This window comes from Thermobia domestica, chromosome 11 (assembly GCF_964235325.1).
Source record: "Thermobia domestica chromosome 11, izTheDome1.hap1.1, whole genome shotgun sequence".
NCBI lineage: Eukaryota > Metazoa > Arthropoda > Insecta > Zygentoma > Lepismatidae > Thermobia > Thermobia domestica.
The window spans coordinates 17,917,371-19,070,803 of NC_137464.1; the positions used below are offsets into that span (position 1 = coordinate 17,917,371).

The 1,153,433-nt window shown below is 36.2% G+C and overlaps 13 protein-coding genes and 1 long non-coding RNA gene across 30 annotated transcripts in view; 8 read left to right on the forward strand and 6 right to left on the reverse strand.

Annotated features, from left to right (window-relative positions):
- Positions 1 to 97,339: 97,339 nt before the first annotated feature.
- Positions 97,340 to 155,787, reverse strand: LOC145663932 (uncharacterized). Of its 2 annotated transcripts, none has more exons than XM_081730140.1 (9): positions 155,600 to 155,787; positions 152,346 to 152,473; positions 141,810 to 141,984; positions 138,630 to 139,356; positions 124,639 to 124,824; positions 114,492 to 114,612; positions 113,285 to 113,512; positions 108,319 to 108,427; positions 97,340 to 97,649 (listed from the first exon to the last, which is right to left on the reverse strand). In XM_081730140.1, coding segments are annotated over exons 1-9 (1,902 nt in total). In that variant the 5' UTR covers positions 155,602 to 155,787; the 3' UTR covers positions 97,340 to 97,423. The 2 variants fall into 2 exon arrangements, with proteins under 2 accessions (XP_081586266.1, XP_081586267.1); XM_081730141.1 differs by lacking the exon at positions 155,600 to 155,787 and adding an exon at positions 155,212 to 155,548.
- Positions 155,788 to 158,083: 2,296 nt separating this feature from the next.
- LOC145663933 (cell growth regulator with RING finger domain protein 1-like) lies at positions 158,084 to 255,123 on the forward strand. The gene is made up of 6 exons (XM_081730143.1): positions 158,084 to 158,461; positions 168,429 to 168,580; positions 235,708 to 235,879; positions 246,791 to 246,935; positions 247,194 to 247,301; positions 254,287 to 255,123. Exons 1-6 carry the CDS (start codon positions 158,355 to 158,357, stop codon positions 254,704 to 254,706), a joined length of 1,104 nt encoding a protein of 367 aa, XP_081586269.1. The 5' UTR covers positions 158,084 to 158,354; the 3' UTR covers positions 254,707 to 255,123.
- Positions 255,124 to 258,806: 3,683 nt separating this feature from the next.
- LOC145665081 (uncharacterized) lies at positions 258,807 to 259,292 on the forward strand. The gene has a single exon (XM_081732351.1). It carries the CDS (start codon positions 258,807 to 258,809, stop codon positions 259,290 to 259,292), a length of 486 nt encoding a protein of 161 aa, XP_081588477.1.
- A 3,961-nt stretch (positions 259,293 to 263,253) lies between these two features.
- On the reverse strand, positions 263,254 to 294,300 carry LOC145663934 (tubulin epsilon and delta complex protein 1-like). 2 transcript variants are annotated; one of them, XM_081730144.1, is made up of 6 exons: positions 294,117 to 294,300; positions 290,854 to 290,944; positions 290,013 to 290,221; positions 283,728 to 283,868; positions 276,074 to 276,250; positions 263,254 to 264,053 (listed from the first exon to the last, which is right to left on the reverse strand). In XM_081730144.1, exons 1-6 carry the CDS (start codon positions 294,234 to 294,236, stop codon positions 263,625 to 263,627), a joined length of 1,167 nt encoding a protein of 388 aa, XP_081586270.1. In that variant the 5' UTR covers positions 294,237 to 294,300; the 3' UTR covers positions 263,254 to 263,624. The 2 variants fall into 2 exon arrangements, with proteins under 2 accessions (XP_081586270.1, XP_081586271.1); XM_081730145.1 differs by having other exon boundaries at positions 290,013 to 290,325; positions 294,117 to 294,166.
- A 3,139-nt stretch (positions 294,301 to 297,439) lies between these two features.
- Cog2 (conserved oligomeric Golgi complex subunit 2) lies at positions 297,440 to 303,613 on the forward strand. The gene has a single exon (XM_081730146.1). The coding sequence runs from the start codon at positions 297,473 to 297,475 to the stop codon at positions 299,627 to 299,629; it is 2,157 nt and encodes a 718-aa protein (XP_081586272.1). The 5' UTR covers positions 297,440 to 297,472; the 3' UTR covers positions 299,630 to 303,613.
- A 14,501-nt stretch (positions 303,614 to 318,114) lies between these two features.
- On the reverse strand, positions 318,115 to 343,307 carry LOC145663936 (transmembrane protein 179). The gene is made up of 5 exons (XM_081730147.1): positions 342,934 to 343,307; positions 338,671 to 338,847; positions 335,733 to 335,861; positions 331,048 to 331,132; positions 318,115 to 321,370 (listed from the first exon to the last, which is right to left on the reverse strand). Exons 1-5 carry the CDS (start codon positions 343,041 to 343,043, stop codon positions 321,131 to 321,133), a joined length of 741 nt encoding a protein of 246 aa, XP_081586273.1. The 5' UTR covers positions 343,044 to 343,307; the 3' UTR covers positions 318,115 to 321,130.
- Positions 343,308 to 380,995: 37,688 nt separating this feature from the next.
- On the forward strand, positions 380,996 to 468,256 carry LOC145663939 (pre-mRNA-processing factor 39-like). Of its 5 annotated transcripts, none has more exons than XM_081730155.1 (16): positions 380,996 to 381,157; positions 395,986 to 396,038; positions 401,364 to 402,152; positions 415,592 to 416,748; positions 421,157 to 421,282; positions 424,406 to 424,554; positions 427,518 to 427,643; positions 437,916 to 438,093; positions 440,303 to 440,413; positions 443,525 to 443,689; positions 445,619 to 445,754; positions 452,317 to 452,525; positions 452,974 to 453,033; positions 459,411 to 459,592; positions 460,906 to 460,992; positions 467,399 to 468,256. In XM_081730155.1, exons 3-16 carry the CDS (start codon positions 401,504 to 401,506, stop codon positions 467,787 to 467,789), a joined length of 3,726 nt encoding a protein of 1,241 aa, XP_081586281.1. In that variant the 5' UTR covers positions 380,996 to 381,157; positions 395,986 to 396,038; positions 401,364 to 401,503; the 3' UTR covers positions 467,790 to 468,256. The 5 variants fall into 5 exon arrangements, with proteins under 5 accessions (XP_081586281.1, XP_081586283.1, XP_081586279.1 ...); XM_081730154.1 differs by lacking the exon at positions 380,996 to 381,157 and adding an exon at positions 381,353 to 381,442; XM_081730157.1 differs by lacking the exon at positions 395,986 to 396,038.
- Positions 467,990 to 573,680, reverse strand: LOC145663940 (dynein regulatory complex subunit 7-like). Of its 3 annotated transcripts, none has more exons than XM_081730161.1 (13): positions 573,325 to 573,680; positions 549,922 to 550,071; positions 545,137 to 545,262; positions 531,392 to 531,586; positions 529,428 to 529,586; positions 523,303 to 523,521; positions 521,638 to 521,785; positions 520,874 to 521,131; positions 519,654 to 519,859; positions 515,622 to 515,831; positions 495,470 to 495,580; positions 491,088 to 491,198; positions 467,990 to 474,487 (listed from the first exon to the last, which is right to left on the reverse strand). In XM_081730161.1, the coding sequence occupies exons 3-13, from the start codon at positions 545,257 to 545,259 to the stop codon at positions 474,416 to 474,418; spliced, it is 1,812 nt and encodes a 603-aa protein (XP_081586287.1). In that variant the 5' UTR covers positions 545,260 to 545,262; positions 549,922 to 550,071; positions 573,325 to 573,680; the 3' UTR covers positions 467,990 to 474,415. The 3 variants fall into 3 exon arrangements, with proteins under 3 accessions (XP_081586287.1, XP_081586285.1, XP_081586286.1); XM_081730159.1 differs by lacking the exon at positions 573,325 to 573,680 and adding an exon at positions 562,781 to 563,122; XM_081730160.1 differs by lacking the exons at positions 467,990 to 474,487; positions 491,088 to 491,198; positions 573,325 to 573,680 and adding exons at positions 493,761 to 494,278; positions 562,781 to 563,124.
- On the forward strand, positions 565,462 to 760,732 carry Bruce (BIR repeat containing ubiquitin-conjugating enzyme). 5 transcript variants are annotated; one of them, XM_081730148.1, is made up of 63 exons: positions 565,462 to 565,690; positions 581,789 to 581,970; positions 584,943 to 585,077; positions 589,930 to 590,174; positions 592,212 to 592,340; positions 592,803 to 593,022; positions 596,889 to 597,090; positions 599,913 to 601,469; positions 605,274 to 605,667; positions 607,454 to 607,692; positions 610,218 to 610,429; positions 612,578 to 612,819; positions 614,152 to 614,451; positions 616,201 to 616,452; positions 618,628 to 618,947; positions 619,726 to 619,826; positions 621,253 to 621,579; positions 624,620 to 624,925; positions 627,065 to 627,208; positions 640,332 to 640,541; positions 642,331 to 642,540; positions 645,210 to 645,421; positions 649,236 to 649,498; positions 650,847 to 651,139; positions 653,196 to 653,426; positions 654,818 to 654,995; positions 655,501 to 655,674; positions 656,811 to 656,967; positions 659,182 to 659,305; positions 660,849 to 661,004; positions 677,103 to 677,254; positions 678,962 to 679,217; positions 680,230 to 680,494; positions 681,731 to 681,951; positions 683,993 to 684,245; positions 686,995 to 687,231; positions 688,645 to 688,763; positions 689,160 to 689,331; positions 691,877 to 692,077; positions 692,616 to 692,901; positions 695,200 to 695,465; positions 696,517 to 696,677; positions 698,920 to 699,071; positions 700,873 to 701,052; positions 707,498 to 707,733; positions 711,614 to 711,796; positions 712,485 to 712,677; positions 713,023 to 713,171; positions 718,174 to 718,404; positions 719,485 to 719,898; positions 723,544 to 723,761; positions 724,929 to 725,139; positions 727,526 to 727,740; positions 729,492 to 729,680; positions 734,068 to 734,257; positions 737,419 to 737,608; positions 742,578 to 742,701; positions 743,675 to 743,816; positions 744,188 to 744,405; positions 748,338 to 748,577; positions 752,017 to 752,205; positions 753,128 to 753,262; positions 759,052 to 760,732. In XM_081730148.1, exons 1-63 carry the CDS (start codon positions 565,477 to 565,479, stop codon positions 759,307 to 759,309), a joined length of 14,775 nt encoding a protein of 4,924 aa, XP_081586274.1. In that variant the 5' UTR covers positions 565,462 to 565,476; the 3' UTR covers positions 759,310 to 760,732. The 5 variants fall into 5 exon arrangements, with proteins under 5 accessions (XP_081586274.1, XP_081586275.1, XP_081586276.1 ...); XM_081730149.1 differs by having other exon boundaries at positions 719,488 to 719,898; XM_081730150.1 differs by having other exon boundaries at positions 660,849 to 660,995.
- Positions 760,733 to 778,537: 17,805 nt separating this feature from the next.
- On the forward strand, positions 778,538 to 883,800 carry Atg2 (Autophagy-related 2). 2 transcript variants are annotated; one of them, XM_081730162.1, is made up of 37 exons: positions 778,538 to 778,830; positions 785,882 to 786,050; positions 787,053 to 787,205; positions 789,114 to 789,216; positions 791,321 to 791,528; positions 795,438 to 795,641; positions 799,240 to 799,352; positions 802,521 to 802,675; positions 803,051 to 803,201; positions 806,165 to 806,253; positions 806,944 to 807,220; positions 809,717 to 809,873; positions 812,651 to 812,808; positions 814,586 to 814,709; positions 821,185 to 821,285; positions 822,828 to 823,011; positions 826,132 to 826,232; positions 826,500 to 826,702; positions 829,776 to 829,932; positions 831,363 to 831,532; positions 836,405 to 836,580; positions 838,700 to 838,850; positions 844,932 to 845,128; positions 847,765 to 847,952; positions 848,875 to 849,407; positions 850,444 to 850,664; positions 852,500 to 852,756; positions 852,875 to 852,980; positions 854,608 to 854,736; positions 855,021 to 855,188; positions 857,501 to 857,663; positions 858,547 to 858,757; positions 860,310 to 860,462; positions 863,061 to 863,182; positions 868,875 to 869,029; positions 869,587 to 869,733; positions 882,415 to 883,800. In XM_081730162.1, exons 1-37 carry the CDS (start codon positions 778,663 to 778,665, stop codon positions 882,643 to 882,645), a joined length of 6,453 nt encoding a protein of 2,150 aa, XP_081586288.1. In that variant the 5' UTR covers positions 778,538 to 778,662; the 3' UTR covers positions 882,646 to 883,800. The 2 variants fall into 2 exon arrangements, with proteins under 2 accessions (XP_081586288.1, XP_081586289.1); XM_081730163.1 differs by having other exon boundaries at positions 826,500 to 826,693.
- Positions 883,801 to 895,393: 11,593 nt separating this feature from the next.
- On the reverse strand, positions 895,394 to 942,349 carry LOC145663942 (uncharacterized). Of its 2 annotated transcripts, none has more exons than XM_081730164.1 (4): positions 942,137 to 942,349; positions 925,918 to 927,527; positions 917,034 to 917,162; positions 895,394 to 896,414 (listed from the first exon to the last, which is right to left on the reverse strand). In XM_081730164.1, exons 2-4 carry the CDS (start codon positions 927,466 to 927,468, stop codon positions 896,325 to 896,327), a joined length of 1,770 nt encoding a protein of 589 aa, XP_081586290.1. In that variant the 5' UTR covers positions 927,469 to 927,527; positions 942,137 to 942,349; the 3' UTR covers positions 895,394 to 896,324. The 2 variants fall into 2 exon arrangements, with proteins under 2 accessions (XP_081586290.1, XP_081586291.1); XM_081730165.1 differs by lacking the exon at positions 942,137 to 942,349 and adding an exon at positions 930,639 to 930,727.
- A 17,409-nt stretch (positions 942,350 to 959,758) lies between these two features.
- pic (DNA damage-binding protein pic) lies at positions 959,759 to 1,019,899 on the forward strand. Its single transcript, XM_081730166.1, has 21 exons — positions 959,759 to 959,994; positions 965,724 to 965,872; positions 968,470 to 968,732; positions 970,353 to 970,491; positions 971,450 to 971,599; positions 972,108 to 972,261; positions 979,480 to 979,701; positions 981,815 to 981,977; positions 982,751 to 982,912; positions 984,796 to 984,921; positions 986,850 to 987,013; positions 987,876 to 988,006; positions 992,951 to 993,135; positions 999,600 to 999,723; positions 1,000,264 to 1,000,483; positions 1,007,931 to 1,008,190; positions 1,010,010 to 1,010,180; positions 1,010,952 to 1,011,061; positions 1,015,644 to 1,015,813; positions 1,016,312 to 1,016,538; positions 1,019,182 to 1,019,899. Exons 1-21 carry the CDS (start codon positions 959,934 to 959,936, stop codon positions 1,019,263 to 1,019,265), a joined length of 3,435 nt encoding a protein of 1,144 aa, XP_081586292.1. The 5' UTR covers positions 959,759 to 959,933; the 3' UTR covers positions 1,019,266 to 1,019,899.
- Positions 1,019,900 to 1,049,037: 29,138 nt separating this feature from the next.
- Positions 1,049,038 to 1,052,328, reverse strand: LOC145663945 (uncharacterized). Of its 2 annotated transcripts, none has more exons than XR_014127298.1 (2): positions 1,052,203 to 1,052,328; positions 1,049,038 to 1,049,622 (listed from the first exon to the last, which is right to left on the reverse strand). It is a non-coding gene; the product is annotated as an uncharacterized LOC145663945 (long non-coding RNA). The 2 variants fall into 2 exon arrangements; XR_014127297.1 differs by lacking the exon at positions 1,052,203 to 1,052,328 and adding an exon at positions 1,050,900 to 1,052,161.
- A 61,432-nt stretch (positions 1,052,329 to 1,113,760) lies between these two features.
- Positions 1,113,761 to 1,153,433, forward strand: part of kay (transcription factor kayak) — a 55,940-nt gene continuing 16,267 nt past the window's right edge. The window contains exon 1 of one of the 2 annotated variants that reach the window (XM_081730167.1): positions 1,113,761 to 1,114,086. In XM_081730167.1, coding sequence (XP_081586293.1) covers positions 1,113,967 to 1,114,086 — 120 coding nt within the window. In that variant the 5' untranslated portion in view covers positions 1,113,761 to 1,113,966. Of the gene's footprint in view, positions 1,114,087 to 1,150,557; positions 1,150,989 to 1,153,433 lie in introns of those variants that run through there. The other variant, XM_081730169.1, reaches the window with a different exon arrangement.

Below are 1,153,433 nucleotides of genomic sequence, written 5' to 3' on the forward strand. Positions count from 1 at the left end.
CAATCCACTACATTACTTACTCATAAACAGTGGCGGCTTTAGTGGTTTGGCCGGGTAGATTATCTACCTACCCAAAAATTTTGATAAATATATAAATGCTAAAAGATAGAATAAAAAGTAAATATATTTTCCACTATTTATATTAATGGTAGATAATTATTTGACAAATAGCATTAATCACTATCCATAAGCAAGGGAGCGGACCTACCCAAAATTAAAATCCTAAAGTGGCCCCTGTTCATAATGTTCTCGCTCAGTGGTGGATCAAGAAGATCCTCAGATGAAATAATTCTCTTGGTGTTATTTCAACGAGACGATACCTATCTTTCTAGCAATCAGAACAATACTTTATTGTCAGTCTATTGAACTACAAACTAGGTAATTTCATTTCCAAGTGTTATAGTGAGCAATATTTTCCATCCTTTCCGATTCTTTCATCATTTTGCCCAAGAATGAAGAGTAAGGATATAAAGCAGGGATACAAATAAGAAAAAAAAATACTATCCCAAGAAAAAGCTAATAGCCCAGATCCTACAATAGAAATCATTTACTTACTTTTGAAATAAATAATACTGATATTAGAAGCTCGCCCGCACCGAGGAACCACTCGCCAAACCTTCCCAGGCCGAAAATCTAATTGTTTGAGACATTTTTCTGCGATCATGAGTACTGTCATCCACTGCATAAAAGTGAACGAATGTAAACTTTTTTTATACTGGCCACACACATACGTATACACAAGGAACAGACTTCAAATCAGATTATACAGAGGTTTTTATAAGAACAGATATTATAATAAAGTCGTTCAATGGCGTACGCAGAAGTTCGTCAAGGGAGAGGGATTCAAGCGCCCAAATTCATATAATTTCAAGTATTCGATTACTGGTAGGTCTTCATGTCTTAACAGAGCCGTAGCTAGAGATTTCTGCGCCCGGGGCGAAGTAGAATTCAGCGCCCCTACACTCACTTTAGCAATCATTATATATATACAGGGGCGGATCCAGGATATGATCAAGGGAGGGGCTAAACCCTGTTTTGCCGTTTTATCCAGTGTAAAGCAGGAGTGAAACTCATTTTATCCAGTGTATACCTCGGCGTCAAGGGGGGGGGCTATAGCCCCTATAGCCCTCCCCTTAGATCCGCCACTGTATATATATATATATATATATATATATATATATATATATATATATATATATATATATATATATATAAGAAATACAGCTTTTGTTGTTACGCTGAATTTTTATTAATCTTCTTGGAAAGACCATTACAACAACCAAAAACGATCATTATGTATCCTTTTCCAAATAAGAGCTGTTTTCCAGAGTCTTATTTTGGACTTTTTGTTAAACTTGACAAAACTACCTTTGGTTGTATACAAATTCGCTAGGAGAACAGTTATGGAAAGTTACTACTATTTACAACATTTCATACTATTGATAAGAAATTAAATTTTAATACATTAAAAACTATGTGCTTTTAAATTGTTCCAAATGGGTGACAGTATTAATTTCCAGTAATAATTGTAAACTTTTTAATTTTATTCTGTATGTGACCACATCAATAGTATGTTAATTTCGATCTCTTAACGGTAAAAAATATTTTGTGAAATGTAATGGAAATTCAGAAGGATCCTTCTTTGTGAATTTCTAAATATTGATCGATGGAGGTGAAGAATATGTTCAATATTTGTACTTAAAATCCAAAATATACTTTGGCTACTACATACAGGTGTATGTCTGAAATTATAGTAATTACTTAATTTCTTAATGAATGAAAGTTCCGAATTTAAGGTACTTATTATTAATTAACATATTAAAATACACTAACACGTACATATATGAAGAATGTGTGTACTTATGTTTTGTAAGTATGTAGATAGATAAAAACATCACACAACTAGACACGCATATACAAAATAATATGGTGCCGATATAAAAAGTTGATGAAAAATGACCTCAATAAATTCCTCCAAATTGGAAGCATTTGATATGTCAATGGAATTTTAAAATAAATCATTGGTAGTGATTAGTGTGTGTAAAAAAGTCGAACTTCGTCGGGCTAAGTTCTGATCCCTTAAGCCCTTATTCTTCAACTGCTTGAAGTTCGAAAATGTTATTGTTTCCCTCGTTTACTTTTATTTTTAATATTCCCGCGCAAACAGCAGCTTGAATGTGTCTGTTCACTCTTCTCACTTTCCTACCTTCATTCTCAAATCAGGCAATTCTTAGCAAAAACTCGAAGAATGAAGTAAAAGATTGACTTGATATAATTTGCTATAATGAAACCTTAATCGTGTTCACATAAGATAGTGTGCAGGAAAAGAAGTGATAACTATTTACAATGAATTCATGGGACGTGTAAATTTGGTTATCCACCGAAGCAGGAAAGGTGCTGCTTAGTGACAGAAGATAGGAAATTGACTTTGAATGTGACTATTCCTACATTGCGTGTAGATATTCCGTGACTGGTAAACATGGTGACACGACCGACATGTATGTATCGTTTTGTATATTTAGAATGTTGAGGTAATGTGTAATCAATAATCATATTTGGATGATGTTAATATCAGTATCATATCCCTATGGTAATCCCTATGCTAGTCCACCACAAAGTTCACTTGGCGGGGCTGGGATCGAATCCGGGACCCCAAGTACCAGAGGTGAACGCTCTACTACTGAGCCCCCAGGGGTAGAAAAACGTTTTGAACTAAGCAAACTCATCACTGTCAAAACGCCGAACACGACTTTGCTCGTTTCTGAGTTTGAAAATGCTCCTGCGTACACTATAAGTCATTACTCGGCACCTTGTACACCACATGTCATTAAGAAATCATCTATAACTCTTTAAGTAATGAGTAAAAACTTGTTGTGACTTATTTAAACTTTTGGATTGAGAGCGAAGCGAGCAAGAAAATTTTTAAGAAATCTACGTATTTCATTGATAACCGACAGCAATATTGATCTAATAGGGCCCAATACTTTCTGGGGGCGACTCGTCTTTTATTCATGTCCAACACAACTTTTTCTTTCTCCTTGCTCGTTCGGCGCCCCCTTGTTGTCAGCGCCCGGGGCGGGCGCCCCGCTGGCCCCCCCTTAGCTACGGCTCTGTGTCTTAATATGGTAAATGTTATTTTTGCATATCTTACTCAAGGGTATTAAAACAGAAACCCCCCTTTTATATACCAGTCCAACAACTTATGACAAAAAGGAAATTTTCCTGCAGTTAGTTCCTTCCAAAATTTCAGTTGCGACACGCAGCTACATTCCGTGCATACCCTAAATTATTATTATTATTATTATTATTATTATTATTATTATTATTATTATTATTATTAGTAGTAGTAGTAGTAGTAGTAGTAGTAGTAGTAGTAGTAGTAGTAGTATTTATAGAGAAGAAGTTATGAGCGAATAAGAAACAAAATTCATGTGAAATTCACGTACTCCCTTTTATTTAGAGCTCCTTCGTGGTCAAGCGGTTAACGTACCCACCTTTGGCGTAGGAGACCCAGATTCGATTCCCTGCGGGAGCTCATGTGGTTCGAAATCCATGTTAATAAGTAGCCCACGTCTCATATAGCCTCGCTGCTAAACGGAACGTTAAACTCAAAATCAGCTCAATTCTTTTGTTCCTTGAAGTCATGTAAAAATACATCTTTTCATTCTATTTCTTAATTTTAATTTTTGAACGTTGAAAAGCTACACATGTAATGCACGTGTTGCATCTACCACCCGAAATACTGTAAAAACAAGGAACGCTAGTGATATACGAGTTACAGTAAACAGCAATATCAAACAGGGCTTGTCAAACGAAAGTATGATGTGGTAGAAAAACAAATAGAACATCAGGAACGAAGCGAATTTTTACAATGAATCTATAAACAAAAACATGAGTTACATAAAAGTTTACATGTGGAGAAACACAACGACGTTTGTATCATGCTTCAACTGTACATAGTAACATAGATTGAAATAGTGTAAACAAATAGACTAGTGACCCACTTGATTGCCAGTACCTCGGTACGTATGCCATCTGAGGTATCTGACACAGCTATGGTTGCCCTATATATATATATATATATATATATATATATATATATATATATATATATATATATATATAATATCCATAATACGGACAAGCCTTAAAATGACAATCAATCAGATACGGTGCCCAAACATAGAATAAATATTTTGAAGTTTCTTACTTAAAAATCACTTTTTTAGGTTATCACAATTGTTTACTGTAATACTTAAAACACTATTGGAAACTAACATTTCATATTTTTTTTGTAACAGAAATATATTAGATCATATCATTAGGTTACGTATATTAAATCTAACCAAAGTAACCCTGAAATAGAAAAATGAAAACTTTTTAAAAACACAACCTACTTTATTAATAATAACTAAAGTATAAAATATAACATATTTTTATAAAATATAAGTTATATTATGAAAACACTCTTCTTCTCGCCCGATATTTTTAGCGATTCCTGACTCGGAAATTTTCTGGCAGTTTCGAAAACTGTCAGTTACGGACATTTTCTTATGTCATGCTTTGTACGATACGGACACGGACCCAAAAGTACAAACTGTCCCTACAAAGTACGGACATATGCGAACCCTAATAAGAGCAGTCCTTGACGCGGAGCAAGTAGCGATTGCCGAACCACGATCTCGTGCTAGTTCATAGCAGGTAGTCGTAGAGGTAACAGTGAAGATGGTAGTGTTTACAAATGCAAAAGGAGCCGACATGACTCTGATCTAGGGAGAATTGAGGAAAAATGCCTCAGAAGCCTGCCGTGGGTACGCAGAGAGATATCCGGCCAGACAGCAGCCATCATCTTTTTGGTAAGCTCTTTGTGAAATTAAGGGACACTGGAAGTGTAACACCCGACAACGTGTGCGTAACAAGGTGAAGTGGGTGCAACCCACCCAACCAGGTACATTCTAGGAACGTGCCATTTAAGTTCCATATGTACCGTTTACGTACCTGGTACTTGAAAAATGTACATTTCATATGCATAGCACGTGTCGCTAGGTACGTGCCTTTCGAGGAATTTCTGACACTTGAAAGGTACTTTTACATGCTTCACTGGAATGTGAGGAATGTGAATGGCACATACCCCATGTACCACGGCATGGTTGTGCGTAAGTTTCGTATTGCGACTAGGGTTGCCAATTTAGCCACTTTGTGACGAGATCTGGCCATTTTGAGAACGTCGTTAGTCACATAATTTCCAAAGAGCCAATAGTGGCTTTTTAGCCATATGCTTTTCACTTCTATAGCCACTTTCTGAGTTTAGCCACATTGTAATATATTGTGTGTGTCATTTTGCAATTTTCTGACGTTTGATGCGTTCTCTAGGTTGTAACATTCTAAACCCCACTGGCAGAATTGTCCTCATAAAATTAGCATTGATGGTTATATTGTGACGTTACACAGCAGAGAATTAGTTCAAAACCTGTACGTTAAAACTAGACGTTAAATAAAATTTTCGGGAAGACGTAAGTGTAAGTATAAACTAACTCCTTAAAGAAATTCAGCCTGATAATATAGACATCCTTCAGGAAATGGTTATCCTTCCTTTTCCATTATTATTTGGCTATGAAACAAATGCCGGAGACATATACAACCGCTATATACAACAGTGTGGTGTTGGAATGTGTAATGATTAGGATGTGATGTTTTATTTTATTTTTTTGAAAGTTCAACACTTCCAATGTACCCGTAACAATGTACTAAAGAAATAGTGCCCATGTTTTTTAAATATTCAATTAGAACTGGACAATCTACATGAAATTTGCAATCGATCAGTGAAAACGTCATCTTTCTAGAGCCTGTAGTTTCTGAGATCTCATTGTCGAGAAACATATATGTGTATTTTAAAAGAGCTCCAAAGATGGCAGCGCAATTCATTTGCATGTATTTCGGAGAAGGCTTACTAAAGACAAAGGCCTTTGAACAATAATTTAAAAGGATAAACTTTGTGACAAATATTTATTTCAGTAATTTATTTAAACTACACTCTTTTAAAAATATTTGTCTTTGTTATAAACGTGAAATCACAAATAACCGTAAATCAAAGGTTTGAATGCTAAGATTATAGGTTAGAGCTCGGTCGCTCATAAATGTTACTGTAGTATGTTACTAGATAGTTAAATTGCCACACAGATGCCGGAGGAGGGCATATATTTTCAGAGTTAGTTGCTTGGCTTTTCTTAAAAGTACAAGCTTCTAAATTCGAACGTAAAAATGAAGCGTTAAGGTTTTAGTATTTAAGTACTCGCACCCTCAGTTGCATAGCACTGCCCTAAGGAACATTACTGACATGCCTAGTACATTCCTGGCACATGCCAATGCCAAGTAAATGTGTCAAGTACATACACGGTACGTGATATACACATAATAGATACATTCCTCGGTATGTGTCATGCACGTACTTTTGGGCGGAAGTAACCTTATTCCTTACATGTGTATTTCACATGATTGCTCTATTCACGTACCTATAATGTACATTCCAATGTACCTTGAGGAACATTCTTTACACATGATCAGTATGTACTTGTGTTGGGTGGGAATTACAGGTGAGGTGGGTGCAACTACAGCGGCGTGACTCATATCAACGCCGCTGTTGCTCTGAATCCACACATTAGCTTCCATGATATTGGCAGGAACGTTGATATGAGTCAATGAAGTGTATTATGCACTCTGTTATATATTATTTATTTATTTATTTATTCAATGTCCACCCATATCATAACTCCATTAATCAGGAACTACATGGAAAGATTTTGTTAACCAAGTTCGATTTTCCACATGGGTGTTACGACACGACACTCCAGATTTGTCGCGTATCTTATTCACCGAAGAGGCAATCTTTACCAATCATGGAAACGTTAATCTAAGGAACAAGCTGTACTGGTCTGTAACACATCTACATTGGCTTCGCCAAGTGGAACGTCAGCATCCATGGAGTGTTCATGTTGGATATGGGATAGTGGATGAACATCTCCTTGACCCTTTGTATATATATACAAGGGCGGATCCAAGGGGGGCCATAGGAGCTATAGCCCCCTTTGACCCTCAAGTGTACACTGGATAAAACGGATTTCAATCCTGTTTTACACTGGATAAAGCGGTAAACTATGTTTTAGCCTCTCCCTTGATCATATCCTGGATCCGCCACTGTATATATATATCATGGCCGCCCGAAGGGGAGGGCAGGGTGGGGCCTGGGCCCCCCTCTAGAAAATTTTTATATATGAGATACTCAATGCTGACTGATACATAGACTTCCTAGAAAAAAAACTGCCAACATTATTAGAAGACATACCGCTTCAAACAAGGACTGAAATGTGGTATCAACATGACGGGCGCTCAGCTCTCAGTGCACGACGCACTACAGCATATTTGAATAGTATGTTTCCTAATCGGTGGATAAGACGGGAACGATCTTGTACGACAGAGGTAAGGTTAGGGAGTCTCTCCTACCCAGAGCAGCGAAAAAAAAAAGTAGGTATAATCATCTGGAACTGCTGTCTTCTTGGTCTTGACCAGCGTTGCCAGACTCACAGCTCGGGATTATTCCAAAACCTGATCGAAATTATGCTAGATTTGGTCAAATTATGTTAGATCCTCATAACTACTAATTCAGGAGTTTTAAAAGGAAAAAAAAACGAAGTTGAGATACGATAACGTAAGTTAAAATACGAACAGCGCAAGAATGCGGGGATAGAACTCAATACTTCACGCACCAAAGCTTTAACTCAACTAAACTAGTGCAGTCGTTGCCAGACTCAATGGCGTATATATCGCATAAATGAATGCAAAGTGTTTGTTTACATATTTTGAAAGAAAATTATCTCGCAGCATAAGCGGAGTTGGGAAGTGTCTGCTGGGGGGAAGATTTTTAGTCGGTCTCGGACCTTTCATTTCAGGAATAAAGATGGTCATGAAGTCAGAAATAAAGATGGTTAAGTTGTCAAAAAGTTGGGGGAGAGAATGGCCCTCATAGCTCCGCCCATGCCTCGCAGTTAGAGAATTAGAAAACCCTGGGTGGAGCCAAAAAAAAAAAAAAATAAATAAATAAAAGCCCAAAGCCGTTTCTAACTTACTTGTGAAAATGAGACTGCCTGTATGATTTACCGACTGTATGAATCAATGGGAGAGGATACATTTCTGCCGTTCTTTTTCTTCCCACGACCAGCTTCTTTCTCCTCTCCAGGTTTTGCGACTTTTTGGCTGAAATTATGCTACATTTGGGCAGGATGCTAAAAGCAAGATGCTAGATGCTAAAGACATGCAAATTATGCTAGATCTAGCATCATTATGCTAGATCTGGCAACGCTGGTCTTGACGTGCTCTTTTATAGCCGTCCTTTGAAGGGAGAGTCTGTGGAGGGGTTGTCGGAGTCCTTCGTGGTTCTCCGTATCCTTCTTCGTAGGTGGTTTCTGTCGGCTGCTTGATCATCCTCGTGGAGAAGCACGCATGCTGTTGTTTACAAATATGAGGGAATATTGCAATATATAGAAACAGCATGCAGGTATGGTAGTCGATACAATGTGGTAATATACACAGGAGTGTACCCAAGGGGAAGGGGTAATTGGGGGCCCAGCCTCCCGAACATCTTCCTGATCCCCCAAATGAAGTTCGACTGTTAGGTGTTTATTTAAACATATTTATCAAAGCAAACGATGAATGCTTAGAACAGAAAAAAAAATGGAAGTGTCCATTCTTTACACGAAAAGAATAAGACTTAATGAATATACTGAACAACCGGAAATTTGAATATTGTAAAAATTGTCCTCTTTTCTGTTTAAAAGCAGAATTGTCGAAAACACTGCAACAGATGTTTACTCATTTTTATATTTGTTTATATATCGAATGTCACGCCCCTAACTTCAGCGAATACTCACCTTAACCATTTTCTGAATGAAGAATCGAAACTTTTAATACGGACAATTGTTTGCTTTAGGATCCGAAGTTTTGAAATGACTGAAACATTTTCTCGATCAATTTCAATTAGGATTTTTTGTAGCTAACATCTTACCTCTAACTTACGTGAATACTCACATGTTTTAACTTATAAAGAATCGGACATTTGAATTGTTCCCTTAAGCTGAATTGTCGACACATGTATCCTCTTATTTCTAATTAAAAATTTAAACACTGAATTCCACTCTGTAACACACATTAAATATCGCGGTGCCAGTTCGATTAAAATTACTTTAATAATCATCAAAACTTATCACATAGTTACTTCAATAAATTAAACTATTTTTGTTACTTTTAAATTTTGTATTTCCTTAATACTTATCATTCATTTTGCAGAAATTAAAAGTACACTTCAATCACTTATGACTTCCTCACTTATTTATCTTTAACAGCAAAATAAAGCAAGTTTAAACAAGTCTGGCCACAAGATTTATGATAAGATACCGACTAATGTCCTAGTTGCCCCAAAACTAAATATACATAAACGTTATCGTTGTAACTCATTTATCTTCACATTTTGAGTGAATCTTCACATTTGGCAGTTTCACAATAGAGTGTCGAAATTAGTGAGATAGAAATTGCCCTCTTTTTCCTACTGATTTTTTAAAGAACGATGAAACACAAATTCAGTTATTCTTTAATGGAAAGATCATATGTCAAGGTTTATCTTCCTTTGAAAAAAAAAAGATTTGATCCTCTTTAACTTTTCTTATAATATGTGCTTAAACAAATTCTTTCTTGTCACTTTTTTAATGGCAAGGGAGTTTGCTGTCCAAATTTTGTTTCTAACTGTAATATGGCTTTTATGTTGATGAGTCAGTCACTTTTATATAATAGGATACATATGAAAGAAACAATCTAAACCGCATCAACACATTATAATAATTACAAACTTCCCAAATGCACTAATTAGCAGGGCTTGCTAACTTAACATAACTATAACATAACGAAATAGACGGAAGTAACGTAATATATTTGTTAACACAATGCGTTATGTACCAATTGTAACTTCATATATTTGTTACGAAACACTAATGTTACTATACTTATCAGGTAACTATAATGGTAACGTCTTAAAGGAGCACACTACTTTCTGTTTATCACTAAATAACCTTATGAAGAGATTGATAGGTATATAGTATATTGTAATAACGTTATTACTTTATACGTTATTCCCAAGGCTTACTAATTTAACTTAACACTAAAATAACGAAAAAGATGGAAGTACAACCAAGTATAGCAATATATTTGTTAATTGTTTTGTTATGTACCGATTGTAACTTTATATTTTTGCTACGAAACAATTATGTTCTATACTTATCAGATAACCATAGAGTAACGAATTGCAGGATCAATCTACTTTCTGTTATCAATAAATAACCTGATGAAAAGATTGATAGGTATATCGTATATTGTAATAACGTTATTATTTTATAGATTATTCCCAAGGCTTACTAATTTAACTTAACGCTAAAATAACGAAAAATATGGAAATTCAGCCAAGTATAGCAATATATTTGTTATTTTTTTCGTTATGTGCCATTCATAACTTTTACATTTGTTATGAAATAATAATGTTACTATACTTTTCGGATAGCTATACAGTGACGAATTAGAAGAACGAAATACTTTCTGTTACCACTAAATAACGTTAAGAAAAGATTGACTGAAATATAGTATGTATCAATAACGTTAACGTATTAATTAATTACCGTAACAAAATGGTTTTTGTTACTACTGAAAGCGGAAATATTTCACGTTCGCATGAAGTTTGGAGCAAAAACACTTAAAAGTCCCTTCATTAAGGAGAAACTATGTTATGCGGACAACGGAAAGCAATACAAACGTTTAACGGAAAATTCTGACTTCCGGACTACAGCGTTTAAAAAAAAATTAGGCATCCTGTGAGAGGGCAAACATATACATTACAATGTCTGCGAGAAATTCGTTCTTCTGTTAAATCTTTCTGGACAGTGTTGACCTTCCACAGACACTATTCATATTCACTCCCACAATTTTCGGCTAGACGTACGAAGCATGTCAGCTGTCCGTCTTCTTTGTAGGTATATTTCTGTTCCGATTGTATAGCGACTACCGACAGCCGGCAAATATGAGGATAAAACTGACAAAACAAGGTTCTGGCGAAAAGGAATTGAAGCAACAAAGTAAGAGTTATAATCTCTATCACGTGTCGTGAAGATAAGCAGTGAAGGATTCAAAGGACTTTCGGAATTCCAAAGAAAACTCTTCTGTCCTAAAGTATACCGTGCAAGGTTTAGACGAAATGCATCACGGTCTGAAGCAAAAATTAATGTGCAGAACATTTGAGAGAATTATGTCATTGTTTCTCATTTGCGTTTTCTGATACCCTTTCTGCCTTGCTCTCAGCAGGTATGGTTCTGGAATCTCATAAACATGGACATACCAGATTTAAGGAAACAAAATGTTCCTTCACCCATCAATACTCAGAAATATACATTAATTTCCTGTTTATTGTTGTCCTTGACCTTCTCAGCTCTCAACGCCTGATCAATCACCTTGCAATAAAACTTTTACCAATGCAGCTCTAAACTTATATTTTTACATTGGTTCGGCAGCAGTCATTATAGCTTGTAAAACAAGGGTTGTGTTTCATCTTAATACCAAGATAAAAGTATTCATGCTAGAGAACGAGATAATTGAATGTAAAGTAAATTAGAAGTTGTTCGACATCGGTAAAACTGTGGTGTACGAGATTCTAAAGAAAAAAATGGAAATTTTGAAGGGGTGAGAAAACTGCAGTAATGGAAAAATAATACTGCAGTAATGGTAAAATAAAAATAGAAGTTAACGAAACTGAAAAATAAGACATTAATGGAGTAGTATGGGAGTGGTTTGTTAGTGCCAAACCGTAAAATCACCGCATATCGGGTCCTATATTACAGGAATACGCTAAAACGGGAGCTGAAAACCTGGGTAAAACTGAACTCAAAGCATACAATGTATAGTTAGAAAGTTTATGCTTCTGGTGCTTGGGGTCCCGGGTTCGATCCCAGCCCCCGCCAAGTGAACTTTGTGGTGGACAAACACCGTGTGCGTGGGTTTTCTCGGGGTTCTCCCGTTTCCTCCCACTTTCTTCATTCCACCCTTTCACTCATTTCTCCTTTAGCCGTCTCCTTTAGCCTAACCGGCATAACCGTGGGACGTAAAACTCAAAGATTTTTAGAAAGTTTATGCAAAAGATATGAGGTAGCGTTTCTTACGAATTTTGTGGTGATCATATGATGTAAATGGTGAAATATTTAATGAATGGGTTGCTAAACTACCTTCCATAATCGAAGGACATGAAATTGAATTGTATTTTTGTAAAGTAGAAATCTATCTCTGTTAAGCGGAAATCTGCTTTAACGGAAATTTTTGCGAATCCCGCTCGATTCTGCTAAAGACAGGTTTCACTGTACTTTGTAATATCGTTATTATTGCACATGATAAAATATAGTGAAAAGTAGCTTTTCATGCATATACAACGGCATAAAAATGAATACAATAATGATTGCATTTATGTGTATTATTAGATGCCAGTATAGTGTACGTATACGGGGGCTTATAGGTTCCTACCAGGTGTTTGTGTGTCTGTATGTGATGTTTTATTTCTCGGTAACTACTGGTCGGATCTCAACTAAATTTGGTGAGAAAGTAGCTCATCGTCCATCAAATAAAAAAGTATACAGTAGGTCGTTCACTTATATCCGATCATATTCTATTTGATGCTGCACTATCGTATCATACTGGGACTATGGGGCTGCTGGCGGGAGTGGTGTTGTGTGTGACCTTGTAGGTGCGTGAGTGTTATCAAATGGCGCCGAAAATAAACGAGTATGGGGAGGTTACATAATGGCCTTTTCCATGCTAAGTTTTCGTACGTATTCAGGTTTCAAGTTTCTGGCGGATTCCTAATGGAAGAAAGTTGTCACTATAACCATAAGTCTATCTCACTGCTGATGGTCACATTCCGGCGGTCACATACCGTGATGTTGACGGTAAGAGGCACAGCAACTTTATTCGTCAGCGCAGGTAAAGTTTTTCTCTTGGCATTATGGTTGTTACGGAATTCAGATATGAGGGTAAGTTGATGATACGCAAGGTGAACAAAGACATGAAGGTGCATGCTAGACACCTATCTATCTGCGATAGCCTACATTCCACAATTGAATGGAATGGACGCGAACGAGGTGATGGTCCATATTTACAAGACTTCGAGTAATATCGCCAGAACATCACTACAGTTTTATTAGGACGTGGCAGAAGAACTGAGAATTCATGCTATTCTTTTCTAAGGCATTCTTGTGAAAAGCCCAGATGCCAGTCCAATAGATTTTTGAGCATTTCGACTGTTGAAACATCTTCAGCGTCGCTGGCCACACACCCTGCAAGAGGGCCATTTCAGCTTGACTTTTTGGAAGCTGAGAAGGAAAAGATGTAGCTGTATATATATTCTCCAAAGTAATACTATAGAATTATTATTATTATTATTATTATTATTATTATTATTATTATTATTATTATTATTATTAATAATAATAATAATAATAATAATAATAATAATAATAATAATAATAATAATAATAATAATATTTTTATTATTATTATTATTAGGATCACGAAGTGGACTTATAATAGAGCAAGTTCGGGATATTATGGAATACCATTTTTTTTTTTTGCGTGTAACTCAGTTAAGAATTGCATATTGAAACAAAATGCAAAACAAATATACGCCTTCCATATTTGGCTTTATTTATGCGTATCTCGATAAAAATAGTTTCGGTACAGGGGTGGGCAAAACTTATAATTTGTAAAGAAACCACTAACTAACTAACTAACTAACTCTATGGCGTATGGACCCGGAGGTTCAATGCCGCGTTCACAAAAGCTCTCCACTGACTTCTATCCTTAGCCAACTGTACCCAATTTTTAATTTGTATTTCTATCTCTGCGAGATCCATCCTAACATTGTCCTCTCATCTGCGCCTAGGTCTTCCTAATGGTCGTTTAACGAGTGGTTTTCCAGTCAAGACTTTGAAAGCGTTTCTATTTTCTTCCATCCTAGTAGCTACATCACTTGCCCACCTAAGCCTCCTAGACTTGATGACCCTAACAATGTTTGGTAAACCACATAAATTATGTAGTTCCTCGTTATGAAGTTTCCGCCGTTCCCCATTTCCGTTCCCCTTGGGTCCGAATATTCGTCTTAGGATCTTGTTCTCAAATACTTTCAGTTTATGTTCTTCTTTCAGAGTAAGCGATCATGTTACGCAACCATATAGAACAACACAGAATTCGCGACGACAAGAGATTTTGAACTGAATAATAACATGAATTCCCTGCTTTTTGTCGACATTTAATTTCTTCGTGAGTATAATTTTCGTCTGTTAATATTGATCCTAGATATTTGAAAATATCCACTTTATCAAAAGAATTATTTAATATTTTAACACATCTATAATTTGCTGTATTACGGTCCCGACACATTTCCATATATTTAGTTTCCTCTGCATTCACTTCCAAACCCATGTCCCTGCAAGCGTTTAATAAGATCTCTGCATTTCTTTCTATTGTTCTCCTGTCATCCCCTATTAAATTTACATCATCAGCATATGCCATAACCTGGTGAATACCGTTTAACTCTAGGCCCTGCTTGATTTTCCTTATAGCGTATTCCAGGACAAAGTTGAATAATAATGATGACAACGTATCTCCTTGTTTCAGGCCATTTTCCGGGGTATTGTATTCCCACTTCTTTGCGAGTATTTGGCGAATGGTAAATATTTGGTCGATAGTTGATCGATTTCGTCTAAATCCGCACTGATAATTTCCAATGATTTCATCTGCGTATGGGGTCAATCTTGCTAATACAATATTTGAAAGGATTTTATAGGATGTTGACAGAAGAGAAATGCCTCGATAATTATTAGTCATTTTTGTCGCCTTGCTTGTGAATTGAAACAATGTTTGATTCTTTCCACTATTGTGGTAATTCTTCTTTGTTCCAGATAAGGAGAATGAGTTTCTGTATCTTGTTCCACAATTTTTTGGCTCCAGCTAGAATTAACTCTACCGGAATTTCGTTTACACCCGGAGATTTATGTTTCTTTAATTTCTTTATAGCGGTTTCTATTTCTATTCCTTCTCTCCACACACATTAGTTTTTGGCTGTGTGTGCAGCAAATCGTCAAAGAAATCTTTCCATCTATTTAAGATGCTATCCGCATCAGTGAGAACTGTACTGTCAGCTTTCTTTAATATATAAACACAAGGTTGATAGCCTTTCTTAAATTCGTTGATCCCTTATACATGTCCCGAATGTTTTTATTTTTACTATCATCTTCAAGTTCCTTAATTTTAGCTTTAAAAAAATCGCGTTTCTTAGTTCTGAAAGTTTTGAAGTTTCCCGCCTGATATCTACGAAATTTTCTGTAGTTATTTCATTCGGATTTTGTAGCTAACGTAATTTTGCTTGTTTTCTTTTCTCTGCTAGTTTAATACATTCCTAGTCGAACCATGGTTTGTTCCTATGTATTTCCGCGTGTCCCAGTTTTTCTTTTGCTGAAATTTTGTAGAAGGCCGAAGTCCTTCTCCTTCATCTGCATATCAAAATGCAGATGAGGGGCACATTTACATATTATTATGTAAATATATTAATTTGTGATAAAATTAATTGCTTGGAAATTATTATGCATATTGAATATTATCTAGTTATTATGAATAAAAATATTTAAACACCGAGCGTAGTACGGAAATGTTAATACAATATTGTATTATATTGTATTTATTCATGAATGTAATTTCCTTTATAGGCTAATGATATTTGATTTTATTGCGTGCATCTCATTACTGGGACATTGTATTGTATATATTATACATGGGGATGAAGGAAGATAGTTATTATAATATGCTGCATTGGATTAAATTAAAGAAGAAATAAAGGCATATTCAAAGGAATCATGCATTGAAGTTGGAACTTTGGAAGACGGAGCTACGCTGACAGAGATTTTTTTTCTCGCGACTCTTCGTCGCCTGGAAAACTGTATGTGAGGTCCTCAACAACTCACAGTTGCAGGAAATCACTAAATGAGCGAGAGAATACGACTCATTAAATACAGGAAGGATCCTACTCATTTCCTCTAGTAAAGCAAAGCTGAATTGGAAACATTGCTGACTGACGCTCAGCATCTTTTGTTGAAAATGTTGTAAAAATTTTAGCGTCAACATGCTAGTTTTTGAATTTGTATAGGTGTGATTTCTTGAGTAGCAAGCTCGTAGCGTCCCTTCCGCCCCCCTTCACCCATGTCCAGTACTCCGTCAGCGAACGGGCCTAGAGTTTTACCCAGGATGCACAGCAGTTTTGAAAATTTGTACTTTATTTTGATTCATTTTCTATGTAAAATATTAATATTAACGTATTACGCTCACTCGTTCTTGGAAATACCGTTCAAAATTCATGACTACTTTTGTCAACGTGTTTCCCTTTCGTACAAGACATTTGGCTCTTGTATTTTTCAAAATTAATAATAATCAAAGATGTTTTCTTCTCTCTCTATCCTACAACATGGCGGCGGATTGTGTAGCAGACAGTTTGAAAGGAAGCCGCAGGAATATAGACTTCCTTCAAGTACTACGAGAGATGACAGTTTATTACAATAATATAATTGTATTCTATGTATATTTTTCTTTTATTCTGTATATAATATCATGTATTTCTATTATTCTAAGTGTTAGTTCCAAGTGAAAATAGTTATGTGGTTGTGAAAATTCCATGGACTTCTGTTTTGATCAGAAGCTTCAAATGTTGCCGCCATTCCAACATGATGGCAGCACCTACCAAAGGATTGCTGGGAGTTCCATGCAGCTAGAAGCAAGCTTCCGTGGTTGTTTGCGGAAGACCTCCCAGTAGATATACCCGGAGGCATGAAAACCTTTGTTGGAAGACTCAAAGAAGAGCGAGTCCTTCCTTTCTTAGTTTTGGGCATAGTTAATATACTTGTTCAGTGGCTGAACAAGGGAGGTTGATTCATAGCTCGAGGAGAGTAAACGTCGTACAATTGCGGTAGGAAGTCTCCTATACTTCCTAAGTACCGGGCAGTTTGACCCAGGAAAAGTGTGAGAATCGTTCTCCCGTGGAATTCCTGTGAACATACATGTAACGACATGTATCGGGAAACATTGTGTGTGGTGAATAGTGCTTCGACTCTTCGCATTTATTTGTGACATATATCAAGGTTTTGAACAGTGCTAACCTGTAAAATTTGTGAAAACTGAGTCATACCTATCTACGACGTTCGATCATGAAGAGTTACTTTAAAAAATTTTTTTTTCTTTCATGGCTCAGTGCTATCTGTAACTTTTAGGCAGCAGAACTAAGTAGACAGTTTTGTCTAGAAACTTTCCTCTTAGCACAGTGGTGCAGTTAGCAACTTCCAGTATGGAAGTAGAAGTATAAATATATAATATCTCTATTTGAGAGTTTTCAGGCCTGTCAAGCTAACAGGGCAGGGCCTCCTTGGACTTTCGTACAAGGACCCAAGCAGTAGTTAAATTGCTTGTTTCACTGACATTTCATATGTCAACTTCATTATAGTTTGTCGTCCCGCTGATCAAATCAACAAGAACGTTGCTGTTCTTCAGTGGAATGAAAATGTGGAACACTATGTGGTGATTTCAAGCAGGAACTGTGTGTGTGTCACATCTGCTACAGGAACAGTGCGCCGAATATATAAAATATTTGACCAATTTATTTTCTTTTGATTTTATTTTCATAAAAGTGTGTATTACTATTATGTTTGTGTTATTACGATCCTCCTCTCTGAGACAGTCAGAGACTTTGAACACAAAATAATGAGGAGCTCTAATTTATATTGAAAATCTAATCTTTTCTGAGATCAAACAGATCTCTGTGAATTAGGCTCAACAAACCCTCTTTTATATATTTTTTTTGCTAATAGTGGCAAATGTGGTGTAAAATATTAAATTTCATAGTGTGTGTGAGTGGTGCACTACCAAAGGAAAAGTTCATTATTGGTGTATCAATGGAGTGTTAACGTGTATCAATATTCATCATATGGTCTACCAAGACGGAAATAAACCGCCATCTTTACCAGTATTTCTAGTGGTCTGTTTATCCTGCAGGGTGAGTACCTGACACTAATTCCATTGTTTTTGTTTCAGGAGTGTGAGACAAGGAAACATTTCTCCTTGTCATTGTACATCTGACCAGCTCCCTGAATGGGGCCCAGGGAGAATTACGCCCATAGAACCATAAGAATACAGTCATGAGTATAGTGAGTTGTAACAGGCTGCTACCTGTTTTGTTTAAAGTAGTTTTTTTTTACCTTTTGTTATTGCAGAAACTCACTATAGTAGCTTCCAGGCCATGACTGTAGTACAGAGTACCCTGAGATCTGTTGTTCTATTTTATTAATTTTATATGCTCTACCGAATTTACATGTGGCAGTGGCGGCTTCTACAGGAGATCAACTTCATCTCCAAGCAGGGAATTAAGTATGCAGATGCCTGTAATTTGCATTTTATGTAAATTTTGACCTTAGTTTGAATATTCCCAGCCACTCCACCTTTTTTATTAATTTTAATTGTGGTGGTGTTTCCCTGGTATCCTTAGTTTCGGCTCTGGCTACCTGCACCTCACAATATTGTGGCGCCCAGCGTGGGGCGATAGAGTATTCTTTATATACTCATTGGTCAGTGTACGTTTCGAAGTAAAATTTTTCGGTTTATGTTTTGTCAATCCCTCTGAAAATTTCCAAGAACTGCGGTGTCTTGTATGTTGAATTTTTATGTTTGTGCGTTTGACTTGTGTGCGTTTGTAACAGTGTATTAGAGAATTCAGGCGTATTGAAGTTTAGGGGGAGATAAACCTTTGTAAATTTTGTCTTAATGGTAGTAACGAGAGCACAGGCTCGTCAATTGGAAAACATGGATAAACAGTTTATTAACGAAGATTTCGCTCAGAGAGCAGATGAGCTCTCAGAGGAGAGTATAGTTGAAGCGCAGGGCGCTAACGAGCGCACTGATAGCGTAGTGGGAAACGCTGATGTGGTGGAAACGGTTCCGCCAGCCACCGGTAGGGAACCGGAAGTGCCTTTGCGGGAGGAAAGCACCGAAACGACTGTCAATCCGGGAAATGTTGTTAGCCCAGCTATGAACGAAAGTAGTACTCTGGGAAATATTAGTAGCTTAAATCTAGCGGCCATTTTAGGCGAAATATTGCAGAGCCAAAGGAAACTCGAGGAGAGTGCGAAGAACCTAGAGTCAAAATTAGAATTAAAGCTTGTTGAAAATGCGACAAATTTAGAAAGTAAAATGGAAGAAAGTACCAAGAGTTTAGAGGCTAAATTAGAATGAAAATTAGAAGAAAGTTCAAAAGGTTTGGAGAAATTAGAGAGAAAGATAGAAGAGAGTAACAGTAATCTAGGGAACAGCTGTCAGAGACTTGAGCAAAGAATAGAGACCGGCCTGGAGCAAGTGCATAGAGAGACTAAAGATATGTATAAAGGTCTCGAACAGGCAATCGAGTCTAGTAATGCTCGTCTTGAACTCCACTTGGAGACTGTGAGTTCGAGACTCGAGCACAGTGAACGTGAGTTGACTGAGCGTTTAGAGGTCACCACAGTAGAATTAAGGGGGGAAATTGAAGGCGCTCGTGAAGACCTGAACTCACGCGTAACGGAAACGGCAAGTAAACTTGAAGAAAATTATAACAATCTCAGTGAAAACATACAGCGTGTCTCGTCTCGTGTAGAACAGACCACTCAAAATCTAAATAACCAGGTCAGGAGAGTGGAAGTGAGCTTCGCATCCCAACTAGCCAGACTCAGGGGGGAAATAGAACAGGAAACGCAACTCGAGGAAATTCGATCCGAGTGCAACGGTAGCATCCGCCAGATGCACGATACTGTTCAAGACGTATGCACTCAGTTGGAGAAGAAAATGGAGGAATGGAAAAACTCCATGCAGAAAGAGACGAGCGAGGTGATCGAGGGACGTCTCGCCAACATCACCGTCTCCGCCACGCAAGAAAGACCTCCATCGCCAAACAACACCTCGAGTCGCGACTTGCACGGTTCTCAACCTGGGAACCTGGCTAAAGCCCACGAGACAGACCCTGTACCGTCAACGTCTCGCTCATGTAATCATGAGACGAGACAAAATCTCGCCACAGCATTAGGTCTCATTCACAGAGACGTCACTTTGCCGGTTTATATGGGGACCGAGACCGAAACAGAGACCTATAATTTTCTCCAAGACCTGGACCGTTACTTCGAGGTCACAGGGGTACCAGATGAAATGAAACTAAGCTTCATCCCTAGAGCAGTCAGGAACACCTCGTATCAATGGTTCCAAGTGAACCGGAGTAAAATCCGAACTTATGAGGACTTCGTTCAGGAATTTAGGCAGTGCTATTTGAGTGAGGAACGTTTGGCGAACTTGAGGGCTAATATACTCACGTCACATTTTGATAGTCGTGTGCACAAATCCCCAGCAGAATATCTGTTGGATTTGCTGCACAAAAATAGCATCTTGGAGCCTCGTATGACAGATGCCACCTTATTGAAAGTACTCCCGAGGCACTTTCCTAACTGGCTATTTCGGGCTATTGTCTCGTCTCGCCCGAAAACCATAGCAGAGTTGCTCAATTTAGTTCAGGAACTGCAGTCCTCGATGACGAATCGAGACCAGTTCTATCAGCAGAACCCAAGGAAGGGGGTCAACATGCTCCAGGTGAGCATTGACAGCGAAGAAAATAGCCCCCCCAGTAAGCAGCTAGCTCGTAAACAAATAAATAGAACACGAGATAACCAGCGTCCTTACCAGAGACGAAGACAACAAACAAACCAAAACAACCAGCGCTCACCACCCCGTAATCAGAGCAACGGAAGTGGGTCATCTGGTTGGTCACGTGGTGGGAACTCCCACACCCACCACAACAACAATAGTCGTGTAGCCCGCGGTAGGAGGGGAGGAACGCGCAACACGGATAGCCAGCGAGGGAATTCCTTTAGAAGGGAAGAGGAAGAAATCCAGTTGCTCGAACACTATGACCGTGCGCCCCCTCCACCGAACCAACATACCAATGTTACTAGGAGTAACCAATCCTCATCTCCTTCTTCAAGGGAATGAGGATTGTCCGCATATACTTGCGGCGACGGTAGGATGGACACGGAGAGAACTTGTTCACCCGAGTTGACAAAATTACAACCCAAGTATGTGCGTAATTCAGAAACTAGTTTAGAGAATGAAAACATAGATAATTCTTGCGAAACTGAAGTGAAAGAAATTTATACATCAGTAGAAGAAAAAGAAGAAGAAAATTGCAATGTTTGTTTACAAATAAAGAATAAGAAGCATTTTGATGAAGGCATGTTAGAAAAGAAATTAGTATTATTAAGTAGGAACGGAGAACATATAGACATAGACAGGGAAATTTATGAGGAAGCTAATTGCATTTTTAAGAACCTTTTTGACTCTTGTAATGAACCGTTACCAGCAAATAACGTCATTTCACTACCAGAGATAAATGTTTGTTTATTTGGAAAGGAAGTTGTAACGCACTAAATTTGCACAGTTACTTAAACTTAATGTTTATTCTCATTTCTAATGGATCCTGGCTTAGAGGAGCCAATTTTGTAACGGTCAGTTCTCTCATTACAGAAAGAAGAAAGCCCGGAATGAGTAAAATCTCAAAACGAATCGAAATCCCGAGTGATATAGACTATTTTGTAAAATTTACTTTCATATCATAAAAATAAAATTACCGGTTATAAAACTATTTTTATGGTTTATATTCAACGCATTCTGACTCGTCTTCAAGAGTCCTTTCTAAGATAGCAACCGCTCGCAAGAACTTATAAAGCATTACTTGCTTACTTATGCTCAACTGCCATGATTTTGATTTAATTCGTTTATAAGGCTAAATTAGATAATTCCACTTTATATCAGCGATCTCGTTTATTATTTTCAGGTAACAGCATACAAGAGGAAAAGAAATTTTGACATTATTAGCAAAATAGTTTACATAAAATGTCATCTGATTGAAAAAAAAAATGTATATATATTCAACAACATATTTATACGATTTCAAAAAAAAATCTGTATTCTTTTGACAGTAAAATAAAATTATACAGTTCACGTTGTTTGTTTCCATAAGTACCTCATTGTAGTATCACATGAAACGAACTTTGATGCTATTCTAGACTGATCTACAATCATCTAAACGTAAGCTAAATATGGCATATTGCACTGTAAAAATAAAAGTATGGTACATTGTAATTCTCCTTCTTCAACAAAATCCTTATTCCATGACTCCTCATGAACATACTATTAACATTTAAGCTGTCTTTATCAAAATATGGGTTTATATGAGCAATTATTTATCCTCTATTGTGTCCCACAATTTATATTCTTTCTCAAACTCATTATAGAAGAAAGTAGTGGCAGAAATGAGGCATCACTCTATATATATATATGGCCATAACGTTGAATTTCTCAACTCAGCCTCAAAACCCAAAATGATGAAATAATGGAAACATGAACTATATACAAATGAACATGCATGCACTACAAAAAAAATCTACCAGACAGCACCTTAAAGTTAATTAGTGACACATATCTTTTGTTGGGAGAATTACAAAACAAAGTTTCAACCTAAATGCAGTGCCAAGAAGAAAGAAAAAAAATCAATTCAACATAACAGATCAGTCTATCATAAATAAATAAGTAAGTGCAACAAGCTGATGCTGTAAGTACATCTACAAGTGAGGTAATTATTTCGTCATTAGATGTCATCAACCTGATCTTAATAGAATACAAAACAAAAATTATGATTAAGTTCCGTACTTGGATTTTCTTTCTGTATTTCATTTGCTTATCTTTACGATTCAGATTATTTAAATAGTAAGAAATCTAACATTTGACGTTACGCATCGTTACCATGACAACAGAAATTATTTATGATCACTATCATGGTTCTCGAGAATTCTGAGAGACTACATTAGTGGAGAGACAATTGCGGAATGTTTAAGATGTGTGAAGCCGCACACAGATTAACTTGACATTGTCATATTCGCCATTATTAACACACACAAATATTAGAACACTGTTATTCAAAAGTTACTTTGATAGGAAATTATTGTTATGATGGTAGCGTGAAAGTCGCCATCTTGGTTTTTGAAGAATTTTGAAAATTTACGTGTCTAAAAGTTAAAGATATTTGGGTTTACCTGAAGCACAGAAGTTGAAATGGGTGTTCCAGATTACACTCTGTTGATCAGCTCCGAGACGAAACCCAAATTCAATTCCGTTTGGCGTTGATCTTCGGTCCCATCACGAATCTGGCCACAGCTTCATTGTCCCTGTTGCCATTTTCCCTAGGCCGGAACAAATATCCTACCGTGACAATATTCCGAAAAACAGGTTACTTAAATTTAGAGCAGAGGATTTATTTTCACTAAATGTAGCTTGAGGTTATTTCAAATTAAAGAATTTCTATAGGTTGGTCAAGTCGATGAATTTAATGTTACAATTTCTAATCTAAATTCACTCTGCTTTGTCACGGTTCTCAGGTAGACATGTCACATTTTTTTTTCTTCTACGCTTTGCAAACAAAAACGCAGCGTAATACTTGTAGTAATGTAAACAATTGAGAATCAAGGAAAAGAAGTGACTTATTTAATGTATAATGTAACGAATAACTTCGTTTTCATAGCAGAACTTTATTCGCGAATCTGCAGTTATTATTATAAGTTATATTTGAGTGTAAAAAGGGTCATACACCATATATTTTTACAGCAATGAGTAGCGATGTTAAATTTGCAACTTCAATGTAATAATTACTTAATAAAGTTTCTCTCCACTAACGAAGTCCTGCAGATGTAGTATATACGGGTCAATAATATGTACCAAGCATTTTTTTGAAACGTGTGTTACTGTATAAATACTGAATTTAATTTAGATCGATGCCTAACCAGTTTATGGATATAATCACATAGCCTACCGTGCAGGTAGAGAATACACACACCCAGGCTATGGTGCAGGTCAACATTACGTAGGCCAGGTCAACATTACGTAGGCCACGTATGGTATCAATATAAAATAATAACTATAACGAACGAATCATGGATAACAACAGACTAAACACAACTTAGTGCTTTTAGGAATAAAGTACAACCTAACACAACCTGAAATAAAGAAAATTCAAACACTCTACAACAAGAAAATAGAATGTGACGTTATCCGTGTACGTTACATTTTTCCCAGAGCCTTCAAAAAAATTTTTTTTTAAATTTTATTCGAACTCTTTGAGTAATTCATTCCGTTTCTCGCTAGAACAATCAAATAGTTTTATATTTGATAAATTTAGTTTCGATATCTCTCTCCCCTTGAGATCCTTCAAATAAACCATATTATTAACCACTTTAGTCACGATGTAAGGCCCTGTATAGGTAGGCATATACTTGTGTGTAATTTTTTTGAATGCATCCGATAGAAAGTGCGTTCGGACCATCACAAGATTGCCTTCTTTGATTTCTACAGAACGATTCGATCTATTATCTTGTTTTCTTTTTCTTTTTGTTGACCATCGAGGTTCTACTTGTATGTGTCGCCTCGAGTCCTCCATATCCTGCAACTCTAAAGGCCATGGGAATTGTTCCCTGAATCTATCCGCTGCCGAAAAAGATATAAAAAGTTCTGCAGGTGTACAGCCAATGGTACTGTTATATGAATAATTTAACAAATCCTGCGCGAACTTCACTACGTTTTTCCACTTTGTATGATTTTTACTACACATCAATCGAATAATACGGTTCAATTCTCGATGGGAACGCTCCACTATCCTATTTCCTTTTGGGTTGTAGGGAGTGACAAGGATATGATGGATCCGATGCTCCATACAAAACTTTTTCCAGCTCTGAAATAAGAACTGTGGGCCTTGATCCGACACTATATAATTTGGATAAGGACATATGGAAAAATATTCTTTTTCTAGAATTCGGATAATTTCCGCAACAGTCGAGGTTTTTAAAGGCAAGTAGCAGACAAATCGAGTATAAACATCTACTATAGATAGTATGTAATAATAACCATAACTGCAAGGAAGTTTCCCAACCAAATCCACACATATCTTGCGATGGGGTTTATCAGCCCGGATGTGGAGGTCTTCCCGTGCAATAACTCGGTTTGAAAATTTTGTCTGAGCACAGAGCTCACAGTTCCTTATATAATTCTTAAAGGTTTGTTTTTGATTCCTCCAAAAAAATAGTTCTTGAGCTAATTTTACACACTTTGTTACTCCGAAATGTCCTGTTTCATGAATTTGTTTCACTATGTTCTGAACTAAAGCTGTAGGAATTACTAAAAGCCAATTATTTAATTTTTGATTTCGAACATATAATAGGTTATCATTAACTTTAACTCGATCAGGTACTGTTGCAGTATTTAACTTATTTCTCAACTCGCAGCAATACTTATCTGACGATTGTAAGTTTGCCAATTCATTCATCTCAAACCAGGTATCAGAATTAAAATTTACAAAATTTATTTGGTAGTTACTAGGTTCAGCATTACATTCAGGAGTATTACGACTTAATATGTCTGCTATTTTATTGTCGGTTCCTTTAATGTGTTCGAACCGGAGGTCGAACCGCTGTAACTTCAATAAAATTTTTGTTGTTCTCGTATCCAAATTTTGTAATGTGAACGCATAGGTCACAGCATTATTATCACAATGAACTGTGACTTGCCTGCCCAGGATATAATAGGAGAAGCGTTCACACAAGAACAGGACCGCTAAAAGTTCCAACTGGAAAATAGAATAGGAGATTTCAGATAATTTTAACTTATGGCTTGCGTACTCGATAACTAACAGTTCTCCGGTTTCGTCATACTGTCCAAGATAACCGGCTAAATTTTCCAATGACGCATCCGAGAACAAGTGGAAAGGTTTTGAGAAATCGGGTTGACTGAGTGCAGGAGGCTCACTCAGTAACGTCCTCAACTGGTAGAACCGTTCTAATAATTCAGGAGTAAGTTGGTACTTTTTATCTTTCTTTAATAGGTCGAATAAAGGCGCAGTTAATGCAGCAAATTGGGGAATAAATTTTCTTCTCCATGAAAGGATTCCCAGGAAAGATCTTAACTTTTTCTTAGTTTTAGGAATCGGGAAATACTTAATTGCTTCATTGTGCTTCGGATTCGATTTCACTTTAGATCCATTAACTACATGTCCTAAAAACAAAATTTCTGTTTGCACGAATTGACATTTTTTGAAATTTAAGGCAAAGTTTCCAAATTCGAGAATTTTGAATAGTTTTTCCAAATGGTTAAAATGTTCCAGTACGTTTGAGCTATAACAAAGTAAATCATCCAGGTATACAACTACAAAATGCCGAGTATCTAATCCGAAATAAGAATTCATAATGTTTTGAAATATACTAGGGCTAGACTTGAGTCCCATAGGCAAGACACAGAGTACGTATTGCCGCCCTAAGTAGATAAAACTAGTACACTGAAATGAGTCAGGATGCAGTCTGACGCCATAGTAACCCATGGTCGCATCCATTGAACTAAAGACTTTTGCTCCCGAAATTCGCGAGAGGATTTCGTTTATGGGTTCGACTTGAATTTTCGGACTTATGACTTTATTGTTCAACAAGCGAAGATCAATCACTGGTCTCACACCCCCCGAAGCTTTTCTTACACAATGTATCGGGTTCCTATAGCTACTAGGATGTTCTTTGGCAATCCCCAGTCTAACCCATTTATTTAGCTCTTCTTCAAATTCTTTTTGCATGGCCTGAGGAATAGGATAAATTTTTCCGACGACAGGATCCTGATCACTTAATTCAATTTTATAGGGTTCACATTTTATTGGTTTTGGATATTCACAAAATAGATGTTTATACTTAATTAACAATGTCTGCAGTTTAACTTTAACATCTGCATCTAAATCTTCACGCTTGTTAATGTATTCATTGATTTCAGTTTCGGAAATTTCTCCGAAATCCGTATCACATTTACTCGGAGAAGAGGGTACATTACACTCATCAGACACTTTATTATCAAGATGTACTAATAAGATTTTTGGATAAGATAGATCTAAAATTACCTTTTCGGAATTATTATTGTTCAAAATAAGTTTACGGTTTTCACTATCCAAAACTACTTGAAATTTTGCAAAGGTGATCCCAGTAACAGTCCAGCTTTCATATCTTTAACGATAAAGAACGGGACATCAAATAAATTTCCTTGAATATTAAGGGTTAACTCTAATAAGCCCTTAACTGAAAAGTCATCTTTCCCAGCAAAAGCATTTAAATGGATTCTGGGCGTAGGTTTTAACTTCGCCGACCGAAAAGAATTTTGTAGTCTCGTCCAAATATTATAATTTAACAAATTTAACTCAGCTCCCGTATCCAATATACATTTTATTTGCATCCCCCCCAACTTCACAGTTCACCGAAGGGGAAGGAAAAATCTCATAGTCATAGTGAGTAGTATCCTCTTCTTCTTCCTTTAAAACAAAATAAGTTACTAACTTAAAAGGAGTTATTTCTAAATTTTCTCGAAAACCGGTAAGCGAATAATCTGTATCGCAAGTTTTATCGAAATTTTCATGTGGGGAGAGAAGTTTCGTTGAGCAGTCATCGTCTCCCCTTAAAGGTGACTGCTCAACCTGTTTTCCGAGGCCTGACAATTGTTAGTCGAAACGGAAAGATTACTAGTGTTCATCGCTCCAACAGTCACAGAGGGATAAGGCGGATGTAAAGAAGAAGTGACTGACGTCATCACTGGAATATGAGAAGGGAAAGGAGAACTCAGAACAGGTACAGAAGGACCTTGTACAAACGGTGGTTTTATATTATACATCCCTGGTATGATGTACGGCAGCGGTATATTTCCATACATCATAGGTGAGGTTTGAATTTCCGAAACAGGTTGATTTTTCTTAATTTCGTTTCCTCCCCAACTTCTCTTAAATTTTCGATTACTCTTCCAGTTCCGCCGTTGTACAATTCCAGCTCCCTTTCTAAATTGTTGATTATTTAAAAGAGTTTCTTTTACAGAACTTTCAACATTCATCGGATCTGTTTGCACCGCATTATCTATAATAGCTCTTTTTCTTTGATTAACAAAGGTTTGTCTCACATTCGGTTGTTTCTTGATTTGGAATTTTGGACCACTGTGACTATCAAGCTGGCTGTTAGGACTACATTCTAGTTCGGCTATTCTAAGAACCAAATCTTGCACATTACTAACAGACCCTAACTTCAAAATTTTGGATTCCTCCATAGGTAAACATTCTAAGATCAGATCTTTTAGTTCTTGATCCGACGGTACCGTCACAGTCGAATTATATGTTTCTACAATATAACGGACAAAATCCAGCAGTGAAGAATATTTTGTGCGATCATATCTCAACGAATAGAGACGACGCTTCTGTGCCCTCTCCATCCGTTCAGATATATATTGCAGCTTGAAGAACCTAACAAAATCTTGAAAGGTTTTTATTTGGTTCGCGACACTTCGATACCAAATCTTTGCAGATTTTTCCAAACACCTCCCTATTATATATATTCGGTCTTGCTCGGTAAGAACATACATGTTCATCGTTTGGATTAGGTCATCCAAGAAAATTTGCGCAGTTCCTTGTGTCATTGTCCCATCAAATTTTGGAAAATGATGTAATTCTTTTAAGTAAGAACCAGCACATCGCTTTTGTGACGGGCTATTTCCCCAATGCACGTTTTCTGCCGGTAACTCCGAAAGGGGTTCGCAATTTACAGTACTGCAATTCAAAACAGGAGGTTCACTTCGGTAATTTCTATTTCTATGACGTTTTCGCTTATCATTCCGATGACAATTTCCTTCTTCCTCCGAATCGGTTGAAGAAAATCTACGCGAAGATGTACCATCGATCCGCACTCCATCTAAATTGTATATCTTAGTTTCGTTATTGTCGCCCTCTGAAACATCAACTTCGAATCTACTTCTCTGAAATATTTTATCCCGACTACTATCATTATTAGCGGAAGATTCTTCTTGTCTATCTAACTTCTCGCGGAGAAGAGCTTCGCATTTATCTTGGGCTTCGGAAATTTGGTTTTGTACAGATTCCTTCAACTTTTCCATATTCTGCCTACACTGGTCCCGGTTATGTCTATAAGCCTCAATTACATCTCTTTCGAGTACCTTTACCATGTTAACGGTGGCCTCGTTAAGTTCGCGCATTTTTCGGCTATCGTCAGCTTGTTGCTCTTTTACAATTTTAACTTCTTTTTGACAATCAATATTAACTTTACTTATTTCTACCCTTAAATCAGACATTTCTTTCACTACAGATTCAATTTTTACATCTAGGTTTTCGTTAGTCTCCGTTAATCCTAATTTTATATTGTCTACATCTGTTTTAACAGTATTAACATCGGTTACAATATCACTCAATTCTTTGGAAAAATTAGTTTGAAGCTCACTTATACTTTCCATGCATTGAGTCTTTGTATCGCTAATTTCTAATCTAACCTGTCCTAAATCATGAGTTAATTCTGTTTTCATATTACTCAAAGATTCCTTAAGTGAAGACATATCTTTAGACATTTTTAGCATTTCTGATTTTAACTCACACATATGCGCGGATAATTTAGTGTCAATTTTTGTCTCTAATCCGGTGATCACTGCCATTTTGGTGTCAATTCTAGTTTCCAATCCGGTAATCAGGGTTTTTAGAGTTTCCAGAAGTGGACCCCCACTAATTTCGATTGTCGGTACACTTTTTACTCCTCTATCCTCCTTATTAGCAACGCTTGCACCTTCACTAACTTCATCATTTAAACTTATTTCTCTTTGTGCCTGACAGTTTAAACAATACCAGCTACCATCATTTTCTTTTAATATTTTAAGTTCTTCTGACGATAGTTGCACACAATTTGTATGGAACCAATTCCCACAACTTTCACAGTTTATTGATATATTATTATTAGAATCACCTGTGCTTTCACAACAACTATGTTTCTCAGGTGCATGTCGATCTACACTCGACTTACTAAGACTCATATTTTTTTCATCATATCGGCTACACATCTCAAACACTCCCCAACAAAATCTCCACCAATGAGTAATTAACAATACCTCATTTGAGAAAGCAACAACCTTATAAATTCTAAGAACGGTAGTACATATCTTAGTTATAACTATAAATATTATACAAATCCTAAAGCTGAAGGTCGCCAATTTTGTAACGCACTAAATTTGCACAGTTACTTAAACTTAATGTTTATTCTCATTTCCAATGGATCCTGGCTTAGAGGAGCCAATTTTGTAACGGTCAGTTCTCTCATTACAGAAAGAAGAAAGCCCGGAATGAGTAAAATCTCAAAACGAATCGAAATCCCGAGTGATATAGACTATTTTGTAAAATTTACTTTCATATCATAAAAATAAAATTACCGGTTATAAAACTATTTTTATGGTTTATATTCAACGCATTCTGACTCGTCTTCAAGAGTCCTTTCTAAGATAGCAACCGCTCGCAAGAACTTACAAAGCATTACTTGCTTACTTATGCTCAACTGCCATGATTTTGATTTAATTCGTTTATAAGGCTAAATTAGATAATTCCACTTTATATCAGCGATCTCGTTTATTATTTTCAGGTAACAGCATACAAGAGGAAAAGAAATTTTGACATTATTAGCAATATAGTTTACATAAAATGTCATCTAATTGGAAAAAAAATGTATATATATTCAACAACATATTTATACGATTTCAAAAAAAATCTGTATTCTTTTGACAGTAAAATAAAATTATACAGTTCACGTTGTTTGTTTCCATAAGTACCTCATTGTAGTATCACATGAAACGAACTTTGATGCTATTCTAGACTGATCTACAATCATCTAAACGTAAGCTAAATATGGCACATTGCACTGTAAAAATAAAAGTATGGTACATTGTAATTCTCCTTCTTCAACAAGATCCTTATTCCATGACTCCTCATGAACATACTATTAACATTTAAGCTGTCTTTATCAAAATATGGGTTTATATGAGCAATTATTTATCCTCTATTGTGTCCCACAATTTATATTCTTTCTCAAACTCATTATAGAAGAAAGTAGTGGCAGAAATGAGGCATCACTCTATATATATATATGGCCATAACGTTGAATTTCTCAACTCAGCCTCAAAACCCAAAATGATGAAATAATGGAAACATGAACTATATACAAATGAACATGCATGCACTACAAAAAAAAATCTACCAGACAGCACCTTAAAGTTAATTAGTGACACATATCTTTTGTTGGGAGAATTACAAAACAAAGTTTCAACCTAAATGCAGTGCCAAGAAGAAAGAAAAAAAATCAATTCAACATAACAGATCAGTCTATCATAAATAAATAAGTAAGTGCAACAAGCTGATGCTGTAAGTACATCTACAAGTGAGGTAATTATTTCGTCATTAGATGTCATCAACCTGATCTTAATAGAATACAAAACAAAAATTATGATTAAGTTCCGTACTTGGATTTTCTTTCTGTATTTCATTTGCTTATCTTTACGATTCAGATTATTTAAATAGTAAGAAATCTAACATTTGACGTTACGCATCGTTACCATGACAACAGAAATTATTTATGATCACTATCATGGTTCTCGAGAATTCTGAGAGACTACATTAGTGGAGAGACAATTGCGGAATGTTTAAGATGTGTGAAGCCGCACACAGATTAACTTGACATTGTCATATTCGCCATTATTAACACACACAAATATTAGAACACTGTTATTCAAAAGTTACTTTGATAGGAAATTATTGTTATGATGGTAGCGTGAAAGTCGCCATCTTGGTTTTTGAAGAATTTTGAAAATTTACGTGTCTAAAAGTTAAAGATATTTGGGTTTACCTGAAGCACAGAAGTTGAAATGGGTGTTCCAGATTACACTCTGTTGATCAGCTCCGAGACGAAACCCAAATTCAATTCCGTTTGGCGTTGATCTTCGGTCCCATCACGAATCTGGCCACAGCTTCATTGTCCCTGTTGCCATTTTCCCTAGGCCGGAACAAATATCCTACCGTGACAATATTCCGAAAAACAGGTTACTTAAATTTAGAGCAGAGGATTTATTTTCACTAAATGTAGCTTGAGGTTATTTCAAATTAAAGAATTTCTATAGGTTGGTCAAGTCGATGAATTTAATGTTACAATTTCTAATCTAAATTCACTCTGCTTTGTCACGGTTCTCAGGTAGACATGTCACATTTTTTTTCTTCTTCTACGCTTTGCAAACAAAAACGCAGCGTAATACTTGTAGTAATGTAAACAATTGAGAATCAAGGAAAAGAAGTGACTTATTTAATGTATAATGTAACGAATAACTTCGTTTTCATAGCAGAACTTTATTCGCGAATCTGCAGTTATTATTATAAGTTATATTTGAGTGTAAAAAGGGTCATACACCATATATTTTTACAGCAATGAGTAGCGATGTTAAATTTGCAACTTCAATGTAATAATTACTTAATAAAGTTTCTCTCCACTAACGAAGTCCTGCAGATGTAGTATATACGGGTCAATAATATGTACCAAGCATTTTTTTGAAACGTGTGTTACTGTATAAATACTGAATTTAATTTAGATCGATGCCTAACCAGTTTATGGATATAATCACATAGCCTACCGTGCAGGTAGAGAATACACACACCCAGGCTATGGTGCAGGTCAACATTACGTAGGCCAGGTCAACATTACGTAGGCCACGTATGGTATCAATATAAAATAATAACTATAACGAACGAATCATGGATAACAACAGACTAAACACAACTTAGTGCTTTTAGGAATAAAGTACAACCTAACACAACCTGAAATAAAGAAAATTCAAACACTCTACAACAACAAGAAAATAGAATGTGACGTTATCCGTGTACGTTACAAAGTAAATTGTTATTGGATACCGGGGCAACCTGCTCCGCAATTTCAAAAGAATTTTGGGACTCCGTCTCAAATAGTCAACCCCCACCCGCATTTTTGAGTGCAAAGAATATACGGGTAACGTCAGCTTTTGGTAGTAAAGCAGCGACACTAATTGGCCAAACTCTGTTAGTCATTGTGATACAAGGGAAGGAATATCATACTTTAGGTATTATTATTTCAGGCTTAAATAGGTCTTTGATACTAGGATCCAACTTTTTCACAGAATCTCGTGCCGTGTTAGACTATGACACCGGCCTTCTACATCTCAAACATCCTCATGATGTAGAAGTAGCGTTTAGATCTGTAGATTGCGAGTCTGAAGATCTAGTAGTTCGATGTTTGGAGTGGAATGGAGAGTGCATAAAACCATTTAGTTTAATGGATGAAATAGATAATGTTAATTGTATTTTTTCCCCGTCAGACGAAAGACGGAAGGCCATACGGGTTATTGCACAAAATGAGTCTAAGACCTCCAGAGAGCAGGCAACTCATGCACTAAACTTGGACGATGGGCGATTCCCAAGTGCCCAAGAAATGGCAGTTCACGTATTCCCACCAGAAGAGTGGATGAAAGTGAAGACTTGCGCCTCCCATTCAGAGATAGAAGAGTTTGTATCGAACTACTCAGATCTCTCAGCCTCCCAAAGAGATAGTTTGAAAGCTGTGCTGCTCAAGCATCAAGCCCTTTTTGATGTCAAGCCAGGTTGCATAGCTAACTACGTGCATGAGATTGGAGTAACGGACGAACGTCCAATCAAGACCAAACTCTATCCTTACCCTAAACGATACAGGAATTTAGTATCCAATGAAATTTCGAGATGGCTAGCGTGGGGGGTGATCAAGAAACAGCCTACGGCGTATATCAACACACTGGTAGTGACACCTAAGAGTGATGGACGTATACGAGTCTGTATTGACGACCGAGCTCTGGCCAAAATATCTGGTGATTTATCTGACAAACCAATGCCTCCCTTGTCTGTTCTCCAAGACATATGCGATAATTCTTGGTTCAGCTGCGTGGATACAACTGAAATGTTCCTCCAGATAAAGGTTAAAGAAAGCGACCAAAAATATTTAGGATTTTTACATGAAGGTATATCCTATGTTTTTCAGAAATTACCTTTCGGTACTAAACAGAGCCTTGCTTCTTGTGTTAGAGCTTTAGATATGCTTATAGGAACTGAAGCGCGAGAGTACTGCGGCGGGTATGACCTGATTTTAGCCGACAGGAGCTTCAGTGATCATCTTGTACACCTCGACAGTGTTGGGTTTACTCACTGCAGGTGGCCTAACTCTCAGGCTGAAAAAGTGTAACTTCGCAAGAAAAAGTTTAAACATACTTGGTTTCCAACTTTCTCAATCCGGTATCGGTAAAGATCCGGAGAAACTGAAGTCGGTGTTAGATTTCAGAACACCCCGGAACGTGAGGGAACTGCGTTCCTTCATTAGCTACTGTCAATATTACAGATGTTTCAGCAGGAAATACTCGGAAGTTCTCTATCCGTTGTGATCATCTTGTACACCTCGACAGAGTGTTGGGTTTACTCACTGCAGGTGGCCTAACTCTCAGGCTGAAAAAGTGTAACTTCGCAAGAAAAAGTTTAAACATACTTGGTTTCCAACTTTCTCAATCCGGTATCGGTAAAGATCCGGAGAAAGTGAAGTCGGTGTTAGATTTCAGAACACCCCGGAACGTGAAGGAACTGCGTTCCTTCATTGGCTACTGTCAATATTACAGATGTTTCAGCAGGAAATACTCGGAAGTTCTCTATCCGTTGTGATCATCTTGTACACCTCGACAGAGTGTTGGGTTTACTCACTGCAGGTGGCCTAACTCTCAGGCTGAAAAAGTGTAACTTCGCAAGAAAAAGTTTAAACATACTTGGTTTCCAACTTTCTCAATCCGGTATCGGTAAAGATCCGGAGAAAGTGAAGTCGGTGTTAGATTTCAGAACACCCCGGAACGTGAAGGAACTGCGTTCCTTCATTGGCTACTGTCAATATTACAGATGTTTCAGCAGGAAATACTCGGAAGTTCTCTATCCGTTGTTCAACCTGCTGAAGAAGAATGTGAGGTTCAAGTGGGAACCCGGACATCAGGCAGCGATGGAGAAGATCAAACAGATCTTCCAAGAAGAAGTTGTGTTGAAGACCGTCCTGCCTGATAAACAACTCAAATTTGGAATCGGATGCGTGTGATATTGCGTGTTCATCTCTATTGTACCAGCGTGATGATAATGATGACATTAGGGTCATCGCGTTCACATCACGCGTGTTCAACGCTGCGCAGAAGAATTACTCCGTAACGGAGAAGGAGTTCTTTGGACTGATAGATGGGGTTGTTAAATTTAAGCAATATTTAGTAGAAACTAAATTCATAATTCGCAGCGACCACCTTGCTCTTAAATTTATTCTGTACTGTAGACTTACAAAACCAGCGCATCACCCGGTGGGCGATGTTGCTCTCCAATTTTAACTTTGAGTTTCAGTTTGTCCAATGAAAATTTGAGTGATTATCACTCAAGGTATCCTCCTCACACAGAAGAAGACCTCAGTGTTGCACGGAAGCCTATCCTCCAGGAGTCGCTGATGACCATACTGACGGAAATTCCTTGTGAGTTAAGGAAGATGATAGCCATACTACCGGAGATGCAGTCTTCAGATCCTGTCTACGGCAAGATCAAGAGAGAAGTAGAAGAGAAGACGGACTCACCAAGAGTGAATGGTGCTTGTCACCGTTTCGAAGTTTTGAACGGACACTTATGCAAGCGTGACCGGGAAGGAGTCCGAATATGCATCCCAGAAGTGCTAGTAATTCCACTGCTTGATTATTACCATACAGATCGGGGGCACATGTCGGCCAGCAAATTACTACCACTTCTAACTGAATTTTTCGTATGGCCAAAGATGCGAGCAAGCGTGAGGAGATTTTGTGCTTCCTGCGAATTATGTCAGAAAAGCCACCCTCCCCACTGTTATCGGCCGGGACCACTGAATCCCGTCGTCGTGGAAAAGCAGGGCTACCTGGTCTGTGCCGATTGGTTAGGACCCATAACTAAAGGAATTGGGGGAGTCCACTACATTCTAGTGTTCTACGATGCATTTTCTAAACTTATTGGTTTATACGCTTGTAGAAAAGCAAACACTGCCACTGCAATAAGGAAGCTTAAGGACTACTTAAAAGTAAACCCTAGTGTGGAACTCGTCTTGACAGACAGAGGGTCACCTTTCCAGTCTGACCGCTGGAAAAATGAGTTAGCAGACCTTGGTATCAGGCACATTACTTCTACTCCATATTATCCCCAGAGAGAGATGGCAGAAGTAGCAGTGAAAGCGACTGTACGTTTACTGCGTAAATTGTGTCATGATAACCAAAGATTGTGGCCCAAACACTTAGAGAAAATAGAGAAGTGTTTGAATTCTGCGAAACACTTGACCACTGGCGTGTCAGCCTATGAGTGTCATTTTGGACAGTCTATGTCTAGAGACATAGCCAGGCTCTTCGAAATCCCAGAAGTGGATCAGCGCCATGACGTGCAGTACTACATTGAGATTGCTAGGAAAAATCACAAAAAGAATGCTGCTGCACGAAAGAGAAATTTCGACAAATCACACGATACAGAAGAGTACAATGTGGGTGACCTTGTTTTATCTAGAGTTTTCCCGAAGTCGGATGCTCTAGCAGGTGTTTCGAAGAAGTTCTTACTCTTATTCTCAGGCCCGTGGAAAATTGTCGCTACCACAGGCAAAAACATGTACACGCTAGCGGATCCTGCGACAGATGAGGTCAAAGTGACCAGAAACAACAGTGGTACTGGTGCAATAGAGACGCAATAGTAATCACACATGACGCATCGAACCCCGGACTGGACAACTAGTGTACATAGTGTAGTGCTATAGTGTTTATGTTAGTGTAATAGTGTATTAGTGTATTGTGTATTTATGGGAACTTATGTAATTCAGGTTAAGTAAGTTTAGGGCTTCCTGAATTCTCTGAATTTAGCTTTTGCTTATTTTATTGTAATTCTGTTTATTGTGTTTATCTTGTGATTTACTTTGTATGTTTGTTTTTTTAAACTTTTGTAATATTGTGATTATGTTTCAGGAATAAAAATGTGCCCTCTTTATGATCTACGTCCTGTATTAGCAAATACAGCACCTAGAATCATAGGGGGAAAACTATAGAAGGCCGAAGTCCTTCTCCTTCATCTGCATATCAAAATGCAGATGAGGGGCACATTTACATATTATTATGTAAATATATTAATTTGTGATAAAATTAATTGCTTGGAAATTATTATGCATATTGAATATTATCTAGTTATTATGAATAAAAATATTTAAACACCGAGCGTAGTACGGAAATGTTAATACAATATTGTATTATATTGTATTTATTCATGAATGTAATTTCCTTTATAGGCTAATGATATTTGATTTTATTGCGTGCATCTCATTACTGGGACATTGTATTGTATATATTATACATGGGGATGAAGGAAGATAGTTATTATAATATGCTACATTGGATTAAATTAAAGAAGAAATAAAGGCATATTCAAAGGAATCATGCATTGAAGTTGGAACTTTGGAAGACGGAGCTACGCTGACAGAGATTTTTTTCTCGCGACTCTTCGTCGCCTGGAAAACTGTATGTGAGGTCCTCAACAACTCACAGTTGCAGGAAATCACTAAATGAGCGAGAGAATACGACTCATTAAATACAGGAAGGATCCTACTCATTTCCTCTAGTAAAGCAAAGCTGAATTGGAAACATTGCTGACTGACGCTCAGCATCTTTTGTTGAAAATGTTGTAAAAATTTTAGCGTCAACATGCTAGTTTTTGAATTTGTATAGGTGTGATTTCTTGAGTAGCAAGCTCGTAGCGTCCCTTCCGCCCCCTTCACCCATGTCCAGTACTCCGTCAGCGAACGGGCCTAGAGTTTTACCCAGGATGCACAGCAGTTTTGAAAATTTGTACTTTATTTTGATTCATTTTCTATGTAAAATATTAATATTAACGTATTACGCTCACTCGTTCTTGGAAATACCGTTCAAAATTCATGACTACTTTTGTCAACGTGTTTCCCTTTCGTACAAGACATTTGGCTCTTGTATTTTTCAAAATTAATAATAATCAAAGATGTTTTCTTCTCTCTCTATCCTACAACATGGCGGCGGATTGTGTAGCAGACAGTTTGAAAGGAAGCCGCAGGAATATAGACTTCCTTCAAGTACTACGAGAGATGACAGTTTATTACAATAATATAATTGTATTCTATGTATATTTTTCTTTTATTCTGTATATAATATCATGTATTTCTATTATTCTAAGTGTTAGTTCCAAGTGAAAATAGTTATGTGGTTGTGAAAATTCCATGGACTTCTGTTTTGATCAGAAGCTTCAAATGTTGCCGCCATTCCAACATGATGGCAGCACCTACCAAAGGATTGCTGGGAGTTCCATGCAGCTAGAAGCAAGCTTCCGTGGTTGTTTGCGGAAGACCTCCCAGTAGATATAGCCGGAGGCATGAAAACCTTTGTTGGGAGACTCAAAGAAGAGCGAGTCCTTCCTTTCTTAGTTTTGCGCATAGTTAATATACTTGTTCAGTGGCTGAACAAGGGAGGTTGATTCATAGCTCGAGGAGAGTAAACGTCGTACAATTGCGGTAGGAAGTCTCCTATACTTCCTAAGTACCGGGCAGTTTGACCCAGGAAAAGTGTGAGAATCGTTCTCCCGTGGAATTCCTGTGAACATACATGTAACGACATGTATCGGGAAACATTGTGTGTGGTGAATAGTGCTTCGACTCTTCGCATTTATTTGTGACATATACCAAGGTTTTGAACAGTGCTAACCTGTAAAATTTGTGAAAACTGAGTCATACCTATCTACGACGTTCGATCATGAAGAGTTACTTTAAAAAAAAAATTTTTTCTTTCATGGCTCAGTGCTATCTGTAACTTTTAGGCAGCAGAACTAAGTAGACAGTTTTGTCTAGAAACTTTCCTCTTAGCACAGTGGTGCAGTTAGCAACTTCCAGTATGGAAGTAGAAGTATAAATATATAATATCTCTATTTGAGAGTTTTCAGGCCTGTCAAGCTAACAGGGCAGGGCCTCCTTGGACTTTCGTACAAGGACCCAAGCAGTAGTTAAATTGCTTGTTTCACTGACATTTCATATGTCAACTTCATTATAGTTTGTCGTCCCGCTGATCAAATCAACAAGAACGTTGCTGTTCTTCAGTGGAATGAAAATGTGGAACACTATGTGGTGATTTCAAGCAGGAACTGTGTGTGTGTCACATCTGCTACAGGAACAGTGCGCCGAATATATAAAATATTTGACCAATTTATTTTCTTTTGATTTTATTTTCATAAAAGTGTGTATTACTATTATGTTTGTGTTATTACGATCCTCCTCTCTGAGACAGTCAGACTTTGAACACAAAATAATGAGGAGCTCTAATTTATATTGAAAATCTAATCTTTTCTGAGATCAAACAGATCTCTGTGAATTAGGCTCAACAAACCCTCTTTTATATATTTTTTTTTTTGCTAATAGTGGCAAATGTGGTGTAAAATATTAAATTTCATAGTGTGTGTGAGTGGTGCACTACCAAAGGAAAAGTTCATTATTGGTGTATCAATGGAGTGTTAACGTGTATCAATATTCATCATATGGTCTACCAAGACGGAAATAAACCGCCATCTTTACCAGTATTTCTAGTGGTCTGTTTATCCTGCAGGGTGAGTACCTGACACTAATTCCATTGTTTTTGTTTCAGGAGTGTGAGACAAGGAAACATTTCTCCTTGTCATTGTACATCTGACCAGCTCCCTGAATGGGGCCCAGGGAGAATTACGCCCATAGAACCATAAGAATACAGTCATGAGTATAGTGAGTTGTAACAGGCTGCTACCTGTTTTGTTTAAAGTAGTTTTTTTTTTACCTTTTGTTATTGCAGAAACTCACTATAGTAGCTTCCAGGCCATGACTGTAGTACAGAGTACCCTGAGATCTGTTGTTCTATTTTATTAATTTTATATGCTCTACCAAATTTACATGTGGCAGTGGCGGCTTCTACAGGAGATCAACTTTATCTCCAAGCAGGGAATTAAGTATGCAGATGCCTGTAATTTGCATTTTATGTAAATTTTGACCTTAGTTTGAATATTCCCAGCCACTCCACCTTTTTTATTAATTTTAATTGTGGTGGTGTTTCCCTGGTATCCTTAGTTTCGGCTCTGGCTACCTGCACCTCACAATTTTAATACTATATATAATTTCAATCCAAGTGTCCTCAACACTAATGCACTCCGAATCTTGTAAAACCGAGAACCTATTCGAAACTTCAATCTTGCATTCGTCTCTTATTGGCTCTCATCTAATTTCTTTAAATTAAATCTCTCAGTTTTCGGACATTGAATATTTTTTTATTCAACGATAGTCTCTCTCTTATTATCGCTGCTACCAGGTAGTGATCAGTGTCACAATCAGCCCCTCTAAACGACCGGACATCAATTATACTAGATTGCCTTCTTCTATCTACTAAAACGTAATCAATTTGATTATGTGTTTTCCCGTCTGGTGAGGTCCATTTATGAAAGTTGCGATGTGGGAATTTTGTACTCTTCACGATTAGGTTTTTGGATGTTGCAAAGTTCACCAGTCTAACATCGTTATCATTACTTTTTTCATGCAGACTTTCGTTTCTTATAATCGATTTGAAAATATCCTTTCGTCCTACCTTCGCATTGAAATCCCCTAATAGAATTTTCATATGGTATCGCAAGAGTTGGTCAAAGATCCGTTCCACTTCGTAAAAACTGTCTTTTATATCGTCATCCTTATATTCTGTTGGGGCATGTAAATTTAAAACAATAATATCACACCACCGTCTCTTAAGAGTAATAAAAGAAAGTCTGTCAGTAACAAATTCAATCCATTTAATTGCTGGTAATATTCGTTTGTGAACGAAAAACCCTGTTCCTAATTGGTGGTTTTTATTTCCTTCCCTGTAAAAGAACGTAGAATTTTCGGAATTAACAGATCCATTTCCTTCCCACCTAACTGCCTGAACTACAAGATCCATCCTGTATTTCTCCAACTCACTCGTTACGGATTTTAACGCGCCTGCCCTATAAAGACTTCTAATATTCGATGTTCCAAATCTCATGTCCATTTTCTTTTTCTGAGGTCGTGCCAAGTTAAAGAAACCACTGTGGAGGATAATTTGAAATAGCCAGGTAATATGGAATACAAATGCTATATAGAAAAGAAATGAGTTTTCTGTTGAAGATACAATGAATACAGTTACAATATATGAACATTCTTAATACCAAGCCATAACTGAATGTGATTACTTGCAGAAGTCACAAATATAATACTCTGCTTCCGGATCGGCACAGTCATTGTGTGCTCACATTAAACATGATGAACAATGGACCCAAGCTCACCCTTTGTATCATCAGAAAATTTGCTGTAATATAATATACGCTTAGCATTGTTGTCATCATAAATGAGTGTTTAATTGCCCAATACCGATAGATATTTTTGTAATCGAAATACCATACGGAATATGGAATACCATGCTTTTCTTGTGGGTATTCCATATTTCACTCCACGCCAACTTGGAAACGAAAGAGCTGTTAAACGCATTCAAAGGCGTATAGGATAATGGCGCTTATAAAACTACCACTCTGTATATCCAACGTCGTAGTAAACAAAGAATTGTTGTTCTATTACATTTGAATAGGAAAATACAGGTTTAAAAAACTTGCCTGTAAAAGTTTTCAGGAATAAGAAATCAGATTTTCACGTCTACCAACACATCGACCCTAACAGCACAGGATGTGCTAGGCATGTGCCATTTAGGTGTCCCAGCTACTTTTTCGGTTCCCGACACTTCGTACATGTGATATTCAGGTGCTAAGTATGTACTTCAGCTACCTATAGTCTTAGGTATTTGTTACATCTAATTGATATTTGCAACTATGTACAGCTGGCAGCAAAAAACTACAACATGAGCATGTAAGTTTATTGTGAAACGACGAAGTCTTTTGTTCCAAAATAAATGTGCAGGGGAGGACGCCTAGGTTTCTCCTGGCATGATTCGTGCCACTTAGACGTTATGTTGATTCCCTGCGCTGTTAGGCGTAGTTTCACTATAAACTTACATGCTCATGTTGCACATTTTTTTTTTTTTTTTTTTGCTGCGAACTGTACCACAAATATAGCATTTATATACCTGGCTCAGTTTCGCACTCTTAACAGTCATTTGTTTTTATGTCGTCATTGGGATATATATCTATCATGTTCTAGGTGCGTTCTTTAGGTACATACTGTTTTAGATACTCTAACAGCATTTGTTGCTTCTTTTTCTAAGCGGTTGTGTACTAGAAGCAAACAAACGCATCAACTTTATTGGATGGCAACTGTTGCCGATCATTTGAAAGTGAATATGGAAGAATCATGAAATAAAGTAAATATACCCCCGTTATTTTGTTATAAAATTACATGGCGAGTAGATTTTATCTGATCCCAAACGGTTATCGTCGAATATACACGGTTAAAGGAGCACTCTGATTAGCAAAATTCAAAAGACGTCAATAATTTATTCCTCTACAAGCGACATTGTCTCCATCGACTCCGTGGCCAAGTCGGTAGAGCACGTGGCTAGTAATTCAAAGGTTGGCGATTTGCGCCCACCCTGGAGTACATTTCTTTTACTTGTTTAAAGTGTTTTTTTAGACTCACCTTAATGTAAACGCATTACGCATATAGGCGATTTAACATATTTTGTGGGAGTAATTTTGTGGTTCATTGACGCTTACGGCATGAGAAACATAACTAGAACATACTAGGCACGTTCCCTAGGTACATGTCAGACATGTGCCTAGGGACGGCATAGACTGTGGCTATCACTTGCCATCCATGTGATTTCTCTCTCAAAGGTACATAAGGCACATACTGGATACATTCCTATGAACCTGAGGGAACATGATAGGCATATGCCTGCTATGCGATTGTGCTGTTAGGGGAATGTCACTATCACAAGGAGACTGACTGTAGAGTATCATGGGAACTGTTAACAATACGTATACACGAAACATGCAATGTATCGAATTATTATGATAGTTGCAGAGGCAACTTTAATTACGAACGTTTTTTCCAAGCACCTTTGCATTGTTGTCTCCAGACACTTCATGACTGTTTATTTTGTATTTAAGTTCTCTGTTCGAGGGGTTAGGCTACATAAGACGAGATGTACAGTTTAAAAAGATTACTGTAATGTATTTTATGCTCTCTCACCTGGAACTGACCCCAGGGCCTGTCCACCAGAGATGCACTGCTCCACAAAACTTAAGCAACCAGAGTGAACTTGGGATAAGCAACGAGTGGAGCCCATTGAAAACTGGTAGAGGGTATGCACCTACAAAGAGACGCACAGGTAATGCGAGAGCTCGGTATAGAGCGTACGTAGCACCTTCGTAACCGCGATGAACAGATTTCTGCCACGAAGCGTACACAACAGCCTAGATGTTTGTCCAAGGCTGCAAGCAATGAGTTGGTGGTTCCTGTGTGGGATATCAAGCATAAGCACTTTGCAGGGGGATTCGAATCCTGTAGATTCTCGGTGTGGGTGCGCCCCTGGTGCTCACACTAGTTAAATTCAGCATAATTATAATGTTTTTATTAGTTCTCATACTTCTTCACTTTTTGCATTGAGTTGAGTTGATTTTGAATTTAATGTTCCTTTCAGCAGTTAGGTTAAATGAGACGGGATCTACTGATTAACGTGGAATCTGAACCACCTGAGCTCCCGCCGGGAATCAAACCCGGGTCTCCCACGGCAAAGGCGCTTACGTTAATCGCTTAGCCACGATGGAGCTCTCTTCACTTTTTCAATGGGATGTCGCCAATATATTATACAATTCAGGTCCTGCTAATTCCTTTCATATAAGACGCGAGAAAAGCAAAACAATCATATTTTCATTCCATAATCTATCAGCCATTTATTAATTTAAATTCACTTTGAAATTTCGACACAGTATAGTTTAAACATCTAGATGATAGTTAACTTTGTTCGATTATGTTCTAACTTCTTTCTAAACTTTCACAATTCGTCAGTGCACTAAAAGGTATACAGTAGTTTGCAATCACTCAACAGAATCCTCTACAAAACAGGGTAATGATAAGATTTTTCTTACAAGAAATCTTCCGAAAAATGCTGCCGTATCGAACAGGCCTTAGATTCACTAGTATTGGGAAAGTATTTTAGGAAAACCTAACACTACAAACCTATCGAGAAGGCTATACGAGAGGACACGGAATATATCCACTTATATATATATATATATATATATATATATATATATATATATATATATATATATATATATATATATATATATATATATATATATATATATATATATATATAGTTCAGCATATATATTTACTTTAATTGAGAGATGTAATGGAGATATAAAAATAGCTATAAGCTATAGTTTTGAAAACAGTCGAGTGTATACCTACCAACAATTCTAGCAGAACATAGCTGATGAAAATTATGGAAAAGAAATAATAAATGCTAGCAAATATACATAAATCAATCAGTATATCACCACACAACATGTTTTCACATTTGCTACTTTGAAAGACACTGAGAGAATAATGTTTTTGCGCATAAAGTACAATCTCCGAAGTCCCGCCCCTCCCCCAAAGAAAAAACTTTCCGCGTTTTTTACAGCGTAGTGTTCCAGCTGAACGTACACTCATGTCCAAAATTATCGGTGCATGTCTATAAATATGTTGTTGTAGGAATATAATTTGATAACGAGTTCTCCCAGTATTTCTTACAATGTTAGTATGTGTATAATCGGCAAAGACATATAAATGGGAAATTTCATGTCAAAAGAGCAGTAAATAAGAACAATAAAACTTTCTTGTCCATTTAGCAACATTTTGTTTCACTCATTCTAATTTTTGTATTTATAATTCTTTTCCTACGAAATTTACCACAAATATACATTTCCCGATTATACACATAGTATCAGTATTAAAAGTACCCTGCAAAATCATTATCAAATTATATTCTTACAAGAAGACAGTTATAGGTATGCGACAATAATTTTGGACATGAATGTACATTACTGCAAATAACAGTACTCGTCTTTTTTTATTTTACATGTATTTAAGATGGAAATTAAAATAGAAAAATCAGTTTAAAAATTTCCTTCGAATTCTTACAATACAGAAGGTAGGATTGTACCATTGTAACAATGTTACTAAGTACAGTATGTTTTGATAAGCTATTTACTTTTCTTACAAACATTTAGTTTATGTAGGTAGGAAAACCGTAGCCTAAAAAATCAGATTATACGTATTTAAAAAATAAGTCTTGAAAATAAATTAAAATTTTATTTTGTTCTGCGTTAACTTAAGAATCTCTGGGGAAGGATTCTAAGCCTCCCATTTCCCTCGGTACGACCCCGGAAAGATGTGATTTTGTTTGTTCTATTAGTTTATTTTCATTACAAGTAATTGAAATAAAAAGAAATGTAGATAACTGATTGAAAGATTGAGCTATTACTATATTCTTATATTTTAAATAGCAGTTTATTCTTTGATTCTGTTTAAAGTGCCACATTACTGGAAATTAGTCAACAACAGCTGTCAACGCTGCTCATTCAAATCTTGATTTGAACGTCCGGAGACCGCAGTTCCTCCCCCAGCTGCCCGCGCTTCCTTTCTGTACTACACACAGAAGCAGTGTATCATGCTCGCTGCTGCTGCGAATATGGTGTAATTATGGAATGCATATACGCAAGGAGTAAATCAAGCTGAGACTTGAAACGAAACGATAAAATAATAATATTCTAAATATTATTAAATATCTTAATGAGCAACAACGTGTACGATATTTGATGGTTCACGTGCTCTTGAGAACTGCACAAGGCGACGCCACCGCTTCCCCCCAACTTCCTGAACCCCCACTAGATCCATGCTGTATTTCTCGAGTTCACTCGTTACGGATTTTAACGCGCCTGCCCTGTAAAGACTTCTAATAATATACGATGTTTCAAATCGAATGTTTTGTTTTTCCTTCTTGTTTTGTTGAGATCGTGTCAAGTTATCAGCCCTGGTCCGAGGCTTCTGTGAGTGTTTCTGAACAAGTACCTTTTCTACATGTAATATTTTTAAGTAGTCATATCATTTTTAGGTATCCTCGTCGCCAAAAGTGCCTTTACATCGCCGTGACGGGTATGTGACGGCGCAGTACACCAAGGAAGGGATGGTTGCATAAGAAATTGTGATTAATTTTGAAGAGTTTTTATTTTGACTAGGGAAATAACGTAGGTATAGGGATTAAAGGCATAGATTTGAACCGTCAGTACACTGCCATCTCTGAAAAGATTCGTATTCTCAGTTTTTCAATTTATTGTCTTATATGTTAAATTAATAACTGCTAACAATTGCTACTAGCGCTTTTTACTCTTCAGAAATTTCCTACGACATGTTCACAGGACACTTTTCTAAGTCCTAAATTTGTGCGTGAATTATTTCATTCGCTTCACTGGCCTTATTTGAGAATGGAATCTAATTACACTGAGCATGAATATGTTTTGCTGTTGTCAAGCAAGGGCCGTAATAAACATAAATAAGGTTCTTATTATTAAATCAAACACAGAAGTATTTATTGTGTGTATAGCACAATATAATACAGTAACTAAGCAACATGATAATCACTAACACCAGCAGAATTTTTACCAACGGGAGGGGGAGCAAAAGGCCCACAAAGAGTTTTTCGATTTATTGCCCTATATATATTGTTTAAATTCATAACATTTATAATTGGTAGCATATATCTTCTTACTTTTTAAAATCGCCGCTGTAGCCTATTAGTCAGAACATTCATCTCCAGACACGATGTAGAGAGAAGAGAAAGAAAGAGATATGACCAGCAGCGTAACTAATTTTACTGCGCCAGGGATCGATTAATAATCAATTCACTCATACCCGCCTCCTGCCCCAGGAATTTCAGATGCTGCGTTATATATATGGTTCTATGTCAAAAGGGCCAGACAAAAGGGCGAGGAAAGGGCTCAAGGCAAAACGGGCCCACGTCAAAAGAGCCCTGCGTCAAATGGACCCGTGTCAAAACGAGACCCGCTACAAAAGAGCCCGAGTCAAAAGGGACCTGGTCGAAAGATCTCCGCAACAAAAGTGAACGAGTCAAAACGGCCCCACGTCAAATGGATCCGGCTCAAAAGGCTCCTGCGACAAAAAAGACCCGAGTCAAAAGGGACCTGGTCGAAAGATCTCCGCAACAAAAGTGAACGAGTCAAAACGGCCCCGCGTCAAATGGATCCGGCTCAAAAGCGTCCTGCGACAAAAAAGACCCGACTCAAAAGGGTCCTGCGTCAAACTTTCCCGAGTAAAAACGGTCCCGCGTGAAAAAAGCCCAGGTCAAAAGGTATCCGGTCAAAAGAACCCGGGTAAATGTCAACCCGCGACAAAAGTCCCCGACTAAAAACGGCCCCGGGTCATGAGATCTTCAAGACAAAAGGCCCTGTGCCAAAAGGGCCCAAGTCCAAACTGCCAAGCGTCAATAGGAGCCGGGTCAAAAGGGCCCGCGACAAAGTGGCCCTGGGTCAAAAGAGGCCCATTCAAGAAGCCCCGCTCAAAAGGGCCCGAGTGAGAACGGTTCTGCGTCAAAAAGGCCTGGGATCAAAATGTCTCCGCGACAAAAGGCACGTGTCAAAACAACCCCTGGTCAAAATGATCCGGCTCAAAAGGTCTCGAGTTTAAAGGGCACTGCGTCAAAAGAGCCCGGGTCAAATGGACCCCCGCCTCAAAATGTCCCGTTTCAAAACAGCCCAGCGTGAAAAAGGCCTTGGTCCAATGTTCTCCGCGACAAAATGACCAGATTCAAAAGGGCCCCGTGTTAAGAGGGGTAGAGTCAAATAGGGCCCTACGTCAAATGGACCGTACCAAAAGGGGTACGCTACAAAAAGGCCCGAGTCAAAAAGGCTCGTGTCAGAAGGTCCCTCCTAATTCCTTTCATATAAGACGCGAGAAAAGCAAAACAATCATATTTTCATTCCATAATCTATCAGCCATTTATTAATTTAAATTCACTTTGAAATTTCGACACAGTATAGTTTAAACATCTAGATGATAGTTAACTTTGTTCGATTATGTTCTAACTTCTTTCTAAACTTTCACAATTCGTCAGTGCACTAAAAGGTATACAGTAGTTTGCAATCACTCAACAGAATCCTCTACAAAACAGGGTAATGATAAGATTTTTCTTACAAGAAATCTTCCGAAAAATGCTGCCGTATCGAACAGGCCTTAGATTCACTAGTATTGGGAAAGTATTTTAGGAAAACCTAACACTACAAACCTATCGAGAAGGCTATACGAGAGGACACGGAATATATCCACTTATATATATATATATATATATATATATATATATATATATATATATATATATATATATATATATATATATATAGTTCAGCATATATATTTACTTTAATTGAGAGATGTAATGGAGATATAAAAATAGCTATAAGCTATAGTTTTGAAAACAGTCGAGTGTATACCTACCAACAATTCTAGCAGAACATAGCTGATGAAAATTATGGAAAAGAAATAATAAATGCTAGCAAATATACATAAATCAATCAGTATATCACCACACAACATGTTTTCACATTTGCTACTTTGAAAGACACTGAGAGAATAATGTTTTTGCGCATAAAGTACAATCTCCGAAGTCCCGCCCCTCCCCCAAAGAAAAAACTTTCCGCGTTTTTTACAGCGTAGTGTTCCAGCTGAACGTACACTCATGTCCAAAATTATCGGTGCATGTCTATAAATATGTTGTTGTAGGAATATAATTTGATAACGAGTTCTCCCAGTATTTCTTACAATGTTAGTATGTGTATAATCGGCAAAGACATATAAATGGGAAATTTCATGTCAAAAGAGCAGTAAATAAGAACAATAAAACTTTCTTGTCCATTTAGCAACATTTTGTTTCACTCATTCTAATTTTTGTATTTATAATTCTTTTCCTACGAAATTTACCACAAATATACATTTCCCGATTATACACATAGTATCAGTATTAAAAGTACCCTGCAAAATCATTATCAAATTATATTCTTACAAGAAGACAGTTATAGGTATGCGACAATAATTTTGGACATGAATGTACATTACTGCAAATAACAGTACTCGTCTTTTTTTATTTTACATGTATTTAAGATGGAAATTAAAATAGAAAAATCAGTTTAAAAATTTCCTTCGAATTCTTACAATACAGAAGGTAGGATTGTACCATTGTAACAATGTTACTAAGTACAGTATGTTTTGATAAGCTATTTACTTTTCTTACAAACATTTAGTTTATGTAGGTAGGAAAACCGTAGCCTAAAAAATCAGATTATACGTATTTAAAAAATAAGTCTTGAAAATAAATTAAAATTTTATTTTGTTCTGCGTTAACTTAAGAATCTCTGGGGAAGGATTCTAAGCCTCCCATTTCCCTCGGTACGACCCCGGAAAGATGTGATTTTGTTTGTTCTATTAGTTTATTTTCATTACAAGTAATTGAAATAAAAAGAAATGTAGATAACTGATTGAAAGATTGAGCTATTACTATATTCTTATATTTTAAATAGCAGTTTATTCTTTGATTCTGTTTAAAGTGCCACATTACTGGAAATTAGTCAACAACAGCTGTCAACGCTGCTCATTCAAATCTTGATTTGAACGTCCGGAGACCGCAGTTCCTCCCCCAGCTGCCCGCGCTTCCTTTCTGTACTACACACAGAAGCAGTGTATCATGCTCGCTGCTGCTGCGAATATGGTGTAATTATGGAATGCATATACGCAAGGAGTAAATCAAGCTGAGACTTGAAACGAAACGATAAAATAATAATATTCTAAATATTATTAAATATCTTAATGAGCAACAACGTGTACGATATTTGATGGTTCACGTGCTCTTGCGAACTGCACAAGGCGACGCCACCGCTTCCCCCCAACTTCCTGAACCCCCACTAGATCCATGCTGTATTTCTCGAGTTCACTCGTTACGGATTTTAACGCGCCTGCCCTGTAAAGACTTCTAATAATATACGATGTTTCAAATCGAATGTTTTGTTTTTCCTTCTTGTTTTGTTGAGATCGTGTCAAGTTATCAGCCCTGGTCCGAGGCTTCTGTGAGTGTTTCTGAACAAGTACCTTTTCTACATGTAATATTTTTAAGTAGTCATATCATTTTTAGGTATCCTCGTCGCCAAAAGTGCCTTTACATCGCCGTGACGGGTATGTGACGGCGCAGTACACCAAGGAAGGGATGGTTGCATAAGAAATTGTGATTAATTTTGAAGAGTTTTTATTTTGACTAGGGAAATAACGTAGGTATAGGGATTAAAGGCATAGATTTGAACCGTCAGTACACTGCCATCTCTGAAAAGATTCGTATTCTCAGTTTTTCAATTTATTGTCTTATATGTTAAATTAATAACTGCTAACAATTGCTACTAGCGCTTTTTACTCTTCAGAAATTTCCTACGACATGTTCACAGGACACTTTTCTAAGTCCTAAATTTGTGCGTGAATTATTTCATTCGCTTCACTGGCCTTATTTGAGAATGGAATCTAATTACACTGAGCATGAATATGTTTTGCTGTTGTCAAGCAAGGGCCGTAATAAACATAAATAAGGTTCTTATTATTAAATCAAACACAGAAGTATTTATTGTGTGTATAGCACAATATAATACAGTAACTAAGCAACATGATAATCACTAACACCAGCAGAATTTTTACCAACGGGAGGGGGAGCAAAAGGCCCACAAAGAGTTTTTCGATTTATTGCCCTATATATATTGTTTAAATTCATAACATTTATAATTGGTAGCATATATCTTCTTACTTTTTAAAATCGCCGCTGTAGCCTATTAGTCAGAACATTCATCTCCAGACACGATGTAGAGAGAAGAGAAAGAAAGAGATATGACCAGCAGCGTAACTAATTTTACTGCGCCAGGGATCGATTAATAATCAATTCACTCATACCCGCCTCCTGCCCCAGGAATTTCAGATGCTGCGTTATATATATGGTTCTATGTCAAAAGGGCCAGACAAAAGGGCGAGGAAAGGGCTCAAGGCAAAACGGGCCCACGTCAAAAGAGCCCTGCGTCAAATGGACCCGTGTCAAAACGAGACCCGCTACAAAAGAGCCCGAGTCAAAAGGGACCTGGTCGAAAGATCTCCGCAACAAAAGTGAACGAGTCAAAACGGCCCCACGTCAAATGGATCCGGCTCAAAAGGCTCCTGCGACAAAAAAGACCCGAGTCAAAAGGGACCTGGTCGAAAGATCTCCGCAACAAAAGTGAACGAGTCAAAACGGCCCCGCGTCAAATGGATCCGGCTCAAAAGCGTCCTGCGACAAAAAAGACCCGACTCAAAAGGGTCCTGCGTCAAACTTTCCCGAGTAAAAACGGTCCCGCGTGAAAAAAGCCCAGGTCAAAAGGTATCCGGTCAAAAGAACCCGGGTAAATGTCAACCCGCGACAAAAGTCCCCGACTAAAAACGGCCCCGGGTCATGAGATCTTCAAGACAAAAGGCCCTGTGCCAAAAGGGCCCAAGTCCAAACTGCCAAGCGTCAATAGGAGCCGGGTCAAAAGGGCCCGCGACAAAGTGGCCCTGGGTCAAAAGAGGCCCATTCAAGAAGCCCCGCTCAAAAGGGCCCGAGTGAGAACGGTTCTGCGTCAAAAAGGCCTGGGATCAAAATGTCTCCGCGACAAAAGGCACGTGTCAAAACAACCCCTGGTCAAAATGATCCGGCTCAAAAGGTCTCGAGTTTAAAGGGCACTGCGTCAAAAGAGCCCGGGTCAAATGGACCCCCGCCTCAAAATGTCCCGTTTCAAAACAGCCCAGCGTGAAAAAGGCCTTGGTCCAATGTTCTCCGCGACAAAATGACCAGATTCAAAAGGGCCCCGTGTTAAGAGGGGTAGAGTCAAATAGGGCCCTACGTCAAATGGACCGTACCAAAAGGGGTACGCTACAAAAAGGCCCGAGTCAAAAAGGCTCGTGTCAGAAGGTCCCGCGACAAAAAGACCCGAGTCAAAACGGCCCTGCATCAAACGGACCCGAGTAAAAACGGCTCTGCGTGAAAAGAGCCCTGGTCAAAAGGGCCCGGATAAAAGGACTCCACGACAAAAGTGCCTGAGTCTAAACGGCCCGGGGTCAAAAGATCTCGACGACCAAAGGGCTCGGATCTAAAGGGCCCGGGTGAAAGGATCTCCGCGAAAAAAGGGCCCCCGTTCAAACGACCTTCATGAAAAGGGCCCGGGTCAAAAGGACTCTAGTTAAAAGGGCCCTGCGTCGAAAGATCCCGAGTCAAAAGGACCCAGACTCAAAAGGGCTTTATGTCAAATGGACCCATGTCAAAACGGGCCCCGCTACAAGAAGGCCTTAGCCAAAAGGTCCGGGTCAAAAGTCTCCGCAACAAAAGTGTCCGAGTCAAACCGGCCCTGCGTCAAAGGGTCCCGGGTGAAAAGGGTCCTGCGAGAAAAAAAAACAAGAGTCAAAAAAGCCCTGCGTCCAACGGGCCCGGGTAGAAACGGCCCCGAGTTACAAGAGCGCAGGTCAAAAGGGCTTGGGTAAAAGGGCCTCTTGACAAAAAGACACGAGTCAAAAGGGCCCAGCGTCAAAATTGCCCGGTAAATACGGTCAACGTGTAAAAAGACTGAGATGAAAGCAACAGTGGAAATCAGGCATGCACAAGGGGAAAGTATCCCCTTAGTAAGTTGAAGTGTTTGTGCAAAAGAAGGAAAAATATCTGTAGCTATTAGTAACAAATAGGAAATTTGAATGGTGAAATTAGTTTTGTTTGGCTGTTGAATGTTCTGCAACAATCGCTATTCCTTAAGTCGTTCTCCATTAAAGTTTGTTTGCACTTCCGACTGTCTGAGTTTGTATTCTTGATACATAGCCTAATCAAACTCTATCTATTATTGACTTTCCCCTTAGTTCTAAAATTTCATTTCTACCCCTGGATCAAAGTATAGAATGAAAAATATTCTGTGGAAAAGATTAGTATAATGTTGCTATGAGAAGACATATGTGGATCTGTATACAGGTCATTGGGACAGAACAATAATAACGACATGCGTAGACGCACTGATTTGGAGTGGATGTTTCCTTCTGAGTACTCATATCTTTATAGGGAATATATACTTGACACAGCGTACCATTTAAATCTGCGCAGTACGTGAATTCCGCCATATTGCATATCACACAATATTGTTTTAACTGTAAAAGGTTATGATTTTACACTTCAACCTAGGCTTGAATATTCTCCCAAATGAGAATGTGAACTCATTTTTTACACATCATCTATTTGGGACAGGGAATGCTATGTTTGACATATGTATCTAATAGAAAAAATGTGTTGTGACAGGGCAGTAACAAAGAGACGCATGAACGGAGTAAACGAAAATGTTACAATTTGGCATTGGGGTAGAAACAGCGTTAAATGATTTAGTGTACATCATGGCAGCCATCTTAAATTCCGTATATTGTATACCACACAGTGGGTGATATCAATAAAACGGAGAAGTTACTCATTATTCCCTAATTTGTAGTAGTTAGGCATTGGTATCAATAAAAAGAGAACTGAGCACTACTCGTCTCGGCTGACCTCGGAGATGCCCCGCCCTTCTGGAGAAACCACACCTCTATTCTCGAGCCGAGTAACTATTTCGCGTTTGATATCAATAAAAATCAAAGACTCCTCTGTGATGCTAGTAACTTCTCCAAATTTGTGGAGCAAGCTAAATAGGTGACTCCGTGCGAAATACGGCAGAGAATATGATTGTTTTACTACGTAGAAAAACTTATAAACTGCATAGAAATGTTAGAAATGCAGATTACAAAAAGCATTATAAGTTTATGAAAGAAAATGTAGAGTGGTTAGCACATTTTTTAAGGAGAATCAACCGAAATTCGGGGTGGTGCACTACGTAATGATAAAAAGATGCGGGTTTTCTTCAAGGGCGCCGATTCTGTGGGGGCCCGGGCCGCCCAAAGCTCATGTGGGCCCCCTGATTGTATTTATGAATATACAATATTTGGCATAATTAGAGTGCAATTTGTCTTAAAATCCTGATATATATACCTTCTACATCTGAATGACCCCCCCTCCAAATTTACAGAGAATATACACAAGTGGCATTAAAGAAACCTAGTATTTTGGAGAGTAATACGTTAATAGGAAGAGCTATTTCGTGGCTAAGCGGTTAGCGTACATGCCTTTGGCATAGGAGACCCGCGTTCTATTCCCGGCAGGAGCTCATGTGGTTCGGATTTCACGTTAATCAGTGGGTTCCGCCTCATATAGGCACGCTACTGAAAAGGACGTTAAGCTAATAATCAACTCAACTCAACGTTGATAGAAAGGGTGTATACATGAGAATGTATTTGTTTATGTCAAGGCGAAAGGGGACAGGTATGGTGTGGAAAACGCAATCAGATGGACGTGATTTATGACGTGAGTGGCTGGACTTTTTTAAAAAGAAAACAAAGGAGTCAAGTGTCTGATTTCGTTCTTAAAGCCAAACAATCTACAAAGACCTTGGACAACACGTGATATGCGCTTGTCGTGTCTCGCTCGAATATTAAAGATTCTCTTTTGAATTTGTATCTCAGTCATAGATGTATTTGGTATTTCGTTGCATTTCACTGTAATTACCTTCAAAGTTTCGGCTTTTCTTCGTTTACTTTCTGGTAGCTGTGACTTTGAAAGTACCATTGGAAACTCTTTTATAATACAAATGCACTTTGACTGAAACTGTTGTTGCTACCTGCCCGTTCCATGGCGTTTAGGATACCACGCCATAGGTTAAAAACAACGAAATTACCGCGCGACGGATGGAAGAAATGAGTAATCACTTCTTTTATTGATACGACTCACTGCTACGCGCAGAAGAAACGCAAGTGAACGTTTATAAATCTGGAGCAGTCTAGACCTGAGTAGTGGATGGTTTTATTGATACGAAATTGGGTGATATCAATAAAAATAAGTAACTACTCCTGAGAAGTTCTGCTCGAGAATCGGAGTAACTACACCCGGAGTAATCTCCTCCTTCAATTTCGTATCAATAAAACAAGCCACTACTCAGGTCTAGTCTGCTCCAGATTTATGAACGTTTACTCGCGCTTCCTCTGCACGTAGCACTGAATCGTATCAATAAAAGAAGTGATTACTCATTTCTCCCATTCATCGCGCAGTCATTTCGTTATTTTTAACCGATGGCATAGTATCTTAAAAGCCATGAAACGGGCAAGTAGCAACAATAGCTTCAATCAAAGTGCATTTGTGGATATTGTAAAAGAGTTTCCAGTGGTACTTTCAATGTCACGGCTACCAGAAAGTAAACGAAGGAAAGCCGAAACTTTGCAGGTAATTACAGTGAAATGCAACGAAATATCAAACACATCTACGACTGAGACACAAATGGAAAAGAGAATCTTTAATATTCGAGCGAGAATAAAACAAAAATAAAAAAGAAGAAAAAAACGGGAAAGAAGAAAGTAATACTGAAACCATGGGAATGAACCTATTTGAGGTGATGGATACTGATTCGAATCCAGCAATATCAAGATTAACCCGACAAGCGCATATCACGTGTTGTCCAAGGTCTTTGTAGATTGTTTGGCTTTAAAAACGAAATCAGACACTGGGCTCCTTTGTTTTCTTTTTAAAAAAAGTATTTAAAAAAGTATTAGTTTAACGTCCTTTTCAGTTGCGTGCCTATATGAGACAGAACCCACTGATTAACGTGGAGTCCGAACCATATTCGAGCGCGGGTCTCCTATGCCAAAGGCATGTACGCTAACCGCTTAGCCACGAAATAGCTCTTCCTATTAACGTATTACTCTCCAAAATACTAGGGTTCTTTAAATGCCACTTGTGTATAGTCAAGTGCTCCGATAGCACCCGGAAATGTATATTGTTCTTGCCACTTTGCCTTTGCTGTTTGCATATTACGCACACTTCCGGAAACAATCCATTTTCAGGTAGTCATAGACAGTACTGTGAGCCACAACAGAATCCCCTAACATTCCGACCTGGAATCCCGGATCACTCACGTAACGCAAGAAAACAAAGGGCACCGATTTCTCTGTAAATTTGAAGGGGGGGCATTCAGATGCAGAAGGTATATATATATCAGGATTTTAAGACAAATTGCACTCTAATTATGCCAAATATTGTATATTCATAAATACAATACGGGGCCCACATGACCTTAGGGGGGCCCGACCCCCTGGCCCCCATAGGATCGGCGCCCTTGAAGAAAACCCGCATCTTTTCATCATTACGTAGTCCACCACCCCGAATTTCGGTTGATTCTCCTTAAAAAATGTTGTGCTAACCACTCTACATTGGGTGATATCAATAAAAATAAGTAACTACTCCTGAGAAGTCCTGCTCGAGAATCGGAGTAACTACACCTGGAGTAATCTCCTCCCTCAATTTCATATCAATAAAACAAGCCACTACTCAGGTCTAGTCTACTCCAGATTTATGAACGTTTACTCTCGCTTCCTCTGCACGTAGCACTGAGTATCATCAATAAAAGAAGTGGTTACTCATTTCTCCCATCTGTTGGGCGGTCATTTCGTTGTGGGTAACTTATGGCGCAGTATCCTAAACGCCATGGAAGGGACAAGTAGTAACGACAGCTTTAATCAAAGTGCATTTGTGCAGTGGTACTTTCAAAGTCACAGTTACCAGAAAGTAAACGAAGGAAAGCCGAAGCTTTGAAGGCAAGTACAGTGAAATGCAACGAAATATGAAATACATCTACAAATGAGACACAAATCCAAAAGAGAATCTTTAATATCTGAGCGAGCATTAAAAAAAAAATACTGAAACCACGAACTTCTTGGAACTGATGGATGTTGATTGGAATCCAGCAATATCAATATTAGCACGATAAGTGCATATCACGTGTTGTCCAAGATTGTTTGGCTTTAAGAACGAAATCAGACACTTGGTCCCTTTGTTTCCTTTTTTAAATAGTCCAGTCAGTCATGTCATAAAGCACGTCCATCTGATTGCGTTTTCCACACCATACGTGTCCCCTTTCACCTTGGCATAAAAAATATACATTCTCATGTATACATCCTTCCTATCAGCGTTGAGTTGAGTTGATTTTGAGTTTAATGTCCTTTTCAGTAGCGAAGCTATATGAGACGGGACTCACTGATCAACTTGGAATCCGAACCATATGAGCTCCCGCCGGGAATCGAACGCGGGTCTCTCATGTCAAGGGCATGTACGCTATGCGCTTAGCCACGAAGGAGCTCTTCCTGTTAGCGTATTCGTCTTCAAAATACTAGGTTTCTTTATTGCCACGTGTGTATAGTCAAGTGCTTCGACAGCACCGGAAATGTATATTGTTCTTGCCACTCTGTCTTTGCTGTTTGAATATTACACACACCTCCGGAAACAATCAATTTTCATATTTCGCAATAATCGCATCCATTACACTTGAAGTAGTCAAAGACACAGTACTTTGAGCCACAACAGAATCCCCTAACATTCAGACCTGGAATCCCGGATCACTCACGTAAAGCAAGAAAACCCGCATCTTTTCGTCATTACGTAGTGCACCATCTCAAATTTCCGTTGATTCTCCTAAAAAATGTTGTGCTAACTACTCTACATTTTCTTCCATGAATCTGTTTTTTGTAATCTCCATTTGCAACATTTCTATGCAATTTATAAGTTTTGCTACATAGCAAAACAATCATATACTCTGCTATATTTCGCACGGAGTCACCTATTTAGCTTGCTCCACAAATTTGGAGAAGTTACTAGCATCACAGAAGAGTCTTTGATTTTTGTTGATATCAAACGCGGAGTAGTTACCCGGCTCGAGAATAGAGGTGTGGTTACTTCAAAAGGGCAGGGCTTCTCCGAGGTCAGCCGAGACGACTAGTGCTCAGTTCTCTTTTTATTGATACCAATGCGAGTAACTACTTCAAAATTGGGCGTAATGAGTAACTTCTCCGTTTTATTGATATCACCCATTTTCTTTCATAAACTTATAATGCTTTTTGTAATCTCCATTTTCAACCTTTCTATGCAGTTTATAAGTCTTTCTACGTAGTAAAACAATCATATACTCTGCCATATTTCGCACGGAGTCACCTATTTAGCTTGCTCAACAAATTTGGAGAAGTTACTAGGATCACAGAGGAGTCTTTGATTTTTATTGATAACAAACGCGGAGTAGTTACTCGGCTTGGGAATAGAGGTGTGGTTACTTCAAAAGGGCGGGGCTTCTCCGAGGTCAGCCGAGACGACTAGTGCTCAGTTCTCTTTTTATTGATACCTATGCGAGTAACTACTTCAAAATTGGGCGTAATGAGTAACTGCTCCGTTTTATTGATATCACCCATTGAGAGAGGAGATTACTCCAGCTGTAGTTACTCCGATTCACGAGCAGGACTTCTCAGGAGTAGTTACTTATTTTTATTGATATCACTCAGTATTTCGAAATAGATAGAGGTAGATGCGTGTCACATAAATTGATGCTAGAATCTTCCTACAAATTACCTTCATTGTCCGCTTCAAAAGCATCGGAGTCTACATTACTTATTATTTCCGTAATCCTTCAGGCGCGAAAATACGCCACTATCATAACCACGAGTTGTCTCGGTGTTATTCATACCCAAAGGTTAACTAAAAAGACGAAGTGAATCCTAACTAATTACAAGAAGGGTGTTCAAACAGCCATACACACTTCCACTGGCTAATAGAAAAAGGAGAACAAAAATAGCTACATGTTTTTTTTCCCTTCTCAGTACTCATATCTTTATAGGGAATATATTCCTGACAAACATATAATTTAAATCTACGCAGTACGTGACCCGTACCCACGAAGGTGACAAATATTCGTGAAAAGTAAACAGAAGGGAGTAGTTTTATGTTGCTGTTGTTTCCTTCCGTCGCAGGAGCTGACCTTGGTAGGCGTGAGGCAACCAAGACCAAAGTTGTCACCCTGACTGAACGCCTTGTAACAAGAGAGCAACTATAGTTGTCCATGGGTCTCGCGTCTCATAGTTCTAAGTATTTGCAGCTATACAGCGAGCTCTGTGCGTTCTGTGCCACTCTATGTCCCCCAGCTGTGGCTGTTTGCGAAAATATTGTTTGATTTTCATTGGGGTAAGGCAAGATAATCTCAAGAGAAGCCCTTCACCGTAGCGAGTGACGTCACACAAAGTAGTGATAGGCAGGCGCACAATGTACTGGGTGGAGACACCTAGCTCAACACGAGAGTTTTTTTAAAGAAACAAGCCGTTTTACAGACATTTTTGTAAATCATGATATATATACAGGATGTTTCAAAACAACACCGACAACGTTTGGAAGGTGATTCCTGACACCAAGATAAGACAAAAAGTATAGACCAACCTAGGAGCACAAATGCTTCCTTTCGGAGTTATAGGCTGTCGAAAACATGAAAAAATGAACTTCAATGGTCCATAGCCCCAAACCTATGGGACCTACTCGGGTCAAGACTTCACTTAGGAACTAGCGTGTACTCTATCCAAAAATACATGTTTCAGAATCGTGCGGTACTTCCGCAACAAATTTTATAGAAGGAATTTGGCTACGGGCATATAATTTGAAACACTCACCAACAACCTCTATAAAAAATGTCTCGGAAGTACCGCAGGATTCTGAAACATGGATATTTGGATAGTGCACATATTAGATCCTAAGTTAAGTCTTGACCCGACTACGGTAGGTCAGATAGTTTTGGACCTTTAAATTTCATTTTTTCGCGTTTTCGGCAGTCTATAACTCAAAGGAAGCATTTGTGCACACAGGTTGGTTTATACTTTTTGTCTTATCTTAGTGTCAGAAATCCGCTCCCGAACGCTCTCGGTGTTGTTTTGAAACACCATGTATATAGTAATTTTGAATGATACGCACTAAGTGCTAAGAAGATAGAATATATATATATATATATATATATATATATATATATATAGAGAGAGAGAGAGAGAGAGAGAGAGAGAACTTAAATCCTATCACATTAAAATTGTTATGTCCGCAGAATAATGGTAATAGAAAACATATGTATTATATATATAAAAAAAAATCTTAGAAATTATATTTCTGACAAAAATTTCAAGAGGATAATAGGTTAGTAGGATTTATAACTACGGGTTCTTCTAAAATCTTTGCATCATGCTAGATCGCATAGAGAATTTTTCGTTTAAATAAAACATATATAATTAGAAAGAGATTATACTTCAAAGAGAAATATTTAAATTCAGTTTAACTTTTATACATGATGAATCAAGCAAATGGAAACAAGTGGCATGAAAGGTAACTGAGAAATTTAGTATTTGGAGAAGCAAAAAGGTAATGTGCAGGATACAGAAATTTCTCGTGTCGTCTCGGAAACGAGACGAGAAGTGTATGTTCTAATAAGAGTTCAGACAAGAGGTGTATGTCCAAGTTAGAGACGAGACGAGAAACAATAATTCTTGTCTCATTTTCGAGACAAGATATTTATCAAGTCTCATGGGCAACAATTCACTGAAGTCTTAGATACCAGTGTTTTAGTATTACATCATTCATAGTAAAAGTTCATAATTTATAACAGTGGTTGTACGAACACAATGAAGAGTAAAATGAAATCTTTCAGTTTTACGTCCCACGCTTATGCCGGTTAGGCTAGAGGTGACGGTGATGATGAGAAATGAATGAAATGCTGGAATGAAGAAAGGGAGGAAACGGGAGAACCCCGAGAAAACCCAAGAGCACAGACAATGAAGAGTATTTATCAACATTTTAAGATACGTAAGTTATTACATAACATACTTCAATAGTAAATATGATTTAAATATTGATATATTACACTCTTAGTGGAACTCTCGTAACTCGGAAGCATTCTCATAATTTCTAGATAAAATTAAGAAGAAAGCCAAGGCATAAATTTATAAAACGAGAAGAGAAATAATTCTTCGAGAATCAAAACGAGACGAGAATCCAACACTTAATTTAAGAGACGACAGGAGAAAACTTTATTTCTCGTCTCGTCTCGTGCGGAACAGTACACAAACGTTCAAATCAAGTCTTCCGTGTCACTAAGGAGGAAGAAGATTGATGGCTCAGTAGTACAGCCTTTAAATTTGATGTGAGGACCATAATTCAATCCCAAATATAGTATGTTCCTCACGAGAAGGACGAGAAATAAGATTTTCTCGTCTCGTCAATTTTTATAGAATTCTCGTCTCGTCTCGATTTTCGAAGACGATTATTTCTCTTTCGTCTCGATAATCTAAAAAGTTTTTCCCGTCTCCTCTTGTCTCGTAAAGTAGTTTCTGATCTCGATTCAGAAGAAATACTCTGCTAATTTTTATGTCAGAGATGGCAATTGAAGAGAGTACTACAAATCTGTTTTGAGATCAGCCCTATGTAATTGGGAGAGAGACGAAACCAAATCAAACAAAACATGAATTTTAGCTTTCTTCTTGAGAACCGAGATTATATGAGACGTAGATGGTAGATCTACAGTTTAAAGTGGAACTCGAACTCGAGCTCTCATACAGAAAAGGCTCATGCACTAGTCGTTAGAGCAACAGTTACGGCTACGATAATAACATATATATATATATATATATATATATATATATATATATATATATATATATATATATATATATATATATATATATATATATATATATATCAGTGATTAACGCGGACTTTAGTAAGATTGTGGCTTAAGTCAATAAAAATTACATGATGTAACAAACACTTTTAACAATTAGCGCGAACAGCGCCAAATCATCATAATGGATTTGAGTGTAAAACTGAAAAGAAAGAAAAAAAAACATTCTCATTGCAATACTTTGAGAGAATCCACATATTTGGATGTTCGTAATTATTACATAATGTGGAATTATATATACAAAGTTGTCACATTATAATCACACTTTTTTGTCTTTACACTGTGGAGTATGCAACGGAAGTTTTGGGATTTAACTTCTCGTAAGATATTATGTAAAAATAAATATGTATTATGTTAGGATATATATTCAAAACTCACACTTTGTATTTCATTATTGAACTTACTGTAATATGAACTTCTAACTTTATTATATACAGTATGTTACCTGTCTTTCTTTTCCGTCTTACTCTTACAAGTTCTCCTAGTAGAAGTTGCATACATAAGATTCGTTCGCGATGCCCTTCCACTTTTCATACCCTAACACGTTTGTGATAACCCCAATGAAATGAAATGAAATCTTTGAGTTTTACGTCCCACGGTTATGCCGGTTAGGCTAAAGGAGACTGTGGTGATGAATAATGAATGAAATTGTGGAATGAAGAAAGTGGGAGGAAACGGGAGAACCCCCAGAAAACCCACGCACACGGTGTTTGTCCACCACAAAGTTCACTTGGCGGGGTCTGGGATCGAACCCGAGACCCCAAGCACCAGAGGTGAACGCTCTACCACTGAGCCACCGCGGCCCCCTCGTGATATACATACTACTGCGTTTCAGCTGCTACGTTATATATATATATATATATATATATATATATATATATATATATATATATATATACAAACAGTATACAAAGTTATTTTTATTAAGAAATCTAAGTTTTTACTTATCTTTTTCCTAAGTTATCACTACATACTTAACTCGTAACTACTATCGTGGGGTCAAATTTGACCTAGCACATTTCTAGCTGTGGACAAAATATATATTTTGTTTCACTGAGGTTTCAGTCGTCTATTCTCAGTTGACCTTGCTAGGAGGCCGCAGTGGCTCAGTCGTAGAGCGTTCACCTCTGGTGCATGGGGTCCTGGGTTCGATCCGAGCCCACGCAAAGTGAACCTTGTGCTGGATAAGCACTGTGTGCGTGGGTTTTCTCGGTGTCCTCCCATTTCTTTCCACTTTCTTCATTCCACCATTTCATTTATTTCTCATAATCACTGTCTCCTTTATCCTAGCCGGCATAATCGTGGGACGTAAAACTTAATGGAGGCAATTTTCAGTTAATCTTGAGATATCGTAGCGAGTAGGTGTTCGTGTCCATGCGCTTTGTTGTTTCGATGTTTTCGGACCTCTGGGGTCAAAATTTCCTCCAGGATAGTACTTGCGCTATCTGTTTTCTGCATTACATTTTTTCTGTGGTTTTCTTGGGGAGTGTTACGGAGGTGTGTGCAGAACTCCGAACTAGCAGATCGTGCTGAAGGTGGTTTCTTGCAATTTTCTACAGAATATTGGACGTTGCATGCTTAAATATTCTTGTTTCTTACCATCTTTCCAAAGAACCAAGAAGGCTTCAGAGGCGAGACTTCATGAGGAGTATTCGGATGACTCTCATTCAAGATCACCTAAAATTAAGGGGCGAATGCGAGACACTTTCTCGTAGGCTTCGGCAGTCATTGTTACGACTAACTGGTGGGAACATCAATGAAGACCGTCCGCAGACAGATTCTCCAGCTAAAAGGAGGAGATGTGCTATTTGTCCTCGAATTGATGACAAAAAAAAAAGTCCTTGGATTTGTTCTGCGTGCAAGCGAAATGTGCACAAGGGTCATTCAAGAAAAAACACTATATGTACTGACTGTCAGTAGAACAACTAAAATGTCTTTATTTGTTCTGTATCTAACGGATATGTGATTAAGACACATTTAGGGGTCGTCCACATATTACGTAACGCGGCAAAGGGGGAGAGGGTTCGGCCTTGCGTTACGAAGCCTGACAAGGGGGGAGGAGGGGATTTAGGTCTTTGTTACGTTACACTTTTTTCTGCTGTAATTTTTATTTTTATTCTCAGATTTATATGTAATCTTTTAAACAAATAATTTTATTCAGAAAACCCACGAACACGGTGTTTGTCCACCACAAAGTCCACACGGCGCGAGCTGGGATCGAACCAGGGATCCCAAGCACCGGAGGTGAATGCTCTACCACTGAGCCATCGCGCCCCCAATCAGGAAAAGGAGTCACAGACCAGTGTTGGGCAAAATCAATTGAAATCAATTGCAATTGATCAATCAATTTAAAGTAATTGCTCTGAAAATTAATTGCAATTGATTTCAATTGCTAATGATTTCAATTTGTAATTGACAATTAATTTCAATTGCAATTGAATTCAATCATAAAATTTGCAATTAAATTTTCGTCAATTGTTAATTGTTAATTGGTCACCAGGCAATTGAAACTTTTTAATTGTTAATTGTCAATTGCAAAGGGTGCAATTGAAACATTTAATTGTTAATTGCAATTGACAATTGAAACTTGTTTTGTTAATTGTAATTGTTAATTGCAATTGAACTCAGCAATTAAAACTGAAGATAAGAAGATGTGTGTATATTGTGTTGTCCACTTGTTCCTGTTTTACATATTTCAAATAAGGTACTTATAAGAAATGCTGGATAACTACCATCCCTTCGCCCCCCTGGGAACAAAGCCGTGAAACTAAGAATCTTTTAAAATATGTTTATGGTTCTATCCCCCCTCGAAAGAACTCTATATGCCCGTCATGCATACAATAGGAATGGGCACGAGCGAGCTCGAGCGAGTTTTCTTTGAAACTCGACTTGACTCGAAGCAGACATCTTTGAGCTCGACTCGAAACATTTCCCCCAACTCGACTCGAATTCGGATCGAGTTTCCAGTCGAGTCGAGCCAATTCGAGCTAAATCCTTTGTGTAGTTCAAGTACTACTATCTTCAAGTATCCTACATAGACAATATAACTATCAATGATACTACTAGTACTACTAAAACTCATTATTATTATAACACCGTGTACCTGTATAAACATGGAATATAGGCGGCTTTTATCTCAATACTAAAAATTAGTTGACTGTCGATCTCGGTCGTCAAGAAATCTTCAGGAGGCAAGGACATCGGTCACGAGGTTCTAGGTTTGAGTTCAGGATGAGCAAGTATTCGGACTCGAGCCGAAAATTGTTAAAAGTTATAGGACTCCAGTCAAAAATGTTCAAAATTGCTCGACCCAGGTTTAGAGTTGTCAACGACTCAAGCGGCTCGCTCACAGCTCATTCACTTATCGAGCCGAACCGAGAAGTGAGCCGAGCCAACAGATCATCCAACCGAGCCAGCTTGAGCCGATGGCTCACACAAGCCGAACCGAACCGAGCTGATTGCTTACCCCAACCGAGCCGGTTCGAACCATCAGCTCATTTAAGCTGACTCGAACCCAGCCTATGGACTCGTTTCAACCGAGCCGAGTCGATGACTCGTTTCTACCGAGCCGGTTCAAGCCATTGGCTCAATTGAGCCCAGTCGATGGGTCATCCCAACCAAGCCAGCTCAAGCTGTACGCTCAGTTGAACCGAGCCGAGCCGGTTGACATCACTATCCCGGTTGGTCTTCTACTTTGGCTAAAAAATTGGACCGTGCAGTTCACAGCCTTGATGGTAAGAACTACAAAAAAATTAAATGAAATCTTTAGTTTTACGTCCCACGGTTATGCCGGTTAGGCTAAAGGAGACGGTGATGATGGGAAATGAATGAAATAATGTAATGAAGAAAGTGGTAGGAAAGGGGAGAACCCCGAGAAAACCCGCGAGCACGGTGTTTGTCCACCACAAAGTCGACACGGCGCGAGCTGGGATCGAACCAGGGACCTCAAGCACCGGAGGTGAACGCTGAGCCACCGCGTCCCCTGGTAAGAACTACAGTATATACTTAGGTCTATATTGGTGCTCACCGCGTCATTAACTTGTTCCGCGACCAACGAATTTCGAGGTACTTTGTTTTGCATCTTTTGTGCGAGTTTTGTGTCGCTTTATGCGCTTATTCCCACATTTTGTGTATCACCGGAAGTGGATCAAAATGGGCCTACAAATATGGCGGAAGAAGTTATTGCTGTTCTGCCACCAATGAATTTCGAGTTTGTTTCCTTCACATCGCTTTGTGCCGTTTTGTGCGTCTACTTCCACGTTTTGTGCGTCATAGGAAGTGGGTTAAAATGAGTCCCCGTATTTTCACGTTTTGTGCGTCACCGGAAGTGGGTCAAAATGGGCTTCCAAGATGGGACGAAAATGATCAAGAGTTCCGCCACTATCGAAATTCGAGGTCGTTAATTTCACATCGCGTACCCTTTTGTGCGCCTATTTCGACGTTTTGTGCGTCACTGGAAGACGGTCAAAATGGGCCTCGAAGGTGGGATAAAAATGACCCACTGCTCCGCCACTACCGAATTTCGAGGTCCTAACTTTTGCATCGATTAGTGAATTTCGTGCCGTTTCGTGTCCTTATTTCCACGTTTTGTGCGTCACCGGAAGTGGGTCAAAATCGGCTTCCAAGATGGGACGAAAATGACCGAGAGTTCCACCATTGTCGAATTTCGAGGTCGTTAATTTCACATTGCGTACCCTTTTGTGCGCCTATTTCGACGTTTTGTGCGTCACTGGAAGACGGTCAAAATGGGCCTCGAAGGTGGGATAAAAATGACCCACTGCTCCGCCACTACCGAATTTCGTGGTCCTTCCTTTCACATCGACTAGTGAATGTTTCGTGCCGTTTTGTGCCCTTATTTCCACGTTTTGCGCGTCACCAATAGTGTGTCAAAATGGGCCTCCAAAGTGTGACAAAAATGACCCACTGTTCCGACACTATCGAATTTCTAGATCGTTACATTCGCATCGTTTAGTGCCTTTTTTGAAAGCTTTCTGCGCCTATTTCTCGTCCTGTGCATCACCCGAGATGAGTTAAACGGGCCTTTAAATTGGGAGTTAAATGGCTCATTGTTCCGCCACTATCGAATTTCGGGGTTGGTTCTTTCGCATCGTTTAGTGCCTGTTTTTTACGTTTTGTGCGTCGCCGGAAGTAGGTCAAAATGGACCTACGAATATAATGAAATAAGTTAATGTTGTTCCGCTACAAACCAATTTGGAGAACGTTTCCTTCACATCGTTTAATGTGTATTTTATACCGTTCTGTTCGCCTACTTCCACGTTTTGAGCATCACCAGAAATGCGTCAAAATGGTCCATCAAGGTGTGAGGAAGTAGAGCCATTGTTCCGCCACTATCGAGTTTGGAGGTCGTTTCTTTCGCATTGTATAGTGCCTGCTTTGTACCGTTTTGTGCTCCTATTTCCACTTTAGTGCGACAACGAAAATGGGTCAAAATGGTCTACAAGTATAGCGGAATAACTTAATGCTGTTCCGTCACCATCGAATGTCGAGGTCGTTTCCTTCACATTTTTATGCATGATTTGTGTCGCTTTGTGCATCAGTGCAAGTGGGTCAAAATGGACCTTGAAAGTGGAATGAATATGTCTTTTTCTGCCTTATTTGTAGGTCGTCTTTGACCCACTTTCGTTGGCGCACAAAACGTGAAAATATACGCAGAAACGGTAAATACATGCACTAAACAATGCGAAAACAGCGACCTCGAAATTCGATCTTGGTGGGAGAGTGGGTCATTTTTCTTCCCACATTGAATGTCCACTTTGACACACTACCATTGATTTACAAAACGTGGACAAAACGGTAGAAAACACGCACAAGACGATGTGACGGAAATAACCTCGAAATCGTTCCTGACGGAACAGCATTAACTTGTTTCGCCATATTTGTAGGATAACATTGAGTCATTTCCGGCGACGCAGAAAACGAGGAAATAGGCGCACAAAGCGACACGAAAATGGAAATTTAGCTTAATTACATGGAAATTTTAAGTTTGTAAGCTGAATTATATGGAAAATGTAATACATTTTTCCTTTACGTTGATTTGGGACTTCCAGATTTTATTCTTTTTTCCACTGAAAAGTATCTATAATTCAACAAGGAAATAATTATGTATTATAATTATAATAATTATCTATATAATTGAATTCATTGTAATTTGGTTCATAAAAAACACTTTACCATTTCGTGCTAGCTGTTATGCCCGTTCTTCGCACGGATCAGATAAAATATCAATGTAAACAAACTGAACAACGGGAGAATAATTAAGAAACATTTCTAAAATTGGACGTATTTTGTGTATCCAACAACGTACATGTGTTTTCATTGGGAAGACCGATGGGGGCTGAATTGGAACGTAAACACTATCGGCGGTGTCACTATACATCTGAGCAACCCCGATAAATATGGATTCGACACAAATATTGGTCATTTACTGCTACATTTACATGTCCCGGTGAACTCCCCTCAGACCCCCTTGGTTCGAGTTTTAAAAAAAACCTCTGGCCCCAAGCAATACCGCGAAAACTATGAATGTGACACTAACATCTGCCATTTTCTACTACCTTTTACATATCCCGGTAATAGCCCCTATGATCATCTGGTTCCAATTTTGAAAAATCAACGCCTCTGGTCCGCAGCCGATGGGGGCTGTATTTGGAAGTCAACGCCTGTGGAAGTATCACCATTCATCTCAGCGACAGCGAAAACTATGGATTTGACACTAATATCGGTAATTTTCCATTATTTTTACATGTCTCGCAATCCCCACCCCCGGTGACTCCCGGCCCGCATACAATGGTGGCTAAATTTAAAAAAAAAATCGCTAATGAAAGTATCACCATTGATCTCAGCGACCGCGAAAACTACGGATTTGACATCGGTCATTGTGGATTATTTTTACTTGTTTCGTGATCCCCTTTATAATGCCCCCGTTCCTTAGCTGATGGGGGCTAAATGTAAAAGTAAACGCGGTTTTAAGTTTCACCATTGAGCCCAGCGACCCCGAAAACTATGGATTTGACATTAATATCGGTCATTTTCGATTATTTTTACATGTCTCAGAATTCCCCCCGATGGTGACCCAAGGCCCGCATACAACGGTGGATGAATTTGACTCATCGTAGTGGTAGTGGTGTCACCATTGATATCAGAAAAAGCGAAAACTATGAATTTGACACTAACATCGGTCATTTAGGATTACTTTTACGTTTCGGTATCCCCCCCCTGTATACTCACGGCCCGCAGCTGAATAGGGAGAATTTTTGAAGTTAATGCGATCGGAGTTTCACCATTGATCTCAGCGACCGCGAAAACTATGAAATCGACACTGATATCGGTCATTTTCTAGTACTTTTACATGTCCCGGTAGACGCCCCCCTGAGACCCTCTGGTTCGAATTTTGTCAAAAACGCTTTGCCTTTGTGTGGGACCTGGACCAAGGTATCTTTGATCAAAATTTGGTAACTCTCGGCCGTCAACCTGTCTGGTCCCCAGGCCGGTCCCGGTAAACGTCCCCCTGAGATCCCCTAGTTCGAAATTAGAATAAAAGCTCTTCGTCTTGATCTGGGGCCCTAGACCAAGCTACCCGTGACCAAATTTTGAAAAGTTTCGGTCCACTCGTCTGGTCCCTTTTGGCGCGGATACTTTATCACTCGGACCTATTTTACGTGGGGCACTTTCGACTCGAACCCTATTGACGCGGGGCCATTTTGACTCCGGCCCTTTTGACCAGGGCTTTTTTGACGTGGGCTTTCTTGTCACCGAGTACGGGTTCTTTTGACCAGGAACCATTTTAATTTGGACCCTTTTGACTCAGGTCCTTTGGTCGCCGAGCCCTTTAGAAGCGGGGCCGTTTTTGACTCGGGCAGTTTTGTCGTGGGGCACTTTTGACTCGAGCATTTCGGTCCTCGCCCGTTTGTCCGTGCTCTTCTGACATAGAATATTCAGCAGCTGAAATGCGTGGGGGCATGGGGAAGGTATGAGTAAATAGATGATCAACGATACAGAGCGCAGTAAAATTTGTTACGCAACTGGTCATTTCTCTCTCCTTCTTGTGATTTGCACTCCTGATCTCAGGCTTTTGAGCCATGGAATTGTATTTACCGGGCCTTTTGTCGCTGGGCCTTTTTGACAGGGACCTTTTTAACGCAGGGCTTCTTTGATTCGGCCTCTTTTAACGCGGGGCCTTTTTGACTCGGGGCTTTTTGTCGCGGGGTCCTTTGACTAGGGCCATTTTGACACAGAACCGTCTTAAGCCGTGCCCTTTTGAGGTGTCATTTTTTACCCGGACATTTTTGTCGCATCGAACTTTTGATTCGGGCACTTTGGACATTGGGTCTCTTTTGACTCGAACCCTTTTGTCGCCGGTCCCTTTTTACTCAGGCATTTCTGTCTTCGCCCTTTTGTCCCATGCCCTTCAGACAGAGCTATATATACAGTATATATATATATATATATATATATATATATATATATATATATATATATATATATATATATATATTCACCATCTAAAATGTGGGGGGCAGGAATGAGTAAATAGATGATGAACGATCAGGCGCGGAATTGTATTTGCCGGACCCTTTTGACGCGGGGCTCTTTTGACTCGGCTCCTCTTAACGATGCGCCTTTTAACTTGGGTCTTTTTTACGCAGGGCCGTTTTGACCCGGGCCGTTTTGGTGCGGTTTTCTTTGACCTGGGCTTTTTTTGACATAGGACCCTTTCGACTCGAGCACTTTTGTCGTGGGGCCTTTTTGACCGGGTCCGTCTTGACTCGGGCCTTTCCATTCTATCCCTTTTGTCGGGCCATTCTGATATTTAACCACATAACACAGAAGCTGAAATGTGTGGGACAGGTGGCGTGTATGAGTAAATCGATTATTCAGGGCGCAGCAAAATTAGTTACGCCACTGGTGATATCTCTTTCTTTCTCCTGATTTCCACTCTTGATTTCAGGATTTTTAGCCGTGGAATTGTATTTACCTGGCCCTTTTGACGCGGGACCGTTTCGACCAGTGCCCTTTCAGGGCGGGGTCCTTTTTGACCTAGGCTTTTTGACATAGGGCCCTTTTGACTCGTCCTCTTTACTGGTGAGGACCATTTGACCTGTGCTTTTTTGAGGCGGGGTCCTCTTTGACTCGGCCTCTCTTCCCGCGACCATCTTTTGACCCGGTCCCTTTTGACAAGTTTCGACTCGGCACTTTTGTTGCGGGCCACTTTTGAACTTGCTCTTTTGACGCGGGGTCTTTCTGACGGGCCATTTTGACTTCGGCCTTTCTATTCTCGCCCTTTTGTCGGGCCCTTTTGACATAGAATCATATATATATATATATATATATATATATATATATATATATATATATATATATATATATATATACAGGGTTTTCATAAAGTCTGGACGGATTTTATTTGCTTATAATTTTCATAAGAATGCTCATAATGAAATCAGATAAAGTGCAAACGGTAGCGGAAGGATTAAATTTTTAGTTGGCAACACTGTTAGATAAGCGGCAACTCTGAACACGTTGAGAAAGGGAGAGGGAGGGCAAGGGTCAGTTTCTTATGTTTTGTGGTACGCAATGTGTTCTGTGGTACGCAGAGCTAAAATCGCCAATTCTGGTGTGTCGAAAGTTCACCAAAGAGTTCAAAAAGCCGGCACCGACTGAAAGTGCAATCCGAAAGCGGCATGCTAAGTTCTTGGAGACAGGAAGCGTCCTGGACCGTCCTCGAAGTGGGAGGCCGCCAACATTCCAGCGCCGCCTACGCGAATGTGTGGACGTAAATGGCGCCCAGTTGGAGGTGTGGCGGTGAATGAACTGAGCTGGTGCAGATTACAGGTAAAAATTTAATCCTTCCGCTACCGTTTGCACTTTATTTGATTTCAATATGAGCATTTTTATGTAAATTATAAGCGAATTAAATCCGTACATACTTTATGACAACCCTGTATATATATATGATATTATATCATTATTATATACATTATATATAAATATAACGCAGCAGCTGAAATGCGTGGGGCAGGGGTGGGTATGAGTAAATCGATGATCCAGGGCGCAGTAAAATTACTTACGCCACTTTTCATATCTCCTTCCTTCTCTCTACATTATATCTGGAGATGAATGTTCTGACTAATAGGCTACAGTGGCGATTTTAAAAGGTAAGAGGATATACGCTATCAATGATAAATCTTATGACTTTTAATATATATAGGGCAATAAATCGAAAAACTCTATATCGGTCTTTTACCTCCCCCCTTCCCGTTGGAAAAAATCCTGCAGGCGTTAGTGATTATCATGTTGCTTAATTACTTTATTATGTTGTGCTATACACACAATAAATACTGTTGTGTTTTATTTAATGATAAGAATATTATTTACATTTATTGCGGCCCTTGCTTGACGACAGCGAAACATATTCACGTTCAACTTAATCAGTTTCCATTCTCAAATGAGAACAGTGAGGCGAATCAAGTAATTCACTAACTCATTTAGAACTTAGAAAAGTGTCCTGGGAAAATGTCACAGTAAATTCCTGAAGAGTGAAAAGTGCTAGTAGCAGTTGTTAGCAGTTGTTAACTTCACATATAGGACAATAAATTGAAAAACTGAAAATACGAATCTTTTCAGAGATGACAGTTCGCTGATGCTTCAAATCTATGCCTTTACTCCCTATACTACGTTATTTCCCTAGTCAAAATAAAAACTCTTCAAAATTAATCACAATTTCTTATGCAACCATCCCTTCCTCGGAGTACTGCGCTGTCACATACCCGTCACGGCGATGTAAAGGCACTTTTGGCGACGAGGATACATAGTACCTAAACACCTAAGAGGTAAGCAGTTCCGTATTGCTAGGACGAGGCTATCAGGAGATAAAACTACATTGGACTCCCAAATGGCAATGTCTGTGCGTGGATGGTCTACATCAGTCATTGGCTTTGGTAATGTACGGCGTACCTCTACCGTAATTAGAGGAAGTCTCGTATTACTTAGATGATCCTACAGTCGAGGAGGAGAATATCAGTCTATTGCCTGGAAGGAGAGTGAACGGCGACTGAGGAAAGGTGCAGATTCTATGCATCTGGGTGAAGGTTTCTGATTCCAATGAGAGGGAGGAATGTCTTTAGGATAACGGACTTGCATCAAACCCAAATGGTGATTTGACACGTACCATTGGACCCAGGATCAGATACGGGAAGTATCTCAATTTGTTTGCTGTACCTCTATACTAAAAGCGGTTACTATAGAACAATAGAGGTAGGCAGGACAGGGAGTCAAGCTCCCTCGTTCTTACCTGAGGTTCCCGCAGTGAGTTAAACTCTGCCGCATTCTGGACAAATTTTGGGACTATGTAGCTGTTTCTTGTTCTGGCTAAAGGTGAACTTTTCTTATAACACTCTGGCACCAAGTCTACAGAGCTTGGTAGCCTTGGCTTGCTAGCAAATTTAATGTTTTTAACTTTAGCGTCTGTTTACTATTACCGCAATTGGTTTCACTCATGTATAATTTTCGTTTAGTTTATCTCCTGTGCCTGGTTTCTCACCTGAATTACATTTTATAGATTTCTTTCCTGCATTGATCATCTCCTTTGATCCTATATCTGTTAGTTTACTATTTTGGTGTAAGGTTCCTGAGTGAGGATAATGTCAATCTCTTTTTTTTTCCTGCTAAATATTGAATCTCGTTCATGAGCGTCATTAACAAGGGAAGTTCGGGAAAAAGCATTTGCCTCTAGAGAAACTAAGTATGCCATTTGAAATACTAATTCATGCTGATTACAACAAGCTAACAAAATTCCTGTAGGATTGAAAACTTTTCGAGAGATTCAACGTTAAATGCACGTTGGCGCCTCCTAGCGACCTACCATTATTATGCAGCCTGATGATTTGAACTTACTGTTGCTTGCTCACTGGGGTCCATTCGCAGACAAATTATTGATTGCAAGGTGTATGACGGATGGCAAAGACGTAATGGTTGAGAATGTGCCAAAAAAAAAAAAACTGCACACGATTTGTATCCTCGTCGCCATAAGTGCCTTTACATCGCAGTGACGGGTATGTGACCGCGCAGTACTCCAAGGAAGGGATGGTTGTATAAGAATTTGTGATTAATTTTGAAGAGTTTTTATTTTGACTAGGGAATTAACATAGGTGAAGGGAGTAAAGACACAGATTTGAAGCATCAGTTCACTGTTATTGAAGCATCAGTGCACGAAAAGATTCGTATTCTCAGTTTTTCTATTTATTGTTTTATATGTTAAGTTAAACACCACAATATGTATCACTGATATCGCAGATCGTATTATTTTTTAAAATCGTGTTTGTAACCTATTGTCAAAACATTCATCTCCAGACATGATGTAGAGAGAAGAGAAAGAGATACGACATCTGTAATATATGTATATGTGATTCACTAAGTAACTGTAGAAATTAGTTAAAGGACAGATAAGAGAGCGAAAAGGAGCTCTAGAAGTCTGAACTTTTTAGAAGCGTCCTAGATAGGTGAAAATATAGTTAAAAATTGCAAAAGGTATCATGTAAATTACCTCTCTTTTCTTATATTCTAGTATACTTTTTCTTTCACATCCAAACATCTCTATTCAGAATTACGAGATAAAGGCGAAGAGAGAAACATTTCCATTTCAAGAATTATATCAGGAAAAAAATCTTTTGACTTAGACTAGATTCGAACTCGCAACCCTTGAATCCATGGCTCAGCGCTCTACCGATTGAGCTAACAACTACTGTTGGAAAACCCAGATTTCTACAACTACCGGTTGCTGAATGGTGTTTATTAACCAACTTTGCCGAGATAATTGCTTCATATAGCTATAATAATAATAATAATAATAATAATAATAATAATAATAATAATAATAATAATAATAATAATAATAATAATAATAATAAAGCAGAAGAAGAACAGAATCTAAAAGTCACATATGGTAAAAGTTTGACGTGCAGAGTAAGTCCTAATATGATATTTTATTAATTATATATAATAAATGTAAGCGTGGTTTATTCGTGTGTGCTACTCAAACTGCGCAACTCACTACCTAGTCCCATAAGGATTGTACGCTTATGGTACAGTAGCCTTGCGTCCTCCAACCGTGAAGAATGTTTCTGTTTGAACCTATGCGTGTCCTAAGAGGAAGGAGGAGATTGAAAGAAAGAAAAGTGGTTTAGAAATTATGCAAACGTAGAATATGTCACGAGGTGAGGTGATATAGAATTCAGCGTGTCTTTCAGCTACTACTCTATACAAGACGTGTAGGGGCGTCATTTCAGACTTCGCTTGAGGGGGGCAAGAGCACCACTGACGTAAGACTTTCACATTTTGTACTAATACATTAGTAGGCAATCGATTAAAGTACATGTAAACCTCAAACTCTTGGGGGGGCAATTGCCCCCTCCTGCCCTTCCTAAATGACGCCCTTGAAGACGTGCATCTACGACTTAACGTGGAACCCGAACCACACGACTCCTGACGGGAATCGAAACCCGTATCACATCTAGTTCTATCGTGGGAGACACAGGATCGTGTAAAAATAATCGAAAATTTCTTCTATCTTTCTGATAAAGAAAACAAAGTTGATACCAGATATAAGTAACGAAAAATCATATGAATTTAAATGTAAAATTTGAGTCCAAAATACCCACTTATAAACAACTGCTGAATTTTAGAAAATAAAGACATGTAAATTGAAGTTATGTGATTAACTTGGAGCTTCAAAAACCAACACCCAGAAACCGCAGTGTAAAGTCTAACTGATGCAAATTTTTTTTATTGCATAACTTGCTTTCGGGGAGTCCGCCCCCAGACGCTTGCATTTGCTCTTTCTCCGACCTCTCACTTCTCATATCCCTAAGACCTCTGATCTTAAGTGGTTTCGAGATATGGCTATCTTATTGTAACAATTTCAACTCCCAACTTTGACTTCCTGCTGTTTTTCTTCTAACCGTAATATATATATATATATATATATATATATATATATATATATATATATATATATATATATATATATATATATATATAAAACGCTGAAATACATCTTTAATCAAGATGTTTCTACTCTTAAGGGATTTTGGAATATGGCCATTCTATTTTGCCAATTACAATTTAAACCTTTTTTTTTTCTAAGGAAAAATGAAAAAACGCGGAAACATGTCTTTAATTGTTTTACTTGCAAAACCTAAACACCAATTTTCATTCCCGGCGGGAGCTCATGTATTTCGAATTCCACGTTAATCAGTAGGTTAACGTTTCATATAGCTTCGCTACTGAATGGGACGTTAAACTCAAAATCAACTCAACCAATTTTCATGTCAATAACCTTAACGATTTTCGAGTTATGACCATCCAATTATAACAATTGTAACTTTACCCTATTTTCTTCCTTTCTAGGGCAAATATCATGAAAACGCTTACATACATATCTAATTATTTTAAATGAGAAGTCCATATACCAAATTTCATGTCGTTAACACTCAAAGATTCCAAGGTATGGGCATTTTAAGATAATTGCCACTCCTCTTTCTCCCTTTTCCCTCCAAATTTCCAAATATTCTTCTTTTAGTGGAACCTTACATTACAAATCATATGCCCTTTCTAAACTTAAAGTTTCTAGCTTAAGCGGTTTGGCCTAGCGTTGATCAATCAGCCAGCCAGAACTTGTTATTTTATATAGAAAGATACATAATAAGCAAATTAGTGACAAAAATATTACTACAAAAGCAATATAGCAAAGAACTCATATACTGTGTTAAAATATGTAGATATTCATTCATTTGGTAAAATTCATAAAACTAAGGGCACAAGCTTAGCGTACGCGCGTTTGGCGTGGGAGACCCAGGTTCGATTCCCGGTGGAAGCTCATGTGATTCGAATTCCACGTTAACCAGTAGGTCTACATATCATATAGCCTCGCTGCTGAACGGAATGTTAAACTCAAAATCAGCTCAGCTCTGCTAAGAGCATAAGCAGCGTGGACCTACGGCTTTTTGGGTCCAACCACAGATGACAAAATTACACCCCTATTGCTTTACAATTGCTGTAAATCTTCCTGCTTTGGAAATGAACGGAACTTGACATTCGCTTCACCAATTTTTCTATTTCGTGTGTTCATTTTAAAGCCGTACACAGCGCATGAGGGCATTGCTAAAGTTTTCAAAGTCAATGTAAGAAATACAGATGAGTTCTATTTACACAATGTGTACAGTAGAAAATATTCAATAATATTCCACATAGAAAATATCATACACAACAGTGTGTAAGAAATTCATCAAATGTTTAAAAATCAAAGTAAACGTACTTCAACACAAATGCATTTAAAACCTGACTCTGAGAGCGCAATAATGTTATCTTGTTCGAAGGGTCAGTGATTTTGTGTCGAACAGGCTGAGCGTGGGCTTACCCTGCCTTATGTTTCGCAACATTGCTCTTGGTCAAGTGGTTTATTGCTTGTGCCTTAGGTATTTGCCCTAAAGCTATACAGCGAGTTGTGTGCTTTCTTCCTTCCCTGCCCCTGGCTGGCGAAAATATTATTTGCTTTTCATGCATTAGGATAAAGGGCAAGACACCTTGCGACCTTGGAATGGAGTAACATATAAAATGATCGAAAACGACAACCGAATAAACCACGACGACCAGGCGAGGCAACGGAACAAGTAGATGAATTGCATGACAAAAAAAAACAAAAACAAAACAAAACAAAATCCCCACTAACAAAACACTTCCATACTACAGACAACACAGACATGACAACAGATTTAATATTAGTCAACTGCAGAAGTAGTATTATAAAAACACAACTACAGACTTATTTACATGGATTTTCACCACCCCTTCAAGTGTGGTTTTGCCATGTAAATTGCCTATGCATGCAGCACGACCGACAAGGGGGGTTTTTTCCTGGCTTCCAGGTTTTTTGTCCCTCTATCAAAACAAAATAACTTCTCTCGCGCTTTCCTATCTTCTTGTTTACCCTTCTTTCCTTCTATCTACACATAATACCAGATTCGCGTGTAAATGTCTTCCGTTAAGATAGAGGCCGCGGTACACACGCTCCCCACCGACCGATACTATAGGTTACTAATAGCATGGAGGAGAGGCATGTAGAATGTTGGTTGATGCCTTACTCACTATCCAGGACGCGGGCTTTCCTGAGGGGCGTCCTTACTTATAAATTTTCTGTTTCTGTGTTACCGATGTTCATGTAGAGTTCATAGTTTCGAGGTCGCTGAGATGGTTAGGCGTAAAGCTATCAGCTATCTTCTGTTAGTGATTTCTTCATATAACCAAGTTAACGAATCAGTGATAGAACGTTCACCTCTGGTGCTTGGGGTCACGGGTTCGATCCCAGTCCCCGCCAAGTGAACTTTGTGGTGGATAAACACCGTGTGCATGGGTTTTCTCGGAGTTCTCCCGTTTCCTCCCACTTTCTTCATTCCACCATTTCATTCATTATTCATCATCACCGTCTCCTTTAGCCTAACCGGCATAACCGCGGGACGTAAAACTCAAAGATTTCATTTCATTTCATTTTCAAGTTAACGAACCTTGACTTACCTGCGTACAGTGGTTGGTTAGTGTGTCCTCGATGGCTATTTTTACTTTTTCGATGATCATCCCATACCATACAGTATTTTTTATGTTTTGAAAAAGCTTGATTCCATCAATTCGATAAACAACAATGTTTCTTTTTTTCTAATCATGTTTCTTAGGATTATCCTCTTCATTCTAACTAATTTAAATATTTTCAATAATTCAGAATTTAGACTAAAAAATGTTACAATGATCAAGAATTGTATAAGAAGAGGACTCTTCATTTCTAATCATTGTCATAACCGGAAGGGAAAACTTAAAAAAAAAATTGAAATATCTTAGCAGACGTAGAAAATCGACGGAAATAATAAACATCAACTATTAGTTGACTCTTAGAAGTATAGTATATAGTTCTCAACCCAAGTAGAAGATGCACTCTTTGCTTCATGAAAATAATAAACATTTTCCAAAAATAATTACAGAAAAGTAATTTCATGACATTTACTGAGCGAACATAGGTTACTGGTTAGCGTTGACCTTTGTAATTGGAAGTCTCCAGGTTCAAATTTCGATACGAGGCATCCTGACTAGTGATTTTGCAGTACCACTGGGCGAATACCGGGATACTTTTAATACATACGCTTTGGCAAATTTTCTTGAAAACTTTGTTATGTTGTTAATGTTTCAGTGTGAAATGGCATTTTGCTGCATGGAAAATATTTTTAGTAAACAAAATATAGTAGATGAATGGTTAGTACAAGGGACTCCTGCTTGTTTTCTTTAGGTTCAAATCCCGACTGTTCTTATTGATTTTTTCTTTTAGTTACGCTCATATGTTGCGCTCCAGAAGTTCAATTTTGAATTAAATGTAGTCGCAGCTAGTTTAAACTGAAATTATTTTCAAAACTTTTTGCTATTATATGTTTTTGCTTTACTTGCGATGTTTCAACTTTGATATTTGATCTTAGACATTAATGTAACTCATTTTCCTACGTCATATTATGATGAATGTTTTCACAACAACGATAGTCGGGCGGTAATACAGAATTCCATTGTTACTGCAGGGCCGGATCTTGAATCCTGCGAACTACGCGTTCGCAGGCGGCGCCAGGTGAACAGGGCACCAAATTAGAAAAATGAATTTTGTTTTAAATGTAAATATTCATTTTAAAAATGTTATGATGAAAAATTTTCCTCATATAGCTTCGAATAAATATTGTACAGACTGAGATACAGATAAAATACATCAAAAGGACTATAAAGTCGAATCTTCGCTTGGTTGGCTGTAAAACACCCCTTTACAAATGAAATGGACTCGCACATCAATTTCTTGCTGTACTGTACTGTGGAGTTACAACCACAGTTATTTGCTCAATTATCAGTTCTTTACTGAAAGAATGTGGGGATAGTACTTTGCATGGCAAGAGAGAAAGTACGTGGAGATCTGAGCAGTACAGCGCTGAAGTAACTAATTGGGGATGAATGAAATGAAATGCATGTTTTCTAATAGAAGAAATCACAGAGACACAAAGGTTAGGAAAGGAAAGGGTTTTACTGTACCTCAGCCATTTCGATATGATGATCCTCTTCAAATATCGAGTGAAGCCTTATCCTCCAATTCGTTGAGTGTTTCCGTCTGGAATCGATCCCGGACCTCACGTTCGAGAGTGAAGAACCTCTCGACCTCAGGGCAACAGCTCCCAGATGTCCTGGCCTCTTCAGAATGACACCTCTGTCATGCAATGGTTGGTGAGGGCCCAGGCGTACCGACCGTCTTTCAATTGCTGCTACGACGACTCTTCTGAATAGGGGTCCAAAGTGTGTTTCTGGCGGCTTCTGTCACACTTCTCACCTCGAGGGTCCCGTGTCCCCTGGTTTTGTTCTACTTCTTTGCTTTCGCTTCTTCCTGGTGCTCCGCACGTGGATGACTAGCTCATCACAATTATATTGGTCAATAGGGAAGTTTGTTAATTGCTGAAACGGCGTGGCTGAGCTTGTTTTGATGAAGTTACGGAAACTAGGAAGAGAATGGTAAGCATGAATTTGTATTGGGATGAGGTGACAACATAGGGAAGTATCTTCTTTATTATTTAATAATTACAATTTTTTGTTTGAAGAACAATAACAACATACGGGGAGAATTCAAAATAGGCGCTAAGCCTGATATCCTCTAGAAATTGATGCCAATGCCACACTCACAAGAGATGCTAGTTTGAGGAAAATTTCCATGGCACAGGATAGACCTTTTAAAGAGGGAAAAGGGATATTTTACGAATATGAGATAAAATCAATGTAAATTTAGCTTTCCAATAGATGTTGTATTAAGTACTATGACCGTAGAGCTAAAGACTGGTATTCTTTCCACAATCCCACCATATGCACAAAATACAAATATAACAGACTCTTCATTCCTTTCTCAACAGTTAAGGGTTGAGAAAGATCACCGTAAATGAAATGCACATTATCAAAGTTGAAGCAAGCATGGGCACCCAAAAGGGGACAAAAGGGCCAGGCCCCACCTGGCTTACGACAAGTATAATGTATATGTATAATTTCTTAAGGTTTTCTTAATACAAATAAAAATACCAAACGTAATATAGTAACTAGGGAGATGACCACCCTAAAAACATTCTTCGGGCCCCCATGCAAGCAAGTAGGCTTTCTTGTCCATTCGTCCAGGGAGTGGAGCGAATACTAAGAAAAGACGGGCGGTACAAATGGGTTCTTTAAAAATCATTTCTGAGGGAAATTTTAACTTAAGTTCCTAATGACTCACAATCGCTGTCCAGTGCTTAATGCTCACTTTGTTAATATCTATTAGTCATTTGTCATTCGTCAACATTTTCATTTCTATCCTAAGTCATTTCGTTTTTGTTTATATTTTTAATTTATAATGATGTGTGCTTTCACTTTTTAATAGTACTTTGTTTTTCATGTAATAATAATGACCAACGATATAAAACCAAGTGAGCATTTTATCGGAAAAGAAAGCTACAAAACGTGAAAGAAGATAAGAGGCAACCGAAGGCTCTAAAAAAGTTTCTTTCGAGTGCTGGACAAAATTAGACAAATATTGAGGTGGGGAGTTGTCAATATCAGTCACTGTTAACGAAGCATTTGCAGGTCGACATTCTTTTGAAGCTGACAAATTTATTTCAACCTGATTGCAGTAATTTAATTGTTGAATTAAAATGGAACGATACGGTCATTTCGGTTACGGGTCTGAATTAAATTTCATGTATTTCAAAATTTGTTTGAATACAATTAGTTTTCACGTGGCATATAAGTATAGAACTTGAAAGGATATAATCGAAAGCGACGAAAGGTCATTTGGATGACAAGTATTTTTTTCAGTACTCTCACTTTCAATCACAGCAGCGTATACAGATGCTCGTTTTATTATGACAGATAACAATAATTATTAATCCATTCTCTGCTAATAAATTTAGATGGAGCGATATTTTAAATTAGTAATAATTCTAATGCAAAGTAGAATTTTGATTATTAGTTACTTGTGTTCAGGGATGTAACGACATAGGTGCTACGGATGCGCAAGGGGCCAGGTCGAGACAGAATTTTCCAGACAAAATTCGAGTCGAGACACGGCTCTTCCAATAGAGAAATATACATTTTTCGAGTCGAGCCATCACTTTTACAGCACATTTTCGAGACGAGACAGCCACAAATCTTGTATCGTGCGCATCCCTAATAGGTGCAGTTTTCTATTCAGAAAACATCTTCCGGGGGGCACACTTAGTAGGGCCACTGCTGGTACTCTTTTATTTATTATTATATTATAGACGTATTATTTTGAACTTCTCCCGGGGGGAGTGGCCCCCTAAAATATGTGTGGACGAAACACTGAACAGGCAGTCTGAGAGTCTGGATCCCCCAATTAGCATAATTTCAGGGGGCAAATACACAAAATTATTTGCATTTTGTAGGCTCTTCCGAAAAAATCTTCGGACCTCAATGGGTGCATCATTACTTGTGTTTACATTGTGTTACTGCCTGATTTCGAACGTCTATGTTGGAAAGAAACATGAAAGAATTGAAATGAAATCTTTAAGTTTTACGTCCCACGGTTATGCCGGTTAGGCTAAAGGAGACGGTGATGATGAGTAATGAATGAAATGGTGGAATGAAGAAAGGGGGAGGAAACGGGAGAACCCCGAGAAAACCCACGCACACGGTGTTTGTCCACCACAAAGTTCACTTAGCAGGGGCTGGGATCGAACCCGGGACCCCAAGCACCAGAGGTGAACGCTCTGCCACTGAGCCACCGCGGCCCCATGAAAGAATTGAATTGTTCTATAGGCATAAGGGGCCCTGAAAAGAATTTTTGCGGAGAAACATGATTTTAAAGTTCTGCCACTGATCGGGGACAAATTACATATAAATTAAGACACACTTTTGTCATTTGTTGTGTATTGAACTAGTTTAACTAAAATTAATAAAGAATTATTTGAAATCAAGTATATCTCAAGAACGATTAAATGGACTAGCTTTGATGGCCATTGAAGATGACACTCTGAATGAAATTGATATGGATGCAATAATAAGAGATTCTGCCAAATTGAAAGCCAGAAAAGTGTCTTTATAACTTGAACTTTACAGTAACAAAGAAAACAAGAAATTAAGGTAATTACCATATTTGTATCACTAGAAAACACTATTTAAATATGCTTTTAATGAAGTGTAAGAGCATATCTCTTTGTCAAAATCAAACCTGTGATAATGTTAGACTTGAAGCTCATTAGTTTTATTCTATTTCGACTTTTATGTTTCAACTGTATTTGTCAAAATACATCTTAGGTATACATTTTAGTTGTTTCCTGTGCTTATTTAATAATAATAATAATAATAATAATAATAATAATAATAAAAAGATATAAATTATTAAAACTGGAACTTTGGTCATGATTCATCCACAGTTAATTAGGTTTAATTTTGCCATTTTCCTTTAATACTCACTGGAAGACTGAATTATTATATATTGAAGAAATTTGTAATTGTGACAATTATCTGAAGAATTTTTGTCCATTACAGCATTCAATTCTTTTATTATCATATAGGCGGGGCGCCTAAATATTATTTGCTTACAGTTACGAAATGTCTACAACCGCCCCTGTTACTGTTATCTATCTATCTATATATATATACATATACATATATATATATATATATATATATATATATATATATATATATATATATAGAGAGAGAGAGAGAGAGAGAGAGAGAGAGAGAGAGAGAGAAAGTTTTGACTCAGAAAAAGTACTGTTGAACGTACGATGCTACATGGCTCCTGGAGGGTGCACAATTTACCCCTAAAAATGCTTTCGATCACTGAAATAAATTCCTGCCTACGCCCCTGTAAAGCAGTAAGAATGTTAGGGACTGATCAGGGGGTAATGCCTCCCTGGAGCAACGACAGTTCCCCAGAAATCATACCTCTGATAGGTCCGGATGTGACACCAGTATTTGTGTGTTACCACTCTTCCCTCTCAGTGTACTGAAACTTAAGTCAAAGGAACTGTTCTGAAATCTTCACCGATTCTCTCCTCTGAAACCACATGCGAATGGGGCCGACCTTGGTCATATACCACATCTGGAATATTACTATTTATGTCAGACATACCGAAAAATATATATTCGACACAAATATGGGATGTTTCAATTTTATTTTATTTATTTTTTGCCTGTCACCCTCCCACTCTGACCTCCATGCCAACCAAGGCTTAACGTCTACCTAAGCAACATCAACAGCGTCACTATTCATCTTCGACCACGAAAACTATGATTTCGATACTAATATTGTTCATATTTGACTACTTTTACATGTCCCTTTCCCCTTATTACGAATGACTTCAGTGTCTCGCCTCACTGGAGCAATTGCAACAAACTTAAGTATAACTATAAAACACCACCTGTAAAATAAATGTGCGGGTGATCTTTTTCGGAAAGGAATTCATTAGCTGCTTTTCCAATGTGATGGCTTTATTCGCTTCCCATGCTAAAGATTGCCAAAGAGCTCAACTTTATTTCACCACTGTGCTATGAATATAGATTTTAATGGCATTTACTTTACTGAATGCTCGCTTAGGTGTTGCTCCCGTCACAGGAAAAGTGAGATACTGTTATAAATGAGTAGGGATATAAACAAATACGGAAAACTATTAGCAATGACACCACTCGAAATGAGTTTTTGCAATATAATGAGGCAGTATTTTATTCGAATGTGAAGGAAATCATTGCGTAAATTGTCCCTTCCCCTCCTTAGAAGTCTAAGCTACAATACGTATCTAATAATTTTGAATTAGAAATATATGCATCGAGTTTCATATCCTTAACTTTAAGGTGTCCTGAGTTAAGTAAATGAATAAACTTCCTGTTAACGAAAGAGTAAAGCTTTGGGCTTTAATAGTATCGGGAGTGTAATTATGCATTTCAGTGACCCCGAAAGCTATTGAATAGACACTCATATATTTCAATTAGGAATTTTTAATTATCACCCCTCCTATTAAACCTCCATGCAGATAATGCTAAAATTTGATGTGAACGATATAGAGGGTATCATACATAATTCATGCACTCAAAAGCTATGGATTTAACATTAATATCGTTCATTTTCGATTATTTTTACATGTTCCTGTGTCTCCCATGATAGAACTAGAGGTGATACGGGTTTCGATTCCCGTCAGGAGTCGTGTGGTTCGGGTTCCACGTTAAGTCGTAGATGCACGTCTTGTATAGAGTAGTAGCTGAAAGACACGCTGAACTCGATATCACCTCGCCTCGTGAGATATTCTACGTTTGCATAATTTCTAAACCACTTTTCTTTCTTTCAATCTCCTCCTTCCTCTTAGGACACGCATAGGTTCAAACAGAAACATTCTTCACGGTTAGAGGACGCAAGGCTACTGTACCATATGCGTACAACCCTTATGGGACTAGGTAGTGAGTTGTGCAGTTTGAGTAGCACGCACGAATAAACCACGCTTACATTTATTATATATAATTAATAAAATCTCATATTAGGACTTACTCTGCACGTCAAACTTTTAACATATGTGACTTTTTAGATTCTGTTCTTCTTCTACTTTATTATTATTATTATTATTATTATTATTATTATTATTATTATTATTATTATAGCTATATGAAGCAATTGTCTCGGCAAAGTTGGTTAATACACACCATTCAGCAACCGGTAGTTGTAGAAATCTGGGTTTTCCAACAGTAGTTGTTAGCTCAAGCGGTAGAGCGCTGAGCCATGGATTCAAGGGTTGCGAGTTCGAATCTAGTCTAAGTCAAAAGATTTTTTTCCTGATATAATTCTTGAAATGGGAATGTTTCTCTCTCCACCTTTATCTCGTAATTCTGAATAGAGATGTTTGGATGTGAAAGAAAAAGTATACTAGAATATAAGAAAAGAGAGGTAATTTACATGATACCTTTTGCAATTTTTAACTATATTTTCACCTATCTAGGACGTTTCTAAAAAGTTCAGACTTCTAGAGCTCCTTTTCGCTCTCTTATCTGTCCTTTAACTAATTTCTACAGTTACTTAGTGAATCACATATACATATATTACAGATGTCGTATCTCTTTCTCTTCTCTCTACATCATGTCTGGAGATGAATGTTTTGACAATAGGTTACAAACACGATTTTAAAAAATAATACGATCTGCGATATCAGTGATACATACTGTGGTGTTTAACTTAACATATAAAACAATAAATAGAAAAACTGAGAATACGAATCTTTTCGTGCTCTGATGCTTCAATAACAGTGAACTGATGCTTCAAATCTGTGTCTTTACTCCCTTCACCTATGTTAATTCCCTAGTCAAAATAAAAACTCTTCAAAATTAATCACAAATTTATATACAACCATCCCTTCCTTGGAGTACTGCGCGGTCACATACCCGTCACTGCGATGTAAAGGCACTTATGGCGACGAGGATACAATATGTTTTGTCTTTCCAATCATAGTCTACAGCAAATACAGTCAAACCATCGCAAACTTCTCTCTACACACTCTCTTTATAAGATATCAAGGGAGACTTACTAATAAAGTGGCAGTATTATTGGAGAGAGCAACAGTAAACTGAAATTTTAAACATAGGGCCAAAGTATACGTGCCCGTGAGATCATGCGAAATATGGAAGACACGATTAGAAATGATAAATATGACTTCGCAACTTGTCATCAGTTTTTATTTAAATTACGATATCCTTCCACACTAAACCCTTAAGTTTTTTCTTGTACCGTATGACGTAATTTTTATCTTTTTTTTCAAACAATCTTGTCTTAAGGGGAATTGACCCATAATTTTTTCGTCTTACGAAGTTTTTTGTTGATTGGCACATGGAAAGGAAGAAGACGGCGAAAGAAATTTTCTTGGAACTTTTGAAATAAATTTTGGTCCTTTTTCGAATGTTGAATCTTGTCTTATGGGACTAAAGCGCCCGAAAATCTTGTCTTATGGATCGGTTTTTAGTTTTGTGCATCCTTCCACACCAAAACCCGTTAGTTTTTTCTTGTACCTTATGACGTAAATTTTCGTAATTTTTCAAAAATTCAGGAGCTCACTGTAGCCAAAAGCCCCGGTTTGACGTGGAAGACTTAAGTTTTTCTTACATTCCCGGCCGACCCGCACCAGATGTAGGGGTGAAACAATTTGTGCCTCCTGGCGTGATTTAGCTCTCTGTACAATACTATCTCTAAAGTATATATATATTTTTTTTATTTTGTTCCCTTCGTGTAACTGATATCTATTTCTTTTTTCTCGGTAGTGATAAACACAACATTCGAAATATTCTGCTCGATCGCCTGAGGGCAAGACAACACACAGCAGCAAGCAAGGCAAAATACCACGAGACAGGCCCGGTGAACTACAGAACGATTCGATTGAGCGCTCCCAACTTCCTAGCTACGTCTTATCAACAACAGGCAAAGTTGAGTAACAGTAGCGAGACAGGTGCAATTACTTCCGTGTTACAAGGATATAAAATCATATGATAGCACAATAACATTTTACATTTTAGTTCTAGATATTACTTTCTGTGAATCGAAGCAAAAGTTGAAAAATCGATTATTAACAATAATGAAAGAATGGCGTAATAAAAGTACTCATGCCCAATGGAAGGCATAACTCAAATCTTTGGGCAACAGCTTAACTAACGTGAAACTTAACGCATAAATTGTCGGAGGGGCCGTGAAAATTAGAAACGCAATTTTAGGCTTTATTGTGATGACTCTTAAAAGTTTCGAGGGTATGGGTATTCTCCCCTAGAAAGTTTTTAGCCATATTTAAACTTGAAACGCAATTTAAGGCTTTATTTTAACAGACTTTATTTTATATATATATAACGCAGCAGCTGAAATGCGTGGAGCAGGGGCGGGCATGAATAAATCGATGATCGATGGATCCAGGGCGCAGTAAAGCTAGTTACGCCACTGATAAGGAGCACGTATGTAGCATGGAGTTGGCGATCCCCCTTGAGCCGCGGACTAAATCCGGGGCTTAGTCAGTATATTGCTAAATCCGCCACTGACTACATGAGGTGTTAACTTCATGCCTCGCGGCCTCTCCTTGTAAATTTTATTATGGAGTGCCGCGAGGCATGAATAAGTGCTTATTAAACATTATTTTTCATATTTTCGTACAGTATACATATTAAATACACAGAACGTATAAAAGTAACGAAATGTTATAAAATTCTTTATTGATCTGGAGCAGGATTTCTCAACCTGGGGGTCGCGAAGATAAGCGGAAGAGATAAATATAATTAGAATCTAATACCAGAAATTATTTTTTTTCTGATAGGTATCTTTTTAGTTTTACACATACTGTTAAGAACAACAAAAACAGGTCTATTAAACATTTTCAATAGATGCAGAGTTATTTAAAAATCAATTTAAATGAAGGAGGTACGATATGAAACTAATAAAAACTGCATATTGAAATACCAGAAGAATACAAATGCAACAAAACCTGCATATTGATATACAATTAAAATTGAAAGCTAATGAGATGACTGAGCATGGTGTGATTTCACTAGTGCTGCAATATCTGGTTCAGTCTTTGTGACGCACATTATCAAGTCATCAACTAATAAGCGATTTCGTATCTTTGTTTTAATGCTTACCATGGAAGAAAAATCACTTTCGCACAGGTACGGTGTACGGAATTATTACATTTAAAGCAGCAGATACCAGACCAGGATATTCTTCTCTCCTCTTTAGACAGAACTTGTCCAAGTCTTCGTACAGAAACCCAGTTGCAAGGACTTGTCGCACGATAATTCTATTAGTTGGTCAAGAAGTTGTGGCTTAGATCAGCTACTTTGAAGAGGTTTAACCCTTTTAAATTATGATGGCTCAACACCTTTGCCATGTCGTCGACCTTTGGAATTTGCTTTATAAGTCTCTAGTAAAGCTTTTCAGATCGGGTTTTTTGCATTCATTCAAATATGGAAGCATCATAGAACATATTTTATGGGCATTTTGCAGCCTTGCGTGCTTTGTCTGGGGGCTGTGACGTCACAAACATGGACGATGGGTTTAAAAAAGGGTATATTTGAGAAGTTTTTCAAAAAAATCCCTGACACATTACTATTTAACCTAGATTCATGGTTTGTACCTCGGTGGTTTCGTCATGAGACAGGCTTTCGAAATGTACCATTTAAATTTCCCTATCGTGTATCAGAAGCGGGAAAATCTCGTCCAAAATAGAGAAAAGGGGATTTTTTAAAGAAAAAATTCCCTTTTCCCCATTTTTATCTTCACAGGTACACGATAGCGAACTTGAGTGGTACCATTTGAAAGGTTGCCTTCACTGAAGAAAATGAGGTATGACTCATGTTGCTAGAGTCAACAGACGTGTGTAAAAAAAAATCTTGATTTCTTTATTTTTTTCATTTTTTACACATTTTAGTCAATTACTTTAGTAAAGTATCTACAGTATTATCACTATTTATTCTAAAGTCATTATACGTACCTCGTTTTCTTTGCCATGAACCAGTCTTTCAAACGGAACCACTCGTATGTCTCTAGCATGTACCATAGTGGAGAAAATTCGCAAAAAAGAGAAATTTTTGTAGAATGCAGAGAGGAAAAAATATTGCCCCATCTGCAAACAGTACCAGCTATCCCCTATGTGAGCAATAGATAACCCATTTTGCACATGGGGCAATATTTTTTCCTCTCTTATTTTTCAAGATATAACATTGAAATTTCGTACAGTTATTACACATAGTATGTAGTATGTTTGAGATTTTTTTGGGTTGACACAGGGGCCGGTCAGAGGGGCCCAAAATCGGGGAAAGGGGATTTTTGACAAAAATTTCCCTTTTTCGCGAATTTTCTCCACTATGGTACATACTAGAGACATGCGAGTGGTACCGTTTGAAAGACTGGTTTTGGCCAAACAAAACGGTGTATCAACCATGTCTCTACGATAATTAGGGATGAGTCAGAAAATGTTTTTATAAAAATGGGTTATCCATTGTTCACATCGGGTGCCAAAATTTGTTTTATTTGGGGGCGAGGGGGCGAGCTTCTAAATGCTGCACTGATCATATACCTGCAACTCCGATGCACACAGGCAATATTTGTCGCGTGGTCAATCCACGACTATTTCCCTCGTTGTTGATGCGAGGTCGTGTTGTGAAGGCCTGGAAATGTTGGGTTAAAAAACAGTTTTTTACTGTTTTTTCCCGAGCCTGGAAAAAACGGAAAATTTGGGAAAAATTGAAATTTTCGAACATTTTACTACATTATGCTTTTAAAATGGAAACTATTCTATAGTTACTAGTTTAGATTTAAGATAACTGAATAGTTATGTTTCTTGTATTCGAATAGGAAAAATTTGTGGCAACAAATATACGTGAAGCACTCCTTTAAAGTTAGCACCGTGATAGAATGGAATTATGGCCAAAAGAAACTAAAATATAATCCTAGTTGGATTAATTAATATAACGTATTTAAATTATATTAAGCAATCTTATGAAGTTCCCGCTTTATGGCAGGAATGCTTTAAAATAACGGGCCCAGAATCATTTTAGGTAATATGTTAAAATCAAATATATATTTTATGGAGATACATATCTTCCTTGTGCTGTGTAAAATTTCCGGAAATTTTGAACCCTATAGAAAAAAATCTTTTGTTCAGAAATATTGGCAAAAGCTGAAAAATATAATTTAAAAACTATTTCTTCGCCTGATGGTAAACATATTGGCTGTATCGTGTGTGCAGCATATATACAATGTATTTTGCTAGCAGAAAAAATACTTAAAACAGGTTTTAATTATATATTTTAATTTTCTGATATCTGGTTTAAAAAATCCATGTTTATTACTTGCAAATTTTTCTAACAACTCAAGAAGAGAGATGATCTAATTTACAGATACACACATACTCTGCACAAGTGCCTACCAATACCCGTTCTTGGCACGGGGAGAATACGTCTCATTTTGGACATAAAGGCTACCAAAACTGTCACCAATGAACTACGGACCCCAAAAACTATGAATTCGACACTAATATCGGCCATTTTCCATAATTATATATATCCCTTCCCCCAAGTTGGAGTGCTGAATTTGGATTTAAGCGGCATCGAAAGTGTCACTATTCATCTCAGCAACCCTGAAAACTATGGATTTGACACTAACATCGGTCATTTTCAAAATATATCCCACTTTCTTCCTCCAAGTACATCTACAAAGTGAAATGATAGGAACCATCCCAGGCCCGAACCTCATCTATGTTGAAAATTTTATCGAGATTGGTCTGATGGTTCGAGTTGTTAAGTTACGAAAATATTCACTTTCATTTTATATATATAGATACTTTTTCGCGATAGAAAAGGAAGTATTTGTTTACATACAAAATTTTGCATATAAAGTTTATACAAAAGTCAATATTAAAATATTAATAGCAATTAAATGTTTTAGTGCATGAATATCAGTGAAATTTGCCTACTGCTCCCTTTTTTTAAGAAGTAATTTGGTTAAAGTGAACAAGATTCCACGAGATCAAGGAGCACATTAAAAACTCAGCTTCATTCAAGAGCCCTATTTGTTGCGACAGAAACGCTTCATGATGGTAGATGTGTATGCAATTCTAAAAGTTCTGTAATTAATGCGCAACCAGGAGTAAACGAATAAAAGGCACATAAAGGAAATGAGTGCAGACTATTAAATTTCAAGAATAATTAGAACAGTTTTATTTTCTAATGCTTCTTATTTAAATATTCGCAATATTGAAACTTCTCAACTTAAATTTTTCAAGCGTCCAAAAAAAAAAAAAAAAAAAAAAAAAGTTTCATTACTAGTAAAATTAAATACAAAGATTTTTGTTATTTTCTCATTTTTTTCAATTTTCCGGAAAAAACGGCTTTTTGCCAACAGGTTCAAAACTTCCCTAAATTTTACAATAGTCGTGCGCAGCACTGTTGACATGATTGACAGCAGAAACAAATCTATGAATATGCATTCAAAATGGAATTTGACAAGAAACGAGTTGCTTTCGTTCAGTTAGTTTATAATATTATAAAGAAGAAAAGGAATGAATTCCCATTTCATTATGCTCGAAAAGCTTTGTTTCTTGATTTCAGAATGGCCTACGACTCAGTCAGGAGGGAAATATTGTACAATATTCTTACCAACTCGGCATACCAAAATACTGTAGCTAATTAGATTAGTAAAGATGTGTTTAAATAAAACTCAAATTTGATGAAATGTTACAAGAATGTAATAAAATTATATCATGAAATTGCTGAGATTCTGAGCTAATTTTAAGATTAAACCATTTTCTAAATCATGTACAATAGTTTTTCTTTTCTTGTCACATGGACGAAAGACCTGATTCGATTTCCAGTCGAAGCTCAAGTGGTTCGGGTCCAACGTTAAGCTATAGGTCAGGGGCGGATCCAGGACGGACTTCTGGGGGCGGGGGCAGCGGGTTGTAATACTGCTACTTAGATCTAGTTTTAAGAGCTCCAAACTCTGCGATGTGTTTTATTTAGCTATATGTAAAATAAGAAAGTTTCCTCTTCTAGGAAGGGGGGGCGATAGCTGGATCCACCCCTGCTATAAGTCTACGTCTGATATAGCTTCTGTTATGAAAGGGACACAAGACTCAAATCCAACCAACCAATCTCAACGTAAAATCTGGGTAGGAAAATACTTGTCCACGAGCTTTCACATACAGAATGGACTAAAACAAGGAAATGCGCTGTCGCCATTACTATTAAATTTTGTTCTGGAATATGCTATAAGGAAAATTAAAGATAGCAACCAGGTAGTGTTGCCATGAGACGAGACAGAATCCTTTGGAATGAGACAGTTTATTTGTCCCGTCTCGTGTCTCGCAAATACAAACACAGTTCTTGAATTTAGAAAACAATCACACAGCAAACGTAACCGTTTCGATGTTCTAAGATTATCTTCCTCGGACGACACATTAAGATGTTAGAACATTGAAACCGTTACGGTTGCTGTGTGTGTTTTTTTTTTTTTTTTTTTTTAAATAAAATTAAGTTTGATAGCTTTGTCAGCTTGTTTTTATTAAATTATTTCCTTATGTTTAATTTTTCAGCTGTTTCTACAGGGTGCGGCACGTAAAACCGGCCCGTAAAATGAACACATAAAATGAAATGTAATGTATTGAATATGATTAACTACAACACATAAATGAAATGTAATGTATTGAATATGACTACTCACCTTCGCAGCAGCCTTCACAGCAGGTGCTGAAAGTGTCCTCCGCCCACTTCAACACACATGTGAGCACGATTGAGGAGATTCATATATACCCTTGTCAGTTCTTGTGTTGTAATGCTATTGGTGACATCCTGGATCCTGGTCTTGAGTTCTTCAATTGTGTGTGGATTTGTTTCGTATACTCTTCCCTTTAACAGTCCCCATAAGTAAAAGTCACACGTGGACAAGTCTGGTGACCGAGGAGGCCACTAGCCTTTGCTGATTGTCCTCTGCTCCTTCAGTTCTTGCACAACACTTATCCGGTACGGTTTTAACTTCAGTCCCCTTAAAACACGTCTGCAACTTCTCTCACTCGCATGAACCTGTTGACTCAATCTCCTGGTTGACTTTCGAGGACTTCTTGTCATTATCTCCTCCACCTGCATCTTTAATTCAGGTGTGCAGACAGATGGTCGTCTGTTCCTGGGAGCATTTTGAACCGATCCTGTACGCCGCCATTTTCAAATCAATTCCTGAATGGTGCTTTTTGTTGGCGCAGAACGTCCTGGAAATTTCTCCCGAAACAAATTCTTTGTTTTCACAAAAGATCCAGTGAGAATGAACCCTTCAACAATGGCAACACGCTCGGGTGTCGAATACGGCATTATCACACACTGACACTCACCCGGCTTAACACAACGAGGCCTTTTTCTCAACTGGTTTCGATAAGTTTCACTGGCTGCGGCTGCACGTGACTGCTGCAGGTCACGTAAGTCGACCCGACCTCGACACGCCATCTCTTGGTAGGAAGGTAGATTATTTAAGTGTTGCCAAAAACACAATATACCAGAATATTACGACGGGCCGGTTTTACGTGCCGCACCCTGTAGTACACACTACATGATTTTCTACGATAAATTAAGTGGGATATTTATATAACTTTGGTTGAAATATAACTTTTGGTTCCATTGCATTTCATTGTCAATAGACCAGATGTCTTAAACCTCATTTAATTGGGAGTGAGGAAATAAAATTTCTTCACATATTTTTGAACTCGAACCTCTGCCCTGGATGGCTTTTGTATGTGTCCCTAATCTTAGTTTTTAAAAACGCATGTCCTGAAAAATAGCAATAGAAATAAATAAAAGAACAGTAAAAGAAATAGTGATCCAACACAATGCGGTGACCCAACGTGATACCATCTTTTCAGTTAAATCAACAGAACGGATGGTGGTGATTTCGGTAGTGGGAGAAAAACAGTTAGCTGCAGTAAGATTTGAATATGGATTACTCAGTTAGAAGTCGAGCGTCTTACCTACTTGGTTAATTCGTCAGACGGAAAGAACACTTGATTCAAACAATATAGATATAAAAGAAAAAGAAAAAAAATGTTGCTGAATAATAAACACAATGTTACTCTCACGACTTATACCATGATTTAATTCCTTTTTCATTGATCAACTAAGAAGCACAATTTTCCCTACCTTTTATCACACTTTTCTTTTTTTTTCTTTCTTTTCTTTCCTTTTTTTTTCTTTTTTTTTTTTAAGTCAAACTACATGACCCACCGACGCGACGGCCTAAACATTGTCTTCCATCACGCTTTTGTTATTGTCTTTGGAGCTTGTTAAGGCATCGCTCTAGCGTCGAATCTACGGAATCAATTTTCTTTTCTAGCGACCTTTTCCCCCGATGTATGGCTGAAGGTAGGCGAAGGAGATAGATTTGTTGTTGGCCATCTAATAGATTCCATGCCCAGAAGAATGTAACGTGTAATAAATTCAGAGGGATCTTGGACACAATATTAATGTCCCCACACTAACTCCCAAAACAACCCTTTTCAGGGCTACCTAGCTTTTCTGAAAATGTTTCTCTGGTAACTACTCTTTGTATCATATTTTGTGCAATTCTACTAATAAAGAAAAGGGTCTGTTCAATTTGAACTCAAGACCTGTCGATTGGGAATCCCGCGCTCTACTAAATGAGCTAACTTACAAACCCATTCTGAAGAAACACGACTTCGAATTTCCGGGGATATTCCGAAACCCCGAAGTTTCGATGTAGCAAATGTTTGAACATACTTAAACAGAAAACAGCAATGAAAATATTCGAATTTACTTACATTACCCTATTAGTGAAAATGTGGATTTATACTGTTTCTTTCCTACAACCATGTCAAGTTTTTGTCATGTTTCACATTTTTGATTATGGGATTTTTACTTTCTATAATTGTAAATTCCCAAATTCCGAAGGTTCGACATTCTGGAATACGGAAATTGAATTAATGACTTCCTAATGCTACCTATTCGACCACCGCTGGTTCTTATTATAAGTCATAAAATCCAGATTAGAAGTGTTTAACAAAATATAATTACGCATGTTTCGGTCTGTCGCGTAAAGTGTGAGAAGAAATGCTAATAATTTCAAAAGAGTATAATAAGCCACTTTATTCACGTTGTACACTAAATAGTGCATTTTACTCTATATAACTGTGATCAAGCATTAGACGAATAAAGTGCATATATAATAATACAGAACTTTAGCAGTGAATTAGATAAATGCATATTCATATGCCATATGCAAATGTTTCATATTTACCTATTATATTATTATCTTTATGAACGCAAATCCCATGTTGTAATACGAATATTGAGGAGTAATTTCTGTATAACAAATAGCTATACACAAATCCACAACACACACTTTTGCCATTACACGTTTTACTTAATTTGTATTTAACATTCACATATAATATACCGACGTTCTGTCAATACCCACCATAAGTCACATGTTATATTTTAAATATATATATATATATATATATATATATATATATATATATATATATATATATATATATATATACAACTTATTTATTTTAATGTAACTGTTTTATATAATTATTCATGCTTTGAAGAATATATCATTACAAACCAAAAAGGGAACCGGATTTGAACCCATGGTCTTATGATCAGGAGTCCCGTGTTCTATCACTGAGCTAAAATGAACACCCCTGTTGAACTCTTTCTGAAGAAACACCCCTGTCGATCTGAAAACATGACAATGTCCTAGACTATGACATTCACATCTGTTGCAAATGCTGTATTTTTTTCTATTGTCTTTTTCATTCTACCTAGTACTATGGATGCGAGAACTGTGTTTATTGTCTTTGCTTTCATTGGGAATGTTCTTTTATGTATGGAAACGTAGGTGACAAAACAATCATGTGCTCACATGTATATTTAGTTTCGAAATACTGTATCATTACTATTTCAATGACTGTTATTTATTGCTACATTTCAACATGTCTTATTACAATTAAAAGGAGAAAACACTAGACAATTTTCTCCTAATTGTGAAAGTTCATCCCTACCCTTGGGGGTTCGAATTTGGCATCTTCAGTTTACTGTTTCCGAAGAAAATCGAAGTTGGACTTTGAGAATTTTCAGTTTAAAACAGCCATAATCAATGTGATCATCCTTTTTGGAATAAGATATAAATTCTTTTTTCAAACTTCTTTCCACTTTTGCTTTATCTTATTTTACTTTCTCAGTAACTGCTCTTTCAATCCTGTAATATTCATATACCACACTTCTGTGTCTGTGGCTAAATCCTTGAAGTTTATCAGTATCGTAACATATGAGGGTATTTTAGTAAGTCTTCTCGGGCTATCAGCCAGGTGAAGGTATTGACATCCGACGTTTCGAATGCAGACATCGCATTCATCTTCAGTGATTGTAATGAAGAAACTGGAGAAGTGAACATGTAGTGACTATTTAGTGGCAGAGCTATGAATGAGGGCTTGTGAATGGCTAAGGGAAATGCTGGTTTCTAATTCGCTGAAGATATGCTGGCTTCTAATTGGCCGAGGGATATGCTGGCTTCTAATTGGCTGAGGGATGCTGGCTCCTGATTAGCTGTTGTTGTAGCTACGAGAAATGGGTATTTCCAAAAGCTTTCGACACAACATTGAAATATCACGCCACCAGTAAGCTGTTCAGGGCATATCTAAAAGAAGCAATGAATCAATTTCAATTGTCTAGCTGCCTCAGTTCGTTAGATGCAGTCATTTGAATCAGTCACTGTGCGTTAGTATCAGATCGGAAACTTTGGGAAATGTCCTTGTAATATTCCAATTCACATTGTCGAACGCTTTCTCAACATCCAAACAAGCTTATTAGCACACAACTGTTAAACTATACATAGGAGAGGGGTCAAAAATTAAACATGAGGTTTGTAGAACGTATTTTATTTAACTCTACAGTTATTTCTATTGCATCTATTTACATTACAATTTCATCAATAAACTATTACAGTTGTTAGATGTATTCTGATTGTATCTTATGATTTTCGCTCTTCAGTTTTATGTTTTGCATAATATATGGTATTTTTTCGCCGTCAGGCATGCCACACCATACAGACTCACAGACTGGGAGAACACAATATCCAAGTGCTTCTATACTCTTCTGCTGCAGAGAAAAGGGTCCTCGAAGTCTCTGGCAATTTAGAGCATAGAATTGTGAAGGATAAACCATAATTAGGATACTGAAAACATAAAAGACTATGAATTACTACAATTTTTCTAGAAAATTATAACGATCTTCAATGGTTAGAATACTAATATAGTCAAATTGTGGTTAAGAGAATTTCTCTTTTCACTCGTTTTTACAATTACTTGTACGATTATAAACGGCCAAGATCAAAATTTTACCTTGCTCACGCTCTAGTGCTATGAAAATTTTATCACGTCGTACTATGAAGACATAATTGGCAAATGGTCAACTTACGTGAAAATAAGCTATAGCTATATTTCAATAACATTGATCACTTTAGTCGATTTATGAGACTTAAATGTCCTTCTTCAGCACCAAGACTACACGAGACTGAACTTAGTGCTTGAAAAACAATCTGAAACGTTAATTGTAGTTTTATCCGAACTCGGACATGTTTATTACTTAACTAGACATGTTTATTAGTTAATTAAGTAAGAGATTAACAATGGTTCTTTATATATATATATATATATATAACTTTGAAATCACACAACAGTTATGAAGACCAAATTTCCATATGCTCTATTGCTTTCGATAATTTTAAAAATTATATACGGGTCAATTAAATCAACTCGTGTAAACTGGTGAAAGGAAAGTATTGTTATCACATATCAATACTCTCCATCATTTACAAACACAATTTTCCAACTTATGATAGCAGGCGACAGATGTTGAACCCCTCTTTCGAAGGCGTCGAATTCGTCCTCCAGTCTTCATATAGATTCCAGATGTGATGGATGACGTAGCTTTCTTGCATGAGGTGACATTTAAGTTTTGCGTAAGGATGGAATATTTAATACGGATGTCCACCGATGAAATGCTTGATGACAACTGCGACGATTACCCTCTCTAGGCCCATCGGAATCGCCACTGTGGTTTGACCCCAGACAAAGTTTAAATATTATAAGTTCGTGCTATGAAGGGCCTACTCCAGAAGAATGACGAAGGGAGAGCGATGAAAATACTCTCACCGAACGATTCGTGTATTTAAAATTGACACATATGCCAAATAAACTAATACTCATTGATCAAACCGTACATATGCAATTTCATGAAATAATATATAGCATTAAGGGATACAGTAACAAAGCGCAGTAATTCAAATCGACAAGTAAGTAACTGCAATAATTTATGAGAAAATAGTACAAAACTGCACAGTAAGTGTCATCTGCATCGTGTGTTACAGTTATTCATGACAAAGAGATACTTGTAGTAATAAATACAGAATTATAAATTGTGTCTGAAATTATTTCAGTTAAATGGGTTAGATTTATTACATGTTAGATAAGTTATTTTACCTAATAACTTGTTACTATTCCGTATGCTAGTTCGTATCATACTATGCTTGTTACGTTAGAAAAAATATATGATTATCACTTAAATATTGTAGCTAATGTTAAGGTTGCCTGTTGTGTCAGAATTCTTAAGGTGAGTATTATAACTGTATATTCAATTCGTTGTATGGATCGCTGGTCATAAGATAGTATGTAACATTATATATGCTTGAGTAGACATGACGGTGAGAACGTATTCTTTCGTTATAATTCATTGTAGAATACCTTCAAAATTCAATATCTACTTATTTCTATATACCTACAATATCTATATATCTACTATTCAATATCTAAATTATTCCATTTATTATGTATTTTAATTATGTATATGTTAACTAGAAAAGTTTATGTTTGTGGCTAATCCTTTCGGCAATGAGTTCTCGGGAACCATAGACTCTAGAAAGATGCCGTTTTCACCGATCGATTGCAACTTTGGCGTAGACTGTTCAGTTCTAATTGAATATTTTTAAAAAAAATTGCCGTTATTTCTTTATTACATATTTTAGGGGTACACTGGCAGTTTTCAAGTTTTAAAAAAGTAAAGCATCGCATCCTACGAGTTATATATTCCAACACCACATATTTATATATGAGAGTAATATATCTCTCAGGCGTTTGTTTCATGGTCAAACGATAATGAAAAACGAAGGATCACCATTTCTTCAGTCTAAGATGAATTTTTATTGTTTGAAGTGTTTTGCCCAATGAACACCATATATAATTAACATTATAATTAGCTGTGTGTGTAATGTATTTGCTTATTACATGCTGTATTCAAGAAGAAATAAAATACTTATAATACATGAATTAGAAACTCCAGTCGGAAGTTGGCTCAAATTTTGCAAACGGTGCGAGATATTGAAAAAATAATTGAAAAAATTCTCCCCTTTATGGTACCCCTTGCATTTTTATCAAGGCGTCTTTCATTTCTGTTTGTAAAGGGACATGTACAGATGTTGTGAGGAATGACAAGGAGATTCACGTTCATATGTGAATGATGTGCTGTGTAGAGAGCGCAGGTTCAGCTAGTTATGCTTAATTGTTTATTCTCATTCCATAATTCTTTTATTCATAAACATACCATTTTATTATCTTTCCTTTTTTTAATTATATTTTACATAATCATATCAATGAATATTACCTATATCATTCTATAGTCATAGAAATAAGTTTTGACGTTGTAGCAATATCAACAACTGATATGAATACAGTATTCGTTTTACTTCCCAACCACACTAGTCTGGCTGAATCCTATATACAGAAATTTGGAATAGGCCTAATAGCTAAACCTAGTGGAATATTACACTACATTATTAATATGGCCATTTATTTTGTCACTGAGAAGTGTTTATTCCATGGGTCATTTCTATTAATAAAATAAAATTTTCCTTAAGCATAAATTTACTTGGATATCAATACTAAGTCTACGTTATTCTTTTCCTTCGATTTTCCCAGCTCACAAAGAATATATCCGAGTTTTGTTCAAATACTGTAAATTTTTTCTTGATATGGCTAATTCTAGTAATAAATATCAAGAATGTTTAATATTATTCCACATTATTATTTAGTTTATCTGAAATCGTAAGTTCTTCCAACGTTACGAAAAATTAAAGTCTTTCTTTCTTTCTTCATCACTATTATCATTGTTTTTTTCTCGACTCCGACTTAAATGCAGTCTTAGTAGGCTCCAAATGCTAAATTCGTTAGATGATCTCTATTGGACATTTCGACTTAAGTTACTATCTTCTTCAATGGAAGGAATATTTCAAGCAATTTATTTGTATTCATTTTCAAAAATGTTCTATACCTTTTTTTGTGTTTATATATATTTATTTATTTTGACATTTTTTTTGAGCAAGATTTTTTTTTAATATTCCTTCTTATATTTAACTAATTTATTGTTTTCCTTTACTTTTTCTTTATATATATATATATATATATACCATTAAGAAGATTAAATTGTATCATGCTTCGAATTGCTTTCCAATTATATGTAGCTATAATATATTTGTAATTACATGGTCCCATTCCGATATAATAATTTAATTTTTGAAGAAAGTTAGATCTTTGGGTTTGTAAGTAAGTACATTCGAATAATAAATGATCTAGAGTGCCTATACCCTTATCACACCAACAGTGATAAGTCTTCTATTTTCTGGTTTGGAATAATTTAACTGGGGTAAATGCTGTACCTAAAAGTATTCTATAATATGCAATGATTTCTTTTCTTGCCCAATGTTTTATAAATTCCCTGGGTTTATGGGAATGATGTTCGATGGTTTCCCAATAAGTATTTCCAGGTAATGATTTATTATTTTGCTGCTATTGATATACTATTGTTGAAAAATGTGTATCTATAATATAATGGTAAGTTCTTCCAACGTTACGAAAAATTAAAGTCGTAAAGTAAATAATTTTGTTTGATTTCTCTCTTTATAAAGCATAATTTGGTGCAGAACTGCGACCTATTCGCCTACACGAACATAGTTAAATTAATGTAGTTAAGAATATATAACAAAGGACTATAAATAAACAAACGAATACATGAACACAGTAACTCAAATAAATAGACGATCCATTTCTTAAAGAAAGTCTGTCATCCACTGATAACAGTGGGTCATTACATGGATGCTGATGTTTAATTCTTATACACAGGCTGTCCCATAATTATGTGTACGATGTTACAAAGACCACAGTAAGGGAACTAGCAACACAACTTGAACATAAAATTGAATATAAACACATTACTCTCATACCTTTCCTTACAAGAATTTTAATCTCTGTTCTCCATGACACGGTTAAACAATGCACCATCCACATCGATAAATGCCTGGAGACGAAGAGCAACGTTGTCCTAAGCAGTTTGACAAACCCGTAATGGTATCCAGTGGAACTCTTCTGTGATAGCTTTACATAGTTCGGCCAAATTGCGTATGAGATGTTAATACATTTTGTCCTTTAAAACACCCCAAAAGAAAAAGTCAGGTGGTGGTTTCAAATCGGGAGATCGAGCTGGCCAATCCATAGACCCACGTCAACCGATCCAGCGGTTCAGGAATGTTTCATTTTGCTACTCTCGTACTGGTATGGTATAGTTTGGCGGTGCTCCATTTTATCATCCTCACTCCCAGGCTACACAGTGTTGTCACCTCGAAACTGTTTGTTCAGAATTACAAATACTACAGTCAGTCAAACATCACACATAATTATGGGCCACCCTGTAGGCTATGTGATCGTTGACAATGCTCTTGCGCTTCTTGAGTCTCTACAGTCAGTCAAACATCACATACATAATTATGGGCCACCCTGTAGGCTATGTGATCGTTGACAATGCTCTTGCGCTTCTTGAGTCTCTACAGTCAGTAGAGATGCAAAAAAAGCCGGCTTTTTTGAATCGATGGTTTTTTTCACATAAAAAGCCGGCTTTTTTGGGAAAAAAACGAGAATTTTGGAAATTTTGGCTTTTTTCAACTTCATGATTTTTCTATCTAAATAGCTTTCTTATAGTATATTCTATAGTTAGATAAGAATTCCATGACCTGAATGTGATATTTCGCTCTGAAATTCACCATCAAGATGGATGGAGCACATGTTTTACGAATTAAAGCTAACATAAAGAATGTAGTATTTGAGGGTAATTTTAGAGGCTATTTAACCTTATTTTAACTTTTGAGTTATCGACATCTTTTTTCTTCTCTAGTTTGTCATCCGTGTTTCATTTCTAAGAGCTTTTAGTACTCTAGCTTCTAGCGCAAAAGTTAAACTTGCCCGTTTTTCTATTTATCCGTCAAAGCGTACGTTCTTCAATATATCCGTCAAACCGTACTTCCACATTTCTGTTATACTGTAGCTGTGAAGTGATTTAGCAATAATTTTCCGGGCACAACCTTGAATACCAATTTATACAAATAATCAGTAGCGGATTTAGAAAAGTACTTTAGGATGGGTTTTTCTGATTGTGTCGTTTCCTAAAAAGTCCTAATTTTATTTGGGAAGTGCTTGAAGTTTATGAGTAGAGGCATAACTAATATTTCGTTTGATTTATATGTTTAGCAATAATCTTCCGGTTACAACTTTAAAATCATTTTATACTGAGAATCAGTGGCGGATTTAGAAAAGTATTTTGGGAAGGGTTTCTTACTAATGTTTAGTTTTTTTAAACATTCGTAATTTTTATTTGACGGGAGCTTAAAGTTTATGAGTAAAGGCATAAATAATAGATATTTCGTTTGTTGCAGACATTTCGTAACTTTGGGGAACGGGCTTCAGTCCGAAAGACCGCCCCCCTAACCTTCGCAAAACCGTCACTGCTGGTAATTAGTAATAATAACGATTTAAAAACAATAAAAAAGGAAGTCGCCCAACTCACAGTACACGCACTATTTCTACATTCACAGATGGAATGAAGAAAAGCTTTGTCAGAATGGTCGAATGCTGGTTGAATTCCGGACTTCCCGATAGAAGCGCAAAAGCTAATCACTCAGTCATGTTTGTTGTGCAGTTGTATTTAGCTTAAATATATTCCGTTATCCTTTCTTTTTTTTGGGAGGGGGGAGGGGGAGTTCCGTAATGATATGTTGAATCCCTCTTGTTAAAAATTCAGAAAACTTGAGGATTGGGTAAACTGTGATGGTGGTTCTATAAAACTTAACTGTAGAATTTCAAGAATATACAGAACCAAAAGCTCTAGATGTGCAGCCTTTAAGTGTATCATATAAATCTAAGTATTTCTCTTATGTTTTATTTTAATTTTATTTTGTTTCAAAAAGAGGGTATGGAATATTTTGAAGTAAAAATACTACATACTATTTTGCTAGTTATTTGTGTATTCTTTAAAAAGAAGTGTTTACTTTTAGGGTTGGCTGGTTTACACCAACTTTTTTTTTAATAACTGGTTTAAACCACAAAAATAAAAAGAATGAAAAATGCGAATCGTGTGAACTTCATGTTGACGTTTCCAGATATCAAACCACTGCAATAGTTTTATTTCCCTTTCACCTTTTAATCAAGGTGTCCCATGTTCAATTCTCCGTCGAACCACAAACCTTCTTTCATGCGTAACCCAAGTAGCGGTTCGGATGTCAGTTTAAGCGAAAGTCTTCTTCTTGATAACCTCGGTATTTCGTAAGGATGTTAAGTCTAAATATACGAAACAAACCAAATTGTATATTTCTGCATGCCTAAATGCGTGTTGTTTTATAAAGAAGCCAAGATTGCTTAAATATATTGATAGAAATTGGCAAAATTTATCGATTGCCTACGTAGCTTCCAACATTAGCTTGGATTGGACTTTCAATGATATCTACGTACTAAATTTGTAATTTAATACCTCAGTTTTAGCGTACTGATTATGGTACGTTGACCTTTAAATTTTACACGCAAAGCAATAACAGGATTTTCCCGTTATTGTCTTACATTTCAAGTAATGACGGGATTTTCCCAATGGCTAGGGCGGGAGATTCTCAACTTAAGAAATTTATTGACCGCAGTTCTTTAAGCTTATGGGAGTTCTTCCGGCATAACCCCGCTGTTGCATAATAACATCAAGGCGAAACAAACTTATTTCTGTGAATATGTAATATAAATACATAAAGCAAAAAATCTAAATCAAAAAAGCCTGGTTTAAACCAAAAAAGCCTGGTTTAAACATCCCACAAAAAACGGGTTTTTGGCATTTTCAAAAACAACCACGGTTCTTGCCAACTCTGCTTACTTTTGTATATAGGAGGTTAAAAAATTCTTATTATATACATTGGTTAATCCTGTGGAATTTATAATGTAAATATGTTGAAGAAAAATTGTTTGAAATATTTTTTCGAAATTCATAGTTTATTTTCGATGTTTTATATTATTATCAGCATCAACCACTAATTAAATGATTTTTTGTGTTATAGAAAAGCGATACAAAGTCTGTTTTATCAATTTAAAGCAGTATTTTGAAAAAAGCCCAAAATTTCCCAAGCAAAAAAGCAAAGCAGAAAAAACCGAGTTTTTTTCCAAAAAAGCCGGTTTTTTTCCGAGCCCTTGCATCTCTAACAGTCAGTCAAACATCACATACATAATTATGGGCCACCCTGTAGGCTATGTGATCGTTGACAATGCTCTTGCGCTTCTTGAGTCTCTACAGTCAGTCAAACATCACACATAATTATGGGCCACCCTGTAGGCTGTGTGATCGCTGACAATGCTCTTGCGCTTCTTGAGTCTCTCTAAACACAAGATCACTGATCACTGCACAGGGACAGAACAATGGCAAGGATTTCCAAATGGAATTTTCGTTGTTCAAGGTGCACACTTTTGCCTGCGGACGAGGATAACATACCCCCTTGATAGGAAACCAACCTTACCGTAATTGCGAGCTACTTGGACCCTTAAGGGGCTACTTGAACCCACATCAAAAAAATGTTTGCGTCGTTTTAACTCCGATATGGAATGCAATGTTGAGTGAGTTCACTGTTAGATCCGTTAGATGGCGTCATAATTAAGGTATAGACATGTTGAAACTAGTTCTGTGGTAAGCTACGAAATAGCAGCATTGGTGAGAATAATCGTTGACAAAAAGGGTGTGTTTATTGCGCACCAAACTTCTATGTGTGGAAGTTATTTGTAAAGAAGTGGATCGAAGGGCAAGTAAGCACATACGTAATTACATATAGGTTAATGAAACTGACAGGTAAACTTTCTCATATACACTAAGGTGTGTGCGTAATTTTGTTATTTATGAGGTGTGTACCCATGACCTAGAAAACAGGGCTACCCACCCCATCGTTTGTTATTGTTATCAATGTAGCATAGAGGTTTGTTTTTACATGTCACATAAGTAAGGATATTTCATTGTTTCCTTATAGATACTGGTACATTATGGTACAACAATATAAACGATTGCCTGAAGTCGAAAATATGCTGATTTTACAGAACAACAACTTGAAGAATGTTTGGCAGCAATTCGGTCGGGGAAAATGTCGCAAAGAGAAGCTGAAGCTCACTTTAAGATAAGTCGTTCCACCATAAAGAGAAGATTGAAGAACAGATCAAGTCAGAATCCAGGCCATCCGAAAGCGTTCACTGAAGAAGAAGAATTAGCCTTCGCTAGCCATCTTGAGAAAGTCTGTGATTTCGGATTTCCCGTTGATGAACTTGATTTCAGATTTATTGTGAAGTCTTATTTAGCTATGCATGGCAGAACTGTCGTTACTTTCAAAGACAATCTTCCCGGTCGAGATTGGTTGAAGTTATTTTTGAAACGACACCCCCAGTTAACAACTAGATTCGCTGCTAACATAAAGAGGGCTCGTGCAGTTGTAGATGAAAAAGTAATCAGCGATTATATGGACAATTTAAGTGAGTTGCTTAAGGAAGTCCCCCCCAGAAAATATTTATAATTATGATGAGACCAACATGAGTGACGACCCTGAAAGAAAAAAGATCATTTGCCGTCGAGGATGTAAATATCCAGAACGAATAATGAACTCTACAAAGTCAAGTACCAGCGTCATGTTCTGCGGTAATGCCTTATGTAATTTACAAGGCTGACAATCTTTGGACAACATGAACAGAAAATGGACCCACTGGAACGCGTTACAATAGGAGTAAACACGGTTGGATAGATTCGGCAATTTTTGAAGACTGGTTTATATCTCATGTCCTGCCAACACTTAGGAAACAAGAAGGGAAAAAGATCCTCATTGGAGATAATCTGTCCTCCCATTTCAGCGTAAATGTCATCAAACTGTGTGCGGAAAATGATATTCACTTTGTGTGTTTGCCACCGAATTCCTCCCACTTGACTTAGCCCCTAGATGTTGCCTACTTTAGGCCTCTTAAAATGAAATGGAGAGATATTCTCACAAAATGGAAACAATCAGATGCTGGGAAAAGACTGTCAACTCTGCCGAAAGATCAGTTCCCAATGTTACTCAAAAGAGTGCTACTGGATTTGCGACCAAATTCATCTGACAATTTAAAGGCCGGGTTCAAGAAGTGTGGGATATTCCCACTAAATAAAGAGGAAATCATGAGGGGATTACCTAATCAAGATAGAACCACAAATTTGGATTTAATTGGAGAAGCATACCTGGCACAGCATGAGGAGAAAAGGAATGAATTTGTCACTCCTCGCGTCAACAGGAGAAAATTGCAAGTGCCTCCCGGGAAAAGTATTTCTGAAAGTGACCTTCAGTCACAAGAATTGTTTACTGGCACACCTAAACAAGATCGTCCACCAAAAAGAGGGAAACGACAAAAGAAGGAAAAAATGGAAGATTAAGACTGTTTTAGCCTTCAGTCATCGGGAGGTAGTGATCTATGTGCTTCTAGTAGGTTTGTTTTTACTACACTTTTGAGACTTGCAACCTAACTACAATTTCTGAAGATGACCCACGACAAATATGCCTCATTTTATTTTATGTTCGTAACTGTGTATTATTCAATTTCAAATAATTCTCTTGGGCTAAATGGGAGAGTTTGTGCTATTAGAGAACTCAATTTAAGTTTTTAGTAGCAACATGTTCTTGTGCCTAAAATATGTCACATAGCTTATTTGATAATACCTCTTAACATATTCTATTTCTGTTTTGCAATAAATAAAAAGTGTTATTCTTTGAACACCTGCGTCCTACTTAGTTCCAGAGCAGATTTCAATGGTATTTTGTTAGAAAATATTGGGGTGGGTTCAAGTAGCCCGAACGCGAGTCTTACTTGGACCCATGCTTTCACAGCAATCGCCTGTGCTTTGTTTTCAATATATGTAACTAAAAAAGCCCTCGATATGTACAATAATGCCTGTAGTTCTATTAATTATGAGTTACGACAATAACTTTCGAGTTTTCGTGGATGAATACAGGACAAAAGCACGAATTTATTGCAAAATTGGGTCCAAGTAGCCGGCATCTACGGCACTAGTCTTGTTCCCTACCGCAGAGACGCAAGGGTGTTGATCTATCAATTGCCATTGGTGGATTTAATTAACTCCAAAAATAAGCACTGATCCATGATTTCAAGTCATTTTCACCGGTTTCTGCAGAGTTTCGTAAGATTGTCCCCAATTATTGAGATAATGATAATAATCATCATCATCTACGGATACGTTTTCTTCAAAGAATGGAGTTATATTAAATTTGTAACACTAATATCTTATGAAATAAATATTGCAAATATACTTATGTATATACAAGAGCTATAGACTGCAATTACTATCCCCTTTAATATCGACAAAATAAGAGGTAACGATTTGAAAATTCAATTTCGATCAATACGAATCTATCATAAACAGACGACTCAATTTACTCTTGTTAATTACAATTAATAATTAAAATCATTGTTCTTTACCTCTGGCCATCCACAGGAACATTGAAGTCTTCGACAAATGTGCGTTCAGATTCAGATTTACGTTGCAATGCAACAGGATATCCTCCTTTTCTCATGATTACCATATGATCTAAGAAAATCAAGATAGTAATTTTAATATTCCAATTATTATTATGGATTTGAGAACAATATAATCAATTAAACAGAACTTTTTACCTTCGTTCTTCAAGATTAATAATAATGAAAAATAAATAAAATGGTAATAATAATAATAATAATATGGTTAAGTTTTCCTATTGTAACAAAAGAAATGCGGACCAAGGCTTCAATACATACTGTATTTTAAACTATAATGTGTTACTATTTCGGATATCTCACATATGCTTCATCAGGCACTATATACACACTATAGAACATAAATGAAGATACAGACATATATATATATATATATATAGTCAGTCTATGAAAAAGTCTAAATTCTATTGGGTGAAGCTTTCAGCCAATCCCGTAGGTCCCCGTGTCATTTTCTAACAAATCACGTGCGTAGACAAGTTGAAAAGGGTCTTATAAAGCAGGGTCTCAAAAATAGCGGCATGTGATTGGTTGGAAAATGGACACGGGGACCTACGGGATTGGCTGAAGGCTTCAGCCAATAGAATTTAGACTTTTTCATAGGATGGCTATGTATATGTCTGTATCTTCATTTATGTTCTATAGTGTCTGATGAAGGATATGGTAGATATTCGAAACTGTACCTCATTATAGTTTAAAATACAATGTGTGTTTAAGCTTTGGTCCGTATTTCTTTTGTTACAATATCCAATCCAAAGCCATGGATAGTTATTATATAAATCTTGCTATATCCAGAAAATGATATAAAAACATATTTAAGATTAAATTAACCATTAGATTAAGATATAAACAAAATAAATGTAAAAAGAGGGATGAAGTGATAAGAATTCCCATATTAAAATGTTAAAAGTTTCATCTTTGGATTGCTATTTGGAGCACCCACACATATTTATAAGAATAAATTAATGAAAAAAAATAAACGACAATTGCAGTGCCCATTCTTCGCACGGGAAGAATAATTTCGTGGGAAATATTTGAACCCTCTTCTCTTCTCCCTCCCCCCCCGAAGGATATGTATTTTAATGAAAGTGCATTGATAGTGATCCAGTTGGTCTCTTGTTCAGTGTCAGTTTGAGACACACAAATTGATTTTTACATCTAACCGTTGCGTGCGTTTTATCGGGGTTCTCCCGTTTCCTACCACTTTCTTCATTTTACCACTTCATTCCTCATCACCACCGTATGTTTTAGCCTAGCCGACAAAACCCTGGGACGTAACACTCAAAGATTTCATTTTTTTTAAATTTCTATACTTACTTACGAAGTATGAAGTATATACTATCTGATAACTCGATATACTGTATTCTTTATACAATAATCTTATTGAAGTTTATCTTCTTTTGCTAACCAATAAATAATTTTTAAATTACATATCATCTAGTATTTAGACCTAATCAATATTGCTGAAGCTATCTTCATAGCAACAAAGGCATTTGTCGTTTCTTGCAACACCTTCCGCTTAAATTTCCTTGCAAAACTCTCAACCATTTTCACTTTCTTAGTTAATAACAGTGTAGTTGCATATTTAAAGGAGAATCGTAACTGCAATCGATTATAATATAACCAATAGCATTAACATTCCAGAAATAAAATTTAGATGTGTTTAAAAAGAAAGAGAAAACCGGTTGCCACGCAATTCAGATAAACAAAATAAACCCATAGTTGTTATTTTTTTTATTATATTAGCACTGGAATATCGTTGTTAGGAGCGTTCTCTCCTTCTATGGAACCCTCAAGGGAAAATTAATCAGGTCAAAATGTAAGTAATGGTCTACTCAGGTACTAAAAATCATCGAAATCGGAGCAGAAGTTGGCCGCCAAACATCCTTACATTCATTTTTATGTATATAAATACATAAACGTAAGTCTGGAATGGAAATCTAAAATGGAAAATGGAATTAACATAAATTAAAATATTCTGACTTTTAAAAAGTTTTCTACACTGTTAAATGTGTCTGTTTTTGCACTAAGTTATTCGGCCATCGTTATTATTATTATTATTATTATTATTATTATTATTATTATTATTATTGTTTGGAGTTTAACATCCCATGATTATGTACGAAGGCTAAGGGAGACAATATGATGAGATAGATAATAATGGTGGAATGACGTAATGGGAGGAGACGGAGAACCTCTAGAAAACTCACGCACACTGTTTGTCCACAACAAATCCCACATAATGGGACCTGGGATCGACCCAGGGACCTCACTCGCCAGAGATAAGTGCTCTACAACTGAGCTAACGAGGCTCTATAAAAAAAAAGTATAGAATGACGCGGAAATACTAGCACAACAATAATAATCAACGAGAGTAGAGGAAATTAGAACTTCAAAAACTGCACTTTTTCTGATGTAGGAGCAAGAAAGAAAGAACAGATTTTCCCTTACATCATATACTCCATAGGTCTAAGTTGAATGAAATAACAAGAATTATATTATAGACCTCCAATGACAAAATATTTCTAATTAAACCTATAAACATTACCAGACGCCAAATAAATCGTAACTAAAGTGAAAAAAAAAAAAAATCATCTGTCAATCAAACACTTGGTATACACAGAAGTATCTTCAATGAGTTATGGCGTCTAACAAAACTTTGACACTTTGACTAGCAATATTCTGTTACTGATTGTTTATACTAGGGTTGTACATCTGTGTATAATTTGTTACCCGAATATCTTGTTTGCATGAATGGTTGCATCTGATGGAGATACTGCTCTGGTATCAAAACTGTCACACTTCAAAATTATGTCGTCTTTTAAGCTAAGTGTATGTACTTTATCACAACCAGCAATTGGTGCATAACTATCTAAATGTCAATTTTCGAAATAAATATCTTGACTTATAGGAATACAGAGGTCGATTCATTTATATTGAGCCGAATTTGAATGTGCCACTTACCTAGGAAATGCCGTGTTTCTATCACCAGTTGTGTTCCGTCTTCAGGTCACCTCTACTATTATCTGGTATCGAAGTTTCCATTGCAGGAGACTGCGTTGCAACTACAGCACTGGTATTATACCCCACCCCTCTTTACAAGCTTTCCACAGGCCAGAGACGGTGTGGATTCGACGATGGGACAGACACCGCTTAAGGAGTCCGAAAGCACAATACTTCATTGAGCTGACATCTGAATTCTTGACAGGAATGTCAGAAAAAGAAACTGCCGAAATTCCAGTTTCGTGTTTAATACGGCGATAGAATTCCAGTGATGTTTTCGTGGTGTGGCTGGATGCCTTGTCCTGCTGCAGTTCGACCTGTTCACGTCTTGTCCGTACAATGTTGGGATTTTCTGCTGGAACATTTCACTCAAGACATAAGTCTGGTAGTATGCAGCATTGATTTTCACATTGCGCTCCATCTTTCGGAGACGCAATCTGCTCCTGTATGAGAAGCCAGCCACAATTGTGAACCCTTTCACGAAACCATCTGCGAACTGGCGGAAGAACGTGTTTCGGACCTTGGCATCAACAGCTCTGTATGTAATGCATAAACTTTACCACAGTCTTTGAGGTAAATCCATGCTTCATCACGGGTAACAACAAATTTCCACAGATCGCCCGCGAGACGATATTCATGCAATCTCCTGTGTTTTTTTTTTTTTTTTCGCTCAGCAACATGGCACGGTTTCAGGGTGTGCACACTGCTCTTGCAAACGACCGTGATGTGTAAATTCCTCTGAATGGCGCGGTTGATTGTCCACGCTTTGTGGGAAAGTTTTCAGAGATTGCCATACGCCGTACCACGCGCAATAACGGCGGGGCCCTCTTTGAGGAAGGCCAGTTTTTAGCTGTTCGCGTCGGTGTGATGGGCTCAGGACTCTCTACCGAATAATTTCGTATAATACGCTTCACAGTAGCACGATCTACACGAAAATTACGCACATGACACATTTCTACGATGCGCGACGCCATGAAATTAGCGTGTGGAAGGGTCACAATGATCCGCTTCCAGAATCTGTTCACTTTCGGTGGCATCAGACTACGCTCGATCAAACTGCTAAACGAGATACTATTGCTTGGATCGTGGTAATCTCACGGCAATGGGTTGCGCATATGCAGTACAGTTGTACGCTGAGTTCGCCTCAATATAATTGAATCAATCTCTGTAAAAGAAAAATATTAAATGAACGTTTTCTGGATACAACGTTTTAGATACTCTAGGACTGCAGCGATCCACTTATTCATCATATGATCCCTAAAGAGCGTTTTCCGTGACTGTAAATAAATATCACAAAGGTAACTACATCGAAAAGTGTGGTACAAGAGTCACTGTACCAAGATCTCAGGAAATGCTTATTTAGCAAAAATTTCAAGCACGATGTCATAACTACGCAACTCTTCCTTTCCCTTTCTCTTTTCTCAGCAAAAATTAAAATTTATAATATACAGCACATTTTATCACCTATTACACAAACAACATACATTTGCCCATTCTTTACCCTGAAACATGTACATCACTACAAATAAACTTGAAAGATCTCAATCATAATGTTTCATACAGAAAAACAGACTTTAAGCCAGCATAGTTACCAGTGAATTCAGTGGCCAATCAGTGAATATATTCTCAATATTGTTTTCACTTTCAACTTATATTCGAACAGAAGTAAATATACGCCTGTACTCTATAATTAAAGGATCTTGAAATGCACGGCGTTTTAGTTGGGAAGGTTTTGGGAAATACTTTTGAGGTAGGTCAACAAGGTATGTAAGAAAAACACAAGCTATGCTAAGATAGGTATTGCAGTTTTTAAATTGAATGGGTTTTGCACAGGACAAGATCACCGGTGGGTGGAGTTTGTTTTCTGAGGTGATAAATTGTTGAACTTCTTAAGCCAAGCATTTGAAATTACCTATACAATGACCCAATTTGGTAAAGACGTTCGTCTGAACATAAGACGGGCCACCAAGCGCACTCTTCAAGGCTCCTTCCAAGATGTATTCTTTCTTCATCTCTGCCTGCATGTCAATAGCAGCGTTGATTATATCATTAGACGGAAAAGGTCCAGTGTATTCTGGACAAAGGGTTTTCACTGCTTGATAGAGAAGTAAAAGTTGGAGATGATCCAGAAAATTGTTTCCTGAAAAAAGAAATCTTAAGATAAATACAAAATATGCATTGCCCATGTCAAATTCAATTTGAGATTATGCAAATTTCATTAAAAAAAAAAAGAAAAAGAAAAAAATACGTTTACCATAATGAAGTTTTCCTACAAGATCGCTTCAAGAAAGCACAAACAAATTCCTGGGACACAAGTTTCACGCGTTCATTCCTGCAACTTCAGATACTCCTGAACTTTTCGTCAAGATATTTTCGTATTGTCAGAGTTCAATACAAAACGTTCTTTATTCTACTGTCTATAAAGAAATGATCAGTATAATGAACTTGTTTCTGAATTCGATACGATGTAATACTTTTACAAATGTATACAGAAACTTACATAATCGATATTATAAGGGATATGGCTGATTATTATTTGTGCTTTTTATTCTTCGATTCAGTCTTGGTATATATATTTATTTTTATGTATATATATATTTTTATGTACAGTCCGCGCCGGCTCATCTCAGTTCGTGCCAATTGGGCTTTGTGGTGGACAAAAATTGTGCGGATTTTCTTTTCTTTTCTTTTTCTCTTACTTCACTTCATATTTACAATCATCACCGTCTCCCTTAGCCTTGGAGCGTAATCGTAGGACGTTAAAAAAATAGGAAAATAAAAAAAGAAACCAGTCTCACCTCTTTTTAGAAAGCCTTGTTTCTTTATTCAAAAATGAATTAAATTAAACAAAAGTGAATCTCTTTGGTCAACTGAGATATTTTTCCTTGTTAAAGTATTACTCTTTCTTACCTACAGTTACGAGCATATGATTTTATTATTATTATCTTTCAAAAGACAAAGGTAGGTGGTCAGTTTTCTTCTTTAACAAGACTCTACATTATGTTATTCAGTTTAAGGTAAAAATATCCCAACTATATTTGGACCAATTAAATATATCTACTATTGTACTATATAGCAAACATCTCGATAAATCCAACGGAAAAATGAAAGCAACTCACTTCTGGCCAAGAAATCTTCCAAAAATTTGTCCGAGAATACTCGCTGAAGAAGGATTTCTGGGAAATTCCCCTGCACAGCCAAATCGATTGCCAACCTTATCCAGGGAAGCTCCATCTTCTCCTAAAATTTACAAAAACAAAAGTTGATTATAATCCTAACATTATGCGACAATTTTTTAAGTAGGCAATAGTCTATTTACATTTGAATTTACCGTACAACGATATGAATGTATCAATGTTACTTTTCAGACAAGTGAAACTAACTTACAGCTTAATTTTTTACTGTATACACACAACATTAAACTCAATCCACATACGGATGAAACAATACACTCTAATCTAGTCATAAAAAAATTAATAAAACTCCACACAACTTTATGCGTTTACAAAGATTCAAAAGGACTTTGTACGTAAATATCTATAAACATACAATGATATATATATATATATATATATATATATATATACGTAAATTTAAAGGAAATTTCATACAGAATGCAAACCAATTTACATCTGCAACAATGGAAGATGCTGAATAAAATGTAACGTATATTGTCAACTGAAATGAAATTTACGTACGTACAAAAATGATTTTGCAATAGGTTAATGCTTAAATTAATTTATAATACAGTTTATCGATTGGTTTGTGTACAGTATGGTTAACTTCATTAAACCGTTTTGAATGAAGTTTTGCAGTGTCTCTAATGAGATACAGTATTGCTATACGCCGTTTATTACTTTAATTAATTCAATTCCCGTTAGTGGTTTTCTTGCACGCAACCAATCTTCAAATTTTCGATTGGATCTATGTGACGCACTATAACATGTAAATTATTTCCATAATTGTACATTTTCATCTCGTCATTAAACACTACCACTGTTCATTAGCCCAACCTTCATGAGCTTTGGCGCACTCCGCATGCTTTAGCATAGTTCTTGTGTAAGTTATGGTTTCTTGACAGCTTTGTATAAAGTCGAATCCATGTATTTCAATCCAAACGAGGAAATGAACAATTGGTTGTTGGATTATACAATGTTTGATTTATATTTAATTTGAACTGTGTATTCTACTTAATATGGCTTTTGAAAAAAATACACCTATACATTATTGGACTTGAAAGAGTGTGGACGTGGGTTTTTCGCTCCATCGTATGCCATCGGTAGTGCGGGAGAAACGTGTCATAGAACACTCCTATTTGACGTGCGGGACGTTAAAAGTGTCAAGGTGAAGTGTGTGAAGTGTGTAGGTGGTACCCCTCCCCAAAAGGTGGGTTATCACAACTTTGTAACCATTCATGATAGAGGTTTGGCGACTGCACCGAATGAAAGAGCGGGTCCTAGAACATAAGGTATGTGAATTTTATTTAATTTTACCGGGACATAAAGACGCTATAAATTTTTAAACTTTTAACGTTATATTTTATTCCTTGAGTGAATGTTTTAAAGTCGCGTCTTTCAGTGACAAGAATTGAACATTTTAACGATTAACAGGAAGCGAGTGCGTTTATTGACTCTTAAGAATGCTGAACAATGATTTTATGTTACGATTGACTGCTTAATAGTGTATTTATTCAGTTTCGACTTTGACTCATAACTAGGCAACCCCTTGATCGTTGTGCAAGGGTGGCTGCATAACATTTGAGGCGTAATTGCTTCATATTTCATACATATTTCATATTACGTGTTTGTGTTTTACAAAGATATAGTTCTTATGGTAGAACTGACTTGTTGTTGGGCAATCCGCATGGCTTAGGGGTAAGGTGGGTTGCATAGTATTTGAGGCGTTTAATGAGAAATTGTATAAACTGTATATTATAATATTGTTACTTCGCGTTGTGTAAGCAGCCTATAGACAACCCGCATTCCACTTGAGTGGAGAGGGTTATCCGTAAAATTAAGGCGCTGAGTTCTTCCGAAGATGGTCAAGGACAGAGATAAATCGCGTCTCAGGGATGAAAGAACAGCTAGGGGAAGTTTCGGGAGTTATGAAGAGATGTTGGATGCCCAACTCTCTCAGTCAGGGACTAAATCACCAAGGAGGCAAAATGATTTAGCACCACCCACTTTAAGTACGAGAGACACAGACACAGATGAAGAAGAGGAAGAAAATTGGAAAATATACGAACAATCACTAAAGTTCATAGACAATATGCTCGAATCAGGGTTGGCAAAAACCATGGTTTTTATTAAAAAAACCAAAAAACCCGATTTTTTTGGTTTAAACCAGGTTTTTTTGGTTTAAACCAGGTTTTTATGGTTTAAATGATTTGCTCTATATATTCATATCATATATGGACAGAAATAAGTTTGTTTCGCTTTGATGTTATTATGCAACAACCGGGTTATGCTGGAAGGGGTCACATAAGTTTAAAGCGGAATAAAAAACGCTTCTCGAGTTATATCCGAGAGAAACTGTCCTTCATTTGAACTCGGAACCAGGACTAATTGGCCACAAATGCGATACGTCTGCCGACTCACTCACGAAGGAATCCTGATTAAAAAAAAAAAAAAAACGTTGTACTGATCTTTACATGCTTCTTAATATAACTGTCAAGAGTCATTTCAGAAGGACAAAAAGATAAACAGTTGCACAAGTGAAACCATTACACAGAATTCCATATGAACAATTTCAAAGTACGACAGACTACAGAAGAACTAATTTAGTTCAAGTTAGTTAACAACGACTTTTATTGGTCCAAATAAAAGAAATACACCGACTTAATCTGCATATCAATAAGAAAAGTGAATAAAGATACGAATTATGAGAGTCCACTTTGGCTCAGACTCATTTATACATAAATAGATATCAAAGATACTTATTTCACTAAATGCCTCTCGTAGGGTCTGTATGACCCCCCCCCCCACACACACACACACAAAAGTACGGCATTTTCGATGTATTTTATCGATAGTAAACATTGAAACGAAACAATATTTAGAATTTTTCTTCGATTGCAATTACACAACAATAATAACTACAAAAAAATCACAAAATAAACATTTATCAACTTGTAAAAAAAAAAAAAAAAAAAAGGTTGCTTTTGTAGTATAATCTTTTTGAGTAATGAATGGGGAATTTAGGTCTGAATATAATACGAATAATATACGGGAGTGAAACGTGATAACCCACAAATGTGTGTTCGTCAAGATTTTACAAACACTTACACTTTTCCGAACATTTTTTTTGTTTTTTGGTTTAAACCATGGTTTAAACCACCTTGGTTTAAACCAGCCAACCCTGGCTCGAATCAAGTAAAGTAGGCAGGTATAAAATAGAAACGTTAAAGAAGAAATATGCGGAATGGCTAGCATACCAATCAAAACTGGAGGGTATCATTACATGTTTAAAGGAACAGGTAAAGGAATTAAAAGAGGAAAACGACAAACTCAAAAAAGAAAATCATGAACTGAAGAATAAGCAGAATTTTATACAATCAAACCATGACCAATTTCCAGCTTTGACATATGCCGAAGCTACCAAAAATGAAGATACATTACGAACAAAGACAATAAAAGAAGCCGTTAAGAAACAACACCCGGCAATCTTTCTTAAAGGAGCCAAAAAAGAGATGGATGCTAAGGAAATTCAGAAGAAGCTGGCTACAACATTCAATCCTGCAAAAGAGAAAGTTAAAATAATGGCAACTAGAGCAGCAGGAAACACACTTATTATCGAGACCGCCACAAAGGAAGACTTAGAAAAGCTACAGAAAAACAAAGAACTACTGGAAGAGTTCAAAATGGAACAAAGAAAGAAAAGAAATCCTCAGTTTATAGTATATAATATACCATCAACGTATTCCGATGACTTCCTAATTGAGACGCTCATTGAACAAAACCTGGAAGAGAATGAGAAAGAGCAAGCAGGGAAAGAGATGAAGGCTAAGTTTCGAACTGGCCCAAAAAATGCAGCTAGATGCCACCTAGTTCTCGAGGCCCCGTTTAACATTTACAGGAAGTTAGTACACAACAAGCGAATTTTCATTATGTATGAGTCGCTTTCGGTAAAGGAATTCTTAAGCGTAGCAAAATGCAGCAAGTGTAAGGATTATGGACACATAGCACGATATTGTCGTGCACAGGAAGTCAGATGTGCCCATTGTGGAGAAGAAAAACATGAGAAAAACGCCTGCAAGAACCTGGAAAAAACAAAAGTATGTGTCCCCTGTCAAATCAGGAAGAAGAAATGCAACGCAAAGGTTGAAAAAGACTCCTTGACGTATAAGTATTTCTACAAAAGGGAGGTAGCCAAGTATGATTATGGCGGCGGAAACTGAGAATAATATGACAGAACAGCATACAAAACAAGCGGAGATAAGCGACAATATCAACATGTCAAGTAGGAGAAACAAATTAGAAGAAGGAAACAATATTTCAAAAATGCAAAGAGACTCATTAAGAATGAGAGATTACAATGTAAAGAAAAGTGAAGAAAAGTTTCTGAATTGGGCTATGAACAATATACCTGACGTAACGGTGGGAAAAAATATTCCAAAACCCCTGATTGTGGAACCAGGAACTATCGATGTACAAATTGAAGGAATATGCATCTTACACTTTATAAATCCAAATTTCAAGACTTTCCCGGCAGGTTTTGCAAGAATTGTAGCCAATTCTCACGAAAAATTTGACATTACAAAATTCAAAGATCTCGAAATACTTGATGGAAAGGGAAAAATAATAAAGGCGTTATATAGCACAAACATATATGGATGTAGTTTCATACACGTTGTTTCATGTAAAGAAACATTTTTAGAGGATCTAGCAACAATTTTGAATTTCTTCGAGAAAAACAACGGGTGCTTAACATATAAGCAAATAATAATTCCGGCAATAGGCATGGGTCTATGGAGAAAACAGCCTAGGGAGGTGCTGTCTGTTTTTCAAGATTATTATTGTTTTGAGAGTCAAAAGTTCGTTTTTAAAATGATAACAGATAATACTCATATATATGTTGAAGTGGATTGGCAGCTGAGAAAGTTTGATTATAAACTAAGAAAACCAGATACTACATTACGAGAAGAGACCAGTGAATTGTTGGAGAATCATACTTCTAAGATAACAATGAAGAAGAGTAAAGATGTCGCCACACAAATAACTAGTATAGAAGATCTCAAAGAGGGTACATATGAGAACAAGGAACAACAAATAAACAAGGTAAGAATCGTGGAAAGTGAGAATAATAAATCACTAGAAGCTGCTGAAGCGGAAGGCACAAACCAGGATAAGAATAAAAATCTTAGCGATCTTCAGGGAGGTGAAAGGAAGGAACTCTCTGACATCACAGAAAATAAATATCCCGGAATTTTGGGAATTTTTAAGAGAAATTGGAAGAAAAAGAACACGAATAAAGTCAGTCGTAATACTACGTTGGATTCTGGAAACTCTAAACACGAAGAACGAGAAGCCCAGAAAACAATCATGAAGATGGGAGAAGCTCAAAACAGCAGCAGCTGTAGACAGTCTTCAAATCAAGATGGACAAGAGAGGATTAACGGAACAAATAACACTGATCCTGCAAATATATATGATAACTTTGAGTTAACATTAAAACTCTCCAGATTAGAGCAGTCTGCAATTTTAAGATTAGCCTTGAGACATATAATTCGCAATCTGAAGGAAAATGGAAATCAGATAGTCTTTCCTTTCTCACAAGACGAGGATGAAATGGAATTAAGTCTGAATAACTTGCCTACAAATCCAAGACAACTTCTAGAGCTTGTAGACATGGCTTATGCAAGAAGGAATTTAAATTTAGACTTGAATAGAGTTTATATACATTTTGTACGACTCTACGGCCGCATTATATACAATCACAAAAATGATTGGCCCAATTGCTGGGTTAAAACCTACCATACTTAAGTTTTATGGATAATAACCTGAGAATTTTACAACTAAACACGATGCGGTCTGAGGTCGTTATGGAAGAAATTATTCAAACAAGTATAGAGTGGAAGATTGATATCTTATGTCTACAGGAACCCTATTTTAAAAATGACGAGTTTGAAACTCCAAATTTTAATTATAGAATAATAAGAGAAGATAGACAAGCACTTGCTTCAATAATAGTTTTAAACAATGAACTACAGATTTTAAATATTGTACATTTTTCAAATAAATGGACAAATTGTATACAAATAAAATATGGTTTAATAGATTTTTTATTGATAAATTCTTACTTTCAGTATTCACATCCCATAGAACCATATATAGAAAACATAATGTCAATTTGTAATACATACTCAGAAAAAAGACTGTTAATATGTGCAGATGCAAACGCTAAATCAACTTCTTGGAATTCCAACGTGTTGGATGAAAGAGGAGAAAAGTTGGAAAACATGATAAACGACCTAAATTTAATTATAATAAATCAGCCTAATAATCCACCGACATACAGAAACAGGAATGGAAACGAAACGAACATTGATGTAACACTTGCGTCTACAAACTTTATAGAGGTCATCGTTAACTGGAAGGTATTAGACAGTGAAACAACGAGTGACCACCAAATAATAAGATTTGATATAATTAAACCGGACAACAGCATGAGAAGACTTGATGGGCATGGTATATCTTATAAGATAAAATGGATCGATTGGGAAAAGTTAAATAAAGAAATTCGTTTGCCAGACTTAAACTGTGTTAATGAAAATGAACTAAATGACAAAATAAAAGAAATAGGTAATTCAACGTTGGAAGCAGTTAAAAAATCAATAAAGAAAAGGAGTAAAAACAGGTCAAATGGTACAACCTATTTTTGGAATTTAGGTCTACAAGTGTTAAAAAGGAAATTAAGAGCGAAGAGACGACAGTACCAAAGGACACAAGATCCATATTTAAAGGATATAAGATTAAATCAGTATCTTGAAATTAAAAATGAATATAAAGAAAAACTTAAAATAGACAAAAATAAGGCATGGTCAAATTTTGCCAGGGAAAAACTAAGCATGGACCCATGGGGCATGCCTTATAAAATAATAACAGATAAAGTACAACCGTCCTTGGTGCTGTCTACTATGAAAAAACACGACGAAACATACACAAATGATATGAAAGAAACAATGGAATACATAATAGATACGTTACTCCCCAATGACGACACATCAACAGACAATGACGAAAACAAGAAGGACAGGGAAAACTATATCAACTATAATCCAGGTGAACTCTCAAATCTAGAAGAAATAAAAACTAATAATGAGGAGATAGAGGAAATTATAAAGGATTTAAAAAGTAACAAAGCGCCAGGACCAGATGGCTTGAAATCCGAAATTGATAAAAATTGCAGACAAAGTTGGGTACCATACTTGGTCAGGTTATATAACAAATGTATTGAATTAGGTTCATTCCCAAGAAACTGGAAGAAAGCCAAATTAATCATGTTGCAGAAACAAAAAGCTGGTACGATTACCTCTCCCAAGTCATATAGACCAATATGCCTCTTGGACATTTTAGGCAAAATACTAGAAAAAATAATAGCTAAACGAATAAATGCTAAGCGAGGAGACTTAAGCAAGTGTAAACTACAGTTCGGTTTTAGAAAAAATAAGGGAACGACAGACGCAATAAATAGACTTTTGGATCTAATAGAAAGAGCTAAAGGTATAGGAGGAAAGTACACTCTCGTAATTTTTGTCGATATTGCTGGCGCTTTTGATAACTTATGGTGGCCGGCCATGTTTAAAGAATTGCAGAACCTACAGATTGACGCAGGTATTCTACGGTTAGTCAAAAGTTACTGCACAGACAGAGAAGTAACTTATTCAGCTTCTAATATGGAAGTAAGAAAAAACATAACAAAGGGATGTCCACAAGGATCTATATTGGGACCTCTGCTCTGGGACATCATGTTGCAACCAGGATTAAAAAGCATAAATAACTTAGAAGAAATAACTGGCTTAATGGCTTACGCAGACGACATAGCGTTAATCATAAATGGAAAAAGCCGAACCGAAAGGAACTGGAAGCAAGGTCAAACCTAGTTATGGAAAAATTATTGAATTGGTGTAAACTTACAAAATTAAATATATCTCCTGACAAAACAAAATACATGTTAGTTAATGGGAAATTGGAAAGAAATCCTATTATAAAAATTGGTATTAAGTCCATTTCCAGAGTAGAAATTTTTAAATATCTTGGCATATGGTTGGACCAGTTGCTGAACTTTGCAGTCCATATAAATAAACAAAAAGAGAAGATAATCGGAATTGCAAATAAAATTTTTTATATAATGGCAAGAGACTTTAGACTGTCGGCAAGGCATTGTCTAACATATTACAAGGCAATATTTGTAACAATCGCTGCTTATGGCTCAAGTTCTTGGAGCCACAGACTACTAGAAAATGTTCAAATAAGAACAAAGGTAGATATAGTATTCAAAGAAGTATTTTAATAAGAATGACCGGGGCAATGGGTACTACACCTGTGGAAGCCCTACAAGTTCTTTTAGGCATAGAACCCTTATATCTATCAATACTGAGACAAGCAGGTCGATATTGGCTGCAAAAGGGCAACCTAGTAAAAGTGGAAAGAATATTTAAACACAGAATTCTCACGAGGGAGGAAATGGACAATTATATAAGGAGGAAATGGCAGGAAACTTGGACAAATAGCATCAAAGCCCGAAGATTATTTAATATTTTTCCTAACATTGACCAAAGACTAGAAATGGGAGATCTTCATTTTAATAAACACATGACACAATTTTTAACCGGACATGGACTATTCAAAACTACATTTTATAAATTAGGACTTTTAGATAATGACGTATGTGATTGTGGAAATATCCAAACACCCGATCACATAACCTTTTACTGTGAGAACATTACTCTGTTCGAAGATGACCACAATATAAGAGCACATCTAAGAAATGATTTTGAACTAAATGGAATACAGGAAATAATAAGAGACAAAGAAAAAAGACTAAAGCTTAGCAGTCTGTGTAGCAAAATATTAGAAATAAACAGAGTGCAAATAAGCCTTGACTTGGCAAGAAGAAGAAGAAGATAAAATTTCTGCATGTCTAGGGAAGATCATAAATATAGCCAAAACAATCTTAGTCTAATAACCAAGTCCTTGGTGTTTTGTGTGTGTATGTGTGTGTTTATCAGTGTAGTGTAGTAAGGGAAATGTAATGGTGTAGTTGTAGTATTTCAGTGTTTTATGGTGATCTAAAGTGGAAATATGAAGTGCGGAGGACCGTGTAAAAAAGTAGATAAAAACTGAAATGCGGAGGACCGCCAAAATTAGGAAGTCTATAGGTACAGTAATACAGGTGAAAACCAAGTGTTATTAATAACTATAATAGAATAAGGTTTAAGGTGAAAAACCTAATAGTCATACAGGTAATGAACTATAAAATAAAAAAAAAAAAAAAAAAGAAATGAAATGAAAATAGAAAAGTTGAATTCAATTCATAGATAATTCATACAGGTGAGATCACCTATGTTAGTCATGTTGTAATTGTAGTGTTATGAGTACTGTGTGTTTGTAAATTGTGTTGTATCTATGTTATCATGTATGTATTAAAAATGTTTCTCTTTTATTTCCAGAATAAAGGATACGTATATAAGAAGAAGAAAACTAAGACCTGAGATAAGCATTTTAGGACTCAGGTCATAAAAGCCCCACCCCCTAGCACTTGGGTATACAAAACGAAAAGAGAGATGAGATAAAAAAAAAAAAAAAAGGAGAGAGATTATCACAGAGTTAGGGGCAGATGCGTCTGCTGGTAAGTCCGTAAGAAAACGGCAAGAGCAGGGGTAGTGGAGGAATTAAAAAATAAAAAAAATACATTATCACAAATTAGTACTATAATCTAAGGTACTCATTGACTACATAGGAGCTCCCTTGTGGCTTTAAGGTTAGTGCGCTCTTCTTCGACGCAGAAGATCCGGGTTTGATTCCTGGTGGGAGTTTATGTGGTTCGGATCCCACGTTAAGCTGTACGTCCACGTTTCATATAGCCTCGGTGCGCAAAGGGACGCTGAACTACAAATCAACCAAGCAAACAATGAGCATGTAGTACCTACATTAATACAGACCTATCTGTTACTTTTCTGTGAACTATTTTAACACTAATAAACTTCATATCCTCGTCAGTAACCTTGTGTCCAACTGTTTACTAAGCTAAAACAGAACTACTGACCTCTAGAAATATTTTGTTCTTCATTAGAGCAGCGAAAATAGCGTCCCAATACACTGGGTGGTAGTTGGCGTTGGCGAAGGCTCCCACAAATGAGAGCAATCGAGCTGCAGAGGCTTCTTCCAGAACACGGGGATCGTTGCATACTAAGTTTCCTATATAATCCAACAGACTAATATTTACATGTCCCTGAAAAATGTATTTACAAATAAATCAGAGAATTCTTTTAAATAATTACAAAGATAAAAAAAATCTAGCCATGGGAAATATTCAATAGTACCTGACTAAGTTAGAAAAACCTTTTTTTCATTTTTTTGCTACAGATGCAAGAAACATATGAAACTAATAAAAAAAAGTGAAATGAAATTTTAGAGTTTTACGTCCCACGATTATGCCGGTTAGGCTAAAGGAGACGATGATAATGAGTAACGAGTGAAATGGTGGAATGAAGAAAGTGGGAGGAAACGGGAGAACCCCGAGAAAACCCACGCACACGGTGTTTGTCCACCACAAAGTTCACTTGGCGGGGTCTGGGATCGAACCCGGGACCCCTAGCACCAGAGGTGAACGCTCTACCACTGAGCCACCGCGGCCCATGAAACTAATAAAGTAATGCCTGATGCAGGGAATCAACACAAACTGTAAATAATGACCCAAACAATCCTTAAAGAAGACGATTTATAACAAATCTTCACAGGCTATGTATTTTCGCCAACGACGCTGCTGAATCTTTTGGAAACAAAGAAACAAAACTAAATAACGTCACTCCGCTGTATGTAAAATTTATATTTTTTTAGTCAGAGAGAAAAACAAAACGAATGCATGGTACGTTTGTTAGATGGAATAAACATATATATATATATATATATATATATATATATATATATATATATATATATATATATACTAGCAGAATACCCGGAAGAAGAACACATTTCGTTTCGGGCGTAAAGGGGTGGATTTGGATTTAAACGGCATCGAAAGTAATACTGTTCGTCTCAGCGACCCCAAAACTAGGGATTCGATACTAATATCGGTCATTTTCGATCATTTTTAAATATCTTCCCTCTCCCCTAAGCTGCACTGTCCAAATGAAATGATAAAAAGCATCCCAGACCCAAACCTCATTTATGTTGAAAATTTGATCGAGATCGGTAGGTGGTTCAAGCGGTGCGAAGTCTCAAACATAGTGACTTTCATTTTTATATATACAACTGCTCAGCGCGCATTATTGTTACCATTTTAACACAAAACTAGCTATGCGTATGAGTCTTTTAATACACTCAGCGGAAAATGATACGAACAATTTGGCTTGAACATCACTTGGCGGGTTGTGTTTTATGACATAACTGCCCCCTTAAATGAAAGATATCACATAAGAGTCTTTATAAGTAAATACTCTACAACAAACTGCTTCTGTATCTGTAAAAACAGCATTTTGAGCAAAAACTGCACAGTTTTCGGAGGCACAGGGACGATGAGTAAAGGTGAATAGAAACATAAATAAGGAACTAAAGTAAGCAAGGGAAAAACACAAATTACATATTTGTAGTGTGATTGTGTATACAGGGTGTTTCAAAACAACACCGACAACGTTTGGGAGATGATTCCTGACACCAAGATAACAACCTGGGTGCACAAGTGCTTCCTTTCGGAGTTATAGGCTGCCGAAAATATGAAAAAAAAAAAGAACTTTAAATGTCCATAAGCTCCAAATCTATGGGACCTACTGCAGTCGCGACAAGACTTCAATTAGGAACTAGTATGTGCCCTATCAAAATATCCAAGTTTCAAAATCCTGTGGTACTTTCGCAACAATTTTTACAGTTAGTTGGTGAGTACTTCACGTTATATGCCCGTAGCCAAACTCCCTGTATAAAAATTGTTGTGGGAGTATCTCAGGATTCTGAAACATGGATTTTTGGATAGCGAAGTCTTGACCCGACTACGGTAGGTTCCATAGTATTGGAGCTATGGACCTTTAAAGTTTATTTTTTTCATGTTTTCGGTAGCCTATAACTCCGAAAGGAAGCATTTATGCATCCATGTTGGTCTATACTTTTTGTCTTATCTTAGTGTCAGAAATCTCCTCCTAAACGTTGTCGGTGTTGTTTTGAAACACCCTGTACAATTGTATAGAAACGTACATCACTTGTAAACATGTATTTCCTGTTTAGCTTTTTATACGTTAGTGCATTTCCATTCAAATTCACTTGAATTATATCTTTCTCACCTTGAGATTCCAACAAAGATGGACTAAGACAGCACTTTTTCTTGTTTGAGGGTCGTTCAAGTTACTATCGTTTATAATGATATCCTCTGATTTGACTTCACGGATTTAATTATAATTCTGAAACATGAATCTATAACCACATAATAAAAGTCTGAAGTATGCAAATTTGACTATAAAAGACTACTGGAACGATTTCAATGGATCTTAAATTACGTCTTCATTGAAATTACAGAAACGTTGTAGGTTGCCTTTGACACCGTGCAATTGAGTAATATCATAAAGGGTTAAACAAAATGTACAAAAATCACGTGGCATTTTATTATGATTACAAGTAACTTATAAGGAGATGGAATTTGGCATATGAGGTTTTTAGAGTATATATATATATATATACAGATGGTGATCAGAAAAATGGAAACACCTGAACGAAATTGCAACTTACCAGATTAATATGGTGTGGGGCCACCTTTCGCCTTCAGAACAGCCTTGATGCGACATGGGATGGAGGCATAGAGGTCGTGAATGGTAGCAAGTGGAATTTTACACCATTCCTCGTGCAGGGCATCGGCCAGTTCTGTGAGAGAGGTTGGGGGTGGAAATCGTCGCCGGAGTCGTGTTTCCAAGACGGACCACAGATGTTCAATTATGTTGAGATTTGGGGATTGGGCGGGCCAGGGGAAGTGTTGAACTTCATCCCGATGTTCCTCAAACCACGCTGCAACAACGCCAGCTGTGTGAATGGGTGCATTACCATCCTGGAAGATGGCGTCATTGTCCGGGAACAACATCTGGACCATAGGATGCAAGTGGTCTCCTAAAATTGCGACATATTCGTTGGCAGTGATTCGTCCGCTAAGTGTGACCACAGGGCCCAATGAAAACCATGATATGGCGGCCCACAGCATCACCGAGCCGCCGCCATGTTTCATAGTTGGACGGAGACACTGCAGATCATAAGCTTCTTTGGGCGTTCTCCACACATAAACACGGCCCGTGGTTGGGAATAGGGTGAAGGATGACTCATTCGATTATATCACACGTTTCCAGTCCTCAACGATCCAAGTTGCATGGTCGCGGCACCATTTGCGGCGTGCGAAAGCGTTATGGTCCCTGATGAGCGGTTTGGCCCGTGCAACACGACCCCGTAAGTTCGTCATGTAATTCGCGGCGGACTGTGACTGTCGAAACAGGGTGGGGGAGGTGCTGATTGAGTTCCTCCGTCACTTGCTCCGCAGTGGCACGACGGTTCTGTGTGACAATGCGCTTTAATACCCGGCGTGACCTATCACTCATGATTTTCTTCCGCCCACTGTTCCACTTCCCCGATGTGATTTTCCCGTGTGTTGTGTAGGCCGTCATCACCTTTGACACTGTCCCATGCGACACACCTAACACAGTAGCCACTGCCGTCACTCTCACTCCACATAACCGCGCACCATCAATTTGTCCTCTTTGAAAATCTGAGAGGTCTCCCATTTTACCCTACCTCCGTCTGCTGCAGCCACTGGACACTGCTGTTCCACTGCGCCTGACGTAGTATGGATACCGACCTAACACACCACCACCAGCGGTCCGGCGCTGCGGGCGCCACGACACCACTGCCAACCCATACATCTGACGTGTTGCCAACTACAGGTGTTTCCATTTTTCTGATCACCATCTGTATATATATATATACCACTTACTTGCACGAATGCAATTTTATACGAATCTAAAAGTTGTAATATTAAAAAACTGTTACAGACATGTTTCAAGGGCAGCTTTAAGAGCATAATGTATTTTAATATTACTCAGAGAATAAAGCTTGGGCGATAGAAAAACAAACGGGCAAACGCATACACAGGAAAATACGCAGTATTTTACCAATAACAAATCTCTCCCATGCGTAATAGACAGATTTCTCCGATGGCGTGATTTCCAAAGAAGCTGCAAACTAGCATGAAAGAAAACCAATACATATAAAAACCAGTGAGCACAGAAAGAGGAGTGTCGGTTTCAACACTCAATGAGACAAATCACAACCAAATGGACTCATTTTTTCCCCATGGAAGTCCCTTTTATGAAGGAATTCAGATTATTTACCAGATCGGCTTTGAGACTTCATTAATGCCAGTTAGTTGTCGGTTAAAGGACAAAATTGCTTGAAGAGAGGACCTGCCGTCAAGAGGAGATTAGCCACCAGTCTGAAGATCAACGTGAGTACCAATTTTAATATGGAATTCTGCCAAAAACTGTTGCCATGAGGGAATGGTTTATTGAGCTTATTAACTTATGATTCTTATAACAACAGCAACTAGTTTAACACTTCACACTTAGCTCATGTAGCCAAGATTGAATGAATACAACCATCCCATGAACTGTTACTTTTTATCCTCAAATTCTAATATCTTTCTCTTTAAAATAATTTGCTTTAATCCTAATCTTCGGGACAATTAACGATATCCAGAATCTGTAATTATGGATAGTATAAATAGATAGTCAATAGGCGCCAACCATTGTGCCACTTTATATGGTGGAGATGGATGCTGAGTTTTTTCGCGACTGCGATCTCAGGCACCTCACCTAGGTTGACCTTAAGCTTCACTACAGTGGCTACTTTACAGTTTATGACCTCACAGCCACCCATCGGAAGACTGGGAGGATAATTATGATACACCTAAAAATAAATGTCCACCAAATTACTGCTTGGAGGAGGGGGTCAGAGCAGTATACTCTTTTACTAAGTCAACTAACTGCAGTCAACAAAAATACTTCGCGATAAATGCAGCAAAACTAAAATGACTTTATTGTACAGTAAAGTTGTGTACTGAATGATCGACTGTGCTGCCATCCATCTTTAAATATAATTAGAAAGAAAACAGTTGAATGTCAATTTCCAGCCATAGTTGCTACATGCATGCTGTGATTTTGTTAATTGTAGGTTGTGTTATACAGAATCACAATGTTTCAGCGTCTACACCTGTTTCCTCAGCAACTGCATATAAAGTAAGAGGTTGTCAAAGAATAGTTAGAAAAGTAGTTTTCATCATCTTGTAATGAGTGGGTGCCAGAGATTGACAGAAGCCAATAAACAATTACATTTCTGCCAATTCGTCAATACAAAGAAAAATTGAATTCGATTCACAGAAAAGCAATCGCAAGAAAAAAGAAAAAAAATGTAGTAATGAACAAAAACCCATACTTTACTGTCGCTGCAAATGTGCCACTTACGCTGCCTAACTAACAGAAAGAGACATTTCAAGAACTCATTGAAGTGTCATCGTATAGGAAACAAAACGTGTATATATGCAAGGGCTTATCACAGATCACGAAACAAAGATGGTTACAAAAACTGGACTGTATAACTTAAGAATAGACGTCTTTTCGTGTACATGGCTAAATTTACATACACCTATAGCATGAAGCGAGACAAGTTTGTTCTTAAGCTCTAACAGCCACGAAAGGAAATTAGTATATTTAAGGGAAACCCGATATTGTCCACTAATAACATCCAAAGGTCCTGTTGAATGTTTCTATCACTTTATCGTAATCTGTCTATTTAAGAATCACACCACTCTACAAGTAACTTCCTGTACAGGAAATACTTGACATCTGAACTGTCCATTGCAAAACTCGATAGGCTATAAAGGGTGAAATATTCTGAAAATAACATTTCAAAGGAATGTTAAGAAAAATTTTCAATGTAGATTTTAACCTATCTTTCGGCATGTCACGAACACATCTTTGTAATGTGTGTAAGGAAGCAGCTGTTGATACAACAGTTGAATCTTACCCGAAGGATACACAGAAGCTGCATCATAAAAGGCTGTGTTGAAGAATTAAATGCAGCAAAATCTTTCAAAGAATATGAAATGGTCCTTGGGTTTGATTTCAGTATTTATTACACCTTGCGACAAACAAAACAAGTACTAACGACCACAGTTGTCTTTGCAGCTTTGATATCCGTAACACAGCTACAAATAAAGCAACACGCATATGACTGCGGAAAATTTTTGCTACCAAAGGTTCGAATGAGTTTATCAGCTAAGGGTAATAAAGTGACATCAGTAATGCTCTGCGATAACTGTTTTGGTTAAAAGAGAAACAAATCTATATTCACATCTGGACCAGCTTTGTGCAAAAGATGTATTCTAAAATATTTTGGTTCTGCATCACATTCCTGGACATTCCATGACGCCAATAGAGAGAACTTTTATGGGCATTGAGAAACAAACGCTTTAAAAAGAAATTTTTTATAAAAAGTGTAGAAACCTATGTATACGTGGATGTTGTGAAAAAGTAACATTATTCAAGTGATATTTATGGAATATACTTCTTGGAAAATAACCCATTTTCATGATTTTGATGAAATAATAAGCATAGCTGATGGTGATCATGTGCTGGAGAATTCCATTGTGCAGAGTATTCCAATTTATAAAATGTAACTGACCACAGTGAGAAACATATTGACAAGCCCGTTCACATACCTCTCACTGCACTGAAGAAACTGTTAAGTCAAAGTCGTGTTATGAAGAAAACGAGGCAGTTTTATAGTGTAAGAAACAGCTGCTGGGACAGCAGATTCAGACAGAGTGCAGTCTGAATAATGACATTGTGTATTCTAGTTACCTTATATAAGACTTCATGTACACTCATGTCCAAAATTATTGTCGCATGTCTATAAATGTGTTGTTATAGGAATATAATTTGATAACGAATTTGCCCGGTATTTCTTATAATGTTAGTATGTATATAGTCAGTAAAGACATGTATGTGGCAAATTTCATGTCAATAAAAGTCGTAAATAAGAACAATAAAACGAAAACAAAACTTTCTTCTCCATTTAGCAACATTTTGTTTTACTCATTCTAATTTTCGTATTTATAATTTTTTTTCCTATGAAATTTATCACAAATATACATTTCCCGATTATACACATAGTATTAAAAGTGCCCTGCAACATCATTATCAAATTATATTCTTACAAGAAGACAGTTATACATATGCGACAATCATTTTGGACATGAATGTACATTATACAGTTAATTACCATTTCTACAAGGTGTAATAAACATTGATTAAACGATTTTTTCTTTGTCTCATACATAACATGATCTTACATTACATACACAAACACCTTGCAATGCATAATCGGAGTTTCAACCACCCGGATTTTGCTCTAACGTGCTTTTTATTATTTCATATATTTATGTAATAGTGATAGCTTTGACCACTCATATATATATATATATATATATATATATATATATATATATATATAGGGGAGACCGGAGTAATAAGTAACAAAAAAAATTTTCTAGCACTTGTATTGATTTCTTGAGGAACTAGAAATAAAAATGTGATTGTACTAAAAAATTAAACCTGCTGAAGTATTAACACATTTTTTCAGTTGATTTTTCATCAAAAAAAAAAAAAAAAAAAAGTTAAAGTCAGTCTTTCTTATTACCCCTAAGGGGTAATAAGAGACAGGGCTCTCACTGCTCACGCAAATAGAATAGAAAATGAGTAAGAGTTTTAAGAAACATCTTCAGACAATTCTGAACAATTTACTTTTTTCAGATCTCAAATATGTACATGTTTCCGAAATATCAAGATTTAAAAAATGAAATTCAACAGTTCGTTCGGAAAATTTAGTTGCCTGAGTATTAAATATCAATAACCATTAAAACAAAGTATAGTTGAGTTTTACGTAATCTAGATACATCATGGACAAAACTCATACTACCAAATAAAAAAGAGTGCTGACAAGAAATTTTCTGAGAATGTCGAAAATGAACTAAAAAAGTGCCTGAATTCTGAATGAAGAAAAAGCATCACATTAAAAAAATAGTTTTAGCTAAATTAAGTGGATTGAAAAAGCTATTAAATTGTAATCATACAAGAAGAGAACATTGAAAAATGTTGTAAACCTATTGTTTACCAAATTTTATGTAAAATGTAGCCTATGTAAAAAGCTACATTTTCCAAAAATATGTAAGATGAATATTAAACGTTTTAGGGTGTACAGCAGAGTTTGCCCAAGTGGGCCCAGCCCGAAAAAACCCACCGGTTTTTTTCGGGTTGGACCCACCTGAAAAAACCCATCTTAAAACCCACCTGGGTTTTTTACTTTTTTGTTAGTGTATTATTGGTACAACTAAGGTGATCACATTGAAAGTTATTTTTATCAGATTTTTAACTTTCTTTGGGCGAATTATATGCTTTCATGTTAAGATAGACAACAATATTCAACATACGACCTTTATAAAGCTCTAAATGCACTGAATAAATAAATAAAACCCTCACCTTAGCTTAGATAATTGTAGAACAGATTAATGTGTGGATTATGCTTATAGCCTATTTGAAGTAAAGCAAGCGATTGTATATTTTAGAAAATACTTTCCATGAATAGTGTGTTTCCTGACTCGGCACCGCTGAGGGACGTTATCCCTCATACGTTGACGGGTTTAATGTCATAGGTGCCTGTACTAACAGTAAATATGTAAATACATTAGTAAAACTATTAATATTATTTCTTACCTTTGATGGTAACAAAAGTATTCAGTAAAATTTGGTTTTCCAACAACAACAGTTAAGTTCAGTCATTTGTTGCTAGCCTTCAAATAAGCATTCTGTAGAATCAACACTAGCAATAACGTAAAAATTCTTGTCAAAATTAAGAAGCTTAATGCTCGGAGCTCCGAAGACTACGTAACGCTTACTATTTCAAGTGCTGCATTCAAACTTCAGTATTAATGGAAGTTTCGATGTATAGTAAAGCAAGCTGCATTTTCAGGGAAAACCCATCGTGAAAGAAGTGTTCGGGAAATTCCCGCAATTGAACCCACAAAGCATCGAAAGTGAATACTTCAACAATAAAACTATTTATTTTACGCTGGAGGATATTTCATTTCATTTTAGAAATTTTGAAACATTTACTTTATAAAATATGAATTATAGGCTTATCTTTGTTAATTGTTTTAAATTAATTTTCGGAAAAGAACGGTCTTGCAACAAGTGCTCGGGTAATTCCCGTAATTGAATGCACAAAGCATCGAAAGTGAACTTCAACAATAAGACCATTTATTTTACGTTGAAAAATATTTAAGATATTTTGATGAATTATGTCTTCGTTTTACATTAATATAGCTATTTGGTATTCATATTTGGCGAACGTCACTGAGGCTCCTAGGATGATTCGATCTACATTTGTTCGTTAGTCTGCCTTTACCACACAGTGTTCAACTTTCGGTCTTTTAAATTTTCAGGATACAAACCAGAGACACTCTAAATTTTCTGTTTAGATTCTGGCAGCATACCAACGTAAAATTACAAAATGGCGCGCTTTTTTTTTTTAAAAAAAAAAAAAAAAAGCTTATATCCACTGGCGAAAATCCCGGAGGGATGATGGGGACATATCCCTTACAATCTTGGAACTGCCCCCCTCAATAATACGATTGGAAATGTGTCTTTTAGGAAGAAATGTGATGATTTGTGTCCAACTGTCACAAAGGAAAGTGAGATGAAATTGATACCTCCCAGAATAAGCCTCAAATCTGACCGCCTCCCAATGTTGAAGACAACTCTGCTCCCCTGCCCATGTTGTCCCGGAGTCCCACACAGGGGACATAAAATATGACGATATTATTATTACTTTACAACTTTAAAATCAGACTGGCAACATTGAAAACTGTTAACAGTTAATTATCATATTCGGATCATCCCTTGTAAACAGTTTTCAATGTTGCCAGTCGGATTTAAAAGTTATAAAGCAATAATAATATATTTTATGTCCCCTGGGGCGGACGCCGAGTCTGACATGGGCAATCCTCCCCAGCATTGTTTTTCGCCTTCATAAATATTTTGCACATCGCATATTATATATATAATATACCGTCTTACCATCTCCCCAATGTTGAAGACATTTGCGCCGCTGCTGATATCACGCTACAAAGCGCAATTTTAGGTCTTTCAAGCTGAAATTTTCAAAGTAGAAGCACAAGGGACTAAATTAACTGTATATATTTTGGCGGCATAAAATTTCAAAATGGCGGCCATTTTTCAAAATAGCGGGCATCCATGCTACAAGGTGCAATTTTCGGACTTTTTAAGTTGATATTTTGAGGGTAGAAGCACAAGACCTTCTAAATTTGCTGTATAGATATTTTCGGTGATCCAATATAAAATTTCAAAATGGCGGCAATTTTTTCAAAACAGCAGTGAATAGAAAGTTGTTGCAAGTTGCGACAATGACACTCATAAAATGTAAATCATATTTTAACATTTTTACCCCAAAGAGATTCAAATATTTCGAAAAAACCCAATTAAACCCGAAAAAACCCAATAAAACCCGAAAATACCCGAAAAAACCCACATGGGCCCAGGTGGGTTGGGTTTTTTCAAAAATACCCGGGTTTTTTCAAACCCTGGTGTACAGTCGAACGAACATATGAAAAATGTGCAAATGAGTTTGGAAATGTTATGCTAGCCTATGTAAACTTCAAGTTAACATTTAAAAACCACATAAATGTAATTTAAACTTCAGTGTAACATAATTATAGCAGGTAGGCCCTATTAATTATCTTACGCTGGACCACTTTAATAAACATAGGAAAAATGTATAGGCCAAAAAGAACTGTTGGCATATAGGCATGAGTTTAACAAATGTTAATAGTCCTACAAACATCTAGACCTACCAAAAGAAGATGAGTCATACGTAATCTTTCTGTTTTGGTTTCAAAAGTCCTTTTTCACTTTGTTATAAACACAATGAATTTTTTGGAGCTATCCTCTGGAAATCTGGAATGGCCTATTTCCATGTCCATCCAGTTTGATAGGTCCATAAAACACAAATTTGGATGTCACTGTTTGAATGTCATCAAGGCAGGCCAATTAAAACCATTTAGTCCTTTTTTCAAAAATTTAACCTTACACGGTCCTTCATCTGGGAAAACAATAACCCTCCCAATATACTAGTCAAGACCATAGTACACGGCGTAATACATTTGATTCTGCTCTGGTTGGATCAATTTCTCCTTGCAAACTTTCACCAGTTGATGATTAAATTAGTTGATCCAAAGCATATTCTCCACTGTCACTACCTATGTACAGACTCTTGACTGGATTACCAGAGTAGGAATTTTCCTATTTACTTTCTATATACAACAAAAACTAGCAGGTTATACTCGTCACATGCGCTAAATAAACATAAAGTTGAACTGGGGTAATTAGAGACAGCTGTCTCTTATTACCCCTTCAAAATTTCTAAAAGGGGTAATACGAGACATACCCTCAATTGACCTGAAATGCAATATTTTAGCATTTTTCAAAACTTCACATCAATTTTCAAAATCTTAGTTACAAAGTTACATAGCAGTCATTTCCACGTTTGTAACTCACTTTTCGCAATAAAATTTTATTTTAAAACAGTCACGGACTTTCGTGATAAGTTCAAAGTGAAGGTATTTTTGCACAGCGTGACAACAATATAAAAACACATATTATTTCATAAGTACAAGTGGGGGTAAGAAAGTAAAGGTATTGATGATTTCATTACTTTTTTTTTTTTTATATATATAATTTTGATTTGATATTTAGGGTATTTTTTGGCCGTGTCTCTTATAGCCCCTGTCTTATTACCCCGGTCTCCCCTATATAAAAATTATTTCTATTTATTATCTTACAGCAGGTGGGTAAAGATCGGTCTTTTTTCGCCTACGATGGTCATCAAAAGTATTATACTTCTTATTTTCGTGAAGTTAAACTTATTAACAAGCATTAGTGTAGTGCGGTTCATGAAGCCTCATACTAAAATTATTGTTACGAGTTAACAAAAAATAAATAAATAAATAAATAAAAATAAAATAAAATAAAAAAATGCCAAATAATCAATAACCATGCTTTGTTTGCGGGGTTCCTTATGTGATATGCTACAATATTTTTCATATTGTAAGGTTCCGTACTCTCACGTGTAAGCACCTACTATAAACACATGCTTCAATCGCGAACACGTGTTAATGTGTTCAGAACATATACACCAGCAGACGATGGAAGACGGAAAGCAAGAAAACCGAAGATAGCCGACCTCCCCTGCAAGAGGACCTAAAAAAGAAGACTGCAAGAGGACGGAGGCATCAGTTAAAAGCTGATCAATAACCTATCAACACCTTTCTCCTGGGGCCGCAATGGGCTATGGAGAAATCCTATAATAGTCTCCCAAGGCTGCAATGAGCGAAGGAGTTCCCATCATAACTAAAGTCATATTGAACCTTTATTTCCGAAGCCACTGTTGTGTGTGCTAAGAACTTGCTAAAATATGAAAATATTTAGTTATTTATAAAGAAACTTAGAACTGTTACAGAGATTTATTTTGTAAATGAAATAGGTGAGGGGTTTTATATCCCGGACTTTCATTAGACTCTACTGAATAAAACATTGCAATATGCACCTTACATAAATGTAACGTTTTGGCTTATTATGACTATAGGCATGAAGAAGCCCATCTTTACCTACCTCCATTATATGATGATCAAATTCAACTTAAACTTATTGTAAACAAACCTCAAATAAGACGGTTTTGCATGAAGTAGAACCAATTTAATGCATTATTATTGTATTTCAGCGTCCACTATAATTGGTACAATCTGAACTCTATATTTTCTTTTCTTTTATAAATATATAAACACAGGAGTGACCACAGATGGGTTTTAGAAAGCAGGTTGCATCCATAAAATATTTGGGGGGAGGGGGAGAATTTTCACGGAAAATGATACTATCATACTTAAAAATGGTAAATTTGGAGGGGGAAATCCTGTATCTGTATTATAAAAATGAAAGTGACTACGTTTACGACTTGATGATTCTTGAACCACCCGACCGATCTCGATCAAATTTTAAACATGGATGAGGTTCGGGTATCGGGTGGTTTTTATCATTTCAGTTTGACGGTGCAACTTAGGGAAGGGAGATATTTAAAAATGATCGAAAATGACCGATATTAGTGTCGAATCCATAGTTTTAAGGGTCACTGAGATGAACAGAGACACTTCCGATGCCGTTTAAATCCAAATTCAGCCCCGCAACTTTGGGGAGGGAGTGATATGTATAAAAATGATCGAAAATGACCGATATTAGTGTCGAATCCATATTTCTGGGGTCGCTGAGACGAACAGTGATACCTCCGATGGCGTTTAAGTCCCAATTCAACCCTTTATATCCAAAATGAAACGTGTTCTCTCAGTGCGAAGAACGGAAATGAAATGAAATCTTTAATGAAATCGTTCCATGTTTATGCCGGTTAGACTAAAGGAGACGGTGATGATGAGAGATTAGTGAAATGGTTGAATGAAGAAAGTGGGAAGAAACGAGAGAACCCCGAGCACGGTGTTTGTCCACCACAAACTCCACACGGCGCGAGCTGGGATTGAACCAGGGATCCCAAGCACCGGAGGTGAACGCTCTACCACTGAGCCACCGCGCCCCCCCCCACTCCCCGTGCGAAGAACGGATATTCTGCCAGTAAATAATATATTAACAAATAACACGTAATACTAAAATAAGAAGCAAAACAAAGGCACTTGTGCTTTATATAACTGATATTACTACAGATGTGGAATAATAATTACAACAAATTCAGGAACCACCAAATCTTGTTAATAAAAAAACCTCAGAAACGTCAAACTATAACTTGATTTTTCAAACTGGACCCATGAAATGTCAAGGACATGATTTGGAACGAATGAACAAAATTACACTTCACAAAAATGTGCGAGGAAATACTCACTACATTTACAAGTTTTTTAAGGATCCAAACTCCGTCAAAGAAACCACAATCCCGCTGTATAACATAATTTGCAGCTGCGTCCATCAGTTCCTCGTTGTAGAAACATTCCTCTTTTGTTGCACTGTATCTTCGCACTAATTTAGTTACCAGAAACTCTAGTTCTTTAAATGTACACTCCTTTATGGAAAGCACTATTCTCCTGAGAGCAGCATCTAATACTTCTTCAAAGTCACGAGGTCGATGACGAAGCGTACACAAGCTGATGGCTACTAATTTGGCAGTTGATAAATCGAAACTGTTCATGTGCAACTTCAAAGCACTAACAATTATTTCAGAACACGACTCTGGTAACTTCTTTTCTGCTACATATTGGAGTGCATTTGCCAAATGCTGTTCACGATCTCTATCTAGTTTCAAGTTTAAATTAGATTCAAAGACGAGAGGTAAAGCTATCGTAAGGGCTTCGGATAAAGCGTTACTTTTGAGTTTATGGAGTAAGAAATCCAAGAACATTATATTGTCTAAAGACAAATCATTCACGTTATGCCTAATATACTGTAACAACACCTGCACTAATTTACTTGAAGTTGGAACACCTAAATAGGTAGTTATTTTCAGAGCTTCTATAATGTTATTAATATCCATGTATCTTGCTCTATTCTTCAGGCTTTGGCTCAATTCGAAAAATTCAGTCATTTGAATAAGGTCCTTTGCATTTACATCGGACCTATAAAACACAATTAAAAAAAGCAAATTAGTGAGAATTTTGTGTAAGATAAGGACATCAATTTAAAGGTATAAAAGAACACCAAAATACGAGCAGTTGCTCAAAAGTAACACATGTAAGAAACAATAATCACTGTTGCAGGCTTTCCAATGCTAATGAAAAAAAACAACGAAAAAATATAGGAAGTTTCGTGAAGCTGTGAAAAAGGAACATTTAAATTATTTGCTGGACCATTTTGAAAGAACCTTTGTTCATTTGGAACAACATTTTGAAAGAATAAGGAACAAAGAAACACATATAATAATATTTTTACCTATTGGAAGGAACATTTCAATTATCCAATAGATAGAAATAAAATAAAATTAAATTAAATTAAAAAAAAAAAAAAACTAAAAACACATGGAAATTACACCAATTGTTATAAATTGTAATATACACCAATTCTACTCTAAATATAACTAAATGGGTAATTACCTCGTTACAAAAGTTTACACGAGTTTCTTAGTGTTTTCGTAAGTAAAATGTAAACATTCTGCAGCTGGCGCTTTTAAGGTAAGGTTTAAGGTAAGATGTGTAACATATTCTAAAATTATTTGCCTACAGTTAGTGCAAAAAGTATTAATATACCTAAATAAATTATTTGTAAGTCTTTAAAATCACTACTCTTTAGAACTTCTTAATGAATATGATGAATCTAGTTTAATTTTTGTTCCATTTTATGGGTGATATGAATACTTTTTGTACTAACTGGATATTGTTTGATGTAATTACTGTAGACAATAAACAGGAAAGGGCGAAACACAGGAGAGTATCCATTCAACCACCCCACTGTGGAGACAAAAAGGCCATCCAACCACCCACACCTTATGTTTTTTGCACAAGTGGAAGTAGCAATGCCACACAAATATAGGAGATTTTGTAAAAATGTAGGAAATATAGGAGCATTGGAAAGCTTGCTGTTGTCAGCACCATAATCATGAATTCACACGAGGTTTTTCCATACTTTCTATTTATTTTACGAATGCTGTTACTTTTCAATTATATGTATCATTCATTCCTTAAGTTTACACTGAGGTGTCATATTAAAGATTAAGTTAGACGCATTAGCTGTATAACTAAATTTTAGGATTAAAAAAAAAAAAGAGAGAGAAAAAAAAGAAGAAGAAAACTCCTTCGAGATTTATGTTAACTTAAATTCAAACTCGTCATTTGTTATTTTCCTTTTTACCTGGTATTTCGAGCAGACACTTTATGTGGTTGTTGGTGTGTTCTTTGAGTGCTATTTTACAAGACAAAAGGAAACAAAAGACAAATATCCGGTAAAAACGAAAACAAATCAAGCACGTATGGTTAATCTTTATTTATTTAATCAAATAATACTAAATTACACACAGGAGTCACACATGTAAATCACAAATGTAACACCAAGTATTAACAGTACAGATATACATACCCAGAATTTGTTATGAATTTTTTCTTCTGGCATTCACTAGAAGATTTCTTCCAAAACCGAATGACTCTTTTATTAACTTCAAATCTTAGAATTTGATATGTGAAGAAATCAAGATTAAACTTCGTCACCTGCGTCAATTTATCTACTGTCATAATTAATAAATATTTAGAACAGAAAATAATTCAATTCTACGCACAAGTGACAGAACTCAATTTTTGAACTGAAGGTGTTACTCCAAAACTATACAATATACCTTACTTGATTGGCAACATTTGCTTATAATTTATGTATATAAAAGATAGTGTGAAAAACATATCTAAAGATGAGGTGTATAAGAATCATTAGACCTTATTTACCTGAGCAAAATGATATGGATGAAAGTAAGAACTGGGTCGTCAAATTTGACACAGCATTTTGGCACTAAAGATGAACTCCGCTCTGAGAAACTCTCCATAGTAATTGTGCCCGAAACAATTGAAAAGGTGTATGAAATGGCTCTCTCAGACCGACACTTCTGCTAAAAAAGACAGCAGCGGATCTAGGCATCTTCCATAAACCCGCTGGCTTCATTATTCGTAACATTTTGACATGAGGTAACTTTCCGCCAACTGGATGCCCAAATGTTTGTTGCAGGTGAGATGTGCAGACGCGAAGCATGGAAGAGTGCTTGCTTCCAGAGAAGTTTGAGCCGTTTTGAGCAGGATGTAACTAATTTTGTAGCACATTCGGTCACGGAGGAAGAAACATGGATCTGTATGATCCAGAAACAAAATAACACATTTAAATATATTTAGAGAAGATATAAGTGAATATCTAACCACTAAAATTCTAGTTCATCTAAATAATAATACCGTACTGTAATTTCTTCATACAAACCAAAGTGCTAAAAGAACCAAGATAGCACAGGTATTCTACACAGTTAATGCTATTCTATTGCTTTCAAAGAAATAGAGATTTAGCTAAAGATTACAAAATTAGTGGTAAGATTATTTATACTTACATGTCCGTCTTTTGTAGCGCAAACAGAACTCGCAATGCATGCATCAGATGTTTTTCATTCATAACAGAGTGATGTTCATGCACCACAGTAAGCACATCACTAACGCTCCCTGAAGAATTGATCTTCTGCAGCAGGAGATCTCGAGACTCTTTGCGGGCAGAACCATCTGTTAGAGCTAAAAATACAAGATATATATATAAAACAATAAGTTTCTTATCTAAGCATAATTTTAATATATTAATGGAATAACAGAAAATTTTGACTAGTTTAAATGGAGAGACTCGAAACCTATCTCGGATTATAGCGTTCACAATTTTAAGTTACTGCCGATTAACAAAAGTTTTTTCTTCTTCTTTACTTTATTTCTCAAGCACCTACTGATCGGCCAATCGGTCAAACTGTCTCCAGCATCGGAATTGATATTCCCATGTCAGTCTACCATTGTTCTGTTTCTATCTACTGATACTTAAAAAAAATCGTAATCAGGGCCGTAGAGGGGGCAGAAATTAATACTAAAGCAAGGAAAGACTTCAAGGAACACCATAAAACTGTTTGGTTATCTATTTATTACTTATGAAATCTATAACAGAGCTGAATCTCTTTTTCACCCTACATTCTTGACTACTTATTTAAGATCATGCTAATGGACCTTTTAAGATTGTAATGTTTGTATGTACACTCATGTCCAAAATGATTGTAGCATATCTATAACTGTCTCCTTGTAAGAATATAATTCGATAATGATTTTGCAGGGTACTTTTACTACTGATAGTATGTGTATCATCGGGAAATGTATGTTTGTGGTAAATTTCATAGGAAAAATTATGAATACGAAAATTAGAAGTTGCTACATGGATATGAAAGCTTTATTTTCATTTTATTGTTCTTATTTACTGCTCTTTTGACATGAAATTTATCACATACATCTCTTTGCCGATTATACACATACTAATATTATAAGAAAAACCGGGCGAATTCGTTATCAATTTATATTCCTACAACAAAATATTTATTAAATGCGACAATAATTTTGGACATGATGTACGTATGTCCGGACTCCACACGGTAACTCTTGAATGGAGCCAAACTTTTGAATTCAGATTTAAAAAAAAAAAAAAATAAAATAAAATAAATAGCTAGAATAATTATCTCGACTGAGTACGTTAATGGATTCAATCCCGTAACATCTACACGGGTAACGTGACTATCCATATCCCATCCATTTATAAAAGTACGTTACATATAATGCTAATATACAATCTTGAAAACATTGAAAAGTTACGAGTTGCATAAACATCTGGACAAAACTATTTACATATTCTCAATGCTCATTAAAAACTTAAGCACACTATCTTTCGTGTGATCCTTTTTACTGTCCTTAGCAAAGTTTATTTTGAACATATATTTATCTACACTTAACAACTGAAAAGTCTTAGGGGATGGCTGAAGGTCACCCCAGGGGTTGCTACGGTCCCCTAGGCACTCTCTAGCTACGGGTCTGCTCCACAGTTAATTTATGTTCCCAGTTAACATTGTGCATTACCTCGAGGCAACTTATTCTTTGAAAGTGCATCTGATCCTGTTATGGTCGAATAATAGGGTATTTGAGTCTGAAGTTTTTAGATTGAGAAAATGCCAATGGGAGATGTTTCAAGCACCGAGCAAAAAGCATATCATTTTACGCAGAAATGAGTAAAATGCGCTGAGCTGGAGTAGCAGGTTTCGTAGAAATTAAGAACTCTTTGAAAACTTTCTTCGAGCTATTGAGTATTTCTACCCTCATTAATTAGACTGTACCCATAGCAAGATTGTCTGAATTATGACAATGGAAACTATCAGCTATTTTACATATTTCTGAAAAAGACTAACAAGGAGATTCGACTGATCCGCAACTTTCGTATATACTGTACATACGTATAAAATCATGACAAGAAGACTCAAAAGTGCTCCACAGCTTTCAAACACGCCAATGTAGAAAAAATTACTACATTGTCAGTCCTCTAGCCTGAATAAAATGTGAAGGAAAGCTGCGAAAAGTTTTTTTCTTTTTAATGCATTTACTTTCTCTATATATTGTTTAAAAGTTTCTTATTACGATCTTACTGAATTTTATGTTGATTACGATGTCCCCCTGAGATCATATTTTACCAAAATTTCAAAAAGTATATATATGTATGTATGTATATATGTGTGTGTGTGTGTGTGTGTATAAGTAACCCTTATTTTTTTTGACTTCCGCGTCTTTTTGAGTCTCACCTCAAATGGTTAAATATCAGATCAGAGAGTAACCCATGAGAAAAATTAGCTCAATTGTATAACATTAAACATTGCTCGAAACGACCTCATGTCTTGAAAGCATTTACAATATATGATATGAAACAAAGATACCTGGTACAGTTTAGACCAGCTAGAGGAAGTGACAACATATACTGAATAGGTAATGGATATAGACCGCATTAATTACTGTATAATACCTTAATAACGGCCATATTGAATACCACTATCTTGGATTCAGGTCCAAGATTTTAATGGGAAGGGGGCATGTGACAATTTTGGGGTAAGTTTTAACCACAAACACACATTTGACATTATTTCCACTCATTTAACAGCTATTACCTACATAATGTATGTTTATTAATTTGCAATTTTCTTTCCAAACTTTCAAAATACAGACATATTTTTGAAATATGCCTCATATGACAGAACAATGCTTAAAGTCAGATCCAAACTACTACTTACTCTGTAACACGTTTCATGCGCGTTAAAAACTTGGGTTTGAAGAAACATGGTTTTGTTTCAAACATACTGACGGGAAACATTTTCTAGCTCATAAAAGCAGTAAGTTGATAATAGCAGTGACTATTTGTGCTGTATTTACAACATTCTCAAAAAATTAGTTTTGAATGCATTTCTTTAATTTTGGAAAAAACTAATCACGGTATCGTGAGTAGTTTTTCCAAAATTAAGCCTACCTAGGCTCTTCAAATAACTGAGCTCTCACAGAAAAGGGTAACTGAACTGAGAGTGATTTAAGCGTACTTTTCAATACCAAACGACAGAAAAATCTAACTTTTGTACTTTTATTTCGATTTCATCGTTCCAAGTATAGTTTTTTCTTGTTATCTGCAAATGTGAAATTATACAGCTCAAGAAATGTAAATGAGGAGGCAAATGAGTTTCGGTCGTTAATACAGTCGAAGTTAGGCAACCCGAAAAATTAGGTGTTTAGGTTGCATAAATCAGTTTTGTATGTGAATAACATAACGCCATTTCAAAAGTCAATCAAGCCAAAAAAAAATTCTAGGTCTAACCTAGATCTCACATGTACTGTATTCTACAGGGTATTACAAAAATGTCACAATATTTTGGGAACAGATTTCTCACATCAAAATAAGAAAAAAAGTTAATATGGACCTGTGCTCAAAAGTGGAAAGTTTCGGAGTTATAGGGTGACCGAAAACTAGAAACAAGTAAACTTTAAATGTTCATAGCTCCACTGCTATGGGACCTATCGTACTCGGGTCAAGACATCACTGAGGAACTGGTATGTGAACTATCCAAATATATATGTTTAAGAATGCTCCAGTACTTGCACACCAATTTTTAGAGAGGTAGGTGGCGAGTGATCAAGTACTCCTGAACAGCTTTTCTAAAAATGATTGTGGAAGTACCGATGGTTCTCAAAGATGGATATTTGGTTAGTTCACGCACCAGTTCCTCAGTGATGTCTTCACCCGACTACGATCGGCTCTATAGTAATGAAACTATGGACCTTTAAGAGTCACTTTTCCACGTTTTTAGCACTCAATAACTACGAAAATATGCACTTCTGACCACAGGTCCATATGAACTTTATTTCTTACTTTGATGTGAGGAATCTATTCCCAAAATATTGTGACAAATTTTTGTAACACCCAGTATAAAGTCTTTATTAAATCTAGAAACACTAAGATATTTTTGGATTACATGGAACACCAACGGGAGGGGAGGGGGGCTCTGAAGCCCACAGCATAAAAGTCATTATTTCTCACGGAAAATATTTTATCTTGTCTGATATAAACTTGGGATGTCTAAGACATCATATATTTTTACTTTCTATTATTAGTATGTTTCTATGTACAGTGTTGCCAACTATATATGTGTAATTGCTTAAGTTACCATTTTTTATTTATGACAGTAACTATGACCTATTTATTTTATTTGTTTGTGTAGAAAAACTATCAAACAGATCAATAGCAGCAGTGTAGTATGTGTACAAATTCGGCTTCTAAAAGAATTTTGGCGGTGGTGCAGTAAAGTAGGGTAGAATGGGGAAGAGTAGGGTATACTTCAGTATTCCAATGAATTCAGGATTAATCTTTTATAATTCCATACCGGTTATCCTTGGAATGGCGAAATTCTTTCAAATTTTGTTTCCGAGAAAAGATAGACAGTGTGAGGGACGTTCATTGGACACTATAGGGGTTGTCACCAAAGAAACAGTGTTGCCAACACAAGTTACATTTTTTCTAGTAGCACAACGTCAGGTTTTTGCACCTATGGAATGAACATGTAAAACATAAGCAAACAAGCTACGACTTATCTGTCAGTTTTGTAAACTAACACCACTACATCATAAATATTACAAGGGATTCATTGCAATAAACGTACCACTGCTTCCATTTGTTCCATTTGCATTATCAAATAAAGTGTTCAAATCACTGCCCTTTGCATCAAAATCTGACACGTTATTTCCACCTTGCTATATTGAACTTTGGCGAAGAGCACGATTTGCAATTGTTCCAATGTAGCTGCAGATTGCTACGTACAGTCACAGAATAACGAACTGACAATTTCCTATGAAATATGCGTCTTCAGTCAGTGTTACAGGTGCTGCCTCTAGATTCTATGATTAAAAATATTTGATAACATAGGTGCAGCAGCATAGTTCTTTCCCATCACTATTGAAACTTGATTCTCTCTCTCTCTCTCTTTCTTTCTTATATATATATATATATATATATATATATATATATATATATATATATGGTTATAATATAAAGTGACATATTTATGTGTCAGCAAGTTTTTTAAGAAATAAACTAATAGAAAATAAAATTTTTAGGTGAAAAAAATCAGAAAAATGTATATACTAATTTTTTATAACGTGCAGTTGGCAACACTGCACCAGAATAATAGCTCGAGCGCTCCTGCATGTTGTAATACCAAAATTGTTTCAAGGAAAAATAATAATAATAAAAAAAAATAGTCAAAACATTGGAATATAACAGTTAGCGTATGCGATAAATAGCCCCTTAGAAATCATGACCAGGGGGGGTGCTCTGAGGCTCACAGCATTATATTTATAAATAGAAAAAATAAAACACTAAAAACTAAGCAAGTACGTTTTATGATGAATGGGGTCAAGCTTGACAATATCAATTCTTTTCAGATATTTTATGCAGTTAAAAATGTTACAAAAATAATTTGTGGGCCTCCGAGCCCCCCTCTGCCCCTGTTGTTTCTAGGGTTAATTATACAATCTACTGCAGGAACGATATGCTGGTAATTCACAAAGTTAGGGTTTTATATTTTTCTTTTTAACCTCATTCCTAAAAATGGAGCTTTGTTCCATCTGTAATCAACAGATTAATTGGTCAACTGGATTGGAGTTTATCGTGTCTTGGCACTAACGTTATACGAGACATGAATTTACAAAGGTGGGATCGAAACCACTATAATGCGTTCAAATTCCAAGACACTCCCACCGGGAAAAGAAATCAGAATTCCGTGCACCAGGGACGCGAGCGCTAGCTACTAGCAGGAACGACATCAACAAGTTGATGAATTCATCATCTAATAGATATGTTGAAGAAGTATGTAGCTATTGTGACATTTTGCAGAAAATCTGTTGTTATGGATGTAAAACAGTTGAACCCTGAGTTAAAAACTGTGGCTTTTCTGTTGCAATTCTATTCAAAAGATTCACCATCAAATGTATTCTGCCATTATTGGCAGGTCACTTCCATGATCCATGGTCTTCCGCTAACCTCTTTGTCTTTACGTACGATTTCTCTGTTCTTATATCGTTCATTAATTGAAAAGCCCTCTGCAATAACACGGTAAGTGAAAAATGGAGGTTTAGAGTTACAAACCTTATAAACTTAAATGCAACGTGCTAAACAGGAGTAAATCTGTGTATATACGTCTATGGAGAAAAGAGGTGTAGCACCTGGTCTATGTTTTGGATCATAAAATGGTGAATACCTAAAATACGGAATAATAAAAAATGAAGAGGAAAAAGTGAGCATTCATCTTGTTATTGCGTAACCTAAAATAATGGTGAAAAGACGAAGATGTATCGCAACACAAGGAAATACAAAATATAAATAATCTGAGCGTTGTACGCAACAAAATTTGGAAACTGCAAGGTCCTGAGTCCAGTTTACATTCAGAATCCGGGAGCACAGATACAAAAGCAGCTGTGTTCCGCACGTTCTTGTAAAACTATTGCTTGGGAAGAGTAACAAATCATAGCAGAGCTTCCACGTCCTTCTTTGGATTCTTGATTCCCGGTTTGGCTGGTTTCTTGAGGAAGAACAGAATGGTGTCCAGTGGTGGTGCCTGCACTGAATAAGCTTTTTCCCCTACACCATTATACGTTTACGAAACGGACAGATCTATGACCCTCCCATTGCCCGATTTACTAGTAACTCCGAAAACCGGATTTGGATTAGATATCCGAATTAGAAATCATGACTTTTAATGTTCAAACCCGAAATCTGAAATCCAGCTTTAAATCTGAATCCGGATATCCGGAAATCGATTTTTTTCAAAACCCGAATATTCCAATATCCGGATTTTTTGACAGCGCTGTTTGAATTTCCATATTAACATCAAAGAAAGAAGAAAAAAATAAAAAAAAGCACTGCATTTCGCCCTGATTTTTCTATATTTCTTTCCAGAGTTCACGAGCTTTCTTTGTCTTTCATCCCTTCCGCTTCTGTCATTCTGATTCGACTGCTTCGATTTTGTCCATTTCGAAATAAAATGGTCAAGTATGCCTCCGTACCAGTCCTTTCACTTGAACGACCCTTGAAAACAAAGTTACAGGCACGTCGCGTCGCCTCCTCGCACCTACCAGTGCTTGCTTTCACTATCCGCACACTGCGGCGCTCTCGGGAAACGGCGACTCGGTGGAGATGAACAGTGTTTTTCTCACAACAGAGACTTCGAATATGTACTAGAGGTGACAGAAAAGGAAAGTCAGTTCACACGTTTTCGTTATCTATGTTTTACCAGGAATCGAGGTAACTCGACTTACCGTCTTTCGCCCCCTCCCTCTTGTTCGTACCACCATACCCTCTAAAACATCCCACACGATACAGTTTCTTCTTAGCCAATATTCCAACCAGTTTCTCTTCCTCTTCTTAATAATATGGATTAGTGGCCCTTAAATAATTCTAGATGTAGTTGCACGAGAACAAGGATTACCAAGGAGAAGAAATGTTTTTAACTATGTATTTTACCGAGTAGCAAGTTAAAAAAAATCAAACCCCATATCACTAGATCTGGTTAAAGAAGACAGGCAAACCTATAGAAAGCACACACACAGCAGTGGGAAGTACCCTTCAAACTTCGCGAAACTGACAACAGAACACCGGGGTCACTGTCATTCGTAGCTACTCTGTCTGCAGCTGTTGAAGGTAAAGGTATACAATCCTGTTCCCGGAAAAAAACGCAAATGTGAAACTCCAGCAAAGCATTAAGCCCAAATTACTAACATTAAACACAGCACTGGATGTGTGTGTGAGAATGTTGCATGAGGTGTGACACCCCATTAAATCTTACTCATTCATTGTTTTCATATATTTTGCGGCGCTGACGACTCACTTTGGGAAACGAAGACGCAAAGACGAAGAAAGATCTGGTCGTCCTGTTACAGTGATATCAGAAAATGTTAGGGAGAATGCAAGGTTAGCATTCGAATGATATTAGACACAACAGACATTGAAAAATAGTTAGTCCAGCAATTTTTCCATAACTGAACATGCACAAAAATAGTACGAGAAAAAAATTCCCTCAGGAGCATGTGTATAGTGATGCAGTGAAATGAAGTGCGGGAAACTGGACTTGCTAGACAGAACAGTCACTGATTGGGAGGCGGGAGGCGTGGATTTTTCAGACGAGAAACAAAATGGCAAAATTTCATCACCGCGAATGAAAAAGAATTTTAAAAATCTTTATATATATATATATATATATATATATATATATATATATATATATATATATATATATATATAAAAGTATCAAAACATTGCGATCTTGGTCAGATTAGTTTTTGAATCAGGAGCTACAAAATTTTTGAACGACCCCTAAATCGAGTTTTCATACTTTTTTAAGGAATAAGCACATCATACTGAGTTAATTGATAGTTTGGGTTTGGCTACACTATTTGTAGTTCTCAATACATAAGACCTATAAATTTTTTTTTTAATTGAAATATATTGGATATTTTGATCCACAAAGAAAATCGAAAATTAAGGTCGTACCCATCTTGTGCTATGATATCAATCGCGTACTTCTGATTGAATGGATGCTACCGTAAGTTCTAGCTACTGAGAGAGAAGTCTGTCAGAAGTTTAAAGACATAAATATATAAACACACAAACATATTTTTTTTTTAGGGCTTCCCATTATCTTATGGATTTAACTGTAACAAAATTCCAACAAACAAACCTTCTGAGATCAATTTCAAATACTGTAATTAATTAAAGACTTTATTGACAATAGAAGTTCGGGTTCAGCAAAATACTGTTTATTATTATTATTATTATTATTATTATTAAAAATAGTTTTTAAGTACGATACTTTTCAAATACCTCGGTCGAACTGGTCTACTTTTGGCGCACCACTAAAAAGAATTGTTGAAAAATTATTATTCTTTCACAAATCTCCCTAAATGATTTCCGCTGGGCGACATGAAAATATCTCAATTGGCATAGATAATATTAAAGGGAGCCACCAGAGGCACATGTTGAAAATTTAGAATTCTTTGACGATTTGCGTATAAATACGGCTCCCGGATGTGAGGCATAAAAACTATAGTGCAAGAAACACAAACCAACCTGTACTAGATGGTAATTAAAATCACGAATGCTACCTAATCAAGTCAGGGCAGGGCAAAGCTAGTGACTCCGCCCGGTAGCACGTCCGAAGGGAGAATACAGAAATATACCATTAGGGATGGTGGTATGCGCGTAAGCGAAGGTAGTGAAAAGAAGTGGGTTTCTGCAATGATATGAGTGTCAATACAGGGTGTCCGAGAAGTCCTTCCCTGATTACAGAAATTGATAACTCAGGCTAGAAATAAGATAGAAATATGAAACTGGTGTTGAATTGTTTACAAATTATATAAGTTTTTGTCTGTGTTAGGTTTTTCTGTTTTACCAAGTGCACCACCTCATTGGGGTTTGAACGTCCGTGTCTATCTCGAAAGGACATTTCCTGGGCGATGGATTGGTCGTGATGGACCAACAGCTTGGCCTCCACGCTCTCTTGACATAACCGCATTAGACTTCTTTTTATGGGGTTATGTCAAGGATGAGGTCTACCGAACACGTGTACCAGATCTTGAAACCCTGCAGCAACGAATAACCACAGTCGTTGCATCGATCCCAACAGTGATGTTGGCTAATGTGTGGATGGAAATTTAATATCGCCTAGATGTGCTACGTGCTACCAAGGGTGCTCATGTGGAAGTGTACTGATGTGACCAAAACTTTTATAGTTTGTAAACAATTCAACACCAGTTTCATATTTCTATCTTATTTCTAGCCTGAGTTATCAATTTCTGTAATCAGGGAAGGACTTCTCGGACACCCTGTAATACTTGTCATGGTTTCATACTAGTGAGGCTCCACTTGTAAACATAATGTACAGGTTCTGTACACTGTTAAGAAATATACCGCCGGTGGAAAATAGCATCTAATAGAGACATCTTTCATATGCATTTCTATTATTTTAACCGTCGTAAAGCACTTTCAATGATTTTACATTAGTAACCCTACATTTGTAAATCTAAAATACAGCCGTATTACCCTGTATATAATTCTTTCGCCCGCAGAAATTTGTTCCTTATAAACACGTCTTTTCATGCAAAGTATTGAATTTTACCTGTAAATCTTTCAAAATGTGGTGCACCAAAACTACACCTGCACCCCTTCTTTCTTATTACTAATATTTATAAGTAACTACATAAAACAATACTACATATTGATAGGAGTGCTCAAATATTAGTCTGACACAATGTTAATCTAAACATCAAACTATTTCTTAAATTTAATAAACTAAAAGCAATTTATTTCTTCCTCTTTCTAAATAGTTTTAAATGAGTTGCAGCGCCCGATCTAGTAGTTACCAAGTATTGTTTTATCGGCATGAAGTACATATTCTAAACATAACTGTTTCACTTATGTAGTTACCTTGAAATAACAATGGCATCTAAATTAAATATTTTCTCAATGAGATAAATGAAGGGAAAAAATTACGTACCTTTAGCGCTCAAAGGTCTGGACAGAACATTAAGATGACAGGGAAATCTCATACACACATGTACTCTTGAACTACATCTCCACGTACTACAGACATATTTTGTTAAGCTTCGAACCACGGGAGAAATCCTGTAAGAATATAAGACACACATTATTAATCGACTGTACATACAACAACACATTAAACCCACAGATATAATGAACGAACGCCAAGCTAATTTCTCAATTTCAGAGAGTTTAATTTCAAAGTCTTCATCCTGCATGACTGTTTTAATCTGTGGACCAACAAATACTCCTTCTTTGATTTTTGCCTCATTTAAGTTTGGGAATGTCTCCTTAAGCTGCGTGAAAGCAATACCTTCTCTATCTAGTGCTTTAACAAAAATCGTCATCATCCCAAGTTTGATACGTAATGGTGGCAAAAATACATCTTAAGGGTTCACAATTGGTTTGCGAGATATGTTCCTGGTGAAAGGAATAAAATCTTGTCTTTGAGGGCAGTATTTAAGGACGTAGGGTTTACTTTGTCACCGATGTCCCACTCACATAAAAAAACAACAATACTTGGGTATCCTTGTTGCATTCCTATGAGAATACTAATAACTTTCAAGTCCCCCCACACATGGCATTTGAATTTTTTATATTCAATGAAGTTCAATATTGCACTCATAACTTCGTTATGTCCTTTTTATGAGCCGCATATGCTACAGAAAGAGATGGATTACATTTCCAATGTGGGGAAGCACTGCCTTCAGACTTAGTTTCGAGCTCTCAATAAGTGCTACTCAGTAGGATTATGTTCATGTCCCAAAGACTGAAATAAGCCATCTACATCTTTGCAATAAACAATGCCTCAGTTTTCAACAAACTAGTCCTCAAAATGACTTTGTTGTTTTATAAACAAACTGATTTTAATATCTTTAGCTAAGAGATTCCAGCCTTGAAGCCTGGAGCCCACCTCTTCCGCTTTGCTTTTAGAAGATTTAAGTCTTGTATAAGATGGTTCAAGCTCTTCTTGTGTGATCAAGTAAGGTGACGTTGACTGGGATGCAGATAGGTGAAAGTCTACACTTTCCCCGTTGCTTGGAACGTCTGATAATCATCTTCTGAATCAATAATGTAATATTCTGGAGCTTTAGGTACTGGAAGATTTTCACTCTGGGGAACCGGCCGAATAGCTACCTTTAAATTAGAGTACTTGTGCGGGGCCCAAGACTTACTCTAGTCTCCAACCCTACAGCTAAAGTACAGTTCATAAGCCTTTTTAACTAAAGATGTACATTTATTCAAAATTTTCTTGAAACCCAATGCTTAACACACACTACCACAAAAATATACAACGCGGCAAATCCGACCACTCCTAACGAAACACCACTCAACAAATAATAATACAATCGAACCAAAAATTACTCAAATGCTAGAACATATCGTAGTAGATTTAGGCGACACAAATCTGAACTCGTTTATTATTAATGGGCTACTACCTGAAATAAAGATAAAGAGTGAGGAGAAATATGAGAAACTAGTGCTTCCTATTATAACACAGAAAAAGACTCGTATGCGGTAGGAGAAAATTGGGGGATGAGGAGAACCCTTCTTTAAACAGCGTATTCCTTCTGTAAAGAAGAAAAATTGTCGTTTGGATGATTTTTCAATGAGAGTATATTTTAAGGTATACTACATGTGCAACAATTTTTATCTTAAGCACATTTTTGCTCTCCCAGCTGGTCTAGTAGGTAGCACGCGAGCATTCGGTGCATGAGATCTCGGATTCGATTCCGAGAGAACATTGAACGACACGATTGCTCGGATTCCACCATAAAATGTAGAACCACGTCTCATATAGCCTCGCTGCTGAAAAAGTACGCTAAATTTCAATCACCAACCGTAAAAATACTCTATTTCACAGTACTAAATCTCAAATTTTTCAAAAAATCGGTATGTGATACACAAAAAATAATTAGAGATTCGATATTTTCGTGCAAAATTACATAAGAAAAACATATTTTCATGTAAAGGACAGATTTCGTGTTGCACAGTGTAATAATACCAAGGTAAAACAAACTTATTTCTGTCCATATGTGAAGTAAATACGTAGAGCAAATTAGGCAAGGTTCTAGATTACTGGTCCCCCTTCACATTCAGCAGTACTAAAGACAGAAAAGAACGTGCCCTGCGGGGCTCTAACCCGCCTTCACTCGCTAACGCTCGCTCGGCAATACTGTATAAGTTAAATGTATAAACTTTACTACAACAAGAAACCTACGCAGCTACTAATCTACATGGGGGACCAGCAATCTAGAACCTTCCCAGCAAATTATTTAAACAAAAAAGAAGCTTAAACCCCAAAAAACTTTTTTAGGCCTATGTTTAGCAGAAGGGGTCCAGCTCTTTTCTCTAAAAAAGGTTACAATTTTGGTAATTTCTGTTCACATTCGGTTAGTGTAGGGTAGGGTTGGTTAGTTTAAGTTAGGTTAGGCTAGTTTAGGTTACGTTAAGTTAGGTTAGTTTATGTTATATTAGTGTAGGAATCCCGCATAATTTTCTAAAAAAAAAAAATGATAGAATTTCGCTTATTTCTACTAATATTACGTTAGTTTAGGTTACTTCAGGTTAGCTTACGTTAATTTGTTAGGTTAGGTTAGATTTGGTTACGTTATGATAAGTCTAAGTACTTGCATCACTCATTTCTCCTGTAAATTTTGTGTTTTTTACGTGCTTCTGGACCCCTTGTACTAAACATACCCCCTTTTTTAAAATAAAAAAAACATGGTTTTTGCCAAACCTGATTTTATGACATAAAGTGTTTTAAACTATCCTTCGTTTACCCACTTTATGATATATAAAGTGTTTATGCCTATACCCACCACCGCCGAGGCGCTTGCTCCCTACAGACGCACCTTCCCGGTTCCTCTCTGGACCCCTGCTGCGCTCTGCGCTAATTCGGTTAGATAGCAATGCTTTTTAGTTGCCACCTAGCACAAGTTGTTTCGTGTTTTAGGAGCTAGTTTTTATGCTATATGTCTACACTGTATTTCGCACAATAATCACTACCAAATGTCCCAGAGTCACAACCTAGTATTTTGAGGGAAACACTAAATGTCCCATTTTATTCGATATTCATGTGGACAGATGATGCAGCCGTAATGCCTTCTTTTTTTTAAACACATTATGAAAAACAGAAAATTCAGCATTTACCTTGTACTAAATTTCTACACACACATGTTTTGCTGGCAAATCAATGATACGACTTACATTTCAAACAGTTAAGAACATTTCACGAACTATTCTAGATGGTACGAATAGGCATCTGTCAATTCTATTTAATCCTGGATTCCGTATGACACCCTAAAATATCCATATAAATATTTCATTTCATTTTTTTGGCCTGTAACCATTACCACAGATCACACAGACCATTACCATATGAGGTTCTTCTTCTTCTTCTTCTTCATATACATATTCCAATCCTCATAAACCACAAACGATTAGAATTCCCTCCAACAATTAGAATTCATGTAGGCTAAAATTATAAATATTCTCTTTAGTGTCTCTCAACGAGGATTTTTGATATGAAAACTTGCCCAAATTGTTCAAAAGTAAACGTTACAATCAGGAAAAATATATGTAACGATCAGCAAAATGTATAATCAAATCAAAAGTAAAATCAGAAGAGAGGTTCATACAGAGAAAGAGGGCTAATAAACAGATGGTTTGAAAAAGTATTGAAATATAAGAAAAGTATAAACAAAAATAAAAAAGAGTAAAGAAATAAGTAGATATATGAACCAATACTTGTACAAAAATGAGAAATGAAAGTTTAGTATATAAGTGTAGTACAAGACCCAATTGAATTCCATCGTCTAAACAACATCACGGGATCATGAGCACTTCGGGTAGATCAGTAGCGAGCATATGAGAAGGACACAGACAAAGTAGTATCACAACAAAGGGAGTAAGCACTGTGCGGCCTATCATTTCGTGTTATTATTCTTGATAACTGGTGTGGTTCCGAAGTGTCGCTTTAAATTGGCACTTTTAACATCAGCGACAGTTTTGTTACATATGAGACAAACTGTGAAGTCTCCAGGCCTATAAGGCAGCGTAAAACAATATTGTTCAGTCAACTCAATCAGGAACTTTCTATTTTCACTATGAACTTTAGGCTTTTTAGAAACCCTGATGCAAGAAAAACGTTATAAACCTCGACAATAATAAAATAAATTGATAACAGTTCCGTATGAAATCGCAATAACTACTGACGAAGTGACGATGAAATTTGTTTATTTTATTTAGAACTGTTGTTTATAAAAATAATACCGCCCGGTACAAAGCACGTTCCGACGCACCGCAAAGGAGTTGTTTCTGTATCAAAGTTCATGCCGACGCATCATAAAGAACTACATCCGTGTCAAAGGTTGCTGCCGCTGAGTACACCCGCCCGAAAGATAAAATTGCCGTTTTGCATCAAACTTTCTTAAAGCTTTCGTTCGAGTTATGAGTACAATAATTGTATTAAATGAAAGAGTCTGCTCCGATTGAAAGAAGCTTCAGAGGTTGCCAGAGATCGATTTATAAAATTTCCAGTTTCATCAAATAAAATTCTTAAGTGGCCTTTGGGTGTACTCAGATTCTAAGTGGATCGAGATAACGTGCTACGCCAGCCAGTGAACTTACTACAAATCCGCCCCGCCCCTGTTTTCTGGCGCAGTCTGCTGCGCTACACAGCATAGCAACTAAATTTACGTACTTAATCTACCTATTTATCATTAATACCTCAAATCTGTCACGCAATTAATTTGCAAAATATTAAAAAGAATGATATTGTGGGGACCAAACGTATTATTATCTACAGAAAAAACATCTTTTAAATAATTTACTTGAGTAATTTATACTTTTTTTTTTTTTTTTAATGGTGGCTCAGTATTTGATCTTCTGCGATCCGGACTTGTACCTCGGCCCACCATTTGCCGGCTGTTGGCCTTGTGTATAACGACTGCGAACACTGAAAGCGAAAGTGATTTATTTAATTCTTCTAATGCGCAATGTTCTTTAAATAAATATATTAGTGCAAATTGTCAAACTCTGTATCTTTTCTCACTGTTGAATCATTTTGTAGTTATTATAATATTTATTATCACTTATAAGTACCATTTTGCGCAATAATATTACCAACTTAACTTCCCTTACTTCAGAAAGCCGTAATAATTGCTATATCGATTAGCGCAAATTAAGTTGTAACGTCTACGATGCGATGACGTTAACCTTTACGGATAATGCCGCATTTCTTGTTGAAAAGGAATATTTTTAACGTATTCGGTTCCACATTTCTTGGGCATTTTTTTTTTTTCACAGCGGAGTGTAAACGCAACGCACAATATGCTGTTTTGTTTGCAATTGATCGTTATAGTACTTTGTATAGCCTCTACTTTTTGTTGCTTGGCGTATAATGTGCTGAATCTGATGTGGATGGGCCCTGAAGCCTCTTCTTGAAAGGTATATTTTAGAGAGTATATTTTATATTACCAACGTTCAACGTTACATGTAATTAATGTCTTCACATTTTACTATTAGCATTGTTCTTCATATATTTCTGTTAAAATTGTGTATTCTTTGAAATGTTTTATTATTTGGAAATTTTGTCAGATTTCAGACAATTCGAAAAATCGACTAAAGGAATCGATATATTTGCTCTTTCGATTAATTCGATTGCTGCGATATTTTCGTGTCTTCACGACTTGTGATAAAATTGCTTCAAGCTGTAAGCACTTGTTATGTTTTCACTGTTATAGCAGAAGCAAAGAAGAAGCAATTTTTTGCGGGTGTAGTTTTTATTGTTGATATGTCGGACCGCGCTCTTCATGTGGTGTTTGTAAATAAGAGAAAAACATTTATTGTCAATGGTTATGTTATGGTTTCTTGAGTGTAATATAATGTAGTGAATCGAGCTGCTTTGCACCAGACATTGTAACTTACCAATGCATAAGCTAATGTGTGTTATGAATGTATCATGATTACAGTGACAGCAATGCTTGTGTCAGTGGCGGAATACTCAAACATATTTTCTGTTTTGGCTGTGTTGGTGTGTTTTTGCGGAATGGTATTATTTATTTTAAGGTAAATGACAATTACTTCATAAACCTTAAAATACGTTCTATGTTTATGATTATACGTAACATGCATTGTAATATATATATGTTCTTAAATCTTGTTCCCAGTATAGTTTTTTCTTAGAGAAACGCTTAAAGAAAAAAAAAAAAATAAGTACCGATGTTGCTTACTATGAGCTGAAACATTTATACAAAATGTATTCCCATTTTCGTTAAGAATGTGCATGTCACAACTTCATGCCTGTCATGTCACATAATGACTTAGAATTTTCTGTTTCTTTTTTCTTTTTTTCAAGAAAAGATACTAATCCATTTTTAGATGTTGTATTCTGTTAATGTATATAACGTCCCTTCCATGTGCAGATGAACAATAACGGCGCATAAATGTAATACATATACAAATACTGCCGTTCGTAGAAAATCGACTGTAAAGCCTAAAATGTACTGTTTTTGTGCCGTTTTATAGATTTCACTTCACCAAAGTCACACAGTGTTAGGTATGACCTTTTAGGTAAATATGCAGTTGGTGTTAGCAGTGCGGCACTCACTCATTGTCGTGAGGACAATTGAGGTTTTCCCTGGGGGAAAAAGGAAGTGAATTCCGGTCAAGAAAACCATCAGTAATGGCGTTCAAATCGGGTATGTTGATCTAGTATCTCTCAATTTTAAGTCACCAGCTGATGGGATTTAGTCTTGGAGTCTAAGCAAAATGAAAATAAAATTTTCAGTTGTACGGTTTTGTCCTATAGGCTGAAAAGGACGAATGATTAATGACAGTGAACTATTAAGAAATGAGTTAATTAAATAAGAGTGTGAGTGGAAACGAATCCTGAGAGAACAGACGCACATGATGTTGTCCACTACTATCTTGCATGACCTGGGATCGAACCAGGGATCCCGTACATCAAAGGTGAGCGCTGTGCCATTGAGCCACCGTGCAGTCTAATTCAGTTTGCAGGAGAGGGTTGCTTTAGAGCCCACTGAAAGCGCGAAGAAAGTCGAGTAGCACAAGTTACTAGAACCGCCGAAGGGCTAGGTATTTGCTATTAAGTGTCCGTGTAATTCAAAATATTTTGGTTGCTATACTTAAAATAGTAGGGAATGTATGTTGTGTACGTGCATTTTTTTTAAAAATATAAACCCTTAAATTGTAATGTCGTGTATGCCATTTTGTTCATCACTTTACTTAGGACATCTGAATAGGTAAATTCACTAGGTATTACTCTTTCGTTGATTTCACCACGAGTTTTCCAAATCTAGGCATTCAAAGCAGTAATTTGCGTTCCATTCTGTCAGAGGATTAAGTTTTCACTCCTAGTTCACTCACTGAATGTATTGATTTGGAGCTGTCAAAATCTACGACAAAATCTTCCAGGTGCTTGCATTCAGTACACGTGATTTCCCTAAGGCTGTCCTCATCTTCAAAAAACAGCAAGTGGCACTACGAACTTATCTGTTTCTCTGTAACTGTCGGTCACTGACATACGTAGTTCATGCTCGATTATTTCATTATGAGAAATTCACTTACAGGAAAGAAACATTTGTTTCCGAAAAAGATATACACATATTGTAGTTATTCATTCGAAATGTAACGCGAAAAAAGTAACGCAAACTAGGAACGTTACTTAAAAATTTGTAACGCGTTACCGTTACAGTTACTTTGGAAAAAATGTAACGCGTTACTAGGAAACGTTACTTAAAAAGTAACGCGTTACTTGCGTTACGTTACTTCCCAACACTGGATTTTAGTCATATATGAACGATGGCAGAAGGCTGTGACTACAGCCGGAGACAGCTTTTATTGACCAAGCATTATCACTATGTATTTTTTTTAAGTGACTCACAATAGTGAGTCAGGCATTCAATCGGACCAACCCAATAGTATTGCGGATTTCCTATATATATATTTCCTACATGATGTATGAGACGTGAATCTGTAGCTTAACGTGGGACGTGAAAAACATGTTCTGTTGGAGTGGAAACCAGGGTGCAATAGATCAACACGACATTGTGAATTCTAAGAATTGAAATTTTGAGTTCTGAGTGTATAATTTCTAACTGTAAATAAACTGAAAGCAAATTTTGGAAACTCCTAACGAAGTATGAGGTAAGTGAGAGTTGGAGGGGAGTAAAAATCTAGTTGTACACTTTTGTTTTGAAATTATTATTTGTTTAACGTCCAACAGATATGCCTTTAGACTAAAGGAACGGAGGGTCAATGAAGGTGAATGATTGTAAATTTGATTTTTTGTGTTTTCGCTCCGGGAATCGAATCCGGAACCACGTATACCAAAGGCATACGCGTTAGCCACTAGACCAACAGTGGAGCGACCTCTGGTCTTGTTGAGGTTTATTTGTCAAATTGGTTTTGTGTTAAATTTTATTCTATTAAATTGTGCTATATGAAATTAAGGTACAGAGTTTTCTTCTTGTATAATTAGGTGGTTTACGTAATGCGCCTCAAATTTACCAATTGCAGTGAGCATTACTAGGTCCTGGGATTTGATGGAGATGTTACATTTCCACTTCTCTGTATAGGAACGTATTTCTTGACATCATTTCTTATAGGGGAGACCGGGGTAATGAGACAAACGGGGTAATAAGATACAAAAAAAAAAAAAAAAAAATTCTAGCACTTGCATTGAGTTCTTGAGGAACTAGAAAAAATATGTGATTGTACTAAAAAAATAATGAAACCTGCTGATGTGTTACCACATTTTTCCAGTTGTTTTTTTCACACCAAAAAAATTCACGAAAAGTTTTGTTAAAGTCAGTGTCTCTTATTACCCCTAAGTGGTATAAGAGACAGGGCTCTCAGTACTCATACACATAAAACAGAAAATAAGTAGTGGTTTAAGAAAAAAAAATCAGACAAATTCTGAACAATTTATTATTTTCAGGTCTGAAATATGTACATATGTTTCCGAAATATCAAGATTTGAAAAATGAAATTCAATAGTTCGTTCGGAAAATTTAGTTACCTGAGTATTAAATATTAAAACAAAGTATAGTTGCGTTTTACGGAATCTAGATACATCATGGACAAAACTCATATTGCCAAATAAAATACAATGCTCACAAGAAATTTTCTGGAGAATGTCGAAAATGAACTAAAAAAGTGCCTGAATTCTGAATGAAGAAAAAGCATCACATTAAAAAAATAGTTTTAGCTAAATTAAGTGGATTGAAAAAGCTATTAAATTGTAATCATAGAAGAAGAGAACATTGAAAAATGTTGTAAACCTATTGTTTACCAAATTTTATGTAAAATGTAGCCTATGTAAAAAGCTACATTTTCCAAAAATATGTAAGATGAATTGTACAGTCGAACGAACGTATGAAAAATTTGCAAAAGAGTTTGGAAATGTCATACTAGCCTATGTAAAATCCAAATTAACATTTAAAAACCTCATAAATGTAATTTAAACTTTAGTGTAACATAATTATAGCAGGTAGGCCTTATTAATTATCTTAGACTGGACCACTTAAACAAACATAGGGAAAATGTATAGGCCAAAAAGAACTGTTGGTATATAAGCATGAGCTAAACAAATATTAAGAATAGTCCTAAAAACACCTAGGCCTACCAAAAGAAGAGGAGTCATATTTAATTTTTCTGTTTTGGTTTCAAAAGCCGTTTTTCACTTTGCTATAAACACAACGAATTTTTTGAAGCTATCCTCTGGAAATCTGGAATGGCCTATTTCCATTTCCATCCAGTTTGATAGGTCCATAAAACACAAATTTGGATGTCACTGTTTGCATGTCATCATAGGCAGGCCAATTGAAACCATTTAGTTTTTTCAAAAATTTAACCTTGCACGGTCCTTCATCTGGGAAAGCAATAACCCTCCCAATATGCCAATCAAGATCATAGTACACGGCGTAATACATTTCTAAGCAAGATTCTGCTCTGGTTAGATCAATTTCTCCTGACTAACTTTCACCAGTTGATGATGAAATTAGTTGATCCAAAGCATATTCTCCACTGTCACTACCTATGTACAGACTCTTGACTGGATTATCAGAGTAGGAATTTTCCTATTTACTTTCTATATACAACAAAAACTAGCAGGTTATACTCGTCACATGCGCTAAGTAAACATAAAGTTGAACTGCGGTAATAAGAGACAGCTGTCTCTTATTACCCCTTCAAAATTTCTAAAAGGGGTAATGAGAGACATGCCCTCAATTGACCTGAAATGCAATGTTTCAGCATTTTTCAAAACTTGACATCAATCTTCAAAATCTTAGTCCCAAAGTTACAAAGCAATCATTTCCACATTTGTAACTCACTTTTCACAATAAAATTTTATTTTAAAACAGTCACGAACTTTCGTGGTAAGTTCAAAGTGAAGGTATTTTTTCATAGCGTGACAACAATATAAAACCTCATATTAGTTCATAAGTGCAAGTGGGCTAGGAAAGTAAAGGTATTGACGTTGCCAATACTTATTTTTTTAATAATTTTGATTTGATATTTAGGGTACTTTTTGGCCGTGTCTCTTATTACCCGAGTCTCCCCTATCGAAGTTTTACTCTTAGAGTATTTAACTTCTTTTCGAGATACTTGCTTATGACGATATAGAATCTCCTATAGTCCATTTTAAAGAATGTACGATTACAGAAAGCACAAGAGACGGTCTAAAAAGAAGCAATTTGTAAGTGAGTTTGGTTTACCAAAACTCCTTTGTATACTTGCTCTGTGTGTCCGTCTGGGAGACATAATCTCAGGAACTACGTGATGGTTCATCATCAGTTTTATTCAGGACGTAGAGAATCACAGTTTAAAAATCGAATTAGTAGTTGGTGTTACCATGTCGTGTTTCGAAGTGAAACAAATCGACTATTTTCGTGTTTTAACATTGATCACTACAGAACAGAAACGGTAATAGATAGCGAGAAGCGGTTTCCTCCAGTCGATGAAGCGTTTAAGAATACGTTTCAGCTTCATGCATAACCATCTACCAAAAGTGGAAGTGATATAGATCCACTGCAATTTCCGGTTTCAATATCGATCTACATAAAAGATACACGATAAAGAGATAGCAGAAAGCTGCTTTCTATAATCGATTTAGTGTTCCAAGGGTAGATTTCACCTTCTCTCTTAACCAAGGGCGCCGATCCTGGGGAGGCGGGGGGAGCCCGGGCCCTCCCAAAGCTCATGTGGGCTCCCTATTGTATTTATGAATATACAATATTTGGCATAATTTGAATGCAATTTGTCTTAAAATTCTCATATATGTACCTTCTGCATCTGAATGTCCCCCTTCCCAATTTACAGAGAAATCGGCGCCCTTGCTCTTAACTCTATTCAAACCGGAAATGGCAGGAATCAACCACTTCCGGTTTTAACGTTGAGCCTTATATAGTAAAATCGATAATAAACAGCGAGAGGTGGCTTTAGCGTAAAAGAATACAATTCCATCTCCAACGAAAGTGGTAGGAGTTTATTGCCACTTTCAATTTCAATATTTAGAAAATATCGCACTATTAGTGAATCTTAAATATAATAAATCAAACTAAATTCTTTGGTACGTTTGGACAATGTTAGTTAATAGTCAGAAATAATGGACCCTACAGTTCTAAAGAAGTATGGCGTATCAGTCAGATATTGATGAAATGGAGCCTTTGCTCGCTGTTGCGGCCAATGCGGAAGTTAAATAAAGTAGAATGAAAACATAAAAGATGAGCTAAACAGAAAATGCGCCAATGTCGGCTCTCTGTCCCACCAGGCGAATGCCGAGATACTAAATCTATCAACTGCTCTGCCCTTGCCGTTACTAATTTTGTATGCATCACTAGTTAGCTTAGTGAAATTATATTTTAAAAAAATAATTAAAGTTAATCATGGGCGTCGCCAGAAGTTTTCCAGCATCACTAGTTAGCTTAGTGAAATTGTATTTTTAAAAAATAATTAAAGTTAATCATGGGCGTCGCCAGAAGTTTTCCAGGGAAGAAGTCGAAATGAAGTTGTTGTATTTCTTCACACTATAAGGTGCTGTCAGTACGCAAATATTAAACCTGTGAACCCACCAATATTAACTTATTCCATTCGTACGGGTGTTTGATATCTACGACGTGGCGCCCACCAAAATTAAAGTATTTTATGATTGTGAGGCGAAATTTAAAGATAAAATTCGGGATTAATGATGTTTAAAATGGGAACGACTGTCGATGGCCATAACAAAAATAACCGTTTGAATTCATACAAGACTGTTCATTAATACAACTATGTTAACGTGAAGGATAAAGGAAATATTTGAATTTGGTTTACGCACCACTAGAAAGTTCATTGGACAGGAAACAGCCTCGTAACAACTTCGTTCAAGAGTAAACGTAGCTCACGCGTGTTTTACAAACACTGCACTTTAATAGCGTGAACACAAAATGAACACGAACGTTTTACTTCTGTTACCTATCACATATGAGACACAGCGTCTTCACTGTATACACACATGCCATGTTTGTAAAGTTAGCTTCCAAATTGGTCTCAACAAGATTAGAAAATACCATAGTTAACAACCTTAATATACCGTACAGAGAGTTATATACTTTTTTTTTTTTTTTTTTTTTTTTTGTGGACATAATGAAACAGTTGTTAACAGAAGCATTAAAAAATATAACAGGCACACATTTTACCAGGAATTGTATTCAAAAAATAAAAATGCTAAAAAAGAAAAGCACGTTCAGTCTGAAACAGGTGAGGCTGTTTTTTTTTTTTTTTTTTTTTTTTTCCAAAATTATTTCAATTCCTCTTTATAGAGATAAGGTAGGTAATGGCAAGAACAGTTGATCATTTGGTATCCCGGCATTCGCCTGGTGGGACTGAGATCGGACATTGGCACATTTTCTGTTCAGCTCATCTTTTGTGTTTTTATTCTACTTTATTTAACTTCTGCATTGGCCACAACAGCGAGCAAAGGCTACGTCCCATCAGTATCGGATTGACAGGCCATACTTCTCCAGAACTGTAGGGCCCATTATTTCTAATTCCGAATGCCTGCGAAACGAATGCTTCCACACCTTTTTTTCTATTCCCATTACCTATTCCTACACCAAATTTGGTGCAATTATCTCCGAGTGACATCACGCCCTTCCCTCGTCAGTGATATAATCAATTTAATTACTAAGGATAATCCCCTGGAATTGTCACATAAATCGATTCCCTAATATTAGCTTTCTTTCTCTCTAAAACAGCGATGACCAGTATAATATTTGCCTGAGATGTAAACCCAAATAATGGTTGGGTTCCATTTTAAACACTGTATGTCTCATGTAGTCTCGGTCCTTAGAAGGGACGTAAATACATACGTATCATAATGTATCCAATTGAATCCACTTATGAATTCAGTAGGATACATTAATTGCACAATATGCACTCACCCGCGTCATTAGATATACACTGTTTTGTTAATTTCGGAACTAATCGATTCGTGGAAATATAGTTCTTATTGCTGTAGGGAAAGTTAATTCTCCATATGAGCTGCAGGGCACGGTGCCATCATAATTCTTTAGTCATCATTTACTTGCCATAATCATTCGTCTTCCTTAGCATGAAAAGTATATTGTGGAACGTTAGACTGAAAGATTTCTATACCAGCGGTTCCCAACCTGTGTCACTCAATTCTATAAAATGTATCGCGGTATTTTATAATTGAAAAATCATGAAGAATTTAATAAGTATACGTTGTTCATCGTAAGCTCTAAACTCCGATAAACAAAATATTTGTATCCTTCCTCTTGTCACAATTACGATTGGCTAGTAATGTATCACTCCCACTCCCCACGGGGAGGAGCAAACTATACACGTGCATTTTGACAATACTGTCTCGTGTTGTCCAGATACTTACAGCAGCAGCAGAAAAGAAAGAAAAGAAACACGAAAGATTAAGAAAAAAAAGTATTTGAATTTCGCTCGTAAACAAATGTTGCTTTGTGAGTAAAGTTTTGCCTTGTTGGTGTTTCACCACAACACTCGCGGAACCGGGATTCATGTCAGTCATCTTTCAGACTTTAAAAGCAGAACACGCCTCGACAGTTGAATTGGCGCTATAATTACTGCACATGCTTAGTGTTTATTTATTTCTATTGTTTCATTAACCACACTCGATTGCAGTATTATTAGATAACCCGTATTATATTTTTGTCATTTATAATAATATAGCAGTTTTATATGAAGCTTCATAGTAAAAGTAATAATGCAATCACATGAACTATTTTGCGGAGAAGTACAAGCGTCGGTAGGACAACAGTAAATCAGCGATATTTAGTTTCACGTGGCTTTGTTTATCGCAGTTTAGAGCTTACGATGAACAATGTATAGTTAAAATTAATTTTCAGACAAACTTTACTAGTTAACGGCCCCAAGTGACAATGCTCAGTACTATAATATATAAAATTAGTACTTCGTAGAAACCTATGGACATACATATCTTCAATTATAATTAATAAAAAAAAAAAAAAAAAAAAAAAAACAAGTGTGTGATGTGTGGGCATTCAGAAAAGTGTGTTGTCAATCAAAATATTTAAGAACCACTGCTGTATATGTCACCGAACAGAACAACGGATTAAAGTTGGACCAGTTGTTTCGAGACTGGTGTGTATACCCATTTTTCCTGATTATGCATTCGCCTGTAAAATTGAAATCTATTATACTGACGATACGTTAACTTCTTAGTGGGTAGAACAAATTGAGAACACCATAATTGAGTGTTTCTCAAAATGTGGGTCGGGACCCATTGGTGGGTCGCAAGAAGTTTAATGATCTACGAAATTTAATTGCTTTGAAATACACCACCATTACGAAGAATGTCAATGTGTATTTGAACTAAAGTAAATGGACCACAAAATACATTTTATTATTTAATATGGGTCTCAGTAACAACAAGTTTGAGAACCACTGCCATAATGTATAGAGGCTATTATTTTGTTGCTCCCTCCTCTGGTCTGGTAGCCCCCATAGCAGAACATGCCGCGATCTGCGATGTGATCGCAGAAAATTCCCGCGCCTGTGCAGAAAAATTGCCAGAGGAGAAAAGAATAGCCAACAGAAAAGTTTGAAAACATGCCTGCTATGTGTAGATGTCTTAAATGCACGGACGACTCGCATAGATATAGTTTGAAGTGCTTTTTACGTCGCATAAAGTGTAATTTTAAGAATCACAAGTGTTTCATCTGCAGAAAATTTTTGCAGAATTCCTGCAGAAAACTGTTGACTTCAGAAAGTTCATCGCAGAAAGACAAAGAAAGTTGTGCCATCGGGCTGGTAGCTAGCGCGCTCGCATTTCGGTGGTAAGGATTCCACCTGAAGCTAATGGTCCATTTCTCGTATAACTTCGTTGCTTAAAAAGGTCACTAAACTCTAACTAACAGGAAAATGCTTTTGTATAAACTAGTGGTATTGTTCATACTACAAGTGAGTGAGTTTTTAATAATAATAATAATAATAATAATAATAGAGATAATTACAAGTTAATAGCAATGAGGCTTGTGGTGGCTCAGTATTAGAGCGTTTGCGTCTGATTCGAGGTGGTCCTAGCTCGGTTCCAGCTCGTGTAAAGTCTATTTTGAGGTGGTCAAACTTTCAAACTTTGTGTGCAGTTTTTTTTTTTTTTGTTTTGTTTTACGGTACTTCCGTTTCCTCGTACTTTCTTCATTTGACATTTCTTTCGTTATCATACATTTCTTTAATTCATCACCGACTCAGCTTTGGGGCACCATCGTGGAATGTTAAACTTTAAAATTTCATCTTTATACTAGGCATGATTTAAACCTTAAAGAAAATAAACCATTTTTCATAGGAATCTTTTTTCTTTCTAAAGGAAGATTTAATGGAATATATAAATCTTCTAAATTATACATTCCATTACCTGCTGAATTAATTATATATAAATCAATAATTCAACAGGCGACTGTCTTAGATGGTGTTATATGATGGAATAAGAATGTTGACTATGAATTTCTCGTTCCAGGAATATGCTAGTATTTCGACTCAATGGAGACGATGTGGTGTTCGGCGGAGGACTACACTCGGTGCAACCTCAGATTCCTCAGATGAAGATGATGAAGGTTCACATTCCCTTTACCTTCAAGTTGAGGGAGGGTATCGTTCCAGCTGATAACTGTAAGTTTATATTTTTTTAAATATGTTTACTAGAAATTCAAGTCTTTTAGGTAGGGCAAGAACAATAAAAATACCAAACAAGAATTCACTGACCTAACCCGAAGTAGGTACACAAGAAGATAACGATACTAGATTGTAGTGATCCCAACATAGAACCCATGGGATATCCTGAATGTGCTATACAGGGTGTTCAAATAGATTAAGTAATCAACACCACATGCAATCATCATAATAAGCCACATAAATAGCTCCTCAGGCATGTAGCTATCCGTACAAATTTTGAGTATATAGTGAATGGTATCTGATGCTCGCTATAGGTCTGGACGTAGTTGGGTGATTATCGTTGCCGGAACCCGGATGACAGTCAGGTTCAGTTGCATTCTCTTCCACATGAGCTCGATATTGCTTAAGTTGGGAGATCCAGCAGACAAGGATAAAAGGCGCATACCTAATAGAGCACGCTCTGTGTCTCAGACAGCATGAGACGGGCGTAATTCCGCTAGAAGATGGGTCCTGTCGATATAAGATTGGTTCACAGAATTGATGGCGTCATGAATGTATGCACATTAGTCATGCTCCATTGAGTGAAAATTAGAGGCAAGCGCGATATGTAGCTTACAGCTCCCATACCACAATAACTCTTTTAGATTCTTTATGGTAGATGCGAACAGAATCATCTCACTTACGTGTATGTCTACGGGCATGCACTAAGCTGTCATTCTGTCTATGACGAAAAATATCATTCGTAGCCACTGCGATCTTTGCGGCGAAGAAGGCAATAGTTGAAGACTATGGTGCATGAAAGCTTGTGAGTTGTGGCAAGTGACGTGCTAGTAATGGCAGAATACCTATGAATTGTGTTCAAGGGGGCTGCAACACCAGAACTCCTCCTTGAGTACGCGACTGCACTAATTAAGCTTTTCATTATGACATTAGTAAAATGACAATACACACTATGGCTAGTGACATACCATCATCATCATCATAGGTATTCTGCCATTATTGGGAGATCACTTGCTGCAACTGAGAAGCTTTCATGCTCCACAGTCTTTCGCTAACCTCTTCGTCTTCGCGAACAATTTTCTGTTTTGATATCGTCCATTAATTGTAGTCACCCTCGCCCCCTCCCTCTCTTTCCTGCCACCATACTCTCTAGCACGCTCCACATGATTTAGTTCCTTAGCCAATGACCCAACCATTTTCTCTTCCTCTTGTTAATTATATTTAAAATTATCAATTGAAAGTAAATTCTCATCGGTAGTCTTTGATAAAAATTTGGAAAAAAGCAAGAAAGACTAATTTATATGGCATTTGAAAGCATGTCGTGCGTTGTCAGTCTGATGCAGTTTTTTATTTTATTCTACTGTAATAATTATTTATTTATTTACTTTGTGTGGAAAGTGCATACTACTAAATAGCGTATTGCATATATTCTCTTAAACAGGGACATAATTAGTCCTAACAATGATGCACAGATTGCTTGGAAGATTTTCTGCTGGAGAATAGTATTGAAGTCGAGCGGACAAATGGGAACGGTTAACCCTTTCGTAACTGGAGATGACAGTTTAGAATCTTGTACCCAGTCATGTTTCCTTTAAGCTCACCTCTGAATGCCAGGGTGACACAGTTAAAGTGCAGATTCTGGTCTTTTTTTTTTTTCATGCCCATTAAAAAAAAGTTCTCATATGATCTGTATCGGGAGCTCCATTAACTTACAACAATAGTTACCAACATAATTTCCGTAAGAATTTTACCCTACAGAGACGAAGGTGATAGAGAGTTAGAGTCTGGAAAAACAGAAAGTGTGCCAGATTCATAGTGTCCCCTGGAGTCCCCACGTAGCGTAGTCGCTAACCCTCTCATCTTTCGTGCGAAGTTTCCCGGTTTCGATTACTGGTGGGGACACTCGCTCGAAAAAGTGTAAAAGCTTTTCCAGGTCGGCCGTCTTGAATAAGATTTTCCTGGGTTTTTCCTCAGTCACACCAAGCAAATGTCGAGATGGTGCCTAACATACAGGTAGCAGGCTGCTTCCTTCCCCTTCATCGGATAGTGTGCTCCACGAGGAACGTCATCCCTCATAAGTGACAGGCTAACATAGCTATAGATGCCAAAAGCCCAAAAGTCTAATTCCTAATCGTAATCACAGTGTTCCTTATTCGCTGTGTCTTCGTTTATAATATTCTGCAAAAGGGGGAATAGTGAACAGTATATAATTCTTCCTGTAGAGGAAGTGGCAGCTGTAGCGTTTCCGCATTTATGCTTACAATTGTTGAGGAATGTGGCTGAATGGTTCACGGTACAGAGAGAAATGTAGAAGTTTGTTGCAAATAAAATTTATTTTGCGTTGGACTTCATTCCGTTTTTTTAGAGAGCCACAATGAATGTGCATCTAACTGTGAAGCGAAAGCGAAAGCAATTTGCTTGAGAGTTGTAAATATGAATTTTTGAAATGTGATGTAAGAGACGAAACGTTACTCTGGTAGTTTACGGGAAAATTAACGTTTTCCTCGTGAAGGAAGTACTTCATTTTACCTCATGTGTAGAAAGTGTTTCTTGAATTCAGTTATATATATATATATATATATATATATATATATATATATATATATATATATATATATATATATATATATATATATATATATATATACACATCTGGCTTATGTGGGATCCATTAAATTATTTCTTTGTTTTAAGTTTGGCGTGTATATATACGAGGGTCATTGCAAAAGTCTTGGCAACTATTTTTTTTTCGAAAATGGCAATGAATAAAAAAAATTCCGAAATTGTAAATGGAAGGTTAGGTTAATTCATATGTAAACAGTACATGGAGGGAGATGGATGAACACACAGATCATCATAAATATATATAGCACGACAAAAAAAAAAAAAAAAAAAAACGAACAAAATGTTGCCGTTATAAACGTGTTTTATTGTCAGTTGCAACGGTGCACAATAGCACGGGGAAGAAACACGTACCTGTGACACCCTCGAAGTACTACTATCCCAAAGAATCCATCACAAACTGCCAACGCTATGGAAGACGCCGAACAGGCCTACCCATGGCCTCACCGTGAGCAAATCTTTGGATCTCTCGCGTGACTGCTCTGGCAGTCTTCGCGTTTTCGGAAGCCTGTCCCACGCAATGGCTCTTTCAGCTTTGGTATGAGATGAGATCGCAAGTCTGGCAAATATGGTGGATTCTCGTGTTCCTGTCCTATACTGTTGTGTACTGTTGCAATTACCAGTAAAATACGTTTGAAACGACGTATTTTTCGTTTCTTTTCTCGTGTTGTATCTTTATTGTGGTGTGTGTGTTCATCCATTTCTCTATATGTGATGTTTACATATGAACTAACCTTCCATTTCCATATTTCAGAATTTTTTTTATTCGGTACCATTTTTGAGGAAAAAATAGTTGCCATGACTTTTGCAACGACCCTCGTGTATATATATATATATATATATATATATATATATATATATATATATATATATATATATATATATATATATATATATAGTGGCGGATCCAGAATATGATCAAGGGAGGGGCTAAACCATAGATTGCGACTTTATCCAGTGTAAAGCAGGATTGAATCCGATTTTATCCAGGATATACCTGAGCGTCAAGGGGGGGCTATAGCCCTTCTGGATCCGCGCCTCTCTCTCTCCCCCTCCCTATCTCTATCTATCTATCTATCTATCTATCTGTCTATCTATCTATCTATCTATCTATCTATCTATCTATATATATATATATATATATATATATATATATATATATATATATATATATATATATATATATATATATATATATATATAATCAGTACTACAAAGTTTACCCCAGCCTAGAGTTTGTTTCTCCTACTCTTCACTCGTTAATTTACTTCTCTTCAAAAGTCTGTCACTGAATTTTTAATTAAGTATTTTTTTTACATGACTAATTGTAAGAGAAGTTGATTTAGGAATCTGTTACGTAATGGGGTAGGAACTGAGAATGTCGTCATTGACTCCGGTGGAAGGAAAAGCTTTACAGCTGTGCTGCATTCTCACTTCTCCGAGTAGTGTGATCGCCGAAAGACGTCATCCTTCATAGTTGACGGCCTTAAATGGCCTAGATATCGAATGCTGTAGAAATGTAATTCCTGATTCCCTGCTGAATTTTGAGATTATCGATCAAAACTTGACAATCAGCAAAGTGTATTAATATTAGCAAATTTGATCGATTTTAAAGCCATCATGATGAGGGAGGGGGTTCAGTCTTACGAGGTAAATGCTGGTATGGTACGTTTAGAAATGGTCTCTTGAGGATGATCTTCCAAACTATGTTTCTGGGGATGCGCACGAGGCTTGTGAAAGTGTAGTCTCGTCTCGAAGAATGTATCGGTTTCTATTAAAAGAGTTCTGTCTCGTTCCATAGTTGTACTTGTCTTCTGTTGTTACGGTTCTTTACTATTGTCTCCAGCCCTGCCACTTTTTTAAAATCTGTGAATTAATTAAAGACAACAAAGAATATATATATATATATATATATATACAGGGTTTTCATAAAGTCTGGACGGATATAATTTGCTTATAATTTTCATAAAAATGCTCATAATGAAATCAAATAAAGTGCAAACGGTAGCGGAAGGATTAAATTTTTAGTTGGCAACACTGTTAGATAAGCGGCAACTCTGAACACGTTGAGAGAGGGAGAGGGAGGGCAAGGGTCAGTTTGGTGCGCTGTGTCCTATGATCATCTGATTGGACCGTTCTTTTTTGAAGAGGAGACCGTGAATGGAGATTCGTACCTGGATATGTTGCAGAAATACCTCATTCCGGAACTGGAGGCACGTGGAATCCAGAACAACATCGTGTTCCAACAGGACGGGGCACCCCCTCACTATGCAATCAAGGTGAGACAGTTCCTTGACGAGAAATTCCCTAACCGTAAATGGCGCCCAGTTGGAGGTGTGGCGGTGAATGAACTGAGCTGTTGCAGATTACAGGTAAAAATTTAATCCTTCCGCTACCGTTTGCACTTTATTTGATTTCAACATGAGCATTTTTATGTAAATTATAAGCAAATCAAATCCGTCCAGACTTTATGAAAAACTGTTCTATGTTCGTTTAATATTATATTGTAGATGTTGGATGGCCTACTTTCCAAAATTGCAGATCGTTTGTTGCTTTTGAGATGTTTGTTACAAAAATCAAAAACAAGTGATAAAGGGTTTAATCTTTTAGTATAAGACTAGCTGAACCAGCGTTATTTACGCAGCGCACAGTTCTAATATGAGCGTGAATCTCCTTTCCACGTCACTATTTCTGTGCAAGTCCGTTTGCGGATACAAGTATAGGGCAGAAAGACTCTCAAAGGTAGCGAATATCTATAGAAAAAACATATAAATGTAGTATTTTAATATTAGAATGTTTGGGGGATTTTATGGCAAATTTGGATAAATGATAGATGATAACAATTGCAAATATTTTTTCTTATAATTCCATGTCCGAGTACGCCTCATTGTGGGTCCACAAGCCTTCGGGAAGTTGCCAGCTTGCAATAGGTTTTGTCTTTCAGATTAAAGCAAAGTGCCTGAAATGGCCATCAACCCGCTATACGTAGCTCGTGTGCTGGTTGCCTTTCACAAGGGTACCAACCTTAACGTCCTAGTGGCAATAATAAACTAATAGGATCAAAACGACACCGAAAATGTGGAATAGAAAAATTAAAAAGTTAAAAATTAAAAATTAAAGAATTTTTTTTTTTCTTTTTTGAAACTTTGAATGAGAACTGGCAAATCTACACAAAATTTGGAATCGACCAGCGAAAATGGCACGTTTTTAGCACTTGTGATTTTCTAGATCTCATTGTCTTAAGGATTGGCCATAAACATAAATTTTCTTGACTAGCATTTTAATATATAGATGATTCTGGGGGTGTAGTCTGTGTGGAACTTTATTTCTAATTAATCGGATTTACTCTACTTTCTGAGGACAACCATTTAAGTATTCTTTTGTTTACTTTTTAAGAAGGTTTGGGGTCCCGACGGCTTAGGATAGTGGTAGAGCGCTCGCAAGCCTCTGTGCGAAGGGTCTGAGGTTCGATACAATTCCATATGAGTTCGTGGTTCACATTATGACCGTCAGTTTTCGTGAAGTTGTGTTTCCTCCCACATTTTCATTCCACTTGTAGCTTCATGATCAATATTTTCGTTAATCACCCGTATCCTTTAGCTTAAAGGGCGCAGTTGGACGTAAATAACTTTATTTCATCTTTAAGAAAGTTTGTTGAAATTAAAAAATAGTATTATATACATATTGTTATAGTTTGCATATTCAAAGTCGTTAATCTTTCCATTCCTTCGTGCGTGAGCAAATTCATAACTTGTTTCAGGCGATATTACGGAGAGAAAGAGAAAGAAAGATGTCTTCGATTACTAAAAACGAGTTTCGTCTATCAAGAACTTTCTTCTGCTTTCTTTGCCTTTTGGAACACAGTGGTCAGGTCACTTTTCCTGTGGAAACCAATCTCTAATGTGCTTAATAAATACACATTATATATACAGGAATAGCTTAGACCATTGGTTCTCAACCGATGTGTCGCGACACACTGTTGTGTCACGCAGTCCCCTAAGGTGTGTTGCGAAATTTTAGAATTTAAAAATCATGAAGAATTTAATAATAAATAGTTAAAATCGAGACAGACTGTACCAATCAATACCTCCAGCAGTAGCAGTAATGCTCAGTGCTATATAATGACATTATAAATATAAATAGGTTTCACTATTATAATAGATATTGTTACTATTATTATTATTATTATTGTTGTTATTATTTATAACGTCATGATGTCCAGGGTGTTCAATAAAGTGTGCCGTCAGTCATAAAAGGTTGAGAACAAGTAGCTTAGACGCACATTAAGCAAAATACTTTTTTTTTTTTTTCAAATGCGTAAGATGTTTGCATGTCTCTACAAAGAGGCCTACTACATAAAAAGCTTAAGACATTTAGTAGTAGTGACTGACTTTTTGTCAAAGCAAAAATGGCATTTGCAATGTTAACCGGGTTCAGGTATTGTCTGAGTAAAAAGAAAGAAAAAATGGACGTGCTCCTATATTTAGAAGTATCTATCACATCTCTAAAGTGTTATAATACTGCATTGTATTTTTAACCAAGTCACTGTTGAAGCAGCTTGCATAAAGCATGGGAGGCGATTGAGTTGTCCTGAAAATTCCAAGACCCACTTTCACTTTCAACTTCAGTTGCTCTGCTGTTGCGTAGCTGGGAAAGTAAAGCTTATAGGGGAAAAAAGAGAAAGAAAAAAACTAGGTTATGAAACGAACCGAGTGCATCGCTTACTTTGTGTTTGAAGAGTCTGCAGAAAAAGAGCGAAACGTCTCCGAGACAAATCGAAGGTCGTAGAAATATGGTCGACTGTTGCACGTACCGGCACGTACTGTACGTATACCAATCTGTAATTGCCTCCCTGCGGTGAATGTACTATAACTAATATGCCACAAACGAGTAACAAAATAATGAAACAGCGGATTTTTCTTTAGACTGTGGTACTTACTTCTCTACTGACTTGCCCCTAATTGTATTCATGAACTATGATGTAATTGAAACTTCATTTTTTTAACGATAGAAGAAAAGAAATCGATCCTTTCTCAGGATGCCAATTCGAATGGACGTTTTCTGTGACGATATCGTAATTTTAAATCACAGCGTGAGAAAAAAAATCACGAATACTGAGGCGACAGTGTGTTCGTTTTGTGCGAACCATTATTTAATTTTTTTTATCAGATTTGGTTAAGTTGGGCATTGTCAAAGATTCGTTAGTGATTAATTGCAATTGTTCTTTGGTTAGTAGTAATTAGCAGAATGCCCATTCTTCGCATGGGGAGAATACCTTTCATTTTGGATATAAAGGGTACCAAAACTATCACCTATCAACCTAGGGCAGCGTTTCCCAACCGGTGTGCCGCGAATGGGCCGCTGGTGTGCCGCGAGGAAATCGAAACAAAATTATTAATTCTATAGAACCAAATTGCAAGACATAGGAAAAAAATATATTTTTGTGTTTCACATTACTATGAATTTCTACCATGGAAAAAATTACTGTAATTGTAATATATTATTCTACATCTATTACTGTGTAGCAGACAGTATTTCGGCTCGTACACATTTCCACGGTTGCTGCTATGTTACGCTTCAATTGAGAGTCATACTAACACCGAGAAATGGAAGCACTTGTACGGTACGCGTCAAATAAACGTTCCTAGATCACTCATTCGCACGTGAATGACAGAACAACACTTTGTTCAATAGCTGTGTTTTGACTTCCACGCATCGCAAGCTGTGTGATTGCAATAATATGCACCGGTTTTGGTTAAAACAGCAAAGTTAAAAGTACAAGACATTTATTTGTTCGTTCGTTATTTAGTGATCTTCGTTCTTAGTGAAAGGTTGGATACAGTTTTCGAAAAAGAAAGTGTATTTTTAAAAATCTGAGTCCTTTATTTCGTCGCAATTGTTTTCTATTTTAAAATTAGTATAAAAAATAAGCATAATGAATTAGCATGGGGGAAAACCAGTGATCGAGCTTTCATCTCTGTGAGAAGGAGATCAGTAATCACAGAAAAAAATACCATGGTATTTTATATTTGCAAATAATAATAATAATAATAATAATAATAATAATAATAATAATAATAATAATAATAATAATAATAATAATAATATCTATAAGTGTGCCGCGAGAATTCAAGTTACACCCGTAGTGTGCCGCAGGTTGAAAAAGGTTGGGAAACGCTGACCTAGGGATTCAAAAGCTATGAATTCGACACTAATATCGATCATTTTCAATTATTTTTACATGTCACTATTCCCTTAGAAGTACTAATGAGGGCTGACTTTGGATTTAAATGGCATCGGAAGTGTAACTGTTCGTTTCAGCGTTCCCAAAAAAACTATGGATTCAACACTCAACGATTATTTTTAGATATTTCCCCCTTCTCTAAGTTGCACCGGCAAAATGAAATGATAAAAGTCATCCTAGGCTCGAACTTCATCTATGTTGAAAATTTGATCGAGATCAGTCAGGTGGTTTAAGAGTTATTAAGTTACAAACATATTCACTTTCATTTTTATTTCTATAGATAGGTAGATAGAAGATACTTTTATAATAATTTATTAATAATATAAAATAATAGTATAAGTAATACAGTGAAACCTCTGAATAACGGACACCAATGGGACATGAATTTTTGTCCGTTACTGAGAGGTGTCCGTTACAGAGAGGTTACAGAAATTTAATTTCTCACAACAGTAATTGTATGCAGTAAATGCATTATGTATGAGCTTATATACTTAAAATTTAATATGAAAATACTCTATTTAGTATGTAGACCCTAGTTGAATTACTGAGAGAGATGAAGGAGAAATTTATTTCTGTTAAATATTATTATTGATGGGGAATGTGTTACTATATTCGTATACTGCAGAAGATAATGCGTGTATGGTAATTTTCTTAAGTACATGTCATCACCATGTAAGCGTTTTTCATTTACAGTATTTCGGTTGCGGAAGAAACGTGTGTGAGTGTGCTTGTGTACTGGCGTAGTATCTTCGTTGACGGAATGGATGAAAAGGAAGTTATTGATAGTGCATATGTTTATTGACTCAGACTTGTTCCAGTATCATAAGTAAAGGAAAAATGTTGTTTTTCCAAAAGAGTAAGAGAAGAAACATTGTTCCTTGAAAATGTTATTGTAAAACAAACTATGTTTGTTTTGTTATTTCTGAAATTGTCGGGAAAGATGCAAGTCCCAGAGGAAAAGGGACTAAATTTGTTAGGGAAAGAAAGATCTTTCGCGTAGAATTCTTGGCCATACGACTGACCCTGCATGAGTGTTATTGCATATGGAAGGTTTTCTAGGATTTCCACCAGAAAGCAGCTAATCGCAGGCAAAAGAAAGAAGAATTTCAAGTTCAGCTTGAAGCTGTTCTGTTTGATAGTTAATCAGGTCTAAACTCATGATATGTTTACTTGTGGGCAAAATACTTTTCTGGCTACTGTAATATGCCGCAGAACCGAGAATAATTCCTGTCCGTTATGAAGAGGTTATTGAAAGTTTGGGGAATAAAAAGACTCTCCGCGTCCGTATCTGAGAGTGTCCGTAAAAGGGAGGGTTTTGTTCCATAAGAGAACATATATTTTGGCCGGGACAAAAAAATCTGTCCGTATTATAGAGGTGTCCGTTATTGAGAGGTGTCCGTTAAAGGAGGTTTCACTGTAGTATGTATGAAGTCAGTAGATCTTGAAGCGCATGCTCTTTTACCACGAACTTTGGGTTCACCAGTCTTCCAGCTGGAATCAAATAGTTTTTGGCCTTGTGTGCGCTTTCTTCCTACAAGTTCATCTGAGAACTAGAAGTGCTTTTTATTTTCTTTCTTTTTTAAATACATTTTCCTAATGTGTAATCCCACCAGAAGATGGACTAATAATTCTTCCCCCCCCCCCTCACTTCCGTTTTCATTAACAGTGGATGCTTTCCAACCATTACAAAATAAATAAGACATAAAGAGAGGAGAATTCAGATTTCACACTAGACGATAACAAAATAATTCTACTACTACAGTCGAAGGACAGCAAATCCATTGTGATTGCTCCGAGAAGCATTGGGTCCAACGCCACTGAAAATGTCCGAAGATGGGCCAAGAAGAATAAGAAATATGTTAGTGTTCGTTGTCCTACATTTAAGAAATACATTATAATCAATATATGCGAGGAATAGACTTAAATGATCAAATGCTAGAGTATTTTGGGATATGGATTAGAACCAGGAAGTGGGCTCTCAAGTGATTTTTCATTTTTTTGACTTGACCACAAGCGTATCTTGCGGGGAGGGACGGGGGGACGTGTCTCCCCCAATCTTTTATTGAAGAGACCAAATTGACCAATGCTGATCTATATGAAAGAAGTACTACCATGAGCAAAATAAATGACGCGTCTCTTTATTTTGAAGTTTTTTTTTGAAAATATCTCCGTTTTCTTTATATGTTCGAAATTTCGGAAGGTTTCCCCAGCAGGACAGGTTAATAACACCCGTTTTTAATATTTGTGTTACATATTAGCTTAAAATAAATAAATTAGAAGCAAAAAACATTAAATCGACCGAAATCTCGAGAATTACCAACTCTGCTAAAGTGGGAAATTTTCAAGAACACGAGGGAATTCTGCATTTCAACACGAAGCAGCGACATCTATGTCATTGAGAGAAATGTGGATTAAATCTACAAACTAAACTTTTAACGAATATTTCTAGTATGTCTTATTATATGCATTATCTGCAAACTCCAAATATATGAATATATGCTAAGTATTAACATAATGATAGAGCAAATAGTGGAAATTATCTATGGAAAAGGACGAATTGGTAGCACGATCGTAATGAAATATCGTCTTTACCGGAACAGGCGCAGTTCACGTAAAAAAAACAAATAGCTCAGTTAGTTAAAGCAACGAGTCTGTATGCTGAAGGTAGCGGGTTCGATCCCATGGAAGTGCCGTTGTCATTTTTATCACTACACTACAGTTATTTTATTTATTTTTTTATGTGGGAAAGAATCAAATTGTAAATCAATTTGAATCAATTTGTGGGAAAGAATCAAATTCATGACGATACCAAAAAAAAAAAAAAAAAAAAGAAAGAAAGAAAAAATGCCGTTGTCGCACTTGCATTAGCGTCCCTAATTTTGTTTGCAAACAGTTTCGTAATTATTTCCCCTGTGCTCACTGCTCACCATATGCTCGCTGGCGCATAACGAATGTTTCCCAGTAAATGTTAATTCTAATTTGGAGAATTTTATAAAGTTTCACAATATTTCTCACTAGATAGTCTTCTATCTACGTGTTTGGATATTTTGATAACAGATGTCCCTATTAAATGTTTAATTTTCCCTAGATGTTTAATTACGGAAAAGTTTTACAATGTATTTGTATTGAATTGAAATTGTTTTGAATTTACTACATAAGGTAAGTAGACCGAAGGAGGAGAACTCAAGTAATTGATATTCTACGTAAAAGCAACCTATTGTAGAATGATGATGCTTCTTACCTTCAGCACATAATCTTTACGTTAGAGAGTCAGACAGAGAAAAATCCTGGTTTTTCCTCCCCTATGACCACCCATCTTAAACCTCTACATATCATTGTTCGTCTCACAAAATTTCGGTGCTCCAAAAACATTCAAATAATAATAATAATAATAATAATAATAATAATAATAATAATAATAATCCTGAATATGCCATCCTTACATAATGTAAGGATATATTAGTTTCCTAGTTTAAATCTTAAATATCTTAGTTTAAAATGCTTTCTTTAGTACTTATTTGAGCAACCATGTAGGAGGGGGTACGACTTTTTATTTTGCCCCTCTCATTTCAGTACCCTTCCAACAGAAAGTAATTTTTGATAAGCAGGACAGACAAAATGAATAAGAAATATATTTACAGCATCCTCTCCCCTTTCATGATTGGAATATCACGTAATATTTTTTATTCTACGAAAGATGGCCCTGTGCGGTTAGGGGTAGGTAACTAAAAAAATACCAAATATATAGCGCCCCTTGATTGTAATATTACCGCTTCTTTATTTGTACGAGGGAGCCCCTACACAATTAAGGGTGACAAAAAGAATAGGAAGAGTGTCTATTGATTCCAGTGGTGGATCCAGCACGAACTCCTGGGGGAGGGGAGGGGAAGTGAAACATTCTTTTGATGATGTGAAGCTGTCACAAATTACCACTTAACTAAACTAAACAATAGTGGGGTGAACCGGAACCCAGTCAGTTTAAATTGATGTAAAAGTTTAATTTTTGGCTTCATATTAAAGTTTTGGTTTCAAATGAGAATTTCAGTCCAAGTGGTCAATGATCAAATCTCGTGGGGCTCTTCAGTGTAGGCTAATACGGCCCCCTTATGAGAAAAGGCAAAAATATTTACATGTTTATAACTTTCGAATTTTTCGACTATTTTAAAGAAATATTTTGCTTCGTATTAAAGTGTTGGTTCCAAATGACAATTTCAGTCCGAGTGGACAATGATCAAATCTCCGGGGGGGGGGGCTTCAGTATAGGGGGCTACGGCTCCCTTATGGGAAAAGGCAAAAATATGAAAATGCTTATAACTTCCGAATTTTCCGTCTATTTTAAAGAAATTATTGGCTTCATATTAAAGTCTTGGCTTCAAATGACAATTTCAGTCCGTGTGGACAATGATCAAATCTCGGAGGGCTCTTCGGTGTAGGGGTTTCGGCTTCTTTATGGGACAAGATTCACGTAGTTGACATTGCAAAATTGTTTTGGATATATGAGTGGAAACTTGCACCATTTGGTTAATTTTACCTCTTATGTTTTGCAGATTCATATTCCAAGCAATAGTTATTTCGCAGAGCTAAAAGAAGGCACTTACTAGTTTCATTAAAATGAAATGTCTTTTATGAGAGGAGCAGACGAACGAACAGGCACCCAAACGTTGGTTGAGTCGTACGGTTGAAACTCGTTAAGTTCGCTTCAATTATTATTATTATTATTATTATTATTATTATTATTATTATTATTATTATTAATAATAATAATAATAATAATAATAATAATAAAGCATTGCAGGGACCTTTGGTACAGGGGTCCGTGGCTCGATTCCACTTCGTGCCAAGTGAAATTTGAGGTGGACAAATACCGTGTGCATGGGTATGTGTTTTCTTGAGATTTTCCATTTTCCTCCCACTTTCTTCATTTCACCATTTCATTCATCATCATTCTCACTTAGCGTAGGTGCATAATCGTCCAACGTTAAACTAGATATTGCAATTTTCAATAATAATAATAATAATAATAATAATAATAAAAATTAATTCAACTGAAAGGACTGTAATTTATGTGGACAGCAATTATCATAAATATGCAACCATTATAACAATGCTTTGAGTAGAAAGATAATCCTTTTCAAGTGTTAACGAATGCGCACGAGATAAGACATGTCTCGAGAAAGAGACGAGACGCGCTTTGTGACATCCAAGATAATACGAGGCAAATGTTTTGGACACGAGATAGCTTGTAAAATGTCTCGTCTTGTCTGGAATGTCTCGAAAAGAAAAGTCTAAGTTTTAAAATTATTTTTCAAGATCTATTCTCTCAGAAGTAGTTCTCTGCCTTAAAATTAATAACGGCATTTGTGATTTAAAAAAAGATAAACAATGCCTAAAGTTAATAGTTAACTTTTCGAAAAGAAGCTTCATTAAGGGTGAACCTGAAAGATGTCCACAAACTTCGGGAGGTGATTCGTGACATCAAAAGGAGACAAATGGTCCTCTTGCAGTTTTCGAATTCAGCTTCGTTGTCGAGATACAGGGTTGCCAACTGGTCGTGTTTGAGAAACTCACTGGGAATAAATTCAAGTCCAAGAATAAACTACTACTCATATATTTTTCAGGTCAATTGACTTATACCATGTTGTAAGGTCAAATATTTATTTATGAAGTGTGTACAAAATACGCCAGTATCTTTTCTGAGAAAATCGTCGAGAAAAAGTCACCTCCAAGAATAAACTACCCCTCGTAAATTTTTCTAAGAGAAATATCTGATACTGCAATATAGGGTTGTTAATTAAATATTGATTAATGAAAAATAAACAAAATTGTTAAAACCATTTTTGAGAAAATAGCGTTTTTCGATTTTCGGCTGTTGGTAAACCACACTTATTTTAGGTGGTAGGAAAAAAATGGAAAAGCTCCTGTAAGAATACTAAGTAAATCCTAAGTTTAAAATTTGGTGTAGATAAGTTGAACGGTATGGCCTCTAGGCGAGTGCATATAAAAGTGTGCCGAACGGACGGACCGGAAGGACGGGTGTCGGAAACTCACATTTTCGGTATGTAGACGCCATGAAACATGTAAATCCGTTGAAATCTGAATTTGATATTATTTTCACAATCACTATATTTTCTTCTCTCTTTTGTCGCTCGAAAAAAAAAAGCCTGAGTTTACCACAAAAAGCTAGGGAGTTTCTCAAAAAATATTCAATTACAGGGCCACCGCACTTAACTTTTTCAATTCAATTTCTTAACTGTGTTAGGCCGCAGTTGTTACTGAAGTGTGTATTTGGATAATACGAATAAAATTACCGTACTATTCAAATACATCGAATGTCAGATTATCGAATAAAAAAACTTCGATTGAAGAAAATCCACACTACAAAACTAACTCACACTTTGAGCACATTTTCATTAGACATATAATAGACCAATTAATGCAATCATTGTTTATGAAATATGAAAAAAAATCAAATGAGTCACTTTGGGAAAGTCGTTCAAAAAAAACACGTCAGGAGTAACCTACCTCTTGTGAATTGTTTCGAACAATGAGTTAAGATATACTTTTGGTTATTAATGAAATATTTATTTGCGAAATTTGAACAAAATCGCCTGTCGTTCGAGAAAATTGTCGGGGAAATAACCTTGACCCCAAAAATAAACTATCCGTTGTAATTGTTTTTCATAGAAATGACTTATACTAAAATATAGGGTTATTAATGAAATACTTATTTATGAATTATCAATAAAATTATCCGAGTAATTTTTGAGAAAATCGTGAGGGAAAAATAACTCCCCGAATAAACTATCTCTTGAGGATTCTTTCAGGGTAAGCGAGTTATTCCATATTACTAGGTTTTTAATGAAATATTTATTTCTGAGTACGAACAAAATTGCTTGACTCATTTTTGAGAAAACCGTGGAGGAAAAACACCCCCAAGAGTAAACTACCCCTCGCATATTTTTTCAGGACAAACGAGTTTTGCCATATTGTTCGGTTATTAACGAAATATTTATTTTTGAAATATGAATAAACTCTTTTGAGTCGTTTTTGAGAAAATCGCCCAGACAACACTCCACCAAGAATAAACTACCCCTCGCATTTTTTTAGGACAAACGAGTTATGCCATATTGATAAGTTATTAATGAAATCTTTATTTATGAAATATGAACGAAAACACTTGAGTCCATTTTGAGAAAATCACTGAAAAAAACTCACCCCCTTAGTATAAACTACCCCTTGTAGATTTTTCTCAGATAAATGCCTTATACCACAAAATAGGGTTGCTAATTAAATATTGATTTATAAAAAAAGAAAAAAAACAAGATCGTTAGAGTCAGTTATGAGAAAATATCTTTTTTCTATTTTCATCGTACAGGAAACTACCCTTGTTTTGGGAGTAGGAGGGAAATAAAAGAAAAAATAGGAAATACTATGAAAATCTTAAACTAAAATTTGGTGCAGATAAGTTGAACGGTATGGCCTCTAGGTGAGTGCACAGAAAAGTGTAGCGAACAGACGGACGAACAGATAGACATGTATCGAAAAATAACTTTTTCGGTGTTAGGGGCTATAATACGTGTAAATTCGTTGAAATCTCAAATTTGATTTTTTTTTTTCGAATACCATACTTTCTTCTCTCATTTGTCACTTCAAAGTAAAAGGAACTCAGAACTACAGATAAGAGACACCTACTTTTACACATAGACATTTATTGATTTAAAACTGTTTTAGTTTGTATCATTTCACTTCCAATTGAAAGGTTTTACAATGATTAACGGCATACCAATGACGAGACGGAAGTTTTCGGGAAGTAAATGCATTCAGAAGTCTAGACTACATTACAGCTATCAGCCTGTTTTTACTTTTGCAATTGTTAACAGCTGTAATTTCGTCCAAACGCTACATGAAATAATTTTTGGTTGACGTCATTGTGTTACTATTTTAGTATTGTTCTCTTCAGACTTGGTTGAAGTTTTGTCTTAACGGTTATACATTTTTTTCTCATTTCATCGTTACAGATAAGAATAAAATGTTGTGGTGACTGGATAGATTCGAACCTACGAACATTGAGTTTTTATTCTTCAAACACTTTACCAATGGACCAAACTTTGTCCTCGCGTTAACGTACGGTTACAGGGTTTATTACGATTTAAATAAAATGGCTGGCTGTTAGAGTTTCCTGCTCACATATTTCGATAAAAAATTTTCATTGCTTCGTAGATACGTAGAGCAATGTTTAGATACACATTTTAGGAGAGTGCATTTTAATTTCATGCCAGAAAAAAGCTGGATAAGTTTTAGTAACATGTTTCATATGTAGTTCTCAATAATAGACTTGTTGTTCGGGATGACGTTCCAAGGTTTAGCATTGACTAGCAGTTTTTGCTATTAATATCCCTTCTAGCAATATTGGCAGTGGACAAAAGTTAGCCCGTGTTGAAGATTTTTGCTCCTAATTTAGTTATTTTACTTTATTATTTAACGAATATATTGAAAATTGTCAGAGACACGTATGCAGTAATTTATTTCGGGAGGGGTCTGACTTCAATATTAGGATAAATTATAATAAAATTTTAAAAGATAATCCCCAAAATTAGGCTAAATTTACAAAAAAGTTGGGGTTTCAGAGGGGGTCCGGACCCCTTGGACCCACCCCTAAATGCGTCCTTGTTTGTCAGTAACGTTTCCTCATTTTGAAACCCTCAAAAACTTCGGATATACTATATAAAGGAAAACGAGTTATTTTCGATGAAATATCACTTCAAGGAGACGCGTCAGTTTTATTGCACATGGTGGTATCCCACGTTCACAATGGCAAGAATTCCTTTCCTCTGATTCTCTGTCATTGTGCTCTATCGAAAGGTTAGGTTTGTAACATATTACTCCTACGAACAAGCATGTCTGGCAGATAGGAATACTGAACACAACTCCAGAGAAATGCATGCTGAACTTACGTTTATAGCTACGCTTTGGTGATTTGCCCTCAAGGTCAATCGAGTGGTAATTCAGTTCCGTCTCTGTTCTTAAGCCATGTTCGTATTACTTCGAACAGTTTTGATAATGAAAAGCATGCCTCTTAATATAACAGACTTCTTTCGCGTAAGAAATCGAAACTCAGTTGGTCAGAGCAACTAGTCTCTACGAATTAGGTTGTTAGTTAGTTAGGAGCCCAGTACGAGTAAGGGTTTTTATTACTATTGTTTTTATCTTTTTTATGTGAGGAAAAATCAAATTGTGACATCGCGATATCAAATGTATTTGATTAGGTAGCTTTGTCTTAGCTAAACTTTAAACATCAGTAACCGTCGACATTATTTCACTAACCGATCACTTACTGAACATTTCAAACACGTCAAACCAGTGGCATAACATGAAGGTTAACCTCTCCTCCGCAGTCCTTAGTTATGCGTCCATACTTTCAAGGGCGGACTAAGGGCCGGGCGACTGCCCGGGGCGCCAGAGAAAGAGGGGCACCAAAACGAGCCTCAAAAAGTAAATTTTATAATGTGCTTTCTACTGACGTTTTTGGTTTATATTCTTGTAAAGTAGTGGCAATTATATGATCTTTCTCCATTTCACTATGGAAGAAAAGAGTTTCATAGTACTAAGGGGGCTGTATCGAAAAATGGAGAGATGGCATGTAGAATAAAGAGTGCCGGGAATTAAGTATTGTTTGTTTGTTTGCTTGAGTTTAGCATTCCACGGTTATGCCTTAATGGGCAAGGGAGATGTGGATACTAATTATAGTGGAATTCGAACCACTTTTATCGTTCAACAGTAATCCACCGGGAATTGGACCCGGTACCACAGAAGGCAGGCGTGCTAGCCACAAGACCAGGGGGGTAGAGTTGGTATTGTATATAGCGGGCCATATTCTTTGTGAAGATTTCCTAGGTAATGGATTTCTTTTTGAAAATGGGTTTAAAACAGGGGCGTCATTTAGGGAGGGCAGGGAGGGGCATTTGCCCCCCCTGAGTTTGAGATGTTTATAGATTTTATCATTAGAATAGTAGTAAATCAGTGAAAAACGCGAAATTTTACTTATATCAAGAGGTCTTGCCCCTCCTCCCCCCAAAGCAAAATCTGAAATGACGCTCCTGGTTTAAACTATTAAAAACACTATGATAAAATGTAAAATATAGGCTACTACTAGGGGAAGGGCACCAAAAAGTCACTTTGCCCGTGTGAATATTTGGCCTGCTCTGCCCCTGCGTACTTTCTGTATATTTTTTGGCCTTGCAGCTTGTGCGGTCCCCACGCCGCATTGTTGCGGGGGCGCCATTTACGCCTACCCTTCGAACGTAATTCAATAACTGTTTAAGAAATTCTACCATCAGCGTGGAAACGGGAATATATTTTTCTAATAGTCCCATAGAACTTTCACTCAGAACGCCAGATGCAATTTTTCAGAGTGGGCTCTGGCTAAGTAGAAGGAAGATCTGTTTACTAAGTAAGTTCCTTTCAGAAAGTTTGCTATTTCTTTAACAGTGATGTAAATAAACATACTCATCGTTATTTGCTCGACACCAAACCATCCTGGACAAATCCCTCTAGAACAATGATCGGCAAAAGTTATTCTGCCTAATTTTATAAGCGACTCAAGGGTGAAACACTTGTTAACGAAAGCAATGTTGTGTATATACTGCCTTGTTTCTGACAAAATATAAAATCTTTTGTAATCTTTAGACACTTTTCCTATTCTTTTTGTCACCCTTGGTTGTGTAGGGAAGCCTCGAACAAATAAAGAAGAGGTAATATTACAGTTAAGGGGCGCTATAAATATATTAGGTATTTCTTTTGTTACCTAACCATAACGGCCTAGGGTCGTCTTCAGTAGAATAAAAAATGCTACGTGATATTCCATTCACGAAGGAGGAAAGGATGCTCTAAATATATTTCTTATTCATTTTGTCTGCCCTGCTTCTCAGAAATTATATACCTTCTGTTGAAGGGTGCTGAAAAGAGAGGAGGGGAAATAAAACGTCATGCCCCCTCATACATTTTAAATTTTGTGACGTGGCTGCTCAAATTATTACTAAAGAAAGTACTTTGTCTAAAGTTACTACATTATGTAAGGGTGGCATATTCAGGAATAATAATAATAATAATAATAATAATAATAATAATAATAATAATAATAAATATGAATGTCTTTGGAGAGCCAAAATTATGTGACACGAATCATTATAGGTAGAGCTTTAAGATGAGTGGTCATAGGGGAGGAAAAACAGGATTTTTCTCTCTCTGACTCTCTAACGTTAAGATTATGTGCTGAAGGTAAGAAGCATCATCATTCTACAATAGGTTGCTTTTACGTAGAATATCTATTACTTGAGCTCTCCTCCTTCCGGCAACTTTGCTTATGTAGTAAATTCAAAACTATTTCAATTTAAGACAAATATTTATAGAGAAAATTAAACATTTAATAGGGAAATCTGTTATCAAAATATCCAAACACGTAGATAGAAGACTATGTAGTGAGAAACATTGTGAAACTATAAAATTCTCCAAATTAGAATTAACATTTACTGGAAAACATTCGTTATGCATCAGTGAGCACAGGGGAAATAATTACGAATCTTTTTGCAAACAAAAATTAGAGACACTAATGCAAATGCGACGATATTTTCTCTCTCTCTCTTTTTTTTTTTTTTTTTTTTTTGTATCGTCATGAGTTTTACACATATGTTACAATTTGATTCTTTCCCAAATAAAAAATAAATAAAATAACCTTAGTGATAAAAATGACAACAGTACTTCCACGGGATTCGAACCGTCTACCTTCGGTATACAGACTCGTTGCTTTATCTAACTGAGCTATTTGCTTTCTTATGTAAACTGAACCTATTCTACAGTAAAGACTGTTTTTCATTACGATTGGGCTAACAATTCGTCTGTTTCCATAGGTAATTTCCACTATTTGCACTATCTATACGTTAATACTTAGCATAGATTAATATATTTGGAGTTCGCTGATAATGCATATAATAAGACATACTAGAAATATTTCGTTAAAATTTTCGTTTGTAGATCTAATCCACGCTTCTCTCAATGACATAGATGTCGCTGCTTCGTGTTGAACTGCAGAATTTCCTCGCGTTCTTGAAAATTTCCCACTTTAGCAGAGTTGGTAATTCTCGAGATTTCGGTCGATTTAATGTTTTTTGCTTCTAATTTATTTATTTTAAGCTAATATCTAACACAAATATTAAAAACGGGTTTGTTATTAACCTGTCCTGCTGGGGAAACCTTCCGAAATTTCGAACATATAAAGAAAAAGGAGATATTTTCAAAAAACTTCAAAATAAAGAGACGCGTCATTTATTTTGCTCATAGTAGTACAGAGAGGCAGAACAAATGAATGTATGTCTTTTGTTAAATATTAAGTTGGTGTCATTGAAATGTGCATTTGCCGTGTGCAAATTTCAAGGAAACATATACAGCTACATTTCTTGGTTAGTCAAAATAGTCTCAGCTTCGGTCATACACTTTCGTCATTGCTTAAGCAGCAGCGATTGGATTTCATGACGCACGAAGAGCAGAAAAGGGGGGGGGGGATGTATAGAAAGTTGATCTGCAAATTTAAAAAAGAAATCTACAAAGACAAAGGAATATACAATACTAGCATCAATTACCCGCTTCGCTGGGTTAAGTTAAGAAAAAGTAGTAGTATGTTCCGATAGGCAGTCATTTTTTACTATAACTAAAGCGCTCTCTGACATTGGCCATTTTCTATTATTTTTATATTCCTCTCCTCTCCTATCTCCCACGTGGCGTGGCTGAATTTAGGTTTAAGCGGGTCGAAAATGTCACTGTACTTCACAGCGATCCCAAAAGCTATGGATTCGACCCTGATAGTGGTCATTTCGATCATTTTTATATATCTGCCCCTTCCCCAAGTTGCAGGCCTGAATTTGGATTTAAACAGCATCAGAAGTGTCACTGTTCATCTCACGACCCCGAAAATTACGGATTTGACACTAATATAAGTCATTTTCGATGATTATATATATATACGCGCATGTGTGTGTGTTTCTCCTTACCCCTATCCCATATTGCAAGGCACAGCATCGGAAGTGGCACTCTTTATCTCAGCGACCCCGAAAACCATGGATTCGACACTGATATCGGCCATTTTCTGCCATTTATAAATGTTCCTCGCCGTCCCTCTCCCCTAAGTTGCACCGTCAAAGTGATATGACAAAACCGTCTCAGGTCTGAACCTGAGCTGAAGAGAGATCAAGTCAGAAAGACAGTTAGTTTCATTTTTATTATATCAGCCCCTAATCTAAGTTGACCATCAAAGTAAAATAATAAAAATCATCACAGGTCCAAACCTTATCTATGCTGAAAATTTGATCGAGATCGGTCGGGTGGTTCAAGAGTTAAGTTTTATTTATTTTTATATATCTCCCCTCCCCTCCCCTAAGGGCTACCGTCAAAGTGATATGATGAAAACCATCCCAGGACCAAATCTTATCTATGTTGAAAATTTTGATTGAGATCGGTCAGGTTACACACACAAGATAAACAACATACACCACTTCATTAAGAATTCAGGAGAAGGAAAAAGAAATATTCAAAATGTGTAATCAAATCAAGTATCATCATAAGACTTCTTTTAGAGAGTCAAATTTTGGCATGAGGACTATTGAATTATATTGCTGCAAATGCGCTTAGAATACTGACTTAAAGTTGTACAAAAGAAGAAAGTGATCGTAGATTATACTGTTCCCAACATGGCATCGATGAGACATCCTGAATATGTTATTCGTAGACTGTCCGAAAACGTATAACACTCGCCTTAATATCACATATAACTACTCCGAGCAGCCACGCGAGGAACAGCTCAGGTGCGTAGCTGCTCGTGCAGGTACTGTATGTCTGTCTAGGAAATGGTCATTGTGAGCACGACTGGCGGTCAGGTGCCATCCCATAATGTCTCACAGTGTTCAATAAGGCTTAGATCCGGATATCTAGCACGACAGGGAAGGAGTATTCCGGGTAGAGGGTAAAGAGTTCACTTGCCGGTATGGAAACGCGCCTTGTGCTAATGAAGACATGTCCAGATAACCTTTGAGGATAGCATTGGTACGAAGGTACAACATACTAGTGATATTTCCCTTAACCCTTCAGCACTCGCGCACAGACCGTCACGCGAGAACTCGCACGCGGTCGAAACGACCGCGCTGTAAAATTTGACGTTAAGGAATGAATTACATAATTTTAAATGAATTGTATACTTTTTAATAGTTAAATAACACATTTTTCTCACAAAATGTGTTACAGTACATAGTATCATGTACGTCCATGTTCACGGCGTAGTACCTGATTGGCAGGTTCCTCTTTTTCTACACTCAGAAGCAATTTTTCAATCCTTTCTTGTTCTTTCGAATCCATATTTCATTCAAATCATAACTAGAACACTCACTAAAATACTAAGTTAATCGTATGTGTTATATTTACAGTATATCTCCAAAAAATATGAATAAACAAATTTGAAAGAAAAATATTAAGATAAAAAAAAATCAAATACGTTAGCACTCGCGCGCGGAAGAAATGACCGCAATAAGCCTAAAGGTCCAGTTGACAGAGCACACAAAGCACACTAACGCCAAAAGCGGTGGTGTGTTGCAACAATACAGTCTGGGGAAGGATTAGAGGGGGATGAGGGGAAGTTTGCTCAAAGTCACTAAACAATATCAAAGAATATTTATAGGTGCGGTCGAAAAGACCGCGCTGCGAGTTATCGAGGGTTAAGAAAAGCCGATATACAGGGTGTTTCAAAACAACACTGACAACGTTTGGGAGGTGATTCCTGACACCAAGATAAGGTAAAAAGTATAGACCAACCTGGGTGCATAGATGCTTCCTTTCGGAGTTATAGGCTGCCAAAAACATGAAAATATGAATTTCAAAGATCCATGGCTCCAAAACTATGGGACCTACTGTAGTCGGGTCAAGCCTTCACTTAGGAACTAGTATGTGCCTTATCCAAGTTTCAGAATCCTGCCGTACTTCCGCAACAATTTTTATAGAGGTAGTTGTTGAGTACTTCAAATTATATGCCCGTAGTCAAACTCCCTCTATAAAAATTGTTGCGTGAGTATCACAGGATTCTGAAACATGTATTGTTGGATGGAGCACATACTAGTTCCTAAGTGAAATCTTGACCCGATTACGTCAGGTCCCATAGTCCTGGAGCTATGGACCTTTCCATTCATTTTTTCATGTATTCGGCAGCCTATAACTCCGAAAGAAGCACTTGTGTACCAAGGTTGGTCTATACTTTTTGTCTTATCTTGGTGTCAGCAAACACCTCCCAGACGTTGTCGGTGTTGTTTTGAAACACCCTGTATGGCTCTCTTACTAATTACCAGAAAGTCTAGTGTGGGTCCTATATAACAGATGGATACACGCTGGACTATTTTGTTCACCTACAAGTTTACGTACAATCACAGATCCATCACTGTGTTTGAAACAAGAACTACTCTCATCACTGAATGTACTAATATTTCATTTGACTTACCACTGCGGTCTCCCCCGATATATATCATAATACATATAATTCCAGCAAGTGACTCGAATATCTAAAGAAGCTTAAGATAAACGATCAAAGATTCGAAATAAAAACTTACATATGAACCAAGTACATAAAGTTGAGTATACTGCAAATGATATAGGATGTCAAAATGGGGAGAAGTATTTGATAAAAATTTCATCTCCCAGTAACATCATTTACTAGTATTATCTAGAAGAGTGTCGGATAAGATTTTGATTGGGAAACATTGATTATAGGAGGTAGAAGGACTAGTGACGAAATGGTCGTTACCGTAGAATCTGAATCGAAAATTAACGTGATGCCAAAGAACATAAGGAAAGGCTCTGAAAATAATATGAGATAGAAATGAATACGAAAAGAATTAAAAGTAGTAATGGGAGATAATTGGGCTGTGATAAACGTCTGAGCAAGGCAGTAGATTAGGTGCCTATTATAATACCTACGTAGTATTATTAACGTAGTTATAACATGTAAATTTTAAATAGAAATGGGGATGGGTGAGTTCATCCTATTGCACTAAACCTAAGTGCAGGGATCTAAAACTCGCATTTTCGGTTTAAAACAATACATCTGGTACGTACAGAAAGCATAGGCTGGTGGATGTTCTGTTTTATTTTCACGCAAATGGGTTTCCCTCCGCCACTTATCTTTGATCTATTTGGACTTGAAAGTTCCCTCTATCTGAAACTTCTTTTTAAAATGTAATTTTCTCTTTCATTATAATGTTTATAAGTGAATGTAAAATATAATCATTGTAAGTTCCATATGCAGCTCACGACTTCGGAACCCATCGGAAACAAATGAATAACAAATACTGGCGGAAATGTTCATGTTTAACCTATCGATTGTATTGGTAAAGGCAGTATGAGGATGCAGTTAGCTTATAATTCAAGTAAATTACCATTTACTCATAATTTTGACGTAAATTCAGTTGGCGTCTAGTAGCATTTTAATCGTCCCCGTCCCCCAATTTTAACTTGCCAGAGACATCCATGAACTTGACAATAGTTGACTCTTGGTTCGAGTACCGTCAAGACTGGGAGCTACTTAATGACAAGAAAAAAGATCGGCTTGATCTCCTGGAATTTCGTCTTTCTATTTCAGAGTTCTTCCTCGATGGACCAACTCGAAAGCGCTCATCTAATCACTGAAAATAATTAAGATTAGCAAACCTAAAGTACTACCACGGACTAGTCTGGAATGGTTCTATCAGGGAAAGCTGGTGTAGGGCGACCATACGTCCCGTTTTGACCGGGACAGTTCCGTTTTAGGGGCGTGCCCCGGCCATTCCGTCAATAGATGAAAAAATGTAGTATTTGTCCCGTTTTATGCAAGTGAAAGAAGTAAATAACAAACTCATTACCTTTACTCCTTGTGAAGGTATTAGTAATAATAACAAAGAGGCAAGAATTGAACTGAAATTCCCGACATTAAACTTGATCTAGACTTTGCAGTACAGCTAAGCCTGCCGTATTTTTTTCATGAGAATATGGGACACCTTCGATGCCCCCCCCCCTCAACTTTCTAATACAATCCAATGAACTGTAGCTATGGTTATGAACAACAGTATGATAACTAGAAAAGAATCGCCTTAAAAACTCAAGATAACGTCTTAAAAAAATGTTTTACGGGAAAACGATATGCAAATATTCTCGTTTTATTTAAATCACTAATACAATTTACTTTCAATATTCTTCACGCGTTTATTAATATTTATTTACGTGGCTGTATGAGCCAAAATTACGGTGAATTACGGTACGTGCATTTCGGTTTAGAGATTCTCGTTGATACAAAATTGGAAAACTTCACTTGTGATATAGGCTATTATCAATAATAGCTCAGCTGGTGCACGTTCTCAAATATTCCAGATCCCCTTGACTGCCGACGGACAACTGCAACTCTGCGCTGCGAGTCTATTGGTTTGCTCGCTATGAAATCAGAGAGGGTGGTATGATAACTTGCTCCAAGCTGTTAATTGTCACAGCTTATTGTTCATTCACTACTAACAGGATTCCCAGCCAATGTCAACATTGTTGATTTTTCATTTTTCGATAAGCTAATATTGAGAGCAGAAATGGGGCGAGATTAAAATACGGGACATTCGCCTGTCCCGACTAAATTTACGGGGTCGCGGAACATTCTAGTCCAAGATCGGGACTGTCCCGTTTTTTACGGGACGTATGGCAGGCTTAAGTACTGCTCGAAATAAAGTTCGATATTCTATTGAAAGCGGTGGTAATTACGTGCCTGCTTGGTTTATCTACTCCTGTCGAGCGTGTTTTTTCGATCCTGAATAACATATGGCCAAGTGAAAAATCTTCCTTACATGATGTAACAATGAAATCTATGTTACTGGTACGGGTAAACTTAAAGAGAGAACTGCAGTGAATTTTATGAAAGACTATTGAAGAATAAAGTTATTCTCAAGAAAATAGATTCTTCTGAGACATACTTCTGGTGTTCAACTTCTCACCCAGTGCAATATCAAGGATTCGAGCAAGGGCAAAAGAGCAAACGCAGGCGGCATCATGCCCTACTATATTGTGTTAAATACTGTTTTTATATTTTATAGCTTATATATATTATATTACAGTATAAATGTATTATGCAGGAACTAGTTTACGCATTTACCTGTTTGTCATTTCTTTTGATTTTTAAAAAACCGAGACCTGCCCCGTTTTCAGCTGAAAATTTTATAGTTACTCTACCCTGGTGTTGTTTGACACTCGCACGGGTGAAGTATAAAGCATGTCTCTGCATTTCCATTCTAACGTTGGTTATGCAGGATACCAAATAGATGACCTTCTATATAGAATGTAATGCAAGTATATATTTCATGTCCTTCATCTAGCTAAGTGATATAACGCTCACTTTTGGTATGAGTTGTCCCTGGTTCGATCCCAGAATAAATGCGTTTATGGTGGACATCGTCTTGTCATTTGTTTTTCATCCGTTTCCTTCTAAATTCACATTCCACCAGTTCTTCCATAAACATTAGCCTAAAGGGATTAAGAGTCGATAGTAAATAAACTTTCGTTGTCGCATTGTTTAGATTCCACGTGGTAATAAGATCACGTGCAGTAAATTAGTAAGGCAAATTGTAGAGCGACAGTAGATGCTGCTAATTGTAGTGATAGCTAATATTATACATGACCAATAAAACCACGTGATGCAAACACGTGTTTCGAAGGGGCGTGGTGGATGACCTAGTAAGCGAAGGCAAAAAGTAATATGCTTAAGATCCTTTGTTTACATAAGATGGATATTCAACTTACATAAGGGATATTTATTTCTGTTCGGAGTATTTACCTCAAGGCCGCCAGCCTTTATTATTAAATGTCTTCCTACAATTTCAAGCTGCAAAAATGTAGGTCCTATTAAATTGCATAGTGTATAATATTAGAAGCAAATAATTTTAATTACTTCTTGCTGAGAGCCATTCAAGAGCTAAATAGCTTTTTAAATATTACTGATGCCATTCTTTTAAACATGACCAGAAGTTAATATTCTTTAGCAGTATGCATAAAACGAAGGTAAACACAAGTCTCTCCACCAGAAACGCCCGCAGGATTTTTTCAAGTGGAAGGGTTGGGGCAAAAGGCACATCGAAGTCGCGAATATGCACACCATGATGCTTATAATTCTTTATGTAAAACAGTTATTTTATTGACGAAAATTGGATAAATTTATGAACTACAGTAAATACTCTCGAGTGGAAATAACAATAAGCGGGGTCACGGTAGCTTAATGGTAGAGCGTTCACCTTTCGTGCGTGGCGTCTCTGGTTCGATCCCAGTTCACGCCAAGTAAACCTTGTGGTGAACAAGCACCATGTGGGTGGGTTTTCTCGGGTTCTCCCACTTTCTCCATTTCACCATTTCATTAATTTCTCATTATCACCGTCTCCTTTAGTCATTGTTTGTCACTGGATAAGGTACGGCGTACTTTTCAGACCAAGAGACCGTAGCTGCAAGGCAAGGCCATCGAACTTCATCATGACAATACGAAGTATCACATAGCCATGATGACAGAGCAGAAAATCATGAAAATGGGATGGTAAGTTGTCCGTCATCCTCCCTATAGTCCTGACTTGGTGGTTCCTTCGAATTTCTCGTTGTTTTGGTCGTCTGAAGGCCCATGTGCGGGGAAAAACATTCGACAGTGACAAGGCTCTCATTTCTTGTGTGAAACAATGAAGTAAAAATCACCTACCTGAATTTTACCAAAGTGGGTTCAAGACATGGAAAGAACGTTGGACGAGTTGCGACTCAGCGGATGAAGGCTACATTGAGTGACATGGTCTTCTAGCCAGAGAGTCGAAGTATGCTCAATTAAAACGTCATCATCATATTGGAACTCACGGGCGTCTCTGGCGGGGGAAGGGGGACGCGTCCCCTTCAATATTTTGAACTACAAAATATTCAATATTTTATTCTAATTTAGTTTATTTACTAACGACAGAATAACATTATATTTATTTGTGATATTCTATTCAGGCTGTGAAACGATTATAACAGAGCTCTTTATGCACCTCAGGGGTCCGTGAAGGTAAGCAGAAAGGTAACAAAGGGAATCGAAGATAATAAGCACGTTGGGCTAGGTGGTACCATTTAAATAACTTTCTTTGATGTCCCCCCCCCCCATTTTATATGCCAGAGACGCTAGTGTTGGAACTAGTAACAATATTATAACCATCTGTGCAAAATTGATTGGAATGCTCATGCTAACAATATATATATAAAAAACGAATAAATGCAATTATAGGTATATAACAACCAAATTAAGTAGACTACGAGGTAATACTTTTCTCATGAACGGACTCCTTAGAAACAATGGAATGTTCACTTTTTGAACAATACAGGAAATGTTTTTCGTCGCTGCGTTACATAATGTTGTTCTTATCTATCATTGAAATGCACTTTTATATTGTTTATGGATGTATATTTATATAAGAAAAGAAGGAGTTGTAACAATAAGTAATGGTTCATACATTCTGATGAAAGCATGTATTTTTACATATTAATGTCAGTGCGATGCTGTTTTGCTATGTTTTAATAATCCTTAATTATTATTTTTGTTCGTTTGTGATGTGGCACACCATTAACACTTTTCCTCACGATCAACACAAAATGTCAGTGGTGCATGTGAAAAAAGAGCGAGTGATATATATATATACGAGGGCTATCCAGAAAGTAGATTACGTTTTGGAATAAAAAATCAACAAAGTATAGGAAACAAATTTTATTATATACAGATGAAAGCCACACACAAATGCTACTTTTCGACATAGTCACCATTCAAATTAAGGCATTTATCGTAGCGATGTACGAGCTTGGAAATTCCTTCGTCGAAAAATTCGGCCGCCTGCGACTTCAACCACTTCGTTACCTCTTCTTGCAGCTGTTCGTCGTCATCAAAACGCTGCATAGCCAGCCACTTCTTCATTGCTGGGAATAGGTGGAAGTCGCTCGGTGCCAGGTCGGGACTGTACGGCGGATGAGGAAACAACTCCCACTGAAAAGATTCAAGAACTTCACGCGTGACATTTGCCGTGTGGGGCCGGGCGTTGTCGTGAATCAACAAGATCTTAGAGCTCAACATTCCTCTGCGCTTGTTTTGAATTGCTCTTCTGAGGTTTTGCAGAGTTTGGCAATACCTTTGAGCGTTTATTGTAGTGCCTCTTTCCAGGAAGTCCACCAAAATCACACCTTTTCTGTCCCAAAAAACAGTCGCCATCATCTTCCTTGCCGACATTGTTTGCATGCATTTCTTGGGTTTTTGGGGAGAACCTGTGTGCCCCCACTGCATTGATTGCAATTTCGTTTCACAGTTCACGTGTTTCACCCATGTTTCGTCACCAGTAACGATGCGATCGAGTAAAGAGTCACCATCCTTATTGTAGGCGTCCAAAAAGTGCAACGCTGCAGCCATTCGCTGATTTTTGTGGTCCTCTGTCAAGATTTTTGGAATCCATCTTGCACAAAACTTGTGGTAACCAAGCTTTTCGCTGATGATTTCGTGCAACAAACTTCGCGAAATTTGTGGAAAACTCAAAGAAAGTTCCGTTATTGTGAACTTTCGATTTTCACGGACTTTAACATCGACTTTTTCGACAAGTTCGGCAGTCACTTTGCTGGGTCTCCCACTTCGATCTTCGTCGTGAACATTGGTTCGGCCATTTTTAAATCTTATGACCCACTGTCGCACTCCACCTTCAGTGATAATGTTGTCCCCATACACTTCACACAGCTGCCGATAGATTTCTATCGGTTTACAGTTTTTTGCTGTCAGAAACCTTATTACTGCACGCACCTCGCAGCTCGCGGGATTTTCAATTAACGCAGACATTTCAAACCGTCACAGTATCTTAACGGAGCACAGCACGAACCTCTCACTAGCACGGCTAGATGCCGACTGAGCTGCGCAACGCTCTGACCCCAAGATGGCCGCGCTAGCCCCGCCCCTAGCGGACACAGACGAAAACGTAATCTACTTTCTGGATAGCCCTCGTATATATATATATATATATATTGGTTAAAATTACTGTTAAGATAATAAGACCTTCAACTGAGTTCTTACATAATGTCTTTTCCAACGAGAAATTTATGTCTGCATTCCTCATCGTGTTTTTCAATACATTCAATACACAATATCGTACGTTTGTAAACTAGCAGATTTTGGATTTTATTAATCTAAAAATTACCAATTGATCCCTTTATGGATTGAGAAAAAATGAAGTGCTTGCGCAGTTTTTTGTATATATTATTTTTAAAAAAATAATGTAACATTTACGTTATTTTCTTGGATTTAATCTATCATAAAGGTTATATAGGAGAATATACGACGTGTATCAAGAAAGTAAGTTCCGAAACTGCCTCAAGATTGCACGAGTGATCGGAACGAGATGCGCTTGCACATAACCTGGCGCAACGGAATTTCCTTTTTGACCAAAGGTTGTAATTTGAAAGACATCATCATGTAGAACTAGTCTTCAATATACTACAATACCAAAAATCTCAGAAAAAATATTTCTTCGTTACGGAGATACAACGCTTCAAACAATGTAAAAATCAGCTGCTTACGTCACGGCAACGAAGACGGGTTTTGGTGTGACAACAACAAAATGTAAGAGGGGAAACCGTTTCCAAATATGGTGTTTTCAATCTAAAGGATATATATATATATATATATATATATATATATATATATATATATATATATATATAATATATTATTCGGACGAGCCGTTCGGGCTGTAAACTCTTTATGGGTCCAATGTTCAATGAAAATGCAACGTTATCATTTACCTGAACCCACAAAATAAGTAAATGAAGTTACTCTCTTTTACGCTAACATGCCAATGGCCAGCCCCCATTTCAAACAGTAACTTCATTCACTTATGTTATGGTCCCAGGTAAATGGCGACATTGCATTTTCATATAACATTGTGTGCATAGGCAATGTAAAGCCCAAACGGCTCATCCGATTAAAATAATAATAATAATAATAATAATAATAATAATAATAATAATAATAATAATAAAACCCTTCACTTTAGATTGGAAACATATTTGGAGACGGTTCCCCTTGTTACATTTTGTTGTAAATTTGATAGTAACAGAGTTATCCTATGTCAAGGGAGTTTTAAAACACTCTGTATAATACGATGAAGTAAGCGTCGATTCTGGTATTTTGCAGAAACTTCTTTCCTTTTCTCTCCTCTTTTCAATACTACTATGTTTTTGTTAGACTATTTTTCTGCTTCTTTATTTGTTAGTGTCAAATCTTGCAACGTAATTTTTTCGTTCACTTTTCTACTAACTGGAGTTCTGAAACTTTGCACAGATACGTAAACCTGATAACAATACGTTATTTTATGATGTCTTGTCGTTGATTGCTACCGGTTTTACGTCTTTAATAGCCTCATTCGTAAATACTGTATTCAAGTTGGACATGAATTGTTCAAACCGTGATAAAAGAAGCGAGTAGCAGGAAGCAGAATAATTTCTATCCAACTTAACCGTTTACCTGCCGAATTAGGAAGGATTTTTTTTCTCCAAAAGTCTTTAAATTGTTTCAACAACAAAATATTTCGGCTAAAATGAATGATTCAACCTTCTTCCATCACAAAAGGCCAACTCTCGTCCATATCGTTAGTTTACAACCTCTCAACAGGATTTCTAAAAGCATGTTTCCAGTTGGGAACATTGGCAGGTAAACGGTGAAATGTACATACACATTCCGATCAATATGAACATCGATGGAAAATGTCGAGGGAGAGCGTTATATTATTCTGAGCATAGTTTTAGACATTTCAAAATGCGTATATTGAAGAAGAATGTAAGCAGGTAAGATAAAATATTTTGCCACAGTTAGTTACAGAAAATACTTAAAATGAAAGTGCTTGAAGTTACAAATATTTTGTGTATACTATGTATATATGAATTTTTCCTCCTGTGCTTTTGTGCCTAGATGACAAAAAGAGTGTATAAGGAAACACAAAAAATAATTAGTCTGTGTGTCCCCATTCCTGTACACATTTTAAAAAGGAAAATTAGTTAAAATGATATGTTAATAGTCCAGGACCATTCAATCCCCTGATAAATGAACATACAACTTTAAAGAGATAGGAGGCGTTCAGGGTAATAAGGGCAAAGTCTGTTTGTTTTGGAAACAATACATTTTAAACTTTGTTCATTAGGGCGAACTCAGCAAAACGTTCCTCTATCAATTAGTTAGTTGTTGACATTTATTATTATTATTACTTTAGGTAAATAAGAAACTGATCTGATATTGGGTTCGTCCTTACCCTCCTAGAACGTCCCAGTATACACTTTTCGTCTTTTAAACACCGACGCTATTTGAGACGTGGATCACCGGTTGAACACGGGATAGGAACCACAAGAGCTCCCACTGGAAAACGAAGTAGTTTATCTTCAAACTTACTGTCTTACAACTTTCTCTTTTTATTTATCAGGGTTGTAATAGGGTGTATGCGAGTGTATAAGGTGTATGCTCATGTAATACTTTTGTAGTCCAGCGTATACTCACTTTAAATGTACGAAAGAAAGTATGTACACGGAGATGGTTGTACGCTATATTTTTTAAAACGGTCCAGGTCACTTTCCAAAAGCTCTGACATGATATCACTGCTTTTTGTATATAAACACACACAAATGTTTACCAATTTGATGAAAACATGTCAGATGTCTTGGTTGGCAACGATCAGGTGGCGACCGCAGCGCGAGGCTGTTGGTGGTGGTGTGTTAGAGCAAACTCCGTACTACTAATAGTGTAAAATGGGTGACCTCTCTGATTTCCGGAGCGCTCTAGTAGTGTGTGGTGCGAGCGTAATCAAAGTGACAAGAGTGTTGGGTGTGTCGCAAAGGATAGTGTCCGAGGAAATGACACATACAACTCATGGAAAACGAAATCGAAGAAGAAGAACAGTGGTCAGAAGAAAATAGTCAGTGGCAGGTCCTGCCGAGCGGATTGTCACTTAGAAGCACCGTATAACTCAAGGACATCCTTAGTATAACTGCGGTGTAAGTGACAGGAATTCAAGCAGCACCTCACACCACCTGTGCTGACAATTACAATTGCCGCGAGTTACATGACATGGGCATACGGGATCAGGTTACGCAAGCGAAGCCGATTATGAGGGACCATAACGTTTTAGCACGACATCAATAGTGTTGTGAACATACAACATTGACCGTTGATATCTGAAAACGCGTGAGATGGTAGGATGTCATCGTTCATCTTATTTGAAACCACGGGCATGTTTATGTGTGGCAGACGCTCAAAGACGCATATTTTTCCCAGTGTCTTCGCCCAAACGTGAAATAGGGTGGGCCTCAAAATCCTGGTTTTATGTGGATCCTGTGCTGACGCTTACCGGTCGCGTCATTGCTCATGATTATGTCGCCATTTTATGGAAGAGTGAGTATCCTATAGTCCATATGTTTCCGGGCATTGACGCCTTATTCCAGGATGATAACGCGCCCATTCACACAACTGGAACTGTTGTGACGTGGTTTGAGGAGCATCGGGATGAAATTGAACACCACCTCTGGCTCCCCACTCTCCGGACCTGAACATAGTTAAACATCTCTGGTCTGTGACTCAGAATTTTTTCTTCCATTCTCTTTCACTGAACTGAGTGATACACTGCACATGAAATGGTGTAATATTCCATTTACTATCATTCACGACGTCTATGACTCCATTCTACATTACATCAGAGCTATTCTAAAGACGAGAAATTGCTCCAGTATCATATCAGGACCTTTGGAAGAGAAAGGACGAACCTGAAAAATCGATTTTTTCCCCCTCGCAGCGTACAGGTCTGGAGAACACATATATACCGCGTTTTGCCCTGGTTCGCCCTTAGTTTTCTCAGTTTCAAGATAAACAAAAATTCGCCCTATCTATCTTAATGCACTTGCAAAACTTCTAATTGATTTCTCAACACCCCGATTTCAGGATTCTCCTTCCCCTCCAAGGTCCTGATATTAGTCTGGTAAGTTGCATTTTTAAAAGAAGTTTCCATTAAATTGATAGTAAACCTCTGCATATATGTAAATCAGAAACCCATGGTGTTAGAACATAATAAAATACGCATTGAACTTTTTCTTCTAATAATTTGTCACAGATGATTGCTGGTTCAAATATTCCCTGTCTCCCCTGTTTATTTGTCAGGTCAGTAAGAAACTTTTGATCTTTAAACCCTGATTTTAGTTCAGAATTTCACGTAGCCTTTAGCATTATGTGAGCCGTTTTCGGTCACAGACACGTGGCAGAGGAAGATTTAAGAGTCGTGGTACTTCAGCCTTCTTTCTAATTCTGGCTTTACTTGTTGTGATCCCCGTTCAAAAGAAATAAATATGTATAGAGGTGTGCTTTACATTTTGTGAAGGTTAAAGGTCGTAATATAGATCGATGAACAGTGAAAGTGACAAAAGAGAGAAATTCTGTTACGTTTTTTGTAACCTTGTTTTATTAGAAAGTAACTTTTCATAAGGTCAAAAACTATGGACAAAACAAAAATTAAACAGAGCAATATTTCACTTTGTGTGATAAATAGACGCGCTTTTCATTCAAATACCAAAAGTAATATTTAAACTCAAAAGAACCAATTACTTTGTGTACTTACATGTATGTGGAAACCGTGATATAGAATGCAATAGTTAAGCTAAAGTCTTTATTTATTTATTTATTTATTTATTTATTTATTTATTTATTTTACCAGGACACATCATATAAACACCTTTAAAATAAGCAGCTTCCAAGCTTTTAAATTCTTTTGTATTCTGAAGTTATGTGCCCAAGTTCTTAGTTCGCGTTCCCATTAATTGTCTTCTTAAGGATTGATACAGTGGTTCTTGAAGTTGTCTTTATGAAGGTTCCTAAGGTACAATCTTCTGTACATTGTAATTACCTCTAGTTTTCAACGTATTGATAATTAAGAAACGACAATAGGTTAAGGGAAAAATAAACTTTGCTGTGTGTGAACCCAGAAAAAGTGTGTATGTTCTTGAATCTTTTATACTATACCCTATTTATTCAAATTATCTTATACAGGGTGACACAAAAAAGCGGGATTTATTTAACAGTCCAGTAAAACCAACAGTGATGGAAGAAAAACATTTTATTCGTAGTAGTAGAAACCTTAAAATTTTCCATTTAAGAAACATTCATAGAATTCATAATTTCTTAAAAATAACGACCTTTGGATGCCGTCTTTTGAACGCCGTGGGCTCCGTAAGATAGACTCGCGTACAACATTAATGTTCTATGGAATACGAGCACTTACTGGTTGTCCTGTTGGTTTCTTTTTAGGGCAGATCCAGTCTCTTCAAAGTTATTAATCCAAATGTTTATCGCGTGTTTTGATAGAACAACCAGCACCCATGATAAGTTGTAAAAACGTCGGAACTCCCTCTGCGGAGCTTCCAAACTATTATTCTTTTTATAAAATATTTTTATGGGTAACGCGCATTGTTGCCTGTTCCACTGAGCCATTGTTACTATTAATGGCAAAGTGTTTACTTGCAAAGTGCAAAGTATTTAAACTCAAAAGAACCAATTGCTTTGTGTACGTACATGTGTGTGGAAACCGTAATATAGAATGAATAGTTAAGCTAAAGTCTTCAAGACAATTTTACACCGGGACACATCATATAAATACCTTTAAAGTAAGAAGCTTGCAAGCTTGTAAATTCTTGTATATTCTGAAATCATGTGCCAAAGTTCTTAGTTCGCGTTTCCATTAATTTATTCTTAAGGATTTATGCATGGTCCTGGGCTCTTTATGAAGATTCGTAAAGTACGGTCTTCTGTACTTTGTAATTGATTTTCAACCTTTTAATAATTGCGGAACGACAATAGGTTAAGAAAAGAAAAAACTTTGCTGTGTGTGAACCCAGAAGAAATATGTATGTTTTGAGTATTTTATAATATATCCTATTTATTTAAATTTCCTTATATGTAAAAATATATTCAGAATAGGTGCTAGTTGAAGGTAATCAGATTTAATAAGTAGGTCGGTAAAATAACTTCGCGGACACAGTTGTCTGGGTTATTATTATTATTATTATTAATGTAAGCTATACTCACTCAAAAAATCGATGCACAAAAAAAGGAATGGCCCACTTCAACTGCAATTCAGCAGAGGAGGGTGTATAGACGGTTACAATTTCAAAGCTCAATTACAATTTATAAGATACATTGCGAATGGGCACCAAAGGGCAGTAATGTCAGTAGTAAGGAATTCATCCCTTGTTGTTTCAGTCAGTAGTGAAGAGTAAGAGAGTTAGAGTATAGTACTGGAAAGTCAAGAAACACTATACTTTATCGCTGCATTAGACACCATTACCAGCATTTGGCGGCGTTCGAAAGGGACCACATCGTGGGGTTGCACGACGCCAGCTGGGCGTTTCATGCGATTGTATTACATGTGGGCCATTCCGATGTCACTGTGGCCCGACGTTGAGGCCACTGGATACGCAAAGGCACAAATGCACGACGTGAAAGTTCCGGTCGATACATGAGCATTGTCATGTTGTGCGAGAAGCACTATGTAACCGTGTGACGTCTGCATCTCCCATCTAGGCACAAGTAGTGGTCTCTGCAACACCCTGTGTCATCCCGCACCGTTTCTCGACGATGTTGTCAGCTAGATTGTGGGTACACCGTCCCCTGCATAGATTGCCATTACCACCAGTGGATAAACGACAGCTTGTGAAGTGTTGTCGCACACAACCTGCATGGAATTCTCGTAATGGCAACGGATCATGTTCAATGAGTCTTGATTCTCCATTACGACAGGTGATCATCTGTATGTATGTGTGTGGCAGCGTCAGGGGAGAGATCACATGTAGCCAATATTATGGAACGGCAAAAGCGTTACTCCTGGCATCATGGTATGGGGAGCTTTTGACTTTGTCACCTCTCGTAGTAATTCGCGGAATCTTGATGGCACATCGTACATGGGTGAGACTATGCGTCCGCATATATTACCGCTCCTGCGAGACCACGCTGGTAGTCTTTGAACAAGACAACGCTTCACTACACACGACACTTGTGCCTATGAATTGTCTGTTGAAATTCTTCCCTGACTAGCAAGGTCACCTGATCTCACTCCGATGGAATATGTTTGGAACAAGCTCGGACGCCAATTTCGCTCCAGTGTCGACCTACAAGATTTTGTGGCGCAGTTCCAGCAGCTGTGGACTGGCTTGCTTCAGGCAACTACACAACGACCTTGCGGTTCACTTCTAGCCGCGTCAATTCATATATCTGTGCCTGAGGGGGTACTACAACTTACTAATGTGCAACAGCTCGTACAACCAAATCCAGTGTTGGATTTATGTGATATTATAATCATTACAATAAAGTTGTATGGCCTTGTAACCATCAATTCCTTTTAGTTGCTTTATTTTGGGGTAGTGTTAGTGAATGTAACTCGTATTATAGTGTGAGCCTATACATTTTTAAAGTAGTGACTTTGACTTTATATAGAACTGAGCATTGTTGCTGCCACTGGAGGAGATAAGTCCTAGTTTGTTTCAAGATTGATTTTAACAAATTATTAAATAAATCATAATTTTTAAATTTTTAAATTTCGCGACACACCCCATGGGACCACACGACACACCGGTTGAGAACATTGCTGTGTATAATTTCTGGTCTTCGATAAATCTCTATATGTAAAGGAAGTACTGGTATATATAGCTAAGAAGTTTTCTTATTCTTGGAATAATACAACAATTTTCCCTTTACCTAGTTTCACACACACGCATATATATATATATATATATATATATATATATATATATATATATATATATATATACGTTGATTTTTAGTTTTTCGTTTTTGTTGTTACTGTTTTATCTTTGTAACGGTAATGCACATGTGCATCTTTTGTAATTGCATATGTGTATTACTCCTTAAGATAAAGAAGAACTGTAAAATAAATAATACTAAAGCTTATGTCCAAAGATGTTTCATCAGGTCGAGAAAATAGGAAGATAATATAAAGTTGAATCTTAGTGTAGTGGGTAAATTCTGATTGAATTGGATTTAGTTATTATTAGAACCTGTGACAGGTTTTTATGTATTTCTGTTGCAATGAAATGCAGTAACTTAGCATATGAAATATTTTAGTACAGTCCGTAGCAAAAAACCTGCAACATGAGCATGTAAGTTTATTGTGAAACGACGAAGTCTTTTGTTCCAAAATAAATGTGAAGGGGAGGACGCCGAGATTTCTCCTGCCGTGATTTGTGCCACTTATGCGTTATGCTGATTCCCTGCGCTGTTAGGCGTAGTTTCAGAATAAATTTACATACTCATGTTGCAGGTTTTTTTGCTTTTTACCATTTTGATAGCCATTTTGATAACCATTTTGATAGCCAGATTACATCATTTGCTTACACAAATTTTCTGTGCAAATTTCCCCAATTGGTATTGGGAGAGTGTGAGAAATCGTGATAAATAAAGGTTTTTTCATAGACAGAAGACCTTCGTCTCCGCGTGTCAATATATTTCTCCTTCCTGTATGGGCGATCTTGGGTTTGATCCCAAGGGATTATTTGCTAACGATAAAAAGACGAGTTACTGATTCGAACCCCACTTTAAAGGTTAAATCCTGTCTCATACGGCCGTAGTGCTGAAAAAGAAGTTAAAAATCGGTGATAGAAAAGAATACGAATATTCCGCGTGGAAATTATCCCGAAAGATGGGTGGGGCTTCCATATTTCTGTGATAAAAACTGGGACACACTTTGAAAATTTACGGTACATTCATAGATACGGATGAAAATAAATGTTAGAAAGACAAAAGCCATGGTGATTGGAACGAAGGGGTCTGTGTCAAATATAAAAGTAGGAGGGGAGAAAATAGAACAAGTGAATAGTTTTCGATACCTGGGTAGTATTCTTAGTAATGACATGAAATGCGAAGGTGAAATAAAAGCAAGGATAGGAATGGCGAAAGAAGCCTTTAAAAGAAAGAAAAGTCTGTTTTGTGGGACCTTGAACAAAGAGTTGAGAAAAAGACTCATAAAATGCTTCGTGTGGAGTGTTGTACTGTATGGGGCGGAAACGTGGACATTACGTAAAGGTGAAGAAAATCGACTTAAAGCCTTCGAAATGTGGGTGTGGAGAAGAATGGAAAGAATTAGTTGGGTCGAGCGGAAAACGAATGAGAGAGTGTTAGAAATGGTGGGTGAGAAAAGAACACTTTTAGATATTATTAGGAAGAGGAAGAGAAGCTGGTTGGGACATTGCCTAAGAAGAGATTGTATCATGAGGGACGTCCTAGAGGGTATGGTGGCGGGAAAGAGAGGGAGGGGGCGAGGGAGACTACAATTAATGGATTATATAGAAACAGAAGGATCATACGCGAAGACGAAGAGGTTAGCGGAGGACCGTGGAGCATGGAAGCTTCTCAGCTGCGGCAAGTGACCTGCCAATAAGGGCAGAATACCTATGATGATGATGCATAGATACGGATTTGCCCCTTGCTGAATGATCAGAGTTAAATGATAGTTACACTAAGACGGGTAAGAGTGTAAGAGACAATGAATTATTTCTATCAATTGAGTGTCGATGACTAATAAAAGCGTTTTTTTTTTTTTTTTTTTTTAAGTAAGTAAGTATCGCACGAATGGTGGTGTTATATGGAAATCGCACACATGAAATCCCTAATAATTTTCTTCGGAATGCGGAGGGGGAAGACAAGGTAAATTCGGGACTGTCACGGCTAAACCGGGACGATTGGAAACCCTAGGTATGGAAGGAGGAGGAATACACATTTATTGTAAACCTCTAGACATAAAGATTAAAGACATGGAACTTCGGTATATGTGGCGTTTATTTGACATTCGTCCAGATAGCTTTCCTATCCTCTCTCTCTCTCTCCTTTTTTTTTTATCGTTGATGTGTTTATTCTTTGAACTTTTGTTCTGAAATATCAAAAAATATATGTATTAGAAATCTCACTTTCAATATAATGTTAATAGATCAGTTGAAGATATTATTATTACAGGTTGCGTACGTAGCATATTTAAAAACGTTCAGGAACAGACATTACAAGAAGTAATGGCGGAGGTGTTATGTTTGACTCATATACTGCATGTAGGCGAAGGTGAAGTTTAAAAAAAAAAAGTAAAGAAAGAAGAAAACGCTGGACAGAGAGAGCGACTTTGGAAATGGGGAATTCCAAAAATACAATGAATTCGAAGAGGGGCACGGTGGCTTAGTGGTAGAGCGCGTACTTCTAGTTCGTGGGGTTCCTGGTTCGATTTCAGGCCATGTGAGTTGTGATGGACAATATCGTGTCCGAGGGCTTTCTCCCTTACTGTCCTTCAGGCAATTAATTGCTTCATAATAGTTATCGATCTCCTGGAGCCTACAGGACATCATCGTGGAACTAAAACTAAGAATCTTTTCATTTTCATTGGAGCGAGCGGACTTGGGTTCGATTCTTGGTGGGAGCTCCCTCGTGGCTAAGCATTTAGCGTACGCGCCTTTGGCGTGGGAGACCCGGGTTCGGATTCCACGTTAATCAGTAGGTCCACGTCTCATATAGCCTCGCTGCTGAACGGGACGTTAAACTCAACTCAACTCAACTCGATTCTCGGTGGGGACGCTCGGTTGAAAAAGTGTAAAAGGCTTTTAGGCCAGCCATCCCGAGTGAGGTTTCATTCATACCAGGCAAGTACCAGGATGATACCTAACATAGAATTCCCAGGCCGTTTTCTTCCTTCCTTTTCCTTGGATAGTGTAATTGCCGAGGGACGTCATACCTCATACGTGACGGGTTAACATGGCCATAGATGCTGAAAGCCCACAAATCTAATTCGTAGTCCTAATCTTTCATTTTTAAATGAATGCAAAATACATTCATCAGTTACTCTCAGCCAGAAAACAGAGTTTTGTATATGTTTCATCATACCTATTGAACTGACGATATACAGGCATTTCAACTATTAAATAGATAAACAAGGGAATAACCAATTTAACAAAATCCTCTTACAGTAAACAGAGGTTGCAGTTAAGCAGCGACAATAATTTTCGAATAAGAAACAATTGTTTGTCGGGAGAATATTGTGTATAAACAGTTTTTATTTCAAGGTTGGATGTTTATCAGAAATACAAAGCAGTTGACACAAAACAATCCTGTTTACTTGGTTGTGCCAAGTTAAATTATACACACGTGCAGCTGCTTATCTACTGTACGTAGAATGCATGGCTAACCGAAGGATCAAGCCAATATCACAAATGAGTGAAACTGTATTGTAATCTTTTAATTGTAAATGAGGAAAATTGTTGACAATGATAAGGTGCTGAATAACAATGTCAATAAAACGTAGAATTCTGGTGATCTAAAGTCAGGTGGCGTATGAGTTCAAGTCAGTATTTCTTAAACTGGAGAGCATATCTTCCAAGGAAAGCATGAAAGTCCTCGGGATAACGAAATATTGTGCCGTATAAACTGAAGAAGTGTTAAACGTATCTCATCTTAAATCCCATGAACCAAAGTGATGAATAAACATCGAATTTTTTATGCAAATGCATGTTTTGTTTGGTTATATCCCTATGCATCTCTGTTGAACTTGGTGGGGTTTCTAACAACAATAATACAGCGCGAAAGCTTTATTGTGCATATAAATGCATATTTTGAAGGTGGCTCAGTGGTAGAGCGTTCACCTCTGGTGCTTGGGGTCTCAGGTTCGATCCCAGCCCCCGCCAAGTGAACTTTGTGGTGAACAAACACCGTGTGCGTGGGTTTTCTCGGGGTTCTCCCTTTTCCTCCCACTTTCTTCATTCCACCATTTCATACATTACTCATCATCACCGTCTCCTTTAGCCTAATCGTCATAATCGTGGGACGTAAAACTCAAAGATTTCATTTCATTTTTTTCTATATGTTTTTATTTCTGATGTATGCTTATAGCATGGAATAAATCCAGTTTTAGTTTGTATTTTCAATGTATTTACATGTCTATGCAACAAAATGGCTTTTTACATGGGAGGATGGAACAATGCCTTACTTTACGGAGGACTAATGATGTCAACAACCGATCGGCAGAGCAAAGACGCTTATAATTGCAGAGATGTTAAGAGAAATATGGTAATGATAAACTTGGTAATATAGTGACTACATCAATTAAGAAACAAGAGACGTGGGGAATGCTGCTCAGTGGATGTTAAAGCTCTAGTTGATGAAGTTCTGCACGAGCATCAGTCAGTTCCTGGTATATTCGGGCGCTCTGTGGAAAAGAAATTGACGGATTTTATTGTCAGAAAATTCCGAGTACAAAACAACTGAAGCCATGGGAAACTACCTTCAAAGGATAAATTTTAAATTGTCAGAAAATATAGACACTAAACTTGCTCCTCTATGGAAATATTGTCCAGTAACATATATTGATGCTAAGATATCATTTTCAGCGTATAAATGTCACAAACTGACACCAAAAAACAGAGAAGCATTTTTCGATACACTGTAAGGTTAATTACGGAAAGGAATAAGTCCTGGAAAACTTTTTTTTTTTTTTTTTTTTTTTTTTTTGTACAGTGGAAACATGTAGAAGAGTGAGACTCGTATTATTTTGTGTAAAGTAAATGCACTCAAATGTAAAGAAGAATGTAGAGATCGTGTTCTCATATCCAATGGGTAGTGTTTATTTTAATCTCATAATTTGCAGTGTATAAACTGTAACTGTCATAAAAATGAATTCTGAAGAGAAGTTTTTAAAAGGCAAAGTACACTTCCGAAGTTATACATTTCACCTACAAAACTTTGTCATACCTTTGTTACATGTTTGAAAATGTCCTATTTTATTGCATTGTTAGTGCATATTTTAACACATTTAACAGCATACTTGCATATTTAAAGAATTTTAAGTACATAAAAATCCGATGTCTAGTCACGAATAATATACCAACAAGGAGACAAAATTACGAACTGGCACAAAGTTTTAATAAAATGAGAACATGTGGTTTAAATCATTATTGTTCTGTTGTTGAAATTTAAAGTCAAAGAATACCATTCATGAAAGTAATATGATTACATTTGGCCACTCTTGGACAACTGAATAACATTGTAAAAATAAATTATCAGTTGATATATTCGTACAGAAACGGAACTACAGGGGCGGTTTAATATTGAAGAAAACAGTTTATTTTTAACGTGTTTTATTTTTCAACATAGTCCCCTTGAATTTCAACGCTTACACCAACGTTTTCCCAACTTCGCGATTGCGGGAAGAAGTTTTTTCTTTCTCTCTCTCTCTCTGTTTTCAAAATACTCGTTCATTTCCTGTATGACCTTTTTATTTGTCTCAAATTTTCATTCTGCCAGAAAAGTTTTCATTTCCTGGAATAGATGGTAGTCCGAGGAGCTAGATATGATGAATGGGTAGGATCAGAGGCAGTTCAAATCGCAGCTCTGCCAATTTTTGCTCTGTGATATAATTTTTTCTCAACTTCGGAACTAGTAAACATGGCTCCCATCTTCGCGAACCTTTTTCAAGTGCAATTCATTATGCAAAATGAAGTAAACCCGTTTAATTGAGATGCTTGTGGCTCCTAACTCGCACACTTTCACTCATCTGTAGGTTAAAATCAAATCATAGACTTCATTGATGATTTTACTTGTTACATATGATTTCGGGGCTCCAGGACGTGGTATACCTTCAGTGTTTTTTCTGCGACACATGAATTGATTTATCTAAAGGCGAACAGTTTCATAAGGATATGAGTCAGCCTATGTAGGTAATATGCTCTCATGAATTTTCTTCGCCGTATTCCCTAACAGAAGAAAGAAGTGAATCATACCACGTAGTCCAGCTTTATTCATTTTTACAAAAACCAGCGGCGAAAATCTGTCTTCAATGGGGGACGGGTAAGTCCGTTCCCATTTTTTTTTTTTTTTAAAGCGATGTTCATGATATTTATGAAGTTGAAAAACAATGCTGTAGAGGATCAGGGGAGCAAAGTTGTCTTTAACATTGGGAGGCGGGCAGAATTGAGACTTATTCTTGGGGGGGGGGGATCAATTTTATCTCACTTTCCTATGTGGCAATTGGACACAAATCATCACATTTCTTCCTAGAAAACACATTTCAAGTCAGATTATTGGGGGGAGGGGCAGTCTCCCCAGTTCCAAGATTGGAGGGGACATTCCCCCACATCCCTCGCGGGATTTGCGCCAGTGCTCGAAACACTTCTCTTTAAACAACTGTCAAACAACGAATTATGTCTGAATGACGAGACCACAGATTATTTATTCATTGAAAGGAAACTATGACCACGTACTGTATATAGAGTGTTAGCGCCATCTATTAGTATTCGAACTAAGTTACTTGTCAACCGCCGTAGTACAGAGAGCTAGATTAGAGTGAGTTCCCTGGTATTTTTTTTTTTTTTAGACTTCCTGTTTTGTAGCTTGTACACAGATCATGCGATGTATTGTTATTCATTAATTAGTTTTTCACTAGAATAAAAGCTGTAAAATAAAATTTTCACGCATGACCACATTCATACAAAAATTTTCCTTTACATCCATAATCATTACTAGAGCGTTGTAAACAAACTTCTGTAGCATCTTGTATATGGTATGGTCATCAGCTTCGCTTGGAGATACTGGCGTTCGATTTATGGTGGAAACAGGTCTATATGTTATTTGAATCCCACGTTAAATTGTAGATTCACATGTTATAAGAATTGCTGTTTTAATGAATTGTTATTAAATTCAGTAAAGAAATTACAGCAAATAACGTAAGTAGTAATATCGTAGTGTAAGTACAGCAGTTTTATTATCGGAAATTCTTTCTGCACTTACGTATCTGCATTAGTACTAAGATAACTTCCCATACTAGAATTAATTCAACCACCATGACGATCCCAGCCCCCGCCAAGTGGACTTTGTGGCGGACAAACACCATGTGCGTGGACTTTTTCGGGGTTCTCCTGTGTCCTCCCACTTTCTTCATTCCACCATATCATTCATCATCACCGTCTCCTTTAGCCTAACCGGCATAACCGTGGGACGTAAAACTCAAAGATTTCAACCACCACGACTATATTATTATTATTATTATTATTATTATTATTATTATTATTATTATTATTATTATTATTACTGTATCTCGGTTTAAACCGGTTTAAGCTTACTAATGGGACGGCCGTCTCTGGTATGTGCAGATTATTTGAAGAGTTCTTCTCTATAGAACTTTGTGACCGTACGACAGATGGCGTAGTCCCTCATTGACAACTGGTATAAATGTCATGACATTTGGATGCACGGCAACAAAGTTATTGCGTTTCAACTGTCAGCGTGTTGTGTACATCGGTCGGAAAATGAGTTTCAAACAACGAGCTGCAATTAAGTTTTGTGTTAAACTGGGTAAAACTTTTAGTGAAACGCACCAAATGCTACAAAATGCATATGGTGATGAGTGTCTATCCCGTACGCAAGTTTACGAGTGGTTCAGGCGATTCAAATCGGGTAGAGAGACGCTGGATGATGACGAAAGATCAGGCCGTCCCAGAACCGGATTATCGGAAGAAAACATCGAAAAAGTGCGTGAATTCATCAAACATAACAAAAAATCGTCGGTGAAAGTTATTGAAATAGAATTAGGCATTCCTCAAACAACCGCATACCGCATTTTGACCGAAGTTTTGGGCCTTAAGAAGGTTAATTCGCGGTTTGTACCACACAAACTCACCGAAGACCAAAATGTTGATCGAATTGCTCATTGCAAAGACATCGTTAAAAGTGCTCGGCAGGATCGAAACTTCTTGAAATAGATTGTAACTGGTGACGAGACGTAGTGTTTTGAATATGAGCCCGAAACAAAGCGGCAAAGTGCTGAATGGAGAGCGCCGGGTGAAGGAACACCCAAAAAAGTCGCTTGCTGAAGTCAAAAGTTAAGGTGATGCTGATTTGTTTTTACGATTCAAAAGGAATTATCCACAAAGAATTTGTTCAGCCCCGCCAGACAGTCACTGGAGAGTTTTACTTGGGCGTCATGAAGCGTTTGCTGGCAAGAATTCGTCATATTCGGCCCGAATATCGCAAAATCGGCAGTTGGACTCTTTTGGACGATAATGCACCATCACATCGTTCGCGACTTGTAACTGAATTTTTGGTCAAAAATCACATTATTCGGTTGCATCATCCGCCCTATTCACCAGATCTCGCTCCGTGCGATTTCTATCTGTTCCCGAAACTGCATTTGGCGATGAAAGGAAAGTGGCACGCATCGATTGATGCCATTGAGAAGGCGACGACCGCCGTCCTAAAGACCATTCCAATAAAGGACATGGAGAAATCGTTTGACAACTTGTTGGAGCGTGCAAATATGTGTATCGATGCAGAAGGGGAATACATTGATTAATAAAAATGATTTGTTCCAAAATGTACATTGCTTTTTTGTTTTTTAAAAACGTTCGGTTTCTTTTGGAATGGAGGGTGTAATATTACTGATTTTTGTACATTTTTTAGATGTTTTGTATTTATCTACTCAAGTTGTGACAAAGTACATTTAGGTACAATTGCTGTAGTTGAGATAATGATTGGTCTTATTGTAACTTTCTGACATTCCCATACTTTTTGATTTCGCCAGCCAGGTCTTTATATATGCTGCTGCTGCTGCTGATTATTATTATTATTATTATTATTATTATTATTATTATTATTATTATTATTATTATTATTATTATTATTATTATCTACATTTTAATGTGCCTGAGAAATAAAATGAATCTTGTAGTTTTACATCCCATGATGAAATGAGGGAATGAAGAAAGTAGGAGGAAACGGGAAAACCCACGCACACACCGTGTTTCTTCATCACAAATGCCACTTGGCGGGAGTGGGATAAAACAAAGGACCTCACGCACCGGAGGTGCACGCTCGACCACTGAGGCGCCACGGCCCCAGGAGATCTGATGATGTCGGTAAATATTCTCGAAACTGTAACACGAATTACTAGTAAGTGTTTGTTTTGGTCAGTCCATCAGCGAGGATGGAGGAAGAGCGGGGTAGAGACCTGCACGGGTCGGACTCGGCCCGAAGGCCGGCCCGGCCCGCGGACCTTGCTTGGGCGGCCCGACTCTTATTTCTTTGAGCCGGGCCGGGCTGGGGCAAATTAATTGCAATTCTTTAATAATCATTGACTTTCCTTAAACGATAATTGGAATAAAGCCAAACGTTGAAGAAGTGTGCCCGTGAAAAATGTTACAAAGAATGCAATTGCTATTTACAGTTTGTGTTGCTTAGCGGCTCCACTTTCACTATAGAGGATTGCAGGCATTGCGCGGTAAATTGAGCTCTGACCTTGACCTTCACTGAACCCAAAATATGACAAGAAGGGGTGGGAAAGTTTTGCCTGTCGCTAAACAATATTGCCATCTTTACTTTATGCTAAAGATCAATTTGATTTTTGTTATAGGAAATGGAGTTTTTGTTCTCTTGATGACAGGCAAAGTTCTAGGAGGCAATGGTACCATTTGGGAGGCAAGCGTCAGGTTGTGAACCAGAGTTTAGAAAATGTTTCTAGAGGGTTAGGTCAAGTTTAATACTAAATTTTGAGAAAGATTAATACTAGATTTTAAAACTTTATCGGGCCGGAATCGGGCCAAAAACTTTTAAAATTTATCGGGTCCGGGCCGGGCTTGGCCCAAGAATTAAAAAAAAACTATCGGGCCGGTCCGGGTTCGGGCCGAAAAATTCGGCCCGTGCAGGTCTCTAGAACAGGGCCGGCTCTACCATATGTGCAACACTTTCATTTGCACGGGGCGGCAAAATTTGTCATAACTATATTATTTAAAATAAATATTTGTTACAAACAGATTTCATGACGATGGTAGTTAAACTTACTAGGTTGACCTATTTGAATACTACGTTCATAAATCGTGTATAGGTCGCATTAGTTTTAAGGTCACACGGACAGTGCTAAAGCAAATGGTCAAACAAATCCTAGCATGGACTGCTTGATTGTTGTCAAATACAAGAATTAAGTCCTTGAACGCTAGTGGACATCTGTTACATTTAGTTAGTTATCACAGTTTCGATATGAAAACTAGTGTTGTGTTTGTCACAAAGAAATTCCTTGTTATTAAAACTCGAAACAAGTTTAAGGAAAATCAAAAAATAAAAGTTGCAGTGCAATTGCAAATTGATATGTTGAGATTGAAGCTCGATATTAAATTCTATTAAAAGGATTACCATCTTTCGTCTCCGGGTGTGTTTGCTTTATCTTCACTAACATAATATATTATTATTTAAAGAAAAAAAAACAGATTCAACGAGATTGTATTTGTAGTGTTTAGGCCTTGCTGAGTGCGGGCGTGGTCTAGAGCAGTGCTATTCAACCTTTTTTCTTGTGTACCCCTAGACACAGTTCGCCATTCAATTGTGTACCCCTGAAGCTGTTTAAAAGAAATTAAATCGAAATTAACTTTTGTCTTAAACTTAATACACACGTTCTGTTGATTAGAAAGAGGAACAAATAGAGACCCTATAAAAGGGCAACCAGACTTTCAAAAGACTATTTATAGGAGAATAATCTGCACATCCGAAAATAATAATAATAATAATAATAATAATAATAATAAGATTGGAAATTTTAAAATTTTCTTCAACTATGATCATTCAATAAATATTGGAAATGTGTTTATTTTAGGATTACGTATCCCCAGAATCATCTTCGCGTACCCTGGGTTGAATAGCACTGGTCTAGAGTCTGCACCAAATGCACGTAGTTGCTTAAAATGTCTACGTAATCACTTGCAATGGTGCGTTTTGTAAGAGTAGGCACAGGACACACGGAATACCAGAAATTGCAGCTCACAGCATCACGGAGTCGCCACTAAACCAATTGTTACATATGTTTGTACCGAAAATGTATTCCATCATAAAACCGATTTTCAGGAAGAGAAAATTCAGAATAAAATGCATGTTATTTTGTAACACATGGTAGAAAGCGAAATAAATAAATAAAATACTGTTGTTGATCGGGAAGATATTAGTGAATATCAGTATTAAGAGATTAAAGCCATTATTTCGTTGAATGCTAGAAAATATTCACAAATTGTAACTTTAGAAAAAATCAGGGGTGAGAATGACCTTCATATAATATCTTCCGTCATAAGAGGAGGAGGACACTTCAACTGTTATTATCGCAGGTCCTCATTTTTTTTTCTTTCTTCGAAATTCACACGTTGTAGCGAGTTTATGTAAGAGCTTATCGAATAATGGAAAAAGTAGGAAGTTCTTACGCAAAGATGGAGAAAGTTTCTCTGCACCCATGTTCAGTCTGCTTGTAAGGAAGTTGTTCCCTCGATCACATTGCTTGAACTCAAGGACTCTTGTCTCCCTCGTCCCTATGGGAGTTCAACAGAAATATAGATACTAATAACTACGTGATCTGAACGCACTGAAAATGTTTAACAGTTTCTTTGGTTATAATATGTGTAATATACAGTGAAGGTATGAATTCTTTTTTCTCTAATACAGCAAATTGCAAGATTTGAATTATATAACACCAACAGTTTACCTGATCTCCTTTCAAGTAATGTTTGCAAATTTATTTCCTAAGCCTACGGTAAAATATTTTCCGTACTTTGCATGCCAACGAATAAATTAATTGACATCTACATATTTCATATTCTCCTTAGCGAAACTATAGCTACCGATGTACTAGTATTCTCAAATGTGGTTGCATACTAGACTAAAGATGCGGTTACTTATAAGCAATGCCAATTATGGAAAAGACGCCAATCTTACTAGGAAAGATCGCGGGATGTTACTCTGACTTCATATCGATACTATGCTCAATCGACTCGATTTTACATATTAAATAATTACTCAAACAGAGAAATCCTCGATCTCAAGCATGTTTGAATTACTAGCGTTTAAAGTTCAAAATTGAACAGATTTTGCAAGAAGTTTTAAGTAACTTTTATATATCTATATCTATCTATCTATCTATCTATCTATCTATCTATCTATCTATCTATCTATCTATCTATATATATATATATATATATATATATATATATATATATATATACGCTTCATCTTTGGTAGTGGGGGTTTACTTGAGCGCCCAGCATAGTGGTGAGATCAAAACTTACGCATTCTGCAAGATAAGGGCACTTATTAGGGAGGAGGTGAAGGGTAGTAGCGTCTTACAAATTACAAATTGCCTTCTGTTTGGCACACCGGGTCAATAGCCTGATAAAATGTACCGGTATTTGCCAACTCTATTCGACTATATTGTCATTCAAATATCATTTTCCTGTGTGACTACCTTCAAATTGAACAATGGCATTTGTCCCCGAAACGCTTAACTGCTGAACTAACTTGAACAGGACTCCGAACCCAGTCGGCTTCTGCTTATGAATTGTGGAAGACGGTGTTTCAATATCTGATCGCTACTTAAAAAAAAAAAAAAAAAAAAAAAAAAAAAAAAAAAAAAAAAAAAAAAACTTGTTCAATTTTGAAATTTAACGCTCGTAATTCAAACATGCTTGAGATCGAGGATTTCTCCGTTTGCGTAGTAAAAACAAGTCGATTGAGCATAATATCAATATGAAGTCACAGTAGCACCTCGTGACTTTCCCTAGTTAGTCACATTTTTACTTGTATTTTCATTTACAATGAGACCAGCCAAGTGGAATCTTAAGTATTTTAATTATTGTTCCTGAGTTGAAAATATGGAGAAAAATCAAGTTTTAAATGTTGTTGGTCTATATATTTAAAATTAGAATGCAATGAGTGTTAAATTCTGATAATTGTTCGTTGTTTTTATTTATTTGAAATTCAATCTATTTTTAACGTGTCATGGTTATGTCCTTTAGTCTAAAGGAGACGGTTGATTGGCGAGAGCGAATGATTGTTGGATGATTGATGGAAGGAAACGAAAAAATCCCGAGTAAAATTCATGGGCACGATGTTATCCAATGCAAACTCATATGGCATAGAATGGAAGTACGACTCCTCGCAGCACACACTGCTGCAACCTCCGCTAAGTATCTCTGTTAAGGGAGCTCCTCCGTGGCTAAGCGGTTAGCGTACGCGCCTTTGGCGTGGGAGGCCCGGGTTCGATTCCCGGCAGGAGCTCATGTGGTTCGGATTCCACGTTAATCAGTAGGTTCACATATCATATGGCCTCGTTGCTGAACGGGACGTTAAACTCAAAATCAACTCAACTATCTCTGTTAAGTTTCAGATTTAGAGCTATACCTAAGGTTGTCCTCAGGCTGTGGTATCTTTTTATCACCATTACCGCTATTTGAAGTTCAAATGTGATTAGGCATGTAAAGCAAACTGCATACTGTTTATTTACATAATTCTTGTAAAGCGTGTAAATCTGTATCATTTCGTAAAACATGCAGGATTTACAGATTTTATTTGCAGAATAATATTTATTTATGAAATATTATAGTCGGAATTATGGTGCGTCATGCAGCATGCCAAAATTTTGAAGTTTACTGCAAAATTAGAAGGGAAAATGTAAAGAATTGTTGGAGTTGTAAAACTTATTTTTCCGAAGTCGTTGTAGAAGCTGGTTAACTACAGTATTGCGGAGTTCAGAAGACTGTTTGTTCATGAGTACAATTGAAACATAGAACAAAATAAACAAACAAAGCAATTTCGTATGGTAAGCTATGTGTTAGACTAGCGATTTCGAATAAGAAGTACAGGGGAAAATTTAACAGTGGTGAAAGACATCTTCAGCTCTACAGTGTAAACAATTTATAAATTCTCTCCAAAATTACATGAAAATTTAACTTCAAGTTAGTAACGTAATTTTAAACCGATTTAGTTTCACGCTTATTTCTGTATTAGTATAATAGTATAAATTGATTAAAAACCATGTGTTTCTTAAACTCAGGGGAAGTACTTGCCCACTGCCCTCCCCAAATGACGCCTCTGCCCTAAGTGTGTAATTGTGTTTAGTTTCGTATGATCTACCGTTTATTATACGCTTCGTCTTTAGACAATATTAAACACATATTAAAGTGTCAGGGTTAACCGTAATTTTGGGCTTATTTTATTAGCCATACTGTGCACTGTCCAGTGATGGTACGGGTCACAGGCTACCCTAAACTCCGTTGATTTTGCGATAAATAGATCCGCGTATATGCTCATGCTTGGAAGATTCCTGGTCGCCGTGACAACTAAAAATACGAGACAGTGCACTTGCCTAAGGCAGATCACACAAGTACATTCTTTCGCTGACTTAAAAGTGATATTACTGACACAGAAAGAAACAAAAATAATAATTATAGAAACATGTAGCTAATAACAGAACATGATAGGTGCACTAGTTGTAAATTATTCTTTTTATTTTTTTATTTTTATTTCCTTTTAAATTTGTACGAAAAATTAGCTTACAATTGGCGCCTAGACAATATAAGGGAAAACATATTTGGATTATGTAACAAATTGGATTTATGTTATTGTGTTACCTAGTTTTCGGAACTGGCGCCTAACTCAGAAGAAAATATTTCGAGCACTTTCGATATATACGGGAGAGTTAAAAGTCAAGCTTTGGCACTTGACTAGATGTATTATCTCCAAAACATTGCTATTCAGTTTTTCATTGATAAGAAATCCAATACCACCAGTCTTTCACAATCTGATTCTCTGTAATAGGATAGGTGAACATACTTCTTTTCTTCTGAACATACTCCTTGATCAGTTCATCTTCTTTTCTTCCTGTTTCGCTTATTTCGTGATGTTCCAGTTGATCTTCCATAATCCTCTTGCTTCTAATAACAGTAATTTCGCATTATACGTAATAATGGTTAGTGGTTAGTTTTAAATTGCAACGTAGTCTGTAACACTTAAGTATTCTTAGCACCTTCTGCCTGCGTGTGATTTGGAAGCCTATATATTCGAGAAATTCCTTAGATAAATACCTCTCCAATTGCATTAATGATTGTCAAAATATACAAAAATTAAAATGCTGTTTACAGCAGCTTCATACTTCAAACCGTTCTCTAGATATAGTAAATAATGATGAAGTTTGTAACACTGCTTAAATAAATGTAGTTGCCAAAAACTTGTAATTACACATACCTAAAAGGGTTGTTGTAATGTTCTAAAAGCAAAGTAAGTCAAAATTGTTCTAAGAAGTTCCCGCTAATATACCATTTTAAACAATTTAGCAAATGATTTTAACCATTTTTATATCTCCGGAATGGTGTGGGATATCAAATTGCTGTACACGGCATTATAGTCTTTGTCTGTTGAAAACCATCTACAGAATTGGGTGTGATAATTATCTAAACACTTGTTTGAAATAAAGTCATCTAAAAAACGTCAACTTTTCAGTTCCTCGTAACTTTTTCCAGCTTGTTCGAAATACGTCATATAATAGCGGTGGTAGACCTATTCGGTACTAAAGTACTTTGGATATGCATTAACGTCCGTGTCACTTGCGCTATTACTGTTATACAGCCCTCCAAAATTTGGATGTTTTTCTATGTTTGTGATACTTTAACGCCCTTAGTTTAAAAACTTTCTTATTTTAGTCCTTAGGACCACTTGAAAAAAAATCTTTTTATTGAGTTGGTAACACTATTGTTCTGGTTATATTGCAGACTATGTAAAACAATATTCCCCTCTAGGTGTTCGTGCATGACACAAAATTTCAGGAAAGTGTAATTTTAATAGCTTTCTGTTTATTACAAGATAAATACAAATATTATTTAAAAAGTAATTAACAAGAAGCCAAGACATGATAAGTCATCAATTACTGTTCAGTTCATTTTTCTAGTCGCTGTCTTAACCTAGATTTTGGGGTAATTCATATTCTGGCTGCACTGTAATTTCTACGAATGACAACACTGAAAATTCTTCCGATACTTGTTTTCGAGTGTAGAATAACATGATCTATCATTCTGGTAAGTTACATTTCATTATCTCTTATCTACGCGGTGGCTCAGTGGTAGAGCGCTCACCTCCGGTGCTTGGGGTCCCTGGTTCGATCCCAGCTTGCGCCGTGTTGACTTTGTGGTGGACAAACACCGTGCTCATGTGTTTTCTCGGGGTTCTCCCGTTTCCTCCCACTTTCTTCATTCCACCATTCCATTCATTTCTCATAATCACCGTCTTCTTTAGCCTAACCGGCATAATCGTGGGACGTAAAACTGAAATATTTCATTTCATTTCATTTTTCGTTTTTTAATATGTTGTATCACGTTGCTGAGTATGAATTTGTCAGTGACAAAACAATTGTAAACAGCTAGAACTGCGTAGAAAAGCCAAGCAGCGTATTTACAAATACCTGAAAACAAACTTTAGTAAATAATTGTTCGTACGAGCAGTTTCAGAGGGAAAACAAAACAAAAGGATTACAAATATAATGCTGGGAAAACGTGTTTATTGTTCTAAGATACCTGCCCCCGCTATCCTTGATTAAAAACTCGTTTTTTCGGTTTCTTGTGAATGCAAAATAATAAGGCAATGAACTTCAAAATAGTTTCCAGAAATAAATATTTATCGCAGACATTATTATTACATTGGTCAAATTGTAATAAAAACTCCCTCGTCTGTAAATAGAAAGCTGACGGTAGACTGTTAATAGAATTTAAGAAAGTGTATTATTCAGTTAAAATAGATAGGTAATAGAATTGTCTTGGAGAAATCGGAACGTTATATAAGATTGTAAAGTTGAAGATATATCTTAATGGACGAAAAGTATAAGACATGAATGGAAAGAAATCTGCCTGATCTTCTGAATTTTGTGGTGATCATGCATTTTTTCAGAAAATTTTATCCGTAGGGGCAAAGTCACAATGTAAGGAAGCATAAGTATAAATGTGGCTGCTAGTCTCTATAAGCGTGAAAGTTGGGTTGATGTTCTCCGAAGAGATTTTTTTTTGGGGGGGGGGATATGTAGTGAGGTGACAGACAAACGAACAATCAAATTTAGAGAAAATTAAATAGACCTAACGCATAACTCTCCAAACCCGGAATATAGTGCGGATAACAACATTGGATTAAATTAGTGAGACAGAAAAATGTGCAGAGTGAAAATACAGATGAAGTTCATAGTTTTAATCGATAAGTCTATTTGGGGAAAATGTGGGCACGCCAAAAAAAAAAAAAAATAATAATAATAATAATAATAATAATAATAATAATAATAATAATAATAATAATAATAATAATAAGAAGAAGAAGAAGAAGAAGAATAGAAATATAAAATTGAGATTGTGGTAATAATTTTCATTAGATTGTTTTGAAACATTAATACCACTTTGGATGAATGTAATGGTTCTTATGTAATAGGGGAAATGAGTTCTAAATAACAAATGAGCTGTTGTGCGAAAAAAATTTCTATCTTCTGACGAACATGAAGAAATTACGTAAGGGAATTATAGTATAGCTGGGCTGAGATAAAACCAGAACCTATTTGGTGTAATCGCGACAATCGCAATAACTTTTGTATATGTTATTATACTGTTGTTAAGATGTTTCACGAAGTTTATTTTTCCATAATCGTGCCCGTGCGTTTTCTCGGGGTACTCCCGTTTCTCCTACATTATCATTCCACTAATTCTTCCATGATTATTCACTTGCCTTAATCACCCTTCTCCTCTAGCTAAAGGACATAATCGTGAGACGTTAAACTGAAATACTTACTCTTTCCATAAATTTGTTTGTATTTCCCATTTTCTCGTTTATTTAGATAGCGCTTAACAAACAAGCGAAAAACGTGTAAAGCAAGGTAAGATTATAACTAGAAATAAACGCAAATTTGGCCAAACGTATCTAGAGGATCGAGGAGGAGTTTCCAACAACGTGATGCATCCGAATGTTGGACAGAAACTTCATTTACCGTCAATTTAATTAATACAGTTTGTTGTTATTCTTGTACTTTTAGATAAATTAGTAATGCATATACGTTATTGTAACAACAAGTCAGGATTATATGCGATACTTCGAAAATATTCCAGTTTTGTCAGAACAACCCAACAGAATCTGAAGCTTCGTCAGTTATATAATACGTGTGATCATTTCAAGAGCAACCAGATCTCGCTTTAAGCATAGAGTAGGATTATGAGGCACTGGCTCCTAATCATAGATCTTAATGTGAAATTGGATATTCGGAACTAAAATATTTGTCTATACTGGGTGGCTCAAAAGTAGGTATACAGTACCGGTACTGTACTGATCAGCTCAATGTATTTTACATGATTTCTTATTGTTATCAAACAGGTTGACCTATTTTCTTTATTATTTGTTCTTAATGTCTTTTTACTACTTATACCTTAAGCCTGGAACAGCCCAAGCAAATAAACCCATAAGCTAGAATGTTATACTTGATCAATGGTCAATGCAGGAGTGTATACCTACTTTTAGGACACCTTGTATATTGAAGTAAAACACAAATATTTTTGTATTATTATATTCAGAATTATAGCGCAGAAATTCGTAAGTTGTCGAAAATCTTCGAAGTATAAATTCAAATTAGTAGTAAAAAAAAATTAATACCGTAAAAAGTCATTTTAATCCTCAGTAGTAATTAACAATATTGTTTAAAGAAATGTGTCTTTAATATTTGATAGTACTGGAAAAATCCCTAAAATGTTTGAATGTAATACGAAACCTCTAAGTATAATAGGGCCTTGTGCAGAGTCCTTCTGACGCGTGATTAGTGTCATACTAAAGAGTTTGACTGACATATGTTTCCTGCAGTAGTCAGACCTTTAGTACGACGCTAATCATACGTCAAAACGACTCTACATAAGGGGGATAATGTTATAAAAGTGGTAAGTTTACATGTGTGTGATAATGCATATCACTCGTGGAGGAAAACGAACAAATAATAGATACAGTCTCCTAGTCTACAGTTTATTTTATGTTTACATACATACAGTACGTAAATAAATAAACATTTGTACTAGCAACATAAAAATTGTCAGTTACTGGCAAAGAATGACTTTTTTTTTAGCTCCATAAAATTCGTTTTTATCGAAAAGTACGCATAAGAATGTATCCCTCCCGCTTGATATCATCTATCGAGCGGTGCGTGTTTCATCTCTGGACAATATTAGAGTTCTACAAACGTAAAACTGTTAATCATAAGTAAGGGCTATATCTTCTTAACCATACTGTGTACTGTCGCCTTGCTAGTATCAGAGCCAAAATTTTGAAGAGGATAGTGGTTAATTATACATGTTTTATGATTATAAAAAAAGTCGTTTTATTAATTATCTAGGCAACTACGCATGAGGATTCAAACTTCCCGTATCATTTTATTCAGCTCAACGAGATTTATCAATTTGTATTTCTGGGCAGTTTTTTCGTTAAACGCTAATATAATAATAATAATAATAATAATAATAATAATAATAATAATAATAATAATAATAATAATAATAATAATAATAATAATGTCGATTTTTATCACATTGTTAGAAAACAGATGTTCACTGAACTATCAAAAATAGTTCTTTTCTCACATGTGTTGGTATCCGACCAATTCGTAGATCAAAAAGCGGGAAGTGTGTTCAGTGTTGGTATCTACCAAATCTCGTGATCTTAACTGGAAGTCTTTATGCTATATTTCTGTTATGCGATTATTACGTATATTATGTCAACCGTCATAAGTTGTTTGAAGTGTACACTTGCGAATACAGTTAACTTTCCCTGTGGGTGGTGTTACATAACGTTTACTGTGAGCGTCTTCACCGGAGCACAAGAGCGTTGCTTTGGATGGAAAGTTCTCGATAACCGCACGCCCCGAACGTCAACATTTAAGTGAATGGAATGGAGCTTTTTTTCTTCTTTTTTTTCCCTTCCATGCGCTCTTCAACCGACATAAGCAGCAGACAATAAAAACGTGTTATGTAATTTATTTCAGCTGTAGCTATGACTCACAAGTCAGAGTCAAGACGAACAAACTTGTTAATGCTGAAAATTGAATTGTTTTTGTGATATGATCTTCCTGCTCACGGACTGGATGTTTAACAATCTTGCAGCTTGGTTATGACAAAGAAAGCTTTTAGATTGGATCAGCGGCGAATTTCATTGGTGAAATACTCGGATTAAGAATTAAAATGTTATTTTGTAATACACGGAAGGTCAAAACAACGTGACCACCGGTAGTACTTTCGTACTAGATCTAACGTTCACCAACATATCTAGTACTTTTCTCCTCCTCTTCTTTTCTTATAATTACATTTGGGAGAGAAAAAGGTGAAAATTTGGCAATGTACGAAACTTGGTAATTATTTTCTGGCCCCCCCTTCCTGTAGAGTAGTATTTATAAGAGCGGACTTAAAACTTGATTTCTCAATAAGCCCATTTTATGGTATTTTTTTGTTTTCTCCCGACGTCCTCAATATTTGTTACACTTGTGTTACTTCAGTGGTTTTACAGTGAGTTCTAATACGACAATTAAGTAGGGATTCCGCCAGAATTTTTAGTTTGGGGGTGTAAAGTCAAAATTGGGAGGGTGTAAGTGGTTTGCACGGTTTGCAACGAATTTTGACTGTAAAAAATTTCAAGTTTGGGTTCTTTCAAGAATTTAGGGGTCACTCCCCCACTCACAGGTCAGGGGGATGCTAGAAACCTTCTTAGTATTATATTAATATCGTAAAATATCATAAATATGATGAAAAGGGAGCAGATAAAATTTTAGTACTTTTTTCTGCATAGGTTAGTACGAAATATTTTTGCTGGGTGGCCGCACTGCAGTGTGGGGAGCTTCTCGCTTTGATCACGATCATTCTTGCGTATTGTTGTCGTAGAATATCCATTTTTATCATTCGTGATCAACTGGTTCAGAAATGGCTCGAGTTCATTACGTTTCGGTAGAGATGCACAGGTAGAAATTCGATTGAGCAAAGTTTCTCGGATCAGATCATGTGGCACCCAAACGTCAAGCTTCTATTTCTTTTTCTAGCTAGCTTCCAATTGTTCGGTGATGGACGGTGTTCGAAGTGGGAAGAAAACAGAGGCGGTATGTTTTATTAAGATTTTGACTTCACATACCAGCTATCTACATTTTGAAGTACAGTGATTGCATTTCTATTTACATAATGACTGAAAACCATTGGAGAGCTTTTCTGTAGTTACAGGGAAGGGGCATGGAGAGACTTCAATCCCCCGCCAAAAACTTTCAGAAAAAAAAAGTATCCACTTACGTTGCATTATAGAAAATGCTAAAACCCTAGTTTTATATTAACAATTTCTTGCGGAAAACTTCGGACTCCCCGAAAGATCCGTCCCCTCAACAGATAAACCCTGAATCCGCCCATGCTCAAAACACAACATTTATTTGAATTAAGACAAGAAGACACACATACATACGAAAGAAACAATTCAACATGGTATATCAAAATATAAACTAGATGAGCTTCTTTGAAGACACCTCATTTTAAAAACAAAATGTAGGAAAAAGATAACACAAATGTCGGTGTTGTCAACTTAGAAATTATTTCAACATACCTGCAAATCTATTCGTCAATTATTGTGTATAAAAATAGATTTACTAAAAGTATTTAGCATCTACTCTCCAGTGACGGTATGTCTTGATCAGTGAAAAACCAGAGGTGGTATGCTTTCATCACTGAAAAAACAGAGGCAGTATGGCATACCACCGCATACCGTCTCACTTCGACCACTGGTGATGGATGTTTAGATCATTGGCGATGTTATGACTGCTTACATGCCATTCATGCTCCACTTTTGCTGTGATTGGTTTCCAACTGCGAGAAGCAACTCTGACTTCAAAATTCTGAGAACGAGAGCGACTGAATTATATTTCGGTTGTTTTTTATAACATATCTTGCCCATAAACAGTATAAATTTCTTCGTAGGTCTTCGGAGGATTTGCACTTTATCCACATAAAATTGTAAAGTGTAGAGCAGTTTTGTGGAAATTCCACTCATCTTCACAGTCCAGTACCTGACATCTGATGATAAGAATTCCACCACTTTTTGTTCATCTACTAGCTTCAGCTATCAGCTTCAAAATGACGTTATGCTTGACCCGCTGCAACTTATATACCCTGCTAATTGGCACACTAACGGCATCTCTTGCGCAAAAGTTTTTCAACAGTTTTTGAGAAAATGAAATGAAATCTTTAGTTTTACGTCCCACGATTATGCCGGTTAGGCTAAAGGAGACGGTGATGAGGAGAGATGAGTGAAATGGTGGAATGAAGAAAGTGGGAGAACCCCGAGAAAACCCACGAGCACGGTGTTTGTCCACCACAAAGTCCACACGGCGCGAGCTGGGATCGAACCAGGGACCCCAAGCACCGGACAGTTTTTGAGAGTACTTGATATACCATTCTAAAGGAATATAAATTAAACATTCATTTAATTTTGATTTAAGAGAATGAATCGTTACGTACCCAGTAGGCAAAAGTTCGAGATCACTTTGTTGCCATATTTGTAATATACAGGGTGAGTTTTTAACTTCACATTGCAAAATATCAAGAAATGAGCATCGAACGAAAAAAAAAACTTCGAAATAAAAAGTTACTACTGTGAAAGGGGAAATTTACTTACTTAAAAAAATAAGCCTCCTCTCCCCATGGGATGGGGCAACTTTTGAAAGATTAAATGGGCCCTCCGTTTCTTATTGCAGATTCGAATTCTACTGTAAACAATAATTAAATTTTATTCGATTTTTTGATTCGTGATAGATGGCGTTGTAATCCGTGGATACTAGCTTCACTAAGGGTTTTTTTTTTTTTTTTAACTGGGGCTCCCATATTTCATTCCGGAATAAATCTGCGATGGACAGTGTCAATCTTTTTTTGTCTTAACACATGGGCTGAAAAGTCCCGGGCCTAACACATAGATGGCGCTAGTTGTATTGCATTCACCTTGTTTTCAGTGAATACTAACCTTCACAAGACAGCTGTGAGAATTTCATGATATTCTATTCATTCGTCTGTGAGTTATTGTGCTAAGAGTGACCCTACTTGTGTTAGTTTCAAAACAATGGATCAAAAACAATTTCGTGTTTTAATTTTACACTGCTTCTTGATGGGAAAAAATACCGTTTAAGCGAAGCAATGGCTTGAAAAGTGTTCTGGGGACTCCGCTCCATCAGAAACAACAATAAAACGTTGGTTTGCTGACTTCAAACGTGGTCGTAGAGACACCGATGATGCAGAACGCAGTGGACGTCCAAATGAGGCAGTAACATCAGAAAACATAAAAAAAAAAAAAATCCACAAACCTGTTTTGAATGATCGAAAAGTGAAGGTGCGTGAGTTAGCTGACATCGTAAAGATATCAAAAGAACGTGTTGGCTTTATATTGCATGAGCATTTGACTATGAGAAAGCTCTGTTCAAAGTGGGTGCCGCGTTTGCTCACTGTTGACCAAAAACAAGAACGTGTTGATGCTTCTGAGCAGTGTTTGGCCATGTTTAAACGTAACAAACCGGAATTTTTGCGTCGATATGTGACAATCGATGAAACATGGATCCATCACTTCACTCCGGAATCAAAACGATCGGCATCTGAGTGGACAGCAACTGGTGAACCGCGTCCAAAGCGCCCGAAAGCACAACAATCGGCTGGCAAGGTTATGGCCTCGGTATTTTGGGATGTGCGTGGTGTAATCTTCATCGACTATCTTGAGAAAGGACATACCATTAACAGTGACTATTATATAGCGTTATTGGAGCGTTTGAAGGCCGAAATTGCAAAGAAACGACCGCATATGGCAAAGAAAAAACTTTTGTATCATCAAGACAACGCACCGTGTCACAAGTCAATCAAAACAATGGCAAAACTACATGAATTGAACTTCGAATTGCTCCCACATCCACCGTATTCGCCAGATTTGGCTCCCAGCGACTACTGGCTGTTCGCAGACCTGAAAAAAATGCTCGCCGGTAAGAAATTTCGCACGAATGAAGAGGTTATCGCTGCAACTGAGGCCTATTTTGAGGCAAAAGATAAATCGTTCTACAAAAGTGGTATTGAAATGTTAGAGCGGCGCTGGACTGATTGCGTTGCTCTTCATGGAGATTACGTTGATGAATAAAGCTAATTTTGAACTAAAAAAACGGTGTTTTCTTTGTTAGGCCCGGGACTTTTCAGCCCATGTGTTAAACGTTATCTCGATTCGTAGAAAGTGACGTGAAAGATGGCTATGCATTTAACGCGCATTTAGATAATTCAAATGCGGCAGTGTAATTAGGATTGTATTTCTGGGAGACCCAAAACTTTAACCTAAATATTTCCGTCAAATCAGATGTAACTTTTGTTTTTGAGTGCTAGAAAATTATTCAAATAGAGGAAATCCACTCCATTGTAGGGTTACCACACGTTAGCATTTATGCGGACATGTCCACATATTATGAATAGAAATTTCCGTCCGCATATACAGGTATTTTCCGAAATTCGTGATTTGTCCGCATATTGTAAGCTCAAGTTTAGTGTATCGTATTGGTGCCAGTGCTCAATGATTAATGTAGGGGTTGGCTATCTTGGCATACAATCGCTCTCGAAGTGTGTTGCATCGGATTCTTTTTCCGTTCCTTTTGTATTATGTTTTTGTTTCTGCTGAGTTTTGCTGTGCTAGTGTTTTATGAACGTGTTGTTATATTTATATATTTAAATGATTAAATCTAGGGACTCGTGATGTTGTTTCTTGCTATTTTGCTTATTGTATGCCTTCAACATATCAGACAGGTAAGAAGGACAGTATGTCTCAGATAGTTAATACAGTGAAACCTCTCTAAAGCGGACAGCCGTGGGGAATCAAAAATTGTTCGCTATAGGGAGGTGTCCGCCTAAGAGAGGTTTCAATACTTTCTTACGTAAAGTAATAAACAAGGTAATATGCAATTAGAAAAAAAATATTTTTGCATGAATCACGTGCTTATGAATATTACCAAAATGTTACTGTACCTGCATTAGCTTGCGCCATCCATTTCGAGGCACAACATGGGGATAAGATGTTATAGTTTTCTGCACTTTACACTTATCGCTACTTACTACGTTTTTTGTGTGTTGCTTTAATTTATGAGTTAATTGCAGTCCAGCAATGACTTTTTTTTTTTTAAGACAATATGCGTACCCGTGGTCAAAAATACCAAACTTGTCTTCTGTTTGGTTAGAGATTCGTGCGGAACAATAGAATGATGTGTCATTCCAAACAGTGGGCAACTGGTCAATCACTTTTGTTTCTGAAGCAGGTTGGGTAGGAGTGGAATGCAAGCAAAGGATATGAGGGTGTTGTGAAACAGAGACCCTTCCTCTGGGTTGCTGAACAGACAGTTGACGAGGCAAAATGTTGTCACACCTACATGTTCTTCCTTGATGACATACGTATGAATTACTAAAAGTGTATTTTTAGTGCACTTTCCAACTTGTTTCTAGAGAAAGTGTCCGTAATACGGAGGTAAATAATACCTATAAAAGACAAGAAAGACTGTCCGTGTCCGTACTAGAGAGTGTCCGCTTTAGAGAGGTTTGCTAATATGTTTTTTCCTATTACAGTGTTTGGGGATTACAAAATATGTCCGTTATGGGAGGTGTCCGCTTTATAGAGGTGTCCGTTAGTAGAGGCTTCACTGTATATCTATCTATATCTATCTATCTATATAGATAGATAGATATAGATATATAAATGAAAGTGACGTAAGTTTGTGACTTTATAACTCTTGAACCACTCGACCGAGTTCCTACTTGCACCAACGAGTATCCAGAAACCAGAATTTTTTTTAAAAAAAAAATAATCGTTCAAATATAAACAGATTTCTGTAGAGATTAACAGAAATACGGAACATCTCCTGCTTAGCAACTTTCTACAAGACAATAATTTCTCCTAAATTGGAATATTGTTCACCTATCTGGGCAATCACAGCTCCTACAAACCAATCCCGACTAAACTCAGTTCTACTGTAAACTTCCTTGCAGTAGTACACCTTAAAAACACGAACTGTTACAAGCACTAAATATTCAACTACCTGACACTCGTCATAAAATCAGTGACCTCAAATATCTGTACAAAACTCACACATGGGCAACTCGGGTCCGAAACACTTTCAATATTGTATTTCCAAACTCCCTTCAAACAAACACATACATCTTTTTCATTTTCACCTAGACTTTCAATAGTTCAACGTTCTGTTCTACAGGCTTCGTAAAGTAAACTATACAATGAAATGTCACATACACCCATAGATTTATTTAATTCTGAAGCTGCATATAACCCTGCACTACGTCATTTTAGTGGATAAACTTTAGTTAGCTGTTGTCAACCTTTCTTGCATATTATTATTATTATTATTATTATTGCATTGTGTATCATCTCTTAGATTTGTTAGATATTCCACTGTAAGCTGTATCTGGAAATATGTTTGTAAATAAATAAATGTTCTCCAGTAGCCTTCTTTTTTTTTTTCGTGCGAAGAACGGACTATTTCCTAGTTTCCGTTATGATTGAATTGAAGTTTAACCCTCCTTTCAGGAACGAGGCTATATGAGACTCGAGTTTACAGCTTAACAGGAGATCCGAATCATACTCCCAGCGAGAATCGAACACGGGCCTTCCGCATCGAAGCCATGTACAGTAAGCATATAGCCACGCGGTAGCTCACTTAGTATCTGTTACATTTCTTGTCACTGGCATCTTGGTGGTAATAAAGAAAAACAGCTCTTACAAGTAAACTAAAGTTTCCACTATTTTATATTAATCGTGTGGCAAAACTGTGTTTTGGTTATAATAATCTAGTGAATAATAATAATTTGGTGCATTGTCTAGATATTCGAGGAGTGATCAGAATGTAAGATTACAAAGCCTGCAGTGAAACATGAATATATTATTTTATACAATCAATACAACCAACGGATAATATATACATTAGGTTATTTTTCGACATAGTCTCGCATCGTGGGACACTTATCGCATCGTGGGATGAGTTTGAAGATTCTCTCCTGGTAAAAATCCTGTCGTTTTGTGTTCAGTCACGTTGTCACGAAATGTTTCACCTCCTCGTCGAGAAAGTGAAGCGACTGCCTCCGAGGTGCGGGAACAGGTGAAAGTTGCTTGGAGCGAGGTCCGGGCTGTAGGGAGGACCTCAATCAACTCCTCCACGCGACCTGTGTTTAAATCTGTTGATGCCGTGGTGGCTCGGCCACTGCGCTCCTCATCGGTAACGTTTTCTCTACCAGACGCAAACTTTCAACACCATTCTGCGACATGCTGACGCAACATTACAGTCTCTCCGTATACCTCTACCAGATGCCGGTGAATTTCAGCCGCGGTTCCATGTTTCGCCCACAGAAATTAAACAACTGAGCGGACTTCTTCGCGAGATCAGTTTTCCAAACGAGTCGCCATTTGTGTTTACCTACAACTAGCGCGATAGGTGGCGGGTGGTTGAAACTCGGCACAGTTGCGAACTCCTTATATTAAAACTACCGTACACTCTTCCTCTATAACAGACGAAACTCCAAAAGTATCGGACTTGTAAACTTAGTTTCTGATCCTCTCTCGTAATTAATGGTGAAATAACGCTTAGGTATGAGAATAATTCAGGTATGTATGCACATGCAACTAAATGAAAATAAAAATGGCAAGATGACATTTCTGTATCCGAAGCTTCTTATACACTATTAGTTTAATTACTATGTGATAAAAAGTTAAGAATATTTCACGACTTTGATTTAACATGTAAAATTTACTCCTTTAATGCAGAATATTCATTCGAGAGATTTGACTTTGGATAGTTATATCTTATTTAAGTATTCTGCTCAGTTTCATTGATTGTGTAAATTGTCATTCTTAGTGAGTATGTTCACAAACAACATCGCACCTTCTCGAGAAAAGTGACACAAGTCAAAAAACCTTAAGGTCCAAGTTCGTATCCCTCGCGAGAAAAGTGACATAACACGAAATTTGTCATTTTTGTTCTAATACACTCTGATTTCGGGATAATTTTAAAGCTATATTTACAACACTTTTACACATAAAAAAAAAATGTGATTATAAAATAACTTTAAAACAAGTTACGAGTTATGCCATTTTTCTTGCGAGGGATACGAGTTTGGACCTTTAGGTTTTTTGCCTTGTGTCACTTTTCTCGAGAAGGTGCGACATATAAAAAAGTTTACTTAACAGTGTACTAAACCAGCTATATATTTACATTGTGATTTTTCTTTTTTCTTACAGGTCTTTATTGTACTGTTTCAAGTCAAGTTCCATACACACTACAGGCATACTGGGGAGTTTCCATACGCGAGCTGCATCTGTTCTTATGGCGTTCTTGGCATTCCTTGCAAGGCAGCATAGAAAATGGCATAATGATGAAGGAATATTATCAAGTTAAAGGACAATGTTACCAGTATCCTTTTTATAGTGTGCTTGATCTATATTAGACAACGTTTACATTATTTTCAATTATGGCAATTGCAGTTATACCTTATATTACACGTATACCTTTCCAAGTCACCTTTACACAACATAACAACAATGTGGAGTGCAGGGGCGGATCCAGGGGGGGCGATCGCCCCCCCCCCAGAAGAGGAAGCTTTCTTATTTTATATATGTAAATAAAACCCATCCCCAAGTTTGAAGCCCTTAAAAGTAGCAGTATGACAACCCCCCCCCCGAAGTCGGTCCTGGATCCGCCCCTGGTGGAGTGGCATGATTCGTACAGGCTTATATTGTATTAATTCGAGTAGAAGGCTCGTTAAAAAGCATCTTTAAGGATGGACTTTCCATATAAGGAAAAATTGACCCAATGTGAAAATGAGAACTAAAACCTGTAAGTTTTTGGAATTCTGCTTCATTTGTATATTTAATGGTTCCGAACAGAACCGTTAACAGAAGCATATTTCAGACTCGGCCTCAGATTTTGCATATTATTAGGTAAACGGTATAATTTTGGCAGTACCTTGTTTTCCATTCCCGTTCCTTGTGGGTCCGAATATTCTCAGGAAATACTTCCAGTCTGCGTTCTTTCCTCACAGTAAGCGACTATATTTTGCAACCATACATCACAACATGCATTATTATCATTATATATATATATATAAATGATATTTCATATTTCCTATTACAGCGCTTGGGGGTTGAAAGTAGACACGAAAACAAGCAAAACAAGCCTTGAACTTCCAGCATTAATAGCAGAAAGACTAATAGTGTTAGAAGAAGTGATAAGGTGAATTTCAGAGGAAACCATACTTGTATTTTCGAAAAAAGCCACATTCCAAATGTTTCGAGGCTTAGGTTTCTCATCAGGAGCTATTCAAAAAGAGAAATCTCAAACGATAATCTTACCGAGCGAAGTAGCTCAAATGGTAGACCATTGGCTTCACATTTGGGAGGTCGTGGGTTCGATTCCCGCCGCCGACCATCTTGACATTTTTTCAGGGATTTTCTGTCCTACCAGGAAATACCCGAGATAATACCTACTAGACAGGCCCTGGCCAATACCTTCCGAAATCCTTTCCATTGTTATTGTTATATATTCAATATAAAATGGCCTCTGAGCTGTACCTGGTGATTGTTAAATAAATAAAATAAAATAAAAATGCACGCTGGAGAAAAGGAAAATAGTCAAAGATGAAGCCAAAAAGAACTACCATTGTTCTTCTTAAAGTCATTCCTAAAAGAACTAAAAGAGTGGAAACTTTTCCATTTTTTAAATTCAAATTTGCATTTTTAAGTTTTTTTTTTTTTTTTCTTAAAAGCAAGGAGGCAAGTAAGAATACCCGCAAATCTAGCTCTTCTAGGTATATTATAATTTCCGTGATCAGACATCTCAGATATTGAAAGGTGTTTCGTCACCAAGGTCGTGCCGTGTGGGGGGCGAGCGGGGCGACGGCCCCGGGCGCCGAAGTAAGGGGGCGAAAAATTCGGGAGAGAAAGGAAAAAAAGACAGGAAAAATTGCTTGGAATATATGTATGGGGGTGCCGCCGTATACTCTCGCCCCGGGCGCTGATTTTCCACGACACGACCCTGTTCGTCACTACTTAATACATTATTAAGTCTTGAGCACACTGTCAGACAAAACACCCACAAGAGGGAGGGGAAGAAGTGTTTCATAAGTAATATTGTAAACTTTAGCCATTTTTTAAATTATTTATTTATTTCAGTTGTTGAAATGTCGTCAGCTCAAGTCAACAAAAAATGGGTTATTGTTCCGTTTCCCTTTACTCTTCAAATGTTTAAGTATTGATTGTTTTAATTAGCAGCAAGAGTGGGTATCGAATTAACCCTTTAACAGTCATGGTACAATCCAAGAGGTATAGCATAAGCTATGACCTTGGAAGGGTAGGAAGAACGTTAGTGGTTAGGAAGATGGCGGCGGAGAGAGAGGGGGGGGGGTCTTTTGGTAGGGTTTCTAACCCACGTGGATCCTAACGTTCAAGATAAATACAATTTAACAATGATTGATAAACACTCAACGTAATTGATACATGCAGATTGAAATATTTATGAAGGCTCAATGCCGTTCATATCTTCTGTTTCATCATTTCCACCTTCTGTTCTTCTTTGCTTTATTCTCGAAATTCTAAGAACCGGATCAAGTACTTCTAATAAAATTAATCTTTTCTCGAAGTACTTGCAACAATACTTTTACAGAAGGTCACTGATTGTGAACAAGTTCGACGAGCAACACACTTGTCAAAATAGTCCAGTACGATTTTTGTTTTCCTTTGTACTCGCTTCTTATTCTCGTTCTTATTAATTTGACCTTTTCCCACTCATTCAAAACACGTTTTAATGTACTTAGTGAAACATCAGTAACGTTAGCAGCTTGTGTACCGGTACCTATTTTACATTGTTTGGTTTCTAACTATCAATCTCTTTCTTCATAAAATCATTTTTAAAATCCCAGTTTTTGCTGTGATTCTTCTTACCTTTTATGTGATAAAAAGGAAGCAAATCACACAACACAAATTAAAACAGCATAGAATTATACACCACAAAACGCTACCACACTCCACGGAACAAACGCTGTTTAGTTCGGCCACTATTGAGACCTTGAAGACCCCCACCCTAACTGAGTTTCATAAATAAGCATCCTTGGAGGGAGGATACAAAAGGGCCATTTTGTTTTACCAGAGAAAATGACAAACTTTACTGGATGAGGAGAAAAGAAGTTGTTAGGTCTGCAGTATACAGGGATTAAATATTTTCTGCATCGTCCCAGGATTATGCACTGAGGCTAAGGAAGACGATATGATGATAATAAATGAAATAATTGAATGAAGAAAATTGGACGAAACGTGAGAACCTGAAGAACAAGAACATGCATGCACACAGTGTTTCTCCATCACCACTTGGCACGACCTAGGAGTGAAGCACAGACCTCACGCACCAGCGGTGAGCTCTCTACCACTGAGCCACTGCAGCTCAAAATATAGATCGTGTCATGTTATGGGATTTTTACTTAATTTAAATTAATACATGCTCATCATGCACTAAAGAAATAAAAGGTAACCATAAATCTATCTAGTACATTTGAACATTTAGGCAAAGCAAACAAATGTTAATTATTATGACAGATGAATATAAGTGGAGGGAGGAAAGTGATATTTCTCTGTGAATTCAAACTTGAACATTTGAAACGACTAGTTCATTAAGGAATATAGCTTTTGAACAAAAAGTGACTAACAAACATAGATGATTTTCCAAATATAACTGGAGGTGTTGCAGAAAGTGAACCTGTGGTCACCGACATAAGTTGTGGAGACAGTAAAGTTGCCATACAAAAATTGTGTGATTATTTATTTTTAACATTTTTGTCAGCACTGAGGCGGTACTAGAGGTCTGCATGGATATAAAATATCTCATCCTCAGATAAGGAGAGAACAGATATATACAACGTAATTGTTTTATAGCAATTAGGGTTTTAAAACTAGCTTCTAACATAATAATTCAAGTCTTCCGGACAAGCCCCAAACTGAACAAAGCTGGGAGAGCTACCTCATGGCTGAGCGGTTAGCGTACGCGCCTTTGGCGTGGGAAACCCGGGTTCGACTCCCGGCTGGAGCTTATGTGGTTCGGATTCCACGTTAATCAGTAGGTCCGCGTCTCATATAGCCTCGCTTCTGAACGGGACGTTAAACTCAAAAAATCAAATCAATCAAATGAACAAAGCTGGGATTGTCAGTGGAACGTCTACATATCCAATATATAAAAATGAATTGATCTCGTGTGGGATCGAACCACAGGGAAACCACTGAACCGCTTGAAATATTTTTTGAATATAGTTAGCACCTACTTAGAAATGGGTTTTCATCATGTCACTCTGAGAGAGAGGGGGTCAAAATGTATGCCAAAAATATATTTCACAAATCCCTCAAGTTAGTAAGGTGAAACTCAGTAATAAACTCTTCACTACAATAATCGAACAGTGTCATAGTATCTCTTAAATTTCCCGTTTTAATGGAAACATTGTGTCTCAAAACAACACCGACAGCGTTTGGGAGGTGATTCTTAGTGACTCTTGACACCAAAATAAGACAAAAAGTATAGACCAACCTAGGTGCACTTCCGGAGTTATAGGCTACCGAAAACATGAAAAAATGAACTTTAATGGTCCATAGCTCCAAAATGATGAGACCTACCCGGGTCGGGTTCACTTTGGAACTAATATGTGCACTGTCCAAAATACAAGTTTCAGAATCATAAGGTACTCACGCAACAATTTTTATGGAGGGAGTTTGGCTACGGGCATATAATTTGAAGTACTTACCAACTACCTCTATAAAAATTATTGCGGAAGTACCGCAGGATTCTGATACTTGGATATTTGGATAGGGCATATATTAGTTTCTAAATGAAGTCTTGATTCTACTATGGTAGGTCCCATAGTTTTGGAGCCATGGACCTTTGAAGTTCATTTTTGTTTTCTGCAGCTTATAACTCCGAAAGGAAACATTTGTACACCCAGGTTGGTCTATACTTTTTGTCTTATCTTGGTGTCGGGAATCACGTCGCAAACGTTGTCGGTGTTGTTTTGAAACATTTTGTATATATTTTCACTGCATTAAAGTGACGTTGTCTGTTGTTGGTGATCGCATCACGGGAAAACGGCTGACCCGTTTGAAATGAATTTTGAAACATAGTACGTACCTCAAGCTCGGTTTTTATCATGTTACTTTGATTAAAGGGTGAGTTTTAAGAGGGTTCAAAATTTATACAAAAAAAGAAGAAGAAGAATATCTCATAGGTTTTAATCATTACATTTTCATTGACTTATGTATCCTAAGGGAGTAGAGTTCAAAATTTAACCCTAAGTAGAGTATTTTATGGGTTTTACCACTACACTTTCATTGAATTGCTTTTTATGAAAAAATAGATTCTTGCTATTTACGATAATTTTTTTGTCTGTGAAGTTAAGTGAACATTTGGGTGCATACACTGACCAAGGTAGATGCAAGTGAGCTGAAGCCTTTTATATTGGACAATATATGTAGTTGGGATCGTTAGTGTCATTGTTCATCCGAAGGTCTCAATTGTAGTTTAGTTAATTGTATGATAAGATATCAATCCGTTTCAAGCTGAACATGAAATACAATCCGTTCCGATTGTACAGTGTTGGGAAGTAACGTAACCCAAGTAACGCGTTACTTTTTAAGTAACGTTTCCTAGTAACGTTACATTTTTTCCAAAGTAACTGTAACGGTAACGCGTTACAAATTTTTAAGTAACGTCCTAGTTTGCGTTACTTTTTTCGCGTTACATTTCGGTTGAGTATATATATTTTTTTCGGAAACAAATGTTTCTTTCCTGTAAATGAATTTCTCTGAATGAAACAATCGAGCATGAACTATATATGTCAGTGACCGACAGTCACAGACACAGAGAAACAGATAAGTTCGTAGTGCCACTTGCTGTTTTTGGAAGATGAGGACAGCCCCAGGGAAATCACGTGTACTGACTGCAAGCACCTGGAAGATTTTGTCATAGATTTTGACAGCTTCAAATCAATACATTCAGTAAGTGAATTAGGAGTGCAATGATACCGGTAGTCTATTTTACTTTGATTGGTGTTGTTTTTATAAAGATGGAGAACGAAAATATTTTACCGTTCGAACATTTGGAAGAATACTTTTTTCTTAAGAGCTGAGGATGTTAGTGGACAGAATTTAAAAGTAAAGTGTCTTAAGTGCCCCGGCGGAAAATATTTATCAACAAATAGGGTGCCATAATTAGCGATGTACAGTAAGGGATTAATATGAATAAACTGTGTTCTGATGAGCAGGCCTACTTTATTACCAGAAAATAGTTTGCTGATGGTATGTAATATTGGAGTTCTTTCAGATCAGTTTGCTTATCCTAGAGTCCCGTTGATTATAGAGTAGTGTAATGTTTCTCTATATTCTTTATTTTTAATTTTACATAACAACATTGTTATTATTATATAATTAGTTTAGCAGAATAATAATAAGAAACCATTTTTTCTAACGCATAGGAATGAATACGAGTCAAGCTAAAACTCGACTCGACTCGAATTCAAGTCGAGTTTCGAGTCAAGTCAAGGGTAATATCCTCGAGTCGAGTTTGATAAATGGCTCGTTCGTTTTAAGTCGTCTTGAAATCATGGCCTGATTACACTGGAAAACGAAAGCCATGGAATACTTTTAGTGTTGCCCACGAGAGGGGACACAGCTCGCATCTCGTCTCGTCTCGATAACGAGACCACAAGAGATTTTTTATAACAAGCTCAGCTCGGCTCGGCTCAACTGAGAAGATGGCTCGAGCCGGCTCACTTGGGGTGAACCATCGGCTCGAGCTGGCTTGGTAGGGATGAGCCATTTGCTCGGTTCGGCTCAACTGAGCCGAGGGCTCTAGCCGAGTCGGTTGGCTGAGCTGTTGGCTCGGCTCACTTCTCGGTTCGGGTCGATAGTGAATGAGCTGTGAGCCGAGCTGCTCGAGTCGTTGACAATTCTAAACCCGGACCGAGCAGTTTTAAAGATATTTGGCCAGTGCCCTATAACTTTTAACAGTGTTTGGCTCGAGCCCGAATACTCAACCTAGACCCTCAATCCAAATTCAGAAGCTCGTGAATAATGTCCTTGACTCCTAGACTTCACGACTACCGAGATTGGCAATCAACTAGTTTTTAGTATTCTAATACAAACCGCCTATCTTTCTTTTTATATACAGTGTTGTTATAATAATAATAATAATAATAATAATAATAATATAAGTTGTAGTAGTAGTAGTGTCATTGATAATAATTATACTGTCTTTGTAATATACTTGAAGAATGTACTCGAAACTACACACCAGATTTGGCTCGAATCGACTCAAAACTCGACCCCAATTTGAGTAGAGTTGGAGGAAATTTTTCGAGTCAAGTTCTCGGGTCGAGCTCAAGGATGTCAGTTTCTAGTCGAATCGAGTGTCAAAGAAAACTCGCTCGAACTCGCTCGTGTCCATCCCTACAAGTAACGCAGTATGGCATTTTATCAATGTTACATTATATGAAAATGTTCATATATAAAGTAAAAATTTGTCTGGATTTACATAAAGCGATTCAGAACGTATAATAATAATAATAATAATAATAATAATAATAATAATAATAATAATAATAATAATAATAATAATAATAATAGCGGTAGTAATAGTAATACTGACAATTGAAGTCATAATTTTTTCACATTTTTAAAGTTTCGGATCTAAAAGTAACGCGTTACTTTCGAAGTAAAATAGCAGTTACTTTTTGGGGGCAAGTAACGCGTTACTAACGCGTTACATTTTAAGAGAAAGTAAAGTAACTTGTAACGCGTTATATTTTTACAAGTAACTTACCCAACACTGCGATTGTAAGGCACTGCGCTAAATAAAGTGCAATAAAATAAATGCTTAAGACATAACGCAAAAGTCTTCAGAGAGAAGAAACGCCACTTTAAACAAACGAGCATAAAATCATATTAGTACTTCATATTTATTGTAAGATTTTAAAAGCAAAGAAATATCCTGCGAACAATGTTCGGTTATTTGTTCCAAAAGGGTAATTACACTTTCATTTATCATTATCATAAGTATTCTGCTATTATTAGCAGGTCACTTACCGCAAATGAGAATGTTAAGAAACTTGGGGAAGGGCTGTGCAGAATATAGGAAGAAAATAAATGTTAGAAAGACAAAAGCCATGGTGACTGGAACGAGGGAGTCGGTGTCAAATACAGAAGTAGGAAGTGAGACCATAGAACAGGCAACTAGTTTTCGATACCTGAGTGGTATTATTAGTGCTGATGTGAAGTGTAAACGTGGAATAAAAGCAAGGACATAACTTGTATGCAAGAAGTCAATAATTAATATGCTTCGAAGACTAATTACGATAAGTCTTCTATTTTCACGAATATCCGGAAAGAAAATTAAAAGTATTTTTCTCAAAAAGATACAGTATATTGAAGCGGATATACGCCTTACCTCTAGACAGAATTTAATGCACAACAAAATGAAAAATTGTACCTCGAAATCCTTGGTATCTTGTGACTGACAAATTTTAAATCTATGCCCTTAGAATCTTAGGCCTCGCCATTCCGGTCCTAGAATACCATTGCTTGAATTCTATTCCTTAATTAAATAAAGAAAAGCCATGAACTGTAAGAGCATTTAAATAACATCACTATTTACAACTTCACAGTAAATTTTCTTAAGATTTCTCTGTTGCGAAGCTGTTCTTCTTGAATATTATAAACATAATGTAACGTATGAAAAATCACTTTTAGCTTAAAATAAATTAATTTGAACCTAGACTTTTCCGATTTCTTCTTTTAAGGATTGTGTTGACGAGCGAATGAAATTTCAAAATGGGCACTTTAAAATCCAAAGAAATTTAAAATGTATTGGTCAGAAGATATCAAGGATATCGGTCAAATGATACAAGGCACAGTTTTAAATTGTGTCATTTTTCGTAGCCCAAGTGTTTACCAGTGCAGTGAGAAACAAAACACATGTGTAAAATGTAAGACATTAAATAAATGTTTCATTACTTTCATGTTTTCTAAAGTTGCTTCCTAGATGGGATTTTTGGTCTGAGGAATGGTACAGCCATGCCGAGAATAGATTCAAAATATTGCTTCTTTAGATGCACTTTCTAAGGACGAAGAAGTCTTTTTCTTAAGCACGTCTGTAGACGCTTTCACCGATTTAACATTGTCTTTGGAGCGTGTCTAAAGACACGTTCTCCAATAAAGAGGTTAATTATTAATTGCCAGTCTTACATGATATAGGTTCGTTCACATGATATAGCACCTACAGAGGTACAAGGAGAATTTCGTTAAAACATTACTACTGGAAGTGTCAGTAAAGGTTAATCAACACTGATATACAGGGTGATCCACAATTATATCGCTATTTTCATTTCACTATTATTCTGTCATTAACAATGTTACATGGTTGCTGTCAAATCTGTTATGTACTATGGTCCTTGCCATGTCAAGGTAGACACCAACATTAGTAGCACACCGTTGCAGTCGGGGCCCCCAACGTTCCTCACAGACGGTTGCAACATGTCGTTTGGTACCAGCGCACACTGTTCCTTAATGACTGCTTCCAAAATGTCTAAGTCACGCGGTTTTTTGGCATACATTTTCTCTTTCAAATATTCTCAGAGGAAAAAATCCAATGGAGTCAAGTCTTGACTTCTCGGTGGCCACTCATTTCCGCGACGTCCAATAACGCGGCCTGGAAAAAGCATTGTCAGGTCATTCTCGCGAAATCAGCCAAAATAGGGAGGTGCCCCATCATGCATGAAGTACAAGTTGTCCATTCCGTTTGTAGCATGTGCACATACCGTTCCGCATTCACTGTTTCACGAAGAATGTAAGGACCGATAAGAGTGTTATCACGAATACCACACCACATAGTCAGCGAAAAACGTGACTGCAATTTTTCAATTGTAGCTCCAGAACTGTTGTTACTAGAGGCCCAGTTCGCAGTTATGGCGAATTATGAACCCACCCACATGGGACACTGCTTCGTATAACCACAGAATATTACTCAGGCTATCTGGTTCTTCTTCCATCCATTGTAATGTGGATTCAGCAAACTCCATCCTAACATCACAGTCTTCCGGTGACAACGCCTGGATAAAATGTGATTTCCATGGTCTCCAGTAGATCTCCTTCATTAGCCGTTGGACCGAACATACGACAAACCAGATTCCCTATTATATTGTCTCAGAGACTTCGTGAGACTTTGCACAAACGCCACAGCAGCATTGGCTTTAGCCTCTTCAGTGACAACTCTCTTTGGGGCTCCAGCACCCTTTTAGTGAGTAACCGAACTCGTACGCAACAAATTCGCATGCAGTCTCTTCATTGTTTTCAAGTCCAGAGTCGCGTGTCTCCCCTCCTCCCGTCTCCACCATCTTTGCACCATTACAGGCGACTGTCATACTTCCATCTTCGCTGCAATCCGAGCACGGTCAGCAATGTTCAATCACTGCGCCATCTTCACTTAATTACTGGTTATACCTGCAACAAACAACAATAGTGTAACAATTACATAATGGCATGTAATAGCATTGAATAGAGCATAATATAACGGTAGAGTTATTTATATTATAACGTTTGTGATAAAATAGCAGTAAAATAAAAATAGGAACATAATAATGGATCACCCGGTAGTTCACATACTAACGTTAGTTGCTGAGGAAGGTAATAACTCTCTGCTGAAACGTTCACGATGAGTTGGGTAATTTAGATGTTTTTGGTAAGTTGAGCTTTACATCCTATCAAATCATTAAGCAGTTTCATTATTCATGTCTTCTTTCACCATGTCAGACCATTTATAGCCTGTATCTAACTAACTGATTGTTTCCAAACATCCCACAGATTAAGAGAAAGGAATAGAGTAGTTTCTGTTATTTACGTACAGTATCTTTCCTACGCATTCCATCTAAAATACTTTTACATAGACAAGACATGAATGGTATACATCTATCTGCCACACATTTTTTGTTTCTTCTACAGTCCTGAATTCACACGTACTTATTTCATGATAGCTTACATGTTTCATGAAACGTTGATAGAAGTAAGTGCATACAGAAGGAAACTAATATGACCATAAAGGAATTGGTATTTTCAATACTTTTAAAAGCTAATTGTCATATATGTTGTAGATTATTTGTCATTATGATTTGTAGAGTGTAATAGTATAATTTGCTATTTTGAGTAAATTGTTATTAATTTAATAAAATGGAAGGAACACATTTTTACAAATCATAGAAATAATTTTCCCCACATATATGGTTATAAGCCTTAACTGTATGATCAGAAAAATACCTCACGCCGAAGAGGAATGCAAGTTGTGCTTGCCTAGTCCATCGTCTATAGATTTAGGAATGCCTCCAAGGCTCTATTATCCACTTGTGATATTCCTAGTACGAAATGATCCATCAAATTGCCACCCTGCTGAAACAGTAAGTTGTCTTTTGCGACCGAAATTTTAATGTATTAAAAAGTATGTGTGTAAGTTATGGTCTCCTATATGTATCCCTTAATGTTTTTCGTCTTTCAAGATCTAAAGTTTATAAATAGATATATATATATATATATTCAAATTTGTTTTATTGATGCAAGGGAATCAGTAATTATCTTTTTTTTTTATTTAATGCAAATTTCTTACATTAAACTATGGACTTTTCATTTTAAAAAATGTATTCAATTTATCATTTTAGGTTGCCCTAATCAATGTCATTCATATTAAAGATAACGTATGCACACTTCCAACAAGCATATTGGCTCAGTACTTGAAGCAGGCAAATGGACAACTTTCATGTTTGAAGGTAATTTTATTGAATTTTTCTTTTTTTGAATGGATAATTACAAAAATAAATTACAAGGCAATTATTTCATGTTTCACGAATAAAGTCCGATTGCTCTTGCTGCGCAGTAACAAAAAGTATGATACAGCAGCGCTAAACAACATGAGTTGCAAGATAAACATGAAGAGGAACAATTTTCTTTACTCATTGATATTACAAGGATGTTAAAATGTATTTATGTTGTTAAGAAACATTCTACAAGAGCATAGATGGAACGACAAAGATGTCTTGTTAAAAAGAAAGTAGACGACCGTTGACGTTGCTAAATGTAACTGATATATTATTAAATAGAGATACTTTCAATTGGTATCAAAATACTGGTGTTAACTGAGATTCAATCATGAAACTCAAACAACTATTTTTCATTGTAAGATAAACACCTGTAATCGGATAATTTCATAGTTGAAGTACCGTATTTACGTGATTCTAAGACGCACCTTTTTGTTTATTTTTTTCCTCCAAAATCACGGTGCGTCTTAGATTTGAGTTATGCAAATTTAGGCCAGATTAGATGGAGTTTTGCCAAAGATTGCTAATGCCGTTAGTCACGATTCTGTAAAGATTGTGAATTTTGTGTATTTGGCCATCAAAAGTGGAAAATTTGGACAAGATAGTGATGCCGATGAGGAAACAGATGGTGAGCAGTAATGTGTCAGTGTTGTTTTTGCGAGTGCGTGCAAACCAGAAGAAAATAAAAGTTCTAATAATTGCTGAATAATTAATTTGTTTGTGTGTGTGTGTAGATACTGGTATAATATACCGATAATGGGTTGCTATAAAGCTGACGCAAGTGTTGTACCGTAATTACACTGGGAAAAAAATGTACCAGCAGATTCACATGAATATACCGTAAATTCCAGCAGTAAGTTCAATGTTTCTTTATTTTCCCATAACATTATTTGTTTTCCCATGTTTATTAATCTTTATATATCATCATCATAGGTATTCTGCCTTTATTGGCAGGTCACTTGCCGCAGCTGAGAAGCTTCCATGGTCCACGGTCCTCCGCTAACCTTTTCGTCTTCGCGTATGATCTTTCTGTTTTAATATCATCCATTAATTGTAGTCTTCTTCGCCCCCTCCCTCTCTTTCCCGCCACCATACCCTCTAGGACATCCCTCATGATACAATCTCTTCTTAGGCAATGTCCCAACCAGTTTCTCTTCCTCTTCCTAATAATATCTAAAAGTGTTCTTTTCTCACCCATCATTTCTAACACTCTCTCATTCGTTTTCCGCTCGACCCAACTAATTCTTTCCATTCTTCTCCACACCCACATTTCGAAGGCTTCCAGTCGATTTTCGTCACCTTTACGTAATGTCCACGTTTCCGCCCCATACAGTACAACACTCCACACGAAGCATTTTATGAGTCCTTTTCTTTCTTTTAAAGGCTTCTTTCGCTATTCCTATCCTTGCTTTTATTTCACGTTCGCATTTCATGTCATTACTAAGAATACTACCCAGATCAATACTAAGAATACTACCCGAAGGGGTCTGTTCACTTGTTCTATTTCCTCCCCTCCTACTTTTATATTTGACACAGACCCCTTCGTTCCAATCACCATGGCTTTTGTGTTTCTAACATTTATTTTCATCCCATATTCTTCAAAGCCCTTTCTCATTTTTTCTAACATTTTATTGATTTTCTTTTCAGATTCTGCAACAAGCGCCATATCGTCTGTAAATCTTATGCATCTAATCATTCTACCTCCTACCGAAATGCCATCATCATCATGTAGGCTCTTTTTCACTATCTCTTCTAGATAGACATTAAATAGTGTTGGCGAGAGACAGCATCCTTGTCGAACTCCCCTTCCAATTGCACTCTCTTCTGTCAGTTCTTCCCCTATCCTAACACTTACTTGTTGGTTCATGTATAAGTTTCTTATGAGTCTTCTATCTTTCCATTCCAACCCTATCTTTGTTAGAACTCCCAACAACAATTCCCAATTCACGCGGTCAAAAGCCTTTTCTAGATCAATAAATACAACATACATCTCTTTCCCTTTTTCTATAAATCTTTCACCGATCACCCTTAATAATCCAATAGCATCTCTTGTGCTCTTGCCTCTTCTGAACCCGAACTGCTCTTCCTCAACATCTTTATTTGTTCTTCCATATAACCTTCTGTTCAGTATTCGGAGCAGAATTTTAGCTGCATGAGATATGAGACTAATAGTTCTATAATCCTCACATCTCTTTGGGTTCGATTTCTTAGCCATCGGTATCATGGTCGTTTTCAGAAAGTCTCTTGGCCATTCTCCTGTTTCATATATTTCATTGCATAGTCGCCACAATTCTTTCTTTCCCTTGTCTCCTACATTTTTGATGAATTCGATTGGTATGTTATCTATTCCTGTTGCCTTTCCATTGCTAATCTCGGATATAGCCTTTTCAAACTCATCCCGAAGAATACTAAATCCTTTATCATCCTCGCCTACTTCATTTTCCACTTCAACATTTAGGCTACACGGTCTATCCCTACTCTCATATAAGTCTTCAACGTATTCTTTCCACCTTCCTATGACCTCATTTCTCTCGCTGACTACCTTCCCATTCTTATTTTCTACTGCCATCATAATACTCCCTTGTTTCCTCCGAAATTCCATAGATTTCACCTCCTTGTACATTTCCTCATATTTCCCAACTCTTTCTAATTCTTCTATGGCCTCGCATTTTCTTTTCTAAAACTCTTCCCTCGCTTTGTCTGTTTCTCTTCGTAATTCATTATTTAACTTTCTGTACATCTTTCTGCCCTCTTCTGTATCAACCTGTTTCCACATCTTCCTCTCCCTCATTTTCTACAACATCTGCTCTGTAACTCATGGTTTCTTAGTAGTTTTGTGTTCGCGGTAACCTACTGTTTCTTCTGCAGCCTGCTTTAAGCAACGTTTAATATGTTTCCACCGTGCGTTACTACCTGCGCCTATCCTTTCCTCGATTGAACATTTTTCTTCGAATTTTTCAGCGAAAAGATTTCTTATTTCCTCGTTTTTCAACTTTTTAGTATTCAACACTTTGTTACCTACTTTTCTTCTGTCTACATTTTTCAGTTGAATATCTACTTCGGCCAGCACAAGATTATGATCTGAGAAAATATCAGCCCCGGGAAGGGTCTTCGCGTTCTTTAAGCTATTCCGATACCTGTCCTGAATCATAACATAGTCTATCTGATATCTTCCGCCGTCTATTGGTGATTTCCATGTATATCTTCTTCCATGTATATATATATCCCTTACGTTCGAAGTTTGTTTCCCAATTTTTCCTTCAAAGAGGCGCGTCTTACATTTGAGGGCGTCTTAGATTCGCATAAATACGGTATATTGTTTTCACTGAATCGATTATTCGTAATGCATAACAATGCAATATTCTTTACACAAAAATGTATAGAAAATATACTAATGTCGTAGAAATGTTCGTCAATGCAAAAATGAACCAATCACGAATTTAAAATACCTTTAATTAATTTGTCAGTCTAAATAATGTATAGCAATGAAAGAGACAACAAAATATAACTTCTACTTATAATATTCCAAAAATATAATCATGCAATTGAATAATCTGGGGACCACCCCATGGTGAATATAAATGTAGTGTGTATATACACAAAATCGACTCCTGACGCCTTAAAAATTCTATTTTATTAACAGTTTTTTCTGCCGTAACGCGTGACAAGATTTGTGTCGTAATCCACTGAGAATATTCAAACTGAGGGAGCGAAGGCGACGGGTACTACAGAAAATAGGACACCGAAGCTGATGCTTCAAGTCACTTTAGCTTAAAATATCTTGCAGAGCATTAATGTGTGCATCTTTACACACTAGATTATATTCAGGATCAAACCATTTTAGGTGTGTACTGTGTCGTATAGTTTGATATAACTGTTTTACTGTTTACATTGACAAGCAGTAAATCAACTAAACTTTCGCTGTAAATGTTGAGATCATTTTTCCCTCGTACAAGATGAAAAACCATAGAAAATTGTCAATTTCAAGTTCAAAGAAAAAATTGTTGTTCAGTATAAACACTAAAGTTTACGAAATATTGCAATTTCAAACTCCACGATACACACTACATAGGTAACATTTTTTTATTTTTAATATTTTGTAGGTTTTTTTTTTTTTTACTACCTGTCTTCCGAGCCAAAGTTGAACATACCAAATATTAGGCAGGTGGTCATAATGTTCTGGCTAGTCACTGTATTTAAGATTAGTTGCTTAACGAAGACTTAGTCAATCAAGTCGACGTATGATTCATAATATTAGCTGATGTATGCTTTCTGCTATCAGTATTATGGGATCACATAATTATATTAATTATCTACTAATGTGAATAATGTTTTCCAATTGTATTGTTTTTTTTCTGATATTTCGAATCCCCTCCAATGTCGGTATATTTTTTCTCAAGGCTACAAGGCTTTAGTCGCTGTTTGTGTAGTCTTTACATTGTTTTTGTATCTCAACAGTGGAATAACAAAAAATATATTACACAGTATATTTACCTATACATGTAGTTTTTTCCCAGTAGATATGATAACTTACAAAAAAATTATATTTTATGTTAGCAAATTTTTAAAAACTAATGCACTAGCTATTGATAAAACTTGTAATTTTGTTCTAGGAATCGTTTGAGTGGATGGCTGTTGTCACCTTTAAGAAACAAGGATTCCTAAAGCAATAATACAGGATTTAGCAATAGTTTTTAAAAATTGCAAAATGAAATCTACTTAAGTTAACATACCTACTGGGACAGGTAGACAAAACAACAATTATAGATAAATACACAGTGTAATATATTTTTTGTTATGCCACTGTTGAGATACAAACTTCCGGGAATTCCATTCTTCTGGAATACATCCCTGTCACACTCGAAAGTCATTCTGTGTAGTCGTCGCACAGTGGCAACCGCCAAGATATCAGATCTCTTTAATTGCGTTCATGTATTCTGATTTATGCCGTTTTAGAAAGAGTGTCGTATCACAACTGTGTGTAACCATTGTTATTCATATATACACACGTGTTTAGTCGGCTGCGTGCATCCTACATGAATAGTACGTAATTCATGGGTTAGGAGTTCCAGATATTTAATCCTTGATACACTGTCTCCTCCTTAATAATATCTCCACCTTGTCGTGGTAGGGAGGCTTGCGTGCTCCAATGATCTCAAGAGATATCAGAGGGCTTCTGTGCCGGACAGATGTTTAGGGATAGGAGCCAGACGAAGAGAGATATTATGGCATTGGGTAGCAGCTCAACATTACCGCACTGAGGCTGAAGATGATTGACATCGGCAAGGCCCAGATGTCTTCTATAGCTATTTCACTGCGAGGTGGAAGGACTTGGAACACGATCACCTTCTCCAGTCCCTAGAAAACAACATGGGAAGAAAAATAAGAAAATGAAACAATAGGGAATACGACACTACTGTTTCACGGAGGGTCGTCCCCGGCAGTGGGGAAAACATCAAAGTATAAAACAGCTCTCCCAAGGGAGAGAAAAGTTTTAAAATTTCCATGTTGCCCACCAACCTATGATTGAGGAAAGAAAGATGGTGATGCACTGTGTAAGGTATATATTTAGATTTGTTTAATTCGCAACTAATTCTAGAAGTTAGCATTATATGCGTCACTCACACGGATTTCAAAGCCTTATATCGGCAGATCCCTCAATCTCCCTGAATGATTTACTTGACAATATTACTACGTTATAGCACGGCCAACAAGAGATGGTCTCTGACGTTTCTTACCACATGCGGTGGGACATTGCAGCCAATACTTTGATACCAGTGTTACCAACCACGATCACTCTGTCTTATACCATTAATTAAATTGCCACTACAGTTGCACCGAAAAAAAACTTGACACGCGAGTAGTGGCAATGTCACTGCGAGCTGTCAGAGACGTTCTCTTACTGGACGCACTATAACAATAGAGGACCTTAGGCAATTGTCACGCCACCCAAGAGCAGTCAGAGCTGTTTTTGCAGTTCGCGTGAGAAATAGACAAATCTCCTCTTCAACTGGTGTGGCAGAAGCAGGAACCCCTCCCGTTAACAATCAAGGTAGTCAGGTTAATGGTGGCCAAGTTCCTCCAGTGGTAGAAACGCCTGAGAGAGCCCCGAAACCAACCATTCTCAGTGGCCAGTGTACAATACAACGTATCGCTGTCCTTTTGACGTAACCTCAGTCGATATCAGAGAGTTCAAAGAATTCAATGAAGTCAAATTACTAAACACTTTATCTAACATGGACGCAAAACGAATGGTTCTCTCATGTTTCAATAGGAAAACTTATGCTCAATTACGCATGCTCAACTCGCGTAATAATTTTAACAACGCACAGGTGAACAGGAAATTGCAGATGTTCACTTCCCACTGCTCGAGTGAGTGATATGGAGCTCGCTGGCCAGTTCTTGAACAATTTCTCTTCGATTCGCGTCGACTGCTGCTCGCAGGGCATCGTTGTCAGCTGCATAGGTCTCCACTCTCGTTGCTTATCGGTGAGGCTGGTGTCCTAGATCGAAACCTCTGAAACCACTTGTGCACATCCACAACACCCTGGTCATAAACGGCAGTGATGTTTCATGTCGCTGCGCTGACTGGTCCCTGGTGCTTCTGCAATAAAACTCTGCACAATATTCTGTAAAATACAATAAAATTCAACATTCTTTAACTTGCTGCGAACAGCGGAAAAATCAGCTCGAATTGAAAATACTGTTTTCTTAAGTACCTAGTACATGTATCTGGCGTATGAGAATAATAATCATATATATATATATATATATATATATATATATATATATATATATATATATATTCAGATACTGGATTTAAATTCATCCGGTTATTTTGGCCATACATTCAATTAACTTAGATAATTCTTATTTTGTGAGTATTGTTATGCTATAGTACAGATTTATAAATTAATACAATTCTTTTCTTTTGTAGCAACTATACTTAGCAACCGGAAACCCTCTAACTTACGACGATGACCCCCAGCTATGTGAGACAGAGGATAAGGAAGACAGTGATAAAGCATCAGTCAACAAGACATTGTCTTCCGGAGAATTCGAAGAAAGTGAGCGGCCTTTATGGAGCAGTGTAGGGGAACAGTTGTGTGTTGTGTGTCAATACTTCCCTCTTTCGCGCGCGCTTTTGCCCTGTCGACACACGTGTATTTGTGCGAGCTGTTTCAACAAATTGGACCGTTGTCCTATGTGTCGAAGTCCTATTAGGAGCTACTTCTGTATTCGGAGTGAGGATTACTTACCACCTGATGTGAGAACGTCCACCACCAAGACCTATCCTATCTATCGGTGGCTGTTAAATTGGAACGACCGGCTGATTGACTTTTTAGGCTTCCACTGACGCTAGTCTAGTGCTTTCTTAATACACAATAAACTCTATGTTCACTGGGATTTATGTAACTGGAAACTAGCATGAGCAAACAAAACTTAAAACTATTGAAGTATTTTTTCTATTGTGAAGTTTGTTATTTTAGAAAGTAACGGAAATTTAAAATCAATTTAGAAGCCAACAAAGTCGATAGTTTTGTGTGTAAGTTATTTGGTGCTTTTAGATTTTAATGCTGGATTATAAAGTTACTTGTGTAGGAAACAATGTTGAGTGATTTTTATGAAACATACTAGTGATCATAATGTAAATTAACCTGTTGATACAAAAATGTAAAACACTTGTAAATACCTTACCATGCGTTGCAATAGCAATGGTATAATTTCAAACGTTTGTAAATATCTTAAGAGCTAATATAATTTATGTTGAAAATCGATTTGTTTTACCAATATTAACCCTTGTACGTCCCTCGATTTTTGCATACGCATAAGTTCCTCTGGGTCAAAATGGACCCATTCATTTTTTTATGTTTCAATTTGTAGTTTACACTACATTTGTACATGCAATAGTGTTGTGACTGGTTTGTGTCAAATATAACAAAAGATGGGTCAAATCTACTCTAGACAAGCGCCACTGGTGAGGGTGATGTCCTCGGCTCCCTATATTTTTTAAATGCATGATATATGTTCCTGTCGTCCTCAAATATTTAGAAATAATTGTACAATTATTTTATTATTCACCGAAATTTAACATGCCAGAGATGCCCTTGCACCTAGAACACTAAAACATCACACAGACACACACACACACACACATATATATATATATATATATATATATATATATATATATATATATATATATATATATATACAGACTGTCCCATAATTCGTGTGTAAACTTTAATTTCATAGTACTCAGAACTGGTAAAAGCTAGAACTGTGAAATTTGCAGGCAATTTAGAGGAAGGTCAGAAGATTTGACTGATAGCAAAATGAGATCGCGGGTGTTATTGTTTGCGGAGTTACAGGGTCAAAGGTCAAAATGCGATTTTTTCCTTATGGGATTTCAATGTTAAATAGTAGTCTCACATGTCATTTTTTTTTTTAATATAGATCTCCGGTAACAAAAATTGGTATATCGACATAACTTCTGATCCGAAACAATGTGATAACGAGAAATGTGGGCAATCGTGACCCGGTGACCTCTAACAGGTCATCTGTGACCCTTGAGGAAAAAGCTCCCTTTTCAACAGCTTATTGTACACAACTAATTCAGTTGAAGATAATGTTAAAAAAAAACATATGCACAAAGGATCTACCGAACATCCTTTTTAGCAAAACGAAGAGGTCAGTAATATCATCAGAGGTCAAAGGTCACGTAGTTAAAATGTCATATTTGATTTGTTAACAAATAAGAAACTGTAACATTGGAAATAATGCTTTGAAGTGCATAGAATACATGCATAAATATCCTTCCAACGAGTGTGTATGAGCATAGGGAAAAGGTCATCATAAGAGGTCATAGGTCACGCAGTTAAAATTTTATGTTTGATGTATTAGCAACTATGAAACTGTGACGTTTGAAAAATGATTTGAGCTAGCATAGAACACATGCTTAAAGGTGCTTCGAATTGGTGTGTATGGGCATAGCAAAAAGGTCAACAATTTCATAAAAGGTCAAAGGTCACGCAGTTGAAATGTCATGTTTGGAGTGTTAACAAGTATAAAACTGTGACGTTAGAAAGAATGATTTGAGCTGCCACAGGACACATGGATGCTGCACAGGACACTGGTCCTTCCAATTAGTGTTCATGGGGATAGAAGAAAGGTCAACAATATCATAAGAGTTCAAAGGTCACGTAGTTAAAATTTCACGTTTGATGTGTTAGAAAATATGGAACGGCGACGTTTGAAAAATGATTTGCCATAGAATACATACAGAAAGGTCCTTCTAACGGATGTGTATGGTCACAGGAAAAATATCAAGAATGTCCTTAAAGGTCACAGGTCACGCAGTTAAAATTTCATGTTTGATGTATTAGCAAGTATGAAACTGTGATGTTGGAAATAAGGATTTGAGCTGCCATGGAACACATGCATAAAAGTCTTTCCAATTGGTGTGTATGGGCATAGCAAAAAAGTCAACAATGTCATAAAAGGTCAAAGGTAACGCAGTTAAAACATCATAGTTTACGTGTTAGCAAATATGAAAGTGACGTTTGAAAAGTGATTTGACCTGCTATAGAATACATGCAAAAAAGTGGCCATGGAATACATGCATAATTAATGGTCGACAATGTCATAAAAGGTCAAAGGTCACGAAATAAGAAGTTTATAGTTCGTATATTGGCAAGTATGAGACAGCAATGTTTGAGAACTAATTTAATTGGTATGGTATATAAAATTAAGAATGTGTATTTGGGCTCTCGGAAATCTTTTCTTTTAAATAACAAGAATACTTAATTTTAGGAAGTCATTATAGAATGCGCACTATTGTGTGCAGGACATTCTAGGGCATAGTGGGTGCACGATTTTCTTTCGTCTAGTAGATCCTTAAAAGAACATATTATTTGGGTATTATTTTCCAATGAAAATATCACATGTAAATGCAAATTACTCCAAAAAAATCGTTAGAACAAACTATACTACAGATTGTTCGTTATTTCCTTGTATAAATATCAAATAGGATTATGCATTAAAAATAAACTATTTCGAAGCAATGCATTGTGTTGTGAAGTTTGAGAGGAGAACAAATATGTCCCGTATTCTCATGAAAAATAAATATGGCAGCTTTAATATTGCCTTGATGCTTACCTAGGAAATTGAGAAGAAAATAAAAATAATTCCACAGGAAATAAATTGCTTCCCCATACGTAGGAAGATACGCACTCTTATCGTTTATTTTACACCGTGTGCGTGGGTTTTCTCGGGGTTCTCCCGTTTCCTCCCACTTTCTCCATTCCACCATTTCATTCATTTCTCATAATCACCGTCTCCTTTAGCCTCACCGGCATAACCGTGGGACGTAAAACTCAAAGATTTCATTTCATTTTTTCTTATCGTTTATTTATACTCTTTCGTGACTGAAGCACAAACACGATCTGTTTATGTTTTGGACTCATGTCAAATAATCAGTCTGTTTTGTTCACAAGTGTGGTTTGGTGTTACTCGAATGATAATCTGGTTGGACAGAGACAGTGGAATATGGAGTTGATCTTAAAATTAAATGAGTTTGTGAATCTTGTATGTCTTGTGAGTGTGTTGTGAATCTTGTGTCTTGTGAGTGTGCAAGGAAATAAAAACTGTTGTATTTCTTATTTTCCCTATACTCATAGGCTTACGTGTTTGGAAGTAAGAGAGAGAGAGAGAGAGAGAGAGAGAGAGAGAGAGAGAGAGAGAGAGAGAGAGAGAGAGAGAGAGTGAGTGTGTGTGTGTGTGTGTGTGTGTGTGTGTGTGTGTGTGTGTGTGTGTGTGTGTGTGTGTGTGTGTGTGTGTGTGTGTGTGTGTGTGTGTGTGTGTGTGTGTGTGTAATTGTGTAAGTCACAATGGATACTCTAACAAAGGAACAACGTGCTGATTTGCCTACAGTTCTTAGTAGGAAGTAGGTTACAAAAACGCGGAAAGAGGCGTTTGCACGGTGGGGTGTGAAAATAAGCAATACCGAAATTCTTCATTTTTACAAACAGTTTCGGAGTAACTGTTTTAGCAAGGAACATCTTTCTAAGCGACAACGAAAGGCAGGACCACCCGTAAGGATTTCTACCGAGGATACTAAACGCAAAGTGGTTCGTTCTGTGCTTAGTTCACCAAGAAAATCAATCCATCGCCGGAGTGTTGCACCCAACGTTAAAAGAAGTTCGCCGAGTAGGATGTTGCGTGTGCTTGAGGTTAAGGCGTACCTTATGAAAATTGTACATAAATTACATGGTGATTTCGGCGCCAGAATTTTATTTTGTAACTGGTTGATAGACAAATTAAATGAAAATCCCTTGTTCTTATTTCAACTTATGTTAGATAAAGCTGTTCTTCTTTAATGGAACGGTGTCTTTGTCACGTGAACGGTTCTTGGAACCCAATCAACCGGCGGCAAGAATTGAACGCTGTGCAGATCAAATGGGTATTATGGTGTGGACCGGACTAACAGCAACTGGTGTAATAGGACCGTTTTTCTTCGAAGAAAACGTTAATCAACTTACATACCAAAATATGTTGCGAGAATTTATTTTCCCTGAACTTGATCGCTTAAATCTTGATCCACACAATGATATGAGGTTTGAACAGGATGGTGCTCCAGCTCATCGTACTAGGGCAACAATACGAATTCTAAGAGGAAGGTTTGGAAACCGTTTAATAAGTATAGTTTCTGATGTTGAGTGGTCAACTAGAAGTCCTGATCTAACCCCATGCGACTTCTTTCTATGGAGCTTTCTTAAGCAACAAGTTTATAAAACTCCTTCAATAACACTTGAAGAACTTCGACGATCGATACAGCGTGCCTGTGAACAGATAACTCCAGACACTCTTGAAAAAATCTTTACAAAGATTCTTATACACGGAATGAACTTAAGTTTAGCACATCATGGAGATCACGTGGAATAAATTGCAAAGTACTAAAAAGATTTACAGTCTACAAGGACGTCAGTGTTTCTTGTACAGGTAAGACAATATTTCAAATATTTCTGTGCAGTAAATAGCTACTAATATGTTTCAATAAGAAAAAAAAATTTTTGAATGCAGTTTTGCAAATCTAAGTAATTAACAAAAGGTGGGACTCATACTATGTTAAATTCATTGTTTTAAATATCACAGAAACATACCACCATTGCCTGCAGCCTCTGAATTACAAAATTAGGCTTCTTCACCTTATGGCAATATTGACCTTTTCATTACGGTCATGTGCACCCCTTGGAAGGACCTTTCTGCATGTGTACTATGGAAGCTCAAATCCGTATTTAAAACGTCACAGTTTTATGCTTGCTGACATATCAAACATGAAATTTTAACTTCGTGACCTTTGACCTTTTATGGCCTTGTTGACCTTTTTCCTATTCCCATACACACCAATTCGAAGGGCCTTTATGCATGTGTTCTGTAGTAGCTCAAATCATTTTTCAAACGTCTCAGTTTTATACTTATTAACACATCAAACGTGAAATTTTACCCGCGTGACCTCTGACCTTTCACGATATTGTTGACCTAACACACACCAATTGGAAGATCCATTCTGCATGTGTCCAGTGGCAGCTCAAATCCTTATTTCCAACATCGCAGTTTCACACTTGTTAACACTTCAAACATGACGTTTTAACTGCTTGACCTTTGACCTTTTATGAAATTGTTGACCTTTCTGCTATGCCCATACACACCAATTCGAAGCACCTTTAAGCATGTGTTCCATGCTAGCTCAAATCATTTTTCAAACGTCACAGTTTCATAGTTGCTAATACATCAAACATAAAATTTTAACTGCGTGACCTATGACCTCTTATGATGACCTTTTCCCTATGCCCATACACACTCGTTGGAAGGATATTTATGCATGTATTCTATGCACTTCAAAGCATTATTTCCAATGTTACAGTTTCTTATTTGTTAACAAATCAAATATGACATTTTAACTACGTGACCTTTGACCTCTGATGATATTACTGACCTCTTCGTTTTGCTAAAAAAGGATGTTCGGTAGATCCTTTGTGCATATGTTTTTTTAACATTATCTTCAACTGAATTAGTTGTGTACAATAAGCTGTTGAAAAGGGAGCTTTTTCCTCAAGGGTCACAGATGACCTGTTAGAGGTCACCGGGTCACGATTGCCCACATTTCTCGTTATCACATTGTTTCGGATCAGAAGTTATGTCGATATACCAATTTTTGCTACCGGAGATCTATATTCAAAAAAAATGACATGTGAGACTACTATTTAACATTGAAATCCCATAAGGAAAAAATCGCATTTTGACCTTTGACCCTGTAACTCCGCAAACAATAACACCCGCGATCTCATTTTGCTATCAGTCAAATCTTCTGACCTTCCTCTAAATTGCCTGCAAATTTCACAGTTCTAGCTTTTACCAGTTCTGAGTACTATGAAATTAAAGTTTACACACGAATTATGGGACAGTCTGTATATATGTTTTGACTTACAATGTGCTGCTACAAGCAGGTTTTATTTAGGTTACTTTTGGTTAGGTTAGGTCATGCATTCCTGTTAACTTTTATCGAAAACCCCTGAGAACAAAATCCACGTAAGTGTTTGTTTTCTTTTATGCTACTTGAAACATGTGAACACCCATTTTACTGCTTTTGACATTGCTCACAAATCTGATTGAAATGTCTCTTACAGATAAATTTGTTTCACAAACTGTATTTGATCGTACTTTTGTTGTCTGTTCCCTTTCACATGTGGCATATACCTCTTTTCCTCGGAACATCAGAGCTACTCGTCGTTTGATGAACACATTCCCCCTGTGTCTCTACGGAGCGATCGTACGATTTCTTGGGCTGCATTTGTTCTTAGTACATTTTTGTTTGTTTGATGTAGTTTTCAGTTGAGTTGATTTTAGTTTAGCGTCCCTTTCAACAGCGAGGCTATATGCGACGTGGACCTACTGATTAGCGTGGAATCCGAACCACATGAGCTCCCGCCAGGAAACAAACCCGTGTGTCCCACGCCAAAGGCACGTACACTAACCGCTTAGCCACGAGGGAGATCTTGATGCAGTTTTCAATCAGAGCTTTCCGAAGAATTTTCATCAGACAGGGAAGACGAAGACAAAGAATCCTGCACTGATAATTGATCCTCCGTTTCATATGTCACTTCATCGTCAGAAAAAGTAAGAAAGTTTTGAATTCTTCTAGTGTCAAAGCAGTCATTTTGGATACCAAAATGGACTGTAATTACTCCACAACGAGGAAACAAGCAATACTACGAATAAAAATTTATCCAAAATGAACCTAAACAATATTGCCAATACAAGGTATCTAAAAAAAAACTAAACAATTTTGCCAGTACAGTATACTGGAAGAAACTAAATTATTTTCGGACGGTGCAATAACTAGTAATAATAATAATAATATAATAATAATAATAATAATAATTTTGCATTGTTTTGTGGAGGCATTATCATCAGAAATCCATTCAATAATGATTTTTCAGTCACTTAAATGTTCATTGAACTAATGGGTCTAAATGGACCCGAGGAACTTATGTGTTAGCTTTTCTACTGTGACGTAACAGGATGGAGATTTGAATCGAAATTTTTACAAAACACATATTTGGTAAAATAACTAAAAGTCACGAAGCATGATGATCACAGCTCACATAGGGTCCGAGATAATCAAGTTGAAAAATCGCTTTGGGTCAAAATGGATCCGAGGGACGTAAGACGTGTTAAAAACCTGATAAATTTGCAGCTAGTGAAACCTCTGATATTCAAGGGAAAATGCTGTTAGTTCTAATTATAGGCGGAGGTACAGAGAAAATTGGCTTCTATTTTTTTTTTTTTTTCACTTTATATGGATACATAAATTAGATGATTTTCAACCTCCTCCTCTTCCTTAAAACTGTTTAGTTAACGCCATCTATTGTACCGATTCATACAAACGGTGCGATTTCCTCAAATCTAAGCCTTTTTTTTTTTTTTTTTTTTTTTCCTAATTGGCTCTTCTTCAGAAGCTCTATATTATCAATTCTTTGTAGGATTCCAATGTGGTATTCAAAGGGATCTGTCAGATTTGCTTTTCTTTTCTCCCTACATCTTCGCGAGTGATGAAACAGTTAGAAAAAGCCTTATAATGGAATTTCCGTAGTGCTGTGTGGTTTTAACACTTTCTGGTAAGTAACCGGTTTTATACATTCGCTAAGTTCTGGGAGTAGTTGACCCTACAATGATTGGAAAAGTGTTTGGCGAGTATAGAGAGTTCAAATGTACGTTTTATCATTGGGTGGATAGACTAATGCTGGTAAAACATTCCTAGAAGACGATCCCCGTTGTCACGCTCAAAATTAGCCATAAATGACGTTAATATCACTGATGAATGGAACTACTACTGCGAATACAAAGGAGGACATGAATGTCCATGAGAATGTTTGTTAATATCACTTAAATACAGCACTTGAACGTTTTACTATATCGAAGAACTGTTGACCTATTTTCTTTACTATTGATGCTTAGATATTGTAATGATATCCGGTGTATTTCTCGGTACGTGAACAGGGTCTAATGAATGGGACACATGCATTTCAATATTCGTTTCAAATATTTTTATGGTATTCAAAGAAACAGTCCTTAGGAGTCGTATAAATGTAATCCACAAATTTGCGTGTGTGGGGGGCAGGATATCTAGAAAAGGTTCGCCCGTATAACGATGCAATAGAAATATTAAGTCACCCTGTTTATGTCAAAAGACGCCACTTATTGAAAAACTTGCAAAGGTGTGTATTAACTCTTGTTTAGGATAACTGATCCTGGAAGTGATAAATCGGTATCAGGAATTTATCTGAAAGTGTATTATAAATAGGGTGCAATACTTATAAAGAAACAAATGAACATTTTTTTCTTTTTTTGAAAAAATATATGTAATAGTACTACCGATAACAATACATAGCAATATCAGATAAGAATACAGTCTTCTGTTACATTGTTCTTTTCCTGGGAAATGCTCGTCCCCCTGTAATCAATTTATAATCTTATTTCGCAATGTATAATTCTTTTAAATCGCCTTATATGTAATTGAGGTGTTTTAATTACAACGCACTTGAAGACACTTGTTCTATAAAAGAGTTGGAACTTTTTTTGTTTGTTTTTCAATCGTACATGAGGTATTGTAACACATCTGCATCCAGGCTTCATTAAATATTTCTAAGCCAGAGCAAATACAATTGCTATTAAATGAACTAATTTAACATGACCGTTTAAACTTGTAAAAATTTAATTTTCTTCGTCCATAAAAGCGGACTTAGAAAATAGGACCAACATGTCTTTTGCTTCCTCATAAACTTTACACAACGAATTACTCACATAAGTCTCACCAATTTCACAATAGTCGTTAGTGGCTTTAAGCTTAGCATGTAGGTCCATTAGCCATTTCTCTAGATTTCGACTCTCCACTTTTGTATCGTGTTGAAACTTGGGAATATGAATGACTATGTTTTTACGTTCGTCCAGTGGTGCCAATGTTAAATCACATGTATTTCTAACTTTATCTTTTTCATATTCAGCAACGCACTTGTCATTGCAATGCAAATGAATTCCAAGTTCACTTCTAATTGTTGTCAATATTAAGAGTAAGTCACTTTTTTCACTGTCAATTAACGTATGAAGAGATTGTTTGTTCATCTTTTCTTCAAGAACAGTTTCCTGAGAGAGAGAGAGAAAGAGACAAAACAGTGAGTTTACTATGAAACTATTTCTTACAACAAATTCTTATATGCAAAGATTGCAGTGAATACGTAATCTTTTTTTTTTCTGATAATTTTAACAATTTATATCGTTATCAGCAAAAAATACTCAAACGTAAAAGAATAGTATTATGACTATAAATCTGCTTATGCACTACAATCAACCACGTCGTAAAAGTGGGATTCGGGTTGTTTTCTACACTATTTTTTTAATAATAACACATAACATTATTAAAACTATTTTCATACAAACTAAAGACACACATTGTTATACAAATAATGTTAAATCTGAAAACTATGTTTGAACACTTGGAAAGCAAGGATTGTACGAGAAATAAGGCGCGCTTTACAAAAACACAAAAATATTTACATCAAAAACCATACAGATTCGAGGGAATAGATTAAAGTACTTTACACATGTCACTATTGTTTCCTTGCACACAAAGCCTGTTGAACGTCCTGGTTGCCAGTAGTACGAAGTATCTTCCAGACGTGACACATGATGGTTTTACCATTCTCGACAGCAATATGTTTGCTGATGTTGAACCACATGCGTTTGAAGCCACGAACAGTTTTTTTGGAGCTTGGGTCCTTTAGCATACTCTTGGTTGTATAGAACCCAAAACTTCTCATCCCGTCTGCACATTTGGGGCATTGTCCTGTTTCTCCACGAAATTAATGCGGAGACTGCGGAGATAATCCATAACATCAGCAGCATAATGTGGCGTTACCGTAACTGGCCAGAATAAAACATATCACTTGGATCATGGTGCTACGTAATAAAGGGAATCAGGTGACCCATCACATATTCCTGTAACTAGGTTTGAGCATTGATGGTACCGTTCGAAATGAAGGGTTCGGAGAGATTCTCATCTACATCCATGGCTTTCACACGAGATATCACTTTGGAAACTATTTTTCTTGAATTTGTGGTCAAATGACACAAGGGTAGGATCTGCGAAGTGATAAAATGTATTTTCTGGGATATCTAAAGGGTTCATTGGAATGTAGTCTATCATCAATGACAAGCACTTTCCAGAGACACTTTCTATAAATTGCAGGGCACGCTCTTTTTACATGTTCTTGATCTGCTGTTTGCTTTGTCATCATAGACGTTGTTTCAATGCAGTCTTTATTTCTCGGACATTATTTCTATAGGCGAAATGGACTGAAGATTTCGAAAATATAAACCTCGTAATGAGATATAAGACAAAACATAATTAACAAATGTAGATTAATTGCCAATCAAAAATTAGCGCAATTCAAATATTTACAGTATGTATGGAAAAATAACATCAAATTTCTGGAGGTAATTTTTCATACCAAATGAAAGTAAACCAATAAAACAGTTCGAATACTGTTCTTTTAAAGCAATAAGCTGTCGTAGATGCACAAAAATTGTTTCTTAAGGGCCCTGGCTCGAAAAACTGTAAGACTTTGTTAAATCACTTCCTGAAATTACAAGCGATATATGTGTCACTGTTGAGGTGTATGTGTGTCATCACAAGAAGACGACAAACAATATCACAACAGCAAATAAAAGATGATGCTTCATAGTGACCGCTATAAATCGTACAACAATAGCACTTTCGAGGGACATGGCCCATGTCCTCAGCTGAATTTAAGTTTGAAAAAGGTTCAAAAAGTGAAAATATTTTGGGAAGGTGAAACTCTAAAAACAGTTATTCGAAGTAAACAAACTACTTCAAGTCCACGAACAGTATGGCGAATACATAGGAAAAGGAAGAAATAGAGAGAAAAGAAAAGAAACTTCTAGGATGTCTGCTTTCCATCTCTATTTGATGAAGTGTTAGCGAAAGGGCAAGTAATAACAATAATGAAATGAAATTTATAATTTAATGTACTATGGATATGCTCGTGATGCTGACGAAGATGAAAGACCAATGAAAGAGAATCAGTGCGAAACAATTAATACAACGAAAATGTTGGAGAACCACGAGAAAAAACACGGACAGAAGCCCATCGCAAACTCTGGGATCGAACCAGAGGCCCCTCGCACCAGAGGTAAGTGCTTCCCTTATTTATACAGAAAAAGAATTTTCAGCAGCTAATACTACCTACATCTATCATTTCTTTCCTCACAAAAGAAAAAAGTCTCTACCACAGAGCTTATTTAGGACGCATTTTGACATCATGTGTTTATACACGTGAGACTTGATTCGCAGCATTTAGTATGCTCATAGCGATATTTGGCATCTAAGCGTCATTAGTACATTAACTTACTTTAAAGTTATAACTTAAAATTAAAAAAAGTCACTAACATATTTTGAACGATTTCTCGACGTTTCGTTATGAAAAAGTAAAAGATTCTATTTAAAGGTTTCTGTAATTCCTGAATCTAGGATTCCAAGCTTTCGACTCTCTCCTGGAGTCTTGGTCACGGAGGTTAAAAACAAGAAGAAAAAGAACAAACATCAAGGAATAAAAAGGACGGACTTACCAAGGGAAAAGCTGTGTTGAATCTTATCCCCTGTGTTGGGTTTCTTTTAAATGTTTCGAGTACCCTGACACCGGTGTCATGTTTATCGAAACAATTAAGAGAAATGCAACACAGGGTAGAAGATTCAAAAATTTTATTTGGAACTAGAAATGAAGCAGAGAGGCTGGTTTTTGAAAATTTATTTATTCATTAAAAAAATAAACCTAAACAAGGGATGGCTGATTGACGAATGGGAGGCGGTTGTTACAAATTATTTTACAGCACTGGCATGACAATAAAAATAACATAACATGAGTTCGCAACCTTCCAACAAAAAACAGGAAACCGACTCCGCCATATTTTAGTTCGCTTCACCTCATTTGGAGTTCGCTGACACTGGACAACGTATCTTTTGTGCAACAGCTTTTCCCTTAGTAAGTCCGTTTCTTTTTTTATTCCTTGATATTTCTATTCTTTTTCTTCCTGTTTTTAACCTCCGTGAGCAAGACTCCAAGGGAGAGTCGAAAGCTTAGAATCCTAAAGATTCAGGAATTACAGAAACCTTTAAATAGAATGATAACTTACAATTCCTGAGCGTGGTTTTGCAATGTCTAAAAGATGATGGTTATGAACAACATACTGAAGAATCTATATAGACATATTTGAAACTTGCAACTCAGTTGTCTTGTCTTCTGAGCACAAAACAAAGGAAGAAAAAAAGTAACATGACCGTCTGTTACTTAAGGTCGCATATTTTTTTACACGTTCCGTCTTGAAAGTTTTGAAAGTATCTACACTCATGCCGTCGTTTTAACAGAGTGAATGGGGAGCATAGTGGTGTAATGCTGCTCTTTGTCCGTCATTTCCGATATTAAGTTTTCAGTGACCAATATCCACTATTACGTTATGAAAGAAAGAGGGAAAATAGAGTATTTTTAATCAAGCACACTATTCAGACTAATGTAAAATACTCGTACACTGTAAATATAGTCAGTAACACTAAATTCAGCATTTTTAGTTTAAAACTAAAATTTTTAGACTGAATCGGCTTCTCCAGATTTTATTCATTGTTTCCGATATCCTTATAAATGGAGGGTCGTAAAAGTGAGAGATAAGTATGTTTTTGTTCATAACCGTCATGTGCATACCTCTTTAATTCAATTTACAACCCTAATTAATAAGTATTCGAGCTTTGCCTGTCAAAAATGAAATACCACATTTGTGTGCTTCATCTTCTGACTGTATACATTTATCAAAAGGTCTTTCCATTGTTGTTAGCAGTTTTGGAATTCATCATGTAGTTTCGCTAAGAGATGGCTATTATTGTATTTCCTATTACCTTTCCTCTACTTTTGAAGAAAGTACTTTTGAGTGACAACTTTGACTTGGAGAAATACCACAAGTCACACGAAGCTATACAGGGTTCTACTGATCTGGAGAAATCTATTTCCCTGACTTCTCCCTAACCTTTGGCAGGAAATTCCCTGAATTTCATGGCAGGTGTCGGATGACGTTGACATAAATAAGGAATAAATGACGGTGAATATTTATGTATGAGAACATTTATTCTATAGCGACAAATAATAATCAATTGATCATAAGTACATTCCACTTACTACTTATAAAAATCTGAGCAACGTTCCATACTGTGATCGTTAATGGTTGGCTAAGCTGAAAATGGTGTACAATTAATGTTACAAAAAATATATTTTATAAAATTTTCCTGACTTTCCCTGATTTCTCTGACAGTAGGAACCCTGCTATATCTGGTCAGTAGACCAATTGACGAATGTGGTAAATGAAATCTTTAAGTTTTACGTCCCAGGGTTATGCCGGCTAGGTTAAAGGAGACGGCGATAATAAGAAATGAATGAAATGGTGGAATGAAGAAAGTGGGAGGAAACGGGAGAAAACTCCGAGGAAACCCACGCACACAGTGTTTGTCCACCACAAAGTTCACTTGGCGCGAGCTGGGATCGAACCAAGGACCCCATGCACCAGAGGTGAACGCTCTACCACTGAGCCATCACAGCCCCGGATCTGTAGTAGTTGATGCTTCACTAACAATTGTTGGGTGGAAGTGACTTGTAAATCTTCCAGGACCCTAGTATCCACTTTTCCGGTTGCGACGAATTGAGCCACAAAAATATGAAGAATATAAAAGTAGTACTGTTCCGTGATCGTTTAAACGTACTCGAGATGGACCACACCACGATGGCCAAAGGTTAACATTACTTTCACTTTGCTCTTTGCGTCTCATACATTTTTTTTCGGGGTTGTGGGGAGGGAACTGTAAGATTTTTACTTTAATGATTGTGTTGAGTTGATTTTGAGTTTAATATTCTGTTCAGCAGCGAGGCCATATGAGACATGGACCTACTGATTAACGTGGAGTCTAAACCACATGAGCTCCCGCCGGGAATCGAATCCGGGTCACCCACGCCACAGTCGCGTACGCTAACCGCTTCAGTATTCAGATCATATCCGTACATCTACGTCTCGTCACTGGCAATAACATTTGGATTAAAATTGGACTACTACAGCAAATCTGTGGCATTGTTGTTTCTTTTAACATCGAAAAGTCGAAAGTCATAAGAATATCCCGAGGAAACGCGCAGAATTGCCATAGCAAAACAAGTATTCAACAAGAAAAGATCACTCTTAACTAGCAAGATCAATATTGGACGTAGGAAGAAGTTGGTCAAATGCTAAATCTTGAGACTTGGGTATTACGAAAGTTAGAGAAGAAATATGTAGAGAGCTTCGAAATGTGGTTGGAGGAAAATGGAAAAGATAAAATGGACAGAGAGAGCAACAAACGAAGATGTTATAAAACGGATAGAAGAGAAGAGGACACTTCTAGCCAGCATGCTTTGTAGGAAGGCCAGTTGGATTGGAGACATCTTGCGAAGAAATTGTCTTTTTCATACCGCCATAGAAGAAAAGATGGAAGGAAAGCGAGGAATAGGAAGAAGAAGAACACAACTGATCGATGATTTGAGAAACAGTAGAAAATATTGGGAGTTAAAAGAGGAAGCTGAGGATCGAAAAACGTGGAAGAAACATTTCCAGGCCTAAATAAATAAATAAAAAACTCTTTAGGCCCAGGACCTGTCGAAAGGCAGAGTACTTAATAATAATAAAAGCCATTCTACAAACGAAAACAAAAATACTCTCTTAGTTATTCATCTGCACTTATACTTCCTACAACATGAGCAGAGAAGGGTCTCGTAATATTCTCAGAACTGGTACCAGTATGCCTGACCTTGCAATATAGATCAGAAAAAAAGAATATATATATTTTTAAATCATCAGGATATATATTGTAAGGTTCCGCATGTCCCCATAACATGCGATAACCTGTGTACTAACACGTGTTAATAGTAAACAAAAACATCGCAGACGACGAACCCGAAGAGGAGTCGCCCAGCAGTCAGCAAGACGGAGATCACCGATGGTAGCCGACACTCCAGGATGAAAGAGAGCAGCACACATCTTCGAGCATCAATCTGCCCAGGTTGATCGAACCACCTAAAATCCCTGTCACGACGCTTGGTCACCGAGAGGTACCTATCCTTAAGCCCACGACGCTGGGGCACTGGGTTTCTACCCTCTCTCACGACGCCTGGTCACCGAGAAAGAAACCTCATCTTAACCCCTCTCACGACGCCTGGTCACCGAGAGGAACCTCAGCTGCAAAAGTTTGGTCACCGGGTTCCTTTCTTTATCCTACCCAAATTATTAGTGGAACTGCTTATTGTATAGCTTTTGTATTTAAGAAGACAATTTTATAATAAAAGGTGATGGGAAAGTCCAAATTCCCGTATGCAGTAATTGCTCTACCTTTATAGACTGAAAGAATTTTACAATATATATAAAATAGTGTTTCGAAACAACACCGACAACGTTTGGGAGATGATTCCTGACACCAAGATAAGATAAAAAGTATAGACCAACCTGGGTGCACAAATGCTTCTTTTTGGAGTTATAGGCTGCCGAAAACATGAAAAAAAAAAAAAAATGAAGTTTAAAGGTTCATAGCTCCAAAACTATGGGACCTATCATAGTCGGGTCAAGACCACTGAGGAACTAGTATGTGTACTATCCAAATATCCAAGTTTCAGAATCCTGTGGTACTTCCGCGACAATTTTTATGGAGGCAGTTGGAGAGTACTTCAAATTATATGCCCGTAGCCAAAGTCCCTCTATAAAAATTGCTTCGTGAGTACCTTAGGATTCTGAAACATTTATATTTGGACAGCGTACGTATTAGTTCCTAAGTGAAATCTTGACTGACTACGGTAGGTCAAATCGTTTTGGAGTTACTAACCTTTAATGTTCATTTTTCATGTTTTCGGCAGCCTATAACTCCAAAAGGAAGCATTTGTGCACCCAGGTTGGTATATAGTTTTTGTCTTATCTAGGTGTCAGAAATCACCTCCCAGACATTGTCGGTGTTGTTTTGAAACACCCTGTATAGGTCAAAATCTGAATTGGGGATAATTTTGTATCCTCTGTAGAATTTCGTGTATTTTAAAGTGCATCCTCCGTACCAATTTTACATATTGTAGTCCATAATGCTACATGGTTATAAAACAGATATATCCAGGTTGAAGTCAAAATAGCTACCGTTTATTTTGAATGAAACAATAAAAATTTTCATGATTTCGTCACGCTCTCCCTGTCCCACCCATACTTTAATGTTGAAACAACCATTGATCAATTTTCTTAAAGTTACCGAACCGGTGCAATTTTTATTTCTGTGAATAACTGTGACACTGCACATAGATATGACTGCTGCATATTCGAAATTTATGACGATAAATATTAAATGCATATGTATAAGGTTCAGTCAAATGAAAAGGTCCAATTACAAATATCCGGACAACATGTTGAGGGAGATGTTAGTCTGTTTGCTGCTTATATCCACATATATGTAGGCCATAATAAATGTTACATTTGTTGCGCATGGGCGTAGTGTGGCATGTTAGCGGAAGTTAGTTACTTATTAATGTTCCTTTCTCTCCCCCGGGTAAGACGTGGCGTCGTGTTACACACCAAGGGAGATGCCAGTGACCAACGTTACTAAGGAAGAACAGCGGGGTGTGATATGCTTTCTTTGTGCGGAAAGTGTCCATCCAACTGACATACACAGGAGAATGCAGTTTGTGTATGGTGCGAAGTGTGTTTCACGCAAAGCAATGCGAAAGGGTGTCGGTGTTTTCGTGGTGGCAGGGAGACACTGACTGATGATGCGCAACCCGAGCAGGTGACGAATCGTATTCCTGATTAGACAGTTGCTACTATTGACAATTGTATTCAAACTGGTAGACGAATCTCCTTGGATGTCATTACTGCTCAAGTACACGTGTCCCGTGGCGTGTGCATGACATTGTGCGCAATCGACTTGGTTACCAGAAGTTTTGTGTTCAATGAGTCCCCAGGTGTTTGTCTGAGGAACAGCGACACAACAGAATGGGAATATCACTGAACCATTTGACGCGATATCAGAACGAGGGTGACGAAGGAAAGATCATTGCCGCAGGTGAATCCATATGTTCATTTTTTCAACCGGAATCCAAACCTGAGAGTATGCAGTGCAAGCATGCAGAGTCGCCTAAACCAACGAAAATTCATTCCTTATCAGCTGCTAAGGTCATGGTGACTGTGTTCTTCGACGAGCAGCGGCATCTGTTAGTGGAGTTCCTCCCCAAAAGAGAAACAATAAACGCCAACAAATACTGCGACATTCTCCGTTGGCTGCGGAATCAAGAATAAACGCCAGGGTAACCTCACAAAGGGCATCATTTTATTGCACGACAATGCCCGGCCTCAGGTCGCCAAACAAACATAGGATCTTTTGGCGTCGTGGAAGTGGGAAATGCTATACCACCTCGCGTATAATCCTGACTTTAAGTCCCTGTGATTTGCACGTTTTTGGGCCACACACGAATCACCTCCGGAGACACCACTATGGATCGGATGAAGAAGTGTAGCAAGCAGTGACAGGGTGGATCCATACTCAATCCAAGGAGTTCTTCTTGCAGAGCATTCATAATCTCGTGTCAAGGTGGGATAAATGCCTCAACAGCAATGGTCATTATATATATAGCTCTAACCAGTAAAAAAGTCTGTACATGGAAATGGACCATTTTCATTTAACTGCACTTATATATTTCGTAATGTTGAAATAACGACAGGTCCCGTATGTCTTTGTGCATGTGATTTAGATATAAGCGCTTCAACCGGCAACTGACAGTACTACTGTAGTTGTGTAAGAGGCAGGGAAGAGTAACATTAGTTAAGCTCATTTTATATACTTATTTTTATAAACTGCAATATATATTAATCAATAAGTAGTACAATTATGAAAATTAATGCTAACAGCAGTCTCTGTGATATATATTTTACATGCAATCATAGCATAAATTACCTGCTTAAAGCACATTGGATTAATTTCGTAGAAACAATATGTTGTAGTCGTAGTGTCTTTCAAATTGTCGTTAACTTGTTGAGTAGCCCGTCATGGTGGTCCTCCACGATCATTGATTGAGAGAAGAATGAGCAAGATCAGAAAATACAAAAAGCGTTTGTTGAGATTGAAGCAAAAATATTTAACTCCAAGTTCCAAAATTCTGTAGAGTTGATTGAAAACGCCCAGATACGTGAAAAAGAGACTAGTATTTGGTGAGGAATTTACTAATAATTTAATTAATAGTAATAATAATAAATCGAAAGTTGAACAGCAAACTGACAATATAGTATTTTCAAAGACATTTACACTTAAAATGGATGAAGGATGCTTGAGTCAAATTAGGACTCTTATAAAAGCTACCTACCGGAACAAAATAATGAAATAAATAAATAAGAGATCAATAAGTGAGGAAACGAAGGAAAAGTATTATTGAATTTCTGAAAGAGAACGTTAACTCGAAACTGTGCTCAAAAAACTAAGTTTCAAGAGAGGTTTCTTAATCATACTTAAGGTTGCCATTCGTCCCGGATTCGAGATCTGCGTCCCGGCATCCAGAAAATATTTCTCGGGATGCTTAAATATCCCGGATTTCAGCGAAGAAGAAGATTTCAGGGAATATTATAGTTTGCTTTTTTTTTTTTACAGGATTAGGTATGTAATTATTCTCTTAACAGAAATAAAATAAAAATTCAACGAAAGAAGTTTTCTGAAGATAACAAAAACGCCACCAGAACATATTCCCAATGAATTAACTGTTCTTAAAAAACACGAAAAGACAAATCGTGTGAAAGGACACATCATACCTTAAGTGAGCTCACAAAATGTAACAGATCCTGAGAAATTGAAAAAAAAAAAAAAGAAAGAAAAAGAAGAAAAAGAAGCTTACCAGGGAGAGTGGGTAAATCATCTGCTTACATTTACTTAACTAAGGCGGAAAAGGTCTATTAAAATAACTAAAAATGTTATTACGTAATAATTGAACAACTCTATCTAATGAAACAAAGTAAATAAGTATATAACACTTCTTTTTATTTTAAGTATTTCAAAGATTCTCGCAATTTAGTAGCGCCCTGGATTTTCATTTTTGAAATGTGGCAACCCTAATCATACTACGAAACTCCTTTGTGTTCACTGTTTGTATTTTATATTTGTAGTGGGTGGGCCAGGCGCAATTAGACAGTTTTTGATCATTAATAGCCAATCAATTCAACAACACACGGAAAACGAAGGAAGTACGTTTTGCAGTCGATACTAACTACTTATCATAAGTCACTGTATGCTGTTGGAAGAGTTTGGATCGCCAGTAATCCACAGAAAATAAATGAAAAAAAAAATGAAATGAAATCTTTAAGTTTTACGTCCCACGGTTATGCCGGTTAGGCTAAAGGAGACGGTGATGATGAGAGATGAATGAAATTGTGGAATGAAGAAGGTGGGAGGAAACAGGAGAACCCCGAGAAAACCCACGAGCACAGTGTTTGTCCACCACAAAGTCCACACGGTGCGAGCTGGGGTCGAACCAGGGACCCCAAGCACCGGAGGTAAACGCTCTACCACTGAGCCACCGCGCCCCCTACAGAGAATAAATATGCAGTTCGATGAAACTGGCAGTGCTTAAGTTGGTTAATAATTTCCAATCTCCGGGAGTGATGGTGTGGAGCGGCGTGACGTACGAGGACTGATTGGCCCGTTTTTCCTGGAGAATATGGCACACAGGGGAAAGCTAGCTACAGTTACCGAGGAAAACTGTCATCCTAGAACTTCATAGGTGACAGAACTTTCAAGAACTGTGGTAACAGCAAGATGGAGCCCCACCACACTACGCCAAAATTATTGGGGCGTTTAAGTTTTTCCTCAACGCTGAACCGGCAGGAGAGCCTTTAGAATGCCCAGCGAGACCACCTAACATTCTCACTGACTTTTTGTTTTAGGGTCACCTCAGAAACAGTGTACACTAATCCTATTGACAGTGAGCAACATCTGCGTGAAGTAACTGTTCAGGAGTTCAACAATTTTCAGTTGAGTATGTGTAGGAAGACATGTGAAAAAGTCCCTGTGTGTCTGTAAGCCTGTATTGACTTAAGTGGTGCCCAGGACGACCACTATACTGAAAATTGGTGACTTTCAATATATGAAAATCGGTGTGTGATTCCATTTTTGTAACGTAACATATAACCATTTCAACATGCTATATATTTCTCAATAAAAATAAAATCCATTCAAAACGGAGTTATTGAATCTGGCCCAACCTGCAGTCTATGTTCAGTATTTCAATACAGTATTTGTTTATTATATCAATGTTTCGTATTTTAATACATTCAGTATTTGTAATACTTGCATATATTTAAGGAAATATACATTTTAAAAATACTTTATAATTGTTTTTTTTCATCAGATCTTCAAATAAGTTTCTTTGTAATCTTAATACAAATTACGTATGTTATAGTTCAGAGTAGCGACGGTCCCTTGAGGTAAATCTTGTCTGTTTTATTAATAATATTTTTATTATTCTATTTTACCGAGTTCCTGGGAGTTACTCTTTCACTATTACTCTTTGGTACCTATACAAGGAAAAACCCTTGCGAAGGAAACATAATTCGGCAAAAATACATACAATTACATTATGTATGAAGTATGATATTTTGTAATTCCTGCTCTTTTTTCTTGAAGAAGTTAATTTGGAATTCAATTCAATTCATTTCATTTCATTTCTAAGAAGATGCGCCCAAATATTTATCTAAAGTAACAACTGCCAATGAATTCAATGTATAGTTAGTTAAGCACCGCCGTAATGGGATGCCATGTTTCTACTACGTTAATATATTTTTTAAAAAAAGTTTAACAAAACTGTTTTGTGTGGGTAATATTAAAAATCAGACACACAAAGCTATAATAAGAATATTTGATAAATCTTTCACTCTTTTGCCACTAAGTGCTTGCAAATTGTCCCCAATTAAGATTTTCACCCATATATGTATTACTCGAACTCTGTACTTTACTTTTGTAATTGAGTGTGCTATTCACTTAAGGATTATAAATAATTAAGAAGTCATATTGTTCTTACCATCCATTGCCAAAATACAGAACACTTCTTTCTCCATTTCAAATACAACTCTAGAAGTAGAACATCCTCTTTGCTACTTTGAAGGTACTCAGCTAGCTGTTCACTATCTTTAATCAGTTTTGTTTGTCTCGAGGAAAGATGCTTCAAACCACCAGCACCAACCGTAGCTTCATGAATCTTGAAATAACAATCAACGTCTATGACATAAATCTTGAAATAAAACATTGTATGAAATATATATACTGAATAAAATTAATCATTAGCGGAAAAGCTTTAAAATTGACTGAATAATTTGAAAATAAAACTGAGTAAAGCTATATAAAGAATTTAACGCGACAACGTTTTCTCCCTGCTGTGGTAAGGTTGCTTCAGTTTTTCTCCCTTAAATTCTATTACAATCCCGAGTTCAAATTTGATGACAGACCATCCCGACTTTCTTCCAAGGTTTTTGTTTTCAAGTTCTACCAAGCGAATGCCACAATAGTACCATGAAATATAGGCCTGGCCAGTCTATATTGACCTCTCATTCTGTATTTGGGAGTATTAAGTAAATATGATTCCATACATGTATTATGTGAAAAGCAATTAATTCTAAGTACGTACTGTTAGTTTAAAGTAGATAAATTTTCAATCAAAATGGTCACACATTAGAAGATATACAGAAAGATGTTTGCTGTATATCCGACCATTTTCGATTCGATCCTGCCATCTGGCATATCATGCTGGAACTATGAGTTTGCTAGCGGGAGCAGTGTTGTGTCTGAGTTTGTAGGCGCATGAGCGTTATAAAATGGTTCCGAAAATCAACTGGTATGGGAGGTATGGGCTCTTTCCTGTGCTAGGTTTTTGTACGTACGCATTGTGAAAAACTGCCGGGAGAATCGACTAACACTCGAGGTGACTACTGCGAAAACTACTGTGGTCCGCTGTTGCGAAACATTCACCCACGAAAACCACCAGGAGAAGTGCTGCAAGCAAAGTGACACAGGTAGTGCTAACGGGGATCCGTCGATTGACGTGCCAAAAAAATACCCGACGCAACGTGATATGGGCCACAGAGTCCACCCTGCACCATCAACTATGAACAAAACAAGTCGCATGCCTCAAGTTGAAGTATGTGCGGAAGGCCCGAGTACACCATCTGCTACCACGTCACATTACCGAATGTAAGACGAACTGCAGGAAACCGTATGTCAAGTACTTCGCGGGTTTCAAATGGAAGAAAGTTGTCACAATGGATGGATCATAGTCCATCTCACTGTTGGTGGTCACATTCAAGCGATCACATACCGTGACGTAGACGGCAAATGCCGCAGCAACTTTGTTCGTCAGTGCAGAGAAAGTTTCCCTCGTGGCTTTATGGTTGTTCCGGGATTCGGATATGCGGGTAAGTTGATGGTGGAAACGTGAAGGTGAATGCAAGATACTTTCAAGAATCCATTCTGGCACCTATCTATCGGAGAGACATCCCACAATTATATGGAATGGACGCGAACCACGTGATGATCCATATGGACAAGACTTTGAGTCAAGCAGACAGAACATCACTAAGTTTTTATCAGGAAATGACAGAGGAATTAGGAATTCGTGTCATTCCGTTTGAAGACATTCCTGTGAAAATCCCAGATACCAATCCAATGGAATTTTGCGCATTTGGACTGTTGGAACGACGTCTTCAACATCGCCCGCGCACCTTGAATGGTATCTGGAAAGCTTGCAGGAAGGAGTGGGACACAATTCCCATGCCTGTCCCGCGCCGGAGCTTGCTGCAATGGAAACTGCGATGCCGTGTGATAGGTCCAATGCTAAGGGTCCAATAGAGTATGATCGATGGTGGTGGTGCGGTATCTCTTATGGTGAGTTGAGTACCCCTCAAAAATGGTCGGATATAAAGCGAACAATCTTCTGTATATTCCCATGTGGCCAAGTCACTGACAAGGATACTCTCATTGAGCGTTATCGTGGTCCCTGCCTCGCTGGGTATAATAATAATAATAATAATAATAATAATAATAATAATAATAATAATAATAATAATAATAATAATAACCGAGTAGTGGATGCGAAGGTCCCGTCCACAAACCTTGGTACAAAAAAGGGACGTTAGCGACTAAAAGTTTAATCAATTCAAATCAAAAAATGAAATGAAATCTTTAAGTTTTACGTTCCACGGTTATGCCAGTTAGGCTAAAGGAGACGGTGATGATGAGAAATGAGTGAAATGGTGGAAGGAAAGAAGTGGGAGGAAACGGGAGAACCCCGAGAAAATCACGAGCACGATGTTTGTCCACCACAAAGTTCACACGGCGCGAGTTGGGATCGAACCAGTGTGACCCCAAGTACCGGAGGTGAACGCTCTACCACTGAGTCACCGCGCTCCCCAAATCAAGTATTGAATTATATATATATATATATATATATATAGATGGTGATCAGAAAAATGGAAACACCTGTAGTTGGCAACACGTCAGATGTATGGGTTGGCAGTGGTGTCGTGGCGCCCGCAGCGCCGGACCGCTGGTAGTGGAGTGTTAGGTCGGTCTTCATACTACGTCAGGCGCAGTGGAACAGCAGTGTCCAGTAGCTGCAGCATACGGAGGTGGTGTAAAATGGGAGACCTCTCAGATTTTCAAAGAGGGCAAATTGTTGGTGCGCGGTTATGTGGAGTGAGTGTGACGGCAGTGGCCACTGTGTTAGGTGTGTCGCGTGGGACAGTGTCGAAGGTGATGACGGCCTAAAGAACACACGGGAAAACCACATCGGGGAAGCGGAAGAAAATCATGAGTGATAGGTCACGCCAGGTATTAAAGCGCAATGTCACGCGGAACCGTCGTGCCACTGCGGAGCAAGTGACAGAGGAACTCAATCAGCACCTCCCCCACCCTGTTTCGACAATCACAGTCCGCCGCGAATTACATGACAGGAACTTAAGGGGTCGTGTTGCACGGGCCAAACCGCTCATCAGGGACCATAACGCTTTCGCACGCCGCAAATGGTGCCGCGACCATACAACTTGGACCGTTGAGGACTGGAAACGTGTGATATGGTCAGATGAGTCATCCTTCACCCTATTCCCAACCGCGGGCAGTGTTTATGTGTGGAGAACGCCCAAAGAAGCTTATGATCTGCAGTGTCTCCATCCAACTGTGAAGCATGGCGGCGGCTCGGTGATGCTGTGGGCCGCAATATCCGGGACAGGACGTTTGGGCGCCACCATTTGGGCGCGGACGTTTCGGCGCTGCCGTTTGGGCCCCGGACGTTTGGGCGCAAAGCCGTTTAGGCGCCAGACGTTTGGGCGCGAGGTACATAGTAAAACTCACAATTTACGACATATAGAGTAAGCTAGGCACTGAAAACTAAGCGCGAATCAAGATATATATACCGGTACATTTCCTACACTTCTATCTTTATCTCACCTCATTTATCTTTATATTTTCTCTCTATCTTATTTATTCATCTAAATTAAATAGTTTAATGAGTTTGTGGCCTTTTTTTGCCTAACCTTGTCATGGATTGAGTTTTCGCTTGTTCACGATTCTTGCACTTCTGATCTAATGTTGATTTAATTTTTGTATTATATAGGAAAGCTAGGAAATGAAGCAATCAGACGAACTGTTAATAATTTTCTTAATGTTAATTAAAACATATTTATTTAATTTTTGTATGTTTTTAAAAAGTTAATAATTACATATTTATGAATATTAAAATTTGTTTTCTTTCGTATTACGTTTGCCAAACTCTTCTCTTCCTCAAGTCCAATAAAGAACTACCAGTAAAAGATTTCCGCGCACTCGAGTTGAGGGAAGTGGCCCCGCGTAGCGTAGTCGCTAACACATTCGCCTTCGGTGCGAGCGGTCCCGCGTTCGATTCCCGGTGGGGGCACTCGGTCGAAAAAGTGTAACACGCTCTTTCAGGCCAGCCACCCTGAATGAGGTTTTTCTGGGTTTTCCTCATTCACACCAGGCAAATGCCGGGGTGGTACCTAATTTATAGGTCCAGGCCGCTTCCTTCCTTCCCTTTCCCTGGATAGTGTGCTCCCTCAAACGCGACGGGCTAAATAGCCTTAGATGCCGAGACCCCAGAAATCTAAAAATCCTAAATCCTAATCGAGTTGAGGGACAGATATTTCGCATACAGGGTGTCTAAGATATTGAGTTTAGGAACTGCAGTATGCCGTATTTCTGGTATCACTTTTTTTTTATTAACATTCCAATATAAAAATCAAAACTTAATACACTTTTTTTTCGTCCCATTGTAAGCATTTAATCTGCATTAAAGAAAGTGGCGAAAGGAAAAAAAGAACGATTTCAAAGTGAAAAATAATAGTTAAGTGTACATATATTGGTCATTTAGCCACTAGAAATGTGTTTGACATTCACACTTATTGCATAACTACAGTAGAAGGCCTGCTTTAAGTTTTTTAATGGTATAGGCTCTCACTATGTATGTAATGCAATCAATCATATCTAGTCTGATCTACTTACCTTTGGCTTCAAAAGTTATCAAATAAAAAGCACACTTAACTTTGGTTGAAACTTAAATTTACAAAATTTAATTGTTAATTCAGTTTTTAGAATTTTGAAATTCCAGTATTTCTAGTATGTAAAACAAAATCCAGTATAATTCAAGGACTTCCACTACAATAGACACCTTGTGATATCTTGATTCGAACTTAGTACTCAGCGCCTAACATAATAACTTTTTAATTTAACTCGCGCCCAAATGGCTTCGCGCCCAAACGTCCAGTGCCCAAACGGCGGGGCCCAAACGTCACGTACCGGCAATATCATGGTTTTCATTGGGTCTTGTGGTCACACTTAGCGGACGAATCACTGCCAACGATTATGTCGCAATTTTAGGAGACCACTTGCATCATATGGTCCGGATGTTGTTCCCGGACAATGACGCCATCTTCCAGGATGATAATGCACCCATTCACACAGCTGGCGTTTTTGCAGCGTGGTTTGAGGAACATCGGGATGAAGTTCAACACCTCCCCTGGCCCGCCCAATCCCCAGATCTCAACATAATTGAACATCTGTGGTCCGTCTTGGAAACACGACTCCGGCGACGATTTCCACCTCCATCCTCTCTCACAGAACTGGCCAATGCCCTGCACGAGGAATGGTATGAAATTCTACTTGCTACCATTCACGACCTCTACGCCTTCATTCCACGTCGCATCAAGGCTGTTCTGAAGGCGAAAGGTGGCCCGACACCATATTAATCTGGTAAGTTGCAATTTCGTTCAGGTGTTTCCATTTTTCTGATCACCATCTATATATATATATATATATATATATATATATATATATATATATATATATATATATATATATATATAACATTTGCCTGATTATGTTAGATGAAGAGTAAGTAACACAGATTAATTGATTGATTACTAAGAGTTTAATAGGAACGTCAGTGTCAGGACTTACGGATCGAAGTTAAACATACAATTTTTACGCCACGTCGTGCTGGATCATCGCGTAAGCGTCTGCGAAACGGCGTGGTAGTACAACAGTGGCTTTACTGAGACAGAGCTTCTGTATTCAACATGGTGATCAACGAAGAAGAGGAAAACCTCGATAAGCCGTAGATAATTCGAAGGTCAGTCTATATAGAAGACAGAAGAGAAATTAATCAAGAATGATACTGCAGAAGACGGGGTAGTACACGGTGTTTGTCAATCGCTCAAAATAGGTTTTACTTTACTACAGATTATTTTTGTTGGCCTGACTCCAATCCGTTTGCCAGTGCGAGGACATCCGTTGAAGGAATTCAGAGAGTGCGACTAACATCAAAGCGAGAAGGAGTGCTCCAGTGGAACTCCTTCCAATGTGACGTTTTTGGCTGCTGTGACGGCACTCTCTTTTCCCCGGGTGCCGACATGTCGACTCAGACATATTGTTATAGTTGACGACATCTCATAAGAATGTCTTACACTATCAGAGATCGGAGGTTGTGTCCAGTGATTGGTTTTTGTTGTCGCAATACTATTTTGTACACATTAGTATAGTTTGAAAGAAATATAATTTAAAATGAGTTTTGTCACTACAAGTTAATAAATTCAAATGAAGACGAAGTAAGCGCATTGAATGGAAGTTATGCATTATAATGGATACACTTCAACGAAGAAACAGATTTTACATATTATATTATATATTAAAGTACGGGACAAGAATAAAGGACCCCAAATGCCATTAAAACTAATGGCGTTTTTGGTCATTTATTCTTGTCCCGTACTTTATATACATTACTGCTCAAGGGTTTTCGAAATCCCGGGTTTTTTGTAAACATTTACTGTGATCCTATTATTTTGGCACGAGAACTTTACCGCCGTGCATCAGATGTGCTTTTGCCTAAAACACAAAATTTGACGACAGTTGAATTGAGGTCTGACAGGTACTGTAGATGATACGTCAATTTATAATTCGTAAAACTGAAACAAAAAATGATGATTTGGTATATATCTTTTAAGTTTTACGTCCCACGGTTATGCCGGTTAGGCTAAAGAAGACGGTGATGATGAGTGATGAATGAAATGGTGGAATGAAGAACGTGGGAGGAAACGGGAGAACCCCGAGAAAACCTACGCACACGGTGTTTGTCCACCACAAAATTCAGTTGGCGGGAGCTGGGATCGAACGATTTGGTATATATATTGCACAGTATAAACACGTGTGGAAGGTGAGGCAAGACAATTTTGTATAGAAAGTGTAGACATGGAGGGTCAATGCAGTAACAAAAATTTGAAAGACAAAGTAATTTTCCAAATCTTGTAGTTATCTATACTTTATCGATATGCTGGCTTTAAAAAAGCTCAAAACGCCATTCTTTGAAAAATGTTCACGACTGTCAATATACATCCTTCTCTGCTCAATGGAAGCGTATATGTAATGCTGGTCGTTACTTATTTCAACGAGCAACAATGAAGCATACGATATCATCGTATGCACTTTTCAAAGTATGGTATTTTTGGCGTTTTAAATGTTAGCATATCAACAAGTTATAAAGAACTGCAAAATTTGGAAAGTTACTTTCTCTTTCAAATCTTTATTACTACGTTGACCCTCTATGTCTACAGTTTCCAAACAAAACTAATATCTTGCCTCACCTTCCACACTTTTGCTTATACTATATAATATCTATATCAAATTGTCTTTTTCTTTTCTGTTTCAATTTTAATAATTATAATTTGACATATCATCTGCAATACCTCTCAGACCTTGATTTAACTGTCGTCAAATTTTATGCTATAGCAGAAGTACCTCTCATGCAGGGCGGTAAAGTTCTCGTGGCAAAATAATAGGATCACAGTAGATGTTTACAAACATCCGATGTTCGAAAACCTTTGAGCAGCACTATATATATATACAAAAATAATAGATAAGCATATTGCCAAAAACAAGATTTCGATGGAACTCTTGTCAAAATTTCGCAACTATAGTTCACATTAACAGAAATCTATGATAGAACATCAGAAAATTGCATCAATGTTTCACAAATAAAGATTATTCATGTATCAGTTTGACAGTAAGTTGAAAAATATGTAAAATAAATAAAAAAAGGTATATTGTTTACTACATTCTGACATTTGAAGTAATGTTTTCACAAGGCAAATATAATAGGATTTTTTATTATTATTTAGTACCTTGGCATTAAGTTGTATTCTTTCACGATCAGCTCCTTTAATGAACTTGATATTTTGTTTAATTTTCCCAGTTAGCCAAAGAGCACGTCTCAATTCTTCCTCTGCATTATTCAATTGTGGTTGATTTTCATGTGTTAAAGTCTGCAAAGGAAGGAAAAATAAATGATTTATGAGAAAATAAATACATAAATAAATTATAACAATATCATGTAACGTAGAATTATTTAACCTTATAAGTAATATGCGTGTCGTTGTTGGGAAAAGAAAGAAAGAACCTGCCATTGACAGTACATTTTGCTACTTATAGAGTACATAAATAAATAACAATTTCTTATACAGATTCCTACTGATCTAGAGAAATCTATTTCCCTGACCTTTGGGAAGGAATTCCCCGACTTTCATGACAGGTATCGGATGATATTGACATATAAATAAGGAATAAATAACTGTGAATATTTATATATGAGAACATTTATTCTGTAGAGACAAATAGTAATCAATTGCTCATACGTACACTCATGTCCGCATATCTATAACTGTCTTCTTGTAAGAGTATAATTTGATATTGATTGTGCGGGGTACTTTTAATACCGATACTATGTGTATAATCGATAAATGTATATTTGTTGTGAATTTCATAGGAAAAGAATTATAAATACGAAAATTAGAATGAGTAAAACAAAATGTTGCTAAATGGACAAGAAAGTTTTATTTTCGTTTTATTGTTTTTAATTACCGCTCTTTGGCATGAAATTTGCCACACTCATGTCTTTGTCGATTATACACATACTAACATTATAAGAAATACCGAGCGAATTCGTTACCAAATTATATTCCTACAACAACATATTTATAGACATGCGACAATAATTTTGGACATGAGTGTACACTACACTTACCTCTCATAAAAATCTGAACTACGTCCAAGCTGAAATTGATGTAAATTAATGTTAGAAAAAATATGTTTTATAAAATTTCCCTGAATTTTCTCTGATTTCCCTGAACAGTAGGAACTCTGTTCTAGTAAAATAAAAACTGAGTTATTATTCGCAACATACTTTTTACTGCCACAAAAGTTAGTTTTTTCGACTTTATCGAAAACTACGCATGAGGATATGTTATTTTGTTTATCTTGATGTGACCTATCGATTGATATATATCTCATGGATATATGTGAACAATATTTTAGTTAAACAGAAATTAAAATTTAAAGTGTTAATATTTCGTTAACCATAATATACTGTTGTATTACGCGTGTCATAAAAAATAAAGGCTTAATAAAGGTATATTTCTGTATGAGTCTTACCTTAATAAATAACATTGTTCTCGTACAGGGTCAAGTTATTTATTTATTTATTTTTTGGCAAAACTACGCATGACTCTTTACACTTATACATATTTTGATCAGCACAATAAGATTTAGCGATTGGTACATCTCATCTTTGGACATTTTTTTTTTTTCGTTTGTAGAATTTTTGAAGAAAATCTAGTGCATGACGTTCTCATATCTTACTCCCCAATCATACTTCAACACATTCGAAGTGTCTGTGGCTAGCTTTCAGCTCTTCCACAGTTTTGAAACAATAATTTGAAATTACCGTTTCAAACGTATTTCAGTGAAGCGCTTATTCTACACTTGTACCAGCCACTGTTTAAGTGGTACGTTCCAACAATAGATTATGCCATTCACGTAACCATGGCAACTAGTATTTTCAGTTACGGGTATGAGTTGAGTTGAGTTGATTTTGAGTTTAACGTCCTTTCAGCAGCGAGGCTATATGGGACGTGGACCTACTGATTAACGTGGAATCCGAACCACAGGAACTCCCACCGGGAATCAAACCCGGGTCTCCCACGCCAAAGGCGCGTACTCTAACCGCTTAGCCACGAATGAGCTCATAGTTACGGGTAAGAAATTATATAATACGTTTCATATATATTTAGGCCAATAATAACCAAATTACCATATTCTACATGATACTGCACATTTGTAATATTATGAAGGAGTATATTTCGAATCTGAAAGGGACAGGAGGCATATAATAATAGTAATTCAAAATGAACTCATAGATAAGCACAGAATGAATAATATTCACGGGACTGAAGACAAACGCATTTGTATTTTGTTAAATTTTAGAGAAATTAAACAACATTAAGTGCTTTTGTTGTGAGATGATAACAGGAACAGAACGAAGTGTAGATTAAATATCATTTTCGGGACAATAGCGGGTCAGTTGTTATAAAATGTTTATTAAATTTAGTGTAATCATTTATTGATATTCAAATATTTGCAAGAAATATTTATAGAAATATCGTATGTATGTGTCGACGTCTGTTGGTAGTTCTCAAATGTAATGCAAAGGTTGAAGCGCCATCAAGTTGATACGACGTAAGTAGAAATTTGTTTGCATGCCCATGAAACAGAATGAAATTATTTTAGCTAATACCTACAAAAATTGTCTAAATAGTCTAAATTAACCATTACGTAATTCAATTCCTTCTTGTAAATTGAAAACATTGAAAACTCGTGAGTGGATCATGGGACTATTTTCATATGAAAATAATAATCATCAACGCAAACGCGCATGAATTCGATATGCTTTGATGTGGTTCAATGGACGGAGGCTCAAAATCCAATTAGGAATTTGCGGAAAATCCAAGCTTTCCTTGCATTTACAGCAAATAGAAGGTAATAACTAGAATAATAAGTGTAACTAAACCGTGATACGTACTGACTGATTCCAGTGTTCGTATAATTTTGATAGTGAAATCAAGAACAAAGTATGGCTCGTAGCTAAACTTTGATTACATTGCTATGGGCAGCTTAGCCATTGATTGGTTCGGGTATTACGTAGATTTTCTCCCTAATATCATGTGCAATTAAGTTCTGCGTTATTAAGAATGCTGTAGCCTCTAAACTGTAGTAATTTAGAATTTTATGTCCCCCTGGCTCCCTTCACAAGTTCGGCTGCTAATTCAAAATTACAGTATGAAGATTTCAAGCAAGCATTGAGCAAATAACTAAATATTAAATATTATGGTGCAGATGGATTTAGTTCCAGCACAGTTCTCTTTTAGCACGTTGACATGCCAACATTTAGCAGGTTAGTTTAAATTTCTGCAAACGATTGTGCATGTCTATCTATATAGCTGAGTGAGTGAATGGATGCATGTTTGTGATTGGTACATATAGGGAGTTTCTTGTTTTATTAGTAATTTCGTATGTTCGCATGTCCCTAAATGTATTTAATCGTCATGTACATCATCATAATGCTTGCTCAATTTGAATGTACCTGTGACCTGATATGTGTTTCCTTCAGGAACTAGCGCGAGCTGGCTAAACTGGGAATTAAGGCACCTATCATAAATTAAATAATATACTAGATTGTTGAGACATGAAAGTTTACAAGAGTAGGGATATTGGAAAGAGTATTCCAGTGTATATGCATAGCTCTCGGAGGGACCCTACGGAGTCCATGAACTAGATATAATAAAAAAGTGAAAAGTATTTAGCTATTTTTGCTCATATGTAGTTGTAGATAAAATTCCTCCTAGGCACCAATTACTATTTGTCTTAAGTTAAATATTTATAATTTGCATGGATATGTATTAGTTGCATGTATATGTAATCTTGTAATTTGAATATGGATCATATAATTTCAAAGTGACAATGAATTAACTACTATTGTGAAACTGTACTTAATATTTAATCTAAACGTTACTGAAAATGTATATACAAAAGCTATACCAAATAAAAAAAATGCAAGGAAGTTTTGAGAAAACATTGAAAGACTATGTCAAGAATTTTTTCGTGGACATATGACGTTCTATGTAAACATACGTTAAATGATGTCACGACAATCTACGATCATTAAAATAATCCTACTTCGAACCTAGTGTTATTATTGTTGTTTACTATATGCTATACGAATTTAGATCGTGATATTCAAATACAGTAAACTTTACACTTAAGCCTTGCGGTGCTACAATGAATATAAATTGAATTAGTATAAATAGAATCAGCATAAATGGATTGAAGTCTCCATGAGATGAGAAAATGCTGCCCTTGGCAAGAACACGGAAGCACTTATTTCTATATTTTGTTCCTATAATATATCAAATGAGAATTCCGTTGCGTGACATTTTCTTTACAGTTGATCATGTTGAGTTGTTGAATGATTCAGTGTTGTTACCGTGTTCGTTAGTTATTTATTTCTGTCATCCCCAGTCTTATGAACTACTACGCTTCTTCATTGTGTGACAAATATGCGTATATGACTAACACGTAGAGAGTCAGCATAAACGGAAAGCTGACACATGGTTGGCGCTCATGCGTATTTTTCTCAGCCATGAGTAGAGTTCAGCTATATGTCTATTTATTCAAAATTCTAAATTATTCCAAATTTTAATTATTTCGGTATAACCATTTTTTTTCAATAATCAATTAACTTGATAATTATTAAATAAATCTTGAGCCCATATTGGAAAAGGGTAGTGGCCCAGGGAAGAATATCCATTCATACCAATGGTTATTCCTTCGACCCTCGTCGAGGGAACTTTTACTTATATTTGCGAGCCACAGCAACAACCGTCGATAATGAAACGTAAAAACATAGGATAGATCCCAAATCATAATTCGTTTCCATAGTGGTATAAAATGTAGTCTGTCATTCGGGAAACATATTCTTCCTATTCTTTATTTATATTTTTTTATTTCTTTTCTTTTCCCTCTTTATTTATATTATTATTATTAAATAGCCGAAGTTATTGCTTCAGTTTCTTGCCTCTTCAACATTAGATTAAAGGTTAAGTTTCATAATTGTGTTATTTTTAACGTCGGAAATTAATCAGATAAGGACTTTAATATGATTTTCTGTCAATCATCAGTTGTTTAACTGTGAAGGACGAACTACTTTTATTTATTTTTAGCTCTTTATTTTATAATGATGCAGACATTAGAGTATGAGACATTTTTCCATGAAGATGAAAAACGTTTTTGTAGGAAATGAAACTAGAATGATATTAGGTGAAGAATTTTGGAATTAAGGATTCTATTTACATATGCCAATCTGTTATGAGATTAACTGAAACCACAAGTTTAGTTGAATAAATTTAGAAGACCTCTGATTCATCACAAAGTAGTAACATGTTCCTTGTACAGTGAAGAAATGGGTAATGGTGAAATCTGCAGATGCTACTCCAGGATGAAGAACTCTAGGAGTTATGATTAATGATAAACTCCACTGTCAGTTATTATTTTAATTATTCGCTGAACCATTGCACATTCTTATCCCAGTTCCATAGCCAAGAGTGAACGATAAGGCTCACTCTCCCACATCTTTTTTAAGGCTCCTCTCTTTGTAAGGCTAATGCGAAAGCCATATACTAAAATATTAGCTCCTCTTCACTCATTTTTCAGAGGATCCTTAACTATTTTGAAACTGGAAGCAAGCTTTATCTATATGGATGTTCTTTATAACAAATTTTATCCCATTGATCTTAAAACCCGCATATTTAATCAAATGATATAAATAACTTCATTGCGACTATGAATTTATCCAAGCAAACTCCTGCTCTCTTAGTAAGTTACTCGATGTACGAAGAGCACTGAAGTACAAGAATTCACATGCTTCGTTGTTCATATCGAACACTACACGTTATTATATGAAATAAGTTGGCTAACTAAAAGTAAAGTCCTAACATCAGAGATATATATCTGATATATACACATATACACACATAAACACACACACACAAAGAAGTACATCAACTGTCAAGAAAGCACTTCACCGTTATATTCTTACAGTTGACATTTAGTTGGTCACTATGTTTCACACTATTACCTAAGTTATAATGTAGTGTGAGATATGGACGATAAGACAATGAGTACTTGGACTTTGTTGTTTATCATAAATGGAGAAACTGACGAAGAAAACAAGAGCGGCGATTTTTGGCCCATAATTTGAACTAAATGATATAAGGGTAGTTATATCATTTAGTTCAAATTATGTGCCACACATTTTTGATAATACGCGCCTGCCTATCTATATATATATATACAAAGAGAGAGGGCGATGGAGGGGATTCAATTCAATTCTCACTGTGCTGCTGCTTCTGCATTACTGATTAGTGATCAATATATGCAAGTTTTATCTTTCCTCGAAAATAACATACCACTGTATTATTGACCTGAAATCCGAATAAGGGAGGTAATAAATAAACTCTCAACATTTTCTTTCTTTTTATAATTAAGCTTCTATGTGATAACTTAAAGAACAAACTTACCAATTGGGAAGGAGCATCATCCCATTCGCTGTTAAGCACAGAATGAATTATTCGGTGTGTCACCAACTTGTCTAGAATATTAGTTTTTGCTAGCAACCATGCAAGGGCAATCAGAAGATCTCGACTTCCATGCTTCATGTCAGAGGGTAAACAGAAGAAGAAGATGTCCTTGTAGCCCAAGTGGAACAGAGACAGCTTCACTGCAGCCACTTGGTTTCCCCAGAAGAAAAGGAAAGAATAATTGAGTAATAATATTAGACATTCCTGCTCCATCTGATTTTAGTTGAAATTTCTATATTTTTGTCTCTCCGAGCTAAAAGAAATGATAAAACCAGGGATTCAACAAACATCGGGATAAAACAAATACATTTGATTATATATGATAAATGGAGGATATATTACACAATTCTTCTACAGGTGGTAATTCAGTAAATATATACCGGTATGTTTGATATTAATTAACACTTATCTATTATGCGTTCTGGAAATCTTACAAGGACTGTCATATTCGCAGTATGACTTCAGCAACTAATCCTGTTGTTTTTAATTGCTAGGCAGTAATGAAGAATGTCGGCTTCCCCCCCCCCCCCACACACACACACATAAACGATATTACTCTTTACACATGCTTTGATCAACTTGAAAACGTTTTACTTCACTTGAGGTACTTTCATCATTCTTAACCCACAGAAAAATTACATCAACTAACAATATGAAATTTATTGAAAGAAGGAAGCAATATTACAATATAGGCTTACATACGTGGTACTGAGGATTCGATAGATGAGTGGTTTTAATAACAGTCATACCATTTATGTAAGTTATACGAATAACCACTTACCATTATTCTTCTCGTGATGAATTCCTTCACGACCAAGGAAACTCTTCAACTGGAACAATAGCTTATACAACAGAGTCCAGAGCACTGACACCTGCACGAAATATAAATAGTTGTTTACACAATTAGTTCTAAAACAAACAACTAAATAATTAGATTCATATTTTAAGCATAGTAGTTTTATAAAATAATTATCACTGAAAATACAACTAAAAGCACCAAGATAGAAATGGTGAAGTTAACGTAAGTACATTTTAAAAGCAAGACAAGTCTCGTTAAATCGAATTAATGCTCATATGTTGTATCTTTAATGTCGAACACCGTATAAGTTTCTTGAAATCGATTAAAGGGAATACACTATAAATTAAACTAGTACTCACGTAGAATGATTCCAGGAGTACGAGAAGAAGGCAGAAGTTTCTCACCCTCATCACGACAGAGACGTGCTAGTGAGGTAAAAATTTGCACAATGATAAGTTGGTATCTCACGAATGTGTAAGCTGATTTGTATTTTTACAGGCCTTGTTGAATTGATGCTACAGCCAGAAAACTAGGTGTTGGAAGCATGTTGAAAAAAATCAAATGTTGAGCAATGACTAGGTTCCTTCATCATCAAAACAGATCAGCAGAAACGATAAATGAAGAAATAGCAGCTACGTATGTCGAGGAATGACATAGTAAAACGCTATAAAAGAACATTATAAATAAATGTGGTCGCACATGTCTACGGAACGACCCAAGACAAGGTCCTTTTTCAACGGCTGCAGATTTCCAAGTGTGATGGCGGAACTTCAGCAACAACCAACAAGTGCTTGAAGATAGATATGTGACTATTAATTGTTTAGCTAGGGAAGTCCGTTTACAGCCTGTTGGATGATATTCTACATATGAGCCAAGTGGCAGCAAATGGGTTCCCAATTCCTAACACCTTTTCAAGAACAAGAACATGTATAATGTTTACAAAGCATTTTGGACCTACCGTATACCACAGAAAAAAATGATTTTGTAAACAGATTAGTGACCATGGATAAATAGTGCGCAGGATTGGCAAACACCATTTTTTTATTGAAAAAAAAAAACTTTTTTGGTTTAAATCTTTTTTTTTTTTTTTTTTTTGTTTAAACCAGGGTTTTTTAGTTTAAATAATTTGCTCTATGTATTTATATTACATATGGACAGAAATGGTTTTGTTTCGCCTTGATGATGTTGTTATGCAACTACAGGATTATGCTGGAAGGGATCACATTAGCTTAAAGTGGAATCCAAACGCTTCTCGGCTCACATCCGAGAGAAATTGTTCTCCATTTGGACTCGAAACCGGGACTAATTGGCCACAAATTCGATGAGTCTGCCGACTCACTCACGAAGGACTCCTGATAAAAATACGTTGCACTGATCTTTACATACTTGTTAATATAACTGTGAAGAGTCATTTCAGAAGGACAAAAAGATAAACAGTTACACAAGTGAAACTATTATACAGAATTGCATATAAATCGGGAAACTCACGCCTTAGCCATTGGAAAAATCCTGTTATTAATTTAAATGTATTTATATCTAAAATTTTAAGGTCAACGTATCATAATCACTACGCTGAAACGCTCCATCGCTAACGTGCCCGCTCTCTTCAAACGCAACAACCCATGGACCCACCAGCCTCACTCTGCCGTGACTATGATATATTGCATTTGTGCTTTTTAGTGGCCACTTAACATGGGTTGGTTTGTTCTATGCACTGTAGTTTTTATGCTACACAACCGGAAGCCATCTTGATACCAAATTCTGAAATAATTGTAATTTTTCAACAATTACTTCTGATAGCCACCTTAAATTTACCTATGTAGAGTGAGATATTTTCATCGTCTCCCAGCAAAAATCTTTTAGAGGATAATAGAAAAGAAGTTGGTGAAAGAATATATTTCTTCAACAATTATCTCAAGGGTTTGTGCGAAAAGTAAACCTGCACGGTATTTAGCCCTGCTGCCTGCAGAAGTTTATTTTTTACAAGCATGTCTTTCTATGCAAAGTATTGAATTTTATCTCTAAATTTCTCAAAATGTGGTGTGCCTAAACGTGACGAGCACCTGGAAAACTCCAAGAAATGATATATTTGCCACTAGAAATATATATAGCTTGTGATCTAATCACGGACCTCCTCTCGACTAAGAGATGCACACTCTACCACTAAGCTATCTCTTAATAAGTTTTACAGTAGTATTTTAGGTGCAGGTTTACTTTTGGCGCACCACATTTTGGAAGATTTACAGGTAAAATTGAATACTTTGTATGAAAAAATATATTTATAAGGAATAAATTTCTGCAGGCGACAGAATTTTATACAAAGTAATGTAAAATCATTACAAGTGTTTTACGATGGATAAAATAATTGAGTGCATATGAAAGATGACTCTATTAGATATTATTCTCCACCAGTGGTGAATTTCTGCAGTGTACAGAAGCTGTATTTTATATTTACAATTGGAGCGTTACTAGTATGATACCATGACAAGTGCTATTGAAACTAGTTTTTGCCAAAACCCACTTCTTTTCACTATCCTGGCTTACGCGTTTTCCCACCATCGCTGATGCGCCTGCTCCATTTGGTCGCACCTCCGCGCGGGTCCACTAGCTTCGCCCTGCACTGACTCGGTTAGGTAGCATTCGTGCTTTTTAGTGCCAACCTAGCATAGGTTTGTTTGTTTTTACACTCCTTTTTATGCCATACATACGGAAGCCGTATTTCCAGGTAAATCGAAAAATAATTGTATTTTTTTAACAATTATTTCTGGTGGCTCTCTTGATTTTTATATATGCCAGTGATTTTCATATCGCAAAGCGCAAATCTAGGAGACAATGAAAAGGAAATTATTGACAGAATTATAATTTTCCAACGATTATTTCGAGTGGTGCGCCAAAAGTAAAACTGTACGTTACTGTTGCCATAACAATTTCCTTAAGTGTATGTCGGGAGTTCCACACTACTCATTGTCGTTTAATAATTTCATTTGCAGACTAATTTTACAGTTTAAATAATGAATGTGCAGCAGGAAACCTGCGTTTCTATAAAAGTGGTATCACTTCTGTAAAAGAAGCATTCCCTACGAAACTAATCTCTATGGCATTAATATCCTACACTAGTAAAACTCAGTTACATATTCTCATATGATAATCACTAGTTGCAAAATTTCCAGCATCTCCTACTACCGAGAAAAGCAGTAAAAGTAATCAGAAATAATCATAAATTTCATAACATATTAAAGACTTACACTATCTTCCTCATTTTTGTTAAACTTAGCAAGTCTTAATTGCTCTGGTCTAATATTAACGTTCACCAGTAATTTTAACTGTTTACATAATAATGATATTACATTTTTAATATCAGACATTATATCAACATTTAAATTTGCCACACCTCTTATCCTCCTCCCAGTACACCAAATACAGTGCTGCCAACACAACAAGAAAAAGTATCTAAATAATGGTCAGAAATGGCTAGGAAAAAAAGCAACTTCCGCGCTGAAACAAAGATAAATAAATCCGAAACCTATAACAATACAAAATTAAAGCAATCCCCCCCCCCCCCCAAGGAGATAAATATCATTATCTTCTTCAAGTTGAGGTGAAGATTCTTTAGTCTCGGATGTTTTTACTGGTCTTCTGTTGTTTCAACTAGTTGCAAAACTGTGGATGAAATTTCGTATGGAGAATAATACTTTTAAGCATGGTGCAACCCAAATCTCGCCATTAAAATTAAAGAAAGTGTTTCGTTTCTAACCTGTTCCTGAGTCTGTTTATGTCTTTATTCACCTGATTGAACACATGCTTCATTTCTGCGTTCGAATGTAGAAGCATTAGCAGGCCCGTATCCATGGGGAGCTAGAGTGAAGGCCCCCCCTAAACTTTGGCCTAACCCCCATAAAAGTTTCACGGTAGGCTTGCAAATGAACTATAGTATGGTGATGAAGTATAATATGATTGTGTCGCCTCTCTAAAATCTAACGCTCCCCTAAATTTTTGGGCTGGCTACGGGCCTGAGCATTAATATTATAAAAAATGAAAATACTTTTAAAAGTAGATTCTCTCTAGTATCTGTGTAGCGATTTACTTCTTGCAAAAATTATTCAATCGAAGACTTATTTTTACTCGTTCCATGAAATTTATGTTCACAAATGCCACTGATTTTCAATTTTTGTCGATGTCATCTTCAAACATCAGAGTGAAAGCTGAAGCTAAATCAGTAAAAGACTGTTTTGCCGATTTCAAGTTCTTATTGACACTGAAATGCGATATTTTCTGAAGGATATCTATTATCAGGAAGCCTATTTTGAATTTGAAAAGAGCTTTTCACTAAAACTTACACGTCTTCCCCGAAAATTTTACTCAACATCTACTGGTAACTTACAGGTTTTTAGCTCATTCTCTGTTGTGTAACCAAGATATTAGGAGGGATCAATATAACCACCAATGCTATATTTTATAGGGACAATTCTAGAAGTAAGGTTTAGATTGTTACCACTTAGAGAATGCATCAAAGTTCAGAAAATAGTAAATTACATATATAAAAATGTGGCCTAACTCGGAAAATGGCTAGAAATGGCTAAAAGCGAAAATCATATGGCTAAGAAAACAACTAGTGGCGTTTTGGAAATTTTGTGGCTTGCCGGGTTCTCAAAGTGGCCAGAACTAGATACAAAGTGGCTAAATTGGCAACTCTAACCCCCGAGATTTCATATTCAGCCAGTGCAGTGGCGCAACTACTTGTGAAGCATTGCAATGTTACTATATTCCCCTAAACGATGAGCAATCAACTCCCAAAACGTTCCTCATAAAATGAATGAAGAACGGAGTTAGTATTATGAGGTGATCGCACTAAGGCGTGATGAAGTCACTAAACTTCTAATAAAGAATAAATTTTCGGTTAAAGAAATACCTATTTACAAAATATCTTGTATACATGGAAAATTGAATAGTTTTATGTTCATATTTTGTTACTTTATTATTATTATTATTATTATTATTATTATTATTATTATTATTATTATTATTATATAATAAATAATAAATAAATTATTATTAAATCATTAAGGAAAGAAGTAAAGGACGGAAATATGTTGTTGACAAAACCAAATATATATATTGATGGGATTCTTTGTGGCTAAGTGCTTAGAACTTTGCTGCCCTTGCAGGAGTCGGGTTCGATTTCCGGTGGCAGGTACTGTGGTTTGTAGATCTACGTCCCATGTAGCCTAGTAGTGTAGTTGTTGAAATGAAGTCGAACTCTAAGTAATAAAAATGAAAAATGAAGTGAAATCTTTAAGTTTTACGTCCCACGCTTATGCCGGTTAGGCTAAAGGAGACGGTGATGATGATAAATGAATGAAATGGTGAAATGAAGAAAGTGGGAGGAAACGGGAGAACCCCAAGAAGACCCACGAGCACGGTGTTCGTCCACTACAATGTCCAAACGGTGCGAGCTGGGGTCGAACTAGGGACCACAAGCACCGGAGTAAGTAATAAAAATATATAAACAAAAATATTGGTACGTGGAAGAGTATTACCTGCGTCTAACAAAAGAATATAAATTGAGAAATTAATGATACAGGCCAATTTGTAATCTCGCTGATAGCATAGGATGTACAAACATTCTTTTTTCCCTTACGTTTCTTCTTTTTGAGCAGCAAAATAAGAAGAAATGCTTGCTTACTATTAACTGCCATTTCTCAAAGTGGAATAACTTGAGACGGTGGAAATGCTTCTACGAACTATATGAACCGGATAATCGCCGAATGGACACTGAAATCTCGAACCATGAACGGCTGTATGTGTGTTTCTGCGTGTTCCATGTATTTCTGTGTGTCCTGGCAACACCACTCATAACTTGGGTAATAAAACGGGGGAGGGGGAACAGAAAATAACAAGAAGCCTCGGAACCTGCTGTTGGTTGCTTGTCTTTTCACCAGCAGTGGCACAATTCAGTGACGCCACTCAGTGACCGCGAACGAAGGGAACCTAACCCCATAAAACAAGCAATGAGGAACAGTGTTGTAAACACTCAACGAGAAAGGTGGCTAAAATCAATAACTAAAAATGTCTATAAAGGACTAGAAAAAAAAAAAAACAAGCTTTCGTTCTGAGACAATAATAAATAAATCCGAATCCTGTAATAACGTAAAATTAAAGCAAACCTCCCCTCACAGAAATAAATATCATCTTCTTCGGGTTGTGGCGAAAGTTATTTTGTCTCGGTTGTTTTTACTACGTAGTTTTTGTTTCAACTTGTTGCAAACGTGTGAATGAAATTTCATTATGGATCTCGTTAAATAACGGGTTGGGTTAACACTTCGCAAAAGCTGCGGGAATAATTAAAATGGTAGTTGAAATTGATTTTCGCATAGTAAATTGAGGTAGGTTACACACCACAATTTTGTGAAATCTGGTTAATCCGCACATGTCATCTTAAAAATTTTCATACAGCAACACGTTGCAAAAAGTCATTATAATTTATATCTGAGTATTAAACTAGTTCGCAAATTTCGCGTTGCGTTAACCCAAGCTTTTCTGAATTGCCAGGGATGAGTTGTCTTTTCATTGTTCTTTTGTTTCTACCGTGAGTGATGTAAACATGTCTGTTGATGGTGGAGATTATTCATTACCGACTGGGCCAAGTGATTTGTGTTTTGATAAGAATGAGTTCATTAAGAAAGATTTTTCAGTGGACCAATTTCTTCAAGAGCACAAGAAAAAAGCCGACCTTGAAATTATGAGAAATGACTTAGGTGTGTATTTGAAGGTACTTCGTTCAGCAATGATAGAACTTATTAACAGAGATTACGCTGATTTTGTAAATCTAGCAAGTAATTTAATTGGTTTAGATAAAGCAATCAGCAGAATTCAGGTGCCATTAGGACAACTTAAAGAGGAAGTATTGCAAGTAAAAGTAAATTTAGATGAAGCAATTTCTGAACTTTCATGTTGTTTGAATGAACGAAATGAGCTACGTGTCAAGAAAACAAGCTTGCAAAATTTGGTACGAGTTTTATGTTTCGTGCAGAAGTTGGAAGTTTTGCTGGGGGTAAAGTCAGATAATAAGGTTGATGATCCCGATCCCGATCTTGTCGAACGAGCAGCTTCCGAATTCAACCAGCTGCGTTTTTGTGTTACCAAATGCGAAATGGAATTGACTGAAAATTTAAATAGGCGTGTGATGTTAATAAATGAACTTTTGACTACAAGTTTAGATAAAATGTTCGTGAAAAGTTTACAGGAGCGTAATAGTGAGGATATAGTGCGTTGTCTAAGAATCTACGTACTATTAGACAAAATATCCGATGCAGAACAGTTATTTAGAAAACAAATTGTAGCTCCCTATATGCATGATGTTATCACTGAAATGACACTTCAATCAGACCCACGTAATTTGAAGGGAGTGTATTATCAAATTATTTCGTTTCTTGATAGCCATATGAAAGAACTGCTACAGCTTACAACTAGAGATGTTAAGCTTCCAACTGTAAAAGGTTTTAACTTCCTGATAAACAGTTTTTGGCCAGAGGTAGAACAGAGGTTGGAAGTATATCTGCCATCCATTTATGCTCCAGGAAATCCGGAAATTTTCTATCAAAGGTATACTGAAACTCTGGAATTTCTTACTGAATTGGAGAAACGTTGCGGTACTAAAGTAGGTGTAAAGTTATTTCGCAAACATCCACAATACGAAGCCTTTCTTCAGAGATGGAACTTGCCCGTGTATTTTCAAATTAGATTTCAAGAGATAGCAGGAACTTTGGAAGGAATTCTTTCTATTAGCCCAACAGCGATAATTTCATTAACAAGGGACGCTGAATCAGGGTTTTACTCTATCGCTACCAAGACTGCATGGGAATGTCTGTTAAAATGTTGGTCGTCCGGAGTGTTTTTGGAACAGCTTTTGCATAGGTTTTGGAAGTTAAGTTTACAAATAATTTCTAGGTACCAAACTTGGACATACGAAGTAATGAATGAAGACTGGTCTACAGAAGCAAATTCTGAATCTGCAGTGACCACGTCGGCATCTAAGGATATTGGGGATGGAAATGGTGCATATTCAATGTCAAAGCTAGCTTGTTTCGTCCGCCTGTACATGGATGTAGATAGTCTAATTGCAAAGTTGCCGCAGTTTCTAGAGCTTGTTTTATCCAAGTTGGGCACCACCAACACAGATCAAGTTAAAGAGTTGATGCAAAATAGCTTAAAAGAGTCTGAAGGAAGTTTGTCAGCGCAACTTCCGACTATAACTGATGCTATAGTAAAAGAAGTGTGTGCGGAGAGTATAACAAATCTTCGTCAAGTAAGTGACATTCCGCGACTTTTTCGGCGCACTAATCGTGAGATGCCCACAAAACCTTGTTCATACGTGAAATCTGTTACAGGCCCTCCTGAAAGATTTTTTGAAACTAACCGAGAAATAGTGAAAAGTGACCTTCTGCTGCAGTGGATGATTAAAATATTTTCAGTTATCACAGTGCAGTATCTGAATAGTGTCAATGATGTTCTGACGTCAGTTCAAAAGACAGAGGAGAGCCTGAGAAGATTGAAGAAGATTCGGGACAAATCAGTTGGCAGTGGGAGTGAGACCAAAGGCATTGGAGATGATGATAAAATTCGACAGCAATTGGTGTTGGATGTACAGAGCTATTGTTCAGGTGTAGAAAGAATAGGAGTTGAGAGAGATCGTGTTAAAGGGCTGGGGGAACTTCTGCATCTTGCTGAGAGTGCTTATAGTAAAGAAGGTGGTAAATAAATTTTGTTAATTAACAGTATAATACAGGTATATGTATGACTATCTATCATATTGTTAATAATTGTTAATTGTTATATAAAAATGTGTAGCTGTTATATATATTATAGTAAATTATAATAATTATACGCATATATAATTATTACAGTTTAAGGTGCGTTATACTATCAAGTATAGTCATTTTCAGCAGAGGTATAAAAAAAAAAAAAGAAAGGAAGGGAAAGATATCATACGCAAATGTATCAGTCATAATAATATGGGTTACGAAGGATCCAATTTTCGGTTCCGGTACTATGCTTCAAAGAACGAAGCCATCGGGTTAGTTTTATTATCGTCGCGGCTAACTGCACTTCCCTTAATTGGAACAGCTGTGTAAGTATCGGAAAATAATCTAAAGAAAATTGGAAGCAGACTCTGATTTTGTTCTACACTGTTATGTAACAAGTTGGGGTTGAGAAAAACGAGCCTGAGCCAATGCTCGGCGTTGTATCTGGCTTCGTTCTGTTAGTATGGTTTGGACCAAGTTTTGAGACAGAACTTCTTTTTAAGAATATATAAAAAGCCAGCCAATGCATGATATATATATATATAAGCCCTGGGTATACAAAATTATTGTAGCAATGTAAAATTCACAGAACTTCCGGGGCACTTTTTATGGAATATTTTCCATTGTACGAGTTTTCCTTTTAACAAACTAAAATCTGATTTAAACTACTCGTTGATCAAAACGATACGTTTATTGTTAGAAAAAAAAAAAAAAAAGTGTTGGTTGAATCATATTCACTGTCTCTTAAATTAAATGTGTCATTACCTGTGAATTCATAGTGTCTAATGAAGCTTTTTCTTTCAATAAACGTATTGTCTTGCTCAGCGAGTAGTTTCAGTTAATAGGGTGTCTAGGCGAACTTGTGCATTTTGTTTTGAATCTTTATAATGTAAAAAGCCGTTTCGGGATTTTTTTTATTTGCATTTGCAATAAAAAATAGTTATCACAAAGAAGGTAATATCTGCTTTTCTTCTCCGAAGATATTCGTTTGTAGTAGGCCTAATCCAAAATTTCGAATATCCAACAGGATAAGAATGGGAGTCGGGAAGTCCATGCACGGTTTCTAAAAATTATGACTACTTTTAAATTTCATACTGTATTAAAAGAATCCATATCACGTATTTTACGCTCCAAGGTAAAACCGATTTCCGATCGTATTCGATGAGTTGTGTTATTTCCTTGATCTCTCGAACAACTAGACTCAGCTTTTAAAATTGCCGATTGAGAAGGACGAAAGAACTCATTGAATGTAATCTCTAATTGATTTTCCTTTCGAGCGGAGAGGTGAGTGTGACAGATCCTTTTAACTCTCAATGTACGCTGCGCACCAAATACGATATAGTTTAATATGCATTGTCTAGCGTTAACAGTATTGGAGTTGATGGTCTTTCCTTATTTGACAATACTTCTAAAAGCAGGAAATTCTAGAAATGTTTATATTTTGTGTGTATGTGTGAATTTCATGTATCAGTTTCTCGATTTTGTTTTATTATCTTTTACCCTGTATATTTTTCTGAATAGTAGTAGTGCGTATTGGTGGGATTCATATCGCGGAAAAGATGTTTTGTGTCTCGTACACCGAAAGACAAACTGCTAACCGTGACTGAGTTACCTGGATGATTCGTAAATGTATTATAAATCTGAAAGTCAAATATTTCTTATTTTAACATTATTGTGTTCATTTTAACACAGAGCGTTCACCTCTGTTGCGTGGATTCGCGCCAAATGGGATTTGTGGTGGACAAACACCATGTTCGTGAGTTTTCTCGGTATTCTCTTGTTTCTTGCCACTTATTCATCACAGTCTCCTTTAGCCTAGTCGGCATGACGTGGGACATAAAACTGACAGGTTTTATTTCGTCTTAACAAACAGTTTCAAGCCTTCGCTGCCACTTCTTCGGTGAATAATATTTTGCTACTAAACATTGCGATGAGATAAAAGGTTCTTTCCACTTTGTAAAAGTAAACTTAAAATAAAACCAAAACCTTCAAGAAAGTTATTCCACTCTTCCACTTAATGCAGAACGTAAGCATTCAAATGCTCCTCTTGAAAATCCGTTAATAGGTAGAATAGTGTTTAATTGCTGTGTGGTATTTTTAAGGTACTGTGTGTTCCAGGTTTTTTTTTTATTATTATTATTTATTATTTGTGATTATTAAAATGCATAAATTGTTGACAGTCCTGTCTGTCATACTGATAAATCTGTGGCAAATGTAAGATGTAAATGTGAAGACTTCGTACTTTTACTTATGTTTTTCTAGAAACTAAGTTATTTCTGTACTTTAGCACATGTACCATTTGGCACATTTTTTTAAGATTAAATAACACTCACTAATAATAGAATTGGTTGCCGAAATCATACTAGGAATACAACAATCCTTTTAGGATTCTCAAAGCACATTATAAGTGAATGTTATTCAATTATTCGTAGTTTTCTACGTTATTTGGAAATATGAAATAAAATTATATATATATATATATATATAGGCTTTCTTGTTATTCGAGATGACTTTTACAAAATGAAATATCTCAACATGAGCTGAGGAGCGTAGCAGACACCCTGAACAAGGGACCAGCGAAGCCTATAACTGTACGACCCCATCATTCATGTGACTGTTTAGTCAGTGCTTCGATTCTTGTCTTTTGGTATCTCAAGAATCGAGACCTGATATCTCACAACAGGTAAGTGTCATTTTTAACTTAGTGGCTTGTGCCCCAAAATAGCTAAAGCCATTCATATTACTGTATGAGTTCTTCAAGATGGATAAATACTCTCTTTGTAGTTGTGAGACTACTACTTACGATAGAAGGTTTTTGGATCGAACATTTTCAAGAACGTGTGAGCTTCATAGTCTGTAAAGAATCGTGGTTCGGTACCTTTATCTCATAATATCCTATTTCACCAATAAATGTACTTCTCTGTTGTTTTATGAATTAAAAGCACCCATTCATAACGTCTATGGAACTGTAAGTCCTCACTTATACAATACATATGTACGTAACAGTTTTTTGTTGTTATGTGCTGTTTTATTTTCCAACAATTTTTATGCCTATTTAATCTTCATGCAATTACCATGCAGTACAATATACACTCATATCATTTAAGTAACTTTTTTTTTTTAACTTGTGAAGATTTTTATGCTTTTTAAACTAGCGTAATTTAATTTATACATAGTGTTGGGTAAGTTACTTGTAAAAATGTAACGCGTTACAAGTTACTTTACTTTCTCTTAAAATGTAACGTGTTACTTGCCCCAAAAAAGTACCGTCAAATGGGGTGAATAGAAACATGGGGGTGAATAGAAACAAAACTCCCAGATTAGTTTTGGATTTATCTGGACGATAAATTAATCAAGAAAACTGAAATTTCTTAACATAGTCTTATACGGCTAAAGTGTCCAGGGCAGAGACAAAATGTTTTACTGAGTTGGGAACACTGAGGTAGACGGCAGTAGCATTAATGTGTTACTGAAATCTTACACGGTATTTTAGCGCTCCTTAAACTTTCTTGGTAAGTATGACATTTTCATATTTGTTGCATTTGAACATATGCCTATTTTGTAGTTTGTTGTTTCATTTACTGACGTTCATAGTAAAAGTTTTCCTTTTGTAAATTATTTTTAATCAAAATTTAACTTTACTGGGTTATTGTTATGATTTTTAATTAGTGGGGTGAATAGAAACACTTCTTGGGAAATTCTTGAAATTCCTCAAGGAGTGGAAAATTCTTGAGGAGCAGAAAAAAGAACCTGATAGGAATGTATCAACCATCTCTAAGAACAAATTTCCAAGTCTTCTGGAAAAAAAAAAAAAAAAGTGTGAAACTGAAGGAGGAAAATATCAGGGCTGGATTTGAAAAGTGTGGAATTTTTCCCCTTTGTCGAGGCCAAATACTGAGGATGTTGCCAAAAAAAAAAAAAAAAAAAAAAAAAAAAGACAATGAACGAGAAGAAACAGAACAGCAAAAGTCATCTCAGACTGTAAACCGTTCCCTTATGGATCTTCTCAGGAGCATGAGAGAAGATTAAAAAATTAAATAAGGGAAGAAGAGAGTACGAATAGATGTTTCTGGTAAGAGTTTTGGTTTGTTTTCTGAAAATGATACATTTTCATCAAATCACAACGAAACTCAACCTACCTTTGTATTGTCGGAAGAGGAGAAAGACAACACTCCAGAAGACAACATTCCAGACGATCACGAACTAGATGATGGTTTTCTAAAGCTGGTGATTTTGCTGTGGTAAAATGAGAAGCTAAAACTCGATGAGACTATTCAGCACCCAAGTGCAAAAATGGGAACATGATGCATATGTGGGAGTGAGAGCACATAAACAATGAAATTTTCAGAACGAAACTGTTGGGTTTTATTAGGAGTTCGTCAGCACGCTTTAAGTATATGATAACTTTCGGGCCCCTTCGTGGCTAAGCGGTTAGCGTACGCGCCTTTGGCGTTGGAGACCCGGGTTCGATTCCCGGCGGGAGCTCATGTAGTTCTGATTCTACGTTAATCAGTAGGTCCACGTCTCATATAGCCTCGCTGCTGAACGGGACGTAAACCTCAAAATCAACTCAACTCATGATAAGTTTCCCTGATGATTTCAGTGGTTTAAATCTTATTCAAATATCATCAAAACTATATGGTCGTTTATTGTATTGTTTATTGTATTGTGCATTGTATTGTTTTATAAGTTTGTAACTTATGTAATACTGGTCGTATTGAACTAGTATCTTGCAGGTATCAAATAAATCGTTCGTTTCAACAAATACGCTGTTTCTTTTTTACCTTTCCAATAGTATAAAAGAAACAACAATGAAAATAAAGTAATTGTTTCTATTCACCCCATGGGTAGGGGTGAATAGAAACATTAAGAAAAATCAAGGTGAAGAAAAGTGGAGTTGATAAATTAATATGACGTTTACTGAAATTCATTAGCATATTAAGACCTTTCTTTTGGAATAATCTGATACGCGAAATCTTTAACATTACCAGACTTATATTCTCATATAGCCAAAAATGTGTTTCTATTCACCCCATTTGACGGTAACAGTTACTTTTACGTCCGAAACTGAATATGTGAAAAAAAGTTATTACTTAAAGTTTCCGCACTATTATTATTATTATTATTATTATTATTATTATTATTATTATTATTATTATTATTATTATTATTATTATTATTATTATATTAATTATAAGAACACTGTATACACATGAAAGTTAGGTTGTTTGTATTTGAGTATTGACAAACTAGTTGATTGTCAACCTTGGTAGTCGTGAAGTCTAGGAGTCAAGGACATTGTTCTCGAGCTTCTGAATTTAGGTTGAGTATTCGGGCTCGAGCCAAACATTGTTCAAAGTTACAGCGCACTGGCCAAATATCATTAAAACTGCTCGGCTCGGGTTAAGAATTGTCAGCGACTCGAGCAGCTCGGCTCACAGCTCATTCACTATCGACCCGAACCGAGAAGTGAGCCGAGCCAACAGCTCACCCAACCGACTCGGCTCAGTTGAACCGAACCGAGCAGATGGCTCATCCCAACCAAGCCAGCGCGAGCCGGCTCGAGCCATCGGCTCAGTTGTCCTGAGCCGAGCTGAGTTTGTTATGAAACGGTGAAACGATGAGTTTGTTATGATATCTTGTGGTCTCGCTATCGAGACGAGACGAGATGCGAGCAGTGTCCCCTCTCGCAAGCAACACTAAAAGTATCCCATATTACTGCTTAGCTTACATTTCTCATGGTTTTCGCTTTCCATGTGATCAGGCCATGGTTTCAAAACGAGTTAAAACGAACGAGCCATTTATCAAACTCGACTCGACGCCAAAAACAGTGAATCGGCCCGGAACTCGATTCGAGAATATTACCTTTGACTCGACTCGAAACTCGACTTGAATTCAAGTCGACTTTTAGCTTGACTCGTGTCCATCCCTATGCGTTAGAAAAAATGGTTGCTTATTATTATTCTGTTAAACTAATTATATAATAATAACAATGTTGTTATGTAAAATTAAAAATACAGAATATAGAGAAGCATTACACTATAACTAATTAAATTAGAACACATGAACTGATGGTGAATCAAAACTTGCCAGTAACTCTAAAATCGATACATGCTTTTTAAAGCTAGTTGTACTAAACTCTATAATCAACGGGACTTTAGGATACGCAAACTGATATCTAAAAGAACTTTAAACACAGACCATCAACATTACATCAATAAAGTAGGCCTGCTTATCAGAACGCAGTTTATTCATATTAACCCATTACTGTATATCGTTAATTACGGGACCCTAGTTGTTAATAAATATTTCCCACCGGGGCACCACTTTCCTTTTAAATTCTGTCCACCACCATCGTCAGCTTCTAAGAAAAAGTATTCTTTCAAATGTTCGAACGATAAAATATTTTCGTTCTCCATCTTTGTAAAAACAACACCAATCAAAGTAAAATAGACTACCGGTACCATTGCACTCGTAGTTCATTCACTGAATGTATTGATTCGGAGCTGTCAAAATTTACGACAAAATCTTCTAGGTGCTTGCAATCAGTACACGTGATTTCCCTGAGGCTGTCCTCATCTTGCAAAAACAGCAAGTGGCACTATGATTTTATCTGTTTCTGTGTGTTGGTGACTGACTGTTGGTCACGGACATACGTAGTTCATGTTCCATTCTGAGAAATTCACTTACAGGGAAGAAACATTTGTTTCCGAAAAAAATATACATATATTGTAGTTACTCATCCGAAAAGTAACGTAAACTGGGTTCGTTACTTAAAAATTTGTAACGCGTTACCGTTAGTTACTTTGGAAAATATGTAACGTGTTACTAGGAAACGTTACTTAAAAAGTAACGCGTTACTTGCGTTACGTTACTTCCCAAGACTGTTTATACATCGAGTGTGGGAAGCAGACAAATACAGGGAAAATATTTTTTTTTTTTCTTTCTTCATTTTCCAGTCTTTTTCAATTAGATAAAAATGGATATTGTAAGATGGAAATTTCACAGTTTAGTAAAAAGATTGTCATTCACTTTTATATAGCATAGACTCGTTAAAATTGATACTACAATAATTTTTACTATATCGATTTTTCACTTGTGAGTGTTTTTGAAAGAGTTCATTTTCGATTATTCATTTTTTTTTTTTTTTAAATCTATGAACAAGTTACTGAAACATCAGCCAATACTGTTCACTGTTCCGCCACCAAAAAGGAGATATCAGCACCATCAAACAAAAAAGAGTGGGCTGTTCTCTTTATTTACTAAAAAATTCAGCGTCAAAGTTAATTCTTAGTATTGCATTAAATATGTGAATTTATTAAAATGTGATTTGCCTATGTCCTATCAAATTTTGGGTGATAGGACAAAACAGTCACTAGCATTGAAACCGTTTGTGTTAAAATAAAAACAAGAATGTTAAGGTAAGGTATTTTTGTCGTACAAATATTGAAAATGCATTCTATATTATCGTCAGTAAATATCGTAAATTATTATGAGTTGTATTTAATATCTAAACATACATACAATCATGTCTTAATGTTAAGTACGGAAAAGTTTTCAAAGTGGAAGGAAATGATCATGGTGTCTAACGCATGACCACAGTTATGAATTGTAATACAAGTTACTCTAATCCATTGACTACTGTTCGTGCGTGAAAATAAATTGTAGACTGAATATACAATCTGTGCTAAGTATTAAAAATGGAAAAGTTCGGTTTAATGTGAAAATGTTACCTATGTGCCTACCACTACTTAATTAAAAACCTGCTATCTAGTGTTCACTGTGGAAGTAGTCCAAATAATCCCCAGAAGAATGCGCGTGCCTATATGTTCCATCAGTTGTGAAGTAACATCTGGGCTGTTTACTCAATATTTTCGTTTTGACACTTAGCACGCATTTTATATTTAGTCTACAATTTATATGAGACAGGAGCATATGGTCGCTGGACTAGCGGAGACACACACAACGATCTTCCAGTTACATCAATTGTGATATATGTATACGACATGACCAACTTTGTATTTCTTGCGCATTTAACTAATCACCCATTCCCATAAAATATCCAGCAATCACGATTTTTCTTCGTTATTCCATCACAATTACATCGTTAACTGGAAAACTTCATATCTATAAACATAAATTTGTTATTTTGACGTTGCCGTGGTTTTGTTTGTTTGTTAATCAGTAATGTCGTGTAAAATAACTATGTACACTGCTTAACCCTTATCCGGGCAAGACATTTTTGAAACGTAAACGGGCAACCGGGGCCTGTGAGGCCCAGTATATATTTTAAGTGCAGAATACACAAAATCAATGCCTATTGTCACTTACTGTTCAGACTAGTCTAGAATGTACCGGTATATATTTTTGTCAAGTAGCGAAACTTCGTGTCACGCTTTTGTAAGCCGACCAAGCAGAATAGCAAATCCGGTCCAGGCATTTTTGTAACGTAAACGGGCAACCGGGGCCTGTCAGGCCCAGTATATATTTTAAGTGCAGAACACTCAAAATTCAATGTCTGTTGCCGCATACTGTTCCGACTAAAGGTTACAATAGTCACGTGTTCAATATATAATTATGTGACAATTTGATCTAATATTTGACAGGAATTTCACTAAAGTTATACGGGGCCTCCTAGGCCCCGGTTGCCCGGTTACGTCAGGAAAAGATTTTCAAATTAAAAAAAAAAAAAAAGAAAAAGAAAAAAAAAGCTTTACCAACTCGATATGTTCATGATTTTAACTTCGACGAAAGATAGAAGAATTCAGTATTTTATGTCTTCGAAATATGTATGGTTATTGAGAAATTTTAGAAAAATGAAGCTACTGGGCCTGGGAGGCCCCGGTTGCCCGGATAAGGGTTAAGTACTTGTTAACAAGTGAAACAGAAATGCATTTTCACTTTATGGAAAAGAATACCAGGACAGTCAAAAAGTTCCCTGAATGTTATTGTAGTTTTGACATTTATGAAGTAATCACAATGAATCTTGTTCAGTAGGCTACTCTCCTTAGTTTTTTTAACCTAACTAATTATGAATTTGGCAAGTGAAAACAGATCATAACAGAGAGAGTGTACGAGAAGTGAAGTTGGACAGAGGAGTGTTTGGTGATTAGTTGGCGCAATGTTGCAATTCGAGCAAAACTTACACATCAAGTACATGTATTAATTGGAGAAATTGCTTCAGAGACCTTGATAACCTTAAAACAGTTTAACGTAACAATGTTGTAAGGAAAAATTGGCCTCAAAGGTGCCTATTTTGCCACCGTACAAGACATCAAAACCAAACGTGACGACTGAACTTCGGAAGATACCAAAAAAGGACGTTCGCCGATATTTCCAGCGATGGCAGGAGCAGTGGAGCTAGTGTATGAGTTCCGAAGATGCCTATTTTGAAGGCGATTACGTAAATATGTACTTACATTATGACAATAAAGCCCTGCAACAGCATTCCGGGAACCTTTTGACTGCCCTAATATATGTAGGTTCGAAAGAAAGGTTCTGTTTTGTATCGCAATCCTTATGAGGGAAGAGATGATTCGTGCTTTAAGATTTTAGCACGTAGAATTGTTTATTTTCTGTACACTGCATCACAAAATATTAAAGATGTGTGATTATGTATACAAAAAAAAAAAAAAGTTATTCGTGTTACGTTGTAAATAAATGTTCACCTGAGTTACGGAAAATTACCTGATAATGTTGTACCGTTAAAACTGAACTGAATTTTATGTTTTTTCACACTATTGCAAATGGTGTAAATTAAATTTGTGTTTACGAAACATTGCTCTGAAGAAGCTTCTTGTTGAGCAATATGTCACCCAAACGAATGATATCTGAGTCGTGTTTTCTCTCAGTGCTTTGCTTGGAAACTCGTTGATAGCTTTCAACAATGGAACTGTTTCTTCTGTCGGAGATGAGGGTGAGGAATTATGTTTCTTATTAAGAGGCTGGGAAAGTAAGAATAAAAAGATGCAAGAGGACTGCTTCTCCAAAAAGTTTCCGTTTAGCCTATTTAATTGTAGTTCGTTAGTTATCCTGTAAAAAAATAAAATAACAATAAAAAATCTCTTTAAGGTTAGTGTAAAGGGACAAGTTTTGCCGATAGATGTCACTACAGTCTTCGTATCTCTCCCATGTATTTTTTTACGCTTCACGAAAATTTACAATTTCTCTTTCAAATTTCACCCTAGAGACTTCAAAATTTTAGAGAAGGAACTTCATAATCTATCGAAGGCAATTATCCGTGCCGATATTTTATTTAGAATTTTCTTCGTTGTTGAAACAGTTCCATTGTTAAAGGTTTGGATATTCATTTCAACATTGAAGAAAACTCCAAATAAAAAATCGGCACGGATTATTGCCTTCGATAGATTATGAAGTTCCTTTTCTAAAAATTTGAAGTCTCTAGGTTGAAATTTGCAAGAGAAATCATGAATTTTCGTGAAGGGTAAAAATTATATGGGAGAGATACGAGAACTGTAGTGCCATCTATCGACAGAACTTATCCCTTTAAACTAATCTTAATAATAATAAAATAATAATAATAAAAAAAAAAACAATTCTCCCTCACCTTTGAGTATTAAAAATATTTGCCGCGTTGTAACAAGTATCAGAAACATACTCTCTGCATGCCAATTACACTGGCACGCTGAGAATCAAAAAAGGGGGTGGCCTGGAATCCGAACCCGGATCCTTGGCTTACCTGTCGATGCGTTAACCATTACGCCAGTACTCCTCCATATAAAGCATAAAACATACTTGAGTTTTTGCATTGCAGTATTACTACACAGTACTCTCTTTGTGTGTGTTTGCGACAAATCTTATATAAAAGAAATAAATGTGCGTAAGACTAGAACATTAAACATGTGACTCTATGGAAGTCAGTTGTGTGAGGCAAAATTCATGTCTCACAATATCGTGTATATAGAATGATGTAAAGAAACAAATGTCTGGTCGCTAGACTATTGGAAAACGGACCTCATTTTTTCTCTCTCGCCAGGTGGGTGCTCCAACTTAGAATATCAACTATCAGACAAAATCTTCGCTTAAGTATTTTTCACATGGAACAATTCTTTGGGCTACACATCCATCATACGTTGTAACACGAGTCTCATTACAGACAAAGTTGTGCAGCCTTCTCTTTGCTACATATGTTTGTGCTCTTCCACCATGGCTAGTGTGTCAGCCTTCAATTTTCGATATACGCCAAACAGCATGCAAGTAGCCTGAAATACCAACACGGGTTCGGAGTGTTAGAACAGTATCCAATTTTAATATTGTACATATAGGCGTTTTCAAAGGTGAGGGTTCTGTTGGGCTTGCTTTCGTCACAGACGAAGGCAGCTCGGGTTTTAGTCCGCATCGCCTGAGTACAATATTTACTGCAGAACTAACAGCAGTTGCACTAGCCATCCACCTTCCACTGTGTCGTGTGCGTATCTGCATTGGTTCTCAAAGTGTCTTTAGTAGTTTAAGACATTCTCGTGAGATGCCATCAGTTCCAACATAAGACATATCGTCGTTGTTTGCTGTAAGATGTCGGTATTCGTGGAATTGGATGTTCTGATCTCTAACTATTGTGCCCATGCTCTGATCTGTATAACAATTCTGCCCAATGCATCTGCTCTCGCTGACAAGTGGGTTAAAACCAAGCCAAAGAAAATAAACTCCACTCTGTAATACTACGAGGGTTGGAACTTAAATAGTGGCAGCACTGCTGTGTAGACACTATGCAATGAAATGTACTAGTGGCGCTGATAGCGCACGTTGTTGACATACCTAGCTAACCGCCGAGCAAATAGACTCGCACGTCACTGGCAGGCGCACAAGCGAGGGAAGCACAGTCACTTGTGAACGAGCGGTCTAACGTAAAGGAACACATCGTGATGCAATTTTGCGCATGCCCAGGTGTTCCTTCAGGATGCGAAGCCCAGTCGTATGCGCTAATCCGGTTTCGTGGGCGAGCTTACGAATCGTCAGGCATCGATCACTGTCCACTAACGCGGCAACAGCTTGCACTTCTTCTTCACAGACGCTAGGACGACCTGCCCGATCATGTCTGCCACAGTTCTGTACGGCAATGCCCATTCTCCACAAGCCTCTTGACGCCCTTGATGACATTGTTGTGCTGTACGACCTCTGGCACATTCAATCTTAATCCAACTCCGTTGTTCCTGTTTCGAAAACAGTGACACCTTTACGTTAGACCGCTCGCTGACAAGTGACTGTGCTTCCCTCGCTTGTGCGCCTGCCGGTGACGTGGGACAGGCGAGTCTATTTGCTCGGAGGTTAGGTAGGTATGTCAACAACGTGCGCTATCAGCGCCACTAGTACATTTCATTGCATAGTGTCTCCACAGCAGTGTTGCCACTATTTAAGTTCAACCCTCGTATTTTGGGCTATTGACAGATATCCGTCTCGTACTACTATTCGGAGATATGAAGTGATCCTGGTGTGCCTGCGTATTGAACATACACATGTCATAACTTCTATCTAGAGCGTGGCGGTAACCATTTGTTTTGAAGAATGCATAAACTCGATGAGTTTTCGGTACATTCTTGTATGATATCCAGAATAATACTCAGAGAATAATAATAACAACACCCCCTAATAATATTAGCTGAAATTTGGAGGGTAATATTGTTCCTTACTTCTATATATGCGATTGCAATAACTAACAGTGCCTCAGGTTTCCGTTCTAAACCTAAATTCTGTACTGGTATTGTTTTAGGCGTCTTTTTTTCCCCCTTTTTTAAAATTTAGCTTTAATTGGTCCGGGCTTAGCTTAATTTTTATTTTGGAATTTGATTCCCCCCCCCCTTCCATATTTTATTGAACATTTATTTATGCCCTCGCATGTGACACTCTTACTAAGCACTATTTCTTCAGTCAATAACTGGTCTCAGTTGATAATCTGTGGGTGTATTTTGCAAACCATGGGTGTTTCTTCTCCCGCCTCCTTGTCGTAATCTTTTGTTTTTAGATAAAACAGATTGTCCTGTGATTTAATTTATAGCGAGAAAATTATTTATACCTGAAACAGTTTTTGCTTTTCAGGTGAATGAAATTACAATCTTTTGATAATGGTTATAAAAATGTCCTTTGTTAATCTTGTTATAGAAAAGTCCTTTATTACTTGGGTTGTCCTAGATACATTATCACCGAAACACTTTTTTTATCCTTAGGAGAAGCCTGCATATATCATCCGTGCTAAATTTTGACTTTGTACTCGAATCAAGTAGTTACGTGCTTCATATAATAAGTATATATATGGTATCGAAAACATTCGATTGAGTCGGTTTGGTATATGCATAGTTCTGAGTTTGTATGGCTGTTTGTAGAGAAATCTGGCAGCAGGTGCTAGTTGTGAGATATCGTATATTAGAAGGGAAAAGTTCTGTGCTTATCTTCCGATTTGCAAACACAAAAGAAAATCAGGATTATTCTTGACGGCTTTGAGATTAATGTCGAGGAGTTATCAGGTGACTGTAATCAGTATGGAACTGGATATTCCCCAGAAAAAAAAAGTGAGTTTGAGGATTAGGTTCAAGAGGAAAAATGAAATCTTTAAGTTTCACGTCCCGCGGTTATGCCGGCTAGACTAAAGGAGACTGTGATGATGAGAAATGAATGAAATGGTGGAATGAAGAAAGTGGTAGGAAACTCACGCACATGATGTTTGTCCACCACAAAGTTCACTTGGCGCGAGCTGGGATCAAACCAGGACCCCATGCACTAGAGGTCAAAACTCTACCACTGAGCCACCGCGGCCCGTAGGTTAAAGAGGAATAGCAGAATTCTTCGCGAGATTCGGCGAGCGAAACTTCGATCCTTAGCACTCTACCAGACTGCCCACGGTGGGTCGGTACCAAAATCATACGAAAATATGTTCAATTACAAATACTATACAATGAACACGTATCCTCGCATACGTTGTATAGGATATCCTCCTCTATACACACACAAAAGAAGTAAACGTAAAAATAGAAGGAAAATGCATTATTCTGTTTACTATACAATGAACGCGTATCCTCGCATACGTTGTATAGGATACCCTCCTCTATACACACACAAAAGAAGTAAACGTAAAAATAGAAGGAAAATTCATTATTTTGTTTGTCTTTAATTTCTTTCGTGGCCTGTAATTACGCGCTCTTAATGATACTCCTAGACTTTATTCAATACATCCTAATACATCATAAAAGATTACTTACGAGTGACTTGGATAATTTAAAGGAGCGTAACTGATGTCTTTGATGAAAAAACAATTTTTAGGATAAGTTTTCCTACAATGTTCCTTACTTACAAACACAGGTCGGTTTGATGACAAAATATGATATAACGTATGTACCCTACAACTACAAAACTAAAGCATTATATACGCTCACAATAAACTGGGAAAATAACGGTTTCCTTCAAGACAGATATCCCCGAAACAAAAGCAAATTTTGTCACGAAATTTGAAGATATTACAAATATATCAAGTTATTTTTTATTTTATTTTATTTTTATTTATTTATTTATTTATTTTAAGTTTTGGTGATTTTTTGTGCGATATGTGAAGACTGTAAAGCTTTGAGAATTTGTACAGGAAAATTGTGCTCAAAGTCCTCTGTAATTCCTGACATGAAGGTCTTACCGGCATTTAAAAACATGTTTCATTATAAGAGACAAAATATGAACTACGAGTATTGTATTATTCTAGGTTAATTGCAAAGGGATTTATAGAGACCCTTAAATATAAAAACTAAGAAAAAATTAAGGATATAAAAAGATTAATTTTCGGGTGAACAGGATCAACTCATGGTGGAAAGACTACAAGGTGGATGCAATGCAGTGCTACATTCTTGTCGCTCTGGCGCATGACGTCATCTCGGTCGCAGACGTGGCCAGCGAGAGTCAGATGAACTTTTAACAAGCGCTTGCTCGCTGGTATCTTACACGCAAACTTCTCTTCTATTTATAGTGATCTTAAACAAAGTAAATATTTTAGTAGAAAGAATAATTATATAAACGTAATGTAATCAATGCTTAAGCTAAGTGAATTCAAAGGAAGATATTTACAATAGCAAAAGAAACAGCAATATCAGTTCATATTAAACAACTTTGAAGCTTGAACAAGCCAATATTACTCACTACATTTTCTGCTTTTTCTTTCTTTTCTTTCTTTCTTTCTTTTCTTTTTTAAATATCTGAAGTAATACACTCGAGTACAAGGATCTTATAAAATAGAGGATCTATCCTTACAACAAAATCTTGAAGCCATACCTCACAGTTTCGCCACCCCTACTCTGCCCACTTCGTCCAATAGGATCGCAATGTTTTGAGCCAACAATCATGGCGGAAACGAAAGTAGCTAATCAGACGATGGTAGAAACGAGAGTAGCCAATCAGACGTGCCGATGCTCGGTTGCTTTCTGTCTTCACCGATTTAATAGGATGAAGATACATATGGGCAGATCCTCTATTTATAACATCCTTGCTCGAGTATGTATAGGCCTGAATAATCTATAATACAGTGTGTCGTTAATGCATTTTATTATTATATATTTATGTATGTTCAAGTATATTTTCGTAACACATTGATCGGTTTTGATTTACTATTATTATTATTTTGCTTGAAAGAGAATTCTTTACTGATGACCCCATATAAATTTTGAGAATATCTCAAGGGAGAATTCATGGTTTTCATAAACAGAAATAAATGCACGTACGTATATTTTCGTTATGCTTGGACAGTTTTTTTTTTTTTTTTCTAAGACGTTGCTCCCACGTAAGTTTCGTCGGAATCTCAGGGGAGGTTAAAAACTTTATTGAGCAGGGACGCACATATTTAATATTTTAAACATCGTTTTTATTTTTGATTTATAAAAAAATCATCTTATTTGAAACCACTGATCGCTTATTTATAGAATTTGTATTTGAACAAAAGGTTTGATGAAACTGACAGTTCTCTGAATATTAGTGTCAAAATTTACGCCATAACAAACTGTATTATTAAACATTTGTACGAAATAAAACGTTACATATACTATTGTGTTCTAAAAATATATAGAAATAAATATGTATATACAAAGCACCTCAAACAAAGAAATTGCAACTTGACTATTTCAAGCAAGAAACAAAGTACTAGGCGTAAGTGAAGACGATGTAGGGGTGTTACAGCTAGACTAGAAAACACATAAACCATAAAATTACACAATTTTCTTAATTTCCTTGATAAGTTTTCTCTTTTCTATCCCGTGGACTAAAGAAGACAAAAAATAAATGCAAGTGAATGATTATGTAGAATTTGGTGGAATGAGAATGCGGGAGTACCCCGAGAAACTCACGATGTTGTCCACCAGAAACTCACTTGACCGAGAAGCGGGCAGTATCCCTTGCACCAGAGGTGAGCCTTCTGGCACTGAGCCACCGTGCTACCTTGATTGGTTGAGAATCTACCATATTTTTAAATTTACTGTAGTCATTCTTAATTTTATAATTCTGGAGGGGGGCCCTAAATATGTATATGTAATTATTCAAAGTTATGATTAAAATGAACAAAAATTTCAAAATTTGAGTGTAAAAATGTCCCGACAGTGTCGCCCTGACATGGTAGGTGGATACTTTATTCTCTTGATCAAATATATTGTTATATATCTTTGTAACCGGTAATCGTTATTACGAACCTTCCATTCGTTAGTTAATTTGAAGTCCAATGTCCCGTTTTAGCATCGAGGCTACAGGGAATGCAGACCTCCAGAATGAAATGGGACCTAAACTACTGTAACGCGTTCAATGCTCTCCATATGCGTAACTCGAAGGAGGTAAGCCTTCTAGATCATCGTGCCTCCCTTCTCGAGTTACATGCCTGTCTCTGTGGGGAAAATTTTGTCTCAATAACTTATGTATAAGGAAATGATGATAGAAATGATCACCTCTGTCGGTTCCCCTCCCTCATGATTTCAAATCTGGGTCTTACCTCAAAGTTTGTCTTTTTAAATCATACTGTTGGATTTTTGTATGCAGAATCAACACAAACTACTGTAGCCCTATATACTATTATTACATACTATTAACACTAAAAAGAAAGTACGTAAATAAATCGCTTTTTTATAATTTCATTTGCCATTGCATTTATTTATTACTTTTATGTAAAACTTAACATATTTTAGGTTTATTTTGTCCTGTCGCCTGCAAGATAAAATCCATTTCTGGAGACATTTCCCCTCTTTTTGAGGAAATCTAAAGTATTTTATATTAGTTCCCTTAGTTTTTCTGTAATAATTACTACAGCCGTACATTGCACAATTAGGCATTCTCGATATCATTTAAAAGAACAAAGTAACAAAGAATTTCCACTTGTCACTTAAAGCCGCACCGTTTCCCGTCGTCTCTTGCAAACTAGATGACGTCACAGCCACGACAGCGCTCTAGGCGACATGCGCATGCAACCACCTTGTAGTCTTTCCACCATGGATCAACTGTAATATTTTCCATAAACACAAGCTTTGCTTTGTATATAATTAAATACAAAGATATTAATTGCTGAGGAAAACAGTATATATTTACATCAAAAACTAAATACTTGTGACAGTTTCGCCAACTAACTCTGGTTTCATCAGACACTATGAGATATAGGAGTAATGTACAATCTCATATATATACAACCGCTGAGACATCTTGCTTCTGAGACAGAGGTTTGTTGGTGAAGTTTGAAGGAACCCAATAACCATGCGTCTTGAGGCATGTTGGATAGGTGCCTCTCAGCGACCGGCGATCGTAGAGAGGGGAGTTGGAATTTTCAGTGACTGTGCGTCTTAGAAAATTTGTTGATTAAGTGCTTCTTAATGACCAAGCGTTTTAGAGAGGTAAAAATTAGCTCAATGATTATGAATCTTAGAGCGTATAAGAAAAGTAGTTCTGTGACCAGGCATCTTACAGAATTGGTGCTTTGATTAACGGCAAGATTAATGTCTTTTATGGTGTGCTTTTTTTTTTTTTTTATGTTGGCTACCTTTGTTGATTTTTGCTGTTTACCGACTATTGGCAATGGTAGATAACGTTCTCTTTGTGGGTGTCGTCGAATGTTTATTTTAAGCACGTAGTGTAGAAACACACGGTCGCATTTAGTATGATGTAAGAATACGTAAAATCTTGCAATATTTTTACTTGGCCGCATATCAGATTCCCGTACGTACGTGGGAAGCTCACTTATTGGTGCTAGCAATTTAAGATCGCACTACGGAACATATATCCATCCATTTCGAGGGGAAATGGATGCTTATTAAGAAATGAATGCTTAAAGATCATTATACTCAACATAATAAAATGCTATACACATTAGCAGGCAGAGATAACATCCATTAAACATCAACTGAATATTGGTTTAGAAGACAATACATGATTAATCTTGGGATTTCAGTAATGATTAGTATGGTTAACAGAAAAAAAGAAACTGTAATTATGTAAAATTCATTTATTCAGGGCCACTTTTATAGACTAAGATAATACCAAATTAAAAAAAAAATGACAAAATCATTTTCACGTACATTTAGAGAGAATTTTATTGTGCGCATGACTAATAAATGATTCGCTAATTGATTTTTCATTCGTATATCCTTATATTCAAACACAATTAAAATTGTGATTGCATTCTGAGCTGAATACATTCCGATTGCTTTTAAATAATATACAGAAACATCTACAGCAAAAGGACTCCAAAAATGAACACACAAAAGTGACATATACAAACACATAATGAAATAACAAATGAGAAACCCATAAATTTGAAAAATTCGTAATTAGCAAGTGGTGTACTAATTTAAAATTCTTTTTAAAATACAAGAGGCAATACATTCGTTAGATGATATATCATATATCGAAAAAAAATTCTATGTAGTCAAAACACATTTTAATGTAATTGCAACATTGCAATTATTAAATATACCACACTGTTGTGCTGTGTGCATACAACAATTAACACCTTTGAGATTACTTTTTAAAAGTCCTTGAAAAGTAGAAATAACATTCATTTACTTCAATAATACAAAGCAAAAACAATTCTATGAAAATATTACAAATTAAGATCAAATACAGGAGAGAGAAGAATATTATGCAATGTGTTTTTTGACATATCTGACCTGTCTTCTCGTCGGTAGGTGCGAGAAATTATTTCATATGTATTTTTTTTTTTTTTTTTAATTATTCAGGAACTTATTTATGCAAATGCCTTTGTAACACGGCGAATCAATGCTAAATCCAATTGATTGTTTTATTTGGCACAATCCTGTTTAGTATTTTGAAAAGTGTGTATTATGTTTACCTAATGTTCTTATACGACATGCATTATCATATGTATTATCTAACTCTACCGCTGGTCTAGCAGTTGGAGCGAACGCTGTTGGTGCACGTCCTCCCGAATCCGATTCCTTGTGAGAGAGCATCAGACGTATTACGGTGTTTCGGATTCCCCGTAAACTGTAGGTCCACGTTTCATATAGCTCGGTGCTGAAATAGGACACTAAACTTCCATAACAACATCATATATCGTTGGCGTTCAGGCAGAAGTCACTAACTCCAATAGTTAGTACTTCCAGTATGACGATACACAATGTGAAACACACGACGTTCTAACATTGTCAGGCTAGATGTAGCAGGTGAAACTGCGATGCTAACCGTGATTATCCTTAGCATAACAATGCCATCTGCTACATCTAGCCTCATAATACGTATCAGAACATCGTATATTCTGCCTGAACGCCGATGATATATTCCCTAATAAGGATTGAATTTTGTTGTTAATTCTCAAAGTAATTACGTATATTTTTCATGCAGTGTTAATAAGTTGACTGCACTGTTTAAAAAGAAAGAATTTAGGAGTATAGGTTTTTCCTTTTCTTATAAAATAAATAAATAAATGTTTACTTAACGAACTGAAAATTTTGATACGTTGTCAGTCCGAGGCAGACTCGATTAGAAATGTATTTGTTACTTATGAAACCATTATTATGATCTATTATTAAAAGTGAAGTTGTGAAAAACTGTCAGGATGACCGGCCACGTTACTCGAACTCACGATCCAATAATTTTGAAAGAAAACCATTACATTTTCTAATATAACATATTCATTACAAGCTGATAAAAATTTCAAACGCCTGTCCAAGGATCAGAGTGTGACAATGAATGGAAATTATCTACGAGCACCAGTAGCATTAACTGATTTTTCACATATGACATGACGTGTATATTAAAGACTTAACGACACTTTCGTAAGTACATCCGTCGACGTTATCGTAACCGATAAAAACTAGCATTACTTTTTGAACTAATTTAAATACGATTATACCTGAAAAACTATTAAGACTTCTTGATTATTTTAGAGGACAGATTATTTTATTGTCTTTACGAAGGGTATTTTATAATATTCGATTATCCACCTATTCAACATTAACTCCCTCATTTATACATATATGAGTAATATTGATTCTAAAATGACAATTATTATATTTTGTTGAAGGCGAGCTGAAGAATAACGAACAGCTATAGCAAAAGCAATGCAAAATAAATATATTTGACATAAATATATTTAGTGTGTACATAATTAAAAAAGAATTTTATACGATATTAATACATGTTTATCCTTTCCTGTTTTCACTGCATAATACCAATACATAGAAGTCATGCTTATTCTTTGCTCGCCTATTGAAATAATATTACTATTGTATGCCATTACTGAAATATTGGTCCACTGCAAGTTCTAGGAATATATAACAAAAAAAAAAAAAAAAAAAAGGAAAGAAGATATTGGCATAGTCTTTACAAAAATACATTAAATTCATCGTGTACTTTTCTCTCTGTACTACTTACTTCACTTCATATCCCAACTCTTTCATACAAGGCAATTCTTAACGAGTTTATTTTAACATTTCGTAGAACAAATACTACAGACCATTCTGAAAGACAATCATACACATGATCAAACGATTTCCTCTCTTTCCTTCACATACATATACATGAACCATTCTTCGCATTGCTTAAACCTATAAAATAATTTGGTTTCTGTACAGCACAAAATACGTGTATATGATAAAACTAAATTATGAAACTAGTATCTGATAATAATACCTAACAAAGAGATCTGTTTACCTAACAGGACGTATAAGAACGTAACTTACTCTCTAATAGTAACTAAATGTATTCTCTGCAGCTCTCCTCGTGTGAAACATTGTTGACAGTAATCACGCACCATACTTTAAAGTTGTCCTACACTTCCCCATATGTATATACACAAATATCACCATGGTAAACAGGCTCATAAATTAAATATATATATATATATCTTATACAAAATGTAAAAGTACATCACAGTTGTTTTCTTTGTATTCTAAGAAGAAAAAATTTAGTAGATTAATGGAGCAAGCTCCACAAAATATCGATTTCCATATTATGTCTCACAATTCATTCACATGACAGGATCCTCACACCGAATGAGGTGCTATGTACTCCTCATGGCTAGCCTCTGCCTGTGTACTATGCGATGTCTGAGGGTCTTTGGGTTCACCTTCATTGGTCTTATCTGCTCCTCCTCCATTTAACAGTCTTTGTCTTTCTCGATACATGCTCACGCGAATGTTTTCCAATTGATGGTATCGACACAGCTTCAAAATCGCGAATACAGATAGGCCAACCCAACAGGCCCATGATGACCACGCTCCAAACTGTAAGATAACATAATCAAAGTGAGTGATATTGACACGCTAACACTGAAGCACACACTTTGAAATTTAAACAATGTTACAGTTTACAGATTTAACTCTCTTTTCGGTGTCAGGGCTACATTAAACAGGACCTTTTAAAGTAGGATTTGAGCAACTACTTCGAGTCCGTTTTAGACAAGCACGCCCAAAGGAACTGAACCCAGGACCAGGCCATACTCTTGGCCACGATGAATATGAAAAAAACTATGATCTTATAAAAACATTACACGTGAAAATTAATAACAGACACAAAATTATAATCCTGTGAGACATGACTTTATTCTTAAGAGGAAAGGTTTCGTGAAGTTTAAAGATTACCTAGTGTAATATCCTTATTCCCCTTTTAGCTGATTAGTCGCTATAAATTTACAGCTCCGATGGCCTAGGGTCAGTGTATCCTTACACCCCACAGGGAACTTAATTTTGGCGTTTGGGGGGGCGGTCAAATGTTCACGGTCAAATTTTGGCGGGTGGCTCTTCCCTCAGGAGTTTATTGGATCTAGATCAGGGTGCCTAAATACCAAATTAAATATAATATGGTAGTATAGGACCAGGGTATGTACTCCTGTACTCGTAGTTTGAGTGATCTATCTTGTTTCCTTCCATAGTTTTTTTCTTTCTTTTCACCAATTTTATCAGGAGGCACAGTGGCAGAGCACTTAACTCTGGTGCATGGGGTCCCTGGTTTGATTCCCAGCCCAGTAATCTTGTGGTGGACAACATCCTGTCCGTGGGTTTTCTCGGGGTGCTCCCGTTTCCTTCCACATTCTCTCCATTCTCATTCACTTGCCTCAATCACAGTCTCCCTTAACTTAACGGGCATAACCGTGGAACGTTAAACTGAAAGATTTCATTTAATTTGTTTAAGCGATTTTATCTTCTTTGATGAGGATTTATTACGTTATATGGTTATCTATGATGAGGCTTTATTACAACATATAGTCTTCTTAATGAATAGGTACATGGGTTCATTTTCCTCCCCAGGATATAGGTCTCTTGAAACTTAAATTTCGGTATATATGGCCTAGCGTTAAATTTGGGAATTTATTTATTTATTGCCGATCAGTGTAACTGCAAATAAATGTATTCTCATTGAGAAAGAATAAAACAAAATAATAAAGATTAACCTTTTCAATCAATGAAGATAATTTGATTATATGTCCAAAATGTTTCTTGGTTTTTTAAAAAGCTGGCCACTCACATCTCTTTACAAAAAAATTAAAAATAAAAGAAGTCTTACCTACAGTTTGAATCAAATCAAATAAATATGAATTTTCCTTAACGACTGAAATCTTTATTTAGACCCAGTGTATTAGAATTTTTCCCCTCGTAGGGTTGCGGGAATATTATCTTCAAAGGAAGGTGGATTTATATATATATATATATATCAAGGTTGCCAGGGATTTTTTAAATCAATTTTCCCTGACAATTCCAGATTTACCTGGCAAGATCTATTATTTTCCCGACATAATTCCTTTCTCCAAAGAATGAACGGAAAGCTCTCCACATCCACCCACTGCCTTCCATTCACTTTTTTTTTTTCAATTTACATAATTAACAAGATTTAAATCTTTGCTATATCTCTTTCATTACAATAAAATTACAGTAGTGTACTTATGATTGCAGTCTACATAAATAATTTCTGTTATTGAACTTCACACTAAACAAATTACTACTGCATATTTACTTTGTTTCCACAGTTCTCTACCTTAGAGATGCTTTCAAAGTCTCAATTTCATGTTCCAAATTTTGCATTCCATGGAAGTCTCTAATAAAAGTTTTGCTTCCTTTTCATCTAAAATGGTAATCTGATCAGCTATGTGCTTATTTTCCTTTTTCTTTTATTCGTTTGCACTGGTTTTCGTCCTTCTCCTTTGCATGGCTCCTTCATAACGTGCATATGATCCATGTACGTACTGAAGCATTTTTGTCTATATAAATACCAAAGGACCCTCCAGCACACTGTATAGTATTATGAACAACTCGTAAACTCACCAAAGATTTTTCATACATATTTTCTACCAGCATGTCATTGTTAACTGAGAAATCCTTCTGAACGGAAGTATTTCCATGGGAAAGGACAAGTAACATTGTAATTATGTTCTACAAATCAACGAATTCACAATTATCAAGTAGATTGCAATAAAAGACATTTAAGCTATCTGTGTATACATTAAATGTTTAGAATTCCTTCTTCTCTTTTCAGCTTGGGAAGCTACAACTATATTCTTGTTATGGAGTTACTCAAGAACATTATACACGGTCCTTTCGCTTACACTTTGGTTAGTACAAATTTTATTTAGAATAAGACATGACAGATTCCGCACTATTTTGTGTTTTAATGGACATTTTTCAATCATTTTTGAAGTTCTTTAAAAAAAATTAATGTCATCAGTATACAAAACTCCCTGACATTTCCAGATTTTCCAGGTCGCTGGCAAGCCTATATATATATATATATATATATAGCAAGACTGTACAAATCTCCCTTACGTAAATTTTAAGCATTTTTTTCTCCTGGAAAGGTGTAAACTAGACCACCCAAACTTACAGATATATATAATCGAGTGCTAGAGAACATTGACCAGTTTTTATTTTTCTGACTATTTCCAAATTTAAGAGTGGACCCCATCTCGAGGAGAGTTTCAAGGTACTTACGTCCTATGAAAGAAAATTAACACAGGTCCCCATTCATAAGACCACATGTCGTAATCAAACCTCATCATAGAAGATAAATGAGGTTTAAAAAAATCCTAAATTTGATTTTTTGGCAATTTTAGGGAACAGAAAATTAGGTACCACTTGTCCAGCTCCAATATACTCCTGGGCCAAGGCACATCTGCCAAAATTTGACCTTAACTTTTGATCCCCCTCCCAAAAAAAAATGCCAAAAGTAGATACCCTGCCCAAATTTATCCGGGCAAGGAAGTACATTGGTCCTGGACCAAGGTACCTCTAAACTTTTGCTGACTATTTAGCCGAAATGGGAAAGGGAAGGAATACTACTACTACTACCTTTCATCTTATATCCTATTGGTGAATTAAATTGGCGATTTTCGATTACTATGAAGATGATAACATAACGTCATCGAAAATTCAGGACATTGGAGCTACAAATAGGACACAAGTTAAGATAATTAATAACAAAGTTAAAGGTAATTATCCTTTGGTCAATCTTTGGATTATTTTACTTACTACACACCCAAAAACGAATACTGTCTTTCTTACCAGATTAAATTGTTAATCTGTTATTTGGATGAGACTTTTACAGAAAAACAAATTCATTTGAACAACAGAAAACTGTTTTTTACAGAAAACTTTTATCGGTTTTTATATGCATAAAGATATGCTCACTGCAATCTAATCAAACTGATGGTTTGTATCAACTATTTGTGGTCTTTAGATGAGAACTTAGAATAAGGTAATAATCAAGTTTTAAACTCGACCAGATAAATGTTTATGATTTATATACGTTGACTAAATGACATTTATTGGCTCAAGAGGAATAATCTTACTTTTAAGAAAAGACAAGCTAAAAATGCTCAAAAATTCTTTCTTTCTTTCTTTCTTTTTTTTTTAATCTCATTCCGGAATCTATGAGATTGAATGTGGATGCAATAGCGGCAATATATATATATATATATATATATATATATATATATATATATATATATATATATATATATATATATATATATATATAGAGAGAGAGAGAGAGAGAGAGAGAGAGAGAGAGAGAGAGAGAGGGATAGAAAGAGGAGAGAAAGTTAAACAATGTAAGAACACACTGGAGACCATGGATGTTATAAAATAGAGGATCTGCCTTTACAACAAATCGTGAAGCCATACGTCACAGTTTCGCCACTTCCACTCTGCCCACTACGATCGCAATGTTTTGAGCCAACATTCATGGCGGAAAAAAGAGTAGCCAATCAAACATGCCGATGCTAGGTTGTTTTTTGGCTTCATTGAGTTAATATGATGAAGGTACATATGGACAGATTCTCTATTTTATAACATCCTTACTCGAGAATGAAAACAGGTAAACACGGTCACATCGGAATTGTGAAAATATTTGTCTATCAGTAGCCCACAACATATACAAATATTATTGAGCTCTTTTGTGTTTATATGGTTCACGTATGGAAGATCTTGGTTCGGCTCCCGATGGAAGCTCATGTGGTTCGGATCCTACGTTAAAGTGTAAGTCCAGATCTCAACCGCTGTGCAGGACTCTATGTTCCATATCAACAACAATATACAAGTATTACATAAATCATCATCAAAAATTAAACACTACACAATATTAAAATAAATTAAGAATTCATTATTTAATATTGTTTTCAATTACTTTCTACAGCCTTCTCATTATCTTCCGCCACTGAATTCTTTCTACAATCAGCACATTATATATATATATATAGGGAGAGAGCAGGGGAACTGGATAAATGTAGTAAGATGGGGGTTGCTAAAGACCAGGGGTTCTTCGCGGATATGATGTCCTTTAATTTCTTTCTGAGAGATGTGGAAAAGGCTGGGAAAAGATTCTGACAATATTTACGTCTAATTTAATTTGAGTTTAATGTCGCTCTTCAGCTATGAGGCTATAGAGACATGACTCTTGAACTTAACGTGGAATTCCCACGGGGAATCGAACCCGCGTCTACCAGAATGGTGGAATGTTATTTTTTGGTAGAATGTTGGAAAGTCATACTGGTGTAGGAACATAGGGTAAGTTTTACACCCGGTTTTCTGTCATTTCTTCGGTGGAGGTGCGGGGTGCTTCAAGTGATGTAAAGACTGAGGGAACGGAATGCTTTTGCTGTGAGCCGAGAAAATCTTTTCGGTTTTTAAGGTGAGGTGGTGACTAATAGATAAGCAAGATTGGTGAGTTTCTGTTGAGAATGGAAGCTATAATGGTTGTAGTAAGGAATTCAATATATATATATATTATTGAATTCAATATAACATATATATTAAGCGGGACGGAACTGTTTCCGTGTAAGATTGAACGAAGAATACTAAGACCTTACGATAGTTGTAGTGGGGTGAGCCTTTGGAGTAGAAGTTTCATATATTGTTGATAGTTTGATGTGTGCGTCGGTCTTAAGATATCCGTTCCAAAGTCTGAAGAACATATCAAGGAGGAAGATGGTTGGAGAAAATCAGACGAATTTGACTGAATGCATATTCTAAAACTGTATTAATAAGTTTCTAGACTGATGAGCCTTGGATCCGTATATTCGACCGTCAAGGTATTCACCAAAAGAGCTGCGGTGGCTCAGTGGTAGAGCGCTGATCTTTGGTGCATTAGGTCCCTGGTTCGATCCTAACCAGTGCCAAATGTACTTTGTGGTGCAAAAACTGTGTGTGGGGGCTTTCAGTCTTCTCCCACTCTTCATTCCACCATTGACATCCATCCCATCATCACCGTGTCTCTTAGCTTCGGTTCATAATCGTGTAACGTTAAACTAAACTAAACTTTAATAATAATAATAATAATAATAATAATAATAATAATAATAATAATAATACACACACACACACACACACACACACACACACATATATATATATATATATATATATATATATATATAGATGTCGAGATAAATCCGGAATATGTTTCAAGGCCTCCCTCTAACGACATGAGCCGGGAGCAGGACAGAAGAGCTGCGACACTTGAGTCACTTCGCCCCGGAAAATCACCCAAGGAGATAATCGAGTGGTTCGGATACAAGAAAACGCATGTGTATGCAATTGCCAACACAAAAAATTCCGAGAAGCCGACGTCCCGGATGAGGTTTCCTCAGACCGTGCAAGCCACAGCAAGCGCTCGGACCGAAAAAGAACAGCAGACTTTGTTGACACGTTGAAAGATAAGATCGTTGACACGTTGAAAGGCCTCAAAATCAACACCGACGTTTACATTGACGTTCTGACGACTGTTGTGAAGCCGTGAATGGATAAAGTGGCTGCTGGAAAGGATTACGTATTTCAGCAGGACTCAGCACCCGCGCACACACCAAGGAAAACTCAGGCGTGGCTCCACACCAATGTGCCCTATCACTGTTCACCCGATCTTTGGCCACCGTCTAGACCAGACTGCAACCCCCTTGATTACTACTTTTGGGGCGACGTCGAAGAAAATGTCAACGCAAAGTCCCACACCACGAAGGACGCACTGCGAGGCCGTATCATGGAGGTGATGACCAATATGGACGAGGAGGAGGTAAAACGTGCGTGTAGCCGGTTCCGAGGCAGACTTGAGCGAGTTGTACAAGCTGACGGCGGTTACATCGGTTCTTTCTGAACAAGTGCCTTACAGTTTTGTGCCACGTTGTGCAGAAAATAATCATTATTTTCTCAGTTATAAGGGTTTTCGTACTTGCGTTTCGTTTTCCGGATTTACCTCGACAGCCCTATATATATATATATATATATATATATATATATATATATATATATATATATATATATATATATATATATATATATATATATATAGATTATTAACTAACTAACTAAAGCCTGTGACAAACATCTTGGCATTTCAGCTAAACGAATAAAACGCAAGCTCTGACACGATGTTGCCGAGTGCTAAGGGGTGTGGCTATGGCTCAGCAGACATACTATAGCGCGATCAGGTGATAGGGGATAGACATGGATGTGTACAAAATAAACGTGGCAATACCGCTGGCCTCTCATTTGCTAGCAGCATTTAAAGGGAACTTGGAGCGCCGCCTGCAAATGCCAAGATGTTTGTCACACCGTTTAACTCTATGGCCTATGGAACCCGGAGGTTCAATACCGCGTTCAGAAAAGCTCTCCACTGACTTCTATCCTTAGCCAATTGGATCCCGTTCCTATTTTGTATTCCCATTTCTGCAAGATCTATCTTAATGTTGTCCTCCCATCTGCGCCTAGGTCTTCCTAATGGTTGTTTTCCGGTTGGTCTTCCAGTTAAGATTCTGAAAGCGTTCCATCCTGGCTACATGATCTGCCCATCTGAGCCTCCTAGACTTGATGACCCTAACAATGTTGGGTAAACCTTATAAATTATGTAATTCCTCGTTATGAAGTTTCCGGGGCCCGAATTATTCGTCTCAGGATCTTGTTCTCAAATACTTTCAACCTATGTTGTTCCTTCCAAGTAAGCGACCATGTTTCACAACCATACAGAACAACAGACACGATTATCGTTTTATATATTTTAAGTTTCAAATTCCTCGACAGAATTCGCGACAAGAGATTTTGAACTGAATAATAACACGAATTCCCTGCTTTTAGTCGACATTTAATTTCTTCGTAAATATGGTTTTCGTCTGTTAATACTGATCCCAGATATTTGAAAGTATCCACTTTATCAAAAGTATTATTCGATATTTTAACCCATTCATAATTTGCCGTATTACGATCCCAACGAACTTCCATGTATTTAGTTTTCTCTGCATTTACTTCTAAACCCATGTCCCTGTAAGCGTTTTATCAGACCTCTGCATTTATTTCTATTGTTCTCCTATCATCCCCTATTAAATTTATATCGTCAGCATACGCCATAACCTGGTGAATTCCACTCAACTGTAGGCCATGATTGCTATCTTGGATTTTCCTTATAGCGTATTCCAGAACACAGTTGAATAATAATGGCGACAACGCATCTCCTTGTTTCAGCCCATTCTCGACGTGAAAGCTCGTGGACAAAAATTTTCCTACCCGGACTTTACTTTGGGATTCATTTAAACATATCTTACTTAATCTAATTAGCTTCTTTGGTATTCCAAATTCTGTAAGAATGTTGTACGATGCTTCTCTCCTAACCGAGTTGTAAGCCTTTCTAAAATCAATCAAGAGTTGATGTACCGGGGTATTGTATTCCCACTTCTTTTCGAGAATTTGGCGAATGGTAAATATTTGGTCGATTTCGTCTAAATCCGCACTGGTAACCTCCAATAATTTCATCTGCGTATGGGGTCAATCTTGCTAATTGAATGTTTGAGAGGATTTTATAGGACGTTGACAGAAGAGAAATGCCTCGATAATTATTACAGTCAGTTTTGCCTCTTTTCTTGTGAATTGGAACAATGACTTGATTCTTTCCATTCTTGTGGCAATTCTTCTTTGTTCCAGATAAGGAGAATGAGTTTGTGTATCTTGTTCCACAATTTTTTGCCTCCAGCTAAAATTAACTCAGCCGGAATTTCGTCTACACCCGGAGATTTGTGTTTCTTTAATTTCTTTATAGCGATTTCTACTTCTATTCCGTTAGGTTCTGGGATATATGGTTCTGCGGTGTGTATTTTTCTTTCTCCATGCACATTAGTTTTTGGCTGCGTGTTAAGCAATTCGTCAAAAAAATCTTTCCATCTATTTAAGATGCTATCTGTGTCAGTGAGAACTGTTCCGTCAGCTTTCTTTAATATATATGCACGAGGTTGATAGCCTTTCTTAATTCGTTGATCCCCTTCTACATGTCCCGATTTTTTTTTTATTTATTTATTTATTTATTTATTTATTTATTAATACTACGTATTATCTTAAAGTTCTTTAATTTTAGCTTTCAAAAAATTGCGTTTCTTTATTCTAAAAGCTTTGGAAGTTTCCCGCCTGATGTCTATGAAATTCTATGTAGTTATTTCATTCGGATTTTGTAGCCAACGTAATTTTGCCTGTTTTCTCTTCTCCGCTAGTTGAATGTATTCCTGGTCGAACCATGTTTTATTCCTACGTGTTTCCGCGTATCCTAATTTTTCTTTTGCTGAAATTTTAATGCTATCTCTAATTTTCCTCCTTTACCTGGCTTTCTTCTGATTTCTTTAAATTAAATCTCTTCGTTTTCAGAAATTGAATACTTCCTTTATTCAACGATAATCTCTCTCTTATTATCGCTGCTACCAGGTAGTGATCAGTGTTACAATCAGCTCCTCTAAACGACCGACATCAATTATGTTAGATTGTCTTCTTCTATCTACTAAAACGTGATTGATTTGATTATGTGTTTTTCCGTCTGGTGAGGTTTAAGTATATTTATGAACGTCGCGATGTGGAAATTTTCTACTCTTCACGATAAAGTTTTTGGATGTTGCGAAGTTCACGAATCTAACATCGTTGTCATTACTTTTCTTATGTAGACTTTCGTTCCCTATAATCGCTTTGAAAATATCCTCTCGTCCTACCTTCGCATTGAAATCCCCTAATAGAATTTTCAAATGGTATCGCGGGAGTTGGTCAAATATCCGTTGCACTTCTTCGTAAAAACTGTCTTTTATGATATATAGGTTATTCAAGAAGAAAATATTTAAGATGTAATAACAATCCAGGGATCGTAATAGTTTCAATGTCTACCTAATCAACAAAAATATGTAGCTAGTCTCGGAAGAAACTGGATGGCACAGTGGTTAACGCAACATCGTAATAAACCGAAGATCTGTGCTCCTAACTTAGGTTAGAAGTACATTTTCACTTTAAGTGATATTAACTAATACAATAAATTAACATAAGCTAACAAAATGTATAATGTAAAATAATGGAGATGGAACGAGGAGAACTCTCTAATACCATCACGTCCTTTTTTTATCATTATTACTAAATGGTTCTCATAATACTTGCTTTAGTACAGCAGATATTGAAATAATTACCTGTGCAGTTCCCATTTGTATATAGAATCCAGATGTTTCAATCCCGTCCTTCCTATCGATATTATTTCCCGCCGCGTCTTCACACCTAAAAATGGAGCAAAAATATACCACAACTGATTTAATATTTCAAAACTTATATAATACCCAAACATGAAAAAATCCACGAATATCTGAGAAAAGAAAAAAGAAATTAAGAGATGGAATGACAGTAATGTCACTGGGGAAGAACAACGAACTCTGGATGGAATGCTTTTGAAATAAATTGCGAATCGTGACAACAATATACTAAAATAAAATGCAAGGAAGGAGAAACGGAAATGTGTGGTCAGAATTCAGACATATCGAGAAAAAAAAAAAAAAAAAAAAGTTGTACGAACTAACACAGAGCATACGAAAGAACAAAGCATGGAACAGGTTCCAATATTCTGTTTTTCCGAAATTCTAGACTAGTAAACCTAGATTTATGGGCGCATATTGGAAAGGTTGATTCCTCATCCCCTAGCTCGAATCAAAGGCATACCAGGAAGACACATTGTGGAGAAATGAAGTACATTAACCCTTCAAGCGGATACTTTTAAAGCAAATTTAGGGTTGTATCGTGTCAACAAAGAACGATATATATTTTCCTTGCGGTGTAATGTTACTAGTAATATAAGTCTACAAAGCAAAACGTAAAGAATTCTTAATGGATACGTACTAAAGATTATAACAAGCAATCATTGAAACATATACATACAAGCTAAAAACACGGTGGTTACGTTAGTTCAAAATCAATATTTTACTAGGCTTCAAAACCTTTGCTGCTTCTAGTTCAACCTGACCTTTAGCACTCCATTAAAATACTCCCACAGGAGGATACTATTTGGCAGATAGTATCACCATCTTAGTTTTAAAGTCCATATTAGAGATCGTTAGTTGGATTGTCTGTCGCCTTCAACGTCATACTGTCTACTAAGGAAGCGAAGAGCTATACGTGATTATCCATCTGAAATTCACAAAGGAAAAGCGGAAGTGTATGATACTAAATGTAAAGATAATACTAAAACAACCGGTGATACAAATTCTTTCAAAAGCGCAGAGAAATTAACAATTCCCTTCGTTCCGGATAACCTGCATTATTAACCACTGTCAGAAGCATTGAGGAGGCAATTCGGAATAAAGGAATTCAACATTTTCTATGGTACAGTATATGATATTTTTTTTTTTTGTATATTTCTTAATGTCTGCATGACGATACCCACAAATCTGACAGACCAGCAAAAAGGTCAGAGAATGATACTATATCCTTGGACAACTTGATGCTTACGCACACGTGAAAATGATTAGGCTATGAAATCTGGTGTTCTTCTACACTCTCGCAACAAAGCAGTTCATTATCGAAATATTCCGATTTCCAAAAAAGAATTCGAAGTCATTTATTTTGCTCACAAGGTCCTGTTGACTGTATTCTGGGACATGCAAGGCATTCTGGTGGTGGAATTTTGTCTATCTTGGATCACTGTAACTGAAACCATTGACGCAAATTAAAAAAAAAAAAAAAAAAAAGTCTTTCTCTTCATCGATAACACCCCAACAAACACTCTTCAAATGTCACATGGTTTCATAACAATGTCCGCCCCAATGTTCGTGCCAAAATGACTTAGTTTGACTGACCAGGAAGAATGGGGACACCAACATGAAACGTTCTAGGTGTCATCCAGAGCTCTTTCAGACATATACAGAACTATAGATGCAAAAGCTCGGAAAATAACACTTTTTTTCAGAAAAGAAATCAATTTTGTGTGTGTGTGTGTCTGGGAAATTTTGAGCTTTTTAAGAATATTTCAATTTAAATGAAGAAATAGCAGTACCGGTACGTGCTACATTTGTTCCATAATAACATGAAACACATTTAATCACTGCGGTTTGAAGAGAAAATCCTTAATAATAATAATCTAAAAAAAAAAAAAAAAAGAAAAGAAAAAAAAACCTGTCATTCGATAACAAAGAAAAAATGCAAATCAGTGTCGCAGTGGATTTTCTAGTTCTAACGAATTGTTTATTGAGTTATTAGATTACGTTCAACGACACAAATCTATATTATAAAATTGAAAGTGATTGTGTTTTTGACTCCTAACCTCTGAAACCACCCGACCGATCTCGATCAAATTTTCAACATTGATAAGATTCGGGCCTGGGTGTGTTTTTACCTATTCACTTTGATGGTGTAACTTACGGGACGGGAATGAGGGGGAGTTATAAAAAAATAAATAAAACTTAATAATAACTTGAACCAAACGACCAATCTCGATCAAGTTCGTGCCAGGGATGGTTTTTATCATTTTACTTTGACGGAACAACGTATTGTGTGCGCAGGGAAAGGTGGCTTCTGACAGTTGGGTAGACCACGTGGAGTATTGCAGGCGCTGATGTCAGAGGCTCCGCAACAGAGACAGTACGTCTGGCGACAAACTTAAGACATTTAACAAGTCGTCTTAACTACCGGCAACAGCGCGGTCAGTGACCTTCGTTGCCTAGAAATAGCGTGAAAGAATACTGCTGTGATTGGCGAACAATCTTCCCTCTCAATTTGTTTACAACACGTGCAGCTATCTGTTAGAGGCCACCGTTCTGTAACTCGATAATAGAGGGGGAGATACACAAAAATCAATACATATAAAAACAAAAGTGACTATGTTCGTGAGTTAATAACTCTTGAACCACCCGATGGATCTCGATCAAACTTTCAACATAGATGAGGTTCGGACCTGGGGTGAGGAGGGGATATATATATATATATATATATATATATATATAAAGTGAAAGTAACCGTCTTTGTGATTTCATCACTCTTGAACCACCAGACCGATCTCGATCAAATTTTCAACATAGATGATTTTCGGACCTGAGATGTTTTTTGTCATATCACTTTGACGGTGCAACTTAGGGAAGGGGAGGAGGAGAGACATTTAAAAATGATCGAAAATGACCGATATTAAAGTCGAATTTATAGTTGTCGGGGTCGCTGAGATGAACAGTGACATTTTGGATGTTGTTTAAATTCAAATTCAGCTCCGCAGTTTGGAGAAGGGGACGGAAATAACAAATATTAGTGTAGAATCCATAGTTTTCGGTATCGCTGAGTTGAACAGTGACACTTCCGATCCCGTTTAAATCCAAATTCAGCATCGCAACTTCGGGGAGGGGGAGGAAGAAGATATATAAAATTGATCGAAAATGACCATTATCACTGTCGAATCCAGTTTCCGGAGGTCACTGTGACGAACAGTGACACTTCCGATGCAGTGCCCCGCAACATTTGTGCGGAATGGGATATATATGTATATATATAAAATCATCGAAAATGACCGATATCAGAGAGCGCTTTAGTAATAATAAAAAGTTACTGACTAACGGAACATATTACTAATTTTCTTAATTTAACCCACCGAAGATGGTAATTGATGCTAGTGTGTTAATAAAAAGTTCAATAGTCTTATCAATAACTCTTCTGAAAGTGTAGAGATTTCATGGAACAAAATTATAGTTTAAAAGAACTAGCGATCATGACACTAGTAGTAAGTCCCCACTAACTTAAGGTTGCTGAATCCAATTAAACTATTTATAAACATAACCGTCCATGGGATCAAGAGAAAAATGACCTCGTGATCCCATGATTTTTTGTCGAGGATGAGGTTGTCAGCCTTACGCCAAACCTCCAAGCTGGAGGACCCCACTTGTCGTAGGTCCGCGACTGCTTATTCAATTTATTCGCAGCTAATCTTTATATCTACAGGCCTTCTCCTCGATCCGCAACTTGAAGACGCGGCATGCCGTGGTGATAGGAACACAAATTACACCGGGTATCATATCATAGGACTGACAAAACTACAAAGGAGACATTAACAACTATTATTATGTTAGAAAGTATTTCTGAAATCATAGTGGTTAATATTTGCGTATGTGGATAGAATACGATATTTTATATCCGTAAAGACCTCTACCCGTAACCACTTTTTATTACACTTGCGAACTATATTATCCCTGAGTATCGAAGTCTTCTAAAACGGCTATGTCCGTCCACCCGTCCGCCTGTCGACGGGTTTGAGAGCAAAAACAGTAAGGCATATCGAGAAGTGGTTTTCTTGCAATCGATTCAGCGCCTCAAGAATAAGTTACATCTCTTTCATTAAGTTTTTATTCAAACTAGAATTTGTTCAAATTAGCAATTTTGGGCTTCAACGTTTATCGCCACAGAATGAAAACGGTAATAGTTAATGATAAGCAGTTTTCTGCAATTGATTCAGTGTCTGAAGGGACTTTACTGTCACTACCCGCAACTCCTCTCTACCGAAACCGCAAGCGTTTGAAATATGCTAGTACTTTCGATTTCAATATTGATGTATATCGAGCGAAAACTGTAAGAGATGTCGAGTAATGGCTGTTTGATACGAATTCAGCATTAGAGAAACACGCTCTATTTTGGTCTTATTCCTCTGTTACACCCAAAAGTTATACTACTTTGAGTATTGAATTTGCAGTTTGGACATCTCACCGTTGTTTCATAATCACACTTGACACGAAACACACTTGTTGTAACCAGTCTACTAGTTTTGAAGTTATTTAAAGCTGAATACTTAAATATACACACACTCACACAACACTTCTTACAGCCTTTAGTATATTAATAAATATACATTACTTACGACTGGAACCGTTGGGTAATATCCTTACACCATACAATAAACCCTAATGTGATCATTAGGGCCGCCACAACAGTCATGAAACAAAGGATAAGGTTTCCAACCACATCAACAAAGGCGGACAAGAAAGAGCTGCAAAAGGAAAAGAAAAACATTTACAACATGAGTACAATACATAAATAATTACACTCGTAAGAACAACTAAACTCTCAATTGCACTCTTAAGCACAACTGAATTCTTCTTAATTTTTTAATAAATTACGAGAGTAAGTTAATAATTATTAGCAATTTTGACATAACTCTTTTTACATTGTTCGTACCGACTTCTGTCCTCGTTTATTTCATTATTATGCTGTTGTGGCCATGCTACGAAAGTTTGATCCTAATTCCTCCATTTGTCTTCATTTTGTTGCAGATAGATCATGGCCGCTCCATTAGAAGTTTGCACCAGAGGAACAAACAAGAGAGAGAGAGGGGCCGCAATCCATCAAAGACTTTCGGTGCAATATGGGAACAGTGTCTTGTCGCAAGTGACTACAGATGGACTGAAAAATTCAAAACAATGGTCTCTGAAGTGTTATGCACGAGGAAGGAGCCGGACCAGCATCTACGGCCACAAATGATGACACATTGAGCGTGCACGTGACATGGTTCTATTAGACAGACGAGTGATTGATAAAATGGCACATCGTCTTGAAATTAGTCATGGTTCCTGATACACCTTTCGACCACAAAAACCGAATCACTGCTCGTTGTTCCTCTTTGGTGCATGGAGCAGCCATGATCTATCTGCAATAAAAGGAAGACAAACGCAGGAATTAGGATCAAACGTTTATAACATGACCACAACAACATAACAATAAAATAAACGAGGACAAGTCAGTATGAACAATGTAAGAAGAGTTATGTCAAAATTGCGGATAATTTTTGACTTACCTTCGTATATCAAATAAATCAAAGCACATTTCAGTGTCAGAATATATGAACTGGCAACATTAATACTACAAAATCATTTCCAGCATACTGAGTAAGAAATCATTTTGTGCAATTTTGCGAAGGAATCACTTACCACAGATAAAAGGAAAAATTGTCAAAACAAAAAGCAACATCTTAGCATGGCTGTTCAGAATAAATTTGTATGATGTCTATTTTAGAAGTGAAGAAATGAATGTTAACTGTTTTATCCAAATAAAATATATAGAGTTCAAATAAATGAGTTTGTTCATGGTAGTTAATGTTAGTTCTGTAACTTTGTTTAAAGTTTATAGGAAGGGTAAATTCATTATCTAGTCGCCTCCAAACTGGATTTTACTTACTTGCACTCACTTCCGGATTATAAAGAAAATGTATCATTGTCCTTAACTAGTACTGTCAGACTTCCGAACAAAGCGAAAGCTAAGCATCTTTCAAATAACTATACACGAACGAGTTCGCACTTTAGGATTAACTGCAATAAATACTATAGCTATAACACATTTAATTATTTACGTATTTGCTTTTATTGACAGTTTTTATTTTCTTCATTTAATATTTACCCACATTAGAAACAACGGAATAAAATTACAATGTGTAACAATGAAAAACAAATAATGTAATAATTAAAGAGTCAATTCTTGTGACGTGAAATATTCTGTTTTTGCAATAAGTTTTAACTCGCGCTACCTCTCTCACTGTATGCCTTTTAGTGAAAGTCAGACATTTAATATATCCATCTTTGTCCACTCTCCAACTCATGTGGAGACAAAAATAACACCAAGATTCTTACAACATATTGAAAAGGCCTTTTTCCTTCAAATCTTCTTACAACTTACACAGAAATTCACTATTTCGAAATTTTATTTTCTCTGCTAGTTCTCTAATGAACAAGAGAAAATTTAAATACACTCAACAGGTAATCATATTCTTCCTACATTATTACAGATTTATTAGAGAATCATCCAACGTCGAATTCTCATTGTCTTCACTGACACCATTATTAATACACTAATCTGAAAAAGGGATTTAGTGATAATCAGATACTAAGAATTAATTTCATAAACAACACTTCTGTACACTGCCATTTTGTAACTTTAAACACAAATCATTTACCTTACTGCTGTCTTAAATGTTACAAATGCAGACACGACGATTGTTTTATAAGTCGTTGACAGTTCAGAGAATAAGATGAGTATTTATTATTATTAGAATGTATTTTATAAGACAAACCTTTCACGAAGTATACATCTATATATTAAAATCCTAGGTTCATATGTTTGTGATCAACCCTTTCGACAGTGAGTTCTCGGGAACTGTATTGATCGACTGCAAATTTTATGTAGATTGTTCAGTTCTAATTGAATATTTAAAAAATGACCGTTATTTCTTTATTACATTTTCTAGGGGTATACTGGAAGTGTTGAAATTTTAAAAGAGTAAATCATCATATCCTATGACTTATACATTCCAACACCATACATGTGTATTCAAGGTTAGTATCTCTCTCCGGCGTTTGTTTCACGACCAAATGATAAAGGAAAACAAAGGATAACCATTTCTCCAATCTAAGATGAATCTTTATTGTTCGGAGTGTTTTGCTCAATGAAGACCATATATCACTGATACTATAATTAAATGTGTGTATAATGTATTTGCTTATTACATAGGTACTGCATGCAAGAAGAAAGTAAATACTGATCACACATAAATTACAAACTCCAATCGGAAGTAGGCTCAAATCTTGCAAAAGGTATAAGATATTGAAAAAATAATCGAAAAAAAAAATCTCTCATTTATGGTACCCCTTGCATTTTTATCAAGATGCCTTTCCTTTTGTGTCTATAAAGAGACATGCACATATGTTGTGAGAAGGACATTCCTACTCATATATGAATGATGCGCAGGTTCAGCTAGTTAATAAAAATAAATTTAATTTAGATTACTACTTTCTTTAACCACAACTTACCTGTCAGTACCTTTATACAGAAACACTGACATCCTGTATATCTGTACGACAGAAGTGATGAACAAAACAACACCAACGAAAATAGTGTAATTACAGTATGCTTGCGACGCCCAATTGACAACAAATTGACCATCACTTTCTCTCCATGTTCCAGTTGAGAACAGCAAACAATGACCTCTAAATAAAACAAAGAAAAAAAATAATAAATGTGTGTATCTATAAATTTGCAATAAAACAATTGAAGAGTAAATTCTACACATTTTTCAAGGATATGGAACAAACTTGGACAGAGCATAGAAGAATGAAGCTGTATTTGCACGGAACTGAACTGTATTCTTCTGTGTATTCTTTACCGCATAGGTATCAGTGACAAAATCAGTTTCTGTGAATATTTCTCATTTCGTAAACCTCGACTTAATCACGTAACTTCAGGTAATAATTTATATATTATTTAATTCTAAAATTTTAAAACAAATCAAGTAATTTATAGTCACAACTTCAGCTCTAAAGTCTCTCATCCATTGAATTTTCTTACGTTTCAGCTGTTTGTTTCAATTGGCCGAAAACTTTCAATACTCACGAATGTACTTTTCAGAATGGTAAAAAGGTGAGCGTAACGATCTTTTATTAAAAGGACTTCTTTAGGGTGGGTAATTAATATACCTAATACTTGGAACGGACAATTGATGAAGAAGCACTTACGTAAACAAAAACGTTCTCTACGCACCAATCATATTACTTTAAACCTTAGTTTAAACATAATGAAATTACTTTGCAATTTTTTTTTTCCTTTTAATGATCTGGTACTAGCTGTTTATAGAATAGCTGAATTTTAATGCAAGTACAGTGTATATGCAAGTGATTAACTCAGTTATAAGAATCATTAATTAAGGCAAGTTTAAGAATTAGTTCTCATGAATATTTTGTTTTAATTTTATGATTAAAGCTCGGAATTAGTGGCAAAATGCCATACACTGCAGATTTCACGATACTTTCAAGAATGCAATTTCACAATTTAGAAGTAATTTGTTTCCATTTTCTCTTCCACTGCTCTTTATCCACGCATGAATGACAGTATAGCAAAGATTTGGCTCGCTCTTCTCAGGCCAAACAATGACTGTTAATATCTGCAGCATATTGACGTTGAAATGTGGCACCTGGAGAGGAGATCTAGTGCATCTTCAGTTCTTGGGATTTTGAGTAGCCAGGTGTGGGCAGTGGTTGTGAGCCACTGGCGTGCGTGACACACAGCTGCTGTTAATGTGCATTTCAGTGTTTTAAGATGTTGAACGTAAGCATTTTAGGAAAGAGACGATGGAAAAATTCGTGAATCTGTTTGGGTGTAGTATGTTTTCAACACATGTTTTTGTACTGTTCTACAAATTATGTGAAAATGTGGTTTCCGCTGAGAAGCGTTATTTTGTCACACTGCAAAACACTGTGAAGTACTGCAAAGCACAAATCTACATCGACACAAAAATAGCTAGTGAAAAGGTTTGATAGCACGTACAATAGAACTATTGACGATATCCTTGGATCAGTGTTCGGCAGGGTTGGCTGGTTTAAACCAGCTGTTTTTTCAAAGAAACCAACTGGTTTAAACTAAAAAAGATAAACCGAAACATGCTTTAAATCGTGTGAACTGCATGGTGACGTTTCAATATTATCAAACTATCTGCATTAGTTTTATCTCCTTTTCACCTTTTAATCAAGGGTTCCCATGTTTAATTCTCGGTCGAACCACAATCCTTCTTTCAAGCGTAAACCAAGTAGCGGTTCGGATGTCATTATAAACGAAAGTCCTCTCCTTGATAACCTCGGAATTACAAGGATGTTAAGCCTAAACATACGAAACAAAAAGAAACTGTATATTTCTGCTTGCCTAAATGCCTGTTGTTTTATAAAGAAGCCAAGGTTGCTTAAATATATTGGTAGAAATTGACAAAATTTATCGACTACCTACGTAGCTTCCAATATTATCTGGGATTAAACTTTCAGTTTTAATTTTACTGAATGATATGCACATACTAAATTTGTAATTTAATACCCCAGATACTGATTATGATACGTTGACCGTAAAATTTTACATGCAAGGCAATAACGGGGTTTTCTCGTTATTGCTTTGCATTTAAAGTAATAAGAGGATTTTCCCGGAGGCTAAGGCGAGAGTTTCTCGATTTAAGAAATTTACTGACCGGAACACCCAACTTAATAATAAAATGGGAGAGTTTTCATTTCCGAATAAGCGAATATACTATTAGTGTTTGAATGTACTCCTTTTAAACTTGGAAGAGCAGAATGAAAGTTTCATCTGCAATTTCTTTCGGATATAAGCCGAGAAGCGGTTTGGATTCCGCTTTAAGCTTATGTGACCCTCTTCCAGCATAACCCCATAGTTGCACAATAACACCAAGGCGAAACAAAAACTTATTTCTGTCCGTAAGTAATATAGCTAAATACACAGAACGAATTATTTAAACAAAAGGAATGATTTTTTTAAACGGTTTTTGCCAACTCTGGTCCCCCAGTTTCAAAACTATCCCTAAACGCTTAAAACAGTAAATATTATTATGGCCTTTACCATTTTTCCTTCGTAGATCTTGAGAACTCGATGGACCCCTGTTATTGGTCTAGTCAATACGTCATTTCATACCTGACATTTGAGATTTCATTTTAGATACGGAAGACCAAAAAGATTTCATCTCTAATAACCAATACGGTACAACATTTCAATAGGCTTTTGCAAGTCGCACACCGCGCACATATCAGTTTCGGAACAATTACTGCCACAGACAAGAACAGATATTCTTTGTAATTATTGCTCTATCAATATTTATAAATAAAAAAAACTGTCAATATAATAAAAAAGGGGTAAGTCTTTACTTTGACTCCAACTGTGACTTTAATCGGTTCTTATAGGTTCAGTTACTTCCTGGAACTGTTTGTGCGTGAGTCACTTGTTGGGACTGTTCGTGCCTTTGGTGTGACGTCTTAGTTCATATTTTTCCCACTAGGTGTCTGTGTAGTCATATGGTAGTTTGTTAGTATGATGTCACATGTTCTGTGTGCATGTATGTGTGTGCTGCTGTTTGTGGCATGCGGGAAGCGCGTAATTGAATTGGTTGAATTGAGTTAGAGAAAACCTATCATAGTTGTGGTCTAAAGCTGAAGATATTTTCGACGTATTGTAAAAGTGGACGTTTATTGGTTTCTTGTTTGTAATAATAGCAAGTGTGCTCGGTTTAATAAAACGACGTGTGTGCGGAAAGGAACATTTTTCAGTAATGTTGAGTATTGTGCATGTGTTCTTGGTATCTTATTTTTTCGTGTGTGGAATCAGCAGTTATGAGTTCATTATTCATGAGTGTTCTCCTATGGCGAAATGGTGAGTGTTTTCTTTTTTTAATTCATAATATTTTTATTCTTGATTTGTTTTGCATTTGAGTATTAGGCAAAGTATTTGGTTTGCTGCTGCTTGTCCTATTGTCTTGTTGAGATGTATTTTTTTTTCTTTGTCATGCACTGATTTATGATTAGAGACGAGTGTTTTTTTTTTTTTTAATTTTTCCCTTCTTATCTTAGCTTTATAGTAGTGGTGTGATTATTTATTATTATTTTGGATGTTTTTATGGTACTTGAGTGGGGGGTTTGGGGGGCGGTAGTCCCCCATTTAGATCTGAAAATTCATAGTCACCGCTTCACCTGGATTGATGTTTAGTAACATTGTGGCCCTTGTACTTATAGTATAATTTTTAACATCGTATAGTAACATTGTGGCCCTTGTACTTATAGTATAATTTTTAACATCGTACATTACTTTCACTGTGTTAGTAATTGTAATCGATTCATGTGATCCGGTTCCGGGAGCAGTTTAGGAATGATTCCTAAACTGCTTCCGGAATCGGATCACATGAATCGGTTGAAGTCACTGTTTGGCTCAAAGTAAAAATTTGCCTCAAAAAGGAAATAAAAGTACAATATTTATATCTTGTGCTACAAAAACACGAAAATGTTGACGATACAGTATTCAGCTATCTTAAATTTAACTGACTCTAGCCAGTTTTCAAATGTTACCTAGTGAAAAATATGCAATTGCAGGATGGAGAAGACCCGCCCATTATTCTTTCACTGATCATTATACTTATTTTATTTTTTTGTATGCAATGCGATATACATTATCTTTATCTACTGATCATATCAGTTATCAGACAAAACATTAAATTGTGCTTAATACAAAATATTAAATTATAATTTGACACTTACTTGAACTCATCTTGATGGACACTCATTGGAACTGTAATACACAAAGACAGAATAAGTGCTATAACATATCCTGCTATTTGGCTCAGTAAAAGTATATTTGAGAGTGCCATTTTAATCTATTTTTAGTTACAACTAACACTGATCAAGTAGTTATCTATAACAATATTTGAGACTTCAACCATCATTATCTCTCAACCTTCCATTATTTACAAACACACAGACTACTCACTAAACTAATTGCACCGGAAAGATCTATGTGACACTTGAACCAATTTATGTGCAAGAAAACGCCATTGTTCCATTACCATCGTAACAGTAAGCAAAATGAAATAAGTATAATATGTCGAATATCGGAAACTATAACACAAATTTTGTGTTCCGTTGGTGCACAATGATGTTTATTGAGAAGCAGGTTTGCATCAACATAACGTAAAACAAATTTACAATAGCACTGGTACAAAAAGTATCTCCACCCCCACAAAAGCCTCATTCCTTACGCTTTGCGACAATGCAAAACCAGATTCGCTATTTACTTTGCGATAATTGGCATAACAGTTACAAAGACTATTTGCACGTTTCGCATTATGTCGCAGTACACGGAATTTTGAGAAAACTGATATAGAAAGACAAATAAATCAGTAGCGTAACGCAAAAATGTCGGGCCCCTCCGCAAGATTATTTTTGGACCCTCCTTCCCATGCCCATTAACTTCCTACTACATTAAAACAAAGGTTAATATATCCATGGAACAGGGGCGGATCCAGGACAGACTTCTGGGGGGGCGGTCGGTAGTAATACTGCTACTTAGAGCTACTTTTAAGAGCTCCAAACTTTTTATGGATGGGTTTGTTTATATATAAAATAAGAAAATTTCCTCTTCTGGGGGAAAGGGCGATAATAAAATTAAAATTAAAATTAATACTCACCGAAAAATGCAAATCTTAACCTCCTTATTTTTCCTTAAACTTCGAGTGCTAATCCTAGCTATCTATATATATAAAAGAGAACGCACAAATCCTTTGTTACCTCATCACGCTAATACGGCTGAACCAATTTCTTTTATTTTTGGGGGGTTATTAGGATTTGGACCCTAGATGGTTTTTATCATATCACTTTAATTTTTAATTACCAGTGTCTTGAGATAATTGACCATTCAAGTGTCCATAACGTACAAATCCTTTGTTAGCTCATCATAGCTAAATCTAACCGTATTTATATGCAACCCACATGACCGTGTCACTCGGCGGGTTAACATAAATGACAGGCGATATAATGTTAACATTCTTCTATGGTTTTTATCATATCACTTGAAAGCGAAAAAGTAAAAATTATCTAAGTAACAAAGTTTATTGCGTTCCAGGGTGACCGCAGCGAAGCGGGGTGAACGCTGCTAGTACACTATGAGATAAATCCTAGGCAGTGGTGGCGTAAGGCAAACTGGGGCCCGGGGTCAGTGAAGTAGATTGGGGTCCCTTTTCGAACACTATTAATATATATACTTCTATTCTTGACATTCATTTGCATAATTATACTTTCTATTTACTCCTTCTCCTTTCCCGTTGCTGTGTGTGTTTAGACCATCTAAATATGAGTATATTAAATAAATGGGTGTGTCATCCAGCATTCCTATCTATTTTTTTAATGCTTAGAACCGCCTTCAGGCTGTATCTAAAAATAAAACTAGATTAGGACTATCATTACATTTTTATATTATTAATCTTTAAACAAAGGACGTGATAGAAAAAAGATTAGAGATACAAATGTAACGGAAACTACAATCGACGACAGAAGTAACGTAATCTTAAGAACAAAGAAAACGTAACAATAAAGAATAAAAAAATATCCTTCACCTATACTATCAGTTTCAAAGCGTGCTGTACTTATATGAAATAGTGGAAGTAATGCTCCCAATAATGCGTTTGGAGTATGTACAAAACGTAACAATGAGCTGATATTAAAAAGAATATACAAATAATAATATAACGATGCAATTCCTAAGTGTAAGCTCTATGTTTTCTAGAATTTTCTTGTTCAGTTCTCTTGGTGTTTCTCCTGTGCAATTTCGCATATGGTTAAGTCTATTCATGGTTTCCCACCTGTCTGAGTTTACGCTACATGGGTTTTATTTGATTAGATTTTTCTCCTACAATAAGTGAAGAAAACACGCAGGAGGGAAATCTATTCTTGACATGATCTGCTGATAGTTCGGTTTAAAAAAATGCTTAAGTATCGTGTATGATAACTGGAGAGAAACCGAATGTTAAAGTGAATACAGGCTAGGAATACAGCTTAATGTTGAATTTGAGCGCAAACTGGGTGTTGACCCCGGACCAGAGGTGCGTAACGCTTACCACTTGGCTATGAGGAAGCTCAGTTTCTGAAAATTCCCATTAACGTATACATAATTTTAGTTTTCAAAATACTACGCACGAATTTTTCCCCCTACAGATTGCCTTTTAACAGTGAGACGTGGACCTTCAGTTTAATGCGGGATCTGATCTGCCGCCGAGAATCGAATTCGAATCTTCCCTGCCTTAGCTTGAAAAAGCAACCGCATGAGATTTTGTTTTTGTTTCGTGTTCGTTATGCGTTTCAAAGTTCGGTGTGAGGGTAAAATGCTTACTACAATAATTCTCTCAGCACAGTTAGAAAAACAATTTCATTCATTCTTTCTATCACTACAGAAACTTACGTCAGTTACATGTTGATGTTGGTCCCGGATTTGATTTCCAGTATGACGACAATAAAAGTTTTTAACAGTAGAACTATTTGAGATATGATAATTCTTTTAGGACTGATCGTGTAGTTATTTTGATACCGTTAAACGTATTATCGATCTCTGAATTCAATTTTAATTCGTGCTTTTTTTCTTTTTTCGTTTTAGGTATTTGTTTTCTTTGTCTATTCCTCTTTGTTTTACCTTACCTTTTCCTATTTGAATATGGCTACTTCTGGCTTTACTGTCTTACGAGAAATCAATAGACATTATCGGCGTTTTAATCTCGAAGGACGAATGCTGGAAATTCAAATTAATGCTCCGACCAGTGACACTGATATTGTTGAGTGGGTTCAGGCCTCCTTTCAACAGATGTTGAATTACTTATTGGAAAATGTCGACGAATTATCGATGGTTGGATTATCGATTTTATCTCATGATGATAAGAACAAACCGTTTTATTTATCTTTTCGGCGTGCAAGTAATCTGACACTTGAAACTTTATGGGCTTCCTTTGATCGCATGCTTCAAAGTAACGATAGTTTTCTCATGAACTAACCGTTTATTGTACATTTTCATCATGTGGATGTGCCCCGTGGATTTGGAAGAACGCGTCGAGGTCTTTTATCAGATGACGAGTTACTAAAACGGAAGAATGGCATCCTACGAGTAAAAAACACCGACAAAAACTGCTTGGCTTATGCGATTGTGATTGCTATTGGCCTAAAAAATATAAAGATACGAACAAGAAACTGTACAGACAATATCAGAACCAGAGCAAGTGTGTTGTCATCCCTGACGTACATAAACTTTTGTCTAGATCCTCAGTGAATTTAGATAATGGGGGATCCGTGGAAGAATTGCGACAATTGGAACGCTACTTGACCAATTATAAACTTACTGTATACACCAGCTTTTCCGGAGAAGATATTCTGTATGAAGATCCGGGTGGCGAAGACAAAATCCCAATCAATTTAATGTGCATCAATTGTCATTATGACATCATCACATCATTAACGTGCGTTTTTTCTACTAAGTACTATTGTGTTGCATGCCACAAAAAATATGATCATCTTAATAGACACGTTAAGAACTGTTCGGCCATGTGTGAGAAATGTTAGCAGAAACCACCATGCAGTAAGACCAATACGGAGAAGCAGTGTCCAGAATTTTATGGTGAAACATGCTATACAGATCATCTGACTGTACCATATCATAAGGGTCAACCAGTATGCAAGATGGTGAAACAGTGTTCCAAATGTTTACACATTTATTCGTTTGCCCATACAGGTGAAAGACAACATGACTCTACAGATTATTTTTGTAATGTGTGTCATAAACACGTTTTGTCTACCCACCAATTCTACATGAAGCCTGATACGACTCAATTAAAACCTGGAGTTCCATCAGTGTTACATGCCAAGAATGATATCGAAGCCACACAGGATACTTTCTTCGATGAAGACACGTTCATCCATAAGCCCAATTTACTGGTAGCCCAACAAGTATCTTACAACTGTATTCAAGATGAGGATATACATCATCCGTGTGAATTTTGTGGACAGCGGGAACATATTTTTCAAGATGATCCGATCAATGCCTTTCTTGCGTATTTACGTCAACCACGACCTAATATCAAGCTTATTGTATCTTTGGCACATAACTCTAAGGGATATGATGGTAATTTTATTCTTAAATCCTTAGTGGAAGAACATGAATTGAAACCTACTTTGATCTTAAAGGGAGCAAAAATTTTAAGCATGAAAGTGAATCAGTTATCGTTTATTGACTACTTAAATTTCATGCCAATGGCTTTAAGTAAATTATCCAAGGCATTTCATTTACCAGCAACCAAAGGATATTTTCCACACTTTTTAAACACTGCTGCAAATCAATCGTATGTGGGAAACCGGACATCCATTACTATGGTGCAGATGAAATGAAAATGGATGAACGAGAGAAATTCAAGACATGGTACAACGAAAACCAGAACGATACGTTTATTTTCCAAGAAGAATTGGTGAACTATTGTGTCCAGGACGTCAACGTACTTCGAATGGCTTGTATATCTTTCATGACCACTTTTGAACAAGAAACCCACGTCAATCCTTTCCTGGAGAGTATCACTTTGGCGAGTGCGTGCAATTTAGTATTTCAACGAAATTTCTTAAAACCCAATACTATTAGCATTCTTCCTGCACGAGGATACCGTCACTGAAATAATCAGTCACGGATTGCTTTACAGTGGATTGCCTTCACGGAAGAAAAAGGGGGACATCCAATTCTGCATGCAGCAAGAAGAAAAGAAGTTTATGTTGCTGGTTTTCATCCGGACGGCTACTACAAACACCCCGACACTGAAGAGTAATACGTGTATGAGTTTCAAGGTTGTAGGGTCCATGCCTGTCCTCTCTGCGTCCCTACAGGCCGCGCTCAGCCCATTTATGAGAACTCCGAAGAAACTATGAACTATCGCTACGAGAGAACAAAGCGTAAAATGAAATTATTACGATCCATGGGATATAAAGTACATGAAATGTTTACTTGTATCCATATGTAAATAAATGTGGACGGTATCCAATGGGGCACCCACGAATATATCTACAGGGAGATCCAGAAATGCCCGCCATTCAAGATGTCAACGGATCAGTCAAGTTAAAGATTTTTCCTAGCAGAAATGTGTCTCATCCAGTACTTCCATTTCGCTTAAATAAGAAGTTGTTGTTTCCACTTTGTGCTGCCTGTGCTACAGCATTAAATCAAGAATCTGAATGTACACATTCCGACAGTGAACGAAGTCTAACAGGAACGTGGGTGTCCTATGAAATTCAAAAAGTCATTGAACTTGGGTACCAAATCATTGAAATTTACTAAATTTGGGATTACGACATCACCGATATGATCCAGAAAACAAGATTGGTGGATTATTCAGCGAATACATTAACACATTTTTGAAATCCAAGCTGGAAGCTTCTGGATGGCCCGCCATTTGCGTCACCGAAGAAGAAAAGCAGCAGTATATTCAAGTGGTACAACAACGTGAAGGCATAACTTTAGATGCAGCAAATATAATGACAAATTCAGCACGTCGTAGTCTTGCAAAACTCTGTTTGAATGCCTTCTGGGGACAACTCGGTATAAGAGACAATTTCAGACAAACGACCATCATTAACGACCCCAAAGAACTGTATCAAAAATTAACTGCTCCAGATATAAAAGTCAACCAAATTTTACCTCTTTATGATTCGTTGTTATACCTTTATTGGCAGTATGAAGATTATGTTTCAGTACATAATCACAATTCTAATTTTGTCCTTGGAGCATTTACAACGTGTCAAGCTCGTCTGGAACTCTACAAATATTTAGAATTGCTGCAAGAAAGAGTACTATATTTCGATACAGATTCCGTGATATCTACGCAGCGACCTTCAGAGCCCACAATAGAACCAAAATTATTTCTTGGTTCAATGTCAAATGAACTGGAATCAATTGGACCAAAAGCATACATTAAAAAATTCGTGTCTGGCGGCCCAAAACAATATGCTTTAGAAATCTACGATCCCGATACGAAATCAACCAATTATGTATGCAAAATTCGCGGATTTACACTCAATTATACAGCAAGTCAAAAGTTAAATTTCAACAGTCTGTAGCAAATGATCGTAAATCAATCCAGTGAAAAAATCTCCATTAGCACGCCACAAAAAATTTACAGAACCCACGGTCATCAGCTTGTCAGAAAACCTGTAGAAAAGAAGTACAGTTTCAACTATAAAAAACGCCGATTAATACCAGACACATACGAGACATTGCCCTATGTTTATAAAAAAGCCAAAACAGAATAACAGCCATATTTTCCCCTAATCCCACCAACATCACCTCCCAAAGATGGGCAAAGAGACTACCGCAAACACGAAATATGCTTCAACGATGCACAAGTTCCTTTTGATGCCACAGCGGAGACAAATCAGGTGACATCACCTTGCAGAAACCAGTGGAGAAAAAAAAGGAATTCAGGTACGTCACACTTGCTTTTCTTTTTCTCACCTCACTCTCTCTTGATCAGTTAGTTCATGTTCTTGTTCGATGTTAATAATCTGTTTTTCTTCTTTCACAGGAAACAAAACAAATATTACCACGTATATTCGTGTTTTATTTTTTCTTTACAGAATTTGTACACATCACGGACACGTCTTTGTTTGAAGAAAAATAAATGCACACAAAGATGGAGAAAAAAGAAATTCTGTATTCTATTTCACATGCTAAAATAAATGTACAGAAACATGAAAAAAAGTAATTCTGTGTTTTGTTTCACATTCTAAAATCAAATTTTTTTCTGTAATGCGATTTCACTCTCTTTTTCTGAATCAGTTTACCGGTAAAATAAAATTTATGAAATCAATGTTTTGCGGGAAAAATATCAAACTAAATTTTTGTTTCTGAACTTTTTTCGTGTACGAAAATAAAAAGTTTTGTGTACAAAATAAAATTCTGTTTCATCAATTTTTTGTGTACGAAACAAAACCGATTGAGAATTTTTTTGTCTACGAAACAACACTGATTCAGAAAATTTTTGTGTACAAAACAAAATTCTGTTTCAAAAATTTTTTGTGCACGAAACAAAAATCAGTTTCCGTCACAAAACTGCTCCGACTAAATGAATTGATTCATTCTGATAGTGTTGGCAACACTGGAAAATTACGCGACCATTGTTACCGATTCATTGTTGTTACAGCGAACACAACTAGATTCGAACCAACAATCCTAAAGGTCTGATTCATCTCTAAATACAGCCAACTAAACAATAACGTTATGTTTATACGTTTTAATGCCAACGCTTAGCGCTGAGTCAACAAGGTTTCCTTCAAGGTTAAAGTCATAAACGAAGTAAAAAAAATGATAACACAGATCTCCTTTTCTATGTGAAACATAAACCTAATGTGAGAACGGCTCGCATCGAAATGTATAATGTAACATAACCTGCTCGTTTTCTTTTCATACCCAAAACTGCTCGCACAGAAAACTAAAACTTCTCAATGGGGCATGATGGTTCAGCGCTTATTTCTAATATGTGAGGTCTCTGCTTCAATCCGCAAGCAAGTAAGTTTATGATGTTTTCTCATTTCAGCATTTCTTATCATCATCCTTTCGATTAGCTTCGAGAGGACGTTAAAATTTCTTAACACTACCACCAAGAATCAAACTCAGGACCATTACCTTGTCTATAACGTAGTAATCAACAAATTAAAATGTCTCAATGGGGCACGGTCCCTTAGCGCTTGTCTCTAATGTATGAGGTCCCTGCTTCAATCCTCGGTCAAGGAAGTTCATGCTTCCCCTGTTTCGTCCTATCATTTCTCATCACCATCGTTTTCGCGGGGACGTTAAATTCAACATTTCCTAAACTAGCACGAAGAATCGAACTCGGGACGATTGCAACACATGTAAGGTATCCATGTTCACCCCTGAAGCGGAACAAAATGGATCACAAAGTACTTATCAAATTTAAGGGAATAGTTTTAAATACGCCTTCATATAACCATATAACGTAATAAGGCTCCAAAATCAATACTCATCAAAGGGAACGATGACTCCCAAATTTAAAAAGTAAACCATTGTACTCTATTATATAACGAAAATGTCTCATCAAAATAATAGGATAAGTTTAAAAAACTTCCAAATTTTAATATTTTCATACTCATCAAAGGGAACGAGGTCCCTCTCGTCACGTGGATCAAGGTGATCATATGTGTCCTGAGTGACCCTATGCATTCCCTGACCCCTGAGTAAGCATAAGCAAAATTTCAATAGCTAATGCAATTCCGGACCAAAGCATCTCTAACTCATTCGCTATGGTTCATGTGGGGCCCCAAATTGTATAATCAAGAGTGAAATAGGGTCACCCCAACGTCAAACAAACACATTAGCTCAAACCAAATACCTCTACTTCATTCGCACCAGTAGAGAGCGTAGTGTGTCAGTGGTAGAGCGTTCACCTCTGCTGTATGGGGTCCCTGGTTCAAACCCCTCGAAAGTAGTGTTGTGGTGGGCAACAGTATGCTCGAAATACTCCAATTCATCCATTTCTTATCGTCATCGTCTTCTTTAGCCTAACCGGCATAATCGTAGGACGTTAAACTAAAGATTTCATTTGCACCAGTATTAGTCCATCTCATGAAAGGGATAACAATCTCCAAATTTATGCCATAAAAGGAAACGAAAATAAAAAGCATTCGTAAACCTGTACTATTTCATAACGTAATAAATCATCAAGATCATATTTTTAGTAAATTTAAAGAAACATCATAACATCTGATCCAAAAATCCCAATTCAATGACGTCATAGCCGGGCCAAGGTACCTCTGACTCATTCGCACCAACGTGCATGGCCCCTGAATAAGCATATGCAAAATTTCAATAGGTGATGCAATCCCAGGTCAAAGCATCCCTGATTCATTCACTATGGTCCATGAGGCCCCAAATTGGATAATCAAAAGTTAGATCAGGTAGGGCCAGTACTAATCCCATTCGCTTTAACATTCGGTTTCTCTCCAGTTATCATACACGATACTTAAGCAATTTTTTAAACCGAACTATCAGCAGATCATTTCAAGAATAGATTTCTCTCCTGCGTGTTTTCTTCACTTATTTTTTTTAGCAGGTTTCTCTCTAGTGATAATTTACGATCTATTTAGTCCCACTGCTTTTACCGAATCATCAATGAATAGTTAAGCATTAGAATATTTCTCTCCTGCTTGTCTGTTTTTGCTATATTTCCAGATTTCATACTTGTTTTATGATTATATTATATTTGTATTTAATAATTCAGTCTTGTTTATATTCTGTCACTTACGACTATTTCCATTACTACTTCTTATTATAGTATTAGAATACTTAGTATTACAATATAAGAAAAAAACCTGAATATATTGGGTAATTGGGGATACATCATATATTAAATATGTAAGCACAGAATTCTACTAGAGTTGTACCATCCTACTTACTACCTATCGCCAGTCAATTGACAGATCTTGACGGCTTTTTACTACTCTTTTGGTACTTTTGTATTTTTATTGTCCTATGTTGAAACATGAAACTACTTTCGATAATAGTTCCACTACCATATTAGCCTGTGTTCCACCAGCATTCAGAATGCTACTACCTTCCTTGCTTTGGTAGCTCCGAAAATCTCAACTATATTATCAAAATCCAAAGTAGATGCTATATTTTATTTTCGATACAAAGAATAGCCACATTCGTGAATCTTTCTTGACTCATTGTGTCCGCAAGTTATGATTTTATCAATTTTATTTTGCTAAAAGACCTTTCACATGATGCGACAGATATGAGCACTGTTATCAAGATTTGAAGAGTGGTTGCTAAACTTTTGTAAAGTTCAAGTCCCATTGAAGATACATATTTCAGTATGCCTTGTGGGAAAAAGTAAAATTGTTCTTTAGCTTTCTGAGCACACCTTAGTGAACGGATTATATCCCTACAATTCTGAAATAATTCTATGCCATCCAGGCCAGTCGGGTAGAACAAAGCCAAATCAGAGTAACATGCTTTTAACCCTTCATCACTCTCATCATCTAGCTGCTGCACAAAGTTGGCGATAGATCACAGGAATCAAAATTTTTCGTTCAGGTCACGAATATGAGTAAAACAGTCATACATTTGTTGTCTCATCTCATCTAGAATTTCATTTATAGAGTGCTTCACTTCGGCCTGTGCAGTCAGGGGTTCATTCTTTGCTTCTCCAGGCCATAGATGGCCATTTTCCACTGGGCTCTCTCGCGCTCGCGCTCACCTGTCTCTACTGGGCTCGCGCTCATCTGTTTTGACTGGGCTCGCACTCACTCGCGCTCGCGCTCAACTGTCTTAACTGGGCTCGCGCTCACTAGCACTCGCGATCACTTCTCTCAACTGAGCTCGCACTGACTTGGGCTCGCGCTCATCTCTTTTGACTGAGCTCGCACTCACTTGCACTCGCGATTACTTCTCTCAACTGAGCTCGCACTCACTCGGGCTCGCGCTCATCTCTTTTGACTGGGCTCGCACTCACTCGCGCTCGCACTCAACTGGGCTCGCGATCACTTCTCTCAACTGAGCTTGCACTCACTCGGGCTCGCGCTCACCTGTCTCAATTGGACTCGCGCTCACTAGCGCTCGCGATCACTTCTCTTAACTGAGCTCGAGCTCGCGATCTTTTCTTTCAACTGAGCTCGCGCTCACTGGAGCTCACGTTTCCTTCTCTCGACTAGGCTTGATCTCACTCGGGCTCACGCTCCCTTCTGTCTAGTGGGCTCGCGCTCGGGCTCATTTCTCTCTATTGGGCTCGCGCTCTCGCACTCGGACTCACTTTTCTCAGTTGGGTTCGCACCGACTTATTTCATTGGGGCTAGGGCTTACTCGGGCTTGGGCTCAATTATTGAGTCCAAGTCCGGTGTAGCTCGAGTTCCGAGCTCGCGAGCATCGGGTTCGGGAGTTTGGACATCTACGAAATGGGGTGTCAGACATAAGACAGTGGAAAAAACCTCACCGGACATAAGCTCACTGGCAGTTTTATATTACAGGGTGGACAAAAGCTTACCGCTAGCAAACATGAACTCCCTTCACGGACTTGTAATAAAATTCACCGAATATTGAAATCTAGGCTTTGGCTACTTCCTAAACGGAAAATGGAACTACTATCTTAGATCACTTATCAGATATATATATAAAGAAAAATAAGGATGTTGCGGAGTTGCGTTGTATTAAAACAGGGCAGACTTTGAGGAACTTCTAATAATATGCCCTGGATATTAAAATCTATCCTTTGATTGTAATTGTAAATAGACCTAATAACTTAGTAGAAAGTAGAGCTATTAATGTCGTATAGCAATTACCAGATACCAGGAAAAATAGGGATGTTGTAAGTTTAATGTGTTAAGCATGGGCGACAGTAGGCCTAATTTAGGCCCTGGAAATTTTGGGACCAAATTTTTCTTATAGGCCGGACAATTCATTGCTCCATTAAAATAATTTCATGATTAGGCATGAATACTTACATAATAGAATTTGCTTGCTTGCTAACAGGATTGGGAATTCTGATTTCTTTCTCTTTTTTTACGAATTCATTGTACTTAGATAGTTTTAGGCCTTGCTTCTTAGTGCTGCCGTCGTGCTTACAGACCAACACTCAAAGAAATATCTTTCCTATTTACTAACACTAAGCTTTTTTTGGCTCATAAGTTGTTGTTTTGTTCTTAGTAAATAAGAAAGAGATTCATTTGATGAGTATTGGTCTGCAAGTATGATGACAGTCTTAAGACTTGAAGTCTGCAACATTATTAATATTTTATTCTGATATCTCCTATATGACATTAGTCATATAGCCTATTTTCTATTGAGGAACTAGGCATACTAGTAACCAAAGAACATTTAAATATCCAGGGCATTTTGAAATTTTGTTAAAACACTTGCTTCACCAAAATGAATTTAAACAGTCCAACAAGACATGTTGTTTATGTAGCTGAAATTTGAAATAGGCGTACTGCTGACTGATTAATTGATTGGTTGATTATCGTTTAGCGTTTTCTTTCATCAGCGAGGCTATATGAGACGTGGACGTGGTACACAGTTTTGACGTGGAATCCGAACCACTGTAATTCAAAGCTCCCTCACCGGGAATCGATCACCAAAGGCACGCTTACTAATAGCCACTAGACCAGTGAGGAAGGCTTGTAATAATGTTGTTCATTTTTTATTAGGAATAAATTACAGGTGATTTTATTTATTATCGTTTAGTCAACGTAACGAAGATTGATTGATTGATTTTAGTTTAGCGTCCCTTTAAGCAGCGAGACTATATGAGACGTGGACCTACTGATTAACGTGGAATCCGAACCACATGAGCTCCCGCCGGGAATTGAACCCGGGTCTCCCACGCCAAAGGCGCGTACGCTAACCGCTTAGCCACGAAGGAGCTCCGTAACGAAGATGTCCAAATTACAGTGAATGTGATAGTGCAAGTATTGAACCATTATGTGGTCGACAATAGTAGTAGGGGTCCTGTTATGCCCGAATGACTCATCCTCACTCTCTTTTATGACCAGGGTGAAAGGTCAATGACCTTGGCCCGGGTCAATGACCTAGGGGTACCTAGGACCACCCCCTCTAAATTTTGGCAGGGGTACCATGGCCCACCCCCTAAATTTTGGCAGGGGTACATAGGACCACACCCCTTAAATTTTGGAAATTGCCAAATCTAAAAATTTGGTATGGTAGCCTAGGACCACAGTATGTACCTCTATCAGTATTGGGGGTCTATGTCGTTCCCTTTCATGGGTAAAAAATTGCCAAAAAGTCAAATTTCGGGGGTTTTTGACCTAATTTATCCCCTTGGATGAGGTATTATTACCCTATATGGTTATGGGCGTATACAGGGGACCATTCCCTATCATAAGACATGGGTATATTAATGCACCCCTTGAAAAATTTGGGAGGGGTACCTTGGCCCACCCCTTAAATTTTGGAAATTGACCAATTTAAACATTGGGTATTATAGTACAGGACCCTAATATGTATTATGATAAATTTAGGTGGTCCACCTTGTTCCCTTTTAGGGGTACAAAATTGCCAAAAATATAAACGTAAGCAATACGTAGTACCACGTGTTTGGTTTTTGGTCCATTTATCCCCCTTTGATGAGGTGTTATTATCCTATATAGTTATATGGTCATGTATAGGGGTCCATTACCTTTCATAAGATATGGGTATATTGGTGGACTCCTTTAAAAATTTGGGAGGGGTACTTTGGCCCACCCCTTAAATTTTGGAAATTGCCCAATTTAAACATTTGGTATTATAGTATTGGACCCTAATATGTATTATAATAAATTTGGATGGTCCACCTCGTTCCCTTTTAGGGGTACCAAATTGCCAAAATATAAACGTAAGCAATACGTAGTACCACGTGTTTGGTTTTTGGTCGATTTTATCCCCTTTGATGAGGTGTTATTATCCTATATAGTTATATGGTCATGTATAGGGGTCCATTACCTTTCATAAGATATGGGTATATTTGTGCACCTCTTCAAAAATTTGGGAGGGGTACTTTGGCCCACCCCTTAAATTTTGGAAATTGCCCAATTTAAACATTTGGTATTATAGTACAGGACCCTAATATGTATTACGATAAATTTAGGTGGTCCACCTCGTTCCCTTTTAGGGGTACCAAATTGCCAAAATATAAACGTAAGCAATACGTAGTACCACGTGTTTGGTTTTTGGTCGATTTTATCCCCTTTGATGAGGTGTTATTATCCTATATAGTTATATGGTCATGTATAGGGGTCCATTACCTTTCATAAGATATGGGTATATTTGTGCACCTCTTCAAAAATTTGGGAGGGGTACTTTGGCCTACCCCTTAAATTTCAGAAATTGCTCATTTTATATATGTGGTATTATAGTACTGGACCCTAACATGTATTATAATAAATTTGGGTGGTCCACCTCGTTCTCTTTTAGGGGTACAAAATTGCCAAAATATAAACGTAGGCAATACGTTGTACCACGTGTTTGGTTTTGACCTAATTTATCCCCTTTGATGAGGTGTTATTACCCTATATGGTTATATGGGCGTATACAGGGGTCTATTCCCTTTTATAAGACATGGGTATATTAATGCACCCCTTGAAAAATTTGGGAGGGGTACCTTGGCCCACCCCTTAAATTTTGGAAATTGACCAATTTAAACATTGGGTATTATAGTACAGGACCCTAATATGTATTATGATAAATTTGGGTGGTCCACCTCGTTCCCTTCTAGGGGTACAAAATTGTCAAAATATAAACGTAAGCAATACGTAGTACCACGTGTTTGGTTTTTGGTCGATTTTATCCCCTTTGATGAGGTGTTATTATCCTATATAGTTATATGGTCATGTATAGGGGTCCATTACCTTTCATAAGATATGGGTATATTTGTGCACTCCTTTAAAAATTTGGGAGGGGTACTTTGGCCCACCCCTTAAATTTTGGAAATTGCTCATTTTATATATTTGGTATTATAGTACTGGACCCTAACATGTATTATAATAAATTTGGGTGGTCCACCTCGTTTTCTTCTAGGGGTACAAAATTGCCAAAATATAAACGTAAGCAATACGTTGTACCACGTGTTTGTTCTTTTGGCCCAATTTATCCTCTTGGATGAGGTTCTATTACCTTATATGGTTATGTATAGGGGTCTATTCCCTATCATAAGACATAGGTACATTTGTGCACCCCGGGAGGGGTACATTGGCCCACCCCTTAAATTTTAGAAATTGCTCATTTTATATATTTGGTATTATAGTACTGGACCCTAACATGTATTATAATAAATTTGGGTGGTCCACCTCGTTCCTTTTTAGGGGTACAAAATTGCCAAAATATAAACGTAAGCAATACGTTGTACCATGTGTTTGGTTTTGACCTAAGTTATCCCCTTGGATGAGGTCCTATTACCTTATATGGTTATATGGTTATGTATAGGGGTCTATTCCCTATCATAAGACATAGGTACATTTGTGCACTCCTTTAAAAATTTGTGAGGGGTACCTTGGCCCACCCCTTAAATTTTAGAAATTGCTCATTTTATATATTTGGTATTATAGTACTGGACCCTAACATCTATTATGATAAATTTGGGTGGTCCACCTTGTTCCCTTTTAGGGGTACACAATTGTCAAAATATAAACGTAAGTAATACGTTGTACCACGTGTTTGTTTTGGCTCAATTTATCCCCTTGGATGAGGTCCTATTACGTTATATGATTATATGGTTATGTATACTGGTCCATTCCTTATTATAAGACATGGGTATATTGATGCACCCTTTAAAAAATTTGGGAGGGGTACCTTGGCCCACCTCTTTATTTTGGAAATTGCCCAATTTAAACATTTGGTATAATAGTATAAGACCCAAATATATATATATTACTATAAATTTGGGTGGTCCATCTCGTTCCCTTTCATGGGTACGAAATTGCCAAATTTTAGTACAACCACGTGTTTCGTTTTTGACCTAATTTATTCATTTGGATGAGGTCCTATTACCTAATATGATTATATGGTCATGTATAGGGGTCCATTTTCTATCATAAGACATAGGTACATTGATGCACCCCGGGAGGGGTACCATACGCAATCCCTTAAATTTTGGAAATTTTTCAATTTAAGCATTCGCTATCATAGTACATGACCTCAATATGTATCATGATAAATTTGGGTGGTCCACCTTGTTCCCTTTCATGAGTAAAAAAAATGCCAAAATATAAACATAAGCAATATGTTGTATCACGTGTTTGGTTTTTGGCCCAATTTATCCCGTTTGAAGCGGTCTTATTACCGTATATGGTCATATGGTCATGTATATAGGTTCATTTCCTATCATAAGACATGAGTACATTGATGCACCCTTTAAAATTTGGGAGGGGTATCTTGACTCATCCACTCAGTTTTAGAAATTGTTTAATATAAGCATTTGGTATCTTCGTACAGGTCTTCAATATGTACCACTATAAATTTGGATGGTCCACATCGTTCCCTTTCATGGGTAAAGAACTACCAAAAATCAAATTTCGGAGGTTATTTACCCTATTTAGCACGTTATATGGTTTATTACCTTTATATGTTTTTGTTCTTTTAAATTTGGGAATTATAAAATAACATAATTTGGTAAACGGTTTCTAGGACCCATTGGTGTTCCTCTTATGGCCAAATATTCAAAATTTAAAGGTTATTGACCGGCTTTATTATTGAATAACTACAGGATTTATTACTTTTTCATAAGACACAGGTGTATTTGTGTACCAATCTTAAATTTTGGGAGGGGTACATTTCTTATTGTCATATCAATAATTGGTAATTGTTCTTAAAATTGGATAGTATCTCATTCATTGGGTAAATCATTATGATCACGTGATCAGTTATTGACCTATGATGGGATTAGGAGTCCAGGACATTGGTACATTTAAACTTTGTAGGATAATTTGAGAATGCGTCATTGGTTTCGACTATTACAGCCAAATATAAACGTAAGCAATACGATGTACCACGTGATTGACCTTGATGAGGTAGTGTACAGGGATACATAGCTAACCTTATTGAATCTTATGACTCATAGTCTTAAGGGAATACATGCTACAACACTGGCAAAGTTATTGTTGATGCAATTTGATTGGTTGATCACTATCTTTCGTGCAATCTGATTGGCTGATCACTATCTTTCGTGCAATCTGATTGGTTGCTGATTTTCAAATCTTTGCTGCATTCAGTTTTAAGTTTTGTTTAACATTTAAAAATCTTGGTTTCGTTCAACATTTTGCACTCACTGATAAATATGATCAAAACCGTTTATTTGTTAATCGAATAGTTAAAACCCGGATAAAGTTTGACGGTTAACCGTGAAACGTGAAATTTTTTTAGTTTGAAAAATTTTTGTTTGAAAGTTTTTGTTTGAAAATTTTTATTTGAATTTTTTTGTTTCAGAATTTTGTTTGAAATTTGTTTAAAAATTTTTTGTTTGAAAATTTTTTTGTTTGAAAATTTTTAATTTTTTTGTTGCAAAAAGTGTTTGAAAATTTTTTGTTTAAAATTTTTTGTTCGAAATTTTTGTTTTGAAATTTTTCGTTTCCAAATTTTTTTGTTTAAAATTATTTTGTTTCGAATTTTTTTCAAAATTTTGTTTGGAAATTTTTTTCGTTTTAAAATTTTGTTTGAATTTTTCGTTTCAAAATTTTTTCGTTTCTAATTTTTTGTTTCAAAGTTTGGTTTGACATTTTTAAAAGTTTGTGCACTTATTAGTAAAGAACTGGAACTGTTTAGAACAAAAACCTCTGGCAACATTGTGGTGCAATAGTACACGTCAGAACATGATAATGCAACGTCATCAGTTTTTCATCATCGTTCGAGTTAGTATTCATGATAACATCATCATGGCTACTTGTCTGCAGTTTCTAAACACGCGTGATGTGATGAAATCATTTACCAAGATTACTGATTTACAACAGAATGTACCTTATAGAATCTTAGCTAGCCAAATAATCCCTACAAAATTTGGATTAAAAATCGTAGTGAAACTTGAAAATGATAAGAATATAATTTTACCAGCAAGATATTTTCCCATAGAAGCATCAAAACAAGAAGAACTGCTGCGTTTCTTAAATACTGGATCTGTATCTTTATGTTACAAAGGATTCTTGGGTCGAAGTCATCAACTTGAATTTAGTACACAGGCAGATTCGTCAGCAATTGTGATGAAATCATGAATTCAAACGTCAGCACATTTCTTTCCAATGACGTCAGCCGTAGTTGTATGAATTTGGTTGGTCAGCATGACGTCAGTAACTGTGATGAAACCATGAATTCAAACGTCAGCACATTCCTTACCAATGACGTCAGCAATAACTATAAACCAGCAAATACAGTGTCAGCTCATGAAATCATTTGAGCAAGTGCTTTTCAGGAGGAAAGATGTGTACTTCTAACGATAAAGAGTTCATCTTCGCAAGCTATTATCCAATAAATATATTTCAAACAAAACATGTGATGATTGGTATCAGTGCTAGAACATTTGAACCAGTAATTCGATTGGGCAAAGCAGAACAATTTGGTGTACAACTGACCTGTGAAGAATGGCAAATATTATGTTCACGAATCGACCAAATGAACGATTATTTTCATGATGAGCTAAATGTGACCATAGTCAAATCATTAGGCTCAAATCATGAAGTGGTGATGCGTACAGTCCTCGAAGAGAAGATGGTGCTGTTACGTAAAAAGAGTACATTCCATGTCCCTCGCAACATGGTGTATCTAACACAAACGGAATGGAACAAATTCATCAGCGTATTTCAGTGTGTTAAACATGCAGTGGAAGTGTGCAACAAAACAAGTATATTCCTGAAAAAGTACTATTTTGAAAAATGTGTTATGCATATTGTACATGTATCTAGATATTGTGATGGTTGTCAACATCGTTCGTGGGTGCATAACTGTATTGATAAACAGTTTATTTGTGATCAAATGGACATTGAGTTTCCACCAATTGATATCGCAATAGACCTTAAAAGACTTCAATTGGAATTAAAATTATATGCTAAAGACAAACTAGTGCAAGAAGTTCAAAATACATTGTATCGACAATATCCAGAACCACTATCTGGTATGGATGTATGTGGAGTGTAATAAAATGATCCATTTCAATGAATTGTGTTTTTTCATTTCAAGTACAACCCCATATTCTGATGTGTACTATTGCACCACAATGTTGCCAGAGGTTGTGTTCTAAACAGTTCCAGTTCTTTACTAATAAGTCCACAAACTTTTAAAAATGTCAAACCAAACTTTGAAACAAAAAATTAGAAACGAAAAAATTTTGAAACGAAAAATTCAAACAAAATTTTAAAACGAAAAAAATTTCCAAACAAAATTTTGAAAAAAATTCGAAACAAAATAATTTTAAACAAAAAAATTTGGAAACGAAAAATTTCAAAACAAAAATTTCGAACAAAAAATTTTAAACAAAAAATTTTCAAACAAACTTTTTGCAACAAAAAAATTAAAAATTTTCAAACAAAAAAATTTTCAAACAAAAAATTTTTAAACAAATTTCAAACAAAATTCTGAAACAAAAAAATTCAAATAAAAATTTTCAAACAAAAACTCAAACAAAAATTTTTCAAACTAAAAAAATTTCACGTTTCACGGTTAACCGTCAAACTTTATCCGGGTTTTAACTATTCGATTAACAAATAAACGGTTTTGATCATATTTATCAGTGAGTGCAAAATGTTGAACGAAACCAAGATTTTTAAATGTTAAACAAAACTTAAAACTGAATGCAGCAAAGATTTGAAAATCAGCAACCAATCAGATTGCACGAAAGATAGTGATCAGCCAATCAGATTGCACGAAAGATAGTGATCAACCAATCAAATTGCATCAACAATAACTTTGCCAGTGTTGTAGCATGTATTCCCTTAAGACTATGAGTCATAAGATTCAATAAGGTTAGCTATGTATCCCTGTACACTACCTCATCAAGGTCAATCACGTGGTACATCGTATTGCTTACGTTTATATTTGGCTGTAATAGTCGAAACCAATGACGCATTCTCAAATTATCCTACAAAGTTTAAATGTACCAATGTCCTGGACTCCTAATCCCATCATAGGTCAATAACTGATCACGTGATCATAATGATTTACCCAATGAATGAGATACTATCCAATTTTAAGAACAATTACCAATTATTGATATGACAATAAGAAATGTACCCCTCCCAAAATTTAAGATTGGTACACAAATACACCTGTGTCTTATGAAAAAGTAATAAATCCTGTAGTTATTCAATAATAAAGCCGGTCAATAACCTTTAAATTTTGAATATTTGGCCATAAGAGGAACACCAATGGGTCCTAGAAACCGTTTACCAAATTATGTTATTTTATAATTCCCAAATTTAAAAGAACAAAAACATATAAAGGTAATAAACCATATAACGTGCTAAATAGGGTAAATAACCTCCGAAATTTGATTTTTGGTAGTTCTTTACCCATGAAAGGGAACGATGTGGACCATCCAAATTTATAGTGGTACATATTGAAGACCTGTACGAAGATACCAAATGCTTATATTAAACAATTTCTAAAACTGAGTGGATGAGTCAAGATACCCCTCCCAAATTTTAAAGGGTGCATCAATGTACTCATGTCTTATGATAGGAAATGAACCTATATACATGACCATATGACCATATACGGTAATAAGACCGCTTCAAACGGGATAAATTGGGCCAAAAACCAAACACGTGATACAACATATTGCTTATGTTTATATTTTGGCATTTTTTTTTACTCATGAAAGGGAACAAGGTGGACCACCCAAATTTATCATGATACATATTGAGGTCATGTACTATGATAGCGAATGCTTAAATTGAAAAATTTCCAAAATTTAAGGGATTGCGTATGGTACCCCTCCCGGGGTGCATCAATGTACCTATGTCTTATGATAGAAAATGGACCCCTATACATGACCATATAATCATATTAGGTAATAGGACCTCATCCAAGTGAATAAATTAGGTCAAAAACGAAACACGTGGTTGTACTAAAATTTGGCAATTTCGTACCCATGAAAGGGAACGAGATGGACCACCCAAATTTATAGTAATATATATATACTAGCAGCGTTCACCCCGCTTCGCTGCGGTCACCCCGGAACGCAATAAACTTTGTTACTTAGATAATTTTTACTTTTTCGCTTTCAAGTGATATGATAAAAACCATAGAAGATTGCACTAATGTTAACATTATATCGCCTGTCATTTATGTTAACCCGCCCCGCTTCGCTGCGGTCACCCCAACCCGCCCCGCTTCGCTGCGGTCATCCCGGAACGCAATAAACTTTGTTACTTAGATAATTTTTACTTTTTCGCTTTTAAGTGATTTATAGCGCCTGTCATTTATGTTAACCCGCCGAGTCACAGGGTCATGCGGGTTGCATATAAGTACGTTTATTTTTATATGATGAACTAATAACAAAGGATTTGTACGTATGGACACCTGAATGGTCAATTATCTCAAGACACTGGTAATTGAAAATTAAAGTGATATGATAAAAACCATCTAGGGTCCAAATCCTAACAACCCCCCAAAAATGAAAGAAATCGGTTCAACCGTATTAGCGTGATGAGCGGACAAAGGATTTTTTTTACGTATGAACACCTGATTGGTCAATTATCTCAAGACACTGCTAATTGAAAATTAAAGTGATATGATAAAAACCATCTAGGGTCCAAATCCTAACAACCCCCCAAAAATGAAAGAAATCGGTTCAGCCGTATTAGCGTGATGAGCGGACAAAGGATTTTGTGCGTTCTCTTTTATATATATAGATTTGGGTCTTATACTATTATACCAAATGTTTAAATTGGGCAATTTCCAAAATAAAGAGGTGGGCCAAGGTACCCCTCCCAAATTTTTTAAAGGGTGCATCAATATACCCATGTCTTATAATAGGGAATGGACCAATATACATAACCATATAATCATATAACGTAATAGGACCTCATCCAAGGGGATAAATTGAGCCAAAACAAACACGTGGTACAACGTATTACTTACGTTTATATTTTGACAATTGTGTACCCCTTAAAGGGAACAAGGTGGACCACCCAAATTTATCATAATAGATGTTAGGGTCCAGTACTATAATACCAAATATATAAAATGAGCAATTTCTAAAATTTAAGGGGTGGGCCAAGGTACCCCTCACAAATTTTTAAAGGAGTGCACAAATGTACCTATGTCTTATGATAGGGAATAGACCCCTATACATAACCATATAACCATATAAGGTAATAGGACCTCATCCAAGGGGATAACTTAGATCAAAATCAAACACGTGGTACAACGTATTGCTTACGTTTATATTTTGGCAATTTTGTACCCCTAAAAAGGTACAAGGTGGACCACCCAAATTTATTATAATACATGTTAGGGTCCAGTACTATAATACCAAATATATAAAATGAGCAATTTCTAAAATTTAAGGGGTGGGCCAATGTACCCCTCCCGGGGTGCACAAATGTACCTATGTCTTATGATAGGGAATAGACCCCTATACATAACCATATAAGGTAATAGAACCTCATCCAAGAGGATAAATTGGGCCAAAAGAACAAACACGTGGTACAACGTATTGCTTACGTTTATATTTTGACAATTTTGTACCCCTAGAAGGGAACGAGGTGGACCACCCAAATTTATTATAATACATGTTAGGGTCCAGTACTATAATACCAAATATATAAAATGAGCAATTTCCAAAATTTAAGGGGTGGGCCAAAGTACCCCTCCCAAATTTTTAAAGGAGTGCACAAATATACCCATATCTTATGAAAGGTAATGGACCCCTATACATGACCATATAACTATATAGGATAATAACACCTCATCAAAGGGGATAAAATCGACCAAAAACCAAACACGTGGTACTACGTATTGCTTACGTTTGTATTTTGACAATTTTGTACCCCTAGAAGGGAACGAGGTGGACCACCTAAATTTATCATAATACATATTAGGGTCCTGTACTATAATACCCAATGTTTAAATTGGTCAATTTCCAAAATTTAAGGGGTGGGCCAAGGTACCCCTCCCAAATTTTTCAAGGGGTGCATTAATATACCCTTGTCTTATAAAAGGGAATAGACCCCTGTATACGCCCATATAACCATATAGGGTAATAACACCTCATCAAAGGGGATAAATTAGGTCAAAAAACCCCGAAATTTGACTTTTTGGCAATTTTTTACCCATAAAAGGGAACGACATAGACACCCAATACTGATAGAGGTACATACTGTGGTCCTAGGCTACCATACCAAATTTTTAGATTTGGCGATTTCCAAAATTTAAGGGTGGTGGTCCTATGTACCCCTGCCAAAATTTAGGGGGTGGGCCATGGTACCCCTGCCAAAATTTATAGGGGGTGGTCCTAGGTACCCCTAGGTCATTGACCCCGGGCCAAGGTCATTGACCTTTCACCCCGGTCATGAAAGAGAGTGAGGATGAGTCATTCGGGCAAACGCCGGGGCCTACTACTACAATCCACTTACACCTTTCTTGTCAGCCTCGCTCTGAACCCTGTCACCAAATTAGCCTAAGGTATTCAAAGTGAAAGTGTAGTTCTCTGAAGAATGTTAACCCTCCTTCGTCCCATCCCCATTGTTAAGAAACCAACTACCCAACCCCGAGTCGGTGAAGCGGAAATCGACCTACAACGGATGCGAATTTTGTGGTCAGGAACTGCATCAATTAGTAAGTATACAACAAAACTAGTAAATCCCAGATGTGTTAAAGCAGACCTTCAACTTCAAGTTTTATTGTTATTGCCAAGCCTCGATTCATGTTCATTGTCGTGCTCTGTAGATAATAGTAATGTATCCGAAACCATGCTTCAAAATCATACCTGTAAATTGCCAGTCTTTTATCAGACTAATTTTGGCTTACGGGCCAAAGCCTTATCAAATAATTATGATGTAATCACAATCATCGAAAGTTTTTTTCTTTAACAGACTGTCATATTGATGGGTAATTCTTTGATAAAAGATATTTAGTTTTTCGTCAAGACAGAAATCTTGAACTATCAAATAATTACAAAGGAAGGTTGTAATAATAACAGTATCAAAATTACAATGTATCCTATATAAATTCTTGTGATCTAAATTTTGAATATGTAATTGTCAAGCTCTCCAGTCACTCACTAAAGATGTTTATTTGTGCAGTATACATTCCTCCGAATACAACTGTAACGACATACGAATTGTTTTATGAATTATTGAGAGTAATGTTCCAATAGGAAGCAACGTTCTTTGCATAGGGGACTTTAATATAAATCAAATAACATGTTATAATTTTGGCCTACTTTCAACAAATAAATATAAAGAATTAAATAACTTCATGTCCCTGTGTGACTAAATGTCCCATAATGACATTCAAAATAGTAATGGTCGAATCTTAGTACTCTTAAATCTTAACGACGTTTCTATAATAAAAGTGTGTTCTCTTGTTACTAATGAATTCATCTCCCAGCTTTACTTATCTCTTTCCCATTTAAACACCTCCAGAAACATAAGAAATAAGTTAAGGAATCGGATTTTAATTTCAGAAAAGCAGATTTCGAAAAGATGTGCATAGAACTCTTAAAGTAAACTGGGATTGCCTTTTGCAATCGGATGATGTAAATATTGCAGTAACAAACTTTTATCAAATGATTAACAACATATTTTCTGTATGTGTTCCAATCAAAAGACATATCAGCGGAAGTTATCCATATGTTGGTTTACTTATAGGCCTAGTTAGGAAAATAAAATTCAAGACTACCACCCTAACAAGTGGAAAAAGGGATCAATAAATGCACTTTATCATCGCGATCAATTTGAAATACTGTACTGCCTAAAGAAATAAAACCTGACAAAATTAACCTACAATACTTTTATTTTAAACTCAGAATGCTCTATCGAAAAAGACCCAAACCAGATCTGTTGTTTTCTTAAACGCAAAACACACTTGTCATCAAGCACTCTTACGTACAATAGCCATTATATCCAACGTGCCAATGAAATAGCACAGTCATTTGCACATTATTTTCATACTGTTTACAACAATGTACCCGCCACATAAAACGTTGACTCAGCTTTCTAATCGGACCGAATGTAATATATTAAATAATTTTGAATGAAATGAAATAAACCTCGAAGAAATAGAAAATTCTATACGAGCGTTGAAACCAAAAGCATATTGTGGTCCTGATAACATTCCTCCTTATGTTGTGAAAGGTTGCAATGATCTATTTAAATACCCACTCCGCATTACATTTAATATTTCTATAAATATTCCTTGCTTTAAAAATATTCTTATATATAAACGCAGCGGCGCAAATCTGTCTTCAACTTTCGGGGGGACGGGTAAGAATGTTCTCATAACGTTTTTTTTTATAGCAATGTTAAAAATATTTATGAAGTTGAAAAACAATGCACAAATGAAGATGAAGGGAGCACAGTTGTCGTCAACATTGGAAGGCTGGCAGATTTGATGCTTATTCTAGGAATGGGGAGAGAGGGAGATGAGACTCATATTACAGTAGATGAATCTAATAACTCTGTTGTATTATATATCAGGCGATCTAGATGAAGTAGTGGTACATATCAGTGCCGTGAACACATTCTGAAATCTGAATATATGCATATTTATAATTGATATGTTTCTACTGAGGCTTCCACAATGATCCACATTAACATTTTATTACACTTGTTTTATAATAATATAAATAATGACTTCCCCGAAACTATGAAGAAAGAAAATCAATTATGTATGACACAACAATATGATGGTGATCTCAATAGCATTATAGCAATCGTTACAGGAAATAAATAAATAGTTGGAAATAAAGTAACTAATTAATGACAAATTTAATGTAATGAAGTTTCAAATCTTTACATCATTAAGGTGAAATGGAAAAGCCAAGAGAAATCAATTTCATTTCACTTTCTTTTGTGGCAGTCGAACCAAGGTGACCAAAATTTTCACTTGCGAAAACGGGACGCATACGAATCGGCTACGGGGGGGGGAGACATCTGGCTTCCAGATTGCATTTTGGGACTCAGCAGTGTTCTCAATTTACAAAATACACAAGTAAGAGTGAAAATACACCGTTTCTAACTTTACGTGTACCACACAACACATAATGGTTCCCGATTGCAAGTTCTACCCAACAATTCTTTTAACTAGTTGAACACTCACAAGGGAACCTTCCGAAAATGATAGTTGCAGTGAAAGATGTGACCTATGCCAATTGAAAGAGCTGTAACAGAGATGAGCATTCCCAAAAAATTAGCTGCCCATAGCAATAGGTTCAAGAAATATAAGGGGTGGAAGTTCGGGAAACAGCAAGGTTGGACAAGGGGGGGGGAAGTGCAAATTCCGCAAAAAAGGGGGGGGCACGGCAAAATAAAATGCTGACAAGTGATGTATAGAAAGAGACTTGCCACAATAGGGAACAAATGAAGGCCACCAGTAAGGTTAACAGTGTTGCCAACTCCAATGAAAAGTACATGTTTTGCAAAAAGCACTATATGAAGTGAGTTCAGTATTCAGTGTCAATCTGTCATGTAGAACATAAGATATGACGTGTATAATCAGTGGTACAATCTAACAAAAGAGAATAGAAAAAACAGAAGTACGAAAAATATGGAAAAAACGAAGTTGGCCATAATGCGCCACATTTGATCACGAGCTGTGCATATTAGAATGAACAAAAGAAGAAAGCACCAACTATGCAGGAAACCGACGTACCTAGAGTCGAAAAGAAAAACGAGTTCCAAAGTTGGCAACACTGGCCATGAAAATTCAGGCAATTCTAATATAGTTAGGTCACTCGCTTCACTAAAAGAAAATTCGCAACAGGCATTAGCCTTCGCATCATTTGTACATGCTCGTCCACATTGTACGTGCAATTGTTCGATGAGACAATGGTCCAAACAGAAGATACATTTGCAGTAAGCACAGCGGAATACTGCCAATCCGTCACACATGGTACAATGATCGGCTGTGAATGTCTCGAAACAGTACTCTATAGGTGTCAGAACCTTTGGTGGTCTTTCTATCACATATCCACACCTGTAGAAAGCAAACATAATCAAAGGCTTGATCTGCTGTGTGTTGCTGTCTGCAATACTATCACCGCCTATATGATATATCCAGAGCATCCCACCTAACTCTGCGACTGAAATAGTTTCAAAGCGAAAAAAATGTGACACATCCAGTTGTGCAGGAATGTACCCATGTCAGCGGGCGACAAACTTCTGTGAGACGCAAGTGCCCCCAAGTCCCCCATCATAGGGTCTCAAGGGCCAACTTCAAAATTTCAAATAGCACCATCGGTCGAGTTATATTTCTTCCGATAAATCTTGGAATATGCAACAACGCATATCAGAAATATTTACTATATGGGATTTCAAAATGGCCGCCAAAAATATCTGCTCGGTGACAAGAACAACGTGCATTTTTGGCGGCCATTTTGAAACCCGTGCTTCATATAGCAAATGTTTCTTATAGGCGGTGTTGTATCTATCCAGAGAAATATCATCCGCCCCCTGTTCCCATTTGAAATGTTGCGATTGACCCTTCGAGCCTTATGATGGAGGCCCTGGGGGACTTGCTTCTTACAAAGTTTTCTTGGCCCTTGACATGAGTACATTCCTGTGCAATTGGATTTGCAACATCTCTTTTCGCTTCGCAGCAATTTGAGATTACAATGTTCGATGCCATGTTAAGACACAACATATATTTGTGGTGGCCATTTTGAAAAACATGCTTCATATAGCAAATGTTTCTAAAAGATGTTGTTGCACATTCCATGATCTATCGAGAGAGGTACCACTCGGTCCCTGTTGCCATTTGAAAATTTGAAGTTGGCTCCTGGGGCCCTATGATGGGGATTCTGGGGGCACTTGCATCTCACAGACTTTTATCACTCCCTGACATTGGTACATTCCTGCACAACTGGATCCGTCACTTTTTTGTTCGTTTCGCAAATCTTTCAGATCACAAAGTTTAGTGGGACACCCTGCATATTCCCACATACGACCCAACCATGACATAATGTTCACTACTTCTATTATCGGTTGTTGGCTCAACCCAACCATTTCATGTTTCCCGACTTGACATTGCCTCAATCACCCTAACATTGATGCATTCTGAGTGATGCCTGTTGCCGGAATTTTCTTTTTGTGAAGCGAGTGGCCTAACTATATTAGACTTGTCTGGATGTTCATGGCCAGTGTTGCCAACTTTGGAACTCGTTTTTCTTTTCGACTCTAGGTACGTCGGTTTCCTGCATATTCGGTGCTTCTTGCTTTGCTCATTCTAATATGCACAGCCCGTGATCAAATGTGGCGCATTATGGCCAACTCCGTCTTTTCCGTATTTTTCGTACTTTTGTTTTTTCCTATTTTCTTTTGTTAGATTGTACCACTGATTATACACGCCATATCATATGTTCTACATGACAGATTGACACTGAATATTGCACTCACTTCATATAGTGCTCTTTGCAAAACATGTACTTTTCATTGGAGTTGGCAACACTGTTAATCCCACTGGTGGCCTTCATTTGTTCCCTATTGTGGCAAGTCTCTTTCTATACATCACTTGTCAGCATTTTATTTTGCCGTGCCCCCCCTTTTTTGTGGAATTTGCACTTTTCCCCCTTGTCCAAACTTGCTGTTTCCCGAACTTCCACCCTTTATATTTCTTGAGCCTATTGCTATGGGCAGCTACTTTTTTGGGAATGCTCATCTCTGTTACAGCTCTTTCAATTGGCATAGGTCACATCTTTCACTGCAACTATCATTTTCGGAAGGTTCCCTTGTCAGAATTCCCACTTGAACCACGAACACTCAATTCCCATTTGAAAATTCAGAAGTTCTAGACACGGCTGAACCATGGCAACGAATGTTGGTACGGAAGAGCGTAGAATTTGCATTGACGATTTATATTTTGAATAATAATTACGGGACACCTAGGTCATTTTTACTTAAAAGCGGGACATTTAAGCGTCCCGTTCGAGAATCAGTTAAAACGGGACAACGGTTGGAAAAAACGGACTGTCCCGGCTAACACGGGACGTCTGGTCACCTTGAGTCGGACACAAATCTCACTTATCCCCAAAAAACACTTTTCAAATTGGATTATTGGGGGGACAGCACGCCAATTCTAAGATTTATGGGAACATAACCCTCTTCATCCCCCCGGGATTTTCGCCAGTGTATAAATGTAATTTTGTTTTAGTTTTTATTTATAAATATTAAAATTATATAATAGATAGTTAAATTTCAAGGAACCATTATGATGCAGGTATTCAACATTCTTAAGAGCTACTCTTGTTTATTTCGATTTAAAGAAGCTATAATTAGATAATACATATTTCGCTCGACTTTTCTATGAAGCCACAGCTTCATTAGTTGCTAGTATATACATTTCCTACTTTGCAAGGTCAAGCAGTTTCCTTACTTTATAATCTTAACAAACAAACAAAAAAAAAAAAAAAAAAAAAAAAATTCGGTCATGGAAGTTGCTACTAAAACAGCAAAAGTAAACACCTGCCTCAAACAAATACCATTTCCTCATAATAACCATAATATATATATATATATATATATATATATATATATATATATATATATATATATATATATATATATATATTTAGTCATCGAAGATGTTTGAAGTCCTTTGAACAATAAAATGACAGCTCAGACCTCAAGAATGTGCTTTTTCTTTTTGTAAGTTGTTTCAATCTTCCTTTTCAATTCTGCACATGGAATGCGTTTCCTATCTTTTTGGCTCTGAACCAAATGAGTCCAAGTGAGTGCAAAGTGAGCGCGAGCTCGCGCTCACTTATCTCAACTGGGCTCGCGATCACTTTTCTCAACTGAGCTTGCACTCACTTGGGCTCGCGCTCATCTGTTTTGACTGGGCTCGCACTCACTCGCGCTCGCGCTCAACTGTCTCAGCTGGGCTCGCGTTCACTAGCACTCGCGCTCATCTCTTTTGACTGGGCTCGCACTCACTCGCGCTCGCGCTCAACTGTCTCAACTGGGCTCGCGCTCACTAGCTCTCGCGATCACTTCTCTCAACTGAGCTCGCACTCACTCGGGCTCGCGCTCATCTCTTTTGACTGGGCTCGCACTCACTTCTCTCAATTGGGTTCGCGCTCACTAATCTCAAGTGGGCTCGCGCTCACTTCTCTCAACTGGGCTCGCACTCACTTGAGCTCGCGCTCACTTATTTCTTTGGGGCTCGGGCTCACTCGGGCTCGCGCTCAATTATTGAGCCCGAGCCCGGTTGAGCGCGAGTGCCGAGCTCATGAGCGCCGGGCTGGCGAGTTTGGACACCTATGCTCCAGGCATGCATCTCCTTCTACTATGTGTACCCACAGTTATGTGCCATGCTCTACAACTTTCTTCAGCTGCGTATAAGATTTTCTTGGCCAGCTCAAGTCTCCAGGTATCAATGGTGTCAGCCAGGCTCTGTAACTGAATAAGAGTTTGATTGAAACTCATATCCTGAGATTGAAAACATTTTTGGATCCTATGAATATATGAGAGAACTTCAGACCAGAAATACAGTAAAGCAATGAAGTTAAATTACTGGACGCTTGCAACAAGAAGACCAGCATCTCCTCTAGTATCAAGCGTTTCAGTGGAAGTGTCACGCAGATCTTTCAATACATCAATTACTTCATCGAATTGACTAGAAAGTGCCTTCACTGCTTCTGCTTTTGAACTCTATCTGGTGTCACTTTCACGTTTTAGACCAATCTTTGCGTGCTTTAAAGGAATACAAACAAACTTTCCATTGCTCCAAAGTGACCGCCAGAACGTTAACGTGTGAAGTATGTATACCCAGTGGTGCCCCCCCCCCCTCATGTCCATGACGCACCCCCCTCAATTGTCTATCCGTAGGTGTTCTTCCATGAAAAAAAAAATCTTTTCGATTAATTTTTACACACCCTCAAGCATATTTATATTGATTTTCAACCCCCCCAAATATTTCAATGACGCAGTTTGCGTCATAGCCCCCCCTTGTGGGCACCCCTGGTATACCTCAAGGTTATTGTTACAAGGATCAAAATGGCCAAACTGCCGTATGCAGCAGTTTTGCCGCCCTGGGCAGTACTTTCACATACCGCCCTTTTAATCCGCAAACTTTATTTTGACAGAAGACGTTCAAGTGCTCGAAAATGTAAGATGGCCCATTTAAAAACATGTATGAAATGAAAAGTAAACAAAAAATTGAACTACCTCTCTGTTTACGTAATATTTAAATGACTCCATACATTACACAATATTCAGTATGCTGGATTTCGCTGTATATCTGTGATATACAGCAGCGCAAACAGAAAATAAAATTTTTAAAAATATGCTTTAGTCACGACTAAGAATTTTAATTTTTAAGCTTTTTTTTATATATCAAAAGGTGTTTTCAAAGGAGTATGGAAAATGAAAATAATATAGTGAATCAGATATTACGGCAAAACTAAGAGATGAGCCTGAGCCTTATAATGTACTAAACCACAATAAAGACACATAAATTTAACATACCTTAATTGAAAGAAACTTTTCTTGCTTTGATATAAGCAAATTCCTTTATCACATTCGCGTAGTCTAATGTTTTAGCCAGTTCGTGTTCTATTGATATCATCGCTAGGCCACTCAAGCATGTTTCAGACATGGAAGAATGTCGAAAAACTTCTTTCTCCACTTGCCACTGTTCCCGGTAAGGTTAACAAAATCGTAAGTGTAACACTGACATCGGGAGTAAAGTCATGTTCCTTAAAGTCTCTTTTGGTGAACTTTTAGCGGATGACACTTTCAATTCGTCTTTCAAATCATGGGAGTTAATTCTTCGTGTGTTAAAATGGTGGTAAGTTTAGTACACTCTTCAGATAAAAGTTCAGATGGCATTTCTTTAAGAGTACTTATATAGTAAAGAAAATTGATATACTCGCTGTGATGTTTAAGTTGCTCAAACCTTTCTCAAAGTTAACAAAATTACGTCTAGAACTTTGTAATAAAAATCTATTTCACATCTTGTTTGTGGATCTTCAATAGCTTCATCCTCTGCCTCGTATTGAAACTATCTCTTCTTTCGACATCGAATTTGCACTGTATTACATATCAGTGGATCATCCATATCTAATACTGATGGCACTACATCGCATCAACTATTGAAACTTTGCATCATTTGTGCTCCTCTCAAAGTACTCAGATATATTTTTTAACAAACCCGACTGCATCCAACATATGAAAATCAATGCTTTGGAGACTTTTGCTTATTATGTTTATGTGGAGTAGAAAGTTACACCACATAACGAGTAAGCAAAGGAAGGAAAAGTCTTGGAAAGCTAAGGCTAGAACGACCTGTCTCAAGTGGGAGTGTTGCATGCTTGAAGTGGAGCGTTAGAACATTGCTTAATAGAAAGAGATATAAACGATATCTTCATAATAGTATCCACCCTAGTTGAAAATCTTATCTACGCCGATGCTACGGAAACATTGAACGATATACTTGCTGATAGTAGTTTGATAATTGAAAATGCGAGGGGATGCTCTGAATGTCCTGAGTAAGTATATTTCTGAATGTGAGTGAAGTAAGTTCAATTACATTTTCAGGTGAATACAATTTTATTTTTCCATGTGGGCCTATTGCGAAGTATTATATTTTGATAGTATTCTTTTCCGTTCCGAATTCTGTCGCCTATTAGATTTGCCGCTCTGGGCGGTAGCAAACCCCCCGTCGCGCCGGCCCTGCAAAGTTTGAACGCCAGAATATTGTCCGGTCATTGTAGGGTGATTATCAGAAGACTGATCTCTGCAATCTTAATATCAAGCCTATCACGTTGAAGTTTCTTCAGTATTTCAGCAGAAATACTCTCAGCAGTCTTTCCTTCGACAGAGATGAAATCAATAAATGCTTCTCGAACTTGAACAGAATCACGTTGTATGTCAACAAATCGTATGATTTGTGACAACTGTTCCACATGAGAACAATCAGGAGTTGAATCAGATATAATGCTGAAGTATTTTTAATATTTGAACACTTGTTTTCTTATTGAACATTTTCTTCACTCTAAATTTGTGGGCTGAAGTGTAAATTCATACGCCAAAAAACAAGAGTCAAAATGGGGAAACCAGCTAAGCAAAATGGTTTCGTTCGCTGAAAATTTGACTTAAAAACAACATAAGAAAAGGACAGAAGTAAAGCAAGGAAATCAGCGACTATAGCGTCTGCACCAAAGAGCTTTTAGTTAGTAACAGAATGCTAGTGCCCTAATAGAGAATGTATACATTGATCCCTTCTTTGTGTACTTCTCTTCAACTGGTAAATAAATAAATAAAAAATGGTATTTTAGTAAGTAGGCTAGCAGACAGGGCCCCATTACTTGCATCATAAAACCTTAGAATGTTAACAACACAATATACTTCGACTTTCTTCATTATATTTTAATTTACACTCAGCCATTTCCTTTAAATTTCCCTCAAGTTATTGAACAGAGCGATGCTTTTATTTTATTCATATTTTGAGACACATACATTTTTCCTATCAATTTCTTTGGGGCCCCAACAGAATGAAACTTTATTTTATTTATTTTTCACCTACATTAAGCTTTTTTCTTTAATTTTTTCGGGGAACCTAAAGTTGCGATAATTTTATTATTTTTTCACCTACATGCAGCCTTTTCCTTTAAATATCTTTGGGAGCCCGCAAGAGCGTGAAACGTTCACTTTATCTATTTTTCACCAATATTCAGAGCTTTTCCTTTAAATTTCTATGGGAGCCCCCAAGATAATGAAACTTCTAATTTATTTATTTTTAATCTACATTCACTTTTTCTTTAAGTTTCTTTACGGGTCTCCGAGAGAATGAGTCCCTAAGCTATAGATTGTTTAGCTTATATCTAAATACGGCACTGATTAGTTTTGTTAGAAAGGTATTTCTGTTGTTTCATCCGTTATTTGCTGTAATATTTGCGTTTACTTTTAGGGAAGTTGTGGATTATAAACCTTGAAGGCCCTTGAACAGCTCATGCAAAAAAAGTTCTTTAGTAATTATTTTTTACTTACCGTCCTTGGGCCCCCCGCCCTTACGCCGCCTCTGAGCACTTCTATAATGCTTTCCGCAATGGGAACAGGGCAACGCATTAGCAGTTCTAAGAGCATCAGGCAAACAATTTCTATCACTAGCACTTGGCACTAAATCACTATTTGTAAAATCTGGTATTTTGCAGCTTACGAAGCACATCCGCGAATATACATCATTGTGCAATATATTTACAAAGTAAGACCCGAAAAGGCCCGAGAAATATGGTTGTACATTTGAAATTTACGACCCATGCCCGGCCCCGAAGTGATAAATATTCTGTAGGCCCGAGTCTCGCCCGCGGGCTCGGCTGGAGCCCGTGCAGACCTCTAAAGCAATGATGTACACTGCACTCCTTATGTTCTAAATGCGTTACGTGTCACACAACTGCAACATGTACGTCCTTACGGGATCAAGAGTTAATACTCCATAATTAAATAAAAGCAGCTGTGTTAATGATGGCTTCCTTATGGACTGTAATTAGAGATTGGATTATATTTTGTTAATATTATTAGTGATATCAAAGGTAAGATCAATGTATATTTTGATTATTTATACACTCCTCTTTGAAATAACATTCAGTTATTTCTTCTGTAAATTTTAGAGAAGTGTGTCGTAAACTGATAGCACCCCGCAAGTATTAAGAAAAGCATTAAGCCTGTCTCACACGGATCTGAACTAAGGCCTCAACCCAGGCTACAACTTAACAGTGTTGCTTAAGCCTGTCTCACACGGATCTGAACTAAGGCCTCAATCCAGGCTACAACTTAGCAGTGTTGCTTAACTCAAACTTCCATACAATTTCTTTTATCCTGAGGTGTTGTAGGGGTCTCAGACGATACTTAAAACTAGGTAGGTTTTACCAGCAGAGCCTCTCGTGGTCGGTGTATTAAACAGACAAAAACACTTGAAGAATGTTTTACGCACAGGGCAATCAACTGTCGTAATTGTAAATATTATTTCTTCTATTTCACAATATGAATTATTCCGAAGAGGATGTATTCACGCTAAAGCAGCGATATGTGTTCTGTTGCTGACACAAAATCTGCCCCCCCCCCAAAAAAAAAAAAAAAAAAAAAAACGAGAGAGAAAGAGTTAAAGAGTAACTAGTGGACCAGGGAGTGAATTCTTTGCCGCAATGATGCACAGGAAAGCACCATATATTTTCAATGGTGAATAATGAACTACATACAGAAGATCCTCGTTCCTACAAAAAGAATCTACAGAACGAATTATTCAGAATTCCATTAGCTATTGAAATTAGTAACTCCGAAAAATTCAGCAACGAGATACGATGGGGGAGTCTGTATCAGCTGAAAAATAGTCTGTAGATCCTTGGATCGACTAGATTGTACAATTGAAAATCAAATGACTTGTAGAAATATGTAAATGAGGGCAGTTATCAGGAGCGAAAAGCTAAAATAAGGAAGAAAGAGCAATTTTCCAGTCCAGGTACTGAGTACATCCGCTCAGTTCAGTACCCACAAAAAATGCCCGCAAAGCCCATAAAGTACAATTATACCCGCCGGGAACCCATCTCATGCGTTACACCGGGAATTTTTCTATTGTGTCAGCATTGCAGAACTGTTCCCTAAAATTTAACGAAAGCCACATAGCACTGATGACAATTAACTCTCATTGTTTCTGTTTTTGGCGCATCACATCTGAATTTTGTTTATAAGTGTAGAATTACTAGTCGAAAATTATTTCAAGTGCTTTACGACGGATAAAATAAATGAGTTGATAAGAAAGATGCCTGTATAGAAACTATTTTCCACCGGCGGTGAATTTCTGCACAGTTTACAGAATATGTATTTTGTTTACAAATGGAACGCTACTAGTATGAAACCATGACAAATGCTATTGAAACTCGTATCACTGTGAAAACCCACTCGTTTTCACTACCCTCGCTTATGCGGATGCCGCATTCGCTGACGCACCTGTTACATTCAGACTCTCGCTAAGTCTCGGGCCCTGCAGCTTCGCTCTGCTATGACTCGGTAAGATAGCACTCGTGCTTTTTTAGTAGCTACCTAGCTCATGTTGTTTTGTGTTTTTCTGGCTTTAGTTTTTATGCATGCATCCGGACGCTGTATTTATACGCAAATCGTAAAAGAATTATAATTTTTCAACAATTGCTTATTATACCCCCTTGAATGTTACTATGCCATGTGGATATTTTCATGTCGCCCAGCATGAATCATTTAGAAAACAATAAGAAAGTAATTAGTAAAATAATTCTAATTTTTGAACAATTATTTCGAGTGGTGCGCCAAAAGTTAACATTCACGCTTTCTTTAAGGTTGGTTTAAAGGGACAAGTTTTGCCGATAGATGGCACTACTGTTTTCGAATCTCTCCCATGTATTTTTTATCTTTCACGAAAATTTACGATTTCGCTTACAAACTTCAACCTACAGACTTCAAGTTTTTAGAAAATGACCTTTATAATCTATCAAAGGCAATAATCAGTGCCGATTTTTTTATTATTTAGAATTATCTTCATTGTTGAAATGGCTTGATTGTTGAAATAAATATCCAAACCTTAACAGAGGAATTGTTTCAACAATGAAGAAAATCCTAAATAAAAAAAATTCGGCACGGATTGTTCCCTTTAATAGGTTACGAAGTTCCTTTTCTAAAAATTTGAAGGCTCTAGGTTGAAATTTGTTAAAGAAATTGTAAATTTTCGTTGAAGGGAAAAAGTACATGGGAGAGATACGAAGACTGTAGTGACATCTATCGGCAAAACTTGTCCCTTTACACTAATTTTGACATGTTACATTTTTTGGTATACAAATTGCACAATATACTTAAATCGTCTATTTTTATTCTTTTAAAAGATGTAATAATTACATTTGTTAACATCTGTAGAGTTCGGGCGGATACCTTCACTGCATGCCTTCTCTAAGGTCTTTATTGTTGCATTTTTTTTTAAATAATATAAATCGTGCTTCATGTTATACAAAAGATCATATTTTTCGTATAACTCTATTAATACTATTAATGCTTCTCTCAGTGTTGCCACAGTCCTGGCTCTGGAGTGGGCTGAAAAATAGTACCAAATTGAAACAAAAAGGGCTGAATTCATTATTTTATACCAGTGTAATACATGGATCTATAACATGAAACTAAAAGAGGGTAAGTTCTAAAACATCGCCCTTCTCCCCTCCCTCCTCCCGTCTTCTGAGTCCAAATCAAGAAAGTGCTTTTTTTTTAAAATTACTTTTTAAAAACATCCAAATAGGAGGACCCCGAACAACCGTGGAAGTGAATAAAACTTTTCTCGCACGAAGGGAATATAACAGAGGCCGCAAATTAAAAGAGAAATCGGTTATTATCATCGGTATGTATTGTAAGGAAACCAAACGCCCCTCTATTTCAAACTGGCCAATAAACCAAAACAGTGTTATGGCCATATATGACAAAATATAAAACGAGGAGCAATCTGAGTTCGTGTGTAAACAAACCGTTACAATAAAATATTAAAATTTAAATTATTGCATTTTATTCTCGCTTATTTCACAACCGAAGGAGGATAATAACTGTAAGAAGAATATTGTGCTACTTTTTGTTTTCAAGATTTCAAGTTAAAATTCCCACCACACTGTTTCTTCGTCGCCTCTTTCATGTACGGCGCGGATACGCCCATCTAGCGTAATTTGTTTCTTGACATAGTTCGAATTACGAGTTATCCACACAAAGTTCGTAGCGTTATGCAGTGTAATGCCACAGAGTGAATGTTTAACAGGGTTTCTTAAGAGTCCAACGCATAGTATGAGTAACGTGAGATGTAAGAAAAGTCTTTCTGACACTTTTAAAAGTATTTATTAAATGGGGCTGAATTGGGTAGAATTGTACCAACTTTTTCACAAAAGGGGCTGAAAATACCAGCGTGGTACCAATGGGCCGATCAATGACAAAAAGGGCTGAATTTGGTACAATTGTACCAAGTGTGGCAACACTGGCTTCTCTTGTCCAGGCAGCATTGTTTTGAAATTACAGCGAGAAACAACGTTGAATGTCGTCAGGTGCTACTCTTTTGTGATTGGTAGTTGTAGGCATGTCTAGCAGAAAATAGAATATGCTTCTATATCTTCCAAGTCATTATCCAAATAAGGACAGCACAAAATTTCAACCTGAAATAGGGGCAAGTTACTTCTCACACGATCGTTAAGCAAGATCGTGAATTTTAGATCGCGAAACGCGGTCTTACTTCAGTCCTGTCTGAGACAGGCTTTACAGAATGAGGCCCTTAATTTAGGTGATTATTTATCTGAAATTAATTTTAGTCATAGTTTATAGTAACACTGAAACTTATTTTACCCACTAGATTTTTTATACTAAAGAACTTTTAAATATTCATTAAATTTCATATTATTTTAAATTCTATTATTATCAACCAGATTATCCTATTTTCTAATTCGGTGAATTTTGTGGACTAGAGGTATTATACTGATACTTGTAGACGAAGCACGAAGCATCCATTTGTGTTATTAAATGGCTGCCAAAGATTCGAAGTGTGCTATAATGGAAGATGGTAATTCAGGTAATTGATTTATATTTTTGTTTAAAGAATATGATTAAAGGATATTTTCTATTGCTCATGTATTTGTTAACTACTTTTAACAAGCTCGTAGTATTTATTTGCAGGAGATTAATTTGAAATTTGTTGCTATGCTTCGCGTTGCAATGTAGAGCAATTGTTGCGATTAAATGTCTTCCGACCTTTTTTATGTTCTCAACTCGTACGAAAAGTTACTATATAACACAAAACAAAAACTGTAGTGTCATTTTTGTATAGTCATATTTTTGCTTTACAGAAAACTATAGAAGATAAAATTGGCATAGTTCTTCACTTCAGCGGCAACGATTTGCCGACTGATACATGATATACTTTCATAATTCTGTTTAAAATATTCTTGCATTTTACAACACACTGCCAACGTGAGGTCTTATAAAATATAAATAAATAAAGGTGGTTGGCATAGTTTTGCACACTTTGGAAGATTTACAGGTAAAATTCAATACTTAAAGACATGTTTACAGGGACAAATTTCGGCATTACTCGAGCAGACGGCTCTACGAAATTATCACACATCTTTTGCATTTTCCTGTTTCTTCTTGCACAGCAAGGGGCCCCAGTGTCTCAGTGGTAGAGCGTTCACCTCGTACTAGGGGTCTCGGGTTCAAACCCTGCTCCCGCCAAGTGAACTTTGTGGTGGACAAACACCGTATGCGTGGGTTTTCTCGGGTCTCCCTTTTCGTCTTTCTTCATTCCACCATTTTACTCATTACTCATCATCACCGTCTCCTTTAGCCTAACCGGCATAACGGTGGGACGTAAAACTCAAAAATTTCATTTCATTTTTCTTGCACAGCATGCACTTAATGAGGAGCTAATGCATAAACCACGATAATATTACGCTCTTTATCGGACAATTCTTTGTAATGGAATCGTATATTGCATTATATGCATCGCAAACGTCCATTGCTAACACGAACAGTATATTCCCGCCGTTTATTTTCACCTTTTTCGCTCCCTTGTACTCTTCTGCTTCACTAAATAGTTACACATAGAATGCGTTCATTACTATTCAAAATATATTTCAATATGATATCCACTGCCTGAAATTACTTATATTCGCAATCCTCTTCTTTTACGAAAAGTGATTGACATCGTAGTTTACTTATACATTTTGTTTTTGGTAGAGCCGTCTGCTCGAGCGAACCCCTTTATATTTCTTTTAGCAGAACAAGCACTAAATGAAAAACTCTACTAATACTTGCAGATTCATTTCAAGAGAACCAGTATAAATACAGTGTAGAAGTGCGGCGTAAAACTGGCAAGGTTCTAGAACACAAGTCCCACCCTTCCTATTTAACTGTAAGAAAGACAGAAAATAAGGTGCCTTGCGGGGCTCTAACCCGCCTTCACTCGCTGCCGCTCGCTCGGCAATACTGTGTGAATTAAATATTGAAGTTTGGTACAGACAGGAACCAACCTAGCTACTAATCTATATAGAGGCACCTGTGTTCTAGAACCATCCCCGTAAAAATTACAATGCGTAAAACGCGAACAAACTTGTGCTATGTCGCCAGTGATAAAAAAAAATTCTATCCAAGCGAGTCAAAAAAGAGCGCAACAGGAGGTGCAGGCGCGTCAGCGACGGCGGTTATACACATAAACGCGGATAGTGAACGAGCACACTTACACAATACTTCCATTAGCACTCAAAATTCATTTCTGTATGCTTTCCGCTGACAGTGATTACTTATGTTCAAATACTCATTTTTTTCGCGATATATGTTTCACATCGCATTTTACCTATAATTTTTTTATTTGGTAGAACCGTCTGCTCGAGTGAGACCGTTTTACGATGGTTAAATAAATAAGTGTATATGAAAGCTGAGTTCATTAATGCTATTTTTCACCGACGGTATATTTCTGCACAATGCACAGAAGCTGTAATTTGTGATTACAAGTGGAGCGGTGCTAGTACGTATAAAACCGTGACAAATGCTATTGAAACCCGTATCTTTGCAAAAGCACACTTGTTTTCACAATCCTCGCTGACGCGCCTGCTTCCATCGGACGTCCCCGTACTAGCTCACCAGTTTCGCCCCGCTTTGACTCGTTATGGTACAATTTGTGCTTTTTAGTAGCCACCTAGCACGGGTTGGTTTTGTGCTTTTGCACTGCAGGGTATGTCCATGGTAACTCACGTTACGTAATGACGTATATTTTGAATACTAACCACAAATAAACTTAAAAGCTCCGCTTTTTTAAAAAAAATAAGGAACGCTGTCATATTTGTACAGATAATTATTAAATATCGTCATTTTATATGATGCAGGAAACCTAGGAGAAAAGAAAATACTATAGTAATTCACGTTACAAATTTTTTCCCTACATTCAGATCCTGTGATTTTTCAGTACATTTTCTTTTGTACTGGCATAGCTATGTGCATGAAATTACTATGTAAGATAGGAACACACACAATTTAATTATGGCAAAAATATTAAATTTTTATTTACATTTTATGACTATTTATTTTAGTGAAATATGCACAGAGTCGGGTAACTCACATTACATTTGTCAACGATCTTTTATTATTAAGTATAAGGAATATACATTTATAATAACTTGAAATAAGCATAGTTTAATTAAGTTGAACATTGAAATTTACTTTAAGAAAAGTTTCATCAGTTATATTAAATTTTACTTGGAACACCGACAGAAAAAAATAAGACCTATGTAATAATAAATAAAGCTTGTATAGCATAATCAACATTAAAACTTAGTAGATTAAAGGTAACCTACGGAAAAAAATAAGAAAATAGTAATTCCCTGAAAAAAAAATTAATGATGCCAGCTACATACAACTATATTTTTATCAAAAAAAGGACAACTTGACTAAAAATTGTAACTATATTTCTTTCATGAATTTTTGTCCCTGTTTCCGTGGACATGCCCTCCAGTTTTTATGCCACACGTCTGGAATTCTTATTTATACGCAAATCTTCAAAGAATTATAAATTTTCAATAATTACTTCTGGTGACCCCCTTGAATTTTATCTATGCCGAGTGAGATTTTCGTGTTGTCTGGCGATAACTTCTTAGAGGACAATTATAAGAAAATTACTGAAAGAATTATAATTTTTCAATATTTTTTTGTAGTGGTGTGCCAAAAGTAAACCAGTGCGTAAGTAAAGTGCAATTTACAATAGGATCCTTTATAAACGAATCAATCACTTCAAAAATATTACTACTTTCGCTAAGTCACTTCTTAATACCTTTAAGAACTCTTTGGATGTAAATACATTTTTTTCCCAGTGAAAGTTGACGCAAACTAAAAATAAATTTATGAAATGCTATACACAAATTCCGTTCAAGTTTAAGCATTTAGGGTTAACTACCACAGATTGCGGGCCCGAATACAACATTTACGGGAAAATGAACAGAATCAGAAGAAATGTTAGCATGAGAGTAATAAAGATGGCAGTAAAGGTCATCAGTGAAGGGTGATTGGATAATCTTCCACAGATGGTGGCTTTAGGTTAAATCCATATCGCAGGGTTCTAGGACACTAGTCCATGTCCATTGGGTTGTAATAAAGAAAACAGGGTTGGCAAAAACCAAGTTAAAAAAAAACAAATTTTTTCTTTAGTTTATACCCGGTTTTTTGGATTCACTAGTTTGCTCTGTGTATGATTAAAAATAATATAATAATAATAATAAAACAACTGGTTTAAACCAAGGAACGAAAAATGTTCTTAAAGTCTTGATGAACACAGAGGTTGTGGTTTATCACGTTTCACTCCCGTATATTATTCGTATTATATTCAGACCTAAATTCCCCGTTCATTACTCAAAAAGATTATACTATTTGTACAAAAGCAACTTTCATATTTAAAGTAAAGTAATTCATCATATTTATTAGACATGAACTGAACACTAGTTGTGAGTTGTGCAATCTGATCACAAAATCCATCAAGTTTTATTGCTATGTCTGTAATTTTAGTAGGATTACTAGTTGATTTTGAAATAGAATAAACTTTAACTCCAATTAAGGCTGCGTTATTGACAGATGCAGCCTTAGTATTTTCGGTTATAACATAATTTTTACACTCATTACAAAGCCACTCTCTAATGATACCTGATTGTTTCAGATCAGTATACATTTCCACCGACATATATTTAAATATAAACTAATTATTTGCTGAGCAAAACTATATATCTTTTCATTAAAATTCAACACGTGTTACAGTTTCGCCAACTCTTTGGCTTCATCAGACACTACGTGATACAGGATAACTGTACAATCGTATATACATACAACAGCTAAGATATAAGATAAGACATATATATAACACGATATATGAAACAGTTTATTATACTTCTTTTTTGAGCACTGTAGTGCATCATCATAACGATTTATTTTCAAGTTGCATCTCGAACAGGATGACATTGTAATTATATACAAAGTAAGTCTCAGGATTCAAAATGGCGGTTAATAACAGTACTATCAAACTAGATCTCCAGGAACTGGCAACCTGCTCACCGGAACAAAACACGGTGCAATATTAAAAAAAAAAAAAAAAAGCACTGATTCAAATAAGTCTTCTTAATAATCACGATATTATCGATATTCCTTTTAATGTAACGTGGTATTGTTTCTAAATTGTTGATTATTTAGTACAATAATATTAGTTTATTCACACGAATCTTATTCTTCACTTACGTGTATACTCCACTTACTTTACCAGCCTTCCAGCGCCAAGCAACCAGCCTCAATGGGATGTTTGTTTACAATTAGTAGTCACGAAATTTTCAGTTCTTGGGATTTATCTTACCTCTATATTATAATCACATACTATTGTTATAATCAGTAACACTTCATGTTAACCTCATTGTCTTCAATAATAAAAAAAAGAACAGGATAATTCACTGAAACACAAAATAACACGGAGCTCACATTCCACACATCCTCTGACCAACCTCACTCATTCTGACAGATTTCTAAGGTTTCCCCTGAGTTCTACCAGGCGAATATCGTGTTGGTTCCTTACACTTGTATTTCTTTCACATTGTCATCCTTGGTCATTGTGAATGATCCCAATGTAGATTGGTTAGCCTTGCAGCCTATTATTTAGATATATTTTACTAAATAGATAAATTAATTAAACTCTAAATAAATAGAATTATCGTACCTGATTCCTCCTCAGATTCCCTTTCATGGTTGTCACTGGAGCATTTCTGCAAATGCTTCTTCATCCTTGCAACTTGCTCTTTAAGTCCACATTCTTTGCACCTTGCTTATCTTCCTTTTCTGCTCTCTCTTTTTATTACGTCGAAAAAAAAATGTTTCGCCCTGTTCCGAAAGTAGCCATCGAAAGAAATTAAAATGTTTAACTTCCTGATGTAATACGATAAGTAAAGCAAGTTTTATGGAAAAAGTTCTTAGGTCGACTCACTACAGTAATCACTGATTACCTACTACGGAACAGCAAAATGGAAGTTCCACCCACTTCACTCCAACATCAATAGTATATTTGCTTATTCGTAAATTGGGACAGTTTCATTATAAAGTTGGGTGGCCCGGTCAGCAGGGTTGGCAAAAAACATACCAGGTTTTTTTGGTTTAAATAATTTGCTCACTGTATTTATATTACATATGGACAGAAATAAGTTTGTTTGGCCTTGGTGTTATCATGCAACAACGGGGTTATGCTGGAAGGGGTCACGTAAGCTTAAAGCGGAATTCAAACTGCTTCTCGGCTTACATCCGAAAGAAATTGTCCTCTATTTGGACTCGAAACCGTGATTTATTGTTCACAAATGTTATGAGTGTGTCGTCTCACTCACGAATGACTCCTGATAAAAATACGTTGTACTGATTTTTACATACTTGTTAATATAATTGTCAAGAGTCAATTCTGAAGAACAAAAAGATAAACAGTTACACAAGTGAAACCATTGTACAGAATTACATACAAATCGGGAAACTCCCACTTTAGCCATCGAGAAAATCCTGTTATCACTTTAAACACAAAGCAATAACAGGAAAATCCCGTTATTGCTTTGCATGTAAAATTTTAAGGTCAATGTATCATAATCAGTACGCTAAAACTCAGGTATTAAATTACAAATTTAGTATGTAGATATCATTCAATAAAATTGAAGCTGAAAATCCAATCCAAGCTAATGTTGGAAGCTATGTAGGCAGTTGATAAATTTTGCCAGTTTCTATGGATATATTTAAGCAACCTTGGCTTCTTTATAAAACAACAGACATTCAGGCAAGTAGAAATAACAATTTGGTTTCGTTTCGTATATTTAGTCCTTACGTAATACGAAGGTTATCAAGAAGACTCACTTAAAGTGACATCCTAACCGCTACTTGGTTTACGCTTGAAAGAAGGGTTGTGGTGCGACCGAGAATAGAACATGGGACACCTTGATTAAAGGTGAAAAGGAGATAAAACTAATGCAGATGATTTGATATGTGGAAACGTCACCGTGAAGTTCATACAATTTAAAGCATTTTTTCGTTTTTTGTAGAAAAACCAGCTGGTTTAAACGACCTTGGTTTAAACCAGCCAACCTTGCAAGGAAATCAAGGATTAAAGTTGAAAATACGAAATAAGAAGTGAATCTATCAAGGACAAAAGAAATCGGTGGATGTCAACGTTAAAGGTAAAATTAACCGCCGTATTAATTTAGGCTGGAGTACATTTGACCGGACTAGCTTCATATTGAAAGGCCAATATGTTTAAAGCGTACAATTGTTAATGATTGTTCCTGTTTTTTATATATGGATCGGAGACGTGATCACTCCCAAAATCAAACATTCACAGTCTGTAGACTACACGACGAAACCTGGTGAGAAGTATTTTAGGATCTCGCTCAAAAATAGGATCAGAAGGGTAACAAGAGTGACGGATATTATCTTGCGAATAAAATAACGGAAGTGGCAGTGGGCTGGACATATTGCAAGAAGAAATGATGATATATGGATAAAGGCAATTCTTGACTGGATACCAAGAGAGAAAAATCGACTCCGGAAACGTCCTCACACAAGGTGGTGTAACGAAATCAAGAAGAATTGCGGAGTAACGTGGAGAAGAATTGACAAGATATATGGTTGTGAAGAAGAGTTGGAGAGACCTTCATCTAGCTGTGGATTGACAATGATTATGATTTATTCTGTAAGTTTTACAAATTTGTGTATGTTTATTGTAAATCCTTATCCCTACAAAAGAAAGGAAAAAAAACTCCCACTGTTATTTTTTTTTTTGCTGTATGTTTAAAAGCATGTAGCTGAAAAAATGAAATTTTAGTTTAACGTCCTACGATTATGTCCCTGAAAGTAAATAACTGCGAAATAATTTTTTGTTCCACCGGGAATCGAATCCGAGACCAAGTGCACCAAAGGCTCACACACTCGCTCCTAGACTAGCGAGGGGGCTATGCATCTAAATTTTCTTACATGTTTGTTTCAAATTTTTTTAATAATCTGAAAAGCAAGTTGAAACAGAATCGCGTAAACAGATCAGCACTGAAATAATGCGAAAGATATCTAAGTAAATTCAAAATTATTGATAGTTCGTAACATTAGACCGAATTCCGACATATTGCCGGTACCGCTAAGGTGTATAATGAATGAGTCAAGTCTCTTCATTCTCAACCTAAGTGCAGTGTCCCGTTACCATACATTATGTCTGCTATATATATAAAGTAGCTGGCGTGTGTTTCATGTAAGTACGTTTCCTTACGTTTGAATGATTTGCTCTGTAGAATCCTTTCTTTCAGGAATTTAAACGAAAATTAAAATTTTCTCTTTTTTGCAATGTTTGTGCGTAAATGAAAACACAACAATTCTAATTATATATATATATATATATATATATATATATATATATATATATAAATCATTTGTTCCTTCTTTTCTTCCGTGACATCAAAATATAGTTGTTGTAAAGTTTGTTTATGAAAACTTATAATTGAGGACTTTGATGTAATAAGAGCGTAAGCGAGTTTACGTCCTTTTTGCATCAAACGCATTTATGGTTTTTTGCCATGCTTGTTTAGCTTCCTGGTAACATTTCAATTCAATATCGGAATAAAATGCTGCATATTACATTGTCTTACGTTGAAAAAAATAAACACTACTTGAATTTTGAACATCGTTTTTCTCCAACTGCATGTATCAGACTCACGCCCTTATTGCATGAAACTCCTCAGTTGTAGTAATAAATTTACTGACAAATTGTGAGATTTTTTTAAGTGAGATTTTTGCAGTAATTTTCCAGAATATATTCCCAAGTGCTGTTAAGTTATTTTTGTTAGTATTCATAAAAGGAGATCTGGTACGTAGGTAGTAAGATATACAAGTAAATTTTTCAGTCTTTAGTCTGGACTTGGCGCAATTCTTATATATTTTAATCTGACGTAATTTTTTTAGAAGTCAGGTATTATTTTTAAGCTTCTTTAGATGCTTTTAAATCAGTACTCGCTAACGTTCTCCTGTTGGGAAGGGAATGACTTCAGCGGTTTTCAATACATTAAGTGTTGAATACAATACTAACCATGCGCATTCGAGCAATGATGAGTAATACTTGTATGTACTCTTCAATTCTCATGAATATTTCCGGCGTAAATCTCCAATGCCCTTCTTGGAAATGTTTTAAACTAAATTCTAATGATGTTGGCTATTCACATTTTAAATATAGCATTTCAGTGACATCCATTAAAAATAAACTTAATTTATCACGGTTCTGCAAACGCTAACAATGTAATCGACAGCAGTGTAATATATCTTTTCCTATATGTGATATGTGACTGCAATTTACTTAGTCAATATAAAATTAAAACTTGATATTTCAGACTAATGACACTCCACTTCAAGAATCCGTAAAGAAATTCGTTAAAACACGGATCTATTTATCAGTTTTTAACCCCAAAAGCTTCTACACTTTTGTTATTCTTAGAGGCCAATGTTGCCATAAAAATTCTCTTATCAGTTTGATGATTTTTTAAAATTGTCTTATATGTAGAAACATTATGTAAAATTTATCTTGTCATAATTATAATAAAGTTCCTTCTGTATAAATTCATTATAAAAACTTCGATAAAATTGGTATCTATGCTAGCACTTTGACATTACATTATTATAGATTGTATTATTACCGTTTGAAGAACTTTGATAACTTAAATTTATTTTCATTGTAATGAATGACTAAAATGTTATATATAAAATGTGAATAACCAACATTGCTAGAATTCAGTTTAAAACATCCCGAAGAAGAGCACTGAAGATTTACGCCTGAAATATGATGAGAAGCTCAAACTGCTGGAACACACAAAGTTAGTATTGTGTTAAATTTATAATGTACTCTATACGTTAAATAGTATCTACTATATGCCTTGGCCATTGGGAACAAGACGGTTCTACTACATCATCTTTCGACAACAATTACTTCAAGATTTTTCCGTCAACACTTTGCAAATAGAGATAATCCCCTTCCTCCAACACTGTCCACAACAATCCTCTATTCCGAACTTTCCTACTCAGTATCATTCACTACTAGAAATATTGAACTTGCTATCTCTGCTTGCCACTCTACTTGAAACGAAAAGAGCTTTCTCACTTTGCCCCAAAATTTCTTATAGAAGGTTCCCAACATTTGCACTTCTGTACTGGACCTGGTTGGTCAATTAGAACACCTGACATCTACACAGAAGGAATGTCAGAACCTCAGATCAAAGCATGTTCTGTATTCCAGTTTAACCTTCCAATATCCCATCACTAAAGTAACACATGCTTTCCTCTATTCCGGTAATTGCGATTTTGCCAAGCTTCCATCCTTCGATCCATCCACTGTACAGCCTTTTGTATTGGTCCTTCCTCTAGTCGTAGAGCTATTAAATGTTTCTGAACCTACCTGCCTATTTCTAAACAAACAACTCATTCGACCACATGTTCTGCGTAAGTATTCTCATCATTATTTTCAAGACTCTTCCGTGTTTTTTCCATCCTAGTTTTCCCTTTACTTTACTACATTCAGTTGCCCATACACTGCTTTTATCTGTGCCATCTTTTTTCTTATTGTATTATTACTGTTTTTGTTATTATTAAATTTTTCAGTATCGTTTTTAATTTTTCCTATTTTACATATCTATATTATTGCACAAAAAGTGTAGAAGTAACTCAGTTATCACCCAGCAATACTACTTGTAATATTCTTGCTTTCTCACGTACCATATGCCTTCTGTTGTCTCGAGCTGGCCTCTGCTACAGTTGCATATGATGTAGGGCGTTATAACATTAATGCCTCGGTGCAGAGACGATTGGCAAGTGCACACTAGGCATGGATGGTGACGACAAATATGCAGAAACTGGATCAGCGAGAGTAAACCTCGAAGAAGAAGAAGAAGAAGAAGGAATGGCGTTTCTCCCAATAGATAAATAAGAAGATTTACTATGCAATAACACGGCCGAATTCTCTGCTACCATCTTTATTGTGTTGTTCATTTCTATATTACTATCTTACAATTCATTCGACCATCATTAGCGCCAGCACTAAACATAAAACAGTTTTATTTATCCGAGCAGATATTACCATAATCTTCACGCAATTATCTATGTTCATTTAATGCACTATACACGTCGAATTACTTATATATTTTTCTCTATCTCATTAATGCAAGACTTATGTATTTATCATAATCATCATCAGCAGCATTGACCCATAATTTACAAGTGCTTTCTTCAGAGTTTAGTATATACAATGGCTACATATGGACATCAGTTTCAGACTCGGGGGTATAGGGCCCCGCCAGAAGTCTCACTTGGAGAGCCCCATCTTCCCTTCCCATATAGCATGTAGAAGGCTCACAAAGTATACTAAGTTTCGTGATCTTATTTTTTTTTCTTTATTATTTTTTTATTCTACCTATTGGAATGACACTCGATTTCCAATGAGGTTGGATAAAATGCTAACTGAAACATTGTCAGTATAATCTGAAATTAGAGTTAATACTCATAGATGGATTATTATGAATAGTTATAACGCAAAGATGAAGTGGTTGCTTCACGAATGTTGTTTCAGTGGACGCACGAAAACCTTCAATTATATATTGAAACATTTTAAGATTTTATCTTATGTTTCCCAATGTATATGCGTACCAAATTTTATGTATAAGCTATATTTTTTTAGGAAACCAAAAGTAAATACGGAACAAACTAATTATGCTCCAACACAGTAGATAAGTTTTATTTTACTTTCCAAGTTATTCAATATTCATTATATATATATATATATATATATATATATATATATATATATATATATATAGAGAGAGAGAGAGAGAGAGAGAGAGAGAGAGAGAGAGAGAGAGAGAGGGAGGCAAGGGGGATCTCTGCCCTAGCCAGTCCGAGCCTGATGCACATTCATCTACAAGTTAACAGAATTTTAAGAGATAGTAGTATTTTGATTAACATTTCTAGCTTTCTAATTTGTTATATGAAGTGTTTGGACTGAGGAATCGTGACGGAATCATCCTGGATACTGGGTGTAGGGTCTAGTACCACGTTTTCAATTCTTTTCCACTTTCGCACAATAACACCAAGTATGGTTTTCGCCTTATTTACAACATTAACTAAATTTCTGTAATGTTCTAACTACTACAATTCTGTGTAACTGTTTACAAAACAATTGCCATACGAAAAAGAAGAGCAGAAATTGCATTAAGTTTGTGGCTTGTTGTGCCAACGTTCAGTCGACATCAAAAATACCGACGAGGTGAAAGAAATCTATTTAACTTGACTGGAACTTATCTATCTGGTCAGTCACATACTATAGTTAGAGACATGAAATTTGAACAAAAAATTATTTTGTCACCAAAACAACGGATAAGAAAGGATATTTGGAAATATATATCCACATATCGTATGGAAGAGAGGGGCTCTTTTTCAAGAAAAAGTATCATACGAATACCAGAAATTAAGAAGATTAAATCTAGCATATGAACTTTCTATTAAAAATATCTGAATACCTATATAACATTGTGCTTGCCTTTGCACCCATGTCTTCGTTTTAGTTTATGTTAGTAATTTCAACTCGCGCGGGAATCATCCTCGCAATTATTTACTTCCCGCGGGCTGAAACTCCTATATTCTCATTATTAACTGCTTTTGTACTGACTTATAAAGAAAATGAGCCGAACGAAATCAATGAAAATATAGGAGTTTCAATCTACAGGAAGTAATAAACAGTTATGAGCATGACTCGTGGGAGTCAAAATATTAACATAAACTAAAACGAAGAGGACAGCAGGTGGAAAGGTAACAGCAGTTATATATATATATTAAAGGATGTAGCCCATAACATCTATCAGTGATTATAACTGAAGGAAGCAGTTTCTGTTACATTGAAATGTCCTGCTGTTACGTAACAGTGCTACGTAACCGATGGCAGAATCTGGCGAGTAAGTGTGAATTAGTGTAACATCTAATGTTCGTGCTCTGAAGAGTTGGATGTTTCGCCAGCAAATGTGAGAGTTATTGTGCTTCAAGTGAGACGTTGAGCGGTGTATTGTCATGAATACGTAAACGGAAGAGGGTAGCAGTCAAATTTTGCTGTAGAGTAGAAATAGTGGAAATGATTAATAGTGCATAGGGGGATGAAGCTCTTTCTCAGTCAATGTCTTCAGGTCGCTTCTTTGTTCCGTGACGGTTGCAGTGATGTCACGGACGACCCTAGGAGCGGGAGGCCAACAGCTGGTCGAACTGTGGAACAAATCGAATTATTGAAACAAAAAATTGTGGAACAGGATCTTCTGAAAAAAAAAAAAAAAAAAAAAAAAAAAGTTGCCCGTTTGTGCCCCACACACTGACTGATTGATCAGCAAAAGCAGTGAAGTTTCTGCGAATCATGAGCTGGTAGAAATCGCAGACACTGAGTCAGATTAGTGCAAAAGGATCATAACCAGTGACAAGTCACTGTTTCACGCGTACGAGCCTTCCACAAAACGCCACTCAGCAGATAGGGTCGGTAAAATTTCTCCGCATGCGAAGGAAACATTGCTTTAGAAATCATACGTGAATACTATGTTAGTGATATTCTTCAACTGGAAAGATGTGGTTAACAAAGAATTCATATCCAAGAGTTACACCGTCACGGCTGCAGTTTGCAAAGACATAATGGATCGATTTTTGAAGAGACTTCGAAGTGTAAAACCAGGAGTTCGTGATTGCCACGCTTAGCTCCTAATCGATTATAACCACCTCGTCACAAGGCGATTCTTGTTGAGTTTTGGCCAAGAAAAGAGTTTTCGTGTATCAATAAACTTCTTTCCATCAAATTTATTTCTAGATTGTAGGTCTGTTTAAGCCCCGTATTGACCGGGCGGTAATGACAAAATACATATTTTCCAGAAAAGATTATTCGCCCAGATAAATAATGTGTGATCATAAAGTCTTCTGTACTAGTAACAGTTAGTCAAGTACCATCATGTTGTTTTTGCTATTCAGTGAATAAATTAGGAGTGGCGTAGTTATTAGTAGTCGTATCTGTGCAGCTTCTTCATTCGTATTGCGGATATTTCGACAAATGGATTCCATCGAGAAAAAGGATTATGTTATAGCTGGTGAAGAAATCAGACGCGTTCTAGATATAACATTGCATGAAATCTCACAAATATCAGCTCAAAGTCAGACCTCGAATTTAAAACAATCTACAGTCTCTTAAAACTTGTGTTTGAAGTAATGCATCATTATTTCAAGAAACTCACGAATAAAGAGGAGAGATCTACCTGTATTTATAGTCTTGCTAAACTCGATTAAAAACTTTCACCGGACTTCGTAGCTCAGAATGTCTTACTATGCAGAAATAAGTGTGTCTGTTATCGTAAACAGAAGAATAGTTTTACAATAAAACGTAATAGCCATCTTCAAATAAACATGAAAATAAACAACGGTAATCAAATATTTAGAGACAAGGAGGTAACAGTGAAGAATCCTACCTACCAATTCGTATAATTATTTGTTTGTAGCAGCTGGCATATGCACGAGATAATACACTTTGGAGTCCTAGGGTATGCTTTCACAAGTGCAGTGTTTGTCCTGTAAATTAAGACGTAATTATCATCAACTATTGATTCAGCATTCAGTCGCGACCATATATAATCTCAATTGTTGAACACATTTATACGGCAGAATTACTGGAAATGGGAAACTCATAACACAGAAACTCCCGCATAGGAAATTTATAGTACAACAAATCAATTTATTCTGTAATATAAAGTGGAGGAGAGGAAGCCAAATATGTCACTGTAGGCTCCGGACCTATGCATACGTATTAATCTTGTGACCTAATTCCGTCAGTATTATTTAGTTGATTGAATGAGCCCTTTTTTTAAAGTTTAAGAGTGTTAGACCGTGTTAAGATGTCAATAATTTAATTAATTATAGCGGCAATATTAAATTTTTCCTCACTTTTAAGATATTTGCTGTTCTTTAGGCAATAGAAGATTTAGTGTAACTAAACCTTGATTAATGTAAGTCTTTATCTTGTTTATATTGCAGGAAGTGCTCTACGAATAGTTCAGTAGGGCTTTTTTTAACTGAAGAATTGTACGGTAAGATCTTTCTGTAAATGTAGTGAGATCTGTCGACGTATTTTTAAATATGCAAAATGCACAATCAGTAACACCACACATCATCATCATCATTATTAAAAAAAAAAAGTAAATTAAGAAATTTAGAAACCAGGGCCGGCTCTACCATATGTTGAACACGTGCATTTGCACGGGGCGACAAGTTTCGAGGGGCTGCAAAATCTGTCATAAATTTAACTATATTATGTAAAATAAATATTTCTTGTTGGAAACAGACTTCATGATGATGGTAATTATATTTAGTAAGCTGACCTTCTATTTGAATACTACAGTCATAAATCATGTTTAGGTCTCATTAGTTTTAAGGTCACATGGACAGTGTTAAAGCAAAGAGTCAAATCCCAGGAGGAATTGCTTAATTGTTGTCAAATACAAGAACTCAATTCTTGAACACTAGCAGGCACCCTTTCATTTAATTAGTTATCACAGTTTTGACATGAAAACTAGTCTTTTCTTTGTTACAAACAAGTTCCTTATCAATGAAGGTGGAAACAAGTTCTTTTTTAACATATGTAGAAGGGAAATGAAAAAATAAAGATAAAAGAGCTAGTTTCATTAGAATTGCAAACTGATATATTGGTATTGAAGCACGATATTGAATTGTATTTAAAAAGATCACCGTCTTTCGTCTGCAGTTGTGTTTCCTTTATTTTCAATAACATAAAAGATTATTATTTAAAGAAAAAAGAAACACACAGCGGGATTTTATTTGTAGTCTTTAGGTCTTTCTGAGTGTGGGTGCGCTTTTCCTTCCCTTCGTTGTTCATGATGGAGTGACATACTTAAAATCGTGTCCATTTAAGATTTGTTCTTTCTGGAAAAAGGAGAGCGGCAAATAATGCCAGTGCACGGGGCGGCAAATTGCCTAGGGCCGGTCCTGCCTGATAGAAACTGTTGTTTTCAATTGGGAGGTATAATCTCAGATTACGTCCGAACATTTCTTATTATAAGGCTTTCGTGCAACATTAGATATATATATATATATATATGAAAGAAAGTTACATCGTTTCACAAAAGTACATATAACACAAATAGGTGAAAGCTTTGATTTGTGTGTAATCGTTGTCTCACAAAGGAAAGGAAAGGAAACTGAAAGAAAGAAACAGAGGAACAAGAGATGTGTACCATCTTAAAAATGGTTCAGCTACAAAATAAGTATTACTCATAACGTCTCAAATACAATTTACCCTAATTAACCCAATCTAAATATTGGAAGTTAAAAAAAAAAAAAAAAAAAAAAGTGCAGCATCAGCCTAGAGCCGCGTTAGCAAACGTTCGTGTTTTCCCCCGTTTCTTTCTTTGCCATATAATAAAACTTGTGAATTTGAATTACACCTTTGATATATGACATAAATATGCTGATAGATACAGTGAAAGCCATGTAACTTTACTTCAGTGTTCTGTACTGCTGTATTTCAAAAATTGAAAATATGATGACATTCTAGAAATACGAAACTCAGTTATTTATTGAAATTTATATTGTAAATTTATTGTTGAATATAATTGTTTGCTTTTATTATATTGAATATTTTTTATTATAGGTACAGTTACAAAGGTATATGCCTCGTTCTCTAACCTTCTTGCTTTTCTGTAAATACTTCTAACCTCTCTCATTTTCATTTAACTATTTAAAAAGCAAACTGATATAATATTTTCAAATACATATTTAGATCCTTTCTATGTATTATTTCAACATATGGCTGTTATTGGTAGGACAGTTTAATTGGGAAAAAGTATGGTGGTCGGTCTTGAATACTTTATTTTCCTCTTGCAAGCAAATGGAAAAACAAAATAGAGTAAGCTTAGTACAGTAATATTAAGTAGAGAGACGTTTTAAAATGACTAAATATACACTGTTTTAAAAAGATTTTGTAAGATAGACTTGGAAGAAAGAAAGAAAGCACGTTTGCAGATATAGTCTTTTACGTAGAAAAAGGAAGAAGGTTTATTTATTTATTTATTTATTGTTAACATACTGGATGTTCATTTTTTTTTTTTTTCTCAGTGACTTAAGAGTAAACGAAAGCAAATCAAAACTTAGCCCTGCTTTTGTGGTTCATTGGTTTCGTTGTAATTTTGGTTACATCAAATAGCCCGTGTAATAATTTTTATAAGGCACTCATTTTGGTAGACTTGACATTCATTCAAGTCGTTTTCAAACATGATCAATAAATTAAATGTGATTTGTTTTCAACGTACTATAGATGCTGTAGACTAGCATAGAGGGTAGGCTGGGATATTGGGATGATTCATTAGTACGTGTCGTTTGGAAGGAATGGCGACATCTTTTATTTGAGGGTTGAAATAGTCAGACAATGAATCACTGATTTTTTTTTCCTCCACATTTTTCACTGTTCCCAACGTTTATTCGCTCTTTTTAAGTGTTGCCTGGGCATGTTGGAGTTGATCACAGTATGCAGCAGCTGCTGATGGTACGATTACGGGGTAGGATTGGATAATCCCTTCTATGTCCCACCAGAAACAACAATGTCTTTTTAGGATGAAGATCCTGTTTAGGAGGTGGTATTGACTTTCTATTTGGGCTGACCATTTCCTTTGCTTAAAGTTCACGTACAGGTACAATTCTTCATCTCTGATAGCAATATGTAAGAGATAACGTGCTGATGTTGGCAGTAGGGTTCACGATGGTGGATAAGCAAAGAACCGTATGTGGCGTGTTGTTGTTTTCGTTGAGTGAGTGAGTCACACACGAACCCAGTTTTTAAACCTTTCCCAGACGTTGAAGTTGACGCCGAACAGTTGCCTGTGCACTGACTATTTCCGTAGCCAATTCCCGGGTACTTCGACGTACATTACAGTGGATCAAGTCGTTCGAATGATCCTCAACGAAGTAGAATGTGTGACCAGGGCATGGAGCATCGCTGAGGTCAAAATTTCCACTTCAGAACCTGTCAAACCATTTCCTGGTGGTTCTTTCAGGAATGTCCTCTCCATACATTGCACAGATTTGTCTGGATGCCTCTGCTGCATTAGAAGCTTTGTTGAACTCGTACAGAAAAACATGTCGGAGACTCTTTTCAACTTGACACTCCATACTTAAGACCCTGAAAAACGAAAAAGTATTAGCCCCAGCATAATTACATATAATAGCACACATTACTGACAGCACAACTACAATTTGGTACTGCCATCATCACCGATGAAGAGAAAAAAAAATCCCTGAAAATGAATGGCACGAATTAATGAATCTGCCCAGTGTTTATTTTTAATTGTGTGTTGATGTTCATTGGCTTCTTGGTAGTAATAGTCCTATAGTTCCAAGGACTATTTTGTTTTGTTTAGGTACATTGAAGGAAAAATATCATTTGTTAGCAATATTGTCCATACGTTATAGTATTCACTTACATAATCGAGGATCACTTAATTAGTGAACCCGGGATCATATGAATACGAAACGAACACGTATAATCTAATATATTTTGGTATTGTAGTAATATGAAAGAAAATGCACATATTTCGTAAAATGCCGGTTGAAAAATGAAAAAAAAAAAAAAAGGAAATTCTTACCCAATTTATATTTAGATTTCTGTCAGTTCATTCAAGTATTCGTTGTTGGTCACGTGTTATTTTCATCCTGTGAATTGTTAATTGATTTTGGGCAGATTGTTAAAGCTATCAGTAATAGAGCCAAAACAAAATATTCGTCAGTTGAAGAAATTTGCTATATCAGGTAGTCTAAAAAGTAATGAGCCATTTGCGCACGGGATGTTAGTGTCCCAAATCGCAGACTATATAAGTCACAGCGGGTCAGACCTAACGCCACTTGACAGCCGACATTTGAAGGTAGTAGATGCACAAAAAGTGTTGAAATTCTTATAATCAGATGTAAGGTAATACGCCGTGAAGATGCGTGAACTTTCCGCGAATGCAGCTTTATTTCGATAAGGATGCGGATGTTGCCAGGCCTGTGAAGAAATTTATGCTGTTTATGGGCAAGATACACCATCAAAAGTACCTACCAAAAATAATGTTTTAGTCGTTTTCGTTCTGGAAATTTCGATGTCCAAAATGCTCCTCGGAGTGGGTGATCAATCACAGCCAAAGTGTGGGATATTCTGGCAAAAGTTGAGCAACTCTGGCTTGTAAGCAGTAATGACATCGTCAGTGACCTAAACATGCGTCACCAAACAGTGTTAAACTATTTGGAGAAAGCTGGCTACAAGATGGAGCTTGACGGCTGGGTGCTGCATGATCTGACTGAAAAACAAATACGGCACAGCATTCGTGGATTTTCTCGTTTCCTCCCACATTATCATTGCACCGATTCTTCCATCACCTTTGATTTGCCTTAATCATCCGTCTCTCTTTGCCTAAAGGACATACTTCTGGGGCGTTAAACTGAAAGATTTCATTTCATTTTCAGAAACATTAGTCGATCGAATTTCTGTCTGCGAACTCGTTCCATTTCTGATACAGTTGATCATGAGTGATGAAAACTGGATAGCCTATGACAACAATGTGCGAAGAGCGTGGTCGAAACGAGAAGCAGCTCCACAGTCCAGGAAGCTTATGCTGTATGTTTGGCGGGATTGGAAGGGTATCATGCACAGAAGTTGCTGCTGCCGGACAAAACGATATACTCGGACCTGCACTGTTGTCAGTTAGCGCGAGTGTACTAGCAAGTCAAAAGAAACAGAAATGATGGCATATACCACGCGGACAACACCAGATCGTATATGTATGTTACGACCCGTCAGAAATTTTGCTGGGAGATTTAACGCATCCATCGTATAGCCCGAACCTAGCATCGTCAAATTATCATTTGTTTCGGTCTCTGCAGAACTCCCTGAATAGTATTGAATTAGTTTCAAAAGAGACCTGTAAAAACCATGCATCACTTTCTGATCAGACACCACAGAAGTTTTATAGAGACGGGATTATATGTAGCTGCCGAAAAATGTCAGAAGGTCATTGAACAAAATTGTGCATTTGTGGTATTTTCAAATCACAAAAAAAGAAGAAAAAAAGAATGCATTCTCAGTTGTGATCTCCGAAGGCTGAATACTTTTAAGACAACCTGGTTTATATATATATATATTCGGTGATAAGACATTGATAATACATCGCGAAGTTTCATATAACGGTTCTAAATGTATTTCTTTTGGAATAAGTGAAATTAGTCATAATATATTCTTTTGACTGTAACAGCTACTTTAGTGGACTTGATATTATTTATAACCTTGACACTAGAAACTATGTAAGTCACATACACAGTGACTGTTAATCCCTAAGAACGTGTAATTGTAGTATTGTTACTAAATTTAGTTTCAGAAGGAGTTCGTACGAGATCAAGGCAGACAGCCGCTGTTCCAAAGGCAACACCACCAGCACCAGCGAAGGCAACGCGTGGTCGCAAGAAGGCAACTCGATCTTCAAAAGCTCTCGACAGCTCACAAGACGAATCCATGGATTCCGAAACAGAGCCTCAGGTTGAGAAGAACAACGCAGAAGGTGAAGTAGATAAATGTAACGATAAGGAAACAGTGGAAAATGGGAAATTAGATGATGATTCTAAGGATAATGAAAATGCTGAAACAAACAAATTATCTAAAGACGGTTTGGTAGAAAAGGATGAAAGTGGAGGTGGTGATGTTACTGCTAAAAGGCAAAATAATGAGGAAAATGTTGGTGAGGTAAAAGAGGATGTTGCTGTTACCCAAAGTGAGGTAAAAGAGGATGTTGTTACTCAAAGTGAGGTGAAAGAGGATGATGTTACCAAAAGTGAGGTAAAAGAGGATTCTGTTACTCAAAATGAGTCAAAAGAAGCTGGTATCCAGAATAAAGAAGCATCTCCCGAGGAAAATGGAGGCAGCGAAGTTGAAAAACCTATTGAGAATGCCGTTCAGCCTGAGATATCTAATGAGAATGCAGGTGAACCTTCGAAGGAAACTGTCAAGAGTGATGTGAAATCATCTGACGTCGAAAAAGCCAAAGAGGAAGAAACAGAGAGTGTAGATGATGATCACGGCAAGGAAAAGGCTTCATCCATTGATGAGTCACAAGAAATGATAGTTCTGGATGAAGTTGTGGAAGATGAGTCAGAAGATGAAGCTGGTAAGTGATTTGGGTAAATAATAGTGCTTTGTGTGAATAATATGTAGTCAATATACAATTTCTGCGATTTTTAGTCTTTTTATTGTCACGTATAAATTTGAACTTGGAGAAAAGTTCAGTATCATCTTGTATTATATGCTGTTGATGGTTCATTTTACTTTAAAGAAAACTTTAGGCAAAAAAGGAAATATTATAAAATCAAAATAGTAGATGAAACAATAGTCCCGTTCAAAAATACCTGGCCACCAACTTTTTTTAAAGTAAGAAAAAAAGTTATTGAATGTGTGTATGGAATAATTTGTTACGTAATATTTTAATAATACGTTACAAGAGATTAAGGAGACACCTTTGTTAGATTCGAAGTATTTGAAAAAAAAAAAGTATAGAACAAAAAACGAAGTAACAGTAATTAAGATAAGAAAGGTTTGTCCAATTTTGTAAATAAAATTGAATATTAGAGAAGCTCGTTCATTATAAAATTTTAAATAAACACACTAAATAGATGAACCTCTAGTAGGATATGTTGCAAATAATTTAAAAAAAAAAAAAAAAAAAAAAAAAATTCTTTATAGTCCACTGACAATATATGTAGACATTCGCGTCCCAACATTGATCTGAGAATGTGTTGGTATAATTCCTAATTGTGGAGACCACAAAAGTTAGTCTTACCTAGACGTCACAATTAAGGATTCGAGATGGATAATCAATAAGTGGCACACAGTGGTATGAAATAATGTTTTGTGTTCTTGTAATGGTTTCTTGCTCTGCTATACATAGATAGCAAGAAATTTTTGAAAGTGCGAATTATAAAAGTGCCGGTTTTCGTAATTTTGTAGTTAAACTGTTAGGAGAGAAATTTGAGCATACTTAATGTCGAGACTATGAGGCATAAGTAGAATTATGGTGACAAAGGTCGTAGAAAAGAAAAATGTGCTACTTACGACGGTTGATAAGTAAATACTGTTTCGTGGCAGTAGTAGCAGATACATTTGAGGAAGACAAGGAACTGCATCATGTTTATTTCAGCCAAACGTGAGTAATTTTTAAGCTATTGTAAATATTGAAACACAGTATCGTGAAATTTCAAAGTTAGCCATGTTTAAGTTTCATTGACCCTGGTTCAGTTCTTTCCTCTGTAGCAAAGAGAAGCGTAATTTTGATTGTCTTGACTCTAGTTTTTAGCAAATATGAGCATGAGAGCACAGAAGACTGTGCGGAATTCTTTGTTAGAATATTTAAAATACGGAGACACTTTATCAAAGTTCAAAATTTGCAGTATTTTCGACTTCGTGTTTCAATTTTTCAAATTAAAAGTCTTGTGCGATTATGATAAATTTCCACATCAATAAATCGATTTGATTAGTTCAACATCAGTATTATTATTATTTTGGTGCATCCTTCATTTCATGTAAATATATAATATTGCAGTTCATAATTATAATTCAATTCTCTAGAGAAGTACGTCGGACACAAGACCAGATATTTAGAAAGTGATTTTACCAAATTTTGAGACTTGTGTTTATTACATTTACATGTTTATTGTTTTTGTTGTATATTGGCATAAGTTTAAAAAATATATATTTAGAAGTGTAATCTTGCTTGTAAAATTCGTGGTAGTTTCTTTATGAGAAAATAATACTTTTTTATAACTAATGAACTTTTCTTACTAACGCTTACATTATCTTACACTAATACACATTATCACTATCTTCATAGCTGCTATTACAGGTTTTAACGTAATATATTTCCCTTCTGAAAGTACACCTCTTCAAAGAAGTGAGCTTTAATATTTCTGTGGAACAATTAGACTCGTTTCTTCTTGAGTAGAATTAGCATTAGCTTCTGTAAATCTTAGAATTTTCTTCCGTATTCTGTTCTTTCTGCTGTTTCTCTAAATCTTAATTATATCCGCGAGGAAGATAAATCGTGTTGTTTCATGGATAATTGTTGTGAGGTGGGTAGTTTTAATTTGGTTCTTTTTGCCATATGCGTCGTAAACCTGTTAGCTGAACGTAAATTCAAACTGTATGTACTTCGACTGAGACTCAAACCCAAGTGTTCCGCAGTCAAGGCAAAAATTCTAACCATTTAGCTACAAGACATTCCTCTGTTTCATGGAAAAGAACATGAGAAGATATTGCTTAGCTAATTCGCCTTTCTTTTATTATAGTTCTCAAAATAATATATAAAAAAGTACAGATTGGAAATAAGGCTACTTACAATGTTCCGCTATCAGTGATAATTCATCTGTTGCAGATTTTACCAGTCTTCATGTAAACGGTCTTCGGAAGCTTCCATCGTTTTAATGCGAGAGTGGCGTTCTTGATATCGTGCATTAGTGAAAATACTCCCCCCCCCCCATCTCTTTTACTAACAAATCATCAATCATATTGCTAGCAAGATATTTTGTTCTTAAATATTATTTTGACCAGGTTCTTTTGTTGAAAAAAAAAAAAACTCTCTCTACTCTAGCTATTATCACAGAAGTTTTCCTTTTCGTTTTTTCAGTCGTTTTTCATTTTCTGTTCCTTTCAAACCTAACCCTATCATTGCGTTTCTGTAATATGTGTCATACAGTGCGAGGCGCATGAAAAAAAAAATGAAAAAAAGAGCGGGTTTATAACTGATGAAGTTGAGTATGCCATAGTATTCTGTGATTGCAGCAGAGATAGAATCGTTCGAATGGAGTTATGTGCGTACGAGTAGCAGTAAGATGAAATGGCTGCTGTAATACAAAATACTGCCAAATGTGAAGTGAGATTTGTCACACGATTTCTGAACGCGAAAGGACAGAATACAGCTGAGATCCATCGGAAATTATGTGCCATTTACGGACCGACAATAATGAATGAAGGGATGATCAAACAATGGTGCAGCGTGCTTGGGGAAGGGCGTTCAGATGTTCATTACGATGAGCGTGGCGGAAGGTCTAGTGTTCAAACGGATAAACTGGTGAAACGCGTTAACGAAGAAGTGCGATCCAATCACTGGTTCACAATAACTGAACTCGCCAAAGAGTTTCCACAAGTGTCAGCGAAAACAGTGCATCGAATTGTAACTGATAAGCTGGGTTATCACAAACTGTGCGAGATGGATGCGAAAAATGCTGACAACAAAGAATGACAGCTTCACGTGAGTTCTTGACTTTCTGGGGGGAAGGGGGAAGATGAGAGAGATCTCTTTTTCTCACATAGTGAGGGGAGTGAAACCTAGATACCGCGCGCCATAGAATGAAGTAGTAGTCAGTGCAGTGGCAGCACTTTGGTTCTCCTAAATCGAAGAAATTCAAACAAACACCATCAACTCACAAAATCTTGGCAATTTTTTCTTGGGACCAAAATGGTGCGATTCTTGTGAAATTCTTGGAACCAGGGCGAACAATTACAGCAGATGTGTATTGCCAAACATTGAATAATCTGCGACATGCCATCTAAAATCGGTGGGGAGGAATACTACCGTCTGGAATTCTTGTGATCCATGTTGGATATATGTGAGTGGCACGAAGTGCTTTCAAATGTAATAACTACTGTTACGTAGTTAAGTGAATGTATAAGCATGTAAAAATAAACAGATAGATTGATGTTTCAGATAAGATTACATGGAAGACTAAGGAACAACGCCTGCGTACACACAGCTATTTGTATTGTTGAGACAATTCAAAGATTTCTCTGAAAAATTTGTCATCCCCCTTACAGTCCCGACCTTGCCTCCAGCGATTTCTTTTTCTTCACCTGAAAAAGTGACTCGCATCGAAACGTTTCGACGAAAGTGAAGTACTTAAAGACATCAGTTCTGGACTGGTTGCAATCTTAGGCCTCAGATTTTTATACAGAGAATATATAGAAGCTTGTGCCATGATACCAGAAATGTCTAGAGGTTCATGGTGAATATGCTTGAAAATAGCCTAGGTATATCAACCACAATAAATATTCTTCTTTCATTTTCTTGTAAGAAAATATCGACCTTTTTGACATGCGCCTCGTATTTCACGCATAAAATTGGATGAGTGTTTTGCATACTCTTACTTTAACGATACCTTTTCTTCCCACTCATATTTAAGATCTTAAATTGTACTGTTACCTTAATGACTGAGACCAATGTAATCTGCCTGTTGTACTTTCTGCCCTTCAACTGTCGTACTCCACACATTTGCTTTTAACGTTTTAACATTTATTTCATTCCATATTCTTAGCTTTTCCTCAATTTCGTTTCCGATTCCACTGTGAGAGTTATATCATACACCTAACTTTCCTACTTCCGATCAAAATGATGTTTCATTATGTAGACCTTGCCTACGTATTTTTCTAGATAGATATTTGAGTAGTGTTAGTATGAGGTAACACGCCGTTGAATTCTCCGTTCCAACTAGAATTTCTTCCGTTAGTTCGTCTTTTTTAATTCTGATTGCTTCATATGAGGCGTTCCGGGTAGTAAGGGTGAACTCAGCGTCGGGTCAGTTTTTTTTTTTTTTTTTTTTTTTTTTTTTAAATCCAAAGTAATAATAAATAAAATTTCAGCAGTAATAACTATTTATTAATAGAGGAGCGTTTTGTCGAGTTCGCCATTACTACCTGGATTGCGTCATATAGAAGTTTAAATACTTTATTCTTCCATCTCACTTCAACCTAGCATTCCCTTCAATTCTTCCATGTCACTTCAACCTAGCATTCCCTTCAATATGTACCAGTTCATTCGGTTCAAAAACTTTTTTCTAAATCAGCAAACATTAAATGGAGTAAAACCTCCTAATGTTGGCTACCGTTGTTTGCGCTAGAACTTGTCAACTTGTAGAAAATGTAAAAAAGAAACTTCTAATTTAACTTCCCATGGATAATGCCCTGTGGGTTAAAGGAGATGAACGATCAAGGAAAGTGAATGATCGTGAAAGAATAGATGGTGTGAGAATGTGGGGGAAGAAATCGGGAGAACTCCGAGAAAAAACCCACGGACACGATTTTCTCCACCTTAAACTCTTATGGATTGAGATTGAACCAAGGGCCCCTGGCACTAAAGGTGAGTCCTCTATTCCAGAAAATATATTCTAAGAGAGAAAATAACATATTTTGAAAATAATGATGATAATAGTGTGTTTAGTGAATAACACAACAGAACAGAATTCAAAATACCAAATTACAGCATCTACCGTATATTGCCTACCTACAAGTGCTACCATACATGAAGTACCAAATTCATTATTTCTTTTACTCCTTGTGCCGATACCAAATGATAAATGAACTTGTCAGCTATTAGAAAGCCACTCCCAAGTGTTCCTTACAATAAAAATGCTTTAAAGACAACATGTAAAAGGAAAGAAGTTCGATGACTAACACGTTCCGACTGCCTGAATACATTTGTTATTAGACAAGTTGGGTTAGAAATTTTAAACAATTACTTAAAACTCACACCGTGTCAGTTTCACTGTATATACCGAGAACAAAGACTAAAGCAATAAGTGTTTCCTTTTCTGTAGTGTCTGAACAAGTTTTCTTGATTTTACGAAACGCAGACGGGAATTTAATATTAAAGTCATAGAAATGAATTTGTTAGAGAAGGACAAATTCTTAGACAGGTGTAGAGAATAGTTAATAATACAGCTAATTTTACGTTCAGTAGAAATTAGGTCAAGTTTCAGAGGGGCAAACTTAACAGGTTTTTCGATCAACTTTCCGCCGTTTACCGTAAACAAACCAATATTGTGTCTTGAGATTTTACATTTCCTGAAGTAAAACTAATCTTTTTATGTTCCTCATGAGAGGTGATTCATAAATTATTCAATATCCACAACACAATGCTTGCCATATATGAAATGAAATTAATTATCTCTACTCCGTCCATCCGTTTTGTGTTTCTTATATACAGGAGTTGGACAAAAAAATCTAAAACGTTTGCAAAAGTGTGAAAATCATACCTAGTATGGTGTGGGGCCTCCTTTTGCGTCCAAAATAGCTTGGATCCGACGTGGAATGGACGTATACAGCTCCTGAATCGTGGTATGAGGAATTTTGTACCATTGTTCCTCCAAAACATGCTCCAGTTCCTTAAGGGGTACTGGTAGAGGGTAATGAGACCGAATACGCCTATCTAACTCAGACCACAATAGCTCAATGATGTTCAGATCTGGTGATGGTGGGACCCAGGAAAGATGTGATAACTCCTGGTCATGCTCCTCAAACCATGATTTCACCGTTTTTGCAGCGTGACAGGGTGCCAAATCATCTTGGTAGATGCCATCACCATCAGGGAACAATATTTAGGCCATGGGGAGAACCTGGTCCCCCAAAATGGCCTCATACGCCTTAGCATTGATCATTCCATGCAGGGCTCTGATGGGACCTGCAGAAAACCACGATACTGTAACAGAACCACCTCCATGCTTTACAGTTGGGAGCAGGCAGTCTGTATCATAGGCCTGCGACGGTGGTCTCCATACGTAAACACCGTTGGAAACAAGGTGAAAGTCGATTCATCGGATCCCATTACGTGTTTCCACTGCTCATGAGTCCATGCCTTGTGGTTCTTGCACCACTGGATACGCCTCATCGCATTTACTGCTGTGACCAGGGGTTTGGCGATAGCGGTCCTGCCATGAATTTTCATTTTATGAAGTTCCCGTCGCACTGTTTTCGATGAAACATGGTTCTGTAGGCCGGAATTGAGTTCATACGTAATTTTCATTGCAGTGGTCTTCCTTTTAGCTGCTACAATCCGTTTTAAAGCCCTTCGGTCCCTATCTGACAGGATTGTCTCTCGACCACTGTTGTGCTTTTCAGATGTCGTTTGCCCATGAATTGTGTATGCCCTCGTGACGTTGGACACAGTGCCTTTCGATACCCCCCACGTTTGCTACTGTTGCCACTGAAGCTCCAACCAGACGGGCACCAACGATCATGCCTCTTTGGAAGTCTGTGAGGTCGCCCATTTTACCGCACTACTTTCACACCACGACACTCACAGGTGAACTGGTTACTGCTGACGGAAGAGGAAGATCCACATGACATATTGAAAACAAAAAACGATCGGCAACCGCAACACGTGTTGTACAGTGGAGGGCCAAACTTACGTGTCCTCTATAAAGTGTTTTTAGATTTTTTCTTTGTCTAGCCCCTGTATTTTTAACAAACCATCATGGTATGTAAAAAATATTTTGAGCATTCTTTCGTTCGGACTTAGTTTTTTTTTTTTTTTTTCTTATTTCCATTCAGTTACCTTTTCAAATTGTGTTCTTTGCCAAAATCTTGTGTCTCTGGATATTTATTTGTGTATTGTTCTTTCCCAACTTCATCGGATTTTCTTCGCAGCTATCTTACTATTCTTTCCTTTTCTCCGTATTCTCTTGTCCCCTTTTGTAACTTTTTTTTTTTCATTATATCTTCGTAGCCTGATTCATTTCTGTTCCTGTATTTTTTAAATTAAAGTACCGCGTTTCGGATTTTCAAATTATTTGTTTATTTCAAATCTTTTATTTTTAAAGATCTAACATCGTGTATTGTACTTCTCTTCTTATTCATTTTTCTGTTGATTGTCATTTGCAGCCATCATCAGATTGAAATCTGAGATGAGTTTGCACAAGAAAATCTTTGCTTTCTTTAAACACTGAAAACTTTTCAGTATTATGGCATAATGTATTTGATACCTTTCTTCATCAGTTGGGGGAGTATCTATGCATATTTTCTCTTGTGCTATAAACCAAGTATTCTCACTTACGAGATGATTTCCACGCTCGACAGGAATGAGTTGATCGCTGGTTGAGTTGGATTGGTAGCCAAATATAGCGGAATTATAGCTAAACATATCATAACAAACCGCTATATATAAGGAAGGAAATTATTTTCGATCAGTTGGTGTAAATAGATGTCAATAGTGTTGTGTTATTTTATAACTTCTCAAATTTCAGCGCCTCAGACATCCAGTCATTGCTGTCGAGCTATATCTTTATTCTTACATGTTTCCCATTTCATACTACCTTCCCATCCTCCATAAAAGTATTCTTCCATTACAATTACGTATGCATCCCTTTTCTCCTTGATTTCTTGTCAACTTTCATTTATTTCTTTAGTTTCTTGCGCAGTGCTCAGTGCATATTCCTGTATCAGATCCTGATCTCTCTCTCTTCCTTTCATGATCTCCCTCGTGGATATGTGGATAGCGTGCACGCCTTTGGCGCGAGAGACCTGAGTTCGATTCTAGACGGGAGCTCATTTGATTTTGGATTCCATGTTAAGCTGTAGGTCCACGTTTCATGTAGCCTCGCTTCTGAAGGGGCACTAAACTCAAATCACATCACATCACACATCTTTTCCCCTTCATTATAACCTTACTACCAATATTTTCATCTGTTTCAATTGCCCAGGAATTACACGATTACAGGTAAAACGTTCTATATTTATCATTTCCTACTATCTTCTTACTTAGCTTCGCGATTTCCTACAAATCTAGATTATTTTGTTTCATCTTTTCTTTTAAGATGTTATAATTGTTCTTCCTGAAACGTGGTACATATTGTTCTGTCCTTATTCTTTTCTACCTACTCTCAAGTCTATTGCCGTCTGCAGTTATTCCCTAAGCTAATAGTCTTTTTCAAATACTCTCTCCTATTAGAGATCCGAGTTAGATGTTGACAGCGGATTTTTTTGACGTACGTGAAACAATCTTACATGTTTCGGTGCCTTTTTATTTGAGTTAATCTGTAGAAAAAACTATGATAGTTTGCTGTTTCTTTGAACATCGCAATATCACATAAATTTGATGTCATTTTAAAGTGATTGGAAGGAAATATACCTTTCTGATAACCATGTACTGGAACACATTTAACCCTTTGTTTCATAGTTGTTATACTTCTAGATTGCTTTTATTTTTTTTTTCCATCGTTTTGGATCATTTGAACCACCTCTTACAATTCTTATTGAATGTAGTGTTGTAGTCTTGGATCGTGTATTATGGCTTGAAATGAAAATTAGCTGCTTGATAGAAGAATAAACTTTTCATTCAAGATTAGGGCGAGTTTTGTCATTGGCGCTGATTTTAAACATTTGGCTGGAATTATTTTGGAATATCTTCATTGACAGTTGTACGTTGCAGTTGAATAAGACGCATAACCATTTAAACCTTAATTATAAATGCTGTGAATTAACCCTTTTAAATCCTGGCCTTTTTTGGTGTTTTTCTCGAGTCTCAGATAAGCAGCGACATCATCCCTATTATGCTTCATAGCTCGTTTTTTTTTTTTTTCAGAATAGAACAGCTTTTCAAACATTACCGCTTACATGTTCCTATGATGTACCGGAGGGGAAATGTTTGAGGGAAAATCGTGATTTGGGGGATTAAAAAAAAAGATGTTTGGGGCCCTCTGGTCCCCACATGGGTCTAGGCACAAGACATTAAAAAAAAAAAAAGACTGTGTACTAAACAACTGTACCAAATTTTGTTCTCATAGGTTGAATAGTAAGGGAGAGATTTTTTTTACCTATGTGGGAAAGCATCAAAAATGCACCCAAAATAGGCCTAAAATCACAAAATGTAACTTCAAAATTTCTTGACACGTCCCTATTTACCCTAGGATCATGGTTTATAGCTCGTTCTCTTCAGAATAGAGCTGCCTTTTCAAAAGTACTATTCAACTGCCCCTATGATGCACCTGAGGGAAACAATTTGCAGAAATCCCTAAGTTTTTCTTTAAGAAATCACTCTTTTTAAATTTTGGGGCCCTCTGGAGCCGCCCCTGTGTTAACGCAGACATCAGAAAAAATTCGGGAAATAGCAACTGGTATACTGAGTCCCTGTACAAAATTCCAGGCTCCTACCCTGAAAAGTAAGGGAGGGATTTTTTTTAAAATCCCCACAATGCTCCATTTCACCTTAAATGACCCGGATTAAATATAAAATTTTCCGAAGACGTCCCGAATTAGCCTAAAACCATGGCTCATAGCTTGTTCTCTTCAGAATAGACCTCCCTTTTCAAAAGTACTTTTCAAATGTTCCTGTGATTCACCTGAGGGGAAAAAAATTCCAGAAATCCCTCAGTTTTTCTTTAAGAAATCCCTCTTTTTAAATTTTGGGTCCCTCTGGAACCGCCCCTGTGTTAACGTAAACACCAGAAAAAATTCAGGAAATAGCAATGGGTATGCTCACTACAAAATTCCAGGCTCCTATCTTGAAAAGTAAGGGAGGGAAAAAAAAATTTAAAAATTCCCCACAATGGACAATTTTATCTTAGATGACCCGGATGCCTGCTTATACAGGGTCTCAGATAAAAATTTCCTGGCACGTCCCTAATTAACCTTGGTTCATAGCTCGTTCTTTTCAGAATAGAACAACCTTTCAGACGGTACTACTTGCATCTTTCCGTCGTATATAAAGCGAGTAAATCGGGAAGAAAAAGAATTTTTTTTAAAGAAGATCCTGGTTTTCTCCCTCTGGAGCCGCCCCTATGTTAATGCAGACAGTAGAAAAGAATCAGGAAATAGCAACAGGTATGCAGACTGAGCGTACAAAATTCCGGGCTCCTATCTTGAGAAATAAGGGCGGGAAAAAATATTTACCGATGTCCTACGTATATTCCCAGAACATTGCACATGTCTGCTTATACAGGGTCTCAGATAAAAATTTCCTGAGACGTCCCTAATTAACCTAGGACCATGGTTTATAGCTCTTTCTCTTCAGAATGGAGCACTCTTTCACATCGTATTTTTTTAAATTTCCCCATCATGTACCAGAGGCAGGAAATTCGAGGGAAAAGGGAAATTTCCCTGAAAAAATCGTATTTTCTCCCTTTGTCACCCCTCTGGACTCCGCCCATGTTAAAGTACAGAGCTGAAAAAAATATGGTAAATACTAGAGTATACACTGAATGTTTGTACACAATTTCAATCTTCTAGCTGCAAAAGTAAGCCCGCCAAAAAATAATGAACTTAGGTGTAACAAAAAATATTTTTCCCTTATGACGTCATTCAGTTATGACGTCATGACCCCGAGATGCAAAAAAAAAACCCACGAAATATGTTCTACAATGCTTCTATGCTTGAGAAAACACACACAAAAAAAAAAGAGGTAAAAAGCTTTATTGGTTCATTTTTATGCCCAAAAAGAAGACACTGCTCCATGGGAACTATAGTTCCCATAAAATTTAAAAGGGTTAAAGGAGAAAAAAGGAAGACATGTTATCGAGATATCGTTTTTTAAGAAATATCCTCGAATAGAACTATTGTAGCAATAATAGATAATTTATTTGATAGAAACCAGTACTGCTTTGCTTTCCTTCAAATTCGGAAACATTTGCTTGTTGGTATTTATTTTTCCGTCTACTGAAACATGTTTTTATTTATTTTTATTCATGACTTCACAATTTAACGAGAAAAGTACTTTTGTTTTTGTTTACATATTACATAAATTTATTTTTATTGTTGCACTACTGTGAAGTTCATTTGGTGTGCGTATCGTTTAAGATGAGAAGTAACCGAAGTAGTTGCATAAGAATTTCAGGGCTACGAACATCCTGACTTTTTACTATTATTATTATTATTATTATTATAGGTAAATTACATCATGATACCTTTAATTCTCGTTTGTTTACATTCGCACTCTCCTCTGATTATGTAATTACGCGTCTAACTTAAATTGCTTCATTGGCCAAAAGAGTCAGCGATTAATATACAGGGTGTTTCAAAACAACACCGACAGCGTTTGGGAGGTGATTCCTGACACCAAGATAAGACAAAAAGTATAGACCAAAGTGGGTACACAAATGCTTCCTTTCGGAGTTATAGGCTGCCAAAATCATGAAAAAAATAAATTTAAAGGTCTATAGCTCCATAACTGTGGGACCCACCATAGTCGGGTCAAGATTTAACTAGGAACTAATATATAGGATATCCAAAAATCCATGTTTCAGAATCCTAAGGTACTCACGCAACATTTTTTATAGAGGGAGTCTGGCTACGGACATATAGTCGGAAGTACTCACCAACCACCTTTATAAAAATTGTTGCGGAAGTACCGCAGGATTCTGAAACTTAAATATTTGGATAGCGCACATATTAGTCCCTTAAGTGAAGTCTTGACTCGACTACGGTAGGTCCCGTAGTTTTGGAGCTACGGACCTTTTTAATTTTATTTTTTCATGATTTCGGCAGCATATAACTCCGAAAGGGAACATATGTACATTCAAATTGGTGTATACTTTTTTGTCTTATCTTGGTGTCAGGAATCATTTCCCAGACGTTGTCGGCGTTGTTTTGAAACACCCTGTATATTGACGCGTCAGTAGTTCGTGAAGATCTCCATAATAATTAAGATCGTGACGAGTATTAGCAATATTGTATTTAACCAGATTAAAGTGACTCTAGCATTCACACCTCTGTTATTCAGTTATAAAATTTGACTACAAGTACTGAGTATCCAAGGGTAAATTTTTCCTGTTTCATTTAACGTGTGCCAAGTAGATCCATCACTTGTGGCTTCAATATTAGGTCGCCAAAGTTTGGAAGTCGCTGTAGATTCATAATGTGGAACGAAATTTATTCTTTCGGTGTGTAGTTTCTTAATACATGTAAAAGATCAAAAATAAAAATTACAACTGTTTTCTGGATCTTAGTAATACATGGACATACCATTTAGTAATATATTTATTGAGAAAGCTGACCTCTCTCAGAAACAATGACCATTTTATTTGATATTTCTTTGTAAATAATAGGAATCTATAAACCAAGTATAATAATGTTCGTATAGTGCACAAAATATTTTACATATGAAAGAGTTCTCGTGGATCTCTTGAATATATGTGTAAAAGAAACCATTTTTTCTAGGAAGTACTCCAGTAAGCGTGCAGAAGAAATCAGATCACTTCTGCAACAAGATATACTTTCGTATGTAAATACCGAGTTAAAAGTTTGATTCGAGTACAGTGGTGAAATAAACAATATGATTATCGTGCAAGGTCAATAGTTAAGTAGCAGGTGTGTGGTAACGTATGACAAATCTCAGTTGCTAACTTCTTATTAGCAGACGAAGTAATAACGGAGCAGTTTGATATAGAAAAGAAAAAATAAATAAATTCAAGTCTCTGCTACGATGAAGTTTTGTGTTCAGCCAGAATAGCATATTTCCTTGATATAACCACGCGTTCCGTACACCTAATATTTAAATATTGTGTTCGCTGAATATAAATCACTGCTATATCCAAATTATAAAATGTAATCTATACCGATTTCTACCTTTGAATAGACTGAAAATACTGTATGTTGCTTTGAAACTTTGCGTAGTAATTAGATACTCTTCTATCTTCCTAGCAGGCAAAGCTTAGCAAAAATCAGCCTCCATCGACGCAAATGTAAATGTGAACTTTGCTTTTTATATAATGTTACGAATGCATTTTAATATAATGTGCCTTCTAGAAGCTTTTACTTTTCGCCGTTTTTTGATAAAGAATTCCCTCTTACTTTTAGGCACTGGCGCACCTGAGGAAGAGGAGAAAAAGAAAGCAACTAATGATAAAGTACCGGAGTTGGACGATGCTCCTCCACCGCTTCCAGCAGCACCATCTCCACGTGTGAAAAAGGAGCTTATCGCAGGAAGTCTGTTGAAACAAGTGGAAAATTCTTCATCAATTCCTCCGGTTGAATATCAAAAGAAACTAGAAGATGAAGAGGAAGTAATTTTTGTTGAAACAGTTAACAAGAAGATTGAGATCAATAGTAGTGATGCAACTTCAAAAGTTTCTGGAACTGGAAAAAAGGATGAGGACGCGGACATCCTTTCTTGTGTGAATGACATTCAAGAGTCAATAGAGGGTGGACAGTTTATTGAACTCGATAGCATATCAAATGGTGAGGATTGTAAACAGAGCGTAGATGCAGGTAATGAAGATAATCAAACAAAGAAGCAAGAGGAAAGTGTGGATGCTGCTGCAAAGGCAACAGACAGCTCGGACACTCGAGACAAATCAGAAAATCAGAAGGAGACTCCTGATAGTGTTAAAGAGAAAGAGCCACAAAGTTCGAAAAAATCAACGACAAAGGATGAGACTAGTGACGCAAGTAAAAAATCAGAAAAATGCGACGAATCCGAAGACTCGTCAGAAGTAGCTGTAAGAACAGAACCAGATACGGAGATGGTATCTGACGAAGAACTTCCTACAGAAACTTCCAAAGATAAACTTGAAACAGAAATGGTTTCTGACGAAGAGTTACCCTCCGAAACGGCTACGATGCCTGAAACTGAGATGGTGTCTGATGACGAACTGCCTCTTGAAAACAAAGAGAAGTCTCCGAAGGAGAAACAACAAAAGAAGGCCAAACAGGACGATGAAGTAGTAATAATTGACGAAGTCTCAGAGAAAGTAACAAAAGATGTAACCCAGTTGAAGAAAACTGATTCTCAGAAGAGGAAAGTATCTGAAGTGGAGTCAACCGTAGAAGAGAAAAAAACTGAGGAACCACCAAGCAAACGTGCATCCACTGTTGCTCAATCCAAGCCTCAAGCTAAGGCACTACCCACAACACGAAAAACTTTACCTGAACTTGAGAAATATTGGAAGGCAGTAAAGGAGGATCCATCAGACTTCACTGGATGGACGTACCTTCTACAATATGTAGATCAAGAGGTTAGTACGAAAAATTAAGAACTCAAGGGGAAAACGATTATAGTACTTTCAATGCGATCATGTATTTAATTCTATGAAAAACCCTCAGATTGTAATATGCTCGCGGAACACAGATTTTATTTTTTAAGAAAATTATCTGCCCAGTGATCAGTATTTGAATTACGTGACTATAATCGTTTTCCTCTGCTTTTAAGATTTGTATATCTCTTCTTCTTCTTTTATTCTAAAAAAAATCATTGATAAAGGCCATATATATTACGTTTAGAATAAGACTGTCGTAACTCAAAATCCGTAGATTTTAAATCGTTAATTTTTAATATGTAATAACTGTAATTTGTATGTATTTAAGAAAGGTTTTCTGTATAGTAATTAATACGTTACATATTAAAATAACTTGACAATCCTCAAAAACAGAGAAGATAACCACATTTCTTTAGATACATTTTTCGTGGTGATGATAGTAGGAGAAGGCTTACCTGTGAAATTAATGTTTTAGAGTTAACGACACTTTTATTTTGGGGTATGAAATATTGTATGAGTTAAACTGAACGCATTCGTTCTGAATTAAGCTTGGCATGGTAGTAGACTTGGCCCCGTATACAGGTTTGTGAAACATTATAGTGTGTAGACTTTTAGTTCCTGAGTTACGCGTAACATAAAAATCAAACGGACGAGGACATTTTTTAACAGCTATGCCTAACGTTTATTAACCAGTAAATTTGTCTATTAATGGTGTCAGGAAGTATCAAGTACCACATCGATACTTTCTAATACCACGTACTTTCACTCACTTCCCTGCCAACCTGCTTACCATTTTTAGTTTTGAACGATATGAGAGAAGAAAGTATATGATCGTGATAAAAATAAATAATAAAAAAATTCGAGACGACGACTATACATGGACGGCTACACGTCGATAAACTGTCCGTCCATTCGTTCATCCTGATGTAAGCATCTTCACTCGCCTAGAGGCCGTACCGTTTAACGTATCTGCACCAAATTTTAAACTTCAGGCTTTTAAAGAACTCTCCAGAAAGGTTTTCGAATTTTCTTTCTATCCCCAAAAATAAGAGTAGTTTACTGAAGGGTGAAAATAAATAAATGTTATTTTCTTGAAAATGGCTCAACGATTTTGTTTTTATTTTATACATTAGTATTTTGTTAGCAGCTGTACACTGTGGTGTAAGTCATTTCTCTGGGAAAAATCCGAAAGGGATAGATTACTCTTGGGGCTGAGTTTTTTTTTTTAACAATTTTCTCAAAAAATAACTCAGGAGGCGATTTTGTTGATATTTCGTAAGTACATTACTAACCTGATAATCCAACATAACTCGTTTGTTGTGAAAAATCCGTAAGGAGTAGTTAACTATCGAGTGATTTTCTTAAAATCGACTCAGGCGACTTGGTTCATATTTCATTAGTAACTTTTAATGTTTCGTATATTACTTCATACGAAAATATCCTCAAGGGGTAGTTACTTTTGAGGGTGAATTTTCTTCAAATGAAGTTTCTCTAAAACGTCTTATAATTTTGTTCGTATTTCACAAATGAATGTTTCAGTATAATTGCAGCATAACGTGGTGTAGTAGTTTAGGAAATTGAAGCGAGAAAGTTTAATGCGTGAGCCACACGTTTTATTCTAGTGTGCATGTATCTTGAATTTTGAGGGAAAATTACTGTTGAACTTCTTTCTACACCAATGGTCTTGATGATACATTATTATTATTATTATTATTATTATTATTATTATTATTATTATTATTATTATTGTATCCCATTATACTTCCAATGGCTTTTTTCAAAATTTGTGAGTTACATGGTATTAGAGTTACGGTATCGATCTCAATGGACAAGAATACAAGTAGACCAAAAGTCTGCGGTGGATAGTGATTGGGTAGGGAGTGATAATATAATCGCAAAATCAATGTAGATAACTATGTTATTATATTTGCGTAAATCTGCTCATGAAGACAATCTGAAAAATATAATTTTGGTCGCCTTGTATTTTCGGCTTTCATATCAGCAATCAGGTAGTTGATTCAGTGCGTTATTACTATCGAAATCTGGGAAAATAATAGTTGAATATCGTAATTTGGATAGTGTCGTATTATAATGTGTGTAGAATCTTCTATATGGATCATATAATCTCCATCTCCTGCATAAACAGTTTGAATCAGTAAAGAACAACTCACAAAAGTCATGAAATGTATTAAAGATAAAAAATGTAAACCGAAACTTCTGTTCTAAAATATAAAAATTTGATGCATTGTGAAAACTTTCGGCACAGTGAAGTCAATATAAACATAAAACTACCTTTTTACAACTTCAAAGTGTAATTAAAGAATATTTTGAAACTCAGAAAGTTTAGAAAAATAAATGCAAGCGAATCTATTGGGATGTTCCAGCATTAATAGTAGCACATGGTCAGAAATTCAAAACTGATCTAGGTCCAAGATTGTTTTATTATATCGCATTGTATTCAACACTGCTTTAATACTAGACAATTTAAATTAATTTTTTAATGAAAGTAGACATGAATCTCTGGTGGTGTAATAAAGTTATTGGAATTATGCATCATTTTATATTTCAATGCAAACTTTTCAACCACAAAAGGACATACTTACTACGAAGCATAATAAAATATATGAGAACTACGCCTACAGTGTTGCGTAGTTTTCAAATAGTTTTCTGAAATACTGTTATAATTTTAGATTGTATAAGTATACTTAGAGAAGTATTGGAATAATCAAGCGTTGCAAAATAAGTACAGTATTTTTTTTAGTCAACAGTCCCAACTGGCTGACAGTTAGTATTCTTTATTTTGCAGTTGTTATTATATTGTTTACACTTGTGCAGCAATAACATAAAAAACCTCTGCTAAAGACACTAAAATGGATCTCGCGACATTTATGAATGAACGGGCTTGAGTTCATAATAAGGAATAAGAATATCTAAATATTTCCATCTACATTTATGCAACCCAAAGCTCTTAAATGGTTTGAAGTTTGCATATTAGTGTTAAGCGAAACGTGCATATAATTAATATATGGCATATGGATAGCCACAGTTACCTATAAATTGCAAACAATGGCGTATTTTGGGCCTACCAGCGGTAGCCGTAGAATATGACAAAATGAAATTATTATATTTATTGATAATTTTATACTTCAGTATTTTCTTTCAATGATACAAGAGTCATGTATTTAGAAACATTCACTATTTTCGTTGCACGCAGTCTGTTTCGCTTCCTTAAGAGATCTTCGATTTGGTAACGTAGCAGAAACCATTTCTCTAGTTACTTACTGGCGCAAAAATCGTGTAATCAGCGCGTTCTCCTTCGCTTCATCTCAACTACAGCGTACGAACGGGCTGCTAGGTAGCATCAGTTGCGTATAGAGTAATCGGTTTCTTGGGCGTGCGTGAAGGATAGAGGGAACTTATACGAGAAATGGCAGCGCAATTTGGGGGTTGCTGGGAATTGATTCGGATATTTTGAGCCTCGTTCTGTACCGGTTTGCGTCTACGGAACGCAAATTGTGTTTTACAATATATTGCAATAATCAGCATAGCTGCTCGAATTACCTGTTGCACTATTTTCGTTATGTTGCGAAGGCTCTTACAGACTGAGGCTCTTGCGTTGGCTGATCGCCTATTTCAGTTCTTTATTACACGCAAACTTCCATTTACTCTGATGAGTAGCAAAATGTAGGGATACTTCACGCAGCACATGAAGATATAAATGTACGATCGTTTTTCCATAATAATATAAGCCTCTAATGAAGAGCAAATCATATTTATCTAATTGATAAAAGGAAAGTATGTTGTAAGGTTTTCTGTTATTTTAAAGATGACATAATAACGTGGAAACTGAACTATAATAATAATAATAATAATAATAAAAATAGTGTACAAATGGTATAAAGATTAGTGGTAGTCCAAGCCATCAAATCAATATACACCACTGATTGCAAAAACAGAATATAAAAAGAATTAGCGTGTGAAGTAACGGTCGTACGTACGTACTAACATTACAGTCTTATAAGGCCCACTACTGTGATCTTAACAGTGTTCTATAGCCTTTATGTCATCTAGGAAGTCAAATTGTTCCAGGCCTGCAAAATGCTTCACCACTGATGTTCGAAGGTCTTCGTCTGAAAGAAACTGTCCACCAAGGTATTTTTTCAGATTCGGAAAGAGGGAGAAATCTAATGTAGTTTTATGTGTTTGTAATTATGTAGTTTGGAATGAATAATTGGCACTCTTTGTGTATAACTAAATTAGAATGAAGTAGAAATGAAATATTGTTTATATAAAATGTAACTGCTTTCAAGAGCTTCTGCAAGATTTGTTGCAAAATTCTGGTATGTACTTAAAATTAAACTTTAAAAAAAAATTTATCTTTTCCCAGACTGATGTTGAAGCAGCGAGGGAGGCATATGACGCTTTCCTATCGTATTATCCATATTGTTATGGTTACTGGAGAAAGTACGCAGATTATGAGAAACGAAGAGGAAACAGTAAAAAATGTGAGGAGGTATGTACTTCCTGTATCATTGATCAGTCATGCTAAGTAGTTCCATGTAATAATACTGGAATAGATTGTATGAAGATTTTCCAGTTCTCATTCGTTCCAATTAAATGGAGCAGAAGCAGAAGCACTTCTGAATTCACCATATGAACAATGTTTTAAATGTAGTTAATGCTTTCTTGTACCTTTTTTCAGATCTTTGTTCTTTGGAAGTTGACAGATACGATTTTAGTGAAGTCATATGGTAAGAAGAGATTGTTTTCCTGGTATATCAGCAACGTTTGACAGACCTAATAAATAAAAAAAATGGAAAAAATTATATATACCCTTCTGTTTACTGATGCATGGTATAGAATGCATATTTAGTATTAGAAAAAAAAAATAAAAAAAACTTCCATCCTTATAATAAATTATGACCCCTATTGTTTCAAAACATCTGTGGCCTCTTTCGTATGTAACTTCCTCGGCTACGCTGCTAGACATGTGGCATGTTGTTACGTTTTTTTCTTCTGTATAATCCCTTAACTAGGGAAAAAAATCTTTTAAAAATGAACAATAATGCAGATTTATTCTACACTCTCAAATTATGATTGTCAAAATTGCTAAATGTGTTCTTGGAAAACAATTACAAGGCTGGAAAGCTTTTCTCTTATATTTGATCTCCTGAAAAGATGTTCAAATTATGTTGGTAAGTTTGAAATATCTCAAACAAGAAAACTTATGTTAAACACATGATATATTCTAAGAAATAGATGCGAAAATCCTAGCACTACATACTTCTAATTTTCTACTTTGTTTATCTTTTTTGACCATCGAACTTTGAAATGTGGAATAAACTTGCATTGGATTTCTATTTTTAAAAGGTATTTTATTTGTATTGTGGGATTTTCCAAAAGAAAAAAATCAATCAAAATGTCACACGTTAAGCAGCGTAGCCACAGAACCAAAATTGCGGAAGAGACCAGAGAAGCCTTGAAATAGTACAGTACATTTATTATAAGAATGTAAGGTGTTTTTTGTCGTCTTTCGAAATATATATATGTTTGTAATTTCATCGAGACCTCCCCAAATAACACTTATAATTTATATATAGCTGTTTTATTCAAAGGTTTATGAATATTTGTAGGAAAACTTCAATCAAACATCAGTAGAATAATATATATATATATATATATATATATATATATATATATATATATATATATATATATATATATATAATATATATATAAACGGAATTACAGAAATCGAAATCGTACACGATAATAATTGCAGAAAGACACACTGCAAACATTTTACTCGCTACTTTTTATTATTTATTTCTTTAAAGTAACCTGTCCTGAGAATATTCGTTGAAAATCTTCCAAAAAAGATGAAAAATGGAAGTTATAAAAGGGTGTAAAGTTCAATCTCATTAGAACTTTCCTCTCCAATTAACTACATGCGTTCAAAGAAACACATTTCTATTCTTAAAAATTATTTCTGTGCCCGTGGCCTGTTGATTCCGTTTTCCGTGTGTAGTAGAAGTATTTAAATCTTAAAATTTCCTTCGACGTCAGTACTTAAATTGTGTTAATTAGTATGAAAGAGGTAGTACAAACTGCCTCAAATAAATATAAGGTAGTACCGGAGTTTGCAGTACTGGCTCTTGAGTTGTTATATGAAGTGAAATTAACTCTCGTCTGTTTGGAAATCGTATGACGGAAAGTAAATAGAAACCAAATGGTATTTAATCATTGATAGTACTTTCGTTCTGCTGCAAGAATATAATGCTGGAGTCTTACAGTATTTCATATGAAGCGTTTTTCTCCATTCTTTCTTGTTAATGCAACGAAAAAAGAAAGAAAAATATCAATTTTCCAATGTGAAGAGCGAACAAGAAATGCGTACCTATGAAACATTTCTTCACTACGCATATTATGAATATTTCATTTCGTTAACTTTCATTGTCTGCAATCATATTTTCCTAATGCAGATGGTTTGGAAACCAGTACCAAAGTCGGGTGGTATTTCATCCGAATGAAGTTATTTTAGGAATGTTTGGTAAGTATACCAATAATTATTGTAATGTTCTTTATTATTTTACTGTTAATGTAAAATATTGACCTAGATTTAGTTTTTTTTATGCCTAAACTAGGCGCATAAAATTAATTGTAAGTATTATTAACTTTTTCATTGTCAGTAACATTAGAATATCTTATACAATTTGTATCTGTAAAAGATCAGTATTTATTTCAGAATAAAATGTATGTGGCCTCTGTGCTTTTCTCGGCACCTTGGCATAATGTGTATGGTCTCGCTGCAGTATTTTACAAGCTAATGGTGCTTGTACGTGAAAGTGGCTATGCGAATTTTTGGAGTAATGGCTACAGGTCGTCCAGTTTTGATGAAGAGAGTTCTTCGAATGCCAATCAAGCAGTGTTGCGTTTTGGTGTTTCACCTCACTACAGCACAGGAAAAGATACATGCTTCGGAAGTTTTTTTCGAGTGATTTTACATTGCTTATGCTTCGGAAAAGCATGATATTCGGAGTGGCAAAAATTAATACTAAGTTAAAATTGTATATGTAAATTTGAACATGTAGATCTTACAAATTGTATTGATGTTATTTGTGTGTTATATAGTAATAGATTTGGTAGAACACGAGAAATCATGTAATACTGACTTCTGATTTGACTTGTATATAAAATCTAATGAAATGTCTAGAGTGAGTGTGTTCATGGATGTGTGTAATTAGTCATAGTTAATTGAACACCTTTAAAAATATTTATTTATGACTGTATTTTTGTATGCTTATGTATATGAATATGTGACAGTGTAGTTGATCAATAGCATCTGAAAATATCGTGGGGTTCCTTTATAAAATAATACATTCAAACAATATACTGTGTGTGATGGTAACTTGTTTTAAATTAAAAATTTTAAGGTGAAGTAGCTATCTTTCGTTGTTCGTCATGTTAATTTTAAGTGTATTCCTTCTCTGTAGTTGTTATATTGTGAAATGATTTCAGAAATAGTAAAATAAGTAGGAAGATTAATTCCTATCTACAGTATTGTACGATGAATAAAGTAATTCGGAAGGCTGTGTGGAAGTAGTTGATACAGATATTAAACCTCTTCTTTTTACAGGTATTTGAGCGTGGCTTGAGGGCTATTCCATTGAGTGTAGATTTGTGGATACATTATCTGAATTACTGCAAGTCAGCGTATGCTTCCGATGAAGAGTTCATTAGAAACCAGTTTGAAAAAGCGCTTAGTGCATGTGGGAAGGAATTCAGGCATGTCACATTATCAGTATTTTCGTTAGTGCGTTTAGAGTGGATTTTTTGTGTTCGTTGGCTAAGTTAGCATAGGTATTGTAAGAAATCAGTAGACTAAGTTGTTTTATGAATATGCACTTTGTAGATTTAAGTTTATATTGTAATAATAATCTCGATATTTGTTCTAATCGCTGGCTGTTCCTGAAAATGAACTATATTATTACCTAATGTAAATTGTGATTTAAAATTTTCTTGATTTAAAGTCTTAGTATACTGTGAGTTTTGTATTCAGAAATAAAATTGTTTCATACTGAAAGAGCACCATATTGGATGAGAAATCCTGCTGAACAGGAGATAGTTTGGTTCCTTATTTATGCTAATTAATAAATTTTACAAAATACGTTAAGTGTTCGATGATAAAATGTTATTGTGCTAAGAAATGCAGGCTACTATAGTCCGTTTGTAGAAAGTGATTATAATATGTGTTGCATTATAAAAATCCTGCACTTCAGCAAGCAGGATATTTAACATGGTATGTCCTCATACTCATATTCTGATTAAAATTGAAGTAATTATCGAGCATCATAATTAGGAATTCAAAACAATTTGAATTCCAAAAGTTTCGAATCGTGTGTGGTCTTTCTCGTTTATTTAAATCTAGCGTTTAGAATGTAAGTGTGGTATTTTAGTATCACTCATGTGTTCGGCTTACTATAATGTGTATATTCTTAGTTAGATTTTTTTTTTTTTTTTTTTTTTTTTTTTTTTTTTTTTTTTTTTTTTTTTTTTAGGTTACAAAGTGAAAATAGTGTTATTCTAAATAGTGGCTTACTCTTCTGCAAATTTACTATATAGATATAATTAGTTGCTGTGATAAATATATGTAGTGTGTTTATCATGTAGGTTAGTAATTCATCGTAAAATTTTATGGAAGTAAAATGACCTTTGAAGTTACTTTTGGTCTAGGTATGATATTCAGTTTTCTTTATTTCCCTTGCTTCCTTGTTTTAATGTTCCTCTGAAATCTCATAAAGATTATGATTTCCTAAAACTATATCAGTTTTCGTATCTTTATAAACTGAAAGCAAACACCACTTTTCTTACCATGCTCGGTTTATGTAGTAGAAAGTATACTGCGATTTTTAAACTTGTTAATTGTATCTTTTACACGTATCACAGTAAAAATATCTTTCGGAATTCAAACTGTGAAATCAGAAGGAATGTTACTTTCTGAAAGGTAACAAAAAAATAGTGTGCCAATTGTTTTCTCTCTCTCCCAGGGTACAATTTTATTGTGTAAAGTGCTAACTGAATAAAGTTCTCGTATCGTGTGAGTTTTCACCTTAAATTTCAACCTTCCTCTCTGAACGGTATAGTGTAGTTACTTATTATACCAACCGCCGAAGACAACAGATCGAGATTGCGCCCAGTGCTAGTAAGTATGAGAAAGTAAAAACTTTAATTTTGACGCTTCCTATTGAGGTTTTTCGTCAAATACGTCGAACACGTCAAATACAGAGCGAGCATCCTCTTGAGTTTGCGGAATTGTTTGGTACAAAAATCTATTCATCATTTCTTGATCTTTTTCATAATTTCATTACAAACCAATGAATCATCAGAGGGAAAGTAGATAACTATAAGAAATCTTGATTACGAGTTTTATTTACAAGATTACTTTCTTTATAAGTGTTCTATTTGTGTATTGCAATACAACTATGTTCTTTCTTTGATAAGGTATTGATGTTAACTTTTCCTCGTTGACTTGAACGTAAAAGGTGGATTTTCTTGAAAACTAGTCCATATCGTAAACTCGTTGTTTTAACGTTCAGTTAGTAGTAGTAGTAGTATTTATAAAATGAATTGGCGTTAATGGTATTCGTACAAAGATGTTCAAAGTAGAACATTCGAAAAAGAAAAAAAAAAACTCTACGTTTAAAATTATTAGAATATAATAGTTAGATTATTAGAATTGTAATACCTAAGAACAATTTGCATCTTACGGATATTACATATCGAGGTAAGTAGTTAATATAGGATAATCTTTTGCCTCAAAAATTTTCTTTGAAGTGTACCTTGAAACGTAAGATCCCTTGTCCTGTAGCTAACATTATAGTCACCATTAAAAAAAGAAAAAAGTCCCGTTGTGAAACATCGAAGAATTTTATTGTGCTTTTGTCAAACTTATGAATACCCTAATAGATACAAAGTCAGTAGAGTGGAATTTATGATAGTCCAAATAGATGGACTCTTAAAATAGTTTTTGTTTTGTTTCCGGAGACCGGAAATGACACTTATTTTCAGTAATAAACTCAAAAGCAAGGTAAGTATCTTTTGAGTTTATTAATAAGATTGCTCTTCAAACAGTTTACATTATAATAAAAAATAAAAATCACATCTTGATAAATGTAAAAAATGATGGATCTTGTTGCATAACAACAATCAGTGAAAAGCATAAAAACTTAACGTTTGTTCGAATTTAAAACCTATACTAAATTCAAGCAATTTATGTTCGGTTATATGGATAAGAAAATGTAATTAATTAAAACGTAAGAGAAGTCTGCTTTTCATAAAGATTCCTAAGTACTTTGATTAATTTAGCGAAGCAACAAATTAATAATGTTATTTCGACACACTGCGAAAAATAGGCGTTTACTGCATGTGGAGTTTCTTGATTTTTACGATTGCCGTATTGGCATTGTGTAAAACTTTCTTCCCCCCAACCCCAACATACTGAGTAAAGAAAAAGTTGATGTAAAAAAAGAAAAGGAAAAATTGAACACTCATTCAAAGGGTAATGTTAGGTATATTTTTTAAATACACTTGTGAATCTTCTTAAACCCTTTGAGAATAGCAAAGATCCAAACATTGTAATATACAAATGATAAAACGTACAATGTCACAAATAATATAATTACCAGTTGTTTACATGTAAATGTTATACGAAGCCATTATAAATGTTGTTCTAATTGCTATTTTTTTAGGTCAGATAGATTATGGGAAAGTTACGTCAAGTGGGAGACCGAAGGGAAGCGCTTATTGAAAGTTACAGAACTTTATGATAGACTTCTCGCTATACCTACATTAGGATATAGTAACCATTTTGACAAGTAAGTGTTCTGCGTTTATTACAATCCACTCTTTAACTGGTATAGGATGTAACACGTTGTTCACGTTGTAATAAAGTATTTACTATACACTATAAAATGTCGTCGAATTATGTATATTCGATGACAGTTTTAAAGAAGTTGTTTAATACCAAATTTGGAAACAAAAGACTTTTTCAATTAGCATAGTATTACCGGATTTCGCAGTGATCATTCAAAATAGTATCCATCAGCAGTGACACTTTTCTTTTTCGTCTCGAAAGACATGTGGCTCCAGGAAGTAATGAAGTTCTGGAAGTCATTTTGTATTCCATTCTTCAATTTCTGCACATTGCGCAACAACAGTAATGGTTTCACCACGAAGAAAGAATAGTAAATGACCATTGGTTTCATCTTGTCGCATCTGGTTTTGTTTTGGCCATCTTTGGATTTCAGTGACGTTTAATCATTACTTACTGCGCTTCGAATTATCGAATACGGTTAAATTATCTCGTTATATATCAAAACACGATCCAGTAAAAGGCTCACTTTGTTTTATGACAAACAAAAAATTTTCAGTTGTTGTTGTTCGTAGTTACTTCTCACTTTTTCACTATGCCTATGTGCTGTAGGTGGCTGGGAATACTGAAATAGAAACTGCCAAAATGTGGAGGACTTGGATATTGATAGTCTTTATACAATATAGAAGAGTTTTGAGATCAAGGCAGTAAATTCAGGAGTACAAGATGAAGATGGGAATCAAAGAGATATTTAATGTAGAAGTTGTACTTTCAGATCTTAATATGATAACCCTTTGTAGAATTGGCAGATGGATGATTACTAACGAGTACTGAGCTGTATTGGACATCCATAGTTATTTTCATTGGTTACCAGTTGGATAATATGGCTGATGAAGAGTGATGAGTTGAGATTTGTTATATCATCGGGGCAGTACCCTGATAGTGATGCATGAATTTGCCTTTATACATGCTTTAGAGTCATTATCCCTTCTTGACATACGTCCTCAACCTTCCTCATCTTCGTAAAACTGGCCTCCCGCACGAAATCTTCGCCGCTCTTGAAGTTTCATCTACATTCCATATCATCTTTACGATATGTTTCAGCATCGTTTTATCTCTTGAAGCGAAATGACCCATAAATGTGACCCAACTTTTACAGATTATTAATAGACGAGTAAAATTGTGGTTGAACTTAGAAGTAATGATAATAAATGGTATTTTTATTGTTTCTGGTCCTATTGAATGCCCTGAATAACATATCAAAAGTCTACCAAAATCTGACTACAGGAAAGCCACCATTTTGTGCCGCTATCTCGGATATTTTGACTTTTCTTGTAATATTTTCGCAATGAATCAAACTAGAGACTTGGTTCTTGTCCCAAATCGAAGCTCATAAACAATACAACCACCAAAATGTACAATTGGTATACTTGTGTGCAGAATTATTTAAATGTGGTTACTGTTAAGCTGAAAGCGTCGTTGAGTTCATCTTATTTTCTCACTTTCATGGATAATAACTATGAAATCCTCAGAGATACTGGAAAATACCCCGATATAAAATTAATAGATCCCAGTCTTACCTTTCCATCGACATCAAAACTGTTTACCTATGTCTAAAAGTAAGGGATCGACGTGATTTTATGTGATGCAGGGTTTTGTATTTTGCGTCACTCATATATGCAATTTCAGGTACTATAATTAGGCATCAAAACAAGACGGAAGTTGGCAGAAACAACAAATGACATTTTGGATTGCTGGGTAAAAAAAATAACTATTACTTTTACATGCAAAAATTAACTTTATCATTGTTCATGTAGAAAAGTATACTGCGCTACAAAACTGACCAATCCAACGATAACGTACGTTTATCAAGGCCACAAACATTAACACTATTAATGAATAATTTAGATACAGAATATTTTTATTAACATACAAAGTTATTATAACAAATATAGATGAACAAGAAGAAAGCTTTCTTATTTAAGTGAGAAATATGTTCAGATGAACAAACCAGTTTTTATGGTTGCTTTGAAATGAATAAAAAATTACAACAGTGACTTAGTGAACACCATGAAGAATAATATACACTCTTTTCATGATTTATCATGATCGGAAAGGAAAAAAGCACGATCAAGCGAAATTATCTTTCCTCAATCACAATTGCACGAAACAGTAGGTGAAGCATTGTCCATCATCGTTTTCCAGTTTCATCTGTTACATTATGACATGTGATTCCATGACATTCAGAGTAGGCACCTGAGCAGTCAAGGCCATATTTCTTTCAGTTGCATTGCATGGTAGAACACAAGAGTTGTAGGGCACCCACACTTAATGAACTTCAACAACTGCTCAGGTGTGGGGAGTTGTGCCATCTTCACTGGTGATAGATGTCCATCACGGAGTTCCCAACCCCAATGAAGCGGATTGAGGTCATTGGAAATCCAGGCCTGAACCTGAAGATATACACGTAGAGAGTGATAGTAGCAGGCACCTTCAGTAGGCGACAGTACTTCAAGTATCACTTGAGCTGTCGATTTAACTGTTTTAGAGATAAACTTATGATAGCAAATGTCATTGAGAGTTTGACCAATTCGACCCTCATATAGACACGCCATAGCTTTATTACCAGATGTTTTGATTTATTCTTGTGTTTCCTGCAGTTTTGAAGATTGCAGCCTGTTCTCGGAAACTCGTTCTTCCACAAGAGTAGAACGGAATTCTGTTTCCCTAACCCATATGGTTTGGATGAAGTATCACATCCCAGTAGTGCATGAGCGAAAAGTATGTGTGAGCACACGGCATCATACAGTGTTTGTTTCATTACTCAATGTCGCAGACCATCACACTTTTGGAACTTTTCTTTGGTTCAGGACACAGGAAGACATCATTGATTTTGTTGTCGAAATAGTAGATTAACAGCACTAGAAGGTCAGCGTCTTCACCAATAACTACTGTCAGACACATTTGCAATTTTTCGATAGCTTGTTTTACAAGTAAAACATCTGTGTCACAAGGAGCATGCTTGATACCATACCCAGCTTCCGTAAACTTCTCAGCCAACAGTGTTACAAAGTCTGCTTGCTCTTTTTGTCGCTCAAGAACATGCCTTAGTGATGGCGAGAACCGTCGACTGAGTTACGTGCACCTTTGGTCCCACCAGACCTCTGTTAAGTTTGCAGTAAGCCTCAGACTTCGTTGATAAGTATTCTTGATAGGCATTAAATATAATAGTTGTTTGCCCGAATTTGACTTAACGTACTGTACATGTGAAAGGAAGGGTGCTTTAAATGTTTATTGCTTACTCCAAGGCAAATGGTAAAGCAACCACCAACGACATAGTACAGATTTCCTGATGTTGTAGGGGTTGCCTAGCATTAGCCGCGCAAGTACGTTGTAAGCTGGGCCTTTCCAGAATCTCTCATAAGTCCATGTGTGTCAAATATTGAAGCTGGATACATACATAACTCGTAATGGAAAACATGTTTCAAATCGAACATGTTTCACTGCTTTTTGTGCAAATGAGTAGACGTTGTAAAAGTAGTTAAGGGTCTACGTAAAATGCTTCATCCTTCGCCTTAACTACCTGTACTGCCCTCATTGGTTTCACCATTTTGTTTCTCTTGAATAAAAATTATGTAACCAATTAATCGTTCATAACAACGAGAATTCTGCTCCCTACTTCACCAACCATTTCAGGATTTGTTTCTGCAGAGCATGTAATGCCTATAATTACGTTTCTTAGATTTTGGTCAGGATGGAAAACGCTGAGTTGTTCCACAAATTCCTTAATTTTTTGTGCGTCGGCGTTGTCCCTCTTCACGTGGGAGTTTGTCAGAGTTATATGTTGCTCAATCATTGCCTGTTGAAACCCAGCAAACTCATGCATCCCCTGGTCGAGGAGTGCACAAGTATGTCGCGGCATTACCTATATGAGCTGCTGTTCTTGTGTCATCCCTTTACCATGTGTTAACCCATTGCTGTTGTCTTTTATGTTCCTCATTAGTACGTGTTCAATTATCAAATCCCAAACTCTGTGACTCCGCCTTACAACATGTAGCTGCGTGTACGTTTGGAGCTACATCTTCAAGTTCTAACATGCTTTGATACACTTGGTGCTGAAGATGCATACGAATTATGGCCACATGTTATGAGAAAAGGAAGCATTTCATTTACCGTATGCAAATGCATTTCCCAATTGCCTGTTTTTGTAGCTTTAATAAATAATTTCTGGATATCCACCAGTTCAATGTACACCATCCTCAGTGCAGCTGTTTTGCTAATTTTCAGTTCCATTTTTTATCTTATACTTTTTTGTAGCGTCTTCTGATTACGTCATTAGGAATTTCGGAAGTCAACATTTCCTCTTTCAGAAGTCGTTCAAATGTTAATCGTGCTATGGTTATATCAGTGCTTTCAGGTTCTGTACTCAGTGTTTTCTTAGTTAGAATAGTTGCCACGAATAGCTCTGGCAATTGCTTTGCCCGACATCATATGCTTCACTGTCTTTCTTGCATACACAATCTCCAAAATTTCAGCCAAACGGGAAATTGTCATGATAAAAAAAAAATCCACCCAAGGAAACTCATCGTGTGCAGACCTCCTCCTAGTCTGAGGATACATATTTTAACGGACTAGCTTGCCATTCGTTGCTTACAATTCCAACTGCTTTCAAGTACAACAGCTGATCAAAGGTTAGTATGGGAACTTGGTTGTAACGCACTGTATGCTTTACTATAAATAACAGCGTTGTCAAAATGCAAGGCTCATTGGTTGGATCTATGTCGGTAATAGGGAGAAAAAAAAAAAAAAAAAAAAACATAATACAGAATTTTGTTAACCCTTGTGAACCAGTTGACTCACGCCCTCCAATCAGGTACACTTGGTTTTAGAAGATGTGAAATGTTCCACAATATATCGACGTTTTTGTTGAATCATGGTATTCTACATCTCTGATTAATTTGTATTTTATAAACCACTGTCCATTAGCCTGTGAGCGATAATGAGTGATGGGAATGATGAAAGGGGAAATGATGGAGGACTTGATGAAATCGGCTTTATGGAAGCAAAGCGATAGTTACTTTTTTTTCCAGCAATCCAAAATGTCATTTGTTGTTTCTACCTTCTTCCGTCTTTGTGCCTAACCATAGTACCTGAAAGTGCATATATGAGTGACTCAAAATACAACACCCTGCATCACATAAAACCACGTCGATCCTTTACTTTTAGACATAGGTAAACAGTTTTGGTGTCGATAGAAAGGTAAGACTGGGATCTATTAATTTTATATCGGGGTATTTTCCAGTATCTCTGAGGATTTCATAATTATTATCCATGAAAGTGAGAAAATAAGATGAACTCAACGACGCTTTCAGCTTAACAGTAACCATATTTAAATAATTCTGCACACAAGTATACCACTTGTACATTTTGGTGGTTGTATTGTTTATGAGCTTCGATTTGGGACAAGAACCAAGTCTAGCTTGATTCATTGTGAAGATACTACAAGAAAAGTTTATCAAAATGGATTGTGAAAATATCCAAGATGGCGGCCCAAAATGGCGGCTTTCCTGTAGTCAGATTTTGGTAGACTTTTGATATGTTATTCAGGGCATTCAATAGGAGCAGAAACAATAAAACTACCTTTTATTACAATTACTTCTAGGTTACCCCCTTTTTTGGCCTAAATTTACTCGTCTATAACTGCAGCATATTTGCAGATGCTTGCTGTTAGACGATTCTGCCATAATGGCTGCTGCCTGTTCAGATACCTTCAACTGGTTTTTACAGTGTCATCGCTCCAGTACATAAGCCAAGGAGGTTTGAAAGTGAATATTGTTGGTTTCAGCCATTTATTTCTGCACAGTTCGGTATAGCTATTTACATAGTAGCCATAACGAAAATTTGTGTGCCCGCGCTAATTGAACTTCGGGTGAATAAACACCATGTGCATGGGTTTTTTCGGGATTCAGTCGTTTCGTCTCATTTTCTTCATTACACCATTATCATTCATATCATCATCGTCGTTGTTTTTCTTAACCTCGGTGCATAATCGCGAGATGTTAAAAAAAAAAAAAAAAAAAAAAAAAAAAAAACGATGGCAACCCATGTTGCTAGATTTAATATTCAAATTTCGGTCTGTGCTACTCTTTTCATTCTATGACGTCTGCACATAAAGAAAGCTTGAACAGAAGTCTCGAACAAGAGGAATGGATGGAATTGACATGAGCAGAAACTTTTGCCGTGAAAAACCTGAATGCAGCCCCCCCCTCCCCCCCAAAAAAAAGTTCCAAATATCATTTCAATGCTTTCAACCTCCGATCAGGGTCAAGTAATAACAGCAAATGTACATGATGGGTTCAGAGCTAATTTGACTTTTTTACACACAACGTTTCTATTTTCGATGATCAATATCTTTCCTATTATATGCTTAAAAAGTAGTCATTCTAAACCCAAAAGACAGGATTATCTGAATTATATATAGTGTTGATATAAGAATTTTATTTCTGTTTGTTAGGCACTCTCATCTTTCAAGAATACCATTGAAACGTCATTTAGTCTTACGTTGATTGTGTGCGATATCTTTCAAAATTGTTCGCTAATCCTGTTCAATTATGTTGCTCAGTTACGTACTTGAGGTTCTTGTTCAAGTTTTATTGGGTCATATAGGACAACATTAGAGGATTAACTTATACAAACCAAGACTATATTCGTAAGCTTCGACAAATGTGCTTTCAATACAAATTTACCCGTGGATTTCAGTACATTGTTTACATTTGAAATACAATAAAACTTGTCTTTAGCGGAATCTAATGGGTCTCGTACAAATTCCCGTTAAAGTAGTTTTCCGGTTAACGAAAGTAGACTTTTTTTAAGGCATGTATATAATGAGTATGCCAAGTTGAAATATCCTGTGTGTACCTTAGTCAATTTTCAGTATTTCTACTACGAGTTAATACACGTAAAATCTATAATGAACAGGAAAAATACTGTATGTACTGTTAACTTTATTTTTCCCATAGTCAAGAAACCATACTAAATGTATTAGTGTTATTTTGAGGTAATGCGAATTGTTGCAGGAACTCTCACCAGAATCTTGATAAGTCATTACCCTATATTCTTCCACCTGAATGCCATATTTCTTTTCTTCTTCTTCTTTTACTTTCTTCTCCTTTCAGTTTCCGTATAATTCTTAACTAAGTCATCTCTGTCATGTGTGTTTCGGTATGCACATCACTATCTGTTCCGCTGACAACGTAGTATATTGTATATACGTATCTTATCTCTCAGTGGGTGTCTAAAAAACTTTCTAAACGCTCAATCCGGAACTTCAATTTTTCCTTTAAAAGGCTTATTTTGATTTCGTTTCTTGCATCGTCTTTCACTCCTATATTCAAGAGACCATGAGATATATATCCTTTTGTGACAAATTTCCGTTTAATAAAGGATCCATTGAAGGCAGATTTTACTGTATATTATTCGCTATTTGATATTATGTGCTTTTCTAACTCTAGATTTTGTTGTTTTCTTTGTATTGGCTATTGTTGGACTTTGTCTTCTTCTTCTTCTTCTTCTTCTTCTTCTTATTATTATTATTATTATTATTATTATTATTATTATTATTATTATTATTATTATTATTATTAGCTGTTCCGTAATAGCTTCAAAGTTAGTGGTTAATACGAGTTTAGCATTGTGAATCTCTGCAGATTTTTTGAACAACAGAAGAAATCCGAATAATTCATAAGCTGTTATCAAATATAAACTGAAAATTCTTTTTTACTTGTTACTTGTTCCAGAACTGCTTGTAGATATATGGTTAGTGCATATCCATTTGCCTTGGCAATCCCAAGTTTGATTTGTGATTGAAGTCCATGTGGCTCGGGTCGTACGTTAAGTTGTAGATCCACATCTTGTATACCTTGAGTACTGAAAAGGGACGTTAACTCAGCCAATTATTACATGTTCAAAATTGTGTTGTAAAGTAAGCACTTAGTTGTGACTAAGCTCAGTGGTAGAGCGTTCACCTCTGGTGTATGGGGTCTCGGGTTCAAACCCTGTTCCCGCCAAGTGAACTTTGTGGTGGACAAACACCGTGTGCGTGGATTTCCTCGGGGTTTTCCCGTTTCTTCCCACTTTCTTCATTTCACTCATTTTTCATCTTCACCGTCTCCTTTAGCCTAGCCGGCGTAACCGTGGGACGTAAAACTCAAAAATTCCATGTCATTTAGTTGCGACTGCCAACATTTTTGAGGCTAGTAGAAGAATCATTTTATCATTAAGTTCGGGCGTTTCTCAAGTATACAAATGTACAAAACTCCATAGCGTTTTAGAACTCATTAACACTGCTGCATTAAGTTATGATCAGTATTGGGTGTTTTCTGTGAAAAAAGTAGGTTTTAGAGCCAATAGCTAAATGAAGTGTGATAAGTGTGGGTGTGTAATGAAAGTAAGTGAAGGTTGGGAATCTAAATAGAACATGGAATATATACAGTTGGTTCAGTTTACGTTGTCCACTCTTTATAACTTAGAAGAAGCGTACTGGAAGCGTGAACAAAATAGATATGGAAAGAAAGGTGTATTACATCAAATACCATCGGATGATCAGATGTTTTATTATTATTATTATTATTATTATTATTATTATTATTATTATTATTATTATTATTATTATTATTTTATTTAATGGCCCTACATCCGCTTCTGTTTTAAAGGTACGTGTAAAACTTAAACCTACAAGTCCACAGCTGTCAGTTGACCATACTGCAAATTTAAAGTTATGATATCGTTATAAAACATCAGAAGTATACAAGAAAAAGAACACAAGCAAAGTATCGTAAAGTTCACAAATATCACGAATTACAGATAAACATTTTATTATTGCTAAACTGTCCCTATCTTCAAAAATTACCTATATAAATATTAATCTTTATAATGTAAAAGCATATTCCATAGGGATAAGAATCATAGTACCATTTATGTGAATTTTACATCTCAATCCGTTTCAAAGATATACAAATGCACAACAGTATAGTATAGTTTTCAACATGATGAAATGAACTTTTAACTGTATAACATGCGATATAAATCCATGTTTTATTTAATAAAGTAATATTAAAATAGTGTGTAATGCTTACTTGATAAGGAACGCATACTCGAGGAGACTACTTCAATTACTTTATTTTTTCTTTCTTTCTTTCTTTTGCTTCAGTTTCAGCTTTTCCCGAGATTTTTAAAATAAAAGTTGGGAACGTTCTTTCGATAGGTTTATATTTAAAAATGTACTGGATTCGGCAAAGTATATAATGCTTTGATTAACCTTAATTGAAATTTTATATAGTTTGTCGGATCATTTTTAAGCCATTCTTCTGTGTTTTCTCCATTTAGCTTCGGATTTTAAATGTGCTGCTTCAAGAGCTTATTAACCCATTAGTGCCAAGAATTCCCCAGTGGTATTTTGAAAAGTTTCTTTTCGCCTATTTGGTCTTAATAGTACTCTAAAATAGAAATTAGAATATTTTTGAAAAATATTTTTTCTTGTTTTTTAGGCCGGCAACTTAAGTTGCCAAATGGCACATACATATGCAAAAAAGGGAAAATTTTGGAAAGTTACAATTTTGAGGGAGAAAATACACTGCGAAAACATAACTATTAAAATCAAGTTCATCCTTCCTTTACAGACCTTCAATCCTTCCTTCTGGAGTCTTTGAAATCAATCCAGTTGAGTCTTTCTCCACAAAACACATTGTAGCCAAAAACAATGCTAACCTTACGTCAATATATCATACAAAGAAAATGCAACGATGCTATGACGAAACAGACTCCAAAATAACTTCATGGTTAAAACCTGCAACGTCAATCCATGAATTTCTGTGCTATAACGAAAAATTGCCGTGGCAACTTAAGCTGCCAAGGGGCAGTAATGGGTTAATTATCAAATTTATATTTAAAAAATCAATAATGAACAATATACTAACCATTGTAATTTGGGACATTAAATTTGTAAATATTTATGGAATATAAGAAGTATAGAATTTATTTCTATTTGAGGTTCAAATTTCTGAAAAATTTTACTACTCGTAATTGTGTGACGATTTTCAGCGAATGATGAGGATTATGGTTGAATATTTGTTAAATCTCTTAAATGTAATTTAACTTTGGTTTTGGTAGTCGGATATCGCATAATGGACTGTGAACTGTAAGATTTCTCAGTTGAGTTTCATAGTTTAAGAGTACTTTTTGAGAAGAAAATCCTATTAATGTTTGATTATTTATATAGTTTTCAGGAACACATCAAAACAAATTTACCACAGAAGGTTTTGTCCGTTGACGAGTTCCTGACGTTGCGAGCCGAAGTACGTCAAGTCCTTCGGCAGTATGAAACACCAGTTGTAGCCGACGATGCTCCTCCAGGAGACGACTGTCCACCGGGAGAAGAACCAGAGGATGGTGGAGTAGTAAGTGTTCTTTAGTATCTTCGTTGCCAAATTGATTCATTACTCCGTATGAGATACGAGATATTTCTGAAAGGGAGGTTTGGAATGATAACACTTAGCCTTTCTTCGAATATATGTAATGCTAAGTAAGCGTATTGTTGTAAAGACCAATTCATATATATAACTTCGAAATAAAGCCTCAATGATGGAATCCGTTAGCTCTAGTAATTAACTTTGCGTTTTCTAATGAACATTTTGACTAGATGACAAGCAAGGGGTTTCATTTGACTTGTATTTTAATATGAACTTAATAAAGAAGAAGTCGTTGGTGGTTTACTATGAAACCTACACTTTTAAGTTATCTTCCCTGTTCTTATGTGCAAGCAGTTTTTCTCAAGTAACATTTATCATGAACGTTTTCAGTTCTGTAGAATATCACATATACTTCCTTTGGCTCAAAAACAGTACCACGAAAGGAACCATCGCTATTACACTACATTCGTAGCAAACTTTCATAATTCAGTTTTACATCCCATGCTTGCTTCTTAAAGATTTAAGGAAAGAAATCATGAAACTGTGACCATTTCGATGTTTTACATATGTTATTTTGATGACTAATTTGAGCCCTTTCAGTATTATCCACTAAAGTAACCAAGTAAAATAGACCAAGTAGACCAAGTAAAATAGAGTGGGCTAAAATGAAAGAAATAAAACTACAACAACATTCGAGATTACAAGATTGTGTTATTTGCATGTTGTAATATAACATTCCTTTTTCTTAGTATGTGCAAAGTGCAACGTTAATTCTGATTGCGTTATTCGAAAACTTAAAGAAAAAGTTTTTCATTTCGCAAGGCAGTACATTTATAAAGGAAGAAGGTGGGTATTGGAAGAGAGAGAGAGAGAGATCACTGAGCTTTACACGGGATTAAATATTCTAAGCCAGTTTCAGTTGCCGTCATAAAAACATGTTCAAAAAAATTGTGCTGTTTCAAAAAAATGTGTGTGTGTATATATATAATATACATACAAGGTGGTATCAGAAAATTTCAAGACTAATTCTGTAACACCAACAGATGGCAGCCAAGGTTGCACCCATAGGTATAGGGAGCACCGACCTTCATAAGCCAGTGTGCCAAGACATCGTCCTATGTACATCGGCAGCTGTGCAGCTAGTATTGACCACGTGCGTTACAACGTCTGCGATCTCATCATGAACAGCAAGAACGAGCGAACGTGAAATTCTGTGTGGGGTAAATCCGCCACAGAGACACTTGACATGATTCGGCAAATGTACGATAATGCTGCAATGAGTCGTTCGAAGTGTTTTGAGTAGACCCGCGCGGAAGAACATCACTGGAAGACGATGAGAGATCGGGACAACCTTCAACGAGGACAACACCGAAAGTGTGGAAAGCATTCGGCAACTTGTGCATGACTATCGTCAGAGAACAACCCACAACATTGATACCATTTTCGGCGTGTCATACGGAACAGTGCAGGCAGTCCTCACATGTGATTTGAACGTGCGCCGTGTTGCTGCCAAGTTCTTTTCCTAGGGTGCTAACCCAGGAGCAGAAGGAACACCGCATCGAAGTGTGCCAAGAACTCTGTCAGCGTGCCGTAGATGACTTCATCCTTCATGTCGAGGATCAGTACCGGTGACGAAACTAAGATGTACGGGTACAACCCTGAAGTAAACAATGGAAGAGCCCATCATTTCCACGACCAAGGCTGGACCGCAGCTCGAACAAGTGCTTGCTTATCGTCTCTTATCGACATTCGTGGCGTTGTGCACCATGAATTCGTTTCCGGGGGCTAAACCGTCATTAGTGAGTTCTACTGCCAAGTTTCAAAGTGTCTTTGAGGGAGGACATTCGATCAAAGCGACCGGATCTGTGGCGCATGGAAAATTGACTGCTGCACAACAACAATGCACTTTGTCACTGTACGCTCCTGACACGTGTTTCTCACCAGAAACAAGATGATCGCACTTCCGCACCCACCCTACTCGCCACATTTGGCTCGTGCGAACTTCGTCATCGTAGATATTGTTACAAGCTCCAGTTACAGCTTTTCAGGATATGCTACTGAGAACAATGTTTAAAACAATTTCATTTAGTAAAAAATACTTTATGCGCACACACTTAAGTCTACAAATATATTTCATTTTGTTTTTAAAGATTAATCAAAACTAATCATTTTTTTGTCATTTTTATTTATTTTTCAGCAATCGGATGAAGAAACAAGTGCCTTACGTGAGAAAATCATTTCCATAAGGAGGAAAGTACACAAAGAAACAGTAAATTTCGTGGCATCTCGTTGGACTTTTGAAGAAGGCGTAAGTATAAGTGTTTTTATTGACATAGATGTAAAAATTGTGAAGTTTAATATATGTGTACAAAGATCATTCAGAATGTAATACTTTTTCTGTTGTAAACTTTCCATGCGAAGAGCGAAGAATTGGGTGTTTGGTTGGGTACCAATTAAGATTATTCAAAATATCCTTCGGTTTTAACATATTTCTACTAAAGCTGAAATCGGCTCTGAAAAAAATTTTGAAGGTTGTTTTATGATCCATATATTCACAGTGATTTGTATGTATTTCCCACGACTTAGAAATGCTTTCCCCAAAGGTTGTTTTTGAGAAGGGAAAACAGATGGAAGTCAGGTTGATATAAATCGGGACTATAAGAGACTTTTGACATTATTGATCACATCATATTGGCAATGGGCTGTGATGTTTTCACGATATGGGAATGGGCGTTGTTGTGGTGCAGAACAACACGTCCAGTTTATTTTTTATTCATTTATGTTATTATTATTATTATTTTGGTCTTAAGGCTTCCCTCAGCTCATGAACTGATGTTTACCATAGAATTAATCTGCTCATCTCAGACTATTCGTATATGGTTTCATAGCTGTTCTCTAATCTGCACACGCATTCTTTCTTCGTTTCTGTCCGTCACTGTGGTTGCAGGTATCCCACTTCGATGTTTATTCACTGCGAAGGTTTACTCGGTATGAAGTAAAATAAGAAAATAAATTCAAAGAGGTTAGTCGAATTACATGTGGAAATTGTAATAAGATTTAAAATGTATTGAATAAGATAGATTGAGGTAACCACAGCAACAAAAGAACACTGTAATAAGTTGCTGTATACATGAACACTTCAGTTTCCTCGCGGTGCTCTGCTTGTTTCCAGCTTATTTTATATCTTAGTACAGTAATTCCCAAAACTTTTTGGTCTGATATCACACACTACTGAAACCCCCCACATCGCGACACACTTGTTTGAATTTTTTTTTTATTAATAATAACATAAATTACAATAGTGTATGACTTGAGTTTCTGTAAAGTAGCTACCATCCTATGGGACTGCGAGACACATCAATGTATCTCGGCACTTCGATTAAGAACCATTGTCTTTGTATTTCTTCAAATTATGCAAATATATCTTTTGAATCTTTTCTTGTTCTTGTTTTTGGAGATAAGCCACATTTAGTTGTTTAGAGTCAGTTTCTCTTTATTCAATGGAATTGTAAGGACAATATTCAATTTTATCTTCCAGATGTGTGTTTCGTTCGCATTTCTCATGTTCATAATACTTGCTTTGTTCCAGTACTATTTGATGATTCAAATATTATTTTTATGCAGCGTGATTATAAATGATTCATCGGGTTTTAAAGTGAAATATGTCGAAAACTATTAATACAATGCGTTTGTGCTACTGGTCAAACGAAAGAACAATTTTAAAGCTTAGTTTCTCATTTGTAACAGATGGCAGCACAAACCAAGTTTCCAAAATGACGTCTATGCATTGAATATGCCATTCCTCGATATGCTACAGTTGTAGTTGTTTCTACAAGGGAAATAGGATTCCAGTAACTTCTTATTTCAACTTGATGGGACACCGCCCTATTGACACATTAAAGTGCGTCGTTACCTGAACTAAGAACTCCCACGCCTTTGAATTAGGCAATGTGCTGAAGATGACTTAGCGCTTTTCCCATGGCCGCCTAGATCTCCTGATCTAATAGTTTGTGATGTTTTGCCTTGGGGTATGTAAAAGACAGTGTATATGCCTCCACTACCAACAACTTTGGGGAGCTCCAGAATCGCATTACAGAGCATTTATTACCATTAGTAGGGATATGCTAGAGTCTGTGTGGGGCGAACTAGACTGTTGCAGAGATGTGTGGCGAGGGGAAGTCACATCAAGCATTCGTAACAATATGTATGATCGTGGATAGTTCCTGCATATTCTCAAGTATCATTCGTATGTGGTATACAGTTTTTTAATACAGCCCTTTCAAACCCGATGAATCATGTATAATCACTCTAATTAGTGAAACATAGTAGACTTAAGACATAGTAGTAGTGTCAAGAGGTACACCTAAGGTGTGGGATAATTGCGAAAAATGTGTTTGAAATAAAACAAATGATTTAAACAATAATGATTGGTAGCAATTAGGGTTTAAAAGGACGAAGGCGATAGAGCAAGGAAAGCAACTAATTTTGAACAGTCTCACCAAAAAATCGATGTTGTTCCACGTTCCTTCTTTCTCTCAGGTGAAGATATGCGTTATTCTCAAAGTTCAGGAGTTTAGATGAGTAGAGCGTCTCCTTTGGATCCATTGGAAAGTCATCGTCATCGTCAATTGACCGTGGCATCGAAAGACGAAGACTCACAGAAAGACCAAGAAGTGACCAAAGTCGAAGTCACTAACAAATGTCCAACGACGAATGACCAAGATCGGGCTTTCTCAGTTACTTTTGATCCGACTGTCCCTTTGCCATCATGAGAGTAAAGGTGGAAAAAATACCCACATGTAACCTACGTCACATGGAGGTGGTTAGTTACCCAAAATGACACTGATGAATATTGATGAACTCGCAAGTTAGAAGGCAGCTTGGCTCTTCGTTGGTTTACGACAGATTCCCAACATAAATAAAGGCTGCCGGTCCCTGGTTCACATCCCGTAACACTAGTAAGCACTGGCCCTGCCGCTGTGATCTCTGCATGAAGTCAGTCAGTTCTTCCCTCTATGTAACTGCTTAGCGAAACAGTAGCAAAGTCATAGTTAAAATTCCTGTTTTATTTCGATAGAGGCGCTGGCCACAATTAATACCTGAATTGTTAATTTTTCCTACCGTGACAACAGTGGATAGTTATTTGAGGATTTCCGTTCGTTGAGGAATTTAATTCTTTAAGAGATGAGAATGTTACTGACGAGAGACGCCCAAGGCAATGATGGAAGCCAACTTGGTGATGGGAGCCGTCAAATGGCAGGGACGTGCTCCTAATTGAAGGCAATTCGTAAAATTCAGATTACTGTTTCCCGATATCTTTTGTCCGAATAAGAAAAATACCATAACGGAAAATTTACAGCTCTGTAACAGATAAATAAAAAGTTTTTGAGATAAATATTTCATGATCGATTTATTTCAGATTAAACGCCCATACTTCCATGTGAAACCTTTGGAGCGATGTCAGCTGAAAAATTGGAAGGAATATCTTGATTTCGAAATAGAACAGGGAGATAAGGAAAGAATAATAATACTGTTTGAGAGATGTTTGATAGCTTGTGCTTTATATGAAGAATTTTGGGTTCGGGTAAGTAATTCTTTCCATAAGGATTAATCGTTAGCTGCTACCCTCTACGCAGTTATACAGAAAGAGTGAGGACGCGGTAGTTTACACACATACATCTCTATCTATCTATCTCTGTATCTCTCTCTCTCTCAACATGCCATGACACTTTTAGGCCACGCAATGCTTTTTCCTCTTGTAGTTGGTCATGCTGAGATTTATATCGTGCAAAAAATTGATAATGGTTTAATTAAATATACTCCATTTAGCAGTATATATATATATTTAGTTTTCACCAGCGAACGGGAAGTACCCCAGGAGACAGTCGAAAGTTCAGTTGGGCAAGTAGTAGTCAGGAATTGTATAAACCTGGGTAGTTAGCGCCTCGACAACTATGATGAGGTCAAAATGACCGTGTTGTCAATTAAGGCGGTAGACTTCTATGAAGATAGTATTTAAAAGCTTGTTGTACAATACGATAAGTGCCTTAATATATACAAGCTTATTGTACGATACGATAAGTGCCTTAATATTGGTGGAAACTATGTAGAAAAGTAGATTAAGGTGCAGGCTTTCATGTAACAATAAAATTGTGACGAAAATTGTATTTTTTTTAAAATTTCAAAACTGTACTTACTTAAAACACGCCTGATATATTCTAAACCCTGAATATTGCATGTACATATGATCTCATATATCTTTCGATATATTAATTTATTTCATGTATAGCAATGTAATCTTTAATTATATAATGGATATACATACAGTAGAATCTTTCTATGTTTACCAGTAACAGTTCCATTGTAAAACGACAAAAATTTATAGAAATAATTTTGATTTACTTCTGCAAATATGAAAACATTGGTGTAATAAAATATTTACCTTAATTTATAGTTCACACCTATTATTTAAATGTAAATTCAACATATTAATTACGTGCTACAGCACGGGAAAAGGCTACGTACATCTTTTATTCTTTTCTCTCTTCCCCTATAACAATATTTGCGGGTGGTGAGATACTCAGTTCCAGAAATCGGTCTTAACTTCATCCACAACACCAAACAAACATAAATTCAACTTCGGTTGTTAATCTCTTACGAAATCATCCTGAACAGAAAGGCTTCAAGTACTGTACTTGGAAGTAAAAACAGGCATTCGTAGTTCGTTAAATCCACCTGGACTGTACTACCGTAGAAGTAGAACATAAATTGGAAAGCTTAGTAGTTCTGATTTGTTCATCAACTTCCCAACAAGAAACGGAAACATTACCACTGATTCCTGTACTTTTGAATAAGTCCTTCCTCCTCCTCCTCTTTTGTATATTAGTCTGCTAAAACGTTACAATATCAAAGAATGAAAAAATCATGTATATGCGAATGCTTAGTTTATGCACTTAGTTCTTCAACACACAATGCATTAGCAGCTTATGAATAATATTGCTTCAACTTAAAGAAGAAATAGTAATGTATATCTTAAGAAGAAATGTAGATTTTACAAAAACGGGGCTACATTATTCAGGTGACCAATTTAACAGGTATTACTCTCTCTCTTTCTGTATAAAATATACATATACTTGAAAAAAATAGAGAAAAATCATTTAAAAAATTGCCAGTTAAGATTATAAATAAAATTAGCACTTTTTAAATCTTCATTATTATATACATTAAGAAAATGCACGGTAAAAGCGTTTTCGCTGAACATTTCATCAGATAAGGGGAGGACGAACTATGAGAAAAAGAAAAAAACGAACAAGTAAAAATAACAGTGAAGTATCTAAATGAGCACAATGTTGAGAAATTCATTGATTGAACATTTAGCTATTAATTCAACATTGTTTTAACAAAACTGTTTTTTGTTCTATTTTTTTTTCTTTTTTGTGTCTTATTAAAATTACAATGTGCATTTGTCTACTTGTTATCAGTGTTATATTAAATGTTAGCTTATATGTTACAGTTTATTCGATACTTGGAAAGCCTGAGTGAGGATCTGACAGACAAAATACGGGATGTATATGAGCGAGCATGTACTATTCACCACAAAAATAAACCGAATTTGCATTTGCATTGGGCTGTGTTCGAAGAAAGTCATGGTAAGTTCATAGTTTTTCATATTTAAGAGTGTTTTATAAATAAAGGTATAACACAAGCAAATATACGCTCTAGAATCTCAAAAGATCAACAGTGCAGAGACAGAAACAACGCCGTTGAGTTGTGTTACATTTTAATTTAACTGGATTTTTTTTTAGGCACTTCTCTAAGATCCGTTTTTTTTTAAGATTCTTTTGTTTGTTTTACAAGAGTAACTATAGTAAATATATGAATAACATACACTATAATCCTCTAAAGAAAGTATTAGTGAACCCTAGAATTTTCGTTTGCTGCTCTGTAAATATCGTTGGTAGTGATAAGTTACACGCGTAACTAGTAAAGAACAAACATCGGAAATATTTTCAAGAGATGTGTGAGCCACGCATCTATTTTAAAGAAATGCAATGTTAATGCAGTTCACACTACTTCCATACGAAGAGTGGGAATTGTCCAAATACTCTACGTATTCTATTGACGGAGAGTTTTCTGGAAGAATCAGAGTATACGAGGTTTATTCTTTCTTCAGTAAACATTCAGGTTGGATTAAAGCTGTCAGGAAATGATATGAATTGATAAATAAGTAAAGGGATACTAAAAGAAAGTACAGAGAAGTTGATATTGCCTGTCTGACGAGTTCGTTCGTTGTTTTTGTGGAGTTAGCGTAGTTGCTTTCGGTTTTGGTGCGAGCGGTCCCGGATTCAGCTTCTAGTGGGGACACTCGATCGAGAAAGTTTTTTCAGGTCAGCTATTCTTAGGTTTCCTGGGTTTTCTTCATAAGTTCCTTATATATATATATATATATATATATATATATATATATATATATATATATATCCTTACTTCCGGCAAGACTCACTTTGATACCTTAAGTATTTAGTCATTTGACAATTTGAAGATTAGTAGTGAACATTTCAATATAAATCCCGCCGGTAGGAAGATATTTCTATAGGGTGTATATAACTGTTTAGTACTATTGAGGACTTCAGTAATTTTTGTCACCTTGAAAACCTCAAGAACTTATGTCTATCCACCAGTTTTATAGAGCTGGTAATTCACAAAACGGGAAAAATTTTCTCATTGTATCGAATCATGATCATATAGTAAAAACCTAATAGTTAATCAGATCGTTAACGCCACTGAGTGTAGTGTTACGATACTATACGTCGGAGGTCCCTGGTTCGATTCCAACGACAGACTTTTGGATTTACGTCATCTACTTCGCTGGATTATTTTTATTTTTATTTTTTTTTCTTTCCTCGGAAAGTCCAATTATGTAGTCTCAAGCTTCCTAGAAGCATATTTGTATACCTTTGTGTTTTATTAAAAGATAAGTGCAATAGCAGATTCCTTTAACCTCATTTCATATAATTTCCGGTTCTCTTTATCAAAAATACACAGCACAATACGATCGAAATCTTGCAAATTAGCTTCCAGAACATTTCGAATCGTGGATAAAGCAATCTTCATTGCCTGAAACTTATCAAAATTGAATTTCCCAGTCCCCAAATTAGGGAACACTATCGTCCGACAATTATTCTCCAAAGCGCGTTGTAGACAATTCGTGTAACATTGTCGTAAAATTCTCTTATTATTATCTCTAGGCGCGCAAGTGAATAACACATATTCCGCTGGTAAATTAAAAGCCGAAGAGATCTTAGCTTCACCAGGTTTTAACGAACCTAGCTTTTTACAACCTTCAGCTAGTTCCTTCCCTGCCCCTCTGTGAATTGCTCCGTCGACTCCAGACAAAGGAGTAAGGGTCTCATTCGCTGCATTAACCACGATGTCACACTTCAGATCTGCAATATTACCATAATATACACTCACTTTCCTGTTAATGTCCTCATTATAACTATATAATGGCTTCTTGTATGCGAATTTCTGAGACGAATCTATTAAAGTTGGAAGCTCCAACACATCCACAACTTGCTGAATTTCCACGAGATCACTGAGTGCAGTGGTGAATGTTAGCTGGTTAAACTCTATATCATGTTCAGAACAATCTTTGGCAACATTTATCACTTGCATGTCACGTATTTCTTCTTCTTCTTCCTCGCCTGTCATCGGTTCTGGGGTTACATCCGGGTAATACGGTTTAAGTCTAGTAATGGCAATCGACTCAATTTTCTCTCTTCCCTTTGAAGTTTTGTACTTCACAAAATAAGCATTTTCATAATCTTTTCGTACAATAACAGCAGGTCCAAAAAATAATCCTGAAAATGCTTTGGCATTACCTCTCCGTCTTGAAGGGTCAAAAATCCATACACGCTGTCCTTCCGTGAACTGTACGGATCTATGGTGTTTATTGTAAGATCTCTCTGAAGTACGAAATCGATTAAAAAGTTTATCCTGAGCCTGTTCTCTAATGTCAACAAGAGTGGCTAGACGCTCTTGATTCACACTGTGTACACACGGTCCATTAATGATAGCCTGGTGTTCTAAATAAGGATCCACTCCGTGTAACAATTTAAATGGGCTAAATGACGTGGAATGGTTCACAGTGATATTATGGGCAAAAGTGACGGCTGGCACGTGATCCACCCAACTACCATGATTGTTAGGATCCACTTTCCTTTTCAATAGTGCTTCAATATCGCGGACAGAAGTCTCAACAAGACCATTGGTCTGGTGAAAGTAAGGATTAACAAAGTTCATTCTAATATCTAAAATATTACATAGTTCTTGAAACAAAGAACTAGTAAACGCCGTAGATCTATCTAAAATCACTTCTTTGAACAGACCAAAGCGTAAAATTACATGATTGTACAAAAAATCTGCCAAAGCAGCGGCTGTCTGTTCACCCAACGTAGCCGTTACTACATAACGAGTATTGTAGTCTATTGCGATTGCTAAATATTTGTGCCGCAGAATATTGGCATCAGAATACCTACCAGCTACATCAATACCAATACGAAAGAAAGGAGGCACGCTAGGCATAGTTTGTAAAACACCTGGAGGCGAACCCGGTACCTTTTTGAAACGTTGGCAGACCTGACAGCTTTTGCATCGCTCAATGACGAACTTTTTCATGTATGGAAAATATACTGAATTTAACAACAAATTATATGTTTTTGTAAATCCTGAATGTGAACTACCCAAAGAAGAACTATGAGCTGACTGAAACACTTTTTCTCGTAAGGAAGCAGGAATAGCTACCAACAACTGTGTACCAGTTGGACGTCTATGTTTTCGGTACAACAAACCATCCTTCATCTCATATCGCAGTGCCTGTCGTTCAATATCATAATTTTGCGGTATTTTCCCTTCTAAAAAGAGAATGATATCTTTGTAACAGGAATCCTCCCGCTGTTCTTCCTTTAACTTATCATCTTCTTCTATAGTAAAGACCCGGGGATCTTCTAGATTCTTCTGTTCATCCGCTTCGTTTCTTGTGCAGTCTACATGGCGACTAATACTGTCTACAAGACTATTGGAAGCACCCGAAATATGAGAAATAGTGTAATTATAGGTCTCCAACTCCGCAAGAATTCGAGAAAATTTAGCCACATTCTTAGTTTGACGTAAAAAAACCAGTGATCTACAATCGGTACGCAAATAAAAGTGACGTCCTAATAAAAAATATCTAAAGCGTCTTAGCGTAAAGATCAAAGCTGCTAATTCTAAATGAAATGGGTGATATGATCTCTCGTGTGGCCCTACAGCACGAGAACAGTAGGCTATTGGAACCAAAGGAGCATCTTTTTCATCACTTTCAGGTTGCAGGACTGCCCCAGCTAAACCGCGTTGTGAGGCGTCCGTGACGACGTACACGTCTCTTTCTGGATGAAATTTCATAAGAGTAGGCGCAGACAAGATCACTTCTTTGAGCTTTTCAAAAGCTTGTTGTTGTTCACTCGTCCATTTGTATGGAACATTTTTTTTTTTCAAGAGACGCTGTAACGGCTCCGCTATAGACGAAAAGTTGGCAACATGGTTTCTAACAAATGAACACAACCCTAAAAAACTTTTCAATTGTTTTTGTGTTCTTGGACGTCTATAATTTTGAATCGATTCAGTAATACGTTCAGAAATAGAAATACCACGAGGTTAAAGGAATCTGCTATTGCACTTATCTTTTATTAAAACACAAAGGTATACAAATATGCTTCTAGGAAGCTTGAGACTACATAATTGGACTTTCCGAGGAAAGAAAAAAAAATAAAAATAATCCAGCGAAGTAGATGACGTAAATCCAAAAGTCTGTCGTTGGAATCGAACCAGGGACCTCCGACATATAGTATCGTAACAGTAGCAAATGGGAGATAAGTTTATTGAGATGTTGTAGGGGATTGTGGAAAGTGTGGAAATCTCATGACATCCAGTTAATGATTGGATTTCAAAAAAAAAAAAAAAAAAAAAAAAAAAAAAAGAATTGAAGGAGTTGTGTAAGTGTGGAGGAAAGAAGATGAAACTTAGTATTTCAAGTGTTTTCAGCATATTGTGAGTCCGTGATAATGTTTTGCTTTCAAGATTCTATAGTATCATTAGTTGAGACTGGATGTTTAAGCATTAAAAAACTGGAAAATAGGCACTTAAAGTTTAAAAAATAGGCACAAAAATGTAACTCGAAATATTGAAGATAAATATTCAATACGATTAAAAAATAAATTCAAGTCAGATAATGTTCAGAGAATATAGAAACATACCTATTTGTTAATATCTTTTGCTGTATATATAAAAACGAAGCTTGACATGTATTCCATGTATAGTTGGTAAATATATTCTCTGTAGCACTTTATCATTATACATAACAGTCCAAATTTTATACACTTATCAGTACACACAATAGTCCAAAGTTTTACAGCACTTCAGTACACATAGCACTCCAAAGTTTTACATCTTATCACTAAAAACAACACTTATACGGTATTTCTCAAAAGAGGCAGAATCCTTTCTTGAAGTACCAAATTGTGTGTTTTTCCCCAATAAACTCTTATTTTGAAGAAAAGGCAAAATAGGCAGAATAAAATTGGCTTAAATTGAAAGTATAACACCCCATATAAACTTCAAAACGTTATTTTTAATGATATATTCAATATTAAAGAATAGACATTTTGCCTAACATCTGATCTTTAATCATTAGCATTTAACGGGGGAAAATGGTATACAAAGTTGAAGCACATACTAATCGATACATCTTGGTGAACTGAATAATATATGTGTAAGTGTAAAACCCCACTCGAGGAAATGGACAACAACTAATTTGTTTGTAAATCTAAAAATCCATGCTACTTATGAGATAAAACTAATATTTAAATATACTCTTATTAAACTCTTCATAAGCAAGACGACAGTATACAGCATCATTAAGGAGATTTAGCGTAAAATTATCATTAACTGTTAAATTTTAACGTAAATATTATCCAAAGATAAAATATATATCAGTCGATAGATTACATTGACGTGCTTCACACATTCTGATGCGTAGTTTTCGAGAAAATGGAATTTGTTGCCCTAGTTGTCACTTATTGCCAGTAGTAATTGACATTTCGCTGTAAGAAATTGTTATTAATGTACTGTATGCATATGTAGCAAAATACATTGTTACCTAGCATATTAGGTGATTAAAAAAATACGTTGAATAATTCACTGTATGAATAAATATACGGTTCAGCTGCTTTGTCGTAACCCACTCAATGTTAGGAATGGTGTCAAAACATTTTTCTTTAAGCACAGTTTTAATTTTTGGAAAGAGCCAGAAGTCGCATAGTACTAAATCTGGTGAGTAAGGCTGATGGGGACACCACAGGAACACTTTTTACAGCCAAAAACTCGCGGATCAAAAGCAAGCTGTGGCACGGCGCGTTTTCGCGGTGAAGAAGCAGCCATTTGTCCATTTAGTCGGCGGTTAAAATGCTTTTCACGGGCCCATACGAGATGTTTAATTCATCAGAAAGCTTTCGAATAGTCATTCGCCTGTTTGAACAAATCATTTGTGCCGCTTTTTAGACGGTTCCATCTATTTTTGACGTCGAAGTACGTCTCGGTCGTTGCTCGTTTTCAACTGAGTCTTTGCTGCTTTGGAATTGCTCGTACCACTTATAAACAGTTTTCAATGCCACCGCTTCATCGCCGTACACTGATTGTGACATTTCGTAAGCTTATTTGGCACTTTTTTGCAGCTTAAAACAAAACTTAAATGTTGGCGCGTGACAGACACTCTTAACACGTCCTCACTCTTCTACATCTAGAAGCCAACTAGCACGTCACAACTCGTTCAAACTCGACACTGTTTAGGCTACCGGGCTTACTATGGATACAATATCAAAAGATAGGACTGTGTAACTACATTCACGGTACTTTTTGATCACATCTTGTGTTGTGGTTTGTCTTTTCCTAACGGTGACAGACAATCTTTTACGCGCATATTACTTGTAATTAAATAAAATCATAATAGCATAAATATCTTTGAAATAATGGTAGTTAATTCTTTTTAGCAAAATTTAGTACGTTCGTATTCATTGTTTAAAGCACTTACAAAGAATGTATTTAGTTATTAATCAAGATGATTAGTATATATATATATATACATACTACTAATTTGTCTGTATTTTTTTGATGTAGAAAACTACGACAAAGCTGCAGAAATCCTGACTAATTTAGAGAAAATGTCACCTAATATGCTGCAGGTAGCCTATCGAAGGATAAATCTAGAAAGACGACGAAAGAACCTAGACAAAGTGTGTTCTCTGTATGAAAGCTACATCGAAAAGGCCAGCAATAAAATAATAGCCAATAACATCACCATTAAGTATGCACGATTTTGTTTAAAGGTAAGTTGTGAATGCATAGCACAGGAAAACCTGAAGTGAAGAGCGTTAGCACAAGTTTCTTAAAGGCGGTAATAGTCTAATATACAAACACTGTATCTCAGGAATGTATTCTAGTATAAAGTAGTTGCAACAGTAATGGAACAACATCTTGCATTTCTCATTTGATATTATGAATCTTTCCATTATGTTTCTTTCTCTCTTTTAATACACAAATGCATTAATATCTACCAAAGTAATTTTAAAGAGAAAAGTACGTTAAGGAAATTTCGTTATTGGTTATATTTATTCAAATTTGTTATAGATTCTGTCATGTAGAAATTAAATATTGACATTGCAGATAAAACTGTTTGACAACAGATATGAAAATTTTATCAATTAGGTAGTTTGTCAGTAATTCACTGCTTTCTATTATGTAAATATTTGTTATTAATGTACACGCATTTTTCAGGTAATGGATGATGTTGATAAAGCAATTACCATTCTGAAGAAGGCATTAGAAAATGACAAGGTAGGTTTAGAAATTTTGTTAATGTGTTTAATAAATTAACAAATTAGAACGTAGATAAAGCGGAAGTACGTGAAGATGGTGACAATCCAAGACCACTTTCATGGAGGCATCAAATAATCACCAATACGAATGTAAAGAAAATAAATACACCAGGTCTTGCGGTGTTTCTGGAGACTGCGAACGGACGCCAGTTGCCGGCATTAGATCATTTTGTGGGTCTCCTAGTAGGTGTCTCGTGAGCGACCAATCGACCGTCAGCCATACAGTGTGTTGCTCTCCGAAGATTGCCCCTTGGGTAAATCTCAAAAAGATGTGCCATCTCCGCATAATGTATAATTTCTTTAGGGCATTATGATAATCCCCACAGCTTACGGTTAAAATTCGTCAAAATTGAAAGAATGAATTTATCCCTTCCTCCAGTTTAAAAAAATAGGTTCCACGATAATTTTCCTGTAAAAAAATGATTTTTGTGTTATATGTCGTGCATTTGATTGGAGGCTTCCCAGTCATCCTCTCTGTATATAGTTAAAATTAGTTACGTAAAATTAGGATATTTCCATGCGATATGGTGCATATTTACTGAGGCTCTTCAATCACTCACTACTTTAATTTAAAATCCGTCAAATGAATGTGTATTTGTCCCCACCCCCCTCCTTCTCGGGTTATGAAAACTTTCGTAAAAAATGGTTTGATTGTGATACAATATGGTATATGGTATGGTATACAATGAGGTTTTACACAATTCCAACTGAATGGAGTAGTTCAGTCAACTATGAGGTTTCACTTAAGGAGAGGAACTATGAGCGAGTTTACCTCCCTGTATATTTATGTATGTGTGTGTCGAATTTTTTTTTCTGACGATCTTCAATCGTCTCAATTGCTTGTAGTTGAAATAGGCTGATAATGAGGGAGTGTATTTTTCCTGATTTTATGTAACACTTTTAGTGAAAACTGGTTAAAAACATTCAGATGTTTATAGTACATGGTGTGTATTTTCTTAAGATGTGTGTTCCTATAAATTAATTCTGGAGTTAAAATTAATGCGAGGGAAGAGGCAAGATCGTTCGATTGAGTAGTGCACAGCATCATTATTGTTAAATCATTGTATTATACACAGACTGATCATTGAATTATGACTAGCCTGCGGATAGTGGATTCGATCTTTATGTAAATGAATTTTGTAAGTACTGCTGGCAGTGCGTAGCTGTGGTAGGGTGTCTGTCGATCACGAAAGTCATGAAGAAGTCACGAAATCAGAAAACGGTCATGAAAGTCAAGAAAAAGTCACGACATTTAGCTTTTGGGTCGTTTTTAATCTGTGCAAATATAAGTATCGACTGGAAAATTTTGTTCTATAAAACGTCAAAATTCAGTACCAAAAATGTCTCTGGTCGGCTTTAGATGCTACCAAATCGCAAACAAACAACACTTCTAACAGATGCATGAAAATTCGGCCCAATTCGCACCCAAATTCGCTCTTGTGAATGTTACTAAATGGTAAGGAAAAGGTTTGGGAAGGAAAAGGTCGCGAAAAAGTCACAAAATTTCATTTTGGAATTTTAGTAGACACTCTGTATGGGTTTAGATAGTCATTAGTAAGAGTTTTGCGCGTGATCAATGGTGGTCAGCTCGACAGTATACTTGGAATAAATCTGTGGCGTCACCAGAGTTCAGCAACTTCAATACTGGTGCAGTGAACATGCGAACTGGACGATAGAAGACTGGAAGATGTTGAAACTTCCTTCCCTGGTGTCAATAGTTAAGGCCGGTGGCGGTAGGGAGTGTTTATACGGCAAGTACTTATAGACGAACACATGACTGGTATCTTTTCAGCTGAACATATCCCTATTTTCTGTCATAGCAATAATATATTCGTAAACGATAGTGCATTTAAGTCCTCTCTCACGTCCTGTACGTGAATGGACGAAATTCCGTCTCTTAAACTCTCGATTTCATTGTTGAGCACGTGCAGACTTTGTTTTTCGAATTGTCCATCTCGGCATTGCACGCTGGTTGTCCGAAAAAATGACAATATACAATTATTATTATTCTATTCTCATACTTCAATGTCCCAATCCAGCTGTCTTCTTGTTATTATTCCTGATAATACTTAACGTAAACCATTTTGCCACGCTTCCACGTATTACATATTTATTGATCTACTCTATTAGAATCGCTCATTCCTCAGTACATGTTACTGAATCATTCTCCATAATTTAAACAGATTATTATTTGTCCTTTCGAAAGTCTTACCTTTACAAGGTATGATATCCAATTATTCGTGTAAATATTCATACGGGATTTTCTAGAAATCAAATTCAAAGTAGCTCGGAACAACAGATTTTCTCTTCGCTACAATCTAATCATGTGGCACTATCTGACGCGCCTATAGTGTCCAACCCAATATATACAACTTGGTTAACTATGTCAGCGGACTGAGCTCCTTCGTGGCTAAGCGGTTAGCGTACGCGCCTTTGGCGTGGGAGACCTGGGTTCGATTCCAGCGGAACTCATGTGGTACGGATTCCACGTTAATCAGTAGATCCACGTCTCATATAGCCTTGCTGCTCAATGGAACGTTAAAATCAACTATACTGGACAAAATTGAGTTTTATTGGGTAATATTGTGTTTTATTAAATTTTGTACATATATTTAAGGCCATATTCCTACTTAAAATACCATTTCAGCATTTATGTTCTACTGTACACATGAAACTATGGAATCCTCTTGTGGGACCGCGGTAGTTCACGTCTGGCACGGGACCCTAGTTTGATCCCAGCTTCCACCAAGTGCGTTTTGTGGTGGACAAACATCGTGTGCATGAGTTTCTCGGGTTCTCACATTTCCTACTACTTCACTCATGCCACCATTATTATCTGTATCATCACATTCTCCCCTAGCCCTAGTGCATAGTCATGAGACATTGAACTCTAATCTTAGAAATTAAAAAAGAAAGAAAAAAAAATACACAAGGAATCCGTGAAGTCCTATACGCATATTGTGGGACACACTTTGCACCATTGACACTCGCTTATATTTCGATTTCTAGAAAGAAGGAGGTACACAATTTTCTAGAGTAATGAAGAGGTGCATAATTTTACGTAATATAGAATAGGAATAAAATCCCTTCTTACACTTGATTCAAATCCCTGAGCCAGCCCTCCTGAGTTTCACTCAAAACACGTTAGGCATATACTAGGATAGTACCTCAAGTTCAGGAGCCGGAGATTAAAAAAAAAAAAAAAGTTTAAAAGAAATAAGTCTTTTCTTTAAGAGCTGAAATGTTGGGAATGGATTTTTTTTCTCTCATTTTCGATTGCTAATTTGATTTCTTACAAATATTTTACGATTAAAGGGGTTCTGTGACACATAGTAATTGTACTGTGCTTCAAATACTCCATCAGATACACAAGAAGAATTAGGGAGCTTCACGATCTGATTGCCGTTAGTGTTGAGAAGATAGAGGTGTATTTTCAACGAACTTAAAAATTTCGTTACTGAATTCTCTATGTCTGTCTATTTGTCTGTCTGTCTGTTATTTGCGATTTCTTTCAATTTTGAACCCTGCATTCGATAGAGCATCAAAAACTATCTGAGAAAGTGATTAAATTTTTCGCGTCACTCTTACCGTTCACGAGATATTGGCCCAAAAAAATGGCCAATTTCCAGAGATTTAAGGAGTCATATCTCGGGAAGAACCGTAAGTCATGGAGAGATCATGTTGGTGCTGATCAATATCTAAAAGGATGGTAAATATTGTTTTACCAAATAGTAACCGGTGGCCTTTGTCCAACTGGCCATTTGTTTGGCCAATGGCCACCAAATAATATCGGTACCAACATTTTTAACATCCTCTTAGGTATTGATTAACACTAATATCATCTCTCTATGACTTACAGTTCCCATGATATTGGCCAAAAAGTTGCCAATTCCTAGATATTTAACGAGCCATAGCTCGGGAACCATAAGTTGTAGAGAGATGATATTGACGTTGATCAATACATAGATGATGATAAACATTTTCGTACCGATATTAATTGATGGCCACTATCCAACTGACCACTGGTTTGGCCAGTGGCCAGTTGGATAGTGGCCATCAATTAATATCGGTACGAAAATGTTTAACATTCTATTAGGGATTGATTAACACCAATATCATCTCTCTATGACGTACCGGTACCGTAATATTGGCCAAAAGAGTTCCGATTTCGGGAGATTTAAGGAGCCAGATCACGGGAACCGTAAGTCTCACAGAGATCATATTGGTGTTGATCAATACCTAAGAGGATGATACCAAATAGTAACCGGTGGCCACTGATTAACTGTCTACTGGCCACTGGCCACCGTTCCCCAGATATTGGCCAAAAAGTTCAAATTTCTAGATATTTAAGCAGCCATATCTCGAGAACTGTAAGTCATAGAGAGATAATATTTTGCTAATTTTTGCGAGAAACAGAAGAAGGTGCGGATAGAAAGATTTACATCTAGGAACAATGAAAGTTAGCCTCCCCACTCCACCTCTCCATTCTTTTTTAGGTCGTTCTGGCAATGCTCATGGAGCATTCTCAACTGGTTGTAATTTCCTTCCTCAAGTGAAACTTCCTTAATTTGTAATTAACTGACACATTGAGAAAGACATTTTATCTGGTTATATTAATACGTAAGTATGTAACAAAAACAAAGGAAATGTAGCCGTATTACATTTGATTCTATACTAGCTGAAGTGCCTGTTCTTTTCATGTTAAATTCAAAGAAAATGTTTGAGCCTCCTCTCCCCCTGAGGCTACGCATATCAATGAAAGTGTAGTAAGATATTCTGTTTCTGGCGTAAAGTTTTAACCCACTCGTTCCTTAGGATACGCCTTTTAAGAAAAGTTATTGATAATATCCCAGCTTGAAGTAGGTACGAACTATGTTCTGAAACTCATTTCAAACTGTTCAACCATTTCTCCATGATGAGATCACAAACAACAGACATCGTCGATTTAAATGTGAAGAAAGAAATTAAAGAAAACATCCTCTTTCTTCCCTTAAAATTGAAATTTTCAAAAACAGGAAGAGACGTGTCTCCTTACTTTTAGCGAGGTGCTTATATACCGAATTTCATCTTCCAAACTTGGCGTGCTCACGAGATACTGCAATTTTGGCTGAAATTTTGAACCCCCTTTTACTGCCATTACGATATATCCTTTAATCAAAATGAAATGAAATCTTTGAGCTTTACGTCGCACAATTATGCCGGTTAGGCCAAAGGAGACGGTGATTATGAGAAATGAATGAAATGGTGGAATGAAGAAAGTGGGAGGAAACGGGAGAACCCCGAGAAAACTCACGCACACGCTGTTTGTATCCTTTAATCAAAGTAACACAATAAATGAATAATAATAATGAACTATGTTCCAAAATTCATTTCAAACTGTTCAACCGTTTCCCGTGATGATACAACCACAAAAACATGCCACATTGCTTTCAGTGTGAACAAAGGAATTATGTAAAATCATCACCGAGTTTCACCTTTCTAACTTGGCGGGCTCGTGACTTTTTATTATTATTATTATTATTATTATTATTATTATTATTATTATTATTATTATTATTATTATTATTATTATTATTATTATTACATAAATTTTGAACTTCCTCTACTCCTTCTCCTAGGATGCGCCCTTGAATCAAATATAAAAATCCCAGGTTAGGGTAGGTACTAACTATTGTATGTTCAAAAGTTCATTTCAAACTGCTTAACCGTTTCCCCGCGTAATGCGATCAGAATCAACAAACAACATCGCTTTCAGATTATAGAATTTGCTACCCTTCTCCACTTAAAATGGAAACTTTCAAAAACACTGGGACACGGCTCCATTTATTTTTAATGGTAAGTTTACGTAAAAAATGTCATCTTCGTAACTTGACAGAATCGTGAGATACTAAGATTTTCGCATAGATTTTGACCCTCCGCTCCCCCTTTAGAACACACTAAGAAGTACGATTAATAAAGTAATTATAATATTAAGATTATTATTTCATGCCAAGTTTTGAAGTATATTTTTGAGGTGGGCTTTTTTGGGTTTTATTGTGGGTTTTACCCCCTCTCCCCCTCAAAAAAAAAAAAAAAAAAACGGGAATTTTGGGCTGGAGAAAATTCCAACAACCCTGATACAAGCGAATAACTACCAACATACCGTTAGATCCCTGTCACGTCGAAACAGTGCTGTAGGGAAGGTGAAAGAAGGAATTACATGCTGTTTGACAGATGGTCATAATTCATGATCAGTCGTGCATTTAATCATAGTTCTTTGCTGTGTGAGATACATGTGGATTGTAGTTAAGTTTCGCTGCTGTGTGACACTGCTCTAATACGGATGCGTGTTTGTAGGAGAATCCAAGACTTTATCTTCAGTTGATCGATATGAATATGCAGAAGAATCCCATTGATGAAACAGCTATTCTTAGTATATTTGATCAGTTCCTACAGCAAGAGTTTGATCCAGATATGAAAGTGCTATTTGCCCAGCGAAAAGTTGAGTTTTTGGAGGATTTTGGAAGTGACATTGTACGGTAAGTATACGTAAATGCTCAGTCGCAGTTTACAGTAACTACGTAATAATGTGAAATGGATGGTAGATGTAAATTAAAAGTATCGTTACTTACAAGGAATTCCGTTTAAATTTAACTATTTGATTAGACATGGTATGAAACAACATACTGTATTTCATCTTTAAATGCAGGTAAATAAATCTTCACGTATTATTATACAATTTTGAAATTAATACGTCTTCTTTTTTGGTATTTATTTTGCATTTCTTTTCCTTTTAAAGCATTTCAGATTCTCATGTTTAGAACTTACTAGTTAAAAAAATAAATAAAAATAGAGCTAAGGATAATCCCGATTCTGCCGACACTACCACTATCGAGATCAGGATTAATGAACGAAATAATAATAATAACAAAAGTAGCAGTTACAACAAATCATCTCAGGGCTCATAGACAGTTACTTTTTTTCAACCTTGTCACTAAAAGTTACTTTTTGGGGGGATAAAGTAATTTTTTGGTGTGATATATGTTTTGCATTGGCAGTTTTCTAAGAAAAATACTATAAATGGAAAAAGACAGACACTTGTTACTTACTACTCTTCTGAAAACCTCAGTACTTGCTGCTATGTGCAGCTGTGCTGCCACATGTGAACCAAGTCAGCTTTATACTCACTTCAGCGTTTATTCTTTCTAAAGCACAGTGGGTGGGTGGTGAGTGTTGAAGCTCTCAAGGTGTGTATTCTTTCTTCTATCGTAATAGTCCTTTAGTTTTCTCTCGTAATAGTTAACGTTTCACTCCACTTTATGTGTGTGGGGTTCATTATGTTCGTCTTGTATTATGCTTCTTGTATGTTCTTAAAGTAGGTGATGAATATTTCAAAACATTCTGTTATGCATTTCTGTAGTTTTACTTTACCTATTGATTTCTGTTTCAGATTTGACTGTAGCAGATATTTGTGTACTAGTGACATTGATTGTTAAAAGTGAGCAAGTGCTATTTTAGAAGTGAGTGGCTGTCTATTAATAATAATTATAAAAAAAAAAAAAAAAAAAAAAAAATAAATGCAATTTATGCCCAAGTTTGACATCCAAAAAGGTTTAAAGTTACTTTTTGATGATACTTTGGGTACTTTTTCATGTGCTTTTGGTCACTTTTCAACTATTTAGAGAAGACCAGAGCACTATGAGCCCCGTCATCAAAAATAAAACACTGCGAACCTTTTTTTTTTTTTTTTTAAGAGTATTAGATACATTAACGTGGTGCTTGAATTGATATCCATAGTGAACTATAAATGTGCTAAGTTATGTTTCTACTAATATTTTTTCAATATTTTTAGGGTCCAAAAAGCACACGAAGAATTTCAGCGGTATTTCAAAACTTCCAAAGAAAGGAAAAAGAAGTCCGAAGTAGCAGAAGTGAAGAGGTAAGAAAATATAAGATCTAACATGAAGAAAAGCTTAGCGTGAAGTGAATGGTGTTTCCACGAATCTTTCTTCTTACATACAATACCGTACATCTATCATGTATAACAGTTTTTGTTGACGATAGGAAACACTCAATTATAATTAGTATACCTTGAGACCTCAGCCATATGAATACATATTGGTGAAATATTAATATTTGTATTTTGATTGGAGGGATCTAAATGTATTCGACGAGAATGGAAGTAATGCTTATTTGATTGAAGAATTTATTACCAACAAACTGCTGTTAGTCATACTTCTCATTCGTAATTCAAAATCTTCACTCGCGCGAGAATGGAACCGGCTGTTGTTATTAATTTTAGGCTGTCCAGAACAATGCGGAAATTTTCGCAACAGTGTCTGGTATCAATGTATTAATAGACTCTACTATGAACAAACACTGTTCCCAAACAATGAAAATTTTTTTTAATACATAGGTCCTACAGGGAGTTGAGTCGCTTATAAGTTACCAACTTCAAACTTATTCTATCCTCAAAATTAACAGATTCGGGTAATGTCGAGCATGTGTGTTTACAAAGTAATGTTACCTTGTATTAGCAAGAGTTCACTTCTTTATTTTTATTTTTTTTTTTTTTTATCAACAGCTTCCGAAAATGTAGTATTTTCGGGCAAGTTAATGATTGTGGCACATTTCTATACCAAATTTTCAGTCTCGTAAAATTTGAATGCAGTGTAAAAGCAGTGGACTTTTTTTTTAGTAAGTTAATAATAAGGATTTTTTTTAGTAAGTTAATAATAATTTGACTAAATTTAATTCAACTTTGATACAGAGAAAATGTAATTCTCTAAACAATACTCCCAATTCGTCAATTCATAGCAAAGGAACATGTAGAGTGTATATAACCATTTTTGAAGGTGACTGTTCCATTCGTTAATCCCACTTAAAAAGCATTATCAATAGATACAAGAAGTGTAATGTTTACTCTATAGGATGGTAGTCCAAGTAGAGCAAACATTACAATAGATAATCATTAATCGAATTTTTCACCCGAGCGTTAACGACGAAACAAGTTATTACAAAAGAATAGCTTCTTTCACTGCTAACTACACATAGGCGAAAATTCAAGTAACAACCTTAAACTTATAAATATGACAACATTTCAGCATCATTTAATCTGTAAAACAACTTACAACGATAATTTGCTAGCATTAATATATATTCCGTACCATGCACAACAAAGAAAATGAACATGAGGCAGCATTTCTCGGGTCAGAATAACGCTAATGATACACACAATTAGAGATTATATTTAATATTAACACTATACTTACAAGACTTTGCAACTACAAGGTAAGATGATTAAACTTGTAGGTTGTCTTTTTGCAAGGAGTCTGCCGTATTCCAAGCTATTACGTTTCAGGATATCTAGTGTAATCACCTGATGATTTCTAGTGATTTCTGTAGCTTTGGGCTATCGCTGCGTTAAGACTGTTAAAAGAACTGAGAGGTTATCTAGGTTCATGTTCCACGGAAGAAGAGACTGCTGAAGTGGAAACGCTGATGCAGGGCGGCATCTGGAGTAATGGTACATGTATGCATCTCATTAAATGGTGGCTCTGCTGCATTTTCTTAACGTTTTAGGGTTCTCAGTTTGTCTACGTGCGCGTGGCTGAATTCTCTATAGCATTTGTATTTTGATTACTTTCGTAATAAAAGATATACTCTCGGGACCTGTTGATTGGTAGAATACTTAATAATATCAGAAGTGGAGATGCAAAGGAGACATCATAAGGGCAGAGGAATGGTTATGAAGTAACAAAGTTAATATATGTGTTATGTATTGAAAAACCATTGAAAAATCCATTATTCCTGGGATGCACAACCCCGATACTGACGCCATCGTGTATCTATTTATCCATCTGCCAGATAGATCCATAATTCAATCAAATCTCCCATCCAGGAGCAAATACTTGATCATTGAGCTGCAGTCAAGTTTTTGGATTCAGTATGAATTCATGTTGCGGACCAATTTCTGGTCGAATAGTTCTACACTCTGTAAAGAAAAAATAGCGACACCTCAATTCTCAAGGTAACTTACACAGAAAACCATAGTTGCAGCCGGCTAGAAGAGGAATAGAAGGAAATTATGAGTGTGATAATTCATTTCCATTATCTGTGACACCTATGGTGTACTATGGCGCTTACTAATTATTTATGTATCAGTAATATTCCCTCCAGATGGCACCTGAAAGCGTCTCGTAAATTATTGGGGTGAGAATTCTGCATTGCATTTGTGATGTGTAAGCCCAGGTAATTAGCATTTTGTGATTGTTCTATGCTTTGTAATTGTTTGAACAGTGTCAAGTGGCAATATGGTTGTTGTGCAGTGTTGTTTTTGTATGAAATTGTTGCTACATGTGAACTGTAAACAAGTATGATTGGTAAGAAATGTGACTTGTCGTCACGTGACCAAGACATACTTCTTGCTTTGCACAGCTAAGTTACATCTCTAAGGGAGATGGCTGGAATACTCAGAATTTACCATTCGACGGCAGAAAGAGTAATTCACAAGCAAAAATAGTATAAGAAATCATCCCTTCGTCAACAGTGTAATAGAAAAAAGAAAGCATCACCCAGAGCTGATCGCCAAATAAAATCAATGGCACTACAGAATTAAGGAATGACTTCCCCAAAAATCGTTTTGATCTTGGAACTGCAGTCAGTCGTACGACTGTATTGTCTTAACTGTATGAGGAGGATATTACGAAGAAAAAATCGCCTGGAAAGTCGAAACTAACAAAAACACTGAAGACTTCAACACGCACGTTTGTGAGGCGAAATGCTACTTGGACTTATAACTGGAAGCATGTTGTTTTCTCAGTTGAAAAAGGTTTAGAATAGTTGGAAACGATAGTGGTGTGAAGTTGTGGATACGAATGAGCGAGAAACTTGATACGGATTTTGTTTAAGAGATGCAAATATTCAGTTACTGAGTGATGGTATGGGCTTGCTTCACTGTCAAAGACGTCAGAACAATGGATATATGTGAAAAGTCATTTGATGTACAAAAATGTCTTCAAATTCTGGTACGTAAAATTCTTCAAACAGCTAAAGATTACTTTCCTGAAGAAGATATGGACTACTTCATTTTCCAGGACGTAAATGATTCATGTCAATGAACGAAAATCGTTAATACGTCGTGGAAGAATATGACTATTCAAAGACTCATGTGACCTCCAAACTCACCTGACATGTATCCAATTGCAAAGTTTGGGTCGATATGAGCAGAAGATTCAATAGACAACTATCTCGGATAGAATGGAACTCACGGAACAGATAATCCGGGAGTGATTCCATGAAATCAAGGTTGCATTTTGCAATAGCCTTGTCACCAAAAGGCCTCGACGATTCCCCTGCAAGTCCTAAAGCCCATGGTCCACATACGAAATCTAGTTTGATGTATTGTACCTTTCAATGTTCGTACACAATATATCTTACTCTTAAGAAATTACATTTTTTGTTTTGTGCTACTAATGTTGATCTTTCATACTTTTATGTATAATTCTTCCCACAGCCGTTTATGCTGAAAACACACATAGCTACTAGTATATGCATATAAATTCATTATATGCATATAAAAACCCTGAAACTGTGGAGCAAGTATTAAGAATGAACTGCTCATTAAGAATATTCATTGTAATATTACCAGCAATTCATGTAAAAACTCATATTGGTTAATGTATGTTGTGAAAACCATATCCGAGCGAGTGTCGCTATTTTTTCTTTACAGAGTGTAGTTTCTGTCATGGATTACAAAGGTTTTAAATATTTGTTAATGTTGAAAAATAGCTTAAATTTTTGTTATCTTATGTTTTCTTATAAATAATGTAATTTAAAATTAGTTTTCAAGAGTTTGAATGTAAATCTTGTTTTAATTTTATTGTTCGTAATTTAATTTTGGCATTTCAAGTTGGCCGACACGCGCAGTAAAATTCTTTCGAAGCAATTTCTCCATCTCTGAATTCTTTTTCTTCTTTTTTGAAAAAAAAAATTAAAATTAAGTTAAATGTTGACATAACAAATATAACCGATATAACAAAATAGTCTTAGATTTTAAAAAATGTCTATGATAATAAGGTTATGAATTTATTAATTGAGAAATATTTGAAAAGAGTCTTGTGAATACTAATTTACAGTTTGCAACCCAGTTTAATCAGTTGCTTTGCAATATAGTCTTATGTTGTGATATTAATGCAACATATGATGAATAATCATAAATTTCGAAGCCTAAGACCTTGACTTCTTTGATGTTAAATTATCTGTTCTCCAAGTTATAGTTAATGCTTTTACTTAATGTGTTAATTTGGGGTTTAGTTCAGTGAGCTTCACGAGGCAAAAGTATTCGAGGAATCTTTCATGGTATAGCTGTTGTATCTATCCAATATGGTTTTACATTGTCCTGTGGTTTTAAAAGTAGAGATCGTAAACAAACTTTAGCGGTATAAAACGTATTCTAGCTTGATGGTATAGAGTTGGCAAACAAGGGCAAGTTATTGGCGCCATTAGATTTTATCGTTAAATAATTGAAGAATTGTTTCATCGATTGTTTTGTGGAACGTTGGCACCGTTGTTTTATGTAATATCGGTTCAGTTACTTAGATATTGAAACTAGAATACTTAGTTGTCAGGAGATTTGATTTTCTATTTGACGTCCCTTTCAGCAGCGAGGCTATATGAGTTGTCAGAGTAGTAGAACAATAAGATTGTACACTGTAATAACAAGGGAGAGACTTACATTGGAGTATGGACATTGTGTATTTAATTTGTTCTAACCGTGATAGCTGTTAAGGTAGAAGCCTATGATGGTTATGCACTCCGAGCCTATCTTCTGTGAAAAGTCCGAATCTTTCCTCAGGTATCATTAACACTTTGTATTTGTGGCAGCCCTAATCCGAAGGGTATTCCTGGGGCGTAAGGCTCAAGTTTCTATGATTTAAAGTTTTTTTGAAAACATGTATGTATTTATATTCTAAAAATGGCAGTCATTACTGTAATAACATATTAATGAAAAATATAAAACTATTTATATCTGGAAATCTTAACCCTTTCTCTCCCCATACAAGAACATTTGACACTAAAACTATATTCAGGGATTGCAGATTCTATGACAAAAATCCCTCCATCTGTTGACAAATATCCCTCGTGCTAAAAAAATATCCGTGGCCCCGCGTAGCGTGTCACGAATGGTCCCAGGTTCGATTCCCAGTGGGCTACTCGGTCAAAGAAATGTGAAAGTTTTTCCAGAGCTGCCATCCTGAAAGAGATTTTGCTGGGTTTACGTTCTTCACACCAGGCATATGCTAGGATGGTACCTCATAATGGTTCCAGGTCGCTTTCTTCCTACCCAATTCCCAGGACAGTGTGATCAGCGAGGAACATCATTCCTCATATGTGATGGGTTAATATGGCTATAGACGTCGAAAGCCCAGAAATATGATTTCTAATCCTAATCGAAAACTATCCGTATATTCAGGTAAAAGAAAAAAGAAGACTGATCTTATTATAAGTACCAGTGATGTTTTCAGTTAGTGGGGAAAAAAAATTGTCGCGGGGACATATCTCGAGTCGTACTCAATGTGGGCTATCAGTATTTTTACGGTATTACTTTAATCTCCCTTGTATTTTAAAATTTCCCCTGATGTGAAGGGAAATAAATATAATCCACCAATGTGCAATAAAGAAGCTGAAGTTCAGGTATCTTTGCAGGAAAGGACAGTGACTGAGGTGACGGTTTCTTTTGTGTTATCGATGTTTGATGCTAAGCCTGGTCAACCACTCTGAATCCCTCACATTATGCAGTATTTCTTCAATTCCTGTCACACAAAGCGAAATATTTCTGACAAAGAAGCTCCAAATACATTGTTTCTAATACTGTCAAATGTATTTCCGGGCAATAAGTGATATTCACCTAAAATATGATCAAAAATATGCTTTTATATCACTTCAGGTCTAAATATGACCTTGTGTCAAAGTATAGTTCAAATATGCAGGATAAAAATATGTTATAGAAATCCAAACCTTATTGATAACAATGATAGAATAAATGCAAATAACTGATTGGTAATGTCAGAATATTCTTTACAAAATAGCTTTCCTGTAACTGAACAATCTTTACACTTTGTATTTGAATGTAATTGTCATTGTTGACGAACGAAAACTATACGCTGAAAAAAATCCTGCTTTAGTTGTATTTGAATAATTTCATAAAACAAGATACTGACAGGAAAAACTTACTTTAAAATAACATAACTTTTTTGTGTATGACAAGATAATGTGCTTATATAAAGTTTTATGTAAATCGCATAATTGTGTTGCGATTTATTTGTAATTTCTTTGTATTGCAGTGCTGACACATCTGTACCTCCTGCCAAGAAAATAAAAATCCTTGGTACAGGGAAGAATTTAGCTCCAGTGACTAGTGCATCCACAAGCAGTACCTCCATAGCAAAGCCTCCAACACATACCACTCCCTCGGCGGTGCCAAATCAACAGTACCAGACGCCACCGCCACCAATCGTGAAAGCTGCCACCGAATATGGCCACCAGACTCAGGAGTTCACTCCAGGACAGCCATATTCCAATCAATACCATCCACAACAATATGGACAGTATTCACAACAGTACAATGCACCACCTCCCGACCCGAATTATGGTAATTACCAAAACTGGGGAGGATATTCACAGACTGGCTACGGATACAATCAAGCATGGGGATCGGGGTATAGCTACTATTGAGAGTAGAATATTTTTTCTGTGTTTGTTTTTAAGGACAAAATACAGTTCAGAACGATTAGCGGATTCGTAAAAGCTCCAGGGCGTGAATTTTATGCGCGCGTAAGTTCAGGAAAAAATGTTAAATTAAAGAGAATGTGTTGTATTTGTGTGTGTTTAATTGTTCTATGCATTTTCTTAAGTAAAAAATGTCATTTTCGTGATTACTTTCTAAACTGTCAGTGAAACTTGACTTCCATTAAAATTGTGCACCATCAGACGCTGCATGCATTCCATTCATGTATTAGTGAAGTGTTGTGTCAGTTTTTCTAGCACAACATGTTGAGAAACTGTTGGCATTTTGTTGACAATATACTACATTTTTTTTTAAAAAGAAGTTCAAAATTCACATACTAAGTAATTCTCTTTCATTATTGTTTTTTATGTAAATAATTTGGTGCAAATAAAGAAAAGTGTGAATTCAGAGTAAATTATGTTTGAATTAATTTTGGTTGGGATAATCATTTCCAGAATCAGTTGCTCACACCTTGATTGCTTTTGATAACTCTCACTAATTTCCTTTAAGTGTTAAAACAGTATTGGAAAGTAAGAAAACAATCCTGTTTGTTGGTAAATATTAAATAGAACATATTGAGCACGATATCTTCCCAGCAAGGCGCCGTCTTTCCAAAATTTATGTGGGTGCATATCAATGGCGGGACGTGTTAGCCTATATGTTTTCAAGAAAATCTCGATATTTGCTTGATTTAGTTTTACTTAAAATCTTTTATGAACACTGTCATAAATGGCTGTGCTGGATAAAGTAAAACATACCGGTACTAAAAGATAAGTTGGGTCTGCCCTAGTTCAGTCGATAACACGGTTGACATAAACGCAAGAGAAACTGGTTCAAATCGGTCCAAACTAAAATTCTTGAGAGTGCGCCGCACCCACAAGATTATTTGTATGGGTGCCGGAGCACCCACGTAGTCGGCGCGCATGCTTCCCAGTAGTATCTACAGAAGACATCAAAGTAAATAACTCCGTATATAGTTTCTTAAAATAAATAAATAAAATTAAATTTAAAAAAATATGGACAGATTTGAGTTTACTTTGCTGTCATTATTATAAAACCTTCTTCTTAAGTTAAAGAAATATATTCCTTAAACACTTGATTTAGAAGCTGTAGATAAATTACATACTTTTTCAGTGTAATGTCCAACGATTGTGATCCGAGGCTTAGGAAAATGTGATGATGATGGACGAAAGTGTGAAATGATGAAAGTGGAAGGGAATGGGAAAACCCAGATAAAATCGACGCACGCTGTTCGTGAACCATAAACCACATTCGACGCGAGCTGGAATCAAACCAGGATCCAAATTATGTAGCCGGGTGTCTTAATGGAATGTAGTGTGAAAAAGACGAAATAGATTATGAAATTATTATTTCAGTTTCACTACTATACGTATCCAAAAGGGGATTCAAAAACTGTCTCACGAGTCCCTTAAGCTCAAGAGATGGGACTCTTCATATAAACTTTCGTTAAAATTAACTAAACATGTGTTCAAACGTTTTCGAAAATTCTGCTTCTAAACGGGACAAAGAGGACAATTTCTACAGTATTTTCGATTTTGTACGTGACCTTTTTGCGAGTAAACGGCTGAAGCGTTTGGAATGAATTTTGTGCATAAGACTTGGCTCCGACTGGATTTCTTTAAATCTTAAGGGATTCCAAACCTTATGATATCTATTCTCTACAGCAGGCCTGTCCATGAATTGGCTCCCGGAGCCAAAGCGTGAGCGAGCACGAGCGAAGATAAGAACAGGTGAGCACAGGTGCTGCTAGCTTCGCTTCTTCCACTGCATCCGATAAGTGTTGCCAACCACACATGATGGCAAAAAACCTATGGCCAAGCCTGGCCAGAAATTCGCACGATGATAAGCATTGAGCAGACGCAAGCGTGAAGTGTGCAGGTGTGCTCTCCCCCTCCCCATTTCGAAAGCAGTGACGTGAAAACACTGCAGGAAATAAAATTGGTACGTTTTTTGGTCGAGGAAGACGCATGATAGAGGTTACAGTTAGCGTTGAAGTAACTAACAAATGAACAAAAAAAAAAAGAAAGAATGAAACTAATATTAAACATGTCATCTTACAGACGTAAAAACGACTGCAAAAATCGGAAACGAATTGTTTCAGACCTTTTTAGCTTGTTTACACAATTCGTGACGTATTACATTAGCATTCGGTCTGTAACTTGTCACTCGCTTCACGTTTGCTAAGTTGTAAACATCTTGCGTTGCTAGATTGATAGGAGAACGACGGGAGGTTGAAAATAATAATAATAGTAATAATAATAATAATAATAATAATAATAATAATAATAATAATAATAATAATAATGCGTATTATTATTATTATTCGTAGCAAAGAGGGATGAAAATGGGGATTGGAGGAAATTCATAACTAGAAATTGCATAGTTTATACCGCTCACCTAACATTATCAGGGTTATTAAGTGTAGAAGGCTCAGGTGGGCAGGCCATGTAGCCAGAATGGAAGAAATTAGAAACGCTTTCATAATTTTAACTGAAAACCCACTTGGAAGAAGACCACTAGGAAGACCTAGGCGTAGATGGGAAGACAATATTAAGATGGATCTTGCAGAAATAAGAGTACAGAGTAGAAACTGGATCCAGTTGGCTAAGGACATAAGTTAGTGGAAATATTTTGTAAACGCGGCATTGAACCTTCGGGTTCCATAGACCATAGAGTTAGTTATTATTATTTAAAAGAAATGTTCAAATGTTGTTAAGAGACAATTACACAGAAGAACTGAGTTCCGACCAAACACTAATTTGCCGGAAGGAAATTCCAGTGCAGTCCAGCCTACTTTAAGCGTTATCCGTGCAACCCACGTTTCATGTTCAAGACATTGGGAATAATTGTTCGTATCATTCAGTTGGAACGTTTCCTTCCGAATTTACGCTATTACAGTAGACCTACGCTATTACAGTAGGCCTACAACATTGTGACTTTCAAAATCAGTCAGTAACTATCGAAGAAAGACAAGCGTGTAGCTTCAGTCGTTGAAATGATTTAACATTCTTTTTCACTTTTAACAAGCCACCGGCAAGCAACCAGCCAGGGACAATACATTTTTCCTTATTGAAAAGACACTCCTTGTTTAAAAAAAAAAAAAAAACTAATTGCAGTCACTAACGGTCACTCTTAAAAATGGAAAATGTCTTTGGCTCTTAATATTTTGTTTGATTCTTTGCGATCAAAGTAACTTTAAAAGTGGAGTAAGAAATACTATTTTTCCTATTGATAGTGTAATAGTGGCTTCTAATCTCCACAACCAACCCCTTGCTAAGCCTATTCGTAGACACATACATGCATAAGTTAATTTTCTGGAGATAATACTTAGATAATTACAAACAAGTGCTACAGTTTTTTTTCTTATCAACAGATTATCTCTTTTCCTAAAAAGCGAAACAACATAATATAACAAACCCACACTCGGATATAACAAACCCACATCCTTCTGTAACAAAAGGAAAGAAAAAAGAAGAAAAGGAACGTACATAGTTTATCATTTGATTGCTGTTACAAGTTTGTATTGTCTATAGTTAACGGTTACCACATTGTAAAAAAACACTTTACACTAAATGGCAATCAGTTACCATACATACTTTTTTTTTTTTTTTTTTTTTTTTTTTTTTTTTTTTTTTTGGTAAGCTAGTGATTACCGCCAAGGTTGACAACACTTCCGCTCCTCTAAGGACGAAACCCGAAGATGCACGAACAATGGTATTTGCCCATAGAATGCTCGTGAGCGTTCACGAGGAGAGTTTCTACTATCTGCTCGCCGTGGGCAGGGCTGCTCTACAGCTTTTTTCACACTCTCACTATGAAGGAGAGGTCTCACCACTACAAGTGTTAATGAATATTTTTCGAAGAATAGTACATGAAGCTCCAAGAGTTTAGTTAATGTATATGAATATGGAATGATGTGTGTCCAATTCCTTTTTGCTGGAAGAAATTATGTCAACAAGTTTTCCATTTTCTTTTGAAAAAACTGACAGAAATATATTTTATTCTATTAAAAAAAAAAAAAAATGTATCCGTCCATCCAACACCATAACGTGTTTTATTCTACTTTCTGGTCAACGTTTGGTAGAAAGAAACAGTAAAGACAAACCCACGACAAAAGAACGTCTTTAAATTAATTTCTAGACGTCGATCGTTAGTTCACCTTTTATTACAGCTAGAATTAATCTAGCTTAACTTCCTCTTATGAATGCTAAATTAACATATCATCATGAAATTAAGGTAAACGAAGGTTTGGTACTTACAATCTTTATTCTTTTGCGCAGCTACGTCCTTTCTTACTAGTAACTTCTCTCTACCAAAAGTTTTACAGGTATTTTATATTTGATATTTTGTGGATAGGTTGTAATCATGAATTGCCGAACATACGGTAATGTGTGAGAATACTTTATTTCAGAGTGGGCCAACACAGATTATGAATATTATTCAGTTTAATGACACAATTTTCAATGAAACAGGAGGAAATGTAAATTTAATTACATAAACCAACTCTGCTGTATGTATCAATCAATAATATTGTAAGTAAACAGCTTCATCTGATTCCTTAATTCTCCAGACAAAAAATTTTGTCTCGGCTTGAAAACGAAATATCAAAAATCATTAGAATAATAATTAAAATCTATTTCATATGGAGACTAGTACAACTCGTCATTCGTTGTCTTATGCGATTTAATTATAAGCAGTTAACTTATATTTAAAAAGGAGAAACATACTCAATATTTTAAGTATACCATGTATATAGAGCTATTTTTATTTACGTGGGTCAGTCAGAAAGTTAGTTGCACTCCTTCGTAAATATTTTCGGTCAAAGGCTGCAGTATTTCGATGAACCTGTAGCAACACTGCAAACATATAGCTGTATCGTGTGACGTAGCGGCTTTCACGAGGCAAGTGGAGGTGTTCTGATAATCTGTTGTTAACATGTCTCGACATCTGCAAGTGGCGTCCAAATTGGAAATACGTGTGCAGTGATTCGTTTTTTATGGGCGAAAAGGTGCAACTGCACTGACATTTATCGGCAATTGCGTGAAGTGTGTGGTGAAAATGCAATGTCACGCCAAGCTATCGCGAAGTGGTGCAACATGTTTGAGAACGGACGTACAGATATTGACGATGCTGAGCGCGAGGGAAGACAATCAATTGCGACAAATCCGGAAATCGCTGATCGCGTTAATGAATGCATTCTTGCAAACAGGATCATAACAATAGACGAATTTCCAAAGCGCCGATACCATTCGGATGACGAGGTGAAAGCTGCAGCCCAAGAATAGTTATCGGGCATTGGACGGGATTTCTTTGCAGAAGGCATAGAAAAACTTTTACCACGCTTCGACAAATACTTAAATAACGGCGGTAATTATTTTGAAAAGTAGCTTGTGAATGGTATTGTACTATACAAATAAAGTTATTGTAACACTCTCATCCTGTTTTACTTTCTTAAGCAGTACAACTTTTTGACTGACCCTCGTACATCTTAGATACAATTTATCTTCATCACTTGCTTTTAATTTATAAGTCACCTTCAAAAGCAGATTGCCCATGGTATCGTTATCCAAAATGTTATATACGGAAGAGTAGTTTCAATTAAGCTTTTAGATTTAGTTTATTTATTGAAGTTGTGTGTCCGTTTTCAACACGAAAGCTATATAAGACGTGAAACTACAATTTAAAATGAAATCTGAACTGCCGTAATATGTTCAAATTTCAATGCTTTCACTAGGAACCGAAACCAGGACCTCGTGCATCAAAAACGTGAGCTATCTACTAGACTAGCGGGAGGGCTGCAACTTTTACCATAATAATAATAATAATAATAATAATAATAATAATAGGTGTTTTGCCATTATTGGTAGGTCATTTGCCGCAACTGAGAAGTTTTGGTGCTCCACGGTCTTCAGCTAACTTTGTCTTCACGTATGATTTTTCTGTTTTGATACTGACCATCAACTGTACCCTTCTTCTCTTTCCTTCCACCAAACCTTTTAGCACGTCCCTCATAATATAGTTCCTTCTCAGCCAACCCCAGCCAGTTCCTCTTTCCAGTTACATCTAAGATTGTTCTTTTCCATTTCTAATACTCCTATATTTGTTTTCTGCTTTACTAGCTATACTGTTATTGGTCAAAAGTTGATCAATTTTCATTGAAGGGAATCCACTTTTGAACGTGGCTGTACAACGTCTAAGTACGTGTTCATCACATTTGTAAATGAAGGGTAAGGGGAAAAAAGAAGGAATGTCACAAAACTGCATTTTCGAGAAAACGGCGTTTTAATATTGCAAACCGCGTAAGAAGAATAGGGTTAGTTAAATCTTTTGCCCATTTTATATGGACATTTCTACATCTACGCATGCATGGCATATACAGTCAAATAGAACCAAGAGTCACCAACAGATAGGGCAAAGCACCCGAAAAAGCACATACATGGACATTCCTTGTTTTTTCCCCTTACCCTTCAAATACATTGCTTGTGTTGTTTAAGTCATTTAATAGTAGGTAACATTCAGTTCGTATCAACAAACTATTACTTCGCTACCTGTTTTATGTTTTCTTTGGTAATATACCCACGTCAACTCCTAATATTCTTGCTGTTTTTGATCGCAGTTCGTTTCTCTGAAACAGAATATTTGTGAATAATTATTGTGAAATGAATAATTCATTGAAACTAATATTTATATGTAGTTAGTAAATTACTCTTGGGACTCAAAATTTCACCTTGTACCCTTAACTTTCATTCGTGTTACAATGTTTCGATCTCCCTTGTAATCATCCTCAAGCGCAGACTAATGCTAGGCGGAATTATTTTTTTGATTACATTATTATATCACTTCAAGAGTACCGCGGAGCATTTGGTGCCGATTTTTGTATTTACAGGTTTTGAAGAGAGAATAATGTAATCCAAAAATAGATGCCGGCTAGCATGATTTTTGCGCTTGAGGATGGTCTTAGAGATATCGAATTATTGTGAGGATAATTATTGAAACATGAATGGAAGTTAAAAGGTGTACCAAACCACGATCTGAAAACATGCTAAACAGTTACGCTAAAATTTGAAGTTGTAACCCGGTTCGCAATAGAAAAGGACTACTAACTGGACACAGATGTTTAAAATTATTTATCCCACTTTGAGGCTTCTCTCCCTAAAAATTGTAATCGGCAATACATGTTTTGCTATAAAACCATAATTGTAATTCGAACTTTCCAACAGAAAACAATTTCGGAGATAAACTAATAGCTAAAACTTACAAGGCCTTATGCAGAGTCGTTTTGACGTATGATTTGCGCCATACTACATTCCTGACCAGACCCGAAACCAGGGGTGGTCTAGGGGGCCTCCCTAAATTTGTACTGGCCCCCTCTAAAATTAACTTGCAAATGAACTATAATATTTTTGGATGCCACCCCCCACACACACACACACCTTTTCGAGCTGGCTACGGGCCTGTTCCTGACTACTGCAGGAAACATGTTAGTCGAACTCTTTAGTATGACACTAATCACGCGTCAGAACGATTCTGCATGAGGCCCATAGTGTTTGCAAGTTGAGATGCACATTGAAGACTGAATAGCAAACAGAAAGAAGAAAATTAAATATCTTGAACCGAAAGTCAAGTTAATTGACTATTTTTTAATTGTTTTACATATCATGGAATTGCGTTTTAGTGAAGCATATGAGGAAGGTTACCACTGTTATGACTGAAAAATGTTTTAAAATGGCTAAAAGACCTTCCTTTAAAACAAGATGGCATATTCCTGAAACCTTCTTTTCCAAATTGTGGTTCATAACAATTATATATATTTTTAACATATTCACTAAACAGTTTGAACTGTGAAATAATGTATACATTATTACAGGTGATTTAAATCACTGAATTTCAACTTATAAAGAGTGGACCGTCGACTGATTTCTTTTTAAAAGTTGTAGCAAAGAAACAGCTTTCGATATGGTTACAAGTTTGTTACTTTATTGAAAAGAGTATACCGTCCAATTGGGTACGGAAAGTAATTTTATTCAAATGGCTGTTTCGACTCCTTTGGCAGTACCCCATCCTGTTAACCTAATTTTGTATGGAGTTATTTCATGAATAGCTGAAGTGCCTGATTTGTTTCTGAATTATCACATAACATCGATCTTTAACGGTGCCCACAAAAAAATCTAATGTTGTCATATCTCGGCTAAGCAAAATCACCAAACCGACAGATGACACGATTATTGAACTTATTGCGCAAAAGAGCTATTATAGGAAAGCTTGTGTGTCATCCTGCTGGACTTGAAGCTCGCCCACGTCTAATGCAGCAATTGCTGGTGTCTCTGTAGCTCTCTCCGTTGACCATAACGTTGTTGCCACCATCTTCAAAGGTAAAGGGGTAAATTATCCTGATGACGATCAGCGAGTTTGCCAAGGCTCAAATACGTCAGTATTGCTTGTTGACATAGTCGCCGAGATGAAAATTTGCCTCATCCGAAAACATGATTTTGTGACTAAAATAGACGTCAATTTCGAGCTGCTCTAAAGCCCAGAGGAGCGATAACGACGCTGGTCATTTTGCTTCAATTCCTGAGAAAGTTAGATCTTGTAAGCAAATATCCGAGGTCTTAAGTTACATTCGCAAAGTATCCCCTAGGAATTGGTAACGAAAGAAATCACCAAGAGGCCCACCTTTAATTATTTCGGTTTTTAAGATAACCTTTATACATTTTTTATTTATTTTTATTTGCGTATTGAAAGGACCTTTTTTGTCGCTATTTTGCCTGCCACTTTCAACAGTTTATTTCTGTATGTATCCGCTGGGCAAGTAGCAAACGCGTGTGCCTTTGATGCATGTAGTCTCGAGTTCAATTCCTGGTGGTAGAGCACAAAAAGTTTAATTTCACGATCACTCATTTCATTAATCACTTGTCTGCTTTAGCTTAAAGGGCATAATCGTGGGATGTTAAACTAAAAAGAAAAAAGTCTATGCGTCCGATGATAATAAATGTATAGAATAGAAACTAGAAATATATGTCATAGTGCATATATGAATTTACATTTATAAGAACGTCGAATGGAATATTTACAACTTTTTCCTCATTCTCATAGAACGCTATTCTACATTAATTCCATGGATTTTGCTTTACGAGAGTCGGCTGGAAAGTTCTTGGCCTGGAAGGGAGAGTAATGTAATAGCTAATTAATTTTTATACGTGTTCTACATAATTCCCTTTGTAATTGAATGCACTTTCAGGGGTCCTCCAGTTTCTCTAGCTCACTTCTAAAAGTATTTGTCCCTGGGTGTGTAATCACTCATTTGCAAGATCCATAACAGTCTCGTCTGTGAGGAAATGCTTGCCCTTCAAGTGTGTCTTCATTGGAGGGAACAGATGCTAAGTCGGGAGTGGGTGTTGGATAAATTCAAACCCACTGACATACAATTGCTGGAGTATCTGACGAGCAGTATGGCACGGCGCATTGTCACAAAGAAATAAACCTCGTTCCAGTTTGCCAGAGCGCTGCAACAGTTTTGAGTAATAGTCTGGATTTAATAATCTATCATGGACAGGAAGTCGGCTAAGATAACACAATGTGAGTAGTAGGCCCCGGCGTATATGCAACTGAGTCAGCAAAAATTTTTGTGACGTCACTAGGTCAAAGGTCAATGACCTTGGCCCAGGGTCAATGACCTAGGGGTACCTAGGACCACCCCCTCTAAATTTTGGCAGGGGTACCATGGCCCACCCCCTAAATTTTGGCAGGGGTACATAGGACCACCCCCCTTAAATTTTGGAAATTGCCAAATCTAAAAATTTGGTATGGTAGCCTAGGACCATAATATGTACCTCTATTAGTATTGGGGGTCTATGTCGTTCCCTTTCATGGGTAAAAAATTGCCAAAAAGTCAAATTTCGGGGGTTTTTGACCTAATTTATCCCCTTTGATGAGGTGTTATTACCCTATATGGTTATATGGGCGTATACAGGGTCCATTACCTTTCATAAGACATGGGTATATTAATGTACCCCTTGAAAATTTTGGGAGGGGTACCTTGGCCCACCCCTTAAATTTTGGAAATTGACCAATTTAAACATTGGGTATTATAGTACAGGACCCTAATATGTATTATGATAAATTTGGGTGGTCTACCTCATTCCCTTCTAGGGGTACAAAATTGCCAAAATATAAACGTAAGCAATACGTTATACCACGTGTTTGGTTTTGGTCGATTTTATCTCCTTGGATGAGGTGTTATTATCCTATATAGTTATATGGTCATGTATAGGGGTCCATTACCTTTCATAAGATATGGGTATATTGGTGGACTCCTTTAAAAATTTGGGAGGGGTACTTTGGCCCACCCCTTAAATTTTGGAAATTGCTCATTTTATATATTTGGTATTATAGTACTGGACCCTAACATGTATTATAATAAATTTGGGTGGTCCACCTCGTTCCCTTCTAGGGCTACAAAATTGCCAAAATATAAACGTAAGAAATACGTTGTACCACGTGTTTGTTCTTTTGGCCCAATTTATCCTCTTGGATGAGGTTCTATTACCTTATATGGTTATGTATAGGGGTCTATTCCCTATCATAAGACATAGGTACATTTGTGCACTCCTTTAAAAATCTGGGAGGGGTACTTTGGCCCACCCCTTAAATTTTAGAAATTGCTCATTTTATATATGTGGTATTATAGTACTGGACCCTAACATGTATTATGATAAATTTGGGTGGTCCACCTCGTTCTCTTTTAGGGGTACAAAATTGCCAAAATATAAACGTAAGCAATACGTTGTACCACGTGTTTGGTTTTGACCTAAGTTATCCCCTTGGATGAGGTCCTATTACCTTATATGGTTATATGGTTATGTATAGGGGTCTTGGGTATATTAATGCACCCATTGAAAAATTTGGGAGGGTTGCCTTGGCCCACCCCTTAAATTTTGGAAATTGCCCAATTTAAACATTTGGTATTATAGTATAGGACCCTAATATGTATTATGATAAATTTGGATGGTCCACCTCGTTCCCTTTTAGGGGTACCAAATTGCCAAAATATAAACGTAAGCAATACGTAGTACCACGTGTTTGGTTTTGACCTAATTTATCCCCTTGGATGAGGTCCTATTACCTTATATGTTTATATGAGCGTATACAGGAGTCTATTGCCTTTTATAAGACATGGGTATATTGGTGCACCCCGGGAGGGGTACCTTGGCCCACCCCTTCAATTTTAGAAATTGCCCAATTTAAACATTTGGTATAATAGTATAGAGCCCTAGTATGTATCACTATAAATTTGGGTGGTCCACCTCGTTCCCTTTCATGGGTACACAATTGCCAAATTTTAGTACAACCACGTGTTTGGTCTTTTGACCTAATTTATCACCTTTGATGAGGTGTTATTATCCTATATCGTTATATGGGCGTATACAGGGGTTCATTACCTTTCATAAGACATGGGTATATTAATGCACCCCCTTGAAAAATTTGGGAGGGGTACATTGGACCACCCTTTAATTTTGGAAATTGCCCGATTTAAACATTTGGTATAATAGTATAGGACCCTAATATATATTACTGTAACTTCGTTCCCTTTTAGGGGTACAAAATTGCCAAAATATAAACGTAAGCAATACGTTGTACCAAGTGTTTCGTTTTTTACCTAATCTATTCCATTGGATGAGGTCCTATTACCTTATACGTTATGTGGTCACGTATGGGGATTCATTTCCTATCATAAGACATAGGTACATTTGTGCACCCGGGAGGGGTACTTTGACCCACCCCTTTAATTTTGGAAATTGTCCCTTTTATATGTTTGGTATTATAGTATAGGACCCTAATATAAATTACTATAAATTTTGGTGATTCACCTCGTTTCCTTTCATGGGTACGAAATTGCCAAATTTTAGTACAACCACGTGTTTGGTTTTGGCTCAATTTATCCCCTTGGATGAGGTCCTATTACCTTATATGGTTATATGGTCATGTATATATTGGTCCATTTCCTATTATAAGATATGGGTACATTGATGCACCCTTTAAATTTTTGGAAGGGGTACCATGACCAACCCCCATAAATTTTGGAAATTTTCCAATTTGAGCATTCGGTATCATAGTACATGCCTCAACATGTATCATGATAAATTTGGGTGGTCCATCTTGTTCCCTTCCATGGGTAAAAATTGCTAAAATATAAACATAAGCAATATGTTGTACCATGTGTTTGGTTTTTGGCCCAATTTCTCCCCTTTGATGAGGTTCTATTACTTTATATGGTTATATGGTCATGTATATGGGTTCATTTCCTATCATAAGATATGGGTACATTGACGCACCCTTTAAAAAATTTGGGAGGGGTATCTTGGCTCATCCACTCATTTTTAGAAAATTGTTTAATATAAGCATTTGGTATCATAGTACAGGAGTTAAATATGTACCACTATAAATTTGGATGGTCCACATCGTTCCCTTTCATGGGTAAAGAACTACCAAAAAATCAAATTTCGGAGGTTATTGACACCTATTTAGCACGTTATATGGTTTATTACCTTTATATGTTTTTGTTCTCTTTTAAATTTGGGAATTATCAAATAACAAAATTCGGTAAACGTTTTCTAGGACCCATTGGTGTTCCTCTTATGACCAAATATTCAAAATTTAAAGGTTATTGACCCGCTTTATTATTGAATAAGTACAGGATTTATTACTTTTTCATAAGACACAGGTGTATTTGTGTACCAATCTTAAATTTTGGGAGGAGGTACATTTCTTATTGTCATATCAATAATTGGTAATTGGATAGTATCTCATTCATTGGGTAAATCATTATGATCACGTGATCAGTTATTAACCTATGATGGGATTAGGAGTCCAGAACATTGGTACATTGAAACTTTGTAGGATAATTTGAGAATGCGTCATTGGTTTTGATTATTCCCGCCAAATATAAACGTAAGCAAGACGTTGTACCACGTGATTGTCCTTGATGAGGTAGTGTACATTGATTCATTTCCTTTGTTGTGGTACTTCTTAAGTTTGAGTACACACACTTTTAGAAAACAGTTGGTTCTACTCAGGTAAACAATTGACGGACATTATTGACCTTATTGAACATATAATGATATGATTAATTCTAAGACTTAGGTATATCAAGAGAAGTATTATTTAAATTTGGGAATGGTGATAAACAGAATTTTAACATAAGGCGTGAAATTTGAAACAATACATTGAACTTTAGTCACAGCTCATAGTCTAAGATCATTGGTGGTGATTGATTTGAAATCTGATAGCTAAGCTTATTGAATCTTATGACTCATAGACGAAAGGCAATACATGCTACAACAGTTTGAAATTTAATCATAAGGTGATGTAATCTGACACTAGCAAAGTTATTGTTGATGCAATTTGATTGGTTGATCACTATCTTTTGTGCAATCTGATTGGTTGCTGATTTTCAAATCTTTGCTGCATTCAGTTTTAAGTTTTGTTTATCATTTAAAAATCTTGGTTTCGTTTAACATTTTGCACTCACTGATAAATATGATCAAAACCGTTTATTTGTTAATCGAATAGTTAAAAACCGGATAAAGTTTGACGGTTAACCATGAAACGTGAATTTTTTGAAATTTTTGTTTGAAAACTCTTGTTTCAAATTTGTTTGAATTTTTTTGTTTCAGAATTTTGTTTGAAATTTGTTTCAAAATTTTTTGTTTGAAAATTTTTTTGTTTGAAAATTTTTAATTTTTTTGTTGCAAAATTTTGTTTGAAAATTTTTTGTTTAAAATTTTTTGTTCGAAATTTTTGTTTTGAAATTTTTCGTTTCCAAATTTTTTTGTTTAAAATTTTTTGTTTCGAATTTTGTTTTTCAAAATTTTGTTTGAAAATTTTTTCGTTTTAAAATTTTTGTTTGAATTTTTCGTTTCCAAATTTTTTCGTTTCAAAAATTTTGTTTCAAAGTTTGGTTTGACATTTTTAAAAGTTTTGTGCACTCATTAGTAAAGAACCGGAACTGTTTAGAACTAAAACCTCTGGCAACATTGTGGTGCAATAGTACACGTCAGAATATGGGGTTGTACTTGAAATGAAAAAACACAATTCATTGAAATGGATCATTTTATTACACTCCACATACATCCATACCAGATAGTGGTTCTGGATATTGTCGATACAATGTATTTTGAACTTCTTGCACTAGTTTGTCTTTAGCGTATAATTTTAATTCCAATTGAAGTCTTTTAAGGTCTATTGCGATATCAATTGGTGGAAACTCAATGTCCATTTGATCACAAATAAACTGTTTATCAATACAATTATGCACCCACGAACGATGTTGACAACCATCACAATATCTAGATACATGTTGTACAATATGCATAACACATTTTTCAAAATAGTACTTTTTCAGGAATATACTTGTTTTGTTGCACACTTCCACTGCATGTTTAACACACTGAAATACGCTGATGAATTTGTTCCATTCTGTTTCCGTTAGATACACCATGTTGCGAGGGACATGGAATGTACTCCTTTTACGTAACAGCACCATCTTCTCTTCGAGGACTGTACGCAGCACCACTTCATGATTTGAGCCTAATGATTTGACTATGGTCACATTTAGCTCATCATGAAAATAATCGTTCATTTGGTCAATTCGTGAACATAATATTTGCCATTCTTCAAAGGTCAGTTGTACACCAAATTGTTCTGCTTTGTCCAATCGAATCACTGGTTCAAATGTTCTAGCACTGATACCAATCATCACATGTTTTGTTTGAAATATATTTATTGGATAATAGCTTGCGAAGATGAACTCTTTATCGTTAGAAGTACACATCTTTCCTCCTGAAAAGCACTTGCTCAAATGATTTCGTGGGGTGACAGTGTATTGGTTGATTTATAGAACTACGGCTGACGTCATTGGAAAGGAATGTGCTGACGTTTGAATTTATGATTTCATCACAGTTGCTGACGTCATGCTGACCAACCAAATTCATACAACTATGTCTGATGTGCTGACGTTTGAATTCATGATTTCATCACAATTGCTGACGAATCTGGCTGTGTACTAAATTCAAATTGATGACTTCGACCCAAGAATCCTTTGTAACATAAATATACAGATCCAGTATTTAAGAAACCCAGCACTTCTTCTTGTTTTGATGCTTCCATGGGAAAATATCTTGCTGGTAAAATTATATTCTTATCATTTTCAAGCTTCACTACGATTCTTAATCCAAACTTTGTAGGGATCGTTTGGCTAGCTAAGATTCTATAAGGTACATTCTGTTGTAAATTAGTAATCTTGGTAAATGATTTCATCACATCACGTGTGTTTAGAAACTGCAGACAAGTAGCCATGATGATGTTATCATGAATACTAACTCGAACGATGATGCAAATCTGATGACGTTGCATCATGTTCTGACGTGTACTATTGCACCACAATGTTGCCAGAGGTTTTAGTTCTAAACAGTTCCGGTTCTTTACTAATGAGTGCACAAAACTTTTAAAAATGTCAAACCAAACTTTGAAACAAAATTTTTGAAACGAAAAAATTTGGAAACGAAAAATTCAAACAAAAATTTTAAAACGAAAAAATTTTCAAACAAAATTTTGAAAAACAAAATTCGAAACAAAAAATTTTAAACAAAAAAATTTGGAAACGAAAAATTTCAAAACAAAAATTTCGAACAAAAAATTTTAAACAAAAAATTTTCAAACAAAATTTTGCAACAAAAAAATTAAAAATTTTCAAACAAAAAAATTTTCAAACAAAAAATTTTGAAACATAAATTTCAAACAAAATTCTGAAACAAAAAAATTCAAACAAATTTGAAACAAGAGTTTTCAAACAAAAATTTCAAAAAAATTCACGTTTCACGGTTAACCGTCAAACTTTATCCGGTTTTTAACTATTCGATTAACAAATAAACGGTTTTGATCATATTTATCAGTGAGTGCAAAATGTTAAACGAAACCAAGATTTTTAAATGATAAACAAAACTTAAAACTGAATGCAGCAAAGATTTGAAAATCAGCAACCAATCAGATTGCACGAAAGATAGTGATCAACCAATCAAATTGCATCAACAATAACTTTGCTAGTGTCAGATTACATCACCTTATGATTAAATTTCAAACTGTTGTAGCATGTATTGCCTTTCGTCTATGAGTCATAAGATTCAATAAGGTTAGCTATCAGATTTCAAATCAATCACCACCAATGATCTTAGACTATGAGCTGTGACTAAAGTTCAATGTATTGTTTCAAATTTCACGCCTTATGTTAAAATTCTGTTTATCACCATTCCCAAATTTAAATAATACTTCTCTTGATATACCTAAGTCTTAGAATTAATCATATCATTATATGTTCAATAAGGTCAATAATGTCCGTCAATTGTTTACCTGAGTAGAACCAACTGTTTTCTAAAAGTGTGTGTACTCAAACTTAAGAAGTACCACAACAAAGGAAATGAATCAATGTACACTACCTCATCAAGGACAATCACGTGGTACAACGTCTTGCTTACGTTTATATTTGGCGGGAATAATCAAAACCAATGACGCATTCTCAAATTATCCTACAAAGTTTCAATGTACCAATGTTCTGGACTCCTAATCCCATCATAGGTTAATAACTGATCACGTGATCATAATGATTTACCCAATGAATGAGATACTATCCAATTACCAATTATTGATATGACAATAAGAAATGTACCTCCTCCCAAAATTTAAGATTGGTACACAAATACACCTGTGTCTTATGAAAAAGTAATAAATCCTGTACTTATTCAATAATAAAGCGGGTCAATAACCTTTAAATTTTGAATATTTGGTCATAAGAGGAACACCAATGGGTCCTAGAAAACGTTTACCGAATTTTGTTATTTGATAATTCCCAAATTTAAAAGAGAACAAAAACATATAAAGGTAATAAACCATATAACGTGCTAAATAGGTGTCAATAACCTCCGAAATTTGATTTTTTGGTAGTTCTTTACCCATGAAAGGGAACGATGTGGACCATCCAAATTTATAGTGGTACATATTTAACTCCTGTACTATGATACCAAATGCTTATATTAAACAATTTTCTAAAAATGAGTGGATGAGCCAAGATACCCCTCCCAAATTTTTTAAAGGGTGCGTCAATGTACCCATGTCTTATGATAGGAAATGAACCCATATACATGACCATATAACCATATAAAGTAATAGAACCTCATCAAAGGGGAGAAATTGGGCCAAAAACCAAACACATGGTACAACATATTGCTTATGTTTATATTTTAGCAATTTTTACCCATGGAAGGGAACAAGATGGACCACCCAAATTTATCATGATACATGTTGAGGCATGTACTATGATACCGAATGCTCAAATTGGAAAATTTCCAAAATTTAAGGGGGTTGGCCATGGTACCCCTTCCAAAAATTTAAAGGGTGCATCAATGTACCCATATCTTATAATAGGAAATGGACCAATATATACATGACCATATAACCATATAAGGTAATAGGACCTCATCCAAGGGGATAAATTGAGCCAAAACCAAACACGTGGTTGTACTAAAATTTGGCAATTTCGTACCCATGAAAGGAAACGAGGTGAATCACCAAAATTTATAGTAATTTATATTAGGGTCCTATACTATAATACCAAACATATAAAAGGGACAATTTCCAAAATTAAAGGGGTGGGTCAAAGTACCCCTCCCGGGTGCACAAATGTACCTATGTCTTATGATAGGAAATGAATCCCCATACGTGACCATATAACGTATAAGGTAATAGGACCTCATCCAATGGAATAGATTAGGTAAAAAACGAAACACTTGGTACAACGTATTGCTTACGTTTATATTTTGGCAATTTTGTACCCCTAAAAGGGAACGAAGTTACAGTAATATATATTAGGGTCCTATACTATTATACCAAATGTTTAAATCGGGCAATTTCCAAAATTAAAGGGTGGTCCAAGGTACCCCTCCCAAATTTTTCAAGGGGGTGCATTAATATACCCATGTCTTATGAAAGGTAATGAACCCCTGTATACGCCCATATAACGATATAGGATAATAACACCTCATCAAAGGTGATAAATTAGGTCAAAAGACCAAACACGTGGTTGTACTAAAATTTGGCAATTGTGTACCCATGAAAGGGAACGAGGTGGACCACCCAAATTTATAGTGATACATACTAGGGCTCTATACTATTATACCAAATGTTTAAATTGGGCAATTTCTAAAATTGAAGGGGTGGGCCAAGGTACCCCTCCCGGGGTGCACCAATATACCCATGTCTTATAAAAGGCAATAGACTCCTGTATACGCTCATATAAACATATAAGGTAATAGGACCTCATCCAAGGGGATAAATTAGGTCAAAACCAAACACGTGGTACTACGTATTGCTTACGTTTATATTTTGGCAATTTGGTACCCCTAAAAGGGAACGAGGTGGACCATCCAAATTTATCATAATACATATTAGGGTCCTATACTATAATACCAAATGTTTAAATTGGGCAATTTCCAAAATTTAAGGGGTGGGCCAAGGCAACCCTCCCAAATTTTTCAATGGGTGCATTAATATACCCAAGACCCCTATACATAACCATATAACCATATAAGGTAATAGGACCTCATCCAAGGGGATAACTTAGGTCAAAACCAAACACGTGGTACAACGTATTGCTTACGTTTATATTTTGGCAATTTTGTACCCCTAAAAGAGAACGAGGTGGACCACCCAAATTTATCATAATACATGTTAGGGTCCAGTACTATAATACCACATATATAAAATGAGCAATTTCTAAAATTTAAGGGGTGGGCCAAAGTACCCCTCCCAAATTTTTAAAGGAGTGCACCAATGTACCTATGTCTTATGATAGGGAATAGACCCCTATACATAACCATATAAGGTAATAGAACCTCATCCAAGAGGATAAATTGGGCCAAAAGAACAAACACGTGGTACAACGTATTTCTTACGTTTATATTTTGGCAATTTTGTAGCCCTAGAAGGGAACGAGGTGGACCACCCAAATTTATTATAATACATGTTAGGGTCCAGTACTATAATACCAAATATATAAAATGAGCAATTTCCAAAATTTAAGGGGTGGGCCAAAGTACCCCTCCCAAATTTTTAAAGGAGTCCACCAATATACCCATATCTTATGAAAGGTAATGGACCCCTATACATGACCATATAACTATATAGGATAATAACACCTCATCCAAGGAGATAAAATCGACCAAAACCAAACACGTGGTATAACGTATTGCTTACGTTTATATTTTGGCAATTTTGTACCCCTAGAAGGGAATGAGGTAGACCACCCAAATTTATCATAATACATATTAGGGTCCTGTACTATAATACCCAATGTTTAAATTGGTCAATTTCCAAAATTTAAGGGGTGAGCCAAGGTACCCCTCCCAAAATTTTCAAGGGGTACATTAATATACCCATGTCTTATGAAAGGTAATGGACCCTGTATACGCCCATATAACCATATAGGGTAATAACACCTCATCAAAGGGGATAAATTAGGTCAAAAACCCCCGAAATTTGACTTTTTGACAATTTTTTACCCATGAAAGGGAACGACATAGACCCCCAATACTAATAGAGGTACATACTATGGTACTATGGATTAAAGGGGGGAAATCTCCCCCTTCCCCCAAGAGCCGTCCAAAATATTAAAATTACCCACACTGCCGCTTATAGCTTACCGCCACACGAACGAAAGTTTGGGACCGTTCTTGCGTTATTTCAAAAGAGGGTTAATTCTTTAAATTCTATTCAAAAATAGTCTGTCCAGCATGCCGCGTTTACGCTAACTATAACTCGAGTCATAATATCGGATAAATCTCAGGAAGAAGGACGATGTTACTAGAGGCTAGAACATCTGAAAAACAATCGATGCCTGGTTCTTTCCCATAAGGAGAGGTGTCTTTTTTGTAAATATTGCTCACTTTTTGCAATGGGTTTGGTTGGGGGCTATCGAAGAAACATGCCTCTCCAAACTCTTGTGAAGGAAGGAAAACCTTTGAAGAAATTCGCTACTTTCTACGGTATTTTAGATACTCACAACAAGGCACAAATATCACATTAACGCTGTTGATGTCGGAAAAGCGTTTCTGAAAAACTATTGGGAATCAGTGAAATCAGTCGAGAATCAAATCAACTCTTCAAGAAGACAAGTCATCCAAAATCGCGACAAACTGAAATTAATGTTGGAGAATGTGATATTCCTTGGAAGGCAAGGCATTGCTTTTCAACGCCACAGGGACGATACTTGTACGGATAATTGGACCTCAAATGGTGACGGTGCAGAAACTAAGTTCAGCGAGGCCAATTTTCGAGAATTGCTCAAATTTAGAATGGCTTGTGATGACGATGTTTTAAAGAATCACTGGAAGAAAGCATCAAAAAGGACCATTTTTGCCAATAAAACCACACAAAATGCCCTCATTGAGGGTTGTGGATGAGAAATCACGTCTGTAATATTGTCAATCGAGTGCGGGAGGGTCAGTTTTATTCTATTATGTTTGATGAGACTACGGACGTTTCGCACATCTTAACTGTCTTTGATTCTAAGGTACGAACACATGGGTGAAATAAGAGAAAACTGCTTCGGTTTCATTGATCCTCGATCAGCAGGGCTGAAACATGAGGACATTGGTTCGAACTCGGAATCTGAACACGCAGAACCGCCCGAACTCTCACTGACTGGAGGGAAAATTGGAGAAATTGTTCTATCTTTGCTATGAGACTTCTCACTCGAGTCGAAAAACTGCCTTGGTATTGGTACAGATAGTTGCGCCGTCATGACCTCTCAAAGTCGCGGGACAGTGCAGGAGATCCAGAAGGAGGCTTCAAACGCGCTGCACTGTTCATATTGCAGTCTTGTCCTCAACTTGTCCATTTTCAGGTCGTTGTCAGTACAGTGCGTGAGGAACTGTCTGGGAACAATGAAAGAGATCATTGTGCTTTCACCACATTGTCAAAACGTAATACTGTCCTTAAGCTTACTGTTGGTGGCCAGTTGGAGACATTGTGTGAAACGATAAGGGTTGAACAGAACGACGCGGTGTTACAATTTCACGTGAAATTTCAAGAAATGAGTGAGACTCTACAGTGTGTTCCAAGTGGTCCAAGTTACATACAGCAGCCAAAGCACGAATACTTTCTTCTGTCAGCCAATGCACGACAGCGAGTTTATCGTAACTATTATGTGTCTTCAGGATGTTCTCACGATAACCCTCTCCTCAATCGACTTTTGCAGAAGACAAATTTAGACATGAACGCAGCGTTAGATGCCATTCAGGCCACTATCGCAGCATTAAACAAGAAGCGTTCAAACAGCAAAGAACAATTCAAGGCAATTTTCGAAGCAATATCCAGAATGGCTGCCAGTGTCGACGTGCAGATTCGAACTCCTCATCTCACTCAAAGACAAACACATCGTACGAACTTCAGGGCAGATGACAGGACATCTTACTACTGAAGAACTGTCTACATTCCGTTGATAGAGTCGGTTGTAGAAGACCTCAAAATGCGTCTTGCGCCGGAAGTTTTAAATGTATACGGACTCATTCTATTGTCAACACGCCGAACTGACAAAACTCTGAGCAACACCTCCGCGTTCTAGCAGAAAGATTTTACAAAACTATCGGAACTAAAGAAAAAAAATGCTGTTTTCCCTCCTTAGTTCTGAATTTGCAATCTGCACTTCTAAATGGAAGAGAATTAAAAAGAAGGTAGAACTCTATCACGGGCTGCGTTGGAGGCCTTGGCCACCAACGACGAAGGTCTCCACGTGACTAATTCGAAAACTGCTGCGCATACTTGTAACCCTGCATTCGATCGTGGCCAGTGCAGAACGATCCACATTGCACCGACATAAAACGTGGTTGCGATCTCGTTGGCGAAAAGCGGCTGAATGGACTAGCACTTTTGAACGTCATAGGGACATTGTCGTAGATGGCGACAGTATTATATCAACAGATACGCCTTGGGTGATATTCGCCGAAAAGTGCGTTTTGCGTTGTAACTTGTCGTAAGTTATTTTGTCCTTTTGTTTAATTCATTTTACTAAAATATAGAAACATTATAAGCGTTTTAAGAAAATTTTAACCTGATATTTTTTCTAGCGAAATATTTAGTAAAGCATAGCCACGAGCAGACCTGTAGACAGAATATCTCTTTTCGGGGGAAGGGGCATTGTGGTGAAAACTCCGTAGCAATTATATCTTTTACCCTCTTTTCCTGAATCCGTTTTACCTTTCTTTTGGGGGAGGGTAATTTCGGGGAACATATTCCACTCCACAACAAAAAATCCCTCCCCCCAAGACGTTTGATTTAATCCGCCAATGACTGTCAAGTTTCGGGAGACTCAATGCGCAGCCAAACAGCGCGTGTCCAAATGATCGCGAATAATGACATACACCGCTGTTTGGGAATGCGTAAGTGTGTTGCAATAGTTTGTTCTGTTAATCGGTGGCCAGACATGGTTGTCATGCACTTTCGTGATTATGTCAGTTGAAGCACTCGATATCTGCCACTGAGGGCCCGTCGTTCACGTTTCACATAATTTAACTACCATTTCACTGTTGCATAGGATGGGGAATTGTTCTGTAAAGTGTTACACATGTTCTCGTGCATCTGTTTGATTGTTCATTGTTTCAGGAAGAGATACCGAATCATTGCATGATTGGCGATAAGCATGCTCATTTATAAATGGCTCCATCCTAGCTCACAATTCCATCTGCAGACAAGGAACGGTTCAGCATCAGAACATGTAACATCGTATGGAATATAAGACCTACTCTCTAACACAAGAATCTCGTGAATTAGGAATGTTTCCTTCTGAGTCAGCACTTTGTCAGAAACTTTCCAGTCAATTCTCGTATATATTTCTTTCTCAAAGCACTTAAATTGCGAAGACAGTGAAACTTGAAAAGGTTGCTACCTTCTATCTGGAGCACTTGCTTGTCATTCTTGTTGGAGAACATAACTTCCGGTTTTAATACTCTACATGTTAATCGCTTGTGTAAGCTGGGTAATTTGTTTGAAACTAATGGGGCTATATTAGACAGGATTTACCGTATACGGAACGAAACAACAGCCCAATAAATTCAGGAAGGTGTCATATAAACCGAGCAAGAACTTTTCATAATAAAATAAACTAAAAATGACTTCCTTACCATTTCTTTCATCTCCTGCCGTGCTTGGTCGTTTCTCAAAGGATCGAACACAGAAACAGTCAGTCTTGGCATTCTTAATTCTTCACTGCGACTTCTTAGAATGGTCGAAAACTTAAAAGAATGAAAGAAAGGATATTATTTATTTATCTTTCTACTGTATATTTGATTATACTGAGATGATAAATTTACAGAAAAATCTACTGTGAACAATAGAAAATTCAGTCTTTTGACACAAATGACGGAAAACATTTTATTTATTTTGTAACTCTTTGTATTTTTGTATTGCTGCAATCCTTATTGTCATTCCCTTTTACCTTACACATGACGTTCTAACGCCTTTTCAAACAAAACTAGATCGGTACTTACAGGATTTCAATATTCTGCCTTATGCAGAGTCGTTTTGATGTATGATTAGCGTCTTACTAAAGGCCTGACTACTGCAGGAAACATATGAAACTCTTTAATATGGGAGTAGTCACGCTTCAGAACGACTCTGCATAAAGCCCATTGGGTCAATCTATTTGAAATCGCCAAACTTCAAGTGAAAAGGTTGCTAACAATATTATTATTATTATATCTTTTTAATTTCTGTACACAAAGTTGTACTACATTTAGAGGGGAAAACAAACGTTCATTCATTTTTAGATGCCAATTTTCTTTTGAGCGGCCATTTTCCATAAGCTCGTAAACCTATTTTGCACTTTACAAAAGTTTGCGCTAAACGCTGTAACTTTGTTAGTTTTTAAGATATTACTTTCATATACACATACCATTTATAAGTGAATTAAATGTAGAACTTTTATGTCAAATACACATTTAAGCCTACTACACTACAAATTTCGTTAAAAATTGTTGAAAGTTAAAGTTTGGAAAATGTAAATCATATTTGAAATCAACAATTTTAAAGAAAAAAATTAAACTGTTATTTATTTTCTGGATGTAGGCTACGTGGTGTATTAATCAGTTAAGAAAAAAAAAACGATATTTTTTGTTATGGGATTTCAATCTTTGCAATTTTTTTTCTTCTAAAATTGCCATGCGTCAAATTCCGTTCCGGTGACAGCATTGCAAAGCTGACATTAGCCCCACGGTCACCGGCAAATATCATGTTCGGATGACTCATTAGGAACATCATAGAAACGGACCCTCGGAAAAATATTCGTTCCATTGCAGACCAGTTAGACATACATCATACCACTATCGTTCGGCGACTTCGTGCAATCGGTAAGGTAAAAAAGTTGGAGAGTACCACGTGAGTTGACACGGACCATTAAGAATCGCTGTCTGGAAGTGTGCAGTTCTCTGAGTAAAGAATAACTCGGAATGTTTTCTGCATCGGATTGTCACTTTTAATGGAAAATCGATTTGCTACGTCAATCGTAAATGGTCAGAACAGGGGTATATAAGAGTGAAGACCAGGACAGTTTCCAAATTCTCCTAGATATTGGGAGAGTGGCCTATGGTGGGATTGATCCATGATGTCTCTTTCTGTGGAGAAACTACCACTGTGGGTCGTTACAGTGCCATACTTCATGAAGTACACAGCAACTTTGGCCGCAAGCATCCAGAAATGTTTCAAAGACATGATGTCCTCATGTTGCGCGAAATAGACGCCCAAAGGCTGCACAAAGGACGTTACTATGAAAGTATGCCTCATTCACTGTATCCTCCTGACGTTTCTCCCACCTACTATCATGTCTTCATTCATCTCGATCACTTGTTTGGAAGGAAAGCCTTCCCTGATGATAAGACGGTGTAACCGCGGTTGAGGACGACTTCCATTGCAGTCTCTAGCCTTTTACCACGGAGGCTGAGCGATGGCAAAAATGTGTGGTTGCAGACGACGACAATTTTGAAAATTTTGGTATTATAGTTTTCTTTCTTTCTTTCTTTTCGGCATTTGGAAAGGATTCACCCACCTAGGCCGAACATTTCATTTGCATCAAGCTAACACGTACTTGCAGATAATAATAATAATAATAATAAAAGAAAGTAGTGACAACTATCTTGACGTCAAACTACCTTACCTCAGCACCACAGAAGTTCCGTAGCTGACAAGGGAATGTGAGGCGATGAAGCGTAGTAAGTAGTGTCGACTATGGTGGGTCATGCAGTACCGTACGGAGGAAAATGGAAGCGCCATAACAATATGTTTTGGAAAGGCGAACAACGTGCGTAGATCAAGATTAAAATAGCACGTGAATGCAGTACACAACAATCGTTTTCAGGAACTTCGTGACAACTATTTCGCCAAAATGAAGGAACCATTTCGCAGGAAGCACTACTACACAGGAGAACCCATCCGCACTATATGACAGTTGCAGCGGGACATCGACAAAGATTGGCGTGCTGGCGGTGTACGACGCCTTCCACACATCTGGCAGAAGGTGATAGAGATCGGAAGCGATTACATTGAAAGAATGTAACATCGGAAGCGATTACATTGAAAGAATGTAACAGGTGTTCTTCTGTGCATAAAGCCAAATACGAATTATAACGATGTTACCATTACTTCTTCCAGACCAAACATTTCAAGGTTTATATACAGTGTTTCAAATAGAAAGGCCATATTTCAAATATTTATACTTCATAATGAAAATGTATTACAGATACAAAACAAAATACAAACTATTAAGTCTTAAGTTTCATTTACCATAATTAGATATACGCTGACCAGCCAGAACATCATGAACACCTCTCTAATATCTGATATGTCCACTTTTGACTCGTAGGAATGCAGCAGTGTGGTTCGGCTTGACCTTGGTTGGTGACTGGAAGCATGGCGTAACACATCTACACATAAAGTCACTTAATTCCTGTAAATTTCACGGAGGGGTCTGTGAGTTCAGATTCGACGTTCAATGACATCCCAAAGGTGTTAAACTGGGTTAAGATCGAGTGATTTTGAGGGCTATTGAAATAATTGAAATTCACCACTGTGTTCTTCGAACCACTGCGGCACAACGTTGGTCTTGTGACAAGGAGCGTTTCCTGCTTGAAGATGCCATTCCCAGCTGGAAATATGGCCGACATCAATGAGTGTGGTCAGCAATAACTTGCTAATAGCAGTCCTGGTGTCCTCCACACGCACTACCGGACTCATGGGTAACCATACGAAGGTTCCTCAAATCATAATGGAGTCATCACGGGCCTTCATCATCCTACTGTGCACGCCTCGAGCAGCTGTTCCCCTGGAAGATGACGGATTTTTATTCAGTAATTGATACGATAGAGGCAGTATCGTGATTCATAGGACCATGCAACGCTGTGCCATTGCTCTACGGTTCAATGGTGATGGACATGCACCCATTTCAATCGTTATTGATTATGCCGTGCGGTTAATATTGATACACGCGTGGAATGTCGACTGCTGAGACCAATATCTTACAGTGTACAGTGAACTGTGGGCACACAGACATTCATGCTGTATCCATTATTAAAATTTGCTGTTAATTGTGCTACAGTTTGTATCCTAATCTCTTGTGCCTACCTCGAGAGTCTACGACATGCGACATCTTTAATGAGGTGTGCTCGCCCCATGTCTTGTGGTCTGTTGCTGGTTTCACCGTCCTTTTTTGACCTTTGGAAGACACTGACCACTGCAGCTCTCAAACACCCGACAAGTCGCGCTGTTTCTGAGATGCCCATTCTCAACCGTCTGGTCTCTATCAAACCCTGATAAATCGCAGACCTTCCCCATTCTATGTACAAACAGCACACTGACTAATCGAATGAGATCCCTGTCACCGTGCCCCTTGTCTCTTACACCAGCCCAACGACTTCATTCGAAAAGTAGCGGGTAGGCTTTGGCTGGTCAGTATAAGTTCTGTATGTGCGCTTTATTGTTGATACAACGATGAATTCTTTGTCGTTGATGGATGAATCCCTTCAAATACATGCTGCACTTTGATCACCAATGCAACTTGCAAAATTATTCTAGAACACAAAACGCCTTGTATGTGTACCTTGTGAACAGTTAAGGTCACTCCATTTGGGCGCTGATTTCCGGCGGGAGCTCAAGTGGTTCAGATTCCACGTTAATTAGTAGGTCCACATCTCATATAGCCTCTCTGCTGCAAGGAACGTTAAACTTAAAATCAACTCTATTTGGTAATGAAATATAGTGGCAGTGTAATTTGAAACTAGGCCGCAATCGTTCAAGAAGTACACTTTTTATTCATTGTTGGTGAGTGGATACACATAGGTAAAGTTTCAGAATCGGGTCATTCTATTTGAGAGACAGTGCATATGTAACTTATATAAGAAAGTTATAATAGACACTACACAATAACATTCAAAATAATAACAAAGTCAATAAGCAATCACACTCTACTATTTTAATCTTTGCAGCTAAAATTGATTTCTTATTGGGAACTACTTACTTCTTGTTCCGTTCTCCTTACAGCATTTAAAGTATTATTTTCATCGTCCAGAAGTACTTGAAGCAAATAAAACAAATCTAGTGGTTTGGTGGGACATGCGCCTGCATCTACCTTAATCGATAAAAAAAAGAAGTTTTATAAGGGTTTAACATTGAATTATTTTGTTTATTATTTTAGTGCCTAAAAAGTTAGAAACATTTTCAAAATGCAAAGGAATTCTCAAAACAACACGAAAATTATAAATAATATTTCAAAAAGACTCCCCAAATTAGTTTGTATTTCTTTTACGTCGTCACAATTACGTTTTAATTACCAGTATTACTATACATTTTCCACAAATTGTTAAGCAATAAATGAGAGTAATCGAACAAAATGCATGTACTTACTTTTTTGTATTCTTTCTCGGATATTTCGAGACCTCTCGTGGCTTTTTTCTGAAAAATAAAACTGTGTCCTCTTTCATGTCAATTTTTTCTTTTTATTAAAAAAAAAATGTTTTAAAGATGTACAGAGATTGTTTCCGATCTATAGTAACGAAAGTAAATACGCCTTATCTTATGAAATACAATGCCGCTACTTTTGGCGATGTTCTCTGTGATGGCCGTGAGTTCGAGTTATTGCTCTCAGAGGAGTTTCTATTGGAGCAAGGTGGTGCGTAGTACAGTCAGTCAAGATTAGTCCACTCCTGCTGGCAAGCTTGTTGTTGAGGTCGTTTGCATCCAAAGATTCTTTTCAGTAGTCCATTGGCAAGGCTTCAGATGACTTAACAGATGTTTCTGTACCGGATGGCATTTATTCCCATTGCACTCTTCATATCCGCCCAGACTTGGCGGCAGGCCGGTAGCCAGCCCAAATGTAGGGGGGGGGGCGACTGAAGTTAGGGGGCCGATCCAACCAAATTATAGTTCATCACCATATTATAGTTCGTTTGCAAACTTACCGTGAAGATTTTAGAGGGGGCCTGCAAAAATTTAGGGGGGCTCGCCCCCCTGGATACGGACCTGCTTGGCGGCAAGGGCACTGATTTCTCCGTAACTTTTTTGGGGGGGCAGTCAGATGTGGGTTTGTATATTTATAAAATAACACATATAGCAATACATATAACAATAAAAAACACATATTCATAAAAATACATGAGGGCCCACATGAGCTTTGGGCGGGAGAGGCACCCCAGGATCGTCGCCCTTGCTTGGCGGGTGAAAGCAGATGTATGGCTTCAAGCCTTATTCTGATGCGGCTAACCTTATGATAATCTACATCATAGAGATCTGGGTCTTCCGTGCGAACTAGCGGAGTCAAACCAGTCAGTCGTCTGATAATAGGGCGAAGTAAGTGGTATTTTTAGCTACGCGGTGGGGAATTAACTTGTCATTGTAACTGAATACTGCAATAATTATAAATCTCTTGTAGAAACTTTCCATCGTTTCCTGATACCATCGTATCAAATATTTTTCTCCCCGTGGGTGGCAACATTTTGTCATAGTCATTCAGATAAAATAGTCATATGGCTCATCTAAAGTGATCACAAGCTTCTGCCTTTCACCGGCGAGCCACTATGTAACATATACAAATACTCAGAATTGCTCTTCAATTTATATCTGTACACTCGTCTGCCATAAGTGAGAATTTATTAATTCTAGAGAGCTTGGCTTTTGTAGATCAGTGATAGCAACATCAAAAGATTCTAGAACAGAAGTAATAGAGTAATGCAACAAGTGATGTTCATTCTCTCGTGAGTTTCTTATATGCTGCTTTATTGTTCCTGAATGGTCTAGCGATGCCACTGTACTAGTAAATAGGGGACTCCATTTGGATATATGTGGTATTTCTTCGGAAAATAGAAAATTACGATTTTGAACAAATCTTTAATTACTACCGAAATACCTTCACGCTCAATGCTAAGCTGTTTATTTATTTATTTATTTATTTATTTATTTAGAAAACAACACAACACGCTTAATGCCTAATTATAGTGTCGTATAATACATACATATACATATATACTTTTACCCGTACAATTAATCAATGCACTTCGAGTGTCAGGCACTCGGTAATAATCCTGTTTCTAAATACATATTCTGACATACTGAATATATCTAATACATGAGTTTTATGACTTAATTCATTGTAGGAGTCACACATTCTCCACAGCGGAGATTTATTGAGAATATTTGTTCGTGCCCTTTCACAGAAAAATATACCAGTATTCCCTGGTCTTGTTCTGCCTGTTGGAACGCTCAGATATATTTTCGTGAGTAGCTCTGGACAGTCAATTTTATTATTTAATACTTTATATAAAAATAGTAAATCAAACATCTTTCGTCGATTCGTCAACGTTAGGAAATTCAAACTCCTTACTAAGTCCACGTAGGGAATCTGTTTGGGATAGAAAGCTGTTTTCTTGTACGTAAGTGTTTTTAGAAATTTAAATTGTATGTTTTCTATCGCTTGTAAGTATTTATTTACATTCGGTGTCCAAATAACGCACGCATATTCTAATCGGGACCTTACGTACAAATTATAAAGTTTAATGAATGTTGACTCGTTTCTAAACTCTTTACCCATTCTATAGATAAAACCGAGGTTTCTGAATGCAGCGTTAGAGATTGCATCAATGTGATGAGAGAAGGTCAATTTTGAATCAAAAGTTACTCCTAAATCTTTAACTGAATTTGGTTTACACAGAGATATGCCATTAATTATATACAGATGATTGATGGGATTTTCTTTCCTTGAGAACGATAAAGACTTGCATTTAGAGATATTCAATGTAAGTTTGTTTTTGGCACACCATTGCCCAACACCCTGTAAATCCTGCTCGAGTTGTGTGCAGTCATCTATTGTGCTTATTTTAGAATATAATTTGAGATCATCGGCAAACAACAGAAAGTGAGAGTTTTTGACATAGGTTGAGATATCATTAATTACAAGAAGAAATAATAGCGGACCTAAATGGGATCCTTGAGGAACACCTGATAATGTGGTAAATTTCATGGTAATATATCCCTTGTAAGAGACAGCTTGCTCTCGATTGCACAAGTAGGAAGCGAAGTACTCTATTGCTCGTTTAGAAAAGTTGAAAGATACCAATTTCTGTAGTAGCACGTCATGGTCAACTCTATCGAAAGCTTTACTGAAATCCGTATAAATGACGTCCACTTGACCGCCTTTGTCTAACTCTCTTGCTATATAATCCGTTATTATTGCTAGATTGGTTGTTGTGGATTTATTCCTTAAAAATCCGTGTTGATGTTCAGATATGACAGGCTTAACATGGTTTAAAATTCTGTTGTATAATATGGTTTCAAGAACTTTTGCAAAGGGAGATAGGATGGCTACGGGTCTGAAGTTCTCTATCTCATTCCTGTTTCCAGATTTAGGAATAGGGCAAATGAGACCTTCTTTCCATTTATTCGGAAATATATTGGTTTTAATGGACATATTAAAGATAATGTGGAGTGGATGCTTGAATATATCTAAACAGCCCTTCACCACATACGGTGGAATGTCATCTATACTACAAGATGTTTTGGGTTTCAGCGCTTTAATAGCCTGCTCAATTTCTTCTAATTCTATTTCCTTTATATGAAAGGTGTCTAATATACTACATTCCGAATTATTTGTTATTAGATAATCTGTGTCGTATTTAGCGCGTACACTACTATATACCGACTGAAAATAATGCGCGAATGCCTCAGAAATCTCTTTGTTATGTTTTAATTCGTTACCATTATATGTTAGAGAATCTGACGAAAGATGCTTGGTTTTACTTTTAATAAAATACCAGAACTGCCGTGGGTTTTTTTCTACAGTAAATTCAGAATGTGAAATAAATGCCTTGTACGCTCTCGAAATTTCTGATTTAATTTCTTTTCGTAGTTTCAGGAACTGTTCACGATGGTATGAAATATTATTTAGCCCCTCTTTCCACTTTTTACGATGGTAAGATTTCCGTTTGATTTTTTTGATTATATCATAGGTAAACCAGCACGGATAACTGGCATTGACGTGCTTTTTAGCAGGGACGCATCGGCTGAATACGTTATAAATCATTTCGTAGAATTTTGAAACAGTACAATTAACATCATCATTTTGAGAAAGGCATTCCCAAGATAAGTTTGACAATTCTATATATAATTTTGTGAAATCAGCCCTTTTAAAGTTGAAACCAGTTACTTTAGGAACTTGCTTTAATTTAGTAATATGATTAAGAGTTAAAGACACTAGGATTGCTGGGTGATGTATATCCTCTCGAACAAGTGGATACTCTTTAGAAACAACTACATCTTTGATATTAGAAAGTACTAGGTCTAATGTGCGGCGGTCTAATGTGCTGTTAATGGACTTGAGTATCAACACTCACTTTGCAATTTGACCAGTACCGCAAACATATTGTCTTTACATTTGTCATGTTTTCTTGTCTTTTCTGAAAGTTCTCTAGATGAATACGTATAAAGAAACGGACTAACAAAGGCGGTGTGCTTTTTACAAGTTATTCCACCCATTCATTTGACAGACTGGCGGTCTCACACCATCCTTTCTTGTTTCAAGCTCTATTATCGGGTGAATGTAAAAACAAGAGTAGTTTACAATGCTACTCTTGACGAAACAGCCTGCGTGCACCACTCCTAGGACCATGGGCGCCCATCAGGGGGAGCAAGGTGAGGCGCTTGCCCCCCTCCTAAGAGGAAATCGTGCTTTGGAATATCGAAAGCCCAATAGAATTTTTACATTAGTTATAGCAAAATTTGAAACCATATTTGAAACCTGGCTTACATTTGCCTCCCCCTTTGAAACCACAACCTGGGCGCCCTTGCTTAGGGCACCAGTTTATCACTGGTAGGTTTTCAGTTTGCTACTGCTCGTTTGGAGTTACCTAATCACCTCTATTTTACTGATTATAGTGAGCCAGCTTTGATATTGGTCTGGTACATGGATTGTTTACATGATTCTCAAGCAGTTCGTTCAGCGCAGTACTTCACATAATTTCGTGAATAGATAAATAAAAATATAAAATCGAAGCTAATATTTAGATTTAAACTATTGAAACTAATATCTAGATTGTTGAGTTTCGTGCCAGATAGCAGAAAAGTAACACCAAGAGATTATTTATTGGGCTATATTTTACACTTACGGCACCGATGATAGTAATAACATAAAAAATTGTACATCCCTCTTTGGAGGTATCAACCTGTTTTGCCACGGGGATATCACCTGTCACAGGGAGAGTGTAGTCATGTTGTTGGGGATGTAAAAATCCTCTGTGCATGGGGCACAGTAGATGATGAAATGTACCGTCGTAAACCACATAATCACGGGATAAAATTCAAATGGTATGCACAGAAATCCAATTGGATACTTTGGTGCGAAATACAGAAGCAGTCGTGACTTGTACTCAAAAATGTATCTATGCTGAAGACCACAATTTGAACATTTACTTTAATAATCATTTGGAACATTCAGTGGCGTATACTAGATTGATGGCTTGGACTACCACTAACCTTTATAACACCTTTTCATTAATAATAATAATTTGAATTTATTGATAGTAAAGACCACAGCCGAAGCCAAAATGGTCATAATGTACAATAATATACAATGAAAGATTACAAAGGAAATACAAATAAAACAAAATAAATAAATTAAAAATACATCAAATCATCTCGACCAAATACAAAATAAAAGATTAGCACATGAGCTTGATACAAGCTAAATTGTAAAGTAAAGTTACAACATAACCTCAATTAAATAGCTATTGAATCGACCATGATGTATTATTAAGAAGTAAAATAAATGAAAATAATAAAAATGAACAAATTACAAAGAAAATATATAAGAATAAATAGATATAACAAGGTACATAAAACAAAGACAATAAGAATTCAACAGACAATATACCAAACCATGATAAATTTTATATATTTACTAAGTAAAAGATTCCAAATATTGTTTTTTAAGTAAAGAAAAGTTCGAATCAAATAGATCAATTTTGAGAGATTTTTTATTTATATTATCAACACTAATAAATAGTGGAGAACCAACCAATTTATTGTTACATAATATAGATCGGTAAACCCTAGAATTATACGGAGGAACTTTAATATATAAATATTCAATTAAATTCACTCTAGCATGTATTATATCATGAATAAATCTTTTTTTGTCTTAAATTTCTCCTAACTTCAAGAATTAATAAATCAAGCTTAGCAAGAATGTCCCTATTAGTCATCTCATGTAATTTAAATTTATATTTTAGCCAAGCCAGGAAAGAAATCTGGACTGACTCAAGAACTTGAGTGGTACTAGTAAGAGTGATAATAATAATAATAATAATAATAATAATAATAATAATAATAATAATAATAATAATAATAATAATAATAATAATAATAATAATAATAATAATAATAATAATATTATTATTATTATTATTATTATTATTATTATAATATTGGAATTTAGTTTCTACGTAATTATACAGTCTTCAAAATAAAAAGACTTAGAACACACTTTCTTTTTACCATGTAGATAAATATGGTTTGCTCTTCACTAGAAAGACTTCTATTATCTTAATTGTTAGTACAAAAAATATTGTACATTTCTCTCATCATTTACTGCACAAAGTATCCCTACATTTTGCTTTGGATAAGCTGTAACCCTACTCGCACTCAGAAATTTTTGTTAGGAGAGATCCAAGCTTTAGGAGGTCAATACTACAAGGCACTAAGCATATGTATTATTGAAAGTATATTTATTATTCTGCACCCGAGAAGACGATAAGTAATTGTAAAATACTTTCCATCCATATTTTTAGAGGAAAAGTTATAGAACTAGATTGTTTTTTATAAGAGAAAGAAAAAATGAAATAACTCCTTTCAGTTTTACGTCCCATGGTTATGCCGGCTAGGCTAAACGAGACGGTAATGATGAGAAATGAATGAAATGATGGAATGAAGAAAGTGGGAGGAAACAGGAGAACCCCGAGATAATTCAAGCACACGGTGTTTGTCCACCACAAAGTTCACTTGGCGTTAGCGGAGATCGAACCATATACCCCATGCACCAGAAGTGTACGCTTTACCACTGATTCTCCGCGGCCCCTTATAAGAGAAAGAGTACAGATGAAGTGTAAGATCAAATTTTCATGCTGCATCAATCATTTCCCTATTAAAACAAGTATAGTTTTATTGAAAAAGTGTACAAATATATATTAGGATGTTTTGAGGGGGTTCGGACCCGTGGACACTCGTGGGTGCACCACTGTGTGCGATTTATAAAGAACGCTGAGATAGGCGATTAGAAAACAAAGGAGCCTCAGTCTGTAAGAGCCTTGAAAATTTTCAGATTCTTTAAACGATCTTTCACTTTTTAACATTTCTGTACATGAATTCAACCAATTGTATGCTTACTGAGGAATTGTTACTTGATTACTGATATTTTTTTAGAACGGAAAATTTTCCGGAAAAATATAGCGGAACATCACTAGTTATCACAAAAAAAAAAATATATATATATATATATATATATATATATTAATGGCAGAACTTTTCATTACAAAATGCTTGTATTTTGAATATATTTGCAGTTTTTCCGTGCTTGGAAAAGGAAATCGTGCTTGGAAAATGGTAGTACCGTAATAATACTTCAACCGTGTAAGGTTGTTTAATTAACCAGTCTTAATTCTTCGAAATTCCATACTGTCGGTTTCCCGAGGAGATCGCACTCAACCTTTTAGGTCACCGATAATTGGCAAAGAGGAAGTGCTGCAGGAAGATGCAGGTGAAACAGGATCTAGAAAATTGATACTGAACTCTTTTTTTCTGGAATCAAGGATGCTTCGTGTATTTGAAGTTTCCCAGTGTCGGCGGTACAAAGAAGTTCTCTTCCCCGTAGATCACAGATTCGACGTTGCTTGCTGCACACGTGAAGGAGCAGGAACATCTCATTTGTGAACATGCTTTCGGCCAGTGGCGGTTTCTCTTAATCTTTGTACAAACCTCCTTCCAATATTTTCAATTTTTATTTGTGCTAAATCACTTTTCGTTTTATTGTTAACATCATTTTTTTTTTTTTAAATACAAGTACGTTTGAAACGGGGTAGTTGCTTTCTGCTTGAGAGTTTGCCAAACTCCTCAGCTTAACAGCTTCTGGGCCACTGCGGGGGTTGCGCACTAAAGGGGGGGGGTTATCACGCCGTGCACTTCCTCATAAGGATCCATATGCTTGCTGATCTTTTGCAAACAAATCTACCAAACAAAAACAGCTTTTTCAAAACATAACGCTTTGGAACTGGAACTTAAAACGGACTGAGTTTGTCGCTATAAAAAATGCTGATAGATAATCATGTATTAATATTTATTCTTATCTCCATAGAAACAAATCATGGCTTGAAGAAGTTCGGTCAGTTTCTGAAAGAAAGTAGCAGATAAAGTTGATTGTATATTTAACAATGGTGGCCTCCAACAATGAAATTAACAACAATATGTGAAATCGACACGTACCATTCCCTAGTTATTTCAATTGTAAATGGGTGTGCCAAGTTTGGTCAGTTTCTTCTAGAAAGTGTAGTAGATAAAGTTGATTGTATATTTAACAATGGTGGCCTCCAACAATGAAAGTAACAATAATATGTGAAATCGACACATACCATTCCTTAGATATTTCAATCGTAAATGGTCAGTTTCATCTTACTTACTATAATGTTAAAGAAACACAATTATATTATATAAATATTATTCTATCTAGCTTACATTATTCTTCATTTAAATAAAAATAAAACATCTCTTCGAAAATCTATCAATTTTGGTGTTTATTGTTTTCAGGTGCATGATGCAGCTCACTACATAACGAACTTAATTAGCAAATTTACAAAATCATGGATAATTTATATCCATATTTAAAGATTTATTACATAGCTCTACGATGAATCATGGTAACAATTTATATTAATTTTCAGTTATGTACCTAATCTGTTTAATAAACACTTTCTGTTTTCAATGCACGCTTGTTTATCCAATTTATAAATATCTCTATATCATATGTTGGAATCTCTGCCTGGTTTTCCATGTTTAATTATTTTTTTATTGAACAATAAGGAACATCCCTCGTCAATTTATGACGATAACACAAAATATATTTTATATTACTCTCTTTTTAGATCATAAAGATTTAAAATAATGAGAGCTCAGCAACACAGGAATGTCTATTTCTTTTTCAATAAGAATAACTTATTCACATTGCTTCCAACATAAAGTTATTATCATCATTCGCCAGAAACAATATGTGCACATTTTCAACAGAAACTATATACGCACATTTACTTTTGATTATCATTACATTTCTCTCTGTCTCAACTTCACCTATTTTCCATATTATTATCACAATTCATATCTCAGTAATACGAGCTTTCAATCCCGTCATCCTTTTAGTACATAAGATTAACACAAAAATAACACAATAAATAACTAACCTCCCTAGTCTAAAACGCTATACCTATACTATACCTAACCTATCTAACTTAACCTATTTATCATTGATAAAAGACATTCTGACTCGATTTGTCTTAAGATCTTATCCTCCCTTTACAATTAATTCTAGGTTGGAGAATCAGTGCATAGATTCTATGAATCATCCTCGTATATATATCATTAAAGATCAAATAAGAAGATATGATATTTTCTTAGTTTAATGTTAAAATTCGATTTCATACTGATTAATAACAAATTATTAATACTTGAGTTGAAAAACTACTCCAAGGAAAACGAGCTGCAAATATGAACTATTAACTCGACCTAACAATTTTTTGGTAAATATCGTTATTCTGTTGAAATAATTTCGATATGTAACAGCTTGTGTGCCATTTTAGTTACTTTCTCCGTCTGATTATATTGACTTGGTCTTGCTAGATAATATATCGTGACATCTTATTATAATTCAGTGATAGTAAATTTAAGACTATCGATTAAGAAGCAAGCATTTAGACATGTCCCCTTTTACAGTCTGCCCAGATATGTGCGACCGCGAATGTAACTTAATTAGCCATAGTAGCACCACATACTTCCTTTAAACTTGCAAAGGGACACATCTAATGAAGAATTTATAGTGAAACGTTTCTAGTTCACTTTTACGAAGTTAAAATATAAGAAACGGGTTCTTTCAAAAACATTACCAAAGACGCCGATCTTCATTTCTTCTGACTTCTGATTTTCTTCCCCTTAAGTCTAAATTCATAATACCTTCATCATCCTCTTGCCCTTTGAAATTTACAAAAACACTGTTAATATCGAAATCAACTTTTATCAGGTTGAGTCCAAATATATTCTTTTTGAGGTTAAAAATTAGATTTTCCGAGACAGACGACGAACTATGTACGTTAATTCATATTCTTCTTAACTGCACTTACTCCATCTATTGACACAAACAGTATAATTATGATAATACGAAATCTTATGGAGTACAAATAAATTCGTTCAATTGAAGCTATGGACTATTTACTCGAGTGACATAAAATGTATATCGAATTGTGTACATTGGCTTGAATATGTTAGCACTATATGTAGAATTTACTTTCTATGGCCACACAAAATAGCATTATATATATATATATATATTTTTATAGAATGCAACGGATAAATATTTCTATATTATCTATGAATAATGTATGCATACGTACGATACATTATCCCTACGACCAAGTTATACCTATACCGTACTTGTACAATCCCTTAGCTAAATTTATATATTACCTACTTCTGTAGTCATTTAGCGCAGGTCAACATTAATAGCACACAAGTAAACAGCTTTTGGTTAGCACAGGTCAACATTATACACCCACCAAATAAATAACATATTAACTGCAGGTCAACATTAAACGCGCCAAGATAAACGAACTCATACCTAACAATAAGCATATTTAAGATTGATTTCCAAATGATACGATTTGCTTTTACCAAAAGCAGGTCGTAACAAACTTCTCCATCATCCCTCCCCCTGTAGTATTGGTTAACACGGTTCTCGCCTGAAGGGGAATAGTCTGTTCCTTTGTGACAATGTTGCGTTCCGTAACTAAGTCGCTACAGAGAAGAAAAAAAAAACCTTTCGCCTTGCCTAAATGCGAGATTGCCAAGTGGTCATAACTATTGGTTCTGTCAAGTAAGATCAAGGCAGCTATGGAGACAGTAAAGGCTACCCAGTGAAGAGTGAAGACAAATTGAGGGTGTCTATATTTAATAAACTGGTGTCTGAATGAGTGAAATTTGGCAGCATAGATAAAATGTTTTCCTTTTCATGTGTGTATGGGTGAATGAGAAAGTTGGAGGGCAGTTTTTAGAAAAAGAGAGTTAATTGGGGAAGGGGTGAGATTTTAAAGCGGGTAGCGGACTTTGCAGTGGTACTAATTTGAGGGAAATTTCGCGCGGCGTAGGGAGATCTAGCAAAGATTTTTTTAAGGAGGGAAAAGGGAGATTTTACGAATATGAGATAAATGTAGGGAAATTTAGCTTTCCAACAAATGTTATGTTACTAAACACTGCGGCAGTATTATACGTGCGTCTTTACCTTATAGGCTATCAGTAACGAATTTAGAACAAACCATTCTTTACTAATCTCGGAATTGAGGGGAACGTGGAGTTTTTAAGTATAGATATAATTAACAGTAGCTTCTTTTTTTCTTTAAAAATTCCACAATTTACTGACTTCATCCCGAAAGCCCCTCCCTATAACCGTCACTGCCTTATATTTATTCAGCTACAGTATAATTCTTATATAAATATGAATAACTTACCTGACATTCCCATTTCACTTGCTATTTTCTTCCATTCTCTATTTAAAACGTGCATATTATAATGTTTATGTCGCCTGTGTGAAGTTGGCCCCCCAAAAGTTTGGGCTACACGAAATATTTATTGGGCCAGAAAGTACTTCATTTGGGCTGTTTGGGCTAGCAACTTTTAGCGTTTGGGCTACTCTGCAAACAAAGTTACAGCCTCACAAAGTATGAGGGGCCAACTTCACGTTAGCCCCCCAAGTGTTTGGGCCAGACAAGATTTTTATTGGGCTGGGTAGTACTTCGTTAGGGCTGATTGGGTCAGCAACGATTAGCGTTTGGGCTATTATAGTTTCCGAAATATGGGCTATTAAACTTTTTGAAAAGTGATTTTCCTGCTTCTTTTGTCGGGGCCAACTTCACTAATATGACATTTCTGACAAACATGTTTATTGGAATTTACAGTACTTTGTGTCGACTAGCAATTTAGGAAGTTTCAAGATTTGGGCTGTTTTCGAAACAGAATTAGACCTTCACAAAGTTTGGGGGGCTAACTTCACGTTAGCTAACTTCACGTTAGCCCCCCAAGTGTTTGGGTCAGACGAGATTTTTATTGGGCTGGATAGTACTTCGTTTGGGCTGATTGGGTCAGCAACTTTTAGCGTTTGGGCTATTATAGTTTCCGAAATATGGGCTATTAAACTTTTTGAAAAGTGATTTTCCTGCTTCTTTTTTCGGGGCCAACTTCACTAATATGATATTTCTGACAAACATGTTTATTGGAATTTACAGTACTTTGTGTCGACTAGCAATTTAGGAAGTTTCAAGATTTGGGCTGTTTTGGAAACAGAATTAGAACTTCACAAAATTTGGGGGCCAACTTCACATTAGCCCCCAAGTGATTGGGCCAGACGAGATTTTTATTGGGCTAGATAGTACTTCGTTTGGGCTGATTGGGTCAGCAGCTTTTAGCGTTTGAGCTATTATAGTTTCCGAAATATGGGCTATTAAACTCTTTGAAAAGTTATTTTCCTGCTTTTTTTGTCGGGGCCAACTTCACTAATATGACATTTCTGACAAATACGTTTACTAGAATTGGCAATACTTTGTGTCGACTAGTAGTGTAGCAAAGTTCAAGATTTGGGCTGTAGTTGAAATAGTTGTATCTTCACGAAGTTTGGGGGGTGGCTACGTTCAATCCCTTCCAAGTGACTGGACCTGACGAAAATTTTATTGGGCTGGATAGTATTTCGTTTGAGGTGATTGGGTCATTTTATAAACTGTTTGGACTATACATCGGTGGAACACCAAATGGTGAAGAAAGATGCAATGTTCCACACATTATGCAAGAGGTTTTGACACAGAATTTCGTCATTATTAATATCTACGATAGTACTAAATTTACATTTGACAGAGGTTGGAACCATTAAAATGATTCCGTGCGATTTCACACTGTACAGTTTCACACAGTGCTCATTATCGAGCAATTTCGCACTGTCTTCTTTATCTGATTTAATCATTCTGCAGGTGTGGTGCATTCTCACACGGTCAACCTGTCAAGCATGTGATTCATCCTGAAACCGCTTTCACTATAGGGGCAGGGAGGACAGAAAAATGTCAACTAAATAAGAACAGAAACTGAGCAAACACAATTTAAAATAAATACGAACAATTGAATTAATACTACCTCAATTGAGCCGATGGCTTGAGCAGGCTGGGTTGAAATGAGTCCATCGGCTCGGTTTGACTAGGCTCAACTGAGCCCATGGCTCGAGCCGGCTCGGTTCGATGAGTTGTAAGCTCGGCCAACTTCTCGGTTCAGCTCGATAGTTAATGAGCTGTGACCTGAGCAGCTCGAGCCGTTGACAGCCCTAAATCCGGGCCGAGCATTTTTGAACATGTTTGCCCGATGCCCTATAACTTTTAATGATTTTTGGCTCGAGCTCGAATACTTGCTTCTCCGGAATTCAAACCGAAAAGCTCGTAAACGTGTCATTGCCTCCTAGACTCGCCTTGGATTTTGGTATTCAGATATAAACCGCCTGTCTTTCCTCTTTATATGCTGTGTTGTTGTTGTTGTTAATAATAATAATAATAATAATAATAATAATAATAATAATAATAATAATAATAATAATAATAATAATAATAATAATAATAATAATAATAATAATAATAATAATAATAATAATAAGTTCTAGCAGTAGTAATATCATTGATAATAATTATATTGTCTATGTAGGATACTTGAAGAAAGTACTTGAAATTACACACAGGATTTGGCTCGATTTAGCTCAACTCGACTCGAAACTTAACCTCAATTTGTTGGAGGAAATTGTTCGAGCCGAGTTCTCGACTCAAGCTTAAAGATGTCTGTTTCGAGTCGAGTCGAGTTTCAAAAGAACTCGCTCGAACTTGCTCCTACCCATCTTCAAAAGCTGGAATAATGAACTATGATTTGTACAAAATGGATTGACGATGTACAGAAGTATTGTTCGCTCGGAAAATATCAAGACGACAAGGTTCGTCTTCAAACTGCCTTGGAGTATACAGCTAAAGTTTTGTGTTTCACAAATAATAATGTATTTCTATGTTTTGGGACGGGCACATTTTTTTCGCTTTTTAAACTTCCTGACTAAATTCTCTGATGTGCTGCTTAGTTTACTATTTATTTATTTTAATTTGTGATTGTTCTATCTCCTATTTCTGATGATTACAATTTTTATGTTCCTTTTCTGTTCTTTTTATTTATTTTAATTTGCTATTCTTTTTTTGTTTTCATCTATTTCAATTTGCGATAATTTTTGTTATCATTTTTCCTATTTATTTCAATTTCATATTGTTTATGTTACTATTTTCTATCCTTCCTTACTATAATTCAGGTTTGCTTATCTTTTCTTCTGTCTTGTTCTTAAGTTATTTTAATTTCCGGTTATTTTGATTATTCTTTTTGTGAAAGTGAAACATTTCCTAAGCTGTCCTCCTGTAGTATTAATTGCAATTGTTCATATTTAACTTGTGTTTGCTCTTTTTCTGTTCTTAGTTAGTTGACAGTCGTTCTGTGTCCTCCCCCCTCCTATAGTGAAAGCCTTTTCAAGATGAATTAAATGATTGACAGGTGGACCATGTGAAAGTGCACGACACCTGCAGAATGATTAATCCGATAAACAGGACCGTGTGAAATTGCACCGTGAGAAACTGAATGTCACCATTAAAATGTAGGTCTTGTAATTACGACTCCCATTTATTTACGACTGTACCTGCGGGCACCGTGATCGCCTTTGGACGGGGGCATCGCCCCGGTTGCCCCAGCCTTGTTACGCTCCTGGACCGAGGATGCATATGCAAGACCAAAACCAAGACTAAATGTGTAAGAATACCAAGACTGCCAAGACTCCAGCATAAACTTGACCCACCTGCGTTGATACTTTTATAAATAGGCGAAAAATATAGAAAAGCTTTATACTTCAAATTCATAATTTTGTATTTCGTTTTCAGCAAGGTGGAGCAGAAGGATTCAAGTACTTCCCTAGAAATATGAAATGCTCATCGTAATCTTTTAAAATAAACGAAGTGAGAAAAAAATATTGCTATCTTATTGCTTTCCCTATATACAATATAATGTGGATGAATATTCGGCTTAAAAATTACAAAGAATTGTTTAATAATAATAATAATAATAATAATAATAATAATAATAATAATAATAATAATATAAAGGAGACTAGTTACAATACTGTATGCTCCTTGAGACTCCATTGGGAATCAAACCTGGAGCTTTTGCATCAAACACAGGTATATATTATTCACGTATTCACGAAAGGCTTCCGTGAAAAGGAAAGAATGAATGGATATAAAAATTATTTGGACATAATTCTTCAAGGTTTGACGCAATTCAATTATGTATGTAGTATATATAATTTTCACCAGTGTCTTATTCATAGGTCAGATTACCGTATATAACCAAACAATTGTAAAGTTATTGCTTTTATAGTTTATTAAGACAGTAATTGTTTTCCAGTAAAATAAATTTAGGAGATTAAAGCCGATAACTACTTACACAAAATTAGCGCTGTCAAAAATTCAGATTCACAAAATCCGGATTTAGAATTTCAACTGAAACCGAAATTCGAATGTCCGATAATAAAATGTCAGAAACCGAAATTAGAATTTCGGATAATGAAATGTCAAGAACCGAAAACGGACTTCGGATAATGAAATGACGAAAGCCTAAATCCGGATTTCGTATAATGAAATACTAAAATCTGGATATATGCATGTTGGGCAGCATTAGACAAAATCTTATGAAAAAGAATTCCAAATTGTATTGCATAAAGACGAAGAAAACATCGTATATTTGAGTATATAGAAACTGGTATCTTAATCTATCTCAAATTAGTTAGCACAAGTATAATCTCCATTATAAATAACATTTAAAGAACTAAAAAAAAAAAAAAAAAAGAGAGAAATTGCACTAATTAGTAAAAGTATTTGTCACAAATATCACATTAGTGAAGATAACCGTGACAAAAGAAGAAGGAAAATCACTTTTCAGAGTTTAATAGCCCATATTTCGGAAACTATAATAGCCCAAACGCTAAAAGTTGCTGACCCAATCAGCCCAAACAAAGTACTATCTAGCCCAATAAAAATCTCGTCTGGCCCAATAACTTGAGGGCTAATGTGAAGTTGGCCCCCCAAACTTTGTGAAGCTCTAATTCTCTTTCGAAAACAGCCCAAATCTTGAAACTTCCTAAATTGCTAGTCGACACAAAGTACTGTAAATTCCAATAAACATGTTTGTCAGAAATATCATATTAGTGAAGTTGGCCCCGAAAAAAGAAGCAGGAAAATCACTTTTCAAAAAGTTTAATAGCCCATATTTCGGAAACTATAATAGCCCAAACGCTAAAAGTTGCTGACCCAATCAGCCCAAACGAAATACTATCTAGCCCAATAAAAATCTCGTCTGGCCCAATAACTTGAGGGCTAATGGGAAGTTGGCCCCCCAAACTTTGTGAAGCTCTAATTCTCTTTCGAAAACAGCCCAAATCTTGAAACTTCCTAAATTGCTAGTCGACACAAAGTACTGTAAATTCCAATAAACATGTTTGTCAGAAATATCATATTAGTGAAGTTGGCCCCGACAAAAGAAGCAGAAAAATCACTTTTCAAAAAGTTTAATAGTCCATATTTCGGAAACTATATTAGTCCAAACGCTAAAAGTTGCTGACCCAATCAGCCCAAACAAAGTACTATCTAGTCCAATAAAAATCTCGTCTGGCCCAATAACTTGAGGGCTAATGTGAAGTTGGCCCCCCAAACTTTGTGAAGCTCTAATTCTCTTTCGAAAACAGCCCAAATCTTGAAACTTCCTAAATTGCTAGCCGACACAAAGTACTGTAAATTCCAATAAACATGTTTGTCAGAAATATCATATTAGTGAAGTTGGCCCCGACAAAAGAAGCAGAAAAATCACTTTTCAAAAAGTTTAATAGCCCATATTTCGGAAACTATATTAGCCCAAACGCTAAAAGTTGCTGACCCAATCAGCCCAAACAAAGTACTATCTAGTCCAATAAAAATCTCGTCTGGCCCAATAACTTGAGGGCTAATGTGAAGTTGGCCCCCCAAACTTTGTGAAGCTCTAATTCTCTTTCGAAAACAGCCCAAATCTTGAAACTTCCTAAATTGCTAGTCGACACAAAGTACTGTAAATTCCAATAAACATGTTTGTCAGAAATATCATATTAGTGAAGTTGGCCACGAAAAAAGAAGCAGGAAAATCACTTTTCAAAAAGTTTAATAGCCCATATTTCGGAAACTATAATAGCCCAAACGCTAAAAGTTGCTGACCCAATCAGCCCAAACGAAATACTATCTAGTCCAATAAAAATCTCGTCTGGCCCAATAACTTGAGGGTTAATGTGAAGTTGGCCCCCCAAACTTCGTGAAGCTCTAATTCTGTTTCGAAAACAGCTCAAATCTTGAAACTTCCTAAATTGCTAGTCGACACAAAGTACTGTAAATTCCAATAAACATGTTTGTCAGAAATATCATATTAGTGAAGTTGGCCCCGAAAAAAGAAGCAGGAAAATCACTTTTCAAAAAGTTTAATAGCCCATATTTCGGAAACTATAATAGCCCAAACGCTAAAAGTTGCTGACCCAATCAGCCCAAACGAAGTACTATCCAGTCCAATAAAAATCTCGTCTGGCCCAATAACTTGAGGGCTAATGTGAAGTTGGCCCCCCAAACTTTGTGAAGCTCTAATTCTGTTTCGAAAACAGCTCAAATCTTGAAACTTCCTAAATTGCTAGTCGACACAAAGTACTGTAAATTCCAATAAACATGTTTGTCAGAAATATCATATTAGTGAAGTTGGCCCCGACAAAAGAAGCAGAAAAATCACTTTTCAAAAAGTTTAATAGCCCATATTTCGGAAACTATAATAGCCCAAACGCTAAAAGTTGCTGACCCAATCAGCCCTAACGAAGTACTACCCAGCCCAATAAAAATCTCGTCTGGCCCAAACACTTGGGGGACTAACGTGAAGTTGGCCCCTCAAACTTTGTGAGGCTGTAACTTTGTTTGCAGAGTAGCCCAAACGCTAAAAGTTGCTAGCCCAAACAGCCCAAATGAAGTACTTTCTGGCCCAATAAATATCTCGTGTAGCCCAAACTTTTGGGGGGCCAACTTCACACAGGCGTTTATGTCTGGGTATAACAAACGGTGCTATGAACTCGAAATATTTTAACAAACGTTTCTAGCGAACCGCTGAATAACACCACCGCGTACAATGAGAAGAAAACTACTTTTTCAAACAAAGGTCTATTATTTCATCTAGCAAGGGTTTGAAAAATTAAACAGGTTTTTGTTCTATTTTTCATAACTTTACTTTTCTGACTCATGACATTTTCAAAACTACTGATTCATTTATTTTTTCTAGTTTGCCCATCATCGACCGCAACAAGCAAACGACTATGCAGATAGCACCTCTATTAGCGTGAGACACAGACTAAGACGTTTGTCCTTTATTACTAGGAAAGGCCAGAAGGGTTTAAATTTTGTAGGATGTAAATGTTGACAAGAGGATATTGCTTACCAACAGATTAACAGTATTCCCAAGGCAACATAAATTTACATATTTTAATGGTATTACGTGAGATTATTACATATTTCAAATATATATATTAAACGAAAATGTATACATCAATTTTTATTCAGTGTTGCAAACTAAGAACGCTGCATTGTTCCTATTCGTTCGAAATACGCCATTTCACGATCATAATATTCGACACCAAATTACTTTGGATGCGCATTCTATCTCCCTCCTTACTTCAGTTACTACTGATGTAGTTCCAAAATGTGGATATTTGTGATTTTAACGTCCTTAATTTGTAACAGTGAATAACAAATGTGGGTAACAGTGTAAGTTTTGAGCATTAATATGTTTGTAGATTTGAAATACCGGTATGTAATAATCTGACGTCATATCATTTGAAAAAATATATTGTAACTTTATATTAATTGGCAACACTGTAATTTTTTAGTAGTCTTGCAGAGCAGTGGCGCCGGTTCCTGTGTAACTTTGGCGGGTGGGGCACGTTCAGGAATGTGTGTTCATTGTCAGTGATTTCTAGTTGTGGAGAATGGTAAAGGGTCATGTGTAGCGGAGGAAAGTTTACATCAATTATCTAAGGACGGATTCGGAATGTGATTTCATCCATTCCTCGCGATATGTGTGTACGGGCTTTAAACGCTCCTGCGAATCACTAGTTTATATGTGTTGAACAGGTTGAGATCGTCATATGAATTCTTGATACATTTGATAAGTTACATATTTCTATAATTTGAGTGGTTATATAATTTTCACTCATCCTGTATACTAAAAAGTAAATAATCTTTAAAAACTTTTAAAACAGTGCTCTTAGAAAGTGCAGTATAAAGACTTTTTATCGGATAAAATGGGAAAAAGGAGGACGAAAACTAAAAACATTGGGCGCGATTTAATGTCTAAGTAACATTTGTATTATCAACCATCAAAAGTCTTTACTTGAAGATATGATAAGCACATCGCATCAAGCATAGGACTCATTGATTTGAATGGATATAGGGAACCATTTCCATAATAACCATCAATCTTAGGAAAAGCATGATGGTTTGTATATTGTAAAATATAGCCCCCCTGAAGGGGTAGTGACTTGTTTATAGAAGAAGAAGAAAAAAGGGAGATGAGAGAATAACTTGTTAGTTTATTCTTTGTTGGCATGGCACCATCAAAACTGTTTAAAAGTTTTATTATGATTTTTTCATAGTTTATATATATATATATATATATATATATATATATATAGATATATATATATATATATATGTTGAGCATACCTGGTATCCTAGTACGAACTTCATATCAAACGCAATTCCTTTTTTAGTCTGCATTTCCAGATTCCGAAACTCTCTAGTTGAGAACGTCACATTGTTATCTTCATAGTGATATTTGAGAGCAATGCTTTTATCTTCGAAGTTAAATACTCGTTCTGCTACATCATTATCAGCTTGTTTCTTAACGTCTCGGCGAAACTTTTCTGTTATTCTCTGCAAAATATTAAAAAAAAAAAAAAAAAAAAGTATGAACGAAATTTGAAGACTAAGGTAGTCTTGTATTTCTTGCTTAAAATTAAATAAAATTACGCTGAGAATGGGTTTCAAATATCATAGTAATATAGAATTATATGTAACACAGGTGAATGTGGGATAGGTACTTTGAAAATTACCTTTGCATGCACTGAGCTTTGAGAGACTTTGTTTCTGTCGTCATGCTATGATGGCAGAAGTAGGAACTAGGAGACATTGCTTCTAATCTTGTTAATTGCGAAAACACTATTACTAGTCTACTTAACAGTTATATACAGGACGTTAATGAACCATACCAATAAACTGTAAGAGTTGATTATATCATGATAAGAAAAAAATCATATGGGTCTGTAGGGAAAAGTGAATAGATTCACAACTAGGATTTAGGATTTTAGATTTCTGGGCTTTCGGCATCTAAGGCCATTTAGCTCGTCGCATTTGAGGGATGATGTCCCTCGGCAAGCACACTATCCGGGAAAAGGAAACGAAGAAAGGATTGGAGAAGGAAGGAAGCGGCATTTGCCTGGTGTGAATGAGGGAAAACCCAGGAAAAACTTCATTCAGGATGACTGGTCTGAGAAAGCTTTTTAAACTTTTTCGACCGAGTGTCCCCATCGGGAATCGAACCCGGGACCGCTCGCACTGAAGGAGAGAGCGTTAGCGACTATGCTACGCGGGGACACAGATTCACAACTAGGGGGTCCAAAATTATTAGAAAACGACATTGTAACACACGTTACTTTGATTATGAGCAGCTGGGAGTGGCTATCCATATCAACGTAAAAGAAGTCACACATGCGCTAACCAGAAGTGTGTAATGAGTGCGCAAGAGATTCCTATAAGACATAATTCCCAGGCATACTTCCAACAGAATTCTCAAAAATGCTCTGTCTTAAAGGTTGACCGTAATAACTGCTGTCAAGGCTTACTCTTTGCCTAGTTTAGAGCCTTTACGTTGATAGAGACTACCACTCCTGTGCTCGTAATCTAAGTAACGCTTGTTGCAATGTAGTTTTTCGATTTTTGTGTTACCCTAACTATGAATCTATTCACTCCCCACAGGCCCATATGAGCCTTTTTTTTAGAATTTTTATGTGAGTATTTATCGTCAAGATCTTTTCGGTGGTGAAGTGCAAGCGAAAGGGTTTGTATATTGTAAAGTATAGCCCCCTGAAGGGCTACTGACTTGTTTATAGAAGAAGAAAGGGTGGTGAGAGAATAACTTGTTAGTTTATTCTTTGTTGGCATAGCACCATCAAAATTGACTAAGAGGAAATGCAATAAATAAATAAATAAATATATTTTGGAATTTGAAATGGTTGTTTTTGGAGTGAAGTATTTTGGACTTGGACAATGGAAATTTAGAGGAAGATTAGGGGTAAATGTTTTACGATATACAATGGGTACAATGCTTAAAGGAAGAAAGAAAATACATACAAAGAATTATTACTTATTAACAGAAAAACTAAAAGTATACTTGATCTCTTTCCCTCTAAAGACCTTACATCCTTACTTTATTTGGTTGTTCACGTGTCGAAGATTTTACTGTACCGTACTTGTTTGCCGAGCTATGGAACATTGCTATTATCGGTAATAGGAAATCTTTCTATGTGTACATATTTGATATAGCAACTATCTCTTAAGCTGTGATCGGCGGAATGTATATATGATTTAATGATTATTGGATAGACCCATTTTCCTTGAACTAACGGACAAAAAGAGTGCGCTTTACTAGCGCGATGCTTAAATATGAAGGAAGCAGGATTACTCAGACACCCATAGAAGAAGGTCTCAGAACTCATCTTCTGTCCCCTTGCATAGTGATGGGTATTTCTCCTCTCGTTTTGCGCTTCTTGGAGACCCTCGCTGATAGCTTTCCTGTCTCTTCAAATGGTTTACCTTGATCCGATTGAATTATGTTTGAAATTTCCCATAAACGTGTGTAAAGATTTTCTTGTTGCTACTATTTTAAACTCCCTGAAGTGACTGCGTTATATTTGGACGAACCTAACAGAACGGACTTGAAAATGGTAAAGAAAGAAGGAAAGAAAGAAAATGAAATGCTTTCCATGTATGACATGCAGAATAAATGGAATAAAGATTAGGTTATCCTATCCTATTCTTTCATCAATAACATTAAGCACTATTTGGATTGGAACATAAAATTTACTGGAATGAAATAACACTGAAATTAGATGAATTGTTAATGACACATATGTTAGCATATGAAAGTTTTAACTTACAGTTCAACACGGTAGATATATGAGACATGATATAAAACACAGAAGAGTACATAGGCAAAGGAAATAAAATGAAGTTTGCACTGTGAAATTAAAATATAAAGTTGAGGCAGTCATGTTAGAATGTTGCTTGTTTGAATGGTTGGTTGGTGAACTGGGTATTTAGTGAGCCTTTTCAGGACCGAGAATATATGAGACATAATTTAACATAGAATATGAATCATATGAACTGAAACGTGGAATCGAACCCATATCTAACACAAAAATAGTAGCTATCACACAACAAAAGGGACCTATTAATTTTTACAGTATGTGAAGATGGTGCATTAAACTTAGAATTTCCACACCGTGATTGCATGAGATATGATGTGTAAAACAAGTGTATGGAAGGGAAATGCAATTGAATTTTATTACAAAATATTACACAGGAACTTTGTAAACACTGTCGTTAATTTGATGTTTATTGATGTTTTCAGTACGGAGTGTATATGAACATGAACCTACAGCTTAATACGAAATCTGAACTATATAAACTTCAGCTTGGAATCAAACTTGGATTTAACATGGAAATAGCATACAGATAACATAACACACCTTCGAGTTTTCACACAAAGTGAAATGACAGAATTTAAGGATCGTCGTTATATTGAGGCAACTTCTCGTGAAATTTGAACTATACAGTCTTGAACTGTGAATAGCGATCGAATTTAACATGAAAATAGTAAACGCATATCATAAGAGATCCTCGAATTTTTATAGTATGTGAAACGAGTTAGAATTTCAACAACGTGAGTATGTGTGACAGTAAGTAAAACATGAGCCCTGGGGAAAGGAAATGTAATTGCGTTTTTAATGCAAAAAATATATATATATACAGTGACTTTGTAAACATTGCTTTTTTAGTTGGAGTTTAACATTCCTTTGAACACCGAGGTTGTACCCCAGATGTTATCTTTTAACTTTACACGGGATCGGACCATGGGATCAGATGGAGACGCGACTTTCCACCAGCAATCGAACCACGGAATCCTCAAAACGAAGATGAACTCTGTATCACTATATAAGACTTAGTTTCAACACTAAACGTTAAAACCTATGGTGGAAGTTAACTTCTAAACTATTGGCGAAGTAAGCAATCGGGATTTCACACGGCATAGATAATACTTGGTCAAAACTGAATTGAAAATTTTAAAGGCGAAAAAAGCAGAAATGAAATATGAAAGCAAAAAAAGAAAGAAAAAAGAAAAAGAAAAGTAAGAAAGACATTCTTTTTTATCTTTTTTGCATTTAAATTGTAGTAGTACTAGTTAAAGAAATAACCTGAAAGGGTATCCTTATCAACACTCGTGCATATTTGGGGGGAAGGAATATTTTTCTGGTAGGCCTATAACTTTTTATGTCTTAAAAAGTGCAATAGGTATTCTTAGCTACGTACATAATGATATTTTAATATATGTATCATTATTTTAATAACGGCTTGAAACTATATTGATAATTTGATATCACACATCCTTTTAAATTAAATCAATTATTTAGGACTCACCTGTATTTCTCGGTTTTTCTGTTCTCTAGATTCTATCATATTGTCACATTTAAAAAGTGTGTGACGATAATACAGCATATCGTCTCTATCTTTGAATTCTTCAATCATTTCAAAGGGTTGGACGTGTAACGTAGCTAATCTGTCCTCTCGTGCATTATGGTAAAACCACATTAAATGTTCTGCGTTGTCTGACTGATGTCTGTACTCTGTAAGATCAAACTTCCTTAAAGTTTCAAATTTAACTGCTTAATAATGAATAACACAAATAAATCATATAATTGTATCAAAATAATAACTTTCTACCTATCATACCCTCCATATGCATAATTTCTAGTTATTCCATATTCTCTTTTGAGGCATTGGCGAAAGAAATTGCCAAGCTACGATCGTTTGACTTATTAGCCATTTATTAACTAGGTAAGTACTCTAATATTTGTTTCCGGTATTTTATTTTTTCATTATCGTATCTTTTGATTTTATTTTTTTTTTATTAAAAGACAGTAAAGTACCGTATGAGAAAGTTTATAATAAATTTATGAATGACTGCAAATTAAGTTGTAAATATTCATTTTACTTTGAGTGTTGCTCCGAGTGACTAATTTTGTATATAACAATATCATATTATATCTTCTACAAGGTACAATTTCAATGTAAGTTTATCTTCTAGAAGTTTAAAAACTTTGATATTGGTGTGTTGGACTAAATAGGTACGAAAATTTACCAATAACTGAAAGATCACTTGAAACAAACAATACATTTACTGATTATTGCATAAATATGAATTACCACTTTGCCGTAGTATTTCGTTTTTGATACTTAATTATAAATGTATAATATTCTTCGGAGATAGATAATTACCATTGGCTTACCATATAATTCTGCATGGTCAACAGAACGCAATAAATTTGCATCTACTCTCATCTGCATTTCTGTTCAAACTGTGTAGATCACTGACACTTCGTACTTTCAATAACTTATTTAGCGTGGTCCCAAATTCCGTCTTCAGTTGGATCTCAGCCTCATTGATATATAGTTTTGAACTAAAACACAATTCACATGCATAGCTAAAATGTAAGTTAACGTGACGTCATCTTAATTAACAAAATGTAAATGAAGACTTATGACAAGCAGTCTATGTTTAGTAAGTTCAAAACTTTATTAGCATTCTACTAAACATACACACATTATTGTAGTTTATCACAAAAGCTATTACAATTTACCTTTCAGAAAATCTTTCCGTCCGTTAGAAAATGTTTCAATTATTGTGTGATTTTTACAATTTTCTTCCACTTTTATCATATTGTCAGCTCGATTGTTAAAGTATTTGTAAAAATACTCTGGTATCATCCACTCGTAATCTGCATAACGTGTAATGCATAACGTCAGTCCATCCTTTCGGAAGTAAGGTGCTGTCTTTTCTAACTTGGCCTTTTTGTATAGTATTTCTTTCGAACCTCTTGGATACCTAGATTCGTATTCTAGAATTGACAAATGATAGCAACAATATTAAAATGATAGCATAATGGAAGAACAAGCTATTTTTATGAACTTGGTAGCCAACACTGTGAGGTACATACACTAAAAAAAAATGACAAAAATTATGAAAACAACAGCTAATTCGTTTCGACTAACAAGCATATTGCCTACCACTTGATTAGTAATATATACAACACCAAATTTGATTCGTTATATCTTTTAGGCCTGTGTTGTTATACGAGTAAATAAATTAATTAATGTTCGTTTCCTACTTCGTTAGGGGGTGAATTGTTATGCGAGTAAGCCAACTATTAAATTTTCTAAGTAATAACTTCAAATTACACTCACAAATGTACTCATGAAACCTGAAAAACTATTGATTAACCTGCATAACTGTTTAAAAGTTAATTCGCTCTAACAAAATTTATTTTGTCAAGACTGGAAATGCTAGTAATTATTAGAACTTTATTAGCTTTATTAACTATATATATAGTATATGAGATCCTACCTGAATATGGTATTATTAGTTTTTTTACCCACGGAGCAGGCATGTCCAAATGTTTATCCATTACAGTACAGTGTGTCGTTTTGTTTGAAGGTGACTCTCCAACCAGAAAATGTTCCCAAAGTTTTACATTCTCCAGATTAAATTGTAACTGAAATTGGAAAATTATTAAAACGCTTTATCTTGAAATACACCGTATTCTCTTGCAATAATTGCGAAAAGAAAGCGGAAATAAAAGAAATACATTTAATTCTTTAAGGTTTTCTGTTTTGTGTTAATTTACAATAGTCAAAGATATTGTTATAAGGACATTGAGAGAACAATGAAGTCAAGTCGAATGACCAAAATTGTGAGGTAAAGAGACATAAAGTTTCGAATTACGCTTAAATACATGGAAAAGTTTACAGTAGTTTACATTGTAAGTTATTTATAATATCTGGACATAAATCTCTTAAGCTCTGAAGTCTGAAATATAGAGATAAGCTCTGATAGAGATCTTAAAGATGAAACATGTCCAAAATGACCAAAAGGTTGACTGGATTCTCTTGTGCATCGAATGCGCCATGTTGCGATTGTTAAGAAGTAGTATGCTTGTCACTGTTAGGATAAATTAAACAACAACAGATAAATTCTACACTAAACAGTGTATGTTTTTCACATACAATACCTAAATAAATAAACAAACAACCTATTCTACCAAAATAAAAAAAACTGACAGTTGCATGGTATTGGTAACTAACGACGTACTTTCTAACGCCATAAAATGTGTTATCTTCGACTTCATCGAGAACTATGAATGAATGTTTTTCCTTTTTAAACAACTCATTTTGTTCAGTTCGATATGATCTATCGATCGATATATGCCTTATCTTTGGACAACTTTATAGTTACGCAAATTTTAAGTTTAAAGCTAATTATAATTATCGGCTATATTTCATTAATCATACGGTAGGAAATACGTATACGTACCAGTTAAAAGTCTGTATGATCATTAAAAATTCCGTGGTCCGCCAGTTTTATGACGAGTCCATATTTTTATGATGATGTCACTATAATAGTATGTCATTCGGATAACCGATTATACGGTCCTGTTAAGATTTCAACTAGGCCATACTGGCTAAGAAATTTTATAGTATGGACGTACTTATTAGAATAATCATCAACGTGTACAAATATGTTTCAAAAATTTCATGGCCTTCTATGACAGGTCACTAAAGAGAAAGTAACCTTCCTATACCTTCCAATATGACAACTTAGCCCCTAGGAGTTAAGCGACATTGAGAAAAAGAAACCTACTGCAAGACAATCCATAACTTTGCTGCCACATGACAAAGAACATATCTTATACTACTATACTATATAACGTCATCTTGCTAGGGTCATAATAAAAAGCTTGATAAGTGTATATCAGCTTTCTCTTATCAGTACCAGCTTTTTCTTAATAGGTGGTGTAGTTATCGTATAGTATCAGCTTTTAGGTTATAAAAATATTTACGCCGATTTTCTCGTAAACTGCACATAAGGATTTACAGTCACTTTGCCATTTTATTCAGGTCAATCATATCTATCAATTCCTGTATTATCCTCTTTGAACAATTTATTTGTATATAAAACGATACTATTTAGAATTTGTATTATATAATTAGTTAACGAAATTCCGTACATTACCTTATTGATATTTCTGCTGTCCTGAACATTGACCCAGTAATTTTTGTGATTCCATATACTTTCCAACCCTAAATAATTAGTACAAGATATGTGACAACTATCTCCAGTTGCTGGTTCAATAAAGAATGCTTTTGATATTTCTCGATTACCTGGTAAGATTAATACCCAACTGTGAATTCGTGATCCAAATAAATCATCAGGAGGTGGCTTTTCTATTTCCTACGACAGAAAGAAAAGAGAACTCAAAACATTTATACAGTATATTTCTTAATTATGAATTCTGATATAGCATAAACAGTGGTCGAAGTGAGACGGTATGCGGTGGTATGCCATACCGCCTCTGGTTTTTCAGTAATGAGGACATACCGTCTCTGGTTTTCCAGTGATCATGATAATATTTAAATATCCGGTATGTTGAGTCGAAATCATAATAAAACATACCGCCTCTGCTTTTTTCCACTTCGAACACTGGGCATATATACATAATCATCAAATTGTATTCTAATTACTTATGTTTTATTATACTCTTTGTATAGTTAGTACATATAGTGCACAATGGCAGGACAGGAAGGAGCAAATCTATGGGTAGAGGGAGAGAAAATCGAAGACGTTCAAATGTTCTCCTATTTAGGAAGTTTAATATCCTCGGACAGAAGAAGTGAAAAAGACGTTAAGTTCAATAGCGCAGTCTAAACAAGCATTCAATAGGAAAAGCGGACTGCTAACATGAAGAAATGTGTCGTTGGACGTCCGAAAACGATTTATTAAGACCCTGGTATGGAGCATGGCGCTTTACGGATCAGAGACGTGGACTTTGAGAAAAGCTGAAATATCCAAGATGGAAATATTTGAAATGTAGTGTTGGCGCAGAATGCTGTGTATATCATGAACTAAAAGGAAAAGGAATGAAGACGTACTAAAGGAAGCTAATGAAAGACGACAGATCATGAAGATAATAGGAAAAAGAAGAAACAGCATGTTTGGCCAACTTATGCGGCATGCCGATTGGATCACCATGTTTATAGATGGAAATACAGAAGGAAAATCAGGAAAAGGAAGACCAAGGATAGAATATCTAGATACAGTTACGAAGAATAGACCTTATCGTATAAAACAGCTCTCTCAAGGGAGAGAAAAGTTCTAAAATTTCCATGCTGCCCACCAACCTATGGTTGAGCTGAGAATGAAGTATTCCTAGTAAATCTTGTTCTTCATTTATTCCTATTACAAAAATAGTTCAATAGTAACAATTAATTTGTCATAGAAATAGTTTTACTTATTTGTTTAAATTACGTTCAATTATCTTTATAGGCTAATGATAAAACAATAAATATAAATAAAAAGTTTTTTATTAGAAAAAAGTATGAAAAGATAAAGAAATGATGAGTTGCCAAATAATGTCATTTTTCATCCAATAATAATTGTCTTATGTAATGAACACTTATACATGCCTCACAAAAGATATCGTAATTATTTTAATGTTATTTTTTATTTAATATATTTTATATTGATAAATTTTAATGTAAGCATAAAATTTCTTATCTAAGATTTCTTTGTTATTATTGTTTTTCATAATAATATTAATGCTTGGCACTTTATTTACCTGATCATTTTCTAGCTTCTATATACGAATAAGTCCTATAACTAACCAACTAGTAAGATTATCTTAAATTTTTACAATTGATCTTCACGCAATTTTACTACTGAAATAATTTGATACAGCGACTTGTAATATGCATTAACCTTGAAAAGGAAAGTAGAAGAAAGGATACTACTTTTTTCATGTAGCGAATCTGTATATCATACTCTCGAGCATTGAAATAAATCATGTATTATAAATATACTGTACTTGATAAAACTTCTCAATGGTCGAAGTGAGACGGTATGCGGTGCTGCCTCTGGATTTACAGTGATGAAGACATACCATCTCTGGTTTTTCAGTAATCAAGATATACCGTCACTGGAAAATGAATGCTAATCTTTAATAAATCCATTTTTATACACAGTGATTGACAAATAGCTTTGCACGTCAGAGATTTTATTTCTTATGTAGAAATAATTTCTAAGTTGCCAACAACGACATTTTTGTTATTTTTCCTACCTTTTGTTTTTAAAATGAGGTGTCTACAAAGAAATTCACCCCTTGCTCCTACGGAAGAACTCGTGTTGGTTGTGTGGGTTGCAGATAAGGGTTGCATAAGACAGAAAGACAGAAACGAATGAATGATGGGTCCAATTCAAACAAAAAATAGTGTATTGAGGCGACTCGTTTAAACTGAAATCGCAAAGTATTGTTATGAGTTAGTCGAGACTTTTTTTTGTGCCTACAGTGGTAGAGAAATACATAATTGAGTCCGGTATTTACGAGAAAAAATATAATTTATGCAATTAAAAAAATCTGTTGTTTTGCTTAAGTGTTCGGTTATTATATGGTGGTCAAGAAGATTGATGGAGCTTATATACTTTCATTAAAATATATTTTTGCATCTTTCTAAGGATAGCACTGTGAATTCGTGTGCGATGATTATTTATGTACGTAGGTGTATCCTTAATATTTAGACATTTGTGACGATTGCTTTTAATTGAATTGATATTGTTAGTTAATGGAAGTTAAATATTTTCATTATGGAGAAGTTTTTAGTAAAAATAAAAAAGCAACTCTCTTACAAACTTCTCTTACAAATTCATTCCTCATGACATGAATTTCGATGCATTTCTTGATTATCTTACTAAAGCACAATCTGAGGTCATATTTAAAGGATATACATAGGTGACATACAATGATGAGGGATTGGTTTATTCTATATGTACAATTAAGAAGGAAACTTTGGATGGGTTTCAAATCTGAAAATTTGAGCGTGGATAGATTTAGGGGTTATCTGCTGTGGAGGAGAGCGAATACTCCAGGGATCTGGAATACCCCTCAGTCTAGTGGGGGTCCGGTAGTTGTACCACAAGAAATTATTTAAAAATTGTCTTTATAAAAACTCGGTTTTTGAGCATTTTTGTGTATAATTCTCTATAGTACAACATAAGGGGATATTTCTTTTATTTTTCTCAGAAAGCTCGGGGCGGGGAGGAAAGCCTCTCCATGCTCCATTTCCCCGTAACTACAGAGAAGCTCTTCAATGGTTTTCAGTCATTATGTAAATAGAAATGCAATAGTTCAGGCAACATACCCTCACTGTATTTCAACATTTAGATTAGCCGATATGCCGAGTCAAAATTGTAATAAACCTCTGCTTTTTTCCACTTCGAACACTGGACTTCATTATATATATATATATATATATATATATATATATATATATATATATATATATATATATATATATAAGAGGCATGCCCGGAAATAAATACGCTTTTGATTCGCTGTAGTTTCACTACTTCATTGCCTCTCCACTGACGCCAGTACGGTTTTGTCGTAAGTGTACTGTGTCCTGTTATCGTTTACAATGTTTAAAACAATTGCTCAACCCGCCGACTGTGAAAGTCGTTCTGTGACCCGGTTTTTAAATGTAAGGAACGTTACACCGTCCGAAATTCATTGTCAAATTGTAGAGACTTAGGATGAAAATGCAATGAATGATGGAATGATTCAAAAGTGAGTGAGGTAGTTCAATGAAGGGCGGACAAATGTCCATGTCGAAAAACGCTGTGGAGTTATAGTTGTCTTCACTGGCGGGATGCTTCTTTGACGAAGGTTTGGACAAGTTGGTTACCCACTCTCACAAGTGTTTGAACATTTGTGGAAACTATGTCGAAAAATAGTTTAAGGTGTGCTCTTTCATGTAAAATTAATTTATCTTGAACAAACCTGTTTTAGTATTTTTTTTTTCAAAACGGTACTTACTTTCCGGGCACGCTTCGTATATATTATAAAATCATTATCAAGTTGGCATTTAGCAGCACAATTTTTGCGCACGTACATATTCTTATCCCTTTTATAATGATAATGATAAAGATATCAACTTAATAATGATTGTAACTGTCATTGTAATCTTTTTTTGAAATTGATCTGGCACAATTTTCACTTTATTCTTGATTTTTATCCCAGACGAACAGAAAATGAAATCTGTGAATTTTACGTGCCACGCTTATGCAGGCTAGGCTAAAGGAGACGGTGATAATGAGAGATAAATGAAATGGTGGAATGGAGAAAGTGGGAGGAAACGGGGGAACCGAGGAAACCCAAGTACACGGTGTTTGTCCACCACAAAGCTCACTTGGCGGGGGCTGGGATCGAACCCGGGACCGCAACAACCAGAGATGAACTCTCTACCACTGAGCCACAGCGGCACCTCAGACAAACGGAAGTAGTATGAGGTAACAGACTTTCTTCCCTCATCCTGCGTGCAACACCATATTGCGTCAACTCAAACGTTACAAAGGTTACGTTATCAAATAACTGTTACCAGTCGATCTTTCAGAAAAAATGTCCTGGGGAGACACACTTAGTATTCCGGGGGCACTGTTGGTACTTTTATATTTATTATTATATTGAAGACGTATTATTTTGGTCTCCTCTGGGGGTACTCTCAGAATTCCGGGGGACAGTGCCCCCCCCCGAAAAACAGGTCTGGAAGAAACACTGACAGTTACAATAAGCTAACAGTTATTTGATTTACCACTCTTTTCTTTCCTTTAAAAAATTCAGAATTTATAGTAAAAGAAACATAAATTAGTTTGTCAAATCTGCTAATTGTATTATAAAATTGGTGTTTTGAAGAAATCTCCGAGAAGAAAAAGTTTAAAGGTTGTTTACCTACACTGACAGACGCTCTATCTTTCGTTTCTCTTCTTAATTCTATGCTCTAAAGCAGCGTTTCCTAGCCTTTTTCAACTTGCGGCACACTACGGGTGTTACTTTGATTCTCGCAGCACACTTATAGATATTATCATTTGTAAATATAAAACAGTGGTATTTTTCTGTGATTATTGATCTCCTTCTTACAGAGAATAAAGCTCTATCACTGGTTTTTCCCCGTCGTATGATATTTTCCCCCGTCATTATGATATTTTTCATTCTAATTTAAAAATAGAAAACAATTGCAATGAAATATTGGACTCAGATTTTTAAAAATACGCTTTCTTTTTAGAAACTTTATCCAACCTTTCACTAAGAAGGAAGATCACTAAATAACGAACGAACAAACAAATCTCTTTTACCTTTAAAACACAAATGTAGGTAATTTGTGGAAAGGATTGAATGATATTTAAAATTTTCAAGTTACGAAATAGTCTGCAATAATAAAGAAGCAATAATGGTCATAACAATGTTAGCCATTTTTTCTCAACATTAGAAATGTACAGAACAGTAAAATGGTATAAAACTTAAAATTGTAGATTCATAGTAATGTGAAATACAAATATATATTTTCGCCTACCTTTTGCATTTTGATTGCTATAAAATTAATAATTTTGTTTCGATTTCTCGCGGCACACCAGCGGCCCACTCACAGCACACCAGTGTGCCGCGGCACACCGGTTGGGAAACGCTGCTCTAAAGGCAAACTAAACGGCATGACAAACATCTTGGCATTTGAAGGCGGCGCTCCAAGTTCTCTTTAAATGCTGCTAGCAAATGAGAGGCCAGCGGTATTGCCACGTTTATTGTGTACATATTCACTTCAATTTATTCCCTGCCACCTGATCGCGCTGTAGTGTGTCTGCTTAGCCAAGTCATAGCCGCACCCCTTTACTACTTGGCAACGTCGCGTCAGAGCTTGAGTTTTGCTGAAATGCCAAGATGTTTGTCACAGACTTTAATATTAATAGTAAGTAGACTCGTGAACTCGATATTCTTTTTCACTGCATAATATAGATAAAAAACTTTATGTATTATTTCTGGTAATTACTTCATTGACAAGACGATTGACATATTAAGTAATAGGTTGAATTGTTTGTATTATTATTATTATTATTATTATCAGTGGCGTATTTACGATTTTGTTTCGGGGGCTTTACTAACTTTCGGGAGGGGCTTTGCGTGAAAATGTGAAAATTCTGTAATATATTTCATATACTTTACTATAGTAAGTAAGGTTTCGGGGGCTTAAGCCCGGAAGTCCCCTAAATACGCCACTGATTATTATTATTATTGTTAAAAGCTAATATTATATTACCATTATCCTCCTTTGTTCTTTCTCCTCAATTTGCCGTTGTTTATCTTTCAGTTTTTGCTCTTCCTTGCGTTTCATTTCAATTAAATATTTACTTTCTGGAACTCTAACAGCTTTCACTTTATATATATTTTCTTCTTTCCGTGAACTATTATCTTCAACCTATTTTACACCAAAAATACAAAAGAGTGAAAATCATGTATAAGTGGATATTTCACATATGTGTCTGAAAACTGACAGAGGAAAGGAACATAGCAAACAAAGAAATTTATAAACGTAACCAGAAGCGCAAAAACGATGTAATTGTCCTTAAATTTAAAGTTAGACTACAAGTATTTCTTAAAATATTTATCTCAAGTATTTAATAAAGATTGTACGTAGTTGTGACAGAAATATATTACAATACAATAACAATACCTTTTCCTACTTATAGAAACAAAGAATTCTATAGCTTTCGCCAATATTTTTTCATAAGAATAGTATATTATATTAACTTGTTAAATTACGCAAAATTAATTATAAATTTTTCAATAAAAATTAAATACTACAGAAATTGAAAGAAAGTTAATTATAGAAACAAACATATAGTACAGCGTGTAAAACCCGGGTATGATTTCAGGCTTGAGCTCATATGGTTCAGATGTCACATTATGTAGTAGACCACTTTTTCATAGCCACCGTGCTAAAATAAATGCGAAAATCCAATGTAACCAACCAAAAATCGACATCGAAAACTATGGATTCGACACTAATATCGGTCGTTTTCGATTATTTTTACGTCAACCACTTCTCAACACCCTAAGGATGCTAATAAGGTTAACGTTGGCTTAAGTGGTATAGGGAGTGTCACTAATCAACTTTGGGATCCCGAAAACAATGGATTCGATACTAATATCAGCAGTTTTGATTACTTTTGTCATTATTCCTCTTCACGGTACTAATGGAGGCTAAACTTGGATTTAAACAGCACTGGAGTATCATTTTTTATCTAGTTTGCTCAGAAAGTTATGGACTCGACACCAAAATCGGTTGTTTATTATCATTTGTAAGTCGGCCCCTCCCTTCGTAGGAGTGCAAAGGGCCCTTTCTCTCACTGCGGCTAAACTTAGACTTAAACGGCATTAGGACTTCCGCCAATTAACTTAGAGAAAACTAATGATTCAACACCATTATAGGTCGTTTTCGATATTTTTACGTCACCATTTCATGTCTAGAATGCTAATGTGGGTTTAAGTCGAACTTAAATGGCATCATGAGGGTCACTATTTATCTAAGCGACCTTGAAAATTATAAATTCGATACTAATATTGGTACTTTTCGATCATTTATGTCTCCCCCTTCCTCCCCCCAGCACTTATAAGGGGTCTTGCCCCAACTGGAAGCTGACTTTGGACTTAAAGCGCACCAAAATTGTCACCAATCAACTTAGGAACCACTAAAACAGAGGATTCGACAATAATATCCGTCATTTTCAATTATTTTTACATCTCAGCATTCCACCCCTAATAAGCGCTAATGGGGTCTAAATTTCGATTTAAACGGCATCGGAAGTGTCACTATTCATTTCAGTGACCCCGAAAACTACGAATTCAACACTATTAATGTCAAGTTGTTTTCGATAATTTTTATGTAACCTGTCCTGCTCCCCCTATGTTTGCTAGGTGGTCTTGCCCTCCCTGAGGGTTGTACTTGGATTTAAAGGGCATCGAAACTGTCACCAATCAACTCATGGACACCGAAAATTATGGATTCCACGCTAACATTTCGCGTCGTTTTCGATCATTTTTATATGATTCCCACTTCCACTTAAGTGTGCTAGGGGGCTCTTATTACCACAGTATTATTTTCCTGAATGTACTGTAAGTCAAGTACTACCAAGTTTGATTAAAACTGCTCCAGGCTTGCTGGGCTGGCACACACACACACACATACACACACATATTTGACTTAATAATATAAATTCTTACCTTCTTTTCTTGTAGAGGTAAAGGACACGAAATTCTTGTTGTGTCATTATGGCACAATTCTCTTGTTGCGTAACCAGAAACTACATATGCATCATATCCCACTCCAATTAGCAACGAACATAAAAAAGTGCTGCATTCAAAGCAATTGCCTTTTCGTCTTTCTAACATTTTTGTTGAGGAGTTCAAGAATTCAGGCTAGAAAATTCAACATAATTATTCGAACAAAAATTTACAGATGTTTAGTTATTCATTTTATTTACTATATTGATGATCATTCTACAAGAAACACCCCAGGAGTCTGGGCTTGCAACAGTCAAAAGCGACCGCAATGCCTGGCTGCTGGTAATAGTATGTTAGAGCAAACTCAGTACAATTTGAGGAATAGTAGTATGCCAGTGTACAGTGAACTCAAGAGACCATGATAGTGGAAAATGGGCGAACTCTGTGATTTTCGAATAGGGCAAATAGTTGGCAGTCGGTTGTGATATGGAACAAAAGTGGCAGGTGTGTGTCGTATCTCGAGAGACAGTTTCCAAGTTGATGAGGGCCTACAAAAATCACATATGCGAAGAGGAACGATATTGTCGGCGAATAGCCGGAATAAAACCTTAAGTAACAGATTCCATTGAGCATTAAAGTGGAATGTCACTCAGAACCGTCTTGTGGTAACGGTTCAAGTGATGGAGGAACTCAAACAGAACCTTGTACAGCCTATGTCGATAACAACAGTCCACCGCGAGCTACAGGACCGAAGGGTTTTGTTGTATGGGCGAAACTACTCATAAGAGACCAAAACGCTTTAACACGATGTCAATGGTGCCGCAAAAATGCAACATGGACCGCTGTAACTAAAAAGTGTGATATGGTCAAATGAGTCATCGTTCAGATTATTACCTAGATATTTATATATTGCGGACGTACAAAGAAACACATGATCCACAAATTATCGGCCCAACTGCGAAATATGGCGGCGGCTTACGCATCACTGAGCTAATTTTTAGAATACGAAGTAATTCCTATAAAGAAGGATGTATACTGCCTCCCAAAGAATGTGATTTTGGGGATGGTAGGGGCCAAGCAACAGCATGACGAAGTATACAAAATAAAAAAAATCCTGAATACTTATTAAGGAAAGCAATAAAATTATGCACAAAATTAAAATTTGAGGCTATTGCGCAAAACGGATGTACTCTCGAAGACGCAAAAAGACACAAAACCACCTAGCGCCCAACTACTAAATAATTGTCTATGAAAGGAAGCTTAACAATTAAGAATTTAATGTGCTATATCCGAGTGAAAAGGGAGGTAAACAGATATACATCTTGGATGAGGACAATCATTATCAGTTTTTGGAAGCGTTCGCAAGGTTTTTTGTAATCATTGCTTGCAGGGGTATAATAAGTGTGGGATTTATCACAAATGTGAATTCAAGTGTCCGTACTGAGTAGTACCATGAATTATTTACCTCTGAAATTAAACGTAAAGGTGTTGATTGCAATAGATTTTTTCATCGGATGTGGTTTGAACCATAAAGATGTAACGAAACGTGACAAGGGTGTATGAGATTTAGTCGAGGTTTGTAATAATTGTGGTGTAATGTATAACTTACAACGACGAAAATTTTAGCACAAGTGTGGTGAACGGTTATGTAAACCATGCTATGTGCATTAGACCGAAAGCACGCTTGTTATGTTCAGAATCAAAGCCTTACCCGGATCGAAAAGTATTTGTGTATCGTCTTTGACGTAGAAACTGCTACTGGATACCAACGCTGAAGGAGAACAACAGCAAGAGGTAAATCTTGTGTGCCCACAAGTAATTTGCCACTCATGCAAGATTAGCTCGTTGGATGACATATCAAACATGAGGAGATGATAACGGAAATCGCGAGTTTTATTTCAAAGCTCTTGACAAGTTTGTTAAGTTCGAGTTAACATCTCGTCGACGATTTGAGAAGGTCATTGTGTTATTGCATAATGGGAGTCGTTATGATATCCATGGTTGCGATATCCAAAGAAAAGTGGTACTGAAATTCAGTGTTCGGAAATTGGCACCGAGAGACGATTTGGGAAATATAAGGTCGGTGTTTATGAACCAAATTGGAAGACTGTATGAATTCCTGGGTTGCTACTGGCATTCGTGTCCCACGTGTTATCTTGAATTACGTCATGAACAGCTTGACGAACCCTCGCCTCATCGTGCAATCATGCAGGAACGTTATGAGGAGACCGCCAATAAAGCAAATGACCTGGTTAGCCGTGGACTTAAAGTTATTGAAATATGGGAATGTGAATGAGATGATCAGGTGAAGAAGGAAGTCCATTCAAGAATTTATTCAATCTCATTATATGGATATTGTAGATCATTTAATCCCCACGTACGTGTTTAATGGCGGTCACACAGAATTTGGTTTAATGGCGGTCAATGCGTTGTGAGAGTGCAATGATGAGGAAAGCATTCAATATCTGGATGTTACGAGTCTCTACCCGTGGGTAATCGCTCGTAAGCTGTTGGTTGTACATACACTTAGGCATAGGCGCTGCCAGAAGTACATAGCGGGCCAGACTATCCAAAAGTGGAACGTATTCATGGGCTAGTAAATGTTCCGTTTTGCCCCCGAAAGATCTCTTTTCTGATTCTGCCATATGTTGCGGGAGGCCGATTACTTTCGAATTGTGCCGTAAATGTATGAAGGAGGAAATTGTCAATGCTTACACTGTGATCAGAACAGAAGTATTACTAGTACGTTCTGCACCCCAGAAATCCATAGTGCAGTACAAGCCGGTTATTAGATACTTACCGTAAAGAAAATATGGGTATTTGAAATAACAGGTACGGAGGATCGTAATTTGTCTAGTTTATTCGGAGACTACGTAAATTCTTTCCTCCAAATGAAGCAGGAAACCTCAGGTTTTCCTGCTTCGTGTCATACTGAAGAAAACAAAGAAAAATACATCAAAGAGTATCATGCCCATGAAGGTATACATTTAAATCATGACAACATTGAATTGAATCCTGGAATGAGGTATATCGCAAAAATATTCCTCAATCCATTGTATGGAAAATGGAGGAAAGAACATACCGCAGACAAAAATTGTTGACAATCCAGACATTTTATACACCCTATTGTCGGTGCAGTATGAAGTTCAAAAAGTTCAGCGCCCTTGGTGATGAACACCTGATTATCACATAAAAGAACATCGGGAACGAGAACAATCAATGGAAATTCTCGAATGTCGTACTTGCCGCGTTTATTACTTCATGGCCAAGGCTTGGGCTTCATGACCTATTGACGACTCCTGGACCAAATAATGTTTTATATTGTAACACTTACAGCATTATGTTTGTAAAAAGCCGCGATCCTAAGCCCGAACTTACAACTGGTTCTACCTGGAAGAGTTAACTAAAGAAGTTCCGGAGGGGTGGAAATTGACATGTTCATCGAATTAGAGGCCAAAAATTATGCGTACAGGATGAAAGAAATTGGAACGGGAAAATTTGATTATGTATATAAAATTCGATGTGTAATTTTAGATAGCAGAACGCGGAAGAAATTCATTTTCAGCATTTTTACGATTTAGTTCGTAACAAAATTGAGAAAAGAGTTCCCACTGAGGAATACACATAAGAATGGGTTTAGCATTGTTTCACGACCTGAGACAAAAACTCGCCGAAAGGTAAATAACAAAAGACTGATTGAATCCCGACAGTAACACAGACTACTCTAGTATCCCTTATGGTTATCGAAGTCAAAGTCCTATCCCGTAATGCGTTGTGTGAAAATAAATAAGTACACACACACACACACACACACACACACACACATATATATATATATATATATATATATATATATATATATATGTGTGTGTGTGTGTGTGTGTGTGTGTGTACTTATTTATTTTCACTATGCCAACATGTAAATATAATGTAAATGAAAACATCTAGGGTAATTATACATTTTCGTTAATACCTATTGGATGTAGCAAATAAATAGTCTGAATTATAAGATTCCTTTTACATCCCCCATGTACTGATTATTATATCATCCCTTTATCACCTACACCGCATTGCACCCTCTTTTTGTAAATAATATATTTTGTAAATGGTATTTTCCAAGAATTAAATTATATATATATTGTAAATAAGATTTTCACATAGTTTATATTGTAAATATATTCCGCGTAGTTTATATTTGTAAATATTAATTTTGTATTGCATTTTATATAGTATTTTCAAATTCTAGGTTTTATATTGTAAATACTTTTTCAAGCAATATATATTGTAAATAGTTTTCATATATTATATTATATTTTTTAACTTATACAATTATATTATCAATTAATTTGACTTATCTATTTTTAATGACTGTGTTTAATTCAATATAATTCTTCAGGATAATTCTCACATGGAGAAAACGCTTGACATAAAACGGTATTATAAAGCAACATATCCACCATTTTGACACAAACAGTTGTTTCATTTATCCAGCAGATCACTTTATCAGTCTTCATCAGTGTATAAATATTATTTGTATATATCATATTTGAAATCTTAAATTATTTTGTTCAAATGACAACCAAGTTCAAACATATATAACGAGTTATAGATTAAATGTATAATAAATAAATATTGTATATTATATATATATATATAGATTATATATTATATATATATAATATATAATATATACTTATATATAATATATATAATATACAATATAAACAATATAATATATAATATACTTTTTTCCTTGTATTAAAATACTTTGTATTTTTATTTTATATTTATATTTTTTATTCATATTCATATTTTTTCCATAAATCTTTTAAAACTTACATTCCTGTATTTTATTTCTACATCCTGTACAATTACAAAAAAGTAATCATATAAGATACTTAATACAAACAGTATATCTAGTCTATATAAGATAAAGGAAAAATATGCATACTTCTTATCCGCAAATAGAGTATCAGTTAGTGTTACGCAATCATTAAAGGTATAATCTTTTTTTCTACTTCGCGTATAAAGTAGCAGTCGTCTCATCTCGGTCTAAATTCGCGGAAGAATAAAAGCGACGACCCACAGAAAGGCAGGTAAAGCGGATCCTCTTTCGACAAGAACAAAGGCAGCAGGTAAAAGCCAAAGGTTATTTTATTCCGGTTCGGTAAGTATTTATTTATTTATGTACGTATTATAGGATTTGATATCGAAAGATATAATATCCTGTTCAATTAATATACTTACAGGGTTATCAAAATTAATATTAATGTCAATTCCGGTAATTTGCATTCATTAGAATCAAATGAATAATTAAAAACTTTATGCTCTAATTAAAATACTATCAAACTGGCACGACCACTTAAAATGCTCTAGTTTTATGTGATTATAATTAAAAATGATCTAATTTTACGTAATTAAAGTGCCACATTCATTAAAATTATCTAATTTTACATAACCATATTGTAAGATGTCGGGATTTTTTAACAAAAATATCATTATATTCCCGTTTAATCCTTTTAGTATACGAACCAGACAAAATTTGAGTGTAATTTGGGGATACCAGATCTCCTTCAAACCACAATTGTATTCGTACCTGAGGACCACGAAAAACTATGATGGCCGTCTCGGAACGGTAGCTTTTCAAGGTGGAGTCGAATCAAAAATGGTGCCTGAGTCGATTTATAAAAGTGGCAATATCTGGATCCAAATTATCGAATTTTAACGCTCTTTTTTAAACGTTGTCATCATTTTGCCGTATCTTGGATGATATATGAGGAAAATAACAAAAAATGAATTTCGAATCGCTTTAAGTTTCATTTAATCTATATTAATTGTGACAAGAAAAGATTTTATGAAAAAATACTTTGGCCAAAAGAGAAGAGACATTAATTAGCTTTCGTTTGATGTATTTGTGAACATTCTATCAATAATACAACCGGAAATATCAAGATTTGAATGTTCAAACGTGCACGGCGTTCAGAAAACTCAAATGAAATCTAATTTTTAAAATAAAATTTCTCTTCTGCAAGAAGCTCGTAACGTGAGCTACATTTCATATTATTTTGCTCTCTTTAAATGCGAGCTTATCTTGGATATTTTAGTTCTCTTCTTCACTGTCTGAAAACCCAACCTCTTCGTTAACTGTCTACAAGGGCGCCGATTTCTCTGTAAATTTGGGGAGGGGGATGGCATTCAGATGCAGAAAGCATATATGAGGATTTTTAAGACAAATTGAATTCAAATTATGCCAAATATTGTATATTCATAAATACAATTAGGGGGCCCCCAGGTTCGGTGTCCTTGACTGTATACTCCTCAGGATCTGTTTGAAGTAAGTTGTCACAGTCTGCGAACTTAGAAGCAGGTGTATACTTCATGTTTTAAGCAAACAAGAATTGCTAGGTAGCTTACGGGATCGAAAACAAGGGTAACTCAAAAGGCTCAAAAGAGATTCTAGAGCTGATAATTGGTCATGCACTGAACAGATACATCCACTCTCGTCAATTGTCCAGCCATGGTTTTCAGGCTCGGGAATTTCAGGAAAGTTCTCCAGGGATCGTTACCAAATTGCAGATTGGTAATTTGCCCTGAGAGTATGCTGATAGAAGTAATCTTCGCAGGGAGTAAGTTTAACAGAATCGATTACACCTCGTTTACTTCGAAATAATTGGTGGTGTGCCTCATTTACTTGATCAATACGCTTATGTTTCAAATACAGGAAGCAAACAAACTTTAGTAGTTGGCTGAAAAGTTCACTGTTTATATTCCAATCTCTTCCAAAGAAGGAAAACACATTTATAAATTCATCATCATTTCGCAACAGTTTAATTGCACTTAATTTTCCTTGACTACACATAGCACTAACTGAATCAAAACCAGTCGCCCTTACATCCATAAGTCGAATTCGGCTTTTTTGTTCCACGTTTAATGGATACATTACTTTGATTTTCAATATGTACAGACTCATATGCAGAGAGAACGAAAACATTCGTGCCATTTGATTTACATATAACATTTGAAAACTCTTGTGAGTCATGTTTAATGTGGAACATCATTCTCGTATCAGCTTCTTCTTGAGAAGATGACAGTTCTGGTACTTCATTTATATCTTTTCCTGCAGTTTTTAAACACTTGTTTCCATACATTACGAATATTTTTTCCCTTTCAAATTCATTCTTTTTTCTTTTGCTGCCAAGTTTCTGCTAAGAATCTCGTTAGCTTGTTCTTGCTGTCATTACTTCTTAAGAGTCTCTTCCAGTTTGGTACTTTATGTGCACTCTTCAAAACATGAAATGATATCAATTCATCAGCACCTCTCAAGGTTCTTTCAGTGGAAGTTATTGATTTCTCTTTATAAGTGTCAAAAACTACGTCTATTCGGTCACTGACATTACCTACTTTTAAAACTTCTAGCAGTATTAAATGAGATATTTCATCAAAAGTACATTTTCTCCATGTAACTTTTGAATAAGCTCCATTGCGTCAATAACTGTTGCAGATTTACCTTGCGGGCGGTCAGTAGATAAAACCATACCCTCGAGAAATTTCACTAGTATGGCTTTATTAATTTTCCTTAAAGTACCATCAGGATTCGCTAGACTCAATGGCAAAGGAAACAAAGCATGACTGAAAACTTCCTCTATGTTTAGGCTACTGTTTTCTGTGCTAACAAAATCATATTCCCGAAAATATTTCTATCTGTCTTTAAAATTATTTCTTTGTTATTGTTTTACGCCTAACCTCTGGTTATTTTTGAAAGTTTGCAACTGAATAATTTTTGTAGAGTCAAAGAAGCATTTATTCTTTTCTAAACGATTATATGGGAATTCTTGGTAAGCTTTTTCCCTTTTCTGCCTTGCCAATAACAAATCATTTTAAACTTCTGTCTGCGCTTCTAAGCCTTTGAAATGTTCATAATGTTGAAGGATTTTTGTCGAAAGGGTAGGTCCACTTATTTTACAGAAGATCAACTAAGGCCGAGACTTGTTCTTCGTCTTTAGAAATAGGCCTACGGGTCTTCTGAAGGTTCAGATGCTGGCATTTCTTGTCTGGAATGATTTCCACAAATTTTCATATCTTCCTAAGTGTTGAAGCTCAATATTCTGCGGTTAAATAGTATTTACTGACTGCTCCAAGCTCTAAACTGAATCCTTTTGTCCAACCTGCTATCTATGTATCTTTATTTACTGTCTCCTCTAAAGCCTGATCCACCGGAATTCGTGCAAATGGATTCTTTGATTTAAGCTGGACGGAAAATTCTATAGACATATAGAACTTAAAAATGGAAAGATTTGTATTTTCCAATTGGAATAGTTCAGTCAAGTGAATTGATAAGTACCTGACATAGTTCATTTTATCTAAAGAAAACACCATGGGATCATTTCTTGTAAACACGAAAGGTAGAATAACCGAAAGCCTTCCCTATGAGCTGGAATCAAGCTCAACAGTAACTCCACTAATCTATATAAAACATCCAGAAAGACGAAAGTACTCCATTCTCATGTCTCTAATGATTCAGATAGCCTTCGAAGAAAAGAATAAAAATTTCCTTGATTTTGTCGTCTCCGTATAACGTTTCGAAACTGTTGGGAGATATGTTTTCAGCAATTGAACAAAATAACTAATTTAATTCTGTAACTGTAAAAGGAAGCTGAATATATTTGACTTCGACATGATCCAAGAACTCATTCTAAATTATTCTCATTAAGCCTTCATAGACGCATTCGTGGAGTCTTACAGCACGGTTGCATTTATTGCTTTCCGTCTAAAATTTGACAAATGAAGCCAATTGCAATTCTTTTTGATTCTACTGCTAAGTCTAAGTCCAGCATTACCAATAACTTCCCAATATTAGAAAGTAGGTTGCAAACTGAGTGAAAGGTCCCATCATTATGAAAATACTGTCAAATTCATTGAGATGTATCTGTTTAATTTCTGTTGCTTGTGAAGAACTGGCATGATCTACAACAGCAACAATATTTTCCAAATTTACCCTTGACTTTATTTGATTGCACTCAGTCAATATTTCATAAAATGTTGATTTATCACTTGCTGGGTGACTTATGGAAGGCAAATAAGCTATTTGATTTGGTTAACATTGTTCCTAGTTTGGTTAACTAGTATCAAGGGCGCCGATTTTTCTGTAAATTTAGGGGGGGGTATTCAGATGCAGAAGGTATATATATGAAGATTTTAATACAAATTGCAATCAAATTATGCCAAATATAGTATATTCATAACTACAATACGAGGCTCCCCTTGCCCCCCAGGATCGGCGCCCTTGACTAGTATATTAAATCCTGTCCAAGAGCTAACTGTCTAATTTCCAGAGTTGCCATGTCGACTTGGAACCCAAAGTAAATTTTTCCGTTTAGATTCCGAAAACAAGCTAAAGCTATCAGGAATTGGCTGTGTTGTGATGTTAGGAGGCTCAATCTTCTTACCTGCAATATATTCTGGCAGTGGCGGATCCAGGGGAAGCGATCGCCCCGATCGCCCTTCCCCTCAGGAGAGGGAATTCTTTATATGTATAAATAAAACCTACCCCAGACTTTGAAGCTCTTTAAAAGTAGCTCTAAGCAGCAGTATTACTACCCACCGCATCCCCAGAAGTCCGTCCTGGATCCACCCCTGTATTCTGGTATAGGTGAATTCAAATTCATGCACCTTTTCTTATTATTCTTAAATACATGTCTCAGAGGTAAACACGAGTCTGATACTTTCTGAATTATAATGCCATTAACTCGGTGAGTTTATGGAAAAATTCCGCCTCACTATTCATTGTTTACATTGAATTGCAGTGCTGCCGCGTTCACCTTTGAACATTCAAATCTTGATATTTCTGGCTGTATTATTGATAGAATGTTCACAAATACATGAAACGAAAGCTAATTGATGTCTCTTCTCTTTTGGCCAAAAGATTTTTTTCATAAAATATTTTCTTGTTACGTTTAATATAGATTAAGTAAAACTTAAAGCGCTTCGAGATTCATTTTTTGCTATTTTCCTCATATATCGTCCAAGATACGGCAAAATGATAACAACATTACTTGTTGCAAATATAATGAGCTATCGTTTAAAAAAGTGCGTTAAATTCGATAATTAGGAGCCGAGATATTGCCACTTTTATAAATCGAGTGGGGCGCCATCTTGAAAAGCTACCATTCCGAGACGGCCATCATAGCTTTTCGTGGTCCTCAGGTACCAATACAATTGTGGCTTGAAGGAAATCTGGTACCCCCAAATTATACTCACCTTACCTATACTGACTATTTAGTTTAATACTAGTAAAATAACATCATGCGGGCCAGTAAATGTAGCTTAATTATTCCGTAGTTATGAAAAAGTTCATTAAAACGGCCATAATTTACCACCTATGTTACTCCAATCCCAATGTAGGAGTACATACAGGCAAATCATTCTGCTTGCTTAAGAGGCCTCATCACTGCGAAATTAAAATACCGCTAATTTTACAGTAATTACGTGATATCTTCAAATAGAAAAAAGATAATCGAAAAGTGGAACAAGAGCTCCCTAGACAATATTATCTTGCGTGAGATACAGTTATCAAGACTCGCTTATCTGCTTTCGATTTCCAGCCATTTAGAAAATCGGCATTTATTTTCGCGTTTCTAAATAACTGCAAACGCAAAGCTACTAGGTGACTCGTGATAACGCTACCTCATGCAAAATAACGTCGTCTAGAGAGGTCTTGATCCACTTTTCGATGATATTTTATCTATTTGAAGATATCATATAATTACTGTAAAATTAGCGGTATTTTAATTTCGCAATGATAGGGACTCTTAAAGCCATATCACTCATGGATGGATAAACCCTACACCATTGACTTTTAAGACTGTTTGTTTATGGTTCTATGGACGAGAATTTTACTCACTTTTATGATCCCGATGCAGGACAACACACACAAAATGCTCTAGTTGGTTGTTTGGATTGTTCCAATGGTTGGTCTAATTTGCACTACATGTCTTTTAAAATTGGGCATCGTACTCTGTTTTATGAGCATTTATGACCAATCCTGATGTAGGAGTGCACACACACACACACACACACACACACACACACACACACACACACACACACACACACATACATACATACATACATACATACATACATACATACATACACCCAGAAAAAATGCTCTGATTGGTTATGTGGAAAAATGAAAATGAAATGAAATCTTTAAATTTTACGTCCCATGGTTATGCCGGTTAGGCTAAAGGAGACGGTGATGATCAGAGATGAGTGAAATGGTGGAATGAAGTAAGTGGAAGGAAACGGGAGAACCCCTAGAAAACCCACGAGCACGGTGTTTGTTTACCAAAAAGCCCACACGGCGCGAGCTGGGATAGAACCAGGGGCCCCAAGCACCGGAGTTGAATGCTCTACCACTGAGCCACTGTACACCCTGGTTATTTGCAGTCACATGATCCAGGTCACTTGAGACACAGGCAAATCGCTCTGATTGTGTATTGGGAGTCACAAGATCACGTATTAACTATGTACCATCATAATCTAAAATGAGTGTTACCTTGTTTGGAGTAGCATGACTCACTGGGTGGGCTAACTCTACATCCCTTGTCTTTTAAGATTTGGATCTTACTTTCTTTTATGAGTATTTATGACCAATTCTGATGTTTTACAATATATATACACCCTCCATTCCAAAAGAAACCGAACGTTTTAAAAAAACAAAAAAGGAATGTACATTTTGGAACAAATCATTTTTATTAATCAATGTATTCCCCTTCTGCATCGATACACATATTTGCACGCTCCAGCAAGTTGTCAAACGACTTCTCCATGTCCTTTATTGGAATGGTCTTTAGGACGGCGGTCGTCGCCTTCTCAATGGCATCAATCGATGCGTGCCACTTTCCTTTCATCGCCAAATGCAGTTTCGGGAACAGATAGAAATCGCACGGAGCGAGATCTGGTGAATAGGGCGGATGATGCAACCGAATAATGTGATTTTTGACCAAAAATTCAATTACAAGTCGCGAACGATGTGATGGTGCATTATCGTCCAAAAGAGTCCAACTGCCGATTTCGCGATATTCGGGCCGAATACGACGAATTCTTGCCAGCAAACGCTTCATGACGCCTAAGTAAAACTCTCCAGTGACTGTCTGGCCGGGCTGAACAAATTCTTTGTGGATAATTCCTTTTGAATCGTAAAAACAAATCAGCATCACCTTAACTTTTGACTTCACCAAGCGACTTTTTTTGGGTGTTCCTTCATCCGGCGCTCTCCATTCAGCACTTTGCCGCTTTGTTTCGGGCTCATATTCAAAACACCACGTCTCGTCACCAGTTACAATCGATTTCAAGAAGTTTCGATCCTGCCGAGCACTTTTAACGATGCCTTTGCAATGAGCAATTCGATCAACTTTTTGGTCTTCGGTGAGTTTGTGTGGTACAAACCGCGAATTAACCTTCTTAAGGCCCAAAACTTCGGTCAAAATGCGGTTGTTTGAGGAATGCCTAATTCCATTTCAATAACTTTCACCGACGATTTTTTGTTATGTTTGATGAATTCACGCACTTTTTCGATGTTTTCTTCCGATAATCCGGTACTGGTACGGCTTGATCTTTCGTCATCATCCAGCGTCTCTCTACCCGATTTGAATCGCCTGAACCACTCGTAAACTTGCGTACGAGATAGACACTCATCACCATATGCATTTTGTAGCATTTGGTGCGTTTCACTAAAAGTTTTACCCAGTTTAACACAAAACTCAATTGCAGCTCGTTGTTTGAAACTCATTTTCCGACCGATGCACACAACACACTGACAGTTGAAACGCAATAACTTTGTTGCCGTGCATCCAAATGTCATGACATTTATACCAGTTGTCAATGAGGGACTACGCCATCTACCGGTAAAATATTACAACAGATGGCACTAGTGGTACTATATATATACAGGCAAATTACTCCGACTGACTGTAGGTGACACATGACTTAGGCCACGTGCTAATCATGTATGCTCATGTTGACTATGTAGTCTAGAAAGTGTGTATGTGTTGAAAGGAGGCGAACGAACGAAGAACTTCCATTTCCAACAGAGGAGAAGTTGATGTTCCACATTTTACCTTGGACCTATTTCAGTTTACCTTCCGTTACTTTATGGTGGTTGGAATAGCCTTCAAGTTTGGTCCATATTTTCATTTCAGTTATACCCAAATCGTTTAGGGATGTCAACCAAGCTACATATTTGTTTAGTCATGAATGATTCGAAATATCACTATCACTATCACTATCATTATAGTATCGAAATATCACTATCACTATCATTAGTATCATTATCACTATCATTATAGCGTACGCGCCTTTGGCGTGAGAGACCGGGTTCGATTACCGGCGGGAGTTTCATGTGGTTCGGATTCCACGTTAATCAGTAGGTCCACGTCTCATATAGCCTTGCTGCTGAACGGGACGCTAAACTAAAATCAACTTAACTCCATTAAAACTTTTCTTTAATATTATCATAAAATATCGTAATAACAACAAAAGACAAAATTTAACAAACTCACAAAGTATTTGATGGCGTTGAGGATTCGAAATATGTGTTGTGACATTTCAGACTGTCTTTAAATCAATCGCATCATAGGGAGACTATCACTAAATAAAGTATAAAAGAATAAGGTTCTTTTTAACCATACAGTAGGATATCTAACATATTTTCAACCGTAAATTGAAATATACTTGTAACTCACCATTTCAGTTGGGTTTTTCAGTGCCTCGTGATCTAAAAAATCAGCTACAAATTCAGCGCATGTTTTCCATTCATAAAGTTCATGATATGGAAGATATGTTGGCCTAATGTAAGTACAAACCATTTTCTGAAAGAAAGAATGGAAACAATTTTTTTCTATCCTTTGAATAATTATGGTATAACGCTATTGAATTATACGATCCATTTATAGACTCAAATGAATAAAATAAAAATTAAAAAACAAAGAATAGCTAATCCTATCAAATAATACCTTATTTATACTGTGATATTACCTTCAGTTATATTAAAACTAACAAAAAGACAACTAAAACTAAATTATTAATTACGCAGAGGACATGCAGTGAAACCTCGTAATAACAGACATCGATGGGACACTATTATTTGTTCACAAATTAGAACTGTCCTTTACAGAAAGATCACATAAATTTAGATTATTCACAGGTCATGTTGTAATTGTATGCAGAATACAACGTCAAGAATTTAAGGAATGATCAAAAAATGAATAAAAAATGCGATCTTGGCCAAGAATTTTAGGACTGATAAAAAATAGATCAAAAGAGTGCGATCTTCGCCAATTTCGTGATCAGGTGTCACAAAATTTTTGAACGGCCCCTAAAGTGGAGTTTACGTACTTTCTTTTACGGATAAGCACATCATACTTAGTTAAGTGATAGTTTGGGTTTGGCTACACTATATGTAGTTCTCCAGATATAAGGCCACAAGGAAATTTTTGGTCAAAAAAGAGGCTGATATCGAAATACTGTTCGAATTTATGAGGGAATGATGGGAAACCTCTATGTAAAAATAAAATAAAATAAATAAAATAAAATAAAAAATATATTTGGGGAATATGTTTACGTAAATGGGAATTTCAAAATTCTTATTTGATCATTTTCTTTTCAAGTACAAGTCATAGTCCCTTAATTCTCATGCTGACTATTAAAAGTAAAAACGATTCAGTGAATGTCTTGGGAAAGGGTCTTGCTAAAGTTGTCTGCCGTATAATCCTGCTGACAGTAGTTTTTCATCGAAATTTGCTTGTAATTGCTGGATCAGTTGAAGAGCCCAATTCAATATTTATTTTCGGACTTCAGAAAATATTTTCTGTGCTAAATAAGTATGAGCTGAGAAAAAATAATGTTCGTTATCAAAAAGTTTTAAGTAAATTTGGGATAAATGAAGACTGTCCGTGTCCATATTTGAGCTTATTCACAAAAGGGGGAGGTGTTCTGTCCGATGATAATGCACATATTTTTCCCGGGCCAAAAGAAATTTGTCTGTATTTTGGAGGTATTTACTGTTGAGAGGTATCCATTAAGAGAGACAGGTACCCACAAAAAGAAATCATGATATAAGTTCGTCATTGAAATTTTAGGATGTCGACAGAAAATTATTTGAAGTTAGTTAACAACTAAAAATTTCTGAAAAATCTGTATAATTTGAACAAGATCAGCACGTATTAACCAAGTGCGTCCCCGAATAATTGGAAATTAGATTATTGAGTTAGTTTGAAAGTGCTACTTAGGTTTCTGGCTTCAGGGATTATTTAGAGAAGGGTAACCCTAGGTTGCACATCTACTCCATTTCAATTTTTCACATTTTTCAATATAAAGAACAGGCTGGATTGATTTTAATCAGTCTGATTTAAATCACGATATAAATCAAGATTTAAATAACTTGATTTTTTAAAATAAAAATCATTGATTTAAATCGAATTCCGAAATAAATTAATTTAAAGTGAAAATAAGTAAAATCCGGTTTCTGTTCTGTTATTTCGATTATGAAAGTTAATAATCATAATACAACGAGACTCAAATGTATAGTATAGTATGAAAACAAGTGTCATGCAGAGGATGATTAGGGAAAATCCCGTTTTGAACAGGTAACGGAGCATTCCTACTTTCTTCTTTTCGTAACATTGGGTTTAGGTTATAAAATCGTTAACTATTCCAACATTAACTATTATTTTTTGTGCGTGTCTTGTTTGTTTGTTCTCGGATAATAGGGCGTATTTAGAGGGGTCTTATCCCCTCTTCATTTTTTTTAAAAATTTTATAACTTTAGGCGAAATTTATGTATTTCATGCCACAAGCTAGTTCTGAGTTTTTAAAAATAGGCCCCTGCCAAATATCAGTAACTTTTGTGATAAAAAGTGTCATTTTGATAAACGTTGATGTACTTTTTCCTTAATGCTTAACCTTTTAAATTATATCACCTATTTTTAGGTGATATGATAGAGTCTTCATTATTCGATTTAAAAAGTACCAATAAGGCTTTTTACTTCGTTTTCTTCAAGACTGGAGGCATTTTAGAACACGTTACATATGCTTTCACGCCTTTCTGCGTTGAGGCATAGTGTGTGTGATGTCATAAATTTAAAAATTATTTTTTGTTATGCGTATTATTATTATTTGGCGGGTTACATTTTGCATTCAGAAGATTGAACTTTTGCACACTCGATCAGTGCACCTCTTAATAATTTTCAGATGTTTTCAGATCTCTGCGTGGAAACAGCGGGATCCTGAGGGGCAAAAATGTTTTTTAAAAAGGATATTTTTAACAAAAAATAGCTTTTCTCGTGATTTTCCCGTCTCAAATGGAGACATAAATTGTACCATTTGAAAGGCTGTTCTATTCTGAAGAAAATGATGTACGTACTGTGCTCCTAGGATAAATAGGTATGTCTCAGGAAACTGTTATCTGAGATCCTGTTTTATATGGGAATCTGGGGTATTTGGGGAATATTTTTCGCGGGCTTACTTTTGCACCTACATGATTGAAATTTTGCACATTTACTCAGTGCACCCATCAATATTTTTCAGATTTGTTTCAGATCTCTGCCTTAAAACAGGGGGAGGGGTCCACAGAGGTAAAAATAAAAAAAAAATATTTTTAACAGAAAATTTCTTTTTTTCGTGATTCACCCGCCCCAGGTACATGATGGAGACAATTGAAGGGTACCGTTTGAAAATTTGTTTCATTCTGAAGAGAATAATGTACAAATCATGATCCTAGGATAAATAGGGATGTCTGAGGAAATTTTTATATTACATCCGGGTCTCTGTGGCATTGTGGAGATGTTCTTAGCTCATTGTTAAATAGTTTCCTCACCCTTACTACTCAAGATAGAAGCTTGAAATTTTGTACCCGCATTTAGTACACCCCTTAGTATTTCCCAGTTGATTTTGAGATCTGTGCGTTAGCACAGGGGAATCCAGAGAGGATCAATTTAAAAAAAAAAGTAAAAAAAATTGCCGATTACTCTCAAACTTTCCCACTTCAGGAACATGATAGGGAAATGTGAATGTTACCGTTTCAAAAGCTGTTCTATTCTAAAGAGAGCAGTGAAGCCATATCTAGCATCTTGGTGCTAGATCTAGCATAATTCACATGCATTTAGCATCTAGCATCTTGACTCTAGCATCTTGGTCAAATCTAGCATAATTTCGTTCTTCCCTCTGGAGAACAGAAAAAGAACGAAAATTTAGATGCTTCAAGGACCGTCGGGAATTATTCTTTTTAGTTGAAGCGATGGTTGGAGCAATGAAACCAGTAGTATTTTCGCAGTTGTAATTTAATGTTGAATTCAGAGAAATGTTCAAAAAATAGCAAAACGTGACCCTGCAAAACACATTCACTTACCTATAGTTTTATTACTGTGAACTGAAACCTGAATGTGTGGTTATCTTGGATGTTTCCGTACCTTTTAATTTACAGCTTGAGAGGGGAGGGATACTATGAGCGTCACGGAACAGCTAGTAATACACTAAAAAAAATGCTTCAGGGCTGTGTCGGAAGCGGCATGTTGTGCATATATTTCTTAAAATGTTATCCATTCCTAAAACCCCTATAATGTGCCATTTACCAATTTATTTCATTATCATTCCTGACAGCAGCATATTAGATTTGTACATGAATGCAGTTAAAACATTTCATTAAAATAATGAAGATAAGCAGGGACAGGTCTTTAAAATTAGTTAGAAAAGATAATTTGAAAATCTGGCATAATTTACAAAAATCTAGCATAATTCAGAGTCGTGTTTGGCATCATCGCGAGTATCGAGTGTGGCAACCCTGAAAGAGAGTGATGTATGAACCTTGATCCTAGGATAAATAGGGATGATGCTGTAGCTGCTTGACTGAAAGTCTATAATTTACCTTTAAAAAGAGCCATAATTTAAAAGGGTTAAGAAACATTGTTTGGGATTAATATAGGTTAACGATTGGGGATAATTCAAAATTCAACCCCAATACTTTCACTTAAATGGCATAATTAGCATTTAATACTAATTCCTAATGCTTTTTCTTCAGTTCGCGACTTGTATTATACGAGGAGAAAGATTTGATTTAAATCAAAAAAATCGATTTAAATAAAAAAATCGATTAAATAAAAAAAATCAACAAAAATGATTTTTTTTTTAAAAATCATGATTTTTTTCCACTCTGATAAAGAATAAATTCTTCTGAAACGGATCTGCATAATTAGTTACCGGTTCTGTTTAGAAAATACAACATTAGTGAAGTAGTTTGTGTTGTAGATATGTTCTCCATTGTCAAAAATACGTCTTCAAATCAATTAGTTTTAGATGACAAAGTAGGCAAGAAATGAACCATATCAAAAGTGTTGACTACTTCACAGAGTAGCTTTTACACTTACTAGAAAATTATCAAGAGAAAATTTAACATTATTCTCTTATTTCTGCAATAGATAAGCATATTTAAGGAAATCCCTTAACACTGTATAGTTTTGTATTAACTATCTTACCTGTACTCCGTATTCGTTTTTTGCTGTGAGAAATAAAGGTTTCCTTCTAGGGTATTTATAATGGTACTGTAGCTGGAAGTTGTCTGCATACCACAATAACAGTTCCTCTTTGGTAGTGTTCTGCTTATATCCATTGTCAGAATCTGCCAGCTGAAATTGATGAACTATCTGTAAATTTGTTCTGTATGTAATTTCACTCTGTAAATGTACTAAAACACATATATTGATGTTAATAAGATTTTTTATTTTTACCGAAGTGAATATGATTCTCCAACAAGTTGTCAATTACACACGCGATAGTCAGTAAATCAAAAGACAATCACACAAATTACAAAACTTTCCTGAGAACATTAGTCTGAGAAAACAATTTCAAAAAAGTTAAGTAATAGGGGTATACTAAAATAAAGACATGCAAATCGACTCACATTAGGTACATTCATTTAAACACAAATAATTACATATATGTTTTACAGAAGCTCGACAGGTAACAAGCTTTCTAGAAAACATGGAAAATGTAGTTAGTTCATTCTGGTTTCAAACAAATGCTCTCGTTCTAGGTCATCTATTGGTTGGTACATGAAACACCAGGATCAAATATCTGGTGCACGAAATTGAAATTCCATATACGTATAGTAATTTTTATTATGTTCATCAAAAAATTGTTTAAATTTGTGTTACATAGAAGCAGTTCATTCTTAAGTTTGAAGATGTATATTGTAGCGTAGCCTTTTTCTAATTTTCAATTTTCACTACAGTAGTTTTCTGCAGTATGTTAATAATTTGTAATTAATTTCAAGGTTCAGTTAGTAACTTTACGTACAATGCGGTTATGTTATTCGGTTGGATTTTATACGAGTGGAATACTTCATATATAGTCGTGGATTCGTGGGAACATGTACGAATTACGTTAATTACTCATATAAAATTATATCTTTATGAAGAATAGTTTAAAAGCTGCAAATTCCCTTTATTTCTGAAACATTTAATTCTAAATATTACATTTTATTAATTAAATTAAATATTTTTGCAATAAGAGTCTATAAAATCTAATCCTTATGTAAATAACATGAATTAATGTCATAGATTCGTAATGTTTATCCAATCATATGTTTAAATACAATTTTTGTATGTTTCCATGACGATTAAGTGAACCCTGATTTATAGATTTTCAAGAGTAGAGCGTTTAGATTCAAGACTAGGTACTCCGTAAAGATTTTACGTAGAATCTACAGTCAACGATAAAGTATTAGTTTACTAAAGTATTAGTAAAGTATTAGTTATTTAATCAATCCTCTCGCAAACTAATATAATAATTTGGTATCAAAATCTGTCCATAGTAAGTAATAAACAAAAGTAACTTTCTTGCGTCAAAAAGCAAAAGTCCCCAAATTAAAGACACAATGCGAGAAAATTGTCATGGTGGAGGCTGCCTTAGGTTCTATTCCCTCGCGATTTAGTGTTTTGGAGTAATATTCCGCTGTGTCACGGTGGGGGCTTATGGTTCGATCCCCGGAAGGTTTCATAGGAGTACACCATTGTCATGCTATTGTGGAAGCTGCATTAGGTTCGATTAAAATATTTGTTAAACATTTCCAATTAAAACTCTAAAAGGTAAACCAACTCATCGTCAAAATTGTCAACCTAAAATCAAGAACAGGTATGTGTTTCTCAGCTATATTGTTGCCTATGGCTAAGTATTCAAAAGTTTTAAATACTGTAATCTAAAAGAGTTATGTCATATCCATTCCATTCCACTACACCTTACACGTTAAATAATTTAAATACATAAATTCATTAAATAAAGTAAAGTATTAGTTATTTAATCAATCCTCTCGCAAACTAGTGTAATAATTTGGTATCAAAACCTGTCCATAGTAAATAATAAACAAAAGCAACTTTCTCGCGTCATAAAGCAAAAGTCCCCAAATTAAAGACACAATGCGAGAAAGTTGTCAATATATATATATATATATATGTAACTTTTAAAATAATAGCCAAAAACATAAATTTTTCCTGCTAATATCGGCAAGAGGACATTGTTTGGCATATACTATGATACCACAAATCTATCAGTGTTGCTAACACAACATAAAGTTGTATTTTTTCAAACGGCACTATTTCGGACAAGCAGGCTTCATTTAAAGCTCTTCCAGACATGGAAACCGACATTCAGGGATATTCTGTTTCAATTTTGGGAAAATGTCGTAGTCTAGTTGGCTCATGTCCGGACTATAGGGAGCATGAGGTAACATTTCCAAGTGGTATTTCGAAGCTCTTGACGCACAGTATTAGCGATGTGCCGCTGAGCATTGTCGTGGAGAATCAGTGGACCCTGAATAACTGCTGTCAGGTTTTGTGCATTTTTCTGCTCAGTTTTAGCAGGAATTCACAATAATACGTTGCTGTGACACGTCTTCTACATGGAACTCTATCTATGATAATACCTTGTTGATCGCAAGCTTTGTATCATTTGTTTAGCCGTTGATTGAGATCGGCAACACTTCGTTGGTCTTGGAGAAGATGAAGCTTTCTACTCGTTGGATTGTGATTTCAACTCCGGCTTAGTCTCTGATCCACGGTTCATCAATAGCAATTATGTGACGCAGAATGTTCTCACCTTCAACGTTGAATCTTTGTTTCAGCACAGTTGCATCGTCCAGATGTGTCTGCTTCTTTCAGCAATCAGAAAGTGGGGGACCCATAGGCAGAAATTTTTGTCTTCTGTAAATCACTTGTCTGAATACAGTATACTGACGCAGATGAAATGCCTGTGATGTCAGAAAGTTCCTCACATGTCACATGGCGATTTTGTTCAAGTGCATCTGCCACAAGTTGCACACTTCTTTCATCGGTTGATGATTTCGGTCTTCCTGGTCTTGCATCATCCTTTATGCTCACACGACCACTACGGAAACGCCCAACGAGAAACTGTACTACGGTCCATCGTTGTCTCCTACAAACTTCACGTAAGATACTAAGTTTCTGTGGGCGTTTTGCTACCTAATATTTCAGTCTTTATATACGACCTCTGATCTTCAATAGACACGTTACTCGAGACACCTGCCGTGTCCATTTCCAACATTTGTCACATCCACACTGTGTTCATTAGCGAGCGCACAAGCACACGTCCTGCTGCCTCAGCTTCAATTGACGAAATGTTTACCTCAATTTCACCGTCCACTATGTAGTGTTGCCATAGTGTGCGTTATTTATGAAATGACCCTCTATATACTATTTGTATTTTATTTTTGTCCCTTTGGAACTGATGATCCAGAATGGAAATGTATCTACATTTTATAAACTAGGGTCTTCATTTGTTATAATAAATGGCAATTTACAAAATACACTACATGTTGACAGAACCATTTGATTATATGTTTGAGGAACCAGGCCTCAAAATGTTTAGAAAACATTCCCAAACATTGTCATACCTAATACACTTACTGAATATTATAACAAAAATAAAGCACACATTTCAACATTGAAACATTTTATTACATATGCGATAATCTTATCCTTAAAACATTCCAAACGGACCTTTCAATACTGGGGTTTTCCCTGTAGACGACGTTTTTTTTTGACATATTTTAAAAATTCATAGAAAAAGTTTTCGACACAATGTGATTTATTATAGGTATCATTCTATAATCTACAGAACTTCCTCTTTACACGGGCGTATAACATGCAACACTTGGTATTTATTTTCCCGAAACAAAACCTTAATTGCGAGCTATGTTCACAGTCCGTCCAGAATGAGTTAATTTTCCACGTTTTTGTGAACTGTTAGCCTAATATTGGGTTCGTGCGATTGATGTGTACGATTTTACGTATAGTTGTAAGCTACTGTTTGTAATGCTACCAATGAGTGGGCTGAGGTTATATCAGGGTGTCTACTAAAATTCCAAAATGAAATTTCGTTACTTTTTCGTGACCGTTTCTTTACCAAACCATTAAATTTAGTAACATTCTCAAGAGAGAATTTGGGTGCGATTTGGGCCAAATTTTCACGCACGCGATAGAAGTGTGCTTTGCTTGCGATTTGGTAGCGTCTAAAGCCAACCATAGGGGGTCTAGACATTTTTGGTGGTGAATTTTACGTTTTATAGAACAAAATTTTCCAGTCTGTACCTATATTTGCACAGATAAAAATATCGTGACCCAAAAGCTAAATTTCGTGACTTTAGTCTTTCGTGACCGATAGACACCCTGTACATGTACATCAGAAACTCCATACATGATCAGAAAGCATACTGAAGTGTCGTGTTAGTCAAGAGGAAGTGTGTTGTTAAACAATGCACGGTGACTTAGTGGTGGATTGCTCACCCTTAGTGCGGGTGGTCACTGGCTCGATACCAGTCCATGTGAGTATGTGGTAGGAACATAGCGTTCATATCTTTCTCGTTCCTCGCTGTCTCCATCAATTGTTTCCTAATCATTACTTTCATTACCCATCCGCCTCTTTTAATCTAAATGGAACGAGACATTAAATTAAGGATTTCATTTGCGCTTGCTTTCTTTTTCACGCCTCTTTTCTCATTAATGCAGGTAGTCCGTACTTTGCCAGCACTCTTTTATAACTTTCAAGAGTTATCATGGCCTCTGATCACTGAAAAATTTATAGCTGTCGCTTCTCTTCTATGGCGCAAACAGTTAATTATCTTTTCATTTTCCCCCCAGTTGTCAGTTTTATTGAGCCATCTATTGGGAAGTATCGACACTTTTTGAAAACACGTATCATCCCTTTGCGGGAAATAGGAATGCCTGGGGTGTTTCCTTCGTACAATACAAAGTATTTGCTGTAACTTTTCGATACATCCGTATATATACACGTATAAGTGCAAAATTAAATGTACGAATATGAACGTCTAGTCAATTACCAGAAAATGTACAACGTGCATGTCTAAAGGTTAATTTAAAATGCTATTTTGGTCAGGGACACCCGCAGGATTTTCTCCAAGGGGGACCAAAATACAGATTCCAAGAAGGGCAAAAGACCGTTTCCTAGGGGACAAAAGACCGACTCCAAGAGAGGGGGCAAATCACTGACACTCAAGATAGTGGCAATGCACACAAACTTTTGTGCAAGTATATAATACATAATATAAAACAATAGTTACTTTTACGCACAGGGCCGGCCCTAGGTAATTTGCCGCCTCCGTGCAAAGGCATCTTGACACGCCTTTTAATTTCACCAGAAAGAACACATCTTAAAAGCCATGATTTTAAATATGCTACCCCATCATGAACAATGGGAAGGAAAGAGCATTCCCACTGAAAAAGGCCTAAACGTAACATTCACAATCTCGTTGTGTCTTTTTATATATATACAGTGGGTTGATTAATTCGTGTGTCAATTTCATTTGTTCACTGTGCAAAAGTGTTGTTTGAGTTGAGTTGATTTTAGTTTAGCGTCCCTTTCAGCAACGAGGCTATATGAGACGTGGACCTACTGATTAACGTGGAATCCGAACCACATGAGCTCCCGCCGGGAATACTGTGCAAAAGTGGTTGGAGGTAAAGCCGTATAGTTTGGTGTAACTTTAGACGAAGGACATAAGTTTTGTTTCGTCATAGAAGCATGTCACTTGTACTAAAGATTAAAGAGATATAGGGTCAAAGGTCAAATTTCGATTTTTTCCTTATGGGACTGCAATGGTAAATTCCGAAAGAGCATGAAAAAATGTAAATCGAAGTGATAACAAAGAAATAGCTGCATGGTATGATTATACGTCATAAGCCGATAAAATATGCGTCAATCAAATGTCAAGGTCAAAGGTCACGGTCAGATCAAGGTCACAGGTCACCTTGAGAACCCATTTGAATACACAGAAAAAAACGCAATGTCCTATCAAAACATGTTAAACATCAAGGAACACTCAAAAGTAGTATGAGGTCAAAGGTCAGAGGCAAATACAAGGTCAAAGGTCAACCACAAAAATCAAATAGTCGCTGGGAAAGCAGCAGTTTTTATAACAAAAGGACATGTTGAAGGACGAAAGAAAACAGTTGAACAATCAGGGAACAATCCATACTACGCTGAGGTTAAAGGCAACGGGCAAATACAAAGGTCAACCACAAAAATCAAATTTATTTCTAAACGAAACGTGAACACAATATGGGTATGCTTATCACTGCGTTGTTTGTGCTCTCAGAAATGCACTAGGTTTATCTAACATGAGCGTCAATACTCCATTTTGAGGATTTAGTGTCACTTGGCTAAACAGTATTTCACTTATTCTACATGTCCGCCACCGTGGGCTAAGCACAGATTGATTCTGTGAATCAACTGCTTAGTGAACACTTTTTCAAGCATGGTAGGAGTGATGTACTCAACACTGCGTTCGATTTCTTGCCTTAGTTGCAAAACAGATGTGAATTTATTTCTATACACCAATTGTTTCAGAAACCCCCAAAGAAAAAAGTCACACGGCGACAAGTCGGGACTTCTTGGTGGCCATTGCACTTCATTTCCTATATAGATCACACGTTGACCAAACCGTTTCCTCAGAACAGCCATAGTTTCATTCGTACGATGCGCAGGAGCACCATCTTGCTGATACCAAATTTCATCATTCTCATTCATGTTCAGACGATCCAACTCCGGGAAAAGAAACTCACGTAACATACGCTGATAAGATTATTGTGTCACATTTGCGTCGAAGAAGGGACCAATGATTTGCGTTGCTATGATACCCATCCACACCATTACACCAGTTTGATCAATGGAACGTTCACTGCGAACATGTGGTTGAGAATGAACCCAATATCGAGCATGAGAAGACGAAACGGAACCATTAACAAAAGAATTTGCTTAATCTGTCACAAGTAATTGGAATAAGAACATGGGCGGCGATTAGGGGGGCAAAGGGGAGCAGTTGCCCCCCACTTTTTTGAAGTAGCCCATTAATGTATATAGTTTCATTTTAAAATGTAAAGTTTTTGTATGTATTACTGGTTCATAGACAAAAAATGGTGCCATATAATACTTGTCTTTGCATGAATAAGTATTGGTTGTTGAGCTCCTTCGTGGCTAAGTGGTTAGCGTACGCGCCTTAGGCGTGGGAGACCCGGGTTCGATTCCCGGCGGGAGTTCATGTGGTTCGGATTCCACGTTAATCAGTAGGTCCACGTCTCATATAGCCTCGCTGCTGAAAGGGACGCTAAACTAAAATCAACTCAACTCAAGTATTGGTTGTTTTCTCGTGGAGCACAACAATTGCAGCATACTTTTCACTACTTTTTACAAGGGCTCGATATGTTAGTCAGCCACTTTGAAACTAATTGAGAGAATATTTCGAAAAAAAAAAAAAAAGTCTTTCACAAGTTATGCTTTAATTGCACAAAAACGACAGTTTCTAAAATATCTTCTTTTGTTCCTAATACTAAGGATTATTGGTTAAAAAGATAGTAATAAGAAACAACTTCTATCTTTTCCATTATTTTGCAGTGTAATATACGAGTTAAGTGCTGTGTTTAGGGGTATACGAGTGCATATGCAATTAAATTTAGTGAATTCAACATAATTCTATGTTTTAGTAATATTTTGTATAACTGGAGTGTGGAGTGATGCTAAGTACGAGGGTCATTTAACTCGAAGTGGCAACATAGTTATGAAATGGAATGCAGTGAATCACTCACCTCAAGAAGCTTACAGCCCTTCGATGTAATCTCCACCAGCCTGTTGAACCCTTCACCAGATGTCTGGTAACCGTTAAATACCTGTCAAAGCCCCACTTTGTAGAGGGTGTTGACAGTGCGCCATAAGGCACGAACAATGCTGGGAATGTCTCTGAAACGTTTGCCCCTGAGAGATTCTTTCATTTTTGGTGAATCTCAGGGAGTCATATCCGGGGAATATGGCGGGTGCTCCAGTACCTCCTAACCCCAACGTCGTAACAGTCTGTACTGGCTTGGCTGTATGGCATCTCACATTGTCGTGTAGGAGAATTGGTCCAGACTCCAGGAGATGTGGATATTTGCGCCGCAATGCTGGTCGCAAATGGTGACTAAGGTATGAAGCATAGTATACAGCATTGACGGTAACGCCCGGTAGAACTTGATGTGACAGAATAAGGCCTTCGTGGTCATATGACATTATCATCATCACCTTCAAGTTTACTGGCTCTTGCCTAAGCTTATTCTGGGTGACCATTTACTCAACTGACGTTTCAATTCAGGCTCGTAGGATCTTCCCAACGTTTCGTTACTTGCAATAATGAGGTGCAAGAAGTAATCACCTTCCTCATTGTAACGTTGAAGGTGTAGAGGCGCACAATCTTAAATATGCCACATCTGAAAATCACTCAGAGCATGGGGTGCCCATCTGACTCGAATTTTCCGCATAACAAGATCTTGTGTTACCATGCGGAACACTGATCCGGAAGAAATGTTCAGCTCCTGCACCAATTCACTACAAGTCCAGCGCTGATCACCGCCAAGCAATCTCCGTAGTCTTACAAGATGAATTTCGTCCGTAGCCTTCGCATATGCCCTCCACCGTCCATTTTGTCTGTTGACTGTCGACCCGCCTGAAATGCTGCAACTCATCTGGCCACTGTCCGATACGATAGAGCATCTTCACTACAGGCCTGTACTAATGCTCTGTGAATCGTCCTAGCATTTCGCCTTCGTGCCATCTGGAATTTCATAAACACACACTGTTCTGCAAGCGTGAACATTGCGTTACGGAGGTATTTCACACAACAATCACTTTAACAATGTCTACTAGCCACACACATCGTAATATGGGACCGTAACAGCGTTGAACTGACTCGTACACATCAACGGAACACACTATGTTCGTCCTTTGTCTCCTGCCCACATGACACTCCAATCTTAGCAGTGTCGCCAGTTCCAGTTAAATGACCCTCGAATTAGGCCTATGTTTTCATGTGTTCCAAGAAGGTGAAGACTGCACCTAATGACAACGAATATGTTTCTGGAAGTTGCAGAGGCAAATATTTCTTTAAATGTTGTAGTATATGCTTCTAGTGTTTACTGTCTTTCATTTTCTGAGAGTAATAACCTGTGTGAAATTAAAAATTAAGTTTTCATTTATCCCCAGTATCAACATAACATTTGCAAAACAATCCACATTATTCTTTAATATGATTAATATTATTATTTCTATTTATTTGTTTTGCATTTGTTATTAAATAATCTGATCACACAATTTTTCACACTGAATTTTAGGATGCTCATAAGAAAGGAATCAAATCTCTTCTGACACTTTCGTTGTTTTAAGAGTACAAATGTACCTACTTGCGCTAGTACCTACTTGCGTTGCTCTCGTAAATTTAGTTTATAAAATATGAAATAGATATACGGTATTTTAACAGAAAAAATATCATCCTATTAGTTATGCAACATTTCGTCAAAGTGTTAGAAATAACAAGGGAACTAAGATTGATATACAAATATTCGGATCATATCTTGCCCCCCCCCCACACACACACTTTTAAAGTCCAATCGCCGCCACTGAATAAGAACATGGGGTTTTCGTTCAATTTATCAATGAACCAATTACAAAAGAACACACGCTCACCGGACTTCCCTGATTTCCTGAACTTCCCTGATTTTGTACGGTTTTAATTCCATTCTTTTTAACAGTTTAGTTAAGGTTAACTTATTAAGACCAACTGCAAGACTACGACGGGTCAGAGACTTTTGAGAGGATTGAAGAATAGATACAGCTACTTCCCTTTTCTTCCTTGGAGTCGTTACTGTTGCGGGTCTACCAGCCCTTTTCCTCGTCATTAGGTGTTTTGTATGGAAACAGTTACTGCGAAACTGTTTATAGAGACGATGTATCTGGGTGTTTCTTATGACAACGTTCCACTCTGCGTGAGCTCTTCGTCATGTAGCTGAAGCAGATTTACCACACTGAATATAACACTCCACTAAATCTGCTCGTTCTTCTGCCGATAAAGAATTCATTGCGAATATGTACCTTGTCAGAGTTGGGACCAAACCAACTAATAAACAGATACACTTTGAGTGTAGACACAAAATATCTCTCTTGTGTTGTCCTTATTCGACTTCAACTGCACTTGACTGCTTAATATTAACACGAGTGGCGTCTCTAAGACTATGCACAAATTGTGTGCTCTATCAGCGTCTGAGGCAGCCACGCCTACTATTGTCAAGGTCCCCCGTGGTGCCATCCAGCTTGTAGCTCGTTCATCACGCTTGCAACTTTATAGTACGCCAAACGGAGGTGCTGGACTTGATTGTTCAACTGTTTTCTTTCGGCCTTCAACATGCCCTTTTATTATAACAACTGCTGTTTTCCCAGCGACTATTTGAATTTTGTGGTTGACCTTTGACCTTGTATTTGCCCGTTAACTTTAACCTCAGCGTAGTATGGATTGTTCCTTGATTGTTCAACTGTTTTCTTTCGTCTTTCAATATGTCCTTTTGTTATAACAACTGCTGCTTTCCAAGTGACTATTTGATTTTTGTGGTTGACCTTTGACCTGTATTTACCTGTGACCTTTGGCCTCATACTACTATTGAGTGTTCCTTGCTTGTTCCGCTGCTTCATTTTGATGTTTAACATGTTTTGATAGGACTTTGCATTTTTTTTTCTGTATATTCAAGTAGGATCTTAAGGTGACCTATGACCTTGATCTGACCGTGACCTTTGACCTTGACATTTGATTGACGCATATTTTATCGGCTTACGACGTATAATCATACCTTGCAGCTATTTCTTTGTTATCACTTCGATTTACATTTTTTCATGCTCTTTCGGAATTTTCCATTGCAGTCCCATAAGGAAAAAATTGAAATTTGACCTTTGACCCTATATCTCTTTAATCTTTAGTACAAGTGACATGCTTTTATGACGAAACAAAACTTATGTCCTTCGTCTAAAGTTACACCAAATTGTACGGCTTTACCTCCAACCACTTTTGTACAGTGAACAAATGAAATTGACACATGAATTAATCAACCCACTGTATATATATCGAACTTCGAACTTCAATCTCCAAGATATCAGTTTGCAATTCCAGTGCAACTACCTCTTTCATCTTAATTTCTTGGTTTCTCTTCTACATCTGCTAAGATTTTTTTTAAAAAAAGTTTCCATTTTCAATGATAAGGAAGTTGTGAAGACAAAGACAAGCCTAGTTTTCATATCAAATTGTGATAACTAACTTAATAGAACAGGTATTTGCTACTGTTCGAGAATTGAGTTCTTGTATTTGATAACAATCAAGCAATTCATACTGTGATTTATTTGATCATTTGCTTTAGCACTGTCCATGTGATCTAACGCTAATGCGACCTAAACATGATGCACTTGCACACGTAGTGCACTTGCACATATGGTAGAGCCGGTCCTCTTTACGCACAAATCCTGATTATCTGCAGCAAATAAACTAAGGTACTTTAATATTTAACATAAATAAGTTAAGTACTATAGTATGTGAGAACAAATTAGTATGTTGTATTTCCAAGGGAACACGTTAGCCGCCAAGCCATATTTCGGGGTATTTAGCACCCCACTATTTGTGCATCAGAATTATGCACATGGCGGCCAACGTGTTAAAAATCCAGGGGGACAACGAGGATATAGAGGGTAAAAATTAGCAGGGGGTATTCAGAACCCATACTATGATAGATATATAATAAGTTTACTATAAACTTCCAAATACATAAAACAACAACTTCAACTATTTTTTGACTTGAAAAAGGGGCCTAGGCCCCCGAGCCCCAGCCTAGATCCGCCACTGGCCGTCCCTTTCTCCCCGATGCTGATTCTGGTATTTTCAAATCCGAATTCAGACATAATACACACAACAGGATCTTGATATCGAAAAGACAGAACGGCATAGTATATACCGGAAGTTGTTTATTACCTTCACTCGTGCTTAGATAAGTTACGACTAAAATACAACTAATAATTCTAACAAAATATGACTTATTTGTCTTTAGACTTAGAGAACTCTAGTTCAAACCTCTTTGGAGGGACTACGTTAAATGGAACGATTGGTATAAATATACGCTATTACGTGTTTTACATTCGAGAGCACGGAATACGCATCTGCCAGACTTCAGTATGATTAGCAATGGTTGGAACCAGACCTTGTTACCTAGATCAGTGGTTCCCAACCGATGTGTCGTGACACATGGTGTGTCACGCAGTCTCCTTAGGTGTGTGGCAAAATTTTAGAATTTAAAAATCATGAAGAATTTAATAATAATTAGTTAAAATCGAAAGAGACTGTACTAGTCAACACCTCCAGTGGTAGCATCAATGTTCTACATAGAAAAAATGAAATGAAATCTTTAAGTTTTACGTCCCACGCTTATGCTGGCTAGGCTAAAGGAGACGGTGATGATGAGTGAAATGGTGGAATGAAGAAAGTGGGAGGAAACGGGAGAACCACGAGAAAACCCACGAGCACGGTGTTTGTCCACCACAAAGTTCACATGGCGCGAGCTGGGATCGATCCAGGGACCCCAAGCACCGGAGGTGAACGCTCTACCATTGAGCCACCGCGCCCCCAGTGCTACATAGAGTCATTATAAAAATTAATAGGTTTGACTATTATTATTATTATTATTATTATTATTATTATTATTATTATTATTATTATTATTATTATAAATAAAAATATCATACAAGTGTGTCGGGATGTCCTGGACATTCCGTAAAATGTGTCGTGTCAAAAAAGGTTGAGAACCACTGACGTATATAGAAACATGTATAAACAGTCCTATATATCTTTACAATTTGAATTTCTGAGAGGGAAATATAATAACATTCTATTATTAATGAATTATGAGATAGTAATGCGTGATATATTTACATATAATGTTAACAATTATAAAACAAGCGTATAATACTTACCTGTTCCTTCATTAAAATAGAACAATCAATAAGATTTTAGAAAGCCATATAGCCAGAATGCTTGCCTCCTTGCAATCGATCAAACATGCAACATGTGGTGATTAGTAAGAAAAGCGTTCAGCGTACACTCGTCACGAGCAGACAAGATGCACTTTGTATACAGTGTACTGAACTATACGTAGAGCCTATTGTCATGAATCTACGAAATACGGTAGACTTATATACTTTGCACATTAATGTCGATATGGTGTAAGAAAAACTTTTATTGCAAAATAGATTAAAATAAATGAAGTTGAACCTCATTAAACAAACTTTACACAAATCGAGGATCGCAAAGCAAAATAAGCGACAAGAAATCATAGACTATTGTTTATACAAATCGCGAGTAGTCATGAAGCTTGCCCTAGATTTATCAATTTCACCACCCAATAGAACACAAGGACGTTTCTCAGTCGTCAACCTCCCCTTCACGAAATTTTGCGAGTATCATCTTTCGTTATACGGAGAATATCTTCTGAGGGTGCAGTTTTATCGGTTTCGTTTTGTTGTTGTTATTGTTGTTGTTATTTTATATTTTTTGCTATTATTATTGTTACTATTTCGTTCGATTAATTGTTCGTGTTCGTGTTATGGTTCTGTAAATGCTGTTTTTTCCCCCCTTGGTTGCCATATCTTTTAGTTTGGCAACGTTGTTGGTGCACTACTGCTGTTTCAATTTTTCTCAATTGTGCATTCGGAAGGCAGCTCCACGACTCGTACCTAATTAATCCGACGCTTCACATAAAAGGGAGAGCACTTCAGTGATAAATGTAGAGCCCAGGCTTCATGAGTCGCAATATAAAATACAAGTTTTGCATTTCGTTGAAGTACATCCATATATAATTAATAACCTAATTCCATACTAAGAGAAGAAGAAGAAGAAGAAGTGGGGCGTTAAGTAACGCAAAAATCTATCATAACTGATATGCCTATTATCGCAAACTAAAACTCAGATTTTGCGTTCCGTTGACGCAAACTGTTACGTAATGGAGAACTAGGGCTCTTTTAAAGAGGACTTCCTTACTCACTGCTATACCCTGTGATTAATGCAAATTAATGATTAGGAAATAATTGGTTGGGTGAGAACAGTGAGGACACTCGGTGCTTATGCTTCCACAAGACATATTGTGTGGCAATCCAAATCAATACTATAAAATCATCTCTTTCGGTACACAAAAAATATTGTCCCCCAAATATTTGTTCCTTAACTTGCCTCTCCCCTGGTGGCGTCATCACTGCCATAGATTGTGCAAGGCAACGAGAAAGTCAAGAGAAAACATATCGACAAGACATTGTCCACCACGTACTCATGGGTGCTATCGAACTTGGGATCTCTTGCAACTGCAACACAAGTGAGCTCTCAATGATTCTCATGAGGCGTAGCAGATTTTCGCAATATATGTTATTTTTGCTGAGTTTCACGTACCACGAAATGCTACGAAACTAAGGGAGACGACGATGATGATAATGAAAGTAGGAGGATGAGAACCCCGAATAAAACCCAAACAGATTTTTATTTTTGACCACCACAATATCCAATAGTTCTACATAAATTCTACAACTATTGTAAAACTTATCCTGAGCTAATTAATGTTTAACGTTTCCATCTATAAGGATCTGGGCTTGATTTCACGGTATATATATGTACTTACAAAATAATGATAAATCTATGCATTAGCTTTTTAAAAATAGTGATAAACCGAAATGCTAGAATAAAGTGTATAGTTACTAACAGCTAATATGTGCTAAATATTTTATATATTTCTTTTTACTTAGGGAAAATTAGATTGTAAATTTCACTTTTTCCCGGAAAATTAAAACTTGGAGTTTTGTTTCACAAATGCCTAAAATAGTGGATAGATAATGCTATAAGCATTAGTAGATATCACTACATTATTTGTCATACAGTCATGTTGCCTGATTGACTTTTGGATTTAGCGTACCTTTCAGCAGCGAGGCTATATGAGGCGTGTCACTTCTACTTAACGTGGGATTCGAACCATATGAACTCCGTCCGGAATCGAACCTGTGTCTCTCACGTCAAATGCGCGTATGGTCACCGCTTAGCCAGCAGGGATGTCATATTGTGGTTCATTATAGTCTAGGCCCACATAGGCCTATAATTGCCGTATTATATCGGTATTAAATATCGTAGTAGTAAAAGAGATTTAAAAATATTATCTGGTGTGTGATGCATCACTGATAATCAGCAATTAGATTATTTGTAACGGAAGTTTATTATTTTATTTGTTCATGTAATTTCCTTACAATATTCGTCCTATTTATGCATTTTCGTCAAATCATGTTTCGTATGCTACCTAATTTCAAACAATAAATTTCATTTCTTATGTTTGAAAAGTAATCACCTACAATTTCCTTCCAAATCAAACGTAAAGGAAAAGTAAATTAATTGATAGTTTTGCGTCATTGTATGCAATCAATGGGCCTACATATTTTAAAATCTGTTGTATTTATATTTCCATATATGCATTAAGAAAAAGAAAGAAAAGAACTAGTTTAAAACTCGAAACCTAAATGTTTGCATGAAATGACTATGCATTCTTCTCAACAGCAGAATTAAATATTTCAATACTTGTCAATCTTCGTTTGTTTCCAAGTTGCGACTACACTTCTCGCTGCATCGCCATACTGTTCACATGATCATCAAATCGGTGGGGGACTATGGGAATAAAATGGCTGAGTGTGGAGTGTCGTATTTGGTTGAGGACGGTTATCTTAATGTACAAGCAGATTCGAGGAGCATTATTTATCATCCGAATTTAAATGTTATTTTGATTACGACTAAAGACTCAGAAGTCCTTGCTCTTGATGTAAATTCCGGTGTAATATTGCAGAAGAGTTCTCTGTCTGGTAAGTTGTCATGGGGCTGTGGTATACTGATACACGTTGGACGTGATATTTCAATGAATTAAATATTTTCCTTGGTTTGTAGCAAGCATATGGAGCTGTTTAGTGTAGGGATGTAGGTATTTTGTTTACACTGTAGTACATAATTGTAAGTAGCATTCGATATACATAAAATATGCATTAAGATTGTCAACAAGAGTAGGTGGTGTCAGTGTTAACTAGATCACTTTTTTTTTCTTTGAAGTACATTATAGCCTTCTACTTCAGTAGTTTGTTTCTGAACTTCTGTAGAACATAATTAAATGGAATCTTTAATAATATGAATTGTTTCGTTTATGTGAGATACATATGTATAGGAAGTATTTCCGTTAGAAATGTCACGTATCAAATAGTTCACAATATGTACCGTTAGATTCTTAACTATTTGTGACGTATAACATTCCTATGCTAGTGAAAAGTTATTATGCATGATATTGTAAGGCAGTCATTAACGGCTGTATTATGCTGAAAAATGGTTTTATAATACCGTGCATATTGTGAAAATAGAAAACATTTCCTAATTAAGCCCTTGTACACGTTATTATTTATAATTTTTGTTATCTTCCGCTCATGGCGTCCCCACATGTACCTGTTTCCTACGTTGTGTTATTATTATTTTAACCCTCATATACACGCGCTAAATTTTAGAACTTAAACACACGCGCAGGGTGTTTTTCATCCTATCTGTTACGTTATTATTGAATAAAATTTATTGTACGTATTTGGGATGTAAGACTAAAATTATGTAAAATTCACGTTTTCTAGGAGATACTATATTTCCCGGTTGATTTTTTATTTCATCGCCATCGCTATTTTTATTAAATAAAATTTTTTGTACGTATTTGGGATGTAAGACTAAAATTATGTAAAATTAACCTTTTCTACGAGATACTATAATTTTTCCCGGTAGATTTTTTATTTCATCGCCATCGTGAAAGAAAAATAATTTTACCCTGTTTTTATGTTTCACATTTTATACGTTGCTATAAAATATTTTATGTCTTTCAATTTTTAGTGAGTGTTTTTAGTGTTTGTATGTGTTAAGAGGATGAATATATTAAACAATCGCATGTATTTTTTCGTATGTTCATTTCAAACGTTTTTCAGAAAAATAGCATTAAACATTCATTACATACAAATATTCAAAACAACATGTACTGGAACTTTCTCCATTAAGTGAATATAAAAATGTTATTTTAATATCATGTAGAACAAAAATAGAATAATATCATATGGCATGAAAATAGATATTTTTCTAACCGTATTACACATTTACTGTCGTTTCCCCCACGTATCAAGTGAAAGAGCAAAATTTTAATCGAGAGCACACTTTTTATAAATCTGTTTTACTTCCTGCAGATCAATTTGTTGCAGTTGCAGCATGAAAATTGAGTTTTCGTGTCCTTTTGACGCAGGCATATTTCAAACCCTCCATAAGTTCTCTTTTCTTTTCCCTTTTTGGGTTTATCTTCAAGACTAATGATGCGCTTGACCGCTGCTTTCAGATAAGAGAGTAGAAAATGTAGAGATAGCATAGATGCAATGTGGACCTGCAAAGCTGCAAACCCAGTTGCTTCCCGCTACTTGGTTTTGCACTTCAATGTTATGTTTGAAAATGGCAAGAGCCTGCAATGTTTGTCACGTCAAAAAACACTTGAAGTGGCCAACGCTTACACTTTCTTGACACAGTATGCGTTCCGCACAGCTTTTCAACATCGATCCCGCCTATATGTAAATTATAATCAGTTATAATAACAGTTTTTCTTCACCTGTGTCTGGATCAATTTTGTCATTGAGCATTGTTCATGCCACAACTCTTCCCGGCTTGGGAGCATAAGAAGTGATAGTCATATCCTTGGAAAAGGCGAATAGGCTTGAATATTTCCTCTTTCTGCTTTTAGTTCCTGCGGATCGTACCCGTACAAGTTAGTATTCTTGTTCGGTATTTAGGCCATGACCACTTTCATGTAGATCATTATCTGCGTCACTAGATTCTTTAGGAATCAGTTCTTCATCACATCAAAGAGGTTCCTTATTCTCTCTTCTTCTTGCGCAACACTGTCCATTTTGTGTCCTCTCCTTACGGCGACTTTTTTTTTTTTTTTTTTAAGTTGACCAGAATAATATTGGCCTATATAACTAAATATATATATTAAACACACGGTTTTAGAAAACCTAGATTGAAAACTAACAAACACACGCGTGGGGTGAATTTCACCCCAGCGAAAGTTCTATGATCCATACACCACGACCGCTTAACGAAAATTAACTGAATGTTAGGTGAATACTATCAGAAGTTGCGCCCAGAAAGGTACCTATAAACTGAGGACGCTACAATCGTTTTTCTTTTGCTAGCACAGAAATAAAATGGTTTGGGGTGGATTTCCCCCAGTGTGTGTGTTTAAAGGTTAATATATCTTACCCACAGTTAACTTACTTCTGTTTCATTTCTTCTGCACTCGTGTTAGCTACAAATATTTCTGATTTTCAGGCTTTTTCTACTCTTCACTTAAAAAAAAAAAAGTATTTCTATGTTGTATTACTGTGCGAAAGTAATACCTTTAAATTGTTAAGTATTGCATACTTCTCAGTATTCAGAAATAACAAAAACACTGAACCCTTCTCTGTGCGATGTAGGATATATAGCTTCAGAAATTGCTGCTAAACATTTGTGAACGATGTTATTCAATTTTGATGCTTGTTTGAAGAGAGATTCTGCCAAATATCCATCGAAAAGGGGGGAGGGTAAAGTTGGGGACTGGACCCTCTATAAAATCTACCTTCGTGGATACATCGAGCTAAAACGTAAACGTTTCGTGTTCATGGGACATTCAATGCATCTCTTTGGGACATCAAAAATTACGAAACGCCTACAAAATTTTTACTTGTAGTTTTCCCTCCAAAATACTAGGTTGTGATCCAGGCTCACGGTGTAGTGATTATTGTTCGAAATAAAGTATGGACGTATGACAGAAAGACTAGTGCATAAAACACGAACCGACTTGTGCTAGGTGACCACTAAAAAAGTACGAATGCTATTTAACCGAGGCAGGGCAGGAGCGCAGCAGGGGGACCGAGCTGCAGCAAGGGGGTGTGTACGTAGAGAGCAGGCGCTGGGTATATGCATAAACAAGGTAGTGAAAAAGAACCACTTTATGTGTCATAAAATGCATGGCTTATATATTCCAGTCTTGGGGGAGCTACTAAATGATATCCAAAATTAACAAAATGTACTAAGGTTAGATTCGATTAGGTTTGGTAACATGTTCCTCTTTTCTGTAGTTTTAGCACGTTTTCATACTTAATATATTCTGTTCGTCTGTTTAGTAGATCATGCCTTTCATACAATTTCAACAACTGACACTCCTTATTTTTGAATGATTCAATAAAATTCAAACACGATATGTCACAATCTTGTCATTTACGCACTGTTTGCACACTGCCTTTCCCATAAATCATAACAAGTGTACCTCTTCGCCAAATAGTCCCTTCCGTCTTCATGTATAGTACAGTTTACATCAAAAAGAACTAACAACAAGTATTCTCTTAACTTCAGCTATTCCCTTCACCTGATTTACACTCACAAACCAAACAAAATTCTCCAAATTTTCTGAAATTAGTCCGACGATACAGCAGTTAACCCCATATCTCGACTTTACATGTTAGAGATCACGCGGGTAGAGGTACCGTGCTCCGAAGACACCGGGCGTACAAATTGCTAATTTTGGCGCGAAGCTACGTGGTCGGGGGACTTCTTGATTCTTGGATAGTCTTCATTTTTCCGTAGAGTTTGTATTTCGGGGTCGCCATTTGCGGCAATTAACCCATAATTTCGAAGGTAAATGAACAAAAGTTAATACATCGATATATCCATGGTATATAAAACTTTCCCTGTGAGATCTTCACTTTTTTTTCGTTCTAAAACAGTAAAATTGAGGCTAGGTTTACACATTTCTACTGGCCAGTGGCTTCACAAAATAAAAAAAGAGTTCACAATTGTAATTAGGATAGTGTATAATATGGAAATTACACATTTGGCAGATTATATCTATATTTCATCTTGTACCGGTACTACATGATTTCCGTGTTATGCATATTTTTATCAATATACGGCAGTCGAAGTGTGTTCGTAAAAAAATGAGTTTATTTTAGTTTAACGTTCTTTAGGCTAAAGAAGACGGATAAATAACGAAAATGAATGATTGTGGAATTAAAATTTTGTGCTCTTCCGGGAATCGAACTAGGGACCATATGCACCAAAGGCACACGCGCTAACCAAAAACCAACAGAAGGACATGTGTGTTCGTATATAATCTTGGTGTGTGTTCATTGTTTAGAGAGAGTAGCATATTTTTATTCGGTACGTGACGTTTGGGCGCGGACATTTGGGCCCCGCCGTTTGGGCACTGGACGTTTGGGCGCGAGGCCATTTGGGCGCCAGACGTTTGGGCGCGAGTTAAATTAAAAAGTCATTATGTTAGGCGCTGAGTTCTAAGTTCCAATCAAGATATCACAAGGTGTCTACTGTAGTGGAAGTCCTTGAATTATGCTGGATTTTGTTTTACATACTAGAAATACTGGAATTTCAAAATTATAAAAACTGAATTAACAATTAAATTTTGTAAATTTAAGTTTCAAAGTTAAGTATTTCAGCTTTTTATTTGATAACTTTTCAAACCAAAGGTAAGTAGACCAAACTAGATATGATTGACTGCATTACATACATAGTGAGCCTATTCCATTAGAAAAATTAAACAGGCCTTCTACTGTAGTTATGCAATAAGTGTGAATGTCAAACACATTTCTAGTGGCTAAATGATCAATATATTTCTACTTAAAAATATTTTTCACATTTATGGGGACCGCGGTGGCTCAGTGGTAGAGCGTTCGCCTCTGGTGCTTGGGGTCCCGGGTTCGATCCCAGCCCCCGCCAAGTAAACCTTGTGGTGGACAAACACCGTGTGCGTGGGTTTTCTCGGGGTTCTTCCATTTCCTCCCACTTTCTTCATTTCACCATTTCATTCATTACTCATCATCACCGTCTCCTTTAGCCTAACCGGCCTAACCGTGGGACGTAAAACTCTCTGATTTCATTTCAGATTTTATTTTTCACTTTGAAATCGTTCTTTTTTTCCTTTCGCCACTTTCTTTAATGCAGATTAAATGCTTGCAATGGGACGAAAAAAGTGTGTTAAGTTTTGATTTTTATATTGGAATGTTAATGTAAAAATGTGATACCAGAAATACGGCATACTGCAGTTCCTAAACTCAATGTCTTAGACACCCTGTATTAACATCTTTCCCTCATTCGATTAGGATTTAGGATTTTTAGATTTCTGGGCTCTCGGCATCTAAGGCCATTTAGCCCGTCACGTTTGAGGGAGCACACTATTCGGGGAAAGGGAAGGAAGGAAGCGGCCTGGACCTATAAATTAGATACCACCCCGGCATTATTAACAGTTCGTATGATTCCTTCATTTTCTAGCTTTCTTATATAATACAAAAATTAGATCATTAGATCAGAAGTACAAGAATAGTGAACAAGCGAAAAATCTGTCCATGACGAGGTTAGGCAACAAATACCACAAACGCATTAAATTATTTAATTTAGAAAATATACAGATAAATGAGGTGAGATAAAAACAGAAATGTATTATGTTGATTCGTGCTTAGTTTTCAGTGCCTAGCTTACTTTATATGTCGTAAATTGTGATTTTTACTATGTACCTCGCGCCCAAACGTCTGGCGCCTAAACGGCTTTGCGCCCAAACGGCAGCGCCGAAACGTCCGCGCCCAAATGGTGGCGCCCAAACGTCCTGTCCCGTTTTTATTGTAGGCGCGGGTAAACTTTAAATGCTCCGTTCAGGTGATATCCTTATGCAAACACAAGAAATACCACTCGATTAATTTTATCAAAATGGGTCCGAAGTTCCCTAACACTAAGCTAACCCTATTCTACCATACTCTATTGTTCCCTTCTAAAGCAATCATACTTATCGATTCGCAACTGGGTCTTGTGTTGTAAAGTTTTCACATAGCTGATATAAAATTGATTTTTTGCCCGAGATTGTAGAATAATAACACAGGTGATATACAGTCGTGAACATCGTTTCTGCAGTTGTGCGAAATATTTTGTGAAATTGATTTTCAACCTCCGGACAAGACCCCCCTCCCCTTCCTCCTAGGTACTTATTTTCAGATAAAATTGCAACATATTTTCTGTATTGATTTCTTAGGTTAACTTTTATAGTGAACAGCGATGCATAAAGTAATAAAAAGTATAACCTGAGCAGGGCCGGCCTTAGGTGGTGCGGGGCCCCAGATTTACAAGTAACTTGCACCAAGGTCTGTAGATACACGCTTTCCTTGCTGGTCTAGTAGTTACACCCATTTCCCTTTATAACGTTTTTCCATCTGCAAAATGTTCTGGTGAAAACGCTCACCCTGTTCATTGCTTATAGCAGCTAATTTTTCACAGAAGCAACTCAAATCGAAATGCAGATAGTGAATGAATTTTAAAATACATATTTTACCCTTGTGCCTCACAATTTTTCAAGAAGTTTCTGTATCAGTATTTCATAGTTTTTTATTTCTATCTTACAAGTAACCCTGTCGATCTCGAAAGCTATAAAGGTAACCAAGAAAGCTCTGTCGCTTTTTCACCCACCACTTTCGAACATCGACATGTCACCGAAGACGTACCTGGAAGATCAAAAACAGTGTCCCCATCAGCAATGACGACCTTCTGCTAACGTTCTGAAAGGCGATGGATTCCATCGCGGTAGAACTTGGTGGGTCGTGAAGCGAAGAAAGTATAATATCACAGATAATATCACAATTATATCACAGATATTGTGATAATTTATATTGGTAATTATCTTGATGATTCAGGTTATTCAGTACCTATTTATCCATATCTATCACTTACTCGTGCTTACCTCGGTCATATAGTATTTACTTAGAGCTCCCTCGTGGCTAAGCGGTTAGCGTACGCGCCTTTGGCGTGGGAGACCCGGGTTCGATTCCCGGCGGGAGCTCATGTGGTTCGGATTCCACGTTAATCAGTAGGTCCACGTCTCATATAGCCTCGTTGCTGAAAGGGACGCTAAACTAAAATCAACTCAACATAGTATTTACTTACTATGTGAATACTAATACTCACTCAACCTGACGTAGGAGAATGGGGTTATAGTTATTTATGAGAAACAATGACTACTCAATAATCTACCTTTTGCTATCTCATTTTATTATGTGATCTTATCTACACAAGATGTGGGTGTGACTCTTACAGGGCTATTCTAGACCCGATAATGATAACGGATTAATATGTGAGTCACCCCACTTGTAAATAGATTATTAGCATTATCTCAATGTTCTAAATAACAGACGTGATTATCCATCAGCAATACATGGATTGATAAACAAATCAAGAATGCATAGCATTACAATAGAACACTGCTATTACTATTATTATTGTAACTGTTATTATACTACTACTTAGGTTTATCATAACCTACGGTTACGAGGACTGTGAGAATTGCATTGCCTAACTATACTGATGTGTAAAATTAAGAAAAACCATAAAATACACAACTTACATGTTCTGGTCCATCAATACTGTTGACTTAACCAAGAAGCGTTAAGACGAGACTTTCGCGTATACTCGAGACGAGACTAAACCGCGTTTTCAGATGCGAGCCAAGACCGACCGAGATTCGATCTAAGACTGAACAAGGCTGAACGTGACTGAACGAGCCTGCATCCAAAACTGAACACCCTGGTTTAGAAACCAGGAGTTTTTATATTTGCCTCATTTGTTATTTTTCTTTCTCATGTCCTTCCGGGCCAGTACATTCTAGACTATGAAATAATAGTTTTGTGACGTATGCATAGAAAACACAGCTTTTACACTTTCACTGAAGAAATTGTTTTGTCGTATGGGTATTATTCAGTTTCCTGGTATCCTTCTTCCTGTTTTTAACCAAACCAATAATAACTTATTTTTCACACTTTGGTATTTTTCCGGGTGACATTGACTTTTAATAATACAATGTATAATCTTCGAAATTATAAAAATTTCGATCAATCTCGATGTTCTCGTGATAATAAAAGTGCCTTTTGCACCTCTACTAAGGATTTGAACTGGCGTCCTCTAAGGTCATTATCCAAGGAATAGAACAGGTAATAATCGGACGGTGCAATGTTTGGGGAGTATAGAGGATGCAATAGTGTTTCCCATCCAAGGCGTAGAATGGTGTCCCGAGTCATCCTAGCCACGTGGGGCTTAGTATTTTCCTGTAACAGGAAGACCCATTGTGATTCAAAAGTGCTGGCTTCAGAGTTTTGAGTTTTTCTTGAACACGGCTCAACTGCTGACAGTACACAGTTGCATTGATGCTCTGACCAGCTGGTAGCAGTTCCCGATGCATGATGCCGTGAGCAATCCACCAAACACACAGGAGGGCCTTCTGGTGCATCGCTGGTTTCGGCTGTTTTGGAACTGGTTCATCATGCTAACCAGTGATGACGGCGTCATGGAGCTTCGTACAGGACCTACTTCTCATCATATATCAACACCTTGTGCAGAAATGTCCCCTTCCTCAGACGAGAAAACATAGAAACACAGGCCTCTGCTCGCATTGCCTTCTGGCCCATAGTGAAATCATGTGGGACCCATCCACCCAACTTGTAGTGCTTCCCAATTTGATGGAGGTGCTGCCGAACGATTTCTCCACTCACACTGAATTGTAGTTCCAGTTTCTCACATGTCTGCCCACTGTTTGCATCAATTGCTGCCTGACGATCTTCATTTTGTACATGTGTTGGTCTTCCGGCACGTGGTGCGTCTTCGAGTGTTTTGTCACCGTCCTTAAACTTGTTAAACCACTGCTACACTGTTCGTATACTCACGACACTTTCAGTAAAAGCCTGGCATATCTTCCGCCCCGCTGCATCGGCGTTTGACACCAATTTGAACTCGTACAGCATACATGCCCTTATAACGCTCCGTGGAGGTCCCAAGTTGACTGTCCTTACGCAAGTTCACGGAACTGCCACAACGAGGTTTGTATGTTGGATATTCTCACACCAATAACTAACCTTCGCCTTATCTTCATTTACATTCAACTCAGTGTGAGGGCCAATTGAACACAGACTTCCACAAAAAGCGACAGAATTTTGTTGGTTATCTTTATAGTTTCTTGACCAAACTTGGCAGAGAACTGTGGAATATTAAGAAACCAGCGTAAGAAAAATTTAAAATGCTTCCATCTATAAAGACAATGGCCAAAAACTGATTGATCAGAATAAGCCATAACAATGTGTTTCAAGTTTGAAATTTTCATTTTATTTGTGAAACGGGTAAAGGGATGAAAAACAAGACATTAACCGACACTGGGAAGAAGCAGACATCTATTTGAGGGTATAATTATCATGGCTGTCTGTTGAAGTCGGCTCAACTTTTTACACAGGAATGGGTCATGTAATATATCAAATTGTACTAGAATTTTACAAGAAATGCTTCCATAAGACATAATTACCGGTATGTATATTTGTAAGACATAATGAAATGCACGTTGATATGAATTCGTTGGTTCACAGGTTTCTTAACACGTTTTTTGTGAAAAGAATTCGTCAGGAAAACCTAATGTACACTAGTGAGAACACCGTACGTAGCTACTTACGAAAGGTATAATCAGCTTGAAATCGTTATCGACTGCATTCGGTTTTCCTGAATTGATTTAAAAATAAAAAAAAAATAAAAAATTCACGGGATTCTTCGCAGGAGAGGGCAGAGTTTGTCCTTTGGTTTTGTATTTTTAGCCATAAAAAGAGAAATGATGTGCAAAGAAGTATCACTGAGGCTGATTTATTTGATACCATCTCGGTATGCACGGTAGTATCAGATGACATAATCAATAAGAACGCCAGGAACTTTTACTTACGGTGGCGTTCAAAATAAAAGAGGATGTATACCCACAATAATGATATACATTTTTGCACAAACTCAAAGAAAATATTTTTACGCCCAGTGTTCTGTGTAAGGAAACTTGGGGAAGGATAAGGGTGTTTGAACTATGAAGAATACTGCCTGGATAGAATATCTATTTTTACAACAGAAGTTGTAAACGCAAAGAAATAAACTGCTGCAGTATTAAATTAAGAAAATATTTGTTTATGCCCAGAAACTTAAAATAAACTATTCATTTACTTGTTAGGGAGAGGCCATACCCTCCCTTGTGTAGTCCATGGATGTATTTGTATTGCAATTTGTTGTGTGTACTTGAGTAGCAGAGCATATCTTAACGGTACCATAGGCACTTGGCCGGTGCACCCGTGAGCAGAATGGCATGTATTAATTACATGTATTAGGAGCAAAACTTAGTCGTAGGGACCACAAACACACTTGTTTGCTCTGGGGCCTAATATGCTGTTAAAAAAGCACTGGAGAGTAGAGTAGAAACAACTAGCGCGGGGCCAAATTGGGAGCAATCGGGTTAAGGCCGGCCCTGAACCTGAGTAATTTCTTACAATAACGTAACAATAGTATGTTAATATTATGTTAGAAAGGAGGTCACTAACATGAAAGCAGAAGGAAATGGAAAACAAGAACAAAGTCCAAATTACGGAATAAGCAATCAATGTGCAGAGTTAAGGGTTAGTATATAATCCTTCTTACTTTTAAGAATTTTATTCCAGGCTTTTCTTTTGCCTAGATAGATGATACGTCTTCAGTTAGTAGGAGATTGTTAGTATTTTAAATCTAGATACACATGCGCGCAAAGTAACCGGAACTCTTCCATGCATTAGCAGGTGATGAGTCTTAGTATTATTAATGTGAGGGCTACAAGTTGCTGCCATCATCCAGGGGCCGCGGTGGCTCAGTGGTAGAGCGTTCACCTCTAGTGTGTGGGGTCCTTGGTTCGATCTTATCTCGTGCGAAGTGAACTTTGTTGAGGACAAACTCCATGTGCGTGGGTTTCCTCGGGGTTCTCCCGTTTCATATTTTCATTCCACCATTTCATTCATTACTCATCATCACCGTCTCCTTTAGCCTAACCGGCAAACTGTGGGACGTAAAATTCAAAGATTTCATTTCATTTTTTTTTTTCAAACTGATTCATAACTAATACCTATTTCAGCCACAATAGTTTCAGTGATATTCTCTATTTTCTCCATCATGACGGTTCATCTGTTAAAGGAGCAGTGAAAGTAATAACAAGTTTGGTGCATAAAGAGGAGGCTGTCTAGCAGAAAGAGGAGGCTGTCTTTCCTCGCCGCGTAAATTTGCGGCGACCACCTTGCATATGTGAAGAGCTCCATTGCTTGCAATGTCTTTCTACCCTGCGCGGCAGTTTGCTGCCAAATGAGAAAGAGCTGTAATAGTGCAGTGTTTTGTTTTGGGTTGCTTTGCTTTGTGTTGAACTCTTGGGGGACGTTTTTGTTAGTTTTTCCACAGCATTAGTATAAAAAAAAATAGGGAAAAACTAGTGATTGCGTAGTGTTGTACGAAGTAATGTTTCTCCCAGACATGTCCCCACCCCCGGAGAAGACCAAAATAATACGTCTATAATATTAATAATAAATAGAATAGTATCGTGTTAAAATAACATGTACCCCTCTGAATACTAACATAAGTATGCCCCCGGAACTTTTTTTTTTTTTTTTTTTTTTGAAAGAAACACTGGTGGCAAGTAGAAAGCAACGTGCTAGTACCAGGGTTGGCTGGTTTAAACCAGCTTTTTTTTCTTCAAAAACAACTGGTTTAAACCTTAAAAAAAAAAAACTAAATCGTATGAACTTCATGGTGACGTTTCCACATATCAAACCATCTGTATTAGTTTTTTCACCTGTTAATCACGGTGTCTCATGTACAATTCTTGGTCGAACCACAATCTTTCTTTCGAGTGTCACTTTAAGCGAAAGTCGTCTTCTTGATAACCTGGGAATTACATAAAGATATAAAGCCTAAACATGTATATATTTCTGCTGGCCTGAATGCCTGTTTTATAAAGAAGCAAAGGTTGCTTAAATACACCCTCCATTCCAAAAGAAACCGAACGTTTTAAAAAAACAAAAAAGCAATGTACATTTTGGAACAAATCATTTTTATTAATCAATGTATTCCCCTTCTGCATCGATACACATATTTGCACGCTCCAACAAGTTGTCAAACGACTTCTCCATGTCCTTTATTGGAATGGTCTTTAGGACGGCGGTCGTCGCCTTCTCAATGGCATCAATCGATGCGTGCCACTTTCCTTTCATCGCCAAATGCAGTTTCGGGAACAGATAGAAATCGCACGGAGCGAGATCTGGTGAATAGGGCGAATGATGCAACCGAATAATGTGATTTTTGACCAAAAATTCAGTTACAAGTCGCGAACGATGTGATGGTGCATTATCGTCCAAAAGAGTCCAACTGCCGATTTCGCGATATTCGGGCCGAATACGACGAATTCTTGCCAGCAAACGCTTCATGACGCCTAAGTAAAACTCTCCAGTGACTGTCTGGCCGGGCTGAACAAATTCTTTGTGGATAATTCCTTTTGAATCGTAAAAACAAATCAGCATCACCTTAACTTTTGACTTCACCAAGCGACTTTTTTTGGGGTGTTCCTTCATCCGGCGCTCTCCATTCAGCACTTTGCCGCTTTGTTTCGGGCTCATATTCAAAACACCACGTCTCGTCACCAGTTACAATCGATTTCAAGAAGTTTCGATCCTGCAAAGCACTTTTCACGATGTCTTTGCAATGCGCAATTCGATCAACTTTTTGGTCTTCGGTGAGTTTGTGTGGTACAAACCGCGAATTAACCTTCTTAAGGCCCAAAACTTCGGTCAAAATGCGGTATGCGGTTGTTTGAGGAATGCCTAATTCCATTTCAATAACTTTCACCGACGATTTTTTGTTATGTTTGATGAATTCACGCACTTTTTCGATGTTTTCTTCCGATAATCCGGTTCTGGTACGGCTTGATCTTTCGTCATCATCCAGCGTCTCTCTACCCGATTTGAATCGCCTGAACCACTCGTAAACTTGCGTACGAGATAGACATTCATCACCATATGCATTTTGTAGCATTTGGTGCGTTTCACTAAAAGTTTTACCCAATTTAACACAAAACTCAATTGCAGCTCGTTGTTTGAAACTCATTTTCCGACCGATGTACACAACACACTGACAGTTGAAACGCAATAACTTTGTTGCCGTGCATCCAAATGTCATGACATTTATACCAGTTGTCAATGAGGGACTACGCCATCTACCGGTAAAATATTACAACAGATGGCACTAGTGGTACTATTTGTTTTCAAAAGTTCGATTTCTTTTGGAATGGAGGGTGTATATTGATAGAAATTGGCAAAACTTATGGACTGCTTACGTAGCTTCCAACATTAGGCTGGATAGTTCTGTAATTCTATTTAATGATATCTACATACTAAATTTGTAATTTAATACCTCAGTTTTAATGTACTGATTGTGATACTTTCACCTTAAAATTTTACATGCAAAGTAATAACGGGATTTGCTTTGCATTTAAAGTAATAACAGTCTTTTCTCAATGGCTAAGCCGGTAGTTTCCCAATTTATATGTAATTCTGAATAATGGTTTCACTTGTGGAACTTTATCTTTTTTTCCTGAAATGACTCTTGATAATTATATTGCAAGTATGTAAAGATCAGTACAACGTATTTTTTATCAGGAGTCCTTCGTGAGTGAGTCGGCAGACTCATCGAATTTGTGGCTAATTAGTCCCGGTTTCGAGTCCAAATGGAAGACAGTTTCTCTCGGATGTAAGCCGGGAAGCGGTTTGGATTCCGCTTTAAGCTTATATGATCCCTTCCAGCGTAACCTCGTTGTTATATACTAACATCAAAGCGAAAACTTATTTCTGTCCGTATGTAATATAAATACATAGAGCAGATAATTTAAACAAAAATCTGGCTCAAACAACAACAACAAAAAAAAAAAGTTTAATAAAAAAAAACAGTTTTTTGGTTTTTCAATAACCCTGGTTAGTACAGCGCGTGCTGTGTCTGTGAAGTGAGGTAGAAATGCCTATCACGTGCTGTGTTTTCGGATTTACTTCTCGTGCGATTAAAGCTGAGGGAAATAAAGTACTTTTTTTTTTTTTCGGTTCCAAGTCGTGAGAAATCACCAGAGAGAGAGAGAAACAATGGCTCAAGAAAATCAATAGGAAAACTTTTATGCGAAATAAGAACGCTTATGTTTGTTCCAAACATCTTGAAGAATCCGACTTTGAGCAGTCATTTACTGAACGAAAAGCTAATGCCAGGATAATCATTACACGCAAACTGAGAAAGAATACTGTTCCAAGTATATTATTGAAAGGTTTAGAATCCGAGCCATCCACTAAGCGCTGATATATGTCCAGTTACCAACGTAAAAATATTGTACAAGACTCAGTTGACGGTTGCAGTCAAGAGCAGCGACGGTGTCACTTATGATTCTCAAGGTACTGTTTATAAATAAATGCAGATTCAACTGCTATACAATGTGAATTAGGGAGTGAAATATATCGGCTTGCCCCATAGCAGAACATGCCACGATCTGCAATGTGATCGCAGAAAATTTGCCGCGCCTGTGCAGAAAAATTGCAAGAGGAAAAAATAATATAGCCAACAAAAAAGTGTAAAAACATGCCTGTTACATGTAGATGCCTTAAATGCACGGACGACTCGCATATATATAGTTTGAACTGTTTATTACGTCACGTAAAGTGTATTTTTAACAATCACAAGGGTTTCTTGTGCAGAAAATTTTTGAAGAATTCGTGCAGAAAATTTTGACTTACAAAAGCCGATCGCAGAAAGAGAAAGTAAGTTCGGCTATCGGGCCGGCTTGTAGAAGGAATCAGTGACGATGGCAGTGTTCCTCAGAACATTGATTCATTGTTTAATTTTTCTGCATCAAGTGACAATGATGATGAAACGAGTGACGAGAGTTGTTCCACGGAGAGCGATACGGATAAATAAATTGAACCGGTAAATATGTTTCGTATTCTGGCAAACTTTACAGATGTTATTTCATTTTTGCCACATAATGCCGTTCTCCTGTACATATCTTGTAGCACAAAATTATAGGATCATTATTAATAATTGCAACAAAATGTGAAAATGAACATACTTATGTTTGGGAATCGGATCCATGATTAAAGAAAAGGCACTTGGGTGTTGTAGCAATCTCATTCACCAGCTATTTAAATGACATTGGTTTCGAAATTTTAGTTCCTTTTATAAAACGCTGAAGTTATGCTTTGTAGGAAAAATTACGTTTTATAATATTATAAAAACTTTTGTGCAGCCTATCATAAGATATTATTACTTTCTACATGCAGACGACATTTCTAAGTCTTTGCAATCAGTTCTGGAAAAGGAAATCGCACTTTAGAACATGCCACCGCACACTCACAAAGGAAATACTTATCACTATATGTATGGAAGCGTGCTCTTGCAGCTTGACCACAGATGACGTCATCACAATTTTTTGCCTCTGTTACTCGCTAACAACTGAACGTATCGCAATCAAACAAACACCATTCCTTTTAGAATTTTCAACTCTACAAATGGAAATAATTTGTAAAAAATGCATTTCTAAGTTGAACTGCTCATTTAAAGATACTCTTCCGGATCTAGGCGTATCCAGAGTTGTCATATGTCTAATTTAAAATTGCAGTTTTTCACTTGGATAACATCTCATAGGTTGGGCTTTCCCTGTGGCTTAATGTTTTATATGCTTGGAATAAATAAGGTACAATACGCATGTCCAAGGGCGTTTTTAGTTCGTCTTCTGAGTAATTGTACGAACTTTTTAATTCCTCCTTGTATAAATAGGAAATGATATTCAAATGTCCTTAATTCTTCAAACTTGAGATGTTCATAAATTTATTTTATACTAAACGTTTGTGTTTTGCCGCCAAATTTAAATGACAATGTTAGTGTAGAAATAAAAGTTTTTTTCTTTTCTTTCTTTCTTTCTTGTTTTGGATTGAACGGTAAAAGACTTTACTAAATATTGGTTTTGTTTTCTGTTTCAGCTCAATCTGGTTCAAACATTCAAGGCATTTATCTTGCAGGACAAGATAAAGTTCTTTTTACAGATGGTCGTGGGGTTGGTGTGAGGCGCGACTACAATGGAGTTCTTTTGTTAGATACTATATTACAGCTGCCTGTTACAAAATCTGAGGATTCTGTGAAGTTGGAGCTTCTTGTTTCTGAGGTAAGCTGGAATTCCAGTTGGTATTTGATAATGTATTCTTAAGAATAAAATTATTTTGTATCTACATTTTCAAATATTCAGAAGACTACAATTTATGCGCATGCAAGGGTACTCCAGTTCCAACTGATTTAAACGCATTTGTGTGTTTTATGAGATTGTCACTATTACATCTTTTCTGTGTTTACATTAGACTAGATGTTTCTGGTTTTACCGTATTTACGTGAATGTAAATATGTACCTTTTCTGCTTAGATATCCAAAATTACAGTTTGCACTAAATTCAAGTATAACTGTAATTCCTGACAGCGGAAATGAATCTGTTTCTGACATAAACAACTTCGAGTTTTCCAATGAGAAAAGCATTAATAATGATGAGTCACGCTCTTATTTCTGGAAGCAGTAAATTGTTAATCATTTCAAATGTTTATTTCATGTAGGTTGTATAGTAATGTTATTAACAACGAATGTGTCACGTAACAATAGGCCTCAGCTCTCAGTTCTGATAATTTATATACAAATCTATTGTATAAAATAAATTGACCCTCCTTTTGATGCGAACTACATATGCTACAAACTCATCTTTTATAATTTTGAGTTTATTATTTCGGCTGTGCATTAGGTTCACATAAGTACAATAGTTCAGACTATGTTAAAAAGTATGAGATTTAGTAATTTAATGCTGTACGTTTTGCCAGTGCAGTAATGATTAATGTTAAACTGACAGTTTCGTCAACGAATTAAACTGGAAGCAAGCTAGGTGATTTAACTTTGATTTACTTACTTGGAAACAACGTATAATAAACTAAGAGTGCAGAAATAAACTAAGTAGTGATTTATATATGCACTTTTCACACATTTTGTGTGCTATGAATTCTGTTTTCTTCCTTTATGTGGATGTTCTGCCCAAAAATGGCTTCTAGTCCGCTTCCTAGCTATTCGGGGCATCTAATGCAGAAAGTAAGGCAGGATTATCAACCCTTTCCCCTGTAGCTTACAGGGGTATATGCAAAACTGTAGCTTAGGACCCTGGAGTGAATGATAGTGAGAGAAGACAAGGGAAACTATGTATACAAAAATTTAACACTTAACCTTTATTACACGTATTAATTTGCAGATACCACATAATGTTACTTTTGACTTAAAATGACAAAAAGTCACTACAGACTAGATATATTTTAGAATTCCAATGTTCGCTCGTAATTATTGATTTTAATACAAGCTTTTCATAATGACAGCTCTTAAATGGAATTTATAATTTCCCTTGTGTTTCGAATTTTCCAATACATTTTAAAGAAATGATAGGATGAAACTCAGTAAAAGAGGAAGTTCAAAGAAGTGACAAAGAATAGGATTCATTGTTAATTTGAGCTCCAGTGGAGAGTCTTGAAGATGAGTTATATGTATCTCGAGTACATTTACTTAAAATTTGTATCAGAAGTATTCTTAATGGTTTATATATATATATATATATATATATATATATATATATATATATATATATATATATATATATATATATATATATATATATATATATATATATGGTATCCAAAAAATTTGTACCGCTGGCGAAAGTGAAATTCAAACGGCAGGTGTTGGCAACTCTGCGAGATGACGTCTGAAGTTGACATTCCGTCAGTTGTCAGTTAGTGCATATTTGTGAGCCATGTCGAAAGCAGTTCTGTATTAACTATATACCGGTAATCCTTTTAAATGAACATGTGTGAAATAATGATTTACAGCCATTTTTACTGTATGAGTTCAAATTGGGCAACATTGCTGTAGAAGCTGCTCGATGAATGTTTTCTTCGTCTGGAGAGGCATCAGCGAGGGAGCATACAACGCCAAAGTGGTTGAGCTGGTTTACGTCGGGAGATAAGTGGCTGCAAGAGAAGCCCCAAGCTGGGTGTCCATCCACATTCGACAAAGACCTGCTCAAGGAGGACATCGGGTGTATTCCACATAAAATTTGCAAGGAGGTTTGGAGTATCGAGTGAAACCATTTGACTGAATAACCTTGAAAAGATATGGAAGCTCAGTAAGTGGGTTCCTCATATTTTGACCGAGTAAATAAACTCAAGCGGCTCACTTTTTGCTCTTGACTGCTGTCACGCCATAAGGAAGCCCCATGTTTGACCAGATATTGACATGTGACGTGAAATGGGTGTTACACTTAACAGCTAAAGAAAATATCGTTAATCGTCCCCTGGTTCTGTGGTATTTGCTGCCAAACAAAACATTCATCATTTTTAATTGCTAGTGAGTGACATCATTGCAGCCGAGGTGTACTCGTCCCAGTTGCAAAGGGAACTCTGTCAGAAGCAATCAGCACTAGTCAACAGGAAAGGTGTGATCACTCTTCATGACAACGCCAGACCTCATACGGCGAAAGCGGCCAAGAAGGTGATCATCACGCTTCTTTGGGAAGTTTTACTTCATCCTTCTTAGCCCCGGACGTTGCTCTATTTAACTACAACTATTTGTGAATGGATTTGTGTGAGCGACAATTCCGAAACCAAGATGATGTAGGCAAAATAGTGCATTTTTCTCTCTAGGGACAAGAACTTTACACGCTTGGGATTTATAAGCTTGTAACTCGTTGGAAAGATGCAATTAAAGATGCGTATGTATCTTGCTGAATAATATGCATTTACACGAAGTTATTGAGTTGTTATTTGTCACTGCAAGAGGAAAACAACACTAAATTTTCTTTTTTGGGATATACATATTTGTATATATTCTGAGTTCTAAGGCAAGGAAGAGTAAGTAAAACACACATACATTCACATTAAAAAAGAATTATTCTACTAAACTTAATAATTTCAAGTGTTCTGTTTCAATTGTTTAAACTGGCGTGTTGTTACACAACTCCCAATTACATTTCAACAATTATACAAGTACTAGGTGTGGAATACTGTATACTAGTAGTAGATATTTTCAGACATGTATTGATATTTCTAACTAATATTTTAGGCTGTCATCTTACACAAATGTCTGCAGAACCTAGAACTTCCGGGAGTTGATCATACTCACGAAGTTATTGAAGAGCTAGCGAAGAAAATCAAGGATGGTCAAGCGAGAGGAAGGAAGGGAACGAAAGCAGTTAAGGTAAGAGAGAGGTGTTTGGAATTTAAAGAATGGATAATGCATGACTGGTCTTGGAGACCTGGTTTCAACTTCCGACAAAGTTGCACATTCTCATGTTTTAAATTTTACTGTATCTACAGCAGTAGGTTTGACTTCAAAATGTTGTGTTGGTTTCTGAACTTCAATTCAGTCGGTTAAGTACCCATTAATATATAGTCGCTGGTAGTTAAAGCAACGTGAACTCTGTGGCCAAATGACGACCATGTATATGATTCCTGTTCAATCACAAATGATTTTAGGGTAGGCTACTATAGTGATTTAGATTATATCCCAGTTTAAGTATTAGATCCGTCTCGGCTCTGAAAAAGAACGTTGAAATTAATGATCAATCAAAAGCACAAAGATTGTGGAGCTGGTCTGAGAATGGACAGAGTAAGATAGTGGTCAGTGCACCTGCAGCTTAAGCCGGTGGTCAGGTTTCGATTCACGGTCCATTTGCTTATTTTCAACGAACGTAAAAGGTTCGTTACTGAATTTCTCCCGCTATATATATATATATATATATAATGTGGAGAGAGGAGGGTTATTTGCGGACGAATTTTTCAATTTTGAGCCCTCCATTCAATAGAGCATCGAAAGCTATCTAAAGAAGTGATGGAATTTTTCACGACACACTTATCGTTCTCGATATATTGGCCCAAAAAAGTGCCCATTTCGGGAGATTTAGGAGCTATATGTTGGGAACTGTAAGTCATAGAGAGATGATATTATAGTGTTGATAAATACCTAAGAGAATGGTGAACATTTTGGTATCAACTAGTAATGGGGCGTTTACACTTAGTGACTCGCTGCATTTGCCACTAAATCGAAGCAACTAGGCCGAATCAGATTGATGGATGTGTTCAGTTATTTCAACCACAGAAAATAGAACGTCTTTTAATTCAGTTGCCAGTCGATTAGTCGCCTTCGATCAACAAGCGATTAAGTTGAAGACCCGTTTACACGGTCGATTAGGTTGAAAGTGACGTCAATTCAACTGAATCGAACGCAAATCGACTAAGTGTAAACGTCCCATAACCTGTGGCCACTGGCTCACTCACACTCGGGCGACAATACCGCTGCTTACATGCTATAAATTACATGTTTTGCACACTTATTACGAGGCGTATCCAGGAAGTAAGTTCCAATGGAATGTAAAAATTATTTGATTATTGTGGAACTAATAATACGAGGGAGCATCAGAAACTAAACTTACAAGACCAATATTTTTAGAGGTTCGTCTGTTATAGAGAAATGAGGAGCGTGCGGTAATTTTAAGACATGGAGTTGGAACTGTGCAGAGTTTCATCCACCCACCACCTACGGTGCTAGTTGTAGGTAAACACAAATGGCGACTCGTTTGGAAAACTGATCTCACGAAGAAGTCCGCTAGGTTATTCGATTTCTGTGGGCGAAACATGTAACCGTGGCTGAAATTCACTGGCAGCTCGTAGAGGTTTACAGAGAGACTATAATGTCTCGTCAGCATATTACAGAATACTGTCGAAAGTTTCCGGCTGGTAAAGAAAACGTCACCGATGAGGAGCACAGGAAGAAGACCACCACGCTGTTGAAGAAGTTTTGGTGGGACATCATCGACCACCCTCCCTAGAGCCCGGACCTCGTTCCAAGCGACTTCCACCGTTCTCACACTTGAAGGAGCACCTAGGAGTTTGTCGCCTCACTTCAAATGAGGAGGTGAAACACTTCGTGACAGCGTGGCTGAACGTGCAAAAACAGAATTTTTACCAGGAAAGAACCTTCAAACTCATCCCACAAAGCGACAAATGCCTCAACCGATATGGAGACTGTCTAAAAATAACCTAATGTATGTACTATCTGTTGGCTGTATTGGTTGTATGAAATAATATATACATGTTTCACTGCAAGCTTTTTAACCTTACTTTCTGATCACTCCTCGTACATGATCTTCTTTTTATCATATACACTATCTTTGTTGAGGAATCCGTCGTAACGCCGCATCAGCTTTTTTATGACCGTGTCAAAGAATTGTGCCACCAAGGACTGGAATCCGTTTCAAGTGGAGGAACAAATGGAAGGTGCTGCGGTCGAGAAATTGGCCACCTGCCTGATGTAACAGCAGAAAGCTCAAAGTAAATGCTAGCCCAATCTTGTGCTCCGGTATCAGTTGTTTTGAAACTCATCCTGCCCCAATGTACGAAACTGCAATTATTGGGTGACAGTCTCATGCAGCAGGAACGAGGACCTGACAAGAGTTCAAACGTTAAACATTATGAACCAACGGTTGTGCAGAATTGCGTGGTGTATACTTTCCAGCAATTGTGACATAACCATGGACGGTCGGCCACTACGGTATTCGTCTACACTTTGATGCGGCGTGGTGTGAGTTGTCTGCATTGGAGCTACAACCCTTAGACGATATCAAAACAGAAAAAATCATACGTGAAGACGAAGAGTTCAGCTGAAGACCATGGAGCATGGAAGCTTCTCAGTTGCGACAATGACTTCCCAATAATGGCAGAATACCTATGAAGATGAATCTTACGTGAGTTGTTTGGTTTCCTTTTCACCCGATATTTCTCTTCCGAAAGCTTTTCCCAGGGAGCGAATTTCCTGAGAAAAAAACTTGAATACTCTTTTACGTTTGGTTCACAGTTTTTTCATGATGTCAGTAAGGAAGAATTAAGCATATAATCTTTGTAAATACTAATGTAATTGATGAGGTGATCTTGTAAAATACCACGTGGAATGTCCTGTAACTTTTGTATTAATTATGTATAAAAAATAATAATAATAATGCTATATAGTTGCATACGCGTCTTGGGCGTGGGAGATCCAGATTCGTTTTCCGGTGGGAATAGTTAGGATCTCACGATATTCTGTAGGTACATGTTTCATATAGCTTTAGTGCTGAAAGAGATGTTAATCCCCAAGGGAATTAATACATATGAATGAAGTTAGGAAAATGGTTTACAAAGAGAATTAAATAGGTACACATTCCTGTCTCCGTCAACATACAAAAGAATAAGTGTAGAGCATAAGAAATGAGATGCATATATATATGTATTATGGAGGGACAATCAATGAGTTTATATTACCGATATATAAGATCGTTACAGTGTTTACGAATACTGTATAGGCAGAGTGCAACGCTGCATATTTAGATAAATTGTGTGCAATGATGTTCTAGCTGATCGAGTAGCTTCGCGTCTGATGTTAGTTTTCATCATTTTAGAAGAAATAATTGCCTTGTAGAACGTTGCTAAGGAAGAGAGGTTCCGTATTTCTGTTAATCTGTATAGAAGTCGTAAAGTTTATTCAAGGAACGTTCAGTACTTCATGTAAACATATACACGTGGTGATTGTTTGCTTTTATTGGTTAGAGACCCTTAGAACACCCGTGCGGCAGAAGAAAATAGTCCTTGCTTATAAGGCTCATTACCAGAATTCCTTTGAATTAGACAACAGAAACAACACTTTATCTAAGAACTAAATTCAATTAATGCAATAAAAGAGAATATACATGCATTGAAAGTGGTTTTGACCCAACTTTAGCGCGAATCACAGTTAACAATATGGTCACATGCGGGGAATAAGTAAAACATCGACAGGGTACAAGCATGTGCTTCTCGGAAGAAGCGCTGACCGATAGCCAATCATCCAATGACTGGCGGAGTAATACAATTCTGCAATGTTTACATCAGGATCAGAAGGTTCGTTGAATGAACTTTAGAATGTGCATCTATTGCATAGTGATAGTGTTTATAGCGTTGTAAAAGTTAATTTCGTGTCAAAAGTAACTCCGAGATCCTTACGACTATTGACTCTCATGATGGGCGAACCATTTATCTTGTATGAGGTTTCTACATTTTAAGGAAAAATGTTACGTATCTACTTTTACCGGGATAAACTTTTAGGAGACATTTTATATACGAAGAGGAAAAATTATGTTGTTGTGAAGTAGCTCAGAGTGTTATGTACTGTTCATTTCCCTGAAGATTGTTTGAACGGTACAAAGCCTTTTACTGTTGCATGAACAATCTCGGCTAAGGAATCCACGGACTCGTCTATTGTCCTTTCTAGTAAAGGGTTCACGGTAACACTTGTAGGGTTTTACAGATTTCACCTCCAGGAGACCCTTTTCCAGTCATGTAGAAACTTCCTTTTTTTTGAGTTGGGTCGCTGGTTACTGGGGGAAGGAGTGCGACAGGGAACGTGGAAGGTCACTTTTAGAGACTCACGGTCTGAAATAAGCAAGTGTTTAGATGGGATGACACTTTTTTGGGGGGGAGGGGGAGTTGAGATTGTATAATCTAAGTAAAATTAGACCGGATATTACGTACTTTAAGTTCTCTTGTTTGCGATATCACTTTATTTTAATTTGGAATCACCAAAAAGGAAAACATATTATTGACAATTGAAGCAAAGCACTTTTGGACAGAACTGTTCGGTTCAAGTGATTCCTAGGAATGTACTTCAATCATGAATGGCTGCGCGAATCACGTTAATAACTGTTACATCTATATATAGAGGAGCTGTAGACGAAAAATGCATAGAACAAAATAATTATTCGTGTATTGAAAACGGTGTTTTCCAGTTAAAACATGGTTCTTAAGAGGTATTCGTATTTCATTGTAAGTGAAAAATAGCAGGCATTGTGATTCATATTTATATATATAAATAGTAGGAACTATCTGTTGTAAACGAAACAATTTACAGAAATACATGACATTCACAGCTTTTTCATTAGTCTCTTACATTTGCGATAGACATCTGTCTTTTCATTGCATTTTCTTTTCGTGAAATTTGTTTTCAGCCTTATAATACGTGATCCTGTTTCTTGTTGTTTCAGTGGAATACAATATGCTTAGATCTGCCGCATTGCACACTAAAATTGGTGTGCGCTGGAATGGTACAGGAGTTAAAGAGGCAGAATCGATACATCCCTGCATTAAGTATAGCCTCTGCCATCAATGAGCGTCTTAACTGTTTACTTCCATCATTCCCAGGAGAAGGTGTTTCTGCGGATAGAGCTCTTATGTTTAGTGAAGCTGCAAGGCGAGAAACGTTTGGAAAATGGCCTCACATGAACTACAAGTAAGAATTACTTTTTGTAGTAGTTTATTCGTGATTTATTTTCGTGTACTAGTCCTACGCTTATTGTGATTAATGGACACATTGTGATCATTAAATATATATATATATCGGGTGTTTCCACCGACAAGGCTTAGGAGGTAATTCCTGACACCAAGATAAGACAAAAAAGTATAGACTAACCTGAGTGTACAAATGATTCCTTTCGGGGTTATTGGCTACCAAAAACATGAAAAAATGAACTATAAAGATCCATAGCTCCATATGCCGTAGTCGGGTCAAGACTTCACTTAGGAACTAGTATGTGTTCTATCCAGAAATCTATTTTTCAGAATCCTAAGGTACTCACGCAGCAATTCCTATAGAGGAAGTTTGGCTATGAGCATATAATTTGAAGTGCTCACCACCTACCTCTATAGAAATTGTTGCGGAAGTACCGCAGGATTCTGAAACATGGATATTTGGATAAAGTGTATACTAGTTCCTAAGTGAAGTCTTGACCCGACTGCGGTAAGTTCCATAGTTTTGGAACTATGGACCTTTAAAATTAATTTTTTCATGTTTTCGACAGCCTATAATTCCGAAAGGAAGCATCGATGCACCCAGGTTGGTCTATACTTTTTCTTATTTTGATGTCAGAAATCACCTCCTAAACGTTGTCGGTGTTGTTTTGAAACACCATATATATTGGGTGTTCTAAAAATGTCGCCCACCGACCACAGAGCACTATTCTACAAGTCAAAACTATATATATATATATATATATATATATATATATATATATATATATATATATATATATAGATAGATAGATAGATAGATAGATAGATAGATAGATAGATAGATATTTGTATACATTTCGGGCCCTCGTCTTGAGACGCCAATTGCATTATGTGGCAACGTCACAGATAAAGAATCATAAAGTAGACAAGTAGACCTATCAATTTATCATATAGTTATATCGATTCTTTCCACATGGTAGTTGAAGTCGATAAAGATTGACACTACCATCACTTATTAGTGTAACAATCGATGTAACTGTTCGATGGATTTGTAAAGTAATGCTAACGGTTCTACGACGTTGCCATATAGTGAAATCTTTATTTTCCGTAGCGGCTGGAGGAAAGCCCGGGGTGCCATTTCAGAATACCCTATATATATATATATATATATATATATGTAAATCAAATAGTTGGAAATTACAGATGTAGTTCTTTAAAGGCGCAAATTCATTTCCCTACCCTCTTTCCGAAGTCCATATTTACATTGGATGATATTGCGCGTTTATGCAACTGGTCGTACTTAATAGGAGACAAAACGATGTATGGACGTGTATATCTCGCCTACCAGAGTACGACATATATAGTTCTTATTTAGGATTTTATGGTTATGTTAGAATTATTTATTACTACTTGCGATCCTTAATACTCATTTTTAAAATAGGCTGTTATTATGTATACAACAAAACATATAACTTGTATGTTACCCAGTTTCTTTTGTTCATTCAAGTTTCATTGATTCTGTAGTGAACGTAAAAGACACCCACGTCGATCATATGACTACGATTCTAATTTTACTAGGATTAGTAATGGTATTGAAACATTGGTTTGTAATGTCCTTTATTATGGAAATATACATTATTTTAGTCACCCAGTTCCAAAACTCTCTTTGTCTACTTTCTTGGAATGTGTTTTCTTTATCGTTTATGATTTATTATTACCTAATTTCAGCTAATTTATTCCATTTAATGTGTTCAGGCATTTATTTTACAAAACTTATTTTGCTTGCTTTCAGTACAAATTAAGATAGAAAAAAGAAAATAATCTTCGCGAAAGTTTTGTAAAGTGAACAAAAGACGTTTTGAAATTGAACAACTGTTATATTCTGCTCGTCATCGGACTCAGTGAAAATTATAATGAACTCATTAACGTTTTACTTTAGTGAAACTCTATTAGTAGTTATTCCAATATCTTAATTGGATATAATTGTATACTAAAACACTTAAGTTCATTAACATCTGCTTTTATCTTATACGTGAAGGTGGGCGTTGCCAGACCAAATGGCTCAGGCAGGATTTTACCATCAACCAAATTCTACAGGAGACGACAGAGCCATGTGCTTTACGTGCAGTGTATGTCTTGTATGTTGGGAACCGACGGATGAACCATGGTGAGTACTACTTAATTTACGTAATTGTACTCATTTGACATAGGTTAATATGAAAGGAATTTTAGACTTCTAACCTATGGTATGCATAAGTATCGGAAGTCATATGTTTATTCCAATAGAATGCAACGAAGTAATTTACTGAGGGTAATTTCTTCGGCAACTACAATCTGTTCCCCACCGAAAATAAAGCTTGGAAGTTAAGAAATGCACATCGAAAATACAATAAATATTTTTTGCAGAAATAATATTTTCACAAATGTAATCTTCCAATTCACAGAGCTGCCTCACATTGAGACTGTTAACTAGATATGCATTTAGCAAGTATACTTCAGATTTTCGCTGATATATCTTGTGTCAATAAAGTGAAATTATAGTCTACTCAACTTGTGTAATAATGTGATGATGCTGTGTACAGAAACTGCTTCTCAAGTATTAACATGTTTTCTTCAAAATTTATTTCAGGTCTGAGCATGAAAGGCATTCTCCATCGTGTCCTTTTGTGAAAGGAGAATATACTCAGAATGTTCCGTTGTCAGTTACATACGCCACATCACCTGCGGTTATGCTTGATGAAAGAGGAGAGAAAGTGTCGTGTATTGGCACGTCTTCAGTGCCAGATTTGTTACCAACAGCTACGAGAAATGGAAACGTGGTGATATGGAATGTCTCCAGGCAATTGAAGGTAAATCAGTACCTCACATAATTTATGCATTGTCATTATATATAAAATGTATGAAGTATTTTTTGTTTAAATACGGAATTTGTAATTTTCTCGAGTAATACTCCCTATTTGAGGTGCGCATGATTATTTTGTAAACAGTATTAAGATGAAGTTACGGTCAATGCTAAATCAGTATGGTGTCATGGCCACCACAAGAGATGTAAGGGGGAAATTTTTCTCACTCCTCGATTTGCGAAGCGGGTTTAATTTTTGGGAATACATGCCAAAACATGTTTCGAAACACCATGATATTTAGTCTGAGTATAATATTGAATTCTTGATGCCCGTGTTTGTCATTTTTAATTTGGCTGAAGATGACAAGTATGAGGAATATGAAAGTGATATGTGCTTTGTTTCATTATACAAACAATTGGCAAAAACTTCAAAGCTATTTCTGTAAACTCTAAAAGTGAATTTCTTGTGAACACAAAACAATGACTTACTGTCTGTACAATTTTTGTTATTATTATTGCCATAATGATAAGTATTTTATTCATCAAGATATAGAGAAACAAACTGTTAATAGTACTCATCATCTCAGATATCCTAACGACAAAATCGAGTAGATTCGAAATACCGGGAAAAAAAGTTAGGTTTCGATATTGTGTTATAAAGTCAACTGGTTTATCTAAATTCTGCACTCTAGTATTCCTGTTATAGTTTTTCTGGTTACACAAGTAGTTGGTGAGAAAGCAATTAGTATAGTATGTACCAAAATATATATGTATGTACCGTTGCCTGCACAAGTGCATACATTATTATATCAGTACATTCAAAATAAATTGGTCAGGTGGACTACAAAAGCTACAAATACGTAGTCCGTAATGGTAGAAATACATGAAACGTAAAGCAGTGGGCGGTGTATAACGTAGATCTTCCAATACTCCGAGCGTCGTTTCCGGTGAGTTCCAAGTTAGCATACAAAATAGGGAATTTTTTAAATTTTATTTTCCAGCAACTTACAAGCATTTTTTTTTTTTTTTTTTTTTTGTTTGTTAAAATTTCCGGAAGAAGGGGGGAAAAATTACAAGGAACATGGTTATCAGGTAAGAAAAAATATCTGAATAAATAAATGTAAGACATATACCGGCTGATGCTGCCTTATCTGGCAACCAAGTTGTTTCAAGCCGCAGCTACACTATTTGGAACGATAAGTTCTGTTTATTCTATTGAACTATCCTTTAGAATTTGGTAGTTTCCTTTGACATACCGATAATATGATTTCGTTATGTTATCAAAAATATTTAAATAAGCCATTCCTATGAAAATAATGGCCCATAGTGAATAACATATATGTCATATGCTATACGTGCAGTGTGTCTTGTATGTTGGGAACCTACGGATGAACCATGGTGAGAACTACTTAATTTACGTAATTGTACTCATTTGACATAGGTTAATATGAAAGAAATTTTAGACTTCCAACCTATGGTATGCATAAGTATCGGAAGTCACATGTTTATTCCATGCGTTTCTGACGATTGTTCATGAGAGTTGATTGATACAAGAAATTGTGCTTGTTATAACTGAAAGCTTAAAAAAAAATATTGCAATCATTGTATTTGTAGAATCGAGCAAGTTGAGTCCTTCCCGGAAATACAGAGGACTTTTAATCAGTGTCTTTTGTCTTTAGAAGCGAAGATGGCAAATAGTTTTAACGTAATTGACTATACAGATGGTTATCAAAATTATGGAAACACCTATGGAAAATCGCAAATTAAGAGATTAATATGGCATTGGATCATTTTTTACCCTCGGAAGCACTGATGCGGCGTGGAATGAAATCATGGAGGCCGAGAATGGTAATAAGTGGAATATTACGCCATTTCACGTTCAGTGCATCACTCAGTTTCATAAGAGAGGATGGAGGCGGAAATCTGCGTCGGCTTTGCCTCTAAAACGAACCACAAATGTTCAATAATGTTCAGGTCCGGGAATCGGGATGGCCAGGGACGGTGTCCATCCAAGTATTCCTCTACGCACACTGCAACAGCTTCAGCTGTATAAATGGACGCATTATCATCTTGGAGTCATTGCACGAAAAGAAAATTTAGATCATAGGATCCACATTGTCCTCTCAAATGGCAACAAAATTACTATCAGTGACGCAACCGGTAATCGTCAATACAGGACCCATTGAAAACCAGGATATTGGGACCTGAGCATCACAGAGCCACCACAATATTTGACGATTGAGCGGAGACACTGCAGATCATATGCATCTTTGGGCGTCCGCCACATAGAAACGACGCCCATGGTTTGAATTAATGTGAACGATGATTCATCCTACTACGTCACAAGTTTCCATTCATCAGCATGTTCGCTTCGCCATTGGGGTCATGTTAAAGCGTGATAGACCCTTAGCGGTTTCGCCTGTCAGGGTTCCCACTAATCTGAAAATCCTGGAAAATTGGAAAAGACAGAGAATTTAAATTTCATATTTTAACTTCACACAATTCAGGATTAATTTCTCTTTTTTCCTTAACCGGGTATTTAGTAGGGGATTTTATAAAAACAAATTAGATTGTTTTTCGAAACTTCTCGGCCACCACATATATGCATGTACATTCATAGTAGATAAAGGAAAAATATAGTTCCTTTTTTACATTATACAGAGTGTCTCAAAAGTTCCCTGACATAGGACAACTCTGTTATTATCAAACCTACAACAAATGTAAGAGGAGAAACCGTCTCCAAATATGATGTTTTCAGTTTAAATGAAGGGATTTTTTTTTTTAAATCGGACGAGCCGTTTGAGCTGTACACTCTTTATGCGCTCAATGTTAAATGAAAATGAAACGTTGCCATTTACCTGGACCCATAACATGAATGAATGAAGTTAATGCTTTATGCTAACGTGTCGATGGCCAGCCCCCATTTCAAACAGAATATAGACTTGGAGATTTATAGATCGTGACCTGCAAAAATCTGGAAAAGTTAGGGAATTCTTGCTCGCCAAATGTGTGATAACCCTGCCTGTGCAACCCGACCCCATGTCTGTCATGTAACTCGCGGTGGATTGTAACATAATTGATTAGATCATGAAGGTGGTGTGCAACAATTGAACATATCGAGAAAATTAAAATCATAAAGTTTGGTGATGGCATTTATTAGTGGATAGCTATACGCATTACACATTTCTCTCTCTTCGTCCAGACGAGGAATCACTTAAATGTTGTGTAGCAAGAATAACACAACGTTTTCTCAAAACTAATTCTTTCAAAAATATGACACACTTATCCTCTAAATCATTCAGTTGTAGACAGAAGCTATGGTAGGTGCTGGTTGAGTTCCTGCGTTACGTGCGCCGCAGACGCACAACGGTTCTGGCGACAATCCGCTTTAATGCTCAGCAGGATGTCACTGAAGTTTTTTTTCTGACTTGTTCTTCTTCGGCGATGTGACCATGAGTTTCGTAGGCCATTATTACCTTCGACACTGTTCTCGCGACACACCAACGCACGTGCTACTTTGGTCACGCTCACCATTTAACCGAATTCCAACAACTTTGAAAATCAGAGGTCGCCCATATTACAATATCACCGTCTGCTCAATCACTGCACACTTCCGTTCTATTGCTTTTCACGTAGTACGGAGTTTGCCCTAACATCCCACCACCAACAGCTCGGCGCAGTAGTAGTCGGTCACCTGACCGTTGCCTATACAAACATTGACGAGTTTCCAGCTCCAGGTATTTTCCATTATTCTGATAATTATCTATATATATAAAACAAACTGGCGAGTCAAAAATAATTCTCTACTGCCATACAGAATATTCCATAATTGGAGTGAAAATATAAGTTTTGGTATTTTTCTATGTTTTGCAGAAGGAAGTTAGTTTCTCTGTCAATATGCGAGACCCATGTATCCAGAAGTTTCGACACTATCCTATGCAGTATAATGATATTGGCTTTGTACCTCAAGAGGCCTGGGTTGAGGAGAATAAGGAGAGTGAACAACCGAAGAAACGATTTAGTGATATTTTGAGAGGTGATGTTGTGGAAATTCCTCTGTCAGATATTACAGTAGGTAAGTAGTTGAGATGTGAGCAGTTGGGTGCAGTTCAGTACTACATTGACTGTATTAAATTCTATTAAGTAATCTTCGTAGCTAAGAGGTTGATTAATTGCTAAATTTTAGGAGACAGGCACACGTAGGAAGCTATTTCGGGAGGGTGCAAAGCTTGTGGGGGATCCAAATTCAATATGAGGAAAAAATATAATATCTAAAATTGCTCCTAAAATTAAACTAAATTTACAGAAAGGTTGAGATTTCTGACCCATATCATGCGTAGTCCAAGATTTTCGTTTGTGTTACATCAGAATTCAAAATCAAATTCGGCATATATAAGTTTTTCTTGACTAAAGCATATGAATTGCTCTGATTCAAACAAAATATTTGGTAGAACAAAGATAATCTTTGAAACCTCAGTATCGAACATGTATTTCCTATTGTTTTTCTACATCTTTTGTTGCTTGAAACGGACGGATTCTTCTTCGAAGCAGTAGCTTTCACTTCTGCCGCTCATAACTGTAGAACCAAGAAAAGTCTAAATGTTTATTTACCTATCTTCTGTTTTCTAGAAGGATAGGTTTCTTTTTATTTTATATTATTTATCATAGAAAACAGACCGTGCGATGTTTCTGTGGTTAGAACGGATTAATTCTATGCAGGGGTGGCAAAAAAACAAGTTTTCCTTGTTTGGTTTTTAAATAACTTTAATTTGCTTTAATTATTCCTTTATGTTTACCATACCTGTGGGTGCATGTGTGTGAAAAAAAGAAATAAACTAAGGAATTGCTTGATGGATCATCACCAAATTTGGTCAAAATATAGTCAAGAATTAGGAATTGAATTTGTTATTAAAACCACCTACGCAAACCGGAAGTGGTTTAAAACCTTTTCTGATTTGATTTTTGATCAACATAGATCGAAAACTGTAATATGTAGTGAGATCGGTAGTTTTCTGCTTCGTAAGAACATATTTAATCTCTATTATTAACTCTCTACTAAAATCGAATATGGTTCAAATCAAACATATTCTGGTTTCAATAAATATTGATCTACATAGAGCAAAATCGGAAACAGATAGATGAAAGCGGTTTCCGCTAATCGAACAGCTCTCAAGCGTCTCAAGTGTACCTTTCATCTCCTCTTTTGATCTTCAATTAAAACCTGAAGTCGTAGAAATTAACCCCTTCCGGTTTCAATAGTGATCTCCATAGAAGAGAAATGGAAAAGCGAGAAGTGGTTTTTTGCTTTTTATTCAGTGTTCTAAAAATAACTACTATTTTCTGTCTTAAGCTTCTATTCAAACCAAAAGGAATGGAAATCAACCACCTCCAGTTTTAACGTTGATGGCTATAGAACTAAAACCGAAATAGATAACAACAAGCGGTTGTTAACTAATAAAATAATAAAATTAATGAAAGTGTATTTAATTTTTGTTGAGGTCCTATAGCAATAAAAAGTTTTGTATAACTAATAATCTAAAACTGATATCTGGAAGTTGCCAACATTTTGTAAGCCTGTAATTTATGTATTACTCTATATGTACTATTAAATAAAAGAGAAGTGGGGGACTCTTATCGCCCAGGACACAATACTATAAATAAGAAAGTAAAATTTGAGCAGAATATATATTTTTTTTTCACGAAAGCAAAGGATAAGGAAGATTTTTTGGAAATACTTATCCTAATGGAGTTTTTTTTTTTCCTACAAGAATTGTGTACCTCACGAATCCGTGAAGATAGAAAGATTGAACTCGGTACAAACACTTAATTAAAAACAAAGGAATACGTGTTTCGGCTCAAATTTCCCTTTGTTTAATGACAAAATTTGCCGAATTTGAGGATTCATTGAAATTTGAGATCTGAAGTTTGATAACGTTGACTTCGGTATAGCACTCATTTCTCATACTCCGGGTCCCTAGTTCAAGCCCAGATCAAATGAGTTTGTGGTGGACAACATCATGTTCAAAGTATTTTTGGAGTTCTCCCGTCTCCTCTTACAGTCTCATTCCACCAGTTCTTCTTTCATGATCATTCACTTCCACTAATCACCCGCCTCCTTTATTCCAAAGAGCATAAGCGTGGGACGTAAATCTAGAAATTACATGTCATTTCTTTTGTCAGTTAATGCCTCATGGTCATATGACTTGCATGCTGGTAATAACTCAGTTTCGGCCAAATTTGCAGATACAATCTTTAGCCATAGAACGGCAGTACCGAAATAGCACTTGACTAAAACCAGACGCAAATCCGAGTCCGAGCCCCGTCCCCTTGCTTGTGTTAAATAATAATAATAATAATAATAATAAAACATACAATGTTGGCTTTAAAAAAGTTTCTCAACCTGTGGTGCTCACGACGTATGATGGTATTAATAATTAATGCTTTGATGGTGCGCCAGTGAAAAAGCTTGAGAATCTGGCTTTAAAGGGTATGTTGTGTGATGTGTAATGGATCACAATTGCTCTTGTAACTATGTTCATAATTTGTTCAATGTTCGATAATTGATTCCCACCATTCTTATGTGCTGTTATATATTATAAAATGCATTACTCATAGCACATATTCATAACACAAATTATGGCTTTGTTAGTCTTACATATATTTTATGACATGTTATACTAGGTTCTTACTGGAATGAGAACTTTCTCAACGCTTGCCGACTCAGAGCTGATTTCTCTCTGGAGAATTGGTAGTAGCGCGCTACGCTCTTATTAATTTATGCCAAGTCTCCTTGTATTTACAATATTATTATTGACTCTATGTAGAAATATTTGTTCTTTTTTGAGATATGTGTTGTAATGTTTAATTTTTAATAAAAATGTTCTGTATTTATTGTAGGAAATCTTCTTGGACCACCAGCCAATATACCAAGTGTTGAAGTGACTTCGTTGTGTGTTGTAGATAGTCCTAGTGCAAAATATAGTAAATCAAGAAAGAAATTAGTAAAACAGTGTAGTGATTCAATACGTCCGTCTCTTATAGCTGGAATCGTTGTGGCTAGGACCAGCAAATGTATGAACCAAAGCAAACTAGGGGGTGCGTGGAACGAAGTGAATTCTCCTCTGGTTCGTGCGATGAATGATGTTAATGATGCTACTAATCGCGACTCAGTTCCTTTAGATATAATGAAGGTTAAAGAAGAATTAATAGAAAATACTACTAATAATTGTTTTGTGAAGGATGTTTCGGTAACTAAACCCCTAAATGATGGTGAAATATGTTTAGTAGTGTATGATTTTTTTTATAATGTCAAAGATGTTAGTAATTCCGTTGAAAACAAAGAGGTAAAACCACCACATTCTAGCGCTGCTAAGAAGGGCAATATGGGCACTGGGACAAGTTCAGGCACTCGACAAGAGAACAATATGTATCAGGAGATATTCTTGTCCAAATTCTTGTGCGATGTACCTGTATATGAAGGGGAATCAGATTCTGTGATGGCCCCTTTGGAGTGTTTAGATGGTGTGGAGTTTCCTACGGCATCGACTGTGAAATTTGGCACAGCCAATGGTATTGATTCATTCTCATCAACGTTGGACAACTCTGTCGTTGTGAAAGTGAGTAGAGTGGCTAAGAAAGACTCAAATGGCTCCGCGACAGATGTAGTGGCAGAAAAAGAAGAGAAGAAACTAGAACCGATGGTGACCCAATTCATAAAATTACCAGAGGCTTGCATGAAAAGGACAGATTTGTGTATTTCATCTATTCATCCAACTAAAGATATGGGGCACATACTGGTCGTGTTAGGAGAAAACTGTGATGCTGAAGCTTCAAATATATCTGATAATGGTACTAAAATTAGTTCTGATAATTTGTTTTCACACATTCTGGATTTTACGGAGAAAAATACTACTTCGGACTGGAGTAATAGCGAAAGTGAAGGAACTTTATCGTGTGTTGATGCAGGTTCTAGTATATATTCGTCTTTAGCTTCAGTGTCCCAAGAAAATAGCACGGACTACCGAAGTTTAAATGAGGATAGTGGAACAGGATCGGACATATCGAGGACGATAGTAAGTGAAGAGGATGAGTATAGGTCAGCAGAAAGTGGAATTCGAGCTTCGTCGTCAACCGGCAGATCGAAGCATTGTGTTTTATTGTTGTATTCTTTGAACTTCGATGCGGAAGTTGTAAGAATTGACGAGGAACCGATCATGTGTCGGTGCATAGATTCTGATAGTGAATACCCTGTTGAAATCAATATTCTTCCTGTGGAAAAGGATGACTTCTCTGAAACAGACAATTCATTACCTGTAAAGGGAAACCCACAGCGTTTTGCCTCACTTGTGTGCTTAGACGGTTGTGTGAGAATTATAGAATTGGCGTCGCTGAAAACAGTTTTCGAAGCAAGACCACCAAAAGGGACCAAATTTATATCAGCTGGTTATTGTAACAGTAAGTATGATCGTTCGTTTTTGAATTAGTGCTTATGAAGATTAGCTTTTTTATATAGAAAAACTTGATTCATACGTAATTTAATTTTCGATGGATCGTGGGGAGTCCATAAGTTAAGGCTATTTGACATATATTTTTTTAAAAATAAGTTTTATACCCCTTTATTCAGTGTCTTAACATCAGGTGACTATTTATCGTCAAAGTACTGAAATAGATGGTCTAGTAACTTTCAACCCTCTTAATTTGATACTGATTAGGGAGAGAGAGAAGAAATAAGATGATAATGTGTTTTGATATATACGTTGTTAAATAAAAAAAAAATATTTGGTTGACCCATTTGTGACTTATGAATTCTAGCAAATAAGGGATGGATCAATTACTCTTACAGGTTTAAAAATGTAGGTGAGTAACCGTCCCACATTGGTAGCTCGAATCTTCTTACTTTCCCCGTCTGCTTACGAGACAATATCTAGCATTCGAATCAAGCATGACAAGCAGAAATCTCAGGTTGTAAACTTATGCCAGTATTGCTTACATGTTCCCACATAGGATTGTGCGATATCGACATTCGATATTTTCAGATATCGAATATCGACAATATCGATATCGGCAACATCAAATATCGATATCTACAACATTCAATATTGATATCGACAACATCAAATATGGATATTCAACATATTGATTGGTCTTCAACATTCATATTGATATAGACAATCTGGTCTCAAAACGTTTCAGTGGGGGATATCTCAGAATACTTGGTAGTCACAGAAAACAGACTTGTGTTCCTTCTAAACCACCACTCTTTCCTCCGAAAAAGTTAATAAAAATAGTCATTTAGGTCTAATTGTCTTTCCCAGCTATCATATTGGTCATCACTGCGGAAATAATGAGTGAAACAGGGTGATATAGAATATGCGTGTTTTATTTGTATGTAGGTGTTTATTTCATGTATGTGCATTTGTGAATGTGCACGTGTGGCGGTGCGCGCTTGAGAAAGAGAGAGAGAAGTTTTCAAGCATTTTTTCTATAACATAACATGTGCGTTGTATTTTAAGCTCACGCAGAAACAATACTTCATCCAGATATGGACGAATGACGTACCCGATCAACAAAAGTAAAATCTTAGAATCCCCGTTTCTCTTTTGTGCTAATCATTTGATGCTTTACTGCAACAGGAAATCGATTCATAGTGCCATTTACAGACAGTGGTGCTATTCAGACGGTTCATTAGAACCGGTTGTTAAAATATTTCGAGTTCAGGGTTAAATATATGATCTCTCAAAATAAGGTATAAGCGATTATTTCTTAATTTCAAATGGGCTGGTTAGATATCAAGAATGAAAACTGGGATCACATTAGTACAGTGGTGAGGGTTATTTATTTTTGAAACGTATACATACCATTATCAACAATTGTTGACCATTCCTGGATTAAGGTTTTTCCAATACTTCTTGACAAACATCTGTTTTGGATAATACGTTTCCAAGATATTCGCAGTGCTATCTAATTTCGTCGCAACACCTTATATTAGGTTGCTCTGTAGGTCTCTACTTGTCACTTGTGGTATCCAGTGAAAAATTTGCTTTTGTCTAGTATGATTTGTTTCCTAAGAGAGAGGGGATCTATCTATCCATCTACTATCTCTCTCTCATATATATAACCAGTTAAAAAATTAGAATAGCACCACTACCTACAGATATGGAAGAAAACCTCCTTTACTGGAGGAAATCTCATGAGGGTGACTTTCCAAAATTAGCTCTTCTGGCTCGTAAGTATTTGTGTAGGGCACCAGCTTCTGTCGGAAAGAGTATTTAGTTGTGGATGCAATATCGTAATTGATGCTTATACTGCACTTAGTGCAGAACATGCGAAACAACTGATTTTCTTTCCATGAATAAAAAGCTCTTTCCTAAATAGCAGTCATGAACTTTAATGCAACATATATTTGTAGTTGAAAACACAGTGCTAATAAGCATATCTTTAAACAAGACAGTTATTGTTCACTTTTCTCTCTGTGTGTGATGTATGTGTTTGTGTTCTTCTAAGTTAATCCTTTGGCTTTACAAATTTAACACTTGGACTTATTCTTTTGTAGTACTCTATTTTAATGTTCAATTGAAAAAAGCAATCAATCGAGATCTCTTTCATGTTATTAAATTGATAATCTTTTGTATTAAACAGCTTTACGCAAAGACGTGACATCTCCCACATGAACTGGAGAGGTTTCTTTTATTGGTTTTGTGCAAACTCATATCTAAAAGTGTTGATGTTTTCATTAAATTTAGGCTAAAGCTTACGTCTTATACCATTATTCAGTTTTGCTTATGAAATGAATTTAGAAAGGTTCTAAGTCATTCCTAATAATAGTGCACCTAACAATGCATATTCTAATACTTAAGCAAATCCAAAGAAATAGAGAAGTGTTGATACTACCTAAACAGAATATGTAGGTCTGTGTAGTGAAATGACAGAATGGATGCTTTTGTTTTTTTAGTGGGCTGCGGTATGCGGCTCAACTTACATCTAGTAACCACATACAAATAAACGGAAAATTACTACTTTGGACAAAAATCGAGTAATTCTTGTTTCTCTGTTTAGATTTAAGCAAATATTAGCACTGGCATTTGAGTCTTCACTTGCAATGGCAATACAGCACAAACATTAATTGTAGTGAGGATATCAAGTTGACTCAATTAAAAAATGCAGCCATGTTAATGATGAGAAATATTTTGGAGGGCATAGCTCTCGGCTCTGCACTACTTTGGCTCGAAAGGGACAGAATTTCTGTCCCATACAAGTTTTGCACAAAGTTTGGTTTCATTCGGTGAAGAAGTGCAGCCGATAATATAAGTTAAATATACAATATTTAGGTGGATTAGGTAGACGTAGAAACATCCCACCACTGATTTGGCATATCTTCAAAAGGAACTGAATGTTTAATCCTATGTAAATTTCGTTTCATTCGGTTAAGAAATGCAGTCAACAGTGAAAATTAAATATTAAACATAGAATGTTGGGGGGCATAGTCCCCAAGCCCTACATTAATTTGACTCATGTAACGGGGAATTTTTCTGCCTCATACAAGTATCGTGCAGTCTGGTTTCATTCGGTTAAGAAATGCAAATGCAGCTGCTATCGCGAGTCAGAAAGCGTTATATATATAAAGCAAAACCGGCCACAATTTTTTCGAGACTGTAAAACACCAATATCGAATACCGACGATATCGGATATTGAATATCGACGTCGATATTTTTGTGATATCCGATTATCGATATAAGCTGATATTGATATATCGACATATCGCACAGCCCTATTTCCACATTAGGAAGGAAAAAATAACTTAAAATAATTGTAATACTAATTTTATGGTTTAAGAAACGCAGATATTCGTCCCGTAGAAAAGTAGTTGACATTGACATACGCTAATGAAAAGTGATACACAGCGAATGAAAAAATACACGGCTGAACCGTGACTTGAACTCATAATCTTTTCCTACCGTGCCGATACAAAGTCAGTGATTCTTCATTCAGATCTCTTAATTTATACAACAACTCCCATTGTGCTAGTAAAATCCAATGTCCAGATTCAAAACACCTCTGTCGGTTGTATTATACATTACAGTGATAAATAAGAAATCTTAAAGTTCACTTTTATGCAGTTCTTTTGTTACATTTTGATTATGGTAGTAAAACAAACATTTGTCCTTAAGGTACCGTATCAATTACTTTTGAACATGACTATAATGTAAGAACATGTTGATTAAAGACAACTGTCTTTTTTTTATCTATTTTCTCTGTAGGTTTGGAGAGATTATGTGCATGCACAAATAAAGGTTCACTCCATTTTTTCATAATACCCGAAATTGGAGATTACAATAAAGAAGATGGCTCGAGTACGTTATCATCAACCGACGTTGCAACATCAACTTCTTCTTTGCTTGGTGTTTCTCCTTCAACCTTCGGTCCTGGATCTGAGGAAGTAGATATACTAGTATCGAAGCCATTAACAACAGATATTTTGCATTCTCTGCATGAACTCACCCTGTTTGAGAATTTAGTTCCCTGTTATTCAGCGACTGTTCCTCCTTGTTGGGGAGAAATAATGCAGGCACAAAAACAGCGCCGACATCCTCAGCATCTTCAACAAGGAGATGAAGTCCAGCATACGCGGACTTGGAGACTGCAAAACGATAGGTAAGGCAACACTTTGAATACGTTTTTAAATATTAAGCTGAATTCAAACGAAAGTACACTTAAATGGTATGAACCTGTGTTAGGAATTTATATGTTGTTTCAGAGATTAAGGCTGTGTCCATGCATTACTCATGTAACGTTTGGTAAGCAATAGATATGTATTCAAACTATACTTACTACATATTTCTTTGTTGCCATTATTAGGAAAAAGAGCTGTTACCATTATTAGGAGAAAAGTCCTTCCTGCGACCAACAAGAATGAAGGAAAGAAAGACTATGAGGTGATAATTAATTAAAAAAAAAAAAAAAAAATGATCATCGCGATTCTCTTAGGAGCATGCTTACTGATGACGTAAAGTAATTTCATGACCAGTTGGTCATGCATTGTAACTTGATACATAAACTGTTTGCACAGTTGCATATTATTCCGTTTTAGGGCTATATTATGGTAGTTTATACGAATAATATACAGGGTGTACGTGCCATTATTATTATTATTATTATTGTTATTATTATTATTATTATTATTATTATTATTTCAATTTTTAAATGACAGTTTAAAGTCAGTTATAGAAACGTAGAGGTTTTACATTTTGATGATCTTCAAAAAATCGCGTCAAATTGTGGGGTATGATTGCGTAAATTTGTTGCGGGGAAATGTGATGAACATGTTTAGGATATGTAATCGTAACTAATACTTTAATGTGAACTCCATGTCTTTTCATTCAGTAGTTATTTACAACTTAAATTTTGATAGCTACGTTTCGCGCTATAGAAATTCGTAAATCGAAAAATGTCTCGTAAAATAGTTCATTATTTGAAGAGCCGGCCCTACTCAGAAGGAACTCATTTTGCTCCTATGTGTCGTATTACATAAATTAATTCAAAAATCATAAAACGTTGAATTTTCACCGATAGTTGGCAGCATTGTTAGGACGTAGTCATAGTCTTTGGTTCTTAGTGGGGATAGGATGTGTGAGAATTAATTGCGTAGATCTATATATGTTTAGTATATAAAAGCGAATATAAGTTTGTTTGTTAACCTTTAGAGTTGTTGGAATTTTCTCCAGCCCAGGAAAACCCGTAATAACCTCTGCCGCCTTAAAAATAAGTAAATTAATAATAATAATACAGTTGAAAACTTGGATTCAGATGATAACCTTAATGTGATCATAATTAGTTTCTTTAGTCGTGTTTCTCAGTACACGCGTAGTTTCAGAATTCGTTTTAAATGTGTATTTATCAAAGAGACATCTTCAATCAAAACAGAATACCATTTAAAAAAGAAAATGTTTGGAAATCTGCACAGCGAATTGAGTTCAGTTTGATTTCGATGAATATGGCTGTAATGGTGTTCAACTCTAATCTGGGACGTAAAGCAATGCGCCTACATGGCTGTTATGAAGAACATGAACGAAAGAGAAGTTGAAGTTAATTTAAATTAATATTACTATACCTGTATATTTATTAATTTTTATTCTTACCTATAGCAGGCAAAGAAAGAGTTTTGAGTTTCGTAAAATAATTTCGTTGCACAAACAACACTGGATACTGTATAATCGATTCAGAAGGTAGACCCAAGGTTGGGAGGATGTGTGCTCGTAATTTCTGAATATATTTTATGTAAAAAGTTGCAAATAATGTAGATATTTATAAAAGAAAGCAAATGAACCTGAAGGGAATATTAAAATAGCTTGACATTCTAGAAATTGCTAATATTGCATTTTGATACTACGATCAAAGAATGTATTTTGTATAATCAAGTAAATATCTTTTTACTTTTTAGCGCAACATGGGATGAACATATATTTGAAATCACACTTCCTAAAAGTTGTTGTATAGGTCATGTAGATGTCAAATTCTCACTGCATGCTCCTTGCGCAACGCCGCCCAACATCCAGGTGACTCTGTTGAAGCAGAATGCAAGCGGAATTGGAAAGAAAGGGAAAAGACTGAACTCGTTTATAGTAGATGTAGACAAAGGAGTCAATTTTAGTATCAATACGCTTCAGGGACCCAGTAAAGGTAATTAAATGTCTAATAGTATATGATAAATTATGTGATTTTTTTTTTTTTTTTTTATAACTACTTCAATATAATTGAACATTATTAATTACTCTGTACTTATGTACTTAATTCGACAGTATAGAAATCTTTTGTCATTAGATTTGAAGTAATAATTCTATGCCTTATCTCTACAGATCAATCATCGCTGTTTTTCTTAGATTTCTTGAAGTACCCATGAGATGTATATTTTATTTATGGCTTTTGTTGACAATTCAGAGATCTTATACATTGCCTGCTTCGAAGCATTTAGCTCTCAGAAGCAGATGAACCATCATATATTTTTTTAGATATTTTCTAAGTTTATATAATTAGTGTTTTTTTAAAATTTTATTTTATAGAAAAAGCATAATAGAACTGGAGAAAATATAACTAGAAGAACTGAGATTCAAATTATGGTAATTCTCAACCTGTACCATTTATGTAAAATCTAAACCTAACTTAGGATCCAGTACTTCTTTCTTTCTTTCTTTCTTTGAGTTCATTTTCCTCTATATTTCAACCCTCTCGAGGGTCTTGAACGCAAGCATATTTACTACTAACCGGAAAACACTAATTTGGCAGTTGTTCTATCCCCTAAAAGAGAAAAGGCTCCATATATTCCGACAGAACATTTTAACACTTCAAGGCGAGGTGTTTCACTCCACTTCTGATGTAGTTCCAACAGGTAATTTCATTCGTTTATGACTAGACATATCTCCCTAAAAATTCACTTGCAATAATTCATTGTTGCGTGTAATTGTTTCAATAACTTGTCGAATAGAAGATAATCAAATATGTCTGTGGCATTTGTTCTGGGGTACAACCATTAGGAAATGTTATTTCAGAGGAAGGTTCATTGTCACAATACGTAATCGTTGATATTTACATAATATCGTTGTTAATAATTGACACATCTGTTCTCAGTACTGTTGCATATATCGAGCTGCAATTAGGGAGTTGCTTGAATTAAGAGGTAGTAGATTGTATACAAAACCAGAAGTTGCAACATTGAGATCGTCCTCCTCCATTCAACCAGTAACCGAAGTTGGAGTTTATATTTGTGTGTATTCGTGTCTGAAATTTTTGGTAACACGAGGGATTTTCACTCATATATTTATTTACTCTGCTAACCAAGATGTTTGGTGTTAAGAGGTTCAGTTCAGAATAGATGGATTCAAAATACATTATGTGGCTGCAATTTATTTACAATAGTTCCAGAATAATTTTTGTATATAATATACTGCAGTTGTTTATATATAGTGCATTAAATTGCATATATTAAGTTAAGGAATGCAAAATTAAATGTAAGGAAAAAATATATAATACATAGAGAAGAAAAACAAATAATAGTTTTTTCGTCGGGAAATTCTTTAACACGGTGATACACTGTATTTAATAGGGTGGGCCGCGGTGGCTTAGTGGTAGAGCGTTCACTTCTGATACATGGGGTCCTTGGTACAATCCCAGCTCGCGCCAAGTGAGCATTGTGGTGGACGAACACCGTGGATTTTCTTGGGGCTCTCTCGTTTCCTCTCACTTTTTTCATTCTACCATTTTGATTCATTTTTCATCATACCGTCTCCTTTAGCTTAGCCAGCATAACCATGAAACGTAGAACTTAAAGATTTCATTTTTGTACTTAATAGGAACTTCGGCAGCAATTGTTTAAAACTTTTCTCTTAAAACACGAAATATTTGTTTCATTCCAAAAATCTGCTGGAAGATGATAAATTTCTGTATATATGTTTGTTTGATTTCCATGTTTCACGGACCTTTGTGTACTAAAGTGTACCGGCCAAAAGTAGGTTTTAATATATTTTTATTTCTTGTGTTATAGCTGTGCTGTATATTATTTATAGTGTCAGTTTCCCCTCTTCATGAATGGGGCCGTATCTAAGATATAAATAATGAAACAATGAGGATTCCGTATTTTTAAAATCATTGTTTACATGAGTGTATGCTGTTTAATCCAACGGTTATATGCATTTTTTTTTTTTTTAAATGACAGTACTGTTGTTACCACAGGGGACTATCCCGTATCTTAATGAGTGAATTAGGTTGTAGTAGACTTGTATTAAAGCTTTTATATTTAAACATCTTCAAGAAGTAATTTACTATTTTTTCTGCGTCGTTGATAGTATATTATTCTACCAATGTAAGTTTTCGCTTATTTTTGACACAAAATTTTAAAGTAGTTTATGTTGTATTAATGCTTTCTTGGCTTCCTATTTTTGCTTGCAGTGGAAGAATACATACTATGTTTTTGACTAATTTAATGTCAATCCGTTTACATCAGACTACCGTTACGTGTATGTTACTCTGGTAAACTATATATTACTATATACCTTCTATATTATACACTTCCCTTGGTTGTGCTTCAGTATGTTAAAGATTATTTTTGCCATCAAAGGTAACAGAAATCGTTAGTGTAGTGTAATTTTTCAGTAGAAATACATGCTTTGACATTGTAACACTTTTTACATGTATTTATATATATATCGCAGGAACATATGAAAATCCAGTGACTTCAGAGGAATATTTAAAAGCTCATAATACGGAAATTCTTAGTGGACCAGTCAATTTAATTTCTTATTTGGATCTTTCTGACCAAGGAGGCACTGTAACTCTTACTAGTCCTAGACTATTTAGCATTCGAGGACGCACGCTTTTGGTACATATAAAATCTTTGCCAGATAAGGATTCCGGAAAAGAATCGGTAAGTAATAATTACAGTGTTATTAGGAGTAAAAGAGTCCATTGTGAATGCTTAAAAGGCAAGGAGTGCATGAATTTGGATGATTATTTTAGCCAGATCAAAATAAGTTGTGCTGCAATAATGATGCTTCACCATAATCGAGATTCTTAGTTGTGAGCCGGCACTAGTGACGTAGTCTCCTAGTTCAGGTTTCTTGGAAGAGAGACAGTGTCATAAGGAATAGCCTATACTGTGATTGGTTAGCTGGATTGGAGTTTATTGTCCCCTTCAGTGTTGAGGCTATATGAGAGTAAACCTGCAATTTAAGGTGGAATCCGAACTTCTGTAATGCTTCCAAATTTTTCAAAGCCCTCCCACTCGGAACAGTGTGCTGGAATGCCAGGCCAGCGGAGAGCGAGGTCTGCCTATACTGTAAAGAATGATCTTGAATAATGGTCTGTTCACCTGTTTGAAGCCACATTAATAGTAGATTCTGTCGTTCGTAAGTTCGGCGTTGCATAAGGACGTAAAACCTGCAAAACTTAATTTTCTCAATGCGATTGAAATAAAAAGAAACATAGTTGAGGGGTGCAGTCATATTACGAGGCATGTTCGGAAAGTAACATTCGATTGGGCACTGTGAGTGAAGTAGAGGGGACAGCGCTACTATCTTTGCATAGACGTGCACGGTAGATCAGTCTACATCCAACCGTGGTAGAGTGAAGGTGTTTGATCGCTAGTTAGATCACTAGTAGCGTCTCAAAATGTGTGTTGCATACAACAACCCCGCCAAGTGCGAGCTGTTATACGTGTTCTTACAGCAAAACAATATTCAGCAGTAACTGTTCATCGGGAACTTTGTGCCGTGTGTGGACCAAGTGTGATGAGTGAAGGAGTTGTTAGTGAATGTGTTCGTTCATTTTAAAATAGACGAACAACATTCATGACGAAGAGAGGAGTGGCAGGCCATCAGTGGTCACTGATGAACTGTTCAGAAAATTGACGGAAAAGTTCATGAAAATCGACGTTTCACACTCTGGAGCTTTCCGATGAATTTCCACAGATTTCCAGGATCTCAGCGTTTTGGTGATGATGATGAGCTGAAAGATGCGATCATAGGCTGCCTCAAGGCACAGGCGGGAGATCTTCGTGTTGGTGGAATTTCTAAGCTAGTGCAGAGATATGATAAGTGCTTGAATGTTTATGGAAACTGTTGGAAAAATAGAGCAAAAAAGTAATTTTCCGATGTACATAATAAATTATTATTTACTTTGGTGTTTTTTTTTTTTTTTAACCAATCGGAGATTACTTTCCGAACGGCCTTCGTACTTGTCTTAACTGGCTGAGGAACCAGAAACGTTAATGTATAACTTTTCTGATCATTATTTCTCGCGAAATTAGATATTTGAAGAGTTGTACATTTGTTGCATTGATGTATCAAAGAATATAACTACTTACGATTACAATTTGCTCTCAAAATGCAATTCATTAGAATATAATGGTTATGGTATTCAATTTTGTAGTAATTACTGTGCATATGTAATTATTAATTTGTATTCATATATTGAGAAGTATATTCCTTCTAATGTTTTCTTAAATCACATCAAAATATCTTTATAATAACCGAAAGCCATTAGATTGGTCTTTCATACGATATGCAGAAAAATAATAATAAGAGAATACACTTCTGTATAGGATTGTGTATGTTTTGACGTAATTATTTTCTATCAGTGTTATCTCGCTTTCAAATGTCTTCCCCGTCGTGCTTCCGAGCAATCGAATGAAAAACAGTTAATGTTGGAGGGCGTGATTCCGAATTCAATTTTCCGCGGGACCTCATGGAATGTGAACTACACAAATAGGTCTAACATTAAATTTCAAAGAAAAAATCAGTTGTTGTTTGCATTTCCTCTAATATCAATACTTAACTGTTCACTAACAAATACTTTCATTGATCATTTGCTAATTTTCATTGATTATTGATTATTCGCTAAGTTTCAATGATCATTGATTATTCACTAATTTTCGATAATCATTGATCATTTGCTAAGATAATAGTATAACTTCCTCATGAATTAAATACCGTACACTGTATTGTGTCATTTAATTGTGATCAGTGAATTTAAGTGTATGGGTATCTACTATTATGCTTCGTTTTATTCCATGTAGGGTTCCAAAACAAGGATTTCAGAAGAAAAAACTCCGTCTGCGAAAAAGAACAAACTTGATGTGAATAAAAAAGGTGTAGATACGATGGTCGATTATTGCCTTCATGTGCCTGGTAACAGTGTGGATCGATTAGCTGCCATTGCTGCAGGCAAGAAGATGGAAAACTTAAAAGGATGTGATTGGCTTCATGAGATCTCGATAACAATTAGAAAGACGAAGCACACAAATATTCCACATGAAAGGTAAATCATTTACTGTACTGTATTTAAAATATTAAATTTTACGATATTTAATTTTGCACTCGTAGATTTTGAGATTTTTGAAGAAAGTACTTTCGAGAAGAAGATGTAGTAATTGATCGTAAAAATTTCGAACACTTAATCTTTCAGTGGCATTTTTTTCTGTTTGTCGAGCAAGTTGCAAGATATAGTGACACTTTTCGAAATGTGTAAAACACGCTGTTTGGAAAGGTAAAGTCAGGCAGTAGTAAAGTCACTGGCAAATTATGGAATTTAAATTTAAGGATAAAGTATTCTGTTTTAGTGGCCCAGAAGACGTTAAACTGAAATGGCAGTTATTACAAGTAATCCATTCAGTTTTAGTGGCTTGTTTCTTTTTAAGTAGTATTAAACTGAAGCTACGATTACTACAAAGTAAACCATTCATTTTTAGTGGCCCATCTCTTTTTTAAGGTATTAAACTAAAATGGCATTTACTACAAAGAAAGTCATTCTGCTTTAGTGACTCATCTCTTTGAGAAGATATTAAACTGAGATGAGTTAAGCAATTGAACCGTTTCATTTCTCTTGGAGATTACGAACAAGTTTTTTTTACGTGTCTCAGAAAAGTTTCCATTTTATGTGTTTTATAATGTAAAAATTAACTCAAGCCTAGAGATATAATTCACTGCCGTAATTTGAAAATTCCAGTCTCGGGTATATAAGTGTCACCAGAAATGTCTTTGCAGTCTAACATTAATCAAGCTTTGCTCTTCTTTGTTATTATACCGCGGACTAATTTAAAGCTGTAAGATTATTTGTGAAGTTGAAGTTTAAGGAGAAAGTGTTGTTTATTCACATTTGTTACGTTTGTGTGGTTTGGAAGTCCTTGAGGCTTTGAAATAGCAGAATGTCCTTAGTACTGATTGTACCGGACTTAGCTATATGGTGGAGCTCACTTGATACCACCTCAGGTTACGAAGATAAAGCTTAAATTCGAACTAAACAAGCTTGAAATTTCTTGAGGGAAGAATGATGTCTCAGTGGTAGAGTGCTTCTGTGGTACAGGGGTTATGGGTTCGATCTAAGACGAAGTGAAATTTTAGTGGTCAACATTGTGTTCGTTAGTCTTTTCGGGTTCTCCCTTCCACATCCTTATTTCACCAATTCTTTCAAAATCATTCACTTCCATTAATCATCTGCCGCCTTTACCTTACAGGACATAATCATGGGACGTTAAACTAATATTTCATTTCATTGAAACTTCTTTGAAGTTAATTTTGATGTAGAAACAGTGTAATTTCAGTTTTCTCTGTTCTAAATGCTTTACTACTATATTTTGCCCTAATTTTTCAGGTTACAGCGTTGCTCGATGTTGGAATCCAATGACTTCGTAGAGAAATTAGTGAAAGTAGTATGTTTGGAAGGACCGGATAAAACTGTGATCTCTCAGAATTACGCTTTGGACATCCTGATCTGGATTGCATCCATTCGTCTAACAAGGCACAGAGACATTCAACAAGATCTTAAAAACCAGCAGGTTGAAGTTGTGAAGATAATTGAGAGAAACCTTGTACAGTTGATAAAACATTGCATTCTTCTATCTGGGAGAAGTGTAGCTCACAAATTCGTAAAATTAGTCATTATCTGTAGCGAGTAAGTATTACGTTGTAAGAATATTAAAATATATGTGCTTTATACACTCACCTCTATGTTTCTTGAAAACAATGTGTTCCTATTTAAGTAACTGATATTAAGCTGCTTCAATAATGCTGGTAGAGAAAAACGGTTCAGAGTAAATGTGCTACAGCTTCAGTTTTTGGTATACTAGATCAGTGGTTCTCAACTTTTTTTTTGATTGATGACACATCTTGCAGAACGTTCACGACACACACACTTGATTTTTGTGGTGACAACACCGTGCTCGTGGGTTTTCTCGGGATATTCCCCTCCTACCACTTTCTCACTCGACCAATTCTTCCATCATCACTCACTTGCTTTAATCATCGTCTCCCTTAGCATAACCAGCATAAATGTGGGACGTTAAACTCAGATTTCATTTCATTTCATTTACCGTATTTACGCGAATCTAGGACACCCTCAAATGTAAGACGCACCCTGGATGAAAATGAAAAACCTACACTGCATTGATTTTAGAGAATGAATGAATAAATAAATAACGTGGAAAACAATGCTATGGGAAAATAAAGAAACATTGAACTTACTGCTGGAATTTATGGTATATTCATGTGCATCTGCTTTTTAATGTAATTACAACACTGGCTTGCGTCAGTTTTATAGCAGGGCCGCGGTGGCTCAGTGGTAGAGCGTTCACCTCTGGTGCTTGGGGTCCCGGGTTCGATCCCAGCCGCCACCAAGTGAACTTTGTGGTGGACAAACACTGTGTGTAGGTTTTCTCGGGGTTCTCCCGTTTCCTCCCACTTTATTCATTCCACCATTTTCATTCATTACTCATCATCACCGTCTCCTTTAGCCTAACCGGCATAACCGTGGGACGTAAAACTCGAAGATTTCATTTTTTCATTTTCAGTTTTATAGCAATCCATTATCAGTATCATATACGTATGTATATTATACTAGTATGTACCCACACACATACAAAGAAACATAATTATAAGCAATTACGTAAACTTGTTTCTTTTCTTCTGTTTTGTACTTACACTCGCAAAAACAACACTGACACGTTACTGCTCATCATCTGTTTTCTTATCGGCATAACTATCTTTTTCAATTTTTCCACTTTTAATGGCCAAATACACAAAATACACATTCTTTACAAAATCGTGATTAACGGGATTAGTAATTTTTGATAAAACTACATCTAATCTGACCTAAATTTGCATAACTCAAATCTAAGACGCACCGTGATTTTGGATGCAAAAAATTCGACAAAAAAGTGCGTCTTAGAATCGCGTAAACACAATATTTGATTTTATTAAATGATAATAATACAGATTATAATGTGTAAGTTTATAAATTTCTATAAAGTAGCGCATTGTTGCTGCGCTACAAGTGATGGGTGGTACAGTATCTCAAAATTGATGTTAAATAAGTCTTAAGCATTCCATGATTTTTAAGTTCCTAAAATTTCACGACACACCTCATGAAACTGCGCGACACATCGGTTGAGAACCACTGTATTAGCCACTTCAGTAGAATCAACTATAATAAAAGTCGAAATTTAAAGAGCTGGCATGCATGATGACTATTAAGAAATGAGAGGAAAGGGAAGGGATTTGAAATTACAGTGTAATTGAGAAAAAAATTGTAAGAGAGTTCTTGGTGATAAAAAAAATCCAATTATAAAATCATTTTTGTACGAGACTGGTAATATTGAGGAAGTTCGTAATTTTATTGTATATAAACATTTCACTTTTTTCGTAGGGGAATGAAGAATGCATTAGATACGTCGAATGTTTCGTTCGATGGTAGTGTTCTTGAGGCTTTGTTAGAATGGTTACCCATGATTCCTAGTTGTACCTCTGCTGGATCTCTGCGTTGGTATTTCTTACTACTGAGTCGCGTCATGACATTGGATGTAACTCTTACTGGCCAATTGTGTGTAAGCTTGTTGCAACAAGTTGCTCATGAAATGAGTGAAAGAAGTAATCCATTGCATTTGCTATTACGAACAAGGTATGATACAATTGGTTATTTAAATATTTCAACATAATCTGTAGTAGTAATGTACTGTTTAGTCGTAATACAATTTGAAGAATTTGATATCTGTAAATTTGCGGTAAACTGCTGAACTATAGTTGCTATTCCTTTGTATAATTCTTATTTTGTTTCCGAAGTGATGACATGTGGACTGCTTCCTTTGCACGTGTACCAGATTCAGTTGGGATACTTAATGGGATGCAACATTAAAATTGATGATAGTATCTTCAGTACTGAAAATGAAACGTTAAATATCAAAAATTTTTTTAGCCAGTAACGTCGTAAAGAATGATTAATTATATAACATGTTACGACTTGCTTTTCGGAAGTCGGAACATTGAACTATTTATTTAAACGTAAATGCACTAACCCGATATACTCTTGCACTTTGGTACTTTTGGTGATCTTTGTACTCTGCACTAGACCGGAGTTCATATGTACAAGGATGCATATTGTTGAGGCAATCTTATTTTTGTTTTGAGCGAGTTGAACAGTTTTTCATGTATGTAAGAATGTGTGTGAATGAATATGTTTAAGTAACCTATTACAATTTTATGGCTAGATAGTGATAATGTAAATATCGCGCTATATACGGATATCATGTTGATACGGATATGATATTACATGTAAATATAAACTATCATTGAATGTGCTGTGGTTCATTACGAGCATAATAACCTACTTCAGAGAGCAATTGGAGCGGTAACAAGTAAAATCACGTGTAAGGTGCTTTGAGAACAGTAAGTAGTCTTTATTGATTCCGATTGTATTTTTTACTTTTGTCCATGCACTCTAAGCAAGAAAAGACAGGTCTATGGTCTCATATCTTTATTATTATTACTACCGAGATGTACAAATGATCACCAAATAATGGAAATACCTGAAGCTTTAAACATGTTATATATAATGATAATACCAAGGATTGGTATGCAGTGTTTGTCCATTGTTAGTGATGTGTTAGGTAATCGCCTGCAGTACGATATTGTGGGGAGAATGTAGAATGGAGGCGTGTATTAAAGCAGAATGCAGAACAGTAGAGCGAATGCTGCAAAAGTGATCGCGAAATTCAATTAGCATCTGGAACACTCCGATGCGAGTTTGTATAACCTGAACATCCTCTGTCAGGTTACGATTTCCAAACCGTTGATCACCAACAACAGGCTCTAGCACGAAGAAAATGGTGATGAGAACATGGAAAGTAAACTGTCGATGATTGGAAACCGTGTAATGGTTTCGATGAGTTCTCTGCCTTATTTACGACAGCAGGCCGTTTTCGAGAATGGCGGAGAAAAGATTTAGTACTCCGAACTGACTTCCCGATACCTTGAAACATGGCGGCAGCCCTGTGATGCTATGGACAGCAGTTTTCTAACATTTCATTACTTTTGTGGACCCCATTGTCAGAGGATGCGTATTACCAGTGATTATGATGACTTTTTGATTACCATGTGGATCCTATGGTCCAGATGTTTTTTCGGCCCATGTCACAATTTTTCAAGACGGCGATATGCCAATTGACATATGCTGAAACTGTTAAGGCGTAGTGTCATGAACATCGGAATGATCTAAGTTTTTTCTGGCCCGTCCAATCCACAGACCTCAATACTATTTAACACTTGCGGTCAGTTCTAGAGCTCAGCTTCTGGAGCGAATATCCTCCTTCATCCTTGCTAACGAGCTTACTGCTGAACTGTATTATGAATGGCACAGTATTCTGAAAACCATTCATGACTTGTATGCATCTACACGACGAATCAGAGCTTTTCTGCAGGCTTAACTGTGGTCCCGCGCTTTTATCCGTATATGTTGTGTTATTATTATTATTATTATTATTATTATTATTATTATTATTATTATTATTATTAGTAGTAGTAGTAGTAGTAGTAGTAGTAGTAGTAGTAGTAGTAGTACTACTACTACTACTACTACTACTACTGCTACTACTACTACTACTACTACTACTACTACTACTACTACTACTACTGCTACTACTACTACTACTACTACTACTACTACTACTACTACTATCTTTTTCTGACGTTTTAAAAATCACCTTTTTATATTATCAGAACTAGCTAAACCATTAATGTTTTTAAAACCATGCTACTGTATGTAGTATAGTAATGCGTTTTCTCTCGTCTAATTACCAAGGTTTGGCCTGTACAACACACCTTTCGAACCTGAGATTTTTGATGTGGAACCACCACCACCAGCCAAGTTCTCGTCAGTTCCTATCACGTATGCCACAGTTGTAAGTGGAGAAACTGGTGGAAGCAATGGAAATACAGGCTGTCAGGCAGCTAGATCAGATGGCTTAGATTTACGAGATTTACTCTGCAACACAGATAAAAGCTCTCGCTTTAAAGGACTTATCACCAATCATTGTATGAAAGGCTTATTAGAGGTAGAACCTTTGCACTTTACATGCCATGCTGCCAGTGATGGTACGAAAATGGAGAAAATTGAATCAGGTGAGTCACCAAATATAATAATGTAATAGTACTTCAGTGCATTGGTGTAGTCTTTCACAGAATTGTAGGGATCTAGTTCTTATGCACAGCTTTAAAGAAAAGACCGCCAATACTTAAAATTTGATTTTTCCAACTTCTGCTTTGTAGCATTTACTCGGAAGTAAGTAGTTGTTGGAGTACCAAGTAACAATATTTCTTCTGTGATGAGAATATTGAATTGTAGTGGCCAACTTTTTACGTTTTTTGGTTCTAAAATTATCTCCATAGGGAGCTTCTGTGGATGCTTCTAGTACTGAGATATCAAAGAGTACAAACTTTATTAATAATAATGACAATAAAGGGAGGAGGGCGAGGGACTTGTCCCCATGAAATGATTCAAAGAATAATTGTCAGATGTGATTCCAGCGACTCAATACAGTATTTTAGTTCATACGTGCGTTTGAAAATGATTGTTGTGGATGACTATCTATTGTAGAGAAGATCACTACTGTCTTAGAATATAAAAAGCATTTAATGTAGTGGAAGACATTAAAACGTGTGTTTGAATCTGGTGTCTTAAGTAATGTTAATGTGTCTGCGAGATAAAGTTTAAAATAAACTAGTTACGTGGTTGACTGTTGCTTGTATTCGTCAGCAAAATTTCATACCTATCTCGATCTAACCAGTGCAGCATAACTATTCATCTATCACAAAGTCTGGTCAGTGCAGGATGACCATTCATTTGTTACAAAGTCCGGTATTTTATCAATGTTAATAGGTATTTCTTTTATCTTTGCAGCATCTATAGTTGGAAATGCACCCGGAGCTGTTGCGAATTACATTGATGCAAATAATTTGATAACAACTAATCCTGGTACTAAAAAGGCAGATGATGAATTTGTAAGTATTATTCATATTGGCTAAGGAATATTTCAGATTTAGATGATCTATGTTGTGAAACCAGTTATTGTTGGAATTTTCATAATATAAATGATACTCATATCGGGAGATCTTTGCAAATATTGATACAGAAAAGGATTTATTACCAGTACAGTAAAACTTTTTTTAACGAACAGATATTTTTGTTGCGGGAAAAAGAAATGTATTACTACGGGACAGAACCCTCCCTTTTACAGATACGGATAATCTTTAGTAACCTTTTCATAAGAACGGAAACTATTCTTTCATACGTATTTAACTCAGAAAATATTGTTAGTATGCAAACGAAATAATTTTTTCTCCGAAGGACAATACAAGGAATAAATCGGTAAGTACTCATTACCTCTTTTAAAATTGTTGTGGAAGTACCTCAGGATTCTGAAACATGGATATTTTGTTAGGGCACATACTAGTTCCTAAGTGAAGTCTTGTCCCGACATCCATAGGTCCCGTAGTACTGGAGCTACGGACCTTTTAAGTTTAATTTTGTTATGTTTTTGGCACCCTATAACTCCGAAATGACCGATTTCTGTATCCCAGATTGGTCTATACTTTTTTGTCTTATTTTGGTGTTAGGAATCGTTCTCAAACGTTGTCGGTGGTAGAGTGTTCACCTCTGGTGCATGAGATTCTTGGTTCGATCCCAGCTCGCGCCAAGTGAGCTTAGTGGGGGACAAACACAAGTGTTCATGAGTTTTTTCGGGGTTCTCCGTTTCCTTCTACCTTTATTCCACCATTTCATTCATTTCTCATTATCACCGTCTCCTTTAGCTTAGCCTAGCCGGCATAATTCTGGAACGTAAAACTTAAAAGCTTTCATTTCATTTCATTTTATTTTTTATTTATTTTATTTTTTTTTTCGATTTTTCTCTAAAAATACGCAAAGAATTTACCCTAAAGCATGTAATTTTGTTAAACTTCATGATCCGTCCATTGATTTATATAAATAAATGATAACTCACTTCTGTATCTTGATTTTTTATATCTTTGAGCAGTATTAAAGTGAAACGAAATAAAATTTAGGAGTTAAATCATAGTTTCGGGCTATATCATATTAACCATACTTTATTCTGTTCCAGTGTCATAATGAAAATCTTGGTTAATGTATACTTCAGTATCAATTGAATGTTATTAGATGACGTTGCTACTCTATAGCATCAGGTTTTTTTTTTTTTTTTTTTTTTTTTTTTTTTTTTTTTTTTTTTTTAATTCGGAAAGTTTGCATGAGAATTTACATCCATATCTTTTTGTTGAGGTCTATTGATTTGTATATGCGTCGTCTTTGTACATTTTCACCCATTAAACGCTAATAACAGTGTAGAATATTTTTTTTATTTTTTTTTCTCACTGACTCGTGCGTAATGTGCAGTTATGATTTTCATTTAAGGTAAACATGTGTGAGGATGTTGTGAAGAAAGAACATATGTCTGTGGTAGAAACAGAGTTAAATGAGGTGAACAGCAAACTTGGTAAACTTCTTTATTCTGTTGAGAAAGAATTGAAGAAAGCTGAAACGAATCGTGGGAGCATCGTCTATCAAGGAAACGGAACCGTGAGTGCAGATGATTCCAACGATACTTCTCCAACCGCCACCCAGGTGCATGGAGGATTTTTCCAAGACACGAGCTCGCCGAAGTTCTCTGTGCACTCTATGAAATCACTGGGGGCTGCCAGAAATACCAACAGTGAAGCAAGAAAGCACGAAACCAAAAAGGTTAGTTAAGGGAAGACCATTTATGTTGAAGAAGGTGTTTAAGCTTGTACATTTGATAAATATTCACGGACACAAAACAACATTAATTAATCTTAGTCTGAAACCAGAGGATCATTAACATCGTTATTTACATTTTATTTTATTAAGAATTTATTAAGTATTCTGCCTGTTGGGTGTAGAAGTGTTTCTTCATCATTTCTCGATCTTCAGTTTTCTCTTTTAACTCCAATATTTTCTTCTATTTTTCAAATGATCAATCAGTTGTGTTTTTCTTCTTCCTATTCCTCGCTTTCCTTCTACAGCGGTATGAAGAAGACATTTTCTTCTGATATAGCCAGTCCAGTTGGCTTTCCAACGCAGGATGCTTGTGAAAAGCGTCCTCTTCTCTCCTATTCTTTTTAAAATATCTTCGCCTTGTTACTCTTTCTGTCCATTTTATCTTCTCCATCTTCCTTCAACACCATACTTCAAAGCTCTCTAAATATTTCTTTTCTACCTTCCGTAGTGTCGAAATCTGTGAACCTTACAGTCCAATACTCCATATATAAGAACTTAGAAACATAGTAAAGTATAGTAAAACTCGTCTCTTTTGTGTGATAGGCCTTGAAAACTCAAGAGCTAGTGTGGAGGTAAAGTCTCAACACTTTCTTGACTGCGGCAATCACGAGGCGATGTGGTCAGCACCGCTCTTTGGCTTCTTGACTTCTCCAGGTTGCCTCAAGTACCTATTTTAAAGACTGGGTAAACCTCAGAGTCACTGGAATAAGAATAGAACCACGAAAAAATTCCCTTTTTCACGGGGGATCGAACCCTGGCCGCCCAATGGACAAATAAATACCAACTCTTAATGACAACAGCTTTTTGATTAGAACATGATTTTCATAATCCGTCCAATAAAAGCCAAAGAACAGAAATGGATAGTGCCCATGTCTTTCGATATGTGTGCTTTCTGTGCATGTGATCCCAGGTTTTATGCCCAAGGGTGATGCACCGATAAAAACCGCATAGTGCTTCCGATCATACTTCAAGGAGTAGGTTTTGTCTCATAGCCTCGATGCTGGAAAGGGACCATCAAGTTTTAATCAGTTAATCAAGAGGAACTGGTAGGGTTCGTGTAACTTATCTTGGGAGCGTGCAGTCTCAAATTCCATAGCAGATTACATCGTATAGATTCATAGTAGTGTACGACCGGGTGCACCAAAAGTCGGGAGGCATAGACCAACTCTGTTACGAGAAAAGACAGAAAAGAATGGAAACAGGAAAATGGTTGGAAATAATGTGGTTGTCAGTCTAAAATGGTGGAATTTTTCCAATCACGCCTGTCTTGAGATCCATACTGGTTATGGGCCCAATGTTACCGGTATATGAAAAAATAACGTTTCCAGTTCAGCAGGCTGATCTGACGGAACGTATGAGTATGCAAAAATGACACTGGGAATGCACACATTAAGTGATAGAACCTAGGACATCTCGAATGTTTCCCAACAATATTGTATTGTTGTTAGGTTTCCAAGAAAACAGTCTGCTGACTGACAACGTATAACGTTTACTCCATAGGATGGTGGTCCAAATAGAGCAAGCATTATATTTGATAGTCGTAAATAGAACGTTTGCCCGAGCGTTGACGATGAAACAAGTAATTATATGAAAAGACTTCCTTCAACGCCAACTACACGTAAGCAAAAATTCTACGTACAACCTTTAGAGACACAACAGATTCAGCATCATATTTCCGAAAATTAACAAATTACACAAATAATAAGTAAAAAGTAAATTTTGCACCATGTACTCAAATAGACAACCACGAGGCATGGGAGATGACATGCACAATCGCAGAAAATACTCGTCAATCGATTCGAAAATTTTAATTATATTGATACTTACATAGCTTTAAACTAGGAGACACAGTTGTAATAATAATAATAATAATAATAATGGATGTTTCTTATATTGTGAAAATTAACTCGATTCGACTAAATACATCACATGATTACACAGTGTCTTGTTGCAGCAGGGTAGGAGACGCTCTTACACATTCGACTCTTCGGCGCCAAGTAGTTGCCTCTCGCTAAAACTCTTCGGCTCTCGCTGTACGCGTGGGCTTCACGCGTTGAGTGACGTAAGAGCGGACAGAGCTGTGATTGGCTGAAGAAGTTCTGATCAAGGTCACACCGCCCACATGAATCCGCTGAGTGAGAGAACACACACACATAGTAACATCGTCTGCTAGGATGTGCTAGTCCTTTTAATTAAAAAAAGAGAATTAAACTGCTTGAGCTGCATACAGCCAAAATAATGAATAAATGAGTTTATGACAAACGTTGCTTTTCCATTTAACACAAAGGGCCTTACCAGTGTGGGTCTCAAACGGCTGGTGCAATTGGAAAAATACCACCATTTTACTGAAAACCGCCTATATCCAACTTTTTTCGTATCGTTACTCATAACTGAGTTGGCCTATGGACCCGGACTTTTGATACACCCTGTATCATGTGATTTGGACGTCTGGTTACATGGAAGTTCCTGCTTCAATAGTAGCTCTTGCCAAGTGGGCTTTGAAATGGACTAATACTGTTGCGTTGGTTATCTCTGAGTTCTCCCGTTTCCTCCTCCTTCATTCCACCATTTTCGTTCATTATCACCACTGTCTTGAGCCTCGGAGGATGAACGTTAGACGTTAAAAAATAAATAAAAAAAGATAGGGACACTTGTTTCCTTTTACATTATGATTCATTAGTTATTTCACTTAGTTTTCACTCCGCCAAGCAGAATCGAAAACAACCAAAATATTCATATCTCATTTTTTCTTCTTTTTTTAATTTGACTATTTTAAATTTTAGATACGAACTTTTAAGTAAATAATAGTTTCTTATACAATAATTTAGTTAGAACTATTGACAACGAGTAACTATTAATTAGTAAGTCTATTCAGATTTTATACTTACTTTTCCATATAATGTGTTACCGCATGATACATTAATAAAAATTCTCATCTTGTATTTATTTTATTTTATTTTTTTTTTTTTCATTTTCTTTCCAGGATCAAGACCTTAACATGTTCCTTCTTCCCTGGCAGCAGTTGCTAACTATGCCTCCCCAACAAATGTTGGTGATCGAACGAATGCATTCTGGTGCCCGACGTTTTGTAGTGCTTGATTTTGGTTCTCCAGTACTACTGACTGATCTTATAATCCCAGCATGCTCTGATTTGGTTTCTCTTTCCATTGATATCTGGGTTCACTGTGAAGAAACAGACGGGTTGCGGCTTGTTGTTGCATCAGATATAGGCTCTAAGTCATTGATCATGAGTGATCTACAGCCTCCACCAGTTTGCCGATTTTTAAAGGTAAGAACTCGCCGATAAATACCCAATAAACTGTAGTTTGCGATTAATTTATTATGCAGTAAACAAACGTTATTTTTTGTACAATGCTTCTTCGAATGAATACAGCACATGACTTTTTTATAATTTCAAACTTACATCCTATCATATATATGTATTTTAATAGTTGCATCCATTTTGCAGGTACAAAGCAGAAATTAATCAGAAGAAAAGTACTTTTTTGCCGACTGTACTGTTTTGGTACTTTGTGTAGCTTTAATGGCTACATATTCAGAAATTATGCAATGCACATCCGTTAGATGATAATCCTCTGAAGATTGTCTGTGGTAGATGAAAGCTAATTTTATCCTATGCCGACGCACTGTTAGTAGTATCAGATCGAATACACTTCTGAGGTTTTAAACGTTACATTCAAGTCTGTTCAAATATAAGTTTTTCTGCTGTATAGCGAACTTCTTTAACAAATTAACAGTGGTTAATAGAAAACTCAATTGGTATATTAATTTGAATGGACACTTAACAATGTTGGTATTATTTTGTTTTAGATGTAAAGCAGTTTTTTACAACTCAAACTTTCCTCTGTATAAGTCACTGTTCACGATGCATTGCCTTCAATAATGGAAAGCAAGTGTACGTCAGATTTTGGCATTAAACACTAGTTGGTTTGGTTGAAAGTTCAGTTTATAGAATATGTCTTTTCGGAAACTTTCCGAGTAGACCTATTGCTTAAGCCTGAAATCAATGAAGACTGTGGCGAATTAAAGAGGGTTTTATATTCAGCCCGAACATGGAAGTTTTTTTCACGATAACTTCAAAAATAATAAAGGTCTAATTTAAAATATATATATATATATATATATATATATATATATATATATATATATATACAGTTTAATCCCTATGAACCGAATTGCTTGTATTTCTTTCCCTTTAAAGTTTCACTAAATACGGGTTTATAAAGAAAGCGTTTCATTAAGATGTATAATTCGAGATTTTAATATTTCAACACATTTGTATTTTTAAAACAAAATCTGAATGACTTTGATTTGCACTTTTATAATCTTAAATGAACAATCCTTAAAAGATTTACGTACTTAAATAAACATAGAAAACACTGCTTCAGATACCACTGTTTTTTAATATACACCGTCAGTGCTTTTACCTTTCCAAGACTGGAAAATACCTCATGTAAATCCAGACTAAAAATGATTAAACGTCTCAAAGTAAAAACTGACGAGAAGGTGAAGAAAAAGAATTGCGATCGTTAACATTTTTGAGTACAGAATAATAATACAAATACAACGAATTTATGAATAAACTGTCGATAGTTACCGAAATACCCATATACTGGTGGGGTGGGGGGGTACGGTGGCTCAGTGGTAGAGCGCTTACCAATGGTACATAGGGTTCCTGCTTCGATCCCCTGCCAAGTAAGTGTGGTTGACAACATTATGGCCATGGGTTTTCTCGGGATATTCCCGTCTCCCACTTTCTCATTCCTCCAATTTTTCCAGCATCATTGACTTAATCATCCGTCTTCCTTAGCGTAAAGGGCATAATCGCTGGATGTTACACTGAAAGATTTCCATATACTAATGCACTTTCCTATTCTAGTACCGATGGCGTCCTATATTGTACTTTTTATTATTAACGAGTTTTTTTTTTCTTCTTGTATTTGTTCCCCATTGAATGCGGATTTAAATGCATTATGTGTATAGCACCGGGCCAAAGTAGTCTGTATTTAAATTCGGGAACGTAAAATCGGGGATATACTATATACATTATTAGGGCAAGGGGTGAATTTACCTTTCTTGTTTATAGAAAAAAAGATTTAACGGTAAATTCTCATAAAAATTACTGTTAATTATTTTCATTCCATGGAATTAAAATCCGATAACTGTACAGGAGCGAATTTCGAAATTACATATTTCACTGTGCATGGCATCACTATCCGGCATAACGTATTAACACGTAACTACCAACGTCAGTTGTGTATGTTTTCGTTTTGATTGATTGCTTGTTGGAAACGTCAGTTCTGTGTTTTCTTTTTCTTTCTTATGAATATGAGAGAGATGTAACTATGATACACCTGAAATGATTTTGTTACTAGCTTGTAACTCTGAATTTGTCTGGCATTTATAGATCACAACGATTGGAAGATACGGAATGAGTACAACCAGATGTAAGATTCCAATTGGCTCATTCTATGGACACATGGTCATCTTGCCTGGTGAGGGTCATTCGTTAAAAGACAGTGTTCATGGTTTATCAGATACTGGAAAGCAGGTACGATTTGCGTTTCATATATATATATAACGGTATTTTGCATTTCCTTCTTAGAAGATGGTTTTATAAAGAAATAAATATCTTCCTTCTTATTATGTTCATTAATGAAATCGGAACTCAAAGCAGTGGTCTATTGAGAACAGTCCTGTTGTGACAGATCTGAAACTGTAAATCTTGAATAGTTACCAGTTTCTTTTCTTTTCCTCTTTTTTTTTTAAAAAAATCATAATTGCATAGTTGTAAAGTATTAAAGAAAAAAATAATGCTGTCATTCATAATACTTTGGTGCTATAGAATTATATATACGAGGCGTGTTCAAAAAGTATCCAACCTTATTTTTTCCCGCGTAAACCAATGAAGCATGGGAGACTTTCTTCAGTGTAGATGTAGAGGAGAGACTCATGCACAGTCATGATTTTTTTTCCCGCCCGCAGAAAGCGTCAGTTGCAAGCAGTCGGCTAACGAATAAAGACGTGTAGCGAGCGGTCGTCGGATTTCAGTTTTTTGTAAAATGACAGAAAAACTTGAGCAGCGATATCGCTCAAATTGAACCAAAAGCTTGGCGATACCCAAGACTAAACCATTCAATTTTGAATGAGAATTTGAGCGTGAGAAGAGTGTCCGCGAAATTTGATTCAGGCTTTCATCGCCAAACTCAACATTCCTGTGTGTCGTCAGACTCCCTGCTCACCGGACATGGCTCCGTGTGACTTCTAGTTATTTCCCAAGCTGAATATGCTACTAAAAAAAAGGATCCGATGTGAGTCAAGAGAAGATATCATGCGGAATGCGACGGCATTGTTGCTCACTATTTCAAAAACCCTTCAAGAAGCGTTTTCAACAATGGCTCGAGCGCTGTGAGAAGTGTGTGTATTACCAAGGAGACTTCTTTGAAGGGGATTAGTGTTTCGGATTTACAAATCAATAAAGGTATTTTTGCCAATCAGATTCGATACTTTTTGAACATACCTTATATATATATATATATATATATATATATATATATATATATATATATATATATATATGTGTGTGTGAGAGAGAGAGAGAGCGTGCGTGCGTGCGCTTGTACTTGTTTTTCACCTGAATTTTATTGAATTTGTACCTATAGAGTGGTCTCGGATTTCGATTCCCGGTGGGAAAGAATTAAAATTTGAACCCATTTTAGTGGTTCTTATTTAATCTTAAACTACAAGTTTTCGTCTTGTTTAGCCTCGATGCTGACAAGGGAAGCTAAACTTCAAGGAAGAAAGAAAGAAAGTATCTATAGGGGTATGGTTGTGAAGAAAAAATCCTTCTCTCCATTTATATAGTATACGTATACAGAATATGGTATGAGAAAAACGTTTCCTCAATTTATTGTAATGTTGTGTACGACCCTGATTTAAATTAGTATTACAGAGTGGTTGTGCATTGATTGTAATGTGTTACGTAATTGAAACTAAGTTAATTATTTCAGTTATTGTTTAATCAGTGTTGGTACTTCAGGATATAATATTTTAGTATGGTTTTCATACTACGGTTGCACTAGATACCAATGTATCAAAGTAAACAGCCTCTACACTATCATCCATATCCTTAACCTTAAGAGATCCGGGGTTTTTGGGCTATTTTTTAGACTTTCAGTCAAGCAGCTACTGCATCGTCATTATTTATCCTAGGATTATGGATCATACCTTATTCTCTTCAGAATGGAGCTGGCTTTCAAATGATACCACTTGCATGCTCATACCAAATACCAGGAGCGGGATAATGATGTCAAAGGGAAAATTTCGGAGGGAAAAGTTTTTTTCTCGCATTTTGAGCCCCCTGAAGCGACCCTGTATGAACGTAGCCATCTAAAAAAAAAAATCTGATAAATAGTACTTGATATACTGAATGTGTGTGCCAAATTTCAAGTTTCTATCTTGAATACCAAGGGCTGGAGAAATTTTATCAGGAATTCCCACCATGCCCCAAATTACCGTAAAACACCATGATCTCAGGTAAAAAATTTCCTGAGACATCCCTAATTACCCTAGCGTCATGTTTCGCCCATCATCCCCTTCAAAATAGAACTGCCTTTCAGGCGGTATGACTCACGTGTCTCCATCATGTATCTAAGGCGGGAAAATGAGGAAAAACAGGATTTTTTGGGTCTAAATATCCTTTTTTCAACTTAGCCTCCCTGGATCCCCCTGTTTTAACGCAGAGATCTGAAAAAAATCTGGTAAATACTACTCGGTGGGCTGAATGTTTATGCACAATTCCAATTTTCCAGGTGTAAAAGTAAGCCCGCCAAAAAAAAATATACCGACAATGTCCCATATTACCGTATACAGAGGGAAATTTTTAAACATTCCCTGAGACATCCCTAATTACCCTAAGGTCATGTTTCGCCCATCATTCTCTTCAGAATAGAACTGCCTTTCAGGCGGTACCATTTACTTGTCCCCATTATGTATCTAAGGCGGGAAAATCCCGTGAAAGGGATTTTTTGGTAAAAATTTCCCTTTTTCAACGTTTAGCCCCTCTGTACCCCCCTGTTTTAACGCAGAAATCTGAAAAAATCTGGTAAATACTACTCGGTGGACTGCATGTTTGTGCAAAATTTCAATCTTCTACGTGCAAAAATAAGCCCGCCAAAAATACTTTACATAAACCCCCCCAAAAAGTAAGTAGTAATGGCCCCACTTGGCCTAACTTTGGACTTTGACCCCGACCTTTATGACGTCATAGGTCAAAGGTCAATGACCTTGGCCCGGGGTCAATGACCTAGGGATACATAGGACCACCCCTCTAAATTTTGGCAGGGGTACCATGGCCCACCCCCTAAATTTTGGCAGGGGTACATAGGACCACCCCCTTAAATTTTGGAAATTGCCAAATCTAAAAATTGGGTGTGGTAGCCTAGGACCACAGTATGTACCTCTATCAGTATTGGGGGTCTATGTCGTTCCCTTTCATGGGTAAAAAATTGCCAAAAAGTCAAATTTCGGGGGTTTTTGACCTAATTTATCCCCTTTGATGAGGTATTATTACCCTATATGGTTATATGGACGTATACAGGGGTTCATTACCTATCATAAGACATGGGTATATTAATGCACCCCTTGAAAAATTTGGGAGGGGTACCTTGGCCCACCCCTTAAATTTTGGAAATTGCCCAATTTAAACATTTGGTATTATAGTACAGGACCTTAATATGTATTATGATAAATTTGGGTGGTCCACCTCGTTCCCTTTTAGGGGTACAAAATTGCCAAAAATATAAACGTAAGCAATACGTTGTACCACGTGTTTGGTTTTTGGTCCATTTATCCCCCTTTGATGAGGTCCTATTACCTTATATAGTTATATGGTCATGTATAGGGGTCCATTACCTATCATAAGACATGGGTACATTGGTGCACCCCTTTAAAATTTTGGGAGGAGTACCTTGGCCCATCCCTTAAATTTTGGAAATTGCCCAATTTAAACATTTGGTATTATAGTACAGGACCTCAATATGTATCATGATAAATTTGGATGGTCCACATCGTTCCCTTTTAGGGTACAAAATTGCCAAAAATATAAATGTAAGAAATATGTTGTACCACGTGTTTGGTTTTTTGGTCCATTTTATCCCCTTGGATGAGATCCTATTACCTTATATGATTACAGGGATCTATTTCCTATCATAAGACATGGGTATATTGTTGCACCCTTCTTAAAATTTGGCAAGGGGTACACTGAAATTGTCCAATTTAAGCATAGTACATGACTTCAATATGTTTCGGTGGTCCTATTGCCAATTTTTTTTTTAGTACAACCACGTGTTTGGTTATTGACTCAATGAATCCTATTTGATAAGGTATGGACGGGTATCCCCTTTCAATTTGGTATAACCCCTCGGGTGTAGTACGGTCACGTGATCGATGATTTGGTTTTGATGCGCGACGAGGTCCCTGGTCAATGTTCTCTAGGAATTAGGTGGAAACTTTGCACAGGGTTCTCGTCTTATATCGCACAGTTCTTTAGGAGAATCTGATAACGTTGTATGTGGAATGAACAATAAAAACACATAGGTCAGCATAAATTGTATTTTATTCATATTTCTGGTTTCTTCTTTTTCTTTCTTGTTACACTAAGGTATTGACAATGTTTGTATATTGAGCAGGGTTTCTTCATTAGACCGCCTCCTCTTCTTGATTGTGATGATTTGTTTCCATGTTTTGCAGCATAGCACCCGTTTGCAAAACTTCGTATTGTGAATTCTGTAAAAAGAACGAGGAAAAGATGATTAGTATAGAAATAGATGATGATTAAGCAATACATTTGCAATGATAAATATGATAAAATTACCTGGAAGGTATATTGCAGCAGTCTACGATCATTAACCGTGGGTACTGTTGTGAACAAATATTGAATTTCACGCAGAGATTTTCCTTGGGCTTTACAGCACAAATAAAAATAAGCATAATAGCCACATACGGATGAACCAAGACTTTGCATTTGGCTATTATTATATTTATAGTACATACAATGAAGTTTTAAGAATGCAACATGTTGTGGTACATAAGGAGGAAGGCCATAGCTGTCAAAATATTCTCCAACACCGCGATTATCAATATAAATTGCAATCCAATGGCTTCCTAGTTTTGTAGATGGATCTGTATTTACAATGATTGCCAGAGGAAGAGAAATCCGTGAGAGTAACTCATCGCTTGCAAATACCCCGGTATAATGATTTCTGAATAATGGACTACCGTTTAAAGCACTAGCTAATTGTAATGTATTCAACATCGTGAATGGAAATGATACATAACGTATACGTACCTTGTAATTTAAAAGTCCAGGATAATGTTGCGCTGGTGGTCGATCTCTAGGAGTGAGGAAAACTCTCCATACACAATACAGTTTGCAGATGCTGCTAATTTCTCTTGGAAATGAACTTCCAATCGGATGGCTCCATGTCGTTGTAAATTCCAATAGTGACAATCTCCAGCAGAAGAATCGGGAGTTAGGTCAAATACAAACAGTGTATATCCATTCTTGTAGTCGGCTCTTGAAATTGTATTTCCAGTATTGGTAAAATGTATGCCAGAACCTGAGAACAATGTGTGGTACGATGAAATGTAGAGATTTTTTTCAAAGTTGGGTTGCAACGGTTTTGAAGGTACAGCTTTTCCATCCACATACAATGTAAAGAAATTAATGTTTAGATGTTGAAATTCAAATGCATTGCTGGTAATAGTTCCACTGGATGCTTCATTCGATGTAAATCCTACAATAATACGATTTGGCAATGTTCCCATAAACAGGTTATCAATAGTTTTGGATTGTATATCCTTCGGGATGGTAAATGATTTCATTTGAACCCTTGTCAGAGGATACTTTGCCGGTGTAGATTGTAAAATTTTATTGTGTGCCAATTTGACACTAGGGCTAATGTTGACTTTTTTCACCTGCAACGATGCATCTAGAATATTGATTTTTGCATTGACACCACTTTCACCGACCATGAGACAAAAGTTTGGTTTTGCAGGAATAAGTTTCACACGTAATTCCACTCCATGAATTAAAAATTTATCTTGATTAAAAATGTCACAATGAAGATGTCCAATCATATCGAATTTCATACTTTGTTTTGTCAGTTCATAGCGTTGTTGAAATCCTTTGTTCTCCCTGGTGGTTGCGTTCATATGACCAGCCGTATCTTGAAACCACATTGCTGTTTGTAAATGTGTATTTTTAGCTCCATCACTATAATTGAGCAGTTTTTCCAGGTACGAACGATATGGATGATTATGTGACGGAAATGAGATCAGTTTATTGTTCAAGTAGATTTGTACTTCACTAAACATAGCATTTAGAAAATCATTGACAGGTGCAATTATTGCTTTATCCGTTTCGGTGAAGGATGAACCATCTGGTTTCACAATTTGTGCTTGGATGTACAATAAGGTTTGTGGCAAATCAATATATTCATCACTGCTACCACTCACTACAAATTCTATTGGTGAATTTTCAGCTATTGAACTAATTGGTTTGTAGCCAATAATACGATTGTCCAGAACACTGGTTTGCGTGGGTAATGTTGAAAAAATGTCCAATTCACTTTTTACACATTCACAGGATTGATGATGTAAGAAAGCCATCGTTGAATTAATCAAAAATATCTGGTGACGATGCCAATGATCTCTTCTTCTTCTTATGTGATAATTTACGTCTCTTCGTAGGATTGATGGTGTTGTTGATCGTTGGAAGGTCAACCTCAAACTGAGAGCAGTCATCCCATTTTCGTTTATGATATCCACTTCCCAGCATAGTTTTCAACTTATTTTTAGCTTTTTCTTGTAAATTTGATTTTGCCTCTTGCATACGTTGATGAAATGATTCTTCCAGCGGTTGATTCGAGATCACAACATCATTAATCATATTGGCACCTGATTTTAATAATTCTTTCCCCACAGTTTTAGCTCCTTGCTTCACAAGTGGTAACACTGAACGAAATAAGCCACCAAGGAAACTTCCAATGCCATGTCCTGCTTGATAGGGACTTCCCACATAGACGTTGCCGATACCGGATAACGCTTGTTTTTGGTAGTATTGCAAATACGGATCAGTCATGACGACGACGACGGAAATGTAGTTTTGTACACACCGTTCCAAAGGTGAATGGCATACGATGACCTGTGCTATCCCTTATATCGATTTGTATTTGCTCAAAATTCATTTTTTCCACCGGAACATAATGTGCAGGATTAAAGATTTGTACTGCATGACTTCCAAAAGTATGATTCACAGGATCCATGTTGACAATTCGTAGCAAGGGTACCATTGTATCTCCAACAATGACAGATTCAATAATGTCACAGTAGACGTACATTTGTGATGGTAAACCTAATCGTACATCTGGTGTATATTGTCCCTTTTGCATATCTTTTAAATCACTTTTTGGTTCAAATCCAAGCATTAAACTAACACTTGGTGAGATTTGTACAGAAGTATGGATTTCCTTATTGGGATGTCTTATGAGGCATATATTATTAGTTGCATCATGGGATATAAATAAATTGGTTTCTTTATGATGTATATTAATTGCATGAATAAGATCCCGTATATTGTTATAATAGCGAACAGGGATCGTTACAACCTTCCACGGTTCCTGATCATTACTACTTGATGATTTGTAATATATTTTATTGTTTTCACTGTTAATGTTCAGCAAAGAATGTGGATAATGAATCTCTACAATTGCCACATCCCATTTCTGGCGAAACTCTACACGTCGTTGTAATTTCGTAATATATGAAGTCAATGTATTTTCTGGAAAATAATCCATGGAACTATTACTGGGAAGTGTAACGTAAAAATCTTGATCAGGTTCCATTCTTCTTCAATGAAGTTGCAGGGATCCACGAATTGAATGAGGAAGGATATCCTTTCCACTGGACGAGATACTCCTTTCTGCGACCTTTTGTTCTTGTACGTAATATTTTATCGATGAGGAACGTCGAAGGGAGCGGCACTGGTTGTAATTCTTCTCTGTAGAAAACACCATCGATGAGTTGATGATTTAAATCCTCTAGTCGATACACTGGTGGTTTTCTTGGTACAATGGCTTTTACTCTGAATATTTCCCAAGTCCAGTTCTCGAGGTAACCCTTGTCAAAGATACGTTTTGTTTTACTTATACGAACAGTATCACCAACAGATAAATCCGTATCTTGTTTTGAACGTTGTAGCTTTTTGTCGTATAAGTTATGCCACACCTCCAGTAAATTGTCCTGAGAAACGTTTGCAGGTGCCATTTTAATACTGGAATGCCGACTTTCATTGTATGCTTTTACAAGTAAAGGCAATACTTTGATGTAATTGTATGTTTGATATTTGGTAAAGTATTTCCACATACGATGTTTCAATGTCTGATTAAATCTTTCTGCGATGCTGGCTTTAATATCTGGATCCTTTGTTGTAACATGTTGCACGTTGTGTTTCCTGAAAAACTTTTGTACTGTCTTGTTGGTAAATTCAGTTCCTTGATCACTACGTAGCACAATTGGTTTCCTTTCCTGGAAAATCATTTCAAATGCATTCACTAATCCTCGGCACTTTTTGATTTTAGTGGTACAGCCCACCCGTACCGACTAAACACATCAATCACTGTAAGAATATAGCGGTAATTGTCATTATAGTTTTGAAGTGATTGTAAATCATTTAAATCACATTCCCATTGATCATCAATATTGTTGACAAGATAAAAATCTCTACGGAAACGACGACGTACAGGACGATGTAACGTGTAGGTAGGTTGTTTGTTTAACCAAAGTTTTATTTTGGCTAGAGGTATAGATTTTCCTGTGGCTTGCCATAATTTCTTTGCAGTAGAAAATGATGCAGGGTGTGCTGGATTGTAATAAATGGATTTCAACTTTTTGTTCATGGTTTGTACGTTGACCATTGTGGAATGATACGTTTTCTTTTTGGTCGGACTTCATCATCATCATCATCATCTTCTTCTTCTTCTTCTTCTCCGGAAGAAAATAATTCAGGTGCCGGTTTTGGTGGTGCAGATCCTTCAGATGCTGTTGTACTATTATGCTTGACAATATAGTTTAATCTTCGTGGATTACCAATCAATTCTTGAGGTGTGTTTGACGATGCAAGGTAGTTGCAAAACAATTCCCAGCCTTAAGGATTAGAATGTTTCCTCGGTCGAGTCACATCGCACATTAAATCTACAATATTGGATCCATGTAGTTTATTGTCGTTGATGTACACTGTTCCTTTATGATCCCACGTAATTGCGTCATCTTGTTTTAAACGACGGAATAGTAGTTCGGCTTTCTTACGATACATTTGTGGTATTGCGGCTAAAATTTCTTGTTTCGTGCTATCGTCAACATTCGGGACGTCACCATCAGGTTTCATTGATGTAATTGTAAGTGGTATTGGTTCTTCTTGTTTACGTATCACATAAAGATATTTCTGTAATATTCTATTGTACTGATTCCATTTTTCTTCATCACTTGGATACGATGTATTCAATATAGATTGCATTTCACGATCGAAATTAGATTCTCGATTTTCACTCACACGGGATGATGATGCATGCATTCGTTGAAGCATTTCTGGTGGGACTAAAACCATCTTCTTGCTATGTTCCATGATGTTTATTGTTTAAACAAAATACTGGATAACACACTTCCTACAATAGGTGCAAGTAATGCAGGTAAGAATCCTCCTTGTTGTACGGCTAAATGTTTCTTCTTTTTATCCAATGATTTTGTATTGTCTACGAGATAGCGGAGCGTGTTCTTGTAACGCTTTAATCTTGACTTCTGCGCACTTGTCAGTGGAACATTGCCTTTTAAGACATTATAACAACATTCACAAATACTATGAATTAATGAAGCGTCTGCATTGGCAATAATAGCTTTACGCAATCTTGGTTTAGCTTTGTGCAGAGCACGTAGCAGATCAGCGTGTTTCACTGTAGGAGACATCGTGACAGACTAAGTCATTCTTTTCACATGCACAATAATTTAAACATGTTTTGTTGGTACGTAAACATAATGATGCAAATCGTCGGGAAAAATATTTGTACGAAATCGCATTTCATCGGGTGTATCTTGTTTAAGATCCATCAGTAAATAGCCATGTGGATTTCTTGTTGCGTCTGCATAACTTTCTTGTAGAAACAGTGGATGCTCAGGCATGATTTGATAACTCATATGCTTGATTTGTGACTTGTCACGTGGATTTTTAAACAACACCAAATACGAACAATTTAAACTTATATTTCTATTTGCTTTACTTTGATGAAATACATTTTGTGTTATAAAAATCACACTAATATTTCGATGATGTGATCCTTTTGTGAACATATCAACAGTATCACTATTCACTTCTCGCATATGGTCATCAATAATAATCAAATGTGGTCCATCTTGAGGCTGAAAATCTTTCATTCGTGGAAGTCCTTCGTGAAATTCTACTGGAACCGGCATTGTTGCATACACGTCTTGCCATTCTGCATAATACCAGTATATCTTACGAAATTTTGCATTGATCATGGTTGGGAGATGTGACAGTAATCGCTTCACAAAATACGTTTTTCCACACCCACTAGGCCCTGCGAGAATACAGGTAAATGGATGTTTCCACTGTGTATCCATGATGAACACTAACACCTTGTTTCAAAAATGATGCGTATTTAAAGCGAGTACATTTTTTTTTTTTTTGTTTTAGTTTGTAAATTCTTGCACTCACTGGTGTGAAAAGGAAAAATCCGTTCATCTGTTTATTGAATAGTTGAAAACCGTTTATTTGTTAATCGAATAGTTGAAAACCGTTTATTTGTTAATCGAATAGTTAAAAACCGGATAAAGTTTAACGGTTAACCGTGAAAGTTGATCATTGTTTGATTTAAATTCTAATTGAAAATTTTACGTTTGAAATTTGTTTTGAAATTTTCGTTTCAAAAATTTTGTTTGAAAATTTTTTGTTTCAAAATTTTTTCGTTTCAAAAAAATATTGCTTCAAACTTTTTTTGTTTTCAAAATTCTTTAGTTTGAAAAAAAATTTTTCGTTTCAAAATTTTTGGTTGAAAATTTTTCGTTTGAAAATTTTTGTTTGAAAACTTTTAGTTTGAAATTTTTTTTGTTTGAAAATTTTTGAAAATTTTTCGTTTCAAATTTTTGTTTTGAAAATTTTTTAGTTTCAAGATTTTCGTTTAAAAGTTTTCGTTTCAATTTTTGTTTTGAAAAACTTTGGTTTGATTTTTTTTTTTTAGTTTGAAAGTTGAAAAAAAAATTTAAATACCATGAAACTTTCCTATCAAAGTTTCCACCTAATTCCTAGAGAACATTGACCAGGGACCTCGTCGCGCATCAAAACCAAATCATCGATCACGTGACCGTACTACACCCGAGGGGTTATACCAAATTGAAAGGGGATACCCGTCCATACCTTATCAAATAGGATTCATTGAGTCAATAACCAAACACGTGGTTGTACTAAAAAAAAATTGGCAATAGGACCACCGAAACATATTGAAGTCATGTACTATGCTTAAATTGGACAATTTCAGTGTACCCCTTGCCAAATTTTAAGAAGGGTGCAACAATATACCCATGTCTTATGATAGGAAATAGATCCCTGTAATCATATAAGGTAATAGGATCTCATCCAAGGGGATAAAATGGACCAAAAAACCAAACACGTGGTACAACATATTTCTTACATTTATATTTTTGGCAATTTTGTACCCTAAAAGGGAACGAATGTGGACCATCCAAATTTATCATGATACATATTGAGGTCCTGTACTATAATACCAAATGTTTAAATTGGGCAATTTCCAAAATTTAAGGGATGGGCCAAGGTACTCCTCCCAAAATTTTAAAGGGGTGCACCAATGTACCCATGTCTTATGATAGGTAATGGACCCCTATACATGACCATATAACTATATAAGGTAATAGGACCTCATCAAAGGGGGATAAATGGACCAAAAACCAAACACATGGTACAACGTATTGCTTACGTTTATATTTTTGGCAATTTTGTACCCCTAAAAGGGAACGAGGTGGACCACCCAAATTTATCATAATACATATTAAGGTCCTGTACTATAATACCAAATGTTTAAATTGGGCAATTTCCAAAATTTAAGGGGTGGGCCAAGGTACCCCTCCCAAATTTTTCAAGGGGTGCATTAATATACCCATGTCTTATGATAGGTAATGAACCCCTGTATACGTCCATATAACCATATAGGGTAATAATACCTCATCAAAGGGGATAAATTAGGTCAAAAACCCCCGAAATTTGACTTTTTGGCAATTTTTTACCCATGAAAGGGAACGACATAGACCCCCAATACTGATAGAGGTACATACTGTGGTCCTAGGCTACCACACCCAATTTTTAGATTTGGCAATTTCCAAAATTTAAGGGGGTGGTCCTATGTACCCCTGCCAAAATTTAGGGGGTGGGCCATGGTACCCCTGCCAAAATTTAGAGGGGGTGGTCCTATATACCCCTAGGTCATTGACCCCGGGCCAAGGTCATTGACCTTTGACCTATGACGTCATAAAGGTCGGGGTCAAAGTCCAAAGTTAGGCCAAGTCATGCCAATACTACTAAGTATTACACGAAAATATAAATTTTAGACCTATGACGTCATCACCTCCTATGTCTCGACACAGGAAGGTGTGAAACGATCCGTAATGTCTTCTGCAATGCCTCTGGACTTTAAAAAAAAAAAAACGGACGAAAAAGCTCAAATAGGAGAGTTATAACGCAATGTACAGCGGGGGACGCTTCTAAATGGTACAGCCATATGGAGATTTACGGCTAAGGTGTACCATTTAGAAGTGTCCCCCGCTGTACCATGAAACACCCCGTATGATACAAATTGTACCATGGGATCCCCAAAGGGTTATATGTACAAAACATAACCCTAAGTTCATAGAACTTAACTTTATTTAATTAATATTTTCTTGTTGTTCACCTCAACGATAGGTTGGTGGGCAACATGGAAAATATTAAACTATCCTCTCCCTTGGGAGAGCTGTTTTATACTTCGATGAGGTCTCTTCTTCGTGACTGCATCTAGGTGTTCTATCCTCGGTCTTCCTCTTCCTAGTTTTCCTTCTGCCTTTCCCTCTATCAGCACAGTATCTAACTGGAGTGCCCAATAAGATGGCCAAGCATGCTGTTTCTTCTTTTTCCTATTATCTTTATGATCTGTCGCCCTTCACTGCCTTTCTTTAGTACGTCTTCGTTCCTTTTTCTTTCGGTCCATGATATGCGCAGCATTCTGTGCCAACACCACATTTAAAATGCTTCCAGCTTATATATTTCAGCTTTTATCAATGTCCACGTCTCTGATACGTAAAGCTCCACGCTCCATACCAGAGTCTTGATAAACCGTTTTCGAACGTTCATCGACTTATTTTTTGATGCTAGCAGTCCTCTTTTCCTATTATATAACTAATATTATACGTTAAATTATCTTATGTAATTCTCAGCATGGAATAATTTTATGACATCATGTTCAACAAGTGTAGACTTTTTTTAAAAAAATAATAAAACAATTAAGCTTTATTGATTCATGTAATGAAATTTTACAGTGAAAATATTTCTGTTTCAGGCCCAATTAACTGTATTAAGTGCCCTGTTTGAAGATATTCATTGTCGATACAGCTTGTCGTGCGCAAAGCTTCAAGACTTCTTGACTCCATTGTTACTGTCGGAGACACCTAATGTCATACATATGCATCATTACTTGCAAAAGGATAAAGAATTAGAAAAACTTATATCAAACCAGGAAGAAGATCATAAGATTATATCTGCGTTTCAGGTATCTCTCTTTTACATATGAGTAGTAGTCATTTAGTTGGATTTATGTGTTCGGTTTTTTTATTTGTTCATTTATTTATTTATTTATTTATTTATTTATTTATTTATTTATTTATTTATTTATTTATTTATTTATTTATTTATTTATTTATTTTTACTATTTGCAAAAACAATGGACGACAAGCAACTTTATTTTTTAAAGTATTTCTCTGTAGTTGCTTGTCGTGCCTGTAAAAAAACGTTCGATCTGTAAATTTCAGTAATAAATGCTCTGCATCGCATGTTGAATCTCAACAAACTTCAGAAATAGGCTGTCTGGCCTATAACGAAAGTCTGTTTTTTTTTTCTTTTTCTTTCTTTTATAAAAATTTTTGATTAACACGTTAGCTGCTAAGGGTGAATTTTGTTGTGCACCGGTACAATACCAAATGTACGTGAGTTATTTTTACATAATGTTGAAACATTATCTAAGACGATGTATTGAATCCGCGCACATGAAAGTTGGTTGTCCGATCGTAGCTACGTGTGTATTGTTTGTTTATGGGCAAGGGAATAAATTACATGTTGAACTGGCAACTCTGTTTGATAGTCCTTTGTTCATTATTATATGAACAAGCTAGCTTTGTGTGAGAAGTATGGATGAGTTCCTCTTGCTTTTAGTGCTAATAAGTTTCTTAGTGCAATGAAAAATGAAGAAATATGCGCAGAGCTTGGTCTCATTAGTAATAACAGTATAGCGATCTATGGGAAACTTCAGCAAATAACAGGGACTTCACAATACTGGCATCTTGTCAAAATAGAGTAAGTGTTCTAAAAGCAACACGTAGGTCCGATCGGCCCTACAAAAACAGCAAATAGTTAATAATTGATATTCGGCGCCTCTAGCGGCGTTAATCAGCAACATCTAACAACAAAACCTACAGCATAAATATCTCCTATATTGCTTGTGGTAGAAACACTACAGTTCATTAACACTAGAGGCAGACTTTACAATGCAACTTCTCTAACAACAACTCGATGAATTAGAAATTGTGGGTCCGATCGGACCTACGAGAACATTTTCTTAGACCGATCGGACCCACATGGCAGCTAATATGTTAAACGTTGAAAGCATAATTTGATTATTAATGTAAGAAAGGAATATTTAAGAATTCTTACTTGACTATATAAAATATATAACATCTATATGTACACTCATGTTCAAAATTATTGTCGCATGTCTATAAATATGTTTTTGTAGGAATATAATTTGATAACGAATTCGCCCGGTATTTCTTACAATGTTAGTATGTGTATAATCGGCAAAGACATGTATGTGGCAAATTTCGTGTCAAAAGAGCAGCAAATAAGAACAATAAAACGAAAACAAAACTCTCTTGTCAATTTAACAACATTTTGTTTTAGTCATTCTAATTTTCGTATTTGTAATTCTTTTCCTATGAAATTTACCACAAATATTCATTTCCCGATTATACACATAGTATCAGTATTAAAAGTACCCTACAAAATCATTATCAAATTTTATTCTTATAAGAAGGAAGTTATAGATATGCGACAATCATTTGGGACATGAGTGTACATGTGTTCATAAATAATGGAGATTTGCTTCAGAAAGAAATTAGTTTCCTCCGTTCTTTTTAAAATTTTTCTGCATGTATCTGTGAATCACGGTGTTTTCAGTAAGGTTGAATTGTTGTTTTGACTGTATTGCAGTAAGTATGTGTAATTAGATTGTTTTTATTTTCTTCTTTCTTTCTTAAATTAATAATAATTGTTCTATTTCCTCTTAGGAATGTATCACGTTTCAGCATCAACTCAACTTAGTAAGGAATGTAATGAGAAGACTTGAAGTAGCACAAGGAAAGAAAGTACCTGTTTTAGAAAAACATGAAACGCGACACATTTTATCCCAGTCTTGTACGGATAAACTTCGAGTATTGGGAGAATGTTTGCTAGATTTACTTCTATATCTTGTAAATGAATTAGGACACGTATCACGAGTAAGTAGATAGTTAATCCATATTAGGCGTAGAAAGTTTCTTAGTAATTTCAGTTTGTCACTAATTCTAATTTTCCATGCCGACTTCGTGATTCTTTTGTACCATTAATGTAAATATTGTTCTTGTGAATAAAAGAACCCCAAATATGATGTAGAAAATGAACTCTTTATCATAAAATTTTTATCTGTATCTATTATTCCTTCACTCTCCTGCTTTCGTTACGACCAGTCCGTCTCTGTCTGTCTCCTCTTAAATCTTTCTTGTTTTAGCCTAACAACATTATAACGTAACTCCGTATTCCAACACGACTTCCACCTGGTATTAACCTTATTTATATGAATTACATTTTAGTAGTTCATCCATTTTTATTTTTCAACCTTTTTCGCTGTATGATACAAATTTATCTTCTAACTAATTATTCCAACATGTTGATACCTGAATGTTTATTTTCTCTCTCTCTTTTTTTAAATATTTTTTCGTACTTCCCTATGTGATAGTGTTCGAACAGAAGAGCTTTTAATATACTTTTTGGGTGTATGAGATCGTGTTTACGTTATTACCTAGCATTTTATTGTGTATATATATATTAGGGTGGGTCAAATTCGGGTAATATTTTGATGGGGTAACCAAACATAGTGAAATTGGTGCTTCTGAAAGAATTGTGCATTTAACTACTGTCTAGGGGTGAACTTTACGTTGAACAGATGCAGTTTACGTCAGTTACAGCCAGATATGCAATATACATTGTATACTCATTCTGAGCTGCTACCTGCAGTAGTCTAGTGGTACAGATTGCAGACAACGTCAGATCAGAGCTCTATCCACTTATAAATTAAATGTAATAAAAGTAATTCATTCCGGATTCGTTTGTAGATCACAACGTTAACTTGCTTTCGTTGTGTTTTGAATTACTACCACAGTGTAAAGTAAAAAGTAAATATTCTCAAATTCTTAATCTTAAAACAGCTGGCAGCACAAACCCTCATACAAAATTGGACTTTGTCTGTACAGAAGGTATTTCTGTTCGAGAATGTTTGGTTTGTAGTATTGCGCCATGTCGAGAAGAATGAGCAGAGACCCTAGTATAAACAGCGGATGTTGGTGGCTTTGGGCAGAGCAGCAGTTGTTAAATGAAAATTTTTCTATGTTATGTGTTATTCAGAGGTTACATTATCATAATACACAAAAACAAATAACCGTGCTAGAAGATATTGAGAGCAATCTTGTAGATAGTATACACGATTTATGTTATGTAACTTCGGGTGCTTTTATGCCCATAGTTACTTTTAAAATTATGAAGACAGTGATAGGTGTAAATAGTAATTCATAATTTAATATACTGAAATATCAGGTGCAGATTGAGAATAAATCGTCAAATTAAAATGCATGTTGCTTTGACTTATCTTGCTTTAAATGATTTCCTAAGACGTTCTGGACTGTTATTACCCTGACACATACCCAGATAATTGCATACAGATTGATAATATGTGTGCAAACTGATGTGCCTTGATAGCAAATACATGCTAACCTATTTTATGCAGTTATTTCATCACGAAATTCACTCGTAGTGATTTATTGTAAGAGTTGCACTCTGGATGCAGATTTACTATACGATTATTTCTCCTTACGGGCACAAATATACCTCTAAGGGTATGCCATAATAATTACTGTAAAGAAACAAACCAACTTGTGTTAGGTGGAAAGTCCTAACACTAAAAACGAGAATACTATCTAATCGAATCAGGGCAGGAGTGCAACAGGGGTGCCTTGCTGGGTGCATCCGTAGGAAGGAAGCGCGTCAGCGATGGAGAGTATGCACATAAACTTGAACAATGCAACACACACTTGATATCCCACTCACTCATTGTACTATAGCTTTTGTAATGGTATGACATTAGTAACGTTACACTTGTAAACATGAAGCACTGGTTTCCTACATTTTGCAGAAATGGTCCAACAGTGCAAATTATTATCCTAAATAATCTTTCATATACACTCACTCATTGTAACTTTTTTTTTCTTTGACTATTCTTTACCGAATATTGGCCAAGTTCGTGAAGAAAGTCGGATGCAGATGCGGGCAGTAAGTCCAGTAGGTAGAAAGAAATATAATTGATTTCATGTTCTTTGCCTGATTTCCTGTGTTTTCACAGTCCCTTCTTTAAAACCGTCTTCGATGTCATAGCTTAAATAACTTCAAAAGGCACTCAATACCTTGTAGTATTGATCCACAACTTTTGGAGACGGTTCGATAATATTTTCTTGACTGTCATTCTGTTATCTGTACACCGTATGAAGATTAAAATAATTATTTTAACAAAATGATCGACTACTTCTATAATCGTGCAAAAAAGTGTTTCAGATTCATTCGAGATTCTTGTATAAGTATCTTGAACAATGTTCTTTTCAACGTGTAAATTTGAATTCTTGATAGATTTTGTTCAATCTTTCTTTGACCATGTACAAGCAGCTTCAGACATTCAGTTGAGTGCTATATCTTATACAGTTTTATATCAAATAATAGGAAATACACAAGATCATTTTACAATGAATTAGATTGCCAGATCTTTAAATTTAATCAAAGAAGTGAGGTTTTTAGGGAAAATTTTACGATATGCTCTACCATTTCAAAGAGAAGAATGAATTCATAACAGAAACTCCTTTTGCAGATGCCTGCATCGCTTTACCAAGCATTTAACCAAAGTGTCTGTGAGAAGCTGTTTCATTGTTTGTGTGTGGGAGAAGATTGCAGAATTCAGTTACCAGCATGTACGTTATTGGTGAGAATGTGTGGTTTGCAGCCGTGGTGGGGCAACTTTCTAGCACAAACAATGAAGAATTTATATAGCTCGCATTATTCGTCAATTTTTCCTCAAGACAGGTAAGTACACAGTTAGTATTAACTTTTTATCATTAGAGCAGTAAGTTTTGAGAGAAATACGGTTATTAATTAATTCATTATGCCACTTTCATTTAACGATGTGAAAATGTGGCAGAATTCCAAACTGAGAATTCAGTACTGAAACCAGAAGAAATGTATAATTTTGGTTACAATACAAGTACGAGGGAGGATCGGAAAGAAAAGTTACAAAGCATATAACTTTTGTTATTTACTGTAACTTAACGAAAATTTGTTTGTAGATTAATAACATGTTTGCGTTTTTACAAGTTTGAGGACTTAAGATTCTGACCATGTATACCCGAGAAGCGGACATTCAAAGTCGTGACTCGTAAGGAAGATGATTAAGAGTAAAAATGAAGTCAGTGGTGCGGTCCCTATGAGTCTAAAACACTATACCTGCTGACATTCATAGGTTGATTGTGGAGGTGTATGGGGAGGGCTCAATTTTAAGGCAACATGAAGCTAAGTGGTATCCTGTCTTCAAATAAGGACGTAGCAGTATTGTTAATGACAATCGTGGACACAGCAGTAGACCCAGTACCTCCGGTAGTGACGTGAACTGTGCTCTTGCGGATGAGTGTATTCGTGTGTACAGTATGACGTCACTCTCAATATCAGCTGAGCTGGGACTATATATGGTACTGCACAGAACATTGTAATGTCCCTAAGGATAGGAAAGTGTGCGCGAAATGGGTGCCACGGGTACTATTCGAGAACCATAAAGGCTATACTTCACAGAGCTATCATACCACTGCCGTGCCTTCAAGACAACTATCCCTATCTGGATAACAAAAATTGTAATTGATTATAACTAAAAGATAGAATTATGAAATTCAGTCTACAATTTCTACTACATATTTTTGACTTAAAGGAAAAACAAGTATTAGTCTAACTTAATAACTGTAAAAGTTACACTTCCAGCATCGGCTAGGGCTAATTGGGATTTCATGGGCTTGTGCCTTGAACTACCTGTGCCTTGGCAGGGTTCCGATTTCTATTGAGAACTCGGGTAAATGCATCGTTTCTTCTTGCTTTCCTGTGCTTAACTGACTTAGTAAGATTTGGTTTCTTTGCGTAAGGGAGATGTAATAGACCGATGACGGCGTCTGGTGCGGTATGACGAAGCCGACAGCACGGCAAGGACATGACCCATGTGATCTAGTTCATACATAAGGCAATTAGAATGGCGACGTCGCTGAATATTCTGCAGCGTTGCGCAGTGGATGGGAATCATTTTCTTCACCGGGTAGTGACTGGTGAGGAAACAGTATTACATCTGTTCACTCCATCAAGGAACGGAGGCACAAATTCAAAGTGGTTGCTTCATCAGGAAAATTTTGTGCACTGTATTCTGAGACATACCAGGATGCTACTGATCGATTATTTAGAGCAGGGAGAAACAGTAAATACTGAAAGTATTGTTGGACACTTCTGAAGTTGCGGGATGCCATCAGACGAAAATGTACTTTTCACCTCTGCCTTGCGTATTACTTCTGGATAATGTGAGACCTCATTCAGCACAAAAAACTGTTGAACGTATCCAACGTTACGCTGGGAATGACTAATGCACCTCCCTACAGCCCTGATCTAGCTTACAGTGGTTTTTATCTTTTCTCTGCCCTAAACAGAACATGGGTGTCCATCATTATCTTTGTGATTATGTCAGAACCGCGAACCGCTGCCTCATGGTGGCTACTAGCACGTGGATTTGTGTGTAATGGGTATGGAAAACCTCATCTACTGTTGTGGTGTTTGAACAACAACAACAACAACAACAACAACAACAACAACAACAACAAAAAGACTAGTGTTTAATGCCCTCTATCATCAGGTATGTTGATATTCCCTCTCTCTCACATATATACACTGTAATGGGCATTGTAATTTTTTTTTTCCTGATCATTCCTCGTATAAAGTCAGAGATAAAACCTGTTTTTCGGACGCTGAATCCATATCAAAAATCGCTCACGTACAATTGTTCCTGCATAGAAATCAACATTGAAACAGGAAGTTCTACCAGTTTTACTACTTCTGATTTCAGTAGTAGAGTAAGAGTTGAGATGAAATATATATATTCTTTGGATTCTGAATCCATATGATCAGGATACAGTTTGTCATCTATTACCGTTTTCGCTTTATGGGGATCAATTTTGGAACTAGAAGTGGTAGATTTCTAATATTTGCTGTTACAAGGAAATACAAATCGGAACGTACTTTAGTGGTAGGAATTCATATATATATATATATATATATATATATATATATATATATATATATATATATAAAACAACTACTCGCTATAACCGTATTTTTATTTGACGATGAAGGGTTAAACAGAAAATCATAATTTCCACTAGTTTCGATTTGAATAGTAAATGATAAAGGTTGAAACGAAACTTAATTTTCGGACACTGAATCAATATCAAAAACTTGAGTTTTTGCTATGTCATCGTTTTCACTCTAAGATCTAATACTGAAACGGGAAGCAGTTGTAAATCTCTACTACACTAATTTTATTACAGAGATAAGAATGGAAATAGAATCTGTTCTTGGGACCGTAGTTTGATATCGGTAATCTGCTTTTCGCTATTATAGCTTTTGTTCTACCGAAAATCACAATTTCTACCACTTTCGGTTTGAACAGAAAGTTGGAGCTTATTCTTGGGGCGATGAGTCGATTCTAAAAATCCGCTTCTCGTTATCTCACCGTTTTCGCTCTGATACCTGACGACAGACAGATGGACATAGCCATTCATGTAAGACTTCCCACACTTACATATAGCATAATTTAAAAGTCTAAAATGCAAAGATTCAGCTTTTTCGAACGTCGGAAGATAAAGCGAGAGAGTGAAGGGAAACTGGAAGATAAATAGGTTAATTACTTTAAGACCAGAATTTTGATACTGACGTCATGTTTGTTAGAAATATGCAAGCTCCATCTGTAAGCAAGGTTTGTTTGTAATGTGTCTCGTCTTGTCAGACTATAGCCCGATCAAACATGTTGAGAATACATGATCGAACTAGAAAGGCAATGATTGTAGAATTGCAATTATTATTATTTTAGACTTTTTTTGAATGAAGGACTACACACATCAGAATAAAATAATTAAACAATATAATCGTATTTTTTCCTTATGTCAAGGCTGTACACTATATAATACCGCTTGTGCTTTTCTTCTATATATTCAGCCACCAAAGAAAATATCAGCTAATTAAAAATCGTGTGCATTTGAAAGGTAGAAAAGAATCAAGCTTACTTTAGTGATAACGAAGGATTTATTCATTAAAAGTAATTGCTTGTGCAGTTTAGACATTCTCCCAATGAGATAAAAACATTTCAGTTGCTCTCCGGTAAAATCTCGAACGTTGTTACTTTCATAATATAGGACACTTTAAGTATTTACAGGCGTAAGTTATTTAAGAACTGTTACAATTAATCTCACCTATCTGTTATAACCTAGTTTGAGTCTTAAGACATGATTTGAGCTACATTAGTTCGTGATTTAGAGCTGCTTTACAGTTCCTCTTCTCGTCTTTTAAATATTTAACAGCCACAAGTAGTTTCACTACTACCTTTTAATTTATACCAGGCCTCCATTGAAGCCTGTTAGTCTGCGTAGCGGTCACTAGCTAGAAGCATGGGTATGACGTAAGGCTTAAACAGCCCATATATGCAATAAATAAATAATAAAATGTAAAATCGCACATAAATTGATTTTTTTTCTAACAGTAATAAATTTTGTAAAATTCTTTGTGTTAAAAAATACTTTGAGTTTTTTAATCTTTTTTTCAGAGTTTTCATCTTGTTGACATTTTTGGGATGCAAGTCTCTAGTAAGCGGTTCAAAACCAGGAGTTATTGATAGTATGCTGAAGACGTTAGCAGAATGCTTATCTCCTCTGGCTAGCCGTAGCACAAGCGACTCAAGATTCTTGCGAGCAGAAATGGATCTCTCTCTGATTGGTTGGATCCTGTTATTTTTGTCTGTGTGCCTTGACAGTGTGGGTGTCAACACAAACAATGAAGAAGGAGACAAACCTAAGGAAAGAGAACAAGGTAAGATTAATTTCAGTTTCTTTCTCTTGCCTTCATAAAGGGATCCTACAAACTAGAAAACAAGGGAAATTCCTGGAAAAAATATCGTCAACGGAAAAATATATTCTTCCTAAGACAGAGGCGAGACTTTTAGAAAATTGACAAGAAAGCAACATTTATATATGTACAGGCTGTCCTGCAAGAATATAAAAATCCTGTAACTTTGAAAGTAAAATGTATATTTCAACGAAAGAGGTTTGTTTACAAAGGAAATTTACGTCAACTGTTGAATAAAGGGATTATGTATGTCTTGTGACTTGCCAAGTAAATGTGTTCCGATGCTGAAGGTTCCGAACAACGCGTAAACATATACCATCGCAAGTTCAATGCAACTGGAACTATAGCAGATTTGCCGTGTAATTGTAGACTCAGAACAAACAGATTGGACGATAGAAGACTGGAAGATGTTCTCCTCTAATAAACCACTATTTTTATTGCAGATAGGAAAAACTAGGTCCTCTGGTTGTGTTAGATTGATGCATCGCAATCTTGTAGTAGACTGGGTAATTTGTCATATTGCACTCTTTCCCCATTGCGGTGGGATTTTTCATGTCCTCTTGTGCACGTTTTATCCGTGAATGGCTCTAGGAACACAGTGCAAACTTCTACCTTTCACGGCCTCCAAACCCCAAATTTCCCATTCTTAATCATGTTGGAATTTATGTAATAGCATATCTAGTATTTAGGATCTCCGCGTCCATTTAAGAGTTGAAAGTTACATGACGTTTGATTGATCATACGAGTGAACAATTACCGACATATTGTTACAGCCCTGCTAATTCGCTTCTGTAGGAAAAGTGAAAGGACGACTTACACACTGTTAAGTAAGTTGTCATAATTTAGGATTATTTGGTGTACTCACACGACTGTAAAAGATTCCCTATAAGCTTTTTTTCGGTAAACACTTTGTTAGATAAAAAGGGCTACGAGTAGGAGGAAAATGGCTGTGAATTGTCCAGGTGGACGTAAAGTTGAAATACAAAGATACCGGTATGTGATTGTGTTACAAGGCTGGAGTTTAGTGGAGGAAGATAAACCTATAGGGCGAGTAGGCTGATACGAATTGGCTTTCAACTTCGTTGCGTGCACGGCTTTGTTGTCAAAATTTTCAATTTTTTCGATTTACATCAATAATTTTTTTAAATTTTTTTTTCAGAACACAGTTTATCGTAATAATTCTCAGTATTAGTTTTAGCTGAGTATCTAGTTAATATTAAACGATTATATTAGTAATAATAATTAATTCTTTTCCCACTGTACGTGTGTATAGTAATGATAGTTGATGTAACAAATTCACATTTTATTGCAGGGTTTTCATCAAGATGGGATTTCATTCAGGGAGAAGTAGCTATGCAGCAGAAGCTGGCATCTGCCACCCGAAACAACGCTTCGAGATGCTACAAGAGAAAGTTACAGAAAAGGCTAATGCATCATAAACAACAACTTGAAGATCTGGAGGCTGCGAAGAAAGCATTCCATGCATCCACCCAAGCTTTGTCTGCTTTGTCGAGCCAAGCAGCTAACTTATCCAGTAAACTGGAAGCTGCTTTAAAGCAACAGGAGCAGTTCTTTAAGAAGACGTTAAAACAACACACTGCAAAAGTGAGTTCACATCTTTTACTCATCTCTGACTTAGGGTAGTTCCAGTTTGCTTTGTAATTTCACTGGTTTAAGTTGGTCTTTCCGCAAGAAAGCTTTGCATATAATCAAATTAGCACAATGAGAATGTAAACACATACACATGCTCAGAAGCTATATGTGTAATGTACCCAAAGTTTATTGTGATGTATCGTATAATGTAACATATTGTGAATCAAAAATGGGTCAAAATGACAAGCTGTTGTTGCAGAACATAGTCTACTCTTTCACCAAGGACATTCACAGCTCAGAAAGAGTTTAAGTAATGTCCAACGAGGTCCAGAACGAGCTTGTTGGTTGATTTCACTGTTCATATCAGGCGCCGGATATCTTATTTTCAGGAAAGCATTCACAGAGCTAACTCTGTAGAGAGACACACCATACATAGATGAACATATTGTTTCAAAAACTGTTTCTATAGCTTTGCTCAATAAAGATAATTTTGGTAATCTGGGAAGGAGGGGTATAGAAGCTAGTATGTAAAGTTAACCCCTTTGTGTCCCAGGTTGATTCCTTTCAATTATGGTCTAAGCATTGCGTCGTGTGCCACATGCACATCAGAAGTGAGTAGCCGTGAGACACTCGGGAGAGAGAATCTAGACTCGTATGAGAATAACAAGGTCCACTCATCCACAGTCCATACATGATGTGTTCTACCTCATTATGTGGTCTCTTCTGTAGGGTACAGTCAATGGAATGTATTGGACCGGCCTATGAGGAATGTATTGGACCAACCCTTACTTTACGGATATCCTGTTGTGTGCTGCGATATGTTTACGCCTGTTGATGTGAAATTTGTTACCAGTACCTTTGCTGATCAAAAGATTATTAGTAAATATAGGTCATCTGCATACATATTGCGTAAGCCAGAATGTAAGTTGATATTTATTATCTGTGTCCTGATGTTTTCACTTGAGTCCTGCATTTACATTTTGTGGAACTAAACGTTCAAGGCCACAGCTCGCTGGATTTGACAACGCTTAAGTTGATTGATGATTCGTCCTTGTTGAAAGTCAAGATAAATTCGATTTGTCATTATCCCCTAAGTAGACATCACGTTAGGAGCAACATATGTGAATTACTTGGTCTCCCAGACATTCACTACATATGATGTGTGGGTACATGTTCCTGGTGAAACAGTGATTCGAGTGTATGATTGCATGAAAATCTTTTTAAAGTAGCTTGTGTATAGAAGGTGGATAGGTCAAATCTTGTTTTCTAAGAATTAATCTGGAATCTTACATCAGGCAAATGTCGTTATGGCAGATTAAAATAAGGTCTTTCCTAATTTTATTCAACAAATTGTGTGCTTACTGAGGACGATATTTAATAACAAAAGTCATTCTGAGAGAGTATAGAATGTAGAAATGTGAATTAAGTAAAATGTGTCGTCGGTGCATATTGTCAGTTTTCTTCTGTTGAGCCAGTTTCCATGCTGTTACTTCAAATATCAGAATTTCTTTTCTCTGCTGTTGTCGCGATTGTCTGATTTCAGAGGCATCAGGATCAAATACTTTATCGAAACTGTAGAAACGTGTGAGACAATGTGATTTGTTTTGAAGTTTTAAAGAATGTAGTGGTAACATCTTGAAAATTTTCGTAATTCGCAATTACATTACTATTCTCTGTATGGAATACCCAGAGAGAAAAGAAAGCATTGAAAAATTGTTTAATAAGTAAAATGATAGAAACCTTGCTTTTTTTTTTACGTGAAAGGCAAAATAAAAGGTAACAGAAAATCGTGTTATGAGGAACGAATAGGAAAAATACACACCATAAAAGAATTCAGTTTCTTTCTAAGTGAGAAAAGCATATAGAGTATCAGGACGAACAGAAAGTTGTGTAAGATGAGCTTGTATTTGATGTGGATTTTGTACAGCAATACAACTGAGCTAACACAACTTCGTCCTTTTCTGTTGGTTTCCCACTGAAGAAAGGCAAATCCGTGTGTTTTCCTATCTACCTCTTATTTTGCCTTTATTATGTTTCATATTTATCTGTGGATTTACTATTTGTGTAGCATTTTAAGGACATCCTACAGATCCGTCGTTATGATGGTCCAATGCTAACCAACAAGCGAGGTGCAGGAGGCAAAAGCTCTGGCTCGGAGAAGGATGAAACAGAAGCGGATCGAGAAGTCCAGCTGTGTCTCCCTCAGTCTCATTGCTTACCAGTTGCCCGAGGATTAATTTCATTAATACTTCAAATGGACTTCACATGCAACATTGATATGTTTCTATTAGCTTGCAAGGTAAGACAAGATCATTTTGTTTCATTTTTTTAAAAATGTAATTGAATGTTTTGGTCACCACAGCTTTCGAAATAAGAGGACAGATGAGACTAGGTGTGATTTGAAATTAACCAGAATACCACATATATCGGCAAATTCTTAGTTTCTGCAGTGGGTAATGCATAGGTTATTTCAAGTCAATTTGTTTTTTATATATGAAAGATTGCTAAAAATTACGAATTGCAATTAACATTGTTCAATGTATGGGAGAGTAACTAAAGATGAGAAAAAATTCACTTCCAGTTTAATATATGCGTCTGTAATAAAGAAAGGCCGGAGATTACGGTTAGAATGTTACTTGGATTGTCATAGAATATTTTATTATTATTATTATTATTATTATTATTATTATTATTATTATTATTATTATTATTATTATTATTATTATTGATTTGATGGGAGGCAAAGGGGAGATTTTTGAGTAATTCAAGACTTTCTGAGAAATTTGTTGTTCAATAAATAAATAAATTCAGCGATCAGAGCTTACAACGTTTTCCAGGTAGTAAAGGAAAACTAAACAAAAGTTAACGTGATTCGACGTGGGCAACAGGGGGGAGCTCATGTGGTTTGAATTTCACGTTAAACTAAAGGACCACGTTTTATATAGCCTCGGTACTGAACGGGACGCTAAATTCAAATCAGCCAATCAAAGGTTACATACAATCTGAACGCTCGGAAGTTACATTTGAGGTATTCCAATAGTAATACTAGGGTAATTGCTCTGTGATAGCCAGTTCTTGTGCCAGTGTGCAGTTTTGGAAGCGTTTCTTTTTTTCCTTAGAAAATATAGTTTCAGAATAAATGGACGATTATTTTGACTGTCAGGAAACAATCCTTTGTTGTTTTTGTTCATTCTTACTACTCGAAACGCTTCATATATTATAGGACTTATATAAGTAAGGAATATGTTGAGAGAGCTTTAAAATTTGTGTTAGTAGCTGAGTAAGAACATTAAAGAACTGGGCTAAATGTACTGACTGTGCAAAGATCAAGTAGTTCAGTACAGACGATAGTATAGTTTAATAACAGCTATTGATGGAATATATGATATACACGTTGAGAAGATACTAAGCAACGTCCTGTATGGGTTCACTGGATTTTGAAAACTAAGTTTGTTGTCGGACTTCCTCTATAAGAACAGTACCTACAAGTACATTCCGAAATCCACAGATGTATACAAATGGAAAATAAAGTGTGTATGGTAAAAGATTTAGAAATTCTTAACTTCAGTGTTCATTACCACAGCTACTGAAACAAATATAACGTATAGATAAGAATAGATTTAGTAAATTTAAAGACAGACGTAGTTAAATTTTATATGCACTTAACTATTTTTCCCTTTTTTTCTTAAGGTGGTTGCTCGGATTGTATTGTGTACACGACCAGCAATATCATTAGGAGAACTAATGACTCAGGATCAGCTTCTTCATTTAGTAAGGCTCGCTGTATGGAATGATCAGCATAAAGCATCATGGGGTGGCCCTTGGGCATCTCATGCTATTTGTTGTCTCTTGCAAGATATTCTGGAAGGTTAGTAGTATTATCTTGTGTTAGGAAGTCAGGCACAAGTTTAAGAACTAATAACAGAATATATATAGCGGAGATACTATAGTTTATTTATTCTTGCTTAGTTTGGAGGAGTACAGTATTGTTAATCGTGATGATAACTATACTGAACCTTCATCCCTAAAATTTCACCTTTGCTTACTCTGTCTTCACTTAGTGAAAATCTACAAATGATGAATATAATATCGAAGCTATATATGTTTATTTCTGAGTATAGAACTAGGTTTCGATCAGTTTTGTATTCACAGAAGTCATTTCTTCTTCTATTCGCCATTTTGAATTAATTCTGAGTAAATTTGTATTGTGAATTAATCCTTATACGGTATTAAAGGGGGGAAAACTACAGTATATTTTATATATTTGTTATTAATAGTATTGGATTATTGCTGGAATCTGATGCCTTATTAGTAGAAATTAACGTGTATAGTTGGACAGTGACATGAAGATTTTTGGTTTGTTACTTCTCCAGGTGTGAAGTTATATCCTAATGTACTTAACCAAGAGATCAGTCCTATTGAGGAGACATACGAAAATTCGCCATCAGTCTCGGGAGAAGTGACTGCTACTGAATCTGAAGAGCGCTTGCCAACTGCAAATGGTACAAGCACTGCGGAAGAGCAAAGTGAGGATGCAGTTGATGCAGGTATGTTTAATTGACGTAATTTTAGTTGGATATAACTCCGTAAAAATAACAGAGAAATCAGATTTCTGAACTCGCGGAAATTTAAATCTCGATCTTTCGCTAGCCGGATGTAGCTGGTGATTCAAGCCGTAGAGCTTCCTCTTGGTAAGGGAGATCTGAATTCGAGACAGCGATTAGATATCTCTGTTATTCTAACATTATTTCGCTGGTTTGCATTTTGAGCTGACGATCGTAGAATTTATTTGTCGCGGGTTCGAGTATCGCTTGGTATGGACGTTATGTATTGTTCTTTCATTATTTGCCATCATCATTCATTTCTCATCGTCTGCTTTAGCCTAAAGACAGACTTGTGGGACGTAAATTTGAAAATAGAAAGTGAATTCAACGTTGTTCAATATCAGATGGTACTTCACACTTCTGTAACCTCGGCACATAGGGAAGTAAATGTAGAGGACATGCTCTGGCTGCATTTTTCTCCCCAAGTACCCATTGTATAGGTTCTGCGTGAACACCTGAGTAACATTTGAATGAGAGAAAAATCCACCCTTATTGAGGCATCTAATAGTACAAATATAATAGTTGATATATTTATACATGCACCTCAAAATAAATAAAAGTGTGTATATGTAGTCGCGTTCGATATATATATATTTTACTTCAGTAATTTCTCTGAGAGTAAACAACTTCATGACATAACTTAGACTACTTTGTTTTCGTTTTCATTTGCACTTTTGATCATTATTTACAATCGTGTTGAAAGAAAGAAAAAAAATAATAATTTATGAATGACGCCGATTTCAGAACAATTTTACGTATTTTAAAGTTGTGTAAGTAGGCAGGTACTCGAATTCGTCAATTCATCGACATGTTTCAAAGAGGGAAATTTATATTGGTTTCAATAAAATGCTATAGCCTAAATCCTGTTCCATCAGTGGTTTGTGTAATGCCAAAACATCGTATGGTGGTGTGGTATATTTGTCGCAATGGAAGTCAAGTGGGTTCAGCTTCCACCTAGGCTTACCTCCACGCTATTACGTTCTTTTCTTTGAAAGGTGAGATTTAATTTAGTACATATTGATTAAGAATTTGTTAGCGTTCATTATGGCGTATTAATTTTTTAATTACTTGGGTTACAGGATCGTCAATGGGGAAAAACGATGGTTTCAAACTCCCCTCGCTGATGGAATCTGATGATAGTGAACTTGAAGATTTTATGGATGACATTCTAGAACGTGGGCGAAATCTACTTCGGAAAGGTTCTAGCAGTCGTGTTCCTCTCAGTTCAACCTCAAGGTATGCTATAATTTGAACAGTCGACAGTAACATTTTTCTGTTTATATTGCATAACATTTGTGTATTTCGTATTTCGTATTATTAATGTTGTATATATTTACATATAAAGTGTACCTTATTAATAAAAATCCAGTGCTAATTATATGTTGAAAATGAGATATTTCATAGTCTTAACATTTGTTTTGTGTAAAATACCATACAGGTTAATTATCATACCATTTCCTGAGCACTATACGAGGTGTGATCAAAAAATAGTGAATCATTTTATTAGAAACAAAGTAATAAGCTTACATGGAATTTGATTTAATCTCCTTCAAAGTACTGTCCTTGCCGAGCAATGTACTTATTATCCCAACGTTGAATCAATGATGAAGCATTTCTGGAAGAATATTCAGCCGCTCTGTCGTTGCCCTCTCAATGTCAGGAATGGTGTAAAAATGTTGTCCTTTAAGTACGATTTTAATTTTTCGGAAGAGCCAAAATTCGCATGGTACTAAATCTGTTGAGTAAGGCTGATGTGGATGGATAGGAACACTTTTTCCGACCAAAAACACGCGGATGAAAAGCAAGGTGTGGCACGGTGCGTTTTCGTGGTGAAGAAGAAAGCTATTTGCCTATTTAATTGGCGGTTAAAATGCTTTTCACGGAGCCATACGAGATGTTCTTCGGAAAGCGCTCGAATAGTCATTCGCTTGTTTGAACAAGTTTTTTTTGCACGTTTTCGTCTGTTTTTGACGTCGAAGGACGTCTCGATCGTTGTTCGTTTTCAACCGACTCCTTGCCTCCTTTAAATTGCCATACACTGATTTTGACATTTTGTGAGCTTCTTTGGCACTTTTTTGCAGCTTAGAACAAAAATTTATGATGGCGCGCGACATACAATCTTAAGACACGTCCTCACTGTTCCGCCTCTGAAAGCCAACTAACGTATTATAACTCGTTCGAACTCGACGCTGACTGTACCAAAGGTTTACTCTACCGAGCTTACTAGTTGAAATGGATACAACATCGATAGATGGCAATGTGCAGCTACATTTACCATACATTTTGATCACACCTTGTATGTCACGCAGGAGACCTGGATTCGATTCACAGTGGAAATTCATGTGGTTCGGGTCCCGCATTAAGTTCGTCTCATATAGCATCGTTGCTGTAAGGGACATTGAACTTCAAACCAACAACTATTCACCAATGTGTGCTAATAGCTTTGAGATTCATGTGTGTTTCACTTCTGCGTCTGTGGTAGAAAACTGGACATATCAGGTGTAGTTTTAGATCAGACGCTTCGCTAGGTGTTAAAAGTTCGATATACTTTGAAAGCATCGTTCGATCTACTTTTATCAGGTATATCAAAAAATACAAGAAAATTGAAAGAGAAGAAAGTTGTTGGAAATACGTGGTTTTCTACCTAAAATGGTGGGATTTTTTCAATCACACCAGCTGAATGGCTTCCACACTGGCAAAGTTCCCAATGTTAAATGAAAAAGCAACGTTGCTAATTCAGTAGGCTGTTTGCTTGGACCCTCACTATAACAATAACGCAGCATTACTTGCAGCATAATTTGAGGTGTTCTAGCTTTCCTCATACAACTACTCGTTCCACATGTCATTTTTGTGTTCCGTTCGAATAGCCTGCTGAACGGGAAACGTTGCTCTTTCGTTTAATATAGCACGCGTTACCAGTATCAAGCTAACACGTCTGGTGCGATTGGAAAAATTGCACCATTTTAAATTGAAAACCACATATTTCCAACATCTTTCCTCAGTTTCCATTTTTGGTATTTTTATTCATATCAGAGCTGGCTTATGGCCCCATACTTATGATACACCCAGTATAAATGAAGTAATTTAAATTTGTTTTAACCGTACATGTAATCAATAGTATTCGTGTTTTAAAAGTAAAGTATCTTTGACTCAACAATCATAGATTTACTAAAATAAATTCGTGACTTATTGAATTTAATTAGCAATACTAATTGATTTGTGTTATGAATTTTAATTTGAAAATTAAATACTTAGGTGCTAGTATTTGTGTAATAAGGATGTGCATACAGAAGCAATTAGATAGTCATTATTTGATACTTAGCTACTAGTAGAGCCGAGAGTACATGTGAAAACTTGCTGTATATTATCATGATGATGAAGTAATACATTCAATATTGCAAGACACAAGTAATAAGTAGACGAAATTGGCTAATATATATCTTTTTCCAGTATATCAACTGCAATTGATGCTCGCTTGGAATACGGCGTAGAGGGAAATGCAGAAATAATGCTGCGAAGATTGACAACACTGGAAGCACATTACCACCCTTTTAATGTAGCTACTGCTGTACAGGTAAGTTTTTGTCTAGTGCTTGTAGTGAAAGTGGATGAGTAAGATTTCAGGCTGACAATAAAAAAATCTAGAAAAAATAAAGTAAAGTAGATTTGTGGTAAAGTGCTCGCCTGGTGCGAGAGGCCCTTAGTTCTATTACAGGTTTTTCTGAGTGTTTACTATTTCTTCCCACATCATTTTAACATCTATTTTAGCCTCAGGGGCAGAATGTGTGATTATACTTAAGTTTTAATTTCACTTTAAAATAAACCAGATAAGATAACAAAGCTGGAGACCCAGGTTCGATTCCAGGATGGAGATTGGATATTAAGCAGTATGTACTCGTCTGGTACATTTGGTGCTGACTTCGTAGGTTTTGAAGAAAAAAAAATAACAAGAGAGCATAAATTTAATATACAATAAGTGGTTCATTCAAATTTCTATTGTATACATGTAAAATTCTACACATTTCAGGAGTGCAGGTAAAGTGCAGACAACACGTACTGTAACTCACGTATACTGGAACTCTGTATAACGGCCACTGCAGTCATTGACCTGTTACAACCTCCCTAGTAGGAAGTGAATGCCACGCCGATAAGTCGTGAGGTTTGTAATCAAAGAACTGTTGTAAGACAGTTTTCACAACCTCCACATCATCAAAAGTTTTTCGGGTGATGGAGCTCTGAAATACTCGGTGCTAAACTGTGACCTGTAAAACACTGATAGAACGTTTGCACCTACTCAGTATTATAAAATTAGTACTGAGCCATAAGGTAGTGAACTGTAGTACAACTAATGGATGAAGGGGAATCTCAGCAATATCATATACCAAGTTTAAGGAAAAAATATTTCACAGTCTCTGCTTCACACATTGTCGGTCTGGCTGAAACTGAGGTTCATTCTGTAGTTAACTAAAACTCATGAATAATAACTTTTTCGATTGTATGCTCGTGTTGGAACTACTAGTGTAACTGAAAAGCTATTACCAGAAATAATCTAAAATTAAGAATTTAAATTTTAATAAACAGAAAACTTAGTCTCTGTTCGATTCTGTTGTGAGAGTATAGCGATCTTAAAGAAAAGAAGAAAAAAGAAAACCAGTCTTTAGTTACTCTAATCAGAGTTAAGCTTTTGAGTGACAGTACATGAGAGAGAGAATAACATTACGTGTACTTCAGACAATCATAGGCACAATATTTATAAGTCAACATACCAACACTTGCTATTGTTATATCTTTCCTGTGCATCCGTGAAAATGCTGTACCGTAAAAATATGAGAATTGGTATCGTATTGAGAATGTGCATGTTATATAGTTTCATTACTCTTCTACGCTTTATGCATTGGTTCGGATTCGCATACATAGAGGAAGTGGTGTGATGTAAAATCGGTTATTTCCTAAGTTGATGGTATATAAAACTTACTTTCGAGTTTTTCTTTTAAAATCAGAATTAAATCATTAAACACAAAATTGCACATTTCAGGGATACAGTTTCCAATTTCTTCGTAATTGTTCAGATTCTACTTTTTTTTTTTTTTTTTTCTTTTCTTTGTTTTTATCTTCAGATTCCTCCTGAAATGACTAAACAGAATAACTCGAGTTCATGGGATGAAAATTCATCATGTTGGCAAACGACGGAATCAAAAGCTAACAGTAGTTTAGAGATGTTAACAATTTGTTTTGATAAAGTATTCACGGAGCTTCATATTCAGGTAAGTGAAGTAAGTGAATCAGAAAATTATTTTATTCATTGTTTTAAATATTTGTGTATTTTTACGTCGGTAATTATTTTATTATTTGTAATTATGTAAAGCAATGTAGTATTTCTCCTAATGAATTCTCAAAAATAATAATAAAAACAGTGTCTAGACTCCTGTTTTGCTTGTTTTTAAATCGGTACTCATTTATATTATTGTTTAGTAGTTTGTGTTCAGATATATATATTTAAGAAAGAAAGAAAAAAATACATGAAAATCTGTACAATTCTTAGTTGGACATTGAATTATATTGAGAAGTGCTTCGTATAACAGAATTCAAGTATGATAAACTACATGTAACTTCATTATGAGTGTCGACATAGTTTATTTAAATTCGTATATGAAATACACAGTGCGGCAATTAGAAAGCATGACTGTGTAAAAAATGAATAATGTAATGAATAACAAGTAGAATCAAATTACCTCGGTTGATTCATCGTAGGAATCTTCTTTGTCCACACACAGCTTCACATGATCAAGCAAGTAATGAAGTGGCTTTTGCAAATCCTGAACTACAATGATGTTCATGGTCCCCGTCATTGTTTTCTTAGTGATAATAACATTGTCAAGAAAACAACCCATGTGTGGAAAGGAGAGGAATCACAAGGGAACAGGTCAGGCGAGTATGCGGCGGTAACACTTTTTTGTGCCAAAAAGTCCTGAAAAATCATGCGTTGTGTGCTGGGACATTGTCATGTAACAGCTTCCAATAGAGGGCGTTCTGTTACTCCGGTGTCATATGCGTGTTGCTTCGCAGCAAAGCTTTCAGATCAAAGGTTCCAGCAAGTTTCGTCTCTGGGTATAAATTTCCAGTAAAAAATGGCTATGCTGTCGTAAGAAACAACCAAGAGTTCTTCATACATATATATTGGCGATCTTTAGGGTTAGGGTGAATGAAGACCCCTCCACTCAAAACTTTACCGCTTGGTTTCGAGATTGTACAGGAAAACCAATGCAGCGATATTCTGAAGTAATTTTTGCTTCCTTTCAGCAAAGCCTTCAGTTCTTATCAATGAAGCACTTTTCAGTTTCTGCTGCTTCTTTAAGAAATGGGACACGAAACATTTACCCAGTCCTTTGTTATTATTTGGTAAACAATCTCCTTAATCCTCCTGATCAGATCTAGTATTACCCTGAGACTTGCATTTTGATTATTTGAAGGGGCCACGATGAGTCATTGGTAGAGCGTTCACTTCTGGTGCCTAGGGTCCTTGGTTCGATCCCAGCTCGCGCCAAGTAAGCTTTGTGGTGGACAAACACCGTGTGCGTGGGTTTTTCTGGGGTACCCCCGTTTTCCCCCATTTTCTTCATTCCACCATTTCATTTATTTTTCATCACCACAGTCTCCTTTAGCCTAGCCGGCATAACCGTGGGATGTAGAACTTAAAGATTTCATTTCATTGTTATTTTTTCGATTATTCGAAATGATTTCTTCAACTCTTGTCAATCATTTCAGTTGTTGACAGACATGCTTGGACCTGGGCATTCATCATCATACATAGACTCCGTGTAGCACTGAACCTCTTATGCTCCTGTTCAAAACACGAGGACGAAAAGGCAGTTGTCTCCATAAATCTTTTCGTTGGAGATTTCCCGGAGCCACACACAACTTCATATTTACTCTTTGTTCCATTGTTGAAACTGTTACGAAGTATTACAACATCAATCTATACTCAGCCGTGTCACGCACCACATTGGGAACTGGCCGAGCGTGAAATTTCTGCACATGTTCCAAAGTTAACTCAAAATTCACCACCATGAAAAACTTCCGTGATATATATATATATATATATATATATATATATATATATATATATATATATATATATATATATATATATATAAACTAGCAGCTGCACTGTGTATTTTGAAAATTATCAAGGTTAAAGAGTAATCTTTGTTAATACGTGGTAAGTGGAAGTGAAACTCTGATTCAAACTACTTGGCGCTAGTATTGCTGCTTTCAATGTTGTTTTCCTTACGTCACTGATAGTTTGAATTGCATTATTCAACTACTTATTAATAAAATACGCAACAATTTTTCAATCTGTAGGGCAATGGTTTTGTAAGGTTTTCTGTAAATTAAAGTCAGCACGAACACCAAACAACCACTCAGGCAATATACAAACAGTGAATATGACAGTAGTACCAATAGACAAGCCACTAATCCTTCATCGATCTGAGTGGGTCGTGATTAATCTTACTAATAAGGTTTAATAACCCAAACTATTTACCCTAACCATGATAATCATTTAATTCGACATTACTTAACTCTTACCATATATGTATATACTCTTACTATGTATGTGAAGGTATTCACCATAAATAACAATGCAATCAACTATAATATTCTCTAATTAGTAAAATCATTGATCACACAGAACATACCTCAACAACTGTTTCTTCTAATTACTTCTACTACATTAGTTACACATTATCAAAATACATTTAGCATGAACATTACAACCTTAATCTAACAGTTTTGAATAACAGAAAATGAATACAGGAATCCCTATTTTATATTTTGAAAATTCTCTTGAAGCATCTGAAAGTACACTGCAAAGAGAAAACTATTTCCGATCTATTCTTACATGATGTGATCAACTGAAACCCGTTTGCAGACAATACCTGCGAAAGTACTTATGGTATTTGACACCCTTTGTACATAATGTAAAGATAACAATATGAGTGAAGATATCACATAATTACTGTAAAGTTAGCGGTATTTTAATTTTATCGTGATGGAGCCTCTAAAGAAGTTGTCACCGTAAGCGTTCAGACAATTCTCCCAATATGTGATCGATCTATATCCCCCATGTGAAATTTGGAAGATTATACTACGATCCATTGACGGATGGTGGCCTTGGATCGAAGTGCCAGACCTGAAGAGATGACAATTCCGAATTGAATCTTCGGAACAAGTTGTGAACATTCCGTTTAGTATTAGAACGGGCATTTTGTACAACACAAATACTTCAGAAGTCAATAAACCATGTTTCTTTGTTTTTAATGGATGTTCAAAGACTGGTCAAAGTCGCATAGTAACGTTCGACATTAATGGTTTCTCCTGTTCTTTAAAGTCAAGAATCATGATTGATCCATGGGAATCAAACAAGATAGTAACCATTCCTTTCCGTGCAGAAATCAATTTCTTGGGATGTGGGGATAGGGTTTTCTACTTCATACTGTAAGTACTGTAAGATTTTGACGTAGTTCAAAATAGTTGCACCGGGATTCATCCACAGCAATAATACGTAACAAGTATTCATACCTCCAGCTGATAGCGCGATAGATGTTCAAAGAAACACCCCTACGATCCAGCTTTTCTCCCTCTGTCAACATCCTGGGAATCCACTGACTGCACTTTGTGGTCAGGCGTCTAATTCGCTCGCATAGCTTCAGACACATTTACACAATTGTCCTTAACAACATGACCTTGACCAGGACGAGAATAATCACTTGTTCCTGCACGTCCTTCCCGAAACATTCTTGATCAATCAACCACTGTTTTCAATACGAATGCGTCGCCATACATGTCCCTCATCCGACGAAAGACTTCAGCTGGTTGACACCTGTTGAACTGTATGATGGATATTGATCTTGTTTGGAGGATTGTGAATGCGGAACACTATCTTTCAACGGTTATTCCTGCCACAACAAAAAACATAGAACCATTGTTTCTACTGTACAGAAACAAGAACATATGTTGTGATACGTACAGTGTCTTTCATCACACCACAATGTAGTTACTGTCAACGAGCGGGTTTCAGTTTATGGTCCCTCACATATCCGGGAGCTCTCTTGGCAGAGAATTGCGAATGCTTGCTTCTAAAACAAATGTAAGGTCACTCCACTAGAAGAATAGGAAGTAGTTCTGAACTTCCAAATTGCCGAGAAAGGAAGATGAGAGCTCTCCTAATACAGTGTGTTTGAAAAAGAACTCCTAGTTTTAATGTGTCCTAGAATTTGTACAAAGTGACACACTATTCTAGTTTGTGGTGTTTGATACATCAACTCTCCAAGTTTGGCTCCCCTTTAGTTGGCAGGTCTGCTTGACCTTGAGACGGAACCCGTGCTGTTTTTCTCCTTTGTCAACTCAGTTCAGTCCAGGCAGGCGTGCAGTGCAGAGCAACTCAGCAACAACGTGTACTCCGCAACAGAAAGCACAGTGTGTTATTTGGCTTGTGAAAACTGAGTCAGTTATAACAGAGCAACGTAATATTAGACGTCAGTATGGTGGTGAACCACCTACAGCAACTATCCGTCATTGGCTAAAGTCTTTCAAGGAAACCGTTAGTGTTTTAAAAACAAAATCACCAGGTAGACCGAGAACTTCTGAAGATGTTGTTGAACAGATCTGTGTTTCTTGTGTTCGGAGCCCGAAGAAGTCATTAGCCAGACGTAATCTACAATTAGGACTGCCTAAAGGTACTGTGTATGATGATGTGCGTAAAAAATTTAAGGTTGGGCGCCTACAAATTGCAACTGTTACATGAAATTAAACCTACGTAGGGCAGGGCCACAAATGGATCCCACGTTGAAGTCTACCAACATTAAACAAAACTTGAAGAAGGAATTCTCTTTCATGATATATACTCATTGATGTAAATTTTCATTCATTTCCCAATTAAATTTATACTTAAAACTAGGAAGTTCTTTTTCAAACACCCTGTATAATTGAAAATTATAATAAAGTAAGTTCAACAGTCACCTAAAACATCCGAATAACAAGCCAATCAGACACGTCAGCGATAAATTTTCCCATCCTTGCGTATTTTTTAAAAACTTGCGTTGTTTGAGGAGGTACATTTTCGAAAAATCTTCTTTGTGGAAATATTGATCAAGAGTTAGTGAAAGTAATATACGCCATTGAGGGCTAAAATAGTGTAAAACTTTTTTTTTTCTTTCTTTCTTTTTGCACAAGTGTGTATGTCGACGTTTATTTCCTTCAACTCTGGGGGACAAATTATGGGAAGGCAACACAGGATACAAATTAAGGAAATGTATGAGCAATGCTTTACCAACTCTCAGCTATTGTCTAAGAAAATTATGATTTGTCAGAAATATAGTTCTTCAAGTAACGTATTTTTTAGTAAATACGACGATGACGAAATCACGAAGACGAAAATCCATCGTTGAAACGTCTACTATTAGATTGCTACTTGGATGCTTCAGGTGACTTTTATTATGTGATATGCATCCTGTTGTTACATTAAATAATAATCGAAAATTGTTTTTTCTTTGCAGTGGAGAGGTGAGTGATTCTCTTTAATTCTCACAGCGTGTGAAATACGATTGATATGTAGTCCGTTTTAAGCGTTAACCGGCTCGCTTGTAACGAGAATCACGATCCTTTTCTCCTTGTACTGCACAAATGTGTAGTACGCGTGGCATACGGACCGGTTATTTTTAATTATGTCATAGATTCCTCTAGTGTAGCATACATGGAGAACTTAATTGAACGGTTACCTATTCCATGGACACTCACTCTTGTGTTTATTACCGGAGCGGCACTATTACTGTTTTGCCTTAACCAAGAAGTTTAACCTTAAAACAGATAGATTGTATTTATATATTCAGTTCAACAAGGCGCACACCTGAATACGTTATAACTTCTCTGTTCTTTTTTTCTTTCTTTCTTTCTTTATTTTCATCCCACTCGTTCCCCTCCCAGTCTGAAGAGGTTACAGTGTGTGTGATTACATTTTCTTTAATTTCGTGTAATTAATTTTGTATTCTCGTTTCGGAATATCTTTGTTCTATGTATATTATGTCGATGCTTCATTAAGAAATAACCGTGTTGGTTTGTTTGTCATAAACTCATTTATGCATCATTTTGGCAATATGCAGTTCAAGCAGTTTAACTCTCTTTTTAATTAAAAGGACTAGCATTCTAGCAGACGATGTTACTATGTATGTGTGCGTTCTCTCACTCCGAAGATGCGTGTGGGCGGAGTGACCTTGATCAACACTTCTTCAGCCAATCACAGATCAGTCCGCTCTTACGTCATCCAACACGTGAAACTCACGCGAACAGCGAGAGCTAAAGAGACTTGGCGATAGGCGACGCCATTCGGCGCGAAAGGACTCATTGCTCAACATCATGATTTTCTAGCTGTGACATATACTTCAACAGTTATATAATTATCCATTGATATCAGAGTATTAGAAATCCATCAACATGTAAACATCATAATAATATCCCATACTATAATATTGGGACTTGTAAGTATTTCAATATAATTAAAATTATCAGATCAATTGACGAGTATTTTCTGCGATTGTGCATGTCATCCCCTCACGCCTCGTGGTGATTCGTTTAAGTGCATGGTGCAAAATTTACTTTTTACTCATTATTTGTGTAATTTGTTAATTTTCGGAAACATGATGCTAAATTTTTTTTTGTGTCTTTAAAAGTGGTACGTAGAATTTTTGCTTATGTGTAGTTGACGTTGAAAGGAGCTTTCTTCGGATAACTTGTTTCATCGTCAACGCTCGAGCGAACATCCTACCTACGACTATATAATATAATGTTTGCTCTATCTGGATCACCATCCTATGGAGTAAACATTATAAAATGGTGCCGGGATAAATGTGTCGAAGTAGGAACCTTTCTTTTTGTATAAATGTTCAGTTTTTGTGTTTACGAACATAGGCCTAGGTATTTCTGATGTTCAAAACTTGCTGCGTAATTTTGCCGCCATCTCAGAGAGTTAATAGTACATGAAATTCGTGTCATTGTATCCTTGTCCAGTGCATTCATCCTTCCATATTGAAGCCTAAATCCTGTCTAAATTAGAATATTTTTATTATTTGCATTCTTAGATTTTTGCAGAAATTAGTCAATTATTTGTGTTAGCGAGTTTGTTATATTTGCAACATCATGGCTGAGGGTGATCTTAGAACAGTTCTCTTATCTATGCAAAGGGAACTGAGTGCGTCAATTAATGAAATTAAAGAAAATCAAAAGCGTGTGAGTGAAAGCGTTGAGGCGATAAATGTAAACCAACAGAAAATGCAAGATGATATCAAGGAATTACGTAGCGAGTGTCGTGAAAATATATCCCAATGTAAAGATGATTTGTCAGGTGAAATAAACAATGTGAATAAGTGTATTAGTGCAATGCGGCATGAATTGATAGAGCGAATTGAAGCAGTGGAATTCAAGTGTTTTAATACGAGTGAAGACATACGTAGAAGTGTACGTGAATTAGCCGATGCAGTGCACGATGTACGGGGCACAGTTGAAGAAAATACGCGCCAAGTAAACGACCAACAACGCCAATTAAGTGAATGTCACAATAGAGTGGATGATTATGAAAAAAGGTTGCGTTTGGTCGAAAGTCTCGACAAGTACCGTGAAAGCAGAATTCAGAAGTGCGAGACTAAACAAAGTGAATATGGTATAGCAGTGCAAGAGTGTATTCAAGTGTGCCACGAACAGAGCAAATTTAACCAGCAGTGTTTTGAAACGTGTCTCCGCGCCAGTGAATTAAGTGAACAAACCAAGCAAGATGTGGAGCGATTATCAGAGCGTGTGCAGCGTATAGAATTAGCAAATGAGCACCATGATACTGGAAGTAATATGTCACAAAGAAATACAGGTTCCGTGCACAGTGTGAAGCGCGAGAGGAAATCGAGCAGTGAGTCTCAAACGGCGTCTGATACAGAGGTAGAAAGTGACGTAATAAAGAGAACCGTGTCAAGAATCAAAGCCGAAAGAGAAAGTCCGCGTATTAAGCGTGCTAGAAATAGTGAAGTGAAAGCAAGGCGTTGTTCATTGCGATTAGCAGACATTAAGCAACTCTCTACATTTTCGGGTGATATGATGAAGGAAAGTGCAAGTGCATTTTTAGAAAATTTCGGTAGAGAAATGTCGTTCGCCGGAGTGCCTCAAAGTGAATATTTGACGATCATGCCATTGATTCTTAAAGACAGTGCACTTAAGTGGTACGATCTACACGGTAAGAAGTGTCAAACTTTCCAAGAATTTGTGATAGAGTTTCAGAATGCATTTGAGAGTCCCTTAGTGAAAGCTACGCGTCTGCGTAACTTGCGTTCTATCCCATTTGATCCAAAACGTTATAGTAGTGTTGTTGATTTTGTGACAGAGCGTTTTAGTCAAATTCAAGCTCTGGAAGAGTACGAAAATCCAACCATTACGTTGTCACACATCATCACTCTCCTGCCCAAGCGGTACCAATTAGCTATGATGGGTTCTATGCCTGATAATATAAATCAGTTCCTTGCGAGTGTGCAGTCCATTGAAGGATTGTCAGGAATTACCAATATGTATGACAATCAGCGTAATAAACCGAAACTGCAAGGTGGTACCGGTGTTAGCGTGAATAATGTGAAAGTGGAACACGGTAGCGAAGTGAACAGTGGTAATAGTGCGCGTTCGAATTTCAAACAAGGATGGAAAAAGAAATTTCATAGACGTGGACGGCGAGGTAATTTTAACAGAAATAATAATAATTCGAACGGTGGTAATCAGTCGCAAGGTAATGGCCGACAAAACACGAGTGCAAATGAAAATCGAAATGAAACGCAAGGTGCAAGGGCAAATGAAAACCAAGGTAGTGCGTCGACTTCTCAAGGTAGTCCGAATCAAAATAATAATTGGTTTCCAACATTTAATAGAGGTCCTGGTGTAAATAACGGTAATAATCAGCAACGTCAATATCCATACCAACAAAGTGGTTTTTACCCGCAGAGTTCTGTGCCTTTAAACTAGTAGCGCCCTCCCACTTGGTCGCTGCAAAGGGGAGGGATTTCAGTAGTGTAAACCGGATTACTTTTCCACATATGTGCAACGAGGAAGATTTACAAGCAGAAGATGATATAAGTAATGATAATGAAGAAGAAGTGATTAAATGCGAATTAGGTCATAATACAATGAGAGTAAAAATTTTGTTAAACGATCAACCCAAAATTTGTTTGTTAGATAGTGGATCAGAACTATGCCTATTACGGTATAATATTTTTCGAGAAGTAACAAAGTGTGTAGCAAACGTGCATTTGCAAAAAGGAGAGCATATCATTTTGTGCGATTTTCTGGGAAGAAAGAAAAAGAACGTGAAAGGAAAGGTTATTTTACCGGTACGAATTGAAAACGTGGAAGTGCCAGTTGAATTTCTTGTGTTACCAGAACTACACGAAGACGTAATACTCGGTGCAAACTTTCTCGAGAAATTAAACAGTGTCATCGATTTTAAGCGAAGTAACTTGCGTGTTGAATTTCAAGGAATTAGTGGTGAAGTGCCTTTAATACAGAGAAATAGTGAAAATGTCATTGTAGCTAATGTAAGTGAAATTAAGTGCAAGGTAGCCCCTATTGTTGTGTTGTCCGAGATAAGGGACCTTAATGATTTTTATGCGAGAACGATGAATGTGTTCCGCAGTGGGCGCGCCGAGCCTTTAGAGAGAATTGAAGCTAGTGACTTAGTGGAGGACTTCCCACCGGATCTATATTTCACAGTAGATGAAATAAGGGATGCAGTTACACGCGCTACGCTGTTTAGTGAAAACGAGAAAGAAGAATTATTTCAGTTGTTAATGAAACATAGGAAAGTGTTCGCCCGTTTTCCTGGCCTGTGTAACAAATTTCAGTACCGATTAGAAGTGGATACAAATGAACCCATCGTTGCTCGTCCTTACGATATCCCGCACAAATATAAGGAAGGAGTGCGTGAAGAAATCCGAAAATTGTTAAAGTGGGGTGTAATTAGACCTAGTTCTTCATGTCATCTATTACCGTTGCACGTAGTATTGAAAAAGAGTGGAGCGTTAAGAATAGTAACAGATTGTAGAGCATTAAATGTGCACATTAAGAATCCAGCTCTACGTGTAGAAAAGTTGTCCGACCTCTTTGCTAAATTTAGTGGAAAACGTGTGCTAGGTACTCTTGATTTTACTAGTTCGTATCAACAATGTGGAATTACAGAAGATTCTATGCCATACTTAACCTTTTTGTTTGAAGGAACGTTATACGAGTACACACGCATGGTGTTTGGTGTGAAAAATGGATCGTCTGTACTGCAATTGTGCTTGAATAAAGTGTTCCCTTTACCGCTACAAGAGAAATTAGTCAGGTATATGGACGATGTAGCTCTTGGTTGTACAAGCGTACCAGAATTCTTACAGCAGTTAGATGAAGTGCTTAGTTTGTTAAGTGATGCGAACATGACGCTAAATTTATCGAAGTGCATTTTTGGTGCAAGTGAAATTAATTATTTAGGCTATTACGTATCTTCAGAAGGCATACGAAAGGATCCGAAGTCAGCTGAAGCAATCGAGAAGTTACCAGTGCCTAAAAATTTAAAAATGTTACGCTCATTTCTTGGTGCTGTGCAGTGGCATTCGCGAACAATCAAAGGTCATGCTGTTATCGCTAAACCCCTTTATGAACTTTTAGGGAAGGAAAAGAAATGGAAGTGGGAAGAAGAACACCAAAAGGCATTTGAATCATTAAAGGCTGAATTAGTGAAAGATGTGAAGTTACACCATCCACAGTTCGATAAGCCGTTTTATCTCGAAAGTGATGCGAGCAGACTCGGGTTGGCTTGTGTGTGTTATCAAATCATAGACGGTGAAAAGTGTGTATTAGAATATGCAAGCCGTACTCTTAACAAACACGAACAAAACTATGCCATAATAGAACTTGAGTGTCTTGCATTTGTATGGTGTATTCGTAAGTGGCATGTTTGGCTCAAAGGAGCAAAAATATACATACGAACAGATCATAAAAGCTTAGTGCAGTTAAAACGTATGCGTAATTGGAATGCAAGACTGATGAGGTGGTCTCTTGAACTTCAATCTTACGATTATGAAATAGAATTTATCAAAGGCAAGACTAACACACTAAGTGATTGTTTATCTCGTATGTTACCAACACAGGAAGATCTAATGGTGAATGTGAATCCTATACAGGCTGTTCAATCAGAAGTGTTCGATTTAGATCCGTCTACAATTGCGAAATTACAATGGGAATGTGACGAGTACCGTCCTATTATTAGTTATTTACAAGGTAATATAAGTGAAAGTGAAAGTAGTGCAAATAAGAATTCTTTTCGTAGTAGTGCTCGAAATTGGAAACAAAATTACACTTTGGAAAATGGTATTCTGATGGTGAGAGATTTTCACTTCCCAGACAGATTAAAATTGTGTGTACCTCCATGTTTAGTGAAAAATATTTTAATTGGCTACCACGATCATTACGGTCACTTTGGATTTATGAAAGTGTTTAATATCATTTCCCGTATGTTTTATTGGAAAACCATGCGTAGTGACATTAAATCGTACATTCTTGATTGTGAGGTCTGCATGAGGACGAAGGTAGACCATCACCCTGTGAAGTGTTTAATGCAATCAGTACCAGCGAAAAACATACGTTATTTGGTCTCAGCAGATTTAGTTGGTCCTCTACCTCGAGGTAAACATGGCGAAACTTACCTGTTAACAGTGTGTGATGTATACTCGCGTTATTTAGTAGCATATCCACTTCGTCGTGCAACAAGTGCAAGTGTCGCAAAATGTCTTACTGAGTCATACATGCTTCATCTTGGTATTTTTATGAACATCTTAGTAGATAATGGACCACAGTTTATTGGCAAGGAATTCGTACAAGCTATGGAAGCATATAACATCAAAATACATTATACTACGCCTTATCACGCACAAGGAAATGTTATCGAAAGATTCCATGCTGATTTAGAGAGAATTTTGCGTGTGTTGTGCCGCGATTCTCATTCCTCATGGCCAGAATATATTGTGCAAGCTTGTTTGTTGTTGAACTATACTATTAGTGCCAGTTTGGGAATAGCGCCTGCAGAGTTGCATCTTAACATCAAGCCAGAAGAATTTACATTGTCACATTTTGGAATTGTGAAAAACAACGAAACAGTCGATGAGCAAGAAGGTATAGATTGGAATGGAAAATTAATAATGGCTGACTTACGGCGAAAGAAAATCATTCAGCAACGTAACGAAAAGTTGAACGTTCATCAGAGAGCTCGAAGAACTTTGTGTGAAGGTGACTTAGTTTTCTTACGTCAGTACAATATTAGTAGCTTGGTAGACAAACGTATAGCCAAACTGTGTGAAGTGTACCGTGGACCTTACTTACTGTGGAAACAAGTTGGTGAAAATGTGTTTGAAGTATTGGATCCACAAAGTGGCAAATATATCGGATTTCAGAATGTTTCTAGAATGAAGCTGTGGAGACCAACACCAGCTACTAGGAAAAAGTGGCTAGAAATTCTGAAGAAGCATGTGGATGAAGAGCAGTTCAGTGACATTTTAGAGAGAGCCGAAAAGGAAGCCAACGGAGATTACATGAACGAAGAAGAAGAGGAAAGTAAAGAAGATCAATTGTGTAGTATCAATAATGAAGATCAAGAAGTGAGAGTACATTCTAGTTTTGTCGACGAAAATATTTTGTGGTATGTACGACATGGTTATTTAGATGAGCGAAAGTTGTTGAGTTTGTTAGAGAAGTATTATCATTAGAACTTCGAAGAAGTTAATTTGAATTTAGAGATATGTCAGGAGATATTAGAGCAATATACACGTTTATTGGAGTATTCCTTTTGTTGTTATTGGAACAACATTAAAGTTTTACCTTAAGACCTACGACCACATTTCGCCATGAATTTCATGTGCATCGTTTCTTTTTGTTTTCTATAACACTCTATGGGATTTCCTTAGTATAACTTGTTTTTGTAACCACATCTCTGTGTGTCTTCGTGGTCGTACTTACCGTGGGTAGGTTTATACGGTTTTTGCGGGTTGGCTCTTCTTCATTTAGTCGTCAGACCATCCCTAAGATGGATACAGGTTGGCATCTGTAGACATCTGACATTGCCTCAATATAATTCTCCATCATTCGAGCTTATATTGGTTTATTTCACTCTTCATTATAGTACTCATGTAATAGTCATCATTAAGGTTATATTTATAGGCTTATTATAGTATCTATATATATTTTATTCAGCATCATGTCCTTTATAGGTATATTTCAGTATTAATTTATCATGTACCATGTACTCATTTGATGAAGTTGCACGAAGGCGTTGAGGATTGGGGCGTGCTTGTCGTAGTTTGTACTCGTGGAGTGATTTGAAAAAAAAAAAAAAAAAAAAAAAGGAATGAAAGAAGAAATACTTACATTTCTTTTGTTAACCCATCCCAAGTCAACTTCCTTTTAACCATAATTATGTTATTTTAACCTTATTATAGTAATTACATGTAACACGTAAAAACATACACTTGATATCCATACACGAAGAATACAACACAAGGAAGAACACACGTAGGTCCAAACAATAAGAAGAACACACATTCTATTCACTTCCACTTAATACGAATGCAGCAGAAATAAATGCAGCATATTTTAAGTAAAAAAAAAAAAAAAAAAAAAAAAAAAAAAAAAAAAAGATGCAATTATACGTTAAATAAGTTTATACGCAATAAGTTACTGAAGTCCACGTATCTTCATATTGGCGCCGAATTTTGAAAAATAGTCCTGTGCTAAAAGGGACTGTGGCATGCAGAGATCTTCTAAAACTTCCGCCGATGGACCTAGCCCTATCCAATGGGAAGAGGATAGGAGCAGAAGATTTAATCGCCGAGTGTTCATTCATGGGAAGAGAATGAACGAAGAGGCTGGCTTATGGACTGGACATTGTTCTGGAGCATGGTGTAGATTGTGAATAGTGGACAACATGGACAGTGTGACGTGTGCAGATAGTAAAAGTATAAACAGTGTGCTATAACTAAACTGTGAAGTGTTGTTATTCGAACTAAAAATATATATATATATATCTATACTCATTTTTTTTCTTTTTGTTTTGTTCAATTAATTGCAAAGGTGAAAGTGTTTCTAAAAGTTGAAATTAATTCATTGTTTGAAGTGTTTTCTCATTTTATTCACATTATTTGCAATATTTTAGTGTATGTGTTATATATTCAATTTCTTTAAGTATTGGGTGAATTTACATTTGAACTAATAGGTTACAATGAATACTTATCCATATATTTATTCATATTTATGGACTGAATAGACATTTTATTTTAGTGAGTGCAGTGTTAACCAAGCATTAATGTGAACTATAACCCAAGTGAAGAGTGCTTCAAAAACTTTATACAGTGTGTCCTCGTCATACGTAGACACAAACTATAAGTGTTGCCAGGGTTCTTAGGATAAACGTATCTCATCAGAACTTTACCTATCAGCTGTTCGGGTGCCATTTGTCATAAACTCATTTATGCATCATTTTGGCAATATGCAGTTCAAGCAGTTTAACTCTCTTTTTAATTAAAAGGACTAGCATTCTAGCAGACGATGTTACTATGTATGTGTGCGTTCTCTCACTCCGAAGATGCGTGTGGGCGGAGTGACCTTGATCAACACTTCTTCAGCCAATCACAGATCAGTCCGCTCTTACGTCATCCAACACGTGAAACTCACGCGAACAGCGAGAGCTAAAGAGACTTGGCGATAGGCGACGCCATTCGGCGCGAAAGGACTCATTGCTCAACATCATGATTTTCTAGCTGTGACATATACTTCAACAGTTATATAATTATCCATTGATATCAGAGTATTAGAAATCCATCAACATGTAAACATCATAATAATATCCCATACTATAATATTGGGACTTGTAAGTATTTCAATATAATTAAAATTATCAGATCAATTGACGAGTATTTTCTGCGATTGTGCATGTCATCCCCTCACGCCTCGTGGTGATTCGTTTAAGTGCATGGTGCAAAATTTACTTTTTACTCATTATTTGTGTAATTTGTTAATTTTCGGAAACATGATGCTAAATTTTTTTTTGTGTCTTTAAAAGTGGTACGTAGAATTTTTGCTTATGTGTAGTTGACGTTGAAAGGAGCTTTCTTCGGATAACTTGTTTCATCGTCAACGCTCGAGCGAACATCCTACCTACGACTATATAATATAATGTTTGCTCTATCTGGATCACCATCCTATGGAGTAAACATTATATGTTTCGGCAAATTGCCAGCAGATGGCTGGTCTAAAGTTGGAGAAATAAAGTCGAAAACATAGAAAAACTTGTCATGTCACAGGTAGACCACCCAGCAAGAAGGAGTTGGAGATTCGACCCTCCCCCGGTGTAGCCTCCTGACTTTTGTTTTTACATATCTTAACTCAGTGAATGGTATTTCGGACTTTTTTTTTTCTTTCTTTTTTCTTTCTTTAAGTTAACGTTCCATGGGTATGCCTCCTAGGCTAAAGGAGACGGATGATGAATGAAAATGAATGATAGTAAAGTTAAACTTCTGTGCTCTCCTACCGAGAATCGACCATAGGCACACCCTTGTTAGCCACTAGACGAACTAGCCACTAGGATATGACACGCGTCTGTAAAGTTTCTGCGTCCAGTCAGTCTCGAGAGTTCTGCAACAAAATTAACAATAAATGTATGAGCTTAGCAGTATTAAAGATTGGTATCAGTTTTCTAGTCATTTGAGATTCTGTTGTACGCACGATGATTTGAGTTATAGCGCGCTCACCTCTGGTGCGTAGATTATTTCCCAAACCGTATACATTTTGAGGTGGATAAATATGTCCATCAGTGTTCTGGAGGTGCTCCTATACCTTTCTCCATCGTAGTTTTACCAATTACGTTCCTTATTCTGTTGCATTAGTAATTCGTCCCCTATAGTGTGTAAGGCGTAACAGAAGAATACTGGACTTTAGCTTTGTTGCTACTGCTACGTAAAGTGTACTTACATCTCAAAATATAACGTTTGAAAGCTTCAAAATATTTCTGTAAAAATTCTTAAGTGTGAAAATGGAACACACACCGTTTCCTTATTCACATGTGATAGTACATTTATGAAAGTTGTAAATTGACAGAAAAATTCTGCCCGATGAATCAGATTGATTTTGTTAATTTTAAGCTGATCTAATTGTGTACTATCTTTATTATGGATTTATTTTTAATATTTCAAACATACTATTTTCTACATGAAAAGGCTTACATAATGTTTGAAATTACATTGATTTTACATTGTTTTTCCCTCCAGAATTCTTGGACCAATTTGGAACTTGTACTTCAGTTGTGGTTAACTCTGAATGTAGATGACCCACACGGACAAACCACTTTCGATCCTTCAGTTGGTCCCGTAATTCCATTAAGTCCATCAGCTGTTTCTGGTTTGATAGCAGCACTAGCCTGGTAAGTATGACAAATCGATGTGATATATATTGAATATTATTTGAACTTCATTTTCCGTTTAAGCATATCTACGAAAAAATAAGATTAAAAAAAAAAGTACATTCTTAGGTGTATTTTATGAACTAATACGATGCGTATCAAATAAATATCCAGATTTTTTTTCATTACATTCTGGTGATGAATTGAAGATCTATGCACGAAAATTAACACTAGCGTGAACAGTTTTATGCGAATAAACATAGTAAACTTCGTTTATGTACTTAAAAAAAAAGTTTAAAAACTAAATTGAATAGACTAAAGGAAGATCTTAAGAACTGCGTACTGAGTTACCATTAGAACCACTGTGCTTCTCTTATTTCCTTCGTTAAACGAAGCCAATACTTTGATGGTATCCTGTATAGAGATGCAAGGGCTCGGGAAAAAAACTGTTTTTTCTGCTTCGCTTTTTTGATTGGGAAATTTTGGGCTTGTTTTGAAAACTTTGCTTTCAACTGATAAAGCACACTTTGTTTCGCTTCTCTACAACAAAAAACTCATTTAATTAGAGGTTGATGCAGGTAATAATATGAAATCTCGAAAGTAAACCATTTCAAAAACATCTTTTGAAATTCTTAACATATTTACATTATGAATTCCAAAGGATTAACCAATATATGTAATAATATTCAACCTCTTATATACTTTAAAAAATGATACACAAATAACTAGCAAAATTGTATGTAGTATTTTTACTTCAAAATATCACACACCCTCTTTTTGAAGCAAAATAAAGAAAAAACATGACAGATATCTGCACATCAAGAGCTTCGTTTCTGGTGGTTCTATACATTCTTAAAATTTTTCAGTTAAGTTTTAACTTTCATATACATTGTATGAATATTTCGAACAAATTTTTCACTGATTGATCACATACGTAATAATCTACCACCACCTATCAGGTGCTTCGGATCTGCAAAATCGGTAAAGTTCCAAATTCTGTAATGCACTGGCTGTTCCTTAAGCTTGTTCAGAATCGGGAAAGTATCGAATTTTCTGTTCATGGATCATATACGTAATAGACGGTTCATCTGAGCATATGGTTTCCTAGGCTGTAGAATATATAAAACCACCATCACGGTTTCCCAATCCTAAAGGTTTCTGAACTTTTAAGAAGAAAATTCAACATATCGTTACGAAAATCTTTTTATTATTATTATTATTATTATTATTATTATTATTATTATTATTATTATTATTTTTATTATTATTATTATTATTATTATTATTATTATTATTATTATTATTGTAATACAGAAAAGAAAAACTGTGGAATACATTTAAAAAGAGTGGAAGAATCAATCACTGTTCCAATTCACAAGAAAGACGACAAAATTGATTGTAATATTAACGAGGCATTTCTCCTAATAAGATTGACCTCATACGCAGATAAAATTATTGGAGATTATCAGTGTGAATTTAGTCGAAATCGACCAGATATTTACCATTCGACAAATACTCGAAAAGAAGTGGGAATATATTACCCAGTACATCAACTGTTTATTGATTTTAGAAAGGCTTAGAACTCGGTTAGAAGGGAAACATTGTACAACATTCTTACAGAATTTGGAATACCGAAAAAGCTAGTAATTAGTCTTATACAATTAAACATAATAATTAACTGAATTTTTGTTATAGCTTAAGCTGATTAACTGGTTATTTCTTCCGTAGGCATCCCGGTATCTCTCTTCGAACATGGTGCTTAGCATTCCAGTGCCTCACTTTAGTAGCAAATCTGCCAGTAGCAGAATCCAATGTAGACCAAAGTGGACATGCATGGCCAACAGAGAACAAGGCTGATGCATTGGAAAACTCCCTGCGAGGAATGGCTGGAGTAATAGTGTCAGATCCTCAGTTTGTACCGATGCTACTTCGCTTTCTCTCAGGCTCAGGTTTAACTATGGGGGCGTATACTTCAAAAGGATGTGTACGTATTTTATTATTCATATTAATTAATTTTCATGGAGTGGAGGAGTCATATATGTAGATATTATTGAATGCAGCAATAATAATTATTATCTCTTTGCGTTTTTTTTAAAAAAAGAAAGAAAGAAAGAAAGAGAAAGCTAAATGCTAATTGTTACTCTTCTCCAAACGTACTACGTCATATTTTGCTGAGTTCTGAAACTTTATGATAAAAAATAGTATTTCAGAGTTGCGTATACTCATTTAACAATTGCTGTAATCGTTTATTTTCTATGACGTGAACTTTGACAAAACATATTTATGGATGTTCCTAAAAGAATGGATTTTGGCATAGTGAGGATTAACTAAAGATTTTGCCTAACGGTATCACTGTAGCGTACAATAAAATGTTTTGACTATATCTTGATGTGAAAAGTTACTTATGGGCAATTATGTATGACGGGTTATATCTGGTTCTCAGCCGATGTGTCGCGACACACTGGTGTGTCACGCAGTCTCCTAAGGTGTGTCGCGAAATTTTAGAATTTAATATCATGAATTTAAATAATAATCAGTTAAAATCGAGACAGACCGTACAAGTCAACACCTCCAGCGGTAGTAATAATGTTTAGTGCTATATAGTTATATTGTTGGTTTATATATATAGTTGGTTTCACTATTATAATAGGCATTATTATTATTATTATTATTTATAATAAAAATATCAAAGAAGTGTGTCGCGATGTCTGGGCATTTAATGCAGTGTGCCGTCAGTCAAAAAAGATTAAGAACCACTGGTTTAGATAGTGTTAGTAAAATAGAACTTAAATCAAGAAGGATCCTGATACTAGAAATAGTTGTATACATATATTATTTTCCATAAATCTTACTATTCCTTGTGAAGAACGGGGACATAATATAAATAATATGTAATCTTTTGCTTGTCATGCGTTGATTGTGGTTTGTAATTATTTAGGAATTGTTTCATAAACTTGAAAAGTAATAATGATTTATGTTTCTTTTTCTTTTTTAAGGCGGGACCATCTGTATGTCAAAGTTTACATGATCTCTTAGTGAGACTACAAGTACGCTGCGATGTAGTCACATGCACAAGCAAATTGGGAAATACTTTGAAAGAACTGCTACTGAAACTTGTGTATGAGCTGGTGCAGCCATCAGGAGCATTGGCGAATCATCAGGGACCGTTGGATGCTCAGTGCAAGCTTGTTGAAATGATGTTACATTTGCATTTTACGAACATAGATCTTAGCACCGCGATGAGTATTTTGGAATCAGTAGGTAAGTCTGTTCTTGCTTTTTCAGAAAATCTTTTTATACAGTGTACTATGACCCCCTGGTAAAAACACCAGAATTAAGTTTTGAGAGAGACGCAGTGACGAAGTTAACCGATATACAAAAGATATCTCAGCATCTTTGTCTGTAAACCTGATCACTAATAGAAACTAAATAGTAATATACACTGTTGTATTTAGGACATAAAAATGGGCAGCAGACAATAAACTGATTTGTCTAGTTTTTCAGTATGTATAGACCATGTTTGACAAACTTACTACTAATGGTAAGGTTCCTTGTTTAATTTTGACAGAGATTGGTGGAATAAATATTGAATGTTTCTGTTCTAATTATTTATCAGAGAATAAAATTTGAGTTTAAAATGCTAATATTCCGGATACAAGTTAAGATTTACTCTTGAATATCAATGAAGCAATGATTGATATTTATGAAAATGACAAAATAAAGACAGACACGTATGAGTGAATGAAATTATACCACAGATTCGTCACATAATGATTACAGAAATTATTACAATTTTAATAACTAACTTTGATAAGTTATTATGCCGTAAAGCCTCCACATGTCGCAGAACCTCTCTACATGATGACGTTAGATGTATTCCTGAACCCTTCTACACTGATTGTATAGGAGTCAATAAGTCATCGACACTGTTCACAGGAGGATCGTGACAATCAAGGTGACGACCAACATCCCTCCCACATTGAATGGGCGAACACTCAAGATACCAGTAGTTCTTTGAAGAAAGCTTCAACATTGCGCGGCATGAGACAAGACATTGTTCGCTTAAATATATAGCATCTGGAATTGTCTGACTGAAGGACGGTCTTTAGAACTTTCTGACGTAGCGGACTGGCGAAGTTACCCTCATGCATGACAGTGAGATCTTTCGTTCACCACATGGGACCTCAAACCATGCAGTTCTACAATGCATGTTGAAAAATTTACTCTCACTATCATAGCGTCTAACGTATACGCAGCCATAATTGTCGGACAGGTCCAAACTGACCTTGTCCGAAATCTCAAAACTATTTGCTATTTATATTTATATATATGTATAATATATATATATATATATATATATATATATATATATATATATATATATATATATATATATATATATTTATTTATTTATTTTCAGTTGATGTTTATATGTGGTAATAGTATGATAGGGATAAAAAAATATAATGTGTTTTTAAAATTTCTGTAATTGTGCAGGTGTGCTTGTGTATAGCTACATTTTGAGCACTGAAAAAGTAAAGTGCAGGAGCGTTTCCGAAAGTGGAGTGAGTGCTTCGTCTTGCTTTGGAGGTCTGTTTGCTTCCGTTCTGGGAGGAGAATCCAATCAAGGAAAGCCTGCGTCATGGGATTCTTTGATTTGCAGTCTGCTGAAACTAGTTAACAAATTGATTCAAACGCCACTGTCAGCTCCACAGCAGGTAAAACTTTATAAAATTGTATCTGCCTTAAGTATGTTTTATAATAAAAATTAGATTGATTCCTTATTTCTTATATAATACCATCATTGGGTTTAAGTCGTTTCTCTAGCATAGTTAGGAATAACAAATTTTGAAATTTGGAAGCAGTGTTTGCTGTACTCGTATATTCTTCCATCAACGTTACCAATATTCTATATTACAGTACTTCAGTAAAAAGATTTGTTATTGAGGTAGGTGTGGAGTGAATATAAACTGCAGAGAAATAAGAAGATATCTTGACATTTTTCACATACTTTGCTTACTGTCTGATTAACGCGAGTTTGTTTTCAGCTCGTATTGTGTAAGATCCACAATGAATCAAGTCACTAATTCTTTTCCACTTTATAATTCTTGCATTTAATGGTATTTCGTTGTACAGGTGTCCGAAAATTCAAATTTGACCAGTAATAGCTGTGTAATGGTACGGGGCAGTAGAATGAAGGTTGTATGGAAATAAATGAGCACTCTGTTGGTATATTTTACCGAATAATTCGATTAAGCCATATACCTAACATCAAACATTGAAAGAGTATAAATCGAAAGGTGGGGAAAAGACAGTAAAAGCTCAGAACACTTCTAAAAACAAAAGAATTTGAGTTACTGTTTTAGATGGGACTGATAGGACTTGCATCAAATCCAGGGATTCATTGTAGTTGTGCTAACGATAAATAAGCTTTCAATGATATAACCACAATATTCCTTATATATATATATATATATATATATATATATATATATATATATATATAAGAGAGAGAGAGAGTTTCAGATAAAACATCCAGTGTTTATAAATCAGAAACGGCTGAGAATACAAAGATGAAACAAAAACTGAGATAGGAAAATGTCATGGAACACATCACATGGTGTTATGGTGACCCCAGGGCCCTGCTTGAAGGGGGCCCAGGGGCCAACTTCAAATTTTCAAATAGGAACATGTATTGAGTCATACCTCATTCGGTAGTCCTTGAAAAACGAAACAACTTTTATAGGAAACAATTTTCGATTTGGGCCACCGTTTTCAAAATGGCCGCAAAAGGTGGGTCCTGTATCTCACATAACATCCAGTGCTTATAAGAAATGGCTGAGAATACAAAGATTAAACAAAAACTGAGACCGTCAGGGCCCTCCGTGAAGAGGTCCAACTTCAAACTGATATCTCAACACCTCGCAGTGTTTCTTAGCTTGCTAAAAGGCGAGCATCAGTTTTAACGCAGTTGTAACTCAGAAGTAATATTGCTAGTTAGACAGATACGTATCTGGATTTTTAAGAGGTATCAAATAATAATGTTTCTGTTATCACATCGTTGCTAGTAGCACAAATACTCTCTGAAAACTGTTACATCATTACAAATTGATGTACTATTAGCCCATATCCTGAAAACGTAATAAATTCCTGTGATTTGATCGATTAATATACCTGAAATCAATTTGTACCTCAGTCACAGATTAAGATAAAAATACTTAAATTGTTTCATTTTTGATATGTTACGAGTTCTTATTTATTTTTCGTCTTGATAGGATCTTACCCTTTTATGAAAAGTTGGGCGTATGAATTACTTGAATTTCTCAGGAAAATATGTCAAATGGTGGTACTTAATTTGCATGTAATACCCATTCTACGTCAAGTACCATTACACTGTTTTTACCATTTTGTATAGTTTGCTACAGCCTTAAATGTATAATCAAGTTCAGTTATTTGTTTATATATATATATATATATATATATATAGATAATTTTAAATAACAGCACATTATTGTGATTGTAGATCCCTAGAATAGGTGGTCTTTCAGTTAAGTAGGTTTCTTTGTTTTAAATAGCATGATACATGTGGTTCATTTATTTAATACTTTACTATTATATTTAAATAACATAATGTATCGGATTCACTTACATAAAACTCTTATTATATTCATGTAACTCTATTATTAATTTAAGTACTTTTATTCTTGTATGTATTATATTTATGTAAGCATTGCGTATTTGCTTTCAATGTTTCAATAGATACGGATGCCCACTCATGGGGTTAGAAGAGAAAATAATAGTATGATAGTAGCCCATTCTGATCGTTCGGAGGATCTGGATAGTTCATTTGGAAGCCTGCAGTCGCAGGATATAGCAACCGACAATCAAAGTCTAGAAGAACGTGCAGAAGTTTCACAGACCGATGAAGATAAAGTTGAACAACAAACGATTAGCGGAAATAAACCGATCACTTCAAAAACTGAAGTTAAAGTTCCATGTGTAGCTGATACAGGTAAGGATTTATGAATAACAATATTTACGTAATAAGTCGTAATAATAATAATCTGTACTTGATTTCATGTGCGATAATTTTGAATAAAGCACTAGTCTGATCTATACTTTGAATAAATATTTGTAATATAATTGAATATCAGTTGAAAGGTAGTAAAAAATAAAGTAAAAGTTATGCAATTAAAGTTTCCATTGATGAGAAGATGCAAAAATTTAACATATTGTTAATATATATCGTACGTCTCTACTTATATAGTTTATCATTCACACGTCTTTTGTCATTATTTCGAAAAGAATGATAGGAAATAGGGTTCCTACTGACCTGGAAAATCAGGGAATTTCATGAAAAGCGGAAAACTGAAAAAAAAAAAAGAAAAAAAAGTACGGATTTTTACTTCTCTAAACCCATTTCTCTTTTTGCCTTACCGTCTATATTGTAGAGGATACTTCATAAAATAAATTAGTTCTGGAAAACAACTTTACCTACACACTTCTAGCAGACGGTGAACCCCCTTGTTGGGAGAAGTATACTTGAACTTTTTACATTATATTGCAGTTATGTTATGAGTTACCTATGAATAACATTGTTTAGGGACATATGCCGAAGGTACCCTAGTCATAGCAATAACCAACTATTTCTTAGAAATCTAGACATCGACAATTGTTTCACCAATATTCATGAACATTCTGTTTAAAGTTAAATGAAAAGAATTGAGTTTCGGAGGATGATTTTAGTGCGTTTAAATTTGTTTATTTGTGTCGGTGGAAATGTTCCAAGTACCATATCATGACTAAGCATTGCCAAACTGTTAATAAATACATACCTTATTTTATGTTGATAAATCCTCGGATTGTCCTATGAGCTCTGTAGATGGCATCATTCAGTAATAAGAACTTCGACTTCAGTATTCAGTTTGGATCCAGGTTGGATACGGAGTGTTCTCATATTGAAAATCTAAAGTAGGAATGCCATAATTTAGTGATTTCAAGTCGTTTTTGTTCCTCGACTAATGCTGAGGTCAGCGACTTACTGTATTCGTGATGAAATAGTAGGTACGTGTACCTACAGGAATATATACATGTGTAATCATGTTTATCAATTCATGAACTTACAGGATGACGTTGTGTAGGGGTAGTTGACATTGGTATATGGAAACAAATTCAAAGACAGAATTACAAAGCAGCTTTTACAGATAAAGAATTCTTAATCATAAATGAGTTTGGAAATATCGAAGGTTTCCTTCCACCGCCCTTTGCAAGTCATTTTGAAGAGAAATGAACTAAAAGTACAATCACAGACGAAAGTTTAACGTAGTCCATGACAATATGTAAAACTGGGAATTGGCAAGTCTTGACCTGGAAAAGGCAGGGAATTAGTGCTTTCCAAATAAGTAGAAACCCTAGTATTGGTGGAAATTATGCGTCAGAATATTCAGAACATAGATAAACATGTTGTATATAGAATGGCATTTAAAATGTTTCTTCATGTATTATGTGATGGTTATATTTACCAAGGCGCTGTATCTGGAATTCAGATGGTCTAACAATGAACTTGGGTTTACAATCCTCCATAAGTGAATATCTGACTATACTTGGCATTGCCATAAATTTTGTCCCAAATGTCGCATACGCTATTTAATTCTAGATGTTGCAATTGTTACTCTGTTCATGAGGATTGAACTTCACTTTGTAAGTGAAAAAGATTCAGTAGTAGTAAATAAAATTGAATGGGAATCACAAAAACAAAACAAGAACCACTACCATTACAAGAAATTGGTCATCACCCACGAACGATATTTACATTCCTGAAAGAGCTTCGACTTACCAATAAAATATTCACAAGATGTGTAATGAGGTTAACACAACCAGTGATAGGCCACCCATTGTGCGAATTACATAGGTCTTTTAAAGCCATCAAGTCCAGAAGCTCTCGCGATCTTGTTCGAAATCAAAAATCGTGACCAAAGAGATGAAAATATTCCCCCAAACAATGTCATATCGTATTCGTGATGATCTTGGCATGCGTACCTATCACCGTTCAATAGGATCTAACTTCAGCTTCAAGGCTTACAAGAGGAAAAATCAAAGGTTTTGTTTATCTGGTATATTGCGAACCGATATTGTTAGGTCCTGTTCAGAGACGGAAAGATATTCCAGATCAAGACGCGTACAACAGCCAAAACAAGGTACTTGCTACTTGTAATAAGCAATGCATTCAAATATTTGCTGGGGGCGCGGTGGCTCAGTGGTAGAGCGTTCACCTCCGGTGCTTGGGGTCCCTGGTTCGATCCCAGCTCGCGCCGTATGGACTTTGTGGTGGACAAACACCGTGCTTGTGGGTTTTCTGAGGGTTCTCCCGTTTCCTCCCACTCTTCATTCCACTATTTTATTCATTTCTCATCTTCACCGTCTCCTTTAGCCTAACCGGCATAACCGTGGGACGTAAAACTTAAAAATTTCATTTCATTTTTCGAAGATTTGCCTCCATTTGGAAATTATGACGAAGGACATTAAATATGTGAGTATTCACTTCTGCTGGCAATTGTAATGCATCTCCTATCGTGTGTTAATTAGTCATTCAGCTTTGTGTGTGAAGTTTAATTTTCTTACTGAATAATGTTGAAATACAGTCTTCCACTGTAGACGTTGAATATCTAGCTTGTATATTCGATCTACTTGAACACTATAACTTTTATGTGTAAATGTATAGTGTGTACATAGTAATTTTAAAAATTACTCTTTCTTTCAAGTTCTGCAACATCACCCTACCATGCTGCGGCTTCTAAGTGCATTAGCAGGATGCAGTGGGTCAACTCTAGCAATGTTACTTGGATCTGCAGCTCCACCTCCTCAGCTGCCTGAACAACTTGCTCTTGGTGAACCTCTTTCTGTTGGAGACGCTGTGTTTCAGCTTCTTTCGATGCTGGCAAATAAGTCAACATCACCATTATTGGTTCTTCAACCGCTATTCGATTTTCTTTCATCAGGTTAGTTTTTTACTGTTCACTAATTTTACCACTAGTTTGAAATGAAAGTGTTAAAAAAAAAAAAGTTCTCTTTCATCTCAGACAGTATATAAACAGTTTTACCTTGTATCACGATATAATCGTATTTTAATCAGACTGTTTTAGTGTGCGCTAACACTTTCTTCTTGTTTTCTGAATGGTGTTAAACTAGATCCATGTGCTAGAGTTCGTCACCTTTTTGTAGAACTTTCCTAAGAAAGTAAGCAACTGACTTTTCGAAACTAGAGCGATACAAGGTAAGACTATTCATACTTGAGATTTTCGTTATGTATCTTGTAGCGTCCATCTGCAGTAGTGTCTCAACGTCTGTGTGTCGTAGGGATGGAAATAACATAAAAAAGTTATTTACCGGATATATATTATACATCAAGTTTAGGTCAATAAATATGATAATCAGCTTATTCAAGGAAGAATAATGTCGGTGAAGTACAATGAAGATGTGTATAATTACTTAGAAAATTATGCAGCGTGTAAGTGTACGAACACTCATATGTATTATGATGATTGCTTGTATACTGTTGGGGCCACAGTAGCTCAGTGGTAGTTTCCATCTCTGGTGCGTGGGGTCTCTGGCTCGATCCCAGCTCGCGCCAAGGAGGTTTGTGGTGGACAAACAGCATGTGTGTGGGTTTTCTCGGGGTTCTCCCGTTTTCTCCCACTTTTTTCATTTCTCATCATTGTCTCCTTTAGCCTTGGTGTATAATCGTGGGATGTTAAACTAAATATTTCGTTTTGTATACTGTCATACTTTCATTCATTTGAATTTTTTATACGATTCAGTGAACCACGTCATAATCTTTCCATTTCACTTAACCTTTCTATTTTACGTACTTAGTAATTTGTGAAAATATTTTATGGTAATCATCCTGTGTAAACCCAAACCGGTTTCATTACATTATTTTGCATTATGCTTACTTTCGGTGTAAGTCGATTTCTGTGAAACTAACCTGCCTTTAAAGCAAACGGATCTGTTAATCACTATTCAAGATTCAGAAGTTGGATTAATCAGGCTAATGAACGTATTTTTATATTTGCTGCTCAGACAAAACGTTCTACATACAATTGAAATGGCAGACTGAAGTCAAATCCACTTTACAGTGTCTTCTTTTTACTTTATTTACTTTATTTATTTTTCATTTAATGAAATGTGTAATTAACTGTAATAGTAACACTCCCACTTATAATGAAAAGTGAAAATAAATATGTGTAGGATAAATTGACTTTTATGACAAACTGTTGTGTTACATAATTCGTAAATCGTATGGAATATCTTAGTAAGCATTGTAGGCATAAGGAATAAATAAAGTAATAATTGAGTACTGCGATTAATTCTGTTTAGAAACGAACACTTATTCGTGATGTTGTTATTTTCAGCATGCAATGGAGGTACCATAGGGGTAATGCAGCTTTCAGAGCCCCTTTTGTGGTTTATCCTGAAAGTTCTTGACACTGAAAAAGCGCTGGAAGAATTCAGCAGAATGGGTGGAATAAAAGTATGTATGAAACTTTGTAATTTGTAGGTTATAAACCTTGCACTGAATATTGTTAAGAATTAAATAAATTTCTGGATGTAGAGGATTCATTTTGAGAATGATATGTCAGGAATCTCAATAAATCATTACGAACTTAAATTTTTGTCATTTGCTTCTGCTGTTAGCTTCGTTTATTACAATGTGCATACTGCATTGTCAGTTTTCTATTTAAAAAACTAGTCAACTAATCAAATAATTTCAGCAAAGGCAAAAGTTTTCTGCTATTGACCGCTCAAAATTTCTATTAGTGCAGAATGAAATAATGTATATCTTGTTAAGTAGTGAAAATTTGCTGTTACATTTCGCAGAAGTGCGTATATTTTTAGTATATACTAATTATTTCGTGTTGTGTTCTAGGTTGTGTGCGAAAACCTTGTAAAAAGCAACCAAGCGCTCATTAACTCGCATCCCAGTCTAGTTTCTGTGGTAATGCAGCATTTAAGCCATTCTGCTTCTGGCAATATAACACAGAAAAAGGGAACTAATCAGTTAGAGAGCGTAGAAGGTTTATTGAATTTTGCTCCTTTAGGTAAGTGGTAACTTACGAAACTTTTACAGTATTAATCCGTTTTGTAGCAGACTAAAATTAGAAAAGAACGTTTGAGTAGAATGTAGGAGCGATAGCGCAGGTAGCGACATCTAATAACCTGACTTCATCATTAGCATTTAAAAAGATATGAAATCATGTCTACAAATACCATGTTTATTTGTTTATTTATTTATTTATTTATTCAATCAGTCAATGCTTCATTCAATTATTCTTCACAAAATAGCTTGTTTTGAGTCAATAATAAACTATAAATGTCTGTGCGTTTCTTTTATTGAAATAATAGTCGATATTATTAAGTATTCTACCTGTTGGCAGGCCCTGGGAGTAATGAGGTAGTTTTTAGACCTGGAAATTTTTCTTTTATATTTCTCGATCATAAGCTTCCTCTTAAATTACAGTATTTTTTTTTCCATTTCGAAAATTGTCGATCAGTTGTGGTGTTCTTCCTACTCATCGCTTTCCTCCAATCTTTCTCTCAATGACGGTATAATAGGGCAACGTCTTCACAAGATGTGTTCAATCCAATTAGGCTCCCTACAATGGATGCTTTTTAAAATTCTCTTCTCGCGTATCCGTTTTAAAACATCTTTGTTTGTTACTCTCTCCTCCGCTCAAGTAGTCGATAAGGTAACTATAATTTTCGTCAAATTGTACCTATCTTCTGTAGCAGAGAGAGAGAATTTCACGGTAAACTGCAAGGAAGTAAATAAAGCTGGAAATGAAAGTGAAAAAAAAAAAGTTTAAAACCACAGTAAAATCTACAGAATATATACAAAGAAATTTTCGAAGGAAAATCAGTAATTTGAATAAATTTATTGTTCCTTAAATTCTTAGATGGTGAAGTTTTATAAAGAAGCAACATATACTTTTAGACCAAATGACGTTACAACAGGACTTCAAAGAAGGTGATACTGTTCTTGTGTTATTATTTCGTGTTTGTTAGCGTATTTTACTTCTTTCCTTGACATAGTACCACGTTATTTGCTTTCCTTTTGCTTTTATTAATTGTACACTCCCCTACCTAAGGTATTTGCAGATATGCAGAAGAAAATTATAACTTTAGTAAGATACTGTTAGTTGTGGAAATTGTCGTGGCCAACCTCCGTTAGAAAAGCCCAGTTTTCTATCCAGAGATGAAATTGAAAAAATAGAAAAAAGTCAAACATGCTTGGCGAATTGAAATCACTATTTCTAGTCAGTATGAACATATCCTGCTTATGTTTCCGATGATACAGACTTTTAAACAGATGTGGATTCCTCTTTCCTTAAATTATTTTAGCATTATTAGTAGTTACAAGATTAACTTACCATTTATTTACCAAATTGACTTTTGTATATTGTAAACAGTTGCATTGTGATTTTTTAAAGCATATACTAAATAAAATGCTTACACAACGTTAAGTTAATAATAGACATTTACATCTTATAAGTACTAGTGGTCCACTTCCCAGGCGTTTTGTCCGCTGTACGCTATAGGCTAAAACCGTGCTCAATTAAAAGTTCTGATTCTTTACATTTAACTGTTTTTAGTTTTCTCAACTAAGTTGTGTTTACAGTAATACTAATGCGAGGCCACGGTGGCTCAGTGGTAGAGCATTCACCCCTGGTGCGTGGGGACCCTGGTTCGATTCTAGCTCGCGCCATGTGAACTTTGTGGTGGACAAACACCGCGTGCGTGTGTTTTCTTGGGTCCTCCCGTTTCCTCCCACTATCCATTCCACCATTGCATTCATTTCTCATCATCACCGTCTCCTTTAGGCTGGCTGAAATAAAATTAAAAAGACGTAAAATTTAAAGATTTCATTTCATTTACAAATACTAAATCAGAAATCTAAATATAGTTAGGTCTATTAATGGTAGTGCGCTTTATGTGGGTTCGAGGTAAAATTGTTAAATATTGCAGTCCTAAAGGTAAAGGTAACAACTTGTCCGTATACTGAGTTCATATTGTGCTTAGTTACTGAATTATATTGTACTTGATGTGGAATAAATACTTGCGGATTTTATGTAAGTAATTACAATCTTACTTACATTTAATACGACCCTTGTCCTCATAATAAGTAGTAGAGTACGTTCATGCTTAGCATCTTCAAAGTCATGCAGGTAGGCAGGCAGCGATCGTAGTGGAGTGGCGAGTGTTAACTATTAGGAATTAGAGTGAGAAGTTTTGTGTATTATGAATAGATAGTATACGTGCATCTGATTGTTTAGTTTTATATTTGTATTTAATTAAACCGTTCATAAAAAATGTGTTACTTTTCTGAAATAATCTACGTTGTAGCTATTTGAAGGTTCAATAAATATGGAAATCTTCTGGAAGATTTTCCTGTATTTCGGTGTAGAAGTATATCAAAGTATGAGTTCATATGACTTAGTGTATAAAAATAAAACTTTGTCCGTTGATGAAAACATAAAAGTATTATTTGTGTTGTTCATATAAGTAATCTGTTACTGTATGATTTCGTAATTTGTGTTCTTGTGGCTTGTCTAGTTAAGATTTCAACTTCTTTTTATTATGTTGCAGGTACTATAACGTCAAGCAATCCAACAGCTCAGCCAGCTGATGTGTTGATCCAGTCGTCACCACCCCATCGACGAGCAAGAACACCAGCTTGGTCGTATCACTTCTATCCTGATGAGACTTGGGTTGATTTAACACTGACCCTTCCATGCGCTGTCCTTTTGAAAGAAGTTCAATTACAACCTCATCTCACATCTCTTGCCAGTACGTTTCTTTTTCTTTGTCTCTCATGAATTGAATTCGTTCTTTATATTGAGGAAAGTTTCCACTGTACATGTTTACAGCTGTTTGTTTTAAATTTTAACTGTTCATGAAATCAGTCGAACTGGTTATAGTTGGATTGTTTTGCATATCTTTCAACGTATCGATAGAAACATTAAAGAATAGTATTTATTGGCTTTGTCCACAGCCCTTAATTTAGTATGTAATATACTTTTAGAGGACATCAGAGTTCTACAATATTTTCAAGTTTCTTGAAATGTTTAGATTTTGGAAAGCCCTTGAAATTCATTTTTGGATGTATTGAAGTAAAATGATGAGAGATAATGCGATTGTTTTAGGACATCATTATGACAGATGTTTAATCGTTTATCTAATCAATTAAGATTCGTTTTGATGTGTAGGTAATTCAAGTATTACATTAATTTATTCAAATGATTGTGTAAGCAGAAGATTAAGAAGAAACAACTAGGATAGATTAGAAAACTTTATTGTTCTAACCTGGTGACTATTCTCTTCTTAGCATGTCCTGCTGCTGTTGCTGTGGAAGTTTCAAGGGAGGGTGGATCAGGATTAGTGCCAGTATGTCCACCTCTTACTACTAGTGGATTAACGTTCATTCGTCTCCATCTACCACAGCCAGAAATAGTTACGATGGTCTTAGTTCGATTATATAAACCAAGGGATTCTTCAAATATTGGCTTATCACAAATTCGTCTCTTGGGTTCCACTACTTTCGGTGAAACTTCAATGAAAACATTTACTTCTTCTCTCGATGTTCCAGATGAAGAATATCTAACCAAGTCCAGGTAATGGCTAAAAAGTCTGAAGCTTTACTGCTTCTTTTCTTTTATTTATTTTTAATTTACCTTCATACCTGTAGATTTTCATATGTGTCAAATATTGCACACAGAACCCTCTCTTGGGTATATGGAGCGCACGCTTTAGGCAGAAGACCTGGTCTCAAAGTCCACACCTCAAATAGCCTGGTTTTGAACCGGACGTTAAACTCCAAATCAATCAAATATAATGCAAATCTATTAACGATTTGGTTCAATTGATTCAAATTTAATGTCCTTTTTCAACACCTAATTGAATATGAGATGGGTTTTACTGTTTAAAGTGGGGTCCGATCCAGTACTCGAGATTGTGTGGTTTTAATGCAAAAATGTGTACTGATATGTAAAGTTAAATGTAATACAATTGCCTTGAAAAGAGAATATTTCTCGCAATAATTGCAGCAACTGTCTAGGCAGTTGCGTCTCATGGGTAAATTCAAACGAAGAAATAATGGAATTTTTAATCAAACACTTCACACAGAAGAAAAAAGAACAATGTGATGTCCTGTGTTGTGGATCGTCTTAGTTTTGTGTGTTTGATGTTTGTATACAGGGCAAGTATTAATAATGGACCCGATTTCAGAATTTATTCTGTGAAATTAATAAAATACATGTTATTGTGAAATATGTGCTAAGAAAGGTGAACTGTCAAAATTTGCTTCAAACATATCACAAGTGTTGTATGTGAGAACTTCGCGTAACAAGAAACACATCAAGCCGATAGTCTATCCCCTGTCACACCTTTTGTAGAATGTTGTGGTCAATATCATCGATTCATGCTCGCAGCTGATCTTGTGTCGTAAGCACTGAAGAAAAAGTATTTTCCGAATACATGCATCTGTAGAATTCGAGATATGTATGATTGCTATAGGATAGGCGTGAAGAGCGCGTCACAATTAAACTGAGACTTCATCAGGGATTTAGCCTTAGCCTATACAGTTTTTGCACTTGTAACGGACGAGTTTATAAATGAAATGAAATCTCAATTTTTACGTCCCACGATTATGCCGTTCAGGCTGAAGGAGACGATGATTTAAAAAGTGGAAAAAATGGTGAAATGAGAAATTGGGAGGAAACGCGTACCCCGAGAACACCTACGAACACGAGTTTACAAATGATATCCAAGAGTTAGCACCTTGGAATATGCTCTTTGCGGATGTCATCGAGCTGGTGAGACCAAGGCAGAATTGCAAGAGACATTAGATACATAGTGAGAACTGGACAAAGAAGAGGAGGTAATGACGAGGAAATTCAAGTGCTTGAGATCAGTATTGCGGGAAAATGCAGGAATAGAAGCTGTAACTAGTAGAATCAGCAGCGGTTGGACAAAATAGAAAAAAGTAGCAAAAGTGTGATCATAGGGTACCAATAAGCCCTAAAAAAGCAAAAATTTACAATTTGGTAGTGAGACCTGGCTTATTGTACGGAGCGGAATGTTGGACGACAAAGAAGAGAGGGCGGGAGCTCATGTGGTTCGGATTCCACGTTAATCAGTAGGTCCACGTCTCATATAGCCTCGCTGCTGAACGGGACGTTAAACTCAAAATCAACTCAAAGAAGAGAGAGGAACAGAAGTCGCATGTTGCGGTGATGAAGCTGCTGCGGTCTATGTGAGGAATGAAGCGGACAAAATTAAGAATAATGTAATCTGGAGAACAGTAAACGTAGACTAGTTGTAGAAAAAGTGTAAGAAAGTAGACTGAGATGGTTTGGGCATGAAGAAGACCTGTGGAATACGGTGCTTACCGAGTACGTGCTATAGAATTGAGTAGGAGACGAACCCGAGACTAAGCAAAGAATAAGTGTAAAGTGTGTGTTAAGAACGATATGGTGCAGTGTGGTGTCACAGTGGATATGACATAAGATAGAAGCAGATGAAGGAGAGCAATTTGAAAAGCCGACTCCAGGTAACTGGAAAAAAGGCTTAGTAGAAGATAATTTGCTTTAAGAGTTACGCGTTCTTTTTCTATTCGGACTTCAATTTATACGAATAAGTAAAATATTTTAATTTCATACACTTACTGGTATTTTGTAAATGCGGAAAAAGTGTGGTGTAAATTTTTAATTCTGTACCTTAATTTTGACAGAATATTTATCATATAATGAATCAGTTTTTTCCGTACCATTATCATTCATTTTTGTGTAAGTCAAGACAATTGTTGTTCTTGTATAATCAAAAATTTGTGTATTTGAAATGAACCTTAAAACTATTATTATTTTTGTGTAGTATTAAAATATAATGCTAAGTGATTATTAATCTCATTTTAGCTTGGGCTGGTTGCGGCTGTTACATCATTGTTTCACTCTTCCCTGTCCAAAATCTGAGTTGTCTAACTTAATAGTGAGTGCCGCTGCATCTGTTCCTGGACTGTTGGAAGCTTGTTGCGGGCTCCTCCTGATTCCAGCTCCAGCACCGTCACTATTTGCTCCAAATCTAGAACGTGTTCTTTTAATGCTTGGACTTTCCAATAAAGAATTAGGACTGAAAGAAATCAATACGCTGCTAAGGAATGGAGCAGCAGCATATCTCCAAGGTTAGTCAGTTGTAATTGTGTATTTTTATTGATCTTTCGGGTTTAATAGACTAGATAATTTCCTGGTTTATCTTTTTCTGTCAAATTTAGTGTAAAATTATAAAATTCATCTTTGTTATAGAAGGCATCAAGCTACCGATTTGTTTTAAATTTTGTATCTTATCTTGTGTGAGGTATTGTTTTCATTTTTCTCCGACCAAAATAATTTTCCGTACTTTAAAAAAGTTTGATGTTCGTGTAATTTTCTTTAGTTTTCCCTATTTATAGTTATTCTCTCTCTCTCTCTCTCTCTCTCTCTCTCTCTCTCTCTATATATATATATATATATATATATATATATATATATATATATATATATATATATATATATATATATATAATATAGGGTGTTTCAAAACAACACCGACAACGTTTGGGAGCTGATTCCTGACACCAAAATAAGACAAAAAGTATAGACAAACCTGGATGCACAAATTCTTCCTTTCGGAGTTATAGAGTGCCGAAAACATGAAAAAATGAACTCTAAAGGTCAGTAGCTCCAAAACTATTGGACCTACCGTAGTCAGGGCAAGACATCACTTAGAAACTAATATGTGCGCTATCCAAAAATACGCGTTTCAGAATCCTAAGTTACTCACGCAACAATTTTTATAGAGGGAATTCGGCTACGGGCATATAATTTGAAGTACTCAGCAACTACGTCTATAAAAATTGTTACGGAAGTACCGCTGGATTCTGAAACTTGGATATTTCGATAGGGTACATACTAGTTCCTAAGTGAAGTCTTGACCCGACTGTGGTAGGTCCCATAGTTTTGGAACTATGGACCTTTAAAATTCATTTTTTCATGTTTTCGGCAGCCCATAACTCCGAAAGGGAGCATTTATGTACCCAGGTTGGTCTATACCTTTTGTCTTATCTTGATGTCAGGAATCAGCTCCCAAACGTTGTCTGTGCTGGTTTGAAACACCCTGTATATTTATGTGTAGAAACTATTTAACAGAACGCGAACCCGATTCATCTACATGATGTAATTTCTTGATTTCCACAGGATCTCTGCCAGTAGGTCATAACAGTGCGTCTGTTTCAGCAGTGGTGGATTCGGTTGTTGAACTGTTATATCAGCTGTGTACATCCCAAGACGATGGGGCAGAAGATCGTGTAAAAACATTGTTGGAATGGCTTCAGGATACTGCGAGAGCGGCTTTGCAGGTATAGTATAAGAAATGAACTGTGGAAGTAGTAACTGTAACTGAGTAATTTTGTGAACTTTCCATTCTACGAGAGGGTATCCAAAAGAAACTGGAATAGCATTGTAGTGGGCGAAGCTTCTGTAGTATGCATTTATGCTGCTAGGCGTGTGTAGCACAACTCATTGCCAATTCAGTGCCGCCTGTGTTGTCGATCTGACTTGTTGTGTTCATCTGCAGTGTGTGTTTTTGCTAGCGCTCTTGTGTTCTTGTTTCGTTTTTTTTCTGATGGCAAGTTTAAGTGAACAACGTGCAGCTGTGAAATTTTGTTTTCTGTTCTGTAAAAATGCAGCTGAAACTGTTGTAATGTTAAAAACAGCGTACGAAGAGGACGCTATGGGCAAAAGTCAAGTGTACGAGTGATTTGCTCGTTTTAAACATGGCGACATGTCGATTGAGGACAAACCTCGTTCTGGATGTCTATCAACTGCCCGAAATGACGAAAATGTTGAAAAAATTCGAGAGCTTGTGCTTACAGACAGCCGACAGACAATTGATCAACTGTCAGAGATTAGTGGGATAGCTTGGAGCTCGGTTCAGCGAATTTGAACCGAAGATTTGGGCACACACAGCCATCTCTGTTCGCCAGCTTTTGGCTAAGAATAACGTGGTTCCACTGCCCCACGCACCTTATTCGCCTGACTTGGCTCCGTGCGATTTATTTCCACGCATGAAAAGAGGCATGAAAGGGATACCGATTTGACAGCATTGAAAAAAAAAAAAAAAAAACGGAGGAGGAGATGTCAGTCATTTCTCAAAATGACTACAAACAATGTTTCGAACAGTGGAAGCACCGGTGGGACAAACGAATTAGTTGTAATGGAGATTATTTTGAAGGGGATAAGATTGTCTTGTAAAATGTTTGAAAATATAGCTTTTACACAGTAATTTCGGTTTCTTTTGGGTACCCTCTCGTATGTCCCTTAGTTCATTCTGATTTGATGTTTTCATCCAAAATTTGGAGGAGGTTTAAGTGTGTCAAAGAAACCTTAGGTTTTGAGGGATAATGCGGTCTTTAATTAGTGTATTCTCATTCCTATTCGCGAGATTGAAATAGTTAACGTGCATTGATGTCTTTCTTTTTAGATTTTTCAGTTAGATGTTTTATTTTCCTTCGATATTCTTGTTATATTCAACGAACTTAAAATAAATCGTAATTTTTCAATTTTTCGCGTCACTCTTACCGTTCCCGAGATATTGGCGAAAAGAGTTCCGATTTCGGGAGATTAAGGAGCCATATCTCGGGAACCGTCAGTCATAGAGAGATGAAATTGGTGTTGATCAATAGCTAAGAGGATGGTGAACATTTTGGTACCAAATAGTAACGTGTGTCCATTGGCTAACTAGCCACCATTCCCCCAGATATTGGCCAAAAAAGTCCGGATTTCGGGGGATTTTAAGGAACCATGTCTCGGAAACCTTAATTCATAGAAGTGTTATATTTTGCGGATTTTTTCTATTTTGAGCATGTGCCTTCGTAAAACATGTAGTAGAACTCTTTTAGAGAACTCTTAAACAAAACACATGGAAAAAAATAGTATTCAAGGAAATTATAAATGGATAGATATATTAGAAGAATTGTTTAATGAAGTACATAGAACAATTTGGTATAGTAATAAAGTACATAGATCAATTGGTATAAAGCCTGTAGAAGTTAATAAGAAAAATTAATTCTTTTTAAGTTCGTTCTGGCAGTGCTCTTTGGAGCATTCTTAATTGGTTTATTTTTCGTTACTTGTAGCTTTTTTTAGGGACCTTTGTTATTAATTTTTATAGGTTTTTTTTGTTTGTTGTAATCTCTTATTTTGTTGTTCATTTTATTTGAACTACACCTTTTTTCCAGAAATTTGATTTTGAATTCTTAATGTGTAATGTGTGTAGGGCCATTGGCTTTATCATGAGTGGGACAAATAACCTTACTGTTGACGTTTCTATTAAACCATAATCAATCGATCGATCAATGTAACATAATATTTTTGTTGTTGGAAGCTATGTGCTCTCAACATTACTTTATATAATTAGCTTTCAAACATTTATTAGACCCCTAGTTCATAAAATTGTTTCACGCATACCAATAAATGGAAATACTTAGTGCAATTGAAATGTTTTAATAGACTTTATATTTGTTCATTCTAATTTTCGGTATTTTATAAATTAATGTTTGAACTGTTGATGAGTTTAAATGGTCATCATTTCCATTGCAGTTCGCAAATGACCAGACTAGGTCAAGTGAGATTCATACCATGTGGTCGCCTGTATCAGCCTATGTGCATAGTATTGCATCTGTATTATGGGCAGGCCATGAAGCTGGTGCTGCCTATGACTTGTCCAAAATGATTACGCCGGAATTGTTCAAGTAAGAATTTATATTATTATTGTCTCTTACGATGCGTGCTCCAGGTTTTGGAGTATTAGAGTAAATTTTGGAAATGAATTTTTAAATTAGGATTTTTCTTCTAACATTACACATCATCAGGAATAATGAAAGGGTGTATTAGAGAATTTTTGTTACCTCAGCTCTCTGCGCTCCCCATATTAAACTGAGACAAGTGAATAATAAATGTGTACTTTGTCAAGCAATAAAAAGCCTTACATGCCAAATGTCATGTCCGTATTCCAGAAGTTTAGTAAGATTTCCGTCTTATAAATAATAATAATAATAATAATAATAATGATAGTATAAGTGAAGTTTTCGTGCCTCTATGCAGGGTAGGCTATAAGCTACTTTGCAAAAATGCATTTACAGTGAAAATTATCAGCAGTGAAACGCTGGAATTATTACAAGTTGTATTATTTCAGAACATTAGTTGCGTTCCTAAATCAAGTGTTCAAAGTGTCTTCTATCATTTTCAATGCAAAAGCTGCGCTGCAGTCATAAGATTTTTTTCTGTAGCAACACATTTAGGCCTACCTGGTTTAAAAGATCCGTTACAGACTCAGCATGTTCGAATCTTTTATTCAATTTATTACAGATTGTTTGACGAGATTGATTGTGTACTAGTGTTTGGAATACGCTGCACAAATAACTCAGTAACATGTTGACAATTGTTGTCATGTAACAACTACTTTCGACATACCAACACGCGTTCATATTTGATAACTTTCTGTTCAGTGTAAACTAACATAATTACAAATGTAGCAAGGTTTAAATCACTTCTTACAACGTATTAGTCGCGAACCACTTATTATTCATAAAACATGTATTGTCACGAATCACATCATAACGTTATTGTTTATGCCAGTCAGCTAGTGCTGCTGTAGTTAATCGAGAACTGTTTAACTTCTAGTGTCAATCGACTTAAGGCCTACATTGTGTATCAAACTGTAACAGTTCATTTGTTCGCATGACATTGTTCATACTACGGCCTCAAAATTTGCATAGCTTAGTGTTGCTTGTTCTAAAGTACAAAGATTGTTCGCATTAGTTTGTATATACTAATTCGATGTTATATTTTCTGCTGTGCTACCATATTCTAAAGGTGTACGGACTACTTAAGAGTTCCTATGTTTTCTTGTATTTACCTTTTAAGCTCGATAGGCAAGTCAGTACGATGATTATTATTGATTATTTAGCGCTAGAGAATTATAGCTATGGAATGCAAATGGCGGTATGTAAACAAGAAAAATTCAGATATTTCAGCACATAGATAAGTTTAATTGATGTCAAAAGTACACTACTTATCAAGAACTACATATAGCTAGACAATTATCGTACACTCATAGTTTGAAAATCTTTACAATAAGTTTGATATACAAACATGAAATAGCATACTTAAAACCTTTGTGCTTTATATTGCGTGCTGGACCATATGTAAATCCTTATATGTGTAAGGTATTTTAGTTTGCAAATAGGAACTTAGTATGTTTTGGAACGTCTATCTACTTTAATTATACTCACATTTGTATGTTTCATTTTGTATTACAAACGTTACTTTAGCAAATCTCCTTGATAACGTTATTTTTCCTTCATGCAAAAAAGTGGACTACATATATGCATTTGTAATTGGCATATGTTTTTAAAAAATGCGTTCCCACTTCTCTTTGAGGACTGTGTTTTTGTTCGTAAATGATATTGAGCTTAGAGTGATTGGTGATCAACTTTTTATACTAGAGCGTAGCTACTATACGCTATTTCTAATTCTGTTACTTTCTTTCAGCATTCTTTACAATTGGACATTAATTTTACCAGCAGAGTTACCTTTGAAGAAGGCCATTGATCATGTATTGTGCTCAATGTGTTACATCAATCCTATATTATTTCCTTCGTTACTACAGCGGATGGGTATTTTAATTCCAAATGTGTGCACAGGAAGAAACGCATCGGTATCTGATGATAGGTATGTTTGCTAGATGCGCATTAATCTTTACCTTGTCTTTACCCTTTTTTATTATTTTGTGCATAATGACTTTTATGTCTAAAAATAGTGGTATTTCGTTGATTAACTCAAGAATGACAAATTTTCAAAGAAAATTTGTTCTAAGCAGATGAGTGCATTATGTCTAAGAACAAGAATATGAAACAAAGCTAGAAAACTGGAAAGTCAAGGAATTTGCGAAGACAGAGAAAACTTAGGAAATTCTTTAAAGAGTCAGGGACTTGGACAGGGTGTCTATTGGTCACGAAAGTCACGAAAAAGTCACGAAATCAGAAAATGCTCATGAAAGTCACGAAATTTAGCTTTGGGGTCACGATTTTTTTTAACTATACAAATGTAAGTACAGATTGGAAAACTTCTGTTCTATAAAACGTCAAAATTCACCACCAAAAATGTCTATGGTCGGGTTTAGACGCTACCAAATCGCAAGCAAAGTAAGTTTCCATCGCATGGATGAAAATTCGGCCTAATTCTCACCCAAATTCGCTCTTGAAAATGTTAGGAAATTTTATAGTTTGGTAAAGGTCACGAAATTTCATTTTAGAATTTTAGTAGACACCCTGTTGGAAGAAATTGTGATCAATTTTTGGCTCTAAATTACTTTTTACCACAAGCATACAAAATATTTCAGTGAACTTTATTCTTTAATGTAATTTTGCTTTGCTACAAAAGACTAAAAAAATACAAGAAGATTAAAAAGAGATATTTTGATTTTTATGAACTACACAATTTGTCATCAGAAATAATGCAGGTGTTTCTTCGACTTAATTGTCGCCAGCCGGACTAATAAGAAAACAGTGACGCCTTTAATAATGAGAAAGCCAGATAACCAAACACTTCATTCAGAATTTTCAAATATGTTTTATTTACGAACTGTTTTCTTATACGCACCTACAACAATTTTATTCCATTTTACATTAAACGTAAAGTATTCATATAATCACTTTATTACTGCTGTGAATCATATTACACTAAAATAATTAATTGACTCTACTAATTACATTCCTATACTTTTATCATTCTACTAATTTCATATTTCTACACAAAAAAGATTAAATTTTTTCTTTTCCGTAATTAAGTCATCTGTGTTTGTGTTACATTTTCCATTTAGGAAGTGAGTAAAAACAATTGTATCTCGAATAGTCTTTACTTATTATCATTATATTGCAAGCAATGATAATGATTAGAAGTAATGTAAGTATAAAGCTAATAGTCACCGCAAGAAACAAACCTCATCACTAGAAAGTACTTTCCAAGAACATAGTCTTCATCGTCAGCCTAGGCACACTTCAAAAAGGATTTAAACCATAAAAAGAACTTTAAAAATGTGCGATGTAAAAATCATCTTGTCACTAGAGTAAGACATACGTTAATTCACTTGTCACTGTTCACTGTTGTTTACTGGCGTTTCTTCTTTCATTATCTTCCAGACGGCGAAAATGTGTAGCAAAAACATTGCTCCAAATAGCATTTATGTCACCTTTATCTGAATTGAATGCCGATTTCTCCTTATGAATATAATAAGTTTTTTTTTTTTTTTAATTTTCCGTTCAGCTGCTGTTTTTGGTTTTGCGATCAAACATGAATTAACAATGTTGTGGTTATTTTCTTTGAGATGTGATGCCAATCCTGTTAACTGTTGTAAGCTACGAGATTTGGACGTACGAATGTGCTCAGCGATTCTGGTATAAATATTCCTTTTTGTTTGATCTATATATATTTGGCCACATTGACATTTAACCCTATAGACGCCACTACTTTGTTGGGGATCAGTAAAAAATTATTTAAAATTTGTAATATATTTTTCTATAAGTTTAGGAGGAATTTCGGATACCTTGATGTTATATTTATGCAATGCCTTCTTAATTTTTGCTGAAATATGTAGAACCAGAGAGACACAATCCATTTGTCTTCTTTGGCATTTGTTGTTGGCCGATGGTGGGTGCCGTCAATCTCCTGTTGTACAATCCGCGGCAAAAAACCTGCAACATGAGCATATAAGTATATTGTGAAATGACGAAGTCTTTTGCCTCAAAATAAGTGTGCACGGGAGGAGCCCGAGGTTTATGCTGGCGTGATTTGTTCCACTTAGACGTTATGTTCATTTCCTGTGCTATTAGGCGTAGTTTCACAATAAACTTACATCCTCATGTTGCAGTTTTTTTGCCGCGGATTGTACGTGTTTGTACCACTTCAGCAATAAAGATTTTTGATAGCCATTTTGTTGTCCAATTTTAATTAAATACTAAATTTCTTGGCTGAGGTCACCAGGAAGATCAGAAAGTAGAAGAGCTCTCCTGAAGAAGTTTTTCCAAATATTCAGTTTCTGAAGCCATGAATGAGATGACTTAAAATGAATATACTTGGTACCAGCTTACAAGAGTCATCTGGATTGTCATCACATCTCAAAGAAAATAACCACAACATTGTTAGTTCATGTTTGATCGAAAAAGCAAAAACAGCAACTGAACGGAAAAATAAAGAAGCTTATTACATTCATAAGGAGAAACCGGCACTCAATTCAGATAAAGATGGCATAAATGCCATTTGGAGCAATGTTTTTGTTATTCATTTTCGCCGTCTGGAAGATAATGAAAAAGAAAAAACAATAAACAACAGTGAACAGTGACAAGTAAATTACTATTAACATATGTCTTATTCTAGTGACAAGAAGATTTTTACTTCGTACATTTTTAACATTCTTTTTATGGTTTAAATATTTTTTGAAGTGTGCCTAGGCTGACAATGAAGACGATGTTCTTCGAAAGTACTTCCTAGTGGTGAGGTTTGTTTCTTGCGGTGACTATTAGCCTTTTACTTACATTATTTCTAATCTTTACTTATATTATTTCAGATAAAAATTTCATTGAGCTTGGGTGAAGATGGGAAGGAGTTTAATATGCTAATTGCATTTCCTCTTTGTATGGCTAGGCTTATCCTTTGTGTCAGAAAATAACCACTTCTAGGATCTCCTGATTTGTTTATTCAATTGGATCCGAATTCCTTCAAAAACATTCTGGCTTCTTCACTAAAAGCCCCATTGCTTCCGTGGCAAACGCAATAAAAATGCGATCTTTTTTAAGTTTTGAATACTTAGAATGTTTCCGCATACACGCTGTCTCTGCTGCACTTCTCGCTTCCTCACTAGTTGATGTTAAGTAAGATGGGGCAAAGCTATTTACACATATTACATCCCATACTAGACACTGGCCCCTTTTCCAAGGTGTCAAGGTAATTCCATTTGGCCTATCATTTCGAAAAATTTTTGGTGGCTCTAAAATGTTAGGACAGTCTATACTGGTGAGAGTTTGTTTTATTATTTGATTTATTTCACTATGACGTGAAATTCTCCCACCACCCGCACTTTTAATGCAACTTAATGCGTGTAAGCCTCTCTCATTCATTCGACTTTGACACGCATATGTGAATTCATGGCAAATAATAAGTCCTAGGCGTAACGCTACACATATCTGAAAAATATTAGTATCTAAAAATGTTCCATGTTTTTTGAGGATGTGGCTTGCAACCATGCTCCAGACTCTTTTTGTCGTAGTACTTTGAGGCGAGCTGAATCAACATCATTGTGGGAAATTACCTCGTTTTCAGCTATCTCATTGATTACAATTTCATCCCATTTCCTTTGCAACTGGAATTGTGTTGTAAATACCTCTCCATATCTCTAATACCTCTGTCAGATGAGGAATCTTCACTTCGTCAACTGGAATAGTAAGAACTTTGGAGGTGAGTGGCAACACCGCATAAGAAGAAGACAGAAATGCAGAGAGGCTTAAATGTGAAACTTTTCGTACTCCTAAAGCTCCTAAACGAATGGGTAAGCTTGCTTGTGCCCATTAAGTTTCATTTAACTTATAATTGAGTATTGATTGCAAACACATTTTCAAAATTTCATCTAGTCGAAAAATTTTAGTTGGCCTGAACCATGTTGGAACGGATGTAAAAAAATAAGTTAATTTAGGAATACCCAAACAATTTTTTAAAGGAAAAAAAGCTATATGATTCGAATTTTTTTCAACCTCTCGGTTTTTTCAAAACTGTTTAGGTGATCCTCCAAACAATTATCAGATCCATCTTTGTGTAGTGGTGCTCCCAATAATGATATCTCATGAGTTGGTATTGTTCGTATTCCAGGTAGCAAAGCTTGAAATTGAGCTTTAATAATGGGATCTGGTGATCCCGACGTAAAAAATAGCTCACATTTTAATGGATTTATTTGTAATCGTATTTTACTTGATTCCATAAGCAAAACATTTAAGTTGCCTATGACTGTCTGTGGTGGTCCACCTAAAGTACCATCATCAAGGTAAAACACATTTAGTTCTGAACAAAATTAATTGGAGATGTTGATTTCAGATTATGAGAATCAGGGTTATGAGAGAGAGAGAGAAAAAAGGTTTTTTTAAAAAGAAAATAGCCCAGTAAGTTTTATTGGGTAGAATTGGCTTTCATTGGGCAAAATTGAATTTTATTAAATCTTGCACGCATTTCGAACTTGGCACTCGCTTATATTCCGATTTGTAAAAAGCAAGAAGTAGACAATTTTGTAGAATAACAAAGAGGTGAGTATTTCTGTGTAATATAGAATAGATATAAAATCCCTCATTACACTCAGGATTCAAGGATGAGCCGCCATGACTGGAGATTTTTTTAACTTCCCTCAAAACATGTTAGGCAAATACTACGATAGTACCTCAAGTCAGGAGCCAGATTTCAAAGAATACGTATTAAGTAAACACATAGGACCAAGAACAACTGTCCTGTTCTAGGATTAACATTGGTCCCTTTTTGTCGTTACATAGATGGTGTTCCAGTAGTAATACTTGACTAAATCACTCATCATCGCTGACGCATGACAGTTGTGGTTAACGGTAGTGAGTGTGAGCGGAAGTTGTGTACGGTACATGCCGGGGGATGTTGTGTGATGATGTGTGTGTATGTGTTTTCATAACTGATTGAGGAACATTCTGGCACCCTTTAGCATCTGATATGCCCTCCAGAATTCTTAGTTCTCAATTAAATTGAAACTATGGGAATGTCTGCAGCAGCAGATGAAACAGATCAGAAATGTCCGTAGTTTGATGAAACTAGGCGGTCTGTGTGCGTGTATATATATATATATATATATATATATATAATATACACATTTCTTCCTGTCTTTCTTTGTCAATGTGAAAAAATATGCTGATAATGGCAAAACGTAATATATATGAAGAGTGAGGAAAAAAACAAAGTATGTCCATGTGTGTGCTTTAACGATTGCTTTGGCCTATCTCTTGGTGACTCTTGGTACTATTTCACTGTGTACAATAACGAATGGACAATAACCTTTTAACTTTATTAAGTAAACGTTCGTGTAGTTCAACCCTATTAATTTTGTACACGGTTTTCAATATTAAAAAGCCGTTTTCTCGGAAATGTAGTTTTGTGACATTCCTTCTTTTTTCTCCTTACCCTTCTTATGCTTTCCGTCACTTTTTAAATTTTAGTTAATAATTTTTTAAAAAAAAAACTAACATGTAAACAATTTAGAAAATGAGGCTAAATATATCTACAAAATGATGTTAAACGAACTAAGAACATTTTTTAGGTATTTTCTTATAAACTAGAAATTTGGGTGTGCAGTTTGACTAAAATCTGTGCTATATGAAGCTTCTTGAAAGCAACAGATAGTTCAATTTATAGTATTTTGTAAGTAATAAGTGACGTATTTTTTCAAATTATTATATTTTTAGTTGTTACTGAATTACTTGGAGAAAAGTAAGAGAAAGTAGACGTAAGCGTAGTGAAGCCTTAAAAAATGAGTCCCAGTTGGGTTTTCCAGACAAATAAGGAAGATCCTGTATACAGTGAGATGAAGGGAATAATAACACTAAGAGTAGCGTAGAAATTAGGCTTTTTCGAAACTGTGAAGCTATAAGATCTAAATTAAGTAGGCATAGGAATTCTCGATATGTTCTTAAATATTATATCGGAAACAAACTATGGAAGGAAGATGTTAATATCAAAGTATACCGCCACTGTTACACCTTCACAAGCATCTGATCATGACATGCTGTAGATATTCTCTGCATTCTTTTAGCTGTCACTTCTGTGGTCTTGTTTATGGTATTTTGTTGCCTTTGCTACTCGAACAAGTCCCGAAAGTAAACAGAATGCTGTGGTAGAAACGGTAGAAACTGAGAGCCAAACCTGGTAAGTTCCGAGTACATTAATCCAAAAGCCTTCCTGCTTACAAACAATAAATTGTTATATCTTTTCATAGATATGAGGAACAAAAACAACCAATACTTTCAACACCAGATCCTATATTGATATTATATCCTGTATTGGTGTATTGTATGTTATATCCTGTATTTGCTTTCTTATTTATTTTACGTTGCATTTACAGGAAAGATCACGATTTAGACAAGCTGAGCGCTTCAATTAGCGACGACTCCAAGGAGAAAGTGATTGGTAACGAAGCGCCTGGAGAATGGTATAATCACTTGCTAATTCAAGATTTTCATAAAATGTGCCTAACAGAGGGACAGCTTATGACCGTGGCTGTAGCTTGCCAATCACCTCCTGCAATTTGTCAACTCCTGGATTCCGGACTTCCTGCAGTCCTTGCTCAAGGAGTTCTAGGCAAGTATTTAAAATATTAATACTTCATTGAAGAATGTTTTATTAATTCTTTGCGGCTAGGAATTATTTTGCTTTCTTAATCATATATTGTCTGAAGTGCTAATATTTCTTGAGAATGGTAATACGTAAAAAAGACAAACAAACAGTCGGTAGAGATGAATATTCAAGTAAAATATATATGTAATGTACAAACTGGGAAAAATTTGATTTATTTGCTAAAGTTAGTTTAGCATTATTATCTTGGAATTATAAATAAGTTAAGATGCAAAGAAAGTTAACAAAATTATTCTGCAGTTTTAGAAGTGACTTCCTTGATCTAAAGAGCAGCTAAATAGCGTTTCCGCCTTTCGTTTACGAGACCTGCTTCAGCTGCTAGTGATGCATGTGGTTCAAAATCCCACGTTAAATTGTGGGTCTGCATCTTATGTAGCTTTGTCACTGTACTCGAAAAAAGAAATCAAGGTGTTAAACACGAAGAGTTGGCTCACTTTGAAGTCCCAGCTTTCGTCAGTTGATTGCGGACACACTGTATGAGAGGATAACTTGTTTCCGTAACTGTCGCATACTGTAGTGAGGCAAATGTAATGCTTTATGGAAGTTAATGGTGTCAGCTGCAGGTATATTGGTTAAAGAAAAGTTTTTGGGAACGGTACATATGTGTATTTTATGATGTGACAGTGATTGGTAAAATATGACTCTGAGGGATCAATATCAGCAGGTACCCAATGGCTAAGGCCATCCATTGCTGTAAGAACACTGACCTCACATATCAAGACAAAAACATAATATTTACACGACAACTGGTAATTCCCACGAGGAAATCACCTGTCATGCACAACATACAGTTTATCACAGTTAGTCGTTTCACTACTCAAGATTTAAACCTGAAGGAACGTCACAATGCGAAGGGTCATAAGCTAGCTCCCAGGTATGCTCAGGAGAGCTATACACAAACATACAATAGGTCTACCTCGATGACATCTTTCCGAGTTCGTCCCTGAATGTCAATTTTTTCATTGGGCTTCTTAGTAGTAGGAGGCAGTTATGAGTTTATCAGAGGCAGTTTGCGATTATTTGCAAATTTGCATTTACACACTCACACATTAATTTAATCTATTTATTTTTATTACTTGGAGAATGTAGTACTACTTTTAAAATACTTTTCAGAGAGAGTAATTTTTCTTTACATGGTTTCCGACGCGCAGTTACGATCTGTGGATCCCCTTCGTTCTTCTGTATAGTGGGAATCGCACTTTCTCAGATTTGAGCACGAGCACTAATGGTTCTGAATATGTGAGCGGGAAAGAAACAAGAGGGGAACGCGCACGTTTCAATGTAAGCTATTTGCATTTGTATGAACGCTCGCGCACATGCAGTGTTGTCATATTGAAGAAGTGTAAGATCCACCCACCAGGCTTTCTGCCATCAGTTTTGCTAAGTGTAGGTGGGAATTTCTGGCCAAGCCGGAAATTTTGTATTGATGTGAAATCTGAAGTAGTACATTTAAAATGCGTGTGTAGAGTTCAGAATCTCTTTTAACACCTTGGTTATATAGTACGTGGGCCAACAGCTTAACCAAAGGCGCTGGGTTTTGGAAGTCAGGAGAGTTCTCTCATAGTTCACAACAGGAAAATCTTGGGGTATGGTATACCACTCAGACTTACCTGGAAATTTTTAAAAATAAGCACTCTTAAAAGTGCAGTTTTATGTATGTTTGTAAGAAAACTACTATTTTCTTTTCGTGTTTTCCTTCTTTAACTTTTTTTTTTTTTTTTTTTTTTTTTTAACAATGAAAAATACGTATTCTTGAGCGGGAATATGGGGCATAACTAGGAAAGCTCTGGGGTTCTAAGACTCGAATCCCTGATCTAAATTTTTGTCAGGCCATTCTCAATGCCGATCGTTTTTAATATACAAAGGCTGAAAACTTATATCTGAAAACAACACTAATGAACGCTTCTTCAGTTTGTCACTTTAAAAATCTTCAGCGGCTCAATTCCAGAAGAGTGCCCAAACTTCATAAACAGACTTCTCCGCTCTATGAAAATATCAAGCCCTAAGAGATGCGGTTAAATATAAGATTGTTTTTATCTTCTTTTTTTTTTTTTTTTTTTTTTTTTCGTCTTATTTCTTCTTTGCTTTCCCCTTTTTTTAAAATTTTGTATCATTTGCGTGTAGATGCTGAGCTTCTCCACAAAAATTCTGGAGTGCTCAAGTAGCGGAGTGCCCCCGTAGTCTTACACCCCTGAGCTTAACTTTTGAAATCCGATTCACATGAGCTCTCGCCGAGAACCGAACCTTGTCTCGTGCCCGAAGACGCATAAGCTAACCATTTTGAATTAGATTTGTGAGATCAGTTTCTGTTCCGTGGTCACTTGAAGGCTTGCGTGGTGAATTTTTGATTATTTTCCTTGCTGACATTGAAGTTCGTACCAAAATGAATATGAATGGTGTTCAGGAGCTTGGAAAAACGTAAATTTGTATCTTTTTAACTCTTGAAGAAAAAATGAAAATTAAAAATGATGACGGTCCAAAGCCGCTCAGATTTTATTCAAGTTAGTAAATGTAAAGGCAGGGGAATTACAAGAAAGTTCAGTATTTCTGTGTATGATAATTATGATTGGACTTTACCGCAAGCCGGCCCTGCAATCCATCCCAAGTTAACATAAGTGCTGCTTACGTGCAGACTGAAGTCATGGCACTCGTATACGCCACTCATATCCCGCATTTGTATGGCTGTGATATCCAAGAAGTAGGAATATGCACAAAACATCTAGTCAACGCCGCTCGGAGTTCAGTGACATACTTTTGATGGGACTGGTTTGTCTTGTCATCGTTTTTCGACCATTCCTGCGAAATTCCCAGGTATCTCCCCAGTTGACTTCTGTCGCATATTAATTGATCTCTGGGAAAGCCTGTCAAGAAATTTGATCTACAGTTACACTTCTCCACCTTCGTCGAGCACTGTACAGTGAAATTGTGTTACAGAGCGATAACTAAGACTCGTGGGTACCACATCGAGCATAACCGCTGATGGGTGAGGAACCTGTCGTGAACAGATGTGTGCGCAAAGTGGCCGTCTTAGGAGAATAACTTACTGTAGAAGAGGCCAAGCCATTCACAAACGTAGTAATTGCTTTAATGGGGTATCAGTTTCTTCCTACAGTGTGATTACTGTAGTTTGTATGAACGTTCTTCGCGCAATAACAGAACATTTACAGATATGTCTTCTCAGATGAATTGCTATGTTATGATGGAACTTACTAATAAAATATTATCTTGTAAAGGCATTACTTTACATTATCTTTTTTTCTTCAGATTTCCATAGTTACTTCGACCTCTAATTTTGTGTAGTTCTAGGGTTCATTGTCAGTAAAATTACGAATAGCCTTGAAAAAAATCTTTGTAACATTTCACAATTAAATTCTTCAGACTTAAGGAGATGGAAGGCTAATAAACATGAATGATTATGTATGGTCTGGTGGAATAAGAATGTGGGAAGAAAGAGGAGAACCCACAGACGCAATATTGCCACTTTCATGTCGTCACATATCCTGGGATCGAACCAGAAATCATCTCTTTCATCAAAGACAAAATACGACTAAGCTACCCTTCCGCACCCGTCCTCAAACGAATAATTTTGTAGTTTTCTGTATATTAGTACGTATTATTATTATTTTAAAGCATTTGAATTATTAAAGCTGGGTATTATGTGAGAAGTTGAGCATCGACCTCAAAAGGAAAGTGCTGTATAGAGTCGAGGAATACATTGAATGTTGTAGTTAGCGTAACAGTAAGCTGCAGATTTTGATTTGATCCCCGGTTCAGTTGTACCTTTTCTGCACTCAGTTTTATTTTATTTTATGTTATTTTTCAACAGACTTCTGTACTAGTGAGAAGGTGCATACAAATCGGAAGAAGGAAAGCTACAGCAAGATTGCATCAAGGAAACGAGTTCTATCATTTGCATCATCTAAGTTCTCAGGCATTGCAAGACTGACAGATGCTGACAAAGCAAATGAAACGCAGAGCACCAGTGTAGCTGCGCAAAGTACTTCACAAGGTAAAAATAGTTTTCATGAACAGTTCCTTACCAAGATGTGTAGATATTTATTACAAAGGGTACACTGTTTCAATTTTCAGATCGTTGGAGCTGCTTATTAATTTTTTATGGTCCAATGTATTCGAATGGTGAGTACTTCTGTAGGAAGTACATGTGGTCCTAATAGAAGCAGAGAATCTTTGGATTGAACTATCGTTAGACGGTTGGAAGATATTTGATTTGAGTAGCAAGAATGCCGGAAATAAGCTATGGTGGATTTTATTTAAATAAATGCGAGATCTTAGTGTTTGTTGTAGTGCCATAGGGTTACGTTCTTTTAGCTTTTCTTATTAATGCTTCTATTTAAGAAGGTATTTGGTATTTATTTTAAATGAATCATGTTAATTTGTTGGAGAATTTTTATAAAACTGACGATAGGCAAAATTTACTATGTCGTTTAAGGTTGCAATTAATATATTTCACAAAGCACTGTTGCCGTGAAGATCCCATGTAATAATCTCGTATTCTTCATTAAATTTTGTTCAGAAGTAATTCATAAATCATTACCATTGTTGTGTTCATTTTGAGTATTTTAATTTGAAAAGGCTTCTGGTTTTACAGTTCCAAGGAGGAAGTAAATTGCTTATTGTATTATTAAGAATGATTCGAAAGTGTGTGTATATCCATAATAAAATATTCCTTTTCGCAGATGGATTGCCCGTTCTCACAGTTGAAACCATGGCAGTAGTTCTCAATTTCTTTGCCGAAATTTGTTGTGAGGGCAGAATACGTGATTGGCTTGGATCTCCAGAAGGCTTCAGATTTTGGTTGCCTCTTTTGTCTTTGCTTTGCACCCCACAGCCGAATTCCTTGGACGGAAAGGAGGGCACAAGCCAAAGCAGGTAATGAAAAATAAAATTATGTTCGTTGAAAAAAAAAAAAAAAAAATACCCACGTACAGTTTGATTAATTAACTGAGTAATAATTGTAGTGGACCAAGATGTATACAGCTATAAGTCAATTGAAATTCAGACTTCGATAAGAGTCACATTTATCGGGTGGAGAAACTGGTATTGTTTGGACATGTTATCAAAATAATTTTGGAGTGTTACTCCTCTGTTAGTAGCACTGTTGCTCTGATAGACTGATGTAATAAGGAAATTAAATAACTCTATTATCATATATTATGTTATTGTAATTCTAATTCTTTTTTTTTTTTTTTTTTTTTTTTTTTTTATTAATTGTAGGTGTGAAGTAAACAGTGAAGAATATTCCGAACTAGAAACCGCAACCATTAAGTTTTTCTCTCGTTGTTGTTGGTGCCACCCAACAAACCAGCAGCTTTTGTCTACAGTGTTGTGTGAAGTAATCCGGCTGCAGAAAGTTGTTCATCAAAGTAAGTAGAATATTAGCCATACAAGTGTCAAATGAAAAATTTAAAAACATAGAATCTGTAATTTTTAACCTAAGTGACGTTTTAGATTCTAAATTTGAACGTACAAAGAACTTCATTGTGGCCTAGTGATTAGCATTCTTGTCATTGGTGCGGGAGCTCATGTGATTTTTTATATTACAGATAGGTGAATTCTTCTCAGCTATGTGCAATATACGTGTATATAAATGGAACTAAATTTTGTAACAAAAGAAATACTGACCAAAGCTTCAACACTGTATTTTAAACTATAATGTGTTAGAGTTTCGGATATCTACCACATCCTTCATCAGACACTATATATATAGAACGTAAAACAACATAAAGATGACGTGCGGCGGAAGAAAGATACCAATGCGATATACAAACATGTTAATGAGACTAATTAGGAAATTAACGGATAAGACTGAAGTATTGGAGATAGAGAAGAGAATGATAATAAGGAAATGGAAAGAAGCAGATTGAATAAAGAAAGTAGGAAGAGATAAGCTGATGAACTGGACAGAAGGTTTACCTATTAATGCCGAATTATGGCAGGTAATTTTGGATAGCATAGACAGAAAGATGAAAAAGGCCCTTACAAGGACCAAAAATAGCGGCACGTGATCGGTTGAAAAATGGACACGGGGACCTACAGGATTCGCTGAAGGCTTCAGCCAATAGAATTTAGACTTTTTCATAAGAATGACTATATGTCTCTATCTTTATTTATGGTTTATAGTGTCTGTATATAGTGTATGATAAAGGATATGGTAGTGTTATTTAACTAAATTTGGTAAGTACAGTAGATTGCACAAATTTCGTCTTTACTTGTAACGATATCTCGTACTGCTATTTTATTTAAATAATTGAAGGGGGTGGATTCCAAAAGAGCCTAAGTCAATTTTTGTCAATTTTGAGATATTGGTTTTATTAAGTTCCATTTCAGCATCTCCGTATATTAAACTGAGATTCATGCCAAAACTCCATAAATCAAATTAATTGTAGGCAAAAGAAAACAGTGTTGTTTTCCAAAATGTCCTTAGTCAACAGTATTCTCTATAGTTATTTTCTGATTCATGGCTAAAAACGCTTATATAACTTGTTATAGATGATAATTTCACCATTATCTTACGAAAAGTAGGTAATTACAATTTTCTTTTATGTAGATTACTTTTCTTTGACAGAAATAGGATGATGGAAACACACACAAAAATTCGTCTCCTGAAAAACTGACTTTTTTTAACAGGATCTTTTAGAATTGAGCTCTTCATATTATATTTGTTACATTACAGGACATCATGCTTGGTAGCAGTGCATTCATTGTTTATTTAGTAAGCTGAATAAGCAAAGTTTATAATTGGGTCATTCCAAGTCACATCATCCCTGGATATACATCCTACCACCTCAAATTTTTATGATACTTGGTATATAGCATCTAAAAGGAAATTTAGGAACCCGTATTTATTATTTTTCTCATTACTTCTGGTTCATTTTGTACTTCCGAAAGATTACTATGTTAGAAACTTCTGTAAACAAATGTGGTGAAAGAACAGAATGATACGTTTTACTTAAGTTGAGTGCAATACAAGGCTGTGATTAAAACAAAAGTATTGAAATTCGCCGTAGTTATTAGAAATTTAATGAGAATTTCGAAAATGCGATATAAAACGAAATGAATGGATTGCTAATTCGTAAAATATCTACCCAAAGTAGTGGTAGTCGATTTTGAAAACATACATGCGTTCATTTACCAAAGTCGCTTTGTCATTTTTGGATCAAGAGTAGAATATTCAGGTATCATTTAAAAGAGCACACGGCTTTCTATTAGAGGGTTAAAAATTCGCTGTTAATCTATAGAGGACATCATTAGTCAAAATTTAGGATATCGTTATTTCTTCTGTTTCGAAGGAATTTTCGGCCATTCCGGGCTCAGCATTATACATCAATCACTTTCATGACAGAATGTGTCAGAAATTGCGCCGGATTCGTGTCCAAAACTGACCACAGATGTTTGTCTCAAGATTGCGCAGGCCTGGAAATGTGTTCAACTCCATCCCGATGTTCCTTAAACCACGCCGCAACAGTTTCAGCTGTGTGAATAGGTGCGTATTCATCCTGGAACATGGCGTCATAGCCTGCAATTATAACATCTGAGTCATAGCATTCACATCGTCCCCTAAAATGACAACATAATTGTAGACAGTGATGCAGTAGGTAAATGTTGGCACGGAACCTAGTGAAAACCAGGATATTGCAGCCCACAGCATCACAGAGCCGCTGCCATTTTCTCGGGAGTCCGCCACATATAAACACAACCCATGGTTTGAAATACAGTGAACGATGATCCATTCGACCATATCAAATGTTTCCAGTCCAGCGGTCCATATTCCATGTTCGCGGCACCATTGACTTCGTGCTAAAGGATTGTGGTCTCTTATCAGCAGTTTCGCTCGTGCAACGCAACCACACACACACACACACACACACACACAATGTGTGTGTATATATATATAACAATTTTGAGTCTGCTTTAATGCTGAACAAGATTATTCACCGATTTTTTCCGTTCTCTATTCCTTTTCCTCGATGTAGTTGAGCCGTGAGTTTTGTAGACTATTATCACCTTGGACAATGTCCCTTGCTGTACACCCAACGCACTTGTCACTTCCGTCACGCTCTCACCGCATAACCGAGCACCAATGATTTGCCCTCTTTCGAAACTAGTGTGTTCTCCCATTTTACACTTATCACCGTGTACTCAGTTAACTCCATGAGCTCTGAACACGTAGTATAGAGTTTGTCCTAACACAGCATCACCCGATGCTGCTGTCGCCACCCGACTGCTGCCAACCCATACATCTGACCGGTTTCCAATACACTGATAAGTATCTGTTTACGGAAATAGTGTCATATGGGCTATGAAATAATAGTAGAAATTTCCCTAGAATCCATTTATGTAATCATATTTTATGTATCTGATATTTACGGGTACTGATACTCAACAGCGCAGCATTGGTGTCCAAATATTTTACAGGATTTATTTATGTGCACAGTTATAGTATATGGTGTTTCCTCGTGCCTTAGTGTATGCGTCTTTGGTGCAGGAGACTTGGGTTCGATTTCCAGTTCAAGCTGTATGTGTACGTTCACATAGTCTTTGTGCTCTAAACTTAAAAAAAAAAAAATCCAATCGAATTGGAAGCGTCGGCGAAATGTACAGGCTTGCAAAATGAATTGTTGAAGGTTATGTCTATAACGGAGTTTCACACTGTACACTATTGCTATTTGAGCTGGATGAATTGGTGCAGAATGATCCAAATGAAATATGTAAAATTATTATTTTCTATTTAGTTTTAATACAGCTGTATTCTATCCGTCTTTCGTGTTTCTTTTATGAAATATTCTAGGCAATATAGAGCAGGGCGCAAAATTTCGAAGTCAAACGCACTCGTCAATTCAAAAATGATGGTCGCCAGTATCTTTCACGCACAAATATGAGATTCCCCCACGGCCTTTGGTCTGATAAAGAAAGAGATTCCATATCCGTTAGTGAAGACTGCACATTCCATGTTTTCTCACTCAGTGACAATTATTTTTGTGCGAAACCGAAACTGCGCAGCCCTGTGAGTTTAGGCAGAAACCATTCCTACTGAACACTAGTCGCCAGCTCTGAATTTTTAGTCGTCAGTGGCGACCTGGCGACCAGAAATTTTGCGCCTTGATATAGAGAAACATTGAATTCTAGTAAGAATCTCTAAAATTACGTACAAGTTACTTGAGAAGTTGGTGTTTGTACATTTTAATGTGACTTAACCGTATTTGCGCGAATATAGGCTGCACTTTTTTCCCATAATTTTGGCTACTATAATCGAGATTTTCCTTTCAGATCGTAAATCGTCAATTTAAAAGTGATATGTACACGTTTATTGTGGGTTGAAATAAATAACATTACAAGTTACTGCAGTTACGTTTGTACACAATCAAAGTCTTAAGAAAGAAAGAAAAAAAAAAGCAGAAAAACATATCTTGTTTACAAAAATTGCCACCTTCATTGGGTACCGGTAACATCTTACACTGGCACTAAAAACACTTGTACACTTAATACTTTTATTAAAAGGAATCTGTATCTTGCTATACAGTATAATAATATATATGTAATAGTTATATAAAGTGACTGTTCTTGAAAAAAGAACTACTTCTTCTTGTTCTCCTCAACCGTATGTTGGTGGGCAACATGGAAATTTTAACTCTTTCCATGTTGTTTTCTAGGGACTGAGTAAAGTGGTGGTATCCCAGGTCCTTCCACCTCGCAGTGGAACAACCATAGAGGACATCCTGTCCCTGCCTGTTTTTGTCCACATCTGAGCCTTGCCGATGTCAATCATCTTCAGCCTGTGTAGTAATGGTAGAGATGCTGCCCACTACCATAATGTCATTCGTCGTCTGGCTCCTACCCCTAAAGACGTGCCCGGCATGGGAAGCCCTCTGATAGCGAAGCTATCTTCGGCATAGCTCTTGGGATCATTAGAGCACGCAAGCTCTCCCCCCCCCCTCCCGCGGCAAGGTGGGGATATTGAGGGAGGGGGAAAAAAGAACAGCAACTTTATTTCGCAAAACTGTGTCAGCTTGTTTGTACCCACCAAAATCAAGCACAATCACTTCCCACCACCTCAGTATTACCAGCGTCTGATTCTTCATCCTCGCTAAACGATCCAGAATGCTGTTTAGAGTCACTATCGCAAAGAAGGTTATCTTCATGAGTCACCCTTAGTTATGCAGGCGTTAAAGAAGGGGAAGAAGAGAGAGATGCATCTCAAAGTACTGTCTAATTGAACTTTCTCGTAAATTTAGTACTGCGGCCTATATTCAAGATTTACTTTTCTCTATAAGCTCGTGTCAAAAGTTAAGTGCGGCCTGTATTCGCGCAAATACGGTATTAACACGGTAACTTAATGTGTGATATTATGTTCTTGTATTTTTGCAGATGTAACATTCTTACATGGAATATCAGGATTTACTCGGCGACTAGTTCTTCAGTTGTTACTAGAAAATGAGAAACATTTCGTGTTCATTAAAGGCAACGTTCCTCTACAGAAAAGTAGTCTTGCAGCACCGACATCTGCACATCATCCAAAGTATGGAGTTGGACATCACCACCAACTTCTATATGTCAGCACACAAATGACGTGTGGAGACATTATTAAACATATATCAGGTAGGTGAATATTTATTAAATGCAAGTACTTTCCACTTACAGTAGAGCTTAATTTTGCAAGTAAAACAATAGATTGCACACATTCCGATAGCTGTAACAAAATTTTGTACTGTTGTCTTCTTCACAGAGATATTCGAAAATGTGCCTGTGTCGCTTTACTGTTTCCTCGTCTATGTAAAAAAAAAATGAATGGGATGAAGTTTCAATTATTCCCATATATGCATAATTACAAAGATTGACCCAAGTAGTGTTCTTTATCTCCGTTTTCTTATATAAATTTCTGTTACTTACTCTTAACCATCACCTTAATCAGAGCGCATACAATGGCGGTATAGAAATTTTAGGGAATACAGAAATAGGAGAAAATTAGTCCAGTAAAACTAGTGAAAAATAGGACTTAACCTAGGACAAATGTGCTTTTTGCTACTGTAACTTAATTTACGTAGCACTTTTCTGTCGTTGAGATTAGGAAATATTTTATATGTACTTGCAATAATAATAAGTAAAGCTCAGTGACATTAATTACATTCGGATTACGCTTGAAATAATACTGTGAATATGGAAAATCAACTTCTGTAATTATATTGACCTTTGCCTCTTCTATATAGTGTTGATATCGACAAATCTCTTACATACTTCAAAAATAAATTTTGCGTCAAATAATTCCCAATTACATTCAAACTTTTTTTCAATTTAATCAATGTTTTTAAACAATTGTTATTTTCTTGTTGATCTTTTCCTGCTAAATTCGAACAAAATAATAACTATGTTTAAACTAATATTCCGAAAGAAGATAACTATAAGTAGTAAAGTCTAAATGAAATAAGAAATTTCGATACATTATTTCGGAAGTCCTTTTATGTAAGTAGATAATTGATTCTTTTTAATAATTATTTCTTTAACTCTGTGATTGGATGAGTCATATTTAAATTATTGTTATAGTCAAAGCGCTATTTACTAACCTGAATTTGTCATTTGCTCTCAATAGTTCTTAGAAAAAACTTGTTTCTATGTTGCATATTTCTTTTTGTAAGAATTATTTTCTTCATATAGTGTAATGTAATCTGTATGGATGTTAAGTAGTTTCAGGTAGCCTCCTTCCTCTCCTTGGAGAAGCGAAAAGCACAGAGACTAAAAGTGGAGGGAAAAAGGAGCTGTGGGAAATTGGCCTTGGTCTAGTGGATCAGTTGTCTGTTGCCGCTGGAGTGAGTGCGAAGGATAAACGCGCTAAAGACGCGAAGAACGCTTCAACAGCAGGAAAAGGAGGGTTGAAGAAGAACCGGGTAGGAGGCGAATCGTCTTCTCCAACATTCCTCTCTGGCCTTTCATTACCTCATCAATTTCTCCAGCATCCAAAGTTCCCGGGAGTGACTCTTCCAAACCAGTTGACATTTGGACAGTTACTCGCTATTCTGCAAGAGCAAGGAGAATCATTAAGTATCCCATGCATTACGCTGACGTTGAGTCATGGCGGAAAGATGCCTGATGGCAAAGGTAAGTGCACTGTTATCTGAATGTAACAGATGGGGTTAAGAATACGTTAAGAGCAATATATAGTGAATCTTCTTTATGAAGGTGCTAGAATGTAACTCTTTCGTCATAAGATACTGCACACGTATACAGACTAAACACAAAGCCCCATTACCCCTTATCGCTTGGCCACGTATTCATAGATGGTCGCATTGCATTAATGTTGGATCATGACAAAGGACAACTTTGAGGTAATGTGACTATTCTTTACTATTTATTCCAGAGTGTCTGTGTATACACCATCGTTTTCAGAACAGAGTATGATTCTCCTCCTTGTACGATATGAAATTCTCCACAACATTGGTGGTGTGATGCTAGTAAATGCGTGTTGAACAGCATCGTTAAGTTCGTCAACTGTCTTGTAACATGTGGCAGCGATCTTTTGTTTAATGAACCCCCATAATGCATTGTCGCAAGATGACAGATCAGGACTTCGAGGTGGCCACTCTAAAGGTGCAGGGAAATGGACAGAACTACGCCCAATCCATTTATCAGGAAATATCTCATTGAGATATTCTTTAACGGCAATAGCATAATGGGCTGATACTCGATCCTGCTGGAACCATACATGACCGAGCAGTCCCTGATCTTGCAGGTATGGAATAAACTAATCACGTAACATGATGAGATAGCAATGTGATTCACAGCACTGTCAGAGAAATATGGACCTACCAAGTGGGTTGCAGAGATTGCAGTCCAGATCATGATATGTGGTGGATTCTGTTCAAGTTCTTCATAAAAATTTGAGTTGTTCTTTACTTCAGAAATAAACGTTTCTGGCTTCTGCACTGCGATATATTGCACACTTGTCCGAGAAAAACACTTCTCCCCTTGAAGGAAAAGTTGTAAAGACATCGAGCATTTGCCCACAAACCTGCTGACGTTTTTGCATATCACTATCACTCAATTTGTGTATAAACGAAGGTTTAAATGCCTTTGATTGCAAATCCTTCGTCATATGTTTTTGTAATGTCGAGTACGGAACACCCATGTTTACGAATTGACTTCTTTAGCTAACATTCAATAAACTCTGCAGCCTCCACACACATTTCCAGTCGTATTGGTAGTCATCTTGAGCGGGGCTTATATTTTACGCAACCAGCTGCAAAGAGCTTTTTCTCCCAGCGTAAAATCGGTGGTTTTCGAAGGGAAGGTTTCTGAAACCTTACAGTAAAATCATGCTGAATATGTCGCATTGATTTTTCTGTATGAGGTCGTTCGTAAGCCTACGTGCTCATTACGACCCGTTCCTTCATGGTGTAAGTGGACTCATCAGCCATGATTTAGGTGTATATCAGTACCTGCAACGATAAGAAACAGTATTTCATTACTATGTCTGTAATAGACAGGGGGTAACGAGACTTTGTGATCACTCTGTACATAATTCTTAGGCTTAATTTACATTACCTGACCAGGATAGGAGTTTCGATTTTGACTGGGGACGTCAGTATTGTGTTTACCGCAATTGCTAAGCGGGACAGGGAAGTGGAGGGTCTCACTTTTGCAATGTACCTAACTCTTTTTAAAAGTTACAGGCTAGATGTTAAAAGTAACCTGATCCGTGTGATTCTAATAAGGAACTCCATCCTTATTCTTACTAATATGTAAAATATAGATACGGGAAAGAAGAACATTTTAGTGAGAATGTGGTGGATAGGAATCATGTGGGTAATAACTTAACAGTGGTGAACATCAGCATCTTGAGGCTTCCAATTCAGTTAACCCACCACTAAATCTTTTTTCATACCTGTCTTGACAATTCTGACGGCATTCAGCAAAAATTCGAACGTGTATTTTTTTTTTTTTTTTTTTTTTTTTTTTTTTTTTTTTTTTTAAAGAAAAGAAAGAGAATACAGGAGAGCGTGGTGAGAACCTTTTGAATATACTTACAAGAACTCTTCAAGCGGCTTATCTGTTCGGATACGTAGTATATCAGGAAAATAATTCTCGTGAATGGTATGGCATTTGATGAATTAAAAAAGAAATCACTTTAAGCTAATAGTTGAAAAAAAAAATATTTATTTTTTTTAATGGATTATTAATTTATTTATGTATTGGGATAGATTGAGTTAAGCCACCTCGTATTCTACAGCTTATGTTAAAGTATTCTTCTTTATACACCTACTGTACTTCTCAGTTGCGGCAAGTGACCTGCCAATAAAGGCAGAATACCTATGATGATGTACATAAAATAGAGCTTTAATGAACTTCAGAACGAATTTGTGTTTCCGTGGTTCTTCGACTTAACCATGCCAATGTGCTAGCTCCTGTCTTCGCCAAACCATTAACACATTCTCTCTCAATGTTGAGTAATGATAATTAAAATATATACAGAAAGGCTAATATACCCGTATAATTCCCGTGCCTTAAGTATTAATCGAGCCCGCGACTGGCAGGTCGTGTGATTGCTTATCATTATGGTAGCGCACCGCCATAGTAAGCCGGAGATCAGGGTTCCTTATGTTATTGTAGTCTGTATGTTATTCTCGTGTACAGTTACTCTTCAATGCCAGTACACGTCAGCAAACTCAGTTTGGGGCTTATTTATGATTGATTGCAGGGCGGTCGAAGAGGTTGACAGTTTCCTTAGTATGGAGGCATTTCAGAAATGCTTGTGTGTGTGCAGGTCGTGAACTTTGTCATCACTTTTTATGTCTGCGAAAATTAAATAATAAATTATAACACTAAAGGAAAAGGTGTTCTTGGCTTCCAGTCTTCAAAATTTGACAATATAAAAGAGGACTGCGCTTGCATTCGTGTTGGTTCGAAATGAGATTTGAAAATTGTGTAATTATTTATTTGCTTATTGTTATTATTGAGAAGGGGGAGACAGGAGTTTTAGTTGGTTCGGGAAGTTTTGGACATAAAGCAACTCAAAAGGACACTTTGAAGAACAGGTGGAAAGAGCTATTGATATCAGTTGGATGCTCTAAATGAGGAAATCGTCTCATCTAATGTCCTCTGCGCTCAACAGATGCTATATTATGTACAATCGGTGCACTTATGAAGGATGTAGTGTATCAAACTGACAATTTCTTTTCTATATATATATATATATATATATATATATATATATATATAAGAGAGAGAGAGAGAGAACTTTTATATTCCATAAATACAGAAGAGAAGCAAAGAAATAGTTTTTTCATGTAGTGCTCTTGTGTACCCCAGTAGTGCCTTCGTTCGTATTGAACCAGTTTCGATTCGTGATGTGGCACACAATTTCCACTGTTTACGTCGTGAGGTAGTTGGGAATCTACCTGAATTGTGGGATTGTAGACTCCGTCTAGAATTCCAGAAATTAAAGCATTATAACAGATGTTACAAACCGGCTGTAGGCCTTCGTAGGCTTGCACCAGATAGTGTAGTTAACAATGCCAAATAGCAAACTTCTAAATGGAACTGTTAATCTCGCACCTTATTTTGCTCTAATTTACTAAAAAGTTTTTTTTTTTTTTTTTTTTTTTTTTTTCTGTAAAGATTGTGTCACAGTTAGTGTTTGCGTGCTTCCTATGTTTTAACGTGATGTTGCCAGTTCTGACATAGATTCTCGTAAGCACTTACTTATTACACATAGTTCACCAGTACTAATGGTTTTCAAATTTTCAGACGAGTCTCAGAAGGTAGAGGAACAGTATACATCTCATCCCGGGCTACCAACGCCGTTGCAGGTTTTCACTCAACAAGGAGGACTAGCACTCTTAGCGCAGCACTTGCCTCTAGTTTATCCAGAAACATTACGTTATTCTTCACCAGATAAAGTTTCTACTCCAGATGCGTTAGATACCGAATGGGTGAAAGTAGAAGCAAGCGACGATATTTATGAGGTAAGTATTTTATTATGATAATGAAAGTTGGGTTGCGTAGGTAGCTGAAGATAATTAATCGAAAATTAGAATACACGAACACAGAATAATTTGTCAAAATATTCATAAGCTTGAATAGTTGTAGAATTATTCGTAGAATTATTTAAAATTACAATCTAAATCGATTGCTTCTCTTAAGTTTGGTAATATCTATCATTATTCCATAAAACTACAGGGTGTATCTGACAAAATAATGGAAATGCCTGTTACAAAAGGTGCATTGTAGTAATATGATTGCTGAGATGTTGAACTGCTGATTTCTTTCATTTTCTGCAGCTAGTGTGACTTCGTTTAGCTGTTATATGTTGGGAATATATTCATGGGTTTGTGATACATTGAATGTGTGGTTCAGACCTTTCTTCACACTTTGAAAAGAGGCTAATATTTGTTTCATCCGTAACTAAAACAGTTGACTTCTTCGATATTTTAAGAGGTAATGTATCTAAAATCATGATAAAATATACCGATAAAGGAAAGAAATCTGGTGAACATACGTGAGAAAAAGAGAAACACTGAAGAGTTTGATGGTGTCTAAAAGAAAAATAACGTTAAAGTATTATAAAGCTGAAACGGTCTTTCTGCCAAATTAGCCTACACATTTTTCCTGTTTTTTTCCTCTAACACATTAACATGTGTATGATCTGGATTACCCCCTCTCGACTTTGGTGTACTATCAATCAGGATTTGAGCAGCTGTATCGTAATGTTCTGTAAACCTTATCACCTTAAAATAATTGTGGACGAATTTAATAGGATCTTGGGCAGTAAACATTTAGGTTACCCATAACACAAACATTATTTCGTAAAGAAGGTGCTGTTTTCAGAATAATGTCCCTATTCGACCTTCCCCGGCTTAGTTTTTAGAGCGTAAAACATGCATTTTGTGTAGAGCGTAAAACATACATTTTCTGTTATCTATTCACTCACTAATTTCAGTTTCACTAAGTATTCGGATCTGTTTTGGAAAACAAATTGATAGAAATATCGTCAGAAATTCTTAAAGGAATTTAACAGCAATTTTGTGTGCTGTATAGATTAACCTTTGCTGTGTGATTAAGCTTTATTCTTACGTTTGCATTTAATTTGTTACTTCGTCGATGATTCTATTTGAATATTATTTTGTTTACAGGACTTGGATGATGCCCTGCCTGCAGGAAGCTCTTCGCCTGGCTCCGGTCGTTCAAATACACTGCCGCTTCCTTCGGTACCTCCACATTCCCTTGCAGCCTTTGGACTTTTCTTGAGGCTCCCTGGCTATGCCGAAGTACTTCTTAGGGATAAAAAGAAGGCACAGTGTTTGTTACGTTTAGTACTAGGTGTTACCGATGATGGAGAGGGAGGTACGTGCTCTTTCATTGTTCATGGCTTTCTTAATATTTCTAGTGTACTTCTCCATTAGTGTTGTTGGTGGAAAGTAAATTGCATTTACGCCTAAATAGTCGAATTTTGATTTAAGTTTGAAACAACATTGTAATGTTCATGTTAGATGTTGTGGATACAGTGGAATAAGTTCGCGAATGTTAAATTCGAGCAACGAGATTGCAATGCTAGTATTCCTTAATTAAATGTACTATTTTATTTATATAAGTATTAAATTATGTATTAAAAATAAAACTCGCTCACTTAATACGTAGTTATGAATAAAACACACAAGAAATTAAAGAAATATACCTATATATGTATATATATATATAATTAACTTAAAAGCTAAAAATCGATATAACACTTATTTTTATGTTCACTCTTTTTAATGAATTATCGTCTGCTGTTTATTTCAAGGAGATTACGTTCATCATCTTCGGGTAGTGACTGTTTGCAAAGTTAACTCAAATCACTTCATCTTTTCAAATCACATTATCCCTGATTTTGGTTTCAGCTATTCCTTATACTTAATTGAAGTTTTTTAGGGAGCAGATGATAATTAAAAGATGTCAGGAGAGAACATATGAGTACATATATACTGTATTTGTTCATTTTATCCTTTAACCAGTTATAACCAGTGGCTGGCTAGAAATAAAATGATCTGTATGTTATTTTGAAAAGGCGAGGGTTCAAATTGAGTTATATTTACAAATCATATCTGCCAGAGGGCATAAATGAATATATATGAATATTGCTTGCTTACCTCATAATTATTACCTCACTTGAGACTGAACTCGCCCCAAAATCGAACCACGAACGAACTTCGTTAGAAAACTGTCCTTTTCAAAGATACCGCACTTCACCGAAGAAATATGAGAAACTCACGGTACAAAAGTTATCCTAACTTTTGACCTTACACTACATCACGAAAGTAACACACACTTCCCACCATTTCAGTTGTGGCGATTTTTTAAAACCTCATTTAGAACCTTAAATGCACTTACTATTAAAGTCTTTCATGTTGGCTAAACTTTTTTCATTTCGCATCAACAATCACCGATACTCTTGCAGTGCTCAAATTCCGCAGCTACTTTCCTAAAATACACAGTCCATCACAACAGGACATTTGACCACACTCCGCGTAGGTATCGTCAAATTTCTTCTCTCAGACTCTTTCATGTCTTCAGAAAGAGAGATTGGCGAACCGCCTACCTAATCTTAATCGTTGATACTCTACTTCAGTACAGCGGCGGGAGCTCATGTGGTTCGGTTTCCACGTTAATCAGTAGGTTCACGTCTCATATAGCCTCTCTTGCTGAACGGGACGTTAAACTCAAAATCAACTCAGCTCTACTTCAGTGCACTCCTTTCTCATACGTTTTTCCTTTTTATCTTCTCCAGTTGCTTTATTTTTTTTTTAAAGTTACTTTTTCTGTATGTCATTTTTCATTATCTACTATTATTTTTATTGTTTCTAATTACTATTTTTTTTTTTTCAGTCTTTTCCCCACTTACGGGGGATCGAAGTTTCTGATGAATCTTCTCCATAAAGCCCCGGAATTCTTCCCCTGTCATTATTGTTACTATTCGTATTGATTTATTTATTTTTCTAATTTCTTCATAAATTTATATTTATGTATATATATATTATTTTAGTTCGTTTTCGCTATATATACTCATGTCCAAAATTATTGCCGCATGTCTGTAAGTATGTTATTCTAGGAATATAATTAGCTAACGAATTCGCCCGGTATTTCTTATAATGTTAGTATCTGTATAATCTCAAAGACGTGTGTGTAGAAAATTTCATGTCAAAAGAACAGTAAATAAGAACAATAAAACGAAAATAAAACTTGCTTGTCCATTTAGCAACATTTTGTTTTACTCATTCTAATTTTTGTATTTATATATTTTTTCCTATGAAATTCACCACAAATATACATGTTCCGATTATACATATAGTATCAGTATTAAAAGTACCCTGCAAAATCACCATCAAATTATATTCTTACAAGAAGACAATTATAGATATGCGACAATAATTTTGGACATGAGTGTACATTAACTTTCCATATATCATTTCGTCGCTTTCCTTAAGTTTTATCAACTTGTCCATCTCGTTCAATTTATCTTCCTCAGCTAAACTTTATCCCTGTTACCCTTATAACACTTTCACGTGACACTGCATTCCAACTTTTGTGTTCACTTCCACACTTCACATCTATTTCTCTCAGCTTTTTTCTTCTTCTCGTTCCTCTCTGATGAAATGTATAGCAGAAACTTTGTACTGTACTACTTTGTGTGTGTGATTAACTGTTCACTATTTTCTGGTAATTAATTAATTTAATATGATTATGATTTCAGGTGATATTTTTAGTTCCTCGGTTGCCAGTTCGCTTCCTACACTCCCCTTTCAAGTACTTCGCCTACTTTTTGATTCTACACCACTGACCACTGATGACGGTGTGTTGCTCAGGAGGACGACTATCGAAGTAGGGGCCATCCATTTACTTCTAGGATGCTTGGCAGTATTTACTCACCAAAACCATGATATCAGTCTTCCTGGAGTTCAGCACGAGGTTAGAACCATGCATAATGTTATAACTTAAAAAGTAACCCATATTCTAGTTCGTAATACTAAATCCAAATAATGTCTGAAGTGAAATCGATCATCTGTGGTAATTTAGTCTATTGACTAGTACAACAATTCCTGTCATCCATGTTTTAAATAATTTAGGTATATTAGTTTTAAGAACAATTTCCGCTTACTGGCACGAAATGGAATTAGTGTGTTAGTGATTGTAACCCAGTTTAGAAAATAAATCCAGGACAATTAGGATTGGTTCATAAATAAATAAAGTACATAATGAATTAATCTGGTATTATTGAAAAGGCTGATAATTAGTGAGAAAATAGAATTGTGATTGTCCTTAATATGAATTTCTTTTTGATGAAACTAAGTGGAGAACTACGGATTCAATCTTGGGAAATATTTATTGAATCTTTTATACAAATGAGAGCGTCCATGTATGAGTTCCATATAACCGATTTTTGAGAATTTAACCAGGAAGGAGATGGAGTGATGAGTACTTCATTATTTGATTACCGGTATTTATGTATTTCTTTTGACGTTATGCATGCGCAGGGTGTCTATCGGTCACGAATGTCAAAAACTCAGAAAACGGTCATGAAAGTCAAGAAAAAATCACGAAATTTAGATTTTGGGTCACGATTTTTTGTTATCTGTACTAATATAAGTACAAGCTGGAAAATGTTGTTCAATAAAACATCAAAATTCACCACCAAAATTGTGTATGATCGGCTTTAGACGCTACTAAATCGCTAGTAAAGCATGCTTCTATCGCATGCATGAAAATTCGTACCCAAATTCCCTCTTCATGATGTTATGAAATTTTATGGTTTGGTAAAGAAAAGGTCACGAAATTTCATTTTGGAATTTTAGTAGACACCCTGCATGCGTTACACGTGTTAGCATGTCCTATTTATTATGTTGTTCGAAAACATCCTAAGTACAAAAGAAGAAATGAATCCATTAACTAAGCGCTCAAAATGAATGGATGTAAAATGAAATTTAACGTCCTATAATTATGTTCTGTAGGCGAAAGGAGGCGGATAGTTAATGAAAATTAATATTTATAAACGAATTGGTGGAATGAGAATACGCGAGGAGGTTGAAGAACGCAAGAAAACGACTGTCCATACTCACATAACTTGAGATCGAACTTAGCACCTCTCACACCGTTGCCTCCTGGCAGGCTAGAAACATGCAACCTCCATGATATATATATTTTTTCTTATATATTTCAAAATCTTTGCTAAATTTAATGGCATAACAAATTGTTTCATAGAATTACATCTTTTAAGCTGGCTATACTTATTTGCACATGTACTGGATTGTAAATAAGCTCGAAAGGTAGTCATCGTGTTCTTCTGTATCCTGTAGTTAAATTCAGGCAAACGTAACGAAAATTTGATGTTTGATATTTTTCATTGAACTTAACTACAAGATACATATAAGCAGTGTTGAGTACCTTTTAATATGCCCTTCAAACGTCTTACTGGATTAAAGTTTCAAAAAGGAAAGCATATTAGTAATTGTGATGTATTTTTAAGGTATTTTCTTAAAATTGCATTTTGGAATCTGATACAAAGCTTATAAGAGATTAATGATTGTCTTTTTTTCTGACCCTTACTAACCAATTAATACAAAGAAAGTGTAATTTAAAGAAAGAAAAAAAAAAAGAGTGAAAACCTTGATTGTTGAGCAGATAAAGAATGCTATATAGAAATAAATACTATTTGCTTTCAGCTTGTTATTGCCGCTACTAAAGCAACGGCAACTTCTCAGGAGAATAGGTCGAAATCAGATGACAAATCTCACTTATATTGGGCCAAAGGAACAGGCTTTGGAACTGGAAGCACAACTCAGTCGTGGAATGTAGAACAAGCACTTCTACGCCAGCGAAGTGAGGAAGAACACGTTACAGTGCTGTTACAGGTAAATATTGTAACTGAAAAAAAAAAAGAAAAAAAAATCTTGTCAATAGGTTCGAATTTTCAGCTTCATTTACACCCTTAAATGCACTCCCTACGAAACACGTTTCGTCTTGTTAAAAGCATCATTCGACACCTACCCTTGCTTGAATATCATACGTTACCTACGTTGTTTGCTGCACACCAACAGAGGAAACAAGAGTCTCTGTAGACGTACGCCCGCTGTATTACAATACTCGGAGGTCATTTACGTCATCGTTTGGCAGGAATGTTTCGTTCACTAATCTGAAGAAGGCGTGTTTCTATTCCGTGGGTAGTCCCTCAGTGTCTGTACCTGTGTGTTGTCTGTGCTCTTGGTCGGTGGAATGGAGTTCACGTTTGAAGAACTTGCGAATATGGTGATTTTTTATGGGCTTGCTAATGTAAACAGTGATGCAGCTACAAGGTTGTATCACAACAGATATCCAGACAGGCGACATCCAAAGTACTCAATGTTTCGGAGGCTATTTCGACGTTTACGGGAAACGGGGCACTTGCACCCATTACGTCACGACCGCGGAAGGAGACGAACAATCAGGACACCAGACCTTTAAGAAGAGGTTCTTGATCGTGTGACAGAACAACTTTCGACAAGCACTAGAGCATTAGCACATGAAGTGAGGGTTGATCACAGTACTGTTTAGAGAGTATGCCGCGAACAACTACTACACCCCTATCATTCACAGAAAGTTCAAGACCTGCATCCTACAGACTTTCGCATCCCATGTGGTGTTTAGTGAATGGCTAGTGCAGCGCTGTTTGCACGACCCGCAGTTTCATGCCGCGATACTCTTCACAGATGAAGCCTGTTTTACGAGAGAGGGTGTATTCAATAGCCGGAATAGTCATGTGTGGGCCGACGAAAGTCCCCATGGTACCATTGTGCGTGGACATTAACAGAGATTTGGGGTAAATATCGGGGCAGGTATCGTCGGTAACAAGCTTATAGGACCATATCTCTTAACAGCTCGCTTAACTGCACCATTCGCATTGATCGTGCAAGAAACACTCCCTGAATTATTAGATGATGTATCTCTATGTTCGTCAACGTATGTGGGTTCAGCATGATAGGGCACCAGCACACTTCGGAGTAGCTGCTCGTCAGTGCCTTGACTATTCCTTCCCGCATAGGTGAATCGGAAGGGGAGGTCCTATTACTTAGCCAGCACGATCCCAACCCAATTGATATCTTTTTGTGGGGTTATGTAAAGTCTCTCGACTACGACACACCTGTACAGAACGAAGAAACCCTCCTTGCACAAATCCTCGCTGCCTGTAATATCATTAGCACGAAACCAGACATCTTCGAGAAGATCAGACAGAACTTATTACGGTGATGCCTTGTTTGCATCGAAACCAGGGGACGCCATTTTGAGCACTTGCTGTGAATGTAAGTACATTTGCTCTTTTTACCAGTGTAATTTTCAGTCTTGTCTAGCCTTAGTATGTGTCGTCCTCCATTATCATACGCGCAATGTACGATTGTTGCACCCGACCTCATACGTCACTCCGTTGTCGTTTATTACGTACATATTTCTTGCTCCAAGGATCCTGCTTCCTAGGATCGCTCTTAACCTTCGGTGATATCCGGGCTTTGAGATCCCACATTTTGCCACAATTTATACAGCTTTCGTGACGCCGGAAAGTCTCCTCCTCTTTCGTTATGTCCTCTTGAATCACTGTCAATTCTCCTTAGACCTTTTCCCAACACTCCGATAGTAATACAGTACATTTCTGTGATTCTTTTCTTGCGCCTCCACTATTCCTCATTGATTTGTACCTGAATCGAATCTCCAGGTCAAAGAATGCAGTATTTCCTTTGACCCGACCTTTCTTGGACAATTCGTTCTCTAGGTCTATTCATTTTTGTTCTATTTTGGTACATTTTTGGCGGGTTATAGCTCAGAACTGACGCATTTTCGGATAACAACTTATTATCTTAAATCACTTCTTTTGTCATTCTCGATCATCCCTTGAAGTTTGACCCATCATTAAAGATACACCCTATATATATATATATATATATATATATATATATATATATATATATATATATATATATATATATATATATATATATATATATATATATATAAGTGAGAGAGAGAGATTCATAAATAATGTTACATTAGAATAAAATCTATTAATTATATTGGCGATGAGAGGCATCCTTTAACGTCATAAAAATTTTGTTTTTCTCGAAAACTACGCGTGAGAATTTACCCTCAAACATCTCATTTTGTTTAGCGCGATGTTCATGTACCTGTTGATTGATACAGGGTGATTCAGGAGGAATGTCACATAATTTGTGAGGTGACTCTACATGTGAAAATAAACCAAAAAGTATTATGAACATGTGTCTGATTTTCGATAGTTACGGCACTGGAGCTGATTGAAGACTACACACATCCATAATGATGGGACAGATGACTGATTCATCCTACAAGAGGTGTTCAAAAAGTCCCCCACCCATCTCAGTGTACTTGTCAATGCGTTGGAGGGTGTGTTGTATGGCGTATCGAACATCACCTTGGCGGGCTTTAATGCGGACAACAGCGTCGGTGATGCGGGCGACAGGTTATTCACGTGTATCCACCTTCGTATCGTACACATCCCCCTCACAACGCAATCGTAATTGTCACATCATAGTACTTTTCGGTTTATGTTCACACGTAGAATCACCTCACAAATTATCTGACATTCCACGTGAATCACCCTGTATATGGCTCATATTTGGACAACATTACAACTACTCAAAAATTAAAGCTTTTAGTGTTAAATTGTCATGTAACTGTCGTAATGAAAAGCTTGGTGGGGTGCAATTAAAGATCAATTTCATCGTGGCTGTCGTGCAACATCAATTTTTAGGTTGTAAAAGAAATCATATTTCCCGTGATTCAGGAAAGCTGCACATGAGGAGTTAATACCCATGCGTATAATTTTGTTCATTTCAATGAGGTATATCGATTAGTGTGTGTCTTATGTTTGGAACTTTCTTTGTTGTTTTGGAACTCTCATAATATTGCAGAATTTTTCTTTAGTATCTCCTTTACATATATCTTTTTATCACCGAAATATTTCTACATAATTTTCTTTGTATTTTTTTTCTTCGTCATTGCTGCTTTATTTTTATTAATTTTTATATTTCAGTGGTTATGATGTCATTATACATAAATAAATTTTTTCGATCAATAACTATTATTTCTCCTCCTCGTATTCTTAACCCCATCCAATTAATTTTGCTTTTTTGTAGTAAAGTTTCTTCACTTTCATCCTAACAGCACTATCACTATATATTCTCCCTTAACTGATGAAGCATTTGCTGAAAGAATTTACAGTTTATGGGTTGTGTCGTGTAGTAGGGTTTATAGTGGGGTTTAGTGTTTTCAGTCGAGTAATTTGTTTTCCATATCTGGTTCGGAATTCCTTTGTTTCCAACCATTTTTTTTTATCTATGAATTCAATTAAATGTAAAGAAAACGCTGGGAAAAACTCTGTATGCAATTCCATATATAAATAATTATAATAATTTTAAAAAAAAGGATTCAATAAGCGGGTTGAGGAATATCGTGTTTAGAAATTTGAAAACTTGGGTAATTGTATTGGCTGAAATCTCAGAATACTTTGTGATAAATACAGCTTTTTGAAGAGAGGTGGGTGACCAAGATTTTTTTGAGCAAACCTGTACATTACTTGTGAGTATATGATTACAGGTTTTCAATTTCTATTCTCCAACAACCCAATCGATTGAAAAAAACCTCTGCGATCAGTCTTCCCTCGGTGATCTCTTACATTATTGTTTCAAAAACCTGGAAGGAGTTTTCTAACGAACTCAAAAATGACCGTACAGGAACTTCACTTGCTTCGCATACAATGACATTTTATTCACTATGTTTGTTTATTTATTTATTTATTTAAATTATTGCTGTGTGCATGTTCCATAATAAAAAAAAAATAAACTGTATTTGACTCTCGCTCAAATCGAAAATCGTAAAGATTATCTAAACATTCGTACATCTTGTATTATAGTATTTTGTTTTCTCACAAATGTGTCCTGTTGAGAAACATTAAACTATAATAATAATAAAAAATTGTTTTGTATTGCGCTGCTTGCATTATTTTAGGTCAAAGGTAAATGTACAAACGATTTGAATTAATTACTGCAACATACCCTACAGTTCACTTGTGTCGTAGTTTGTAGCAGGTAATTCTTTGTACCAACATATTATTGAAATTTAGTGTGCTTTATTAGTGTAATTTTATTCAAAAGAGGATTTGAATTTTCTCAATTAGGTTTTTAACACCCTGCTATAATCGCTTAGGTATTAAAAAGTATTTGTGTATCTTCGCAGGTTTTGTCTAGTTACATCAATCCCGGAGGCTGCATTCCGTCAAATTTCTTTCGAAGTGACGACGAGACTGATGAAAGTGAAGAGAATCAAATGAGGCAGGAGCAGGTAGTCCTACCGCCTCTGTTTCATGATCTTCTACAGCAATCGTGCCTTCTATCTGCCATTTCGTCCTACCTCAGAAATGACTCCGGTAAGTACACGTAATTAAAGAAGGCTTAGTGAGTTTTGTGTAGAGAAATTAGATAAATTTTAATAGAACTAACATTGTAATTCTGTAGTAGTGTTTAAAATTCGTTTGTGAACGTAGCGATGAGAAAGGCGGATTTGAGTAAAACTAAAATCCAGAGGTAAGATAGATGATCGTGTTTTTAACGTTTTCAATATAATGGTTTCACTAAATAAATAAAGCAGATCTAACTAACAGTGTTGTTCATACAGGAACATTATACGTACAGGAATTTGAATATCCATCGTTTGAGAGACCTAAAGGAACCAAGAAAGTTAAGTCGCTTTTTGTGGAGGTCTGTGTTCAATTGACCCTCGCACAGTGAGTTGAATGCGAATGGAGATATGGCGAAGGTCAGTTGTTGGTGTGGGTATATCCAATATACTACCTGGTTGTGGCAGTTCAGTTACACCATGAATTTGCGTAAGGACAGAGTGAACATGGGACCGCTACAGAGCGTCATAAGGGCGTGCATGCTGTACGAGTTCAAACTGGGATCAAACGCCGCTGCAGCTGGACGGAAGATATGCCTTGCATTTGGTGAGGGTGTCATGACTACGCGGACAGTGCAGCGTTGGTTTAACAAGTTTAAGGACGGTGACGAAACACTCGAAGACCAACACATGTACAAAATGAATATCTTCAGGCAGCAATTGAGGCGAACAGTGATCAGACATGTGAGGAACTGGGACTACAATTCAGTGTCAATGGAGAAACCATTCGGCAGCACCTCCATCAACTTGGGAAGCACTACAAGTTGGGTCGATGGGTCCCACATGATTTCACTTCGGATCAGAAGGGAACGCGAGCAGACACCTGTGTTTCTTTGCTTTCTCGTCTGAGGAAGCCATTTCTGGACAGGATGTTGACATGTGATAAGTGGATCCTGTACGAAGCTCCATGGCCCATCATCATTGATTAGCATTCCCAAAACAGCCGAAAGCAGCACTGCACCAGAAGAAGGGTCCTCCTGTATGTTTGGTGAACTGCTCGCGGCATCGTGCACCGGGAACTGCTATCAGTTGGTTAGAGCATGAACGCAACTGTGTACGATCAGCTTGAACCGTGTTCAAGAAAAACTCAAAACTCTGGAGCCAGCACTTCTGAATCGCAAAGGGGTCCTCCTGTTACAGACAACGCTAAGCCCACGTGGCTAGGATGACCCAGGACACCATTCTACGCCTTGGATGGAAACACTGTTGCATCCGCCATACTTCCCGGACATTTCACCGACCGATTATCAACTGTTTCATTCTTTGCACAATCACTTAGAGGACGCCAGTTCAAATCCCTAGTAGAGGTGCAAAATGCACTTGATACTTTCTTCGCTTCACGGCCCTCCAAGTTCTACCGCGATGGAGTCCATGACCCTCCAGAACGTTGGCAGAAGATCGTCGATGTTGATGGGGACTATTTTTGATCTTCCAGGTACCTCGTAGGTGGCATATCGATGTTCGAAGATGGTAGGTGAAAAAGCGACAGAACTTTCTTGTTTACCTTTATATAATTAATCGTAGATAATTACAAGTATAAGGTTTCTAAAAAATGCCAAAAAAAAGTTAGTGCACTAATCAAATTACAGGGTCACTACGAAAGTTTTGAGATACGCATTGATGTGGCACAGTATTTGAATTCCAACAATTGCATTCGGTAGTAGTATCCAGAGCGGAGAAGCGAAGCAAGTTTCAACTCGCCTCGCTTATCGGCGTGGCCGTATCGCCTTCACTTGTTTGTTGATGTGAGCATTATTCAGTTCTCTAGAATGGAGGTCGAAAGGGAACATTTTCGGGCAATGATCCTTTACGACTTCAAAAGTGGTTTGAACGAGACACAAGGCCTTGGCCGTTTGCAGGGGCATTTGGGGACCTTGCTCCTTCCCGTGCTACAATTTTTCGGTGGTTTTGTGAATTCAAAAGAGGCCGGACATTGCTTAAAGATGAAGAGAGAGCTGGACGTCCGGCAACAGCTGTGTCAGATGAAAACATTGCCGCTGTGGAACAAATGATTCGAGAAAATCCTCGAACAACTTTCAAGGACATTGAATCTGCAGTGAACATTAGATCGCCAGCAGTAACAAAAATTCTTCATGATCATCTTCGGCTCAGGAAGGTTTCATCTCGTTGAGTGTCTCACACTTTGACTGAACAGCAAAAACGCATGCGTGTGGAATGGTCTGAAGAAATGTTTGCAAGATTTGATAGAGGCAATTCTCGATGCGTCTCTGACATTGTTACCGGTGATTAGACTTGGATCTATCAAATTGACCCTGAAAATAAACGCCAGTCTACAGTTTGGATCTTTCCAGACGAAAATCCACCCACAAAAGTGAAGCGACCGCGAAGTGTGGGGAAGAAGATGGTTGCAACTTTCTTCTCCAAATCTGGCATGTTGCAACTGTTCCACTTGAAGAACAAAGGACTATTACTGCTCAGTGGTACACCACTGTTTGCCTAAGAAAAGTGTTCCAGAAGCTTCGGGAACGGCATCCAAGAACAGGAACGGCGTGGGATCCTGCTTCATTATGACAACGCGTCCGCACACATGGCCAACATCACAATTCAGTTTTTAGAATCTACGGAGGTCAAACTCATGACTCATCCGCCGTATAGCCCTGACCTGGCCCCGTGTGATTTTTTTCTGTTCCCCAGGATCAAAGATCGCATGCGTGCAAAGAAATTTTGCAGCCCTGAAGAAGCTGTAGTGGCTTACGAGAATGAATTTTCAACACGAAGAAAAAGACTGGCAACACTGCTTCCAAAAGTGGTTTTCGAGGATGCAAAAGTGCGTACAGTGTAATGGTGAATACTTTAAGAAAATGTAAGTGTTAAATTGATTTTAAGTATGTAAGTTATTTCACATCTCAAAACTTTCGTAGTGATCCTCGTATAATATATTATAAATACTTTTTTTTTAAATACATACTACTGTTACGGACACAATGTGAACACCAGCGTAGGAGAAATTCTAAGCCTAAGTCCTTAAGAAAAGTACCGTCTGGAAACATTTGAAATATCGGCTATAAAACACGTAAAAGTAACATTGTTTAGGTGAGCTAGTACTTATCGAATTGTTGCTTGAATCGTGGTATGGAATTTAATCGCTCAATATGTATTTTTGTGTTACAGTTTTGGACATGGCACGGCACATTCCACTTTATCGTGCAATTTTGCAGTTGATACGTGCAATGGCTCTTAGTCACCAGTTAGTGTCGTTGCTTTTACCTCAAGGCAAGAAGATCGGTGGGGATGAGTTGTCAGTTGTGTGTCTTTTGACCAAAATGAAGACGTGCGTTGATACATACGCTTCACGGTTAAAGTAAGTACAGAAGTTACTATCTTTTTCGCAGAAGTATGATTGTAATTAAGATACATTTATTGTTTTATTCCATAGATTTGTAAGTATACTGTCGAAGTAGAGTTACTGCTACGAATCTTTTGCACATATCCTTTGACAAAAATATTGAGATTGTATTAAAAATCCATACATGGGAAAATGCCTTCGTAGACTTTGTAGGTTTTTTGTTCACCCTCAATGTTCAGTTTCTGAGGAGTTCAGTTTACCAAAACTTGACTCTCTATCCGTGTGTGTCTCCGCCCGGAAAATAAAAAAATTCAAGAACTACCATGAATTTTGACCAGGATGTGGAGGGTCAGAAAGTACGAATTGGGTTCGTTGATGGAGGGGATCCTTCCACTGGAAGTGGTGGAAATTAACCATTTCCGGCTTTAACGCTGATCACTGTAGACCAAAAACTGCTATAGATAGCGAGGAGGGTTTTATTGCAATCGATTAACAGTCTCGAGAATACATTTCATCTCCATTCGTAACATTACAAAAACTTGAAGTGATAGAAATCCACAACTTCTGGTTCCAATATTGATGTACATAGAGCAGAAACTATTCGAGATAGCGGAAAACTGTTTTTTAAATCAATTTTCGTTCTAAGAATGGGTACCATCTTCTCTCTTAACCTTCTATTCAAATGGAAAGTAGTAGAAATCTATCATTTTATGTTTTAACCTTGATCATCATCAAATATCGAGGAGCGGTTTACTATAATCACTTAAGGATCTCAAGAATATATTTTATTTCATCCGTAACTCTCTGCCTAAACCTAAAGTAATTGAAATCTACCATTCAGCTTCCGGTTTCAATATTGATCTACATAGAGCAAAAATAACGAGAAGTAATCTTTGAAATCGCTTTAGCGTTCTAAGAATGGGTACCATCTTCTGTCTCAACCTTCTGTTCAAACCGGAATTGGTAGAAATAAACTAGTCCCGGATTTAACGTTGATTATTATAGAGTGAAAAAGGTAATAGATAGTGAAGTTGTTTTCTCTAATCAATTGAACGTTTCAAGAATATATTCCATCTCCACTCTATCTACTAAAACAAGAGGTCGCAGAAATCTACTGCGATCTCCGGTTTCAATATTGAGAAATTGTCACGTCATACGAGCTAAATTCCTTCACATAATGTGCACGTAACAGTGTTACCTGTTAAAAGTTGCCGTAAATTTAAACGCTTCGATAGTGGAATTTCAGTATCTCGTTCCCTGTTCTGGAAATGTTGCAACTGAGAAGCGAAAATTCGGTTCATAAATACTAATACATAAGCTTGTATTGAATGGTATTGAGTACATCATTGCTAGAGGCACGAGTTTTTCGCAATGCGCGATAAATCGAAATCATTGAGAATTAAGTAATTTTAAGTTTCTTGACATTTTATGATATTCTGTGTGTATTTTCATTGGTTTCTGTTGCGCGATAAAACGCGAAATTGGCAGTTCTGCGCGATATTTCTAACAACGCGAAATAACGCAAAATTAAAAAAATTCATTAATTTAAAAAAAACGACAGTTTTCCGCTGACGGAACGGTAGAACGTGGCATGAACGGTGCATTTTGGGTGATTCGGACACGGTTATAGATAACATGTTGCGCGTTAGCTATCACCATCGCAGATAGATGACGAGGAGCCGTTTTAATTAGCTAGCCAATAGCATGAACTGGTGATAAGTGACAAACCTATAACAATGAAAGAGGAAAATGTGGAAACATGTAACATGCTTATGTTTAATGTGTAAATGTAACTTGTGCCTATGTGTTTCCAGAAGACAGCAACACTTTCCTACCCATAGTAAGTTGTTACTAATTTTCTTTCAGTTTGAGAATTAAAAAGTATAATTTTCTATAAGTGAAATTTACAAAGTCAAGTGAAATATTCAATGTATTTTGTTTTTAGGTAATTAATGATTTATTTCTGTCTATAAATATGATCTGTGAGTAATAGGAACAATTTTTAAAATGTTAGGGAATATCTTTTCTACAAGAGCTACAAAATGAGAAACTTCATTTGGAAAATGAGACAAAACGCAAATATGAAAAACGAAACGCGAAATTTTCAAATTCTGTGTGTGGAAAACTCGTGCCTCTAATCATTGCGTACTATTTTTAACATATTATTGATAGCATTCTAAGATTGAGATGTAATTGTAGAGAGTTTCGTGGATGGACCAAATAATTAGACAATACGATTTCATTTTATTTGAAAATACAAATACACGTAATATAATTCCACATCTCTCAGATTATTATTTTAGGAAGAGGACTTCTCAAAACTTTTATATTTCATATGAGGTAGTGTGATATACTGCTGGAAAGGAATTGATGAGGTCAATTTCCGGATTACTATCTTGCATTTACCGTAAACGGTAGAAGGTTCATAAAGTATATTTCCGTTCTTTCCATTACTGAAATATCTCGAAGTACACAATTGTTTGGGGGAATTACAGCACCAAGAAAGACACATGTGAGTTGAATAACGATATTGAAATTATAATTTCAGAACTGTACAGCACTTCATCTCCGGTGTATCGTGAAGCCTCCAGGCTCCCCACTCAGAACTTATATATATCATAGCTTGGAATCAAGCAGTCGGTGGAGCGAATTCACAGTATGTCGACACTTTGCTAGAGAATCGTAACGAACAAAATGCCAAGCAACCACATTTTACACACATTAGATAAGTGCCATGTTAGGCGACTGTGCACGAAAGCCACGGAAGCAGTGGTACTCATCTGGGATACATGTGGCCGCACATTGTCCTGCTGAAATATGTCGTTCTAAGTTGCTGTCTCAATAGAGTGCCCGTGATGTAACGGTCTCCGTGAATAGCAACAGAGTTCGCGTTTTGTATTCAGTGACGCTCACAATCACATCTGCCGTTCGGACTTTGTAGCGCTCTTTAAGCACGTTTAGCGTCTGACGCTTATGCGATCGTCACTATATGATGGGTTGAAGCGAGACCCAGACGAAAACATGGCCGTCTATCCACAATATGTTAGCGACTGTGTTCACGTGCTCAGTATAGTGTGAGGCGTTTGTAATTCTGGGTCATTAGAAGCCGACTTAAAGTCCACACCAGCTATCATACTCCAGCACCAAGAAAGTCGTGGCTAAGCGGTTAGCGTACGCCCCTTTGGCGTGGAAGACCAAGGTTCGATTCCTGGCGGGAGTTCATGAGGCTCGGATTCCACGTTAATCACTAGGTCCCGCCTCATATAGCCTCGCTGCTGAAAGATACTCTAAACTCAAAATTAACTCAACTCCAGCACCAAGACGCCGTATGGACAGTCACGACTATGTGGATAAAATGTCTGTCATGTAGTGGTGTGATAACATTGTGCTGCCAAAGCTCGATTATCGCTGCATACGGTTCTCTTCTGTCCATTGCTTCCAGACATGTATCAGTGTTGTGAAGGCATACCTTATACGTGAAATAGTTTCGCGGTACGAAAATTAGATTTTACGTAGACCAACCATATGGCCATGTTCGAACATAGTTATCTATTTATATTATCTCATTTGACGCTGACAAAGCATATTGACGCATACGCACACGTTTCTTGTTCGTTTTTCCTTGCTTCGGCACTGCAAAACGAGGGTGCCAACCCTCTAAATTCGTAATCGATCGTACGTCATATGTTGCGATACAAACCTGAGAAAATGAACGCATTCTCTTCTTACCTTGGTGATGCAGTTTTCAAAATAGCAGTGTATAGAGGAAAATATATAGGACATTCATCGCGTTAGCGACTATATATTTTTGTAACTGCTGGTAAGAGCAGTATTATTTATTTGAATATATACTTTATGAAAAAATATACTATTCACCTTTTCACGTGCTCCAATTACGACAGCTGGTTAGTAGTTGCAAAAATTATGAACTAATTTAAAAGTTATTTGAACAATCACCTCAGTGGGTATTCATTTTTTTTATATCCCTCAGTGAGCAAGATCAACATTCCCTTATTTATTTTAATAATAATTAATCAATCCTATACTATCTTCATAATGAAGACAACAGGTCACTAACTACGGAAATTATAAGCTAGTATAAAAGATGAAAATTTCAGGAAAGTAGTTCGCGAATTTAATCACTGTGTTCATTGCGGAATATCACATTTTTTTAATACGTTACAGAAAACCAGAGTATTAATCTAAAGGCTCATTAGTAGATATATGTAGGTAAATAGATAGCGTTTGTCTTGTGTTCCAGATTTAAACTACAAGGTGTCTTATGTCATAATAGTTCATTTAAATTTATATTTTCCATTAATTGAGCACTGTTTGCAGATGAGAAACGTAACCATTCTAGATTGAATAGTATATACACTATTAAAAGATGTTAGTTATTCATAGGTAAATATGAATGAGGTACACTCGTGGTTTAAAATTTACTTCTTTTTCCTTTCTTCAAATTTACTGCTTCCATACAATAACTAGCAAGAATTTTTTTTTTAAATATGCGGAGATGTTCTTACGTCAGTTATTAGTAAAATGAAAAGGTCAGCCGATACTCTTTTATTCATTGGTGCCTAACTTGAGGCGTTGTCGTTGGAAATTGAGTGGAAAAGTGAGCATCGAACTTGAGTCTCCGGCTTACTGTGCTAGTATACTAACCACTACAACTTTCCTAGTTCAGCTTGGAGCTTGGTAATAACAGTATAAAGAAAAAAATCAGTAAAAAATTAACTATACATGGATTTATTGATAAAAACTTATTTTGAATATAGAACTTACAAACATACCACTGTTGCACCCAGCTTATAGCCCGCATTTTCAGCGTATGAACAATGTCATTCTTGTAACACTTTTGGTAGTGTTCATGTAAACAAAGTATTTTTATGTATTCAAGTTTATTCTTATGTGGTGGCTTACTTTTATTTATGTACAAAATGATTCTGAACTTGAACTTTATAATTACTTATTTCAATTTCAGAACAAATCGAAATAAAGGAAATAGTAAAACACGTTCGTCAACAAAATTCCAGGATGATGTAGAACAAGACGAAGGATTAGCCCTTCTTATTCCTGATATTCAGGAAACAGCGTCTCTTGTACAGGTAAGAGTCGGTCGAATTACAATTCGTATTATTTTACTTTTTTTATTATTATAATTTATTGTATAACAAAAATTTCAAATATGGAAAACCGGAACTTAGAATGAACTACAGAATAGAGTAGCAAGAAATATTTATAGCCCACTAATTAATGAGTGATGCGAATATCATGATCTCACCATGACATGTTCATGTAGTATGGAGCTTTATCTCAAAATCCTTACGTAAATGCTGTACATATTCGCTCTGTAGTCGTGCATGAACATGTTCCATATAAAAGTATTTTCTTCATAAGGGTTTTTCTTTTTACCCCAATCCTGACGTCATATTCTAAGAACTGTCATTAAATAATGAATGATCAGTAATTTCTTGAATTTCGCAAGTTATTTTTCAACGTTAGTTTATTTCTGTACAATCTCTCTTCATTCCGTTTCTTTTGTATTTATGTTTCGAAACAGGATTAAATGATTTATTGGATACAAATTCTACAAACTTTTGTAGGGCTTAAAAGTAAATCACGAGCTTCCTCAATTATCTGACTTACATTTCTTCGTAATGTTAACTTAAAAGAAGACCGTAGAGTCCTGTAAGTCGAACTATTAGCTTTCAAGTTTTAATGAAGAGAGATCACATTTTAATTAAACTATGTGTTTTGATTTGTAAGTTACGAGTTTTTCAGTTGTAAAATTTCCAGCAAACTGTGCCGTTCGATTTTATATTGCATTTCGAATACTGGGCGCTGCGTTCTCCAAATTAATATTCTAGCATTATTATTATTATTATTATTATTATTATTATTATTATTATTATTATTATTATTATTACTATTGGTGATAGTAGTAGTAGTTGAAATAATCAGTCTGAATGTAGTGAAAAAATTAAATTCATCTAAGTTGAGTAAATACAACATTTATTACATAATTCCATGGTAGTCCATTTGAAACGTGAGGGATTATAATGCTTATTATCTTTATAGATTGCTACCGATCGTCTAGTTTTTGAAGATGAGACTGAATCTAGTACCGGGAAGGATATGCTAGGAATGTCGAATGTAGAGCGACCTCTACGAAGGTCAATTGAAGAAAGATACCTAGAAGTAATGAAGAAATTACAATTCGGTAAGTAAACGTTTACTTCATTTGCATGTGTTGAGTGCTAGTGTGGTATTTCTTAAGTAGCAGCTTTATTCATGTGACTGCTTAGTAAGAATTAGTTTAATACATTCATCGTTGTTACAGAAATAGTTTTCGCTATTTGTAAATAATACAAAGTGGAGTTGAACTAATTATATTGAACATTTTAAATTATCATTATTTCTACCAGTTATGCATGTTTAATTTTACGTTGTCAATAATTTAATTCTGTTGAGAATCCATTACATTATTGTAGGTCTTTAAATTAACACACACGCAATTTCGAAGTTTTTAAGATTAATATTTACCTTCCTTCTCTTGTTTAATGCATAATTTTTGTTCATTGTTTTTTGTAGATACGTTTGAAATGATAACCGAGAGTGAAGAAGGAGGTTTTAGATTCGTAGTTTCGTACCACTTTGAATCCAACATGCGAGCTGCAGGTGACCGAAGCCATCCATCTCGAGTGAAGAGATTGGCACAAGAGGCTGTTACTCTTTCGACATCGTTGCCTCTCTCGTATAGCAGCTCGGTATTCGTTCGATGTGATACTGATCGATTGGATATTATGAAGGTAGGACAACGTAGAACACAAATGACTTGAGAGAGAAATAAATTAAAAAAAAAAAATTATGCGTAGCTATAAGAATTCTTATTATGAGGAGCGTACTGAAAGTCGTGAGTAACATTTTTTTTTTTTTTTTTCACAACCGTAATCTTTATTTGTAAGTGGAACCAAATATATCATCTCAATCTACAGACCTTTCTTTCAATTTTCTACAGAGTTTGTTTTTTGCACACATTTTTCCCATTGTTCTGCAAGTTTGAAAATACCTTTGCGATAGAATTCCGTTCCAGCTGCCCATAAACACTGACGCACTTCTTGCCGAATATATTCCAGTGTCTCGTAGCGATGTCTTCGCATCTTTTCCTTCACAAAAGCGAAAAGATGGTAATCGAAGGATGCCATGTCGGGGTTGTAGGGAGGATGTGGAAGTGTTTTCCACCCAAATCTCCTGATCTGCTCCATAGTGGCATGTACAGTATGCGAACGCGCATTATCCTGTTGATGGATAATCTTCTTTCCAGGACCTTTATCACGCAAGGTACGACAGAGCTTCAAGTGTATGGATGTAGCGGGCAGAATTTATGGTTTGTCCAGGATTAAGAAAGTCAACCAGAATGCAACCCTGTGCATCCCAGAAGACGCTCCCCATAACATTCCCTACCGATTGCACTGTCTTCGCTTTCTTCTTGGGTGGCGAATTCAAGTGATGCCATTCCATACTTTGTCGTTTTGTTTCAGGTTCATAATGATGGAACCAGCTTTTATCTCCAGTCACAAACTCGTCAAGTAGTCATCACCTTCGTGTCGAAATCTCTGAAGAAGGGTTTGGGAAATAGTTAGTCTCAGACGTTTGTGGTTAATAAACGTGAGACCAACGGGCTCAAACCTTCCGATAGCCTAAGCTGTGAATCATTTCTTGCACCGCACTATGTCCAACACCAAGTTTTGCAACGATTTCATTCACAGTGATACGCTTATCTCCCTTAACCAACTCATTAGCCCTTACCTTGTTGCGTTCCGTGGAGGCAGTTCGAAGGCGCCCGTTTCGAGGCTCATCTTCGATACTCGTACTTCGATCCTTAAAATGTTTTACCCACCTCCTAACACTGCTGACACCCATACACACATGTCCATAGGCACGCGGCAGTGTGCGGTGAATTTCAGAAGCAAATTGGCCCTTTTTAACAAGGAATTCATTCACAGCACGCTGTCGAAACGAAACATCGCTTCCCGCCATTTTGGAAATTCTGCCGTTACGTGGTTACGTGCTAGCAATAAACAGCTTCAACGTCTGGAAGAAAAGAAAGAAAGAAAAGGTTGTAGATTGATGTGATATACTTGGTTTCACTTACAACTAAAGATAACGGTTGTGAAAACATGTTGCTCATGACTTCCAGTATGCCCCTCGTACGTCAAACTGTTGCTTATTGATTAAAAAAAAAAAAAAAAAAAAAAAAAAAAAAAAAAAAAAAAAAAAAAACTTCATCCTGCCTCTGTTATTTCATACGGGCTTGATAATTGGTAGACGCAACTGCGTCTATCTATTAAATTTCTCTCTCTCTACCACTTTTTAGAAAAGTTCGTATAATTTCTCTTTCTTTAATAATTGGCCCCATTAGGATGAGACAAGGCTCTTGTTGCATGTACGTAATAAATTTTAGATCACGGCCTGTTCTTTCTTTCTTTTCTTTCTTATGACATACATACATACACACACCCATGCATACATACATACATTAGCAAGAAACACATTTGCAGAACCTGTAAAGATATAAGCTGAAAGAATGAAAAGGAGAGTGTGTCTCCATACTGCTTTGACAATTTTCCGAAGACCCTGCAAGGCACAGAAACGTCGTCGAGCAGTGCCTATTTGAGAAGTTCCAACCAACGGTCCATTAGTGAGGCGCCTGAAAATTTCACAGGGATAAACAAAAATGAGATCACTCGAATTTTATCTCTTCTGCCTTCCTTGTGTAGAACGCCTGGGATCGAGCAGTGTGGCTGGAAGCCTTGTCCAGGTGGATCCGTATATTGATGGTCTCGTCACCGTACAGGTGGGGAATATGTGTTTCATACAAGGAGTCCGTAACATTGTGGAATTACCTGCGTTTACTTTGGTGTTGCAAAGCACGAGTGTGTGAGACAGTGCTTCCCGACTGCCATTTCCCCATCAGCACCAGAAATTCCGTGGTAAACTTCTCTTTGCACTTCAGCACAAAGTTAGGAGATGACTTTTGTAGTTTGTTTGACGGTAGAAAATATATTGAACTCTTAATCTTATCTCGGTAGAGCTACCATTCATCCAGGGCACACACCCATTTCCACCTGTTCCTCTTAGGTATGTTTTATACAGTTTTCTGGCTTTTGTGAACCCTCTCCTGGATGTGTCTGGGATTATTCTGTGTCACTGTTCTAATAATAAAACTAAACTGAGCAAGGCATCAAATATATATTAATAATACTGTCTGATAAAGGCTATGTTAAATTACCGAAACGGTTACACAAGTATTATTAATATATATTTGGTGCCTTGGTCAGTCTTGTTTTATTAACAGTGTGGAATATTTGCAAAGCTATAATGAACAAGACACACTGTTCTAATATCGCTCACTGTATTAGTGGTTCAAAGACTGGCATAATGTTTTCAGTTTTCTGAGAGGACTGTTGGGCTCATCGTCGGATGATGAAACCCACATCAGCTTTGCTGACGATTAAACTACTACTTTGCACTGTTTCATTATTGCTGAGTGGCTGTAGTTGGCGGTACAAAGCCCATAAGTCAACTCCTCTCAGAAAGCCATAAGTTTAACCTTCTCCATCATTGTACAGATCGTGCTCAAGGGATATCGTAATCAAGTACAGGCTCCAGTGTAGCCAGAAATATGTCGGTACATAACAGTGGCTAAATGGGTCATTCGGAAGGACCAGTGAAAGTCATATTATTTTTATCATGGTGTGCCTTCTGTAATCTGTGCAACCTTTAATTAGAAAATCTCAGAAAATGTCAAATACTAATGGTTACATCGAAAATAATAGTATTTTTTCCTGAAAATGGATGAACAGAATTTTTGAAGTCGGAAAAAAATAGCGTTCCACGGTTATGGCCTTTAGGTTAAAGGAGACGGACTTTAATGAAAGTAAATGATTGGAATGAGAATGTGAAAGGAAACTAGAACCGCGAGAAAACACACGGACGCGATGTCCAGCACAAGTTCACATTACCTGAAATTGAACTTGGATCTCTACCACTGAGCCACCTTGCTCCACCTTCAGGACGAGGAAAGGTTGAAAATTAGAATACATTTCCCATTGTAACTGGCTAAGTCTTAAATATTCGGGTATGTTTGATCATTTTAAACTTCATATCGTATCCTGTTCGTTCAGTAATATGCCCTTTTCAGTTGCGATACGATGTCTTCGTCGAGTTGATTTTATAAATTAAATCGAATATCAGATTTTTATTTCTGAAATATTGTTTAAAAAAAAAAAAAAAAAAAAAAAAAAATTACTTGGCATTCAGTCATTTATTAGAGAAAGGGAAAAACAGTAATTAGGGGTGTGAGCGATTCCGAATATGTACCTTTAGACTCAAAATCAGTATATTAATATGAATTCGAAATTTTAAGGGGAAAAATCTAGGACATTGTTGATTGTGAGTAATGTTTCCTTAATGAGTCGTAACATATTTTTACAACTCTTTACAATCCTTTGTGTTTGTAATATGTAGCATTTTTTTTCTTCTAGTAACTAAGTTGATATTTTACGAGCACAGGTTTTGTAAAGTGCATGATCATAAATGTAGCAGATATAAAATTGATGTTGGTGGTTGAATGATTGTTGAATTAATTACATTATAATTGTAGGGATTATTCGTTGTTTTTTAAAGAAAGCTTCAAACTCAGCATAATTTCCGTGTCTGTTTTATTCTTTAATTTTAGGTGCTAATCACAGGACCAGCGGAAACCCCTTACGCCAACGGATGTTTTGAATTCGATGTATACTTTCCTCCTGACTATCCAAATTCCCCGATGCTAATTAATCTAGAAACTACCGGTCATCACACAGTTCGCTTTAATCCCAATTTGTATAATGATGGTAAAGTGTGTTTAAGTGTTCTCAACACATGGCATGGTCGTCCGGAAGAAAAATGGAATGCTCAAACGTCAAGTTTCCTCCAGGTATGGACAAGCTTTTTTTTTTTTTTTTAGTTCAAGCATGAGAATTCGTTATAATATAGAAATCGAATCATTGGTTTAGAAAAATTTAACCCATGTCCTTCTATATGGAAGGATTTCTGTACCATAGAGTTACCGTTGATACTTTTAATCTCAACTAATAGTTTAGAGCGTATTAACACAGAAGTTGGGCGAAATTTCATACTTTGTTTACCTGTTATGCTTTTCAACCTAAGTTAAGGAAGCGCTTATTATTGTCAAGGATAGATAAGTTCAATATAGTCTTTTTCAATTCCCTGCCAATCTATATCCAATCTTCCGTCAGCCATTGAATTTATCTTTTCATCCATAATAATGCTGACGTTTCCCAGCGAGAATGTGGAACTCAGATATTGTGCTTCGCATGGGAGATCCGGGTTCGATTTCCGGCGGGAGGTCATGTGGTTTGGATTCCACGTTAATCAATAGGTCCACGTCTCATATAGTCTTGCTGCTGAACACGACATTAAACTCAATATCAACTCAACTCAGATATTGTGCACTATGTTGAAAAGAAAACAAGGAAATTTATTATATTTCCCGATAGTTTTGGAGCAATTTTTGCAACGAAAGTAACTACCTTAAAGAGCATTGTACGAAATGTTTTGTAAATTACGTTGTAAGTAGTTCCACAAACCTAAACATCAGAATGCTTGACGTACAGATGCGAGTTTTATTGATCAGTACTGATATTATGTGAGCATTTTCTTAAAAAGCACTGCTTGTTCATGGAGTCCATCCGTACACTACTTCGAGGTTATGAACGGGGCAATACACATCCAAAGGGCCTTAGTGTCGAATACTACGATCGTATAAATGACATATTGCGAACAAGTAAAAACAAAGGAATCTAAAATTTGATTTCCTCCGACGGACTTTAAACTATTTCAAAAAAGTGCTTAGGTAAATCTTACATTTAATTAGGTAGATGGTTGTCAGTAGATACAAAGCTCTTAATGCCGTCCCCAGCAATTTTGATACCTGAAACCGTTCCGCAAATAAGAAAAACAAAGATTGCTTGACGACTTAAAATGACGTTCTGTTGTTTTGCTTTGCTTCCATAACATTACAGCAATAGTTTTTATAGGTATAAGTATAGTAAGTTTTGGGAATTACATAATTGTAAATTGTGTTGCAAACTTTATTAGTGTTTACTACATACGAACGGTTTTATGTATCAGATTTCTGGAAACGGCATTATGATCAGTAAATCTATTAGAAGCCATCTATGTAATGGGATGTGGTACTGTATAAGCAGTTTTTCGAATAAAGACTTTTTCTTATCCATTCAAAATAAGTCATTTCATGGTCATAGTATTAGACACTAAGGTACTTTGAATGTGTATTGCCTCGTTCGCTCACCTGAGTTATTTACTGCTGTGGAGATCTCCAGATTTTTGATGTGTGAAATACTGTAGTGTCCGTAGATCGCAACACAGTGATAAATGTGATATTGTAAATTTTCGTTTAAAATGTAGAATTGAAATGAGTAATAAATTATGGTAGTACCATTTAGAAAAAAATATTTATGTTGATTTAGCAAACCTTAATTCCGTGGTGTCACAGAATATGTCAAACAATGTTCTTTTGTCGATATTGGCATGATATAAAATTCAGTGCTTCTTTTTTTTACATACTAGTTTAAGATTTACAAGGTCGTATCAAGGTAAATGGTCCACTTTGGTTTATGCGTGTCAAGTATACAGAATAATTCTGTCAAAATTACTCACGATTGTACTGCACGCGCTCCACAAATTTCGTTTTCAACGTAATAGAATTGAAAAAGTAACATTTTATTGAGTTTTTCATTTTGTAGCCTATTGATTGTGGTCATCATAGTTAAGCGGTGGCGTCAGTGAAAGCAGGTCAAACACAGGGACTCCGTACAACGTTATATGGGTTTTTGCTTTGTGAGTTTAAACTGAAAATAAGCACAGAGAACGGGAATGAAAATATAAGTCCTAGTCTGGAAAGTTTTGGATTGAATGTTAACATGCAGCGAGAAGTGTGTTCTGTACGATTACTTAATGGTTCTATCATCATTGGTTATTACTACACGAATCTAATCTCGAACAACTAAAACCTCCATTGCATCATTAAGTTACGTTGTTTATTCTGGGACTATTCGGTGTATCAATGCAACTGTATTCGTATCAATGGAAAACTACACGAAATCGAAAAACCGTTGAGCTTGAGCTATTCTTCTTCAGGACAGTGCGAAGTCACTTTTCGCTGAGGTTACTTGTGATATCAGTATCTGGTTTGTTTGAAAAACACAAGTGTATTCTTCAATATTTCCTACAGAGTGCCCTGTCGAATTATCATAGTTCTATCACTGTGAAATTTATAGTACCTATTACTGCTGATGGGAAGTGTTCCTGATTTCCTTTATACAGGATGGTGCAGGAAAACAGGAAAATTTTAATTGACGTAAAATGCACTAATTAACACAGGGAATATTACATTTAATAATTCAGAAACATGTAGAGAGTGTGGCATTAACAGTGACATTAGCTATGGCACTTACGTGCTTCTTTACTCCTTGAAGACGACTTCGGAAAGTTGTTCCCCCTCTTTGCATACACATTATCGTACGAGTATGTCTTGGAAATTCGCTGGAATGCTCAGTTTATTACGTCTTGAGCAACGTTAGTGAGTCCTCCTTTAACTCAGTTTCAGTTCAGTGATGTTTGCACGAGGTATACTATACTGTGCTTTTGAGATGTCTCCATAGATTCGCCAGAGAGAGAAATCGTACATGCTGAATTCAGGGGATCTCGGAGGCCATAGAATGTTACAGTTCTTATCAAATGCTTCCACAGCGTACACACAACTTCAGTGCTTTATTACTACTAAATGGTCAAGTCTTCTCAATTTGTCTTTTCGATTCCAAACAAATACTGGCCATACAATGTTGCTTATTCTAGATTCAAAATATCCCGTTTTCCTGCGCCACCCTGTACATGCCGCTTTTCCTTTACTGAAATACGATGTGTTCTGAATAATAAAGGCGAACTCAACAATATTACGTGCGATCTGAGCGCCGGAAATTATATTTGAAGTTTTCAAGTAGTAATATACAGTTAATTCTTGTACTGTATGTACATTTTGTAGAAGTTGATCCTCTTTCCTTTAGCAAATGCAGTTTGGAAATAAATGGATGGTTAATTTGACCGTTCAGAGTACATTTTCAGGAAATAGCGTTTAGTAAGTTCGCCTTCACTACTCGGAACGCCTCATATCTTCCACTGTTGTACTACTACTACAACCTGCTATTAATGTTGGGAGTGAAATATAAGGACGTTACTAAAGCGTGTTTTCGTCCAGCTCAAAAATTAATAAATGAATAATAAAAACTTTAAAATCGAATTATCAACTGAGGTTGAACATTTTCTTCTTCTAGGTGCTTGTTTCGATCCAGTCTCTAATTCTTGTTCCTGAGCCTTATTTCAATGAACCTGGTTATGAGAGATCAAGAGGTACACCTTCTGGTACACAAAGTTCCTGCGAGTACAACTCGAATATCTGTCAAGCGACTGTCAAGTGGGCAATGCTGGAGCAAATACGAAATCCATGCCCGTGCTTTAAGGAGGTGAGTTTCCTTCGTAATTAAATCCATTTATAGGCATGATTTTTTTAAATATATATATATCTTCAGACAAGTATGATTTTTAAGTGTAGTTGCAATTGAATATCCTACGCATAATGAAATCGAGTGTTGCTCACCCTACCAATATGCGCAGGACACATAAGAATACTAGTGCAAATTCAGAGTGAAAAATGCATTTAGGCCGGAAATCAAACATGGTTCTCTGGCATATCATGCCAAGGCACTTATTATTTGCCGGAGACTGGATTCGATTCCCGGCCATATGTTCTCACTTTGAGTTTTCATTGATATTGGCGCCTGTATAATAGTTAATATAAAAATCCAATGAGCAGAATATGTATGTACTTACATCTTTGATGTCTGTAGTTCAAGACCTACTGGATTTGAATGGAACTTTCTCCAAAGTTTATGAAAAGTGCGGGTCTGTTATCATGCTTTTACTGTAGATTAACAAAAAGTAAAACACAGTGTGCCAGAAGTTAATCAGAACATTTAAAAGATAATTGTTGTCACGTGTTTGTTTTAGACAAATGGATATAAAACAAAATATGTATCCAGCAATTTTTTGCTTCAGAAAAATTATCATCCTGTTGCAAGAATTCAGTTGTACGGGAGAGAAGACTTTTCCAACAGCAGGATGTATACGCACAAACTTTGGTGTATACCACTTGTAGATATTAAATACTTGTATTCTATAAATTTCACCCCGAAGTAGAAATAAAATTATGATATGAATAAATTGCGTGCATGTTTTCACTGAAATCTAGTTTTGTTCCAGTATATTTGCATTATTAATCATTGTAATTGTTTTTAGTTTACGAGTTTATTGGGCATATTTGGAATAATAATTAAACTACAAGAGAATTATGTAACTGAACACAAATATTGTCTATGTGTATTTCAGGTAATTCAAAAACATTTTTGGATGAAGAGGCAAGAGATCATTAACCAGATAGAAGGTTGGATAACAGAAATGGAAGCACAGAGTAATGACAAGCGGACTGGACGTGCCATATCACTTAACACTATGTGGCTAAAGGTAGGAGCCAACTAGAGTACTAATTCTTAATAATCCTACAGTAGTTCGGAACATTTTTCAGTGTACCTAGTGCTAAAATTTCTTAATTCATTTTTATTTTTTCGGAAGCGTTTACTATATTGGACGTGATTGAAGAGGCCATCAACCCGTCTGAAGTAGTCCTGAGTTTGATTTCTGTAATAGACTGTTCCGAGGTTTTCAACTGTATTCTGTTAAACGATTGTTCAGATATCCTATCCAGAATTTCCGATATTTGTTTTTCATTTCATGTTTTCCTTACCTTACTGTTTTAGTAGGGACGTCATTGATAACTTACGAGAATTTGAAGTCCACTCATGCCTAGATCGAAATCCAAATTGCTTTGTGCAGACCTCTTAGTAACACTAGTTCATATTCAGCCAGAATGATACTTCTTTTTGCATACGCCATTTGCAATGGTTGAAAACTTTCTCAACTATAATGCAGAATATCATCCTTTGGTCTGTTGTAGTCTTTTTTTTAAGAAATAAAGTACTTTCGCTTGAAATAATAAAGACTACAATTCGTCAAAGAAGATTAATAAGTATGTGTGGCACATAATTATTAACTTCCTAACAAAACTTTACTTTATTATGCGTGTATTAATTATGAGAATTTTCAGAAACTTGTCTGTTCACTTTTGTCAGTCACGATGTGAACTAACGTGAAGAAAAACTAGCGCGGAAACAAAACTCTCACACTGTTGTGCACAGTTTTATAACTTCGTCATGCGAAAATAGAGTATAATCACTGCCTAGAAAACATTCATATAACTTACAAAAATTGGAAGCTATAAGCGAAGAACATTCACTAACCAGTAAATACTAACAGTATATTAACACAGTAAGCATGTGTCTCACATTTCCCGAAGTTTAGTTGTTTCTTTGAGATAAAACACCTTTGAGCAACTGCTTTCTCGGAACAGCAGGATGTGATAAGATTTAAGTTTCTTAGACATAATAAAGTAAGTTTTATTATTAAAATTAACGATTACTTGGTTTATTTCCGTGAATAAGAATACAAGGTTTTTCAAAGAGAAATGATGGCTATTTTTTTTTCTTCTTTTCTTTACAAAACTAATAGTAATTTTTTGACCTATTGCTATGGAGAGAAAAAAAAAAAAAAAAAAAAAAGAAAGAAAGGAAGAAAGAAAAGAAACATAGCCATAAGTATCTTAACTGGAATTGGTGATTACAAACTTTTGAGATCAAATCAGACAGGTTTAGATGTTGAATTTTGACATGTCAATAGCGAGATGCAAGTTCATTTTATTATGATAGTGAGAATCGACAACCACATTCCGTAATGATTAAAAGTAAACATCTTGTCTTGCGAAAGAAATGAAGATAATGAGGATAGGACAGATTTACTAATGAGCCTGTAAATTGAAATTAAGAGTAGCAAAATGTGTATGCTCTTTTGATTCTTAAACTCTTGATATACAGATAAAATTATTATGAAAAAATATATTACAAAATTATTATGAAAAAATGGAAAGAATCAACGCATTGTTCTGTCAGCACGTTGTCGCATTCAATGAAAATTAAAGAGTGAAAAACTGCAGTATTGAGCCGCAAATGAGATCAGTCTTTCCGGCTTATCATGCGGGTGCATTATCCAGTTCATTCCGTAAATAATATTTTCTCTTAGGCATAATAAACGGAGACACGGATTCTAAGTTCTCGGCCTTCGGACTTGCTCCTCTCCCATTCCTATTTAATTCATGGCTCTAACTGTCCATACAGGAAAATCCTATTGCTCCACTAAGTATTCTAAGTCTAGTAGAATGTCCAGAATACTCAGATTTCAGGGAACGTTTAGTACTACCTAAAGATCTTAATGATGTTTTGGGGGATAATGCGGTCTTTAGTGACCATATTTTCGCCTTTATTCGTACGATGGGAATGGTTAATTTACCATGGATGCTTCCAAAGTTCAACCTTGAATCTGAGGACAACCTATATGTTTCATGAAAGGGTTTATCGAGCAAGTTCCAAAACAAATTTCAATTCTTTGCCCGGAAGTGACCCCGCCCCTTCAGGGTTTGAAATACATAGAACAGCTTGACGTACCTAGGTATATGTCCTATATATCAAAGTGCTCCGCATGACCAGTAGATTAACCCATATATTCCCAGAACTATTTTTTGTTCGTGATTTTATTTATATTTTGAGTAAATATTTCAAATGTGATGTACACTCATGTCCAAAATTATTGTCTCATGTCTATAAATATGTTGTTCTAGGAATATAATTTGATAACGAATTCGCCCGGTATATTTTGTAATGTTAGTATGTGTATAATCGGCAAAGACACGTATGTGGCAAATTTTATGTCAAAAGAGCAGTAAATAAGAATAATAAAACGAAAATAAAATTATCTTGTCCATTTAGCAACATTTTATTTTACTCATTATAATTTACATATTTATGATTCTTTTCCTATGAAATTTGCCACAAATATACATTTTCGATTATACACAGAGTATCAATATTAAAAGTACCCTGCAAAACCATTAGTAAATTATATTCTTGCAAGAATACAGTTATAGATATGCGACAATAATTTTGGACATGAGTGTACATAAAAGAAATATGCTTTATTTTCTCCAAAACATTTAGTTTCCCGGATTTTCAGGGTGGGTCGTTAACGACCCAGTGGACAGTAACTAATTTAGTTGTAAACAGTTTCGAGTTATAGAACATTTATCAACAAAGAATATAATAAAATGCTCTGCGTATTTATAAAGTGCAGGGTGTCTCAAAAGTCTCATGACGTAGAGTAACTCTGTTTTTATCAAAGTTACAACAAAATGTAATAGGAAAAACCGTCTTCAAATATGATGTTTTCAATTTCTAGTGAAGGAATTTTTAAAAGTGGACGTCCCGTTAGGGCTGTACACTCTTTATGCGCCCAAATTTAAATGAAAATGCAACGTTGCCATTTACCTGGGCAAACAACATAAGTCAATGAAGTTACTGTCTTTTACGCTAACATGACGATGACCAGCCCCCATTTAAAACATGCCCCCATTCACCATACCAGACAAAAGTTATCCTTCTCCCAATAAATTGGAACGTTGCATTTTCATTCAACATGGGAAGCATAAACAGTACAGCCAGAACGGCTTGTCCGATTTAAATATATATATATATATATATATATATATATATATATATATATATATATATATATTCACTTTAGGTTGAAAACATCACATTTGGAAACTGTTTTCCCTCTTACATCTTGTTGTAACTCGGATAATGAGAGAGTTACCCTATGTCAGGTGCCTTTTGAGACACCTTGTATATAAATGTAGTGTATAAAAATAATTATTCGTCAAGTTTTGGTTAGGCTTTTTCAACATAACCATGTACAAAACACAGAGAAGTATTTGTCGTGGAGTGCTACACGACATTTTCTGCGCCCTTTTGTTGTTTTAATACTGCAAATATCATAACGACGCCTCCATTGCTTCAAAATAACCCTATGTTCTGCAGCGTGACGACGTGCTACTGGCGATATATAACGTCCCGGATTTCTTGGTATACTTGGTCCAGGTACACTTGGAGCAATTCCATACTTTTACAGTAGAACCCGCACTACTCTTCGAAATGCCAAACTTTCACTGGTTAGGACTTTTGTTCTTGCCAAAAGCAAGAATTATTCATCACAACATTGAACATCCAAAACGCAATGGGTATGTACCATTTTTTGCCTCTGATACCAATACGGTAAGCTTCCATATTTTGATCCATTCCATACACCCCGCCCATATGTTTACTGTACATTTTGATGGCATTTGGCTGGGGAATGGTTACTTTTCTCTTCTCTGAAGAGGAATAACGTTCGATACTTTTCACAGGATGAACGTCAAATTCAGTTGAGAGAAACATCACAACATTATTACCCTTCCACCTAACTGCGATAACGTTGTTTGTAGAATCAACTTTCACAATATACGTTCCACGTCTTCCTTTCTTGAAAGTGTTTGTGGCAGGTATAGGGCATTTCCCAATGCGACTTTCTTTTATGGTTCCTGTTCCACAGAAATCTCTCTTTAAAAGTTCCACTAATAACATTGATGATATAAAGTTATCAAAAAAGTAAGGAAGAAAAGGCCTTTATACATTGCTTGGATTTTTCCAACCAATCCAAAAACTACAAATTCACCTAAATTATGCGTAGTTCGTTCAGCGAAGCTTTTTCCTTGATACAAATCAAATTGCAGGGAATAATCTAATCTATTACAAGCTGCGCACGCTTTGAATCCAAAACGAATAACCTTGCCTCGTATAAATTGCTTGCAACCATACCGATAAAATTATTTCTGTGTAAAAACGTATTCTTTTGATGCTAAATGATGTAAAAGTCAAGTCTCTGTACAAACAATTGACTTCAATACAGTATGCCCACTGGGTCGTTAACGACCCACCTGAAGTTGTATACCTTCTAAGATCAATACTACTCAAACTTATCAATATGGCTCATAACTTAAGTATAGCGCTATCTTGTCTTTCTAATAACGCTATGCAAAGTTTCGGAAAAGAAAGCGCATAAGGCGTATAATGTCTTTTGTGGAAGGACGTGGATGATTAGAATTAGTTATTACAGGTTCCGAGAGAAAAATAGTTAAAAAGACATCAGAAAATGGAAGTCAAGCATAAAATGAGCAATTGTTCTTGACCATATTAAACTACCTCGAATCGAAAAATTGGGTCGTTAACGACCCAGTAGGCATATATGGGTTAAGAATATAATATGCACTACCAATTATATCCTAAATTAAGGTAATAAAACAAAAAAGAATGATTATTTCAGTATAAATGGCTCGGATAATGAGAGAGAAGGCGGCTCCGGGTGGATGTTGTTTGACGGAGCATGGCTTTTGTTTTTGGCCATGTATGAGAGCCATGTAACTCTCACGTCACAGTCCTGACAAGATGGTGCTGTCAGGACTTAGCCTTTGTTTTTAAGGTGTGAGAGCCACGTAACTGCTCCGAAGTTACTACTAATTGGACATATATGAACCCTCCATATAAGGATGCACCTCATCCTCTCAAGGAATTGAAACCTGTTTTGGAACTTTCAAAAAATATATAGGTTGTCCCCAGATCCAAGGTTTAGACTAACCAGGAATGCTTCTTAAGTTAATAATTTTCTTTTTAGATTTTTCCTATAATGACTCTTTCATTGATATTTATTAAGTAATTTTCTTGTTATGTATTTTATTTATTCTTTTATCATTCTTGCTATCTCTTGTTTTAATTTTTATTATCGTTCGGATTGTTCTCTTAGTTTCTAGATCTTATATATACTTTCTTGATCTTGATATATACTTTTTCAAAAGTTATATCGTGCAGCTTGTGTCGGCCATTGGCTGTAGCATAACGGGGCCAAATAGCTTAGTTGCTGGCTTTACCATTAAACTTTGACCAATCAATCAATCGATTCCTTGCTCAGTCCTGCGCTTTTTTGCTCTTCAGTTTTCATTACGCAAGTATGATAATCAATTACGTACAATAGTTATGGCAGTAACGAAATCTCAGGAAACTGAGAAAACTAACGTATTCGAGCTCTTAAAACATGTACTGGTCAACAAGAGAGAATTTGGAGTGTAGGTTTATTTTTCGTAAATATTTTAAAACCTGAACATACGCAAGCTTTGTCAAGAGATTAAACTATGTGATTTCTAAATATATATTTTGTATTGTCAGATACGTTATTAATATTGCTTTGTTAATATTACTTTTATGAAATGTCTATTTCAGCGTCATTTTCGACAATTGAAAGAAGAATTTGCTAAATTGAAAACTCCCGAAGGTCTGGAAGATCTAGAAGATTCGAACTTTGACCTGTCGATATCTTCGAATGGACAGCCGAAGTCCCCGTCGTCGAAAGAAGTGTCTCCCGAGTGTAGTGCTAGTCAGCCTTTTGATTCGTACAGTAGCTCAACGGCAGAGGCCCATAAGGAAGAAATTGACGCGGACTTGGAAATGGAGAAAATTGTGTCGAAAGTTTGTGAATGAACCAAGGAGTCCTTGATTGATTGACATTGTTCATGTGTATGTGACGAAGTATTAAACTTCAGGGAGAGCCAAAGGCGAATGTCTGGAGACGTTGTCGTTTGTGATTGAAGGCATTGTAGTTGCTGAAAGAGCATTCATTGTGTCATAACCTGAAATGTGATACTTCTATATTGTATTGTTGGACGTGAAGTTGAAGGTTTGTTGAAATGTGAGAATTTATATTGTCTGATGCAGTTACTCAATTGAAAGGATCTTTCAGAGAACGTACTGCTGTTGTTATTTGTACCAAAGAAACAAATTATCCAGGGAACAGAGCGCGTGTGAGGATTTTGTATGGTAATTTGTTGTGTTCTCAGGCAATATGAGCATTATCTGTATGTTTTGGTTCTAATGAGATGTGATTTTTTTAAGAATTGCATCTTGTTCAAGTTTTTTTTTCTACATGAAAAAATAAACTATGTAAAAAAATGTACATTTTGGAAAACGAGCGATAACTTACATATAGATATATTAATATGCATCTTTCTTTTCAATGACTATGCCAGTAAATTTGCGGTACGAAAAGAGGTTTTCGAACTCAAAATTACAGATAACATTCACAATGTTCATGATTAGGTAACTTCAATATACATTTATTTATATATACGTAAAAGAAATTATGATAAGACGTTGCTACGCAGCACGATGTCTTATCGTGCTCTGTAGCTACTCTGTAACGACCATCCAGTTGCAAGGAGGGAGTTAAAAAGAGTGGATGCATACGATTTATCTGTTATACAGATAAGGCTGATGAAATAGCGTAACTACGCAAAAGTAGCGCCTCTTGAAGAGGTCTTCTTTTGTAGTATGATGTCTATGAACAGACTGAGTAGGTTGCCTTTTTTTTTTTTTTCCTTTCGCCCAGCACCACACATCTTTGTGTCAATGCAGAATAGTTGTTATGATATCTATATATATTTGTGTGATCTATTGCTTAAAGAATAAATATTTTAGCTGTTTCTGTATAATGATTTAGGTACTCGCCTTCTTTTGCCATTATTTTTTTTGTTGCAATGTCAAAAATATCCCTTTTTAATGTTGAAAAACGTTCCTTAAAAGCGTGATGTACAGAACGTTTAGTAAATCGTATTCTGGTATGGGGAGTATTGAATAATTTTTGAGTGTTTTCCAGAATGGAAAATTTACAATAATGCTTTGTTAAAGCTCGGAATAATAAGTATAATGAAAGTGCACGATAATACTGTTAATAACTGACGAATTGTAGTCAATGAGAAGACGCTCTGTAATGTAAAGAACCACAATATGGTTTAAATTTTCAGAATTACAACCTGGAGTGCAATGTACATAAAATAATGTAAATTGTTCAGTATGTAAAAATAAAGGTGCCTCTCGTAATAAAGGCAAAATACACGTCAAGAAAAAATATATATCTGCAAGATTAATTATGCTTCGAAGAATGAACAAAGTGTAAATTGTGTAATTTGATGATTATTCAGCTTTTCGTGGGGAGAAACATATTCGATAACTGATAATTATTAAATATATTTTTTTGTTACCAAGGCTGCTGTTGTAAGCCTCGTCTTAGCGAACATCGTGACCCTAGTTACAAGATTAGTTTTCCTGTGTAATATCTTAAATCTGAGAAATCTGTTTCAATCTACTATTGATATTTTCATTCTAATAGATGTCACTGATCGTACGACCAGTTGCTACGACGAGTAGCGAATCTTCGAAAACATGATTCGTTGTTTGTAGCGTTGGTCTCGGCAAATGTTGCTTATCGCCGATCCCTTACATATTGCTGTCACGAAACCAACCAGTCACGCGTTGTGGCTCTTCTGCAATGAAATATACAGGGTGTCCAAAAAATAATGTACCTTTTAAAAAAAACATATTACAATCCTTTATATACCAAAAGCAAGGTAATGTATCAGTTTTTTTCCTACTTTACAAAGATTCAATATGGGCGCCCTTCGTGACACGGCAAATATCTATTCAGTAGTCCATTTCCTTCCATACTCGAATCCACATGTCTCTTGTAACGGCAGCAAAGGCTTCTATGATCCTCTCTCGCAGCTCTTTCAGATCTCGAGAAAATGGTGGGACAAAGACGCAATTTTTCACAAAGCTCCATAAAAAAAAGTCGCTTGATATGTCATGTATGGAGATCTTGGGGGCCATCTCAACAATGCTTCATCATCAGGACTAGTGCAACCTATCCAACGTTAAGGGAGTTGTCCATTCAGATACCCTCTTACGTCATTATAAAATTGGGGTGGAACTTCATTCTGTTTGAAAATGAAATATCGGGAGTCAACCACATCTGGAGCATGTCATGGTACAAGAGTCCTGTTACAGATCTTTCTGTAAATCAAAATGGCCCATAAAACTTCGTTCTGCACATAGCAGCAAAGACGTTCAACTTTAGAGAATCTCTGATAAGCCCAATGATTCGCCGAGAATGTTCTGAACCCCAGATTCGAACATTATGCCTGTTGACTTTGCCATTGATATGGAAGGTCGCCCAATCACTGAAGACTACCCTGTCCCCAAAATCATAATTTTCCAGGAATTCCAACATGTCTACACTGAAGACAGTGCAAAGTTTAGTCATCTTCAGTGAATGCCTGCAGTCGTTGCAGCTTTGTAAGCCTTGAATTTCAAATACGTACGAAGAACATCCCAGACTGTTGAGTGGGCAATGCTAACTCACGGCCCGCTTTGCAAACTGACTTTGTGGGGCTGCGTTGCAAGGATTGTCGAACTCTATCCACTGTTTCCTCTGAATGCGAAGAATAGCTGGTTCTTTTGCCTTTGCATAGGCAACCTGTCTACATGAGTTGTGTATGGCAACGTTTAATGGAGTTCTTGTCAGGTGGATCGGCCCCCAACGCAATTTTCGGCGACAGTTTAACTGTGATAACAGACGTTGTCTTTGCGTATTCCACAGTACAAAATGCCTTCTGTTATGTTGGGCGCCATCTTGAAATAATTGTGGTCGTGGGAATGACGGGTATTTCAATCAAAATTTAGAGTATCTAATAGCAATCATTGTCACTGACCTCTCTCCACACACTGGACACCTAGAAAAAAATAAAATAAAAGGGTACAGTCTTTTTCGGACACCCTGTAAATAGCATTAATAGTTACCTCGAGAAAATTCAAATATTTCGTTTCCGACCACTCACCAGCTATTGTCTGTTTGCAGGAAACTCATTTTCAGCCTATATTTTTTTCTCTTTTAACTCATTATTCGTTGTACAGATACCATAAGCAAGTTGATTGTCGAGCTGCTGACGGTAAATGAAAAACAAGATCGATATATCTACGTAGACGTATCGACCTCGTTTTTAATTGTGATGTGTTTTCCTCCTTGTCCGAAATCTTTACTGCAGCTGATCTGCTTCAGATTTAGTATCAATTTGAGCCGCTTGTGTTCATTGTCAGAGATCTGAATGGGTACCTTACATGTAGGACTCCTTCAAATTCACGATTGTGGCTGCCAGGTAATAGACTTCCTTGAAGAGAATGGGATGCTCAGTCTTATTTAGTTGTCTACTGGCTCCTGATCATATTAATGTAAGCACTGCACCACAGTCGGGGGTGCTCACAAGGGGGAACATGACGCCAACGGAGTTATTAAAATTTTGGGGGAAATTAAAATTGCCTCATATCAAGCAGCCAAAAAAAAAAAAAAAAAAAAAAAAAAAGGAAAGGAAAGGAAAGAGGTTACACGGTCAATTACTACATCATTATACCTTCCTCCTCCTCCTCCTTTCCCCTACCTCTGCCGCCATAAAACCATAAACATTTTAATGAATGTTTTTCTTCCTCGTAATCTTTTTTTTTTTTTCGATTAAATACAGAACCGTATAACAAATACAATCAAACTCCTTCCCCCCACAATTTTCTAATCCTACCAAAAATTCTTGCCGTAAGGCAATAATCTTCAAACACATACATAACGAAAATTCACTTAATACTTAATTATATAGGAATGAAAAAATAATTTTGCAAACAGGAAAACAGAACTCTTTTTAGTCAAATGAAAACACTGCTACCCCTCCCCTCACGGGACTACCACCTCCTTAATCGACTCGGCTCGGGTTGCAGCCACTAGACACCAAACAGTTGCTAGCTATTTAGTGGTTGTGATAAGAAGGAAGTTGGTATAATACTGCCTGTGCCTAAAGTGTACGTGCGTCGTTCAATATATGTTTCCGTAAGCTGTAAAAAAAGAAAGATACATTTGTAAACTGTCGCTGGATCCTTCCTTATCTCTTCACATAATCCACAATGTGGGGTCTTCGGGATCCTTACTTAACGCCCCTGACTCTTCCACATTCTATTCCATTTCACTTCATTTGTTTCGAAACGTTCACCTTGCAAATGCAGACTTTTAACAACGGAAAAAGATGGAAATAACGGCGCTAACTTGAGGCTGTATTGAGATAAGGCAGCCGTTCCCACTAGTGATGGACAGTTCGGTTCCTTTTCCGAAATTGATTCCTTTCAATCCATTCCAAACAAGGATTCGTTCCTCCGGATCGAATCCTTTGATTCCGGCAAGTATGATTTCGAGTTTCGATCCTTTCTCTGGATCGAATCCTTTAGTTCCGATAAATTGAATAATTCCGAGTTCCCATAACGCCTCTCCAATGCGATTCCTTCTTGCAGCCAAACTAGTCAACTTTTATCATGTGATAAGTGATTTTGAAGTTATTTGGGAGGAGGGGAGGAAACCGTGCAGAAAGGAATTGCTCTTTGGCGATACACACAGAAAGTTTCATTTCTTAGTGAACTCTAGACTCCTTCAGCGAAGTAATGCTCCCGGAAGCAGGAACTAAATGCGCTGTGCTGATTAGTTGGCGTTATCATTTTCTGGTCATGTGGCATACACAGCAGGAAGCAAACACCAAATGCTATTGGCCTTCGAAGCAGAGCGTGCTAGCGCGGCAGCCTAATAACGATCTGACGTGGGTTCAAACCCGGCCCAGGGATTTTTTAAAAATTTTCGTAACATTCTTTTCATTAAAATAAGGTGAAAATAATACTCAAAAAATCGGAAAAATTCCGAAATTTTCAAAAAAGTAATTTACCTACGTTACGAAACGTAGCTGAGCGAAAGGCAGCGAGCGAAGAGTGTTAGAAGCCCCACAGGGCTCGTTTTGTTCCACCTTGACTGACCCCCCATGATACAAATTTAACCTCAGCTGCTTTCTTGCGATCAACTTAAAACAGCTGTTTAGGGTAGTGCTCAAAAAAGGAGTATTAATTACTCCCGAACGGGTCGTCTGAATTCTAGCTTTTGTTTGTTATTTTAGACCACCTATTGTATCAGTGTTGCCAGACATACGGTCTTGAACATACAAATAGGGTAATTTGCTTTTTTCGTACGATACACAGTCCCACTCCTTAACCGTATTAATCATGTACGGTGTTGCTAAAATTTTGTGGCAAAATGTGTTATCTTGTCATATATTCTCTCTCCCTCAGCCACAAGTTCACACATTGCCACAACCAGATATAGTGGTGCTTTGGGTGCAAAATCTCCCTTTGCTCTTCAGTAAAATAAATGTCATCAAGTCAGTGGTGGTTTCAGAGGTGGCCCAGGAGGGATATTCCACCCGAAACATATCTCTGATCGTGTTCACAGTGGGTTACCAGCATTTTCGCAGTACTACTTTTGCCTTCCGTGTATTTAAAATTTCCAGGGGTAGGATTACCATAATTTCTGGACACCAATCCCTGACATCTTTTAGAATGGTGTGGAGTTGAGAAGTTAAGTAAGCCTAACCTTAACCCTAACGTAGAGCCTAACCCTAAAATTTCGGATATTAGTTAATCCCAGACAATTATCTGGACACAGGCTTGAATACCGGACGTGTGGTAAGCCTACCCGGGGAAACCAAATCATCACTGAGAAAAACGGAAATTATCTGGACACAGGCTTGAATACCGGACGTGTGGTAAGCCTACCCGGGGAAACCAAATCATCACTGAGAAAAACGGAAATGAACTTATTACCTGGATAGTGAATATACAGTGTATGTTCTAAAGAATCGGTTTGTGCATTATGATGGACACACTAGCAGATCCAGAAGCGACGTTTGGTGTGGGTAGAATGCCTCCTCGACGCGTAATGTAGACTTAAAATACAAGAGTTTTACATCAATTCAGAACAACGTAATGCATCATTTTATGTTTAGGCCTTAAAAAGATGGCCTTTGGGGGGCTAGGTCGCACCCACTGTCTTCCCCGTGGATCCGCATGCGATAGTTTCATACCATCTCAAATAAGTTAGATTCCGAGTTGTATCCTGTATTGTTCTAGTCAGTGGTGTGTGTAGAATTCGATGGGGTAGTGTTCATGAAGTCAATTTTATTCTTTTACGACAATATATAAACTATATTATTCTGTAATATCTTGCTCAAGAGAGTTTAAACCTCAAACTTCCTGCGTACGCCATTGGTTCGATCCAAGGTACTATAACTAATATTATGTTTTCAAATTATTGTAATAATGCTCTTTTACTGTTATTTTATTTTGCACAATTTCAAAGCAAAACAAACATGTCAGGATACAGTTTCTTTCTTTTAAATTTAACTTCCCACGTTTATACTCCGAGGCTAAGAAAGATGGTGATGAGATATTGAAAAAAAAAATGGAATGAAGAAAATGGGAAGAAACAGGAGAACCTCGAGAACAAATACCCACATAGTGTTTGTGCACCACAAGCCTTTTACTTGACGCGATCTGAAATGAACCGTGAACCCAACGCACTAGAAATGTCTGTATACAACCAATAAAATGTTATACAAAGTACATTACTTACGTAAGAAATTTTATTTTTCGGTCCTCTGGTTGTAAAACAACTTTTCCACACCCTTTGCGACAACATAGAATACGTTACTAAGTACTATTTTCTAAGTAATAAATTTACGGAAAAAATTAATGTTAGGCCCCGGTGGCTGTGATAGAGCGCTCACCACTATAGCGTGGGTTCCTTGGTTCGATATAATCTGTGTGCGTGGATGTTTCTTTGGTTTTAGATCGTTTCCTCCCAGTTTCGTCATTCCACTATTATCATCTATCTAATCATCGACATTAAACTTGGTGTAGAACCGTGGACATTAAACTATAATAATAATAATTGATTTTCGTATAGTATTTTGAGAAATGTGAAAAATGAAGGGAGATTGATGAGCTTGAGCACTTCTTCCATGCAACTGACAAGAGCGACAAACAATGGAAAGCAGGTGGCCGTTTATTCTGAGGAACTCAAACCAGAATGATTACTAACTTATACACTATGTGATCAAAAGTATTCGGACACCTGGCTGAAAATGACTTACAAGTTCGTGGCGCCCTCCATCTGTACTGCTGGAATTCAATATGGTGTTGGCCCAACCTTAGCCTTGATGACAGTTTCCATTCTCGCAGGCATACTTTCAATCAGGTGCTGGAATTTCTTGGGAAATGGCAGCCCATTCTTCACGGAGTGCTGAACTGAGGAGAGGAATCGATGTAGGTCGGTGAGGCCTGGCACGAAGTCGCATTTCAAAACATCCCAAAGGTGTTCTATAGGATTCAAGTTAGGACTCTGTGCAGGCCAGTCCATTACAGGGATGTTACAGTCGTGTAACCACTCCTCCACAGGCCATTCAGTGTGAACAGGTGCTCGATCGTGTTGAAAGATGGAATCGCCATCCCCGAATTGCTCTTCAACAGTGGGAAGCAAGAAGGTGCTTAAAACATCAATGTAGGCCCGCGCTGTGAGACTGCCACGCAAAACAACAAGGGGTGCAAGCCCCCTCCAAGAAAAACACGACCACACCATAACACCACCACCTCCGAATTTGACTGTTGGCACTACACACGCTGACAAATGACGTTCACCGGGCATTCGCCATGCCCACATCCTGTCATCAGATCGCCACATTGTGTACCATGATTCGTCACTCCACACAACGTTTTTGCACTGTTCAATCGTCCAATGTTTACGCTCCTTACACCAAGCGAGGCGTCGTTTGGCATTTACCTGCGTGATGTGTGGCTTATGAGCAGCCACTCGACCATGAAATCCAAGTTTTTTCACCTCACGCATAACTGTCATAGTACATTGAGTGGATCCTGATGCAGTTTGGAATTCCTGTGTGGTGGTCTGGATAGATGTCTGCCTATTACACTTTACGATGCCTTTCAACTGTCGGCGGTCTCTATCAGTCAACAGACGAGGTCGGCATGTACGCTTTTGTGCTGTACGTGTCTATTCACGTTTCCACTTCACTATCACATCAGACACAGTGGACCTAGGGGTGTTTAGAAGTGTGGAAATCTCGCGTACAGACTTCTGACACAAGTGGCATCCAATCATCTGACCACGTTCAAAGTCCGTGAGTTCCGCGGAGCGCCCCATTCTGCTTTCTCACGATGTCTAATGACTACTGAGGTCGTTGATAATGAGTATTTGGCAGTAGGTGGCTGCACAATGCATCTAATATATTGGGGGTGTCCGGATACTTTTGATCACAGTGTATTTTTAACGCTACTTGTCCACGCGGTTGCCCGATGGAGCTCAACAGTGACATATTTTTAACTGTACAAATTATTGGTGGGGGTCGCGGTGGCTCAGTCACAGTGTCATTCCTGGTGCGAACTCATACCATGAGAGTTCGTGGTGGACAACACTGTGTTCCCAGGTTTTACTTGGGATTCTGTTTCTTCCAATATTTTCATATCAGATTTTGTTAATTCTTTTCATAACCATTTACTTTTGTTATACCTTAAGAACATAACATTTGATGGAGGTTAACTTTCTTTCTTAAATGTTAGCTACCTTGGTTCAGAACAGCGTGGGAGACCTGGGTTCGGATTCCACATTAATCAGTAGGTCCACGTCTCATATAGCCTCATTGCTGAAAGGAACGTTACCCTCAAAATCAACTGAACCTAGTAGTAGATGGCTTAGAAACCTTGTAGTAGATGAATCAGAATTTTTGAAAGCATATTAGTTCATCCAGTGGCGACGCAGAAGTTCGTCAGTCGGGCTTCAAGCTTCCAAGTTTGTATAATTTCAGGTGTTTGTATAATGTATGTCTCAATATGATAAATGTGTATTTCTCCATTATCATCTTAGTCAAAGGAGGTTAAAACCCCATTGCGTACGCCACTAATTCGCCTAACGTTGAAGTGTTTTCTCTCTTCTATCCCATTTTTCCCCGGTCTCAATTTATTCATTATCTCATCTTGGTAGGAACATTTGGGATAGTAAGTGATATATTGTTTTATTTGTAATGAAACAAAATTTTAGTTTAACTTAGAACTGAGCAAAGTGGTTAATATTTGTATGGTTCCTGGTTCGATCCCAATGAAGGCGCTTGCCTTTGAGAAAAGTTAGAGTAATGTTTTGAATCTCATGTAATAGGGCTTATCCCATATAGCCTTTGTGTTGAACTGTAGTGTTAAAACCCAATGAAATAATCGATTGCGAATTGTACATAAGGATATGTAAACATCATGCCGATGCATCAAAATAGTTTACCAGAAAGTTCATTTTCTGAATTGCAATCAGGGTGCGAATTACCGGGGGGATGAGGGGGATTTTCCCCCTCAATCACATTTTGTTCCCCCCCAAAGAAGTCAGCTGAAGTATCCCCACCGGGGATGCTCGCTTTCCCCCTCAAACTATGCTTAGTATAACTCCAAATTTCACTGATTGTTGTTATTTCTTGTAAATTTAATCTTCTAGCTGTATTTCGAAATGATCGATGTAAACTTTTCAGTTTTGATAATTTCTACTTACCACCTAATTACCCACTATTTTCAACGTTGTTTAGTAGAACTGTATTATTATGACTACGGTTGTTACTTGCAACTGTACCTTCGTACCCTTCAGTTCGTCATCGTTTGTGAATTTGAATGTACTAATTGCGTATAACAAAGCCACATATAGATTTATAAATGTTCTTAGCGGTTGGCCAAGAAGAAGTAAACAACCATACTTGGCGAAGTTCGGATATGTCATATTCATCCTCTATATTTGTATCGATTATCATCTTATTTTAATTTTTGTTATAACATGTTATTTCATTTTCCAGTGTACTCTTTGTTAGCACATGGTCTTAATCCCCTAGTAGGTTGTGTGTATGCTACTCAAAAGTTGCATTTAATTTGTGATAATTAGCATAGTAATCACTGCTTTTACAGTTTACGGAAATGAACTTTTGAAACTGTACTCAAAATCTGAGATATAGGTATTCTCTCGTAAGTATATGTTAACGTACACGCTGGGGGGATACGCTCCTAGTGAGTAGACATGTTAATGAAGGTGATTTTTAGGTGAATAAGCGAATAATTCAAGATTTGTTTCAGCATTTGTTAATACGACTGGTTCTGCGTGTCATTGTCCGTGTCTGTATAAGCATTTCAACTGGAGCGGTTTTTTTTTAAAGTTAACCCTTCATTTTTCCATCTTTTCGCTGTACAGTTTGCTGTCCACGCAATTAATGTTGTCTGAAAAACTTCAGTGTAATGTTTTACTTTATTTGAATAACGTAGCCCATAGTGAATCAACTCATCTTCAACCTAACAGTAAAGTAATTTTTAAGTGTTGACTTTCCGTGCCTATCACGGAATCGATATTTGGAGAAAAAAAAAGTCGTGATGAGCACAGCTTTAGCGGGAAGTAGAAGCACAAGCCCGAAATTTGAATTGAGAGATTTTAAATATTTGGCCTTCGATTTGACCTTGATGTGAGAAATCGGGATCAGCAACAATCCATTTCTTATTTGATAGGCTAATATCTAGATTTTCTTAAAAAAAGAAAAAGAAAAAGGAAAAAAATGTCCGGTTTAACTGATAATTTTAGTGGTTTTCACAAGACTGAAGTAGGTTTCTTTTCGCAACCTGTATGTATTAATGCAAAGTGGAAGCTTTCAATATGAGTGGAAAAATTAACATATGCTTGTGATCATGCCTATCGCTCGAGCCGAATTATTAACTAAATAAACCTTAGAGAGCTACGGGGACAAGAGTGAGTACAACATTAAAACACGTTCAGAAAGGTTTAGTGGGGTGTGTGTATGTCACACAATATATATGTGCATAGTTATTGTCGGTAGATTTATTAAATTAATAAATCTTATTTATTACACATGCCACACACACACACACACACACACACATATATATATATATATATATATATATATATATATATATATATATATATATATATATATATATATATATTATATATATGGGGGTAAGGCATTTATTGTCTCATTTTGAAATTTGAACCTTCAGACTGTCCTTTGGCCTAATTTTATCCCCCCCAATATAGGTTATCTAATTCGCACACTGATTGCAATACAAGAAAATCAGTAGACCTGACAATCCTGAATACCTGTGGAATAGAAGAAAGTCAACAATCATTTTGATAAGACTAGTAGCCACCCTCCATTGATAGAGCAGTTTGGTAGTTAGAATTTCTGAGAAGGGACACAAAAATCACATAAAAACGATTGATTGTTTCTACACATACGCATTAAGTCAATTTTTCGCTTCTCTGTCATACATTTTCCATCTGTTTTGCAGTATTGCTTTTCTCCGATTCCATCCATATCAATCCATCAAGTTGGTCCACACTTGTGTTATTTGGTTCCGGCCTCTGGTTACGACCCGCTCGGGAGAGTAATGCTCCCGGAAGTACGTTTTTTCGCGCGCTACTCTAGCCAGCTGTTTTACGCTCTATCCTAGCCAGTTGTTTTAAGTTGGTCACAAAATTTGTATCATGGAGTACAAGGGGAACAAAACGAGCCTTATATCATGGAGTACAAGGGGAACAAAACGAGCTCTGCAGGGTTTCTAACCCCTTCCTACTACTATTACTACTTATCTGCACAAAAGTAAGTAAATCACTTTTTTGAGTATTATTTTCATATTATTTTAATTTAAAAAGTGTTATAAAAATGTAAAAGAAACTTTCCTCGGGCCGGGTTTGAACTCACGCCAAAAGAGATATTTGTTATTAGTATATAACGCTAACCCACTCAGCCACGAAGACCGACAAGAACATTTGTTTGATATCTGCTATTTGAATGCAACGTGGCAAGAAATGGATAACGTCAACCAATCAGAACAGTGTTTTTCGTTCCTACTTCCGTGAGCATTACTCTCCTGAGCTAGTCCTCTCTGGTTCCATTAACCGAATCTACTGTTTCAATCCGTCTTTTCCTTTCGCTGAGCGAATACGTCTTTTGATTCCGCCAAAGTCAATCTGGTTCCTTTCAGAGATTCGATCCTTTCATTCCACTGAAGGATTCGCTATTTTGGAACGAATCGTTCCGGAACTACCTATCACTAATTCTTCAACTTCGTATCTTGTTTGCAAGCTGAGTGGAAGCAAGCATTATCGTCAAGAAGAGATCAAGTCGCGTATGTCGAATTGCGTTTCCCTGAAGAGGAGTTCACGTTCGACATTAGCGGCCTGGTCTCAACTGGTGATGAAGTGAAACGGAATATGAGAAGTGTTAAATAGCAAAAGTTTTGGTTTTCTGCAAAGGGTTTTGACAAATTAGTTAAACAAATGCCTGAATCTCAATGGAAATTATGTGGAGAGGTGAGGAAGGAACCACCCACACATGTATGTATAGTTTACAAATATGTATTTTTTATTTATTTTTACAGTTTAGGGAAATTTATATACTGAACGACCCACGCACAAAGATTAATTATCAATTTTACGTTGAAATAAACTGCATCTTAACTCTCTATATAAAACTACATGAACTGTCATAAATTAAAAGGGTACTTCCGGTTGTCGTGGAAATTTTAAATTTGGCATGACTAGCTTTCCGGAACTAACCGACAGGAAAATTCCCAAAAGTGAAGATTTTTAATTTTTAAGGGGTCTAAAGAGGCGATGAACAATTTCCCCATGTAATTTAAATGGGCATTTTTTGGACCTATTATCTCATGTTGTAGGTACTTGGAATTATAATAAAAACTTGAAATCGGTATGCTTGTACGTTTTCGTTAGCATCACCTAAGTAAATTAGTAAAAATAAAAATTTTCAACTTTAGAGTGGTTTTAGAGGGAAGAAAAAAATCTTTCTCACGTTACTTATATGGAACACCTTTTTCACCTCAAAATTATTAGGCACTTCCTGTAGGTCTACAATGATTAAATTTGACAAAGTTAATATTTTTAATTTTAGGGGGTCTAAAGGGGAGATGAAGAAATTCCCCATGTTATTTCAATGGGCTTTTTTTTAACAATAATCTCATATTTTAGGTACTTGGAATTGGAATACAAACGTGAAATTCGGTAGGCCTATGGTTGTACGTTTTCGTTAGCGTTAAATCAGTAAAGATAAAAATTTCCAAATTTAGAGTGTTTTAGTGGGGAACTGAAAAATCTTCCCCATGTTATTTATATGGGACGTCTTCTACACCCTAAAATGTTTGGGCACTTCCGGCAGGATTAGAATAATGGAATTTGGCATTATAGCCTTCCGGGACTAAACTGCAGGAAAATTGCCAAAGTGAATATTTTTTAATTTTTAAGAGGGATGAAGAAATTCCCATGTTATTTAAATAGGCGTTTTCTTGGGATAGAAAATCTTATCTTTTAGATAGTTGAAATACGAAAAGACACTTAAAATTCGGTAGAATTGTCGATTTAAGCGGTGCGAGGCCATAGACCAAGCGAAGGCGGATGTGTAGGGGCGAAGGAAATATTAAGAGCAAATGTATGAAATTCACTCTTAATGCAAAGGTTGATACATAAGAGATGCGAGGCCGTAGGACGAACAAACGTGGGAGGGGTTTGGGGGCGGAACCTCCAGCTAGCCAAAGGCTAGTTTAAATTTAAAGTTTGTGTGATTGCAACGTGAGACATGGGTCCTTTTGTTTACAAATGATCTCACGTATTATGACAGGAGGTGTAAAATTAAATGTGAGGGGATGTTAATTTGGGGGGATTGGTACCCCTGACCGCAGTCACCGTGCAATGAAAGTTTCAAGTAACCACTAATGTCCTCTGTTAAAGCTTGCTAAAAGGCAAGCAAAATGCTCTCAACTTGATTAATTCCCTTGCATTTTTCTATCTCCGTTTTGTTTTATCCTTTTATCTCCAGTCGATTCTCACTTAAAGGCATTTCACGAACTTAGAAACGATACACGATAATCGTAAAGAGGGCGCAATGACTCAGTGATAGAACACTCCTCTTTGGTGCAAGGGGTTTCTGATTCGATCTCCGGCTACGCGAGTTTGTGGTGGGCAACATCCTGTCTGTGGGGTTTTCCAGGGCTTTCACGTTTACTCCCACATTCTTAACGCACGAACTATTAGTAATCACTCATTTTCATTAATTATCCGTCTTCTTTAGCCTAAAGAGCATAATTGTGGGAAATCAAACTAGAAAATTCGTTTAAATATATTAATTTCAGCTTTTGTTGAAATAATTGTGTAAACCTACTAGTTATATCTTCTAGAAAGGATATACTTATATTTTCATATTTTGAAGTTTCATGTTTTTTTATATTTTCTTCGTACTTTCCCTTTTTCTAGATATTACCTTAATTTGAAACTATTTGCTTGATGTTAATACAGGGATGAAAATAAGCAACAAATAATTACTAGCCCAAGAAAAAAAGCTACTAACCCATATCCCACAATAGAAATCATTTACTTACCTTCGGTACAGTGGCGGATCCAGGGGGCGATCGGGGCGTTCGCCTCCCCTCCCCAGAAGAGGAAACATTTTTTTAAAATTTTATATATAAATAAAACCCAACCCAGAGTTTACAGCTCTTAAAAGTAGCTCTAAGTAGGGCTATTACAACCCACCGCCCCCCCAAAAGTCCGTCCTGGATCCGCCCCTGCTTCGGTATGATATTAAATACTCGTCCGCACCGATGAACCACTCGCCCCCGGCGAGTGGTTATTTGCATCCCTGTGTTAATAGCTGACAATATCTTGCACGCGTATGACGTTTTCAACTGATCTCCAACAATGTGTTAATCTAATGGCAAAACAAAACGTAAAACATAGTAGAGGGTATAAGATTCCAACCCTCATCTGCTGCGTGGCAACTCGGTACGCTAACCATTTGACTATATGCCGCAATGTAGCAGCATAATTCATATTAGTGATTTTCGTGTTACCTGGTCTTCCTTACTTGATTCTTTGATGATTATTTTCTTTTAATTCACTATGACATTCTTTGGTGTCTTATGATTAAAATATTTCGATACGATAAATCTGATATTTTAGAAACTATTCAATTTTAAAAATGTGTTCCCGCATTTGAATCAGAGTATGTATTTTCTATACGCCAACCAAATTATTCCCATTGGTTGCAGTTGGAACTATAGATGTATTTAAGTGACCGTTTATTTTCCTATATAATTATTCCTTTTGCACGAAATACTGAAGAACTGGATGAACCCTTTCTATGCTAATTTCGACTCAAGAATATAGGCCTACATTGTGGACAAAAGAAGAAGGCTTTCTGATTTGGTTTAATATATATGATGTACTATATTACATAGCTCATAGCTGTGAGATATTTATAATATTCTTACTTCTATACTCTTTGCAAAAGAACCGAGATTCTTCGTTTAAAAACATTTTTTCGTAAACAAGATTCGAACCAGCTAAAATAACGTTTTGCATGTAATTCCATTACGCTAACCACTTCACAAAGAGGACTTCACTCTGGAAGCTGTCCATCTGTGTATTTTATTACTTCGGTGATCTACACCCATGGGCGGAGTTAGGAATTGTCTCCTGGGGGGCAGGCCTTTTGTCTGCTGGGAGGGCACGGTAAATACTAATGAAAATTTAAAGGATCTTATAGGTGGCAATTTTATTTTTATCAAAAAGTTGGGGGCAATGCCCCCCCATAGCTCCACCTATGTCTACACCCCGTAGAAGAATTAATTTTGTATCGTCCAGTAAACTAAATGTAGATCTAATTCGTCTTTTTATCACATTTTATGACCTTTTCGTATATTGCAATTACATATTTACTTGACGGCAACGTCTAGACAATCAATATCTCTGCTCCAAATGGTCATGTTACTCTATAGCAGAATGGAATGAAGGGAAAATAGATTTTCCTGTAACCACAGATCTAGGGTATTTTTTGTAACAGGGTGGTTTTTTTTTTTTTTTTTCTATCTAGACTTCTATGACCAGAATTGTACGTGATCTTTAAGCAGAGGAAGGAATGGAGTCAGTCCTTACAAAAAGGCAACACTACGTCCTGAACAGGATTTGAAACCCAAGCAATGTTGTGTGTTCGGTAGAACGTGGAAGAAATTGTCCACAGTAAACTTGTGCTTCGTAATCGTACTATCAATGCCTCCGTATACTGTGATTAACTCCAAGCATTTAAAAAGACCGAATAAATAACATAAGATCATCCACATGGACAAGGCTAGACCACATGTGGCACACATGACGATCATTGCCATTCAACAGCTTCAATGTTCGGTTCCTCATCCAACGTATTCCGAAAATGTAGCTTTACAGATTACCATTTTAAGCTGTTCCTTTCGAATATACTCAAAGGTACATCTTTCCAAAACGCTCGATGAGCAATTCCGTCTATGATTTCTATGCATCGAAGTTACCAAGATTGTCCGTAAAGCCATCCAACAACTACCTGAACATTGGAACATTATGAACAATGTTGGGAAATATGTCAGTTATCCATTATGTGATTAATTCAACAATCAAACAAGAAATGTACCCATTGGTTCCAAACGGCACGAACAAATGAATCAACCCGACAAGTACATCAAACAATTCTTTTCAGTTGGTTTCAATTGTTTTTTTCGTGATTGGATCATACCCAAGATCATTTGGATATATATATTAGATTGAACTACTTATCGTTCTACAGCATCACCAAATATTCCTTCAAATATTTCAGCAAAGTGGGATTTGAACGTGTACGATACTAAGTTGTATGCAACTTTTGGGTTGGTTACATTTGATACAACTGTTCTAAAATAGAACATGTTCTATTCCTATTCAACACTGCATCAAGGAATCAAACGAAAATCATTGTGTGATGGCGCTAAACGTGGACACGGGAAGCAATTGAAATGCTTATTGATGCATACAAGCAGCATCCTGTTGTGCATAACTATAAACTTAAAGAATATTACAATAAATACAAGCTCGAAGAATCCCTGAAAACAATCTGTGGCTGAATTTAGGCTGGCAAGGCCAGAGATTACAGGTTCGTGAACGTTTACATTTCACATGCACGGTTCATATTTCCAACTGCTCGTTTATTTTAAGATTTAAAATTTAAACATTTTACTTTTAAATAACTGCCTCAAACGAGTACTGCAATTGAATGAAGAAATGTAAACGAATAAGCAACAAAATTAAGTTTTGAATTTGATCTCTTATAGTGGATGTAAAAGTTTTAGCCAACTTATTTGGTCAAATGACTATCAAAGATAAGATTGATACATTTGATCAAAACCTATGACCATGTATAATTGTCTTAAGGATTTGCTGTTTAACTTTTATCTGTTTATTATTATTATTATTATTATTATTATTATTATTATTATTATTATTATTATTATTATTATTATTATTATTATTATTATTTACTCTGAATAGTATTGACCGTTTTGTGTACGAGGTAGCGTTAATGTCCAAAATCTCAGGATATGAGTCGCAGTGGGTCAAGTCTAACGTCATTTGACAGTTGAAGCTAGGAATTGTGAGAAACATGTTGGAATTCTTATAATCAGACTTAAGGTGAAGAGGAATAAATTTTCCCCAAAACTGCGATACATTTTACAATTTAATTTGATAAATTAACAAGGTGAAGAAATTTGAATTGTTCATATGTAAGATTAATTATCAGAAGCAACAACCAAACGATGGTTCAGTCGGTTTTGTTCTGGAAATTTTGGTGTCGAAGTTGGTCCTCGCAGTGGGCAACCAATCACAGCAAAAGTATGATATTCTGGCAAAAGTCGAGCAAGACTATAGCATGTGAGCAGTCCGAATGTCGCCAATGATGTAAATATCTATCACCAGTGTTACATCATTTGGAGAAAGTTGGCTACAAAAACAAGTTCGACGTTTGAGTACCACATGTCTGACTCAAAAACAGTAGCTCGATCCAATTTCTACTGAAATGTAACGAACTGAAGCAATTTCTGAAGCGGTTGATTACGAATGATGAACAGTACATAACCTACGAGAATAATGTGCAAAAAGGATTGTGGGCGAAGCATGATGATCTATCTTGTGGCAAAGACCACACTGACGCCCAGAAATGTTATGATGTGAGTTTTGCGGGATTGGAAGTGCATGACACACCATAAGTTAGTACAGGATTGAAGAACAATAGACTCGGACCTGCAGAACAATTAGCGCGAATGCATCTAGCAAGCGAAAAGAAACCACCGGAACTGATAAACAAAAAGAGTGTCGTATATCACGCTAACAATGCCAAATTTCATACTCCTTTCGGAAATTGATATAAAGCATCCTCTATATAACCCAAACCTGGCATTGTTTCGTTTCGTTTGTTTCGGTCTCTGCAGAACTACCTTAGTGGTGTTAGCTTTTGTTTTAAAAGATATCAATGAATCACTATGTATTACAGTTTTTGGTTTGTGCAAACTAAATCGCAAACTTTGTACTGCATTGACGTGCTCGAAAACGTATATATTTCCGTGTAAGTTATGTTCATCCAGTGGCGTATTTAAGGGAGGCTTCCGGGCGTAAGCCCTCCGAAATCTTACTATAGTAAAGTATATGAAATATCTTGCAGAATTTTCACATTTTCAGGCAAAGCCCCCCCCCCGAAACAAAATCGTAAATACGCCACTGTGTACATCACTCGAAACAATTGATGAAACATTATAGTCTTTCACTAATTTTCTTTTTACTGTCCTCCAAAATATTTGCTCTAGCGTATAATATTTGTAAGGTTTTACACTACTGAGTCTACCTTGTATCATAAAATCCAACTGTATTACTTACTATTTAAATCAGTCGCCTCAGAAATTTGTTTCTTATAAACATGTCTTTCTATACGAATTGCTCAATGCTTACCATACATTAATTTCCTTAAATATAACCTGCACCCGTTTTTCCTTCTAGGGAATTTCAGAAACTTTACAGTAACGGTGTAAAAAGTTTCTACTCCTAGTGAATTTTACATGATACGATTTGGCAATATTGCGTCGAAGAAAGAAAACAAAAGTGGCGTACGACGTAGTTGCTGTTTTTGGAGGAGTTCGATATGAGTTCAAGTTAAGTATATTTGAGACTTGAGAATCAAAATCAATTTATCAAAAATCATGCCTTGGTATCTACCTTGGTCGGATAGCATTAAAAAGCGAGCATGTAGGTATCTGCTTCAACGATATTTGGGGCAGTTCTTAGAAGAAAAATTGACCTTGGATCAGCTGACAGTGGATCTTTACAATGGAACAGGAACAGTTTCTGAAGTCACATTAGATGTCCAGGTAAGGCACTGTTAATATTATTACCTACCTTTATAATGATGTAATTATTATTGTTTATATGTGTATGTGAAAGCCAAAATGTGATATTGTTATTGAGGGAATTAAAATGAGTCAATGATGTTTATTGTTTACATTGGATTTGTTTTTGTTATTGACTAATGTTTACGTTTGTTCAGTAAAGCTAAATTTTTATCTTAATATTTATAATTGTTATTTTCTGAAAAAAAGTAAGGATATACTAACTGCGCATTATTGGAAAAGACTACTCATTGTGCGTAGAATGACTGTAATCGCATAACGTCACTTATGTGCATTTGTTGATGCAATTAACGCCCTTTTTGATAAGACAAAATAAAGAAATACTTCCTATCGTTCTTGTACACTTCTATCGTTAGACTTTTGTCAGTTTAATTTACTGTGAATCCTATATAGTACAGGAAAAGGTCGTTATATTACTTCCTTTTTCTTTTCAATGTAGGCCTACTATTACTTATTACAATAAATTTACATAGTGTGTAATTGTTGAGAGTGTTATTTTCTTTCTTAAGCATCTGTTTTAAATAAGGTCCCTATAAATGTTATTTATCTTTCACTAGGCCTTCTAGCCAATATCTGTATACGCGATAGACAGTCCCAACAATTGTTTATTACTGCAAAGGAATGAAGGATTTTCTCATTATATAAATTGAGATATTTGTAGATCTAAATCTATAGATTCTAACAATGCAAACTAACGAGCCCCACCTAACTTTGTAGTATTGTACATACTAGTCTAATAATGCCTTTCTTAAAGGCGTAATAAACAATGTAGATTTTTTTTAATAGTGTTAAAAAATGTCGTTTTCTTTTCAATACATACTTGTACATAACTGAAAGGTATTAAGATTTATTTTACCTTGTATGTTTTAAAGATAACATTAAATCATATGTCAAGAAAGTGAAAACATTTCTTTTCAGGAATATATGAAAAATATTGTGGAACAGAATAAGGACAAATAAACTTTTAAACATTCGGAGAGTACGATTTCTGAATCTTTAATATTATTGAAAAAATAATCCAAAATCTTCATGATAGTAAAGAAATTAGAGCAGTTTATTGTCCTACGTGCATTTCTTAATTTAAGTCTAATGTTGATTAATAAAATTGGATGTAGCTTAATAAAACAATAACGATGATTTTAACGAGCGAGTACACAAATAGTACGATTGGGGGTTATAACTTTGAACAAAAGAAAAAATTATGGTGTGTGAAAGTTAATGACCGATAACAGTTAATCGTATCTACTATTCATTGCTTTTTTAAAACCCATCAAGCATCCAATAAAATAATGAAAATGGCGTGTCGATATATATTTTTATAAAATTAAAAAAAAAAGTCCTATCCTCTATTAAATAAGTGTACTGGTGTTATGATGTATTCACTTGTTTCATCACATAATTCAGTGTTACTACCTGAGAAAGTGTTTAAGCAAGAAGTTAACAAATTCACTTTAGGAGGGGTTTACCGTTTTGCGTATAAATTCAGGGTCCGGATATATGCCATATAAACTACAGTGCAAAGAACGCAAACAAACCTGTTCTAGGTTGCCAGTAAACAGCACTAATGCTTTCTAAACGAGTTAGGGCAAGGGGAAACTGATGGGCCGCGCAGGATTTCTTCCGTAGGGAGCAGGCGCATCGGCGACGTTGGGTATACGCGTAAATGAAGATGTTGAAGAAAGAAAATACTACATATTTCTTCTGTACATTTTAAAGATCTACTGTTGCCTAAAAGAAAATATAAAGTTTCCTTAAAATGGAATATTAACTTCGCATGACATTTGACTTCATTATGAGTTTCTTATGAAGTGTTACGTGGTTCCAAACATACACTGGTATACGTTTTGGAACATTATTAAACATGTCAGAAATAAGATTCTCATATATTTTGAATACTTATACAGTTACTAAATATATCACCTATAGAACCCAAGATCCAGTGTCACCTTCACAGAAGTTTTTCATTGACTTCTGTCCTTAGCAGGATTGCTAGAATTTACCACAGTATAATAAATACCCAGTGTTCTTTTGGGGAGAGGGTAAAATTTGGATTGAAATTATAACTTATGAGATTATAAATAGTTTCTTCAATCGCGTTTCTCAGTCCACACCTAGTTTCAGAATTGATATTTAATATGTATTTATCAGATTGAGATCTTAAGAATGGAATACCATTGAAAAAAATTTGGGAATCGTACATAACAAATTTTGTTCGCGCTCGATCAAATTTACTTTAACGGTGTTCAACTGTAGTCTGGAACACAAAGCAATACGGCTACGTTCCCTATTTTTGTAGTACATATTCGCGTATTAGTGCAAATCAACAACAAAATTTTTTTCTGCATGTGTTAGTTAATTACAAATTGAAAATGCTTAATTTAAAATAGGTTTCTGAATAGTACGTTTGGATACTTATACACATACAAACGAAAAAGTGTTGCATTAAACCTTTCAACGTCTTAGGTACAATTTGTACCATACGGATGTTTTCTGGAACTTTGCGTCATAACTCTCCTATTTGAGCTTTTTCGGCTTTTTTATATATTTTTTATCTTTTTTTTTAAGTCTAGAGGCATTGTAGAACACGTTACGTATGGTTTCACGCCTTCCTGCGTCGAGACATTGGAGGCGATAACGTCATAACTTCAAAAAATGTATTTTCTTGTATTAGTTCTATTTTCGTTATTTTCTGGCGGGCTTACTTTTGCATATAGAAGATTAAAAATTTGCACAAACATTCATTCCACCGAGTAGTATTTTACCAGGTTTTTTTTTTTTTTTTTTTAATCTCTGCGTTAAAACGGTGGTTCAGAGGGGCAAAGTTTTAAAAAAAGGGATATTTTAACCAAAAATCCCTTTCTCTGCGACTTTTCCGCCTCAGATACATGCTGGAGACATGTGAATGTTACCGTTTGAAAGGCAGTTCTATTCTGAAGAGAATGATGGGGGTACCATTATCCTAGGATGAATATGGATGTCCCAGGAAATTTTTACCTGAGATCCTGAAGAAAGTTTTTTATGTTAGGCCTATTTGTATTTTTTATGGCAGGCTTACTTTTGCACCTAGAGGATTGAAATTTTGCAGAAACATTCACTCCACCGTAGTATTTATCAGATTTTTTCAGATCTTTGCGTTAACACAAGGAGGGTCCAGAGAGGCAAAAAGTTTAAAAAAGGGATATTTTAATCAAAAAATCCCTTTCTTCGCGATTTTCCCGCCTCAGATACATGATGGAGACATGTGAATGGTACCTTTTGAAAGGCAGTTCAATTGTGAAGAGAATGATGGACGAACCATGATTCTAGGATGAATATACATGTCTCAGGAAATTTTTTACCTGAGATAAGGGTGTTTTGCGGTAATCTGGGGCATTGTGAAGATTATTGATAAATATTTTCCCGCCCTTACTATTCAAGATAGAAGCTTGAAATTGTTACACATACACACATTCAGTCCACCGAGTAGTATTTATCAGAATCTCTACGTTCACACAGGGCCGTTCCAGAGGGCTCAGTGTGACAAAAAAAAAAAAAAATCCCGGAAACTTCCTTTCTCTCAATTTTCCCCCTCCTGGTTTATGGTATGATCATATAAGTGGTATCATGTGAAAGCCTGGTCTATTCTGAAGAGAATGAGGTATGAACCATGATCCTAGGATAAATAGTGAAGATGCAATAGCTGCTTGATTGAAAGTCTAAAAAATACCCAAAAAATCCAAGATCTTAAAAAGGTTAAAGAGGAAGTCAGGAAATTCCGTTTTTTTTTTTTATATTTTTTTATTGTGTATTGCGTATCTGATGAAATATGCGACAAATAATACGATTGTCGCATGTTAGAGAGGTTCTTTGATCGTAAAATGTATTGTAAAAGAAACAAATTGGCAACTGAAAATGAGATTTAGAACAAAATGAACATGCCAGTTTTCCCACCAAAGTAAAAGGCATTTTTTTAAAAAAATCTGGTTAATCCTTTTAGATTCTTGCATTTTATTTATTTATTTATTTATTTGAGGAAAATGTAGTCTTTCAGTTATGTAGCTACTGTTTCAGTATTGTTGACCCAAGTATCATTATTCATATTTCATTCGCTTCAGAATGAAGCAAGCTTTCAAATGATACCATGCGCGTGTGTATATGATGGATGAGATAAGGGAAATTTGTTATAAAATAGGATATTTTTTTTCCGGTTGATATATAAAGTTGAAATTTCATTTTTTTCTTAGTCTATATGAATAGTGCCGCTGTGCAAAATTTCATGACAATCTAAGATGGTAAGGTAAATTTTGTTTTCCAATTACATAAGACATAAAACATAATGTGTACAAAATGTTTTACGCATCTCAGATTCCTTTCCGGAGTAGCTCCCTCAGGAGCCATCGCCGTAACAAACAGCCTTGTCGCATTTTTCACATGTCATATTCGTCATTTCCTTAGCTTTTCTTTTTTCGTAACACGCCGTACACAGCAGTCGCTTCCTCAATTTCACAGGAGCGAAAGCAGTAACGTCAGAAACCTTACTCCTTGATGTGCTGCTATGCTTCCCAGTGCAGCCCCAACCTTATCACATTTCACGAACTCTTCCAATAGTGCTCGTCGAAAAACATCATAGCATTTGATTCGCCCCCTCATCTTGTGGTTCATGATGTAAGAGTTGGCATCCGTGATGTCGAGCAAATAGAAGAAGAGTTTGATTGTCCATTTGATGGTTCTCCGCTGCACTGCGAAGGTGGTTGCCATTTGATCAGCTTTGTCATCATATTCCAGAAACCTGTTGAAATCCAGAACTATCTGCGACTTAGGATAGCTGCCATATGTTCACCACGATAGTTTGTTTCCATTGGCTGGTGAAGCAGGCATGTTTGTTAGCATGTAGAGGTCCCTCTTATCCTTCTAACATATGAGCACATGGTGGACAGTTCACCTCTGTGAAAGAACACAATGTCAACCCGCTCCAGGCTCAGTTTATTTGGAGTAGGGTTAGGTGACATCTTTTCCCGCTCAGAGTTGGCTATCCCATATGCGTAGATCCCCACTGATGCTAGTTCGTCATACAAAGCAGGTGAGTTGAAAAAGTTATCCATAAAGATCTCATGGCGAACGTTTTTTTTTAGCACATCTGCCAACCTCAGAACCAGGTCATGAATGACTGTGGTACACACGACTTAAATCACCTATTTCCCGAGGTAGACCTCCATTGGTATAATTATACCCAATAGTATCAGAGACTTGAAGTAACTATCGATTCAAATCACTCATGATTCTTGGGAATATACTGTTTGAACACAATCCTCCACTTGAACAAGACAATAACTTCATCTAAAGATACACACAAAAACCCCGCTTGGTCTAGTGGCTATCATACTTGACTTCGGTTCGCGTGGTCCCGGGTTCTATTCCCGGTGGGGTACAGTTGAACGACCAAAGTTGTTCGGATTGCACTATAATCAGTAGATCCATGTCTCCTTTAGTCTAACAGGCATAATCGTAGGACGTTAAACTAAATCAAATCAAACCTAACTAAAGATGCACATTCAATCGGGTGGCATTCTTTCTTTGATTCGTTATTTATTTTGTTAAAGAAACGCCTGAGTTTCCAGAGGCAATTACAGTCCGAGAATAACTTGCGAATACACTTGCGTGATATCCTCCAAGTGTATCTTGCTGAGAATAAAACGGAACCATGGTATACTGTCCATTCTTTTCGTTCTTCAATAATCTGCAAGTCTGTTGTACCTAGAAAGGCCCATTGATAGACATGCCCCGAACTCGTAAAGCTTTTCTAAGAAGACGGGTGCCTCATGCATGCTTTATGACGGCCATCTTTTAGGAAATACTGATAAATGTACATGTTCGTCTGCTTTACTACCAGCTTGAAGGTATTTATGTTTAAAAGTTGCAGGAACAAATCAAGCCGCCCATCTGACCGAAAAAGAGAGCAGTTTTTGATCCCGTGTGCTCCGTAAGGGGGGCACCTGGGGGGGGGGGGGTCACGCAACACCCTTGACCAACCGTCAACCAGGCCAAGTCGCAGTTTGAGGAGCCTGTGTGCTGGTTGAGGGTTAAACAGACTCGTCCCCACTTTCTCCCTTGCGTGCATGCACTTCCCTGTTATCAACATCATCACTTACATCTTCCTCGCTCTCTGCTAGCTTCCTCATTATCAAAACCAACCTTAACATCCATTCGCTCTTCGTCAGCGTGCAATATCTTACTATGAATACTTCAATACTTTATATGAAATAAAGAGAAATTCAATTCAATATTATAAGTAACTGGTATAATTTATTCATATATATACTCAAGATCTTAGATTTATATATTTGCACTATAGCATATTTTTAAGTGGTTTCCTTGAATATTATCTTCGAGATTCCAAAAACAGATGAGAAATTCTTTCAATTGCCTTGTAAATGGGCTAACTACTGTGGTTTCCCTTCTTTAGTTTGCGAAGAAGTAAAAAAATTAAATAATAATAATGCACACAAACTATTTCCCTCACTTAGAATATAAATATTTGTTTCGTCATTTTAAGTAGCTTCCTTTTTATATTTCTATGAATTGTGATTTATAGTAGAGAAGTTTGAGTAATAGAGTGGTCATCCCGTAACAAATTTCATGCCTATGAGTGAACAGAGAAATTCAGCAGAAGCCAGTAAGTTCAACACCCCCAGCCTTTGTTTCGTACTTGATTATTGTTTCGAGCGAAAGCGTTTGCACTGTGACACATTCGAAGACATCCATTGCATGACATTAATGAAATGTAATGGAAGGTGAGAAGATCGATACAATAAAGGAAAGTGCCTACATTATATTCGTTCTCCTAATACTAAGAGTGGTAATTTATCTAATTGTCAATTTATGGCTTTTATGACTCCTACTTTATGTTTGTGATTAAGTAATCATTAATCATTGTGATTAAGTAAGAGGAAGTCCAATACTTAAATGTTATATTGTTGTTTTGCCATCAGTTGTTTATGTCAATAAGTAAGTTGAAATATTCTTTTTCTTGTAGGTTCTAAATGAACTCGGGGAACAACAGAACTTACCTTTAGAATTTGTTGACGGATATATCTCCCAAATATCTGTTTCTATTCCGTGGTCATCCCTACTGAGTGACTCAAGTTATGTAGAAGTGTCTGGATTGAACCTGACAGTGCAGCCGAAGCAAAGGGCAGATAATGGTAAGTATATAAAGGAACTGTATTAAGATTCGAGCAACCCAAAAAATATAAACTTAAGTTCTCCTTTTAACTACACCTACCTCGGAGCTGTGGTGGATCAGTGGTAGAGCGTTCACTTCTGGCACGTGGGATCTCTGGTTCGTTCCTAGTTTGCACCAAATGAACGTTATGGTGGACATATACCGTGTGCTTGGGGTTCTTCCGTTTCCTCCCACTTTATTTATCTCACCATTACCTTTATTTCTCATCATCGTCGTCTCCTTTAACCTAGCCTGCATAACCGTAGGACGTAAAACATAAAGATTTCATTTTTACATTTACTCCCTCATAAGTATGGGGCTATTCCTAATTAGAATGTCGTAAAAGGGAAAGGGGACGATGGTCAATTGAGGTCTCGATGCATAAACGTGGGACGTTAATCTAAAGAAAATTTTTCTTCTATTTTTAAATTAGACTAAGAAAAACTATTTCATGCTAAATTTTATGGCAATTCTACCTTTTAGCAGGAAGAAAAATTGAATATTTAAAGTGCAAGAATAATACTGATGTTTCATTATGTTAAAATAACCCTTGAGCATTTTAATTAATAGTATCAATGACAGATAGGGATTCTTATTGACGCCATTTGTATATTTCATATTAAATTGTGTGTCTGTCATATTGATTGTGATAATCGAAGGGCATAACGTGATCTGGAAGTCGATGTGACACTAGATCTGATATTCCTCGGTTACTGCCCTTTTCTCTGCCTTTTATGTATACAGAATGTGAGTAAAAGTGAAAAACAGTAGAAGTTTCTTTTTATGATGTTTCTATCAAATGAGTGAGAATTTGGGGTTGGCGTAATGTAATACATAATATAATTACAAAATTAATTATTTAATTGAATTGACATGCATAATTTCATGTCACATTTAGTGACATAGAGTCATAGCATTATAAAAATTGGCTTATAATATTACTTGAAAAGGGTGTTTTTTTCTTCTCATAATTATGTTGCAGGTGCCTCGATGTTTGAGTCTATGTGGAATAGCATGACAACTAGCATGCAGCTAGCTGAGGAGTGTTTGAAACAAGGCAGCAGTGATGGGAAAGAAACTGATCAGTCTCAGCCTTTAGAAGGCCTCGAATTATTTGCCCAGACCATTGATTCTGGTGAGTATATTTAATTTATTACATAAAAGACAGCATTCGTTGTAAGTCACATCATTGCGATTTGATTATCGCTGCTGAAGTTCCTTATTATAATTCAATTTTATATATATATCTCATGACAAGTTTATCAATTTTAGAAGGCTTTTATTTTATCACAGGAAACCTTTGGATATTCAGTCTTTAAGGAAGAGTAGAATGTTGTATTTCATCTTTCTTTAGAACCGTTGTACACGAAATGGAATATGAAGACTTTGTCTTCAGACTATACGTATATACCATTCGCTTATACGAATTTTGTATATATATATATATATATATATATATATATATATAAATCGCAGAAGGAGGGACGAAGAATATTCCGCGGCAACATGTGCGAGGACGTTTGGTAGTTTCCTAGTATATATTACACTAATCTGCATAACACTTGTGTCTTCGTGACTAAAACGGATGATTTTTCAGCCTAAATATTGAGTACATAACTTCTACATACGGAGGATGTAAGATTATTTATAAATGAATTCGAGTTAATTGATAAGATTGCCTTTCAAGTGGGTTACATTATATTCATGGGTTAGACAGAATAATGTGAACAATAGTCGGAAATCACATGTAAGTTTCAAACGTTGTTGTACAACACGAGTTGCGATCGACGGTCGTCGTGTTTTGCTATCCATATAGGTGTGGACTTCGCTCAATTCATTCGTGAGTGCTATCGGGTTCAAATGACAGACTGCCAGGGAGGGCAGATTATTGATGCCTAGTTTGTGGGAAATCGTGATGACTGTCGTGTTGTAAGTTTATCGAAAACCAATGTCTCCAATGTCATGGAAACATGTAAAATTAGTGACAAAACCACAATTACGAACGTAACAGTTGTCGAAAAACAACACTGTCAGACAAAGACAGGAGGGCATTAAAACTTATTGCGGAAAAAGAAAAAAACTGCCACTAAAATTATGATGAAAGTCAATTGTCACCGTGATACCCCGATTTTCACAAAAAACAAACTGTTCGTAGTTAACTTCATAAAATGGATATTCATGCTAGGGCTGCTATAGACAAACCTGTAATGAAACCAATGAATGTTGTCAAACGACTCCGGTGATGCAGGGACAACTTGATGTGAACTGCTGTGCAATGGAAACACGTCAAATGGACCGATGAATCGACATTCACTTTGTTTCCCGGAATAGGAGATCTGTACATGTGGCGAACGCCGTCTGAAACCTACCAATCGTGAAGCGTGGCGGTGGCTAAGTGACAGCGTGGGCGGTGATATTGTGGTTATTGCAGTCCGTTGTACTCGTACTAATGAGCAAATTTTGAAGGTCCCAGTCTTCCCAAGGTCCAAACAGTGTTCGTGCTATGAAAACATCTGTCTAGATGTTTTGGTCTCCTTTCACATGACAGGACATTCACAGCATGGCTTATGGTGTGTGATCAAGAACTTCTACACCTCCCCAGTGGTCCACAATCGCCGGATGTCAACATCGTCGAGCCATTGTGATCTGTTTTAGAAGATCATGTGCGGTGTCGTTTTTCTCTAGCATTATCTCAGAAGGAAGTAGAGCATGTTTTGCAGTAAGAATATTTCAGCATCCCACTAACCACGATCCAGGACCTTTATCAGTCCAATCTTCGCCGGCTTCAGGCTGTTTTGACTGCAAATATGATTCTACAGCGTACTTGGTATACTTTTCACTCGTTTTTGGCCTGTTCACATTATTCTGTCTAACCCGTGTAATTTATATTGAAATTACTGGAGATTTTCGTTGTAGTTATAAACTTCGAATGTACTGGAATCAGCAAAGCCCTTATTATTGTTACGATTATTACGCAATTAACTTATCCTAAGTAAAATGATTTCATGTTTTCACGATTTTATTCTCTTTTGTTTGTTTTCAGTGTTAAGTAGAGTGAAGGTAAAATTCGTTAACACAGTGATACGTGTGGAACATGTTCCAAAGGAGAGCACTTCTGGAGTTGCAGTTGAATTTCGTATTAAAAAGTAAGTAGCATTAAATGTATGCATAGGTCAAAAAAATCTTTAACATTACGCATTAAATTAATATGGGCATTCTTGATTTTTACGCACTGAAAGTTTCAACATGTTCTGTTATTTTAGCAGAAAGTAATTTGAGATTTTAAAGAAAACTAGGTTAGTTTAGTAAATTTATTCATGTTTAGAGGGAACTTATGAGAGAATAAAAATAAAATCAATAAATTTCCATCAACAAGGTTACTGTGGTAGAAAGTCTGTCGCGGGTCATTTGTTACTTGTTGAGTGAAAAATATAGGTCGCAAGTGGTTGGCTGAGCTTCTCAATTGGTTGTTTTGCATTAGTTGTAAGATCTTGAACAATCTTATTTGATAATAGAAAACCAGGTTTGTTTACATGACAAAAAAACAGTACGTTATAGTAAATTTTTGGAAGTAACTTAATATATTGGTCCACTCCCATATATAATAACGTAAAATCGTATTATCATTATATATATATAGTAACAGATGTTGCTCCTTATTCTATATAATAGAGGGTCACCTCTTGTGCAGAGGGTTCATAGTCGGTACGTGACGTTTGGGCGCGGACGTTTGGCCCCGCCGTTTGGGCACTGGACGTTTGGGCGCGAGTTAAATTAAAAAGTCATTATGTTAGGCGCTGAGTACTAAGTTCGAATCAAGATATCACAAGGTGTCTACTGTAGTGGAAGTCCTTGAATTATACTGGATTTTGTTTGACATACTAGAAATACTGTAATTTCAAAATTCTAAAAACTGAATTAACAATTAAATTTTGTAAATTTAAGTTTCAGCCAAAGTTAAATATGCTTTTTATTTGATAACTTTTCAAACCAAAGGCAAGTAGACCAGACTAGATATGATTGACTGCATTACATACATAGTGAGCCTATTCCATTAAAAAATTTAAACAGGCCTTCTACTGTAGTTATGCAATAAGTGTGAATGTCAAACACATTTCTAGTGGCTAAATGACCAATATATGTGCACTTAACAATATTTTTCACTTTGAAATCGTTCTTTTTTTTTCTTTCGCCACTTTCTTTAATGCAGATTAAATGCTTACAATGGGACGAAAAAAAGTGTGTTAAGTTTTGATTTTTATATTGGAATGTTAATGTAGAAAAGTGATACCAGAAATACGGCATACTGCAGTTCCTAAACTCAATGTCTTAGACACCCTGTATTAACATCTTTCCCTCAACTCGATTAGGATTTAGGATTTTTAGATTTCTGGGCTTTCGGCATCTAAGGCCATTTAACCCGTCACGTTTGAGGGGGCGCACTATCCGGGGAAAGGGAAGGAAGGAAGCGGCCTGAACCTATAAATTAGATACCACCCCGGCATTATTAACAGTTCGTCTGATTCCTTCATCTTCTAGCTTTCTTATATAATAAAAAGATTAGATCATTAGATCAGAAGTATAAGAATAGTGAACAAGCAAAAAATCAGTCCATGACGAGGTTAGGCAACAAAACCACAAACGCGTTAAACTATTTAATTTAGAAAATATACAGATAAATGAGGTGAGATAAAAACAGAAGTGTAGGAAATGTATATATCTTGATTCGCGCTTAGTTTTCAGTGCCTAGCTTACTTTATATGTTGTAAATTGTGATTTTTACTATGTACCTCGCGCCCAAACGTCTGGCGCCTAAACGGCTTTGCGCCCAAACGGCAGCGCCGAAACGTCCTCGCCCAAATGGTGGCGCCCAAACGTCCTGTCCCGTTCATAGTTCAGTCTCAGGCCTGTTGTGAACATCATGTTTGTAGATTTTCTTGTTTCTCGGGAGATCAAAAAATATAACTTTACTTAATCATTTATTTTTTAGGCAACAGGATAGTCGTGAGACGTTGAGCTTGAGATTTCATTCAGTACTGTTCTGCTACCGAACAACTCCCCAAGTGTTAATAGGAAAGTAAGACTGTGCAACAACATATCTGTTTTTAATTTTCAGAGTGTAATTAAACAGATTACAAGAGCTGGGTTGTTTCGTGTGTAGTAGGTTGGCTGACGCAGTTCGTTGATTTTACACTTGTATAGATAATTATTTTATGTGTACATGTAATATTAATGTTAAATCTCCTCCAGTATGGACTATTTCGATGAAGCTGGATCAGACACTCAGCAACCGAGCGGAGACGACCAGCAATCGGCTGCGTATGAGGTGGCTGCTTTTACAACGAAGAAACTCTATATCGAGGGCATGACTGCTTACACCGATGAATTTCCATCTAGAGCAAGGACTTTCTCTAGATCAGTTATTTCATTATCCACCAGCTCGTCACCAGAGTCAAAGGTAAGTTAAACATGATAAATCTATGTTAGCTTAATAAAACTCTTAAGAATGTATGCATATATGTGTATTTGCATTTTCGCTTCATTTTATTCAAAACTACTGGATCGACTCATTAAACCATCTACTGAATTCTCAGGACGGCTTGTATTATATCGTACTTACTTATATATTTATTCGTATAATGCCAAGGATTTAACTAACACCATAAAAAAGTAGAATGATATGTGCTTTGAAATTCAAAGATTTTTTTTCTTCTTCAGAATTTGCTTCTTTTAATTCTGATTGTCTAATACTTTCTGTGACATGAAGCTAATATACTGTTTTGAAGTTTGAGAAGGCAACTTAGTCTAATACTCGAATTTGAGGGGAAACTACTTAAGAATGATTAGAAGAAAACTCATTTCAGGAGCCGTCACGATTTTACATAAAGAGTTTCATTCACAAAGTGATTACAGTGCGTACACTATATGAAAGCGATTTAACTTGCTCTCGACTTCGGGGGAAGGCATTAAGGGGCAACGTTTTAGTAAGGAAGGCGGAACTAGTAAATTTGAACTCACATCAAAATTTCTCTGTGTCAAAAGCCAGAGGACTTTATGTTTCAAATAATCTCCTTTAGTCTTATCTGGTTCCACGCAAAGAATGTATATTTCGCTATTCCTTAGTAACGCACCAGGCAATTTGTTCATAGTATTAACTGCGGCACCTACAGAAATTCAAGTAGTCTTAATTTCCGTACTTTTCAGTCAGAAATAAATACATGCAAGTAACTTTTTTATGGAATTTGAGGTGCATTTTTATTTGAACACTGATCGACCTTGATGCCAGCTGTTGAAAGGGTTACTTAAACTAGGGTTAGGATTTTTAATTGCAGACTTGTTTCATTTTCGAGCGAAAGCGAGCTCTCAGGTAGTATCCGAGGTGGCAAATGTTGCTTCCAGTTGGAAATAGAAATAATTTTCCAACATCTTTTAACCCCTTTTTGGGCCCTTTATTTCTTGAATCTGCCTCCCTCCCCTTTCGTCATGTTTTACTGCTACTTTTGAAACTTTTATTCCAGATTTCTTGGTCAGGCCATCGTGAGTTGAGTGTGCAAAAATTTTGACAACACCAATCAATTGTGCTTTCTCTGGATCCAAGCAAGTAGAATTTCCTATTCGCACCAAATTTTTAATGCAGAAAAAAATTAAACAAAACTTCTATATCTATGGTGACAAGTACTGTATGTAACGGCTGTCATTTAAAACTTGAAGTAACAACATTTAGGATAAGAATGGTGGACTACCAACTTCCGTGAGTCAATAGTTGAATTGTTTTTTTAAAAAATGTACTTGAAGTTAGTCTTCAGAAGAATCCAAATGTTGTCGAATTTGCGTGAGGTCCCTGGTTCGATTCCCGGCCAAGTAAATTTATAGAGAACAACAACAACATGTCCGTGTATTTGCTCGGGATACTTCCGTTTCCTTCCACATTCTCATTCCACCGATTCTTTCATCATCATTCACTTGCCTTAATCGTGGGATGTTAAACTGAAATAGTTCGTTTTTCAAATGTTAGAACAAGTTGATAGTTGTCTATTGATGCGACAGTGTGTAAGAAAAAAGAGTCTGTTTTGATAACTCTTTAACTTGTTGCATTTCTTTGTATATCTTAAGTAGACGATTCTGTATCTTAGAGTCAACGTCCTAGACACACTAAAACATCACTTTCCATGCCATGAGATCATCGAAATCAAATAGTGCTGGCTTTGTTCAGAAAAAAGGTATGGAGAGTTCGTACACTCACCAATTGACAGTGTAGCGTCCACCCAGCATCTTGAGGACAAGTGGGGAGCTCCTTGAAGAAAAGTAGGGAACACCGGTCTAGAAAGCCACCATTAACGGCAGTGGGAGCCAGTGCTGACCACACATTATCCTAAAGGTATAAGTGCCACAAGCCGGCCGATAGACCCTGTCCGAGATTTTGATCACACGGTTTGCTTTGTGTATGGTACAGAGAAACTCAATAATTGAACGTTGTTCCTATATAGTGAGTATTGAGACTTTGGTAAAGGTCACAATATAATGATAATAATATTGCATTGTAGCTTAGAGATAATAGTGTACGTACATTTAAATAGTTTAAAAGTGCTCTTATATGCACCGTATAGTACTGTTGTAGACATGACATGAACTGCCGTCGTCCTCGTCGGCATAGATTAAAGAAAAAACTAAAGCTGCTGAACACAGTATTATTTTTTTTCTTTGTTTGTTTTAGTCTTCAGTGACAAAGACGACGGTGGTTCGTTGAAACACTTTGTTGCTGTTTATAATATTATCGAATCTGATACATTAGACTTTTAACTAACATTGCATTGTATTGAAATATAATTGGTTTGAATGTATTTATGATTTCGCCTTCAGAAGCAACATATACAGATGGTGATCAGAAAAATGGAAACACCTGAACGAAATTGCAACTTACTAGATTAATATGGTGTCGGGCCACCTTTCGCCTTCAGAACAGCCTTGATGCGACGTGGGATGGAGGCATAGAGGTCGTGAATGGTAGCAAGTAGAATTTTACACCATTCCTCGTGCAGGGCATCGGCCAGGTCTGTGAGAGAGGATGGAGGTGGAAATCGTCGCCGGAGCTGTGTTTCCAAGACGGACCACAGATGTTCAATTATGTTGAGATCTGGGGATTGGGCGGGCCAGGGGAGGCGTTGAACTTCATCCCGATGTTCCTCAAACCACGCTGCAACAACGCCAGCTGTGTGAATGGGTGCATTATCATCCTGGAAGATGGCGTCATTGTCCGGGAACAACATCCGGACCATAGGATGCTAGTGGTCTCCTAAAATTGCGACATACTCGTTCGCAGTGATTCGTCCGCTAAGTGTGACCACAGGACCCAATGAAAACCATGATATGGCGACTCACAGCATCACCAAGCCGCCGCCATGTTTCACAGTTGGGCGGAGACACTGCAGATCATAAGTTTCTTTGGGCGTTCTCCACACATAAACAGGCCCGTGGTTGGGAATAGGGTGAAGGATGACTCATCTGACCATATCACACGTTTCCAGTCTTCAACGGTCCAAGTTGCATGGTCGCGGCACCATTTGCGGCGTGCGAAAGCGTTATGGTCCCTGATGAGCGGTTTGGCCCGTGCAACACGACCCCGTAAGTTCATGTCATGTAATTCGCGGCGGACTGATTGTCGAAACAGGGTAGTGGAGGTGCTGACTGAGTTCCTCCGTCACTTGCTCCGCAGTGGCACGACGGTTCTGCGTGGCAATGCGCTTTAATACCCGGTGTGACCTGTCACTCATGATTTTCTTCCGCCCACTGTTCCGCTTCCCCGATGTGGTTTTCCCGTGTGTTGTGTAGGCCGTCATCACCTTCGACACTGTCCCACGCGACACACCTAACACAGTAGCCACTGCCGTCACACTCACTCCACATACCCGCGCACCAACAATTTGCTCTCTTTGAAAATCTGAGAGGTCTCCCATTTTACACTACCTCCGTCTGCTGCAGCCACTGGACACTGCTGTTCCACTGCGCCTGACGTAGTATGGAGACCGACCTAACACCACCACCAGCGGTCCGGCGCTGCGGGCGCCACGACACCACTGCCAACCCATACATCTGACGTGTTGCCAACTACAGGTGTTTCCATTTTTCTGATCACCATCTGTATATACATATACTAATACTTATTATGAGTTTAATTTTGGCTAGCCAAAGGTAATTTTATTCTGTTTTGAAATGATATGGCAGCCGATAATAGTAAAAACGATATAACACTACCCGATTAGAAACAATACTAAATTATTTTGCTTGTTGCGTCATCTGTTACGTTCTTTCTTACAGGAAATATGTTTTCTTATAGATTAGAATTTTAAATTCAATTTCTTTTTTTTAGAATTCCGAAGGAAATTACGGCACTGCTCCTGTGACTCCCACCTCGACTCCAGCGATGAGCTTCTTCTCACCGGACACTCTCTCAGAAGGTTCAGCACAGTCAAATGTGTCTGTAACGCCGGATCCTATTTTGTTTGGAAAATTTGCTGGTCGACAGGAAATAAGGTTTAAAATGAAACAAAGTGAAGGAATTCCTGGACCGAAGGTATGTATTTGATATGCTGCTTCTTTATACTCGTACTTTGCCGGAGAGAGAAAATTATACTTTTATTTGACTTCAGTACAGTAAAATCTCTTCAGTGGTCATGTGTAACCATGTAAATATAGACGTATATTGTTACTGGTAATATTGCCTCAGTCATAACTCAGAATTAGCATTTGAGTTTATATATGTTAAATCCTGAGTTTTTTTCTTCTTTTTTTTTTTAATTACAACTTATTAGAAATGAGTTTTCATCTTTCCGTTGACCTTACAAGAAAGAAAAGAAATCTTAACTTATCCTTACCCCAGAGATGGATTTAATTATAGTTCTTATTCAACCAAATAAGATGATTAGGTACCGTAAATCGAGGATCCAAGAATCTCATGAACTTTGGGCCAAAGCTTTGAATCCATATTCCTTACACTTGCTGTTGACAGTGATAATCTACACCTGTATTTTGATTTGTTTCTACACTCATGTTAGGAATTTGGAGCTCTCTTGCTTCAAATTTTTACAAGAAAATTATGTATATAAAATAAGTAGTCCTGAGTGACTGTTTGATCAACGCCCAGGCCAAACCATTTAAACAAGAAACTTGAAATGTTGATAGTGTTACAGTGCATGAATTTGTTATATAATGTACCACTAAGGAAGGACTTAGAAATTCGACGGGGAAAGGGAGGAAATGGAGGTAGCAGTTTTTATAGTAAAATATACATATCTCTTAAGGATAGAGACGTGAAATTTGGTATATGGACTTCCCATTTAAAATAGTTAGACACTTGTTCAGCATTTTTTGATATTTCTCCTAGAAGAGAAGAAAAAGAAGCAGGAAGAAAACATGTGGGGTTACAATCGTTATAACAAGATGATTATATCTCGAAATCCCTTAAGAATTTCAACATGTTACAGAGATGAAATTTGGTATATGAACTCCTTATTCATAACAAGTGGGAATATGCCACAGCGTTTCCGAAATTCCGCCAGAGATTTTCCCAAAATTCCGCTTTTAACGAGAGAATAAGGGCAATTTCTATTTTCTCTCTCTCTCTCTCTCTCTCTCTGAATAATATGTAAAAATGACTTTGAGGTTGTCAGTCTTATCATCAGGAGAAACGAGGGTGAATCATTTGAAATACATTTTTAAAGACAGTTAGTACGTCGACCGCTATAGGTTTTTATCATTTCATTTTTATTTCATTATTCTAAGGGGAAAGAGTTTAAAATTTTCGCAAAGAATAATGTCGTAAACTTGTTCTTGCCGTATAAAGAACGGAAGCAAAGTCTGAAATATGAAGTGCAAGTCCGTAGACCGATTAAATTCGAGGGATCGGGCCAAATTCTCTAGCTAGCCGAAGGCTAGTATATATACACAGACGTGTTCAAATTATTAGACTCAAGCTGGAAAAATGCAAAGTTGATGTTACAGTCCTAATTTTGGAATTCTAGAACATGTAATTTAAGGGTTAAACACCAATATAGGATCCTTCATTTGCTTACTGTACAATTGAAGTGGTGATATCACCGTTGAACAGCGGATGGCATTAGTGGAGGGGGAAGTTTTGAAAGGAGTGTTTCAGTTGTAGACAGCTATTGTGGTTTCTATTAACAAATTACAGTTTGAAGTGTTGTGGTTGCAGTTGTAAGCAGTTACAACATTCAGAGCGTTCAACAGTTCGGATGGGCCAGTTTAAAGTGATCGTGAAGTGTTTTGTGTATTAATCTTTTATTCTGTGAAATCCTGTAATTGCGAGATAATGGGAAAATCCAGAGACCTTTCTCCACATAAAGTGGAAGTTATCATAACAGTTCTGGCGGAAGGAAGATAAACATAATGACAAATTGCTAGTAGAGTTGGGGTAGGCAAAAGTGTGTGAGTAGAATCTGTTGCAATGAGCAAGAAGCAAATGTATCAGCAAAATATAATTGGGAAGTGTGGGCGAAAACCAAAGCTATCGCAAAGAGGGATCAGAAAACTAAAAAAATAGGCGCTGGGAAACAGAAACGCAAATTCTAGAGACTTAAGCATAAATATGGCTGAGTACGGTGTAGACATTTCGCCTAAAAATGTTCGAAGGATTCTGTGCGCTGAAGGAATAAAAGCACGCAGACCAAGAAAGAAAGCAAAAATTATTCCAATCATGGCAAAGAAGCGCCTCGAATGGTCACAAGGCCTAGAACATTGGACTGCTGATGATTGGAGAATAGTGTTTCAGTGATGAATCATGTGTCTGTGTGTTTGCAGAATGTTCACAATGTGTACGACGTAGACCTGGGGAGGAATTCAAGTTGGAATGTCTCCAACAAACCGTGAAGCATCCTACTTCAGTCATGGTCTGGTCTGGTGTCTGTCTTCGAGCCAGGGAGACTGTGCATATGTATATAATAGAGGGAACAATGAAGCACGACCAATACCTACAAATTCTTCAAGAAGAACTGCTTCCTCAGATTGCGGTCTAGTTTGATGACGCACACTTTATCTTTATGCATGATAGAGCTCCATGCGACCGAGCCAAAGCTGTGACAAAGTTCTTCGAGGACAACGAATTTAGTGTTCTTCTGTGCCGGGCAATAGTCCTGATGTGAACCCGATTGAAAACCTTTCGAGCTTCATGAAAGAAAAGCTAAAGAAAAAACACATTACAACCAAACATCAATTGAAAAAAGAGATCAATAATTTGTAGTATCATAATGCTGAATTGAAAGCAAAATGTGCTAAACTCGTACATATCATACCAGAAAGGATAAAAGACTTAAAGAATAAGGGATTTCATACAAAGTATTAATCTTTGTGTGAGAGATCATTTTCTTGTAAGTATTCCATTTCATTTTTTGTTTCCAGTTTGGGTGTACACACTATATAGTAAATATATTAGAATATCACGTACGCATTTGTTTTATTGATATTGAAAAGTATGTGCCATACCCACTAGCAATGAGGACAAATTTGCAAAGCAGTAATTTGGACTAAATTCGAACGTGTTTTCTCACGTAATATTGTAAGAAAAGTAAAATATTCAGAAACTGAATGTTGAGTCTATTAATTTGAACACATCTATACAGTATGTATAAATCATAATGTCCATTTTTAAAGGCCGAAATAACCCCGATTTACAAGACCATGTACAAGAATATTAATATTCTCTTGTTATTGTTAAGATGACTGCATAAAGAAAAGAAAATGTTACAGGAAATATTTGTAAATTGTGTAGTGAGTTTGTTATGAGTCAGTTGGGGAAATTTTTCTTTCCTTCTTTTATAAATAATTTTCTTTCTTAGGACAGACAGACCCTGGAAACTAAAACGCTGTTTCCTTCGTCTGTATAGTTGTACATGTCATTTGAGATAGTGATGTTTAGTAAATTATTACAAGCTTACCAGTATTGTAATTACACAACGCATGGGAAATAAATGCTACTGTAACAAATCGGGTGGGATCAACTTGTAATGGTTTAAAATAAAACATTTACCCGCCCTTTCAGGCACTTTTGAATTTTATCACTCCAGTGCCACAGTAACTTGTGTAAGAGGATAGTTTCCGCATAGAGTAACATTGAAGTTCCTTGTGAAAAATTCTTATCAACTGTTGGTGTGTTTCAGGTTGACATTGAAGTAAACTTTGGCTCTCTCACGTCTTTCTTATCTCCTCGGCAACTCCATGTTTTAATTGAGTTAATGAATGGATTGGCAAGTCCTGATATGGAGGATACCAGGTACGTCTATTACTGATGGGAAATCAAATGATAGAACGATTGATAGTCCAAAGAATTACTCTTGATTAAATTAGGCACTAAATATTGTAACGTAATAGCAGACGAGAGTTAGAATTCTCATGCATTGTACAATAAGATTAGAGTGCCAGGATAAATTATTTTAACAAATCATTCGAAAGGAAGGGTAATCAGGAAGGCCCTTCGTATTGATAGTGTTGAGTTTAATCGTACTGTCTGAGGGGGTTTTCATTTAAATAATGAAAGTTGTTAAACAGTGATTTCCTTTCTCGATTGGAAGGATATGCCAGTAAACACATACACGTATAGAGAATTTTCTGCAACTCATTGGTGGAGGAAGGGTACTTGAAAGGACAGTATTATGATTTTTATTAAAACTATTTTCTCAATTCTCGCTTTTCTTTAAAGTAATAAATGGGTTTTCTGCCGTAAAAGCTATATGTATTGTATTGTATTGTCCATTCTATAAATGAGTAAATGAAATTAGAACTTACTAATAAAAAGTTCAATTGAGATTTGTGGCTACTTCATTGATCATCAGGTAAGTTGATTGATTAATTTTCACACTTAAGCATGTTCCGAACATTGAATAGACCTCTCTTTGTTGTTATACATAATAATCATTTCTATGAGGACGGAAACTAAGAGTGATTTCTCCAATGTGGGCTGTGTGCTGGCGAGAGACTAGTTGAGTCAGCTTAATTCAAGTAGCATGCCAATTACCTCATGATATGACTCGCTATCGAACATACGGGGTTTGTTCAGAAAGTATCGAATCTTTGGTTGGCAAAAATACATTTATCAATTTGGAAATCCGAAACACTAATCCCCTTCAAAGTTGTCTTCTTGGTGATGCACACGCTTCTCCCAGCGCTCCCGCCATTGTTGGAAACACTTCTGGAACGCAGTTTTTGGAACGGTAACTGTGACGTCGCATTCCGCATGGTGGTGTCTCTTGACTCAAATCGGATCCCTTTTAGCGGCATTTTCAGCTTGGGAAATAACCAAAAGTCACATGAAGCATGTCGGGTGAGTAGGGAGTCTGACGACACACATGAGTGTTGTGTTTGGGGATGAAAGTCTGAATCAAATGTAGCGGACACTCTCCTCATGCCCAAATTCTCGTTCAAAATTGAATGTACCGATCCGATTGAATGTTTTCCGCTTGCGTATCGCCAAGCTTTTGGCAAAATTTGATGCAATATCGCTGCTCATTTTTTCTGTTAATAATAATAATAATAATAATAATAATAATAATAATAAAAAACTGACGACCACTCACCGTACGTCTTCACTTGTTGGCCGACTGACACTTTCTGCGGACGGGAAAAAATCCACGACTGCGCATGAGTGTCCCCTCTATATCTACAGTGAAGAAAGTGTCCCGCGCTTCATTGGGTTACGCGTGAAAAAATAAGGTTCGATACTTTTTGAACACACCTCGTATATCGTACTGGAAATTTGAACTGGAACTGGATAAATAGGAAAGTCATGCATGGTAAGCAATTGTCTAAATAAGGAATATCTTTCTGTAAATTTACTTTTGGAAATTATAAAGCACACTGTTTATTATTAAAAGATAAATGTATCTTGAAGTAAAGAATTCCAAGTCTCCATGACATTCTCTCTTCTTCAGGTCTTAAAACAGGATCAGCAAGTCTTTTAGATACCTTCGATCTTTGTTAGCAAATACTATCTTGGGCTTTATTTTGTTTAATATCAAAGAAATATACACAGACTTTCTCATTAAAGTACATATACGTTGTAAGAAAAGAAGCACTGACCAAAGCTTCAACACACACTGTATTTTAAATCAGGGCGCAAAATTTCCGGTAGCCACTGGCGAGTAGAAATTGAAAGCTGGCGACTAGTATTCAGTAGGAATGGTTCCTACCTACACTCACAGGACTGCACAGTTCTTGTTCCGCATTAAATAATTGTCAGTGAGTGACAGAAAACACGGAATGACCTTGAATCAGACACTGAAAAAGATTTACAGTGAGATTCCCAAATTTCCTTCCAATTGTCACATTTTGTTCAGTTTTACTTGTGAGTACTCCTTCATGTGAGAGAGGTTTCAGCACTCTCAACAGAGTTAAGACTGCCTACAGGAATTCATTGAAGACAGACTCACTGGATAATTTGCTGACCACTTCCATCAATGGCCCTTTACTTAAGTACTTTGATCCGAAAATTGAAACGGCAACTGGTACTTCAGTGCAGAGAGAGAACGTTACACAAACGTGAAGTCGTAAGATATTTTTAACATGTATATGAATTGTCCAGTTCAAAATTTATTATCCTGAATCTAATTGGTTTTGAAATTTTATGCACTGATGTAATCTCTTTCTTTGTCAAACCAAATGCCGTGGGGAAGGGGGGGGGGAGCTCTCATAATTTGTACGTGAGAGATACTAGCGACCATCATTTTTGGATTGGCGAGTGCGTCTGATTTTGAAATTTTGCGCCCTGTTTTAAACTATAATGTGTAACGGTTTCGGATATCTAACCATCCTTCATCAGACACTATAGAATATCTGAGAAAAAAAAAAACTATAGAATATAAATGAAGATTCAGACATGCGTATGTGTGTTGAAGCTTTGTTGTTACAATATCCAATCCAAAGCCATGGAAGGTGTTGACATATACGTTGCTAAAGCTCTAGTTATCGGGAAATAGGATAATAACTCAGTTTTTCCGAAGCGATTTAAAGTCCTTCCCGCTGGTCCAGTGACTAGGACGTGCGCCTTCGTGCGCAGATTTCCGGTTGAAAAGCCTTGAAATTTGAACACATTGCAGTGGTTCGAATTCCACCTTAAACTATGTCTGCTAACTATCTGATTCATACTAGCTTTGCTATATTCAACAACTTACACTAAAATACAAATGATGAAAAAAGCAACGTTTTATTATTTTATAATAAAACGTTGCTTTGCTCCGCATTTGTATTTTAGTGTAAGTTATAAGTCCGCATCTCATGTAGCCTTGATGCTGAAAACGGACGCTAAACAACCAATTCAACAAACCGAAGCGAACTAGTTGTTTAGCATATGGAATCGTGTAAAAAGAGTCTTTCTTTATTTCTCTGCAACTTAGAATGCAATTCACAGTTTAATAAAATGCAATTGAATGTTCTGCGTATATTTCAGTAACGTAGCTCCTCGTTCAAGATGCGCAGAGAAGCCAATGCAGGCGTCAGATTTCCACAGAGTTGAACAAGAACTGCAGCAGCAACTTCACCCTTCAGCTACATTGCATACCAAAGGATTACAATACACCCAAGGATGGTCATCGGCTTCATTAGGTAAGAGATTTCTGCTCTGGTACTTCATGTAAATATGATTAGAAGTAGAAATTTTGTGCACATAGAAAACAGAAAGTTAAATTTAGAGTAAACTATTAGCAACATTGTTAAAAAAGAAAAAAAACATCCTCGTACATATTGGATTTTAATACACGTCAGTCTTGTAATAATAATTTGAAACAGATGGTGCATTTGAAGTCTCACATTAAGATGATTGTATTTCTTTTTGGTGTGCAACTCAACTGCATCGATTCGTTTGGTCCACTTAGATATAACCAAAGATTAAGTTTATAATTAGTATATGGAAAGTCCAATGTACATTACAGTTGTATTTTCTAATCTGTTTTATGTGAAAACCTACGTGATTCATTTCAGAAGACAGCGATGATGAATTTCTACCAATGCATAGTAGAGGTGGTCTGACAGATAGTGTGATATCTGAAACTGCCAGTCTAGAGACTTCTGTATCCTCTTCTTTGAGTGACAGTGCTACCAAATCTTCCAGCTCCAGCACTGTACCGCATAGGTATGTTTCAAGGTTAAATTTTTATATATATGAGGATATAAATTTCCAGTTTTAAATGTATTATGGGAGTTCTTTATGGTTATAAAGCTGTATCATAAAGTTGTTTTTATAGTAAGTACACAAAATACCATTAAAAGTAAAAGAATGATAATACCCCTCACCTAAGGTATTATCCGTCACCACTCCTAGCTCCACATGTTGGGAGCACACGGCAGCCATCTTGCGACAGTTGACGATCGAGGTTGGGAACAGCCCTATATATATTAAATAGAAGAATATTGAAGCATATGTAGTATAAAAATGGTAATTCCTTCTTTTAATTAAAATTATGATTTCGCGAGATAGACACGTTTGGGTTAAAATTCCCGGCTGTCACTTTGAGCCCCAGGAAGGTCACTTTTCCAAGGCCAACCATCAGAGGAAGCTGAAACCCATAAAAATACTCGAGTGGAGTTGAGATTCCGGTAGTGGAAGAACAATGGAAAAGGGAAGTTACTTACAAAATAAATACGGGTAATATAAGAGTAACCTACCTGAGAATAGTACCAACTGGAGGGTTCATGGTGGTGAAATATACCACCATTTTATGAAGCTGCCAGAAACTTTGGAGATCCCATAAAATAACTGACCGTTATAGTGAAATAAATGAGTATTCTAAACACTTATATCATTCGAGTGTTCAAATACAGATTATCGTTTGATTTGTGTTGAAATGCATCTCATAAAAATGAACCTCAGCTAAAGCGGCCTCGCATCGTCACACATGTCATAGTGAATCATGAAGGAAATAATTCTTAATACGAGTAATAAAGATCATGTATTCTTATCAATGTTTTTGTCCTACATGAGTCCTTCGATGGATAATAACCTAGTAAGTTACACATATGTGAATTTCCTGTGACAGTTTATTGTATTTATACCCGAAAAAGGGATAAGGAGCAAGTCTTTTGTATATACTTAATCACACTGTGATGCCGCATATGGGAAGATGGCATACTACGTTGTCTCTGTTGCTAGTAAGAAGGGATATTGCATATTCATCATAGTAATATTATTGCTGCTGTTTCTTTCTTCTCTGTTTTGTTTATCCTTGCTTGGACTTTTTTTTCTTTCCTTTACATGTATTAGCCGTTAATAGTAGATAGGATTTTCTGCTATCATAACGTTTTATTTTCTTTCTTCCCTCACTCCCCCCCCCTTTTTTTTTCTTTGTGAGAAATAATTTTCGGAAAATATAAGTTCACCATATCTCATTTGCTATCCTCTAAAGAATATCTCAGATCGCTGTTTATATAGTATTAAAATTGAATAAATGAGATTGACTCCATGTGTAGCGTGTCTTAAGTTTTGTTGTTTGTTTCTCTGTTCATATGTGGTACTCTCCTTAGTTAAGGGTTTTATATATACATATTTACTTATGTGTTATTGATTTTGTGTCGTGTGTCATCTACACCTGTTCATATTTCATCTCTTCATCGTAAATGTGATCATTACTAGGTTTAGGATTTAATTTGCCTTGTGTTTATATTCTTGCCTTTCGTTTTCCTCTATAATAAGAAATTGGTAAATATTTGTCAAGGAATAACGATATAGTCAAAGCCCCTTATAAAAAAGATACGTTTAGCATGAACTCAATCATGGTCATAAACATAGAAGGTGTTTTATTATATTGTCCTGTTGCTGCTAGACTGCTGTAGCAGAATCAGAAGGGCATAGTCATAAGCCAAGTTAGTCTACAAATCTGTAACTGATGACTAAGCTAAAGGTATAGTCCTTCATTTAAATAGAAGGGAAGTGTAAGCGCACAGAGACATGATATGGAGCCTAATCTCGATATTTTGTTAATTGAAAATTTTTGTATATGACTATAAGGAATAGCGAAGGAGATGATTCAAATTTGTGAAGTAGAGGGGGCGCGGTGGCTCAATGGTAGAGCGTTCACCTCCGGTGCTTGGAGTCCTTAGTATGATCCCAGCTCACGCCGTGTGAACTTTGTGGTGGACAAACACCGTGCTCGTGGGTTTTCTCAGGGTTCTCCTGTTTGCTCCCACTTTGTTCATTCCACCGTTTCATTCATTTCTCATCATCATCGTCTCCTTTAGCCTAACCGGCATAACCGTGGGGACGTAAAACTCAAAGATTTCATGTCATTTCAAATTTGTAAAGTGTAATGTCAGGCTACTTTGTTATATGAATGGAAGAGTAGCAGCGTGAAAGTATAATCTGTTATCTTTTTATTGAATGAACATTTTTTCTCAATAATACAATACTCTTCATGAGTATGCTTATAAGAACAAACATTTGTTTTTCTTATTTTCTTATATACTTGCTAAAATGATACCATTTTTTTCTTGAGTTGTTCTATCCTGTTGTTATTGATACAGTGAGGTATACTAAAATGTAGATAATCAAACTTGTTTCTTCTTCTTCTTCTTCTTCTTCTTCTTATTATTATTATTATTATTATTATTATTATTATTATTATTATTATTATTATTATTATTATTATTATTATTATTATTATTTGGAATGCCTGAAACAAATAAAGATATGTCGCTAAATTGAAATGCTAGTATTTATTCATTTATTAATTTTTGTTATTGCTAAAAAGAGCTATTACAATATAAGAACACACCTTTGTTGCTGGAGAATACAATTTGTGAATTCGAACTATGTTTGCCCTGTGTACTCACTAAGGGGCGGAGGCTGGGAGGTTTGCTCCAAACTGGCTACTGCAAACATTCGCCTGTTTTGTGTGTTGTTGTGCAGAGTGGTTACTTTTCTTTCTTTTTTCTTTTTCTTTTTTTTAAGTTTGCAACCTTCATATAAACCCGACTGACATATTTCTATCCTTTAATGAACTTAGCAAACATAAATTCGTTACAAAATTGGTCAACTTGTTTTGTCATATCCACGTTTGCTGGTGCCTGTACATGTATGTTAATGATTATAATGTTTAATAGGTACACAGGGGCTGGTGTTGTTGGCGTGCAACGAATTGAGTCTCCATTCCAGCAGACTATTCCGAGCCATGCAAGGAAAAAGTCGAAAGGTAGTAGATTGTCTCTATATATATTTGGCTTCTAGCTGTAACGTAATTGCAGTTTTTAAACATGATTCCAATAAACAGAAATTTATTTATTAAATGACGTTCATGTTTTAAAAAGGGAAGTCACTGTTATTATTTATGTTAATTGATTTATTTAGTGTATTCATAAATTACGCCCTGTAATGTTTAATATAAAGAAAAAACCTTACATAAGAATTATATAATCGATAATTATAATCCGTGTAAAGCGAGAAAATACTAATGCAACTCAGAATTTACTATAGTGTAAAGAAGGGTTTACGAAACTTAAGGATAAAACTTTGAAATATATAATTACCATTATTTGAAATAACCATGAAATTCAAATGAAAATAATACCTGTCATTAATGTGATTATGCTATTACTTTTTCATAATTTTTATGCATATTTTGGTAGTCACACTTTTGAATGGTACAAGAAAAAATGTACCATTAATTTTGACAAACGAGTAATGTTTATTTGTATCATTTTTATAAATAGACTAAAAAACTAAGATACTAATTAAATACTGTGCAATATAAATCACTGTGTGTATATATTTCTCTGAATAGTGTAAAGTGATCTGATCTTCCGTTTAGTAGTTGAATGCCAAAATACAATTTTTAATACTTCTAAAAGTTATTCCGTGAATCTGCTTTGTTATTGAAAACTAGGTAGTGGATCATCTGCTCTTGATGACCCTTCGGCTGAAGTCACCCATTTCCATGTGAGATTCAGCAGCATGGCCGTGGTTCTCCTCCATGACGATATATTGACGCTCTCCGTGGAGAGCGATGGGGGATTGGCGAAGTCTTCCATCCAGCAGATGAAAAGTGCAGCTGGCAATTTTTTTCAGGAACTTGGCTTCTTTGCCGTTTCTGGATACGGTAACAAAGACTTCGATCGGGCGAGGGAAGTGTTCCTTAAAGCCTGTCATCTCAACCATATTAGGTAAGTTGATCCTAGTCAAAGCATCCTCTCTGCTTTTTTTTTTTTTTTTTTTTTTTTTTTTTTTTTTTTCGTGTGAATTAGTAATTATTAGAAATATAGGTAGTGTGAATGTGTTTTTTAAATGCTCCTGTTTCCCTTGGTCACTTATTTATTTATTTATTTATATTTTTCACAGTACCTTTTAGCTTACAAGTATAGAACATAACAAAAGGCTCCCAGATATCCGATCTTTTATATCCCTTTTGACCCATAGCAAAAGGAGGAAAACTGGCTCTACTAATTTAGTAGTTCTGCTCAGCACGCGAGGCAAATGGGTTAGAACCTGCTTTCAGAAAGAATAGTTACAGTAATAACTGGCTAATAACGGACTCAGTAAGTTTTAGTCTTTCTTTTGTGAGTGACCATACAAATAAAGAAAGCATTGAAATAACGTGAAGATGGAATTAAGAGATGTAAACTATTCTTACGAATCTTTTTGCATGTTTTACGGATCTTACACACACACACACACACACACACAAAAAAAAAGCAGTTGAGAATTTTGGTCGTATGTTCGTGTATGAATGTTTATCAGTCCGATGGACACAACATTTAACACATCGGAAAGTTTTAATTTTAAGCTTTGGAGTTTGTATTTATTTTTTACAATTTATTTTTTATTTTTTTTATTTCTCTCGTACTCTGTCAAATAAAATTTTATAAAGTATAATGATGAATTAAAGTAGGTAATTTTACTTTCAAACGGCCAAAGATGTCTCTTCGTGAGCAAGTGGTTAACTTGCTTTTTTCATGCACGTGGTCCCCCGGATTCGATCTCCGATGGTGTCACAGATCTTCGGATGAAAATCGGTTCCGATTCCCGTTCCTTGTCTGTTGAAGCAATCAAGTGACAAGCAGTAGATCTCGTCTCATATAACCTCAGCGCCCGGAAAGAAACGTTAAACTCTAATCAACCACCCCCGCCAAGTGAACTTTGTGGTGGACAAACACCGTGCTCGTGGGTTTTCTCGGGGTTCTCCCGTTTCCTCCCACATTCTTCATTCCACCATTTCACTCATCTCTCATTATCACCGTCTCCTTTAGCCTAACCGGCATAACCGTGGGACGTAAAACTCAAAGATTTCATTTCATTTCTAATCAACCGATCAGTCGAGTGATGATAGGCATGAAGAAGGTCGTGTAATTCTGAAAAGTATTCATTAAAAGGTTTGAACGGTTCTAACACTTCATGGTCCTTACATATCGAAAAATTATTCATCAATTCGAATCTGTTTGTTCATTCTTGTGTGCAGAGACATGCAGGCCAAACCATTCAACATATCGTGAACGAAGTTTTTGTGTTCAGACAATGCAAAACTACACTCAGGAATTCTAACTTGTCATTCTTTCTACAGATTTCTGTAATTCCTGAATTTCTTTTAAGCTTCCAATCTTTCGACTCTCCCCTGGAGTCTTGGTCACGGAAGTTAAAAACAGGAAGAAGAAAAAAATAGATCGCATCGAGGAATAATAATAATAATAATAATAATAATAATAATAATAATAATAAAAGGAACGGATTTCCCAACGGAAGAGCTGTGTTGTACGGAAACACGTCAAGTACGACAACGATCAGCGGATGAAGAAGATGCAAACTAAAATATGGTGGAGTCAATTTATGCGCCTTTCTTGTTCTTTATTGGCAACCTTCTATTAAGTGGATATTCAGTATTGTCTGTTAAGTGGATGTATATCCTTCTTTCTTTCCGTAGGGGAACGGGGGGATTGACCCCCAGATAATTAGATCTAGAGGTGATCGTACCATATGTAAACTTTTCAGCACACAGGTATATATCGTAGGCCATATAAAAGAGAATCTGCCTAATATTTGTTAATAATAATGTTCATCACAGAGTAGCCATAAAGAAAGTTAACATTTAAAATCAAATTTCTTCCAGTTACAGATTCTATTTTTAATTATGTTGAAATTTGCATCCGGTCCCCCATTGGAAATCATCATCAAATTTTTTGATTTAGGACAGCGTAAGAAGGATTTGTAGGGAACATATTTTTGTTGTTTCTCTCTCCTTTGTGGAGATGGTTTCAGTTATAAAAATCGTGTATATAAATAGAACTGAAGAATAACGAATCCTTAGATGAACACAGACAAATTTTGGAGGAAAATTTACTGAACAATGGAAACAGTATAGTCAATCTTTTCTACCTCACCAATCGCTTTTACATGTTCTTAACCGAAGAAGTCTGTAAGACGGTGCCGCAGAAAGACCAAATGCAAATGTGAACGTAATTTAGAAGATAGATTTTTTAAGTAGAACCCAAAATATGTAAAGTAGAACCTTACATTGTTAAAACTGAATTCCTAATTAATCTTAGTATTTAATTCATTTGACATAAATAGTGAAAATTTCTAAGTGTAGTAATATTTGTAAGCTCGTAATATGAAATGATTGCTGTCTGATTAGAAACTTATTTTTGGTAATTTATTGTATTTAATAGGTTGCTAGCAGCCCCAGTTATAATTGAGGGAAATGAGAAAACAACAGCGCTAATAAGTTCTATTAGTGGAAGTGTTACAGCAGCTAGTCTCGAATTGTTAGAGTGCCTTGTAGATAAAAAGAACTCTTCACAGAAAGCTAGTGTAGAATACGTAGAGGTGAGTGATTTTATTTATTATTAATTACTTACGTTTTATATTTTCTTTCATACATCTAATTATAGATGAAAATTTCACATTATGACTTTTAATACCACATTATGTGAATTAAGGTACTTTTTGTGTTACTGTATTAAAATTTACTTTCATAATTGAGTTAATTTATTTTTGACGGAAGCTTCAAGTTATTTTATTCAAGTGAAAATACATCCGTAAGAAGGGGAAATTCCGCCCTCACTCTTAGTCGCGGATAACAGGCTTCTTTGTTTTCAGGAACTTTTGTATAAAATCTTTTCAGTTCGAAAATATGTGTAAATACTTTAGAACGACTCAGCTATCACAAAAATGACATCGCTGTGATGATCCTTAGTGCATTGTATGTACAGGTAATATTTAAACTGATGCACATTGCTGATAAATTTGACAATGTCAGTAACAACTTTCAGTACATTATGGAACCCGAGAAATTTCACACGGATATTTTCGTGATGAATTATGCAGTGGTAGCTAATAAAATCCGGACACTTTGCTTCTTGTTTGAAAAGCTTCAGAAACTCACTGTTCTTATTCTTGCCGACCATACTCTGGCCTCTACCTGTCTCCATTGCTACGAAGTCTTCAACACACATGGCATTTTCGGAGGTTTGGTTTTGTTGTCTAGAAAATATTGGACTTACCTTGTTCCTTTTACTGGATACAAGGCAAGAATTATTATATTATTATTTAATTTAGTTCTCATCCAACCCCTGGCATGCGTTTCTAGTGTTTTAGTTAAGACTTCGCCTTTTATATATACAAATTTGGTTTTCAATTACAATTTTTTTCTATTTCAATTATTTAATGTAAAATAATTTATAATAATTATAAAAATCTTTCAAAATCTACCTTTGAGATCGCGTGCCGCACGTGGCCCGCAGGGCATGGGTTGGACATTCTTGCTTTACACCATATCCTCAGCAGGTGCAGATTTGTTGAAAACTCAGCACGTGATAAAGCAGTCTGAAAGTCTCAGCACCGACTTCCAGAGTGGAGATGCTGACTGGTCTGAGAGCGGAGTGAGTGACGTAGTGATTTGCACACCGGTACGGTAAGCTAGAGACTCGAGTTTAGTTAGCACTCCAGTCCCATTTTTAATCTTCGAATTAGATTATATGGCTAAAAGAAATATCTATATAGGAATTACCAAGTAGTTAGAGATACGAGAAGCAGAATATCAATACCATAGGTAAATTTCCCATGATAGTACTTATATGAGAATAATAAAAGAAACGCAGTGAAATACAAAATATAATTTTATAAAAATTCTTAGCAGAAATAAACGAATTTTAAATTTTCACACATACCTTTTACGTATATGTAGTAGTAGCTTTTTTTTTCTCGACTGTTTGGTTATCTCCCAAAAAAATCATTCTTCCGTTACTTAGCACACTGACGTAGTACCGCTATTGACAATTGAGAAGTGGGACTCCCCACTTGCTATTCCATATTCATCGACTTGAATCTACTTTTGTAGGTTTCAATCCGTTGTTTATCTTCGTTGATTTGTATTGTTTTCTTTTATATGCTTCCTATTTTCTTTTATCACTTGACTTCTATCGTCTCTGAAAGGTAGCTCAACATTTAAACTTGAAATATGCAAGGGTTTACAGGATACATAGGAAAGTATTAAGGTGAGTTTTGGCGACACAAATATTTACATCTGATATGACTGACCTTATCTGAAGCTGTAAGGAAGATAAAGAATACACTGAACTGACTGAAAAACACATCAAAAGTGTATGTTGTATAAATGTGATTGTTTTTGATAATTTGTTATACAGGGTATCTCAAAAGTCGTGTGACATAGGGTAACTCGGCTATCATCAGAGTTACAACAAAATGTAAGAGGGGAAACCGTTTCCAAATATAATGTTTTCAATCTAAAACGAAGGAACTTTTTTAAAATTGGACAAGCCATTTGGGCTGTACACTCTGTATGCACCCAATGCTAAGTGAAATGCAACGTTGATAGATTTTGTAAATGCGCATAAGTAGATAATTTTGGATTGCAAGGGGGATAAATTCTGTAAGAGTATGGTGAATGGGAGCATATTTGAAATAGGGGCTGGCCATCGACACGTTAGCGTAAAAGACAGTAACTTTATTCACTTATGTTGCGGGTCCAGATAAATGGCAAGGTTGCATTTTCATTTAACAGTGGACGCATAAAGAGTGTACAGCCCAAACGGCTAGTCCAATTTAAAAAATTCCTTTACTTTAGATTGAAAACATCATATTTGGGGACGGTTTTCCCCTCTCACATTTTGTTGCAACTCTGATAATAACAGAGTTACCCTATGTCAGGGGACTTTTGAGACACCCTGTATATGAACAAGAGTTATTTATTTGGCTGGTAAGTTCAGTAATAAAATGGTCGAGCTGTGCTCAGGATGAGGTTCTGTGGATGGAATTGAGAGTTTTAATCGTTTTTTCTTCTTTGAAATAAATAACTCATCGTAACTTGAGAATTAAATCAGTTTAATGTATTATATACAGTAAACAAGTAAATAAATACTTTTCCTAATGATTGTGTATCTTTATATATATATTTGTATCCACTATTAATGTAATATATAGTATGTTCAATCTTTTATGATTGACTAGGTGTCTCATTGAGCTCTGTGTATAGAGACCCGTGTTTTTGTATTACGCAATATGTATATAATTTTATATGTTCGTCTTACCACAAGAATTTTCCTTATACATTAGTTCAAGTTCTTACATACATTTTATTACAGTTACTAAAATTCAAACGAAGCTTAAAGAATGAAAATGAGCCACAGAATGCCTATATTCTTGGATCTCCACCAGACTTCAAAATGCGTTTCCAATATTCAGAGAAAGCAGTTCGACATGGCCATTCTTTGAGATACAGTCATCCACGCACAGATGTAAGGTAAAGGACTTTTATATATATATATATATATATATATATATATATATATATATATATATATATATATATATATATATATATATATATATATATATATAATAAATAAGCAAATAAAGTTACTGAAACAGAAAATATCTCATAATAGCTCTTGAGTATTACTGGTAGATATAATATGTTTGAACGGAACACCGATAACGTTTGGCAGGTGATTCCTGACACTAAGATAAGACAAAAAGTATACACCAACCTGGGTACTCAAATGCTTCCTTTCGGAGTTATAGACTGCCGAAAACATGAAAAAATGAACTTTAACCCTAGAAATACCAAGGGGGGGGGTCAATTTTACCCGCGCCTCTTTTTTTGTTCAATTTGAATACCTTAAAATGTTCGTATAATATATCAGTGATTTCACGCATTTTTTGTATATATACACTACCAGTGCTGGAAATATTCTCGGTTTTGAAATTTGTTCAACAGTTTAACCATGAGGCAATAAATAAGGTCTGAAAATTACTTGAATCGAGCGCGGGCAAATTTGACCCCCCGTTGGTACTTCACGTAGCTGACGCGAGCATGGTCTTTCTAGGGTTAAAGGTGCATAGCTCCAAAAGTATGGGACCTACCTTAGTCGGGTCAAAACTTTACTTACGAACTAGTATGTGCCCTATCCAAATGTCCATGTTTCAGAATCCTGGGGTACTTCCGCAACAATTTTGATAGAGGTAGTTTGGCTACGGGCATATAATGTGAAGTACTCACCAACTACCTCTATAAAAATTGTTGCGGAAGTACTGCAGGATTCTGAAACATGGATTTTTGGATAGAGCATGTTCTAATTCCTAAGTGAAGTCTTGACCTGACTACAGTAGGTGCCATAATTTCGGAGCTATGAACTCTTAAAGTTCATTTTTTCATGTTGTCGGCAGCCTATAACTCCGAAAGGAAGCATTTGTGCACCCAGTTTGGTGTATACTTTTTGTCATATCTTGGTGTCAGGAATGACCCCCCAAACGTTGTCGGTGCTGTTTTGAAATACCCCATATATATATATATATATATATATATATATATATATATATATAGTGTCTCAAAAGTCCTCTGATATAATATAACTGTTATTATCATAGTTACAACAAAGTGAAGGATTTTTTTTAAATCGATCGAGTCGTTTGAACTGTACACTCTTTATACGCTCAATGTTAAATGAAAATGCAACATTGCCATTTATCTACACCCAGAACATAAGTGAATGAAGTTACTGTCTTTTACGCTAGCGTATCGATGGCTAGTCCTCATTTCAAACAATAACTTCATTCGCTTATGCTGTGGGTCCAGGTAAATGACAACGTTGCATTTTCATTTAACATTGAGCGCATAAAGAGTGTACAGTCCAAATGGCTCGTCCGATGTAAAAAATTCCTTCACTTTAGATTGAAAACGTCATATTTGGATACGGTTTCCCCTTTTACATTTTGTTGTAACTCTGATAATAACAGAGTTACCCTATGTCAGGAGACTTCTAAGGCACGCTGTATATAGATATGTGTAATTTAATGGTACAGAGTTTATCTCCTAAACGCAGACTTCCAAGTTTCAATCTAGGTGGTACCATGTGCACATAGTTGTGGACAGACATCGTGCTCGTGGGCTTTAGGGGTTATTCTCACTTTGCGTTTAGTCACTTATTTCACTAAGTTATAATTGTTATTAAACCTAAAATACATCAGCACATGACGTTAAACGAAAAGTTTATCTGTGTTTTCTTTTCTTTTTCAAGCTTACTTCTGCAAGATTGCCTATGCGAAGTTGATGTATCTATAGTTGATAGAATAACTGCAGTGCTGAATCCTCAGCCTCTGTGTAAAACCAGTGGTACTTCTTTTGGTGTTGGTCAAATGGCAGTGAGTATCATGTAACCTTGTGATCCATAAATTATAATTTAATCGTAGCTCAGAGAAAAGCTATTAAAATATTTAACATACTAAGATTCCTTATGGTAGAATTGAATCGTTTAATTGAATAAAATGTTAATACGTTTCTCTTTCATCTCGTGGGCTTAATCATTACATTGCTTACTATTATGAGTAGTATGTACGTCACTGTTAAGGCTATGTGTCATCGTCTTTCTTTTTGGAGAAATCAATCAAAAATAGATAACAATTTGGTACTTAATAATATGTTTTTCATATACACTATATAGTTAAATAAATAGTTTATTCCAGAAGAATGAACAACTATTAGCTGCATCACATGGCAACGAATAACATACTTTTCAACGCCAGAAAACTTTGTTTTCCTTGATTTTCTCGAAACATACGCATTGAAACTTATCCTGAAACATGTAAGGTTACGAAGCGTGCAGTGAACGTGTATATACATTATTTCATACAATCAATACAGCCAACACAGTACATACATTAGGTTATTTTTTACACAGTCTCCATATCGGTTGAGGCATTTATCGCATCGTGGGATGAGTTTGAAAATTCCCTCCTGGTAAAAATTTCTTGCCCCCTGAAAAAGTCCTTGCGTGTTCAGCTACGTTGTCACAAAGTTTTTTTATTTATTTATTTATTTATTTATTTATTTGTTTTACCTCGTCAGAAGCGAGAATATCGTGCACAATGTTGCGAACGCTTCCGAACGACATTCCCAGTTCTGCCACCAGATGCCGTAACTTAATCCTCCTGTTCTGAATCAGCTACTCCATGCGAACTGTGTTCAGATCTATTGATGCCGTGCTGGGTCGGCCATTGCGCTCCTCGTCGGTGACGTGATACTATTCTGCTATATGGTGACGAGACATTACAGTCTTTCCGTAAATCTCTACCAGCTGCCGGTGAATTTCAGCCGCGGTTACATGTTTCGCCCACAGAAATCGAATGACTTGAACGAACTTCTTCGCGAGACCAATTTTGCAAACGAGTCGCCATTTGTGTTAACCTACAACTAGCACCTTAGGTGGCGGGTAGCTGAAACTCTACACAATTGCCAACTTTATGTGTTAAAATTATCATACACTCCTCATTCCTCGGTAATAGACGAAACTCCAGAAATATCGGCCTTGTAACCATAGCTTCTCATCCTCCCTTGTATATGTTCTCACCTTTTGACGATATAATAGTTAAACAAAAGTAAAAATTAAGGGTTAATCATAATTTCATCCTTTGTTTCTGTAATAATATTTTACTGTCGCCTTGCTAGTGTAATAACGAAAAGCTTCTTTAATGTATACTGCAGCATCTGTTTTATATTAATTAAAAATTATGGTATAGTATTAAATTAATATGGCGAAATTATGGTATAGTATTAAATTTTAAGTTTGAAAAAATCCTCCAAAACAACGCATCAGGATTTATATTCACTCATATCATTTTGTTAATCTTTTAATATTCACTCATATTAGCTTAATGGGATTAGTCGATTGAAGTGCGTCTCATCTTTGGACAATTTTTCCCTGTCAAACGCTAATAATATTGTAAAATTTAATAGAATTTGTGTTATTAGTTGTTTCGTGGCATCTACATATTAAAATTAATTAATTTAATGAAGATTTTTTCCTAGTTATTGATTGAAACTATAGGAAAGTAATAAGTGTATTTATTTGGTAATTTACTTTGGCAACAAGGTGGATATTTTCACTGATATTAATAAGAGTAAACTGAAATACATTTAGTATGCAAAGTTGTATGAAAATTGTTGGTATTTTTGTGCTAATTTAAGCATAATAGTATTATAATAATATACAAGGTGTTTCAAAAAGAATGACGATATTAAAAGTCCATATGTATGGATAAAAACATACTGCAAAAATGGGATAAATTGCAAAATATTCACAAAATCTTCTATCTTAGCTATTCTCTGCGCGGCGAGTAGACTTTCGCGAACTCCGCTCAAACGTTTGCTGAATTGTTTCCACAATTTCATCGGAAGTTCGAGACCGACCTGGACTCTTACCTTTGCACAATCATCTGGTCTCTTCAAATTGGCGATACCAACGACGAATGTTTATGGGTGCTGGGGGATCAATGCCAAAACGCCAACTAGAAACACGCTGGATCGAAATCACTGACTGATTCTTTGCAAACTGCAGCACACAAACCGCCTTCTGTTGAGCGGACGCCATCTTCTGACTGACTGCAAACAGAAGACGCATTGACTGACATCTAATGGCGATTTTCTGAAACTAGGTCACGCCCATTCAGACAACACTCATTTCCTTGCCGGCACGTTCCATGTTCCGTAATTATTATTGTCCAAAATCAGGTCATTCTTTTTGAAACACGGTGTATATTTTGCCATCACTCCAAGACCATTTGCATCAAATTGAGAAGCCTCCTTGCATTGAGGTCCTCAGAAACTTCGCATCTTCCTCTTTATCCGCAGTCATACCTTCTGTCACGTCCCGGAGAATATACCTTCTTGGCAAACACTGCCCATTTGTCTTTTTAATTATGTCTAGTGTTGTTCTTTTCTCCCATACTGTGCCTAGAACTTGCTTGTTGAATTCTGTTTGATCCAGCTTATTTTCTCCATTCTTCATTCTGTTCTACTATCATATTTCGAAAGCCTATGGTCGTTTTTCATCACTTTTACAAACTATCAATATTTCTACCCAAAAAATAGAATACTGCAAAGGAAACATTTCATTATTTTCACACTTTTCGTCGTCTTTCTGAAGACTTCTTTCCCCAATTCCTATTTTTCCTTTTACTTTACGTATACATTTCATGTCTTTAGTAAGAATATGTAGCTAGATACTCAAAATTAAGTCACTAATTCTACTTTCTTCTCCCCTTTTTGGATATCTAATACATACCCTTCGCTGACACGAGAAACCAAGATCGATTCCCGGCGGGAGCTCATGTGGTTCGGATCCAAAGTTAAACAGGACATCGACGTCTCATATAGCCTCACTGGTAAAAGGAACCCTAAACCCCAGAAACGAAACAAAAAACCTTTCCTTTGCAATCACTATTGCTTTTATCTATTATTTTTATCTCATTTTTGTTAGGTTTTTCTATACTTTGTTATGCTAATTTTCAGTTCAAATTCTGTTACAAGAGATATAATCTCCAAATTATATATACCTATCTCTATCCTTCTACCTCCTAGCAAAATGTCGTCTTCTTTCTGTACACTCTGTTATTACTATTTTTTCTAAATCAATCTTAAATAATGTTAAGAGGCGATATCATATTGAATTACACGTTCTTGGGTCGTTTCTTCTGTTCTCTTATTAATTGATTCATACATAAGAAGTCTCCGATCCTTCCATTGCATCCCAATCTTTCGTTGACTCTTATTAAAAATTCCAGGTTCTCTCTTCCACAAGCCTCTGCCGGATCAATAAACAGTGCATATTTGTTTTTGTCTTTTTGTGTAACTCTTTCACCGATCATTTTATAAATAAGCCATTATTTTCTGTTGTAGCTTGACACGTCCTAAATCCAGATAATTTCTCTTCAGCTTCCTAATTTTGTACTTCCATATGTTTCAGTAATTGTAGCATAAATTTTGCTGATATTGTAGTCCTTATACTTCGAGTGTTCAATTTTTAACTTGGGTATGATTTTGTCTTCAAGAAATCTATTGGCCACTCCTTTCCCGTCTCATGTTTTTCATTAGTACAGAGTTGGGATCATTCTTTCTTTCCTCACTCTTATCCCTGTTTGAAATAAACTCAATATATTTATTATTATCCAAGTTCCCGTTCCATTCGTATCGTGAATATTGGTAACTCGTATGCGCATTGAAATATCGTAAACCTTTTATCTTCCTCATTGACTTGCTTTCATCTTCAGCGTTTAGATTAAGTGATCATTCGTCTTCTACAAATTCTCAATATATGTTCTTTCCGTCTTCCCAAATATGGTTTCTCTAGTTGACTCTTTTCTCATTCTGTCTTTCTACGTTCTCCGTGTTTCCTGTTGAATTTTTATTAATGTCATTTCCTTGTAAATTTCGGCGTATTCTCTAACTTTATGGCTTAAAGAAACTGGGTGTTCGTCGCTACAGGAAAAAAAAAAAAAAAAAAAAAAAAAAAAAAAAAAAAAGATCGCAGCTCGTGCCAAGTGGGCTTGGTGATGAACAAACACCGTGTCCATGGATTTTCTCGGGATTCTCCCGTTTCCTCCCACTTTCTTCATTCCACCGTCTCATTTATTTCTGATCATCACAGTCTCCTTTAGCGTAGCCGGCATAATCATCGGATGTAAAACTGAAAGATTTCATTTTTTTCAAAAAAGTGCTAGACTCCTGTACGAAACCAACCCAGTCGGTAGTGGTACATCTTATTCTCCAAAATCCTTCTTTATATTCTCTTTCAATTTTTAGGCTTATCTATAGATCTCTTAATCAAGAACTTTTTAACTAAAATTTTTGAAATCGCGCTATTTTTCCTAATGTGTGTGTGTTCTGCTTTTCGTAGGCGTCTTGATGTAACAACTCGTATAATACCCAGTGGTTTATGTACGAAAGACGTTTTTAATGTAAGGTCCAACTATTAAACATTTCGAGTATATTATATTTTTTTTTAGCAGATCGACTTACCACATAGCTTCAACTACTTTTCGACATAATGTCCGTTAATGTTGAGGCATTTGTCGTATCGAGAGACAAGTTTTTTGAAGACCAATGTCATAAAAGTTTCTTACCTGTATGAAAAATTCTCTGATGGCGTGGAAATGGTGAATTGTCTGTTTTAACAAATCTTCATCTGTACCGCAGTCACAAGATCGTTAGTGATTACAGAGGAAGATCGTGCCTCATCATGAACATTCTCCTGTCCTTCCTTAAACAGTCTCACTTACTTGCTTTCATTCACAGCATTTGAACCATACACCTCACAGATTTGTCGATGAATTTCTGTCGGTGTCAGGAATCGTATTACATATTATTATTTCACAAGTTGCGGCCCGCTCGATCTTCTTGAACTTTTCTTTCACACATCATGAAACTGCCGACGCTATTCCAAATGGTCTCTATTTATACACAAAAGATGTGGGAAACACCACATGCCGAAAATTACGAACACTTGCGCTTTAGTATATGTTGCCACACACATTACTTTAGAAACTTATATTGTAGAGTTCTCGTTATATAGTTTTCTTCATTTTGTTTGTTTCTTCATTTGTTTTGAAACCAGAACTTTTTCAAGACTTGTTTTCGAAAATCCTCAGCTTGTGTTTATCTCTTAGCGTAAATGAACTAGTCCGGATTTTTATAGGATGCTGTGCTTTATAGTTTTCAGTTCTAACTTCCTTGATAATAGTCTCGATAATAAGAGTTTTTGTACGGAGTAACAGCATGCAATGTACTTTTTAATTTCTTTGTTGATTATATTCTTATTTGACAGAATTACATCCAAGTATTTAAATGTGTTCACTTCCCCTACCTTTTACTGCCGTTGGTTACAATGCTTTCGTAATTTTGATTAATGTAGTTTAACTTCTCGCCGTGATGTTGTTCGTTACGTGTACTCTTAGTTTTCATAATCCTTCTGCGATCTCTGCCCATATATTTCTTTTGTACCATTCCTCCCTTATTCTGTTTTGTTTCTTAATTTTTGTTTAATTTCCTGTAATGTCGAGGTCTTCCATTCCATCATTTTCTTCAGCATCTCTTCTGTAACCTATTGTTTCGTATCAGTTATGTGCTTGCGATAGCGCACTACTTCTGTGATTTAAATCATTCAAATTTTAGTATTGTGGATATATATATAAACAAATCAATCTCTTTATTTTATATTTTAATTTTTCAGTATTCAGCCTATCCTATCCTTTGTTTTTTATTGCCCGTTTTAACAGTTGAGTATCCTCTCCGTCCAGCACAAGATCGTGGTTGGAAAGGACGTCAGCCAGGAAGAAGTGCAGAAATGTTTTAAGCTATTCCGAAGTCTTTCTGAATTGTAACGTAAACTACTTGATATTTCCTAAACAATTTGGATTCCTCGTGTGCTGGTTGAATCAAGTGGTCCTTATTCCGAGTGAGCTCCAAAATAAACTGCAAAAATTAATAAACCCGGCTTCCTTTTGCATTAACGTTTATGAGAACTAAAATGTTCAATTTACTTAGTAGGAATCGTTTACTTAGTGTCACGTTATTCCATTTAACTTCCCGATTTTGTATTTAGAAAATATTACTGTTGAGGAATAAGTTAGAATACCTTAAGAAAACTCTTTCTATGCACTTAGTAACTCGACTTCGATAAACTTGGAAAGAAAATACGCTTTATGACTTATGAAGCTATTTTATAGAGAAACGTGGTTTTTTAGCGCGCATTTGAGTTGTTGTATGCATATTACTAAAGCTATTTCTATATAATACAGAGACATGTTTATTTAAAATTATTGCGTAATTTTCTTGTTTCCGCAGGGACACCATTCAGGCTTTTATCAAGCAGTCGAAAATTCTTCACTTCCTGATCATAGACTGGATTTTAAGTTGTCTTCTCCAGTTTTTTCGGTAAAATTAAGGTAATGATTGATATTGATAATCTATTTCATTGTACGTCTTAATTATTTTATTTATTTTATTTTAATTATTTAAATATTTATAATAAAATATTAATTGTTTTATTTTATTTTTTAAAGTATGAAACGTATAGGCGTTTTATTTATTTAGCCCGTCAACGCCCATTGTCAGCTACAGATGACACTACTTTAAAAGCGACTTCTTGTTCACCAACCGTTCACCAGAGGATCCTAGTGAACCACAGTAGTACCAGCTACTTACCTATGTATGTTGCTTCACCACACAAAAAAAGTTTTGAAGTTGACGTATTGTACAAGGAAGAAGACGCCTTTACAGTACTGTCACCTGTAGGTGACACTGGGCGTTGACGGGTTAATTTCGTCGAGTTATTGGAAAATTGAATGATATCTACTATAAGTGCCATTAAGAAGGAGCTTTTCAGGAAATTAAACAGAAATTGTTTGTGTGGACAAACAGTTGTTGCTATTATTCGTGTAACAGAATATGTCTGGGCTTTTATCAAAAATTCTGTTATATGGACTCGTGATAGAAAACTCATAGCGCAACAGCCCGTAGGGAACGAGAGCCTACCAGCCAACTTGTGACACTCATGTCTTTGGAGTGTTAGCAGCAGCACTGGTAATAATAAAATAACTAAAGATTAATGTAATTTGTATAATTTAACCGTGGTGCTAAACGGGGATGATGAGCTTCAGTTAATCAATCAATAAACGTAATGACTATAGAAGTGAAACAGAAATTGGAGGTTTTGATAATTAATATTTTTTCTGATCAGAGTACGTACTTCTTTATTAACATTTAAATAAGTCGTAACAATTTCAATAACGTAACATTATCTTCATCAGAAAAATATTAATTACTTAAGTAATAATTCCAGAGTTAAGATGGATGAATCAAAGAAATTGAAACATTGTTGAGTTTATTCAAGAAGTGAAGAATTTGGATTCGTAGAAGGATTAGACCAAAATCACGAAACCAATTTTTGTAGTTGACCATCGGGGATTAAAGTAGTTCCATCGAATGATAAGTCGTCAAAGGAGAAAGACAGTGTAATTTATTTGCAGGTTTAGATTAGTTACATCAAGAAGATAAGTGAGAATGGTTCTTTGGTTATCCGATAGTCGGAAAAATAAACAGAAAAGGAGGTTTAAAAAAAAAACGCTAAGGCAGGAAGGATAAGCAGAAGGAAAATGTTTAACACACGACGTTGACGTAGTGTACGATACGAATTAGAGATTATGGATGTTAAGGTGCAATGAAATATAAAAAGAAACTGGATTCCAAACAGGGTAGTGAATGTTGGTATTCTGTTGATTGAATGTTAGATTTGATTCAAGAACGAGTGAGTTGCATCTATAGTTGTTGAAAGGAGAAAAGTTTTGAAGGAAATTGAAAGATATCTGTGCAACCATATGATTGGATGTTAGTTTATTTTCCATTGTTTTTCTTATGTATATATACATATATATGCATGTGTGTTAGTTCGGAAGGTTTCTCAAATTTTAACCAACAATTACTTTTAGGTTTCCTACTCCGGACTTGAGACCAATCCATGACATGGACCGACCTCCTTGGTGGAAGAGGTCAGTGCGGAAGGATTTCATGATTTTTGATCTGTCAGACGCAACCTTTCAGACCACCATAGATACTCGTGAGCCCTGCAGGACGTATGAATTACAGTGCAGTGATTGTCAGGGTTATTTTCAAGTAAGTGTTAGCTAATAAAAATAGTCTTAATTGCAAACGTGGTTCTAAAGGGACTTTGGCGTGGGAGGCCCGGGTTCGATTCCCGGCGGGAGCTCCTGTGGTTCGGATTCCACGTTAATCAGTAGGTCCACGTCTCATATAGCCTCGCTGCTGAACGGGACGTTAAACTCGAAATCAAGTCAAGTCAAGTGGTTCTAAAGGAAGAAAGAAAAAAGTAATAAGTTTTTCATATTTTGAACATTTAAGATCAGTTACTTGCTGATGTGGCCACACTTTTCCGATTACAGAATGACAGAAAAATCAGCAGTTTCAGCTAGAGAAAAATAGAAATAGAGTGTTACCAGTGACTCGAATACTAGGCACTAACACTTGTTCCACAAGCTATATGTTTTTTTTTTTTTTTTTTTTTTTTTTTCGGTAGAGATAGATACCGAAAGATAGTCAAAATCAATATAAACATAATGATGTTCATACATGTGTTTAATGCTTTAATACATCCTGCACGGCGGTCTCCGAATCTTACTGGCAGAGGGAAAACAATGCCCACAATTAAGTCAAACCGGATCCAATGCTTTTTGCCAGTAATTTTGACTGAAGTTTAAGTAAATCTTATATGATAAATGTCGGGGAGGCTTTTTAATAGAATATTATGGGAACCAATTCTTTTGTGTTTCAAGCTAAGCCGCATTTATTGCAAAATTCAATAATTTAATTGGTAAGAGAATGGAAATATGATGAAAAAGTAAAAATTAATTCCTTGTGAGATTCGGAAGATTCTATCTAAAATTTTCATAATTCCAAATTCTGTGCTACAGCAAAATATGTAAATATATAAAGTTAGAGAAACTTGTTAACGCGTGAACTGGAGCGTATTTTGACAAACAACAGGTAAAGGAAAGTATGAATTAGGCGTAGTGAATGTTATTATCCATGCAAGATTCCCACTGACGTGGAGGTCCTGGAAAAGTCGGAGAATTTTAAGTGCTGATATTTACTTCTCGGAACCCAGTTCTCTTTTTGCCTTACTCAACTATTTAATATGAGATATGTTATAAAATAAATTAGTTTGTTTTACAAAACTTCTCTTCCTACACACACACAGTACAGGATGGTCAGAAGATCCTTTTATATCCGAACTAAATATGTCTAACAATGTAAAAAGTGAAGTTATTTAAGATTTGAACCTTCCATCCTGATCATTGATTTAGCATCAGTGCTTTTTACGTGAATTGCCACGTGACTGCCCGCAGAGGGAGGAGAATAAAGTCTGTGCGTTGACCGGTTCATTGTCTCGCCTTTCCGTATTTGGTGAACAGCAATGGCAAATACTAGTAACTTCTTTTTGGAGGAGTGCTTAATGGCAAGTGTGCGAGTCCATCAACGGAAGCGCAGGAACGAAAATATGTCCAAGGTAATGGATAGGTTTCGCAAACTGTTCGGTAAGGAGCCACCAAGTCGTCATACTTTGATCACATCGGAGAAGAAAGCTTTTCGCCTGGGAAGGGAAGTGTTTTGGATGCCCCCTCGTGTAGGTCATCCATCAACCCGAAAGAAAATGTGCGTCAGTTCTGCGTTCACTCTGCAAGTCGACCAGAAAGTGTTCTGCAGAATTTGGAATTGCAAGGAACACAATGGAACTCCACATGAAAGTGGACTTAGGCCTGCACACATTCCGACAAAAGGCCATCAATGAACCAACCGACGATGACTTAAACCGCCGGCAGGAAGTATGGAGGAACTTTTGGAAGCCTTCGCCACCATTCATGCTCGGAAGTACATTTTTTTTTTCCCCCGATGAATTCGCTATTTATTGGAGTTCGCGGGATAGGAACATCTTCATGTGGGCAAATGGAAATCCATATTTTTATCAAGAAATTGAAAACAATCCTCCGGCGGGAAGACTGAACAATACATTTTTGGCCAGTTCTTCTTTGAGGACTCCGTGACCCAGGTTTCTTATTTGGAAATGTTGATGACGGGCTTCTTCCACAGCTACAAAATCTGGGTATCAGCAACACAGTTGTTTACCAACACGATGGAGCTCCCGCCCACTTCGCACTTGCTGTTCTTGAATGCCTAAGCGCACTGTTCCCTGGCCAGTAGATAGGATGTGGGTCCCTACATTGACCACTCCCTTATCTTGGTCCCCTCGATCCGGACCTTACGACACCAGACAATGATGCTTTGCGGGCAAGTATTCTTGAAGCCTTCCAGCATGTGACGCCGCTGCATAAAACGGATGAGTAGGAGGACATGGAGGTGTATCAAGCTGTGTACGGATATGAAGGTGCACAATATGGACGTTTCGAATACACAACTGTAAGTAGTAGTAATGTAGGGATAAAATACGTATTATTAAGGTGTAAAGGGACGTTATGGCCACTCTGTATATACATGTGCATAGATAGTAGATGAGGAGTGATCCGATCAGGAAAAACATTGCATTTTTACATTACATTTAGACCTGAAAATGTGTAAATCATGAAGTGGTAAACCTTAAAAAATCAGGGAACTAGTCCTTGCCAAATAATTGGAACCCTGCCATGTATCACTTAACTTTTTTCTTCAGATTAATTACTTTTGTGGCTCGATATCTTATACTATTTCTCAATATACTATACTGTATCTTACATTAAATAGAGTATAGGACGATTCCAACCTAGACTTTGATCAGAGACGTTGTTGAAGTTGAGTTGAACACTTTAACCTACTGGAATACACGATCATTTGAAAGTTGAAAAATACTAGTGTAAGCGAATTTTAACTTATAGGGAAAGAAGTAGAATGCGTAGCATCATTCGTGTTCCGAGTGTGTGTTCAATTAGCATACATTAGGGAGAGACGTTTTAAGGAAAGATGTTCTTAGACAACGTTGCTTCGGAATGGAGACTACCTAACGTATGTGAAAAAAAAAAGTTACAAAATGTTTAAAAAATTCTTAACATTGTAAAGCTCAAAGAAAACTTGGTGCGGATAAACTGTTCCATCTTTTAGATGAACGGATTGATAAAATTATCATTTCACCTTAGCACAAGATATCCTAGCAAATTGTAATAATTTACAATCTTTCATGTGACAATATATACATACGTGAATATTAATTATTTTGTTTGTTTACAGGAAGCTGATACAGAAACCCCTATTCCAATTTTAAGAGCTTCCGTAGATGATAAGAATGGAAATTCCCTTCCAAATGGTGGCGAAGGGTTTGATTGGCCGAGGTTAGTCTTCTTCTTTGCTGCCATCATCATTGTTCCTCATGCTTTTAACATACTAACAGAATTAATTTGTCGTGGAACTTTACATAGTAATTATATTTCTAGTTATTTAATTACTTGTGTTCTTCTTTATGGTAAGGTTGATTGGTATAGTCCAAAATAGTTTTTTTTTTTTTTTTTTAATTCTTGGTTGTATTTACAGTCAAATTTGGTATGTGTTCGCGCTTAATTATAAGAGATACCTGTAAAATTACTTTTTCGTATTTCCAGATTAGTGATTCGCACATGTCCATTGAAACTTCCTGGAGAACTGGAAGAAAGAGGAGATTTTGAAGGCGAAGACACAATGCCTCATTCTTCATTTGAAACGCTAATGAATTCAGTACAAAAAGAACCGTCTCCCTTCAGTTCCAAGAAAATTATCCATGAAAGCGACACGCCGCATGGGAAATCTTCCAACTATGGTACTGAAGGTAAAATTTAGCAAACTATATGGCTTAAGGAACCCGAAGGTTCATCACTAGGTCACTAGTGGATCCTACATATTCTATAAGAAGCCAGTCCAATTAGTATTTTATATATTCACTTCTCGAAGATTTATAGCCGTTTTATTCAAAGTTAAAAGCAGAAACTGCTATACTTTATATTGGATCGATACATAAGTTCGTGCGGTTTTCTTTTGGGTTTGCGGCATGAAGCGATTGTTTATCGTTATTTCGTTGTTTTTGCCGTAGTTTGGAGTTTGTGTATTGTGAAACACAGGATTTCTTGATTGTGAACGTATTATTGTATATATTTCAAACTAATATGAAATGTCAAGTTGGGAAAAATGATCATTTCTGTCACATTTTATTCTTCAAGTTTAACCGAGGATCCAGTGGAGCAGAAGCTGCGAGAACAATTTGTGCAGTGTACGGAAATGAAGAAATTGCTGAAAGAACAGCACAGAAATGTTTTTTCCACTTTCGAGCAGGACGGTTTGACTTGTCTGATAATCCACGTTCTTGAAAACCATCAGATTTTGAGGAAAATCGCTTGAATGAGTTTCTTCATGAGAATCCTCGTCAAACAGCGAGGGAAATGGCGCAAGTTTTTGAATGTGTATGCAGTTATTGTTACACTCGTAAAATATGTTAATGTTATGTCTATGTTGTATTTGTATTTGAATGTGAACAGAATAGCAGAATAAAAATAAAATGTAAAATATAAGAACCGCACGAACTTATGCATCGACCCAATAATTACACAAGGTTACCCACGATGAAAAGGTTACCCACGACTTTCACTGGTTCTCCTGAACGACACGTTTGACTCTATTAAATCCCGATACATTGCTGGCTATACTGGGTTATATCCTTGATAAAAGTGTCAGAACGATGAAGTTAACAGTGACGGCTTTCTGAGAGGGTTTCATTTATGGACTTGCTGCCGCCCATTATAACCACTCATCAATAGTGAAACGGTTCAAAGAAGAGGATTTAATCATCAGCCCAACTGGTGTGGGCTTTATTATCCGACGATGTGTCCATCTGGGTCGTGCGATGAGTGGTCGATCGGAACACGGCTCCAGTGAGCTCAAACCCCCAATACAGTGCGCGCCATTGGAAGACCAGAGATAAACGCATAGAAGTTTGGCCATATGACACGGTATCACAAAAATTAATTTCCAACATCATCTGCAAGAACCTCGCATTGGAAGCGCTTAACAAAGCACGTGGACACTGCCTCACAGATCGCTACATCCAGGAGATTTTTACAAACGCCAGGAAAACGTATGAAACCCTCACAGGGAACAAGTGGAAATGCTTGTGTACTCTGGATAAGGGGTGGCTCTACTCAGATGAAAAAAAACAGTTCGATTCATTTCCTATCGTCAAACACACAAGAAGATCCATTTTGACTTTATGCTACAGTGCAAGGAAAAGTTTTCCAAGGGATTGGTGATGGTGGTAGGATATTGCGTTGGTGAATACTGCTACATGCTGAAGTCTTTCTAACACCCAAGTCAACGCAGCTTATTTCCAGAACGTCAAGGATTGTCTGTATTACACACATATCCTCCACCTGTAAGGGGCCGCGGTGGCTCAGTGGTAGAGCGTTCACCTCTGGTGCTTGGGGTCCCGGGTTCAAACCCTGCTCCCGCCAAGTGAACTTTGTGGTGGACAAACACCGTGTGCGTGGGTTTTTCTCGGGGTTCTTCCGTTTCCTCCCACTTTCTTCATTCCACCATTTCATTCATTACTCATCACCGTCTCTAGCCTAACCGTCATAACCGTGGGACGTAAAACTCAAAAGTTTCATTTCATTTATATCCTCCACTTGTACGCTACAAATGTGTGGATCTACGTGGACAAGGCCTAGAATCATAGTGCTTGATCATCCCATTCATTCAACACGAAGGCCAGAAGAGACGCGAATTCGAGTGATCCCATTTTCTTTTTTCCCTGTAAAATTCCCGTCGCCTTACCGACGGATAACAGTGAGTTTGAACTCCTTAAACAGGCGCTTGCTCAACCGGCCTCCCCGTATGTGATGGCCGTCCCCGTAACTTGCAGGGTCTTCGGAAATTTGCCAGAGCGGTATGGCGAGACAGTCCCCTGCCCATTTTACGTAGGAAGGAGTTTGCTACAATTGACACAACCTCCCGGGTGATCGTTTGGACCCTTGGCCATCACATCAAACACAATCGGTGGTGGAGATAAGGGAATCACTAGCCACATAAACGATTTAAAGACGATTATTTGTGTCCTAAGCAACCTTCTGTATGCATTAAAACAGATATCGATTTGAATGAATTGAAAAAAGCTTATTACTTCAGAATATTTACAATAGATACATTTCAACTTACTATCAAGACATTATTGTATTTATACATTAATTTAAAAATCAAGAGATACGAAAGTGCATTGTGTATATTTGTTACTACAATCCTAGATAATTACTTTACGCACTGTTGATTTGTAACATTGTATTTATTCATAAAAACAGTCCTGTTTTCAAAATTATTCCGTTACTTTTTTTTCTGTATCTTACGTATATTTAGTGTAATCACTAAGAGCATCAAAACTTTATTTAAAAATATATATATATATATACCGGTATATATATTATTGATCGTGCAGCCTCTACACAAACAATGTTTCATTGTAATTTTAAACACTTCTATAGTTAAATCATTGATGAGAAACTCGACTTGTTTACACAACTAGCTTGATTTTTTTTTTTTTTAAATCGGTCATTATTTTCGAGATTTTGCTGCTTTATTCGTTTTTATATCATATGAAACAATAGAAAATAATTGAATAAGTTTCTACATGGGGAAAAATGAAGTAAAATAAGTAAAAAGATTCTATTGCTTTGGATAAGTGGAGTTTCTCTAATGACTGATTCAGTAATGTCCACATTGTTACCCTTGTGCATCATATCGGATAATGACGTAGGTGTATTTGCTTTTTTACAAGATACAGTTTTCGAATACCAGTTATACTATGTTCTATTCATGTTACCAGTTTGTCGTTTTTATATGTGTACTTTGTGTTTTTGCAGGGGAAGGTGAGGAGTTAGTGATACCTGGAGATAAACAGGAAATGTCTGATTTTGTAGAACACGCGTCTAGTAATAGTTTGTGCCAATTGGAGCTGAATTTGCCATGTTGTTCTCTGCAGTTACCGTCCAAACATTTATACGAAATAATTTATAACAGGTAAATTAATAGTATCTGGATAAATGTTCAGTTAATGTGAGACACTAAGCAGTTCAGTTCTGTAAAGGCACTAAATATGTCATAGCTTAGCTAAGATTTTGAGGATGTCAAATGGCGTTTCAAATATGAGATTTCCTGTTGAAGTGCATAATTTTTTCCTTAATTATATAGACGGTATGATGATTATTATCTCTTAATTCTTTTTTTCAAATTGTTATTATTCTGGTGCAAGAGGCCTTAGGCACCAGGACCTAGTGGGCGCCTTGTGACACACATGCTTTTGGGGTGGTGTGTGGGCTCCCCTTGCCGCTAATGCTGGCTTTTCTAGATTAGAGTTTGTTACTGCTTTCTTTCAAATAGCTTCCTAATTGTCCTCACGACGCTGGGTGGAAGCTGCAATGCGAATACTATCTGGTGAATACAGATGATCTCTAACCAGACCCGGCACTGCTTGACTTTGTTGATCGTGTTGATCTCACAAGAAGCGGTATTCTTGTACTGACAGGGCGTTAGATAAAAAATATTGTAATTTCCTTTAAAAAGATAAGAAAAGTATATCTCAGTCCTTTAGATTTCTTGTGGTTTACCAAGTAACATGCAATTGCTCGTTGTCATAGTATACGATAAATGGAGGATTCTATGGATGTGAATTCAGTTATATTCAAAGAGCGAAAAAAATGCACAACTAGACCGGGATACAAACCTGGGTGCGACTTATTGTGCCGATGCTTTAACCTCTATGCTACCGAGTCTGTTCCCTGAACAGCATACATTCTATTACTCTTGAAGTCGGTGCTCATCATAGTCCTGCATTAGTATAATCAAATGAAAAATACAAGGTAGAAAGAAAATAACTTTCTATAGTTATTTTCATATCCAGTTCACAGAATTAACGAAAAGAGCAAACTCTTCAATCAAAAAGGCTCGGTTTTTAAAACGTTTGTCGTAATAGCTACAAATAAACAGATCTAGGTAATTTGTATAAAAACAATTAACGTTCAAAATACTTCGCAATTTTTAAAGCTAAATATCATTGTTTGGATTGGAGTTTTGCGTTCCTTTCAGGGTCGAGGATATATGAGATATGAACTTTCAGCTTAGAACGTGAGATTCGAACCACGTGAACACCGACCGGAATCGAATTTGGATCTCCCTCACCGAAGACGGAGACACTAGCTAAGTATAATGCTTCGTCCTTCTCATAAATCACAGAGCATCTTTTCTTGTTCTGTCACTAAAGAGTTCGTACGTAATAGGACTGATCTAGTATTCTACATATAAATATGTACTTTTGGAGAGAAGAAGGTGTAAAGTATTTCATTTTTGTTAGTCAATCTCTCTGTAGGAAAAACTGTATTTGAGATACAATTTTTAAAAATCGATGTGGTAGTGTTAAAAAGGAGTCAATAATAACATGTTTCGTCAAATAGGATTAATACAGACCTGTTTCTGTGGGAACCTGCTGCGCCGAAACCTAGGAATTCTTCCACAGCCGACATATATGGATTTAAAGGACATGCTGGGATTGACTTAACTTCCACAGTTCTTCAGGAAAGTTTACAGCCCTCTTTTAGTATGTGCAAGTCGGGCATTCAATATGGTAAGCACTCTATGTATCGCCTTGTTTCAAAGATATTTTATTGATTGCTTTTTAACTGTGTATGATTTGTTCTATTTAGTGTTTTTTAAAAGAAACTTGAATTAGATTTATTTCTTTTCGTGCTCTAGGCTAGCTTAAAGTATATAATTTTTGCCTCTATGTGTTTGTACACTTTTGCAGATATAACGGAGAAGATTAGAATAAAACGCGATGAAGATGGCGTGCTCATTATTGGTAATTAAATCTATTTAGGCCAGCAGTAACCTTTTCCGTCCTTCTCCCATTAATTCTATACATGAGATTTACTGAAATTTCACACTGTGATACTCCAAATCACGTACTAGCAGTTCTAATAATTTCATTTTCTCTCTTAAAGATTTAGAATTTAGATTTCTGGGCTTTCGGCATCTATAGCCATGTTAACCCGTCACGTATGAGGGATGACGTAGCTCGGCGATCACATTATCCGGGGAAAGGGAAGGAAGAAAGGATTGGGAAAGGAAGGCAGCATCTTGAGACCTATATGTCAGGTACCACCCCGACATTTGCCTGGTGTGAATGAGGAAAACCTCACTCAGAATGGCTGACCTGAAAAAGCTTTTTACACTTTTTCAACCGAGTGTCATCACCGGGAATCGAACCCGGGACCGCTCGCACGATTTTCTCTCTCAAATAGCACAACGTTATTTCTGCTATCATCAGTGAGCAAAAGAACTAAAATTACCTTTTCACTAGGAATTGATTGTATTAGGTGCGCTTTAGTTAATTAACAGAGAAAGAATCTGCGTGCCTGAAGAAATTTACGAAGCATATAGACAGTGGAGTTTAGAGTGGGCATTACTTCATAATTGATTCATGTAGATTGAAATTGATAGTTTAGTAATAGACAGTGTCAGTTCATTACTTTGCAATGTGTATACCCTAGTGGAAGGTAAGATGTGAATACGTGAGAAGACGACCCTTTTCAACTTCAAACATCATGAACGTTAGATTAACCAGTATTGTGAAATATTAATGCTTCGTTAATTTTCCAGTGAAATACACTTTACTAAAAGACAGGGTGGATTGATTTAAATTAGTCTGATTTAAATCACTTGATTTTTTAAATAAAAATCGTTGATTTAAGTCAAATTCCGAAATAAATTAATTTAAAGTGAAAATAAGTAAAATCCAGCCTCTGTTGTGTTATTTCAATTATGGAAGATAATCATAATATAATAAGATGCAAATGTATGTACAGCATAGTATAAAAACAAGTGTTTCATGCAGAGGATGATTAGGGAAAATCCCGTTTTGAACGGGTAAAAGAGGAATTCTGCTTTCTTATCTTCGTAACATAAGGTTTTTAAATCGTTAACTATTCCAACGAGAAAATCACCATGGATATTTAAGACGAAAATTCTTTTGTGTGCGCGTTTGTTTATTTGTTCCCAGATAATAGGGGCGTATTTATAAAGGGGTCCGATTCCCTCTCCGAAACTTAAATCTTTTTTAGATTTTATAACTTTAGGAGAAATTTGCGTGTATTTCGTGCCGCAAGCTAGTTCCAAATTTTTTAGGTATGCCCTTACCAAATATGAGTAACTTTTATGAAAAAAAAGTATCATGTTGATAAACGTCGCAGTATTTCTTCCTTAGTGCTTAAGAAACATTGTTTGGGATTAGAGATGCAAAATAGCCGGCTGTTTTGAATTGATGTTTTCTTTTTCACATAAAAAGCCGGCTTTTTAGGGAAAATACGGAAATTTTGCCTTTTTTCATTTTCATGATTAGTTAAACAAGATTTCATGACCCAAATAGCATATTTCCCTCTAGAATTCACCATCATGATGGATGGAGCACATGTTTTATGAATTAAACATTAAATACGTACTATTTGAGAGCAATTTTAGACACTATATAACTTTATTTTAACTTCTGAGCTATCGATATTTTTTCTTCTTTAGATCATTTCATTTTTAGTTATTCGTGTTTCATTTCTTAGAGCGTAGTACTCTAGTTTCTAGCACATAATTAAACTTATGTTTTTCAATATATCCGTCAGAGCATACTTCCACATTTCTGTTATACTGTAGCTGTGTAATGATGTAGCAATAATCTTCCGGATGCAACCTTGAATACCATTTTATACAAATAATCAGTACGGATTTAGAAAAGTGTTTTGGGAGGGTTTTTTCTTATTAATGGTTAGATTTTTTTCTAAAAATGCCTGATTTTCATTTGAGGGGAGCTTGAAGTTTATGAGTAAAGACATAACTAAAATTTCGTTTGTTTTAGAAATTCCGTAATTTCGGAGAACAGGCTTCAGTCCGAAAGACACCCCCACCCTAACCCCTTTCGCAAATCCGTCATTGCTGGTAATTAGTAATAACAACAATTTAAAACATAAGAAATCAAATCAGCCAGGAATCACAGTACACGCACTATCTCTACATTCACAGATGGAATTAAGAACTTTTGTCGGAATGGTCGACTGCGGGACTGAATCCCGGATTTCCCAATAGAAACGGAAAAGCTAACCACTCACTCATGTTTGTTGTGCTTGACTTAAATGTATTTCGTAGTTTCTTTTTTTTTGGGGGGGGGGGGGAGGCGAAGTTTCGTAATGACATGTTAAATTGACTGGGTAAACCGTGATGGTGGTTATATATTCCAGAGCCTTGGAAACCAAACGCTCAGATGAACAGTATTACGCATATGATTCATTAACAGAAAATTCAGTACTTTCCTGACTCTAAACAAGCTTAAGGAACAGTCAGTGCATTACAGAATTTGGGACTTCACCGATTTTGCAGGTCCGAAGCACCTGATAGGTGGTAACAAATTATTACGTATGTAATAAATGAATAGAAAATACATTTTCAACATTTCTGTTCCATTTCAAAGAAGTTTCTGTAGGGGTAGCAAAGGCGGAAGCAAGAGGTGCATTAACAAATTAAGTGATTTTTGAGCGTCCCATACAAAGATTGCATTTTTTTTCAGTCTTTTAAAGTAATACGTTGAATTGTAATAAAGCAATGATTATTTTTCATTGTTACTCTAGTACGAATGTTTATGAAAGTCTCGGAAGTCAGACATAATAAAGTTATAGGCTGTAACAGATTGACAAGGGAATGATATTTATTTATTTATTTAACAATCACCAGATTCAGCTCAGAGGCTATTTTATACTGGATATCTAACAACATGGAAAAGATTTGGGAAGGTATCGGCCAGGGCCTGTTTTAGTAGGTATCATCCCGGCATTTGCCTGGTAAGACTGAGGGAAATACTGGAAAACCCCAGTCAGGTTGGTCTGCAGCGGGAATCGAACACATGACCTCTCGAATGCGAAACCAACGTTGAACCACTTTAGCCACTTGATATACGTAATGAACAAAGAGAAAAACATGTTATTTTTGAGAAGGCTGCGGCGTCGAAACTTAAATTTGTTTTGTGCGTTTGTTCAGTAAATATATTATTATCTTCCCGATGTATTATTTGTTTGAACTCACACACATAGTACAATAAATTCGGTATGTCTTGTAACAGTTTTTCCTTGTTTTTGTATTTTTAATTCACAATAAAAAATATTGCATATAATGCATATGGAAGTTAAAACTTAACTGCAACTTATTATATACATGGATTCATTTTTTGGGATTCATAATAAAAATGTGTTAGGAATTAAAATTGTTTGAAATATGTTTTCGAAATTCATGTTTATTTTCGAGGTTTTGCATTATTATCTGCCTCCACTACTACTTAAATGAGTTTTTGTATTGTAGAGAAGCGAAACAAAACCTGCTTTAACAATTTAAAGCAGAATTTGGAAAAAAGCCCAAAATTTCCCAAGCAAAAAAGCGAAGCAGAAAAAAACCGAGTCCCCCCCCCAAAAAAATGACGTTTTTTTTTCGAACCCTTGCATCTCTATTTGGGATTGAAATAAGTTAACGACTGGCAGTCAATTCTAAATTCAAGCCCAATACTTTTACTTAAATGGCATAATTAACATTTAATATTAATTCCTAATGTTTTATCTTCAGTTCGTGACTTGTATTACGCAAGAAGAAAGATTTGATTTAAATTTTTAAAAATCGATTTAAATAAAAAAAATCAACAAAAATGATTTTTTTTAAAAAAAAAATCGATTTTTTCCCACCCTGCTAAAAGGTACTATAACAACTTATTTTACGTGATCTAATTTATGGGAGCCATCTTGGCTCAGTAGTATAGGATTCACCTTTGCTGCAAAGGGTCTCTGGTTCGCTCCCAAGCCTTCTGAGTTTGTGGTGGAAAAGGCTCAGTAACTCAGTGGCAGAGCGTTCACCTCTGGTGCTCGATCCCAGCTCGTGCCAAGTGAGCTTTGTGGTGGGCAAACACCATGTGCGTGGGTTTTCTCGGAGTCCTCTACTTTCTTCATTCCACCATTTCATTCATTTCTCATCACCACCATCTCCTTTAGCTTAGCCGGCATAACCATGGAACGTAAAAGTTAAAGATTTCATTTTCATTTCAACATCGTACTTGTGGGTTTTCTCGAGATTCTCCTATACTCTCATTCCATCAATTATTTCATAATCATTTGCGTTTCTTGATCATCCATTTCCTTCTGGCGTACAGAACATATTCAAGGGACATTAAACTGAAAATTTCATTCGTTTCAATCTAATTTATAGAAAACAACTCATGCTGAAACTTTGAGATATTTCTTTTTCGTTTCTTTTCATCTTTTTGTAAGTGAATTGGATCGAGTGCAATTTTTTTTTTTTTTTTTTTCGAGCGAGAAAGAATTTCTAGTAATAGTAGTGAAAGACGAACCATACAAAATTCTTATTTTCTGTAGGTTTCTTTTATTTTATTTATTTATTTTTTTAAAATTGATTCTTGCAGATTCTGATTCCGACTCTGAAAGTACTGATGGCGTATATTACTCCATTTATGAACATAGGCAGCGTCAGAAACGAAAACAGCAGATAGAACAAAAGAAAGATTCAGATGGACAGAGTAGAGTTACTTTAACTCTCACTGTTAATCAAGGAAACTTCACTCTTTTTGCACCAGTTAGAGTAAGTACTTTATTATTATTATTATTATTATTATTATTATTATTATTATTATTATTATTATTATTATTATTATTATTATTTTTAAGAACTTTTGGATATGTTGTTGATAAAATTCATAACGCAAATTTGAGAAACAGTTTTCATTACAGAGGATATATTAACTAGGAAATACCAAAGACATTATTACAATTTTATCATAAACTATTATGATTATGTGGCACATATCAGAAAAAAAATGCCGATATTTTTTTACGTAGGGTTGACAACACCGATGAAGTTGAGCATGTGTAGGAGCATACCCTAGTATTCTGTGTTCACAACATAGATAGAATTGTTCGAGTGCAGTTGTATACTTGCGAGTAGCAGTAAGGTGAAATGGCTGACGTGATACAAAATCCCGCCAAATGTGAAGTGAGATCTGTCATACGATTTCTGAACGTCTAAGGACAGATTGCAGCTGACTTTCATCGGAAATTGTAGGCCATTTAGTAACCGACAGTAATGAGCAAAGGGAAGGTCAGACAATAGTACAGATAGTTTCGGGAAGGTCGTTCAAATGTTCATGAGAATGAACATCCAGAAGGCCTACTGTTCAGGCAGATGATGTGGTGGAATGCGTTAAAGAGAAAGTGAGATCCAATCGCCGGTTCACATTAATTGAACTCGCCAAAGAGTTTCCAGAAGTGTGTGCAAAACATGCATCGAATTGTGACTGGCAAGCTGGGTTATCGAGATCCAATCGCCGGTTCACATTAATTGAACTCGCCAAAGAGTTTCCAGAAGTGTGTGCAAAACATGCATCGAATTGTGACTGCAAGCTGGGTTATCACAAACTGCGAGTAGGTGCCAAAAATGCTGACAGATGCTGCTCACAAAAAACGAAGAGTGACAGCAACACGTGATGTTTTGCCCGCTGTGGAGAGGATGGAGAGAACCTCTTTTTCTCATACAGTAACAGAAGATGAAACCTGGATACCGTACACCACTGAGGAGTCGAAGCAGCAGTCAATGCAGTGGCGGCACTCTAGTTCTCCTAAAGCGAAGAAATTCAAACAAACACCATCAGTTCACAAAATCATGAGAACTGTGTTTTGGGACCAAAAGGGTGATGATTCTGGAATTTTTGGAACCAGGACGAACAATTACAGCAGATGTGTATTGCTAAACACTGCATAATCTGCGACATGCCATCCAAAAATCGGCGGAGAAAAATGCTACACTTTGGAATTCTTCTGATCCATGACAATGCCCACACACTCACAGCTGCTTGTACTGTTGAGACAATCCAAAGATTTCGATGGGAACCATTCAGTCATTCCCCTTACACCCTCGATTTTGCCCTAGTGATGTTGTTCTTTTTCTTCATCTGCAAAAGGCTTGCGTCGAAGCGTTTCAACGACAGTGAAGTGCTCAAGACATCAGTTTTGGACTGGCTGCGCTCTCAGGCAGCAAATTTTTACACAGAGGATATACGGAAGCTTGTGCCACGCTATCAGAAATGTCTGGAGGTTCATGGTGACTACGTCGAAAAATAACCAATGTATTAACTTGCATATCAATCACAATCAATTTCTTTTTCTGTATATATATATATATATTTTTTTTTAAATATCGGCCCTTTGTTTTGACATGCACTTCATATATTATTGATGTAACTACCGTGCATTTCTTTTCTAGACAACATATTTTCAGTGAGTTAGTTTATCATTAAGTATTCGTATATTGTCACACCTGCATGTGGTTTTGTATTGTACTGAAGCATGGAGGACACCCTGCAGGTGCTATTCTGTTTTTCGTCTGGTTAGAAACACATTGAAAGTTATTTAGTTAGTATGTGTCGTGTCCAAGAATCAAACCAGAGTTTTCCAAAAATACTTTATCTTCAAGTAGTTAATAATTAAATTTTGTACATGATCGTAATAAAATGTAATAGAAGTAATGTGAGAAAGTCATTCTACTTTTTGCCAAATATGTTAAACCGTATTTCTAAATAAGCTGAACTAATGATATACATTTCATGTATTGCTATTGCTGCTGTTCGACTATATTGGTGATGCGTCTTTTGAAAGTCGAACAAATGAACATGAAATATTTATTTCAGATATCATTTTCTTTTTAGGATGCAATGGGCAATGTAATCCCTGGACAACACGGAAAACTACAAGTTAGTTTCGAGGAAGGCAATTTGTTTAGTGTTACGGGATACAAAGGAAATCCTGATTTGGGCTTCGTGTGTGTGCAAGCGAACAAAGCTACTTTCTATCATGATGGTAAGAGGTTTTATTTATTTATTTATGTTGTGTTACCGACATTTGTAGAGTGTTAGAATGAAACCATAATTAATAGAAAAATAACAAACTTTCCGTGTTCGAATTTTTGAAATATTCGCTAATTATTTCAATTACTAAAGCTGTAATCTTGTTCAGAGTCCAAAATAAGGATGTATTATGAATAAAAAGGATACATCCTCCTTGTATAAATATGATTATACTTCCGATTTATCTGTTACTACTTCAAGTCATTTTGTTAAACACAAACTTTTAATTTCTTTCGAATTATCACTAGCTCTAGTAAAGTTAAGTAACTTGTTCATTCAATTCTTCATTGTTAGTAATGGGACACGGTGGTTCAGATAAAACTTTCACCTCTGTTGCGTGGGGTTCCTAGTTCTATCCTAGTTCGCGGCAAGTGGGCTTTATGATGGACAAACACTGTGTTCTTGTAAATTATTCATTGCTAAATCATTCTTTGGAAAATTCAAGATTGCTAATAAAACTCCCAACTTACCAAAATAGTATATACAGGGTGGTTCAGTAATGTTGGACAGCCCTGAATAAATCGGAAACAAGAAGAGATATTAGCAAGAATGTGGTGGATCCAGATACTTGTGGAAGGGGAACGTCTTTTGAGTAATAATAATAATTATTATTATTATTCAAAACCATGGTTCCCTGCTACAACCATGTAATTATTATTATTTGTAGACTTTGGAATTCTTATGTGTGCAACCGATTACATTCCAACGCAAAGCCAAGGAACGTTACTAAAACGTTTCATAGTAAATCGCCTCTATCTAACGTAATTGATAGTGCTTGTTGAAAGAACAAACACAGTAGCCCTGAATGGGATCGAACCAACGACCTACGTCGTAGCCCGAATCGTTAACCACTACATCACAAGAACAGCTGATCTGGTTTGTGTACCATAATGTGTATATTGTCACGGACGTTGCGTGACAATGATGTCTCCGTGTCCCATTGCGAGTTACGGGGAACATCCCACACTTCATCATATGTTCTTGTAAATATACAGGTATCATTGCCTTCTATTTGACGATTATACCCGTGTAGTTCTTACATTTTGTTGAGCGTGTCATTTTCATTACTCGTTCCTGTAGTTTGGAGGGCGAGGGAATTATTATGCAATGTTGCACACCGCGCACACCTTTGGTGTATCTCGGGAACGGTTAGAGATATCGCTTTCGAACAAACGCTATTAGGATTCTTAAACCTTACATAGACTTTCTATGGTGTTTCCAGCATTACGTCATATGGGCACTTTTCCTCCTATGGCAACTGCAACATTTTCAATTTTTTCCCCCTTTGCTGTGGCAACCCTGTTACTCAGTGGATGCTGTGCGTTCTCTGGTTTACTCTTTCGGTTACTCCTTTTCATTCCCTAGTATTATTTTTCTTATCTTTTTGCTAGTTTTGCTCTACGGACACTTTAATTTCCTGATCTTTGAAGCTTTGTAACTTCCTTATTTGGCAACACTGACAGGTACGGTTTCGCTTGTTAGTATTCACATTCTGTACTAATTCTTTTGATGGCATAAACTCCTGTATGTTCCATTTTAAAAAAATACTACTTTGTACTGTGCTGGCAACACTGTTGAGCTGGTAACTGTGTGGTACCTCAAAAGACGTCCCCCTTCCACAAGTATCTGAATCCACCACATTCTTGCTAATATCTCTTCTTGTTTCTGATTTATTCAGGGCTGTCCAACATTACTGAAATATATTAAGATTACAAATTTGTGTTGCGTAGCCGAAACTGTAACACAAATATATAATCTTTGTATATATATATATATATATATATATATATATATATATATATATACTGTGTTCTTGGATTTTCTCGGGGTTCTCCCGTTTCCTCCCACTTTATTCCCTCCACCATTACATTCATTTGTTATCGTCACCGTCTCGTTTAGCCCAGATGGCATAACCATGGGACGTAAAACTTAAAGATTTCGTTTTATTTTCATTTGTAAAATTAATTTGTTTGTAGTGATATCCGAATCTTTGTTCAAAATTAGTCTCTCCGTATTAAAATCTGGATGTTAAGTGCGAATGAAGAACAATGTATATGTGTTCTTTTCTCTCTGCGATGCTGATTTATATAGAACTAATTAAAATGCCTCATCTTCACAGGGAAGAATAGGTTTATGTAAATGTAAGGATCAAAATCCGTAGTGTCACACCCACCTCTCACCCTCCATGCTTTCGGCATTGCTGTCCGTACACCTTTGTTGGCAATAAGGGAATGAGTGAAATACATAACGAAAAGAAGCACCTTCTATGTTACCACCCGTGTAATTTCCCTTGTTAGCTTACATTCACAAGTAGAATAAGGTATATACAGTTCTTCAGAATAAGGAAATGAGTGAATAAATAACGAACAACGCCTTTAGCATTACCTCTCCTGTCGATTGCCAGGCCTGCTGACATGTACGGAAAATATAAGGTTTAAGAGCACCGCCTTTGGCGTTTCCATCCCCACGCCTTCGTTGAAAATTAAAGGAATGAGTGAAATAAATAATGAATAGAGCAACGCCTTTGACATTGATTCTGCTAATTCCCTGGCATTTTTGTTGATTTTTTAAATTTAAATCAAATCTTTCTCCTCGTATAATACAAGTCGCGAACTGAAGAAAAACAGGAATTAGTATTAAATGTTAATTTTGTCATTTAAGTTAAAGTATTGGGATTCAATTTTGAATTAATCCCCAATTGTTAACCTATTTCAACCCCAAACAATGTTTCTTAAGCATTAAGGGAAAAAGTACAGCAACGTTTATCAACATGACACTTTTTTCACAAATGTTACTGATATTTGCAGGGGCATACTTCTAAGAAATCGGAACTAGCTTGCGGTACGAAATATATATAAAATACACAAATTTCGCCGAAAGCTATAAAATCTTAAAAAATAAATAAATATCGTAGAGGAGATCGGACCCCTCTAAATACGCCCCTATTACCTGTGAACAAACAAACAGACGCGCACACAAAAAAAATTTCGTCTTTAAATGTGCATGGTGATTTCCCCGTTGGAGTAGAATTACCGATTCACAAACCCTATGTTACGAAGAGAAGAAAGCAGAATTCCCCCGTTACCCGTTCAAAATGGGATTTCCCTAATCGTCCATTGCATGACACTCGTTTTCATGCTGTGGTGTACATACATTTGAGTCTCATTGTATTGTGATTATTATCTTCCATAATCGAAATAACAGAACAGAGACAGGATTTTACTTATTTCTACTTTAAATTAATTTATTTCGGAATTTGATTTAAATCGACGATTTGTATTTTAAAAATCAAGTGATTTAAATCAATCCGGACACCCTGGTCGTGAATTCGATTCCCGCTGCCGAGCATCCTAACTGGGGTTTTCAAAGGTTTTCTCCAGTCCTACCAGGCAAATACCGGGATGGTACCAACTAAAACAGGCAGTGACCGATACTTTCCCAAATCCTTTCCACTGTTATTGTTATATATCCAGTATAAAATGGCCTCTGAGCTGTATCTGGTGATTGTTAAATAGTGAAATAAATGACGGAGGGTAACATCTTCGGATTTGGAAATAAAGAAATGAACAAGGAAGAACGACGCGTTTGGCGTATAAGCTCTATCGATTTCCAGGCCACTTGACATGTTCCTTCTTGGCTAAACTTGTTGTTAAATGTCAATGGCAATGTCACTAATCATTTTAGCGACTCCAAACGATATGGATTCATACTAATATATGTCATATGATTTTATGTACCAAATTTCCTACCACCAGACGGCCTATATGATACTCAAGTTGTCGTATAAATTATGACTCCGCTCTCCCCCTTAAGATATGTATTTTAATTAATTTAATATCATATGATCCTTGAAAACCCTGAGGTTGATAATCATACTAAATATAATTTCAGTTGGTTCAGTACTCATTGCGTGGTCCTACCAGATTGAATTCGCTTTCGTATAATAGATGTGTTAGTTTTGTGCTGAAATATAAACTTAAGATGACTGAAGCCTCCTGCTATGTTATATGATTCCTATTTTTATATTTAGTTTAATCATAGCAATACATGTATTTTTGCATTCACATTTAACTTCATAAACATCAAAGTAAGTTACTAGATCAATATCGCCGTCGACTCCGATGATAGTAGGCTTTAACAACTGAGCCGTTTGATGTTGATAACGTCAGTTGTTAATCTACCTAGTAAACGGTCCAGATTTTCGCCGCCTGGTATCACTATTGTCACTACTAAACGTAAATAGCTAAGGAGTTACAGTTTCCGTTTAATTCCGATAGAGATGCTGGCGACCACAGTTTAGATGTGAATTGTAACCTTTGTTTTTCATAATGAAATGGACAATTATGTAGTAGTATAATAATTTAAAAACTCATCATTCAAAAGTTTTCTCTTACAATTCAAGTAGAATTGAGTGCATGTTTGAACTACGGGATTTGTAGCGTTGTGTTCGTTGAAGAATTGGAATTCTTTTGGGAATCAGTAGTTACTAATGCAAGCCGTCTTCGGGAGTAGAGCACAGGGGTCTTTGTTTACGTAATTTCGATGATAACTCGCAGCAGGGAGGAGCTTCACTAAATAACAATATTTACAGAAATACTACAAAGTTATTCTCCTCTAAATTTGTTAGGTTAGAAATACGTAGTCCTTGACTGTAAGGTCGCGGACAGAATCTCCACAGAGCCCCGTGACAGGCTAAGCAGAGTGGTCATAGGAATCCCCAAAGCTCCGTGGCAAGCAGTGAGGTTAGTAGTCACAGAGCTCCGTAATAGGCTAAGCTACTGGAGTAGGATGCCCAACAGAGCCTCGTGGCAGGCTAAGCCAGGATGAGAGGAATAGCCAAGAGTCCCGTGGCAGACTAGAGGCTTGGGGTTAGGTTACTCCTAACGTTCCGTGGTAAACAATAGGAGAGACACCAAAGAACTGGTATTGGTCCTCTGGTTGCTGCCGAATTTATAGGTCTCCAGGCATCAGTGGCGCTGCTGCTCCGATGTCATCGTGTGCTTCGTAGGATCAGCCAGAAGTCCGTTGTCTACTGGTTGTAGTGAATCCACGTTCTGCGTAGTATCCCGACGTAAAACCATGTGGTGGTGGTTGTAAACACAAGCGTAAAGTAGTATTTGTATACAGTTCCACGTGGGATATTACAATACGCTTTTATTAATAATTTAATTTATGTTTGATATAATGAGATAGGAGTGATTTTTAAATGAATATGTATAAACAAATAGTTCGTGAATTTTCAAAATTGACAAGGTTTCAAAAATTCAAACACGGAAGATTTATTATTTCTATTAAATATTCTGTGTTACGTGCGTTTGATTATATAACGATTAATGGTTAAAACTTAGTTAAAATTATATTAAAATAATATATTCATAATATCGATCTCTTTTATTTTCAACTCTAAAGCTTTTTAAATGTCTAAGCATGAACAAAAGCTAATTTAACCCGACGGCACTAGCGCCTGTTAATGTGACTTGAGCACTGGCGACTAGTCTTACAGACCCATTTGTTAAATTTTAAATCTGTACCTATTAATTTTTATTTAAATTTTTTTGTTGATAATTTTATTTTGTATTACACATATTAAAAAGGTATATTGCGAATTTCAATACAAATGTTAAATTTTAGTGTATCTTGAGAAAAATTGAAGAGTTATGAAAAATATAGTAGAATTACAATTATTATTTAGTAAAAAAGTTTAGAAGTTTCAATATCTTATCACAAGGTAATAAATCATGTTCAGAAATGTCCATTGAAAAATAAATTTTTCAATTTGAACCCCAATCAGAACTAACGGCCAGCTACTAGTAACAGGCTGTAAAAACAGGTGGCACGGGTCTGTGAGACTTGGCGCCAGTGCCGTCAGGTTAATTGCTATCGCGGTAAACTATTGTTCTATTGATTCTATTATTGATTATTTCGCAACATAAAGCAATATTATTAGCTTTATAAAAATACCGTGACATTAAATTACCTACGTGGTCTTAAATATTCTCAAAGGTTTTGCTAATAGTATGTTTATTAATTTCAGGTTTGGTAACTTCAGTGCCTACAGATATTTATAATCTTCCTTTTGGTTCGCCGTCGTCACACGTTGAAGCCACGATCTATAGGTCAGAACCTGGAGCAGCTATTGGTAGCAGCGGCACTGTGGGAACTGGAGGCAATAGTCTCGACATGTTGTCCGTTGCTGTCAAAATAAATATTGACGACAGAACTCATTTAAAGGTATGGTTTATTTAATGCATTCAGCTTTATGTGACTTTTATTTATTTATTTTTGTTTGTTTTATAATACATATTTTAGATAACAAAATCAAATTTACTATATACACTAGTCGGACGTAAATAAGTAAATAAGCCTGTATCAGTGCGCGGAAGGAATCACTCTTGATGCTGGAGTTAGTGTTTGATGGAGCCTTCTCTAGAATGTAAGCCTAAGGTGGCATAATATCCAGTAAGTCATTGATGACATCCAGTGTCACTTGATAAATTCCTTAGTAGGCTTCAAATAACTGTTGTTGGTTCCTGGGTCTGTGTAGCAGTTTCTGTAATTTTAGTTGCAGAGATTTTCTATAGGAATCATTTCCGGAGACTCACCGGTGCATAGCAGTTTCAACCCCATTTTACCTCTTCTATTGATTGGTCATGTGATCGTCAGGTCGGTCACACAACTCACTTATTGGACAAACTGTATATTTTCGCCAACTTTAAATCATCATTGAAAATTAATGTTTTATTCAAGTTAATAAAAAACTTCTTTCACCCTTCGGGATGCTTTATAGCAGGAGAGACAACACTTTCTTTATTTTGCATGTAGGTGTGATCTTTACCTGTTGGCGTCGAGAATAATACAAAGGAACCACTCTTTATCGAACTGAATGTTTATGTAATTAGCAGAGTACTTCGAAGAAGCAAACTTGTTTATCTTTTCGTAGCAACTCACGGTTACCAACTCACGGTTTTGGCTACTAAAATTACTTTCCATATAAATGATTATCAACGCCTAGAAACCTTTCTAAATACAAAATTGTTACATTGACAGACCAGGTGCAAAGTTCTTCACACTGACGCTTTATTATCTAAACTCCGATGGAAATAACGCTTGCAGTCCGTGTGAATTGCACGTGGAAAGCTTACTCTCCAGATTTGCCAATCTGTATTATTTTCTATTAAACTGTTTTTCATTGGACTAACATATAAGATATCCATTAGTTATAGACTGAATTTCTAAAGTTGGTCTGCAACACTTACGACCGCCTTCACAACAAATTTTAATTTCCAAAAAGACGTGTTGCCAGGACTACTTAATATATCATAATTATATTTGTATTGATTATGAATATAAAATTTGTAATTTTTTTCCATAGCAAATCCTAAAAGACACTGCCAGCTAAAAACATTCTCTTAGGATATTCCCGAATGTTGATGGAAGCAAGGAGTTCGCGTCTGTTACTGGAAATGAAAGGCACGCAATAGCCTCTCTTATCTCAAGCCTTTCAGTATTGTGTATCTTGTTTAACATTGAAAGCTACCCATCTGAGTGAATAATGTTTTAGTGGATGTGACATGAGAAATAACTATAGATGACAATTCATTTGTTTTCCATACGTATATCTTCATTTTTTTCGTTGTATGGAGTGTTTCATATTTCAAAAGTATGTGTGTGTGCCGTGTTGTTCACTCAAGTATTCGTGCTTTATCAGGTTGGAATTTGTATGTACTTATCAGTATCCTTCCTTTCGCTGTATATATATATACACACACACACACACACATATATATATATATATATATATATATATATATATATATATATATATATATATCCATTTAATAAATAGGAATTCGTTAAAGATATTTAACATGCGCAGAGGTAAAATACAGTCAAACCTTATTTCCGAACCACTGAGGCTACCCGTGTCGTAGTACTTACTTGTGCTTTTATGAATTTGCGCTTGAACAGGACGTGAACTCTTAACAGGTTATTATCAACTGTTTCTTTAGGGATATTCCAGGAGCCAGTGCCCAAGGGAGACTGTAGGTAGCAGTCATTTGCCCTATGACATGGTTTCCCGTTATCCGTTAATTGCATGGGATTCTGTGGTAGTTCGCCTATTTCAAAAAAGTAGCAATCCATCTTGCAATATATATACTGTTTGTTATTCAAGTGTAAATCTCAGTAAATGTTGAAATAAAACCCTTAAAAGTTAACGATTATTATCGAAATATTATGATATACTGTAGTGTCTTACGAAACGCAAAGAATTGATACAGTATAATATTGGAAACAACACAATGATTCTCCAGTTGGAAATATTTTATCTTGTCAGATCAGCTTAATATTATTCTCTGTTGATTTATAGATATTTCCAGTAGCAGATCATTGAAGAAGAAATATTTCACAAATAAGATAGTATTTTAGCAAAACAACAAAATACCTAATACCCATAAAAATAATTTTAAATCGTATAATTATGTTAGTTATTTGTTAGTATCTTTTAGCTTGTATTTTGTATTTTGCTAAAATATTTAATTTCTTAAATAATATGCCACGAAAGGTGTGTCTGTCGGTCGATTGATGAAGATATTATGGTGATCTAAAGTAATGAGGTATTTTCACATTGAAGATCATTAAATTGCGTATTATACTGAATTGATTATTCATGTATACAATTACCTATCGTAAGGAGTCCACAGTAAGAAACATTCCCCTCATTTTTACACCCGATTGAAGAAAATACTTTTGGGCAAAATAAGCAAATAATAATAATAAGTTTCACATTATCGAAGTGTTTGATACAGATAGTGTATATTCTGTATAAATAAGTGTTTTGCAAATGAATTATTTTTCATCCTTTGCAGACTTTCCAAGTGGCGACAGCTATTCGTAATGCTACGTTGAGGCATCGCATGTGTTCTAATAGCCATAGTTGGTTCACTCAGTTAGTTGATTTCTTTGATGTGTTAGATTATCCTGTAGCAGGATACGTGCCTCCTGGAGTAATCACTGAACTTCATCTTCATTTATGGAATTGTGCGGTGGATTATAGGTAGGATAAAAGAATAGTTTCTCCTTTACGTAGATAGAAAGCACATGTTTCCTTGTACTTGAGAGCTTTGAGTTTTATTATGATGGGTTGTGGTTTTCATCAGTTTCTTTAGCCGAATCCGATTTTTTCGGACAGAGTCTAAATTTTTGTTTCCATAAATGGATTTTCAAAATGTATTATATTCGTATAATGTTTCCCCTTAGTTGTGTAGTTGATGTGTATAAGGTTGAGTAAGAGTTAATTACCAACTTAAAAACATGAAGCTCTCGTTTAAATTCTATTATAAATAGGAAAAATGTGAATTTCTCGTTTAAATGTTAGTTAAAACTGCATATCCTGCGATGTGTGTTACATTTTCAGTACATTTTCCTTCAACTCCAATGATTTTACGTAATCTTAACTCAGCATTTTACACGACTTTGTGAAGAACATCCGCTGAAATGGCAAAAGTTTTACGTTCTATAGCTGGCTTTAGGTTTTCCAAAGATTTGAATTGCTTTTACAAATCACTTGGTACTCATAAGGTGGTGTATGTTTCATCAAATTTGAAACTTAGTTGCAGGGAAAATTACTTTTAAACTTGGTTGCACCACAATGTATATACGTAGGTGTAGTATTAGACTCTAAGACAGATTCTAAAACATTTACCTACCAGAGCTAAAATAGTAAAGGTTTTTGTGATTTTTTTAAACCTTATTATGTAAGAGTATAAGAAAAACGAGAAATTTAGAGTTGGAGTTAAGCAATAGATTGGGAATGGGGATTATGAAATAATAATGATTGATTACCCAGATATTCCTGTGCATATGGCAATTAATACTTGTCTCTGACGAATAAGCTAGATCTTTACAGAAGTATAGTTAGCACTGATTCTTCGTGCATATACGTAAATTTCGATTCGTTCTTTTATATTTATTTGCAGGCCTTTGTATTTACCTTTGGTGTCGATGATAACGGTAGGAAGCTTCAGCATATCAAGTAATATTGCAGCGCAAACAAGTACTTCCGTTCTTCGCTTCATCGCAGAGGATGCAGCTCTCTTCATATCAGATAAAATCAATATTAAGACTGTAGATTTAAGAAAGAATTATGTGAGTGTGATCGATCTTGGCCTTTTCGAATTATCCCTAAGACTGTGTGAGAACAAAGAATCTAAGAGTCCCAAAGTGGATCTTCGAGCGTCTAATAATGTTCTTCATATAAGGACTTGTGCTGATACTGCCAAAGCTCTCACGGAATTATTGACTTACTTTGCGTCAGATGGTGACTTGCTAGGACATAGTTGTAGTGAAAGTCTTGAAGAAGATGTAAATGTGAATATTCAAGGTGCAGAAGTTGGTGTGGACAATATTAATAATGTAACTAATTTATCCAAATCTCAAGTGGAACACGTACATGACATGATGGAAGAGGCCATGAAAGAAACCAATGGAATCAAAACGCACAAGAGAAATTGTAAGTATTTTGTTAACTACTCATTTAAAAGTATTACAGAAAATTTTTCTTTTAAGTTGGAATTTTTACTGAAATCCTTTCATTGTGACGTTAAGGTGAATGGTAACTCAATGATGAAACAATCACTTCTTCATTCGCGTAGTCTTCATGATAGGCCAACACCGTGGACTTGATCTTTTTATTTTTCCCACATTGAAATGCTCTCATTTCTTTGTATCTGTCATCGTCTCGTTTTCCATACTTCTCTTCAGTATTCTCCAACATGAATTTAAAATTTAGGTAACGTAAATATTATTATGTTAATTTGTTATCTTTTCCGTTCAAAATTTGAGATATTTATGACGTAGTGGAGCATTTCCTTTTAGGGATATCTGTTTATGGATATCAGAAAAAGCTCTTAGTTTCTAGTTTCTTTCTTTTTCTTTCTTTCTTTCTTTCTCTCTCTCTCTCTCTCTCTCTCGCTCTCTCTCTCTCGCTCTCTCCTAGTGAAATTAAGTCGCAAAACGTGTATTGTGGGCACAGTATAGATGCATTTCATTTACTTAGTTGTGCACAAACTTACCTAATATCTAAAATAAATATACACAAAAACGCCAGTACTCACCGCACCAAAAAAAAAAAGTATTCTGAGTTAACGCCTTCGGAACAGTGTTCCCATCTTCAGCCTAGGAAAAATTCAAAGAGGATTTAAAATATAAGGGAGAAGTATGGATAGGTAAAAAATGGTTTAAATCAAATAGTCATAAAGCGGCGTAATTTATTGTTCAGAATTTTACGTAATTTTCTGCACTGAAACTGCACTTTTACATGTAATTCGAACCATGTGTGTGCGTCAGAGATCGAACACAGACTATACCAGCTAGCTACTAGGTTGCACTAAGTAAAATTACCAGTCAACCCATTCGTTCACAAGATATTAGAATATACAATACTTGTGATAAAAGCTGATTCTTAAAACTTGACTTACATAAACCACTATAGAGTAAAAATATTTAATTATTACTGTTACCGAGAGTTTCTTTCTTCATTTTTGTAGCGTCTCCGTCTTGGAAAGACAAACAAAGAGGCGTTGAAGTGTTCTTTTTTCCTGACGAGAATCATCCTATTATAACGGCAAATAAACCTAGTGCACAAAATCAAGATTCAAGCCAAAACGATGTTTCCCACGCTGATTTGGATTGCAACGCAGAGGAAGGGTTAGATAACACAGATGAAGAATTTTGTATATTAGAAGACGATCCAGGCAGCGGGATTATGGTAAGAGATTATCTTCGTAGACTGTGGTGTACTGTTATATCGTGGACATAATTATCGAAATATACTATAGTTTGGTATAACGTAATTGTAAACTTAACCTTTAAGCGTCCTAAAAATTGATAGAAAGCTACAAACGGTTTCGTCGAAACACTGTTGATTTTCTCAGAATTGACTTCTGAACCTGTCACATTGCTTAGTTATCTCCAGCTAAGAGATGATGAAAGAACGTATAAGTGGATTGGGTGAATTATTGATTCACTATATACGAACGAAAATATTTACCTTCTAGCTTCTTTAAACTGAAGAAATGTGAACATGCCATCAAACTTATATAAAGGGTATTCACATAAGGAGGAAACGATGGTTATATGTATCGCTGGAAAATAGTGTCGCGTTGTCAAACCTGAGTAATCGCTTATGAAACCACTGTAACTTCTGTCATCGATGAATTTCCAAGAAACCACTTTCGCTTATGTGTAACATCGAGTACTGTAACAGATTACAGTTGGAAGATCTTCAGAAGTATTGACCAAACACCTTATTTAGCAGTTCATACAGGGTTTATGCGGAGCGTGGGAAAAAGTAAATTTCCGGCTCAGTGATGTAGGTGAGAAATCCATATACAGCATGAATAAATTATTTTGCGGCAACTTTGTTTTTCTGTGTCAGTAATGGTGATATCCCATCATGAGTGCATTTTTCAATATTAATAGTACATAGTGATAAAACTGTAATAAAATGATGGCTCACCAACTCCAAATGTTTTAAATCTCAAAAATGAAGTAGAAATAGTAAATTTATTACTTTTCTGAACGGTATACTTTTTTCGTCCATGTGGCTGGAACCTAGGGCAGCTTCCCCACTTGCCCTACCCATGCGATGACTTGAGTTCACACAAAAATAATGCTTTGAAAAATGGGTTTCTAATGACATATTTTTGTTTAACTTCATACTACTGCAGTAGAAATCCTTCTGCAATAAAAATCCGTAGAGAAATTTAGATTAATTTATTTACCTGTGTTGTAATTATGTGTGTGCTCTTGCCTTGTAAAGCTACTTTAACTCTATAGATTTTGATAATTCCTATACGTAAATGTGACTACGACAAAAGTACGTACATGTCTTATCTTTAGTAAAACCCGTTACTATTCTTGTTACTATCTTTTGTAGAATGAAATTCCTGAAAATTATTCCTTATAGTAAAATAATTAGAAAAAAAAAAAAAATGAAATATAGGATTTCTCCTTGACAATTCTGTGCTTCTTTTTTTTTTTAAGAAAAAGAAAAAGAAATAAAAAAAACTAGTGTCGGTAAAACGGCAAAGGAAATAGTATCCCTAGAATCAAGTAGAATCCAGCGTATTTGATTATGCAAACGCAAGGAAGGAATGGTAGAATTTTCTTCATTTTTTGCGAAGTGCTAACATAAAATGTTTTGTTATGGATTGATGCGGTTCGATTTCTGTTGTTTAGCGTGTGGCCTGCGCTAGTCCATCCAGACGTTTTGAAGTTACCACCATTACCGTCAGCAGCTCTGGCTTCTAAGAGAAGCGATTCCCGAACTATTTATTTATTTATTTATTTCAACTTGTTTTACATGTTGACGTAAAAGCTATTAGAAGCCTTAGCTACCACGTAAACATGACAATTATCTACCACCAAAATATGTTGAGTAAAAGTTAATAAATAAAATTGTGTAAGGTACACTTTAATTTTCAAACTTTTTTTTTTTTTTTCCTAGGACAAAGAAAATGCGTGTTATACACTGGAAAATAGTTGATATTAATGATTAGTATTTTTCTTCGGCCTAATGGTTGTGTTTATTTCTCTTTCCAGCCCCAAAGTGGCGAACCTGAAATTCGCGTTCTAACGAAAGAACCTATTCGTGTAGTAGACAATCATTTTACAGTTCCTCTTGGGAAGACGGATCTTTTGAAAGCACCAAAGCATTTTCCTGTCGCCATATTGTGTTATACATTGCGAGAAATGACTGTGATCTGGCATATGTATGGAGGACAAGATTTTGCCACAGTCCCACCGAAACACCAAAGCAAAAAACAAGTGAAAATAGATGAAAAGGGAGGTACGGAAGGGTGAGTCATACTGTTTAATTTACTTCTTAGTGTTGAAGTAGCAATCAAGTCTTTTGTGTTGAGAAGGAAATTAATTATTTACGAAAAATTATAAGTGTGTGTCTTTGTATCTTTTTAGGGTGACGCCTTCTCCAACTCCCTTCAGTTCTGGTCATTTTAGTTACACGAATTCCAATGTGTGTCCTGTAGATGTCGTTACCTTCTCCAAATCTAGTCCACATGAGGTAATAATACTAACAATCTAGTGTGTTAATATGTTCATTTAATCGAGCAGTTTGTATAGAAAGAAGCGCTGCTCAAAATGAGTTTCCTATTTTTCCACTTCAGAAATGTAAGTTCCTTTTGATAACTATTAAGCAAGTTTTTTACAAGGTGCCGATGCTCACCATAGACTATATATATATGTATGTATGTATGTATGTATATAGTGCTCCTTCGTAGTTAAGCGGTTAGCGTACGCGCCTTTGGCGTGGGAGACCCGGGTTCGATTTCCGGTGGGAGCTCATGTGGTTCGGATTCCACGTGAATCAGGAAGTCCCGTCTCATATAGCCTCGCTGTTGAAAGGGGCGTTAAACACAAAATCAACTCGTCAACTCAAAAATAAAAGAATGCGAGAGAAATCGCAATTTTAGAAGAAAAAATATGCTAGTACCGCGTGCCAACAGAAAATAAAGCACTGCTAATAGATATAATTATTTTTACAAATATATTTATAATTTTGTCGCATTAAATAGACTAAAAAAATGTAGCGAAAGAGATTCACTGTGTCTCTGCGTAGCGCAATGGCTAACGTTTTGGGTTCAATTCCCGATGGCTACACTCGGTCGGAAAGGTATAACATCCTTTTCAGGCCAGCCAGCCTGAATAAGGTTTTTCCTAAGTTTTCCTCATCTATACTGGGATGGTACGTAACATAAAGGTATCAGGCCTATTCCTTTCTTCCTTCGCCAGGGTAGTGTGATTGCCGAGGAACGTCATCCCTCATACGTAACGGGCTAACATGGTCATAGATGCCGAAAGCCCAGAAATCTAATTCCTAAAAGAGATCGACTTACTTTTCTCGCTCCACAATAGTGAGATTCCAGCACCTTAGTTATAATACGGTGAAAGATGCTTCTTTGATGTTTCAACTTACGATTTCGAAATATAGTGGGTGTACGCTGGGATTATCATATTTTGAAATAGCAAAATGCGGATATATTTCCCATCTGGATGACTCGTTATATAAATATTAATTTTCGTCATAAAAACGATAAGTTCTATCTTTTACTTTAAGTTTGCTTTTAACATATTATCAAACATATATTGAAATCTGTGAAAAGTAATTAAAGAAGATTATTTATACGGTATCATGTTGAATTTGGCTGTTTGTATACACAGAAGGAATTCTCAAAAAAAGATAGAACTTATACTGAAAAATAAGAATAGGAAAAAAAAAATTGAAATGAACTCTGTCAGTTTAACGCCCGTTAGAAAATGAGAGACGGATGATTAAAGTAAATGAATGATGATGAAAGGAAATTGTAAGAGGAAATGGGAGTACCCCCCCCCCCCCGAGAAAACCTACGGATACAATGTTCTCAACCACAAACTTACTTGTCCGGGGATCGAACGAGGTGCCCCACGCACAAAAGGTAAACGCTCTACCACAGCCACCATGCCCCCCTAAAATATAATAATAAGGCACGTTTTACATTGTGAAATGTCAGAAATTGAATTGACAATACACTTGAGCTTACGAAATGCAGACATGCCCACATAAATGCTAACATATGGTAACTCCAGTATATATATATATATATATATAATATTCATTATGGCCGACAATGACAGTTTGTTTTCTTTTATAGGTGAAATTTACCTGTCAAAGCCCCACTCGTAACAGCCCAAAACCAACTTTAAATGTCCCTACTTCATGGCAAGCGCAAGGAGGACCTGGACGACAGCATGATGTTCTTATAGAATTGCAGTTAAACAAGGTTAGACTTGAGGAGTGCAAGGCAGATGTGCGATCGTAGCTTAAGCGTAGCAAAGAAGAAAAAACTAATAATTGTATTGATAATGTCTTTTCTTGTGTCACTGGACTTATAATGTGCTTTCTTGTGCAACAATACTAATAATGTGCTTTCTTTGTGTAATTATTTCATTATCAAGGCTTTCGAATAACAGTAGAAAAGTATTGAACATAATGTTCAAAAATTAATATAGAAAATGATTGAACATAATGTAACTTACTTTGAATGAATATTATGTTTTCCCGTAGGTGAGATTCCAACACGAAGTGTACCCAGACAACACGACAGAAGCTTCTCGTCAAGTTCTTCTGATTAATGACGTTGAAATAAGAGACCGATTAGCTTCTTCGGAAATCAACAAATTCCTTTACCAATACTCCTCGGAAGCAAGACCAAAACAATCCCATGCAAACATGGTAAGATATTAATATAAAATAGGTAATTTTTTTTACATATAAGTGTGTATGAAAGAATATTGAAAAGCATTGAAACCAACTTATCGCTGGGTTGGCTAGGAATCGAACATCTGGAATTTTCTCCCTGTACGCACACGGCAAAATACAGTTTTAGATGGACAAAGATCGAGTTTCGACTTGCTACCAATATGTCTATAAAGAATTGAGAAACGTTTTGCAAGAACCTTAGTATCAAAGACGGTAACTATTTCTTCCTTTCTGATTGTAGTAACACATGCGCGAAGAGCTCAGAAACTATCCGGTCTCAAATAAAAACACATGGTTCGCCCGAGTCGTAAATACATGTGTACGAGAATAAATGTTTATTGTGTTGGTATAACTGATCTGTAAAACGTCGTGCGCATGAATTCGGGAATTATAGGTATTCTTCCTCATTTTATGATGTTATATTAGTGTTGTTAGTACCGATAGTTGAATGTAAAATGAACCAAGACATTGCCAAGTGCCTTTCATTTATAAAATAATCGATAAAATAATAATTTTTGACTAGATCTACAAGAAAAGTTCATCAGAGTACCGCTTTAGTTTGTTGTTCGTGTGAGAAAGTTACATATTAAAGGTATAACATAAAAAATGCAGGTACAACAAAGGACTACTTTGTTAAATAGAACACTTTGTTGTAGGAAGTAGAAACAATATGATAACAAAAAGAAATGAAAGAACATAGGAACGCATAAGTTTATGAAGAAATAGGTTCAGTTGTTTATCAGCTGAAGCAGGGGAAACAATAATGATGGTTACAATGCAAGAAAATTTTTTTATGTTCTAAACCAAGTAGCAGAAATTACGAGTCTTGACGCTTGAATTATTACACGTTTTGCAGACATTTCGAGTGCTTTGTCGAACTGCCATTATGTCAACACACAAGTCTTTAAAACTTACTGTTTAGACACAGCTAATTTATTGGTTCTGCTGTGTCTAGCATAAAATGAGTGGATCTAAACACAACCTTTTCATACATGGCGCTGACATAATTCAGTCACTGCTCGTAGGACAGTTGTCTGAAGATGTCTTGGAGGCTAATCACAAGGAATACGACAACATTTATCTTTTCCTCTCGAGAAAAATCCTCTAGAGTGAGTAGAAATATTGATATACTGCATATAGTGTTAATGACTGTCCGGTAATTCCCATAACAGGAAAGTACCCTGAAAGAAACAAAACTTTTTTTCACAATAAGTGATTGACAAGCTCGACATTCCAAACTTCCTGAAGAGTGTAGCTATGGATGACATCGATGACGATATCTATGATGATAGTGTCTAATCTGATTTATTCAAATGATTAAAAAGAAAATACTCCGTTTGTAATTTGTTAGAGTATTATGCATCGTTAAATAATGAAGTTATTGTTCTTTCCCATTTCTTTGATAATGTTTATTCACAGTGCGACCCTCGAGTATTTTTCTTAAGTAATAATAATAATAATCTCTGTCTGAACTCTTTGCGCATTGTATCAATCCTAACAACCGCTGCAGTTATTTTTATAACCATTATATTTTTTGTGTAAATCGTGCATTTTGCAGTGTGTGCGGCGCCTGTTGTCTTAAGTGTCAGATTATGTTCTTCATTAATACATTGTTAGTAAATAACATCTCACGTTAGAAATGTTGAGAGATGTATAAAATATATACACCAATATATATATATATATATATATATATATCGAAGACGAAATAGCATACTTGTATGTGGGCAATTTATAATTGGACAAAATAAGAATCACATTTTGGGACCCATTTTTTTCTTTTCGTCCCGGAAGCGACGGTTCATTGAATATGTGTAAGCCATACATTTCCTGAATAGTAATTTTATTCGTAATTGTATCCTGTGTCATGTGTCTAATCTAATTAGGGTCTTGAGCTACGAACATTTGAAAGTAATTAAATTAAGTTCTTATTTTTCTAAAAATCAGCCTGGTACGAAGGACCCTACCTTGCTGAATACCTTGCAGATACCTTGCAGAATAGATCTAGCAACGAAAAGCTTAAAAAAAAAATATTTTCACAGTTAAAAGTCAGGTCTTGATTTAGATGGCCAGTTACGCTCTTCCTAACACACATAGCGTTAAGAAAAGGAAGAAGTCATACACTTTGTTCATTATTTTTTTCGCGTATCGGATGAAACAGGGCAGGTCGCAATTTGGCCATCACTACTTTGGAATATGTAAATTGTTTAATTTATCCGTCAAATAAAGATCATAAACCAGTTTTCCTTTTAGTTAGTATAATGTTGTCAACTATTGTCTTGCAGGTGGTGATAAAGGCAGTTCATGTTCGTCCAGATCCCAAACTAAGTGTACAGGAGTGTTGCCTTAAAATCTCTCTTCTTCCCGTTCGACTGAACATCGACCAAGATTCCCTATTGTTCATGTATAACTTCTTTAGTGAAATTTCCGGTGGAAGGAGAGAAGAAGGTAAGATGTTTGAAACTTCAGCATGTTGGGTTTAATATTTACGTTTAAAATATGTGAGTGTATTCCATTTTACTACGCTGTATGTAAATTTGCTGAAAATTTTTGTAATTACTAATTTCCGAAACCCAGCTTTTCTAATACTTAACTTAATAAAACAAATAAAGTGTAACATCTTGTTAAAATTGATTGTTTTGTTCTATCGTATTAACTCGAATATAAATCCCCTTTAAAATTTATGTCGGTTTTGAAAATTTGTTTATTATGTGGATACAAGAAGCCCATATCACTTCAACCAACTACCAAACTAGTGACGCATTATTTGTTATAAAACCAGTAACTTGTTAGAAGTATCTTTCCAGATAATGGTACTTGTAGTACCTCTGTCTGTTCTAAAATAATAATAAAATAAAAAACTATGCGTGAACTTACATGCGGTGTTATGAACTAAAAAATTAAACAGTCGACAATAAAACTTTACATTGTCAAAATTCTCAAATGATTGTTATTGGTTTTGTTCTCTTCCCATATTTTGACAGTAAAATCAACAATGACAATACAGAGATTGCAAACACACCTCAAGAATTTTAGCCCTACATTTTTATTTATTTATTTTCTTTTAAAAAGGCCGTTTATATCCGAGTAAATAAATACAACTCAAGTTCGTCCTAAGACTGAATTACTAAACATAATAATATTTCTTTTCTGTACTACTCAATAATATTAAATCATATGATACGCCATCGGAAAGGCGGTTGAATTTATTCGTACTAAATTCTATAACTGTTTTAGATCATCATCATCATCATCATCATCATAGGTATTCTGCCTTTATTGGCAGGTCAGAAGGTAAGCATTAATTCTTGTTTTATATGTTTGTTTGCAGATGACGATAGTCGAACGTCAACACCACGACATACTCCAACCCACCAGGCTCCCGTAATGACTGTAAATGTTGTAAGTGGAACAAATCCTCCTTCTCCAGAACCTCAGCAGTTGCTTATTACATTGGAGGAGACAGATCAAGGAAACGAACTCATTTCTCCTCTGCAGGAAGGCTGTGATAGCAGACCACCTTCACCGCCCATCTTTTTCAGGTATATTGAAATAATAATAATAATAATAATATCATAGTGCGTGCATGTGGAAGCATTTGAAAGTAATTGAAGCCTGTTGAAAGGAAACTTTAAAAATGTACATAGTTTTCAACACTTGTAAATTTCTTCATGGATAGTCACACAAGAAGGTAATTTTCAGCAGTCTCAAATTGATAGTTCCTGTGATAACTATTTTAAAAATTTTGATAAATGTCTTGTAGCTTGGGCATACATTAAAATTTATTTCAGCAAGAAATAATTAAGGTAATATTTCAATGAACGTGTTTGTTACAAATAGTCACCGGAAGTTCCCAATGAAAATTATTTCGGGTATAGATATTTTTATAAAAAGGCCTTGTGTCCATCTTAAACACAAATTAAACATCAAAAAGATATATTTTGAATTTTAATGAAAAATGAAAAAAAAAAAAATGATTCTTGATGGGTAGAGATAACAAATTATGTTACGTTATCTATGATTTCAGTTGGAATAGTACTCTGAAGAAGGAAGTGATATACTTCCGAAACTGTAACATTTCTCGTTAATTTATAATAAAGAATATAGACAGCCTTGTAAGAAAGTTATGTTTAATTTGTATTTCGGGTAATACTAAGTGATAGATGTATACCAAGATTAGCCCAACTTATTGGTCTAGCGTTGTTATTGTTGCATTTGTTTTTACATCCTCAATGGTTATAGTGAAGTCACGATTAAATACGAAAATTTTTTTATGTTTGAGTGTAGTTTAATGTTCCTCCATAATATTGAGGCTACAGGAGACGTGCATCATGGAATTCCTGAGGTCCCAACGGGAATCAAACCCGGATCTCCCGCAGCAAAGGCTCCAACCGCTTAGTTAAAAGATTCCTCAGGTTTTAATTTGTTTTCGTCAGCACTAAGTATGCCCCTTTTCTGTTGTTTCTTCAGTATATTTGTGTACGTTTCTACATAACATTTTTGGAAAGAAAATAAAAACAAAACGTTCAAATGAAGCATCGTATGACCCATATTACCATTTCGAATTTCCAAGTAGGGTGGCACCTCTCCCTACAATAAGGATCAGGATGTTAAATTTAATGCACTATTTCTCTTGGGAACAAACGTGGTGACTGTAGGAATTTTCTGCAAATAATTAGAATAAATGAGATGGTAAGTGTCCCACACATGCATAAATGATGGACGCGATTTCAGAAATTTATTAGTCTGTTTTTCAAACCCCAAAACGTTCTGCAAAGAAGCGTGCTGCAGTTATTGGGCTTTCTAGGGAGAGTGTAAGATTTTACAAGACGACCCACACTTTCACTGAAACTATTTTCAGTACCATTTCATATTTTTTAATAAACAATTTTCAATCTACAATACGTTTTGTTCTATTAGCCTTTAAATTGTGGAGGTTTTATTGGGTCACCCTGTATTACTCCTCCTATATTATACCTCTGTCCCTGTGTTTATTTTCCTCATCCACACCTTTATGGCAAAGAGTTTAAATAAATTATATTTCTATTGATAATACATAACTAATTATGTAATGATAATACTTTTTCCGTACAGGAGTTTTGTGTTTGCTCCGGACGTTCCAATACGTTTAGATTACCACGGAAAACGAGTTGATATGACACATGGCCCTTTGGCTGGCTTGTTGATGGGTTTAGGACAACTAAATTGCTCAGAACTGAGACTTAAAAGACTGTCATACCGACATGGGTAAGTTTCATCTTAAAATATTGTATCTATGTAAAAATAATACAATTATTTGAAAATTCGTAGACTAGTCACCAGCAGTCATATTTACCTGCATGATGTCTTCTTTTAGTCATAACTTCCAAGAGACTGAATGCTGCAAATTAGTATAATTATGATAAAATTCCCGAGAATAAAAATCCAGTATTGTCATTTTCGCTTCAATGTGGAGAGCATTGTTCAAGACAATAACAAAATTGAGAGAGGAAAATAGGGTAATATAGAAAGGATGGAAAATTACCAAAATATATTCTTACTTAACTCTTATTTAGTTATGCTGAGTTTTATCCTTAAATTTCTTATCGTCTTGATAATCGTGCCTAAATTTGTCAGACAAAACTTCAGTTTTATTCAGAAAGATCATTAGAATGTTCCCCAAAATTATTGTTGATTGAACCGCTTATAGATACACCGTATAGATCTTTAAAATTGATTAGTAACAGGGTATCTACTGGTCATGAAAGTCATGAAAGTCATGAAAAAGTCATATATTTTGCTTAGTGGTCATGAAAGCCATGAAAAAGTCCTTTATTTACCCAACTGGTCATGAAAATCTGAAATCTCAGAGTATATTATTCCTTCATTGTCCAGGAAAGATTATAAACTTGATCAGTACTTAATGAAGCTGATCACCGAAACCAGCCTTGTTGAACCAGCTACACTGAAATTCTTCAAGCAACTTCTGATCTTATTTCATGGTAATGCTGCAGTAGAAAGGTGCTTCTCTGTCAACAAGGAATGCCTTTTAGAGAATCTGGCAGAAGACTCTCTCATTGCTCAGCGGTCAGTGTATGGTGGAATTCAAGCAGCAGGTGGTGTGAAGGCCGTTGCAGTCACAAAGCCTTTGATACTATCTGTGCGAAATGCATCGTCACGAAGGCGAGAAGTCCTCAAAAGGCAAAAAGACACCTATGAAGAACAAGAGAAAGCAAAACGCACCAGACTTAAAATGTTTGGAACTAAAACGTAAAGCTCTCAGTGACTCAGTAACTTCAGAACTTGATGGAATTGATGTTCAAATTAACTCATTGAAAAAGAAGTTGAACTTGTGATATTCAATCAAGATGTCCATTTTTGTGTTTACTTTTTTTCAAGTTTTGATGTGATACTAGTATGCAGACTGTGAGAAAAAAATATTTGTAAAAGTACCCTTGAAAAAAGAGAAGAAAGAAGGCATTAGACCCCATCCAGGATGAAGGTTCCATTATGAACAAATTCAGTAGGTCTTATCAATATGTTTATGTACGCTAATTTCAAATATGACACGATGGAAAAGAATTGTATATTTACGTAATCAGTCTTTTCTTGTAAACGAAAATTATAAATTTAGAATTCAGAGTACATAAAATGCAGATAAAAAGCCTAGCTGAATGTAACGGGACTGTTCACAAGATTTTTTTAAATCTATAGAACCTGGTAATCCTTAAACCCATACTTGAACCGCAATTAAAAATTTGTTTACTGCCTTTTAAATTGCTCTTGCATTTTAAAATTAGTTGTCAGCTAATCGACATTATGTACATTAGACAAATAAGAACATAATGTGATCTTCATCTTAACCGATGCACCACTGATGGTAGGGGTTTATTATTACTAATGGTAAATTTTTATCGCCATGGTCATGAAAATTTGAACAAAAAGGTCATGAAAAGTCATGAAAAAGTCATGAGTTTAGTTTCTGGTATTCCAGTAGACACCCTGAGTAATCTTTCTTTCAAATGAGAGTAGATGTAGCTACGAAATGTCCCTGTGCACATCCTAAAAAAACTTCGTTAAGGCCAACAAAAATTAAACAATTTTCAATAGGTTTGATTTTTTCTGTCTTTTCTATTAATTGTCGTGCATTCTAAAATTATGTTAACTATAATTCTTCGATTCATTGATATAAGATCCTATCTGATCTTTATTATACTTCAAACCCAGTAAAATGAGCACGTGAGAATGCTATAGTGATAGAGTGGGTGGACTTGAGTTACCTTTGTGCATACCCATATGAAAAGTTCTTGCTATGCCCATGAGATGAATAATTCATCTCAAATACATTTATTATTTCTTGGTTTTTAAGTTAGAGGATATTTTTTCTTTCTTTCTCTGTTTGTATAAACTTAAGTTCTGTTAGCTCACCAATTTTGTGGCAGTTTAATCTGATAGTGGAACGTGGTACAAAATAACAGCTATTTATTAGTTTATCCTGTTGCCTGAGAACCAGTAGTTTCAAGTTCAAATAGACATCAATTGAACGAAGGAAAGTGTGATGAATTGCGGCAACAATTGAATTGTCGTAAATGGGAAACAAACAAGTTCTGGTAGTATCATAGCGTAAATTTAGGCACATTATGGCTGTACGTTCCTTACATATTTCTAACTTTTTTTGTTCAAAATTGTATAATAGTTTTCTTAACATAGCATAAGTCTAGATGCATTATAACCTATTCTCTTTTATATTACTAGATCATAATTCTTTATTTTATGACCTTTTGTACAAAATTGTATACGTGTTTGAAAGAAATTAATTTCATTAAATGTATTAAAAGTAAAACATTATTTCCTTATTTTTTTCAGTTTATTAGGATTTGATAAACTAGTTAGCTATATGTTAACCGAATGGCTCCAAGATATCAAGAAAAATCAGCTGCCAAGTTTGCTTGGTGGAGTTGGACCAATGCATTCCTTAGTTCAGTTGTGTAAGTATTCATTCTATAACATATATTTCTTGTTGTTTTTGTATAGTAATATACAAGTACAAAATAATAAGGTATGAATACTGCTACTAAACTACATCAAAATCAAGTTCTAATACAAAAATATATGGACTATGGTAGCAGGTGGTGGCATTTGAGGACACTCACATTGATAGAGTTTAAACTTTTATCGGTATAGGCTAAGGGAATTACACGTGTCTAATGTCCTAATTACAACAATTAGGGTATTAGTAAAGTTTTCTTCCCTTAACTTGTAACAATAGAAGTGGTACAAGTTTAATTTTTACGATATTCCTTCCTCAAGAGTCGCCACTGATTTTACTACTAAAAATTAGAGAATATCAAGGCTTACTATAAATTTTAAACGGAACTTTAAACAGTTACAGGGTGTAGTACTCGTATATATCACAGCCAAACTCAATATGCAACATGTATTGAGGAACAAATAAAAAAAAGTTTATATGACAATGTGTCCGGAAATGCATGGTTACGAATCTAAAACCATTACCCATCTACGATAGGCAGGGAATTGACTAATATGACAAGGTCACGTTCTCTCCATCATGGTTTCCCGATAATGAACAGAGAGTCATGGCTGATAAATCAATGGAAATAATATGGACTACAGATTCCAACGAAGCCACATTTGTGCACATTGCACTGAGCTGTAAAAGAAGCAGAAGAAAAGAAACTCAAACATCATGAACAAAAATGTGTACGTTTATTTCCTTATCGTAAAGTGCCAACACTGCCTCCAGCGACACAGCGACAAAAGCACATCCATGAATCCAATGACGTAGATATATCACATATAACAAAAAATTATTAAAAGACATCGTGCAGGGACTGCAACCATTTACACTAAGTGTGATACCTCACCAGTACCACACAAACGGTACACATGTTTATGTACTAGTACTAAGAAGTAGTGCCGTACAGTAAATGTTCAAAATGTCCCCTCCTTCCAAAATACAAGCTTCAACGCGTTGCCGTATAGAAACACGAACACGCTTCCAAGTTCCAGAAGTATTCTGTATTCTCTGGCAAGCTGCGTCGATACGAATGCGGAGAGTTTTCACAGTATTCACACCAGATTCGTAGACTTAAATTTAAATAACCCCACAGATAGTAGTCCAGGTGATTCAGATCTAGTGAGCGTGAAGACCAAGCAACTGGTCCTCTACGCCCAATCCATCGAGCAGGAAACATTGCATTTAGATATTGGTGCACTGTAGCATTGAAATGAAGGGGTGCCGCGTCATGCAAGAAATGCAACGATGGGCGCAGTGCCAAGTGCAAGTTATCCACTTCATCTGCAATGTGGGTTTCCAGGAATTTTTGATAGTTGTTTCTCGTAAGTCTTTGTGGGAGTATGTATGGATTTAGTAAAGTGACACCGGTAATCCTGCTCCACATATTGAGCCCAAAGTTTTGTTGTCTCCCGGAACTAGCCGCATGAGAATTATCATCCGTAAACACGTGTACATTATGATAATTAAAGATGCCCTCTCGTGTGAATTGCACCTCATCCGTGAACACTGTGCAAGATGGTAAGAGGATTAATGGCACACTGCTTGAGGTACCACTGGCAAAAGCGTACTCGCGGCGGATGGTCGATCTAATCTTCTTGTGCTGCACGCAGGATTTTCCTCGCAAGCATCCAGAATCCGCTCTTCCGTCTCGAGGGTCATCGTTCATGGTCTGCCCCTGTTCCCAGCACCAAAACTACCATGTTCACTAAGACGGCGATGGATAACTTCAAATGTTTTCTATCTGGACAGTGTCGTCCGCGGTCCTTGTCGTGCGTGCATTACTATTCGCCAACCCATATGTAAAATGCATATTGGCTACTTCTGTGTACATGTTGTACCCGTGTAGATTTGTTCTACAAACCAGTATCCAACAATAACCATGTATTCATTTGTTCCATAATTACGTATCCTTCTGCTTCACGGCACCATTTGCAATCACTTTTAAACACGTCTTCAGTTCCACAGCACTACTTGCAGTCATTTTTAACCATAACTGTTCTACAGCATCACATTCAGTCAGTATCCTAAGCACATATTCTTCAGTTCCGCAGCAGCTAACGTTAATACTTTACTCCTCCCTCTGCTATGCCGGTGTAGTTATAGTAATATTGCGTTCCTCATTACTACGACAGTTTTCTGTCTTAGCGGCTTCTTGGTCGGAATATCGCGTCTACAGTTTCACACGCCGTTTAGCAGGTGCTATGTTTTCTTCGACAAGTACTCTTGTGGCAATCATGTTACTTCCCATAATTAATACCAGGACATCTTGCGTTCAACATTTCCCTATTTCTTTTCTTCGTTGTACTTCCTGCATGATATTTCTAAAATAATTTCTGATTATACTAAATTCTGTCATTCCATTCGTAAAGTTTTTGACCCAGTGGTTGTGGTATTAGGTAGTGCGTCTGCTGTCAAGCTGCATTGATAGATCGAGGGTGGGCACAAACCTAGCTCCATTCTGACCGAGTTTTCCATTCGTTTTCCTCAGTCCCACCAGGCAAATGCCGGAATGGTGTCTTATGTAAGACCAGGGCTGTTGCCATTCCACACCCTTGGCCTTCCTCTATCCAAGTCTGAAACTTAGATGCTTAGAGGCTAAAAATAAGTTCAAATTCAAATTCGTGAATGTGCTTTTGTCGCTGTGCCATTGATAGCAGAGTTAGGATTTAAACGATAAGGAAATAAACGTATAAATTCTTAGTCATGATATTTGAGTTTTTTGCTTCTGCTTCTTCTACAGCTCAGCGCAATGGGTACAAATGTGGCTTCATTGGAGTCTGTGGTCCATATTTTTTTCACTAATGTATCACTCATAGCCCCTCGTTCATTATCGGGGAAACAATGATGGAGAGAACGTGACCTTGTCCAGTGTCAGACTGGACAGGGTGTCGAGGCGGAGATCTCCGCCTGCGCCAGCCCTCTTATGGCGCCCTATTGCCACAACAAAATAGGCTTAGATGTATAGAACTCAAGAAAAGTTTAGTTAATATTTCCATTAATGTATTTAGAATAAAAATTATATCACAGTGTTATTGCAGGTTTGTGCACTGTAGTGTACTACAGGAAATACGTACATCCAGTGACTTTAACGGAAGAAGTTTACTAGACAAATGGTTAAAATTCGAAACTCTAATGACAGCAGCTCTTTACACAGAGCTATTTGAGCTTACAATACCAACTTCGAATTACTTAGTCCCCAAATTTTGCGGCATGAGGAATAGTCCAAACACTAGCAAAAAGTTTGAAGTCATTTAGAGAAAAAATTTTCTCAGCTGTATGGAAACGTTAAAATGTTTTCGGAAAATTTTAATAAAGAATTTTAGAAAAATGAGTTTCATCTCAGGGTAGATATTATTTTGCAATGAAACGTATTCGGCGTAAAACGCGCTGTTTTGATGAAAACTGCTCTGATGAAGGCTCATCTTTACAAGAAGTCCATTGAACGGATTTCCAAGAGAAGAACTTCTACGGAATTTGTGACACCGCTTTTACAAGTTTTGAAGAGAGGTTTGCTCCAAATGAACATTTAATGAAATATTGTGTCTGTTTGCATCCAAAGAGATTTGAAGAAATAAAGATATGTGGATTACCACTTCGACAGTGATGGATATAGAAGATAAAAAGTGGAGGGGGCAACCAGAACATAGACTATTATAGATATATCATGAGTTTACAATTTTTCATAGGGCCTGCAGAAGTTTCCAACTTAATTCTCTCCCGATGGATAATATGGCTAGGTTAGAAGTTGACATTGTGGACCTCAAGTATTGTTTTACACATTGCGTAACACACAAACTGCAACTAAAATTGTATCTAATGTTTCAAAAATTTTCCAAAAAAAAAGTATAAAAGGCAACGCTTACTATAAAGTTTAAAAAAAAATATAAAAGTGATAGTTTCAATTATTTTTGCCACTCAAAAAAACTGGGGAGCCTAGGCCGCCGGGCCCTGGGCTAGATCCTGCACTGTAGAGGGAGCCCTGAAAACTTTAGCAGTAAATATAGGCGTGTACAGGGGCGGATCCAGGACTGACTTCTGGGGAGCGGTGGATTGTAATACTGCTACTTAGAACTACTTTTAAGAAGTCCAAACTCTGCGATGGGTTTTATTTATATATAATATAAAGTTTCCTCTTCTGAGGGGGGCGATCCGCCCCTGGGGTGTATAAAGAAATACTGTCACGCGAACTCAAACAACTTGCTACCCATTACAAAGATTACTTTAAGAATCTGAAGGATGTTTCTACTAGTGACTTCACGTGGTTCAGTGCTCAGCTGGTTCTGGAAATGAAGACAAATGGGATGAAAACAAACTGAATCAGCTGAATCCTCACCGTTGTAAACAGGGTTGCATATATTGTGTGTTTACACCCTTATATGAATTGAATTTAAATCTCCACTTATAGCAATTTCTATTGCGTGTACAAATATGTTATGACTCTTCTAACTACCCAGGGCACGTGTGAACGCTTCTTTTCTAAGTTGAAGATCATGAAATCAAAACTGAGGTCAATTTGGGGTAAAGCGTACTGGAAAACATAATGCTCGTTAGTACTGAATGTCTCCACAATTTTCCTGTAGATTACGGTGTTACTGAAAGCGAAATAGCAAAAAGCCCAAAAGATACTAAACGATTACTCAAGCTGTGAAATTTAGTATAGTCAGAATTGTACGTAATAGTACTTTTTTCTTCTGTTTGTGCTGGAATAGATAGATAAGCTACTGCTAATCAATCTATCCTGCATTTACATTTTTGTTGGCTGTAATTATATTATTATTCTGTGCTATGCAACATTTACGGTATTTCGTCGTAGTTGGTTTGTGTGTAACTGTGTGTGCTTGATGCTGTGAATAAATTAAAAAGGCGTTTTAAAAGCAAAAATGTTTACATTAAATTATCTATAAAGCGCCCCTCAAAGTTTCCATCTCTGCCTAGCTCTGACAGCCCCAGTCCGACACTGACCTTGTCACATTGGTCAATCCCCCGCTCAGCGTTAGGTGGGTAATTGTTGTAATTCTGTAACCATGCGTTTCCGGACACATTGTCATATGATTTTTTTTTTTTATTTGTTCCCCCATACGGAATCCATCCCTGAAGTTCAGCCGTGCATATTTGTTACACTCTGTATATTGAATTATGTTACATTACAGTGTATTGTGATAATTAAACATTGTTTATCTACGTATTAGATTTATGCATAGATAGTAATGAATTTTACATACTAATAATACTTAGAATAAAACTGTATGGGAATGGGTCCGAAAAAAAAAGAATGTCCATCAGGGGCACCCGAAGAAAATTTTCTAGGGGGGGGGGACATCTCCATGGTTGGTATAGTACGTCTGATATTTAATATAGTGGTTTGCTATATTACGTGTACATTTTCGTGAGCCAAGAAGGTTCCCTCCCTCCCCTCTCCGGGCGCCTATGATGTACATTACAATTTTGAAAAGTGAAGAGGATATCATTTCCCACCACTTTGACCACAAAGGAAAAATAAAGTTACTCTTTTTATCTTTTAGAAGAAATTCAGATGAAAGCCAATGTGTATTTATAGTGTTAATTTTAATCTGTAATTTTTGTACTATTGAGTGTAGTGTAAGAGAGCTCTTTGCATGTTCATAAGTTTTTGTTCTCTGTAGTTCAGGGCATTCGAGACCTTTTCTGGCTGCCAATCGAACAATACCAGAAGGATGGTCGGATTGTCCGAGGACTTCAGCGCGGTGCCAACTCTTTCACCACTTCCACGGCAATGGCTGCATTGGAGCTGACCACGAGATTAGTTCAAGCAGTGCAAGTAAGCAGAAGTCGATAGTTTCAGTTTAATTGTGTTTGTTTGTTAACTTATCCTTTTAGCATCTAGATTATATGAGATATGGACCTAGTTTAATGTGAAACTCAAACTACATACTGCCACTGGGAATCGAACCATGTACGTACCGCACAAATTAATTTGGCGGGAAAGGGGTAACATTATTGTGGTTTTCGTTCAAGATAAATCACTAAGTTATCGCAAAATGGTTAAATGACTTGTAATGGAAAGCATGGTGTGTGGTAAAGTTTATTCATTCGAAAATTATTTATTCTAAATCTTCAAACAAGTTTTATTGAAATTGAACTTATGTAGGATCTGTCTGTACGTAATTTACCACTGCTTAGCGAAAATTTGAACTTAGAAGCCTATGCTTATAATATGTGAGTTACTATACTGGTATTAATTATAATCTAATCTCACATTTTGATTTATTTTTAAATGCCAAAACATTATGTTTTATTTTGCTGGAGAATCAGATAAACTTTAAAAATAGTGTAGTAATAATTGTGTAGAAAACTTACTTGTGCATCTTTTTGCAGAGTACTGCCGAGACTGCATATGACATGGTTTCTCCTGGACCAAGTGTTCGCCGACGACTACCAGGATCGCAAGGTAGACGAAGACGATATAATCAACCGGCAGATATTCGAGAAGGCATGGCAAATGCATATCACTTAGTCAAAGAGGTTCGTACGTTCCATCTGGTTGATTGATTGATTTTGGTAGTTTATCGTGCATTCTACTCATCGAGGCTATATGAGACAAGATCTACTACTTAAAGTGGGATCCAAACTGCTACCAAGTCATACTTCCACCGGGAATTGAATCCAGGACCATGCGTAGGGGAAGCGACCAGTTTCAAATTTCGTAGAAGTATCTTCATTATCATTAAAGCAAGCGAGTTCGGTGCCGGATGTGATGCGAAGTATTACGATGTTGAAACGAATATGAACTCGGAACATACTTCTCCTATCTTCACCAGACGCAGGTCATCTAACAAAACAAACAAACAAACATATAATATTTACTCCATAGGATGGTGATCCAGATAGAGCAAGCATTATATTTGATAGTTGTAAATAGGACGTTTGCTCGAGCGTTGACGATGAAACAAGTTATCCGAAGAAAGCTCCTTTCAACGTCAACTACACGTAAGCAAAAATTCTACGTACAACTTTTAGAGACACAAAGAAAATTCAGCATCATATTTTCGGAAAATTAATGAATTACACACATAATAAGTAAAAAAAAATAAATTTTGCACCATGTACCTAAACGAATCACCACGAGGCGTGAGGGGATGACATGCACAATCGCAGAAAATACTCGTCAATCGATTCGAAAATTTTAATTATATTGATACTTACATAGCTTGACATGAGGAAATAACTATTAAAAGAGTAATAATAATGGATGTGTCCTAAAATGTGAAATTTAACTCGATTCGACTAATTGCAGAACATAATGAAACAGTGTCTTGTTGCAGCAGGGTAGAATGAGCTGTTGTACGTTCTTCTTTTGGGCGCCGAATGGCGTTGCCTATCGCCAAGTCTCTTTAGCTCTCGCTGTTCGCGTGAGTTTCACGTGTTGGATGACGTAAGAGCGGACTGATCTGTGATTGGCTGAAGAAGTGTTGATCAAGGTCACGCCACCCACACGCATCTTCGGAGTGAGAACACACACACACTCACACATAGAAACGTCGTCTGCTAGTATATGCTAGTCCTTTTAAATTACAAAGAGAGAGAAACTGCTTGAGCTGCATATTACCAAAATGATGAATAAATGAGTTTATGACAAATGGCACCCGAACAGTTGATAGGTAAAGTTCTGATGAGATACGTTTATCCTAAGAACCCTGGCGACATTGATAGTTTGTGTCTGCGTATGACGAGGACACACTGTATAAAGTTTTGACGTACACATGGGTTAAGTTACAGTTCACACAAACACTTCACTTCACTTCACTTACTGCTGCAATTACAACCACATAGAATGTTTATTCAGTCCATAAATATGTAATATATCAATAAATGTATAGAAATATATTTATTATAGTCCTATTAGTTCAAATGTAAATTCACTTAATACTTAAAGAAATTGGATATATAACACATACACTAAAATATTGTAAATAATGTGAATAAAATGAGAAAACACTTCAAGCAATGAATTAATTTCAACTTTTAGAAACACTTTCACCTTTGCAATTAATTGAACATAAAAGAAAAATGAATATTAAAATAAATATAGATATATTTTCTAGTTCGAATAACAACACTTTACTGTTCATTTATAACACACTGTTTATACTTTTACTATCTGCACACGTCACACTGTCCAAGTTATTCACTATTCACAATCTACACCATGCTCCAGAACAATGTCCAGTCCATAGGCTATCCTCTTCGTTCATTCTCTTCCGACTGAATGAACACTCGGCGATTAAATCTTCTGCTCCTATCCTCTTCCCATTGGATAGGGCTAGGTCTATCGGTGGAAGTTCTAGAAGGTCTCGGCATGCCATAGTCCCTTTATAGCGCTGGACTAATTTTCGAAATTCGGCGCTAATATGAAGATGCATGGAATATTGTAACTTATTGCGTGTAAACTTATTAACGTATAATTTGCATCTTCCTTTCTACCCCCTTTTGACTTAAAATGTGCTGCATTTATTTCTGCTGCATTCGTATTAAGTGGAGGTGAATAGAATGTGTGTTCTTCTTATTGTTTGGACCTACGTATGTTCTTCCTTGTGTTGTATTCTTCGTGTATGGATATCAAGTGTATGTTTCTACGTGTTACATGTAATTACTATAATAAGGTTAAAATAACATAATTATGGTTAAAAGGAAGTTGACTTGGGATGGGTTAACAAAAGAAATGTAAGTATTTCTTCTTTCTTTCATTCATTTTTTTTTTTTTTTTTTTTTCAAATCACTTCACGAGCATAAACTACGACAAGCACGCCCCAATCTTCAACGCCTTCGTGCAACTTCATCAAATAAGTACATGGTACATGATAAATTAATACTAAAATATACCTATATAGGACATGATGCTGAATAAAATATATATAGATAATATAATAAGCCTATAGATATAACCTTAATGATGACTGTTACATGAATACTATAATGAAGAGTGAAATAAACCAATATAAGCTCGAATGATGGAGAATTATATTGAGGCAATGTCAGATGTCTACAGATGCCAACCTGTATCCATCTTAGGGATGGTCTGACGACTAAATGAAGAAGAGCCAACCCACAAAAACCATATAAACCTACCCACTGTAAGTACGACCACGAAGACACACAGAGATGTGGTTACAAAAACAAGTTATACTAAGGAAACCCCATAGAGTTTTATAGAAGACAAAAGGAAAACGATGCACATGAAATTCATGGCGAAATGTGGTCGTAGGTCTTAAGGTAAAACTTCAATGTTGTTCCAATAACAACAAAAGGAATACTGTAATAAACGTGTATATTACTCTAATATCTCCTAACATATCTCTAAATTCAAACTGACTTCTTCGAAGTACTAATGGTAATATTTCTCTAATAAATTCAACAACTTTCGCTCATCTAAATAACCATGACGTACATACCACAAAATATTTTCGTCAACAAAACTAGAATGTACTCTCACTTCTCGATCTTCATTATTGATACTACACAATTGATCTTCTTTACTTTCCTCTTCTTCTTCGTTCATGTAATCTCCGTTGGCTTCCTTTTCGGCTCTCTCTAAAATGTCACTGAACTGCTCTTCATCCACATGCTTCTTCAGAATTTCTAGCCACTTTTTCCTAGTAGCTGGTGTTGGTCTCCACAGCTTCATTCTAGAAACATTCTGAAATCCGATATATTTACCACTTTGCGGATCCAATACTTCAAACACATTTTCACCAACTTGTTTCCACAGTAAGTAAGGTCCACGGTACACTTCACACAGTTTGGCTATACGTTTGTCTACCAAGCTACTAATATTGTACTGACGTAAGAAAACGAAGTCACCTTCACACAAAGTTCTTCGAGCTCTCTGATGAACGTTCAACTTTTCGTTACGTTGCTGAATGATTTTCTTTCGCCGTAAGTCAGCCATTATTAATTTTCCATTCCAATCTATACCTTCTTGCTCATCGACTGTTTCATTGTTTTTCACAATTCCAAAATGTGACAATGTAAATTCTTCTGGCTTGATGTTAAGATGCAACTCTGCAGGCGCTATTCCCAAACTGGCACTAATAGTATAGTTCAACAACAAACAAGCTTGCACAATATATTCTGGCCATGAGGAATGAGAATCGCGGCACAACACACGCAAAATTCTCTCTAAATCAGCATGGAATCTTTCGATGACATTTCCTTGTGCGTGATAAGGCGTAGTATAATGTATTTTGATGTTATATGCTTCCATAGCTTGTACGAATTCCTTGCCAATAAACTGTGGTCCATTATCTACTAAGATGTTCATAAAAATACCAAGATGAAGCATGTAGGACTCAGTAAGACATTTTGCTACACTTGCACTTGTTGCACGACGAAGTGGATATGCTACTAAATAACGTGAGTATACATCACACACTGTTAACAGGTAAGTTTCACCATGTTTACCTCGAGGTAGAGGACCAACTAAATCTGCTGAGACCAAATAACGTATGTTTTTCGCTGGCACTGATTGCATTAAACATTTCACTGGGTGATGGTCTACCTTCGTTCTCATGCAGACCTCACAATCAAGAATGTACGATTTAATGTCACTACGCATGGTTTTCCAATAAAACATACGGGAAATGATATTAAACACTTTCATAAATCCAAAGTGACCGTAATGATCATGGTAGCCAATTAAAATATTTTTCACTAAACATGGAGGTACACACAATTTTAATCTATCTGGGAAGTGAAAATCTCTCACCATCAAAATACCATTTTCCAAAGTGTAATTTTGTTTCCAATTTCGAGCACTACTACGAAAAGAATTCTTATTTGCACTGCTTTCACTTTCACTTATATTACCTTGTAAGTAACTAATAATAGGACGGTACTCGTCATATTCCCATTGTAATTTCGCAATTGTAGACGGATCTAAATCGAACACTTCTGATTGAACAGCCTGTATAGGATTCACATTCACCATTAGATCTTCCTGTGTTGGTAACATACGAGATAAACAATCACTTAGTGTGTTAGTCTTGCCTTTGATGAATTCTATTTCATAATCGTAAGATTGAAGTTCAAGAGACCACCTCATCAGTCTTGCATTCCAATTACGCATACGTTTTAACTGCACTAAGCTTTTATGATCTGTTCGTATGTATATTTTCGCTCCTTTGAGCCAAACATGCCACTTACGAATACACCACACAAATGCAAGACACTCAAGCTCAATTATGGCATAGTTCTGTTCGTGTTTATTAAGAGTACGGCTTGCATATTCTAATACACACTTCTCACCGTCAATAATTTGGTAACACACACAAGCCAACCCGAGTTTGCTTGCATCACTTTCGAGATAAAACGGCTTATCGAACTGTGGATGATGTAACTTCACATCTTTCACTAATTCAGCCTTTAATGATTCAAATGCCTTTTGGTGTTCTTCTTCCCACTTCCATTTCTTTTCCTTCCCTAAAAGTTCATAAAGGGGTTTAGCGATAACAGCATGACCTTTGATTGTTCGCGAATGCCACTGCACAGCACCAAGAAATGAGCGTAACATTTTTAAATTTTTAGGCACTGGTAACTTCTCGATTGCTTCAGCTGATTTCAGATCCTTTCGTATGCCTTCTGAAGATACGTAATAGCCTAAATAATTAATTTCACTTACACCAAAAATGCACTTCGATAAATTTAGCGTCATGTCCGCATCACTTAACAAACTAAGCACTTCATCTAACTGCTGTAAGAATTCTGGTACGCTTGTACAACCAAGAGCTACATCGTCCATATACCTGACTAATTTCTCTTGTAGCGGTAACGGGAACACTTTATTCAAGCACAATTGCAGTACAGACGATCCATTTTTCACACCAAACACCATACGTGTGTACTCATATAACGTTCCTTCAAACAAGAAGGCTAAGTATGGCATAGAATCTTCTGTAATTCCACATTGTTGATACGAACTAGTAAAATCAAAGAGTACCTAGCACACGTTTTCCACTAAATTTAGCAAAGAGGTCGGATAACTTTTCTACACGTAGAGCTGGATTCTTAATGTGCACATTCAATGCTCTACAATCTGTTACTATTCTCAACGCTCCACTCTTTTTCAATACTACGTGCAACGGTAATAGATGACATGATGAACTAGGTCTAATTACACCCCACTTTAACAATTTTCGGATCTCTTCACGCACTCCCTCCTTATATTTGTGCGGAATATCATAAGGACGAGCAACAATGGGTTCATTTGTATCCACTTCTAATCGGTACTGAAATTTATTACACAGGCCAGGAAAACGGGCGAACACTCTTCTATGTTTCATTAACAACTGAAATAATTCTTCTTTCTCGTTTTCACTAAACAGCGTAGCGCGTGTAACTGCATCCCTTATTTCATCTACTGTGAAATATAAATCCGGTGGGAAGTCCTCCACTAAGTCACTAGCTTCAATTCTCTCTAAAGGCTCGGCGCACCCACTGCGGAACACATTCATTGTTCTCGCATAAAAATCATTAAGGTCCCTTATCTCGGACAACACAACAATAGGGGCTACCTTGCACTTAATTTCACTTACATTAGCTACAATGACATTTTCACTATTTCTCTGTATTAACGGCACTTCACCACTAATTCCTTGAAATTCAACACGCAAGTTACTTCGCTTAAAATCGATGACACTGTTTAATTTCTCGAGAAAGTTTGCACCGAGTATTACGTCTTCGTGCAGTTCTGGTAACACAAGAAACTCAACTGGCACTTCCACATTTTCAATTCGTACCGGTAAAATAATCTTTCCCTTCACGTTCTTTTTCTTTCTTCCAAGAAAATCGCACAAAACGATATGCTCTCCTTTTTGCAAATGCACGTTTGCTACACACTTTGTTACTTCTCGAAAAATATTATACCGTAATAGGCATAGTTCTGATCCACTATCTAACAGACAAATTTTGGGTTGATCGTTTAACAAAATTTTTACTCTCATTGTATTATGACCTAATTCGCATTTAATCACTTCTTCTTCATTATCATTACTTATATCATCTTCTGCTTGTAAATCCTCCTCGTTGCACATATGTGGAAAAGTAATCCGGTTTACACTACTGAAATCCCTCCCCTTTGCAGCGACCAAGTGGGAGGGCGCTACTAGTTTAAAGGCACAGAACTCTGCGGGTAAAAACCACTTTGTTGGTATGGAAATTGACGTTGCTGATTGTTACCGTTATTTACACCAGGACCTCTATTAAATGTTGAAAACCAATTATTATTTTGATTTGGACTACCTTGGGAAGTCGACGCACTACTTTGATTTTCGTTTGCCCTTGCACCTTGCGTTTCGTTCCGATTTTCATTTGAACTTGTGTTTTGTCGGCCATTGCCTTGCGACTGATTACCACTGTTCGAGTTGTTATTATTTCTATTAAAATTACCTCGCCTTCCACGTCTATGAAATTTCCTTTTCCATCCCTGTTTGAAATTCGAACGCGCACTATTATCACTGCTCACTTCACTACCGTGTTCTACTTTTACATTATTCACGCTAACACCGGCACCACCTTGCTGTTTCTGTTTATTACGCTGATTGTCGTACATATTAGTAATTCCTGACAATCCTTCGATGGACTGCACACTCGCAAGGAACTGATTTATGTTATCAGGCATAGAGCCCATCATAGCTAATTGGTACCGCTTGGGCAGGAGAGTGATGATGTGTGACAATGTAATGGTTGGATTTTCGTATTCTTCCAGAGCTTGAATTTGGCTAAAACGCTCTGTCACAAAATCAACAACACTACTATAACGTTTTGGGTCGAACGGAATAGATCGCAAGTTGCGCAGACGCGTAGCTTTCACTAAGGGACTCTCAAATGCATTCTGAAACTCTATCACAAATTCTTGAAATGTTTGACACTTCTTACCGTGTAAATCGTACCACTTAAGTGCACTATCTTTAAGAATCAATGGCATGATCGTCAAATATTCACTTTGAGGCACTCCGGCGAACGACATTTCTCTACCGAAATTTTCCAAAAATGCACTTGCACTTTCCTTCATCATATCACCTGAAAATGTGGAGAGTTGTTTAATGTCTGCTAATCGCAATGAACAACGCCTTGCATTCACTTCACTATTTCTTGCACGCTTAATACGCGGACTTTCTCTTTTGGTTTTGATTCTCGGCACGGTTCTCCTTATTACATCACTTTCCTCCTCTGTATCAGACACCGTTTGAGACTCACTGCTCGATTTCCTCTCGCGCTTCACACTGTGCACGGAACCTGTATTTCTTTGTGATATATTACTTCCAGTATCATGGCGCTCATTTGCTAATTCTATACGTTGCACACGCTCTGATAGTCGTTCCACATCCTGCTTAGTTCGTTCACTGGTGCGGAGACACGTTTCAAAACACTGCTGGTTAAATTTACCCTGCTCGTGGCACACTTGAATACACTCTTGCACTGCTATACTATATTCACCTTGTTTAGTCTCGCACTTCTGAATTCTGCTTTCACGGTACTTGTCGAGACTTTCGACCAAACGCAACCTTTTTTCATAATCATCCACTCTATTGTGACATTCATTTAATTGACGTTGTTGGTCGTTTACTTGGCGCGTATTTTCTTCAACTGTGCCGCGTATATCATGCACTGCATCGGCCAATTCACGTACACTTCTACGTATATCTTCATTCGTATTGAAACACTTTAATTCCACTGCTTCAATTCGTTCTATCAATTCCTGCCGCACTGCACTAATACACTTATTCACATTGTTAATTTCACCTGACAAATCATCTTTACATTGGGATATGTTTTCACGACACTCGCTACGTAATTCATTGATATCGTCTTGCATTTTCTGTTGGTTTACACTTATCGCCTCAACGCTTTCACTCACACGCTTTTGGTTATCACTCAATTCATTTTGGCTTTCTTTAATTTCATTAATTGATGCACTCAGTTCTCTTTGCATTGCGAGGAGAACTGTTCTAAGATCACCCTCAGCCATGATGTTGCAAATATAACAAACTCGCTAACACAAATAATTAACTAATTTCTGCAAAAATCTAAGAATGCAAATAATAAAAATATTCTAATTTAGACAGGATTTAGGCTTCAATATGCAAGGATGAATGCACTGGACAAGGATACAATTACACGAATTTCATGTACCTATTATTGACTCTCTGAGATGGCGGCAAAAATTACGCAGCAAATTTGAACATCAAAAACACTTAGGCCTATGTTCAAAGACACAAAAACTCAACATTTATACAAAAAGAAAGGTTTCTACTTCGATATATATATATCCCGGCACCATTTTATAATGTTTACTCCATAGGATGGTGATCCAGATAGAGCAAGCATTATATTTGATAGTTGTAAATAGGACGTTTGCTCGAGCGTTGACGATGAAACAAGTTATCCGAAGAAAGCTCCTTTCAACGTCAACTACACGTAAGCAAAAATTCTACGTACAACTTTTAGAGACACAAAGAAAATTCAGCATCATATTTTCGGAAAATTAATGAATTACACACATAATAAGTAAAAAAAATAAATTTTGCACCATGTACCTAAACGAATCACCACGAGGCGTGAGGGGATGACATGCACAATCGCAGAAAATACTCGTCAATCGATTCGAAAATTTTAATTATATTGATACTTACATAGCTTGACATGAGGAAATAACTATTAAAAGAGTAATAATAATGGATGTGTCCTAAAATGTGAAATTTAACTCGATTCGACTAATTGCAGAACATAATGAAACAGTGTCTTGTTGCAGCAGGGTAGAATGAGCTGTTGTACGTTCTTCTTTTGGGCGCCGAATGGCGTTGCCTATCGCCAAGTCTCTTTAGCTCTCGCTGTTCGCGTGAGTTTCACGTGTTGGATGACGTAAGAGCGGACTGATCTGTGATTGGCTGAAGAAGTGTTGATCAAGGTCACGCCACCCACACGCATCTTCGGAGTGAGAACACACACACACTCACACATAGAAACGTCGTCTGCTAGTATATGCTAGTCCTTTTAAATTACAAAGAGAGAGAAACTGCTTGAGCTGCATATTACCAAAATGATGAATAAATGAGTTTATGACAAACAAACAAACAAAACAAAAAAAAAAAAAAAAAAAGCTGAGCGAACGATTCTGTGTTCGTTTACTGGGGATGGTAACAAGCCCATGCTCATCCAAGCCGTTTTTAAGACATGGATTGGATGATCACTTTCTCAGCCCCATGCTAATCGGTGTATGTCAAACGACTTGCTGTAACTAAATACTAAGACTATACTAAACCATCAAATAATATTGCTGCAGTATTTTTATGTTACAAAGAAACATTGTGATTTGTATCTGATGTAGTACTCATGAGTTAGTACTGCAGTTACTTCCGTCATAGTGCTTCTGACTTGCATGTACGTCTATTTTATTTCTGTGAGTGGTTGTATGGGTGGCCCCAGTACATTTGTTCGCCCGGGGTCCCAGATAACGCTGTTAAGACAGCATTGCACAGTAAGTTTAATTGTTGGCCGACTGGTCCCAACGAAAATGAGTTCCAGGCGCCTTCGCAGTGCCGTGACGCAAATACCGGAATAGTGTATAGAACAGACCAACGTACTCTGAACATACTGTTTCCATGTTACGAGCGATATGTTATCTATTAGTAGGGTTATCTGTTGCCTGATCCTCAGGTTGCATTGGAGAAAATATTAGTTTAGAACTCACTGTGAGAGTAGGTCTCTTCTATAAATTTTATTTGACAATAGATGCAATAATTACAGGGCACTGATCCATATGAAGATACCCCCAAAAGGAGCATTGAGTAGTTGTTTCAGAAAGTAAACAAAATGTTTATTTATTTTTTTGGTTAATTTATTATGATTCTATTCGTTATTTTTAACAATTTTTCTTTCACATTGGTATCATTACTGTTTCTATACATTTGTATATTATATTGTTTTTCTGCAAAGTTACTGAATGGTTAGTCCGCTTGCTTTTGGTTCCGTGTGGGTTCGGGTTTAATTGTCGGTGGGAAACAGAATTTTCGGTGTTGACCAGTGCCCTAAAATGATTGAGGAGAAAGTAGAAAGTTATTTGGCCGCCATATCTTTATTAGCTGTAACACCAGAGTTTAATCTATATTTGTATTGTTTCAAAGAATGTTGTGCATAAACAGCATGTAAATCGTCAGCTTTCTCGTATTTACAATCTTTTCTTCACGTACGATTTTCAAATAACAATATTAAAAGGATCGTACTTCGCAAGATGATGTTTAATTCTTTTTCCAATATTCGCGCAATAGCAAACCGTACAAACAGAAAAGAAAGTCTGTAGAGAAATCGTTAAATATATTGAGGAATTGTTGTTAACCACAGAGTCATTTAAGATTATCGTAAGAAAGAGTAAATGAAAAAATATTCTTTTGTCTGTACGTGTAAAGAGAATATCTAATATGTACCGATGATCTTGTTTCTTTTTGGCTAATAATAATAAACGGACTGCATGACTTAGGGAACTTGAAAATCTTTAGTTGAAGAAACGAAACTTCACCATTAGATACACTGCAGACAGTAAGTCGTATAAAAGTGAAATATTTATAATCGTATTGGTTTTAAATGATTGATTGTATTGACGTGAACCGAACAACACAGAAATATATTTCCACTGGGAACCGAACTAGAATATCCCGCACTACAGACATGAATATTTGTCGTTTAACCAAAAGGGAACTGACATACAAATTTAAAATACTGCCATCCCTCGGTTTAACATATCTCTATTTAACTGATATCGGAAGCAGCAGAAAATAAAAATCTTTCGTAATGTAATTATGGATTTTAGCCGCTACACACTTAGTATCGGAACTTACGGACAACCTGCAACATCGGACAGTTATTACCCGTTGAAATGAGGAATGAGTGTGCATTTACGAGAGTAATCCCAAAAGTACCCGACTTAACAAAGAACGCACAAATTTTGGAAAACCCATCTTTATTTCTCAACATAGTCTCTTTTTAGATTGATACCTTTTTCATAGAGCTTCAATAACTTCGATAACTTGTTTATAATGTGAATGGTCGAGCTCCTCAAAATGGCCATTAACCGCAGATTGTATTTCTTCATTGTTGGCAGATCTTTTACCACCGAGCCATTTTTTTCAAGTTTGGAGAAAGAGAAAATAACCCGAGGGGACTAAATCTAGCGAATAAGGTGCGTGAGGAAGCAATTCGAACTTATTGACGTTGGCCATCGCGGTAACGGGTGTGTGAACTGGTGCATTCTTTCGCTATATGCTGCCATTTTTTTCTTGATTTCATCACTCAAACGCTGCAATAAGTTTGCATAATATCGCCGTTAATTGTTTTTCCTTTTTAAAAATAATCAAGGAAAATTATCCCACTTGCATCCAAGGAAACTGACGTCATGATCTTGTTTGTCAGCAGATGGAATGTCTTCGCCTTCTTTGGAGCCAATTCTCCTCTTCTAGTCCAATGTTTTGACTGTTCCTTCGTCTCAGGTGTGAAGTGATGGACACATGTTTCATTCATGGTTATGAGTCGACACAAAAACTCGGCTTTATGGCTGTGAAACATTACCAAACACTTGACTGAAACATCCTCACGACGCTGTTTTTGTTCCATTGTGAGCAAACATGACAGCCATTTCGCGCACAGTTTTCTCATGTCCAAATTTTGAGTTAATATGCGATGTACAGTACTTTCTGAAAAGCCTACCATGCTCGTGCACTTTTAGTCGACGGTCATCCAATACCATTTTATGGATTTTCTTCATAGTTTGACGTGGTCATCTCATGTGATGTTCGTCTTTGCAGCTCTTACGGCCTCGTTTAAACTGCCACCCAATATTTTACTGTTGTAAATGAATGAGTATACTCCCACAGAGTAGAATCTAGCTCGGCTTTAATAGTGGTTTGACTGAGACCTTCAAAATGAAAGTATTGTACGATTCATCGAGTGTGTTCACCATTGATGGCTGGCAAACAAATACAAAACAGTGTAGCGTCTTCAAACTTAAGCTTTATAAGGTTGATATTTTCGACCATAGTAATGTTTTATAAACAACCACCGCCATCGATACATCAGGTTGGGTACTTCTGGGTCTACCTATATGAAAGCTACTGTAGTATTTCTTTAGAAAAGAGATAACATACTATCTTCTTGCAGGGCCTGGGAGAGACTGCCCAGACAATAGTTCGTGTGGCGAGTGAAGAACACGAACAGAAAGGTGTTTCTGGTGCAGTAGGAGGCGTTCTAAGGCAAATCCCACCGACTGTTGTGAAGCCAATCATCCTAGCAACTGAAGCCACTTCGAATGTCCTTGGTGGTATGCGAAGCCAGTTAGTACCAGACGCTAGGAAAGAAGCCGCAGAGAAGTGGAGAACAGACAGTGTATAACGAAATCCGAAACTTAACTTTCTGTGATTGTATTGTGATTTTTTTTAAAAAAAAGGAAACAAACTAGTGGTACAAGTGTGATTGTGTACATTCTTTTTTCGAAGTACATGAAATGAAAAGCAGCAGTTTTTGTAATATAGGTTGTGAAAAGAGTGTTGAGACGTATTCCTAAATATTATTCTTTTCTTACTTTAAAAGAATTTTTTGTTTCAGATGTTATGTGTATATAATGTTATGTACATACATAACAGGAGCCTGTGCGGGCTTTAAATATGAGGTGATTATGTTTTATTATTAATTTACTGCTAATAACAAAGAGCAGTTGTGTAAATAAAAAAGCGCCTAAAACCGATTTTATAGGTATTTTAGGTTTTTAAAAAAGTGACAGAATTGTAGGGAAAACGAGCCATTAGTATGGCCTTGTAATTTTCAGTTTTCATTTTATTCATTCCAAAAGGAATGATTGAAAGGAAAGTTAATCGTTTTAAAAACTTACATACATTATATAATTTTTTGTAGTACTTTGTAGCATACAAATCTTATTATGTACTTTTTTAAGTCTGAGGATCATTTACGTTATGTCAGTTGCAAAATATTTATTATATATATGTACGTTCGTGCACAGTCATTGTTTATTATTGTTTTCGTTTTTGTGTTTTTTTGAATAATTTTTAATTCTCAAGTAAATAGAGTAAATTCTGTTGCAAAGTGTTAATTTCTAGTTGTTAGTTAAGAGAAGGAAAGTGTTTGCTTATTTTGGCAGAAAGCACGTTAAAATGTTACAACTTAGTTTATTTGCTTGATTGGTACCAAATAATTGAAAGCTACCATTGACTTTTTTTTTTTTTGGGGGGGGGGGACTTGAATTTTCTGTTACGTCAAACAAATGCTCTTCTGATCAAGACTTGGTACGTATGCCTGTACCGTAATATTTTGTGCTCACATTCCGAGTTATATTGCCATATAAAAAGGAAACAAAAGAACTATTACTAAATAATGTCTCTAGTCTTCTTTCACCTGTGACGTTTATTTTTATAAATAAAGACTATGGGAAGTTCATTTCTACTGATATCACGTTTACAAGATGATGTATGCGTGTGTAGCCATTTTTCTCTCTGTATGTGTATAGTAAAAATATGATAAAAGAGTAAAAAACCAAGCCTGTTAATGATAAAAGAGTAAAAAACCAAGCCTGTTAATGATAAAAGAGTAAAAAACCAAGTCTGTTAAATGTTGAAACTTTCCAACAGCTAAACTATTATCCTCTCTTGTAGTTTGTAAGCTCCGAATTGAAGATTTTTGAATTTTCGAAACAAGTGTGTGCAAAACAAAATTCCACTCATTTACTGTCCTATTAATATATAAGAATATTTGTTGGATAGGAGTGGTTCATTACCTTAGCCAAAAACAAGTTTCATAGGTCCATCGTTCTCAACACACTTACTTCAGAAGGTTTTTAGTATTTTCGTCAACATGTAAGAGTCCAGATACCAGATTTTCAATTAAAACTCCTCAGGTTTCAGAATTCTTCGTGTGGTAGTTAATGAGGATTCAAATCAAGTGCGTGTGCGTATTAGAAAGATAATATCTAGCCAGTGGTGTATCATTTCACCAATAATATACAGCATATAGAGGCGATCAAATGAAACCCGTTCAATATATTTGCATGAACTTTACACACTAAATACAGGCATGAATGACGACTGTTTGAATGGCATTTGTTTCTCAGAAGTCACCAGAAGTATTCAGGCACTTGTTGCATTGCGAAACTAACCACCGAATTTCCTCGATAGGAGATAGAACATTTGTGTCAAACCTTCGCACAACCAAGTTACTTCGCTAACGGATGGGCAGTACCAACGCTCATATTAATTTACTCAGGGGTAAGCGGATGTTTACTTGACTACTGGACCGAATTGTTTCAATCCAGGGTTCCTACTTGTCAGAGAAGTCAGGGAAAATAGCGCAAGTCAGGGAAACTCAGGGGAAAAGACTGGAAATCAAGGAAAGTCAAGGAAATTTATAAGATATATTTTTTTTCTAACATCAATTGTACACTAATTTCAGCTTAGCCAACCATTAATGATCACAATATGGAACGTTGCTCAGATTTTTATGGATGGTAAGTGGAGTGTACGTATGAGCAATTGATTACTATTTGTCTCTATAGAATAAATGTTCCTATATATAAATATTCACCGTTATGTATTCCTTATTTATATATGTCAACATCATCCGACACTTGTTATGAAAGTCAGGGAATTTCCAGCCAAAGGTCAGGGAGAAGTCAGGGAAATAGATTTCTCCAGATCAATAGGAACCCTGCAATCACCGTTTCACTCTATCCTCTGTTTGCAACCATTTGGGTTTGGCCTGGACAGGGCTCGTGTGTTGTTTCTTATTGTCCTTCATGAAACATTCTAGACCAGTTCATAACATTTGTTTTGCAGGCGGATGCTTCACCGTAGTTTTCATTTATCTAAACACTTCAACGGGTTGCCAACCTTCCATACTGAGAAATTGGACGATCACATGTTTATCCGTTTGGAGGGATTTCGAATAGTGAATGCAATCTTTCACTGTTTATTCTTAAAGGAGCAGTTCGACTGAGAAATGCAATTTTTACAAATTATTTCCATTTGTAGAGTTGAAAATTCTAAAAGGAATGGTATTTATTTGATCGCGATACGTTCGGTCGTTAGCGAGTAACAGAGGAAAAAAGATTTTGTGATGACGTCATTCGTGGTCAGCAGCGAGAGCAGGCTTCCATACACAGTGCCAAGCATTTCATTTGTGAGAGGCGCAGTAGCATGTTCTAATGGCGGTTTCCTTTTCCTGAACTGATTGCAAAGGCTTAGAAATGTCATCTGCAGGTAGAAAATGATAATATCTTAGTACACAAGTTTTTAAAATTTATAAAACGTAGTTTTTCCTACGAAGCATAAGTTCAGCGTTTCACAAAAGGAACTAAAATTGCGAAACCAATACCATGTAATTAGATGGCGGACGAGATTGCTACAACACCTAAGTACCCCCTTTTTTTTAAATCATTCTTCCGATTCTCTAACATAATCTTCCGTCCTTTCCACGTTTTGTTGCAATTTTAAACGCTGATCCTATAATTTTGTGCTTGAAGGTATGTACAGGAGCGCGACACATCAGGCAAAAATGAAATAACATCTGTAAAGTTTGCCAGAATACGAAAAACACTTCACCGGTTAAATTTTATTCGCATCGCTCTCTGAGGAACAACTCTCATCACCCGTTTCATCATCATTGTCACTTGATAACAGAAAAATTAAACGATGAATTAATGTCCTGAGGAACACTGTCATCGTCACTGATTCCTTCTACAAGCCAGTATATTTCACTCCCTAATTCACATTGTATAGCTTATTTGTAAAGCAACGTAGTCGAAAAACAAAAGTACAGTACAAAATACCGATATTTGAAGGTAATGCAGGCAGAGGCGGATCTAGACGATAAAAACTGGGGGAGGGGGCAGTCAGAACCCAAACTATGATAGGTATATCATGTTTACTATGAACTTTCAAAACTATCTAATCCCCCGGCCCTATCCTAGATCCGCCACTGGCATTAGCTTTTCTTTCAGTAAACCTGACTGCTCGAAGTCGGACTCTTCAAGATGTTTGGAACACGAGTGTTTTTATTTGGCACAATTTTTTTTCTATTGATTTTCTTGAGCCATAATTTGCACATGTTTTCTACTTCACAAAAGTGTCTCTTTCAGAAAAAAATGTTCTGGGGGGAGGGCACACTTAGTTTTCGGAGAGGCACATTATTTTCACACAGTACTATTATATTTATTATATTATAGACGTATTATTTTGGTCTCCTCCAAGGGGTACTCTCAGTGCTTCCCTAAAAACATGTCTCGAAGAAACATTGCTTCGCACAACACTACGTAATTACTGCTCTCTGTCTACTCTTTTTTATACTAATGCTGTAGGAAAAATAACTAACAAAAACGTTTCTGAAGAATTCAACACAAAGCAAGACTGCTAACAAACCCAAAACACAATATTAAATCCACTGCACTATTAAAGGTTTATCAGCTGCGTACCAGGGAGTTTTTGCTGACTCACATTGAGTTCCTCGCGTAGCCCACGCGTGACGTCAGCATTTACGATTCATCAAAAATAAATGCCTATAGAAGCTGAACGAGACGGCCTATGAAGATACATAAAAAATACGGGTCTCTTATTTTTTGTTACTCTTTCTATTGCACCAAACTTGTTTTTAACTCGAACTGCTCCTTTGCTCACCAGACGGGTTTCATTTGAACGTCCCATATGTACTAGAGAGAGAAGAGAGGTAAATAAGCAAAAAGTTATTTTCACCTTTGTTCTTCAATAGCTTTGTTTCCGAGCTAGGCCTTTGGAAAGTTTCATATCCCCGAAAATATCGTACATACAAATTAAGCAAATAATCACAAAGAATCGAATTAAAGGAAAATTGTTAAGGATGTCTAGCGTAAGAGAATGATGAATTCCCATAGGTACAAAATAAACATCAAAAAACTTTTACATAGGGAGTCACACTTCGTTGACAATGTCCTCAGATGTGAACAAGAAATTAACATTATTCACTGGTGTGCAGAACTTTAGGACGAGATAGATGAACTAACATAAAATATTACATAGTCGTTGGAAATGAATGAAAGCCCTGCAGCATGTTGCCCGAGATCACTCACCCGCGCACACGTTGCATGAAGCGACGTTAGCATGATTGTAGCACCGAGTGGGTCTGCTACCGAACATGAAGCACTTGAATGAAAAGGACGAGAGAATGTGTGTCAGAAAACTGTTAAGATGCATTATGGTGGACTCAAAATGATATAGCCCGGAGATAACAGGTGACTTCACGCGGGGAAGAATCATCAGGAAACTGAAAGGAAGAAGTGTGACGAGTGTGGCTGGAAGTTTGGTATTGACCCCAGAATTGTTTCACGTGCATGAGTACAGACACTGCTGAGCGAAGAAAATGTGGTGGTCGACGGGTGCGTTGTACAACAGGCAAGAAGGGATCGACATCAAACAGCGGGTGCAATCGCAAATACATAGGACTGCAAGGCGCCCAATTTCATGTTCCATAGTGCCACATTGACCGCATAGGATTAGTCCCATTGCCCGATGGCCATTCCAATGTACTTCGTTGACATTCGCAATTTATCGGCCCCATTTGCAGTGATGCCGAAATCATCAGGATTAGGCCGAGGTAAAGTGGGTCGCGTTCTCTTCTCAGGTGAGCAGATTCAGGCTGAGTAGTGATTTTGGACGTACGCTCATCTGGCTTGAAGTGGAAACACGCAATGAACACAGGACATAGTTGAACATTGATCGTTTTCGTGGTCCAGTTGTTCTTGTGTGGGAGACATAGTGTTGTATGGGAATACCAACCTCCAAATTTTTGAACGCTGTACACACATTGGTCAATGTTATTGTGATCCATGTACTCCTTCCCCCACGTGCGTATGTAGTCGGCCCCGACTTCGTCTTAGTGATGAAATTTGCAACCGCATCGAACAACGCAAGTGGCGAAGCTCTTGGAATAAGATATTCTGCGAAAGGACTGGTCCGTTCCTCCGATTTATATTTCAACGAGCATGTATAGGATGCGATAGGGAGACGTCTTACAGCACGTCCCGATGCACCAAGGATCATGCAGTTGTTGTCAGCAGTGCTGGTGGAGGAATGGAACTCTATATCAAACTCATTGCCTACCTTGTGAGTAGCATGGGAGCACGTTGCAGAGCGGCATCGCTGTCGTATGATCACACACTTATAAAGTCAGAGGATTCATCATGAGCTGCAATGCCGTTAATGTAAGTTATTGTCTGTTTCTTGTGTCATACTGTGGCACTACTTTCTACGTATGGTTCTTTTCACCGATCTATGCTACTTGGGAGTTACACAGCATGCGAAATTTACTTTCGTCTTTAAGCTTTGCACATGAGTGTGTTTTAAATTGTGAATTTGCTTTTGCTCAGTAACACAGGAACTATCACAAAAAACATTTATTTTACATGCATATGCCTCACTAACTAAAGCTCACCGGTCAAAGAATTTGCCGTCCCTGTGCAGAAGTAAGGTTGTTTCCTAATACCCAATAAATGGCGTTACAGAGGAGATACATGGTGAAATGTACCTGGATCAGTGGCGTGTGACCATAGCAGTAACGTTGAGTGAGGAAGACTGTAAAGTACGGGAGCAGTGCAACAAGATTGCCAAAGCCAAGGATGTATTGGAGTGGAAAAAAGAAGGTACTGTATTTGGGCATGGTCACAGTGAGTGAAGTTGTCGGACTTGTAGGTGTATCGACGCGCACTGTCTAGTGTGTCCACAAGGAATGGTGTAGCACTGATGGCAATGAAACACGGCGTAAGGACTGTAGACGACTGCCATATCTTGTGAATGAGAATCGTTTCAAAGCAGCCATCCGAGTGAACATTGGAACGAAAACTTCATTTCATGGAGGATACATACAGTCGGGCACCTCAAAAGAGGCCTTTGCTCACGCCGACACATGAAGTCTTCAGTGGTCCAGGTAGCATAAAGTGGACTTCGACGGACTGGAGACGTGTAGTGTGGTCTGATGAATAGCGATTTTTCCAGTGATACAAGCAGTCGAGCCGATGTGAGCAGTGTGGAGGATGTAGTTTACGCAAGTTGTGGTTCTATGGTGGTGTGGGCATGAGCTGCCGTTCAGTCTAACCCCATAGAAAATTGGTGGGACACTTTGGAACAGCGAGTAAAACAGCGACATCAGTATCCCGGCAATTTGAGCAGTAGAAAATGCAAGTGGAGTCGAGGCGGTTATCAGTGGCAGAATTGACATACTCTGTATGAAAATATCTCCAGGGAGTGACTAAGTTTTGTTCCCTGAACTTAGTACGAGATCAAAATTCCCACTTTACACGAATACAGATGTCTACATCGTACCATTGAGCTACAGATATATTCTCAAATTCCAGGTTTAGTATATCCTCTAGAATTTCAGTATCACCCACTGCCACGACAAATATCATATGACACCATAGGAAAAAGCCGTCGATTTATATATCGGGCGATCGAGAAGCCCATCCAGTGGGTCTACATCGAACAAAAAAACACTTTGAGGTGATCACTGGCTCCCTAGCTCAGAAGCAGCCCTTGCGGATCCATATTGATTCTTTCCTCATATACTTCTACGGAATTCCACCCTTAAATTCGATAGTGTATTATTGAAACATTAATATATCAGGTTGTAAAGAAAGTTCTTGTGGTTTCTGTTACTTGTATTTTCAATTCAAGTGTCGTTATAATATTGTGCATATATATATATATATATATATATATATATATATATATAGGACTTCAAAGATAGCATGGACAAGAGGCAAATTCGCACGATTTTCTTGTTCCAGTTCAAGCTAGGCTGAAAAGCTGTCCAGACAGCTCGTGATATCAACGATGCGTTTGGTCCACGAACCACTAACAAACGTACGGCACAATGGTGGTTCAAGAAATATCGTAGCGGTGACGAGAGCCTGGAAGATGACGAGCGCAGAGGTCGGCCATCCGCTGTTGACAACGACCAACTGAGAGCTTGCTTAAGACTTGGGTGTAACACCTTTGACAATTTCCAACCACCTGCAAGAGATTGGAAAGTAAATAATAATAATAATAATAATAATAATAAAAAAAAAAGATGATGATAAATAGTCAAAAAAAGAAAGAAAAAGAAAGAGGAAAGGTGTCGTACGGATTGACCGAAAATAATCGAAATCGTCGTTTTGAGGTGTCGTCGTCTTTCCTTCTGCGGAACAAGAACGACCCGTTTCTCGACAGGATTGTGACGTGTGATGAGAAATAGATCCTTTACGATAATCGGAGTTCAAAAGCCGAGACGATGCCGAAGCGACCTTCAACGACTCCGTCGCGTCCAGAATTCTATGCTAGCGGCATTAACACACTTATTCCTCGTTGTAAAAAGTGTATTGAATGTCATGGTTTTTATTTCGATTAATAAAGGTATGTTTGAACTAGGGATGGGCAAAACCAGTTTTTATAAAACCCGAAAAATCGACATTTCGGTTTTCTCCAAACTGGTTTCGGTGAAAACTTTTCGAAAACACATAAGACTATTTCTGTGGAAATGGATTCGGTTTCCGAAGAACAACGAAACACCATTCTGGTCAGAAATAGAACAAATTAAAAAAAAAAAAAAAAAAAAAAAAAAACGGAATCGGTTTTGAAAACCGAAACCGGATCGTGAAAAACCAAACCGGTTTTGGAGAAAACCGAAACCGCTTTCGGTGAAAAACCTGTTTTTGTGCCCACCACTAGTTTGAACTGAGATATGCTCTTTTGAAATCGAAGGTTTAAAACCGCAAGATATTTCTTTACAACCTAATATTTAAGATAATAGTCTATACTATGCCCACTCATTTCATCTTCTTGGTAGAAAAATGTTTTTGCACAAGACAGATTGAAGTGAATATGATGAAAATAACTCGTAAACTATAGCAGACATGCGGTTTTCTGCAACGTGTTCTACAACTCTCCAAGTTTTATTCACAATTACAACACTTCCACTCGCGCTTCGTTAGTTGCCTCAGGACGTCAGGATAACTTCATGATTATCCAATTATTGGGATTTCTTCTGTGGACTTTTTTTTTTATTATTATTTTTTTTTTTTCAAGCTAATATGCAGGATGTCCGAGAAGCCCCCGTACTCATAGGTTTTAGAATAGGAGAGAATCAGTGTAATTTTAGTCGTGGTATTGGTGCCACTGCTTTTGTCACAGATAGTAGTTCTGGTACCCCTGTTTTTAAGGTCACATAGAGCATTTCAAGCCACGTGTGATATGAGTGGTTCCAGTTATACACTTGAAGAACCTTAATGGTGTGTGTGGTTGTACGAACGATCATACACATAAGGCAAGTAATGAAACACGTAATAATTGCGCTTAGAGATCGCTTTGGCAGGACCCATATCCTAAAGTAACCCTTCTTGGTTAGGAGGAGCATGCGTTTGCTTCAGAATACATATGTCGAAAACAAGCCGCGTAATGGATGTGAGCAGATGCGTAAGTATACATGTGCTGCCGTGGCTCCGTCAATTGCGATCTCTATAATTAAACTGCTTCGCAAAAGAACTGAATACAAAAACGCAACACCACATGCTCCGTGATACTAAAACGAAGGGGTACGGGGACTTGTCGGATACTCTGTACTGTTTAATTATTTCTTAGTGAAAATTTCACCGTACAGGAATAATTTGGTAGTGTTATCCGAGTCATCAAGGAAAACGGAATTGCAGCTTTTTATTTATTTATTTACTCTACAAAATTCTGAACAAGTAAGAATTATGAAATGACAATCGGAGATGTACTATTTAGGGAAAGAACAACTATTGAAACTTACGAAAATATAAATAAGATACTTTTATTGCCGTTTTGTTCTTTACATACTTTTAGAATAAAAGGTAGTTCAAAGGAAGAGGTAAAAAATACTTTCAAGCAAGATATATAACATTAATACAAAGTATTCTTTTACAAAAGAAAGTACGTATTCTATAAAGGAATATTTAATTTCAATGATATAAAAACAGTAATACTTTAGAGACACTCACAAAATACAATATGTATTTACAACCAACGTACGAAATATTCATTACTTCCGTGCGCACTATATTGCCATTCTATAAACAAGATACAGAATAGTTCAAAAGCAATCTAGATTGTAAATGCTGCAGTCTATTAACAATTTTCTCATTTCACAATATGCAATATATCCAAAAATACACCTTTTAAAAAAAAAAAAAGATATATAACAAAAAGGAAGCTACTGTCATAAAAAGAAAAGCATCATTATTTTAAAGATGTGATGCAGATAGCGAATTTTCAAATCATATTAGCAACATGAAACAAACCATTTAGTGCTCCTGAATACTATTTATCACTACACACACATAGTTTGGCCACCTGTAGATATATACTCGTGTTATTATAAGGGAGACCGCGAAAGGAATTTTTGAAGAGTATTCATTTATGTAAAATTTCATACCCACACGTCAGTGCCGAGTGCATATCCGATCACGATGTTCGTCATATACTATGCATCTATATGTCTGTACTGTGTGTGTATGTTTATCACAAGCCGCTACAGTGACTTCAATGCTGCGAATATAATGATTACGACAAGCTATTAGTATATACAAAGATCGGTAAAATAAATCTTCAGATTTAGACAGATTAAATCATTTCTGTGTACATGTACAGCTATTTAGTACTATTCACTTAAGTTCATGGCTGCTACAAGACGAGAAAAATTAGTTTGTAGAAATGCAGAATATACATGTTTGCGATTAATTAATTTCCATTGTTATCCTTAGTACGTATATTGAAAATAGTTGTTACGAACTAAAATAATATGTGATTCTCGGTAACAGACATGAGATCAAACTTTCAGACTAAAAGCTCTTTCTAAACAACCAGAGAAATATGAAATAAATAAATGAAGTTTTGTTCATCTGTTGAAACCCAAGAAATAATAAGTCTATTTTTACTAATTATTTCAATATTAAATTTTCTAAGAGAAATTATATTTCTGTACTGGTTAACTTGAAATGCAAGTGCAATAGTACAACTGATTAACTCTAAAAGTAAACACAGTGGGTAGACTACGAGACTTTGAATGAGTGGCGCAACCAACTATGAGCTCGGGGACCGAGGGCCCCCGAAACTAATCTGGCCTATCTTATATACAGCAGCGCTGCAGACAAATTTCAGCGAAATTAAAAAAAAAAAAAAAAAAAAAAAATGGAAAAAAATTATTGCTTGGTAGTCTAGCCCCACCCGAAATAAAATCCTGGTTGCGCCACTGGCTGACACTGTAAATTCCAAATATAAGTCACGACATTCCATTTCTCTTTCTTCTGTGATTGATTATACATAGTAAGAGTGTAGATGATAGATTATGAATATTCTATCAAGTTTACCATAAATAAATATTATCTTTTATAAAAGGTTGCATCCGACAATAATTTCAAGATTTAGAAAGTAAAAACGAAAATATTTTAAACACAGTATGAGTTGATGCTAGTCTTAATTATAATTACTAATTACTTTTGGCCACTGCTGAGGAGGGAAATGAACAGAGACGCTACTTTTAGCTTGCATGTCATATTGTAAAATGTACATTTCTTAACAAGATCTGCGAAGGTACTTTTAAAATATGCCATTACAGATATAAAATTGATTACAAGATACATCAATCACAACCGTCATATCGTCGCTATATAACAAAAGGGTGTAAGCGACACTTGCATTCCCTATGAGATATTGAATAAATACTTCATCCCATATCAATGGGGAGTTACACAGTGGATAAACGTCATTGTACGCGATGCGTAAATCGACGTAGTTAAGAGAGCAGACATGAAACACGGACGAATGCATAGAATTTTATAAGTCCACGGAAAAGATCAAGAGAGTTCATTTTTGGTCTAAACATGTACCAACGCTTTTGAGTTGTGCTGTAGATAAATTACCAGAAATCTCAAAGCATTAAATATCTGCATTATAAATAATTGTGGTCAAAGGAATAAACATGAAGATGTAGTGAGCGAGTTGAAAACGCATCACGCGCGAGATACTCCCCCCCCCCCCACAAAAAAAAAAAAAAAAAAAAAGCCGTAATGATAAACGAGTCGGCAACAAATGGTTTGGCGACATATCATATCACATTTCCCTCCTCTATCCGCGTAGCAAGTTTGGGCTCAACCGGACGTAACAGTTGACAGTATTGCAGCAACGAGTGAACATGTCAACTGCGTTCTAGCGGGAAAATGTCTAGAGTGAAAACTGAGCAAAGATCACCACCAAAGTTCTTTTGATCGGCCACAGAAATATTACAAATGTTGACTCAGGCTTATGGGAATAATACTTTAGGACACACGTGTTTGAATGCCATAAATGGTTTTTAGAGGAAATAGACAATGTGGAAAATGATGAACATTCAGAGCGCCGAAGATCTGCGATTACTGACTAAAACATTGGCAAAGTTCGTGAATTGATCTGGAGTGACCGAAGATTGAGTGTTTATGCAGTGGCTGAGTTGATTAATTTGGATAGGGAAACTTTTCGACGCATAGAAATAGAACATGAGGAAAATTTGTGCGAAGGTTGTTCCAAAAGTTGTCCGATGACCAAAAACAGTGCTGTACAGACGTGTGTATGGGCACGCTAGAAAACATCAGAATGAGTCAAACTTGTTGGAATCTGTTGTTACTTGTGATGGAACATGGATTTTTACCTACGACCCTCAAAGTAAGCGTCAGTCGACGCAGTGGAAGTGTCCAGAATCTCCAAGATCATAAAAAAATCACATGTCACGGTAAAAATTCAAGGCAATGTTCCTTGTTGTCTTCGACATTAATAAAACTGTAATGATTGAATGGGTTCCCAGTAATCAAACTGTTAAGTAGCACTATTACATTGAGGTACCGAAAAAAAACCTTATGTAGCATGCTTTTGAAAAATACTATATTTTATCATGTTTAGATCCTCGTGGCTTCTCCCTTGGTCTCTTCGTTCGTCAAGTCCTAGTAAGAGAGAGATATTTTCAAAACACGCGCGGAAGGTGATGTAGATCAGAATCTTTGGGACTTGTGTAACAAATTCCTGACTGAAGTAAATGTTTACGGGATAAGATCCACGAGTCGACTTCTTTTTGCGGCGATGAACCTTAAGTTATTAAGCCACGGCATGAAATATCAAGTCTGAATCCAGTACCAAAATAAGAATTTGGCAGCCATTTTCCTTTGCAATTCGAAGGCAAAGTAAAAGCTAAATGCCTGCCGACCGGAAATTCCGAGCCCTGTATTAAGCCACATAGAGCTAGTTAGTAACCCTTAGGAACCAAAATCTTTGAGAAGTGAAAAATATTAATTCTAGAAAGAAGACACTTCGCTTCATCAGATCCTGGCTCAGCACTTAAGAAGTAAAACCTCAATTTTCGCGCTTACGCCCTTTTGTCATTTAAGAGACCACACAAGCAAGAGTAAAGCACTTAATATTTCTCCTACCCACTGTCTTTAAATATTGCCACAGACATTTATACGCTAACGAAATTTAATTAAACCATGCAGCAATAAAACAAGTTCAAGTGCGGACTAAAATCATCATGATTACTGCTTTGGTAGTAAAATATTGATGTATTCAATATTCTATATGATTTAACTGTCTGTTCTACCTTAATTCATTCAATATAACACTGTTAAACAGCTTTTAATATTTCTGTGATTATCTAATATTTGAAACTACTACCTAAACGCTATAGGAAAGTTTTTAATATATGTTTACAATATATACAATTAAACGCATTTACTATACCGAGAAAATCACATGTACAGATATAAGTACCTCACTATTTCTTTCTTTTTAAAAAGTTTACAAAGATTTAAATCTCCTTCGACACGAAAAGAAGGATTAAAAACGACAAATATAAAAAAAATCGTTTAAAAGAAAATAAAAACAGTATTTATCATGTCTGCTGGAAGTGTTCTACATTCAGTGTAAGAAAATTAGCTTTACAAAATTTTCTAACGTATAAAACGCTGCGATTTCCTGTTGCTGCATCAGCATATGCACTGAAATTAGTGTATGCACTTTTCATTCAACACAGAGTTCAAAACTCTCCACCTCTGCAAGCTCAGAATTGAACGACGATGCCCATTTCTCGAACTGTCTTTTTTCTTTTCTCTGAAATAGCAAGAAAAAAACATCCTTGAATAACCTTGCTTTATTAAATTAACGTCATTTATAAATTATTAAAACTTGAAATCTCACCCTATTGTTGACACATGATCTTCCTTGGAAAATGTCTTCCAGATAAAAGGAGGAAGAAAAAAGTGGAAACTGTATGGAGATTTATTAAAATGCTGTTTGATAATTATTATTTAAGTCTCACTCATGCTGTAAAGCCTCAGTAAGATTAAAATTCACTCTCACTTTTCATGGCTGGAACTATAAGAGTAATGGAAGTCTACCCACTTTGAATATTGATGCTCGTTTGTTTACCTAAAATCTTCCTTATAATTGTTCAATCACGCTCATACACCTATATGTAAGAGCACCAACACATATATATGTATGCATTGAATTTCAACCTGGCTATACAACTGGTCCGAAAGAATATATCAATTCTTATCAACTTAATGGAATACCTGAGAAAAATGTAGCATATCATAAGACGCTGGACACTTTTCGCCCTCAGAACAGTTCTATTGCGTCGTAGAATGGGGTCATAGAGGTTAATAGTGGTAGGAAATGGAATATTAAACCATTTTGTGTGCAGTGTATTACTCAGTTCCATAAGAGAGGATGGAGGGGAAAAACTACGCTGGATTCGTGTCTCCAAAACACACTACAGATTTTCAATTATGTTTATGTTCAGGGATTGGATGGGCCAGGGGAGATATTCAACTTCATTCCAATGTTCTTCAAACGACGGCGCAACAGCTCTACCTGTAGGTCCATTACATCGTGGTGTATGGAATCATTAGTCGAAAAGAAGATCTGGACCATAGGATACACAGTCTCCTATCAGGGTTCCTATAGATTTTTGTAAACTGTTTTCCATGACTTTTCCTAACAGAGGTTTATCTATTTTTCTGACATAACTTTCCACTTTCTCGTAACTCCATTAGTTTAGCTAGATACCGAAACTGAAGGTAGGGCACTAATTTCCTATAAAATAGGTCGGTTTAGAAAACATGCGTGACTCTATATTTTGTATCAGGCAAGCACACACTGAATTCGGTTAATTATGATATTAACACTATCAAATGTTTAGGAGTTTCAGGTCTAGTTCCGATGACTATCATTAAATCCTAATGAAATTTATACAAAATTTACCACGAGAACATACTTCTTCAAACAAAAAGTAAATCAACGAAAATGGCGCACTTATGTCGAAATTATGCATGATCATACACAATTATAGTATGAACACTATCAGCCATTGAGAGGTTCCATGGTCTAGCTCCGAAGACTACGCTTAGATTTTTGTGGAACAAACAAAAAAGAATATTCCTTCAAAAATAAATAAATAAAATCAGTCTGTCTGTGTCAAAGACTTATGCTTGAACATACCCATAACACACAAACACACACATATTATATATATGTACATACAGGGGGTGTACAAAAAAATCTAAAAACACTTCATACAGGACACGTAAGTTTGGCTCTCCACTGTACAACACACGTTGCGGTTGCCGATCGTTTTTTTGTTTTCAATGTGTCATATGGACCTTCCGTCAGCAGTAACCAGTTCACCTGTGAGTGTCGTGGTATGAAAGTGGTGCGGTCAAATAGGCGACCTGACAGACTTCCAAAGAGGAATGATTGTAGGTGCCCGTCTGGTTGGAGCTTCAGTGGCAACAGCAGCGAACATTGTTGGGGTATCAAAAGGCACTGTGTCCAATATCACGAGGGCATACACAATTCATGGGCAAACAACGTCTGCAAAGCACAACAGTGGTCGACAGACAATCCTGTCAGATAGGGACTGGAGGGGATTAAAACGGATTGTAGAAGCTAAAAAGAAGACCACTGCAATGAAAATTACGTCTGAACACAATTCCGGCCTACAGAACCCGGTTTAATCGAAAACAGTGCGACCGGAACTTCATAAAATGAAAATTCATGGCAGGGCCGCTATCGCCAAACCCCTGGTCACAGCAGTGGAAACATGTAATGTGGTCCGATGAATCGACCTTCATTTTGTTTCCAACAACCGATCGTGTTTACTGGAGAACACCGTCGCAGGCCTATGATACAGACTGTCTGCTCCCAACTGTAAAGCATGGGGGTGACTCTGTTACAGTATGGGCAGTGATATCGTGGTTTCCTGCAGGTCCCATCATAGTCCTGCATGGAAGATGAATGCTAAGGCGTATGAGGCCGTTTTGGGGGACCAGGTTCTACCCATGGCCTAAATATTGTTCCCTGATAGTGATGGCATCTACCAAGATGATTTGGCACCCTGTCACGCTGGAAAAACGGTGAAATCATGGTTTGAGGAGCATGACCAAGAGCTATCACACCTCCCCTGGGTCTCACAATCACCAGATCTGAACATCATTGAGCCATTGTGGTCTGAGTTAGAAAGGCGTGTTCGGTCTCATTACCCTCCACCGGCATCCCTTAAGGAACTGGAGCAAGTTTTGGAGGAACAATGGCATAAAATTCCACACACCAAGATTCAGGAGCTGTATACGTCCATTCCACGTCGGATACAAGCTGTTTTGGACGCAAAAGGAGGCCCCACACCATACTAGGTATGATTTTCACACTTTTGCAAGCGTTTTAGATTTCTTTGTTCAACCCCTGTATATATAAATGGGTCGAACTGAAAACAACCTCGTCCTGTTTTTAAAGTCAGTTAAAGTGACGTATGTCACTCAGTTGAGAAGGATGCCACTCTGTCTACATTAAGGAATTCAAGATACTGTAGGTCAACTGATTTCAGAGTTGAGAACCTAATCAAAAATCATACACACCTTGATATAACCTTTATTCTATTGTATGATTTCTAAATCCCAATAACCTTATTACTTTAAATTTGCCTTCATTATCCAGATCGATTACTTTGTTTCTCTGACAATAGAGAATTTTTCAGTAACTCTTTGACTTTCTAAGTCTATGGAAATCCTGCCTAAAATGGCGACATAATCACGAGCAGTGACGCGACCAGTAAGCGTCAGCACAGTACACACTGAACACCCTGATACTGTGGCCCATAGCATCATAGATCCGCCGTCATGTTTCACGGTTAGGTGGATGCATTGTGGATCATACGCTTCTTTGGGTGTCTATTAAACATCAACATGGCCCGTGGTTTGGTAGAAGATGAACGATGACTTATCTAACCATATCACATATGTTTCCAGTGATCAGCAGTCCATATTCCATGTTTGCGGCACCATTGTGTTGTACCAATGCGTAATGCTCCCGTATCAGCGGTTTCACCCGTACAATCCGATTCTCTATATCCATGTCATGTAACTCGTAGCGGACTGGGAAGAGGCGCAGCTTGAGTTGCTCCGTCACTTGCATCGCACTCACACGACGGTTCTGAGCAGCAACCGCTTTAATACTCGGTGGAACCTGTCACTGAAAGTTTTCTTCCGACCACTATTCCTCTTCGTCGATGTGGTTTACCTCGACGTCACCACGTTGGACACTGTCCCTCGCTACACACCCAGCACACTTGCCACTTTCTTCACACTGGCACCACATAACCGAGCGGCAACAATTTGTTCTCTTGTGAAACTAGAGAAGTCGCTCATTTTACGTTATCACTGTCTGCTCAGTTCACTGCACATTACTGTTCCTCACATAATATGGAGTTTGCCTGGACACATCATCACCAACAGCCAGGTGCTGCAGTTGCCAGCCTAGACGTCTCATGTGCTTCGAAATCCAAGTGTTTCCGTTACATTGATAAGAATCTGTACTTCAAAGGTCAATATATTAGCCGTTCTGGAGATGTAGAGGTACAAATCCGTTTCATAAACTTTCCCCCTCTTTTGAGCTACTGATGGTACAATCTTGTTCAAATATGATCACAATAAGAATGCGTATGTACCGCATGGACATTGTTAGCAGTGTTAGGTGATTGTACCACGACAGGCGGGATAGAACAAAGGCGTGTGTTGAAGCGGGAAGACTGTGATGATGTAAAATGGGAGACTTCTCTAAATTTCAAAGAGGACAAACTGTAGCTGTTAATTGGCGCAAGTGTACCTAAATTTGCCCGTGTTTTAGATGTGTTACGAGGAACAGTGTCCAAGGACGACGGCCTACAGAACTCATAACAAAACAACATTGAAGAAAAGTAATAGTGGACGGTAGAGAAACCTGTGACAGGAATCGTTGAGCGAGCGTATTACAAGTGACTAAGGAACTCAATCAGCATCTGATACAGCATACTGCGACAATCACAATCCGACGCAAGTTGCACAATCTGAACATCCACGGTCTGGTTCCAAGTTACTAGCAGCTTATCACTAGTAACACTTTAGCGCGAAGAAAGTGGTGCCGACAAGCAAAGTGCCAATTGCTGGCAATGTGTGGTACAGTCCAACAAACAAATGTTCCCACGTGGCACTGTGATCAATATTTTGCATTCTTCCATCTACATCTTTTATATAGAATTCGTCTTAACTCAAAGCCTCGCACAAAATTCGAATGTCTCGTATGGGCATTTTAGGGAACTACTCTGGAGCAAACATGTAAAAACGCTGAAACAAATGCTTAATTATTTTTAGATGGAAAGTACAAACCAGATTTCATGGCTCTAACCTTCAGAAGGATTTCGAGATATTGACTCATTATAATAATTGTAATCCCCGCGCCTTTTTCTACCCACCCTCTTTAAGGTCAAATATGTCAAAAAGGTTTAAATACTTATTTAATTATTTTAAATGAGAAATTCAAATACAGAATCTCTAACCAAAATAGATTCCGAGATATTGGCATCTTATTACAATTGTATTCCCCACCCCTCTTCTTCCTTTCTAGGTCAAATATCAAAACACGTTGAAACACGGGTTCAATTATCTTAAGTAAAAAGTCCATATACCACATTTGATGTCTTTAACCCTTAGAGACTCCGAAATATGGACATTTTAATATAATACTTGCCACCTCTATTTCCCGCCCCTTCCTCGTCCAATTTCCAAAAATATTTCCTTAGTGGTACCCAGGGCCGTGCTGGGATACTAATTAGGGCGGTGGACAAGTCTACTAAGAGGGCGCCCATACAAACGGGAATATATATATATATATATATATATATATATATATATGAGAGAGAGAGACTTTGAAAGAGTATGGGTGCCATTTTATATCAAAATCACCACCAAATTTGTTTTAATATCAACGTAAATAGCTAACCTCGAATCGAAATCCTCTTTACTACAGAAAAACTTTTAGTTTCTGTAATAACATTTCTGTCAAATAAAAGGAAGCTAAATGTATCAAAAACTTAATATAGCACGCCTATGAACGCAGGAGGCTCATTGCCGCGTTTACAAAAGCTCTCCATTGATTTCTACTTTATATTTCAATCTCTGCGAGAACCATTTTAATATTGTCCTCCCATCTGCGCCTCGGTCTACCTAAAGGTCATTTTCCTATTTGGATTTCCAGTTACAACTTCGAAAGCGTTTCTATTTTCTTCCATTCTGGCTACATAACCTGACCACTTGAGCCTCCTAGACTTGATGACCCTGACAATGTTTGATAAACGGTATTAAAAAAAGGAGTTCCTCCTTATGAAGTTTCCGACTTTCCCCATTCCCGTTCCTTTTGGAGTTCGAATATTGGTTTAAGAATCTTGTTTTCAAATGCTTTCAGTCTGCGATTTTCCCTCAGATTCAGTGACCATGTTTTGCAACCATACAGCACAACAGGCATGATTATCATTTTATATTTTGAGCTACAAATTCCTCAACAGAATTAGCGACAACAAAAGATTTTTAACTGAATAATAGCACGAAATCCCTGCTTTCAGTTGACATCAAATTTTTTAGTGATTATGGTTTTGGTCTGTTAATAATGATCCTAGATATTTGAAAGTATGCACTTTGTCGAAAGAAAATATTATTTGGTATTGTAACGCATCCATAAAATGCAGTATTACAATCCCGACAAACTTCCATTTATTTAGTTTTCTCTGCATTTACTTTTAAGCCTATATCCCTGCAATCATTAATTAAGATTTCTGCATTCCTTTCTATCATTACCTATTAAATTTACATCATCAGCATACGCTATAACTTGGCAAATACAATTCAGCTTTAGGGCCTGATTGCTGTCTTTGATTTTCCTTATCGTGTTCTCCAGAACATAGTTAAATAATAATGACTACAACGCATCTCCTTGTTTCCTGTCATTCCTAACGTGAAAGCTCGCGAACAAGAATTTCTCTACGCGAACCTTACTTTGGGATTCATTTAAACATATCTTATTTAATCTACCTTTTTCGGCAATGCGAATTCTGTAAGCATGTTGTACAATGTTTCTCTCTTACCAGAGTCTAAAGTCAATAATTGATGTGCCAGGATGTTGTATTCTCTTATTTCTTTTCAAGTATTAGTCGAATGGTAAATATCTGGTCGATAGTTGATCTATTTTACCCAGGGTGCGAATTACCGGGGGTTGAGGGGGATTTTCTCCCTCAATCACATTTTGTTCCCCCAAAAGAAGTCAGCTGAAGTATCTCCACCGTGGGTACTCGCTTCCCCCCCCCTCAAACTATGCTTAGAATAACACCAAATTTCACTGATTTTTGTCATTTCTTGTAAATTTAATCTTCTATCTGTATTTCGAAATGAGCGATGTAAACTATTCACTTTTGGTCATTTCACCGTTGTTTAGTTGAACTATGTTACTATGACTACAGTTGTTATTTGCAACCGTAACCTTGTACCCTTCAGTTCATCGTCGTTCTTGAATTTGAATGTACTAATTACGCATAACAAAGTCACATATGGATTTATAAGTGCTCTTAGTGGTTGGCCAAGAAGAAGTAAACAAATAGCTTCTTCCACCATACTTAGCGAAGTTCGGACATTTCATATTCATTCTCTACATTTGTATTGATTGTCATCTTATTTTTATTTTTGTTATATTTTTTCATTTTCCAGTATATTTTTTGTTAGAACATGTTCCTCAGTCCCTAGTGGTTTGTGTGTATACAACTCAAAAGCTGCGTTTGAATTGTGGTAATTAGCATAGTAATCACTGCCTTTTATAGTTTAAGGAAATGAGCTTTTGAAACTGTACTCAAAATCTGAGATATATTCTCTCGTGGCTATATGTTAACATACACGCTGGGGATGCGCCCCTAGTGAGCAGACATTTGAAGGTGAGTAAGAGCATAATTGAAGATTTCTTTCAGCATTTGCTAATACGACTGGTTCTCCATGTCATTGTCTGTCTGTGTCTGTATAAGCACTTCAACTGGAGGGGGCTTTTTCCATTTTTCTTTTCGCTGCACAGTTTGCTGTCCACGCCAATAATGTTGTCTGAAAAACTTCAATGTAATGTTTTACATTATTTGAATACGTAGCGCATAGTGAATAAACTCATCTGTAACCTAACAGTAAAGTAATTGTAAGTGTTGACTTCTTGAGCTGTCACGGAATCGATATTTAAAATAAAAAAAAAATAAAAATAAAAATAAAAAAAAAAACATGAAAAGTGCAGCTTTAGCGGGGAGTAGAAGCGCAAGCTCGAAATTTGAACTGAGATTTTTTTTCAAATATTTGGCCTTCGATTTGACTTTGATGCCAGAAATCGGAACCAACAACAATCCTTTTCTCGTATGATAGGCTAATACCTAGATTTTTTTTAAAAAAAAGTAAGTCCGGTTTAACTGATAATTTTAGTGGTTTTCATAATACTGAAGTAGTTTTTCTTTTTTCAAGCTGTGTGTAATAACGCGAAATAGAAGATTTCAATATGAGTAGAAAAATTAACATATGCTTGTGATCATGGCTATCGCTTGGGCCGAATTATTAAGTAAATGAACCTTAGAGAACTACGGGCACAAGAGTGAGTACATTTAAACACGTTTAGAAAGATTAGGTGTGGTGTGTCCATGTCAAATAATATATACATACATAGTTATTGTCAGTAGATTATTGAATAAATAAATCACTTATTTATTAAAGATGTCATATTTATGTGTGTGTATGGGGGGTAAGACATTATTGTCTCATTTTGAAGTATTGCACCTTCAGACTTTACGTCCTGTTGGCCTAATTTGACCCCCCCCCCCCCCCAATATAGATTATCTAATTCACACACTGATTTTACCTAATTCCATTCTGATAATCTCCAATAATTTCATCTGCGTATGGAGTCAATCTTGCTAATACATGTTTAAGAGGATTTATTGGATGTTGACAGAAGAGAAATGCCTCGATTATAATTAAATCTGTTTTGTTGTTTTCCTTCTGAACTGGAACAATGATTGATTCACTTCACTCTTATGGTAATTCCTCCTTGTTCCAGATAATGAGAATGAGTTTGTGTATTTTGCTCTACAATTTTTAACCTCCAGGTAAAATTAAGTCAATCAGAATTTCGTCTACACCCGGAGATGTGTGTTTAATTTTTTAAATAGCGATTTCTATTTCTGTCTAGTTAGGTTCTGAATTATACGGTTATGCTGCATGCATTTCACTTTCTCCACGCGCATTAGTTTTTGGCTAGGTGTTAAGCAAATCGTCAAAGAAATCTTTCCATCTATTTAAGATGCTATCTGTATCAGTGAGAACTCTTTCTTTAGGTTCCTTTAATATATAAGCACGAAGTTGATAGCCTTTCTTAAGTTCGTTGATGCATTTATACATGTCCCGAATGTTGTTGTTTTCACTATTATCTTCAAGTTAATTAATTTTAACTTTCAAAAGTCGCGTTTCTTTGTTCTAAAAATTTTAGAAGTTTTCTGCCAGATGACAATGAAATTTTATGTAGTTATTTCGTTCGGATTTTGTAGCCAACGTAGTTTCTTCTGTTTTCTCTACTCTGCTACTTTAGTACATTCCTGGTTGAACCATGGTTTGTTCCTACGTATTTCTGCGTGCTCCAATATTTCTTTTGCTGAAATTTTAATGTTATCTCTAATTTCAACCAAGTATCTTGAACACTAGTGCACTCCGAACCTTCTAAAACCGAGAATCTATTCGACACTTCAATCTGGCTCTCCTCTCACCTGACTCCTTTATTTAAAAATAATAATAATAATAATAATAATAATAATAATAATAATAATAATAATAATAATAATAATAATAAACCGCTCCGTTTTCAGATATTGAATATTTCCTTTATTCCACGATAGTCTCTCTCTTACTATCACAATCAACTCATCTGAACGACCGAACATCAGTTGTGCTAGACCGTTCTTTTCTGTCTACTAAAACATGATCAGTTTGAATATGCGTTTTTCCATCTGATAAAGTCCAAGTATATTTATGAATGTCGCGATGTTGGAATTTTGTAATCTTCACGATAAAGTTTCTGGATATTGCACAGTTCACGAGTCTAACGTCGTTTTCACAACCTTCCTTATGCAAACATTTATTCCCTATAATGGATTTGAAAATACCCTCTGGTCCTAAATCGCATTGAAACAGCCTAACAGAATTTTCATATGGTATTGCAGGAGATTATCAAATACCCATTATATTCTTTCGTAAAAACTGTATTTTTCTAATCGCCATCCTTATTTTCTGTTGGGACATGTGCATTTAAAACAATAATATTACACCACCGACCCTTTAGAGAAGTAAAAGAAAATCTATCATGAACAAATTCAACCTATGTAATTGCTGATATTGCGTATTCGTTTGTGAACGGAAAGCCCTGTTTCTATTTGGTAATTTTTAATTTGTTCCCCGTAAAAGAACGTAAAATTTCCAGACTTGACTTCTCAATTTCCTTCTCGTCTAACTTCCTGATATCCCACTAGGTCCAACCTCTATTTTTAAACTCATTTTTTACAAATTTTAACGCGCCTGCCCTATAGAGACTTCTTATATTTCATGATCTAAATCTCGTGTCGATTTTACTTTGCGGAGTTCGTGCCAAGTTATCAGTTTTGATCCGAGGATTCTGCGGGTTTTTTTTTTTTTTTTTTTTTTTTTTTTTTTTTTTTTTTTTTTTTTTTTTTTTTTTAAGGATGAGGTTGTTAGCCTCACACCAAATTCTCAAGCTGGATTATCACCCCTTGTCTGTCCGCGACAGTTACTCAGTATATTCGCAGCTAATCTCTATATCCCAGAGGCCTTCTCCTCGATTCACAACCTACACGCCGTGCCGTGGTGACAGGAAGACCACATTTTACGGAAATTAATCTTATATATAAAAGAGAACGTACAAAATCCTTTGTTCCCTCATCACGCTAATACGGCTGAACCAATTTCTTTTATTTTTGGGGGGTTATTAGGATTTGGACCCTAGATGGTTTTTATCATATCACTTTAATTTTTAATTACCAGTGTCTTGAGATAATTGACCATTCAAGTGTCCATAACGTACAAATCCTTTGTTATTAGTTCATCATAGGTAAAAATAAACGTATTTATATGCAACCCGCATGACCGTGTCACTCGGCGGGTTAACATAAATGACAGGCGATATACAGCGGAAAATAGCTTGAATCTTCTGTTTAAAATTTTTTAATTGATTTGCTTATTTTTACAGACACTTTTACAATATGCCAGCACCGGGATGACCGCAGCGAAGCGGGGCGGGTTAACATAAATGACAGGCGATATAATGTTAAGATTTACTGCAATCTTCTATGGTTTTTATCATATCACTTGAAAGCGAAAAAGTAAAAATTATCTAAGTAACAAAGTTTATTGCGTTCCGGGGTGACCGCAGCGAAGCGGGGTGAACGCTGCTAGTACAGCTATATTTCAGAAATACAACAGGTACTGATTATCCGAATACTGCTTTAAAACACACAGAAACAATCAATATGCTCGTATATATGGATGCATATTAAGACTGTGAAAGCTACGATGCCGTAAAAATCGTAAATTAGAGACTAGTGTCAGTGTAGTACTACATGCTTCATACGTTTGACTATCCGAACTATTCTTGATGTATGACTGTTTCGTTTTATAGCTATATAACTTTATAATATTTTTATAAGTAATTATACTCTTTACCTGTTTTCTGCCAATAACAACTGTATGAATTTATAGTACAAAACTGAAATACAGAAGAATAAAATTTAAAAAAAAAATAATAATAATAATAATAATAATAATAATAATAATAATAATAATAATGTGATATTTCGCAGGGCATCTTATGTAAAGGGCGCCTTGTATTCTTCACAGGTTCTGTACTGACAGTCAGTATTCGAATTTATTAAACAAAGCTGGTATACAGGATAACTAGAACCACTTATCTATAAAGTGATGTTTCGTAGGGCGCCTTATGTAAAGGGCGCACTGTACCTTTCACGGGTTCTTCGCCAACAGTAACTGTGTGTATTTATTGTACAGAACTGTGGTATCCAGAAGAGTAAATAAAATCGTTCATCTTTGATGTGGTCTCGGAAGGGCGCCTAATGTAAAGGGCGCACTGCATCTTTCGCAGGTTCTTTACCAACAAAACTGTAAGAATTTATTACTAAACACATGTACCTTTATTTATACTATGATAATTTGGAGGGCGCACCGGGACACGTCCCGGTGGGCCAGCACGGGCCTGGTGGTACCTTACGTCATAAATCATATGCACTGTTCAAATTCAAACTGCTTAAGCGGTTTTAGCCTGGGTGTTGATTAGTCAGTTATTCAGGACTTCTTTTACATATAAAAATGTATTTCCAGGAGGCCGTTTATATATATATGATGGACGCCCAAAGAAGCTTATCTCCGAACTGTCTTCTCTCTACCGTGAAACACGGCGTGGCATGATGTTGTGAGATGCAATTTCTTAATATTTCGTGGGTCTTGTGGTTACGCTCACAACACGTACTTGTATACTTACTCCGTGAAGGTATTTTAATACACTACCCGGACATAACTAAGCTTATGTGCAGAAAAGAACCCTGAGACCATCGCTACACAGAAGGGAACATTCCTGATGATGAAGTTAGTATGTGATAGAGTATCCTATGACACTTTAAACCACTCGTCACAGATTGCCTCAAGTAACGTTTGCGGGACTCTGTGGCCGTTTGCGCAAGTTTCGTTAAAGATGCCGAACATTTTGTATAAAGTCCGGAAATTGTCCAGGCCACTGCAGAGTTTGAACCTCACTCTTCTTCCGGCCAGTGGTCAGGTTTGCCCTATGACATGGTGTCACATCCACTACTTGCGTAGTCCTCCGTGGTGTCGCTACTGTCGATAGAACTAATGGTCCGCAGTTACAGTTTCTGTTTTATTCCAATACAGATGCTGGCTACTACAGTTGAGATCTGAATTATTATCATTCACACTTACTCCAAAAGTTTCCTACTAGAATTAGGTCAGAATTAAGTATATTTTAGAAATGCAGGATTTGTAGCTTTACAATTCTTGAAAACTTGGATGCAAGCAACCGAAGGCAGTGAGTAACTTCCAAGTTGGGCGCCAGGGCCATGGTTTCTTTTGTTGCACATACAGACCTTTTTATGTGCTTTTGTTTATCAAGTTTTCGTTTAGTGACGTCAGGGTGAGTGACGTGTATTACCCTACGCCCTCTAGTGACAATACGGAAGGGCAGTTGTAGTAGCGGGATGCACACACACACAGTTACAGTTCGTGTTCTGTATGAGTGCTGTGCGCTGGAAGTTGCTGCTCTGTAGGAAGCAGTCGTATGCAACTATCGTAGAGTGCGGTCAACACAGATCGTGTGCCTATCTAACACAGATCGTAAGTTTAATAGTAAATGAAGCGAGTATAATTACGTGCTCCGGTGTGATTTTTATAGCTACTGAAAGTTAGTGCTGCAGGAAGTTGGGACGTGTATAATATTGGACTCCAGCCTGTGCACAGAACTGACAGTGTGAAAATCACGTCGAATCTTCTAGAAGATAGGAAGATCAAAGGAAGCATTACCTGTAAGAGAAGGTTTTTTCTTTTTATCCAAGACGACGAAAGAAAACCACGCTTGTGGAAATTGAGGTAAGGTACTCACGTATTCTATATAGTTTATATATATATATATATATATATATATATATATATATATATATATATATATATATATAAAATTTCCAACATACTGGTTATGGGCCCAGTGTGCTTAATAAGGCCCAGTGTGCTTCCTGAAATTTTCCGAAACTGCTGTGTCTGGTTTTAAGTGCTTGAATAGTGCAACGAATGGCTTACGCATTATTTTAGGCGTGCTAGTGACATATGCATATTCTAAGTGTAGTGCAACTAGTGTGGTGTGAAGTGCAAATAGATTTATTGCATTTTACGTTTCCTAGTAGTAAAAGTCGAGACGTTTGTATTCAAATACACCTAGTAGGTTAGTTGGTCTGTGTCAGTTTTGTTTTCTTTCTTTAAAACACGAAGATGGATTTGTTAAAGAATATAAAGCCGTTATCGTGTGAGAAAGAGTGGCCCGTATGGAAAAGAAAAATTAGGGACTTATTAGAATACCATGAAGGGACACTAGAAGTTATCGATGGCAAGTTGCGAAAACCGGAACCGTTAGAAGATTCCGCTTCAGAAGCTCAAAAGAAGAAATATAGAGCAGAGGCTGACGTTTACCGGAAAGCTAATAGTTATGCCAAGTCGATGATAACTAGTGCAGTAACGGATGAAGTCTACCAGAAGATAATGGAGAAAGATACGGCTGAAGAAATGTGGTTAGCTTTAAAGAAGCTATTTGAGGCAAGTTCCACAGATCAATTGTTCAAGATTTGTATGGACTTTTTCGCCTTTTCTTGGAGTGAAAGTGAAGATGTTTCCACACACATAGCTAAATTGAACAGTTTGTGGATGGAACTTAACAGTGGATTGAAGGACAAAGGACATACTGAATTACCGGATCTTTTGTTGATCTGTAAAGTGTTACATATCCTACCCAGTACTTTTGAAACTTTCAAATCAAGTTGGATGTTGCTGACCAAAGAAGTACAACGTACGTTTGACGAATTGACTACACAATTGTGTATGTTCGAAAGGAACTTTGTACAGCGGTCACCAATAGGCAAGTACAAGGGTGCGTCTTCAGAGCAAGAAGCATTAGTAGTGAATCCGCCGAAGCAATTACAGAAGAAGGTGAAGAAAGACGATATTTGTAATTACTGCAGACGAAGAGGGCATTGGGTTCGAACGTGCAAAAAGTGGATTGCAGATGGGAAACCGCCTAAGAATGAGAAGAAGAAGAATCAGAAATCTAGTGAAACCAAGTTGACAATTGTCTATTCTGCGAACGAAGAATGTTCTACAGAAGAAAATGGACCTTTCGTTTGGTGGATTGACAATGGTGCAACGAAGCATGTAACACACACACCCGATTTCTTCCTCAATTATCAGAAGTTTGAGAACCCGAGTAGTATTTCAGCAGCAGGTAAAGAGAAGCTGCTTGCATTAGGGAAAGGTGACGTCAAAGTGCTTTCAAAAGTGAAAGGTAAGAAAGTTGACTTAATCCTTACGGATGTGTGGTACGTTCCGAATATTACGAAAAATCTGTTCTCAGTTTTGGCCGCACAGGATAGGAATAGGAATAGTAAATTTACGTCGTCTACCACAGAGTGTTTGTTAGAAGTGGACGGAGTTGTTATCGTTCAAGGCAAAAGAAAAGTACAAGGGGCATTGTTCAAAGCGCAGTTTGAACCAGTACCCTCAAGTAATAGTGAAGAAGTGAATGTTGTGATGTCTGATAAAGCTCTTTTACAATTGTACCATAGCAGATGGGGACATCAGGACAAGCAACATATCAAAGATTTAATGAAGAGCTGAATATTTCTGTGAAAGATGAAAATGTTCTCTGTGACTCTTGTGTTTACGGAAAAGCGCACAGACTACCGTTTAGTAGTAGAAAACCTTCATCTTCAGTGGGACAGTTATTATCAGCAGATGTCTGTGGTCCCTTTAGTGAATCGTTTCAGAAATACAAGTACTTAGCTATATTCAGAGACGATTATTCAAAGTACAGGTTTGGTGTTTTTCTACATCAAAAATCAGAAGTGAAAGATGCCTTGAAACAGGTGTTAGCCAGTGCCAAGGCAGAAGGACATACCATTAGAGAGTTTCTTAGCGACAACGGAGGAGAATTCGATAATGCCGAAGTACGGAAGATACTCAAGGAGTATGGCATCCATCAACGGTTCACAGCGCCTTATACACCGGAACAAAATGGGGGTAGTGAGCGTGAGAATAGAACCATTGTGGAAATGGCAAGAACATTTCTTTACTCTAACCAAGAAGTGCAATTTCCGCAAGAGATGTGGGCAGAAATGGCCTTAACAGCGATCTACATTCTTAACAGGACCGGAAAATCTTCACAAAAAGGTGTCAGTCCATATGAACTCTGGAAGCAGAAGAGACCAAGGATTAAGCATATGAGACAGATCGGTTGCAAGTGTTATGTGCACATTCCGGTACAAAAAAGAAGAAAGATGGACAGGAAAGCCAAGCAAGGATATCTCATTGGTTACAATGGAGATGAAGCATATCGAGTCTGGATTAAAGAAGAAAGAAGAGTTATTATCTCCAGAGACGTCATTTTCAAAGAAAGTACACTTGAAGAAACTTCTAGAGAAGAAGTACAAGTACGAACAAGGGACGTTCAGAGTAGAGAACCGGAAGAGATCTCAAAACCTATAGTCGAGCAAGAATCGGCAAAAATTAAAGAAGATAGACCGCTAGTGTTTCCCAAGTCGAGTACGGAAGAGAAATTTAATGGTCAGGACATTGTGTTGCGAGACCGAGCGACTCTGAAGAAACCTGCAAAATACGACGATTATGTGATGGCCGTAGAAGAGTTAGTTAATGACTTAGACAGTCCAAGTTCCTATGACGAAGCCATACAAAGCAAAGAAAGTTTTGAATGGAAGAAGGCAATGGACAAGGAAATGGAGTCGTTGCGCGAGAATGAGACATGGGAACTATGTGATTTACCGCAAGGAAAAAAGGCAATTCCATGTAAATGGGTGTACAAGGTTAAGAATAACCCAGATGGTAGCATTGAGAAATACAAAGCAAGACTAGTGGCGAAAGGTTTTAGTCAGAAGAAAGACATCGACTACAAGCAGACTTTCAGTCCAGTGGCAAAACTTGGTACAATAAGAGCCATGTTGAGTGTAGCAGCGAATGAGGGACTACATCTACTTCAATTTGATGTGTCCACAGCTTTTCTCTATGGAAATCTAGAAGAAGAAATATATATAAAGCAGCCAGAAGGGTACCAAGATGGCTCAGAAAAGGTGTGCAAACTTAAGAGAAGTCTGTACGGATTGAAGCAAGCACCCCGTTGTTGGAACAGACGGTTTGGTGATTTCTTGCTTAATCAGGGTTTTACGAAAAGTGATGCTGATCCATGCCTTTTTATTCGGGAAAGAGATACGGATAAAATTCTCTTAATTCTTTATGTGCATGATGGCCTGGTCGCATTTAGTAATAAAGAAAAAGTTGATGAATTCCTAGCGACACTGAAAAGCGAATTCAAGATAACTGTTCAAGTAGAGGCTCACTACTTCCTGGGATTGGAAATAGAGAGGCGTGACAATGGCGATATCAAGATACATCAGACAGCATACACCAAAAGACTGCTTCACAAGTTCCATTTTGATGCGTGTAGAGCAGTAACAACACCTGTTATTAAAATGAAAACATCTGAAGAAAAGGTAAACAGAGACTATCCTTATCGCAAGGCAGTGGGTTGTTTGATGTATCTCATGCTAGGTACGAGACCAGATATTGCCTACAGTGTGAGTGTGCTTTCAAGAACGCTTGAACATCCTACAGACACTGATGTAATGAGACTAAAACGTGTATTTAGATACATAAGAGGTACTGTTGAGCTAGGAATTGTTTATCAGCATAACAAGAATACAGGTATTCTTGAATGATTCAGTGATGCTGACTTTGCTGGTTGTGAGAAAACAGGGAAGTCAACCACGGGAGTTCTTGTGCTTTATTCTGGTGGAAGTATAAGTTGGCTGAGTCAACGTCAAAGTATGGTAACGACCTCAACCACAGAAGCTGAACTAGTAGCAGCTACAGAGGCGGCGAAGGAAGTCATCTGGCTAAAACGGCTTTTCCAAGAGATTACACAGCTGGAGAAGATGCCCGTCATTCAAGTCGATAACAGCGCAGCGGTGAGACTTGCAGAGAACCCGGAATTCCACAAGAGGACCAAACATATTCAGACCAAGCAGTTCTTTATTCGCGAAAAGGTGACTCAAGAAGAATTAGGGGTGAACCAGATCTCAACACAAGAACAGCTAGCAGATTTGCTGACAAAGCCTCTCATGAGAAATAGGTTAGCACTACTTTGTAACAAGATAGGCCTTGTAAATTAGAACATAGTTAGTTGTACATTAATTGTATATATATGTAAGTAACTCAATATTGTTATCCATGTATAATAATATTGACGAAAACTTGTCAATAAGGGAAAGTGTTGCACATACAGACCTTTTTATGTGCTTTTGTTTATCAAGTTTTCGTTTAGTGACGTCAGGGTGAGTGACGTGTATTACCCTACGCCCTCTAGTGACAATACGGAAGGGCAGTTGTAGTAGCGGGATGCACACACACACAGTTACAGTTCGTGTTCTGTATGAGTGCTGTGCACTGGAAGTTGCTGCTCTGTAGGAAGCAGTCGTATGCAACTATCGTAGAGTGCGGTCAACACAGATCGTGTGCCTATCTAACACAGATCGTAAGTTTAATAGTAAATGAAGCGAGTATAATTACGTGCTCCGGTGTGATTTTTATAGCTACTGAAAGTTAGTGCTGCAGGAAGTTGGGACGTGTATAATATTGGACTCCAGCCTGTGCACAGGACTGACAGTGTGAAAATCATGTCGAATCTTCTAGAAGATAGGAAGATCAAAGGAAGCATTACCTGTAAGAGAAGGTTTTTTCTTTTTATCCAAGACGACGAAAGAAAACCACGCTTGTGGAAATTGAGGTAAGGTACTCACGTATTCTATATAGTTTTTTTTTCTTTCTTTTTATAAAATTTCCAACATCTTTTAGATCTTGACAACATAGTTTTGTTAAACGTTTCTTTCGTTTTACTAAGACTACATACAGCCGACTGAAAAATTACCATAATTGTGAGACCCACTAGTAATACTTTTTAGATATATGTACAATTCTGCTAAAAGAATGCGAAAGACGCAGCTTAATTGAAATATCTCTACCGAAAGAGTTGCGGAGCAGAATAACATTTAAATCAATATTATAACTAAAATGCTTTATATTCTCCGTGGAAATGTTGACTTATCTAACTTAAATAAATATCCACTACTGCAACTAAATGTAAGCTTCACAATTATTTTCAAGCACCACTTCAATTTTTAATCCTTAAAACCACGTTACAATAAATAGGACAAAAAGGAAGTGGAAAGAAGCAGATTGGATAAAGAAGGTAGGAAGAGATATGTTGATGAACTAAACAGGGGGCTTACCTATTAATGAATCACGGCAGAGAATTTTGGATAGCATACAGAGCAAGATTGAATTGAAAAAAAGGCCTTATAAGAACCAAAAAAGGCGGCATGTGATTGGTTGGGAAATGGACACAGGGACCTACGGAATTGTCTGAAGGCTTCAGCCAATAGAATTTAGACTTTTTTATTAGGATGAGTATACAGAGGTTGTTCAGCCTACGTTTGGCCGATTTCGTTCCTTCCCCCTCCCGGGCAGAATGGGAGAATGGGACCCGACCTGACTCGTGGCGTCCTGCAGTATTGTGCAGTGGCTTCCTGGGAACGGAGTTGGTTTTCCGCGCGGACGACAATAACGCACAAAATGGGACCATTATTGTGAGTGTTGTGTTAAATTTGTTTCCAAGTGTGTGGGTTTCCGCTCTGTGACCAAAATGTCGCCCAAACTAAGCCGGTTTTGGGAAGGCTATGTTGCGGCTCTTTATGACGCCCACTTTAGTGTTTCTGTCATTATAAAACAGTGCAAGAAGAATGGTTGCAACATCAGTTTAAGTGGAATAAAAATGTTATTAAAAAGTACAAGGGCAACGAAGGTCCACCATTTGGATCACCAACGAAGTTGCCTAGGAAGCGGGAATGCACCAAGGCCACCTCCACCGTGCAGAGGAAACTTCGCAAAATGGCAATGCAAGAAAATCTGCCAACACAAAGGTGTATGGCTAATCGTCTTGACGTGTCTTTGGGGACTGTGAGCTGGACCTTACACCATCAACTCAAGCTGGAAAAAGTCATGAAAGCTCGCGTCCATCTTCTCACGGATGCTTACCAAAAGGAACGAAAGTGTAACGCCCGAAAGCTGTACGAACGGCAGCTGGCAAAACAAAGGTCGATGAAGCATGGATTTACCTTTCCGACTGCTGCAAACCGAGAGCCATCATGCACCGAGAGAAAGGCGCCAAGAACTTCAGAAGGTGGGTCTGTGTCTGTAAAGAATCCTTCCCAAAAGGGTTCATGGTTGTTACTGGCTACTATTACCGAGGTAAACTAAAGATTCGTAGGGTGGCGAAGAACTGCAAAATAAATTCGCAGTATTTTCAGGAGCAGATCATGCGGCCGATCTACGAGCATGAGATTCCAACAATGTATGGAAATGACGCCAATCTGGTGCGCATTCACATGGACAAGGCTTCATCACATATCTCACGATCGTCCCTCGTATTCTACAGGGAGATGGAGGAGGCAAGTGGTATAAAGGAGATACCTTTCAATGAGGAACCTGTTAAATCTCCAGATGCAAGTCCTATGGACTATTATGGATTTAGATTACTGAAGCGGGCTTTGGGAAAACGGCGTGTGACAACTGGGAACGACTTTGGAAAGCTGTGCAAAGGGAATGGGACAAGATTCCCCTCCCAGTTCTTCAGAGAAGCCTATTACAGTGGAAATTACGCTGTCGGGCTATTGTTAGGAACTAAGGGAAACACATCGAGCACTTACGGACCTGGCGCCATGGAATCTTCTAAATTTTTAGGTCAGTTGAAATCGGCCAAATGTAGACTGACAACCTCTGTATATATGTCTGTATCTTCATTTATGTTCTATACTGTCTGTATAGTGTCTGATAAAGGATATCGTAGATATCTGAAACTGTAACACATTATAGTTTAAAATACAGTGTGTGTTTAAGCTTTGATCAGTATTTCTTTTGTTCGGTATCCAATCCAAAGCCATGGATAGTGTAAAATAGGAAATGAAATGAAATGAAATCTTTAAGTTTTACGTCCCACGGTTATGCCGGTTAGGCTAAAGGAGACGGTTATGATAAAAGATGAGTGAAATGGTGGAATGAAGTGGGAGGAAACGGGAGAACCCCGAGAAAACCCACGAGCACGGTGTTTGTTCACCACAAAGTCCACATGGTGCGAGCTGGGATCGAACCAGGGACCCCAAGCACCACAGGTGAACGCTCTACCACTGAGCCACCGCCCCCCCCCCTTTCAGTGTAAAATAGGAATTAACATTAACTTTTTACACACTACATTGCGATTAGCATTAGTTTTCACTGCACTTATGAATAGTACAACCTTATATCAGTTATCTCCCAACAATTTCATAAAATTCTATACTCTTATCCAGTTTGATGTATTACTTAAAAAAAGTAGATCAACAAAGTAAAAATATTTAGCAAATTAAGACAATTAGGTATTTCTACGTTTATTTACCTCCTTTCGTTTGTCGACATTCTTCTTCTTTGGCTTGTCTTCGTCCTCGTCATGAACTTCATTATCAAATGCAATCACTTTTCGTTTCACAGCTTGAATGTGTCTCTTATCGTACGATCTTCGAGGTGGCTGAAAAATAAGTCATATTTTAAAACGCTTGAAAATGTCATCACATTCACGATAGTAATAAGAAAAAGTTAAATCTGCAAAATATTTTTGTGTCCTTCCTAAAATTTAAAGCAAGTTGTGTTGTAATTCAGAGTTCTATCAATAATATACTGCTGTTATAACAAATGGCATAAGTGATATAAGGTGGAAAATTTTCCGTTCTGTACAAAGTGATCAAGTAACAATTCTTCATTAACCATAAAATTAATTGAATTCATGTATAGAAATGTTAAAAAGTGAAAGACCGTTTAAAGAATCTGAAAATTGTCATGCCTCAGAAAATTTTCCAGTACTATGTAGGAACAAGTGAAACAATTTTTCATGTGTCGGAAAATTTTCATCATTCTGAAGCAAAAAGTAAAGCAACTTTTTATGAATCGGAAAGTTTTATTGTTCTGTTGAAACAAGTGAAAAAACTTTTCATAAGCCGAACAATTTTGAATAGTATGTATAGTGATGTTAGGTGGAAAATTTTCCACTATATTTAATTGCACGTTGAACTATAAAATTGAATTCCTGTAGAAAAAAGTTAGACAGTAACAAATTATAATTCCCAATTAGCTTTCGGGAACAGGAAAATTTCTAATATTTCGAGTTGGCAAGTAAAAATTTACATAGTGTATGTCTCTCTCTCTCTCTGTCATACTCACACTATATATATATATATATATATATATATATATATATATATATATATATATATATATTAGGGTGGTCCAACATAGAATGGTAAAGAAAAAAGATCTTTGACCTAAACGCATAGTTGCCAATTTTGATTCATGTCTAAATATACTGAATGAAAAAATTCATCGCAGTAAAAAAATATTTAGAGGTCGCTCAAGGTCTTCAATTATGCTCCATACCTGTCATTTGAAATATTGAACGTATTCGCATTTAAGCGGTGATGGATCTTTTCGTTGTTTTGTGCAATGCTTGTGAATTTCATCCAAAAACAACATTTAAAGTGGCCAGGATTTCGTAAGAAGGGGAGAAGGGGTATGTGACATGAAATAACCCCGTTACAACAATATCCATTTTTAACTTACACCCCCCGTTTCCTCCACACAAAGCTGCACGTAAGAAAGAGTAACCAAACGCTTCCTGTAGCTTTTTATTTTTAACGTTGATTCTTCTTTTTCTCGTTTCTTTTTGTTTAATCCTTCCTTAATCTTTCCATTTTTTTGGTTTCGGAACGTGCCTGAAATGGCGTTTCTAGTGTAGGCGTAAACATAAGACATATAAGTCCACGACTGGAAGAGAAACTGAGTTATATTTATGATTGGTATTGTCTAAAATATGGATAAATTTCATCTAATTAATTATGCACCTCCCACAATTTTGGAGAACATACTAGAGGTCCAAATATTCCACTGTTTCAACGTTTCCAAGAGTTTTGACCAAACCTTAAGCATTATAATTTTAAGACGCTTGAAGACGAACGCCTTTCCATGCCATATGTACGAACACTGAAAAATGAAGTTGTTATGTTTCTACAAAATTGTCTTGTACATAAGGAAGATAATAACTATGTTCCCCGTGATGACTATAAAGAAATGATAGAGCTTTGCCTGTTGATACTTGGTGAATTTCCAAAGGAGTACCGTTTCAAGTCACCAGGTGCTTACCAGTAACGTAGCGTGAAGTTTTGAAATGGGTAGGCTGAAATTAGATTCGTAGCTAGAGGGTGGCTAGGAGGGGCCCAATCCCGTGAAACTTGCAATTTTTGTTGTATGTATATATGAGTGTAAAGTGAATTTAAGTTACCCCCCCGCAAAAAAAATCCCGCCCTTATTTAAACGACCACGTCTTAGTGTTCTGACTACGCTGTAATGCTTGATAGAAAAATGCTAATTCATGCAATATATTTTTCATACAATGCAAGAAAAAGTATAAGAGTGGTTCTGCTTCATATTTCCCTTACACATACGGTTTCTTTACATATGCAATACTCGCATATCACACATACACTGTATTACTGTTTCAAAGAAACAAATAAAGACAGATAGCTATAGGACAATCTTAAGTGTAACTTCCCCAAATCATAGACAAACTTAAGCACTTCACCACAACAACACATATCAGCATACTAATGGAAAACATTGGAGCAGTAGCTCACAGTCAATTGATGATTTTTACAGAAAAAGCTATTTTTAGATTGAAAGTGAAGAAACTATAAATCATCTGAGGTCTTCTTCAGTATCGATCTTCGAAAAAATTGCGGATAGCAACGCAACGCAAAAAATACAACATAACTGCTATGTCAATTATCGAAAACTAAAATGTAAATTTTACGCTGTGATAACGCAAACCAGTACGCGATAAGGTCCCTGATGAATTAATACTATTCATAATAACATAACATTTTTATTCTCTATGTCTCTCTTTTTTTTTCTTTTTTTTTTTTTTTAAATTTATTTATTTTAGTCAAAACTCGTTACTGAATGTGAGTTTCTAAATTTTTCATAGTCTCTGTTCTATACTTTCTTCCAAGACCGCATCCTGTCGCTTTTGTTTCGCCAAACACCCGAAAGGCTAGCCTTTCGTCAACATTCGTCCGCTTTCGTTGCATCATGTTGAATTTGTGTATAACTCAAGAAGTTTCCGTCTGCTGAGAGTGGCGGGAAAGTAATTGTCACCGCCTCATTCTCCTAATTCCACGAGAGAAGCGGAAGGCTAGCCGCCGATAGCCTTCAATGCGTTCTTGCAGAAGCCTCGCTTCAACTCGCTTGATGTTTAAACAGCGTATTATAAAATAAATCCATTTTAATAAAATTAAGTGTATCAATATCCAAAAGCAACATTTTAGGCTGATGTATAAATAAATGGATAGGCTAAGCCTTATAGCCTTAATGGACACTACGTCCCTGGTGCTTACCATATGGCTCGTTGGATGGGAAAGGTAATATGCTGCTTCAAGATATAAATTTTCCGCGAAATGTTTAAGCTTACAGTCAAAGAGGAAAAAAATCCTGCGGGAAATGTGTTTATTTGCAAGTCTCATATACGTGAAAGCATGGATTTCGTGTCCCAAGACATGTGATGCCCCCGTCAACGACTTACTTCTGTTCAAGCAGACCAAACAATACGCCATAAAGAATAAATCTGCAATGAACAAGTTTCAAACTCACTTGTGGAATCTTGGAGCAGAGTTAGTTCCGCTCTCACTGTTCTCTGAGAAGTTATCTTTCGAGAACAAGCGGAATATTATAAATCGTCTTAAGACTTGTGAAGAAAATTAAAGTTCAAGAGGCATAAAACTCACAGACTGCCACGGCTTAGAAACAAAGAATCTTCATGATTTGATTAATTCAGCCTCTCTTTGCGCCTTACGTTCTCTTCGAATTGACATCAATTTCATGTTCCAATGTGACCCCGAGCACTGAAGTAACTCGGACAAATTCCAAAAGGAGAAACGAATCATCGAGTCACTTAAGGTTGTCAACGATGCTGCTGAACGTTCAGTGGCCCTTATGTCCAATTTCAATAAGTCAAACACAAAAAAAGAAAGTGAAATGCAGAGCCTAATTCAGGTTGTTGAAGACCACAGAAAGTGCGTTTCAGACGCTCGAAAGAGCACTTTGAAAAATTACCAACTTTGTTAATAACCTTATTTTTTCTGTTTAAAATGAAAAGCAACTGCATATTTAGAGGTATCTCACTTATTTTGAAATCAATAAATGGTAATAGCTATTTGCAAGTTTAGTAATAATAATAAATAATTCATTTTTACAATTTACTTTATAAGGATTGAATTTTTAAACTTCCAATATGTCTCGTATACAACATAATTATATGCATCCTATGGCACCACTTCGTGTCGCTTGAGCGACCCCTAAATATTATCCAATTGAGTTGATTTTTTGCAGTGAAATATACTTGTAGGAAAGGAACAATATTAGCAACTATGCGCAATTAAATTCGAAAAAAAAAAACACCCTAATATATATATATATATATATATATATATATATATATATATAAAGTGCAGGGAACATAAATCGAGTTCGTGGAGTACAAATATCCCATCCCATTGTTCAAAATGTAGTAGGAAAGTGAAAAGAAACTTTTATGAAATCATGGTTATTTCAAAAACAGAAAATTCCACTATTTCTTCACATATAGGCCTGCCTATGTAATGAAATAACTACATAAAAGGTCCTTACAAAGATTATTTTGTAACAGAAAATAAGAAGAAATGCATTATTAGTTACATTTTACTTTCTCTTCTGAATGTATATATGAATAAATAAATGTTTTGTTCCAGAAAATGTTCAGTATTTTTTCCATGAGTTACTTAAACTGGAATTTTGTGTAGTCAAAAATTTACAGTAGGTATTTTATATTATCTCTACTTATTTGTGTATGTTGTAAGTATGTAAATCCAGAAAAGTAGTAGAGCTATAAGAAAACTTCGTCTTACGCGTATTATACTGACGAAATATGATTTTGTGAGATCAAAAGTGAATTTTGATTAGGGAAGAATACATTGAAGTTTTTGAAACATTTTTGCAGAAATAAAGAATCGTTAGATTTTTACTTCATGAAACTATTTTTCAGACAATATTTATTATAAGTAAATTTTACGGCTAAACAACGATGTCGGAATAAGTAGAGCAGGGCGCAAAATTTCAAAGTCAGACGCACTCGCCAACGCAAAAATTATGGTCGCCATTGTCTCTCACGTACAAATTATAACAGGTCTTATCCCTCTTCCACGGCCTTTGATTTGACAAAGAGATTCATCAGGGCGTAAAATTTCAAAACCAGACAATTAGATTCTTGAATTGGACAATTTATATACGTTAAAAAATATCTTACCTTAAGACTTCACGTTTGTGTAACGCTTTCTCTCTGTAGCAGTTGTCGATTGTAGTTTTCGGATCAAAGTCCTGAAGTGAAGGACCATAGAGGGAAATTGGAATAGAAATCTGTTCTAGGCACTGCGCTGTTCCCCCAACTGTTCTAACTTCAAACAGTGAGGGATACGATCTCTGATGTTGAGACGCCAGGAGGCAAACCATTTCGATTGAGGCGGATAAAGAAGGGCGAATTACAACAGTGTGAAGACTTCACATTCCGTGTTTTCTCCCACTCAATGTCAATTATTTTCGTGCGAAACAGAAACTGCGCAGCCCTGTGAGTTTAGGCAGAATTAATTCCTTCTGAACACTGGTCGCCAGTTCTAAACTTCTAGTCGCCAATGACGACCTGGCAACCGAAAATTTTGCGCCTTGAAGTAGAGTATGATTTTATGAATCGGAAAATTTTCATCACTATCTCTCTCATTGTAGATAAGTGGGATATAGCTTAGTTGGTGGTGGCGGCACTATGGCCTAAGAATGTGACGGATATGACTGTACATAGTATACAAAACAAGCATTTTTCTTTCATGCTAAAAAAAAATTTACTCAACTATTTAACATTCCTAAGCAGACCAATATTGTTTCATAGGTCCTCAATATTTCAGATATAATACGCTGAGCGAGTATCCATTTTATCATAGAATAATGACTACACTACACGATTTTATAACATAACAAACCTATAACATAAGTTTAGGATTTAGATTTCTGTACTTTCGGCATTTATGGTCATTTAGCCCGTCACGTACGAGGAACGACGTCCCTCGGCGAGCACACTATCCGGGGAAAGGGAAGGAATCGGCCTGGGACCTATAAGCGGCATTTGCCTGGTGTGAATGAGGAAAACCTCATTCGGGATGGCTGCCTTGAAAAAGCTCTTTCGACCGAGTGCCCCCACCAGGAATCGAACCCGGGACCGCTCGCGCCGAAGGGACCACATAATAAGTGTTTCAGTCTATGCGTTACGCTAATAGATGTCGCTACCTGCACTATCGCCCGCCTTGGATATTTGCCTGAATATTGAATAAAGTTTGGGGTGGTTTATGGGCACATTTATCAATAAATAAAAGTTGATTGTAAACAATTAGAGATTTTAATTAAGCACGAGTTTCATCTATAATGCAGTGGTTCCCAACCTTTCTTGACTGATGACACACTTTGCTGAACAGACATAACTTCCCGACGAACTTACTTGATTTTTATTAATAATATAAATTATAGTAGTGTAAGGCTATTAGTTTATCTGAAATAGTGCCTGTCAGTTTATATGTAATACTAAGAACTGCTGCTGCTTCTGGAGATGGTTGACTGGTGCAGTTCGTCTCAAAACTGATTTTATTGTTAAAATAGGATATGTTCCATTTGAAATACATTGTACATATTCCCTTTAACAATGACTGATTCATTATTAAATGTTCGATTTTTAAATTTTAAAATTTCGCGACACACCGGTTGGGAAACATTGTTATACTATAACTAACGGCTCGGCGGAATTACTAGTGAACATGTACAATTTTAAAGGATCTTTAAAAGCACAAAAATTTCCAAAATTAGTTTCCAGTCTCCTTTGGAAAGGTATCCAGAAACTTAATTTACAACTTTTAAGACATTTTCGAATTTCTCTTCTACTAAGACTTCAGAAGTTACTATAATAGCTAATATATTCATGGTGTGGCAAATAAAAAATTTCAATCCTAAAGTGTTTTCAAGAAAAATATGTTCGGCATAGAAACTTAGGGGAGACCGGGGTAATAAGAGACACGGGCAAAAAATACCCTAAATATCAAATCAAAATTATTTTTTTAAAAAGAAGTAATGAAACCGTCAATACCTTTACTTTCCTACCCCACTTGTACTTATGAACTAATATGACTTTTTATATTGTTATCACGCGATGGAAAAATACCTTCACTTTGAACTTACCATAGAAGTTCGTGATTGTTTTAAAATAAAATTTTATTGTGAAAAGTGAGTTACAAATGTGGAAATGACTGCTTTGTAACTTTGGGACTAAAATTATGAAGATTGATATGAAGTTTTGAAAAATGCTGAAACACTGCATTTCAGGTCAATTGAGGGTGTCTCTTATTACCCTTTTAGAAACTTAGAAGGGGTAATAAGAGACAGCTGTCTCTTATTACCCCAGTTCAACTTTACGTTTATTTAGCGCATGTATTACCTGCTAGTTTTTGTATATTCTATAGAAAGTAAATAAGAAACTTCTTACTCTCGCAATCCAGTCAAAAGTCTGTGCAAGATAGTGACAGTGTAGAATATGTTTTGGATCAACTAATTTCATCATCAACTGGTGAAAGTTTGCCAGGAGAAATTGATCCAACCAGAGCAGAATCTTGCTTAGAAATGTATTACGCCGTGTACTATGATCTTGACTGGTATATTGGGAGGGTTATTGCTTTCTCAGATGAAGGACCGTGCAAGGTTAAATTTTTGAAAAAAGGACTAAATGGTTTCAATTGGCCTGCCTATGATGACATGCAAACCGTGACATCCAAATTTGTGTTTTATGGACCTATCAAACTGGATGGAAATGGGCCATTCCAGATTTTAGCTCCCAAAAAAATCGTTATGTTTATAGCAAAGTGAAAAAGAACTTTTGAAACCAAAACAGAAAAATTAAATATGACTCATCTTCTTTTGGTAGGCCTAGGGTGTTTGTAGGACTATACTTAGCATTTGTTAAACTCATGCCTATATGCCAACAGTTCTTTTTGGCCTATGCATTTTTCATATGTTTAAGTGGTCCAGCCTAAGATAATTAGTAGATAATCCTGCTATAATTTTGTTACATTAAAGTTAAAATTACATTTTTGAGGTTTTTAAATGTTAACTTGGAGTCTACATAAGCTAGCATAACATTTTCAAACTTTTTTGCACATTTTTCTTATGTTCGTTCTACTGTACATCGTAAAAGGTTTAATATTCATCTTACATATTTTTCGAAAATGTAGTTTTCTACATTTTACATAAAATTTGATTAACGATAGGTTTACAACATTTTTCAATGTTCTCTTCTTATATGATTACAATTTAATAGCTTTTTCAATCCATTTAAGTTAGCTATTTTTTTTTTTTTTAATGCGGTGTGTTTTCTTTATTGCGAATTTAGGCACTTTTTAAGTTCATTTTCGACATTCTCCAGAAAATTTGTCAGCTTTTTTTTTTTCTTTTTTAATTGTGAGTTTTGTCCATGATGTATCTAGATTACTTAAAACTCAACTATACTTTGTTTTAATGGTTTTTGATATTTAATACTCAGGCAACTAAATTTTCCGAACGAATTACTGAATTTCATTTTTTAAACCTTGATATTTCGGGAATATATGTACATATTTCAGACCTGAAAAAAAAATGTTCAGAATTGCCTGAAGATGTTTCTTAAAACTCTTACTCATTTTTTATTCTATTTGCATGAGCAGTGAGAGCCCTGTCACTTATTACCTCTTACGGGTAATAAGAGATACTGACTTTAACAAAATTTTTCTTTTTTTTTTTTTTTTTTTCATGAAAAAGCAACTGGAAAAATGTGTTAATACATCAGCACGTTTCATTTTTTTTAGTACAATCACATACATTTTTTTCTAGTTCCTCAAGAAATCAATACAATTGCAATAATCTTTTATGTCTCTCATTACCCCGGACTCCCCTATTTATTTTCGAATTTTCATCAAATTATACGGGCGGAATCTTAAGAAAAATACATAATTGCATCTTGGTGACTTTTTAAAACTAAATTTGTACATCAAATTTAGAACATTTGAAGTACGTCGAAGTTTTCTATTATATTGATCTGAAACGCTTATAAATAACGAATAGAAAAGAAACTATTTGCTTACCTCTGTAAAGGAAATTGAAGGCGAATCTGGTGTTCTCTGAATGACTGAAGCAACCGTAGTTGTCCTTTCCTGGCGAGCTGGTTCCGCAACTGATGAGGAATTTGTGGACTTTGGCACTGTGCTAGTCGTGGACGCAGTCTTTTTTAACTTTAAATTTGCTAAAGCCCTTATTTTACCGATAGAAAACCTAGATGGAGCTACAACTGGAGCGGGTTTTTTGATTCGTGGAATGGAGTCCAAGAAAATTTTCCCACTAAATCCTGATGGTTTAACTGGTGAAATGAACTCTTCATCCTCGTCATCGGTGAATCCAAAGCAATTATCAACACTAAGTTCGTCTGTTTTCATTCCTTGTTTAGCACCATCACGAGGAGTTGAATGATCTTTAACAGCCGTCTTCATAAACGCAAGAAATTTACCAGTGCCGTTTGGTGTAGACGCGGCTAAGGCCTGGTCCTTGTTCTTGTTAACAACTGAAGATTCACTGGAAAGCACATTCGAGCTAACGTAAGAAGCTGCTACAAGCGAACTTCTCCTTGGTTCAACATTGAAATATCTAAATAGTGTTGTTTGACTTTTTGCACTATTAACTGGTTTAGGCTCAACATGTCCGGAACATGATGAGTCAATTCGCTGCGAATTGCTTTTATCTGTAAGATTCGCGCCCGGCAATTTTTCTTTCGAAATGTCTTCTCGAACAGGTGATTGCACTTGTGAGTTAATTCCCTGAAAACTGTTAAAAGATACAGAAACAGCTGCTCCACTTTTAGCGTTATTTATACTTCCATCCGTTTCATTTACGAGATTACTCTGTATATTTGTGCTTTCAGTAAGAGGTGAGTTTGTGTTCAATCGACGTGATTTTGCTTGAACCACTACCACTTCGTCATTTTCCTTCTCTAATTTCTGCTTTTTCACATATTTTCTCTTAGGTCTTTGAGTGGTCTTCTTCGCTTTTGTCTTCTTTCGCTCCTGCTCTTCACTGGGATCAACTTCGAATTCATAAATAGCTAACTTATTTCCAGCTGTAACTTCATTCATGCTGTGATCATCTTCCAAGGGGTATTTCTTGTAGACAGGTACAAATTTATTTTTATCAACGCAATTTTGACTTTCAACAACTTTAACTGTTTTCCCAATACTCTTCCGCTTTTTAGGTGTTTTACTAGAATTCAACTCAAACTTAACACGAAGTGACCTTGAATGCCTTTTCGTCTTTAAGGATGATGTAACGCCAGCGCTGCTCCTACGAGATTTGCGCTCTTGTGGTGTTGTATCTTTCTTTTCAGCACTTTTCCTTTGTTTCTTCACAGACGCAGTGTTTGGTGTAGAATTTAAATTTGTTTTATCTGTCAAAGCAGTACGTCCATCTTGTTTCCCATTTCGACATGTTTTCTCACGCAAACGCAATGATTTTGAAGGGGTCTTTTTTGCAATGGATTTTCTTGTCTGTCCCTTTTTATTTGAAAGACTTCTGCTTCCAGAAACCGATCTTCTTCTCTCAGTTTTAGAATCTTCCTTCTCGCTGTTTCTTTTCCGTATTCGACCCATTGTGTTAGTTGTTACACACAGTATTCATCACTTTGCGTACGTGGCAAAGTGTACGGAATCTGAAAAAATAAATAAATAAATTGCCAAGATTTACAAACATGAATAATAATTATGAACAAGAACATTTTCATGTTGGTATAGATAAATGATTTTTCAATCTATAGGTCACAAACTTCTTTTGTCAAATAGTACTATTACGTATAGCTTTAAAGTTTTGCGAAGTGTAATTAAGATATGAAGCATTAAATAGCTCAAGTCACTCTTCACTACATAATTGGATGAAACAACTGATAGTTTTGGAGTCAAGTGAAATCCAAATACAGGAATTCTTTTCATAATTACAACCAAAAATTAATCGCCATTGATAACCCCCAAAGCTGGACAACAGGCAACGGTGCGACAATGTCGCAGAAAGAAAATGCGGGCTACAGAAACACTGGCAGAGGAAAATTACTACCTCAGAAAGATTGTCTCCTCTGTAAATAAAATTTATAGTTGCAAAAAGATTTTCATCTCCGTAAATAAAATACAATTCAGAACAATTCAATGTTTGACAGTCATGATAATATACCGATAAACTTGAGAGGCGTCAAAGAGAAAAGTAAGTGATACGTACAATCGCCAATACGAGCGCTTCATTTGCCAGTACTACAGTGCATGCAGCCGAGTCGAGACCCTAGCAGACAGTCGTCCGGTGGCAGGATGCTTGCTGAGTTATTGTGCATTGTTTGGTAGCGCTGCCGTCGTGGTTATAATATGATTGTGATGTTTAAGAAAATGGCTACCTCAGGACGACTTGTGAAGCTGCTGGCCTTATGACTAGCCGCCCTGCAACCAGTGATTTTTCGTTTGAAGAGATTGACACAACTGATACACTGGCTTACATAAAGGTAAATGGACTACCTGCTCGTTGCAAGGAAAACCGGAAGTTTTTGAAAATTGTCAAAAATATGGTAGTCAACCACAATTATTTCAAGCCTATTTTTGGAGACAAATTAATGTCTAAAGAAGTGGCATAAAAAATTGTAAGAAGGACTGAAAGAAACTTAAATGATTCATTCATGTTTTAAGACGTAAATAAAAGAAAAAAAACACCAAATAAGTACCTGTAAATATGTGGGGATTTCTTGATTTGTTTACTTATTCATTTATTGTACAGCTTTGTAAGCTCCCTGTATATTTCTCTATAAATAAAATGCCTATAAGTATATAACAAAAAAATTTAGAAAAATAGACTTGAAAAACTTCTTTGCTTTTATGTGCTTAAAAACTTTATGTCATAATTTTACTACGCCATTACTAAAATGCCTGCTTTTTTTTTTTTTGTGTGTGTGTGTGTGTGTAAGTCGTCGCAAGAAGTTGAAAAACGTTCTGCTTTGGGTTTGATGACAATCCCCGGCTTATCAACAAAAACTCATAAGTAGGGGCACGAGTTTTTCGCGCTAAGAATTTCAAAATTTCGCGTTTAGTCGCATTTTCCAAATAAAGTTTTGCAATTCGTAGCTTTTGTGAAAAAGATATTCCCTGACATTAAAAAAAAAAAAAACTGTTCCTTTTATTCATAGATCACCACAGAAATAAACCGTCAATTACCTAAAAACAAAATACACAAAATATTTCACCTGACATTGTAAATTTCACTTATAGTTTTTTTTTTTTAATCAAACTGAAGGAAAAATGAAATCTTTGAGTTTTACGTCCCACGGTTATGCCGGTTAGGCTAAAGGAGACGGTGATTATGAGAGATGAGTGAAAATGGTGGAATGAAGAAAGTGGGAGGAAACGGGAGAACCCCGAGAAAACCCACGAGCACGGTGTTTGTCCACCACAAAGTTCACTTGGCGGGGGCTGGGATCAAACCCGGGACCCCAAGCACCAGAGGTGAACGCTCTACCACTGAGCCACCGCACCCCCCTCAAACTGAAGGAAAATTAGTAACTAAACTTACTATGAGTCCAGGAAACTTTTGCTGTCTTCTGAAAACACATAAGCACAAGTTACAGTTAAGCATTAAACATAAGCATGTTAGCTGTTTCCACATTTTCCTCCTTCATTGTTGACGTTTGTCACTTATCACCAGTCCATGGCATTGCCTAGCTAATTAAAACGGCTCCTCCCCACCCAGCTGCGATGGTGATATCTAACGTGCAACATGTTCTCTGTAGGAGCGCCCTCGTGGCTACGCGGTCAGCGTACGAGCCTTTGGCGTGGAAGACCCGGGTTTGATTCCCGGCGAGAGTTCATGTGGTTCGGATTCCACGTTAATCAGTAGGCCCACGTCTTACATAGCCTTGCTGCTGAAAGGGACGCTAAACTCAAAACCAATCAATGTTCTCTATAGCCGTGTCCGAATCACTCAAAATGCACCGTTCATGTTCTATCCTACCGTTAGCGAAAAACTGACGTTTTTCAATTAATGAAAAAGTATTTTTAAAATTTCGCGTAAAACTACCAATTCTGCGTTTCCTTGCGCAACGGAAACCAATGAATATACACAGAATATCATAAAACGTCAATAAACTGAAAATTACTTAATTCTGACACATTTCGTTTTATCGCGCATTGCGAAAAACTCGTGGCTCCACCCATAAGCCTTCATTTTACAATTGCAACGTTTGACTATTCAATTTCTGATTTTTTTAAAAAAATCTATTTACTGATTAGACCCGTTAAGTCTAATACCGTTCGAGGTGGGTATCACTGGAAAATGTTGACAAGCTCTGCTTAGTGGCAGACTGATTGAATGCGACGATCATTGATTCAAATCCCAGGCCATGCGTGGTGGGAACATCGTAGCATGCGTGAATTTTCAAGGGATACGCCAATTTCTTTCGACTGCCTTTATTCCACCATTTTCTTTATTTATATCAGGTATTTTCTTCAGTCTATACGATATATTGACTGGATGCAAACCTAAATATTTTATTTAATTTTCCTTCAATTTCTTAACACACTGACTGCCCAAGCCGAATTTCGACTTGTATCTAGGACTTCTGTCATGACTTCACTAATGCATAGATGAAAAAGTATGTGAAAGGACGAAAATGTGCATGAAATTCAAACCAAGATCTTAACGTAAAATCACATTTCTCGACCATCTTATATATAAAAATGTAAATTTTAGATTCATAAAATAGCCTTATGTACCCACTTAGGATCGATCCGAGTACCTTGTGCGTTGTATAATCGCTCCATCCAGCGGGCAATGGGAACAGCTAGCAGCATTGTGCTGATTACAGTGCAATATGTCTCCCATTCTTCCTCCAAATGGGAGACCCGGGTTCGATTTCCGGCGGGAGCTCATGTGGTTCAGATTCCACGTTAATCAGTAGGTCCACTCTCATATAACCTCGCTGCTGAACGGGACGTTAAACCCAAAAATCAACTCAATCAATCTTCCTCCAAAGTCGAATAAGTGCATGATTCTTGTCTTGTCTTCTTCACTAATTATCGGTGTTTTTAATAGGAGCATCAGCTTTATTAGTCAAGTATGCTAAAAATGTGTAAATTGAAATGTTTTTATTGTTGCATTTTTCTGGTCGACTTCCTAGTCGTTTTCCTGTTACATATAGTATTAAATATGTTTTTAATTATAAATTGTTAGTCAAGTAGGATAAGATAAATAAAGAAGCAATTAGTCGAATCCAGGTAAAATTACAAACTCTTAGTTAGGTATGAATATGGTCTAAATCGGGAAGGAGTTTCAGCGGGAAGAAGAGGGCCAGTTACCCAGATGATCGGGGTGAAATTATTGAATAAAGTGAAATATAAATGAAATGAATGCGTGTAAAGTAATTGTAAATGTGTATAAATGTTTTCGTGTTTAAATGTGATCAGTGCAGATGATGTATGATGAATATTTTTCACTTTAACCGCTTCCTCTTCAGCAGCTCACTATAAGAGGTGTTCACACTTTCACAGTCACCGCGGAACTCGTGCACGATTCATTCTAGAAAACTAAACAATTGAGTTTCGCTTTTCAACTGTTTTCAGTGTAGCCAAGTCTGGACTTTTGGAAAGCTATGCAATAAGTATTAATATTCAAGATTTAATTCGTCATTTCCCATGCACAAAACTTGCTTACATAGGACTTCTAAAAATATTTAAAAACAACGCGAGAGCCACGGCTGGCTCACGAGGCTTTATTTACCAAATTGCCGTGAGTCATATAAGGCTCACGTGGCCTTAAGGACCACTTCATTGTAAGCCATATGTAGCTCACCTGGCGGTCAATGCGTTAAATAAACTACTTTTGCAAAACAAAAGAATGTTAACTAGGAGATCTTGAAGTAGTTATTGAAGAGGGATGTAGGAGGATTTTACAAATGGACAAAACATAGTGTAGGGATCGTATAATGTGGTGAGAATGGGAGATCTCAAAGTGGAGATATGGTGGAAACTATTGGCAGGAACGATGCGTACAGAGTCTAAAGACGTCACCATCAAGAAAGATGACTATGGTTAAAGAAGGACCATCTGTAGAAATAGTACCATTGCTGATTACCCGAGTGTCCATATTCGGAAAATTTTGTCTATTACTCCAAACAAGAGGAAATGTTGGAGTGATGATGAGCGGAGTATTTGTATTAAAGTTGCACCATAAGGCAGGTTTACCCAAGTGGGCCCAGCCCGAAAAAAAACCGCTGTTTTTTCAGGTTGGACCCAACTGAAAAAAAACACCTGGATTTTTTAGCTTTTTGTGGTATATTATTGGTACAGCGGGGGACACTTCTAAATGGTACAGCCATATGGAGGTTTACGGCTAAGGTGTACCATTTAGAAGTGTCCCCCGCTGTACAACTAACGTGATCACATTGAAAGTAATTTTTATCAGATTTTGGATTTTCCTTGGGCGAATTAGATGCTTTTACGTTAAGGTATACAACATTCAACCTAAGACCTTTATAAAGTTCTGAATGCACTGAATAAATAAATAAATAAATAACTTAGCTTGAGATAATTATAGAACAAATTAATGTATGGATTATGCTTATAGCCTATTTGAAGTAAAATATGCAGTTTCATATTTTAGAAAATACTTTCCGTAAATAGTGCACTCGGCTACGCCGATGGACGTTATCCCTCTCACGTTTGACGTGTTTAAAGCCATACGCCATAGGTGTCGGTACTACCAATAAATATGTAAATATATTAGTAAAACTATTAATATTATTTCTTACCTTTGATGGTAACACAAGTATTCTTCAGTAATATTTGTTTTTGCAACAACAACAGTTTAGTTCAGCCATTTATTCCTACTCTTCAAATACGCATTCTATAGCACATAATTCACCAGCAATAGCGTAAAAATTCTTGTCAAATTTAAGAAGTTTAATGCTTGAAGTTCCGAAGACTACGTAACGCTTACTATTTCAACCGCTGAATCCAAACTTTCGTACTAGTGAAAGTTTCGATGTACTGTAAAGAAAGCTGAATTTTTGGGAAAAACTCGTTATTAAAGAAGTGCTCGGGAAAGTCCCGCAATTGAACGTACAAAGCGTGGGAAGTGAATACTTCAACAATAAAGTTATTTATTTTAAGCTAGAAGATATTTAATTTCATTTAGACACTTTGACATTTACTTTATAAAATACGAGTTATTTTTTGTTAATTGTTTTAAATTAATTTTCGCGAAAGAACCGTCTTGCAATAAGTGCTCGGGAAATTCCCGCAATTATCGGACGTGAACTTCAACAATAAAACCATTTATTTTACGCTGGAAAAAATTTTATTTTCATATGACATATTAAAACATTTATTTTATAAAACATGAATCATATCTTTGTTTTAAATTAATATATTTGGTATTCATATTTGGCGAATGTCACTGAGATGACTTGATCTACTTGTTCGTTTGTCTGCCTGTACCACACACACACTACAGGGTACAACTTTAGGACTTTTAAGTTTAAATTTTTAGGGTACAAGCATAAGACTAAATTTTCTATATAGATTTTGACACCGTAAAATTTCAAAATGGCGTCTTTTTTGTCAATATAACGGGTATTTACTCTGCAAAACGCAATTTTTGGTCTTTTAAGTTTAAAATTTCAGAGTAAAAGCACGAGACAATGAGCTACATTACAATAGATGGCGTTACGCTCCATTTACACCAAGTGAGGCTTTCAAAATTATGTTCAAACATGAAGAAAACCAAAACCGCATTTTCGGAGTTACGTTCCTCTGGTTCTCATGCGACGATATATTCCGACATCTATGAATTGCATGGCGTTCCGCAACAGTTTGCCTGTTTGAGGAAGGGTGGCAATTTATCTTGCAATACCTCGAGGTATTTCTCAGCTTTGATGTGTCCATTAAAAAATAATAATATAAAGTTACTAAAACCCTCTTTTGAAACAGCACCAACTACCATAGCACTTACAGCGCCACATTGGGACACACTTATTTTCAATAAGGAGAAGCTTATATGCGAGATTTCACTTCCCAATATGAAAGCATCTATTTTCGACATAGATTTTAACCGCACCCCTTGCTCCTTCCTTCCTTAGGATACGCATTTTAATGAATATATGATATGACAAAAAAAAAAAAAAAAAAAAAGACTCCAGCGAAGTGCAATGTTTTTTCCATGACGACGAGACAGACAATGTTAACTTGAATATGGAGAAAATATCCCTCCCTTACAAGCAGAATTTTCTAAAATGCTGCGACACGTTTTCAATTATCTTTACCGAGCTGATATCCCGAATTCCATCTTTCCAACTTGAGAGTCTATTACCACGATATATACAATTCTGCACTAACAATTGAGTCATTACATGTGAAATCAACAAACCCAAAACCTCATGGTGTCAGATTTCGATGAAACTTGGTGTACATGTAGACCCCTATAAAAGATGATCATGCACCAAATGGTAGCCCTGTACCCCAAATTTGATGTTTTTGTACAATCTTGTAAGCTTTAATGGCTCATATCTCCCGTAAATATTGAGTTAGAGAGGAAAAATAATATACTATTTTGAACAGGAAAGAATAGGTTACAAGATATGTGAGGAACATTTTTTTAAAAATTTTGGATCAGTGATACCTCAGAAAGTGCCCATTTGATTTCCTTGAAAATGGATACCAAGGTAGGGCCATACGTCCGGCATGTGCTAAATGTCAACTTAGGCCAAGAATGAGCCTAGAGTCTACAACGATTTTCGTGTGATCATGTCGGGATAGACATTCGTGGTACCAATGTGACAACTCGTCAATACTGGTGAAGTAAGGTGTAAGAAATATTTAGCCATTACTGACCTGCTGGAAGTGATAATTTGTCGGTAGTGCCTGTGTTGAAGCAGTCGAACTTTCTTTGAGACACTGAAACCACAGAATGAAATTTACGGGTTTCAGGTATCTGTCGAGCTATATAAAATCTGTCCTATAGAAAAGTGGCTTCCTCTTCAAGTTCCCCCTCTGTGCAGTACACATACACAATTTTAGAATCCTTGTTGTTATTCGTGGACCAGTTGTACAATTGGCGGGAAGTCATGAGGTGATTTGTGTACGGTCTTTGAAGGCTTGCTTTTGCAGCATTCCTTTCTGTGCACCTCCAATACCATCACACACTCCCTTGCCATGTGAGGTTGCAAATAAATGCTATCCACATGCCACACCATGGTCGTGGGAATGCATAACGATGTTAATGAATTTTATATATATATATATATATATACTGAGATGAGGCTCCATCAGAGAAGTAATACATTTTTGACACATTAGAAAACTTGTCTTTCAGGATTTGCCCCATTTTTTTTTTTTTTTTTTTTTTTCTGGAACAGATGAACTGCAAGTGTCATGTCTGAGGCATTGAGATATGATCACCACGGTTACATGCTGCAGTACACCCTCCTTATGATAGTAAGCTAGAAATGGGTGCACAGTTGCTTGAGCATTATTCCAATGGGAACCCTTCACATATTTAGGTCAATAAAGTGTACTTCGATTGATAATGGAATGTTCCAAAGTTCCCCACAGGATTCCTGAATTACAGACTGCACCACAAAAACATTACTGCCAGGTCAGCTTCACCTTACTTCACCACTACTGACAAATAGGCAAAGTTGCCACATTGGCACCCCAGGCGTCACTCCCGATATAGTCATACGAATATCATTGTAGACTCCAGGTCCATTCTCGGTCCAAGTTAATATTTGGCACATTTATGCCGGACATATGACGCTATCTTGGTACCTAATTTCAAGGAAACCAAGTGGGTATTTTCTGAGATACCACTGATCCAAAATTTTCCCGGAAAATATTTGATTTTCAAATAAATGTTCCTTACATATCTTGTAGCCTATTCTTTCCTCTTCAAAATGGTATATTATTTTTCTCTCTAGTTCAATATTTGCGGGAGATATGACCAATTGAAGCTAACTTTTTTCTCAAGTCTCCTGTGTAATATGAATAGATTAAATAAAGTAGATTGTCAAAATTCTCGGTCCACCGAGTTTAATCTAAAAGTGAGATATTTTGTTTAAACTTGCATTATTAAGATCTTACCACCATATAATAGGGATTAACATATGAGTTCTAGACTTATCTTGATTAATGTACCAGAATGCTCTGAAATACTGCATTTCATTTTATTTCTGTTTAAAATAATCAGGGTCTACTAAAATTCCAAAATAAAATTTCGTGACCTTTTCTTTACCAAACCATAAAATTTTGAAACATTCAAAAACTAATAACAGTACCTATATTCTTTAGCATTTATCTATGTTACTTCTACTTTCAAAGGCTGTTCCCTGGAACGATAAAAACTTGGTGTCTTCTCACAGTTGAATAAACTGGTTAGATGCGTAGGTGGTTTCGGCAATGCGATGCGATTTGCATCGCTACTGCTCAATGATGCCAGCAGAAGGACAATCTCAAGAGTGAATTTGGGTACGAATTAGGTAGAATTTTCATGCATGCGATAGAACGGCGATTTGGTAGAGTCTAAAGCCGACCATAGACATTCTTGGAGGTGAATCTTGATGTTTTACAGAGCAAAATTTTCCAGTCTTTATTTATATTTTTACAGATAACAAAAAATTCGTGACCCAAAAGCTAAATCTCGTGACTTTTTCTTGACTTTCATGACCGTTTTCTGATTTCGTGACTTTTTCATGACTTTCGTGACCGATAGACACCCTGATAATAGAAGTTTGATTTAAATCATAGATTTAAAAATATATATTGCATTTAAATCAATCATCCTTGCTATATATTTACCAAGCTTCAATAAAACGCGATTAGTAGGTAACATTATGAACATGAAAACATTTTCTAATCATATACATAAAATGTAGAATTTAAAATCATGTCTCCAAATTTGATTGAATCAATGCATTCACAACGTAGTTATGGTGTGTTCAATGTTGGCTCCCTAAATTACGATCGTGCAAAAAAGCAGGAACCAACATATGGTACGTGGCCACTAAAAACCACGAAGCTATTTAACCGAGTCAGAACAAAAGCGCAGCAGTGAAGCCAGCGCGGAATAGCGTTCATAGGGAGGAGAATGGTCAGTGACGGTGGATATTCGAGTGAACTAATAATTACATAAAACCTAACTTACGTTGCACTTGAAACAGTACATAGCTAATCATCTGCAGATGGCGCCACCACAGTAGATCCACATGACAACGTTTGCAACGTTATATTGCTATTTATTTGTTCTTACTTTAATATACCTTACCTAGAATTGCTTCTCTTTCACTTCTTTCGGCCACTTAACTGTCAATCACAAATAATTCCTATTGTCATGCTTTCTTTGCTCTTCACTAGATACGTATTTATTCGCATTGTATTACTGCGCAAAATTAATACCTATCAATTGTTAAATGCTGCAAACAACACACTATTCAGAAATAATAATGAATTCTTGCCTTCCTATGTTTTCGACCAGAACAACACCCTATTACAGTATTATGTAAATAAACTTTTAGAGGCAGGACTGGGAGCAAAGCCCTCTATCAAATACTTGTCCCTGGGACATCAAAAATTACAAAACGCACAAGAAAATATTTTTTCCTAAGTTCTCACAAAAGGGGATGCATACTTATAATTATGAAATATCTACTTCTCTTAGCAGGAAATGCAAACTTACTGCCTTAGAAAGTGTTTCTTAAGAGAGAAATTATATTTGTGGATGCAGATTGATTTTAGGATGGTGCGAGAATAACTACAGCGTGTCAAACCAACTTGTACTAAGTGGTTACTAAAAAGCACGAGCGAAGCAAGGGGACCCGAGTGGTAAGCGAGGGGGAAGCATCCGTAGGGAGCAGATGGGAAAGGTAGAACACAGGTCCTCATTCCCATCTAGCTGTAATAAAGACAGAAAACAACGTGTCTTGCGGGGCTCTAACCTGCATTCACTCGCTAACGCTCGCTCGGCAATACTATGTGAATTAAATATTAAACTTTGGTACAGAAATGAACTAACCTAGCTACTAGCCTATATGTCGAACCTGTGTTCTAGAACCTTCCTGAGCAGGTGCGCTAGCGACAGTGAGGATGCGCATAAACGAGAATAATAGAAATATTTTATATGACACAAAGCACATCCAATGTTCGACATCCATTATGTTGTAATAAAGAAAGTACCGTAATTAACATGGCTATTAACCTGCTTTCACTCGCTCGGAATCACTGTGTAAATTGACTATTCAGCGTTGATAAAGGAACCAACCCACCTTCATCTACCTATATGTGTGGACCAGGATTCTAGAACCTTTCCCCTCGTGTGGTAATGTTTGGGAACACTTCTATGACAACTTTGTACACTGCCTTCACATAGCACTTCACTTCGGTTTTTCTTATGGAGTATTACGTGGCAAATACAACACTTTCTATTTTGCGTAAGAGGTAAGACCCATATATATTTTGATTACTTGGACAATCCTATTGGAAATCAAGTAATATATTTCTTCACGTAATATATTTTTACAAATTTGTACCCCCATAAATGGGATAGCACCCAAAATTCTGCCCCATTTGTTTCAGATGCAACTTTCTTATTAGTTTGGATCCACACTTCTGTACTTCCCTACATTACTGCAGCATACACGTCCTAGCAGGGTTGGCAAAAACCGTGGACTTTATTTTAAAAAAGAACAAAAAAACCTCTTTTGATTGTTTGTTTGTTTAAACCCTTTTGTTTGTTTGTTTTAATAATTTGCTCTATGTATTTGTATTACATACGGACAGAAAGCGACCGGTTTCACTTTGGTGTTATTATGCAAAAACGGGGTCACTTAAGCATAAAGCGGAATCCAAACCGCTTCTCGGCTTACATCCGAAAGAAATTGTCCTCCATTTAAACTCGAAACCTGAACTAATTGGCCACAAATACGGTGAGTCTGCCGACTCATTCACGAAGGACTCCTGATAATAATAATAATTTTTTAAAGAAACGTCGTACTGATCTTTACATACTTGTTAATATAATTGTCATTTCAGAAGGGCAAAAGGATAAACAGTTGCACAACTGAAACAATTATACAGAATTATATATAAATCGGGAAACTCAGACTTTAGCCATTGAGAAAATCCTGTTACTTAAATGCAAAGTAACAACGGAAAAATTCCGTCATTGCTTGGCATGTAAAATTTTATGGTCAACGTATCATAATCAGTATGCTAAAAATGAGGTATTAAATTACAAATTTAGTATACAGATATCATTCAATTAAATTGAAACTATAAGTCTAATCCAAGCTCATGTTGGAAGCTACGTAGGCAGTCGATAATTGTTGCCAATTTATATCAATATATTTAAGCAACAGGTATTCAGGCAACAGAGTGCACGTCTGATGAGGATCTTGGCTAGATCGAAACGTCACGTGTAAATGTGTTTTTATATTAAATAAGTGCAGTCTTGTTCAGCAGTGTGTTTATTTTTCTGAAGTTCACATGATTGTTTTTTTTTTTGGGGGGGGGGTTTAACTAGTTTTTTTTTTTTTTTTTTTTTTTTTAAGCTGGTTTAAACCAGCCAACCCTGCGTTCTAGATTTATTAAGAGTGCCATTATGCTCTATTCCCTATTGACCTAGTATCCCATCAATACACGAACTCACGTAGTCCAAAATTTAACTTCATTTTCTCAATAATAAATCACATCCTGCAATGATGATGGCCTTTATTACCTTTGATGTTAATCTCATGCTGACATTTATGTCCATTTCTCCGTACCTTTGCCATCTGGGGATGGTTTCGGTGCTGCCATCTGGGGAAGTTAATCCCATTACATTAGAAGAAATGAAACCTGCAGATCTGCATTGTTAGATTAATAATATGGCCTTTCAAGAATATATATTTACTTTCTTTTAACACATTATTACTTTAACTATTCTATCAGGCCTTGTTTCCATTTAGTACTAATACACAATAACACACTGAGCAAGGCTAGGATACTGTTTTTTACATATTATCACATAGCCTTGCTCAGTGTGTTATTGTGTACCGGTATTAGTACATTATTACTTATGTAAGAGATAACATCGCCATACATTTTTATTACTTACAGATTCTTCTTCTGAAATAAAGGGTAGACTAATATGTCGTGAAGAGATGGCGCTGTAAACACTAAGTATTGGGGAGCTTTGGTCTCATTTTTTATTCAATTTTTACTATTTACAATTCATTACTTTGGACAATTTTATTCTTTGTTACAATCTTCATATACTGTTTTTCATTTTCAATATGTTCATGCGCCGCTTATCCTTCCTTATTACATTAACAGCGTGATAAACAATTCGGGTTAAGTTTAGAGTTACCCCTCCGCTTTTTATAAAAATTAGGAAAATTTACAGGAGAAATGTGGTAAGAAATGATAATTTGAAGTTTTTATTTGATGTTTAGGAATGTAAATTTGGCAGGAGAGTTATGTTTAATACGAGAAAAGATATATGGAAGTTAGTACTATTTGCCGCATGCGGAAGCATTCGCGGAAGCTTTCAGCAGCATGGTAGTTGTAAAATATGGCGAACAGGTGTAATGGATGCGCAAAAATAACGAAGAAAACCTTTTAAATTTTTGTGAAGCCCACGGAGTATTGAAGTTAAGTGAAATGTAACAATTTTTAATACTTTAAGCACTGTTTTTTGTATGTTACAAAGTCCAAGGGCAACTCTGGACTGGAGGGGCAACTCTAAATTTAAGCCAACAATTCTATTTAAAACAGGCAAATTCTGCCATCTTGGCACGTGCTATTCTAGTACCTATTCTTATTTAAAACAAATTCAGTGAAGCAGTCCACAGGGCTCTAAGGCCGGGACTTCCTTTATGAATCTCCCGTAAGGGAGGTAACTTAAACTGAAAACTTACTAATATGTCGTTATAGAGTTTGCAAATATATGACCTAAATTCGGAGAGCACTTAAAAACATAATATAGTAATTTATTAGCTATTATTGTTCTATATCTAGTTGATAATAGAAAAAGCTGCATCAGTTCCCAAAGGAGCAGGACGCTCATACTTTTAGGGATTATTCATTGAGTATGTACGAACTTACAAAAGGGGTAACAAAGCGACTTTTATTTACTTATCGACTGATACGAAAATAAAAAAAGAACGTACCTGTACTTTATATCTGCATGTGTAGTGTCCTTGTACTTTATCTATGACTATGTGTGTGTATGTAGGAGGGGTGATTTAACGCATATCGCATGTCTTGTGCACATGGATACTTCTTACGGCATATATTCCGAAGTTGGGCGTCCGCTTTCGTCAAGTTTTTTCACTGTTATCTCCTTTCCACACTTTCTGCAATTTGTTACTAGGTTCATTAATCCGTGCTCTTCACAAGCTTTTAAAAGATTTTGCTCGTTATCAATGCATTCCTTCACAAATGTTAAAACTGCTAGTTCATTGCCCTTGTACATTCGCCATATTGGTAACATAAATGCTCGTTTCTTTCCCACAATGCAACTGTTTGGTTACCTTGCGCCAAGTAGTTCCCTCCGCTCGCCATATAGTCCCATGTTTATAACCGCTTATATATAACAAATAAATAATTTTTCGAGACTCTTATATATTATCAAGCACACAAACGATCAAATTATCCATATATTTCCTGTAAATTTTAAAAATTTCGCTGGAAACGGACGCCCAACTTTGGAATTTAACCCCTTCTTACTATTGCACTACGTAGAAAATTTGTGGTATTTAATGTAGAAGTGGTAATAGAACACAGAAGAAACGCAGATCAGGGGGGTTCTCATGTATACTATTACCAAACACAATATTGTAATTTATTACCTATTATTGTTGTACATCTAGTTGTTAATAGAAAAAGCGTTATTATGTAGCTAAGTATCCATTTCTAAACTATCTTATCAGTCTACCGTTTTTAATTACATATAGCTATAATTTATATATTTGATCATTTCGTCTACTGCATAATCTGTATAGTATTTATTTCATCAGAACAGTATTTTCACACGACTTAGCCAAATGTAATAGATACTTGAAAACAATCGAAACGCCTTCATTCAACAGCAAAGGATCAGCTATATTCAGCTTTACCGCCTAATGCTATATTAACAATGTATGTACATTATACATAAAGAAATAAATTTCATATACAACACAAAGATGAGAATAGTTTCTTCTTCAGAGAACAGCATATACAGTACAGTACAATATACACGCTTTCATACGAACGTTTTTATATTTACCTCAAGACAATAATCATCAACAGCCAACTATTAATCATTCACACATTAGAACACAATATATTGATGCATCTCATAATGTAAATCGCGCATACAAAAAAGAAATGTTAAAATTATGTAATCCTTATTTAATAAACATTTAAATCTTTTCCAAACTTTCTCCAAACACCATACAAAATATACTACCGCCAATCACTTAACGAGCTTTCCTATGTTGCCAGTACATAAAGAAATTATGTTAACCAAAACTGTGCAAGTTGGAACAGGAGGTAGACCAATCTCAGAGAACTGCTGGCGTCGAGGGCCTACGAGACAATTAGAAAGAAGAAGAGGCATTTTAGGAACTCAATTTTTGTGCAATTAAAAAATAACTTGTGAAAAACTTTGCGAAATGTTCTCTCAATTAGTTTAAAAGTGGCTGACTAATATATCGTGAACTTGTTTGAAGATGTGAAAGATGCTGGAATTGTGCTCTAATAGATTATATTTCGGTTATTTTCCATGGCAATTAAACTGCAATTCCTGTAGCTTTCTTAACTCTACGGGAAGACAACTAACACGCACTCACAGAACGGCAAACATCAGTGTTGAATTCAGACATTTTCACCCGGGGGGGAATGTCAACTCCTCGGGGGTGGAGGGTTGTTTTTCTGTATTTTTGCAAGAAAGCAGCATATTTAACAATTCCATTCACATGCACATCTTACCTAATATTGACAAGGTACATTCGCGAAGTGTGCCCTCGGGATTCGTCTAAAATTGATTTAAATGCAAAGTTTTCCGCTGCCCAAAGTGTATTGTACTAACTTTAGCGGCTCATACTGGTAATTTGCATATTTATGGGCCATCATATATCCGGAATTTATTACACTGCTATAACGCTTGGTCACAAAATGCTTTTAGTTTCTTTAGATGTAACTGAATATGGATGTGGGCATATGCAAAACAAATTGGATCAAGTACTGCTTCTCTGATAGGTTTTATCCACACCGGCCGCCATCTTGAATTCAACTTTCGGCTTTTCAAATGGAAATAGGTGCATGTGATACATCAAATTCATACAAAATGTTCTCGGAAATTCATTTGTGTAGTGAGTTTTACGGTAGCTTGTACCATTTGCGAGATATTACATGTTAAATCCCTCTAGGCACTTCGCGAATATAAGAGGGTGTTGGTCTAGGGGACCCGTACGTGGTCGACTATGCATATGGCCGTCAGTCAGCTAGAGAGTTTATCTGAATTTTTCACGTTTTATCAAAAAATTCCCTTTTCCCTTTTTGAAAAAATTACCTATAAAATTTCCCTAGGTTAGGGAAATTTCCCTCAAACTACGAACACTAAACCGTAGTCGATTGTTGCACATGGCTCATCTAAAAGAAACATTTACCAAAACGAAGGAAATGAAAAAGATTAGATTGAGTCCCCTCTGTTGGTTCATTAAATTAAAGTTTAAAAAGGCCCTTTCAGCAATAGTTTTATTAACAGCGACGACGCTAGAGGAGGCAGGCACCCCACAGTGGTCGGAAACTTGGAAAAAGCGGACAAAAATTTATTCAGAAACAATAGAAGTTGACGGGCGTCTCTCTATCATTCTATACGCAATTGTAATTTCTAAATCGATTGTAACTACTGTAAAAGCGATTTGAAGAACCCCTGCTGCAATAGGTGCAGTTACATAGATACAGGGCGGTCCAAAAGTGTGGAATCCCTTCGCATAAATGTCAAATACTGCAAAATATAACCAAAGGAACAACTTAGAGGAGTAATAAAGATGAGGAGAAATTGGGGAGGACACAGAACAATGAAAACCGCCATCTTGAAATCTATCATCGTGAATCATACATGTGGTTTATAAATTGAAAACGTAACATGTTGACTCCTTATGTAAATTGGACATCGCTAGCCAGTACGAAGTTATGACAGTTGTTAATATGCATCCGTGAAGCGGTTACTGGTTCAATGTGCTCTCCCTCTAATTGTATGTGGAGCTAATAGAAAGACAGTGTAAAGCAAGTGTGTGTTTGGCATTAGGATACAAAATTAAAGTTCGCGGTTTTGCATTCGCACCATCTTTGAAGAAACACTAATACTTACTGGAATGTAATTTAGTTCAGAATTACGCTGTTTCGACAAAGTTAAAAGATTCAGTATAGAATCTTCTTATATGCTATTGCATTGAAGTGTAACATACAGAAGCTCCACATGACTGATTGTTTACCACTGCAATACGTATAACGCTTTCACTATATTTTTGATTCAGGGACGAAGGGCAATCCAAATTAAGTACAAGACAGTATGCCTTTCCATTTGTAAAGCTCAGATAACTGAACTCGATTGGACCACAACAACATTACTCATCACACATTTCCAGTTAGATGGGGCTGAGTCCTTCAGCTGTTGCACTTGGCTGCAGCTACTTCCAATGCTCAACCTTTGTACTACTCACGGTCAACTCAATAAACCTTATTTTGCAGATAAGCAAGGGTAAGCTTAGACTGCAGAGCTAGTAACGTCAGCGTATATGTAACTTTTCGGTAACATTAACAAAGCCATCATATAAATGATAACACAATGGATAACATATAAAACTCTTCACTAAATACACATTATTTGAGTCCAATGTATTATCCAACCGCTTTCATCGATATCAGAAACGATAAAAAATGGTTATAACATATATTGTTTGGTTCATTTTTTACTGATTTTTAGGTTCTTTTATTTGTTCATGTTTACATGCATTTTATGAACAGCGAAAATATTCTTATGTCCTGAAACTCCGGGTTTGGAAGCAGGAGAGATGCTTATAATTAAATATCAATACCGATTTCATAGGCGGTGAAGTTGACAAAATCGATTTTTGACCGCTTTTACCGTTTCCGACCACTGTGCGCCCGTCCGCTATATTCTGCTGCAGCTAGACATCAGCTCGCGCTGGGAATTAAAATAAATTAAAATCAGATATGAATAAGAATTTCCACTAAAATACGAAATTTAAAAATAAAAGTGGTGGCTCATGGTAAAGTGTTTACCGCTGATTCGCGGGGTCCCTGGTTCGATCCAAGCTCGCAACAAGTGGACTTTGTGGTGGACGAACACCGTATGTGTGGGTTTTCTCGGGCTTCCCCCGTTTCCTCCTACTTTCTTCATTTCACCATTTCATTCATTTTTCATCATCACTCTCTCCTTTAGCCTACCTGGCATAAACATCGGACGTAAAATTTAAAGATTCCTTTTTATTTCATTTCAAAAATAAAAATAAAATATTGAGATAAAATGCCTCTTAGAAATTTATTCAAACTCTTTTCATTATTTCGAGATATCAAGGAAAGATCGTCAAAATTCTCTCTAAAAGAAATCCAATTTTATTAGCCTAGTCATAGGTATCTCTAGAGTAGAGGCCTGCTTTTGCCTAGCTTAGAATGTGTAAAACTGGATATATCTTTTAATGATAGCTTATATCTTTTAACGATACTACAGATAATAGATATCTATATATTTAGGGTAGAAGGGCTTCCAACAACCGATTCATCGTAATATCAATTACTACGGAGCTTAAATAAAAGACGAAAATATGAAGAATATTAAATCAAGTGTATTGCATTCTTATCCATACCAAGAATCTTATAATGAGAGGGAATGAACTAAACCGAATGACAAAGATGTACGCCCTCCCTGCAGGTCTAGTGGTTAGTGTGTGCGTCTTTAGTGCACATGATACGGGGTTCAATTTCTGATGAAAGTGCACAGTATTTTTTTTTTCATCATTCATTTTCAGTAATTATCCGTCTGCTTTAGCCTACGAGGAAAAACGTTCGACTTTAAACTATAGTAGAGGGAAGTAAACTAGTTACATACATGTAGATTTTGTTCAAAAATAACCTGAAATATATGTTATTAGTTTTTAATATTTCGCAACCGATCTTATTTATTTCGAACCCTTGTAGATCTAACAGCACAAGACACGTGCCATTTAGATGACCCAGCTACATTTTAGGTACCCGACACTTGGCACATATGATATTCATCTGGAAGGGCGCCGATTTCTCTGTAAATTTGGCGGGCCCATTCTGATGCAATCGGTATATATACAAATTGCATTCAAATTATGCCAAATATTGTATATTCACAAATACAATGAGGGGGTCCACATGATCTTTGGGGGGCCCGGGCCATCCTGTCCCCCAGGATCGGCGCCCTTGTTCATGTGCTAAGTATTTACTTCAGCTACCTACAGTTTTAGGTGCTTGTTACACCTAATTGATATTTGTAACTATGTACCACAAATAGCAGTTATATACCTGGCTCAGTTTCGCACTTCAACAGTCACCTGTTTTTATGTCGTCACTTGGGACATATATCTGTCATGTTCTAGGTACGTTCTATGAGTACATAAGTAGTAATGGGGTTACTTTGCCGAACTTTTTGGCACCTGGGTCCCTGCCCCAGGACCCATGGTCCCTGGCCCGGGGTCAAGGACCTAGGGGTACATAGGACCACCCCCTCTAAATTTTGGCAGGGGTACCATGGCCCAACCCCTAAATTTTGGCAGGGGTACATAGAACCACCACCCTTAAATTTTGGAAATTGCCAAATCTAAAAATTTGGTATGGTAGGGTAGGACCATAGTATGTACCTCTATCAGTATTGGGGGTCTATGTCGTTCCCTTTCATGGGTAAAAAATTGCCAAAAAGTCAAATTTCGGAGGTTTTTGACCTAATTTATCCCCTTGGATGAGGTGTTATTACCCTATATGGTTATATGGACGTATACAGGGGTCCATTCCCTTTCATAAGACATGGGTATATTAATGCACCCCTTGAAAAATTTTGGAGGGGTACCTTGGCCCACCCCTTAAATTTTGGAAATTGCCAAATCTAAAAATTTGGTATGGTAGCCTAGGACCACAGTATGTACCTCTATCAGTATTGGGGGTCAATGTCGTTCCCTTTCATGGGTAAAAAATTGCCAAAAATTCACATTTCGGAGGTTTTTGACCTAATTTATCCCCTTGAATGAGGTGTTATTACCCTATATAGTTATATGGGCGTATACAGGGGTCCATTACCTTTCATAAGACATGGGTATATTAATGCACCCATTGAAAAATTTGGGAGGGGTACCTTGGCCCACCCCTTAAATTTTGGAAATTGCCCAATTTAAACATTTGGTATTATAGTATAGGACCCTAATATGTATTATGATAAATTTGGATGGTCCACCTCGTTCCCTTTTAGGGGTACCAAATTGCCAAAATATAAACGTAAGCAATACGTAGTACCACGTGTTTGGTTTTGACCTAATTTATCCCCTTGGATGAGGTGTTATTACCCTATATGGTTATATGGGCGTATACAGGGGTCCATTACCTTTCATAAGACATGGGTATATTAATGCACCCCTTTAAAAATTTGGGAGGGGTACCTTGGCCCACCCCTTCATTTTTAGAAATTGCCCAATTTAAACATTTGGTATTATAGTATAGGACGCTAATATGGATCACTATAAATTTGGGTGGTCCACCTCGTTCCCTTTTAGGGGTACAAAATTGCCAAATTTTAGTACAACCACGTGTTTGGTTTTAACCTAATTTATCTCCTTGGATGAGGTCCTATTACCTTATATGGTTATATGGTCATGTATAGGTGTTCATTCCCTATCATAAGACATAGGTACATTGGTGCACCCCTTTAAATTTTTAGGAGGGGGTACCCTGGCCCACCCCTTCAATTTCAGAAATTCTCCAATTTAAGCATTTGGTATTATAGTACAGGACCTCATTATGTATCATGATAAATTTGGATGGTCCATCTCGTTCCCTTTCATGGGTACGAAATTGCCAAATTTAGGTACAACCACGTGTTTGGTTTTTGATTTAATTTATTCCCTTGGATGAGGTCCTATTACCTTATATGGTTATATGGTCATGTATAGGGGTCCATTTCCTATCATAAGACATAGGTACATTTTGCACCCCCGGGAGGGGTACAATGGCCCACCCCTTTAATTTTGGAAATTGTTCAATTTAAACATTTGGTATTACAGTATAGGACCCTAATATGGATCACTATAAATTTGGATGGTCCACCTCGTTCCCTTTTTAGGGGTACAAAATTGCCAAAATATAAACGTAAGCAATACGTTGTACCACGTGTTTGGTTTTTGACCTAATTTATCTCCTTGGATGAGGTCCTATTACCTTATATGGTTATATTGTAATGTATAGGTGTTCATTTCCTATCATAAGACATAGGTACATTGGTGCATCCCTTTCAATTTTAGGAGAGGTACGTACCTTGGCCCGCCCCTTAAATTTTGGAATTTTTTTGATTTAAGCATTCGGTATTATAGTACAGGACCTTAATATGTATTATGATAAATTTGGATGGTCCACATCGTCCACTTTCATGGGTACGAAATTGCCAAAATATAAACGTAAGCAATACGTTGTACCACGTGTTTGACATTTTGACCCAATTTATCTCTTGGATGAGGTCCTATTACCTTATATGTTTATATGGTTATGTATAGGGGTCTATTCCCTATCATAGGACATAGGTACATTTGTGCACCCCTTTAAAATTTGTTAGGGGTACCTTGGCCCATCCCTTAAATTTTAGAAATTGCTCATTTTATATATTTGGTATTATAGTACTGGACCCTAACATGTATTATGATAAATTTGGGTGGTTTACCTCGTTTCTCTTTCATGGGTACATGTTATATGGGTATGTACAGAGGTTTATTACCTTTATATGTTTATGTTCCCTTTTAAATTTGGGGAATTATCAAATAACAAAATTCGGTAAACCTTTTTCTAGGACCCATTGGTGTTCCTCTTATGGCCAAATATTCAAAATTTAAAGGTTATTGACCGGCTTTATTATTGAATAAGTACAGGATTTATTACTTTTTCATAACACACAGGTGTATTTGTGTACCAATCTTAAATTTTGGGAGGGGTACATTTCTTATTGTCATATCAATAATTGGTAATTGGATGGTATCTCATTCATTGGGTAAATCATTGTGAAATATGAGTATGATCACGTAATCAGTTATTGACCTATGATGGAATTAGGAGTCCAGGACATTGGAACATTGAAACTTTGTAGGATAATTTGAGAATTGCGTTATTGGTTTTGGTTATTCCCGCCAAATATAAACGTAAGCAAGACGTTGTACCACGTGATTGTCCTTGATGAGGTAGTGTACAGGGATTCATTTCCTTTGTTGTGGTACTTCTTAAGTTTGAGTACACACACACTTCTAGAAAACAGTTGGTTCTACTCAGGTAAACAATTGACGGACATTATTGACATTATTGAACATATAATGATATGATTAACTCTAAGACTTAGGTATATCAAGAGAAGTATTCTTTAAATTTGGGAATGGTGATAAACAGAATTTTAACATAAGGTGCGAAATTTGAAACAATACATTGAACTTTAGTCACAGCTCATAGTCTAAGATCATTGGTGGTGCTTGATTTGAAATCTGATAGCTAACCTTATTGAATCTTATGACTCATAGACGAAAGGCAATACATGCTACAACACTGGCAAAGTTATTGTTAATGCAATTTGATTGGTTGATCACTATCTTTCCTGCAATCTGATTGGTTGATCACTATCTTTCGTGCAATCTGATTGGTTGATGATTTTCAAATCTTTGCTGTATTCAGTTTTAAGTTTTGTTTAACATTTAAAAATCTTGGTTTCGTTCAACATTTTGCACTCACTGATAAATATCAAAACCGTTTATTTGTTAATCGAATAGTTAAAAACCGGATAAAGTTTGACGGTTAACCGTGAAACGTAAAATTTTTTTAGTTTGAAATTTTTTTGCTTGAAATTTTTGGTTTGAAAATTTTTTCGTTTCCAAATTTTTTTGTTTCAAAATTTTGTTTGAGATTTTTTCGTTTGAAATTTTTTGTTTGAAAATTTTTGTTCGAAAATTTTGTTTAAATTTTTTTGTTTAAAATTTTTCGTTTCCAAATTTTTTGTTTCAAAATTTTTTTGAAATTTTTTTCGCTTTAAAATTTTGTTTGAATTTTTTTTGGGTTTGAAATTTTTTGTTTGAATTTTTTTTCGTTTCAAAATTTTGTTTCAAAGATTTTTGTTTGAAATTTTTGTTTCAAAGTTTGAGTTGACATTTTTAAAAGTTTGTGCATTTATTAGTAAAGAACTGGAACTGTTTAGAACAAAAACCTTTGACAACATTGTGGTGCAATAGTACACGTCAGAACCTGGGGTTGTACTTGAAATGAAAAAACACAATTCATTGAAATGGATCATTTTATTACACTCCACATACATCCATACCAGATAGTGGTTCTGGATATTGTCGATACAATGTATTTTGAACTTCTTGCACTAGTTTGTCTTTAGCATATAATTTTAATTCCAGTTGAAGTCTTTTAAGGTCTAATGCAATATCAATTGGTGGAAACTCAATGTCCATTTGATCACAAATAAACTGTTTATCAATACAGGTATGCACCCACGAACAATGTTGACAACCATCACAATATCTAGATACATGTTGTACAATATGCATAACACATTTTTCAAAATAGTACTTTTTCAGGAATATACTAGTTTTGTTGCACACTTCCACTGCATGTTTCACACATTGAAATACGCTGATGAATTTGTTCCATTCAGTTTGTGTTAGATACACCATGTTGCGAGGGACATGGAATGTACTCTTTTTACGTAACAGCACCATCTTCTCTTCGAGGACTGTACGCAACACCACTTCATGATTTGAGCCTAATGATTTGACTATGGTCACATTTAGCTCATCATGAAAATAATCGTTCATTTGGTCGATTCGTGAACATAATATTTGCCATTCTTCACAGGTCAGTTGTACACCAAATTGTTCTGCTTTGCCCAATCGAATCACAGGTTCAAATGTTCTAGCACTGATACCAATCATCACATGTTTTGTTTGAAATATATTTATTGGATAATAGCTTGCGAAGATGAACTCTTTATCGTTAGAAGTACACATCTTCCCTCCTGAAAAGCACTTGCTCAAATGATTTCGTGGGATGACAGTGTATTTGCTGATTTTATAGTTATTGCTGACGTCATTGGTAAGGAATGTGCTGACATTTGAATTCATGATTTCATCACAGTTGCTGACGTCATGATGACCAACCAAATTCATACAACTATGTCTAATGTGCTGACGTTTGAATTCATGATTTCATCACAATTGCTGTGTACTAAATTCAAATTGATGACTTCGACCCAAGAATCTATTATAACATAAAAATACAGATCCAGTATTTAAGAAACGCAGCAGTTCTTCTTGTTTTGATGCTTCCATGGGTAAATATCTTGCTGGTAAAATTATATTCTTATCATTTTCAAGCTTCACTACGATTCTTAATCCAAACTTTGTAGGGATCATTTGGCTAGCTAAGATTCTATAAGGTACATTCTGTTGTAAATCAGTAATCTTGGTAAATGATTTCATCACATCACGTGTGTTTAGAAACTGCAGACAAGTAGCCATGATGACGTTATCATGAATACTAACTCGAACGATACTTATATATGATGCAAAACTGATGACGTTGCATTATCATGTTCTGACGTGTACTATTGCACCACAACGTTGCCAGATGTTTTTGTTCTAAACAGTTCCGGCTAGTGCATACCTGTATTGATAAACAGTTTATTTGTGATCAAATGGACATTGAGTTTCCACCAATTGATATTGCATTAGACCTTAAAAGACTTCAACTGGAATTAAAATTATATGCTAAAGACAAACTAGTGCAAGAAGTTCAAAATACATTGTATCGACAATATCCAGAACCACTATCTGGTATGGATGTATGTGGAGTGTAATAAAATGATCCATTTCAATGAATTGTGTTTTTTCATTTCAAGTACAACCCCAGGTTCTGACGTGTACTATTGCACCACAATGTTGTCAAAGGTTTTTGTTCTAAACAGTTCCGGTTCTTTACTAATAAATGCACAAACTTTTAAAAATGTCAACTCAAACTTTGAAACAAAAATTTCAAACAAAAATCTTTGAAACAAAATTTTGAAACGAAAAAAAATTCAAACAAAAAATTTCAAACCCCCAAAAAAAATTCAAACAAAATTTTGAAGCGAAAAAAATTTCAAACAAAATTTTGAAACAAAAAATTTGGAAACGAAAAATTTTAAACAAAAAAATTTAAACAAAAAATTTTAAACAAAATTTTCGAACAAAAATTTTCAAACAAAAAATTTCAAACGAAAAATCTCAAACAAAATTTTGAAACAAAAAAATTTGGAAACGAAAAAATTTTCAAACCAAAAATTTCAAGCAAAAAAATTTCAAACTAAAAAAATTTTACGTTTCACGGTTAACCGTCAAACTTTATCCGGTTTTTAACTATTCGATTAACAAATAAACGGTTTTGATATTTATCAGTGAGTGCAAAATGTTGAACGAAACCAAGATTTTTAAATGTTAAACAAAACTTAAAACTGAATACAGCAAAGATTTGAAAATCATCAACCAATCAGATTGCACGAAAGATAGTGATCAACCAATCAGATTGCAGGAAAGATAGTGATCAACCAATCAAATTGCATTAACAATAACTTTGCCAGTGTTGTAGCATGTATTGCCTTTCGTCTATGAGTCATAAGATTCAATAAGGTTAGCTATCAGATTTCAAATCAAGCACCACCAATGATCTTAGACTATGAGCTGTGACTAAAGTTCAATGTATTGTTTCAAATTTCGCACCTTATGTTAAAATTCTGTTTATCACCATTCCCAAATTTAAAGAATACTTCTCTTGATATACCTAAGTCTTAGAGTTAATCATATCATTATATGTTCAATAATGTCAATAATGTCCGTCAATTGTTTACCTGAGTAGAACCAACTGTTTTCTAGAAGTGTGTGTGTACTCAAACTTAAGAAGTACCACAACAAAGGAAATGAATCCCTGTACACTACCTCATCAAGGACAATCACGTGGTACAACGTCTTGCTTACGTTTATATTTGGCGGGAATAACCAAAACCAATAACGCAATTCTCAAATTATCCTACAAAGTTTCAATGTTCCAATGTCCTGGACTCCTAATTCCATCATAGGTCAATAACTGATTACGTGATCATACTCATATTTCACAATGATTTACCCAATGAATGAGATACCATCCAATTACCAATTATTGATATGACAATAAGAAATGTACCCCTCCCAAAATTTAAGATTGGTACACAAATACACCTGTGTGTTATGAAAAAGTAATAAATCCTGTACTTATTCAATAATAAAGCCGGTCAATAACCTTTAAATTTTGAATATTTGGCCATAAGAGGAACACCAATGGGTCCTAGAAAAAGGTTTACCGAATTTTGTTATTTGATAATTCCCCAAATTTAAAAGGGAACATAAACATATAAAGGTAATAAACCTCTGTACATACCCATATAACATGTACCCATGAAAGAGAAACGAGGTAAACCACCCAAATTTATCATAATACATGTTAGGGTCCAGTACTATAATACCAAATATATAAAATGAGCAATTTCTAAAATTTAAGGGATGGGCCAAGGTACCCCTAACAAATTTTAAAGGGGTGCACAAATGTACCTATGTCTTATGATAGGGAATAGACCCCTATACATAACCATATAAACATATAAGGTAATAGGACCTCATCCAAGAGATAAATTGGGTCAAAATGTCAAACACGTGGTACAACGTATTGCTTACGTTTATATTTTGGCAATTTCGTACCCATGAAAGTGGACGATGTGGACCATCCAAATTTATCATAATACATATTAAGGTCCTGTACTATAATACCGAATGCTTAAATCAAAAAAATTCCAAAATTTAAGGGGCGGGCCAAGGTACGTACCTCTCCTAAAATTGAAAGGGATGCACCAATGTACCTATGTCTTATGATAGGAAATGAACACCTATACATTACAATATAACCATATAAGGTAATAGGACCTCATCCAAGGAGATAAATTAGGTCAAAAACCAAACACGTGGTACAACGTATTGCTTACGTTTATATTTTGGCAATTTTGTACCCCTAAAAAGGGAACGAGGTGGACCATCCAAATTTATAGTGATCCATATTAGGGTCCTATACTGTAATACCAAATGTTTAAATTGAACAATTTCCAAAATTAAAGGGGTGGGCCATTGTACCCCTCCCGGGGGTGCAAAATGTACCTATGTCTTATGATAGGAAATGGACCCCTATACATGACCATATAACCATATAAGGTAATAGGACCTCATCCAAGGGAATAAATTAAATCAAAAACCAAACACGTGGTTGTACCTAAATTTGGCAATTTCGTACCCATGAAAGGGAACGAGATGGACCATCCAAATTTATCATGATACATAATGAGGTCCTGTACTATAATACCAAATGCTTAAATTGGAGAATTTCTGAAATTGAAGGGGTGGGCCAGGGTACCCCCTCCTAAAAATTTAAAGGGGTGCACCAATGTACCTATGTCTTATGATAGGGAATGAACACCTATACATGACCATATAACCATATAAGGTAATAGGACCTCATCCAAGGAGATAAATTAGGTTAAAACCAAACACGTGGTTGTACTAAAATTTGGCAATTTTGTACCCCTAAAAGGGAACGAGGTGGACCACCCAAATTTATAGTGATCCATATTAGCGTCCTATACTATAATACCAAATGTTTAAATTGGGCAATTTCTAAAAATGAAGGGGTGGGCCAAGGTACCCCTCCCAAATTTTTAAAGGGGTGCATTAATATACCCATGTCTTATGAAAGGTAATGGACCCCTGTATACGCCCATATAACCATATAGGGTAATAACACCTCATCCAAGGGGATAAATTAGGTTAAAACCAAACACGTGGTACTACGTATTGCTTACGTTTATATTTTGGCAATTTGGTACCCCTAAAAGGGAACGAGGTGGACCATCCAAATTTATCATAATACATATTTGGGTCCTATACTATAATACCAAATGTTTAAATTGGGCAATTTCCAAAATTTAAGGGGTGGGCCAAGGTACCCCTCCCAAATTTTTCAATGGGTGCATTAATATACCCATGTCTTATGAAAGGTAATGGACCCCTGTATACGCTCATATAACTATATAGGGTAATAACACCTCATTCAAGGGGATAAATTAGGTCAAAAACCTCCGAAATGTGAATTTTTGGCAATTTTTTACCCATGAAAGGGAACGACATTGACCCCCAATACTGATAGAGGTACATACTGTGGTCCTAGGCTACCATACCAAATTTTTAGATTTGGCAATTTCCAAAATTTAAGGGGGGTGGTCCTATGTAACCCTAAAAGGAAATGAGGTGGACCACCCAAATTTATCATAATACATATTAGGGTCCTATACTATAATACCCAATGTTGAAATTGGGCAATTTCCAAAATTGAAGGGGTGGGCCAAGGTACCCCTCCCAAATTTTTCAAGGGGTGCACCAATATACCCATGTCTTATGAAAGGGAATGAACCCCTATACATGACCATATAACTATATAAGGTAATAACACCTCATCCAAGGGGATAAATTAGGTCTAAAACCTCCGAAATTTGAATTTTTGGCAATTTTTTACCCATAAAAGGGAACGACATAGACCCCCAATACTGATAGAGGTACATACTGTGGTCCTAGGCTACCATACCAAATTTTTAGATTTGGCAATTTCCAAAATTTAAGGGGTGGGCCAAGGTACCCCTCCAAAATTTTTCAAGGGGTGCATTAATATACCCATGTCTTATGAAAGGGAATGGACCCCTGTATACGTCCATATAACCATATAGGGTAATAACACCTCATCCAAGGGGATAAATTAGGTCAAAAACCTCCGAAATTTGACTTTTTGGCAATTTTTTACCCATGAAAGGGAACGACATAGACCCCCAATACTGATAGAGGTACATACTATGGTCCTACCCTACCATACCAAATTTTTAGATTTGGCAATTTCCAAAATTTAAGGGTGGTGGTCCTATGTACCCCTGCCAAAATTTAGGGGGTGGGCCATGGTACCCCTGCCAAAATTTAGACGGGGTGGTCCTATGTACCCCTAGGTCCTTGACCCCGGGCCAGGGACCATGGGTCCTGGGGCAGGGACCCAGGGGCCCAAAAGTTCGGCAAAGTAACCCCATTACTACTTACATACTTCAATACTTCAGATACCATAACAGCACAAGATATGCTAGGCATGCGCATTTAAATATTCTAAATTCATCTCCCACATTTGATGCATTTGTTGCTTCTTTTCCTAAGCGATTATGTATTAGAAAGAACAAACACATCAACTTTATTAGATGGCAATTGTCGCCGATCATTTGAAAGTGAATATGGAAGAACCATGAAATAAAGTAAATAGACACTTGTCATTTTGTTATAAAATTACATGGCGAGTAGATTTTATCTGATCCCAAACGGTTATTGTCGAATATGCGCGGTTAAAGGACCACTCTGATTAACCAAATTCAAAAGACCTCAACAATTTATCCCTCTACAAGCGACGTTCTCTTCATAGTCTCCGTGGCCAAGTCGGAAGAGCGCGGCTAGTAATCCAAAGGTTGGTGGTTCGCGTCCACCCTGGGGTACATTTTTTTGCTTGTTAAAGTGTTTTTAGACGCACCTTAATGTAAACACATTACGCATATAGGCGTTTTAACATATTTTGTGCGGGAGTAATTTTGTGGTTCATTGACGCCTACGGCATGGGAACCATACCTAGAACATGCTAGGCACGTTCCCAGATATATGTCAGGCATGTGCCTAGGAGCGGACATAGACCGTAACTATCACTTGCCATCCATTTAATTTCTCTCTCAGAGGTACATAAGGCACATACTGGACACACTCCCGTGTACCTGAGGGAACATGATAGACATATGCCGCTATGTAATTGTGCTGTTAGAGAGGGGGCCGCTGTTGACTTAGGTTTTCTTGGTGCTCTGTCGTTTCTTTCCACTTTCTTCATTCATTCTCATCGCCACTGTTTCTTTTAGCTCGCACGGCATAATCATGCAACATAAAACTAAAAATTAAATTTCCTTTAATTCTTTCGAATCTCAAATGTGGTAATAGGTATTTAAAAGTTTTTTTTTTTATTCGTGAATTAGGCTAATTTCCCGAGAATTTGCGATATAAAATGTACATAGATTTCTAACTTAAAACACGTCTGTGGTTGAAGAGTGAAAGTGGAGTGTCCTGTGCACTTTATGCATAATGTAAATTAGTAATACACACTAGTAGTTGTTGTGGTCTTTATGATTTTTTTTTCACGAAGTAAGAATCTAAAGCAGATACCAATATAAATAAGCTGTAGCCGAAAGCTAACTTGTCAACACATCATTCGTAATAAATCTAATTCGATATCTTCACAATTTGCATACGAAATAATTAAATAGAATATAATTAGCATAGTAACAGAATTTAAACATGTCTTTATAATCGTAAGATTAGGAGAATATAGTATGCTCCATCAAATTCACCCAATTCTCTTAGGGTCTATGGGTGAATTAGAATTGTTACTCCAAGAGTGATTTTTCTTTAACGTAGGTGGTAGAAAACAAATTATTATACATCCAATCTTACAATATACTCTCAAACTAATAAAAGAAATCCAATTCCCTCTATACCCAAATAATCTCTTAGAATTGTGATAAACTCTTCGGCACAACTTACGTCATTTTCTCAAACATATGGCACGGGGCCTTTATAGTGAGTGGAGCTTCAAGGACTTTTCAAAGTCTTTTTACTTTGTTAATATGGCTTCATTTCAAACGCTGTTCTTGCAAATTGAAATAATAATAATAAAAAAACAATAGTGGAAACTCATATTAGGTGCAAATTTACTGTACAGAATCACGTATTTGTAAAAATTACAGAACAAATAATTCATAATATTTTATTAGACAATAAATAATCTATATAATCTAAAAATGCTGTTCTTACTCATGACTTGCGTATCTAAATAGAAAAAAATTATGTACTTTTAGTATACGGATCCACAGATTGTAAAACGTACGAAAAAAAATGAGGAAATCTTTAATTTACCCATTTTATGTCGAGAATACAACCCAACGAACCCCTGCGGGGTTTCTAAGCGGTTGCTACTGCTACTGCTACTCCTACTTCTACTCCTCCTACTATTATTTATATTGTGGATCCGTATAGTAAAACTGCAGGAAAAACATTAATGAAACCCTAATCTCTTAAGTACGGATTTGCTCATAATGTATCCATCAAACATACATTAGTATACGAAATGATTGAAATGAAGTGAATTATCTGAAGTCAATCTGCTAACTCATGATGAGCAATGATAGAAGTTCCAAGTTGTAAGGAATAAACATATTTCAGAAATTTACGTTAGTAATGTGTTATCTCACTTTGGAAGACAAATATGCAAGCAATGACATATATATGCGCAATGAAATTTTGTGTTGACTCGTTCAATAAATCTGAATTTCCTGTTATAACTGTTATCCCTATTATCGCAAATAAATTTTGTGTTATATTGACGAAAACTGCGATGGGATAAGCCCTATGTGTATGATTTAAGGATGAATGCAATTTTTTTTAACCTTTTCCGACTGTACTATACAAGCGAGAATTTTACATTTTTCACGCTGATTACGGCTTCGGTCGATTGAGGGAGTTCCGTATTACGAATTTAATTTGTATCTTCGTTGTAATTTAGCAAACCATGTGGATTTTGAAGAGTTTCATTCAGCTGAACTGAAGGCGACATGGCTCGTAAAAGTAAATATTTTATTTTTTAGCTTCTTTGTTGTTTCAATATTTGATGTCAGTGTATTTTGAGACTTAAATATCTACAGAATTGTAATATTTTAACAATGTAGTAAAATCGTTTGTTCTATGGTATGTAATTTAGAAAAAAATATAAGTAGCACAATCGTAAGGGTTAGGCTTTGTTTCTCGTTTTGTAATTAATATGATCGACAGAAGTACTAGATTCTTCTCGAGCCTTTTCATCAAATATAGCATGATAAAAATACTTAAATTTACTGTAATTTTAGGATAATTCTTTAATGTTATGTACACCCTTCCTGCTAAGAGGATTTACCCTCTCCAATATTTTCCTGGCCCGATATCAAATCAATTTTTATGTGTACAAAGTATTGGCTTCAGATATTTTGCACCAAAATTTTTATGGCGCTTCACAATTGTGCGGATCCATTTTCTTAGAACCTGCGATGTACTCATGCAATTTTTTCATAAAAGTGTTCTATACATGTTTCATGTAGGCCTAGTATGGAAAAACCAGTTTTATTAAAATAATCTAAGACCGCCTTATGCAGAGTCGTTTTGACGTATGATTAAGAGTCATACTAAAATCCTGACTACTGCAGGAAACAAATGTTAGTCGAACTCTTTAGTATGGTACTAATCATCCTTCAGGACGACTCTGCATAAGGCCCAGAATTTCTACTCCCGTGCGGTAAGGGTTAACGCACCAAATTGATTGAGATTATTGCACCGAATTGTACACCTCCGGATTCCAAGGAAACTTAAATTGTGATTTTTAAAGAAGAAGAAGAATTAAAGTATATTTATATTCTTAACTGAATAAAAGAAAAGAAGAAAGTATCGAAGGCGCAATAAATTGGCGTGTGTGTGATAGTAATACATGCATGCCCAGTTACATAGATTTAGAAAAAGTATTTTCTGAAATAATTCAGTGATTGTATGTTTTGGTGAACTTCTACTGTGTGTATCAGTAGGAAACAAAACATGGCTCACCACTACGTTGTTACCGCTCATAAACCTACTGCGGTAACCGCTTGCGTTACTGGTAAAGTTCACAATTTTGTTTATCATATTGGATCATGTATGTGTTAATTCCTGTCGTTGAATTGATTGATGTAACAAAATATTTTAAATGTACAGGTTAGGATTAGGCACATCACGCGAAATAATTGTTGAAAACTTTATAATTTTACCTCTAATTACCTTGTAGAGATTTACACTACGTGACATGACAATATCCCACTTGACATTGGTGAAATTTAAAGATGCCGTCAGAAATTTTTGCTGAAAGTTAACAATTCTTCTGTGATTTGCGTATAAATACAGTATGATAAAAATTACAGTGCAAAAGGAAACTGCCTATGATAAGCGGCCACTAAAGAGCACAAATTTTATCCAACAGAGTAGTGCGAAACTGGTGTGTTCATACGATTACGCGGGGGTGCGTCCGATAGAAGGAGGCGCGTCAGGGGAAGGCTCTAGAACACAGGTTCCTCTATTTAGATTAGTACCTAGGTTCGCTTCGTTCTATAGCATAATTTAATATTTAAGTAGTATTGTCGAGCGAGCGTGAGCGATTGAAGGCGGGTTTGAACCCTGCAGGGCACGTTGCTTTCTGTCTTTATTACAGCTAAATGAGAAGGGGGACCTGTGTTTTAGATCCTTGCCCCGCGTCAGTGTTGGTGAGTATACGCCAAAGCAGGGGTAGTGAAAACACGTTGGTTTTCGTAATGATACGATTTCATTAGCGCTTGTATTTGTTTCACACTAGTTTCGCAGCATTTGTGAACACAAAATACATCTTTTGTATTTTGTGCAGAAATACTCTGGCGATAGTATCTAATACAGTCATTTTTTTGTATTCACTCCTTTATTTTGACGATCGTAAAGCACTCGTAATGATTTTACACTGGTAACCGTACACTTGTAAACCTGAAATACAACTGGACTTAGTATTTAATTCTTTCACCCGCAATAATTTGTTCCGTATAAACATATCTTTCTATGCGGAGTATTAAATTTTACCTGTAAATTTTGCAAAATGTGGTGTGCCTGAACTTAACCAGCACCGTTTTATAAGTATTAGTTAAGATTAAGAGTACCACAATTCAGTAATTTATAGTTAAAATTCAGTACTAGCTTAAAAGGTATGTTTCAAAGGAACTAAGAGTTCGGTTTAGTTGATATTCTGAGGCGGATTTTTATGAAAGCGTGGTGACGGTGGTGTTTACGTTGAAGTTGTTAAACATATAATAGTAATGTTTTTGTTATTCAGTTCTGCTGGGGAGATAGGAAGACTAGACTGGGCCCACATCAATGTCTAAACTATAGGTTGCCTTCTTATCAATGTCTATTGTTTCATTTGCTCCCCTTATTTGTGAAAGTTTTTTTTTTATTATTATTTTTTTATTTCTTGCTTTCTTTCTTCACTGAATACACACTTCGCAAGGATGGCATTTAGTATGTCCTTCAAACCAATCGACGGTTCCAGAGCCAGTACGGTCAATGTTCCGTTAAGGGGGTCCAGTGCCTTTGACACCACTTCTTTCTATTGATTTTCGTTTGATTACATAATATAACGTTATATTAAGTTGGGTTAGGTTAAGTTAGGTCAGGTTAGCTTATGTTAGGTTAGCTTAGCTTAGCTTAAGGGGGTCCATTGTACTTTTGGACCCCCTTAACGGAACATGGACCGCCAGTACTGTGATTTAGAGTGAGCCGCTGAAAACAATCTCGTTTATTCGTTACCCACCATCACTGACGCACCTTCTCTCTGCGGACGTAACCTCTCGCTTACGCTTGGGACTCCCTACTGCGCTCTTGCCCTTACTCGATTAGCCAGAATTCGTGCTTTTCAGTAGCCACCTAACACAAGTTGGTTCGTGTTTTATGCACTGTACTTTTTATACCATAAGTCCACACTGTACTATACTCGTCACGATTACAAATAGTGAACCGTAATCACTCGTAAGTAAACCAGAGCCATTACCAAGTGATTTTAGAGAGAAACTGAATAATACCCAGTATTTTAATATAAAGGTTAGTTCAGTGTTCATCCATTTTATTTCTGTCACTCTCCAGGAAAAGTTTTGCCTCCGGGTTTACACATACTTCAAAATAGTGTGTTTTGTCTTGGTTGAGGGTGAGTTGGTGTTAGTACACTTCTGTCGTGTTTCATTGTTTTAAGCATTGTGATTGGTTGGTGTTGTAATGCTCTGCGATGTGTATGGTGTGTTATTGTCTGTGTAAGCTACTCGGTCTCGGGATGTGGTCAACATGTAGTTTTGCTTTTAGCATTCATTGTAGAGGGATGTCATAATATTGTGAGTTATTTTCTAACTTAGCATATGAATTATTTTATTCGTAATGTGCATGAGTTGCAGTTGGTTGTTTCAGTTTTAAAATGTTGGTAAATTATATTTTTGGAAGTTGGGAGGATTATGTAGTTCCTCCCCCAAAACACTTGGTAATATTTCTCATTCATTTGGTATTAATTGTAGTTCATTACTTGTAGCTGTGACTAGTCATAATGTGTGGACGCATGACATAAAATCTAGTGCATAAAACACGAACCAACTTGTGCTACGTGGCCACTGAAGAGCACGAATGCTAACTAACCGAGCCAGGGTAAGATCGCAGCAGGGGGCTCGAGCGGTAGAGGGAAGTTGCATCCGCAGGAAGAAGGCACGTCAGCGACGGTGGGCGTACTCGTAAACAAGGTTGTTCACAATGGCTAACTACAAGTTACAGTGCCGGTTCCCAAGACATCAGTGGATTTGGGGGAGTTTCTAAATGCCATTTTTTTCTACTTCTAATTTTGGAGATTTTCTTTCAGATATATAATTAAATCATCTTTGTTTCACTTCAGGTAAACTTTTTATATTTTATCTATTGTAGCAGGATAGAGGCTAACGAACTTTTGCCGGAAAAAAATAATTTCATGATCATTCACATTCATCAATCCTCAGTTTGCTATGGCGTAAAGGGCGTAATCATGGAACGTTAAACTTAAAAGAAATCGAGAAGAACATAGCGTTGACGACAAATGAATTATGGTTCTTTCAGTTTCTTTTGAGCAAACAGTCTTTCTAACTGAATGACAATTTCCTTGCTTCAGTATTCACATCCATAGAGTCCGCAATAATCATGGTAGTACTATTCCAAAAATGTTAGTCATCGAGAACAACTGTATTTCCTTTGACACCAGTATTCAGCTTTCTATGTGGTAGATGTAGTGCTTCAAATTTAACTTTTCTTCAACGACTAACTCAAGCACTTTGTGATACAAGGTAAAATGTTTTGATATGAATTTACTTTCTTCGTTCACAGTAGTGCTGGATGTTCTTTGTCGTCTATACCTGTAACATCAAAAGATAGTGGTCAGTTTTGTAAGTGTTCTATTTCCTTTTTAAATGAAGAGTTTCTTTAATAGCGTACCTGTGAATATCGGCTTGTGAAGGTATCCTACAAAATAACAGTCGACAAATAGTTGCTACTTTGCTGGTTAATTTGGTAGAACTTTGATCATATGACTAATTTAGTTGTAGTTTTTGTTTGGATTTGGTATACTTCTTGAACGTGTAGACTGTTCTTCTGAATTTTTGGACTTTCCATATTTACTCTGTTTCGGAAGTTATTGTTGTTCCTGCTGCTGTTGTTGAAGTAGGCTCTAAGGCAGGGATGCAAATAACCGCTCGCGCGGGGCGAGCGGTTCATCGGTGCGGGCGAGTATTTAATATTATACCAAAGGTAAGTAAATGATTTCTATTGTGAGATGTGAGCTAGAAGCTTTTTTTTTTTCTTGGGCTAGTAAATATTTGTTGCTCATTTGCATCCCTGCTCTAAGGGCAATTTTCTTCTTGTGGGTGGATGGATAGTTTTGAAAATTGAATGCCTAACATGCACCCTTTTGCTTTCAATCTTAAGATGATATGATTTTTGTCCTCACTGCACTATCATTCACCTTTATATATATGTCTAAAAGCTCATTCAATTAGATTCTATTTTTCTCGTGTTACACATTCAATGTAGGTGTTCACCACCTCATTCACTTTAACTTTTACAATTTGATAAAATTGGGAAATTTTATTTCTTTTGCGATAACCTTATTGCTTTCGCGATATCCTCATTAAACCATACGCAATAAATCTCACCGACACATGTGGTCAGGGACTCACTTCAAATATTAAATATACATATGGTGCTTTTTGACAGAAGAAAAAGTTTAGTAATCTCTTAAATCTCTCGTTTTATTACTGCGCTATTCTATTTCGAAGGATAGACGATGAAGAAAAGAAGTTCGTTTTTGGAGTTAAACGTATGGTCAACACACAAGGCTGTGTGACACTACCTGTTGCTTAGTGAGGGATCCGAGCCACGTGAATTCCCAACTCGAACCTCAGCGTTTAACTTACATTAACCGTACATCCACGAGGGGGCTCCAATGAAGAAAATAAATACAATCAGTGAGAGTATAAATTAAGTACTAAGTTGAAAGAGTTTGTCTTTATTTTAGAGCGTGAGAATCAAGATGTGGGATAGCAGCTTTGGTGCCGTATCCCTCTGCTACTATGCTGTCTCCACACTACCTCCCCCTTTTTTATTTATGAGTAACAATACATGAGACGGTCCCTTTCCGCTCATGTAGAAGAGGAGTATGAGAGTTTGATAGGAAATTTGGGGACATAAAATGGCGTCTCTCTTGCATTCGATTTAAAGAATTCTCGAATATTTGTTTATAGTTCTCACTGTCTGTGACGGGGTGCCTCCTATGGAAAAGGAGCGAAAGTTATTCAGCGATGATCTAATAAATATACTGTATATATAATATATTTTGTTTTAAGGAAAGTATGGATACATGTTTTATTAATAGTGTAATATGTCAATAATTATGTTGCTGTGAGAGCTAATTAGTACGGGTAGAACTATACGGTTTCCAGGTTAAAACAGATAAGGACATAAACTGCGTCGGTTGGCATCCAACCAATAAGGTTTCCGAAGGGGGGTAACAGGGTTCAGCGGGACATTGGAGACTAAGATTGCCGAGATCTAACGGTCATCTTAAAGTAATAGAAATAATGGGAGATAGCCAATTGAGAAATTAATTATAATTGGAGTTGCTGCTGGCGGGTGTATAGTAGGCCAAGAACGATATAATGCTTTAAAATTCTGGATGTAGGAGATCGCATAAACTCAGGACCAAAACAACGGAACTTCCCTTTCATTGATGATGGATAGCAAGTTCAAGTTCAGGGCAGAAATGCCAGGTAAACCAGGTTGGAGACCAGTGCTTCAGATAAAGAAGTGGTACTAAAATAAGATGTAATGTTTGCCAGTTATTGTTTTGTATTGCATTGATGGACGTGATTCTTTACAGGTAAATTAGGGTTGGGTCGTCGACTTCTGATAACTAATGCATTTTTATTTTCTTCCTGTCTTTCCGATAGTTTAGTATCCTATTCTTTTTATCCTTTTTAAATATGAAATTTCCATTTGTCGTTATTGAGTTTGATCCACAGCGGACGTACACGTAGTTTGAATCCCACATGAAATTGTAAGTTTACTTCCTTCATTGCGTCGATGCTGAATATAGACAAACTGGCATTTTAGGTTTCGAAACTGTTCTTAGCTCTTTGTTTTTGCTGTATTACGATTTTAAATGTGTGTGGTAATTTTTCAGTTAATCAGGCACATTATTAAGTAAATTTTCAGTTAATTTTGCTGTAATGATAATTTTTTTTTACTTTTAATAGAAGAAATTATATTTATTTTAAGGAAATTTTACATCGCCCAGTGATCTGAATCTTATATTGGCAAAAAACACTCGCCTGGAAATATATTTGGTTACACCTGAAGGCCTTCGACCATTAAAAGAAGTGGGGTTGTATGGCAAAGTGTCTGTTATGAAGTTTTTCAGACCACCGGTAAGTTGAAGTTTATGTGAGCAGCTTGCATTGTAGGTAATAACAATTGTTTTACGAAGTACGATACATTATTAGTAAAGTTAAGTAAGGTGGTACCCGAAGTTTTAGGCACTTAAAAAGGTTTTATCGGGTTTTGACTGTACTAAAAGAAAATGGACAGTGTGAAGTAAAGCGTGCCTGGAAAACATTGGGTTTTGACTGTACCGAAATAGAAAGGCAACAACACGAAGTAAGACGCACTAGGGAAACTTGTTTTGACTGTGCAAAAAGAAAGGTTGCAGCATGAAGAAAGACACACTTGGGGAAACCTTGGTTTTGACTGTACAGAAGAAAAGGAACAGCATGAAGTAAGACGTACCTGCAAAATCTTGGGTTTTCACTGTATAAAAAGAAAGGCAAGAGTATCAAGTAAGACATACTTGGGAAGCCTTGGTTTTGACAGTACAAGAAGAAAAGGGACAACATAAAGTAAGACGTGCTTGAAAACTCACAAATGACTGTCATCAACAACAATAAACTGTCTCCAGTGCTTTGGCAGACTATAGATCGCACAGTTGCAGAACGCAGCGGAATCTGAATCAAAGGTGCCATCTAATGTGCGAAGCCACCACTTCACCTTGTCTGGGGTTTGGAACCATGACAGATGATGATACCTTGATAGAGGGGGACCAGGGATGCCCTGAAACTTTTTGTTTTCATATACATTTTCAGGATCCCAGATAAAAAATAGTTGTTCAGATGGTTGTCTAACTAATGAGACAATTGGTAGTCCGATAGTATATTGTCTGAAAAATTTGGGAGATCCATGAGTGCGTCCTCACCCAACTAGATAATGGTGTTACAAATGACTTTACCAACATATGATTCGCGTTGTTCTGTAGCAGAAAGCACCTTTGTAATTCACGGGGTTTGGCTTTTTGGTTTGCAATTTTTCATGCACGTATTCTAATTAGTGCGAGTACACAGTTGCATTGATCGTCTTGTCAGAATGGCAGCAGTTCGTAATACACGATTATCTGCTCAGGCAATCCAATACAAGAACAAAACCTGTTAATAAAGTGAGATTTTTGATTGTTCGGAAGTGGGTTAATTTGATTTCAACCAATGCTGACTACTCCGACTTCTTATCACATGTCAGTGCTCTGTTCAGAAGCGGATCTTTCTGATAAGACAACTAAGGATTGTAAGTACTTGCCTATTCCCTATCTAAGCCACAGGCAATTTATATGGAACCCGTCTCCAAGCGAGTTAAGATGGTGGCGAATGGCTGTTGAATATTTCTTCCAACACTTCACATGATTAGCCATTATGAGCTTCAGTAGCTGCCTGATTTATGGCTTGTGGACGTTCTGCATCTGTTTCGTGTATTTTTCTTAAACAACCGTTACAGACAGCTTATTTACCAAATGTCTGGCATATATTTTTGTTACTGGTCTGTAAAACATAAACAGGCCCCATTAACTCTTGAGGGTACTCACTGTTGACCTTCTCTTATTAATATGCTCGTTCAGCTGTGGCTGCAGACTAGAAAGGGAGACATGGTATTTTGCTTCCTTTCCTTCTTAAATACTTGGAAACGAAAATTGTAGGAAACGCGTGCACTGATCTACGTTGAAATCGCACAGAACTTTTTTGGTGCCTAACACACTGGAATGAGAAAAAGGAAATCCTAAGAGAAGTCTGATCTTTTCATATGTATAGATTAACTACCATTTCCTCACTCTTTCTATAAAACTAACCCTGCTGAAAGTCGTATAAACAAACAAAAATTATGCTTAAAACTCATTACAAGAAGGAGGTTAACCTCGTCTTTTTGTTTTTAAGCAGCTTAGGATGAATTAAAATGTGACTCTAAAATATGTATAAAATACAGTAATAAGAATGTGCTAATCCACATATGATACTGCAAATTGATTTAACAAATTTGAAGTTCTTGAACGGTGTTTGTTTAATATTAACTGTTGATCGACAGATAACGTTGAATTCTAAATTGCATAAGAAAATTGTTTTCTTACGTATACTAAAGTTTTAAAATTAAAAATTTAGAAATGCAACTGCAGTTCTGTGAGAAACAGCACTATAATGTTGTTTGTTAGGTAATGTATAACGATTTCATGGTTAGTGTACATTTTGAGTTGGAGGAATTCATCATCTGCTTTTCTACGCTCAATTGAGTTTTGAATTTTTAAAGGTAGTGTCTCATAGAAGTTTACCTAAGACTTCAATTAACCAACTTCTTCATGGCGGTACAGATGAAGAGACGGAGAGACTTAGATGGCTATAATGTCATTCTGAAGCATTGCTTTCTTATAATTGTAGTGTATATTTGTATAACTTCTTTCTCAAACTTTAACTTAATACTGTCTTACAAACTTAATTTATGATTTTAATAACTAGTATTTAATATATTGGTATGAATAAAACTGTAATGTACTAGTATAAAATATTAACAAATAGAAAAGCAAGTATTTAGGATAATATTTGTGCTCCATTATTTATGTTAAAAAAAACAAGGCACAATTATCAAAATAAACAAATAAGTAGAATAAAATAAAAGATAATGCGGGTTTCTCTAATAATAATCTTTTCTGTTGTAGCATGAGAAAAAGGATCTCTTATTTATTGTTACGTCTCGGTACAATGCAATGATTTTGGAATGCGTTGGAGAAGGAGAAAACTTGGAGATAATTACTAAGGCTCATGGGAATGTAGCTGATCGCATTGGCAAACCATCCGAAACCGGAATCTTGGCAGTGATTGATCCAGAAGCCAGAGTGATTGGTCTGCGTCTGTACGATGGCTTGTTTAAAATTATTCCTTTGGAAAAGGATAACTGTGAACTGAAAGCATCAAGTATAAGGTGAGGGAATCGTTTACAATACCTTATTCGTGTGTACATAAATTGACTTCCTGTTGCTCATTGGTTAAGTCTTATGTCTCATCTATACATAAAATTGGTTTATATTAAGGTTTATTTCTTTTAGTTTAAGATCTGTATCTGTTGTAGGGTGATGGAGATTATGACTCCTCTGAAAATGACTCTAGCAATCACGTGCACCAAAGACTATTCAACTTATGAGAAATACATTTAGAAATACGTTTTGCAAAGAATACTTTAGTTTTTATATTTTTAGATTCGTTTCCTCAGGTTTTAGGAGCCCGTTCCTTTTCTTGGGTTGCCACTTGAAATGGTTATGCAATTTTATATGACATAGCCTAGATAGTGTATTACACAGTAGTTGTCAGTACGAAATACTTGAAGAGAGTATCTAAATCAAATGAGTAACGAACAAAATAATACATAACTTAAATGTGATATATTTTACTCAGCGAATGATTGCCTGAATTTTCTCTAAATTGTACCGATAATGATAAAAAAAAATAATATTTTGTTGCAGACGCCAAATTACTTAAATATTTCTCTCATATACATACATTGCACATATTCATCATTATCTTTGAGCTGTACAGTACAAAAGAACTAGCTATCTCAGAGCTTGATACCATGATTACATAAGAACAGCATATTGATATGCTAGTAAGACTTATAAGAATGGTTTCCCTGATTGGTTAAATTAAATGTTATTCGTCTGAAGGAATCGTTCTGAATTCCGGATCTAAGAATCTAGTGCAACATTTTCATTTCTTTCTCAATCCCACAGAAAAAACTAGATATTTCTGGTATTCAATAAGAATAGTTAAATATATAATTCATAGAAACAAACTATATATTTGGTTTATATATTAAGAACTTGAGAGAGAATTTTAATTCTTTGACCACTTTATTTCTATGATTCAGTCAGATTTCGTAATGTTCTACTATTATTTCCAACTACCTTTCAGTATTAAAAAGTACAAAACTGACATTCATTTTGTGGCCCTTCTTTCCAGCATTCAGTCAGTATAAAAGGTGCTGACAAGTAAATTAATTCTATTTAGCTGAGCCTAACATATAACATACTGTTTAATAACTGAAATAAATTACAGTAATCCTAACAGCTGTAACGGCATAGTATGTTGCATAATTAATTTTATTCATCGCTGTCATATCTCATTGCTTTGCAGCCCTCCTTTCCACTCCTGTCCCGATGGTCTAGTGAATAACGCGAGCCTTTTATAGTTCCGGGTTCGACTCCCGATGGGAGAGTTTTGAATTCATTACAGTGGTTCGGATTTCACCTTAGATTGTAGGTCTACGTCTCATATAACCTCAGCGCTGAAAAGGAACATTAAACTTAAATAAATAAGTTATTACTTTTTACCCAGTTTTGCCTCTCCATGCTGGTATACCGCCTTGGTTAGTTGTGTTTATCATGACGAAGACGAATGGCTACTATGCTGACGTCCCAGTTCTCTTTTAATCAACCAATTTAGTAATATAGCGCTACTTCTTGCATTGAAAATAATTATAGAAATAGTCAATTTCTTTTCACTAATTGTTGCTAACATTTTATATTATTTATGATTATTACTATTACAGGATGGAAGAGTTACAAGTACAAGATTTGGAGTTTTTATATGGTTGTCCAAACCCAACAATAATTCTTATATATCAGGATCAGAATGGTCGCCATGTGAAAACGCATGAAATCTCTCTTCGAGATAAGGAATTCGTTAAAGTAAATACATTTAAAGTTTTTGGATTAGTTTCTCGATCTAAGTTTGTGAAGTTAGCTTATTCTTTGTGATTAGAGTGATTGTTTTAGTAATGATCTTCCATGCAGAGTAAAAAATACTGTTAATTATTGTATTATACTGCATTACAGTTAAGATTACCATTGTATCTTAATAATATGCATTGTCTGTGATTTGAGTTCGTCATTTCACTAATTAATTTATTTATTATTTGTTAATTCGTTCGTTGCTTTCACTTTGCAATATTTCGATACTACGTTATCATTACGATTTCAGGTATAAGTACGTGTAATTTTAATATTTCTGTGAAGATGACAGATGAAGAAAGGATAGTAGTCAGTAAATAGCAATATTACAGGAGAGTAGACCAAAAAGAAACCAAAACCTTTCTTTTCATTTTCTTTATCAAATGGTTTCCTGCTAGCAGAAAATTAAGTAAACGAAAGAGAGAGAGAAAAAAAAAAAGCAGCTGCTGTCCTTTCATATGTACTTTTCGTTTATAAATACCAGCGAAAAATAAATTGGCATTGAATGTCTTTAATTAATAAATTTAATAACACACAAAAGGGTATAAAAGTGATTGACTGGGCCGCGACCCGAATCTGGCCAGTCCGAGATGAGAACACCGACTTCGAGAGTGAGAGAGTTAGTGGCTGGGTGGCGTAGTGGTTAACGAATCAACACAGTACGCCGGAAGTTCCGGGTTCGAGTTCCGGTCCAATCAGTCACTTTTTTCACTCTGTGTGTTATAGAATTCGCATCATATGTGAGTTAAAAAAAAAAAATGTTTCGTCCTTTCATTAGTATATAGTAGATTCAAGTTGCCAGGAGTTATTTTATTCTGATAAAAGTTCTGTCTTATGTTTTAAATTAATGAATAACATTAGTTTCCACATTTAACATTGTGTTAGCCTCACATTAAGTGTATTGTATTGTATCTAGGTTCCGTGGAAACAAGATAATGTTGAAACAGAAGCATCGATGGTTTTGCCTGTTCCTGAACCTTTGTGTGGAGCCATAATCATAGGACAAGAATCCATTTTGTATCATGATGGGAATACCTATGTAGCTGTTGCTCCACCTGTTATAAAGGTATTTGTCTCAATTTTTATTCTGTATCTCAAACAACTTGTGTTAATTTAAAGCAATTCTCTAAAGTCTATAGGATTATATAGGTAGTGTTGAAAAAGAGTATTCCTTATGCTAGAAGAACAATTTACAAATTACACTGAATTATGAAGCACTTGTGTGCGTACTTTATATATATATATATATATATATATATATATATATATATATAAATAATGAAATAACGATTTTATACTAAATTAGTAGAAAGTCACTTGACGAAGACAAATACTAAACACTAGAAAAATAGTTACTTTATTCATTCTCTACTTCACAGTCGCCTTGAGAAAATAAGGCGTAACATGTATTCACACTGAATTTCTGGTTTGGTTAACTTGTGCGTATAAAGTGTGACGAATTTTTAAATTATCACAGACTCCTATGTGTTTAAATATATGGTAATTACTATATTTGCAAAATGTCATTATTTCAGATCATTTAACCGTTATCATTATTATTATTTGTTTTCTAGCAAAGTACCATTGTGTGCTATGGCCAAGTGGATGCAAATGGTTCCCGGTATCTACTGGGTGACATGGCGGGTCATTTATTCATGCTTTTGTTAGAAAGAGAAGAGAAGATGGACGGAACGCTGACAGTCAGAGATTTAAAAGTAGAGTTATTGGGTGAGTGAACTTAACGTTACTCTAAATCTTCTATATTATAAAATTGAAAGTGACTATGTTTGTGACTCTTAATCTCTTGAACCGCCCGACCGATTTTGATCAAATTTTCAACATAGATGAGGTTCTGGCCTGGGAGTGTTTTTAGCTATTTACTTTGACGGTATAACTTAGAGGAGGAGGAAGGGGAAGGGAGAAATTATAAAAATAAATAAAACTTAAGAACTCTTGAACCACCTGACCAATCTCGATCGAATTTTCAACATAGATGAGTTTCGGGCCTGGGATGGTATTTATTTATTCACTTTGACGATATAACTTAGGGGAGGAGGTAGGAGAGGGAGATATATATATATATAAAAATAAATAAAACTTAATAGCTATTGAATCACCGGACCGATCTCGATAAGATTTTCAACCTAGATTAAGTTCGAACATAGATGATTTTTGTCATATCACTTTGACGATGTAACTTAAAGGAGGGGAAAGACACTTACAAATGATAAAAATGACCGATATTAGTGTCGAATGTATAGTTTTTGAGGTCGCTGAGATGAACAGTGACACTTCTGATGCCATTTAAATCCAAATTGAGCTCCGCAAAAATTGTGGGAGGAGAGAGGTATATATATAGCGAGAGAGAGAGAGTGATTGTGTCAAAATTACCAATATCAGTATCGAATTCATACTTTTCGGGGTCGCTGAGATGAACAATGACACTTCCGATGCCGTGGCCCGCAACATGGGGAGGAGAGGAGATATATAAAAGTCATCGAAAATGACCAGTATCAAGGAGCGCTTTTGTAATGGTAAAAAGTGACTGACCAAGGAAACATATTACTATTTTTTCTTAATTTAACCTAGCGAAGCGAGTAATTGATGCTAGTTTTCTATAATCAGAGTTGAAACTTTTTAGCTTCACCTTTTCTAAAATTCTATTCATACTTTTATTCACATTGTTTTAGGTATTTTTTCTTTTATCAACTGAATTTATTGATAACTCTAAAAAATACAAAGTTGACGATTCCACAAATAACCTTGAGGGGACTCTTTGTATGTATGAACTACCTGTTAATAGAACTTTAGTTTTGAACTAAAGCTTCGGGAATAATTCTTCTATATAAATTAATAATAAAAGAATCAGGGTTCCACTCGTCCAGGAAATCCTGGAAAACCTGGAAATATCCTTGAAAATGCATTTCTGTCCTTGAAATTTACAGAAATATTGGATGTCAAACTTTTCATAATTTTTAATGAAGATTTTAATTGATTGCTATTTTTGTTTGCTATTCCTGTTTTTGTGCTAAATATTAATTTGCCATGCGTATGTGGGTGGTTGGTGGGCTTGCTTTCTCCCAACTGGGTGGTTAGCTGGGAGAACAACTTGTTTCATCCACTAGTCTGTCAACTCATTCTTGGATGCTCTCTTCAATACCATTATCCTCCAGAAACTGTGCTTTGTACCAGTATCAATCCTCCATAGGTTGGTGTATGATAATATTTCCCATAAAGACCTTACTTTAATCAACATCACGATAGAAGTGCTGCATCATGCCTTCCATATAAGGCAGCGCTATATGACAAAACTGGAGAAAATAAGGACTGTTGAAAGAGAAAGTCAAGTGCAGAACAAGACGAAAGAGATAAGTGACAATGTACAGCAGATGCAGAGAAAGAAAAGGAAATTGATGAAAACAAGTAAAGCTTTGGAGACTGAAGCAAACCAGCTTGCACATGAAGCACAGCAGAAGTCTTGCTTTACTTTATTGACAGTCAAATTCTATCCGAAAATCAGCTTGGCTAAAGAAAGAAATTATGTCTATAGATGGGGAAATTACACAACTCCGTACTTAGTTGAAAATTTGTGATATAATTTCTTTTTTCTCGTAATTATATCTGTCACACTATCACGCAATGAAGATGCCATGGACGAAAAATATATTTTTGTTGTTTGTAAATTTGTTCGGTGCACAATTAAAATGTCATATAGAAAAAAACGAAAATAGGGGATGATAGGAGAACAATAGAATGAAATGCAGAGATCTTATTAAACGCTTGCAGGGACATGGGTTTAGAAGTAAATGCAGAGAAAACTAAATACATGGAAGTGCGTCGGGACCGGAATACAGCAAATTATGGATGCGTTAAAATATTAAATAATACTTTTGATCAAGTGGATAGTTTCAGATATCTAGGATCAATATTAACAGAGGAAAATCATATTCACGGAGAAATTAAATGTCGACTAAAACCAGGGAATTCGTGTTACTATTCGGTTCAAAATCTCTTGTCGCGAATTCTGTCGGGGAATTTGAAGCTTAAAATATACAAAACGATAATCATGCCTGTTCTGTATGGTTGCGAAACATGGTCGCTTACTCTGAGGGAAGAACATAGACTGAAAGTATTTGAAAACAAGATCCTGGGACGAATATTCGGACCCAAGAGGAACGGGAATGGGGAATGGCGGAAACTTCATAACGAGGAACTACATAAGTTATATGGTTTACTCAACATTGTTAGGGTCGTCAAGTCTTGGAAGCTTAGGTGGGCGGGTCATGTAGCTAGAATGGAAGAAAGTAGAAACGCTTTCAAAGTCTTGACTGGAAGACCAATCGGAAAACGACCATTAGGAAGACCTAAGCGCAGATGGGAGGACAATATTAAGATAGATCTCGCAGAGATTGGAATACAAAGTAGAAACTGGATGCAGTTAGCTAAAAATAGAAGTCAGTGGAGAGCTTTTGTGAACGCGGCATTGAACCTCCGGGTTCCGTAGGTCATAGAGTTAGTTAGTTAGTTATAGAAAGAACGAAAATACATGTGCTAGATGTGGGTGGATCGGTGGCTGTAAGGGGAGTTAGGAGGCCACAAAAAAGCAGCATATTAAATTGTATTGTACTCCGCTTAATATTAAATTGTATATTAAATTGTACTCCGCTTTGTGTATTAAATTATTATGTATGAATACTGTACTTGCACTAATATTCACTGCATAAGCTACTGTACTTCTCATTTCTCTGTTGTGAGTTTTAAACCTACAGTTGCAATCCTGTTATACCTTCCAGTGTCGAATTCCTGGAATTTTTTTTTGGGGGGGGGGGAAGGAGGGAGAGAGTGGGAGCCCTGAAAAATTTAAGAGACATATATTTATCTGCTTAATTCCTTTCTTCAATGAACACAAGTATGGGTGGAATTTCAGCTAACGTTAATTCTTGATATGTAATTATTAGACTTAAAACTATGCTGTATATAAATCTTTTGCAAAGGCTGTGTTTGTCTATTTCTCTGTCGACAAGTGTCAGAACAAAAACGATTAAGAGATAGCGACAAGCAGTTTCGTAGAATCGATTTAGTGTCCCAAGAATAGGTTTTATCTCCTTCTTTAACCCTCTATTTAAACAAGAAGTGGTCGATGTTGATCACCATAGAGCAAAAAAATATAGCAAGAAGCCGCTTTTTGATTCAATTCAACATTCCAAGGATAGATTCTCTCTCCATTCATTTCTTCATTAAAACTCAAAGTGGTACAAATCCACTACAACTTCCAGTTTCAGTATTAACCCCTTGCGTTTCAGGTGTCATTTCACTATGTGCGAGCTGTAATACTAGGTCTACATTTACTGTTAAAAGACTGTCTACACCGTTATATAGGGCATAGTTATTGTGCAAACGCGAGGATAGCATTCACTTTATTGAAAAATGAAATCTTTAAGTTTAACGTCCCACGGTTATGCCGGTTAGGCTAAAGGAGACGCCGATAATGAGAAATGAGTGAAATGGTGGAATGAAGAAAGTGGGAGGAAACGGGAGAGCCACGAGAAAACCCACGAGCACGGTGTTTGTCCAGCACAAAGTCCACACGGCGCGAGCTGGGATCGAACCAGGGACCCCAAGCACCGGAGGTGAACGCTCGACCAGTGAGCCACCGCGCCCCTCACTTTATTGATTTTATATATATATATTTGCATTGTGGAACAGTTGGACTAAAAAAGGGAAATTTTGATGCTCTGAAGAGATTTTATGCTGCTTGAGGTTGGCAACACTGATCGGATATCAGTTTTTTTTTTCTCTATCGAAATATGATCTCGAAGTTGCAAGTTGTTTATCGTCAGAACAAAAACATGGCTCCCTTAGGGCTGCCATCTACTGAGATATCACTTTTTTTTTTTTTTTTTTTTTTTTTGTTGTCTTTTCTGTCCGCAAGGTGCTGTGACCTAAAGAAAAATAGTAGAACTAAGTCATGCCTTGCATCCATTAAAAAATTTCATCTCTAGGCGCTTAATAAAGAATACATTTTCATGATACCCCATGATGTCACTGACATTTTGCAGTGGAGTATTTTATGATATCCAGATGAGTGTCACCGGAGCGCAAAGGGTTAATCTCTATAAAGCAAGCACTGTAAGAGGTAACGAGAAATGGCTTGTTGATGTGGATTCATCGTCCAAAGAAAATGTCTAATCTCGACCCTTATTCCTCTGTTCAAACTGGAAGTGGAAAAATCTGATTTCCAGTTTCAACATTGATCGACGTGCTGAATAAACGGTCATAGGTAGTGAGACGCAGTTATACGTTTCAATTTGGATTTAAACGGCATCGGAAGTGTCACTGTTCGTCTCAGCAACCCCGAAAACTATAGATTCGACACTAATATTAGTCATTTTTTATCATTTTTATGTATCTTTCCTTCCCCCAAGTTACGTAGCTGAATATGGATTAGATAGAATCGAAAGTGCTACTGTTCAGCTCAGCGATCCCGAAAACTATGGATTCCGCACCAATATGGGTAATTTTCGATCATTTTTAAATATATTCCTCCTCCTCCCCTAAGTTGCACCGTCAAAGTGAAAACAATCCCAATCCCGGGCCTCATGTATGTTGAAAATTTGATCGAGATCGGTCGGGTGGTTCAAGAAGTCAACAAACATAATGACTTCCATATATATCTATCTATTAAAATACTACAGTACCAATTAAGAGAGACCGAGCTCTAACCTGTAACCTTAGCTTTCAAACCTTTGATTTACGTGGTGATTTCACGTTTATAACAAAATCAAATATTTTTAAAAGAGTGTACTTTAAATAAATTATTTAAAGAAATATTTTTCACAAAGTTTATGTTTTAAATTATTGTTCAAAGGTCTTTGCCTTTAATAAGCCTTCTCCAAAATAAATGCAAAATAATTGTGCTGCCATCTTTGGAGCTCTTTTATACTACATTTATATGTTTATGGCGAATCCTTTCGACAATGAGATCTCGGAAACTACAGGCTCTAGAAAGATGACGTTTTCACTGATCGATTGCAAATTTCATGTAGATTGTCCAGTTCTAATTGAATATTTAAAAAACATGGGCACTATATCTTTATTACATTTTTACGGGTACATTGGAAGTGTTGAAATTAAAAAAAAACTAAAGCATTACATCCTAAGCATTATACATTCCAACACCACACTATTGTATATAGGGGTTGTATATGTCTCAGGCGTTTGTTTCATGGGCAAATAATAATGGAAAAGGAAGGATAACCATTTCTCGAGTCTAAGATAAACTTTTTTTTTGGGGGAGTGTTTTGCCCAATGAACACCATATATAACTGACATTATAATTAATGTATGTAATGTATTTGCTTATTATATACTGCATGCAAGAAGAAAGAAAACACTGGTCATACATGAATTAGAAACTCCAACCGGAAGCAGGCTCAAATTTTGCAAACGGTGCGAGATATTGAGAAAAAATAATCGAAAAAAGTCTCCCCCTTTATGATACCCTTGGCTTTTTTTTTTTTTTTTTTTTTTTTTTTTTTTTTTTTTTTAATCAACACGTCTTTCACTTGTGTGTGTAAAGGGACATGTACAGATGTTGTAAGGAATGATAAGGAGATTTATGCTCATATGCGAATGATGCGCTGTGTAGAGAGCGCAGGTTCAGCTAGTATATATATATATATATATATATATATATACAGGGTGGTAGGTAACTCCACCGACAAACTTTGGGAGGTGATTCCTTATATGAAACGAACTGTAAAAAGGAAATTGAGGTATAGGGATACTCCTTTAAGTACTGATAACGCATTCGTTTCGCCGATAACGGAGGATGGTGAAACATGCATATTTAGATAGTTCGCATACTAGTTGCTGTGTAATTCCTTAAACCGCTTGTTATAGGTCCCATGGTTTCTAAGGCAGGTCGTTTCGAAACATAAGTTCGAATTTTCGGCGGTTCATAACTCTGAAATGAGACGTTTTTCGACCTATGTTTATAAGAACTTTTTTCTTTCATTTCATATAAAGAATCACCTCCCAAAATTTGTCGGTGGAGTTACCTGTCACCCTATATATATATATATATATATATATATATATATATATATATATATATATATATATATATATATATATACAGGGTAGCCCAAAAGTAGGTATACAGCTCGGTACTAATCAACTCATTGCTTTTTATATAATTTCTTATTGTTATCCATCAGATAGATTTTGTTTCTTTATTATTTGTTCTTAAAGCCGTTTTACTTATATCTTAAGCTCAGAACAGCCATGATAAATAAACCCATAAGCTAAAATGTTATATTTGATAAATGCAGGGATTGTATACCTACTTTTGGGCCACCCTGTATACGGATTCAAAACCACAAAAATAGGTTTCCATCTCCAACTTGATTCGTCTGTTGCAACAGAAAGTAGTAGAAATTTACTTGCACTTCCGTTTCAACATAGATCTTCATAGATTAAACACTGTAACTGACCGCAAGAAAATGCTTTCCTTATGTGAATTCAGAGTACCATTAATAGGTTTATTTTCAGTCCGTGTTCTACTGAAAACAGAAGAAGTAAAAACTTAGACAACTTTCGGTTTCAATATTCACTCCTATATAGTAGTAATTGTTTGTGATGTGGATTGAGCGCCCGAAGAACAGGTTTCATCTCTGACTTTATCCTTCTGTTGCAGCCAGAAACTAGATCTACTACTTCCGGTGCGACTTTTATTCTTCTTTTGCAACCGGAAATTGTAGATCTGCTGCTTCCGGTTTCAATATTGAATTTGTGTAGTTTGAAAGTCTGCTATTGTATTACAATTATAACAAACTCATTTTGTTATATAATGATGTTAACTTGTACTGCATATTGTAGAATTTCTAATTTATTCTTTTATTTGTTGGATTTTCTGATCTTTTTTTTTCTTTCTTTCTTCCTTAGGTGAAATTAGCGTTCCTGAGTGTATAACTTATCTCGACAACGGTGTAGTTTTTATTGGTTCTCGGCTGGGAGATTCTCAGCTAGTGAAGTTAAACGTGAAACCCGATGAAAATGGGTCCTATGTCAGTATTATGGAAACTTTTACTAATCTGGCTCCAATTGTAGATATGGTTGTGGTTGATCTCGAGCGACAAGGTCAAGGCCAGTTAGTTACGTGTTCTGGTAAGTAAGATTCAATAGTGAAGTGAATTTCTTACTTATGTTTTATTAATAAAACATCCTTTTATTTTTTATTTGTTTATTTCTGTCTATGTAGCATATCTTGTTTTTAGACAATCACTGGCTTCATGTTTGCCTTGGTAGTTAAGGAATGAAAGTGTAGAATTTTACATTATTGTCAGTCCATCCTAGAATAGATTGACTGACAGTCTTAAGCCACTTGCAGGCAGGGCCAGATCTACGAAATATTGCGCCCGGGGCAAAGACGTATATCTGCCCTGTTTCCTCCCAATTTTGCATCGAACTGGCGCCTCCTGCATACTCTCAACCAGCTGCGCCCCGGAGCAAATGCCCCAAATTGACCCGCCCTAGATCCGGCCTTGCTTGCAGGATCTTTTATTTCACTATTTGGCCAATCAAACTTTAATTCTTCTAATCATCCTTTTTTAGGTTTACTTCTATCTTTCTGCCAGCTTTATAGACTGCTTTGTTATCCTGGGGAGCACGGTGGCTCAGTGGTAGAGCGTTCACCTCCCGTGCTTGGGGTCCCTGGTTCGATCCCAGCGCGCGCCATGTGGACTTTGTGGTGGACAAACACCGTGCTCGTGGGTTTTCTCGGGGTTCTCCCGTTTCCCCCCACTTTCTTCATTCCACCATTTCGCTCATCTCTCATCATCACCGTCTCCTTTAGCCTAACCGGCATAACCGTGGGACGTAAAACTTAAAGATTTCATTTCATTTCATTTCATTTTTTGCTTTGTTATCCTTTTAAGTCTATCAATTTCTATACTCCGTGTCTATTTTCTTTGTTTTATCTCTTGCATATTACTTTTGGATTAATACTGTATCTAATAATACGAGGGAGGATCAAACTAAGAGTACAAGGTCGATATTCCAGGAATTCCTCTGTTACATAGGAATGAGGCATGCGCGGTAATTTTAATACATGGAGTTGGCAACTGTATAGAGTTTCAGCCACCCGCCACTTATGGTGCTGGTTGTATGTAAACACAAATAGTGACTCGTTTGGAAAACTGATCACGGGAAGAATTTCGCTCAGTTATTTGATTTCTGTGGGCGAAACATGTAACCACGGCTGAAATATGTCACCGGCAGCTGGTAGAGATTTACGGAGAGATTGTAATGTCTCGTCAGGATGACGCAACCCAGAAGACCCCACGCTGTTGAAGCAGTTTCGCTGGAACATCATCGACCACCCTCTCTACAGCCCGGACCTCGCTCCAAGCGACTTTCATCTGTTCCCACACTTGAAGGAGCCTAGGAGGCCGTCGCTTCGCTTCAGACAAGGAGGTGAAATACTTACGTGACAACGTGGCTGAACACGCAAGGATAGGATTTTTACTAGGAAAGAATTTTCAAACTCATCCCACAATATGACAAGTGCCTCAACCAATGCCAAATATAACCTAATGTATGTTCTATCTGTTGGCTGTATTGATTATATGAAATAATATATAAGGATGGAATATATTGGTGGAATCATTTAGTGAGACCTGTAGTTGTAATTAAGGCTCCTAAAGCCTATACAGTCCTCCTAAAGGCTATACCACGTTTCACTGCAGGCTTTGTAATCTTACTTTCCGATCACTCCTCGTATATTCAGTATGACTCCAGTAAATATATATTCTATTTAGAGATGGAACGCATGTTAAAAATACCAAGAAGTTGCTTGGTATGCTTCGAAGCAGCCAAAGTTATATCTCGATATCTTTCAGTTTCCATTGTCCGGACAACTGTGAATTGAAATGAAATAAAACTTCTAGTTTTACGTCTCACTCTTACACCTTTTAGGCTAAAGGAAACGGGTGATTAATGAAAGTAAATAATTATGAAAAATTGGTGAAATGGGAATGTGGAAAGAACGAGAGAAACCCGAGGAAACTTATGGACACAATATTGTCCACCACAAACTTGTGTGACTAGGGATCACCACGCCAAAAGAAAGCGCTCTACTAGTGAGCCATGGATAATTGTAGATACAAGACTTAATAATAGTTTCTTATTCTCCTTCTTGAGTTAGTATTTAGTCGAAGAAGTATATGTTATGAAAGAATATGTATTGAAAAAGACATTTTTGAACTTGTTCTTTGTATAGGTGCTTACAAAGAAGGATCATTAAGAATAATCCGAAACGGAATAGGTATCCAGGAGCACGCTTCCATTGATCTTCCTGGAATAAAAGGAATGTGGCCTTTACGTATAGCTACGACGGGAACGTATGATAATACGTTAGTGTTGGCGTTCGTAGGTCAGACAAGGTAAGACTCATCAACTTTATTAAATATATATTTTTTTCTAATATTATATATCTATATATTATTTTAAAAGAAAAACAAGATTTTTGTTTTGAATAAGTGTAGTTTATCTCGCACAACCACCTTTATGCAAGATGGGCTATATTTAAATTTCGATTTTTCCCGAGGAGCGCCCAAAATCATGAAATGTGTTTGTTGTGAATAGAATTGTAAATAAAAAAAAAAAATAATAATAAATAAATAAAGAAGAAGAAGAAGAAAAACTTCACGAGTCACTTTTTTTCTTTTCTAAGATGACTTTTTTTCAGACAAATGTGAAAAAATGCCTCTAAAAGCAAAGAAAAAAAATGTGCTCAGATTACTTTCTAACGTAGATTTGCAGAAAAAGAGCGATGGAATTCGAACTTACTTCCCCTCCCCCAATCTTTTGTGTAATCAAATGAATGAAGAACTTATTGTTTGAAGTTCATTTTCATTTCAGTTATATTAACAATTTCGAGTTAGTAAAATTATAATAAAACAAAATTGAAAAAAACAAGCACATTATTTCTACTTAGTGACATTTTTTGTACATACTGACATTTTACTAAATATAGTACTTATTTGTCAGGATCAATATACATTAATGAACGTAGCTATTAGAATAGTATACCTTTCCTTTCTTTCTTTTCAATACCATGGAAATGAATGGGCTGATGTAAGTAGTTTTCAGTTCTTCGTAGAAAATTTCATAATATGCAGTAGCAATACATCGAAAAATGCCATTTCTTTTCCAGAGTGTTAACATTGAATGGTGAGGAAGTTGAAGAGACGGAGATCCCAGGTTTCTTATCGGAACAGCAATCCTTTTATTGTGGGAATGTGGACTGCGATCAAGTAATTCAAGTAACACCAGTATCAGCACGTTTAGTATCCATGGAAACAAAACAGCTTCTCAGGTAATAAGTCTTTTGCCGGATTTTCCCATTTGCAGGTTATATATATGATGTAGGCAGCGGAAACCCGTTGACAGACAAATGTACGAAAGTATCAATGATATTTAACTGTCCTTTATACACAATGTAAAGGCATCCATGAACAATGTGTCACAACATTCTTCTTCAAAAGTCGTTGTCATAAGCGTTCAAACGTTTGTTCCATTTTGCGACCAATCTCAATGCTGTCCGTGTCAAATTTGGAAGGTTGGCGTTCGAACCACTGACTTCATTTCATCATATGAATGAATCTTCAGACTTCTCAATCCCGTCTTTAGAGGACCAAAGACGTAAAAGGCACAAGGTCAGGGCTGTAGGAAGGGTAACGCAGCGTTTCCCAATTTATTCCTCGGAACAAGTTCTGAACGTCGCGTGCAATACAGTTACCCTAGAATTCAGTAATCCAGGTCAACTATTAATGTTTTGTTTTTAATGGATGCGCGAAGACGAGTCGAAGTCGCGCGGTAGCATTCGACAATTGCTTCTGGTTTCTTGAAGTCAAGCATTATTGATCCATGGCAGTGAAAGGGGATTGTAACTATAACTTTCCCTGTAGACGTTTGTGATTTAAATTTCTTGGGGTATGTGGATGAGAGGTTTTTCCATTTCTTACTCGAAGATTTTGAATTTGGTTCAAAATGGTGGCATCAGGATTCATTCGCAGCAACAAGAATCCATCTCCCATGGCAAATTTTGAAGTTAACACCACACCATACCCTCCAACTATTGTGCCTCTATCAACATCCTCCACGTCCAGATGTTTCACAATCCTTTGGGCAGTACTGTGACTCATGTTGAATCGCTGGGCGGGAATGAGTTCTGAAGAGTGTATTCGCATCAATAACTGCCGATACCTTTCCACAGAGTCCTCAGTGGCAACAACGTGGGCTTCATCAGGACATGAATAATTATTTGTTCCTGCATATCTTTGCCGAAACATTCTTTATCAGTGGACCAATGTTGTTTCCGATATGAATTAGTCGCCGTACACGACCTTGATCCAACGAAACACTCAGCTGGTTGACATCCTTCAATAGTGAGGAATTGTTTGACACTAGGATTATCTTGCTTGGATAAATTCTAGATGCGACACGCGATCTTCCAACAGTTATTCCTGCAATGACAAAAAACGTGGAATCACTATTTTCATTGTACGTAACAATGACATACACCATGATATACCACTACAGCTACATATTCCTTTCATCGTAATTCGTAATTCTGGTCAACGAACGGGTTTCAGTTGATCATCCCTCGGATTTGCATGGCTATAAAAGTGATACTGTATTAGCAAAAGTTTACTAGTGGTGCACAGTTAGAGATCTGTAACACATGGGAGACCCGGGTTCGATTCCCGGCGGGAGCTCATGTGGTTCAGATTCCACGATAATCAGTAGGTCCACGTCTCATATAGTCTCGCTGCTGAACGGGACGTTAAACTCAAAATCAACTCAACTCATCCGTAACACATAGAACATCTTTATCGCCATTTCCTCTACGACAGTATTTGAAAAGCTTCAACTTGAATGAAAATACCTATTGCTGACCAAAGATCTTAGTTATTTTATCTTTTATTATATGCTAAATCAATATACGTTGTGATAAAGCAGCAATCAATTTGTTTGAAATCTACTCTGTATTAAATAAAAGAGAACCAAATTTTCATTGTTAACACTGTCTCCTTGTGTCTTATTTTAATATGACCGTAAGGGTTTACTTTAATTATTTCATAGAATTGAATTAAAAAGGAAAAAATTCGAATGAGATATTATGAGTACTGTTAATTTTTTGTAGAACATGTATTCCAAGTCATTTACAGATAATATGCGTATTTTATTTTATTTCAGTGAATGGAAACCTCCATCTGGGAAAACTATAAGCGTAGTTTCTTGTAATACAACACAAGTGTTATGTGCGGCAGGTAGTGATTTGTATTACTTGGAAATATTTCCACAACAGTTGGTACAAAAAGGGTACGTCTAAATTAAAGTCAATGAGTTTTAAATAAAATCTATTAAAATTTAATGTTAGTGTCTCATCTTTCGCCAGTATCACATAAGGCTTTTCCAGTTTTCTATTTCTTCGTTCATATATCACATAGATTTTTATGTTTGAGTTTTGATTCCTATATTAGTAATGAAGTTTGGTTAGCAGCACTCACAGTTTTAAGTGTTCATGTTGTTGCAGTACAACCAGAGCCTGTTGTCGGGTCCTTGAGGCAGTGGCCAGGCAGCATATTTTAGGAGAAAGACAAGTTTGAAAAAACTTTTAATATATATATATATATATATATATATATATATATATATATATATCCCTTACTTTGTTGAATATATCTATAATAGTTTTCGTGAGCTTCTTCAGCCACTTATTTTGTGACATTTTTCCCTTGATTGAGTCACTCACATGCCTTAACAAAGCATGTGCTACATTTATCTTGAAAAATCACTTCTAAAAGCGCATCAGTTCCTAATTTTTAAGTATGATTTTTTAAATGTAGATTGATTTATAATAAAACAAGAATTTATTACTTCAGAATTTTAAAGATTTGTTGCTTTTTTAAGTTACGATACGATACAATAGAAACAATTTCCGTTAGAATTAGGAATTAGATTTCTGGGCTTTAGACGTCTTTGGCCATGTTAGCCCGTCATGTATGAGGGATGACGTTCCCCGGTGAATTGGGGAGGAAAAAATGAAGTGCCCTTGGACCATTATATTAGGTATCATCCCGGCATTTGCCGGATGAAATGAGGGAAAACCTCACTGAGGATGCCTGGCCTGAAAGAACAGGGAATAGAACCCCGGACTGCTCGTACAAAAGGCGAGACCATTCGCGACTGCACTACGCGGGGCCACAAACAATTTCCGTAATATATAACTTGACGTGTCCGAATTTCTGTTTCGGATATTCCACCTTCTCTCCAAGAATTTCAGTGTTCCTTGGAAAAGTTTTTTGAGCGCTGTGACAAGAGCTTATCACGTAAACAAATTAAATAACTTCGATGTTAGGAACCGTATAAAGTTTATCGCTGAATAGGCATTACCATTGGATTAATCGTGCCTCAAACCAGTCCACTTTGGTTTATTATTGCCCACCTATCTACGCTCCTACTTCATATTATCCACCCATCATTTATGCTTACCCAAAGGTCTTTTTCCCGTACGCAAGGGCTCTATGAACAACATGCATATTACTTGTACGAGAGATCTGCCCTGTCTTCGTTGTCTCAGTTTTATTACGATGTGATAATCACTGATCGGTAGCTGTTATGAAGTTTAGTCTTGTATGCCTTTCTAATTTAACAGTTAATTGATATGTCTTAGCGCCAAATATTTCCTTCAAAACTTGATTTTCAAAAAAACGTGAGTCTTTTTCTTTATACACGTCAGCGACTAACTATTATATTCATACAATACGAGGGCAGGACTATGCTTTTATTAATTTTTCTTTTAATTTTTTTTGATTATTAGTTGCAATGGTATAAGGTTTATAGTAAGTGGTAACACACTTTTCCGCCACAATTTCCTGCGGGAGCTCATGTGGTTCGGATCCTGCACTAAGTTGTAGGTTCACGTCTCTAATAGCCTCGCTGCCGAAAGGGACGCTTAAACCCTAACTCAACGAACTAGTCATGTATTTAATTCCTGGTTGGCTTATACATAAATACTACTAAAAAGTTACTAAAAAGAGAGTGAGCGGCGGAATATTGAGTGCATATGGCGTCACATCATCAGAATATTGTTATGAACGTACTTAGTTGTGCCATTTGATTGATAAATAGTTTACGTCATTCGTTCAAGTGTAAAAGCCAGGAAGACTAAAAATTATCTATGTGGCCTTGTAAATGTTGTATATTTCAAGTTCTTGTTTAACTCAGTTATGATATTTGTCTTGTAGGCATGTTACATTGGAGCATGAAGTGGCGTGTCTGGATGCTACTCCTCTGGTCGAAAGTAGTAATAAAGCCGAAATAATTGCTGTGGGATTATGGACTGACATATCAGCAAGGATTCTAAAATTACCTTCTTTAGAAGAAGTCAATCGGGAATTCCTTGGTGGAGGTGAGAATACTTACAGTTGCATGTATGTTCGTCGGTTAAACGTTGAAATTAACAGTGTAGCAGTAGGATGAATATTTTCTATAAGCATATACCAAAGTGAATTAATGATAAACATCGAGTTCGGTTGTCAGGAATTACCGTTAGAAAATCACAATGGAAAATTTTTGATTCTGTACTGACAAGGAACTTCAGGTTTCCCATATGCCGATCGGATGCTATCAGCGAATTAGTTATACTTTATCGTTTAGCGATCATTTTATACATTGTTCCACACACACTGATAATTTAATTGTATCTTTTAAATGAAATTTCAAAGTTAGGTTTTTTGAACTCAATATTATGATATAAGGTTGAAAAAAATTTCAAAGGAAGTCAAAGGCCTGTTTACATGTACAGTCAGAAATAGTATTAAGTATAATTTGGAAGTATAAGAAACGAAGCTCCAACCTATACTAAATATTGTTTCTGACCATACAATAACTTCATGTTAACTTTGCACCTGGAAAATATGGGAATAGTGTATCATTGCCTTATAAGCGACAAATAAACGAGGAACACGTCACAAGCCATTGCAGTGGATAAAGGATTTTAGGAAAGTAATGAAATTTAAATTACTAGCAAATACCAATTCAGACGCAAGGTCAGTATGATAGGACTGTAGAGGTGTATCTCGACGTTCTAAGGGAATTGAGGAGAAAACTCTGTGTGTATATACACTATCATACGACCGTTCATAGGATTTGAACTCGATAACCCTCACTTACGAAATAACAACATTAACTTCCATATATTCTCTTTAATGTGCATAAACAAATATATTTTAAAATTATCCTAATTTTTTCCTTCTCTTTCTTTTCTTCAGAAATTATCCCACGGTCTATCCTTATGACTTGTTTCGAGGGCAATAATTATTTGTTGTGTGCGTTAGGAGATGGCTCAATGTTCTACTTTTCACTGAACAAACAAACCGGATATCTGTCCGATAAGAAGAAGGTAAGTGAAATTTGAAATTGGAAATGGTACAAAATACATTATATATCAGTACTCATCAAACTATGAAATATTTCTGTGTTGAGTTCTTAATTTGCCAATAATTTCCATTGTTACCCTGTGTCATTCATCAAGAGCTCCAAATAAGATTGTGAAAGAGGAAAAAAATATGTATGTTTTCGTACATATATAGTGAAATTAATGATCCTTCTGCACTAATTACTGTAAACTAAATAATTCTTCAAAATAATAATAATAATAATAATAATCAGGGTTGGCTGGTTTAAACCAACTGGTTTAAACCCAAAAACGAAAAATGTCCGTAAAAGTGTAAATGTTCGTAAAATCTTGATGAACACACATTGGTGAGTTATCACGTGTCACTCCCGTATATTATTGTATTATATTCAGACTTAAATTCCTCATTCGTTATTCAGAGATTATACTACAAAAGCAGCTTTTATATATATATATATATATATATATATATATATATATATAAGTTTATGAATGTTTCTTTTGTGATTTCTTATAGTTTATTATTATGCAATTGCAATCAAAGCAATTTTAAATACTGTTCCGTTTTAATAATGTTTACTATTGATAAAATGCATCGAAATGCCGTACTTTTTTAATGGGAAAGGGGGTCATACAAACCCCATGAGAGGCATTTATTGAAATCAGAAGTATCTTTGGTATCTATTTATGTATAAATGGGTCAGAGCCAAAGTGGACTCAAATAATTCGTATCTTTATTCACTTTTCTTAGTGATATGCAAATTAAGTCGTTGTATTTCTTTAACTTGGAGTAATAAAAGTCGTAGTAAACTAACTTGGACTAAATTAGTTCTTCTGTACTCTGTAGTATTTTGAAATTGTTCATATGTAATTCTGTATATTCGTTTCACATGTGCAACTTTTACATCTTTTTGACCTTCTAAAATGACTCTTGACAATTATCATATTGCAATAACAAGTATGTGAAGATTAGTACAACGTATTTTTATCAGGAGTCCTTCGTGAGTGAGTTGGCAGACGTATCGCATTTGTGGCCAATTGGTCCCGGTTTCGAGTTGAAATGGAGAAGAATTTCTTTCGGAAGGCGAGCAACGGTTTGGATTCCGCTTTAAACTTATGGGTCCCCTTCCAGCATAACCCGGTTGTTGCATAATGACACCAAGGCGAAACAAACTTATTTCTATCCATATATGATATAAATACATAGAGCAAATTATTTACCCCCCCCCCCAAAAAAAAAACTGGTTTAAACCAAAAAAAACGGGTTTTTTGGTTTTTTCAATAAAAACCATGGTTTTTGCCAACCCTGATAATAATGTAACACTTAATATGATACTTACCCTGAGATGAGTTTTGTAACAGTTTACTAGTCAGTGCATTAATTTAGTGAGCGCATGTAAAACTAAAACTATTGTTGGATATGCCTTTCCTGATTGTAATTTCTATAATACGAACGTATTAGGGAGGAGTGGCAATACGGGAGTATTTCATCATTAGAAATATCTAATTTATGTGGAAAATTTCCTCGAACAAATAGATCAGTTAGTACAATGTTAGTATTTTAGATTTGTTTCGTTTTGATTTGATTTTCAGTTTAGCGCCCCTTTCAGCAGCAAGACTGTATGAGACGTTGACCTACAGCTTAATGTGGAATCCGAAGCACATGAGCTGCCTAGAATCGAACCCGGGTCTCCCACACCAAAGGCGCGTACGCTAATCGCTTAGTTACGAGGGAGCTCAGAATGTTAGTACTAAGTAGCATAAGAATATAGTCTAAAGTCTCTTTAGCGTAAATACCACTTGTCGTAACAGCCCGATTTGTGGGCCTGAACCGCTCCATGTCATCTGTTAGCGATTGGTGGAACTACGTCCAGCCTAGCGACGAACGCGCCGTGTTGCCCTATCACTTACCGGCGTACCGGGAGACATTTACCGGCGTACCGGGAGCTGTCTAGACCTAGTGGCCGTCACTTCTTTTATTCACGTGACTTCCCAATTTGCGAAAAATTTGGGAAACAATGGCCGGGAATCGAACCCGGGACTACGGTGACCCCTAGCGTAAATACACTGGTGTGCAAAAGTTAAAGATGAAAGTAAATTTCGCATTTTTTTGTCACCCCCAAGTGGCATAGATCGGTGAAATTCAAACCATACATAGAAAGTAGTGACACATTGTGATATAGGAAACAGCAGACACAAACAATGATCAGAGAACAATCACTCACTTTTATAGAGAGACAATAATATATACTGAAGGCCTGCGATTCATGATGTCCGGCCCCCCCCCCCCCCTAACATTACAGAATGAGCGAAATGTCCTTACCACGGACAGCGATGCATGCACTGCAACGTGGTCTCATGTGGCTCACAAGGTTGGTAATGAGTTGAGATATCGAATTACATCCTCCCACCAGCGCTGTTAACAGCCGTTTCATGATCCTTGGTGTATCGGGAACTGCCGCAAGACGTCTTCCCGTAGTATCTCAAACTTGCTGGATAGGATTGAGGTCGGGAGAAGGGCAGGCTAGTCCATTCGCCGAATATCCTCTTTCCAGGAGTTCCGTTACCTGCACTCTTCGATGCGGACACACATTGAATGTTAAAATGTATTAAAAGAAATAAAATAGAAGATAATTAGTAGTAAACGTAAAGTAAGATAATGAAACAATAATATAGATGAATGAGTTCGCAATAAAAATTAATAAAAAATTAAATAAATGCGCCAGATACTATAGTTGATACACTCAGATCGACATAGCCAACTACTATACGTAATCGACGAGAATCTCTCTAGCTATTGGACATAATCTGAACATCTAGCCCAGCGTTTCCCAACCGGTGTGCCGCGAATGGGTCGCTGCTGTGCCGCGAAGAAATCGAAACAATATTATTAATTCTATAGCAATCAAATTGCAAGACATAGGAAAAATGTATATTTGTATTTCACATTACTATGAACCTCTACTGTGAATCTACAACTTCAATTTTCATATTGTGTTACTTTTCATACTGTCTTTCATACTAAGTTTCACACAGTATTAAAAAAAGTATTTTTTTCATTGTTATTACCATTATTGCGTCTTTATTGTTGCAAACTATTTCATAAGGCTAGTTTTAGACGGAAGCATTTCTCGTAGCAGATATGCTGCCAAAAATTTCATATAATATTCTATGGCATCAAAAGTATATGGTGCTTTTAAACGGTAGCATTTTGATAAGCATCTGTCGTGACGTAGCAAACAAATCACTCTAGAAGAGCGCAATTATGACTCCGAAATTAAGCGTGAGGTAGCTAAAGCTACAGTAATTGTAACAACAGTTCTCGCCGGTCATATTAAAAAACGAAAATCACAAAGAATTATGTGGGCAAAGAGCATCCCTACTCCAACTCATTTTTCTTTACTACAATTCAATTTCCCACACAAAACAAAGAGCATGGATATTTGGCACAAAATCTTTCGCTTCTTTTTAACACACCACGGCGCTGCAATCGGACCAGAAATGCTGGGGAAAATGCTATGAAATAGAGCAGGTTCTGTCGACAAGAAATGCCATAAGATATGCCATGACATGGAAATGTTATAGCATTTGCTACTTTACACGGTTGGATATCTATGATACGATTTTTGCTACGAGAAATGCTTCGATAAATGCTTCCGTCTAAAACTAGCCTTACTTGAAATTTTAAAATATCATTCAATTCTTTCGGCAAAGCAAACATGCATACAAATTACCTACATCTGTGTTTTAGAAGTACAAGATATTTGTTTGTTCGTTCGTTATTTAGTGATCTTCCTTCGTAGTGAAAGGTTGGATAGTTTTCAAGAAAGAAAGTGTATTTTTAAAAACTTGAGTCCTATATCTTATTGCAATTGTTTTCTGTTTTAAAATTCAAATGAAAAATAAGCAGAATGATTTATTATGGGGAAATACCAGTGATTGAGCTTTGTTCTCCGTGAGAAGGATGTCAGTGATCTCAGAAAAAAAAAATACCATGGTATTTTATATTTACAAATAATAATAATAATAATAATAATTCTATAAGTGCGCCGCGAGAATTCATGTTACACGTGTAGTGTGCCGCAAGTTGAAAAAGGTTGGGAAGCGCTGATCTAGCCAAATTAAAACTAATTTTGCATCATAACCTACGCGCTTGGAAGCTAAGGAAGAAAACTGATACACTTATCTCAAGACTTCAAACCGTCGTCATACTTACCTTAGGGCTGCAACTAGACGGTAAGTTTTATTGCGTCCACCTCTCAGAAGAACCGCAATATCTGTAAAAGTATATATTGTATTATTTTATAAAACTATTTCGAATATTGTAAATTGAGAAATGTTATAGCGAAATGTTGTGATCGTTTACTTACCTGTTTATAAATAACTTCTCTTTCAGTGTTCTACAATTGATTTCAAAATGTTACGTTACTAATTCTTCGAAACCCTTACCGATTATTATTATTATGTCGGTATGATTTCTATATGTATAGTGATCGCATTTGTTGGTTGAAGCTGGACTTGGAGAGCATTATCTAAGCTTGATACTTTTCCCACGCTACAGCTCTAGAATGGCGACCCGAATTGTTATGTGCCGCCTCGCCGAATGGTTATGTTACGTGGTCGGAGGCGTATAGCGGCTATTACTGGACATTACTTATTTACCTCATTTCCGAATTGGAAAGGCTATATTGCGATAGACTGAAGACGGATTGGAAGTCCACCTGTAACCATGGTAATGGAAAGAGAAAGGATGACACATGTCATTAATTGTAGTTTATAGTAAAATAAAGATTATAATTTTTCTGGCAATTTACTGCAGGAAAATGTGCTTCGTTTTCATCTAGAACCGTGGTATGTTGATTTATTTGAGATTCATTTGTTTGAAATAGTTCGTGATGAAATAGAAAATAATTGAATGTTTTTTTCTAGGTAACGCTTGGAACTCAGCCTACAGTATTACGAACTTTCCGTTCTCTGTCAACAACGAATGTGTTTGCTTGCTCCGATCGTCCGACTGTGATATACTCATCAAATCATAAACTTGTTTTCTCCAATGTCAATTTAAAAGAAGTCAATCATATGTGCTCACTAAATGCCGAAGCTTATCCCGACAGGTAAGCAAGTTTCTGTATTATTATTTGTGTGTGTGTGTGTGAGAGAGGGAGAGAGAGAGAAATGCGAGTATCTTTTTTTTCGTTACTTTGTTACTCCTTTTAAGTGGAATAGTTTTATATTATAAATGGTAACAGAAGGGTATATCTTACTTCCAATTTAATACTACATCTTGTTCTAAACTTTATCAGTTTTATGGTCTCTTGTACGTAAAATATTAAATTCCAGTACAGTATAATGAAATACTTTATGCTTACAGTAAAAGAATTATAATTATTACTCCGTGTTTCAGATGTAAAACGACATGACCTTGAGTTGGCTTCACACGGCGTCCAATTGGCTTTGAGCGGTGTTGACAATTCGCGACAAGCACTTGTGCACGCTGACTTCTCGCGCTACTGCGAATCTTGGCAATACTAGAGGCGCTATTAGAAATATTGTATTAGCTCATTGACTGCTCACTTTAGAAAGTAGAGAAAAGAAGAAAAGAATTACGAACACATACGTGAAAACTAGATCTTTTTATGTCAGCTGGTTGTCATGATACATGCTTTTAAAGATTTCCATATAAAAGAATTAGTAAAACAAGCGTTGAGTCCCACGTCTATCTTCCAGTGGATTTTGATTCGATTTGGAAATAGAACTCATAACTTTTATTACAGGATAATCAGGGGTGTAGCCAGTAGGTTGTTCTAGGAGAACATTGCTTTCAGGGGAAGGCAAGCTTTTCACATATTAAAAGCAGAACAAACGACCTCTTTCAGAATATGAAAGGATTTTAACTCACCATACATACTATACACATATTATATTTTCACGATATTGCCTTATCAAAAGACGGATCTTGACAGTATTGAAGTCAAAAACCAGATTGTAAGAGATGAATCAATGAGCTATTCATTAGAATACAAATGCTGTTTATGGCAGTCTGTTTATCTGACTTTGTGTTTATGTGGGTTAAAATAGTAAAGGAAAGGAAAAAAAAAAAACTAGACAAAAATATCAACTCAGATATTATTATACAGTAATATAGTAGTGAATTCACACAGTATTCGCCCAGTTAGGGAAATGAGAATATAAAGCATATGATTAATTTTAGTTGTTTTAATTAGATGTAGAAACCGTATTGTTGATGATTGAACTTTTCATATTTCACTATAAACGTCCCTCTTTTCATTAACTGTTAAATAAGTTTATGAAACATATACCAGACGAACCTCATTTCGAGGCTGGAAATATCCTGGCATGTAAACAAAAAGCTTGCAAAAGTCTTTATATCAGGATTTGAGAGGCACCCAACAAATGAGGGAACAGATAATTTTCCAAGACATTCGTACATTTCATTTAATTCCTGCTTTTCTTTGCTCAAGCTATGTAACTTTAAAAGGGACTTTTTCCCGCACCTTTAAAACAATATTACCACGACGTTGAATGTTCCACATTCCACAACTATCAACTATGAACTTGAAACGGTAGTAGTAATCAGTGTTGCCAGTTGCAATAGGAAAACATTGCTTGGAAAATTGTAGTTTTTATTTCTGTATTTTAACAACTGAATTTGACGTTTTTAAAAATTTGCAATTGTCGCGTTTTGCGTCATATTTCGCTCAAAATGTCAGTTATCGCGTTTTGTCGCGACTTCAAAATACCTATTTCCTTACTCAGTCTGATGCAGTTCGTTGAAAAACCTACTCTCGGCTTTGTCATAAAACTTTCGCAACTTGCGAAAAACTCCTGCCCGTACCAGTGAGTTCCACAGTGCCCCAGATTACTCCAAAAGACCCGGATGTAATATAAAAATTTCCTGAGACATACTTATTTATCCTAGGATCATTTTTCGTCCATCATTCCTTTCAAACGATACCATTCACATGTCTCAATCATGTATCTGAGGCGGGAAAATCGCGAAAAAAGGGATTTTTTATTTTAAAAAATATCCCTTTTTAAAAAACTTTTCCCCCCTCGACTTTCCTGTTTTAATGTAGAGAAGGAGTGTACTGAATGTGTGTGCAAAATTTCAGTTTTCTAGGTGCAAAAGTCCGCCAGAAAATATTCCCCACAATACCCCAGATTCCCATATAAAACTGAATCTCAGGTAAAATTTCCTGAGACATTCCTGTTTATCCTAGGACCATGGTTCGTACATAATTCTCTTCAGAATGTAACAGCCTTTCAAACGGTACCATTCACATGTCTCCATCGCGTATCTGAGGCGCGAAAATCGCGAAAAATGGATTTTTTGTTTAAAAATGTCCTTTTTCTTCTTTTCTCTGAACACTCCCTGTTTTAACGCAGAGATCTGAAGTATACTAAGAGGTGCACTGCATTGGAGTGCAAAATTTCAGTCTTCTAGGTGTGAAAGTAAGCCCGCCAAAAAATAATGATAATAGGTATAACAAAAAAATTAAGTTATGACGTCATCACACCTTATGTCTCGACGGAAAAAGGCATGAAATCATACGTAACATGTTCTACAATGGTTCCATGCTTGAGAAAAAAATTAAAAAGCTTTATTGGTTCTTTTTTAATCGAATAATAAAGACACTACGTTAGTACCTAAAAATAGGCACAAGAACTTAAAAGGAGTAATGGATAATATCGTTCAGAGATTATGTAGTTGTTATCCTAGTTTCTCGCACTCTGTATTTCGCCAATTCTACCATTATTCACTTCCGATTTACAGAACATATCCATGGAATGCTAAACTAAAGATTTCATTTTGTATCTTCGACAACAAATATAATTTTATTCAGCTTAGGCTGTGTACGTTTATTGCTTCAAATTGATATTTTTCCAAAGTGAATACAATTGCAAACTCAACGTTTTTACGAATGATCGTTACTTAATTAAATCCTTATCTCCTTCATAAGATGATATTCAACAGTTCAGCTTGAATAATTCTCATGCAAGCGACAAATGACAGTTTTACTTTGATTCTGAACAATGTTCTGTTGATTTGACTGGTTTTGAGGCTAATTAGCAGAGAATAAAAGGTACGGGCCACAACACTGAACTTTTTCGCTCCAATTTCTTAAAGTTGGTTTAAAGGGACAAGTTTTGCCGATAGATGGCACTAGTCTTTGTATCTTTCCCATGTATTCTTTACCTTTCACAAAAATTCACGATTTCTCTTACAAATTTCAGCCTAAAAACTTCAAATTTTTAGAAAAGGATCTTCATAATCTATCGAAAACAATAATCTGTGCCGATTTTTTATTTAGAATTTTCTTCATTGTTGAAATGGATACCCAAACGTTTAACAATGGAACTGTTTCAACAATAAAGAAAATTCTAAATAAAAAAAATCGGCATGGATTGTTCCATTTAATAGGTTATGAAGAGCTTTCTCTAAAAATTTGAAGTCTCTAGGTTGAAATTTTTAAGAGAAATTGTAAATTTTCGTGAAAGGTAAATGTAATACATGGAAGAGATACAAAGACTGTAGTGACATCTATCGGCAAAATTTGTCCCTTTACACTAACCTTAAACTAAACCAAGTTATGCTCCAGTTACAACTAAGGCATTTATTAGTGAAATATGAACACAATTATAAGGCGTTTTCGAAGGAAACTTCGATCACAGAAAACTTATCCCAATAAGTAAACCACCCCTTGTGGATATTTTCATAAGAAATAATTTACCCAACATTATCGGTTATTAATGAAATATTAAAAAAATCATCTGAGTCGAATTTGAATAAACGTCTAAAAAGGAATTCAACCCCACGAGTATACTACCGCTTGTTGATTGTTTCATGAGAAATGACTTACCGTGTATTGTGAGGTTATTAATGAAACCTTTATATGAGGAAAATGAACAAAATTCACTGAGAAGGTTTTGAGAAATTCGTCCCCCCTCCCCCCCCAAAAAAAAAAAAAAAAACAAGAGTTCACTATCCCTTGTGGATTTTTCATAACAAATGATGTATCATATTGATAGGTTATAGTTTGGACGACTTTCGGAACATTTAGCTCACCAAGTGGATGTTAACAGAACTAATGGGGAAAGGAGCGTGAGGTCGACCAAAGAAGTGAGGAGATTGTGTAAAGAACGGTGTCATAATAGACATGAACAAGATAGAAGTAGGTGGATTACAGCGATCCGAAAAGCTGACCCCAACTAACTGGGAAAATGATTTAGAAGAAGAGAAATATTAGTGAAACATTTATGTGTGAAATATGAACAAAATGGCCCGAAGAAAGTTACTGGCAGGATTTAAGGAGAAGTGAGTGATGCTACATTATCAGGTTATCTATATATTAAAATGTTTGTTTCCAATATTTTGACAATGAGATTTCGAAATCCACAAGTGTTAGAAACGTGCCGTGTTCACTGGTCAATTCCAAATTTTGTGTAGATTGTCCAGTTCTAATTGTATATTTAAAAAAAACATGGCCGTTATTGCATTTTTAGGGGTACATGAAGTGTTGATTTAACCCCTTTCTGCATGATTTTTTTCTTAGCGAAAAAAAAATAATCAGTATTGGAAATCCTCATATGGGGACTTGAAAAATGAATTAAAACTTGAATTTTAGATTTTTCACTTAATTCCGACGAGAAATAGGGAAGTGCCATATATGACACACTTACAACTCATAAAGAACATGCCAGATGACACCAGAATCGCTTATTCATACACGTCAATATTTCACACAGTAGACAAAACAGTCATTTGGTGCCTTTGATAAATCACAGAAAAGCTAAAGTGAAAAAAGGGAATGTGCCATATATGGCACGGCATGCGGTAAGAGGTTAAAAATAAAACAGTAAAACATTATATCCTACGAGTTATACATTCCAACACGACATCGTTGTATATAGTGGTTGGATATCTCTCAGGCGTTAGTTTCATGGCCAAATGATAATGAAAAACGAAGGATAACAATTTCCCCAGTCTAAGATGAATCTTTATTATTTGGAGTGTTTTGTCCAATGTACATCATATATATCACTGACATTATAATTATTTGTGTATGTAATGTATTTGCTTATTACGTACTGCATGCAAGAAGAAAGAAGCCACTGATTATACATGAAATAGAAACTCCACCCTGAAGTAGACTCAAATCTTGCAAACGGTGCGATATATTGAAAAAATGAAAACAATCTCCCCTTGCCGATTTTTATCAAGACGTCTATTACTTGTGTCTGTAAAGCGACATATACCGATGTTGTGAGGAATGACAAGAAGATTCATGCTCATATATGAATGAGCGCAGGTTCAGCTAGTTAATAAAATATTTATTTATAAAATGTGAACAAAATTGCATAAGTCATTTGTGACAAAATCTTCCGAAAAGAAACTCACCCCCCAAGAGTAAACCAAATGCCTCTGTGGGTGCGAATTCAATAATACACAAAGTGAAGAAGTGTGTAATTGAATTGGAACCGGATCTTTGGCGTGCCGTGCCGATTCATTAACCACTACGCTACCCAGTCTGCTTCCCAGAACAATCATACACTTGTCACTCTTGAAGTCGGTGCTTTTTACTTAGATCACAAGGCTTGTACCACAACCTAGCTGTTGTGCTTGGACAATTCAGTGTTTACATGCAAAACATCTTTGACGGTTGTACGGTATTATCATTCTATATAAATGAAAAGAGAAAACAGCTGGATGTTTGAACACCAAATACATAGAGAATATGGTTGTTCTGGGAAGCAGATTGAATTACTGAATAACGTTGTGGTTAACGCTTTGGCACGCTATGCCGAATATTGCAGGTTCGAGTCCCGATCCAGTCGTCCACTTTCTCACTCTTTGTGTATCATTGAATTCGCTCTTACAAAGGATTTGGTGTGAAAACAATCCGGCTATTTCTTCCTTTCATTAATAAATTTATATAATATTACCTTTTTAGTTGTTCAGGAAAAATGAGTTAGGTCACATTATGAGGTTTTTGATAAGATACTTATGTACGAAATGTAAATAAAATCGCTTTTGTGCAAATCGTTTGAAAGAAACTCACCCCTAAGAGTAAACTACGCCTTCTGGATTTTTCTGAGAGAAATGACATACCACAGTATAAGGTTGTTAAAGAAATATTGATGGATTAAGCTTAAACAAAATCGTTAGAGCCATTTGGAGAAAATGGAAATTTTCAGTTTTCAACTTTCAGTCAAATACCCTTAATTTTGGGGTAAGAAGAAAATTCAAGAAAACGCCCCTAGGGAATCTTACAAAAATCTTAAATTTAAAATTTGGTGCGGTGCAACTCTAGCCAAGTGAACACATTTACACCGTGACAAGTGGACAGTCAAAATCAAAAAATCGCTTTTTCGGTATGTAGGAGTCATGAAATATATAAATCCTTTGAAATCTCGAATTCGCTTTTTTTTTTTCACAATCACCATACTTTCTACTCTCCTGTCGCTGCTCGAAAGTAAAAATGATGAAATAAAATTTATGGAAGAATGAAAAAAAGACAGAAACTGATTGGTATTAATAGCTTCTATTTTCTTTCAGCTTGGCTTTAGCCACCGATAGTACAGTAACGATAGGCACGATTGACGAAATCCAGAAGTTACACATCAGAACAGTTCCACTTGGTGAGTCACCGAGACGTATTGCTTACCAGGAAGTCTCACAGGTGAACCTTATTTTGTTTCCAGAGCTCGATTGTAGAAACGTAGACTCTGTTGAATGAGAATGATGATAATTTTTATTAGATTAGAATAGTCAAGTAATAGGAGGGAGTAGAGCTGTTGAGGGAGGGTTGAGTATATGATATATTACTTGATTCATAATTACCATAATGTAGTTTAAGTCTGTACGCAAAAAGTACATAATTAAAATTAGATATTTGCCCAAACGTCAGTTTTTGGTATTAATGTATACATTACGCTTCCTTCAGGATTAATTATACGAGTTTCAAAAAATACACTGGTTATAGATGGATCAAAATATGTCAATCAATCAGATTAATAAAGTTTTATTATTATAATTATCATTAATATAGTTGAAATAAGGATTAAGAACTAACAATATAAGTATCTGTTCTGTTCTGCAAATAGATTAAGAGGAATTCGAAGTCATTTTTTCTTAAAAATATAATTATAAGCATGTATATAATAAATGGAATATCTTACTTTAATTATTATGTAAATTATCGTGTTGCATTTGTTCGCAGACGTTTGGTGTAATCTCCATGAGATTAGATATTCAAGATAGTACAGGATTAACGCCTGTTAGGCCAAGTGCTAGTACTCAGACACAGAGTACAACATCGTCGTCGTCTGTGAGTTCCTTAATGAAAACAGGTGCCACAGGTTCTGCAATATCTGCGGCAGAATTTGGTCAGGAAGTTGAAGTCCATAGTTTACTTGTAATTGACCAGCATACATTTGAAGGTATGTACAAATATCGATTGTGAGTATAGGATGTTAAGAACCAAATGGGTTTTTTGGCACTCCTAATCTGTCACTCGAAGCGTCCTCTGTTGTATTATGTATTTTATTGTGCTGGTTATTGGCAAAGTAAAGACGCTTTATCTTGGGTCTTACCTTTATTGATCTGTTTAAATGAAACTGAAAAACTAATTTGTTTGGTAGGAAGGAGAAAGAGAAAGTGTGTGTGATTGGATCAAGAACCCAAAATTTGTCTACAGAACAAGAAGTTCAATAATATACTTCTATGTTAAAATGGACTATCTCCGTCCACATAGAAAGAACACGTAAAAAATATAAAATAGTGAATAATATGTAAGATGTAACTTAAACTGTGTTTGGTAATGACATTTGGAGAATTGTATGGTCAAGAAAAATGTTAATTTTCAACTGGAGCGACTTCATGGGAATAGTTGAATATTTCGCGTTATAGTTTTTATTTTATAAAATGATTTCTTCCGGGTTTTTCCTCTTAATAAATGAAAAAAATAATAATACTGGACTCTTATAAAATGTTTTTATAAATTAGTGCGAAGAAAAATACTTTTTAATTAGAGGAACTCATTTCTCACACGTTGTTCACAACGCAATCCAACGACGTAACTTAGTATTGAGAGTAAATAAAATGCAACGGTTATGTTTTCATCTGCTATCTAACCGGAACTCCAACCGTAGCTTTCGTCTGTCAACTCCTCTTCGGTCATGTCAGTTTCATTCGATCGTGGTGGCCCAATGACTCAGGGGTAGAGCGCTTACCTCTGGTGCATGGGGTTCCTGCCCCTATCCTCGGCCAACATCGTGTTTGTGGGTTTTCTTGGGGTACTCCCGTTTCCTCCCACTTTCTCATTCCACCAGTTCTTCCATCATCATTCACTTGCCTTAATCATTGTCTCTCTTAGCCTAAGGGCATAATCGTTGGACGTTGAACTGAAAGTTTTCATTCGATCGTAATATACTGATGTCAAGAATACAAGCTATTATTAATTAATAAAAGCAGAATTGCAAATGATTGTGAATTTCCATTGTTCTGCAAGGTTTTTTTGAACAGTATAAAAAAGTATGTGGTACTGTTAAGAGATAGAGTCTTCATTAAAATACAGTTAAAAGACAACAAAGATTTGTGTAAAATATTTGTGGGTCTAGCCTCCCTATCAATACCGAAGATATATGAGACGAATCTAAAGCTTAACATGGGATCCTAACCACTCGAATAGGGGGGCGCGGTGGCTCAGTGGTAGAGCGTTCACCTCTGGTGCTTGGGGTCCCGGGTTCGATCCCAGCCCCCGCCAAGTGAACTTTGTGGTGGACAAACACCGTGCTCGTGGGTTTTCTCGGGGTTCTCCCGTTTCCTCCCACTTTCTTCATTCCACCATTTCACTCATCTCTCATAATCACCGTCTCGTTTAGCCTAACCGGCATAACCGTGGGACGTAAAACTTAAAGATTTCATTTCATTTTTCGAACCACTCGAACTTCCACTGGGAATTGATTTAATTTTTGCATGTTTTCTTTTACAATTATTTTTTAAATTTAGCGTCACCAATTTCCGATTAAATTTATTCTACATTACAATGTGAAACTATGTGTTGGTTATATATAAATTCTAAATGTCACATATCTTCCTTTTCTCTTTTTTTTTTTTTTTTTTTTTTTTTTCTAAAATAGTAAAGTCCTCCTTTTTTCTGTGAGGGGTCTGGCAATCCTAAGTTGAACTGAGAAGACTATATAGTAGTAATAATACAGGGTGATTATAAATTATTCATCGGGTTTCAAAGGTCTGTATTAAAAATTACACAATACTTACAATGACGAATGATACATGAAAATACATAGCAAATGCCCAAGTTTCATACATACTGTTACAAATTTTTGATGTGGCTTCCTTTCGCAATATGACATACGTGTTATGGAGTACTTTTCGCTCCACACGCGCTCTAGCATATCCCTACTAATGGTCGCAAATGCAGCTGTAATGCAATTCTGGACTCACCCAAAGTTGTTAGTGGAGACATACGCCGTGTATTTCTCATGCCCCTCAGCTGAAAAAGTCACAAGATGCCAGATCGGGAGGTCTAGGATGCCATGGGAAAAGCGGTAAGTCATCTTCAGCACATTGCTCAGTCCAGCGATGTGGGAGTTCTTCGTTCAGGTAGTAACGCACTTCAATGTGCCAATAGGCTAATGCCCGATCAAGTTGAAATATGAAATTACTGGACTCCTCTATCACTTATAGAAACAATTATATCTGTAGCATATCCAGGAATGACATGCCTGTCTCGATGTTCTCCACAAAGAAAAACGAACCGTACACCTTTGATTTAGACACTGTGGCGTGTGGTTGTTTAATAACCTAGATACTAACATTATGGCGATTAACCAAATAACTCAAATTGAATGTTGCCTCGTCACTAAACAGAAGGTCAGGAAAACCATAGTCTTCCGTAGTGTCCTGCAAGGTTCTCCAGTTATAACATATGCAGTATCGATGCTCTATGGTTGCAATCGGGTTCACAAACTCTTCCAGGCAGTTGATTACGGAATATCAGATTCTCGACTGTCGCGTCGTGTTGACTGCTGTGGGCCATGTACGAAACTCGCTCCACTGTTCTTCCAGAAGCACTTGGATGTCTTATGCTTTTACTTTTTTACACAGGCAACTAGTGTCCTTAAACCTTCGGTACCATCTCAGTTTGATGTGATGACATGGCGGTGTACTTGCAAACTTTTTACGGAATCCACGTTGTATGGTAGCAATGGAAAACAATTATCAATTCCGAAAGCCCGCACACAACGCTTTTAGTTGCATAGACATCATTTTGGAAGCTACGCGTGTGCTGTCATCTGTCGCCACGCGCCAAATTACGAATATGAAAATTCGATCTTTCAAAAGTATTCTTTCGTTTTATCGTTATACAAACGTATTGTATTAATAGTTTTCAACATATTTCACTAAAACCCGATGAATCATTTATAATCAGGCTGAATATTGTACTTTATAAATCCTAACTTTCTATTCAGAATGTTTTTTTTTTTTTTTTCCTTTTAAATATTTGCATATTTGTGTTGCCCTTTGTAGCATTGTAAAGAAAAAATATTGAATATTTACTGTATTTCTTAAGGTTTTGTAGTCTGATATGGGGGATTTTCTTACTTTCAGGGTTGGGTAAATTAGAGCCCTATCTAAAAGAAAATAAATAAAATAAAAATGACGTGCAGTAAATGCTGGAATCAGATCAAGATTTTTTTTTTTTTTTTTTCGTCAGTGGTGGCTCTGTAATATAGTCACAAAGTCTCATGTCTTTCTAATTAGTACAAAAAATAGTTAATAATAATTATGGATATTTATTCTTGTATAGGAATGAGGAGCGACCGAATTATTTTATGTCATTTTAGTATGGAGTTTACAACTCTAATTTAAGATTAATAACATCAGCATCGTGACTTTAACTGTATTAGCCTGCTTCAGAGAACAGCTCTTTAAACGCCTGCCTCATGTACAAGCTTAATCACACTTTGAATGTGAAGGAAAAATCGTTTTCTAATTCGTTGCGGTCAGCGGGAGGAGAGAGAAGTGAAAAGGAAACGTAGTGGATGAAAAGGTTTTGCCCTTCATCTCGTGTGCTGGTTTTGCGCGTTCCACAATCCACACAGTGAAGGTGGATGTAGGAGGAGAGAAAAAGACCTCGTAGTCGTGGGAGAAAGAATGACTAATATCGTTTCAAAGATGATCTTGCTTTGCAGTAGGTTTTCCTTTACAACGCTTATATATGAATTATTAGAAAGAAAAATAAATACGTTCTTAATGCACTCTCTAGGATTTCAGAATTTAACAGCACGGGTGATGTATGTTAATTTTCTTTCAACCTAGTAAATAAATAAATCTACCATAAACGAAGCGTCCTATTACTTTGCTTTTATATCCGTTTCAAATTACATTCTTCACGATGTATGTTAACAGGCATGTAAGCGAATGATTTTTACAGAACCGCATGAGAGACTCACAGTGACTTAGTGGTAGAGCTCATCTTTGGTGCGAGGGGTCCCTAGTGTGATGGACAACTGTCATTTCCTTTTACATTCTCATTCCGCCAATTATTTCGTAATTCACTTTAATTAATTGATCCGTCTCCTTTAGCCTAAAGGGCATTAGCTTGGGACATACAACTAAAAATTTCAGTTCATTTATAGAAACGATTGAGAAAATTCAATTGAACAATAGCTTTAATATCAATTGTTTTCATTTCTTAAATAGCTTGAATTCTTCGTGTTGAATAAAATATGTAAAATTAAATAATTTTGTAAGGCACATATTAGTTATAAGAATATACAATGACATATCGGAATTTCAACAATGCCTTCAAAGTAAAATATCACTGAATTCCACTGCTAATGTGATTCTGTGTTGTAGAACCCTGGATCCGCCACTATTTGAGCTATAAGTATTCCTTCCTCCGTAGAACAAGCGTGATGATGTACGGAAAATTTATCTTATTTAAATAATTATCTGGAAGCTAATTTTGGTAGTTTGAACTAATGCTCAAAATGCTTCTTATTGTTCGAAAGATGTTACTTGTTATGTAAACCACTGATACAAACGTTTTCAGAAAGCTGTATTTATCTCAACAATATTATCAGATCAAGAGACTGAACTCATTTTCCATCTTTCCACCTTTAAACAGCGTTTCTTCCATCAGTCTGTAATTGCTGACTGCAGACTATATGTTTTCCAGATGTTTAAACGGGAAGAGCTGGTTAATATATGTGAGTGATATTAAAAATAAACAGTATTTTCGTTCATTACTATTATATGGTTAATTGAGATGTTTTTAAGTCTTTAATTATTCTTCTTATGAATAGTCATGATATTTTATTAAATACAACTTTTTATGTATTATTTTTGTCCTTTATGTATAGTTACAAGTGTAGTATAAACAATGGTCCAAACTTGCAGCAAGCTTCAATAAAGTTAAAATGTAATATTTCTACTTAATATTTTAATTCATTTTGAAAACTGGAAAGTCATGGAGAAACAAGTCTGGATATCTCGTTATGTTATACTATTCGAACTGGAAGGGAACGCGCCCCCTTCTTAAAATTCTGTAATTTGCTTCAAAAGGAAAACATAAAAAACTAAACGCTTTTGAAAACACCTAAGTTAATATTAACGTAATTAATTTTCATACAACGAAGAAAACAGTGTTTAGGAATATCGGATAATATTGTTTCCTCGGGAGATATGTTCAATATAGAATAATGCATTTACGCATGTATAATTAGTACCCTGGCTTTGAAAAAAAAAAAAGGAAAAAAATTATATATATATCACGCAGCACAGGTAGGCCGAATAATTCGTTATTCGCGGCCAAGCATCCTCTCACTATAATTGATATTCTCATCTGTTAATATCGACTTGTTATATCAGTTGTTTAGTGGAACATATGACTTCATGTAATTGTCGGAATAACTTATGTGTATGTAATACATACTCTAGCTGTTGTGGCTAAAATTCTGAAAAATGTACCGCATAGTTACCCTTCAGTTTTTAGTGATACCGCTAATATATACAAATACATGTTTTGAATAATGTGCACCTTGTCCTACTATTACAGTGTATGTATTTCAATGGTCGTTTAAAAAGCAAAAATTAGTACTGTGTGTAGGTGAGTTAATTCCCCGGACCATATCGACTCATAAAACCAGGAGGCATGGTAGCTCAGTGGTAGAGCGCTTACATCTGGTGCGTGGGGTCCCTGGTTAGATCCCCGGATGTTAGTTTGTGGTGGACAACCTAGTGTTCGTGGGTTTCCTCGGGGTACTCGTGTTTCCTTCCACATCTCATTCCACCAATTCTTCCATCATTCACTTGCTTTAATCATTGTCTCCCTTAGCCTAATGGGTATAATCGTGGGATGTTAAACTGAAAGATTTCATTTTCATTTCAACTCAGAACCACACCTTGAACTCACAATCGCTGCTCCTGTTTAGGACACCATTCTACGTGATACTTAAGTTCTCTCTGCAAACCATTTTCAAGTGCAGGTATGACGCAAACCGAAATCTATTTATGATTATATTAGTATATCACTCCAAAAACCTGCAAATAGAAAAGAGGCACTGAATGTTCTGTTGGTACACTCATGTCAATTCTATTCGACATTTCTGAGTTTTTATACAAACAAACCTATTGCTTTTATCTTTTTAACTATTTCCTTATGTTCAACCACTGTAAGTTGCCTAAACTTGTTTTAGCGCTTGTAGAATTGGAGAAAAAATATCACTTACACACTTTTGTACTCACAGCACTAAAAACTGTCAATTGAGCCATTCGTTACGTTTGAAAATTTTTGAGTACATTACTCATACTGAGCTCTTGCACCTTTTTTCATAAGTTTTCGAACATAAAGAATGACTCTACTGACACATACAGTGCTGTGAATGCAAAAAGGGGTAAGTAATATTTATTCTACAATTCTGCAAGCACTCTACAAGTTTAGGCAACTTACAGTGGTTGAACATAAGGAATTAGTTAAAAAGATAAAAGCAATAGGTTTGTTTGTATAAAAACTCAGAAGTGTCGAATAGAATTGACATGAGTGTACCCACAGAATATTCGGTGCCTATTTTTCTATTTACATGTTCTTGGGAGCGGATATATTAATATAATTATAAATAGATTTCGGCTTGCGTCATGCGTGCGCTTGAAAATAGTTCCAGAAAGAACCGAAATATCATGTAGAATGATGTCTTGAACAGAAGCTGCAGTTATGGTTGCAAGATGAGATTTTGAATTTTGTACCATGTACCCAAGAGTACAGTCTAACTACGATGTGTAAATAGTCTCTACGGAAAGAATAACACATATATTAACTAGACATTATGTTTAGATGTAATTTTTTATTTAGAACATATAATGTTCAATTCTCCTCTACCATTTATCTATGTGCATTTGTCCTTTGTAATATTAGCCAACGTTGACAGATCCCGCGTAGTGTAGCGCTTAGCACATGGATTCAGGGTTAGATTCCAGGTGGAGCATAAAATTTCTAGTGTTAACCCAGTATCGTATGGTCCTTCGGAGACTAAGTAACAAACTCCGGTCTAGAAATGCTGAAATAACAGTTAAGGGGAGTTAATATGCTGACCACAGCATTTTTGCTCTACTATAACCCGTCGTAATCTAGCTGGGGAGCCATAGACGATTGTAGCAAGGGAGTAGAATAACAGTGCCAGTAAAATGTTTATTTTATTTTATCGGTTTTGTGCTTCAACATGTTAGGTCTTGATTAATAGATTATTTGTTGACCTACGTAGTTTTATGTAAAGTGTATTGACAGATGGAAAAGTGGTAAGTATTCAGTATTCAACGAATATCATTTCGTTACATAATGTTTGTTTGTTCCCTGTGTTGCAGTTCTTCATGCGCATCAGTTCATGCAATGCGAGTACGCATTAAGCTTAGTTTCGACCAAATTAGGAGATGATCCAAATACGTACTACGTTGTTGGGACGGCAGTGGTGAATCCAGAGGAAAGTGAACCAAAGCAGGGTAGAATCATTATATTCCACTATCAAGATGGAAAATTAACTCAAATAGCAGAAAAGGAGATTAAAGGAGCTTGTTATTCTCTTGTAGAATTTAATGGAAAACTCCTCGCTAGCATTAATAGCACTGTAAGCATTTTCCCCAGTTATATGACCTTTACTTATTATTTATATTGTTGTATATCTCGTTTTCAATAAATATAGCACGCTGATCAAATTAATAGAAATGAGGTGAGAAGTGAACATTACCGTAACTTCTATAATAATACACCGGCTGGCATGATCGAGCAATCTAAAGCATTAGGTCGACGATCGCAAGACTTGTCTGTCGCGTGTTCCAATCTCGCTCAGAGCACATTGTCATTTCATGAATACCATTTATTTTTCAATGTCTGCTTTTGCCTCAATTGTAAAGTCGTGGAACGAGAAACTTAAAGCTACAATGTGATTTTATCTTTATTTGTAAACACAACATACATAAATTTCCCTTTAGAAATAAGCATCTTCAAGACCAATAAACTCACCTTGTGCTATATTCTGTAGTTCATACAAACATATTAAACGCCCTAACTGTTAAGACAGATAAGAAAAGGTTTTAGTGAGGATTCTGGAAGTACACAGCATGTTCTGTCTCTTCCACAACCATTTTCTTATCTATATCTTGACAATGCTGACAGCTAATTATTAACGAAAATTCTTCGGTTAGCATGATCGCTTGAACTTAAGTACAGGATACAGAAGAGCGAACTGAGTATATTTTAAGTTCATTGAAATGTTTACCTGTTAAGTAACCAATTGCACAGAATTAATAAAGGTTTAACAAGTATAAACGTAATTAGACTAACGTTGGTATAAGTCTGCCTAAAATATTGCCAAAATTTTCAATGGGCATTTCCATCTTCCTGAGGATTATTTTCTTATAAGCATCGACTGCAAACTTACGACTCCCATCTTATGATATCAATCGTTATGCTGTAGAAGTATCAGACAAAAACCTTTCTTCTAGAAATACGGTAAATGTTATGTATATATACAGATATGTCGCTATTATCATTAACAAAAGTTAATTGTTAAATATGTAAACTTCCGCATTCTTTATTTCTTCAATATTTGATACTTTTACAGCATAACGATTGATGACATAAGATGAGAGTATTAAAAAAAAAAAAAAAAAAAAAAAAAAAAAGCAGTCGATGCTTTAAGAAAACGCCGCTGAGAAATGTGGAAATTCCCATTGAAAATTTCGGAAATTATTGAATGGAAAACACATACCAAGGTTAGTCAAAGTTAAGTGATCTTGTGTCGGTTTAATTCCTTAAGTTTAACAAGCTCGGAATTAAACAAGTTTCTATAACACAGTATTTAGATAATTGATACTAGCTGTTTATTTTATTATCAGGGCTTTTAGTCACCTACCTAGTATATAAGAAAAGTATTTCTTATATCATTCAGGAAATATAACGCTTGTATGGTAAAATGCTTGGTGCAGAAACATTTTTCTGGGTTATAGTTTACTGCGTTGATAGTAAATAAAATAATAGTGTATATTAGAGCATTGTGCAATCATAAATTAATCATGCAGCACATCAGTTTTAACGTGGTCGTACGAACCTCTTTACGTTTTTCAAATCAATAACTTGAGACTTTCAATTTGACTGATGTCGAAGAATTTTCCTGATCAGTTTGTCGTCTTAATCCCATTTGGTTAAATAATTTACATCATTATCTAGGGAGAAAAAAATGGAAGTTGCGTTAGGAGTTAATGAGCTGGTCATGGCCATTTGGCCTTCTAGAGCTTTCCGTAAGCTGTAGCCTTGAAGTTGTTTGCCTGTCTTAATTATTAATTAAAAAATAAATTCATAGGTTAATTGTTCCATGCAGTATTTCATACATTCATTTATAATAGTACTTCAGTGTGTATTTTCATTTATTTATTAATTTTCTCTAGGTCCGACTATTTGAGTGGACTGCCGAAAAGGAACTTCGCTTAGAATGCAGTCATTTTAATAATATAATTGCTCTCTTCTTGAAAACCAAAGGCGACTTCATTCTTGTAGGTGATCTCATAAGATCTATAACATTGTTGCAATACAAAACAATGGAAGGAAGTTTCGAAGAGGTAAGAATTTCTACCTTTTATTTCTTCATAAATACTTAATTTCAGAAAAGTGTTTTATACGTTTTATGTGTTGCCGTGTTGATTGATTGTTTCTAAAAGTAAGATATCTAGAGTTAAACTCAAGTCAAATACATATGAGAGAGAAAGAGAGCTGCATCATGCATAAGTACATTCCAGCTGTTATGAACAGAACATTTGAAAACTGTTCCCATAACAAACCGTGCCGTCGTCAGTCTTATAATTGCGCGTGGAAGGTATAGCAGGAGAATTTCTAACTTCAAATATCACACATTATCATTTTTCAGGTTTGATAATGCAGCGTACAAATCATTATTTGTCATATACGGACTCTTCCAGAGCTCAATTCTAACTTCTCCACTTGCGGTGGCTTAGTGGTAGAGCGTTCACCTCCGGTGCTTGGGATCTCTGGTTCGATCCCAGCTCGCGCCGTGTGGACTTTGTGGTGTACAAACACCATGCTCGTGAGTTTTCTCGGGGTTCTCCCGTTTCTTCCCACTTTCTTCATTCCACCATTTCATTCATTTCTCATCTTCATCATCTCCTTTAGCCTCAACGGCATAACCGTGGGACGTAAAACTCAAAGATTTCATTTCATTAAATTTATTCAATATAATTTAAAATTCTAAAGTGTACTTGCATTGCAAATAGCAGATAATACAAAAAAAAAAAAAAAATCTTAATTTCGGGGAAGAAATGACTTCTCATAAAGTAAATATGTACATTTGATGTTTGTTTCTCCGTTTCTTACAGATGGCACGACATTACCACCCTAATTGGATGACAGCCATTGAAATCTTAGATGATGACACGTTTCTGGGCGCTGAAAATTCTTTCAATTTGTTTGTTTGTCAGAAAGACAGGTTAGTGAAAGTTGAATAGAGGAAATAGTCATAAACATTTTTGCATTACTTTACCATTCTTGATTATTATAGTGTTTTTTTTTTTTTTTAATTATTTTTTTTTTTTTTTTTTTTTTTTTTTTTTTTTTTTTTAGATGTGATAGTGATGTAGAAAATTATTGATTGGTTAAAGAAATTATTTTATCGAAACACACATGTTGATCGGCCTCTCAGGTCACATGTGAGTATAGAAGCATATAAATTTATATAGAGATCGCTATAAGGAACATAAAATTAGAATCAACAGGACTTTCGAATCATTTATTTGCAAACGAATACAAAATATTCAAAGGTTCAAATTTTATATCAAACAAAAATCTACAATAATAAAGATTATTATTTTTTTCTTTCTTTATCAATCACGTCGTGTATTTTCCAAAGAAAACCTTCCCTCAAATAGAAAATCTGAGCCGGATATGGGATGAAATCTTCGGCAGTTTCGAATAAAATTTCCAGAGTGTACTAATAACTTGTTACATACCCAAGGTATTGATGAATTAAGTTAAACTTTGAAAACATTTTGGTTAGCACAAACTAGGGATGTTTTTAGCATAGTTTTAGTTTTCCAGTTCCATAGAAAATTAACGACATTTCTAACATCTCTGTAATTTACTTTTATCTAAGTATCCCTTTTCCCCACTATCATTATCATAATAAATATTCTGACATTACGGGCAGGTTTTACCACAAACTTAAAAAAAAAAAAAAAAAAAAAAAAAAAAAAAATCTTTTATACACTACGATTCGTAGCTTGACTTCTTTATATTCACGTAACTATTTTCTGTTTTAATACCACCCATGAATTGTACCCTCCTTTTCCTTTTCTGCCATATATTTTATTATATCCCTCATTATACAGTTCGTTTTCCTATTATACAGGTTGTTAAAAGCTGTAGCTGATATCATGAAACTTTACTAAGCTTAAAGTATGAGGACATTTGAAAAGGTGATTATAGTATATTAGGGTGTATTGCTTGACCATCCAAAGAAATTCTTGGTTATTGTGTGTAGGTAACATCATGTTTAAAAATAAAAAAATAATAAAAAAAAGTAATAATTATATTTCATTATTCTTAAATATATATTAGCTTTTTGTACTGTAGTAGATTTTTTTAAATTAATGAAAACTATATATTGAAATACCAGAAAAATACAAAACCTGTACCATGGTGGAAAGACTACAAGGTGGATGCAATGCAGTGCTACATTCTTGTCGCTCTGGAGCATGATGTCATCTTGGTCGCAGACGTGACCAACGAGAGGCAGATAAACTTTTAATGACTGCCATGAGCATCATATGTGGTGCTCACCTTATTTCTCTGTGGAGCCATGAGCACCATATATGATGCTCATGCTCGATATCACAAATTACTAACTTATCCAGGTTCTTGAGCATCATATATGATGCTCATTGTCACAAATTACTGTGAGAGACCATGAGCATCAGATATGGTGCTCGGATCCCATTGATACATTTTCGGGAGAAAAAATATGGCGACAAAAATGTGATATAACTATCCATAATCGAGCCGAAGGTAAGACGAAATTTATGGCCTCCTGGGACCAGTACCCTCAAATCACCTTGGCAGTCAACCTGTTAACAAGCGCTTGTTCGCTGGTATCTCACACGCAAACCTCTCTTGTATTTGTAGTGATCTTCAACGAAGTGAAAATTTTTGAACAAACAGTAATTATATAAACGTAAAGCTATCAATGATTAAGCTAAGTGAATTCAAAAAAAGATATTTACAATAGCAAATGAAACAGCAATATCAGTTCATACTAAACAACTTTGAAGCTTGAACAAGCCAATATTGCTCACTATATTTTCTGCTTTTTCTTTCTTTTCTTTTTTATCATCTGAAGTAATACACTTGAGTATGCATAGGCCTGAATAGTCTATAACACAGTGCGTCGTTAATGCATTCCATTATTATATATTTATGTATGCTCAAGTATATTTTCGTAACACATTGATCGGTTTCGATTTACTATTATTATTATTTTGCTTCAAAGAGAATTCTTTACTGATGACACCATATATATTTTGAGAATATCTTAGGGGCGAATTCATGTTTTTAACAGAGATGCACGTACGTGTATTTTCGTTATGCTTGTAAAATTAAAAAAAAAAAAAAAAAAAAAAACTCCAATCTAAGTTTCATCAGAATCTCAGGGGAGGTTAAAAACTTTATTGACCAGGGACGCACGTATTTAATATAATATTTTAAACCGTTTTTATTTTTAATTTATAAAAAAAAAATCATCTTTGAAATCGCTGATGGTTTATTTATATAATTTTTATTTGAACAAATGGTTTGGTGAAATTTACAGTTCTCTGAATGTTAGTGTAAAAATTTATGCCACAACAAATTGTATTATTAAATATTTGTACGAAATAGAATGTTACATATACTATCATGTTATAAAAATATATAGAAATAAATATGTATATACAAAGCACTCCAAACAAAGAAATTGCAACAACATGACTATTTCAAGCAAGAAACCAAGTACTAGGCGTAGGTGAAGACGGTGTAAGGGTGTTACAGCTAGACTAGAAAACATATACACCGTAAAATTACTAATCTTTAGTAATAATAATAATAATTAAAAAAAAGCAAATTAGTTAAATATGTATACAAACTTAACAATATCCAAATAGAGAATGTTACATCGATTATAGGTCTTGGTATAATTTTTGATTGTAAATTAACATTTAGTAATCATTTAGTTAGTGTTATAGACCCAGCAAATAGAGCCTTAGGCTTTGTTATCAAAAACACAAAAATATTTTCATAACCATCAGTAATTATTAAGTTATATGCAACCCTTGTGTTCTCATGGCTGGATTGTACATTCTTTCTTTTTTTATTTTAGTTTTTTAGTTTTTTTCCTTTTCTTTCCATGTTTTACTTTTCTTCTTTGTAAGGTCATGTTACCATCAATTATGTAAGTCAAGAAGGTATGTTATGGGTGTATGCCTGTGTACTTTCATATAAATAAATAAATAAATAATTTTCTTCATTTTCTCGATAAGTTTTCTCTTTTCTGTCCGATGGACTAAAGAAGACAAACGATAAATGCAAGTAAATGATTTTGTGGAATGAGAATGCGGGAGTACCCCGAGAAACTCACGGGCACGATGTTGTCCACCACAAACTCACTTGACCGGGAAGTGAACTAGTACCCCTTGCACCAGAGGTGAGCGTTCTGCCACTGAGCCACAGTGTTTCCTTGATTGTTCGAGAATCTACCATATTTCTATATTTACTGAGTCTTTCTTAACTTTGTAATTCTGGAGGGGCCCCCTAAATATGTATATATAATTATCCAAAGTTATGATTAAAATGAAAAAAAAAAATCAAAATCTGAGTGTAAAAATGTCCCGGTAGGTGGATACTTTATTTTCTTGATGTAATATATTGTTATATATCTTTGTAACCGTTAATCGTTATTACGAACCTTCTATTCGTTAATTAATTTGAAGTGCAACGTCCCGTTTCAGCACCGAGGCTACAGGGAATGCAGACCTTCAGAATGAAATGGGATCTGAACTACTCTAACGCGTTCAATGCTCTCCATATGCGTAACTCGAGGGAGGTAATGCCCGCTAGAACATCGTGCCTCCCTTCTCGAGTTACATGCCTGCCTTTGTGGGAAAATTTTGTCTCAATATCTTATGTAGAAGGAAATGATGATAGAAATGATCACCTCGAAGTTCGTCTTTTTAAATCGTACTATTAGATTTTTGTACGCAGAATCAACACAAGCTACTCTAGCCCTATATACTACTATTACATACTATTAATACTAAAAAGAAACTACATAATGAAATCATGTTTATAGAATTTCATGTAACATTGCATTTATTTATTATTTTTATGTAAAATCATATTTTAGTTTTATTTTGTCCTGTTACCTGCAAGCTACAATCCATTTCTGGAGACATTCCCCCTCTTCTTAAGGATATCTGAAGTATTTTATATTAGTTCCTTTAGTTTTTTTGTAGTAATTACTACAGCCGTACACTACACAGTTAGACATTCTCGACATTTAACAGAACAAAGTAACAAAGAATTTCCACTTGTCACTTCTATCCGCGCCTTTTCCCGTTGTCCTTTGCAACCCAGATGACGTCACAGCCACGACAGCGTTCCAGGCGATATGCGCATGCAACCACCTTGTAGTCTGTCCACCATGACCTGTACATTGAAATACATTTTTTTTATGCTATAGCATTTATTACACATATTAAGAATAAACAAGGAAGATATTAGTTACATGCAAATAGGTAGATTCATTAGTTACACACACAAAATAATAATAATAATAATAATAAGTATGCAGCGGCAGTTGGTTTTGGATTAACTATATATGTTTTACAATACAAAATGGTCTTCAAATGCAGCATCTAAATAAAACTGTTAATGAAACAAGAGGTAACAGTTTCTAATACATAATTATAGGTGCTTAAAGAACATTAGTTTGAATTGTGTGATCTGAGACCAATATGTAACGAAATATGTAATTTTATTTGTAGTGCTGCCACCGCAGACGAAGAACGTCAGCAACTACAGGAAGTGGGTCAGTTTCATTTGGGGGACATGGTGAATGTTTTCCGTCATGGGTCGTTAGTGATGCAACATGTTGGAGAAACTTCAACTCCTACACAAGGCTGTGTTTTATTTGGAACTGTTCATGGAGCAATAGGTAAGTTTTATGTATTTTGCCAAAGTAGACAACTATGTACAGTTAAGTATATCACTTCAAACTTCAATTGTAGTTAAAATGTGTTGTTACATGCAAAATGTTCATCAGTTTACCCAAATTTCATATCACGTGAATTATAGAGCCATCTTAACTTAAAGAATAGATTTACATATTTTTTCCTATTTTTTTTTACACCGTACATATTTTTACCTCATAAGAGTAAGTGTATTTTCGTATGCTGCCTTATTTTGATGCCACTTTTACGCTCGTATTCTAGTAACTATAATTTCAAATAGTTTTTCCTGGTAGCCCCCTTCTCAGCTTATGTTTACCGTAATGCTTTGAGAGATATCTATAACCTAAAATCCAAGCAAACTGCTGGTAGAACATCGTTATCGAACACATACAAAATTGCAATTTTGTTGAAACTCCTAGAGTGATAAAAGAAAGAAAAGAAAGTATGAATATTTAGTGTGAAATTTGTGTTTATTTTTGCAGGCCTGGTTTCACAAATCCCTTCAGACTTCTACGATTTTCTCCACGATTTGCAAGAGAAACTTACCCAGGTGATAAAATCCGTGGGCAAAATCGACCATGGATTTTGGCGTAGCTTTAACACAGATAACAAGACAGAACCTTGCGAAGGGTTCATTGATGGTGACCTCGTAGAAAGCTTCCTCGATCTTTCACATGATAAGATGAAAGAAGTATGCCAAGGAATACAGGTGAGGAAATTTCTCTCTTAGTAAGGAATATTGTATACACGTTAGCAGAAAAATATAGTGTTATTCCAAAAGTCTGTAATCGTAATTTTGTGGAACATGGTGAAATGATTCTTGTTATTCGTAACACACAGGTCTCTTGGGGACTGGTATTTGATTATCACTCGATTGAAGATAATGGAATCAGTCTAGTGAGAACGTGTCTGGTTCTGGGAACGTGTCTAGTGAGAACGAGATACTACAGATTAACTACCTTTTCAATCATAATTTCAGACTTGTGGGATACCGTAGCGTGATTTTCGTTTCGTAAAATACTGTGTATATTATAATTCCCGTAGATCTGACAATAAAGAGGTACGAAAATAAGACAGACACAGCAAAAGAAGTTTTTCATTCGGTGAAAAATTCATTAAGTTTGTAGAACAATACAGGTACTCGAAATATTAGACGTTGATCTGTAACGTATTCGTGTGAATGACCTGACTAGCCTGTTTAACAACATACAGGCAACCAGTTACCTAATTTTCTGTACCACTAACAAATAATTTTGTCTCTAAATGCTTCTTTTTTGTACTTCACACGGGAACTTCGCTGCACCAAGCACGCATAATGCTTTCTGTTAACTTGAGCTCCTCCATGGCTAAGCGGTTAGCGTACGCGCTTTTAGCGTGGGAGATCCGGGTTCGATTCCCGGCTGGAGCTCATGTGGTTCGGATTCCACGTTAATCAGTAGGTCCACCTCTCATAGGTCCAGCCTCGCTGCTGAACGGGACGTTAAACTCAAAATCAACTCAACTCAACTTTCTGTTAACTTGTAGACGTAATAATTTCAAGACTGTTATGTACACTCATGTCCAAAATTATTGTCGCATGTCTATAATTATTTATGTTCTTGTAGAAATATAGTTTGATAACGAATTCGTCCGGTATTTCTTATAATGTTAGTATGTGTATAATGGGCAAATACATGTATGTGGAAAATTTCATGTCAAAAGAGCAGTAAATAAGAACAATAAAACGAAAATAAAACTTTCTTATCCATTTAGCAACATTTTCTTTTACACATTCTAATTTTCGTATTTATAATTATTTTCCTATGAAATTTACCACAAATACACATTTCCTGATTATACACATAGTATCAGTGTTAAAAGTACCCTGTAAAAAATTATCAAATTATATTCTTACAAGAAAGCAGCTATAGATATGCGACAATCATTTTGGACATGAGTGTACAATGTTCTGTACTTTTGTTCTACAAACCGTTAGAAAATTTTTGCATCTAATGACGTTTTTCTGGTGTTTTATTGCTATTGAGTCCAGAAGACACGCGGTAAATTTCCTTGAAAAGCTTTGGGTTTACTTAATGAAACAGTAAGATGCATATCAATAATAACAAAAGTTCATTATTGACTTAACTATCCGAATAAACATTTCAGTCGCAGTCTTGGTGATAAATTTTCCTCATCAAGTTGATGACTTTTAGCTTTTGTTATTCTAAGACTTGTTCTACAAAACGCTTTTGATAAAGGTTTCATAATGTATAATATGTCGACGGTTATCCACTTTAAGTTCGAGTACTTAAAGCAAGGAAACTTAAAAGTATGCTTTATTAACCCACAGTCGTTATTTCTGCAGTGAAAACGTATAAAAAATGTAGTTCTTAGAGCAACGTAATTTTCTTTAAGAATGCGCAATGACGAAAAGTTATCGCTGAAATGTGTGCGATTGGATTGTTATGCGGATGCTTAGGTGAATGTTGAACTTCAGATATTATTTTATAGATTTGGGTTTAGTTTAACAGTTAGTCAAATTCATGTACGAGGTGCAGTCTGAAAATATGTTTTCCCGCTCGTTTTCCCCAGGAAAGGGGGCAAACAAGACAACGGTTTCACGTGCAACAAACCCAGACACAGGTGGGTATCGTTCGCCCGCGATCCTGCAGATGGTGCCGTCGCAGCGCCTATGCAAAGCAGAGACAAATCTTTCAGTTTGAGCCTGATAGCTATGTAGAGAAGGCTTGTTTCGGCGTCGTGGTCAAAGGAGGAAGTGCGGCGGTTGTCCGCTATGAATGGGCACATGGCGTATCGGGAGCAGAAATCCATAACCGCCTCGTGGAAGTCTATGGGCCTGATGTGATGTCGAAACAAATGGGTGGGAGCGCCTTGCCCATTTTCATACAGTCCTGTTGCACCCAGTGACTTCCATTTGTTTCCGGCTTTAAAGAAGACTCTCGGCGGCAGACACATTGGAAGCAATGCTGAAGTCACAGAAGCTGTTCGACGCTTCTTCCGTATGCAGAGCCCTGAATTTTTCCTGGAAGGGTTTTTGAAGCTTATAAGATCAGTATGACAAATGTCTCAATGTACGTGGTATTTCTGTGGAAAAATAAAGGTACGTCTGATCTCTAATGTTACATGCTATTTGTGGTCTTGCATCCCCACCTCTGTCCACAGTTGCCTGGGAAGGCTTTATTTTCTGACTCCCCCTCGTAATAATAGCTAGTGTTTCGTCTGTAACTATATGAGTAATCGCTATTCTTAGTAGGTTTGATTTCAGGTCATGTATTACTGTATAGTATCGTGTAACAAATGTAAAATATTTGGATTTTTCTTCTTGCTAAATATTTTTCTTTCTCGTCATCAGATCGACAATGGCAGCGGAATGAAACAAGAAGCAACAGTTGACGACCTAGTAAAGATTGTTGAGGATTTAACGAGGATACATTAAAAGTACAAAATTCAGTGGAACTCTATAAATAGAAAACTGCTTAAATAATTAAGTAGTGGTGTAAAGCAGTTACAAAGACTGACTCATTTTGTCCAGTGAGGATTTGCTAAATACACATTTGGACATGTAATAATAGATGTTCCAGTGAACTTTTGTTTCATTGGAATCCATGTATTAAGATGCGAATCCTTTACACAAAAGAAAGTAAATCTATTTCACTGTCTCATTATTATATGAGAAGTCGTTCATAGTCCAGATCATTTGCAAGCAAGAACTTGCTATGTAATGTAACAAGAGTGTAAATTAATTTTTGCTCCCCTTTTGTTTTTAAAAGATTCTTCTTTTCAGTTTCCACCTGGTTAAGCAAACTGGTGTAATAAATCTCCATTGCTTTCGAAAATGACTCTAAGCTACGTGATCGAAGTTTGTGCTCATAAGTTAATAGTAATACTGAGCTGAGAGGGGAGAGAGGAGAGATTTTCAATGATACAAGTTTCGTCCACAAAAATGAAAGGAAATAGCGTTAGATTTGTATCAAAATAAAGTAAGAGAAAAACTAGATACAGGGTGTAATTTGTTAAGTTCTAAATTGAGAGACTTTTTTTATGTAAAATAAAAGAAAGAAAAAAAACAATCATGCGTTGTTTAAAATCATTATTTTCGTTTTTTGATCGAATTTCGTACATCTCCATAAACCTCAAGTTTTCAGTTATGTTGGTATTTTGTGTGTGTGTGACTGTACGAATTCAATTACATTATGAAATTATTGTATATATATATAGTGTTGCGGTTTTCTTACTTCGCTGCACTTTTCTTTTGCGTTTTATAAAATAGAATAAAAAACAAAATACCTATATTAGATTAATTTATTTCAGTTATACATGTAACATATTGTGTAATCTATTTATGAGTTGAATACAAAATAAAAAATATTTTGTCAGGGAACAGAGGGGGCGCATATTCTTAAATTAAGAGAAAAAGTGCTTGCTTATAGTGTCGTTGGCTTTATTTTGTACCAAACATTATATACTGATGAAAGGAGGAAACAACCGATTTTTTATTTACTTTGTTTTATTTTATTTTATTTATTTATTTTAATTTTACCTCTGTTAAGTGCGAATTCTAACACAAAGAAGGAAAAAGTGACTGACTACTGGAAGTCGAACCCGGGACCTCCGGCATACGATATTCTCTTGATGTTTTTATATATAAAATTTGTATTAGATTCTTTTGGGTGACTAATGAGTATCTCCCATATTTGGCTCGACTATGTTGCACACACATTTTATACATGACAGTCAACCCGTTAACCAGAGAGACCCAGACTAATCTGCATAATACGACAGAAATAGAATTCCTAGGGAATTGAAAGAGGAGGTAATGGTAGCTACATTTAAGGAGTGATCGAGGAATGTTGGTGTTACAAGATCTTTTCTAGCATTGTTGTAACACAATTAACGCCGAATCGGAGATATCACCAGTGTGTGAAGTATGAGGTGTAAATAAACGCTAGACATACAGTTTATATTCAACTCACTAGAGAAAAAATTGGAATGTGGTGGTATAGTTCAACCATTCATAGAGTTTTAAGAAGTCTGTGATCCGATTAAAACATATCAGTTATATATTTGGGAGAATTTCGAATTTTCAAGTAGATTGTGTGGTTGGTGAAGGTGCTTTAATCAAATAATAGTAAAGTTAAAATAGGAGAGTGTGATCAGAGTTTTTGGGAATTCATAATCTGAAACAAGGGTGTTATTGCCATATTACTATTACTATGCTAAAAACACAAATGGAGTGACAGAGAAATGAAAATGTGGCAGGAAATGATTGTTGTTCCTCTTTATGAAATGTGGCCCCGGGTTCGATTCCCGGTGGGGGTACAGTTGAACACCAAAGTGGTTCGAATTCCACTATAATCAGTAGGTGCACGTCTCCTTTAGCCTAGCAGGCATAAGTGTGAGACGTTAAACCAAATCAATCCAATCTTTATGAAACTTTTTATTGTCTTGACTAATCTATGTACTAATCGGCGAAGCAGTAATCGTTTTATTACTGTATAGGTACTGTACTACTAGTAACGTACCACTCTGCTCTCACTGTAAGTCTATCATCTAACTGTATAGTTGCCACATGACCGGTCTTAGAGAAAAAAGATGCCACCAAATCATAAACTGTGCTCGTTTAACTTTCGAAGTTGGAGTTTCATTTTGAAAATCATACTGTCAACTGCTGTGTTGTGTTGGGGTCATAGTTGTAAACTCATGTTTCATCATCTGAGACAATAATATAAACATCTTTACTTTGTCCCTACGAAAATCATTTAGCGGCACTCCACGCCGTCATCTTTTTGCTCAAGCGAAAGCACATGTGGAACCCAGCGTCTGCAACATTTGGAAAGCCTGGGTAATCTTTTATTATGTACTGGGCTGCAGTTGATCCAATCTTCAAGGTTAACTGAATATGTTGGTCCTTTTTCACAAGATTTCTTACTGCTGCGACATTTTCATCCGTAACTGGTACTAGAGCGCCCAGTGGGGCAGGCTTATCTGTCAGGCTTTGTCGGCTGCGTTTAAATTCTGCAAACCAATTAAAAACGGCTGCACGTGAACAGGGTGTTTATCGGTCACAGAATCAGAAAATGATCATAAAAATCAAGAAATTTAGCTTTGGGGTCACTTTCTTTTTTTTTCTGTACTAATATAAGTAGCGACTGAAAAATTTTGTTCTATTAAACATCAAAATTCACTGCAAAAAATATCTATGGTCGGCTTTAGACGTTATCAAATCACAAGCAAAGCACAGTTGTATCGCATGCATGAAAATTCGGCCTAACTCGCACCCAAATTCGCTCTTGAGATTGTCCTTCATGTGGCATCATTGAGCAGTGGCGATGCAAATCACATCACATCGTCGAAACCACCTACACATATAACCAATTTATTCAACTGTGAGAAGACAAGTTTTTACCGCTTCAAGGAACGGGCTTTGAAAGTAGAGATAAAGATAAGTGCTAAAGAATATAGGTACTGTTATTAGTTTTTGAATCTTACGAAACTTGATGGTTTGGTAAAGAAAAAGTCACGAAATTTCATTTTGGAATTTTAATAGACACCCTGGTGAAGAGGCAGTGTCTCCGAAACGCTTTGGAAAATCAGGAAAAGGCAGGGAAATAATAAAAACATGTCAGGGAAATCATGCATTTTGCGTAAAATGTAATGAAAAGTCAGGGAACGTAAATGTGTAAGTGTAACATTTTTTTTTCAACCTAACATTGTTTCCTCTCTATCAGGTGTACAGATTGACTGAAAAGAGGACCACAATGACAACATTTCAATGATGACATTAATGCAGTGTTGCTATTTCGTACTGAGGGAGTGAGGTACTGTGTATGTGTGTGTGTGAGAGAGAGAGAGACAGAGAGGGTAATAATTGATCATGTAAAAGCAGAAATCGAAGTATGACCTGTCATCTTCATGGACATCGGTTTTAAAACAGAGAACTACTGAAAGGTCTGAAAGCATCAGATAAAGATAAACTAGCTTTCAGGCTTGACTGTCGAAACTTTTCGCTGGACGCAATCAAGATGATTCTGGAAAGGAGACCTCTGAAGGTCTGAAAGGAGACGTACGTGCTTTGTCATCTTTGGACCCTAGGCTACAAAAGAACAATCCAGAACTTGCTCAGACTAGGATGAAATGCATCCTACAAACTCTGCATTGACCATAACAGGATATCTGAGTCTGCAGCTGAGAAAGCAAAGAGTCAATTTATGTCTTTCTGTACTAAAATTCAGGGGTCTCATGATGTCAGAGAATACGAAGAGAAGATGAGCAGCATCAGATTAGATGACTTATTTGCAAAGGTTATGTCCAAGAAACAAGAATATTCTGATTTGTGAAATGTTGTGAAGATGTTTAATTTCATCCCATGGCAATGTCTCAGTGGAGCGCGGATTCTTAGTCAATAAGACATTTATTGTAGAAAACCAAATCGAACATTCTCTGATAGCATAGAGACGCGTGTATGATGGACTTACGTGCTATGGAGGTGTAGAATCTGTTCCTGTTGATCGAAGAATGCTTTTCTCAGTTCGTTCAGCTCGGAGACGCTGTGATGAATACCTTAAACAGAAACGAATCAAAAGTACAGAGGAAAGTAATATCAAAGGTGAAAAAAAAACTAAGTGCTGAAGTTAAGAAATTGGAAGCAAAGAAGAAAAAAATGAAGTTATGTTACGAAGAACAAGACGCTCTCGTAGAACAAATTCAACAACTAAAAGCAAAACAATTTTGTTTAAAAAATGTAAATGTGAGGATTAACATGTTCCAGAGTTGGCAATATTAGGACTGATAGTAGGCCACGGTGGCTCAGTAGTAGAGCGTTCACCTCTGGTTCATGGAGTCCTTGGTTCGATCCTATTCGCGCCAGGTAAACTTTGTGGTGGACTAACGCCGTGTGCGTGGGTTTTCTCGGGGTTCTCCCGTTTCTTCCCACTTTATTCATTCCACCTTTTCATTCATTTCTCATCATCACTGTCTCCTTTAGCCTAACGGCATAACCATGGAACGTAAAACTTAAAGATTTCATTTCATTTTAGGACTAATAGTAATAGGTCTCAAGGAGAGTTGGCAATGTATTCTTGACTGCATGTTATATTGCTTTTTATTGTTTTTTCGAGCAGAAAAAGTCTTAATTTGCAATGTCAAAGTATGTGGTACTGTATCATACATATATTATTATATACTTACATGATAAATTTTGTGTAAATAACAATTACTGATATTGTACATAAATATATAAATGGTAATTAAAGGAGTGTGTTGGACGGGTATGGGGATGGAGAAGGCCGTTAAAAAGTGTATGATAGAACTTACTCCATGTGTTCCCATTTATATTGAAGAATTTGTCAGAGAAATCGATCTTCACGTTTTTATGAGAACCCTGTACAAGCTACTACGCGAAGCAGACTGCAGGAATCATCGTCACCACTGATTATGTGATGGAAAAACACCAGCGCCATCGCTACCTAGTGGGAGGTACAAAATTCCAAGAATAACCACACTCTATATCAGTCTTGGTTGATCACTCCTGCTATCTTAACTTGCAGTGGAACTCTGAGAGAACCTTAACTCAAGTCTCTCAGCTTGCAGTGGAGATCTTTTGGGAACTTAATCTCTCTGTTAGCTTGTTATGAAGCTCTGAGAGATTCCTAACTTGCAGTGGAGCTTTCTGGTTTCCCTTCCCCTGCTTAGCTTGCCCTGGAGCTTTGCGGAACGCCAACATCTCTTTATTTGCTGTGGAGCATTGAGATTTCTAGCCTTACTTCAGCTTGCAGTGAGTTTGTGAGGATTTTTCCGTTAGCTCCTGTGCGTTGGGACATCTATTTCACCCTAATTATTTAGTAGACGTTGTACTCATCGAAACTCGATTTTCGTATCATCTTGTTTCTACCAACCTGCTTTTAGCAGATTTTTTTTTTTTTTTTTTTATTTACAGTATTTTATGCGAAAAGAGACTAATAAAAGGGTGAATTAAGAAATATGTCCCCAACACGCAACATCACAATCACTGAAGATCATAGAATAATACACTCGAGACATCTACGCTTACATAACACAGGTGTCACTTCCGGGGTATCCACGGAACGTCAAATTTTTGTCAGCGCATATCGAAATGTTCGGTAGTGTCCCGGAAACGGCTTACTGTAGAGCATTTCTGGATTCTTCAGAATAACAAGAGGACGACTTTTGGGCATTCAAATGTTGTGAATATTCCCAATATTTCAATGATTCTTATAAAAAAATTTTCTACTGTGAGCCTGAATGAGCCATTAACTGAGGAACTTTCATGAATGTGTTACGTGAGCGATGGACAGGAGGTTGAGTCGTAATATAAGCTGAGTTGCCTCTGAACAAAATGGGATCCATTATGGAGAAGTTTTGTTGATGCAGCATTTGGATTTCGTAGACTAGGTATATTGAACATTTGCGTTATATGCGCGGTCTGTCTAAAAAGTTCCGAGATTGGATTAATGAAAACTAGAGAAAACTTACGGTGAAGCTTTTAATGCTTCAGGTGTTCTACATAGTTTTCCCCACATGGGCACAACGCACCGAACGTTCATACAACCATATGAAACCACCAAAAAAGTTCTTTGTGATGTCACTCAACTCGTGTGTCATTGTGGCTTGAATGTCGGTTACGTCGTCGTATCGTTGACCTTTCATGTGAAGTTTGATTTTGGGAAATAAAGATGATCACCTGGCCCCAAATCGGGTGAATATAGAGGGTAGTAGAGGACTTGCACTTAGTTTTTTTTTTTTTCGCTAGAAACTGCACTAGCTCTGTTTTCATCAAAACATTCCGGATAATGTCTTGAACACTTGATTTAAAGATGTTCAGCTTTCCTGCGATAGCTCTATATGAGAGATGGTCTTTTTTTTAAAAAAAATCTTGAATTTTCTCAATGCTTCCGTCTGCTGAACTTGTAGTGGGACGCTCTATTCTGTCATCCACCTGTCCCCGTTTTGCCCTCCTTCTTTAAAACGTTTAAACCATTGAAGCATTTGTGCACGACTTTTAAACAATTATCGCCGTAAGCCCTTTTCATAGACTCGAATGTCTCAGTCGTTTTCCCAGGTAAAACTTGACATCCAAGTTATTGTTCATTGCGATTTTGTGACAACAAAGTTGACCCACGAAGTTCGCATGTCTACTACTTAACAAGGTTCCTCACAACTGACTGACCGAATGTACATCTGTTGCTTACTGTTGGTTTAAACTGCCATTGTAATTACAGCGCTGACATCGCTTATATGCTGGGAAGAGAATCAGTCTCGGAACTTTTTTGAACGGACGGTGTATGTTAACTAGGTGACATACCCGTTCTAACGAAGAATAACTTATGAAAACTGTTTGAAAGGTATATATGAACTTTTCCCCCCTTGGGATGCGTATTTGATTTAAAATGAAATTATAAAAACCCAGCTCGATCCAAGTACCATGTTTCAAAATTGAGTTCAAGCGGTGCAGCCGTTATTCCTAGTAAGAAACTTTCTCCATTTCGCTCAAAGCTTTTTTCTTTTCTTTTTTCTTTCTTTTTTTTAAGATCAGCCGCTTTCTCATTTTCGTAATTTTATCAATAAAAATTAAAATATAAAAGTTGCGTCCTTTTTGAAGAAATAAAAGACATTGGGTCAACATATGTACCAAGCTTCATCTGCCTAACTTAAAGGACTCCTATATAATCTATTTCTAGCATATTTTTAAAATTACCTTTTCTCTTGGAATACTCCATGATAAAACTCACTTTGACCCAAGTGCTAATTATTTTTAAAAATTCATTTTGAAGTGCAAGGTGTGGATTTGCATACGGAACAAATCTGCTGTATCTCTCTGCATACTGGGAGAAGTCCTGAGTAAATGAATGAGTTAACAACGCCCAGTCCAAACCACGTAAGCCAGAAACTTGAAATTTTGACCATGCATAGAACGTTACGTACTACATGGGGAGGGTTTTTAGAAATTAGACCTTGAAGAGGATAATAGGCGTGGTAATTATTATTACAAAATATCAATAGCCCGGGACACAAAACGTGGTACTTAAACCTTTAATTTAAAACAACGAAATACGTGTTACATTGTCTTTTGATATTTGACTTGGAAGAGGGAAAAAAGGGCTGGGATTTGCTTATTAAGACACGTGAGAATACGAAACATTCGAATATCGTGCGAGCCTTCGAGTTCAGACGAAAAAAGATAAAAATTTTTAGTTTAACATCCCACGATTATTTTGTGTATGCTAAAGGGAACAGATGATTAATGAAAGTGAATGATTTTTTTTCTACCATTGGAAATCAAATCTGGTACCACGAACAGAAAAGATATGCTCAACCCACGAGCACGAGACCAGTTGGGAGAGCTCAAATTTAGAAGAACCCTCTATGGAGGGCACAGAAGGAAGACCGTGAAATATTGTCCACAGTAACACGTCTGGGCATTTGCTAGTATCACATAAAATTATTGTTATTTTCACTACTAAAAGCGATTCTATAGACAAGAAGAAATAGATAATCGTGGCAGGAAATGATAAGAAGTTGGTTGGCACATTGCGGAAATATTTCATCATTTCCAGAACTACATGTCAACTAACTTCCATCCTTATTTTGAACTTATTTTACAACAAGGAAACCGCAAATTGATAAGTTACTTCCTCGAATCACTAACAAACCGACGAACTTATTCAATTCGGAACTAACTTGAATTTATTTTCTCTCAAACATGGAGCTAAAAAAAAAAAAAAAAAAAAAAAAATGTAATAACATTGTTATAATTTGTATCTGGCTTTCGTATCACAGAACACTTGTTACATTCAATGTAATCTCCTCCCATGTCTATCACATTCTGCCACACGCATGGAAGGCGTCGTACACCGTCAGGGCGTTAATCTTTGTTGATGTTCCACAGGACCCCTATATAACACGGATGATGGCTTTCTCTTTTGTCGTATTGTTTCCTGTGAAGTAGTTACTTCATTTTGGCGAAAATGTCGTCACGAAGTCCCTGAAAAACATTGTTGTACACTGTGCCCACGTGCTACTTCAATCTTAATTCATGCAGTTCTTCGTCTTTCTGAAATATATTATTATGACGATTTTACTTCACTCTTCTACTTTACAGCATTGCTGCTTTTGACTGAATAATACGCAGTCGAGGAACAGAAACAGAAAGGTGTTTTTGAGTACTGCCCCGCAAATCCCAGCACCCGATTCTGCGCAAAGATTCTATTTACCAGGTTCTGCACTCACTAAGTTGATCTACTAGGAACATGCAGGGTCATGATATATATTACTTCGTCGCTCCAACCACTCGCGAGGTGCTATCTACCAGCTTTCTTGAAGAAAACGGCAACTAATAACATTAATAGGTCTGGATGGGTGTAGATGGATAAATCTCAAGAAGCTGAGAAAACTATCTCGCGTCTAGATTCTAACATCTGGAAAAGCTGAACGTCGAATAACGAAGGGGAGAAACCAGATGTACTACTGCTGGTATTTCAAGTTGGTCGGAATTGGGTACACTACAAGACAAGATAGGAATTATTTTTACCAAACACGAACCAGTGATGGTAGTCGGAATTATTTTCTAATTAAGAGGTCAGGGTTGGTAGGTAGTTTTTGTTAGTATGAGCTACACCATGCACATGCAAGTTTGTTAATTGTTGAAGCAAGCCTTTTCATTTAAGCAGCAGACTGTATTGTATACCTTCAGGTTCTTCTGTCCTTCAACAAGGTCATACTTTCCTCATCCTGGGTAGAGAAAGCCACAACTCATTTGTGTGAGTTTTCTCTCCTAGATCCCCACTCACATATTTGCATCAGACACTTATTTTGAGGGCTACCAGCCATCAATCAACAATTCCTACATCAGTTCAGCGCTCCCTGCCGGTGGCCACCCGCCACCGGTCGGTCAGTGACCGTCAACCAACCAGCTAACGCGCCCCGTGAACAGAATCACATCACATCCGTTACTCCTAATCCTGAAAAGAGCCGGAGGTGTAATCTAGAGGAGGGTGAGAAACAGCACTACGAAACACGATTGTGGGCTCTATAGACTCTCCACGTAGTTGTCACGGTCAGTCATAAATTGTGCCTTCAACCTCGTCCAACCACTTCCACTCATCCTAAAGTCTGTCTGTTTCAGGCTATTAGTAATTAACCTGATGATTGTGAATCAAAATGAGTTAATTTGTGGTCCTTCTTAAATGATAGTAAACTCAGGAGATCCCTGCTACAACACTTAGAATTTCCCACCGTGTGCTTTCGTTGCAGATCTTATTTACGATCAGAAAACAGTTCCCATATATCCTGTCTGAACGGAAAAATGCTTTCTACCCGACCTATGTACAGTGCATACGAGAAGGATCAGAAACTAACTCTACAAGGCCGATATTTTTGGAGTTTCGTCTGTTATAGAGGAATGAGGAGTGGGTGGTAATTTTAATATATGGAGTTGACAACTATACAGAGTTTCAGCCACCCGTCACCTACGGCGCTAGTGGTAGATAAACAAAATGGCGACTCGTTTGGAAAACTGGTCTCGTAAAGAAGTCTGGTAGTTATTTGATTTCTGTGGGCGAAACATAAAACCTCACCTGAAACTCACCGGCAGCTGGTAGAGGTTTACAGGGACTTTGTGATCACCCTTGTAATAACCAATGATATGTTCTTGAATGTTCAGAAAGTTTCAAAAGGTACCATAGAACGCAAGTTCATTGTTACTCTGGTTCAATATTTAAGTCAATTACAGACAATGTAATATGAGAGAATATTCTTACACTGATAGCTATACTCTATCCAATACGAATTATAAGACAAAATAGGTCGATAAGATTCATAACATTCAAGATCTCTTATTGTTACCTTCTATCTCCTCTATCAGAATATATTTTTTTGTCAAAAAGTATCGCCGGTACTCCAATATTGCCGTTTTATTAATTCTTCACTGGAACCTCCTAATGTTCTCCATTCATATCCAGTTTCGATTTGTGGGCATCGTTCCCAGTGTTTCTTCCAGACATGTTTTTTGGGGGCATTATCCTCCCGGAACTCTAAGGTGACCCCGAAGGAGACCAAAACAATACGTCTATAATATAATAATAAATAGAATAGTACCATGTGAAATTAATATGTGCCCCTCCGAACACTGATCGTTCCGAGTTCGCCGGTGGGAGTACTTAGCTCGGATATGAAACCTTTATTAGTGGTTAAGATCCTACTTTAGGCAGCAAGCTCCGTGTCATACGCCTCAGTACTGAAAAGGAACGGTAAACTTCGTTGTTCTTCATTCCCAATTTCTGGTGTTGATTTTGATTCCGTGTTTCCACCCAGTAGATTATATACATACTTACACTCAAGGGCGCCCATATTGTGGTTTCCAAGGGGGACAAGTATACGCGATATTTCAAATATAGGTTCAAATTTTGCTGTAACTAATGTAAAAATTATATTGGGTTTTCGATATTCCGAAGTACAATTTCCTCTAGGGGGCGAGCGCCCCACCTTGCCCCCCGCCCTGATGGGCGCCCGTGCTCACACTAGCATTTCTTGAATCCTTCTAAACCAGGGATGCAAATAACTATTCGCCCGGGGCGAGTGGTTCATCGATGCGGGCAAGTAATATCATACCAAAGTAAGTAAATGACTTCTATTACTTATGGGGTGTGGGCTAGTAGCTTTTTTCTTGGACTAATAAAATTTTGTTGCTTATTTGGATCCCTGTTATAAACATTATTATTATTATTATTCAATTACAAAATAGTATTTTTTTTCTTTTTCCATTCCTATCCTTTCTTTTATTCCTCAATCACACTTCGCATCTTCAATTACAACCAGTGGCAGGGACGGATCCAGAGGGGACGATAGCCCCCCCCCCCAGAAGAGGAAACTTTCTTATTTTATTTATATAAATAAAACCCATCCCAAAGTTTGGAACCCTTAAAAGTGGCAGTATGACAACCCACCGCCCCCCTCCTTCAGAAGTCGGTCCTGGATCCGCCCCTGACCAGTGGCGAAGTTTGATATGAGGCCCGAATGATATATTAATTATATTTGGTTAATTTAATCAGCGCATTCTTATAAATCTAAATTGTTATTTAAAATTTTCCATGCCTCTCTGGTAAAAACAACAGATGTTTGGTTGAATATGAAGCATAGAAGTGGACGTTGCATCCACTTTTGTTGGGAGAGGTCCAAGCATTGGGAGTTTCCAATACTATAAGCCATGTAGTCTATGTAGAATTGAATGGGTATTATTCTGCATCAGAAAAGACGATACCGGTAATTGAAAAATACAACGAAGTAATTGTAAAATACTTCTACCTATATTAAAAAAAAAAAAAAAAATGATACAACTAGATCAGGGGTTCTCAAACTTTTTGCAGTTGAGTCTCCCCTCAACCACCAAAGTCTGAACGCGCCTCCCCTGTCAAAAATGGAATGTGTCAACAACATAAATACATGAGTTCCTAAAAGAAATACTATCACTATTATATACCGGTACTTATGTTTCATTTGTTAATCACTAATGAAAATATCTCATTAACACAGGTGATCTACATTATATACACTAACTGCACCTTTAATGTTATTAGCTAGTGTTAATAATTATAAACTGTCATAAGTCAGATATTTATGTTAAAATTGCAAAATATGAGCAGAGAGGGAATTTACATAACAAAAACCGACACTTTTAAATGCTGAGCAAAGTCAATGGGATGTATGAGCTTGTTTTGAGTCACACAATTTATTAAATCTCCTCACATATTTTGAAATGGCAAGACGCATCTCTTTCTAGAGATTTAGATTTGATCTATATTTGGATTTGATCACCGCTATTGCTGAAAATCCGGTTTCGGAGAGATAGAAAGTTGCAATAGGAAGGAGCACTCGCAAGGCCTTCTTACTTAATTCCGGATACTCATTCTTTACTGAGCTCCAAAATTCAGGAAACGATGTAGAGAGGAACTTGGTCTTCAATGTGCTGTCTGAAGAGAGATCAACAAGCTGTTCCTCTTCTCGAGTGGTGAAATTTGCTGGATTCTCTGCATTGAGTGGATTCACGACCCAGTTGTGCTCTGTGTTCTCTGGAAAGTACTTCCCAAATTGGACATAATTTTGTGTTAAGAAGACATACTATTCTACAGAGATAAATAGAAGGTCGTTAGTGGCCATCTAACAAGCATTATACACGTTTAAGCCAAAGGTAAAAGGGTCGTCTCTGATCGTATGTGGAACGGAGGCTTAGTCCACTGTGTATTACTAAAGAAGAAGGGTGCAGACTCAAGTATGCGTGTTGCATTATAAATATGTTCATTTGTAGGATCTTTTTTCTGAAGTCCTCGCGCCTTCCCTTACAACCTTCCGCGCCTCCCCAGGATGGCGCGCCGCACAGTTTGAAAATTCCTGGATCGTTTTTTATAAGAGAAAGAGTACAGATGAAGTGTAAGATTAAATGTGCATGCTACATCAATCATTTCCCTGTTAAACATGTATAGTTTTATTGAGAAAATGCACAAATGTAGACCTATGTTCAGTTAGGAAGTTTTTTTTTTTTTTGGGGGGGGGGGGTGCGGATCCAGTCAATCTCCCGAGGGTGTACCACTGGTTGCATCGCAAACTAAAAAATAAAATAAAACAGTGTACTCAGAGGTGTACTCAAGAGATGGTTTCAGGGTTTAAACCCCCTCCTTTGAGATAGATATGCAAAATGAATGTTAAAATATGTATACAAACACAGGAAATTATGTTAACAAAGAAGCTTAATCCCCTGCTTGACGAACTTCTGCATACATCACTGAATCTATTTAACAGTAAGTAATTTTAAACAACCGGAAAAAAGGTGGTGACATGACTAATGAGGAAGAATGTATTCCTGCTTCGAAGTTAATAGTGTTCACGTTTTAAAAACAATACAACATAATGAAATATTAATGAATAACACCTGTCCTTAAGAGCCGGCGGGAGTCAAGTGACCTTGACAAATCGAGGATAGAGTTTCTCCTTGCAGTTCAGTGTTTCCTTATTTTGGCAACAGATGGGGTTGTCGCTGAAATGCCGTCAAAGCAAATGCACCCGTCCTTTTCCTTCGTTTTCCCCTGCATGTGGTCAAAGTTGGACAGCGTAGGAGGGGGATGGTTACGGCTGTAAATGGGACAGAAGAGTGAAATTCTTTTCTTTTTGGCTAAAAGAGAAACAGAACTGAAGAAACAAATAAATAAGAGGGACCAACATGATATCAGCCGTCAGCTCCCTGTCAGAGAGCCACTCAAATATCTACAACGGTCACAAACATACCATAGAGAACTAAAGCACTTGTCGCATGTCTCTTTCTCAAAGGATTCTACCTATGGTAAATAACAGAATAGTGCGGGAAGAATCTGATATAAAATGAAGAACCATGCCAATATTAAAAAAACACACACACACGGGAGAGTCGATATTCTAATTTATTTAGGGCCTTCGTGGTTTAAAAAAAAAAAAAAAAAAAAAACTTGGAATTGAAAGGCAGAAAACCCAGACCAAGATTTGAAATGTATTGACAATGTGAATCATTTTTTTAGTGGAATCCATTTCCTTATTTTCTTTTCAAAATATGACCACCAGATTTACCCTCTCTCTCGCCTTCACATTCGAATGGTCCTGGGTTCGATACCAGTTGCTGACCATCCTGAGTTTTTCCTATTATAACAGGAAAAAGCCGCAATGTTACATTCAGCCTTGGGGGCCGGCTTAGAAGGACAGGAGGGAGCACATGCCCTGCTTGATGTTGGTTTTTATTGGGGGAAATAGACCACTTCATTAACAATAGAATTAAAAGATGTGTCACTCATGTCCAAAATTATTGTCGTATGTCTATAAATATGTTATTGTAGGAATATAATTTGATAACGAATTCACCCGGTATTTCTTATAATGTTAGTATGCGTACAATCGGCAAAGACATGTATGTGGCAAATTTCATGTCAAAAGAGCAGTAAATAAGAACAATAAAACGAAAACAAAACTTTCGTGTCCATTTAGCAACATTTTATTTTACTCATTCTAATCTTCGTATTTATAATTACTGTATTTTCCTATGAAATTTACCACATATATTTCCCGATTGTACACATAGTATCAGTATTAAAAGTCTCCTGCAAAATCATTATTACATGATATTTTTACAAGAAGACAGTTATAGAAATGCGACAATCATTTTGGACATGAGTGTACAAGGATGTAACAGGTGTTTGTTTCAAACATTAAATAAGTGTTCGTATAAATTGAACTTATTTCCTGACGTCATAGAACTAAGAACTGTTGCAGAGCGATGTAAGTCCGGTGACAATACAATATTCCATTCTTACTTTCATACTTTGCAATATATCTATTTATTTTAAAAGCAAATTTTAATATGTTTTTATTTTCAACTTCCTTATCCTAAAATAAATACTAGCCTTTAACCAGCCCTGGTATCCCTGGTTGCATATCACTTTAGGATTTGGAAAAGGTGTCCAACGAATTAAAAAAAATGATAAGACACCTTTTAAAGACATTCTTTTGTTAATAAATTCCCAATAAAAAGTTAAAAATAATTTTGTTTATGCAAGACTAAATAAAAAGAATGGAGTGCGTTATTTTAAGAATTTATAAAGTAACTGTAAGCCTATATGAGAGCGCATCCCTTTTTTTTTTAGTCACGCATAAACATTTTTTTTTAACTTTTAAGTGCGACTTGATTAATGAAAGAATATCTTTAAAATGTTTATTATTATCTTTTTTTATTATTGTTAATGTTTGCGTCCTTGGCATAGGGTGTTTATTTTGGTAAGGTACCGTATGGTACGTTTCTGTACTACTAGGGTATATTAAAATTTAGTTTCCTATGCGTTACTACATACATTAAAAAACATTTTTTTTTAAAGAATTACTACCGAATATTACTACCGCTCCGTTAATAAGAGGGAGACAGATTGAGGATACCAAACACCCCTACCGTTGATTGAGAAACATTTAGGTGTCGACACTGATGAGCAACATCTACATATGAATTTGAATGTTTTATGGGCTTTAGACAATTGATTCAGACCGGGAAACATGGGAGACAGAATGTTGGAAGCATGTAGTCCAGTCCCTAGTTTGAATGCCTGGAATGAGTAAGGACTCTTCCCCCCTTGGTAAAACCTGCCGAAATTGGAAGCAATATCAAAGAAGCACTGCTTCGAAAAAAGAGGGAGCAAACATGCATAAATAGTCAGAGTCGGATTTAGGTTTAGTGGGGCCCCAAGCTGTTGAAGGTAATGGGGTCCTTTATGTGTCCAGATGAACATACGCACCCTACATACAGCAATGAAGAAACTAGAGATAATTTAGGAAGCAGACTGGTAGAAGGAGCCCTATTAATTACACGAACGTAGGCTACACAGCAGGAAGCACTGTTGCTACGTATATATAAATTTTACTTTATTTTTTTAAATTTTCTTATATTTTAGAAATCCAATTTTTCTTTAGATTTTGGGGCCCTAAGCTATAGCTTGTTTCGCTTACACGTAACTCCGGCACTGTAAATAGTATACATATACAGGCGCGGATCCAAGGGTGGCTATAGAGGCTATAGCCCCCCCCCCTTGACGCTCAGGAATACACTGGATAAAATGGGCTTCAATCCTGTTTACTCTGGATAAAGAGGCAAACTATGGTTTACCTTCTCCCTTGATCATATCCTGGATACGCCACTATATATATATATATATATATATATATATATATATATATATATATATATATATATATATATATATATATATATATATATATATATATATATATATATATATGTACATGTATGTATGTATATAAATGTGTGTGTCTAGTATGTTGTACGATGGAAGCTGATGAAAGAGCTTTATACCATATTATTCTTGATTTTTTGACAGGTAAACAAAGAATATTTCGGAAATTAATCTATCCTAAAGATTATAATAATGTATCTTATTTTTTCTCTTGCATGTATATTCTTAGTCCTGCAGGAAGTTTTCATTTCTTTCTTGGAATAGATAAACGAAGACTTTGGTTCGGCTTCTCCTTCACAAATTTTTGTCGAAAGGTTGACTTTATCGCTACAAACACAAATTACTTCTTCTCACAGAAACCATCTACAAACACACTGTACTGCTGAAACAGAAACCATCAACCAAAGAGGTCATAAATTTTGCCATTCCTCGTGTTTGAAGTTCCCGTCCTTCACAATGATTTCCTTCCTCCCGCCCCTGTTAAGAAGTTCAACGTAGATTTTCAAAAGGACTGGCTCCCGCTGAGAAGGAAAGGGGGATGAGGAATGACTATAGTGCCATCTAGCAGTTATACGGCCAAGTACGTGAACACGAAAAAATCTGATTTCTGATTTCTGTAGATTCAATTATGAAGGATATAATTTATCATCGATTGTGAAATGGATGTCTTTGGAAACAGCGAAAAAATAGTACAGTAGCGCACAAATACAAAGATTCTACTCCATTCTCAAAAAAGTCCGGAGTTTTTAGCTCTTTTCCTTACTGTAAAAAAACAGAAGACTTTTCCGTCTGATTTTGATCATTTTCTTATGGGAATTTGGATTATAATTATCTGTATTTATAAGAAGAAAATATCACGCACAGCGTTCAAATTGCACCTTTAAAATGAGATGCATCATATTTAGTGCGCTACTGAGACATTTTTGCGAAAGAACGAAATGAAACCGTGATTTGCCTAAAACATGGTTGAGATCCCATGTTAAATTGAACACCAATATTCCGGCCGCTGTGGCGCACTCCTTCTCCCTCTTAAATGATGCCGATATTATTATAATACGTTCATTCCAATATCCTAATTTCTTTTGGTTTCCAATGGACGGAATGTGAAAATTGAAAATACCGTATTCAAGATAGGTCAATACCATAAGACAATTGTTTCTACTCCCCTTTTCTTTTCCTGGAAACACTCTGATCAAGACAAGTTCTTTGTGGATCAAAAGATCTAATTTCAATCAAAAATTTTCTTGTAGGTCTTATATCTGGAGAACTACATATAGTGTAGCCAAACCAAAACTATCAGTTAACTCAGTATGATGTGTTTATTCCGTACAAAATACGAAAATTTGATTTAGGAGCCCTTCAAAAATTTATTGATCCCTGATACAAAAACTAATTATTGGCCCACAAAAATTTTCTTGTAGGCTTTATATGTGGAGAAACTACATATAGTGTAGCCAAACCTAAACTATCAGTTAACTCAGTGTTATCTCAGTGCCGATATGCATATTTCGTAGAGAATACGAAAACTCGATTTAGAGATCGTTCAAAAATTTGTAGCCCCTCATCAAAAAAACTAATTATTGGTCAAGATCGCAATCTTTTGATCCTTTTTTTTTTTTTCCTAAAATTCTTGATAACCACATTGCCACACGTACGAAGAACTCGAGTAACATACTATAATATATTATGGCACAGTAGTTTTGAGTGCTTTAGTGGCATACAATAATTTGACAGAATATTTGAGGATATTCACATTCGTATATAGCCTAAGCTATTTGTTTTGGAACATGATCATATCATCGAAGTAGTACTTCCTTATGCACAGAATATTCATTATTCCAGAAATTAAAAAAAAAAAAAAAAATAGTGAAGGGAGAAGAAGATATAGCGCACTTCTCAAGGATCAACAATAGAATTATATAATGTGAATTATATGAAATACTCGTATAATGAATAATAATTATCAGATTCGCGAGAAAGTTCACACAGTATTAATAATAAAAAAGTGATTTATTGGTTTGATTTAGCTCGCTTCTTCTTTTAAACATAATATATAATATCCCATAAGTTCACAGCATTTCATTAAACATGTGAAGTACGAAAGGAAAAAGCTTCCCAATCTTGTGTGTATATATAGAGCTCAGTGTTTTGTTTCTTTCTTTTCGGAATTACCGACGGAAAGTAGTTAATTCAAGGATATTGAAGAGCAATTTGTGGAAAGAGGATAAACACATCTATAAGCCCTCCACAGACACTGACGCAGTGGTTTTTCCCTATTTCTGGCTCCACTTTCTCTCCAAGTCTTCTGAGAGAAATTCACGCAATTTCGCTTCTGTAATATCGACTGCGTAATCTTTGATCTTAGCCAGAGTATGGAAAAGAGACGTCTTGTTTAATAAAACATTACTCGTGAGGTACACTTATGTCCAAAATTATTGTCGCATGTCTATAAATATGTTGTTGTAGGAATATAATTTAAAAACGAATTCGCCCGGTATTTCTTACAATGTCAGTATGTGTATAATCAGCAAAGACATGTATATGGCAAATATCATGCCAAAAGAGCAGCAAACAAGAACAATAACACGAAAATAAAATTTTATTGTCCATTTAGAAACATTTTGTTTTACTCGTTCTAACTTTCACATTTATAATTCTTTTCTTATGAAATTTACCACAAATATACATTTCTCGATTATACACATATTATGGTATCAGTATTAAAAGTACCCTGTAAAATCATTATCAAATTATATTCTTACAAGAAGATAGTTATAGATATGGGACAATCATTTTGGACATGAGTGTACATATACAGCGCTTCCCGACAGATCTAAATAATACCAAACAGGTCATACATAAAAGTTAAAACCAACTTATGGGCGTTTCTGGCGGGGGGACGCGTCCCCCCAATATTTTGAAGTACAAAATATTCAATGTTTTATTCTAATTTAATTCATTTACTTATGACAGAATAACATATAAATAATAATATTTATATTTATTTGGAATATAATATTCAGGCTGTGATTATAACAGTTTTTGATGTACCTTAGGAGGTCCAAGAAGGTAAGCAGAAAGGCAACAAATGGAATCGAAGATAATGAACAAATTGGGTTAGGTAGTACCATTTAAATCACTTTCTTTGATGCCTCCCCCCCCCCCAAAAAAAATTTACATGCCAGAGACTCCAATGATCCAACTTATACATTTTCTGGATGTGTAACACTTTTGAATGATATTCTTCAAATTACTAAATCAGAACTAAACCGGCTGGCATGGTCAAGCGGGGGTTGTTAATATAAGATCTGTCTGTTCACGGGTTCGAATCCCGCTTAGGGAATGACATGGATGTCGAGCATTGCCCTTCCATTATCATTTCGTTATTGTTACTTTCTTATCGCCTATTTTAGCATAAGAGCTCAGTGATTGAACGCTTACTTCTTGTGAGTGGGGTACCTGGTTCTATCCCCGGCTAAATAAGTTCGTAGTGGATATCCTGACCGTGTTTTTTCGGGATACTGCCGTTTCCTTCCACTTTATCATTTCACCAATTATTCCATCGTCATTCACTTGCTTTAATCATTGTCTTCCTTAGCCAAAAACGGCATAAAACGTGGGACGTAAAACCGAAAGATTTCATTTCATTTTCATTTATTTTACTACCGTATAAAGGGCAGAAACGTGAGACATACATTCAAAAAGTGGCCTCGCGTGGCGTAATCGCTAACGCTCTCGCCTTTGGTGCGAGCAGTCCCGGGTTCGATTCTCGGTGGGGCCACTCGGTCCAAAAAGTGTAACAGCTTTTTCAGGCCTTGAGTAGGTTTTCCTGAGTTTCCACTCAGACCAAGCGAATGCCGGGATAGTACCTAACATAACGATCCCAGGCTGCTTCTTTCCTTCCCTTTCATCGGATAGTTTGCTCGCCGAGGTACGTCATTCCTCATATACGTGACGAACTATATAGCCTTAGATGTCGACAGCCCAAAAATCTAATTCCTAATTCCTAATAAGTCCAAAAATTAATAAAATGTGTAGTACAATTATAAGATGATAGGTAGTAACACTTGACTCCCTGTTCCATAAGATAAACTCTTTGGAGCAACATTCAGAAAGGGCTATGGCAGTCACATGGCGCACATTAAGCAGAGGGATGCATAGTCAGGACTTTAGCTCGCATTGCAATTACATCTGGTTTTCTAGATCAGTGTTGATATCTTTAATTCAAGTAGTTCTCCAGTTTGTTTATATTATGCTAAGTTGCAATTATTTCCACTCCAGGTGTCAAACACGACACCAAAAATATACGCTTTACCCATTACGTGGTTTACACACGTTAACAATTAGCTACGTAGGACTTCTTTGTTTCAAAACATCTTTGGAATTAACCGAATGCTATGATCAAATATGAATTGTATTATTTTGAAATTCGTAAAGTAAATAAATAAAAACTAGTAATGAGATTCCCAAAGAGAAAGGAAATCAATTTATTTTTATTACAAATAGACACTACAATTCTTTACGCTTAATAGGTTTGTTCTATGTATTCTTTTCATTATATCTAAGTGAACATAAACATACAATTATCTATAAAGAATTTAAATCAGACAAATGTTTTACATCAGGAGTTCTATAGGGCTGTAACCTAGGCCCTTTACTATTTCTATTATTTATCAACGATCTTCCGGATCATATACCCAAAATAGTGAAAGATTATTGTTTGCTAATAATCTAAAAATATACGAGGGCTATCCAGAAAGTAGATTACGTTTTCGTCTGTGTCCGCTAGGGGCAGGGCTAGCGCGGCCATCTTGGGGTCAGAGCGTTGCGCAGCTCAGTCGGCATCTAGCCGTGCTAGTGAGAGGTTCGTGCTGTGCTCCGTTAAGATACTGTGACGGTTTGAAATGTCTGCGTTAATTGAAAATCCCGCGAGCTGCGAGGTGCGTGCAGTAATAAGGTTTCTGACAGCAAAAAACTGTAAACCGATAGAAATCTATCGGCAGCTGTGTGAAGTGTATGGGGACAACATTATCACTGAAGGTGGAGTGCGACAGTGGGTCATAAGATTTAAAAATGGCCGAACCAATGTTCACGACGAAGATCGAAGTGGGAGACCCAGCAAAGTGACTGCCGAACTTGTCGAAAAAGTCGATGTTAAAGTCCGTGAAAATCGAAAGTTCACAATAACGGAACTTTCTTTGAGTTTTCCACAAATTTCGCGAAGTTTGTTGCACGAAATCATCAGCGAAAAGCTTGGTTACCACAAGTTTTGTGCAAGATGGATTCCAAAAATCTTGACAGAGGACCACAAAAATCAGCGAATGGCTGCAGCGTTGCACTTTTTGGACACCTACAATAAGGATGGTGACTCTTTACTCGATCGCATCGTTACTGGTGACGAAACATGGGTGAAACACGTGAACTGTGAAACGAAATTGCAATCAATGCAGTGGGGGCACACAGGTTCTCCCCAAAAACCCAAGAAATGCATGCAAACAATGTCGGCAAGGAAGATGATGGCGACTGTTTTTTGGGACAGAAAAGGTGTGATTTTGGTGGACTTCCTGGAAAGAGGCACTACAATAAACGCTCAAAGGTATTGCCAAACTCTGCAAAACCTCAGAAGAGCAATTCAAAACAAGCGCAGAGGAATGTTGAGCTCTAAGATCTTGTTGATTCACGACAACGCCCGGCCCCACACGGCAAATGTCACGCGTGAAGTTCTTGAATCTTTTCAGTGGGAGTTGTTTCCTCATCCGCCGTACAGTCCCGACCTGGCACCGAGCGACTTCCACCTATTCCCAGCAATGAAGAAGTGGCTGGCTATGCAGCGTTTTGATGACGACGAACAGCTGCAAGAAGAGGTAACGAAGTGGTTGAAGTCGCAGGCGGCCGAATTTTTCGACGAAGGAATTTCCAAGCTCGTACATCGCTACGATAAATGCCTTAATTTGAATGGTGACTATGTCAAAAAGTAGTATTTGTGTGTGGCTTTCATCTGTATATAATAAAATTTGTTTCCTATACTTTGTTGATTTTTTATTCCAAAACGTAATCTACTTTCTGGATAGCCCTCGTATACCAAGATAAAATACGTGCAAGATTGTCTCGATCTACAAAACAACTTAGAAGGTATTGTGAACTGGTGTTCAGTTAACAAACTTGGAGTAAACATAAAGAAATGTAAGATATTACCATTCAGCGGAAACCAAAATTGCCTTTAAATATGATTATAAAGTTTAGTACAGTAGTACATCCATAAGCAGATCTAATGCAGTTAAAGATCTAGGCTTTACATTTTAACCCGAAATTATCGTTCAATAATCACATCGAAAGAGTTGCTCATCCTTGTGAATTATTAGGATTCATAATTAAGAAGTTGGAAGGACTTCAGCAATATTGTAACACTCATGAAAATACATTACTCACATGTACACTCTAAGTTGGAATATGTTGTAATTTGGGACCCTGTGCAACAAAAGTATTGCCAACGAATCGAAAAAGATGAATGTAAATTTCTTAAGTAGCTATACCATGTAACAGGAATTTATCCCTCATTTGAAAACTATAGTCCACTGGTAAACAATTTTAATATTTCCTCATTAGAACAAGGGTGTATATTGCCAAACTACTTGGATCGTTCAAATATGATTGGCACTACAACATTTCTGTGTTCACAGGAACCATTTACTGAACAAACGAATACAGATTATATTACAAGTGTTCTCCGCCAATGTCTATACACTTTTGCTATCGTTCTGGCACCTTCCGTATTTGCGTAGCGAAACCATTTTTTTTTTGGGGGGGGGTATTCCGGCGCCACTAGTGGACAACTGCATGAAGTTTTTCATTGATAGTGAACTTCTTACCCCGTATGACCTTTTTCATTGCGTCGAATAGAGCATAGTTGCTCGGTAGTATGCAAGCTAATAGATATGCAAAACATTTTGAAATACCGGGCGAATTCTTTATCAAATTATATTCCTACAACAAATTGATAGACATGCGACAATAACTTTGGACATGAATGTACACTCATGTCCAAAACTATTGTCGCATGTCTATAAATATAATGTTGTTGTAGGAATATAATTTGATAACGAATTCGCCCGGTATTTCTTATAATGTTACTATGTGTATAATCGGCAAAGACATGTATATGACAAATTTCATGACAAAAGAGCAGTAATTAAGAACAATAAAACGAAAATAAAACTTTCTTGTCCATTTAGCAACATTTTGTTTTACACATTCTAATTTTCGTATTTATTATTCTTTTCCTATGAAATTTACGACAAATATACATTTTCCGATTATACACAGTACCAGTATTAAAAGTAAACTGCAAAACCATTATCAAGCTATATTCTTACAAGAAGACAGTTATAGATATGCGATAATCATTTTGGACATGAGTGTACATGATGTACTGCTGCAAGGAGAAGGGCTTTATCCATTCCATGTCCAAAGAGTGCAACACCTCCATCCAGGAGACGTGTTGGTTTCTCCCAATGGGTACAGGAGCATCCTAATGTTTTGCCATTCCTCTTGTTCACCGATGAGGCCACTTTCACCAAGAATGGGATAAACAACACCCGCAATTGGCATCGCTGGAGTGACGAAATTCCTAGGGCAACCACAGTAAGACAATATCAAGAACGATTTTCTGTAAATGTTTTGGTGGGGATTATCTGTGATCAGATCATTAGTCCCTTTTTTCTGTCCCAACGTTTGACCGCTGAATACTATTTGCGCCATGGATTGCCAGTACTACTGGAAGATGTGACTCTTCAAACTTGGGCGTCCATGTACTTCCAGCACTACCTGATCTTTCGTATACAGTATCATTTTCGCCTAATCAGATACTGCTCCTCTAGCGAGTGTTTCCACTCAAGAACAATACAAAATTGTTATAAAAAGGGAATTTTATAGGGAAATTCGAAAAATTTACCGTAATTACTTCCCTCTTGTATGCAGTACTGGACAAACAGTATACCATCTGCAAGCCTGTATCATTAGCTTTCAAACAAGGTATATTATGTAACATAACTCCAAATACAAGGTGTGCTAGAATGTTTAAAACCAAAATCTGCAGGTGCAAAAGGCAAAAAAGTTATCCTATCTTCGGAACGAGAGAGAATAAACCCTATGTTCACATAAGCATTTTTGCTTAGAATTACCTCCCCTATCACCTCTCAAAAACTATAGACCAACCTGGATGCACAAATGCTTCCTTTCGGAGCTACAGGCTGCCGAAAACATGAAAAAATGAACTTTAAAGTTCATAGCTCCAAAACTATGGAACCCACCGTAGTCGGGTCGAGACTTCACTTAGGAACTAGTATGTGCTCTTTCCAAATATCAATGTTTCACAATCCTGCGGTACTTCCGCAACAATTTTATAGAGGTACTTGGTAAGTACTTCAAATTATATACCCGTAACCAAATTCCCTCTCTAAAAGTTGTTTTATATATATGATGTTCTAGCGAAAGTCGAGCAAGACTGGCGTGTAGGCAGTCATGATATCGCCAATGAACTCAATATACTTCGTCAAATAGTGATGAACCACTTGGAAAAAGCTAGCTAAAAAAAAAAAAAAAATCGACGTTTGAGTGTCACATGATCTGACTCTATAACATTTTCTCGACAAAATTTCTATTTACAAATCTCTACTGAAACGTAACGAACTTTTAAGTCATTTCCGAAGCGGTTGCCCACGAGTGATTCAAAAGTGAACAATATATGACAACAATGTGTAAAGAAGATCGTGTTCGAAGTGAACAAAAGCTCTACAGCATGTGACCAGGGCCGGCGAGAGCGTTCGCGGGCCCCGGGGCTGAGCAATCCCGGGCCCCTTACATGTTAGCTTATGACTTTTTACGTACTTACCACTTAGGACGGAGGTAAACTAAAATGAACATTAGAGCTTATTTTGAACTCTTTATTAGACCATTAATGCGTTTAATTTACATGTTAAACAGTATTGCTATATCTTCAAGTAAGTAAATAATAAGAACTCTGAACCTAGCCTATGTTCATTGTTCGCTGAAAAAAAAATCTCATTAATTCACTATTTATGATTTTGTTTAGACCCTATACAGGCGGATTTTCATGTGTCCTTTACCTCCGTGAGTTGCGAGCGATTGTGCTAAACAGCCAATGAAATCACGCATCGGAGATGGCGCGCTACACTCGCGTCAGAGTAGAAATTTGTTCAATTCTGACGGAAGTAGCGCGCGTACACTATTGTATTCACTGACTAACATGGCGGAGGTAAGAACAACGTTTGAAGAACTGCTCGTAGAACAAGTAAGAGAAAACAACATTTGGACAACCTTAAGTATCCGAAATACAAGGAAATATTAATGACAAAAACATGCCATCAAATTGCTGAAAATATTGGTATCGATGGTTCGTACTTTTATATTTGTGTAATTAATTAGTTGTATTACCGGGAACAATAGATAGTTCATACAATAACTGGTATGTACAAATTATCAATCCCTATATAAAATAAAAGCAATGTAATTTGAAACATGCTTTAGTATGATTTATAAATATTTTTATTTGTTTTATAAAATTTATCCGGATCGGATTTTAATTCAAAGAAAAGGTTCCTGTATATTCCGTATTCTCGTCGAAGCTGGAAAATGGGGTGAACCCACCACATTTTCCTAACATACTTCTGACGGCGGCGTTTTGAAATATAATATATTCCAGCTAAAACGATAGCTCTCCTTCGGGAATCCATTATCACAAACTAAAGTCGCAAACTTTCTATTTTACGCATGCGCATTAGCTAGCGAGTAGTAATTTGGCGCAATACACGCACGGATGTATGAAAACGAAAATAATTTACGATGAATACGCTACATGTGATGCTTCCGTTCTAACGCGGGCATGAAAATCCGCCTTACTTGATAGCTCTAATGGCGTGGGAGACCCGGGTTCGATTCCCGGCGGGAGCTCATGTGGTTCGGATTCCACGTTAATCAGTAGGTCCACGTCTCATATAGCCTCGCTGCTGAAAGGGACGCTAAACTAAAAGCAACTCAACCCAATTGTTAGTTCTAAGATTTTTGAAGGCTTCAAAACTAAAATGAATAAAAAAAAAAAAAAAATGAATAAAATTTTGTAAACTGAAATAGACTCTTGCTGATCTTTAGGTACTGATTTCTTATGTGTTATTGAAATAATGAATGACTGTTCAAATAATTGTTTCAACAACTAATAACTGTTTAAATAAAAAAAAATATTTAATACAATGGTATCAAAATACAGGAAAAGTAACTTATCTATTTGTAATGGCAAAAGTTCTCACCCAATGCTCAATTAAATCCTCAAAACAAAATAATTTGGGAAGGAAATGCAAAGAGAACGTATTAAATAGTTAATAAACGTTGAGAAAGTAAATGTTCTCAACCATCCAACCTACCCTGTACTATGCATATCTTTGCAGAAATTGTTGCTATAAATAAGTATATAGAAGTAAGCTATGCAGTTAGTTTTCCTTAACTAGAGACATGAGGCATTAGGCCTAATTTGGTTATTTCAATGAAATATTTCTCAAATTAATTATAGTGTGATTAATAATGTGATATTAATAGTAATTGTCTGTAGGAGAAATTTATTATATGTATTACTACTAGACAACTGTTACAGTTACAATGTATCCTTTTCTACGTATAGTTACAACAAAATTCCCTTTCTGGCCTTTTTCAGGGCGAATGCATCAATGATAGCATCCAGATTGGTACACTTGACAAGTTCTGTCTCCACTGCCAACACGCCTAAGCTTGATAATCTGTCTTGACACACTGTAGAGCGTAACATTTTTTACTCTATTTAACAGAGAGAAAGAGCGCTCTGCACTAGCAACGGTAGCAGGGATTGTGGTGAATATACGAAGGGCCACTGTCAGATTTGGAAGTAAAGTTTCTAGATTCAAAGTTTTGATGTTATTTAGGAGATCCCATGGTGAAAGCGTTTTCTCACCAAAATTGACCGAATGTATCAATTTCAGGCTATGCAGTTCATCAGAAAGATCATCTCCTAAATCTTTTGGGTATCGCTGGACAAGTGCAGCTGCTTGTTCTTGGATCTAGTCACCTGTCATTACTTTGCAAGACCACAGTACATAAAAACTGTTACACAAAGAGCGCACTGATTGGAAGCGAACTGAGTAAGAATATACAACATTTAGTAATTCCATATCCTCGGCCGCCGGGCCCCCTTTGGGGCCTCGGGCCCCAGGGCGCTGGCCCCTCCTGCTTCACCCTCTCGCCGGCCCTGCATGTGACAAATCAGAAATTGACACTCTTGAAGATTTTGTAGTGCGTTTGATGGAACTGGAAGGTCATCATCCATCACAAGCTGCTCCCACCGAGCAGAAAGATATACTCTGCCTTGTACTATGACAACTAGCGCAATTAAACCTGGCAATTCAAAAGCAATGGTCGGAACTGGTAGACAGCATATATATTTATCGACTTATCACAAGTTGCGAGAACTTGGGTGAAAGGTTTTAATGTCTACACCGTGTGGCCCAGACCTAGCACCGTCAGGTAGTAATTCGTTTTTGTTTTCGCAGAAGTCTCTGAATAGCGTTACGTTGGTTTGAAACGATGCCATTAAAAAAACAGGAGTCACTTTTTTTTTTTTTTACCAGAGACAACAGAAATTATGTGACATTTGTTATATTTAGCAAATTAAATACTAATTAAACCCTACATCCTTCCACTAGCAGTGTTGCCAACTAGGTAAATTAAAATTTCCCTAAATTTGGGCAAAAATTCGAAATTTTTGTTTATAAATCCATACCCTATACGTCCGAGCGTAACTCAACTTACGTCATCGAACATTGGTCCGTACTGAACAAAAGCGGGTACAGCTAGTTACAATGGGGTAATTAGGGGACGTACGAAAAATTCGTATTTAGGTTTTAACCTTTGAGTTTTCTAGTTTTCCCTACTTTTCTGTTTACCGTAATCTTTTTTTTTTTTTAATTAAAAATTTTGTTTCTTAAATATATCCATGATATTTGTGGGATATATTAGTGGTGTATTAATGTTTATTTTACGATAGTTTGCGTCTGTCTGGTGATAGTGTTTCCAGCGAAAAAATTAATTCCCAATTTTAGAGGGAAATTTTGGAAAGGATTCGAAAGGGTTAATTATAAATATATTCCTGATATTTATCATACAGTGACAATAGTAATTATAATGAAAAAGAAATTGTTATCCTAATCCTGAGAATTACCCAAGAAAGTAAGGAAACAAAAATATGAACTTTCTCTTGGTTGCAGTAGACGACAATAAAATGCAGTATGTGCGTCATGTCACCGATTGCTTGACGTATTTAAAAAAGAAAGTTAAGGATGAACGTCAATCAACGTGACTACCAACAGGTTCGACGCAGACTAATTACGAAACGGATATGTAAGAAGGAAAATTAAGAATAGACAGACAAATCAATCAACATGTATATAGATCGTATTTATTTTATACACTAGCGGTTCCTAAACTTTCTAAGACCTTGCAGCTTGCACATTTCAGTTTGCTTATGTTCAAAATAATAATGATAATAATGCTTAAATTAGCTTTGAATGATTTTTTTGGAAAAAAGAAAATAGTAATTCACTTATTAATTTATATTAGGCTACTTGAACAAAATAAACACAAAACAAAATAATAAAACTGAATAATAAGAAATTGATAAGATAGCCATATCCTTTTACTATTATACAATTGCCTTTAAAAAAAAAAATCTTTAGAACACATTCTCGCAATCGTACTTACTGTGGTATCTGGTAAGACTATGTTTTGATAGGTAAATCCCTTGGCGTATTGCCATCTCGACAAACATTTCCTAACTTCGTATAGAAAAGTATTATATATTGAAATTTTATAGTAAAGTCATTGAACTTTGAAAGCAAATGGTCACATAAGTAAGACACGTTTTAAAGTTGGGTACTTATCTTTATTTATAATCTCTTTTTACTTCAGTCTCTAGTTAGAACCGCCACTAGGATCTTGGACAACAGTGGTAAATATAATTCTGGGGATCCTTATTATGAATTGGGATTACATAATTTACAATTCATATATATATAATTTTATTGTCTTATTAGCTTACAATACTTTAAATACAATTTTATTCTAAGTATATTGTTTAATATTCGTCACTAGTCCTTACTTCATTCTAGAAAATACATCAGTAAAATTTCCTGGTTAGAAAAACATGACTGCTCTCTTAGGATTCTTATAGCATCTTCATTGATGAAGCTGACACTGACTGTATAACGAAATTGTTTGAAGTTAATTCCAAATGTGATTAATTAACAATCCAATGGGAAACAACGTCAAGGCAAGCAATCGGGATTGTCCCGACAAGAACGCAATGCGTTGTCTTCCGGATATATTATGCAAGTCTCTCTGTCTAAAGATAAAACGACTCTTTTAATTATAGCAAGAGGAAAAATAAATCTTCCTCATAGGCTATATAAAGGATGTTCAAAAGTTATTGTCCCACATATAGAAAGAAATTCATTTTTTCCGGAAAGTCATCCATTACAGAAATGCAATTTGTCCACCTACTGTACGTTCTAAAATTGTTACACCGTGTATTAAAAAAAAAAAAAAAAAAAAGTGTTGATCACCAAGCAATTCTTCGAAACTTCTTCTCGTGACCTTTATCACTTGGTAGGAAGGGGCACTATCAATGGCGCCCATGATGCGGTTTCCAAGAGGGGGCAAGTATAAGCGACGTTTCAAAAATAGTTTCAAATTTTGCTGTAACTAATGTAAAAATTCTATTGGATTTTCAATATTCAGAAGTACAATTTCCTCTAGGGGGCAAGCGCCCCACCTTGCCCCCCTGGTGGGCGCCCTTGGGCACTATCACCCATCACACTAACCATATCAGCGTTTATCTTCGTCAGTGTTAGGCCTTTTATCTGAAAGTTTTTGATCACGGCTTGCACTTTAGTTTTCTTAATTTTCACTATTCCAGACACACTTGCCACCTGTAAAATACAGAGAATACAACCAGTATCAGTGATATAACTCTATACTTTGGTACTCATACTTCTACAGTTTAGAATACAACATATTATGAGTACTTCAACTCCCTGTATATTAAGAGACAATTATTGTTGAACACTCCTCGTATATAAGATTTTGCGTTTTTCCAATCTGAGAATGAAAGGTCAGCAAGAGTGGTACAGGTGTAGCAGATTTTCTCTTCATTAGCAGCAGAAATAGGAAGCCCAACAGTAGAAAAAGATAGTTTAGTCAAAGGCCAACGTTGCCCCTACCTTACATTTAACCGTTTTGTCAAGCAATTCAATTGCCAATGTAGCCCCTACGAAAAAGAAGAAGAAGAAGGAAGATTATGACAGGGAGTGAGATTTCAAAACTGTTGGATAAATTATGGCGAGTTCCAGGTTTGAAGCTATGTTGGACCAAGATATCCTTTGTTGTTGTTGTTGGCCAGTTACCATTATCCCGCGTAGGGTCCACCAAGTGTGTTGCTAGGTGCATATCCTAAGGAAGATGTTAAGCAGCAACCTATTAGCCAATACATTTTTTGAAATTCAACTCTGGGATCTATGCTAGGCAGAAGCACATCACGGAGGGCTACACTCAGGCCCGTATCCAGGGGGGTCTGGGGGGACGCCCCCCTTAAATTTTCGCTGCCCCCCTAAAATTTTCACGGTAGGCTTGAAAATGCACTATAATATGGTGATGAACTATAAATGGTTGGATCGGGCCCCCCCTAACTTCATCCCCCCCTACATTTTTGGGCTGGCTACCGGCCTGGCTCCACTTAGGGTCGCCAGCTCTAAAAAAATAAAATTACAGGAACTTACTCGTAATTCCCAATAGAGGTGAAGAATAATTGTATTTTAAATCATGAAACATACTGTTGAGCCTGAGAAAAATACCAGTCTGCCGATATAGCCGGCCAGTTGGCAACCCTAGTTCCACTGCGTCCGAACCCTCTCTAAAAAAAACTTGGACTGTTTTATCTGCACCTGAGATGTTCTCCTGAATTCATGTCCAATCTTAGTAATGTTAAAATAATGCGGTAGTTAGTGATCTCTTGCCTGTTAGATGATAATTAACTAATTAATAATTAACTAATTAATAATTTCCTTTTTCAACAAGCAAGACTTTATTTTACATGAATTAGAGGTTACAATTACAAATTTAGATTATGTTCTCTCACAGGAGACCATTCGTCCAGCTTAGAGCCTTATATGAATGACAGCAAGTTATGAAAATGAAAAATACAACTTACATTAAGTATGCTGGTATACCACCCATGTTATTGCAGATCTTGGTTGGTTGCTGAGAGATCCGTTGGTTGTTTTGAGATCCGTTGGTTGTTCCGAGATCCGTTGGTTGTTCCGAGATGATCCTTGGATCTCTCCCTTACCTTTTTATATGCTATTAATTTCGTCAGCCAAACCCTGAGGTTCTCCGTAACAGCCTTGTTTGTTCACTTAATTACTTTTTACGCTACGTGACTGCCGGAGAACCTCATTAGTCCACAATAAGTGTGACTGTTTATTCCAAAATTCTTTTGTTATTTAACTTAAGTACACATATATTTTATCACTACAAAATAATGTCAAAAAATCTTTTTTGATATATTCTTTTTTAAAACCGTTGAGCTAACTTCTTTTTTTTTTTTTCACTTATATGATAGTTTCATTGCAGTCCCCCACTTATGAGGAACTGTTCTTGAACATCACCGTAGTGTGTGTCGTCCAGGACAAAGCGTCTAACCCGGCAGTGGTTTGGTACCAGTACAAGGGTACATCTGCTAGACACAACGAAAAAATATTTTTCATCCTATCTTCTGACCAACCAGATATTTTCGCTGTGCGTTCAAAATTGGTTAGAAACAAATCTGCCCTCTCTAAAGGTGTGCCCGCAAATATTGTAAGAGAGTTGGGGTTAACCGAAACGGATGCGGAGCCTAACGTGACACAGGCTGAAGGTTGTGAAACTGTATGGGAAGGAGTATGAACTACAGGTTCTGAGGTTATAGAATGGGGTGTCGTGCTGTTAGCGTGCAGGTTAATGGAGGTAGCAGGAAGAGTCGTCAAAGACTGCGGGGCTACTACGTGACCGTTTATGTCCATAGTTTGCGCAAGACTACGTGTAATTGGCATTATAAGTTACTAGAATATACTCAAAAATATATTGGGGAACCAAAAACAAAAAAAAAGAAAGAAAAAAATTATACCAAATGCACTGAAAAAACTATACCACTATTGAAAAAACGTCCAAAAGGAAGAAAAGAAAAAAAAATATGTCTGGTATAAAGAAAACTGCTGTCATTTAATATAGGGCCCCAGCTGTATACTTTCGTCTGGGAGCCATGTTAAAATAATGCGGTAGTTAGTGATCTCTTGCCTGTCAGATGACAATTAACTAATTAATAATTTCCTTTTTCAACAAGCAAGACTTTATTTTACATGAATTAGAGGTTACAATTACAAATTTAGATTATGTCCTCTCACAGGAGACCATTCGTCCAGCTTAGAGCCTTATATGAATGACAGCAAGTTATGAAAATGAAAAATACAACTTACATTAAGTATGCTGGTATACCACCCATGTTATTGCAGATCTTGGTTGGTTACTAAAAAATCCGTTGGTTGTTTTAAAATCCGTTGGTTATTCCAAAATCCGTTGGTTATTCCAAAATAATCCTTAAATCTCTCCCTTACCTTTTTATATACTATTAATTTCGTCAGCCAAACCCTGAGGTTCTCCGTAACAGCCTTGTTTGTTCACTTAATTACTTTTTACGCTACGTGACTGCCGGAGAACCTCATTAGTCCACAATAAGTGTGACTGTTTATTCCAAAATTCTTTTGTTATTTAACTTAAGTACACATATATTTTATCACTACAAAATAATGTCAAAAAATCTTTTTTAATATATTCTTTTTTAAAACCGTTGAGCTAACTTCTTTTTTTTTTTTTTCACTTATATGATAGTTTCATTGCAGTAACTCGACATATACAGTATTTATACACTTATTAATAATACAATACTTGCTTTAAAAGAGAAGTGATTGATGGAGCCAAAAGACGCGATTTTTCACTATTGAAATATATAGATGGAAGTGTTTGAAAATTACTTATTGCCTTTTTTGGTGTATAATAGTACCTGCTTAATCCTAGATAGACCTAGAATCCTGTAGTATTGGAGCCTCTCTCAATATATATATATATATATATATTGGTGCGCGCCTGATGCCAAGTGTAGGATACTAAATCGAAGAATGGGAGTATGGACTTTACAATTTACAGAGAAAAAATGAAATGAAATATTTAAATTTTACGTTCTACGATTATGCTGGCTAGTCTAAAGAAGATAATGATGATGATAAATGAATGAAATGGCGGAATGAAGAAAGTGAGAGGAAACGGAAAGACCCCGAGAAAACCCATGCACACGGTGTTTGCCTGCCACAAAGCTTACTTGGCACGAACTGGGATCGAACCAAGGACCCCGTGCACCAGAGGTGAGCGTTCTACTGCGGCCCCAATTTACAAAAGAGGCGATCTATTAAGTGAATATGAAGTAGGCTGAAGTAGATAGGAGAAATAATTATAGATATGATTATCAAACAGACACAATATGCGATCAGATACATAAACGGGTTTTTATTTCACTCGTCACTAACTCACAAATATAGCCCCCACCTCTGGTCCCATTTGTCTCATAAGTAATGTATATGATGAACAACGTTGTATTTGTGGTTGTTTTCAGGATTATCCCGTTTCTTCCCATTTCTTACATTACTAATTATTCCATGATTATTATCTTTTATTAATCATCCATCTCCTTTACCCCAATAAAAAAAGAACGCGCACAATAAAAGGGGACGTTAAGTTCATTTATATACTGTACGTCTATTGAATGCTAGTGCGTATTCGGAATTATGCTAACATTCAACTCCTGTCTAGACGATGCGCTATTGTACTGTTCGACGTCTTCTAGGCCATGGCTAACTTAAAACTTTAACATAGCGAAGGGGAAAATAATGACCTTATAACATCAACAAACTGAAATCGTTAACAAAAATAAACACCAGTTGCCTATGTTGACGTCAAGCAATGACGCCCAATTTTGTAACAGTAAAAATATTATAAAGCACCTTCTAATAAAAATCTTTCGCCTCTTACATTGTTAGCTCAAGGACATTGTTTGCATTGCTTCGACTTTCAACAATAACGCTGTTTTCCTGTCATTAGCATTTTCGTGATCCAGACTCCGGTCAATACTTCACCTTATATGGATATGACGATGTGGGTACACAATCACTGGATCTCATGCAATATGGATGATATCAGCAACTTCTGAAATGTATTTGCAATATATTAGACACATTGTATGAAATTTGAGATTTTAACTATATATTGTACGGGAAATTGAATGAAATTGTAAGGACGGTACAAATTGCCGGATGATGAATGCAGACTCGAGATACGGGTTCCGGTATATGATTTCTTGTATTTTCGTTCGTAGTTTTGTACTAGCAGAAGTGCCCGGCTTCGCATGGAAGTATAACATTTACGCATAATACTTTAAATGAACTTCTCACAATTATGTCATTTAGGCTAAGGAAGACGATGATTAAGGGAAGTGTGATGGTAGAATTGGTGGAATGAGAATATGGGAGGAAATGGGACTACCCGGCAAAACTCACGGACACAGTTTTCTCCACCACAAACATGTTAGGCTGGAAATCGAACCAGAGACCCTACGCATCAGAAGTAAATGTTCTACCACTGAGCCACCGTGCCCCCCACATAGTATTTAAGAATAGAAAAACGAGTAGAATAAGTGGATGGCTACTCGATGCGTTCGCAACGCGCTTTTGTGGCTCATGCGTACGCTTGGAATACACTGGCCATGTATTTAAATATGGATGGCTAATTACAATGTGCTGCAAACGCGAAAGCAATAAAAAACGCGCTGAATGGGTCGGCTCGAGCATATTTGGTGCGTTTCGGAACAATAGACCGCCTGCTGTTTCGGAATCAGTGAAATATATCTAAAGGAAGAGAAAAAGGAAAGACATGTTGCCAGGCAAGGGTATTTTAGTAAGAAACTGGTGCGTGGAAGACGCCTTACGCGAGTATTGGACCTCTGCTATTATAAAATACGTTCGTATATACATAAAAAAATCACAAAAATACCAGGAAATTCCGAAAAATTACCTAATCACAGAAAAATTTATGTAAAATTTATGTAACACAAATGGGTTATTTCTAGTGATTCGCATGAATGAGAATAAGGGTGTGACAGTAAGGCCTGGAAACCCTGTCTGGCTCATAGTATGATTTATAACTCTGGCGGAAGTAAAATTACCGAATAGCCACCTAGGTCACGTTCGCTGCGGAGGGAAACACATCGGAAACTCATCTTCGAAGAGCCATAGTCTCAAACGACGAGCAACGGAGCAACGTCTCCTGGTCAGTTGACATGCATGTTCTTGACTAAACCTGGACTTAGATGTCGTCAGTACCATCATCAATCAGCTTAGCGACCTTGAAAACTATCAATCCGATACTAATCTCGGTCCTTCTGGACATTTTATTTTTCACCCCTTCTCACCCCTTCCATGCCAGTGGCACTCAACTTGGACTCAGATGGCATCAAGAGTATCACTCTTCGTCTCATTGATCGTCAAAACTATAAATTCAACACTAATATCGGTATTTTTCGATTACTTTTACATGTCACCACCTTCCTAATCCCTACGGGTGCTAGGAGTCTGATCACAGACAGTATTAAATCTTTCCAGGTAACAGATAGCCTATTGTTATGCAACCAGAAATGTTACAGAGTTGGTATGAACAGTATAACATTCAGGATATCTTCGTAAATTGCGTTGCAGATTGTAAAAATACGATAGAATTCAAGAACTAATTGAATGTGAAAACATAACAAAAAGTAAATAATAATAATAATAATAATAATAATAATAATAATAATAATAATAATAATAATAATAATAATAATCGGAAAAATATAATACAATTAGTACTTTTATAAAAAGCACAAAAAAGGAGATTATTTTGCGGGTAAAGTGAAGAAATGCGTCTAACTGGTAAGATTATAAAAGCCAGGGGTGCCCACAAGGGGGGGCTATGACGCAAACTGCGTCATTGAAATATTTGGGGGGGTAAAATCTATATAAATATGTTTGATGAGGAGGGGTAAAATTAATCGAAAAGAAGATTTTTTTCATGGAAGAACACCTACGGATAGACAATTGGGGGGGGGGGTGCGTCATAGACATAAGGGGGGTGGGCACCACTGTAAAAGCATTGGGCGTAATTGATTACAATGGATTATAGTGAATCACTTAGAATGCTTAATGCTTTTTTTTTTAGTCTTAGTACCATTTCTTCATTTTACCTCATTTAAAGAACGTCCTCTTTGTGTATTTTTTTAAAATATCTCTTCCTTAAGTGGGCTATAGTGTCAAAAGGCGTGGAGCCTCAGCAATCATGTGAGAAAGGAAATAAAATTCCGCAATAATAGAAATTGGATTTAACTATGATTAAAAAGCAGGAAATAAAATAAAATAAAAAATAGAACATGATTTCCTTTAAAAAATAAAGAACTCATATTAAAAAGTAAACTAACACAAATCTTATTGATAAGTAAAAAATAATTCTGTCGTCAAAAAAATAGACTTTTTTTTACAAAAATATAGTTATGCATGACTTACAAAAAATAGCGTGGGGAAGTCTATAATATAATAATATAGCGTCAGTTTATAATTTAGATCTAAGCATATGAGAACGATTCCTATGCTTTTCTTTTTAGTCATGTGGTTCCTTGTAGCGTAGCCGCTAACGCTCTAGCCCAGCGTTTCCCAACCTTTTTCAACTTGCGGCACACTACGGGTGTTACTTGGATTCTCGCGGCACACTTATTGATATTATTATTTGTAAATATAAAACACAGTGGTATTTTTCTGTGATTATTGATCTCCATCTCACAGAGAAGAAAGCTCGATCACTGGTTTTTTCTCCGTGGTAAATCGTTATGCTTATTTTTCATTCCAATTTAAAAATAGAAAACAATTGCAATGAAATATTGGACTCGGGTTTTTAAAAATACGCTTTCTTTTTAAAAACTGGATTCAACCTTCTACTAAGAAGGAAGATCACTAAATAACGAACGAACAAACAAATCTCTTTAACTTTTAAAACACAAATGTAGGTAATTTGTCGAAAAGATTGAATGATATTTTAAATTTTCAAGTTACGAAATAGTCTGCAACAATAAAGAAGCAATAATGGTCATAACAATAACAAATACTTTTTCAACATTCGAAATATACAGAATAGTAACCCGGTATGAAACTTAAAATTGTAGATTCATAGTAGAGTTTCATAGTAATGTGAAACACAAATATACATTTTTCCCTACGTTTTGCAATTTGATTGCTATAAAATTAATAATTTTGTTTCTATTCCTCGCGGCATACCAGCGGCCCATTGACGGCACACCAATGTGCCGCGGCACACCGGTTGGGAAACGCTGCTCTAGCCTTTGGTGCAAGCGACCCCGGGTTTGATTCCCAGTGGGGATACTGGGTCGAAAATGTATAAAAGTTTTTCCAGGGCAGCCATCCTGAGTCAGGTTTTCCTCATTGACACCAGGCAAATTTCGGGATGGTACCTAACCTATAGGTCCCAGGCCGCTTTCTTCTTACCTCTTCCTCGGATAGTGTGATCGCCAAGGGACGCCATCCCTCATACATGACTGACTAACATGGAATAGATGCCGAAAGCTCAGGAATCTAAAAATTCTAAAAATCGTAATCCTAAATCTTTTTTTAAAAAATCTATTTTGTCATCATAAATAGATTTTTAAGTAATTTTCTTGACGACAGAATTATTTTACTTTATAATACTGTTATTTTTAAAAGAAAAACCATGTTTTATTTTATTTTTAATAAAAACTCGTAATATATGTAATTCAATAATAGAGCTAAATTTGTAAATTTTGATTGATCTGAAAGCTGAAACCATAAGTAAGAACCCCATTTTTTAAGAAACTATTTTGAATGAACAAATTCTAAATTTAATGAAGTGCTGTAGACAGATCGCTATACCTAAATAATAATAATAATAATAATAATAATAATAATAATAATAATAATAATAATAATAATAATAATAATAATAATAATAATAATAATAATAATAATAATAATGTGTTTACTTATTTAGCTATTTACATTTTTCTTGTTAGATATTGTTTATCGTTTCTTCTCAGAATTAGTCGCTATATCCCCCACTATTGATTTTTAGTTCGCCTTTCCCTCTATTCTGGCACTGCCACCAAACCTTGAGTCTCCAACCACGAGGAAAACCCGCTATGTGTTTACAGGTTTTCCCCAACTACCTGAGCTAAAAAGGAAAAGAGTCACGTGACTGATTTCCTGTGTTATTTCACCAGGCTCTTTTTCTCTTTGTCACCTGCCCTGAACGTAACAGGAACAGCTGTTGCCGTGGCGTTGCGCCTCAATGCTCTCTGTCGAGGTTGGCGCGTCACCACAGCTCGCAACTGTGTTTATTATGAGCACGGTGCACTGTCCATAACATCAGCAGCTTTCCCTTGAACACGAGGCAACTGGATTTAATAACCTTTTTTTCCCTTTCGTCCCTCACTGATTGAATATCACACCTGAGCAGCGAATCAGAGAAACAGGATGTAGATTATGAAACTATTGTAATCATATGCGCACTATTATAGTTATCGGACCATGTATTTCTTTAAAATAAAAGTGTAAACACATTGCAATATAATGAACTGCAAAATACAGCACAAATATAGTTTAAACAAAAACAAAACCAACTTTCCCCCCTCGAAGTTCAAGATCTACGACACGGGTAGCATTACATCAATCTTCCTTGTGTCTCCTGGTAAGAATGACAAGTGACAACTTCTTATAAAATAACGGTAACATTCGACTCATAAACAGTCCAAGAGTGAGTGGTAACCACTTTTTGACAGTTTTATTGCTGATACGGAAAGTTGGTTTAGTTCGTCACTCCATTATACAACGCGATTAGACGTTCATATTCTCGTGTACAAAATGCAATGCAAAATAAACTATTACTATTATTATAAGTATTACATCACTAGCTGAAATATCCACTTTTTGTACAGGAAGAACAGATTTATTCAAAAATTTTGATAATGTATATGAATCCCACCATTTTCCCCCTTTCGATGCATATTTGAATGAAATTAAAAGGATCAAAATAACACCTTGACCCAAGTACATGTTCGAAAATTCGTTAGACCGCTTACCTCTAGTAAGTGAGGTCCTGGTTCGATTCCCGGCTAAGTAAGTTTGTGGTGAATAATATCGTGTCCATGGATTTTCTTGGGCATTCCTGTTTCTTCCCACATCCTCATTCCACCAATTCTTCGATTAACATTCTCATTCTTGAATCATTGTCTCCTTTGGCTAAAATCATAATCGTGGGATGTTAAACTGCAAGTCCATTTCGAAAATTTGTTTCATATTCTGTAGTCGTTATTCTTATTATTTTTTCAAACTTTTCTTCCTCTTACGGGCAGAACCCACATTGTGCGTTTAAATTAATCTATTCTAAGTAATAAAGCTCCTGAAACATATGTAAGGCCAATATACATATGACTTTTGGTGATTGTAAAACTTGTAGGAGAATAATTTGAAGATGTAATCAGTTTTTTTATGTTTCCGAACTATGCTACGGAACTAGACCTATTTGAAACAATTTAGAAGTCTTATAATGGCTGTTTCATTCGTCTGTCCACAAGTTTCAGACCAAAAAACAGCAAGAGACATCGACAAACCGAGTCAGCGTCCCCATAATACATTCCAGCTCTTCAGTTAACCTTCTGTTCAAACCGGAACTGGTAGGAATCAATCATTTCCGGTTTCAAAGCTTATCGCCGTAGGATAAAAATGGTAAGATAGCAACAAACTGTTTTTTGCAATCGATTCTACGTCTCGAGAGAACATACCATCACCACCCACACGGAAATGGTTCAAATGTACTAGTACTTCCTGTTTCAATATTGATTTTCCATAGAGTAAAATCGGTTGAGAGATATCGTGAAGCTGTTTTTTTTGTTTGGCAATCGATTCAACTTCTTAAAAATAGATTTCATTTCCTCTATTCAAACTGGAAGTGTCGATTCCCGGTAGGGGCACTCTGTTGAAAAAGTGTAAAAAGCTTTTTCGGGCCAGCTACCCTGAATGAGGTTTTCCTGGGTTTTCCTCGTTCACACTAGGCAAATGCCGGTATGGTACCGGTACCTAACTTATGGCCCCAGGCCGCTTTCTTCCTTCCTCAATCCTTTCTTCCTTTTCTTTCCCCGGATAGTGTCCTCGCTGAGTCATGTTATCCCTCAAACGTGACGGGCTAAACGGCCTTAGATGCCGAACCCCCAGAAATCTAAATCCTAAAGCGTAAATCAAACTGGAAGAGGTAGAAATGAACCGTGTCTAGTTTCAACGTTGATCACTATAGAACAAAACAGTAATAGATACTGAAAAGCGTTAAAATAAATAGACTCAGCGTCTGAAGACAATACACCATCACCAATACAACAGTACCAAAACCGCAAGTGGTTGAAATTTACTAGTGCTTCCGGTTTTAATTAATTTATTTATTTATTTATTTAATATACAACACAACAGGCTTAATACCCAATTACAGTGTTGTGTACATACAGCAAACGCTACATATATAATTCTTATTTCCATAGAGCAAAAATAATAGCAAGTAGCGAATAATGGCTTTTTGACATTGATCCAGTGTCTAAGGAACAGGTTCTATCTTGAGTCATTCCTTTTCTGCAAACAGAAATTATTGATGTGCTCCTTGAAGTTTTCTGTATCACATTTAAGTGATTCATCTTTTCTGTATCTTTGATTTGAAAGGCATTGCAATCTTAAAGATTATAATTTTATAGATTATTGAGCAATTTTAGATATTATTGAGAAGAGGAAGAGAAATTGGTTGGGACATTGGATAAGAAGGGACTGTATCATGAAAGACGTGCTAGAAGGTATGGTGGCAGGAAAGAGATGGAGCGGGCGAAGGAGACTACAATTGATGGACGGTATCAAAACAGAGAAATCGTATGTGAAGACAAAGAGGATAGCGGAAGACCGTGGAGCATGGAAGCTTCTCAGCTGCAGCAAGTGTCCTGCGAATACTGGCAGAATACCTATGATGATGAGTATAAAGGAGGTCTATATCTAGGATTGCTAACTCTGGAAAATAATAATAAAAAAAAATGACACCCCGTCAAAATTCCCTTCGGACTTATCTATGGGAAGCTGTATTCTGCATATCCTTAGTACATTGACTAATATGCTTAATAGATATATTGTGCTATAAATGAGAAACTGAAATCGGCATTGATCGTTTTATTGCATTTACAAGTAACTGCCACTTCTTTAATACGAGTATTGTCGAAACAGATGAACAAAAACTATATTAACCTTTACGTGACGATTTTGGATGTGGAAAACGAAATTTATTCTTCAAATTTATATTTCAACTATAGGAAATTGCTTTAAGAAGTCCTTATTCACTCACAATACATGTATAAAATTCCTTACAAGTAAATTTCAAATTTTCCTTGATACAGCCCCTGTCATCTCTTTCAAATTATCTAAACAGATGAACAAAATATATTAGTCGTTGATAGATGGTGAAAGGTAACAGTTTTGGATTTACAGAATGAAAGTTCCTTTATTTAAATCTATAAATTTTCTCAAAAAAATAAATAAATAAATAAAAATAAATAAATAAATAAAATAAAATAAAATAAAAATAAACAAATAAAAAAAAGAATCCTCGTAAATCGTTGTATCGTAATTGTTAGAAGCTGAAACCCCTCCGCCCCCCAAAAGTTTGTAGGGACATTGTCAGTGGCGGTTTTAGCGGGCAGGACGGATAGGCACGGGCGTACCCAAAAATTTGGAAAAATATATAAACGCTAAAAGATACAATAAAGAGTAACTATATTTTTCAATATTTATATTAATGGTAGATAATTATTTAACAAATAGTATCAACCACTAATGTAAAATTAATTTCCTACAGCCAAAATTAAAATCCTAAAGCCGCCCCTGAACATGGTGATGAGACGGCAACGCTACTGGTTCTGATCTACACGAAGTAAGGTGTGAAATAACAAACACCGAAAGAGATAGAAGCGTTTACGAATACGTATCAGTGTACATACGCTGTTTTCAAAGGTTTCATTAGTGTTCTTGAAGACACTGTTTTATGAGAAGACAATGTATTTAACATCTTGCGTTACCGGTAATCTTTCAATATTTTCCGACTCATGATGATGGCATTCTGTCATGACTTTGTGATTATCCGACAGGACGTAATGTATAACAAAAATTACATAATTCCTTCTGTTTATTTATCAATTTTGCAGTTAGTGTCACAACTGAATTGAACTAAGAGAAATTTAGAAGAAATAAAAACTTTCTCCTTCATTGTCATAACGTGCTGAGAATCACGATCATGGGATCAGCAACCCTGCCTTTCCCTCCCTTAGTAGAGCAAACCAAATTGTGAATGCTGATTGGTGAAGATTGCAAGGTATGACTCATCTCTGACGTCATCGTAAATTTTTACTTGGAATCGTCTTCAGTGTTGCTAGGTCATTTAGTTTTCTTGGAAATGGGTACTACAGCACTACCGTACAGCAGATCATTGACTTCACAGCGAGAATGGAGGGTTCTTGGATCATTATCCGAAACTGCCTATCCTGAGTGAGAATTTCACAGAAATTCCCGTTTAAAAGACACAAATATACCAATACTTTACTATATTATATGTCAGATATTTTGAGTGAGATAAAAGATAAAGAATATTTTAATGAATTTATCGGGAATCTTTATCTCATTTCTACATTATGTACAATTTCTGCACATCTTGTATGCATTAAATTAGATACACTATCTTTTTATTTGTATTAGAATATATCTTTGTAAGGTTAATCTTGTAGTTCTCAAATTCTCAACTTAAAAAAGGGGTTTCCAGTTTCCTATCACTAAATCATTCCACTATAATCATTTTTTTTAAGAAAAAAAAAAAAGCTTAGATGTTTATTTGATTTTTAACTGATTTCAGAAAAAGGAAGTAGTTCTCAATTTGACCCCTTTTCCAGTTTATCGTCCCACTCTTTATGTCCTTTAGACTAAGGGATACGGCAAGTGAATGATGATGGAAGAATTGGTGGAATGAAATGTGGGAGGAAACGGAAGTACCCAGAGAAAACCCACGGATCCGACATTGTCTACCAAGAGCTTACTTGGCCGGGGATATAACCAAGGACCCCACGCACCAGAGGTAGGCGCTCTACCACTGAGCTAGACCCATTTTATAGAGGTATGTTCACACATAACTTCGAGATATGTGCACCGAATTTGATCATTTTGTTTTTTGTTTGGAACAGTATACTTCTCTGGTGGTTCCATATAAAAATATATGTCATCAGGAAGTGATTATAGTCTTCGGAGCTACTGTATCCCATGAAGAAACTTAACGAATGCAATGAAGTGCCTTAATGTTTTTTTTTGTTTTGTTTTTTTTTAAGTTTTCATTATGAGAAATCTTTTTTTTAAACTTCTGACCAGTAAAGCTCCGTCGTAGCTATATAGCTTGCGTATATTCTTAGGCGCTGCAAACCTGGGTTCGCTTCCCGACAGATACTCATATGGTTTGGATCCCACGTTATGCTATAGGTCCTCATCTCATATAACCTCATTACTAAAAGAGACATTAAACTCCAAACTCAACTCAATCAAACATCTGAAAAAAAAAAGATTAAGTTAAAATTTAAAAGATAAAATTTTAAAAATTGTTTTGTTGAAATTAAATTATTTTTAAATTTAATGTCCCATATTTATGCTCTTTAGGATGAAGAAGATGGATAATTAATTAAAAGTGAATTAAATAAAAATTGGTGGAATTACAATATGGGAGGGAATGGAGGAACCTAAAGCAGTGATCGAAGTGAGACGGTATGTAGTGGTATGCCATACCGCCTCTGGTTTTTCAATGATTCAAACATACAGTCACTGGAAAGTAGATACTAAATATCTTTAATAAATCCATTTTTATACATAGTAATTGACGAATAGCTTAGCACGTAAAAGGTTTTATTTCTTATGTAGAAAAGTTGACAACACCGATATTTTTTTTTACCTCTTTCCTATCTTTTGTTTTTAAAATGAGATGTCTGCAAAGAAGTCATCTTGCTTATTATTTTGATGTGCCATATTGTTTTTTATTTTATTTTATTTTATTTTATTTATTTATTTATTCATTTATTTATTATTATTATTATTATTTTTTGTTACGTATGTGTGTATGTGAGTGTCTTCATGCCGTAATGCATATAAATGTCGTGTTTTGAGCATGGGCTGGGCAAGTTTAGGAGTTGTCTGCTGTGGGAGCGGACCTTCCGGGTGTTTCGAATAGCCCACATTCGAGTGGGAGACCGAGAGTTTTCCCGCAGAAAATTATTAATATCCTCATTCGGTTTTTCAACATTTTCGTGTATAATTCTCTATAATGAAACATAAGGGGATATTTCCCCCCCAGAAAGTTGGAGGGGATCAAAGACTCTCAATGCCCCCCCCCCACTTGCGTTACTACAGAGAAGCTCTCCAATGGTTTTTATTCATTATGTAAAAATAGAAATGCAATCTTTCAGGCAACATACCCTCACTGCATTTCAACATTTAGGTAGACGGTATCCTATGTTAAGTCAAAATCGTAATAAAACATACCGTCTCTATTTTTTTTCCACTTCGAACACTGACCTAAAGTAAACTCAAGTGGGGATATTTCACATCTCTCTCTCTCTCTCTCTCTCTCTCTCTCTATATATATATATATATATATATATATATATATATATATATATAATTATAGCATTTATTAACTTGTAAAATAGAGACACGACAATATTTTCATGCATTGAAATTCAAGTATGAATTCATTTTCGATCGATTCAATCATTCATTTTCAGTACCTAGATCTACTGTTTTACGTAGAATTAGGGATGCGCTCGAGTCGAGACATGTCTCGAATCTCGACTCGACTCGACTCGAATTCGAGTCGAGATTCGAGTCGAGACACACTTTGTAAAATTCGAGACGAGTCGAGACAAACGCATTTCTCGACTCGAATTTTCGAGTCGAGACTCGAGTCGAGTCGAGACAGCTGGTAAAAATCTCGACTCGACTCGAATGTCTCGAAAATTTTTCTATAATTTGTAATATTATTTTGAAGAAAGTGCTCGATCAGAAACACTCGGCACGAGAATTTCGGAAACTGCAGGACTTGTCAGGTGTTCGAGGAGTGCTATGGTGATTGTCTTCAGCAAGTGGCGAAACCAAGGGAAAAAGACGTCCAAATGTCGAGGGGTTGGGTGCCCCACCTCATTACAGATGTCGAATGTCGTAGGCTGGGCAGACTGGTAAAACAGAACAGGCGGCGAACTGCGTCGGAACTAAGATCAGAGTTTAATGCTGGGCAAAGTACAAGTGTGTCTGAACTAGTGTTGTCAAATTTCCGGAAATTTTAAACCTATTTTTTTTTAAAAAAAAAAAAACGTTTTTTTTTTCGATTTTCCGGAAAAATTGAAAAGATAAATATGTTTGTATTAGGTTTATTTTACTAGTAATGATATTTCTTTTTGTTTTCAAACACGCAAAAAATTTAAGTTCAAAAATTTCAATATTGCGAATATTAAAAAATAGCACTCGAAAATAAAACTATTCCAATTATTATCTATATATTAAAATACTAGATACACCGTGTGCGTGGGTTTTCTCGGGGTTCTCCCGTTTCCTCCCACTTTCTTCATTACACCATTTCATTCATCACTCATCATCACCGTCTCCTTTAGCCTAACCGGCATAACCGTGGGACGTAAAACTCAAAGATTTCATTTCATTTCATTTTAAAATACTAGATTTAGGCGTATATGTTTCTCCTCACAGAAAAGTTTATATGTTTGTCTCCAATCCTTTCAACAATGAGATCTCGAACCCACAAGTGCTAGAAACGTGCCGTTTTCATTTGTCGATTCCAAATTTTATGTAAATTGTCCAGTTCTAATTGAATATTTTTATATTAAAAAAACATGGCCATTAGTTCTTTATTACATTTATAGGGGTACACAAGAAGTACTGTGGGGGCGCGGTGACTCAGTGGTAGGGCGTTCACTTCCGGTGCATGGGGTCCCTGGTTCGATCCCACATCGCGCCGTGTGGACTTTGTGGTGGACAAACACCATGCTCGTGGGTTTTCTCGGGGTTCTCCCGTTTCCTTCCACTTTCTTCATTCCACCATTTCATTCATTTCTCATCATCACCGTCTCCTTTAGCCTAACCGCCATAAACGTTGGACGTAAAACTAAAGATTTCATTTCACTAGAAGTACTGAAATTTCTGAAAAAGTAAAGCATCATACCCTACGAGTTATATATTCTAACATCACATAGTTGTATATAGGGGTTGTATATCTGTCAGACGTTTGTTTCATGGCCAAATGATAATGAAAACGAAGGATAACCATTCCTCCAGTCTAAGATTAATCTTCATTGTTTGGAGAGGGTTTTTTCAATAAACACCGTTTATCACTGACATAATTAAGTGTGTGTGTACTTTATTTATTTATTAAATAATGCATGCAAATGCATGCATACACGATATGAGCATTCAGTAAATGGATACTTGAATATTTGAATTCAATTATCTATACAAGCCGGCTACGAGTCTTTTGTCCAAACTACTCTTTGGGATGAGCTTCTTACCAGATGTGTAGCCTACCGAAGGACCACACATATGTTATCGAAACTATTGTGCTATTGTTTTATTTTATGCTTTGGCAGAAAGTTTTGTAGATATCGAAGCCCGCCAGTGAAGCCATATCTAGCATCTTGGTGCTAGATCTAGCATAATTTACTCCCATTTAGCATATAACATCTTGACTTTAGCATCTTGGCAAAATTTCATTCTTTCCTCTGGAGAACAGAAAAAGAACGAAAATTTAGATGGATCACTGACCGTTGGGAATTATCCCTTAGTTAAAGCGATGGTTGGAGTAATAAAACCAGTTAGTATTTCCGCTGTTGTATTGTTGAATTCACAGAAATGTTCAAAAATAAGCAAAACGTGACTCTGTACAAGATGTTTACTTACCCATAGTTTTATTATTGTCAACTGAACCCTGAGTGTCTGGGATGTTTCAGTCCCTTCTCACTTTACAACTTGAGAGGGGAGGGGGTATGACCGCTAAAAGAAATGCTTCAGTGCTGCGTCGGAAGCGGCATGTTTTGTATATATTTCTTAAAATGTTATCCATTCTTAAAGTATAAATTCCCCTTCCTCCCCTGATTCTCTTTCCAATACAGAGAACCGACTCTTTAAATGAAGAAAGAACCCTGAACCCTCCCGAAAATGGAAAAATGAATGATGCGTACAAATAAAAAAATCTGTGGATGAATCAAATAATGCAGATACATGAGAAGATGATGATGAAGATAACAGTGTTTGATGCAGCGCAGTCCACCACATGTAAATAGATTTGAAGGGTTCATATTTGTGTATGTGTACGTGTGTATGTACTTGTTTCTGAGTATTTATATGCGCGTGTGCCTTGTAATTGTTATATTAGTATCTACTGGATTAAGTGAAAGTATAAAATAAATTTGATGACTGCCAAATTGACGTCACCTTGGTAAGTCATTATTTTTTAATATTTAGTAATATTAAATTAGATTATAGTTTAGCGTCGTTTTCAGGAGCAAAGCTCTACAAGACGTGAACGTACAGTTTAACGTCGGATTTGAAACACATGAGCTCCTACCATGAATCAAACCTCGTTCGAGAAAGGCGCATACGCTAACCACATAGCAACGGGGAGCTCAACATTTAGTGATATGTATATTAAGTTGTAAAATTATATTCGTTTAATTTTCACTAATATAATCTTCACAATGTAAAGCATTCGCTAGGCACGTTATCTTGTTTAAAAACAAAAAGCCTATCTCTTATGTTTCCGTCTCGGGGTTGGACTGCGGGATGATAGAAATCCGAAAGAGATTTTTTTATTATATTTTGTACAGTAGATCTGCTCCTTCATAATCTCCGTGTTTGATAAGAATGAACCTCCTTGGTATACGTAATATAACAAACCATGCACATTAAATGAAAGACTAATATAGCAAACATTGAAGATGCCCCCTAGAAAATTTTCTTCGACCGCCCATATCTGGAGGTACACAATTTCGCAACTCAGTGGATACGATGTGGATGTATTCAAAGTCTACTGATTTACCCATAAAATTTAAATTTTATAACAATATTCTCAGTGAATACTAACCTGAGGAGAACTATTTTTTTTAATTCGATCGCTAAAGGAGTTTTTTTTTTCACCAGGTCTGGCACGAAAACTGAAGTTTCTACAAGTGTTTCCCCAGCAATTTTTTTGAGAAAGGGGTCCTCCAGGAGCGTTATTTAGGGTGCAATTCCTGCGTTTGTTATATACATATATAGATATAGATAGATATAAATATAGATATACTGTGTGTATATATAAAGATAAGTAGGAGCGGGTCTTTAAAATTAGTTCGGAAAGATAATATGAAAATCTGGCATAATTTGCAAGAATCTATCTAGTCTAATATAAATAAAATAAATAGTTTGTTTGTGTTTGTCTGTCTGTATGCAGCCTGGGGACCAGACGAGTAAACCGAGAGTTACCAAATTTTAGTCAGGGGTACCCTGGCCCAGGCCCCAGATCAAGACGAATCTTTTTTTTTTTCAAAATTCGAACCAGGGGGTCTCAGGGTGCGCTTACAGGGACATGTAAAAATGGTAGAAAATGGCCGATATTACTGTCGAATTCAGTTTTCGCGGTCGCTGAAATCAATGGTGAAACTCTGATCACATTAACTTACAAATTCACCCTATTTGGGCCGGTGGTCACCGGAGGGGGGGTCGGATACCGAGACATGTAAAAGTAATCCAAATTGACCGATATTAGTGTCAAATCCATAGTTTTCGCGGTCACTAATATCGATGGTGACACTTCCATTTGCAATGATTTGCAAATTAAGCTATAATTGTATGCGGGCCGGGAAAAAAATCTTTATAAGCTTTGCGTCCCACGGTTATGCCGGTTAGGCTAAAGGAGACGGTGATGATGAGAGATGAGTGAAAGGGTGGAATGAAGAAAGTGGGAGGAAACGGGAGAACCCCGAGAAAACACACGCACACGGTGTTTGTACACCACAAAGTTCACTTGGCAGGGGCTGGCATCGAACCCGGGACCCCAAGCACCAGAGGTGAACCCCCTACCACTGAGCCACCGCGGCCCTCAATGAGGTTGGAAGCTGGTCAGTCATGGCGGGAGGTGGCACATGCCATAAGAGTGGCACAGAGTGTGATTTCCCGATTGTGGAATCGATTTCAAACAATTGGAAGTGTTCAAAGAAGACAAGGACAAGGCCGTCCACTAGCAACCAAAGCCAGAGACGATCGTTATCTCTTGTTAACAGCCCGTCGAAACCGGCGTGAGAATACAACTCTGCTGCCGCGAGCCTTCCGAACAACAACAGGACGCACAGTATCTACTCAAACGGTCCGCAATCGCCTTCGAGAAGGTGATCTCTACGCACGTAGGCCTATGGTGTGTGTCCCATTAACTGCACGACACTGTGTTGATCAAAGAGCGTAGGCGGAGGAACATCGTGGGTGGGGACGCAATGAATGGGGCAATGTTTTGTTCTCTGACGAGTCTCGATTCAGTGTAGAGCCTGATAATCGACGTGTTCTCATCTGGAGAGAGTGTGGAACACGACACAATCCCATGTTTGTGCGAGAAACATCCCAGTATCATGGTGGTGTACTGATGGTGTAGGCAGGAATCAGCATTGGTGGGCGTACTGAGCTCCACATAATCCGAAATGGCTCTTTGACGGCTCTCAGATATAGGGATGAAATCACGAAAACTCTTGTTCTTCCTTATGCTGGTGCCATTGGTGATTCGTTCCTTTTTATGGATGACAATACTCGTCCTCACATAGCTCGGTTAGTGGATGAGATGCTGGATGCTGAGGGTATCGTTCGGATGAAGTGGCCAGCATGCTCTCCGGATCTCGTTCCAATTGAGCATGTCTGGATAATGCTTGTCAGACGAATTGCTGCTAGGCCAGTAAATCCAACAACCATTCCAGAGCTGGAAGTCGCTCTTCTGGATGAGTGGCACAACATCCCCCAAGAACTCATCGATAATCTGATTGAATCCATGCCACGCAGGTGCGAGGCCCTGTTGGCTATGACATATTAAGGAACAATCAGTGTTGTTACCTTGCCTGTTTGTGAGCAGTTCGATAGGTGCACACATAACCGTCTTGTGTCATGAGCCATGTGAACAAGGTTTTCCGTGCCCCAACACCAGTATGTGCCCCATTTTTCTAGTGTATCTTAAAGCATTCCTTCTTGTATGATAATATGAGTCAAACACAAGCTTATTCATACACTATCTTAAGGTCTTGTGTGATATTTCAGCTGAACCCCTATTTTTTTGAGCATTATATACAGTATATATATATAGTGGCGGATCCAGGACATGATCAAGGGAGGGGCTAGATCATAGTTTGCAGTTTTATCCAGTGTAAAGCAGGATTGAAGCCCATTTTATGCAGTGTATACTTGAGTGTGAAGGGGGAGGTTATAGCACTCTTGGATCCGCCTCTGTATATATATATATATATATATATATATATATATATATATATATATATATATATATATATATATATACATGATCGAAAATGGCCTCGAATCCATACTCGCTAAGATGAACAGAAGATGCCGTTTAAATCCACAAATTCAGCCCCATTAGTACTCTAAGGAGGATGGTGACATGTAAAGATAATTAAAAATTATCGATATGAATGTCAAATTCATAGTTTTGGGGCTCCACAAGTTCATTGGTGACAGTTTTGGTGCCCTTTGTGTCCAAAGATGAAACGTATTCTCCCCGTGCGAAGAACGGATATTCTGCTAGTCTCAGTGGCGTATTTACGATTTTGTTTCGGGAGGGGCTTTGCTGACTTTCGGGAGGGGCTTTGCCTGGAAATGTGAAAATTCTGCAAGATATTTCATTTACTTTACTATACTAAGTAAGATTTCGGGGGGGGGCTTAAGCCCGGAAGCCACCCCCCTAAATACGCCACTGGCTAGTCTGTAATAACTAACGGAAGTTTCATTTAATATATTTCTCGCTGCTCAAATTTACTCACTTGTGCGGTATATGTGTGTAAAGTAGAATTAAAACCTGTTCCTCTAAGTATTTTTCCGTTAGCGAAATACATTGTATATACACTAGGACGTCGATAATCCTAACGTCAAAAATCCGAACGCGGTTCCTAGAAGGTTTTTACATTTTGTCTTAATGCTAGCGATAAACAAACAATAGCGTGTTCATCGACGTTATGTGAAGTCAGTGTTTTTACAAAAGTTCATTTATATGTAATTGTTTGTCATGTATTTTTATTTTTATTTTTTCTTAGGCCTATAAGTTTTAAGTGTGACTTAGAGTACAAGCAAGTTCTTCAGAAACATTAAATGTAAGTAGCCTTACGTACGGTATTGTAATTACTGTATGTACTGAATAACCACTGTATCGATAGATGAACATACCGTACAGTATATGTAAGCCTAAAAGACATTTTCTTGGTCATTTTCGAAAATCCGAACAATTTGAAAAACCGAATACCTGTGGTCCCAATTAGTTCGGATTTTCCACTTCCCACTGTATATGTTGCAGACATGTTACAGCAAGTAAGATCACTAGCATCAGGCCAACAAATAGTTTTTAAACTACATTTTCCTGTTTTTGCCAATATTTCCGAAGAAATGATTTTTTCTAATAGTTTCAAAATTTCCGGAATTTTACATAGAACAATGAAGATATCTCTATGAAATATATGTTTGATTTAACATATTAACTAAAATGATTCAGTGATTAACAAGAATGATGATTCTGATCATACCCAAATTTTCCGTTTTTTCCCCAGCTCGGGAAAACAGTAAAAAAACTGTTTTTTACCCAAAATTTCCGTTTTTATCACAGGCCTTCACAACACTAGTCTGAACACACAGTGCACCGAACACTCCTAACGATGGCGAATGTTAACACCACGACATCGGCAACTATAACTGAAATGAACAAGTGACCATCACCACTAGAGCTTGGCACAATGGCAGAGCATTGCATTGTCTGATGAATCCCGATATCTTCTTCATCATGACGACGTGAGGGTGCGAATCCGTCGTGTTCAAAGGGAACAGCTCCTTTAGATCTGTACTGCGGGACGGAGACAAACTGGCTGCGGCTTAATTATTATCTAGGGAACATTCAGTTGAGCATCCATGTGTCCAGTGGAGCTCGAGCAAAGCACCATGACGGCCGAGGTGTCGCACGCTGCTTGCAGACTACGTACACCCCCTTCATGACGGCCATGATTTCCATCGGTATGATTTCCATGGAATTTTTCGACAAAATAATGCACCATGTCACAAGGCCAGGAGTGTGATGGAGTGGTTCGAGGAACACAAGAGCGAGTACCAAGTGATGTGCTGCCCCCCAAACTCTCCAGATCTGAACCCAATCGATCACATCTGGGATGTAATTGAACGTAACGTGAGGGTGCATCACCCCCTCCCCGGAATTTACGGAAATTAGATGATCTGTGTGTGCATATGTGGTGCCAACTCTCTCCACAGACCCACCGAGGAACATTGCGACCATGCCAAGACGCGTTGCCGTTGTTATTCGTGCCAAAAGTTGGACATACTAACAATTAGGTAGGTAGTCATAACGGTCTTGCTGATGTGTGTGTATATTTTAACTCGTATATTTTGTCTCGACTCGAATTTCGAGACGTCTCGACTCGAATTCGAGTCGAGTCGAGACAGAGACTGTCGAGTCGAGACAGCACCATATTTTCGAGTCGAGACACGAGTCGAGACAACATTTTCTCGAGACGAGTCGAGACAGGCTTAAATCTCGACTCGACTCGACTCGAGCGCATCCCTACGTAGAATCTGAACCACATGTGCTTCTACTGGGAATTGAACAACCCGGTATCCTATGCGGAAGACGTGTTTGCTAACCATATATCCACGAGAAATCTTCGAAGTATATGTGAAGTTCCGAAGTCTATAGGGGAATGAATTTATTGAACCACTCATGAGTGTTCTCCACCTTAAACTTATTCCTACACCTACATGACTTAACAATTGTCAGTGATTTCAAAGTGATTCTTTTAAGGTGACCAAAGGCTGGATTAAGGGAGGGGCTTAGAGTAGCTGTAGTCCCGGGCCTTCAGGTAGATGAGGGCCTCTACTCTGATCAAAATTTCAGCTGCCTGTCTAGAAACAATCATACAAGATACAATCATCATTTAGAATGACCATATTCTGACAAGCAAAAAGTAGGACCAAATATAATAGGATAGTTTACTAGTCAGCAATAAGAATGTTCTTATTTCATTTAACGTTAATCTTGAGTTAATCACTTACTTGAGTTTTGTTAAAAAGAAAAGTACAGAATAGAAGTATTGAAGGAATTTATAACAACTTCAAATGCTTTGATAAATGAAAAAGTGTTTCTTTTCACGAACGTACAGTGAAACTTCGTGTAGGGCTAAATTCTTTTTTTTTTTTAATTATTTTATCGATTTCAGGGGCATGGTATTATTTTAAGGAATGAAGTAAAATTTAGACTGCCACGGGGGAACTTTACTTAACTTGGTTAGTATCACTGTCGTAACTTGAAGTAGAAACCATTCCAACCTTACCGATATCTCAAGTACTTCTCAGTAGAAAGACTGTATTGCAAAACAATAGTTTGTTGATTACTCTCCTTTCCGAATCTTTCGAGTAGTGTTGAAAAGCACAGCGTTTTATCATTCAGCAAAAGAGTGACTGTGATTCAAAATGTTGGGAATAAAGAATGAAATGTTAAAATATTGGTAATAAGTTAACTCAGTATATTACGTAGAACAATTTTAAAAAAGAGGACATTTCTCGATTTTCTAGGCATCTTCGCAACACGCAGGACAGCTCTTTGAAAAATTGTACTGTACTGAGAAAATCAGTACATCTGGTCACCTTATCATTGTCATAAGATAAAATATACCAAAAATATGAAACATAGTCCCTTAACGTTTCTATTGTGCTTTCACAAAAATGAATTAGGCGAAGTCAGCAGGGGCCACATATTTTTTTCTAGCCCCGGGCCTTTAGATGGATTAATCCGGCCCTGGGGTACCACACGTTCCAATTGATCAAAATTGTCCAGTGGGCAGCACAAAATAATAATGAGCTAATGGCAGTATTCGAAATAGATTTTTTTATCAGCACAAAACACCATAATTAAGTTTTATTGTAATATAACTAGGTATATATTCGTTATGTAACACTGCTTTATCGTGTTTCTAAGTACACAATAAACACTATTTTGTTTCATATATTTATTTTGAAATATTGGATTACTCTAAAATTGTTAATTTATTCTAATAAGCATTCGTTCTCCTTGTTTAAGTGTCCCATGTATCTGTTAGAACTGTTTCTTTTGGTTTACACAATGCTGTCTGTAGTCCTAAAACTTTCAGAGTGTATACGGTGTTTTGTGATTGTATGATTATCATAAAAGACATAGAAGGCATTTTCTAATGAACAACGCATATTGTGTGTATTAACTAATTCAATTAAAATATAAAGTATACATTACTGTTTTATAGTCTAAAAGAATTTCATGCTATTTTCTTGACATTTCTTACTTATATCATACTATAATATAAATCGGTGTAGGTATGGAGAACAATACAACTCACTCCAAGGAGGAACAGAAAAAAAAATCGCGCTCGATGTTCCAGGAGGAAGAAAATTGTGCCCAAATTTAACTCTATAAAATCCCTAAAACATATAATGTTTTTTTTTTTTTTCCTAATTAATAGGTTCTGTATTGCACAAAGTAACGTATTATCATTGGCATATTAAAAATATTCGCACATTAGTTTAAAAATATCGAACAAGTTTGGTTCTCTTCAGCAGAGAACAAGGTTTTAGGCAATTGAAATATGACAACCATAGACCTTCAAAACGCTTAGATATCCTCTCAGAACAAAAATGCGCCATTTTGCATCGATCTATCCCCTCATCGTAAAACAAAGAACTTTGTGTTTTAATTTCTTCCTGTATAATAGCATCCAAATAATACAAGCTAGTAACAATCAAAACCTTCGATAAAATATAAAACGTGATACTAACCGTGATAAAGTCTTCTTCGGAAGCTACCTGCCAGTGGCAACCGGGTACTATTTGGTACCAAAATGATCACCATTCTCTTAGGTATTGATCAACACCAATATGATTTCTCTATGACTTACAGCTCCTTAAATCTCCCGAAATCAAAACTTTTTTTTTTTGGCCAATATCTCGGGAACGGTAAGAGTGGCGCTAAAAAATCCATCACTTTCTCAGGTAGTTTTTGACGCGCTATCGAATGGATGGCTCAAAATTGAAAAATAGGCGAATAACAGACAGACAGACAGACAGACACAGACACCGACACAGACACACACACACACACACACACACACAACCAAACATAGAGAATTTAGTAACGAACTTTTAAGTTCGTTGAATAGGTTGATACAGTAACTTTATCATTGGAGTCATGACCTAATTAAATATAAATGAAACGAAACTAGAAAATACTATACGGTTTGAAGCAGAAGATACACTCTAATGACTAGGATTAAGCAGAGGGTATACGGCGTGTACCAATGGCGGCGGTTGAACGTTAAAAGGGGGGGGGGGAGCAAGGCATGATCTGAACAATTGTATATCAATGTTAGATTTCCTGGTTGTTTCTAACACTGTTTGATGAAAGGTTGTATAACTAATAGAATACTATCTTTTTTCACTTAAAATGCCGTATGTCGTATTTCTATTTTATTAAGTAAATTCATAAGAGCAATACAGGTAGGTACTAGCCCTTTATACTCTTAAACAACGACAGTGTAAGAAGAGATTTGATTCCTTGTTCATGAATATCTTAAAATTCTGTCTCGAAAATTGTGTGATCAGATTATTTAATAAATTTGCAAAACAAATAAACAGAAGTGATAATATTAATCATTTGCAAAACAAATAAACAGAAGTGATAATATTAATCATTTGCAAAACAAATAAACAGAAGTGATAATATTAATCATAGTAATGAATAATGACGCTTGTTTTGCGGAAGTTATATTGAAACTGGGAATTAATGAACAATTTATACTTTTAATTCCACACATGCCATTAAACGAATGTTTTTACTCTTAGAGAATGAAATACAGTAAGTACTGCAAGCATATGCTATGACATTTAAAGAAATGTGCAATTGCAATATTAATTGCTTTGAATTGCAATTAAAACGCAATTCCTGTAGCTTTCTTAACTCCATGGGAAGACAAATAACCAATACGTACTCACGCAACGGCAAATATCATATGGCACCAATATTTTCTATGAAACAGTAATACATACAAAACCTTCAGCATTCTGGAAAATAAGTGAAAGTCAGGGAAAGATCAGGGAAGTAAAAATATATCAGGTGAAGTCAGGAAAATGGCAGATTGGTCAGGGAAAGTCAGGGAAAGAATAGATTTAGGTCCATTGCTCAATTACTGAATTTATGAAAAAGGGTTGATTTCTTTAGTGTTACTGGATGCAAACATTGTTGTTAGATTCAAAATATCAAACTTCCTGCCCAAAACAATGAAATTTCTCGATCGCAAGCAAAATTTCCCGCCAGCAAAGAATATTAATAATTAGTTAGTTAATTAATATTGGATTAACAATTCCAAATTAAAATCAAATAACTATAAACAATCAATCAGAAGTACATCTTTTCGTGCGGGAGGAGAAATCTATTATAGAGCCATCCTTCTATTTTCTATATGTAGTTTACTTGGTATAGAGAGAAATATACATTTGCTTGTATGTTTCTCTCTCTCTCTCTCTCTCTTTCTCTTTCTCTCTCTCTCTCTCTGTCCCTTCTTTCTTCTCGCAGATAATGGATATTGGCGTGATTAGAAAGCAATTCTATTTGGTTCGATTTAAAAAACCTCTCTTGCTATTCTGGTTCTTTTGACTTTCAAAGACGCTTCCACACGCAAAATGTGGTGTTCTCAATGATGATATTGAGGGAGTCAGTGTTCTCTGATACATTTGTTGAAACTAATTTTCTGCGAGAAACACATCTAACTGAATCCTGGCATATTTGCTCAAAAGAGTAGACGCTGTTCTAGAAGAATTGCATGGTGCCAAGAGGATATCTGGCTAAGAACGCGAAGAAATAGTATCTCCAGGTCACAGGAAAGCTCAGACTGAAGAATTTAAGGAACACTCGAATGAATTCATAGCCAATGACAGAGATGGTATTGGACTTGATGAGTTTTTTACTTAGTCTTAGGAAATGGGAAGAATTTCGTAGATTTATGGTCAGTTTTATGAAATTATTTTTTATCTTCTTTCACGGAAACGCATTTTTTGAAAGTGTTTTCACAATAAATAAAATTATCATTGTTGAGAACTTACAAGAAGAATATCGGGTGGCTCAACGGATCATATATGATTCTGTGATGAGAATAAATGGATCATCAGGATTAATAATTACAAGAGGTATGATAAATTCAGTGAGAAGTTCAATGAGACAATATCAGGAGTATTTGGAAAAGGAAAGAGAAATAAATGCTGGAGACGAGAAGAGGAGAGAGAAAAGGAATATTCAACAACTAAAGAAGCTGGAGGAAGAAGAAAAGAAAATTAAACTGCGAAGACAAGAAGGATATTCAGATCAATGAGAAGAAAACTATGCGAGAAAAGATAAAAACAAATTTCTAAATGGGTTGCATTTAACAACTGCACCAGCAAAAGTTTTTTTTTTTTGGTATAATCAGTAAAATCATGTATGAACTGTTTATTACTATAGGCAATATTATAATGATGTGTAATTGGTATTATAATGTGTAATTTTTTTCATATCTTAAGTACTCTGTATACTGCACACTTTCATTTGTAACTTTACATTTTGTGTAATATGTAGGCATAATCAACAATATCGGCCTAATGCACATGTTTGTAAATTTACATTCCTTTGGAAAGAAAATTGAAAAAGGAAAGAAACAGAAGCGGACGAAAACAAGGCCAACTATGGGGAGTGTGGAGGCTAGGGTTTCCTCCTTTATATATATACAGGGTGCGGCACGTAAAACCGGCCCGTAAAGTGAACACAGAAAATGAAATGTAATGTATTGAATATGATTAACTACAACACATAAATGAAATGTAATGTATTGAATATGACTACTCACCTTCACAGCAGCCTTCACAGCAGGTGCTGAAAGTGTCCTCCGCCCACTTCAACACACATGTGAGCACGATTGAGGAGATTCATATATACCCTTGTCAGTTCTTGTGTTGTAATGCTATTGGTGACATCCTGGATCCTGGTCTTGAGTTCTTCAATTGTGTGTGGATTTGTTTCGTATACTCTTCCCTTTAACAGTCCCCATAAGTAAAAGTCACACGTGGACAAGTCTGGTGACCGAGGAGGCCACAAGCCTTTGCTGATTGTCCTCTCTGGTGTAAACATCTCATGCACAAGGGACAATGATGCAGCTGATGTGTGGCATGTTGCACCGTCCTGCTGAAAGTAACATAACTGACGCTCCTCTTCGAGGACTTCTTGTCATTATCTCCTCCACCTGCATCTTTAATTCAGGTGTGCAGACAGATGGTCGTCTGTTCCTGGGAGCATTTTGAACCGATCCTGTACGCCGCCATTTTTCAATCAATTCCTGAATGGTGCTTTTTGCTGACACAGAACGTCCTGGAAATTTCTCCCGAAACAAATTCTTTGTTTTCACAAAAGACCCAGTGAGAATGAACCCTTCAACAATGGCAACACGCTCGGGTATCGAATACGGCATTATCACACACTAACACTCACCCGGCTTAACACAACGAGGCCTTTTTCTCAACTGGTTTCGACAAGTTTCACTGGCTGCGGCTGCACGTGACTGCTGCAGGTCACGTAAGTCGACCCGACCTCGACACGCCATCTCTTGGTAGGAAGGTAGATTATTTAAGTGTTGCGAAAAACACAATATACCAGAATATTACGACGGGCCGGTTTCACGTGCCGCACCCTGTATATATATATATATATATATATATATATATATATATATATATATATATATATATATATATATATATATATATATATATATATATATATATATATATAAGTAAGTTATTCAGGGGTCAGGAAAATATGGAACCTTCGTCATGGAAAGTCAGGGAAAAGTCAGAGATATTTTTCTCCAAATTGTGTGGACACCCTGTTTACAATTCCAAATGAAACTATATAAATTAGGGCGTCACTTCAAAAAAGTGGGGGGCCAACTGCCCCCTCTTGCCCCTCCTAATCGCCGCCCCTAAGTGTACCACCGTGTACCCTCGACTACAGCCCTGCACATATTTTTAACTTATACATAATTTCGTTCATGCTTAATTTTTGCTAACAAAGCTACAGTCCAATTTTAACTAACATACTAATAAAGGTATTTTTATCCATTCTTATTTTGTATCTAATTTCTTCGTTTCTGAAAAATAAATTATTTATTTTTCTTTCTTTTGATGAGTCTATTCCTTTACTGTTTAATTCTTAACGATGACTGGTAACACTGATTGAACGCTGCCAGTTGGCTGAGGTTGGGCTTGCGAACTTTTGAAGCGAAAAAGGAAAACTTAGTTGTTTTTCCTGACCTGCTGCCCTCTACTGTTAGAATAAGGAAAATTCGATGAAAACAACAGACCATAGTAAGATCCTCATTTAGGATTTCTTGCGAACTGTTCTACAAATTGATTGAGAGCAACTGACAGTAAATTTGACGTTTTACCTTCAATTTTCAAGTAGTGTTACAATTCGATCAATATAAGTATAGGGTTCTCTTGATCTGAAACCATGTATACAGTAGATTAGTTGTATAAAAAAAGTCACGGATTGATGTATATAAGAGGCCCGGGAAAAATAATGTTGCGTGGATCCTATCGACGAAAAGTATTACAGAATTCTATTTGTAATACCAAAACATTTCAGTCTGTCAATCACTCTCCTAATAGTTCACAGTCAGGTTAATAGTTGTTGAGAGACAATTTGCAGACGTGCCAAAGACTGGGACGGCGGAAGGATAACTAGGGAGGGATTTAGGGATTTATATTTCTGGGCTTTCGGCATCTAAGTCCATTTAGCCCTTCACGTTTTGAGGGATGACGTCCCTCGGCGAGGAAAGGGAAGGAAGAAAGGATTGGGGAAGGAGGGAAGCGGCCTGGTACCACCCCGACATTTGCCTGGTGTGAATGAGGAAAACCCAGGAAAACTTCATTCAGGGTGGCTGGCCTGAAAAAGCGTTTTACACTTTTTCGACCGAGTGTCCCACCAGAAATAGAAGTTCCCTATTATAGAACCCGGGACCGCTCGCACCGAAGGCGAGAGCGTCAGCGACTACGCTACGCGGGACCACGAAGGATAACTAGTATACGTAATGGGGCGTTTACACTAGGTCGATTTAGTCGCACGGCTAAATCGACTCGTTGCGTTTGCGACTAAATCGAAGCAATTAGGCCGAATCAGATCGATGGATGTGTTCAATTGTTTCAACCGAAATTGAATGCTGCTTGTCGACTCGCTCTCCTCTGGTCGATTCGAAATCGACTGGCAATTTTAAAGATGTCCAAGCAAGCAGTAATTGGTACAATTTGCGGTGTTATAACAGAAGAAAATAGAACGTCTTTCAATTCAGTTGTCAGTCGATTAGTCGCCTTCGATCAACAAGCGATTAAATTTACGTCCCGTTTACACGGTCGATTAAGTTGAAAGTGACGTCAATTCAACTGAATCGAACGCAAATCGACTAAGTGTAAACGCCCCATAAAGAAGAAAGGGTGGATAAGATATATTCAATGAAAAGCTTCAAACAATAATAATAAAGAGTTGGGCTATGTTACATTCATGATTAGAATAGATGGTCACGTTCAAAATTTGCTCAACGTTCAAAGAAGATTTTTACTATAGCCAGTAGATAAAATAATTTAATTGAAAAGCTTGTATTAAAGATTTGGAGAGGGAGAGAGATAACATATGATTGAATTGTGTAATTCTAGAAAGCCTACACATATAGTCGGACTGCTGGATCAATTGAAGTTATGGGGATCGCGGCACAAGTCCTAAACGTCACAAGATCTAAAAATCATTTCGTGGCACAAGACCTAAAAATCATTTCGCGACACAAGTCCTAAACGGCACAAGACCTAAAATTTAGGTCTAGTGCCTATATTTTTAGGTCTTATGCCGTTTAGGACTTACGAATGTTGCCCAAAATTATAGCTAACCCTTCACGTATCCAAGTGAGGAAGGCAATGACTAGAAATGGTTCATTCTCAATCAGTGCAGTGCCCGTGGGGGAGGGGGCGAGCGGGGCGACGGCCACCGGGCACCGAAGTAAGGGGGCGCACAATTCGGGAGGAAAAGAAAAGAAAATGTTACTAATGTTAGAAAATGCATGTGCACGTATATAAAATGGAAGGAAAGAAGTAATAAGTAGTCAAAATCAAGGAAAAGCAGGGTTTATCTTTGAAAATTTTCTTACTCTTCGCGCCAACCATGGTAGCGCTTCGTGGCTGGTCTGTCGACCTCACTCATTTGTACGGGCGCGCCGTCGTATACTCTTGCCCCGGGCGCTGATTTTCCACGGCAGGCACTGTTCTCAATGAACTGTTAATAGCATGTTGCAGGTGCGCACTCAGAAATTTTGTTGGGACGGTTTCCGAGCTTTTGGTGAGGTCTAATACGATAAACCACTACGTCTATGTAGTATTGAGTTGATATTATTCAGCCCTGAAAAACTCAACGTGCATAAAATTATATATATATATATATATATATATATATATATATATATATATATATATATACAATGGCGGATCCAAGAGGAGGGCTATAGCATCCCCCCCTTGACACTCAGATATACACTGGATAAAATGGGCTTCAAGCCTGCTTTACACTGGATAAAACGGCAAAATATGGTTCAGCCCCTCCCTTGATCATATCCTGGATCCGCCCCTGTATATATATATATATATATATATAAAGAGTATATTTCAACCTGTGCTATTAGTGATCTTACAATAGAGAGAAGATCGAACACAATGTTTGTTTTTAGCTATTTTTATCATATAATCTATATCTTATGTTGTTTGTTGAAAGCATTAGATAAAGTCTTGTTGTTGAAGTGTCTTTTAAAAACTTTGTAAAAGGAAGCAAATACGTTGATGTAGGTTTCTATTTTTCTATTTGTTTCAGGTATCCGTTGGGAGGAAATACCCCCGAAAAATAGTTCTTTTTAATTCCCTGAAAATTTCAAACTTTTATCTCACCTCCCACCCACCCCCTTTACACTTTCAAAACGACCCCATTGAGCATCGGCAAGTAGATAATTTCTTTCCGAAACACTATGTTAGTGGGTTACCGCTTATTTATACCTGTCTCTAGATCAATGACCTATTTTGTTAAGGGTGTTTGTTACAACCACGCTACAGTAGCCAGTGGGTGAACTTGTTTTGACAAATAGTAACCATTTGTCTCCAGTGATTACACGATTATCCAGCCATTTTTCATAGGGAAAAAAATACGTTATCAACAGTGATTATCTCAAAGGAATGTAAATTGCACTATAACTTGTAAACATTGAGAACTACTCTTGAAGAAAAAAAAGAGTTGAGTTGATTTTAGTTTAGCTTCCCTTTTAGCAGCGAGGCTATATGACACGAGGTCCTACTGATTAACGTGGAATTCGAACAATATGAGCTTCCACCGGGAATCGAATCCGGGTCTCCCACGCCATAGGCGCGTACGCTCACCGATTAGCCACGAGGGAGCTCTGAAGAAAAAGAGAAAAGAAGAAAGAAAGAAAGAAGAGAGAGAGAGAAAAAAGGTGGTGCTTCCTATTTAGTTGGTTGATTGCACCCACCCAGCTCCGAGATTAGATGAAATAGAGACATATAGCTTAACCTATGGGGCCCGAACCACATGAGTTACCACTGGGAATTGAATCTAGGTCTCGGTGTCTCGTAACGTTGTTACAAGACTACATTTAACGCCAGGTCATCTCCAAAAAAATGACGTCTCGTCTCAAAAAGTATATGTTTCTATTAGAAGAGTTCGTATCTAGTCACAAAAATCTAGCCTAGTTTCGTTTTGTGGTACCATTAGTGCCTTCACAACGTTTGAAACAAAAAAATATAATTAGTGACAGATTTTCTTCATGAACTGAAACTTTAAATTTAACTAGCTGAACCTGCGCTCTCTACACAGCGATTCTTCCACATATGAGCATGAATCTCCTTGTGAATCCCTACAACATCTGTACATGTTCCTTTACGGACATAAGTGAAAGACGTCTTGTTAAAAATCGGCAAGGGGTATCATAAAGGGGAGATATTTTCAATTATTTTTTCAATATCTCGCACCATTTGCAAGATTTGAACCTACTTACGGTTGGAGTTTTTAATTCATGTATGATTAGTGTTTTTTTTTTTTCTTGCATGCAGTATGTAATAAGCTAATACGTTACACATACAGTAAATTATAATGTCAGTGATATATGGTGTTCATTTGGGAAAACACTTCAAACAATAAAGATTCGTCTTAGACTGAAGAAACGGTTTTTCTTCTTTCGTCTTTCATTATCATTTGGCCATGAAATAAACGCCTGGGATCTACACAAGCCCTGTATACAAACTTGTAGTGTTGGAATGTATAGCTCGTAGGATATGATGCTTTACTTTTTAAAACTTCAACACTTCCAGTGTACCTCCTAAAATATGTAATAAAGAAATAACGGCTATGTTTTTTTTTAAATATTCAATTAGAACTGGACAATCTACATAAAAATTGCAATCGATCAGTGAAAACAACATCTTTCTAGAGCCTATGGTTCCCGAGAACTCACTGTCGAAAGGATTGGGCACAAACATATAAACGTCCGCAAATATATAAACCTTTCTAGCTTATTAATACTGTATATAGATGGAATACAAGCCCATAGGTAGAGTCGATTCAATTTAATGTTTAAAAAAAAATAAACTACGGCCTAATGCGGAACCATATTTATCTGAGATTGCTAACCATTCTCTACGAACACCACATACTGTAATCCTCATACGTTCTTAGCTTCTAGGAACTATCATCCCAGACAGTTTACAGCCATGAGAAATATTCTCTCTTCGACACAATAACTTTCTCTGGCGTACTCTCATAAACGCGCAAATGTTTACTTTGTTCACTGTAATTATTAAGTGAAATATAATAGCTAGTTAAGTTGAGTAAGGGAGAGAAACATTTATAACTGCAGGTCCTTACGCCAATGAAATGATTAAATAATTACAATCTCCACACTGGATGACCCTTTCTCTACTTAAAAATTTAATTAATGAGATGCGGAGCGCAGAGCTATATCATTTTATGATTCATTTTGAACTTCGCTTGGGAATAGAGGAGACACTTTCAAAAGAAGTGTTAACGACAGCTGGGCAGAAAGTAGACGCCACCACAACGACGCCAGTCGGTTTGTTTCCTTCGCGGTAGCTCGTATTCTTGGTCATATGAGATTAGTATCATAGACGCCGACGCATGATCACTTGCGAATTGTTAAGAAGAGTACTTTGAGTGAATGTTACTAAAGACAAATATGAAAACTTTGTTAAAGCCTCACGTTTCCAAAATAATGGTGTGAAAAATTGAAATGATGAGCTGATTTACAACGAGAATATGAACGAAATACTTTCTGAGTATTGTGTTTATCGCTATACCAAAAAAAAAAAAAAAAAGGCTAAATGTTTTTCGGAGACAGCTATTACACTAACACAGTATTTGAAACACTAAAACGTATTTAAATTTCAATGGATTACACAGTGCAGCAACCAAACGAGACTGGGTATATAATAAATAAATAAATCAGCTCGGCAATAAATAATGAAGTCGAATCAACTTATCTCGGTTTATTGAAAGCATGAACCATCTCTGCCCACACTTTGCTTTGGATGATACAGTAAATCATGGAATGGCATCTGTAAGTCTTAGACTGTATGATGTTCAAGGTCCTCGTTACTCTTTCTGGATGGGGAAAACGTCAGAAAGTGTGGTTTTAGTTCATGGTAAAGAAAATAAGCGTAAGGGTGCATATCTGGTGAGTATGTGAGATGTGGTAAAATGCCTTTTCTTGCGCCAAAAACTACGAACAACCTCTGAGTTGTCTGCTGAGACAATGATATAATCTTTCTAGTTTCTGCTTCTCCATTAAGGAATCAGGTAAATAAAACGTGCATACAACTTGTTTTTTAAATCCTCTGTTACTATTTGGCGAATAGTCTCTTTATTTGCCTCTACGAGATCTGATATTATTCTGAGACTTACATTTCAGTCATTCAAAATGATATCTCACTTTTGTCAATTATTTAAGTTGTTCTGATAGATTGGACCTCGGCGCTTGTCATCTTCCATAGATTCTGTACCAGCAGTGAGCCTCTTATGCCATTGGAAAACATGTCAAAGAGAAAGGAAATTCCCTCATAAACATTTTCCAACCCCACAAATGTTTCCGTTGGAGTTTTTCCTAAGCTCGCACATAATTTAATATTTATTGTATGTTCCATTGTTGAAACGGTGACGACGTTTCACGCACCGCCAGTGCAAAAGACTCTTACACTGTAGTGATTTAACGAGCATATGTTATATTTGAGAGAGTGCACTGATTGCTAATAAGTCAAGTGATTCGCAACTTTATTATATTGACTAAAATAAATATAGTAGGACAACTGAGTTTCACACTTGATGTACAGATAATATCTGACAGGCTTCTTAAATTATTCGCAGTATTTTAAGGAACAGTGGAAATTTATTATTATTATTATTATTATTATTATTATTATTATTATTATTATTATTATTATTATTATTATTATTATTATTATTATTATTATTATTATTTTCTAGATGGTAATCAAATGTTGAATAAATAAAATAAAACATTACGCACTTCATCAAGTATTGATCTAATTACATTCTAAGAATAATCTTTGTTTTTACCTGAACGTTTCAGGAATTTCCCCGGCTACAGGCAAAGCAATAAGGAAAACTTTAGCGGAGAAAGTATTTCAGCAACAACAAATATAATAGCAAGGCTACTGCTTAGCAAATCTCAATTTCTTTTCTGAGAAGTGAAAAATATTCACAATCAATTTTTCAGTGTTACTGCAATCTCCCTTCCTTGGAGTCAATGGTATCTCCTCTTTGTGGAGATGGAAGGTAGAATTTTAATTTCCTGTGATAAACATGCGAAGTATATTGATTATTCACGTGGAGTATCGTTTGTTTCTGGACAAGTTGTGGTGTCCATGAGCACTTGAAACCTCAATCAGGCCAGGGTTGCAGCAGCAAGCGTGTCTTATATAAAACTCAACAACCAGCTAAACACGTGTCCTACATCTGAATTCACAGACGCAACATCAGACATCTGTTCGTAAACTATCTCAAGATTACACTTTCTGCCAAATCAAAACAAATTGATTGTTTATGGTAATTATTTCTTTTTGACAGACAAATTCTAGAATAAAAGGATATCAAAATAAAATTACTAATAAATTAGTAAATTCGAGAATTTAGTTGAGGCTTGCATTTAATTGTTACAACATGTTGGAACAGCAGGTTCCAAAGACCCTTTAGGCCCTCCGGTGAAGTAAGACGGATTAAACATGTTGTAAGGAAAGGATAATTGTGCAACCTGTTTCTTTTACGAAGCCAGAGCGCAACTGCTAGTTGGCTCATGGGATCGTAAAAATAAAATGTCTTCTTAGTGTTTATTTATAAGGGTTTAATAATGTGATAATGTAGGCACTGTAATAAAACGAACCAAAGCGTCTTTATTACTACTTTCTAACACGTGACGTTGAAGCAATGAGGTACAAATTATATATTTATCTTCGCTTTTCATTTGTTTATTTGTCTTCATTCTTTACGGACGAGATCCCGCTCCAGCTGGACACAATCAAAACAAGAAATAGGCCTATCTATAAATCGCTTGTTCGTTAATAGCTTTACTTAATTTCACATATGCGTATTAAATATTGCTCAAAATTCATGTGTTTAAAATACATACAAAATATTCCTTATTTTAATATCAAAAATATGGTTTCAATTTATTCTGAAAGCACGAAAACGTATAAATACAAAGGTCAAAGTTCAGAGCAGTTTATGAACACCACCTCTTACGTAAGTTTACTAACAATAAAATAAAATAAAACAAAATAAATATTTTTTTTTAAAAAAAAAAAACATGGTTTCCTTTAAAAGTAACACAGAAAATAAAATAAGATTGTACTAAAAAGAGAAAAATCTGTTTTAAAAAAACTATTTATGCATGACTAAAAAAAGAATTGAGAGACCTCCCTATGTTTTTTAATCATGCATAAATTGATTTTTTAAAAGTAATTTTCTTGAAAGAATTATTTATTTCTCTTTTGGGATGATTTTTTTTAAGTTCTAGTACGATTTGTTTAATTTTGTTTGCTACTTGTTTTTAAACAGAGGAGAATGTTTTTAAATAGGCCTATATTTTATTTTATTTTATTTTCTGCTTTTAGTCATGACTAAAGTTAATTACCTGCTTCGCTGGGTTAAATAAAAAAAATAGGTCATATATTTCTTTACTCAGTGACCTTTTACTATTACTGAAGCGTTTTCTGATATCGGTCATTTTCGATCATTTATGTACAGCGTGTTTGAAAACAACCCCGACAACGTTTGGGAAATGATTCCTGACATCAAGATTAGACAAAAAGTATAGACCAACCTGGGTACACAAATACTTCCTTTCGGAGTTATAGGCTGCCGAAAACATGAAAAAATGAACTTTATAGGTCCAGAGCTCCAAAACTATGGGACCTACCGTAGTCGGATCAAGACTACACTTAGGAACTAACATGTGCCCTGTCCAAAAATACGTGTTTCAGGATCATGAGGTACTCAGGCAACGATTTTTATAGAAGGAGTTTGACTACGGGCATATAATATGAAGTATTCACCAACTACCTCTATAAAAAGTGTTGCAGAAGTACTGCAGGATTTTGAAACTTGGATACTTGGATAGGACACACACTAGTTCTTAAGTGAAAGTGAAAGTAAACATTTGTGCACCCAGGTTGGTCTATACTTTTTGCCTTAGCTTGATGTCAGTAATCGCTTCCCAAACGTTGTCGGTGTTGTTTTGAAACACTCTGTATACATGGTTTACGAGTTTCTCTTAAGCACCGTGAAATGTGAATCTATAATTTATAATCGGACTTGACTATCTCGTTTGTCCATCGGTAATATAACATGTAACTTCCGCACCAAAGACGGGAACATTGTTTAGCTACCATGAAATGCTTTCATGATTATTTCATTATGTGTATGATCATTTATATTGAAAGGTTAAGTCTAATATAAGTCTTGCAATATTCTGCTACACAACGTACATTGTATTTATCACAGCACAATGAAAACATTTTAACATTTAAAGTATAGCCCTCGTATTGAACTCTCTGCAGCCACTTTCCTGCCAGTTGCTCGATTCCACGTCGTCACCACGTCTTGTTCTTAGAAGCAAAGAAGTCAGTCACTGCTGTTTTTACTTCATGCTGATTGGTGAATCATCGTGATTTCAGGATGCTCCATGGACCAAATTATGTAGTAATTCAGTGAAGCAAGGTCAGGGTTGTATGCCGGGTGTAAAATTACTTCGATGCAATCAAGTTCCTACACTTTATGTTGCGTTTTTCGAGCTGAGTCTGGTTTCGCGTTATCCTGAACCAACGCTTTTGCTTCACCAATACAAATGCATCACACACACGCTGCATATAGCCTCGCTGTGGAAAGGAACGTTAAACTCATTTATACATATTTATTTATTTATTTATTATACATATACATTTATTTATACGTATACATATATATAAATTTATGCCCTGATATTTTAATTTTATCTAAAAGTTGTCACAATTATAACACAAAGGGATTAAACTATACTTACTATTGGAGTGTATTATATAATGACCTTCTTATCTTTAAACGTTGAAAAATGCAGTTCATTGTGTTCGTACAATCATGTTATCAATTGGAAGTTATTATACTGTGAATAATCTAACACTACAAAGTGTCTGAGATCGAATATATTTTTTCTCTCATGAGCAACACTACAAAAAGTCAAAAAAGCGAACATTACCGTTTTTCTCCCAAATCCATCTCTTTATGGGGAAGAAACCTCCATCTCAGAATAGTCGTCTTTTTTGCATTTCTAGTGATGCCATAGTTTGGTGTTTGCATTCCCACACGGATAGAAGAAGGAGCAGACAGGAATTTCTTGACCTTGACAAAGCCAATGATGAGAGACGAACAAGATCAACGAAGGTTTTGTAGATATACTACTTGTGGATCCACTGCTAATATTTGTTTATTCCTACGTCGCCTCCTTCCCTCCTTTTCAGTACTTACTTCTCACAGTCGTTTCTTATAACGAAAAGCGTGATCTTACGTCATACAATCACTAGTTGGAAATAATTGATCTGCAGGACTTTATTAATATAAAGTAATAAGATTAACGGATGGTTTAATGGTTCATTAGTTGATTAACTTCCTTTGTCAGCATTAAAATTGCATAGGACGAAACCTACAATTTAAAGTGGTGCGTCCCTCTGGAATCGAACCTGGGACCTTGTGCAGCAAAGGAACGCAAGTGAGAAAAGCAAGATTGACTTTATGTGTAGGGGCTCAGGGTACATATGACAGTTTTAAGAGTGGTTCAATATTAATTCAACAATCACAACGTACACCTCACTTGGCTATTTTGTCAGTGTGCGTTCATTCATTCCTCAGAAATGACTTAACCGATTTGGACCATTTTAGTTTTATGAAATTAAACCTTTCGGGTTTACGTCCCACAGTTATGCCGAATAGGCTAAAGGAAAGGTGATGATGAGAAATGAATGCAATAGTGGAATGAAGAAAGTGAGAGGAAACGGAAGAACCCCGAGAAAACCCACGAATTCGATGTTTGTCCATCTCGAAGTCCACTTGGCACAAGCTGGGATCGAACCAGGAACCCCACGCATCAGAGGTGAACGCTCTGCCACTAAGCCATCGCGCCCCCCCATTCGATTTGGATCAATGAAATGTTACCATGTATAATTAAAACCGGCCAAGAGTTCCTCAAGGCCGAAATCCAAATGCCCTAAGATATAAACCAACAATATTATGAACGATTTGAAAGATTTGAATCAATATTGACATCTATATTACTAAAGCGGGAGTTCATGTGGTTCGGATTCCACGTTAATCAGTACTTCCGCGTCTCATATAGCCTCGCTGCTGAACGTACGTTAAACTTAAAATCAATTCAGCTCTATATTATTAAAGTGACCTACAAGATCATTTAGATTGAAGGTCAAATTTCGTAAACTTTGAACACGAAACAGAGCAACTCCGTTGTTACGTGGCTTTGGCGTGGGAGCCCCAGGTTTGATTCCCGACGAGAGCTCGTGTGATTCGGATCTTACGTTAAGCTGTAGGTCCACTTCTCATATAGCCTTTCTACTGAGCGGGACGTTCAACTCAAAAGCAATCCAACCCAATGAAGACGAAATCCGCAAAACTTGTAATTCTAAAAAGTGGTTTGACAGATTTGGCGCAAAATAGATCATTCACGGTCATTTAGGCGGCCTGTTACATTTCACGAAAATCACTCAATGAAAATCACCGGAACCGATAGTTTCCTGGCTTCTCTACAACAAAGATTTGGACACATTCTCAAATTATTCATTTCAGTGTTGAATTTAACAACTGAACGTGAACAATGTAAATAGATTCCGTTAAATTTCTTTGAATAAACTAAGAAATACAAAAGAATTGTAATGAAGTTACAAGTTACAAACAAGAAAGCCTAAATAGCCTTAAAAAAAAAATCAAGGCACCTTAATAACACAAATCAACAAATTTGTTAAAAAATACTGTTAATGGAAAGAACATTAAGCAAAGTGAAAGATTCACTCTCATTTTCTTCCTACTTCAAGTCACAAGGTTATCTGTTTCTGAGCTTCCGTCTAAGTTCATTATATATATATATATATATATATATATATATATATATATATATATATATATATATATATATATATATATTTGTTTTTACGATTAATTGTGTAATGTTTTAGTTTTCATATTCTTGTGTGTGACTTGCACATTATTACATAACAAAAGATATTAATATGCAGTATACAAGCTCTTATTAGGTTAAAAGAGAGAGACGAAAAAAAAAGTTCAAAGGCTTCTGAGACAAGTTGGACGTAAATTATTTAGTCACATGTTAATTTTATCTTACTTAATTGTGTGTTACAACCTATTTTAATGTGGCTTGCTAATGTGAATCTAAACGAAGTGATAAACATATACAAGGTGTTTCAAAACGACACGGACAACATTTAAGAGGTGATTCATGATACCAAAATAAGACAAAAAGTATAGATCAACCTGGATGCACAAAAACTTCCTTTTGGAGTTATAAGGTGCCGAAAACATGAGAAAAAATGGTATGTAGCTCCAATACTATGGTGCCTACCGCAGTCGGGTCAAGACTTCACTTAGAAACTAGTATGTGCCCTATCCAAATATCTATGTTCAAGAATCCGCCAGTACTTTCGCAACAATTTTTACAGAGGTAGTTGTTGAACACTTCAAATTACATGCCTATAGACAAACTCTCTTTATAATTATTGTTGCGTGAGTACCTCAGAATTCTGAAACATGTATTTTTGGATAGCGCACATATGAGTTTCTAAGTATAGTCTTGACCCGCTTATGCTAGGTCCCATAATTTTGGAGATATGGAATTTTGAAGTTCATTTTTTCATGTTTTCTGCAGCCTATAACTCCGAAACCAAACATTTGTACACCCAGGTTTTTCTATACTTTTTGTCTTACCTTGTTGTCAGTAATCGCCTGCCAAACGTTGTCGATGTTGTTTTGAAACACTCTGTATACATGGTTCAGAAGTTTCTCTTAAGCACCGTGAAACGTGAATTTATAATTTATTATTGGACTTGACTAGCTCGTTTCTCCATCGGTAATATAACATGTAACTTCCGCACCAAAGACGGGAACATTGTTAAGCCACGGTGAAGTGTTTTTATGATTATTTTATTACGTGTATGATCGTTTTTATTGAAAGGTTGAGTTATAAGTCTTACAGTACTGTGGTACACAACGCACATTGCATTTATTACAGTACAACGAAAACATTTTAACATTTAATGTATAACCCTCGTATTGAACTCTCTCCAGCCAGTTTCCTGCCAGTTACTCAATTCCACGTCGACACCACGTCTTGTTCTTATTTAGAGGCAAATAAGTCAGTCATTGCTGTTTTCACTTCATGCTGGTTGGTGAATCATCGTAATTTCAGGAAATGCGCCATGGACCAAATTATGTAGTAATTCAGTGAAGCAAGGTCAGGGTTGTATGCCGGGTGTAAAATTAGTTTGATGCAATCAAGTTCCTACACTTTATGTTGCGTTTTTCGAGCTGAGTGTGGTTTTGCGTTATCCTGGAGCAACGCTTTTGCTTCACCAATACAAGTGCAGCACACACACGCTGCATATAGTCTCGCTACAGAAAGAGACGTTAAACTCAAAATCAACTCAACTCAACGGTTCAACTGTTCGGAATAAAGGTCGGTATTCATGACACGACCGTTAGAAACGAACTCAAAGTGAATCCCCTCGTAGTTCCACCATACACGAAACATTAGTTTCTGCTGGAAATGGCCCTGTTTGACGGCTGTTTCTGTAAGTTGTTCTTTGATCAACCACTGTTTTTACACATTCAGATTAAAAAAAAATAAAATAAAAACACTCACTTTTCGTCGCATTTGACAACCCGTTGTTTCAGGAAACGCATTCATACGGATGTTCCAGCAGTGGTCGGCACACATTCACTCTCCCCTAGGCCTGTTCTGGGATCAACACACGTGTCACAATGGGGCAGATCCTGATGGTTTTCCACAGTTCGTGAAAATGATGCACTACAGTGAACTGGGGAATTCCAAATTGGTTTTACAATCGTCGTGTGCTGGTGAACGGATTTTTCTCAATTTCGTGTCATATGACCTCAGAATCTGTTACGCTGGGACGGTCGAACCTTGACTGATCTTTGACCTGCAAGAAATTTCTGGAACCAACGAGTTGCTGTACTCTGGTTCACTGCATCTTCCTCTTTCATATGACAAATAGTTTGTGTTGCTACTGCAACATTTTGCCTCAAACCCAAAACAGACGTTGTTGTGCAGTCACCGTCACTGCCACTAAAAACTGAAGGTATTGATGGAGTTGTGAACTCCGTGTTAAATTGTACGTTTACCACACTGCCTCTTGGGCGAGTTTGACCTTGTATACATCGGTCGATCACGGTATATATACGCTCCTGCAGCTTGGATTCTGGAAATATTGAAAGATTTATGATTCTACCTTGTAATACTTATAAATAAATTGAGTGAAATAAGTCTACCAATCTACACTACTGTACTTAGACTGTTATCTTGTTAATAAGAGAACTTAACTAATTTTCTGCATATACATCTGACAGTTGTCTTATAAAGATGAATATCGTAAAGAAAAATAGACAAAAAAAAAATCAGGACTCACAATGTAGATTAAAGAGACTAATGATTAACGAAAATGAATTATTATGAAGTAATTGTTAGAATGGGAATGTTGGAGGAGATGGAAGAATCTCGAGAAAACCCTCGGACACTATGTTGCCCATTACAAACTCAGATGTTCGAGGATCGAACCAAGAATCGCAGCAAAGTGTTCATTCTACCACTAACCTATCCTACCCTGTTCGCTTTAGTTTTTACGCGTCTTTATATGTAAAAGAATATAGACTTTGGTTTACAAGTGGCGGAAGCATGCAATCTTGTTATCCTGAATATATTATATTAGAAAAAGAAAACCTTATAACCAGGGCCCGGATCTTGTTGACAAGTCAACTTTTTTCTGTTACGCATAGGACAAGGCAAGTTCAAATAAAAACGTTATCCATCAACTCTAGGTTCTAAAAATATAGTTTTTTAGGGTCAACTTTTGGTCACTTTTTGCCGTTTTGAAATTTCAGGTCATTTTTTAATATTTTAAGGTAACTTTTAGGTCACTTATGGTCTTTTTATTCTTTTTCTTCTGCATAAGGAAATCTTTAAATGAAGACGGTTTACGAATGTGGAAAAGACGAAGTTAAATAATCTCTTTTCTTGCTTACTGACTATTGGGGTGGAAAAACTGCATTCTTAACAAGCTAATGAAAACTAAGCTGCAGCTGGTTAACGAAAGGCGGGGGTTGGTAGGTGGCCAAACAGATAGTTGTGGGTTGTTGACCACAAAGGATGTGATCACGTGTATAAGTAAAAATGGATTAGAAGGCGTACAAGGATTTTAAACATGTTTCTATCTATTATTTTCATGTAGTCTACACTTGCGAACTTTTATTGTTTAAGAGTGCTTCCTAGGTTTAACTCGGGAGTGAATTGACGCTTTCAATACTTACAATGCCGTACAATGGACTGATCAATAGAAATAAATGATCAATGGACTGCAACTAAGTGAAACAATACTTTTTGAATATGAGTGAGAAATGTTAACTAAAAATCCAATGGATATTTAAAAATGTCAATGTTTAACGAAATAAACGTTTAAGAAAACGCAAGTTTTAAGGTCAATTTTTGTGATTTTTAGGGTCATTTTACAGGGATTTTAGTGTCATTTTATAAGTCACTTTTTAGAAAATTTTAGGTCAACAACATCCGGGCTCTGCTTATAACATATAAGAATAGCGCCACAAGATCTCAGATCGACTTCATCTTATGGAGGAGACAAAATCTATGGTATAAAGTACTGCAAAATAATACCAGGTAAGACTCTAACGGAGCACCATTGCCTCATAGTAGCAGATATCTGTATCAAGAAAAAAGTAGGAAGACGACAAAATGCTCCTGTTCGAATCAAATAGTGGAAACTAGATGAAACAAGTGCTGAAAAGTCTCGAAAAAAAAAAAGTCGCAAATACTGTAAATAAAGAAAGAAGAAATGCACATCGAAGAGGAGTGGGCTAGAGTATCAGTCGCACTAAAGGAAACAACAAGAAAATCGTAGAAGAAATAAAAGAGAGAGGCATAATTGATAAGGAAACGAGGTGGTAGAATAAGGAAGCTCAAGAAGCTGTGAAGGAGAAAAAGGAACAACACAAAAAATGACAGAACTCTGACAGTCAATAAGACCTGAAAGAATACAATGAATCGAAGAAGACTGCTAAGAATATAGTATAGCAAAAGGCAAAGGGTATGATGAGTTGTACACCAACCTGGAAACAAGGGAGGGAGAAAAGGTGATATACAAGCTTTTGAATGTAAGAGAGGGGCAAGAGAAAGAAATTTCGCATTTGTGCTGCATCAAGAATGAAGATAACGAAATTCTGACAAGCAAAGAGAAGATAAACAAGTAGCAGGAGTATTTTCACAAATTTCTCAAAGAAGAAAGCCCAATGGAAGCTTGCAAAAATCTCCTATGAATCAGGGACTGTTTCAGATTATGACTATGGTAGAGCAGAAAATACCACGAAAAATATGAAAAGTGGTAAAGCTCCAGAATCAGATAATATCCTTATCGAAGCATGGAAAAGTTTAGGTAAAGAAGGAGTGGAGTAGTTTATTTAACTTTTTAATAGAATATTGGAAACGGGAAATATGTCCACAAAATGGAAAAACAGCTAAGTTATGCCAGTTTTTGAAAATACAGGAGATATGCAAGAATGTGGCAACTACAGGGGAATAAAACTTATGAGTCATACAATGAAGCTCTGGAAGAGAGTGATAGAAGTAAAATTGAGAGAAGAAGCCAAATAACAAAGAACAAATTCGATTTCATGTCAGCACGGTCGACAACAGATGCAATATTTGCACTTAGAATGCTAATGGAAAATTACAGAAAATACCAGAAGACCGCCATATGGTTTTTCATTGACCTGGAGAAAGTGTGTGATAATGTGCCACGCTATCTTATTTGGTGTGCACTGAAGAAAAAGTGTGTTTTGAATATACTGTATATAAGTATCTGTATAACTCAAGATATGTATGATGGATGTAGGACGTAAGTGAGAAGCACGTGTGGAATGAGGGAAGAGTTCACAATTAAAGAGGGACTTAATTCGGGATTAGTCTTAGTCCAAATCTTTATCAAGTTTTGATGGATGAGGACGAACTTACTAGGGATGCGTACGAGACAATATTTGTTTCTGTCTCGTCTCGAAAATATGCTGTAAAAGTGATGTCTCGACTCGAAAAATGTATATTTCTCTATTGGAAGCGCCGTGTCTCGACTCGAATTTTGTCAAGGAAAATCCTGTCTCGACTCGTCTCGTGCGCATCCCTAGAACTTACGAAGGATACCCAAAAGTTATCATCTTGGAATATGTTATTTGCAGACAGTATCGTGCTAGTGAGTGAGGCCAAGGCAGTACTGCAAGAGAAATTAAATATTTGGATAGTAGCATTGGAGAATAAACGGCTCAGAATTAGTAAAACCAGGACACGGTATTTAAAAATTGCTCATTCAGCAAAAATGTAATAGAAAATACATGAGTATGACTGGACGAAGAAGAGGTGATAATGACGAATAAATTCAAATACTTGGAATCAATACTGTAGGAAAATGCAGGTTTAGAAGATGTAAACAGAAGAATTGGCAGGAGTTGGATAAATTGGACAGAAGTAGGAGAAGTGCTATGTGACAGGACAGGGGCATAAATAAGGGCCTCGCAGACCCCGCATTGCGGGGGGCCTCAAGCCATCAAGGGCCCCCAAATCGTGGAGAAGAAGCCCCACTCCACGGTGTCTGCGGGGAGGCCCCCAAACCTTTAGTTACGCCACTGCCGTAGGATACCAATACACCTTAAAGGAAAAGTTTTTAAAAAACAATAGTGATACCTGCTAAATTTTACGGAGCAGAATGTTGAACGACGAGGAAGAGAGAGGAACAAAAGTCGCATGTTGTGGAGATGAAGATGCTGTGATGTATGTGTGGAGTGATGTGGAAGGACAGAATTAAAAATGAAGTGATCCGAGGCTCAGTAAAAGTAAAATCAGTAGTAGAAAAACTGAACGAAAGTAGACTTTAATGGTACGAGCATATAAGAAAAAACCTTCAGAATCAATGGCTCACCAAATGGATGTTCTAGAACTGAATAGAAAAGAGCGCGAGGCTCGCTAAAGAAGTAGAAGCATCGTATGAAAAGAATGATATGGTGCAGTGGTATCACAGTGGATATGACACAAGACAGAACCAGGTGGAGAACAGCGATCCGAAAAACGAACACCAACTAACCGGGAAAAAGGTTTAAAAGAAGAACCCGTCAATATCCGGTCGAATATGCCTGAAAATGGACAAGACCATGCAGCTTATAAGCACCACATATCAACGTGAAACCAGGTCGCTAAAGAGGAGATTAAACTAATCAAATAATGTAAGGAGTCAGCGTTGGGTTGTTTAAGAGCAAAATTAATGATGGGGTTGTAGGTGAAAGTAGAACAGAAAACGTACGTTTTAAAAATCAGCTAATAAATTTTGTTACTAATATTTCAAAGAAACTATTTTAGAACTCAAGCTAAAGAGAATATAAATTAGGCAATATAAGTTAGGAAATCTATTGTATGTTCGTCAATGATACCAATCACAGTATGTTGTTTCAATTTACTTAACACTAAATGTGAGCAGTTCCCATGGGCACCCACAGAAAATTTTCTAGGGGAAGTATCTCCCTGGTTTCTATATTACATCTGGTATTAAATATACGTGGTTTGCTATATTACGTATGCATTTTCGTGAGCTGGGGGGAGGGGGCAGGCAACCTGCCCTCCTTCGGGCGCCCATGGCAGTTCCTGTTATATACAATGTTCATTGGAAGGGTTAAGTTAAATAGAACACTTAAAACATATCGGAGGTACATAAGTCTGTAACCGTAGGGAATTCTATTAAATAAGTTCAAAATGACCTCTGCACCTTGTAAATCTACAGATTGAGTCAATGTTTCAATCAGGGCTGGATTAACTCATCTGGAGGCCCGGGGCTAGAAAAAATATGTGGCCCTTGCTGACTTCACCTAATACATCTGTAAAAGTACAGTAGAAAAATTAAGAGAATATGTTTCATATTTTTGGTCCTATTTTATGATGATGATTGTATCTTCATGATTCTTTTTAGATAGCCAATTGAGATTCTAGTCCACCTGGAAGGCCGGGCTTATAGTCCCCCTAAGCCTCCCCCCTTAATCCGGCCCTTGTTTCAAATCCTTGATTGAATAATGCTATGATTAAAAAGATGATGAACGCGTAGCTGGCCCTGATTGTGGATGCTAGGTGCTACATTTAAATTCACTGATTTTTAGATTTTTGGAACATCCTGCAGATGCATTTTAAACAATGTTTACAACATTCTTTAAAACACTAATTACAGTATATGAACAATAGGAATGAGCTAAAAGAAGAACATAATATGCTATTGTGTAAGACACACCTGCTCCTGTCATGATTCACAGGAAGATGTTTTTTTCTTCTTCTTCTTCTTTATTTAGTTCTTGTTCGGTCAGAAAAAAAAAGCGAATACACGAAAAATGTTAAACTTGTAATTGTAAATCGTAACTTTGATATAAAAGTGCATGGTTACCAATAAGGAAGCAAATACGATTTTCTGCGTAACAAGGTCACTTTTATACTTCATCCGTGTACGAGTTCTAACAAAAACAGTTCCTCGCTTTCGCCGATTACGAAATAGAGGAAAAAATTGTTTTCCACTCGAAAGTAACTAAACGACTGACTGGTGGTTTATACAGGGGATTAGGAAAGTCCTACACTTGTAAATTATCATTAATTATACACTATATACACAATATTTTATATTTAGGCCTAAATCTTGATTCACAAAATCAATTTTTGAATTTTGGTATACATAAGAAAAGTGAACAATGATTAGCGTCGTTTAAGCGGGTGCTTTTCTATTCAAATTCCAGCCAGGAGCGTCATTTCAGATTTTGGTTGGGGGGACAAAACCCCTTGATATAAGTAAAATTTCGCGTATTTCACTGATTTACTACTATTTTATTAATAAAACCTATAGAATTCTCAAACTCAGGGGGGGGCAATTACCCCTCCCTTCCCCCCCTAAATGACGCCCCTGATTCCAGCATATTGAGTTAGGTTTGTCCTTAGCCTTTCCTATTAGGGATGGCATCGAGACTGTATACAGTCTCTGTCTCGACTATGTTGACAATTTGCGGTTTCGATCTCGGCCTCATCTCTCGTATCGATGAACATACAATATGCTTATTTCGGGCTCGGTTTCGAAGGCCAAGTCTCGATAGTCTCAGAATAAACTTATGAAATTAAAAATGTATAAGCAGTATCGTCTTATAGCCTGCCGTTTGTTCCTATTATTATTATTATTATTATTATTATTATTATTATTATTATTATTATTATTATTATTATTATTATTATTATTATTATTATTATTATTATTATTATTTACTTCCTTCTTGACTGGGAAGTTATCGTAGGCCGCGTACAATTGTTTCATAAGTGAGTCTATTTATGCTTTGTGTAATATGCTTCTAGGGCAACTTTCTCCCTAGTACACATATTAATGACATGTTTGTTGGAATTCCACACTTACCTACTACTAATATACAGGGTGACACACGGGAGACGGACGGGTTTGAACTGCGTAGTACTGAGAGTGTGGTGGTGGGAAGTGGTCGTGGTGGGGACAGTTCTGCTGTACACGAGTCGCAATTTCATTTACTCAGTCACTGCTCAGTCACTATGGAGCAGTGGGACTTGCAACGTCGATTGTTTGTCTATGACACTTCCGTGAGATGTGGTGAGTCTATTACAGCTACGCAGCGATTGTTTCGTGCCCGGTTTAATATCGGTCGACATGGATCTGTTCCGAGCCGTGACACAATTCTCAGATGGGTGAAAAACTTCAGATCGACTGGAAACATACTGGATAAGAAGCATTCTGGCCCGAGACGCAGTGTAACGACACCAAAACATGTTGAAGGGGTAAGGGAAACGGTAGTCAGAACCCCAGGACGGTCAGCTAGACGTCATGCTAGTGAGCTACGAATCAATCGTGAATCGGTTACACGAATTTTGCATAAAGAATTAAAAATTCCATCCCTACGAAATGCTCATTGTCCAACAACTTAAGGCAACTGATTTTCCTGTACGTGAACACTTTGCTTACAGAATGCAAGTGATTTTGGGATCGAATGAAAATGCAATTTTATTGATGAGCGATGAAGCTCATTTCCATTTAAACGGGACAGTGAATAAGCAAAACCTACGTTACTGGGCTCCAGAGCATCCACACCTTATCCACCAGCGTCCTTTACACTCTGAAAAAGTAACAGTCTGGTGTGCTCTTGGCCCTGTTTGCATTATTGGACCTTATTTTTTCGAAGAGAACGGGGCCACAGTGACTGTTAATTCGGCTCGATACATTCATATGCTTGAAACGTTCTTGGAACCAGAACTAAGAAGAACCCTTAGAATGTGTTTGGTTCCAGCAAGATGGGGCAACATCATACACCGCAAACACTTCAATGACAGTTCTTAAACGCATGTTTTCTGGACAGATTATCTCACGTTTTGGCAATGTTCCTTGGCCTACCAGGTCTCCCGACTTATCAGTATGTGCTTTTTTTTCTGTGGGGGTGCATTAAGAGCTGTGTCTATAACCACAAACCACGAACTTTGGACGAGTTGAAGAATGCAATCATTCAAGAAATTGCTGCCATCCCTGCAGAGATGTTAGTCTGTGTGATGGAGGATTTTGAGAAGAGACTTGAGTCTTGCATTCGAAATGATGGACATCATCTTGACGACATTATTTTTCACAAATAACTGAAATGGCAGGTAATGAGTTTTGTTATCTAAAATGACAAATAATGAGTTTTGATTTTGTGTAAATAAACATGCATTAATTTTCAAATTGGCTAAGTATTATTTAATTAAAAATCGTCCATCTTCCATGTGTCACCCTGTAGATATTTAGAGACTTCAGTGTTTACGTGTATTTTCCGTAATTCATACCAGTTTTGTTTGATAAAATGAAATGAAATCTTTCAGTTTTACGTTCCACGATTATGCCAGATAGGTTAAAGGAGACGGTGATGATGAGAAATGAAGGAAATGGTGGAATGAAGAAAGTAGGAGTAAACAGGAAAACCCTGAGAAAACCCACGCACTTTGTCCAACAGAAAGCTCACTGGGATCAAACCAAAGACCCCATGTACCAGAGGTGAACACTCTACTACTGAGCCACCGCGTCTCCTTGATTTGATAAAGAGAAAGTATTAGATGTTTAGATTTGTAAGGCGAGTTAATTTTAAAAATATTGGTGTGTTACTTTGCTATATCGGTGTACTCTAGAGACGGCCCAAAAGTAGGTATAAACTCCTGTATTGATCAAGTATAACATTCTAGTTTATGGGTTTATTTGCTTCGGCTCTTCTGAGCTTAAGATGTAAGTAAAAACACATTAAGAACAAATAATAAAGAAACTATGATGGATAACTATAAGAAGTGATATAAAATGCAGTACGGTACTGCATACCTATTTTTGGGCCACCCTGTATGTGTTTGTGCAAAGGAAGTGTTGTATCCAGCAACAAGGTGAGTACAATAACACTAATAACAATAATAAAACAGGAAGTTGCAGAAGTTATATGCTGCTAATAAAGTTCTTGTTTTGGTTGCATTATAATAAAACGCAAATGTTGAAATAGACTTAACCCATTAACCGTGTTGCTTGTTCGAGTACGCTCTAGTTGTTTCAATTAACTTGGAAATATATAATATATAGAATTCAAGGCTTATGATTTTATGGCATCATGTATTTACTAAATACAAATGATAAATTTAAACCGTGTTTAAAACTCATTGTAGTGTTACGCAGGGTTGTAAATGTGCACGCTAGTTTTCTGTGAGTTTTATCATGAAGTAACACTTTTTTTGAAAAATGTGAGTGAGTTGAGTTTAACTCGAAATATAGGCGAGTTTGAACGTCAAACCACACTCAATTTCACGCTCAACACAGGATTTTTTTTATTTTTACAAAATACTGTAATCGTCCATTTGTACTTGCTTTTGTCCAATCTCTGAAAAAGTGTCTTTAAATAGTACTTTGCCATTAAACAAGTAATACAGAGTACGAGGCTTAGCGCTAGAAATAGCTCGAGGCGACTGGAAGTGTCTTTTATTTCAAGTGATATTTATTGAGTTGGCGGAATTTATCATATTTTTATTAGGTTTGTCCAAAACACGATTGTAACACGATAGTTACGTAAGAACCAAAGACAGAGAACATATTTTGCCTTATATGTATAATTCTTAGGTTATTTTACTATCAAAGAAATCAACATAAATGGAGATTGTTATAATTTGGAAGTTATGTGAAGAAAAAATCATCTTGATATCAAAAAGAGTCATCTTAGTATTTTAATAAATCAATCATTTCTTGGTTCTTGAATTTCTCTATATAATAACAAAATGTGAGTATAGGGACATATGATTGACAGTTTTTCTGTTCTTTTCATTGTAAATTTGAAGCTTTTGGTGTATTGGATTATTATTATTATTATTATTATTATTATTATTATTATTATTATTATTATTATTATTATTATTTTAAAGATATAAACTACACATTAGTCATACAGGTTTTTGCATTTTACTTTCGACAGATGATAGGAGGGGGAGAGATATTGAGGTTAAGTGTAGAGTTGCTCCTCTTTCTATATATATATATATATATATATATATATATATACAGTGGTGGATCCAGGATATGATCAAGGGAGGGGCTAAACCATGATTTGCCGTTTTATCCAGTGTAAAGCTGAATTGAAGCTCATTTTATCCTGTGTAAACCTGAGCGTCAAGGGGGGGTATAGCCCCTTAGCCCCCCTTAGATCCGCCCTTATATATATAAACATTAGGAAAATTTACAGGAGAATGATATGTTGTTCTTATGTGATGTTTAGGTGTGTTTTGGCAGTAAAGTTATGTTTAATACGAGAAAAGATATGTAGAATGAGTACTATTTGCAAGACGTGGAAGGTTTCGACGATTCAGCAGCATAGTAGTCGAATAGGATGGCGAATCGGTGCGTTGAATGTAATATTTTCGCAACCGAATTATATAAGAATAATGAAGAGAATCTGTTAAATTGTTTATAAAAACCATGAATTACTGAATAAAAGTGATAATTGAAACTTCTATGAGAGCCGGTTCCAGTCACTGTTCTAGTCTAAATCAAGTCTTACCGGGTAACCTAACCTAAACTAACCTAAATTTACCTAACCTAGTCTAACCTAACAATTTTTAATGTTTTAATTTTTTTTTTTTTTTTGAAACTGGTGGACCACCTCTAAACTTAAGTCAGATATTGCTTTCGTGGAAAAATCAAATTCAAGATTTAACGAGTTTATGTGTTTTATGGCCCCTACATGGCAAAAAAGAAAAAAAGTGCTTTTAGAATGTCCGTTTGTCCGACCATGAGTTCTGATGTATGTACAGTTGCCTAGAGGCCATATTGTTAAACGTATTCACACTAAATTTGAAACACAAGTTTTATTTAAGATTTTCCAGGAGGATCTTTCGAATTTTTTTCCTACTCCCCAAAATAATGGTACCGTAGTTTACAGATTACTGTAAATACAAAAATGCGATTTTCTCAAAAACGACTAAGGTTATTTTGTTCATATTTCACAAATAAATATTTAATATATAAGTATTTCATAAATAAGTACAACTCATTTATCCTGAAAAAAAATCCATAACGGATAGTTTAACCTTGGGATGAGTTTTACCAGACGATTTTCTCAAAAAACAACTCAGGCGATTTTTTTCATATTTCATAAATAAATATTTCATTAAGAATGTGACAGTATTTTGTACTCGCTTGTCCTTTAAAAATTCACAGCATGTAATTTGCTTTTGGGGCTGTGTTTTCGCAAGACGATTTTCTCAAAAGTGACTGAGGCGATTTTGTTATATTTTATATAAAGTCTACAATATTATTAGAATTTAAAGACAAGGGAAAGTCCAAAGATGAGACACATATCAATCGATATATTTTATTGAACTTAATAAAATAATATGTCTCAGTGGAAAACTCATGCCTAGTTTTCGAGAAAATGGAGAAAAAAGTAATTAATTATTAAATTTAAAAATTGAAACTGTATGAGAACCTAAAGAATGAATTTGTAGCATAAGACGTTTAAAAATAATATCATTGTATAGAAAGTAAAATACCAGGTAGGTTTATTATTCCGTGGAAAACTTTTCTTCGTGATAAGTAACACAATCAAAATTCGTAACATAATTCTTCTGTGAGGTCTATTCAATCAGCCTTCTGCAAAATTTTGCTTAAAAATGAATGAAATGTTTTAGTCTAATGTCTCACAAATATGACCTTTTGGCTAAGGAGAAGGATGACTAAGGCAAGTAAATGATGATGGAAGAATTAGTGGAATGAGGGTGTGGGAGGAAATGGGAGTACCCCGAGAAAAACTTCGGACACGATATTGTCTACCACAAGAGTTACTTGCCCAGGGATTGAATAGCGACCCCAAGCACCAGAGGTAAGCACTTTACCACTAAGCCACCGTGCCCACCCAAATTTTTGCTTAAGAAACATACTTTATCTCAAGATATAATATCTCACTATGGTTAGTACACATTAACTGGTTAATAATATTTCCCTTTACAAAATTATCTGAAATAAGGATTCTTTGCAAGATTGAGGCATATGTTATTATGGTCTTTGTTCTATGATTTGAATCTTAACATGCCTTATGGATTAGCGATACGTCTTGATCGAATACAATTTTAATGGAAAATACGAAAATAATTAAATAAATAAGAATATATAAAATAAAGCGCAATAATTAAATAACGAATAAAAGTAATGATAAGATTTATTTATAAGAGTCTATACAAGGTAATTATAAAAGTGATGGAGTTAATTAGCCATACACAATTAGAATAAATACATTTCATTTATCTTTCCGGCCATATTACATGTATAGTACCAGGCGCGAAAGCAGCCACAGAAGTTTGGGGGGGCATGAGTATGTTAGGAGGGGGGCAAGTCATTAAAAATTATCTTACAAATATCTAAATTGTGCATTTTGTATTGAAGTCTAAAGGGGCCACGAAAAGTTTAGGGGGACAGTCCCGATAGCCCCCCTCTGGTTGCGGGCCTGTATAGTACTGTAATAAGTGATTCTATCAACGTACAGTAGTGTTGTTATGAAATAAGCCATTGATTCTAGATCATCAAATGCAAAAATTCATTTCATAGGTAATTCATTTGTTCATATGATCTGCGTAATATGGACAGTACTAAAACATAGACTACTAACTGAATTTGGTAAATAGAAATTATTCAAGTCACAGCATAAGCTTACCTAAATCGAGTAAGTCAGGATCAACAGAGATGGATCACCCTCTTCTAGAGGTACCCCTATGTGAAAAAAAAATCACGTATCTTGTAAATGATATTTTATCAAAAATACCTCACTTTTCTTTGCATATTCGAAATGTTTAAGTTTGAATAGGAAAAAACAATACTTATACATATTTTAAATACTGTTTTTGTTCAATAATAGCATAAACTAATCAAATTGGAAGCAAAATACTTAAAGAACTTTATTTAACTATCAACATGTTACGAGGGTGATTCAGAAAGTCATGCTTCCAAGGTGATACCTTTATTTGTGTTTGACAGATAGCAAAGATACAGGTATCTTAGTGGAAAACTTACAATGTCAGCTACAAATGCTGGTATCATTTTTCAACATAGTCCCCATTACGGGCAACACACTTGCGCCAATGGAAAACAAGATTTTTCATCCCGTCAGCGAAGAATTGTGTACAAACGAATACTACCAGCAATTAAACGGGTTGAATTTGTTACTGACAGACTTTCTTTTATTACTCTTAAGGGATGGTGGTGTGATATTATTGTTTTAAATGTACATGCCCCAACTGAAGATAAGGATGATGATATAAAATACAGTTTTTACGAAGAAGTGGAACGGATATTTGACCAACTCCCGCGATACCATATGAAAATTCTATTAGGGGATTTCAATGCGAAGGTAGGACGAGAGGATATTTTCAAACCGATTATAGGGAACAAAAGTCTGAATAAGAAAAGTAATGACAACGGTGTTAGACTCGTGAATTTTGCGACATCCAAAAACCTAATCGTGAAGAGTACAAAATTCCCACATCGCGATGTTCATAAATACACTTGGACATCACCAGACGGAAAAACACATAATCAAATTGATCACGTTTTAGTAGATAGAAGAAGGCAATCTAGCATAATTGATGTCCGGTCGTTTAGAGGGGCTGATTGTGACACTGATCACTATCTGGTAGCAGCGATAATACGAGAGAGATTATCGTTGAATAAAGGTAATATTCAATGTCCGAAAACGGAGAGATTCAATTTAAAGAAATTAGAAGAGAACCAGGTAAGAGAGGAATACCAGATTGAAGTTTCGAATTGATTCTCGGCTTTAGAAGACTCGGAGTGCACTGGAGTTGGGGATACCTGGATTGAAATCAGAGATAGCATTAAAATTCAGCAAAAGAAAAATTGGGACACGCGGAAATACGTAGGAACAAACCATGGTTCGACCAGGAATGCATTAAACTAGCAGAGAAGAGAAAACAGACAAAATTACGCTGGCTACAAAATCCGAATGAAATAACTACACAAAATTTCGCATATATCAGACGGGAAACTTCCAAAACTTTTAGAACAAAGAAACGCGATTTTCTGAAAGCTAAAATTAAGAAACTTGAAGATAATAGTAAAAATAAAAACATCCGGGATCAGTGAATTTAAGAAAGGCTATCAACCTCGTGCTTATATATTAAAGAAATCTGACGGTACAGTTCTCACTGATACGGATAGCATCTTAAATAGATGGAAAGATTTCTTTGACGATTTGTTTAACACGCAACCAAAAACTAGTGTGCGTGGAGAAAAGGAAATACACACCGCAGAACCGTATATTCCAGAACCCAACCGAATAGAAGTAGAAACCGCTATAAATAAATTAAAGAAACAAAAATCCCCGGTGTAGATGTAATTCCGGCTGAGTTAATTTTAGCTGGAGGCGAAAAATTGTGGAACAAGATACACAAACTCATTCTCCTTATCTGGAACAAGGAAGAATTGCCATAAGGGTAGAAAGAATCAATCATTGTTAGAATTCACAAGGCGACAAAACTGACTGTAATAATTATCGAGGCATTTCTCTTCTGTCAACATCCTATAAAATACTTTCAAATATTCTATTAGCAAGATTGACCCCATACGCAGATGAAATTATTGGAGATTATCAGTGCGGATTTAGACGAAATCGATCAACTATTGACCAAATGTTTACCATTCGCCAAATACTCGAAAAAAAAAAGTGGGAATACAATACCCGGTACATCAAATATTTATTGATTTTAGAAAGGAGTACGACTCGGTTAGGAGAGAAATATTATACAACGTTCTTACAGAACTTGGAATACGGAGAAAGCTAGTTAGATTAATTAAGATATGTAAATGAATCCCAAAGTAAAGTCCGGGTAGGAAAATTTTTATCCACGAGCTTTCACGTCGAAAATGGCCTGAAACAAGGAGATGCGTTGTCGCCATTATTATTTAACTTCGTTCTGGAATACGGTATAAGGAAAATCAAAGAGAGCAACCAGGGCCTAGAGTTGAACGGTATTCACCAGGTTATGGCATATGCTGATGATGTAAATTTAATAGGGGATGATAGGAGAACAATAGAAAGAAATGCAGAGATCTTATTAAACGCTTGCAGGGACATGGGTTTAGAAGTAAATGCAGAGAAAACTAAATACATGGAAGTGCGTCGGGACCGGAATACGGCAAATTATGGATGCGTTAAAATATTAAATAATACTTTTGATAAAGTGGATAGCTTCAAATATCTAGAATCAATGTTAACATACGAAAATCATATTCACGAAGAAATTAAATGTCGACTGAAAGCAGGGAATTCGTGTTACTATTCGGTCGAAAATCTCTTGTCATCGCGAATTCTGTCGAGGAATTTGAAGCTTAAAATATACAAAACGATAATCATACCTGTTGTTCTGTATGGTTTCGAAACATGGTCACTTACTCTGAGGGAAGAACATAGACTGAAAGTATTTGAGAACAAGATCCTGAGACGAATATTCGGCAAGAGGAATGGGAATGGGGAATGACGGAAACTTCATAACGAGGAATAACATAATTTATACGGTTTATCCAACATGGTTAGGGTCGTCAAGTCTAGGAGGCTTAGATGGGCAGGTCATGTAGCTAGAATGGAAGAAAGTAGAGACGCTTTCAAAGTCTTGACTGGAAGACCAATCGGAAAACGACCATTAGGAAGACCTAGGCGCAGATGGGATGACAATATTAAGATGGATCTCGCAGAGATTGGAATACAGAGTAGAAACTGGATGCAGTTAGCTAAGGATAGAAGTCAGTGGAGAGCTTTTGTGAACGCGGCATTGAACCTCCGGGTTCCATAGGCCATAGAGTTAGTTAGTTAGTTAGTTAGCTGGCAACACCATTGCCAAACTGCTGCTTCCACCTCCGCATCATAACTTTAGCGTTTGGGGAAGAGTCAAAAGTCACAGGGCGCAAGATTCGGACTATAGACAGGATCAGGCAGAATGTCAACAACACTTTGCCAACAGATGGGACAACTTTGAACTTTTTGCCGGAGGAGAGGACGTGTGGCGGTATTCCATCGACTGACGGTTCATTTCCGGGTCATAGTGGTGTATTCACCACTCGTGGCTGGCGATGAATGTTTCTGGGTGCAAACCTTCCGCAATCAGAAATTCAATGACAGTCCGCTGTTTCAACCTGACGTCACCACTGGATGCCATGGATTGCTCCATTACTCCGGAAAGAGAAGAGATAGGAAGGTGAAACAAGTGACATTCAATAGCTTAAAGATCAGTGGATTAATGATAAACAGTTCAGAATATTTGCAGTACTATTGGCCAAGTAGGGACGTGGAGGCATTACTTTCTGAATCACCCTCGTACAATGGAATTTGAGAGAAATTTCTACCTTTTAATTTTTACTCCGAAGAGCAAGGCTGTCGTGGATTTAGATCCACTTACATTGAACATACAGTATAACGTACGGTATCTAACAAACAACTGTAAGTTTCAGGTGTGTTGAAGGTTCCTCCTAGCTGCGGGCCTGCTCTATAGTTCATTTATGTTCACACTTATCGTGTATTACGTCGGTGCAACTATTCTTTGGAAGTGCATCTAGTCTTACACTTTTGATCTTCTCATGCTCCAACATAGGACACTTTAGTTTGAAGTTCTTAAAATGAGAAAATGCCAATGGGATATGTTTGGTGCAGTCATGGGCGGCGATTAGGTGGGGAGTAAAGGGGGACAGTTGCCCCCACTTTTTTTTTGAAATGACCCATTATTGTATATAGTTTAATTTGGATTGATTGATTGATTGTTTGAGTTTAACGTCCCGTTCAGCAGCGAGGCTATATGAGACGTGGACCTACTGATTAACGTGGAATCCGAACCACATGAGCTCCCGCTGGGAATCGAACCCGGGACTCCCACGCCAAAGGCGCGTACGCTAACCGCTAGGCCACGAAGGAGCTCTATATTTTAATTTGGAAATATAAAGTTTTTGTATGGTGCCATAAAGTATTTGCCGTTCCATGAGTGTGTATAGTTATCTTCCCGTGGAGTTAGGAAAGCCACAGGAATTGCGTTTTAATTTTCATTAAAAAAAAGGCCCAAAAATTAACCTATTGGAGCACCACAAATTCGAGCGTCTTTCATTTCTTGCACAAGTTATTCTTTAATTGATTGCACAAAGCTCGACAGTTCCTAAAATGTCTTTTTTTGCAAGGAATATTTTGATTTGATTTTTTTTGTTTAACATCCCGTTCAGAGTGAGGCTATATGAGACGTGGACCTAATGATTAACGTAGAATCCGAACCACATGAGCTTCCGCCGGGAATTGAACGCGGGTCTCCCACGTCAAAGGCGCGTACGCTAACCGCTTAGCCACGAACGATCTCAGTAAGGAGTATTAATTAAGAAGAGAGTAATAAGAAACAACTCATACCTTTTCCATTGCTTTGCAGTGTAATATACGAGTTTAGGAGTGTACATATACAATTTTGTATATATAATATAGTGATTTCAATATAATTCTAGGTTTTAGGATTATTTTGTATAACTGGAGTGATTCTAAGTATTGATGAGTTTTGATGTATTCCAAGAAAGTGAAAACAGTACCTAATGGCAACGAACATGTTTCGGGAAGCTGCAAAAGTATTTCTTTAAATGTCGTAGCACAAGCTTGTAGTATTTACTGTATTTCTAAGAGCAATAACATATATAATAGCGTGCATGGAATTAAAAATGTAAGTTGTTCATTAATTCCCAGTTTCAATATAACTTCTGCAAAACAAGCCTCATTATTCATTACTATTTGGTTAATATTAATATTAATATTTAATTAATATTATCCGTTCTATTTATTTGTTTCGCAAATTTGTTATAAAATAGGCCCCAAATATGATCACATAACTTTCCAGACAGAATTTTAAGATATTCATGAGCAAGGAACTAAATCTCTTACACCTTCGTTGTTTAAGAGTACAAAGGGCTAATACCTACTTGCGTTGCTCTTGTTAATTTACTTCATAAAATATGAAACACGATGGTATTTTAACTAAAAAAATAGGCATTATCCTAATAGTTATACAACCTCTCGCCAAACTAAGTGTTAGAAACAACCAGGAAAACTAACATTGATACACGAATATTCAGATCACGTCTTGCCCCCCTCCCCCCACTTTTAACGTCCAACCGCCGCCACTGGGAGCAGCTACTTCTAACTCTAGGCAGCAATGAGCAAAATGCGGTAAACTGATTTTAATTTGGTAAAGTACAAAATTTTGATTCCGAGCCTTGCTTTTATTTAAGAATTCTGTACAGCGTTTTGTTTTAGAGGGGACAAAAAATAATTTAGGAAGGGCATTACATTACTCGCTCTCGCACTCGCTACGGGCTTGTTCGAAAGGATCTTGATCGATCCATTGTTATCATAGTTTTAAGATTGCATCTTGTCATTAATTTATTCATAGTTAAACTCTTAGATGACCTTTTTCAGAGCGTGAAAGGTATTTCGAAATTAATTCCAACAAAGAAATTCAACTGCTCCCATTAAAAATCTCTAATAAAGGGTACTTGAACCCCGGAGCACCCATGTGGTCGGAGCTGTATGTCCTTGGAAACGGCGCTGACACGTAAAGTTGTAAGATAGAATTGAATTGAGAGTGATTATTCTATGGACGTCACATGTGATGTCACATTTCCACAAGGCCGCAGTACACCCTCTGCCATACACACTGGTCACAGATTTATCACTGTTGAACAGGGCAGCACATGAACAACACTGTGGACCGAATTTCATTATACTTCATATTTACATTGTGTTATGTTTAATAGCATGGTTTATTGAGTAACTATCATAATGAAATGAAATCTTTAAGTTTTACGTCCTACGGTTATTCCGGTGAGGCTAAAGGAGACGGTGATGATGAGAAATGAAGGAAATGGTGGAGTGAAGAAAGTGGGAGGAAACCGGAGAACCTCGAGAAAACCCACGCACGGTATTTGTCCACCACAAAGTTCACTTGGGGCGAGCTGGGATCGAACCTAGGATTCCAGGCACCAGAGGTGAACGCTTTACCACTAAGCCACCGCGACCCTCCGTAATGAATTTAATTATTTATCAATCTTCTATTGTTTATCTATACTATTCATCTCTGCAGAAATTAGGAGATACATTTATCTCACAAGCTTTCACGATTCGAAAAATAATAATAATAATAATAATAATAATAATAATAATAATAATAATAATAATAATAATAATAATAATAATAATAATAATAAAATCCATTATAATACAGAAACATGTCAGTCTGTGAGTAACGCCAATATCCTAGAATATTAAGCAATACTGCTTCAGAGATGCGTAGTGTTGGTTGTAGAAAGAGAAGGCAAAATGATAATTCATTATATTAAATGACAAACATCTTAATGTATCACGGAAATTCCTAATAGTGAACAGTCACCTAATAGATGTCGCTACGTGCACTATCACTTAATTTCTGACGCTAATACTTCTCGTTACTGTACGGATTATTATGCGTAACGAATTCCTTGAGTAGTCGCATAAATATTATTTATTATATTGAGTTTGGGATGGTTGGTAGAAAAACTAAAAATTTGTTAAATGTAACCAATTGGAACTGTAACTAAACACGATTTAACCTGTACGTCGGGCCGAGACTCACGCGAAACAAAAGTAATACATAATAATGATGTATCAGAAGTAATGAAGCATCTTGTGTACGCTCAATTTCTTTACGTTCTCTCTCTCTCTCTCTCATTTTTTTTTTTTAAATAGAAACAAGAAAAATATGTATGCAAGTAAAAGAAATACATATCAATAAACTGTTCTGGCAGCAGTATTAGTTTCCAGTGGGGGTATTCGCCTCTTGTTCAAATCCGATTAGTCTCTAGTTGTGAAGACGAACAATAAACCTGGGACGGCCTTAACATTCTAATTTTGGGTAGAACCGCTCCCTCGCTTATGGATACATTCATACATATACACATTTGATCGATTAGTGACAGTAGGAAATTACTTTTATAGTAGTGGTTAATGCTATTTGAAGTGGTGGATCTAACCCGGGGTCGGGGTCCTAAGCCCCCCAATTTTCAGGGCGACGAAAATAATTTAAGCTATTATTTATATATTTTTGAAAGTTTATAGTAAGCTCATGATATACCTATCATAGTCTGGATTCTGGCAGCCCCCTCCAGTCTTTACATTCTAGGTCCGCCACTGACTATTTGTTAAATAATTATCTACCATTAACATAAATGGTGGGAAAATATTTTCTTTTCATTGTATCTTTTAGCGTTTATATATTTTTCAAAATTTTGGGTAGGTCCGTGCCTACCCGCTAAAGCCGCCACTGCGTTAAACTCCATCAAATGATGACGAGTACCAAGTTAAATTTCAAATCGACAAGCTCTTGCGCACAAACTAACCGACAGTGTAATAGCCACTACATGTACTGCAATAATTATTGCTTTGTTACTTTTACACAATCTTACGATATAATTCGATATGATTATAAGACAATTCTGAAGTGCAATATAAAAATGAAATAAAACTAATGCTAAAAAGATGGAAGAAAATAGCTGGGAAAGACTGACATGACATTTTAAAACTTAACAAAATGTAATGTTGGAAAATTTACGTTTTTTTTTTTCTGAAAAAAACATTTTATTATAAATGAAAGCATAATGCAATAAAACTAAGTTCATAATTTCGGAATGTTTGCTGAGTTTTAAAGAAAATAGGAGAGTTTTCATAACACGAATTTCTCATTCACGGAAATAACAATTTTCCCTCTACAAGCGATACCCAAACCCTCGTGGTTCAATATTTCATTTCCGGCTATCCCTGTGACTCATACATAGACTTGGAATTGTTCGGCTGTTCTCGGAAATCTTCGGAGATGACGTCATAGCTGTAGCTTATAGGGTGAGTTCACTAATCTAAAAATAGATTGGTGTAGAATGACATCATCCTTTTCAGATGGTCTTTTATACAAAGAGTTTACAGGGCTTTCCCTGAAGGGTGACTCATTCCATGCAGTGCGAAAGTATCGAAAGAAGAAAACAGGTGCAGGTCAACATCGCCAAAGTGACCTTTGACAGGAACAATCGAGCGCTGTGGTGAAAACGAACCGACTGGATATCCAGAAGATCATGTATACAACGAATACGAACCAGACAACGGACTCTGAAGATTCACGAATGTCTACGGCGAGTGATTTTCTCACTACGATGGCGAACACAACAGTTACAGATGTTATTACGCCAACTACAGTAAGTAGAATAATTTATCAGTTGACCACAAATATTATATGATAAATCATTATTAATTGTAAAGTTATTTTTCATTGCTCTTTAGAATTACGTAGTTCAGTGTTTTACGAATAAACTTAGTATGGAATGATCCGTGAAGTTTACTATATTTATTAATGGACTGCGAGCGGGGAGGGGGGAAAGCAAAGAATTTATCGCGTTGCACTTGTTACGGATGTTTACATATGATGAACGACGTGGGTCAATGAGTAGTTAAGGATTTTTTTTTTTTTTTAATAAATAGAGTATTAAGGATGTGAGGTTGAATTTACATTAGCATTGTCAATTCAATAAAATAGAAAGCATATAGCCTATTTCATGTATTATGTGAAAATAGGACGGTGATACAAAGACACAAGATTTTATACCTATTCGCAATTCTTGCACTGTTTTATCGTTAAGATACGGTAATATGTTACTATATACATTGTAAACAGAATTTTCATATGCAGTGTTAATAGTTTGTTGTCGGAAACTCTTTAATACCATATTCATTACTACTTGTGAACATGCTACGTGAATGATACTTGTTAATATTCATCCAAGTAAGTCATGTTCCAACTTGCTCTTTTGACTTAATTCGCTTTATCAGCATTTTTCGAAAGGAATTTAAAGGTAATTTAAATTACGCAATGATTTGAAGCTCAGTATTTTTAGAGATAATATATCTACAAAGAAAGGTGAATAAATGTCTACCAAAAATATTTATACTAGCGATAAAACCTAACACTAGGGTAAACAGAACGAAATAATACAAAGTTCGCTTGGCATAGTTTTACAGAATAGAAGCGCTGCAAAACAATATACATACATACATACATTCTGCAATAAATTCTGTACACATTTCTCGAATTTGCTGTAACATTTATTTTATATATCACGTGCTCAACTAATACGGCATTTGATCATAGTTTTAATCGTTCCTTCGCTCACTCAGGCTTGCGTACTTTCCAGCATTCTGTAAATATACTGGGAGAAATTTAAAGCCACTAGTGTAGTGCGTTTCTAACGTGTTAGGAGATTAGTTTTCCAAGTACAGAAATAGTATCTGTAGTTATAATACTGTATTGAGTTGGTCTCCGCCTGATCGGAAATTATTCCATAGGTGCAGATTTAGAATGTCTAGACCACAGTGGAAGATTGATAAACTTAAAGATGTTTCAGGTGAAAGAAATATCAGCTTTTACTTGCTCATTGGGAAACGTGCGTAAATGTTGAAACAGAAATGCCGGTACACTGTCCAATCAATTATATCGTGGCTATATGAGCGTTCACGCCTTTGATGCGGGAGACTCGAGTTTAGTCCCTGCTGAGGACTCGTGTTCGGATCCCACGTTAAACTTTAAGTCCAAATCTGATATGCCTTTAGTGGTGGACGGGACGTTAAATTCCAAATCCGTTAACCAACCAACATTGTCCAGATGTGAATGTAATTGGTATGAAAACAGCTTTAGTAAAGTAACAGCATACTCTTTACGTCCACCCTGTGTACTTTAGTTTGATGACTGTTGAACTAGGGGAAGGTTCTAGAACACAGGTCCCCCCATATAGGTTCATATCTAGATTGGTTCTTTTCTGTACCAAAGAGTAATATTTAACTCACATAGTATTGCCGAGCGAGCGTTAGCGAGTGAAGGCGGGTTAGAGCCCCGCAGGGCACGTTGTTTTCTGTCTTTATTAGAGTTAAGTGGGAAGGGGGACCTATGTTCTAGAACAGAGTTTCCAAACCTTTTTCAACTTGCGGCATACTTCAGGGTAACTTGAATTCTCGCGGTACACATCATATTATTATTATTATTATTATTATTATTATTATTATTATTATTATTATTATTATTATTTGAAAATATAAAATACTGTAGTATTTTTTTTTTTTTTTTTTTTTTTTTTTTTGGTGATTACTGGCATCCTTCTTGCAGAGAAGAAAGCTCGATCACTGGTTTTTCTCCGTGGTAAATCATTATGCTTATTTTTCATTTTAATTTAAAAATAGAAAACAAGGACTCAAGTTGTTAAAAATTCACTTTGTTTTTCGCAAACTGTGTCCAACCTTTCATTAAGGACGAGGATCACTAAATAACGAACGAACAAACAAATTTCTTTTACTTTTAAAACACAAATATAGGTAATTCTTATGCATGTTTACTTTGTCGGAAAGATTGATAATATTTTAAAATTTCAAGTTAGGAAATAGTCTGCAACAATAAAGAACCAATGATGGTCATAACAGTGATAACAAATACTTTTTTGTTCAAAATTAGAAATGTGGAGAAAAATGTTCTACAGAAAATTAAAAATGTTCTACAGAAAAGTAACACAGTATGAAACTTTAAATTTTAGATTCATAGTAGTAATGAGAAATACAAATATACCTTTTTCTCTATGTCTTGCAATTTAATTACTATAGAATTAATAATTTTGTTTAGATTTCCTCGCGGCACACCAGCGACCCATTCGCGGCACACCGGTTGGGAAACGCTGTTCTAGAACCTTGCCTTGAACTAGTTCCACTCTTTCGTTTCCAACACTTTACTATGAATAACGAAAGTAACCTTCCAGCATTAACGACTTGAAAAAGTGTAAAATCGGTAATATATTTAACAGTTTCTAAGACACCAAAAAACTTTTGCAAAAACACCATATTTATGATAATTTTCCGATTTACCTTATTGCCATTGTCTATAGTATAAGGTGGAAAAATTCACTAGTTTGAGTGCAAGACGAAGCTTATTTATTATTTTTCAAGATATATTCTTAGCCATAATTTGTTGACTGGGATATTCACCATATTATTGTAATATATTATGAAAGGATTGTGACTGATTGTTAAATGTCAAAAACATGTATACTTCAATATAATGCAGCATTAGAAGACAATTTGAGGTAAAATGTAATATTTATAGATTTAAAGACGTTGATGTTCTCAATGTGTACGATATGCTATTACAGATAATGTGCACTGTGCAGAGCAACATCTTGGATAATAGCTATTAGCTTTTTTTTTGTGTGTGTGTGTGTGTGTGTGTGTGTGTGTATGTGTGTGTGAGTGAGTGAGAGAGAGAGAGAATCCAAGAGCATTTTAGTGGTATACCCCAAACTCATAAGAGGCATTGTACTTAGGTCAGGATGAGTACTGTGTTGGAAGATCGGATGTAGAAGTTTAGGTGTTGCTTTAATAAAAAATCTTCAGAATAATTTTACTAACATAGCCTAGGACTACGAAATGACTTGCGAAATAAGATTGTATTAACACTTACAATATTTCGTTAAGGAACGTCATATCACTTCAAAGGTCGATGATGGAGGCTTGGAAAAAAAGTTAGCTGCATTTCTATGTCATGATGACTTTCGAATTGGGAAGGTAACCTTTGTTCATACATGTTTTACTTCGTTTTAATACTAGCTGAAATACCTGTTCTTCGCATGGGGCGAATAAGTTTGTGGAAAACAACGTATAATATTGGACATAGTATTTTTCACCCCTTCTGTCCCACTCCGATGCTGGTGGGTGCTGCACTTTGACTCAAACGGCATTGGAAGTGTTACTATTCATATCAGCGATCCCGAAACCTAAGACCAGTGTCGATTCATTCAGCAAAAGTTGATACAGTGGTCTAGAAGTTGCCCGTGCGATGTCGTTAGACATATTTAGATAAAGCTTATGTGCGAATTGATCATCATTTTAGATTCGAATTTGGTCATGGTGCTGGTAGAATTAAGTGAACCTCTATCTTAAGGTAGTTGTCATATGTGCGTCTCTACCAATAATAACGGTTACCACGACTCTGTGGAATACATTAATATTCGATATTTTGTGATTTGCCAGTCAGGGAAAACGTTTCCTCGATTTTCCATTCCCTCCTCCCCCACCACCAATAACTCCAAATTTCATTGAACAGTTTGAATATCGACAGTTTAAGCATACCGAATATTGATAGTTGAGTATTTAGTTACAAGAAATTTACCTTCTTTCTGCATCGTGAAAAAGTGATTTAATTGATCCAACAGTTTGAAAACTATTGAGAAAAGGGTACTGGATTTATATTTTTGTTGACGACTGTAATGACCTGGAAAACTGTTTTATCAGGAATACATCAATGTTCTCAACTGCTCAAGCGGCTCGGCTCACGGCTTAGTCCCCACCGAGCTGAAGTGAGCCGAGCCGAACCGAACCGAGCTGGTGGCTCATTCCAACCGAGCCGGCTCGAGCCAATGACTTACCTGAGCCGAGCCGGTTGACATCACTAATATCAATCTGCGAATCTGCAGTGGTTTCAGTGGCGAGGCTAGAGGAGAGCACCAAGAGAGATAAGAACTCCCTAGTGGTATTATCTTCCCCAGGTATGTTGTATTGTAATGTAGGTCAAGTAATAGCTATAAAGCTTTTTTATTTTCTTTAATAGGGCTTATACTGCCTACCCTTCCACTTTCCCCCCCAAGAAAGTAAAAGCTGTTTTTGGAGAGTGTCGTACGAAAATGGGTAATTAGGGTTCTCGAGTTTCGATATTAAACTCGAGAATCGTAGTTATCTCTACTCCTCATTGATAAAGAAAATCTGATCAAATACATAACTATATGTCAATAAACATTTGTGGTACAGTTTCCGCCTTCATCAAACATACTAGCCTATCTTATCAATTTGATGGATAATAAACAGGTGCCCATCCACCCCTCCGACATACCTGTATGTTCCATTAAGATAGGGGTGGCCAACACGTCAACCGGGAAGTTCAGAGAGGTCATTGTTATTGTTTTATGGTTCCCTCTAGCAGGCTATTGGACAGATAGACTGCCAGTGTTTACTAAAACGAAAAGTAACCCTCAAACCAAATTGTTTTTAAATGTGATTTAAGACTCAAAGGAGGGTTATCTCGAAGTACGTAAATAACTTCTAATTCAGAGATTTGCCGGAAGATGAAGGTAATAATAATAATTTATAGTAAAATATATTTCGGTACATTTGAGTGATAGAATTGTTAATCTGACATCATATGATTTAAGTTTAGTACGTAAATAACTTCCGATTAGTAATAAAGAGATTTATTTTCCGGAATAGGAAACTTCACTTTCCGGGAAAAATTTCCGAAATCCGGAAAGAGAAATTTCCGATTCCGGAAAATTTTGGCCATCTCTACACCCTGTTTGGCGTAAGCTCTAAACTGCGATAAACAAAGCCACGTGAAACTAAATCTCGCTGATTTGCTGTTGGTCTACAGACGCTTATACAGGGTGTCCGAGAAGTCCTTTCCTGATTACAGAAATTGATAACTCAGGCTAGAAATAAGATAGAAATATGAAACTAGTGTTGAATTGTTTACAAACTATAAAAGTTTTGGTCACATCAGTACACTTCCACATGAGCACCCTTGGTAGCACGTAGCACATCTAGGCGATATTCAATTTCCATCCACACATTAGCCAACATCACTGGAGGGATCGATGCAACTCCCTGACCTCCCTGGGGGGTTCTGAACCCCAAATGCGTACATTATGGCGATTCACTACTCCACTGACAAAGAATGTCGCTTCGTCGGAAAAGGCAATTCGTCAGAGATAACCATTATCGTCCTCAATACGTGATAGTATTTCGACCGCAAAGTCATATCGACGTGTACCGTCGTCGGGCAACAAGGCCTGAACGAGTTGCACTTTGTAAGCACGAAACAATAAACGTTTGTGTAAAATGTCATGGATAGAGCTTTTTGGCATCTGTAATTCACGTGAGGCCCTGCGCACCTATTTCTTAGGACTTCTCAGAAAAGACTGCCGCACAGCCTCCACCGTGTCTGCTGAGGTTCTTGGTCGACCAGACCTCGGAAGGTCAGCAACCGACCCTGTGTTCTTGAACTTCTCATACCAGGCTTTAATGCTCTTGACATCAGGTGGAGTCCTCCCAAATGTTGTCTGGAACTGTGTCTCTGCACCGTGGTTGGTGATCGTGTCTCATGGTACCACAGGACACACTGTGCCTTCTCCTGGTTGGTTTGCATGGCTTCTTGGGCTTCTTACTTACGTACTACAAACCTAAAACAAACAAAATTGAGACTTGGTAAAACAGAACAAACCTAACACATACAAAAACTTTTATAGTTTGTAAACAATTCAACACCAGTTTCATATTTCTATCTTATTTCTAGCCTGAGTTATCAATTTCTGTTATCAGGAAAGGACTTCTCGGACACCCTGTACTTCTCCGCAAAATACTTCATGTGATTTGATTATTATTTTTACTATGAAGCCCCATATAAAACTGCTACATTATTATAAATGACAAAAATATAATACGGATTATCTAATAATGCTGTAATCGAGCGTGGCTAATGAAGCAATAGAAATAAACACTAAGCATGGGCAGTAATTATGGCGCCAATTCAACTGTAGACGCGTGTTGTGCTTTTAAAGTCTGAAAGGTAAATAAGGTAAATCTTGACTCACTAAGCAACAATTGTTTACCAGCGAAATTCAAATATTTTTTCTAATCTTTCGAGTTTTTTTTTCTTTTTCTTTTCTGCTGCTGTTGTAAGTATCTGGGCAACACGAGACAGTATTATCAAAATGCACGTGTATTTGCTCCTCCCCGTGGGGAGTGGGAGTGATAAATTACTAGCCGATCGTAATTGTGACAAGTGGAAGGATGCAAATATTTTGTTTATTGGAGTTTAGAGCTTATACTGAACAGGGAATAGTACAAATGTATGTTGAGTTAGGAAGTTTGGGAGGGGGGTCCAGGCCCGGTACGCCCCTGCTGCTTGTCAAGTATCAAGAGAAAACAGGACAATTGTAGGAGTCAGAAAAAACAATGCCTGCGAATTTTCAAATGATAATTTAAATCAATAATAATAAAACATTTCTTGAACGGTTGTAGACTTTTTGAACAAGATGATATCTCAAGTGAAAATAAGGAACTCGGTAAACCTTTCGATGTGTACTAAAATAAGGACGATTACAAAGTAAAATATCTCTGCAGGCATTTATTCACTCCTGAACGAATTCATAATATTGCAAACGTATGAGTATCAACAGTTTTTTTTTCTTTCTTTTCCTGAATTGTTCATACATAATACGTATAATAACTGAAAAGTAAATGGAATTGTCTTACCTTCTGCATACTTGTGGAGCGTACCGGGAAGCTGTTATTAGGCAGGATAAAATCCCATTTACCTATTCTGACTGTGAAGTCCTGGCTACAATCCTAACTTATTTTATTAGTACGACCCACTTTCAACTCCAATCCCTTACAAAGTTTTAGTTCAGTAGTAGGGCATAACAATGCATAAGATCATAAATTAAAACTCTTTGTCCTCTATGACCACGTCATAAGACACCACAGGTTCCCTCGTTGCTGAATGGTTAGCGTCACTGCGTTTGATCCGCAGTCTCGAGTTCGATTCACGGTGGGAACTCAGTGATTTGGATTCCATGTCTTATATAGCTTCAGTGCTGAGAATGCATGGTAAGTTCCAAAGCAGCTTTAAAGAGGATTTACGGATACGTGAATTGCAGCGTGTAGTCTGCATGTAGAAGTAACAAGCAACTCCGTCAGTGCCACTGGCAGTTTTAAGGGCTTCTTGCTAATTCTGCTATAAGGAATTTGGTGAATCGTAGTACTACATCTTACAGGATCAACTTACTAAATCGAAACTTTGTTCCAATATAGAGTGAAACAATTAATTTAAGTCAGATTTTACACATACACCCACACATTAAAGCGAATGAACCTTACTTCTAACCAACTTCAATTAACATTAATAACGGTACTTTTCAACATGAGGCGCTAGAACTTGGAGGTCTAGGGGCCGTAGGCTACTCTTACGCAATACGATATTCGACCTCAAGGGTCAAGAAATGCACCGTGAAGTTTAGGGTACAATTCTCATACTTAGTATATAATTTTTTTTTTCCTACTGAAGGCCAAGTACAGTAAAATTAGAGTAATTATGGATACTGTGAGAATTTTTTTTCTTAATAATTTCTCATTTGTTTGCATTATCTAAATTCCCTTTCAATTTTGAGACTCAAAGAGAGGAGGGAGAAGTATTCGAACCAAGCTTCCCAGTTTGTTTGAATGTTTATGAGGTTAATAAAACTTCTAAGATAATAATTATTGAGGAGAAGAACAAAATAAGTGTCAAGGATGACTTATGTAAAGGTATTCTTTATCTTAATAAATGTTAATGTTTACGTAACGTAAATAGAGTACGTACTCAATGTGTGTGTTATATATCAGAAATAAAATATAACAGTAACAAGTTACACTAATGGATTATATAAAAGACTGTATTTATTTAAATAAACTCAAGGCTAGAGAAAAAAATAAACTTCCTGCTTGTAGGTAAAACCATTCGGATTTTATGAGAGCTCCCTCTTTGAATAGTTAGTATAAGCTACGCACCTTTGATGGGGGACCCGGTTTCGATTCCCGTTGTAGCTCATATTCGGATTCCGTGTTAAGTTCCCGGGTTCGATTCCCGGCGGGGGCTCATGTGGTTCGGATTCCATGTTAATCAGTAGGTCTACATCTCATATAGCCTCGCTGCTGAACGGGACGTTAAACCCAAACTCAACTCAACTCCGTGTTAAGTTGTAGGGCCATGGCCTGTATTACTATCTCCCTTAGTGGTACAATTTTGATAATATGGTTTTAATACTTGTGAAGAATATATGAATATATATATATATATATATATATATATATATAGGCCAGACAGTTTCCTGCTGTTTTAGACAGAAGGTATTAATGTAATGGTAGAAAACTAAATTCCTATAGATATGTTCACAAATTCACATAGATTAGGAGTAAACCAGGAACCATTCGCACTGGAGGTGACCGCTGTACATTCACAGATCTTCTCTAATAAGTTGAGTTGATTTTGAGTTAACGTCCCTTTCAGCAGGGAGGCTATATGAGACGGAGCCTACTGATTAACCTGGAATCCGAATCATATTAGCTCCTGCCGAGAATCGAACTCGAATCTCCCACGCCAAAGGCGCGTACGCTAACCGCTTAGCCAAGAAGGCACTCTATCATCTCTAATGACTATGCATTTTAGGTTATTCTTGTTTCTACAGACAGCGTTGGTGAGAGTTTTTCTTATTTTCTGAATGTCATAGATTATTAAGCAACGCGTTTTTTCTAATCTTAGCAAATCTAATTCCTAAAAGAATATTGATTATCAATAATAAATACATTTTGCTGAAAGTATAGGGAAGGAACACATTTCCCCCTCCGTATGCATGTTTATCGGTCTTAACTGTTACTTGGTGACTAGGTAAAAGTAAACATGTTAGTAACAAAAAAGAAAAAGTAGTTTCCATATTGTATACTTTCGTGTAGCGTACAATGTGTGGGGGCGCATGGTCGTGACAATTTTCAGCAAAGTGAGGCAGTGTTAGGGAACTATTTGAATTAGGAGATTGCGTGCTGCACTCTAAAAGGTTACAGAACGACGATTCAAAGGTATCATCCAACTTAGTTTTTCGTGGGCTATAATGGTCAAGCAGTGTAGTCCTAATTAAAAACTGGACGTTTAAAGTTTTACTGAAAATGAATTTTCTAAGTAACCATTGGTGGTTAACCATTGGTTTCACCATAGTTAAATTAACATGCTACTTTTCATGTTGTTTATGTTATAAACGTATAATTCCGAAGCAAAAATTCACTCCTCACTTGCTACTTCGGAGCCACGGTGACTCAGAAGTAGAGCACTCATATCTGGTGTTGAGGGATCTTTATACAATGTACAATAATTGCATGCAATTTGTTACAATGTTATCCTGTGCTGTCCGGACCTAAAAGGGAATCTAGCCCGAGTCCTCGTGCACCAAAAGCACGTACGTTAAGAGCGTATTTGTATTGAGTAATGTCCAAGAATGTCCATATTGCTTGCAAATTTAATTAACTGTTCATATTTCGAAATCCCTTAAGTTCAAAGACATGAAACAAGTGTTTCTACATTTCTACATCTCTTTATATAGAAAGAGAGAAAGGGGTGGAGAACTCACTCGGGTCGGCAGAAGGTGGCGATAATGCACGAAGCTGCCTCGAACAATTGCATACGTAACGATATAAGTATAGTGTAAAAGCTGATTCTTCCCGTACAAAGAACGGGACTTCTGCATGTTGTCTAATAACAAGAATTGTAGAACTAGATGAGAGCACAGAACATGGAAGGTCCTTGAATTAAGAGTTAGTGAACTCTACTGTAGAAAATCAGAAATAAGGGTCATGGGACTTGGTCCTAATCTATCTGGTCGGCCAACCACATCATGGAGTGTAACACAAAGGAGTTAGTAGTGATAGACGAACTTCTACACCCGAAAGCTGGAATGTTAGCGGTACTTTACGTAATAATGATGTTCTAACATGTTTCTTTAATGGATGTTGTCAAACGGTTTGGTAGGTCATTATGGGTTGATGACATGGATTTGGAAAGTTGTTATATTTCTGTTTTTAGTTGTGCTGACATGTAAAAGGTCGTGTCCTCTTTTTAGAGACTTTATACTGGGTATTTTTAAAAATAATAATAATAATGGAAATTTGAATTAAATCTGTTGATACGTCATTCTGTATCACGTACTTTCGTAGTAGTGATTAAATTAATATTGAATATATTACACGAACAATATGTGATAGAATAAAAAAGAAAATGAAATATTTGAGTCCCACCTGTTAGGCTAAAGGAGATGATGATTGTTAAAAATAAGAAGGTGAGAACACTTATAATGTGTGATACGCACTGGAATCGAACCCGGGACCCTTATCATTGGAGCTGAATACTGTATGATGGGAGGGAAATATTTATTCATGCGTGACTTTTTTAATTTGTTGGATCGTATTTTTTATTTTTTTGTAATTATTACTCGAACACTGTGTAAATATACTCGGTGAGCGTGGCAAAACTTTGTGTACGGTATGATACACTATGATGGTGCATATACAGAGCGTGGTTTCCGTACGTCTGTTGCTGATGAACTTAAGACATGAACTGAACTTTTCCCGCGCTTTTTTGGAAAACCCGGTTGGGTAAGAGTGGTGATGTGTGCTTGCAGAGCCTTGCTAAAACTTGAATTCAAATACAAAGGAAGACCGTTGACACGTTTGGTAAACATTACAGAATACCGCCAGACTGATAGAAATAACTTTGGCGCCGCGGTAGGTGAACAAAAGGAAGATTGCGGACGTGGGAGATAAACATCACAAATTGGGGGCAAACTAATAAAAATAACTTTAATGTTGGGAATGCCGAACACGTGATTACCTTGCGGTTATGAAAATACTTTAAATACAGGTTATAAGAGACAAAATATATAAAGATACATCATGCAGTCGTATGAGAAGAAGGATCTTTGCAATAGCAATATTGAAGCAATATCTGATGCTGAAACAGAAATATACGAATCATCGTCAGATGAAGAATTTGATTTTGATGCAATAGATTCACCAGCGCTAACAGTTTCACCAACACCGCCATCATCTCCAATTGTATTATCAAGAACATCACGATTTTGGGCTTTAGATTGTTGTTGTAATAGTGAAAAAGTGGATCGCGAATGTATAAAGAAGGCTATTGAAAAATGGAATTTTAATGAAACACTAATATGTGAGGGTTGTACGACAGGATCTAATCATGATTTTGATCATGATTGTATGACGACGCGTCCAGAATTATTGGAAACCCGCGCTTGGAGTATTATAGCAAGTCCTAGTGTTGAAGATGATGTGTTTTATTTGTACGCAAACACGCATATTATTGGACTATTAACAAGAGAAAAATTTTATGACGCCTATGTGGATTTATTAAGTGATACAGACTATTTACCGGAATTACTAGAGATCTTCATAAGAAAAGACAAACGGAAAGCGAATATTTCAGATTGAAAAAATGTATTCAAATAGTGCTAGTGTTTTATGTGTGTTATGTAATGGTGAAAACATTAATGTGAACTGTGTATTAAAAACTATAAAAGTATACTTACACAACAATAATCCATTGGAATGCGTGGAATGCAAGTTACATCTTCCTCATGAATGTAGACATTTTCATAATACTGGATCATTTGCAGTGAAGTATTTATCTCTTGACAAAACTCTTAGTGAACTCTTTGAAGTGTTTGAACAAGAACATAGTGAAATCTCATTTCGATGCTTTATGCATAAAACTTGTGATCTTTTACAAAATACAGAATTTGTTGGACAGATAATTCCGTTTTTTATTTTTCATTCAAATGAAATTTCAACATGTGTAAATCAGTATATTATTGATATTCAAGGTTTTAAAATGTCTGATAACGAATTTATTATTCGTGAGTTTTGTTTAACTGCATGCGATGATACAGTAAATTTCCATTGCTTGGTAAAATCACCAGTTGAATATAATTTATTATCACTAGGATGTCAAAAACAAATTGACTGGTTAACATTAAATTTGCATGGATTGAAATGGAATAGCAAAACTGGGTATACTGTATCATGCATACGAAACCTTGTATATCAATTATGCGCAAACAATTCAACCTTTTATTGTAAAGGTTTAGAGAAATCTCTTTGGATTAAAAGAATATTTGCATTAGATAATGTCATTGATTTAGAAACAAAACATTGTCCTTCATTAAATGAATTATGTGGAAATACATTTAATGAATATTGTTCTTTTCACACAAGTATTGTAAAGAAATCAGGATGTGCATATCGTAATGCACAACAGTTGAATTATTGGTGGAAATATGAAAGATCAACAGCATTAACTAATGCATTATCAAGATTGTAATGAGGAATTGTAAATAAAATGCATGGGTGTAAGTTTAAAATTTTATTGTAAATTAAAAATGTAAATTAAAAAAAAATAATAAAAAAATAAAAAAAATTATTTGTGTTTTCTTTTTAAAAATTTGTTTACATGTTTATAAACAATAGCATTATTCTTTTTCAAAATTTTCTTGTTAAACAATTTTAAACACTTTTCAAATGATTGAGTGCGAATAATATGATGCAGAAAATATAAGACAAAATAACCACATAACACAGAATTATCATGTTGATATTGTTGAATATTTGTAAAGTACATTTTAGTATTTTTCGACAAAAAGTTTTTTATTTCCTTGGGAATGTCCATAGCAAGACTATCAAAGTAGTATCCATGTTTTTTCTTATTGATGTACACTGCAACCCAGTGGGAACCAGCAGAATCAGATGTATCAAGATTAATCACAAGTGCTGCAGGAGGTTTTACCGTTACAGGAAGTTTGTCAATAGGGTAAATTCCAGTAACACTTGCACCAGTCACTTTATCAGTTAGTAACACTTTTAATAATTCATCACTATACATGATAAAGATTATTTTTAATTGTAGTAGGTATGTAATTATCACTGTTATTCACATGTAACACATAATCATACACTTTCACATATTCACTATACAGTAATGCTTCATGAACAGTACATCTATATTGTCCGAAACGATGCTTATTATGTGCACACCGATGAACGTGAAAACTTAATGCAGTATACTTTGGACAGTTTATTTCTTCCAAATTTGTAACTTCTCTTTGAAGAATTTCTTGAAGAAAACACTTTCTATTTATTCCGTATGTGTATATGGTTGTAGTATTTGAACAATATGTTTGAAGAATTTCCTTAAGATGTGAATATTCTACATCCCCTTCGTGCCAGGTAATGCCATACACATTTTCACCTAGATATTTGTTTGTGCTTATGATTGGCTCAGATAAGTTATTTAAAGGAAATGGTGGTTTAAAAACCCAATTTTGAAAAAAGGGAACGTCAGGATTTACAATGGCTAGCTCTTTTATAATAAACTCATCTTCGTTATCATGATACGCCGAGAAGTGAACAACAACCCGCATTGTACTCAACTAAATAAATTAGAAGGTGTTATCAGTATAAATATTTCTGTCTTTGTCTATTTGTGCTAAAGAATCGAATTGTGCGTACACAATGCATGTAACAGGTTCAGTTAAAGTTTCTGAAAATGATACTTTTAAATTTACAGGGGAATCGCGTACTACATCCCACGTGTTATCATCTAAAGTTCCTGTTGGAGATAGAATAAATGCATACAGAGCATATCCGTTTGGATACTCATCAAGAGTAACAGTATGTGAATAATTTTGATAATATATACCAGTACCTGAAATCAAAGTATAGTAACTTAGAAGGTATAAATTATTATTAAAATCAGGTGTGAGGGGGTTGGGAGGGAATGATTTTGAACCGACTTGTAATTGCAGTTTGTTAACGTTAAAGTTTCGAAATTCAAAGGGATTAAAATGTGATTTCCCATTGAAGGCGGTGTTGGAGATGAAACCAATAATCAGGCCTTTAGGAACATTACCCAGGAAAAGATTATCAAGACTGTAAGACTTTACTTGTGCAGGTATAGTATAAGATCTTGTTTCCACTCTCGTCAGAGGTAACTTGGCTGTTTCCGAACCCATTCGTGTATTTAATTGCATAGCTAAATCTGCAGCTACATCAATACGACGTACATGAAGAATAATTTCCTCAAGTGCAACTTTATAACTTGTATTTTCAGCAGACATTAAGCAAAAATTATCTTTACTACGATGTAGTTTTACACGCAAACTTACTTTGTTAGGAAGCATACGATCTAAACTTACAATATCAGTATGAAGACGTCCATACATTTCAAAAGATTTACTATTTTTCACCATATTAGCACGTTTTTGGAAACCAGCATTTGTATTATCTAATTTATTAAAATTTTTTGCAGTATCTTTATGCCACATGGCACATGCTAAATGTGTTTGAGAAGCATCATGAGAATAATTTAATAATGTTTCAATGTATGCACGATAAGGATAAGATCCTGATGAAGAACTAATTAATTTATCATTTAACGAAATATCAATTTGACTAAATAAAGAATGTAAGAAATTATTTACGGGTGCGACAACATCATCGTTAGCTAAAGTTGTACCATCAGCTTTAGTAATTTTACAACGTACATAAAGATAAAGATATGCAGGATGAATAAATTCACCTGTTTCTCCCGGAATAACAAATTCAATAGGTCCTTCTGAGGTTAATGTGGAAATAGGACGATATTCAGCATTTGTAGTTGCTTCAATAGCTGTCTGTGTCATTGGTATAGAAAAGAAATCAAATTCATTGGTACAACATTCAAAACTATTTGAATTTAGGAACGCCATTATGAAAAGATGTCCTGTATATGTTTACGTTTTGTTGGTGGTCCAAACTTTACAATTGCAGGAGCTTTCCTCTTGCGTGACCGTCTCTTGCCGTTACCAGTTAGCAACTGCCCAACTTTATTAATTGCTTTTGTCTTTAAACTATTACCAGCTTCTTTTACACGTGCACGAACCGATTCTTTAAATGGTCGATTTTCTAATACATCACCCGCAACTTGCATACCGGTTTGTAATGCTTGACGTCCTACAGTTTTTGCACCTTGTTTAAGAAATGGTAAAGCAAAACGAAATAATCCTTTAAAGAAACTACCTATACCATGTCCCCTTTGATATACAGGTCCTGAAAAATATGGTATTCCGCGCCCACGATGATAAGTAACACGTCTTGCTCTCATTTTTATTATTATTATTATTTAGAAGATGCCGGAGAGCGTTTAAAATGTAGTGTTACGGTCAGTGTCCCAGAACGAAATGGCAAATTTCGCCCTGCATGATCTTTTAATAGTATTTCAATTGTATTAAAACAAAATTTTGCAAGTGGCATATAATGAATATCTTCAAATGTAATTGTTTGAACTTTTCCATATTTAATATCAGAGATTGTTGCTATACGTAATAATGGTGCTTTTGTATCACCTAAAAATTGATATTGTATAATATCTGTATAAATAAAAATTTGATGTGGATATCCGATATCTATGTATGGTTGTTTGAATCCATGAGATTCTTTTACAAGATCTGATTTTTCAGAAAAACCTAATTGTAAAGCTAATGTAGGCGACAATGTAACTGATTCTACATGTTCATCACATTCAACATGTACAACATTTGAAAAACTAAATTTTATAAAACTCGATATTGCGTTTAATTCTTCTAGTAAATGATGAATGGATGGATAATATCCAACAAGAATTTTACTTTTCATAGGTTCTGCATTTTTAAATTTGTACCATATAACGTTTTCACCCGCGGTAACATTATAACATGTTAATGGAATATGTACTTCACTTAATCCTACATACCAATCGGATTCTGATAAACGAATATTATTTTTTAATTGATTAATAAAATGTGTTGGACTATTTGTAGGATATACATCAGCACTAGCATTTGAAACTAATGTAATGTAAAAACTATCATCAATACTTTCAGAAATCATTTTCGTTTAAAGTGAAGTGTTAGGTTTGAAGTTCCAAAACGAAATGGTAATTTTAACCCGTGTTCATCTTTTAAGTTTACTTCTATTGTATCAAAATATTTCTTTTCAACTTTAACATAATGTGGTGTGTGAAATACAAAAGATTTTACATGACCGTGTTGTACATTATATACACTAAGTTTTCGAACTAATGGACCTATATTTTGTTGTTGTTTTACAATATCAATGCAAACATTAATTGTATTGGGAATATTATAATCTAAATCACATGGAAATTTTCCACGTGCTAATATTAAATCAACATTTTTAACTTTTGTGTATATAACATTTTTAACATCAAGCGTATTTTCATTAATAAATCCAAAAATCTGTTGTAAACCCGGTGTAACACCAATCATACATTGATCTTCTAATTTTAAAGAATGTTTAATAACAACTTGATTTTTATTTTGTAAATAGTGTAACATACGAACATTTTCAGGAATTAATTGTAGAATTGATTCAATTGATGAATAATATCCCGGTGTTATTGGAACATGGTAGCGTTCAACTTTATCATCGATAACACTAGTAATTATAATTTCTTCATTTTCACCAACATTGTAAAAACTCCACGGAATATTAATTTGTGTTAATGCAACACCCCATTCCCCATCACTTAAATCAATAGGCTGTGCCAATTTAACTCGAAATGATGATGTAGTATTATTCTCAAAAAGATTGCTACTTGCATTTGAAGGAAGAGTAACGTAAAAGTCGTGTGTAAAGTTCGAATTCATTTTGCAGACTGAATAAAATCTGATCTAATCCACGAATTCATACTTGATGGATATCCTAACCATTTTACATACATCCACCCTTTTTTACGTTTAATACTTTTTCAATGAGATATGTTTTCTTTGAATTTATAATTACTTTTTGTAATTCTTGTGCATAAAATATTCCTTTAATTTCTTCACCGTTCCAATCTTTTAATTTGTAAGTGACAGGATCTGACTTAATACATTTGTCAACAATAAATATTTCTTGTGACCATTTAGGTAAATAACCTTTTTCTAATACATGTTTATACTTACTAACACGTACATAATCACCCTCATTAAATTTACATGTTATATTCTTTTTATTATTATTTTTATTTCCGTAGAATGTTTCCCACACTTGATTCACATTGGAATCATTTACTTGTGCAGGTGCCATTTTAATACTTGAATGGTATGAATGATTATAATTTTTTACAATTTGATCTAATACATTAATATAACGATAAGTATTCTTTGCAGTAAAATAACGATACAATCTTTCTTTTAATGTACGTATAAAACGTTCTGCTAACGCGCATTTAATTTCGGAATGAACACTATAATGATTAATTTCATATTTTTTAAACAATTGTTTTACATGACGATTATAAAATTCACCGCCTAAATCTGTTTGTACGTTAAACACGGGTAACTTGAAATTTTTAAAAATTTTTGTTATTGCTTTTACCATTTCCGGACCTTTCTTTGTTTTTAACGGAACACAATATGCATAACGTGAAAAAATATCAATACAACATAATATATATTTATAATTATTATTATACTTTGCAATATTTTGCATATCTGCTAAATCCATTTGTAATGTTTCATTTGGTGCACTAACATAATACTTTTTACGTTCAAAAACTTTACGAGCTGGTGCATGTAATGTATAAGCATCTTGAGAAGCTAACCAATTTTTAATTTTCTTTTTAGATAACTTTGTTTTGCGTTGTAATGTTTGTATACTTGATAAAGAATCAGGATTTGAATAATCATAATATATTTTTGATAATTTTGTCATTTTTACATACTATATTCTTTCCACTGTTTAAATAAATTAGCAACTATTGCAGGACTAGTAGATTTTCTTACTTTACGAATACGTTGTCTACTACTACTACTATTCACTTTTGATGCTGGTGTGCTAATAGGTGTACCAATAAATTCTTTAGGAACATTAAGATCTTCTAATAAATTTTTAAATTCATGAATACCTAAAGGATTTCTTGAATATTTCCTTGTACGAACAACATCATTTACTAAATCTATAATATTTGAACCTGGTATTGTTTTTCCTTGAATACGTACAATGCCAGACTTATCCCACTGAATTTTATCAGAACTTGTCAACTGTTTTAATAATAGATCTGTTTTCCTACGAAGTGTTTTCGGTACTGATTGTAAAATGTCTGATACAAATGGTAAAATAGAAGTATTGCTATCTTGTTTGGAACTTGATGATAATTTTTCTTCTTCTTCTTCTTCTTCTTGAATGATAGGTAAAGTAATAGGTTTATGTGAAGAAGAAGATGTATACTGTAAATAACGATGCAAAGCTTGTTGATATAATTTCCACTTTTGTTGTACACTAAGATCACGGCGTTTTAAGATATTATTCATTTCTTCATCTAAACGTGACTGATGTGAATCTATGGATTTAAGATTTGATTGAATTTCATGTACAGCATTTTCAGGAACTAAAATCATTTTACGTAATTCTGACATATTTAACGACTGAAAATACTACTTCCTACTGCTGCAAGAAGTGGTCCCAAGATTAACGGTAAAAGCGCACCACCTTTTTGTAATAACAACTTCTTCTTTTTATTCAATGCAGTACGCTGCTGAGATAGAGCACGTAAGATCTTTTTATGTCTACGTAAACGTTGCTTCTGACGAGAATTTAAAGGAATGTTTCCTTTTATTGTGTTTTTAGCTACTTGAGATATTGTTCTTATTAAATCCCCTGAAGCATTTTGTAAAATTTGTTTTCGTTTTGCATTTTTGCATTTGCACAGAGCACGGAGCGTGCTGTAGTGTTGTTTCACCTTCAACATCTTGATGCCGACTAAACAAAAATTTCTGTATGCATGTCTTTTACGTTAGCGTACACATGCATGATTTCATTCGGAAAAATATTTGTACGTATTCGCAATGCATCGTTTGTTTTTTGTGTCAGATCAAATAATAAATAAGTGTGAGGCTCCCGTGTTACTTCTTCGAACACACTCACGACTTCTTTACTATACCGAGGCATAATTTGCCTTGCTAAATATTGTATTTGTAATTTATCACGTGGATTTTTAAATACTATAATATAATGTGCATTTAAACTAATATCACGTGCATGTTTTCCTTTTGGAAATAAATTTTGGATAATAAATATTACAGTTAACTTTTTATGATGTGCATACTTTGTAAATAAATTAGCAACATCGCCATTAGTTTCCGACATTAAATCATCAAGTATTAATAATGAATTTTCTTTAATTTCAAAATTATTCATGTCAGGTATCCCCTCTACAAAACGTATTTTTGCATTTGCATCTAATTTTGGTATTACTGCGCCATAACACCAAACAATATCATTAAATTTTATACTAAACATTTGATCACATTCATTAAGTAAACGATTTACAAAACAAGTTTTACCAGCCCTTGAAGGACCAGCAATTAAAATAGTAGAGGGATGTTGAAACTTTAACATCTTGTAATCAAATGAATGCATACAATAGAGACTTTGCTTTATATACACACACACTCACACTCATACATTAACATATTTTCGAACATGTGAATTTTAATATTTTTACAATCGTTGATTGTTCGGAGTATACATACTAATGAAACGGATAAAAAATCACTGGGATATAAAATTAAAGCTTGAAATGAAAAATCACTGGGATATAAAATTAAAGCTTGAAATGAAAAAAAAATCACTGGTATATGAAATTAAAATAAATTATGAATAAATTAAAATAAATTAGGAATAAATTAAATATTTTTAAGAACGAGTATACGAACCGGTTTAAAAAAAAAAAGAGACATTCATACAACTCACATTCATTCATTCATTCATTCGTGGGTCTGTAACCGTAAGGTACACTTGCACGTTTTTGTACTGGTTCATCGTCAGTTACGTCAGGTTCGTCAATACGTTTTCGTTTTTTGTTGACCTCACGGTGTGTCTTTGTCTCTCTACAGCTAAAGATACGGAACCCCGGTCTACGAACGATACTGTTTGGGTTTTCTATTACTGTGGACTCTAATTGTCCAGACACTAATTTATAGAAACTCTCAAAGTTAATTTTTTGAGAGGTTCTATCGTTTAGTGTTATCCCCCTAATTTTGAATATATCGCGAACATCCCCTTGGGCATTTGTTAGCCGCATGGCGTAATTTTTACAGCCAAGACCTATAAAGGTTGTAAACTCCCAACCTTCAGGAATTTCATTTGTAAGATCACCCAAATAGTTTCCGAGCGGTAACAAGGGTTCCTCATCTTTTTTCTGTAGATACATGATACTGTCAGTGTCACAGTAGATTGCTCTGTCAGGTCCTACAGTCGTCAGTAGTTCGTAAAGTCTAAGTCTAGCCCACGAAGTAATAAATGCGGCTAGTATCACATTAGAAAACGCTAACGGAACGTTTTCGTTTTCAATGTCTCTGTATGTGACAATGAGATGGTCATCATCAATTGGTACCACACTTTGAATTTCATACCTTGCCGTAGTTAAATACCTAAGAAATGTGACCTCATCACTAACAATTATACTCTGTGACATATCTGTGCGTTGCCCCCACTTTCCATACAATGAATTGAGGTATAGTTTCGCACATTGCCTCAATCCAGGGTTCGTCCTAATATTATCATAATTTAACCGTATGCCTTCATGGACATAATATTCTTCGATATATTTATGTTTGTCTTCTTCAGTGGTACAGTAAGCAGGAAAACCAGAGGCTTCCTGCTTCATCTGAAGGAAGGAATTCACATAGGTCCCGAACAGCCCACCTGAATTCCCCTCTTCAGGATCTAAGAGTTCAAATTCCCATATCTCATGTATATCGATTATTTTGTAACCTTTTTTAAGAGCAAGGTGTAACTCTGGAGTACAAAATGTTCCTGTGAGAGCACACTCAGCATCACTATGAGTACATTCATTAGTGTTTTCTTCTTCCATACATGTGCGGCAAAGGCCGAAAAGTAATCGACCTCCCGCAACGTATGGTAAGATCGGAAAATAGAGGTCCTTTGCAGGGACAATTGTGCATTTGACTACACCGTGAATACTTTCCACATCTGGAAAGTCCGGTCCCGTGTGAATCTTAGGTGATTTAACCGGCATAGGTTTACGCGCCATTACCCATGGGTAAAGGCTAGTTACATCGGCATAAGATATACGCTCATCACTCGTACAATTGACGTAAGAACGAAAGACCTCCGTGCGACCACCGTTGTAACAGTTCTTAGGAATAAGAAAATCAGGTAGATTAGTACAACGTTCTTGAACAAACTTTTGCACTTCCTTGTCCGTCTTTATCTTATTATCCCAAGAACATTCCCATATTTCATATAGGTTTACACCTATACTTTTCAGGTACTTACGGCGGCGCATGGTTTGCTCATAGCGTTTTTCCATCGTATTGTACGAGTCTTGTGCATCGTGCAAAACCGCGTCACGGTTAAAGGGGAAGCAATGGCGACAGGCATGGAAAAAACATCCGTAATACTCGAAGGCAGCGTTGAGTCCTTCGTGCCATCCATCGACCTTGTACCTACCAATATACTTTTCCCCACCTCTCCTAGCATGCTGGATTTCTATCCCTAATTGGTCTTCCATATACATAAGCCATTGCATAGCTTTTGTACTATACTTGGTCTTATGATGAAATCCCAACGCGGGAATGATAGGAATAGTATTTTCCGGTAAGTGCAAGGTACGATATGTACGCATTGCAAGACTTGCAATGGTTGATGATGTTATGAAACATTGCAAACCCTCCGTTTTCTCTTCAATAATATCGCTAAACTTGATGACCGCTTCTGTTAGAATTCTAACATCATTTTTACAATAAGCCAACATATCCTTCTGCAGGTTAAACTCCTCGCCACTTTCCGCACGTTCTTGGTGCCAGGCTTCCAATTGTTTTCTTTCTTCTGTGCTTCGTCCCTCAGGGTCATAGTACTTAAGCGGAGGGTAGGGACCGACATAATTTTGATTTTCTTCAGTATTAAACAAATATGGGAAATCTCCCTTCTTTAAATTTTGACTAAGGCCTAACGTTTTCGGTAATTTGGATAATTTAGCACCAATATAGAGGAAAAAGTCGCGAAAAAAGATACGGTTACCTATGTTAATATTAAAAATCTTTTGACCCTGAATAAGAACACTAGGTACAATATGCTGGTCATCTATTAGAGTTCTAAGACAGAAGAGACCATCGTATCTGGATGCGTTATGCGCGATTACCAGGATTTTCTGAAAGACAGGACGTTCTACTAACACGTGGTTAATAAAATCCGTCATTGTCTTAAAAGAAAACGAACGATTTCCAATATTGTCACCGCACGTTTTACAAGGCTCATCGATGCCTTTCCTTATACAGACGTGACATACATGATGACAACACACCAGTACAACCTCATGTTCCCTTTCACCGCGCTCATTCGGCGCCTTCAACATCGTCTCTACATCATAAATAATGTACATAAACCTTTTCGTATGAACAGGTTGCTGTCTCTGAACAAAACATGTATGATTTGTATCAACATACGCGCGGCATGTTGAACAAAAATGTTCACCACACATGTGTTCAGATTTTCGCCCCCTCTTATCAAAGATGATACCACAATCGATGCAGAGCTTTACATTATCACATACGGATTTAGCCGCTTTATTATGTACCAGATGGTTGTCAAAACAAATACCCTCAGCAAACTCTCTATTGCATGCATTACATTTAATTCTGTTTGCAGTATCGTCCCGTTCGTGAGTATGTTCGCAAAAAGTACAACGAGTTTTACACTTGTGTGTGCGATATCTTTCATCATAACCTTCCAAACAATAATAACAATACTTCCGTTTGCTAAGAAAACTTGTAATATTACGAATGGGTTCGAAATGACCAATAGTGTTACCTCTTTGATATAGGATAAAAATCTTATTTTCTGCGTGTTCTCCTGGGTAAAGTACTATATATTCCCGATTATTCTTTTCAACCTCCTCATAAACAACAATTTGATATTCCCCTTTCAAATATGCTTGAAAGAGGTCCAGATCAGAGATGTCACAACCTTGCTTACTTTGAACGTTAACTCCTGCCATTTCGCAGAGAACTTCTGCTTTAAAAATCCAATTATCATAGTCTCTTGTTTTTAAATTACATAAAACTTGACTACTTGCGGTATGTTTTGTTATTCCATATATTATGGCCATGGGGAGGCAGTACATATTCTTATTTTCAATGCGAATTAATCGCTTTTCCAAGTAATCTTGGTATTTGCAATATTTTCGGACAGCACTCATTGCATTAGGTCTTCCTTGTCCGTGCAAATTCTCAGCTATATGGAATCGAAACAATACTTCTTCCCCTAAAAGGAACACTTCATTCGAATTTAGTACTCGTTCGATTGAAGTGAGGACTGTTCTAGCAGTGAAATTGTCCTTTCTTCTAAACGGTACATACACTGGTTTGTTATTAGTACTATTACTACTTTCAACGTATAAACCAATGTAGTCCATGGGGCGTGCATTGGAAATCACATGTTCCAACGCAAAATCAATTAAACTCTCGATATAGGCCTCTGGGTTATTAATATTCCTTTCATTACCCACAGGTCTGACGACAATTTCATGGCCCGTAAGATGAAACTTACGAAACCTTTGTCTGCTTTGTCTTACAACTTCGAAATTACTATTTCTTTGATTATCCCCGCCATTATTATTATCACTACTACTACCACTTGTACTACCACTATTATGACTACCAGTAGTACTACTTGCACTATTCTTATTTATGTTGCCATGTCCAACCATTGGTGGGACACTAGCAGATGACGGTCCAGGCTGTGGAGAAAAAATCAATTGGTTCCCATAGTCATGATTATCCTGTACACAATATTGAGTTGTATTGTATACAGGATTTTCTCCCTGGACCTGTTGCGTGGGTATAACCACAGCATTGTCCGCATTTTCAACCAATCTCCTCATTTCTTCTTCAATTGGTAATTCAACGGAATTTAAATTGCCAATCCCATTTGCTTTATCATTTAGGAAAGCTAAATCTTCATTTGATAACAAATATAAATTATTAGGACTCAAGTTATGAGTTTCTTGAGGGGTCATGACTATGGCATTATTATTATTATTTTCAGATGGGATTAAGCATGGTTCCAAAACAAATCGCGAGCCAAAATCAAAAAACTCAGATAACTCTGTATCATTTATCCTATCTACCTGACCTTCCCCACAAGCTAATAAATACATAACTTTATCTAGAGCCAATTCATATGATTCTTTACTACGGAAAAAACCGTACACAAACAAATCCAGTACGTCAGCACTGCTTACACAGTGCTGGAGAAGTAGTATATCATTACCTTCAAAGACACGAAGGGTCCGCAATATGGCTTCGCATCTCACGGTTCCCCTATGGCCAAGTCTGCTTAATTCCATGATGGCTTTCCACGTACTAAAAACCCTAGGGTACTCGTTGAGACCGCGCAAAACCTCTTGCAGGTAGATCTCATCAATCATGTTAAATTCTTCAGTTGGGCAGAAGAAATCCATCTAAAAAAAAACAAAGAAAAAAACTATTTTGAGTAATCAACACCACTTTAATAAAAAAGATCAAATAAATACTTCTTTTAAGCAACGCTCACAATAATATCATATAAAAGAAGAAATTAATCACCTTTAGTTAATTAGTAATATGTAAATAGAAATCAATCAAGTTACTTTATGAAAAAAATCAGTAAATATATTCACCTATATTGAATTATAAACTATTCTATTAAAAAAAAAAATATCCACACACACACACACACACACACACACACACACACACACACACACACACACACACAGAGAGAGAGAGAGAGAGAGAGAAAGAGAGAGAGAGAGAGAGAGAAAGAGTCTCTCTTTGTTCATTAATATTGGTTAAATACAAGTCAAGTACAATTAAAAACTATATAATTTCTTTCTTTTTTAAAAAAAAAAATCATAATAACCATAAAAAATACATACGTTTCAAGGCTTAGTTCTCCGATCACAATCCACAAAAAAGAAAAGAAGAAATCTCAGCGGGAATAGTCGGTACTTTTTTAATTAATTGCTAGCACCACAACGCTTAGCACAGCTTCAATATCTGTAATAAAACAGGTCTCAATAAATATACTGGTAATCCTGTATACTTTATTTAATACTATTAAAATAGGTTAAATAATCAGGAAAGCTTTCTCTGTGATCTTTAACGCACGCCGACGTAAAAAAAATGATAAGCGTACACATCAAATACATGTTATATCATGTTCTATCAAGTGTTCTCCCCCCTCCCACCACTAACAGTGACATCTGTCGGAGAACTTTTAAATTAACTTTAGTTTAGTTTAAGCCGTGTTCCGTGTTGACGTATTTGTTATTAGTCCTGAATATATATATATTTATATTTTAAAGGTACAGTATGATATATATATATATTTTCTTTTTAGCCATTAAATACTACTGATAGCATTAAATAAGTACCCTTCTTGCAGTTGTGTTCTGTTAATAAAACATAATTTGTGAGGGCATAGTTGATTCTTCTTCTATCAGTAAACCACCAAACGTTCATTATATTACAAATCCCTAAGGGGGGACCCTTCAGTTGAACATAATTATCATCATCATTATGTTATTACCTATTCAGAAAAACCCGCAATTGTAAGAACTAACTAACTAATGGGGAACTTTAACACATGTCAATGTATATGGTAAAAACACATAATTCTCTTTTTGCTATAATATAATACTGCTAAAATCTCGGGTCGCCTATAACTAATGGGCCCCCGCCCAGTTATAGCTACGCAATTTTCCTTTTGCTATAATATAATACTGTTAAAATCTAAGTAATCCTGGGGGGGGCGCGGTGGCTCGGTGGTAGAGCGTTCACCTCTGGTGTTTGGGGTCCCGGGCTCGCACCAAATATTTCAACATTTTCATGACAAACATTGTTTGGATTTATTTTTTATAAATTGTGGTGGACAAACATCGTACATATGAAAATTTCTCGGGGGTTCTACCCGTTTCCTATATATTTTTAAGAGTTTATTTTAGCTCCCATATTTAATTCAAGTTTGTAGAAACAAACGAGAAAATAAATAATCACACTGTAAGTGTTCAGAGATTTCATAGAAATCGAACCAATAAAAAAAAAAACGGCATAACCGTGGGGACTCAAAAATTTCTAAGTAATCCTGTGACTGGGACCCGCCAGTTATACTGCAAATAGGACTACATAATTTCCTTGTAATACAATACTGTTTAAATCTGGAGGAACCCATAAGTAATGGGAAGGGCCTCCGCCAGTTATAGCTATGTGTTACAATACTCGTACGTAATTCTCTTTTGCTATAATAGTCATACGTAATTCTCTTTTGCTATAATACTGGTAAATCTAGGCAATCTATATAACACGCAAAAGCCCCCGTCAGTTATAGGAGCATGGTACAAATAGGAATACCCATACATAATTTCAATTCGTTTCATTATAATACATTAATGCTAAATCTGGAGAAACCCATAACCACGGGGAAGGGCCCCCGTTACTTGTAAAAATATACTACAAATACCCATACATAATTTCAATTCGTTTCATTATAATACATTACTGCTAAAATCTAGGATCGCCTATAACTAATGGGCCCCGACAGTTATAGCTACGTGATTTTCCTTTTGCTATAATATAATACTGTTAAATCTAAGCAATCTATCTGGCAGGCAAAACCCCCTCATTGAGGGACATGGGCTCTATCTAGGAGGCAAAAGCCACTTACTTGGAGGGACATCATTTCCTTTTGCTTCATTGTAATACAATACTGCTAAAGTCAAAAGACAGTGTTCAATAACCAATGTATTTAGCGGGTCCGTCCTTTCTCTGTCTTGACATTAAAGCCAATGTACGCGTTATGTGGCTAGCTTCCACGCAAATAACTAACATTCAGTAATATTTACTATTAAAACACAATAATGTTGGAAAAAAGCGCTCCCCCCAAGACTAAAACATTTCTTTCTGCAAATACTAGTCTTAGTTTAAACATTTGCGTTCCTAAAAAGATTATCAGTTGTATTACCAAAGCGTAGTAGTATGCCATCTATTGGTAAATGAGCTTACTTAAACAGTTCAAGTCCCATCTGTACAACGTACATATATATATTAGGTATAACTGATTTAAAGTGATCGGTATAACAGTTAAAAAATCGTAACAAATGAATCAAACATATTGTAATTAAGCATCCTATAATTAAGCAAATAAAACTCTACAAGTAAATGGTCCGTCTTTTATTTGTAGGTTCACACTACAGGTGTTCTGAGATTTCATAGAAATCGAACCAATAAAATAAATTAACACGGAACTTCTAATGAAGTGATTGAACAAAAAAAAAAGCAAATGAACCAATAAAATATTTTAATAGTTCGCACCGTAGCTGCTATTAGCCTGTGTACCAAGCATAAAAAATGCAAATAAGAAGCAATCCGTAAAAATAATAATAATAATAATAATAATAATAATAATAATAATAATAATAACTTTAGTAATCGAAAATCGCAATTACATTTCAAGCGTTTTCAGTATATCGCAAAGCTTATCCTCTTGTCATGATTACAAAAATGGTCGTAGGTTTATTTCCCGGATAATGTTTCTCAGAAACAAATCGTGTATTATTTACTTAATTATAATGAATTGAATAATACATGACATTTAAAAAGTTCTCACCTTAAAAAATCAGAGTTCGATCTGTTAAATCACTCCCAAAAAAGTTCAACACCCAAAAGATCAACACACACACACTATAAACGGTGTAAAAACAATAATAACAAACTTTATTTCATTACTGTATATATATATATATATATATATATATATATATATATATATATATATATATATATAAGGATTTCATTATGTCCCTCCCCCCAAGCATCATGTTTTTTCAGCGGGTTTTCAACCCGATTTCATTAATTATAAATAAATAAATAATGTCATCATATCCGCTAACATCGTTTATTCAGTGTTACGGTAAGACATCTGAATTTCTTATTTTCAAGTTCGTCAGCCGCTGGAGAAATCTCATTCAGACAGGGTATCGACATTTGGGACTTGTAGCTATGTACGGTTTTCATCTAATTAAGGAAAAAATGCTTACATGTTCATCAGATATTCTGCCAAAAATCAAATATTGTCACAAAAATACATCTTCTAAAGGGAGAAGAAACATGAAATTTCTATCTGTCTTCTTCATCACTGCCGATAACTATCGCTGTAACAACCATCGTTAATGGAAAAATATTTCAGTATGTTGCCAGACAGTTTCTCATGGTCAAGGAGAAAGTGTGTAAGGTTATTCCAGTACATGCGGAAATAAAATTAGAAAGTACATTGACACTTTATGTATGTCACCACTCAATGTTCTAACGGATGTCAGGAGAAATCGTGTAAGCCAACGACCCTGGCATTTTACAAAAATAAAACTCTATTCATTCTAAAACAGCCTTCTCTCAGAGACGGAAGAACAATTCACTCGCTCCGTATTTCAAACTTGGCTGTAAACACGGAGTTAACTATAAGGAATAAAAAAACAATGAATATTAACAAAATAAATAAAGCATTCAATCATACATACACAGACTTCGTATTTCCTATATGTTTTTTTTTTCTCGCCAATTTACATGTGAGAATTGCAATAATTCTCAGTACAATACAATATACACCATTAGTGTTTGGGGTCCCGGGTTCAGTCTCCCGTACAATACAGCGTTCACCGCTGGTGCTTAGGGTCCCCGTACAATATAACGTTCATCTCTTGTGCTAAAAGTCACATATTCAATCCCCGTACAATGCACCGTTCATTTCTGGTGTTAAGGGTTCCAGGTTTATTCACAGTACAATACAACATTCATCTCTTGTGCTAAAAGTCCCATATTCAATTCCCATAAAATACAACGTTCACCCCTGGTGCTAATGGTACCACGCTCATTTTCAGTACAATACAGCATTTATCTTTGATGCTAAGGCTCCCATATTCAATTCCCATACAATACAACGTTCATCTCTTGTGCTAATGGTACCACGCTCATTTTCAGTACAATACAACATTCATCTCTGTTGCTAAAAGTTCCATATTCAATCCCCGTGCAATGCAACGTTCATCTCTGTTGCTAAAAGTCCCATATTTAATCCCCGTACAATGCAACGTTCATCTCTGCTGCTAAAAGTCCCATGTTCAATCCCTGTACAATACAACATTCATCTCTTGTGCTAAGGGTACCAGGCTCATTTTCAGTACAATACAGCATTCACCAATAGTGGTAAGGGTCCCGGGTTCAATTCCAGTGCGTATCACACATTATAAGTGTTCTCACCTTCTTATTTTTAACAATCATCATCTCCTTTAGCCTAACAGGTGGGACTCAAATATTTCATTTTCTTTTTTATTCTATCACATATTGTTCGTGTAATATATTCAATATTAATTTAATCACTACTACGAAAGTACGTGATACAGAATGACGTATCAACAGATTTAATTCAAATTTCCATTATTATTATTATTTTTAAAAATACCCAGTATAAAGTCTCTAAAAAGAGGACACGACCTTTTACATGTCAGCACAACTAAAAACAGAAATATAACAACTTTCCAAATCCATGTCATCAACCCATAATGACCTACCAAACCGTTTGACAACATCCATTAAAGAAACATGTTAGAACATCATTATTACGTAAAGTACCGCTAACATTCCAGCTTTCGGGTGTAGAAGTTCGTCTATCACTACTGGAGTTAATAGTTTAGATTTTTGATTTAAATTTCATATTAGCGGAAATAATGTATCGGTGTTAGGAGGCTTTTATTTTTTATTTTTTTATGTTTACTCATTGTTTATTAGGAAGATTTGACGTCTTCAAAGTCTACATCCTGTTGTCGTGTGATACCGAAGGCACGTGATAAAGCGTGAATACTTTACCTGTTTTGATAAAGTTTTATTAATAGTTCGTAGATATTCAGCAGTTTTCGCGAAGGCACTTGACAAAGTAAGGTGATATCAGTTTTTATTACGCAAATTGATAAATCTTGTTATTGCATGGCGCCAGACAGTTTCCTGCTGTTTTAGACAGCAATCCACGTGGGTGAATGTTAGGATATGTACAGAGCCTTATCAATGTAATGGAGTCACCTGAAAAATTGCAGGTTACCAGAACATTACCATAGACCATTTTTTGGCCTCAGAATAGCTTTGATGCGATGTGGAATGGAGTCATAGAGGCCGTGAATGGTAGCAAGTGCAATATTGCACCACTCCGCATGCAGTGCGTGGGTTCGTGAAAGGGAGGAAGACAGAAATTTGCGCCGGAATCGTGTCCCCAGAACAGACTACACCGTTAAATTTTATTCAGATCCGACGATGAGGTGTACCAGAGGAAGTGCTCAACTTCATCCCGATGTTCCTCAAACCATGCCGCAGCAACTCCAGCTGTGTGAATGAGCGCACTTTCGTCCTGAAATATGGTATCATCACCCGAACATCTAGACCATAAAATGCACTTGGTTCCCAAAATGCCGATATAATCACGTGAAGTAACGCACCAGTAACCGTCAGCACAGGACCACTGAATACTCGGATATTGTGTCCATAGCATCACAGGGCTGCCGCCGTGTTTCACGGTTAAGTGGATACATTACGAATCATACGCTTCTTCATGTGTCTTCTATACGAACATGGCCCGTGGTTTGATAGAAAATGAATGATGACACATCCGACCATACCATACGTTTTCAGTCATCAGCAGTCCGTGTTGTACGTTCGCGTCGTGCTAAATAATTAGGGTCATATATCAGCACTTTAGCCTGTCCATGTTATGCAACTCGAGGCGGACTGTGGGGATTGTTGCTTGAATTCGTTCGTCACTTGCATGACAATCGAACGACGGTTCTTAGTGGCAATGCGCTTTAATACTTTAAAAAAAACCTGTGACTGCGTGTTTTCTTCCGACCATAGTTCCTCTTCGCCATATAGTTCTGTAGGCCATCATCAACTTGAACATTGTTCTTCGACACGCCCAACACTCAACACCAGGGTTGACAAAAACCACGGTTTTTATTGAAAAAAAAAAAAAAAAAAAAAAAAAAAAAAAAAAAAAACGTTATATTTGGTTTAAACCCGTTTTATTTTGGTTTAAACCAGTTTTGTTTTTGTTTGAATAATTTGCTCTATGTATTTATATCACTTATGGACAGAAATAAGTTTGTTTCGCCTTGCTGTTATTATGAAACAACCGGGATATGCTGGAAGGGATCACATAAGCTTAAAGCGGAATCCAAACCGCTTCTCGGCTTACATCCTAGAGAACTTGTCTTCTATTTGAACTCGAAACCGGGACTAATTGGCCACAAATGCGATACGTCTGGCGACTCACTCACGAAGGACTCCTGATAAAAATACATTGTACTGATCTTTACATACTTGTTAATATAATTGTCAGGAGTCATTTCAGAAGGACAAAAAGATAAACAATGCACAAATGAAACATATGCATATTACATATTACATATACATATACATATTACATATACATGTACAGATTACACATTACATATAATTATACAAATTTACATATGGGCAATTTTAAAGCACTACAGAGTACAGAAGAACTAATTTAGTCCAAGTTAGTTCACTACGACTTTTATTAGTCCAAGTTAAAGAAATATAACGACTTAATTTGCGTATAAATAAATAAATAAAAAAAACTGATTACTTGAGTCCACTTGAACTCTGACCCAATTATACATAAATAGATACCAAAAAGTTACTTTTGTAGTATAATTCTTTGAGTAATGAATGGGGAATTTAGGTCTAAATATAATACGAATAATATACGAGAGTGAAACGTGATAACCCACAAATGTGTGTTCATCAAGATTTTACGAACACTTACACTTTTACGAACATGTTTTATTTTTGGTTTAAACTAGTCAACCCTGCTCAACACACTTTCCACTTCTGTCCCGTTCGCACCACATAACTGGGCACCAACTATTTGCCTTCTTTGGAAATCAGAGGTCGCCAGTTTACACTGTCACAGGCTGCTCAGTTCGCTGCCCACTGCCGTCCTATTACTCTTCACGTAGTACGGAGTTTACCCTAACATATCACAATCAACAATCTTACTCTTGCCAACACAGACACCTGATATGTTTCCACCTCCAGATATTTCAGATAAATCCATAAGGCACTGTACAGTAGTTTACGAGAAGAATAATTGCGTTAAAGCATCTACTTATTGAAAGTACTAGCTTTTCCGAATTTTGTTTTCACGCTTGTTTGTTTTGAATTTGGAGCCCATTTCACTGAATGAGATATCCAGTGCTGTGTAGAAGAGAGATGGAACATCTCCAAATACAATAGGTAGTGTTTAAAACTGATATAAAGACGTGAAATGTATAACTTTTTTTTTTTAAATAAAGGAAACTATTTTTCAAAAGTGAATTATTCTTTTTATCTTTGAGTACCATATTATCGTTGGTTGTGACTAAATAGAAAATTTTGTTCGCTCATTTGATATTTTTCTTAGGGTGCTCTAAATTTTATTTTGTTCAGTTCCATGTGACATCCTTGCATTTAATTGATGAACACCACACCAATGGATTTTTTTGACCAATGTAATTACTTTCTACTCATGGAAATAATTGATTGATTTTTTTTTTTTTTTAGTTTAACGTCCCGTTCTCGTGGAATTAAAGTGGAATCCGAACCACATGAGCTCCCGCCGGGAATCGAACCCGGGTCTCCCACGCCAAAGGCGCGTACGCTAACCGCTTAGGCACGGATGAGCTCTCTCTCATGGAAATAAGTAAGATAATCTATGAAAAAAGAAGTTGAATTCGGCTGAATTTCGGAATTTTTGTTTTCACAATATATAGGAAAATTCACTTAAAAATTCTGGATGAATGAAATAATTCAGTCATTTACACTGTGAATGGAAATGCAGGGTTTCAAAAGTGAAATTTTCGGTTGCAAGCATTTCGCCTGCTTATGAGTAAGTTTCCTTTCATTCCTTATCTTTGGTCCATTTATTCTTTAAATCTTTCGGAAATTTAAGAGAAAAATGAGAATTTTGTCTTCCATTGTAAGGTTTATACGTGAATGCAAAACATGACCATTCGGTGGCACTTGGAACCCACTGGAAACAAACAATTCTGAAAGTAGAAGCGGAAATACGTGCTGTGGAGATTTTAGTTGTCACACTTTAAATAGTCAATAGTATCTAATTCAAATCTTCAAGGCTTCCAATCTCCGCGCCTCAGATTACTTCCTTGATCAAAGCGTGTTGATCTATAGAAGTACGCTCTTTACACAAGGTTTCAGTTTTTGCCCGCTTTTAGTTTTTAAGACACTTTTCGCCATGATTTTAGTGACACTTTTCACTATGATACTTCTCTGTTTGCTCGAAAGATTATTTGAAATTAGATGTTGTCGGGCAGTTCCCGTATGGCTTTCTCTAAAAATTTTCACGCTGGTTCCTGTGAAATTCAAGTGTGTGTGTGTGTGTGTGACCTGTTTTAATTTGCTCACATATTGCGAAGTCCATGGTAACCCAGATACGAAACAAATTTCAAGTTTTCTTTATAAAGACGGGTTTATTTTTGTGAATAGCACCTCACAAACCTTGTAACGTAATTGTGAAACACCCTATAAATATTATACCTTGTAGTTTCGGCGCATGTTTAGTTGAAAAGATGTTCTTTTTAATGAATATCCTAAACTTAACATATGATCAATAATGTTTGTTTGCCAGTCACATGAAGGATAATGAATAGCTATGCATTCTATGTAGTAATAGGTTCAGCAGTGAGAATGTGACTGTCGACTGCGATGGAAGCAAAAACTTTATAGGTGCGCTGCATAGTGCCGACACTATCGGTAGTGAGAGTAAATGGTTTAGGTTAGTTACCGTTTTAGTCTTAAATAGCTGCTATAGTAGATAGTTGTGCACGTAGAACTGTACAGTAATTTAAACACACTTTATTCGAAAGTTTTCTATTATAATCAAGTTATAAACGGTATCATTCGGTATTCGGTATGTCGCTGAAACTTTTAAGTTACATTTTTTTTTTCTTTTTGTAAGTCCTTGGTTCCGTACACTATACGTGTAATGTCACAACTCGTCATGCTTCTAACAGTCAAGCAATGGTGGTGTTCTTGTAATACACTTATTTAATAAATATTATGCTACAATGCAATATTATATAATACCTTGGATAGTAAGTATTTCCGTTGCAATCATTTCTGAACATATTATCCACTTGCAATTGTATTTGCTTCTGAAAAGTCTACTTTTGATGTAATTAATGTATAGAGACTGTTGTTAGGATTGATTAAATATTATTGGAGATAAGCATATATGGAAAATTTAAGGAAAGTTGACGGAAGTTTAACCTCAAATATTTAGCCCAGAAAGAGAAGGCTTGTTGTGTGAAAAACTAACAAAGAATTAAGACTTATCAGTAACACACTTATAATCTCCAGTTTAAATACAGATTTGAAATAAGATCATATATGTTTAAATTAAAACATTAGGCGATCTTCGTTAGGTTGAGGGCTAAAGATTTTATACATACTCAGGATTCACTAAATCGCCACAATGCTTATAGTCCTACCAGTATTTCTTAATTGTACCTCACCAAAACAAATATTTTCCTTTTAGCCCATTTGATGCAAGCATTTTTATTATTATTATTATTATTATTATTATTATTATTATTATTATTATTATTATTATTATTATTATTATTATTATTATTATTATTATTATTATTATTATTATGTTTTCATATTCAATCAGTTGTTGAAGTTAATCATAGTAACACAATGCACAGCTGGAAACAAAATATCCTGGATGATATACTGTACATGCCAACTCCAGAACATTTTTGGTTGCATAACGGAAAGGGATATATCGTTGCAAGAGAACATTAATAAGTTATTTTTTCAGTAAATTGATAAACTAGAATGAAAATTGATGTGGAAGTATTGTATTGTTATCCGATTTACATGTAGGTTTAATGTCAGAGCTCTAGTTAGTATACAAGTGCGGGCAATTTTTGTTATATTTAAGAGATTTTGACAGAAAAATAACCTAATAAAGAACATTGTAAGAAAATCGTCATGATTACTCTGAACTAATTCTAAGATCACATTTTTTACATGAAGGAAGGATTACTTCTCTTGTAAAGGACTTTATAGAAGTCGAACAAAATGAGACTTATTTATGAACTAATTCAAACAGGACATATTTCATTTTTCAGTTTTTTTCTCTTTTCAAATAATTTTCTGGTGGAAAGAGCGAAATATTGTAAGAAAATTCTTGAAAGTGACCGTCGACGTAACAGCATACAAATTGAGTAGTTCCGCTTGTAAACTTGATCGCGATTATCGTAGAGAAGTTCCATTATATGATTGTGTGCCAAGAAGTTTTTGAAGCCAACAGTCTTTGTCTACTGAGACTTCGAGGAAGAATTTTGGTTCAGACTGAACCTCTTGTCGACTGTACAAGAGGAATATGGGCATTGAGCCATAAGGTGAATGTGCCGAAAATATAAGCTTTTTGGAACAAGAGTAAGGCCGAATGAAACGTGATCAAAGACTAATGTATTTTCTCCTGCTTAACCTTTAAAACAGAGAACGACGATTGAGAGGCAACATGTAAGATAAAGCTACTGATGCCAAGAGTTTCACTTCGCTATAGAGGAAGAGTTAAAAGGAAAGTTGTGGAGCCAGCGTGTGTGATATCGATTTATAGCAGTAGACAAACGAAAAAGCTGCGATGGGTAACCACTGTTACAAACTTCCTTAAATGGAAGACTCATTGTTGCCTTGCTCATGGCCATCAGAGGGTACAACTCCGTTCTTTTGAGAGCGAAGAAACCATAGTAGATACTGATGCTTGCTAATTTACCTTTGCCATGCTGTTGAAGATGGCGTAGTCGCTTGCGTTGTAATTATCGAATCAAGGACTGGCAGCGTGTTTTGCGCCGCAGGGGAAGGGAGAGTTTTTTTCCACGAAGTAGCAGTTGACATGACGTCATTACAGTTACTAGTAGTATGACGACCTTGTAAAAGGCGAAGGATTTTGTGTGGGTTGTACAGTTGTATGGTATCAGTGCTGAAGTGTAGACGCAGGTGATTGCATTCAAGGAATAAGTCGTTATCACTTCGTTGTATTAGAGAAATATCGTAAGAAGATAAAAGTGTGTGTACTTTTTGTGAACACTGAAAACCTTTGACAACAGTTCTCGTATTCTATTAGCCCAGTTGTGAACGGAGTGCATCCCGTGGGATCTGTTTTCATGTTGCAACTTGTTCCCGTTTGCCAGGTTTCATCAGGAGACGACGACAGTTTCATGATGTATTCGGATTGGATAAAAGACGAAAAAGAACACAAAGTGGTGAGTAAAAAAGTTCATATGCCGTTGTTGTGTGATAAAAAAAAATAAAAAAAAATCCAGATGTTGAATATTAGTCGTGGCTATAATAGCTGTGGTTAGAGTTCAGTGTTTATATTGCTTTCCCGTATGGCAATTTTTTTTGGAGGGGAGGGAGGAATGAGTAATTTACTTCTATAATGTTCATTGAATATTATTGAAAGAGTTAATTATATTTTTAAAGTGTTCACTATAACTATTTCTATCGTCAGTATGTATCCTTTAATTTTATTCCGACGTACAGACAAGTGTCATTAATGTTGCTTTTAAGTATTTGTTAGCGATGAGTTATTCAGGTATGATCGTAGGTTTGGAGTAGTGCAAAACTGTAATTTAAGGTTACAAGGTATATATATTTTCTTCACTCCGTCCTTTGATCGTAAAAGCTATTTTATATGAGAAAGGAAGAATCAAACTTAGTGTTAATGCAAGCTGTTTTGCACGAGAGCACATGGTAACTGTTAAAAGACTAACTCTGGTTTTGAGACTTGTCTGGGGTCGATCCCAAGCAATTTGGACAAAATTGTGTCCGTGGGATTTCTGGCGTTCTGCCGTTTCCTCCCCTATTCTTATCACCAGTTCTATCATTCATCACTCCCTCCGATAAATCCTCGTGAATGTTGAACTAAAGACTTCGTGTTGATTTGAAATCTTACTATTAGAACGGGTCTCTCATTTGTTACCGAAGAGGGGAGGGTGAAGCGAGAGGATTTATTTGTAATTTCTTTACGAATGAAAAGTAGATGGGGGCGAGATGGTGGTAGCTCAGTGGTAGAGCGTTCGGCTCAGGAGCGCAGGATCCCTGTTTCGATCCCAGGTTACGCCGAGTGGGTTTTGTGGTGGACAAACATGTGTGTGTTTTCTCAGGGTTATCCCTTTAATTCCACTATTTCATTAATTCTCATCACCGCATTCTCCTTTAGCCTACACGGCATAACTTTGGGACGTAAAAGTGAAAAAAAAAAAAAAATCGGGATAAACTTTACAGTACTCTCTCTCCAGCTGCGCATTGATAAGTAGGGCTACTTTAAAAGGGTGTAGTAGAGTAGGGAAGGGTAGAGATAGGGATAAGTAGGTAGGGTAGAGGTTAGCTTAAGGTTAGGGAAGTTTTGATCGATTTTCATAAAATTAAGTGTAATTTCTCGTTTCGCAGTCAGTATACCAGCTGGAGCGGGCATTAACCCAAAAATTGATATGAAATACTAGTTACATCTGAAGATAATATGTAAGTTCCATTCCAGATTTATAAGAATCATATATCGTGATCGTTTTTGCGTACCCTTACACAGGCATGTTTTTCTACACAATTTCGTTCGGGGCCGGGAGATTAAAATATGAGAGAGCTGTACTCAAACACTATTTGGTGAAGGACGTAACACAAGAGATACACGTAATTCAAGTTAATGTACGTTAGCTCTAGTGGGAAGAGGGTGGCTGACCAAAGGGGAAGGATGAAAGAAGCACTTGTCACACGTGTTCAGTGTTGCGATCAAACCGAATTATTGTTATTCGAAACCCCGTCATTGTGGATCTGAGTGCTGGATGGATTTATAGTGTCCGTGATTGCACAATAATGTTCGAGTACGTACCTTCAATACGAGTGACACGGATATTTTGTGTAATATTAGTATTAGAAGTAAATTACTGGCAGTGTAGGTGACGTTACCAAAACACTTAAATGTGTAGATGATGTAAGAGTTGAGAAGTAGGAAAATATGTCGAAATGATAATTTTAGAGAACTGTTATTGTGACATTTTAATAAGTAATTAATAGTAAGGTAATTTTGCCCACATCTTGTATTAGTATAGGATTAAACAATATATACTGATTGCCGGTGAGGAAACACGCAAGAATTCATATGAAATGCATGAAGCAATAAATACGTACATCGTAAATAGCGGAATATTTCGGATGAACATGTGGATTTTATGTGTGTGACTTTTGGCTGTATTCCAAATACTTGGAGCGTAATTTTTTAAGCTTCAAGAGAGAAAGAAAAATGGCCCAATAAAAAGTGTTTTTCTAGTACTATAATGTGTAAACAACGTTATTTTTGATCTTTTAATTTTCCTTAGTATGGAAACTGCTTAGCTTTGAAGTAATAAAAAAAGGTCTCGATATTTCTTTATGAACGACCAATGGAGTGCTTAGAAACCGAAAGGATGACGTCAGTGGAAAATACTTCGACAACGGAGCGGATGTTGCGTCATCCGTACAAGGTACGAAGTGCCATAGTGGAACACCTACAAAGAAAGATGACGTCATTACTTTTTCAGAAAATATGTAAAAGTAGGGCGTTTTACCTTTAAAACTTCTATGTAGATACAATTTTTATAATTTAACCACACATTCCATTTCGCTAATCTTGCAATGAATTGTGACATAGCAAAGAGTAAAAATGTCATAAC

Bases quoted from the DNA above. Each gene is read 5' to 3' on its own strand.
- LOC145663932 (XM_081730140.1), bottom strand. The intron at 113,513-114,491 runs GTGAGTTGCTTT...TTCTTTTTTCAG, and splicing joins GGAAGATTTCTTGGCCAGAA to GAAACAATTTTCTGGATCAT. The intron at 108,428-113,284 runs GTAATTTCAAAT...TGATTTTCTTAG, and splicing joins CAAATTGGGTCATTGTATAG to ATCATATGGTAATCATGAGA.
- LOC145663933 (XM_081730143.1), top strand. From the start codon at position 158,355: ATGATTACAGTGACAGCAATGCTTGTGTCAGTGGCGGAATACTCAAAC. The intron at 235,880-246,790 runs GTATCCTTTTTA...CTGTATGATCAG, and splicing joins GTTAAAGGACAATGTTACCA to AAAAATACCTCACGCCGAAG. The intron at 247,302-254,286 runs GTAATTTTATTG...TTTCTTTTGTAG, and splicing joins GACAACTTTCATGTTTGAAG to CAACTATACTTAGCAACCGG.
- LOC145665081 (XM_081732351.1), top strand. From the start codon at position 258,807: ATGGGTATTATGGTGTGGACCGGACTAACAGCAACTGGTGTAATAGGA.
- LOC145663934 (XM_081730144.1), bottom strand. From the start codon at position 294,236: ATGTCTGATATTAAAAATGTAATATCATTATTATGTAAACAGTTAAAA. The intron at 290,945-294,116 runs GTAAGTCTTTAA...TATTTCGTGCAG, and splicing joins ACAAAAATGAGGAAGATAGT to GTGTCAGTGCTCTGGACTCT. The intron at 264,054-276,073 runs GTAAGAACAATA...TCTCTCTCTCAG, and splicing joins CTGTATTTTGGCAATGGATG to GAAACTGTTCTTGAAGAAAA.
- Cog2 (XM_081730146.1), top strand. From the start codon at position 297,473: ATGTCTGTTGATGGTGGAGATTATTCATTACCGACTGGGCCAAGTGAT.
- LOC145663936 (XM_081730147.1), bottom strand. From the start codon at position 343,043: ATGGCACTCTCAAATATACTTTTACTGAGCCAAATAGCAGGATATGTT. The intron at 338,848-342,933 runs GTAAGTGTCAAA...TGTTTTATTTAG, and splicing joins GTCCATCAAGATGAGTTCAA to AGGTCATTGTTTGCTGTTCT. The intron at 335,862-338,670 runs GTAAGTTGTGGT...TTCCTTTTGCAG, and splicing joins CTGTATAAAGGTACTGACAG to CTCTTTCTTGTCCGCCTTTG.
- LOC145663939 (XM_081730153.1), top strand. From the start codon at position 381,394: ATGGCTGCCAAAGATTCGAAGTGTGCTATAATGGAAGATGGTAATTCA. The intron at 452,526-452,973 runs GTAAGTTGTGAA...CGCATTTTTCAG, and splicing joins ATGCACGATTTTGTTTAAAG to GTAATGGATGATGTTGATAA. The intron at 460,993-467,398 runs GTAAGAAAATAT...TTTGTATTGCAG, and splicing joins GAAGTAGCAGAAGTGAAGAG to TGCTGACACATCTGTACCTC.
- LOC145663940 (XM_081730159.1), bottom strand. The intron at 529,587-531,391 runs GTAAGAATTTAT...GGTGTAAAATAG, and splicing joins TACCTCTACAAGAAAAGAAG to GTTGAAGATAATAGTTCACG. The intron at 521,786-523,302 runs GTAATGTACGGA...TTCCAATTTCAG, and splicing joins ACAGCAGAAATATCAATAAG to TTACAATTTAATCTGGAGAA.
- Bruce (XM_081730148.1), top strand. From the start codon at position 565,477: ATGATCATCAAATCGGTGGGGGACTATGGGAATAAAATGGCTGAGTGT. The intron at 679,218-680,229 runs GTACGTATTTTA...TTCTTTTTTAAG, and splicing joins CGTATACTTCAAAAGGATGT to GCGGGACCATCTGTATGTCA. The intron at 725,140-727,525 runs GTACGTGCTCTT...TTATGATTTCAG, and splicing joins TACCGATGATGGAGAGGGAG to GTGATATTTTTAGTTCCTCG.
- Atg2 (XM_081730162.1), top strand. From the start codon at position 778,663: ATGCCTTGGTATCTACCTTGGTCGGATAGCATTAAAAAGCGAGCATGT. The intron at 778,831-785,881 runs GTAAGGCACTGT...TTTTTCTTGTAG, and splicing joins AAGTCACATTAGATGTCCAG to GTTCTAAATGAACTCGGGGA. The intron at 787,206-789,113 runs GTGAGTATATTT...GTTTGTTTTCAG, and splicing joins TGCCCAGACCATTGATTCTG to TGTTAAGTAGAGTGAAGGTA.
- LOC145663942 (XM_081730164.1), bottom strand. From the start codon at position 927,468: ATGGGTCGAATACGGAAAAGAAACAGCGAGAAGGAAGATTCTAAAACT. The intron at 917,163-925,917 runs GTAAGCAAATAG...CTTATTTTTCAG, and splicing joins CTTCAATTTCCTTTACAGAG to CCACCTCGAAGATCGTACGA. The intron at 896,415-917,033 runs GTAAATAAACGT...TTGCTATTTCAG, and splicing joins ATGTCGACAAACGAAAGGAG to AGAAAAGAAAAAAGACAGTT.
- pic (XM_081730166.1), top strand. From the start codon at position 959,934: ATGGCTCACCACTACGTTGTTACCGCTCATAAACCTACTGCGGTAACC. The intron at 979,702-981,814 runs GTAAGTAAGATT...TTCTTTGTATAG, and splicing joins CCAGTTAGTTACGTGTTCTG to GTGCTTACAAAGAAGGATCA. The intron at 999,724-1,000,263 runs GTGAACCTTATT...ATTTGTTCGCAG, and splicing joins CTTACCAGGAAGTCTCACAG to ACGTTTGGTGTAATCTCCAT.